This window comes from Tachysurus fulvidraco, chromosome 15 (genome assembly GCF_022655615.1).
Source record: "Tachysurus fulvidraco isolate hzauxx_2018 chromosome 15, HZAU_PFXX_2.0, whole genome shotgun sequence".
In the NCBI taxonomy this organism is placed as follows: domain Eukaryota; kingdom Metazoa; phylum Chordata; class Actinopteri; order Siluriformes; family Bagridae; genus Tachysurus; species Tachysurus fulvidraco.
The window spans coordinates 4,829,879-5,718,382 of record NC_062532.1 but is presented as its reverse complement, the minus strand read 5'-3'; the positions used below and the strand labels follow the sequence as shown (position 1 = coordinate 5,718,382).

General features: G+C 38.6%; 23 protein-coding genes, 19 long non-coding RNA genes and 15 gene segments (V, D, J or C); 38 read left to right on the top strand and 19 right to left on the bottom strand.

The window, feature by feature from the left end:
• Positions 1–126: 126 nt before the first annotated feature.
• sec24b (SEC24 homolog B, COPII coat complex component) lies at positions 127–18,168 on the top strand. 3 transcript variants are annotated; one of them, XM_027171781.2, is made up of 24 exons: positions 127–440; positions 2,785–3,384; positions 3,634–3,765; positions 6,371–6,490; positions 8,582–8,665; positions 8,785–8,966; positions 9,055–9,239; positions 9,529–9,631; positions 10,497–10,623; positions 10,829–10,938; positions 11,786–11,898; positions 12,055–12,173; positions 12,383–12,438; positions 12,699–12,905; positions 13,187–13,310; positions 13,437–13,595; positions 13,911–14,084; positions 14,502–14,612; positions 14,718–14,893; positions 15,173–15,310; positions 15,541–15,645; positions 16,085–16,177; positions 16,318–16,421; positions 17,116–18,168. In XM_027171781.2, exons 1-24 carry the CDS (start codon positions 392–394, stop codon positions 17,228–17,230), a joined length of 3,486 nt encoding a protein of 1,161 aa, XP_027027582.2. In that variant the 5' UTR covers positions 127–391; the 3' UTR covers positions 17,231–18,168. The 3 variants fall into 3 exon arrangements, with proteins under 3 accessions (XP_027027582.2, XP_027027581.2, XP_027027583.2); XM_027171780.2 differs by having other exon boundaries at positions 132–470; XM_027171782.2 differs by lacking the exon at positions 6,371–6,490 and having other exon boundaries at positions 135–470.
• Positions 18,169–28,037: 9,869 nt separating this feature from the next.
• Positions 28,038–32,804, top strand: hopx (HOP homeobox). Its single transcript, XM_027171916.2, has 2 exons — positions 28,038–28,311; positions 32,319–32,804. Exons 1-2 carry the CDS (start codon positions 28,150–28,152, stop codon positions 32,394–32,396), a joined length of 240 nt encoding a protein of 79 aa, XP_027027717.1. The 5' UTR covers positions 28,038–28,149; the 3' UTR covers positions 32,397–32,804.
• Positions 32,805–34,766: 1,962 nt separating this feature from the next.
• Positions 34,767–38,974, bottom strand: LOC113659260 (testicular haploid expressed gene protein-like). Of its 2 annotated transcripts, none has more exons than XM_027171936.2 (8): positions 38,700–38,974; positions 38,573–38,600; positions 38,438–38,494; positions 37,887–38,021; positions 36,708–36,827; positions 36,246–36,372; positions 36,028–36,162; positions 34,767–35,548 (listed from the first exon to the last, which is right to left on the bottom strand). In XM_027171936.2, exons 1-8 carry the CDS (start codon positions 38,716–38,718, stop codon positions 35,468–35,470), a joined length of 702 nt encoding a protein of 233 aa, XP_027027737.1. In that variant the 5' UTR covers positions 38,719–38,974; the 3' UTR covers positions 34,767–35,467. The 2 variants fall into 2 exon arrangements, with proteins under 2 accessions (XP_027027737.1, XP_027027738.1); XM_027171937.2 differs by having other exon boundaries at positions 36,121–36,162.
• Positions 38,975–39,110: 136 nt separating this feature from the next.
• On the bottom strand, positions 39,111–42,303 carry arl9 (ADP-ribosylation factor-like 9). Its single transcript, XM_027171935.2, has 4 exons — positions 42,005–42,303; positions 41,187–41,358; positions 40,806–40,981; positions 39,111–39,755 (listed from the first exon to the last, which is right to left on the bottom strand). Exons 1-4 carry the CDS (start codon positions 42,209–42,211, stop codon positions 39,573–39,575), a joined length of 738 nt encoding a protein of 245 aa, XP_027027736.2. The 5' UTR covers positions 42,212–42,303; the 3' UTR covers positions 39,111–39,572.
• Positions 42,304–43,926: 1,623 nt separating this feature from the next.
• Positions 43,927–51,608, bottom strand: srp72 (signal recognition particle 72). Its single transcript, XM_027171892.2, has 18 exons — positions 51,365–51,608; positions 50,378–50,498; positions 49,877–50,000; positions 49,508–49,651; positions 48,856–48,967; positions 48,392–48,423; positions 48,006–48,130; positions 47,720–47,777; positions 47,253–47,384; positions 46,785–46,913; positions 46,416–46,488; positions 46,259–46,323; positions 46,076–46,171; positions 45,680–45,861; positions 45,321–45,458; positions 45,178–45,215; positions 44,927–45,086; positions 43,927–44,784 (listed from the first exon to the last, which is right to left on the bottom strand). Exons 1-18 carry the CDS (start codon positions 51,462–51,464, stop codon positions 44,616–44,618), a joined length of 1,998 nt encoding a protein of 665 aa, XP_027027693.1. The 5' UTR covers positions 51,465–51,608; the 3' UTR covers positions 43,927–44,615.
• A 2,308-nt stretch (positions 51,609–53,916) lies between these two features.
• LOC113659133 lies at positions 53,917–116,832 on the top strand. Of its 8 annotated transcripts, XM_047801204.1 has the most exons (16): positions 53,917–54,066; positions 54,554–54,616; positions 58,604–58,924; positions 65,188–65,430; positions 66,007–66,324; positions 66,743–66,982; positions 71,173–71,460; positions 85,922–85,951; positions 89,802–90,044; positions 91,599–91,913; positions 103,239–103,481; positions 111,145–111,462; positions 113,429–113,746; positions 114,125–114,367; positions 114,898–115,215; positions 115,449–116,832. In XM_047801204.1, the coding sequence occupies exons 2-16, from the start codon at positions 54,568–54,570 to the stop codon at positions 115,463–115,465; spliced, it is 3,504 nt and encodes a 1,167-aa protein (XP_047657160.1). In that variant the 5' UTR covers positions 53,917–54,066; positions 54,554–54,567; the 3' UTR covers positions 115,466–116,832. The 8 variants fall into 8 exon arrangements, with proteins under 8 accessions (XP_047657160.1, XP_047657162.1, XP_047657159.1 ...); XM_047801203.1 differs by lacking the exon at positions 53,917–54,066 and having other exon boundaries at positions 54,207–54,616; XM_047801206.1 differs by lacking the exons at positions 53,917–54,066; positions 113,429–113,746 and having other exon boundaries at positions 54,203–54,616.
• LOC113659134 (carcinoembryonic antigen-related cell adhesion molecule 5-like) lies at positions 82,275–651,422 on the bottom strand. Of its 4 annotated transcripts, XM_047801199.1 has the most exons (15): positions 651,288–651,415; positions 602,240–602,554; positions 601,618–601,860; positions 600,965–601,282; positions 600,345–600,587; positions 256,369–256,686; positions 255,808–256,050; positions 254,816–255,136; positions 254,194–254,436; positions 211,774–212,094; positions 210,341–210,583; positions 83,960–84,277; positions 83,414–83,650; positions 82,694–82,804; positions 82,275–82,514 (listed from the first exon to the last, which is right to left on the bottom strand). In XM_047801199.1, the coding sequence occupies exons 1-15, from the start codon at positions 651,340–651,342 to the stop codon at positions 82,456–82,458; spliced, it is 3,588 nt and encodes a 1,195-aa protein (XP_047657155.1). In that variant the 5' UTR covers positions 651,343–651,415; the 3' UTR covers positions 82,275–82,455. The 4 variants fall into 4 exon arrangements, with proteins under 4 accessions (XP_047657155.1, XP_047657156.1, XP_047657157.1 ...); XM_047801200.1 differs by lacking the exons at positions 82,275–82,514; positions 82,694–82,804; positions 83,414–83,650; ... (6 more) ...; positions 256,369–256,686; positions 600,345–600,587 and adding exons at positions 369,636–370,046; positions 370,230–370,340; positions 370,823–371,059; ... (4 more) ...; positions 553,511–553,828; positions 554,210–554,452 and having other exon boundaries at positions 651,288–651,422; XM_047801201.1 differs by lacking the exons at positions 82,275–82,514; positions 82,694–82,804; positions 83,414–83,650; ... (10 more) ...; positions 602,240–602,554; positions 651,288–651,415 and adding exons at positions 369,636–370,046; positions 370,230–370,340; positions 370,823–371,059; ... (8 more) ...; positions 565,793–566,035; positions 572,897–573,098.
• LOC125138885 lies at positions 100,865–102,734 on the top strand. The gene is made up of 2 exons (XR_007138002.1): positions 100,865–101,135; positions 102,594–102,734. It is a non-coding gene; the product is annotated as an uncharacterized LOC125138885 (long non-coding RNA).
• LOC113659141 lies at positions 135,766–137,016 on the bottom strand. Its single transcript, XR_003444581.2, has 2 exons — positions 136,533–137,016; positions 135,766–136,453 (listed from the first exon to the last, which is right to left on the bottom strand). It is a non-coding gene; the product is annotated as an uncharacterized LOC113659141 (long non-coding RNA).
• LOC113659135 (carcinoembryonic antigen-related cell adhesion molecule 5-like) lies at positions 138,516–247,753 on the top strand. 3 transcript variants are annotated; one of them, XM_047801215.1, is made up of 8 exons: positions 138,516–138,913; positions 142,965–143,279; positions 148,370–148,612; positions 150,731–151,051; positions 245,678–245,914; positions 246,798–246,899; positions 247,136–247,219; positions 247,465–247,753. In XM_047801215.1, exons 1-8 carry the CDS (start codon positions 138,721–138,723, stop codon positions 247,635–247,637), a joined length of 1,668 nt encoding a protein of 555 aa, XP_047657171.1. In that variant the 5' UTR covers positions 138,516–138,720; the 3' UTR covers positions 247,638–247,753. The 3 variants fall into 3 exon arrangements, with proteins under 3 accessions (XP_047657171.1, XP_047657173.1, XP_047657172.1); XM_047801217.1 differs by lacking the exons at positions 138,516–138,913; positions 142,965–143,279; positions 148,370–148,612; positions 150,731–151,051 and adding exons at positions 221,241–221,529; positions 243,251–243,565; positions 243,892–244,134; positions 244,996–245,316; XM_047801216.1 differs by lacking the exons at positions 138,516–138,913; positions 142,965–143,279; positions 148,370–148,612; positions 150,731–151,051 and adding exons at positions 241,860–241,991; positions 243,251–243,565; positions 243,892–244,134; positions 244,996–245,316.
• On the bottom strand, positions 157,073–168,024 carry LOC113659143. 2 transcript variants are annotated; one of them, XM_047801219.1, is made up of 11 exons: positions 167,154–168,024; positions 166,781–166,858; positions 166,443–166,557; positions 166,209–166,315; positions 163,180–163,297; positions 162,199–162,480; positions 161,034–161,273; positions 160,114–160,431; positions 158,573–158,809; positions 158,028–158,141; positions 157,073–157,877 (listed from the first exon to the last, which is right to left on the bottom strand). In XM_047801219.1, exons 5-11 carry the CDS (start codon positions 163,232–163,234, stop codon positions 157,843–157,845), a joined length of 1,281 nt encoding a protein of 426 aa, XP_047657175.1. In that variant the 5' UTR covers positions 163,235–163,297; positions 166,209–166,315; positions 166,443–166,557; positions 166,781–166,858; positions 167,154–168,024; the 3' UTR covers positions 157,073–157,842. The 2 variants fall into 2 exon arrangements, with proteins under 2 accessions (XP_047657175.1, XP_047657176.1); XM_047801220.1 differs by having other exon boundaries at positions 166,209–166,557.
• Positions 192,753–195,239, top strand: LOC125138889. Its single transcript, XR_007138006.1, has 2 exons — positions 192,753–193,087; positions 195,104–195,239. It is a non-coding gene; the product is annotated as an uncharacterized LOC125138889 (long non-coding RNA).
• LOC125138880 lies at positions 196,155–203,073 on the top strand. The gene is made up of 9 exons (XM_047801214.1): positions 196,155–196,385; positions 196,719–197,036; positions 197,418–197,660; positions 198,051–198,368; positions 199,120–199,359; positions 199,962–200,279; positions 201,590–201,826; positions 202,258–202,371; positions 202,522–203,073. The coding sequence occupies exons 1-9, from the start codon at positions 196,193–196,195 to the stop codon at positions 202,554–202,556; spliced, it is 2,016 nt and encodes a 671-aa protein (XP_047657170.1). The 5' UTR covers positions 196,155–196,192; the 3' UTR covers positions 202,557–203,073.
• On the bottom strand, positions 222,758–234,649 carry LOC113645826. The gene is made up of 5 exons (XM_027151717.2): positions 234,032–234,649; positions 233,169–233,486; positions 226,802–227,131; positions 224,394–224,504; positions 222,758–224,306 (listed from the first exon to the last, which is right to left on the bottom strand). Exons 1-5 carry the CDS (start codon positions 234,084–234,086, stop codon positions 224,290–224,292), a joined length of 831 nt encoding a protein of 276 aa, XP_027007518.2. The 5' UTR covers positions 234,087–234,649; the 3' UTR covers positions 222,758–224,289.
• Positions 239,580–245,261, bottom strand: LOC125138893. Its single transcript, XR_007138012.1, has 5 exons — positions 245,219–245,261; positions 241,544–241,927; positions 241,074–241,170; positions 240,578–240,780; positions 239,580–240,041 (listed from the first exon to the last, which is right to left on the bottom strand). It is a non-coding gene; the product is annotated as an uncharacterized LOC125138893 (long non-coding RNA).
• Positions 271,760–282,456, top strand: LOC113640611. The gene is made up of 6 exons (XM_047801221.1): positions 271,760–271,789; positions 271,965–272,088; positions 277,811–278,128; positions 280,711–280,953; positions 281,426–281,743; positions 282,006–282,456. The coding sequence occupies exons 1-6, from the start codon at positions 271,775–271,777 to the stop codon at positions 282,020–282,022; spliced, it is 1,035 nt and encodes a 344-aa protein (XP_047657177.1). The 5' UTR covers positions 271,760–271,774; the 3' UTR covers positions 282,023–282,456.
• Positions 309,601–311,003, bottom strand: LOC125138422. The gene is made up of 3 exons (XR_007138007.1): positions 310,768–311,003; positions 310,188–310,302; positions 309,601–310,008 (listed from the first exon to the last, which is right to left on the bottom strand). It is a non-coding gene; the product is annotated as an uncharacterized LOC125138422 (long non-coding RNA).
• Positions 315,171–317,560, top strand: LOC125138892. The gene is made up of 3 exons (XR_007138011.1): positions 315,171–315,480; positions 315,636–315,677; positions 316,943–317,560. It is a non-coding gene; the product is annotated as an uncharacterized LOC125138892 (long non-coding RNA).
• Positions 357,499–367,810, top strand: LOC125138890. Of its 2 annotated transcripts, none has more exons than XR_007138008.1 (3): positions 357,499–358,160; positions 366,684–366,780; positions 367,096–367,810. It is a non-coding gene; the product is annotated as an uncharacterized LOC125138890 (long non-coding RNA). The 2 variants fall into 2 exon arrangements; XR_007138009.1 differs by having other exon boundaries at positions 357,506–358,062.
• LOC113645887 lies at positions 372,988–379,145 on the top strand. 2 transcript variants are annotated; one of them, XR_007138001.1, is made up of 4 exons: positions 372,988–373,102; positions 377,383–377,569; positions 378,132–378,228; positions 378,532–379,145. It is a non-coding gene; the product is annotated as an uncharacterized LOC113645887 (long non-coding RNA). The 2 variants fall into 2 exon arrangements; XR_003441320.2 differs by having other exon boundaries at positions 377,383–377,765.
• On the bottom strand, positions 380,349–387,543 carry LOC125138881 (carcinoembryonic antigen-related cell adhesion molecule 5-like). Of its 9 annotated transcripts, XR_007137987.1 has the most exons (6): positions 385,544–385,558; positions 382,827–383,051; positions 382,573–382,678; positions 381,301–381,540; positions 380,694–380,810; positions 380,349–380,529 (listed from the first exon to the last, which is right to left on the bottom strand). XR_007137987.1 is itself a non-coding variant. In XM_047801223.1 (5 exons), the coding sequence occupies exons 1-5, from the start codon at positions 387,458–387,460 to the stop codon at positions 380,495–380,497; spliced, it is 762 nt and encodes a 253-aa protein (XP_047657179.1). In that variant the 5' UTR covers positions 387,461–387,543; the 3' UTR covers positions 380,349–380,494. The 9 variants fall into 9 exon arrangements, 2 of the variants coding, with proteins under 2 accessions (XP_047657179.1, XP_047657180.1); XR_007137986.1 differs by having other exon boundaries at positions 382,573–383,051; XR_007137988.1 differs by lacking the exon at positions 382,827–383,051.
• LOC125138887 lies at positions 385,820–388,087 on the top strand. Its single transcript, XR_007138004.1, has 3 exons — positions 385,820–385,999; positions 386,155–386,196; positions 387,470–388,087. It is a non-coding gene; the product is annotated as an uncharacterized LOC125138887 (long non-coding RNA).
• LOC125138891 lies at positions 392,797–395,016 on the bottom strand. The gene is made up of 3 exons (XR_007138010.1): positions 394,885–395,016; positions 394,688–394,729; positions 392,797–393,414 (listed from the first exon to the last, which is right to left on the bottom strand). It is a non-coding gene; the product is annotated as an uncharacterized LOC125138891 (long non-coding RNA).
• On the top strand, positions 393,341–400,502 carry LOC125138882. 7 transcript variants are annotated; one of them, XR_007137994.1, is made up of 6 exons: positions 395,299–395,313; positions 397,804–398,028; positions 398,177–398,282; positions 399,315–399,554; positions 400,041–400,157; positions 400,322–400,502. XR_007137994.1 is itself a non-coding variant. In XM_047801226.1 (5 exons), the coding sequence occupies exons 1-5, from the start codon at positions 393,424–393,426 to the stop codon at positions 400,374–400,376; spliced, it is 744 nt and encodes a 247-aa protein (XP_047657182.1). In that variant the 5' UTR covers positions 393,341–393,423; the 3' UTR covers positions 400,377–400,502. The 7 variants fall into 7 exon arrangements, 2 of the variants coding, with proteins under 2 accessions (XP_047657182.1, XP_047657181.1); XM_047801226.1 differs by lacking the exons at positions 395,299–395,313; positions 397,804–398,028; positions 398,177–398,282 and adding exons at positions 393,341–393,478; positions 394,471–394,785 and having other exon boundaries at positions 400,079–400,157; XM_047801225.1 differs by lacking the exons at positions 395,299–395,313; positions 397,804–398,028; positions 398,177–398,282 and adding exons at positions 393,341–393,478; positions 394,471–394,785.
• On the top strand, positions 403,325–429,709 carry LOC113659137. The gene is made up of 7 exons (XM_047801218.1): positions 403,325–403,461; positions 406,734–407,048; positions 407,355–407,597; positions 423,049–423,366; positions 424,994–425,236; positions 428,285–428,401; positions 428,577–429,709. Exons 1-7 carry the CDS (start codon positions 403,407–403,409, stop codon positions 428,618–428,620), a joined length of 1,335 nt encoding a protein of 444 aa, XP_047657174.1. The 5' UTR covers positions 403,325–403,406; the 3' UTR covers positions 428,621–429,709.
• LOC125138897 lies at positions 409,660–410,443 on the top strand. The gene is made up of 3 exons (XR_007138016.1): positions 409,660–409,962; positions 410,134–410,244; positions 410,428–410,443. It is a non-coding gene; the product is annotated as an uncharacterized LOC125138897 (long non-coding RNA).
• LOC113648365 lies at positions 450,622–711,937 on the top strand. 7 transcript variants are annotated; one of them, XM_047801193.1, is made up of 22 exons: positions 450,622–450,806; positions 451,360–451,674; positions 452,973–453,215; positions 463,773–464,087; positions 464,394–464,636; positions 468,941–469,261; positions 475,812–476,129; positions 476,464–476,706; positions 477,204–477,521; positions 486,121–486,363; positions 487,129–487,446; positions 493,448–493,690; positions 494,267–494,587; positions 494,965–495,207; positions 495,716–496,036; positions 496,336–496,578; positions 497,470–497,796; positions 708,226–708,465; positions 708,853–709,011; positions 709,773–709,874; positions 710,250–710,330; positions 711,045–711,937. In XM_047801193.1, exons 1-22 carry the CDS (start codon positions 450,752–450,754, stop codon positions 711,230–711,232), a joined length of 5,400 nt encoding a protein of 1,799 aa, XP_047657149.1. In that variant the 5' UTR covers positions 450,622–450,751; the 3' UTR covers positions 711,233–711,937. The 7 variants fall into 7 exon arrangements, 6 of the variants coding, with proteins under 6 accessions (XP_047657149.1, XP_047657151.1, XP_047657150.1 ...); XM_047801195.1 differs by lacking the exon at positions 475,812–476,129; XM_047801194.1 differs by lacking the exons at positions 708,226–708,465; positions 708,853–709,011; positions 709,773–709,874; positions 710,250–710,330; positions 711,045–711,937 and adding exons at positions 498,153–498,389; positions 498,969–499,070; positions 499,294–499,377; positions 499,623–499,911.
• On the bottom strand, positions 459,191–461,041 carry LOC125138894. Its single transcript, XR_007138013.1, has 3 exons — positions 460,634–461,041; positions 460,166–460,262; positions 459,191–459,870 (listed from the first exon to the last, which is right to left on the bottom strand). It is a non-coding gene; the product is annotated as an uncharacterized LOC125138894 (long non-coding RNA).
• On the bottom strand, positions 503,980–505,682 carry LOC125138888. The gene is made up of 3 exons (XR_007138005.1): positions 505,102–505,682; positions 504,557–504,670; positions 503,980–504,406 (listed from the first exon to the last, which is right to left on the bottom strand). It is a non-coding gene; the product is annotated as an uncharacterized LOC125138888 (long non-coding RNA).
• LOC125138896 lies at positions 508,304–509,352 on the top strand. The gene is made up of 2 exons (XR_007138015.1): positions 508,304–508,638; positions 508,724–509,352. It is a non-coding gene; the product is annotated as an uncharacterized LOC125138896 (long non-coding RNA).
• On the top strand, positions 608,887–620,665 carry LOC125138886. Its single transcript, XR_007138003.1, has 3 exons — positions 608,887–609,479; positions 618,074–618,170; positions 618,498–620,665. It is a non-coding gene; the product is annotated as an uncharacterized LOC125138886 (long non-coding RNA).
• LOC125138884 lies at positions 622,028–628,808 on the bottom strand. Of its 2 annotated transcripts, XM_047801229.1 has the most exons (3): positions 628,672–628,808; positions 624,752–625,066; positions 622,028–622,358 (listed from the first exon to the last, which is right to left on the bottom strand). In XM_047801229.1, the coding sequence occupies exons 1-3, from the start codon at positions 628,724–628,726 to the stop codon at positions 622,093–622,095; spliced, it is 636 nt and encodes a 211-aa protein (XP_047657185.1). In that variant the 5' UTR covers positions 628,727–628,808; the 3' UTR covers positions 622,028–622,092. The 2 variants fall into 2 exon arrangements, 1 of the variants encoding a protein (XP_047657185.1); XR_007138000.1 differs by lacking the exons at positions 622,028–622,358; positions 628,672–628,808 and adding an exon at positions 624,303–624,445 and having other exon boundaries at positions 624,752–624,767.
• Positions 631,711–638,842, bottom strand: LOC125138883. 6 transcript variants are annotated; one of them, XR_007137998.1, is made up of 6 exons: positions 636,908–637,086; positions 634,188–634,412; positions 633,934–634,039; positions 632,663–632,902; positions 632,056–632,172; positions 631,711–631,891 (listed from the first exon to the last, which is right to left on the bottom strand). XR_007137998.1 is itself a non-coding variant. In XM_047801227.1 (5 exons), exons 1-5 carry the CDS (start codon positions 638,777–638,779, stop codon positions 631,857–631,859), a joined length of 762 nt encoding a protein of 253 aa, XP_047657183.1. In that variant the 5' UTR covers positions 638,780–638,842; the 3' UTR covers positions 631,711–631,856. The 6 variants fall into 6 exon arrangements, 2 of the variants coding, with proteins under 2 accessions (XP_047657183.1, XP_047657184.1); XR_007137997.1 differs by having other exon boundaries at positions 633,934–634,412; XR_007137999.1 differs by lacking the exon at positions 634,188–634,412 and having other exon boundaries at positions 636,908–637,076.
• LOC113651602 lies at positions 654,157–700,153 on the bottom strand. Of its 3 annotated transcripts, none has more exons than XM_047801212.1 (10): positions 699,931–700,153; positions 690,677–690,997; positions 690,104–690,346; positions 689,012–689,332; positions 683,510–683,752; positions 658,502–658,819; positions 656,117–656,353; positions 655,159–655,260; positions 654,874–654,957; positions 654,157–654,628 (listed from the first exon to the last, which is right to left on the bottom strand). In XM_047801212.1, the coding sequence occupies exons 1-10, from the start codon at positions 699,983–699,985 to the stop codon at positions 654,456–654,458; spliced, it is 2,097 nt and encodes a 698-aa protein (XP_047657168.1). In that variant the 5' UTR covers positions 699,986–700,153; the 3' UTR covers positions 654,157–654,455. The 3 variants fall into 3 exon arrangements, with proteins under 3 accessions (XP_047657168.1, XP_047657167.1, XP_047657169.1); XM_047801211.1 differs by lacking the exon at positions 699,931–700,153 and adding an exon at positions 692,339–692,521; XM_047801213.1 differs by lacking the exon at positions 699,931–700,153 and adding an exon at positions 691,355–691,379 and having other exon boundaries at positions 654,158–654,628.
• Positions 665,593–668,489, top strand: LOC125138895. The gene is made up of 2 exons (XR_007138014.1): positions 665,593–666,798; positions 666,957–668,489. It is a non-coding gene; the product is annotated as an uncharacterized LOC125138895 (long non-coding RNA).
• Positions 679,136–680,504, bottom strand: LOC113645871. Its single transcript, XR_003441314.2, has 3 exons — positions 679,870–680,504; positions 679,550–679,633; positions 679,136–679,301 (listed from the first exon to the last, which is right to left on the bottom strand). It is a non-coding gene; the product is annotated as an uncharacterized LOC113645871 (long non-coding RNA).
• LOC113645821 lies at positions 701,521–704,169 on the top strand. Of its 2 annotated transcripts, XM_047801222.1 has the most exons (6): positions 701,521–701,839; positions 702,210–702,551; positions 702,669–702,908; positions 703,051–703,077; positions 703,445–703,540; positions 703,692–704,169. In XM_047801222.1, the coding sequence occupies exons 1-6, from the start codon at positions 701,752–701,754 to the stop codon at positions 703,706–703,708; spliced, it is 810 nt and encodes a 269-aa protein (XP_047657178.1). In that variant the 5' UTR covers positions 701,521–701,751; the 3' UTR covers positions 703,709–704,169. The 2 variants fall into 2 exon arrangements, with proteins under 2 accessions (XP_047657178.1, XP_027007505.2); XM_027151704.2 differs by having other exon boundaries at positions 701,523–701,839; positions 703,445–704,169.
• Positions 711,938–728,311: 16,374 nt separating the features above from the next.
• On the bottom strand, positions 728,312–744,285 carry LOC113645897 (beta-1,4-galactosyltransferase 1-like). The gene is made up of 6 exons (XM_027151843.2): positions 743,300–744,285; positions 740,481–740,716; positions 735,404–735,591; positions 733,743–733,865; positions 732,607–732,711; positions 728,312–730,857 (listed from the first exon to the last, which is right to left on the bottom strand). Exons 1-6 carry the CDS (start codon positions 743,583–743,585, stop codon positions 730,728–730,730), a joined length of 1,068 nt encoding a protein of 355 aa, XP_027007644.2. The 5' UTR covers positions 743,586–744,285; the 3' UTR covers positions 728,312–730,727.
• A 2,785-nt stretch (positions 744,286–747,070) lies between these two features.
• Positions 747,071–752,056, top strand: LOC125138877. Its single transcript, XR_007137978.1, has 2 exons — positions 747,071–747,432; positions 750,642–752,056. It is a non-coding gene; the product is annotated as an uncharacterized LOC125138877 (long non-coding RNA).
• Positions 752,057–765,160: 13,104 nt separating this feature from the next.
• On the bottom strand, positions 765,161–785,392 carry LOC113645903 (beta-1,4-galactosyltransferase 1-like). 2 transcript variants are annotated; one of them, XM_047801163.1, is made up of 6 exons: positions 784,913–785,387; positions 781,688–781,923; positions 776,294–776,481; positions 772,701–772,823; positions 768,269–768,373; positions 765,161–766,615 (listed from the first exon to the last, which is right to left on the bottom strand). In XM_047801163.1, the coding sequence occupies exons 1-6, from the start codon at positions 785,196–785,198 to the stop codon at positions 766,486–766,488; spliced, it is 1,068 nt and encodes a 355-aa protein (XP_047657119.1). In that variant the 5' UTR covers positions 785,199–785,387; the 3' UTR covers positions 765,161–766,485. The 2 variants fall into 2 exon arrangements, with proteins under 2 accessions (XP_047657119.1, XP_047657120.1); XM_047801164.1 differs by lacking the exon at positions 772,701–772,823 and having other exon boundaries at positions 784,913–785,392.
• A 5,478-nt stretch (positions 785,393–790,870) lies between these two features.
• On the top strand, positions 790,871–799,309 carry rest (RE1-silencing transcription factor). Its single transcript, XM_047801062.1, has 4 exons — positions 790,871–791,056; positions 793,523–794,388; positions 794,577–794,660; positions 795,874–799,309. Exons 2-4 carry the CDS (start codon positions 793,533–793,535, stop codon positions 797,949–797,951), a joined length of 3,018 nt encoding a protein of 1,005 aa, XP_047657018.1. The 5' UTR covers positions 790,871–791,056; positions 793,523–793,532; the 3' UTR covers positions 797,952–799,309.
• A 6,358-nt stretch (positions 799,310–805,667) lies between these two features.
• Positions 805,668–806,322, top strand: LOC125138898. The segment is given in 2 exon segments: positions 805,668–805,896; positions 805,980–806,322. Coding segments are annotated over 2 exon segments (372 nt in total).
• Positions 806,323–815,011: 8,689 nt separating this feature from the next.
• LOC113648383 lies at positions 815,012–815,826 on the top strand. The segment is given in 2 exon segments: positions 815,012–815,161; positions 815,268–815,826. Coding segments are annotated over 2 exon segments (432 nt in total).
• Positions 815,827–816,358: 532 nt separating this feature from the next.
• On the top strand, positions 816,359–822,497 carry LOC113640804. The segment is given in 3 exon segments: positions 816,359–816,386; positions 816,831–816,875; positions 822,107–822,497. Coding segments are annotated over 3 exon segments (384 nt in total).
• LOC113645938 lies at positions 820,008–821,469 on the top strand. The segment is given in 2 exon segments: positions 820,008–820,189; positions 820,274–821,469. Coding segments are annotated over 2 exon segments (351 nt in total).
• Positions 822,498–827,846: 5,349 nt separating the features above from the next.
• On the top strand, positions 827,847–828,668 carry LOC113640814. The segment is given in 2 exon segments: positions 827,847–828,205; positions 828,289–828,668. Coding segments are annotated over 2 exon segments (423 nt in total).
• A 6,435-nt stretch (positions 828,669–835,103) lies between these two features.
• Positions 835,104–835,637, top strand: LOC113640838. The segment is given in 2 exon segments: positions 835,104–835,149; positions 835,239–835,637. Coding segments are annotated over 2 exon segments (357 nt in total).
• A 1,781-nt stretch (positions 835,638–837,418) lies between these two features.
• Positions 837,419–838,100, top strand: LOC125138667. The segment is given in 2 exon segments: positions 837,419–837,543; positions 837,650–838,100. Coding segments are annotated over 2 exon segments (462 nt in total).
• A 123-nt stretch (positions 838,101–838,223) lies between these two features.
• LOC125138861 lies at positions 838,224–839,087 on the top strand. The segment is given in 2 exon segments: positions 838,224–838,692; positions 838,777–839,087. Coding segments are annotated over 2 exon segments (351 nt in total).
• A 6,136-nt stretch (positions 839,088–845,223) lies between these two features.
• On the top strand, positions 845,224–845,809 carry LOC113640812. The segment is given in 2 exon segments: positions 845,224–845,285; positions 845,375–845,809. Coding segments are annotated over 2 exon segments (363 nt in total).
• A 2,332-nt stretch (positions 845,810–848,141) lies between these two features.
• On the top strand, positions 848,142–862,236 carry LOC113640844. The gene is made up of 4 exons (XR_007137911.1): positions 848,142–848,194; positions 859,305–859,535; positions 860,047–860,200; positions 861,114–862,236. It is a non-coding gene; the product is annotated as an uncharacterized LOC113640844 (long non-coding RNA).
• Positions 854,715–855,320, top strand: LOC113640779. The segment is given in 2 exon segments: positions 854,715–854,825; positions 854,932–855,320. Coding segments are annotated over 2 exon segments (414 nt in total).
• Positions 862,237–866,161: 3,925 nt separating the features above from the next.
• Positions 866,162–866,858, top strand: LOC125138680. The segment is given in 2 exon segments: positions 866,162–866,240; positions 866,347–866,858. Coding segments are annotated over 2 exon segments (414 nt in total).
• A 162-nt stretch (positions 866,859–867,020) lies between these two features.
• On the top strand, positions 867,021–867,903 carry LOC125138694. The segment is given in 2 exon segments: positions 867,021–867,389; positions 867,474–867,903. Coding segments are annotated over 2 exon segments (348 nt in total).
• Positions 867,904–871,361: 3,458 nt separating this feature from the next.
• Positions 871,362–871,942, top strand: LOC125138668. The segment is given in 2 exon segments: positions 871,362–871,467; positions 871,555–871,942. Coding segments are annotated over 2 exon segments (429 nt in total).
• Positions 871,943–874,114: 2,172 nt separating this feature from the next.
• On the top strand, positions 874,115–875,215 carry LOC125138860. The segment is given in 3 exon segments: positions 874,115–874,160; positions 874,250–874,576; positions 875,178–875,215. Coding segments are annotated over 3 exon segments (411 nt in total).
• A 7,899-nt stretch (positions 875,216–883,114) lies between these two features.
• LOC113640776 lies at positions 883,115–884,386 on the top strand. The segment is given in 2 exon segments: positions 883,115–883,442; positions 883,522–884,386. Coding segments are annotated over 2 exon segments (492 nt in total).
• The last annotated feature ends 4,118 nt before the right edge of the window (positions 884,387–888,504 follow it).

Genomic DNA, 888,504 nt, shown 5'->3' with positions numbered 1-888,504 from the left:
TTTATACCCCACCCAAAGCTACAGTGCCATCACCGAGGTGTAGTTAAGTTGCAAAAACACTAAGCATTTAAACGCGACTTAAGACGTGTCTTATTTCCTTTATGTGACGCGCGCAGTGACGCAAAACGGCGGTGACGAACGGGCTTTAGAACGTGCGCGTGTCACCGTTCCTCAGCGTTCCATCGTGCCTTTATTTTGAAATGGACACGTAGCACAGACTCCGATTTCAGTGTCTGGTCCTAAAGGCACATCGGCTCCGATCAGTGACACATCCACACTTAAGGCAGGTCGATGGCATCGCAAAACTGCTGACATCGGAGTTTTGTTTGCTTGGCACCTCACTGACAGCGACATTTGGATCGTATAAAGGTTATTAAGAGAGAGAAGTAAGATGTCGGCTCCGGGTTACACCAATCTGAACTCAACGCAGAACGGCGCAGGTCCTGGCACTGCACCCGCTTATCAAAACGGTACGGGATTAGCTAGCGAGCTAACACGGCTAATGCTAAGCTAATGCTCATGTTCGGTTTAGACGGTTTTTCCCTTTGTATCCCACAAACTACTAATTAATACGATATACCGATGTAATAATAACGAAGACAGGATCACGACAAACACAGATTTAATATAATGTTAGTCGTTTTAGCACAGTAGCTAACTTAATGACGCGTAGCTGTGGCTACTCCGGTTAGCTAACTAGCCGAAAGTGAATTCCTTATAGTATTTAATCATATAACATACACACACACATCGATATGTATCGATATATTTCTCCTTTTGTATATTGTACTGATTTAAATTAAATGTTACAACCAATGCTAGTGGTAACAGTGTTCTGTGCTAACTCACTAGCATGCTAGCTAATCCCGAATTCGGTCGAAATACCACACACTATTCACTGTTTATTTTAAAATCTAATACATTGACTGAGCTCATTTCGGTTTGCTTTGTTTTTCAACGTCAGCTGGATCACGTACTAATGACACGGTTAGGACATTTGACAGGGAATCTGTTCCACTGGACACTTAGCTAGCTCATATCCTAGCGACGTCTTTAGCTAAGCTACACACCAAGGATTTGTCCTCACCATGGATTAGTTAGCGCTCAGCCGTGTACTTTTTCTATTTTCACCGTTATCTTCTCTTTAGAAAACTTTTAAACCCGGCTTCGCCTTCATTTCCGACCTCACGTATTCACTCTATTGCCACAAAACGACCTTTGCACCTGTTCATTGTATTAAAGGGCTCTGAATCTGATTGAGGAACAGGTGTGTGTTATCAGAGCAAATTGCCACTTGACGAGACCTTCCAAGTCTGACATCAACAGTCAAATGCAATTTAGAACGGATTCCTGTAAACAAATTTCTTGTACAGCTGTACAGAAGCAGTGGTTCGGAAGTAGTTTGCATTGCTTACGCATCACACCAAGCCAAGTTTGTACACCCCTGACCATCACACCCATATGAGGGCAAAATGTGCTCCAGCATGACTGCAAGGTCCATTAAGACACTGTTTGCCAAGGCTGGAAAGACTCAAGTGTCCCGCACTGTACAAATCTGGGATGAACTGGATCATTTAAAGCATCCCGAGGACTTCTTGCTTGACCGTCGGTGCCAGGGACCTCAGTAACGCTTGTGTTGTTGAAGCACATATCCTCAAAACCAAGTTCAGTGAAAGCATTGCTTGAAGAGTGTAGCAAAGGTGGATTAAAATCTGGAATGGGAAGTTCAACAAGCTCATACGGGTGTGACTGGCCAGGCGTATGCATAAATTTTTTTCCCATATAGTGCACTTGAACAAGGTGTGATTTTTTTTTTTTAAACGTGTGAGTACATGAGAGATCCTGACCAACTCACTACAAACCCCTCTCGCTCGTTTGTGTCCTTTGTTGATATCTATGTAGTCGGGTGAAATGTCTTAACGTAATGGAATGAAAAAAAAAAGATTCGAATGAAAAGGGTAGAGAATCTGTCCCAATACAATCCAGAGTTCTTAAGACATCCAAGAACCTAATAGTGTTCCTGTTTGTAGGTGGCAGGTGCATGAGTTTCTCCTACTAACTACAAACTGGAGTATTGACGATTCTGAAGTTTCAAATAACTGTTGGGTAAAAATAAATTTGTCGCCTAAAAGTCCATGATTCTGTTTCTTTTACTACAGCTTTGCCTCTTGGCTCAGTTTGAACCTCTCTGCTCATGAGTAATGGATGGCAGTTGATCAATGCTAAAGTAGACACGAAACCAGAATTAAACCACTTTGCTTGTGTACCACACTTTTTGACTGCTCGGTTGATTCAGATTGACTAAATGTGGAATATGTGAAAGCATTGTTATTTTCTACCAGTGACGTCTCCTTGTTGCAGATCATTTTTTCTGTCTAGAAAGTTCTGGAATGGGTTCCTTAACCAAATAATATTGGGACATTAGTTGGCCTACGGTGGTCCTGTTAACGAACATGGTATAGAGATCCTAATAATTTGAACATGTCAGAAGAGCAATACTTAGTCACTAAGAAAACTATGACCTCAATGATTAGCTATTAAACTGGCAACACATTTATATTTGATTAGGCAAATCATTAGTAGATTAATTGTTCTGTGCAGCATACCCTGGTTACCAGAGTTTCACTTTCACTGTGCTTCTGAGAAAGGCGCTTTAACCTAAGCTGTTTAACAATGGCTGCACTATGAAACCTTTTTAAAATGTATCCTTAAGTCCTCCATCTCTTTGTGATGGTGCTTCCTTTTTCATTTCCTGTTTGACTTTTATACCTTTCCAATTCACAGGACCAGGTCAGACCCACCCAGCCATGTATCCTGCCTCAAATTACTACACTGGTGTTCCTCAGCATGGTTATCCCACCATGCCGCCACAAAATGCCCCTCCTGGAAAAGTACCACCAACAAACACCAACTATTACCACAACAGCCACCCTCAGGCTGCTGCTCCCCCAGGAACAGGCTCTGCATTTTACTCTGCTACTCCAGCCCAGCTCCCTGTCAGTTCCAACCCTACTGCCTCTGTAGCCCCACAGTACTCGCCGCATTCCTACCAGCACCATTATGCCATGTCTGCGAGTTACTATGGACAGAATTACACCGCCACTGCTCAGGGGCAGCAGAATCCTCCGCCAGCATCAAGCGGCGCTAACCTGGGGCCCCCACTTTACCCTATTGTGTCCTATCCGTCAGCTCCTGGGAGCAGCCAGTATGGAACACTGCGATCGACCCAGGCTGCTGTTGGAGCGCCGCCTACCCAGAGTGCGTTGCAACATCAGCAGCAGTATTCTCATGGCAACAGGGCCACACCCACACCACCAGCTCAACAGGGCTATGGCGCCCAGTCCCTTCAACAAACAGCTGCCGTTAACGGCCAAACAAATGCAGGTAGGTAAGATTCAAGACCAGAACACGTCTCAGATTGTTTAAGCAATTCTAAATATTTTGTGTACAAGATATGTGTCTAGATGCCACTGTAGGTGTGGAACATCCACAAAACAATTTATCTCTTGTTATAATTCGTATTATAAACAGTTGTTCTTCAACCTTCCGACCCATGAGTATTGAGTATGTAACAGTGCTACAGTTGAATGTTGTGACTGAGAATCATCACAATACATGTTTTTTTTGTCCCAGGCCAGCAGCACTACAGTCAACCTGCTCCACCTTCCGTGGGCCCTCGTTATGGCACCGAGGGTGGCGACGGGCATCGTCGACCAACAGGCACCCCGTCCACATCCACCCCGTCTTCCCCAGGACACCAGTCAGGTAATGAGACCTCCATCCTGTCACCTCCTCTTCTTCCTCTTCGGCGCCATCAAGGGCTTCAGTGCTGCACAGTTCAGGCTACAGTTAAATCATTCGAGGATGGATTTGCAGTTTAGATATTCAAAGTGGTATAATATATATAATCTAATCACAGTATAGTGTCTATTGACTGATATTATTCTATGTCTGTTGTGCTGGAAATCCAGACAAGTTGGACAAACTACTACTGCATTTGGTGGTAAAATAAATAGTCGGTTCTATTTTTTTTTTTTTTTTTTTTTTAAAACTAACACCTAACACTAGCACTAACACCTCCTCCACACTCGAGTGAGAGAAAATCTGTTTTTCAGAAAAAGCTCGTCACACCATAACGGCCAGTTGCAAAGAAGTCGAAATGTTTTTATTTTTATTTTTTTTTATTGCTGAATGGTTATGAACATTTTGGAAGCCAAGTGTTTATACCGATCTATTTGTAATCAGGATACATACCTTATTTAATTACTCAATGCAATGAGCAGATCGACCCTCACTTCAATAGACCCACACGTTCATTAGCTCTTTACACGAATACGAATGTTTTCTAAAAGTCTCTAACTCCGACACTCGGATCTAAACACTCACCTTTTTTTTTTTTTTTCTTTTAACTACGCATTACTCAAACAGTGCAGCTCTGAAGTTTGCTTCACTCGTAGATGCTTTTGTTTGTCCTGTTTCTGTCATGTCGTGTGTTCGCCGTCGCTCAGTGCAGCCTGTCTGCAGCGTGTGCTTGTCCAGAAGCCATCACTCATCATCTCTCTGTCACTGAGCCATTATTATTAAGACGAACACGTGAGCGAAGGTCCTTCAGTGGTTCGGAGTCACACGCTCTGCTAGCATACTTCACCTCGGGCGCGTTCTTCAGTCATTCGCTTGAGATACATACTACGTATCTCGCTTCTCGTCCCTGCCTTCCTCGTCCCTGCCTTCCTCATCCTCTTCTGGCTTAGACTGAGCCATAGTTCTATTGTAGATGGTCCCATTTTTATTCTGCTTTACCATCTTATTTACTTTCTTAGCGTTTGTTTATTTATTTATTTATTTATTTATTTTTCCCCCAACTTATTTTGTGGCTCTCAAGACCCATTCCTGGATTGACCTTAAATTTTGGCCCATCGTACACTATATGTATATGATGTATACCAAAAGTTTGTGGACACCTGACCATCACACACGTGATTCTTCAGCGAAACGTATCCACATAGTTGAAATCGCACAGTTGTACAGGACGCTCTAGCCGTTGTATGCTCTATCATTACAATTTCCTTTACTGTGAACAAAGCGAACAAAGATTGGGGAGGAAGAACTCCACCGAACATGTTTGGGATAAACCGGACTGCTTATTATACAGTACAGGCTTCTTCACACATCTCATTACCTCTCTTGTAGCTGAATGAGCCCGAATCCCCAACGAAAAAGCTTTAGCAGAAGTGTGGCGCTTATTGGAACAGAAAAAGGGGAAACTAAATGGACAAGCACATGGATGTGATGGTCAGGGGTGCAGAACCTTTTGTCATATAGTGTATCACTGAATTAAATATGAAGCCTTAAAGAGCGAGCCGATAGTCAGTTACACGATCTGAAAGAGAAAACATTTCTCAAAGCTACCTAGTATCAGAGAGGCTGATGTATACACACAGTCGACTTGCACGTACAGTAATGTTTCTGAACTAAAACTCTGCCATTAGAGTATTCTCATGTGAATGTACCGTATAATGAGTGACACGTGTGTGTGTGTGTGTGTGTGTGTGTGTGTGTGTGTGTATTAAAGTCTCTGATACAAGTGTAATAAAGGGATTTACCAAAGCCACTAGAACACAACAGCTTTTTTTTTCCCCCAAGAACAGGATGTAAGAACGTGTTTTAATGTGTTTTTTTTTTTTTTTTTTTTTTAAACTGGAGAAACGGTGCACTATTACTGTGATGTAGGAAATAAATATCGGTAGACGTCTATTACTGAAAACATTACACACCAGGAGTGGGACTGAGAACCACTAGTGTGTGTGTGTGTGTGTGTGTGAGAGAGCGTGCACAATGACATCACATCTCAATCTTCAGTCAATCAGTGTTTCACCCCCCAATCTCAACTCTCTCTCTCTCTCTCTCCTTGTCTTTCTTCCTCTTTGTCTTGCTCCTTCGCTCTTTGTTTATTTATTTATTTATTTTTGTTCTACTTGGGTTGTAACACATTAACCTTTTGTCTCTGTACTCTCTCTCCTTGTCTCTAATTCTCCTCTCTGTATCGGTGTTCCTTTCTCCTCGTTTCCCCTCTCTCTCTTTTTTCTTGGTCTGTTTATTTCACTCTGCCTCGCATTCTGTGTTTGAGCATGATTATCTGTTGGGTTTTTTTGGTCATGTTTTCTTGTGCTTCTTTTCTTACCTCTATCATACGGGCATCCTTTAAACCCCCCCCCCCCTTCTCCCACTTGTGTTGAACAGAAAGAGTAGAACACAAGAACACAACTCTATCTCTCTCTCTCTGTCTCTCTCTCTCTCTCTCTCTCTCTCCCCTCTCTCCCCCCTTGTTTCTGTCCCTGTCTCTCTGATGATTGGCTGTGCTGTATTTCAGGGCTGCTGATTGGTGGATATGGGGGCAATAGAGCTGCTAGTTCCTCCACAGGGTTGCCAGGTGACCACTCCTCATCCAGTTCGGACCACGAGGATGAGGATGAGGAGGATGAGGAAGCAGGTCGGCTTTAGCTTTTCTTCCTCCACCCGCCCATGTCATCCCTCTGCCCTTCCGTGTAGTTCCCCCAAAACCACCCTACCCCCAGTCCCTCCATCCGATCATGAGCCCCACCCGAGAGCGCTCCCAACGTACACCTCTCACTTTGACTGCACACACAAACAGATCTCTCTAATGCACATCACATTCAGACACAGTGTGTGTACACTACTGCTAACATACACTCTGATTTAACAAAAAAAAAACAATATATAGACTGCTACAAGACTGTGTTTGGTGTTAGAAGCTACTTGAGCTACGAGGCTAATGTAGCTAATATATATAAACTGGGTGACAGACTTCCATCATTACTTGCTAGCTCAGACATTTAAGGCTTAATGTGCACACACGGACAGTTCAAGTCCTCGAGGACTGTGTTAAAATATTTTTAGATACGCGCTAATTGTAATCGTAGGCTTGGGATCATCAGGAAATGTGTGTATATGTGTTCAGATCTCGTGAGGGCTTCAGGGGACCAAGTGTTCTCACACTGATAGTTGGGTGAAGTGTAACCCATAGCAGGATTTAGTGCTGCGGTCCTCACGATGTATGAAAAAACTTATTTGTTTGTCACTGAGAAACTTTTGATTGCGTCATGACGAAAATATCTTTACTCCTGGAGGAATTTTGTCCCAGTTGTTCTCTTACTCTCTCACACACACGCACCACTGAATTAAAAATAGGCATCGTTGTGCGATTAGGGCATTTGGCTATGCATGTATGTGTCTTTTGGGTCCTGGGTGTGTGTGTGTGTGAGCGAGTCAATAAGAGAGTGTCAAGAGGTTAGCTCTTGTTAATGTGTGTGTGTGTGTGTGTGTGTGTGTGTGTGTGTGTGTGTGTGTGTGTGTGTGTGTGTGTGTTGCTCTTGGGAGGTGAGAGGATACATGTCCAAACGTGTGTCTCATTGTCACTTTTGCTAGGGTTGTTACCTAATGTAGTGTGTGTGTGTGTGTGTGTGTGTGTGTGTGTGTGTGTGTGTGTGTGTGTGTGTGTGTGTGTGTAAAGGAGAGAAACAGAGATGAGTTGAAACATTGCCGGGTTTTGGTGAGTGTGTTGTGATTTATAGTTCTTCTACAAAGCTGACCGACTTGTCAGGAACTTTTTGAAGTATTTCATTTCAAAATCGTTAAGTGTCCTCCAGCTTTGCTGACCTGCTCCATAAACCGTTCCATCGTCAGGAGTTTAACAGCACGTCTAGTGAAGTGAAACAGATTTGCAATTGTATTATCCCATTGGGAAGAATTGAACCCGAATTCAGCAGCATAATGTTCGGTTGTTTTGGAGCAGGTGTGTGTGTGTGTCTCATTTTCTCCATGCTCACTCTCTAATCTTTAAGTAAAGCCAATAATCCATAGAGTACAACATTTCAATCTGGGTGAACTGCAGTTTAGCCCTAAAATCCTCTGCTGCGTCTCTCATTAACCCCACACACTAATCAACTAAAGCTTTTAGAAATTCATGGATATCGAGCCTGAAATTAATAGAACGCTGTGACTTATTAGCAAGAATAAGGGTTTGATTGGTTGAGCGTAATGAGCAGATATGATGGATGGAATTTGCTCTCCAGAAATTGTGTGTGTGTGTGTGTGTATATGTATGTTATATTGGTAAAAAAAAAAAAATTGGGTGTGAAAAATGTATGTGGTCTAAGCCTAGACTCATGACACGATGAGTGATGTCAATCGAAGGAAAGAAGACTTTAATCTATGCTCTCTGGAAATCTCAAGAGAAATCACTATAGCATCTTCCTACAGTAAATCTCGGCTCGAAGGGTTCATTTCTATCCTCAACCAAAACATTGTTCAGATAAGGCCAGGGTTAATGTGAGTGTGTCTGGAAAGCCAGGTTAGAGCTAAAGGGATTTGGGTAGAACATATCTTTGCATATCGTGGACATAGAGAGGCGATAAGACGGGTGGGGTGGGGTGGTGTGGTGTGATCTATTATCACAGCGGGTAAAATTTTAGATTCCTTAGAATATATGGACGGTATTTCACGTGTTGACTGGTTGACAACGTTGTCCCTCGCTTTGCCAACTGTGTGTATTGTCCCTTAGGTGCAGACAGCTCATCTACCACCACAGGGAGTGCATCTCCTGTCCCCAACTGCTATGAGTCCCTGGAAGGAGGAAATTACCCAGGTACAACCTTGTCTCTTGGAAGCTGCTGGAAGTTAGAGGGGGAAAAAAAACAAACTGGATAATGTCTTATTGCTATTTTATTCATTTTGTTCAATATCTAAAAAACCTGTTTTTCCTAGGCTCGCCTGCTGCTCCTCATCCTCCTCCTCCTCCTCCTAGTGAACCTGCCAAACAAGCCCCGCCCTTTGGCTACAACTACCCAACCATGCAGCCCGGTTACCAACAAAGCCCTGCCCCTCGACCAGAGCCCATCCCCACACAGGGAGCATACAATCAACCTGGATATCCGCCATATTCACAGGTTGTGTTGCCAAGTTGGGCATTAATACAGTTGGTACATTCATGTTCAGTCTACTAATGTGTGTGTGTGTGTTTGTGTGTGTGTGCAGCCTTTCCCCAGTCTGAATCAGCTTTCTACAGCATTGGGGGGTCTGAGTGGAGTTCCCGAGCTGGAGGTGGAGGCCTTGCGCCCTGTTAACTTGCTGCAGGAGAGAAACATGCTCCCTCCGACACCCCTCGTTCCACCTGAACCCAAACTCAGCAGCGACTTGCGTAGTGTCAACTGCAGTCCAGAGTAAGACCCCCACCCACCCACCCACATGCACACCAACAGACCTTCATATAAGAAATACTACAAACAGAGAGTGTCATCTATTTGTATAAGGAAAAAGATCAACATTTACATCTTCTAGAAATACGGTATAATAATGCATCTGAAAATATTCCGGATCGTTATTATTTCAGTGTGAACTTTGCTTTGCGTTTTCCAGACAAGCCTCTCGTTATTTACTTTAACTCTGCCAGATAAAAACGGTGTCTGACCACCGAGTTAAACTTTACTCTTCTTCTTCTTTCATTCTCAGTACATTTCGCTGCACTCTGACGAGCATTCCTCAGACTCAGGCCATGCTGACTAAAGCTCGCCTGCCGCTTGGACTCCTGCTCCACCCTTTCAGAGACCTGACGGTACGTTTAAAGATGCCCTGCCACACGTATTTCATTACTTTTGTGGTAATGTCTGAAGTTTAACATGGACTCTGTAACATTTTTTACATGCCTTGGTTACCTTGTTTCAAGCCATTCTAGTGTGGTACAGAAAGCCTGCAGGAAGACTCAGCTCGATTTGCGCCAGTTCTCATTAATATTCAATGAGCTATGCCGCTCCGATTGGCTAACCGCTAGGATATGAGAGCATGACTATTCATTCACCCAGCGCAATAAGTAGCCTAGGCTAGAGGAACTTTGTTTACAATCACCTGGAATTGTGGCAGAATGACTTCTTCAGGTATATTGGCGTTCAGCCATCCTTGCTGTATAGGAAACTCACTGAGCTACACGAATGCAGTGGGCGCGGTCTCAAGTGGGAGAGCTCATGAATAGTAATGAGCTCGATCAATTCCACGTCGCACTGAGCAGCTTTTCTAACTGATCTGATTTCTCCGCTTATTTCTTTTCAGTGGCTAGAACTGACAGGGGAGGTAGCAGAACATTTTCACATTCCCGACACAAACACAAACACATATGGACCTAACACATATAAAAAAATACAAGTAAAAACGGTTTTGTGTGGAAGGGCACCTTTAAACCAGTCATGCTTTGGCTTGGCCAGGTATGGTTTGAGTGGGACAGTTGGGTGTTTGGCTGGGTGTATCTTTGCATGGGAAACACAGCCATGGGTTTGGACACCGAAGGGGCTTTGAATGGGCCAGTTGGGTGCGAGGCACCTTTTTATTTTTTAATAATATGGTATAAATAATTATCATAATAATCATTAAAAGCAAAACTCATTTCTTGTGTCTCTTCTTTTCCCTCAACTCCCCTCCATCTGTAGCAGTTACCAGTCATCACCTCCAACACTATCGTCCGCTGCCGTTCGTGTCGGACATACATCAACCCGTTTGTGTCGTTCCTGGACCAGCGTCGGTGGAAGTGCAACCTCTGTTACCGTGTGAACGATGGTAAGGATAAACATCTGTAGTAAGGCGGAACGCAAAAGCGAGCATCCTCGTTCCTATACACAATTTGTTAACTTGGTTTGTTGTGTTAAGCCTTAAAGGCCTGAGGCTTTTAGCCATTACTATGGGAGCAAAACCAACACTGAGCTTGTGCATGTAGATGCAAAGTGATGATTACTATTGTTTTTTTCCCCCTTCTGTTCCTTAGTTCCTGATGAATTCATGTACAACCCAGTCACACGTTCTTACGGCGAACCACACAAGAGGCCAGAAGTGCAGAATGCTACAGTCGAGTTCATCGCCTCTTCAGATTACATGGTCTGTGTGTGTGTGTCTGTGTGTGTCTGTGTGTGTGTGTGTCTGTGTGTCTGTGTGTGTGTGTGTCTGTGTGTGTCTGTGTGTGTCTGTGTGTGTCTGTGTGTGTGTGTGTGTGTGTGTGTGTGTGTGTGTGTGTGTCTCTGTGTCTCTTTGTGTGTGTGTCTCTGTGTCTCTTTGTGTGTGTGTCTCTGTGTCTCTTTGTGTGTGTGTGTCTGTGTCTCTTTGTGTCTGTGTGTGTGTCTCTTTGTGTCTGTGTGTGTGTGTCTCTTTGTGTCTGTGTGTGTGTCTGTGTGTCTGTCTCTTTGTGTGTCTGTCTCTTTGTGTGTGTGTCTCTTTGTGTGTGTGTCTCTTTGTGTGTGTGTGTGTGTGTGTGTGTGTGTGTGTGTGTGTGTGTTTCAGATGCTTTCTGGGTCACTGATGCAGGATGTACATTTGCATCTTGCTCTGTTTGAGGCTACAGAGGTTGATGCATAACTAGGGGTCTTAACACAGTGGCACTCTGTATCTGTTTATCATCCGTATTCACATATATATATCTGAAGTGGCTGTAGCCAAAACTGTTTAGTTCCCTCTCAAAAAATGCTGCAAATCCACCCGTGACACGACAATAAGGTCAACGTGGTCTGTGAATTGTTCCTATCACAAGTCCGCAATCTCAGCTATTCATTCAAGTTCTTCGTTGCTCTCAAACACAAACATGTTTGGGATTTTTTTCCCTTTGCTTTCATTTGGTTGTCTCTCAACCAGTCGCACAACGAATCTTTAAAAACCGAAATAAATCGCCGAGCCTCATATTCGAACGTGTATACATTACGTTTGCCTGATTGCTCTCTCGCTCCGTCTCCAGCTGCGACCTCCTCAACCCGCCGTGTATCTGTTCGTATTGGACGTGTCCCATAATGCTGTGGAGACCGGCTACCTGAGCGTGCTGTGTCAGGCGCTACTGGACAATCTGGAGAAGTGAGCCATTTGATTCTGTTTCTACTTTACCTGCATAGAAATATGAAAAACACTCAAACAGATCCGAATGTTCTTAACGCTTCCTCGGACTCTCTAAATGCTGCATGACGGATGATGAGAAGATGTTTTCATTCTGCTTTTCTCTCGACCTCTCAGGCTGCCCGGCGATTCTCGTACACGCATAGGATTCTTGACGTTTGACAGCACAATTCACTTTTACAACCTGCAAGAGGGGCTCTCGCAGCCGCAGATGCTGGTCGTGTCTGATATCGACGGTAAATAAATAAATAAAGAGCATTTTCTCATTGATAATCATATAAGAATAATGAACTGATGAGTTTTGATAACTGTGCAGTAGCACAACGTTTTCTGCTGTTTATCCCATCTGCTGTGTCTCAGTGTTTATTATCAGTTTTAGGAACCATTGGTTTGATTTGGCATTAATTGTTTTGTGTTTGTTTGTTTTTTTAAACAATGTCTGTAGATGTGTTCACTCCAACTCCTGATAATCTGCTGGTGAATCTAAAAGAGAGCCAAGAGGTAAGTTTCTTTTCTCTTCTCGTGTGTGTGTGTGTGAGAGGGAGAGAGAGAGAGAGAGAGCATGCAAAAGTGTTACCCACCTGCTTGTTTCATGTGGCATGTAACGGTTTCTCTCTGCTACTTTTTTTTGATCTATTTCTGACTTTTAGTTTGTTTATGCATCACTGCATGTAGATCTCGCTAGCTCTAACCTGTATGTGTGCTCGCTCTCTCTCTCTCTCTCTCTCTCTCTCTCTCTCTAACTCTCTCTCTGTGTATAGCTGGTGAAAGACTTGCTGAACGCTTTGCCCAAGATGTTCACACACACCCGAGAGACCCACAGTGCCCTGGGGCCAGCCCTGCAAGCAGCGTTTAAACTGATGACACCCACCGGGGGGCGCGTGTCTGTGTTCCAGACACAGTTACCCACCATCGGAGCAGGGATGCTGCAATCACGAGAGGACCCCAACCAGAGGTCTAGCACCAAGGTACAGGCACGAAGAGCCTGAGGAAGCAACTGGTGCCACTTTTACATGTGATACACCATCAACAACATCTAGAAAGATTTAGAGCTTCATTTTTTTAAAAACCTTCGAGTAAAGAATTCATGAAAGCCCTTTATATAATTAATTAATAATAATAATCCTGAAACTTTGAGTTGTCTTTGTATGATGTGTATGTAAAAATAATTAACTGTGTGTGTGTGTGTGTGTGTGTGTGTGTGTGTGTGTGTGTGTGTGTGTGTGTGTGTGTGTGTGTGTGTGTGTAGGGTGTGCAGCACTTAGGTCCCGCTACAGACTTTTACAAGAAGCTGGCTCTGGACTGTTCGGGTCAGCAGATCGGGGTTGACTTGTTCCTTCTGAGCTCTCAGTACGCAGATCTGGCTTCATTAGGTATGTGATCCGAATACAGTGATGTGAAACTATTACTACGGCGTTAAGCAGATCAACTAGTTAAATAATACATCTTTGTATTAATACTTCTGTCAAGTTAACTCCGTCTCGCGTGTTTTTTTTTAGCCTGCATGTCGAAGTTTTCAGCCGGCAGCGTTTTCTACTACCCAGCATTCCACCAGATCCACACCCCGGCTCTGAAGGTGAAGCTGCAGAAAGACCTTCAGCGCTACCTTACTCGGAAGATTGGCTTTGAGGCTGTGATGAGGATCAGGTGCACCAAAGGTACAGGAGTTTTACATAAATACTCCTGAAACTCCTGTTTCCTCTGTGCGTAATCTTAGCTACATCTTTTCCTCTGACTGTTGACTGATAATTCCACACGTAAAAAGGAAAAAAAACACAAAAATCGGTGTACGCGGAGCTTCCGTAAGAGAGCCGCTATAAGAGACGCTGTTCTGACCAAGAGTTCTGTGGTTTTTCTGTAGTTTAGACGTATTGACCGTTTCAGACTACTTAGAAAACCTTTTACCGTTTTAAACCAACAAGAATTAAACTTGCTTTTGTCCTGTAACGTTTTTCTTATTTCTTCCATCACAGGAATGTCCATCCATACGTTCCATGGCAACTTCTTTGTGCGCTCCACTGATCTGCTGTCTCTGGCTAACGTGAACCCGGACTCAGGTTTCGCGGTCCAAGTGTCTATAGATGAGAACTTAGCAGATACATCACTAGCGTGCTTCCAGGCTGCTCTTCTCTACACATCCAGTAAAGGTGTGTGTCTGTGTGTGTGTCTGTGTGTGTGTCTGTGTGTGTGTCTGTGTGTGTCTGTGTGTGTGTCTGTGTGTGTGTCTGTGTGTGTGTGTCTGTGTGTGTGTGTCTGTGTGTGTGTGTCTGTGTGTGTGTGTCTGTGTGTGTGTGTCTGTGTGTGTGTCTGTGTGTGTCTGTCTGTCTGTGTGTGTCTGTCTGTGTGTCTGTCTGTCTGTCTGTCTGTCTGTCTGTCTGTCTGTGTGTGTGTGTGTCTGTCTGTCTGTGTCTGTGTGTGTGTCTGTCTGTCTGTCTGTGTGTGTGTCTGTGTGTGTGTCTGTCTGTTTGTCTGTGTGTCTGTCTGTCTGTCTGTGTGTCTGTCTGTGTGCTTTGAGATAGTAAGTCCACATCATGTCCTGATTGGTCGGTGTGTGTGATTGACAGGCAAACGGAGAATCAGAGTTCACACCCTGTGTCTGCCCGTGGTCAGTCAGCTCAGCGACGTGTTTGCTGGAGCTGACGTTCAAGCCATCAGCTGCTTGCTTGCCAACATGGGTATGTACACACACACACACACACACACACAATGTTTTCTTTGATAACTGCATCAGGAAAAAGTCACAGATTTCTCACCGATGCCTTGTCTGTCGGTCTGCGCAGCCATAGACCGCTCGCTTTCCTGCAATATTTCGGATGCCCGGGACGCGCTGGTGAACGCGGTTGTGGACTCGTTAGAGTCTTATCGCACCAATATCTCCAACATGCAGCAAACTGGAGTCATTGCCCCCGCCTGTCTGCGCCTCTTCCCTCTGTACACACTCGCTCTTCTCAAACAGGTGCAGCACTCTGAGACAAACACACACACACATACACTTTCAGTATTAAGTGTTCTAATCAGTCTTGGCGTACTCCAGGAAATGCTTGTGTATACGTCACTATACATAAGTCCATGTTATTAACATTTATAAGTTAGTGATATTAGTTTTTGACGGTGTTTAGATTTCCGCAAAAAAAACCTCAAAGCAATTCTAGTTTCAAGGCAAATCAAAGCCATACAGTCAGTCGTACAGTACCACGTGATCTGACGCGTTCGTGTACAATTTTGCACCATGCAGAAAGCGCTGCGGACGGGGACAAGCACACGGCTGGACGAGCGGGTCTTTGCAATGTGCGAGTTCAAGAGTCAGCCAATAAAGCAGATCATGCACATGATCCACCCTGACCTGTACCGCATCGATAACCTCTCCGATCAGGTAATTCACAGTGCATGCACATGCTTTACTCTAACCATGTGACACATTTTGTCACCACAGTAATTCACTCAGCATTAGCTGGGTTCACATGAGCTTAGTAGTAAATATGTTTGAGGTATAAAAAGGTATAGAATTGTTAAAGAAGTTCAAGTTAAAATATCTAGCTTCTGCTCTAACGGTTGTATTACCTCACTTACCTCTGTGTGTGTGTTTGTGCTTATGCACTGTAGGGGGCGCTGCAGCTGAACGAGCGAGTGATCCCTCAGCCTCCGCTGCTGCAGCTCTCAGCTGAGAAGCTCACCAGAGAAGGAGCCTTCCTCCTGGACTGTGGCAGCGTTAGTACAACTCTATAGAATGTTCTACTTAATTCTACACCGTGCCATACACAGCTCCACACCTACAGCTTCTACAGTATCATACACAACACCTCAGAACTCTATTAGGGCTGGGCGATACGGCTGAAAACTGTATCACGATATCAGTGTTTCATATCGGTCGATATCGATAATTATTGATATATTTTTTTATGACCCAAATATATTCCATTTAAACAATTTTATTTTAAACTTAACCTTGATCAGAATCCCCTCAGTTATTAAGACAGAAATGTCAACAACCAGGAAAACTCCAATAATTATAATGTAAACATAAATGTAAAGTCACAATGAACTCAATCGCTTAAGAAATGTGACCTACTTTATTTATTACTATTATTTTCACTGTATGATGAAACATGGGATGTGTCCCCTCCTGACTCTGCATCTTGCCCTGTAGGTGATGTACCTGTGGTTGGGCAGGAGCTGTAATGTGCTGTTTATACGAGATGTCCTGGGCTGCAATGACTACACATCCATACCAGTCAACATGGTGAGTGTGAACGTGTGAGATTATTCATAGAGAATAACGTGTAGGTCTGTGAAACTATTGGTATAATAAACAAGTTATAAACCTTTTAAAAAAAGAATTGACAGCCTATAATGTGTGTACATTTGCGTGTCTGGGAACAGACCGACCTCCCTGAGTTGGAGACGGCGGCTTCTGAGAGAACCCGAGCCTTTGTGTCCTGGCTTCAGGAATCCAGAGGGTTTTGTGCCACCTTCTACGTGCTCAAGTATGTTCTTATTACTATACATACTATGTCTAATACTATACATATGTTATACATTGTACTCTAGCCTGTAAACTACATTCCGTTCCGGGGAGTTGAACTTAGAAGATAACAGCAAAAGCATAAGCCCGGTCTGAATGTTATTCCAGGATTACATTACCAACATCTACATTAGAGTCTGATTTGAAATGAATGCATCCCAGTCGGCTGATTGAGGATAATTAGCGGGTCGTTTTCTTTCTCACAATGTGGTTGTTTTACAATTTGACAATCAAACTAATACTCACGCAATACGACCCAATCAGAGAAGGCATTTTCCACCGCCTTCTGTATACACGAGCCCACAAGCGAGTGGATATACACGGGTGAACGTAACTCCATGCCACAGACCCTTCGTTGCTCATGTGAAGTCATGGCCACAGATGGCTGTGGCATTTTTTTGGGATTCAAAATCTGCATTTGTGGTATAGCATTTTTTTAGTTTGCTGGGCACTCTGATAACCACACTGCCCTCTACTGGCTTCCTCCATTCCATTATGAAAATCAAGCTGCAACCACCGAAAGAGTAAAAATGTGGTGATCTGTGTACTTAATTCATCTGTGGTTCTAATACAATGCAACTTTGAACACACTACCAGCGAAGTATAAGATTTCCAGCGTGTCTGACTTTCTCTTTGCTTTCTCTCTCTCTGTACAGAGACGACCCTTCGGCAAAGAACAATTTTTTCCAGCACCTGGTCGAGGACCGTTCTGAATCCGCGTTCTCCTACTACGAGTTCCTGCTTCATGTCCAGCAGCAGCTGTCCAAATAGAACCGAGCCCGGTCTTGACAACACCATGGATTCAGTCTGGCGTTACGCCACCCCACCGTCCCGCCACGACACAACCCCACCGCCTCGCCATGACACAACCCCCTTCCACCTCCCACTGGCCAGTCACAGCCTGTGGTGCCTCAATGTGGGCGGGGCTAAAGACCATCGCAGGAAAACAAACAAAGCAGCAAAACGAACACGTGACCTAGCGCGTACTGTGTTAATGAGAAAAAGACGCTCTACCCTTTACACACACTCTTTGAACTGAGTTTTCATTCTGCCCTTGAAATGTTTAGCTGCTCTTGTATCACATGCGCGGAGTCTATATCTTTTTTTTTTTCTTTCTTTCTTTCTTTTTTTTTTAAATAGCTTCTCCTTATCCTTTCATCATGTGCGCTTAGACAACCCTGTGATTTAAGTTCTGTAGCTGTTAATAACACCGCCGTTTTCCTTCTCATCGCTTAATATGGCATTTCCTTACAACCTAACACACATTGATAATCTGATGTTCTCATTCTCCTCACTGACATATATGTATCATATATATATATAATTTCTACATCTTTTTCTCACTCTATTCTTCTCATTCATTTCCCCTTAAATCATTTTTTTAATCACGAGTCTGGGTGTAGTTTTTAAAGCCAAGCATTAGTCCATCTTTATCCCATCTCTAGCAGCAAGAGTTGGAGTGATGGCAAAGCCCATACACACACAATTACACACACACACACACACACACACACACACACAGAGTAAGACACCTATGAGATGCCTGGATCTGTGCTGTTTCTGAAGCTGAGATCATCTTTCTCTCTCTGTTTTCTTGGGGAATCCTGCGGTTAACGCCTCACTCTCCACTTTATAACTCTGGAGAAAAGAATATTTTATGTGCGATAATTTATGATGAGCTTATTGAATAAAATGAAAGCCTATTCCTCCTCGTGTGTCGTGTCTCGAATTTATGCATGAAGAGAAGCGAGATTTTTTTTGTCACAAATTTGTAACACAAAACTTAAAGAACTGCTGTCTTTACCACGACAGCATAGTCTGGCTAGTTACAGGAAAAATAAATTATTTTCAGGCCTCCGAGAAAATTATAGCAGACAGAACGAAGCCAAATTTTACCACAAAAACCTTTTTTGTATGTTGGTTAACGAGTTCCATGCAAGGTGAAAATTACATAGTCTTTGCAAATCGAAAGTAAACGTTACCAGAAGTTCTTTCGCATCCGGCATCTTTTCCCTTTCCACATAAGAACACAGCTTTAGTAGAAAAAGCAGAAAAGCGAATATATACGGTATATATATTGCTTTTTTTTTTTCTTTTCTTTTTTTAAAAACATTTCTTTTTCATCATAGCAATTTCCTACCTCTTTCACTCAAAGTTCAGAGTTTGATTCAGTGAATTAATTTGTACACAAATAAAATTAAGTTTTAAGAGTCAGGTATGGGCTCAAAACTTGTGTAATGATGTAATGTACTTATACTTTTTCTAATGTACTATATCTAAACAATATGAGAGAGCATAAGATTGCTGCCTATAATCAAAATAAAACACAAAGTCAATATTTCTGGCCTTGCCTATTTGTGTTCTAAGTTCATTATTCTTCTTATACTTCTACACAATTAAACATTATAATAAATTATCATTTAAAACAGCACGAACCAATCAGAATGAATCTTTTAACTAAGATACTCAAGATTTAAATGTCTCAACATTAAAGGTGCATTAGGCTAATTTATTATTATTATTATTATTATTATTATTATTTATTTATTTTAAATAAATTATTTGAATTATTATGAATTATTTAAACATTTTAGCTGCTGAAGTATTCTAATTCAATTTCATTGCAGTTTCATTTCATTTCTTTTTTTGTACATTGAAATGAAGCTAAAGCAGTGTGTGTGTGTGTGTGTGTGTGTGTGTGTGTGTGTGTGTGTGTGTGTGTGTGTGTGTGTGTGTGTGTGTGTGTGTACTTGTGTACTTTAGGCTACAGCTGACGTGCTGCCACCTAGTGGTGAAACGTTGTTATGACTCATTTCAGAGACGGTTCTTGCTGAACTATATGTGTTATGTTGAAGATTTGTCAGGAATTTTGATAAATTCATTGAAGCTGTTTCATCTTTTAAAATGAACTGCATTATTTAATCAAATATGTCATTTTTCATTTTATAATATAAGCCTGTATTTTTCATTAGGACTGTTGCTGTTGCTGCACCAATTGGATTCCAAAAGACTAAAGAACTCTGGTTTAGAAATTCCTGTCCCTTCTTTTCTCGGATATCTGCAAATCTGGACCAAGAGGGGAGAAAAAAATCACACAATCACACGTTGTGTAAGAGACTCCTACATATACAGAAAGCACGGCTACAGGAAACTCTGCAGGCTTTCTGCTGTTTTGAGTACAGGAAGCTGAGTAGATGGGCAATAGTCTTTCAGTGTTGTTCGTCTCAGTCCTAATCACAAAATAATCATCCAGACTAAAGGCTAAAAACACTCAAGCCATTATCATGGCTTCCTAATAATGTCTGGCAGAAGGATAACACTGTTTGTTTTAACAAGCATAGATGTGCATGGGTTGATTATGTATGTCTTTAGAACAATTGTTAAAGGGAACTAGCCAGGAACTAATGTTGATCATATTTCAGTGTTCGAAACGACCTTGTTTTGTTCCATAAATCTGCTATTGGATATTAAACCAGGATACATTTTGCAAGACTTCTGTCATCAATGATAAATGCTAACTAAACATGACCATAATGCTCAATATGAATCACTATTTCCATCAGTTTACAGGTTTTGACAATCCACTGTTCCTTGATGTGACAAAAGTGACCCTTAAATACACTCACTCTCTCTCTCACTCATTTTCTACCACTTATCCAAAATACCTCAGGTCACGGGGAGCCTGTGCCTATCTCAGGCGTCATCGGGCATCAAGGCAGGATAAACCCTGGACAGAGTGCCAACCCATCGCAATTTTCCAGAGATGCCAATCAACATACCATGCATGTCTTTGGACCGGGGGAGGAAACCGGAGTACCCGAGGCACGGGGAGAACATGCACAAGGCGGAGGTGGGAATCGAACCCCCAACCCTGGAGGTGTGAGGCGAACGTGCTAACCACTAAGCCACCGTGCCCCCCACAATACAAATTTATCTATTCATTTTATTTGTTCCACCTAGCTTTGATAACCATATCTTCCCTGACAATGAGCATATCATCATATGCACATCATGATATTCTCATATTGGTCAGAAAGCTCCACTTTGTGAATAGAGAGATCAAGCATGATGGCTTTGTCTATTTAGGGTTTATTGCAGGAGGCAAAAAAAAGGAAATGGAGAAAGGTTTTAGGGAAACTAGAAAGTCTTTGTAGAGCCACAAGCATTAGCTGGCTGAGAAAACGTGAGAAATTCTTTTCTTTCAGAGAAGTACAGATTTATTTAAAGATGATTCTAAATATTACTTGTAAAAATGACCTGGAATATATGTAGAACGTGCTAAAAAAAAGGTTTACATATTAAGCGATGACCTCAGGACAAGTGTCTTACATGGCTTAGAGTTATGACTGAAGTCAGATCATTCTCTTCTGAGCTTAACAAGAATCACAGAAAAAAATCTGAATAAAATGTGAGACGTGTTTATGTTTACTTGCCATTTTTTCCCTTCAAATAGTCTATACAGATAAACACTGTGCTGAGGCTTCATCCTAAACTGCGCGTAAAGCTTGTTTTCTAGCTGATGCATAACGCTAGTCTATGAGTAATGGTTCTGAATTGTCAGAAATGATGAAAACACTGATTGTGATCATGTTTTCCTCTCTGCTAGTACACACACACACACACACACACACACACACACACACACACACACACACACACACACACACACAGTTTCACACACAGTGAGTGTTTGGTTTTTTTGGGAAACACCCTCGTATCCTCTTGGGTGCTGTTAAGCATACTTAGCTAACAGTCAACTATGTTGGCTTTGTAATAAGAATTGGATGCCAGCTCTCTCTCACACACACACATACACAAATACACACCTACACACACACACTTTTCCACTGGCTTTAATTTTATATTCTGCGAGCATGATGTCACACACTTCCTCTTGCCCAGTGATGATGATATTTTCTCCTTTTGAAATGCCAGCACTCTCTTTCACACACACACACACACACACACACACACACACACACACACACACACACACACACACACACACACACACACACACACACACACACACACACACACTTCTAGATCATTTGCATTTGTTATGCCTCCCACTGTGTATGTTTTGTTTGTTCTGAACTGTTTTATAATGACCCTTTGTAGATAAGCACTTCCTTTTTTGGTTTGTGTTCTCATTTTCATCACTTGTTCTTCTGACTCGTTTGAACGTGACATTACAAAGCCGGACAGGATGAAGAGTTCACAATGGCAAGAATGAAACCAAATCAGGACTATGTTCCGCTTCCTGAGAAGATAACACTTTAGGGTCCCTTTCTATTGAGTTCAGTCGGTCTGACTATTTCGGGATTAACTGGCTACCTTAACTAGCTAAATATCCGATTGTTACCTCATTATCATCCTGTTAGACTCATCTGTATAAACCTTCTCCCTTAAACATGAAGATGAAAACCAGGTGCTACCACCACCATGCTCCAGTGTTGGGTTTCTGCCAAATGTAGCACACTTTGCAAAGGTCAAAAAGATCGAATTTTGATCTAACACCAGAGATATTTTTTCTGCATATTTACAGAGTCTCCAAATAGGAATTTATAATGACTTTCTTCCTTAACGCTTCAATAAAATCTTTCTTTGTGGAATGTCCAGGCTATGATTGTCCTCCCATCATAAATATTTTCTCTAACAAACTCTTTGAACGATTCATTGTAAAAGTCTCTCCCTTGACTTTATATTATGTTCATAATGGAAATAGATGCTTGTGATTGAATAAAGCATATCAGCTTGTGTTTCGAAAACTACGCTAGTTTTTTCCAATATAAAAAAACAAAACAAAACAAAAAAAAAAACTAATATAATCCAAAACCTGACTTATATCATCCTGAACTAAAATGTAATTTTGGTTAGGCTCATTGCAAGGGAAAAATATCTGTGGTGTTCACACAAACCACAATCTCATCAGATTTGGAACCCTCAATCAACAATCTTGACATTTGTGTAAAAACAGAAATACTAAGGAAACACGTCGTCATTCCTACTTGCTTTTCTAACAACACTGTCCTCTAGCACCGGAAATTTACAAGATGTTTCTGTTTTCATGGACACACAAGTGTCAGTCAATACACCACCTGACACTCCCACACATTTCTGATCAGGCATAAAGCATGAGTAATTAGGGAAATACTTTATATTTCTTTATGTAATGCTACTTTATGGTTACGATATCGGAAATCATTTCGACGGGCCTTGTTTGAGCATTGCCGTAAAACGGACAGCTAGCATAACCCTAAGCTTCAGATAAGTGTGACCATTGGAACTTCCTTATTTGCTCATCTTTTGCCATTTTAATACCAACACACCAAAACTGGAGCACCAAAGTCTTGTCTTTAAGACTTTATTATCTTTCTCAGATCGCTCACTCAGTCGGGCCTTAAGGTGCGTACATTTCCTGCATGAACACAATGAGCATTGTTCGACAGGAAGTGAGCTGAGAAAGTTCTGTCCCCCCACACACAAACCGCACGGCTCAGTAAATAACCTTAAAGCATACAGTCAACATTTGCACAGTGCAAATCTTATCTTTTGTTCATAAATCTGTAGTACAGATGACCATTTACTATTTGTTTAGTCATTACCATGATTGATTACGATGATTTATCTTTGTTACATATATGTCTTATTCAAAAAGCATTCATTTTAACTAAAAACTAATATTTTCACTTCGTAAAATTTAGAAATGATTTCATTGTAACACTAATGAACCATTAGGGTATTTCTAAATTGTCCTTGTTCTGTGAATGGATGATGTGTGTGATATTGTGCAACTGTGCCTCGTAATGGTTTGGCAGCCAGTCCTGTGTGCCTCGATTGTTCTGGAATAGAGAGAGAGAGAGAGAGAGAGAGAGTTCTGGAATAGACTCCAGGCTTCCCGCAGCCCCTGTGTGGGATAAGTGGTACAGATGGATAGATGGATAGATGGATTGATTTATTCATTCTAAGTAACTAAGTAACTTCCTGGTCAGGGTCTTGGTAGTTTACATTATTCTTGTATTTCTGAATTTGGGTGGCTGAGGTTAAAGTGTCAGAGCCAGAATGTACACACTATTCTTACATTAAAAACAAAAACACAGCCACTTCACTTATACATAAATATATTATAGCTCTAGGCTATGACTAAACCGACAAGAAATTATTTATTGATGTTTTTAATATTTAATGTTTTTATATTTTAATATTTCTTATTTCTTTATTTAGTGATGATTGGTTTAAAGTAATTGCATAGTTTTTTATATATGGCCACTCAGCTTCAATAAACAACATGTGAGTCTGTGTACGTGACATTAATTGAGTGTCATGAGTATCGTGTGTGTACACAACCTCATGAGTGCTGCTGAGTGAGTGAAGGGTATATGATGAGCCCTTTATCCTGTGTTCAAGGTTCATTAATCTTTATCCAGGCACAGTCTGTTAATACACACAGGTCTTATGCATGGCTGAGTAAACACACACTAACCAGCACCTCCCTCTCCACACAACCAGCTTTTAATATGTATAGTTATCAGAGGTGTATATGCATGCTAGTTTGCATACTAGCATATAATACACCAAAACTAGCATGTAACAAACCTAGCATTATCCTTAATCCATATCATAACAAACCGATCATGAACCACTACAAAACAAACCTAGCATATAATTAACCTAGCATGAACTGTGAATAAAGCCCTAGTCTATAATAAACAGTATGGCTTTGAAACAAAACTAACCTATAATAAATCCAGCCACATTCTAAAGCCAAACTTTCACACAGTAAACTTAGCATTATCCTTAGCCCACACCATAACCTTGATCCTAAAGCATATAATAACTTAGCATGAACCATAAAAACCTAGCCTTAGATAAACCAAGCATATAATAAACCTAGCATTAACAACAAAACAAACCTAGCATAAAATCAACTTATTGTGATGAAGAAAAATTTGAATATAATCCACCTAGCAAACACAGCAACAACCCTAGCATAAAATAAATTTAGCATGATCCTAATCCAAAACTGGCATAGGCCTATACTGTAGTAAAGTGCAGCTACAGAAGAGACATTTTATTTGATCTCTCTCTCTCTCTCTCTCTCTCTCTCTCTCTCTCTCTCTCTCTCTCTCTCTCTCTCTCTCTCTCTCTCTCTCTCTCTCTCTCTCTCTCTCTCTCTCTCTCTCACTCACACACACACACACACACACACACACACACACACACACACACACACACACACACACACACACACACACACACACACACAGGTATTCTGTAGTCTTTTCTATTTCCAGTAAGCATATTCATATTTCCATTGTTTAGCAGATCCTGCTACTAATTTGCATTCTCGTTTGTCCCTTTAGGCCAGATGAGTGTGTGTTCATGCTCTGTTTCTGATGTCTCTTATTGGTCTGAGCAGGTTTGGGTTCCAGATGTGTGTGTGTGTGTGTGTGTGTGTGTGTGTGTGTGTGTGTGTGTGTGTGTGTGTGTGTGTGTGTGTGTGTGATGTTACATAAAGACCATGTGTCTCTCAATCTGGCTTCTGTAGTTCCTAAATAAACCAGTATGTGACATTTGAAGCATTTCTTCTTGCCACTTATACAGTGTGTGTGTGTGTGTGTGTGTGTGTGTGTGTGTGTGTGTGTGTGTGTGTGTGTGTGTGTGTGTGTGTGTGTGTGTGTGTGTGTATTTTTGTGGTTTGGGTCCACTGGTCTTTTTAGAGTGCAAATCATTACAAATTCCTTCAGACTGTAATGTGATCCTGTAATGAAAGGAGTCCAAGAAGGTGTGGTCTGTTTAAGATGACTCCGCCCCATCAAGAGATAAAAAATGATAGAAATCATATGCCATGACCTTCACAGTCACCAGACACCAATCATACCAATAGACACCGATAGATGGAAAATCCTTTGGAAGTATGATCTTTAGCATTACAGTTCCAGAGATCTGTAGAAGAGCTGCCAGGAACCTGTTCTGGAGGCCTGCGGTGGACTCAGCAGCACAATGTGTTCCGTCATTGACTATTTAGGCAATGATTCTGAACCAATCAGATTCTGAACCAATCAGAATCATCTGCAAGTTTGATTAATACTAATATTTTTGTGTTTTTAGTCAACAATCATATTTGATTGTAGATATATCTATAGGCAATGTTGTTCTGCTAGGGAATGCTAATGGAATGCAGTTCCATTATGTATGCAGTTCCGGTATTATGTAGGTGTGTGTGTGTGTGTGTGTGTGTGTGTGTGTGTGTGTGTGTGTGTGTGTGTGTGTGTGTGTGTGTGTGTGTGTGTGTGTGTGTGTGTGTGTGTGAACCCATGGCTTTAGTATTGTGTAAGAAGTATATTTGAGGAGTGCTGAACAAAATGGGTGTGGGAAAGACACCCATCACAAACATCTGTGTCCATTACCACTCCCCAAACATACACACCCACTTCTCTAATGCCTGATATAGATGTGATCTAACTGCCAGTTCTTTCACCATAGTATGCTCCCAAACCCTGAGTCATCGGATTGATATGCAAACTTCTAAAACAGTTTGTACATCATTGTCCTAGGATGACATGAAAAGAAGTCTTAAGATGAACTAAAAGTACTGTACTGAAGGGATCATTTGTATGAAGATATTATGCATAAGAAGACTTCTGGGACTGCAACACAAATATGCACTGATATATAATGATCCACTATACTGTATGTAAGACCAAAGGTTTGTCATAACCTCTACTCTTCTGGGAAGGCTTTCAACTAGATTTTGGCACATGGCTGTGGTCATTCAGCCACAAAAGCATTAGTGAGATCAGGCGCCGAATTCAGACAAGGACAAACAGTCGGAGTTCCAGTTCATCCCAAATGTGTTCAATCTTGTTAAGGTCAGGGTCATTTGAGTTTTTCCACTCCAATCTTAGCAACCCATGTATTTGTGGAGCTCGCTTCATGCACAGGGAGGGTTCAACTGTCTCTCTTAGGGACAGTGGCTATAATTTGGCCAAGAACCACATTTGGGTCTGACAAGACGGTGTCTACAAACTTATAGCATGTAATACATGTGCAAACCAAAGTATAGACATCATGATCAACCAGATAAGAAATACAGAAGAACATCAGCTAAGACAAATCTAACCCATCCCATAGAAGGTGTGCAAAAAATTCTGAATTCTGACAAAAATACAGTTTTTCATACAAATTAATGACAGGATTTTTTTTACTTTTAGGCAAACATTTTCCCGTCACTTGTACCCTTTTGTATCTGATTCACCTCATTGTGAAATCGAGGTCGTTGTGAAAACAAGTCGCATGCTTTGGGACATTTTGTAATATCTGTTGATGTTTTGTCACTTCACTAAAAATCTGTTCAGAGGTGAAACACCGCTCTCTCTCACAAGCAAGAGGTTTCTAATGGCTTGATCTACCAGAAGCTCCAGACTTCTGCTCTAGCAGAGGCAATCAACATGGTTTGCCATTAACAAGTTTTTGTCCCATGATTGGTTAAAAATTGTGGATTAATTAACAGCTCTGAAAGCCATTCTGTTTGCAATGCAAATAACATGGTTAATATTAATAGGCTTGCTCTAATAAATAGTAATAAATAGACTAAAAAGCATCAAAAACACAATTATTCAGTAATTAATCTCCAGTTTCAGCACCGTTCCTTTAATTTTTCCAGCACGGTAAAGTCTGTGCTGTTTTTTTTTTTTGTCATACTTTAAGATATAACAGTGGAACCGATACATTATGTGCATGAATGAAAAGGGGAACTGATTTAGTCTGCAACATTATATGTATAAGAAGTACAATATGCTGTTCTATAGATAGTAAAACATTTTATTAATTGACTGATTGAACTGCTGTGATGTAAGAGGAGCTATAATAATAATAATAATAATAATAATAATAATAATAATCATAATAATAATAATAATAATAATAATAATAAAATATTGTGACCCATTTATATGTCTGCACCATCTGTACCATAGAATCCAACATTTGGATTAGTGTATGGGTTTATTCACTCTTTATGAACTGTTATTTTTTAGTGATATAATTTTATTTCATTATTATTATTATTATTATTATTATTATTATTATTATTATTATTATTAGTATTTTACTTCCTTCCTGAAGATATTCTGCATGCACACCTGCTCTTCAGGTAAACACACCTGTGGCCGGAGCACGAGCTTTGAGTACCAGCTGGTTTTACAAGTGCATCAGACAACACAAGACAAACACTCCTACCACACAAAGGTCCAAGGTTGTTCTGACGTCATTGTGTAAACATAATGTACACAAGATGAGCATTTGACGTCTGGAGCCCATACATATACACCGATAAACCTTTTTAAAACATTATAAACATCACAAGCATAGCCCTAGTGTAGAGCTGCTCTAGAGTAGACAGTGCACGCGCATGTTTTGTTTTGTTTTCTCTCCCAGAAACACTGCGCCTTTAAAGTTCGTGATCATGTTGTTAAAGTGAATCGGTTGTCCGAGTGGGCGGGAACGCGCAAACTTCTCCTCCTGCTTTTCGAGCTTTTTTTTTTTTTTAATAAATGTGTATATATATTATTCTCTCGCATGCTCACGCAGTGTGTTTCCTGCAGCACTGTGTGGAGTTCAAACTTGGGACTTATTGAATTTTTTTGGCTGTTCGTTTCTCTGTGTCTTCTTTTATAAGAAGCACCATGGCCTCTAACGGGAGCGGCACGGGGGGGCTGGGCACGCGCCTGGCGGAGGATCAGCTGCGCGTGTTAGAAGAGAATTTCTCTCGTGGGTGCCGAAACCCGGACGGAGCGACGCTCGCGCTGGTCGCCGCCGAATGTGGACTCAGTGAGGACGAGACGCTGGTGAGTGAGGACACACACACACACACACACACACACACACACACACACACACACACACACACACACACACACACACACACACAAATAAAAAATGTTAAATGCATAATAATAGCTTGGTGATTAATTTATAGGATCCATAGAGCTTATAGAAATTTCTACAACAGAACACATCACATTTAAGTTTAGAACTCAAAGAGTATATAATAACAAACTTAATTTTGGAACTGTCAGAATATTAGGGATGAAAATAAATATAAAAATCCTGATGATTATTATTATTATTATTATTATTATTATTATTATTATTATTATTATTATCTTTTTTGCATTAAAGTTTTTAGCGATCTTTGGTTTTCATATCTTCGTCTTCTTCTTCTTCTTCTTCTTCTTCTTCTTCTTCTTCTTCTTCTTCTTCTTATTATTATTATTATTATTATTATTATTATTATTATTTAATGGTGGGATTTTCCCCCCAATTTCTTCCCCAATATTGTCTTGTTAGACTTGTTAATCAGTTAAAAAAAAACATGATAGTTAGCTGTGAGACATGCTGTTAGAATCCAACCAATCACCATTTTTTGAGACTTCTATTAGAGGCAGGATTAAAAAGTGTTGTCAGTATTAGGAAAGTGTTGTCTGCCCCCTTTCGCATACATGATGCCCATGATGTGCTAATGATTGAGAGCATGGCTGATTTTGCACTGAGTACTAAGTGTACTGACACTCATAACCTCATCGTAAGCACCGAAACAAAGATCTTAAAGGTTGTGCTGCCAAGTTATGTGAAACATCTAGATGATGGCAAGCTGTAAAGCAATACATCTCCTGTGTTCACATTCAAGATCTGTCAACATTCCTCTGTGCAACCTTCAAGTCATTGAACAACTCGGCCGGGAAAATGCTGAACTGGTCGAGTGTCCTTTAACATGAATTCTTTTTTAAAAACTCTTTGTTTCAGAGTGTTTTATTTACCATGATAAAAATAAAATTCACTTTGATTTGTTTAGAGTCAGCAAAACAAGATACCCTTTTATTAATTGTTAGCAGCTACAAACGATTGTTTCCTTTTTCACTCTATGTCAGTTACCAGAGTGAAAAACAGAGACCAGAAACACTGCTTATCATGTTACACAGAAACCAACCAAGTCCTCTTCCAGTGTCAGAAATCTTCACGTCTGTCTGTTACAAAGTGCTCACACTGCTTCTAAAAATTCAAAATACTGTGTCTGTGCTTCATTAAAAAGTTTCATTTACGTTTATTCAATTTTTATTTTTTTAGCCAATCTGTGCTCATTTCCATGAAACATCATCATCCACTTCCTTAATGCTATGTAACAGCTTCACAAATCTGTTCAGATGAGGGGAAATTTTGTGGAACGCTTTAGGTTTTCAAATAAAGCAGGAAGGCGCAATAAAAATTCACAAAGCTAAATCAGGTATCTTAGAGTGATTAGCATGCTAACTGTCAGTTTTAAGTTTTATTCATTACTTGGTAGCCTCATAGTTTTAAACCCAAACATTTCTTGACTGATTACTTTGAAGCTAATGAGAAAATTTCTGACAAGGAATCCACATCCTCCTCATAGCCGGAAATTAAAGATCAAAAAAATTTGCATGCAAAACTTGTCATTGCTGAATGGCAACTTTTTATTTAAATGGAAGAGGTGTGTAAATTCACCTGAAATACTTTTTAATGTCACTGCACTCTCTCTGTGATGCATTTGGTCATTAATATATTTGTAGCACATTTAGCATACTACGTCAACACTGAAGTTTATTAGAGCAGTTAAAATAATACCAAATGCCAATGTTTCATCATTGAGGTAACATTTGAGGTAACATTTGAGGAGAAATTGTGCAAGTTCCTTTTAACTTCACCGTCCACATCCTGAATACTAAATAACGAGGAAATGTTTCTCAAGCTTGGGTAAATAGTCCTGTGTTTTTCATAAGTTTGAAATTTTAATGCTCTATCACATACCCTAGCCTGTTACTGGAATAGACATGGTCATTCCTGCCTTGTTTTCATATGTTTCTGTCTGCTCTGAGATAAACTGTGCTGACAATGTGAAGCTGAGCAGGCCGGACCTGGTGAGATTCCTCTAATGTGTAAAGAGTCTAATGAATATGCTTTCAATAAAGCATATGCAGTTTTCTAGAACAGATCGTATTTGTCTGTAAAAAAAAATCTGTCTGAAAGCAGTAGGTAGGTTGGTAGGTAGGTAGGTAGGTAGGTAGGTAGGTAGGTAGGTAGGTAGGTAGGTAGATAGATAGATAGATAGATAGATAGATAGATAGATAGATAGATAGATAGATAGATAGATAGATAGATAGATCATGCCATACTTTTTTTTGTTTACTGTTCTATTTCAAAGTCTAGTTCTATTCAGCCCTGAAATATTAAAGTTACATTTCCCTCTTTTCCAAAGCTTTGACACTGGAGACTCCTTCCAAAAACTGTACATTTTCCCTAGTTAACAATTACAGATAACAATGTGGATTGTGTACTTTACAAATTATAGAATTGTGCTTTGCAGCCAAACCTGTGCTTTGCAGCCAAAACTACTTTTGGAAATGCTGTTAAGGAAAATTAATCGATACCTTCTGACCAATCAGAATCAAGCATTTAGCATAGCTGTGGTAAAATGTGCTGTGAACTCTCCAGCTTATAGGAGTGTGTATCCTGCACCAATGATGTCCAATGCAAATGCGCCATTGGGGAAGCCAGTCACTGAACGCTCAATTTGAATTTTAGGAACTCAAAGTGTAAATTCAAATGAACTCAAAGCTCTGTGTGATGCATGTGACCTGTCTGTCTTTGTCACTTATCCTTTCTCTTTGCCAAACTGGTTCTGCTTGAATCCTCAACTGAATAGGAAAAGCAGCTCATTGTATGTATATAGCTAAGATTACGGTGGGTGGAGCTTGAGAGATTGGCTCAGAGTAACTAGAGTAACTATGACATCATGATATGACTTGTAAATGTATTATTAGCAATGTATTGTCATATCACGAACGGTTACTGAATAGAGACTTAGCTTTTATATACTTACACTTCAAAAAAACATTTATTTAGACACAATTTCCACTGGTTTAGGAGCCAAACCATTACAGTATAAGATTTAGGCGTTTCGTTATTAAGTAATACGTTTGGAGGATTAAAAGTTTTTACCATTAAAATCCAAATCCCTGTGATTATACACAGCAGACAGCCATGCAAATAACCAGAGTTGCTTGACTTGTTGTCATGACGATCAAGTGACATGTCCCCCAAACCCTCTAACATCACAGTTTCACTGTTTCTCTGTCCTGAACAAACCAATATGAAAAAAATTTTTCCTGCTGTTCTAGCCACATCTTGACTTGAAGTTATTCTTAGTCTCTGACCTGTTGTACAAGCATGAAGGTATGTTTCTCACAGATTGGTTGGTTGCTACAGTATAATTTATTGCCATGTCAGCTACTGAGGGTATCTTCATGGCAAGAACGGTTAATAAGAACTAAAATAAATGGTTCTCACCGAAACGAAAAAACACTCCTGTAAGTTGTTCTGTATATTAATAAAAAAAAACAAAAAAACAAGTAGGTCTGTAAGGTCATTTTGGGATTAATATTGGCTTGGTGGTGCAGTGGGACACTTTACAGCTCCAGGTTCCAGATGCTGACCTCAGGTTACACTCTTACTCTGCACAGGTTTCCTCTGTGTTCTCAGGTTTCTTCCTATCCCTGAAAAACTGTGTTTGTGTGTACATGGTGGACTGGCATCTTAACTATTAATTTAACATCATAGTGAATGAAACATTATAGGATCCTATAGTAAACTAACAATGAAAAAGCTAAGGAAATGAAGCTATCCAAAGCAGGCTTTTTCTGAAAAACAGAACACAGGAAGTCCAAATCTGTTTTACCTGAGATGCGTTATACAAATGTAAATGCATGTGGTTAAGATTTTAGTGAACTGTCCATTTTAATATTCACACATCTCTTCATCTCTTTCTCTTATGTAGAAATGGTTCAGGATGCGCAATGCTCAGTGGAGACAAGCAGAAGGACTGCCTCCTCAACCGGGATCAGTCAAAGACTGAAGACTATCTTCAATCTCTTTCCATCCATCCTTCTTATTCTCTTCATCTGGTATTCATCTAGTATTGGACAGGTCTCCTGCATTATTATGTTTGTGCCATCATGCTCTTTAGTTTAGCAGTTAAATTATACTTTTTGGCTATATGTGAATTAAATGTATATTGCACACACAAATGTCAAGTTTACATAATGGAATAAACTGTATATTTGTTTATGGGTGAATGCAGTGGTTTCTATAATGCTGCCTGCCGATTTATCTTAAGTAAATAGTTTCATTCAGTGTTGTGAAACATTCCATTGCTTATGTTATAGCAGCTATAAACCGTTGTTACCTCACCAGGCTTTCTTGTTTCCTCTGCTTACATTAATAAGTAAATAAAACTAATTTTTTTTGTTTCATACTGTATGAAGGTACAACGTTGGCACTGACTCTTCACATATATATTCATATAAATAAGGTAATAAAGGTGATGAGATGATGCAAAGTAACTGTCATCTCTATTTTTGTATGTTGATTTTCACTTTCTATGAAATGCTGGATTCCTGACAATTATGAAAAATGGCTTAAATATTCAAATCAGTATTTTATTTGAACAGGCTTTTAAGCTGACGCTTTACCAATGTGATGAATGAGTGTCTCTTATGAAAGGACCAAATGCCAAGAGTCACTGTCAGAGACCTGGCTCAAAGTATTGACTCGTTCGCAAATAGCAAATTAATGGTCTGTGTGTTTTGATTAGTGTTAATGGGTGTCAGAATGGACACACACCCAAAAGGAAAAATAAACATTTTGAGCTGAACACAAACGCTGCACTCTTTAAAACTTGGCACACACACACACACATACACACTGAAAACCATCGCTCAACACCCATAAGCAGTAGTGTATATCCAGATGAATAGCAGAAATCAATAAAAGTATTTTCCTCACATACGCATTTGACATGAGGTCCTGAATAAAAGCCCCAAATGGGTGATGAAGGAGTGTGTGAAATAAATGAGAAAAGACTGAACTCGACTGGGCAGTACACACTGTGAGACTGAGTGTTGCCAAAAAGACTAGACAAATACATGTGGAACCTATCAGTGAGAGAGAGAGAGACGGATGAATGAGAGACAGAGAGATTCGGATGTCAGAGTGCCAGCTGGATGCAGATCCTTTCCTTCCTCTCTCTCTGTCTTAATTCCAGGAAGAAACCCATCTCGTCTTAGTGATTTAAAAGCTGATCAGCAGTGTAACTCGCTCCAGTTAATTCTATACTATGTCTGTCTGAATGTCTGTACTCAACATATGATAGCATTTTGTTTTTTTACTGTCCTTCCTTCATGTAAACTAATAAAATCTGCAATGTGTGCCTCAGTAGATACAACATATCTCTGTCCCTGGGTTCAAAGTAATAACCAACAAATCACTGAGGCAATGAAGTTTGTCACTTGTGGCTCCTCTGCTGTGCCATGTGGGTGTGAACTCCAATTCCAATTCTGTCAAAGATCTAGCATAAAATTTACACACACAGCATCTTGTATGTTTTCACCCCTAACTTAACAGCAAAGGGTAACTTTTAAGGAGCTGGAGAGATCCAGAGCTCAGACGTGAGGAGGTGTTTACAGGAGCTTGAGGGTCGGAAAGTCCACTTTGACTGATTATCTGGTCTAGTAAGAAACGTGGCGCTATATTTGGAGGAAATCTGATACTACACATCCTCCTTAGAATACCATTCAGCTTGTGAAGCATAGTGGTTATAGCATCACGATGAACATTACCCTTGGCCTCTAGGTTGCTTCTCTCATTAATGCCCTCTTTACACACTGATTGAATTTTGCTTGGCAGTCTTCTCTAGGCAGAGATATGGTATATCCATACTCTTTCCATTCTCTACTTAAATTTGACCACTATCTACTATTTAATGAGATTATAAATGTCCATGATCTTATTTGTGTTTTGTTTTAGGTCACAAAGCCATCTTGCTTTCCTGATGTGTCACCATTTCCTGAGAGTGTGATATCATTAGTAAGATATGATAAACATCTTATCCTTAACACACACCCACACACAGCCACCCTTTTCAGGTCATTGAATCGCTTCATAACTCCACTACGGATCAACTCTTTTGACTCCCAAATGACTCACCGGCAGTTTTTTATAATACTATTCAAATGTGTTAATTACGTTTGACCATCATTTATTAACAAATTATAAAAAAAAAAGTTCAAAAGATGTTAGGGACGTTGTTTTAGATAATGCTGACACCTAGTGTTTGAAATAGTAACTGCACAGTATAATTAAATATTAGTATCCAATTCGGTAATTATGTTCATTACTGACAATAAAAAGTTAATTAATAAAAAAAAATACACTCATAAAAATAGTTATATAGGCTAATCAGAAGTATTTTATGTAAGAACATGAAGTGAAAGAGAAAACAGCAAACCACAAAAACAAACAAATAACCATATCTTAGTAGTTCACAAAATAATCCATAATAAATTGTAGGAGACTTAAAAAAGTCCTTAAAGGCTAAAGGATTCTGTCTGATTCTGATTGGTCAAAAGCTGCTGATTAATTTTCTACAATTTTAGACAGTATGTTTGTAGTAGATATTCCACATAAACAAATTTTCAAAAAGTAAATTGCTTATTTGAGGCTTTCTGTGAGATCATTTTTGAACACAGTCTTCTCTGTAATACTATTACAGAAGGTCTGTGTTTGAGTTGTAAACCCCCCCCCCCCACACACACACACACTAATCGAAACTAAAGCTGTTTGAATAACTGATGGGAAAAACACACACAATGCACACTGATCGGATGAGAAAAGTTCTCCTGTTGGCTGGCTGAAGATTAACATTCTGGCATTTTGCTTAAAATAACAGAACTTTTCTAACATTTCAGAATAAAATGCTCCAAAGTAAAGTCCAAGGCTTGCATAAAAAGAGAAAGAAAAGAAAAGCAACACAGAAACTCATTTTTTTAGTGTGAGATTTAATCAGTCCTTAAGTTACTCTTGTTTTCTCTCTCTGTTTCTTTAACCATGACAGTAATGCCGACTTGGTCTCTTTATTTCTTTTTTTTTTCAGGGAGGGGTATAGCTCTTGGGGATGGACAGCTCTTTCACACGAGCACTTGCTGTGGCTTTTCTTGCTGCTTTAGACACCTGGTTATAAAATAAATCCAGTTGTGAATACATACATATCAAAGCTGACATTAGGCCTCATTTATCAATTTGAATACAACAAATTGTTTGATTTACAATTGGATTTTGATTTAGAAATCATGAAAATCCATTTATCCATTGATCTATATTAGACATACAGAATATAACTACATTTATTCAGACGGAAAAATATAAAAATAATAAAGGTTTTGGAATGAGATGAACATGACTCAACATCTCATCTCTGATTACTGCTGATTTCCAAAAGGATATGTGGTATCAGTGGCAAACAGACCCACACTACTGTTTGGTAACGCAACCTCTCTCACTCTTTCACACACACACACACATACACACACACACACACACACACACACACACACGTTATGTATATTTAGTGGATAGAGATCGGGTTAAAAATGCTAGAGTGTTCCTTTAACACTCAATGTCAACGCAAACACACAAACCCACACACTTACGGGCCTTATGGGGCTCTCAGGACAGCCATACTGGTAGAAGAGTTTGCTTTCTCGCAGTTTGGGCGCACACAGCTGCTCGAGTCTCAGACTCACCTGAGATGAATTAGCTGCACGCGAGCCGCATGTTTCTATACTCTGCAGCACACACATACAGAGTCAGTTACATTACACTAAATTTGTATATAGGTGTGTGTGTGTGTGTGTGTGGTGTGAGAGACCTGGCGGTTGCTCTGGTACTCAGGATGTTCGTGTCTGGGCTGAGCAAGCTGAAGTATGCGAGGAGAGGCTACTGCATTCTTCACTGCAGAGCTGATGCTGTGCTCACATCGCTTTGTGTGAGGGAGACTACACACACACACACAAACATACACTTATTATACATACATACACACACACAAACTGGGCTTAAGAGGAGCTCCAAATTGAATCAGATTTTACTACTACTACTAATACTACTACTATTACTACTACTAATAATAATAATAATAAAGTGGCTGTTTAAAATGTTATGAACTATCCCAGAAATCAAGTTTACATGCTTAGAACTCCATTATAAACACATTGATGTATATTAGTGCACTGTTGAATCAAGTGAATCGGATCTGTTACAGTTTGATTCATTCAAGAATCATGTCATACTACTCATTCACGTTTCCAGAACTTTCTCTGTGACGTCATACCTCAGTACCTGAGGGCACCTGTGACGAAAATTGGGCGTTGCCAAGCGCGAGACCTGCTCATACTGTGATGTGGCGGGAAGACACGTGCTCCTGATCTTCGCGGCTTCTTTGTGATCTTTTCTGAGGTAAAATACAGTGCGCGAGAGGGTGAGAGGAAAGCTAATCAGTGTGGAACGCCAACAGGGCCATATTTCACCTCAAAGAAGCGCACCATTTTTATGGCGTAAAACCTTTCGAAACAACTATATTTGATCGATATCGTAGGCTTTTAAGCCTCTTTTGACTGTGTAAAAAATGCCGTCGCTTTAAAAATGCTACTGAGAAACAAACTTAACATGGTGATGGCAGTGACCAAAGCTGGAAGTTTCTGGAAATAACTGGTTTGGTAAGAAATGCTCTTCATGTCAGTACACTTGGCTTAAGACATGTTTGTGAGGGTCAGTAAGGTAAGGAAAATAGGGAGTTAGTACTTAATCCATCATTTACTTGCTATGCTATCAAGCCACAGAAGGCAAGTGCTCTTGTTAACACTGTACAATCTGAGAGAAATGGATTAAATGCTAAATAGACAAATGATATTTGCAGTAATAACCATAAAAAAAGCTTTAGGTACCATGTTATTCTAACTAAAGCTTGATTGTAATTAATTTTTGACTGAACAGAAATCAATGTAGGGAACAAACTTAGTCAAAAAACTTGACTGAAGCTAATGTAGCTAACAAAGAACTAATGCTTATAGTGTAATTGCTTAAACTACTTTCTTATTTCTAACTTAATTTAAACCCATTTATTTTCATTTTGTCATAGTTGTTGCCTTACAATAAACCACTGTGCAGGTTCCTGGGTTATGGTTGATACAGAAAGCAAGTAAACAATTCAGTCGTAGAGTCATAGTGTCAAAATCTACCTTCACTTTGTGCACCTTGAAGCCAAATTGTATGGATGTATGCACTAACTGAACGATCTCACTGGCTGTGTTTATCCTTGGCATTAAAATACAGTCACTGTAATCCGATCAAGAAGATCAACTCATCAGCCAATCAGGACATGGTGCATTTTACACTTGTCAACATCATATGGCTGCTGTATCTGGTTATCTGTTCGGATCTCTCACTGCAAAATGTAAATAAGTCCAATGCCAAGTGTAAAAGCAGCCATACTGCAGTTATGACCTCTTACCTAAGCAGGTCTTGATGGAGGGCAGAGAAATCTTTTTTGGGTTGAGACAGAGCCAAAATCCTTGACATATTTCTGGCTTTTAAGGAAGTCCTGAATGGTGGCCATATTGTCTCCTGGTTTCCCCAAGTCACTTTTCTGTTGTGTAAATGCATATGGAAATAAATACACAGGAAATCATTGGGCATAAATGGATTTATTAGGAAACACTTATTTGAAAAGTATTTTTTGAATTCCTTTCACTTTTGGCACATTTTATTGTAGTATAGATTTCATTTAAAATGGACTAAATTTACTAGTTTTGTTATTAATCTCCAACCATAAGTCATAATGCCAGAGCAAAACCTTTCTAACATACCTGTAAAAGCTTTTAGTTAATTAATAAGCATAAATGGTGAGTCAGATAAAAACATAAAAAAGTGACAATATTACAATCGAGTAAACACAATTTTTTAAAGGAATCAACACAAACACAGGAACACTGAAATGGAAATTCTGTAGAAAACCCACATAATATGGAGGTCTTGATATCGGCAAACCTTCAGAGAACTTACACTGGTGTTGTTAGCCAAACTGTTTTAGATTCTCGGGGTCGAGCGAGCTCCAGGATCCTGAAAAACAAAATCAGTGTCCAGCAATAGACAACAATATACCATGCATAGGAATTAGAAGCATGACGCCTTCTCTACCTGGGTGATGGGGTTGAGTTGAAACGCCCTGGTGGAAAAAAAACAGCAAGGATAAACAAGTAAAATACAATATTGTTAAATATTTCTGGACAGTAAAAATGTGTTAACTGTCATATAGAGACGTTACTCGTGTTTGGAGACGCCATGCTCTGCTCCTCGGGTGGTAGAATCAGAGAGTGGAACCACCGTTTCCACAGCGCCTGTTACCTGAGCTACAGGTGTCACATTGCTCTAAGTAGCATATAGTTACAATAGCAGGCCACGCCATCAATTGTGTCTAAGGGATGCAACGGAAAGCTGAGCTTGATCATCAAACAGGAAAGGTAATAACATAAAAACAATTTAATCCAAAGTATATTAAAAAAAATCAGTAGTGCAAGTAAACAGCATAAGGAATAAAATATGCAAGAAAATAACCCACTACAGTGTAGTTACTTTTTAGCCCTAATGCTTGTGGAAAACTAAAATTACAAACTTCAAAACAACATGAGCATGTCAGACATCACATTCAGCATTTCATTTGATTCAAGTCAAATAGTTAGGATCAGATATTTAAACTTTTTATTGGATAGATGAGTCAGAATTCAACAAATATATTGCTTTAAGAATCAAAACAGCATCTATACAGAATATTGTAATGTTACAAAAAGATACAAATAAAATGGTCTGTGTATCACATCCATGTTAAACACATCCATCCATAACAGTCATTACCGTATTAACACAGCATTTAGCAAATTGCACTAGTTAAACATCTAAGAACATCTACCATCTAAGCCACACTATATGGCTTAGAGCAAATTAAACCACAGTTAAAACATCAAAAGAAATGTCACTTTAGTGTTCCTTAGATGCTGATGCAAGAATAAACCCTGAAAGATCATGTTCAAGTGCTTTCTGCTTAAGGAATGTCTTTGGTGACAAAGTAGCCCTGATTCATTTAGACATTCATTAAACTCAACTAACAAAGAACAAACAATCAGCATCAGTAAGGCTGATATTAGACAGATTTACTGTTCATCATCTCCAGGATGAGCTCATAAGCGTCCTGAACACTGGGATGAGCATCGGATGAGCCTTTCAGAACCTGCGTGCCCAAAACACACAGCCTACGGCCTTCGCCTGCTGAACCCAACGCCATCGACTCGTACAGATCTGTCACCCCACATGCACCTGGGAGGTCCTGAGACACACACAAAAAGGCCAAGCATCGACATTATTTCCAAGACAAAACACAAATCTTACTTTTGTGTTTGCACCAGCAACATATAATCATAATATAAATTTTCTTTTTAATTTATCTGGTTCATGAACTATTGAAATTGGAAACAAATTCCACATAAAACAATTACATTCAGTGCTGTAAATTTACAATACATTTGACATTATTGTAAATGTTTTTCTTGTTTATAATCAACTTGCTATTTGCAAATTTATTTGACTTACATAGCATACGTTTCTGTATAATTCATACTGTACAGTCATGGCCAAAAGTGTTGGCAGTGATATAAATTTTAGGTTTTGCAAAGTTTTCTGCTTAAGCTGTTGTATTCTTTCACATTGTTCCTAGATACTTGTGCAGAGTAATCAGATGCATTTAAAATAATTTCAAAAATGCTTTATTGGCCAAAAAAAAGTATATTTCCCCCACAAAAACAAAAAACAATTGGGATCACACATTTCTGATTAAAAACATTGCCATTAATAAAGCATGGTATCAATACATCCTGCAAGATCAACTTCTCCCAACAATGCAGGAGTAATTTGGTGATGATTCGTGCATTTTTCAGCATGATGGAGCACCATTTCACAAGGTAAGAGTGATAATGATAACATCATTACATTGAAATTTTGTTTTCACTGTATAGGTATGGTTTTAAGACAAAAAACCTACATAACCAAAAAAATAAATCTCAAAAATTCAAATTTCAATTTTTATTTATACTGCAAGTAAATATGAATCATCAGGGATTCCCCTGGAAAAGCAGGATTCTATTTATTTTATACCACAAAACTGTAAAACATTTAGATTTTAGATTTTTCTGAGGGCAAATCTTGCCTCACTGCTCATTCAAAACAAAGAAAAAAACACTGGTAAAAACATTTTTTGTATATGTGTATATAATTCATACATATGAACTACATAAACAAATACTTTTGTCAGATTCCAAGCTCCATAGTAAACCAGCCACACACTTGTACTGTTGCTCTAGTGAAACTAGTGCATGTTTACCTGTTTATTAGCGAGCAGGACCAGCGGTAGATACGGCTCAGAGGCCAGCATCCGGTGCAGGCTGGCTTTAGCCAGAGGAAAGCGTTCTGAATCGGCCGAGTCCAGTACAAACACCAACACCCGAGCCTTCTTCAGATACATGGGCCAGTATTCACGGAGCTTCTCCTCACCACCAACTACACAGAATCATAAAGAATAGTCATGTGTTGCTAAACAGTTATTCATAACAAGCATATATGTATTTGATAGATATATATTTTTGATATTGTGCCCCAGCACTGTAAATTTTATATAACATATAGATGTAACAGATGTCCCATTTTTTAATTACTTAAATATTTATTAATTGAAGCAATACTGAGTCTCACAGCATGTACATACTCTCAAGAAACTCAATGTGCAGCCCTTCTCTGTTGATAGACACAGCATGGAACCCCTGAGTGGGTGAAACGTCCTGCCCTGTGCTGCCGGTCACAAAGCATTGAAGAAGACTCGACTTGCCGGCACCATCCAAACCCAACACCAACACCTGACAACCTCCTGACTGTCCCTTCTGCGCGCACACACACACACAGAGAAAAATTGAACAAAAAAACAAATATATCATGAACAAACAGACATTATATACAATACACTGTATATATACGACAAGTGAGTGGACATATGACCATCACACATATGAGCTTGGACAAAGGGAAAAATGAGTATCTCATTAGAGCTCCACGTGTAAAGCCAATGTTCTGTTAAGTACAACTAATATTATTGTCTAGATTTGACTGGAGATTACATGGCTATGTGCTTGATTTCATGTGAACTTAATAATTAAGAGGAAAGTCCATACATTTGACTAAAGCACCATAAGGTCTGGGGTCACACATCCTAAAAAAATACCTCCTGCACTTTTCCTTGTTGCTACGTTGTTTGTTGTCTTTTGCTGACTAGCTAATATTTACAACTACATATGACGTCACAGTCTGTATCACAACGATTTCAGCGGTCATAAGAACTTGTTCTGATTAAAATGTTGACTGATTAAGATGTAAACCATGTTGTTGTTGTTTTTTGTAGAATGCTGAATATTAGATTGTGCACGATGTTAGCTAAAGTAGCTGGCTAGCTAGCACCAGGTAATATAGTAAAATAACGCAGTATATTATATATATATAGCTGCAATATCTCAGCTGGGTCATTAAACAGACCTGAGTAACACTGGCGACTTCTCGTGCTGATTCCTTGCTCCTTGTTTCTAACTTTTCTTCTTTATCTGCGTGTAAATCCGGCGTTAATGTCGCTTTCTCTGCTTTTCGTCTTCTTTCCGTGTCTAGCAAACTCCAGACAACATAAGCGACGCCTCCTGTTAGTGTCAGAGCAGCTCCAGCTAAGCCAAGTTCTCTCAAACCGGGCATTTTTGATCGACAGTCCGGTTAAAACATCCGACTTTCTCACCACCTCGCAGCCATCATGAAGCTCCCTCAGAACAAGTGTTCACATGGTTGCCAGATTGGGGCGCACGTTCATAATCGGGTTGCCAGATTGATTTAATCTGAAAGAGCTTTATTGACAGGCATGTTTTCACATGCGAGGAATTTGTGTTAGCTCCACAGTGTAACAGAATGACATATACAATATAGACAAATCGTATGTACAAATGTACAAGTGTGAAATGTGCAATTAAAATATACATAGTATGTGTTTTAATTCAATAATGTGTAAGAATATGTAAGAAAGTGTGTTCCGTGTATGTCAAGTGTTCATCAGATGGATTGCCTGAGGGAAGAAACTGTTCCTATGTCTGGTCGTTCTGGTGCTCAGGGCTCTGTGGAGTCGACCAGATGGCAACTGTTCGAAGAGTGAGTGTGCTGGATGTGAGGGGTCCAGAGTGATTGTCTTTGCCCTTTTGCTCACTCTGGAGAAGTACAGGTCTTGGAGAGTGGGGAGAGTTGTGCGAATGGTTCACCCAGCAGTCCGGATTACCCTCTGTAGTCTCCTGAGGTCAGATTACGTACCTGAGCTGAACCAAACAGTAACTGAAGTGCAGAGGATGGATTCGATGATGGCAGTGTAGAACTGTTTCAGCAGATGCTGTGGCAGATTGAACTTCCTCAGCTGGCGAAGGAAGTACAATCTCTGCTGGGCCTTTTTCACAATGGAGTCAATGTGAATGTCCCACTTCAGGTCCTGGGAGATTGTGGTTATCAGGAATCTGAATGACTCTACTGCTGTCACAATGCTGTCCATGATGATAAGTGGACATCTCCACTGTCTTGAGCATGTTCAGCTCCAGGTTGTTAAGACTGCACCAAACAGCCAGCTGTTCAACCTCCAATCTGTAGGCAGACTCGTCACCATCCTGGATGAATAGTGATGAGTAGTGAAACATCATTAACCCTCTTGTGAAATCTAAATATGTGATTTCTCTCATTAAAAGGCAGCCTAAATGTTACTGCCATACTAAAAGAATTTATTTTGACAAAAAATTCCATGAAACAATGTTATTTTCTATATTGTGATCTTTTTTAATTATGTGCAGTTGTCTCAGTTAAATGAGCTAAAGTCTACTCGGGCGTCTAACAATGCACTTTTTGAGTGTCTTATGGTGCAAAAATACAACATATGGGCTCCTATATTGTTGTTGTGTCATCACTTATATTGTAAGCCATATCTCTCTGGCCCCTTTTCATGAACTGGACCCCACGACAAACATTAAATTGTCCTGCTCTACAAATTCATCATTTTAGAAGCAGGTCCATCACGACTACATCTCAAAAAAAAAAAAAAAAAAAAAAAAAAAAGTGGAGATTTTTTAAAAGTAAAAAATGATATTTTTAAAAGTAGCCTTTTCACTTAACAGATCCCAGATTCGGGTTTGATCCTGAGCTCTGGTTACTTGTGTCTAGAGTTTCCCAAAATTTTCCCAACATTTAATTAGTGTGGAATGTGTGATTGCATGGTATGATGATTTAGACCAAGTGTTCTGAAGATCCTCCATATTTTCCTTTTTTACATTGTGTCAAAGTGTATGAACATATTTAATGCACTAATTATAAAATCAAACCAATGACTGTATTTATGAAGAACTAGTCACGTTAAAACCAGAGCACACAAAAGATGTACAAAAAGATTTTCTGTTCTCAAGGAAATTTTATTAAGACTTTACATGGGAGCTGCTCTTCTTCTTAGATGTGTACTTTCAGCCTCCCGTACAACGGAAAAACGGCCGAAGGACAAACCTTTCTTGAAATAATAATTACACAAGTGATATTTATCCAGGAGTTTGAAAAATAAATATATTTGAATTTGCATAAACAGCCTCTTTTTTGTTGTGTGACACAAAGTTACTGTCTCTGCATACAGATTTATCAGGCAAGTCTATAAAACGAAACAGTGATGAAATATGAACCAAGTAATTATTCATGGTCAGGCAGTTTTTGTTTCTTTAATGAGTGACAAAAATGAAAAAGAAAACACGATCATGGAACAGAGAATAAATAACATAACATATGAAATATATGCCTGTTACAGAAAATAAAACCGAAAGTGTAGATCGCTGGACAATTCACTTCATTATTTATTTTAAAAAGGTGGTTTATCTTAACACTGTCAGTGAAAATAATGGTCTATGTAATGGTTAAAAATTCCCTGGGTCAGATTTCTGTTTCTACACATCTCCATCTGTCTAATTCCAAATCAATCCCTGATCTCTCCTGGGACATTTTGTGAGTTCTATTTCCCCTCAACCAGTGTTTTGAATTCTCAAAAAATGGACATATAAGGAAGGAGCTGCGGACCGAATCAAGACTGATCTTTTGTCTACCATCCACTTTTTCCTCCCTTCTTTTTCTTCTGAGGGGCTTTTTTGCGTGTTGCACCCGGAGCGGCAGGTTTCTGTTGCCGTGGCGGCACGACGTTGGGGGCGGTGCCGGTGCCAGAGCCGGGCCGAGGGGACGTGGGCGGGCTGCTCGCTGTTTTGCTGGCATCCCTGAGTCACAGAAAATGCACAGTGCACAAAAACTGATTAAACATTTGAAAATGAACATTAAATATATGAATTCTCCACTATTAGGATATTTTAGGATTATTTTCCCAAAATAGTGTTTAATTGGTGGTTGTGTTAAACTCACAGTTCAGTTGTAGCTCCTGATGTCGCTCCCTGAGTTCCTCTTCCCACCTGTTCCTTCTTCTTGCCCTTCTTCCTGCCACGGTAGTACGATCGTTCTCGCATTGGCAGCCACCGCTCAGGGTCAGGGGTTGATGTAGGGTCATAGTTCTTTGGTAGTTTACCTGAGAATAGAAATTGCAAATCATTACTCAAGTAAACCTTTATAATAAATATGTACACAGAATAATTTAGACATGCAACAGGCAAACGTACCTTTCTTTTTTTTCCTCTTCTTTTTAAGGTCCACTTGGCTAAACAGATACAAAAAACATTTAATTGAATTTAATATTCCATCTACAAACAAACTGCAATAAACTGGTGTGTGCGGTGACATTTGAAAGTCCACAAGTATGTACCCCTGTTCCTTGGGTGGGTTTTCCCCGACAACTTTCGCTGCTTTCTTTCTGACATTCGTGGCTCCGTGAGAGTTCTCTAGCTCCTCGACGTCGATGTTAAAGGACATGGTGTCAGGAGACGGCAGATGCTTACTGAGTCTGAGAGATTCATTGCAGCTCAGGAAAACATCAATTCAGGCTTTGGATGACAAACATTTTCAAATCCACACACTAGACATTAAGAACATGTTTGCATGATGCAAGAAAGACTGACGTGTATCAACCATCACAAAAATAAAGTGACCCAGATTCAAAGCACAATTTTTCCTCAGCACTTGTCCCATAAATATTGGAATGGTATGCATGTGCACGAAGGATACGCTTTGGCCTTGTCCTGATCCACCAGCGAGTATGCAGAGATGAGCTGTGCCAGTGTGTGCACATCTTTAGGGTTTTGTTTCCACAGCTGCTCTAAGTCGCTAATGCAATCCTTCTTTCTTCCGTAACGGAGCTTAAAATTTGCTGCCTCACGGACAAGGGAGAGGTGCACCAAAGAGCCAGGCTGAGAGGAAAAGCCATTATTTTTTTTTTATATTTCTAAATCAACAATAAGCCGTGTCTGATGTGACACAAAGGTCACAACTCTTACAACTTTAGTCCATGGTGGCTTTAAATTTGCAACGTTTGATTGTATGTTTTAGAGAATTTAATTATTTGTTGTTAAAGTATTAAAAATTGATAGTGGGCTAGGTATAAAGTCAGGTGTGTGGCCTTACCTGTTCTGATTGATAATACTGAATGGCTTGGGTGAAGACATCAATAGCGCTGTCAATGTCCTCCTCATGTGTGTACATTGTGACCAGGGCAGAAACCTGTATCACATACACACAAGTATTTAACACCAAATAATTCTTCTGCCACCTTTTTAACAAAGCAGAGACTCACATAGCAAAACATACCATTCCTTGTTTGTGCTTAAAATCCTCTATCGTCCTCAGAATATCACAAGCTTTAGTCACGTGACCTACAAAAAGAGAAGAGAACCGGATAAACTTTATAAAGTGCTTCATGAGAGTGGGTGTGTTACAAAAAGCAAACAACGAATCATAAACAAACCTTGCGTCAGATAGAGTTGTGCCATGGTCAGTTTGATTCCAGATGCGCTTTCTGGATGCTTCTCTGAAAATTTCTACAGAGAGAGAACCAAAATGTTTTGTACCATGTCAAGCAGATGAAAGGAATATAAATGCATTAATTCATGACATTTGACAATACAACAAACTCTAAACTAACTAGACAGTCAGTTTACATGCTAGATAGCTAACCAGCTGACTAGCTATGTAGCCGGTAACATTTTCCATTTACTTTCTCTTAATATCTATATGAAATTTGCACTTTTGGGCTATAGGTTGTGGGTAAAAAAAGAAGGGAATGATATTTTACAGCATAGGGCTATTATGGGTTACATTAGACATGCGTTTGTACCTGTAGCAGCTCCATGGCTTTGCTGTGCTGCTTCTCCCGACACAGCTGAGCCACATGGATGAGAACTGGCTGCGGGTGTCCAGGGTTCTGTGACTGCAGATTTGCCAACAACTTTCTGCACTGATCAGCCTATCAAAAATCACACAGTAGTCAGTCAATGTTAATTACTGCAATAAAAAGAATGATCTATCTTTCTTCAGATGAATAAAACAGGTCCTAAAAAAACTGACCATGTTTTTTCACCATACAGCAGCACAGTCAGACCCATAGTTTGAGAAATAACCATTTAAACATCTTAATCCTGTGAGTAATTTAGCAGCTCCAACAGTGACGTTTTATCATTTTTTTCATCCTGACAGAATCTTTACTGTTATGTGTAATGAAGCTTGTTGTTTAGATGCATATGCGTTTAAGAACTGTACGATATTGTGCATGTTATTTTGACTTGCGTCAGCACAGTGCATGTACCTGGTTGGTATACATCGCTAGCAGCGCTTTGTTAAACTCAATTGCTTGCAGCTGCTTCTTAGTCAGTTTGTATTCCACGCCATCTGCACTCATCAGCTTCACCTTCTTCTTGGAGTCAAACACGTTTTGGTCCTGAAGGATGACAGAAAACACAAAGTCGTACCAGACACCAGAGCCAGGTTACTGTACTGTTTTAATACGTTATTGTATTCTTATAGAAGTGAGAAGAATATCACAATGATGCAATATGTAGAAGATTATTTACATGAACCACGTTTAACATATCTGTAGAATATAGAATATGTAGAAGTCTACATTATGTGTTGCACTGCATCATTGAGCTTATTCCGTTAATGATTAGAAAAGCACACTGTAAATAGTAGCATAACCATAACATTTTTCCATATCACCCACCAACACTCACTGCTGCAGGACTGCATAATTAAACATTTACAACGTTGCATTACCTTGTTGATGGTGATGATGTTATTTGCAGTGACTGCTAGCAGACCCACGTCAGATGGCCTAAGGAAGAAAGTTATTCCAACAGGTTTAAAATCTGCCGTTTACATGCTCATTTCTGATTGGTCAGGAGGTGTTGTTTAGATAATGCATTCTATAATCTATGGCTAAAAAAAAAATTCAAAGATATGCCTTAAAGATCAGTAATAATACCAAACATAAAAAAGAGAAAAGAACGAGAAAAGTATATTACTGCATTTAAAATAAAACACCATGCCAGAGTTTCGTTACTTCAGTTTGATGACTTGGTTGTACAGCTGCAGTGCGTCCTCTGTCTTGCCTTGGAGCTGCATGACATAAGCCATCTGAGAGTGGATCACTGCCAGCTCAGCGTCTATATCCTCCTCCGTCATGTCCTACACAACACACAGTTCGAGCAATTTCCGTAAAATCTGAACCACCCGTTTAGAGCATTATTGCTCCGCTTATATTTACTACTTCATTCAGATGCATTTTAAAGTTTAAAAGACTTGGAATGTATTCTAGATTCTTGGAATGGCTTACATTATAAACAGTCCTTATTATAAGTTGCAAATTAATAAATGCAAAAGGAAAACAAATTAACAATAAATGCTGTGTCTTTTAAAGGAGAGAGAGGTGAAAAAAGAGACACTCACTGAGTCTTCTGTGAGAGATAACCTACAGAGCTCTGTAATAAAAAAAAAAACGATAACATAAAATCAGACATAGACGTTCAGCTTCTACAAAGTTAGCTGTGACCCATGAATAAGGGTCGTTCTTTTGTCTCCCTTTATTAAATCTTAAACAGGTTATAAAAGTATTATGTAGTGTTTTGTACTACAGTTACTTTCACCAACAAAATAATACACTGATAGACAACACTGAAAAACATGTAATAGAACAATGATAATGATCATAGATCACAACGGATCTTCAGAACACGCATCACCATCACCATTAACACCATCACAACCATCAAATGCTTTCCTCAATTTCCTAAGAATTAAACCAGAGAATCACAGCAAACAGACTTTTAACATACTAGATTAACCCTTTATAGGTCTCAGTAATTAGCTGGAGTGTTCAATGAGATGTGAAAGTCTGGAGTCTGACATCTGACCTTCGGCTTCTCTGAGTTTTTTCATGGCCTGAGAGAGACGGCCTCTGCCAATCAGACTGCAGGCTGCGTTGTAGCAAAGCTCATACGTGCTCTCCGGTAGCCCCAAGTCCTCCTGCACACAGAACAAGCGAGGAAGTGAAGTGCACTCTGTGAACATACTAGTTTGTAAAATGCATATTTAAAAAAATCACTAATGAATGATTCATAAAAAATATTAATAGCTATCATAGTAGCGCTGGCAAATCATTTGAATACCTAAATTTTGTTAATTTCTGCTGGTGTGAGAAAAATATTCTTGCAAAATAATGGCTTATGAGCATTTCATTCATGGTTCAATATTATCTTATTTATCACCAGGTCATTTACTGGCCACACTGTCGCCATCTACAGGATATATTTGTAACTGCACTAACAAACTCACTTTAATTATGGTCAGTTATGAAACGTGAATATAAAGTTTTATAAGATGTAATAAATAAGTAGTGTCCTAGATGTGCTGTGTGCGTTTTATTACTGTTTTACCACCCATGCTTCTGCATTTGGAGATTTAACTGCAGTGTAGCATTTGAACTAATGCTCTTGTGTGTGTGTGACATGAGTAAGAGTGTGTGCGTGTTGTAATCCTCTGTTAATCGGATGTGTTTTGACTCACAGGTGTTGCTTTTTCCCAGGTGCTCCGTGCAGCCTGCACTGCGGCGAGGTTTGTCTTTCTCTCCTCCTCGTATTCATCTTGGGAGTTTCTGATCAGATCTTTATAGACCACTTCACAATCAGTGTACCGCTCCAGCCTGTACAGCTACACACACACACACACACACACACAACCATAAATATTTATTGTCCATAATGTTAATATAAATTAGTTAAGCTGCTAGTTTGTGGCAGGTACCAACCTATATAGACAAAACAAAATTACTTGTAATGTGAACCTTGTTGTGTAATAACTATTCAATAATAATTGTTTATCTCCAGGGATGTTGGGACTATAGTAAAGACCGTGTGTAAGCATTTGCATTCTCACCACTTGGCCATAAAGCTCTTTGAGTTTGTCGGTCTGGTCAGAGATCCCCTCGATGGTCTTCAGTGCACTTTCCACACGGTTCAGCCGATACTCACAGTACGCTTTCTCAAACCCGATAATGTCACTGTAACCAGATAGGACAAACCACAGTTAAGCCTTGCACTGCTATTTAATACAAGCACCACGGATCTTTATTTTTGCCAATATAGCATTTGTTTCACATCCTGCTGGGTCAGATGGTGTTTGTATTTTAATCAAACCCCACTAATGCTCACTAGAATGGACATAGAGCATGTGATTGCCTTGCTCTCATTTGGTCTGGAGCTAATGTTTTTTCCCTACAGATTAATATTTATTTAAAATAATATTTCTTTGCATTATTTCAATCCGCTAATACAACGACAGAATCTTTAAATTAATGATTAAATAACATGCTACTAACCGCAACATCATGAGAATACGGTAAAAGTGAAAAATGAAAGTCAACAAGGTGCTGTTTACATTGTAAGTGACTTAGTGTGGGTGTTGATCACGTTGAGAGCCTCCTTGAATCCACCAGTCTGGATGAGACACACGATTTTACATCGTAGCGCCGTCACGTCATCCTTATTCTCGTGAAGAACTGGAGGGGAAAGACAAACACAAAATATACAGACTGTAAACAAAAACATGTCTGTTTACTTTACTGATGACTGTTTACTTTACTGATGGGGCAGTGGTATCTCTAATGGTTAAGTCTCTGGGTTGTTGATCAGAGGATCGGGGTTCAAGGCCCAGCACAGTCAAGCTGCCACTGCTGGGCCCCTCCCTGAGCAAGGCCCTCAACCCTCCCTGCTCCAGGGGCACTGTATCATAGCTGCCCCTGCACTTTGCCCCCAACCTCCTCAGTTGGGGTATGTGAAGAAAAGAATTGTGCTGTGCTGTAATGTATATGTGGCGATAATAAAGGCTTCTTTTCCCCGTTCTATTCTATTCTTAGAAGCAGAACTGACCCTGTTTTAAAGGAAAAGAATTAAAATCCACCCTAAAATACTTGCATTAAAGCAACATCATCCTAGTTGTGTGCACATATTGCACTCTGTTGGTATTTTAGACCATTGTGGTTGTTGTTTTTTTTCTCCGATTGAACTCCATTCTAACTGTGCTGTGGTCCCTCGTGTGACGTCACCACGCTGCGTGTCCTCCTGTGACGTCACTGCGGGACACAACCGCTACCTTCTCCAAGGAATAACTAAAAAACAGGACTGACTAACATAATAAAACCCTTATCGCTAATCACGTCACATAGTTTTGAACACAAATACACATCATGTCAAACAGGACGGACTTCTCCTTTAATACAACGCTGTAAAGCTGCTCACTGTAAAAAATACGGACACGTAATCATTCACGTTAGCTTAGCACGCTACATGCTAACGTGCTAACAGCTGGCCACAAGTCGGGTGTCAGTTAAACATTAAGAGGAAAGACAAAACTCTAAATAGTTACTCTTGTTGACGGCCTTGAGGGCTCTTGTGAAGTCGCCATTTTGTCCGCAGCGGTTGACTTCAGTCCACAGAGACGCTATAGACCCCGCGCCACTCGCCATCTTCACCACCCTGAACCGACTCCTGTGGGTTTCACACTAGCACGTTCTCAACCCGTATTAGTACAAGCCCCACCCCATTGAGCCTGTGGTTGCTTTGCGTCTATTGTGATTGGCTAGACGTCAGCTTTGACCAATCCAAGGAAAGAATGGTCAAGTATGCGATCCGCTGAAGTGGAAAAAAAACAACCGGAATGACATCAGGTTCTTTTGCACTGGATCACTTCCATAATAAAAGTGGTGTGATTTGGTACTTATGTCAGTACTTAATTTGTCTTTGCCTCCTTACTCATTTAGACAACAGGGAATTTGTGTTTGTATTCTTCAAATTAATTTAAAAATGTAATTATATATTAATTTATTTATTTTTTTTATCAATTTGTTCTTCTTTTTCTCCTCCTCCTCCTCCTCCTCCTTCTTCTTCTTCTTCTTCTTCTTCTTCTTCTTCTTCTTCTTCTTCTTCTTCTTCTTATTATTATTATTATTATTATTATTATTATATGTTTATTATTTTTATCCTTATTTTTTCTTTTCCCCCCCTTTTTCTTCTGATATGTTTATTTATTTTATCCTTATTTTTTCTTCTTTTCTTCTTCTTATATGTTTATTTATTTTTATTCGTCTGTGTCGGAATTGTCAAAAGTGCTATACAAATAAATTGAATTAAACTGAATTGAATAGAAATGACAAATCTCTAACCAAAATGAAAATACAGGTCATTTTTTGATTTTCACAGGAGCTGCTACCAGTAGGTTTTGTCTCATCAGAATGCACGATTTAATCATTTAGTACAATTTGTTCTATATTGAATGAAAAATCCTCAAAATGTGTTCAATAAAAATTAAGCCAGAACACTACTGGTGATTTTTTTTTTAAATCACAAAATCATAAAACAAGTTAAAAATAGTTCATCTGAATTAAATAGAGTAAATATAAAACTATGGCCTTGAAGGAATTTTTAGAATTTGGCAGAGAGCCAATATAGAGCTTGGGTGATGACTAAGTAGCATAATCTTCCCTTTTCTTTCTTAATTCTTAAATCTTAATTCTCCAATTCCCAAGCAGTGAAACAATCTGTACACTTACAGGCTTAACTCTTGTTGCCACCTCTAAGCCTAGATAAAATGGGAGGGTTGCTTATATAATCATGATATATCAGCTGACTAGTTTACACAGTTCCCAAAACAAGATTTGGTCTGAACCAACCTGACATTATACAGTTATAATTTATAGATCTCTCTGGCATTCATGCTACATCAATGGTTTTCTTTGTACATGTTTTGAATGCCCCTCATATTAAGAATGTCTAACCTGGGACCATAGCCTGATACATATATACAGTAGAATATCATATTAAATGACCTCAGCATTCTAAAGCTGTAATGTGGATGAACTTAATGTTCTAATAGCCAAATGTTTAGCCAAGAGATTTGTATGGAAACATCTGGAAACTGCATCTAATCTAAAGTTTCTTCCACGGTGGGTCATTTCAGAGGTATCAGTTATTTGGGGTTTGTGATGTTCACAGTGTTAATCACCATTGTGTAGGATCTCCTCCACTCATTCAACTGAGTTTTTTTTCATACACAATTTTTAAATAGCAGGTCAACATTTCACTAAGGGACAAGTTTCTGGGGCTTGTTTTCTAACCAGTTTTAATTAAAAATTATTTTTAATTTGAATCAAAATGTGATACATATTCAAGAAGCTCTAGATACAGTATATCACGCTATAACTCTTTGCCTGTCCGTATTTGGGTGTTCAGTCATCGCTGTCATGTCTGAAATTAGTCATGAATGTGACTAAAAAAATCTTTATTAGAGTAATATTACCCTTAAAAATGGTTACTTCCTTTCTTATTAATATATATATCACAGAAGTGAATAGTGAATACACCCCTCACACTTTTGTAAACACTGAAGAAATGACACTTTGCTCCAATGTAAAATAGTGAGTGTACAACAGTGTAAATTTGCTGTCCCCTGTGACACTCTGGTGAATTCCATGCCCAAGAGAATTAAGGCAGTGCTGGAAATTAATGGTGGCCACACAAAATAGACACTTTGGGCCCAATTTGGACATTTTCACTTAGGGGTGCACTCACTTTTGCGGCCAGCGGTTTAGATATTAATAATTGTGTTGAGTTATTTTAATGGGACAGCAAACTTACACTGTTATACAAGCTGTACACTCACTACATTGTAGCTGTCTCATTTCTTCAGTGTTGTCACATGAAATGTTATGATAAAATATTTACAAAAATGTGAGGGGGGTACTCACTTCTGTGAGATACTGTACCTATCATTTATAATTCAAATAATCTAGAGTCTATTCTGCTCACCGAGTTTGCCTTTTGCCTTACAAAAAGAGTGTAGAGGGAACTAGTGTTTATGTCTGATATAATGTAAGAGGCAACAGGAACTAACTGGTCTTTGCAATGTTACACAACTTGTTACTCAACTTTAAATGTTCCAAAAAAACAATAGTCAAAAAACATGAAATCTTTATGATAGCAAAAAGCTGTGGAATAAGAGGAATAATACACTGAAACATGCCGTTACACGAAAATAACTTACAACAGAAACTCAGCTTCATCACTACATCTGTGAGTATTTTAAAGGCTCCATGTTATGTTTTTATTTCTTATATAATAAACAGTATCTACTTCTGTGTCAGATGACTGAAAAACTTGTCCTTTTCTTCCATTTCTTGAAATTCTTCCATTTCTTCTATTAGTGGTCTGATTTTTCTGGAAATAAATTAGAAAGGAAAATATATTTCTTTAGTATTGAAACTAATTGTAATATTCTGTCCATTTCTGTTTAAGAGAGAAAACAGGAAGTGGACATTGCAGAAGTGTTATCTTACTTCCTATTTTTCACCTGACAAGAATGTTATTTGTCGTGTAAGACATTACCCACGGTTTCAGCGTGTCTGTCGTGTTTCACATAGGCGTGTGTGTGCGCTGGTGTCGGTCTAAGTGTAAATATCTTCAGCTAGTGAACAGCTTCAGAGAGAACAGCACTGTGTTCATTTCCCTTCAGTATGTTTGTGTGTTTCTGGATGTTTTGACCTCTTTTCTCTGGACTTAGCAAAGGGAACAAAAATGCAGATCATCTTTGGGATCCTGCTGACATTCACAGGAGCTGCTTTGGGTAGGTGTGCCCCGGAAACACAATTTATTTATGCTAGGAGAGAAATAATTCTTTCTTTCTTTCTTTCTTTCTTTCTTTCTTTCTTTCTTTCTTTCTTTCTTTCTTTCCCTTTTACTATTCTGTACTACCTTATTAAGCATTAAAGATACTTCACTTTTCCAATAAACATTCATATTATGAGTTTAAAGGTTTCCAGTTTCAGACCGTGATATCATGATATTCTTCTTTCATAACAGATTCCAAATTTTACAAAATTGCAAATACATAATTTTATAGCACGTCTATACACAATGTTAACAGGTTTCTTTTTTGTGTTAAAGCTTCTATATTTTGTTTTGTTAATAGCTTGAGACCGACTTCCCACTATGTTTGTGAAAGGAATTCCTTTTTCAGTCGAATTTGGTGTGTGATTAAGCAGACAAATCCACAGACTATTATTAAGAAATTCTGGGGCCTATTGCACAAAAGTAGGATAAGGGATTAAGCCGGTATATCTTGGTGATCCTGGCTCAATTTATCCGTGATTCGGTTGCACTAAAGCTGGATTAGGGGGCATTAGGATGTTATGGTATAAATTACCATGGAGATTTATTCTGTGGAGCTAGCCTGCTCCAGACCAGGATAAATTCCAGGATCTATTTAATCTCATCCCTTCTGTCAGTCAGCAGTCACCACAAGCGGAAACCAATAGATATTCCACTGCCCACTATACATTGTTATCACATATAACTAGACCCACTGCCATTATTTAAAGGTTTGTGATCATTAATTTTTGGAAAAATTATGATTTTTAGATGATGTTGCTATCATTAGATAATTTACAGTTTCCCATAGACTATAAGGCTATATATATAAAATGATAAAATATTAGGGCCACAGAGAAAAAAAAAAAGAAAATTCACAGACTTCGAGAATGAAGTCATAATATTGTAACCCATTGTTTTGGAGGAGGACAGTTGTTAATATGCAAGGAAAAAAAACAAGGACATAATTAATCTTTTGGCACATCAGCATTGTCATAAGTATCAGGATTGTAAAAAGAATATGCATCTTTTCCACAGAAAGAACCAGCCTCATAAATTTATGACATTCCTTCTTTCTCAGTGTGGCCCTAATACTCTGTCGTATAAAATACACATTCCATATAAATATAAAAACATTAGTGTAACATTGTTCCTTTATTGAATAAGGATAAAACAAAGCAGGTAAACCATCAGCTCCTTTCGAAACTGAAGTCACACAGTGACTATACAAGATAGCACAGAATCAAAGCATATTATACAACAAAATACACAGACTTTTGAATGTATATAACACACCCCGCATGTCTGCACACTGAAATAAATGCAGGACAAATCCATACACATCAAATGAACAGACAAATGAATGGATGCAGTAGCCTCCCTGCAAGCTTGTATTGTATTGTATTGTACACAGTATACAGCAAAAACATCATAAGATTCCAAATCATCTAAAAAAAAATATATATATATATATTGAACACAAAACCCCCCAAATTCCTCTGCAACCGCAGGACATATTTAACAAATATTGAAAGCACACATACTAACTAAAACAATTAGTAATTAGTAGTAATAATAACTAATAATAAGTAATAATAACACATATTGGTCCCTCAGCAGCCGACCACTGTCGTCATCAGGGAAGATTGCCGGATTGTCCCAGTCCATGGCTGGTGGCAGTCTGGGGGCCCTCTCCTTCTTCAGGCAGGCCACATTGTGGAGGACAGCACAAGCCACAGTAATGTTACATGCCCTCACAGGGCTGACCCTTAATTTGTGAAGGCAGTGAAAGCGTGCCTTCAGGAGGCCAAAGGTCATTTCAACTCTGGCCCTGGTCCTGGCATGGGCATGGTTGTAGGCCTGCTGTGCTTCCTGGGGGTCTGTGAAAGGTTTCAGGAAAAAGGCTGGCAGCCATACCCCCTGTCTCCCAGCAACACACCAGAGAATTCACCTGTCAACACAAAATCTCATCATTACTACCTCATAAACACAGTGATATTCTTGACACAGCCATGATGTAAAAAGTGGACTGTTTTGGCCCGGTCATGTTTAGTCTCATGGCATATTGTGACATAGGTCACGAAATGTAATCTGTTTGATTCGTGTTCGTGGACACGAATTTCCCTTTTTTTCGTGTCACTCAGCACAACTTTTGATCTAATGTATTTCAATAGGAAGCATCTTTCGTGTCTGCAGCACGTTTTTCTTTCTGCCACTCGGAAGCATTGTTTTTGCTCAGTTGTTATTAATTTTTAAACTTTAAGCACTACATTACTCAACATTTAACCAGGAGATTTTATACTTGTTTTTATTGCTTTATATTCTGTAGGGTAATAACCATTGTGCTATGGTTTCTTGGCTTTGCGATTGGGTGATTTCTGTATTCTTTCAGGGTTTTGCCAATTCTAAGGGTTCAAATTTGATCATTACATTCAAGTAACATTACCTAGGAAGTGGTTTGAGTGCAATGAAGGAGAATTCACGGCCTGCAGAAATCAGGAGAATCAAATAAAACGGATGGTCATGACATCGTATTGTTGAATGATCAAGCACACTTTCGTGTTTATGTGTTGAAAGAAAAATGAGGAGATCATTAAAAGAGAATCGGCGGTGGGTCATCAGGTAGTTTTAGCTGACGTCATCAACATAGTAAAAGTAGATAAGACTCATGGGTACTGTAGTATTTAGTTTACTGCCCGATTTGACACACTAAATAGATGGATAAACGGCTTTTCTTAGAAAAGAAACCATAGCACAATGGTTATTACCCTACAGAATATAAAGCAATGAAAACAAGGATAAAATCTCCTGGTTAAATGTTGTGTAATGTAGTGCTTAAAGATTAAAAATGAATAACAAATGAGCAAAAACAATGTTTCCGAGTGGCAGAAAGAAAAACGTGCTGCAGACTCGAAAGATGCAACCTAGTGAAATACAAAAGTCGTGCTGACTGACACGAAAAAAAGGGAAATCAAACAGATTACATTTCGTGACCTGTGTCACGAACTGCCATGACACTGGGTTGTTAATGCACACCACACACGAAAAGAGACACTTTCTTTATCACACAAGAACATTCAATGGAGTCAGTGAGCAAGCGACCTTGGGTCCTTTGAAAGGCGCTATATAAATTAAAGTGATTATTGTTAGTAGCTCATCTATTTATTCAATTCAATTATATTTTATAATATAGCGCTTTTCACAAGTGTTTCATTGTTTCAAAGCAGCTTTACATTAATAAAAGCAGGGGAACACACAGAAAAATCGGTGAACATAAGAAGCAGAGTACAACAGCTAAGATTAAACCGTTCTAGTGAGCGTAGTAATAATTTAAGGCAGTGTGATGAAGTTACTTTACACAGTTTCGTTCATATCTGCAGTCCATTTCAATTAAAAGTTCAACTGTTTCATAATCAGAGTACAACTGCGTTTTTGGAGATGTGAATTAACTATTTGGATTGTAATTGTGATGTTTCAGCGGAGCGGTGAGTGTGTAAATGTGCACTACTTACGCATTCAGGCGGTCTGCAATACTTTGCCACTCTTTTTCTCTTTGCTTTATCACTGTGGCGGTGTTGCCTTTCTTCTTTATGTCTTTTACCTCCTCATATGCCTCCATGAGGATTTGTGCCTCCGATGGGGGAAAGTACGCCGCTCTAGTTGCCATGGTGAATCAGTGAATCTGTGATCAGTGGCGGGTCTGTTTGAGTGAGCCGTGAGCGCGCACATATCCAGGATTGGTTACACCTGGCTTGATGAATCCGTGTCTGCTCATCCTGGCTTGGTTGTTGTGCCACCAATTTAGCCTGGACTCACTTGTTTTGGATTCATTGAGCTCAGCTCAGTCATTTATCCTGGATGTCTTAATTCTACTTTTGTGCAACGGGCCCCTGTTGTGTTAGTGTGAAATAATATTGCAACAGGAATAACAACAGAAAGATGATCATTTTTTCTTCCTCTGCAGGTTCACTATTTCAGGATCATGTTGTCTGTAGATTTAATCAAAGTAATCAGTGTTATGTAGCTGTGGGACAACGACTGCACCTGCAAATGCCGCTGGAGGATGGGTTTGACCTAAAGACCACTAGTTTAATTTTAAGATATAGAAAAAACCAAAGTTCCCCAACACCAACACCACGTCTCCCAAGATGGCAGTTTGTTAATGATAATAAAACTATGATACTAACCAGTGCAGAGAGGAACGACTCTGGAACATACACTTTAAACATCTTTGATGTAGACGGGAGAAGTAAAGGCAATTCTACTCTCCAGGTGAACATTGAAGGTAGGACCACACAACTGCTAATCACATGAACCTTTAATAGTTTAAAACACACTTTAACATTTGCCTATTAGAATTCATTCTTGAAATGTAAAACTGTGACACACACAAATCAATTCTGCTGAATTCTTAAATGGTTTGGAAAGCCTTTTATAGTAATAGCAGATGAAGGTGTATTTATAAAATGTCAAATGAAAATTGTGAAAAATGGGCTTAATTTAAATTTCCTCTTTCGGCTGTTCAAAAATGTATCCAGATGCTTTCACCAAACCATCATCATATAAATATCAAGCAATAACTACAGTAATTCAGGAGAAAGGATATCATTACCTACCAATATTTTATTTTATTTTTACATTGTCACCTACAGCCAGGGTGTCCTCAGTGACATTATCCTACAGCTGCATGTTCCCTCAGGTCAGGAAAGTGTACTGTTCTGCTGATGGAGACAACCTGCACTTCAGCTGGAATTCTGATACAATAACTCAGTTTGAGAACAACAACAAAACTCTCGTACTGGACAAAAAAATACATAATGTAGACGTCACCTGCCATGTCAAAAATAACATCAGTAATGACACAAATTCCATTAAACTCCCGGAATGTAGCTGTGAGTCTGGATTTTATTTATTTATTTTTATTTAAATAATAAATTAACATTGCATCCCTAGTGAAATCCAGTTAAGGATAAAATTCCTTAACCTTTTATTTACATAATCTATATTGATTCTGTGTTTGATGCTCAACTCACACGCTCAGCTACTGTTGCCTGTGGTAATTATCAAATCAAATTCCGATTGGTCAAACTTGTTGCTAAGTAACTGCTTATTTATTATACCTACACTCTCCTGGTGTTCGCTGTATGCGGCAGGCTATGCACACTGGATTATTTTTAGCAGTAGAATTTCTAAGAATTGTACAACTGACTATAACGCAAAGGCTTTATCACATATACCACATGTCAATCCCTGGTGGTATGGAAAACAAACCAAAAATCCCTAAACAAATCCTTCCAGTTTTGTCCATATATGTCAATTCTTTAGCTTGTCATCAGCTGAGAATGTATTAATGTTTCACTGGTTTTCAATGATAAAGGTGACATCATGGTTAGTAGATAAGGTCAGAGAGGAGCAAAGTCAAGTGCTACTGACTAAAAGAGGAATTACTACATGAGAAACTTTGTCATGCTAAATATAATAAAACACGTACGATTAGTATACGCCTGAGTTCAAATCCAGTTTGTTTTCATTATCTTAAATGACTGAAATGTTTTTGTCTTTCTTCTTGTAGACTCTGTCATTCTGCCTATCCTGGGCTCGGTTTGTGTTATTCTCATTGTACTAGTTGTCTTAGTGGTTTACATCTACAAGAAGAGACAAAGCCTAAAGAACAAAGAAGGTTAGAAGGAATCTGTGTTTTCACAAATTTCACAGAAAACAAACAATTGTCAAAGTCACGTTTTTTGAGATCACATTTTAGAATATTTGTAGTTCTGAAAAAAGAAAAACCAAGACATTAAAATCATGAATTTATTTTTTTATGCTTGTGCTTAATCTGTATCTGTATGATCTTATAAACGATGATTTTTTTAATGGCCAGTCATGTCCCAGACTGTATTTCTGAATCTTTTGTAATTTTCTGTAGCTTTTTGGGGTATTATAGATGTGTGATTTTTTGACAGAACCTTCTCAGGATGGGAAGGACCTTGTGTACGCGGACATCACCCAATCAGCCATTAACAGGACAGAGACAAGACCCAGTACGTGAAAGACTTTACCAGACTTTGATAATATACGCACTGGATTAAAGTTGGGATGGGTTCATCAATACGGTGGTGTTATAAAATAAGGAAATCTGAAATGCTTAATGCTGTTTAATGTTGTGATCTTAGTTACTTGGGTTGGTTAGTTAAACTAAGCTTGCCTAGTAATTATCAGCTATTTAGCTAATAGATGTTTTCTAGGTCTGAGCTATAGAGTCTGATTAATCAGCAGATTATGTGGGAGTTTACTTAGACAAAAGTGCAATAGAAGATAAAAGCAAGTGTGACTTCAGTTCCTGCAGTGTGGATCAGTTCAAATTGTTACACCCCACCCCTTACACACACACACACACACACACACACACACACACACACACACACACACACACACACACACACACACACACACACACACACACAAACATATGTGTTACTTACACTCACATAAGTAACACATATGTAAACTTTCAGCAATAAGACTCAACCATGCCCCTAATGCTATATTCTTATATGTGAATGTTCCAGGATATCAGCAGTTTTTGAAAGTCAAACCATCTCATCTGGCACCAAAAACACACCACAGTGAAAGTCACTGACGGAAGCTCTTTAGACCTTTTTTTGTTTCATGAGGTTTTTTTTTGCAGGCCACTTGATTAGATAATTGCAGTTATGTTATATACCATTTTATTATAAGTTAAAAGCCTGTTCAATACTAAGTACATAAATCAATTTGATTTCAGTGATTTATCTGTGTGGTGTTGTTTTGTGGTTCAGCCCCAGCGCAGAACGAGGGTGTGGAGTACGGCACGGTGGTCACATCCAACCAGAAGAAGAAAGAGGACGATGTGCAGTATGGAGAGCTGGTGTTTAACACTCCTGCACAAAAAAAGAGCAAGCTGCCAAAAGTACAAGAAGATTGTGTGTACTCAGGAGTCCAGCACAGTCAGTGAGTGACACAATCTCAGCCTGTCTAAAGATGCATCTGAAGAGGTTGATGCCATTTTACTCCACTTAGTGCGGAACTATTGCAATTGCAGTTTTTTAACTGTTTGTGGGTTTCCTCTGACCTCCCAAGATATGGCAATTGGTGGATTAGCTAAGCTTAATTTCCCTGTGTGTGCATGTGTGTTTAATTTAGTTAAATGCATTTGCCATTTTTAATCCATAGTGTTTTCCACCAAGAAACAGTGTTCGTAGTTATTTTAATGAAAAAGTGTTAACTTTAATTCAATTGAATTTAACTCTAAAAATGTCTTAAGAAATTTATTTTAGATTTATAAATGAAGATTTGAATGTAAATAAGCAGAAATATCTGGCAATACTATACATCATATCTGAATTAAGGAAATATGCCTAGAATTGGGCTTAATTAAAAAAAAAAAGAAGAAGAAGATTTTACTGTTGTTACGCATGTGTTCCTTCACCATGGTACTTAATCATAGTTAACACTTTTGGTACCCAATTAAACATGTTGCAGTTTAAAATGTTAAATTTACAGCTGCAGCTTCTTAAGTCTGAGTTGCTCGATTTTCTTTAACACCGTGTCTGCATCTCTATTTAAAAAAGCGAGGTTGTTTTCTTCCTTGTTTCTTTTTTTAAAGTTACGTGAATGTAATAAATGATCAAAATGTCTAATTCAGCCGTGAGTGGATTTTGAGTTCATACGATGGCTAACACTTTCTGTGGTGTTGGTTTAAATGTCTGTGGCATGTATTTATTTAAATGATATTTTTAAAAATGATTTAATGTTCATTGCAATATATGTATATATTATGATCAATATACTATATTATCTATGACTATATAAGACTAGAGCACATTTCCCTTTTGCTTTCTGTGAAAAGATGCCAAAAAAAATAAATTGTTCAGTTTCACCGTGTTCATGAGTATGTGTGATATCATGCCTGAAGAATTAACACCTGAGGTTTAACACCCCTGCTAACTCATAGTACACATATAACTTTCATTTTTGTACTATATTGTAATAATAATTCTCCCAATGCTTTATTATACTTGCTCTTGAATAAAGCAGATTTATTTTACAACGTAAGTAATATAGAGTGGAGGAGTTATGATTTATTTACCTGCATATGCATTTAAGCTTGTGTGTGTGGTGTAGAGCAATTGAAGTGCTTGGTTCTAGGAAGAAAGAAAGAAAGAAAGAAAGAAAGAAAGAAAGAAAGAAAGAAAGAAAGAAAATATGTGTCAGAATTTCAGAATTAAATGGATGGGTAGTACTAATAAATAAAGACAGATGTAAGTGCAGATTCTATTTAGAAATGAACCAGAACAACTAATCATTAACACTAGTAAGGGCAGGAAACAAACATGGGGACAAGGATGAGACACACTGTAACATCAACAGTAACAAGATTTGACATAAAAAGGACCAGGCTGTTGTGAGAGGTTTATAGACCCTGTATGACCATGTACTGTAAGTATGAGTGTGAAAAATATTTCCTCAGACAAGACAAACAAACCACAGGGCTGCTTTACCACTTCTAAATCAAGGGCTCTAGACTGTGCATGGAACTTCCTGTTTCTTAGAAAAGTATTATTAGTTCTGTAAAAGCAGCTTCATGTTGCTTTTGTAGTCGTTCATCACTCAGGTCCAAGATCTCCACCAAGTACAGAGAGAAGACTGTTCTCTGGACAAAATGAGAATACAGATCATTTTTGGAGTCCTGTTGATTTACAACCACGTTGTCATGGGTAAGTTTTATCCTCTAATAATGCATGATTCCTTTATTTACTACATGTGCAGTTGTACAGTTTCTGCTTTATGAAATGAGAAATGGTCTAAATGTAGTTTAAACCTGTGAGATCAGATATCAGTAAATCGGTCAGCTTTTAATGAACACTTCCTGCCCTTCAAAAGTAGAGAATGTTTTTTTTCTGTCAAAGACTTCATTAATCAATTTTTGTTTTATGTGTATTACTGTTTTGTTATGTGTTCATGCAAATGGTGCATCATCTACATTGGGTCATTTTTAATGTTTTGTATATAATTAACTTTAGTCTGTGTTGATGCAAACTTTAAACTTTAGATGATGTTGGGAAAAAATGTTAGTTTCATTGATAAAACAATTTTCAGTGAATGACACAAGTCTGCTGAAATATCATTTATTTATCCTTAAATCACCTGTGCTGTTAACAATATTGTTTGTTTTTAAATAAGTAAATTAATAATTGGTGAAGATAAACATAGAGGTTTGAAGTTTACTCAGATCAGAAGTGTGTTTGAGTTTGCAATAATATTAACAGAATGCTAGTGATTTTTTCTTCCTCTGTAGGTTCACTGTTTCAGGATCATGTCTGTAGATTTAATCAAAGTAAACCATGTTATGTAGCTGTGGGACAACGACTGCACCTGCAAATGCCCTGGGAGGATGGGTTTGACCTAATGATCACTAGTTTAATTTTAAGATATAGAAAAACCCAAATTTCCCCACCAACACCACGTCTCTCAAGATGGCAGTTTGTTAATGATAATAAAACTATGATACTAACCAGTGCAGAGAGGAACGACTCTGGAACACACACTTTACACATCTTTGATGGAGACGGGAGAAGTAAAGGCAGATCTACCCTCCAGGTGAACATTGAAGGTAGGACCACACAACCTCTAATCACATTTACATTTACATTTACATTTACAGCATTTGGCAGACGCCCCTATCCAGAGCGACGTACATGAGTGCTTAAATCTCTAACATTGAATACATTAATGCTGGTTCACTAGGTTACATACTTAAGATACCATGAGTTTAAAACATTTGTTCAAAGTTACAATGAAAAAGTGTCAAAGTTTTTTTTTTTTTTGTTTTTTTTTCAATGCAAAAGATAGGGAAGGAAGTGCTAGTTGAAATGTTTCCTGAATAAGTACAGTAGGTCTTCAACCGCCTCTTGAAAATCACACTGCACACATCACACTGCACACATCACACTGCACACTACAAGTTAGTTCATAAATGTATAAAATCTAAACATTCATCCACACTCAATGTTTATTTGTACTATTTTAATAAAAATGCAGAAATGTACATATTTAACAAAACAACATCATATATCATATTATATATGAGCAAAGTTCCTTCAGGACTCTTGCTAGGTTTCAGATAATGTGGTATGTGTGATGGACAAAAAATACTTTTCAGATGCGATTTATTTAAAAAAAAAAGATAATGTTTGATGTGATTAAAACGGTCATTGCTACCTCTATTGTCTTGTCTTTAAACATAAAAATGTAAAGCTGAGGATTTTAATTAGAAAATCTATAATATCTAAAAAAATCTATAATATATATTTGTGAAGTAGACTTTTTTCAGACAAACTTTGTTAGGCTCATATATGAAGTCTTCCTCTGTGCTTTTGCTGAACATCATTGTTCCTCTACTTCTTTCTGATTTGAGATTATGTTGCTGTGTTTCATATTTGTTCTTGTATTTCTGGTTTGATAATGTGTTTAGTAATTTATTCTGAGGTGTTTATCTCTAATCTACAGCTCAGGTGTCCTCAGTGAAAGTTTCCTACAACTGCTTGTTCTCTGGAGTCATGAAAGTGACCTGTTCTGCTGATGGAGACAACCTTCACTTCAGCTGGACTTCTGACTTTAAAACACTCCCTCAACTGGAGAACGGGACCAGCACTGTCACACTGGAACAACACCATCAAGGAAACATCACCTGCCATGTAGAAAATCATGTCAGCCGTCACCACGATACTGCTGAACTCCACCAATGTCCTGGTGAGTCTGTCTTTTATAAAGAAGGATTTAATGAATAAAAATCCAATGCAGCAGTTTTGGAACACAGAGACCAAAAAGCAAGAACCCAACTAATCCTGAGGACAGCCTTGACTAATCTTGCCAGTCCCCATATACAGTCTTTAATAATCCCACTTGCTACTTCACAAGTTTGATTTCTCCTTGTACCTTCTAATAAATGTTAACTCCCACTCTTGGCAGACACTACTGAGTAATTCTCTTTACTCATCCACAGAATAATCCCACCCAGACTAGTGATTAACCCCAACCACTCCCATCTCATCAATCATCTTTTAATGAATATTCAAAAATATAATATATATATATATATATATATATATATATATATATATATATATATATATATATATATATATATATATATTTATCTCTGAATGCCTTCATCATCCATCTAATCAGACTAAAATCCAAATCCAACAAATAACTAATTCACTTGCCAAAGATTAACTCAGACCTTTAAAGTTTACACAGATCAGAGGTGTGTTTCAGTTTGCAATAATATTAAAAGAATGGTGATGATTCTTTCTTCATCTACAGGCATGCTTTTTCAGGATCATGATGTCTGTAGATTTAATCAGAGGAATCCGTGTTATGTAGTTGTGGGACAACGACTGCACCTGCAAATGCCCTGGGAGGATGGGTTTGACCTAAAGACCACTAGTTTAATTTTAACATATAGAAAAACCCAAAGTTACCCACCAACACCACGTCTCCCAAGATGGCAGTTTGTTAATGATAATAAAACTATGATACTAACCAGTGCAGAGAGGAGCGACTCTGGAACATACACTTTAAACATCATTGATGGAGACAGGAGAAGTAAAGGCAGTTATACTCTCCAGGTGAACATTGAAGGTAGGACCACACAACCTCTAATCACATCACACTGCACACAAGTTATTTCATAAATGAATAAAATATAATCATTTATCCACACTATAGTCTCTCTCAAGATTTATTTTATTTAAAAAACTTTTCAGATGCGATTAATTAAAAAAAAATTATAATGTTTGATGTGATTAATACTGTCTTTAAACATAAAAAGTAAAGTAAACAGAAAAAGTTTAGCATTTTTATGCAAGGGAGGCTTCATTGTCATTGTCAAAGACTGTCATTTTCGCTGACAATCTTTTTATGGTTTGTGTATAAAGTCTTTATCTGTGTTTGTTGAACATCTTTGTGTCTCTACCTCTTTCTGTTTTGAGATTATGTTTCTTTGTTTCTGATTCTGTGTTTAGTAATTTATTCTGAGGTGTTTATCTCTAATCTACAGCTCAGGTGTCCTTGGTGACAGTGTCATACAGCTGCTTGTCCCTTGGAATGAGATTGAACTGTTCTGCTGATGGAGACAACCTCAGTTTCAGCTGGACTTCTGATATTGACGAGCTCCCTCAACTGGAGAACGGGACCAGCACTGTCACAATGGAACAAGACCATCAAGGAAACATCACCTGCCATGTAGAAAATCACGTCAGTTATGACCACAATACTGTTGAACTCCACCAATGTACTGGTGAGTCTGTCTTTTCTAAAGAATCATTTGAAGACCAAAATTCCAATGCAGCAGTTTGTGTACACAGACACAAAACAACCAGATATCAACAGATCCTGAGGACAGCCTTGACTAAAATTGCCTGTGCCCATATACAGTCTTGAAAAATCCCACCTACTCATTCACAGAGATTGATTTCTCCTCTTTGCACCACTCTAAAGTTTAACTGATCAGATTCGATTCTTTAGACACTATTGCGTAATTATCTTTACACATACACAAACACTCTTGACAAACACCACCCAATGTGGCCGACATTTTAACTAATACTGATTTATGACTAACCCCATCCACTCCTACAGACAATTGTGACTAACCCCCTTCACTCCCACAGACATTTGTGACTAACCACACCCACTCCCATAGACACTAGTCATTAACCCAACCCACTCCAACAGACATTTATGATCAACCCCAGCCAGTGCCACAGATATTTGTGACTATCCTCACACACTACCCACTGCCACAGTGATTTATGACTAACCCCATCCACTCCTACAGACATTTGTGACTAACCCCCTTCACTCCCACAGACATTTGTGACTAACCACACCCACTCCCATAGACACTAGTCATTAACCCAACCCACTCCTACAGACATTTGTGACAAACCCCACCAACTCCTACAGACATTTGTGACGAACACTACTGTAAAACCTTTTATCAGAGGAACAGGGAAGAACAGCACAAAGTCCGGGAGTTGTGCTCACACAGTGTGGATTTATTAAACAATATATATATATATATATATATATATATATATATATATATATATATATTGCATAGTGGTAAAGGAGCAGTAGTCTAAGCTACTTAAGGGGGTCAACAGCGTGGTTCAGGATCCCAGGGGAGATCAGCAGTCCAGAACATAGCTGCTGAGTCTGGCTTTCTGTTGTGTTTTCTTGGCCAAGGGTGAGTGAAATATTGGCGCTCCTGATTTTGGTGGGAGTTTTTCCTCCCCGCCTCACAGTCTGCTGCAGCGGAGCTGACTTTGGTGCTCTCTCCTACAAACACTCCTACAGACACTAGTGACTAACTCCACCCACTTCCCCAGATATTTCAGACAAACCCCAAATGATCCCACAGACAATTGTGACTAAACAATGGTGACTGTACCCACTACCAGAAACATTTGTGTCTAGCCCTATCCACTAGCACAGACACTAGTAACTAACCCTACCTAATCCAACAGACATATTTCACTAACCCCACCCACTCCCACAGACATTTGTGACTAACGCTGCCCACTCCCACATACACTTGTGACAAACCACACACACCCATAGACACTAGAGACTAACCCTGACCACTCCCACAGACATTTGTGACTAATCACAACCACACCCATATTTACTCCCACAGACACTAGTGAATAACCTTACACACTCCAACATACATTTGTGACTAAATACACCAAACGCCACAGACACTAGTGACTAACCCCACCCACTTCCACAGACACTAGAGACTAACCCTGCCCACTCCCACATACACTTGTGACTAACCCTACCCACTGCCAAAGACATTTGTGTCTAACCCAACCCACACCCACACACTCTTGACTAACAACATCCACTCTTACTACACTAGTGACTAAATCCACCCAAACCCACAAATCTGTCATCTTTTTGTTAGCGTTTTCTGTTTTCTAAAGCTAAATGCTTTTATCAAAAATAGCTAATTACAAGAAGCTACTATATATATATACACACAGTGGTATCAAGCATCGCGTTAGTTCAGGCAGGCCACGTAATAAGCTGCATCAGCTGCTAATCAGCTGTTCAAGAGGCGCACCAATCCGGCACGACTTCTGTAATTTCCCCTCCTTTAAATCCTTGAGGGATCGCAGCAGCGGGGGTGGTATGCGGGAACTTTGGCAGGTAGAAAACAAGCTGGGCAGCTGCATTTTGGATCATTTGCAGCGGACGGATTGCGTTCATAGGTAGACCTGCCAGCAGTGAACAAGTACCTGAACAGTCTGTGTGGACAAAAATTGGCCGAATCCTTCTAATGTTGTAGAGAAGAAACCGACATTAGCAACATGAGAGGAAAAGGACAGTTGATAGTCCATGGTTACCCCAAGGTTGTGAGCTGTGGCTGAAGGGGAGGTCAGATCGTTGTGCAAGGATATAGCAAGATCATGACCTAGGGATGAATCACCTGGGATGAACAGCAGTTCAGTTTTGCTAGGATTGAGCTTTAACTGATGAGCAGTCATCCATGATGAAATTTCTGCCAGACATGCTGAGATCTGGTCAGAAGCTGTGGCATCTGAGGGTGGGAAAGAGAAGATAAGTTGTGTATCATCAGCATAGCAGTGGTAAGAGAACCCATGTGAGGAAATAACTTAAAGAGAGTGAGTATACAGGGAGAAAAGGAGAGGACCATGTACTGTGCCCTGTGGGACACCAGTGGAGAGTCTGCGTGGAGCAGATGTCACTCCCCTCCATGTTACCTGATATGAGCGTCCTTCCAGGTAGGAAGCAAACCATTCCCAAGCTCTGATCTGCAAATCCCAAGACTCGAGGGTGGATAAGAGACTCTTGTGGTTGACCGTATCAAACACTGCTGAAAGGTCAAGAAGGATAAGGACGGATGACTGTTTGGCTGATCTAGCAGCATATAGCTTCTCAGAGACATCCAAAAGTGCTGTCTCTGTGGAATGAGCTGCTTTAAAGTCAGATTGGTTGGGGTCTTGGAGGTTGTTCTGTGAGAGATAGACAGACAGTTGATTATAGACAATGCGTTCAAGAATTTTTGAAAGAAACGAGAGAAGTGATAGCGGTCTGTAGTTACTGATGTCTGATGGATCCAGAGAAGGTTTCTTTAGGATGGGAATAACCCTTGCTCTCTTGAAAGTAGTTGGTATCTGACCAGATGCTATGGATCTATTGATGATAGTGGAAATGAAGTGCAGAAGGTCTTGCGAGATGGTCTGGAGCATAGTGGAAGGGAGTGGATTCAATGGGCACGTGGTAGGATTGCAGGACTGGATGAGTTGGAAAATCTCTTCTGCTGCCACAGTTGAGAAATGTGACAACGAAGGTGAAGGGGAATCGAAACTCTGAGATGTATGTGCAGTCAGGGCTGAAGTGAAGGTCAGGCAGATTTCCTCAATCTTCTCCTGGTAGAAAAAGCAAAGTCTTCTGCAGTCAGGGAGGATGAAGAAGGTGGAGCCGGGGGGTTGAGCAGAGAAGAGATGATGTGGACTTTCCGAGGGTCATGTGAGGAAGCTTCAAGCTTTTCCTTGTAAAAGGAAGTCTTGGCAGCAGTCACATCTGAGGAGAACTTGGCAAGCACTACTACGAACGACCGCAAGCGTCTGCAGAGAGTGGTGAGGAGTGCTGAGAAGATCATCAGGACTCCACTGCCCTCTCTGCAGACCATTTACCATTGCAGAGTCCAAAATAGAGTATTATTTGCACTTCCTTGCAATACTATATTAATATTTGCACTCCATATCAAGTTTGCACATCTATTAATGTTATTTCTGCTTTTAATACCTGTGTTATTCCTGCCATTATTATAGTATATTTGCACTCACTTGCAATACTATATTATATTGCATTTATATAGTGTACAGTTTGTGTGTACAGTGTGTATGTACAGTCCTGGCATTCTTATGGATGGCAAAGTAAGAATTTAATTGCACAGGGAAACCTGCATTCCTCAATGGGTATGTGACAATAAACGTTTTGAATCTTTGAGTCATCGCTGCGTTCTTGGGGCAATTTTGGTCAGACTCTCCTGGGAAGGTTCAGCACTGTTCCATGTTTTCGTTATTTGTGGATAATGGCTCTCACTGTGGTTCACTGAAGTCCCAAAAGCGTTAGAAATGGCAAATGGTGCCTCATTTATAAATTGTGTAATTTTCATGCTGTGTATATAATTACAATTCTAGACATTGTCTAAAAATTTTTATAATTTATTCATTACATCATTTTTATCATTTTATATTTTTTTTTATCATTAACAGTCACCTGTGCTGTTATTGACATTGTTTGTCTCCTTTTTTTTCAGAATAAAATTCACAAATAAGGAAAACACTTGCAGAAAATATACACAGAGTTTTGAAGTTTATACAGAACAGAGGTGTGTTTCAGTTTACAATAATATTAACAAAATGCTTATTATTTTTTCTTCATCTGCAGATTTGCTGTTTCAGGATCATGTTGCCTGTAGATTTACTCAGAGGAATCCGTGTTATGTAGCTGTGGGACAACGACTGCAACTGCAAATGCCCTGGGATGATGGGTTTGACCTAAAGACCGATAGTTTAATTTTAAGATATAGAAAAACCCAAAGTTCTCCACCAACACCACGTTTCCCAAGATGGCAGTTTGTTAATGATAATAAAACTATGATACTAACCAGTGCAGAGAGGAGCGACTCTGGAACATACACTTTAAACATCTTTGATGTAGATGGGAGAAGTAAAGGCATTTATACTCTCCAAGTGAACATTGAAGGTAGGACCACATAACCTCTAATCACATCATAAAAAAACTTACTTGCACATTTAATATTCAAGTTTGCACTTCTGATGTTCTAATGAACATAGTCGTCCTATTTTACAACAAGGTTAACAAACTAGTTTTTAAACTAATTCAAACCACCCTTTACATTTGTCAAACAGAGAAGGAAGAAACAATAGAAAAATCAAGCACAAATAATATTGTCAGGAATGGCAAAGACAAAAAACAGGGGACATGGGGAACACACTGACAATCACCTATGTGTCCAACAGAAGGAGCGACAGAGTTAACAACAGACAAATAAACTATAACTATAGTATATACTTATAAACTATAATAAATACAGCACAATTCCGAAGCTACTTAAAGATGAATACATAAATAATGGTTCTTATATGCATATGACCTGCAGTTGAAAAGCATACCAATTATAAATTTTAATTTATTTTTCAGAACCTACTTCTGCACAGTCTACTGATGGTAAGTCTCATCATTCCTTAACTTTGACCCGAAACCTACCATGCTTCTGGATTTGCAGTTTCAGGTCCTGTTGTCTGTAGATTTGGTTGAGACAAGAGACGGACATGGGGTCTACATACTGACTTTATTTTCATGCTCTTTCTTTCTTTCAGGTTTCATGGTGTTTGTGTCTGTGTGGCTCTTTGAAATCATCATCCTGATATCTCTGTTTGTGGCGTTTTACATCTACACCAACATCCACAGGAAACAGAGGATATGCTTCATATAGATTTCTTGATTAACCTAGAGCTAATGTTTAGAGTTATTTATCTTCAGATTTATTTTTAAATATTCAAAATGCTGCAATGCTTAAATGTAGCCATCATCATAATGTTGAAAAAAATATTTTTTGTAGAATTTCTATAAATGTAAATCTTAAGTATTTGTGTGGAAGTCGGAAAAATGTCTTTCTTTTTCTTTCAAACAAAAACAAACACGATTAAGTTTTTTAATTTACAACTCTTAAAAATAATTAATAATAAATAGTAAAAAATAAATATTTGCATTTATTAGACTTTAAATACATAAATATATTTTACTGCTTCAATGTTTTAGCTATTATAGACATAAACAGTGATATGACATCAGGAACAATGGTCCTGTACCACAGTCCTGCTTTTGTGACATGAGGAGGCCAAAACAAACAGGATGTTGTGAGACATTTTAGAGAATCTTTTTTTGCAAACAAGATGACCAAACCACAGAGATGGTGCTGTTCATTGATCAGTTCTCTGTAGTAAGATTTTATTTTAATAAACTGCTTAAACATGCACCTATTTTTGTTCTGTAACAATTCTTAAAAGTCTTTCTTTCTTTCTTTCTTTCTTTCTTTCTTTCTTTCTTTCTTTCTTTCTTTCTTTCTTTCTTTCTTTCTTTCTTTCTTTCTTTCTTTCTTTCTTTCTTTCTTTACACACACTGGAGGAAATGAGTGGTAATAGTTTTAACTGTGAAACTTACTGTTTCTCAGTAAAGTGGATTAGTTCTGTAAAAGAAGCTTCATCTTGCTTTTGTAGTCGTTCATCCCTCAGGTCCAAGATCTCCATCAAGTACAGAAAGAGGATTGTTCTCTGGACAAAATGAGAATACAGGTCATTTTTGGAGTCCTGTTGATTCACACCCACGTTGTCATGGGTAAGTTTTATCCTCTAATAATGCATGATTCCTTTATTTACTACATGTGCAGTTGTACAGTTTCTGCTTTATGAAATGAGAAATGGTCTAAATGTAGTTTAAACCTGTGAGATCAGATATCAGTAAATCGGTCAGCTTTTAATGAACACTTCCTGTACTTAAAAAGTAGATGTTTTTTTTCTGTGAATGACTTCATCAATCAAATTATGTTTTAGTACAAAAAAAAAGATTAAAAAGTACATAATAATTCTGATCCTTTTACTTAACCTTGTGCAGGTTTTTCTTTTCTATTTTCTATTTTTAAAATTCTGTAAAGCAAATTTGAGGCTATGTTCGTTGTTAAAAGCGCAAAGAAAACTTGTGTGCAAATGTTACATCTTCTATTTTATGTTATAGTACATAATTTGTATATAAAACATGTTTTTGAATGGTGATGGGGAAAAATGGTTCATCAGAGAAAGACTTACACAACAGTTTGCTGAAATATAATTTATTTATTATTAAATCAACTTGCTGTTAAAATGGTTTTCCTGCCAATTTATTCCCAAATAAAATTTAATCACTAAGTAAATAATTACTTGGAGAAGATACCATTTTTAATTTTACACAGATCAGAAGTGTGTTTCACTTTGCTGTAATATTAATAGAATGCTGATCACTTTTTCTTCACAGAGAACACTACTAGTTACTTCATAAATATAAATTATTATAATTTTATATACAACGACTTAATTTTCTCGTTATCCCGACATAGCAAAAATTGTTTTGTCATGATAACGACAATTTTTTTCATGATCTCTGCATAAGAACGCTCTAAAGGCAGCAAAAACGAAACCAACCAATCATGGATAATCGCATTCGCTTTTACTTTGATCAGGGACTCATGTGATTGACAACATATGTGTCCAACATTTAAGAAGGAGGCTGTGATGTCTGCATCTTTATTGTTGAAGAACATATAGTCGCCCTACTGAGGTTAATCCAGCCGCTGTTTCTGAAAACACAGTTAAACTAACCTCACTTTTATTGAAGGAACGGCTTTTAGATACTTGGCGTTGATAGCGCTGAAAGGGGAAAGCAAGTGTCTGCAAGCTCTCATATCACAGAACAATAACTATTATATTATTATATTTATAAAATTATATATTTTTTGATTAATGCAAATACAAAACGATTACAAAACTATTGACAGTATTTATGAGAATAAAGGCTTAACTTTATAATAATCCATTACATATTAACAATGGGGTACATTCAGAGATCATGAGAAAATTAAGTCCTTATCATGACAAAACAAGAAAAACTATAATAATGCATGGCCTCTTTTGACTTCCATACAAATGAGCCTGCAGAATGCAGAAATGTGCATACTTTATTTAACAATAAGAACAATATAGCACATTTTTTATCTCAAATTTTAAATCTTTATTAGGCAGTGAAGAAGCTCTTAAGAGAAAGTCATTGTTCCTCATGGATAATGGTACTGTCCAGGGCATGAACTAGGGGCTGCGGAAGTGCCTCCAAACTGAGATTCAAGCCGTGATCAATGTGACGTTTCAATAAAGCTTCTGAGATGTCTTAATGTCTTTTCTTTATTAACATCAGATATATACATTAAGGAACGGACAAGAACATGCTGTGACTACATTCACTGCTCAGCTTGCACGAGGCTACAACTTCTTCAGTACTAACGCATCCCCACATACTCCACACTCTATTGCCATCTAGTGGACAAATACACACATCATATTATAACAGTAACCTGATTATATCACAATCAATAAAAAATATATTAAATATAGCGTTAAGCGTCAGTTCAGGCAGGCCACATAGTCAAGCTCGGCTATCAGTTGATGTCAATTTTCTAACCCCGCCCATCAGCTGATCTGATTCCTAAGCGTGCTATTGGTCCGTTTCAAACAGGGCGCCCTATTTAAATGCTTTTTTCAGTCTGTCTGCTTGGCTGTTTCCTCGGCATTGCTGCAACTGCGACTTAAGCTCGGCGGCTATTTGGAGTTTAAACCGCAAGCTATCTTCTTTTGTGGGGCTGCGTCCTCTGCTTTGCTGCTGCGATTTAAACTCGATACGGCGCGCATGTTCAAGTATAATGGTGCGTTTGTTGAGCCGGAAGCGACCTTAGGGCTGGCGTGTTGTACAGTCTGTTATGCTATGTTAGGCTATGCTTCGCTATGCTATGTATGTTATGCTAGGTTATATTGTATGTTACGCTATGTTATAAGATAAGGTTATGCTATGCTTCTGCATTGCTCGTCACGATGGGTCATGCCATGCTTGCTATACTAGGCTAGATTACCTCATGCTAGGTAATGCTATGCCTCGATATGCCTTGCTATGCCAGCTCGTTATGGTATGCTAGGTTATGTTATGCTAGATAGGCTACGCCTTGCTGGGCTATGTTGCATTATGCTAGGTTACGTTATGCTATGTCTTGCTAGGTTAGGTTACGTTGTGCTATGTTATGATGCGTTATGCTATGCCTTGCTAGGTTATGTTAGATTACGTTATGCTATGCCCTGCTAAACTATTTTAGGTTACGTTATGCTATGCCTCACCAGGCTATGTTAGGTTACGTTATGCTATGCCCTGCTAAGCTTTGTTAGGTTACGTTATGCTATGCTTCGCTAGGCTAAGGCAAAGAATTGTCTTTATTTTTGACTCAAGTGGTCATGACTGAACTATAACTAGTCTCTCTCTCAATATTTCTTTTTACATTTTAATATTTTTATACAAACAAGGCTGCATTTAATTAAAGTGTACATATTAACCAAACAACAATAACACACAAAATCTAGGATTTTTACTTTGATTGAACTTACATTTTTATTTAACTTCGATTTGATCTACATATGAGTTTATGTTGATGTCCTTGTAACTTATTATTTATAAACAATATTTATTATGCCGCCTGTAGTTATTCATCTTGAGGTGTTAATCTCTAATCCATAGCCAGGGTGTCCTCAGTGAAACTGTCCTACGGCTGCTTGTTCTCCGACGTCAGGAAAGTGTTCTGTTCTGCTGATGGAGACAACCTGCACTTCAGCTGGACTTCTGAATCAAACCCTCGGTTGGAGTACGACAACAAGAGTCTCGTACTGGATAAGATGCATAATGAAAACGTCATCTGTCATGTCAAAAATCACATCAATCGTGACTACAATTCAACTGAATTGCCAAAATTTACCAGTGAATCTGTCTTTTTAAAATAGCATTAGAAAATATTTTATTTTGTTTCTATACTTCTGTAAAGCTGCCTTGAGACAATGTTCATTGTTGAAATACTTATACACATACAGTAAATTGAATTGAATATAATTAATTAAGCAACAGTTACAGCAACAATGACACATCAGCATTAATGTCACTACTCATACCCTGGTAAATACAAAGGCAAAACTGTGATCAAACGCTTTCGTGTTTTAAACTTTAAAAGGAATCGCTAACATTGCTAGAGTATATAGTAGCTTTTACCTAGTGACAACATCCCCTTAGGAACACTTGTACTCATTCCTGCAGTTATCAGTGAGCAAAAACTTTAGTTAACATTCAGAAGTCTCTGTGACTTTTACCATTACATTGTTGTTGGTACCAGATGAGCTGGATTGGGAATTTCATAAACTGCAGATCTTCTGGACATTTCACACACAACAGTCTCTACAGTTTACACAGAATAGGATGAAAAATGTGATGAGAGAGGTCAGAGGAGAATGGTCAGTTTGGCTGTGTGTGATGTGATGTAACTCTTTTCATTGTGAGCAGAAAAGCATGTCAACATGCACAGCACATCCAAAATGGATGAGCTGCAGAAGACCATATTAGGTTTCAACCAAATTAGTCAAACTACAACAATAATAGATGAAGAACAAGAATCTGAGTCTATGATAGACAAAACTAGATAGGTGAAGCCTAGAAAAAGCTATTTTTCACCTGTATAGTTTGGGTGAGTCTGTGAGTTCAGGTGAGTCTGTGCCTGAGAGAGCTTCAGATTCTTCATCTTTTGCGTCTCTAGCCTGAGATGCTGTTCTGCTCATCACGGTGATAAGCGTCAGTAATTCCCTCCCTCAGACTTGCGTTAACTCAATGACCAATACTCACTCTAACCATTACACTCCCCATCAGCACGTTGTCTCTTTCAGGTCTCACTGTGTTTGTGTTTATGTGGGTCTTTGAAGTCATCATCCTGATATCTGTGTTACTGGCCACACTGTACATTTACCCCAGAAAAAAGAGGACACCAGAGAGTAAAAATTTAATACTTGCTATCTTGGAAAATTAACTTTACCAAAGTCCATATTTAAATATAAAGTATGTACTAACGTGTAAAAACAGAAAATTGAATATCTAAAACTTTTGAATTGTCAACTGAGCTTCATTTTTTTCATTCAAAAATCAGGACCAGGAAACTCTGTAAAACTGGACAACGATTAGTAGAGGCAGTCTGTGGCTGATCTCCTCTATATGAGCAGGCATTGTTCTCCATCTCATCCAGACTAAAACCTGATAAAAAAGCCATGAAAGGCATTTTAAAGGCCATCTGTTTGTGCTCAATGGTTGCCCTTCTTGATGGTGTAAATGGCATCAGTGACCAGCTACCTCGGCAAGTGCATTGATGATGTGACTGTCTCCAAGACCATCACCACACGCTCAAACCAGAAGCCATGGATGACTGCTAAAGTGCATGAGCTGCTGAAGACTAGAGACCTAGCCTCCAGAACAGGGAGAAGGCGGCCCTAAGAACAGCAAGGGCCAAACTGTCCTGAGACATCAGAGAAGCAAAGCATGCACAAGCCATTAGACTCCTCAATAACTGAACTGAACAGTATCGAGCACAACACACCCCCACCCACACACACACATATGCACATTCAAGACTGCAATGATCCTTACCAAATACAGCACCATCATATCAAACTGTTTACATGCTGTTTTGCACACTTTTTTGCTCTTTGCACATGCTGCCTCACATTTCATTCGATTGTTGTTTTGCACAATACCTTACAATACCTCATGTAACTGCTGCTATAATACTAATGTGTTCCTTCCAGTATTTCATTTCACTGTGTACTGCAACAGCTATATATTTTTGAAATGACAATAAAAGCTTCTTGACTTAGAGACATTCTTCCTGTCACTGATCCTCCTTAACTGTATGCTACAGTATATAGAGACAATAGAACAGTCTAGAACACATGAGTGTGTAGGTTTTATTTCAACATTTACACATTCATTACATAGACTTAGAATTAGATTTAGAACTGGATTTACATTTCAAAAATATTGAATGTTGTATTAAATTTTTGCTTTTTAGCATCAAAGCATTACATTGTGGTTAGAATATTAGAAGTGAAACATAAACAAAATTAGCACTTAGTATGATAAATATAGAGCTCATATAGAGGAGATCAGCCACAGACTGCCAATTCTAATTCTTGTTCAGGGTTACTGAGCTTCCTGGCCCTGGCTTTTGGATGACAAGAATAAAGCTCAGTTGATCAGCTTTAGACAATACATCAGTTTTAGACATTCAGTTTTCTAGTTGTTCCTGGTCTTCTGTTTTTACATAAGAGTACATACTTTAAACTCAGATTTGGACTTTGGTAATATGTTAATTTTCTAAGCTAACAAGTATTAAAGTCTTACTCTCTGGTGTCCTCTGTTTCCTGTAGATTCTGGTGTAACTGTACAGTGAGCCCACTAACACAGTCGGCACGATAATGACTTCGAAGAGCACCACGAGCAAAATAATGTAATCTGAGAGAGAGAGAGAGAGAGAGAGAGAGAGAGAGAGAGAGAGAGAGAGAGAGAGAGAGAGAGAGAGAGAGAGAGAAACTGCTCATTTAAAGCAGATCATCAAGTAAAATCAACACAGACAGCATGGGCTAATTAACACAATGTCCAGTTTAATAGGAACACCTGGAAATATGTGGCAGCAGCACAGCAGGTAAAGAACATCTCTTAATGTTCACCTATTGATCTTTATGACTTTAACCATGGCATTGTTTTTACACCTTGATGAGACACGTAGAGACTGTTGTATGTAAAATTCCCACAAGATCTGCAGTTTATGCAGCTCATCTGGTACCATCAACAATGCAACAAAAAAGTCAAAGAAATCAAACACATGATTGGCTGATTAGATAACTTCATGAATGTCTACAGGTGTTTCTAATAAAGTGGATGGTGCAGGAAAGTAAGAAACACTGCACAATAGTGTTAGTGATATTTATTATTAAAAGCTTTACAGTATTAGATTCATTTGTTACTTAGAAAGATAAACTCACTAATACATTTCTCCTGTTTAATGGAATTGTGCTCACGACTGACGTTATTTTTGACAAGACAGGTGAATTTTTCAATATGGTTTTTATCCAGTATGAAAGTTTTGTTGTCATCCTCCAAATGAGTGATTGATTCAGAAGTCCAGCTGAAGTGAAGGTTGTCTCCATCAGCAGAACAGGTCACTTTCATGACTCCAGAGGACAAGCAGCTGTAGGACACTTTCACTGAGGACACCTGAGCTGTAGATTAGCGATAAACACTACAGGATAAATTATTACAGATGCCATAATTAAACACTGAATCAAAGCAAAATTATAATTCTATAGAATTAAAGTTTATTTGTATAGTGCTTTTTACAACTGACATTGCCTCAATGCAGCTTTACAAAACATAAACATAGAAGGAAAGGTTAATATGAAGATTAATAAAGTACAAAATTTATTATTATTATAATAATAATAATAATAATAATAATAATAATAATAATAATAATAATAATAATAATAATAATAATAATAATAATAATAATAATTATTATTATTATTAATAATTCATATTAATAATAAGAATATATCAGCTGCATTCAATTAAAAGTCCAATAAAAATGATCGATTTTATTGTTGTTTGGTTTGGTAAATTTCTGCATTTTTAATGAGATGGTGCCTCATTTGCATAAATAAATATTAAAATATTAAAATAAATCTTGAGAGAGACTATAGTGTGGATGAATGTTTATATTTTATACATTTATGAAATAACTTGTAGTGTGCTGTGTGATGTGATTAGAGGTTGTGTGGTCCTACCTTCAATGTTCACCTGGAGAGTAGAATTGCTTTTGAATGTCCCATCTACATCAAAAATCTCTAAAATGTATGTTCCAGAGTCACTCCTCTCTGCACTGGTTAGTATCATAGTTTTATTATCATTAACAAACTGCCATCTTTCGAAATATTTTGTTGGTGTTGGTGGGGTGCTTTGGTTTCTATATCTTAAAATTAAACTAGTGGTCTTTAGCTAAAACGCATCCTCCAGCGGCATTTGCAGGTGCAGTCGTTGCCCCATAGCTACATAACACTGATTACTCTGATTAAATCTACAGACAACATGATCCTGAAACAGTGAACCTGCAGAGGAAGAAAAATCATCAGCATTCTGTTAATATTATTGTAAACTGGAACACACCTCTGATCTGTGTAAACTTCAAAACAGTATCTTCTCCAAGTGATTATTTACTTAGTCGTTAAATTTTATTCAAAATAAAAATTATTATTTAAGATTAAAATGGCAGGAAATCATTATAACAGCACAGCCAACATCAACCAAAACCTACTTTTATGTACAAATTATGCTAAATGACATAAAATCGATGATGCATAATTTGCATTAACACACATAAAATAACACCCCCTTGTGAGAGTGAAAACTGTGAAAACTGCATTTGCTTTACACCCCTTTAAATCTGCATTTTAACACTGATGATAGAAAATAAAAAACCTGCACAGTAGGATCTGAATTATTATATATTAAAATATATATTAGACAGTTTATTGCTTCTCTTAATAATTTTATTAATGAAGTCATTCAGAGAAATAACATTCTCTACTTTTGAAGTGCAGGAAGTGTTCATTAAAAGCTGACCGATTTACTGATATCTAATCTCACAGGTTTAAACTACATTTAGACCATTTCTCATTTCATAAACCAGAAACTGTACAACTGCGCATGTAGTAAATAAATGAATCATGCATTATTAGAGGATAAAACTTACCCATGACAACGTGGGTGTAAATCAACAGGACTCCAAAAATGACCTGTATTCTCATTTTGTCCAGAGAACAATCCTCTCTCTGTACTTGATGGAGATCTTGGACCTGAGTGATGAACTACTACAAAAGCAAGATGGAGTTTCTTTTACAGAACTATTCAATTCAATTCAATTTAAATTTATTTTTTATAGCGCTTTTTACAATTGACATTGTCTCAAAGCAGCTTTACAGAACATAAACATGGAACAAAAGATTATTATGAAGAATAATATGAAGATTAATAGAATACAAAAATTAAGATTAATATTAGACTATTAAACTATTAGACTATTACCACATTACTGAGAAACAGGAAGGTTCATACACCATCTACACCCCTTGATTTCGAAGTGATAAAGCAGCACTCTTTTTTGTTTGACTTTTCAGAGGAAATATTCTCACTCATACTTACATGGTCATACAGGGTCTAGTCTTGTCTTGTATAGTCCAAGCTAAATGTATAGTATAGTGTTATTTATGTCTGTACTTTTAAGAGTCACAAACAGCTGGAACTAAATTCCTTGTGTGTCAACACACTTGGCCAATAAACCTGATTCTAATTCTGATAAACCTCTCACAACAACCTGGTCCTTTTAAGGTCTCATCATTGTTGTGTTTCCCATTTCCCCCATCATCACATTCTCCTATGTTGGATTATCACTTTAGTGCTGTGTTGGATTTATCACTATAAGTTCCTGTTTTCTCATTGTGTCTTGGGCTTGTTACTGTTGATGATACAGTGTGTCTCATGTTTGTATCTTTTCATTCATCGCCTTACAGCTTGCATTCGTCCTGTCACTGTTCCTCCCTAACTGTATGCTACAATAGAACAGTCTAGAATACATGAGTGTGTAGGTTTTATTTCAGCATTTACACATTCATTACATAGACTTAGAATTAGATTTAGAACTGGATTTACATTTCAAAAATATTGAATATTGTATTAAATATTTGCCTTTGTGGCATCAAAGCATTACATTGTGGTTAGAATATTAGAAGTAAAACAAACAAAATTAGCACTCAGTATGATATATGAATAATGAGGCTGAATTATTTTATTTAAAACACAGAGCAAATAATCCAAAACACAGAGCAATAGCAAGGTCGGTAAGCAGATAGCTCTGTACATTGTTATGGTAATGGTTACAGTTTTATCAGGTTTTAGTCTGGATGAGACGGAGAACACTGGCTGCTCATATAGAGGAGATCAGCCAAAGACTGCCACTTCTAATCCTTGTTCAGGGTTACTGAGCTTCCTGGTCTTGGCTTTTGGATGACAAAAATGAAGCTCATTTGATCAGCTTTAGACAATACATCAGTTTTAGACATTCTGTTTTCTAGTTGTTCCTGGTCTTCTGTTTTTACATATTAGTACATACTTTAAACTCAAATAAGGACTTTGGTAATATGTTAATTTTCTAAGCTAACAAGTATTAAAGTCTTACTCTCTGGTGTCCTCTTTTTCCTGTAGATTCTGGGGTAAATGTACAGTGAGCACACTAACACAGACAGCATGATAATGACCTCGAAGAGCACCACGAGCACAATTCTGAAATCTGGGGGGGAGAGAGAGAGAGAGAGAGAGAGAGAGAGAGAGAGAGAGAGAGAGAGAGAGAGAGAGAGAGAGAGAGATGAGAGAGAGAGAGAGAGAGAGAGAGAGAGAGAGAGAGAGAGAGAGAGAGAGAGAGAGAGAGAGAGAGAGAGACACTGCTCATTTAAAGCAGATCATCAAGTAAAATCAACACAGACAGCATGGGCTAATAAACACAATGTCCAATTTAATAGGAACACCTGGAAATACAGTATGTGGCAGAAGCGCAGCAGGTAAAGAACATCTCTTATTGTTCACCTATTGATCTCTATGAATTTAACCATGGCATTGTTTTTACACCTTGATGAGAGACGTAGAGACTGTTGTATGTAAAATTCCCACAAAATCTGCAGTTTATGCAGCTCATCTGGTACCATCAACAATGCAACAATAAAAGTCAAAGAAATCAAACACATGATTGGCTGATTAGATAACTTCATGAATGTCTACAGGTGTTTCTAATAAAGTGGATGGTGCAGGAAAGTAAGAAGTACTGCACAATAGTCTTAGTGATATTTATTATTAAAAGTTTTACAGTATTAGATTCATTTGTTACTTAAAATCACATACTCACCAGTACATTCCAAGAGTTTAATGGAATTTTGGTCATGGCTGACGTCATTTTCGACATGACAGGTGACTTTTTCTTTATGGTTTTTATCCAGTACGAGAGTTTTGTTGTCGTCCTCCAACCGAGTGAATGATTCAGAAGTCCAGCTAAAGTGCAGGTTGTCTCCATTAGCAGAACAGAACACTCTCCTGACTCCAGAGGACAAGCAGCTGTAGGACACTTTCACTGAGGACACCTGAGCTGTAGATTAGAGATAAACACCTCAGAATAAATTATTAAATAATTAAACGGTGAATCAAAGCAAAATTATAAAAAGAAATCATAAGGATTAAATCAAAGGTACTATAAAAAGATTTAAATAATAGGTTTTGTTATTTGGTAAATATGTACATGTCTGCATTTTTAATGATATGAAGCCTCATTTGCATAAATAAATATTAAAATAAATCTTAAGAGAGACTTTAGTGTGGATTAATGTTTATATTTTATACATTTATGAAATAACTTGTAGTTTGCTGTGTGATGTGATTAGAGGTTGTGTGGTCCTACCTTCAATGTTCACCTGGAGAGTATAACTGCCTTTACTTCTCCCGTCTACATCAAAAATGTCTGAAGTGTATGTTCCAGAGTCGCTCCTCTCTGCACTGGTTAGTATCATAGTTTTATTATCATTAACAAACTGCCATCTTGGGAAATATTTTGTTGGTGTTGGGGAACTTTGTTTTCTATATCTTAAAATTAAACCAGTGGTCTTTAGGTCAAACCCATCCTCCAGCGGCATTTGCAGGTGCAGTCGCTGTCCCACAGCTACATAACACGGTTTAATCTGATTAAATCTACAGACATCATGATCCTGAAACAGTGAACCTGAAGAGGAAGAAAAAATCATCAGCATTCTGTTAATATTATTGTAACTAAAACACATCTGATCTGTATAAACTTCAAAACAGTATCTTCTCTGAGTGATTATTTACTTTATGTTAAATTGTATTTAATATGAAAATTATCATTTAAGATTAAAATGGAAATCATTATAACAGCACAGCCATCATCCAAAAACTATATTTTTATACACATAATGCTAAATGACAAAATAAATAATGCACCATTTGCATAAACACACATAAGATAACACCCCCCTCCCCTCCAAAAAAAAAAAGAAGAAAATATTGGATGTCGTAATATCTCAGTTATAGCAAATTAAATTTTCTTTATTGCATTTTCTGAAAGAAGCTTTATAGAAATCTAAAAATATAGAAAGTAATGACAACATTCACAATTAAATTAATATTTGTCCTTATTAACTTGTCTTTATGTATTTGTATTAAGTATTATGATTAGATATTTTTGGCAGCTCGCCCATCTCTAAGGTGTGAAAACTTACCCATGACAACGTGGGCGTAAATCAACAGGACTCCAAAAATGACCTGTATTCTCATTTTGTCCAGAGAACAATCCTCTCTCTGTACTTGATGGAGATCTTGGACCTGAGTGATGAACGACTACAAAAGCAAGATGGAGCTTCTTTTACAGAACTAATAATACTTTTACCTATTATCATCTACACAACTGAATGGAACCAAATTCCTTGTGTGTCATTCTTACCTGATTCTGATTCCGATTCTGATAAACCTCTCATAACAGCCTGGTCCTTTTTACGTCTCATCATTGTTGTGTTTCCCATTTCCCCCATGATCACGTTCTCCTGTGTTGGATTATCACTTTAGTGCCACATCATTTAAGTTCCTGTTTTCTCATTGTGTCTTGGTCTTGTTACTGTTGATGCTACAGTGTATCTTTTCCTTTCTAGTGCTTTTGTTTAGAGTTGTCCTGCTTCATGTATTTAGGTCTTTATTGCATATTATATAATAAATAGAATCTGCACTTACATCTGCCTTTGTTTGTTAGTACTACCCATTCATTTAATCCTGAAATCCTGCGTTTAACATTTGCCATGCTTTTTTTCAGATGAATGTATCTTAATGCAGGTAGTCTGTAGTTAGGAATAAATGTAAAAATGATTGAAAATAACTGATTCATCATTTATTTGTTTGTTTCTTATGTTTTAAATTCATTATTACAATATAGAACAAATTTGAAATGTATATGTACACTTTTAAAAAACAACAAAAAAACACATTGACTTTGCTGACTGTTTAACCAAGTTCTGCCCATGAGTTAACAGGGGTGTAAAACCTCAGGTGTTAATTCTTAAGTCACGATATCACACACACTCATGAACAATTTTTATTTTTTTTTGCATCATATCAAAGAAAACAAAAAGGAAAACAGCATATAAACAGTTGTTATACTGTATACGTGGAGCTGTAATCATGTATATTAAAGGAGAGAGAGAGAGAGAGAAAGAGATTTTTTATTATATCAAAATAAGTAAATCAACTGAGAAAATAAAAATAGACAGTTTTGAAGTTTACACAGATCAGAGTTGTGTTTCAGTTTACAATAATATTAACAGAATGCTGATGATTTAAGTAGCAAAGAGAAGTAAAGGCAGTTCTACTCTCCAGGTGAACATTGAAGGTAGGACCACACAAACTCTAATCACGTCATAAAAAAACGTGCTTACACATTTAATATTAAAGTTTGCACTTCTGATGTTCTAATGAAAATAGTCATCCTATTTTTACAACAAAATTTAAAACTAGTTTTAAACTAATTCAAACCACCCTTTACATTGTGTAAATACGTACATTAATAGTTGGTTAGTTTTACTATGACCAAAGATGACTTTCTGTATGATGAGAGTTATAATTTATTGGGTTCCGTACTGATAAAACTTTAATCTGTTATCAGTGGGTTTTGTTAGTGGGTGCTACAGATATTGACTGAAGTGATTTGTCAAACAGAGAAAGAAGAAACAATAGAAAATTCAAGCACACACACACACACACACACACACACACACACACACACACACACACACACACACACACACACACACACACACACACACACACACACACACACACATATATATAGAGTCAGGAATGGCAAAGACAAAAAAACAGGGGCTGCGGGGAACACACTGACAATCACCCCTATGTGTCCAATAGAAGGAGCGACACAATTAACAACAGACAAATAAACTATAATAAATACAGCACAATTCAAAAGCTACTTATAAAGATGCCTACGTAAATAATGGTTCTTATATGCATATGACCTGCAGTTGAAAAGCATACCAATTATACATTTTAATTTATTTTTCAGACCCTACTTCTGCACAGTCTACTGATGGTACAGTAAGTCTCATCATTCCTTAACTTTGACCCGAAACCTACCATGCTTCCGGATTTGCAGTTTCAGGATCCTGTTGTCTGCAGATTTGGTTGAGACAAGAGACGACATGGGGACTGGTGTCCTAGGGGATGCTTTTTACTTTCAGGCAGGCAAAAGTGAGCTATTAGATATGTAGCTCGTGGGACGAAGGAAAACACACATTCATTAAAGTGATCCAACATTTAAATATAATAAATACAGCAAAAGTCAATAGAGAGGAAGTACAGTACCTATTTATGGAAAGATTTAATAGCAGCAGTTTCGATTGTTGTGTTTGACTAAATAATCTGCTTAATATGATATTTTTTGCTTTTTCCACACAGTATAATAATAATGTTAAATCTTTCAGTTCCTCTATTTTTCTGATGTTCTTAAATTCCTGTATGTGCTAATTCCCTCCCTGAGGCTAACGGTATGTACTGACTTCATTTTCATGCTCTTTCTCTCTTTAAACTCTAATTAATCAATAAATATATATATATATATATATATATATATATATATATATATATATATATATATATATATATATATATATATATAATATTTTGCAAATTGTAAAAACAGCTGGTTGACCAGTCTATATATTTATATTTGCACTTATAAGACTATAAATACATTGATATTTTACTGCTTAGACGTTTTAGCTATTACAGACATAAACAGTGATATGACATTAGGTACAATGGTCCTGTACCACAGTCCAGCTTTTGTGACATGAGGAGGCCAAAACTATCAGAATGTTGTGAGACATTATAGAGAAAAAAAATTTGCAAACAAGATGACCAAACCACAGAGATGGTGCTGAGATTCAGACTGCACAAGTTCTCACTTACAGAGAAGTCTAAGTGCTGCATTCTGATATACTTTGTATTAATAAAGAAGCACATTTTAATCAGCAACAGACAGCTGTTCATTGATCAGTTCTCAGTAGTAAGATTTTATTTTAATAAACTGCTTAAACATGCATCTATTTAAGTCTTTCTTTCTTTCTTTCTTTCTTTCTTTCTTTCTTTCTTTCTTTCTTTCTTTCTTTCTTTCTTTCTTTCTTTCATTACAAACACTGGAAGAAATGAGTGTTAATAGTTTTATCTGTGGAACTTACTGTTTCTCAGTAAAGTGGTATTAGTTCTGTAAAAGAAGCTTCATCTTGCTTTTGTAGTCGTTCATCACTCAGGTCCAAGATCTCCATCAAGTACAGAGAGAGGATTGTTCTCTGGACAAAATGAGAATACAGGTCATTGTTGGAGTCCTGTTGATTCACACCCACGTTGTCATGGGTAAGTTTTATCCTCTATTAATGCATGATTCCTTAATTTACTACATGTGCAGTTGTACAGTTTCTGCTTTATGACATGAGAAATGGTCTAAATGTAGTTTAAACCTGTGAGATCAGACATCAGTAAATCGGTCAGCTTTTAATGAACACTTCCTGCACTTCAAAAGTAGAGAATGTTATTTCTCTGAGTGACTTCATTAATAAAATTATTAAGAGAGGCAATAAACTGTCTAATATATATTTTAATATATAATAATTCAGATCCTACTGTGCAGGTTTTTTATTTTCTATCATCTATCATCGGTCAGCTTTTAATGAACACTTCCTGCACTTCAAAAATAGAGAATGTTATTTCTCTGAGTGACTTCATTAATAAAATTATGTTTTAATAAAATAAACAAACAAATAACAAAATAAATGAATTCTAAGAAATCTATAATTTGTTTAACAGTACAGTAGATTACTATAATACGATACGACAACATCCGATACTCTTGACTAACCCCACCCACTCCCACAGACACTAGTGACTAACCCCACCCACTCCCACAGACACTAGTGACTAACCCCATCCACTCCCACAGACACTAGTGACTAACCCCATCCACTCTAGGCCTTTCAGTAGTACAAAATATATAGTTTTTTTTTCTGTGAATGCCTGCATCGACATAGTAAATGGTCTCAAACATATGTTGACATACAGAAGAGATCCTAATGCTTAACCCTGCAAAGGCTTATTTTCCATTACCACTGTTAACATGTAGCTTTAAAGGAGTCTAAAGCAAGGACTCTAAAGCAAACATTCTAAAATATCTCATCACAATACTACAAAATGATTCTACAATATTTAAAATATTTTATTGTTTTTTTGTGTGTTTATGCAAATGGGGAATCATATATATTTTGTCAGTTTTCATTCTGCATATATAACTAAAATTTCTTTGCATTATATTGGAAAAATGCTAATTTCATGAGGAACACGATTTTCAGTGAGAGACAACAGTTTGCTGAAATTTAATTTATTTATACTCAATTCACTGACGCTGTTATCAATATAGTTTGTCTGCCTTTTTTCCCTTATAAAATCCAACAAACAAGTAAATCATTTGCAGAAAATAAACACAGACTTTGGAAGTTTACACAGATCGATTTTTTTTTTCTTCTTCTGCAGGTTCACAGTTTCAGGATCATGTTGTCTGTAGATTTAATCAAAGTAATCAGTGTTATGTAGCTGTGGGACAACGACTGCACCTGCAAATGCCGCTGGAAGATGGGTTTGACCTACAGACCACTAGTTTAATTTTAAGATATAGAAAAACCCAAAATTCACCACCAACACCACGTCTCCCAAGATGGCAATTTATAAATGATACTAAAACTATGATACTAACCAGTGCAGAGAGGAACGACTCTGGAACATACACTTTAAACATCTATGATGTAGACGGGAGAAGTAAAGGCAATTATACGCTCCAGGTGAACATTGAAGGTAGGACCACACAACCTCTAATCACATCACACAGCACACTACAAGTTATTTCATAAATGTATAAAATATAAACTTTCATCCACACTATAGTCTCTCTCAAGATTTATTTTTCTATTATTATATTTAAAGTATTTATGCAAATTAAGTTTCTCTTACATACTTAAAACAACAGCAAAAAATCTAGGCTTTTAATGTTGTTAGAACTTAAATCATTATTTGTCACATCTATATTTAAGTTTAATTCTTCTTGCATATTTGGTTAAGTGATTAATCGTACAGCGTCTATAGTCATTCATCCTGAGGTGTTTATCTCTAATCTACAGCTCAGGTGTCCTCAGTGAAAGTGTCCTACAGCTGCTTGTTCTCTGAGGTCCGGAAAGTGACCTGTTCTGCTGATGGAGACGACCTGCACTTCAGCTGGACTTCTGACTTTAACACACTCCCTCAACTGGAGAACGGGACCAGCACTGTCACACTGGAACAAGACCATCAAGGAAACATCACCTGCCATGTAGAAAATAATGTCAGCCGTGTCCACTATACCATTGAGCTCCACCAATGTCCTGGTGAGTCTGTCTTTTATAAAGAATAGTTTGAAGAACAAAAATCCAATGCAACAGTTTGTGAACACAAAGACAAATCAGCCAGATGTCTGGTAAAAACCTACTGAGAGTAAATGTATAATACATACTGTAAGAAATAGCTAGTGGATGAAATCTTAGCAATGTCAGCATGGTGTGTGAATACATCATTAGCAACCTAGTGCAACTAGGAAAGAAATATAATAGACTAGAACACCAAATATATTAAGAATAAATACAGCAAAATTCCAAAGTTTGGAAACACCTATTTATAGAATGATTCAATTGCAGCAGCTTCTATTGTTGCTTTTCACTAAATAATCTGCTTTATATGGTGATTTTTCTTTATGCTTATGTTGCATCATCTCACTCACTCTCTCACTCATTTTCTACCGCTTTTATCCGAACATCTCGGGTCACGGGTAGCCTGTGCCTATCTCAGGCGTCATCGGGCATCGAGGCAGGATACACCCTGGACAGAGTGCCAACTCATCGCAGGGCACACACACACTCTCATTCACTCACGCATTCACACACTACGGACAATTTTCCAGAGATGCCAATTAACCTATCATGCATGTCTTTGGACTGGGGGAGGAAACCGGAGTACCCGGAGGAAACCCCCGAGGCACGGGGAAAACTTGCAAACTCCGCACACACAAGGCGGAGGGGGGAATCAAACCCCGACCCTGGAGGTGTGAGGCGAACGTGCTACCCACTAAGCCACCGTGCCCCCCTATGGTGCATCATCTAGAACAAAATTCCAATGAAGAAGTTTGAACACAGAGACAAAACTGCCAAATGTCTAGTTAATATTTACTGTTTAAATTGAATAAAAATTAATGTTTATCCTAATTGCACCCATACCAGAAATATATAGCTAATTTCTCTTTACACATCCACAGACACTCTTGACTAACCCCACCCACTCCCACAGACACTTGTGACTAACCCCACCCACTCTATGCCTTTCAAGAGTGCAATATATATATACAGTTTTTTTTTTCTGTGAACACCTGCGTATGTCATAGTAAATGGTCTCATGCATATGTTGACGTATAGAATTGATCCTAATGTTTAACCCTGCACAGGCTTTTTTTCCCCATCATCACTGTTAACATGAAGCTTTACAGAATTCTAAAGCAATCTGAGAAAAATATCTCATCACAATACTCAAAGACAATATGATACCAGAAAATGATTCTACAACAGTCAATATATTTTATTGTTTTTTATGTGTTTATGCAAATGGGGACTTGTCTATATTGTGCCATTTTCATGCTCTATATATAACTAAAATTTCTTTGGATTATGTTGGAAAAAAATGCAGATTTCTTGTGGGACACAATTTATAGTGACAGACAGACTGATGCTGTTATCAATATTGTTTGTCTGCCTTTTTTTCTAATAAAATTCAACAAATACATAAATCACTTGCAGAAGATAAACACAGACTTTTGAAGTTTATACAGATCAGAGATGTGTTTCAGTTTACAATAATATTAACAGAATGCTGAGAATTTTTTTTTTCCTCTGCAGGTTCACTGTTTCAGGATCATATCTGTAGATTTAATCAGATTAAACCATGTTATGTAGCTGTGGGACAACGACTGCACCTGCCAATGCCCAGGGAGGATGGGTTTGAGCTAAGGACCACTAGTTTAATTTTAAGATATAGAAAAACCCAAAGTTCCCCACCAACACCACATCTCCCAAGATGGCAGTTTGTTAATGATAATAAAACTATGATACTAACCAGTGCAGAGAGGAACGACTCTGGAATATACACATTAGAGATCTATGATGTAGACGGGAGACAAGAAGACAGATCTACTCTCCAGGTGAACATTGAAGGTAGGACCACACAACCTCTAATCACAGCAAACTACAAGTTATTTTATAAATGTATAAAATATAAACATTTATCCACACAAGTATTTCTAAAGATTTATTTTTACATTTTCATATTTACAGTGTTTATGCCAATGAGGCTTCTCTTACATACTTAACAAAACAACAAAAAGAATCTAGGCTTTTAATGTTGTTAGAACTTAAAACATTATTTGTCACATCTATATTTATGTTTACTTCTTCTTGCATATTTGTTTAAGTGATTAATCATACAGTGTCTATAGTAATTCATCCTGAGGTGTTTATCTCTAATCTACAGCTCAGGTGTCCTCAGTGAAAGTGTCCTACAGCTGCTTGTCCTCTGGAGTCATGAAAGTGACCTGTTCTGCTGATGGAGACAACCTTCACTTCAGCTGGACTTCTGACTTTAACACACTCCCTCAACTGGAGAACGGGACCAGCACTGTCACACTGGAACAAGACCATCAAGGAAACATCACCTGCCATGTAGAAAATCACGTCAGCCGTGACCACGATACCACTGAGCTCCACCAATGTCCTGGTGAGTCTGTCTTTTGTAAAGAATTTTTGAAGTAAAAAAATTCCAATGCAACAGTTTGTGAACACAGAGACAAAACAGTCAGATGTCTGGTAAAAACCTACTGAGAGTAAATGTTATACACACTTTTCCTCAGTCTCAGCCACATAACCCCAGTTTACTGCACAGTTACCATGTAAGTTTGTACCTGCCTGCGATATTCTAATGATCATAGTTGGTCTTATTTTCCAACATAAACAAACTAAGAAAAGATGCATGACTGAGCCATAAATGCACCATGCAGCATCTTTTTGTTAGTCATGCAAGCTTCATATAAGACCTCTTGCTTGTAACTACATTCATTCCTCTAGTCTTAACCTGATATCCTGTAATCTTTTCTGGAAAAAAGTAACACACATGAATAGTGCTTTTATCTCTATATGTATGTGTTTTGGAAGTTCTGAGGTTTGAGAGATTTAAAAAATAAAGTATAGCACTGGTAGACACAGGCAAGAGTAAAAAAGGTCTCACAATTTATTGTGCTCAGCTGCGCAGCAGGACCCAACACTCCGCATATAGCATGACGGATGAAGGGCCACGATCATTGATTACATCAAGATTTTATAGACAGAACTCACGTAAAGAAGATATGCAAAAGCAAAACATCATCAGTCATTGGCCCAAAATCACTGCATGATCATCGCCTGACCAAGCTAATCTGACCAGGCCAAGGTCTGCTAGAAGGCCTACTAGAAGATTTACTGGACATTGTCTATGCCTACTTCCTGACAACTCGTCTCCAGTCCCTACTGCCCTTGTCATGATCTTAAGAAAACAACCTATGACAATGTCAGTCTCTGGTCATTACACACACAGGGTAAAAGCATAGAAGGACACTAAACAGAGCTACATAGAACAACACAGAGCTAAGGACTGAAAGTAAGTTGTCCAGGTCACATAATGTGCACCATTAGCAACCTAGTGCAACTAGGAAACAAATATAATAGATATAACTAGAACATCAAATATATTAATAATGAATACAGCAAAATTCCAAAGTTCTGAAACACCTATTTATAGAATGATTCAATAGCAGCAGTTTCTATTGTTGATTTTCACTAAATAATCTGCTTAATATGGTGATTTTTCTTTATGCTTATGTTGCATCATCTAGAACAAAATTCCAATGCAGAAGTTTGTGAACACAGAGACAAAACTGCCAAATGTCTAGTTAATATTTACTGTTTAAATTGAATAAAAATTAATGTTTACCCTAAGTGCACCCACACCAGAAATATATAGATAATTTCTCTTTACACATCCACATACACTAGTGACTAACCCCACCTACTCCAACAGACACTAGTGACTAACCCCACCCACTCCAACAGACACTAGTGACTAACCCCACCCACTCCACAGACACTAGTGACTAACTCCACCCACTCCAACAAACATTAGTGACTAACCTCACCCACTCTATGCCTTTCAAGAGTGCAATATATATAGTTTTTTTTCTGTGCACACCCGAGTATATCATAGTCAATGGTCTCATACAGTACATATGTTGACATACAGAATTGGTCCTAATGCTTAACCCTGCACACGCTTTTTTTTTTTTCATCATTACTGTTAACATGAAGCTTTAAAGGAGTCTAAAGAAACCAGATGAAAATCTCATCACAATACTTAAAGACGATACAGTACTAAAAAATGATTCTACAATATTCAATATATTTTATTGTTTTTATGTGTTTATGCAAATTGGGAGTCATATACTGTATATTGTGTCCATTTTCATGTTCCATATATAACTAAAATTTCTTTGGATTATGTTGGAAAAAATGCTAATTTCATGGGGAACACAATTTTCAGTGACAGACAACTGAAATTTAATTTATTTATACTCAATTCACTGATGCTGTTATCAGTATTGTTTTGAAGTTTATACAGATCAGAGGTGTGTTTAAGTTTACAATCATATTAACAGAATGCTGATGATTTTTTTTTCTTCCTCTGCAGGTTCACTGTTTCAGGATCATGTTGTCTGTAGATTTAATCAGAGTAATCAGTGTTATGTAGCTGTGGGACAACGACTGCACCTGCAAATGCCCTGGGAGGATGGGTTTGACCTAAAGACCACTAGTTTAATTTTAAGATATAGAAAAAACCAAAGTTCCCCACCAACACCACATCTCCCAAGATGGCAGTTTGTTAATGATAATAAAACTATGATACTAACCAGTGCAGAGAGGAACGACTCTGGAACATACACTTTAAACATCATTGATGTAGACGGGAGAAGTAAAGGCAGTTATACTCTCCAGGTGAACATTGAAGGTAGGACCACACAACCTCTAATCACATCACACACACACACTACAAGTTATTTCATAAATGTATAAGATATAAACATTTATCCACACTAAAATCTCTCTCAAGTTTAATTTTTAGATTTTCATTTTTACAGTATTTATGCAAATGAGGCTTCTCTTACATACTTAACAAAACAACAAAAAAAATCTAGGCTTTTAATGTTGCTAGAACTTAAATCATTATTTGTCACATCTATATGTTTATTTACTCTTGCGTATTTGGTTATGTGATTAATTGTGCAGCATCTATAGAAATTCATCCTGAGGTGTTTATCTCTAATCTACAGCTCAGGTGTCCTCAGTGAAATTGTCCTACAGCTGCTTGTCCTCTGGAGTCATGAAAGTGACCTGTTCTGCTGATGGAGACAACCTTCACTTCAGCTGGACTTCTGACTTTAACACACTCCCTCAACTGGAGAACGGGACCAGCACTATTACACTGGAACAAGACCATCAAGGAAACATCACCTGCCATGTAGAAAATAATGTCAACCGTCACCACGATACTGCTGAACTCCACCAATGTCCTGGTGAGTCTGTCTTTTATAAAGAATGGTTTGAAGTAAAAAAATCCAATGCAACAGTTTGTGAACACAGAGACAAAACAGCCAGATGTCTGGTAAAAACCTACTGAGAGTAAATGTTATACACACATTTCCTCAGCCTCAGCCACATCACCCCAATTTACCAGCCTACGATATTCTAATGTTCATAGTTGGTTTTATTTTCCAACATAAGCAAACTAAGAAAAGATGGATGACTGAGCCATAAATGCACCATGCAGCATCTTTGTTAGTCATGCAAGCTTGATATCAGACCTCTTGCCTCTTCCTCTAGTCTTAACCTGATATCCTGTAATCTTTTCTGGAAAAAAGTAACACACATGAATAGTGCTTTTATCTCTATATGTATGTGTTGTGGAAGTTCTGAGGTTTGAGAGATTTAAAAAATAAAGTATAGCACTGGTAGACACGGGCAAGAGTAAAAAAGGTATTACATAGAAGTGCTACATAGAACAACATAGAGCTACATGACACTAAACAGAGCTACATAGAACAACACAGAGCTAAGGACTGAAAGTAAGTTGTCCTAGCCACATAAAGTACATTATTAGCAACCTAGTGCAACTAGGAAAGAAATATAACAGATATAACTAGAACAACAAATGTATTAATAATAAATACAGCACAATTCCAAAGTTCAGAAAGACCTATTTATAGAATGATTCAAGAGCAGCAGCTTCTATTGTTGATTTTCACTAAATAATCTGCTTAATATGGTGATTTTTTTTCTTTTTTCTGCAGTGAACAGTTCTACACAGTATAATTATGGCAAGTCTTTCAAATTTCTCTATTTTTCTGATATTCTTACATTCCTGTATGTACTAATTCCCTCCCTGAGACTAATGATTGCATACTGACTTTATTTTCATGCTATTTCTCTCTTTCAGGTTTCATGGTGTTTGTGTCTGTGTGGCTCTTGGAAATCATCATCCTGATATCTCTGATTGTGGCATTTTACATCTACACCAACATCCACAGGAAATAGAGGATAACTAAAAGTAAGAATTTTAAAAAATGTAGCGTGTAAAGCTTCTGTGGTGATTTAAGTGTGGTGATCACCTGAGTGTCATTTTTAAACACAGATCAAGAAAGTATTTAAACCTGGATAAGAAGAAGAAGATGGTTGGTTGCTCTCCTCCATGTCAGCAGCTCATCCCTCCTGAACCACCAGAAACATATAACCATCAACAAGAAATGAACAGAGAAAACAAATACATATCAATCAATATGCTCTTTTCAAAAACTAAACTAGCCTCACGCTTCATGCAGATTTCTTGATGAACACAGCGTATATGTTTTTTGAGTTATTTATCTTCAGCTTCATTTTTAAATATTCAAAATACTGCAATGCAATGCAATGCAATGAAGCCGTTATCATGCTGTTGAAGAAATAATTTTTGTAGAATTTCTATAAATGTAAATCTTAAGTATTTGTGTGAAAGTTGAAAAAAATGTCTTTTTATTTCAAACAAAAACAAACATCAATTTTTTTTATTCACAGCTCTTAATAATAATTGACCAGTCTATATATTTATATTTGCACTTATAAGACTATACATTTATATTTTACTGCTTAGACGTTTTAACTATTATAGACATAAACAATGATATGACATCAGGAACAATGGTCCTGTTCCACAGTCCAGCTTTTGTGACATGAGAAGGCCAAAACAACCAGGATGTTGTGAGACATTTTAGAGAAAAAAAATTGCAAACAAGATGACCAAACCACAGAGATGCAGACTGCACAAGTTCTCACTTACAAGTGTGAGAAGTCTAAGTGATGCATTCTGATATACTTTGTATTAATATAGAAGCAAATTTTAATCAGCAAAAGACAGCTGTTCATTGGTCAGTTCTCAGTAGTAAGATTTTATTTTAATAAACTGCTTAAAGCCTGTTTATTGAAGTGTGAATATGTGAGTAAAGTAAATGAAAACAGTTGTGATTTAAATTACAATTTATAATGTGAATGTGGTGATGAATATCATATGATGTGATTATTTACATTTATTTAGAATACATGATGCAGTGTATTGTTTGTATTGATGCCCTATTGAGTTACTGGAACAAATATGGAATTTATTTGAACATATGGACTTTTGAATACATAGTTGATTGGAAATGTATTTTCCCATTGTTACATATGTTCTTTTTCTGAAACTGAATAGTTGTAATTCATGTTGACCTTATATGAGAGAAAACAGAAAAGAGAAAGAAAGGTCAGAGTTCATTAAACATTGGATCAAGAGCAGGAAACGTGTCTCTGTGCAGTGTTATACATTCAACTTGCCCCTCTGGGTTTCTCTGGCCTAGAGCGGGTAACATAGACATGGCAGTTTTGTCTCTGTGTTCACAAACTTCTGCATTGGAATTTTGTTCTAGATGATGCACCATAAGCATAAAGAAAAATCACGACATTAACCCTCTGGGGTCTGAGGGTATTTTGGGCCCCTTGAGAGATTTTGACGTGCTCTTGCATTTGGTTCTTTTTAGTTGTTTTCAAATATATTATTGACAAAAGACTTATTACACTGTATTCAGCACAAACTGGGCTACCATTATATGGAAACAACTTCTATGTGTTTGAATTTTTGACAAAATAAGTTTTGTGTGTGAAAAATAAGTTTTGTTTTTGAAAAAGCAAAAAAAACAACAACTCTGAAATAAGGCCACAAAACCTATAGTAAACCTGTTTTCACAAGACTTTTTGAGAACAGATCTTCTAATGTAGGTTTTTTTTTGTAATCATGTGAAAATCATCCTGCCTGCTTATTCACATTAAACAATACATTGATTTAAAATTTAAAAGCCACTTTCTACTTTGAAAGGCCATATGCGAAGAGGCGTCGACATGCTGTGACTGACAGCTTTGTAGACAATGGGTCGCATAATGAGCTGTGGATTACATAATGAGCCTTGGATTACATAATGAGCTGTGGATCACTGAGCCAGGATAATGACCTGGGGTCTCATTTATAAACCGTGCATACGCACAAAACAGGGCTGGAAACGTGCGTACGTCAGTTTTTGCACAAAGGTTGTGATCTATAATATATATGGAGAATGAAAAATGACAAAATATATATGATTCCCCATTTGCATAAACACATAAAAAAAACAATAAATTATTTTAAATATTGTAGAATCATTTTGTAGTAGTGTATCATCTTTAAGTATTGTGGTGAGATATTTTGGTCTGGTTGCTTCAGACTCCTTTAAAGCTTCATGTTAACAGTGATGATGGAAAAAAGACTGCACAGGATTAAGCATTAGGATTAATTCTGTATGTCAACATATGCATGAGACCATTTACTATGTCGATGCAGGCATTCACAGAAAAAACTATACATTTTGAACTATTGAAAGGCATAGAGTGGATGGGGTTAGTCACTAATGTCTGTGGGAGTTGGTGGGGTTAGTCAAGATTATCGGATGTTGTCGAATCGTATTATAGTAATATATTGTACAGTCAAACAAATTTTATATTTCTTAGAATTCATTTACTTTGTTATTTGTTTGTTTATTTTATTAAAACATAAATCGATTAATGAAGTCATTCACAGAAAAAACATTCTCTACTTTCTAAGGGCAGGAAGTGTTCCTTAAAAGCTGACCGTTTTAGTGATATCTGATCTCACAGGTTTAAACTACATTTAGACCATTTCTCATTTCATAAAGCAGAAACTGTACAACTGCACATGTAGTAAATAAATGAATCATGCATTATTAGAGGATAAAACTTACCCATGACAACGTGGGTGTAAATCAACAGGACTCCAAAAATGACCTGTATTCTCATTTTGTCCAGAGAACAATCCTCTCTCTGTACTTGATGGAGATCTTAGACCTGAGTGATGAACGACTACAAAAGCAACATGAAGCTTCTTTTACAGAACTATTACCAATTAACTGTGAAACAGGTTAAAACTATTAACACTCACAGGGCTGTCAAGTTTCACGCATTGAGAGTGACAGTCACGCATTTGGGTCTTTTCTCACGCACTCCGGCCAACATTGTATTTGTCACGCTTTATGTTTTTAATATTAAATGAAGCATTTATCATGCTGTTGAAGAAATTATTTTTGTAGAATATCTATGAATGTAAATCTTAAGTATTTGTGTGAAAAAATGTCTTTCTTTTTCTTTCAAACAAAAACAAACAGTTTTTTATTCACAACTCTTAATAATAATTAATCAGCAAATAATAAAAAAGTAACATATAAATTGTAAAAACAGCTGATTGACCAGTCTATATATTTATATTTGGATTTATAAGACTATAAATACATTGATACTTTACTGCTTAGACGTTTTAGCTATTATAGACATAAACAGTGATATGACATCAGGGACAATGGTCCTGTACCACAGTCCAGCTTTTGTGACTGTGAGGAGGCCAAAACAAACAGGATGTTGTGAGACATTTTAGAGAGAAAAAAATTTGCAAACAAGACGACCAAACCACAGAGATGGTGCTGAGATGCAGACTGCACAAGTTCTCACTCACAAGGGCAAGAAGTCTAAGTGCTGCATTCTGATATACTTTGTATTAATAAAGAAGCACATTTTAATCAGCAACAGACAGCTGTTCTTTGATCAGTTCTCAGTAGTAAGATTTTATTTTAATAAACTGATTAAACATGCATCTATTTCTTTCTTTCTTTCTTTCTTTCTTTCTTTCTTTCTTTCTTTCTTTCTTTCTTTCTTTCTTTCTTTCTTTCTTTCTTTCTTTCTTTCTTTCTAAACACTGGAGGAAATGAGTGCAGGCCTCTCAAGTTGTGAAGACAGGCCAGTGAGACATTCCCCCCCTCCAAACCCACCCCTCCAACACCCCCCCCCCCCTATTTAGTTTCCATGTATTAATTTGTGTGTGTGTGTGTGTGTGTGTGTGTGTGTCTGTTTGTGTGTGTGTGTGTGTGTGTGTGTGTGTGTGTGTGTGTGTGTGTGTGTGTGTGTGTGAGAGAGAGAGAGAGAGAGAGAGAGAGAGAGAGAGAGAGAGAGAGAGAGAGAGAGAGAGAGAGAGAGATTATGACTGGTGGTGTTTATTGTAAGTGTTTGTTGCCTTTTTGGACTCCTTTATCATTTGTAATGTTGCTCCCATTTAAAACAGTTCAGCACAAGCCCAGACATTTTTAGGGTCATGACTGAGGACAATGTCCCGTCCAGAGACAAGCTGTTTCGTGTTGAGGATTTGTTCAAACCGATTATCGAATATACCCTCTCTAATGAATGTTTTTTTTCATTCATTGTTGTGTTAAATCTTACCCAGATAGTGCTATTTTCTGATTGGCTATTGTGTATCCTCTTTTTTTTTGATTGGCTGATAAGTGTCAGGCTCGACTAAGAACTGAGATGAGCTTGATTCCTGCCTGGTTCCATAGAGACAGCGGTGCGGACAGATACATTTTGGGTGCTGCGGCTTGTTAAATATATGATAAATAGTCAAAACGTTTTTCTGCGTGACAAATACAATGTTGGCTGGAGAGCATGAGAAAAGACCCAAATGCGTGACTGTCACTCTCAATGTGTGACACTTGACAGCCCAGTGGGTGTTAGTAGTTGCAACTTCCTGTTTCTCAGTAAAGTATTATTAGTTCTGTAAAAGAAGCTCCATCTTGCTTTTGTAGTCGTTCATCACTCAGGTCCAAGATCTCCATCAAGTACAGAGAGAGGATTGTTCTCTGGACAAAATGAGAATACAGGTCATTTTTGGAGTCCTGTTGATTTACACCCACGTTGTCATGGGTAAGTTTTATCCTCTAATAATGCATGATTCATTTATTTACTACATGTGCAGTTGTACAGTTTCTGCTTTATGAAATGAGAAATGGTCTAAATGTAGTTTAAACCTGTGAGATCAGATATCAGTAAATCGGTCAGCTTTTAATGAAAACTTCCTGCACTTCAAAAGTAGAGAATGTTTTTTTCTGTGGATGACTTCATCAATCAATTTATGTTTTAATAAAATAAACAAACAAATAACAAAGTAAATGAATTCTAAGAAATATAAAATTTGTTTGACTGTACAGTATATTACTATAATACGATTTGACAACATCCGATAATCTTGACTAACCCCACCCACTCCCACAGACACTAGTGACTAACCCCACCCACTCCCACAGACACTAGTGACTAACCCCACACAGACACTAGTGACTAACCCCACCCACTCTGACAGACACTAGTGACTAACCCCACCCACTCTGACAGACACCAGTGACTAACCCCACCCACTCCCACAGACACTAGTGACTAACCCCACACACTCCCACAGACACTAGTGACTAACCCCACACACTCACACAGACACTAGTGACTAACCCCACCCACTCACACAGACACTAGTGACTAACCCCACCCACTCCCACAGACACTAGTGACTAACCCCACCCGCTCCCACAGACACCAGTGACTAACCCCACCCACTCCCACAGACACTAGTGACTAACCCCTCCCACTCCCACAGACACTCTATGTTTAATTTTCTGTGAATACCTGCATGGACATAGTATATGGTCTCATACATATGTTGACATACAGACTTAATCCTAATGCTTAACCCTGCACAGGCTTTTTTTCCCATCATCACTGTTAACATGAAGCTTTAGAGTAGTCTAAAGCAAACAGACTAAAATATCTAATCACAATACTTAAAGACAATACACTTCTACAAAATGATTTTACAATATTTAATATATTTTATTGTTTCCTCCCCCGGTCCAAAGACATGCATGGTAGGTTGATTGGCATCTTTGGAATATTGTCCGTGGTGAGTGTGTGTGTGTGAGTGAATGAGAGTGTGTGTGCGCCCTGCAATGGGTTGGCACTCCGTCCAGGGTGTATCCTGCCTCGATGCCCGATGACACCTGAGATAGGCACAGGCTCCCTGTGACCCGAGAAGTTCGGATAAGTGGTAGAAGATGAATGAATGATGAATGAATGGATGTTTTTTATGTGTTTATGCAAATGGGGAATTGTCTATTATGTGTGATTTTTCATATATAACTAAAATTTCTTTGGGTTATGTTGGAAAAAATGCTAATTTCATGGGGAACACAATTTAAAATGAGAGACAACAGTTTACTGAAATTCACTGATGCTGTTATCAATATTGTTGTGAAGTTTACACAGATCAGAGGTGTGTTTCAGTTTACAATAATATTAACAGAATGCTGCTGATTTTTTTTTCTTCCTCTGCAGGTTCACTGTTTCAGGATCATGTTGTCTGTAGATTTACTCAGATTAATCAGTGTTATGTAGCTATGGGACAACGACTGCACCTGCAAATGCTGCTGGAGGATGGGTTTGACCTAAAGGCCACTAGTTTAATTTTAAAATATAGAAAAACCCAAAGTTACCCACCAACACCACATCTCCCAAGATGGCAGTTTGTTAATGACAATAAAACTATGATACTAACCAGTGCAGAGAGGAACGACTCTGGAACATACACTTTAAACATCTATGATGTAGACGGGAGAAGTAAAGACAGTTATACTCTCCAGGTGAACATTGAAGGTAGGACCACACAACCTCTAATCACATCATACAGCACACTACAAGTTATTTTATAAATGTATATAAAAAAAACCATTTATCTACACTAAATTCTCTCTCAAGATTTATTTTTATATGTTTATATTTACAGTATTTATGCAAATGTGGCTTCTCTTACATACTTAACAAAACAACCAAAAAAATCTAGGCTTTTAATGTTGCTAGAACTTAAAACATTATTTGTCACATCCATATTTATGTTTTTTTTCTTCTTGCATATTTGTTTAAGTGATTAATCATACAGCGTCTATAGTAATTCATCCTGAGGTGTTTATCTCTAATCTACAGCTCAGGTGTCCTCAGTGAAAGTGTCCTACAGCTGCTTGTTCTCTGAGGTCCGGAAAGTGACCTGTTCTGCTGATGGAGACAACCTTCACTTCAGCTGGACATCTGACTTTAACACATTCCCTCAACTGGAGAACGGGACCAGCACTGTCACACTGGAACAAGACCGTCAAGGAAACATCACCTGCCATGTAGAAAATCATATCAGCCGTGACCACGATACTGCTAAACTCCACCAATGTCCTGGTGAGTCTGTCTTTTATAAAGAATGGTTTGAAGTAAAAAAAATACAATGCAACAGTTTGTGAACACAGAGACAAATCAGCCAGATGTCTGGTAAATGTTATACACATAAGAAATAGCCAGTGGATGAAAGCAGTGTCAGCATGGTGTGTGATCTTCGCTTTTCCTCAGCCTCATCCACATCACTCCAGTTTACCTGCCTGCAATATTCTAATGATCATAGTTGGTCTTATTTTCCAACATAAACTAACTAAGAAAAGATGCATGACTGAGTCATAAATGCACCATGCAGCATCTGTGTTAGTCATGCAAGCTTCATATCAGACCTCTTGCTTGTAACTACATGAAAGTAAATCAGTCTGTTCCAGATTCATTCCTCTAGCCTTAACCTGATGTCCTGTAAACCTTTCTGGAAAAAGTAACACACATGAATCGTGCTTTTATCTCTATATGTATGTGTTTTGGAAGTTTTGAGGTTTGAGAGATTTAAAAAATAAAGTATAACACTGGTAGACACGGGCAAGAGTAAAAAAGGTCTCACAATTTATTGTGCTCAGCTGCACAGCAGGACCCAACACTCCGCATATAGCAGGAGGGATGAAGGGCCACAATCATTGATTACATCAAGATTTTATAGACAGAATTCTCGTAAAGAAGATATGCAAAAGCAAAACATCATCAATCATTGGCTCAAAATCACTGCATGATCATCTCCTGACCAAGCTAATCTGACCAGGCTAGGGTCTGCTAGAAGGCCTACTAGAAGATTTACTGGACATTGTTTATGTCTAATTCCTGACCCTTTTCATGATCTTAAGAAAACAACCTATGACAATGTCAGTCTCTGGTCATGACAAACACAGGTTAAAAGCATAGAAGGACACTAAACAGAGCTACATAGAACACCACAGAGCTAAGGACTGAAAGTAAGTTGTCCAGGCCACATAATGTGTACCATTTGCAACCTAGTGCAACTAGGAAACAAATATAATGGATATAATTAGAACATCAAATATATTAATAATAATACGGCAAAATTCCAAAGTTCGAAAACACCTATTTATAGAATGATTCAATAGCAGCAGTTTGTATTGTTGCTTTTCACTAAATAATCTGCTTAATATGGTGATTTTTCTTTATGCTTATGGTGCATCATCTAGAACAAAATTCCAACACAGAAGTTTGTGAACACAGAGACAAAACTGCCAAATGTCTGGTTAATATTTACTGTTTAAATTGAATAAAAATGAATGTTTACCCTATTTGCACCCACACCATAATTTCTCTTTACACATCCACAGACAATAGTGACTAACCCCACCCACTCCAACAGACAATAGTGACTAACCCCACCCACTCCAACAGACATTAGTGACTAACCTCACCCACTCTATGCCTTTCAAGAGTGCAATATCTCTATTTTTTTTTTTCTGTGAACACCTGAGTATGTCATAGTCAATGGTCTCATACATATGTTGACATACAGAATTAATCCTAATGCTTTACCCTGCACACGCTTTTTTTTTCATCATCACGGTTAACATGAAGCTTTAAAGTAGTCTAAAGCAACCAGACTAAAATATGTCATCACAATACTTAAAGACAATACACTACTACAAAATGATTCTACAATATTCAATATATTTTATTGTTTTTTTGTGTTTATGCAAATGGGGAATCATCTAAATTGTGTCAATTTTCATGCTCCATATATAACTATAATTTCTTTGGATTATGTTGGAAAAAAATGATAATTTCATGGGAAACACAATTTTCAGTGACAGACAACCGTTTTATGAAATTTCATTTATTTATATATAATTCACTGATGCTGTTATCAATATTGTTTGTCTGGTTTTATTCTAATAAAATCCAACAAACAAGTAAATCACTTGCAGAAGATAAATACGGACTTTTGAAGTTTATACAGATCAGAGGTGTGTTTCAGTTTGCAATAACATTAACATAATGCTGATGATTTTTTCTTCCTCTGCAGGTTCACTGTTTCAGGATCATATCTGTAGATTTAATCAGATTAATCAGTGTTATGTAGCTGTGGGACAACGACTGCACTTGCAAATGCCCTGGGAGGATTGGTTTGACCTAATAACCACTAGTTTAATTTTAAGATATAGAAAAACCCAAATTTCCACACCAACACCACATCTCCCAAGATGGCAGTTTGTTAATGATAATAAAACTATGATACTAACCAGTGCAGAGAGGAGCGACTCTGGAACATACACTTTAAACATCTATGATGTAGACGGGAGAAGTAAAGGCAGTTATACTCTCCAGGTGAACATTGAAGGTAGGACCACACAACCTCTAATCACATCACACAGCACACTACAAGGTATTTTATAAATGTGTAAAATATAAACATTTATCTACAGTACACTAAAGTCTCTCTTAAGATTTATTTTTACATTTTCATATTTATAGTGTTTATGCAAATGAGGCTTCTCTTACATACTTAACAAAACAACAAAAAAAATCTAGGCTTTTAATGTAGTTAGAACTTAAATCATTATTTGTCACATCTATATTTAAGTTTATTTCTTCTTGCATATTTGGTTATGTGATCAATCGTACAGTGTCTAATTCATCCTGAGGAGTTTATCTCTAATCTACAGCTCAGGTGTCCTCAGTGAAAGTGTCCTACAGCTGCTTGTTCTCTGAGGTCCGGAAAGTGACCTGCTCAGCTGATGGAGACAACCTTCACTTCAGCTGGACTTCTGACTTTAACATGCTCCCTCAACTGAAGAACAAGAACAGCACTGTCTTACTTGATAAAGAAGATCAAGGAAACATCACCTGCCATGTCGAAAATCATGTCAGCCGTGTCCACCATACCATTAAGCTCCACCAATGTCCTGGTGAGTCTGTCTTTTATAAAGAATGGTTTGAAAAACAGAAATCCAGTGCAACAGGTTGTGAACACAGAGATAAATCAGTCAGAAGTCTGGTAAAAACCTACTGAGAGTAAATGTATAAAATAAGAAATAAGAAATAATAAGATGGCTACATGGTGCTACATAGAACAACATAGAGCTACATGACACTAAACAGAGCTACATAGAACATCACAGAGCTAAGGAATGAAAGTAAGTTGTCCAGACCACATAAAGTACATCATTAGCAACCTAGTGCAACTAGGAAACAAATATAATAGATATATCTAGAACATATATAGTAATAATAAATACAGCACAATTCAAAAGTTCAGAAACACCTGTTTATAGAATGATTCAATAGCAGCAGTTTGTATTGTTGCTTTTCACTAAATAATCTGCTTAATATGGTGATTTTTCTTTCTTTTTCTGCAGTGACCAGTTCAGCACAGTATAATTGTGCCAAGTCTTTCAAATTTCTCTATTTTTCTGATGTTCTTACATTCCTGTATGTACTAATTCCCTCCCTGAGACTAATGATTGTGTACTGACTTTATTTTCATGCTATTTCTCTCTTTCAGGTTTCATGGTGTTTGTGTCTGTGTGGCTCTTGGAAATCATCATCCTGATATCTCTGATTGTGGCATTTTACATCTACACCAACATCCACAGGAAACAGAGGATAACTAAAAGTAAGAATTTTAAAAAATGTAGCATGTAAAGCTTCTGTGGTGATTTAAGTGTGGTGATCACCTGAGTGTCATTTTTAAACACAGATCAAGAAAGTATTTAAACCTGGATAAGAAGAAGAAGATGGTTGGTTGCTCTCCTCCATGTCAGCAACTCATCCCTCCTGAACCACCAGAAACATATAACCATCAACAAGAAATGAACAAAGAAAACAAATACATAATCAATCGATATGTTCTTTTCAAAAACTAAACTAGCCTCGCGCTTCATGCAGATTTCTTGATGAACACAGCGCAAATGTTTAGAGTTAATTATCTTCAGCTTTATTTTTAAATTTTCAAAATACCACAATGCTTACATGAAGCCTTTATCATGCTGTTGAAGAAATAATTTTTGTAGAATTTCTATAAATGTAAATCTTAAGTATTTGTGTGAAAAAAATGTCTTTTTATTTCAAACAAAAACAAACATGATTCAGTTTTTTATTCACAACTCTTAATAATTAATCAATAAATAATAAAAAATATATATTTATCTATATATTTCTATTTGCACTTATAATACTATAAATACATAGATATTTTACTGCTTAGACGTTTTAGCTATTATAGACATAAACTGTGATATGACATCAGGTACAATGGTCCTGTTCCACAGTCCAGCTTTTGTGACTGTGAGGAGGCCAAAACAACCAGGATGTTGTGAGACATTTTAGAGAAAAAAAAAATGCAAACAAGATGACCAAACCACAGAGATGCAGACTGCACAAGTTCTCACTTACAAGTGCAAGACATCTAAGTGCTGCATTCGGATGTACTTTGCATGGGTGTCGGAAGCAAATAAAATGTGGGTGGGTCCTCCTTCCAGACAAATTTCACTGAAATAGCAGGGCTGTCATCTTTTGAGTTCAGTTTGGAGTGAGATTGGGGGCGGGGCTTTGGTTGTGGGGAGGGGCTTATGGACAGGCGTGGCTTGGTGTGGAAAAAATACAAACACAAAATCCTTGCATTAGCAGAAGTGTATTAAGTATACATTGATTGTCAAAGTATTTGGTACAGAATTTCTTGGGAGATTTACATTGCATTTAATTTTCACAAACATTTTACAGAAATAGGATTAACATGTGATTAACATGTTCACAGATTAACATGTGCTCTATTGTAAGTGCTCGTGGCTGATTTTGCAGCCTTAATCATTGAGTTGGAAACATGGCTCCAAGTCTACTATCTTGATTCATTAGAGATAACCAGTGTTGTATAAAGTACTAGAAAGCAATACTTGAGTAAAAGTACAAGTATCGTACTAGAAAAAGACTTTGGTAGAAGTGAAAGTCACCTTTTAGAATATTACTCAAGTAAAAGTCTTAAAGTATCTGATATATACTGTACTTAAGTATCAAAAGTCATTTTGTGATATTTAATGTACTTAAGTATTTGAAGAAAATGTAAAAAGTAAAATTTCAGTGATTTTCGGTAGGCATAAGACCAGGGGCGGTTCTAGGATTTCATCTTTAGGTGTTTTAGCCCTCAGTGTGAATTTAAAACAAGAAGAGTTTTATATTATATATTATATGACTACATAGTAAGCCAAAAGTTATGGTATTATTAAATGGCAGAAGTGGACACCAAAATTTTATGCATGATGTATTGATGCCAGTCTTGTATCAAATCAGTTCATGTATGTGTGCATTCTCTACAAACAGTGTGTCCAATCAATGCAGTAATTAATAAAAAAAAATATTCACAAGACAAAGACCAAATCAATAAATGTTATTTTTATTTAGTATTGAATGGATTGTTTGCATTAATATTTTGTTTGTGCTACAACTCTGGTAATAAGAATAGTGACATTTCACTGCTTTTGGTTGCCTTATTTGCGTCTTTCAGCCGTTTAACGTTATAGATAAATGCCTCCAGCTCTGACTGCGCGTGCACGCTGCGCGTACCTGTGCTTCTCCGTAGAGCATGCGGAGCGTAATGCAATCTAGGAGCAGTGATTCGCCAAACCTCCCTTATTGCAGTCGCACACATTTCTTCTGATTTTATTTTGTAGTAACGAGTAACGAAGATGCTTAGTAGAAATATAACGGAGTAAAAGTATACATTTTATCTAGGAAATGTAGTGGAGTAAAAGTGAAAGTTGACATAAATTTAAATAATGAAGTAAAGTACAGATATGTGAAATTTCTACTTAAGTACAGTAACGAAGTATTTTTACTTCGTTACATTACAACACTGAAAATTGGCATTATGGCTTTATATATGGTCAGACACGTGCGTCATTATACTGTATTAACATTTTATGAAAACAGCTGCATCTGATGCAATAAGTGCATCGCATTACTTTTTCTTCAACTTACAGGATATAAAGTTTATTGTAATCGCTCAGTTTTTGTTGTTGTTGAATACATGTGGACAATATCTCATGATTTAAAAGGTAAAACAGTACTTAAAACAGTAGTAGCTAGTACAACTACACAGCAAATATCTGACAAAGACTCTTTAAATAATAACAAACAAAACATTAGCCTTTATAGACAGTGTTTTGTTAAGTGACAGTAGTACTGTATGTGAGCAAATAGCCAGACTCAGCATTAGATATGTGTAGCAGGCGCGAGTAGAGAAAACACGGAATGGAATTTGATTTATATGGACTCTAGTGAGCCAAGTGGAATGGATTACAAAAAGCAGGAGCGTGGCCAATGCTGTAGGTAAAACGCGGAATGGAGTTCAATTTATTAGGGCATTCCTCAAGCAGAATGGATTCGACTGGCGGCGCTCTGAAAAGTGAACAGACATATGCGCTGAATAGAGACGGTAAAAGTGGGTGGGTCCAATATTATTGGTCTTAAAAAGTGGGTGTGTCCTGTCCCACCCACATATAATGGTTCCGACGCTCCATCTTGCTTTTGTAGTAGTTCATCATTCAGGTCCAAGATCTCCATCAAGTACAGAGAGAGGATTGTTCTCTGGACAAAATGAGAATACAGGTCATTTTTGGAGTCCTGTTGATTTACACCCACGTTGTCATGGGTAAGTTTTATCCTCTATTAATGCATGATTCATTTATTTACTACATGTGCAGTTGTACAGTTTCTGCTTTATGAAATGAGAAATGGTCTAAATGTAGTTTAAACATGTGATATCAGATATCAGTAAATCGGTCAGCTTTAATTGAACACTTCCTGCACTTCAAAAGTAGAGAATGTTTTTTTTTTCTGTGAATAACTTCATTAATCAAATTATGTTTTAATAAAATAAACAAACAAATAACAAAATAAATGAATTCTAAGAAATCTAGAAATTCTACGAAATAACAGACACTGGTGACTAACCCCACCCACTACCACAGACACTAGTGACTAACCCCACCCACTCCCACAGACACTAGTGACTAACCCCACCCGCTCCCACAGACACTAGTAACTAACCCCATCCACTCCCACAGATACTAGTGACTAACCCCATCTACTCTATGCCTTTCAATAGTACAAATTATATAGTTGATTTTTTCTGTGAATACCTGCATTGACATAGTAAATGGCCTCATACATATGTTGACATACAAACTTAATCCTAATGCTTAACCATGCACAGGCTTTTTTTTTACATCACCACTGTTAACATTTAGCTTTAAAGGAGTCAAAAGCAACCAGACGAAAATATCTCATCAAAAATACTTAAAGACAATATGCTACTACAATATGATTCTACAATATTCAATATTTTTAATTGTTTTTTTTTATGTGTTTATACAAATGGGGAATCATCTATCTTTTTTCATGCTTCTTATATAACTAAAATCTCTGGATTATATTAGAAAATATGCTAATTTCATGGGGAACACAATTTTCAGTGACAGACAACAGTTAATTTATTTATGAAATTTCATTTATTTATGCTTAATTCACTGACGCTGTTATCAATATTGTTTGTCTGCCTTTTTTCTTATAAAATCCAACAAAATAAGTAAATCATTTGCAGAAGATAAACAGAGACTTTTGAAGTTTACACAGATCAAAGGTGTGTTTCAGTTTACAATAATATTAACAGAATGCTGATGATTTTTTTCTTCCTCTGCAGGTTCACTGTTTCAGGATCATGTTGTCTGTAGATTTAATCAGATTAAACCGTGTTATGTAGCTGTGGGACAACGACTGCACCTGCAAATGCCGCTGGAGGATGGGTTTGACTTAAAGACCACTAGTTTAATTTTAAGATATAGAAAAACCCAAAGTTCCCCACCAACACCACGTCTCCCAAGATGGCAGTTTGTTAATGATAATAAAACTATGATACTAACCAGTGCAGAGAGGAGCGACTCTGGAACATACACTTTAAACATCATTGATGTAGACGGGAGAAGTAAAGGCAGTTATACTCTCCAGGTGAACATTGAAGGTAGGACCACACAACCTCTAATCACATCACACAGCACACTACAAGTTATTTCATAAATGTATAAAATATAAACAAGACCATCAAGTAAACATCACCTGCCATGTAAAAAAAATCATGTCAGCTGTGACCATAATACTGCTGAACTCCACCAATGTCCTGGTGAGTCTGTCTTTTATAAAGAATGGTTTAAAGAACAAAAATCCAATGCAACAGTTTGTGAACACAGAGACAAATCAGCTAGATGTCTGGTAAAAACCCAGTTAGACTAAATGTATAACACATAAGAAATAGCTAGTGGATGAAATCTTAGCAGTGTCAGCATGGTGTGTGAATCCTCACTTTTTCTCAGCCTCAGCCACATCACCCCAGTTTACCTGCCTGCGATATTCTAATGATCATAGTTGGTCTTATTTTCCAACATAAACTAAGAAAAGATGCATGACCGAGCCATAAATGCACCATGCAGCATCTTTTTGGTAGTTATGCAAGCTTCATATAAGACCTTTTGCTTGCAACTACTGTACATGAAAGCAAGTCTTGCAACCTTTCTTGTGTTATGTGGATTTGTATGGTCTAGATTCATTCCTCTAGTCTTAACCTGATGTCCTGTGAACCTTTCTGGGGAAAAAATAACACACATGAATAGTGCTTGTATGTATGTTTTGTAATTCTTTTACAATTACATTAAATGTTATTCAAGTCAAGTCTAGAATCTGTTATTGTCATTTCAACTACATATAGCTGATGCAGTACATATTGTGGTAAAACAGCCTTTCTCCTGGACATTAGAGCTCTATAAATAGAGCAACATGACACTAAACAGAGCTACATAGAACATCACAGATATAAGGACTGAAAGTAAGTTGTCCAGGCCACATAAAGTACATCATTAGCCACCTAGTGCAGCTAGGAACCAAATATAATAGATATAACTAGAACAACAAATATATTAATAATAAATACGGCAAAATTCCAAAGTTCGAAAACACCTATTTAAAGAATGATTCAATAGCAGCAGCTTCTATTGTTGCTTTTCACTAAATAATCTGCTTAATATGGTGATTTTTCTTTATGCTTATGTTGCATCATCTAGAACAAAATTCCAATGCAGAAGTTTGTGAACACAGAGACAAAACTGCCAAATGTCTAGTTAATATTTACTGTTTAAATTGAATAAAAATGAATGTTTACCTTTTTTGCACCCACACCAGAAATAATTCATTCCAATCCCAACACACACTGAGGACAGTCTTGAATAATCCCACCCGCTGCTTCACAGTTTGATTTCTCCTTGTTACTCCACTAAAGTCACTATTGATCATTTCTCTTTACACATCCATAGACACTCTTGTCACACCTCACCCACTCCACAGACTCTCTTGTCACACCTCACCCACTCCAGAGACACTCTTGTCACACCCCACCCACTCCACAGGCACTCTTGACTAACCCTACCCACTCTTACAGACACCAGTGACTAACCTCACACACTCTATGCCTTTCAAGAGTACAAAAAATTTTTTTCTGTGAATGCCTGCATACCTCATGGGTAATGGTCTCATACATATGTTGACGTACAGAATTGATCCTAATGCTTAACCCTGCACCTGTCTGTTTTTCCTATCATCACTGTTAACATGAAGCTTTACAGAAGTCTAAAGCATTCTGACAAAAATATCTCATCACAATACTTAAAGACAATACGCTACTACAAAATGATCATGAACACAATTTTCAGTGCCAGACAACAGTTTACTGAAATTTAATTTATTTATACTTAATTCACTGATGCTGTTAACAATATTGTTTGTTTGCCTTTTCTTTCTTTTTTTTTTATAAAATCCAACAATACGTAAATCACTTGCAGAAGATAAACACAGACATTTGAAGTTTACACAGATCAGAGGTGTGTTTCAGTTTGCAATAATATTAACAGAATGCTGATGATTTTTTTCTTCCTCTGCAGGTTCACTGTTTCAGGATCATGTTGTCTGTACATTTAATCAGATAAAACCGTGTTATGTAGCTGTGGGACAACGACTGCACCTGCAAATTCCCTGGGAGGATGGGTTTGACCTAAAGACCACTAGTTTAATTTTAAGATATAGAAAAACCCAACGTTCCCCACCAACACCACATCTCCCAAGATGGCAGTTTGTTAATGATAACAAAACTATGATACTAACCAGTGCAGAGAGGAACGACTCTGGAACATACACTTTAAACATCTTTGATGTAGACGGGAGAAGTAAAGACAGTTATACTCTCCAGGTGAACATTGAAGGTAGGACCACACAACCTCTAATCACATCACACAGCACACTACAAGTTATTTCATAAATGTATACAATATAAACATTCATCCACACTATAGACTTTCTCAAGATTAATTTTTGTAATTTTATAATTATTTATGCAAATGAGGCTCCATCTATTTAAAAATGCAGAAATATACATACTTAATGTCACAAAAAATCTAGGAATTTTGATGTTAGAATGGAAAACTTTAAAATACAGTAAAGAAGTGCTCAAGAAAAAGTCATCGTTTTTCTGTCTTTTTTTGTTTTGAGATTATGTTAATGTGTTTCTGATTTGTTCTTGTATTTCTATTTTGATAATGTGTTTAGTAATTTATTCTGAGATGTTTATCTCTAATCTACAGCTCAGGTGTCCTCAGTGAAAGTGTCCTACAGCTGCTTGTCCTCTGGAGTCATGAAAGTGACCTGTTCTGCTGATGGAGACAACCTTCACTTCAGCTGGACATCTGACTTTAACACACTCCCTCAACTGAAGAACGGGACCAGCACTGTCACACTGGAACAAGACCATCAAGGAAACATCACCTGCCATGTAGAAAATCATGTCAGCCGTGACCACGATACTGCTGAACTCCACCAATGTCCTGGTAAGTCTGTCTTTTATAAAGAATGAATTGCAGAACAAAATTCCAATGCAGCAGTTTATGAATACAGAGATAAAACAGCCAAATATCTGGTTAAAACTAATCCCTCTTGCACCCACACCAGAAATCTTGAATAATTCCACCCACTGACACAGACACTTTTGATTAACCCCTCCCACTTCCACAGCTTCTTAAACACCTGTAACTAACCCCTTCCACAGACATTTTTGAGTAACTCCACCCACTCCCACAGACACTTGTGACTAACTCCACCCACACCCATTATATCGGTCATCTTTTATTGAACACTCAAAAGTACAAAACATATGGTTTCCCCCCAGTATTTGAAATTGTCCTACAGCTGCTTGTTCTTTGAAGTCATGAATGTGTTCTGTTCTGCTAATAAAATCCAACAAATACCTAAATCACTTGCAGAAGATAAACACAGACATTTGAAGTTTACACAGATCAGAGGTGTGTTTCAATTTGCAATGATATTAACAGAATGCTGATGATTTTTTCTTCCTCTGCAGGTTCACTGTTTAAGGATCATGTTGTCTGTAGATTTAATCAGATTAATCCATGTTATGTAGCTGTGGGACAACGACTGTACCTGCAAATGCCGCTGGAGGATGGGTTTGACCTAAAGTTCACTAGTTTGATGTTAAGATATAGAAAAACCCAAAGTTCCCCACCAACACCACATCTCCCAAAATGGCAGTTTGTTAATGATAGTAAAACTATGATACTAACCAGTGCAGAGAGGAGCGACTCTGGAACATACACTTTAAACATCTTTGATGTAGACGGGAGAAGTAAAGGCAGTTATACTCTCCAGGTGAACATTGAAGGTAGGACCACACAACCTCTAATCGCATCACACAGCACACTACAAGTTATTTTATAAATGTATAAAATATAAACATTCATCCACACTATTGTCTCTCTCAAGATTTCTATAAATTTTTTAGTTTGTACATACTTAACAAAACAACAAAAAAATCTAGGCTTTTAATGTTATTACAACTTTAATTATTTATCACATTAAGTGTGGTGATCACCAGAGTGTCATTTTCAAACACAGATAAAGAAAGAATGTAAACCTGGATAAGAAGAAGAAGACGGTTGTTTGCTTTCCTCCATGTCAGCAGCTCATCCCTCCTGAACCACTAGAAACATATAACCACAAGCCCGTTGGCAGGGGTGGTTCGGGTGGTTCCGGAATTTTTTTTTCATGTGATTATTGTCATCATTGTTTTAATCAATGCTTGTGACAAATATTCTGGGTTGCGGTTTCAAATTAATATGATACATTATTGTAGCTGGACGTGTGTGTGTTTATGTGTGTGTGTGTGTGTGTGTGTGTGTGTGTGTGTGTGTGTGTGTGTGTGTGTGTGCCACGCGTGCAGTTCAGAGAGAGTTCTCGCAATACACTTTTCAAAGCAACGGTGAAGCATCGCCTCTGAATGTTGGGGGGAGGAGTTATATATATATATATAATATATATATATATATATATATATATATATATATATATATATATATATATATATATATATATAGATATAGATATAGATATATAGATATATGTTAATTAAAAGGATTTCTATATTTTATCCACTCAATAGTCTACAATATAAACATACCGTAATTATAATAAAACATAGTGGGATATTCAGTGATATTGGCTGTGCAATGTCAACTTTTGTGATTGGCCAATACCGGCAGACTGGAGCCAATGGAAATGCTCCTGTCCTTCGGTGCGCGTCGTTATTCCTCCGAGAACTTCAAAGCGGATCGCTTGAGGTAAATTATTTGGAATAATTAGTATATTAATTGATTTATGATGCCTACCCAGCTAACACGCTGTACTAATTACGAAATAATTGCACCCAAGAAGATTGGAACTAACCAGTGTACTAAATCCATAAGTGTCAAGACAAATACAGCAACCAGCAAAATAATTAAATAGAAAAACTGAATAAAAAGAAAAACTGCAAAAAGGTCAACTTTTTGAAAAAGACCCCCCCTTTCAATAGTCTGGCTACGGACCTGAACCATCAACAACAAAATGAACAGAGAAAAGAAATACATATCAATCCATATGTTCTTTTCAAAAACTAAACTAGCCTCACGCTTCATGCAGATTTCTTGATGAACCCAGCGCAAATGCTTAGTTAATTCTCTAAAGCTTTAAGTTTTTAATATTCAAAATACTGCAATGCTTAAATGAAGCTGTTATCATGCTGTTGAAGAAATAATTTGTGAAGAATTTCTTTAAACATAAATCTTGTGTGAAAGTTGGAAAAATGTCTGTTTCTTTTTCTTTCAAACAAAAACAAGTAAAGGATTAATCTGTGTGTTTATAGAGTAATGACACCTGCAGCCAATATAAAGCCTATTACACATTCACATATGCCACAATGTCATAATTGTAGTTTTGTGTAAATAAATCCATTATACTATTTGACCATGTCACTGTGTCACACACAAGAAATACAAAAGAAATCAACTGATCTGCTCATGTATACTGTTCATTTGTAGTTTTATCATAGTGGAGACATTTTATTAAATACCTGTACATTGATACTTTACTCCTTAGACATTTTAGCTATTATAGACATTGATATGACATATAGACATTATAGACAGTGATATGACATCTGGCATAATGGTCGTGTTCCACAGTCCAGCTTTTGTGACTGTGAGGAGGCCAAAACAACCAGGATGTTGAGAGACATTTTACAGACTACAAATTCTGCAAACAGTATAACCAAACCACAGAGATGTTGACTGCAAGTTTTCATAATTCCAAGAAGTCTAAGTGCTGCATTCTAATATACTTTGCCTTAATAAAGAAGCACATTTTACTCAGCAACAGACAGCTGTCGATTGATCAGTTCTCAATAGTACGTTTTTATTTTAATTAACAGGTTAAACATGCATCTATTTTTATTCTGTAATCTGTATTTCTGAGCTAGAGGTAGCCGAACTCGGGGACACGGTGGCTTAGTGGTTAGCACGTTCGCCTCACACCTCCAGGCTCGGGGGTTCGATTCCCGCCTCCGCCTTGTGTGTGTGGAGTTTGCATGTTCTCCCCGTGCCTCGGGGGTTTCCTCCGGGTACTCTGGTTTCCTCCCCCGGTCCAAAGACATGCATGGTAGGTTGACTGGTATGGAATAAAAACACTGTCAATAATAATTGTACGTAATTCAAAGCATTGTGTGTAAATTTTAATTTAGTTGTGCGTAATTTAAAACTATTGTACGTAATTATGCTTTTTGTGGAGTTAGATACCAAAATCTACAGCCACGACAGTTTACAGATACAAGATTTTGTGTGTTTGTTCAAATACAACTCCAAAATGTACGACTATGACAGTTTACAGACACAACGCTTGTTTTCACAACACCTCTTTTTTACACACGAAAACGGTCTGCGAAACAACTGTCAAAAATACGTCATCACGTTCACAGGCATTACTATCCGAGGAAAGATGAATTGATTCCACGAAGTGCGTATGCGCCCCGCCCTCTTTTAAACCACTGGTGCCAAAATGGCGGGTTAGTTATCACTAATAACAGAGAGAAATTTGTGCTAACACTTTAAAATAATGTTGACTTTTACAAGGCATTTGATACTGTTGAACATACTTTTTTATTTCAAATCTTAGATTTTTTAGGTTTTGGGAGTAATTTTTGTAAAATAATTAAGATGTTTTATACCTACATATATAGTTCTGTATCCCTGAATCCTAGTATAACTCCTAGGTTTGAAGTGCTCCGCGGTATTAGGCAGGGATGCCTGATTTCTCCCAAACTGTTTATTTTGGCCACTCAATCACTTATATTACTCATTAATCATAACCCCGATTTGCATGGGATCTCAATATTTGACAAGGAATTTAAAATTAGTCAATTTGCAGACGACACAGCAATCCTTTTAAAGAATAAATTCATGGTTGATGTTGCCCTAAATTCAGTCTCGATTTTTTTAAAGCTTCAGGATTTACACTTAATATTAAAAAATGTGAGCTACTTCCCATTCACTCATCAACGGACTCTATCATCTCTTCAATTTAGGTTAAAGACGAAGTGAAATATTTAGGAATAGTTTTATCTAAAAATGCTATTAGAAGAGAAGATGTTAACTTTTCTAACCAGTTAATAGATATGAGGAAATCTTTAAGCTATTTCCAAAATAATCTATCCATGCCACTCCCTTTATGTTTCTACAGTTAATGTTAAGAAAGCTAACTCGATCGTTTTCCAATTTCTGTGGAAAAACAAAACTCATTATATTAAGAAATCGCAGCTGGTTAAAGACTATGATATGGGTGGTATTAAAGGACATTCAAGATTAATTGGTTGAAAACATATCGGTGGCTTAGTGGTTAACACGTTCGCCTCACAGCTCCATGGTCGGGGTTCGATTCCCTATGCTATTACTTATACTGCTTAGTTCATCTTGTTTCCATATTACTTAGTAGTATTAAGCTCAGTGTTAATGCAGTATTACCTATTACTTCCTGCATAGTCACTCGTTACCAACAGACCATTATTTAAGTGTTAGCACAAAATTCTCTCTGTTATTAGTGATAACTAACCCGCCATTTCGGTGCCAGTGGTTTCTATGAGTGGTTTAGAAGAGGGCGGGGCACATGCGCGCTTCGTGGAATCGATTTATCTTCCCTCGGATAGTAATGCCTGTGAACGTGATGATGTATTTTTGACAGTTGTTTCGCAGACCGTTTTCGTGTGTAAAAAAGAGGTGTTGTGAAAACAAGCGTTGTGTCTGTAAACTGTCATAGTCGTACATTTTGACGCACAAAATCTCGTATCTGCAAACTGTCGTGGCTGTAGATTTTGGGATCCAACTCCACAAAAAACATAATTACGTACAATAGTTTTAAATTACGCACAACTAAATTAAAATTTACACACAATGCTTTGAATTACTTATGATTATTATTGACAGTGTTTTTATTCCATAGAATACTCCGTCCAGGGTGTATCCTGCCTTGATGCCCGATGACGCCTGAGATAGGCACAGGCTCCCCGTGACCCGAGAAGTTCGGATAAGTGGTAGAAAATGAGAGAGAGAGAGAGAGAGAGGTAGCCGAACTGAAGATGTTGAGGTTCTCTTTGGGAGCGACAAAATTGGACAGGATCAGAGGGACAGCTCATGTTAGACGTTTGGGGGACAAAGTTAGGGAGGCCAGATTAAGATTGTTTGGACATGTTCAGAGGAGGGAGAGTGAGTATATTGGTAGGAGAATGTTGGACATGGAGTGGACAGCCCCCTTACAGCCCTGCAAACTTGCATGGTCTACAGCCACCAAGCAGGCCTTCGAAATTTTCAAACAAAGTTTTACTGTACCATTGCTTCTGTCCTTAAACACCCTTACCCCAGCCTCCCATTTATGGTCTAGGTCTATTCCTCCAGCTATGAGATGGGCACCATATTATACCAATGCCACAGCAACCCTTCTAAGCTCTTCCCATGTGACTACTATTCTAGGGAACTAACCCAAGCTAAATCAAACTACAACTTGGAGACCTTTTAACTTCTATCAATAAAAGCTGCACTTGAGGAGTGACAGCACTGGCTGGAGGGAGCACCTTTTCAAGTGATCACCAACCACAAGAACCTGGAATACATTAAAAATGGGAAATGTCCGAATCCCAGTCAAGCCTAGTGGTTGTTGTTCTTTACAAGCTTCAACTTTACTGTCATGTATGGACCAGGAACAAAGAACAGAAAGCTGATGCACTCTCCCACCATTATGACCAACACACCAAGAGTTAACCTCTGAACCCATACTGCGACCCTCCAGCATCCTAGCTCATTGAGATGGAATCTCATGGAGGAAATGAGCTCAAAGGACTGAGAACCCCCCTCCTGAGTGTCTATCCACAAAATATTACATACCTACACCCCTGAGAATTATGCAATTGGTGCACACTGCCCCGAGTTGTGGCCAACCAGGTATTCACCAGATGATTAAATTATAAAATTGGTTGATTTTGGCATTGGTACATTTTACTACAGACCTCCCCAACTCTCACAGGTACACAGTCATCCTATTCATCATATAGTGCTTTTCTAAGGAATGCAGACTGGTGCCCGTTGTTTAAGGGCCCAACAGTGGCAGCTTGGCGTTGTTGGAGCTTGAGCCCTAACAACCCTGACCCTTAACCACTTGAGCTACCACTACCCTCACATCTCACACACACATCATCATCACATCACACATTGCCTTGCAGCTCAGCTCTTTCTTCACCACAACAGACCGGGATATCGACCGCATCACTGCAGAGGATACACCGATCCGCCTGTCGATCTCCTGCTCTGTCCTTCCCTCACTTGGGAACAAGACCCCAAGATACTTAAACTCCTCCACTTGAGGCAGGAGCTCTCCACCAACCTGAAGGGGACAAACCACCCTTTTCCGGCTGGGAACCATGGCCTCGGACTTGGAGGTGCTAATTCTCTTCCCCACCGCTTCACACTCGGCTGCAAGCCATCCCAGTGCATGCTGAAGGTCCTGATTTGAAGAAGCCAACAGGACAACATCATCTGCAAAAAGCAGAGACGAAATCCTGTGGTCCCCAAACCGGACTCCCTCCGGCTCTCGACTGCGCCTAGAAATCCTGCCCATATAAATTATGAACAGGACCGGTGACAAAGGGCAGCCCTGCCAGAGTCCAACATGTCTGACATACTGCCGGCGAAGCAAGCCAAACTCCTGCTCCGGTCATATAGGACCGGAAAGCCCTTGGCAGAGGGCCCCGGACCCCATACTCCCAGAGCACTCCCCACAGGTCACCACGAGAGACACAGTCGTATGCCTTCTCCAGATCCGCAAAGCACATGTGGACTGGTTGGGCAAACTTACATGAACCCTCCAGCAGCCTGGCGAGTGTATAAAGATGGTCCAGTGTTCCACGACCAGGACGAAATCCGCATTGTTCATCCTGAATCCGCGGTTCGACTATCGACCGAATTCTCCTCTTCAGTACCTTGGCATAGACTTTTCCGGGGAGGCTGAGGAGTGTGATCCCCCTGTAGTTGCAACACCCCCCCGGTCCCCCTTCTTAAACAGAGGGACCACCACCCCGGTCTGTCAGTCCAGAGGCACTGTCCCCAGCCACCACGGGATGTTGCAGAGGCGTGTCAACCAAGACAGCCCCACAACATCCAGAGACTTGAGGTACTCAGGGCAGACCTCATCCACCCCCGGTGCCTTGCCACCGAGAAGCTTCTCACCTACCTCAGTGACCTCAGCTTGGGGGATCGATGAGTCCACAACTTAGCCCTCTGCCTCGGCTTCCTCAGTGGAAGACATGTCAGTGGGGTTGAGGAGATCCTCGAAGTACTCCTTCCACTATCTGAGGATGTCCCTAGTTGAAGTCAGCAGATTCACACTCCCAATGTAAACAGTGTGTGCAAGGCACTGCTTCCCCCTCCTGAGACGCCAGACAGTTTGCCAGAATTTCTTCGAGGCCGACCGATAGTCCTTCTCCATGGCCTCACCGAACTCCTCCCAGACCCGAGTTTTTGCCTCCGCAACCACCCGGGCTGAAGCTCGCTCGGCCCTCCGGTACCTATCAGCTGCCTGAGGCTCGCCATTTTCCACGAGGCGACGAGCTCTGCACGTGTCCTCGCCGTGTTCACATGGAAAAAACACTCTCAATTGACTCAGAATCACTCAAAAATAGGATAAAGTCCAGTCCAAAGGTTAATCAATGTCTTCCAAAACGTTTTTTTTTCTGAGTTTTGCTCACAATCACTGATATTGTTTTATCTGAATCTTTCTGCTTGCATCATCTCTCTTTCTCTCTGTGTTCGCGCTAGGCGCTGACGTCATCCGCTTGCTTAGCTTTCGCTCTCCTGATTGGTCAGCAATTAACTCACCTCACATTTTCTTAAAGAAACATTACTTAATTATGTACATGTCTTACACACAACATATGAAAACCAGAAAAGAAACACACTCCATAATCACTTATGGACAGATTTAGCTTTGCATTAATAAGTTCCATATGTTACTTTTAATTACTTTTGGTAATTTAAGGCTTACCATTTTCTCCTTATTTTTCCTTATTGTAATCTCTCTGGGTTACACAGACTTGTGCCATCATGCTGTCCTTAATCATAACTGAGCCTTTTGGGTCTAGATGAAAATAAGACTAAAAAAAACTTTAAATTTTGTTTCATGATGGAAGAGAAAATAAAAAGGAAGTTTCTTGTTGCAAGTTTAAGTGTTGAACCCACACAGCTGCAGCTTCCTAAGCAGCTCACACACTGTTTCAGTTGCTTAGTTATTTAACACCAACATGAGGCTGTTTTCTACCATTTTTTAGATTATATGCAAGTGAAATAAATGATCAAAATGTAAAATATTCAGCTGTAAAAGGATTTTCATTTTATATGATGGCTAAAACCTTTAGAGTCTGTTGCTTGTATTTATTATAATAATATTTTTAAAGATTTAATACTTATTTAAAATGTAATATTTATTTCCAAAGTATATATTATTATCAATAATTCAATAATAAGACTGTATTATCTTTCACTCTATAAGTCTGAAGTACATTTTCTTTTTGTTTTCTGTGAAATAATGCCAAAAAAGGAATTTTTTCAGTTTGAATGTGAGCCGTATGTCACGTCACTTTCACTTTAATGAGTGTGTGTGACATCATGATTTAAGAATTAACACCTGAAGTTGACTAGATGGTTGATATCACACCCATGCAAACTTAAGGGCAGAAGTTTTTTTTGTTTTCTGCTGCTGATCGGCTGATCAGTCAGGCAAGTCAATACCTTTTATTTGTTTTGAAAAGTGTACATATACATCTCAAATTTGTTCTATATAATAATGAATGGAAAACATATTGCTGTAACTCTCCAAAGTATCTGTTATTATATTTGCTTTTTAGTAAGAAATTATTAAAGTCTCCAAATTTGTGAAGAGCAATTGCAGTGCTTGGTTTTAAAATTAAAACAATTGAAATAAAGAACTACAGACTACCTGCATTAAGATACATTTATCTGAAAAAAAAAAACATGGAAAATATTGAACTCAGGATTTCAGGATTAATGGATAGGCAGTGCTTACAAACAAAGGCAGGTGTAAGTGCAGATTCGATTTATTATGTAATGTGCAATAAGGACTATATATGTGAATCAGGACGACTCTAAACAAAAACTCTAGGACCTGCAAGGTGATAAATGAAAAGATACAAACATGAGGACAAGGATGAGACACACTGTAGCATCAACAGTAGCAAGACCAAGACAATGAGAAAACAGGAACTAAATGATGTGTCACTAAAGTGATAACCCAACAAATAGCAAATGAAAAACCCAACAATGATTAGACCTAAAAAGGACCAGGGTTTTGTGAGAGGTTTATAGACCCTGTATGACCATGTAGGTATGAGTGAGAAGAAATATTTCCTCAGACAAGATGAACAAACCACAGGGCGGCTTTAACACTTCGAAGTAAAGGGGTGTAGATGGTGTATGGAACTTCCTGTTTCTCAATAAAGTATTATTAGTTCTGTGAAAGAAGCTTCATCTTGCTTTTGTAGTCGTTCATCTCTCAGGTCCAAGATCTCAATCAAGTACAGAGAGAGGATTGTTCTCTGGACAAAATGAGATCACAGGAATGAGAATACAGTCCTGTTGATTTACACCCACGTTGTCATGGGTAAGTTTTATCCTCTAATAATGCATGATTCATTTATTTGCTACATGTGTAGTTGTACAGTTTCTGATTTATGAATGAGAAATGGTCTAAATGTAGTTTAAACCTGTGAGATCAGATATCAGTCAATCGGTCGTTTTTTAATGAACACTTCTTGCACTTCAAAAGTAGAGAATGTATTTCTGTGAATGACTTCACTCAAATTATGTTTTAGGCAAAATTCTAAGAAACTGAAGACTGGCAATAAACTGTCTAATATATAATTTAATATATAATAATTCAGATCTAACTGTGCTGGATTTTATTTTCCATTATCAGTGTTAAGATGCAGATTTAATTATTCTAAAGCAAATGCAGTTTTCACAGTCAAGCTTAGGGATAGGTGTGCTGACAAAAATATCTAATCATAATACTTAATACAAATACATAAAGACAAATATTTAATATTTTAACTTTTGTTTTGTAAATTTTTAGATTTCTAAAAGTGTGGGAAAAATTCTAATTTCATAGGAGACACAATTTCAGTGACAAACAGTCTGAAATAGCGTTTATTTATCAATTAATCACTGATGCTGCTATCAATATTGTTTTTTTTTTGACATTTTCACAAATAAAATTAAGCAAACAAGTAAATCAATTAGAGAAAATAAACACACAATTTAAATGTTCAGAAGTGTCAGAGGTGTGCTTCAGTTTTCTACAATATTAAGAGAATGCTGATTTTTTTTCTTCATCTGCAGGTTCACTCTTTCAGGATCATGTTGTTTGTAGATTTACTCAGATTAAACCCTGTTATGTAGCTCTTGGACAACGACTGCAACTGCAAATTTTACCCTAAGGACCACTAGTTTCATTTTAACATATAGAAAACCCGAAAGTTCCCCAACACCAGATCTTCCAAAATGGCAGTTTTAAAGATAGTAAAACTATGATATTGACCAGTGCAGAGAGGAATGACTCTGGAATATACACTTTAAACATCTTTGATGTAGACGGGAGAAGTAAATGCAGCTACTGTATACTCTCCAGGTGAACATTGAAGGTAGGACCACACAAAATCTAATCACATCACACAGCACACTACAAGTTAGTTCATAAATGTATAAAATATAAACATTCATCCACATTATAGTCTCTCTCAAGGTTTCTATTAATATTTTTATATTTACAGTATTTATGCAAATGAGGCTTCTTGTACCGACTTAACAAAATGACAAAAAAATATATAGGCTTTTAATGTTAGAACTTTACAACTTTTTCATTATTTAATCTATATTTAAGTTTATTTCTTCTTGCATATTTGGTTATGTGATTAATTGTACAGTGTCTATAGTAATTCATCCTGAGGTGTTTATCTCTAATCTACAGCTCAGGTATCCTCAGTGAAAGTGTCTTACAGCTGCTTGTCCTCTGGAGTCATGAAAGTGTTCTGTTCTGCTGATGGAGACAACCTTCACTTCAGCTGGACTTCTGACTTTAACACACTCCCTCAACTGGAGAAAGGGACTAGCACTGTCACACTGGAACAAGACCATCAAGGAAACATCACCTGCCATGTAGAAAATCATGTCAGCCGTGACCACGATACTGCTGAACTCCACCAATGTCCTGGTGAGTCTGTCTTTTATAAAGAATGATTTGAAGACCAAAAATCCAATGCAGCAGTTTGTGAACACAGAGACAAAACAACCAGATGTCTGGTAAAAACCTACTGAGAGTAAATGTATAACACATAAGAAATAGTCAGTGGATGAAATCTTAGTGTCAGCATGGTGTGTGAATCCTCGCTTTTCCTCAGCCTCAGCCTCATCACCCCATTTTACTGCACAGTTACCATGTAAGTTTTTACCTGCCTGTGATATTCTAATGATCATAGTTGGTCTTATTTTTCCTATAGTTGGTCCTATATTCTTTTACAATTACATTACATGTTATTAAAGTCAAGTCTGGAATCTGTTATTGTCATTTCAACTATATATACTGTAGCTGATGCAGTACATATTGAGGTAAAACAGTCTTTCTCCTGGACAATAGTGCTCTATAAATAGAGCTACATGACACTAAACAGAGCTACATAGAACATCACAGAGCTAAGGACTGAAAGTAAGTTGTCCAGGCCACATAAAGTACATCATTAGCAACCAAGTGCAGCTAGGAAACAAATATAATAGATATAACTAGAACAACAAACATATTATTAATAAATACAGCACAATTCAAAAGTTCAGAAACACCCATTTATAGAATGATTCAATAGCAGCAGTTTGTATTGTTGCTTTTCACTAAATAATCTACTTAATATGGTGATTTTTCTTTATGCTTATGGTGCATCATCTAAAACAGGGGTCGGTAACCCGCGGCTCCGGAGCCGCAAGTGGTTCTTTCATCCCTCTGCTATGGCTCCCTGTAGATTTGGAAAATAAATATTTGATTTAAAAATATCTTATTTTAGTTAGTTAGTTTTATCGCTCAAAATCTGCGTCATAACTGCCGACTTGCGAAATCCGACACTGAAGCAGATGCAGTTTTGATTTGCTGCAGCTGGCAAGTGAAAAATGTTGATGTCATGCAGGGCTGTCAATTGTCACACATTGAGAATGAGAGTCACACATTTGGGTCTTTTCTCACGCTCTCCCGCCACACATCGTATTTCTCATGCAGAAAAACTTTTTGACTATTTATCATATATTTAATGATCCACAGCACCCAAAACGTATCAGTCTGCACCGGTGTCTCTATGGAACCGGGCAGGAATCAAGCGCGTCTCAATTCTTAGTCGAGCCTGACACTTATCAGCCAATTAAAAAAAGGCTACACAATAGCCAATCAGAAAATAGCACTATCTGGGAAAGATTTAACGCAACAACCAATGAAAAAAATTGGGGTTGCGGGGGTTGGAGATGTCACGCTTGCCATCTTCAAAACTTGAGAGCCCTGGTCATGATTAAGAAGGACTCAATTAGACATTGAACATTTTATTTGAAAGTAACCTTCAACCCAGCATCTTTTTTCTTAAGGTTAGTTCAAACTGTTGAAAATATTTTTGTTTGCTTGCAGAAATAAAATTTAGTTTACTCGGTAGCAGTTCATTGATTTCATAAAACACTGCAGTTTTTTCTATACTTTCCATAAAGGTAAAAAACGATATATGCAGTGTTATCTTCAGTTTAGGTTTTGTGGCTCCTTGTGTTTTTTTTTCCTGAGGGAAACGGGTCCAAATGGCTCTTTGAGTGTTTAAGGTTTCCGACCCCTGATCTAGAACAAAATTCCAATGCAGAAGTTTGTGAACACAGAGACAAAACTGACAAATGTCTAGTTAATATTTACTGTTTAAATTTAATAAAAATTAATGTTTACCTTATTTGCACCCAAACCAGAAATAATTCATTTCAATCCCAACACACACTGAGGACAGTCTTGAATAATCCCACCCGCTGCTTCACAAAGTTTGATTTCCCCTTGTTACTCCACTAAAGACACTATTGATAATTTCTCTTTACACATCCATAGATGCTCTTGACTAACACGACCCACTCCAACAGACACTAGTGACTACCACCACCCACTCCAACAGACAATAGTGACTAACCCCACCCACTCTATGCCTTTCAATAGTACAAAATATGCAAATATAAATATACAAATATATATATTATATATATATATATATATTTGTATATATATATATATATATATATATATATATATATATATATATATATATATATATATATAAAATAAACAAACAAATAACTACATAAATGAGTTCTAAGAAATTTAGAATTTGTTTAACAGTACAGTATATTACTATAATACGATTCAACAACATCCGATACTCTTGACTAAGCCCACCCACTCCCACAGACACTAGTGACTAACCCCACCCACACTTTTTTCCATCATCACTGTTAACATGTAGCTTAACACCGACTAAAATATCTAATGACAATACTTAAAGAAAAAATGCTACTACAATATGATTTGACAACATTCAATTTATATTAGAAAAATGCTAATTTCACAGTTTTCAGTGACAGACAACAGTTTGCTGGAATTTCATTTATTTACACTTAATTCACTGATGTTATCAATATTGTTTTTCCACTTTTTTTTTTAAATAAAAAGAAAGTCCAACAAATATGTAAACCACTTCCAGAAGATAAACACAGACTTTTGAAGTTTACACAGATCAGAGGTGAGTTTCAGTTTGCAATAATATTAACACAATGCTGATTTTTTCTTCATCTGCAGGCTCACTTTTTCAGGATCATGATGTCTGTAGATTTAATCAGAGGAATCCGTGTTCTATAGCTGTGGGACAACGACTGCACCTGCAAATGCCGCTGGAGGATGGGTTTGACCTAAAGACACCTAGTTTAATTTTAACATATAGAAAAAACCAAAGTTCCCCAACACCACCACCACATCTCCCCAGCTGGCAGTTTGTTAATGATAATAAAACTATGATACTAACCAGTGCAGAGAGGAGCGACTCTGGAACATACACTTTAAACATCGATGATGTAGACGGGAGAAGTAAAGGCAGTTATACTCTCCAGGTGACCATTGAAGGTAGGACCACACAACCTCTAATCACATCACACTACAATTTATTTTCATAAATGGATAAAATATAATCATTTATTCACACTATAGACTCTCTCATGATTTATTTTTATTTAAAAACACTTCAGATTTATTTTAAATTTTTTTTTTGATTAATACTGTTTTTCTACCTTTATTGTCTTGTCTTTAAACATAAAATGTTTAATTTAATTAGTAAATATAGAAAAAAATGTAGCGTTTTTATGCAAAGGAGGCTTTGCTGTCATTGTAAAAAGATTGTCATTTTTGCTGACAAACTTTTTATGGTTTGTGTATAAAGTCGCTATCTGTGTTTGTTGAACATCTTTGTTTCTCTACCTCTTTCTGTTTATAGATCATGCTGCTGTGTTTCTGATTTGTTCTTGTATTTCTGGTTTGATAATGTGTTTAGTAATTTATTCTGAGGTGTTTATCTCTAATCTACAGCTCAGGTGTCCTCCGTGAATGTGTCCTACAGCTGCTTGTCCTCTGGAGTCATGAAAGTGAACTGTTCTGCTGATGGAGACAACCTTCACTTCAGCTGGACTACTAACTTTAACACACTCCCTCAACTGGAGAACGGGACCAGCACTGTTACACTGGAACAAGACCATCAAGGAAACATCACCTGCCATGTAGAAAATAATGTCAGCCGTGTCCATGATACTGCTGAACTCCACCAATGTCCTGGTGAGTCTGTCTTTTATAAAGAAGGATTTGAAGACCAAAATTCCAATGCAGCAGTTTGTGAACACAGAGACAATACAACCAGATCTCAACAGATCCTGAGAACAGCCTTGGCTAAACTTGCCTGTGCCCATATAGTCTTGAATAATCCTACCTGCTCATTCACAGAGATTGATTTCTCCTCGCTGCCACTCTAAAGTTTAACTGATCAGATTTGCTCCTATAGACACTATTGAGTAATTATCTTTACAAATACACAGACACTTTTGACAAACCCCACCCAATGTGGCCGACATTTTGATCAACAGACACTTATAATCAACCCCATTCAGTGCCATGGACACTTGTGAATATCCTAACACACTACCCACTGCCACAGTGATTTGTGACAAATCCCACCAACTCCTACAGACACTTGTGGCTAACACCACTGTACAACACCTTTATCAGAGGAACAGGGAAGAACAGCACAGAGTCTGGGATTTGTTCTCAAAATTCACACAGTGTGGATTTATTAAAAAAAAGAATACAAATATATATAATAAAAAAAAAAAAAAAAAAAATTCGGCTTTCTGTGAATCTGAAAATAAAAGCAGCAGAGGGAGACAGCATGTTAGTTACACCCGCTAGTTTTTCTTACCGCAACATAGCTGCTGAGTCTGGCTTAATCTTGTGTTTTCTTGGCCAAGGGTGAGTGAAACAGCAGCACTCCTGATTTTGGCTGGAGTTTTTCTGCCCCACCTCACAGTCTGCTGCAGCAGAGCTGACTTTGGTGCTCTCTCTCATACAAACACTCCTACAGACACTAACTCCACCCACTTCAACAGATATTTGTGACAAACCCCAAATTATCCCACAGACATTTGAGACTAAACAATGGTGACTGTATCCACTACCAGAAACATATGTGTCTAGCCCTATCCACTAGCACAGACACTAGTAACTAACCCTACCCAATCCAACAGACATATTTCACTAACCCCTACCGCTCCCACAGACATTTGTGACTAACCCTAACCAGTGCCACAGATATTTGTGACTAACGCTGCCCGCTCCCACATACACTTGTGACTAACCACACACCCATAGACACTAGTGACTAACCCTGACCACTCCCACAGACATTTATGACTAATCACAACCACACCCAACGATACTCCCACAGACACTAGTGAATAACCTTACACTCTCCAACATACATTTGTGACTAACCCTACCCACACCCACGACACTAATGATTAATCCCATCCACTGCCACATACACTCTTGAATAACAACATCCACTCTTACTACACTAGTGACTAATCCACCCACAGCCCCAAATTGGCCATCTTTTTTGTTAGTGTTTTTTCTGTCTAATGTTTTCTAAAGCTAAATGCTTATCTCAGTCTAATGATATTTGAGAAAACAAAATGAAGAAAATCGGGAGTTCCACAGTCAATATATGCAATATATGGTCTTGTATAAATTTTGGAAATTACATGTTGACACACAGAATTGATCCTAATGCTTAATCCTGTGCAAACCTTTCTTCTCCATCATCACTGTTAACATGTAGCTTTAAAAGAGTCTATCGTAATCTGAGAAAAATTGCTAATCACAAAAAGCTACTATGTATACTGTACACTCAGTGGCATGAAAAAGTCTTGGCCCCCTTCCTGATTTTTCTTATTTTTTTGCATATCTGTCAGGACCACTTTGTCAAATAAGAATTTATTAGATGATATGTATTCAGTTAGTGTTGGCGGTATGGTTCTGTTCTGGGAAAGAATCCACGAGCCCGTCCATGCGCATGCATGGACAAAGCGGGGAGCGCAGCAACTAGAAAATAGAATAGACCCCCCGTATAACAGAACCATTAATCATGTATAGTATTAGATATGCTCGCTTAAGTGTTTTTGGAAAATAATAAATGGATAAATAAATAATTAAATAATTAGAGAGAGAGGGGTGGTGGAGTCGGGGTTGGAGGACGGAGTTTAAACCGGTGTAGCAGCGAAGCGCTAGAATGGGAATTTAAATGGTCGGGTAATATGGATGTCGTAACCGGATTGGTGCGAGTCGTGGACAGCTGATTAACAGCTGATGCACACTTGATGATGTGGCCTCCTAGAACTAACACGATGCTTGATTTTTGTCACACTTTAATGTCTTAGATCATCAAACAAATTTAAATATTTGTCAAAGATAATAAGAAAACAAAACATGCAGATTTTAAATGAAGGTTCTTATTAAGAGATAATAAAATCCAAACCTATAGTACATGGCCCTGGGTGAAAAAGTGTTTGCCCTTTAAACCTAATAACTTGTTGGGCCACCCTTAGCAGCCAGAACTGCAATCAAGCATTTGTGATAACTTGCAGTGAGTCTGTTATTGTGCTGTGGAGAAATCTGTCTGTGCCATGTTGTGCTGCACGATTAATCATATCGCAATCGCGATATCAAGCCTGTGCGATTATATGACGCAAAACGCTACGATTTTATGAAATAAATAAATAATAATTAAATGCATGTGTGGACATGACAACCCATTCTCTCTGAAAGCTGTTTACCTATTTCATACACTACACCGCTATCCGCTAATAAAAAAAAAAGACCAGTGAGTTTCAGTTTAGGCAGTGGCCTGTGTGACTTTTTCCGGTGTGCAGCGCGGAAATGGGTGAAGATGGATGCCGAGCAGATGGACACTGAACTGGTGGCCAGAAAAAAATGCTACCTCTGTTATATGTAGTGTTAATTTCGTCAGACGAGACGAGATGAAATATGTTCGTCAACAACCTTTTTTTTTCAAGACTAAGACGAGATGATGACAAGACTGCACCACTGTCCAAAATTGCTGACAAAGACTAAATTAACATGCATTATCAGGGTTCCTACTCTTTTTCAGAGATCATTTTCCAAAATTCCAGGACATTTCAAATTTAGGAAAAAAGACAAGGATCACAGATTCACGGCCTAAAGTAATATGTTCTTCTCTCCAGAAGTCTTAAAAACAATGTACAAAAACAATTTTCTTTCTCCGTTTGCAACCATGGCCACAGGGTCAAGGGAGCTCAGGTGCTGCACAACTGGGAACATTAAGGGACTTCTCTCCATCTTTTTTTTGCAAGTCATGGAAAGGAAGGAGATACATTCTTTCTTAAACACCTGAATTTTTAGAGGATGGTCCTGGAGGTTTTCAGATGCCTTTTCTAAAGCTTGCTTCGCACCAAATCCAGTGTCAAGCTGTTTAAGTGGTACATGGTTTGCTTTGTCTTGTGGATCTAGTTTTAGCAGTTGGAGAGCTGTCTTTAACTTTTCCAGTTCTTCCCTTTTGATATAGCTTGATAGCAAGCCTCTCATGGTTGACTGGAGCTCCTTTGCTAAAAAAGGAACCATTGGAGCGTCTGTCTGGAATTTTTCCAAAAATGGCTTCAGCTGTCTAGCAACAAATGCAAAAAAATGGAGCTTACCTACAAAAGGAGGGTCAGAAGTAGCCTCCTTTACTGTGCAGTATGATGCTGATGATGGAACTTTACTTTTCGGAAGTTTCCTATGGCTGTTGTTGAACATCTGCACTGCGGGCCAAATTTCGATTGTTCTCTCTGCAACTGCCAAGTCTTCTACCCATCGATGAGTACAGAACTTTAAAGGAAAAGCTGATGTTTTAGTCATCTCAATAAAATCCTCACGTCTAGCTGGCTAGTCATGAAACAACTGCCAAAGAGCCCTCAGTACACCTCCCACCTTCCAACCTGTTTCTTTCTCTCCACTTTGAAAGCTTCCATGCATAACATGCAAAGCACAGCTTCCCAAATGCAGCAACTTTGATGCAGAAGGGTCTGATTGGCTTTTGTCTTCTTGGAACATCTTTAGGAATTTCCAGTTGACCATAGGGCCATCCATTGAGTTTTGTAGGAGCTTATTGGGATCAAGTGGTGTGATACTGATATTCAAATTTTTATTTTTATTTATTCGTTAATAAACGCATATTCAAAGAAATCCCACTGTATTGTAAAAACATTCTGCTCTGGCTTTGTTTGGAACTACTATGGTTAGTGAAGGATAGAAAGGAAGTCACTTAACTTCTTGTTTAGTGAACTGTTGCAAAAATCAGCATCACATTTGCACACGTGTTTTTAAGTTTATATAAGTAAACCTATTATATGTTACCGGCATTCGCCTTATGTTTACAACACTAGTTTGTGCTGCACTTTGAGTATGCAAATAATTGTTCAATGTATGATTCGCTGTGCATCGCGTCAGTAGAATATCTAATTTTGACTTCTTATATTGCTCATAAAACAAGTTTGGGGACATGTGTGGATTCATTACTTGTAAAGACAATTTGTCATGTGAATGAAATTTCAACATTTGTAAAATAAAAAGACCACACATATTAATACCCTTTCCTTTCTCAGGCCAATGCCATCATGCATGCTTTAGTTTAGCCCCTTGCACATGATATTCACATATTAACAAGGCTATTATAACCTGCTTACCCGTCACCATTTGCTGAAAACCTTCGAGCACTTAACCCATTCCTACAGTAGCACCTGAAACCGCCAACACAAGACTGCGTCATCCGTCACAGCGAGATTAAACAGCATAACAAAAAACCCGTTAAAACTCAGCATCCCTGAACAGAGCACTTTCTTTTACTAACGTTAATTGTTTCGACCAGTTGTAAACTGTTCTTTAAATGATCAAGAACATTTAAAAATAATAATTTTCCAGGACAAGAAGATTTTTTCCAGGACAATTTATGTTTTCTCTCATTTTCCATGTGTTTTCCAGGACTGGAACATTGGTCATTAATTTTCCAGGTTTTCCAGGATACGTGGGAACCCTGATTATTGTTGACAAAAAAAGACGAGACGAAAAAGTATTGTATAAAATAAAAACTAAGATAAAATCTCTTCATTTCCATCTACAATTGTCTCTGAATTTTCATCAGCTGTTAAAATATTCAGAACGAGTTCGCGGCTTTGCGCTGTTGCTCGTTACAGGTCTCATACGCCTGTGGCTGCAACACGAGACCGCTGAACAATTGTATTGCTTCCGCTAAAGAAAATAGTGCGCTCCGTCTCTACGGTTAGAATCCTGTGTGTCCATGTCAACGCTCTGTTTTTCATGGCATCGGTGTGTTATAGTTAGCATCGGTCTGCTATCAAGAAATAAAATAGTGTGTGTGCGTAGAAACAATTCATCCACACGCCGCTCAAAAAAAAAAAAAAAAAAAAAAAAAAAAAAAACTGAGCGCAAGTCCACCGTCTACTCGGCTTTTTGTGTTAAATGATATTTCCTGTCGCTGCGCAGGCGCTTTTATTGTACATGACAGCTTATGTCACGCTGACCGGTCTTTGCATTACGATTAAAAGCAGTATCAATAAAGTAAAAAATGTGATCAAATGTGCAGTCAAGTTCGAGTGTATGCACTGTTTAAACGAATGTTCTCAACTTCTCACAGATACTTTTGTGATTCGTGGAGTTCTGGCAAGTTTTATAGCCTTGATATTGTTTCTTATTCAAAAGTGGTGAGAGAAAAAACTCTTTACCCCCAACCTGAAACCTCTTCCCCTGTCACAATCACATCATAATCAAAATTAATAATTAGGCTTAAAAGCAAATGTATATGTAAGGGAATCAAGTTTAACAATTACATGTAATATTGCTCCAAATATCAATAATGGTGTGCAGAGCCGGATTAACGCAAAGGCAACCTAGGCACGTGCCTAGGGCCCGATTGGCGGGATGGGGCCCAGACAGAGGGACCAAAAAAAATATATATATAAAAATAAAATGTACAAATGTCCTATCTACAATTTATTAATAAAATAAAAATAGTGACGATGTTTATTTAAACCATAGACTGTATTTATATAGAGGCGCCAGCCAGTTAAGTCCGAGGAGACGTACGCTGCGCGGCGGTCAGACGTCAGAGCGGGACAACAAATATAGCAGGCAGGTGTGTTTTGAGTAGTATAGGCTGACTTTGAAGATGCTTTCGGGTGCGGCAAAACGTAAAAAGGAAAAAAAATGAAGAAGAACAAAAGAAGAGACAGCGGGGGGCTTTGCAAAAGTTTCTGTCGGCCAGCCGTCTGACAGCTGTGAATGCAGTGGAAGATGCGGCGGAAGATACAAGTCTTTAATAGTCTGAATACCTTTAGTTTTCCATAGTTTAAATCCTCCATCCTTATATTTATTATTAGACAGTTTCTAAATGGTCTTGATGAATGTGAAGGGGTGATGTTTGCCTTCTTGTTCTTAATTACAACATTTATAAATGTTGTAAGCTATTGTATTTTGCAGAAAATCTTAATTACAACATTTATAAATGTTGTAAGCTATTGCATTTTGCAGAAAACCTTATGTAGCAACCCGAATGCCCAGGAAACTCAGGTGCATACAAAGAAAATCCACCACAGTAAGCATAAAATAGAAAACACATTAAACTTTATTTAACAGAACATAAAAATAATTTGGGTCGTTCACCCTGACCGGACACAGCCCCCCAGAGCAGCCTCCTTCAGATGGTATACTCAGCAGACAAAAGATAGTAGAGCTTCCTACAGGGAGAGTAGTTTCACTGCAAACTGTATGAGCACAGCAATTTCCGCCCCATAAACCCACCACAAATCATTAATAATGCACCCTCAATATCAATACATCACACAATTAAGCACACAAAACCTGTTGGGGCTCTATCAATCCCCGTCTCTGATTCCCCACAAATTGGTGGGAAGCTACCCAAGGGGTATACCCAAAGGGTACAGGAAGACACAGAAAATCAAATGTACTTAAAAAGAGAACGGAAAAATAAAAATAAAAATCCCCTAGCCAACCATTAAACCAAATTACACAAACTTAATTCGAAAAGAAACAAAACACCAGCTGGCTAGGGATTTAACATACATTCACCACAGGGAGCAGTCAATTTTACAAAAAAGAAAACCCAAAAGAGAACAGCGACTAGTCACTATCATCCAACAACCTATAACGAAATAGGCCATTTAATTATTACCAGTCACAATCAAATAAACAAACCAAATAACAATTAAACATACCTTAACGAAACGAAACCAACCAGCCAACTGCACGGTGGTCCCGAACATCAAACCCACATTCTAAATAAATTAAATCATTTGCATACATCACTTATAACCAAACACACAAACAAAACAAATAAAAACAAACAAAACATACCTTGGCAAAACAAATCCACAATGATCCTGAGTTTCAAACTATCACATGCTAAAAACAGTAAAATACTTATACCGGGGGAAATATACCGGGACTAATGGTCCCACACAGCTACAAGCCGAACAACGGGCAATTGCTAACAGGACCCCAGCCGCCCTTCGCTTTCGCCTGTCCTTTAAATAAGCGCGGCTTATTGGCAATCTGTAATAGGGTTAGAGACCCCGCCCCTCTTTGTTACCTTGCTACACTTAATTAAATGTGTTGATTAAATGTAAACAGAGCAAATAAACTTATTTGCTCTGTTTACATAGTTTACTGACACCTATTGGTTATTTGCGGGTACTACTGCCTTAACAATGACACTCCCAATGGATGAGGATAATTTAATAGCATTTAATAGAGCCGTGTAATGACGTATAAATAATGAATATCAAAAAATAGTCTGATAGACTGTTTAATATACAACATAACCAATTTGTAACTAAAGACTGGGCTATTAAAATGTGAATGAACTTTTATTAGTAACTTTGGTAAGTTTCAGATTTCAATTCATAAATAACATCAATGGAGGGGGGCCCAAAAAATGCAGCCTGCCTTGTGTAGTCCATTTATTTAATCCGGCTCTGATGGTGTGTGCAATACCATGTATAACTTGCATTAAGTTGGTAATTTACTTTATATATATATATATATATATATATATATATATATATACACACACACACACATACATATACACACATACTGTACACCTACAGTTTTGATCTTAGGCTTTTCATTAATCAGCATTGTTATTTTATACTTTAATTTGAAAACGTTTTGCATTTGTTTGTTGTTGCTATTGTAGTTTGTGTTTAGAAATACAAATTTCAGCATTATCAGTAATCTGTGTGTGCATTTTCCTTGATAACCAAGCAAGTTGACTCATGATACCATTTGTTTATTATATCGCAATCGCATATCACAATACTGACCTCAATAATCGCAATATGACATTTTCCCTAAATCGTGCAGCCCTAGTTCCATGTTTTCGTTATTTGTGGATAATGGCTCTCACTGTGGTTCACTGGAGTCCCAAAAGCTTTGGAAATGGCTTTATAACCTTTTCTGAAAGATTTCAATTACTTTATTGAAATCTTGGGGGGCACTTTTTCACACAGGGCCATGTGGGTTTGGATTTTGTTTTCCCTTAATAATAAAGGTCTTCATTTAAAAACTGCATCTTGTGTTAACTTGTGTTATGTTTAATGATTTGATTTGTCAAATTGTATTTGTTTAATGATTTGAAACATTAAAGTCTGAATAACGTGCAAAAACATAAAAAGATCAAGAAGGGGCCAACACTGTCACAGCACTGTAAATATATACAGTAAATCCGAATAAAATTCACAAATAAGGAAAACACTTGCAGAAAATAAACACAGAGTATTGAAGTTTACACAGATCAGAGGTGTGTTTCAGTTTGCAATAATATTAACAGAATGCTGATTTTTTCTTCCTCTGCAGGTTCACAGTTTCAGGATCATGTCTGTAGATTTAATCAGATTAAACAGTGTTATGTAGCTGAGGGACAACGACTGTACCTGCAAATGCCGCTGGAGGATGGGTTTGACCTAAAGACCACTAGTTTAATTTTAAGATATAGAAAAACCCAAAGTTCCCCACCAACACCACGTCTCCCAAGATGGCAGTTTGTTAATGATAATAAAACTATGATACTAACCAGTGCAGAGAGGAACGACTCTGGAACATACACTTTAAACATCTATGATGTAGACGGGAGAAGTAAAGGCAGTTATACTCTCCAGGTGAACATTGAAGGTAGGACCACACAACCTCTAATCACATCACACAGCACACTACAAGTTATTTCATACATGTATGAAATATAAACATTCATCCACATTATAGTCTCTCTCAAGGTTTCTATTAATATTTTTATATTTACAGTATTTATGCAAATGAGGCTTCTTGTATCTACTTAAAACAACAAAAAAATATATAGGCTTTAATGTAGTTAGAACTTAAATCATTATTTGTCACATCTATATTTAAGTTTATTTCTTGTATATTTGGTTATGTGATTAATCGTACAGCGTCTATATATAATTCATCCCGAGGTGTTTATCTTTAATCTACAGCTCAGGTGTCCTCAGTGAAAGTGTCCTACAGCTGCTTGTCCTCTGGAGTCATGAAAGTGAACTGTTCTGCTGATGGAGACAACCTTCACTTCAGCTGGACTTCTGACTTTAACACACTCCCTCAACTGGAGAAAGGGACTAGCACTGTCACACTGGAACAAGACCATCAAGGAAACATCACCTGCCATGTAGAAAATCATGTCAGCCGTGACCACGATACTGCTGAACTCCACCAATGTCCTGGTGAGTCTGTCTTTTATAAAGAATGATTTGAAGAACAAAAATCCAATGCAGCAGTTTTGGAACACAGAGACAAATCAGCCAGATGTCTGGTAAAAACCTACTGAGAGTAAATGTATAACACATAAGAAATAGTCAGTGGATGAAATCTTAGTGTCAGCATGGTGTGTGAATCCTCGCTTTTCCTCAGCCTCACCCACATCACCCCAGTTTACTGCACAATTACCATGAAAGTTTGTACCTGCCTGTGATATTCTAATGATCATAGTTGGTCTTATTTTCCAACATAAACAAACTAAGAAAAGATGCATGACTGAGCCATAAATGCACCGTGCAGCATCTTTGTTAATCATGCAAGCTTCATATCAGACCTCTTGCTTGTAACTACATGAAAGTAAATCTTGCAACCTTTCTTGTGTTTTGTGGATTTGTCTGGTCTAGATTCATTCCTCTGGTCTTAACCTGATGTCCTGTGAACCTTTACATTACATGTTATTCAAGTCAAGTCTATAATCTGTTATTGTCATTTCAACTATATATAGCTGATGCAGTACACATTGAGATAAAACAGCCTTTCTACTGGACAATAGTGCTCAATAAATAGAGCTACATATAACATCACAGAGCTAAGGACTGAGAGTAAGTTGTCCAGGCCACATAAAGTACATCATTAGCAACCAAGTGCAGCTAGAAAACAAATATAATAGATATAACTAGAACGGCAAATATATTAATAATAAATACAGCACAATTCAAATATTCAGAAACACCTATTTATAGAATGATTCAATAGCAGCAGTTTGTATTGTTGTTTTTCACTAAATAATCTGCTTAACCCTCTGGAGTCTGATTTCCTGCCAGCGTCCAAACATGCTTTGTTTTCAGATGCCAGCAAAAAGAGCTTAAACTGCTCTGTCATATTTGATAAAACATGTAAAAGTAATACATCAGTTAAATCTGTAAAGGGTCTACTTTCATTTGTGTATGCTCACTAAATAAACAAAACGTTGTATTTGTCTTTAAATGAATAAAATATTCAGGGTGTGCCGTCTGTCGACTTTGTCTGCGTGATCTTCGTTTAGAAAGATGCGCTGAAACTCGGCCAATATCAGACACACGGAAATAAAAAATATATCTTTAGAAAGCTTAAAGTATGTAGTTTTGAGTAAGTCGGTGAAATAAAAAACATATGTTTCCAATGAATATAAATCATGTGAAACCAAGTTGAGGCACAGAATTTCCAGATCAGGTCATTATCCTGGCTCAGTGATCCACAGCTCATTATGTAATCCACAGCTCATTATGTAATCCACAGCTCATTATGCGACCCATTTTCTACAAAGCTGTCAGTCACAGCATGTCGATGCCTCTTCGCATGGCCTTTCAAAGTAGAAAGTGTCTTTTAAATTTTAAAATCAATGTATTGTTTTATGTGAACGAGCAGGCAGGATGATTTTCACATGATTACAAAAAAAAAACAAAAACCCTACATTAGAAGATCTGTTCTCAAAAAAACATTTTGTGAAAAGTCTTGTGAAAACATGTTTACTATAGGTTTTGTGGCCTTATTTCAGAGTTTTTTTTTTTTTTTTGCTTTTTCAAAAACCACACAAACCTTATTTTGTCAAAAATACAAACACACAGAAGTTGTTTACATATTACGGTCGTACATAGTACAGCCCAGTTTGTGCTGAATACAGTATAATAAGTCTTTTGTCAATAATATTTTTGAAAGCAAAAAAAAAAAAAACCAAAAACAAATGTAAGAGCATGTTAAAATCTCTCAAGGGGCCCAAAACACCCTCAGACTCCGGAGGGTTAATATTGTGATTTTTCTTTATGCTTATGGTGCATCATCTAGAACAAAATTCCAATGCAGAAGTTTGTGAACACAGAGACAAAACTGACAAATGTCTGTTACCCGCGCTAGGCCAGAGAAACCCTGAGGGGCAAGTTGAATGTATAACACTGCAGAGAAATAACAGAGACACGTTTCCTGCTCTTGATTCAATGTTTAATGAACTCTGACCTTTCTTTCTCTTTTCTGTTTTCTCTCAGATAAGGTCAACATGAATTACAACTATTCAGTTTCAGAAAAAGAACATATGTAACAATGGGAAAATACATTTCCAAATCAACTATGTATTCAAAAGTCCATATGTTCAAATAAATTCCATATTTGTTCCAGTAAATAAATGTAAATAATCACATCATATGATATTCATCACCACATTCACATTATAAATTGTAATTTAAATCACAACTGTTTTCATTTACTTTACTCACATATTCACACTTTACATTAAACACGCCATTTTGTTTCACGTGATTTGTCACATGGCCGCCGCCATTTTGGCTCTAACTCAAATACACACACCGCCATTTTGGCTCTGACCCAAATACACATTAAACTCACATATAATTCTTTTCGAACTCACAATCCATATATAAAACTCTTTAAACACATTTACGAACTCCTTTTGTGTCCATACTAGCTTATCTTTTGCTGTTTCTTTGCACATTCTTTCATGGATTACTCAATTTAATCATGAATTTAACAAAACTAACAAAATAACGTTTTGCATTTCTCGGCACTATCAAGCATAACAACATCATGACTCATTTAATGTCATTTTAAGTGATTGACAAACCATATTTTTGCTCACCTGCAGAGAAATAACAGACACACGTTTATGTTGCGAGCTCTTGAAATGTTTAATGAACTCTGACCTGAGCTCTGCAGAGCTATTTCTCAGAAGCACTAGACGCCCTCTACAGGGGGCAGGATAATAACCAATTAAAGATAAGTCCAAAAGCACATTAATGAGTCCATAATACACAGAACAACATCAGGTATATGTTAAAGACTGTTTGTACCTACAATTTTATTTTGTGGTGTGCCTATTTTTCTTTATTTGTATGCACATTTCACATTTATTTATTGGCCCTCTACATCTACTTAATATTTACTATTTCAATTGAATAAAAATGAATGTTTACCCTATTTGCACACACACCAGAAATATATAGATAATTTCTCTTTACCCATCCACAGACACTCTTGTCTATCCCCACCCACTCCAACAGACACTAGTGACTAACCTCACCACTCCATGCCTTTCAAGAGTACAAAATATACAGTATAGTTTTTTTTTTTTTTTTTCTGTGAATGCCTGCATACATAATGGGTAATGGTCTCATACATATGTTGACGTACAGAATTGATCCTAATGCTTAACCCTGCACCTGTCTGTTTTTTCCATCATCACTTTTAACATGAAGCTTTACAGAAGTCTAAAGCAATCTGACAAAAATATCTCATCACACACTCACTCATTTTCTACCGCTTATCCGAACTACTCGGGTCACGGGGAGCCTGTGCCTATCTCAGGCATCATCGGGCATCAAGGCAGGATACACCCTGGACGAGTGCCAACCCATCGCAGGGCGCACACACACACAATCATTCACTCACACACTACAGACAATTTTCCAGAGATGCCAAGCAACCTACCATGCATGTCTTTGGACCGTGCAAACTCCGCACACACAAGGCGGAGGCAGGAATCGAACCCCGACCCTGGAGGTGTGAGGTGAACGTGCTACCCACTAAGCCATCGTGCCCCAATCTCATCACACAATACAAGACAATATGCTACTACAAAATGATTCTACAAAATTCAATATATATATATATTTTATTATGTGTTTATGCAAATGGGAAATTGTCTATATTGTGTCTTTTTTCATTCTCCATATATAAGTAAAATTTCTTTGGATTATGTTGGAAAAAAATACTGATTTCATGGAGAACACAATTTTCAGTGGCAGACAACAGTTTGCTGAAATTTCATTTATTTAATATACTTAATTCAGTGATGCTGTTATCAATATTGTTTGTTTGCCTTTTTTAAAAAAAAAAAATGAAATCCAACAATACGTAAATCACTTGCAGAAGATAAACACAGACTTTTAAAGTTTACACAGATAAAAGGTGTGTTTGAGTTTGCAATAATATTAACAGAGATGCTGATGATTTTTTCTTCCTCTGCAGGTTCACTGTTTCAGGATCATGTCTGTACATTTAATCAGATTAAACCGTGTTATGTAGCTGTGGGACAACGACTGCACCTGCAAATGCCCTGGGAGGATGGGTTTGACCTAAAGACCACTAGTGTAATTATAAGATATAGAAAAACCCAAAGTTCCCCAGCAACACCACATCTCCCAAGATGGCAGTTTGTTAATGATAATAAAACTATGATACTAACCAGTGCAGAAAGGAACGACTCTGGAACATACACTTTAGTCACCTTTGATGTAGACGGGAGAAGTAAAGGCAGTTATACTCTCCAGGTGAACATTGAAGGTAGGACCACACAACCTCTAATCACGTCACACAGCACACTACAAGTTATTTCATAAATGTATAAAATATAAACATTCATCCACACTATAGTGTCTCTCAAGATTTATTTTTACATTTTCATATTTACAGTATTTATGTAAATGAGGCTTCTCTTACATACTTAACAAAACAACAACAACAAAAAATCTAGGCGTCACATCTAAATTTATGTTTATTTCTTCTTGCATATTTGGTTATGTGATCAATCGTACAGCGCCTATAGTAATTCATCCCGAGGTGTTTATCTTTAACCTACAGCTCAGGTGTCCTCAGTGAAATTGTCCTACAGCTGCTTGTTCTCTGAGGTCCGGAAAGTGACCTGTTCTGCTGATGGAGACAACCTTCACTTCAGCTGGACTTCTGACTTTAACATGCTCCCTCAACTGAAGAACAAGAACAGCACTGTCTTATTTGATAAAGAAGATCAAGGAAACATCACCTGCCATGTCGAAAATCATGTCAGCCGTGACCACTATACCATTAAGCTCCACCAATGTCCTGGTGAGTCTGTCTTTTATAAAGAATGGTTTGAAAAATAGAAATCCAGTGCAACAGTTTGTGAACACAGAGACAAATCAGTCAGAAGTCTGGTAAAAACCTACTGAGAGTAAATGTATAAAATAAGAAATAAGAAACAATAAGATTGTGACATGGTGCTACATAGAACAACAGAGCTACATGAAACTAAACAGAGCTACATAGAACAACACAGAGCTACAGTAAGGACCGAATGTAAGTTGTCCTAGCCACATAAAGTACATCATTAGCAACCTAGTGCAACTAGGAAACAAATATAATAGATATAACTAGAACAACAAATATATTAATAATAAATTCATCACAATTCAAAAGTTCAGAAACACCTATTTATGGAATAATTCAAGAGCAGCAGTTTGAATTGTTGTTTTTCACCAAATAATCTGCTTAATATGGTTAATATCGGCTTAATATTTTTCTTTCTTTTTCTACACTGACCAGTTCAGCACAGTATAATTGTGGCAAGTCTTTCAATTTATCTATTTTTCTGATGTTCTTACATTCCTGTATGTACTAATTCCCTCCCTGAGACTAATGATTGTGTACTGACTTTATTTTCATGCTATTTCTCTCTTTCAGGTTTCATGGTGTTTGTGTCTGTGTGGCTCTTGGAAATCATCATCCTGATATCTCTGATTGTGGCATTTTACATCTACACCAACATCCACAGGAAACAGAGGATAACTAAAAGTAAGAATTTTAAAAATATGTAGCCTGTAAAGCTTCTGTGGTGATTTAAGTGTGGTGATCACCTGAGTGTCATTTTCAAACACAGATCAAGAAAGTATTTAAACCTGGATAAGAAGAAGTAGATGGTTGGTTGCTCTCCTCCATGTCAGCAGCTCATCCCTCCTGAACCACCAGAAACATACAACCATCAACATGAAATGAACAGAGAAAACAAATACATAATCAATCAATATGTTCTTTTCAAAAACTAAACTAGCCTCACGCTTCATGCAGATTTCTTGATGAACCCAGCGCAAACGTTTAGAGTTATTTCTCTAAAGCTTTATGTTTTTAATATTAAATGAAGCCTTTATCATGCTGTTGAAGAAATTATTTTTGTAGAATTTCTATGAATGTAAAACTTAAGTATTTGTGTGAAATGTTTGTGTGGAGTTTTGCCTGTTTCTGCATCTCCTCTAAGGCTTTTGGGTCTAGATGAAACGAAAAAGAAGAGAAAATAAAAGGAAGTATCTTGTTGTAGTTTTCAGTGTTTGAACCCCCAAAGCTGCAGCTTCCTAAGCAGCTCACAACACTGAGTTGTCTAAATTATTTTAACACCAACATTTCAGCTTCTCTTAAAAAAAAAGCTGTACTTAAGAAGTGTCTGTTTTTATGAGGGCCATTTTCTACCTTTTTTTAAGTGTTACGTGAGTGAAATATATGATCAAATGTCTAACATTGTTCAGCGCAAAAATGGCATTTCAGTTTTTGTCTAAAACTTTCTATTGAAGTGATTTAAATTTCTGTGGCCTTGTATTTGTTAATAATGATATTTTAAAAATCATTTTGTTTATTGTAACAAATAATTTCATTTTATCTATTAATGTACTGTATTATCTATCACTATATAAGAACTAGAGCGCAATTTCCTTTTGTTCTTTGAAATAATGCCCAAAAAAAGTTTTTGGTTCAGTTGACTGTGTTCATAATTGTGGTGGTGTGTGTGATAGCGTGCGTTCTTGAGTGTGTGTGAAATCGTGCCTTAAGAATTGAACACCGGAGGTTTTTACAAACCCCTGGTAACTTATGGGCAAGAAACTTAGTTGATCAGTCAGCCAAAGTCATGTGTGTTTTTTGTTGTTTTTAAAAGCGTCACATATACATTTCAAATTTGTTCTACTAATTTAATAATGAATAGAGAACATAGTGCTGTAAACTCCAAAATGTCTGTTTTTATATTTGCTTTTGAATAATAAAATATATAAAATTATATATTAAAGTCTCTCAGCTTGTGTTCCTGGTGAAGAGTAATTGCAGTGCTTGGTTCCAAAAAATAAAACAATTAAATGAAGAAATAAAGAAATAAAAGATGAATCATTGATTTTTAATCATTTTCACATTTATCTGAAATAAACATGGAAAATGTCAAACTTAGGATTTCAGGATTAAATGGATGGGTAATACTTACAAACAAAGGCAGATGTAAGTGCAGATTCTATTTATTATAATGTGCAAAAAGAACTAAATATGTGAAGCAGGACAACTCTAAACAAAAGTACTAAGAATGAAAAGATACAAACATCAGGACAAGGATGAGACACACTGTAGCATCAACAGTAACAAGACCAAGACACAAAGAGAAAACAGGAACTTAAATGATGTGGCACTAAAGTGATAATCCAACACAGGAGAACGTGATCATGGGGGAAATGGGAATGATGAGACCTAAAAAGGACCAGGCTGTTATGAGAGGTTTATAGACCCTGTATGACCATGTAAGTATGAGTGAGTGAAATATTTCCTCAGACAAGACGAACAAACCACAGGCTTGCTTTACCACTTTCAAGTCAAGGGCTGTAGATGGTGTATGGAACTTCCTGTTTATCAGTAAAGTATTATTAGTTCTGTAAAAGAAGCTCCATCTTGCTTTTGTAGTCGTTCATCACTCAGGTCCAAGATCTCCATCAAGTCCAGAGAGAGGATTGTTCTCTGGACAAAATGAGAATACAGGTCATTTTTGGAGTCCTGTTGATTTACGCCCACGTTGTCATGGGTAAGTTTTATCCTTTAATAATGCATGATTCATTTATTTACTACATGTGCAGTTGTACAGTTTCTGCTTTATGAAATGAGAAATGGTCTAAATGTAGTTTAAACCTGTGATATCAGATATCAGTAAATCGGTCAGCTTTTAATGAACACTTCCTGCAATTCAAATGTTTTTCTTCAATCAATTAATTTATGTCTTAGTAAAAAATAAATTCTAAGAAATTGAAGACTTCCAAAGGCACTAAACTGTCTAAAATATATTTTAATATATAATAATTCTGATCCTATTGTTTAACCCTGTGTCCAATTTTCTTTTCCATTAATTACATTTACATTTACAGCATGTGACAGACACACTTATCCAGAGCGATGTACAAAAGTGCTTTTAAGTCTCTAACATTGAATACATTAACTCTGGGCTGTCTGTGTCGAATGTGCTGCTTTACAGCCAGACTGGTTTGGATCTTGGAGGATGTTCTGTGAGAGTGTTACACATCATCAGTGTTAAGATGTAGATTTAAAGGAGTTCTAAAGCAAGTAAAGGTTCACAGTACAGATTATGGCAGTTTGTTAATGATAATAAAACTCTGATACTAACCAGTGCAGAGAGGAGCGACTCTGGAACATACACTTTAAACATCTATGATGTAAACGGGAAAGATAAAGGCAATTCTACTCTCCAGGTGAACATTGAAGGTAGGACCACACAACCTCTAATCACATCACACACACACACTACAAGTTATTTTATAAATGTTTGAAATATAAACATTCATCCACACTATAGTCTCTTTCAAGATTTTCTTTTATATTTTCATATTTCAAGTTCAAGTTCGTTTTCTTTATTGTCAACTTTTGTTCCACATGTACAGTACATACATAGAGATTTGAAATTGTATTTCTCTCAATCCCAAGGTGCAAAATATTAACAATGGAATTTAAATAAAGCAGTTCAAGGCATATGCAGATAAAGTGCAGATAAAAATGAGCAGACCAATGTGCACAAAATGACTGGTGCATGTTGTCGTATTTTAGTGGGAGTGGAAGGACCTGGGGATGTGGGATCTGCAGGGGTGTGTTGGGGTCATAGATCTGTGGTGCCTGGGGCAGAAAAGGGAAGTGGAGGCAGGTTCGAGAGCGAGTTCAGCTTCCTGACAGCCTGATAAATGAAGCTGTCCTTCAATCTGTTGGTCCTGGCCCGGAGACTCCGCAGTCTCCTCCCTGATGGCAGCAGACTGAAGAAGCTGTGTAATGGGTGGGTGGAATAATCTTCTCAGCTGCTCTCATTATGTGCTGTAGTGTCTTCTGGCAGGATGCGTTGCAAGCACCGTATCACGCAGTGATGCAGCGTGATAGTATGCTCTTGATGGTGCCTCTGTAGAAGGTGTGCATGATGGGTGGCATGGCTCTGGCTCTGCGCAGAGACGCTGCTGTGATTTCTTGGCCAGTGCTGCTGCATTTTCAGTCGAGGAGAAGTCCTCTGTGATGTGCACACCCAAGAACTTGGTGCTACTCACTCTCTCCACAGTGGCACCGTTAATGGTCAGAGGAGCATGCTGAGTGTGCGCTCTCCTGAAGTCAACAACAATTTATTTATGCAAACAAGGCTTCACCTAATTAAAAATGCAAATATACAAATGAACAAAAACAATTGGGGTTTTAATGTATTAGAAATATTCTTTTTTTTCTGTATCTATTTTTAAGATTATTTTGTTGTGTGTCTCATTTGTTTTTGTATTTCTGGTTTGATAATGTATTTAGTCATTTAGACTGAGATGTTTATCTCTAATCTACAGCTCAGGTGTCCTCAATGAAAGCGTCCTACAGCTGCTTGTCCTCTGGAGTCATGAAAGTGAACTGTTCTGCTGATGGAGACAACCTTCACTTCAGCTGGACTTCTGACTTTAACACACTCCCTCAACTGGAGAACGGGAACAGCACTGTCACACTGGAACAAGACCAACAAGGAAACATCACCTGTCATGTAGAAAATCATGTGAGCCGTGACCACGATACTGCTGAACTCCACCAATGTCCTGGTGAGTCTGTCTTTTATAAAGAAGGATTTAATAAACAAAATTCCAGTGCAGCAGTTTGTGAACACAGAGACAAAGCAGTCAGATCCAGACACATCCTGAGGACAGCATTGATTAAATCCTGCCTGTCCTCATATACAGTGTTTAATAATCTGAAAATTTAATATATAAAATGTAAGTAATATTTATTTTAATATATAAAATAAATGTAATTTAAGAATTATAATCTATACTGTGTGTGTGTGTGTGTGTGTGTGTATATATATATATATATATATATATATATATATATATATATATATATATATATATATATACAGTAAAACCTCGAGATACGAGTTCGTTCCATGACCTTGCTTGTATCTCAATTTGCTCGTATCTGAAAGCAATTTTCCCCATTTAAATTAATTGACATCCCATTAATCCATTCCAGGTCGCAAAATTTCAATCCAGTTGTTTTGTTTATGTGTTTTGAATATGAAACATGTACAGTACCTTTATTTATAAATGACAAATATTGTATGAAAACATACAGTAATAAAAGAGAATGTTAAAAAAAAAAAAAAGGTTTTACTATAAAGAGTATTATTTACCTTGGAGATCAGACGACTTGAGCTAACGGAAGATGCTCACAGAGGTTGGGGGAGGAGTAAACAGACGGAGGAGTTAGGAGGAATTACACTTTCACTTCCGTTCACTTACTCGTTACTGTACACTCTTAATGCTACTTTACACTTAAATGGAACTTAACTAAACTTCACTAAAATTAATAAACTTAACTGTAATTCTATTAACTTAACTGAACTTAATTGCTACAATTTTTGTTTTCTTTACATTAATTTTGTTTAATTTTCTTCATCTATTTTCTCTTCACTTGTTTTTGCCTTTTTTGTCCCTCTTTCCTCACTAACATATCAAGCATCGCGTTATTTCAGGCAGGCCACGTAGTAAGCTGCATCAGCTGCTAATCAGCTGCCCACGAGGCGCACCAATCCGGCACAACTTCTGTAATTTCCCCTCCTTTAAATCCTCACCTCGCCGCTGCTGCGATCCAACACCCTCCTCCGTCCCCGAATCCTCCGGCCAGAACCCGTCACCAGCGCCGATCGAATTCTTCACTTACTCGTTCTCTGCCCCCCCCCCCCCCCCCCCCATTCTTTTTCATTTCTATATATATAGAAAAAAAATGTAACAAGCTATTCGCACCTCGCGCAACTTCGGTTCTGATTCTGAGCTGTACGGGGGTTTATTCATTCCCCAGCGATGCCTTCCTGCCCCGTCCGTGGTCCTGACTGAAGTGCCGGTCGTTTGAATAAAAACCTGTCCAAGGAGGTTCGTTTCTTCGTCCCTTTTATTTACTCCCGGATGTTCGTATCTCACACGTGGTTGTTGGGGATCTTTGTTTCGGCGGCGGCAGCTCGGATGCTCGTATCTCAAAAATGTGTTCGTATCTCAAGGCAAAAATTAGGTGGAATCACAGCTCATATCTCAAAAAATTCGTATGTCAATGTACTCGTATCTCGAGGTATCACTGTATACTCTATATATCACTGTATTAGGGGTGTGCAAAGCAGCCGGTATTTGTATCTGTATTTGTATTTGTATGAGGGGTAAAAGTATTTGTATTCGAGTAACATTCAAAATAGGCGTAAAAATCCTTTTTTTTTTTGCATTACACTTCTAATTTATGTTATAGTGTAAGTATTCTTTAATTATATTCATTATATATATATATATATATATATATATATATATATATATATATATATATATATATATATAACATAATACAATATAATATAACAATATAATAAAATATTTAGTATTTTGTATATAAGTAAATTCAAGTCTTTGGATGATTTTGGTGAAAAATTCTAATTTAACGGTGAACAGGATTGATTTTAAATAAAAGCCAAGAGTAGTAAACTACTAGAAGTAAATAGTAAACTATTTATTTATAGCTTAATCACTGATGCCATTTTTTCCCCAAATAAAATCCAAGAAACAAGTAAATCATTTGGAGAAGATTGTTTTGAACACAGAGATTTGACACAGATCAGAGTTGTGTTTCAGTTTACAATAATATTAACAGAATGCTGATGATTTTTTCTTCCTCTGCAGGTTCACTGTTTCAGGATCATGTTGTCTGTAGATTTAATCAGATTAAACCATCTTATGTAGCTGTGGGACAACGACTGTACCTGCAAATGCCGCTGGAGGATGGGTTTGACCTACAGACCACTAGTTTCAATTTAAAATATAGAAAAACCCAAAGTTCCCCAACACCAACACCACGTCTCCCAAGATGGCAGTTTGTTAATGATAATAAAACTATGATACTAACCAGTGTTGAGAGGAGTGACTCTGGAACATACACTTTAAACATCTTTGATGGAGACGAGAGAAGTAAAGGCAGTTATACTCTCCAGGTGAACATTGAAGGTAGGACCACACAACCTCTAATCCAGGGGTGGGAAAACTTTTTGACTCGAGGGCCACAATGGTTTCTAAAATTTGACAGAGAGGCCAGGCCAGAATAGGAGATTGGTGTGTTTGTGTGAACTAATATAAATTAAATGTAAAAACCATAACATGAAAAGATTTGGCCTTTAACAGGCAGCAAAACACCATTGTGCTTAGTTTATTGTAAAAATTGTTTTACAAATTTATTACTTTAATAACATAGTAATAAACTCCCATTCAGTTTCAGTGGGAACAGTGTTGTTGGTCTCCTTTTTTTGCAAGTGCATCAATGTCTTGCGTTATATTCTGCCACAACAGGCAATTCTCAAGATAGATCCGAGGTGTTGGTCAGTTAACTTGGATCTGTGACGGGCTTTGTTGATGTTCATGACGCTGAATGTCTGTTCACACACATAGGTTGAGCCAAACAACGTCAGCATCTTCTGTGCCATCTTCCGGAGGTTTGGAAATGTGGCTTCGTTAAGTTAAGCATAAAAGTCTTTCAGTTTAAGAGAGTTGAACTTCTCCGTCAATACATAGTCAGACTGAAGAAAACTTAGTACTTGACTCTTGAATCGCAGTTTGTCTGTGAAAAAGGTTTTGCCAAGTCTGTAAATTAGCCATCAATCTCTGAGCTGTAGCCGCCCGTTTTTGTGGAGACTGTTTACTAGCGTAGTTAGCATGTTTTGTGGCAAAATGACGGCTGATGTTGTATTCTTTAAAAACTGCTACAGTTTCTTGGCATATAAGACACTATTGATCGGACTTCAGTGAAAAAGTATTTTGTTGTCCACTCTTTATTGAACACTCGGCACTCACTGTCTACTTTTCTTTTCTTCGGTCCGCTCATTTTTACTGAAGGGCTGAAAGTGCAAAGCGACAAAATGAAGTAGAGAGTAACTGTAACTCATCACTCGCAAGGGTCAATGTCTTTGGGGTGCGCCATCTTCTGGGGGAAGATGGGAATTACAGCTAGGTAAAATGATTGAGGTGACTTTATAATAAAATTTTATTTAATAATATAACGTGGACGAGTTCGTCGGGCCGGATTAAAAAGCCCAACGGCCCGTACATGGCAAACAAACATTCATCCAAACTATAGTCTCTCTTAAGATTTATTTTAATAGTTTAATATTTATTAGTCCAAATCCATTTTATTACAAATGCAAAAATTTACACATTAACCAAACAACATAATACAATTTTACTTTTTTAAACTTACATTTTTAGTTCTCAAATATATATTTGAGATTATGTTGCTGTCCTTTTGATATTTGTTATTGCGTCTGTAGTTCATCCCGAGGTGTTTATCTCTAATCTACAGCTCAGGTGTTCTCAGTGAAATTGTCCTACAGCTGCTTGTTCTTCGAAGTAAGGAAAGTGTTCTGTTCTGCTGATTACTCTTTCTAAGTAACAAGTGAATCTAATACTGTAAAACCCTTAATAATAAATATCACTAACACTATTGTGCAGTGCTCCTGACTTTCCTGCACCATCCACTTTATTAGAAACACCTGTAGACAGTCATGAAGTTATCTAATCAGCCAATCATGTGTTTGATTTCTTTGACTTTTATTGTTGCATTGTTGATGGTACCAGATGAGCTGCATAAACTGCAGATCTTGTGGGAATTTTACATACAACAATCTCTACGTCTCTCATCAAGTTGTAAAAACAATGCCATGTTTAAAGTCATAGAGATCAATAGGTGAACATTAAGAGATGTTCTTTACCTGCTGTGCTGCTGCCACATATTTCCTGGTGATCCTATTTAATTGTGTTGCTTTTTTCTTGATGATCTGCCTAATATGAACACTTGCTCTCTCTCTCACCCTCTCTCTCCCTCTCTCTCCCTCTCTCTCTCTCTCTCTCTCTCTCAGATTTCTTGATTGTGTTTGTGCTCGTGTGGCTCTTTGAGGTCATCATCCTGCTTTCTGTGTTAGTGGACACACTGTACATTTACCCCAGAATCTCCAGGAAACAGAGGACACCAGGGAGTAAGATGTAATACTTGTTAGCTTGGAAAATAAACATATTACCAAAGTCTATATTTGAATATATGTGTAACATGTAAAAACAGAAGACCAGGAACAACTAGAAAACTGAATGTCTAAAACTGATGTATTGTCTAAAGCTGATCAACTGAGCTTTATTTTTTCCATCCAAATATCAGGACCAGGAAGCTCAGTAACCCTGAACAAGGATTAGAAGACGCAGTCTGTGGCTGATCTCCTCTATATGAGCAGCCATCGCTCTCCGTCTCATCCAGACTAAAACCTGATAAAACTGTAACCATTACCATAACAGTGTAACAGTGCTATCTGCTTACAGACCTTGCTATTGCTCTGTTTTGGATTATTTGCTCTGTGTTTTGAAAAAAAAAAAAAATCAGCCTTATTATTCATATATTATACTGAGTGCTAATTTTGTTCATGTTTTACTTCTAATATTCTAACCACAATGTAATGCTTTGATGCTACTGTAAAAAGCCTATTTCTGGCTATTGCTACAGTACGATCTGCGTTGTGTAACAGAAGACACGGGAGAACTGGAACTGCAGCTGATTTGGAGAGTTTATTCTGAGTCCTTTAGATGGCACTGGACAGATTAAAGAGTACAGCATGAGAAAATGGCTCTGTCTGAGATTTTTCACCTCTCCTCAGCACGCTCAACGCAGTCTCAGTAAACATCACAATGATAACATACCATAAACAATATGCATAAAACACATTATAAATGACATTGAGTGCAAAATTAATCATTACAAACATTTGTCTAGATGTACAAAATAATCTCCTACAGCTAGTTTTAAATCAACCATGAATTAGAAAATGAACAAATTGATATAAAATGAATACATTGAAAGATAGAACAAATGTAAATCATACCTGGACAGATTAAAGAGTACGGCATGAGAAAATGGTTCTGTCTGGAGTGCCAACCCATCACAGGGCACACACACACACTCTCATTCACTCACGCAATCATACACTACGGACAATTTTCCAGAGATGCCAATCAACCTACCATGCATGTCTTTGGACTGGGGGAGGAAACCGGAGTACCCGGAGGAAACCCCCGAGTCACGGGGAGAACATGCAAACTCCACACACACAAGGAGGAGGTGGGAATCGAACCCCCAACCCTGGAGGTGTGAGGCGAACGTGCCATCCACTAAGCCACATTGCCTCCTCTAAATTCAATCCATCCATTCATAAAACACTTCCTAATACATTTATAACACTGTGAACAATAATATTACTGCATATTATTTACTTAATTAAACTTCTCAAACTTTTTACAGGCCTATATTGGGAGAGCACCGCTAACTGCTTACCTCTCCTCAGCGCGCTCAACGCAGGAATGACGTCACCACACAAGAGATATATAAAACGTTTTCCAAAAATGGCAAAAATAAGATACAAAACAAAATAATAAGGTTTTCTTGGACAAATTAATAGTAAGTAAATAAATAAAAATGAAAGGATGATTAGTGAAATACATTAATATTTTGAGTATACACTTATATTAACATCCGTCACACTACAAAGGCAAAAATTTTATATAATATTAAATATTTTTGAAATGTAAATCCAGTCGGAAATCTAAATCTAAGTCTACTATAATGAATGTGTAAATGCTGAAATAAAACCTACACACTGATGTGGTCTAGACTGTTTTATTATCTCTATGTACTGTAGCATACAGATAAGGAGGATCAGTGACTGGAAGAACGTCACCACGTCAAGTCAAGTATGTGGCTTGAACAACCACATACATTTACACCTGTCCAGTTTCATCTGAAATGTGTCCCAGACCATCTCCTGAAGTGGTTTGAACGATCGGATTTATATCCGTCTCGAAAACCGTTTTGGAGGGCATTTACACCTGGTCTTTTTACAATCGGATAGCTATCTGGTCACAGAAAACGCATGAATTGACCAGGTGTAAAATCCCCCAAAAATACAAGAGAATACACAAAAGACAATACACAAAAATAGTGACCAGTTTAAATACTGTATCTTCAATCAATATTATGTGTGCAGAAATACTGGAAGGAACACATTAGTATTATAGCAGCAGTTACATGAGGTATTGTAAGGTATTGTGCAAAACAGCAATCGAATGAAATGTGAGACAGCATGTGCAAAGAGCAAAAAAGTGTGCAAAACAGCATGTAAACAGTTTGATATGATGGTGCTGTATTTGGTGTGTGTCATTGCAGTCTTGAATGTGCATATGTGTGTGTGTGTGTGTGTGTGTGTGTGTGTGTGTGTGTGTGTGTGTGTGTGTGTGTGTGTGTGTGTGTGTGTGTGTGTGTGTGTGTGTGTGCGTGTGTTGTGGTCGATACTGTTCAGTTCAGTTATTGAGGAGTCTGATGGCTTGTGCATGCTTTGCTTCTCTGATGTCTTCAGCAGCGTATGCACTTTAGCAGTCATCCATGGCTTCTGGTTTGAGCGTGTGTTGATGGTCGTGGAGACAGTCACATCATGATTGCTCTTGCTGATGTAGCTGGTCACTGATTCCGTGTACACCATCAAGAAGGGCAACCATTGACCACAAACAGATGGCCTTTAAAATGCTTTTCATGGGATGTCTTAATTTTTTCACATGACTTTTTCACATCAATATTTGGTGTTACTAACTTTTGCCTTCAAGCCAGCATCAATTCTCATACAGTAGGTACACTTGCACAAAGTCTGCGATTTTGTAGGATTACAGTCAGGTGTATGATCACCCAATTATACCAAACAGGTGCTAATGATCATCAAGGTCACACAAAGGTTGAAACCCTGTCATGAACTGAAACAGAAACAGTTGTGTAGGAGGCTTAATACGGTATTTGGAAAGGCACAAATAGCGTGTTTTTTACAAATACTTATTTCGAACAAATACTTGTACTTGTAAAAAATATTTATATTCAGAAACACGAAAAACTTTATATAAAAAAAGCTGCGTTTTCTCATGAGACCGCAGTGCAGCCCACATGAGTGAGTGAGTGAGTGAGTGAGTGAGTGAGTGAGTGACATTTAGGAGTCGGGGGGATGGGGGGTAAAGAGGTGACTGACACAGGCTGCTTCACACAGCAACAGAGAAGACTCGACTGAGCGAAAAAAGACTTCACTGCATCACTATTTTTGTTGAATAGATTTTTGTACCTTGACTGGGTTCAGGAGGCAGTTAATAACTTTCAGGAAGCGGAGTTTGATCGGAAGATTATTCCATTACGCTGCATTATTGACATCTGCAGTTGGTTGTTCTTATGTTCGCTTCTGTTTACGTAGCTCTGTTAGCTCGGTATTTAAGCAGTAGGCTGTTGACAGAGTAACGGTAACGTTCGGTTAAAAAGGTTAAAACAATGCTTGTGTAGTTGTGTCGAATTGTATGCACTTGTGGGAGTTATATTGTACGTTTAAGTTACTCTGTCTTTTGCAGACAGCAAGATGTAGGCTATAGGCTAGTTAACCTTAGCATAGCTTCCAGTCACTCATGATGCAGACACAGCCAGCCCTGGCTCAAGTGGCAATGAAATATCTCACCTGCCCCCCCAACAGGTGTCTCCTCTGAGAGCATCTTTAGCACAGCAGGACATATTGTGTCCCCACATCGCTCCAGACTGCTCCCCTCACATGTGGAGGAGCTTGTGTTCACAAAATACAACATGGAGAAATTTAACTGAGAGTATGTTGGCAGAAGATATCTTCTCCAAGTGAAATATTGTTAAGTTATGGTTAACATAAAACATTTAAAAATAAATAAATAAATAAATAAATAAATAAATAAATAAATAAATAAATAAATAATAAAAAAATAATAAAAAAAACTTTGTGTCTGTTTTTTGGCAGACAGTTGACAATAGCGTTGCTGTATCTTTTAGTATTATATAGAATACAACTTTTGTTCTGCCAGATCTCCCAGTCAGGGGTTGATAAAGTTTAATTCTGTGCATTAGAAAGAAGTTCTTGCAGAAGAAGAACAGTTCTTTGAAGTATTTGCTTTTATTATGTCTGTTCAGCATCCTCCAACAAGGACGGGTGGGGGTGGGGTTCATAATGTTCACAATGGTATTTTATTAGTTGTTGGTTTAACCATGGATGAGGTAATGGCTGTTATGTTATTTTCTTTTCAATGACGTTTCTTGTTGCATGTTCAAAAACATCAATTGCATATCCATAATTATTATAATGAATATAATTTAAGAATACTTACACTATAACGTAAATTAGACGTGTAACGCACAAATACAAATACAAATACTTTTCCCCCTTCAGCAAATACAGATACAAATACCGGCTGCTTTGCACACCCCTAATACAGACAATAGAACAGTCTAGAACAAATGTGTAGGTGAGTTACCTTAAAAAAAAAGATAATAAAATCATTAATAATAACTAAAACAGATTTTAATTCAGCATTCACACATTTAGACATAGGACTTAGAAATTAGATTTACATTTCAAAAATATTTAATATTTTATTAAATTGTTGCTACTGTAGCATCACATCATTACAGTGGTGTTTAAATATTATAAGTAAAACAAATAAAATTAGCACTCAGTTTCAAAGGAAATTGCAGAAATCATGAGGATGATTTAATTTTTTAAAACACAGAGCAAACAATGCAAAACAGATAGCAATAGCAAGGTCGGTAAGCAGATAGCACTGTAACACTGTTATGGTAATGGTTACAGTTTTATCAGGTTTTAGTCTGGATGAGACGGAGAACAATGGCTGCTCGACTAGAGGAGATCAGCCACAGACTGCCTCTTCTAATCCTTGTCAAGGGTTACAGAGCTTCCTGGTCCTGATTTTTGGATGGAAAAAATAAAGCTTAGTTGATCAGCTTTAGACATACAATTTTCTGTTTTTACACATTAGTACATACTTTACAGTATATTCAAATATGGACTTTGGTAAAGTTCGTTTTCCAAGATAGCAAGTATTAAATTCTTACTCTCTGGTGTCCTCATTTTTCTGTAGATTCTGGGGTAAATGTACAGTGTGCCCACTAATGCAGACATCAGGATGATGACTTCAAAGACCCACATAAACACAAACACAGTGAGACCTGAAAGAGACAAAGTGGGTATGGGGGGTGTAATGGTTGTAGAGTGAGTTGTCTTATATTTTTGCTGTGTTTTGGTCATTGAGTTAACGTAAGTCTGAGGGAGGGAATTACTGACGCTTATAACCATGATGAGCAGGACAGCATCTCAGGATAGAGAAATAAAAGATGAAGAAGGATCTGAAGCTCTCACATGCACCGACTCACCTGAACTCACCGACTGACCCAAACTGTACAGGTGAAAATTAGGAGAAAAACAGTTTTTTCTAGGCTTCACCTATCTAGTTTTGGTAAGTCTGTGCCCGTGATTCCTGTTCTTCGTCTATTATTGTTGTAGTTTGGCTGAGTATTTCAACATTGTCTCAAGGCAGCTTTACATAAGTATAGAAACAGAATAAATATTTTTTAATGTTATATAAAAAAGACAGACTCACTGGTAAACTTTGGCAGTTCAATTGAATTGTAGTCTCGATTGACATGATTTTTGACATGACAGGTTACTTTTTCATTATGCATTTTATCCAGTACGAGAGTCTTGTTGTCGTCCTCCAACCGAGTGATTGATTCAGAAGTCCAGCTGAAGTGCAGGTTGTCTCCATCAGCAGAACAGAACACTTTCCTGACGTCAGAGAACAAGTAGCTGTAGGAAAGTTTCACTGAGGACACCCTGGCTATGGATTAAAGATAAACACCCCAAGATGAATAACTACAGAAAGCATAATAAATAAACACAAAATCAAAGCAAAAATATAAGAGGAAATTAGAAGGACATCGACATAAACTCAAATGTAGATCAAATCAAAGTCAAATAAAAATGTAAGTTCAATCAAAATAAAATCTGAGATTTTTTTGTTATTGTTGTTGTTTGGTTAATATATACACTTCTGCATTTTTAATTGAATAAAGCCTCATTTATATAAAAATATTAAAATGTAAAAATAAATATTGAGAGAGACTATAGTTATAGTTAATATATTTTTTATTGATCACGGCTTGAATCTCAGTTTGAAGTCACTTCCGCAGCCCCTAATGGTTCATGCCCTGGACAGGTTGGCTGCTAAGCCCATAACCATACAGACAGATCTGCTCACCTTACGCATTGGGTCCATACCTAGTGTTTGCTTAAAGCTGCTTCCCCTGGTTGCGGAAGCATAACCCGCGAATAGACTGGGCCACGCAGTCAGTCACGGTCTTAGGCTCTTAGTGCCCCCAGAGCTGCCTCGGAGGGGCACTCCCCTCTGAGCTGGTTAGGGCCTTTCAGAGAGACTGAGCAGTGAGTGTGGGAACATCGAGGGCCATTTCTAGGGCAGGGGTACTGTAACATCGCAGTCACCTTTCAGGCAAATCCATGGCCACAAGCACGCCTCTTTATAGGCTCTCGGTCACATGCATATAATTAGCACAACTCTGTGCCAGACTGGCGGGGTAGTACAAATAGAGGTAATATATACGAGTTGAATTTGAAGGAGATTTTGATTGAGTTTCAGGGTGGTAAGTTGTATGAAGGCCCCACCAAGAGGTAATTTCCCTTAGAGCCAGGAGGAAATGCTTCTGTGCTCTTCCAAACTCCCAACTGCCTCACCCACGCTCGCCCAGTGTAATGTTAGAGCTTTGGGCACATGATCAGGGAGTAAAGCCTTCATGGATAAAACCTTGATTTGGGAACATCCTGTCAACACAAGCATTTCACCGTTGCACTTCACCCTTGCACTTACCCCTTATTTAAATTTCTACCCATTTATATATCTACCCTGTCATCACTCCCTGTTTAGCCACATGCTATGTGCTCCGTACACCTGTCCACATTTCCGATCCACTAACCAATTGGATAAAGGGCCGGACTTGGTACCCTCTCCTCCTAGCAGGACCGTAGACCTCATGTAATAATAGTGTGTATGAATGTTTATTTTTTTATACATTTATGAACTAACTTGTAGTGTGCTGTGTGATGTGATTAGAGGTTGTGTTGTCCTACCTTCAATGTTCACCTGGAGAGTATAACTGCCTTTATTTGTCCCGTCTCCATCAAATATATCTAAAGTGTATGTTCCAGAGTCGTTCCTCTCTGCACTGGTTAGTATCATAGTTTTATTATCATTAACAAACTGCCATCTTGAGAGAAGTGGTGTTGGTGAAGAACTTTCTTTTGTTCTATATCTTAAAATTAAACCAGTGTTCTTTAAGTCAAACCAATCCTCCGAGGGCATTAGCAGTTGTAGTCGTTGTCCCACAGCTACATAACACTGATCACTCTGATTAAATCTACAGACAACATGATCCTGAAACAGTGAACCTGCAGAGGAAGAAAAAAATCATCAGCATTCTGTTATTATTATAGCAAACTGAAAGACACCTTTGATCTTTAAACTTTGAAACTGTCTATTTTTATTTTCTCAGTTGATTTACTTATTTTGTTGGATTTTATTTGTAAAAATTAACAAAGAACCAATACTGATAAGTGCATCAGTGATTAAGACTTTTTTCCCCTATCATTTGATTGCTGATGGATTCAAGGATAAAAACGATGTATTTTGAACTTTTCGATGAGATGGGTGTAGGTGGGGTTAATCAAAAATGTCTGTTTGAGTGTGTGGGGTTAATCACTAGTGTCTTTCGGAATGGGTGGGTTTAGTCAAGCGTGTCTGTGGTTGAGTAAAGAGAATTACTCAGTAGTGTCTGTCAATAGTGGGAGTTAAAATTTATGGTGAAGCAACAAGGAGAAATTTAACTGTGTAAAAGAGCTGTTGGGATTATTTAAGAAATTAAATAATTACAAGCAGGATTAGTCAAGGCTGCCCTAAGGATGTTTTGGGATCTGGCTGTTCTGTCTGTATTCACAAACTGCTGCATTGGATTTTTGTTCATTAAATCATTCTTTAGGAACAACAGATTCACCAGAACATTGGTGGAACTCCACGGTATCGTGGTCACGGCTGACATGATTTTCTACATGGCAGGTGACTTTTCCTTGATGGTCTTCTTCCAGTGTGACAGTGTTGTTCTTGTTCTCCAGTTGAGGGAATGCGTTAAAATCAGAAGTCCAACTGAAGTGGAGGTTGTCTCCATCAGAAGAACACCTAACTCTCATTCCAAGGGGCAAGCAGTTGTACGACACTTTCACTGATGAAACCTGAGCTGTAGATTGAGATAAACACCTCAGAATAAATTACTAAACACATTATCAAACCAAAAAAGCAAGAACAAATCAGAAACACATCAACATAATCTCAAAACAGAGGAACAATGACTTTCTCTTAAGAGCTTTATCACTGTCTAATAAAGATTTAAAATTTGAGATAAAATAAATTATATTTTTCTCATTGTTAAATAAAGTATGCACATTTCTGCATTTTTAATTAGATGGAGGCTCATTTGTATGGAAGTCGCAAGAGGCCATGCATTATTATATTTTTTCTTGTTTTGTCATAATAAGGACTTAATTTACTCATGATCTCTGCATGTACCCCATTGTTAATAAATTATTATAACGTTAAGCCTTTGTTAGCTTAGCTTAGTATAAATACTGTCAATTGTTTTGTATTCATTTTGTATTTGCATTTATTAAAAAATATATAATTTTGAATTTATTTATTGTTCTATGATGTAAGAGCTTGCAGACACTTGCTTTCCCCTTTCAGTGCTATTAACGCTAAGTATCTAAAAGCTGCTCATACAATATACGTGTGGTTAGTTTAACTGTGTTTTCAGAAACAGTGGCTGGATTAACCTCAGTAGGGCCACTATATGTTCTTCAAAAATAAAGATGCAGACATCACAGCCTCCTTCTTAAATGTTGGACACTTATGTGGAAGTTGTCAATAACATGAGTCCCTGATCAAAGTTAAAGCGAATGTGATTATCCATGATTGGTCGCTTTACTTTGTTTTTACTGCCTTTAGAACGATCTTATGCAGAGATCATGAAAAGAAATATCACGACAAAACAACTTTGTCGAGATAATGAGAAAATTAAGTCATTATATATAAAATGTTAATAATTTTTATTTATGAAGTAACTTGTAGTGTGCTCTGTGATGTGATTAGGGGTTGTTTGGTCCTACCTTCAATGTTCACCTGGAGAGTATAACTGCCTTTACTTCTTCCTTCTCCATCAAAGATGTATAAAGTGTATGTTTCAGAGTCGCTCCTCTCTGCACTGGTTAGTATCATAGTTTTATTATCATTAACAAACTGCCATCTTGGGAGACGTGGTGTTGGAGGGGAACTTTGGGTTTTTCTATATGTTAAAATTAAACTAGTGATCATTGTGATCATAATTAAACTAGTGATCAATGACCATTGGTTGTTACAATTTAAACCTTCATGATCCTGAAACTGTGAACCTGCAGAGGAAGAAAAAAACATCAGCATGCTGTTAATATTATTGTAAACTGAAACACACCTCTGATCTGTGTAAAAATAAAAACAGTATCTTCTCCAAGTAATTGTTTATTTAGTTGTTAAAATTTTAGGAGTAAATTGGAAGGAAAACCATTTTAATAGCAAGTTTATTTAATGATAAATAAATTATATGACAGCAAACTGTTGCGTACATCTTTCTCTGATGAACCATTTTTCCCCAACATCATTCATAAACCATATTTTATATACAAATTATGTACAATGACATAAAATAGAAGATGTAACATTTGCACACAAGTTTACTCTGTATTGTGCTTTTAACAATGAACATAGCCACAATTTTGCTTCATAGAATTCTAAAAATAGAAAATTGAAAAGAAAAACCTGCCCAAGGTTAAGAATCAGATCAGAATTATTATTATTACTTGTTTATATTTTTTGTTTTGTACTTTTTTTTCATAAAACATAATTTGATTGATGAAGTTACACATTCACAGAAAAAAAACATTCTCTACTTTTGAAGTGCAGGAAGTGTTCAATAAAAGCTGACCGATTTACTGATATCTGATCTCACAGGTTTAAACTACATTTAGACCATTTCTCATTTCATAAAGCAGAATCTGTACAACTGCACATGTAGTAAATAAATGAATCATGCATTATTAAAGGATAAAACTTACCCATGACAACGTGGGTGTAAATCAACAGGACTCCAAAAATGACCTGTATTCTCATTTTGTCCAGAGAACAATCCTCTCTCTGTACTTGATGGAGATCTTGGATCTGAGTGATGAACGTCTACAAAAGCAAGATGGAGCTTCTTTTATAGAACTAATAATATTTTCCTGAGAAACAGGAAGTGTCCATGCGCCGTTTAGACCCCTTGATTTAGAAGTGATAAAACAGCCCTGTGGTTTGTTCATTCGTATTTTCTGAGGAAATATTTTTTTTACGCATACTTACATGGTCATACAGGGTCTATAAACCTCTTACAACAGCCTGTTTTCATGTTTATTTCAGATAAATTGATCTTAATTCAGGTAACCTATATTTAGGAATAGATGTCACAATGATTCATCATTTGTTTATTTATTTTTAAGTTGGGAGACTTTCTTTTCTCATTCAAAAGCTAATATAATAACAGAGGTTTGGAGAGTTACAGCAATATGTTTTCCAGTCATTATTACAATATTGAACAAAATTGAAATGTATATGTACACTTTTAAAAAACAACCAAAAAAAATTTACTTGGCTCACTGATCAACCAATCAGCAGTAGAAAACCAAAAAAGCTTCTACCCTTAAGTTTGCAGGGGTGTGATATCAACCCTCTTCTCAACCTCAGGCGTGAATTCTTAAGGCACGATATCACGCACACTCATGAACACAGTCAAAGTGAACAAATTTTTTTCAATATTTCACAGAAAACAGAAAGGAAATCTGCTTCGATCTTATATTGTGATATTTAATACAGTCTATTGATAATAATATATACTTATTTATAAATATTACATTGTTAATAAGTATTAAATAATACTACTTGAGTTAACTTTGGGCATTAATTCATAAGGCACTCATGTAACATTTAAAAACTAAAGGTAGAAAACACCCTAATTTTGACAACTCTTATGTACATCTCTTTTTTTTCTCTCTTTTACAGAAAAGTAGAAAAAACTAAGCAACTGAAAAAACTAAAAAAAACTAACCAACTGAAACAGTGTGAGCTGCTTAGGAAACTGTGGCTGTGTTGGTTCAACACTTAAAACTGCAACAAGAAACTTCCATTTTCTTTTTTCCCATCATGAAACAACGTTTACGTTTTTTATATTATAATCTAAACCTTACTTATGATTAAGGACAATGGTGTGACCATGTGTGTCAACAAGTAGGAAGAGAAAACAATAGGAAAACTTGTTTTTTTTTATATATATATTAAACCCAATTCATGGTACATTTGCTAATTTCAAATATGATATACTATAAAAAGATCTTCTACTTTCGGCTTCACCTAACTCTATCCTCGGCATCCTCTACTCTCGCACCAGTTACCTTCAGGTTCTCATGACCTCTCTTCCTCTTGACCTCTTACCTGGCAGCTCCATCTTCAACATCCTTCTAGCAATATAACCAATCCCCCCCTTGCACATGTCCAAACCATGTCAATCTAGCCTCTCTGATCTTGTCCACAAAGCAGCCAACCTGAGCGGTCCCTCTGATTTGCTCGTTCCTAATGCTGTCTCTCCTTGTCATTCCTAAAGAGAACTTCAACATCCTCATCCCTTCTACCTCCATCTCTGCCTCATGTCTTATCCTTACTGCTACAGTCTCTATCCCATACAGCATAGCTGGTCCCTCTACTGTCCTTTGATTATTTTTGACATTCTTCTGTCGCACAACACTCCACCCACTACAACCCACCTGTACTCGCCTCTTCACCTTTTTACCAGACTCCATGCCACACTGGATGGTTGACCCCAAATATTTAAACTTCTGCACCTTCTTGACCTCAGCCCCTGCAACCTCACTGTTCTGCTTCCCTCACTCTCATATGTATTCTGCCTATCTACAACTGATTTTCATTCCTCTTATTTCCAGAGCAGACCTCCACCTTTCCAGGTGTTCCTCCACATGCTCTCTACTCTCACTACATCATTGTCCATGGAAATTCCTGTCTGACTTCATCTGCCAACCTGCAGACTTAATCTGCCAACTTCATCTGCCAACCTGTCAAAGCCAATTCTTGATGAAGCCCCACATCCACTCCTCTGTCTGACCTAAAGCACATCTCACTGCTTTCCTACTCCTCTCATTCTGTACATATCCTAAACTACCCTGACATACATCTCTGGCTTTCCAGACATCATCATACCATACCTCCTCTCTCGGCACCCTGTCATACTTTCTCTAAATGCACAAAGACATGCAGTGCTGTTCCTTCTGACCATCTCTGTACTTCTCTGTTAAAATTCTCAGCAAAAATTGCATCAGTAGTGGTCTTTCTAGGCATGAAGCCATACTGCTGCTCACAAATAACCACTTCCTTTCTTAGCCTAGCTTCCACTACTCTTTACCATAGCTTCATTGTGTAGCTTATCAACTATAAATATATAGACAGATATTTCTTAGTTTAGGCTCTGGATTGTTAAGGCTCAAGCCCCAGCAACGCCAAGTGGCCACCGAAGAAAGATTTTCTCTGTGTTGTAATGTGATAAAGGTTTTTCTTCTTCTGAAGGTTAATACATTTTAAATAAAGTGACTGTCTATCTGTGAACACTGTTAAAAAAAACTATGGATTTAAAATGGCAACAAATGCATTACATTTAAATAGCAAAAAAAGGTATTAATTCTTGAATTTCTTTTTTCTACACATTTTATGTACAATGCTAAATCTCCCTGTGTGTGTGTATGAGGGAGAGTGAGAGAGAGAGAGAGAGAGAGAGAGAGAGAGAGAGAGAGAGAGAGAGAGAGAGATGCATTGACTCTTACAGTTCTCTGCAATGCATCTCTCTCTCTCTCTCTCTCTCTCTCTCTCTCTCTCTCTCTCTCTCTCTCTCTCTCTCTCTCTCTCTCTCCCTCATACACACACAGGGAGATTTAGCATTGCCAATCCACAAATTGGTATGTTTTGGGAGGACAGAGGAAGCTTGTAAACCCAGAGGAAACCCAAATAGTTGTAGGGAGCACATGCAAAACTAAAAACAAACAGTTACCTGAGCTCTAGACAGCAAGATGGACAAACCATTGAAAAGATAGTTTGTATGGGTGGAATATCATCAACTTCTTCTACCAGGATCATCATAGCAACAAATTACAAAAACTGGAAAAAAAAGTGTACCAAAAAATAATGTTAATGATGCATCCTGAGACAGGCTGATATTGTGTCACTCACTAACTGCGCTGGACTCTTGAGTACACACAATCTTCTTGTTCTTTGGGCACCTTACACTTTTTTTTGTGCAGGAGTGTTAAACACCAGCTCTCCGTACTGCACATCATCCTCTTTCTTCTGATTGGATGTGACCACTGTGCTGTACTCCACATCCTCGTTCTGCGCTGGGGCTGAACCACAAAACACCACACAGAGAATTCTTGATGAAATAAAATTGATTAATGTACTTAGTATTAAACAGGCTTTTAACTTATAATAACATTAAACACCATTTCATATTTCCTTATTTTTTTATTTGGCCGTACTAATGGTACTAATAAGTGTCATAAATCAATGTAAGGTATTTGAATTAATCCAGTGCATATTAAAGTGTGGTAAAAATTTTACACGTACTGGGTCTGGTGCCTGTTCTGTTCCTGGCTGAGTGGGTGACCTCCGCGTACACAAGCTGCATGCTGTTCTGAGAAAGGGCTGTATAAAAAAACACACATTAATTCCCTGCTATTAATCTCCATAAGCTACAGAAAATTACAAAAGATTCAGAAATACACTCTCACTCACTCACTCACTCACTCATTTTCTAACACTTATCCGAACTACCTCGGGTCACGGAGAGCTTGTGCCTATCTCAGTCGTCATCGGGCATCAAGGCAGGATACACTCTGGACGGAGTGCCAACCCATCACAGGGCACACACACACACCCTCTCATTCACTCACGCAATCACACACTACGGACAATTTTCCAGAGATGCCAATCAACCTACCATGCATGTCTTTGGACCAGGGGAGGAAACTGGAGTACCCGGAGGAAACCCCCGGAGGAAACCCCCGAGGCACTAGAGTTGGGTCCGAGTCCACCTTTGTCGAGTACGAGTCAAGACCAAGTCCTTAAACATCAAGTCCAAGTCCGAGTTCTTAAAGGCCGAGTCGAGTCTGCCTGACTCCAGAAAGTAATTAAATTAAAAAATATTATAAATTGGTATTGTAAATTTTTTCATTCTATTAATATTTTAACCTTTCAACCCATTAAACCAATGGCAATATAAAATGTAATAAAAAATACCACTATTACATCTTGTCATTGCCATTGAACATTTTTATTTTATGTCAACAGAACTAGATTCCTATAAAAAAAAGGTTTCAAAGAAAAGAAGGGTATATGTAGAACTTTTATTGTATTACAAGTGCATGAAAATACAAATGAACCCATTTTATTATTGTATCACACTATATTGTCCTCCAGTTAAAGCTGACATTTCAATTATTTAATGCCTCTCCCCCCACATTTAAACAGGCTGAGGAAATACTCAGACTAGAGTTTAAATCTATCAGTTAGTCATAACAACAAACTTAAAGCTTTATTATGGTGTTTAATCAACATCAAACTCCTTTCTGAACATAGCTCTCTGGTCTTGTAACATGAGTTGTAATGAACACTGAACATGAAATGTACTGTAGTGCACAGTCAAGCACTAAACCAGGGCCATATTGCTTTTCAAAAATACAAGCGCTGACCGGGTCGACGGAACCTGCCGAACCGACCAGGTCGATGGAACCTGCCGAACCTGCCGAGCCGACCGGGTCGACGGAACCGACTGGGTCGATGGAACCTGCCGTACCGACCGGGTCGACGGAACCGACCGGGTCGATGGAACCTGCCGAACCTGCCGAGCCGACCGGGTCGACGGAACCGGCCGAGCTGACGGGAACCAGCCGAATCGGCCGGGTCGACCGAAATGACTGAGTCAGAGGACGCCATCATGACACCCAAACTACCTGAACTCTCTGCCTGGCCTGAACCTATGCATGTTTCTGTTTTCCTGTGTTTTGCTTCGCTGGACTTGCCAGCCCTTCTACCTCCTGTCCCTGTTCATAGGCCCAAAGCACCACCCTGGCTGCCAACTCCGTTCCGGTCCCTGGCTCCGCCTCCAGCACCACCCTGGTCCCCGGTCCTGCTCTGGTCTCGGGCTCCGCCTCCAGCACCACCCTGGTCCCCGGTCCTGCTCTGGTCTCTAGCTCCGCCTCCAGCACCACCCTGGTCGCCGGTCCTGCTCTGGTCTCTGGCTCCGCCTCCAGCACCACCCTGGTCTCTGGTCCTGCTCTGGCCTCCGGCTCCGCCTCCAGCACCACCCTGGTCTCCGGTCCTGCTCTGGTCTCCGGCTCCGCCTCCAGCACCACCCTGGTCTCCGGTCCTGCTCTGGTCTCTGGCTCCGCCTCCAGCACCACCCTGGTCTCCGGTCCTGCTCTGGTCTCTGGCTCTGCATCCGGCACCACCCTGGCCTCCTGTTCTCCCGGCGCCGCCCTGGCCTCCTGCTCTGCCGGCGCCGCCCTGGCCTCCTGCTCTGCCGGCGCCGCCCTGGCCTCCTGCTCTGCCGGCGCCGCCCTGGCCTCCGGCTCTGCCGGCGCCGCCCTGGCCTCCGGCTCTGCCGGCGCCGCCCCGGCCTCCGGCTCGGCTGGCGCAACCCCGGCCTCCTGCTCGGCGGGCGCCACCACTACTCGAACCCGACCCGCCCTCCCACCCTGGTTGCGCCTTCGCTCCACCCGCCTGAACTGGGTTTTGTGGGCTTGGGAGCGTCTGGAAGCCGCTCGTAGGGGGGGGGCTCTGTAATGTGCCTGTCTGTGTTTTCCCCTTGTTTCTGTCTGCCGTCTTTCCCTGATGTTAATTGTTGACCCCGCCCACCTATCTGTTTCCATGGACACTAATTACATTCATTCTCTTCCCCAGGTGTTTTGTCTTAGTCCTTGTCTGTCTCTGTTTTGTGATTGGTTCTCGTTCACCATATATACTCTGTCTGTTCACTTCAATGTTGTTGGTCGTTGTTGGTGTGTGCATGTCCATGTTCATGTCCATGAGACAAAGGCGAGTGAGGATCCAAATGCAGTTTAAAGGTTTTTACTAAACAAAACACAAACAAACAGGCAGGCAACGCGGAACAAACAGGAAACGGGAACATGGACATGCACACACCAACAACGACCAACAACATTGAAGTGAACAGACAGAGTATATATGGTGAACGAGAACCAATCACAAAACAGAGACAGACAAGGACTAAGACAAAACACCTGGGGAAGAGAATGAATGTAATTAGTGTCCATGGAAACAGATAGGTGGGCGGGGTCAACAATTAACATCAGGGAAAGACGGCAGACAGAAACAAGGGGAAAACACAGACAGACACATTACACCAAGTTATTATGAAAGCAAACTGAATTTGACTAATCATCCATTTTTTATTATATGTAACTTGAAGTTATTAATACAGTAGTTAATTTTTTTATTTGGTAGCACATGACTTTGCGCATCTCTGACCTTATTCAATAACCAGCACGTCTGTCAACTTGCTAGACCAAGGGAACAGTGGAGGTTGCTACGCTAGGGTGTGAGACAATGGACATCCTGGGAGAGGTTCGAGGACGCCAGAGGGTAACTGCTGGGGTGTCTTGGATGTTGCATGCTAGGACATAATATCTGACATCCTGTCACAGTGTGGGCCACCAGAAGGTGTTCTATAGGAGTGTTCTATATCATCTGGTGAATACCTGAATGGCTGTAACTGAGGTGGTGTGCACCCATTGGAAAATTCTCTGTAGTGTAGGCACATACTGTTTTGTGGAATCTACACTCAGGATAGCGGTTCTCAGTCCTCAGATTCCATCTCACTAAGCTAGGATACTGGAGGATGGCAGTATGGGTTCAGAGGTTATATAAAGGTCATATAATGGTCATAATGTGTGGTGGTCATAATGGTTCATACATGACTGAAGTTTGTTTCAGGTCCATACATGACTGAAGTTTAATCTTGTAAAGAACACCACCACCTGGGATTGACTGGGCTTTTATTGAAAGAAGTTCTCAGTTCCAAAAGATGTGGTTTGATTCAGCTTGGGTTAGTTTCCTAGCATAGTAAGTGCATGGGAAGAGCTTAGAAGGGTTGCTGTGGCTTTGTGATAATACGGCCCCTATCCCATAGACTGTAGACTATGCAAGTTTGCAGGGCTGTAAGAGAGCTGCCCACTAATCTATAATTCTATATAAACCGCCTGTAAAAGGTTGCAAATACCAGGAACCATTAATGGATGTAGGCTTAGGTGATTGGGAGGTTGTAGGTGCTTCTCAGGTCTAATTTATTAAAGAAAAATTTTATGAAGTACCGCCAAGCTGGGGGAACAAGTGGAATGGTGCAGGGGAAATGGACGGTGATGACGTTGAGGCAGGGCCTGAAGCCATCATCCACAGGGAGATGAACCCAACTGCTATGGCCACCTCAATATATTCCTCTATAATTCAGGAGAAGATAGTGGGTACACCCAGCTTTTGGGAGTTGAGCCGTTAGGTAGACGTTTTACAGCACAGTCCCATGGCAGGTATGGGGGCAGCTGTATGGTACTTGCTGAACATCTCTTTGATGTCTTTATACTCTGGCAGGACATTCGTGGTGTTCTCAATTGCTGGGTTTTCAATTCTCCGGAGCCGCGGGTTGCCTACCCCTGGTATAAGCGATAGAAAATGAGTGAGAGAGAGAGTGAGGGTATTAACAATGAAGAGGACTGAAACTGTCAGATACACAAGTACACAGAGAGAAATACCCTTTTTTTATTTGGGGAAGAGAATGACAAGAAGACTTAATGATAATGATTATAAATGAAATGGTGGGATTGCTGGCAAATGTCCCATCACATTCAAATGATCTGGGAATTTTTCATAGAACGTTTGAGTACAAATGCTTATGTCTCGTAATTGCTGGTACTGTAAAATGATCTATTCTTACAAAAAAATAGACCCACCAATGTATTTTGGGAGTTCAACTGTGGGCACGACTGACATGATTTTCGACATAGCAGGTAACTTTCTCATTATGCTTTTTATCCAGTATGAAAGTTTTGTTGTCGTCCTCCAACCAAGTAATTAATGCAGAAGTCCAGCTGATGCACTGTTAGCAGAACAGAACACATTCATGACTTCAAAGAACAAACAGCTGTAGGACAATTTCACTGAAGACACCCTTGCTGTGGATTAGAGATAAACACCTCAGGATGAATTATTACAGATGCCATTAATCCAACCAAAAATGCAAAAATAATTTAGAAATAAGCAACATAAACTAAAGCATAGATGTGACAAATAAAAATTGAAGTTCTAAAAACATTCAAAGCCAAGATTTTTGTTGTTGTTGTTAAGAATAGAACGGGGCATGAAAGCCTTTATTATCGCCACATATACTGTACATTACAGCACAGTGGAATTCTTTTCTTCACATACCCCAACTGAGGAGGTTGGGGTCAGAGTGCAGGGGCAGCTATGATACAGCGCCCCTGGAGCAGAGAGAGTTGAGGGCCTTGCTCAAGGGCCCAACAGTAGCAGCTTGGCTGTGCTGGGTCTTGAACCCTGATCCTCCGACCAACAACCCAGAGCCATAACCAGTTGAGCCACCACTGCCCCTAAAGAATGTACATATCTGCATTTTCAATTAGATGAATCCTCATTTGCATAAATAAATATTAAAATATAAAAATAAAAAATTAATCTTGAGAGAGACTTTAGCATGAAAGAATAATTATATTTTATACTTTAAAATTTTTTTAATAAATCATTGAGCCGCTTTCTAGCACGTCGCTGCTGCTGCGACTTAAACTCCCTCCTCCAACCCCAACTCCATCATGCCGGACCCGCGTTCATTGTACCAGTTTACGTCTTAAATCTCCACTTATTTTCTCTCTCTCTCCCTCTCTCTAATTATTTATTTATTATCCATTTATTCATTTATTTTTGCAAAAAAAACCCCTCTATGCATGATCAATGGTTCTGTTATGGGGGTCTATTCTATTTTCTAGTTGCTGCCGTCCCCGCTCGGTCCATGTATGCGCATGGATGGGTTCCTGCCCCGACCAGAACCATATCGCCAAACACTAACTGTATGCTATCATCTAATCTAATTTCATTTGACAAGTGGTCCTGACAGAAATATTCTTTCTGTTTCATTTTCTGATGTTGCATTACTGTCCTTTTGTTTTCCTTTTTTAGAGTCAATTTTGGCAAAGTGCCCCGCAGTTTCCGGTTCATCAGTAATTCTGCAGGAGACAATCCACAACCAAGTGGGGAAGCACGGTAACTTAACAAAGCCAACCACTCATCTGAATTGCTTGCCGCTGCATTTTTCAACAGTCTTTTTACAATTTGCACCCCCTTCTCTGCTTTTCCATTGGCCTTTGGATACAGGGGGCTAGACATTGTATGCTTGAAGTCATACTGCTCCGCAAACAGTCTGAATTCACGACTACTGTACTGAGAACCGTTGTCACTATGAACAATGAGGGGAATTCAATGTCTTGAAAAAAATTTGTTTCATGTGATGAATCACATCAGTTGTTGTTGTAGAATGCAACTGTTCAATTTCCGGATAGTTTTCTTTGCCATTCAACTGGAACAAATCAGTTCCAACCTTTTCCCATGCTTGAATAGGCACATTTGCTATCAGCATGGGTTCTTTTGTTTGTTTATATTGATGACTCAAACAGATGTCACATTTATTGATCAATTCTTCAATGTGCCTACTGACTCCAGGCCAATACACAGCTTGTCTTGCTCTTCGCTTGCATTTTTCAATGCCGAGATGCCCTTCATGTATGTGACGAAGCATATCTGGACGCATAGACCTTGGAATGACAATGCGATTTTTTCGCAGCAACATGCCACTACAAACACTAAGTTCTGCCCTAATTGGAAAATACTGCAAGACACTTGCCTTTACTCCATCCTTGCTGAAGAAGAACCATCACCTTTTGCAGCTCAACATCTTTAGCAGTTTCCTCCACAATATGTTTCAATATCTCATTCGAAAAAGGCAAAGAGGAAACCACAGTACTCACATGTCTTTCCAGTTCTTCCATGATGGGACTGCTCTCTGAAATTTCCCGGTGCTCGAGACAGTGCATCAGCCACAATGAGATACTTCCCAGGTGTATACACTAGCGGAAAATCATATTTTTGTAATTTCATCATCATACGCTGAATTCTGGTTGACACATTTAAGTTCTTTTGAATGAGCGATATCAATGGTTTATGATTCATCTCTACTATAAAAGTAGGTAATCCATAAACATATCTGTGGAATTTCTCACAACCAAATAGTAACCCCAAAGTTTCTTTTTCAATCTGAGAGTAACATTTTTCAGTTCCTGTCAGAGATCGAGAAGCATATGCAACAGGTCTCCAGGACTCTCCCATGGCCTGAAGCAGCACAGCTCCTAGTCCATGTGAGGCATCTGTAGAGATCTTAAGTGAATGAGTGTGATTTAAAAAAAAATAAAAAAACAAAACAGGTTCCGTAGTCAATATCTCCTTTAACTTCTTCCATTCTTGATCATGTAGAGAAGCAATAATAATATAATAAAAAAAAAAACTAAATAATAAAAAACAATAATAAGACATGGTACCAGGAGTGGGGCTGACTTAATTCCAAACGGAAGATGCAGAAAACAATATCTTCCAAAGGGAGTATTAAAAGTGCAATATTTGCTACTCTCAGAATTCAATCGAATCTGCCAGAAACCATAAGATGCATCTAATTTACTAAAAATTTTGGCACCGGACATTTTGCTAAGAATCTCTTCACGTGTAGGTATCTGATAATGTTCTCTTTTGATGTTATCATTAAGATCTTTAGGATCCAAGCAAACTCTTAATGCACCATTAGGCTTTTTCACACAAGCAATGGAATTTACCCAATCTGTTGGTTGTTCAATCTTCTGTATCACTTCCAATTGGATCATGTGATCCAATTCCTGCTTCAAGGCCTCTCGCAGAGGGACAGGAACCCGACGAGGAGCATGGATAACAGGTGTAGCATCTTTCCTCAGTTGTATTTTGTAAGTGAATGGCAACGTTCCTTGACCTTCAAAAACATCTGGGAATTGATTCACAAGATCAATAACAGAATCATATCCAGTCTGGACGACTACATTTTGGTTCACTTGATACACTCTTTTATCCAACTGAAGGTTTTCACATGCTCTATCTCCTAAAAGAGATTCATGGCCATTTGGAACCACAGCAAACATTAAATTCTGCATCTTTCCTTTAACTTGTATTTTCAATCTACAAACTCCTTTTGTTTCAATTGGTTGTCCATTGTAGGCTTTATGGGGAACTGTGCGTTTTTGAATTAGAGGTCTTTCTTTCAGTACTTTCACATCTGGGATATTAATTAAGTTGTCTTTAGCACCAGTGTCTAATTTAAAAGGTAATATTGTCCCATTAGCCACGAGAGGAACAATCCACTTTGATGACTGTACAGACTCCATCATGGATACCTCTTTTTCCTCCGAAACCATCTGAACATAAAAGGAATCACTCAAGGTATCACGGTCATCTGTATCTTCTTCCACTACCTGCACTCGGTGTTCTCTTATAGATTCTTTTGGAAAGCACATTTTTGCAAAATGGTTTAGGTCATTACACTTAGAACACCTTTTGCCAAATGCTGGGCACTGTCTGAACTTATGCTTAGTCCCACAATGTTTGCAGAGAAAAGTTTCATTGTCATTTCCTCTACTACTTCTTGCATAACCTCGTTTCTTGTCTCTATACGAAATGGCATCTATTGCTGCAGCTGCATTTTGAGAGGACATCGTTGTAGAAACATCAAACTGCATCACATGCTGTTGTGCTAATTCACTGGACTGGCACAATTCAACAGCACAATCCAATGTAAGCTCGGATTCTCGTAGCAATCTTTCTCATATTTTCTTATTCCAGATACCAAACACAATCTGATCTAGAATCATGGAATCTCTCAAGTCATTAAAATTACAGGTTTTTGACTTGATCTTGAGGTCAGTAAGAAAGCAATCAAAAGCCTCTCCTTCATGCTGTATTCGAGCTCTAAATACATATCGTTCATATGTCTCATTCTTCTTTGTCAAACAATGAAGATCAAACTTTTCCAATATCTTGTCCAGTTTCTTCTTATCTGCCTCATCCTCAAAGATAAAGGTGTTAAGAACTTCCACGGCATCCACTCCAGAAATCATAAGTAGCAGGCAATCTTTCTTTCATCTGCAGCGGCTGTTTGTCCAATGGTTGTAACATACAACTCAAACTGTTGTTTGAAATTCCTCCAGTTTGAATCAACGTTTCCACACAACTTCAGTGAAACAGGGGGTTTAATGGCATCCATTGCGTTCTTCTAGCCCCACTACTGGTACCTTGTATTATTCAGGCATCATACAAAGAAGAGGAACTCGAGATTGCAGGAACTGGTTTCTTAATTCCACCGGGGACATCCATCACATACAAGTTACCAACACTTCTTCACTCAATGCACCCAACTAGTGGACCAAACAACATCCCACTCATTACAATGACCATCCATTTTATTTGATTCTCCTGATTTATGCAGGCTGTGAATTCTCCTTCACTGCGCTCAAACCACTTCCCAGGTAATGTTACTTGAATGTAATGATCAAATTTGAACATGAAAGGAAATTCGTGTCCATGAACACGAATCAAGTAGATTAAATTTTGTGACTATGTCACAAACTGCTGTGAGACTGGGTTGTATATTTATACTGTTTTAAATCCTGTCATCACTCTCTATCCAGCCACATGCTTTCTCTATCTGATCTGGACACAAGTCTGATTCTGACTATACACTCGAGTAGTGTATAATGAATATACTGTAAGACACATAAGGCACATAAGGGACAGTGAGGCGGAAAGGAATAGACAAGGGCGGGCAGACATCACGTTAGACATCACACAATCCCCAATCCTTGGTGAACACAAAACGTAAACAAAAGGCACATGGAAAAGGTCCGTGCTAGGTCCTGACACAAAGAAAATGAAAACTTTGAAACAACAACAAAAATTCTTATTGTTTACTTATGTATGAAAATGAGATGTCATTTGCTCTAATATTGAGAGTACCAACGTTACATCCAACCTTTTATTAAGAGCTCTCTGCTGTAGAGTTACATCAATTAGTCAATGAAGAAGTGAAGAGGATGCAGGACGAGAAAGACAGCACATTTTCATTTGTAATTGTCATGATTCAGCCCGGACTTTGGCCACGTGCAGTTGTTTGTTTACGTTTCTCGTCACGTGTCTGCCCCGCCTTCGTTTGCTCCTCCCTGTCACCACACCTGCTCCTCATTGTGTCATCAGTTTCGTATTTAAGTGTGCCACGTTGCCGATGGCAGCGCGGAATCTACTGTTGTCTTGTACTGTCTTCAGTCCGTGTCCTGTTTAGTGTTTCTTTCGTTACTAAACCCTGTTGTGTTTTTGCTATCCTGCGTCTGGGTCCGCTTCTTGCCGCACGTCATGACAGAAGATTCCGCCACACCAGAACCCAGCAGGATAGCAGCTCGGACCGGTTATCGTGGGAGCTTTTTTGTTTTGTTTTTTTTTCTCCCCCGGACTTTGCGGGTTTGGTGACATCGGACCGCATTTTTTCGGTGAGGGACACCGCTCCGCATCCGGTTTCTCTGCAGGGGGCGCCGCCTCACTTCCGGGTTGCGGGCCATGTCACCAGCCCGAGTTTTGTTTTGTTTTTTCGGTGTCCTGTGACATCGCCCCGCTTTTGTCCGGTGGGGGGCGTCCCTTCACATTTTGTTCCCGTGTAGGGAACTTCCTGTTCGTGGGGGGTGTTGCAGGCCCGTATTTTATGGATTTTCTGTTCTGTGGAGGATTTATTTTTTTCCCCCGTCCTCCCTCCCCGTTCCTGAGAGGTGGGTCGGGGGCGTCGCTGTGGACGTCGCTCGGCCCTCCAGCTTGGCTGTGGACATCGCTCGGCCCTCTCTGGCTGCGCCGCCGTGTGCCTTGCTCCCCCCACCTGCCTTCGCCGTGTGCCTTGATCCCCCCACCTGCCTTCGCCGTGTGCCTTGCTCCCCCCACCTGCCTTCGCCGTGTGCCTTGCTCCCCCCACCTGCCTTCGCCGTGTGCCTCGCTTGTGTTTTTGCTATCCTGCATCTGGGTCCGCTTCCTGCCCCACGTCATGACAGTAATCTTTTTTAAATATCAGTTGTCTAATGTTAACTTGGTTTGTATTGTTTATGCTGCTCACAGCAGAGCGCATGGGAACACTGGTCAAAAAGCAAAGAAAACAAAAACAATTTTCTATTTATTCCAGTGGTATTTGTAAAAATGAATATATAAAACAAATATTTATCCTTGGTTGGCAATCCCCCCCTGTATCCAAGTCCTACAGTCAGATCCTCAATTGGTTCAATCAGTAATATATCCATTTGACATAAAAAAAAATCACGGACATTTGAGACCTGAGAGCCTTCCATGATGTGAACAGACCAAATACATTTCTGCACATTCATGCAGTTCCTCAAAGTTCCTCATTCTCCCAAAATAGTCTAATTTTTATGCAATCAACACACAGTACAGAAATAGAACAAGAAAGTAGATCATCTGGTAGGTCCTGAGGATTGTGTGTATTTTCTAGAACATCTTTAGCTCATTCATTCATTCATTTTCTACCGCTTTATCCGAACTACCTCGGGGAGCCTGTGCCTATCTCAGGCGTCATCGGGCATCAAGGCAGGATACACCCTGGACGGAGTGCCAACCCATCGCAGGGCACACACACACTCTCATTCACTCACGCAATCACACACTACGGACAATTTTTCCAGAGATGCCAATCAACCTACCATGCATGTCTTTGGACCGGGGGAGGAAACCGGAGTACCCGGAGGAAACCCCCGAGGCACGGGGAGAACATGCAAACTCCGCACACACAAGGCGGAGGCGGGAATCGAACCCCGACCCTGGAGGTGTGAGGCGAACGTGCTACCCACTAAGCCACCGTGCCCCCCACACTACAAGTTATTTTATTAAAAAAAATTTAAAGTAGAAAATATAATTATTCTTTCATGCTAAAGTCTCTCTCAAGATTGATTTTTAATATTTATATTTTAATATTTATTTATGCAAATGAGGATTCATCTAATTGAAAATGCTGATATGTACATTCTTTAGGGGCAGTGGTGGCTCAGCTGGTTATGGCTCTGGGTTGTTGGTCGGAGGATCAGGGTTCAAGACCCAGCACAGCCAAGCTGCTACTGTTGGGCCCTTGAGCAAGGCCCTCAACTCTCTCTGCTCCAGGGGTGCTGTATCATAGCTGCCCCTGCACTCTGACCCCAACCTCCTCAGTTGGGGTATGTGAAGAAAAGAATTCCACTGTGCTGTAATGTACAGTATATGTGGCGATAATAAAGGCTTTCATGCCCCGTTCTATTCTTAACAACAACAACAAAAATCTTGGCTTTGAATGTTTTTAGACCTTAAATTTTTATTTGTCACATCTATGCTTTAGTTTATGTTGCTTATTTCTAAACTATTTTGGCATTTTTGGTTGGATTAATTGTGATGGCATCTGTAATAATTCATCCTGAGGTGTTTATCTCTAATCCACAGCAAGGGTGTCTTCAGTGAAATTGTCCTACAGCTGTTTGTTCTTTGAAGTCATGAATGTGTTCAGTTCTGCTAACAGTGCATCAGCTGGACTTCTGCATTAATCACTTGGTTGGAGGACGACAACAAAACTTTCATACTGGATAAAAAGCATAATGAGAAAGTCACCTGCTATGTCGAAAATCATGTCAGTCGTGCCCACAGTTGAACTCCCAAAATACATTGGTAGGTCTATTTTTTTGTAAGAATAGATCATTTTACAGTACCAGCAATTACGAGACATGAGCATTTGTACTCAAACGTTCTATGAAAAATTCCCAGATCATTTGAATGTGATGGGACATTTGCCAGCAATCCCACCATTTCATTTATAATCATTATCATTAAGTCTTCTTGTCATTCTCTTTCCCAAATAAAAAAAGGGTATTTCTCTCTGTGTACTTGTGTATCTGACAGTTTCAGTCCTCTTCATCGTTAATACCCTCACTCTCTCTCTCACTCATTTTCTATCGCTTATACCAGGGGTAGGCAACCCGCGGCTCCGGAGCCGCAAGAGGCTCTTTCATCCCTCTGCTGCGGCTCCCTGTAGATTTGGAAAATAAAATTCAAATTCAGTTAGTTTAAAAAAAAATAATTCTAAATTCTAAGATTACGATGCTCTTGTAACATTAAAATAAACCGTGTTTAATTTTTGTCGCTCAAAATATGCGTCATAACTGCCGACTTGTGAAATCCGACACAGAAGCAGACGCATTTTTGGTTTGCTGCAGCCGGCAAGTTAAAATTTTGTTGTCATGAATGGCTGTCAAGTGTCACGCATTGAAAGTGATATTCACGCATTTGGGTGCGTGTTTCTCACGCCACACATCGTATTTCTCACGCAGAAAAACTTTTTGACTATTTATCATATATTTAATAAGCTGCAGCGCCCAAAATGTATCAGTCCGCACCGCTGTCTGGAACCGGGCAGGAATCAAGCGCGTCTCCCCTGAAGTTATTAGTCGAGCCTAATCAGAAAATAGCAATATCCGGGAAAGATTTAACCCAACAACCAATGAAAAAAATTGTCATTGTGAGATGTCTCGCTTGCCTGTCTTCAAAACTTGAGAGCCGAATTGGACTCAATTAGACATTGAACAGTTTATTTGAAAGTAACCTTCAACCCAGCATCTTTTTACTTAAGGTTAGTTCTAACTGTTCAAAATATTTTTGTTTGCTTGCAGAAATAAAATTTCGTTTACTCAGTAGCAGTTCATTGATTTCATAAATGCAACACACTACAGTTTTTTCTACACTTTCCAAAAAGGTAAAATATGATATATGCAGTGTTATCTTCATTTTAGATGTCAAATGGGTTTTGTGGCTCCCTGTGTTTTTTTTTTTCTGTGGGAAACGGGTCAAAATGGCTCTTTGAGTGTTTAAGGTTGCCGACCCCTGGCTTATACGAACTTCTCAGGCATCATCTCAGGCATCATCGGGCATCAAGGTAGGATATACCCTGGACAGAGTGCCAACCCATCGCAAGGCACACACACACACTCTCATTCACTCACACACTACAGACAATTTTTCCAGAAATGCCAATCAACCTACCGTGCATGTCTTTGGACCGGAGTACCCGGAGGAAACCCCCAAGGCATGGGGAGATCATGCAAACCCCGCACACACAAGGCGGAGGCGAGAATCGAACCCCGACCCTATAAGTGTGAGGCGAACGTGCTAACCACTAAGCCACCGTGCCCCCCTCGTTAATACCCATATCTCTAAACTAAAAAAGAAAATATACTATGTAACATACCTATGCAATATCCTATCCCTGAGAAGGGATGATTTTTTTGAGGAAATTTTTCTGAAGCTCTGTGTGCAAACACAGCAATTTATTGGCTCGGGAAAGACACGTGACAAAGTGATTACGTGCCAGTATGTCCATATAAGGAGATCACATTACTCCAGCTTCTATTTGTCTAAAGGAAGCACGAGAGGATACCCGGGGATGCCAGCGATGCAGCGTTTCGTTCCCTTCTCAGGGAACCGGGTTACATACATAACCTGGTGTAGTTCCCTGTCGAGGCAACTCGATGCTGCATCAGGGCCGACGCTATGGGAACACCAATACCCAAGCACCGGTCGATGACTGTGCCAGAAGCCATTAAAGAGCACGAGCAGACTCGGAACAGAACATCAATGCACAAATATCTTTAATGGGACCACCCCTGACCAAGGCACTGGACGAGGCGATACCTCTAGTAGATTGAGCCCTGATGCAGAGAGGTGAGGCAAGTCCATGCACCTCATAGGCTTGAGTAATGGCCTCCACTACCCGGTGTGCCAGGCACTGTTTGGAAACAATGTTACCCTAAAAAAGGGTGGAGGAGTTATGCCACAAGCTAAAACAGTGGACATAACCCGTCAAGGCCCTTACTGGAAAAAATGCAGCCTCTCCTGTCCAGCCTCCGAACTCATGGGACGGGGTACAGTAGGCCTGCAGGATGACTGGACAACCCGCCATCCTGGACACCTTATGGATATATCCTGCCCTGGGTGGCAGAATAGCCTTGGACATGCCAGGGGAAAATTCTAAGCAGGCGGGGGCGATTGACAGTTCCTGCAAATCACCCACTCTTTTGAGAGAGGCCAAGGCCAGGAGCAGAGCCAACTTCAGGGTCAGAAACTTCTCAGAGGCTGACTCCATGGGCAAAGGGGGCTTCCAGCAGCCCCTCCTGGACCACAGAGAAGTCTGTAAGGCCTCAGTCGCCTGCCACCACACAGAAAGCGAGAGACCGGAGGGTGCCTACCCAAGGAGGCCCCGAGGACAGGTTCCTGGTTCGCAGTGATGGCAGCCACTTAGACCTTTAAAGTAGATGGGGACAGGCCCTGAGAAAAGCAAGACCGCAGGGACTCCAGCACTGTAACAACCGGGCAGTGAACTGGATCCTGACAGTGTTCATCGCACCAGAGGCGAAAAAGCCTCCACTTCAAAGCATATAGCTTCCTAGTGAAGGATAAGAGACCTGACTCTAGGAACTGGTCCCCCTAAGGGGTCAGACACAAAGCTTCCACATCTCGGGGTGGGGGTGTAGGATTGCCCCCTGCACCTGAGAGAGGAGATATTTCCTGAAGGGAACCTCCCATGGAGTGCTGTTCAGGAGGGAGACTAGGTAGGTGAACCAATCTTGAGAGGGCCAACGAGGGGAAACTAGGTGAAGGTTGACCCGGTCAAGTCATATTTCTGTATATTTTTGTTTGCCTGCAGAAATAAAAATTCGTTTACCCAGTAGCAGTTCATACTACATACTACAGTTTTTTTCTATACTTTCCATAAAGGTAAAAATTATATATGCAGTGTTATGCACTAAGACTGCCAGAAGTTTCCACACAACCTCACGCAGACCTCCCGGGTGCCCTGAATCAGCGCACTGACAGGTGTTAACCCAGGGAGATCTGTGCAAGGAAGAGGAGCAGGCACAGACCCTACTGCTCCCTGAAACGCCAGAAGCGGCAAGGCGGGCAGTAGAGGGAGCCTTCCTTAATAGGACACTCCTAGGAACCCCAGGTCTTGGGCATCAGGACTCCTTCGTAGCATGTCCCCTCTCACCTGACGGGTCTGAACAAGCCCTGAGGTGAAATTGGGGTGTCCAGGAGGATAAGAAGTTTTCTGTATCTTTAATTCCAGTCAAATTGAGCCACAGTTGCCTCTTCATGGCAACCAGCACTGCCATTGAACAGCCTATGGAGTGGGCCATTTGCTTTGTGGCACGGAGCGCAAGGTCGGTGGCTTGGAAGAGCTCAGCTACCACCTGAGGTCCCAACCCCTCACCACGGTCGATCTGCCATGGTGTGCAGGGCCTCACCTGCTTGGCCTGCTGCCATGTAGGCCTTACCCACAAGGGCTGAAGTAGTCCCACAAGTCTTGGTTGGAAGGACTTGATTGGTCGTCTAGCTTAGAATGGAAGACACTTCCTCTTCAGGCAAACCTAGATGTAACCTAGACACAGCACATGTCACCACCTCGAGGAGCTCGTCAAACGCCATTGATTGCTTCGGTGGTTCAGAGGGGGAGAGCCCCTCCCCAACAGCATGCTCTCTTCAGGGTCCAGAGAAATCGCAGCACGAGCTCCCGAAACCTAAACCAAGTGAACAGAGTCAGGGGAGAGGGCAAGAGAAAGGGAAATACCTGTCTCTTGCTCCGCTTCCGCTAACTCAACCTGAGAACCCCATGATCGAAGTCGCATAACCCAAACCATGAGGCGCAGCTGAAACCAAAAATACAGCCAGGCAGGATCTGAGAGTAGGCAGAGGGAATCTCTCACAATGCATGCTGCTGGCTCTCTCTCTCGAGAGCTGACCGGACATGCTCCTATCCCAAACAAACAACGCAAAGAGAGTGCGTGTCATCACCCATGATAAAGCATGGGCACGGATGCTTGCATCTCTTAAAATGCTTGGATTGCAACATAGTTTTGTTTTTCCGCCTAGGTTGCCCTAAAATATTTACTGTATATATATTTCTTGCCCTGTGCAAGACAGACAGGACAGACAATTTACAAACATACACAGAGCATTTCCTGAAGACAAAGAAGCTGGAGTAATGTGACGCCCTTATATAGACTTACTGGCGCGTAATCACTTTGTCATGTGTTCTTCTCGAGCCATTAAATCAGTGTGTGTGCACACAGAGTTTCAGACAGCACTGAGTTCCCTCAACAGACTAAGTTTGTTTCAGACTAAGTTGATTCTGGATAACCTCATCAATTATTAACTGGTTATAGAACTTTACCTCCCTACTGTTCATTGTGCACTCTTCAAGATAACTGCCACTGACATCCAGCCCATCAGGCATGGTTTCATCACCTTTTGAAATCAAACACTGTTTCCCAGGACACCTCTTCTTCCCCTCAATTAGAATTGAAAACCCAGCAATTGAGAACACCACGAATGTCCTGCCAGAGTATAAAGACATCAAAGAGATGTTCAGCAAGTACCATGCAGCTGCCCCCATACCTGCCATGGGACTGTGCTGTAAAATGTCTACCTAACGGCTCAACTCCCAAAAGCTGGGTGTACCCACTATCTTCTCCTGAATTATGGAGGAATATATTGAGGTGGCCATAGCAGTTGGGTTCATCTCCCTGTGGATGATGGCTTCAGGCCCTGCCTCAACGTCATCACCGTCCATTTCCCCTGCACCATTCCACTTGTTCCCCCAGCTTGGCGGTACTTCATAAAATTTTTCTTTAATAAATTAGACCTGAGAAGCACCTACAACCTCCCAATCACCTAAGCCTACATCCATTAATGGTTCCTGGTATTTGCAACCTTTTACATGCGGTTTATATAGAATTACAGATTAGTGGGCAGCTCTCTTACAGCCCTGCAAACTTGCATAGTCTACAGTCTATGGGATAGGGGCCGTATTATCACAAAGCCACAGCAACCCTTCTAAGCTCTTCCCATGCACTTACTATGCTAGGAAACTAACCCAAGCTGAATCAAACCACGACTTTTGGAACTGAGAACTTCTTTCAATAAAAGCCCAGTCAATCCCAGGTGGTGGTGTTCTTTACAAGATTAAACTTCAGTCATGTATGGACCTGAAACAAACTTCAGTCATGTATGAACCATTATGACCACCATACATTATGACCATTATATGACCTTTATATAACCTCTGAACCCATACTGCCATCCTCCAGTATCCTAGCTTAGTGAGATGGAATCTGAGGACTGAGAACCGCTATCTTGAGTGTAGATTCCACAAAACAGTATGTGCCTACACTACAGAGAATTTTCCAATGGGTGCACACCACCTCAGTTACGGCCATTCAGGTATTCACCAGATGATATAGAACACTCCTATAGAACACCTTCTGGTGGCCCACACTGTGACAGGATGTCAGATATTATGTCCTAGCATGCAACATCCAAGACACCCCAGCAGTTACCCTCTGGCCTCCTCGAACCTCTCCCAGGATGTCCATTGTCTCACACCCTAGCTTAGCAACCTCCACTGTTCCCTTGGTCTAGCAAGTTGACAGACCTGCTGGTTATTGAATAAGGTCAGAGATGCGCAAAGTCATGTGCTACCAAATAAAAAAATTAACTACTGTATTAATAACTTCAAGTTACATATAATAAAACATGGATGATTAGTCAAATTCAGTTTGCTTTCATAATAACTTGGCAGTATATGTTGTTATTAATGTCATGGCCTGAATTTCTCTCTACATATCAACACCTTAAATGACTGAAATGTTTTTGTCTTTATTCTTGTAGATGTCACTCTACTTATCCTGAACTCAGTTTGTGCGATTCTCATTATACTAGCTGCCTTAGCTTTCTGCATCTACAAGAAGAGACAAGGCCTAAGGAACAAAGGTTAGAGGGAAACTGTGTTGCAGAGTTTGCACAAAATCATGTGAGATTTGTTTGGCATTCATTCGTCATTTATTTAAAATCATGTATTTATTTTTTTAAGCTTGTGCTTGATCTGTATCTGTATGCTTTTATATGATGATTTTGTAACAACACATCATGTGCCAGGTGTACAGGAGTTTTCAATTAAGTGGACAGTGTATTTCTGAGGGGGGCATGGTGGCTTTGTGGTTAGCACTTTCGACTCAAACCTCCAGGGTCGGGGTCCTTGCCTCGTAGAGTTGGGGTACTTGAACTCGGACTCGAGTCCGGACTCGAGTCCAATTTTGAATGAACTCGGACTTGTCATGCACTCGGGTGAATTTGTACTCGGACTTGACACCGACTTGAACATTTTAGACTCGACTTGAAAATATTCCGAGTACAGTCGAGTCCGCGTCATGTGTAACAATAAAATTGAGATGAGAAATTAATTAATGTCTCCCCGTTTGTCATTTTACTGTACCACACCGGCAGGCAGCCGTAGCATCATCTTATGCTTGCAAACGAAACACACACATCACTCACTGGATATCAATGTGTGGCTAGGACGATGTCTTCAAAGTCAGCAATAATTTGTTTTGCTTACGAAAATCATAAAGAATTTATATGCAAGACATCCGGTAAAATGAAGCACTCTGCGGATTGCAAATTTTGCAAAACAACTCTTACTGATGTTTCTGACACGACTTCAAATTTCTACCAACATGTTCAGAGAAAACATAAAGAAAGGTAAGTTGCTTATTATAACTTTTATACCAATTTAAATCCAAATAACATTGTTAGGGCTGGGCGATATGACGCTAAATATATATTGGGTCTGAACTTAAATCATGCAGACAGAAATGAGCCCGCCTCAATGTGCATCATCAGTGATGAATTATCAAATGGTTTTACACTTACACGGTCAAATAAATTCACACACATCATGTCAAAATGTAAGTTTGGCGGAGTATTCATGTAAACAATCAGTTATGTACATTGGTAAGATGTCTTAAGTGAATGTAAACAAACAGTAGTCATATCAGTCAAATAAATCTGTTGCCGTAATGTTAACAAAATCACTCACTCACTCTACTGATAACTAACTTTATTAAATGTAATGAAATTTAATGTGCATGTCATACAGTGAAGTCTGTTTTATTTTACATTTAATTGCTTTATTTAATTCCAGTAGTATTTATTCTTACTTGAATACTACTTGGACCTACTTGAGAAAACAATTATCATGAAATAAGATTTTAGTATCGCCCACCCCTAAACATTAGCATTTGGTGATTCCAGTCTTTAATTTTACAAAATGTTAAATGTAATTCTTAATGTGGGATATAATATAAACCCTGCTGATTGAGATTTGTTTTTTACATGTTAGTAAGGAAATTAACATATCAACACTGAAATGCAGGGACTGTAAATATCGTCCTTTTAAATTTAAAATGATTTGCTCTTAATGTCATGTAATTATTTTCTATCAATTACTTAATGTGATCTGAATTGCAATAACTAGTAAAATGGCTTAAACAAAACTTTGCAAAATATTACAAATACATTAGACAAATACCCTTGTTTTGCCTGTACCTTCTGTTTTTGAATGAGCAAGTATTGTTAAAATTTTCTCCTTTTTTTTCCCAGAATAAGAGAGTACCAAAGACAGCAGCAGCAACCAACAGACCAACAGCCCAGCACTGCAGGATTTGCAAGACCAGAATTGACCAAACAAGCAGTGCAACTTTATGATGCAAGTTCTCCAAGACATCAGGTGAAAGATTCAATTAAAAGGAAGCTCCAGACCTAATCATCTGTGTCCATAACTGCTGACATATGGTCTGATCGAACCATGCGGTCCCTCTTCGGTGTTACAGCCCTTGGATTAAACCAAGATGGAAATCATCTGGAGTCCTTTCTTTTAGACTGTAGACTGTGGAGACGACATAGCCATGGCATTTGACGAGATCATTGATGAATATAACAGAGCAAGTAAAGTCAGGTACATTATTACTGATAATGCAGCCAATAAATGTGCATTCAATGTCAAGCTACCACAGGAAGAGAAGCACAGTGATAGCAGTGATGCAGAAGAGGAAAACTTAGATGATGATAGTCTCTGGGAAGATGTGACCTGGGAAGACCAGACTATCATGGTGAGAAAAAGCCAAAGGCTGTCATGTTTTGCACATTCTCTTCAATTAATTGTATATGATGGAATGAAAGAAGCCTAGGACTTTTCTTCAGCACTTGCCAAAATGTCAAAATTAACCTCATTACTTCACACAAGTACAACTTTTAAAGAACAATTTGAGGCTACATTTGGGACAGATAGATCAATTCCTGCAGCTACATCCACACGCTAGAACAGTACATTCAAGCAGCTACCATAGGGATCTCACACAAATTTGCAGTTCAGACTTTCAACATGTTCTTTTTTCAGTTCGTGAATGGAATCAACTGAACGATTTAGGTTCTGTTCTCTTTCCTTTTGCGGAAGCAACAGATCTTACAGAGGGTGAGAAAATGGTCACGAATATCCAAATATCAGAGTCACGAAGTCATTGCTGGCCACTAGCCACAGCCCTTCGGCAACCACTTTTAAAGAGATTCTTCTTTGTGAGAACCAAAATGGTTGAGCAAAATGGGAAAGAGTACCAGTTCAACCATAATGTCTATTCCTTGGCAACAATGCTTGATCCCCAAAAATGATTTGTCTGCATTTTATTCTGAAGCAAACTTCTTATTTGTCTACTATATACTCTGTATACTGCAGAGCATAAAAATATGCAGTAGGCATACAATAATGGTCCTTAGGTCCCCAAATGCATTTTAACATGTGTTATTTGTGCATGTTTCAGATTTTTCAGATACTTTGACTGCAGAAGTTGAGGCCCCAGCAGATGGAGACTGCAGATGGTGCATTCTGGAGTTGATGCTGATGAAACCTCAAATTCTCCTCCTGGCAAATGCCCATGACTTCTAGCTCGCTATCGAGCCCACAAGCACCTGAGCCACTCAGCTAAGGATGCATGCATTTCAGCTCAGATACACAAGTACTCTGATGCCATTCAAGACACAGACACAAATACAGCACTTGAATTTTGGTCGACAAACAGGGAGAGATTCCCACAGCTTTACTCTCTGGTTGTAAAAGTGCTGTCTATTCCAGCATCCTCTGCACCAGTAGAGTGTGTCTTTAGCAAAGCTGGCCTCATCGTGAGACCACATCGTGCACGTTTAACTCATAAAATGGTCACAGCGCTTGTATTTTTGAAAAGCAATATGGCCCTGGTTTAGTGCTTGACTGTGCACTATAGTACATTTCATGTTCAGTGTTCATTACAACTCATGTTACAAGACCAGAGAGCTATGTTCAGAAAGGAGTTTGATGTTGATTAAACACCATAATAAAGCTTTAAGTTTGTTGTTATGACTAACTGATAGATTTAAACTCTAGTCTGAGTATTTCCTCAGCCTGTTTAAATGTGGGGGGAGAGGCATTAAATAATTGAAATGTCAGCTTTAACTGGAGGACAATATAGTGTGATACAATAATAAAATTCATAAAATTCATTTGTATTTTCATGCACTTGTAATACAATAAAAGTTCTACATATACCCTTCTTTTCTTTGAAACCTTTTTTTTTATAGGAAACTAGTTCTGTTGACATAAAATAAAAATGTTCAATGGCAATGACAAGATGTAATAGTGGTATTTTTTTATTACATTTTATATTGCCATTGGTTTAATGGGTTGAAAGGTTAAAATATTAATAGAATGAAAAAATTTACAATACCAATTTATAATATTTTTTAATTTAATTACTTTCTGGAGTCAGGCAGACTCGACTCGGACTCGGCCTTTAAGAACTCGGACTTGGACTTGATGTTTAAGGACTTGGTCTTGACTCGTACTCGACAAAGGTGGACTCGGACCCAACTCTAGTGCCTCGGGGGTTTCCTCCGGGGGTTTCCTCCGGGTACTCCAGTTTCCTCCCCTGGTCCAAAGACATGCATGGTAGGTTGATTGGCATCTCTGGAAAATTGTCCGTAGTGTATGATTGCGTGAGTGAATGAGAGTGTGTGTGTGTGCCCTGTGATGGGTTGGCACTCCGTCCAGAGTGTATCCTGCCTTGATGCCCGATGACGACTGAGATAGGCACAAGCTCTCCGTGACCTGAGGTAGTTCGGATAAGTGTTAGAAAATGAGTGAGTGAGTGAGTGAGTGAGTGAGAGTGTATTTCTGAATCTTTTGTAATTTTCTGTAGCTTATGGAGATTAATAGCAGGGAATTAATGTGTGTTTTTTTATACAGCCCTTTCTCAGGACAGCATGCAGCTTGTGTACGCAGAGGTCACCCACTCAGCCAGGAACAGAACAGGCACCAGACCCAGTACGTGTAAAATTTTTACCACACTTTAATATGCACTGGATTAATTCAAATACCTTACATTGATTTATGACACTTATTAGTACCATTAGTACGGCCAAATAGAAAAATAAGGAAATATGAAATGGTGTTTAATGTTATTATAAGTTAAAAGCCTGTTTAATACTAAGTACATTAATCAATTTTATTTCGTCAAGAATTCTCTGTGTGGTGTTTTGTGGTTCAGCCCCAGCACAGAACGAGGATGTGGAGTACAGCACAGTGGTCACATCCAATCAGAAGAAAGAGGATGATGTGCAGTATGGAGAGCTGGTGTTTAACACTCCTGCACAAAAAAAAGTGTAAGGTGCCCAAAGAACAAGAAGATTGTGTGTACTCAAGAGTCCAGCGCAGTTAGTGAGTGACACAATATCAGCCTGTCTCAGGATGCATCATTAACATTATTTTTTGGTACACTTTTTTTTTCCAGTTTTTGTAATTTGTTGCTATGATGATCCTGGTAGAAGAAGTTGATGATATTCCACCCATACAAACTAATCTTTTCAATGGTTTGTCCATCTTGCTGTCTAGAGCTCAGGTAACTGTTTGTTTTTAGTTTTGCATGTGCTCCCTACAACTATTTGGGTTTCCTCTGGGTTTACAAGCTTCCTCTGTCCTCCCAAAACATACCAATTTGTGGATTGGCAATGCTAAATCTCCCTGTGTGTATGAGGGAGAGAGAGAGAGAGAGAGAGAGAGAGAGAGAGAGAGAGAGAGAGAGAGAGAGAGAGAGAGAGATGCATTGCAGAGAACTGTAAGAGTCAATGCATCTCTCTCTCTCTCTCTCTCTCTCTCTCTCTCTCTCTCTCTCTCTCTCTCTCTCTCTCTCTCCCTCATACACACACAGGGAGATTTAGCATTGTACATAAAATGTGTAGAAAAAAGAAATTCAAGAATTTATACCTTTTTTTTTTGCTATTTAAATGTAATGCATTAGTTGCTATTTTAAATCCATAGTTTTTTTTAACAGTGTTCACAGATAGACAGTCACTTTATTTAAAATGTATTAACCTTCAGAAGAAGAAAAACCTTTATCACATTACAACACAGAGAAAATCTTTCTTCAGTGGCCACTTGGCATTGCTGGGGCTTGAGCCTTAACAATCCAGAGCCTAAACTAAGAAATATCTGTCTATATATTTATAGTTGATAAGCTACACAATGAAGCTATGGTAAAGAGTAGTGGAAGCTAGGCTAAGAAAGGAAGTGGTTATTTGTGAGCAGCAGTATGGCTTCATGCCTAGAAAGACCACTACTGATGCAATTTTTGCTGAGAATTTTAATAGAGAAGTACAGAGATGGTCAGAAGGAACAGCACTGCATGTCTTTGTGCATTTAGAGAAAGTATGACAGGGTGCCGAGAGAGGAGGTATGGTATGAGGATGTCAGGAAAGGCAGAGATGTATGTCAGGGTAGTTCAGGATATGTACAGAATGAGAGGAGTAGGAAAGCAGTGAGATGTGCTTTAGGTCAGACAGAGGAGTGGATGTGGGGCTTCATCAAGAATTGGCTTTGACAGGTTGGCAGATGAAGTTGGCAGATTAAGTCTGCAGGTTGGCAGATGAAGTCAGACAGGAATTTCCATGGACAATGATGTAGTGAGAGTAGAGAGCATGTGGAGGAACACCTGGAAAGGTGGAGGTCTGCTCTGGAAATAAGAGGAATGAAAATCAGTTGTAGATAGGCAGAATACATATGAGAGTGAGGGAAGCAGAACAGTGAGGTTGCAGGGGCTGAGGTCAAGAAGGTGCAGAAGTTTAAATATTTGGGGTCAACCATCCACTGTTGCATGGAGTCTGGTAAAAAGGTGAAGACGTGAGTACAGGTGGGTTGTAGTGGGTGGAGTGTTGTACGACAGAAGAATGTAGGAAATAATCAAAGGACAGTAGAGGGACCAGCTATGCTGTATGGGATAGAGACTGTAGCAGTAAGGATAAGACATGAGGCAGAGATGGAGGTAGAAGGGATGAGGATGTTGAAGTTCTCTTTAGGAATGACAAGGAGAGACAGCATTAGGAACGAGCAAATCAGAGGGACAGCTCAGGTTGGCTGCTTTGTGGACAAGATCAGAGAGGCTAGATTGACATGGTTTGGATATGTGCAAGGGGGGGATTGGTTATATTGCTAGAAGGATGTTGAAGATGGAGCTGCCAGGTAAGAGGTCAAGAGGAAGAGAGGTCATGAGAACATGAAGGTAACTGGTGCGAGAGTAGAGGATGCCGATGATAGAGTTAGGTGAAGCCGAAAGTAGAAGAAGATCTTTTTATAGTATATCATATTTGAAATTAGCAAATGTACCATGAATTGGGTTTAATATATATATTAAAAAAAACAAGTTTTCCTATTGTTTTCTCTTCCTACTTGTTGACACACATGGTCACACCATTGTCCTTAATCATAAGTAAGGTTTAGATTATAATATAAAAAACGTAAACGTTGTTTCATGATGGGAAAAAAGAAATTGGAAGTTTCTTGTTGCAGTTTTAAGTGTTGAACCCACACAGCCACAGTTTCCTAAGCAGCTCACACTGTTTCAGTTGGTTAGTTTTTTTTTTAGTTTTTTCAGTTGCTTAGTTTTTTCTACTTTTCTGTAAAAGAGAGAAAAAAAAGAGATGTACATAAGAGTTGTCAAAACAAGGGTGTTTTCTACCTTTATTTTTTAAATGTTACATGAGTGCCTTATGAATTAATGCCCAAAGTTAACTCAAGTAGTATTATTTAATACTTATTAACAATGTAATATTTATAAATAAGTATATATTATTATCAATAGACTGTATTAAATATCACAATATAAGATCGAAGCAGATTTCCTTTCTGTTTTCTGTGAAATATTGAAAAAAATTTGTTCACTTTGACTGTGTTCATGAGTGTGCGTGATATCGTGCCTTAAGAATTCACGCCTGAGGTTGAGAAGAGGGTAAATATATGTTCAATATTGTAATAATGACTGGAAAACATATTGCTGTAACTCTCCAAACCTCTGTTATTATATTAGCTTTTGAATAAGAAAAGAAAGTCTCCCAACTTAAAAATAAATAAACAAATGATGAATCATTGTGACATCTATTCCTAAATATAGGTTACCTGAATTAAGATCAATTTATCTGAAATAAACATGAAAACAGGCTGTTGTAAGAGGTTTATAGACCCTGTATGACCATGTAAGTATGCGTAAAAAAATATTTCCTCAGAAAATACGAATGAACAAACCACAGGGCTGTTTTATCACTTCTAAATCAAGGGGTCTAAACGGCGCATGGACACTTCCTGTTTCTCAGGAAAATATTATTAGTTCTATAAAAGAAGCTCCATCTTGCTTTTGTAGACGTTCATCACTCAGATCCAAGATCTCCATCAAGTACAGAGAGAGGATTGTTCTCTGGACAAAATGAGAATACAGGTCATTTTTGGAGTCCTGTTGATTTACACCCACGTTGTCATGGGTAAGTTTTATCCTCTAATAATGCATGATTCATTTATTTACTACATGTGCAGTTGTACAGTTTCTGCTTTATGAAATGAGAAATGGTCTAAATGTAGTTTAAACCTGTGAGATCAGATATCAGTAAATCAGTCAGCTTTTAATGAACACTTCCTGCACTTCAAAAGTAGAGAATGTTTTTTTCTGTGAATGTGTAACTTCATCAATCAAATTATGTTTTATGAAAAAAAAGTACAAAACAAAAAATATAAACAAGTAATAATAATAATTCTGATCTGATTCTTAACCCTGGGCAGGTTTTTCTTTTCAATTTTCTATTTTTAGAATTCTATGAAGCAAAATTGTGGCTATGTTCATTGTTAAAAGCGCAATACAGAGTAAACTTGTGTGCAAATGTTACATCTTCTATTTTATGTCATTGTACATAATTTGTATATAAAATATGGTTTATGAATGATGTTGGGGAAAAATGGTTCATCAGAGAAAGATGTACGCAACAGTTTGCTGTCATATAATTTATTTATCATTAAATAAACTTGCTATTAAAATGGTTTTCCTTCCAATTTACTCCTAAGATTTTAACAACTAAATAAACAATTACTTGGAGAAGATACTGTTTTTATTTTTACACAGATCAGAGGTGTGTTTCAGTTTACAATAATATTAACAGAATGCTGATGTTTTTTTCTTCCTCTGCAGGTTCACTGTTTCAGGATCATGTTGTCTGTAGATTTAATCAGAATAAACCATGTTATGTAGCTGTGGGACAACGACTGCACCTGCAAATGCCGCTGGAGGATGGGTTTCACCTAATGACCACTGGTTTTAACTTAACATATAGAAAAACGCAAAGTTTCCCACCAACACCACGTCTCCCAGAATGGCAGTTTGTTAATGATAATAAAACTATGATACTAACCAGTGCAGAGAGGAACGACTCTGTAACATACACTTTAGTCACCTTTGATGGAGATGAGAGAACAAAAGGCAGTTATACTCTCCAGGTGAACATTGAAGGTAGGACCACACAACCTCTAATCACATCACACAGCACACTAAAAGTTATTTCATAAATGTATAAAATATAAACATTCATCCACACTATTATTATGGGTGGACTTCGGTTTTGCTAGGAGGAGGGGTACCAAGTCCGGCCCATTATCCAGGTAGTGAATGGGAAATGTGGACAGGCGTACAAAGCACATAGCGTGTGACTAAACGCTTAAAAAGTTTTGTTTTATATTTTATTATTTGTTTATGCAAATGCAGTAGCATCTATTTAAAAATGCAGAAATATACATACTTAACAGAAAAACAACAAATCTAGGCATTTAAGGTTGTTACAATTTAAACCTTCAATAGTCACATCTATATTTGATTTTATATTTCTGTGTTTCTGATTTGTTCTTGCATTGCTGGTTTCTCTAATCTACAGCTCAGGTTTCCTCAGTGAAAGTGATGTACAGCTGCTTGTCCTCTGGAGTCATGAAAGTGACCTGTTCTGCTGATGGAGACAACCTTCACTTCAGCTGGACTTCTGACTTTAACACACTCCCTCAACTGGAGAACGGGACCAGCACTGTCAAACTGGAACAAGACCATCAAGGAAACATCACCTGCCATGTAGAAAATCATGTCAGCCGTCACCACGATACTGCTGAACTCCACCAATGTCCTGGTGAGTCTGTCTTTTATAATTATTTAATCCAATAAAAATCCAATGCAGCAGTTTGTGTACACAGAGACAAAACAGCAAGATCCCAACTCATCCTGAGGACAGCCTTGACTAATCCTGCCTGTCATAGAGTCTTAAATAATTCCACCTGCTCCTTCACATTGTTGATTTTCCTTGTTGCTTCACTCTAAAGTTGAACTGATCCCATTTACTCCCAGAGGCACAACAAATAAGTAAATTATTTGCAGAAGATAAACACTTTTGATGTTTGCACAGATCAGAGGTGCGTTTCAGTTTGCAATACTATTAACAGAATGTTGATGATGTTTTCTTCCTCTGCAGGTTCACTGTTTCAGGATCATGTCTGTAGATTTAATCAGATTAAACCGTGTTATGTAGCTGTGGGACAACGACTGTACCTGCAAATGCCGCTGGAGGATGGGTTTGACCTAAAGACCACTAGTTTCAACTTAACATACAGAAAAAAACAAAGTTCCCCAACACCAACACCACATCTCCCAAGATGGCAGTTTGTTAATGATAATAAAACTATGATACTAACCAGGTCAGAGAGGAACGACTCTGGAAGATACACTTTATACATCTTTGATGGAGAAGGAAGAAGTAAAGGCAGTTATACTCTCCAGGTGAACATTGAAGGTAGGACCACACAATCCCTGATCACATCACAGAGAACACTACAAGTTACTTCATAAATAAAAATTATTAACATTTTATATATAATGACTTAATTTTCTCATTATCTCGACAAAGTTGTTTTGTCGTGATATTTCTTTTCATGATCTCTGCATAAGAGCGTTCTAAAGGCAGCAAAAACAAAGTAAAGCGACCAATCATGGATAATCACATTCGCTTTTACTTTGATCAGGGACTCATGTGATTGACAACTTCCACATAAGTGTCCAACATTTAAGAAGGAGGCTGTGATGTCTGCATCTTTATTTTTGAAGAACATATAGTGGCCCTACTAAGGTTAATCCAGCCGCTGTTTCTGAAAACACAGTTAAACTAACCACACATATATTGTATGAGCAGTTTTTAGATACTTAGCTTTAATAGCACTGAAAGGGGAAAGCAAGTGTCTGCAAGCTCTTACATTATAGAACAATAAATAAATTCAAAATTATATTTTTTATAATAAATGCAAATACAAAACAAACACAAAACAAATTGACAGTATTTATACTAAGCTAAGCTAATAAAGGATTAACTTTATAATAATTTATTACATATTAACAATGAGGTACATGCAGAGATCAAGGTTTTTACAATTTAAACCTTCAATAGTCACATCTATATTTGATTTTATATTTCTGTGTTTCTGATTTGTTCTTGCATTGCTGGTTTCTCTAATCTACAGCTCAGGTTTCCTCAGTGAAAGTGTTGTCCAGCTGCTTTTCCTCTGGAGTCATGAAAGTGACCTGTTCTGCTGATGGAGACAACCTTCACTTCAGCTGGACTTCTGACTTTAACACATTCCCTCAACTAGAGAACGGGACCAGCACTGTCACACTGGAACAAGACCATCAAGGAAACATCACCTGCCATGTAGAAAATCATGTCAACCGTCACCACGATACTGCTGAACTCCACCAATGTCCTGGTGAGTCTGTCTTTTATAATTATTTAATCCAATAAAAATCCAATGCAGCAGTTTGTGTACACAGAGACAAAACAGCAAGATCCCAACTCATCCTGAGGACAGCTTTGACTATTCCTGCCTGTCATATAGTCTTAAATAATTCCACCTTCACATTGTTGATTTTCCTTGTTGCTTCACTGTAAAGTTGAACTGATCCCATTTACTCCCAGAGGCACAACAAATAAGTAAATTATTTGCAGAAGATAAACACTTTTGATGTTTACACAGATCAGAGGTGTGTTTCAGTTTACAATAATATTAACAGAATGCTGATGATTTTTTCTTCCTCTGCAGGTTCACTGTTTCAGGATCATGTCTGTAGATTTAATCAGATTAAACCGTGCCATGTTGCTATGGGACAACGACTGTACCTGCAAATGCCGCTGGAGGATGGGTTTGACCTAAAGACACCTAGTTTCAACTTAACATATAGAAAAAACCAAAGTTCCCCAACACCAACACCACGTCTCCCAAGATGGCAGTTTGTTAATGATAGTAAAACTATGATACTAACCAGTGCAGAGAGGAACGACTCTGGAACATACACTTTAGAGATCTTTGATGTAGACGGGAGAAGTAAAGGCAGTTATACTCTCCAGGTGAACATTGAAGGTAGGACCACACAACATCTAATCACATCACACAGCACACTACAAGTTATTTCATAAATGTATAAAATATAAACATTCACACATACTGTAGAATCTCTCAATGTTTTTTTTTTTTTATATATTTGAATATATATTTATGCTAATGAGGCTCCATCTAATTAAATATGCAGAAATGTACGTGTTATTTTACAAACATTTAGGATTTTTGATGTTGGAATTTAAATCTTTATAAGACAATGAAGAAGCTCTCAAGAGAAAGTCATTGTTCCTCTACCTCTTTTTGTTTTGGGATTATGTTGCAATGTTTCTGATTTGTTATTTCTTTTCTGGTTTGATAATGTGTTAAGTAATTTATTCACAGGTGTTTATCTCTAATCTACAGCTCAGGTGTCCTCAGTGAAAGTGTCCTACAGCTGCTTGTCCTCTGGAGTCATGAAAGTGACCTGTTCTGCTGATGGAGACAACCTTCACCTCAGCTGGACTTCTGACTTTAACACACTCCCTCAACTGGAGAACGGGACCAGCACTGTTACACTGGAACAACACCATCAAGGAAACATCACCTGCCATGTAGAAAATCATGTCAGCCGTGACCACGATACTGCTGAACTCCACCAATGTCCTGGTGAGTCTGTCTTTTATAAAGAAGGATTTAATGAACAAAATTCCAATGCAGCAGTTTGTGAATACAGAGACAAAACAGCCAAATGTCTGGATAAATCTTACTTTACTGACTTTACCCCACTTGCACCCACACCAGAAATAAGCCTGTCCAATCCCAACACATTCTGAAGACAGTCTTGACTAATACTGCTTATACCAATACACAGTCTTGATTAATCCCAACTGCTGCTTCACAAAGTTTGTTTTCTCTTCGTTGCTCCACTATGTTTCGATGCTCTAAGTTTAACTGATTCCATTCACTCTCTCAGTCACATTGAGTAATAATCTTGACACAGGAACAGACTCTTGTGACTAACTTTTTTAAGGATGATTTTTTATTTTACCTCTGCAGGTTCACTGTTTCAGGATCATGATGTCTGTAGATTTAATCAGGGAAATCCATGCTATGTAATTCTGGGACAACGACTGCAACTGCAAATGCCCTGGGAGGATGGGTTTGACCTAATGACCACTAATTTAATTTTAACATATAGAAAAACCCAAAGTTCCCCTCCAACACCACGTCTCCCAAGATGGCAGGTTGTTAATGATAATAAAACTATGATACTAACCAGTGCAGAGAGGAGCGACTCTGGAACATACACTTTATACATCTTTGATGGAGAAGGAAGAAGTAAAGGCAGTTATACTCTCCAGGTGAACATTGAAGGTAGGACCAAACAATCCCTAATCACATCACAGAGCACACTACAAGTTACTTCATAAATAAAAATTATTAACATTTTATATATAACGACTTAATTTTCTCATTATCTCGACAAAGTTTTGTCGTGATAACAATATTTCTTTTCATGATCTCTGCATAAGAACGTTCTAAAGGCAGCAAAAACAAAGTAAAGCGACCAATCATGGATAATCACATTCGCTTTAGCTTTTAGATACTTAGCGTTAATAGCACTGAAAGGGGAAAGCAAGTGTCTGCAAGCTCTTACATCATAGAACAATAAATAAATTCAAAATTATATATTTTTTAATAAATGCAAATACAAAATGAATACAAAACAATTGACAGTATTTATACTAAGCTAAGCTAACAAAGGCTTAACGTTATAATAATTTATTAACAATGGGGTACATGCAGAGATCATGAGTAAATTAAGTCCTTATTATGACAAAACAAGAAAAAATATAATAATGCATGGCCTCTTGCGACTTCCATACAAATGAGCCTCCATCTAATTAAAAATGCAGAAATGTGCATACTTTATTTAACAATGAGAAAAATATAATTTATTTTATCTCAAATTTTAAATCTTTATTAGACAGTGATAAAGCTCTTAAGAGAAAGTCATTGTTCCTCTGTTTTGAGATTATGTTGATGTGTTTCTGATTTGTTCTTGCTTTTTTGGTTTGATAATGTGTTTAGTAATTTATTCTGAGGTGTTTATCTCAATCTACAGCTCAGGTTTCATCAGTGAAAGTGTCGTACAACTGCTTGCCCCTTGGAATGAGAGTTAGGTGTTCTTCTGATGGAGACAACCTCCACTTCAGTTGGACTTCTGATTTTAACGCATTCCCTCAACTGGAGAACAAGAACAACACTGTCACACTGGAAGAAGACCATCAAGGAAAAGTCACCTGCCATGTAGAAAATCATGTCAGCCGTGACCACGATACCGTGGAGTTCCACCAATGTTCTGGTGAGTCTGTCGTTCCTAAAGAATGATTTAATGAACAAAAATCCAATGCAGCAGTTTGTGAATACAGACAGAACAGCCAGATCCCAAAACATCCTTAGGGCAGCCTTGACTAATCCTGCCTGTAATTATTTAATTTCTTAAATAATCCCAACAGCTCTTTTACAAAGTTCAATTTCTCCTTGTTGCTTCACCATAAATTTTAACTCCCACTATTGACAGACACTACTGATTAATTCTCTTTACTCAACCACAGACACGCTTGTCTAAACCCACCCATTCCGAAAGACACTAGTGATTAACCCCACACACTCAAACAGACATTTTTGATTAACCCCACCCACACCCATCTCATCGAAAAGTTCAAAATACATCGTTTTTATCCTTGAATCCGTCAGCAATCAAATGATAGGGGAAAAAAGTCTTAATCACTGATGCACTTATCAGTATTGGTTCTTTGTTAATTTTTACAAATAAAATCCAACAAAATAAGTAAATCAACTGAGAAAATAAAAATAGACAGTTTCAAAGTTTAAAGATCAAAGGTGTCTTTCAGTTTGCTATAATAATAACAGAATGCTGATGATTTTTTTCTTCCTCTGCAGGTTCACTGTTTCAGGATCATGTTGTCTGTAGATTTAATCAGAGTGATCAGTGTTATGTAGCTGTGGGACAACGACTACAACTGCTAATGCCCTCGGAGGATTGGTTTGACTTAAAGAACACTGGTTTAATTTTAAGATATAGAACAAAAGAAAGTTCTTCACCAACACCACTTCTCTCAAGATGGCAGTTTGTTAATGATAATAAAACTATGATACTAACCAGTGCAGAGAGGAACGACTCTGGAACATACACTTTAGATATATTTGATGGAGACGGGACAAATAAAGGCAGTTATACTCTCCAGGTGAACATTGAAGGTATGACCACACAACCTCTAATCACATCACACAGCACACTACAAGTTAGTTCATAAATGTATAAAAAAATAAACATTCATACACACTATTATTACATGAGGACTACGGTTCTGCTAGGAGGAGAGGGTACCAAGTCCGGCCCATTATCCAATCGGGTAGTGGATCGGAAATGTGGACAGGTGTACGGAGCACATAGCATGTGGCTAAACAGGGAGTGATGACAGGGTAGATATATAAATGGGTAGAAATTTAAATAAGGGGTAAGTGCAAGGGTGAAGTGCAAAGGTGAAATGCTTGTGTTGACAGGATGTGCCCAAATCAAGGTTTTATCCAAGAAGGTTTTACTCCCTGATCATGTGCCCAAAGCTCTAACGTTACACTGGGCGAGCGTGGGTGAGGCAGTTGGGAGTTTGGAAGAGCACAGAAGCATTTCCTCCTGGCTCTAAGGGAAATTACCTCTTGGTGGGGCCTTCATACAACTTACCACCCTGAAACTCAATCAAAATCTCCTTCAAATTCAACTCGTATATATTACCTCTCTTTGTACTACCCCGCCAGTCTGGCACAGAGTTGTGCTAATTATATGCATGTGACCGAGAGCCTATAAAGAGGCGTGCTTGTGGCCATGGATTTGCCTGAAAGGTGACTGCGATGTTACAGTACCCCTGCCCTAGAAATGGCCCTCGATGTTCCCACACTCGCTGTTCAGTCTCTCTGAAAGGCCCTAACCAGCTCAGAGGGGAGTGCCCCTCCGAGGCAGCTCTGGGGGCACTAAGAGCCTAAGACCGTGACTGACTGCGTGGCCCAGTCTATTCGCGGGTTATGCTTCCGCAACCAGGGGAAGCAGCTTTAAGCAAACACTAGGTATGGACCCAATGCGTAAGGTGAGCAGATCTGTCTGTATGGTTATGGACTTAGCAGCCAACAGGCACCTGTCCAGGGCATGAACCATTAGGGGCTGCGGAAGTGACTCCAAACTGAGATTCAAGCCGTGATCAATAAAAAATATATTAACTATAACTATAGTCTCTCTCAATATTTATTTTTACATTTTAATATTTTTATATAAATGAGGCTTTATTCAATTAAAAATGCAGAAGTGTATATATTAACCAAACAACAACAATAACAAAAAAATCTCAGATTTTATTTTGATTGAACTTACATTTTTATTTGACTTTGATTTGATCTACATTTGAGTTTATGTCGATGTCCTTCTAATTTCCTCTTATATTTTTGCTTTGATTTTGTGTTTATTTATTATGCTTTCTGTAGTTATTCATCTTGGGGTGTTTATCTTTAATCCATAGCCAGGGTGTCCTCAGTGAAACTGTCCTACAGCTACTTGTTCTCTGACGTCAGGAGAGTGTTCTGTTCTGCTGATGGAGACAACCTGCACTTCAGCTGGACTTCTGAATCAATCACTCGGTTGGAGGACGACAACAAAACTCTCGTACTGGATAAAATGCATAATGAAAAAGTAACCTGTCATGTCAAAAATCATGTCAATCGAGACTACAATTCAATTGAACTGCCAAAGTTTACCAGTGAGTCTGTCTTTTTTATATAACATTAAAAAATATTTATTCTGTTTCTATACTTATGTAAAGCTGCCTTGAGACAAAGTTGAAATACTCAGCCAAACTACAACAATAATAGACGAAGAACAGGAATCACGGGCACAGACTTACCAAAACTAGATAGGTGAAGCCTAGAAAAAACTGTTTTTCTCCTAATTTTCACCTGTACAGTTTGGGTCAGTCGGTGAGTTCAGGTGAGTCGGTGCATGTGAGAGCTTCAGATCCTTCTTCATCTTTTATTTCTCTAGCCTGAGATGCTGTCCTGCTCATCACGGTTATAAGCGTCAGTAATTCCCTCCCTCAGACTTACGTTAACTCAATGACCAAAACACAGCAAAAATATAAGACAACTCACTCTACAACCATTACACCCCCCATCCCCACTTTGTCTCTTTCAGGTCTCACTGTGTTTGTGTTTTTGTGGGTCTTTGAAGTCATCATCCTGATGTCTGCATTAGTGGGCACACTGTACATTTACCCCAGAATCTACAGAAAAATGAGGACACCAGAGAGTAAGAATTTAATACTTGCTATCTTGGAAAACGAACTTTACCAAAGTCCATATTTGAATATACTGTAAAGTATGTACTAATGTGTAAAAACAGAAAATTGTATGTCTAAAGCTGATCAACTAAGCTTTATTTTTTCCATCCAAAAATCAGGACCAGGAAGCTCTGTAACCCTTGACAAGGATTAGAAGAGGCAGTCTGTGGCTGATCTCCTCTAGTCGAGCAGCCATTGTTCTCCGTCTCATCCAGACTAAAACCTGATAAAAATGTAACCATTACCATAACAGTGTTACAGTGCCTTCTGCTTACCGACCTTGCTATTGCTCTCTGTTTTGCATTGTTTGCTCTGTGTTTTAAAAAATTAAATCATCCTCATGATTCCTGCAATTTCCTTTGAAACTGAGTGCTAATTTTTTTTTGTTTTACTTATAATATTTAAACACCACTGTAATGATGTGATGCTACAGTAGCAACAATTTAATAAAATATTAAATATTTTTGAAATGTAAATCTAATTTCTAAGTCCTATGTCTAAATGTGTGAATGCTGAATTAAAATCTGTTTTAGTTATTATTAATGATTTTATTATCTTTTTTTTTTTAAGGTAACTCACCCCCACACATTTGTTCTAGACTGTTCTATTGTCTGTATTAGGGGTGTGCAAAGCAGCCGGTATTTGTATCTGTATTTGTTGAGGGGGGAAAAGTATTTGTATTTGTATTCGAATAAAATTCAAAATAGGTGTAAAAATCCAGTTTTTTTTGTTACACTTCTAATTTACGCTATACTGTAAGTATTCTTTAATTATATCCATTATAATAATTATGGATATGCAATATTGGTTGATGTTTTTGAACATGTAACAAGGAACATCATTGAAAAGAAAATAACAACAGCCATTACCTCATCCATGGTTAAACCAATTCAATTCAATTCAATTCAAGTTTATTTGTATAGCGCTTTTTACAATAGACATTGTCTCAAAGCAGCTTTACAGAACATAAACACAGAGCAGAAAGTAAACATAATTAATGATAAAGGAATTAACGAATAATAAAAGAATTAAGAATTAACAGAATAAAAATTTTAGAATATTATTAGATGTATATAGTTCACAGTGTGTATGTATTTATTCCCCTATGAGCAAGTCTGAGATGACTCAGGCAGCAGTGGCAAGGAAAAACTCCCTTAAATTGGTAAAGGAAGAAACCTTGAGAGGAACCGGACTCAAGGGGGAACCTCATCCTCATATGGGTGACACTGGGGGTGTGATTGTAATATACAGTCAGTTAAATGTTGTATTGGTGTGAGGTTCAAGGACTTCTGATCTCCTGAGTACCACAGAGTCTAACTGGAGATGTCTCAGGATTCTTAGAGTCGGCCTCGGCTCAGTGGACGTCCAAAGGCTTCGTCCCACAGAGGACGTTGGGAGCTGGTACAGTGTCTGGATGCCTCGGGATAGGTACAAAGAGAGAAGCAGTGGAAAGGGATTAACATATCTCATGTTCATAAAAATGTGCTGGTCTGATGTACTGGTGCATGATATTATGGGATGTATTATGTGTACGCCTGACTAAAGAGATGAGTTTTTAATCTACATTTAAACTGGGAAAGTAAACCAACAACTAATAAAATTCCATTGTGAACATTATGAACCCCATCCCCACCCGTCCTTGTTGGAGGATGATGAACAGACAGAATAAAAACAAATACTTCATAGAACTGTTCTTCTTCTGAAAGAACTTCTTTTTAATGCACAGAATTCCAAGAACTAAACTATATCAACCCCTGACTGGGAGATCTGGCAGAACAAAAGTTGTATTCTATATAATACTAAAAGATACAGCAATGCTATTGTCAACTGTCTGCCAAAAAACAGACACAAAGTTTTTTTTTTATGTTTTTAATTCTTTTTTTTCTTTTTTTTTAATTGTTTTATGTTAACCATAACTTAACCATATTTCACTTGGAGAAGATATCTTCTGCCAACATACTCTCAGTTAAATTTCTCCATGTTGTATTTTGTGAACACAAGCTCCTCCACATGTGAGGGGAGCAGTCTGGACCGATGTGGGGACACAATATGTCCTGCTGTGCTAAAGATAATCTCAGAGGAGACACCTGTTGGGGGGGGGCAGGTGAGATATTTCATTGCCACATGAGCCAGGGCTGGCTGTGGCTGCATCATGAGTGACTGGAAGCTATGCTAAGGTTAACTAGCCTATAGCCTACATCTTGCTGTCTGCAAAAGACAGAGTAACTTAAACGTACAATATAACTCCCACAAGTGCATACAATTCGACACAACTACACAAGCATTGTTTTAACCTTTTTAACCGAACATTACCGTTACTCTGTCAACAGCCTACTGCTTAAATACCGAGCTAACAGAGCTACGTAAACAGGAGTGAACATAAGAGCAACCAACTGCAGATGTCAATAATGCAGCGTAATGGAATAATCTCCCGATCAAACTCCGCTTCCCGAAAGTTATTAACTGCCTCCTGAACCCAGTCAAGGTACAAAAATCTATTCAACAAAAACAGTGATGCAGTGAAGTCTTTTTTCGCTCAGTCGAGTCTTCTCTGTTGCTGTGTGGAGCAGCCTGTGTCAGTCACCTCTTTACCCCCCATCCCCCCGACTCCTAAATGTCACTCACTCACTCACTCACTCACTCACTCACTCACTCACTCACTCATGCGGGCTGCACTGCGGTCTCATGAGAAAACGCAGCTTTTTGATATAAAGTTTTTCGTGTTTCTGAATACAAATATTTTTTTAAGTATTTGTTCGAAATAAGTATTTGTAAAAAACACGCTATTTGTGCCTTTCCAAATACCGTATTCGGGTTCGGCTCCACCCCTAGTCTGTATATACTGTAGCATACAGTTAAGGAGAAACAGTGACAGGAAGTATGTCATCATCAAGAAGGGCAACCATTGACTCCAAACAGATGGCCTTTTTGCATATCCCAGGCTATTATGAGCCTGGGGTCAAAGCGCAGGTTCAGCCATCGTGCGGCGCCCTGCAGGTGAGATTAAGGGCCTTGCTCAAGCAGGTGAGGTTAAGGTTGTGGGTTTGAGTCTGCTCAAGCAGGTGTGGTTAAGGGCCTTGCTCAAAGACCCAACATAGATGCCTCAGCAGCTTGTTGGCTTGAACCCCGACCTTCTGATTAGGAACCCAGTGCCTTGACCACTGGACCATCATGTCCTGTTTATTTATTTGCAAAGCATTTTAACCCTTAAAAGAGCTCATGAGGTCAAAAAGTCTTAATGAGGAGGACTTTTAAATTTGCACAATGTTTGAAAGCTTCATGTTTTTGGTCGTTGTCCTGCTGCAGAACAAATTTGGGGCCAATCATGGGCCTCCCTGATGGCATTGCATGATGGATAAATATCTGCCTGTATTTCTCAGCATTGAGAGTACCAGTAATCCTGACCAAATCTCCAACTCCATTTGCAGAAATGCTGCCCCAAATGTTCAAGGAACCTCCACCATGCTTCACTGCTGCCTGCAGATACTCATTATTGTATCTCTCTCCAACCCTTCGATGAACAAACCCCCTTCTGTTACATCCAAATATTTCAAACTTTGACTCATCAGTCCAGAGCACATGCTGCCATTTTTCTGCACCCCAGTTCCTATGTTTTTGTCTATACTTGAGTCGCTTGGCCTTGTTCCCACGTCGGAGGTATGGCTTTTTGGCTGCAACTCTTCCATGAAGACCACTTCTGGACAGACTTTTCTGGACAGTAGATGGGTGTACCTGGGTCTCACTAGTTTCTGCCAGTTCTGAGCTAATGGCAGGACATCTTCCGATTTTGAAGGGTAAAAAGCTTGATGTGTCTTTCATCTGCTGCACTAAGTTTCCTTTGCCCGACCACTGCGTCTACGATCCTCAAGGGTGCCTGTTTCTTTGTGCTTCTTTAAAAGAGCTTAAACAGCACATCTTGAAAACCCAGTCTGCTTTGACCTCTTTGTCAAATGATGTCAAATGATGCAGGTGTCTTGTTGCTGTGCTCAATCTTGCCATGACATGAAACTTGTCTTTCACAACTTCACCTTGGTAGCAGAGTTTGGCTGTTCCTCACCCAGTTTTAAGCCTCCTACACAGCTGTTTCTGTTTCAGTTCATGACTAGGTTTCAACCTTTGTGTGACCTTGATGATCATTAGCACCTGATTGGTATAATTGGGTGATCATACACCTGACTGTAATCCTACAAAATCGCAGACTTTGTGCAAGTGTACCTACTGTATGAGAATTGATGCTGGCTTGAAGGCAAAAGTTAGTAACACCAAATATTGATGTGAAAAAGTCATGTGAAAAAATTAAGACATCCCATGAAAGCCATGAAAGGCATTTTAAAGGCCATCTGTTTGTGGTCAATGGTTGCCCTTCTTGATGGTGTACACGGAATCAGTGACCAGCTACATCAGCAAGTGCAATCATGATGTGACTGTCTCCACGACCATCAACACACGCTCAAACCAGAAGCCATGGATGACTGCTAAAGTGCATACGCTGCTGAAGACTATAGACCTAGCCTTCAAAACAGGGGACAGGGCGGCCCTAAGAACAGCAAGGGCCAAACTGTCCTGAGACATCAGAGAAGCAAAGCATGCACAAGCCATCAGACTCCTCAATAACTGAACTGAACAGTATCGAGCACAAAACACGCACACACACACACACACACACACACACACACACACACACACACACACACACACACACACACATATGCACATTCAAGACTGCAATGACACACACCAAATACAGCACCATCATATCAAACTGTTTACATGCTGTTTTGCACACTTTTTTGCTCTTTGCACATGCTGCCTCACATTTCATTCGATTGCTGTTTTGCACAATACCTTACAATACCTCATGTAACTGCTGCTATAATACTAATGTGTTCCTTCCAGTATTTCTGCACACATAATATTGATTGAAGATACAGTATTTAAACTGGTCACTATTTTTGTGTATTGTCTTTTGTGTATTCTCTTGTATTTTTGGGGGATTTTACACCTGGTCAATTCATGCGTTTTCTGTGACCAGATAGCTATCCGATTGTAAAAAGACCAGGTGTAAATGCCCTCCAAAACGGTTTTCGAGACGGATATAAATCCGATCGTTCAAACCACTTCAGGAGATGGTCTGGGACACATTTCAGATGAAACTGGACAGGTGTAAATGTATGTGGTTGTTCAAGCCACATACTTGACGACGTGGTGACGTTCTTCCAGTCACTGATCCTCCTTATCTGTATGCTACAGTACATAGAGATAATAAAACAGTCTAGACCACATCAGTGTGTAGGTTTTATTTCAGCATTTACACATTCATTATAGTAGACTTAGAATTAGATTTCAGACTGGATTTACATTTCAAAAATATTTAATATTATATAAAATTTTTGCCTTTGTAGTGTGACGGATGTTAATATAAGTGTATACTCAAAATATTAATGTATTTCACTAATCATCCTTTCATTTTTATTTATTTACTTACTATTAATTTGTCCAAGAAAACCTTATTATTTTGTTTTGTATCTTATTTTTGCCATTTTTGGAAAACGTTTTATATATCTCTTGTGTGGTGACGTCATTCCTGCGTTGAGCGCGCTGAGGAGAGGTAAGCAGTTAGCGGTGCTCTCCCAATATAGGCCTGTAAAAAGTTTGAGAAGTTTAATTAAGTAAATAATATGCAGTAATATTATTGTTCACAGTGTTATAAATGTATTAGGAAGTGTTTTATGAATGGATGGATTGAATTTAGAGGAGGCAATGTGGCTTAGTGGATGGCACGTTCGCCTCACACCTCCAGGGTTGGGGGTTCGATTCCCACCTCCTCCTTGTGTGTGTGGAGTTTGCATGTTCTCCCCGTGACTCGGGGGTTTCCTCCGGGTACTCCGGTTTCCTCCCCCAGTCCAAAGACATGCATGGTAGGTTGATTGGCATCTCTGGAAAATTGTCCGTAGTGTATGATTGCGTGAGTGAATGAGAGTGTGTGTGTGTGCCCTGTGATGGGTTGGCACTCCAGACAGAACCATTTTCTCATGCCGTACTCTTTAATCTGTCCAGGTATGATTTACATTTGTTCTATCTTTCAATGTATTCATTTTATATCAATTTGTTTATTTTCTAATTCATGGTTGATTTAAAACTAGCTGTAGGAGATTATTTTGTACATCTAGACAAATGTTTGTAATGATTAATTTTGCACTCAATGTCATTTATAATGTGTTTTATGCATATTGTTTATGGTATGTTATCATTGTGATGTTTACTGAGACTGCGTTGAGCATGCTGAGGAGAGGTGAAAAATCTCAGACAGAGCCATTTTCTCATGCTGTACTCTTTAATCTGTCCAGTGCCATCTAAAGGACTCAGAATAAACTCTCCAAATCAGCTGCAGTTCCAGTTCTCCCGTGTCTTCTGTTACACAACGCAGATCGTACTGTAGCAATAGCCAGAAATAGGCTTTTTACAGTAGCATCAAAGCATTACATTGTGGTTAGAATATTAGAAGTAAAACACAAACAAAATTAGCACTCAGTATAATATATGAATAATAAGGCTGATTTATTTTTTTTTTCAAAACACAGAGCAAATAATCCAAAACAGAGCAATAGCAAGGTCGGTAAGCAGATAGCACTGTTACACTGTTATGGTAATGGTTACAGTTTTATCAGGTTTTAGTCTGGATGAGACGGAGAGCGATGGCTGCTCATATAGAGGAGATCAGCCACAGACTGCCTCTTCTAATCCTTGTTCAGGGTTACTGAGCTTCCTGGTCCTGGCTTTTCTGATGGAAAAAATAAAGCTCAGTTGATCAGCTTTAGACAATACATCAGTTTTAGACATTCAGTTTTCTAGTTGTTCCTGGTCTTCTGTTTTTACATGTTACACATATATTCAAATATAGACTTTGGTAATATGTTTATTTTCCAAGCTAACAAGTATTACATCTTACTCCCTGGTGTCCTCTGTTTCCTGGAGATTCTGGGGTAAATGTACAGTGTGTCCACTAACACAGACAGCAGGATGATGACCTCAAAGAGCCACACGAGCACAAACACAATCAAGAAATCTGAGAGAGAGAGAGAGAGAGAGAGAGAGAGAGAGAGAGAGAGGGAGAGAGAGGGAGAGAGAGGAGGGGAGGGGAAATTACAGAAGTTGTGCCGGATTGGTGCGCCTCGTGGACAGCTGATTAGCAGCTGATGCAGCTTACTACGTGGCCTGCCTGAAATAACGCGATGCTTGATATGTTAGTGAGGAAAGAGTGACAAAAAAGGCAAAAACAAGTGAAGAGAAAATAGATGAAGAAAATTAAACAAAATTAATGTAAAGAAAACAAAAATTGTAGCATTTAAGTTCAGTTAGGTTAATAGAATTTCAGTTAAGTTTATTAATTTTAGTGAAGTTTAGTTAAGTTCCATTTAAGTGTAAAGTAGCATTAAGAGTGTACAGTAACGAGTAAGTGAACGAAAGTGAAAGTGTAATTCCTCCTAACTCCTCCGTCTGTTTACTCCTCCCCCAACCTCCGTGAGCATCTTCCGTTAGCTCAAGTCGTCTGATCTCCAAGGTAAATAATACTCTTTATAGTAAAACCTTTTTTTTTTTAACATTCTCTTTTATTACTGTATGTTTTTATACAATATTTGTCATTTATAAATAAAGGTACTGTACATGTTTCATATACACACACACACACACACACACACACACACACACACACACACACACACACACACACACACACACACAGTATAGATTATAATTCTTAAATACATTTTATATATTAAATTTTCAGATTATTAAAGACTGTATATGAGGACAGGCAGGATTTAATCAATGCTGTCCTCAGGATGTGTCTGGATCTGACTGCTTTGTCTCTGTGTTCACAAACTGCTGCATTGGAATTTTGTTTATTAAATCATTCTTTATAAAAGACAGACTCACCAGGACATTGGTGGAGTTCAGCAGTATCGTGGTCACGGCTGACATGATTTTCTACATGGCAGGTGATGTTTCCTTGATGGTCTTGTTCCAGTGTGACAGTGCTGGTCCCGTTCTCCAGTTGAGGGAGTGTGTTAAAGTCAGAAGTCCAGCTGAAGTGAAGGTTGTCTCCATCAGCAGAACAGGTCACTTTCATGACTCCAGAGGACAAGCAGCTGTAGGACACTTTCACTGAGGACACCTGAGCTGTAGATTAGAGATAAACACCTCAGAATAAATTACTAAACACATTATCAAACCAGAAATAAATAACAAGTCATAAACACAACAAAATAATCTTAAAAATAGATACAGCAAAAATATATATATTTCTAATAACGTTAAAACCCCAATTGTTTTTGTTAATCTGTATATTTGCATTTTTAATTAGGTGAAGCCTCGTTTACATAAATAAATTGTTGTCGACTTCAGGAGAGCGCACACTCAACATGCTCCTCTGACCATCAACGGTGCCACTGTGGAGAGAGTGAGTAGCACCAAGTTCTTGGGTGTGCACATCACAGAGGACCTCTCCTGGACTGAAAATGCAGCAGCACTGGCCAAGAAATCACAGCAGCGTCTCTGCGCAGAGCCAGAGCCATGCCACCCATCATGCACACCTTCTACAGAGGCACCATCAAGAGCATACTATCACGCTGCATCACTGCGTGATACGGTGCTTGCAACGCATCCTGTAAAGACACTACAGCACATAATGAGAGCAGCTGAGAAGATTATTCCACCCACCCATTACACAGCTTCTTCAGTCTGCTGCCATCAGGGAGGAGACTGCGGAGTCTCCGAGCCAGGACCAACAGATTGAAGGACAGCTTCATTCATCAGGCTGTCAGGAAGCTGAACTCGCTCTCGAACCTGCCTCCACTTCCCTTTTCTGCCCCAGGCACCACAGATCTATGAACCCAACACACCCCACCAGATCCCACATCCCCAGGTCCTTCCACTCCCCCCTCCCACTAACATACGACAACATGCACCAGTCACTTTGTGCAGCATTGGTCTGCTCATTTTTATCTGCACTTTACCTGCATATGCCTTGCACTGCTTTATTTAAATTCCATTGTTAATATTTTGCACCTTGGGATTGAGAGAAATACAATTTCAATTCTCTATGTATGTACTGTACATGTGGAAGAGTTGACAATAAAGAAAACGAACTTGAACTTGAAATATGAAAATATAAAAGAAAATCTTGAGAGAGACAATAGTGTGGATGTACATTTCTGCATTTTTTAATTAGATGAAGCCTCATTTACATAAATAAATTTTAAAATATAAAAATAAAGAGACTTTAGTGTGGACGAATGCTTATATTTTATACATTCCTGAAATAACTTGTAGTGTGCTGTGTGATGTGATTAGAGGTTGTGTGGTCCTACCTTCAATGTTCACCTGGAGAGTAGAATTGCCGTTACTTCTCCCGTCTACATCAAAGGTGTTTAAAGTGTATGTTCCAGAGTCGCTCCTCTCTGCACTGGTTAGTATCATAGTTTTATTATCATTAACAAACTGCCATCTTGGGAGACGTGGTGTTGGTGTTGGGGAACTTTGGGTTTTTCTATATCTTATAATTAAACTAGTGAACTTTAGGTCAAACCCATCCTCCAGCGGCATTTGCAGGTGCAGTCGTTGTCCCACAGCTACATAACACTGATTACTCTGATTAAATCTACAGACAACATGATCCTGAAACAGTGAACCTGCAGAAGAAGAAAAAAACATCAGCATTCTGTTAATATTATTGTTAACTGAAACACACCTCTGATCTGTATAAACTTTAAAACAGTATTTTCTCCAAGTGATTATTTACATAATAGGTTTATACTTATATATAATCTTAAGTGATTGTATTTGTAATACTTTTATTTTGACAAGTAATCCAACTCGCATTCCCGGAAGTACAGCAGGAGAGCGAGAGAGAGAGAGAGAGAGAGAGAGAGAGAGAGAGAGAGAGAGAGCTCATGGCGAGTGTAGTGTTGTGTTTTGTGACGCTTGTGCGATAAAGATACTTCACCGAAGATTATCGAGGTTTAGAGTATTGAAGACAACAGTACTAAGTTACAGTGTTTATAGTGACCCGCGTTCTTTAGTAAAAAAGGAGGTTTTATTAGTATTCGTTCCTACAAGATGTGTTAGCAGTTAGCATGACGCCGTGACATATCGTCAATGCCGTTGTCGTTAAACATAATCCGTAAAATTTATTTACGATTAAAATGGCAGGGAAATCATTCTAACATCACAGTTGATTAAAGGATAAATGATATTTCAGAAAACTGTTGTGCAAGTGTTTCTCTGAGGTAGAATTTTTCTACCAACATCATCCAAAGTCTATTTTACAAATAAAGCAAAATTGCATGAAAACAGAAAATAACAATCCCCAAAAATTGTATATATATCAGGGATGTTGTAGAATCTTTTAAATGTAGCACATTCAATTTTCAATTTTTTTGTATTGCGCTTTCAAGAATGCACATTTTCTTAAAGGAGCTTTAGAGAAATATAGAAAAACAATAAAGTTTAAAAGTAAATTAATATTTATCTCTGATTGTGTTTATGTATTTGTATTAAATATTATTAGATTTTTGTCATTTCGCCCAGCCATAATCTGTACTGTGAAAACTTTACTTGCTTTAGACTCCTTTAAATCTACATCTTAACACTGATGATGTGTAACACTCTCACAGAACATCCTCCAAGATCCAAACCAGTCTGGCTGTAAAGCAGCACATTCGACACAGACAGCCCAGAGTTAATGTATTCAATGTTAGAGACTTAAAAGCACTTTTGTACATCGCTCTGGATAAGTGTGTCTGTCACATGCTGTAAATGTAAATGTAATTAATGGAAAAGAAAATTGGACACAGGGTTAAACAATAGGATCAGAATTATTATATATTAAAATATATTTTAGACAGTTTAGTGCCTTTGGAAGTCTTCAATTTCTTAGAATTTATTTTTTACTAAGACATAAATTAATTGATTGAAGAAAAACATTTGAAGTGCAGGAAGTTTTCATTAAAAGCTGACCGATTTACTGATATCTGATCTCACAGGTTTAAACTACATTTAGACCATTTCTCATTTCATAAAGCAGAAACTGTACAACTGCACATGTAGTAAATAAATGAATCATGCATTATTAGAGGATAAAACTTACCCATGACAACGTGGGTGTAAATCAACAGGACTCCAAAAATGACCTGTATTCTCATTTTGTCCAGAGAACAATCCTCTCTCTGTACTTGATGGAGATCTTGGACCTGAGTGATGAACGACTACAAAAGCAAGATGGAGCTTCTTTTACAGAACTAATAATACTTTACTGAGAAACAGGAAGTTCCATACACCATCTACACCCCTTGACTTGAAAGTGGTAAAGCAAGCCTGTGGTTTGTTCGTCTTGTCTGAGGAAATATTTTACTCACTCATACTTACATGGTCATACAGGGTCTATAAACCTCTCATAACAGCCTGGTCCTTTTTAGGTCTCATCATTGTTGTGTTTCCCATTTCCCCCATGATCACGTTCTCCTGTGTTGGATTATCACTTTAGTGCCACATCATTTAAGTTCCTGTTTTCTCATTGTGTCTTGGTCTTGTTACTGTTGATGCTACAGTGTGTCTCATCCTTGTCCTCATGTTTGTATCTTTTCATTCCTAGTGCTTTTGTTTAGAGTTGTCCTGCTTCACATATTTAGTTCTTTTTGCACATTATAATAAATAGAATCTGCACTTACATCTGCCTTTGTTTGTAAGTATTACCCATCCATTTAATCCTGAAATCCTGAGTTTGACATTCTGCATGTTTATTTCAGATAAATGTGAAAATGATTAAAAATCAATGATTCATCGTTTATTTCTTTAATTCTTCATTTAATTGTTTTTTTTTTTTTGGAACCAAGCACTGCAATTGCTCTTCACCAGGAACACAAACTGAGAGAGTTTAATATATAATTTTATATGTTTTATTATTCAAAAGCAAATATAATAACAGACGTTTTGGAGAGTTACAGCAATATGTTCTCTATTCATTATTACAATATAGAACAAATTTGAAATGTATATGTACGCTTTTAAAAAACAACAAAAAAACACATTGACTTGGCTGACTGATCAACTAAGTTTCTGCCCATAAGTTACCAGGGGTGTAAAACCTCATGTGTTAATTCTTAAGGCACGATTTCACACACACTCAAGAACGCACGATATCACACACACACACACATGAACACAGTCAAACTGAACAAAAACTTTTTTTGGCATTATTTCAAAGAACAAAAAGGAAATACGCTCTAGTCTTATATAGTGATAGATAATACAGTACATTAATAATAAAATGAAATTATTTTTACAATAAACAAAATAATTAAAAAAAATATCATTAACAAATACAAGCCACAGAAATTTAAATCAATTCAATAGAAAGTTTTAGACATAAACTGAAAATACATTTAGAGCTGAACAATGTTAGACATTTTGATCATATATTTCACTCACGTAACACTTAAAAATGGTAGAAAACGGCCTCATAAAAAACTGACACTTCTTTTTTTAAAGAGAAGCTGAAATGTTGGTGTTAAAATAATTGAGCAACTCAGTGTGTGAGCTGCTTAGGAAGCTGCAGCTTTGTGGGTTCAACACTGAAAACTGCAACAAGAAACTTCCTTTTATTTTCTCTTCTTTTTCATTTTCATCTAGACCCAAAAGCCTTAGAGGAGATGCAGAAACACAGGCAAAACTCCACACAAACAAGTTACAGTAATTAACAGTCATCAGCATTAATGCCACTACTCCTACCCTGGTAAATACAAAGGTAAAACTGTGTCCTCAAAAGCTTTCATGTTTTAAACTTTAAATGGTTATATTCCTGAGATATATTATATCCTGGGTTAACTGCAAAAGACCCTTAACCCTCTGTTTGAGCTGCTAAAATTATAGTATACTGTAATGTCATTTTATGTCTTTTGGTGAAACATGATCCAAGGTACGTTATATTTTTGGAGCTGGGTATAAAAAAGAGAAAAACAGAAATGGGAACTGATTTCCTAAAACCTTTCCATAATATTAGTGAATGGTGAAATGCTTGTGTTGACAGAGCAAGGTTTTGCTCCATGATTGTGTGCCTGAAGCTCTACTCTTACACTAGGTGGGCCTGGATGAGGCAGTCTGTAGTAACACAGAAGCATTAACTCCTGGCTCTAAGGGATCTAAGTTCATATGACAGCCAATGCGTAAGGTGAGCAGATCTGTCTGTATGGTTCTGGGCCCGGCAGCCAAAAGGCACCCTTCCAGGGCATGAACTGGTAGGGGCTGTGGAAGTGCCCTCTAACGGAGATTCAAGCCATGATCAATAAAAATTATATTAACTATAACTATAGTCTCTCTCAGTATTTCATTTTACATTTTAATATTTTTATACAAATGAGGCTTCATTTAATTAAAAATGCAGAAGTGTATATATTGTGATATTTTAAGCCCATTGTAATGCTGTGATTCTACAGTGGCAGCAATTTAATAAAATATTAAATATTTTTGAAATGTAAATCTAATTTCTAAGTCTTATGTACTGAATGTGTGAATGCTGAAATAAAATCTGTTTTAGTTATTATTAATGATTTTAGTATTTTTTTAACGTAACTCACCTACACACTCATTTGTTCTAAACTGTTCTATTGTCTGTATATACTGTAGCATACAGTTAAGGAGGAACAGTGACAGGAAGAACGTCATCATCAAGAAGGGCAACCATTGACTACAAACATTTCCCCTTTAAAATGTCTAAACTGTCTAGTGTGTGTGTGTGTGTGTGTGTGTGTGTGTGTGTGTGTGTCCTGCCATGGGTTATTAACTCATGCAGACTGTCCAGCAACTTGAGTCCCCTGGGAAAGGCTCCTGCTCAAGAGTCCAGGGTTTACTAATCTACCCCGGTTACTGCAATATGTTATTTGCAAAGCATCTTAACCCTAAAAAGAGCTCAAAAGGATCAAAAAGTCTTAGGAGTAATGAGGAGTACTTTTAAGAGGCTTTAAGTGTTTCTTCAGCAGAAGGGAAAATGGCCAAAAGGTGAAGGAGAAGACATGTACAATATTTAATACTGATAGATGCTACAGATTAGATCATGTAGGGATAACATAGATAACATCTATAATATATTCTATAATCCCTACATGATATAGCCTCAAATATCTTAACATAGAGACAAAGTGAAGCTTATATTAGACCATAATGTCATATGTGTCATAAAACACCTCCTCTCTAAGATATACGTTTGTATTTTCCTTGCTCAGAATTGCTTTGAGATTGGTCTTGAATCACTCTTAAGATAAGATTCCTCGTTCGATTTTTTAAGTTAAATTAGATATCATTCATAGAATATTTATCATTGGTCACTGGGTGCATGTCTTGATGGTGTACACGGCATCATTGACCAGCTACATCAAGTGCATTGTGCAAGGCAAGTACAATGATGACGTGACCGTCTCCCAGACCATCACCACACGCTCCAACCGGAAGCCACGAATGACTGCTAAAGTGAGTGTGCTGCTGAAGACTAGAGACCTAGCAAAGGGCAAAACTGTCCCAAGCCATCATAGAATCAAAGCACACACAAGCCTAGACAATCCACAGCCACTTCCAGGACAGCGGAGAAACCCGGCGCATGTGGCATACAGTACAGGTGAACTACAAGACAGCTTCACCTGCCTGTGATAGTGATGCCTCCCTCCCAGATGCACTGAATGACTTCTAAAATCAGTTGCGGAACAATGTAGCGGGACGGAAGACCATGCTTTGAGAAGTGCTTTAAGGAGGTCATCATGAGGCACATCAAGACCCAGTTACCACCCTCACTGGACCCCCTACAGTTTGCATATAGTCCAAACTGCTCTATGGACGACGCCATTGCCTCAGCCTTTCATGTAGCCCTCACCCACCTGGACAATATAGACACTTACAGTATAGACAATCATCCCTCAGCACCTAATTGAGAATATGAGCCTGCTGGGAATGAACACCTTCCACTGCAACTGGATCCTGGACTTCCTGACTGGGAGACCTGTCAGGAACAGCATCTCCAGCACCACCACACTGAGTACTGGAGCCCCTTAGGACTGCATGCTCAGTCCACTGCTGTTCACCTTGCTGACTCACGAATGTGCAGCAATACCCAGATCGAACCATATCATCAAGTTCACCAATGACACGACTATGGTGGGTCTCATCAGCAAGACCAATGAGTCAGCATACAAAAAGTAGGTGCAACAGCTAACTGCCTGGTGTAGAGCCAACAACTTGTCTCTGAATGTTGATAAAACTAAAGCACAGAGGGAACAATCTGCTGAACGTCGACGGATCATCCATAGAGATCATCAAGAGCCCCAAATTTCTTCGTGTACAGTACATCTATCGGAGAACTTCACCTGGTCAATCAACACCAGCTTCATCAGCAAGAAAGCCCAGCAGCATCTATTACAAAGTCTGAGAAAAGCCCATCTCCCGCCCCATCCTTACTACGTTCTACAGGACCACTGAAAGCATTCTGAGCAGCTGCAAAACTGTCTGGTTTGGGAACCGCACCATCCTGGATCGCATGTCCCTGCAGAGGATATTGAGGACAGCTAAGAAGATCATTGGAGTCTCTCTTCCTTCTATCATGGACATTTACACAACACGCTGCATCTGCAAAGCCAACAGCATTGTGGATGACCACACTGAACTGAACTGAGCACAACACACACACACACACACACACACACACACACACACACACACACACACACACACACACACAAAACACACACACACGCATATGTATGGAATGCAATGACCTACGCCACCTACGCACTCCAATTTACATCCATGTCTACAGCACCATCATACCAAACTGTTTACATGCTGTTTTGCATACTTTTTTTGCTCTTTGCACATGCTGTCTCACGTTTTGACTGCTGTTTTGCACCCTACCTTACAATACCTCATGTAACTGCTGCTATGATACAAATGTGTTCCTTCCAGTATTTCTGCACACGAAAAATTGATTGAACATACAGTATTTACATTGGTCACTGTTTTTGTGTATTGTCTTTTGTGTATTGTCTTGTATTTGTTGTTTGCACTGTCTTTTGTTGGGTGGGTTTGGTTTGGATGGGTCTTTTGTAGGATGGGTTTGACCTAAAGACCACTGATTTAATTTTAAGATATAGAAAAACTCAAAGTTCCCCACCAACACCACGTCTCTCAAGATGGCAGTTTGTTAATGATAATAAAACTATGATACTAACCAGTGCAAAGAGGAGCGAGTCTGGAACATACACTATAAACACCTTTGATGTAGACGGGAGAAGTAAAGGCAAATCTACTCTCCAGGTGAACATTGAAGGTAGGACCACACAACCTCTAATCACATCATAAAAAAACGTGCTTACACATTTAATATTAAAGTTTGCACTTCTGATGTTCTAATGAAAATAGTCGTCCTATTTTACAACAAAATTAACAAACTAGTTTTTAAACTAATTCAAACCACCCTTTACATTGTGTAAATACATGCATTAATAGTTGGTTAGTTTTGCTATGACCAAAGGTGACTTTCTGTATGATGAGAGTTATAATTTATTGTGTTCCGTACTGATAATACTTAATTCTGTTATCAGTGGGTTTTGTAAATGGGTGTTTCAGATATTGACTGAAGTGGTTTTTCAAACAGAGAAAGAAGAAACAATAGAAAAATCAAGCACACACACACACACACACACACACACACACACACACACACACACACACACACACACACACACACACACACACACACACACACACACACACACACACATATGCACAATGAACTGTATGGACTGCAATGACCTACACCAAATTATACATATATATTATATATATATAGACCACATTATATATATATATTAGTCAGGAATGGGAAAGACAAAAAACAGGGGACACGGGGAACACACTGACAATCATCCCTATGTGTCCAATAGAAGGAGGAAGGAGAGACAGAAATTAACAACAGACAAATAAACTATAATAAATACAGCACAATTCAAAAGCTACTTAAAGATGCCTACGTAAATAATGGTTCTTATATGCATATGACCTGCAGTTGAAAAGCATACCAATTATACATTTTAATTTATTTTCAGACCCTACTTCTGCACAGTCTACTGATGGTACAGTAAGTCTCATCATTCCTTATTGTGTGGAGTTTTGCCTGTTTCTGCATCTCCTCTAAGGCTTTTGGGTCTAGATGAAAATGAAAAAGAAGAGAAAATGAAAAGGAAGTTTCTTGTTGTAGTTTTCAGTGTTGAACCCACAAAGCTGCAGCTTCCTAAGCAGCTCACACACTGAGTTGCTAAATTATTTTAACACCAACATTTCAGCTTCTCTTAAAAAAAAAAGCTGTACTTAAGAAGTGTCAGTTTTTTATGAGGCCATTTTCTACCTTTTTTTAAGTGTTACGTGAGTGAAATATATGATCAAAATGTCTAACATTGTTCAGCGCAAAATGCATTTTCAGTTTTTGTCTAAAACTTTCTATTGAATTGATTTAAATTTCTGTGGCTTGTATTTGTTAATGATATTTTTTTAAATTATTTTGTTTATTGTAAAAATAATTTCATTTTATTATTAATGTACTGTATTATCTATCAATATATAAGACTAGAGCGTATTTCCTTTTTGTTCTTTGAAATAATGCCAAAAAATTTTTTTGTTCAGTTTGACTGTGTTCCTGGTAAAGAGCAGTTGCAGTGCTTGGTTCCAAAACATAAAACAATTAAATGAAGAAATAAAGAAATAAACGATGAATCATTGATTTTTAATAATTTTTACATTTATCTGAAATAAACATGGAAAATGTCAAACTCAGGATTTCAGGATTAAATGGATGGTTAATACTTACAAACAAAGGCAGATGTAAGTGCAGATTCTATTTATTATAATGTGCAAAAAGAACTAAATATGTGAAGCAGGACAACTCTAAACAAAAGCACTAGGAAGGAAAATATACAAACATGAGGACAAGGATGAGACACACTGTAGCATCAACAGTAACATATGCGTGTGTGTGTGTGTGATATCGTGCGTTCTTGAGTGTGTGTGAAATCGTGCCTTAAGAATTAACACATGAGGTTTTACACCCCTGTTAACTCATGGGCAGAAACTTAGTTGATCAGTCAGCCAAGTCAATGTGTTTTTTGTTGTTTTTTAAAAGCGTACATATACATTTCAAATTTGTTCTATATTTTAATAATGAATAGAGAACATATTGCTGTAACTCTCCAAAATGTCTGTTTTTATATTTGCTTTTGAATAATAAAATATATAAAATTATATATTAAAGTCTCTCAGCTTGTGTTCCTGGTGAAGAGTAATTGCAGTGCTTGGTTCCAAAAAATAAAACAATTAAATGAAGAAATAAAGAAATAAAAGATGAATCATTGATTTTTAATCATTTTCACATTTATCTGAAATAAACATGGAAAATGTCAAACTTAGGATTTCAGGATTAAATGGATGGGTAATACTTACAAACAAAGGCAGATGTAAGTGCAGATTCTATTTATTATAATGTGCAAAAAGAACTAAATACATGAAGCAGGACAACTCTAAACAAAAGCACTAGGAAGGAAAATATACAAACATGAGGACAAGGATGAGACCCACTGTACCATCAACAGTAACAAGACCAAGACACAATGAGAAAACGAGAACTTAAATGATGTGGCACTAAAGTGATAATCCAACACAGGTGAGCGTGATCATGGGGGAAATGGGAAACACAACAATGATGAGACCTAAAAAGGACCAGGCTGTTATGAGAGGTTTATAGACCCTGTATGACCATGTAAGTATGAGTGAGTAAAATATTTCCTCAGACAAGACGAACAAACCACAGCGCTGCTTTAACACTTTCAAGTCAAGGGATGTAGATGGTGTATGGAACTTCTGTTTCTCAGTAAAGTATTATTAGTTCTGTAAAAGAAGCTCCATCTTGCTTTTGTAGTCGTTCATCACTCAGGTCCAAGATCTCCATCAAGTACAGAGAGAGGATTGTTCTCTGGACAAAATGAGAATACAGGTCATTTTTGGAGTCCTGTTGATTTACACCCACGTTGTCATGGGTAAGTTTTATCCTCTAATAATGCATGATTCATTTATTTACTACATGTGCAGTTGTACAGATTCTGCTTTATGAAATGAGAAATGGTCTAAATGTAGTTTAAACCTGTGAGATCAGATATCAGTAAATCGGTCAGCTTTTAATGAAAACTTCCTGCACTTCTAATGTAGGGAATGTTATTTTTCTGTTAATGACTTCAATCAATTCATGTTTTAGGAAAACATTTAAATAAATTCTACAAAATTAAACTGATCTAAACTGTCTAAAATATATTTTAATATATAATAATTTTGTTGTTTAACCCTGTGTCCAATTTTCTTTTCCATTAATTTCATTTACATTTACAGCATGTGACAGACACACTTATCCAGAGCGATGTACAAAAGTGCTTTTAAGTCTCTAACATTGAATACATTAACTCTGGGCTGTCTGTGTCGAATGTGCTGCTTTACAGCCAGACTGGTTTGGATCTTGGAGGATGTTCTGTGAGAGTGTTACACATCATCAGTGTTAAGATGTAGATTTAAAGGAGTCTAAAGTAAGTTTTCACAGTACAGATTATGGCTGGGCGAAATGACAAAAATCTAATCACAATATACAATACAATACAAATACATAACCAAATTCAAATAGAGATAAATATTAATTTACTTTTAAACTTCGTAATTGATTTTCTATATTTCTATAAAGCTGATTATATATATATATAAACCAGATGGTGATTTGTGACCTTTATTTCTATGATTCTTATAAAGTAAATGACAAAAAGAATTATGCATGCATTATGTTCTTTGACTGTGTCTGCGTGAACTGGATGCGCAAAGGAATTCTTGCGTAATCCCTGACCATTTGTCCCTCTCACAGCTCAGGGTGTCAAGTTACAGGCCTGTTTTCACACCAGAGTGATAGAGAGAGAGCCTATGCTTGTTTAAGGCCTTTCAGACTGAGCCTGCAGCCTTTTATTTCAAAGTTATATAGTAAACAAGTACACAAAAACGCTGCACCCGACGACCATGTCCGTAGAAAATATAATAATAAAAAAAATAATATAAAATCCTTTTTTGGTCTTTTGACTTGAATTTTTTTTTTGGTGAAAGCCAAGACATGTGGCTATGACTCTCAGTTGTTGTTTTGTCCCTAGCATGTTCCAGAAAAATAAGATTAATCAGTTTATCAGGTAAACAACCCAGGCGGAAATGAAAACCTGCATTCAAACCCCTGTAACTTTGTGCCAGTAAGGCCTAGAATCAATTTCTGAAACTAGAGAATCTCTTCTTTCAAATGAGACCAGGCTCACCCCTGTGTGTCAAAGTATGTGGGAGCTGTACCACTTTTTGTTGGGCAAGTCATATAAGCGGAGATCCTAAATAAACTTAAGTACTAAACAGTCTGAGGTCTATGTTGTCATATATTTTGCTTCATAATGCACCACACATTTTCAATAGGAGAGAGGTCTGAACTGCAGGCAGACCAGTCTAATACCTGAACTCTTTCACTATAAAGCCACACGTTTGTAACACATGCAGAATAAATCTTGGCATTGTCTTGCTAAAAAAAGGAGGGCTGTCTCTGGAAAAAAGATGTTGCTTGATGGCAACATTATGGTACTTTTTCTTATGCTACATATATATATTCTATATTAAATGCAAAAAATAAAAATAAATAAATTAAATACTACAAAAAAGGGAACATGATCTTGCTGTCAGACAGAAAGTATGTATCTTTGCACAGTTTATTTAGTCATTTATGTTTTGTTTTATTTTTTAAAAATCAATGCGGTCATCCTTATCCTGAACCTTTACCTCTAAAGTTGAGTTTTTACAAACATTTTGTAAAAAGTGAAAAGTATTTAAGAGAGCTTATGACTAAACCTTGGAACTACATTGGCTCCTCAAACTGTCAGTCAAACCTCATAACTCTGCCCTGCTTCTATAGTAATAAACTGCTGCATGCAGTTTGGAGATCTCTGCTTGGTTGCAATGCAAAGTTAGGCTAAGTAAAGAACCAATGTTTGAATAAGTAACGTTACAGCGTTTTTTTAACTCAGAAAACACTGTCTATAAAGGCTAATGTTTTTTTTATTATTTAAAGTCTTTGTCAGATATTTGCTGTGTAGTTGTACTAGCCACTACTGTTTTAAGTACTGTTTTACCTTTCAAATCATGAGATATTGTACACATGTATTCAACAACAACAAAAACTGAGTGATTACAATAAACTTTATATCCTGTAAGTTGAAGAAAAAATAATGCAATGCACTTATTCCCACAGATGCAGCTGTTTTCATAAAATGTTAATACAGAAAAATGACGCACTTGTCTGACCATATATAAAGTCATAATACTTAAATCTATTTAAAAAATGCGAGGTGTTCGCCCGACTGAATCATGTCTTTTTTTTGTTTGAAAGAAAGACATTTTTTCGACTTTCACACAAATACGTAAGATTTACATTTATAGAAATTCTACAAAAATAATTTATTCAACAGCATGATGATGGCTTCATTTAAGCATTGCAGTATTTTAAATATTAAAACCATAAAGCTTTAGAGAAATAACTCTAAACATTTGCGCTTGGTTCATCAAGAAATTTGCATGAAGCGTGAGGCTAGTTTAGTTTTTGAAAAGAACATATGGATTGATATGTATTTCTTTTCTCTGTTCATTTTTTTGTTGATGGTTATATGTTTCTGGTGGTTCAGGAGGGATGAGCTGCTGACATGGAGGAGAGCAACCAACCATCTACTTCTTCTTATCCAGGTTTAAATACTTTCTTGATCTGTGTTTGAAAATGACACTCGGGTGATCACCACACTTAAATCACCACAGAAGCTTTACATGCTACATTTTTTTAAAAAATTCTTACTTTTAGTTATCCTCTGTTTCCTGTGGATGTTGGTGTAGATGTAAAATGCTACAATCAGAGATATCAGGATGATGATTTCCAAGAGCCACACAGACACAAACACCATGAAACCTGAAAGAGAGAAATAGCATGAAAATAAAGTCAGTACACAATCATTAGTCTCAGGGAGGGAATTAGTACATACAGGAATGTAAGAACATCAGAAAAATAAAGAAATTGAAAGACTTCACAATTATACTGTGCTGAACTGGTCAATGCAGAAAAAGAAAGAAAAATCACCATATTAAGCAAATTATTTATTGAAAAGCAACAATAGAAACTGCTGATATTGAATCATTCTATAAATAGGTGTTTCCGAACTTTTGAATTGTGCTGTATTTATTATTATTATATTTGTTGTTCTAGTAATATCTATTACCATAATTTCCGGACTATTGAGCACACCTGAATATAAGCCTCACCCACTGAATTTTAAAAAAATTATTATTTTGAACATAAATAAGCCACACATGTCTATAAGCCACAGGTGCCTACAGGTACATTAAAACAAATTAACTTTACACAGGCTTTAACGAAACAAGGCTTGTAACAAAAAATAAAAAATTAGCAGTCAACAGTAACTTACCAAGATAGTCATTCGTCACTATCTTCCTATCTTCCTATTTTTGTTTTGATTTTTAGTTTGTGGTCCCGACTCAGTTTTCTGAAGCATTTATCAAACATCGGAGACCCTACCTTTAACCCGTTCGGCAATTTCATTGGTCTAATGAAAGCTTTATGACGGCAAAAAACTGAGCAGATCACAGAATTAGTTTTTTTTGAAAAAAGAAAAATTTGAAATCAGGAAAAATCCATATTAGCCGCATCATTGTGTAAGTCGCAAGGTTCAAAGTTGCGGCTTATAGTTCGGAAAATACGGTACAGTATATTTGTTTCCTAGTTGAACTAGGTTGTTAATGATGTACTTTATGTGGCTAGGACAACTTACTTTCAGTCCGTAGCTCTATGTTGTTGAGATGTCCTTCTGGAAAGTATGAAGTGCTCTAAATCTCTTTTTTAAACAGGTACAATGACTTGGTTTTCAAAAAACACAGTGGATCAACACCAGCAGATGACATTGCAGCTAGAATCATGACAGACTGTGGAAACTTAACACTGGACTTCAAGCAACTTGAACTATGAGCTTCTCCACCCTTCCTCCAGACTCCAGGACCTTAATTTCCAAATGAAATACAAAACTTGATCTCATCTGAAAAGAGAACTTTGGACCAGTGGGCAGCAGTCCAGTTCTTCTTCTCCTTAGACAAGCTAAGATGCCCCTGATGTTGTCTATGGTTCAGGGGAGGCTTAACAAGATGAATATGACACCTGTAATCAAATTCCTTGACACATCTGTGTGTGGCAGCTCTTCATACATTGACCCCAGCCTCAGTCCATTCCTTGTGAAGTTCACCAATATTCTTGAATCGATTTTGCTTGACAAGCCTCTCAAGGATGCGGTTCTGTTGGTTGATTGGCACTTCTTCCTTCCACGCAACTTTCTGTTATCATGCTTGGATACAGCACTCTTTGAACAGCCAGCGTCTTTGGCAATGGATGTTTGTGGCTTAGCTTCCTTGTGAAGGGTGTCAATGATTGTCTTCAGATCAGCAGTCTTTCCCATGATTGTTTAGCCTAGTGAACCAAATTGAGAGACCCTTTTGATGGCTCTGGAAACCATTTTATGCATCTGATTGGCATGGCAACATATTCAAATTTTTTGTTTTTTGTTAAAAATTAGCCAAAATCATCACACTTAAAAAACCAAAGACGTAAACTACTTCAGTCTGTGTGTACTGAATATATACAGTATAATATGCAAGTTGCACTATTTGAGTTGAATTACTGAAATAAATGAACTTTTCAACACCATTCTAATTTATTGGTATTTCCTGTACAGATAAAAACACTATTCATGTGTGTTACGTTTTTCCCAGAATGGTTTACAGGACATCAGGTTAAGACTAGAGGAATAAATCTGGACCAGACTGATTTACTTTCATGTAGTTTCATGTAGTTTTTACCAGACATCTGGCTGATTTGACTGAAGACACCTGAGCTGTAGATTACAGATAAAGACCTCAGGATGAATTACTATAGACGCTGTATGATTAACCACATATTCAAATACAATATGCAAGAAGAAATACATTTAAATATAGATATGACAAATAAAAGCCTAGATTTTTTTTGTTGTTTTGTTAAGTATGTAAGAGAAGCCACATTTGCATAAACACTGCAAATACTAAAATATTAATAGAAACTTTGAGAGAGACTATAGTGTGGATGAATGAATGTTTATATTTTATACATTTATGAAATAACTTGTAGATTGCTGTGAGATGTGATTAGAGGTTGTGTGGTCCTACCTTCAATGTTCACCTCAATGTTCACCTGGAGAGTATAACTGCCTTTACTTCTCCCGTCTACATCAAAGGTGACTAATGTGTATGTTCCAGAGTCGCTCCTCTCTGCACTGGTTAGTATCATAGTTTTATTATCATCAACAAACTGCCATCTTGGGAGAAGTGGTGTTGGTGGGGAGCTTTGGGTTTTTCTATATCTTAAAATTAAAGTAGTGGCCTGTAGGTCAAACCCATCCTCCAGGGACATTTGCAGGTGCAGTCGTTGTCCCACAGCTACATAACATGGATTCATCTGATTAAATCTACAGACAACATGATCCTGAAACTGTGAACCTGCAGAGGAAGAAAAAGTCATCAGCATTCTGTTAATGTTATTGCAAACTCAAACACAACTCTGATCTGTGTAAACTTCAAAAGTCTGTGTTTATCTTCAGCAACTGATTTACGTATTTGTTGGATTTTATTATAAGTAAATAAATAAATAAATAAAAAGTAGAAATAAATAAAATTTCAGCAAACTGTTGTCTCTCACTGAAAATTGTGTTCTACATGAAATTTGCATTTTTTTCCAACATAATCCAAAGAAATTTTAGTTATATATTGAGCATGAAAAATGACACAATATACAGTATATGATTCCCCATTTGCATAAACACATAAAAAACAATAAAATATATTGAATATTGTAGAATCATTTTGTAGTAATGTTTTTAAGTATTGTGATGAGATATTTTAGTCTGGTTGCTTTAAAATCCTTTAAAGCTTCATGTTAACAGTAATGATGGGAAAAAAAGCCTGTGCAGGGTTAAGCATTAGGATCAATTCTGTATGTCAACATATGTATGAGACCATTGACTATGACATACTCGGTGTTCACAGAAAAAAAAAAACTATATATATATATAGCACTCTTGAAAGGCATAGAGTGGGTGGGGTTAGTCACTAATGTCTGTTGGAGTGGGTGGGGTTAGTCACTAATGTCTGTTGGAGTGGGTGGGTATAGTCACTAATGTCTGTTGGAGTGGGTGGGGTTAGTAACTAGTGTCTGTTGGAGTGGGTGGGGTTAGTCACTAATGTCTGATGGAGTGGGTGGGGTTAGTCACTTGTGTCTGCTGGAGTGGGTGGGGATAGACAAGAATGTCTGTGGATGTGTAAAGAGAAATTAGCTATATATTTCTGTTGTGGGTGCAAATAAGGTAAACATTAATTTTTATTTAATTTAAACAGTAAATATTAACTATACATTTGCCGTTTTTTTCTCTGTGTTCACAAACTTCTGCATTGGAATTTTGATGCAACATATGCGTAAAGAAAAATCACCATATTAAGCAGATTATTTAGTTAAAAGCAACAATACAAACTGCTGCTATTGAATCATTCTATAAATAGGCGTTTTCGAACTTTGGAATTTCGCTGTATTTATTATTAATATATTTGCTGTTCTAGTTCTATCTATTATATTTGTTTCCTAGCTGCACTAGGTTGAAAATGGTGCACATTTTGTGGCCTGGACAACTTACTTTCAGTCCTTAGCTCTGTGTTGTTCTATGTAGCTCTGTTTAGTGTCATGTAGCTCTATTTATAGAGCACTATTGTCCAGGAGAAGGACTGTTCCCTTTCAGAACTCGAGCTGCGTCGAAAGGCTATGGGAACGCCCCTGCATGGCCGCGCTCTGAAACACGTGTGTAATCTGACCAGTAGGCGTTGGGACGTGATGTCATCGGTGGGTGACGTCAAGTAAACATGATACTAGTGACTAACCTCACCCACTCTAACAGACACTAGTGACTAACCACACCCACTCCAACAGACATTAGTGACTAACCCCACCCACTCCAACAGACATAAGGCTGCGAGATGGACAAGACGCTAGCTTCTGCTCGTTCAGGTAAGCGCTGTTTTCTGATACTGTGTTTTTCTGATCGAGTGATGGCTGGCAGAGAAACTTCCGAAACTGTGTTTTTCCGTGTCCCCGTTTTATTACTGGGAAGGATTCTCACGATCGATGCATTGTTTGCTTGGGAGTGGAGCATGTATAATCGGCTCTCGAGGGAGTCTATTGCTTGAGTTGCAGCCACTTGGGTATGCGCACGCTTCGCTCCCGGAGAGCACTCTTCGAGAAGAGCGCTCTCCCTCGTGGCGCCGGTCCCGCTCTTGCCGAGGCAAAGCGGCGCCGGCGCTTGTGGGGTTCGCAGGTCAATTTAGCAGCGGGATTGGAGGCGGATGAGTTCTCTCCAGCCTCGTCTGCTAAATCGAGCTACGGCTCGAGAGGAGAAGCAGGCCCGATGGCTGCCTCTTCTCCCGGCGTGAGCAGCGTGGCATTACATGTCTCTCCCTCCGAGGAAGGAGAGCTGATGGATGCTAGCGAGCCCGTGGGCTCCTCACAGCCTGTGCTGTATGAGGAGCTCCTCGAGGTCGTGACACGAGCCGTAGCCAAGCTGGATTTAGATTAGCCGGTGGAGCAGCAGAAGCAGCGCACACCCAGTAAGCTGGATGAGCGTTTCCTGCGCCCTGTGTCACTGTGCCCTGCGTGGGCCGTTGGGCAGTCCATGGCGGCCCTGGTGGACACAGAAAGGCATCTGTGGCTCACCTTGTCCGACCTCCTGGACAAGGATCGAGCTGTGCTACTGGATGCACTGATGGCTCCTTCTGGACTGTTTGGTGATGCTGTAAAGGTGGTCGTACACAAGTTCCAGGAGTCTAAAAAGTAGACGGCTGCATTTCAGCAGTACCTCCCTCGGCGATCTCGTGGGGCTGTTTGGGGGCAGCCCCAGCCTGGTCCTTCCGGGCACTGTGAAGCCCAGAGACAGAGCGTGGCCACCCGATCTACGCGGGCGGGGCCCAAAGGCCCGAGGCGACGCTCTAGGCCCAGGAACGAGCAGGGTGACCTGAGGGTCACCCTCGCCTCAGACAAACGGGCAGTGGTGCATAGATCCTGATGATCTACGGTTGGGGGGATGGGGCACACCACACGCTACGGTGCCCATCCCTCCCACCGGGGCGCTAGGCCGTTGGCTCTGCAACAGGATGTGCTCCAGAGCATGGCCACCCTCCAGCGGGCACCTCCCTCCACTTCCGCCCAAAGTCTCGGTATGGATGGGGGAGACCCGCGGCCTCTCAGGAGGTGTCAACGGCCGCAGTACGAGGCTCCGGCCATTCGGGTCATGGAGGCCGGTCTGTCAGCCCTGCCACTAGATGTGCTTCAGGGCGTGGCTTCCCTCCAGCGGTTTGCTCCCCACATTTCCACCCGAAGGTTCGTTGTGGAAGGAGAGTGTCTGCCACCTCTCGTGAGGCGCCATCAGCTGCAGGGCTTGGCCCCAGCTGCTCTGAGTGGGTCAGAGGCCAGCCCTGAGGGGCTGGTTCCCCTAAGGAACTGTCTGACAGCTTGGGAGGAGCTGCCAGGAGTCTCCCGGTGGGTCCTGCAGACCATAGAGAATGGCTACACGGTTCAGTTCGCGTCCTCTCCTCCCCATTACAACGGGATGTGTCCCACCCTGGGGGGACCCAAGCAGGCTCTGGTACTGGAACGAGAAGTGCACACACTCTTGAAGAAAGGAGCCATCGAGATCCCCCCCCCCCCACCCTCGGTTCGAGAGTCAGGCTTTTACAGCCCGTATTTCATCGTTCAGAAGAAGGATGGCGGGTTGCGTCCCATTCTAGATCTACGCTCCTTGAACCGCTCTCTCAGGAGGCTCAGGTTCAGGATGCTCACCCTCAGGGAGGTCGTGACTCAGATCAGATCAGGGGACTGGTTCGTCACAATAGATCTGAAAGACACGTACTTTCACGTTTCCATCCTTCCTGCACACTGGAGGTTCCTGAGGTTTGCTTTCAGGGGCGAAGCTTACCAATATCGGGTCCTCCCGTTTGGCCTAGCACTCTCGCCCCGCACCTTCACGAAATGCGTCGACGCAGCACTGACCCCGCTGCGGCTCCAGGGCATCCACATTTTAAATTACCTCGACAACTGGTTGATTCTGGCTCAGTCGCCAGGCATTGCGTCGTCGAGATGTTGTCCTCGCCTGCATGAAGGTGCTTGGGTTTCGGCTAAACGCCGGCAAAAGCATGCTCTCTCCAGCACAGAGAACCACCTTTTTGGGCGTGATATGAGACTTGGCCAGGATGCAGGCACGGTTGTCACCTGCTCTGGTCGAAGTCATCCTCACCTCAGTCAGGAGAGTGAGGGAAGGCCAGCCACTCACTGTGAAGCAGTTCCAGCGGCTGCCAGGGCTCATGGCTGCGGCGTCCAGCGTAATCCCGCTCGGCCTCCTGCACACGAGGCCCACAGCTCTCGTGGCACATAAATTGCCTGGAGATGATGGCGGTGTTTTTGGGGTTAAAACACTTCCTCCCGGACCTGCGAGATCGCCATGTATTGGTCTGCACGGACAATACTGCGGTGGTCTCCTACATCAACCACCAAGGGGGCCTCCGATCTCGCCCTTTGTACAAGCTAGCATGAGCGGTCCTCTTGTGTTCTCGGGACAGACTCCTCTCTTTGAGGGCCATTTATATCCCGGGACGGTTGAATGTCAGAGCAGATGCCCTGTCGAGGCAGGGGCCAAGACCTGGGGAATGGTGTTTCCACCCCGAGGTAGTGGAGTTCATATGGCGAAGGTTCTACAGAGCCCAGGTGGATCTGTTTGTGACCCGGGAGACCTCGCACTGTCCCCTCTGGTTCTCTCTCTCTCTCACACACCCAGCCCCATTAGGTCTGGATGCCAAGGTACAGTCTTGGCCGAGGGTACACCTGTACGCCTTTCCTCCGATTGCACTGCTCCCTGGAGTTCTGGAGAGAGTTCACCGGGATGGAGTCCGTCTCCTCCTGGTAGCACCTCGATGGCCGGGCAAGCCATGGTTTACGGATCCAGGAGGGATCTCCTCTCACAGACGGGCGAAACCCTGGTGCACCCCTGCCTAGAGCTGTGGAGGCTGTGGCCGTGGCCCCTGAGGGGGCACAGTTCATAGCGTCTGGCTTCTCTACCGAGGTAGTAGAGACCCTTCTCCGCTCCAGAGTTTCTTCCATTTACAGCCCCCAAACAGAAGTGACAGAACCGACTGTGTCCAGTGCGAGCACTGGTCACTTACCTCCGCAGGACGAGTCCGTGGAGAGAATCGGTGCAGCTGCTCGTCTGCTACGGCCTTAACAGGAAGGGTTTCCTGGCCGCTATGCAGACGTTGAGCAGATGGGTAGTGGATGCGATTGTCGGCTCACAAGCCCTCTGGCTTCCCCGCACCGTCCGGGGTCCGAGCTCACTCCACCCGGAGTGTGGCGGCCTCTACGGCTTAGTCTGTTGGAGTGGCAATCCAAGACATGTGGCGCTGACACGTGGCGCTGCGGATTGGTCCACCCCGCTGACCTTCATCAGGTTTTATGACCTTGACCTCAGAGCCACCCCGGGCTCCTATGTGCAGGTGCCGAGGCCCTCACTCTCTACGAAGGGTCTGGTCAGTGTGGTGTGATTGGACACTCGTTCCCATAGCGTTTCGACGCAGCTCGAGTTCCGAATGGGAACGTCTCTAGGTTACGATCGTAACCCAGTTCCCTGAGGAACGAGACGCTGCATCTCTGTGCCACACTCCCTGCATCCCTGTGGCACTTACCTTCTCTCGCAGGAGCTAGCGTCCTGTCCATCTCGCAGCCATTTGTAGCTTCCTGTTTACGCGACGTCACCCGCCGATGATGTCACGTCCCAAGACTGATTTGGACAAGTCGGACTGATTTACTTTCATGTACAGTAGTTACAAGCAAGCGGTTTGATATGAAGCTTGCATGACTACAAAAAGATGCTGCGCGGTGCATTTATGGCTCAGTCATGCATCTTTTCTTAGTTTGTTTATGTTGTAAAATAAGACCAACTATGATCATTAGAATATTGCAGGCAGATAAACTGGGGTGATGTGGCTGAGGTTGAGGAAAAGTGTGTTATACATTTACTCTCAGTAGGTTTTTACCAGACATCTGACTGTTTTGTCTCTGTGTTCACAAACTGTTGCATTGGATTTTTTTACTTCAAACCATTCTTTATAAAAGCCAGACTCACCAAGACATTGGTGGAGCTCGGGACATAACGGGACATAGACATTATATTACATATTACATTACATATATATGCAAGCAGAAATAAACATAAATATAGATGTGACAAATAATGATTTAAGTTCTAACAACATTAAAAGCCTAGATTTTTTTTGTTGTTTTGTTAAGTATGTAAGAGATGCCTCATTTACATAAATACTGTAAATATAAAAATGTAAAAATAAATCTTGAGAGAGACATTAGTGTGGATAAATGTTTATATTTAATGCATTTATGAAATAACGTAGTGTGTTGTGTGTTGTGATTAGAGGTTGTGTGGTCCTACTGTACCTTCAATGTTCACCCGGAGATTATAACTGCCTTTAATTCTCCCGTCTACATCAAAGGTGACTAATGTGTATGTTCCAGAGTCGTTCCTCTCTGCACTGGTTAGTATCATAGTTTTATTGTCATTAACAAACTGCCATCTTGAGTCACGTGGTGTTGGTGGGGAACCTTGGATTTTTCTATATCTTAAAATTAACCTAGTGGACATTAGGTCAAACCCATCCTCCAGTGGCATTTGCAGTTGCAGTCGTTGTCCTAAAGCTACATAACACGGATTCCACTGATTAAATCTACAGACAACATGATCCTGGAACAGTGAACCTGCAGAGAAAGAAAAAATAATCAGAATTCTGTTAATATTATTGCAAATTGAAACACACCAGGATTAAGCATTAGGATCAATTCTGTATTTCAACATATGTCTGAGACCATTGACTATGTCGATGCAGGCAATCAGAAAAAATAAACTATATATTTTGAACTATTGAAAGGCACAGAGAGGATGGGGTTAGTCACTAGTGTCTGTGGGAGTGGATGGGGTTAGTCAAGAGTATCGGATGTTGTCAAATTGTATTATAGTAATCTGTTAAATAAATTCTATATTTCGTAGAATTCATTTATTTAGTTATTTGTTTGTTTATTTTATTAAAACATAAATTGATTGATGAAGTCATTCATAGAAAAAAAACAACATTCTCTGCTTTTGAAGTGCAGGAAGTGTTCATTAAAAGCTGACCGATTTACTGATATCTGATCTCACAGGTTAAAACTACATTTAGACCATTTCTCATTTCATAAAGCAGAAACTGTACAACTGCACATGTAGTAAATAAATGAATCATGCATTATTAGAGGATAAAACTTACCCATGGCAACGTGGGTGTAAATCAACAGGACTCCAAAAATGACCTGAATTCTCATTTTGTCTAGAGAACAATCCTCTCTCTGTACTTGATGGAGATCTTGGACCTGAGCGATGAACGACTACAAAAGCAACATGAAGCTTCTTTTACAGAACTAATACCACTTTACTGAGAAACAAGAAGTTCCACAGTTAAAACTATTACCACTCATTTCCTCTAGTGTTTGTAATGAAAGAAAGAAAGAAAGAAAGAAAGAAAGAAAGAAAGACTTAAATAGATGCATGTTTAAGCAGTTTATTAAAATAAAATCTTACTACTGAGAACTGATCAATGAACAGCTGTCTGTTGCTGATGAAAATGTGATTCTTTATTAATACAAAGTATATCAGAATGCACAACTTGTAAGTGAGAACTTGTGCAGTCTGCATCTCAGTACCATCTCTGTGGTTTGGTCATCTTTGCAATTTCTTTTTCTCTATAATGTCTCACAACATCCTGTTTGTTTTGGCCTCCTCACAGTCACAAAAGCAGGACTGTGGTACAGGACCATTGTCCCTGATGTCATATCACTGTTTAAGTCTATAATAGCTAAAACGTCTAAGCAGTAAAATACCAATGTATTTATAGACTTATAAGTGCAAATAGAAATATATAGACTGGTTAATCAGCTGTTTTTACAATTTATAAAATATTTTTATTTTTGTATTATTTATTGATTAATTATTATTAAGTGTTGAATCATGTTTTTGTTTGAAAGAAAAAGACATTTTTCTGACTTTCACACAAATACTTAAAATTTACATTTATAGAAATTCTACAAAAAATATTTCTTCAACACCATGATGATGGCTTCATTTAAAAAAGTGACGTGACGTGACATACGGCTAAGTACGGTGACCCATACTCAGAATTTGTTCTCTGCATTTAACCCATCCAAAGTGCACACACACAGCAGTGAACACACACACACACACACACCGTGAACACACACCCGGATCAGTGGGCAGCCATTTATGCTAAGGCGCCCAGGGAGCAGTTGGGGGGTTTGGTGCCTTCCTCAAGGGCACCTCAGTTGTGGCCGGCCCGAGACCTGAACCCACAACCTTTGGGTTACGAATCAGACTCTCTAACCATTAGGCCATGACAGCCCCCTTTAAGGCCATGACAGCCCCCATTAAGGCCATGACAGCCCCCATTAAGGCCATGACAGCCCCATTAAGGCCATGACTGCCCCCATTAGGCCATGACTGCCCCCATTAGGCCATGACTGCCCCCAAAGCATTGCAGTATTTTGAATATTTAAAAATAAAGCTGAAGATAAATAACTCTGAACATTAGCTCTGGGTTAATCAAGAAATTTATATAAAGCATATCCTCTGTTTCCTGTGGATGTTGGTGTAGATGTAAAACACCACAAACAGAGATATTAGGATGATGATTTCAAAGAGCCACACAGACACAAACACCATGAAACCTGAAAGAGAGAAAGAGCATGAAAATAATGTCAGTACATACCGTTAGCCTCAGGGAGGTTATTAGCACATACAGGAATGTTAGAACATCAGAGAAATAGAGGAACTGAAAGACTTAACATTATTATACTGTGTTGAAAAAGCAAAAAAATGTCATATTAAGCAGATTATTTAGTCAAACGCAACAATCGAAACTGCTGCTATAAAATCTTTCCATAAATAGTCACTTATTGACTTTTGCTGTATTTATTATATTTAAATGTTGTATCACTTTAATGAATGTGTGTTTTCCTTCGTCCCACAAGCTACATATCTAATAGCTCACTTTTGCCTGCCTGAAAGTAAAAAGCATCCCCTAGGACACCAGTCCCCATGTCCGTCTCTTGTCTCAACCAAATCTGCAGACAACAGGATCCTGAAACTGCAAATCCGAAAGCATGTTAGGTTTCGGGTCAAAGTTAAGGAATGATGAGACTTACTGTACCATCAGTAGACTGTGCAGAAGTAGGGTCTGAAAATAAATTAAAATGTATAATTGGTATGCTTTTCAACTGCAGGTCATATGCATATAAGAACCATTATTTACGTAGGCATCTTTAAGTAGCTTTTGAATTGTGCTGTATTTATTATAGTTTATTTGTCTGTTGTTAATTTCTGTCTCTCCTTCCTCCTTCTATTGGACACATAGGGATGATTGTCAGTGTGTTCCCCGTGTCCCCTGTTTTTTGTCTTTCCCATTCCTGACTAATATATATATATAATGTGGTCTATATATATATAATATATATGTATAATTTGGTGTAGGTCATTGCAGTCCATACAGTTCATTGTGCATATGTGTGTGTGTGTGTGTGTGTGTGTGTGTGTGTGTGTGTGTGTGTGTGTGTGTGTGTGTGTGTGTGTGTGTGTGTGTGTGTGTGTGTGTGTGTGTGCTTGATTTTTCTATTGTTTCTTCTTTCTCTGTTTGAAAAACCACTTCAGTCAATATCTGAAACACCCATTTACAAAACCCACTGATAACAGAATTAAGTATTATCAGTACGGAACACAATAAATTATAACTCTCATCATACAGAAAGTCACCTTTGGTCATAGCAAAACTAACCAACTATTAATGCATGTATTTACACAATGTAAAGGGTGGTTTGAATTAGTTTAAAAACTAGTTTGTTAATTTTGTTGTAAAATAGGACGACTATTTTCATTAGAACATCAGAAGTGCAAACTTTAATATTAAATGTGTAAGCACGTTTTTTTATGATGTGATTAGAGGTTGTGTGGTCCTACCTTCAATGTTCACCTGGAGAGTAGATTTGCCTTTACTTCTCCCGTCTACATCAAAGGTGTTTATAGTGTATGTTCCAGACTCGCTCCTCTTTGCACTGGTTAGTATCATAGTTTTATTATCATTAACAAACTGCCATCTTGAGAGACGTGGTGTTGGTGGGGAACTTTGAGTTTTTCTATATCTTAAAATTAAATCAGTGGTCTTTAGGTCAAACCCATCCTACAAAAGACCCATCCAAACCAAACCCACCCAACAAAAGACAGTGCAAACAACAAATACAAGACAATACACAAAAGACAATACACAAAAACAGTGACCAATGTAAATACTGTATGTTCAATCAATTTTTCGTGTGCAGAAATACTGGAAGGAACACATTTGTATCATAGCAGCAGTTACATGAGGTATTGTAAGGTAGGGTGCAAAACAGCAGTCAAAACGTGAGACAGCATGTGCAAAGAGCAAAAAAAGTATGCAAAACAGCATGTAAACAGTTTGGTATGATGGTGCTGTAGACATGGATGTAAATTGGAGTGCGTAGGTGGCGTAGGTCATTGCATTCCATACATATGCGTGTGTGTGTGTTTTGTGTGTGTGTGTGTGTGTGTGTGTGTGTGTGTGTGTGTGTGTGTGTGTGTGTGTGTGTATTGTGCTCGGTAGAGTTCAGTTCAGTTCAGTGGGGTCATTCACAATGCTGTTGGCTTTGCAGATGCAGCGTGTTGTGTAAATGTCCATGATAGAAGGAAAAGAGACTCCAGTGATCTTTTTAGCTGTCCTCACTATCCTCAGCAGGGACTTGTGATCCAGGATGGTGCAGTTCTCAAACCAGACAGTTATGCAGCTGCTCTTAATGCTCTCAATGGTCCTTCTGTAGAACGTAGTCAGGATGGGGGAGGGAGATGGGCTTATCTCAGCCTTTGTAAGAGATGCTGCTGGGCTTTCTTGTTGATGGAGCTGGTGTTGATTGACCAGGTGAAGTTCTCCGATAGATGTACTGTACACGAAGAAATTTGGGGCTCTTGATGATCTCTATGGATGATCCGTCGACGTTCAGCAGATTGTTCCCTCTGTGCTTTAGTTTTATCAACATTCAGAGACAAGTTGTTGGCTCTACACCAGGCAGTTAGCTGTTGCACCTACTTTTTGTATGCTGACTCATTGGTCTTGCTGATGAGACCCACCATAGTCGTGTCATTGGTGAACTTGATGATATGGTTCGATCTGGGTATTGCTGCACATTCGTGAGTCAGCAAGGTGAACAGCAGTGGACTGAGCATGCAGTCCTAAGGGGCTCCAGTACTCAGTGTGGTGGTGCTGGAGATGCTGTTCCTGACAGGTCTCCCAGTCAGGAAGTCCAGGATCCAGTTGCAGTGGAAGGTGTTCATTCCCAGCACGCTCAGCTTCTCAATTAGGTGATGAGGGATGATTGTGTTGAATGCTGAACTAAAGTGTCTATATTGTCCAGGTGGGTGAGGGCTACAGGAAAGGCTGAGGCAATGGCGTCATCCATAGAGCAGTTTGGACGATACGCAAACTTAAGGGGGTCCAGTGAGGGTGGTAACTGGGTCTTGATGTGCCTCATGATGAGCTCCTTAAAGCACTTCTCAAAGCATGGTCTTCCTTCCCACTACATTGTTCCGCAACTGAGTGTAGAAGTAATTCAGTGCATCTTGGAGGGAGGCATCACTATCACAGGCAGGTGAAGCTGTTTTGTAGTTCACCTGTACTGTATGCCACATGCACCGCGTTTCTCCGCTGTCCTGGAAGTGGCTGTGGATTGTGTGGGCTTGGGCGTGCTTTGCTTCTATGATGGCTTGGGACAGTTTTGCCCTTTGCTAGGTCTCTAGTCTTCAGCAGCACACTCACTTTAGCAGTCATTCGTGGCTTCCGGTTGGAGCGTGTGGTGATGGTCTGGGAGACGGTCACGTCATCATTGTACTTGCCTTGCACAATGCACTTGATGTAGCTGGTCAATGATGCCGTGTACACCATCAAGACATGCACCCAGTGACCAATGATAAATATTCTATGAATGATATCTAATTTAACTTAAAAAATCGAACGAGGAATCTTATCTTAAGATTGATTCAAGACCAATCTCAGTGCAACTCTGAGCAAGGGAAATACAAACGTTTATCTTAGAGAGGAGGCGTTACTAGGTATGACACATATGACATTATGGTCTAATATAAGCTTCACTATGTCTCTATGTTAAGATATTTGAGGCTATATCATGTAGGGATTATAGAATATATTATAGATGTTATCTATGTTATCCCTACATAATCTAATCTGTAGCATCTACCAGTATTAAATATTGAACATTTCTCCTTCTTCACCTTTTGGCCATTTTCCCTTCTGCTGAAGAAACACTTAAAGCCTCATAAAAGTCCTCCTCATTACTCCTAAGACTTTTTGATCCTTTTGAGCTCTTTTTAGGGTTAAGATGCTTTGCAAATAACATATTGCAGTAACCAGGGTAGATTAGTAAACCCTGGACTCTTGAGCAGGAGCCTTTCCCAGGGGACTCAAGTTGCTGGACAGTCTGCATGAGTTAATAACCCATGGCAGGACACACACACACACACACACACACACACACACACACACACTAGACAGTTTAGACATTTTAAAGGGGAAATGTTTGTAGTCAATGGTTGCCCTTCTTGATGACATTCTTCCTGTCACTGTTCCTCCTTAACTGTATGCTACAGTATATACAGACAATACAACAGTTTAGAACAAATGAGTGTGTAGGTGAGTTACGTTAAAAAAATACTAAAATCATTAATAATAACTAAAACAGATTTTATTTCAGCATTCACACATTCTGTACATAGGACTTAGAAATTAGATTTACATTTCAAAAATATTTAATATTTTATTAAATTGTTGCCACTGTAGAATCACAGCATTACAGTGGGCTTAAAATATCACAATATATACACTTCTGCATTTTTAATTAAATGAAGCCTCATTTGTATAAAAATATTAAAATGTAAAATGAAATACTGAGAGAGACTATAGTTATAGTTAATATAATTTTTATTGATCATGGCTTGAATCTCCGTTAGAGGGCACTTCCACAGCCCCTACCAGTTCATGCCCTGGAAGGGTGCCTTTTGGCTGCCGGGCCCAGAACCATACAGACAGATCTGCTCACCTTACGCATTGGCTGTCATATGAACTTAGATCCCTTAGAGCCAGGAGTTAATGCTTCTGTGTTACTACAGACTGCCTCATCCAGGCCCACCTAGTGTAAGAGTAGAGCTTCAGGCACACAATCATGGAGCAAAACCTTGCTCTGTCAACACAAGCATTTCACCATTCACTAATATTATGGAAAGGTTTTAGGAAATCAGTTCCCATTTCTGTTTTTCTCTTTTTTATACCCAGCTCCAAAAATATAACGTACCTTGGATCATGTTTCACCAAAAGACATAAAATGACATTACAGTATACTATAATTTTAGCAGCTCAAACAGAGGGTTAAGGGTCTTTTGCAGTTAACCCAGGATATAATATATCTCAGGAATATAACCATTTAAAGTTTAAAACATGAAAGCTTTTGAGCACACAGTTTTGCCTTTGTATTTACCAGGGTATGAGTATTGGCATTAATGCTTATGACTGTTAATTACTGTAACTGTTGCTTAATTCATTATTTTCAATTCAATTTACTGTATGTGTATAAGCACTTCAACAATGGACATTGTCTAAAGGCAGCTTTACAGAAGTATAAAAAGAGAATAAATATTTTCTAATGTTATTTAAAAAAGACAGACTCACTGGTATATTTTGGCAGTTCAGTTGAATTGTAGGCATGACTGACATGTTATTCGACATTACAGGGGACTTTTTTAATATGAATTTTATCCAGTACGAGAGTTTTGTTGTCGTCCGCCAAAGGAGTGTTTAACGCAGAAGTCCAGCTGAAGTGAAGGTTGTCTCCAGGTTTGTCTTCCCCGAGATAAACACCTCGGGATGAATTACTACAGACACCATAACAAATAAACATAAAATCAAAGCAAAATCATACAAAGAAATTAGAAGGACATCACAATATATACACTTCCTTATTTTATTAAATGAAGCTTCATTTGTATAAAAATATTAAAATGTAAAATGAAATATTGAGAGAGACTATAGTTATAGTTAATATATTTTTTATTGATCATGGCTTGAATCTCCGTTAGAAGGCACTTCCGCAGCCCCTACCAGTTCATGCCCTGGAAGGGTGCCTTTTGGCTGCCGGGCCCAGAACCATACAGACAGATCTGCTCACCTTACGCATTGGCCATCATACAAACTTAGATCGCTTAGAGCCAGGAGTTAATGCTTCTGTGTTCTTCCCAACTACAAACTGCCTCATCCAGGCCCACCTAGTGTAAGAGTAGAGCTTCAGGCACATAATCATGGAGCAAAACCTTGCTTTGGGCATATCCTGTCAACACAAGTATTTCATCATTCCCTAATATTATGGAAAGGTTTTAGCAAATCAGTTCCCATTTCTTTTTCTCTTTTTTTATACACAGCTCCAAAAATATAACTTACCTGGGATCATGTTTCACCAAAAGAGATAAAATGACATTACAGTATACTATGATTTTAGCAGCTCAAACAGAGGGTTAAGGGTCTTTTGCATTTAAAAAAAAAACAGTGAAAACAGTTTATTTATTATAATGTGCAAAAAGAACTAAATATGTGAAGCAGGACAACTCTAAACAAAAACAAAAGGAATGAAAAGATACAAACATGAGGACAAGGATGAGACACACTGTAGCATCAACAGTAACAAGACCAAGACACAATGATGAAACAGGAACTTAAATGATGTGGCACTAAAGAGATAATCCAACACAGGTGTATGTGATCATGGGGGAAATGGGAAACACAACAATGATGAGATCTAAAAAGGACCAGGCTGTTGTGAGAGTGTGAAAAATACTTACCCAGACAAGATGAACAAACCACAGGGCTGCTTTACCACTTCTAAATCAAGGGGTGTAGATGGTGTATGGAACTTCCTGTTTCTCAGTAAAGTATTATTAGTTCTGTAAAAGAAGCTTCATCTTGCTTTTGTAGTCGTTCATCAGTCAGGTCCAAGATCTCCATCAAGTACAGAGAGAGGATTGTTCTCTGGACAAAATGAGAATACAGGTCTTTTTTGGAGTCCTGTTGATTTACACCCACGTTGTCATGGGTAAGTTTTATCCTCTAATAATGCATGATTCCTTTATTTACTACATGTGCAGTTGTACAGTTTCTGCTTTATGAAATGAGAAATGGTCTAAATGGAGGTTTAAACCTGTGAGATCAGATCAGCTTTTAATGAAAACTTCCTGCACTTCAAATGTAGGGAATGTTATTTTTCTGTTAATGACTTCAATCAATTCATGTTTTAGGAAAACATTTAAATAAATTCTACAAAATTAAACTGATCTAAACTGTCTAAAATATATTTTAATATATAATAATTTTGTTGTTTAACCCTGTGTCCAATTTTCTTTTCCATTAATTACATTTACATTTACAGCATGTGACAGACACACTTATCCAGAGCGATGTACAAAAGTGCTTTTAAGTCTCTAACATTGAATACATTAACTCTGGGCTGTCTGTGTCGAATGTGCTGCTTTACAGCCAGACTGGTTTGGATCTTGGAGGATGTTCTGTGAGAGTGTTACACATCATCAGTGTTAAGATGTAGATTTAAAGGAGTCTAAAGCAAGTAAAGTTTTCACAGTACAAATTATGGCTGGGGTGAAATGACAAAAATCTAATAATATACAATACAATACAAATACATAACCAAATTCAAATAGAGAAATATTAATTTCATTTTAAACTTCGTAATTGTTTTTCTATATTTCTATAAAGCTACTATATATATATGATTTGGGACCTTTATTTCTATGATTCTTATAAAGTAAATGACAAAAAGAAAAAAGAAAACGGGTCCCTTTAAGCGCGTGCGTGTGACGTCGGTGCACGTCGGACAGCAGAAAGCACGAGGAGAAAAGTTTTGCATGTGCTGCTATACACGTGTGTTGTGTTCCGTTTGTCGGGTTTGCGCTGGATTGCGTGTCTTGTTCAATACGTGCCGATTTCGGTGTGTGAAGATCTTACGATGAGGTTTCATATGTATATATATATATTGTGTTTTCATACAAATGGTGCATCATCTATTTTATGCAATTTTGCATTATTTGTAAAATAGTATTTGGATGATATTGGTTGAAAAATTCTACCTCAGAGAAAGGTTTTCTGAAATATCATTTATCCTTTAATCAACTGTGATGTTAGTATGATTTCCCTGCCATTTTAATTGTAAAGAAATTTTAACGACTGTGTAAATAATCACTTGTAGAAGATACTGTTTTAAAGTTTATACAGATCAGAGGTGTGTTTCAGTTTACAATAATATTAACAGAATGATGATGATTTTTTCTTCCTCTGCAGGTTCACTGTTTCAGGATCATGTCTGTAGATTTAATCAGAGTAATCAGTGTTATGTAGCTGTGGGACAACGACTGTACCTGCAAATGCCGCTGGAGGATGGGTTTGACCTACAGACCACTAGTTTAATTATAAGATATAGAAAAACCCAAAGTTCCCCACCAACACTACATCTCCCAAGATGGCAGTTTGTTAATGATAATAAAACTATGATACTAACCAGTGCAGAGAGGAACGACTCTAGAACATACACTTCATACATCTTTGATGTAAACGGGACAAATAAAAGCAGTTATACTCTCCAGGTGAACATTGAAGGTAGGACCACACAACCTCTAATCACATCACACAGCACACTACAAGTTATTTCATAAATGTATAAAATATAAACATTTATCCACACTATTGTCTCTCAAGTTTTTCTTTTATATTTTCATATTTATTTATGCAAATGAGGCTCCACCTAATTAAAAATGCAGAAATATACAGATTAACAAAAACAATGTGTTTTAATGTTGTTAGAAATTAATTATTTTTTGCTATATCTATAAGATTATTTAGTTTTGTTTCTGATTTGCTCTTGTATTTCTGGTTTGATAATGTGTTTAGTAATTTATTCTGAGGTGTTTCTCTCTAATCTACAGCTCAGGTGTCCTCAGTGAAAGTGTCCTACAGCTGCTTGTCCTCTGGAGTCATGAAAGTGAACTGTTCTGCTGATGGAGACAACCTTCACTTCAGCTGGACTTCTGACTTTAACACACTCCCTCAACTGGAGAACGGGACCAGCAATGTCACACTGGAACAAGACCATCAAGGAAACATCACCTGCCATGTAGAAAATCATGTGAGCCATGACCACGATACTGCTGAACTCCACCAATGTCCTGGTGAGTCTGTATTTTATAAAGAATGATTTGATGAATAAAAATCTAATGCAGCAGTTTGTGAACACAGAGACAAAACAGACAGATCCAGACACATCCTGAGGACAGCCTTGACTAATCCTGCCTGTCATAAAGTCTTAAATAATCCCACCTGCTCCTTCATAATATTTGATTTCTCATTGTTGCTCCTCTATAAATTTTATCTCCCACTTTTAACAGACACTACTGAGTAATTCTCTTTACTCATCCACATACATTAGTGATTAACCCCACACACTCACACAGACATTAGTGATTAACCTCACACAGACATTAGTGATTAACCCCACACACTCACACAGACGTTAGTTATTAACCCCACACACTCACACAGACATTAGTGATTAACCCCACACACTCACACAGACGTTAGTTTTTAACCCCACACACTCACACAGACATTAGTGATTAACCCCACACACTCACACCGACGTTAGTGATTAACCCCCCACACACACAGACATTAGTGATTAACCCCACACACTCACACCGACGTTAGTGATTAACCCCCCACACACACAGACATTAGTGATTAACCCCACACACAAACTTCTCATCAGTCATCTTTTACTGAACGCTCAGAAGTATAAAATATATAGTTTTTATCATAGAATGCCTTCATAAATCAAACAATATTTGGGTAGAAAAATCTTTATCACTGATGCTGTTATCTGTATTGATTGTTATTTTTTCCATATTAAATGAAAATAAGTAAATCAACTGAGAAAATAAAAACAGACAGGTCTGAAGTTTATACAGATCAGAGGTGTGTTTCAGTTTACAATAATATTAACAGAATGCTGCTGATTTTTTCTTCCTCTGCAGGTTCACTGTTTCAGGATCATTTTGTCTGTAGATTTAATCAGATTAAACCATGTTATGTAGCTGTGGGACAACGACTGTACCTGCAAATGCCCTGGGAGGATGAGTTTGTCCTAAATACCACTAATTTAATTTTAACATATAGAAAAACCCAAAGTTCCCCAACACCAACACCACGTCTCCCAAGATGGCAGTTTGTTAATGATAATAAAACTATGATACTAACCAGTGCAGAGAGGAACGACTCTGGAACATACACTTTAAACATCTATGATGGAGATGAGAGAAGTAAAGGCAGTTATACTCTCCAAGTGAACATTAAAGGTAGGACCACACAACCTCTAATCACATCACACAGCACACTACAAATTAATATGTCATAAATGTATAACATACACTCATCCACACTATTGTCTCTCTCGTAAGGTTCATTTTACTAGTTCAATATATTTGTCCAAACGTGGCTCCATCATATTACAAATGCAGAAACGTAAATATTAACCAAACAACAAAAAACAAATTAGGCTTTAAATTTTATTAGAAACTTACATTTTTATTTATCAAATATATATTTGAGTTTATGTTGCTGTCCTTTTGATTTTCTCTTATACTTTGTTTGATTATGTGTTTATTTGTTATTGAGTCTGTAGTAATTCATCCCGAGGTGTTTATCTCTAATCTACAGCTCAGGTGTCCTCAGTGAAATTGTCCTACAGCTGCTTGTTCTTCAAAGTCAGGAAAGTGTTCTGTTCTGCTGATGGAGACAACCTTCACTTCAGCTGGACTTCTGTGTCAATCACTCGGTTGGAGGACGACAACAAAACTCTCGTACTGGATAAAATACATAATAATAATGTCACCTGTCATGTAGAAAATCACATCAGTCGTGAGCACAATTCCATTAAACTCCCGACTTGTATTGGTGAGTTTGTCTTTTTTCTTTTGTATTTTAATAAATTATTTAACAGTAACAGTATGGATGAGGCATTACTGTTACTTCTCAACTTTCTGAGAAAATTATTATGCAGATCAAAAAATGTGTGTGTGTGTGTGCTTGTGTGCAGTGTTGTATTAAGTACTAGAAAGGAATACTTGAGTAAAAGTACAAGTATCGTACTAGATAAAGACTTTGGTAGAAGTGAAAGTTGCCTTTTAGAATATTACTCAAGTAAAAGTCTTAAAGTATCTGATATTTACTGTACTTAAGTATCAAAAGTCATTTTCTGATATTTAATGTACTTAAGTATTTGAAGTAAAAGTAAAAAGTACAATTTCAGTGATTTTCGGTAGGCATAAGAGCCGGGGCAGTTCTAGGATTTCACCTTTAGGGGTTTTAATGAGAATTTAAAACAAGAAGAGTTCAAATATACAAATATAATGTAAATATGTACAAATATAATACCACATCTCAAAATTACTACATTAATTCATCAATTAATACAATGAAATACACGCAATAAACTCAATTTTAATAATCTTTATTTCTTATCCAAAATATAAACTTATACCTAATGATTTACAGTATTAACGACACATTACAGCTGTGTGCGTGACCTCAGAATGTAAACGTGGCGTGAAGTTAACAGAACAGAAAGACTTGGCTTTATTACCTAGTAGATAAGATCAGAGATGAGGCATGTGTTAATGAAGTCATGTGCTACTGAATAAAATAGGAATTACTGCATGAAACACTTTGTCATGTTAAATATAGTTGCAGCATCGTTGTTATTAATGTCATGGCCTGAATTTCTCTTTACATATCAACACCTTAAATGACTGAAATGTTTTTGTCTTTCTTCTTGTAGACCTCATTCTAGTGATCCTGAGCTCAGTTTGTCTGATTCTCATTGTACTAGCTGTCTTAGTGTTTTGTGTCTACAAGAAGAGACAAGGCCAAAGGATCGAAGGTCAGAAGCAATCTATGTTTTCTCTGAGTTTGCAGAAAATGGTGTCATATTTGTTGTCTGGCATTTATTCAAGTCACTTATTTAAAATCACATATTAATTTTTTAAGCTTGTTCTTGATCTGTATCTGTATAATTTTATAAATTGTGCTTTATGATGATTCTGTAACAACCAATCATGTGCCAGATGTACAGGAGTTTTTAATATGGAGTTGAATAGATGTGTGTTTTGTTGACAGCCCCTTCTCAGGACAGCATGCAGCTTGTGTACGCGGAGGTCACCCACTCAGCCAGGAACAGGACAGACACAAGACCCAGCACGTGTAAGACTTCACCACACTTTAATAATATATGCACTGGATTAATCCAAATGCCTTTCATTGATTTATTACACTTTAGTATACACAAAGTTGTGATGGGTTCATTAGTACGGCCACATAATAAAATAAGGAAATCTGAAATGTTTAATGCTGTTTAATGTTATTATAAGTTAAAAGCCTGTTTAATACTAAGTACATTAATCAAATTGATTTCATCAGCGATTTCTGTGTGGTGTTTTGTGGTTCAGCCCCAGCGCAGTACGAGGGTGTGGAGTACGGCACGGTGGTCACATCCAATCAGAAGAAGAAAGAGGATGATGTGCAGTACGGAGAGCTGGTGTTTAACACTCCTGCACAAAAAAAGTGCAAGGTGCCCAAAGTACAAGAAGATTGTGTGTACTCAGAGGTCAAGCGCAGTTAGTGAGTGACACAATCTCAGCCTGTCTAAAGATGCATCATTAACATAGTTTTATTTTTATTTAGTATTTTTTTTATACATAGGTTTGTTACTATGATCATCCTGGTAGAGGACGTTGATGAAATTCCACCCATACAAACTAAACCCTGCTCACAGTAAAACTTTTACAGTATCTGGTTTTGCAATTGCTGATTTTTCAGGCAATAGTCTGACTTTCTGTCTAGAGCTCAGGTAACTGTTTGTGTGGAGTTTTGCCTGTTTCTGCATCTCCTCTAAGGCTTTTGGGTCTAGATGAAAATGAAAAAGAAGAGAAAATAAAAGGAAGTTTCTTGTTGTAGTTTTTAGTTTTGAACCCACAAAGCTGCAGCTTCCTAAGCAGCTCACACACTGAGTTGCTAAATTATTTTAACACCAACATTTCAGCTTCTCTTAAAAAAAAAGCTGTACTTAAGAAGTGTCAGTTTTTTATGAGGCCATTTTCTACCTTTTTTAAGTGTTACGTGAGTGAAATATATGATCAAAATGTCTATTTATTATGGAATAAAAACACTGTCAATAATAAGCGTACGTAATTCAAAGCATTTCTGTGTAAATTTTAATTTTGCCGAGTTGGATCCCAAAAACAACGGCCACAACAGTTTACAGATACGAGATTTTGCGTGTTTGTTCAAACACAACTCCAAAATGTACGACTATGACAGTTTACACACACAACGCTTGTTTTCACAACACCTCTTTTTCACACACAAAAATGGTCTGCGAAACAACTGTCAAAAATACGTCATCACGTTCACAGGCATTACTATCCGATGGAAGATGAATCGATTCCACGAAGTGCGTATGCGCCCCGCCCTCTTCTAAACCACTGGTGCCGAAATGGCGGATCAGCAGCCAAGCGCTCACTCATCGTCTCAGGTAAGTTAGTTTTTTCTTCCAAATTCGGACATGTTTAAGGGTTAGTTATCACTAATAAAAGAGAGGAGTAATATTACAGATATAGGTTAACTATAGTACGTAAGATTAGCTCTCCGAGTAAGGTTACATTAGGTGCTTAAAGAATACAGCATTTAGGAGGTCATCACTGCAGTCTGTAGCGTGATGAGATAGGCCTACATTAAAGACACACACCTCACACCTCACACCTAGCCATTTCCTGCTGCACTGACTGTCCATTTGACTTGGACCGTCTTTCTTGTGCTGACTGTCCACTGATATTGGACTGGATCCCCATTTTCTGTTGTCCAAGGTGTTGGTCAACATCGACACCAGATTCTGGGCTGAGTGCAAGATGTCACCTAATAGAACCTGATAAACAATAAAATATGACTTTAACACTTAAGCAGTGAACACATATTGCATGACCTGTGTATTCCAGTGCATGTTAGTAAGTTAACACTTAAAAATGCTATTTCTTTTTATGTAGGCCTATCTCATCACGCTACAGACTGCAGTGATGACCTCCTAAACAGCTGTATTCTTTAAGCACCTAATGTAACCTTACTCTGAGAGCTAATCTTACTTACTATAATTAACCTATATCTGTAATATTACTCCTCTCTGTTATTAGTGATAACTAACCCTTAAACATGTCCGAATTTGGAAGGAAAAACCAACTTATCTGAGACGATGAGCAGTGTCATAATGTAACTGAGTAAAAAATACTTCGTTACTGTACTTAAGTAGAAATGTCACGTATCTGTACTTTACTTCGCTATTTAAATTTATGTCAACTTTCACTTTTACTCCACTACATTTCCTAGATAAAATGTATACTTTTACTCCATTATATTTCCACTAAGCATCTTTGTTATTACAAAATAAAATCAGAAGAAATGTGTGTGACTGCAATAAGGGAGGTTTGGTGAATCACTGCTCCTAGATTGCATTACGCTCCGCACAGGTACGCGCAGCGTGCACGCGCAGTCAGAGCTGGAGGCGTTTATCTATAACGTTAATCGGGAAGCTGCAAATACAGCAACCAAAAGCAGTGAAATTTCACTATTCTTATTAGCAGAGTTGTAACACAAACTAAATATTTATGCAAACAATCCATACAATACTAAATAAAAATAACTTTTATTGATTTGGTCTTTGTGGAAATTAGTTTATTAATGACTGCATTGAACACACTGTTTGTAGAGAATGCACACATACATGAACTGATTTGATTCAAGACTGGCATCATTACATCATGCATAAAATTTTGGTGTCCTCTTTTGCCATTTAATAATACCATAACTTTTGGCTTACTATGTAGTCATATAATATATAATATAAAACTCTTCTTGTTTTAAATTCCCACTGAGGGCTAAAACCCCTAAAGATGAAACCCTAGAACCGTCCCTGAACTTATGCCTACCGAAAATCACTGAAATTTTACTATTTACTTTTACTTCAAATACTTATGTACATTGAATATCATAAAATGACTTTTGATACTTAAGTACAGTAAATATCAGATACTTTAAGACTTTTACTTGAGTAGTATTCTAAAAGTTGACTTTCACTTTTTGACAATTTTCACTTTTGACTTTCAGTCTTTATCTAGTATGATACTTGTACTTTTACTCAAGTATTGCTTTCTAATACTTTATACAACACTGACGATGAGTGATCCTGGCTGCTGATCCGCCATTTCGGCGCCAGTGGTTTAGAAGAGGGCGGGGCGCATACGCACTTCGTGGAATCGATTCATCTTCCATCGGATAGTAATGCCTGTGAACGTGATGATGTATTTTTGACAGTTGTTTCGCAGACCGTTTTCGTGTGTGAAAAAAAGGTGTTGTGAAAACAAGCGTTGTGTGTGTAAACAGTCATAGTCGTACATTTTGGAGTGAACAAACAAACGCAAAATCTCGTATCTGTAAACTGTTGTGGCCGTAGGTTTTGGGATCCAACTCGGCAAAATTAAAATTTACACACAAATGCTTTGAATTACGTAGAATAATATTGACAGTGTTTTTATTCCATAATTTAAACTGTAAATTGTTAGTTGTAAGTTTATAATTTGGATAAGAAATAAAGATTATTAAAATTGAGTTTATTGCATGTGTTTTATTGTATTATATGTACTAGTAATTTTGAGATGTGGTATTATATTGGTACAGAAGTGTTGGACTGAACGTGACATACACACAAGCACACACACACACAAATTTTTTGATCTGCATAATAATTTTCTCAGAAAGCATGCGAAGTAACAGTAGTGCCTCATCGTTACTGTTAAACAATTTATTAAAATACAAAAGAAAAAAGACAAACTCACCAATACATGTCAGGAGGATAATTGAATTGTGCTCACGACTGATGTGATTTTCTACATGACAGGTGACTTTATTATTATTATGCATTTTATCCAGTACGAGAGTTTTGTTGTCGTCCTCCAACCGAGTGATTGATTCAGAAGTCCAGCTGAAGTGCAGGTTGTCTCCATCAGCAGAACAGGTCACTTTCCTGACTTTGAAGAACAAGCAGCTGTAGGACAATTTCACTGAGGACACCTGAGCTGTAGATTAGAGATAAACACCTCGGGATGAATTACTACAGACGCCATAACAAATAAACACAAAATCAAACTAAAAATATAAGAGAAAATCAAAAGGACAGCAACATAAACTCAAATATATATTTGATAAATAAAAATGTAAGTTTGTAATAAAATTTAAAACCTAGAATGTTTTTGTTGTTTGGTTAATATTTACTTTTCTGCATTTGTAATATGATGGAGCCACGTTTGTACAAATATATTAAACTAGTAAAAAACCTTGAGACTATAGTGTGGATGAGTGTATGTTATACATTTATGACATATTAATTTATAGTGTGCTGTGTGATGTGATGTAGAGGTTGTGTGGTCCTACCTTCAATGTTCACCTGGAGAGTATAACTGCCTTTACTTCTCCCGTCTACATCATAGATGTTTAAAGTGTATGTTCCAGAGTCGTTCCTCTCTGCACTGGTTAGTATCATAGTTTTATTATCATTAACAAACTGCCATCTTGGGAGACGTGGTGTTGGTGTTGGTGTTGGGGAACTTTGGGTTTTTATATATTTTAAAATTAAACTAATGGTCATTAGGTCAAACCCATCCTCCAGCGGCATTTGCAGGTGCAGTCGTTGTCCCACAGCTACATAACACGGTTTAATCTGATTAAATCTACAGACATGATCCTGAAACAGTGAACCTGCAGAGGAAGAAAAATCATCAGCATTCTGTTAATATTATTATTATTTTGATTTAAAATGAAAAAATATCAATCAATACAGATAACAGCATCAGTGATAAAGATTTTTCTACCCAAATATTGTTTGATTTATGAAGGCATTCAATTCTATTTTACACTTTTGAGTGTTCAGTAAAAGATGACTGTTGAAATGTTTGTGAGTGGGATTAGTCAAAAATGTCTGTGTGAGTGTGTGTGGGGTTAATCACTAATGTCTGTGTGAGTGTGTGGGGTTAATCACTAATGTCCGTGTGAGTGTGTGGGGTTAATCACTAATGTATGTGTGAGTGTGTGGGGTTAATCACTAATGTCTGTGTGAGTGTGTGGGGTTAATCACTAATGTCTGTGTGAGTGTGTGGTGTTAATCACTAATGTCTGTGTGTGTGTGGGGTTAATCACTAATGTCTGTTTGAGTGTGTGGGGTTAATCACTAATGTCTGTGTGTGTGTGGGGGGTTAATCACTAATGTCTGTGTGTGTTGGGTTAATCACTAATGTCTGTTTGAGTGTGTGGGGTTAATCACTAATGTCTGTGAGTGTGTGGGGTTAATCACTAATGTATGTGTGTGTGTGTGGGGGGGGTTAATCACTAATGTCTTTGGATGAGTAAAGAGAATTACTCAATGAGAGATTAAATATTATGAAGGAGCAGGTGGGATTATTTAAGTCTTTATGACAGGCAGGATTAGTCAAGGCTGTCCTCAGGATGTATCTGGAACTGGCTAATTTGTCTCTGTGTTCACAAACTGCTGCATTGGAATTTTATTCATTAAATCATTCTTTATAATAGACAGACTCACCAGGACATTGGTGGAGCTCAGTGGTATCGTGGTCACGGCTGATGTGATTTTCTACATGGCAGGTGATGTTTCCTTGATGGTCTTGTTCCAGTGTGACAGTGCTGGTCCCGTTCTCCAGTTGAGGGAGTGTGTTAAAGTCAGAAGTCCAGCTGAAGTGAAGGTTGTCTCCATCAGCAGAACAGGTCACTTTCATGACTCCAGATGACAAGCAGATGTAGGACACTTTCACTGAGGACACCTGAGCTGTAGATTAGAGATAAACACCTCAGAATAAATTAGTAAAAACATTTATCAAACCAGAATCATTATCAAACCAGAAATACAAGAACAAATCAGAAACACAGCAACATAATGTCACAACAAAAAGAGGTAGAGTAACAATGACTTTATTTTGAGAGGTTCTTTACTGTCTGATAAAGTTTTAAATTCCAACCTCAGAAATCCTGGATTTTTGTAAAATTTCACACGAACATATCTTCATTTTTAATTAGATGGAACCTCGTTTGTATAAATAAATATGAATACATAAAACAAAACCTTGAGAGAGACTATAGTGTGGATAAATGTTTATATTTTATACATTTATAAAATAACTTGTAGTGTGCTGTGTGATGTGATTAGAGGTTGTGTGGTCCTACCTTCAATGTTCACCAGAAGAGTATAACTGCCTTTACTTTTCCTGTCTACATCAAAGATGTTTAAAGTGTATGTTCCAGAGTCGTTCCTCTCTGCACTGGTTAGTATCATAGTTTTATTATCATTAACAAACTGCCATCTTGGGAGACGTGGTGTTGGTGTTGGGGAACTTTGGTTTATTCTATATATTAATATTAATCTAGTGGTCTTTAGGTCAAACCCATCCTCCAGCGGCATTTGCAGGTACAGTCGTTGTCCCACAGCTACATAACACTGTTTAATCTGAGTAAATCTACAGCCATCATGATCCTGAAACAGTGAACCTGCAGAGGAAGAAAAACCATCAGCATTCTGTTAATATTATTGTAAACTGAAACACACCTCTGATCTGTATAAACCTCAAAACTCTGTTTATCTTCTCCAACTGATTTACTTGTTTGCTGGATTTTATTTGGAAAAAATGGAATCAGTGATTAAGCAATAAATAAATATTTCAGCAAACTCTTGGCTTTTATTTAAAATTCTGTTCACCATTAAATTAGCATTTTTCACCAAAATCATCCAAAGGCTCGTATTTTCTTAAATACAAAGTGTTATATTATATTATATCATATTATATTATATTATATATACTGTATATATAAGCATTAGGATCAATTCTGTATCAACATGTCATTTTAAAAATAAATATTAGACAAGAGTGTGTGTGGGAGTGTAAAGTTAACTTCAACTTTTGTTAAGGAGCAGGTGGGATTATTAAACACTGTATATGAGGACAGGCAGGATTAGTCAAGGCTGTCCTCAGGATGTGTCTGGATCTGGCTGTTTTGTCTCTGTGTTCACAAACTGCTGCGTTGCAATTTTAATTCATTAAATCCTTCTTTATAAAACACAGACTCACCAGGACATTGGTGGAGTTCAGCAGTATCGTGGTCACGGCTGACATGATTTTCTACATGGCAGGTGATGTTTCCTTGATGGTCTTGTTCCAGTGTGACAGTGCTGGTCCCGTTCTCCAGTTGAGGGAGTGTGTTAAAGTCAGAAGTCCAGCTGAAGTGAAGGTTGTCTCCATCAGCAGAACAGGTCACTTTCATGACTCCAGAGGACAAGCAGCTGTAGGACACTTTCACTGAGGACACCTGAGCTGTAGATTAGAGAAAACACCTCAGAATAAATTATTAAACACATTATCAAACCAGAAATACAAGAACAAATCAGAAACACAGCAACATAATCTCACAACATAAAGAGGTAGAGGAACAATGACTTTATCTTGAGAGCTTCTTTACTGTCTGTTAAAGTTTCGAATTCTAACCTCTAAAATCCTGGATTCTTTTTATAAAATCAATTATGTACATTTCTGCAATATTAAATGCATGAAACCTCATTTACATCAATAAATATTAAATTATAAAAATAAACCTTGAGAGAGACTATAGTGTGGATGAATGTTTATATTTTATACATTTATGAAATAACTTGTAGTGTGCTGTGTGATGTGATTAGAGGTTGTGTGGTCCTACCTTCAATGTTCACCTGGAGAGTATAACTGCCTTTACTTCTCCCGTCTACATCAAAGGTGACTAAAGTGTATGTTCCAGAATCGTTCCTCTCTGCACTGGTTAGTATCATAGTTTTATTATCATTAACAAACTGCCATCTTTGAAGATCTGGTTTTGGGTTTGTAGAATTTTGGGTTTTTCTATATGTTAAAATTGAACTAGTCGTCTTTAGGTCAAACCCATCCTCCAGCGGCATTTGCAGGTGCAGTCGTTGTCCCACAGCTACATAACACGGTTTAATCTGATTAAATCTACAGACATCATGATCCTGAAACAGTGAACCTGCAGAGGAAGAAAAAAATCATCATCATTCTGTTAATATTATTGTAAACTGAAACACACCTCTGATCTGTGTAAACTTCAAAACTGTCTATTTTTATTTTCTCAGTGGATTTACTTATTTTGATTTAATATAGAAAAAATATCAATCAATACAGATAACAGCATCAGTGATAAAGATTTTTCTATCCAAATACTGTTTGATTTATAAAGTCATTCAATGATATTTTACACTTTTTGAGCGTTCAGTAAAAGATGACTGATGAGATGTTTCTGAGAGGGATTAGTCAAAAATGTCTGTGTGAGTGTGTGGGGTTAATCACTAATGTCTGTGTGAGTGTGTGGGGTTAATCACTAATGTCTGTGTGAATGTGTGGGCTTAATAACTAATGTCTGTGTGAGTGTGTGGGGTTAATCACTAATGTCTGAGTATGAGTAAAGAGAATTACTCAGTAGTGTCTGCTAAAAGTTGGAGCTAAAATTTATAGAGGAGCAACAATGAGAAATCAAATATTGTGAAGGAGCAGATGGGATTGTTTAAGACTTTATGACAGGCAGGATTAGTCAAGGCTGTCCTCAGGATGTGTCTGGATCTGCTGTTTTGTCTCTGTGTTCACAAACTGCTGCATTAGATTTTTATTCATCAAATCCTTCTTTATAAAAGACAGACTCACCAGGACATTGGTGGAGTTCAGCAGTATCGTGGTCACGGCTGACATGATTTTCTACATGGCAGGTGATGTTTCCTTGATGGTCTTGTTCCAGTGTAACAGTGCTGGTCCCGTTCTCCAGTTGAGGGAGTGTGTTAAAGTCAGAAGTCCAGCTGAAGTGAAGGTTGTCTCCATCAGCAGAACAGTTCACTTTCATGACTCCAGAGGACAAGCAGCTGTAGGACACTTTCACTGAGGACACCTGAGCTGTAGATTAGAGATAAACACCTCGGGATGAATTACTATAGACGCTGTACGATTAATCACATAACCAAACATACAAGAAATAAACTTAAATATAGATGTGACAAATAATGATTTAAGTTCTAACTACATTAAAGCCTATATTTTTTTTGTTGTTTTAAGTAGATACAAGAAGCCTCATTTGCATAAATACTGTAAATATAAAAATATTAATAGAAACCTTGAGAGAGACTATAATGTGGATGAATGTTTATATTTCATACATGTATGAAATAACTTGTAGTGTGCTGTGTGATGTGATTAGAGATTGTGTGGTCCTACCTTCAATGTTCACCTGGAGAGTATAACTGCCTTTACTTCTCCCGTCTCCATCATAGATGTTTAAAGTGTATGTTCCAGAGTCGCTCCTCTCTGCACTGGTTAGTATCATAGTTTTATTATCATTAACAAACTGCCATCTTGGGAGACGTGGTGTTGGTGGGGAACTTTGGGTTTTTCTATATCTTAAAATTAAACTAGTGGTCATTAGGTCAAACTCATCCTCCAGCGGCATTTGCAGGTACAGTCGTTGTCCCACAGCTACATAACACTGTCTAATCTGATTAAATCTACAGACAACGTGATCCTGAAACACTGAACCTGCAGAGGAAGAAAAAACATCATCATCATTCTGTTAATATTATTGTAAACGGAAACACATCTCTGATCTGTGTAAACTTCAAAGCTCTGTTTATCTTCTGCAACTGATTTACTTGTTTGCTGGATTTTATTTGCAAAAAAATGGCATCAGTGATTAAGCGATAAATAAATATTTCAGCAAACTTTTGGCTTTTATTTAAAATTCTGTTCACCATTAAATTAGCATTATTCACCAAAATCATCTAAAGACTAGAATTTAGTTATATACAAAATACAAAGCATATTATATTATATTATATTATATTATATTATATTATATTATATTATATTATATTATATGATATTATATCCTTCATCAAATCATTCTTTATAAAAGACAGACTCACCAATACATTGATGGAGTTTAACGGTATCGTGGTCACGGCTGACGTTATTTTCTACATGGCAGGTGATGTTTCCTTGATGGTCTTGTTCCAGTGTGACAGTGCTGGTCCCGTTCTCCAGTTGAGGGAGTGTGTTAAAGTCAGAAGTCCAGCTGAAGTGAAGGTTGTCTCCATCAGCAGAACAGGTCACTTTCATGACTCCAGAGGACAAGCAGCTGTAGGACACTTTCACTGAGGACACCTGAGCTGTAGATTAGAGATAAACACCTCAGAATAAATTACTAAACACATTATCAAACCAGAAATACAAGAACAAATCAGAAACACATGAAGATAATCTCAAATCAGAAAGAAGAAGAGGAACAATGACTTTATCTTGAGAGCTTCTTTACTGTCTTTTAAAGTTTTAAATTATAACCAAAATCCTGGGTTTTTTTTTTTTTTGTGAAATTAAGTTTGTACATTTCTGCATTTTTCAATTAGATGGAACATCATTTGCATAAATAAATATTAAAATATAAAACAAAATCTTGTGAGAGACTATAGGTTGGATGAATGTTTATATTTTATACATTTATGAACTAACTTGTAGTGTGTGTGTGTGATGTGATTAGACGTTGTGTGGTCCTACCTTCAATGTTCACCTGGAGAGTATAACTGCCTTTACTTCTCCCATCTAGATAAAAAATGTATAAAGTGTATGTTCCAGAGTCGTTTCTCTCTGCACTGTTTAGTATCATAGTTTTATTATCGTTAACAAACTGCCATCTTGGGAGATGTGGTGTTGGTGGGGAACTTTGTTTTTTTCTATATGTTAAAATTAAACTAGTGGTCTTTAGGTCAAACCCATCCTCTAGCGGCATTTGCAGGTACAGTCGTTGTCCCACAGCTACATAACACTGATTAATCTGAGTAAATCTACAGACATCATGATCCTGAAACAGTGAACCTGCAGAGGAAGAAAAAATCATCAGCATTCTGTGAATAATATTGTAAACTGAAACAAAAGTTGAAAAATGACACAATTTAGACGATGCACCATTTCTATATTGTCTTTAAGTATTGTGATGAGATATTTTTGTCAGATAACTTTAGACTCCTTTAAAGCTACATGTTAACAGTAATGACGTAAAAGAAAAGTTTGCACAGGGTTAAGCATTAGGATCAATTCTGTAGGTAAAATGTCATTTATAAAATAAATATTAGACAAGAGTGTCTGTGGGAGTGTAAAGTAAACTTAAACTTTTGTTAAGGAGCAGGTGGGATTAATAAAGACTGTATATGGAGATTGACAGGATTAGTCAAGGCTGTCCTCAGGATGTGTCTGGATCTGGCTGTTTTGTCTCTGTGTTCACAAACTGCTGCATTGTAATTTTGTTCATCAAATCACTCTTTATAAAAGACAGACTCACCAGGACATTGGTGGAGTTCAGCAGTATCGTTGTCAAGGCTGACATGATTTTCTACATGGCAGGTGATGTTTCCTTGATGGTCTTGTTCCAGTGTAACAGTGCTGGTCCCGTTCTCCAGTTGAGGGAGTGTGTTAAAGTCAGAAGTCCAGCTGAAGTGAAGGTTGTCTCCATCAGCAGAACAGGTCACTTTCATGACTCCAGAGGACAAGCAGCTGTAGGACACTTTCACTGAGGACACCTGAGCTGTAGATTAGAGATAAACACCTCAGAATAAATTACTAAACACATTATCAAACCAGAAATGCAAGAACAAATCAGAAACACAAAGATAATCACAAAACAGAAAGAAGTAGAGGAACAATGGCTTTGTTTTGAGAGCTTCTTTACTGTCCAAGTTTTAAATTCCAAAAATTTTTATTGTGAAATTAAGTATGTATATTTCTGCATTTTTTTAATTAGATGGATCCTCATTTACCTAAATAAATTTTAAAATATAAAAATAAATCTTGAGAAAGTCTATAGTGTGGATGAATGTTTATATTTTATACATTTATGAAATAACTTGTAGTGTGCTGTGTGATGTGATTAGAGGTTGTGTGGTCCTACCTTCAATGTTCACCTGGAGAGTATAACTGTCTTTACTTCTCCCTTCTACATCATAGATGTTTAAAGTGTATGTTCCAGAGTCGCTCCTCTCTGCACTGGTTAGTATCATAGTTTTATTATCATTAACAAACTGCCATCTTGGGAGACGTGGTGTTGGTGGGGAACTTTGGGTTTTTCTATATCTTAAAATTACACTACTGGTCTTTAGGTCAAACCCATCCTCCAGCGGCATTTGCAGGTGCAGTTGTTGTCCCACAGCTACATAACATGGTTTAATCTGATTAAATCTACAGATATGATCCTGAAACAGTGAACCTGCAGAGGAAGAAAAAAATAATCAGCAATCTATTAAAAATGTAGCAAACTACAACACACTGCTGATCTGTTTGAATTTCAAAATTGTATATTTATCTTCTTTAATTAAGTTTTTGTATGCTGGATAAAAAATGGAAAAAAATGGCAGCAGTGATTAACTGATAAATAAATATTTCAGCAAACTTTTGTCTTTCATTTAGCATTTTCCCCCAAAATAATCACAAAAACTAGAATTTAATTATATACAAAGTGTGATAGTATATCATATATACTGTATATATACTTTAAAAAACATGAAAAATAACACAATATAGATGATGCACCATTTTCCCAAACATATAAAATTTCCAATAAAATATATATTGAACGTTGTAGAATCATGAAAATGAAAATGAATCATGAAAATGAATGTAAATGAAAAGTTTGCACGGGGTTAAGCATTAGAATCTATTCTGTATGTCAACATGTCATTTATAAAATAAATATTAGACAAGAGTGTGTGTGGGAGTGTAAAGTAAACTTAAACTTTTGTTAAGGAGCAGGTGGGATTATTAAAGTATATGTATATGGGGACTGGCAGGATTAGTCAAGGCTGTCCTCAGTATGTGTCTGGATCTGGCTGTTTTGTCTCTGTGTTCACAAACTGCTGCATTAGAATTTTGTTTATTAAATCCTTCTTTATAAAAGACAGACTCACCAGGACATTGGTGGAGTTCAGCAGTATCGTGGTCACGGCTGACATGATTTTCTACATGGCAGGTGATGTTTCCTTGATGGTCTTGTTCCAGTGTGACAGTGCTAGTCCCGTTCTCCAGTTGAGGGAGTGTGTTAAAGTCAGAAGTCCAGCTGAAGTGAAGGTTGTCTCCATCAGCAGAACAGGTCACTTTCATGACTCCAGAGGACAAGCAGCTGTAGGACACTTTTACTGAGGACACCTGAGCTGTAGATTTGAGATAAACATCTCAGAATAAATTACTAAACACATTATCAATCAAGAAATACAACAAAATAATCATTTAAATAGATGTGGCAAGAATAATTAATTTCTAACAACATTAAAGCAAAAATAGTTTTTGTTAATGTGTATATTATTGTATTTGTAATTAGATGGAACCTCATTTGCATAAATAAATATAAAAATATAAAACAAAATCTTGATAGAGACTATAGTGTGGATGAATGTTTATATTTTATACATTTATGAACTAACTTGTTTGCTGTGTGATGTGATTAGAGGTTGTGTGGTCCTACCTTCAATGTTCACCTGGAGAATATAATTGTCTTTTCTTCTCTTGTTTCCATCAAAGATCTCTAAAGTGTATGTTCCAGAGTCGTTCCTCTCTGCACTGGTTAGTATCATAGTTTTATTATCATTAACAAACTGCCATCTTGGGAGAAGTGGTGTTGGTGGGGAACTTTGGGTTTTTCTATATGTTAAAATTAATCTAGTGGTCTTTAGGTCAAACCCATCCTCCCAGGGCATTTGCAGGTGCAGTCGTTGTCCCACAGCTACATAACACGGTTTAATCTGATTAAATCTACAGACAACATGATCCTGAAACAGTGAACCTGCAGAGGAAGAAAAAATCATCAGCATTCTGTTAATATTATTGTAAACTGAAACACACCTCTGATCTGTATAAACTTCAAAACAGCATCTTCTCCAAGTGATTATTTGCTTAGTCGTTAAACTTTATTTGTGATTAAAATGGCAGGGAAATCATTCTAAAATCCCAGTTGATTAAAGGATAAATTATATTACAGCAAAGTCTTGTCTAAGTCATTCTCTGAGATAGAATTTCTCCACCAAAATCATCCAAAAACTATTTTACAAATCATGCAAAATTGCATAAAATAGATGATGCACCCTTTGTATCATCAAAACACAGAAAATAACGACCTCTTAATGTAACTTTACTTGCTTTAGATCTTTAAATCTACATCTTAACACTGATGATGTGTAACACTCTCTCAGAACATCCTCCAAGATCCAAACCAGTCTGGCTGTAAAGCAGCACATTCGACACAGACAGCCCAGAGTTAATGTATTCAATGTTAGAGACTTAAAAGCACCTTTGTACATTGCTCTGGATAAGTGTGTTTGTCACATGCTGTAAATGTAATTAATGGAAAACAAAATTGGACACAGGCTTAAACAATAGGATCAGAATTATTATATATTAAAATATATTTTAGACAGTTTAGTGCCTTTGGAAGTCTCCAATTTCAATTTTTGTTTATTTTTTTTTTATTTTTTTTTTTTTTTACTAAAACATAAATTGATTGAAGTCATCCACAAAAAAAAAAATTCTACTTTTGAAGTACTGGAAGTGTTCAATAAAAACTGACCGATTTTCTGATATCTGATCTCACAGGTTTAAACTACATTTAGACCATTTCTCATGTCATAAAGCAGAAACTGTACAACTGCACATGTAGTAAATAAATGAATCATGCATTATTAGAGGATAAAACTTACCCATGACAACATGGGTGTAAATCAACAGGACTCCAAAAATGACCTGTATTCTCATTTTGTCCAGAGAACAATCTTCTCTCTGTACTTGATGGAGATCTTGGACCTGACTGATGAACGACTACAAAAGTAACATGAAGCTTCTTTTACAGAACTAATAATACTTTACTGAGAAACAGGAAGTTCCATACACCATCTACACCCCTTGACTTGAAAGTGTTAAAGCAGCCCTGTGTTTTGTTCGTCTTGTCTGGGGAAATATTTTTCTGACTCATACTTACATGGTCATACAGGGTCTATAAACCTCTCACAACTGCCTGGTCCTTTTTAGGTCTCATCATTGTCGTGTTTCCCATTTCCCCCATGATCACGTTCTCCTGTGTTGGGTTATCACTTTAGTGCCACATCATTTAATTGTCTGTTTTCTCATTGTGTCTTGGTCTTGTTACTGTTGATGCTACAGTGTGTCTCATACTTGTCCTCATGTTTATATCTTTTCATTCCTAGTGCTTTTGTTTAGAGTTGTCCTGCTTCACATATTTAGTTCTTTTTTTGCACATTATAATAAATAGAATCTGCACTTACATCTGCATTTGTTTGTAAGTATTACCCATCCATTTAATCCTGATATCCTGAGTTTTTCATTTTCCATGTTTATTTCAGGTAAATATAAAAATGATTAAAAATCAATGATTCATTGTTTCTTTTTTATTTCTTCATTTATTTGTTTTATTTTTAGAACCAAACACTGCAATTGCTCTTGACCAGGAACACAAGCTGAGAGGCTTTATAATTTTATTATTTATTCAAAAGCAAATATAATAACAGAAGTTTTGGAGAGTTACAGCAATATGTTCTCAAGTCATTATTACAATCTAGATCGGCCAAGTTTCTGCCCATGAGTTAACAGGGGTGTAAAACCTCAGGTGTTAATTCTTAAGGCACGACATCACAAACTCATGAACTCACATCACACACACGCATGAACACAGTCAAACTGAACAAATGTATATTTTTGGCATTATTTCTAAGAAAATAAAATGGAAATGTGCTCGTCTCATATAGTGATAGATAATACAGTACATTAATAATAAAATAAACTTTTGGCAATAAACAAAATATTTTTTAAAAATATAATTTTAACAAATACAAGTTAGAGATATTTAAATCAATTCCATAGAAAGTGAAAATTAATTTATAGCTGAACATTTTGATCATTTAACACTTAAGAAAGGTAGAAAACGGCCTCATAAAATACTTCTTCTGTACAACTTTTTTTTAAAGAGAAGCTGAAATGTTGGTGTTAACTCAGTGTGTGAGCTGCTTACTAAGCTGCAGCTGTGTGGGTTCAACACTAAAAACTGCAACAAGAAAGTTCCTTTTTATTTTCTCTTCTTTTTCATTTTCATCTAAACCAAAATATGTTGACCTTACATATGATTAAACCTTACATATGATTAAAGACCATGGTGATGGCATAAGTGTGTCTACAAGTAGGAAAATAAAACAAGAAAAACAATAGCACAACTTATATATATATATATTAAGCACAATATAAGGTACATTTAATAATTTTAAATATTATATACCATAGACAGATATTGTCACGATGTGACATGGTGAGACAAAAGGCGAGTGGGGATCCAAATGCAGTTTTCCGTTTAATGAACAAAACACAGATGAACAGACAGGCAACACAAGGCAGAACACGGAACGAAACAGAAACAGGCAGGCAAAACAGGTCATAACACTGAACAGGTCATAACACTGAACAGGAACAGAGAACAGAGAACAGGAACAGAGAGCAGAGAACAGGAGCAGAGAACAGAGAGCAGAGAACAGAGAGCAGAGAACAGAGAGCAGAGAACAGCATACACCAAACACCAAAAACGACCAACACCAGGGAAGTGAACAGACAGAGTAAATGTAGTAAACAGGAACCAATCACAAAGCAGAGACAATCAGAGACAAAGACAAAACACCTGGGGAAGAGATGGAATGCAATTAGTGTCCATGGCAAGCAATGAGTGGGCGTAGCAAACAATTAACAAGGCAAGGCAGCAGACAGACAAAAAGGAAAACACAGACGGACTCATTACAGATATTTTTGCTTATTTATATTTAATCCTTTATTTCTAAACAAGAATAAAGATATTTGTTAATATCTCTTTGTTGTGCTGTGAGTACAGAGTCAGTGATGAGTGTGATGTGATGATGTGTGTGTGTGAGATGTGAGGGTTGTGGTAGCTCAAGTGGGGCTCGGGGTTATTAAGGGTCAAGCCCCAACAACATCAAGCTGCCACTGTTGGGCCCTTACACAAGGCCCTTAACCCTCCCTGCTCCAGGGCACTGTATCGTGACCAAAGGTGGGAGGTAACAGAGTAAAAATACTTTGTTACTGTACTTACAGTAAGTAAATTTTTCAGGTATCAGTACTTTACTCCACTATTTTATTTTCGGACAACTTCTTACTTTTACTCATTACATTTTTACACAAATATCTGTACTTTTTACTTCTTACATTTTCAAAACGGACTCGTTACTTTTAGTATTATTTCTTCTTCTTATTAATTATTATTGAGCGCTGTTTCCAGCCTATCATCCTATCATTGTGTGGCTTTTTCACCATGTGACCGGTGTACTGTATTATTTACTGGCTATCAGACATAGACTAAAGCACTATTCGGACGGGACTAGTTTTACATGGGGACGTGGAGTAATGCAATTTTACCTCAGGACGTCTCGAATATTAATTCGCACGGGACAAGACATCTCAGTAAAACTAGCAGAAGTGGGAGGGGTAACTCGCTTTACGCACCACAGTAACCTCATGTTATTATCATGTGCGTATGACGTCGCTTCCTGTTATCACGTGCGCAAACAGACAACATGGCGCCTCCATGCTTGAAAAACGCGCCAAAAACTACTTTTAAACAGGAAAGGATGGAATTTAACCGTACATATTTACAGCGGGTCGATTTGGACGGGATTAGTATTACCTGAGGTAATTTTTCCGGACCTTTTTACAGAAGGTAAAAGTCGCCGTAATCTTTACTGACATTGTCCGTAATGATTACCGAGATGGCGCATTCGGACGGGACTAAAATCACAGAGAAGCTCTGGTAATAATTACTTTACCCCCACGTCCCCACGTTAAACTAATCCAGTCCGAATAGGACTTAAGGATAGCGGAGCTAACAATGAGCAGCACACCTACAAAAGGAATGGCTCATGTTAATTCAGAGGGAGTCACCGATGTTAAAATAACTAACAACGAGGACATTCATGAACACACATGGCCATATATGAGGGAGATGTTTGAAATAATCGGCGTCAAAAAGGATTCCTGGCGAATGCGTTGCAAATTGTGTCAACCAGGGGCAGTTCTAGCCCTTTTTAGGGTTGCTTCAGCCCCCTGTCTGTAATCTCGGCCACCCTAAAACTATAAGGATAATTTTTACTTTCATAAATAAACAATAAAAATTACGTTAAAATGCAGGACATGTCGTCGATGGGAAAGAAAATTATTTATCAGTTTGATCCAAGAGCGATTTTTTTTTTTACTTTGCTTTTATTCCATACTTTTACACGCGTGTGTTGTAGTCTTTCAAAAGTGCGTCTTCAGCTGTCTGCTTTATTTGAACGGAAAAGCACAGGTACGTGCAGTCAGAGCAGGAGGCGTTTATCTATAACATTAATCGGCGGAAAGACGCAAAGACGCCAACCAAAAGCAGTGAAATTTCACTATTCTTATTACCAGAGTTGTCATATAATATATAATATAGAACTCTTCTTGTTTTAAATTCTCACTGAGGGCTAAAAACCCCCTAAAGATGAAATCCTAGAACCGCCCCTGGTGTCAACCAAAAAAACATGAAGTGCTTAATTTAATTAACATTAATTTTGTCATTTGTAAAACATCACAATAATTTTGAGTTGTTTTCAAGGACAGAGCTGGAATCTCCCTACAGTTTGGGATATGGCCTTGGTATACATTATATTTCCAAAAGTATTGGGTCACCTGACCTTTCCTGCTATAGGGGAGAGTGGGGTAAGATGAGCCAGATTTTACTTATGTGGATCTCCAGGCAAGGGAAATTTAGACAGAAGTAAAACGAAGACATCTACTGTTAATTTGGGATGTTGCCTATCAACTGAAAATATAAGAATGCACCTATGACATAGATCCTTGAAAATATGACCTCAGAAAAAAAAGTGTTCATGTGACTCAACTTACCCCAGGCTAGGGGTAAGTTGATCCCAGTCAGTGGGTAAATTGAGCCATTTGGGGGTAAATTGACCATCCTATTTTATGCAAGTATAATACAAAAAACTTTTAAAAAAGTTTTTTAACAATTCACTTACCTTTCCAAACAATGTAATTTATTAAAGCTACCTCAAACAACACAAAACAAACCAGTTAAAGTTGAAGTCCAACCATTCAAGGTTTAGGAAGCTTCTTCAGCACATCATTCAGTGGGACAGAGCCTACATAGAGGTTGAGGTTGAAGCCATGGGTTGATCTTCTACAGAAGTAGACAGCACATCAGGGTTTGGTCTGTCTGACACCATGGATGGTTCAAATTCTGCCTCAGAGAAAATATCTCTGTTGTAAGGAAAAATCCCTGTGGACCTGAATCCAGAACAGATATTCCATGGTGTCATTGCTGATATGAAAGCCTTGTTCACACATACAGGGATGTGGTACAGTATATGCCGGCTGTAATTGGTCTTGAATGGACCATAGACACTCTTGTCCAGAAGCTGCAGGCAATGAGATGTGTGGGGTGGAATTGTGAGCATAACAATCCCCTTTCTCTTTGCTTAAATCAAGTAGTAGCACTATGAGATGGTCAGAGGAGCACTTGGTATGCTGAACCAGATGTTCAAAGAACTCTGCAAAGGTGTCTTCATTTATCCAACCACTTGTTCAATTTACTCCACATCATCTGGCTCACTTTGCCCCATAGCCACCATTTTGGTAAAAATGGCCTAGCTTAGCAATTCAAGCTAACTTTTAGCTTGATGATTCACATGGTTTTATATGTTGACAAATCACCAAAATGTACCATACACAACTTTAGACCTAGATAAATTTGCTTTGGCACAACAGCGAGTATACCTGAAATGCTGAAAATCAACTTTAACAAGCAAATAAGTATTTTTGTGAAAAAAAAAACAAAAAACTTATCTCTTGTCCCATGTGCTTCTCCTCTTCACAAAAAAATACAAATGATGGAGTCCTTCAGCATGTATGGTCACATTACACCAAATTTGCATAGTTGCCCAGAAACAAGGGGTGGGTCATCTTACCCCACTCTCCCCTATGTGGTTGTTTTTTGATCTCATCCCTACTGAACACCTTTGGGATGAATGTGAACGCTGACTCCACCCTACCTCACCTACATCAGTGCCTTTCGTGTCTTGTGGCTGATGAACACAAATATTCATCGGCACACTCCAAAATTAAATATTCACACACACACACACACACACACACACACACACACACACACACACACACACACACACACACACACACATATAATTTGAGCTGCACGATTAATCATATCGCAATCGCGATATAAAGCTTGTGCGATTATATTATGCAAAATGCTGCGATTTTATGAAATAAACAAATAAATAAATGCGTGTGGACATGACAACCCATTCTCTCAGAAAGCTGTTTACCTATTTCATACACTACACCGCAATCCGCTAATAAAAAAAAAAAGACCAGTGAGTTTCAGTTTAGGCAGTGCACGTGTGTCGCGTACAGTATGGTCATGTCGTGACTTTTTCCGGTGTGCAGCGCGGAACGGGTGAAGATGGATGCCGAGCAGACGGTCACTGAACTGGTGGCCAGAAAAAATGCTACCTCTGTTATATGTAGTGTTAATTTCGAGACGAGACGAGACGGAATATGTTCAACAACCTTTTTTTTTTCATGACTAAGGCCAGACGATGACAAGACTGCGCCACTGTCCAAAAACGCTGACTAAGACTAAATTAATATGCATTATTGTTGACGAAAAAAGACGAGACGAAAATATAAACTAAGTAAAATTAAAAGTAAAAGTAAAAACTAAGATAAAATCGCTCTTCAGCGACAGTCTACAATTGTCTCTGCTTTTTCATCAGCTGTTACGTCTTTAAAATATTCAGAACGAGTTCGCGGCTTCGCGCTGTTGCTCGTTACAGGTCTCATACGCCTGTGGCTGCAACACGAAACTGCTGAACAATTGTATTGCTTCCGCTAAAGAAAATAGTGCGCTCCGTCTCTACGGTTAGAATCCTGTGTGTCCATGGCAATGCTCTGTTTTTCATGGCAACGGTGTTATAGTTAGCAGCGGTCTGTTATCAAGAAATGAAATAGTGTGTGTGCGTAGAAACAATTCGTCCACACGCCGCTCAATAAATAAATAAATAAATAGATTCCTGAGCGCAAGTCCACCGTCTAGGCGGCTTTTTTGTGTTAAATGATATTTCCTGTCACTGCGCAGGTGCTTTTATTGTGCTTATGTACCGATGACCGGTCTTTGCATTACGATTAAAAGCAGTATCAATAAAGTAAAAAATGTGATGTGCAGTCAAGTTCAAGTGTATGCACTGTTTAAACGTGTGTTCTCAACTTCTCACTGATACTTTTGTGATTCGCGGAGTTTTGACAAGTTTTATAGCCGTGATATTGTTTCTTATTCAAAAGTGGTGACAGAACAAACTCTTTACCCCCAACCTGAAACCTCTTCCCCTGTCACAATCACATCATAATCAAAATTAATAATTAGGCTTAAAAGCAAATGTATGTGTAAGGGAATCAAGTTTAACAATTACATGTAATATTCCTCCAAATATCATCAATAATGGTGTGTGCAATACCATGTATAACTTGCATTAAGATAGAAATTTACTTAATGTGTTATTTTATATTTTAATTTGAAAACGTTTTGCATTTGTTTGTTGTTGTTGCTAGTTTGAGTTTAGAAATACAAATTTCAGCATTATCAGTAATCTTTGTGTGCATTTTCCTTTAGAAGCAGGCAAATCTTTTCCTTCCTAGTGCTTTTGTTTAGAGTTGTCCTGCTTCACATATTTAGTTCTTTTTGCACATTATAATAAATAGAATCTGCACTTACATCTGCCTTTGTTTGTAAGTATTACCCATCCATTTAATCCTGAAATCTTAAGTTTAACATTTTTCATGATTTTTCAGATGAATGTATCTTAATGCAGGTAGTCTGTAGTTAGGAATAAATGTAAAAATGATTGAAAATAACTGATTCATCATTTACTTGTTTGTTTCTTATGTTTTAAAATCATTATTACAATATAGAACAAATTTGAAATGTATATGTAAACTTTTAAAAAACAAACAAACAGAACAAAACAAAAAAAGACATTGACATGGCTGACTGTTTAACCAAGTTTCTGCCCATGAGTTAACAGGGATGTAAAACTTCAGGAGTTAATTCTTAAGGCACGATTTCACACACACTCATGAATAATTTTTTTTTTTTGCATCATATCAAAGAAAACAAAAAGGAAGACACCATATAAACAGTTGTTATATAAGTGGAGCTGTAATCATGTATATTGAGAGAGAGAGAGAGAGAGAGAGAGAGAGAGAGAGAGAGAGAGAGAGAGATCAACTGCTCATATAAAGCAGATCATCAAGTAAAATTTTTATTAAATCAAAATAAGTAAATCAAGTGAGAAAATAAAAATAGACAGTTCTGAAGTTTATACAGATCATAAGTGTGTTTCAGTTTACCATAATATTAACAGAATGCTGATGATTTTTTCTTCCTCTGCAGGTTCACTGTTTCAGGATCATGTTGTCTGTAGATATAATCAGATTAAACTGTGTTATGTAGCTTTGGGACAACGACTGCACCTGCAAATGCCCTGGGATGATGGGTTTGACCTAAAGACCACTAGTTTAATTTTAAGATATAGAAAAACCCAAAGTTCCCCACCAACACCACGTGACTCAAGATGGCAGTTTGTTAATGATAAAAAAACTATGATACTAACCAGTGCAGAGAGGAGCGACTCTGGAACATACACTTTATACATCTTTGATGGAGACGGGAGAAGTAAAGGCAGTTATACTCTCCAGGTGAACATTGAAGGTAGGACCACACAACCTCTAATCTCATCATAAAAAAAGTACTTACACATTTAAAGTTTGCACTTCTGATGTTCTAATGAAAACAGTCGTCCTATTTTACAACAAAATTAATAAACTAGTTTTTAAACTAATTCAAACCACACCATTAATAGTTAGTTGGTTAGTTTGATAATAATTAATATAATTATTATATATAATTAAATATTATTATTAATAATTAATAATTAATATAATAATGAATGGTTAGTTTTGCTATGACCAAAGATGACTTTCTGTATGAATTTATTGGGTTCTGTTAAATCTTTATTCTGTTATCAGTGGGTTTTGTTAGTGGGTGTTACAGATATTGACTGAAATGATTTGTCAAACAGTGAAAGTAGAAACAATAGAAAAATCAAGCACACACACACACACAAACACACACACACACACACACACACACACACACACACACACACACACACACACAAACACACACACACACACACACACACACACACACACACACACACACACACATAGTCAGGAATGGCAAGGACAAATAAACAGGGGATGCGGGGAACACACTGACAATCATCCCTATGTGTCCAATAGAAGGAGGGACAGAGTTAACAACAGACAAATAAACTATAATAAATACAGCACAATTCAAAGGCTACTTAAAGATGCCTACATAAACGGTGGCTTAGTGTTTAGCACGTTCGCCTCACACCTCCAGGGTCGGGGTTCGATTCCCGCCTCCGCCTTGTGTGTGGGGAGTTTGCATGTTCTCCCTGTGCCTCGGGGGTTTCCTTCGGGAACTCCGGTTTCCACCCCAGTCCAAAGACATGCATGGTAGATTGATTGGCATCTCTGGAAAATTGTCTGTAGTATGAGAGTGTGTGTGTGCCCTGCAATGGGTTGGCACTCCGTCCAGGGTGTATCCTACCTTGATGCCCAATGATGCCTGAGATAGGCACAGGCTCCCCGTGACCCGAGATGTTCAGATAAGCGGTAGAAAATGAGTGAGTGAGAGAGATATGCATATGATCTGCAGTTGAAAAGCCTACCAATTATACATTTTAATTTATTTTTCATAACCTACTTCTGCACAGTCTATTTATGGAAAGATTTAATAGCAGCAGTTTCGATTGTTGTGTTTGACTAAATAATCTGCTTAATATGATTTTTTTGCTTTTCCCAAACAGTATAATAATAATGTTAAATCTTTCAGTTCCTCAATTTTTCTGATGTTCTTAAATTCCTGTATGTGCTAAAAACCTCCCTGAGGCTAACGGTATGTACTGACTTTATTTTAATGCTCTTTCTCTCATTAAACTCTAATTAATCAATAAATAATAAAAAAAACATTAGATTTGAAAATTGTAAAAACAGTTGATTGACCAGTCTATATATTTATATTTGCACTTATAAGACTATAAATACATTGATACTTTACTCCTTAGATGTTTTAGCTATTATAGACATAAACAGTGATATGACATCAGGATCAATGGTCCTGTACCAAAGTCCTGCTTTTGTGACTGTGATGAGGCCAAAACAACCAGGATGTTGTGAGATATTGTAGAGAAAAAAAAATGCAAACAAGATGACCAAACCACAAAGATGCAGACTGCACAAGTTCTCACTTAAAAGTGCAAAAAGTCTCAGTGCTGCATTCTGATATACTTTGTATTAATAAAGAAGCACATTTTAATCAGCAACAGACAGCTGTTCATTGATCAGTTCTCAGTAGTAAGATTTTATTTTAATAAACTGCTTAAACATGCATCTATTTACAGTAAGTCTTTCTTTCTTTCTTTCTTTCTTTCTTTCTTTCTTTCTTTCTTTCTTTTGTCCTTTCTTTCTTTCATTACAAACACTAGAAGAAATGACTGGTAATAGTTTTAACTGTGGAACTTACTGTTTCTGAGTATTATTAGTTCTGTAAAAGAAGCTTCATCTTGCTTTTGTAGTCGTTCATCACTCAGGTCCAAGATCTCCATCAAGTACAGAGAGAGGATATGAGGATATTTCTGGACAAAATGAGAATACAGGTCATTTTTGGAGTCCTGTTGATTTACACCCACGTTGTCATGGGTAAGTTTTATCCTCTAATAATGCATGATTCATTTATTTACTACATGTGCAGTTGTACAGTTTCTGCTTTATGAAATGAGAAATGGTCTAAATGTAGTTTAAACCTGTGAGATTAGATATCAGTAAATCGGTCAGCTTTTATTGAACACTTCCTGCAAATAACAAATAACAAAATAAGTGAATTCTAAGAAATCTATAATTTGTTTAAAAGTACAGTATATTACTATAATACGATTCGACAGCATCCGATACTCTTGACTAACCCCACCCACTCCTAAAGACACTAGTGACTAACCCCACCCACTCCCACAGACACTAGTGACTAACCCCACCCACAGACACTAGTGACTAACCCCACCCACTCCCACAGACACGAGTGACTAACCCCATCCACTCTATGCCTTTCAGTAGTACAATATATATCGTTTTTTTCTGTGAATACCTGCATCGACATAGTCAGTGGTCTCATACATATGTTGACATACAGAATTAATCCTAATGCTTAACCCTGCACAGGCTTTTTTTCCATCATCACTGTTAACATGTATCTTTAAAGGAGTCTAAAGCAACCAGACTAAATTATCTCATCACAATACTTAAAGACAATACACTACTAAAAATGATTCTACAATATTTAAAATAATTTAGTTTTTTTTATGTGTTCATGCAAATGGGGTATCATCTATCTTTTGTCATTTTTCATGCTCCATATATAACTAAAATTTATTTGTATTATGTTGGAAAAAATGCTAATTTCCTGGAGAACACAATTTTCAGTGAGAGACAACAGTTTGCTGAAATTTAATTTATTTATACTTAATTCACTGATGCTGTTATCAATATTGTTTGTCTGCCTCTTTTCCCTAATAAAATCCAACAAATAAGTAAATCATTTGCAAAAAATAAACACAGACTTTTGAAGTTTACACAGATAGATGATTTTTTTTTCTTCTTCTGCAGGTTCACTGTTTCAGGATCATGATGTCTGTAGATTTACTCAGAGTAATCAGTGTTATGTAGCTGTGGGACAACGACTGCACCTGCAAATGCCGCTGGATGATGGGTTTGACCTAAAGTTCACTAGTTTGATGTTAAGATGTAGAAAAACCCAAAGTTCCCCACCAACACCACGTCTCCCAAGATGGCAGTTTGTTAATGAAAATAAAACTATGATACTAACCAGTGCAGAGAGGAACGACTCTGGAACATACACATTAGTCACCTTTGATGTAGATGGGAGAAGTAAAGGCAGTTATACTCTCCAGGTGAACATTTCAGGTAGGACCACACAAACTCTAATCACATCACACAGCACACTACAAGTTATTTCATCGATGTATAAAATATAAACATTTATCCACACTATAGACTTTCTCAAGATTTATTTTTACATTTTCATATTTATAGTGTTTATGCAAATGAGGCTTCTATTACATACTTAACAAAAGAAAAAAAATCTAGGCTTTTAATGTAGTTAGAACTTAAATCATTATTTGTCACATCTATGTTTAAGTTTATTTCTTATTGCATATTTGATTATGTGATTAATCATACAGTGTCTAATTCATCCTGAGGTGTTTATCTCTAATCTACAGCTCAGGTGTCCTCAGTGAAATTGTCCTACAGCTGCTTGTCCTCTGAGGTCCGGAAAGTGACCTGTTCTGCTGATGGAGACAACCTTCACTTCAGCTGGACCTCTGCATTTAACATGCTCCCTCAACTGAAGAACAAGAACAGCACTGTCTTACTTGATAAAGAAGATCAAGGAAACATCACCTGCCATGTCAAAAATCATGTCAGCCGTGACCACTATACCATTGAGCTCCACCAATGTCCTGGTGAGTCTGTCTTTTATAAAGAATGGCTTGAAAAACAAAAATCCAGTGCAGCAGTTTGTGAACACAAAGACAAAATAGCCAGATGACTGGTAAAAACCTACTGAGAGTAAATGTATGAAATAAGAAATAAGAAATAATAAGATGGCTACATGGTGCTACATAGAACAACATAGAGCTACATGACACTAAACAGAGCTACATAGAACATCACAGAGCTAAGGAATGAAAGTAAGTTGTCCAGACCACATAAAGTACATCATTAGCAACCTAGTGCAACTAGGAAACAAATATAATAGATATATCTAGAACATATATAGTAATAATAAATACAGCACAATTCAAAAGTTCAGAAACACCTGTTTATAGAATGATTCAATAGCAGCAGTTTGTATTGTTGCTTTTCACTAAATAATCTGCTTAATATGGTGATTTTTCTTTCTTTTTCTGCACTGACCATTTCAGCACAGTATAATTGTGGCAAGTCTTTCAATTTCTCTATTTTTCTGATGTTCTTACATTCCTGTATGTACTAATTCCCTCCCTGAGACTAATGATTGTGTACTGACTTTATTTTCATGCTATTTCTCTCTTTCAGGTTTCATGGTGTTTGTGTCTGTGTGGCTCTTGGAAATCATCATCCTGATATCTCTGATTGTGGCATTTTACATCTACATCAACATCCACAGGAAACAGAGGATAACTAAAAGTAAGAATTAAAAAAAAAGTAACATGTAAAGCTTCTGTGGTGATTTAAGTGTGGTGATCACCTGAGTGTCATTTTCAAACACAGATCAAGAAAGTATTTAAATCTGGATAAGAAGAAGATGGTTGGTTGCTCTCCTCCATGTCAGCAACACATCCCTCCTGAACCACCAGAAACATACAAACATCAACAAGAAATGAACAGAGAAAACAAATACATATCAATCCATATGTTCTTTTCAAAAATTAAACTAGCCTCACGCTTCATGCAGATTTCTTGATGAACAGAGCACAAATATTTAGAGTTAATTATCTTCAGCTTTATTTTTAAATATTCAAAATACCGCAATGCTTAAATGAAGCCTTTATCATTCACTGAAATAGCAGGGCTGCCATCTTTTGAGTTCAGTTTAGAGTGAGATTGGGGGGCGGGGCTTTGGTTATGAGGAGGGGCTTATGGAGGGGCGTGGCTTGGTGTGGAAAAAAAATACAAACACAAAATCCTTGCAGAAGGGTATTAAGTATATATTGATTGTCAAAGTGTTTGGTATCTGTACAGAATTTCTTGGGAGATTTACATTACATTTCATTTTCACAAACATTTTACAGAAATTGGATTAACATGTTCACAGATTAACATGTCCTCTATTGTAAGTGCTGGTGGCTGATTTTGCAGCCTTAATCATTGATTTGGAAGCATGGCTCCAAGTCTACCATCTTGATTGTCATTAGAGATGACAGTGTTCCCTCCAGGGCCAGGCTGTTTCTAGTTTTTGTTTTGTTTAATCCCACCAGTGAAAATACCTGCTCTGCATCAGCATTGGAGTGTGGCAGGACTAACACCAATTTAGCAATGGTGGAGAGTCTCTCAAACCTGCCCACCCAGTTTATGGGAATAAATTGTGTATTTCCCTCACAATTGTCACAAAAAACTCACTACACTGTCTGTCTGGTCTCTCTTTTTTCCCCTCACTGCTGCACCAGTCTGCGTGAGAATATAGGAGTGTGGCGTGAGATCGTGAGAATTGGGTCAACTGTGTGAGTCTCACGCTGAATGCATGACAGTTGGCAGTCTTGGAAATAGATCAATGTTAGTGTTAACCAAATGTTTTTTGTCACGGCACAGTTTTGATTTATAAAACATCCCACGGCAGACGACAAACCAGTAAGCTTTAAAATTAATTGCACAAACATGCTTCATTGCTTCAGATGGCATATTAAAAGTGGACATTAACCAACAATAAATGACATTTAATGTGAAATTTGAGCTTAAATCAGGTAGAAATAAGTTAGTTACACGCCGTTGCTGCTGATAAAACAACAAATTAAAGCTACATATCATTGCTGTCGGGCAGAAACCTCGTATTTTTTAAATAATTATGTGTCATCAAAATTGGTATTATGGCTTTATATATGGTCAGACACGTGAGTCATTATACTGTATTAACATTTTATGAAAACAGCTGCATCTGATGCAATAAGTGCATCGCATTACCTTTTGTTCAACTTACAGGATATAAAGTTTATTGTAATCTCTCAGTTTTTGTTGTTGTTGAATACATGTGAACAATATATCATGATTTAAAAGGTAAAACAGTACTTAAAACAGTAGTGGCTAGTACAACTACACAGCAAATATCTGACAAAGACTCTTTAAATAATAAAAACAAAACATTAGCCTTTATAGACAGTGTTTTGTTAAGTGACAGTAGTACTGTATGTGAGCAAATAGCCAGACTCAGCATTAGATATGTGTAGCAGGCGCGAGTAGAGAAAACACGGAATGGAATTTAATTTATATGGACTCTAGTGAGCCAAGTGGAATGGATTTCAGAAAACAGGAGCGTGGTAAATGCTGTAGGTAAAACGCGGAATGGAGATTAATTTATTAGGGCATTCCTAAAGCAGAATGGATTCGACTGGCGGCGCTCTAAAAGTGAACAGACATATGCGCTGAATAGAGACGGTAAAAGTGGGTGGGTCCAATATTATTGGTCTTAAAAAGTGGGTGTGTCCTGTCCCACCCACATATAATGGTTCCGACGCTCCATCTTGCTTTTGTAGTCGTTCATCACTCAGGTCCAAGATCTCCATCAAGTACAGAGAGAGGATTGTTCTCTGGACAAAATGAGAGTGCAGGTCATTTTTGGAGTTCTGTTGATTTACACCCACGTTGTCATGGGTAAGTTTTATCCTCTAATAATGCATGATTCATTTATTTACTACATGTGCAGTTGTACAGTTTCTGCTTTATGAAATGAGAAATGGTCTAAATGTAGTTTAAACCTGTGAGATCAGATATCAGTAAATCGGTCAGCTTTTAATGAACACTTCCTGCACTTAAAAAGTAGAGAATGTTATTTTTTCTGTGAATAGCTTCATTAATCAAATTATGTTTTAATAAAATAAACAAACAAATATCAATATAAATGAATTCTAAGAAATCTAGATATTCTAAGAAATAAGACACTAGTGACTAAACCCACCCACTCCCACAGACACTAGTGACTAACCCCACCCACTCCCACACACACCAGTAACTAACCCCATCCACTCCCACAGACACTAGTGACTAACCCCATCCACTCTATGCCTTTCAATAGTACAAAATATATAGTTTATTTTTTCTGTGAATACCTGCATCGACATAGTAAATGGTCTCATACATATGTTGACATACAGAATTAATCCTAATGCTTAAACCTGCACAGGCTGTTTTTTTTTTTTTTTTTTTACATCACCACTGTTAACATTTAGCTTTAAAGGCTTAATACTTAAACTACAATACAATACTTAAAGACAATATACTACTACAATATGATTCTACAATATTCAATATTTTTAATTGTTTTTTTGTGTTTATGCAAATGGGGAATCATCTATGTTTTTTCATGCTTCTTATATAACTAAAATCTTTGGATTATATTAGAAAATATGCTAATTTCATGGGGAACACAATTTTCAGTGACAGACAGCAGTTTGCTGAAATTTACTTTATTTATACTTAATTCACTGATGCTGTTAGCAATATTGTTTGTCTGCCTTTTTTCATATAAAATCAAACAAAATAAGTAAATCATTTGCAGAAGATAAACAGAGACTTTTGAAGTTTACAAAGATCAAAAGTGTGTTTCAGTTTACAATAATATTAACAGAATGATGATGATTTTCTTCCTCTGCAGGTTCACTGCTTCAGGATCATGTTGTCTGTAGATTTAATCAGATGAATCCATGTTATGTAGCTGTGGGACAACAACTGCACCTGCAAATGCCCTGGGAGGATGGGTTTGACCTAAAGACCACTAGTTTAATTTTAAGATATAGAAAAACCCAAAGTTCCCCACCAACACCACGTTTCCCAAGATGGCAGTTTGTTAATGAAAATAAAACTATGATACTAACCAGTGCAGAGAGGAGTGACTCTGGAACATACACATTAGTCACCTTTGATGTAGACGGGAGAAGTAAAGGCAGTTATACTCTCCAGGTGAACATTGAAGGTAGGACCACACAACCTCTAATCACATCACACAGCACACTACAAGTTATTTCACTCTCACTCATTTTCTACCGCTTATCTGAACTACCTCGGGTCACCGGGAGAATGTGCCTATCTCAGGCATCAAGGGCGTCAAGGCAGGATACACCCTGGACGGAGTGCCAACCCATCGCAGGGCACACACACTCTCATTCACTCACGCAATCACACACTACGGACAATTTTCCAGAGATGCCAATCAACCTACCATGCATGTCTTTGGACCAGGGGAGGAAACCGGAGTACCTGGAGGAAACCCCCGAGGCACGGGGAGAACATGCAAACTCCGCACACACAAGGCAGAGGCAGGAAAGTTATTTCATAAATGTATAAAATATAAACAAGACCATCAAGTAAACATCACCTGCCATGTAAAAAAAATCACGTCAGCTGTGACCATGATACTGCTGAACTCCACATAAAGTACATCATTAGCCACCTAGTGCAGCTAGGAAACAAATATAATAGATAGAACTAGAACAACAAATATATTAATAATAAATTCGGCAGAATTCCCAAGTTCTGAAACACCTATTTATAGAATGATTCAATAGCAACAGTTTGTATTTTTTTTATTCAACGTAAATGTGGAATTGTTTATATTGTGTCTTTTTTCATGCTCCATATATAACTTAAATTTCTTTGAATTATGTTGGAAAAAAATGCTAATTTCATGGAAAACACAATTTTCAATGTCAGACAACAGTTTGCTGAAATTTCATTTATTTATACTTAATTCACTGATGCTGTTATCAATATTGTTTGTTTGCCTATTTTTTTTATATAAAATCCTACAATAGGTAAATCACTTGCAGAAGATAAATACATACTTTTGAAGTTTACACAGATCAGAGGTGTGTTTCAGTCTGCAATAACATTAACAGAATGCTGATGATTTCTTCTTCCTCTGCAGGTTCACTGTTTCAGGATCATGTTGTCTGTACATTTAATCAGATTAAACCGTGTTATGTAGCTGTGGGACAACGACTACACCTGCAAATGCCGCTGGAGGATTCGTTTGACCTAAGGACCAGTAGTGTAATTTTAAGATATAGAAAAACCCAAAGTTCCCCACCAACACCACGTCTCCCAAGATGGCAGTTTGTTAATGATAATAAAACTATGATACTAACCAGTGCAGAGAGGAGCGACTCTGGAACATACACTTTATACATATTTGATGTAGATGGGAGAAGTAAAAGCAGTTATACTCTCCAGGTGAACATTGAAGGTAGGACCACACAACCTCTAATCACATCACACAGCACACTACAAGTTATTTCATAAATGTATAAAATATAAACAAGACCATCAAGTAAACATCACCTACCATGTAAAAAAATCACATCAGCTGTGACCATGATACTGCTGAACTCCACATAAAGTACATCATTAGCCACCTAGTGCAGCTAGGAAACAAATAATAGATAGAACTAGAACAACAAATATATTAATAATAAATTCGGCAGAATTCCCAAGTTCTGAAACACCTATTTATAGAATGATTCAATAGCAACAGTTTGTATTTTTTTTCTTCAACGTAAATGTGGAATTGTTTATATTGTGTGTTTTTTTCATGCTCCATATATAACTAAAATTACTTTGGATTATGTTGGAAAAAATGCTAATTTCATGGAGAACACAATTTTCAGTGTCAGACAACAGTTTGCTGAAATTTAATTTATTTATACTTAATTCACTGATGCTGTTATCAATATTGTTTGTTTGCCTTTTTTTTAATAAAATCCTACAATAGGTAAATCACTTGCAGAAGATAAATACATACTTTTGAAGTTTACACAGATAAGAGATGTTTCAGTTTACAATAATATTAACAGAATGCTGATGATTTCTTCTTCCTCTGCAGGTTCACTGTTTCAGGATCATGTTGTCTGTACATTTAATCAGATTAAACCGTGTTATGTAGCTGTGGGACAACGACTACACCTGCAAATGCCGCTGGAGGATGGGTTTGACGTAAGGACCAGTAGTGTAATTTTAAGATATAGAAAAACCCAAACTTCCCCACCAACACCACATCTCCCAAGATGGCAGTTTGTTAATGATAATAAAACTATGATACTAACCAGTGCAGAGAGGAGTGACTCTGGAACATACACTTTAAACACCTTTGATGTAGACGGGAGAAGTAAAGGCAGTTCTACTCTCCAGGTGAACATTGAAGGTAGGACCACACAACCTCTAAACACATCACACAACACACATTTCATAAATGTATAAAATATAAACATTCATCCACACTTTCTCAAGATTTATTTTTATAATTTTATAATTATTTATGCAAATGAGGCTCCATCTAATTAAAAATGCAGAAATATGCATACTTAATGTCACAAAAAATCTACGAATTTTGATGTTAGTATTGAAAACTTTAAAAGACGGTAAAAAAGTGCTCAAGAAAAAGTCATTGTTTTTCTACCTTTTTTTTGAGATTATGTTAATGTTTTTCTGATATGTTCTTGTATTTCTAGTTTGATAATGTATTTAGGAATTTATTCTCAGGTGTTTATCTCTAATCTACAGCTCAGGTGTCCTCAGTGAAAGTGTCCTACAGCTGCTTGTCCTCTGGAGTCATGAAAGTGACTTGTTCTGCTGATGGAGACAACCTTCACTTCAGCTGGACTTCTGACTTTAACACACTCCCTCAAATGGAGAACAGGACCAGCACTGTCACACTGGAACAAGACCATCAAGGAAATATCACCTGCCATGTAGAAAATCATGTCAGCCGTGACCACGATACTGCTGAACTCCACCAATGTCCTGGTGAGTCTGTCTTTTATAAAGAAAGGATTTGAAGAACAAAATTCTAATGCAGCAGTTTGTGTACACAGAGACAATCAGCCAGATATCTGGTTAAAACTAATCCCTCTTGCACCCACACCAGAAATCTTGAATAATTCCACCCACTGACACAGACATTTTTGATTAACCCCTCCCACTTCCACAGACCCTTAAACACCTGTAACTAACCCCTTACACACATTTTTGAGTAACTCCAACCACTCCCACAGAAACTTGTGACTAACTCCACCTGATATAATGGGTGTGGGTGGAGTTAGTCACAAGTTTCTGTGGGAGTGGTTGGAGTTACTCAAAAATGTCTGTGGAAGGGGTCTCTCTACGTAAATCACTTGCGGAAGATAAACACAGACTTTTGAAGTTTACACAGATCAGAGGTGTGTTTCAGTTTACAATCATATTAACAGAATTCTGATGATTTTTTCTTCCTCTGCAGGTTCACAGTTTCAGGATCATGTTGTCTGTAGATTTAATCAGAGTAAACAGTGTTATGTGGCTGAGGGACAACGACTGCACCTGCAAATGCCGCTGGAGGATGGGTTTGACCTAAAGACCACTAATTTAATTTTAAGATATAGAAAAACCCAAAGTTCCCCACCAACACCACGTCTTCCAAGATGGCTGTATGTTAATGACAATAAAACTATGATACTAAACAGTGCAGAAAGGAATGACTCTGGAACATACACTTTAGGCATCTATGATGTAGACGGGAGAAGTAAAGGCAGTTATACTCTCCAGGTGAACATTGAAGGTAGGACCACACAACCTCTAATCACATCACACACACACTACAAGTTATTCAAAAAATGCATAAAACAAACATTATTCCACACTATAGTCTCTCTCAAGATTTCTATTCACTTTTTAGTACAGTATGTAGTACTAATATTTAGTAAGAAATATTTAGTACTTAACAAAACAAAAAAAATCTAGGCTTTTAATGTTATTAGAACTTAAATAATTATGTGTCACATTAAGTGTGGTGATCACCTGAGTGTCATTTTCAAACACAGATCAAGGAAGAATGTAAACCTGGATAAGACGACGACGGCTGGTTGCTTTCCTCCATGTCAGCAGCTCATCCCTCCTGAACAACCAGAAACATATAACCACAAGCCCGTTGGCAAGGGGTGGTTCTGAATTTTTTTTTTTCATGTGATTGTCATCATTGTTTTAATGAATGCTTGTGACAAATATTCTGGGTTGCTGTTTCAAATTAATGAGATACATTATTGTAGCTGGACGTGTGTGTGTGTGTGCGCCACGCGTGCAGTTCAGAGAGAGTTCTCGAAATCCACTTTTCAAAGCAACGGTGAAGCATCGCCTCTGAATGATGGGGGAGGGGTTATATATATATATTTTGTTAATTAAAATGATTTCTATATTTTCTCCACCCAATAGTCTACAATATAATATCTATGTAAACATACCGTCATTATAATAAAACAGTGGGATATTCAGTGATCTTGGCTGAGCAATATTGACTTTTGTGATTGGCCAATACCGGCAGACTGGAGCCAATGAAAATGCTCCTCTCCTTCGGTGCGCGTCTTTATTCCTCTGAGAACTTCAAAGCAGACTGCTTGAGGTAAATTATCTGGAATGATTAGTATATTAATTGATTTACGATGCCTACCCAGCTAACACACGACGTACTAGTTGCATAATAATTGCACCCAAGAAGATTGGAACTGACCAGTGTACTAAATCCATAAGTGTCAAGACAAATACAGCAACAAGCAAAGAGGCATTGACAGAGAGTCAAGAAATGATAATGAAAATAATTATTATTAATACTTCGGTAAAGTTCATTAAATCTAATCTGTTGGTCTTTAAACTTATGAACTTATGAATTAGTGTGGTCTTTAAACTTATGAACTGTGTATGGACTGACAAAGGTGGTACTACATGAGGAATTAATTTGACAGCAATGCAGTAAATAATTTAGGTGCATCAAAAAGCGTGCTCCTTAAGATACCAGCAGACAAGCTAATCCAGCACAAATTAGTGCATAAAAGGTCATAATTAAAAACAAAAGGAGAAAAACTGCAAAAAGGTCCACTTTTTAAAAAGAACCCCCCTTTCAATAGTCTGGCTACGGACCTGAACCATCAACAACAAAATGAACAGAGAAAAGAAATACATATCAATCCATATGTTCGTTTCAAAAACTAAACTAGCCTGAAGCTTCATGCAGATTTCTTGATGAACCCAGCGCAAATGCTTAAGAGTTATTTCTCTAAAGCTTTAAGTTTTTAATATTCAAAATACTGCAATGCTTAAATGAAGCTGTTATCATGCTGTTGAAGAAATAATTTGTGAAGAATTTCTTTAAACAAATATTGTGTGAAAGTTGGAAAAATGTCTTTCGTTTTCTTTCAAACAAAAACAAGTACAGGATTAATCTGTGTTTATACAGTACAGTTATGACACTAGTTATGACAGCCAATGTAAAGCCTATTACATTACAGATTATTTCACATTTGCCAACAATGTCATAATTGTAGTTTTGTGTAAATAAATCCATTATACTATTTGACCATGTCACTGTGTCACACACAAGAAATCAACTGATCTGCTCATGTATACTGTTCATTTGTAGTTTTGTTATAGTGGAGACATTTTATTAAATACATTGATACTTTACTCCTTAGACATTTTAGCTATTATAGACATAAACAGTGACATGACATCAGGCACAATGGTCGTGTTCCACAGTCCAGCTTTTGTGACTGTGAGGAGGCCAAAACAACCAGGATGTTGTGAGACATTTTACAGACTACAAATTCTGCAAACAGGACAACCAAACCACAGAGATGTTGACTGCACAAGTTTTCATAATTCCAAAAAGTCTAAGTGCTGCAATCGGATATACTTTGCCTTAATAAAGAAGCACATTTTATTCAGCAACAGACAGCTGTCGATCGATCAGTTCTCAATAGTAAGATTTTATTTTAATTAACAGGTTAAACATGCATCTATTTTTATTCTATAATCTGTATTTCTGTCTTTCTTTCTTTGACTTAGACTGGAGGAAATGGGTGATAATAGTGTTAACTGTGGATATAACTAATAAAAAATCCAATGCAGCAGTATGTTTTTTCAAGCCAGAAATGATTCTATCCAATCGAAACACAGTCTGAGAACAGCCTTGACTAATCCTAACATTCCCTATACACAGTCTTGAAGCAAAATGTATGTCTTCCTCCTACCACTCTGACAGACACTTGTGCTTAACCACTCCCACTGAGACTACTGACAATCAATCCACTCACAAAAACACTCATGACTTATCACTCCCATTCCCACAAACACTTTTGACTAACTCCACCTACACCCGTCACATCGGTCATCTTTTAATGAACACTCGCAAGTAAAAAACACACTTTCCATGTTGAAAATCACGTCAGTCATGAGCACAGTTCAGTTAAACTCCCAAAATGTATTGGTGGGTGTATTTTAAAAAAAATATAATACTAATTCATAATAAAAAAACATAAGGCATCAGCTCCCAAAACACAGGTGTACCTACTATCTACTCCTGAAACTCAAGCCATGTAGGAATATATTGAGGAGTCCTTATCAGCTCTTCCCGTGTGACTACTATTCTAGGGAACTAACCCAAGCTAAATCAAACTACAACTTGGAGACCTGGAAATTTCTATTAATAAAATCTGCACTTGAGGAGTGACAGCACTTGCTGGAGGGAGCACCTTTTCAAGTGATCACCAACCACAAGAACCTGGAATACATTAAAAATGGGAAATGTCCGAATCCCAGTCAAGCCTAGTGGTGGTTGTTCTTTACTTTACTGTCATGTATGGACCAGGAACAAAGAACAGAAAGCTGATGCACTCTCCCACCATTATGACCAACACACCAAGCATTAACCTCTGAACCCATACTGCTACCACTACCCTCACCTCTCACACACACACATCATCATCACACTCATTACTGACTCTGTACTCACAGCACAACAAAGAGATCTTAACAAATATCTTTATTCTTTTTAGAAATAAAGGCTTATGTATCTCCTATCCCAACCTGTATGATAAGAGCACTCTGGGTTCGCGAACTAGATCCAAGACAACTCAAGACCTTTAGGCAAGTCACAAATCACAGTCTAAATTATAAATTTAAACAAAGAAATTTAGCAGTGTAACTTAACAATACTTAAAAAATATCCATCCATTCATCCATCTTCTACCACTTATCCACGGCCGGGACACGGGGCAGCAGTCTAAGCAAGGATGCACAGACTTCCCGCTCCCCAGACACTTCCTCCAGCTCTTCCAGGGGAATACGGAGGCATTTCCAGGCCCGCGAGAGACGTAGTCCCTCTAGCGTGCCCTAAGTCTTCCCCAAGGCCTCCTCCCAGTTGGACATGCCTGGAACACCTCTCCAGGGTGCAGATGCCCAAGCCACCTCAGCTGACTTCTCTTGATGTGGAGGAGCAGCGGCTCTACTCTGAGCTCCTCCCGAGTGACCGAGCTCCTCACCCTATCTCTAAGGGAGCGCCGAGCCACCCTACGGAGGAAACTAATTTCGTACCCCTGTATCCGGGATCTTGTCCTTTCGGTCATGACTCAAAGCTCATGACCATAGGTGAGGGTAGGAATCTAGATCAACTGGTAAATAGAGAGCTTTGCCTTGCAGCTCAGCTCTTTCTTCACCACAACAGACCGGTATATCGACCGCATGACTGCAGAGGATACACCGATCCGCTCCGTCCTTCCCTCACTCTTGAACAAGACCCCAAGATACTTAAACTCCTCCACTTGAGGCAGGAGCTCTCCACCAACCTGAAGGGGACAAGCCACCCTTTTCCGGCTGGGAACCATGGCATCGGACTTGGAGGTGCTGATTCTCTTCCCCGCCGCTTCACACACTGCTGCAAACCATCCCAGTGCACGCTGAAGGTCCTGATTTGAGGAAGCCAACAGGACATCATCTACAAAAAGCAGAGACGAAATCCTGTGGTCCCCAAACCTGACTCCCTCTGGCCCCCGTCTGCGCCTGAAAATCCTGTCCTGAAAAATAATGAACAGGGCCGGTGACAAAGGGCAGCCCTGCCAGAGTCCAACATGCACCAGGAAAAAGTCTGACTTACTGCCGGCAAAGCAAGCAAAACTCCTGCTCCGGTCATATAGGACCAGACAGCCCTTAGCAGAAGGCCCCGGACCCCATACTCCCAGAGCACCCCCCACAGGTCATCATGAGGGACACAGTCGTATGCCTTCTCCAGATCTACAAAGCACATGTGGACTGGTTAGGCAAACTTCCATGAACCCTCCAGCAGCCTGGCGAGGGTATAGAGATGGTCCAGTGTTCCACGACAGGGACGAAAAGCGCATTGTTCCTCCTGAAGCCAAGGTTCGACTATCAGACGAATTCTCCTATCCAGTACCCTGGCATAGTCTTTTCCGGGGAGGCTGAGGAGTGTGATCCCGCTGTATTTGGAACACACCCTCCGGTTTGCCAGAATTTCTTCAAGGCCGACCGATAGTCCTTCTCCATGGCCTCACGACCTCCTCCCAGACCCGAGTTTTTGCCTCCGCAACCACCCGGGCTGAAGCTCGCTTGGCCCGCCGGTACCTATCAGCTGCCTCCGGAGTCCCCCGTGCCAACCAGGCTTGTTTAGAGTTTTTCTTCAGCTTGACGGCATCCCTTACTTCCGGGGTCCACCACTGGGATCGGGGATTGCCGCCAGGACAGGCACCGGAGACCTTTATTTTCTAAAATATGGGAGTAAAAAGCGGAAACACCTTTCCCACACAAAAAACAAACATGTCAGACTCTCTCTTCTCTTGTCTTCAATCACCCCACTCTTCCAATCACACATATCAAAATGAACAGACCAGGCCCTGAACCAATAGGCTTAAGACGCCAATTAACTCTATATGAAGATAGGGTGCTCACTTACATGACCATAACAATAAATCCTTCAATAATAAATAAAAAAAAAACATATCATACAAAACAATTTAATATTTATTAAAATATATATATATAACGGTTTGCTATTGTTTTTCTTGTTTTCTCTTCATAATTGTAGACAGATGTAGCGCCCCCTTCAGGTCACCAGGATACTACGGCTAAATGAACACCCAGGTGAGAAACTAGAGGAAACGTGGACCAGTATTTCTAGGTTCATAAGGAGCAGTGGTGAGAGATTGAAAGAACAGACAGCCAACACAGGCAAGTTTGAATTTTGTTGAAAGATTTATATAATGAAAAATAATAAATGAAATGAATTAATCCACTGTTTCTCTCTCAGGTAAAACAGAGAAACAAGAAAAAACAATGGTCAATAAAACAACAATGAAATTACTGAATAAATGGAAACAACACTTGAAATGGGCTCTCAGTTTCTTATTTTGAACTGTTATTATTCTTCCCTAAGCTCTCTAAGACTTATTGCTTTTAAATCTTTTTAGAACTAAGACCGTCTTTAGTTTAAGTGGCAACTTAATTTCTTCCTTTTCCTATTTATCTTTGTGTTCTAATTGTTTATTTGAACAGAGGTTAGATTTTAAGTTTTTTTTAATTAAACCTACACTGGCCTATATACCAACTTCAAAAACATTTCAAATGTATCACCCAAAAATACATCTTTAAATCAAGACAAAACAGGTATTGAATAAATGACAAAAGGAACAAAAATAAAAACAATACAACTGTCAATGTGAAGTTTAAACACCGATAGGTTCAATAGTTTTTTCAAATACCAGATTCCGAAAAAAAAAAAGAGAAAAACCCAATTGTCCATACCAAATGAAACTGAGCTGCAACAGTCCAGGCCTCCTTCTGTTGTATTGAACAGAAAAATGTGGCCAAAAAGAGAAAAAAAAAACAGTTTCAACTTCAGTTCACTCACAGTTTCTTTTTTTTTTCCGTCCGGGGAAAACTAGCAGTAAATCCGCTGAAAACGCTCGGTGGTGGTGTTGAAATCAAAGCTCGCAGGGAGGCTCGCCATTTTCCACGAGGTGACGAACACTGCACGTGTCCTCGCCGTGTTCACCTGGAAAAACTCTCAAATGACTCAGAATAACTCAAAAATAGGATAAAGTCCAGTCCAAAGGTTAATCAATGTCTTCCAAAACGTTTTTTTTCTGAGTTTTGCTCCCAATCACTGATATTGTTTTATCTGAATCATTCTGCTTGCATCATCTCTCTTTCTCTCTGTGTTCCCGCTAGACGCTGACGTCATCCGCTTGCTTAACTTTCGCTCTCCTGATTGGTCGGCAATGAACTCACCTCACATTTTCTTAAAGAAACATTACTTAATTATGTACATGTCTTACACACAACATATGAAAACCAGAAAAGAAACACACTCCATAATCACTTATGGACAGATTTAGCTTTGCATTAATTAGTTCCATATGTTACTTTTAGTTACTTTTGGTAATTTAAGGCTTACCATTTTCTCCTTATTTTTCCTTATTGTAATCTCTCTGGGTTACACAGACTTGTGCCATCATGCTGTCCTTAATCATAACTGAGGCTTTTGGGTAAGACTAAAAAAAAAAAAAAAAAAAACTTTAAATATTGTTTCATGATGGAAGAGAAAATAAAAAGGAAGTTTCTTGTTGCAAGTTTAAGTGTTGAACCCACACAGCTGCAGCTTCCTAAGCAGCTCACACACTGGTTCAGTTGCTCAGTTATTTAACACCAACATAAGGCTGTTTTCTATATGTTTTACACGTGTAAAATATTCAGCTGTAAAAGGATTTTCATTTTATATAATGGCTAAAACCTTTAGAGCTGTTGATTTAAACGTCTGTTGCTTGTATTTATTATAATAATATTTTTAAAGATTTAATACTTATTTAAAATGTAATATTTATTTCCAAATAAGAATATATTATGATCAATAATTCAATAATAAGACTGTATTATCTTTCACTATATAAGTCTGAAGTACATTTTCTTTTTGTTTTCTGTGAAATAATGCCAAAAAAATAATTTTTTCAATTTGACTGTGAGCCGTATGTCACGTCACTTTCACTTTAATGAGTGTGTGTGACGTCATGCCTTAAGAAATAACACCTGAAGTTGACTAGATGGTTGATATCACACCCATGCAAACTTAAGGGCAGAAGTTTTTTTTTTGTTTTCTGCTGCTGATCGGCTGATCAGTCAGTCAAGTCAATACCTTTTATTTGTTTTTGAAAAGTGTACATATACATCTCAAATTTGTTCTATATAATAATGAATGGAAAACATATCGCTGTAACTCTCCAAATTATCTATTATATTTGCTTTTTAGTTAGAAATTAATAAAGTCTCCCAATTTGCGAAGAGCAATTGCAGTGCTTGGTTTTAAAATAAAAACAATTGAAATAAAGAACTACAGACTACCTGCATTAAGATACATTTATCTGGAAAAAAAAAAACATGGAAAATGTTAAACTCAGGATTTCAGGATTAATGGATAGGCAGTTTTTACAAACAAAGGCAGATGTAAGTGCAGATTCGATTTATTATGTTATGTGCAATAAGGACTAAATATGTGAAGCAGGACGACTCTAAACAAAAACACTATGACCTGCAAGGCGATAAATGAAAAGATACAAACATGAGGACAAGGATGAGACACACTGTAGCATCAACAGGAACAAGACCAAGACACAATGAGAAAACAGGAACTAAATGATGTGGCACTAAAGTGATAACCCAACAAATACCAAATGAAAAACCCAACAATGATTAGACCTAAAAAGGACCAGAGTTTTGTGAGAGGTTTATAGACCCTGTATGACCATGTAGGTATGAGTGAGAAGAAATATTTCCTCAGACAAGATGAACAAACCACAGGGCGGCTTTAACACTTCGAAGTAAAGGGGTGTAGATGGTGTATGTAACTTAGTTCTGTGAAAGAAGCTTCATCTTGCTTTTGTAGTCGTTCATAACTCAGGTCCAAGATCTCCATCAAGTACAGAGAGAGGATTGTTCTCTGGACAAAATGAGAATACAGTCCTGTTGATTTACACCCACGTTGTCATGGGTAGGTTTTATCCTCTAATAATGCATGATTAATTTATTTACTACATGTGCAGTTGTACAGTTTCTGCTTTATCAATGAGAAATGGTCTAAATGTAGTTTAAACCTGTGAGATCAGATATCAGTAAATATCGGTTGTCTTTTAATGAACACTTCTTGCACTTCAAAAGAAGAGAATGTTATTTCTGTGAATGACTTCACTCAAATTATGTTTTAGGAAAAAAACAACACAAATTCTAAGAAACTGAAGACAGGCAATAAACTGTCTAGTTTAATATATAATAATTCAGATCCAACTGTGCTGGTTTTTATCTTCCATTATCAGTGTTAAGATGCAGATTTAAAGATTTTAACACAAATGCAGTTTACACAGTCAGGCTTAGGGATAGGTGTGCTGACAAAAATATCTAATCATAATACGTAATACAAATACATAAAGACACATATTCAATATTTTAACTTTTGTTTTCTAAATTTTTAGATTTCTAAAAGTGTGGGAAAAATTCTAATTTCATAGGAGACACAATTTCAGTGACAGACAGTCTGAAATAGCATTTATTTATCAATTAATGACTGATGCTGCTATCAATATTGTTATTTTTTTTGACATTGTCCAAATAAAATTAAGCAAACAAGTAAATCAATTACAGAAAATAAACGCACAATTTAAATGTTCAGAAGTGTCAGAGCTGTGCTTCAGTTTTCTACAATATTAAGAGAATGCTGATTTTTTCTTCATCTGCAGGTTCACTGTTTCAGGATCATGTTGTTTGTAGATTTACTCAGATTAAACCCTGTTATGTAGCTCTCGGACAGCAACTGTAAGTGCAAATTTTACCCTAAGGACCACTAGTTTCAATGTCATATAGAAAACCCGAAAGTTCCCCATCACCCGATCTTCCAAAATGGCAGTTTTAAAGATAGTAAAACTATGATATTGACCAGTGCAGAGAGGAATGACTCTGGAACATTTAATCTTTGATGTAGACGGGAGAAGTAAATGCAGCTACTGTATACTCTCCAAGTGAATATTGAAGGTAGGACCTTTATAAAGTATAAAATATAAACATTCTTTCATGCTAAAGTCTCTCTCAAGATTAATTTTTATATATTAATATTTATTTATGCAAATGAGGAAACATCTAATTGAAAATGTAGATATGTACATTCTTTAGGGGCAGTGGTGGCTCAAATGGTTAAGGCTCTGTGTTGTTGATCGGAGGATCGGGGTTCAAGGCCCAGCATAGCCAAGCTGCCACTGTTGGGCCCTTGAGTAAGGCCGTCAACTCTCTCTGCTCCAGGGGCTGTGTATCATAGCTGCCCCTGCACTCTGACCCCAACCTCCTCATTTGGGGTATATGAAGAAAAGAATTCCACTGTGCTGTAATGTACAGTATATGTGGCGATAATAAAGGCTTTAATGCCCTGTTCTATTCTTAACAACAACAAAAAAATCTTGGCTTTGAATGTTTTTAGAACATAAATTTTTATTTGTCACATCTATGCTTTAGTTTATGTTGCTTATTTCTAAATTCTTTTCGCATTTTTGGTTGGATTAATTGTTATGGCATCTGTAATAATTCATCCTGAGGTATCTCTAATCCACAGCAAGGGTGTCTTCAGTGAAATTATCCTACAGCTGTTTGTTCTTTGAAGTCATGAATGTGTTCTGTTCTGCTAATGGAGACAACCTGTGCATCAGCTGGACTTCTGCATTAATTACTCGGTTGGAGGACGACAACAAAACTTTCATACTGGATAAAAAGCATAATGAGAAAGTCACCTGCTATGTCGAATATCATGTCAGTCGGGCCCACAATTCAGTTGAACTCCCAAGATATATTGGTGGGTCTATTTTTTTGTAAGAATTTATTATTTTACAGTACCAGCAATTAATTACTAGACATAAGCATTTGTACTCAAACGTTCTATGAAAAATTCCAAGATCATTTGCATGTGATGGGACACTTGCCAGCAATCCCACCATTTCATTTATAATCATTATCATTAAGTCTTCTTGTCATTCTCTTCCCCAAATAAAAAAAGGGTATTTCTCCCTGTGTACTTTTGGGTGTATCTGACAGTTTCAGTCCTCTTCATCGTTAATACCCTCACTCTCTCTCTCTCTCTCACTCATTTTCTACCACTTATCTGAACTTCTCGGGAGTCATCTCAGGCATCATCGGTCATCAAGGCAGGATACACCCTCGACGGAGTGCCAACGCATCGCAGGGCACACACACTCTCATTCACTCACACACTATGGACAATTTTTTTCAATCAACCTACCTAGCTTGTCTTTGGACCGGAGTACCCAGAAACACACACAAGGCGGAGGCGGGAATCGAACCCCAACCCTGGAAGTGTGAGGTGAACGTGCTAACCACTAAGCCACCGTGCCCCCATTGTTATTACCCATATCTCAAATTTAAGAAAGAAAACTTAATAGTACCTATGCAATATACTATCCCTGAGAAGGGATGATTTTTTTGAGGAAATTGAGTCTGAAGCTCTGTGTGGACACACAGCAATTTAATGGCTCGGGAAGGACACGTGACAAAGTGATTACATCCCAGTAAGTCCATATAAGGAGATCACATTACTCCAGTTTCTATTTGTCTAAAGGAAGCGCGAGAGGATGCTTGGGGATGCCAGCGATGCAGCGTCTCGTTCCCTTCTCAGGGAACCAGGTTACATACGTAACCTGGTGTAGTTCCCTCTCGAGGCAACTCGACGTTGCATCAGGGCTGACGATATCGGAACACCAATACCCAGGCACCAGTCGATGACTGTGCCAGAGGCAGCAGGGCGGGCAGTAGGGGGAGCCTTCCTGAAAAGGGCAAACCTAGGAACCCCAGCTCTTGGGCATCAGGACTCCTTCGTAGCATGTCCCCTCTCACCTGACGGGTTTGAACAAGCCCTGAGGTGAAATTGGGGTGTCCAGGAGGATAATAACTTTTCCGTATCTTTAATTGCAGTCAAATTGAGCCACAGGTGCCTCTCCATGGCAACCAGCACAGCCATTGAACAGCCTATGGAGTGGACAGTCTGCTTTGTGGCACGGAACGCAAGGTCGGTGGCTTGGCAGAGCTCAGCTACCAGCTGAGGTCCCAACCCCTCACCACGGTCGATCTGCCATGGTGTGCAGGGCCTCACCTGCTTGGCCTGCTGCCATGAAGGCCTTACCCACAAGGGCTCAAGTAGTCCCACAAGGCTTGGTTGGAAGGACAGGTTTCCTCCATGTGGGCGATGTAGGTGAGAGATAGCTCACAAGCGTCTCTTCAATCCCAGGCATCGCCCCATACCCATGACTTTCAAGCCCTTTAATGGCTGAATAGTCAGACATGGCTCGGGAAAAAGACACGCTGAAAATGGAATCCCTGAAGACCTCGGCATGGAGGTCTGGGAAAAACGGCAGCCGCCTGCGTGAAGGTGGCCTGTGCTATGAAGTCAGAAAGCGGTCGACTAGCTTAGAATGGATGACACTAACTTCCTCTTCAGTCAAACCTAGATCTAACCTAGAGCTCGTCGAACGCCACTGATTGCGTCGGTGGTTCAGAGTTGGAAAGCCCCTCCCCACCAGCATGCTCTCTTCAGGGTCCAGAGAAATCGCAGCATGAGCTCCCGAAACCTAAACGGAGTGAACAGAGTCAGGGGAGAGGGCAAGAGAAAGGGAAATACTTGTCTCTTGCTCCGGTTCCGCTAACTCAACCTGAGAACCCCTTGATCGAAGTCGCATGACCCAAACCACGAGGCGCAGCTGAAGCCAAGGCAGAATCCGAGAGTAGGCAGAGGGAATTTCTCACAATGCACGCTGCTGGCTCTCTCGAGAGCTGACCGGGCATGCTCCTATCCCAAACAAACAACGCAAAGAGAGTGTGTGTCGTCACCCATGATAAAGCGGGGGCACGGATGTACGTATCTCTTAAAATGCTTGGATTGCAACATAGTTTTTTTTCCCGCCTAGCTTTACCTAAAATACATACTGTATATATATTTCTTTCCCTGTGCTAGACAGACAGGATAGACAATTGACACACATACACAGAGCGCTTCCTGAAGACAAAGAAGCAGGAGTAATGTGATGCCCTTATATGGACTTACTGGCACGTAATCACTTTGTCAAGTGTTCTTCTCGAGCCATTAAATCAGTGTGTGTGCACACAGAGGTTCAGAAACAACTTCCTCACAGAAGCATTTCCCATAGCATCAGTCCTGACACAGCGCTGAGTTCCCTCAACTTAGATGGCATTGAGGGCCTCTGTTATGGATTCCTCTGCCAATGTGAAATCTATGCACATCAACCAGAGGCTTATCGTGAGGAATCTACCTGATGCACCCTGATCATGTCTCTCCTCACTGACCAAGCTCTGGATTCAAGCTCTTTGGGGCAGTGACTTGCAGATATCTGAATCTGACACCTACTTTTTTCAGTTAATATGGGACATTTTTGACTATCTGGGTAGTGGATGCACTTGCTCATGCAGTTGTGCCAAGGGTCTGATTCAACGGCCTATTATGCAGCATTGGAGGTGGCATTTCGGTAAGGCCTCAACCCCACTCTCCAGGCTGAGATGGCCTGCAAAGGCACTAACCTCAGACTGTGAGGGTTGAGATTTATGGCACGTTCTGTTTCGGACTAAGTTGATTCTGGATAACCTCATCAATTATTAACTGGTTATGGAACTTCACCTCCATACTGTTCATTGTGCAACACTCTTCCGGATAACTGCCACTGACATCCAGCCCATCAGGCATGGTTTCATCCCCTTTTGGAATCAAGCACTGTTTCCCAGGACACCTCTTCTTCCCCTCAACTAGAATTGAAAACCCAGCAACTGAGAACACCACGAATGTCCTGCCAGAGTATAAAGACATCACAGAGGTGTTCAGCAAGTACCATGCAGCTGCCCCCATACCTGCCATGGGACTGTGCTGCAAAACTACTACCTAATGCCTCACCTCCCAAAAGCTGGGTGTACCCACTATCTTCTCCTGAATTATGGAGGAATATTTTGAGGAGGCCCTAGTAGTTGGGTTCATCTCCCCCTCAACCTCACTAGCTCCTGTGGATGATGGCTTCAGGCCCTGCCTCAATGCCATCACCATCCATTTCCCCTGTACCATTCCACTTGTTCCCCCAGCTTGGCGGTACTTCATAAAATGTTTCCTTCATAAATTAGACCTGAGAAGCGCCTACAACCTAACAATCACCTAAGCCTACATTCAGTAATGTTTCCTGGTATTTGCAACCTTTTACAGGTGGTTTATATGGAATTACAGATTAGTGGGCAGCTTTCTTACAGCTCTGCAAACTTGCATAGTCTACAGTCTATGGGATAGGGGCCGTATTAACACAAAGCCACAGCAACCCTTCTAAGCTCTTCCCATGCACTTACTATTCTAGGAAACTAACCCAAGCTGAATCAAACTACGACTTTGGGAACTGAGAACTTCTATCAATAAAAGCTGCACTTGAGGACTGGAGGGAGCACCAAACCCTTTTCAGGTGATCACCAACCACAATAACCTTGAATACATTAAAAAAAATTGAAATGTCTGAAGCCCAGTCAAGCCCAGGTGGTGGTGTTCTTTACAAGCTTAAACTTCAGTCATGATGGACCTGAAACAAACTTCAGTCATGTATGAACCATTATGACCACCAGACATTAACCATTAACCTCGGAACCCATACTGCCACCCTCCAGCATCCTAGCTCGGTGAGATGGAATCTGAGGACTGAGAACCGCTATCCTGAGTGTCCATCAACAAAACAGTATGTGCCTACACCCCTGAGTCAGAGAATTTTCCAATGGGTGCACACCACCTCAGTTACGGCCATTCAGGTATTCACCAGATGATATACACTCCTATAGAACACCTTCTGGTGGCTCACACTGTGACAGGATGTCAGACATTATGTCCTAGCATGCAACATCCAAGACACCCCAGCAGTTACCCTCTGGCCTCCTCAAACCTCTCCCTATACAAGGATGTCAATTGTCTCACACAGCGGTAGATTTTATCACAGATTTCCTCAATTCTCACAGGTACACAGTCATCCTAGTCATTATAGATGATTTTTCTAAAACATTCCTCAACTGGCCTCACACCCTAGCTTAGCAACCTCCACTGTTCCCTTGGTCTAGCAAGTTGACAGACCTGCTGGTTATTGAATAAGGTCAGAGATGCGCAAACTCATGTGCTACCAAATAAAAAAATTAATTACTGTATTATAGTACTTCAAGTTACATATAATAAAACATGGATGATTAGTCAAATTCAGTTTGCTTTCATTATAACTTGAGAGTATATGTTGTTATTAATGTCATGGCCTGAATTTCTTCCTACATATCAACACCTTAAATGACTGAAATGTTTTTGTCTTTATTCTTGTAGATGTCACTCTACTTATCCTGAACTCAGTTTGTGCGATTGTCATTACTAGCTATCTTAACTCTCTGAATCTACAAGAAGAGACAAGGCCTAAGGAACAAAGGTTAGAGGGAAACTGTTTTGCAGAGTTTGCACAAAATCATGTGATATTTGTTGTCTGGCATTCATTCGTCATTTACTTAAAATCATGTATTTATTTTTTTAAGCTTGTGCTTGATCTGTATCTGTATGCTTTTATATGATGATTTTGTAACAACAAATCATGTGCCAGGTGTACAGTAGTTTTCAATTAAGTGGACAGTGTATTTCTGAGGGGGGCATGGTGGCTTAGTGGTTAGCACTTTTGCCTCACACCTCCAGGGTCGGGGTTCGTGCCTCGTAGAGTTGGGGTACTCGAACTCGGACTCGGACTGGAGTCCGGACTCGAGTCCAATTTTGAATGAACTCAGACTTGTGATGCACTCGTGTGAATTTGTACTCGGACTTGACACGGACTTGAACATTTTGGACTCTGAATATATTCCGAGTACAGTCGAGTCCGCGTCATGTGTAACAATAAAATTGAGATGAGAAATTAATTAATGTCTCCCCATTTGTCATTTTACTGTACCACACCGGCAGGCAGCTGTAGCATCATCTTATGCTTGTAGACGAAACACACACATCACTCACTGGATATCAATGTGTGGCTAGGACGATGTCTTCAAAGTCAGCAATAATTTGTTTTGCTTACGAAAATCATAAAGAATTTATATGGAAGACATCCGGTAAAATGAAGCACTCTGCAGATTGCAAATTTTGCAAAACAACTCTTATTTATGTTTCTGACATGACTTCAAATTTCTACCAATATGTTCAGAGAAAACATAAAGAAAGGTAAGTTGCTTATTATAACTTTTATACCAATTTAAATCCAAATAACATTGTTAGGGCTCGGCGATATGACGCTGAATATATATTGGATCTGAACTTAAATCATGCAGACAGAAATGAGGCATCATCAATGTGCAGCATCAGTGATGAATTATCTAATGGTTTTACACTTGCACGGTCAAATAAATTCACACACATCATGTCAAAATGTAAGTTTGGCGGAGTATTCATGTAAACAATCAGTTATGTACATTGGTAAGATGTCTTAAGTGAATGTAAATAAACAGTTGGGAAAAATAGTCATATCAGTGAAATAAATCTGTTGCCGTAATGTTAACAAAATCACTCACTCACTCTACTGATAACTAACTTTATTAAATGTAATGAGAATCAATGTGCGTGTCATACAGTGAAGTCTGTTTTATTTTACATTTAATTGCTTTATTTAATTCCAGTAGTATTTACTTATTTGAATACTACTTGGACCTACTTGAGAAAACAATTATCATGAAATAAGATTTGAGTATCGCCCACCCCTAAAAATTAGCATTTGGTGATTACAGTCTTTAATTTTACAAAATGTTAAATGTAATTCTTAATGTGGGAAATAATATAATAAAATAAAATAGAATAATAAAATAAACCCTGCTGACTGAGATTTGTTTTTTACATTTTAGTAAGGAAATTAGCATATCACCACAGAAATGCAGGGACTGTAAATATAGTCCTTTTAAAACACCAATTTAGTTTTTCTTAATCTATATAGTTCTGCATTTTTAGATGCATTTGCATAAATAAATATGAAAATCTTGAGAGATACTATAGTGTCTATGAATGTTTATATTTTATACATTTATGAACTTGTAGTGTGCTGTGTGATGTGATTAGAGGTTGTGTGGTCCTACCTTCAATGTTCACCTGGAGAGTAGAATTGCCTTTACTTCTCCCGTCTACATCAATGATGTTTAATGTGTATGTTCCAGAGTCGTTCCTCTCTGCACTGGTTAGTATCATAGTTTTGTTATCATTAACAAACTGCCATCTTGAGTGATTTGGTGTTGGTGGGGAACTTTGGGTTTTTCTATATCTTAAAATTAAACTAGTGGTCATTAGGTCAAACCCATCCTCCAGCGGCATTTGCAGGTACAGTTGTTGTCCCACAGCTCCATAACACTGATTACTCTGATTAAATCTACAGACATGATCCTGAAACAGTGAACCTGCAGAGGAAGAAAAAATCATCAGCATTCTGTTAATAGTATTGTAAACTGAAACACACTTCTCATCTTTGTAAACTTCAAAACAGTATCTTCTCCAAGTGAATCCAAGTGAAAATTTATTTTGGACTGAAATGGCAGGAAAACATTCTAACATCACAGTTGAGTAAAGGATAAATAAATGATATTTCAGCAAACTGTTCTTGAGGTCTATGAAGGTCTATGGAGGTGGTCTGTGGACTGTTTTTGACCGTTCTCACCATCCTTCGCCTGTGGTCTTCCATTTCCTCACTATGTTCCTCACAGTGGACACTGACAGCTTATATCTCTGCGATAACTTTTTGTAGCCTTCCAATAAACCATAATGTTGAACAATCTTTGTTTTCAGGTCAACTTGCAATTGGCCAACTTACTGTAAATACCTTTTCTCATGATTGGATGCCCCTGTCTATGATGTTCAAGGCTTAATGCACATTTAATTAATTGCACATTTTCTGTTAAACCTCATTTCACTACTGAAATACTACTGTGTCCTTCAGTTATTTGATAGATTAAAATGAAATTGCTGATCCAAACACCCAAATATTTATAAATGAAAATCATGGAAATTGTCAGGGGTTCCTAAACTTTTGCATATGACTGTAAATGTAGCGCATGTACAGCATGTTTATATATATATACATATATATATATATATATATATATATATATATATATATATATATATATATATATATATATATATATATATATAAAATGTACAGTTAATAGATATAAAGGCTAAAGGCTATAGCATTGCAGAGATGTGTGGACATTGATGTTGAAGTAAATAGTAAATAGTTCTAAGGCTATGGCATTGAAAGAAAATGTGCAGACACTGTTATAAAGGAACAACATGTAGAAGCTTATAAGGTAATGGCATTAAAAAACGTGCAAGCTGAATAAACAAGTCAACTAACCCTAACCGTATATACATGAATGTACTGTTTTCACTGTTTTTTAAAATGCAAAAGACCCTTAACCCTCTGTTTGAGCTGCTAAAATTATAGTATACTGTAATGTCATTTTATCACTTTTGGTGAAACATGATCCCAAGTACGTTATATTTTTGGAGCTGTGTATAAAAAAAGAGAAAAAGAAACGGGAACTGATTTGCTAAAACCTTTCCATAATATTAGGTGTGGTTAATCAAAGGATGATTAAAGGACAAAGGAAATGCTGCAGAGGGGGAGAGGGGTGTTTGTTGGAACAGTAGCCAACAATTTAGTTATTCCCTTTTATGTTTTGCTAAGTGTTGAGTTGTACTTTGAATAGTTTTTTTTATTTGTTTATTTTTTGGTAAATTTTGATTTTTCAATGGAAATTTTGCTTTGCCTTCTTTCACACCTGTCTGAGAATTGTGGCTCACATAAATAAAAAGACACTTCATTGGATTTTTCGAGAGTTTTGCCATTTCGTTTGCTGCCAGTTCGCCACTGCACCGACCATCTTACCACAAATGGTGTCAGAAGTGGGATGTGAAGTCTTTGAGGAGTGACTGACAGTAGACGGGAGAAATCTCAAATTTCAAGATGGCTGCTAGCACTAGAAATACTGGATTTTTTATTTTCTGGTGCAGGTCCCAAGGTGTGATTCCCCCCTGTTGAGATTTTCACAGTTCTTCAGCCCTACTTTTGTTGCGCAAACGGCCCCATCACCTGTGAGGCCTGGCTCATTTGCATTTGTTCACTCAGAGTAGCTCAGATCCAAGGCAGGCCAAACCTCTGTCTGTGACGGAAACCTTCAAGGCCTATCTATACAATATAGTCTGTTTAATTTATATAAAAAAATTGTGTGCTAAGGTTTATCATTGCCATAGTACATATCATATTTAAACAACCCTTGTGCAGACCTGGGGTCTATTTGACTCATCTGGAAAGTTTAATGTGTCATAACTTGGGTTTCCTTCCACATATTTGCCTGAAATTTACCAAGATTGTTCCAAATTATGAACTTTGCAAGTAAAATTAATCTTGTCCTCCCGGGTCAATTTGACCCGGCCACATTTAGTGGGGCAATTGGTCACACTTTTGCCCTTTTCAGCGCAATGAACATACATACAGACACAAAAATGCACACACAAAATGTCCACTAACACACGCACCCAAAACACACACTCACACACCACACACACACACACACACACACACACACACACACAAATTGGGCATTGCATTTCATTACGCCTTTTGATACACTTTTGCTATGCCTTTGCCTAGCAGAGGAGTGTGTATGAGACATGAGGAGTGTGTTTGGAACAGTAAGACTGTGTATGAGACATGAAGAGGAGTGTTTATGAGACATCCCTTACTTGGGAAAGAATGAAAAGTTGCTAATACATGAATAAAATGAAAACTTGCTAACATTTCGGTCTCCAACGTATGTTTGTAGACAAATGTCATAAGCTGAGTGAAGTTATGGTCCATGGCTTTTGACATGTTCTTACACATACAGAATAAAATGATGGCCAATGAAAATGAAATTACATCAATGAATTATAACACCAAAAGTGAATTTTGAGAACAAGAACCCAACATGCCTCCACAGAAGATGCACCGTGGTACTGGGAAGCCCTGTCTGAGCCAGACGACAAAAGACGGCACTGTGTGGGTAGAGGAGGACATTGGAATGTCCAGTGCAGTAGCAAATCGCTTGTGCTTCACTGCGCAAGCTGGACCCTGGGTGACTGGGGTACTTTCCCAAGTAAGGAGATGCATTGCAGACATATTTGGTCTCCAAATCCATGGCCATCCAGAACTTGTTCCCAAATTTGTCTGGCTTGGTTGCGATATACTGTGTGAACGGACAACAAACCATGGTAGGGAACAGCTGTTCATCTATGGTCATGTGTTTACCTGGAGTGAAACTCTCAGCACAGTTCTTGTTGAAGCAAGTCCAGATGTCGGAGACCGCAGCAAATTTGTCTGTTAGAAGGTGTTGTATAATTGAAATGAATCCATCTCTTGGCATTGTCTCTTTGAAAGCCAGGAGATTGTTTTGAAACCATTTTGACCATTTGTAATGTCAGTAAATAATAAAACCTGTTTTTTCCAGGGCAAATTGACTTGAATGCTTATGAAGTAAAAATTCTACAATGATCACCATTCTGTGTCATCAGCTTACATTTTGAATATTTTACACTTATGTCAATTTTGCCTACCAGATGCCATCTGATCACCCAAAAACGGGCTACACACACACACACACACACACACACACACACACACACACACACACACACACACTCACAAACATACACACACACACACACCACTCAAAAACTTGGCAGAATTTATTGTGAATAAAACTTCCTTTACACCTCTTATGCTTTTTATTATATTTAAGTTATAAACAATAAACCTCATGATATTATGCCATGATTTTAAGTAAAATAAGCAGAAATTATTAAATATTATTTTGGATAACCACTGGCTGGTGTATGTCAAACATCCCCAGGTCAAAGCTGACTGAAGCAACTAAATTCATGAATAAAAGAGAGAAAACAAATATGATTTGAATATGAAAAAACATCTGTGTGTGTGTTTCGGCAGATCATATTTTGCCCTCTGCTTGGCAAAGGCATTTCAAAAGTGAAATATTTACAAATGTGTAGCTTTTTTTTCTGGAGGCCTAATGAGATGCAATGCCCAATTTGTATGTGTGTGTGTGTGTGTGTGTGTGTGTGTGTGTGTGTGTGTGTGTGGTGTGTGAGTGTGTGTTTTGGGTGCGTGTGTTAGTGGACATTTTGTGTGTGCATTTTTGTGTCTGTATGTATGTTCATTGCGCTGAAAAGGGCAAAAGTGTGACCAATTGCCCCACTAAATGTGCCCGGGTCAAATTGACCCGGGAGGACAAGTTTAATTTTACTTGCAAAGTTCATAATTTGGAACAATCTTGGTAAATTTCAGGCAAATATGTGGAAGGAAACCCAAGTTATGACACATTAAACTTTCCAGATGAGTCAAATAGACCCCAGGTCTGCACAAGGGTTGTATAAATATGATATGTACTATGGCAATGACAAACCTTAGCACACAATTTTTTTATATAAATTAAACAGACTATTTTGTATAGATAGGCCTTGAAGGTTTCCGTCACAGACAGAGGTTTGGCCTGCCTTGGATCTGAGCTATTCTGAGTGAACAAATGCAAATGAGCCAGGCCTCACAGGTGATAGGGCCGTTTGAGCAACAAAAGGAGGAGAACAATGGAGCTGTAGGGGTGCTGGTAGGTGTGAGGTCCAGGGATTTTACGCAAAATTGCGCAGGTTTAGCAAAGCTAGTGCTAGAGGACATGGAGGTTATCAAAGGATTACCCGAGCTCATCCAATACTATTCTCCGAAGAGGAGGAGGACACTGTTGAAGTTAAAGCAGGTGATGTGGAGTTGGAAGCTGTGATAGCAGAGGAGGCTGTGACAGATTTGTTTCATATGAGGAACGTGACATATCCTGAGCCTGAACCTGTGGTGAGACCCAAGAGTAATAAAGTGAGTACACCCCGAGGTGAAGCAGAAGGTATTGTGGTGGATATTGTGGAAGAGTTTCTTTTGGAAATAAGGAACTTTATGAAGCAACAACAAAGAAATGAAAAGTTATTATTTGATGAGTTGAATGGGATAAAGTCTACCATTCTCCAGAAATCAAAGGCAGGGTGGGAATCAGTTGAACAGATAAGTCAACAAACTCACTACCCATTACCTACACCTAGAACACTTCCAAAAGCACCAGGAGGAAGAGCCATGTTTTCAGAACCTCATGCAATCCAACCAGAGGATCATCTGCCAAGTATGTCTGTACCACTGGTAGCACCTTTGAGACGTTTTCATGAATCTCGAATTCCTGATTTTGTGGAAGGTGAGGATGTGGAGAGCTTCTTTGTGCGGTTCGAACGCATTGCTAGAACGTGGGGATGGCAAACCGATGAGTGGGCAGCACGAGTGATAACTTTGTTAACAGGCAAAGCTCTGGAGGCCTATGCAGGTATGGATGAATGACCTTCCGGATCTTATGCTGACATCAAAGCTGCTGTGCTGGCCAAGTACAACGTGACTGAGGAGACATATCGCCTGCGTTTCAGGAGTCTGACGGTACCAACTGGAGAAAGTGTAAGAGAGACCTACAATCGCATTAAGGGCTTGTACAAGAGGTGGCTGTGACCGGAAATTAAGAGCAAGGAACAGCTGGGAGAAACCATCATATTGGAACAGTATCTAAGAGTGTTGTGTCCTGAAGTGAGAGTATGGGTCAAGGAAAACCAACCACTAACTGGTGAGGAAGCTGCTAGGTTGGCTGAGAGATACATGGCTGCACATCGACATCCACCACGAACCAACAAAGGTACTGTGACTGTGGGCAGGGGTAAAGTTGAGGAACCCAATGGGAGTGTTTGGGAAACATTCTAATGCAACTTTGATTTGTTTTTATTGTCAGCAACCTAGACATAAGGCTTCCCTTTGTCCCCTAAAAAAACCCAAAGTGACTAATATGTGTTATGTTCCCAGGAATGAGTGCTTTGCTGAATCAACATCTACCGAGAAACATAGCCACCTTCTAATGGTAATTGTAAATGGTCAGCCTGCCCAGGCTTTGGTTGATACAGGTAATACACAAACTTTGGTGAAATCTGACTTGCTAAACTGTGAAATGTTGAACTATAGTGATACTGTATGCTTGGGATGTGTACATGGGGATGAACAAACTTATCTGACTGCTGAAGTCTCTGTTATTGTAGAAGAACAAGCATACTTGTTAAGGGTGGGGGTAGTTGAGAAATTACCGTTTGATGTGGTGTTAGGGGAAGATTTTCCTTGTTTAACTGATTTGGTGACTTCCAAAATGTGTGCAGTAGTTACAAGGTCCCAGGCTAAAGGCTTGCAACCTCTTCCCAATACGGAAGCTGAATTATTTTCTAATGTGGGGAAGGAGAGAAAAAGTAAAAGACAGAGACGACAGGAAAAACATAGGGGGGAGGATAAGGTACAAGAGAGGTTAGCACATTTTCCTGACTCTGGGTCTGAGTTGGTTAATTCCCGTTGGCAGGTTCCTGATAATTTTAGGGAGTTACAAAAAGGAGATGTTGCATTACAACCCTTGTTTGCAAAAGTGTGTGAAGTAGATGGTAAGCCAGTTGGGGTACCAAAGTTTGGGGGGGACCGGTACATTTTAAAGAACAACCTTTTGTACCTGGTTGACATAGAGAGTCCTAGATTAGTGGTACCCAAAGCATTGCATCAAATAATTTTACATTTGGGGCATACCATCCCTTGGTCAGGACACTTAGGCCAACAGAAAACATATGAGCCTGTCAGTCAACGTTTTTTTGGCCAAAAATGTACCATGATGTGCAAGAATACCGTAAAACTTGTCCTGAATGTCAAATGGTAGCACCTGTTCGAAAAGCTGATAGAAGTTATCTGCAACCTTTGCCCATTATTGGAACTCCATTTGATCGTATAGGTATGGATATAATAGGTCCTTTGGTAAAGAGTAGTTTGGGTCACCGATTTGCATTGGTGATCTGTGACTATGCTACCCGATATCCAGAGGTCTACCCCTTGCGTTCAGTCCAAGTTAAACACATTGTGAGATGTTTGGTTGACTTGATTTCACGGGTTGGAGTTCCATCCGAAATTATCACGGATCAGGGGACAAATGTTATGGCTAAAGTGATGAAGCTGTTGTATAAACATCTAGGCATTAAGGGAATCAGAAGTACACCATTTCACCCTCAAACAGATGGTCTTGTAGAACGCTTTAATGCTACGTTGAAAAACATGCTGAAGAAATTTGTTGATGAGTCTGGGGGAGATTGGGATAAATGGATTCTGTTTCTTCTTTTTGCCTATAGAGAGGTCCCTCAGTGTTCAACCGGTTTCTCACCTTTTGAACTTTTGTTTGGCAGGCAAGTCCATGGCCCTCTGGACATGCTCAAGGAAGGGTGGATAGCAGAGGAACCAGCCCAGTGCAGTATTGCTTCATATATCTTACAGATGCGGGACAAGTTGGAGAACTTTAGGACTCTGGCTAAAGAAAACCTAGCTGCTGCCCAGCAAAGACAAAAGGTCTGGTACGACACACATGCCAGGGAAAGGGATTTCAAACCAGGACAGAAAGTTCTATTACTATTACCATTAGGTACCAGCAAGTTGTTGGCCAAATGGCAGGGTCCATATGTTGTAACCGGAAAACTGGGTCCAGTAACCTATGAGATTTTGTGTCCAGAAAGAAAACAGCCTAAACAGGTTCTACATGTTAATCTTCTGAGAGAATTTAAAGAGAATGTGTCTGATCTCCAAGGTCTCAAGAAGGTTAAAGACCAAGTGATGATGGTGAGAGCCGTAATGGAGGAAGAGGATGAACCAGATATGGATCCAGTTCGGTCAATACAAGATGCCCCAGAATGTTGTTCATATTTGAATAACCAACAACAACAGCAGCTAGCTGAGGTACTTCAGTCTTTTCCCTTTCTGTTCCAGGAAAGGCCGGGTCAGACTGAGATTCTCACACACAATATCATCCTGAAGGACACTACCCCTATACGACAGAAATCCTATCAAGTCCCAGAGAAGATGGTAGAACAGTTAAAGACTGAGATTAAGACCATGTTGGAAATGGGGATTATAGAACCATCGAAAAGTGAGTGGTCAAGCCCCATACTACTGGTCCCTAAAAAGGACGGCGGAATTAGGTTTTGCACTGACTTCAGAAAACTAAATAGTGTATCATGTTTTGAGTCCTATCCGATGCCTCGTATGGACAAGTTGATAGAGAGACTGGGCAAGGCGTCCTTTATGACTACATTAGATCTGTGTAAAGGTTATTGGCAGGTGCCCCTTAGTCCCTCGTGCAAGCCCTACACTGCTTTTCGATCTCCCTCAGGGCTATACCAGTATACGGTTATGCCGTTTGGATTACATGGAGGACCGGCCACTTTTCAATGATTGATGGATCGTGTCCTTGTGGGTTGTGACCAGTATGCAGCTGCATACCTTGATGATGTGGTTATATACAGTGGGTCCTGGCAAGAACATCTACGGCATCTTGTGGACATTCTACAGCGTCTTCAGAAAGCGGGGCTCACCATCAACACCACAAAATGTTCATGGGCTCAGGCAGAGGTGAGATACTTGGGTTATTTACTAGGGCATGGACAAATCAGGCCCCAAGTAGAAAAGCTTAAGGCTATCCAAAACATTACTCGTCCTCAAACTAAAAAGCAGGTGAGATCTTTTCTCGGTTTAATTGGCTGGTATCGCAGATTTATTCCCCACTTTGCATCACTAGCTACACCTCTGACTGATCTGACCAAGAAGAGTCCTGCTAAATTTTGTTGGCCGAATGAGTGTGAAGATGCATTCAATGCACTTAAAGATTTGTTATGCCATGAACCAGTATTACAGAGCCCTAATTTCTCTCAGAGATTTATTGTACAGGTGGTTGCTTCTGATGTTGGCTTGGGAGCAGTGCTAGTCCAAGGAGAGGCTCATGAAGAGAGACCAGATCTATTTCTGAGCAGAAAACTCTTTGAAAGAGAGCGGAAATACTCAACAATTGAGAAGGAAGGCCTTGCCATCAAGTGGGCTGTGGACTCCCTGCGGTATTACTTGCTCGGACGTGAATTCACGTTACAGACTGATCACCGTGCCCTGAAATGGATGCAAACCATGCAGAATGGTAATTCAAGGATACTGCGCTGGTGTCTGGCTCTGCAGCCCTATGTGTTTACAATTGAGCACTGTCCGGGTAAGAGAAATTTTGTTGCCGATTATTTATCCCGTATGCCCAATTTAGACCAACCAGAGGGAGAGGGAGGGAGAAAATGTGATGTGGCACACACAGTTTAAGTTAAATAAAGACCCAATACAGTTTGGCAAGGATGATTAAAGGACAAAGGAAATGCTGCAGAGGGGGAGAGGGGTGTTTGTTGGAACAGTAGCCAACAATTTAGTTATTCCCTTTTGTGATTTGTTAAGTGTTGAGTTGTACTTTGAATAGTTTTTTTTTTATTTGTTTATTTTTTGGTAAATTTTGATTTTTCAATAGGAATGGTGAAATGCTTGTGTTGACAGGATATGCCCAAAGCAAGGTTTTGCTCCATGATTATGTGCCTGAAGCTCTACTCTTACACTAGGTGGGCCTGGATGAGGTAGTCTGTAGTTGGGAAGAACACAGAATCATTAACTCCTGGCTCTAAGGGATCTAAGTTCATATGACGGCCAATGCGTAAGGTGAGCAGATCTGTCTGTATGGTTCTGGGCCCGGCAGCCAAAAGGCACCCTTCCAGGGCATGAACTGGTAGGGGATGCGGAAGTGCCTTCTAACGGAGATTCAAGCCATGATCAATAAAACATATATAACTATATAACTATAACTATAGTCTCTCTCAAGATTTCATTTTACAGTTTAATATTTTTATACAAATGAGGCTTCATTTAATTAAAAATGCAGAAGTGTATATATTATGATGTCCTTCTAATGTCTTTGTATGATTTTGCTTTGATTTTGTGTTTATTTGTTATGGTGTCTGTAGTAATTCATCCCGAGGTGTTTATCTTCCTCGGGGAAGACAAACCTTATCTTCCTCGGGGAAGACAAACCTGGAGACAAACTTCACTTCAGCTGGACTTCTGCGTTAAACACTCAGTTGGAGGACGACAACAAAACTCTCGTACTGGATAAAATGCATATTAAAAAAATCACCTGTCATGTCGAATATCATGTCAGTCATGCCTACAATTCAACTGAACTGCCAAAATGTACCAGTGTGTCTGTCTTTTTTAAAATAACATTAGAAAATATTTATTCTGTTTTTATACTTCTGTAAAGATGCCTTGAGACAATGTCCATCGTTGAAGTGCTTATACAAATACAGTAAATTGAATTGAAAATAATGAATTAAGCAACAGTTACAGTAATTAACAGTGATCAGCATTAATGCCACTACTCATACCCTGGTATTTACAAAGGCAAAACTGTGTCCTCAAAAGCTTTCATGTTTTAAACTTTAAATGGTTATACTACTGAAAAATATTATATCCTGGGTTAACTGATGACATCACTAACACTGCTATCCAGTGGCTTTTACCTAGTGACAACATCCCCTTTATATTTTAAGCGCACTGTAATGCTGTGATGCTACAGTGGCAACAATTTAATAAAATATTAAATATTTTTGAAATGTAAATCTAATTTTTAAGTCCTATGTACAGAAGGTGTGAATGCTGAAATAAAATCTGTTATTATTTGTTGTTATTATTGATGATTTTAGTATTTTTAATGTAACTCACCTACACACTCATTTGTTCTAAACTGTTGTATTGTCTGAATATACTGTAGCATACAGTTAAGGAGGAACAGGGACAGGAAGAATGTCATCATCAAGAAGGGCAACCATTGACTACAAACATATGCCCTTTAAAATGTCTAAACTGTCTAGGGTGTGTGTGTGCCCTGCCATGGGTTATTACCTCACCCAGACTGTCCACCCTCTTGAGTCCCTGGGAAAGGCTCCTGCTCAAGAGTCCAGGGTTTACTAATCTACCCCGGTTACTGCAGGATGTTATTTGCAAAGCATCTTAACCCTAAAAAGAGCTCAAAAGGATCAAAAAGTTTTTACAATACCTCATGTAATTGCTGCTATGATACTAATGTGTTCCTTCCAGTATTTCTGCACACATAATATTGATTGAATATACAGTATTTACACTGGTCGGTGCTGTTTTTGTGTACTGTCTTTTGTGTGTTGTTTTGTATTTTTTGTTTGAACTGTCTTTTGTCCTGCACTGACTTTTTTGTCTTCTGTCCTGCACTGTCTTGTTTGTCTTGTCCTGCACTGTTTGCACCAGGTTGCACAGACACACTTTATATTTCTAGGACTAACTTACTAAGTCCTTCACTCTATCATTGTTCTATGTAGCTCCCTGATCCCGGAGAAACATTGTCTCATTTCACTGTGTACTGCAACAGCTATATATGGTTGAACTGACAATAAAAGCTTCTTGACTTGGTGACGTTCTTCCTGTCACTGATCCTCCTTAACTGTATGCTACAGTATATAGAGACAATACAACAGTCTAGAACACATGAGTGTGTAGGTTTTATTTCAGCATTTACACATTCATTACATAGGACTTAAAATTATAACTTGATTTACATTTCAATATTGAAAATTATATAAATTTTTGCCTTTGTAGCATCAAAGCATTAAATTGTGGTTAGTATATTAGAACCAAAACAAACAAAATTAGCACTCAGTATAATATGAAAAATGAGGCTGAATTAATTTTTTTTTTAAACACAGCAAATAATCCAAAACAGAGAGCAATAGCAATGTCGGTAATCGGATAGCACTGTTACACTGTTATGGTAATGGTTACAGTTTGTAGTCTAGATGAGACGGAGAGCGATGCCTGCTCATATAGAGGAGATCAGCCACAGACTGCCTCTTCTAATCCTTGTTCAGGGTTACTGAGCTTCCTGGTCCTGATGGATGGAAAAAATAAAGCTCAGTTGATCAGCTTTAGACAATACATTAGTTTTAGACATTCTGTTTTCTAGTTGTTCCTGGTCTTCTGTTTTTACATCTTAGCACATACTTTAAAATCAAATATGGACTTTGGTAATATGTTAATATTCCAAGCTAACAAGTATTAAAGTCTTACTCTTTGGTGTTCTCTTTCATGTAGATTCTGGGGTAAATGTACAGTGTGCCCACTAACAAAGACAGCAGGATGATGACCTCAAAGAGCCACACGTGCACAAACACAATCATGAAATCTGAGAGAGAGAGAGAGAGAGAGAGAGAGAGCACAACTACTCACATACTGTAAAGTCCATTACATTTCAAAAGTCCATCAAGTAAAATCAGCACAGACAGCATGGGCTAATTAAAACACTGTCCAATTTAATAGGAACACCTGGAAATATGTGGCAGCAGCGCCACTTTAACCATGGCATTGTTTTTACACCTTGATGAGACACGTAGAGACTGTTGTATGTAAAATTCCCACAAGATCTGCAGTTTATGCAGCTCATCTGGTACCATCAACAATGCAACAATAAAAGTCAAAGACATCAAACACATGATTGGCTGATTAGATAACTTCATGAATGTCTACAGGTGTTTCTAGTAAAGTGGATGGTGCAGGAAAGTAAGAAGCACTGCCCAATAGTCTTAGTGATATTTATTATTAAACGTTTTACAGTATTAGATTCATTTGTTACTTAAAAAGACAAACTCACCAATACATGTCGGGAGTTTAATGGAATTGTGCTCACGACTGATGTGATTTTCTACATGACAGGTGACATTATTATTATTATTATGTATTTTATCCAGTACGAGAGTTTTGTTGTTGTCCTCCAACCGAGTGATTGAAGCAGAAGTCCAGCTGAAGTGAAGGTTGTCTCCATCAGCAGAACAGGTCACTTTCATGACTCCAGAGAACAAGCAGCTGTAGGACAATTTCACTGAGGACACCTGAAGCTGTAGATAGATATAAACACCTCGGGATGAATTCACTACAGAAGCCATAACAACTAAACACATAATCAAACCAAAAGTATCAGCGGAAGGGAAATTTTAAAAAAAAACAGCAACATCAACTCAAATATACAGGTGACTGGGCATATAATTAGAATATCATCCCAAGTTGATTTATTTCACTAATTCCATCAAAAAAGTGAATCTTGTATATTATATTCATTCATACACACAGACTGATATATTTCAAATGTTTGATTTCTTTTTAATTTGATGATTATAACCGACATACTAAGGACAATCCCACTATTCATCTCAGAAAATTTGAATATTAACTTAAGACCAATACAAAGAAAAGGATTTTTAGAAATCTGGGCCAACGGAAAAGTATGAACATGAAAAGTATGAGTATGTACAGCACTCAATACTTAGTTGGGGTTCCTTTTGCCTGAATTACTGCAGCAATGCGGCGTTGCATTTAGTCGATCAGTGGATCATGGAGTCGATCTGTGGCACTGCTTAGGTGTTATGAGAGCCCAGGTTGCTCTGATAGTGGCCTTCAGCTCTTATGCATTGTTGGGTCTGGCATATCGCATCTTCCTCTTCACAATACCCCATAGAAATTCGCTGGGTGTAAGGTCAAGAGAGTTAGCTGGCCAATTACAGTTTTTTTCAGTCGCTACCAAGCGTTTGTCCAAACATTTGTCACATTTTCAAAACTCTAAACACAATTAGCACAGCATCAGTCTTTTGTGGCCATAACTTTCACACATTTCATGTCCTTTTCACACAATATGCAATCAGTGAACACATTTCCACAATGCTTACATTTTCTTAACAGACAAGCTATACCTCCCAACAAACTTATGGACTTCGTTTTTGTTACCTATTCAAGCGAATGCAAGAGTAACACACAACATCCCACAATAGCAAAAACATATTCCAAACCTTAGATACAGTATAAAATCCTCTGCTTCTGCATGATATCAGTTTCAAAAACAATATATCTCAGCTGAGTAATAAACAAACAATCACCTCCAATTATTCGACATTACCATGTGTGCAGCAATGGCAAATGCAGGATTACTCCTTCACAGATGTCAGGTTGGACCCTATAATACCGAACGCCTCCTTGCTCTCTCAATGATCTCCACCAGCGCCTGGTACCAGAGCAGGATCAGGAGGGTGAAAACATGAGGACATTTGTAATTACCTGAGAAAAAGTTGCTTTCCATCATTCGCAAGCAAATAACAGCATGGTTTGAAGTCCACCCAAGACTGGTAAGGTCTAGCTTCGTTCCACCCTATTCCACCTTTCCTCAACCCATAGTGGAGTTCTTTTCTGTATGGAGGTGGAAGGTTTATGACCATCAGCCACATGACCAATGTCCCTCCTTGAAGCCATGGATGCTGGCTGCAGGGACATCACCAGTTCAAGATTGCCAAGGGTGGATCCAACATACCAAGCGATTTTATCCCAGGTGCATCGCCTTAGATGATATCAGATGTGATGTTGACGAAAACATGTGGCCTAACCCTGAAGATTGCAGGGATAGATACATTAATTTTGTGCTATTTTTAGTTCCCCCCGTTCTTTATCTGGGCTTTTTGCTGTTTTGTTTTTTGTTTTTCAGAATGCTCTTATATATGCTATTTGTTCACTGTAAGCAATACTGTAAAACTTTTTCTCTTCTATTATATTGTGTTTCTACTGTACCCTCCTTAAGTAAACAGTAAAGAAAAAATAACTGATTTGCTTTTTACTGGAATGCATTTGAATGTGAACATTACTGTACATGTGGACATACAGTTCCAACTAAGACATTTTGTGTAAAAGGTGGATTGCATGTTACCTGAAACATAAAAGTCTATGCAGTTTTCTAATGTCAACAATAGCCGTATTTTGAAACCTGGTGTACTTTGATTGACTGCATATACCTTGTGAAGTGAAAACAAGTGTTATTCTTTGACAGAATAATTTTCATTTTGAGTCAGATTTCTAGTGTTTCGGTAAAGTTAGTGTGTGCAGAGAAAGATTTGTTCTGTTTGAAATGGAGAGTTAGTATATATTTAACAAAATGTGTTTTTGAGAGGAAAATTATCAATTTGGCCAATTGTGTTTTGTAGGTGTGAGTCTGTGTAAGAGTTTAGAAAAATATCTTAAGTATAGGTAAGCGCTTGTTAGCGATTGAAAAAACTGTAAGAACAGGGATACCATGTCCTTAAAACCAGGTACTGGTAGCTTTGGCACTGTGTGCAGGGCACTGTGGAAATGAAATCTGCATCTCCGTAAAGTTGGTCATGAAGTGCACAGACAGCGTCAGAAGCGTCTCGCCTGGGCTAAAGACAAAAAGGACTCAACTGCTGAGAGTGTCAAAGTTATGTTCTCTGATGAAAGTAAATTTGCATTTCCTTTGGAAATCAGGGGTCCCAGAGTCTGGAGGAAGAGAGGAGAGGCACCAATCCACGTTGCTTGAGGTCCAGTGTAAAGTTTCCACAGTCAGTGAGGTTTGGGGTGCCATGTCATCTGCTGGTGTTGGTCCACTGTGTTTTTCTAAAGTCCAAGGTCAACGCAGCCGTATACCAGGAAGTTTAGAGCACTTCATGTTCCTGCTGCTGACCAACTTTATGGAGATGCAGGTTTCATTTTCCAACAGGACTTGTTGGAGTTTCACTTTTGAATGGAATTAGTGAAATAAGTCAACTTTTTGATGATATTCTAATTGTATGACCTGCCCCTGTATATGTGAGAAATAAACATGTAAGTTTCTAATGACATTAAAATCCTAGGGTTGTTTTTGTTGTTCCGGTTAATATTTACGTTTCTGCATTTTTTAATAGATGGAGCCTCATTTGCATAAATAAATATAAAAACATAAAACAAAATCTGTGAAAGAGACTATAGGCAGACATCCCAACCTGCAAAAGTATTTCCGGGAGGTATTCCGGAAAACCATCCTCCTGATATTGTGGTTTTTTTGGGGGCTCTGTCCCTCTGCCATGGGCCATGATGGCGCTCCTGTTTCTAGATACACTGATTAATAGTGATGGCCAGTTCGTGAACGAATCGTTCTTTTGAACCAGTTCTTTTTAGTGAACTGGATGAACTGGTTCACCAAGTCGGACTGATTCGTTCTAAAACAGTTCGCGTCTGAATCAGCGCTGATCCACAAGTTACTAAAGTTACTCACTTTCGGTCATTGCCTGACAGTCGGGCCGACACTAAATAAACTAATATCCCGGAGTATATGTAACTCCTGTATACTGAACTGAGACATTTGTGCTGAGAGTACTGTGAGCGCGAGCTGTTGATACTGCGCATGCGTGAATTACTGAACCGATACAGCAAATCACCAGTACACTGAACTGAGAACTGTTTCTTTCGGACGCGTCCGAGAACCAATGAGCTGTTGATACTGCGCATGCTCTAATATCCGAACTGTTACAGTGAATCATCAGTACACTGAACTGAGAACTGTTTCTTTCGGACGCGTCCGAGAACCAATGAGCTGTTGATACTGCGCATGCTCTAATATCCGAACTGTTACAGTGAATCATCAGTACACTGAACTGAGAACTGTTTCTTTCGGACGCGTCCGAGAACCGATGAATTGGTACAGCGAATCATCAGTACACTGAACGAACTGTTTCGGACATACTGTTGATGCTGCGCATGCGTGAACCTGCAGAGCAAATTATACATATTGGGATATGCATAGTAACTAGTCATAGGCTATTAAACATTTTTAGATAAAAAAAAATCTATATATGTCACTCAATATATGTCAGTTAATTTTACTATTGACTATTGTGCAGGTTAGTCTGTATTTTTATATGCCGCTTTTTGTAAGTTGATGAAAACTAGTTTATTAACTTTATACCTTTAAGACACGTAAAACATCCACGTTTGCACATAAATGCCTGTACTGGGTGTTTTAGTTGCAAAACTTAAAGTATTTAACTAAAGTTATGATTACAAAGAACTTTTCGAATGTGTTAAATTGATTGTATTACCTGCCGGCAGCGGGATGATGGAATTTGCGTCAGGACGTATAAGAACTGGTGAACTGGATTTTTGAACTGGCTCATTAAATCGAACTGTCCGAAAGAACCGGTTCGCGGAAAAGAACCGAACTTCCCATCACTACTGATTAATTCGATTCAGGAGAAGAGATAAAAGCCCGCCCACACTGACAATTGATTGGTTGATTTACCGAAATCAGGCCAATCAGGATGCTCTCTGACTTACACGCGCTTAATGACGCACATACACACACACACAAACACACACACACACACACACACACACACACACACACACACACACGCAAGGTCTCCCCCTCCCCCTCTGCCAAGGTTTGGAGCACAGTCTCTGTCGCTCGCTCTAGATTCCGGGAGATTTTAACTATTTTGCGGGAATCAGGGAGCCGCTATGAATATGCGGGAGACTCCCGGAACTTCCGGGACACTTGGTATGTCTGCTACAATGTGGATGAATGTTTATATTTTATACATTTATGAAATAACTTGTAGTGTGCTGTGTGATGTGATTAGAGGTTGTGTGGTCCTACCTTCAATGTTCACCTGGAGAGTATAATTGCCTTTACTTCTCCCTTCTACATCATAGATGCCTAAAGTGTATGTTCCAGAGTCTTTCCTCTCTGCACTGGTTAGTATCATAGTTTTATTATCATTAACAAACTGCCATCTTGGGAGACGTGGTGTTGGTGGGGAACTTTGGGTTTTTCTATATCTTATAATTAAACTAGTAGTGGTCTTTAGGTCAAACCCATCCTCCAGCGGCATTTGCAGTCGTTGTCCCACAGCTACATAACACGGTTTAATCTGATTATATCTACAGACAACATGATCCTGAAACAGTGAACCTGCAGAGGGAAAAAAATCATCAGCATTCTGTTAATAATATTGTAATAATATAGTGGATAGTGACCCACGTTCTTTAGTAAAAATGGAGGTTTTATTAGTATTCGTTCCTACAAGATGTGTTAGCGGTTAGCATGACGCCGTGACATATCGTCAATGTCGTTGTCATTAAACACAGTCGATAAAATGTATTTACGATTAAAATGGCAGGGAAATCATTCTAACATCACAGTTGATTAAAGGATAAATGATAGTTCAGAAAACTGTTGTGCAAGTCTTTCTGTTCACATGTTGTGCAAGTTCATTTTTTGAAAGGAGCTTTAAAGAAATATAGAAAAAAAATCACGAAGTTTAAAATGTAATTAATATTTACGTCTGTTTGATTGTGGTTATGTATTTGTAATATGTATTTTGATTAGATTTTTGTCATTTCGCCCAGCCATAATCTGTACTGTGAAAACTTTACTTGCTTTAGACTCCTTTAAATCTACATCTTAACACTGATGATGTGTAACACTCTCACAGAACATCCTCCAAGATCCAAACCAGTCTGGCTGTAAAGCAGCACATTCGACACAGACAGCCCAGAGTTAATGTATTCAATGTTAGAGACTTAAAAGCACTTTTGTACATCGCTCTGGATAAGTGTGTCTGTCACATGCTGTAAATGTAAATGTCATTAATGGAAAAGAAAATTGGACACAGGGTTAAACAACAAAATTATTATATATTAAAATATATTTTAGACAGTTTAGATCTTATTAGAAATTTATTTAAATGTTTTCCTAAAACATGAATTGATTGAAGTCATTAACAGAAAAATAACATTCCCTACATTTGAAGTGCAGGAAGTTTTCATTAAAAGCTGATCTGATCTCACAGGTTTAAACTACATATAGACCATTTCTCATTTCATAAAGCAGAAACTGTACAACTGCACATGTAGTAAATAAATGAATCATGCATTATTAGAGGATAAAACTTACCCATGACAACATGGGTGTAAATCAACAGGACACCAAAAATGACCTGTATTCTCATTTTGTCCAGAGAACAATCCTCTCTCTGTACTTGATGGAGATCTTGGACCTGAGTAATGAATGACTACAAAAGCAAGATGAAGCTTCTTTTACAGAACTAATAATACTTTACTGAGAAACAGGAAGTTCCATACACCATCTACATCCCTTGACTTGAAAATGTTAAAGCAGCCCTGTGGTTTGTTCGTCTTGTCTGAAGAAATATTTTACTCACTCATACTTACATGGTCATACAGGGTCTATAAACCTCTCATAACAGCCTGGTCCTTTTTAGGTCTCATCATTGTTGTGTTTCCCATTTCCCCCCATGATCACGCTCACCTGTGTTGGATTATCACTTTAGTGCCACATCATTTAAGTTCTCATTTTCTCATTGTGTCTTGGTCTTGTTACTGTTGGTGCTAAAGTGTGTCTCATCCTTGTCTTCATGGTTGTATCTTTTCCTTCCTAGTGCTTTTGTTTAGAGTTGTCCTGCTTTACATATTTATTTCTTTTTGCACATTATAATAAATAGAATCTGCACTTACATCTGCCTTTGTTTGTAAGTATTACCCATCCATTTAATCCTGATATCCTGAGTTTAACATTTTCCATGTTTATTTCAGATAAATGTAAAAATGATTAAAAATCAATGATTCATCGTTTCTTTTTTTTATTTCTTCATTTAATTGTTTTATTTTTTGGAAGCAAGCACTGCAATTGCTCTTCACCAGAAACACAAGATGATAGACAAGCCACAGAAATTTAAATCAACTCATTAGAAAGTTTTAGACATAAACTGAAAATGCATTTAAAGCTGAACAATGTTAGATATTTTGATCAAATATTTCACTCGCGTAACACTTAAAAAAGGTAGAAAACAGCCTAAAAAACTGACCCTTCTTATGTACAACTTTTTTCTTTAAAAAAGAGAAGCTGAAATGTTGGTGTTAGGAAGCTGCAGCTGTGTGGGTTCAACACTAAAAACTGCAACAGAAAACTTCCTTTTTATTTTCTATTCTTTTTAATTTTCATCAGGACCCAAAAACCTTACATATGATTAAAGACCATGGTGATGGCATTAGTGTGTCTACAAGTAGGAAAAGAAAACAAGAAAAACAATAGCAAACTTATTATTTTTTTTTTTATGTTAAGCACAATTTAAGGTATATTTACTAATTTTTAAATATTATATACTATAGATAGATTACTACTCATTTATATTTAATCCTTTATTTCTAAACCAGAATAAAGATATTTGTTAAGATCTCTTTAGTTGTGCTGTGAGTACAGAGTCAGTGATGAGTGTGATGTGATGATGATGATGTGTGTGTGTGTGTGTGTGAGATGTGAGGCTTGTGGTAGCTCAAGTGGTTAAGGCTCAGGGTTATTAGGGTGCAAGCCCCAGCAATGCCAAACTGCCACTGTAGGGCCCTTAAACAAGGCCCTTAACCCTCCCTGCTCCAAGGTGCTGTATCATGACTAACCCTGTGCTCTGTAGCGCTCAGTAGTGGCTTTTACAATCCTGACACGAAAACATGGGTTTAAACTGTTACCGACTGTCACGTGCACAGTAGAGGAGGCACCTCAGCGGTAGCTAAGCTAATCGGCAGGAAGAGCATTGTTTCTGCTGCCAGCATGAACAAGGCTGTGGTGATGTTTGTGGATGAGATTCACAAAGTTGAGATTGTGGTCGCTAAAGGGGTTGTAATTAAAGACACCCTGGTAAGACAAGCAGGTCAATGAAGGAAGCAGTTTACAGACAAAAAGTCAGGAAGAATTAAAACAGCAAAGAAGTAACACACAAGGTCAAAACTCCGGAGGCTTTTGGTCTCAACCCCAGTCTTATAGCAATGATAAAGGTGATGTACCAGGATGTTGAAAGTGTACTCAAGATCAACAGAGGGTTAAGTGCTTCTATTAATGTAAATATAATGTAAATATTAATGTAAAAAAGGCTGTTCTTTATCAGGTATGTTGTACACTTTATCTATTAGACCGTTTTTACACAATACAAATGTCTTTAATGTTTTTATTCTTCCTGGTTTTAATGCTCCACATGTTTTATCTGCGTAGGCAGATGATGTTATGGTTTTAGTACTAAATGAAAACACAATTAAGGTTTTCGAAAAAGTCGTTTCTGATTTTAGTCAAGTTTCCTCATCGAGAATCAACTGGAGAAAAAGTGAAGCTATTGCAATAGGAAATTGGACCTTCGGTTTACCAAAACTAGCAAGTGAACAAAAGTGGACAAAAGAATTCAGAGACATAGGGATTTATTTAAATGATGAAAGGAAAAACTGGGACTGAGTATTAGGAAAAATAGAAGGTAAACAAAAAAGGGGAATGGCTAAAAGCGAACATGTCACTAAGGGGGAGGGTACTGGTGGCCAACAATCTAGTAGACTCAACACTGTGGCATCGCCTAGCTTAACTGTGGCCTTGGTGAAAAAATTCAAGCAGCACTAGTCAACTTTGTATGGGACAAATTACACTGGGTTCTTCAGAGTGTTCTCTTTCTTCCTATGGAAGAAAGAAGGCAGGGCCTAGTAGACATTTTTAGCAGAATCGCAACATTTTGTTTTCAAACAGTACAAAAATACCTGATCGGATCTGATTCGGTGATATGGAGAGATTTTAATCTGCAAAAAAACAAGTGGCTTAGTTGTGATTAAACTTTCTTTTTAATGGACCCAAGTGTTTTAAATGTTTCTAACATTTTCTCATTTCTAAAATCTAATTTTTACAAAAGTGTTTTTAAAGCATGGACTCTCAAAGCATGGATCCCAATGCCCTGCTGTCTCACTATATTGGCTCCTAGAAGACGAGGATGATTAGACATTAAAAACACTTCTGCAGGCCTCACACAAACTCTGCTGGCACAAAATTTCACAACTTTGAGGAGACTAGTGGACGCTGCAAGAATGGATTTCAAAGACACGAGAGGAAAGGAACTCAGGAGGCCAAGGAACTCAGACTACGGTCACAGTGACACACTGAAATCAACATCAACAAATGATCAGCAAGTTGTCAAAAGAGGAAATGTTTTTATTAAAGGAATACCACGAAGGGTTTGAAACACCGGATAAAGGCGACCCTTTCCCAGAACTGGAACTTTTAACAAAGCTTGATGGTTTTAATGGTTTTTACCTTGATGCAGACAAAGGACATGTTTTACCGATCTATGAAGCAAAAGGAAAAGAAATTTGTAAATGTCGTGTAAAAACTGTAAATAAGAGAAAGCTGGATGGGAGGAAAGATACAGTGTGGAGGGACAATCTGGGTTTTAGATGACACTAAGCCGGCATGGAGAATGTTTTATAAATGTCCACTTAGAAGGAGAGCAGCTGATTTACAGTGGAAAGATTTACATGGAGCAGTGGGGGTCAATGTTTTAATCTCTAAGTTAAATCCAGATGTTTTAAACACATGTCCATTCCTACAGAAACTGATGCAGTTACTTATGTTAAAATGCAAAAGACCCTTAACCCTCTGTTTGAGCTGCTAAAATTATAGTATATATAGTAGATAATGTCATTTTATCTCTTTTGGTGAAACATGGTCCCAGGTACGTTATATTTTTAATATTTTTTGTTCTGCTGATGGAGACAACCTGCACTTCAGCTGGACTTCTGAATCAAACACTCAGTTGGAGGACGACAACAAGACTCTCGTACTGGGTAAAATGCATATTAAAAAAGTCACCTGTAATGTCGAATATCACGTCAGTCATGCCTACAGTGCAGCTAAACTGCCAAAATGTACCAGTGAGTCTGTCTTTTTTAAATGACATTAGAAAACATTTATTCTGTTTCTATACTTATGCTGTCCATCGTTGAAGTGCTTATACACATACAGTAAATTGAATTGAAAATAATGAATTAAGCAACAGTTACAGCAACAATGAGTCATCAGCTTTAATGTCACTACTCATACCCTGGTAAATACAAAGGCAAAACTGTGATCAAAAGCTTTCATGTTTTAACCTTTAAAAGGTTTTATTCCTGAGATATATTATATCCTGGGTTAACTGACGACATCGCTAACACTGCTATCCAGTGGCTTTTACCTAGTGACAACATCCCCTTTATATTTTAAGCCCATTGTAATGCTGTAATGCTACAGTGGCAACAATTTAATAAAATATTAAATATTTTTGAAATGTAAATCTAATTTCTAAGTCCTATGTACAGAATGTGTGAATGCTGAAATAAAATCTGTTTTAGTTATTATTAATGATTTTAGTATTTTTTTTAATGTAACTCACCTACACACTCATTTGTTCTAAACTGTTCTATTGTCTGTATATACTGTAGCATACAGTTAAGGAGGAACAGTGACAGGAAGAATGTCATCATCAAGAAGGGCAACCATTGACAACAAACATATGCCCTTTAAAATGTCTAAACTGTCTAGGGTGTGTGTGTGTGTGTGTGTGTGTGTGTGTGTGTGTGTGTGTGTGTGTGTGTGTGTGTGTGTGCCCTGCCATGGGTTATTACCTCATCCAGACTGTCCACCATCTTGAGTCCCCTGGGAAAGGCTCCTGCTCAAGAGTCCAGGGTTTACTAATCTACCCCGGTTACTGCAATATGTTATTTGCAAAGCATCTTAACCCTAAAAAGAGCTCAAAAGGATCAAAAAGTCTTAGGTGTAATGAGGAGGACTTTTAAGAGGCTTAAGAATTTCTTCAGAAGAAGGAGAAGAAATGTACAGTATTTAAATTCTGATAGATACATTAGATCATGTAGGGATTATTTTTGTGAAAAATAATAATAGAGATAACATCTATGATATATTCTATAAAAGTTTTTTATAGTTTTTTTATTCTATAAAAGTTTTTTTTTTCTAAAATCCGTCTTAGGATTCTACATGATATAGCCTCAAATATCTTAACATAGAGACATGGTGAAGCTTATATTAGACCAGACATACGGCCCGGTGGGCTTTTTAATCCGGCCCGCCGAACTCGTTCCACGTTATATTATTAAATTAAATTTTATTATAGACACCGCAATCATTTTACCAAGCTGTAATTCCCATCTTTTCCCAGCAGATGGCACACCCCGAAGACATTGACCCTTGAGTCTGATGCATTACGGTTAACGGTTACTCTCTACTTCATTTTGTCGCTTTGCACTTCAGTTAAAATGAGCGGACAGAAGAAAAGAAAAGTAGACAGTGAGTGCCGAGTGTTCAATAAAGAGTGGACAACAAAATATTTTTTCACTGAAGTCCGATCAACAGCTGTGTGTCTGATATGCCAAGAAAATGTAGCAGTTTTTAAAGAATACATCAGCCGTCATTTTGCCACAAAACATGCTAACTACGCTAGTAAACAGTCTCCACAAAAACGGGCAGCTACAGCTCAGTGATTGACGGCTAATTTACAGACTCAGCAAAATCTTTTTCACAGACAAACTGCGATTCAAGAGTCAAGTACTAAGGCAAGTTTTTTGCTGGCATTCAAATTAGCAAAGGCCAGTAAGCCTTTCTCCGAAGGCAAATTTTTTAAAGAATGCATGGTTGAGACAGCAGGTCTCTTGTGTCCGGAGAGCAAAGGCAAACTTTTATGCTTCAATTAACGAAGCCACGTTTCCAAACCTCCGGAGGATGGCACAGAAGATGCTGATGTTGTTTGGTTCAACCTATGTGTTTGAACAGACATTCAGCGTCATGAACATCAACAAAGCCCGTCACAGATCCAGGTCAACTGACCAACATCTCGGATCTATCTTGAGAATTGCCACAACAAATATAACACCAGACATTGACGCACTTGCAAAAAAATGAGACCAACAACACTGTTCCCACTGAAACTGAATGGGAGTTTATTACTACGTTATTAAATTAATAAATTTGTAAAACAATTTTTACAATAAACTAAGCTCAATGGAGTTTTGCTGCCTGTTAAATGCTAAATCTTTTCATGTAATGGTTTTTACATTTAATTTATATTAGTTCACACAAATCTCCTATTCTGGCCCGGCCCCTCTGTCAAATTTTAATAACCATTGTGGCCCGCGAATCAAAAAGTTTGCCCACCCCTGTATTAGACCATAATGTCATATGTGTCATACAGAGCCTCCTCTCTAAGATATACGTTTGTATTTTCCTTGCTCAGAATTGCTTTGAGATTGGTCTTGAATCACTCTTAAGATACGATTACTAGTTCGATTTTTTAAACTAAATTAGATATCATTCGTAGAATATGTAATATGTAAAACATAGAATATGTATGCAATCAGTGGTCATTGGTTGCACTTCTTGATGGTGTACACGGCATCAGTGACCAGCTACATGTGCATTGTGCAAGGCAAGTGCATTGATGATGTGACCGTCTCCCAGACCATCACCACACGCTCCAACCGGAAGCCACGAATGACTGCTAAAGTGTGTGAGCTGCTGAAGCCTAGAGACCTAGCCAAGGGCCAAACTGTCCCGAGCCATCAGAGAAGCAAAGCACACACAAGCCTAGACAATCCACATCCACTTCCAGGACAGCGGAGAAACCCGGCGCATGTGGCATACAGGTGAACTACAAGACAGCTTCACCTGCCTGTGATAGTGATGCCTCCCTCCCAGATGCACTGAATGACTTCTACACTCAGTTGCGGAACAGTGTAGCAGGACGGAAGACCATGCTTTGATAAGTGCTTTAAGGAGCTCATCATGAGGCACATCAAGACCCAGTTACCACCCTCACTGGACCCCCTACAGTTTGCATATCGTCCAGCCCGCTCTATGGATGACGCCATTGCCTCGGCCTTTCATGTAGCCCTTACCCACCTGGACAGTAAAGACACTTACGTACAAATTATTTTCATAGTCTTTAGTTCAGCATTCAACACAATCATCCCTCAGCACCTAATTGAGAAGGTGAGCATGCTGGGACTGAACACCTTCCTCTGCAACTGGATCCTGGACTTCCTGACTGGGAGACCTCTGTCAGGAACTGAACTTAACTGTACCGAGCACAATGCACACGCACACACACACACACACACACACACACACACACACACGCACAATCAACTGTATGGACTGCAATGACCTACACCAAATACACACTCCAATTTACGTCCACGTCTACAGCACCACCATAACAGACTGTTTACATGCTCTTTTGCACACTTTTTTTGATCTTTGTACATGCGGTCTCACATTTCAGTCGATTGTTGTTTTGCACAATACCTTACAATACCTCATGTAACTGCTGCTATGATACTATTGTGTTCCATCCAGTATTTCTGCACATGACAATTTGATTGAACATACAGTATTTACACTGATCACTGGTTACACTGTTTTTGTGTATTGTCTTTTGTGTATTGTCTTGTATTTTTTGTTTGCACTGTCTTTTGTCCTGTTTGCACCAGGTTGCACAGATGCACATTATGTATCTAGGACTAACTTACTAAGTCCTTCGCTCTGTCTTTATTCTATGTAGCTCCCTGATCCTGGAGAAACATTGTCTCATTTCACTGTGTACTGCAACAGCTATATATGGTTAAAATGACAATAAAAGCTTCTAGACTTGACTTGGTGACGTTCTTCCTGTCACTGTTCCTCCTTAATGCTACAGTATATAGAGACAATAGAACAGTCTAGAACACATGAGTGGCATTTACACATTTATTACATAGGACTTAAATTTATAACTTGATTTACATTTCAAAAATATTGAATATTATATTAAATTTATGCCTTTGTGGCATCAAAGCATTACATTGTGGTTAGAAAATTAGAAATAAAACATAAACAAAATTAGCACTCAGTATGATATATGAATAATGAGGCTGAATTATTTTATTTAAAACACAGCAAATAATCCAAAACAGAGAGCAAAAGCAATGTCGGTAAGCAGATAGCACTGTTACACTGTTATGGTAATGGTTACAGTTTTATCAGGTTTTAGTCTGGATGAGACGGAGAGCGATGCCTGCTCATATAGAGGAGATCAGCCACAGACTGCCTCTTCTAATCCTTGTTCAGGGTTACTGAGCTTCCTGGTCCTGATATTTGGATGGAAAAAATAAAGCTCAGTTGATCAGCTTTAGACAATACATCAGTTTTAGACATTCTGTTTTCTAGATGTTCCTGGTCTTCTGTTTTTACATCTTAGCACATACTTTAAATTCAAATATGGACTTTTTTTTATATGTTAATTTTTTAAGCTAACAAGTATTAAAGTCTTACTCTCTGGTGTCTTCTGTTTCCTGGAGATTCTGGGGTAAATGTACAGTGTGCCCACTAACACAGACAGCAGGATGATGACCTCAAAGAGCCACACGAACACAATCATGTAATCTGAGAGAGAGAGAGAGAGAGAGAGAGAGAGAGAGCAACTTCTCATATTAAGCAGATCATCAAGATAAAATCAACACAATCAGCATGGGCTAATAAACACACTGTCCACTTTAATAGGAAAACCTGGAAATACTGTATGTGGCAGAAGCGCAGCAGGTAAAGAACATCTCTTAACCTATCACCTATTGATCTCTATGACCATAGCATGAATGTTGGGTTTAAACATTTTTACACCTTGATGAGAGATGTAGAGACTGTTGTATGTAAAAGTCCCACAAGATCTGCAGTTTATGCAGCTCATCTGGTACCATCAACAATGCAACAATAAAAGTCAAAGAAATCAAACACATGATTGGCTGATTAGATAACTTCATGAATGTCTACAGGTGTTTCTAATAAAGTGGACAGTGCAGGAAAGTAAGAAGCCATAACAATCAAACACATAATTGAACCAAAAATATCTGAGCGATGGATCACAGACGGCGAACACACCTTTACTAAGACTGGGAGGCAGCGCCGGGCGAGTTACGCCACCATATGTGAATGGATTGTGGATTGGGTCTGGGCTAAGGTGTCTGCTTTTATTGTTGTCCGAGCTTTCGCGAAAGCCGGCATCATTGCTGAACAGCCACCTGGCAACGAGACTGACTCCGACAATGATGAGAGGGAACCCGGCATGTTTGATGGTGAAATTGCTCAGAGAAGATGAGGACTTTGATGGATTTGTGGGAGAAGATTGATTAAAAAATAATGTGTGTGTATTGTTAAATAGTAGAATAAAGGTCAACTAAACTCACTGTTTTGCGTTCGTTACCTTTTTTTTTTGTTTTATCGTGCGCCTTATAATACGGTGCGCCTTATGTATGGGTTAAGAACAGAAATAGACCCCGTAATTGAGACTGCGTCTTATAATCCGGTGCGCCTTATGGTACGGAAAATACGGTATGTACATTTCTGCATTTTTTAATTAGCTGGAGCCTCATTTACATAAATAAATATTAAAATATACAACATCAGGGATTATGTGATTAATAAATATTTCTGCAAACTCTTGGCTTTTATTTAAAATCCAGTTCACCATTAAATTAGCATTTTTCACCAAAATCATCTAAAGACTCAAATTTACTTATATACAAAATACAAAGAGTTATATTATATTATATGATATTATATCCTTCATCAAATCATTCTTTATAAAAGACAGACTCACCAATACATTGATGGAGTTTAACGGTATCGTGGTCACGGCTGACGTTATTTTCTACATGGCAGGTGAGATTTCCTGGATGTTCCAGTGTGACAGTGCTGGTCCCGTTCTCCAGTTGAGGGAGTGTGTTAAAGTCAGAAGTCCAGCTGAAGTGAAGGTTGTCTCCATCAGCAGAACAGGTCACTTTCATGACTCCAGAGGACAAGCAGCTGTATGACACTTTCACTGAGGACACCTGAGCTGTAGATTAGAGATAAACACCTCAGAATAAATTACTAAACACATTATCAAACCAGAAATAAATAACAAGTCATAAACACAACAAAATAATCTTAAAAATAGATACAGCAAATATATATATATTTCTAATAACATTAAAACCCCAATTGTTTTTGTTAATCTGTATATTTGTTTTTTTAATTAGGTGAAGCCTCGTTTGCATAAATAAATTGTTGTCGACTTCAGGAGAGCGCACACTCAGCATGCTCCTTTGACCATCAACGGTGCCACTGTGGAGAGAGTGAGTAGCACCAAGTTCTTGGGTGTGCACATCACAGAGGACCTCTCCTGGACTGAAAATGCAGCAGCACTGGCCAAGAAATCACAGCAGCGTCTACTTCCTCCGCAAACTGAGAAGAGCCAGAGCCACGCCACCCATCATGCACACCTTCTACAGAGGCACCATCAAGAGCATACTATCGAGATGCATCACTGTGTGGTACGGTGATTGCAACGCATCCTGCCTGAAGATGCTACAGAGCATAGTGAGAGCAGCTGAGAAGATTATCTGTGTCTCGCTCCTCCCTCCAGGACATTTAAGAGACCCGTCTCACCCGCAAAGCCCTCATCCCCAGGTCCTTCCACTCCCCCCTCCCACTAATATACGACAACATGCACCAGTCACTTTGTGCAGCATTGGTCTTCTCATTTTTATCTGCACTTTACCTGCATATGCCTGGCACTGCTTTATTTAAAATCCATTGTTAATATTTTGCACCTTGGGATTGAGAGAAATACAATTTCAATTCTCTATGTATGTACTGTACATGTGGAAGAGTTGACAATAAAGAAAACAAACTTGAACTTGAAATATGAAAATATAAAGGAAAATCTTGAGAGAGACAATAGTGTGGATGTACATTTCTGCATTTTTTAATTAGATGAAGCCTCATTTACATAAATACATTTTAAAATACAAAAATAAATCTTGAAAGAGACTTTAGTGTGGATGAATGCTTATGTTTTATACATTTATGAAATAACTTGTAGTGTGCTGTGTGATGTGATTAGAGGTTGTGTGGTCCTACCTTCAATGTTCACCTGGAGAGTATAACTGCCTTTACTTCTCCCGTCTACATCAAAGATGTTTAAAGTGTATGTTCCAGAGTCGCTCCTCTCTGCACTGGTTAGTATCATAGTTTTATTATCATTAACAAACTGCCATCTTGGGAGACGTGGTGTTGGTGGGGAACTTTGGTTTTTTCTATATCTTAAAATTAAACCAGTGGTCTTTAGGTCAAACCCATCCTCCAGCGGCATTTGCAGGTGCAGTCGTTGTCCCACAGCTACATAACACTGTTTACTCTGATTAAATCTACAGACAACATGATCCTGAAACAGTGAACCTGCAGAGGAAGAAAAAATCATCAGCATTCTGTTAATATTATTGTAAACTGAAACACACCTCTGATCTGTATAAACTTTAAAACAGTATCTTCTACAAGTGATTATTTACATAATAGGTTTATACTTATATATAATCTTAAGTGATTGTATTTGTAATACTTTTATTTTGACAAGTAATCCAACTCGCATTCCCGGAAGTACAGGAGTAGAGAGAGGGAGAGGGGGAGAGAGAGAGAGAGCTCATGGCGAGTGTAGTGTTGTGTTTTGTGAAGCTTGTGCGATAAAGATACTTCACCGAAGATTATCGAGGTTTAGAGTATTGAAGACAACAGTACTAAGTTACAGTGTTTATAGTGACCCACGTTCTGTAGTAAAAAAGGAGGTTTTATTAGTATTTGTTCCTACAAGATGTGTTAGCAGTTAGCATGACGCCGTGACATATCGTCAATGTCGTTGTCGTTAAACACAGTGATAAAATTTATTTATGATTAAAATGGCAGGGAAATCATTCTAACATCACAGTTGATTAAAGGATAAATGATATTTCAGAAAACTGTTGTGCAAGTCTTTCTCTGAGGTAGAATTTTTCTACCAACATCATCCAAAGTCTATTTTACAAATAAAGCAAAATTGCATGAAAACAGAAAATAACAATCCCCAAAAATTGTATATATATCAGGGATGTTGTAGAATCTTTTAAATGTAGCACATTAAATTTTCAATTTTTTTGTATTGCGCTTTCAAGAATGCACATTTTCTTAAAGGAGCTTTAGAGAAATATAGAAAAACAATAAAGTTTAAACGTAAATTAATATTTATCTCTGATTGTGTTTATGTATTTGTATTAAATATTATTAGATTTTTGTCATTTCACCCCAGCCATAATCTGTACTGTGAAAACTTTACTTGCTTTAGACTCCTTTAAATCTACATCTTAACACTGATGATGTGTAACACTCTCACAGAACATCCTCCAAGATCCAAACCAGTCTGGCTGTAAAGCAGCACATTTGACACAGACAGCCCAGAGTTAATGTATTCAATGATAGAGACTTAAAAGCACTTTTGTACATCGTTCTGGATGCTGTAAATGTAAATGTAATTAATGGAAAAGAAAATTGGACACAGGGTTAAAAAATATGATCAAAATTATTATATATTAAAATATATTTTAGACAGATTAGTGCCTTTGGAAGTCTTCAATTTCTTAGAATTATTTTTTTCCCCTAAAACATAAATTGATTAATGAAGTCATTCACAGAAAAAAAAAAAAAAAAAAAAAAAAAAAAAAAAATTATATACTTTTGAAGTGCAGGAAGTGTTCATTAAAAGCTGACCGATTTACTGATATCTGATCTCACAGGTTTAAACTACATTTAGACCATTTCTCATTTCATAAAGCAGAAACTGTACAACTGCACATGTAGTAAATAAATGAATCATGCATTATTAGAGGAAAAAACTTACCCATGACAACGTGGGACTCCAATAATGACCTGTATTCTCATTTTGTCAAGAGAACAATCCTCTCTCTGTACTTGATAGAGATCTTGGACCTGAGTGATGAACGACTAAGAGCAAGATGGAGCTTCTTTTACAGAACTAATAATACTTTACTGAGAAACAGGAAGTTCCATACACCATCTACATTTACATTTACATTTACATTTACAGCATTTGGCAGACGCCCTTATCCAGAGCGACGTACATAAGTGCTTAAATCTCTAACACTGAATACATTAATGCTGGTTCACTAGGTTACATACTTAAGATACCATGAGTTTAAAACATTTGTTCAAAGTTACAATGAAAAAGTGTCAAAGGTGTTTTTTTTTTTTTTTTTTTTTTTAAATGCAAAAGATAAGGAAAGAAGTGCTAGTTGAAGTGCTTCCTGAATAAGTAGGTCTTCAACTGCCGCTTGAAAATAGCCAGTGACTCGGCTGTCCGGACCTCTAGGGGAAGTTCATTCCACCACCTTGGTGCCAGTACAGAGAAGAGTCTTGTAGTATACTTGCCTTTTAGCCTGAGAGATGGTGGAACCAGTCGAGCAGTGCTGGTAGATCGGAGGTTGCGGGGTGCAGTGCGAGGAATGATGAGGGCTTTGAGGTAAGAGGGGGCTGGTCCATTTTTGGCTTTGTAGGCCAGCATCAGTGTTTTGAACCGGATGCGTGCAGCTACCGGAAGCCAGTGGAGGGATCGCAGTAGCGGGGTGGTATGCGAGAACTTTGGCAGGTTGAAAACAAGCCGGGCAGCTGCATTTTGGATCATTTGCAGAGGACGGATTGCGTTCATAGGTAGACCTGCCAGCAGTGCATTGCAGTAATCCAGTCTAGAAATGACAAGAGACTGAACAAGTACCTGGGCAGTCTGTGTGGACAAAAATGGCCGAATCCTTCTAATGTTGTAGAGAAGAAACCGACATGAGCGAGTCACATTTGCAACATGAGAGGAAAAGGACAGTTGATTGTCCATGGTTACCCCAAGGTTGCGAGCTGTGGCTGAAGGGGAGATCAGATCGTTGTGCAAGGATATAGCAAGATCGTGACCTGGGGATGAATCACCTGGGATGAACAGCAGTTCAGTTTTGCTAGGATTGAGCTTTAACTGATGAGCAGTCATCCATGATGAAATTTCTGCCAGACATGCTGAGATCCGGGCAGAAGCTGTGGCATCTGAGGGTGGGAAAGAGAAGATAAGTTGTGTATCATCAGCATAGCAGTGGTAAGAGAACCCATGTGATGAAATAACTTCACCAAGAGAGTGAGTATACAAGGAGAAAAGAAGAGGACCAAGTACTGAGCCCTGTGGGACGCCAGTGGAGAGTCTGCGTGGAGCAGATGTCACTCCCCTCCATGTTACTTGATATGAGCGTCCTTCCAGGTAGGAGGCAAACCATTCCCAAGCTGATCCGCAAATCCCAAGACTCTTGAGGGAGGATAAGAGAGTCTTGTGGTTGACCGTATCAAACGCTGCTGAAAGGTCAAGGAGGATAAGGACGGATGATAGTTTGGCTGATCTAGCAGTATGTAGCTTCTCAGAGACATCCAAAAGGGCTGTCTCTGTAGAGTGAGCTGCTTTAAAGCCAGACTGTTTGGGATCTTGGAGGTTGTTCTGTGAGAGATAGACAGACAGTTGATTATAGACAATGCGTTCAAGAATTTTTGAAAGAAATGAGAGAAGTGATACCGGTCTGTAGTTACTGATGTCTGATGGATCCAGAGCAGGTTTCTTTAGGATGGGAATAACCCTTGCTCTCTTGAAAGTAGTTGGTACCTGACCAGATGCTATGGATCTATTGATGATAGTGGAAATGAAGGGCAAGAGGTCTTGTGAGATGGTCTGGAGCATAGTGGTAGGGAGTGGATCCAATGGGCAGGTGGTAGGATTGCAGGACTGGATGAGTTGTAAAATCTCTTCTGCTGCCACAGTTGAAAAATGTGACAACGAAGGTGTAGGGGAATCCATACTCTGAGATGTAAGTGCAGTCGGGGCTGAAGTGAAGGTCCGGCAGATTTCCTCAATCTTCTCCTGGTAGAAAGAAGCAAAGTCTTCTGCAGTCAGGGAGGATGAAGAAGGTGGAGCCGGGGGGTTGAGCAGAGAAGAGATGATGTTGTGGAATTTCCGAGGGTCATGTGAGGAAGCATCAAGCTTTTCCTTGTAGAAGGAAGTCTTGGCAGAAGTCACATCTGAGGAGAACTTGACAAGAAGTGTTCTGTAAAAATCAAGATCTGCATCAAGTTGTGATTTCTTCCACTTTCTCTCTGATGATCTTAGCTCTCTTCGATTGTTGCGCAGCACATCTGAAAGCCAAGGAGCAGAAGAAGAAGTTTTCTTGGGTTTAGCGAACATAGGGCAGAGGGAGTCCATAGTTGAGGAAAGAGATGAGAGGAAAGTATCTGTGGCTGAGTCTAAGGGTAGTGAGGAAAAAGACTTAGCATCAGGAAGGGAAGAAAGAGTGCCAGAAGCTACAGATGAAGGTGAGACAGAGTGAAGGTTGCGGCGAGTAAGAGCAAGGGGGTGAGAGGTAGTTTTAGGTAAGATAGGTAGAGTGATGGTGAAGGATACCAGGTGATGATCAGAGACGTGGAGTGGGGTAGCAGTCACATCTGTAGCTGGAGAAGGACGGGTGAAAACCAGGTCCAGGACATTGCCTCCTTTGTGTGTGGGGATGTAGCTGTTGAGTGTGAGGGAGAAAGAGTCGAGAAGAGACAGGAGGGAAGAAGAATGTAGCTTGTCAGAGGGGAGGTTGAAGTCACCAAGCACTGTCAGGGGGGAGCTATCGGAAGGGAAAGCACTAAGCAGTGAGTCCATTTCTTCCAGGAAGTTTCCTAGGGGACCAGGAGGGCGGTAGACAACAATGATAACAAGGTTGATAGGAGAGGTAACTGAAATGGCATGAAATTCAAAAGAAGAGATGGTTAAATTAGAGAAGAGTAGAGGTTTAAAGCACCATTTCTTTGACAACAATAAACCTGTACCACCACCCCTGCCTGTTTCTCGTGGTGAGTGAGAGAAAGCATAGGCAGAGGATAAAGCAGCTGGTGTAGCAGTGTTCTGTGGGGATATCCAGGTTTCTGTTAGAGCAAGAAAATCAAAGGAGTAATGGGAAGTTAAAGCAGAGATAAAATCAGCTTTCTTTACCGCAGACTGACAATTCCAGAGCCCACCTACCACTACTGTTTGAGACTTACATAACAGAGGAGGGTAGATGAGGTTATTGGGATTGTGACCTCTGCTTTGTGGATGAGAGCGTCTGCGAGAGTAGGCCTTGAGTACAGAGATGGGTTTAAGGCACATATTTGTAGTCAAACAAGAGTGAGAATTGAGGTATGGTAGAATATATCAAAACAGTACTAGACACTAATGTTAGAGAGAGAGAGAGAGAGAGAGAGAGAGAGAGAGCTACTAACAAACAAACCGCTACAGACGCTGCCATCTACACCCCTTGACTTGAACGTGGGAAATCTTGACTTGAAAGTGGGTTTTATGTTGGAACTAAGCACTGCAATTGCTCTTCACCAGAAACACAAGCTGAGAGACTTTATATTTTAGCATTTATTCAAAAGCATAATAACAGAGGATATGGAGAGTTACAGCAATATGTTCTCTATTCATTATTACAATATAGATCAGCCAAGTTTCTGTCCATGAGTTAACAGGGGTGTAAAACCTTGTGTTAATTCTTAAGACACTTCTTAATTCTTAAGATATCACACATACACTCGTGAGTGCACAATATCACACACACAAGCATTAACACAGTCAAACTGAACAAAGCCTGAGCTGGTGCGGGAGGTTGAGAGATACCGACTAGAGATAGTTGGGCTCACCTCCACGCACTGCTTGGGCTCTGGAACCCAACTCCTCGAGAGAGGCTGGACTCTCTACTACTCTGGAGTTGCCTGTGGTGAGAGGCGGCGGGCTGGTGTGGGCTTGCTCATAGCCCCCCAGCTCAGCAGCCATGTGTTGGAGTTTACCCCGGTGAACGAGAGGGTCGTTTCCCTGTGCCTTTGGGTCGGGGAGAGGTCTCTCACTGTTATTTGTGCTTATGGTCCAAATGGCAGTGTAGAGTACCCGACCTTCTTGGCATCTCTGGGATGGGTGCTAGAAAGTGCCCTGACCAGGGACTCCGTCGTTCTACTGGGGGACTACAACTCTCACATGGGCAGCGAAAATGACACCTGGAGGGGCGTGATTGGGAGGAACGCCCCCCCCCCCCAACCTGAAGCCGAGTGGTGTTCTGTTATTGGACTTCTGTGCTAGTCACAGTTTGTCCATAACGAACACCATGTTCAAGCATAAGGGTGTCCATCAGTACACATGGACATCTAGGTCTAGGACAATACACATCTAGGTCGGAAGTCAATGATCGACTTTGTGGTTGATCTGACCTCCGGCCGTATGTCTCGGACACTCGGGTAAAGAGAGGGGCGGAGCTGTCAACTGATCACCACCTGGTGGTGAGTTGGGTCCGATGGCAGGGGAGGAAGTTGGACAGACTTGGCAGACCCCAAACGTACTGTGAGGGTCCGCTGGGAACGTTTGGCACTCCTGTCAGAGAGATCTCCTGTCAGAGAGATCTTCAACTCTCACCTCTGGCAGAGCTTCAACCAGTTCCCGAGGGACCTTGGAGACATTGAGTCCGAGTGGACCATGTTCTCCACCTCCATTGTCAACGCAGCCGCACGGAGCTGTGGCCGTGAGGTCTCGGGGTGCCTGTCGTGGCGGCAATCCCCAAACCCGGTGGTGGACCCCAGAAATAAGGCTCAATGCCGTCAAGCTGAAGAAGGAGTCCTATTGAGCCTGGTCTGCGTGGGGGACTCCGGAGGCAGCTGATAGGTACCGGAGGGCCAAGCGAGCTTCAGCCTGGGTGGCTGCAGAGGCAAAAACTCGGGTCTGGGAGGAATTCGGTGAGGCCATGGAGAAGGACTATCGGTTGGCCTCGAAGAAATTCTGGCAAATCGTCCGGCGTCTCAGGAGGGGGAAGCAGTGCCCTGCGCACACTGTTTACAGTGGGAGTGGGAATCTGCCGACTTCGACTGGTGACATCCTCGGACGGTGGAAGGAATACTTCGAGGATCTTCTCAACCCCACCAACATGTCTTCCACTGAGGAAGCAGAGGTGATCCCCCAAGCTGAGGTCACTGAGGTAGTTGAGAAGCTCCTTGGTGGCAAGGCACCGGTGGTGGATGAGATCCGCCCTGAGTACCTTAAGTCTCTGGATGTTGTGGGGCTGTCTTGGTTGATACGACTCTGCAACATCGTGTGGCGGTTGGGGACAGTGCCTCTGGACTGGCAGACTGGGGTGGTGGTCCCTCTGTTTAAGAAGGCGGGACCAGAGGGTGTGTTCCAACTACAGGGAGATCACACTCCTCACCTCCCCGGAAAAGTCTATGCCAGGGTACAGGAGAGGAGAATTCGGCCAATAGTCGAACCTCGGATTCAGGAGGAACAATGCGGGTTTCGTCCTGGTCGTGGAACACTGGACTGTCTCTATACCCTCACCAGGTTGCTGGAGGGTTCATGGGAGTTTGCCCAACCAGTCCAGATGTGTTTTGTGGATCTGGAGACGGCATTCGACTGTGTCCCTCGTGGTGACCTGTGTGGGGTGCTCTGGGAGTATGGGGTCCGAGGCCCTCTGCTAAGGGCTGTCCGTTCCCTATATGACCGGAGCAGGAGTTTAGTTCGCATTAAGTCAGGAGTAAGTCAGACTTGTTCTCAGTACATGTTGACTCAGACAGGGCTGCCCTTTGTCACCGGTCCTGTTCATTATTTATATGGACAGGATTTCTAGGTGCAGTCGGGGGCCGGAGGGAGTCCGGTTTGGGGACCACAGGATTTCGTCTCTGCTGGGTGTCTGGGTGTCCCTGCTTAGACTGCTGCCCCCGCAACCCGGCCCCGGATAAGTGGTAGAAAATGGATGGATGGAAGTTGAAATGTTGGTGTTAAAATAATTTAGCAACTCAGTGTGTGAGCTGCTTAGGAAGCTGCAGCAGTGTGGGTTCAACACTGAAAACTGCAACAAGAAATATCGGAAAAGCAAACGAAAAACAGTAGCAAAATGTATTTTTTTAATATTAAGCCCAATTTATGGTACATTTAATATTTTTAAATATTATATACTGTAGACAGATATTTCTGCTTATTAATGTGCTTGCAAAGCACATTCTTATTCTCTTGCATACTTATTATTAATGTGCTTGCAAAGCACATTCTTATTCTCTTGCATACTTATTATTATTATTATTATTAATGTGCTTGTAAAGCACATTCTTATTCTCTTGCATACTTATTATTATTATTATTATTATTATTATTATTATTATTATTATTATTATTATTATTATTAATGTGCTTTCTACAGCACATTCTTATTCTCTTGCATACTTCTTCTTCTTCTTCTTCTTCTTCTTCTTTCGGACACTTTTTCGCGCGTACCTTGTCCCGCAGCTTTTGTCCTAGACCCATAAATGAGGTGTCAAATCGACCAGCTCATTGAGGAGAGGTGTGCTATGGATTTTATAAGCGATCAGAATTCCAGAATTCCCAGTATGGAAGCTCAAAGGGGTGTTTTTTTCCCCATATACTTGAATGGGGAATCTCTCTGTAGATGTGCTAACATCCAAAAGAGGGCAGCAGACACCAGTGAATCTGTGTAGAGGTCTTTATTAAAGCTTGTTGCTATATGCTATATTTCACAGTGAGCTTCAGTTTCATTTCATATATATATATATATATATATATATATATATATATATATATATATATATATATATATATATATATAATATGTAGCCCAGTTATGGTTCTATTAGGTATAATTTCTGTGTACTGCAAGGTTGTTTGTAATGCACTGGCTCAAAACGTGTCTTTATCTAGCAAGCTTGTTTAGTTATTAGTGATTGGTCATTTTCCACTTATTCCGTGTGAAGGGTGAATTCTGGTTGGACAAAACGAGGGAGGAGAGAACTGCCGATGGAGTGAGAGTTTGTTTTGTTTTTGCTCCAGCGAGTTAATTCGGATATAGACAATATACCCACTAGCAAAGTGCGTTAAACGGTCTGTATTTCGTTAAAGAAGTGTTAATACTTGTATTAAGTGGATTAGTGTTTATACTCGGTAAGAGAGTAAACGGTTATGTTTTGTTTCGGAGTCTGAGGTAGAGCGCAGCCTGTCGCTAAGCTAACTATCGGGACTAAGCTAAAAAAAAAAAAGGATTCTATCTGACGGGTTTTCCAACCGGCTAACCGCCTAAGTGTTTAGTTATTTAAATTTCGGGACGGAGACAAGTTCATGGAGCCGTTGTGACTCTATATCGGACGCGGATTGGATGTTGCTATGCTATGGTGATACAGTATCGTGTGGCTGCTGTTCAGGAGAGGAGGCCATGAGACTACCTGAATATCTACGGCTGCATCTAAGGGAAGTTCGCGTTTTAAGCACCTTGGAAGGCAATCAGGTGATCTATTTATTTTCTTTTAGCTCGTCAGAGCGAAGAGGCCATTTGTAGTTTTAAAGGCCACCACGTTCCCCAGCAACGTTACAGGCCTGCAACAGGTTAGGGTTTGTGACTGGCGTGTGTGTGTGGGCCCATGCATGTGTTTGCCTGAGAACTATATTATGGTGTGTTTTGTTTCCTGGAGTTTTGGATTATTGATATTGTTGTTGTTCTAGAAATTGGTTCTGACATATATGTGACACACTGAATCTCTGCACAGTGTTTATTTGGGGTTTGTTACTATTTATGTTTGAGTTAATTTAGTGATAGGGTCACACATCTTTTGTGAGTTGTCCTGAAAACTACCCTGTGAAGTTCTGAGAATATAGTTTAAAGAGGCTAGTCGGAAGGAAGAAATACATAATTGGTTTATCTTTATCTTTATTTATTTTGTTGTTTATATACTTAAAACAATTACTTAATATTTCCATGTGTACATAAATAAATGTCATTAAGTTTACTTATCTTGTGAATTACTTTAATTTTTGATAACTTGCTCCAGTTAGTGTGCACCCCGTCTAACTAAGCTCATAAATAGACAAAAGAGCAGAGGAAGGAAAAGTGATATCCCATTGAGAGACACAGTGAGAACCCGGTCCTCCATCCAATAAGTTTAAGGGTAGAGGGCGCTACATATATTGTGGGATCGCCACCTATTTTCATGATTTTCGTTTGATTCGTTAGGCCCTGGACTACAAATCTGACGGCTCAGTGTAGTTTTTTAAGCCTCCAAGGACAAGTGAGAGCCGAAAACAAAGGACGGAAGAGCTGTGTGTTTCGGTCAGAAACGCGTTTTGGATTAAAAGGCTTACTTATTCCAGTTTCTTAGACTCTTGGGGATTTTTTACAAGCATTTGTTTTGGAAAATATTACCCCAGTGAAGAAAGGTAAGCGCCGCCTATTTCCGGTGACTATCAACTTGGATTAAATTAGTATGATGGCTATAAATAATATTATGCTTTGTGTGTGGGCTTAATAAAATCCCGAGAGTCTAAGCTTTCAAACACTATAACATTTAACCGTGTATTTAATGCTTAAAACTAGTTGGTGGCATGCCTTGTACAGCACGGCGGTCACATATGTTGTTGTTTCTCGGCGGTCACATATGTTGTTGTTTCTGCATTTGTATAACTTTTTGTTGTTTTTTAACTATCAGTGTAGTTTTTATAATTTTTTTTCACTTTAAACTAATGTCCTTTTAAGAACATCAACGGCTCTTTTAAGAGCCACCCATTAATTAAAATTAAGCGCATTTTTTCTTTGTCTCCTCACATTACATAATTATTTTTTAAACATATGACACGTACATCACATGTTGGATGGCCTAGTGGATAGCGAATCCGTTTAGCATGCAGACATTCGGGGTTCGAATCCCCCCTCGGACAATTTTTTTTTTTTTTTTTTTTTTCTCTTCTTCTAAAACTTTATAATAAAGGTTCATTAGTTACCACATTACTTAACATGAACTAATAATGAACTGCACTTCTACAGCATTTATTCATTTTGTTCATGTTAATTTCAACATTTACTAATACATTATTAACACCGTGTTAACATTACTTAATATACTGTGAACTAACATGAACAAAGAATAAACTTTATTTTAACAAAGATTACTAAATACAATAATTTATTGCTCACGGTTAGTAAATGTTAGTTAATACATTATGTTTGAACTAATGATCCTTATTGTAACGTGATTCTATTTTTTCCCAGTAAAATCACTGATTGATGCTTTAGTTCAAGATCTTCATGGCGCTTGTTTCAGGAAAAGATAAATGGATTTTCAGGTGTGCTCTTTTGTTGCAGGTGAGAAACTAGTCTGCAAATATAACCATAGTAACTGTGCAGCCATACCCTAGCAACCATGTAGTGCACCTTATGAACCATATTGCAATATAAAGAAGCCATATCTCGGTTACACAACATAAAAACACTCGGCACGATGATTGGAACTGACGTCACGTGTAGCCCCGCCCCCAAAATAAGCAAAATCAAAAATTTAGCACAACATGGACATGTCATATATCAAAACACTCAGCATGATGAGGGGAACTGACGTCACGTGCAAGCACATTCACGTTTTCTTTAGGAAATGTACCGTTCTGGTTTATATTTAAACCTTTATTTCTAAACAAGAACAAAGATATTTGTTAAGATATCTTTGTTGTGCTGTGAGTACAGATTCAGTGATGAGTGTGATGTGATGATGATGTGTGTGTGTGTCTGTGTGTGTGTGTGAGAGAGAGAGATGTGAGGGTTGTGGTAGCTAGGGTTGCCACCTTCAATACAGAAAAATAAGGGACGCCAGCCTCAGCGGGGGCCACACCCCTCGGGGCCACGATGACCACAGTTCCGATGGCGTGCCAGTAGTGGTATATCATAACTTAAAACATGTATTCATAAAAATATTAAGATTGATACCAATGGACATTATAATAAGATACCTGCTATTGAATTTACTTAAAATTAAGTGGTCATATTGAATACACAGCTATGACAATAATAAATATACGTCAAGTGTGACTGAGAACACAAAATATAAGCTTTTGGAGGAACTTGTGAGATGTGAACCATATTTTATTAACTTATTATTAAATTAACAGATCCGTAACTTAGTAATTATAACTTGCAAACTTGCAAAAGATCTTCCATGGACATCATGAACATAATAACATCAGTGGATGTATATCAGTGTATCAGTGAATATCAGTGGACCAGAAGTAGTAGTGTGCAGTATTGGAGCATGTCAGGCCTACTTTCTTTTATAAGTGTACTTCTTGTCACTCCTTGCAGCACTGAGAAGCTGTTTGTCTTTCAAACAGCTACCGTAAAACTCTGAACAGGACTGTTCAAAGTTAAAAGTGATCAAGAGCTCACTCCTAATGAGCTCCACAGAGCACCTGTTCCATTCTAGAAAAGATCCTTTCCACATAACCATTGGATCCTGGGATGCTTAAGATGTGGCTGATGATGGACAGCATGTTAGGCAGGTTAGCTACTTGAAAGAGAGCCACCCACCTGGCAGACACATCTTTGGACTTCCATTCATCCTCTGCACTATCTCTGAGCCCCTTCAGAATGCTATTTGCTGTGGTGCATTCATCATAATGTTCATCCATGCTGACTTTTTGGATGAGGTTCAGCTTATTAATGATGCCATCGTTTCATATGGATTTTCTGTCACTCTGACGCTGTCAAAAGAACCGACGAGGCGGCGTCCCGCCCTCCTCTGACTCTGGTTGGCCGTGATTCACGGCCTGTAACCCTAAAACAAACCAATCAAACCAACCATGGTAACGAGTATTACCCAATCAGGGGCACAATAGGACGCGTCTCCACACACTGCGGGGGGTTGATTTGCATGGGATGCTGTATAATGTGGACCTATGTAAAATACGGCACAAATCCCATCCCGTATTGATTTGATATGGGACGCGTCATTTTGCCTGTAAATACGGGACGATTCCGTATTTCATGGGACGGGTGCAGTCTAAAAATAGATTAATTAAGTAGCTTCAACTCATTATTAAGTAGATACCATGAACCTTTTATAGTTAGACTAACCCAATTTGTTTAGTACAACAACTTAATTTTAATTTCAAAGTTTTGGTGATATTAAGTGGTCAAACTATATAATTTAAGCTATTCTAACTTCTTTATTTTGATTCCATTCTACTAAGATATGTCCATGCAAATTGTTAACTTAATATTTTTGAGTACAAGTAACTTATTTCACTTCAATCAAGAGAAATAACACAGCAATTCCAGTTTTATGATGAAACTGGTTTATTATAAAACCAATGTCAACTTATGTACAAAAAGGTTTTAACAATGCTTTGACAAAACGATAATTATCCAGGACCAAAGTATTTTTCAAGTAAAGTCAAGTAAATAATCAAGTATTTTCTTAGTAACCTGGTAGGTACATATCAGAATAAAATAAAATAATAACAATAAATCACAGGGAACATGAAATTGCCAGATTATTGGGTCCACCTAGTTGAAAGTTTTCTTCGTTTTTTTATATTATTGCAAAGTATTAAATTTTACCTTCATCACATAAACTACAGCCCCCATAAAGTCTCAAACAAATACAACACTGTAACCTTCATGTAAAAAAAATTGTCAAAATTACAGCTGCTGTACGTGTATGCACAACAAAACTTTTACATGAAACATTTCAGGAATACAACAGTTTATTGTTTAAAGACATTACCTTCGGGCTAGCTTTCAGACCATCCAGCTCAAGAATTATTTTCTGAAACACCTCAAAAGTATTTTTTAGTTTAAATTTTTTGTGTATACAGTTGGTAGCTGCTGAGATTAAAACAAAGCAAAAATATTAACTTACCTATATAGCCTCGATTCTCCTGTTTCTCCGGCTACTAGTAGTCCTTCTCTGGCAGCAAAACACGTCCGGGCAAATTCCGCCTTTACTCAGCTTTTAAAGGATGCTCACTAGATATACAAGTTTCACTAACGTAATATTTTTCTGTTGTTATTTGAAGGTAAAAGTGTTTGTTCAAAATCGATATATAATTAAGACAGTATTCTTTATTTTAATTTTGAAAGACTTATTAAAATGAGTTATCAACTCACCAGTACAAGTACATATCTCTCTCACTCACTCATTTTCTACCGCTTATCCGAACTTCTCGGGTCACGGGGAGCCTGTGCCTATCTCAGGCGTCATCGGGCATCGAGGCAGGATACACCCTGGACGGAGTGCCAACCAATCGCAGGGCACACACACACACACTCTACAAGTACATATTACAAACTTAATTATTTTATGCTGAAAATGTTGTTTATTTTAAGTTTTACAAACTAACCCCATGAATCATTTTTTAGAGTGTGTCAACCCTAGTGGTTAAGGCTCAGGGTTATTAGGGCTCAGGGTTATTAGGGCTCAAACCCCAGCAATGCCAAGCTGCCACTGTTGGGCCCTTAAACAAGGCCCTTAACCCTCCCTGCTCCAGGGTGCTGTATCGTGACTGACCCTGTGCTCTGACCTCAAATTCCAAAGCTGGGATTTGTGAAGAAAGATTTTCACTGTGCTGTAATGTATATGTGATTAAAAATTATAAAGACGCTTTTTCATTGAAGTGACTAACTAACACTATGAACACTGTTACAAAATACTATGGATTTAAAATGGAAACTGATGCATTACATTTAAACAGGAAAAAAAATTCTAAATATTTTAATGTCATTTTTGGACACATTTAATAGTGGTCAGTGATGTGTAGTCTCTTACAGTCCTCTGCAATGTGTGTGTGTGTGTGTGTGTGTGTGTGTGTGTGTGTGTGTGTGTGTGTGTGTGTGTGTGTGTGTGTGTGTGTCTGCGCATGCGCGTGTGTGCGTGTAGTGAAGGTATGAGTCAAAACTCTTTTTTTGTTTGTTTCTTTATGTTGTATGATTTGAGTGAGCACTGAGTGGTGTGTAGCGAGTAGTGTGTGTGTGTGTGTGTGTGTGTGTGTGTGTGTGTGTGTGTGTGTGTGTGTGTGTGTGTGTGCGCGCGTGTGTGTGTGTGTGTGTGTGTGTGTGTGCGTGCGCGCGCGTGTGTGTGTGAGCGTTACACGCTAGCGGCTTTTACAATCCCGACGCGAAAGCATTGGTTTAAACTGTTACCGACTGTCACGTGCACAGTAGAAGAGGCGCCTCAGCGGTAGCTAAGCTAATCGTCAGGAAGAGCATTTTTTCTGCTGCCCACATGAACAAGGCTGTGGTGATGTTTGTGGATGAGATTCACACAGTTGAGATTGTGGTCACTAAAGGGGTTGTAATTAAAGACACCCTGATAAGAAAAGCAGGTCAATGAATGGAGCAGTGTACAGACAAAAAGTCAGGAAGAATTAAAACAGCAAAGAAGTAACACAGAAGGTCAAGAAGAAGAAGAGGAAATAACTGAGGCAGAAGCAGAACAGATGGAGACAGGAAAAGAAAATCCAAAAGTTGACGTTAATCACAATCCAAAACAGAAAATGGAGGCAGTCAAAAATCAAAGTAGTGAGGAGTCAGTAGCTACAGACAACACAGATCTGATCACAGATGTAGGTTTCACTGTGGTCAGATCAAATGGAACAGGTAAAAACAAATCATAAACAGTCAAGAAACAGTGATGAGGAAAAACAAAATAACAAACAAATATGTACATACAGTATGAAGCTAAAGAGGTTAAAAGGTTTCTCCAAAAAATAAAGAATGTGAAAGAGGTTAGAGTAGACTAGCACTTCAGTGACAAACAAAGCTTTGTGGACTCAGCAACAACCATAATAAAGGAAAAAAGTACACTGCCAACGTCACAAGGGACATCACCAAGTAATCAAAAGCGCTGGAGATAGATATAGTGGAATTCCAGGCTTTATCTGAGTCCACAGGAGACAGACGACATTTTGAGAACTGCAAAGCAAAATAAAGCTTTTAATGCACAATGGATGGACAACACATAACACACAGTAACGACATCAGACGGTATGCCACAAACTTCTACAGAGATCTGTACGAGAGTGAATACAGTGACAATGAAGAGCTGCTATAGAGATTTCACAGAGGACTCCTAAAGTTTTCCCCAGAGGACAACGCTGCCCTGGAAGGCCCGCTGGTTCTGGAAGAGCTGTAGGCCACCGTGAAATACCCCAGTCTACCCCTGAGCATCCAAAGAGGTGTAATTACACTTCTCCACAAGAAAGGGGAGCTACAGGACATTAAGAACTGGTGTCCAGTGTCACTGCTCTGCACGGACTACAAAATAATGTCCAAAGCGCTGGCTAACCGTATTTAGAGATGTCATGGATTCTATAACACGGGTAGACCAAACACACTGTGTGCCCAATAGATCCATCATTGATAACGTTTCTCTGAATAGGGACATTTTGGACGCCTCCAGCTCATTGGCAATTGACCTTGGACTGATTTCACTGGATCAAGAAAAAGCTTTTGACAGGGTTGAGCACCAATACCTCGCTAGAGGCTTTTGGTCTCAACTCCAGTCTTATAGCAATGATAAAGGTGATGTACCAGGATGTTGAAAGTGTACTCAAGATCAACGGAGGGTTAAGTGCTTCTTTTAATGTAAATTGGGGATTCAGACAAGGCTGTTCTTTATCATATATGTTGTACACTTTATCAATTGGACTGTTTTTACACAGAATACAAATGTCATTAATGGTTTTATTCTTCCTGGTTTTAATGCTCCACATGTTTTATCTGCGTAGGCAGATGATGTTATGGTTTTAGTAATAAATCAAAACACAATTAAGGTTTTAGAAAAAGTCGTTTCTGATTTTAGTCAAGTTTCCTTATCGAGAATCAACTGGAGAATAAGTGAAGCTATTGCAATAGGAAATTGGACCTTCTGTTTACCAAAACTAGCCAGTGGACTAAAGAATTCAGAGACGTAGGGATTTATTTAAATGATGAAAAGAAAAACTGGGACTGAATAGTAGGAAAAATAGAAGGTAAACTAAAAAACTGGGAATGGCTAAAAGTGAACATGTCACTAAGGGGGAGGGTACTGGTGGCCAACAATCTAGTAGCCTCAACACTGTGGCATCGCCTAGCTTAACTGTGGCCTTGTTGAAAAAATTCAAGGAGCACTAGTCATCTTTGTATGGGACAAATTACACTGGGTTCCTCAGAGTGTTCTCTTCCTCCCTATGGAAGAAAGAAGGCAGGGCCTAGTAGACATTCGGAGCAGAATCACAACATTTCGTTTTCAAACAGTAGAAAAACACCTGATCGGATCTGATTCGGTTATATGAAGAGATTTTCTTTTGCAAAAAATAAGTGGCTTAGTTGTGATTAAACTTTCTTTTTAATGGACCTCAGACTACGGTCACAGTGACACACTGAAATCAACGTCAACAAATGATCAGCAAGTTGTCAAAAGAGGAAATGTTTTTATTAAAGGAACACCACGAAGTGTTTGAAACAGCGGATAAAGGCGATCCTTTCCCAGAACTGGAACTTTTACCAAAGCTTGATGGTTTTAATGGTTTGTACCTTGAAGCAGGCAAAGGACATGTTTTACCGATCTATGAAGCAAAAGGAAAAGAAATTTACAAATGTTGTGTAAAAACTGTAAATAAGAGAAAGCTGGATGGGAGGAAAGACACTGTGTGGAGGGACAATCTGGGTTTTAGATGACACTAAGCCGGCATGGAGAGTGTTTTATAATAGTCCACTTAGAAAGAGAACAGCTGATTTACAGTGGAAAGAATTACATGGAGTAGTGGGGGTCAATGTTTTAATCTCTAAGTTAAATCCAGATGTTTTAAACACATGTCCATTCCTACAGAAACTGTTTTCACTGTTTTTTTAAAATGCAAAAGACCCTTAACCCTCTGTTAGAGCTGCTAAAATTATAGTATAATGTCATTTTATCTCTTTTGGAGAAACATGGTCCCAGGTACGTTATATTTTTGGAGCTGGGTATAAAAAAAAAGAGAAAAACAGAAATGGGAACTGATTTGCTAAAACCTTCATGGAAAACCTTTCCAAAATAATTGGGAAGGGTGAAATGCTTGTGTTGACAGGATATGCCCTGGTTTGATCCATGAAGGTTTTGCTCCATGATTGTGTGCCTGAAGCTCTACTCTTACACTAGGTGGGCCTGGATGATGCAGTTTGTAGTTGGGAAAAGCACAGAAGCATTAACTCCTGGCTCTAAGGGATCTAAGTTCATATGACGGCCAATGCGTAAGGTGAGCAGATCTGTCTGTATGGTTCTGGGCCCGGCAGCCAAAAGGCACCCTTCCAGGGCATGAACTGGTAGGGGCTGTGGAAGTGCGTTCTAACGGAGATTCAAGCCATGATCAATAAAAAATATATTAACTATAACTATAGTCTCTCTCAATATTTCTTTTTACATTTTAATATTTTTATACAAATGAGGCTTCATTTAATTAAAAATGAAGAAGTGTATATATTGTGATGTCCTTATGTCCTTGTATGATTTTGCTTTGATTTTGTGTTTATTTGTTTTGGCATCTGTAGTAATTCATCCCGAGGTGTTTATCTCTAATCTACAGCTCAGGTGTCCTCAGTGAAATTGTCCTACAGCTGCTTGTTCCCGGAGGTCAGGAAAGTGTTCTGTTCTGCTGATGGAGACAACCTGCACTTCAGCTGGACTTCTGAATCAAACACTCAGTTGGAGGACGACAACAAGACTCTCGTACTGGGTAAAATGCATATTAAAAAAGTCACCTGTAATGTCGAATATCACGTCAGTCATGCCTACAGTGCAGCTAAACTGCCAAAATGTACCAGTGAGTCTGTCTTTTTTAAATGACATTAGAAAACATTTATTCTGTTTCTATACTTATGCTGTCCATCGTTGAAGTGCTTATACACATACAGTAAATTGAATTGAAAATAATGAATTAAGCAACAGTTACAGCAACAATGAGTCATCAGCTTTAATGTCACTACTCATACCCTGGTAAATACAAAGGCAAAACTGTGTGCTCAAAATCTTTCATGTTTTAACCTTTAAAAGGTTTTATTCCTGAGATATATTATATCCTGGGTTAACTGACGACATCGCTAACACTGCTATCCAGTGGCTTTTACCTAGTGACAACATCCCCTTTATATTTTAAGCCCACTGTAATGCTGTGATTCTACAGTGGCAACAATTTAATAAAATATTAAATAAGTCCTATGCACTGAATGTGTGAATGCTGAAATAAAATCTGTTTGTTATTATTAATGATTTTAGTATTTTTTTTAATGTAACTCACCTACACACTCATTTGTTCTAAACTGTTCTATTGCCTGTATATACTGTAGCATACAGTTAAGGAGGAACAGTGACAGGAAGAATGTCCTCAAGAAGGGCAACCATTGACAACAAACATATGCCCTTTAAAATGTCTAAACTGTCTAGGGTGTGTGTGTGTGTGTGTGTGTGTGTGTGTGTGTGTGTGTGTGTGTGTGTGTGCCCTGCCATGGGTTATTACCTCATCCAGACTGTCCACCATCAAGAGTCCCCTGGGAAAGGCTCCTGCTCAAGAGTCCAGGGTTTACTAATCTACCCCGGTTACTGCAATATGTTATTTGCAAAGCATCTTAACCCTAAAAAGAGCTCATAAGGATCAAAAAGTCTTAGGGGTAATGAGGAGGACTTTTAAGAGGCTTAAGAGTTTCTTCAGCAGAAGGGAAAATGGCCAAAAGGTGAAGAAGACATGTACAATATTTAATACTGATAGATGCTACAGATTAGATCATGTAGGGATTATTTTTGTGAAAAATAATAATAGAGATAACATCTATAGTATATTCTATAATCCCTACATGATATAGCCCCAAATATCATAACATAGAGACAAAGTGAATCTTATATTGGACCATAATGTCATATGTGTCATAAAACACCTCCTCTCTAAGATATACGTTTGTATTTTCCTTGCTCAGAATTGCTTTGAGATTGGTCTTGAATCACTCTTAAGATACGATTACTAGTTCGATTTTTTAAACTAAATTAGATATCATTCGTAGAATATGTAATATGTAAAACATAGAATATGTATGCAATCAATGGTCATTGGTTGCACTTCTTGATGGTGTACACGGCATCAGTGACCAGCTACATGTGCATTGTGCAAGGCAAGTGCATTGATGATGTGACCGTCTCCCAGACCATCACCACACGCTCCAACCGGAAGCCACGAATGACTGCTAAAGTGTGTGAGCTGCTGATGCCTAGAGACCTAGCCAGGGGCCAAACTGTCCAGAGCCATCAGAGAAGCAAAGCACACACAAGCCTAGACAATCCACAGCCACTTCCAGGACAGCGGAGAAACCCGGCGCATGTGGCATACAGTACAGGTGAACTACAAGACAGCTTCACCTGCCTGTGATAGTGATGCCTCCCTCCCAGATGCACTGAATGACTTTTAAAATCAGTTGCGGAACAATGTAGCGGGAAGGAAGACCATGCTTTGAGAAGTGCTTTAAGGAGGTCATCATGAGACACATCAACACATCGGACTTCCTAACTGGGAGACCTCTGTCAGGAACAGCATCTCCAGCACCACCACACTGAGTACTGGAGCCCCTTAGGATTGCATGCTCAGTCAACTGCTATTCACCTTGCTGACTGACAACTGTGCAGCAATGCCCAGATTGAACCATATCATCAAGTTCGCCAATGACATGAATGTGGTGGGTCTCATCAGCAAGTCTCTGAATGTTGATAAAACTAAAGAAATGGTTGTTGTCTCGTGGAGAAATGTTGTCTCATTTCACTGTGTACTGCAACAGCTATGGTTGAAATGACAATAAAAGCTTCTTGACTTGACTTGGGGATGTTCTTCCTGTCACTGTTCCTCCTTAATGCTACGGTATATAGAGACAATAGAACAGTCTAGACCACATGAGTGTGTAGGTTTTATTTCAGCATTTACACATTCATTACATAGGACTTAAATTTAAAACTTGATTTACATATCAAAAACATTCAATATTGTATTAAGTTTTTGCCTTTGTAGCATCAAAACATTACATTGTGGTTAGAAAATTAGAAGTAAAACAAACAAAATTAGCACTCAGTATGATATATGAATAATGAGGCTGAATTATTTTTTTAAAACACAGCAAATAATCCAAAACAGAGAGCAATAGCAAGGTTGGTAATCAGATAGCACTGTTACACTGTTATGGTAATGGTTACAGTTTTATCAGGTTTTAGTCTGGATGAGATGGAGAACGATGCCTGCTCATATAGAGGAGATCAGCCACAGACTGCCTCTTCTAATCCTTGTTCAGGGTTACTGAGCTTCCTGGTCCTGATATTTGGATGGAAAAAATAAAGCTCAGTTGATCAGCTTTAGACAATACATCAGTTTTAGACATTCAGTTTTCTAGTTGTTCCTGGTCTTCTGTTTTTACGTCTTAGCACATACTTTACAATCAAACATGGACTTTGTTAATATGTTAATATTCCAAGCTAAAAAGTATTAAAGTCTTACTCTCTGGTGTCCTCTGTTTCCTGGAGATTCTGGGGTAAATGTACAGTGTGCCCACTAACACAGACAGCAGGATGATGACCTCAAAGAGCCACACGAACACAATCATGAAATCTGAGAGAGAGACAGAGAGCACAAGCACAACTGCTCATATAAAGTAGACCATCAAGTAAAATCAACACAGACAGCATGGGCTAATTAACACACTGTCCAATTTAATAGGAACACCTGGAAATATGTGGCAGCAGCACAGCAGGTAAAGATCATCTCTTAATGTTCACCTATTGGTCTTTATGACTAACCATGGCATTGTTTTTACACCTTGATGAGAGACGTAGAGACTGTTTTATGTAAAATTCCCACAAGATCTGCAGTTTATGCAGCTCATCTGGTACCATCAACAATGCAACAATAAAAGTCAAAGAAATCAAACACATGATTAGCTGATTAGATAACTTCATGAATGTCTACAGGTGTTTCTAATAAAGTGGACAGTGCAGGAAAGTAAGGAGCACTGCACAATAGTGTTAGTGATATTTATTATTAAAAGTTTATAGTATTAGATTCATTTGTTACTTAGAAAGACAAACTCACCAATACAAGTCGGGAGGTTAATGGAAATGTGCTCACGACTGACGTGATTTTCGACAAGACAGGTGAATTGTTCTCTATGGCTTTTATCCAGTACGAGAGTTTTGTTGTCCTCCAACCGAGTGATTGATTCAGAAGTCCAGCTGAAGTGCAGGTTGTCTCCATCAGCAGAACAGAACACTTTCCTGACTCCAGAGAACAAGCAGCTGTAGGACACTTTCACTGAGAACACCTGAGCTGTAGATTAGAGATAAACAGCTCAGGATGAATTACTACAGATGCCATGACAATCAAGCATATAATCAAACCAAAAATATCAGAGGAAAAATACAAAAGAAACAAACAAACCATGAACTCAAATATATATGTGAGAAATAAACATGTTCATTTCTAATAACATTAAAAGCCTAGCTTGTTTTTTTGTTGTTTGGTTTCTATTTACGTTTCTGCATTTTTAATTAGATGGAGCCTCATTTGGATCAATAAATATAAAAACATAACACAAATCTTGAAAGAGACTATAGCAGACATCCAACCTGCAAAAAGTATTTTCCGGGAGGTATTCCGAATGTTAATTAATTAAATGACGCACACACACATGCAAGGTCTCTTCCCACCCCCCACTCCACCAAGGTTTGGTGCACAGTCTTTGTCGCGCATGCGCGCTCTTGCTAGCTCGCTCTAGATTCCAGGAGATTTTTACTAATTTGCGGGCATCAGGGACCCGGTATGAATTTAGGAATATAGGAACTTCCGGGACACTTGGGATGTCTGCTACAGTGTGGACGAATGTTTATATTTTATACATTTATGAAATAACTTGTAGTGTGCTGTGTGATGTGATTAGAGGTTGTGTGGTCCTACCTTCAATGTTCACCTGGAGAGTATAATTGCCTTTACTTCTCCCATCTACATCAAAGTTGTTTAAAGTGTATGTTCCAGAGTCGCTCCTCTCTGCACTGGTTAGTATCATAGTTTTATTATCATTAACAAACTGCCATCTTGGGAGACGTGGTGTTGGTGGGGAACTTTGGGTTTTTCTATATCTTAAAATTAAACTAGTGGTCAGTAGGTCAAACCCATCTTCCAGCGGCATTTGCAGGTACAGTCGTTGTCCCACAGCTACATAACACGGTTTAATCTGATTAAATCTACAGACATGTTCCTGAAACAGTGAAGCTGCGGAGGAAGAAAAAAATCATCAGCGATCTGTTAATATTATTGTAAACTAAAACACACCTATGATCTGTATAAACCTCAAAACTCTGTGTTTATCTTCTGCAACTGCTTTACTTGTTTGCTGGATTTTATTTGGAAAAAAATGGCATCAGTTATTAAGTGATAAATAAATATTTCAGCAAACTTTTGCTTTCATTAAAAATCTGTTCACCATTAAATTATCATTTTTCACTAAAATCATCCAAAGACTCGAATTTACTTATATACAAAATACAAAGTGTTTTATTATATTCTATATTATATTCTATTGTATTATGTTATATATTATATTATATATACTGTATACATTATAAACATTATATACTGTACATTTTATAAAATTATCAGATAATTAAAGACTGTATATGGGGACTGACAGGATTAGTCAAGGTTGTCCTCAGTATGTGTCTGGATCTGGCTGTTTTGTCTCTGTGTTCACAAACTGCTGCAACCAAGACCCTCAATTGGAAGCTCTACTGTTTTAGATCCTTGTGAGTGCAAGAACAATGCAGTTTGATACTTTTAAGCATTTATATGAATATGCGTTGATGCTGCCTTTTAAGGAATTGCCCTTTTGCAGTGTTTTGTAATGATGAATGGCAATACCGCATGTTTTAGTTAGTCTTCGTGTGTATTTTAGAGGTTGATCCATCCATAGATGATCTTGACTATTTTGACTTGGCTTCATATTTCATGGTTTCGGTCATCCAAGTTGACAGCAGCTGTTTTGCTTACCTTGAAAAGCAAGGCACAAGTTCTTGCCTGTATACAACAGAAAATTTAACAGACAAATAACAAATTTCAATAAGTAATTATTTTTTCGAATGTAAACAGCCCAGGAACAAAGTGGAAAAAATACACCATATAACTCAGTTACACCTTTCAAAACAATAATCATTAAACCTGTGTCTGTGTATCTCTGTATGTCCATTAATGTTCCATTCATATTAACTATCAATTATTTGTCTCATTCTAAGACTATCCTTTTGGAAAGTTGGCCCCATTTCAGTTATTAATATTATGCATCATCATTAATGAAATGAACTCTCCATCTTCAGCAAGAGTGCATTAATGTGATAAACCTTGTTTATTAGACTAAAAAATGGTATGATTTACAAATGACAGAACCTTTTAGCTTGCAAAGTAAAAAAAATACATTGTGGAGCCATGAATAGCATGTTGTCTGATGTAGTTTTAGTAGGACTGTATTACTATGAAATTTCATATATACTTGGATGCTCATTATACAGTGCTCTTTGTTGTAAAGGCATTGCTTTAGAGCAGGGGTCACCAACCTTTTTGAGGGCTACTTCAAGGGAACTGAGTAGTAGGAAGGGCTACCTGTTTGATACAAACTTCCTCAATAGCAAAATTGCACAGATCGAACCGACCGGGTCGACGGAACCGGCCGTGCTGACGGAACCATCCAAATCGGCCGGGTCGACCGAAATGACTGAGTCAGAGGACGCGGTCGACATCATGACACCCAAACTACCTGAACTCTCTGCCTGGCCTGAACCTATGCATGTTTCTGTTTTCCTGTGTTTTGCTTTGCTGGACTTGCCAGTTCTTCTACCTCCTGTCCCTGTTCATAGGCCCAAAGCACCACCCTGGCTGCCAACTCCGTTCCGGTCTCTGGCTCCGCCTCCAGCACCACCCTGGTCCCCGGTCCTGCTCTGGTCTCTGGCTCCGCCTCCAGCACCACCCTGGTCTCCGGTCCTGCTCTGGTCTCTGGCTCCGCCTCAAGCACCACCCTGGTCTCTGGTCCTGCTCTGTCCTCCGGCTCCGCCTCCAGCACCACCCTGGTCTCCGGTCCTGCTCTGGTCTCTGGCTCCGCCTCCAGCACCACCCTGGTCTCCGGTCCTGCTCTGGTCTCTGGCTCCGCCTCCAGCACCACCCTGGTCTCCGGTCCTGCTCTGGCCTCCTGCTCTGCCGGCGCCGCCCTGGCCTCCTGCTCTGTCGGCGCCGCCCTGGCCTCCTGCTCTGCCGGCGCCGCCCTGGCCTCCTGCTCTGCCGGCGCCGCCCCGGCCTCCGGCTCGGCTGGCGCCACCCCGGCCTCCTGCTCGGCGGGCGCCACCACTACACGAACCCGACCCGCCCTCCCACCCTGGTTGCGCCTTCGCTCCACCCGCCTGAACTGGGTTTTGTGGACTTGGGAGCGTCTGGAAGCCGCTCGTAGGGGGGGGGCTCTGTAATGTGTCTGTCTGTGTTTTCCCCTTGTTTCTGTCTGCCGTCTCTCCCTGATGTTAATTGTTGACCCCGCCCACCTATCTGTTACCATGGACACTAATTACATTCATTCTCTTCCCCAGGTGTTTTGTCTTAGTCCTTGTCTGTCTCTGTTTTGGGATTGGTTCTCGTTCACCATATATACTCTGTCTGTTCACTTCAATGTGGTTGGTCGTTTTTGGTGTTGGTGTGTGCATGTCCATGTTCCCGTTTCCTGTTTGTTCCGCGTTGCCTGCCTGTTTGTTCGTGTTTTGTTTAGTAAAAACTTTAAACTGCATTTGGATCCTCACTCGCCTTTGTCTCACCGTGTCACATCGTGACAGATGATGTGTAACACTCTCACAGAACATCCTCCAAGATCCAAACCAGTCTGGCTGTAAAGCAGCACATTTGACACAGACAGCCCAGAGTTAATGTATTCAATGATAGAGACTTAAAAGCACTTTTGTACATCGTTCTGGATGCTGTAAATGTAAATGTAATTAATGGAAAAGAAAATTGGACACAGGGTTAAAAAATATGATCAAAATTATTATATATTAAAATATATTTTAGACAGATTAGTGCCTTTGGAAGTCTTCAATTTCTTAGAATTTTTTTTTTCCTAAAACATAAATTGATTGATGAAGTCATTCACAGAAAAAAAAAAAAAAAAAAAAAAAAAAACATTCTCTACTTTTGAAGTGCAGGAAGTGTTCATTAAAAGCTGACCGATTTACTGATATCTGATCTCACAGGTTTAAACTACATTTAGACCATTTCTCATTTCATAAAGCAGAAACTGTACAACTGCACATGTAGTAAATAAATGAATCATGCATTATTAGAGGAAAAAACTTACCCATGACAACGTGGGACTCCAATAATGACCTGTATTCTCATTTTGTCAAGAGAACAATCCTCTCTCTGTACTTGATAGAGATCTTGGACCTGAGTGATGAACGACTAAGAGCAAGATGGAGCTTCTTTTACAGAACTAATAATACTTTACTGAGAAACAGGAAGTTCCATACACCATCTACACCCCTTGACTTGAACGTGGGAAATCTTGACTTGAAAGTGGGTTTTATGTTGGAACTAAGCACTGCAATTGCTCTTCACCAGAAACACAAGCTGAGAGACTTTATATTTTAGCATTTATTCAAAAGCATAATAACAGAGGATATGGATAGTTACAGCAATATGTTCTCCATTCATTATTACAATATAGATCAGCCAAGTTTCTGTCCATGAGTTAACAGGGGTGTAAAACCTCGTGTTAATTCTTAAGACACTTCTTAATTCTTAAGATATCACACATACACTCGTGAGTGCACAATATCACACACACAAGCATTAACACAGTCAAACTGAACAAAGCCTGAGCTGGTGCGGGAGGTTGAGAGATACCGACTAGAGATAGTTGGGCTCACCTCCACGCACTGCTTGGGCTCTGGAACCCAACTCCTCGAGAGAGGCTGGACTCTCTACTACTCTGGAGTTGCCTGTGGTGAGAGGCGGCGGGCTGGTGTGGGCTTGCTCATAGCCCCCCAGCTCAGCAGCCATGTGTTGGAGTTTACCCCGGTGAACGAGAGGGTCGTTTCCCTGTGCCTTCGTTTCGGGGAGAGGTCTCTCACTGTTATTTGTGCTTATGGTCCAAATGGCAGTGTAGAGTACCCGACCTTCTTGGCATCTCTGGGAGGGGTGCTAGAAAGTGCCCTGACCGGGGACTCCGTCGTTCTACTGGGGGACTTCAACGCTCACATGGGCAGCGAAAATGACACCTGGAGGGGCGTGATTGGGAGGAACGCCCCCCCCCCCCCAACCTGAAGCCGAGTGGTGTTCTGTTATTGGACTTCTGTGCTAGTCACAGTTTGTCCATAACGAACACCATGTTCAAGCATAAGGGTGTCCATCAGTACACATGGACATCTAGGTCTAGGACAATACACATCTAGGTCGGAAGTCAATGATCGACTTTGTGGTTGATCTGACCTCCGGCCGTATGTCTCGGACACTCGGGTAAAAAGAGGGGCGGAGCTGTCAACTGATCACCACCTGGTGGTGAGTTGGGTCCGATGGCAGGGGAGGAAGTTGGACAGACTTGGCAGACCCCAAACGTACTGTGAGGGTCCGCTGGGAACGTTTGGCACTCCTGTCAGAGAGATCTCCTGTCAGAGAGATCTTCAACTCTCACCTCTGGCAGAGCTTCAACCAGTTCCCGAGGGACCTTGGAGACATTGAGTCCGAGTGAACCATGTTCTCCACCTCCATTGTCAACGCAGCCGCACGGAGCTGTGGCCGTGAGGTCTCGGGGTGCCTGTCGTGGCGGCAATCCCCAAACCCGGTGGTGGACCCCAGAAATAAGGCTCAATGCCGTCAAGCTGAAGAAGGAGTCCTATTGAGCCTGGTCTGCGTGGGGGACTCCGGAGGCAGCTGATAGGTACCGGAGGGCCAAGCGAGCTTCAGCCTGGGTGGCTGCAGAGGCAAAAACTCGGGTCTGGGAGGAATTCGGTGAGGCCATGGAGAAGGACTATCGGTTGGCCTCGAAGAAATTCTGGCAAATCGTCCGGCGTCTCAGGAGGGGGAAGCAGTGCCCTGCGCACACTGTTTACAGTGGGAGTGGGAATCTGCCGACTTCGTCTGGTGACATCCTCGGACGGTGGAAGGAATACTTCGAGGATCTTCTCAACCCCACCAACATGTCTTCCACTGAGGAAGCAGAGGTGATCCCCCAAGCTGAGGTCACTGAGGTAGTTGAGAAGCTCCTTGGTGGCAAGGCACCGGTGGTGGATGAGATCCGCCCTGAGTACCTTAAGTCTCTGGATGTTGTGGGGCTGTCTTGGTTGACACGACTCTGCAACATCGTGTGGCGGTTGGGGACAGTGCCTCTGGACTGGCAGACTGGGGTGGTGGTCCCTCTGTTTAAGAAGGCGGGACCAGAGGGTGTGTTCCAACTACAGGGAGATCACACTCCTCACCTCCCCGGAAAAGTCTATGCCAGGGTACAGGAGAGGAGAATTCAGCCAATAGTCGAACCTCGGATTCAGGAGGAACAATGCGGGTTTCGTCCTGGTCGTGGAACACTGGACTGTCTCTATACCCTCACCAGGTTGCTGGAGGGTTCATGGGAGTTTGCCCAACCAGTCCAGATGTGTTTTGTGGATCTGAAGACGGCATTCGACTGTGTCCCTCGTGGTGACCTGTGTGGGGTGCTCTGGGAGTATGGGGTCCGAGGCCCTCTGCTAAGGGCTGTCCGGTCCCTATATGACCGGAGCAGGAGTTTAGTTCGCATTAAGTCAGGAGTAAGTCAGACTTGTTCCCAGTACATGTTGACTCAGACAGGGCTGCCCTTTGTCACCGGTCCTGTTCATTATTTATATGGACAGGATTTCTAGGCGCAGTCGGGGGCCGGAGGGAGTCCGGTTTGGGGACCACAGGATTTCGTCTCTGCTGGGTGTCTGGGTGTCCCTGCTTAGACTGCTGCCCCCGCAACCCGGCCCCGGATAAGTGGTAGAAAATGGATGGATGGAAGTTGAAATGTTGGTGTTAAAATAATTTAGCAACTCAGTGTGTGAGCTGCTTAGGAAGCTGCAGCAGTGTGGGTTCAACACTGAAAACTGCAACAAGAAATATCGGAAAAGCAAACGAAAAACAGTAGCAAAATGTATTTTTTTAATATTAAGCCCAATTTATGGTACATTTAATATTTTTAAATATTATATACTGTAGACAGATATTTCTGCTTATTAATGTGCTTGCAAAGCACATTCTTATTCTCTTGCATACTTATTATTATTATTATTATTATTATTATTATTATTATTATTATTATTATTATTAATGTGCTTGTAAAGCACATTCTTATTCTCTTGCATACTTATTATTATTATATTATTATTATTATTATTATTATTATTATTATTATTATTATTATTATTAATGTGCTTTCTACAGCACATTCTTATTCTCTTGCATACTTCTTCTTCTTCTTCTTCTTCTTCTTCTTCTTCTTCTTCTTTCGGACACTTTTTCGCGCATAACTTGTCCCGCAGCTTTTGTCCTAGACACATAAATGAGGTGTCAAATCGACCGGCTCATTGAGGAGAGGTGTGCTATGGATTTTATAAGCGATCAGAATTCCAGAATTCCCAGTATGGAAGCTCAAAGGGGTGTTTTTTTCCCCATATACTTGAATGGGGAATCTCTCTGTAGATGTGCTAACATCCAAAAGAGGGCAGCAGACACCAGTGAATCTGTGTAGAGGTCTTTATTAAAGCTTGTTGCTATATGCTATATTTCACAGTGAGCTTCAGTTTCATTTCATATATATATATATATATAATATGTAGCCCAGTTATGGTTCTATTAGGTATAATTTCTGTGTACTGCAAGGTTGTTTGTAATGCACTGGCTCAAAACGTGTCTTTATCTAGCAAGCTTGTTTAGTTATTAGTGATTGGTCATTTTCCACTTATTCCCGCTTCCGCGGGTGAAGGGTGAATTCTGGTTGGACAAAACGAGGGAGGAGAGAACTGCCGATGGAGTGAGAGTTTGTTTTGTTTTTGCTCCAGCGAGTTAATTCGGATATAGACAATATACCCACTAGCAAAGTGCGTTAAACGGTCTGTATTTCGTTAAAGAAGTGTTAATACTTGTATTAAGTGGATTAGTGTTTATACTCGGTAAGAGAGTAAACGGTTATGTTTTGTTTCGGAGTCTGAGGTAGAGCGCAGCCTGTCGCTAAGCTAACTATCGGGACTAAGCTAAAAAAAAAAAGGATTCTATCTGACGGGTTTTCCAACCGGCTAACCGCCTAAGTGTTTAGTTATTTAAATTTCGGGACGGAGACAAGTTCATGGAGCCGTTGTGACTGTATATCGGACGCGGATTGGATGTTGCTATGCTATGGTGATACAGTATCGTGTGGCTGCTGTTCAGGAGAGGAGGCCATGAGACTACCTGAATATCTACGGCTGCATCTAAGGGAAGTTCGCGTTTTAAGCACCTTGGAAGGCAATCAGGTGATCTATTTATTTTCTTTTAGCTCGTCAGAGCGAAGAGGCCATTTGTAGTTTTAAAGGCCACCACGTTCCCCAGCAACGTTACAGGCCTGCAACAGGTTAGGGTTTGTGACTGGCGTGTGTGTGTGGGCCCATGCATGTGTTTGCCTGAGAACTATATTATGGTGTGTTTTGTTTCCTGGAGTTTTGGATTATTGATATTGTTGTTGTTCTAGAAATTGGTTCTGACATATATGTGACACACTGAATCTCTGCACAGTGTTTATTTGGGGTTTGTTACTATTTATTTTTGAGTTAATTTAGTGATAGGGTCACATCTTTTGTGAGTTGTCCTGAAAACTACCCTGTGAAGTTCTGAGAATATAGTTTAAAGAGGCTAGTCAGAAGGAAGAAATACATAATTGGTTTATCTTTATCTTTATTTATTTTGTTGTTTATATACTTAAAACAATTACTTAATATTTCCATGTGTACATAAATAAATGTCATTAAGTTTACTTATCTTGTGAATTACTTTAATTTTTGATAACTTGCTCCAGTTAGTGTGCACCCCGTCTAACTAAGCTCATAAATAGACAAAAGAGCAGAGGAAGGAAAAGTGATATCCCATTGAGAGACACAGTGAGAACCCGGTCCTCCATCCAATAAGTTTAAGGGTAGAGGGCGCTACATATATTGTGGGATCGCCACCTATTTTCATGATTTTCGTTTGATTCGTTAGGCCCTGGACTACAAATCTGACGGCTCAGTGTAGTTTTTTAAGCCTCCAAGGACAAGTGAGAGCCGAAAACAAAGGACGGAAGTGCTGTGTGTTTCGGTCAGAAACGCGTTTTGGATTAAAAGGCTTACTTATTCCAGTTCCTTAGACTCTTGGGGATTTTTTACAAGCATTTGTTTTGGAAAATATTACCCCAGTGAAGAAAGGTAAGCGCCGCCTATTTCCGGTGACTATCAACTTGGATTAAATTAGTATGATGGCTATAAATAATATTATGCTTTGTGTGTGGGCTTAATAAAATCCAGAGAGTCTAAGCTTTCAAACACTATAACATTTAACCGTGTATTTAATGCTTAAAACTAGTTGGTGGCATGCCTTGTACAGCACGGCGGTCACATATGTTGTTGTTTCTCGGCGGTCACATATGTTGTTGTTTCTGCCATTTGTATAACTTTTTGTTGTTTTTTAACTATCAGTGTAGTTTTTATAATTTTTTTTTCACTTTAAACTAATGTCCTTTTAAGAACATCAACGGCTCTTTTAAGAGCCACCCATTAATTAAAATTAAGCGCATTTTTTCTTTGTCTCCTCACATTACATAATTATTTTTTAAACATATGACACGTACATCACAAAGAATGATAAGAATGTCTTCAATGTAATAAAGCTTGGGTATTGTTAGACGCGCCATTCTTCACATTAGTGAATTAATACATAAAACCGCAAAGGCTTTCCTGGATGGCCTAGTGGATAGCGAATCCGTTTAGCATGCAGACATTCGGGGTTCGAATCCCCCCTCGGACAGTTTTTTTTTTTTTTTTTTTCTAAAACTTTATAATAAAGGTTCATTAGTTGACATTAGTTACCACATTACTTAACATGAACTAATAATGAACTGCACTTCTACAGCATTTATTCATTTTGTTCATGTTAATTTCAACATTTACTAATACATTATTAACACCGTGTTAACATTACTTAATATACTGTGAACTAACATGAACAAAGAATAAACTTTATTTTAACAAAGATTACTAAATACAATAATTTATTGCTCATGGTTAGTAAATGTTAGTTAATACATTATGTTTGAACTAATGATCCTTATTGTAATGTGTTTATATTTTTTCCCAGTAGTTAATATACTGTGAACTAACATGAACAAAGAATAAAATTTATTTTAACAAAGATTACTAAATACAATAATTTATTGCTCACGGTTAGTAAATGTTAGTTAATACATTCCATTTGAACTAATGATCCTTATTGTAACGTGATTCTATTTTTTCCCAGTAAAATCACTGATTGATGCTTTAGTTCAAGATCTTCATGGCGCTTGTTTCAGGAAAAGATAAATGGATTTTCAGGTGTGCTCTTTTGTTGCAGGTGAGAAACTAGCCTGCAAATATAACCATAGTAACTGTGCAGCCATACCCTAGCAACCATGTAGTGCACCTTACGAACCATATTGCAATATAAAGAAGCCATATCTCGGTTACACAACATAAAAACACTCAGCACGATGAGGGGAACTGACATCACGTGCAAGCACATTCACATTTTCTTTAGGAAATGTACCGTTCTGGTTTATATTTAAACCTTTATTTCTAAACAAGAACAAAGATATTTGTTAAGATATCTTTGTTGTGCTGTGAGTACAGATTCAGTGATGAGTGTGATGTGATGATGATGTGTGTGTGTCTGTGTGTGTGTGTGAGAGAGAGAGAGATGTGAGGGTTGTGGTAGCTAGGGTTGCCACCTTCAATACAGAAAAATAAGGGACGCCAGCCTCAGCGGGGGCCACACCCCTCGGGGCCACGATGACCACAGTTCCGATGGCGTGCCAGTAGTGGTATATCATAACTTAAAACATGTATTCATAAAAATATTAAGATTGATACCAATGGACATTATAATAAGATACCTGCTATTGAATTTACTTAAAATTAAGTGGTCATATTGAATACACAGCTATGACAATAATAAATATACGTCAAGTGTGACTGAGAACACAAAATATAAGCTTTTGGAGGAACTTGTGAGATGTGAACCATATTTTATTAACTTATTATTAAATTAACAGATCCGTAACTTAGTAATTATAACTTGCAAACTTGCAAAAGATCTTCCATGGACATCATGAACATAATAACATCAGTGGATGTATATCAGTGTATCAGTGAATATCAGTGGACCAGAAGTAGTAGTGTGCAGTATTGGAGCATGTCAGGCCTACTTTCTTTTATAAGTGTACTTCTTGTCACTCCTTGCAGCACTGAGAAGCTGTTTGTCTTTCAAACAGCTACCGTAAAACTCTGAACAGGACTGTTCAAAGTTAAAAGTGATCAAGAGCTCACTCCTAATGAGCTCCACAGAGCACCTGTTCCATTCTAGAAAAGATCCTTTCCACATAACCATTGGATCCTGGGATGCTTAAGATGTGGCTGATGATGGACAGCATGTTAGGCAGGTTAGCTACTTGAAAGAGAGCCACCCACCTGGCAGACACATCTTTGGACTTCCATTCATCCTCTGCACTATCTCTGAGCCCCTTCAGAATGCTATTTGCTGTGGTGCATTCATCATAATGTTCATCCATGCTGACTTTTTGGATGAGGTTCAGCTTATTAATGATGCCATCGTTTCATATGGATTTTCTGTCACTCTGACGCTGTCAAAAGAACCGACGAGGCGGCGTCCCGCCCTCCTCTGACTCTGATTGGCCGTGATTCACGGCCTGTAACCCTAAAACAAACCAATCAAACCAACCATGGTAACGAGTATTACCCGATCGGGGCAGAATAGGACGCGTCTCCACACACTGCGGGGGGTTGATTTGCATGGGATGCTGTATAATGTGGACCTATGTAAAATACGGGACAAATCCCATCCCGTATTGATTTGATATGGGACGCGTCATTTTGCCTGTAAATACGGGACGATTCCGTATTTCATGGGACGGGTGCAGTCTAAAAAATAAAACGCTGGCTAAAATAAATATATTATATTTATAAATATTAATTTATTTAAGCTCAAATATGACTTAAATAAATTAAGGTAACAATTTGCATGCATCTTTTTAAGTAGCTTCAACTCATTATTAAGTAGATACCATGAACCTTTTATAGTTAGACTAACCCAATTTGTTTAGTACAACAACTTAATTTTAATTTCAAAGTTTTGGTGATATTAAGTGGTCAAATTACATAATTTAAGCTATTCTAACTTCTTTATTTTGATTCCATTCTACTAAGATATGTCCATGCAAATTGTTAACTTAATATTTTTGAGTACAAGTAACTTATTTCACTTCAATCAAGAGAAATAACACAGCAATTCCAGTTTTATGATGAAACTGGTTTATTATAAAACCAATGTCAACTTATGTACGAAAAGGTTTTAACAATGCTTTGACAAAACGATAATTATCCAGGACTAAAGTATTTTTCAAGTAAAGTCAAGTAAATAATCAAGTATTTTCTTAGTAACCTGGTAGGTACATATCAGAATAAAATAAAATAATAACAATAAATCACAGGGAACATGAAATTGCCAGATTATTGGGTCCACCTAGTTGAAAGTTTTCTTCGTTTTTTTATATTATTGCAAAGTATTAAATTTTACCTTCATCACATAAACTACAGCCCCCATAAAGTCTCAAACAAATACAACACTGTAACCTTCATGTAAAAAAAATTGTCAAAATTACAGCTGCTGTACGTGTATGCACAACAAAACTTTTACATGAAACATTTCAGGAATACAACAGTTTATTGTTTAAAGACATTACCTTCGGGCTAGCTTTCAGACCATCCAGCTCAAGAATTATTTTCTGAAACACCTCAAAAGTATTTTTTAGTTTAAATTTTTTGTGTATACAGTTGGTAGCTGCTGAGATTAAAACAAAGCAAAAATATTAACTTACCTATATAGCCTCGATTCTCCTGTTTCTCCGGCTACTAGTAGTCCTTCTCTGGCAGCAAAACACGTCCGGGCAAATTCCGCCTTTACTCAGCTTTTAAAGGATGCTCACTAGATATACAAGTTTCACTAACTTAATATTTTTCTGTTGTTATTTGAAGGTAAAAGTGTTTGTTCAAAATCGATATATAATTAAGTTAAGACAGTATTCTTTATTTTAATTTTGAAAGACTTATTAAAATGAGTTATCAACTCACCAGTACAAGTACATATCTCTCTCACTCACTCATTTTCTACCGCTTATCCGAACTTCTCGGGTCACGGGGAGCCTGTGCCTATCTCAGGCGTCATCGGGCATCGAGGCAGGATACACCCTGGACGGAGTGCCAACCAATCGCAGGGCACACACACACACACACACTCTACAAGTACATATTACAAACTTAATTATTTTATGCTGAAAATGTTGTTTATTTTAAGTTTTACAAACTAACCCCATGAATCATTTTTTAGAGTGTGTCAACCCTAGTGGTAGCTCAAGTGGTTAAGGCTCAGGGTTATTAGGGCTCAGGGTTATTAGGGCTCAAACCCCAGCAATGCCAAGCTGCCACTGTTGGGCCCTTAAACAAGGCCCTTAACCCTCCCTGCTCCAGGGTGCTGTATCGTGACTGACCCTGTGCTCTGACCTCAATTTCCAAAGCTGGGATTTGTGAAGAAAGATTTTCACTGTGCTGTAATGTATATGTGATGATAAAAAAAAAAAAAACGCCTTTTTTTTTTTTGCGTGTAGTGAAGGTATGAGTCAAAACTCTTTTTTTGTTTGTTTCTTTATGTTGTATGATTTGAGTGAGCACTGGGTGGTGTGTAGCGAGTAGTGTGTGTGTGTGTGTGTGTGTGCGTGTGTGCGTGCATGCGCGCGCGCGCGTGTGTGTGAGTGTTACACGGTAGCGGCTTTTACAATCCCGACGCGAAAGCATTGGTTTAAACTGTTACCGACTGTCACGTGCACAGTAGAAGAGGCGCCTCAGCGGTAGCTAAGCTAATCGTCAGGAAGAGCATTTTTTCTGCTGCCCGCATGAACAAGGCTGTGGTGATGTTTGTGGATGAGATTCACACAGTTGAGATTGTGGTCACTAAAGGGGTTGTTATTAAAGACACCCTGATAAGAAAAGCAGGTCAATGAATGGAGCAGTGTACAGACAAAAAGTCAGGAAGAATTAAAACAGCAAAGAAGTAACACAGAAGGTCAAGAAGAAGAAGAGGAAATAACTGACGCAGAAGCAGAACAGATGGAGACAGGAAAAGAAAATCCAAAAGTTGACGTTAATCACAATCCAAAACAGAAAATGGAGGCAGTCAAAAATCAAAGTAGTGAGGAGTCAGTAGCTACAGACAACACAGATCTGATCACAGATGTAGGTTTCACTGTGGTCAGATCAAATGGAACAGGTAAAAACAAATCATAAACAGTCAAGAAACAGTGATGAGGAAAAACAAAATAACAAACAAATATGTACATACAGTATGAAGCTAAAGAGGTTAAAAGGTTTCTCCAAAAAATAAAGAATGTGAAAGGAGTTAGAGTAGACTAGCACTTCAGTGACAAACAAAGCTTTGTGGACTCAGCAACAACCATAATAAAGGAAAAAAGTACACTGCCAACGTCACAAGGGACATCACCAAGTAATCAAAAGCGCTGGAGATAGATATAGTGGAATTCCAGGCTTTATCTGAGTCCACAGGAGACAGACGACATTTTGAGAACTGCAAAGAAAAATAAAGCTTTTAATGCACAATGGATGGACAACACATAACACACAGTAACGACATCAGACGGTATGCCACAAACTTCTACAGAGATCTGTACGAGAGTGAATACAGTGACAATGAAGAGCTGCTATAGAGATTTCACAGAGGACTCCTAAAGTTTTCCCCAGAGGACAACGCTGCCCTGGAAGGCCCGCTGGTTCTGGAAGAGCTGTAGGCCACCGTGAAATACCCCAGTCTACCCCTGAGCATCCAAAGAGGTGTAATTACACTTCTCCACAAGAAAGGGGAGCTACAGGACATTAAGAACTGGTGTCCAGTGTCACTGCTCTGCACGGACTACAAAATAATGTCCAAAGCGCTGGCTAACCGTATTTAGAGATGTCATGGATTCTATAACACGGGTAGACCAAACATACTGTGTGCCCAATAGATCCATCATTGATAACGTTTCTCTGAATAGGGACATTTTGGACGCCTCCAGCTCATTGGCAATTGACCTTGGACTGATTTCACTGGATCAAGAAAAAGCTTTTGACAGGGTTGAGCACCAATACCTCGCTAGAGGCTTTTGGTCTCAACTCCAGTCTTATAGCAATGATAAAGGTGATGTACCAGGATGTTGAAAGTGTACTCAAGATCAACGGAGGGTTAAGTGCTTCTTTTAATGTAAATCGGGGATTCAGACAAGGCTGTTCTTTATCATATATGTTGTACACTTTATCAATTGGACTGTTTTTACACAGAATACAAATGTCATTAATGGTTTTATTCTTCCTGGTTTTAATGCTCCACATGTTTTATCTGCGTAGGCAGATGATGTTATGGTTTTAGTAATAAATCAAAACACAATTAAGGTTTTAGAAAAAGTCGTTTCTGATTTTAGTCAAGTTTCCTTATCGAGAATCAACTGGAGAATAAGTGAAGCTATTGCAATAGGAAATTGGACCTTCGGTTTACCAAAACTAGCCAGTGGACTAAAGAATTCAGAGACAAAGGGATTTATTTACATGATGAAAAGAAAAACTGGGACTGAGTATTAGGAAAAATAGAAGGTAAACTAAAAAACTGGGAATGGCTAAAAGCGAACATGTCACTAAGGGGGAGGGTACTGGTGGCCAACAATCTAGTAGACTCAACACTGTGGCATCGCCTAGCTTAACTGTGGCCTTGTTGAAAAAATTCAAGCAGCACTAGTCAACTTTGTATGGGACAAATTACACTGGGTTCCTCAGAGTGTTCTCTTCCTCCCTATGGAAGAAAGAAGGCAGGGCCTAGTAGACATTCGGAGCAGAATCACAACATTTCATTTTCAAACAGTACAAAAATACCTTATCGGATCTGATTCGGTTATATGAAGAGATTTTCTTTTGCAAAAAATAAGTGGCTTAGTTGTGATTAAACTTTCTTTTTAATGGACCTCAGGCTACGGTCACAGTGACACACTGAAATCAGCGTCAACAAATGATCAGCAAGTTGTCAAAAGAGGAAATGTTTTTATTAAAGGAACACCACGAAGTGTTTGAAACAGCGGATAAAGGCGATCCTTTCCCAGAACTGGAACTTTTACCAAAGCTTGATGGTTTTAATGGTTTGTACCTTGAAGCAGGCAAAGGACATGTTTTACCGATCTGTGAAGCAAAAGGAAAAGAAATTTACAAATGTTGTGTAAAAACTGTAAATAAGAGAAAGCTGGATGGGAGGAAAGATACAGTGTGGAGGGACAATCTGGGTTTTAGATGACACTAAGCCGGCATGGAGAATGTTTTATAAATGTCCACTTAGAAGGAGAGCAGCTGATTTACAGTGGAAAGATTTACATGGAGCAGTGGGGGTCAATGTTTTAATCTCTAAGTTAAATCCAGATGTTTTAAACACATGTCCATTCCTACAGAAACTGTTTTCACTGTTTTTTTAAAATGCAAAAGACCCTTAACCCTCTGTTTGAGCTGCTAAAATTATAGTATATATAGTAGATAATGTCATTTTATCTCTTTTGGTGAAACATGGTCCCAGGTACGTTATATTTTTAGAGCTGGGTATAAAAAAAAAAGAGAAAAACAGAAATGGGAACTGATTTGCTAAAACCTTCATGGAAAACCTTTCCAAAATAATAGGGAAGGGTGAAATGCTTGTGTTGACAGGATATGCCCTGGTTTGATCTATGAAGGTTTTGCTCCATGATTGTGTGCCTGAAGCTCTACTCTTACACTAGGTGGGCCTGGATGAGGCAGTTCGTAGTTGGGAAAAGCACAGAAGCATTAACTCCTGGCTCTAAGGGATCTAAGTTCATATGACGGCCAATGCGTAAGGTGAGCAGATCTGTCTGTATGGTTCTGGGCCCGGCAGCCAAAAGGCACCCTTCCAGGGCATGAACTGGTAGGGGCTGTGGAAGTGCCTCCTAACGGAGATTTAAGCCATGATCAATAAAAAATATATTAACTATAACTATAGTCTCTCTCAATATTTCTTCTTACATTTTAATATTTTTATACAAATGAGGCTTCATTTAATTAAAAATGCAGAAGTGTATATATTGTGATGTCCTTGTATGATTTTGCTTTGATTTTGTGTTTATTTGTTATGGCGTCTGTAGTAATTCATCCTGAGGTGTTTGTCTCTAACAGCTCAGGTGTCCTCAGTGAAATTGTCCTACAGCTGCTTGTTCCCGGAGGTCAGGAAAGTGTTCTGTTCTGCTGATGGAGACAACCTGCACTTCAGCTGGACTTGTGAATCAAACACTCGGTTGGAGGACGACAACAAAACCCTCGTACTGGATAAAATGCATATTAAAAAAGTCCCCTGTAATGTCGAATATCACGTCAGTCATGCCTAAAATTCAACTGAATTGCCAAAACGTACCAGTGAGTCTGTCTTTTTTTAATAACATTAGAAAATATTTCTTTTGTTTCTATACTTCTGTAAAGCTGCTTTGAGACAATGTCCATCGTTGAAGTGCTTATACACCTACAGTAAATTGAATTGAAAATAATGAATTAAGCAACAGTTACAGTAATTAACAGTCATCAGCATTAATGTCACTACTCATACCCTGGTAAATACAAAGGCAAAACTGTGTGCTCAAAAGCTTTCATGTTTTAACCTTTAAAAGGTTTTATTCCTGAGAAATATTATATCCTGGGTTAGCTGATGACATCGCTAACACTGCTATCCAGTGGCTTTTACCTAGTGACAACATCCCCTTTATATTTTAAGCCCACTGTAATGCTGTGATTCTACAGTGGCAACAATTTAATAAAATATTAAATAAGTCCTATGTACTGAATGTGTGAATGCTGAAATAAAATCTGTTTGTTATTATTAATGATTTTAGTATTTGTTCTAAACTGTTCTATTGTCTGTATATACTGTAGCATACAGTTAAGGAGGAACAGTGACAGTTAGAATGTCCTCAAGAAGGGCAACCATTGACAACAAACATATGCCCTTTAAAATGTCTAAACTGTCTAGGGTGTGTGTGTGTGTGTGTGTGTGTGTGTGTGTGTGTGTGTGTGCCCTGCCTTGGGTTATTACCTCATCCAGACTGTCCACCATCAAGAGTCCACTGGGAAAGGCTCCTGCTCAAGAGTCCAGGGTTTACTAATCTACCCCGGTTACTGCAATATGTTATTTGCAAAGCATCTTAACCCTAAAAAGAGCTCATAAGGATCAAAAAGTCTTAGGAGTAATGAGGAGGACTTTTAAGAGGCTTAAGAGTTTCTTCAGCAGAAGGGAAAATGGCCAAAAGGTGAAGGAGAAGACATGTACAATATTTAATACTGATAGATGCTACAGATTAGATCATGTAGGGATTATTTTTGTGAAAAATAATAATAGAGATAACATCTAATAGTATATTCTATAATCCCTACATGATATAGCCTCAAATATCTTAACATAGAGACAAAGTGAAGCTTATATTAGACCATAATGTCATATGTGTCATAAAACACCTCCTCTCTAAGATATACGTTTGTATTTTCCTTGCTCAGAATTGCTTTGAGATTGGTCTTGAATCACTCTTAAAATACGATTACTAGTTCGATTTTTTAAACTAAATTAGATATCATTCGTAGAATATGTAATATGTAAAACATAGAATATGTATGCAATCAATGGTCATTGGTTGCACTTCTTGATGGTGTACACGGCATCAGTGACCAGCTACATGTGCATTGTGCAAGGCAAGTGCATTGATGATGTGACCGTCTCCCAGACCATCACCACACGCTCCAACTGGAAGCCACGAATGACTGCTAAAGTGTGTGAGCTGCTGAAGTCTAGAGACCTAGCCAGGGGCCAAACTGTCCAGAGCCATCAGAGAAGCAAAGCACACACAAGCCTAGACAATCCACAGCCACTTCCAGGACAGCGGAGAAACCCGGCGCATGTGGCATACAGTACAGGTGAACTACAAGACAGCTTCACCTTCCTGTGATAGTGATGCCTCCCTCCCAGATGCACTGAATGACTTCTAAATTCAGTTGCGGAACAATGTAACGGGAAGGAAGACCATGCTTTGAGAAGTGCTTTAAGGAGGTCATCATGAGGCACATCAAGACCCAGTTACCACCCTCACTGGACCCCCTACAGTTTGCATATAGTCCAAACTGCTCTATGGACTACGCCATTGCCTCAGCCTTTCATGTAGCCCTCACCCACCTGGACAATATAGACACTTACGTACAAATTCTGTTCAGTATTCAACACAATCATCCCTCAGCACCTAATTGAGAAGATGAGCGTGCTGGGAATGAACATCTTCCTCTGCAACTGGATCCCGGACTTCCTAACTGGGAGACCTCTGTCAGGAACAGCATCTCCAGCACCACCACACTGAGTACTGGAGCCCCTTAGGATTGCATGCTCAGTCCACTGCTATTCACCTTGCTGACTGACAACTGTGCAGCAATGCCCAGATCGAACCATATCATCAAGTTCGCCGATGACATGAGGTGGGTCTCATCAGCAAGTCTCTGAATGTTGATAAAACTAAAGAAATGGTTGTTGTCTCGTGGAGAAATGTTGTCTCATTTCACTGTGTACTGCAACAGCTATGGTTGAAATGACAATAAAAGCTTCTTGACTTGACTTGGTGATGTTCTTCCTGTCACTGTTCCTCCTTAATGCTACGGTATATAGAGACAATAGAACAGTCTAGACCAAATGAGTGTGTAGGTTTTATTTCAGCATTTACACATTCATTACATAGGACTTAAATTTAAAACTTGATTTACATTTCAAAAACATTGAATATTGTATTAAGTTTTTGCCTTTGTAGCATCAAAGCATTACATTGTGGTTAGAAAATTAGAAGTAAAACAAACAAAATTAGCACTTAGTATGATATATGAATAATGAGGCTGAATTATTTTTTTAAAACACAGCAAATAATCCAAAACAGAGAGCAATAGCAAGGTTGGTAATCAGATAGCACTGTTACACTGTTATGGTAATGGTTACAGTTTTATCAGGTTTTAGTCTGGATGAGATGGAGAACGATGCCTGCTCATATAGAGGAGATCAGCCACAGACTGCCTCTTCTAATCCTTGTTCAGGGTTACTGAGCTTCCTGGTCCTGATATTTGGATGGAAAAAATAAAGCTCAGTTGATCAGCTTTAGACAATACATCAGTTTTAGACATTCAGTTTTCTAGTTGTTCCTGGTCTTCTGTTTTTACATCTTAGCACATACTTTACAATCAAACATGGACTTTGTTAATATGTTAATATTCCAAGCTAAAAAGTATTAAAGTCTTACTCTCTGGTGTCCTCTGTTTCCTGGAGATTCTGGGGTAAATGTACAGTGTGCCCACTAACACAGACAGCAGGATGATGACCTCAAAGAGCCACACAAACACAATCATGAAATCTGACAGAGAGACAGAGAGCACAAGCACAACTGCTCATATAAAGTAGACCATCAAGTAAAATCAACACAGACAGCATGGGCTAATTAACACACTGTCCAATTTAATAGGAAAACCTGGAAATATGTGGCAGCAGCACAGCAGGTAAAGAACATCTCTTAATGTTCACCTATTGGTCTTTATGACTTTAACCATGGCATTGTTTTTACACCTTGATGAGAGACGTAGAGACTGTTTTATGTAAAATTCCCACAAGATCTGCAGTTTATGCAGCTCATCTGGTACCATCAACAATGCAACAATAAAAGTCAAAGAAATCAAACACATGATTGGCTGATTAGATAACTTCATGAATGTCTACAGGTGTTTCTAATAAAGTGGATGGTGCAGGAAAGTAAGAAGCACTGCACAATAGTGTCAGTGATATTTATTATTAAAAGTTTATAGTATTAGATTCATTTGTTACTTAGAAAGACAAACTCACCAATACAAGTCGGGAGGTTAATGGAATTGTGCTCACGACTGATGTGATTTTCGACAAGACAGGTGAATTTTTCTCTATGGCTTTTATCCAGTACGAGCGTTTTGTTGTCGTCCTCCAACCGAGTGATTGATTCAGAAGTCCAGCTGAAGTGAAGGTTGTCTCCATCAGCAGAACAGAACACTCTCCTGACTCCAGAGAACAAGCAGCTGTAGGACAATTTCACTGAGGACACCTGAGCTGTAGATTAGAGATAAACACCTCGGGATGAATTACTACAGAAGCCATGACAATCAAGCATATAATCAAACCAAAAATATCAGAGGAAAAAAACAAACAAAAAAATAAAACAAAAACAAAGCATAAGCTCAAATATATATGTGAGAAATAAACATGTTCATTTCTAATAACATTAAAAGCCTAGGTTGTTTTTTTTGTTGTTTGGTTTCTATTTATGTTTCTGCATTTTTAATTAAATGGAGCCTCATTTGGATAAATAAATCTAAAAACATAACACAAAATCTTGAAAGAGACTATAGCAGACATCCCAACCTGCAAAAAGTATTTTCCGGGAGGTATTCCGAATGTTAATTAATTAATGACGCACACAGGCTAACACGCACACGCAAGGTCTCTTCCCACCCCCCACTCCGCCAAGGTTTGGTGCACAGTTTCTGTCGCGCATGCGCGCTCTTGCTAGTTCGCTCTAGATTCCAGGAGATCGTTCTAATTTGCGGGCATCAGGGAGCCGCTATGAATTTAGGAATATAGGAACTTCCGGGACACTTGGGATGTCTGCTACAGTGTGGACAAATGTTTATATTTTATACATGTATGAAATAACTTGTAGTGTGTGTGTGTGATGTGATTAGAGGTTGTGTGGTCCTACCTTCAATGTTCACCTGGAGAGTATAACTGTCTTTACTTCTCCCGTCTACATCATAGATGTATAAAGTGTATGTTCCAGAGTCGTTCCTCTCTGCACTGGTTAGTATCATAGTTTTATTATCATTAACGAACTGCCATCTTGGGAGATGTGGTGTTGTTGGGGAACTTTGTTTTTTTCTATATGTTAAAATTAATCTAGTTGTCTTTAGGTCAAACCCATCCTCCAGCGGCATTTGCAGGTGCAGTCGTTGTCCCACAGCTACATAACACGGTTTAATCTGTTTAAATCTACAGACAACATGATCCTGAAACAGTGAACCTGCAGAGGAAGAAAAAATCATCATCATTCTGTTAATATTATTGTAAACTGAAACACACCTCTGATCTGTGTAAACTTCAAACCTGTCTATTTTTATTTTCTCAGTTGATTTACTTATTTTAATTTAATATAGAAAAAAATAACAATCAATACAGATAACAGCATCAGTGATAAAGATTTTTCTACCCAAATATTGTTTGATTTATGAAGGTGTTAAATGATATTTTACACTTTTGTGCGTTCAGTAAAAGATGACTGATGAGATTTTTGAGTGGGATTAGTCAAAAATGTCTGTGTGAGTGTGTGGGGTTAATGACTAATGTCTGTGTGAGTGTGTGGGGTTAATCACTAATGTCTGTGTGAGTGTGATGTGAAACAGTGAACCTGCAGAGGAAGAAAAAATCATCAGCATTCTGTTAATATTATTGGCAACTGCTTTACTTGTTTGCTGAATTTTATTTGGACAAAATGGAATCAGTGATTAAGTGATAAATAAATATTTCAGCAAACTTTTACTTTCATTTAAAAATCTGTTCACCATTAAATTATCATTTTTCACTAAAATCATCCAAAGACTCGAATTTACTTATATACAAAATACAAAGTGTTTTATTATATTCTATATTATATTCTATTGTATTATGTTATATATTATATTATATATACTGTATACATTATAAACATTATATACTGTACATTTTATAAAATTATCAGATAATTAAAGACTGTATATGGGGACTGACAGGATTAGTCAAGGCTGTCCTCAGGATGTGTCTGGATCTGGCTGTTTTGTCTCTGTGTTCACAAACTGCTGCATTGGAATTTTGTTTATTAAATCCTTCTTTATAAAAGACAGACTCACCAGGACATTGGTGGAGTTCAGCAGTATCGTGGTCACGGCTGACATGATTTTCTACATGGCAGGTGATGTTTCCTTGATGGTCTTGTTCCAGTGTGACAGTGCTGGTCCCGTTCTCCAGTTGAGGGAGTGTGTTAAAGTCAGAAGTCCAGCTGAAGTGAAGGTTGTCTCCATCAGCAGAACAGGTCACTTTCATGACTCCAGAGGACAAGCAGCTGTATGTAACATTCACTGAGGACACCTGAGCTGTAGATTAGAGACAAACACCTCAGAATAAATTAAACACATTATTAAACCAGAAATAAAAGAACAAACCAGAAACACAACAACATATCAAATAGATATGGCAAAAAATAATTCATTTCTAACATTAAAACACCAATTGTTTTTCTTAATCTATATAGTTCTGCATTTTTAATTAGATGCATTTGCATAAATAAATATGAAAACATAAAACAAAATCTTGAGAGATACTATAGTGTCTATAAATGTTTATATTTTATACATTTATGAACTTGTAGTGTGATGTGATTAGAGGTTGTGTGGTCCTACCTTCAATGTTCACCTGGAGAGTATAACTGCCTTTACTTCTCCCGTCTACATCAAAGATGTTTAAAGTGTATGTTCCAGAGTCGTTCCTCTCTGCACTGGTTAGTATCATAGTTTTATTATCATTAACAAACTGCCATCTTGAGTGATTTGGTGTTGGTGGGGAACTTTGGGTTTTTCTATATCTTAAAATTACACTAGTGGTATTTAGGTCAAACCCATCCTCCAGCGGCATTTGCAGGTACAGTCGTTGTCCCACAGCTACATAACACTGATTACTCTGATTAAATCTACAGACATGATCCTGAAACAGTGAACCTGCAGAGGAAGAAAAAATCATCAGCATTCTGTTAATAGTATTGTAAACTGAAACACACTTCTCATCTTTGTAAACTTCAAAACGGTATCTTTTCCAAGTGAAATTTTATTTTGGACTGAAATGGCAGGAAAACATTCTAACATCCCAGTCGAGTAAAGGTTAAATAAATGATATTTCAGCAAACTGTTGTTGAGGTCTATGGAGGTGGTCTGTGGACTGTTTTTGACTGTTCTCACCATCCTTCGCCTGTGGTCTTCCATTTCCTCACAGTGGACACTGACTGCTTATATCTCTGCGATAACTTTTTGTAGCCTTCCACTAAACCATAATGATGAACAATCTTTGTTTTCAGGTCAACTTGCAATTGGCCAACTTACTGTAAATACCTTTTCTCATGTTTGGATGCCCCTGTCTATGATGTTCAAGGCTTATTGTGCACACCAAACCAATTGTGTGTTCCAATTAATCAGTGCTAAGTAGTTTCAGGTATTCAAATCAACAAAATGGAATGGGTGCCCAAATTTATGCACCTGTCTAATTTTGTTTTGATACATATTGCACATTTTCTGTTAATCCATTAAACCTCATTTCACTACTGAAATACTACTGTGTCCTTCAGTTTTTTGATAGATCAAAATTAAATTGCTGATCCAAACACCCAAATATTTATAAATGAAAATCATGGAAATTGTCAGGGGTTCCTAAACTTTTGCATATGACTGTAAATGTACAGCATGTTTATATATAATGTACAGTTAATAGATATGAAGGCTATAGCATTGCAGAGATGTGTGGACATTGATGTTGAAGTAAATAGTTCTAAGGCTATGGCATTGAAAGAAAATGTGCAGACACTGTTATAAAGGAACAACATGTAGAAACTTATAAGGTTATGGCATTAAAAAAACGTGCAAGCTGAATAAACAAGTCAACTAACCCTAACTGTATATACATGAATGTAAAATATTAGGCAGATTTTACAGTAAATACACATAAATAAAATAGTGCAGATGTATGTTTTTCAATTAAATATTGTGATTAGATTTTTGTCATTTTGCCCAGCCATAAGCTGTACTGTGTAAATGGTACTTGCTTTAGACTCCTTTTAAATCTACATCTTAACACTGATGCTGTGTAACACCCTCTCACAGAACCTCTAAGATCCAAACCAGTCTGGCTGTAAAACAGCACATTTGACTGTCTCTGAGAAACTACATGCTGCTAGATCATCCAAGCTCTCATCTGTCCTCATCCTCCTCGACCTTTCAGCAGCCTTTGATATGGTCAACCACAAGACTCTTTTGTCCACCCTCAGGAGTCTTGGAATTTAAACTGTGTAATATATAATATAATATATCAAACATTGTATTAGTCCAAGCAGGCCATGTCATCAAGCTGCATCAGATGATAATCAGCTGTTCATGACGCGCACCAATCCGGTTACGACATCCATATTATCCAACCATTTAAATTCCCATTCACCGAGCCACTTCTAGCGCATCGCTGCTGCTGCAAATTAAATTCCCTCCTCCAACCCCGTTTACCAGTTTACGCTATAAACCTTCATCACATATTAGTTTCTTTCTCTCTCTTGCTCTCGCTATATATATATATATATATATATATATATATATATATATATATATATATATATATATATATATAATTTTTTTTTTAAAACATGTATGTGAGCATATTAATACTATACATATTTAATGGTTCTGTTATACGGGGGTCTATTCTATTTTCTAGTTGCTGCTCTCCCTGCTCTGTCCATGCATGTGCACGGACGGGCGCCTGAATTTTTGCCCAGAACAGAACCATATCTACAACACTAACTGTATGCTATCACCTAATAAATGCTCATTTGACAAAGTGGTCCTGACTGAAATAATAATACTGATCCTATTATTTAACCCTGTGCCCAGTTTTCTTTTCCATCATTTACATGGGAACGGTTTGCTTCCTTACTGGAAGGTTGCTCATATCAGATAACATGGAGGGGAGTGACATTTGCTCCATGCAGACTCTGCACTGATGTCCCACAGGGCTCAGTACTTGGTTCTCTCCTTTTTTCCCTGTATACTCAATCTCTTCTCTTGGTAAAGTTATTTCCTCACACGGGTTCTCTTACCACTGCTGTGCTGATAATACTCAACTTGTCTTCTCCTTCCTGCCCTCAGATATAACAGCTTCTGTTCAGATTTCAGCATGTCAGGCAGACATAATATCGCAGCAAATCTGATCTGCTGATCATCCCAGGTGACTCATCTCCTGTTCACGATCTTGCAACATCCCTGCATAACGATCTGATTGCCCCTTCAGTCACAGCTTGCAACCTTGGGGTAACCACGGACAATCTGTCCTTTTCCTCGAACGTCCTTAATGTGACACGCTCTTGTCGGGTTCCTTCTCTACTACATCAGAAGGATTCGACCATTCTTATCCACACATGCTGCTCAGGTACTTGTTCAGTCTCTTGCCACCTCAAGACTGGACTACTGTAACACAATGCTGGCAGGTCTAACTCTAAACACATTTCTTCCTCTGCAAATGATCCACAATGCAGGTGCACAACTTGATTTCAAACTGCCGAAATTCTCGCATGCCACCCTGCTGCTGCGATCCCTCCACTGGCTTCATATAGCCAGGTTCAAAACACTGATGCTTGCCTACAAAGCAAAAAAAGGTGGTGGAATGAACTTTTCCTAGTGGTCTGCACAGCTGAGCACAGCAAACGATGGTTGAAGACTTTAACTTACATTTTAAAATACCATATATCTATCCCTATCAGTAATGAGCAAGCTGGTGGTGGTGGCAGCAAGGAAAACTCCCTGAGGAAGAAACCTTGAGAGGAACCAGGCTCACAAGGGAGCCCATCCTCAATTGGGTGACACTGGACAGGAAATTATGTAAATGTAAAAAATGTCATTTCTGCAAAAGTTTATAATAGTGCAACCGAGAGGAACTAATGGGTCTTCACAAACTCTGAGTTCAGCACAGACCTGATTGCTGATGAATACCAGACCAGAGCTGACTGACTCAACATTGTTTTTAGGGTCATGGTATCTTAAGTCTGTAACCTAGTAAAGCAGGTTATAAAGCAATATATTTAATGACAGAGACTTAAAAGCACTTTTGTACATTGCTCTGGATAAGCGTGTCTATCACACGTAAATAATGGAAAAGAAAATTTGACACAGGGTTAAACAATAGGACCACAAGTATTATATATTAAAATATATATTAGACACTTTAGTGCCTGTGGAAGTCTTCAGTTTCTTAGAATTTATTTATATTTTCCTAAATGATATTTTGCATGACAAAGTTCACAGAAAAGTTCTCCTCAATGTATTCACAGAAAAAAAAAAAAATATATATATATATATATATTCTCTACTTTTGAAGTGCAGGAAGTGTTCATTAAAAGCTGACCGATTTACTGATATCTGATCTCACAGGTTTAAACTACATTTAGACCATTTCTCATTTCATAAAGCAGAAACTGTACAACTGCACATGTAGTAAATAAATGAATCATGCATTATTAGAGGATAAAACTTACCCATGACAACGTGGTTGTAGATCAGCAGGACTCCAAAAATGACCTGTATTCTCATTTTGTCCAGAGAACAATCCTCTCTCTGTACTTGATGGAGATCTTGGACCTGAGTGATGAACGACTACAAAAGCAACATGAAGCTTCTTTTACAGAACTAATAATACTTTACTGAGAAACAGGAAGTTCCATACACCATCTACACCCCTTGATTTAGAAGTGGTAAAGCAACGCTGTGGTTTGTTCGTCTTGTCTGGGTAAATATTTTTCACATTCTCACAACAGCCTGGTCCTTTTTAGATCTCATCATTGTCGTGTTTCCATTTCCCCCAAGATCACATACACCTGTGTTGGATTATCTCTTTAGTGCCACATCATTTAAGTTCCTGTTTTCTCTTTGTGTCTTGGTCTTGCTACTGTTGATGCTACAGTGTGTCTCATCCTTGTCCTCATGTTTGTATATTTTCATTCCTAGTGTTTTTGTTTAGGGTTGTCCTGCTTTACTTATTTAGTTCTTTTTGCACATTATAATAAATAAAGTGTTTTCACTGTTTTTTAAAATGCAAAAGGCCCTTAACCCTCTGTTTGAGCTGCTAAAATTATAGTATACTGTAATGTCATTTTATCACTTTTGGTGAAACATGATCCCAGGTATGTTATATTTTTGGAGCTGTGTATAAAAAAAGAAAGAAATGGGAACCGATTTGCTAAAACCTTTCCATAATATTAGGGAATGGTGAAATGCTTGTGTTGACAGGATATGCCCAAAGCAAGGTTTTGCTCCATGATTATGTGCCTGAAGCTCTACTCTTACACTAGGTGGGCCTGGATGAGGCAGTTTGTAGTTGGGAAGAACACAGAAGCATTAACTCCTGGCTCTAAGGGATCTAAGTTCATATGACGGCCAATGCGTAAGGTGAGCAGATCTGTCTGTATGGTTCTGGGCCCGGCAGCCAAAAGGCACCCTTCCAGGGCATGAACTGGTAGGGGCTGCGGAAGTGCCTTCTAACGGAGATTCAAGCCATGATCAATAAAAAATATATTAACTATAACTATAGTCTCTCTCAATATTTCATTTTACAGTTTAATATTTTTATTCAAATGAGGCTTCATTTAATTAAAAATGCAGAAGTATATATATATTGTGATATATATGTCCTTCTAATTTCTTTGTATGATTTTGCTTTGATTTTGTGTTTATTTGTTATGGTGTCCATAGTAATTCATCCCGAGGTGTTTATCTTCCTCGGGGAAGACAAACCTTTTCTTCCTCGGGGAAGACAAACCTGGAGACAACCTTTACTTCAGCTGGACTTCTGCGTTAAACACTCAGTTGGAGGGCAACAACAAAACTCTCGTACTGGATAAAATGCATATTGAAAAAGTCACCTGTCATGTCGAATATCACGTCAGTCATGCCTGACGTCAGTCACTGAACTGCCAAAATGTACCAGTGAGTCTGTCTTTTTTAAAAAAACATTAGAAAATATTTATTCTGTTTTTATACTTCTGTAAAGCTGCTTTGAGACAATGTCCATCGTTGAAGTGCTTATACACATACAGTAAATTGAATTGAAAATAATGAATTAAGCAACAGTTACAGTAATTAACAGTCATCAGCATTAATGTCACTACTCATACCCTGGTAAATACAAAGGCAAAACTGTGTGCTCAAAAGCTTTCATGTTTTAAACTTTAAACGGTTTTATTCCTGAGAAATATTATATCCTGGGTTAGCTGATGACATCGCTAACACTGCTATCCAGTGGCTTTTACCTAGTGACAACATCCCCTTTATATTTTAAGCCCTCTGTAATGCTGTGATTCTACAGTGGCAACAATTTAATAAAATATTAAATTTTTTTGAAATGTAAATCTAATTTTTAAGTCCTATGTACAGAATGTGTGAATGCTGAAATAAAATCTGTTATTATTTGTTATTATTGATGATTTTAGTATTTTTAATGTAACTCACCTACACACTCATTTGTTCTAAACTGTTCTATTGTCTGAATATACTGTAGCATACAGTTAAGGAGGAACAGTGACAGGAAGAATGTCATCAAGAAGGGCAACCATTGACTACAATCATATGCCCTTTAAAATGTCTAAACTGTCTAGGGTGTGTGTGTGTGTGTGTGTGTGTGTGTGTGTGTGTGTGTGTGTGTGTGTGTGTGTGTGTGTGTGTGTGTCTCATCCAGACTGTCCACCCTCTTGAGTCCCCTGGGAAAGGCTCCTGCTCAAGAGTCCAGGGTTTACTAATCTACCCCGGTTACTGCAGTATGTTATTTGCAAAGCATCTTAAACCTAAAAAGAGCTCAAAAGGATCAAAACGTTTTTACAATACCTCATGTAATTGCTGCTATGATACTAATGTGTTCCTTCCAGTATTTCTGCACACGTAATATTGATTGAACATACAGTATTTATACTGGTCACTGTTTTTGTGTATTGTCTTTTGTGTATTGTCTTGTATTTTTTGTTTGAACTGTCTTTTGTCCTACACTGACTTTTTTGTCTTCTGTCCTGTACTGTCTTGTTTGTCTTGTCCTGCACTGTTTGCACCAGGTTGCACAGACACACTTTATGTATCTAGGACTAACTTACTAAGTCCTTCGCTCTGTCTTTGTTCTATGTAGCTCCCTGATCCTGGAGAAACGTTGTCTCATTTCACTGTGTACTGCAACAGCTATATATGGTTGAAATGACAATAAAAGCTTCTTGACTTGGTGACGTTCTTCCTGTCACTGATCCTCCGTAACTGTATGCTACAGTATATAGAGACAATAGAACAGTCTAGAACACATGAGTGTGTAGGTTTTATTTCAGCATTTACACATTCATTACATAGGACTTAAATTTAGAACTTGATTTACATTTCAATATTGAAAATTATATATTTTTTTGCCTTTGTAGCATCAAAGCATTACATTGTGGTTAGAATATTAGAACTAAAACATAAACAAAATTAGCACTCAATATAATATGAATAATGAGGCTGAATTAATAAATTTTTTTAAACACAGCAAATAATCCAAAACAGAGAGCAATAGCAAGGTTGGTAATCAGATAGCACTGTTACACTGTTATGGTAATGGTTACAGTTTTATCAGGTTTTAGTCTGGATGAGACGGAGAGCGATGCCTGCTCATATAGAGGAGATCAGCCACGGACTGCCTCTTCTAATCCTTGTTCAGGGTTACAGAGCTTCCTGGTCCTGATATTTGGATGGAAAAAATAAAGCTCAGTTGATCAGCTTTAGACAAAACATCAGTTTTAGACTTTCAGTTTTCTAGTTTTTACGTTAGCACATACTTCAAACTAAAATTTGAACTTTGGTAATATGTTTATTTTCCAAGCTAACAAGTATTAAAGTCTTACTCTCTGGTGTCCTCTGTTTCCTGTAGATTCTGGGGTAAATGTACAGTGAGCCCACTAACACAGACAGCAGGATGATGACCTCAAAGAGCCACACGAGCACAAACACGATCATGAAATCTGAGAGAGAGATAGAGAGAGAAAGAGAGAGAGAGAGAGAGAGCACAAATGCTCATATAAAATAGACCATCAAGTAAAATCAACACAGACAGCATGGGCTAATTAATACACTGTCCACTTTAATAAGAACACCTGGAAATATGTGTCAGCAGCACAGCAGGTAAAGAACATCTTTTAATGTTCACTTATTGATCTATGACTTTAATCATGGCATGAATCTTGGGTTGAAACAATGTTTTTACACCTTGATGAGAGATGTAGTGATTCCCATCAAGATCTGCAGTTTAGGCAACTCGTCCGTTACCATCAACAATGCAAGAAATCAAACACATGATTGGCTGATTAGATAACTTCATGAATGCCTACGGGTGTTTCTAATAAAGTGGATGGTGCAGGAAAGTAAGAAGCACTGCACAATAGTGTTAGTGATATTTATTATTAAAGCTTTTACAGTATTAGATTAATTTGTTACTTAAAAAGACAAACTCACCAATACATGTCGGGAGGTTAATGGAATTGTGCTCATGACTGACGTGATTTTCAACATGACAGGTGACATTATTATTATTATGTATTATATCCAGTACAATAGTTTTGTTGTTGTCCTCCAAACGAGTGTTAAACGCAGAAGTCCAGCTGTAGTGAAGGTTGTCTCCATCAGCAGAACAGAACACTCTCCTGACCTCCGGAAACAAGCAGCTGTAGGACAATTTCACTGAGGACACCTGAGCTGTAGATTAGAGATAAACACCTCGGGATGAATTACTACAGAAGCCATAACAATCAAACACATAATCAAACCAAAAATATCAGAGGAAATTTTTAAAAAAAAACAGCAACATAAACTCAAATATACAGGTGCTGGTCATATAATTAGAATATCATCAAAAAGTTGATTTATTTCACTAATTCCATTCAAAAAGTGAATCTTGTATATTATATTCATTCATTACACACAGACTGATATATTTCAAATGTTTATTTCTTTTAATTTTGATGATTATAACCGACAACTAAGGACAATCCCAAATTCATCTCAGAAAATTTGAATATTACTTAAGACCAATACAAAGAAAGGATTTTTAGAAATCTGGGCCAACGGAAAAGTATGAACATGAAAAGTATGAGTATGTACAGCACTCAATACTTAGTTGGGGTTCCTTTTGCCTGAATTACTGCAGCAATGCGGCGTTGCATTTAGTCGATCAGTGGATCATGGAGTCGATCTGTGGCACTGCTTAGGTGTTATGAGAGCCCAGGTTGCTCTGATAGTGGCCTTCAGCTCTTATGCATTGTTGGGTCTGGCATATCGCATCTTCCTCTTCACAATACCCCATAGAAATTCGCTGGGTGTAAGGTCAAGAGAGTTAGCTGGCCAATTACAGTTTTTTTCAGTCGCTACCAAGCGTTTGTCCAAACATTTGTCACATTTTCAAAACTCTAAACACAATTAGCACAGCATCAGTCTTTTGTGGCCATAACTTTCACACATTTCATGTCCTTTTCACACAATATGCAATCAGTGAACACATTTCCACAATGCTTACATTTTCTTAACAGACAAGCTATACCTCCCACCAAAATTATGGATTGTTTTTGTAATATTCACGAATGTTAACACACAACATCCCACAATAGCAAAAACAATATTCCAAACCTTAGATACAGTATAAAATCCTCTGCTTCTGCAATGATATCAGTTCAAAAACAATATATCTCAGCTGATAATAAACAAACAATCACCTCCATTATTCGACATTACCATGTGTGCAGCAATGGCAAATGCAGGATTACTCCTTCACAGATGTCAGGTTGGACCCTATAATACCGAACGCCTCCTTGCCTCTCTCAATGATCTCCACCAGCGCCTGGTACCAGAGCAGGATCAGGAGGGTGAAAACATGAGGACATTTGTAATTACCTGAGAAAAAGTTGCTTTCCATCATTCGCAAGCAATAACAGCATGGTTTGAAGTCCACCCAAGACTGGTAAGTCTCTTCGTTCCACCCTATTCACCTTTCCTCAACCCCATAGTGGAGTTCTTTTCTGTATGGAGGTGGAAGGTTTATGACCATCAGCCACATGACCAGATGTCCCTCCTTGAAGCCATGGATGCTGGCTGCAGGGACATCACAGTTCAAGATTGCCAAGGGTGGATCCAACATACCAAGCGATTTTATCCCAGGTGCATCGCCTTAGATGATATCAGATGTGATGTTGACGAAAACATGTGGCCTAACCCTGAAGATTGCAGGGATTAGATACATTAATTTTGTGCTATTTTTAGTTCCCCCCTTCTTATCTGGGCTTTTTGCTGTTTTGTTTTTTGTTTTTCAGAATGCTCTTATATATGCTATTTTGTTCACTGTAAGCAATACTGTAAAACTTTTTCTCTTCTATTATATTGTGTTTCTACTGTACCTCCTTAAGTAAACAGTAAAGAAAAAAATAACTGATTTGCTTTTTACTGGAATGCATTTGAATGTGAACATTACTGTACATGTGGACATACAGTTCCCAACTAAGACATTTTGTGTAAAAGGTGGATTGCATGTTACCTGAAACATAAAAGTCTATGCAGTTTTTCTAATGTCAACAATAGCCAGTATTTTGAAACCTGGTGTACTTTGATTGACTGCATATACCTTGTGAAGTGAAAACAAGTGTTATTCTTTGACAGAATAATTTCATTTTGAGTCAGATTTCTAGTGTTTCGGTAAAGTTAGTGTGTGCAGAGAAAGATGTGTTCTGTTTTGAAATGGAGAGTTAGTATATATTTAACAAAATGTGTTTTTGAGAGGAAAATTATCAATTTGGCCAATTGTGTTTTGTAGGTGTGAGTCTGTGTTAAGAGTTTAGAAAAATTATCTTAAGTATAGGTAAGCGCTTGTTAGCGATTGAAAAAAACTGTAAGAACAGGGATACCATGGTCCTTAAACCAGGTACTGGTAGCTTTGGCACTGTGTGCAGGGCACTGTTGGAAAATGAAATCTGCATCTCCGTAAAGTTGGTCATGAAGTGCACAGACAGCGTCAGAAGCGTCTCGCCTGGGCTAAAGACAAAAAGGACTCAACTGCTGCTGAGTGGTCCAAAGTTATGTTCTCTGATGAAAGTAAATTTTGCATTTCCTTTGGAAATCAGGGTCCCAGAGTCTGGAGGAAGAGAGGAGAGGCACACAATCCACGTTGCTTGAGGTCCAGTGTAAAGTTTCCACAGTCAGTGATGGTTTGGGGTGCCATGTCATCTGCTGGTGTTGGTCCACTGTGTTTTCTAAAGGTCCAAGGTCAACGCAGCCGTATACCAGGAAGTTTTAGAGCACTTCATGCTTCCTGCTGCTGACCAACTTTATGGAGATGCAGGTTTCATTTTCCAACAGGACTTGTTGGAGTTTCACTTTTTGAATGGAATTAGTGAAATAAGTCAACTTTTTGATGATATTCTAATTGTATGACCTGCCCCTGTATATGTGAGAAATAAACATGTAAGTTTCTAATGACATTAAAATCCTAGGTTGTTTTTGTTGTTCGGTTAATATTTACGTTTCTGCATTTTTAATTAGATGGAGCCTCATTTGCATAAATAAATATAAAAACATAAAACAAAATCTTGAAAGAGACTATAGCAGACATCCCAACCTGCAAAAAGTATTTTCCGGGAGGTATTCCGGAAACCATCCTCCTGATATTGTGGTTTTTTGGGGGCTCTGTCCCTCTGCCATGGGCCATGATGGCGCTCCTGTTTCTAGATACACTGATTAATAGTGATGGCCAGTTCGTGAACGAATCGTTCTTTTGAACCAGTTCTTTTTAGTGAACTGGATGAACTGGTTCACCAAGTCGGACTGATTCGTTCTAAACAGTTCGCGTCTTGAATCAGCGCTGATCCACAAGTTACTAAAGTTACTCACTTTCGGTCATGCCTGACAGTCGGGCCGACACTAAATAAACTAATATCCCGGAGTATATGTAACTCCTGTATACTGAACTGAGACATTTTGTGCTGAGAGTACTGTGAGCGCGAGCTGTTGATACTGCGCATGCGTGAATTACTGAACCGATACAGCAAATCACCAGTACACTGAACTGAGAACTGTTTCTTTCGGACGCGTCCGAGAACCAATGAGCTGTTGATACTGCGCATGCTCTAATATCCGAACTGTTACAGTGAATCATCAGTACACTGAACTGAGAACTGTTTCTTTCGGACGCGTCCGAGAACCAATGAGCTGTTGATACTGCGCATGCTCTAATATCCGAACTGTTACAGTGAATCATCAGTACACTGAACTGAGAACTGTTTCTTTCGGACGCGTCCGAGAACCGATGAATTGGTACAGCGAATCATCAGTACACTGAACGAACTGTTTCGGACATACTGTTGATGCTGCGCATGCGTGAACCTGCAGAGTAAATTATACATATTGGGATATGCATAGTAACTAGTCATAGGCTATTAAACATTTTTAGATAAAAAAAAAAAATCTATATATGTCACTCAATATATGTCAGTTAATTTTACTATTGACTATTGTGCAGGTTAGTCTGTATTTTTATATGCCGCTTTTTGTAAGTTGATGAAAACTAGTTTATTAACTTTATACCTTTAAGACACGTAAAACATCCACGTTTGCACATAAATGCCTGTACTGGGTGTTTTAGTTGCAAAACTTAAAGTATTCAACTAAAGTTATGATTACAAAGAACTTTTCGAATGTGTTAAATTGATTGTATTACCTGCCGGCAGCGGGATGATGGAATTTGCGTCAGGACGTATAAGAACTGGTGAACTGGATTTTTGAACTGGCTCATTAAATCGAACTGTCCGAAAGAACCGGTTCGCGGAAAAGAACCGAACTTCCCATCACTACTGATTAATTCGATTCAGGAGAAGAGATAAAAGCCCGCCCACACTGACAATTGATTGGTTGATTTACCGAAATCAGGCCAATCAGGATGCTCTCTGACTTACACGCGCTTAATGACGCACATACACACACACACAAACACACACACACACACACACACACACACACACACACACACACGCAAGGTCTCCCCCTCCCCCTCTGCCAAGGTTTGGAGCACAGTCTCTGTCGCTCGCTCTAGATTCCGGGAGATTTTAACTATTTTGCGGGAATCAGGGAGCCGCTATGAATATGCGGGAGACTCCCGGAACTTCCGGGACACTTGGTATGTCTGCTACAATGTGGATGAATGTTTATATTTTATACATTTATGAAATAACTTGTAGTGTGCTGTGTGATGTGATTAGAGGTTGTGTGGTCCTACCTTCAATGTTCACCTGGAGAGTATAATTGCCTTTACTTCTCCCTTCTACATCATAGATGCCTAAAGTGTATGTTCCAGAGTCGTTCCTCTCTGCACTGGTTAGTATCATAGTTTTATTATCATTAACAAACTGCCATCTTGGGAGACGTGGTGTTGGTGGGGAACTTTGGGTTTTTCTATATCTTATAATTAAACTAGTAGTGGTCTTTAGGTCAAACCCATCCTCCAGCGGCATTTGCAGTCGTTGTCCCACAGCTACATAACACGGTTTAATCTGATTATATCTACAGACAACATGATCCTGAAACAGTGAACCTGCAGAGGGAAAAAAATCATCAGCATTCTGTTAATAATATTGTAATAATATAGTGGATAGTGACCCACGTTCTTTAGTAAAAAAGGAGGTTTTATTAGTATTCGTTCCTACAAGATGTGTTAGCGGTTAGCATGACGCCGTGACATATCGTCAATGTCGTTGTCATTAAACACAGTCGATAAAATGTATTTACGATTAAAATGGCAGGGAAATCATTCTAACATCACAGTTGATTAAAGGATAAATGATAGTTCAGAAAACTGTTGTGCAAGTCTTTCTGTTCACATGTTGTGCAAGTTCATTTTTTGAAAGGAGCTTTAAAGAAATATAGAAAAAAAATCACGAAGTTTAAAATGTAATTAATATTTACGTCTGTTTGATTGTGGTTATGTATTTGTAATATGTATTTTGATTAGATTTTTGTCATTTCGCCCAGCCATAATCTGTACTGTGAAAACTTTACTTGCTTTAGACTCCTTTAAATCTACATCTTAACACTGATGATGTGTAACACTCTCACAGAACATCCTCCAAGATCCAAACCAGTCTGGCTGTAAAGCAGCACATTCGACACAGACAGCCCAGAGTTAATGTATTCAATGTTAGAGACTTAAAAGCACTTTTGTACATCGCTCTGGATAAGTGTGTCTGTCACATGCTGTAAATGTAAATGTCATTAATGGAAAAGAAAATTGGACACAGGGTTAAACAACAAAATTATTATATATTAAAATATATTTTAGACAGTTTAGATCAGTTTAATTTTGTAGAATTTATTTAAATGTTTTCCTAAAACATGAATTGATTGAAGTCATTAACAGAAAAATAACATTCCCTACATTTGAAGTGCAGGAAGTTTTCATTAAAAGCTGATCTGATCTCACAGGTTTAAACCTCCATTTAGACCATTTCTCATTTCATAAAGCTGAAACTGTACAACTGCACATATAGTAAATAAATGAATCATGCATTATTAGAGGATAAAACTTACCCATGACAACGTGGGTGTAAATCAACAGGACACCAAAAATGACCTGTATTCTCATTTTGTCCAGAGAACAATCCTCTCTCTGTACTTGATGGAGATCTTGGACCTGAGTGATGAATGACTACAAAAGCAAGATGAAGCTTCTTTTACAGAACTAATAATACTTTACTGAGAAACAGGAAGTTCCATACACCATCTACATCCCTTGACTTGAAAGTGTTAAAGCAGCGCTGTGGTTTGTTCGTCTTGTCTGAAGAAATATTTTACTCACTCATACTTACATGGTCATACAGGGTCTATAAACCTCTCATAACGGCCTGGTCCTTATTAGGTCTCATCATTGTTGTGTTTCCCATTTCCCCCCATGATCACGCTCACCTGTGTTGGATTATCACTTTAGTGCCACATCATTTAAGTTCTCCTTTTCTCATTGTGTCTTGGTCTTGTTACTGTTGATGCTACAGTGTGTCTCATCCTTGTTTTCATGGTTGTATCTTTTCCTTCCTAGTGCTTTTGTTTAGAGTTGTCCTGCTTTACATATTTATTTCTTTTTGCACATTATAATAAATAGAATCTGCACTTACATCTGCCTTTGTTTGTAAGTATTACCCATCCATTTAATCCTGATATCCTGAGTTTAACATTTTCCATGTTTATTTCAGATAAATGTAAAAATGATTAAAAATCAATGATTCATCGTTTCTTTTTTTTATTTCTTCATTTAATTGTTTTATTTTTTGGAACCAAGCACTGCAATTGCTCTTCACCAGGAACACAAGATGATAGACAAGCCACAGAAATTTAAATCAACTCATTAGAAAGTTTTAGACATAAACTGAAAATGCATTTAAAGCTGAACAATGTTAGATATTTTGATCAAATATTTCACTCGCGTAACACTTAAAAAAGGTAGAAAACAGCCTAAAAAACTGACCCTTCTTATGTACAACTTTTTTCTTTAAAAAAGAGAAGCTGAAATGTTGGTGTTAGGAAGCTGCAGCTGTGTGGGTTCAACACTAAAAACTGCAACAGAAAACTTCCTTTTTATTTTCTATTCTTTTTTAATTTTCATCAGGACCCAAAAACCTTACATATGATTAAAGACCATGGTGATGGCATTAGTGTGTCTACAAGTAGGAAAAGAAAACAAGAAAAACAATAGCAAAACTTATTCATTTTTTTTTATGTTAAGCACAATTTAAGGTATATTTACTAATTTTTAAATATTATATACTATAGATAGATTACTACTCATTTATATTTAATCCTTTATTTCTAAACCAGAATAAAGATATTTGTTAAGATCTCTTTAGTTGTGCTGTGAGTACAGAGTCAGTGATGAGTGTGATGTGATGATGATGATGATGATGATGTGTGTGTGTGTGTGTGAGATGTGAGGCTTGTGGTAGCTCAAGTGGTTAAGGCTCAGGGTTATTAGGGTGCAAGCCCCAGCAATGCCAAACTGCCACTGTAGGGCCCTTAAACAAGGCCCTTAACCCTCCCTGCTCCAAGGTGCTGTATCATGACTAACCCTGTGCTCTGTAGCGCTCAGTAGTGGCTTTTACAATCCTGACACGAAAACATGGGTTTAAACTGTTACCGACTGTCACGTGCACAGTAGAGGAGGCGCCTCAGCGGTAGCTAAGCTAATCGGCAGGAAGAGCATTGTTTCTGCTGCCAGCATGAACAAGGCTGTGGTGATGTTTGTGGATGAGATTCACAAAGTTGAGATTGTGGTCGCTAAAGGGGTTGTAATTAAAGACACCCTGGTAAGACAAGCAGGTCAATGAAGGAAGCAGTTTACAGACAAAAAGTCAGGAAGAATTAAAACAGCAAAGAAGTAACACACAAGGTCAAAACTCCGGAGGCTTTTGGTCTCAACCCCAGTCTTATAGCAATGATAAAGGTGATGTACCAGGATGTTGAAAGTGTACTCAAGATCAACAGAGGGTTAAGTGCTTCTATTAATGTAAATATAATGTAAATATTAATGTAAAAAAGGCTGTTCTTTATCAGGTATGTTGTACACTTTATCTATTAGACCGTTTTTACACAATACAAATGTCATTAATAGTTTTATTCTTCCTGGTTTTAATGCTCCACATGTTTTATCTGCGTAGGCAGATGATGTTATGGTTTTAGTACTAAATCAAAACACAGTTAAGGTTTTAGAAAAAGTCGTTTCTGATTTTAGTCGTTTCCTCATCGAGAATCAACTGGAGAAAAAGTGAAGCTATTGCAATAGGAAATTGGACCTTCGGTTTACCAAAACTAGCAAGTGAACAAAAGTGGACAAAAGAATTCAGAGACATAGGGATTTATTTAAATGATGAAAGGAAAAACTGGGACTGAGTATTAGGAAAAATAGAAGGTAAACAAAAAAGGGGAATGGCTAAAAGCGAACATGTCTCTAAGGGGGAGGGTACTGGTGGCCAACAAACTAGTAGACTCAACACTGTGGCATCGCCTAGCTTAACTGTGGCCTTGGTGAAAAAATTCAAGCAGCACTAGTCAACTTTGTATGGGACAAATTACACTGGGTTCTTCAGAGTGTTCTCTTTCTTCCTATGGAAGAAAGAAGGCAGGGCCTAGTAGACATTTTTAGCAGAATCGCAACATTTTGTTTTCAAACAGTACAAAAATACCTGATCGGATCTGATTCGGTGATATGGAGAGATTTTAATCTGCAAAAAAACAAGTGGCTTAGTTGTGATGAAACTTTCTTTTTAATGGACCAAAGTGTTTTAAATGTTTCTAACATTTTCTCATTTCTAAAATCTAATTTTTACAAAAGTGTTTTTAAAGCATGGACTCTCAAAGCATGGATCCCAATGCCCTGCTGTCTCACTATATTGGCTCCTAGAAGACGAGGATGATTAGACATTAAAAACACTTCTGCAGGCCTCACACAAACTCAACTTTGAGGAGACTAGTGGACGCTGCAAGAATGGATTTCAAAGACACGAGAGCGGTGGCCAAGGACTACGGTCACTGTGACACACTGAAATCAACATCAACAAATGATCAGCAAGTTGTCAAAAGAGGAAATGTTTTTATTAAAGGAATACCACGAAGGGTTTGAAACACCGGATAAAGGCGACCCTTTCCCAGAACTGGAACTTTTACCAAAGCTTGATGGTTTTAATGGTTTGTACCTTGATGCAGACAAAGGACATGTTTTACCGATCTATGAAGCAAAAGGAAAAGAAATTTGTAAATGTCGTGTAAAAACTGTAAACAAGAGAACGCTGGATGGGAGGAAAGATACAGTGTGGAGGGACAATCTGGGTTTTAGATGACACTAAGCCGGCATGGAGAATGTTTTATAAATGTCCACTTAGAAGGAGAGCAGCTGATTTACAGTGGAAAGATTTACATGGAGCAGTGGGTGTCAATATTTTAATCTCTAAGTTAAATCCAGATGTTTTAAAGACATGTCCATTCCTACAGAAACTGATGCAGTTACTTATGCTGTTGTGATTCTGCTAAAAATGTCTACTAGGCCCTGCCTTCTTTCTTCCATAGGGAGAAAGAGAACACTCTGAAGAACCCAGTGTAATTTGTCCCATACAAAGTTGACTAGTGCTGCTTGAATTTTTTCACCAAGGCCACAGTTAAGCTAGGCGATGCCACAGTGTTGAGGCTACTAGATTGTTGGCCACCAGTACCCTCCCCCTTAGAGACATGTTCGCTTTTAGCCATTCCCCTTTTTTGTTTACCTTCTATTTTTCCTAATACTCAGTCCCAGTTTTTCCTTTCATCATTTAAATAAATCCCTATGTCTCTGAATTCTTTTGTCCACTTTTGTTCACTTGCTAGTTTTGGTAAACCGAAGGTCCAATTTCCTATTGCAATAGCTTCACTTTTTCTCCAGTTGATTCTCGATGAGGAAACTTGACTAAAATCAGAAACGACTTTTTCTAAAACCTTAATTGTGTTTTGATTTAGTACTAAAACCATAACATCATCTGCCTACGCAGATAAAACATGTGGAGCATTAAAACCAGGAAGAATAAAACCATTAATGACATTTGTATTGTGTAAAAACGGTCTAATAGATAAAGTGTACAACATACCTGATAAAGAACAGCCTTTTTTACATTAATATTTACATTAATAGAAGCACTTAACCCTCTGTTGATCTTGAGTACACTTTCAACATCCTGGTACATCACCTTTATCATTGCTATAAGACTGGGGTTGAGACCAAAAGCCTCCTGAGTTTTGACCTTGTGTGTTACTTCTTTGCTGTTTTAATTCCTCCTGACTTTTTGTCTGTAAACTGCTTCCTTCATTGACCTGCTTGTCTTACCAGGGCGTCTTTAATTACAACCCCTTTAGTGACCACAATCTCAACTTTGTGAATCTCATCCACAAACATCACCACAGCCTTGTTCATGCTGGCAGCAGAAACAATGCTCTTCCTGCCGATTAGCTTAGCTACCGCTGAGGCGCCTCCTCTACTGTGCACGTGACAGTCGGTAACAGTTTAAACCCATGTTTTCGTGTCAGGATTGTAAAAGCCACTACTGAGCGCTACAGAGCACAGGGTTAGTCATGATACAGCACCTTGGAGCAGGGAGGGTTAAGGGCCTTGTTTAAGGGCCCTACAGTGGCAGTTTGGCATTGCTGGGGCTTGCACCCTAATAACCCTGAGCCTTAACCACTTGAGCTACCACAAGCCTCACATCTCACACACACACACACACACACACATCATCATCATCATCATCACATCACACTCATCACTGACTCTGTACTCACAGCACAACTAAAGAGATCTTAACAAATATCTTTATTCTGGTTTAGAAATAAAGGATTAAATATAAATGAGTAGTAATCTATCTATAGTATATAATATTTAAAAATTAGTAAATATACCTTAAATTGTGCTTAACATAAAAAAAATGAATAAGTTTTGCTATTGTTTTTCTTGTTTTCTTTTCCTACTTGTAGACACACTAATGCCATCACCATGGTCTTTAATCATATGTAAGGTTTTTGGGTCCTGATGAAAATTAAAAAGAATAGAAAATAAAAAGGAAGTTTTCTGTTGCAGTTTTTAGTGTTGAACCCACACAGCTGCAGCTTCCTAACACCAACATTTCAGCTTCTCTTTTTTAAAGAAAAAAGTTGTACATAAGGGTCAGTTTTCTAGGCTGTTTTCTACCTTTTTTAAGTGTTACGCGAGTGAAATATTTGATCAAAATATCTAACATTGTTCAGCTTTAAATGCATTTTCAGTTTATGTCTAAAACTTTCTAATGAGTTGATTTAAATTTCTGTGGCTTGTCTATCATCTTGTGTTCCTGGTGAAGAGCAATTGCAGTGCTTGGTTCCAAAAAATAAAACAATTAAATGAAGAAATAAAAAAAAGAAATGATGAATCATTGATTTTTAATCATTTTTACATTTATCTGAAATAAACATGGAAAATGTTAAACTCAGGATATCAGGATTAAATGGATGGGTAATACTTACAAACAAAGGCAGATGTAAGTGCAGATTCTATTTATTATAATGTGCAAAAAGAAATAAATATGTAAAGCAGGACAACTCTAAACAAAAGCACTAGGAAGGAAAAGATACAACCATGAAAACAAGGATGAGACACACTGTAGCATCAACAGTAACAAGACCAAGACACAATGAGAAAACGAGAACTTAAATGATGTGGCACTAAAGTGATAATCCAACACAGGTGAGCGTGATCATGGGGGGAAATGGGAAACACAACAATGATGAGACCTAATAAGGACCAGGCTGTTATGAGAGGTTTATAGACCCTGTATGACCATGTAAGTATGAGTGAGTAAAATATTTCTTCAGACAAGACGAACAAACCACAGCGCTGCTTTAACATTTTCAAGTCAAGGGATGTAGATGGTGTATGGAACTTCCTGTTTCTCAGTAAAGTATTATTAGTTCTGTAAAAGAAGCTTCATCTTGCTTTTGTAGTCATTCATTACTCAGGTCCAAGATCTCCATCAAGTACAGAGAGAGGATTGTTCTCTGGACAAAATGAGAATACAGGTCATTTTTGGTGTCCTGTTGATTTACACCCATGTTGTCATGGGTAAGTTTTATCCTCTATTAATGCATGATTCATTTATTTACTACATGTGCAGTTGTACAGTTTCAGCTTTATGAAATGAGAAATGGTCTAAATGGAGGTTTAAACCTGTGAGATCAGATCAGCTTTTAATGAAAACTTCCTGCACTTCTAATGTAGGGAATGTTATTTTTCTGTTAATGACTTCAATCAATTCATGTTTTAGGAAAACATTTAAATAAATTCTACAAAATTAAACTGATCTAAACTGTCTAAAATATATTTTAATATATAATAATTTTGTTGTTTAACCCTGTGTCCAATTTTCTTTTCCATTAATGACATTTACATTTACAGCATGTGACAGACACACTTATCCTGAGTGATGTACAAAAGTGCTTTTAAGTCTCTAACATTGAATACATTAACTCTGGGCTGTCTGTGTCGAATGTGCTGCTTTACAGCCAGACTGGTTTGGATCTTGGAGGATGTTCTGTGAGAGTGTTACACATCATCAGTGTTAAGATGTAGATTTAAAGGAGTCTAAAGCAAGTAAAGTTTTCACAGTACAGATTATGGCTGGGCGAAATGACAAATCTAATCAAAATACATATTACAAATACATAACCACAATCAAACAGACGTAAATATTAATTACATTTTAAACTTCGTGATTTTTTTTCTATATTTCTTTAAAGCTCCTTTCAAAAAATGAACTTGCACAACATGTGAACAGAAAGACTTGCACAACAGTTTTCTGAACTATCATTTATCCTTTAATCAACTGTGATGTTAGAATGATTTCCCTGCCATTTTAATCGTAAATACATTTTATCGACTGTGTTTAATGACAACGACATTGACGATATGTCACGGCGTCATGCTAACCGCTAACACATCTTGTAGGAACGAATACTAATAAAACCTCCATTTTTACTAAAGAACGTGGGTCACTATCCACTATATTATTACAATATTATTAACAGAATGCTGATGATTTTTTTCTTCCTCTGCAGGTTCACTGTTTCAGGATCATGTAGTCTGTAGATATAATCAGATTAAACCGTGTTATGTAGCTGTGGGACAACGACTGCAAATGCCGCTGGAGGATGGGTTTGACCTAAAGACCACTACTAGTTTAATTATAAGATATAGAAAAACCCAAAGTTCCCCACCAACACCACGTCTCCCAAGATGGCAGTTTGTTAATGATAATAAAACTATGATACTAACCAGTGCAGAGAGGAACGACTCTGGAACATACACTTTAAACATCTATGATGTAGACGGGAGAAGTAAAGGCAATTATACTCTCCAGGTGAACATTGAAGGTAGGACCACACAACCTCTAATCACATCACACAACACACTACAAATTATTTCATAAATGTATAAAATATAAACATTCATCCACATTGTAGCAGACATACCAAGTGTCCCGGGAGTCTCCCGCATATTCATAGCGGCTCCCTGATTCCCGCAAAATAGTTAAAATCTCCCGGAATCTAGAGCGAGCGACAAAGACTGTGCTCCAAACCTTGGCAGAGGGGAAGGTGGAGACCTTGCGTGAGTGTGTGTGCGTGTGTGTGTGTGTGTGTGTGTGTGTGTGCGTCATTAAGCGCGTGTAAGTCAGAGAGCATCCTGATTGGCCTGATTTCGGTAAATCAACCAATCAATTGTCAGTGTGGGCGGGCTTTTATCTCTTCTCCTGAATCGAATTAATCAGTAGTGATGGGAAGTTCGGTTCTTTTCCGCGAACCGGTTCTTTCGGACAGTTCGATTTAATGAGCCAGTTCAAAAATCCAGTTCACCAGTTCTTATACGTCCTGACGCAAATTCCATCATCCCGCTGCCGGCAGGTAATACAATTAATTTAACACATTCGAAAAGTTCTTTGTAATCATAACTTTAGTTAAATACTTTAAGTTTTGCAACTAAAACACCCAGTACAGGCATTTATGTGCAAACGTGGATGTTTTACGTGTCTTAAAGGTATAAAGTTAATAAACTAGTTTTCATCAACTTACAAAAAGCGGCATATAAAAATACAGACTAACCTGCACAATAGTCAATAGTAAAATTAACTGACATATATTGAGTGACATATATAGATTTTTTTTTTATCTAAAAATGTTTAATAGCCTATGACTAGTTACTATGCATATCCCAATATGTATAATTTACTCTGCAGGTTCACGCATGCGCAGCATCAACAGTATGTCCGAAACAGTTCGTTCAGTGTACTGATGATTCGCTGTACCAATTCATCGGTTCTCGGACGCGTCCGAAAGAAACAGTTCTCAGTTCAGTGTACTGATGATTCACTGTAACAGTTCGGATATTAGAGCATGCGCAGTATCAACAGCTCATTGGTTCTCGGACGCGTCCGAAAGAAACAGTTCTCAGTTCAGTGTACTGATGATTCACTGTAACAGTTCGGATATTAGAGCATGCGCAGTATCAACAGCTCATTGGTTCTCGGACGCGTCCGAAAGAAACAGTTCTCAGTTCAGTGTACTGGTGATTTGCTGTATCGGTTCAGTAATTCACGCATGCGCAGTATCAACAGCTCGCGCTCACAGTACTCTCAGCACAAAATGTCTCAGTTCAGTATACAGGAGTTACATATACTCCGGGATATTAGTTTATTTAGTGTCGGCCCGACTGTCAGGCATGACCGAAAGTGAGTAACTTTAGTAACTTGTGGATCAGCGCTGATTCAAGACGCGAACTGTTTAGAACGAATCAGTCCGACTTGGTGAACCAGTTCATCCAGTTCACTAAAAAGAACTGGTTCAAAAGAACGATTCGTTCACGAACTGGCCATCACTATTAATCAGTGTATCTAGAAACAGGAGCGCCATCATGGCCCATGGCAGAGGGACAGAGCCCCCAAAAAACCACAATATCAGGAGGATGGTTTCCGGAATACCTCCCGGAAAATACTTTTTGCAGGTTGGGATGTCTGCTATAGTCTCTTTCAAGATTTTGTTTTATGTTTTTATATTTATTTATGCAAATGAGGCTCCATCTAATTAAAAATGCAGAAACGTAAATATTAACCGAACAACAAAAACAACCTAGGATTTTAATGTCATTAGAAACTTACATGTTTATTTCTCACATATACAGGGGCAGGTCATACAATTAGAATATCATCAAAAAGTTGACTTATTTCACTAATTCCATTCAAAAAGTGAAACTCCAACAAGTCCTGTTGGAAAATGAAACCTGCATCTCCATAAAGTTGGTCAGCAGCAGGAAGCATGAAGTGCTCTAAAACTTCCTGGTATACGGCTGCGTTGACCTTGGACCTTTACAAAACACAGTGGACCAACACCAGCAGATGACATGGCACCCCAAACCATCACTGACTGTGGAAACTTTACACTGGACCTCAAGCAACGTGGATTGTGTGCCTCTCCTCTCTTCCTCCAGACTCTGGGACCCTGATTTCCAAAGGAAATGCAAAATTTACTTTCATCAGAGAACATAACTTTGGACCACTCAGCAGCAGTTGAGTCCTTTTTGTCTTTAGCCCAGGCGAGACGCTTCTGACGCTGTCTGTGCACTTCATGACCAACTTTACGGAGATGCAGATTTCATTTTCCAACAGTGCCCTGCACACAGTGCCAAAGCTACCAGTACCTGGTTTAAGGACCATGGTATCCCTGTTCTTACAGTTTTTTTCAATCGCTAACAAGCGCTTACCTATACTTAAGATAATTTTTCTAAACTCTTAACAAAGACTCACACCTACAAAACACAATTGGCCAAATTGATAATTTTCCTCTCAAAAACACATTTTGTTAAATATATACTAACTCTCCATTTCAAAACAGAACACATCTTTCTCTGCACACACTAACTTTACCGAAACACTAGAAATCTGACTCAAAATGAAATTATTCTGTCAAAGAATAACACTTGTTTTCACTTCACAAGGTATATGCAGTCAATCAAAGTACACCAGGTTTCAAAATACTGGCTATTGTTGACATTAGAAAAACTGCATAGACTTTTATGTTTCAGGTAACATGCAATCCACCTTTTACACAAAATGTCTTAGTTGGGAACTGTATGTCCACATGTACAGTAATGTTCACATTCAAATGCATTCCAGTAAAAAGCAAATCAGTTATTTTTTTCTTTACTGTTTACTTAAGGAGGTACAGTAGAAACACAATATAATAGAAGAGAAAAAGTTTTACAGTATTGCTTACAGTGAACAAAATAGCATATATAAGAGCATTCTGAAAAACAAAAAACAAAACAGCAAAAAGCCCAGATAAGAAGGGGGGAACTAAAAATAGCACAAAATTAATGTATCTAATCCCTGCAATCTTCAGGGTTAGGCCACATGTTTTCGTCAACATCACATCTGATATCATCTAAGGCGATGCACCTGGGATAAAATCGCTTGGTATGTTGGATCCACCCTTGGCAATCTTGAACTGTGATGTCCCTGCAGCCAGCATCCATGGCTTCAAGGAGGGACATCTGGTCATGTGGCTGATGGTCATAAACCTTCCACCTCCATACAGAAAAGAACTCCACTATGGGGTTGAGGAAAGGTGAATAGGGTGGAACGAAGAGACTTACCAGTCTTGGGTGGACTTCAAACCATGCTGTTATTGCTTGCGAATGATGGAAAGCAACTTTTTCTCAGGTAATTACAAATGTCCTCATGTTTTCACCCTCCTGATCCTGCTCTGGTACCAGGCGCTGGTGGAGATCATTGAGAGAGGCAAGGAGGCGTTCGGTATTATAGGGTCCAACCTGACATCTGTGAAGGAGTAATCCTGCATTTGCCATTGCTGCACACATGGTAATGTCGAATAATGGAGGTGATTGTTTGTTTATTATCAGCTGAGATATATTGTTTTTGAACTGATATCATTGCAGAAGCAGAGGATTTTATACTGTATCTAAGGTTTGGAATATTGTTTTTGCTATTGTGGGATGTTGTGTGTTAACATTCGTGAATATTACAAAAACAATCCATAATTTTGTTGGGAGGTATAGCTTGTCTGTTAAGAAAATGTAAGCATTGTGGAAATGTGTTCACTGATTGCATATTGTGTGAAAAGGACATGAAATGTGTGAAAGTTATGGCCACAAAAGACTGATGCTGTGCTAATTGTGTTTAGAGTTTTGAAAATGTGACAAATGTTTGGACAAACGCTTGGTAGCGACTGAAAAAAACTGTAATTGGCCAGCTAACTCTCTTGACCTTACACCCAGCGAATTTCTATGGGGTATTGTGAAGAGGAAGATGCGATATGCCAGACCCAACAATGCATAAGAGCTGAAGGCCACTATCAGAGCAACCTGGGCTCTCATAACACCTAAGCAGTGCCACAGATCGACTCCATGATCCACTGATCGACTAAATGCAACGCCGCATTGCTGCAGTAATTCAGGCAAAAGGAACCCCAACTAAGTATTGAGTGCTGTACATACTCATACTTTTCATGTTCATACTTTTCCGTTGGCCCAGATTTCTAAAAATCCTTTCTTTGTATTGGTCTTAAGTAATATTCAAATTTTCTGAGATGAATTTGGGATTGTCCTTAGTTGTCGGTTATAATCATCAAAATTAAAAGAAATAAACATTTGAAATATATCAGTCTGTGTGTAATGAATGAATATAATATACAAGATTCACTTTTTGAATGGAATTAGTGAAATAAATCAACTTTTTGATGATATTCTAATTATATGACCAGCACCTGTATATTTGAGTTTATGTTGCTGTTTTTTTTTTTAAATTTCCTCTGATATTTTTGGTTTGATTATGTGTTTGATTGTTATCGCTTCTGTAGTAATTCATCCCGAGGTGTTTATCTCTAATCTACAGCTCAGGTGTCCTCAGTGAAATTGTCCTACAGCTGCTTGTTTCCGGAGGTCAGGAGAGTGTTCTGTTCTGCTGATGGAGACAACCTTCACTACAGCTGGACTTCTGCGTTTAACACTCGTTTGGAGGACAACAACAAAACTATTGTACTGGATATAATACATAATAATAATAATGTCACCTGTCATGTTGAAAATCACGTCAGTCATGAGCACAATTCCATTAACCTCCCGACATGTATTGGTGAGTTTGTCTTTTTAAGTAACAAATGAATCTAATACTGTAAAAGCTTTAATAATAAATATCACTAACACTATTGTGCAGTGCTTCTTACTTTCCTGCACCATCCACTTTATTAGAAACACCCGTAGGCATTCATGAAGTTATCTAATCAGCCAATCATGTGTTTGATTTCTTGCATTGTTGATGGTAACGGACGAGTTGCCTAAACTGCAGATCTTGATGGGAATCACTACATCTCTCATCAAGGTGTAAAAACATTGTTTCAACCCAAGATTCATGCCATGATTAAAGTCATAGATCAATAAGTGAACATTAAAAGATGTTCTTTACCTGCTGTGCTGCTGACACATATTTCCAGGTGTTCTTATTAAAGTGGACAGTGTATTAATTAGCCCATGCTGTCTGTGTTGATTTTACTTGATGGTCTATTTTATATGAGCATTTGTGCTCTCTCTCTCTCTCTTTCTCTCTCTATCTCTCTCTCAGATTTCATGATCGTGTTTGTGCTCGTGTGGCTCTTTGAGGTCATCATCCTGCTGTCTGTGTTAGTGGGCTCACTGTACATTTACCCCAGAATCTACAGGAAACAGAGGACACCAGAGAGTAAGACTTTAATACTTGTTAGCTTGGAAAATAAACATATTACCAAAGTTCAAATTTTAGTTTGAAGTATGTGCTAACGTAAAAACTAGAAAACTGAAAGTCTAAAACTGATGTTTTGTCTAAAGCTGATCAACTGAGCTTTATTTTTTCCATCCAAATATCAGGACCAGGAAGCTCTGTAACCCTGAACAAGGATTAGAAGAGGCAGTCCGTGGCTGATCTCCTCTATATGAGCAGGCATCGCTCTCCGTCTCATCCAGACTAAAACCTGATAAAACTGTAACCATTACCATAACAGTGTAACAGTGCTATCTGATTACCAACCTTGCTATTGCTCTCTGTTTTGGATTATTTGCTGTGTTTAAAAAAATTTATTAATTCAGCCTCATTATTCATATTATATTGAGTGCTAATTTTGTTTATGTTTTAGTTCTAATATTCTAACCACAATGTAATGCTTTGATGCTACAAAGGCAAAAAAATATATAATTTTCAATATTGAAATGTAAATCAAGTTCTAAATTTAAGTCCTATGTAATGAATGTGTAAATGCTGAAATAAAACCTACACACTCATGTGTTCTAGACTGTTCTATTGTCTCTATATACTGTAGCATACAGTTACGGAGGATCAGTGACAGGAAGAACGTCACCAAGTCAAGAAGCTTTTATTGTCATTTCAACCATATATAGCTGTTGCAGTACACAGTGAAATGAGACAACGTTTCTCCAGGATCAGGGAGCTACATAGAACAAAGACAGAGCGAAGGACTTAGTAAGTTAGTCCTAGATACATAAAGTGTGTCTGTGCAACCTGGTGCAAACAGTGCAGGACAAGACAAACAAGACAGTACAGGACAGAAGACAAAAAAGTCAGTGTAGGACAAAAGACAGTTCAAACAAAAAATACAAGACAATACACAAAAGACAATACACAAAAACAGTGACCAGTATAAATACTGTATGTTCAATCAATATTACGTGTGCAGAAATACTGGAAGGAACACATTAGTATCATAGCAGCAATTACATGAGGTATTGTAAAAACGTTTTGATCCTTTTGAGCTCTTTTTAGGTTTAAGATGCTTTGCAAATAACATACTGCAGTAACCGGGGTAGATTAGTAAACCCTGGACTCTTGAGCAGGAGCCTTTCCCAGGGGACTCAAGAGGGTGGACAGTCTGGATGAGACACACACACACACACACACACACACACACACACACACACACACACACCCTAGACAGTTTAGACATTTTAAAGGGCATATGATTGTAGTCAATGGTTGCCCTTCTTGATGACATTCTTCCTGTCACTGTACCTCCTTAACTGTATGCTACAGTATATTCAGACAATACAACAGTTTAGAACAAATGAGTGTGTAGGTGAGTTACATTAAAAATACTAAAATCATCAATAATAACAAATAATAACAGATTTTATTTCAGCATTCACACATTCTGTACATAGGACTTAAAAATTAGATTTACATTTCAAAAAAATTTAATATTTTATTAAATTGTTGCCACTGTAGAATCACAGCATTACAGAGGGCTTAAAATATAAAGGGGATGTTGTCACTAGGTAAAAGCCACTGGATAGCAGTGTTAGCGATGTCATCAGCTAACCCAGGATATAATATTTCTCAGGAATAAAACCGTTTAAAGTTTAAAACATGAAAGCTTTTGAGCACACAGTTTTGCCTTTGTATTTACCAGGGTATGAGTAGTGACATTAATGCTGATGACTGTTAATTACTGTAACTGTTGCTTAATTCATTATTTTCAATTCAATTTACTGTATGTGTATAAGCACTTCAACAATGGACATTGTCTCAAAGCAGCTTTACAGAAGTATAAAAACAGAATAAATATTTTCTAATGTTTTTTTAAAAAAGACAGACTCACTGGTACATTTTGGCAGTTCAGTGACTGACGTCAGGCATGACTGACGTGATATTCGACATGACAGGTGACTTTTTCAATATGCATTTTATCCAGTACGAGAGTTTTGTTGTTGCCCTCCAACTGAGTGTTTAACGCAGAAGTCCAGCTGAAGTAAAGGTTGTCTCCAGGTTTGTCTTCCCCGAGGAAGAAAAGGTTTGTCTTCCCCGAGGAAGATAAACACCTCGGGATGAATTACTATGGACACCATAACAAATAAACACAAAATCAAAGCAAAATCATACAAAGAAATTAGAAGGACATATATATCACAATATATATATATACTTCTGCATTTTTAATTAAATGAAGCCTCATTTGAATAAAAATATTAAACTGTAAAATGAAATATTGAGAGAGACTATAGTTATAGTTAATATATTTTTTATTGATCATGGCTTGAATCTCCGTTAGAAGGCACTTCCGCAGCCCCTACCAGTTCATGCCCTGGAAGGGTGCCTTTTGGCTGCCGGGCCCAGAACCATACAGACAGATCTGCTCACCTTACGCATTGGCTGTCATATGAACTTAGATCCCTTAGAGATAGGAGTTAACGCTTCTGTGTTCTTCCCAACTACAAACTGCCTCATTCAGGCCCACCTAGTGTAAGAGTAGAGCTTCAGGCACATAATCATGGAGCAAAACCTTGCTTTGGGCATATCCTGTCAACACAAGCATTTCACCATTCCCTAATATTATGGAAAGGTTTTAGCAAATCGGTTCCCATTTCTTTTTCTCTGTGATAAAATGACATTACAGTATACTATAATTTTAGCAGCTCAAACAGAGGGTTAAGGGCCTTTTGCATTTTAAAAAACAGTGAAAACAGTTTATTTATTATAATGTGCAAAAAGAACTAAATATGTGAAGCAGGACAACCCTAAACAAAAACAAAAGGAATGAAAAGATACAAACATGAGGACAAGGATGAGACACACTGTAGCATCAACAGTAACAAGACCAAGACACAATGAGAAAACAGGAACTTAAATGATGTGGCACTAAAGAGATAATCCAACACAGGTGTATGTGATCTTGGGGAAAATGGAAACACGACAATGATGAGATCTAAAAAGGACCAGGCTGTTGTGAGAGTGTGAAAAATATTTACCCAGACAAGACGAACAAACCACAGCGTTGCTTTACCACTTCTAAATCAAGGGGTGTAGATGGTGTATGGAACATCCTGTTTCTCAGTAAAGTATTAATAGTTCTGTAAAAGAAGCTTCATGTTGCTTTTGTAGTCGTTCATCACTCAGGTCCAAGATCTCCATCAAGTACAGAGAGAGGATTGTTCTCTGGACAAAATGAGAATACAGGTCATTTTTGGAGTCCTGCTGATCTACAACCACGTTGTCATGGGTAAGTTTTATCCTCTAATAATGCATGATTCATTTATTTACTACATGTGCAGTTGTACAGTTTCTGCTTTATGAAATGAGAAATGGTCTAAATGTAGTTTAAACCTGTGAGATCAGATATCAGTAAATCGGTCAGCTTTTAATGAACACTTCCTGCACTTCAAAAGTAGAGAATATATATATATATATATATATATATATATATATATATATATATATATATACTTAAATATATTTTTTTTTTTTTTTTCTGTGAATACATTGAGGAGAACTTTTCTGTGAACTTTGTCATGCAAAATATCATTTAGGAAAATATAAATAAATTCTAAGAAACTGAAGACTTCCACAGGCACTAAAGTGTCTAATATATATTTTAATATATAATACTTGTGGTCCTATTGTTTAACCCTGTGTCAAATTTTCTTTTCCATTATTTACGTGTGATAGACACGCTTATCCAGAGCAATGTACAAAAGTGCTTTTAAGTCTCTGTCATTAAATATATTGCTTTATAACCTGCTTTACTAGGTTACAGACTTAAGATACCATGACCCTAAAAACAATGTTGAGTCAGTCAGCTCTGGTCTGGTATTCATCAGCAATCAGGTCTGTGCTGAACTCAGAGTTTGTGAAGACCCATTAGTTCCTCTCGGTTGCACTATTATAAACTTTTGCAGAAATGACATTTTTTACATTTACATAATTTCCTGTCCAGTGTCACCCAATTGAGGATGGGCTCCCTTGTGAGCCTGGTTCCTCTCAAGGTTTCTTCCTCAGGGAGTTTTCCTTGCTGCCACCACCACCAGCTTGCTCATTACTGATAGGGATAGATATATGGTATTTTAAAATGTAAGTTAAAGTCTTCAACCATCGTTTGCTGTGCTCAGCTGTGCAGACCACTAGGAAAAGTTCATTCCACCACCTTTTTTTGCTTTGTAGGCAAGCATCAGTGTTTTGAACCTGGCTATATGAAGCCAGTGGAGGGATCGCAGCAGCAGGGTGGCATGCGAGAATTTCGGCAGTTTGAAATCAAGTTGTGCACCTGCATTGTGGATCATTTGCAGAGGAAGAAATGTGTTTAGAGTTAGACCTGCCAGCATTGTGTTACAGTAGTCCAGTCTTGAGGTGGCAAGAGACTGAACAAGTACCTGAGCAGCATGTGTGGATAAGAATGGTCGAATCCTTCTGATGTAGTAGAGAAGGAACCCGACAAGAGCGTGTCACATTAAGGACGTTCGAGGAAAAGGACAGATTGTCCGTGGTTACCCCAAGGTTGCAAGCTGTGACTGAAGGGGCAATCAGATCGTTATGCAGGGATGTTGCAAGATCGTGAACAGGAGATGAGTCACCTGGGATGATCAGCAGATCAGATTTGCTGCGATATTATGTCTGCCTGACATGCTGAAATCTGAACAGAAGCTGTTATATCTGAGGGCAGGAAGGAGAAGACAAGTTGAGTATTATCAGCACAGCAGTGGTAAGAGAACCCGTGTGAGGAAATAACTTTACCAAGAGAAGAGATTGAGTATACAGGGAAAAAAGGAGAGAACCAAGTACTGAGCCCTGTGGGACATCAGTGCAGAGTCTGCATGGAGCAAATGTCACTCCCCTCCATGTTATCTGATATGAGCAACCTTCCAGTAAGGAAGCAAACCGTTCCCATGTAAATGATGGAAAAGAAAACTGGGCACAGGGTTAAATAATAGGATCAGTATTATTATTTCAGTCAGGACCACTTTGTCAAATGAGCATTTATTAGGTGATAGCATACAGTTAGTGTTGTAGATATGGTTCTGTTCTGGGCAAAAATTCAGGCGCCCGTCCGTGCACATGCATGGACAGAGCAGGGAGAGCAGCAACTAGAAAATAGAATAGACCCCCGTATAACAGAACCATTAAATATGTATAGTATTAATATGCTCACATACATGTTTTAAAAAAAAATTATATATATATATATAGCGAGAGCAAGAGAGAGAAAGAAACTAATATGTGATGAAGGTTTATAGCGTAAACTGGTAAACGGGGTTGGAGGAGGGAATTTAATTCGCAGCAGCAGCGATGCGCTAGAAGCGGCTCGGTGAATGGGAATTTAAATGGTTGGATAATATGGATGTCGTAACACAGTAAGGGTGTTACACAGCATCAGTGTTAAGATGTAGATTAAAAAGGAGTCTAAAGCAAGTACCATTTACACAGTACAGCTTATGGCTGGGCAAAATGACAAAAATCTAATCACAATATTTAATTGAAAAACATACATCTGCACTATTTTATTTATGTGTATTTACTGTAAAATCTGCCTAATATTTTACATTCATGTATATACAGTTAGGGTTAGTTGACTTGTTTATTCAGCTTGCACGTTTTTTTAATGCCATAACCTTATAAGTTTCTACATGTTGTTCCTTTATAACAGTGTCTGCACATTTTCTTTCAATGCCATAGCCTTAGAACTATTTACTTCAACATCAATGTCCACACATCTCTGCAATGCTATAGCCTTCATATCTATTAACTGTACATTATATATAAACATGCTGTACATTTACAGTCATATGCAAAAGTTTAGGAACCCCTGACAATTTCCATGATTTTCATTTATAAATATTTGGGTCTTTGGATCAGCAATTTAATTTTGATCTATCAAAAAACTGAAGGACACAGTAGTATTTCAGTAGTGAAATGAGGTTTAATGGATTAACAGAAAATGTGCAATATGTATCAAAACAAAATTAGACAGGTGCATAAATTTGGGCACCCATTCCATTTTGTTGATTTGAATACCTGAAACTACTTAGCACTGATTAATTGGAACACACAATTGGTTTCGTGTGCACAATAAGCCTTGAACATCATAGACAGGGGCATCCAAACATGAGAAAAGGGTATTTACAGTAAGTTGGCCAATTGCAAGTTGACCTGAAAACAAAGATTGTTCATCATTATGGTTTAGTGGAAGGCTACAAAAAGTTATCGCAGAGATATAAGCCGTCAGTGTCCACTGTGAGGAAATGGAAGACCACAGGCGAAGGATGGTGAGAACGGTCAAAAACAGTCCACAGACCGCCTCCAGAGACCTCAACAACAGTTTGCTGAAATATCATTTATTTAATCTTTACTCGACTGATGTTAGAATGTTTTCCTGCCATTTCAGTCCGAAATAAAATTTCACTTGGAGAAGATACTGTTTTGAAGTTTACAAAGATGAGAAGTGTGTTTCAGTTTACAATACTATTAACAGAATGCTGATGATTTTTTCTTCCTCTGCAGGTTCACTGTTTCAGGATCATGTCTGTAGATTTACTCAGAGTAATCAGTGTTATGTAGCTGTGGGACAACAACTGTACCTGCAAATGCCGCTGGAGGATGAGTTTGACCTAAATACCACTAGTGTAATTTTAAGATATAGAAAAACCCAAAGTTCCCCACCAACACCAAATCACTCAAGATGGCAGTTTGTTAATGATAGTAAAACTATGATACTAACCAGTGCAGAGAGGAATGACTCTGGAACATACACTTTAAACATCTTTGATGTAGACGGGAGAAGTAAAGGCAATTCTACTCTCCAGGTGAACATTGAAGGTAGGACCACACAACCTCTAATCACATCACACTACAAGTTCATAAATGTATAAAATATAAACATTTATAGACACTATAGTATCTCTCAAGATTTTGTTTTATGTTTTCATATTTATTTATGCAAATGCATCTAATTAAAAATGCAGAACTATATAGATTAAGAAAAACAATTGGTGTTTTAATGTTAGAAACGAATTATTTTTTGCCATATCTATTTGATATGTTGTTGTGTTTCTGGTTTGTTCTTTTATTTCTGGTTTAATAATGTGTTTAATTTATTCTGATGTGTTTGTCTCTAATCTACAGCTCAGGTGTCCTCAGTGAAAGTGTCCTACAGCTGCTTGTCCTCTGGAGTCATGAAAGTGACCTGTTCTGCTGATGGAGACAACCTTCACTTCAGCTGGACTTCTGACTTTAACACACTCCCTCAACTGGAGAACGGGACCAGCACTGTCACACTGGAACAAGACCAACAAGGAAACATCACCTGTCATGTAGAAAATCATGTGAGCCGTGACCACGATACTGCTGAACTCCACCAATGTCCTGGTGAGTCTGTCTTTTATAAAGAAGGATTTAATGAACAAAATTCCAATGCAGCAGTTTGTGAACACAGAGACAAAACAGCCAGATCCAGACACATCCTGAGGACAGCCTTGACTAATCCTGTCGGTCCCCATATACAGTCTTTAATCATCTGATAATTTAATATATAAAATGTACAGTATATAATGTTTGTGATGCATACAGTATATATAATATAATATATAACATAATAGAATAGAATATAATATAGAATATAATAAAACACTTTGTATTTTGTATATAAGTAAATTCGAGTCTTTGGATGATTTTGGTGAAAAATGCTAATTTAATGGTGAACAGATTTTTAAATGAAAGTAAAAGTTTGCTGAAATATTTATTTATCACTTAATCACTGATTCCATTTTGTCCAAATAAAATTCAGCAAACAAGTAAAGCAGTTGCCAATAATATTAACAGAATGCTGATGATTTTTTCTTCCTCTGCAGGTTCACTGTTTCACATCACACTCACACAGACATTAGTGATTAACCCCACACACTCACACAGACATTAGTCATTAACCCCACACACTCACACAGACATTTTTGACTAATCCCACTCAAAAATCTCATCAGTCATCTTTTACTGAACGCACAAAAGTGTAAAATATCATTTAACACCTTCATAAATCAAACAATATTTGGGTAGAAAAATCTTTATCACTGATGCTGTTATCTGTATTGATTGTTATTTTTTTCTATATTAAATTAAAATAAGTAAATCAACTGAGAAAATAAAAATAGACAGGTTTGAAGTTTACACAGATCAGAGGTGTGTTTCAGTTTACAATAATATTAACAGAATGATGATGATTTTTTCTTCCTCTGCAGGTTCACTGTTTCAGGATCATGTTGTCTGTAGATTTAAACAGATTAAACCGTGTTATGTAGCTGTGGGACAACGACTGCACCTGCAAATGCCGCTGGAGGATGGGTTTGAGCTAAAGACCACTGGTTTAATTTTAACATATAGAAAAAAACAAAGTTCCCCAACAACACCACATCTCCCAAGATGGCAGTTCGTTAATGATAATAAAACTATGATACTAACCAGTGCAGAGAGGAACGACTCTGGAACATACACTTTATACATCTATGATGTAGACGGGAGAAGTAAAGACAGTTATACTCTCCAGGTGAACATTGAAGGTAGGACCACACAACCTCTAATCACATCACACACACACACTACAAGTTATTTCATACATGTATAAAATATAAACATTTGTCCACACTGTAGCAGACATCCCAAGTGTCCCGGAAGTTCCTATATTCCTAAATTCATAGCGGCTCCCTGATGCCCGCAAATTAGAACGATCTCCTGGAATCTAGAGCGAACTAGCAAGAGCGCGCATGCGCGACAGAAACTGTGCACCAAACCTTGGCGGAGTGGGGGGTGGGAAGAGACCTTGCGTGTGCGTGTTAGCGTGTGTGCGTCATTAATTAATTAACATTCGGAATACCTCCCGGAAAATACTTTTTGCAGGTTGGGATGTCTGCTATAGTCTCTTTCAAGATTTTGTGTTATGTTTTTAGATTTATTTATCCAAATGAGGCTCCATCTAATTAAAAATGCAGAAACGTAAATAGAAACCAAACACCAAAAATACAACCAAGGCTTTTAATGTTATTAGAAATGAACATGTTTATTTCTCACATATATATTTGAGTTTATGGTTTGTTTGTTTTTTTCCTCTGATATTTTTGGTTTGATTATATGCTTGATTGTCATGGCTTCTGTAGTAATTCATCCTGAGCTGTTTATCTCTAATCTACAGCTCAGGTGTCCTCAGTGAAATTGTCCTACAGCTGCTTGTTCTCTGGAGTCAGGAGAGTGTTCTGTTCTTCTGATGGAGACAACCTGCACTTCAGCTGGACTTCTGAATCAATCACTCGGTTGGAGGACGACAACAAAACTCTCGTACTAGATAAAAGCCATAGAGAACAATTCACCTGTCTTGTCGAAAATCACGTCAGTCGTGAGCACATTTCCATTAAACTCCCGACATGTATTGGTGAGTTTGTCTTTCTAAGTAACAAATGAATCTAATACTGTAAACTTTTAATAATAAATATCACTAACACTATTGTGCAGTGCTTCTTACTTTCCTGCACCATCCACTTTATTAGAAACACCTGTAGACAGTCACGAAGTTTTCTAATCAGCCAATCATGTGTTTGATTTCTTTGACTTTTATTGTGGCATTGTTGATGGTACCAGATGAGCTGCATAAACTCCAGATCTTGTGGGAATTTTACATAAAACAGTCTCCAAGTCTCTCATCAAAGTGTAAAAACAATGCCATGGTTAAAGTCATAAAGACCAATAGGTGAACATTAAGAGATGTTCTTTACCTGCTGTGCTGCTGACACATATTTCCAGGTGTTCCTATTAAATTGGACAGTGTGTTAATTAGCCCATGCTGTCTGTGTTGATTTTACTTGATGGTCTACTTTATATGAGCAGTTGTGCTTGTGCTCTCTCTCTCTCTCTCTCTCAGATTTCATGATTGTGTTCGTGTGGCTCTTTGAGGTCATCATCCTGCTGTCTGTGTTATTGGGCACACTGTACATTTACCCCAGAATCTCCAGGAAACCGAGGACACCAGAGAGTAAGACTTTAATACTTTTTAGCTTGGAATATTAACATATTAACAAAGTCCATATTTGATTGTAAAGTATGTGCTAAGACGTAAAAACAGAAGACCAGGAACAACTAGAAAACTGAATGTCTAAAACTGATGTATTGTCTAAAGCTGATCAACTGAGCTTTATTTTTTCCATCCAAATATCAGGACCAGGAAGCTCTGTAACCCTGAACAAGGATTAGAAGAGGCAGTCTGTGGCTGATCTCCTCTATATGAGCAGGCATCATTCTCCATCTCATCCAGACTAAAACCTGATAAAACTGTAACCATTACCATAACAGTGTAACAGTGCTATCTGCTTACCGACCTTGCTATTGCTCTCTGTTTTGGATTATTTGCTGTGTTTTAAAAAAATAATTCAGCCTCATTATTCATATATCATACTGAGTGCTAATGTTGTTTGTTTTACTTCTAATTTTCTAACCACAATGTAATGCTTTGATGCTACAAAGGCAAAAACTTAATACAATATTCAATGTTTTTGATATGTAAATCAAGTTTTAAATTTAAGTCCTATGTAATGAATATGTAAATGCTGAAATAAAACCTACACACTCATGTGGTCTAGACTGTTCTATTGTCTCTATATACCGTAGCATTAAGGAGGAACAGTGACAGGAAGAACATCACCAAGTCAAGTCAAGAAGCTTTTATTGTCATTTAAACCATAGCTGTTGCAGTACACAGTGAAATGAGACAACATTTCTCCACGAGACAACAACCATTTCTTTAGTTTTATCAACATTCAGAGACTTGCTGATGAGACCCACCACATTCGTGTCATCGGCGAACTTGATGATATGGTTCGATCTGGGCATTGCTGCACAGTTGTGAGTCAGCAAGGTGAACAGCAGTGGACTGAGCATGCAGTCCTAAGGGGCTCCAGTACTCAGTGTGGTGGTGCTGGAGATGCTGTTCCTGACAGAGGTCTCCCAGTTAGGAAGTCCGGGATCCAGTTGCAGAGGAAGGTGTTCATTCCCAGCACGCTCATCTTCTCAATTAGGTGCTGAGGGATGATTGTGTTGAATGCTGAACTAAAGTCTATGAACAGAATTTGTACGTAAGTGTCTATATTGTCCAGGTGGGTGAGGGCTACATGAAAGGCTGAGGCAATGGCGTCGTCCATAGAGCAGTTTGGACGATATGCAAACTGTAGGGGGTCCAGTGAGGGTGGTAACTGGGTCTTGATGTGCCTCATGATGACCTCCTTAAAGCACTTCTCAAAGCATGGTCTTCCTTCCCGCTACATTGTTCCGCAACTGATTTTAGAAGTCATTCAGTGCATCTGGGAGGGAGGTATCACTATCACAGGCAGGTGAAGCTGTCTTGTAGTTCACCTGTACTGCGCCGGGTTTCTCCGCTGTCCTGGAAGTGGCTGTGGATTGTCTAGGCTTGTGTGTGCTTTGATTCTATGATGGCTCGGGACAGTTTGGCCCTTGGCTAGGTCTCTAGGCTTCAGCAGCTCACACACTTTAGCAGTCATTCGTGGCTTCCGGTTGGAGCGTGTGGTGATGGTCTGGGAGACGGTCACATCATCAATGCACTTGCCTTGCACAATGCACATGTAGCTGGTCACTGATGCCGTGTACACCATCAAGAAGTGCAACCAATGACCATTGATTGCATACATATTCTATGTTCTACATATTACATATTCTACGAATGATATCTAATTTAGTTTAAAAAATCTAACTAGGAATCGTATCTTAAGAGTGATTCACGACCAATCTCAAAGCAATTCTGAGCAAGGAAAATACAAACGTATATCTTAGAGAGGTGGTGTTTTATGACACATATGACATTATGGTCTAATATAAGCTTCACTTTGTCTCTATGTTAAGATATTTGAGGCTATATCATGTAGGGACTATAGAATATACTATAGATGTTATCTCTATTATTATTTTTCACAAAAATAATCCCTACATGATCTAATGTGTAGCATCTATCAGAATTTAAATATTGTACATTTCTTCTCCTTCTTCTGAAGAAATTCTTAAGCCTCTTAAAAGTCCTCCTCATTACACCTAAAACTTTTTGATCCTTTTGAGCTCTTTTTAGGGTTAAGATGCTTTGCAAATAACATATTGCAGTAACCGGGGTAGATTAGTAAACCCTGGACTCTTGAGCAGGAGCCTTTCCCAGGGGACTCAAGATGGTGGACAGTCTGGATGAGCAAATAACCCATGGTAGGGCACACACACACACACACACACACACACACACACACACACACACACACACACACACACACACACATACACAATAGACAGTTTAGACATTTTAAAGGGCATATGTTTGTTGTCAATGGTTGCCCTTCTTGATGACATTCTTCCTGTCACTGTTCCTCCTTAACTGTATGCTACAGTATATACAGACAATACAACAGTTTAGAACAAATGAGTGTGTAGGTGAGTTACATTAAAAAAAATACTAAAATCATTAATAATAACTAAAACAGATTTTATTTCAGCATTTACACATTCAGTACATAGGACTTATTTAATATTTTATTAAATTGTTGCCACTGTAGAATCACAGCATTACAGTGGGCTTAAAATATAAAGGCGATGTTGTCACTAGGTAAAAGCCACTGGATAGCAGTGTTATTCATTATATAGTGTAATTCATTATTTTCAATTCATTTTACAAGCACTTCAATGATGGACATTGTCTCAAGGCAGCTTTACAGAAGTATAGAAACAAAAGAAATATTTTCTAATGTTATTTAAAAAAGACAGACTCACTGGTACATTTTGGCAGTTCAGTTGAATTGTAGGCATGACTGACGTGATATTCGACATTACAGGGGACTTTTTTAATATGCATTTTATCCAGTACGAGGGTTTTGTTGTCGTCCTCCAACCGAGTGTTTGATTCACAAGTCGAGCTGAAGTGCAGGTTGTCTCCATCAGCAGAACAGAACACTTTCCTGACCTCCGGGAACAAGCAGCTGTAGGACAATTTCACTGAGGACACCTGAGCTGTAGATTAGAGATAAACACCTCGGGATGAATTACTACAGACGCCAAAACAAATAAACACAAAATCAAAGCAAAATCATACAAGGACATAAGGACATCACAATATATACACTTCTTCATTTTTAATTAAATGAAGCCTCATTTGTATAAAAATATTAAAATGTAAAAAGAAATATTGAGAGAGACTATAGTTATAGTTAATATATTTTTTATTGATCATGGCTTGAATCTCCGTTAGAAGGCACTTCCACAGCCCCTACCAGTTCATGCTCTGGAAGGGTGCCTTTTGGCTTCCGGGCCCAGAACCATACAGACAGATCTGCTCACCTTACGCATTGGCCGTCATATGAACTTAGATCCCTTAGAGCCAGGAGTTAATGCTTCTGTGCTTTTCCCAACTACGAACTGCCTCATCCAGGCCCACCTAGTGTAAGAGTAGAGCTTCAGGCACACAATCATGGAGCAAAACCTTCATGGATCAAACCAGGGCATATCCTGTCAACACAAGCATTTCACCTTTCCCTATTATTTTGGAAAGGTTTTCCATGAAGGTTTTAGCAAATCAGTTCCCATTTCTGTTTTTCTCTTTTTTTTATACCCAGCTCCAAAAATATAACGTACCTGGGACCATGTTTCACCAAAAGAAATAAAATGACATTATACTATAATTTTAGCAGCTCTAACAGAGGGTTAAGGGTCTTTTGCATTTTAAAAAAACAGTGAAAACAGTTTCTGTAGGAATGGACATGTGTTTAAAACATCTGGATTTAACTTAGAGATTAAAACATTGACCCCCACTGCTCCATGTAAATCTTTCCACTGTAAATCAGCTGTTCTCTTTCTAAGTGGACATTTATAAAACACTCTCCATGCCGGCTTAGTGTCATCTAAAACCCAGATTGTCCCTCCACACAGTGTCTTTCCTCCCATCCAGCTTTCTCTTATTTACAGTTTTTACACAACATTTGTAAATTTCTTTTCCTTTTGCTTCATAGATCGGTAAAACATGTCCTTTGCCTGCTTCAAGGTACAAACCATTAAAACCATCAAGCTTTGGTAAAAGTTCCAGTTCTGGGAAAGGATCGCCTTTATCCGCTGTTTCAAACACTTCGTGGTGTTCCTTTAATAAAAACATTTCCTCTTTTGACAACTTGCTGATCATTTGTTGACGTTGATTTCAGTGTGTCACTGTGACCGTAGCCTGAGGTCCATTAAAAAGAAAGTTTAATCACAACTAAGCCACTTATTTTTTGCAAAAGAAAATCTCTTCATATAACCGAATCAGATCCGATAAGGTATTTTTGTACTGTTTGAAAATGAAATGTTGTGATTCTGCTCCGAATGTCTACTAGGCCCTGCCTTCTTTTTTCCATAGGGAGGAAGAGAACACTCTGAGGAACCCAGTGTAATTTGTCCCATACAGAGTTGACTAGTGCTGCTTGAATTTTTTCAACAAGGCCACAGTTAAGCTAGGCGATGCCACAGTGTTGAGTCTACTAGATTGTTGGCCACCAGTACCCTCCCCCTTAGTGACATGTTCGCTTTTAGCCATTCCCAGTTTTTTAGTTTACCTTCTATTTTTCCTACTACTCAGTCCCAGTTTTTCTTTTCATCATGTAAATAAATCCCTTTGTCTCTGAATTCTTTAGTCCACTGGCTAGTTTTGGTAAACCGAAGGTCCAATTTCCTATTGCAATAGCTTCACTTATTCTCCAGTTGATTCTCGATAAGGAAACTTGACTAAAATCAGAAACGACTTTTTCTAAAACCTTAATTGTGTTTTGATTTATTACTAAAACCATAACATCATCTGCCTACGCAGATAAAACATGTGGAGCATTAAAACCAGGAAGAATAAAACCATTAATGACATTTGTATTCTGTGTAAAAACAGTCCAATTGATAAAGTGTACAACATATATGATAAAGAACAGCCTTGTCTGAATCCCCAATTTACATTAAAAGAAGCACTTAACCCTCCGTTGATCTTGAGTACACTTTCAACATCCTGGTACATCACCTTTATCATTGCTATAAGACTGGAGTTGAGACCAAAAGCCTCTAGCGAGGTATTGGTGCTCAACCCTGTCAAAAGCTTTTTCTTGATCCAGTGAAATCAGTCCAAGGTCAATTGCCAATGAGCTGGAGGCGTCCAAAATGTCCCTATTCAGAGAAACGTTATCAATGATGGATCTATTGGGCACACAGTATGTTTGGTCTACCCGTGTTATAGAATCCATGACATCTCTAAATACGGTTAGCCAGTGCTTTGGACATTATTTTGTAGTCCGTGCAGAGCAGTGACACTGGACACCAGTTCTTAATGTCCTGTAGCTCCCCTTTCTTGTGGAGAAGTGTAATTACACCTCTTTGGATGCTCAGGGGTAGACTGGGGTAGTTCACGGTGGCCTACAGCTCTTCCAGAACCAGGGCAGCGTTGCCTTCCAGGGCAGCGTTGTCCTCTGGGGAAAACTTTAGGAGTCCTCTGTGAAATCTCTATAGCAGCTCTTCATTGTCACTCTATTCACTCTCGTACAGATCTCTGTAGAAGTTTGTGGCATACCGTCTGATGTCGTTACTGTGTGTTATGTGTTGCCCATCCATTGTGCATTAAAAGCTTTATTTTTCTTTGCAGTTCTCAAAATGTCGTCTGTCTCCTGTGGACTCAGATAAAGCCTGGAATTCCACTATATCTATCTCCAGCGCTTTTGATTACTTGGTGATGTCCCTTGTGACGTTGGCAGTGTACTTTTTTCCTTTATTATGGTTGTTGCTGAGTCCACAAAGCTTTGTTTGTCACTGAAGTGCTAGTCTACTCTAACTCCTTTCATATTCTTTATTTTTTGGAGAAACCTTTTAACCTCTTTAGCTTCATACTGTATGTACATATTTGTTTGTTATTTTGTTTTTCCTCATCACTGTTTCTTGACTGTTTATGATTTGTTTTTACCTGTTCCATTTGATCTGACCACAGTGAAACCTACATCTGTGATCAGATCTGTGTTGTCTGTAGCTACTGACTCCTCACTACTTTGATTTTTGACTGCCTCCATTTTCTGTTTTGGATTGTGATTAACGTCAACTTTTGGATTTTCTTTTCCTGTCTCCATCTGTTCTGCTTCTGCCTCAGTTATTTCCTCTTCTTCTTCTTGACCTTCTGTGTTACTTCTTTGCTGTTTTAATTCTTCCTGACTTTTTGTCTGTACACTGCTCCATTCATTGACCTGCTTTTCTTATCAGGGTGTCTTTAATTACAACCCCTTTAGTGACCACAATCTCAACTGTGTGAATCTCATCCACAAACATCACCACAGCCTTGTTCATGCGGGCAGCAGAAAAAATGCTCTTCCTGCCGATTAGCTTAGCTACCGCTGAGGCGCCTCTTCTACTGTGCCCGTGACAGTCGGTAACAGTTTAAACCAATGCTTTCGCGTCGGGATTGTAAAAGCCGCTACCGTGTAACGCTCACACACACACGCGCGCGCACGCACACACACACACACACACACACACACGCGCACACACACACACACACACACACACACACACACACACACACACACACACACACACACACACACGCACACACACACTACTCGCTACACACCACTCAGTGCTCACTCAAATCATACAACATAAAGAAACAAACAAAAAAAGAGTTTTGACTCATACCTTCACTACACGCACACACGCGCATGCGCAGACACACACACACACACACACACACACACACACACACACACACACACACACACACACATTGCAGAGGACTGTAAGAGACTACACATCACTGACCACTATTAAATGTGTACAACAAAGACATTAAAGAATCTATAATTTTTTTTCCTGTTTAAATGTAATGCATCAGTTGCCATTTTAAATCCATAGTATTTTGTAACAGTGTACATAGTGTTAGTTACTTCAATGAAAAAGCGTTTTTTTTTTTTTATCACATATACATTACAGCACAGTGAAAATCTTTCTTCACAAATCCCAGCTTTGGAATTTGAGGTCAGAGCACAGGGTCAGTCACGATACAGCACCCTGGAGCAGGGAGGGTTAAGGGCCTTGTTTAAGGGCCCAACAGTGGCAGCTTGGCATTGCTGGGGTTTGAGCCCTAATAACCCTGAGCCCTAATAACCCTGAGCCTTAACCACTAGGGTTGACACACTCTAAAAAATGATTCATGGGGTTAGTTTGTAAAACTTAAAATAAACAACATTTTCAGCATAAAATAATTAAGTTTGTAATATGTACTTGTAGAGTGTGTGTGTGTGTGCCCTGCGATTGGTTGGCACTCCGTCCAGGGTGTATCCTGCCTCGATGCCCGATGACGCCTGAGATAGGCACAGGCTCCCCGTGACCCGAGAAGTTCGGATAAGCGGTAGAAAATGAGTGAGTGAGAGAGATATGTACTTGTACTGGTGAGTTGATAACTCATTTTAATAAGTCTTTCAAAATTAAAATAAAGAATACTGTCTTAACTTAATTATATATCGATTTTGAACAAACACTTTTACCTTCAAATAACAACAGAAAAATATTAAGTTAGTGAAACTTGTATATCTAGTGAGCATCCTTTAAAAGCTGAGTAAAGGCGGAATTTGCCCGGACGTGTTTTGCTGCCAGAGAAGGACTACTAGTAGCCGGAGAAACAGGAGAATCGAGGCTATATAGGTAAGTTAATATTTTTGCTTTGTTTTAATCTCAGCAGCTACCAACTGTATACACAAAAAATTTAAACTAAAAAATACTTTTGAGGTGTTTCAGAAAATAATTCTTGAGCTGGATGGTCTGAAAGCTAGCCCGAAGGTAATGTCTTTAAACAATAAACTGTTGTATTCCTGAAATGTTTCATGTAAAAGTTTTGTTGTGCATACACGTACAGCAGCTGTAATTTTGACAATTTTTTTTACATGAAGGTTACAGTGTTGTATTTGTTTGAGACTTTATGGGGGCTGTAGTTTATGTGATGAAGGTAAAATTTAATACTTTGCAATAATATAAAAAAACGAAGAAAACTTTCAACTAGGTGGACCCAATAATCTGGCAATTTCATGTTCCCTGTGATTTATTGTTATTATTTTATTTTATTCTGATATGTACCTACCAGGTTACTAAGAAAATACTTGATTATTTACTTGACTTTACTTGAAAAATACTTTAGTCCTGGATAATTATCGTTTTGTCAAAGCATTGTTAAAACCTTTTCGTACATAAGTTGACATTGGTTTTATAATAAACCAGTTTCATCATAAAACTGGAATTGCTGTGTTATTTCTCTTGATTGAAGTGAAATAAGTTACTTGTACTCAAAAATATTAAGTTAACAATTTGCATGGACATATCTTAGTAGAATGGAATCAAAATAAAGAAGTTAGAATAGCTTAAATTATGTAATTTGACCACTTAATATCACCAAAACTTTGAAATTAAAATTAAGTTGTTGTACTAAACAAATTGGGTTAGTCTAACTATAAAAGGTTCATGGTATCTACTTAATAATGAGTTGAAGCTACTTAAAAAGATGCATGCAAATTGTTACCTTAATTTATTTAAGTCATATTTGAGCTTAAATAAATTAATATTTATAAATATAATATATTTATTTTAGCCAGCGTTTTATTTTTTAGACTGCACCCGTCCCATGAAATACGGAATCGTCCCGTATTTACAGGCAAAATGACGCGTCCCATATCAAATCAATACGGGATGGGATTTGTCCCGTATTTTACATAGGTCCACATTATACAGCATCCCATGCAAATCAACCCCCCGCAGTGTGTGGAGACGCGTCCTATTCTGCCCCGATCGGGTAATACTCGTTACCATGGTTGGTTTGATTGGTTTGTTTTAGGGTTACAGGCCGTGAATCACGGCCAATCAGAGTCAGAGGAGGGCGGGACGCCGCCTCGTCGGTTCTTTTGACAGCGTCAGAGTGACAGAAAATCCATATGAAACGATGGCATCATTAATAAGCTGAACCTCATCCAAAAAGTCAGCATGGATGAACATTATGATGAATGCACCACAGCAAATAGCATTCTGAAGGGGCTCAGAGATAGTGCAGAGGATGAATGGAAGTCCAAAGATGTGTCTGCCAGGTGGGTGGCTCTCTTTCAAGTAGCTAACCTGCCTAACATGCTGTCCATCATCAGCCACATCTTAAGCATCCCAGGATCCAATGGTTATGTGGAAAGGATCTTTTCTAGAATGGAACAGGTGCTCTGTGGAGCTCATTAGGAGTGAGCTCTTGATCACTTTTAACTTTGAACAGTCCTGTTCAGAGTTTTACGGTAGCTGTTTGAAAGACAAACAGCTTCTCAGTGCTGCAAGGAGTGACAAGAAGTACACTTATAAAAGAAAGTAGGCCTGACATGCTCCAATACTGCACACTACTACTTCTGGTCCACTGATATTCACTGATACACTGATGTACATCCACTGATTTTAATATGTTCATGATGTCCATGGAAGATCTTTTTCAAGTGTGCAAGTTATAATTACTAAGTTATGGATCTGTTAATTTAATAATAAGTTAATAAAATATGGTTCACATCTCACAAGTTCCTCCAAAAGCTTATTTTTTGTGTTCTCAGTCACACTTGGCGTATATTTATTATTGTCATAGTTGTGTATTCAATATGACCACTTGATGGTAAGTAAATTCAATAGCAGATATCTTATTATAATGTCCATTGGTAACAATCTTAATATTTTTATGAATACATGTTTTAAGTTATGGTATACTACTACTGGCACGCCATCGGAACTGTGGTCATAGAGGGGTGTGGCCCCCGCTGCGGCTGGCGTCCCTTATTTTTCTGTATTGAAGGTGGCAACCCTAGCTACCACAACCCTCACATCTCTCTCTCTCTCACACACACAGACACACACAGACACACACACATCACCGAATCAGTACTCCCAGCACAACAAAGATATCTTAACAAATATCTTTGTTCTTGTTTAGAAATAAAGGTTTAAATGTAAATAAGCAGAAATATCTGACTACAGTATATAATATTTAAAATTATTAAATGTACCATAAATTGGGCTTAATATTTAAAAAAAAAAAAACATTTTGCTACTGTTTTTCGTTTGCTTTTCCGATATTTCTTGTTGCAGTTTTCAGTGTTGAACCCACACAGCTGCAGCTTCCTAAGCAGCTCACACACTGAGTTGCTAAATTATTTTAACACCAACATTTCAGCTTCTCTTAAAAAAAAAAAGCTGTACATAAGAAGTGTCAGTTTTTTATGAGGCCGTTTTCTACCTTTTTTAAGTGTTACGTGAGTGAAATATATGATCAAAATGTCTAACATCGGCTATAGATGCATTTTCAGTTTATGTCTAAAACTTACTATTGAATTGATTTAGATTTCTGTGGCTTGAATTTGTTAATGATATTTTTTTTTTAAATATTTTATTTATTGCCAAATAATTTTATTATTAATGTACTGTATTATCTATCACTATATACGACTAGAGCGCATTTCCTTTTTGTTTTCTTTGAAATAATGCCAAAAAAAAGATTTTGTTCAGTTTGACTGTGTTCATGTGTGTGTGATTTTGTGCGTTGCGTGTGTGTGAAATTGTGCTTTAAGAATTAACACATGGGGTTTTACACCCCTGTTAACTCATGGGCAGAAACTTAGTTGATCAGTCAGCTAAGTCAATGTGTTTTTTTGTTGTTTTTTAAAAGTGTACATATACATTTCAAATTTGTTCTATATTGTAATAAGGAATGGAGAACATATTGCTGTAACTCTCCAAAACATCTGTTATTATATTTGCTTTTGAATAATACAATAATAAGTTATTATTCTAAGTCTCTCAGCTTGTGTTCCTGGTGAAGAGCAATTGCCGTGCTTGTTTCCAAAAAATAAAACAATTAAATGAAGAAATAAAGAAATAAACGATGAATCACTGATTTTTAATAATTTTCACATTTATCTGAAATAAACATGGAAAATGTTAAACTCCGGATATCAGGATTAAATGGATGGATAATACTTACAAACAAAGGCAGATGTAAGTGCAGATTCTATTCATTATAATGTGCAAAAAGAACTAAACATTTGAAGCAGGACAACTAACTATAGAACTATAACTTAAATGATGTGGCACTAAAGTTATAATCCAACACAGGTGAGCGTGATCATTGGGGAAATGGGAAACACAACAATGATGAGACCTAAAAAAGACCAGGCTGCTATGAGAGGTTTATAGACCCTGTATGATCATGTACTTTAAGTATAAGCGAAAAAAAATATTTCCACAGACAAGATAAACAAACCACAGCGCTGCTTTACCACGTTCAAGTCAAGGGATGTAGATAGTGTATGGAACTTCCTGTTTCTCAGTAAAGTATTATTAGTTCTGTAAAAGAAGCTCCATCTTGCTTTTGTAGTCGTTCATCACTCAGGTCCAAGATCTCCATCAAGTACAGAGAGAGGATTGTTCTCTGGACAAAATGAGAATACAGGTCATTTTTGGAGTCCTGTTGATTTACACCCACGTTGTCATGGGTAAGTTTTATCCTTTAATAATGCATGATTCCTTTATTTACTACATGTGCAGTTGTACAGTTTCTGCTTTATGAAATGAGAAATGGTCTAAATGTAGTTTAAACCTGTGAGATCAGATATCAGTAAATCGGTCAGCTTTTAATGAAAACTTCCTGCACTTCAAAAGTAGAGAATGGTTTTTTTTTTCTTTCTGTGAATGACTTCATCAAAACGTGAATAAATTCTAAGAAATTGAAGACTTCCAAAGGCACTAAACTGTGTAATATATATTTTAACATATTATAAATCTGACCCTATTGTTTAACCCTGTGTCCAATTTTCTTTTCCATTAATTACATTTACATTTACAGCATGTGACAGACACACTTATCCAGAGCGATGTACAAAAGTGCTTTTAAGTCTCTACCATTGAATACATTAACTCTGGGCTGTCTGTGTCGAATGTGCTGCTTTACAGCCAGACTGGTTTAATAGAGATAAATATAAATTTTCTTTTAAACATTGTTTTTCTATATTTCTCCAAAGCTCCTTTCTCACATTTTTTGGGGGTCTTTATTTTCTGTGTTTTCATGCAAATGGTGCATTAACTATGTCATGCAATTTTGCATTATTTGTAAAATAGACTTTGGATGATGTTGGTAGAAAAATTCTACCTCAGAGAAACACTTGCACAACAGTTTTCTGAACTATCATTTATCCTTTAATCAACTGTGATGTTAGAAAGATTTCCCTGCCATTTTAAAATAAATAATAAAGATAAATTTTATCGACTGTGTTTAACGACAACGACATTGACGATATGTCACGGCGTCATGCTAACTGCTAACACATCTTGTAGGAACAAATACTAATAAAACCTCCATTATACTAAAGAACGCGGGTCACTATAAACACTGTAACTTAGTACTGTTGTCTTCAATACTCTAAACCTCGATAATCTTCGTTGAAGTATCTTTATCGCACAAGCTTCACAAAACACAACACTACACTCGCCATGAGCTCTCTCTCTCTCTCTCTCTCTCTCTCTCTCTCTCTCTCTACTGATGTACTTCTGGGAATGCAAGTTGGATTACTTGTCAAAATAAAAGTATTACAAATACAATCACTTAAGATTATATATAAGTATATTCATATTACATATGTGAATAATCACTTGGAGAAGATGCTGTTTTAAAGTTTACACAGATCAGAGGTGTGTTTCAGTTTACAATAATATTAACAGAATGCTGATGATTTTTTTCCTTCCTCTGCAGGTTCACTGTTTCAGGATCATGTTGTCTGTAGATTTAATCAGAGTAATCAGTGTTATGTAGCTGTGGGACAACGACTGCACCTGCAAATGCCGCTGGAGGATGGGTTTGACCTATTGTCCACCTTGTTAATTTTAAGATATAGAAAAACCCAAAGTTCCCCACCAACACCACGTCTCTCAGGATGGCAGTTTGTTAATGATAATAAAACTATGATACTAACCGAAGCAGAGAGGAGCGACTCTGGAACATACACTTTAAACAACTTTGATGTAAACGGGAGAAGTAAAGGTAATTGTACTCTCCAGGTGAACATTGAAGGTAGGACCACACAACCTCTAATCACATCACACAGCACACTACAAGTTATTTCATAAATGTATAAAATATACACATTTATCCACACTATTGTCTCTATCAAGTTTTTGTTTTATGCTTTCATATATATTTATGTAAATGAGGTTCCATCTAATTAAAAATGTAGAAATACTTACAGTACATACTTATCAGATTAACAAAAAAAATTGTCATTTAATGTTGTTAGAAATTATTTCTTATTTTGCCATATATATTTATGAGATTACTTTGCTGTGTTTCTGATTTATTCTTGTATTTCTGCTTTGATAATTTGTTTAGAATTTATTCTGAGGTGTTTATCTCTAATCTACAGCTCAGGTGTCCTCAGTGAATATGATCGGCATCTGCGTGGCCTTTGAAGTCTTGAAAGTGTTCTGTTCTGCTGCTGGAGACAAACTTCACTTCAGCTGGACTTCTGACTTTAACACACTCCCTCAACTGGAGAACGGGACCAGCACTGTCACACTGGAACAAGACCATCAAGGAAACATCACCTGCCATGTAGAAAATAACGTCAGCCGTGACCACGATACCGTTAAACTCCATCAATGTATTGGTGAGTCTGTCTTTTATAAAGAATGATTTGATGAAGGATATAATATCATATAATATAATATAACTCTTTGTATTTTGTATATAAGTAAATTTGAGTCTTTAGATGATTTTGGTGAATAATGCTAATTTAATGGTGAACAGAATTTTAAATAAAAGCCAAGAGTTTGCTGAAATATTTATTTATCGCGTAATCACTGATGCCATTTTTTCCAAATAAAATCCAGCAAACAAGTAAATCAGTCGGAGAAGATAAACACAGAGTTTTGAAGTTTACACAGATCAGAGATGTGTTTCAGTTTACAATAATATTAACAGAATGCTGATGATTTTTCTTCCTCTGCAGGTTCACTGTTTCAGGATCATGATCTCTGTAGATTTACTCAGAGTAATCCGTGTCATGTAGCTGTGGGACAACGACTGCACCTGCAAATGCCCAAGGAGGATGGGTTTGACCTAAAGACCACTAGTTTAATCTTAAGATATAGAAAAACCCAAAGTTCCCCACCAACACCACGTTTCCCAAGATGGCAGTTTGTTAATGATAATAAAACTATGATACTAACCAGTGCAGAGAGGAACGACTCTGGAACATACACTTTAAACATCTTTGATGACAGAGACGGGAGAAGTAAAGGCAGTTATACTCTCCAGGTGAACATTGAAGGTAGGACCACACAACCTCTAATCACATCACACAGCACACTACAAGGTATTTTATAAATGTATAAAATATAAACATTCATCCACACTATAGTCTCTCTCTTTATATTATGTTTTCATATTTATTTATGCAAATGAGGTTCCATCTAATTAAAAATGCAGATATGTTCATGTGTACTTTTACAAAAATCCAGGATTTTTGAGGTTAGAATTTAAAACTTTAACAGACAGTAAAGAAGCTCTCAAGATAAATTCATTGTTCCTCTACTTCTTTCTGATTTGAGATTATCTTCATGTGTTTCTGATTTGTTCTTGTATTTCTGCTTTGATAATGTGTTTAGTAATTTATTCTGAGGTTTTTATCTCTAATCTACAGCTCAGGTGTCCTCAGTGAAAGTGTCCTACAGCTGCTTGTTCTCTGAGGTCTGGAAAGTGTTCTGTTCTGCTGATGGAGACAACCTTCACTTCAGCTGGACTTCTGACTTTAACACACTCCCTCAACTGGAGAACGGGACCAGCACTGTCACACTGGAACAAGACCATCAAGGAAACATCACCTGCCATGTAGAAAATCATGTCAGCCGTGACCACGATACTGCTGAACTCCACCAATGCATTGGTGAGTCTGTCTTTTATAAAGAATAGAATAGGGCATAGAAGCCTTTATTATCGCCACATATACATTACAGCACAGTGGAATTCTTTTCTTCACATAGCCCAACTGAGGAGGTTGGGGTCAGAGTGCAGGGGCAGCTATGCTACAGCACCCCTGGAGCAGGGAAGGTTGATGGCCTTTCTCAAGGGCTCAGCAGTGGCAGCTTGGCTGTGCTGGGCCTTGTACCCCGATCCTCCGATCAACAACCCAGAGCCTTAAACAGTTGAGCCCCCACTGGCCCTGGCAAGAATGATTTGATGAACAAAATTCCAATGCAGCAGTTTATAAACACAGATCCCAGAAACATCCTGAGGACAGCCTTGACAAATCCTGCCTGTCATAAAGTCTTAAATAATCCCACCTGCTCCTTCATAATATTTGATTTCTCATTGTTGCTCCTCTATGAGGTTTAACTCCCACTTTTAACAGACACTACTGAGTAATTCTCTTTACTCATCCACAGACATTAGTGATTAACCCCACACACTCACACAGACATTAGTGATTAACCCCACACACTCACACAGACATTAGTGATTAACCCCACGCACTCACACAGACATTAGTGATTAACCCCACACACTCACACAGACATTAGTGATTAACCCCACACACTCACACCAACATTTTGGACTAATCCCACTCACAAACATCTCATCAGTCGTGTAAAATATATATTTTTTATCATTGAATGCCTTCATCAGTCAAACAATATTTGGCTAGACAAATCTTTATCACTGATGCCGTTATCTGTATTGATTGTTATTTTTTCTATATTCAATTAAAATAAGTAAATCAACTGAGAAAATAAAAACTGACAGTTTTGAAGTTTATACAGATCAGTGGTGTGTTTCAGTTTGCAATAATATTAACAGAATGCTGATGAATGTTTATTTTTTATACATTTATAAAATAACTTGTAATGTACATATTAACCAAACAACATAAAACAATCTAGGCTTTTAATGTTGTTAGACACTTACATGTTTATTTCTCACATATATATTTGAGTGATTGTTGCAGTTTTTTTTATCTCCTCTGATAATTTTTGGTTTAATTATGTGTTTGATTGTTATGGCTTCTTACTTTCCTGCACTGTCCACTTTATTAGAAACACCTGTAGACATTCATGAAGTTATCTAATCAGCCAATCATGTGTTTGATTTCTTTGACTTTAATTGTTGCATTGTTGATGGTACCAGATGAGCTGCATAAACTGCAGATCTTGTGGGAATTTTACATACAACAGTCTCTACGTCTCTCATAAAGGTGTAAAAACAATGTTTCAACCCAACATTCATGCCATGGAAAAGTCATAGAGATCAATAGGTGAACATGTTCTTTACCTGGTGCGCTGCTGACACATACAGTATTTCCAGGTGTTCCTATTAAAGTGGACTGTGTTTTTTTATGTTGGTTTTGTAGAAGCCAACATTCTGTTTTCCTATTTAAGCTTAGACAAAAATTTATCAAGAGTAACTCCTGCTAGGGCTTTCGAGCCACATACACCAAATTTGGATATGTTGTAGACCCTGGTCTGATGTTTGTTGATATTACTTTTCTAAGCGATCTGAGTTCCGGTACTTCCGGTACCGGGTCTCAAATTGGCCTTTTTTCCCATAGACTACATTATAAACTTTGGAGATTTATAACTCGGCAAGCTTTCGAACTATCTACACCAAACTCGACCGGCTCCTTTAGTGTGATACTCTGAACAAAGTTTAATTTGGTGTATCGACTGGCCTTTCGGTTGTGCCGCAGCCCCGCTCCCAAAATATGCAAAATCAAAAAACTTTTTACAACATGGACATGTGACATATCAAAACACTCAGAAAAATGAGGGGAACTTCCTCATGGGTATTCTGATTACATCACCTGACATCACATGAAAATAGTTTGCACAACATGGGCATGTGATATATCAAAACACTCAGACCAATGAGGGGAACATCCTCAGGAGTACTCGGATGATGTCACATGCTCGTCTCCACTTGCCTCCAAAAGTTTTGGCACCCTATCCTTCTGTCCACTTGCCTCCAAAAGAAACACAGACCCTTATTTCCACTCGCCTCCAAAAATCACCGGCCTTTGCAAATACTTGCACCGTCAAAGCCAACATCAAAGTTTCTCATGACGAACTTTTACAAATCTAGTTAGCCCAAGCTGTCTGTGTTGATTTTACTTGATCTGCTTAAAATGAGCAGTAACAAATGAAACTAATACTGTAAAACCTTTAATAATAAATATCACTAACACTATTGTGCAGTGATTCTTACTTCCCTGCACCATCCACTTTATTAGAAACACCTGTAGACATTCATGAAGTTATCTAATCAGCCAATCATGTGTTTGATTTCTTTGACTTTTATTGTTGCGTTAAAAATAGTTAGACAATAGTGTGGATGAATGTGTACATTTATGAAATAACTTGTAGTGTGCTGTGTGATGTGATTAGAGGTTGTGTGGTCCTACCTTCACTGTTCACCTGGAGAGTAGAACTGCCTTTACTTCTCCCGTCTACATCAAAGATGTTTAAAGTGTATGTTCCAGACTCGCTCCTCTCTGCACTGGTTAGTATCATAGTTTTATTATCATTAACAAACTGCCATCTTGAGAGACGTGGTGTTTGTTGGGGAATTTTGAGTTTTTCTATATCTTAATCTTAATCTTGCATTAACTGCAGATCTTGATGGGAATTTTACATACAACAGTCTCTAAGTCTCTCATCCGGTTTGAAAACAATGCCATGGTTAAATTCATAAAGACCAATAGGTGAACATTAAGAGATGTCCTTTACCTGCTGTGCTGCTGAAACATATTTCCAGGTGTTCCTATTAAATTGGACATTGTGTTAATTAGCCCATGCTGTCTGTGTTGATTTTACTTCATGGTCTACTTTACAGTATATGAGCAGTTGTGCTATCTCTCTCTCTCTCTCTCTCTCTCTCTCTCTCTCTCTCTCTCTCTCTCTCTCTCTCTCTCTCTCTCTCTCTCTCTCTCCCTCTCTCTCAGATTTCATGATTGTGTTTGTGCTCATGTGGCTCTTTGAGGTCATCATCCTGCTGTCTGTGTTAGTGGGCACACTGTACATTTACCCCATAATCTCCAGGAAACAGAGGACACCAGAGAGTAAGACTTTAATACTTGTTTGCTTGGAAAATTAACATATTACCAAAGTCCGTATTTGAATTTAAAGTATTTGTAAATATGTAAAAACAGAAGACCAGGAACAACTAGAAACCTGAAAGTCTAAAACTGATGGATTGTCTAAAGCTGATCAACTGAGCTTTATTTTTTCCATCAGAAAAGCCAGGACCAGGAAGCTCTGTAACCCTGAACAAGGATTAGAAGAGGCAGCCTGTGGCTGATCTCCTCTATATGAGCAGGCATCGCTCTCTGTCTCATCCAGACTAAAACCTGAGAAAACTGTAACCATTACCATAACAGTGTAACAGTGCTATCTGCTTACCGACCTTGCTATTGCTCTCTGTTTTGGATTATTTGCTGTTTAAAAAAATATATTAATTCAGCCTCATTATTCATATATCATACTGATTGCTAATTTTGTTTGTTTTACTTCTAATATTCTAAAAAAAATGTAATGCTTTGATGCTTCAAAGGATTAAATTTAATACAATATTAAAGTTGTAAATCTAAGCCTAAGTCTATGTAATGAATGTGTAAATGTTGAAATAAAACCTACACACTGATGTGTTCTAGACTGTTCTATTGTCTCTACATACTGTAGCATACAGTTAAGGAGGATCAGTGACAGGAAGAACGTCACCAAGTCAAGTTAAGGAGCTTTTATTGTCATATAAATACACAATACACAAAAGACAATACACAAAAACAGTGTAAATACTGTATGTTCAATCAATATTACGTGTGCAGAAATACTGGAAGGAACACATTAGTATCAAAGCAGCAGTTACATGAGGTATTGTAAGGTATTGTATTTTTTTATGTTTTACTTCTAATTTTCTAACCACAATGTAATGCTTTGATGTAACATGTATTTTGTTATGCGAATCTATTCCATGCATTACGGTATTTTCTCCGTGTGTGGAGAGAGCGCTGATTGGAGCAGGGAACAGTGTAATGGAGAGCGAGATCTGAAGCACTCGTCAGTAAAGACTCTGCAGTGAAATAGTTGTCCGTGTCGTTCCTCTTAATAGCAAACATAACAGTTGCGACGAGGATGAGATAGGATGCCCCAGTGCATAGAATGAGCAAGAAAAACTCCAAGAAAAAAACTGTATAGAAGAGGAAAGTGAACTGTTGCGAGTTGAACGAAAGTGCATAGAGGCTCGTTGAAGCAGGGCGACATCTAGAGGACGAAATGATTACAACAGCCACGAAGGTAAAAGCCTGTCTGTTGACATTCACTGTTCGTAATTAACAACAAAAACAACAACAAAACAAAACAAAACAAAAGTAAAGGATCCACCTAAAGTATAACATGCACTAAGGCTGCTTACAATAGAATGCACACTCAATGTGATTCAAGGCAGGTGGCCAGATAGATTTGGCTGTCAGGTTTGGTTGGCTTTGTGCCTTTTAGACGGCTACCATCTTATTTCATAAATACTTCTCGGTTTCCCAAACATATCTCACCAGCCGACTTTGTGTGCACTGCTAATGTCTTTTCTTTTCTAACCTCACGGTTAACACTTCTATATATGGTCATACTTCCTGCAACTTCTCAGGCTGTGATTATATAGAACTGAAGTTTTCTCTTGCCGTGGAATTTGACAGCAAGCTATAAAACACTGGGCGTGCAGATTACTCCATGCGAATACACAGAAGGCTTCACTTTCAACAACAGGCCTTGAAACACTTGTGTGCAGATACTCTCAGTAAAACACAGTAGGATTTATAAGCATTCATTACTAGAAGGTTTACAGTAAAATACACAAGATTAATCTAATCAACTCTATTATATGAGGAAACATGATTATAATACTCTAATAACTCTATTATATGAGGATACAAGTTAAAGAAAAGCATTTCAGAATTTTTCTTGAATATTCTGAAAATAAAACATAACACATAATGCATTATAGTCTTCTTTTTTATTTTGGAATCTTCTTCCAGCTGTCTAGGTACAGCGTCATCCCTCTGTGTCTTCTTTTAAACACTCATATTCAAATCTTTCTACTCTTCAACCAATTCTTCAGCCTTTTGGATTTTTACATCAATCTTTCTTTGTTTCTTCCCCTTACGTTTAGCTTTTCTTTCCCTATTTCTCCTTCTCTTTGTATTATTTATGTCCGTCTGTCTATTGACGGATAAGTTAATAATTGGTCGTGGTGTACCTTGATATTTATTATTATTTATTTGCTGAGAACCAGTATTAAGAAAACCAGTATCAGGTATGTAGAGTCCTGTAACTCCATCCCGTACATGCCAGTGTCTGATAACATCTCTTGCATGCCGCTGGCTCACAACAAAAGTCATGGTGAACAAATGCATTCTTGCAGAGGAATATCCGCTACCTAACGTGGAGGATCTTTTTGCCACACTGGCTGGGGGAAAAGTTTTCAGCAAAATTGATCTGTCTTTTGCATATCAGCAGCTGGAATTGGACACTGAATCTAAGCAGTACCTTACCATAAACATGCACAAAGGCTTGTTTAAGTACCATCGTCTGGCCTATGGAATTTCCACAGCACCTGCAATTTTCCAACACACAATGGACCAAATCCTACAGGGACTTCAGAATGTAGTATGTTTTATGGATGATATTCTGGTCTCTGCGTCTTCTCCTGAGGAACATTTGGAAGTACTGGATAAAGTACTGTCACGACTGCAACAACATGGAATAAGGGTGAAGAAATCAAAATGTGAATTCCTCTGTAAGACAGTAGAATACTTGGGGTTCAAGATTGATGAAAAAGGAGTGCATCCAATGGAAAGCAAGGTGGAAGCGATTGTGAAGGCCCCTGCTCCAACCAATGTCTCAGAATTACGTTCCTTTCTGGGACTTCTGAACTACTATGGAAAGTTTGTAGCAAATCTTTCCACACTTTTGCACCCACTCCACCAACTGTTGCAGGCCAATGTAAATTGGCAGTGGTCTTTGCAGTGTGCTCAAGCTTTCAACGCCTGTAAACAACAACTGTTGTCAAGTGGTTAGCTCACTATGATCCCAAAAAGCCACTAGCCTGTGACGCCTCTCCCTATGGCATCGGCGCAGTTATCTCACATGTGCTACCTTTAGGGGAAGAACATCCAATTCCGTTTGCATCTAGGACTCTGACAGCAAGTGAAATAAACTATGCGCAGATTGAGAAAGAGACCCTGAGCATAGTCTTTGGAGTAAAAAAGTTTCACAAGTGTCTGTATGGCCGAAAGTTCAATCTGCTAACGGATCATAAACCCCTTCTTGCAATTCTAGGCCTCAAATCTGCCATTCCAACACTAGCTGCCCTCCGTATGCAGCTTTGGGCTTTGACTTTGTTGGCCTATGATTATGACATAGAGTACAGATGCTCTTCTGATCATGCAAACGTGGATGCATTGTCTAGATTGCCGTGTGAGCAAATCTCGGCAGGAGGGGAAGAGGAGATGGTGTTTCAAGTCTCCCACATAGATGAATTGCCCATCTGTGCAAAAGACATTTCCACTGAAACTAGGAGAGTTTGCTATCAAAAGTGTTGGACCTAACTTTGTCTGGATGGCCCAATCATGTCACAGATGAGCATCTGAAACCGTTCCTGGTAAGAAAAGACCAGCTCTCAACAGACCAGGGATGTATCCTGTGGGGCTCGAGAGTTATCATTCACCCAAAGTATAGGGAAAGACTGTTGTCTGAGCTGCATGAGGGTCACCTAGGCATAATAAGAATGAAGGCACTGGCAAGAGGATACCTCTGGTGGCCGGGTCTCGACCAAGACATTCAGAAATTTGTGAGTAAGTGCGCTCCATGTGAGTTGGGGCGAAACCAACCACCCTGTGCTCCTCTTCACCCATGGTCCTGGCCAACAACACCCTGGAAGCGCATTCACATAGACTATGCTGCAATAGACACGCAACACTTCTTAGTGATTGTGGATGTTCATTCAAAATGGGTGGAAATCTTTCCTACACAGCTAACAAATGCAGAGAAGACCATAAACCTCTTGCGTCATCTCTGGGCTTCCTATAGATTCCCAAAAGAGCTGGTATCGGTCAATTGCCCTCCGTTCACCTCTAGGGAGTTTGAAGAGTTCCTAAGGAACAATGGTGTTTGTCATGTTCTGTCTCCTCCTTATCATCCAGCTACAAACGGTCAAGCTGAAAGGATGGTACAAACCTTCAAAAAAGCATGGGAAAGGTTACGAGCACAATCTGTAGCACCTCATCTATGCCTGGCTCGTTTTCTGGTAACCTACCGCAACACTCCCCATACAGTAAAAGAGCGAACACCTGCTGAACTGTTTCTGAAAAGACAGCCTCGTATCCATCTCACACTGCTAAAACCAGATACATCTGCAGTCACCTGCAGACATCAAGCAGTCTGCAGTCACCTGCAGACATCAAGCAGTCTGCAGTCACCTGCAGACATCAAGCAGTCTGCAGTCACCTGCAGACATCAAGCATTTGCATCATCTGTAAACATCAAGCACAGCAAAAACGTGCTCACGACGCCCCTTCCAGAAAGCTCAGGTCCTTCGAAGCTGGTCAGAAGGTCATGGTGCAGGACTGTCGACACTCAAATCGTGCTTGGCTTCCAAGTGTCATCTTGTTCAAGCATGGACCTCTCACATAAAAAGTGCAAGTCGGAGATCGTAGTGTGAAGGTACATGTGGATCATCTGGTGTCATCTAATGTACAGGACAGGACGGATACTATGGGCAGTACAATAGCCAATGACTTTGCTCCAGATGTGAGTGACAAGGGCAATTCCAGCGTTACCCATCCATATGCTCCGGTGGAAAAAGGGACAGTTCCCAGTCCTGAAAGAAGATATCCACTTCGTCAGAGAAAAGCACCTAACATATTAGATCTGTAGTTATGGACTGATTAATGGTTCTTAATCATAAGACGTTCTAACCATTTGTATACAAGGTATGTTCTGTAAAATAAATAAATAAATAAATAAATAAAAACCTTTTGGTAGTCACACTGTTGCAAATTGTTTAAATGTTAAGGAGTTCAAAACTATGGGGGAGGAAATGTAATGTATTTTGTTATGCAAATCTATTCCATGCATTACTGTATTTTCTCTATGTGTGGAGAGAGCGCTGATTGGAGCAGGGAACAGTGTAATGGAAAGCGAGATCTGAAGCACTCGTCAGTAAAGACTCTGCAGTGAAATGGTTGTCTGTGTCGTTCCTCTTAATAGCAAACATAACACAACAAAAGCAATGTAATGAGTGTGTAAATGCTGAAATAAAACCCATTTTTCAGGATGTGCAAAGAGCAAAAAAATATGTGCAAAACCGCACATAAACAGTTTGTTATGATGGTGCTGTAGACATGGATGTAAATTGGAGTGTGTATTTGGTGTGGGTCATTGCAGTCCATACAGTTGATTGTGTGTGTGTGTGTGTGTGTGTGTGTGTGTGTGTGTGTGTGTGTGTGTGTGTGTGTGTGTGTGTGCATTGTGCTCGGTACAGTTCAGTTCAGTGTGGTCATCCACAATGCTGTTGGCTTTGCAGATGCAGTGTGTTGTGCAAATGTCCATGATAGAAGGAAAAGAGACTCCAATGATCTTCTTAGCTGTCCTCAATATCCTCTGCAGGGACATGCGATCCAGGATGGTGCGGTTCCCAAACCAGACAGTTTTGCAGCTGCTCAGAATGCTTTCAGTGGTCCTGTAGAACGTAGTAAGGATGGGGCGGGAGATGGGCTTTTCTCAGACTTTGTAATAGATGCTGCTGGGCTTTCTTGCTGATGAAGCTGGTGTTGATTGACCAGGTGAAGTTCTCCGCTAGATGAACACCAAGAAATTTGGGGCTCATGACAATCTCTGCAGATGATCCGGCAATGTTCAGTTTAGATTGGTCGCTCTGTGCTCTCCTGAAGTCAACAACCATGTCTTAGTTTTATCAACATTCAGAGACAGGTTGTTGGCTCTACATCAGGCAGTTAGCGGTTGCACCTCCTCTCTGTATGCTGACTCATCGTTCTTGCTAATGAGACCCACCACAGTCGTGTCATCGGCGAACTTAATGATATGGTTCGATCTGGGCATTGCTGCACAGTCGTGAGTCAGCAAGGTGAAGATCAGTGGGCTGAGCATGCAGCCCTGAGGGGCCCCAGTACTCAGTGGGGTTGTGCTAGAGATGCTGTTCCTGACAGAGTTGCACAGGAAGGTGTTCAGTCCCAGCAGGCTCATATTCTCAATTAGGTGCTGAGGGATGATTGTCTATACTGTAAGTGTCTATACTGTCCAGGTGGGTGAGGGCTACATGATAGGCTGAGGCAATGGCGTCATCCATAGAGTGGTTTGAACGATACGCAAACTGTGGGGGGTCCAGTGAGGGTGGTAAACTGGGTTTTGGTGTGCCTCATGACAAGCTCCTAAGAGCAGTTTTCAAAACATGGTCTTCCTTCCTGCTACATTGTTCCGCAACTGAGTGTAGAAGTCATTCAGTGCATCTGGGAGGGAGGCATTACAATCACAGGCAGGTGAAGTGGTCTTGTAGTTCATGATCACCTGTATGCCACATGCGCTGGGTTTCTCCGCTGTCCTGGAAGTGGATGTGGATTTTCTGGGCTTGTGTGTGCTTGCTTCTCTGATGGCTTGGGACAGTTTGGTCCTTTGCTAGGTCTCTAGTCTTCAGCAGCACACTCACTTTAGCAGTTATTCAGAAGTGCAACCATAGGAATCAGGGGCCATATTGATAAATATTCTACGAATGATCTCTAATTTAGCTTAAAAAATCTAACTAGGAATCTTATCTTAAGAGTGATTCAAGACCAATCTCAGTGCAACTCTGACCAAGGAAAATCCAAACGTTTATCTTATAGAGGAGGCGGGACTAAACACTGTTACTAGGTATGACACATTCTTTTAAAGACTGTGATTGGTTGTCCAATAAAAAAAAAGAAGAAGATCTTTGGTCTATTATAACCTTCACTTTGTCTCTATGTTAAGATATTTGAGGCTATATCATGTAGGAATTGTAGAATATATTATAGATGTTATCTCTAATATGATTTTTCACAAAAACAATCCCTACATGATCTAATCTGTAGCATGTATCAGTATTAAATATTGTACATTTCTTCTCCTTCTTCACCTTTTGACCATTTTCCCTTCTGCTGAAGAAACACTTAAAGCCTCTTAAAAGTACTCCTCATTACTCCTAAGACTTTTTGATCCTTTTGAGCTCTTTTTAGGGTTAAGATGCTTTGCAAATAACATATTGCAGTAACTGGGGTAGATTAGTAAACCCTGGACTCTTAAGCAGGAGCCTTTCCCAGGGGACTCAAGATGGTGGACAGTCTGGATGAGGTAATAACCCATGGCAGGGCACACGCACGCGCACACACACACACACACACACACACACACACACACACACACACACACAGACACACACAGACACACACCCTAGACAGTTTAGACATTTTAAAGGGCATATGTTTGTTGTCAATGGTTGCCCTTCTTGATGATGACATTCTTCCTGTCACTGTTCCTCCTTAACTGTATGCTACAGTATATACAGACAATAGATCAGTTTAGAACAAATGAGTGTGTAGGTGAGTTACATTAAAAAAATACTAAAATCATTAAAAATAACTCAAACAGATTTTATTTCAGCATTCACACATTCAGTACATAGTACTTAAAATTTCGATTTACATTTCAAAAATATTTAATATTTTATTAAATTGTGTTGGCACCAGGACACCCTAGGTCGGAAGTCAATGATCGACTTTATGGTTGTTTCATCTGACCTCCGGCCGTATGTCTCGGACACTCGGGTAAAGAGAGGGGCGGAGCTGTCAACTGATCACCACCTGGTGGTGAGTTGGGTCCGATGGCAGGGGAGGAAGTTGGACAGACTTGGCAGACCCAAACATACTGTGAGGGTCCGCTGGGAACGTTTGGCAGAGTCTCCTGTCAGAGATATTTTCAACTCTCACCTCCGGCAGAGCTTCAACCAGATCCCGAGGGAGATTGGAGACATTGAGTCTGAGTGGAACATGTTCTCCACCTCCATTGTCGACGCAGCCGCACGGAGCTGTGGCCGTATGGTCTCCTGTGCCTGTCGTGGCGGCAATCCCCAAACCCGGTGGTGGACCCCGGAAGTCAGGGATGTCGTCAAGCTGAAGAAGGAGTCCTATCGAGCCTGGTTAGCTCGGGGGACTCTGGAGGCAGCTGAAAGGTACTGGAGGGCCAAGCGAGTTTCAGACTGGGTGGTTGCAGAGGCAAAAACTCGGGTCTGGGAGGAGTTTGGTGAGGCCATGGAGAAGGACTATGGGTTGGCCGCGAAGAAATTCTGGCAAACCGTCCGGCGTCTCAGGAGGGGGAAGCAGTGCCCTGCGCACACTCTTTACAGTGGGAGTAGGAATCTGCCGACTTCGACTGGTGACATCGTCGGATGTTGGAAGGAGTAAATCGAGGATCTCCTCAACCCTACCAACATGTCTTCCACTGAGGAAGCATAGGCGGAGGGCTCGGTTGTGGACTCGTCGATCCCCCAAGCTGAGGTCACTGAGGTATTTGAGCTCCTTGGTGGCAAGGCACCGGGGGTGGATGAGATCCGCCCTGAGTACCTTAAGTCTTTGAATGTTGTGGGGCTGTCTTGGTTGACACGACTCTGCAACATCGCGTGGTGGTTGGGGACAGTGCCTCTGGACTGGCAGACTGGGGTGGTGGTCCCTCTGTTTAAGAAGGGGGACCGGAGGGTGTGTTCCAACTATAGGGGGATCACACTCCTCAGCCTCCCCGGAAAAATCTATGCCAGGGTACTGGAGAGGAGAATTCGGCCGATAGTCGAACCTAGGATGCAGGAGGAACAATGCGGGTTTTGTCCTGGTCGTGGAACACTGGACCATCTCTATACCCTCACCAGGTTTCTGGAGGGTTCATGGGAGTTTGCCCAACCAGTCCACATGTGCTTTGTGGATCTGGAGAAGACTGTGTCCCTCGTGGTGACCTGTGTGGGGTGCTCTGGGTGTATGGGGTCCGGGGCCCTCTGCTAAGGGATGTCCGGTCCCTATATGACCGGAGCAGGAGTTTGGTTCTCATTGCCGGCAGTAAGTCAGACATGTTCCCAGTACATGTTGCACTCCAACAGGGCTGCCCTTTGTCACCGGTCCTGTTCATAATTTATATGGACAGGATTTCTAGGTGCAGTCGGGAGCCGGATAGAGTCTGGTTTGGGGACCACAGGATTTTGTCTCTGCATTTTACAGATGATGTTGTCCTGTTGGCTTCTTCAAATCAGGACCTTCAGCGTGCACTGGGACCGTTTGCAGCCGAGTGTGAAGCGGCGTGGATGAGAATCAGCACCTTCAAGTCCGAGGCCATGGTTCTCAGCCAGAAAAGGGTGGCTTGCCCCTTTCAGGTTGGTGGAGAGCTCCAGCCTCAAGTGAAGGAGTTAAAGTATCTTTCGTCCTGTTCACAAGTGAAGGAAGGATGGAGCGGGAGATTGACTGGCGGATCGGTGTATCTTCTGCAGTGATGCGGTCAATTTACCGATCTGTTGTGGTGAAGAAAGAGCCATTGGGTCATGACCGAAAGGAAGAGATCCCGGATACAGGTGGCCAAAATGAGTTTCCTCTGCAGGGTTAGAGATAGGGTGAAGAGCTCAGTCACTCGGGAGGAGCTCAGAGTAGAGCCGCTGCTCTTCCACATCGAGAGGGGTCAGCTGAGGTGGATCGGGCATCTGTTTCGGATGCCTCTTGGACGCCTCCCTGGGGAGGTGTTCCGGGCATGTCCAAACTGGAGGAGGGACTCCCACGCTGGAGGGACTATGTCTCTCGGCTGGCCTGGGAATGCCTCGGTATTCCCCCGGAAGAGCTGGAGGAAGTGTCTGGGGAGAGTGGAGTCTTGTTGTCCCTGCTTAGACTACTGCCCCCGTGACCCGACCCCGGATAAGCGGTAGAAAATGGATGGATTGATGGATGGATGGATGGATGGATGGATAAATTGTTCCCACTGTAACATCACAGCATTACAGTGGGCTTAAAATATAAAGGGGATGTTGTCACTAGGTAAAAGCCACTGGATAGCAGTGTTAGCGATGTCATCAGTTAACCCAGGATATAATATTTCTCAGGAATATAACCATTTAAAGTTTAAAACATGAAAGCTTTTGAGGACACAGTTTTACCTTTGTATTTACCAGGGTAGGAGTAGTGGCATTAATGCTGATGACTGTTAATTACTGTAACTGTTGCATTATTAATAATTTTCAATTAAATTTACTGTATGTGTATAAGCACTTCAACAATGGACATTGTCTCAAGGAAGCTTTACAGAAGTATAAAAAGAGAATAAATATTTTCTAATGTTATTTAAAAAAGACAGACTCACTGGTACATTTTGGCAGTTCAGTTGAATTGTAGACATGACTGACGTGATATTTGACATGACAGGTGACATTTTCTTTATGGCTTTTATCCAGTATGAGAGTCTTGTTGTCGTCCTCCAACCGAGTTTTTGATTCAGAAATCCAGCTGAAGTGAAGGTTGTCTCCATCAGCAGAACTCCCCTTGACCTCCGGGAACAAGCAGCTGTAGGACAATTCCCTGAGGACACCTGAGCTGTATATTAGAGATAAACACCTTAGGATGAATTACTACAGACACCATAACAAATAAACACAAGAAATGATCACAAGAAATCACTATGTATACACTTCTGCATTTTAATTAAATGAAGCCTCATTTATATTAAAAATATTAAAATGTAAAAAGAAATCTTGAGAGAGACTATAGTTATAGTCAACCCTAACCCTAACCCCTAACCCTAACCATAACCCAGCCCCTACCAGTTCATGCCCTGGAAGGGTGCCTTTTGGCTGCCAGGCCCAGAACCATACAGATAGATCTGCTCACCTTACGCATTGGCCGTCATACAAACTTAGATCCCTTAGAGCCAGGAGTTAATGCTTCTGTGCTCTTCCCAACTACAAAACTGCCTCACCCAGGCCCACCTAGTGTAAGAGTAGAGCTTCAGGCACACAATCAGGGAGCAAAACCTTCATGGATCAAATCTTGCTTTGGCCATATCCTGTCAACACAAGCATTTCACCTTTCCCTAATATTATGGAAAGGTTTTCCATGAAGGTTTTAGCAAATCAGTTCCCATTTCTGTTTTTCTATTTTTTATACCCAATTCCAAAAATATAACGTAACTGGGTCCATGTTTCACCAAAAGAGATAAAATAACATTATACTACAATTTTAGTAGCTCAAACAGAGGGTTATGGGTCTTTTGCATTTTAAAAACCAGTGAAAACAGTGAAAACAGTTTCTGTTTCTGTATGGAATGGACATGTCTTTAAAACATCTGGATTTAACTTAGAGATTAAAACATTGACCCCCACTGCTCCATGTACTGTAAATCTTTCCACTGTAAATCAGCTGCTCTCTTTCTAAGTGTATATTTATAAAACACTCTCCATGCCGGCTTAGTGTCATCTAAAACCCAGAGTGTCCCTCCACACCGTATCTTTCCTCCCATCCAACTTTCTCTTATTTACAGTTTTTACACAACATTTGTAAATTTCTTTTCCTTTTGCTTCATAGATCGGTAAAACATGTCCTTTGTCTGAATCAAGGTACAAACCATTAAAACCATCAAGCTTTGGTAAAAGTTCCAGTTCTGGGAACGGATCGCCTTTATCTGGTGTTTCAAACCCTTCGTGGTGTTCCTTTAATAAAAACATTACTTTTGACAACTTGCCGATCTATTTGTTGACGTTGATTTCAGTACAACGCAGTGACCGTAGCCTGAGTTCCTTGGCCACCGCTCTCGTGTCTTTGAAATCCATTGCAGCGTCCACTAGACTCCTCAAAGTTGTGCAATTTTGTGCCAGCAGAGTTTGTGTGAGGCCTGCAGAAGTGTCTAATCATTTATTGTCTAATCATCCTCCTCTTCTAGGAGCCAATAGAGTGAGACAACAGCGCCTTGGATCCATGCTTTGAGAGTCCATGCTTTAAAAACACTTTTGTAAAAATTTGATTTTAGAAATTAGAAAATGTTAGAAACATTAAAAACACTTGGGTTCATTAAAAAGAAAGTTTGATCACAACTAAGCCACTTATTTTTTTGCAAAATAAAATCTCTCCATATCACAGAATCAGATCCGATAAGGTATTTTTGTTCTGATTGAAAACATCAGAAAAAGAATGTTGTGTTTCTGCTCCGGATGTCTACTAGGCCCTGCCTTCTTTCTTCCGTAGGGAGGAAGAGAACACTCTGAGGAACCCAGTGTAATTTGTCCCATACAAAGTTGACTAGTGCTATTTAAATTTTTTCAACAAGGCCACAGTTAAGCTAGGCGATGCCACAGTGTTGAGGCTACTAGATTGTTGGCCACCAGTACCCTCCCCCTTAGAGACATGTTCAGTTTTATCCATTCCCAGTTTTTTAGTTTACCTTCTATTTTTCCTACTACTCAGTCCCAGTTTTTCTTATCATCATTTAAATAAATCCCTATGTTTCTGAATTCTTTTGTCCACTTTAGTCCACTTGCTAGTTTTGGTAAACTGAAGTAGAGCCCTGCACGGGACTGTTTTTAAAAACCTGCACCCACCCGCTCCTACTGAATTTCTGACCAGGACCGCCTGCGCCCACAATGTTTGTGTCCACTCCCGCCCACTCCCGAGGATTTTTTCTTGAGAGCTTGTGAAAATTTTGATTGTATACAAATGATCAGACTAATTATTAGTTCAGGCTAATGTCCAGAATAACAGAATTAAACATGATTGCATTTAAATAAGATAAATTAATACTAATGCTAATACTAATCATCTTCTCAACGTCATGTGTTGACTCCATTCTTATTATTAGGCTACACGCCAAACCCCACCAGGTCCCACGGATCTCCCGCTAAATTTTCTGACCGCCCACTCCTGCCCGGGGCAAAGGTGAAACCGCCCACTCCCGTGAGATTTGCGTTGGGTCCCGCGGGAGCCCAATCCCAATGCAGCCCTCTAAACTGAAGGTCCAATTTCCTATTGCAATAGCTTCACTTTTTCTCCAGTTGAGTCTCGATGAGGAAACTTGACTAAAATCAGAAACAACTTTTTCTAAAAACTTAATTGTGTTTTGATTTTGTTCTAAAAACATAACATCTGCATACGCAGATAAAACATATGGAGCATTAAAACCAGGAAGAATAAAACCATTAATGACAATTGTATTCTGTGTAAAAACAGTCCAATTGATAAAGTGTACAAAATATCCGATAAAGAACAGCCTTGTCTGATTCCCTGATTTACATTAAATGAAGCACTTAACCCTCCGTTGATCTTGAGTACACTTCCAACATCCTGGTACATCACCTTTATCATTGCTATAAGACTGGAGTTGAGACCAAAAGTCTCTAGCGATTTCCAGAGGTATTGGTGCTCAACCCTGTCATAAGCTTTTTCTTGATCCAGTGAAATCAGTCCAAGGTCAATTTCCAATGAGCTGGAGACGGCCAAAATGTCCCGATTCAGAGAAATGTTATCAATGATGGATCTATTGGGCAAACAGTATGTTTGGTCAACCTGTGTTATAGAGTCCATGACATCTCTAAAGACGGTTAGCCAGTGCTTTGGACATTATTTTGTAGTCCATGCAGAGCAGTGACACTGGACGCCAGTTCTTAATGTCCTGTAGATCCCCTTTCTTGGGGAGAAGTGTAATTACAGCTCTCCGGCTGCTCAGGGGTAGACACATTTCTTCACAGCTTTCAGTGAGTACCTCCAGCAGATCCTCCCCCAGTTCCTGCCAGAACTTGTAGAATTCTGCTGGTAGACCGTCTATTCCAGGTGCTTTTCCACCCGCCACTGTGTTCACGGCGACCTGCAGCTCTTCCAGAACCAGCGGGCCTTCCAGCGGGCCAGCGTTGTCCTCTGGGGAAACCTTTAGTAGTCCTCTGTGAAATCTCTATAGCAGCTCTTCATTGTCACTGTATTCACTCTTGTACAGATCTCTTTAGAGATCTCTGTAGAGTTTGTGGCATACCGTCTGATGTCTTTACAGTGTGTTGTGTTGCCCATCTATTGTGCATAGTGTGTGCATGAACCTGCTCTGTCCATTCTTTTTCTCCATTCTGAAGATGAACCGTGAGGGGGCATCAATTTCTTTGATTCCTATAAAACATGAACGGACGAGAGCTTCTTTTGCTTTTGTGCCCAATAGATCCGCCATTAAAGCTTTTTTTGCTTTGCAGTTTTCAAAATGTCTTCTGTTTCCTGTGGACTCAGATAAAGCCTGGAGTTCCACTATATCTATCTCCAGCTCTCTTGATTACTTGGTGATGTCCCTTGTGGCAGTTTACATTTTTCCTTTATTATGGTTGTGGCTAAATCCACAAAGCTTTGTTTGTCAGGGAAGTGCTGGTCTACTCTAACTCCTTTCATATTCTTTGTTTTTTGGAGAAACCTTTTAACCTCTTTAGCTTCATATGTACCTGTTTTTCCTCATCACTGTCTGTTTGTGTGTTAGTATCTTGGTCAATGCCCGACTCCATCACTGCTTCTTGACTGCTTATGATTTGTTTTTACCTGTTCCGTTTGATCTGACCACAGTGAAACCTACATCATCTGTGATCAGATCTGTGTTGTCTGTAGCTACAGACTCCTCACTACTTTGATTTCTGACTGCCTCCCTTTTCTGTTAAACGTCAACTTTTGGATTTTCTTTTCCTGTCTCCATCTGTTCTGCTTCTGCCTCAGTTATTTTCTCTTCTTCTTCTTGACCTCTTCTTCTTCTGTGTTACTTCCTTGCTGTTTTAATTCTTCCTGACTTTTTGTCTGTACACTGCTCCCTTCATTGACCTGCTTGTCTTACCAGGGTGTCTTTAATTACAACCCCTTTAGTGACCACAATCTCAACTGTGTGAATCGTATCCAAACATCACCACAGCCTTGTTCATGCGGGCAGCAGAAACAATGCTCTTCCTGCCGAGTAGCTTAGCTACCGGGAGCTTAGCTACCAGGAGCTTAGCTACCGGGAGCTTAGCTACCAGGAGCTTCCAACAACAATGAATCACTCACACACTTAAGTTCAACTGAAAATAGATAAATGTATTGAATTGCCACGTAACATGACATGAAAAGGAAATTAAGAAAATAAACCAAAATAATTGTTCTGTTGCTATATTGTAAACAGTATAACAAAATCTTCCTTCTATAAATATATAATTTACTCTGTGAAAGTAAATCACCTGAATCACATTAATACAGGAAAAAATAAAATAAAGCACTGGTAAGTCAATTCACATTAACACTTCTCAATGTCCATATAACGATTATTTCAAAATGTTAGACTTGAAACTTAGAATTGAACATATAACCCAAAACAAAACAAAACAAAACAAATTCACTGTAAGCTCTCACATGCACATTTAAAATGTACATCACATTCATCAAATCAGTAAACCAGTCTTTTACAAAACAGTATTGTATCTTAGTCTTTCCTTTAAGTTGAATTTCCTCCACAAGAAAAATAAGAAAAATGTAACTGCGTGTTTCACTTGCTTACAGTCCGTTTGGAAATGAAAGGGTTAAATCTCACACATTTACGACTCGATGAAAACTCCTCGTGGCTCTCCAGTCCCAACTCCATCCATTAAAGGGAGAATTGAAACGATTCCAGAAAGCGCTATCGTTACCGTAGCACGTGTGTAAACCAGCACCCCAACACGCAGCATTCACAGCACAGGAGACGAAGGATCATGCAACTTCAAAACAATCATAACAAAAAAAAACAAACAAACAAAAAAAAAACCTGACCAAAACCGATGATAAATTCCGTTTCAACTTGTTCAACCGTTACTCTGAAGAGGTTTTAATCTCAAATTCTCTCAATATTGATTAAATGCTCAATATTAAAGTAATTTATACCCCAAATTTCTCCAGAGTTCTCTAATTACGTCTGTTCTCTATCTGTCGGACGTGCACACTACCCGACGCTCTCTTACATGGGCGAGAGAAACCAGGAAGTAAGCAATGCACCAAACAGTATTCAGACACATCATTGGTCGAACGCAACACTAAAACTCTCTTTTCATTGGCTGATTCAATGACCATAAAATAACTATATTTAGGGCTTCAATATGAAAAATAATTAGATTTTAATAACTTTTGTAACTGGGGTTACAAGTCGGTAACAGTTTAACACTAGAAATACTGGATTTTTTATTTTCTGGTGCAGGTCCCAAGGTGTGATTCCCCCCTGTTGAGATTTTCACAGTTCTTCAGCCCTCCTTTTGTTGCGCAAACGGCCCCATCACCTGTGAGGCCTGGCTCATTTGCATTTGTTCACTCAGAGTAGCTCAGATCCAAGGCAGACCAAACCTCTGTCTGTGACGGAAAACTTCACAGCCTATCTATACAAAATAGTCTGTTTAGTTTATATTAAAAAATTGTGTGCTAAGGTTTGTCATTGCCATAGTACATATCATATTTATACAACCCTTGTGCAGACCTGGGGTCTATTTGACTCATCTGGAAAGTTTAATGTGTCATAACTTGGGTTTCCTTCCACATATTTGCCTAAAATTTACCAGGATTGTTCCAAATTATGAACTTTGTAAGTAAAATTAATCTTGTCCTCCCGGGTCAATTTGACCCGGGCACATTTAGTGGGGAAATAGGTCACACTTTTACCCTTTTCAGCGCAATCAACATACATACAGACACAAAAATGCACACATAAAATGTCCACTAACACACGAACACAAAACACACACTCACACACCACACACACACATGCACACATGTGCACACACATGCACACATGTGCACGCACACACACACACACACACACACACACACACACACACACACACACACACACACACACACACACACACACACAAATTGGGCATTGCATTTCATTATGCCTTTTGATACACTTTTGATATGCCTTTGCCTAGCAGAGGAGTGTGTTTGGAACAATAAGAGTGTGTGTAATACATGAAGAGGAGTGTGTATGAGACATCCCTTACTTGTGAAAGAATGAAAAGTTGCTAATACATGAATAAAATGAAAACTTGCTAACACTTCAGTCTCCAACGTATGTTTGTAGACAAATGTCATAAGTTGAGTGAAGTTATGGTCCATGGCTTTTTACATGTTCTTACACATACAGAATATAATGATGTAATTTCATTTTCATTGGCCATCAATGAATTATAACACCAAAAGTGAATTTTGAGACGGAACAAGAACCCAACATGCCTCCACAGAAGATGCACCGTGGTACTGGGAAGCCCTGTCTGAGCCAGACGACAAAAGGTGGCACTGTGTGGGTAGAGGAGGACATTGGAATGCCCAGTGCAGTAGGAAATCGCTTGTCCTTCACTGCACAAGCTGGACCCTGGGTGACCGGGGTACCTTCCCAAGTAAGGACATGCATTGCAGACATATTTGGTCTCCAAATCCGTGGCCATCCAGAACTTGATCCCAAATTTGTCTGGCTTGGTTGCGATTGAAATGAATCTATCTCTTGGCATTGTCTCTTTGAAAGCCAGGAGATTGTTTTGAAACCATTTTGACCATTTATAATGTCAGTAAATAATAAAACCTGTTTTTTCTAGGTCAAATTGACTTGAATGCTTATAAAGTAAAAATTCTACAATGATCTCCATTCTGTGTGATCAGCTTACATTTTGAACATTTTACACTTGTTATGTCTATTTTGCCTACCAGATGCCATCTGATCACCCAAAAACAAGCTACACACACACACACACACACACACACACACACACACACACACACACACACACACACACACCACTCAAAAACTTGGCAGAATTTATTGTGAATAAAACTTCCTTTACACCTCTTATGCTTTTTATTATATTTAATTTATAAACAATAAACCTCATGATATTATGCCATGATTTTAAGTAAAATAAGCAGAAATTATTAAATATTATTTTGGATAACCACTGGCTGGTGTATGTCAAACATCCCCAGGTCAAAGCTGACTGAAGCAACTAAATTCATGAATAAAAGAGAGAAAACAAATATGATTTGAATATGAAAACACAACATGTGTGTGTGTGTGTGTGTGTGTGTGTGTGTGTGTGTGTGTGTGTTTCGGCAGATCATATTTTGCCCTCCGCTTGGCAAAGGCATTTCAAAAGTGTGAAATATTTACAAATGTGTAGCTTTTTTTTTTTCTGGAGGCCTAATGAGATGCAATGCCCAATTTGTGTGTGTGTGTGTGTTTTGGGTGCGTGTATTAGTGGACATTTTATGGGTGCATTTTTGTGTCTGTATGTATGGTCATTGCACTGAAAAGGGCAAAAGTGTGACCAATTGCCCCACTAAATGTGGCCGGGTCAAATTGACCCGGGAGGACAAGATTAATTTTACTTGCAAAGTTCATAATTTGGAACAATCCTGGTAAATTTCAGGCAAATATGTGGAAGGAAACCCAAGTTATGACACATTAAACTTTCCAGATGAGTCAAATAGACCACAGGTCTGCACAAGGGTTGTATAAATATGATATGTACTATGGCAATGACAAACCTTAGCACACAATTTTTTTATATAAATTAAACAGACTATTTTGTATAGATAGGCCGTGAAGGTTTCCGTCACAGACAGAGGTTTGGCCTGCCTTGGATCTGAGCTACTCTGAGTGAACAAATGCAAATGAGCCAGGCCACACAGGTGATGGGGCCGTTTGCACAAAAAAAGGAGGAGAACAATGGAGCTGTAGTGGTGCTGGTAGGTGTGAGGTCCATGGATTTTACGCAAAATTGCGCAGGTTTAGCAAAACTAGTGTTAAACCCATGCTTTCGCGTCAGGATTGTAAAAGCCGCTACCGTACACACACACACACACACACACACACACACACACACACTACTTGCTACACACAGTGGTGTAGTCTACGTGATACGCAAGTATACTCCGTATACCCACTAGGACAGGCCAAGGATTTCTGTATACCCACTTAAAAAGTGTGAGGATACGTAACGATATCGTTTTGTGACAGAACTTTCATTCATAAATTCACCCCGTCTAACACAGACTGTGGTTGCGATTGCGAATCACTAACGTTTTTGGACCATTGGGATTTTCGTTTTTTGGCGCAAATTTGAAATTAACTAACTAATGTAAAAGAAGATATGAAACGAAAGCAGACTCAAACTACACTCTGAGTGTTTTCGGAAGCCTGCGCCTAAAGCTACAGCAGCTTCGGGTGACGTTTCACCCACAGCCCAAGTACAAATGTATTTGGAAAGCTTTGTAAACTACCTGTTCATTCAGTTCATAATATATATGTTGATGATAAAACTGAACAAATGTTTATTGTTCACTCTTAAATGTACATTGAAAATTGACAGCTGATAAAACCTGTGCTCCAGGTCCCATATTCATATAACATTTAAGGCTAAATGTAGCTCAGGTATAGTTCACCCAAAAATGAAAATTGTGTTATTTTTCTAAATATTATCTTTTGTGTTAAACAGAAGAAAGAAACTACACAATTTTCATTTTTGGGTACACTATACCTTTAAGAGCTACATTTAGCCTTAAATGTTATATGAATATGGGACCTGGAGCACAGGTTTTATCAGCTGTCTGTCTTTTGTTGCTTATAATAAATTGGAATGTTGATAACACATAAGCAGTCTTTAATAATGCACTAAATTACATGTAGATGCATATTTTATGCATTAGTGAGTGTGGTGCCTATGGGGTGTAGCTCTAGGATTGGTGCGTATGAGGCTGGGGGGGGGGATCACAGTATACTCACTACAAAAAACTAGACTACACCACTGGCTGCACACCACTCAGTGCTCACTCAAATCACACAACATACAACATGAAGAAACAAACAAAAAGAGAGTTTTTACTCACACCCTCACTACATGCCCACACGCGCATGTGCACAGAGAGAGAGAGAGAGAGAGACACACACACACACACACACACACACACACACACACACACACACACACACACACATTGCAGAGGACTGTAAGAGACTACACATCATTGACCACTATTAAATGTGTACAAAAAAAGACATTAAAGAATTTATAATTTGTTTCCATATTTAAATGTAATGCATCAGTTGCCATTTTAAATTCATAGTATTTTGTAACAGTGTTCATAGTGTTAGTTACTTACTTTAATGAAAAAGCCTTTATTTTATCACATATACATTACAGCACAGTGAAATTCTTTCTTCACAAATCCCAGCTTTGGAATTTGAGGTCAGAGCACAGGGTCATTTGAGGTCACGAAACAGCACCCTGGAGCAGGGAGGGTTAAGGGCCTTGTTTAAGGGCCCAACAGTTGCAGCGTTGCGTTGCTGAGGCTTGAGCCCTAATAACCCTGAGCCTTAACCACTTGAACTACCAAAACCCTCTCACACACACACACACACACACACACACACACACACACACACACACACACACACACATCATCATCATCATCACACCACACTCATCACTGAATCTGTACTCACAGCACAACAAAAATATCTTAACAAATATCTTTGTTCTTGTTTAGAAATAAAAGTTTAAATATAAATAAGCAGAAATATCTGTCTACAGTATATAATATTTAAAATTATTAAATGTACCGTAAATTGGGATATATATATATAAATACGTTTTGCTACTGTTTTTCGTTTGCTTTTCCGATATTTCTTGTTACAGTTTTTAGTGTTGAACCCACACAGCTGCAGCTTCCTAAGCAGCTCACACACGGAGTTGCTAAAATATTTTAACACCGACATTTCAGCTTCTCTTAAAAAAAAAAGCTGTAAAGAAACTGTAAAGAAGAAAGGTCAGTTTTTCATGAGGCTGTTTTCTACCATCTTTTTAAAATGTTACACGAATGAAATAAATGATCAAAATGTCAATGTTTAGCTCTAAATGAATTTTCAGTTTATGTCTAAAACTTTACATGGAATTGATTTATATGGGCTATTATTTGATAAAATGATATTCAAAAAAATTATTGTGTTTATTGCCAAATAAGTTCATTTTATTATCAATGTACTGTATTTGTTATGGCGGGGGAACAGAGAAAGAGAAAGAAACATAACCAAACAACATACTACACCAACGACTAACACCAGGGAAGTGGACAAACAGAGTAGATATAGTGAACAGGAACCAATCACAAGGCAGAGACAATCAAAGACTAGGACAAAACACCTGGGGAATAGATTGAGTGCAATTAATGTCCATGGTAACAAATAAGTGGGCGGGGCCAACAATTAACAGCAGGGAATGACAGCAAACAGAAACAAAGGAAAACACAGACAGACTCATTACAGTATTATCTAAAACTAGATAAGAATAGAGCACATTTCCTTTTTGTTTTCTTTGAAATGATGCCAAAAAATTATTTTGTTCAGTTTGACTGTGTTCATGTGTGTGTGTGTGTGTGTGTGATATTGTGCGTTCTTGAGTGTGTGATATCTTAAGAATTAAGAAGTGTCTTAAGAATTAACACCTGAGGTTTTACACCCCTGTTAACTCATGGGCAGAAACTTGGCTGATCTATATTGTAATAATGAATGGAGAACATATTGGTGTAACTCTCCATATCCTCTGTTATTATGCTTTTGAATAAATGCTAAAATTATAAAATCTCTCAGCTTGTGTTCCTGGTGAAGAGCAATTGCAGTGTTTGGTTCCAATAAATAAAAAAATTAAATGAAGAAATAAAGAAATAAATGATGAATCATTGATTTTTAATCATTTTTACATTATCTGAAATAAACATGCAAAATGTCAAACTCAGGATATCAGGATTAAATGGATGGGTAATACTTACAAACAAAGGCAGATGTAAGTGCAGATTCTATTTATTATAATGTGCAAAAAGAACTACAGTAAATACATGAAGCAGGACAACTCTAAACAAAAGCACTAGGAATGAAAAGATACAAACATGAGGACAAGGATGAGACCCACTGTAGCATCAACAGTAACAAGACCAAGACACAATGAGAAAACAGGAACTTAAATGATGTGGCACTAAACTGATAATCCAACACAGGAGAACGTGATCATGGGAGAAATGGGAAACACAATGATGAGACCTAATAAGGACCAGGCTGTTATGAGAGGTTTATAGACCCTGTATGATCATGTATGTACTGTATGAGTGAGTAAAATATTTCCTCAGACAAGATGAACAAACCACAGAGCCGCTTTATCACTTTCAAGTCAAGGGGTGTAGATGGTGTATGGAACTTCCTGTTTCTCAGTAAAGTATTATTAGTTCTGTAAAAGAAGCTCCATCTTGCTTTTGTAGTCGTTCAGCACTCAGGTCCAAGATCTCCATCAAGTACAGAGAGAGGATTGTTCTCTGGACAAAATGAGAATACAGGTCATTTTTGGAGTCCTGTTGATTTACACCCACGTTGTCATGGGTAAGTTTTATCCTCTAATAATGCATGATTCATTTATTTACTACATGTGCAGTTGTACAGTTTCTGCTTTATGAAATGAGAAATGGTCTAAATGTAGTTTAAACCTGTGAGATCAGATAGCAGTAAATCAGTCAGCTTTTAATGAACACTTCCTGCACTTCAAAAGTAGAGAATTATTTTTTTTCTGTGAATAACTTCAATAAACTTAGATTTTAGTAAAAAATAAATTCTAAGAAAGTGAAGACTTTCAAAGGCACTAAACTGTCTAAAATATATTTTAATATATATTAAATCTGATCCTATTTTTTAAACCTGTGTCCAATTTGATATATTCTGTAGCCATACTGTACATAGCCATTTTAATCATTAATAAATTGTAACGACTAAGTAAATAATCACTTGGATTATTTACTTATTATTTACTTGGATAATCACTTGAAGATACTGTTTTAAAGTTTAAGATAAACACAGAGTTTTGAAGTTTACACAGATCAGAGGTCTGTTTCAGTTTACAATAATAACAGAATGCTGATGATTTGTTCTTCCTCTCCAGGTTCACTGTTTCAGGATCATGTCTGTAGATTTAATCTAATTAAATCGTGTTATGTAGCTGTGGGACAACGACTGCACCTGCAAATGCCACTGGAGGATGGGTTTGACCTAAAGTTTACTAGTTTGATGTTAAGATATAGAAAAACCCAAAGTTCCCCACCAACACCACGTGTACCAAGATGGCAGTTTGTTAATGATAATAAAACTATGATACTAACCAGTGCAGAGATGAGTGACTCTGGAACATACACTTTTAACATTTTTTATGTAGACGGGACAAGTAAAGGCAGTTATACTCTCCAGGTGAACATTGAAGGTAGGACCACACAACATCTAATCGCATCACACACACAAGTTATTTCATAAATGTATAAAATATAAACATTCATCCACACTATAGTCTCTCTCAAGTACCACCACTACTAACAACACCCTCCTTCTTCTTCTGCTTCCTCTTTATATAGTCCATTAGTGATGATGTCATCAACATGGGGGCAGGATCAAGACAGGCTAGGGCAGGCTGGAAACTCTGGCCTGGAATCAAACTCCACACAGACATGTACAAGAACACATAATACAATACCCTATTTTCACGGGTTGCAACAAAGGATATAATATAATATAATATAATATAATATAACGCTTTGTATTTTGTATATAAGTAAATTCGAGTCTTTAGATGATTTTGGTGAAAAATTCTAATTTTATGGTAAACAGAACTTTAAATAAAAGCCAAGAGTTTGTTGAAATATTTATTTATCGCTTAATCACTGATGCCATTTTTTTCCAAATAAAATCCAGCAAACAAGTAAATCAGTTGGAGAAGATAAACAGAGTTTTGAGGTTTATACAGATCAGAGTTGTGTTTCAGTTTACAATAATATTAACAGAATGATGCTGATTTTTTCTTCCTCTGCAGGTTCACTGTTTCAGGATCATGATGTCTGTAGATTTACTCAGATGAATCCATGTTATGTAGCTGTGGGACAACGACTGCACCTGCAAATGCCGCTGGAGGATGTGTTTGACCTAAAGACCACTGATTTAATTTTAAGATATAGAAAAACCCAAAGTTCCTCACCAACACCACGTCTCCCAAGATGGCAGTTTGTTAATGATAATAAAACTATGATACTAACCAGTGCAGAGAGGAACGACTCTGGAACATACACTTTAGGCATCTATGATGTCGACGGGAGAAGTAAAAGCAGTTATTCTCTCCAGGTGAACATTTCAGGTAGGACCACACAACCTCTAATCACATCACACAGCACACTACAAGTTATTTCATAAATGTATAAAATATAAACATTCATCCACACTATAGTCTCTCTCAAGATTTTATATTATGTTTTCATATTTATTTATGCAAATGAGGCTTCATCTAATTAAAAATGAAGATATGTTTGTATGAAATTTTACAAAAATCCAGGATTTCTGAGGTTAGAATTTAAAACTGTAACAGACAGTAAAGAAGCTCTCAAGATAAAGTCATTGTTCCTCTACCTCTTTATGTTGTGAGATTATGTTGCTGTGTTTCTGATTTGTTCTTGTATTTCTGGTTTGATAATGTGTTTAATAATTTATTCTGAGGTGTTTATCTCTAATCTACAGCTCAGGTGTCCTCAGTGAAAGTGTCCTACAGCTGCTTGTCCTCTGGAGTCATGAAAGTGACCTGTTCTGCTGATGGAGACAACCTTCACTTCAGCTGGACTTCTGACTTTAACACACTCCCTCAACTGGAGAACGGGACCAGCACTGTCACACTGGAACAAGACCATCAAGGAAACATCACCTGCCATGTAGAAAATCATGTCAGCCGTGACCACGATACTGCTGAACTCCACCAATGTCCTGGTGAGTCTGTCTTTTATAAAGAATGATTTGATGAATAAAATTCCAATGCAGCAGTTTGTGATCACAGAGACAAAACAGCCAGATCCAGACACATCCTGAGGACAGCCTTGACTAATCCTGTCAGTCCCCATATACAGTCTTTAATAATCCCACCTGCTCCTTAACAAAAGTTTAAGTTTACTTTACACTCCCACAGACACACTCTTGTCTAATATTTATTTTATAAATGACATGTTTACATACAGAATAGATCCTAATGTTTAACCCTGTGCAGACTTTTCTTTTCCATCATCAGTGTTAACATGTAGCTTTAAAGTTGTCTAAAGTTATCTGACAAAAATATCTCATCACAATACTTAAAGACAATATGCTACTACAATATTATAATATTACAACATTCAATATATATTTTATTGGATATTTCATATGTTTATGCAAATGTTGTGTAGCGATTTTGGCTCGCGAAGCAAGGTAAATATTTATAAGTAACTATAACGTGTTATAGTGACTTCCAAATATTTTTACCTAAGTTGAAATTAACGGTACTGGAATTAAGGTTACGCTTATTTGGTCTGTTCGTCCGGCGAACAGGCTGTGTACCTTTATTAATTCTATGAAGGCGGTATCTTCCCGGCCAAGAAAGATTCGCTTTCCTTTTACTGTATACCGTATTTTAAATTAAATTAACTCAATAGAGCATATAGTTCAGACCAGATATTGCAGGTACCTTAATTTGTGAGCGATACTCAGAGACAATCACTTATTTGGCACAAAAATATGGCATTTAATGAATGAGACAAACACAACATAAACTAACTACACAAACAAACAAAAGAAATAGGGAAAACGAAGATTAAAATAAAATAAAACAAAAGAAATTAAAATTGGGGAAAGGGAGGAAGAGACTGGAAAGAAGAAATTAGAGAAAGGAAGGACAGGAATGGCAAGCTTAAACTTCAAAATTAATCACACCCTAACTGGGAAATCGTCACAGAATCTTAAATTCACCTTAAGATTCAATGAAGGATTCCTACTTAAAATTACGCATCTAAATTGATTGGTAGAAGAAATGGTTAATTGCATTGGCTTTCTGCAACAGATGCAACAGAGAAATTACACAGTTAGGGTGGGGTCAGACGTTCCTCCAAGTTCTCCTGAAGATCAGAGCAGTTGTCGTTTTTGGAAGTGAAGCTTGCTGGAACTTCTTTGAAGGAAGATGGAGTCGTCTCCAAGCTGTTCCGAAAATCTGACCACGGATTAGTGGTGTTTGTGACAATTTAAAGGTCGCGGACTCCACCCATCTTTGGGGAGATGACCAATACTTTGGTCAGGATTTTGGAGGGAAAAACTCCCTTTGTTTCAGGTGTCTGTGGGCGTGGTTTAGCTATCAAACTTTTAGATGACTTTAAAGTATGATCCAGGGTGTATTAAGATGGTATCGCACCTTTCGTGCTCAAATAAAATACACCAGTGTTTGAAAAACGAGTAACCCATAATTTTGTGGTCATTTGGATACTAAACATGAAGGGTAATGGCGGTATAACGGCAGCGGTACATTACATACACAGATCAGTAATCGAAGGGTGACTGATGTCAATACAATATTGTGTTCTTATAAAGGCAAAGAAACAAAAATGAAACACAGAACAAAATGCACTTTCCTTAGGGAAGTAAAAAGAAAACGATAGCTTCGTATACATTCTGACATCAGACCTTGAAGGGGCATATGGCATTAGAACAGGTATACATTAACATGCCATGATCAGTAATTAGAGTATAACTGATTTTAAAATACATTGTTGTTTTCTGACACATGAATAAAATACACCCTTGTCAGGAAATTAAGGAGCAAATAATTTTAAGTCAGGCAAGCCTTAAAAGAAGAAACACATTACAAAAGGGGTTATAAGAATGAGAACCTTAGGGTACCTTATCTTTGGGTTTTATTAGTAAAAGGAATGTCTCATTGTGTTGTGTGTGTGTGTGTGTGTGTGTGTGTGTGTGTGTGTGTGTTCTGATTGAGGGCCCAGAGAAGCCGCATGGGGTTATCTGGTCTTTGTGTAGGCTCCAGACATTCTGGAGCCAGTTGTGGGTATAGCCCTCAATAAAATCGTAAAACTGAGTGGTCATCGGTTAATTGAGGAGTAGATGTTGAAATTTAGGGTGCCTGGGACATGAAATCTAAAATGACCGGTACCAGACGCTACAGGTGCATCATCTATATTGTGTTACTTTTCATTCTTTATATACATATATTATATAGATAGATAGATAGATAGATAGAGATAGATAGATAGATAGATAGATAGATAGATAGATAGATAGATAGATAGATAGATCATACAACATATAACACTTTGTATTTTGTATATAAGTAAATATTTATTTTAAAAATGAAATGTTGATACAGAATTGATCTGATATATATAACATAATATAAAGTAACTTTGAGTCGTTGGATGATTTTGGGGAAAAATGCAAATTTCATTGCAAACAGAATTTTAAATGAAAGCCAAGAATTTGCTGAAATGTTTATTTATCGCTTAATCACTGATGCCATTTTTTTCCAAATAAAATCCAGCAAACAAGTAAATCAGATGGAGAAGATAAACACAGAGTTTTGAAGTTTTTACAGATCAGAGATGTGTTTCAGTTTACAATAATATTAACAGAATACTGATGATTTTTTTCTTCCTCTGCAGGTCCACAGTTTGAGGATCATGTCTGTAGATTTAATCAGATTAAACCATGTTATGTAGCTGTGGGACAACGACTGCACCTGCAAATGCCGCTGGAGGATGGGTTTGACCTAAAGACCACTAGTTTAATTTTAAGATATAGAAAAAAACAAAGTTCCCCACCAACACCACGTCTCCCAAGATGGCAGTTTGTTAATGATAATAAAACTATGATACTAACCAGTGCAGAGAGGAACGACTCTGGAACATACACTTTAGGCATCTATGATGTCGACGGGAGAAGTAAAGGCGATTCTACTCTCCAGGTGAACATTGAAGGTAGGACCACACAACCTCTAATCACATCACATCACACACACACACACACACACACACACACACACACACACACACACACACACACACACACTACAAGTTATTTTATACATATATAAAATATAAACATTCATCCACACTGTAGCAGACATCCCAAGTGTCCCGGATATTCCGGAAGTCTCCCGCATATTGATAGCGGCTCCCTGATGCCCGCAAATTAAATCTCCCGGAATCTAGAGCGAGCGAGCAAGAGCGCGCATGTGCGACAAAGACTGTGCTCAAAACCTTGTAGCGCGCACACGGCAGAGAGGGAGGGGTAGGGAGAGGCCTTGCGCCTGTGTGCGTCATTAATTAATTAGCATTCGGAATACCTCCCGGAAAATACTTTTTGCAGGTTGGGATGTCTGCTATAGTCTCTTTCAAAATTTTGCTTTATGTTTTTATATTTATTTATGCAAATTAGGCTCCATCTAATTAAAAATGCAGAAACGTAAATAGTAACCAAACAACAAAAAACAACCAAGGTTTTTAATGTTATTAGAAACACAAGTTTATTTCTCACATATATATTTGAGTTTATGTTGTTTTTTTTATTATTTCCTCTGATATTTTTGGTTTGATTATGTGTTTGATTGTTATGATGTCTGTAGCTCAGGTGTCCTCAGTGAAATTGTCCTACAGCTGCTTGTTCTCTGGAGTCATGAAAGTGACCTGTTCTGCTGATGGAGACAACCTTCACTTCAGCTGGACTTCTGCTTCAATCACTCGGTTGGAGGACAACAACAAAACTCTCGTACTGGATAAAATACATAATAATAATAATAATAATAATAATAATAATAATAATGTCACCTGTCATGTAGAAAATCACATCAGTCGTGAGCACAATTCCATTAAACTCCCGACATGTATTGGTGAGTTTGTCTTTTTAAGTAACAAATGAATCTAATACTGTAAAACGTTTAATAATAAATATCACTAAGACTATTGGGCAGTGCTTCTTACTTTCCTGCACCATCCACTTTACTAGAAACACCTGTAGACAGTCATGAAGTTATCTAATCAGCCAATCATGTGTTTGATGTCTTTGACTTTTATTGTTGCATTGTTGATGGTACCAGATGAGCTGCATAAACTGCAGATCTTGTGGGAATTTTACATACAACAGTCTCTACGTGTCTCATCAAGGTGTAAAAACAATGCCATGGTTAAAGTGGCGCTGCTGCCACATATTTCCAGGTGTTCCTATTAAATTGGACAGTGTTTTAATTAGCCCATGCTGTCTGTGCTGATTTTACTTGATGGACTTTTGAAATGTAATGGACTTTACAGTATGTGAGTAGTTGTGCTCTCTCTCTCTCTCTCTCTCTCTCTCTCTCTCTCTCTCTCTCTCTCTCTCTCTCTCTCTCTCTCTCAGATTTCATGATTGTGTTTGTGCTCGTGTGGCTCTTTGAGGTCATCATCCTGCTGTCTGTGTTAGTGGGCACACTGTACATTTACCCCAGAATCTACATGAAAGAGAACACCAAAGAGTAAGACTTTAATACTTGTTAGCTTGGAATATTAACATATTACCAAAGTCCATATTTGATTTTAAAGTATGTGCTAAGATGTAAAAACAGAAGACCAGGAACAACTAGAAAACAGAATGTCTAAAACTAATGTATTGTCTAAAGCTGATCAACTGAGCTTTATTTTTTCCATCCAAATATCAGGACCAGGAAGCTCAGTAACCCTGAACAAGGATTAGAAGAGGCAGTCTGTGGCTGATCTCCTCTATATGAGCAGGCATCGCTCTCCGTCTCATCCAGACTAAAATGATGAAACTGTAACCATTACCATAACAGTGCTATCCGATTACCGACATTGCTATTGCTCTCTGTTTTGGATTATTTGCTGAAAAAAAAATTAATTCAGCCTCATTTTTCATATTATACTGAGTGCTAATTTTGTTTGTTTTGGTTCTAATATACTAACCACAATTTAATGCTTTGATGCTACAAAGGCAAAAATTTATATAATTTTCAATATTGAAATGTAAATCAAGTTATAATTTTAAGTCCTATGTAATGAATGTGTAAATGCTGAAATAAAACCTACACACTTATGTGTTCTAGACTGTTCTATTGTCTCTATATACTGTAGCATACAGTTAAGGAGGATCAGTGACAGGAAGAACGTCACCAAGTCAAGAAGCTTTTATTGTCATTTCAACCATATATAGCTGTTGCAGTACACAGTGAAATGAGACAACGTTTCTCCGGGATCAGGGAGCTACATAGAACAAAGATAGAGTGAAGGACTTAATAAGTTAGTCCTTGAAATATAAAGTGTGTCTGTGCAACCTGGTGCAAACAGTGCAGGACAAGACAAACAAGACAGTACAGGACAGAAGACAAAAAAGTCAGTGCAGGACAAAAGACAGTTCAAACAAAAAATACAAAACAACACACAAAAGACAGTACACAAAAACAGCACCGACCAGTGTAAATACTGTATATTCAATCAACATTATGTGTGCAGAAATACTGGAAGGAACACATTAGTATCATAGCAGCAATTACATGAGTTATTGTAAAAACTTTTTGATCCTTTTGAGCTCTTTTTAGGGTTAAGATGCTTTGCACATAACATCCTGCAGTAACCGGGGTAGATTAGTAAACCCTGGACTCTTGAGCAGGAGCCTTTCCCAGGGACTCAAGAGGGTGGACAGTCTGGATGAGGTAATAACCCATGGCAGGGCACACACACACACACACCCTAGACAGTTTAGACATTTTAAAGGGCATGTGTTTGTAGTCAATGGTTGCCCTTCTTGATGATGACATTCTTCCTGTCACTGTTCCTCCTTAACTGTATGCTACAGTATATTCAGACAATACAATAGTTTAGAACAAATGAGTGTGTAGGTGAGTTACATTAAAAATACTAAAATCATCAATAATAACAACAAATAATAACAGATTTTATTTCAGCATTCACACATTCTGTACATAGGACTTAAAAATTAGATTTACATTTCAAAAATATTTAGTATTTTATTAAATTGTTGCCACTGTAGAATCACAGCATTACAGTGGGCTTAAAATATAAAGGGGATGTTGTCACTAGGTAAAAGCCACTGGATAGCAGTGTTAGTGATGTCGTCAGTTAACCCAGGATATAATATTTCTCAGTAATATAACCATTTAAAGTTTAAAACATGAAAGCTTTTGATCCCACAGTTTTGCCTTTGTATTTACCAGGGTATGAGTAGTGGCATTAATGCTGATGACTGTTAATTACTGTAACTGTTGCTTAATTCATTATTTTCAATTCAATTTACTGTATGTGTATAAGCACTTCAATGATGGACATTGTCTCAAGGCATCTTTACAGAAGTATAAAAACAGAATAAATATTTTCTAATGTTATTTTAAAAAAGACAGACTAACTGGTATATTTTGGCAGTTCAGTTGAATTGTAGGCATGACTGACGTGATATTCGACATGACAGGTGACTTTTTTAATATGCATTTTATCCAGTACGAGAGTTTTGTTGTCGTCCTCCAACTGAGTGTTTAACGCAGAAGTCCAGCTGAAGTGAAGGTTGTCTCCAGGTTTGTCTTCCCCGAGGAAGATAAACACCTTGGGATGAATTACTACAGACACCATAACTAATAAACACAAAATCAAAGCAAAATCATACAAAGAAATTAGAAGGACATCACAATATATACACTTCTGCATTTTTAATTCAATGAAGCCTCATTTGTATAAATATATTAAAATGTAAAATGAAATATTGAGAGAGACTATAGTTATAGTTAATATATTTTTTATTGATCATGGCTTGAATCTCCGTTAGGAGGCACTTCTGTAGCCCCTACCAGTTCATGCCCTGGCAGGGTGCCTTTTGGCTGCCGGGCCCAGAACCATACAGACAGATCTGCTCACCTTACGCATTGGCCGTCATATGAACTTAGATCCCTTAGAGCCAGGAGTTAATGCTTCTGTGTTCTTCCCAACTACAGACTGCCTCATCCAGGCCCACCTAGTGTAAGAGTAGAGCTTCAGGCACATAATCATGGAGCAAAACCTTGCTTTGGGCATATCCTGTCAACACAAGCATTTCACCATTCCCTAATATTATTTAAAGGTTTTAGCAAATCAGTTCCCGTTTCTTTTTCTCTTTTTTTATACACAGCTCCAAAAATATAACGTACCTGGGATCATGTTTCACCAAAAGAGATAAAATGACATTACAGTATACTATAATTTTAGCAGCTCAAACAGAGGGTTAAGGGTCTTTTGCATTTTAAAAAAACAGTGAAAACAGTTTATTTATTATAATGTGCAAAAAGAACTAAATATGTGAAGCAGGACAACCCTAAACAAAAACACTAGGAATGAAAAGATACAAACATGAGGACAAGGATGAGACACACTGTAGCATCAACAGTAACAAGACCAAGACACAAAGAGAAAACAGGAACTTAAATGATGTGGCACTAAAGAGATAATCCAACACAGTTGAGCGTGATCATGGGGGACATGGAAACACGACAATGATGAGATCTAAAAAGGACCAGGCTGTTGTGAGAGTGTGAAAAATATTTACCCAGACAAGACGAACAAACCACAGCGTTGCTTTACCACTTCTAAATCAAGGGGTGTAGATGGTGTATGGAACTTCCTGTTTCTCAGTAAAGTATTATTAGTTCTGTAAAAGAAGCTTCATGTTGCTTTTGTAGTCGTTCATCACTCAGGTCCAAGATCTCCATCAAGTACAGAGAGAGGATTGTTCTCTGGACAAAATGAGAATACAGGTCATTTTTGGAGTTTTGCTGATTTACAACCATGTTGTCATGGGTAGGTTTTATCCTCTAATAATGCATGATTCATTTATTTACTACATGTGCAGTTGTACAGTTTCTGCTTTATGAAATGAGAAATGGTCTAAATGAAGTTTAAACCTGTGAGATCAGATATCAGTAAATCAGTCAGCTTTTAATGAACACTTCCTGCACTTCAAAAGTAGAGAATATATATATATATATATATATATATATATATATATATATATATATATATATATATATATATATAAATACAAGAGACTTAACAAGTACCTGAGCAGCATGTGTGGATAAGAATGGTCGAATCCTTCTGATGTAGTAGAGAAGGAACCCGACAAGAGCGTGTCACATTAAGGACATTCGAGGAAAAGGACAGATTGTCCGTGGTTACCCCAAGGTCGCAAGCTGTGACTGAAGGGGCAATCAGATCGTTATGCAGGGATGTTGCAAGATCGTGAACAGGAGATGAGTCACCTGGGATGATCAGCAGATCAGATTTGCTGCGATATTATGTCTGCCAGACATGCTGAAATCTGAACAGAAGCTGTTATATCTTTGGGCAGGAAGGAGAAGACAAGTTGAGTATTATCAGCACAGCAGTGGTAAGAGAACCCGTGTGAGGAAATAACTTTACCAAGAGACGAGATTGAGTATACAGGGAAAAAAGGAGAGAACCAAGTACTGAGCCCTGTGGGACAACAGTGCAGAGTCTGCATGAAGCAAATTTGACACCTTCCAGTAAGGAAGCAAACCGTTCCCATGTAAATGTAAATGATGGAAAAGAAAACCGGGCACAGGGTTAAACAATAGGATCAGTATTATTATTTCAGTCAGGACCACTTTGTCAAATGAGCATTTATTAGGTGATAGCATACAGTTAGTGTTGTAGATATGGTTCTGTTCTGGGCAAAAATTCAGGTGCCCGTCCGTGCGCATGCATGGACAGAGCAGGGAGAGCAGCAACTAGAAAATAGAATAGACCCCCGTATAACAGAACCATTAATTATGTATAGTATTAATATGCTCACTTACATGTTTTAAAAAATTTATATATATATATATATATATATATATATATATATATATATATATATAGCGAGAGCAAGAGAGAGAAAGAAACTAATATGTGATGAAGATTTATAGCGTAAACTGGTAAACGGGGTTGGAGGAGGGAATTTAATTCGCAGCAGCAGCGATGCGCTAGAAGCGGCTCGGTGAATGGGAATTTAAATGGTTGGATAATATGGATGTCGTAACCGGATGGTGCGCGTCATGAACAGCTGATTATCAGCTGATGCAGCTTGATGACGTGGCCTGCTTGAACTAATACAATGTTTGATATATTATATATTAGACAGTTTAAATTCCAAGACTCCTGAGGGTGGACAAAAGAGTCTTGTGGTTGACCATATCAAAGGCTGCTGAAAGGTCGAGGAGGATGAGGACATTGAGAGCTTGGATGATATAGCAGCATGTAGTTTCTCAGAGACATCTAAAAGGGCTGTCTCTGTCAAATGTGCTGTTTTACAGCCAGATTGGTTTGGATCTTAGAGGTTCTGTGAGAGGGTGTTACACAGCATCAGTGTTAAGATGTAGATTTAAAAGGAGTCTAAAGCAAGTACCATTTACACAGTACAGCTTATGGCTGGGCAAAATGACAAAAATCTAATCACAATATTTAATTGAAAAACACATCTGCACTATTTTATTTATGTGTATTTACTGTAAAATCTGCCTAATATTTTACTTTCATGTATATACGGTTAGGGTTAGTTGACTTGTTTATTCAGCTTGCACGTTTTTTTAATGCCATAACCTTATAAGCTTCTACATGTTGTTCCTTTATAACAGTGTCTGCACATTTTCTTTCAATGCCATAGCCTTAGAACTATTTACTTCAACATCAATGTCCACACATCTCTGCAATGCTATAGCCTTTATATCTATTAACTGTACATTATATATAAACATGCTGTACATTTACAGTCATATGCAAAAGTTTAGGAACCCCTGACAATTTCCATGATTTTCATTTATAAATATTTGGGTGTTTGGATCAGCAATTTAATTTTGATCTATCAAAAAACTGAAGGACACAGTAGTATTTCAGTAGTGAAATGAGGTTTAATGGATTAACAGAAAATGTGCAATATGTATCAAAACAAAATTAGACAGGTGCATAAATTTGGGCACCCATTCCATTTTGTTGATTTGAATACCTGAAACTACTTAGCACTGATTAATTGGAACACACAATTGGTTTGGTGTGCACAATAAGCCTTGAACATCATAGACAGGGGCATCCAAACATGAGAAAAGGTATTTACAGTAAGTTGGCCAATTGCAAGTTGACCTGAAAACAAAGATTGTTCATCATTATGGTTTAGTGGAAGGCTACAAAAAGTTATCGCAGAGATATAAGCCGTCAGTGTCCACTGTGAGGAAATGGAAGACCACAGGCGAAGGATGGTGAGAACGGTCAAAAACAGTCCACAGACCGCCTCCAGAGACCTCAACAACAGTTTGCTGAAATATCATTTAATTTAATCTTTACTCAACTGATGTTAGAATGTTTTCCTGCCATTTCAGTCCGAAATAAAATTTCACTTGGAGAAGATACTGTTTTGAAGTTTACAAAGATGAGAAGTGTGTTTCAGTTTACAATACTATTAACAGAATGCTGATGATTTTTTCTTCCTCTGCAGGTTCACTGTTTCAGGATCATGTCTGTAGATTTACTCAGAGTAATCAGTGTTATGTAGCTGTGGGACAACAACTGTACCTGCAAATGCCGCTGGAGGATGAGTTTGACCTAAATACCACTAGTGTAATTTTAAGATATAGAAAAACCCAAAGTTCCCCACCAACACCAAATCACTCAAGATGGCAGTTTGTTAATGATAGTAAAACTATGATACTAACCAGTGCAGAGAGGAACGACTCTGGAACATGCACATTAAACATCTTTGATGTAGACGGGAGAAGTAAAGGCAGTTATACTCTCCAGGTGAACATTGAAGGTAGGACCACACAACCTCTAATCACATCACACTACAAGTTCATAAATGTATAAAATATAAACATTTATAGACACTATAGTATCTCTCAAGATTTTGTTTTATGTTTTCATATTTATTTATGCAAATGCATCTAATTAAAAATGCAGAACTATATAGATTAAGAAAAACAATTGGTGTTTTAATGTTAGAAATGAATTATTTTTTGCCATATCTATTTGATATGTTGTTGTGTTTCTGGTTTGTTCTTTTATTTCTGGTTTAATAATGTGTTTAATTTATTCTGATGCGTTTGTCTCTAATCTACAGCTCAGGTGTCCTCAGTGAAAGTGTCCTACAGCTGCTTGTCCTCTGGAGTCATGAAAGTGACCTGTTCTGCTGATGGAGACAACCTTCACTTCAGCTGGACTTCTGACTTTAACACACTCCCTCAACTGGAGAACGGGACCAGCACTGTCACACTGGAACAAGACCATCAAGGAAACATCACCTGCCATGTAGAAAATCATGTCAGCCGTGACCACGATACTGCTGAACTCCACCAATGTCCTGGTGAGTCTGTATTTTATAAAGAATGATTTAATGAAGAAAATTCCAATGCAGCAGTTTGTGAACACAGAGACAAAACAGCCAGATCCAGACACATGCTGAGGACAGCCTTGACTAATCCTGTCAGTCCCCATATACAGTCTTTAATAATCCCACCTTCTCCTTAAGGAAAGTTTAAGTTTATTTTACACTCCCACGGACACTCTTGTCTAATATTTATTTTATAAATGACACTTTGACATACAAAATTGAACCTAGTGCTTAACCCTGTGCTGTCAGCGAGCAGAGGAGGGTGCAAGGGAGGAGAACCCAAACGCAGGCCAGTGTCCAAAAAAGAGGATTTATTTAAAAGGAAAAAAGGGATAATATATACACACACACACACACACACACACATATATATATATATATAAAAATAATGCGCAGGAGATGTAGCCGGGCCGAGTCTAAGGCTGAACCGCCTACAGAACACAGTAGCGTAGGGAAACAGAGCACAGGTGCTAGTCTTACGCCACGGGCGTAACGGTCACAAAATCGGAAGTTCGATTCACGGGAAAAATAAATAATCCAAACACGGGCAGAAGGTAATCCACAAAGAAAAGTAAGTAAATCCAAGCACGGGCAATCCAAAAAGTAATCCACACAGGAAAAAGAAAATATCCTAACGGCAAAAACGGGAAAAACAACCGGCAGCAATGAATGAACAACTCACGTAAATAAATCCCGGGGAAAAGTAATCCGAGACGGGGAAGTCCACTAGGAAACAAACAGCAGCGGGGGCACAGATAGTACTCGGACTGGAAGATGGCAGGAGTGACTCAAAAATCGCCACGTAGGGACGAAAGATCATCTGGCGACAATCCAGCATGAACGGCACGCTTAAATAGCGCTACCGAGTATAAAAGTCAAGCGACTTGGGGATGACGTCACCAGTGCGCGCCGCGAAAGTGGGCTTACATGGAGTCATTACAAGGAGTAAGCTGTCATGTGCAGACTTTTCTATTCCATCACTGTTATCTTTAAAGTCATCTAAAGTTATCTGACAAAAATATTCAATCACAAATACTTAGACAATATGCTACTACAATACAGTATTATACTACATTCAATATATATTTTATATGTTTATACAAATGGTGCATCATCTATATTGTGTATTTTGTCTTCCTTATATATATATATATATATATATATATATATATGTGTGACAGAGTGGTATGAAGGAAAGGAGACTACAGTGATCCCTCATTTATCACGGTTAATGGGGACCGGAACCCTTCGTGATAGGTGAAAATCCGCGAAGTAGGAGTGCTTCCCCTAGGAATTTCCGTATATGTGTGTGGGTACCAGAATGTTTAATATATATATATATATTTCTTAAATCTATTTAATTATAATACCTTAATTTTAGACATGGTGGTTAGGAGGCATTGTAAGGGCTTAACGAACACATCACTAAGATATGCGAGTCACAGTTGACAGGATGAACGAGAGTGGGGAGATACAACAAGGGAAGACGTTGGGAGAGGATGCGATTATGCGCAGCCAATCAGCTCAGATTTCACGCCGGGAGCCAATCACGTGCCTTGTCTGAGTGCCCATGGGTATGTTCAAGGCCTCTGAGAGAGTTTCTCTCTTTGTCTGGCATCCTGGGAAACCGTTGTTATTGTTATTTTTCAATGAATTATCTTTAAAAAATCACCGATGCACAGAGGCCCCAAAACTTGAACCTCGAAGTTTCGAGGGATTACTGTATATGCAAACCCTAGATTTAAAAACAAACAGACTACGCCAACATGTGGCTTTCACCCAGGGAACTATGAATCACTTCACAATAATATAAGGATCACAAGTTTGTTCTACTAATAAATGACCAAGAGACGTGGGTACTGTACAAAAAAAATACATTTCATTTAATAATACAACCACCAATCATTTAAAATATTTCAGAATGAAGCAGAAAATTAAAGAAATCAAAACCACACACACACACACACACATCAGCCCTCTCTGCCTTTGGGCCTATAGCTCCTGCAGGGAGTACACAAAAAAGAGCAACAACAAATCAAAATTGACAATGTTAAGCCAAGGAAAACCAAAAACTACACAAAAGAATAAAGATTAACAAAACTCAAAAAATATAAAAACCCAAAAATATAAAAACAGACTTCAGGCCAAAACAAATAAATGAAATAAACACCAAAGAATAACTAATTACCACACTCTGACTTCGGAGTCAGCACAAGCCTTCCTACATTGAGATAGGCCTAATAAGCATATTAACTGTCACGAATGCGGGATAGCAACATAAACGGGGTTTAATAACAAAAGGACATGAAACAAGACAACAGTAGATTCCGTGCTGCACAAGGCAACGCAGCACAGTTAAGTAGACAAGGAAATGACAGTGGTAAACAGGTGTGTGGAGACGGGAGTTGCAGACAAAGGCGGGGCAGACAGGTGACGAAGAACATAAACAAATGCACGTGGCCAAAGTCCGGGCTGATTCCTTACATTAAGTGTCAGAGAAAGATACCAATCTTGATATAACTTAAAAAAAAAAAAATTGGAACCAAATATAAACAATTACAAAACAAAACAATTTGACGAGGAACAAAACAGCAGCGTTGTCCCGGGTAACAGTGTGCACATACAGCAGAAATCCCCCAGAAACTAGCAGAAAAACGTCATGCACAATAAATAAGTGCAATTTAAATGTATAAAACCCCAAACGCTTAGATAAAATGCTATTACATACCGGAGAAATACAGCCGTCCGCCACACCAAATCAACAGACGCAGTACAGGCCCGGTAATAAACCGGGAACATGATAAACATCGTATAACAAAAGAACGCTGACAGGCGGGGTACAAAACAATTAACTAAACACTACACCACCTGGCATTTAAACTGGCATCCCACTAAAAATGAATAAAACAAGCTCACATACCTGAGGATAGACAGTCTGTCGCAACTAGGCTTTCCATGGGAACTTGATGTGGGGAATTTTGAAAATATTCCAAATTGGAAACTTTACTGGAATTTATGGAAATTTATGGGAATTTACAGGAATTTATGGGAATTATTTGGAAATATAGGGAAATTTATATAAACTATATCATATATAAACATAAACAAACATTTTGTTTGGTCATAAGCAGACATGCATGCAAATACACATTTTAAAAATTACAACTTGACTGATTCAATTAAAAAAGTACATTTAAAATTAAATAAAAATTTAATTCAAAAGTAGAACTTTGATTCTTTCATTGAGTAACACAAAAGCATAATAAACATTATTATGCTTGTAATAAACATAATAAACTTAATAATTGTAATAAACATTATTTTGTAGAATGTAGAATAAGGTTATGCAGAATAAGGCATTAATAGGTGCTTAATAAGTACTAATAAATAGCAAATATTCTAAATATATTTATGCTAATAAGCAACTAGTTAAATGACCCTAAAATAAAGTGTTACTGTGCATGTTATGGAAGAACACAAGTACCTGCAGGGGGTTTGGCCTCAATGGCCCTCCAGTAAGCAGTGTTCTGTGTGCAAGTGACCGAGGAATGCAGGGTACAAATTCAAATTAAATTGCATTAAATCTTGTAGTTTTAAACAAAATTATGCTGCAAGATTTTTTAACTACATTTAAGATCCTTGTTATAGGCAACTCTGCATTTTTTTTTTTAATTCCCAGTTTATTTCCATATATTCCCGTAAATTCCCATATATTCCCGTAAATTCTCGTTAATTCACATATATTCCCGTTTCCCATATAGTCCCGTTCATTCCCATGGTTTCCTGCCTTGAAAATTCCCGGAGTTTTGCAACCCTAGTCGCAATAGAGTTTGTTTTAGGCCTTTTGCCTTTAGGAAGCACTACAATAAAACATACGTGCTGCATTAACCTGTTATACGACCACAACAAAACCACTTAGCAACGCTGCTAACGGCTTCTTACCTCCCAGGTAACTGAAGGTGACTGGAACAAAATACAACTGCAGCGCATCTATAGCCGCACAATATAACGCTTTGTATTTTGTAAATTGGAGTCTTTGGATTATTTTGGTGAAAAATGCTAATTTAATGGTGAACAGAATTTTAAATAAAAGAGTTTGCTGAAATATTTATTTATCGCTTAATCACTGATGCCATTTTTTTCCAAATAAAATCCAGCAAACAAGTAAATCAGTTGGAGAAGATAAACACAGAGTTTTGAGGTTTATACAGATCAGAAGTGTGTTTCAGTTTACAATAATATTAACAGAATGCTGATGATTTTTTCTCCCTCTGCAGGTTCACTGTTTCAGGATCATGTTGTCTGTAGATTTAATCAGATTAAACAGTGTTATGTAGCTGTGGGACAACGACTGCACCTGCAAATGCCGCTGGAGGATGGGTTTGACCTACAGACCACTAGTTTAATTTTAAGATATAGAAAAAACCAAAGTTCCCCAACACCAACACCACGTCTCCCAAGATGGCAGTTTGTTAATGATAATAAAACTATGATACTAACCAGTGCAGAGAGGAACGACTCTGGAACATACACTTTAAACATCTTTGATGTAGACGGGAGAAGTAACGGCAGTTATACTCTCCAGGTGAACATTGAAGGTAGGACCACACAACCTCTAATCACATCACACAGCACACTACAAGTAAATTATAAACATTTATCCACACTATAGACTTTCTCAAGATTTTGTTTTATGTTTTCATATTTATTCATGCAAATCATATTATTTATTCAAATTCCATTTAATTAAAAATGCAGATAGGTGCATGTTTAATTTGACAAAAAATCTAGGATTTTTTTGTTAGAAATTAAAACTCTCAAGAAAAATCGTTGTTCCTCTACCTCTTTTTGTTTTGAGATTATCTTCATGTGTTTACTAATACATAATAATGTCACCTGTCATGTAGAAAATCACATCAGTCATGAGCACAATTCCATTAAACTCCTGGCATGTATTGGTGAGTTTGTCTTTTTTCTTTTGTATGTTAATAAATTATTTAACAGTAACAGTAACGATGAGAGAACAGTAACGATTACTGTTACTTCTCAAGCTTTCTGAGAAAAAAAATTAAGCAGATCAAAAAATGTGTGTGTGTGTGTGTGTGTGTGTGTGTGTGTGTGTGTGTGTGTGTGTGTGTGTGCTTGTGTGTATGTCACGTTCAGTCCAACACTTCTGTTCCAATATAATACCACATCTCAAATTTACAACAGACAACTAGTACATATAATACAATAAAACACACGCAATAAACTCAATTTTAATAATATATTTAATAATTATTATTTCTTATCTAAAAAATAAACTTACACCTAACGATTTACAGTATTAACGACACATTAAAGCTGTGTGCGTGACCTCGGAATGTGAACATGGTGTGAAGTTAACAGAACAGAAAGACTTGGCTTTATTACCTAGTAGATAAGATTAGAGATGAGGCATGTGTTAATGAAGTCATGTGCTACTGAGTAAAAGAGGAATTACTGCATGAAACACTTTGTCATGTTAAATATAGTGGCAGCATCGTTGTTATTAATGTCATGGCCTGAATTTCTCTTTACATATCAACACCTTAAATGACTGAAATGTTTTTGTCTTTCTTCTTTTAGACCTCATTCTATTGATCCTGAGCTCAGTTTGTCTGATTCTCATTGTACTAGCTGTCTTAGTGTTTTGTGTCTACAAGAAGAGACAAGGCCAAAGGATCGAAGGTCAGAAGCAATCTGTGTTTTTGCAGTTTGCACAAAATCATGTCATATTTGTTGTCTGGCATTTATTCAAGTCACTTATTTAAGATCACGCTTGATGATTTTATAAATTGTGCTGTATGATCATTTTGTAACAACCAATCATGTGCCAGATGTACAGGAGTTTATAATATGGAGTTGAATAGATGTGTGTTTTGTTGACAGCCCCTTCTCAGGACAGCATGCAGCTTGTGTACGCGGAGGTCACCCACTCAGCCAGGAACAGGACAGACACAAGACCCAGCACGTGTAAGACTTCACCACACTTTAATAATATATGCACTGGATTAATCCAAATGCCTTTCATTGATTTATTAGACTTTAGTATACACAAAGTTGTGATAGGTTCATTAGTACGGCCACATAATAAAATAAGGAAATCTGAAATGTTTAATGCTGTTTAATGTTATTATAAGTTAAAAGCCTGTTTAATACTAAGTACATGAATCAAATTGATTTCATCAGCGATTTCTGTGTGGTGTTTTGTGGTTCAGCCCCAGTGCAGAACGAGGGTGTGGAGTACGGCACGGTGGTCACATCCAATCAGAAGAAGAAAGAGGATGATGTGCAGTATGGAGAGCTGGTGTTTAACACTCCTGCACAAAAAAAGTACAAGGTGCCCAAAGTACAAGAAGATTGTGTGTACTCAGGAGTCCAGCACAGTTAGTGAGTGACACAATCTCAACCTGTCTAAAGATGCATCATTACCATAGTTATATTTTTATTTAGTATTTTTTTTACACATAGCTTTGTTACTATCATTATCCTGGTAGAGGATGTTGATGAAATTCCACCCATACAAACTAAACCCTGCTCACAGTAAAACTTATATATATATATATATATATATATATATATATATGTGTGTGTGTGTGTGTGTGTGTGTGTGTGTGTGTGTGTGTGTGTGTGTGTGTGTGTGTGTGTGTGTGTGTAAGAGACAGAGAGAGAGAGAGAGAGAGAGAGACATTGCAGAGTTAATGTCTACAAAAAAGAAATCAAAGAATTTATCCCTTTTTTTTTGCTGTTTAAATGTAATGCATCAGTTAAGTTGCCATTTTAAATCCATAGTATCTTGTAACAGTGTTTATAGTGTTAGTTATGTACAGTATTTTCCGCATTATAAGGCGCACCTAAAAGCCTTAAATTTCTCAAAAATCCGGTGCGCCTTATAATCCGGAGCGCCTTATAATCCGGAGCGCCTTATAATCCGGAGCGCCTTATAATCCGGAACGCCTTATAATCCGGAACGCCTTATGTGTGCACTGAGTTCCAAAAATCTGTAAAAATGTTGTGTGACTTCGGTAAGCGCTCCGCTTGGTTGACTGTCGGACCATTTCCCGCTGACACAGAGACGTAATACATACACTACGTACGCTGGCAGTGATAAACCAATCAGAAAACATTACGTAATACGTACAGTACGTACGCTTACCTCCGCCACGCCTCCGGTAGGTATACTACGGCTATGTTGCAAAACAACATTTGTTTCTTCCTAACCATTATGCGCTCCACACTCCAGTCCAGTAGGTGGCAGTAAATGCACCTTAAGTTGGTTTGCCATCCGCCAATAAAAATCAGATGCTTACGAGGCACAATACAAACTACAGGCTATCAGTTACACGGTTGTAAATGTGAATAGAGCAGCTGAAAGAATTCAACATCAATGTATCTATGGTTCGGAAGTGGAGGAAGCAAGAAAATGTACTGCGCCAAGTTAAGAAGACACAGTAGATGAGGACTTTGATGGATTTGTGGGAGAAGATTGATTAAAAAATAATGTGTGTTGTTAAATAGTAGAATAAAGTTCAACTAAACTCACTGTTTTGCTTCGGTTACCTTTTTTGTAGACCGTATGTTTTAGCATGCGCCTTATGATCCGGTGCGCTTTATAATACGGTGCGCCTTATAATACGCTGCGCCTTATAATATGGTGCGCCTTATAATACGGTGCGCCTTATAATATGGTGCGCTTTATAATCCGGTGCGCCTTATAATACGCTGCGCCTTATAATATGGTGCGCCTTATAATATGGTGCGCTTTATAATCCGGTGCGCCTTATAATACGGTGCGCCTTATAATACGCTGCGCCTTATAATATGGTGCGCCTTATAATATGGTGCGCCTTATAATACGCTGCGCCTTATGTATGGGTTAAGTACAGAAATAGACCCGTAATTGAGACTGTGCCTTATAGTGCGGAAAATACTGTACTTTAATGAAAAATACTTTATTTTATCACATATACATTACAGCACAGTGAAATTCTTTCTTCACAAATCCCAGCTTTGGAATTTGAGGTCAGAGCACAGGGTCAGTCACGATACAGCACTCTGTAGCAGGGAGGGTTAAGGGCCTTGTTTAAGGGCCCAACAGTGCCAGCGTGTTGTTTCTGGGGCTTGACCCCTAATAACCCCGAGCCTTGACCACTTGAGCTATCACAACACTCACATCTCACACACACACACACACACACACATCATCACATCACTGACTCTGTACTCACAGCACAACAAAGAGATCTTAACAAATATCTTTATTCTTGTTTAGAAATAAAGGATTAAATATCAATAAGCAGAAATAACTGTCTATTGTATATAATATTTAAAATTAAACAATGTACCTTAAATTGGGATTTATATATAAAAATAAACAAGTTTTGCTATTGTTTTTCTTGTTTTATTTTTTCTACTTGTAGACACACTTATGCCATCACCATGGTCTTTAATCATGTGTAAGGTTTTTGGGTTTAGATGAAAATGAAAAAGAAGAGAAAATAAAAAGGAAGTTTCTTGTTGCAGTTTTTAGTGTCGAACCCACACAGCTGCAGCTTAGTAAGCAGCTCACACACTGAGTTGCTAAATTATTTTAACACCAACATTTCAGCTTCTCTTTAAGAAAAAAGTTGTACAGAAGAAGTGTTTCATGAGGCTGTTTTGTACCTTTTTTTAAGTGTTAAATGACCAAAATGTTCAGCTCTAAATGAATTTTCAGTTTATGTCTAAAACTTTCTGGAATTGATTTCAATGTCTGTAACTTGTATTTGTTAAAATGATATTTTAAAAAATTATTTTGTTTATTGCCAAATTAGTTTATTTTATTATTAATGTATAGTATTATCTATCATATATAAGACTCGAGCACGTTTCCATTTTATTTTCTTTGAAATAATGCCAAAAAAGTCGTTCAGTTTGACTGTGTTCATGCGTGTGTGCGATATCGCACGTTCATGAGTGAGTGTGAAATCGTGCTTTAAGAATTAACACCTGAGGTTTTACACCCCTGTTAACTCATGGGCAGAAACTTGGCTGATCTATATTGTAATAATGAATAGAGAACATATTGCTGTAACTCATATCCTTTGTTATTATATTTGCTTTTGAAGAAAGAATAAAATTTTAAAGTCTCTCAGCTTGTGTTCCTGGTGAAGAGCAATTGAACTGCTTGGTTCTAAAAATAAAACAATTAAATGAAGAAATAAAAAAGAGAAATGATGAATCATTGATTTTTAATCATTTTTACACTTATCTGAAATAAACATGGAAAATATCAAACTCAGGATATCAGGATTACATGGATGGGTAATACTTACAAACAAAGGCAGATGTAAGTGCAGATTCTATTTATTATAATGTGCAAAAAGAACTAAAAGCAGGACAACTCTAAACAAAAAGATACTAGGAAGGAAAAGATACAAACATGAGGACAAGGATGAGACACACGGCACTAAAGTGATAATCCAACACAGGAGAACGTGATCATGGGGGAAATGAAACAATGATGAGACCTAATAAGGACCAGGTTGTTATGAGAGGTTTATAGACCCTGTATGACCATGTAAGTGTGAGTGAGTAAAACATTTCCTTAAACAAGACGAACAAACCACAGCGATGCTTTACCACTTTCAAGTCAAAGGCTGTAGATGGTGTATGGAACTTCCTGTTTCTCAGTAAAGTGGTATTAGTTCTGTAAAAGAAGCTCCATCTTCCTTTTGTAGTCGTTCATCACTCAGGTCCAAGATCTCCATCAAGTACAGAGAGAGGATTGTTCTCTGGACAAAATGAGAATACAGGTCATTTTTGGAGTCCTGTTGATTTACACCCACGTTGTCATGGGTAAGTTTTATCCTCTATTAATGCACGATTAATTTATTAACTACATGTGCAGTTGTACAGTTTCTGCTTTATGAAATGAGAAATGGTCTAAATGTAGTTTAAACCTGTGAGATCAGATATCAGTAAATCGGTCAGCTTTTAATGAACACTTCCTGCACTTCAAAAGTAGGGAATGTTATTTCTGTGAATAACTTCATCAATCAATTTATGTTTTAGGAAAAATTGACAAATTTACCTCCAAAAGCACTAAACTGTCTAAAATATAGTTTAATATATAATAATTCTGATCCTATTGTTTAACCCTGTGTCCAATTTTCTTTTCCATTAATGACATTTACATTTACAGCATGTGACAGACACACTTATCCAGAGCGATGTACAAAAGTGCTTTTAAGTCTCTAACATTGAATACATTAACTCTGGGCTGTCTGTGTCGAATGTGCTGCTTTACAGCCAGACTGGTTTGGATCTTGGAGGATGTTCTGTGAGAGTGTTACACATCATCAGTGTTAAGATGTAGATTTAAAGGAGTCTAAAGCAAGTAAAGTTTTCAACGTACAGATTATGGCTGGGCGAAATGACAAAAATCTAATAACAATATACAATACAATACAAATACATAACCAAATTCAAATAGAGATAAATATTAATTTCATTTTAAACTTCGTAATTGTCTTTCTATATTTCTATAAAGCTACTATATATATATATAATCCAGATGGTGATTTGTGACCTTTATTTCTATGAATCTAAATGAAGTAAATTACAAAAAGAAAAAAGAAAACGGGTCCCTTTAAGCGCGTGCGTGTGACGTCGGTGCACGTCGGACAGCAGAAAGCACGAGGAGAAAAGTTTTGCATGTGCTGCTATACACGTGTGTTGTGTTCCGTTTGTCGGGTTTGCGCTGGATTGCGTGTCTTGTTCAATACGTGCCGAGTTCGGTGTGTGAAGGTCTTACGATGAGGTTTCATATATATACATATAGTGTTTTCATACAAATGCTGCATCATCTAATTTCCGCAATTTTGCATTATTTGTAAAATAGTATTTGGATGATATTGGTTGAAAAATTCTACCTCAGAGAAAGGTTTTCTGAAATATCATTTATCCTTTAATCAGCTGTGATGTTAGTATGATTTCCCTGCCATTTTAATTGTAAAGAAATTTTAACGACTGTGTAAATAATCACTTGTAGAAGATACTGTTTTAAAGTTTATACAGATCAGAGGTGTGTTTCAGTTTACAATAATATTAACAGAATGATGATGATGATGTTTTCTTCCTCTGCAGGTTCACTGTTTCAGGATCATGTTGTCTGTAGATATAATCAGATTAAACCGTGTTATGTAGCTGTGGGACAACGACTGTACCTGCAAATGCCCAAGGAGGATGGGTTTGACCTAAAGACCACTAGTTTAATCTTAAGATATAGAAAAACCCAAAGTTCCCCACCAACACCACGTTTCCCAAGATGGCAGTTTGTTAATGATAATAAAACTATGATACTAACCAGTGCAGAGAGGAACGACTCTGGAACATACACTTTAGCCATCTATGATGTAGACGGGAGAAGTAAAGGCAATTATACTCTCCAGGTGAACATTGAAGGTAGGACCACACAACCTCTAATCACATCACACAGCACACTACAAGTTATTTCATAAATGTATAAAATATAAACATTTATCCACACTATAGTCTCTCTCAAGTTTTTGTTTTATATTTTCATATTTATTTATGCAAATGATCCTTCATCTAATTAAAAATGCAGAAATATACAGATTAACAAAAACAATTTGGGTTTTAATGTTGTTAGAAATTAATTATTTTTTGCTATATCTATTTATGAGATTATTTTGTTTTGTTTCTGATTTGTTCTTGTATTTCTGGTTTGATAATGTGTTTAGTAATTTATTCTGAGGTGTTTATCTCTAATCTACAGCTCAGGTGTCCTCAGTGAAAGTGTCCTACAGCTGCTTGTCCTCTGGAGTCATGAAAGTGACCTGTTCTGCTGATGGAGACAACCTTCACTTCAGCTGGACTTCTGACTTTAACACACTCCCTCAACTGGAGAACGGGACCAGCACTGTCACACTGGAACAAGACCATCAAGGAAACATCACCTGCCATGTAGAAAATCATGTGAGCCGTGACCACGATACTGCTGAACTCCACCAATGTCCTGGTGAGTCTGTCTTTTATAAAGAAGGATTTGATGAATAAAAATCTAATGCAGCAGTTTGTGAACACAGAGACAAATCAGCCAGATGCAAACACATCCTGAGGACAGCCTTGACTAATCCTGCCAATCCCCATATACAGTCTTAATTATCTGATAATTTATTAGATAAGATATGTATATATATTCCTAAAATATTTGCAGTGTAAATATAATATAATATAATGCTTTGTATTTTGTATATAAGTAAATTCGAGTCTTTGCATGATTTTGGTGAAAAATGATAATTTAATGGTGAACAGATTTTTAAATGAAAGCAAAAGTTTGCTGAAATATTTATTTATCGCTTAATCACTGATGCCATTTTTCCAAATAAAATCAAGCAAACAAGTAAATCAGTTGGAGAAGATAAACAGACAGGTTTGAAGTTTACACAGATCAGAGGTGTGTTTCAGTTTACAATAATATTAACAGAATGCTGATGATTTTTTCTTCCTCTGCAGGTTCACTGTTTCAGGATCATGTCTGTAGATTTAATCAGATTAAACCGTGTTATGTAGCTGTGGGACAACGACTGTACCTGCAAATGCCGCTGGAGGATGGGTTTGAACTAAAGACCACTAGTTTAATTTTAACATATAGAAAAAACCAAAGTTCCCCAACACCAACACCACATCTCCCAAGATGGCAGTTTGTTAATGATAATAAAACTATGATACTAACCAGTGCAGAGAGGAACGACTCTGGAACATACACTTTAAACATCTTTGATGTAGACGGGAGAAGTAAAGGCAGTTATACTCTCCAGGTGAACATTGAAGGTAGGACCACACAACCTCTAATCACATCACACAGCACACTACAAGTTATTTCATAAATGTATAAAATATAAACATTCATCCACACTATAGTCTCTCTCAAGAGTTTGTTTTATATTTTAATATTTATTTATGTAAATGAGGCTTCATCCACTTAAAAATGCAGAAATGTACATACTTGATTTTACAAAAAAAAAAAAAAATCCAGGATTTTTGATGTTAGAATTTAAAACTTTATCAGACAGTAAAGAAGCTTTCAGGATAAAGTCATTGTTCCTCTACTTCTTTCTGATTTCAGATTATCTTCATGTGTTTCTGATTTGTTCTTGTATTTCTGGTTTGATAATGTGTTTAGTAATTTATTCAGAGGTGTTTGTCTCTAATCTACAGCTCAGGTGTCCTCAGTGAAAGTGTCCTACAGCTGCTTGTCCTCTGGAGTCATGAAAGTGAACTGTTCTGCTGATGGAGACAACCTTCACTTCAGCTGGACTTCTGACTTTAACACACTCCCTCAACTGGAGAACGGGACCAGCACTGTCACACTGGAACAAGACCATCAAGGAAACATCACCTGCCATGTAGAAAATCATGTCAGCCGTCACCACGATACTGCTGAACTCCACCAATGTCCTGGTGAGTCTGTCTTTTATAAAGAAGGATTTAATGAATAAAATTCCAATGCAGCAGTTTGTGAACACAGAGACAAAACAGCCAGATCCAGACACATCCTGAGGACAGCCTTGACTAATCCTGCCTGTCATAAAGTCTTAAATAATCCCACCTGCTCATTCATAATATTTGATTTCTCATTGTTGCTCCTCTATAAATTTTAACTTTCACTTTTAACAGATGCTACTAAATAATTCTTTTTACTCATCCACAGACATTAGTGATTAACCCCACACACTCACACAGACATTAGTGATTAACCCCACACACTCACACAGACATTAGTGATTAACCCCACACACTCACACAGACATTAGTGATTAACCCCACACACTCACACAGACATTAGTGATTAACCCCACACACTCTCACAGACATTAGTGATTAACCCCACACACTCACACAGACATTAGGGATTAACCCCACACACTCACACAGACATTAGGGATTAACCCCACACACTCTCACAGACATTAGTGATTAACCCCACACACTCACACAGACATAGTGATTAACCCCACACACTCACACAGACATAGTGATTAACCCCACACACTCACACAGACACTAGTGATTAACCCCACACACTCACACAGACATTAGTGATTAACCCCACACACTCACACAGACATAGTGATTAACCCCACACACTCACACAGACATTAGTGATTAACCCCACACACTCACACAGACATAGTGATTAACCCCACACACTCACACAGGCATTAGTGATTAACCCCACACACCCACACACACTAGTGATTAACCCCACACACTCACACAGACATTAGTGATTAACCCCACACACTCACACAGACATTAGTGATTAACCCCACACACAGAATTTAGTGATTAACCCCACACACTCACACAGATGTTAATGATTAACCCCACACACGGACATTAGTGATTATCTCCACACACTCACACAGGCATTAGGGATTAACCCAACACACTCACACAGACATTAGTGATTAACCCCACACACTCACACAGACACTAGTGATTAACCCCACACACTCACACAGACACTAGTGATTAACCCCACACACTCACACAGACATTAGTGATTAACCCCACACACTCACACAGACACTAGTGATTAACCCCACACACTCACAGACATTAGTGATTAACCCCACACACTCACACAGACATTAGTGATTAACCCCACACACTCACACAGACATTAGTGATTAACCCCACACACTCACACAGACACTAGTGATTAACCCCACGCACTCACACAGACATTAGTGATTAACCCCACGCACTCACACAGACATTAGTGATTAACCCCACACACTCACACAGACACTAGTGATTAACCCCACACACTCACAGACATTAGTGATTAACCCCACACACTCACACAGACATTAGTGATTAACCCCACACACTCACACAGACATTAGTGATTAACCCCACACACTCACACAGACACTAGTGATTAACCCCACGCACTCACACAGACATTAGTGATTAACCCCACGCACTCACACAGACATTAGTGATTAACCCCACGCACTCACACAGACATTAGTGATTAACCCCACGCACTCACACAGACATTAGTGATTAACCCCACACACTCACACAGACATTAGTGATTAACCCCACACACTCACACAGACATTAGTGATTAACCCCACACACTCACACAGACATTAGTGATTAACCCCACACACACACACAGACACTAGTGATTAACCCCACACACTCACACAGACATTTTTGACTAATCCCACTCACAAATATCTCATCAGTCATATTTTACTGAATGCTCAAAAGTGTAAAATGTTTCTATACATTTATAAAATAACTTGTAATGTACATATTAACCAAACAACATAAAACAATCTAGGCTTTTAATGTTGTTAGAAACTTACATGTTTATTTCTCACATATATATTTGCGTTAATGTTGCAGGTTTTTTAATTTCCTCTGATATTTTTGGTTCAATTATGTGTTTGATTGTTATGGCTTCTTACTTTCCTGCACTGTCCACTTTATTAGAAACACCTGTAGACAGTAATGAAGTTATCTAATCAGCCAATCATGTGTTTGATTTCTTTGACTTTTATTGTTGCATTGTTGATGGTACCAGATGAGCTGCATAAACTGCAGATCTTGTGGGACTTTTACATACAACAGTCTCTACGTCTCTCATCAAGGTGTAAAAATGTTTAAACCCAACATTCATGCTATGGTTAAAGTCATAGAGATCAATAGGTGAACATTAAGAGATGTTCTTTACCTGCTGCGCTTCTGCCACATACAGTATTTCCAGGTTTTCCTATTAAAGTGGACAGTGTGTTTATTAGCCCATGCTGATTGTGTTGATTTTATCTTGATGATCTGCTTAATATGAGAAGTTGCTCTATCTCACTCTCTCTCTCTCTCTCTCTCTCTCTCTCTCTCTCAGATTACATGATTGTGTTTGTGCTCGTGTGGCTCTTTGAGGTCATCATCCTGCTGTCTGTGTTAGTGGGCACACTGTACATTTACCCCAGAATCTACAGGAAACAGAGGACACGAGAGTAAGACTTTAATACTTTTTTAGCTTGGAATAAATAAAAAATTGACATATAAAAAAAGTCTGTATTTGAATTTAAAGTATGTGCTAAGATGTAAAAAACAGAAGACCAGGAACTAGAAAACTGAAAGTCTAAAACTGATGTTTTGTCTAAAGCTGATCAACTGAGCTTTATTTTTTCCATCCAAATATCAGGACCAGGAAGCTCTGTAACCCTGAACAAGGATTAGAAGAGGCAGTCCGTGGCTGATCTCCTCTATATGAGCAGGCATCGTTCTCCATCTCATCCAGACTAAAACCTGATAAAACTGTAACCATTACCATAACAGTGTAACAGTGCTATCTGCTTACCGACCTTGCTATTGCTCTCTGTTTTGGATTATTTGCTGTGTTTAAAAAAATTTATTAATTCAGCCTCATTATTCATATTATATTGAGTGCTAATTTTGTTTATGTTTTAGTTCTAATATTCTAACCACAATGTAATGCTTTGATGCTACAAAGGCAAAAAAATATATAATTTTCAATATTGAAATGTAAATCAAGTTCTAAATTTAAGTCCTATGTAATGAATGTGTAAATGCTGAAATAAAACCTACACACTCATGTGTTCTAGACTGTTCTATTGTCTCTATATACTGTAGCATACAGTTAAGGAGGATCAGTGACAGGAAGAACGTCACCAAGTCAAGAAGCTTTTATTGTCATTTCAACCATATATAGCTGTTGCAGTACACAGTGAAATGAGACAACGTTTCTCCAGGATCAGGGAGCTACATAGAACAAAGACAGAGCGAAGGACTTAGTAAGTTAGTCCTAGATACATAAAGTGTGTCTGTGTAACCTGGTGCAAACAGTGCAGGACAAGACAAACATGACAGTGCAGGACAGAAGACAGTTCAAACAAAAAATACAAGACAATACACAAAAACAGTGACCAGTATAAATACTGTATGTTCAATCAATATTACGTGTGCAGAAATACTGGAAGGAACACATTAGTATCATAGCAGCAATTACATGAGGTATTGTAAAAACGTTTTGATCCTTTTGAGCTCTTTTTAGGTTTAAGATGCTTTGCAAATAACATACTGCAGTAACCGGGGTAGATTAGTAAACCCTGGACTCTTGAGCAGGAGCCTTTCCCAGGGGACTCAAGAGGGTGGACAGTCTGGATGAGACACACACACACACACACACACACACACACACACACACACACACACACACACACACACCCTAGACAGTTTAGACATTTTAAAGGGCATATGATTGTAGTCAATGGTTGCCCTTCTTGATGACATTCTTCCTGTCACTGTTCCTCCTTAACTGTATGCTACAGTATATACAGACAATACAACAGTTTAGAACAAATGAGTGTGTAGGTGAGTTACATTAAAAATACTAAAATCATCAATAATAACAAATAATAACAGATTTTATTTCAGCATTCACACATTCTGTACATAGGACTTAAAAATTAGATTTACATTTCAAAAAAATTTAATATTTTATTAAATTGTTGCCACTGTAGAATCACAGCATTACAGAGGGCTTAAAATATAAAGGGGATGTTGTCACTAGGTAAAAGCCACTGGATAGCAGTGTTAGCGATGTCATCAGTTAACTCAGGATATACTATTTCTCAGTAATATAACCATTTAAAGTTTAAAACATGAAAGCTTTTGATCCTACAGTTTTGCCTTTGTATTTACCAGGGCATGAGTAGTGACATTAATGCTGATGACTGTTAATTACTGTAACTGTTGCTTAATTCATTATTTTCAATTCAATTTACTGTATGTGTATAAGCACTTCAACGATGGACATTGTCTCAAGGCATTTTTACAGAAGTATAAAAACAGAATAAATATTTTCTAATGTTTTTTTTAAAAAAGACAGACTCACTGGTACATTTTGGCAGTTCAGTGACTGACGTCAGGCATGACTGACGTGATATTCGACATGACAGGTGACTTTTTTAATATGCATTTTATCCAGTACGAGAGTTTTGTTGTTGCCCTCCAACTGAGTGTTTAACGCAGAAGTCCAGCTGAAGTAAAGGTTGTCTCCAGGTTTGTCTTCCCCGAGGAAGAAAAGGTTTGTCTTCCCCGAGGAAGATAAACACTTCGGGATGAATTACTATGGACACCATAACAAATAAACACAAAATCAAAGCAAAATCATACAAAGAAATTAGAAGAACATCACAATATATATATATACTTCTGCATTTTTAATTAAATGAAGCCTCATTTGAATAAAAATATTAAACTGTAAAATGAAATATTGAGAGAGACTATAGTTATAGTTAATATATTTTTTATTGATCATGGCTTGAATCTCCGTTAGAAGGCACTTCCGCAGCCCCTACCAGTTCATGCCCTGGAAGGGTGCCTTTTGGCTGCCGGGCCCAGAACCATACAGACAGATCTGCTCACCTTACGCATTGGCCGTCATATGAACTTAGATCCCTTAGAGCCAGGAGTTAATGCTTCTGTGCTTTTCCCAACTACAAACTGCCTCATCCAGGCCCACCTAGTGTAAGAGTAGAGCTTCAGGCACATAATCATGGAGCAAAACCTTGCTTTGGGCATATCCTGTCAACACAAGCATTTCACCATTCCCTAATATTATGGAAAGGTTTTAGCAAATCGGTTCCCATTTCTTTTTCTCTTTTTTTATACACAGCTCCAAAAATATAACTTACCTGGGACCATGTTTCACCAAAAGAGATAAAATGACATTACAGTATACTATAATTTTAGCAGCTCAAACAGAGGGTTAAGGGTCTTTTGCATTTAAAAAAAAACAGTGAAAACAGTTTATTTATTATAATGTGCAAAAAGAACTAAATATGTGAAGCAGGACAACTCTAAACAAAAACACTAGGAATGAAAAGATACAAACATGAGGACAAGGATGAGACACACTGTAGCATCAACAGTAACAAGACCAAGACACAATGAGAAAACAGGAACTTAAATGATGTCGCACTAAAGAGATAATCCAACACAGGTGTATGTGATCATGGGGAAATGGGAAACACAACAATGATGAGATCTAAAAAGGACCAGGCTGTTGTGAGAGTGTGAAAAATACTTACCCAGACAAGATGAACAAACCACAGGGCTGCTTTACCACTTCTAAATCAAGGGGTGTAGATGGTGTATGGAACTTCCTGTTTCTCAGTAAAGTATTATTAGTTCTGTAAAAGAAGCTTCATCTTGCTTTTGTAGTCGTTCATCAGTCAGGTCCAAGATCTCCATCAAGTACAGAGAGAGGATTGTTCTCTGGACAAAATGAGAATACAGGTCATTTTTGGAGTCCTGTTGATTTACACCCACGTTGTCATGGGTAAGTTTTATCCTCTAATAATGCATGATTCCTTTATTTACTACATGTGCAGTTGTACAGTTCCTGCTTTATGAAATGAGAAATGGTCTAAATGTAGTTTAAACCTGTGAGATCAGATATCAGTAAATCGGTCAGCTTTTAATGAAAACTTCCTGCACTTCAAAAGTAGGGAATGTTATTTCTGTGAATAACTTCATCAATCAATTTATGTTTTAGGAAAAAATAAATATATTCTAAGAAATTGCCAAATTTACCTCCAAAAGCGCTAAACTGTCTAAAATATATTTTAATGTATAATAATTCTGATCCTATTGTTTAACCCTGTTTCCAATTTTCTTTTCCATTAATTACATTTACATTTACAGCATGTGACAGACACACTTATCCAGAGCGATGTACAAAAGTGCTTTTAAGTCTCTAACATTGAATACATTAACTCTGGGCTGTCTGTGTCGAATGTGCTGCTTTACAGCCAGACTGGTTTGGATCTTGGAGGATGTTCTGTGAGAGTGTTACACATCATCAGTGTTAAGATGTAGATTTAAAGGAGTCTAAAGCAAGTAAAGTTTTCACAGTACAGATTATGGCTGGGCGAAATGACAAAAATCTAATAATATACAATACAATATAAATACATAACCAAATTCAAATAGAGAAATATTAATTTCATTTTAAACTTCGTAATTGTTTTTCTATATTTCTATAAAGCTACTATATATATTATTTGTGTATATATATATATATATATATATATATATATATATATATATATATATATATATATATATATATATATATATATATATATATGATTTGGGACCTTTATTTCTATGATTCTTATAAAGTAAATTACAAAAAGAAAAAAGAAAACGGGTCCCTTTAAGCGCGTGCGTGTGACGTCGGTGCACGTCGGACAGCAGAAAGCACGAGGAGAAAAGTTTTGCATGTGCTGCTATACACGTGTGTTGTGTTCCGTTTGTCGGGTTTGCGCTGGATTGCGTGTCTTGTTCAATACGTGCCGATTTCGGTGTGTGAAGATCTTACGATGAGGTTTCATATGTGTATATATATATATATATATATATATATATATGTGTTTTCATACAAATGGTGCATCATCTATTTTCTGCAATTTTGCATTATTTGTAAAATAGTATTTGGATGATATTGGTTGAAAAATTCTACCTCAGAGAAAGGTTTTCTGAAATATCATTTATCCTTTAATCAACTGTGATGTTAGTATGATTTCCCTGCCATTTTAATTGTAAAGAAATTTTAACGACTGTGTAAATAATCACTTGTAGAAGATACTGTTTTAAAGTTTATACAGATCAGAGGTGTGTTTCAGTTTACAATAATATTAACAGAATGCTGATGATTTTTTCTTCCTCTGCAGGTTCACTGTTTCAGAATCATGTTGTCTGTAGATTTACTCAGAGTAATCAGTGTTATGTAGCTGTGGGACAACGACTGCACCTGCAAATACCGCTGGAGGATGGGTTTGTCCTACAGACCACTGGTTTAATTTTAAGATATAGAAAAACCCAAAGTTCCCCACCAACACCACGTCTCCCAAGATGGCAGTTTGTTAATGATAATAAAACTATGATACTAACCAGTGCAGAGAGGAGCGACTCTGGAACATACACTTTAAACATCTTTGATGTAAACGGGACAAATAAAAGCAATTCTACTCTCCAGGTGAACATTGAAGGTAGGACCACACAACCTCTAATCACATCACACAGAACACTACAAATTATTTCATAAATGTATAAAATATAAACATTTATCCACACTATAGTCTCTCAAGTTTTTCTTTTATATTTTCATATTTATTTATGCAAATGAGGCTCCACCTAATTAAAAATGCAGAAATATACAGATTAACAAAAACAATGTGTTTTAATGTTGTTAGAAATTAATTATTTTTTGCTATATCTATAAGATTATTTAGTTTTGTTTCTGATTTGCTCTTGTATTTCTGGTTTGATCATGTGTTTAGTAATTTATTCTGAGGTGTTTCTCTCTAATCTACAGCTCAGGTGTCCTCAGTGAATGTGTCCTACAGCTGCTTGTCCTCTGGTGTCATGAAAGTGACCTGTTCTGCTGATGGAGACAACCTTCACTTCAGCTGGACTTCTGACTTTAACACACTCCCTCAACTGGAGAACGGGACCAGCACTGTTACACTGGAACAAGTCCATCAAGGAAACATCACCTGCCTTGTAGAAAATCATGTCAGCCGTGACCACAATACTGCTGAACTCCACCAATGTCCTGGTGAGTCTGTCTTTTATAAAAGAATGATTTAATGAATAAAATTCCAATGCAGCAGTTTGTGAACACAGAGACAAAACAGCCAGATCCAGACACATCCTGAGGACAGCCTTGACTAATCCTGCCAGTCCCCATATACAGTCTTTAATAATCCCACCTGCTCCTTAACAAAAGTTTAAGTTTACTTTACACTCCCACAGACACTCTTGTCTAATATTTATTTTATAAATGACATGTTGACATACAGAATTGATCCTAATGCTTAACCCTGTGCAGACTTTTCTTTTACATCATCACTGTTAACATGTAGCTTTAAAGTTGTCTAAAGTTATCTGACAAAAATATCTCATCACAATACATAAAGACAATAAGCTCCTACATAAATGATTATACAACATTCAATATATATTTTATTGGAAATTTTGGGCAAAAGGTGCATCATCTATATTGTCATTTTTCATGTTTTATATATACAGTATACAGTTTATATCATATTATAATATAGAATATAACGCTTTGTATTTTGTATATAAGTAAATTCGAGTCTATGGATGATTTTGGTGAAAAATTCTAATTTAATGCTGAACAGAATTTTAAATATTTATTTATTGCTTAATCACTGATGCCATTTTTTCCAAATAAAATCCAGCAAACAAGTAAATCAGTTGGAGAAGATAAACACAGTTTTGAAGTTTATACAGATCAGAGGTGTGTTTCAGTTTACAATAATATTAACAGAATGCTGATGATTTTTTTCTTCCTCTGCAGGTTCACTGTTTCAGGATCATGTCTGTAGATTTAATCAGATTAAACCGTGTCATGTAGCTGTGGGACAACGACTGTACCTGCAAATGCCGCTGGAGGATGGGTTTGAACTAAAGACCACTAGTTTCAACTTAACATATAGAAAAAAACAAAGTTCCCCAACACCAACACCACATCTCCCAAGATGGCAGTTTGTTAATGATAATAAAACTATGATACTAACCAGTGCAGAGAGGAACGACTCTGGAACATACACTTTAAACATCTTTGATGTAGACAGGAGAAGTAAAGGCAGTTCTACTCTCCAGGTGAACATTGAAGGTAGGACCACACAACCTCTAATCACATCACACAGCATTTTATAAATGTATAAAATATAAACATTCATCCACACTATAGTCTATCAAGATTTTTTTTATATTTTTATTTATGTAAATGAGGCTCCAGCTATTTAACAAATGCAAAAATGTACATACTTAATATCACACAAAAAAATAAATAAATAAAATCCAGAATTTTTGGTTAGAATTTAAAACTTTAACAGACAGTAAAGAAGCTCTCAAGATAAAGTCATTGTTCCTCTACTTCTTTCTGATTGGAGATTATCTTCATGTGTTTCTGATTTGTTCTTGTACTTCTTTGATAATGTGTTTAGTCATTTATTCTGAGATGTTTATCTCTTACCAAAATACCATTTTGTCTTTTATTTAAAAGCATTTTTTTAGCAGTTTAAACGTGATCGTGTATTGGAGAACACAAATGGACAACAATACTTACAAAATAAGGAAGAAACACAACAGAAAACAACCCCAAACAGAACCCAAGCAGAAAAATCCCCCTAAACACAATCAACACCAAACTTAAATAAGGAGAAATAACAAGCAACAGGTGCACACGATTTAGCGGCACAGCGCCACCCACTGGCCGGCCAGAGCGGGGAAGCAGGAGACCCGTCAGATTTGGGCTTTGTAAGGAGCGCAAAAATGTTAATGGGTTATGGTCAGTATAGACGACCAAAGGTCCCTCCGTCGCCCCAACATACACATCAAAGTGTTGCAATGCCCATATTAAAGCCAATGCTTCTTTCTCAATTACAGAATAATTTAACTGATATAAATCACATTTCCGGGAAAAGAAAGCAACTGGATGTTCAATACCTTCCTCGGATTTCTGTATCAAAACTGCACCTGTGCCTATGTTATTTGCATCTACTTGTAATTGAAAAGTCTGGTCAAATTTCGGAGCCGCCAAAACTGGAGCTTCTGTTAACAACAAATATGATTCCAATGGAGCTTCACGGTTCCACGCAACAAATTTGTTAAAGGCGCAGCCATCACAGAGAAATTCCGACAGAAACAACGGTAAAATCCCACCATTCCCAAAAAATGCATTAATTCCTTTTTGGCAGTTGGATTAGGATAATTTTGGTTTGGTAACTGCATTTACCTTTCGATAATCTGTGCAGAACCTAAAAGAGCCATCAGATTTACTCACCAGCAGTGACTGGGACGCCCAGCTAGAAAATGAGGGTTCTGTGATACCATTTTTAAGCATGTAGTCAATTTCAGCATCCAAATGTTTTTTCTTATTTGCTGAAACACGATAATAATGCTGACGAATAGGTGCAGAATCCCCGACATCAATATTGTGCTCCATTAAATGAGTACATGATGGAATATCTGAAATCGTACTCCGAAATTAAATTAATCAAATCAGCACGCTGCTCCTCCACCAAATATTTGAGCCGATCACATACTGTTTTAAGAGCCTCTGAGTTTTGCAAACGGCCTTGTAGGACCAAATCACCAGTATAAAACTCTTCAGAGGGAGTTACATCAGCAACTGCAACCATTCCTGTCAAAAGGACAGGTTTAATATCAGACCCAATCATTTTGTTCGTGTCACTATCAATAAGAGCAGCCTCCTTACATGCATAATAGGGTTTTAGCAAGTTTATGTGACATACTCTGGTTTTCTTATTTTGATCTGGAGTTTCGATCAAATAATTAAGATCTGATATTTGACGAGTGTAACGGTGTAAGGTCCAGCAAATTTAGCCTGAAAAGGCGATCCAACAATGCCAGTACTCGATCACCTTGTTGACTTCTGCACGACGATCAAAGAAGCTCTTCATCCGGTCCTGAGCCTTACCTAAATGTGCTTTTGCTATTTGACCAACCACAAAATTTTTCCTACGAAAATCGCTAACATAAGTCAGAACATTCTTCGGCGGATCAGATTTTTTCCAGTCATCAGCCAAAACATCCAAAGGACCTTGTATATCATGGCCAAAAACAAGCTCGTTCAGACTAAAACCTGTACTCTCCTGTGAAGCCTCACGAGCAGCCATCAGCATTCAGGGTAAACCAGCTTCCCAGTCTTTCCCCATCTGAGTACAATACGATCGTTGTAAAGATTTCAATGTTTGGTGAAATCTTTCTAGAGCTCCCTGGCTCTGTGCATGGTAGGCACTGGAAAGCTTATGTTTAATGTGAAGTTGTTTTAATATTTGACCAAACATATTAGATGTAAAATTATTACCTTGGTCCGATTGAATAACTCGTGGTATTCCAAAGACAGAAATAAACTGAGTAAGTGCTTTCAAGACATTTTTCGCAGTAATAAAGCGAAGCGGGTAAGCAGACGGATAACGTGTTACCTGACACATAACCGTAAATAAGTACTCGCTGCCTGATTTTGACTTTGGCAAAGGGCCAACACAGTCCACTAGCAAATACTCAAAAGGTTGACTTATCACAGGGATTGGATTAAAGGGGTGCTGATTTTATCGCCTGGTTAGGTTTTCCCGGTAGTTGGCAAGTATGACACGACTTAATGTAACTAGAAACATCCCGCTTTAATTTTGGCCAAAAAACCTTATTAAGAGAGAGAAAGTTCCTTTTAATAGGGTTTTTTTGGCCAAAAATTGTACTCGTCTCCTTTGGACTGTCACATTTATCAACCGTTTGATTCTTTGACATAGCCCGTGTTACTGCACAGGACGGCAAAACCGTGGTAATGAAAAACGGAAAAAACCTTCATTCTTCGATTCATGAATTATTGGAGACGGAGTCACCACCAAGTTTGACAAACAATCTTTCCAAACACGGTTTCCAGCCAAATCATTCCCTAGCATAACCTGTATTCCCTCAACAGGCAAACAAGGACGAACACCAATTACCACTTCACCCTGAATTAAATCAGACTGCAGAAAAAGTCGATGGAGAGGAACATTTTTTGCTCATGGGAATGAGACAAGGCTGAAACGGCTAAAGCAACAGGTTTCACAGGCGGAAATTTTGAGTTGGTTTTGGACGTTTCTCTCATTTTTAACATCGGACACTCAGTTTTCCAATGACCAAATGTATGACAAATATTACACACATTTTTATCTTGGCCTCTAACAAAATCACGCCGAAATTTACCAGGCTGAGTGGATTTACGCCACGGTTCGTTCCGACTAGGACCTCCATACATCTTATTTGCCGAAGTTTTATGAATTAACGAAAATTCATCGGCTGAAACAGCTGCTTCATACGCAGTGAGAGAAAGTCGCTACAAGAGAAATACAATTTTTGAATTGTTCAAGTAAAATCGAATCCTTTAAGTCGTCTAGTGTTTCAATCTCAGAAGCCGTACACCAGCGATTAAAGTACATTGAAATGTCACGTAGAAACTCAACATGTGTCTGTTTCTCACCTTTTCTCCAAAACCCAAATTTTTGCCTGTATGCCTCAGGAACTAATTCATAGGATATTAAAACTGTGGTCTTTACAGTCTGATACTTTGCTGCATCCTCTGTACTAAGAGAGGAGTACGCTTCTTGAGCCCTACCCATAAAAACACATAGTAACATCAAAGTACGTTGGTCATCTGGCCAATTTCTTGCCTCAGCAACGCATTCAAATAATACAAAAAAACGTTCCACATCCTTTTCATCAAACTTCGGAATCAGTCTCGAATTACTCACAACATCAAAGTTACGCAAACCATGCTTACTTCCTGACCCATTTGTGCCAGGAATTCTTCCATCTCTTATCAAATCCAAGCGATAACGTTCAAGTTCTAATTGTTGTTGTTGCACTTGAACCTTAGATAATTTGAGACGTCTTTGTGCTTCTAATATTTTTTCTTTAGTCTCAGCTTCAAGTAACAACAGTTCTCTGCTGTTCAAACGTCAAATGAGACATCGTCAATGTAACTGTCACGATGTGACACGGTGAGACAAAGGCGAGTGAGGATCCAAATGCAGTTTACGGGTTTTAATAAACAAAACACAATCAAACAGGCAGGCAACGCGGAACAAACAGGAAACGGGAACATGGACATGCACACACCAACAACGACCAACAACATTGAAGTGAACAGACAGAGTATATATGGTGAACGAGAACCAATCACAAAACAGAGACAGACAAGGACTAAGACAAAACACATGGGGAAGAGATTGAATGTAATTAGTGTCCATGGTAACAGATAGGTGGGCGCGGTCAACAATTAACATCAGGGAGAGACGGCAGACAGAAACAAGGGGAAAACACAGACAGACACATTACAGAGCCCCCCCCTACGAGCGGCTTCCAGACGCTCCCAAGTCCACAAAACCCAGTTCAGGCGGGTGGAGCGAAGGCGCAACCAGGGTGGGAGGGCGGGTCGGGTTCGTGTAGTGGTGGCGCCGGCAGAGCAGGAGGCCAGGGCGGCGCCGGCAGAGCAGGAGGCCAGGGCGGCGCCGGGGGAGGAGCCAGAGACCAGAGCAGGACCAGAGACCAGGGTGGTGCTGGAGGCGGAGCCAGAGACCAGAGCAGGACCGGCGACCAGGGTGGTGCTGGAGGCGGAGCCAGAGACCAGAGCAGGACCGGCGACCAGGGTGGTGCTGGAGGCGGAGCCAGAGACCAGAGCAGGACCGGCGACCAGGGTGGTGCTGGAGGCGGAGCCAGAGACCAGAGCTGGACCGGAGACCAGGGTGGTGCTGGAGGCGGAGCCAGAGACCGGAACGGAGTTGGCAGCCAGGGTGGTGCTTTGGGCCTATGAACAGGGACAGGAGGAAGAAGGGCTGGCAAGTCCAGCGAAGCAAAACACAGGAAAACAGAAACATGCATAGGTTCAGGCCAGGCAGAGAGTTCAGGTAGTTTGGGTGTCATGACGTCGACCGCGTCCTCTGACTCAGTCATTTCGGTCGACCCGGCCGATTAGGCGAGTGAGGATCCAAATGCAGTTTACGGGTTTTAATAAACAAAACACAATCAAACAGGCAGGCAACGCGGAACAAACAGGAAACGGGAACATGGACATGCACACACCAACAACGACCAACAACATTGAAGTGAACAGACAGAGTATATATGGTGAACGAGAACCAATCACAAAACAGAGACAGACAAGGACTAAGACAAAACACATGGGGAAGAGATTGAATGTAATTAGTGTCCATGGTAACAGATAGGTGGGCGGGGTCAACAATTAACATCAGGGAGAGACGGCAGACAGAAACAAGGGGAAAACACAGACAGACACATTACAGTAACATTAACAACAGGTTTTGGCTGCGACTTTAACACATCACGTTCATTCAGCTCGGATTTTATGACAGTCTTAATTGTATCTTTTAAACGCTTATCTTGGACAGATAACGTAATTTCATAATGATTTGGTCTGACAGAGTTTTAATAAACTCCTCGACAGAAGCCATAACAAAACTAGGTAAGCCTATATTAATACATACAGTAGGTAACAAAATTGAAGTGCAGTTCCCCCTAACTAACTATAAACTAACTAAATTGAACCCTGGAATTCATATAGTTACTTGCGGTGGGTATTTACACACCATAAACCAGTGTTCACAACAACAACCAATTGACTAGTTGCCATTACAAAACACAGACGTGTTCCCGAGCTATTGCTCCAACCGCTTTCAACATACAAAAAAAATAAACTAAAATAACAAACAGAGCATCCGGTTAAAGATACCCTCTTTTCCTAACCAGGGAAAAGCAGTCCAAAATTATTACCTTTTAAAAGTATCAAAACAGCTTACTTACCAAATTCAATTCCGCACAAATGTTTACAAAACAAAAGCAAGCGATAGACCAAATTCACTGCAGCCCTACAAAACTAAAGTTTCAACGAATAACCAATATCAACGGAATTTACAACGAATTAACCAAATTAAAGTCACATACAAAAATACTTAAACTGTAAGAACGGACGAGCCCCCACTTTTGTCACAAACGGCTCAAGTCATGACAAAAAAGGGAGGACGCAGTGAATTTGGTATATCGCTGACTTTTGTTTTGTAAACATTTGTGTGGAATTGAATCTACAGCTCAGGTGTCCTCAGTGAAAGTGTCCTACAGCTGCTTGTCCTCTGGAGTCATGAAAGTGAACTGTTCTGCTGATGGAGACAACCTTCACTTCAGCTGGACTTCTGACTTTAACACACTCCCTCAACTGGAGAACGGGACCAGCACTGTCACACTGGAACAAGACCATCAAGGAAACATCACCTGCCATGTAGAAAATCATGTGAGCCGTGACCACGATACTGCTGAACTCCACCAATGTCCTGGTGAGTCTGTCTTTTATAAAGAAGGATTTGATGAATAAAAATCCAATGCAGCAGTTTGTGAACACAGAGACAAAACAGCCAGATCCAGACACATCCTGAGGACAGCCTTGACTAATCCTGTCAGTCCCCATATACAGTCTTTAATAATCCCACCTGCTCCTTAACAAAAGTTTAAGTTTACTTTACACTCCCACAGACACTCTTGTCTAATATTTATTTTATAAATGACATGTTTACATACAGAATTGATCCTAATGCTTATATATACAGTATATATAATATAATTTAATATAATATAATATAACACTTTGTATTTAAGAAAATACGAGCCTTTGGATGATTTTGGTGAAAAATGCTAATTTAATGGTGAACAGATTTTTAAATGAAAGCAAAAGTTTGCTGAAATATTTATTTATCGCTTAATCACTGATGCCATTTTTCCAAATAAAATCAAGCAAACAAGTAAATCAGTTGGAGAAGATAAACAGACAGGTTTGAAGTTTACACAGATCAGAGTTGTGTTTTGGGTTTACTGTGATATTAACAGAATGCTGATGATTTTTTCTTCCTCTGCAGGTTCACTGTTTCAGGATCATGATGTCTGTAAATTTAATCAGATTAAACCATGTTATGTAGCTGTGGGACAACGACTGTACCTGCAAATGCCGCTGGAAGATGGGTTTGACCTAAAGACCACTAGTTTAATTTTAACATATAGAAAAAAACAAAGTTCCCCAACACCAACACCACATCTCCCAAGATGGCAGTTTGTTAATGATAATAAAACTATGATACTAACCAGTGCAGAGAGGAGCGACTCTGGAACATACACTTTAGAGATCTTTGATGTAGACGGGAGAAGTAAAGGCAGTTATACTCTCCAGGTGAACATTGAAGGTAGGACCACACAACCTCTAATCACATCACACAGCACACTACAAGTTATTTCATAAATGTATAAAATATAAATTTTCATCCACACTATAGTCTCTCTCAAGATTTTGTTTTATGTTTTCATATTTATTTATGCAAACAAGGTTCCATCTAATTAAAAATGAAGATATGTTCGTGTGAAATTTTACAAAAATCCAGGATTTCTTAGGTTAGAATTTAAAACTTTATCAGACAGTAAAGAAGCTCTCAAAATAAAGTCATTGTTCCTCTACCTCTTTTTGTTTTGAGATTATGTTGCTGTGTTTCTGATTTGTTCTTGTATTTCTGGTTTGATAATGTGTTTAGTAATTTATTCTGAGGTGTTTATCTCTAATCTACAGCTCAGGTGTCCTCAGTGAATGTGTCCTACAGCTGCTTGTCCTCTGGAGTCATGAAAGTGACCTGTTCTGCTGATGGAGACAACCTTCACTTCAGCTGGACTTCTGACTTTAACACACTCCCTCAACTGGAGAACGGGACCAGCACTGTCACACTGGAACAAGAACATCAAGGAAACATCACCTGCCATGTAGAAAATCATGTGAGCCGTGACCACGATACTGCTGAACTCCACCAATGTCCTGGTGAGTCTGTCTTTTATAAAGAAGGATTTGATGAATAAAATTCCAATGCAGCAGTTTGTGAACACAGAGACAAAACAGCCAGATCCAGACACATCCTGAGGACAGCCTTGACTAATCCTGCCAATCCCCATATACAGTCTTAATTATCTGATAATTTATTAGATAAAATATGTATGTATATATATATACATAATATATACAGTGTAAATAAAATATAATATAATATAATGCTTTGTATTTTGTATATAAGTAAATTCGAGTCTTTGCATGATTTTGGTGAAAAATGGTAATCTAACGGTGAACAGATTTTGAAATAAAAGCCAAGAGTTTGCTGAAATATTTATTTATCGCTTAATCACTGATGCCATTTTTTCCAAATAAAATCCAGCAAACAAGTAAATCAGTTGGAGAAGATAAACACAGAGTTTTGAAGTTTATACAGATCAAAGTTGTGTTTCGGTTTACTGTAATATTAACAGAATGATGATGATTTTTTCTTCCTCTGCAGGTTCACTGTTTCAGGATCATGTTGTCTGTAGATTTAATCAGATTAAACCGTCTTATGTAGCTGTGGGACAACGACTGTACCTGCAAATGCCGCTGGAGGATGTGTTTGACCTAAAGACCACTAGTTTCAATTTAACATATAGAAAAAACCAAAGTTCCCCAACACCAACCCCACGTCTCCCAAGATGGCAGTTTGTTAATGATAATAAAACTTTGATACTAACCAGTGCAGAGAGGAGCGACTCTGGAACATACACTTTAAACATCTATGATGTAGACGGGAGACATAAAGGCAGTTATACTCTCCAGGTGAACATTGAAGGTAGGACCACACAACCTCTAAACACATCACACAACACACTACAAGTTATTTCATAAATGTATAAAATATAAACATTCATCCACACTATAGTCTCTGTCAAGATTTTGTTTTATATTTTCATATTTTTTTATGCAAATGAGGTTCCATCTAAATAAAAATGAAGATATGTTCGTGTGAAATTTTACAAAAATCCAGGATTTCTTAGGTTAGAATTTAAAAATTTATCAGACAGTAAAGAAGCTCTCAATATTAAGTCATTGTTCCTCTACTTCTTTCTGATTTGTTTATCTAATCTACAGCTCAGGTGTCCTCAGTGAAAGTGTCCTACAGCTGCTTGTCCTCTGGAGTCATGAAAGTGAACTGTTCTGCTGATGGAGACAACCTTCACTTCAGCTGGACTTCTGACTTTAACACACTCCCTCAACTGGAGAACGGGACCAGCACTGTCACACTGGAACAAGACCATCAAGGAAACATCACCTGTCATGTAGAAAATCATGTCAGCCGTGACCACGATACTGCTGAACTCCACCAATGTCCTGGTGAGTCTGTCTTTTATAAAGAAGGATTTGATGAATAAAAATCCAATGCAGCAGTTTGTGAACACAGAGACAAAACAGCCAGATCCAGACACATCCTGAGGACAGCCTTGACTAATCCTGCCTGTCATAAAGTCTTAAATAATCCCACCTGCTCATTCATATTTGATCTCTCATTGTTTCTCCTCTATAAATTTTAGCTCCTATTTTTAACAGACACTACTGAGTAATTCTCTTTACTCATCCACAGACATTAGTGATTAACCCCACACACTCACACAGACATTAGTGATTAACCCCACACACTCACACAGACATTAGTGATTAACCCCACACACTCACACAGACATTAGTGATTAACCCCACACACTCACACAGACATTAGTGACTAACCCCACACACACACAGAGACATTAGTGACTAACCCCACACACTCACACAGACATTAGTGACTAACCCCACACTCTCACACAGACATTAGTGATTAACCCCACACACTCACACAGACATTAGTGATTAACCCCACACACTCACACAGACATTAGTGATTAACCCCACACACTCACACAGACATTAGTGATTAACCCCACACACTCACACAGACATTTTTGACTAATCCCACTCACAAACATCTCATCAGTCATCTTTTACTGAACGCTCAAAAGTGTAAAATAGAATTTAACACCTTCATAAATCAAACAATATTTGGGTAGAAAAATCTTTATCACTGATGCTGATATCTGTATTGATTGTTATTTTTTCCATATTAAATCAAAATAAGTAAATCAACTAAGAAAATAAAAATAGACAGGTTTGAAGTTTACACAGATCAGAGGTGTGTTTCAGTTTACAATAATATTAACAGAATGCTGATGATTTTTTCTTCCTCTGCAGGTTCACTGTTTCAGGATCATGTTGTCTGTAGATTTAATCAGATTAAACCGTGTTATGTAGCTGTGGGACAACGACTGCACCTGCAAATGCCCTGGGAGGATGGGTTTGACCTAAAGACACCTAGTCTCAATTTAACATATAGAAAAACCCAAAGTTCCCCAACACCAACAACAACACCAGATCTTAAGAGATGGCAGTTTGTTAATGATAATAAAACTATGATACTAACCAGTGCAGAGAGGGGCAACTCTGGAACATACACTTTAGAGATCTTTAATGGAGACGGGAGAAGTAAAGGCAGTTATACTCTCCAGGTGAACATTGAAGGTAGGACCACACAACCTCTAATCACATCACACAGCACACTACAAGTTATTTCATAAATGTATAAAATATAAACATTCTTCCACACTATAGTCTCTCACAAGTTTTTTTTTAATAGTTTACTATTTATTTGACCAAATGAGGCTCCATCTTATTACAAATGCAGAAATGTAAATATTAACCAAACAACAAAATACAACCTAGGCTTTTAATTTTGTTAGAAACTTACATTTTTATTTCTCACATATATATTTGAGTTCATGTTTCTGTCCTTTTTATTTTCTCCTATTTTTTATTTGTTTGTTTAATTATGTGTTCGATTGTTATGGCATCCCGAGGTGTTTATCTCTAATCTACAGCTCAGGTGTCCTCAGTGAAATTGTCCTACAGCTGCATGTTCTTCAAAGTCAGGAAAGTGTTCTGTTCTGCTGATGGAGACAACCTTCACTTCAGCTGGACTTCTGCGTCAAACACTCGGTTGGAGGACGACAACAAAACTCTCGTACTGGATAAAATACATAATTATAATGTCACCTGTCATGTAGAAAATCATGTCAGTCGTGTGCACAATTCAATTAACCTCCCGACATGTATTGGTGAGTTTGTCTTTTTTCTTTTGTATTTTAATAAATTATTTAACAGTAACAGTATCGATGAGGCATTACTGTTACTTCTCAAGCTTTCTTAGAAAAAAAATTATGCAGATCAAAAAATTTGTGTGTACTTGTGTGTATGTCACGTTCAGTCCAACACTTCTGTTCCAATATAATACCACATCTCAAAATTACAAGACAACTATTACATATAATGTAATAAAATACACACAATAAACTCAATTTTAATAATCTTTATTTCTTATCCAAAATATAAACTTATACCTAATGATTTACAGTATTAACGACACATTACAGCTGTGTGCGTGACCTCAGAATGTGAACGTGGTGTGAAGTTAACAGAACAGAAAGACTTGGCTTTATTACCTAGTAGATAAGATCAGAGATGAGGCATGTGTTAATGAAGTCATGTGCTACTGAATAAAAGAGGAATTACTGCATGAAACACTTTGTCATGTTAAATATAGTGGCAGCATCGTTGTTATTAATGTCATGGCCTGAATTTCTCTTTACATATCAACACCTTAAATGACTGAAATGTTTTTGTCTTTCTTCTTGTAGACCTCATTCTAGTGATCCTGAGCTCAGTTTGTCTGATTCTCATTGTACTAGCTGTCTTAGTGTTTTGTGTCTACAAGAAGAGACAAGGACTAAGGATCAAAGGTCAGAAGCAATCTGTGTTTTCTCCGAGTTTGCACAAAATGGTGTGATATTCGTTGTCTGGCATTTATTCAAGTCACTGTATTACTTTTTTAAGCTTATGCTTGATCTGTATTTGTATGATTTTATAAATTGTGCTTTATGATGATTTTGTAACAACCAATCATGTGCCAGATGTACAGGAGTTTTCAATATGGAGTTGAATAGATGTGTGTTTTGTTGACAGCCCCTTCTCAGGACAGCATGCAGCTTGTGTACGCGGAGGTCACCCACTCAGCCAGGAACAGGACAGACACAAGACCCAGCACGTGTAAGACTTCACCACACTTTAATAATATATGCACTGGATTAATCCAAATGCCTTTCATTGATTTATTACACTTTAGTATACACAAAGTTGTGATGGGTTCATTAGTACGGCCACATAATAAAATAAGGAAATCTGAAATGTTTAATGCTGTTTAATGTTATTATAAGTTAAAAGCCTGTTTAATACTAAGTACATTAATCAAATTGATTTCATCAGCGATTTCTGTGTGGTGTTTTGTGGTTCAGCCCCAGCGCAGTACGAGGGTGTGGAGTACGGCACGGTGGTCACATCCAATCAGAAGAAGAAAGAGGATGATGTGCAGTACGGAGAGCTGGTGTTTAACACTCCTGCACAAAAAAAGTGCAAGGTGCCCAAAGTACAAGAAGATTGTGTGTACTCAGAGGTCAAGCGCAGTTAGTGAGTGACACAATCTCAGCCTGTCTAAAGATGCATCATTAACATAGTTTTATTTTTATTTAGTATTTTTTTTATACATAGGTTTGTTACTATGATCATCCTGGTAGAGGACGTTGATGAAATTCCACCCATACAAACTAAACCCTGCTCACAGTAAAACTTTTACAGTATCTGGTTTTGCAATTGCTGATTTTTCAGGCAATAGTCTGACTCCTGTCCCCTGTTTTGAAGGCTAGGTCTATAGTCTTCAGCAGCGTATGCACTTTAGCAGTCATCCATGGCTTCTGGTTTGAGCGTGTGTTGATGGTCGTGGAGACAGTCACATCATGATTGCTCTTGCTGATGTAGCTGGTCACTGATTCCGTGTACACCATCAAGAAGGGCAACCATTGACCACAAACAGATGGCCTTTAAAATGCTTTTCATGGGATGTCTTAATTTTTTCACATGACTTTTTCACATCAATATTTGGTGTTACTAACTTTTGCCTTCAAGCCAGCATCAATTCTCATACAGTAGGTACACTTGCACAAAGTCTGCGATTTTGTAGGATTACAGTCAGGTGTATGATCACCCAATTATACCAATCAGGTGCTAATGATCATCAAGGTCACACAAAGGTTGAAACCTAGTCATGAACTGAAACAGAAACAGCTGTGTAGGAGGCTTAAAACTGGGTGAGGAACAGCCAAACTCTGCTACCAAGGTGAAGTTGTGAAAGACAAGTTTCATGTCATGGCAAGATTGAGCACAGCAACAAGACACCTGCATCATTTGACATCATTTGACAAAGAGGTCAAAGCAGACTGGGTTTTCAAGATGTGCTGTTTAAGCTCTTTTAAAGAAGCACAAAGAAACAGGCACCCTTGAGGATCGTAGACGCAGTGGTCGGGCAAAGGAAACTTAGTGCAGCAGATGAAAGACACATCAAGCTTTTTACCCTTCAAAATCGGAAGATGTCCTGCCATTAGCTCAGAACTGGCAGAAACTAGTGAGACCCAGGTACACCCATCTACTGTCCAGAAAAGTCTGTCCAGAAGTGGTCTTCATGGAAGAGTTGCAGCCAAAAAGCCATACCTCCGACGTGGGAACAAGGCCAAGCGACTCAAGTATAGACAAAAACATAGGAACTGGGGTGCAGAAAAATGGCAGCATGTGCTCTGGACTGATGAGTCAAAGTTTGAAATATTTGGATGTAACAGAAGGGGGTTTGTTCATCGAAGGGTTGGAGAGAGATACAATAATGAGTATCTGCAGGCAGCAGTGAAGCATGGTGGAGGTTCCTTGAACATTTGGGGCAGCATTTCTGCAAATGGAGTTGGAGATTTGGTCAGGATTACTGGTACTCTCAATGCTGAGAAATACAGGCAGATATTTATCCATCATGCAATGCCATCAGGGAGGCCCATGATTGGCCCCAAATTTGTTCTGCAGCAGGACAACGACCAAAAACATGAAGCTTTCAAACATTGTGCAAATTTAAAAGTCCTCCTCATTAAGACTTTTTGACCTCATGAGCTCTTTTAAGGGTTAAAATGCTTTGCAAATAAATAAACAGGACATGATGGTCCAGTGGTCAAGGCACTGGGTTCCTAATCAGAAGGTCGGGGTTCAAGCCAACAAGCTGCTGAGGCATCTATGTTGGGTCTTTGAGCAAGGCCCTTAACCACACCTGCTTGAGCAGACTCAAACCCACAACCTTAACCTCACCTGCTTGAGCAAGGCCCTTAATCTCACCTGCAGGGCGCCGCACGATGGCTGAACCTGCGCTTTGACCCCAGGCTCATAATAGCCTGGGATATGCAAAAAGGCCATCTGTTTGGAGTCAATGGTTGCCCTTCTTGATGATGACATACTTCCTGTCACTGTTTCTCCTTAACTGTATGCTACAGTATATACAGACTAGGGGTGGAGCCGAACCCGAATACGGTATTTGGAAAGGCACAAATAGCGTGTTTTTTACAAATACTTATTTCGAACAAATACTTAAAAAAATATTTGTATTCAGAAACACGAAAAACTTTATATCAAAAAGCTGCGTTTTCTCATGAGACCGCAGTGCAGCCCGCATGAGTGAGTGAGTGAGTGAGTGAGTGAGTGAGTGAGTGAGTGAGTGACATTTAGGAGTCGGGGGGATGGGGGGTAAAGAGGTGACTGACACAGGCTGCTCCACACAGCAACAGAGAAGACTCGACTGAGCGAAAAAAGACTTCACTGCATCACTGTTTTTGTTGAATAGATTTTTGTACCTTGACTGGGTTCAGGAGGCAGTTAATAACTTTCGGGAAGCGGAGTTTGATCGGGAGATTATTCCATTACGCTGCATTATTGACATCTGCAGTTGGTTGCTCTTATGTTCACTCCTGTTTACGTAGCTCTGTTAGCTCGGTATTTAAGCAGTAGGCTGTTGACAGAGTAACGGTAATGTTCGGTTAAAAAGGTTAAAACAATGCTTGTGTAGTTGTGTCGAATTGTATGCACTTGTGGGAGTTATATTGTACGTTTAAGTTACTCTGTCTTTTGCAGACAGCAAGATGTAGGCTATAGGCTAGTTAACCTTAGCATAGCTTCCAGTCACTCATGATGCAGCCACAGCCAGCCCTGGCTCATGTGGCAATGAAATATCTCACCTGCCCCCCCCCAACAGGTGTCTCCTCTGAGATTATCTTTAGCACAGCAGGACATATTGTGTCCCCACATCGGTCCAGACTGCTCCCCTCACATGTGGAGGAGCTTGTGTTCACAAAATACAACATGGAGAAATTTAACTGAGAGTATGTTGGCAGAAGATATCTTCTCCAAGTGAAATATGGTTAAGTTATGGTTAACATAAAACAATTAAAAAAAAAGAAAAAAAAGAATTAAAAACATAAAAAAAAAACTTTGTGTCTGTTTTTTGGCAGACAGTTGACAATAGCATTGCTGTATCTTTTAGTATTATATAGAATACAACTTTTGTTCTGCCAGATCTCCCAGTCAGGGGTTGATATAGTTTAGTTCTTGGAATTCTGTGCATTAAAAAGAAGTTCTTTCAGAAGAAGAACAGTTCTATGAAGTATTTGTTTTTATTCTGTCTGTTCATCATCCTCCAACAAGGACGGGTGGGGATGGGGTTCATAATGTTCACAATGGAATTTTATTAGTTGTTGGTTTACTTTCCCAGTTTAAATGTAGATTAAAAACTCATCTCTTTAGTCAGGCGTACACATAATACATCCCATAATATCATGCACCAGTACATCAGACCAGCACATTTTTATGAACATGAGATATGTTAATCCCTTTCCACTGCTTCTCTCTTTGTACCTATCCCGAGGCATCCAGACACTGTACCAGCTCCCAACGTCCTCTGTGGGACGAAGCCTTTGGACGTCCACTGAGCCGAGGCCGACTCTAAGAATCCTGAGACATCTCCAGTTAGACTCTGTGGTACTCAGGAGATCAGAAGTCCTTGAACCTCACACCAATACAACATTTAACTGACTGTATATTACAATCACACCCCCAGTGTCACCCATATGAGGATGAGGTTCCCCCTTGAGTCCGGTTCCTCTCAAGGTTTCTTCCTTTACCAATTTAAGGGAGTTTTTCCTTGCCACTGCTGCCTGAGTCATCTCAGACTTGCTCATAGGGGAATAAATACATACACACTGTGAACTATATACATCTAATAATATTCTAAAATTTTTATTCTGTTAATTCTTAATTCTTTTATTATTCGTTAATTCCTTTATCATTAATTATGTTTACTTTCTGCTCTGTGTTTATGTTCTGTAAAGCTGCTTTGAGACAATGTCTATTGTAAAAAGCGCTATACAAATAAACTTGAATTGAATTGAATTGAATTGGTTTAACCATGGATGAGGTAATGGCTGTTGTTATTTTCTTTTCAATGATGTTCCTTGTTACATGTTCAAAAACATCAACCAATATTGCATATCCATAATTATTATAATGGATATAATTAAAGAATACTTACAGTATAGCGTAAATTAGAAGTGTAACAAAAAAAACTGGATTTTTACACCTATTTTGAATTTTATTCGAATACAAATACAAATACTTTTCCCCCCTCAACAAATACAGATACAAATACCGGCTGCTTTGCACACCCCTAATACAGACAATAGAACAGTCTAGAACAAATGTGTGGGGGTGAGTTACCTTAAAAAAAAAGATAATAAAATCATTAATAATAACTAAAACAGATTTTAATTCAGCATTCACACATTTAGACATAGGACTTAGAAATTAGATTTACATTTCAAAAATATTTAATATTTTATTAAATTGTTGCTACTGTAGCATCACATCATTACAGTGGTGTTTAAATATTATAAGTAAAACAAATAAAATTAGCACTCAGTTTCAAAGGAAATTGCAGAAATCATGAGGATGATTTAATTTTTTAAAACACAGAGCAAACAATGCAAAACAGATAGCAATAGCAAGGTCGGTAAGCAGATAGCACTGTAACACTGTTATGGTAATGGTTACAGTTTTATCAGGTTTTAGTCTGGATGAGACGGAGAACAATGGCTGCTCGACTAGAGGAGATCAGCCACAGACTGCCTCTTCTAATCCTTGTCAAGGGTTACAGAGCTTCCTGGTCCTGATTTTTGGATGGAAAAAATAAAGCTTAGTTGATCAGCTTTAGACATACAATTTTCTGTTTTTACACATTAGTACATACTTTACAGTATATTCAAATATGGACTTTGGTAAAGTTCGTTTTCCAAGATAGCAAGTATTAAATTCTTACTCTCTGGTGTCCTCATTTTTCTGTAGATTCTGGGGTAAATGTACAGTGTGCCCACTAATGCAGACATCAGGATGATGACTTCAAAGACCCACAAAAACACAAACACAGTGAGACCTGAAAGAGACAAAGTGGGGATGGGGGGTGTAATGGTTGTAGAGTGAGTTGTCTTATATTTTTGCTGTGTTTTGGTCATTGAGTTAACGTAAGTCTGAGGGAGGGAATTACTGACGCTTATAACCGTGATGAGCAGGACAGCATCTCAGGATAGAGAAATAAAAGATGAAGAAGGATCTGAAGCTCTCACATGCACCGACTCACCTGAACTCACCGACTGACCCAAACTGTACAGGTGAAAATTAGGAGAAAAACAGTTTTTTCTAGGCTTCACCTATCTAGTTTTGGTAAGTCTGTGCCCGTGATTCCTGTTCTTCGTCTATTATTGTTGTAGTTTGGCTGAGTATTTCAACTTTGTCTCAAGGCAGCTTTACATAAGTATAGAAACAGAATAAATATTTTTTAATGTTATATAAAAAAGACAGACTCACTGGTAAACTTTGGCAGTTCAATTGAATTGTAGTCTCGATTGACATGATTTTTGACATGACAGGTTACTTTTTCATTATGCATTTTATCCAGTACGAGAGTTTTGTTGTCGTCCTCCAACCGAGTGATTGATTCAGAAGTCCAGCTGAAGTGCAGGTTGTCTCCATCAGCAGAACAGAACACTTTCCTGACGTCAGAGAACAAGTAGCTGTAGGACAGTTTCACTGAGGACACCCTGGCTATGGATTAAAGATAAACACCCCAAGATGAATAACTACAGAAAGCATAATAAATAAACACAAAATCAAAGCAAAAATATAAGAGGAAATTAGAAGGACATCGACATAAACTCAAATGTAGATCAAATCAAAGTCAAATAAAAATGTAAGTTCAATCAAAATAAAATCTGAGATTTTTTTGTTATTGTTGTTGTTTGGTTAATATATACACTTCTGCATTTTTAATTGAATAAAGCCTCATTTATATAAAAATATTAAAATGTAAAAATAAATATTGAGAGAGACTATAGTTATAGTTAATATATTTTTTATTGATCACGGCTTGAATCTCAGTTTGAAGTCACTTCCGCAGCCCCTAATGGTTCATGCCCTGGACAGGTGCCTGTTGGCTGCTAAGTCCATAACCATACAGACAGATCTGCTCACCTTACGCATTGGGTCCATACCTAGTGTTTGCTTAAAGCTGCTTCCCCTGGTTGCGGAAGCATAACCCGCGAATAGACTGGGCCACGCAGTCAGTCACGGTCTTAGGCTCTTAGTGCCCCCAGAGCTGCCTCGGAGGGGCACTCCCCTCTGAGCTGGTTAGGGCCTTTCAGAGAGACTGAACAGCGAGTGTGGGAACATCGAGGGCCATTTCTAGGGCAGGGGTACTGTAACATCGCAGTCACCTTTCAGGCAAATCCATGGCCACAAGCACGCCTCTTTATAGGCTCTCAGGATTAGTCAAGGCTGTCCTCAGGATGTGTCTGGATCTGGCTGTTTGTCTCTGTGTTTCCACAAACGGCTGCATTGCGATTTTATTCATCAAATCCTTTCTTTAATTAAGACAGACTCACCAGGGACATTGGTGGAGTTCAGCGTAATCGTGGTCCACGGCTTGACATGATTTTCTACATGGCAGGTGATGTTCCTGATGTTCTTGTTACAGTGTGACAGTGCTGGTCCTGTTCTCCAGTTGAGGGAGTGTGTTAAAGTCAGAAGTCCCGCTGAAGTGCAGGTGTCTCCATCAGCAGAACAGTTCACTTCATGACCTCAGAGGACAAGCAGCTGTAGGACACTTTCACTGAGGACACTGAGCTGTAGATTAGAGAGAACACCTTCAGAATAAATTACTAAACACATTATCAAACCAGAAATACAAGAACAAATCAGAAATACATGAATATAATCTAAAAACAAAAAGAGGTAGAGGAACAACGATTTTCTTTTGAGAGTTTTAATTTCTAACATCAAAAATCCTAGATTTTTTGTCAAATTAAATATGGACATATCTGCATTTTTAAATGGAATTTGAATAAATAATATGATTTGCATAAATAAATTTGAAAACATAAAACAAAATCTTGAGAACGTCTATAGTGTGGATAAATGTTTATATTTTACTTGAAGTGTGCTGTGTGATGTGATTAGAGGTTGTGTGGTCCTACCTTCAATGTTCACCTGGAGAGTATAACTGCCTTTATCTTTCCCGTCTACATCAAAGATGTTTAATGTGTATGTTCCAGAGTCGTTCCTCTCTGCACTGGTTAGTATCATAGTTTTATTATCACTAACAAACTGCCATCTTGGGAGACGTGGTGTTGGTGGGGAACTTTGGGTTTTTCTATATTTTAAAATTAAACTAGTAGTGGTCTTTAGGTCAAACCCATCCTCCAGCGGCATTTGCAGGTGCAGTCGTTGTCCCACAGCTACATAACACGCTTTAATCTGATTAAATCTACAGACATCATGATCCTGAAACAGTGAACCTGCAGAGGAAGAAAAAATCATCAGCATTCTGTTAATATTATTGTAAACTGAAACACATCTCTGATCTGTATAAACTTCAAAACTCTGTGTTTATCTTCTCCAACTGATTTACTTGTTTGCTGGAATTTATTTGGAAAAAATGGCATCAGTGATTAAGCGATAAATAAATATTTCAGCAAACTATTTTATTTAAAATTCTGTTCACCATTAAATTAGCATTTTTCACCAAAATAATCCAAAGACTGCAATTTACAAAATACAAAGCGTTATATTGTGCGGCTATAAATGCGCTGCAGTTGTATTTTGTTCCAGTCACCTTCAGTTACCTGGGAGGTAAGAAGCCGTTAGCAGCGTTGCTAAGTGGTTTTGTTGTGGTCGTATAACAGGTTAATGCAGCACGTATGTTTTATTGTAGTGCTTCCTAAAGGCAAAAGGCCTAAAACAAACTCTATTGCGACTAGGGTTGCAAAACTCCGGGAATTTTCAAGGCAGGAAACCATGGGAATGAACGGGACTATATGGGAAACGGGAATATATGTGAATTAACGGGAATTTACGGGAATATATGGGAATTTACGGGAATATATGGAAATAAACTGGGAATTTAAAAAAAAATGAAGAGTTGCCTATAACAAGGATCTTAAATGTAGTTAAAAAATCTTGCAGCATAATTTTGTTTAAAACAACAAGATTTAATGCAATTTAATTTGAATTTGTACCCTGCATTCCTCGGTCACTTGCACACAGCACACTGCTTACTGGAGGGCCATTGAGGCCAAACCCCCTGCAGGTACTTGTGTTCTTCCATAACATGCACAGTAACACTTTATTTTAGGGTCATTTAACTAGTTGCTTATTAGCATGAATATTAATAGACTATATAGGCTATTTATTAGTACTTATTAAGCATACATTAATGCCTTATTCTGCATGACCTTATTCTACATTCTACAGAATAATGTTTATTACAATTATTAAGTTTGTTATGTTTATTACAAGCATAATAATGTTTATTATGCTTTTGTGTTACTCAATGAAAGAATCAAAGTTCTACTTTTAAATTAAATTTTTATTTAATATTAAATCTACTTTTTTAATTAAATCAGTCAAGAAGTCATTTTTACAATGTGTATTACCTTGCATGCATGTCTGCTTATGACCAAACAAAATGTTTGTTTATGTTTATATATGGTATAGTTTATATAAATTTCCATATATTTCCAAATAAATCCCATAAATTCCTGTAAATTCCCATAAATTTCCATAAATTCCCGTAAAGTTTCCAATTTGGAATATTTTCAAAATTCCCCACATTAAGTTCCCATGGAAAGCCTAGTTGCGACAGTCTGTATATCCTCAGGTATGTGAGCTTGTTTTATTCATTTTAAGTGGGACGCTAGTTTAAATGCCAAGCGGTGTAGTGTTTAGTTAACTGTTATGTATCCCCCCTGTCAGCGTTCTTTTGTTATCCGATGTTTATCTGTACCCGGTTTATTACCGGACCTGTACTGCATCTGTCGATTTGGTGTGGTGGACAGCTGTATTTCTCCGGTATGTAATACCATTTTATTTAAGAGTTTTGGGTTTTATACATTTAAATTGCACTTATTTATTGTGCATGACATTTTTCTGCTAGGTTCCGGGGGGTTTCTGCTGTATGTGCAGTTGAGGCTGCACACTGTTACCCGGGACAACGCTGCTGTTTTGTTCCTCGTCAAATTGTTTTGTTTTGTAATTGTTTATATTTGGTTTAATTTTTTTTTAATTATATCAAGATTGTTACCCTTCTCTGACACTGCTAATGTGCTTATTAGGCCTATCTCAATGGAGGAAGGCTTGTGCTGACTCCGAAGTCAGACTGTGGTAATTAGGTATTGAAGTTTGATTTTATATTTTTGGGTTTCTCCTGAGTTTTGTTAAAAGTCAGAGAGGGCCGACTTTCCTCCTCTTTCTTGAGCGTGTTTCTGTGTACCGTATGCTGTCAGTAATGACACTGACAGTAATTTCACTGAGCACTGAGTGTGTGTGTGTGTGTGTGTGTGTGTGTGTGTGTGTGTGTGTGTGTGTGTGTGTGTGTGTGTGTGTGTGTGTGTGTGATTTGGGCACATGCATGGTGTGGATATTTAAGTCTACTTTTGTTTTAGCCTGTCTTGTGCCGATCAGCTGCAGCCCTGCAAGAGTTTTGATTTCTTTAATTTTCTGCATCATTCTGAAATATTTTAAATGATTGGTGGTTGTATTAATAAATGAAATGTATTTTTTGTACCCACGTCTCTTGGTCATTTATTAGTAGAACGAACTTGTGATCCTTATATTATCATGAAGTGATTCATAGTTCCCTGGGTGAAAGTCCCAGGGTGGTGTAGTCTGTTAGTTTTTAAATCTAGGGTTTGCATATTGTCTCCCTTCCTTCATACTGTCACAACCAGGGAAGGAAGGAGACGGACCCGTACACAGGATAGCTTCAAAGGAATGGGGTTTAATAAATGATAATGACAAATACAGTAAACTAACGAGGACTGAAATAATACAAACGACAACACTTAACAATGACTAGGGTAAGGTAACGTAACCAAACGTAACTAATGAATCCTAACATTTATACATAGGACAATGATGACACAATGAGGAACAGGTGTGGAGACAGGAAGGAGCAGATGAAGGAGGAGTAGACACGTGACGAGGAACAATAACACACACACATGGCCGAAAGTACGGGCTGATCCCTGACAGTACCCCCCCTTGAGGCGCGGCTCCCGAAGCGCCAAATCCCGACAAGGTTCGGGAGGGGAGCGAGGCACACGGCGAGGAAGATGGGGGAGCAAGGACCACGGCGAAGGCAGATGAGGGGAGCAAGGACCACGGCGAAGGCCGGTGAGGGGAGCAAGAATGTTCCACCACGGGCCTGCAACACCCCCTGTGGATGAAGTGAGGCAATGTGCTCCTCGGCGGAAACGGAAATGGAGCAGTGTTCCTCACCGGGGAAAAAAAGGTGCGGGGCGATGGGCACCAGAAAACAAAGAGAAAAAATAGCTAAGAGGACTGACGGAATAGTCCGGGAGAGACGATGATTAAAATAGATCCAGGCAGACTGACGGAACAGTCCAGGGAGAGACGACGGTTAAAATGGATCTGGATAGACTGACGGAACAATCCGAGGGAAAACGACAATTCGAATAAGAGGGGGGTAACGACAAAAAAAAAGCTGGACCGAGCAGGAAGCTATCCTGCTGGGTCCGAGTTGTCGGTGGATTCCGAGTGTCTGTGGGAGTGTAAAGTAAACTTAAACTTTTGTTAAGGAGCAGGTGGGATTATTAAAGACTGTATATGGGGACTGACAGGATTAGTCAAGGCTGTCCTCAGGATGTGTCTGGATCTGGCTGTTTTGTCTCTGTGTTCACAAACTGCTGCATTGGATTTTTGTTCATCAAATCCTTCTTTATAAAAGACAGACTCACCAGGACATTGGTGGAGTTCAGCAGTATCGTGGTGACGGCTGACGTGATTTTCTACATGGCAGGTGATGTTTCCTTGATGGTCTTGTTCCAGTGTGACAGTGCTGGTCCCGTTCTCCAGTTGAGGGAGTGTGTTAAAGTCAGAAGTCCAGCTGAAGTGAAGGTTGTCTCCATCAGCAGAACAGGTCACTTTCATGACTCCAGAGAACAAGCAGCTGTATGACACATTCACTGAGGACACCTGAGCTGTAGATTAGAGATAAACAGCTCAGAATAAATTACTAAACACATTATCAAACCAGAAATACAAGAATAAATCAGAAACACAACAACATAATAAAAAAAAAATCATTTCTAACATCATTAAAACACTAACTATTTTTCTTAATCTGTATAGTTCTGCATTTTTAATTAGATGCATTTGCATGAATAAATATGAAAACATAAAACAAAATCTTGAGCGAGACAATAGTGTGGATGAATTTTTATATTTTATACATTTATGAAATAACTTGTAGTGTGCTGTGTGATGTGATTAGAGGTTGTGTGGTCCTACCTTCAATGTTCACCTGGAGAGTATAACTGCCTTTATTAGTCATGTTTTTATCAAACATTTCTAAAGTGTATGTTCCAGAGTAATTTCTCTCTGCACTGGTTAGAATCACAGTTTTATTATCTTTAAGAAACTGCCATCTTGAGTGATTTGGTGTTGGTGTTGGTGGGGAACTTTGGTTTATTCTATATGTTAAATTGAAACTAGTGGTCTGTAGGACAAACCCATCCTCCCAGGGAATTTGCAGGTGCAGTCGTTGTCCCACAGCTACATAACACTGATTATTCTGATTAAATCTACAGACAACATGATCCTGAAACAGTGAACCTACAGAGGAAGAAAAAAAATCATCAGCATTCTGTTAATATTATTGTAAACTGAAACACACTTCTGATCTGTGTAAACTTCAAAACAGTATCTTCTCCAAGTGATTATTTACTTAGTCATTAAATTTTATTTCGGATTGAAATGGAAGGAAAATATGGGCAGTTGTGGCCTAATGGTTAGAGAGTCTGACTCGTAACACGAAGGTTGTGGGTTCGAGTCTCGGGCCGGCCACGACTGAGGTGCCCTTGAGCAAGGCACCGAATCCCCCCGACTGCTCCCCGGGCGCCGCAGCATAAATGGCTGCCCACTGCTCCGGGTGTGTGTTCACGGTGTGTGTGTTCACTGCTGTGTGTGTGTGTGCACTTTGGATGGGTTAAACTCAGAGAACAAATTCTGAGTTTGGGTCACCATACTTAGCCGTATGTCACTTCAGTTTCACTTAAAATCATTCTAACATCACAGTTGAGAAAAGGATAAATAAATGATATTTCAGCAAACTGTCGTTTAAGTCTTTCTCTGAGGAAGAATTTCTCTACCAACATCATCAAAAAACTATTTTTCATATACAAATTATGCAAAATTGCATGAGGTAGATGATGCACCTGTTGTAAAAAATCTTAAAATATTATTCCTTACAATACTATAACCAAAGTAAAGTATTAGGCCTTGCAAAATATTACAATTGCTGTCATAAGACATATGTAGGTGATGTTGTAGGTCAAAGATGTTTATTGTAACCAGATTCGGGGCTGTCAGGCCTAGTCAGTCTGAGCACATTTGTAATAACAACTGCAAACTTGTTATGTAGAAGGGAAAAGACCATTGTTCCCAGACCTTAGCTCATAAATTGTTATGGAAAATGAAGAGGACCATGGTTCTCAGACCTTGGTCCATAGCAATAACATGTTATGTAGAATGAAAAAAACAGTGGTCCACAGACCTAGGCCCTGAGAACTAAAGGGAGGAAAATCCATAAATGGGCATATGGGTGAAAGGTAATGGGAAATAAGGGGAAATTAGGTCAGTGTGTTTAGAAAACATAGGAGATGATTCCGGTAAATAAGGTGATATGGCACCTGGGCTCCTAGGAGCGCCAGGGTATATATTGAGAAGGTATCTGAGGTTTTTTCTCTTCGGGGGCGAAGGTGTGTGTGCGCGTGGGTGCGTGGGGGCGCGCGGGCGTGTGCCCGTGTCCGCGGGTCAAGGTGGGTGTTTTTATTTTTGCAAGGACATCGCGAGAGTTCTTGTTTTTCTTGATTGATTTTGCATGACATGCTCTTTTTGGGGGTTTTCATTTGTTACTTTTATTTGGCAACTTTGTTACTTTTAATTTGGCAACTTTGTTACTTTTAATTTGGCAATTTCTCTTATAATTTGTTGGCTGTTTGACCACAATAAAGAAGTCATTCTCATCCAGGTCTGAGGAGTTTTCTCAGTATTTTTGTAGTAATTATAGAGTTAACAGTTAAGTTTAACTAAAACAGTCTTTAGTAACCAAAAAGTCTAAGTGTGGAGATCACCCTGCGATGTGTCGACTTGGAGACCGGCTCTGAGTTCCGACACACCATTTGCATGAAAACACATAAAATAAAACGCCCTCCCCAAAAAACAAAAACAAACTATATTGGATGTTGTAGAATCCTAGACATTTCAATTTCAATTTTATTTGTATTGCGCTTTAAACAATGGACATTTTCTGAAAGGAGCTTTAAAGAAATATAGAAAAGAAACGACAAAGTTTAAAATTAAATTAATATTTATCTCAATTTCATTCTGGTGATAGATAGATAGATAGATAGATAGATAGATAGATAGATAGATAGATAGATAGATAGATAGATAGATAGATAGATAGATAGATAGATAGATAGATAGATAGATAGATAGATAGATAGATAGATAGATAGATAGATAGAACTTTATTTTCATTGCGTAGTACAGGTGCACAGCAACCAAATGCAGTTTGGCATCTACCAGAAGTGCAAAGAGTAGCAATTGTGCAAATAGTCAAGTGCAGTGATTTAAAGTGGGCTGTCCATGCTCAGCAACCATCAAACCTTACTAAACTGGAGATGTTTTGTAAGGAAGAATGGTCAAAAATACTTTCACCCAGAATCCACACACTCATTACAGGTTATAGGAAGCATCTAGAGGCTGCTATTTCTGCTAAAGGAGGCTCTACTAAATATTGATGTGATTTTTCTGTTGGTAGACTGTAAATGTAGCACATTTACAGCATGTTTATATATATATATTTATATAATATATTTATATTTATATTTTATATATTTTTATCACGTTAACGCATTAATTGATTAACACTGTCAATTAGTTTATCGTACGTTAACATACTTTTTATTTTGAAAGTATATTGCTCACTGCGTTTGAATACACATAGATAGACTGTAATAATACAACCGAATACAACACAAACCGTGGGTCACAGGAGAGGTGGGATGTTTATCAGTAGGCTACTGGCTGCTTGGGATGAGCGTCATCAAACCCTTAAACCTCTTCCACACAGTGGAGTTGATAGAACTAAAGCTATTTGTAACCCCTGCAAAGCTGAATTGTCTTATCATCGGAGTACTTCGAGTTTGAAGTATCACTTAAATGCAATGCACACCGTTGATGCCAGCAAATAAAAAAAAATGCCCAAACAAACAGTGGAGGAAGGCTTCGGCAGACTACATAGGATGCAGCATCTGGGAGAACTATAGATAAACAAAAGAAAGGCAAGCTAACAAATGCCATTGCGAAGTGGGTAGGTACAAACTGCAGGCCGATTAGTATTGTGGAAGATGTCGGTCTGAAGAATGTTATTAGGATCGCAACGAATGACTGCACGTATGAGCCTCTGCCTAGACGAACCATCGCGCATTACAACATGCACCAACTGTTGCCCTCACCGGAGACTACTGGACATCGCTGGGTAACCATAATTACCTCGGAGTTACTGTGCATTACATTGATGAACAATGGGAACTGCATTCGCATGCTCTGACTGTAATGAAGACACAAGAGAGACATTTTGCTGAAACGTGCGCTGAACATTTTATTCATGTTGCACAGCAGTGGGACGTTTCAAATGAAGTCAGCACACTTAGCACAGATAGTGCAAGAAATATGATCGCTGCTGTGATACATCTGCCTTTTGAACACGTCCCCTGAGTCGCGCACAGTCTCCAGCGTTCTGTCACAGTATCTCTGCACAACAGCGCGTTTGATAACGTCCTGGCCAAATACAGAAAGGTTGTGGGCCATTTTAAGCACAGTCCAGTGAGTGCTGCAGAATTAGAACAAAAACAAATTGAACTTGGACAAAAGAAGGAGTCGCTTATACAAGACATTCCAACCAGATGGAATTCGACTCTGGACATAATAAAAAGTGTCCGCAGAAACGAACACCCACTGAGGGATGTCCTCACCACACACAACATGAAGATTGCCATGCCAACAACAGCTGGACAAACTGCAGAGGTTGGAAATGCTACTGGAGCCCTGCAGGTATATTTTACGTCATATATTTCTCACTGTCTTGTCTGAGTGCATGTGAGAGAGAAATAATGTGTCTGTATGTGTGTGTAAGCATGAATATGAGGATATTTTTTGTGTGTATAAGTGAATGCAAAACATTTGAGTGAAATGGGTATGATTTTTTTGCAGGTATGTGACTGAACTTCTGGGTGGAGAAAAATATGTTTCATGCTCTGTGGTTCTGCCTGCTTTTTGGCATCTCTCTCGGGATGATGACCCTGCCTATGTGGCCTATGTGGTCAAATTCAAGTCTACCTTCAGAACAGACCTAGAGACACGCAAGGAAAATGCCAATATTGCATTTCTGAAGATTGCAACTGCATTGGGCCCTGAGATTCAAGGACCTCAAGTGTATACCCAGAGCTGAGAGAGGTGAGGTGTGGGCCTCAGTCACTAACTTAGTCACTAACACAGGGTTGTTGCAGAGGAACCTGTGGAAGCAACAACATCAAAGCCATCAAAGAGAAAGTTTGCCCTATTGGCTGCTTCATCAGAATCTGATACTGAACACGACCTTCAGTTCAGTCAGGACCACCTCGTAAATGAAGGTTAGCGAGCATACAGTACAGTTAGTGTTGGTGGAATGGTTCTGTTCTGGGAGAATTTTCCCACACGCCTGTCCGTGCGCATGCATGGACGGGGCGGGGAGGCAGCGCTGGGGAATGAATAGACCCCCCCATTACAGCTCAGAATCAGAACCAAAATTGCGCGAGGTGTGAATTTTTTCTACGTGAAGAATTTAATTGCCGCTGGTAACAGGTTCTGGCTGGAGGAGTCGGGGACGGAGGAGGGTGTTGGAATCGCAGCAGTGGTGATGCACAGGTGCGCTCGAAGGCGAGGATTTAAAGGAGGGAAATTACGAAAGTCGTGCTGGATTGGTGCGCCTTGTGGACAGCTGATTAGCAGCTGATGCAGCTTACTGCGTGGCCTGCCTGAAATAACGCGATGCTTGATTCTAGTTTTTTATTTCTGTGCTGCCCTCTGGTGTTTTTTGTACTTGTCATGTGTTTCAGGAAGGCAGTTCCGGAGTAAATAGGAGAAAGGCTCCCATTGGTTGTGATCTCCACCTGTTCCACATAAAACGACGGCCTGGATCCCTGATTTAGGAAAAGCTGCTTTTGTTTGGGCCTGCTTTTGTTTTTGCTGCTTTGCTCTTTGTTGTTTTGCTCTTTGTCTTTCGTGCAATTGTGTTTTCTTTGTTTGTGTTGCTTTGTGTATTTGTATGTTATATTCCTTGAATGTTTACCCATTTCAGTAATTTGTGATTGTCTCGACTTAGATAGGAAGTTTGTGTTCCTAGTGTGTTGCGCCTTTGAGTTTTGTTTTGTCTTGGTTTACTGTATGTTTGTTGTTTCATCTGATTGATTGATTTGTTTGTGCTTGACCCATGCCTGATATACGACTATGATTATGGACTCTGTTTTTGACTAGTTAGCCACTAGATTTAATTATACACCTTTGCCTATAACATATTGACAAGGTATGTAGGGGGAGCGACGCCATTTATTTTGGAAACTTTTATTATATTGTTTTTGTGAGAGGGAGTTAGGGAAGAAGTATGTATTTTATTTTCTTTCATTTTTTTTAGTTAGTAAGAGGTGTTTGGTGACGTTTGTTCTGTTAATTATTTTTGCCTTGTGCTCCCCTGAAGCCTAAAACCCCTTGTCAACACTTCAATAAAAGATTGTGAATTATAACATCTCTGTACATAGACATTATTTTACCCATTCTGTTGCGACTGACCCCTAGATGGTCGTAACAAATGGCTTTGAAAGAAAATGTGTAGACACTGTTGTAAAGGAAAAACATGCAGAAGGTTAGAGGGTTATGGCATTAAAATAGTGCAGATGTATGTTTTTGTATTAAATATTGTGATTAGATTTTTGTCATTTTTCCCATCCATAAGCTGTACAGTGCAAAAGGTACTTGCTTTAGACTCCTTTAAATCTACATCTTAACAATGATAATGTGTAACACTCTCACAGAACATCCTCCAAGATCCAAACCAGTCTAGCTTCCTCGACCTTTCAGCAGCCTTTGATATGATCAGCCACAACACTCTTTTGTCCACCCTCAGGAGTCTTGGAATGTAAACTGTCTATTATATAATTATATAATAATAATAATAATAATAATAATAATAATAATAATAATAATAATAATAATAATAAAATAACAATAATTCTGATCCTATTGTTTAACCCTGTGCCCAGTTTTCTTTTACATCATTTACATTTACATGGGAATGGTTTGCTTCCTAACTGGAAGGTTGCTCATATCAGATAACATGGAGGGGAGTGACATTTGCTCCATGCAGACTCTGCACTGATGTCCCACAGGGCTCAGTACTCGGTTCTCTCCTTTTTTCCCTGTATACTCAATCTCTTCTCTTGGTAAAGTTATTTCCTCACACGGGCAGAGCCGGATTAAATAAATGGACTACACTAGGCAGGCTGCATTTTTTGGGCCCCCCTCCATCGATGTTATTTATGAATTGAAATCTGAAACTTACCAAAGTTACTAATAAAAGTTAATTCACATTTTACATAACCCAGTCTTTAGTTACAAATTGGTTATGTTGTAAACAGTCTATCAGACTATTTTTTGATATTCATTATTTATACGTCATTACACGGGCGCCACAGTGTCTTCTGCCGCATCTTCCTCCGCGTCTTCCGCCGCATTTCCCGCCACATCTTCCACCGCGTTTACAGCTGTCAGACGGCTGCCCGACAGAAACTTTTGCAAAGCCCCCCGCTGTCTCTTCTTTTGTTCTTCTCCATTTTTTTTTCTTTTTACGTTTTGCCGCAACCGAAAGCATCTTCAAAGTCAGCCTACTACTCAAAACACACCTGCCTGCTATATTTGTTGACCCGCTCTGACATCTGACCGCCGCTGACGTCTCCTCGGACTTAACTGGCTGGCGCCTCTATATAAATACAGTCTATGGTTTAAATAAACATTGTCACTATTTTTATTTAATTAATAAATAATGAAATAAATTGTAGATAGGACATTTGTACATTTTATTTTTATTATAATTTATTTTTTTATACTTTTTTTTTTTTGTCTCTCTGTCTGGGCCCCATCCCGCCAATCGGGCCCTAGGCACGTGCCTAGTTTGCCTTTGCGTTAATCCGGCTCTGCACACGGGGTCTCTTACCACTGCTGTGCTGATAATACTCAACTTATCTTCTCCTTCCTGCCTATCACGGTCAGCGCACCACACACGCCGCCTGAACATCAGTGCAGAGAAGCGTCTGCGGAGTATTAACTTGCTTCTGGACTACACTTCCCAACATACATCACCCACACTGATTACACCGCCACCTCATCCCTATCATCGCTCGCTATTTAAGCTGCACTTGAACTTCATACCGGTGCGAAGTCTTGACTTGCTTCTACAGTCATTCTGAGCGGTTTTCTGTGTTTTTGATTTTCTGATTTTGACTCTGTTTCTGTTTATTGACCTTTCTGACTGTTTGCTGCCTGTGCCGACCTTTTGCCTGTTTCTCGTTACCATTTCTCCCTGCCCTTTGATATTCGTGTTTGCCTGCTCTGATCCTGCTTGTCTGACTTTGTGTGTGTCTTCATTAAACGCTGCACATGGATGCTCAGCCTTATGACACCTCATTACACTGCCCTCAGATACCACAGCTTCTGTTCAGATTTCAGCATGTCTGGCAGACATAATATCGCAGCAAATCTGCTCTGCTGATCATCCCAGGTGACTCATCTCCTGGTCAGGATCTTGCAACATCCCTGCATAACGATCTGATCTCCCCTTCAGTCACAGCTTGCAACCTTGGGGTAACCACGGACAATCTGTCCTTTTCCTCGAACGTCCTTAATGTGACATGCTCTTGTCGGTTCCTTCTCTACTACATCAGAAGGATTCAACCATTCTTATCCACACATGCTGCTCAGGTACTTGTTCAGTCTCTTGCCACCTCAAGACTGGACTACTGTAACACAATGCTGGCAGGTCTAACTCTAAACGCATTTCTTCCTCTGCAAATGACTTGATTTCAAACTGCCGAAATTCTCGCATGCCACCCTGCTGCTGCGATCCCTCCACTGGCTTCCTATAGCCAGGTTCAAAACACTGATGCTTGCCTACAAAGCAAAAAAAGGTGGTGGAATGAACTTTTCCTAGTGGTCTGCACAGCTGAGCACAGCAAACGATGGTTGGAGAGCTACTTCTTCATTAAATACTTGAATTAACATTTTCTCCCTTGTTAGTTGTATGTGTATTTAAAAATGAAATAAACATAAAAAAATATTTGTATAGCGTTTTTAACAATTCCCATTGTCTCAAAGCAGCTGTACAGAAGTATGAAAACAGGAGAGAGAGAGAGAGAGAGAGAGAGAGAGAGAGAGAGAGAGAGAGAGAGAAAAGAAATAATAATAATAATAATAATAACAACAATAATAATAAATAAATAAATATAAAACTATATAAATTAATACATACTATTAAAGTTTAAAATTAATTAAAAAAATTATTAACTTACATTTTAAAATACCATATATCTATCCCTATCCCTAATGTGAAAGCTGGTGGTGATGGCAGCAAGGAAAACTCCCTGAGGAAGAAACCTTGAGAGGAACCAGGCTCACAAGGGAGCCCATCCTCAATTGGGTGACACTGGACAGGAAATTATGTAAATGTAAAAAATGTCATTTCTACAAAAGTTTATAATAGTGCAACCGAGAGGAACTAATGGGTCTTCACAAACTCTGAGTTCAGCACAGACCTGATTGCTGATGAATACCAGACCAGAGCTGACTGACTCAACATTGTTTTTAGGGTCATGGTATCTTAAGTCTGTAACCTAGTAAAGCAGGTTATAAAGCAATATATTTAATGACAGAGACTTAAAAGCACTTTTGTACATTGCTCTGGATAAGCGTGTCTATCACACGTAAATAATGGAAAAGAAAATTGGACAGAGGGTTAAACAATAGGACCACAATTATTATATATTAAAATATATATTAGACACTTTAGTGCCTGTGGAAGTCTTCAGTTTCTTAGAATTTATTTATATTTTCCTAAAACATATTTTGCGTGATAAAGTTATTCACAGAAAAAAAAAAAATTCTCTACTTTTGAAGTGCAGGAAGTGTTCATTAAAAGCTGACCGATTTACTGATATCTGATCTCACAGGTTTAAACTACATTTAGACCATTTCTCATTTCATAAAGCAGAAACTGTACAACTGCACATGTAGTAAATAAATGAATCATGCATTATTAGAGGATAAAACTTACCCATGACAAAGTGGGTGTAAATCAACAGGACTCCAAAAATGACCTGTATTCTCATTTTGTCCAGAGAACAATCCTCTCTCTGTACTTAATGGAGATCTTGGACCTGAGTGATGAACGACTACAAAAGCAAGATGAAGCTTCTTTTACAGAACTAATAATACTTTACTGAGAAACAGGAAGTTCCATACACCATCTACAGCCTTTGACTTGAAAGTGGTAAAGCAGCCCTGTGGTTTGTTCGTCTTGTCTGAGGAAATATTTTACTCACTCATACTTACATGGTCATACAGGGTCTATAAACCTCTCATAACAGCCTGGTCCTTATTAGGTCTCATCATTGTTGTGTTTCCCATTTCCCCCATGATCACGCTCACCTGTGTTGGATTATCACTTTAGTGCCACATCATTTAAGTTCCTGTTTTCTCATTGTGTCTTGGTCTTGTTACTGTTGATGCTACAGTGTGTTCCTCATGTTTGTATCTTTTCCTTCCTAGTGCTTTTGTTTAGAGTTGTCCTGCTTCATGTATTTAGTTCTTTTTGCACATTATAATAAATAGAATCTGCACTTACATCTGCCTTTGTTTGTAAGTATTACCCATCCATGTAATCCTGAAATCCTGAGTTTGACATTTTCCATGTTTATTTCAGATAAATGTAAAAATGATTAAAAATCAATGATGCATCGTTTCTTTTTTTTATTTCTTCATTTAATTGTTTTATTTTTTAGAACCAAACACTGCAATTGCTCTTCACCAGGAACACAAGCTGAGAGACTTTATAATTGTATTCTTTATTCAAAAGCAAATATAATAACAAAGGATATGAGTTACAGCAATATGTTCTCTATTCATTTTTACAATATAGAACAGCCACATTTCTGCCCATGAGTTAACAGGGGTGTAAAACCTCAGGTGTTAATTCTTAAAGCACGATTTCACACACACTCATGAACGTGCGATATCACACCCACGCATGAACACAGTCAAACTGAACGAATGTATTTTCTTAGCATTATTTCAAAGAAAATAAAATGGAAATGTGCTCTAGTCTTATATATGATAGATAATACTGTACATTAATAATAAAATAAAGTTATTTGGCAATAAAAAAAATAACTTTTAAAAATATCATTTTAACAAATACAAGTTACAGACATTGAAATCAATTCCATAGAAAGTTTTAGACATTTAAAACTGAACATTTTGATCATTTATTTCATTCGTGTAACACTTAAAAAGGTCGAAAATGGCCTCATGAAACACTTCTTCTGTACAACTTTTTTCTTAAAGAGAAGCTGAAATGTTGGTGTGAAAATAATTTAGCAACTCATTGTGTGAGCTGCTTACTAAGCTGCAGCTGTGTGGGTTCAACACTAAAAACTGCAACAAGAAACTTCCTTTTTATTTTCTCTTCTTTTTCATTTTCATCTAGACCCAAAAACCTTACATATGATTAAAGACCATGGTGATGGCATAAGTGTGTCTATAAGTCTGTAAGTAAGGGTGCTGTATCGTGACTGACCCTGTGCTCTGACCTCAAATTCCAAAGCTGGGATTTGTGAAGAAAGATTTTCACTGTGCTGTAATGTATATGTGATAAAATAAAGGCTTTTTTCATTAAAGTAAGTAACTAACACTATGAACACTGTTACAAAATACTATGGATTTAAAATGGCAACTGATGCATTACATTTAAGAGCAACAAAAAAACTATAAATTCTTCTATTTCAAAAATAGTGGTCAATGATGTGTAGTCTCTTACAGTCCTCTGCAATGTCTCTCTCTCTCTCTCTCTCTCTCTCTCTCTCTCTCTCTCTCTCTTCTAATCCACCAGTTTGCATATTGGGCAGTCAGAGGAAACCCAGATAGATGCAAAAAGCACAGGCAAAACTCCACACAAACAGTTACCTGAGCTCTAGACAGAAAGTCAGACAAACAATTGCCTGAAAAATCAACAATTGCAAAACCAGATACTGTAAAAGTTTTACTGTGAGCAGGGTTTAGTTTGTATGGGTGAAATTTCATCAACGTCCTCTACCAGGATGACGATAGTAAAAAAAAAAAAACTATGTACATATAAATACTAAACACAAATAAAACTATGTTAATTATGCATCTTTAGACAGGCTAAGATTGTGTCACTCACTAACTGCGCTGGACTCCTGAGTACACACAATCTTCTTGTACTTTGGGCACCTTGCACTTTTTTTGTGCAGGAGTGTTAAACACCAGCTCTCCGTACTGCACATCATCCTCTTTCTTCTTCTGATTGGATGTGACCACCGTGCCGTACTCCACACCCTCGTTCTGCGCTGGGGCTGAACCACAAAACAACAACACAGAAATCGCTGATGAAATCAATTTGATTCATGTACTTAGTATTAAACAGGCTTTTAACTTATAATAACATTAAACAGCATTAAACATTTCAGATTTCCTTATTTTATTATGTGGCCGTACTAATGAACCCATCACAATTTTGTGTGTACTAAAGTGTAATATATCAATGAAAGGCATTTGGATTAATCCAGTGCATATATTATTAAAGTGTGGTGAAGTCTTACACGTGCTGGGTCTTGTGTCTGTCCTGTTCCTGGCTGAGTGGGTGACCTCCGCGTACACAAGCTGCATGCTGTCCTGAGAAGGGGCTGTCAACAAAACACACATCTATTCAACTCCATATTAAAAACTCCTGTACATCTGGCACATGATTGGTTGTTACAGAATCATCATAAAGCACAATTTATAAAACCATACAAATACAGATCAAGCACAAGATAAAAAAAATGAATATGTGATTTTAAATAAGTGACTTGAATAAATGCCAGACAACAAATATGACATGATTTTGTGCAAACTGCAAAAACACAGATTGCTTCTGACCTTCGATCCTTTGGCCTTGTCTCTTCTTGTAGACACAAAACACTAAGACAGCTAGTACAATGAGAATCAGACAAACTGAGCTCAGGATCACTAGAATGAGGTCTACAAGAAGAAAGACAAAAACATTTCAGTCATTTAAGGTGTTGATATGTAAAGAGAAATTCAGTCCATGACATTAATAACAACGATGCTGCCACTATATTTAACACGACTAAGTGTTTCATGCAGTAATTCCTCTTTTATTCAGTAGCACATGACTTCATTTACACGTGACTCATCTCTGATCTTATCTACTAGGTAATAAAGCCAAGTCTTTCTGTTCTGTTAACTTAACGCCACGTTCACATTCTGAGGTCACACACACAGCTGTAATGTGTAGTTAATACTGTAAATCATTAGGTACAAGTTTATATTTTATATACGAATTCTCAAGATTATTATTATCGAGTTTATTGCATGTCTTTTATTGTATTATATGTAATAGTTGTCTTTTCTAATTTTAAGATGTCTTATTATTGGTACAGAAGAGTTGGAGTGAACGTGACATACACACAAACACACACACAAATGCACTTTTTTTTATTTGAACAAATGAATGACCAGTTGATTTTATGACAATGATTAAGTTAGAGTTTACACAAAGTAATGGGTTTGTCTGCATCACATTCAGTCACATGCAAATGATCTGCATCTATTTTTTTCTCAGAAATCTTGAGAAGTAACAGTAATGCCTCATCGTTACTGTTACTGTTAAATAATTTATTAAAATACAAAAGAAAATAAACAAACAACCAAGAAAAAAACAAGAAAAAGACAGACTCACCAATACATGTCGGGAGGTTAATTGAATCGTGCCCATGACTGACGTGATTTTTTACATGACAGGTGACATTATTATTATGTATTTTATCCAGTACGAGAGTTTTGTTGTCGTCCTCCAACCGAGTGATTGACACAGAAGTCCAGCTGAAGTGCAGGTTGTCTCCATCAGCAGAACAGAACACTTTCCTGACTTTGAAGAACAAGCAGCTGTAGGACAATTTCACTGAGGACACCTGAGCTGTAGATTAGAGATAAACACCTCGGGATGAATTACTACAGACGCCATAACAAATAAACACGTAATCAAACTAAAAATATAAGAGAAAATCAAAAGGACAGCAACATAAACTCAAATATATATTTGATAAATAAAAATGTAAGTTTGTAATAAAAGTTAAAGCCTAGATTGTTTTTTGTTGTTTGGTTAATATTTACGTTTCTGCATTTGTAATATGATGGAGCCACGTTTGTACAAATATATTAAACTAGTAAAATAAACCTTAAGAGAGACAATAGTGTGGATGAGTGTATATTATACATTTATGACATATTAATTTGTATGTGGGGTTAATCACTAATGTCTGTGTGAGTGTGTGGGGTTAATCACTAATGTCTGTGTGAGTGTTTGGGGTTAATCACTAATGTCTGTGTGAGTGTGTGGGGTTAATCACTAATGTCTGTGTGTGTGGGGGGGTGACTAATGTCTGTTTGAGTGTGTGGGGTTAATCACTAACGTCTGTGTGAGTGTTTGGGGTTAATCACTAATGTCTGTGTGAGTGTGTGGGGTTAATCACTAATGTCTGTTTGAGTGTGTGGGGTTAATCACTAACGTCTGTGTGAGTGTGTGCGGTTAATCACTAATGTCTGTGTGAGTGTGTGGGGTTAATCACTAATGTCTGTGTGAGTGTGTGGGGTTAATCACTAATGTCTGTGTGAGTGTGTGGGGTTAATCACTAATGTCTGTGTGAGTGTGTGGGGTTAATCACTAATGTCTGTGGATGAGTAAAGAGAATTACTCAGTAGTGTCTGTTAAAAGTGGGAGCTAAAATTTATAGAGGAGCAACAATGAGAAATGAAATATTATGAAGGAGCAAGTGGGATTATTTAAGACTTTATGACTGACAGGATTAGTCAAGGCTGTCCTCAGGATGTGTCTGGATCTGGCTGGTATGTCTCTGTGTTCACAAACTGCTGCATTGGATTTTTATTCATCAAATCCTTCTTTATAAAAGACAGACTCACCAGGACATTGGTGGAGTTCAGCAGTATCGTGGTCACGGCTGACATGATTTTCTACATGGCAGGTGATGTTTCCTTGATGGTCTTGTTCCAGTGTGACAGTGCTGGTCCCGTTCTCCAGTTGAGGGAGTGTGTTAAAGTCAGACGTCCAGCTGAAGTGAAGGTTGTCTCCATCAGCAGAACAGGTCACTTTCATGACTCCAGAGGACAAGCAGCTGTAGGACACTTTCACTGAGGACACCTGAGCTGTAGATTAGAGATAAACACAGAATAAATTACTAAACACATTATCAAACCAGAAATACAAGAACAAATCAGAAACACAACAAAATAAACTCAAAAATCGATTTGGCAAAAAAAAAAAAAAAAAAAAAAAAAAATAATAATAATAATAATAATAATAATAATAATAATATTTTCTAACAACATTAAAACTCAAATTGTTTTTGTTAATCTGTTAAGTATGTACATTTCTGCATTTTAATTAGATGGAGCCTCATTTGCATGAATAAATATGAAAATATAAAACAAAATCTTGGAAGAGACAAAAGTGTGGATGGATGTGTATATTTTATACATTTATGAAATAACTTGTAGTGTGCTGTGTGATGTGATTAGAGGTTGTGTGGTCCTACCTTCAATGTTCACCTGGAGAGTATAACTGCCTTTACTTCTCCCGTCTACATCATAGATGTTTAAAGTGTATGTTCCAGAGTCGTTCCTCTCTGCACTGGTTAGTATCATAGTTTTATTATCATTAACAAACTGCCATCTTGGGAGACGTGGTGTTGATGAGGAATTCTGGGTTTTTCTATATCTTAAAATTAAACTAGTGGTCTTTAGGTCAAACCCATCCTCCAGCGGCATTTGCAGGTGCAGTCGTTGTCCCACAGCTACATAACACGGTTTAATCTGATTAAATCTACAGACAACATGATCCTGAAACAGTGAACCTGCAGAGGAAGAAAAAATCATCAGCATTCTGTTAATATTATTGTAAACTGAAACACACCTCTGATCTGTGTAAACTTTAAAACAGTATCTTCTCTGATTAATTTATTTGTCTTAAGACTTATTTGTTCAGTTTTATTTACTATATTGAAATTATTCTAACAGCACAGCCAACATCATCCAAAAACTATTTTTTATTTACATGTTATGCAAAATGACATAAAATAGATGATGCAGCATTTGCATAAACACACATAAAATACCCCATCCCCCACCCTTCACAAAAATACAACATATTGGATGTTGTAAAATCTTATAGCAGTGGCAAGTTAAATTTTCTGTATTGTGTTTTTAACAATAGACATTTTCTGAAAGGAGCTTTAAAGATATAAAAATGAAATGACAAAGTTTACAGTTAAATTAATGTTTGTCCTTATTACATTGTCTTTTTGTATTAAGTATTATGATTAGATATTTTTGGCAGCTCGACCATCTCTAAGCAGGACTGTGAAAACTACATTTGCTTTAGACTCCTTTAAATCTGCATCTTAACACTGATGATGAAGATGATGGAATAGAAAAACCTGCTTAGTAGAATCTGAATTATTATATATTAAAATATATATTACACAGTTTAGAGCCTGTGAAATTCATTTTTTTTCCTAAAACATAAATTGATCGATGAAGTCATTCACAGAAAAAAACATTCTCTACTTTTGAAGTGCAGGAAGTGTTCATTAAAAGCTGACCAATTTACTGATATCTGATCTCACAGGTTTAAACTACATTTAGACCATTTCTCATTTCATAAAGCAGAAACTGTACAACTGCACATGTAGTAAATAAATGAATCATGCATTATTAGAGGATAAAACTTACCCATGACAACGTGGGTGTAAATCAGCAGGACTCCAAAAATGACCTGTATTCTCATTTTGTCCAGAGAACAATCCTCTCTCTGTACTTGATGGAGATCTTGGACCTGAGTGATGAACGACTACAAAAGCAACATGGAGCTTCTTTTACAGAACTAATAATTACTTTCCTGAGAAACAGGAAGTTCCATACAACATCTTGTCTTGAAAGTGGTAAAGCAGCCCTGTGGTTTGTTCGTCTTGTCTGAAGAAATATTTTACTCACTCATACTTACATGGTCATACAGGGTCTATAAACCTCTCATAACAGCCTGGTCTTTATTAGGTCTCATCATTGTTGTGTTTCCCATTTCCCCCATGATCACGTTCTCCTGTGTTGGATTATCACTTTAGTGCCACATCGTTCCTGTTTTCTCATTGTGTCTTGGTCTTGTTACTGTTGATGCTACAGTGTGTCTCATCCTTGTCCTCATGTTTGTATCTTTTCCTTCCTAGTGCTTTTGTTTAGAGTTGTCCTGCTTCAGATATTTATTTCTTTTTGCACATTATAATAAATAGTATCTGCACTTACATCTGCCTTTGTTTGTAAGTATTACCCATCCATTTAATCCTGAAATCCTGAGTTTGACATTTTCCATTTTTACTTCAGATAAATGTATCTTAAGGCAGGTAGTCTGTAGATAGGAATAAATGTAAAAATGATTGAAAATAACTGATGTTTTAAATTCATTATTACAATATGGAACAAATTTGAAATGTATATGTAAACTTTTAAAAAACAACAACAACAACAAAAAAAACACATTGACTTGGCTGACTGTTTAACCAAGTTTCTGCCCATGAGTTAAGAGGTGTGTAAAACTTCAGGAGTTAATTCTTAAAGCACGATATCACACACACACACATACATGAACAATTTTTTTTTGCATCAAATCAAAGAAAACAAAAAGGAAAACAGCATATAATAAGTGGAGCTGTAATCATGTATATTGAGAGAGAGAGAGAGAGAGAGAGAGAGAGAGAGAGAGAGAGAGAGAGAGAGAGAGAGAAATAGATTTTTTATAAAATCAAAATAAGTAAATCAAGTGAGAAAATAAAAATAGACAGTTGTGAAGTTTATTCAGATCAGAGGTGTGTTTCAGCTTACAATAATATTAACAGAATGCTGATGATTTTTTCTTCCTCTGCAGGTTCACTGTTTCAGGATCATGTCTGTAGATTTAATCAGATTAAACAGTGTTATGTAGCTGTGGGACAACGACTGCACTTGAAAATGCCCTGGGATGATGGGTTTGACCTAATGTACACTAGGTTAATTTTAACATATAGAAAAACCCAAAGTACCAAACCAACACCACATCTCCCAAGATGGCAGTTTGTTAATGATAATAAAACTATGATACTAACCAGTGCAGAGAGGAGCGACTCTGGAACATACACTTTAAACACCTTTGATGGAGACGGGAGAGTTAAAGGCAGTTATACTCTCCAGGTGAACATTGAAGGTAGGACCACACAACCTCTAATCTCATCATAAAAAAAGTACTTACACATTTATAGTTTTTCACTTCTGATGTTCTAATGAAAATAGTCATTCTATTTTACAACAAAATTAACAAACTAGTTTTTAAACTAATTCAAACCACCCCATTAATAGTTGTTTAGTTTTGCTATGACCAAAGATGACTTTCTGTATGATGAAAGTTATAATTTATTGGCTTCCGTACTGATAAAACTTTATGCTCTCAGTGGGTTTTGTTAGTGGGTGTTACAGATATTGACTGAAGTGATTTTTCAATAGAAAAATCAAACACACACACACACACACACACACACACACACACACACACACACACACACACACACACACACACACACACACAGTCAGGAATGGCAAAGACAAAAAAAACAGGGGATGTGCGGAACACACTGACAATCACCTATGTGCACAATAGAAGGAGGGACAGAGTTAACAACAGACAAATAAACTATAATAAATACAGCACAATTCAAAAGCTACTTAAATATGCCTACGTAAATAATGGTTCTTATATGCATATGACCTGCAGTTGAAAAGCATACCAATTATACATTTTAATTTATTTTTCAGAACCTACTTCTGCACAGTCTACTGATGGTACAGTAAGTCTCATCATTCCTTAACTTTCACCCGAAACCTACCCTGCTTTCGGATTTGCAGTTTCAGGATCCTGTTGTCTGCAGATTTGGTTGAGACAAGAGACGGACATGGGGACTTGTGTCCTAGGGGATGCTTTTTACTTTCAGGCAGGCAAAAGTGAGCTATTAGATATGTAGTTTGTGGGACGAAGGAAAACACACATTCATTAAAGTGATCCAACATTTAAATATAATAAATACAGCAAAAGTCAATAGAGAGGAAGTACAGTACCTATTTATGGAAAGATTTAATAGCAGCAGTTTCGATTGTTGTGTTTGACTAAATAATCTGCTTAATATGATATTTTTTGCTTTTTCCACACAGTATAATAATAATGTTAAGTCTTTCAGTTCCTCTATTTTTCTGATGTTCTTAAATTCCTGTATGTGCTAATTCCCTCCCTGAGGCTAACGGTATGTACTGACTTTATTTTCATGCTCTTTCTCTCTTTAAACTCTAATTAATCAATAAATAATAATAAAAAAATATATATAATATTTTGCAAATTGTAAAAACAGCTGATTGACGAGTCTATATATTTATATTTGCACTTATAAGACTATAAATATATTGATACTTTAATCCATACACGTTTTAGCTATTATAGACATAAACAGTGAGATGACATCAGGAACAATGGTCCTGTACCACAGTCCAGCTTTTGTGATATGAGGAGGCCAAAACAACCAGGAGGTTGTGAGACATTATAGAGAAAAAACAAATTTGCAAATAAGACGACCAAACCACAGAGATGGTGCTGAGATTCAGACTGCACAAGTTCTCACTTACAAGTGCAAGAAGTCTAAGTGCTGCATTCTGATATACTTTGTATTAATAAAGAAGCACATTTTAATCAGCAACAGAAAGCTGTTCATTGATCAGTTCTCAGTAGTAAGATTTTATTTTAATAAACTGCTTAAACATGCATCTATTTAAGTCTTTCTTTCTTTCTTTCTTTCTTTCTTTCTTTCTTTCTTTCTTTCTTTCTTTCTTTCATTACAAACACTGGAAGAAATGTTTTATCTGTGGAACTTACTGTTTCTCAGTAAAGTATTATTAGTTCTGTAAAAGATGCTCCATCTTGCTTTTGTAGTCGTTCATCACTCAGGTCCAAGATCTCCATCAAGTACAGAGAGAGGATTGTTCTCTGGACAAAATGAGAATTCAGGTCATTTTTGGAGTCCTGTTGATTTACACCCACGTTGTCATGGGTAGGTTTTATCCTCTAATAATGCATGATTCATTTATTTACTACATGTGCAGTTGTACAGTTCCTGCTTCATGAAATGAGAAATGGTCTAAATGTAGTTTAAACCTGTGAGATCAAATATCAGTAAATCGGTCAGCTTTTAATGAAAACTTCCTGCACTTCAAAAGTAGAGAATGTTATTTCTGTGAATGACTTCATTAATAAAATTGTTTTAATAAAATAAACAAACAAATAACAAAATAAATGAATTCTAAGAAGTCTTTAATTTGTTTAACAGTACAGTAGATTACTATAATACGATTCGACAACATCCGATACTCTTGACTAACCCCACCCACTCCCACAGACACTAGTAAGTAACCCCATCCACTCCCACAGACACTAGTGACTAACCCCACCCACTCCAGCAGACACTAGTGATTAACCCCACCCACTCCCACAGACACTAGTGACTAACCCCACCCGCTCCCACAGACACTAGTGACTAACCCCATCCACTCCAACAGACACTAGTGACTAACCCCACCCACTCCCACAGACACTAGTGACTAACCCCATCCACTCCCACAGACACTAGTGACTAACCCCATCCACTCTAGGCCTTTCAGTAGTACAAAATATATAGTTTTTTTTTTCTGTGAATGCCTGCATCGACATAGTAAATGGTCTCATACATATGTTGACATACAGAATTGATCCTAATGCTTAACCCTGCACACGCTTTTTTTTTCCATTACCACTGTTAACATGTAGCTTTAAAGGAGTCTAAAGCAAGGAGTCTAAAGCAAACAGACTAAAATATCTCATCACAATACTACAAAATGATTCTACAATATTTAAAATATTTTATTGTTTTTTGTGTGTTTATGCAAATGGGGAATCATATATATTTTGTCAGTTTTCATTCTCCATATATAACTAAAATTTCTTTGGATTATATTGGAAAAAATGCTAATTTCATGAGGAACACGATTTTCAGTGAGAGACAACAGTTTGCTGAAATTTTATTTATTTATACTCAATTCACTGACGCTGTTATCAATATTGTTTGTCTGCCTTTTTTCCCTTATAAAATCCAACAAACAAGTAAATCATTTGCAGAAAATAAACACAGACTTTGGAAGTTTACACAGATCGATTTTTTCTTCTTCTTCTGCAGGTTCACTGTTTCAGGATCATGTTATCTGTAGATTTAATCAGAGTAATCAGTGTTATGTAGCTGTGGGACAACAACTGCACCTGCAAATGCCACTGGAGGATGGGTTTGACCTAATGACCACTAGTTTAATTTTAAGATATAGAAAAACCCAAAATTCACCACCAACACCACGTCTCCCAAGATGGCAGTTTGTTAATGATAATAAAACTATGATACTAACCAGTGCAGAGAGGAGCGACTCTGGAACATACACATTAGAGATCTATGATGTAGACGGGAGACAAGAAGACAGATCTACTCTCCAGGTGAACATTGAAGGTAGGACCACACAACCTCTAATCACATCACACAGCAAACTACAAGTTATTTTATAAATGTATAAAATATAAACATTTATCCACACAAGTCTTTCTAAAGATTTATTTTTACATTTTCAGATTTACAGTGATTATGCCAATGAGGCTTCTCTTACATACTTAACAAAACAACAAAAAAAATCTAGGCTTTTAATGTTGTTAGAACTTAAAACATTATTTGTCACATCTATATTTATGTTTACTTCTTCTTGCATATTTGTATAAGTGATTAATCATACAGTGTCTATAGTAATTCATCCTGAGGTGTTTATCTCTAATCTACAGCTCAGGTGTCCTCAGTGAAAGTGTCCTACAGCTGCTTGTCCTCTGGAGTCATGAAAGTGACCTGTTCTGCTGATGGAGACAACCTTCACTTCAGCTGGACTTCTGACTTTAACACATTCCCTCAACTGGAGAACGGGACCAGCACTGTCACACTGGAACAAGACCATCAAGGAAACATCACCTGCCATGTAGAAAATCATGTCAGCCATGACCACTATACCACTGAGCTCCACCAATGTCCTGGTGAGTCTGTCTTTTGTAAAGAATTTTTTGAAGTAAAAAAATCCAATGCAACAGTTTGTGAACACAGAGACAAAACAGTCAGATGTCTGGTAAAAACCTACTGAGAGTAAATGTTATACACACTTTTCCTCAGTCTCAGCCACATAACCCCAGTTTACTGCACAGTTACCATGTAAGTTTGTACCTGTCTGCGATATTCTAATGATCATAGTTGGTCTTATTTTCCAACATAAACAAACTAAGAAAAGATGCATGACTGAGCCATAAATGCACCGTGCAGCATCTTTTTGTTAGTCATGCAAACTTCATATAAGACCTCTTGCTTGTAACTTCTTTCATTCCTCTAGTCTTAACCTGATATCCTGTAATCTTTTCTGGAAAAAAGTAACACATGAATAGTGCTTTTATCTCTATATGTATGTGTTGTGGAAGTTCTGAGGTTTGAGAGATTTAAAAAATAAAGTATAACACTGGTAGACACGGGCAAGAGTAAAAAAGGTCTCACAATTTATTGTGCTCAGATGCGCAGCAGGACCCAACACTCCACATTTAGCATGACGGATGAAGGGCCACAATCATTAATTACATCAAGATTTTATAGACAGAACTCACATAAAGAAGATATGCAAAAGCAAAACATCATCAATCATTGGCTTAAAATCACTGCATGATCATCGCCTGACCAAGCTAATCTAACCAGGCCAAGGTCTGCTAGAAGGCCTACTAGAAGATTTATTGGACATTGTCTATGCCTACTTCCTGACAACTCGTCTCCAGTCCCTACTGCCCTTGTCATAATCTTAAGAAAACAACCTATGACAATGTCAGTCTCTGGTCATTACACACACAGGGTAAAAGCATAGAAGGACACTAAACAGAGCTACATAGAACAACACAGAGCTAAGGACTGAAAGTAAGTTGTCCAGGCCACATAATGTGCACCATTAGCAACCTAGTGCAACTAGGAAACAAATATAATAGATAAAACTAGAACATCAAATATATTAATAATAATTACAGCAAAATTCCAAAGTTCTGAAACACCTATTTATAGAATGATTCAATAGCAGCAGTTTCTATTGTTGCTTTTCACTAAATAATCTGCTTAATATGGTGATTTTTCTTTATGCTTATGGTGCATCATCTAGAACAAAATTCCAATGCAGAAGTTTGTGAACACAGAGACAAAACTGCCAAATGTCTAGTTTATATTTACTGTTTAAATTTAATAAAAATTAATGTTTACCCTATTTGCACCCACACCAGAAATATATAGATAATTTCTCTTTACACATCCACAGACACTAGTGACTAACCCCACCCACTCCAACAGACCCTAGTGACTAACCCCACCCACTCCAACAGACACTAGTGACTAACCCCACCTACTCCAACAAACATTAGTGACTAACCTCACCCACTCTATGCCTTTCAAGAGTGCAATATATATAGTTTTTTTTTCTGTGAACACCTGAGTATGTCATAGTAAATGGTCTCATACATATGTTGACATACAGAATTAATCCTAATGCTTAACCCTGCACAGGTTTTTTTTTTCATCATTACTGTTAACATGAAGCTTTAAAGGAGTCTAAAGCAACGAGGCTAAAATATCTCATCATAATACTTAAAGTTGATACACTACTACAAAAAGATTCTACAATATTCAACATATTTTATTGTTTTTTTTATGTGTTTATGCAAATGGGGAATCATCTATATTGTGTCTTTTTTCATGCTCCATATATAACTAATTTATTTGGATTATGTTGGAAAAACTGCTAATTTCATGGGGAACACAATTTTCAGTGAGAGACAACAGTTTTTACAATCATGTCGTTAAAAAACTGCAAAAAATTTTCGCATGTTTCTTTGGAAAATTCCAAACTTATTTGTTGAGATGTATGTAAAACAGAATTAATAGTATTGAACAGAACACGAGGTTAATGAGAATTTTTTGTTATGACATTTACTTCTCCGTTTTTACAGTTTTTTGATATTTGAACAAGCTGTCTTTCAAGATATCAGACGAAACCTGCAGCCTATCTTTTTTCCATTGCCGTTCAGCTCTCCTGCATTCACGCCTTGCAGCATGGGTAGTGTCGTTCAGCCATGGTTCAGATTTTGGCTTAGCACGCATAGTCCTGAAAGGGGCAGCAATGTCCAGTGCATTCTCACAAGAAGAATAAAATAATGAGGTTAACTCATCAGTATTATAATGTTGAGTGGACACTGAGAAGGCCATGTTTGTGTTTTTAAAAACATCAGTAAACCGTTTTGCAGTTAAAGAGTTAAATGAGCGACAGCGACGAGCAGGAGCACGTGGTTTCGGACTACAGAAACAAGAAATCTCAAATAGCACAGGCATGTGGTCAGAAAAAGTAGCATCACAAACATTAATATTATTAACAGGTAGATCACATGATAAGACCAGATCTAATGTGTGTCCGTGCTCATGAGTAGCGCTGGCCACAAACTGCGTTAAATTAAACGATTCAATGAGATTTAGGAAGTCTTTAACCAATGGTTTGGAGGGACAACAAATATGGATGTTAAAATCTCCAATGATTAAAACTCTGTCATACTTCGGCATGATTTCTGCCAGAAAATCGGAAAAGTCGTTTATAAAGTCTATATGGTATTTGGGAGGACGATAAATCACAGCGCATAGCACTGGGTCAGGTTGATTCAGTTCAAACACAATCAGCTCAAAGCTTGTGTACGTGTTGCACATCACACGCCGGCAGTTTAATTTTTTCCTTAAAAATAATAGCAACTCCTCCACCCCGTCCTGTAAGTCGTGGACAGCTGAGAAAGCCACAGTTTAACGGTAAAATCTCTGAGAACGGGCTTAACTCACCCTCATTCATCCAGGTTTCAATCACGCACAGTAGATCCAAGTTGTTTGAGGTATAAAAGTCATTTAAGATAAAGGTTTTGTTTATCAGAGATCTGGCATTTACCAGAGCAATCCTGGCTGGAGCTGGTTTATTTGCTATCCGGGTCTCACGATGTCACGAAGTGACACGGTGAGACAACAGGCGAGTGAGGATCCAAATGCAGTTTTTAGAGTTTTAATCGGCCAATACACGAAACAGAAAAACAGTCAGGCAGGCAACACAAGGCAGAACACAGAACGAACAGGCAATGGGAACATCGAACAGAAACACACAACATACCAACACCAACAACGACCAACAACATTGAAGTGAACAGACAGAGTATATATGGTGAACGAGAACCAATCACAAAACAGAGACAGACAAGGACTAAGACAAAACACCTGGGGAAGAGAATGAATGTAATTAGTGTCCATGGTAACAGATAGGTGGGCGGGGTCAACAATTAACATCAGGGAAAGACGGCAGACAGAAACAAGGGGAAAACACAGACAGACACATTACAGAGCCCCCCCCCCTACGAGCGGCTTCCAGACGCTCCCAAGTCCACAAACCCCAGTTCAGGCGGGTGGAGCGAAGGCGCAACCAGGGTGGGAGGGCGGGTCGGGTTCGTGTAGTGGTGGCGCCCGCCAAGCAGGAGGCCGGGGTTGCGCCAGCCGAGCCGGAGGCCTGGGCGGCGCCGGCAGAGCCGGAGGCCAGGGCGGCGCCGGCAGAGCCGGAGGCCAGGGCGGCGCCGGCAGAGCCGGAGGCCAGGGCGGCGCCGGGAGAACAGGAGGCCAGGGCGGCGCCGGGAGAACAGGAGGCCAGGGCGGCACCGGGAGAACAGGAGGCCAGGGTGGTGCCGGAGGCAGAGCCAGAGACCAGAGCAGGACCGGAGACCAGGGTGGTGCTGGAGGCGGAGCCAGAGACCAGAGCAGGACCGGAGACCAGGGTGGTGCTGGAGGCGGAGCCAGAGACCAGAGCAGGACCGGCGACCAGGGTGGTGCTGGAGGCGGAGCTAGAGACCAGAGCAGGACCGGAGACCAGGGTGGTGCTGGAGGCGGAGCCCGAGACCAGAGCAGGACCGGGGACCAGGGTGGTGCTGGAGGCGGAGCCAGAGACCGGAACGGAGTTGGCAGCCAGGGTGGTGCTTTGGGCCTATGAACAGGGACAGGAGGTAGAAGGGCTGGCAAGTCCAGCGAAGCAAAACACAGGAAAACAGAAACATGCATAGGTTCAGGCCAGGCAGAGAGTTCAGGTAGTTTGGGTGTCATGATGGCGTCCTCTGACTCAGTCATTTCGGTCGACCCGGCCGATTCGGCTGGTTCCGTCAGCTCGGCCGGTTCCGTCGACCCGGTCGGTTCGGCAGGTTCCGTCGACCCGGTCGGTTCGGCAGGTTCCATCGACCCGGTCGGTTCCGTCGACCCGGTCGGTTCGGCAGGTTCCATCGACCCGGTCGGTTCCGGCGACCCGGCTGGTTCCGTCGACCCGGTCGGTTCGGCAGGTTCCATCGACCCGGTCGGTTCCGGCGACCCGGTCGGGTCGGCAGGTTCCATCGACCCGGCAGGTTCCGTCGACCCGGTCGGTTCCGTCGACCCGGACGGTTCGGCAGGTTCCTTCGGCCCGTCGGTTCCGTCGACCCGGACGGTTCCGTCGACCCGGTCGGTTCCGGCGACCCGTCTGGTTCCGGCGACCCGGCTGGTCCAGCTGGCGGCTTAGGGATGCCGGCCGCCCGAGCCGACCTCATCGGGGTATCCGCCAGTTTGGAGACCAGCCGGTTAGCACGGACCTCAGCCGAGCTCGCCGGTACGGTAGCCATGGGAACTGGCTCAATCACGGATGTGCACGGGACTGGTCTGGGCGGAGGCACTGTGGAGCATTCGGGCGTCCGTGGCTGATTCCACTCTGTGGCCCACGGATCCCGATGCTTGCTGCCCCCCCCAAAAAATACTTACGGCCGGCTTCCGTCTCTACAGTGCTCACGCTCAGCGTGGACCCGTCCAGGAGCAACGCCAAGTTGACGAACTCCGAGAATGTCTTTATTTCTCTGGTAGACGGCATCAAATACCGCAGGATCTCCCTTAGTCCGTGCTTAAAAATGTCTTTGAGCGCTTTCTCATCGAAGTTGACCTCGCTGCACAGGTCCAAGAATACCTCCGTGTACTCCTCAACTGGGGCGTCCTCCTGACGTAGGCAAAACAGGAGTTCTGCTGGATCCATTGGGGGTTGGTCGTTCTGTCACGAAGTGACACGGTGAGACAACAGGTGAGTGAGGATCCAAATGCAGTTTTTAGAGTTTTAATCGGCCAATACACGAAACAGAAAAACAGTCAGGCAGGCAACACAAGGCAGAACACAGAACGAACAGGCAATGGGAACATCGAACAGAAACACACAACATACCAACACCAACAACGACCAACAACATTGAAGTGAACAGACAGAGTATATATGGTGAACGAGAACCAATCACAAAACAGAGACAGACAAGGACTAAGACCAAACACCTGGGGAAGAGAATGAATGTAATTAGTGTCCATGGTAACAGATAGGTGGGCGGGGTCAACAATTAACATCAGGGAAAGACGGCAGACAGAAACAAGGGGAAAACACAGACAGACACATTACACACGATCCCACACTCGTAGGCACGATGAGTTTACTCCACCTCTCCGCAAGCGGGGAGACACTGACCGGGGAACCCCGGACTCCTCGTTGGCGTCGACCACCGGTACCAGCCAGGTGTAAACAGGATCCAAAGAGCGCATGGAAATATAAAAGCAGTCGACTACCTGATACTCTGCTAATGTTCTACGGGGACTGCAGGAAACTGCCAGCCGGGATTTAATTTTTACTAGCAGGCCCCCACGCTTCCCCCGCCGTCTATGTCGCTTTTTCTTCCGAGCAGGAAGCGGCGTTCGGCAGAGATATGCAGGTAAATCGTGCAGGTGAGGTGAGGTTTTCGAGTCACCAGAATTATAAATTAACATATTTTCCATATTCGCTCTAATGTTCAGAAGTGTCTGGCGATCATAAACCAGTAGAGAGTCTACAATGTTAAATGTAGTTAGTAAAAACAACACAAACATGATTCATGTCCATTCCATACAGAAACAGAAACTGTTTTCACTGTTTTCACTGGTTTTTAAAATGCAAAAGACCCTTAACCCTCTGTTTGAGCTGCTAAAATTGTAGTATAATGTCATTTTATCTCTTTGGTGAAACATGGTCCCAGGTACGTTATATTTTTGGAGTTGGGTATAAAAAAATAGAAAGACAGAAATGGGAACTGATTTGCTAAAACCTTCATGGAAAACGTTTCCATAATATTAGGGAAAGGTGAAATGCTTGTGTTGACAGGATATGCCCAAAGCAAGATTTGATCCATGAAGGTTTTGCTCCCTGATTGTGTGCCTGAAGCTCTACTCTTACACTAGGTGGGCCTGGGTGAGGCAGTTTGTAGTTGGGAAGAGCACAGAAGCATTAACTCCTGGCTCTAAGGGATCTAAGTTTGTATGACGGCCAATGCGTACGGTGAGCAGATCGATCTGTATGGTTCTGGGCCCGGCAGCCAAATAGCGCCCTTCCAGGGCATGAACTGGTAGGGGCTGGGTTAGTGTTAGCTTTAGGGGTTAGGGTTAGGGTTAGGGTTGAATATAGCTATAGTCTCTCTCAAGATTTCTTTTTACATTTTAATATTTTTAATATAAATGAGGCTTCATTTAATTAAAATGCAGAAGTGTATACATTGTGATTTCTTGTGATCATTTCTTGTGTTTATTTGTTATGGTGTCTGTAGTAATTCATCCTGAGGTGTTTATCTCTAATCTACAGCTCAGGTGTCCTCAGGGAAATTGTCCTACAGCTGCTTGTTCCCGGAGGTCAAGGGGAGTTCTGCTGATGGAGACAACCTTCACTTCAGCTGGACTTCTGAATCAAACACTCGGTTGGAGGACGACAACAAGACTCTCATACTGGATAAAAGCCATAAAGAAAATGTCACCTGTCATGTCGAATATCACGTCAGTCATGTCTACAATTCAACTGAACTGCCAAAATGTACCAGTGAGTCTGTCTTTTTTTAAATAACATTAGAAAATATTTATTCTCTTTTTATACTTCTGTAAAGCTGCCTTGAGACAATGTCCATTGTTGAAGTGCTTATACACATACAGTAAATTTAATTATCATTAATGCCACTACTCATACCCTGGTAAATACAAAGGTAAAACTGTGTCCTCAAAAGCTTTCATGTTTTAAACTTAAAATGGTTATATTCCTGAGAAATATTATATCCTGGGTTAACTGATGGCATCGCTAACACTGCTATCCAGTGGCTTTTACCTAGTGACAACATCCCCTTTATATTTTAAGCCCACTGTAATGCTGTGATGTTACAGTGGGAACAATTTATCCATCCATCCATCCATCCATTTTCTACCGCTTATCCGGGGCCGGGTCACGGGGGCAGTAGTCTAAGCAGGGACACCCAGACTTCACTCTCCCCAGACACTTCCGGGGAAATACCGAGGCGTTCCCAGGCCAGTCGAGAGACATAGTCCCTCCAGCATGTCCTAGGTCTTCCTCGGGGCCTCCTCCAGGTTGGACATGCCCGGAACACCTCCCCAGGGAGGCGTCCAAGAGGCATCCGAAACAGTTGCCCGAGCCACCTCAGCTGACCCATCTCAATGTGGAAGAGCAGCGGCTCTACTCTGAGCTCCTCCCGAGTGACTCAGCTCCTCACCCTATCTCTAACCCTGTGGAGGAAACTCATTTCGGCCACCTGTATCCGGGATCTTGTCCTTTCGGTCATGACCCAATGGCTCTTTCTTCACCACAACAGATCAGTAAATCGACCGCATCACTGCAGAAGATACACCGATCGGCCAGTCAATCTCCTGCTCCATCCTTCCCTCACTTGTGAACAGGACAAAAGATACTTAAACTCCTTCACTTGAGGCTGGAGCTCTCCACCAACCTGAAAGGGGCAAGCCACTCTTTTCTGGCTGAGAACCATGGCCTCGGACTTGGAGGTGCTGATTCTCATTAACACCGGTTCAGACTCGGCTGCGCACTGTCCCATTGCACGCTGAAAGTCCTGATTTGAAGAAGCCAACAGGACAACATCATCTGTAAAAAGCAGAGACAAAATCCTGTGGTCCCCAAACCGGACTCCATCCGGCACCCGACTGCACCTAGAAATCCTGTCCATATAAATAATGAACAGGACCAGTGACAAAGGGCAGCCCTGTTGGAGTACAACATGTACTGGGAACAAGTCTGACTTACTGCCGGCAATGAGAACCAAACTCCTGCTCCGGTCATATAGGGACCGGACAGCCCTTAGCAGAGGGCACAGGACCCCATACTCCCAGAGCACCCCACACAGGTCACCACGAGGGACACAGTAAAATACCTTCTCCAGATCCACAAAGCACATGTGGACTGGTTGGGCAAACTCCCATGAACCCTCCAGCAACCTGGTGAGGGTATAAAGATGGTCCAGTGTTCCACGACCAGGACAAAACCCGCATTGTTCCTCCTGCATCCTAGATTCGACTATCGTCCGAATTCTCCTCTCCAGTACCCTGGCATAGACTTTTCCGGGGAGGCTGAGGAGTGTGAACCCCCTGTAGTTGGAACACACCCTCTGGTCCCCCTTCTTAAACACCACCCCAGTCTGCCAGTGCAGAGGCACTGTCCACGCGATGTTGCAGAGTCGTGTCAACCAAGACAGCCCCACAACATTCAAAGACTTAAGGTACTCAGGGTGGATCTCATCCACCCCCGGTGCCTTGCCACCAAGGAGCCCAACTACCTCAGTGACCTCAGCTTGGGGGATTGACGAGTCCACAACCGAGCCCTCCGCCTCTGCTTCCTCAGTGGAAGACATGTTGGTAGGGTTGAGGAGATCCTCGATTTACTCCTTCCACCGTCGGAGGATCTCCCCAGTCGAAGTCAACAGATTCCTACTCCCATTGTAAAGAGTGTGTGTAGGGCACTGCTTCCCCCTCCTGAGACGCCGGACGGTTTGCCAGAATTTCTTCGCGGCCAACCCATAGTCCTTCTCCATGGCCTCACCAAACTCCTCCCAGACCCGAGTATTTGCCTCTGCAACCACCCAGGCTGAAGCTCGCTTGGCCCTCCGGTACCTATCAGCTGCCTCCGGAGTCCCCTGAGCTAACCAGGCTCGATTGGACTCCTTCTTCAGCTTGACGGCATCCCTTACTTCCGAGGTCCACCACAGCTCCGTGCGGCTGCGTCGACAATGGAGGCGGAGAACATGTTCCACTCGGACTCAATGTCTCCAACCTCCCTCGGGATGTGGTTGAAGCTCTGCCGGAGGTGAGAGTTGAAGATATCTCTGACAGGAGACTCTGCCAAACGTTCCCAGCAGACCCTCACAGTACGTTTGGGTCTGCCAAGTCTGTCCAACTTCCTCCCCTGCCATCGGACCCAACTCACCACCAGGTGGTGATCAGTTGACATCTCCGCCCCTCTCTTTACCCGAGTGTCCGAGACATACGGCCGGAGGTCAGATGAAACAACCATAAAGTCGATCATTGACTTCCGACCTAGGGTGTCCTGGTGCCAACACAATTTAACAATTTAATAAAATATTAAATATTTTTGAAATGTAAATCTAATTTTTAAGTCCTATGTACTGAATGTGTGAATGCTGAAATAAAATCTGTTTTAGTTATTTTTAATGATTTTAGTATTTTTTTAATGTAACTCACCTACACACTCATTTGTTCTAAACTGTTCTATTGTCTGTATATACTGTAGCATACAGTTAAGGAGGAACAGTTACAGGAAGAATGTCATCATCAAGATAGGCAACCATTGACAACAAACATATGCCCTTTAAAATGTCTAAACTGTCTAGGGTGTGTGTGTGTGTGTGTGTGTGTGTGTGTGTGTGTGTGTGTGTGTGTGTGTGTGTGTGTGTGCGTGTGTCCTGCCATGGGTTATTACCTCATCCAGACTGTTCACCATCTTGAGTCCCCTGGGAAAGGCTCCTGCTCAAGAGTCCAGGGTTTACTAATCTACCCCGGTTACTGCAATATGTTATTTGCAAAGCATCTTAACCCTAAAAAGAGCTCAAAAGGATCAAAAAGTCTTAGGAGTAATGAGGAGTACTTTTAAGAGGCTTTAAGTGTTTCTTCAGCAGAAGGGAAAATGGCCAAAAGGTGAGGAAGGAGAAGAAATATACAATAATTAATACTGATAGATGCTACAGATTAGATCATGTAGGGGTTGTTTTTGTGAAAAATCTTATTAGAGATAACATCTATAATATATCCTATAATCCCTACATGATATAGCCTCAAATATCTTAACATAGAGACAAAGTGAAGCTTATAATAGACCAAAGATCTTCTTTTTTTTATTGGACAACCAATCACAGTCTTTAAAAGAATGTGTCATACCTAGTAACAGTGTTTAGTCCCGCCTTCTCTATAAGATAAATGTTTGGATTTTCCTTGCTCAGAGTTGCACTGAGATTGGTCTTGAATCACTCTTAAGATTAGATTCCTAGTTTGATTTTTTAAGCTAAATTAGAGATCATTCATAGAATATTTATCAATATGGCCCCTGATTCTTATGGTTGCACTTCTGAATAACTGCTAAAGTGAGTGTACTGCTGAAGACTAGAGACCTAGCAAAGGGCCAAACTGTCCCAAGCCATCAGAGAAGCAAGCACACACAAGCCCAGAAAATCCACATCCACTTCCAGGACAGCGGAGAAACCCAGCGCATGTGGCATACAGGTGATCATGAACTGCAAAACCACTTCACCTGCCTGTGATTGTAATGCCTCCCTCCCAGATGCACTGAATGACTTCTACACTCAGTTGCGGAACAATGTAGCAGGAAGGAAGACCATGTTTTGAAAACTGCTTTAACCCCTTTATGCCTCAGCCACCTTTTGCAGGTTTTTCGCCTACATGACCTACCCAACAAAAAGTGGTACAGCTCCCACATACTTTGACACACAGGGGTAAGTCTCATTGGAAAGAAGAGATTCTCTAGTTTCAGGAACTAGTTTCAGATTGATTCTAGGCCTTACTGGCACAAAGTTACAGAGGCTAGAATGGAAGGTTTTCATTTCCGCCTGGGTTGTTTACTTGATAAACTGATTAATCTTATTTTTTCTGGAACATGTTAGGGACCAAATAACAACTGAGGGTCATAGCCACATGTCTTGGCTTTCAAGTCAAAAGACCCAAAAAATGGCTTCAATAAAATTGTTTTTCTACGGACATGGTCGTCTGGTCCAGCGTTTTTGTCTACTTGTTTACTGTATAACTTTGAATTAAAAGACTGCATGCTCAGTTTAAAAGGCCTAAAACAAGCAGAGACTCTCTGTCTACTACTCTGGTGTGAAAACAGGCCTGTAACTTGACACCCTGAGCTGTGAGAGTGACAAAAGGTCAAGGATTACGCAAGAATTCTTCTGAGCAGCTTTTTCACGCAGATCCTGGCAGAGGAGACGCAGCATGTTGCATATTGTTGGAATCGTATGCTTATTGGCTAAAGAGCTGTAGAGGTCCCGGGCCATTTCATTGCTATTGGAAGGAGTAATTGTCAGTCAAAGGCGGGTTCCCAAAAATGATGTCATGACATCATTGGCTTCTCAGCCGTCTATCTCTGCAATACAAGCACCGATTGGCTCAAGTGAGGGCTTGTTTGATTCGTTAGGCCCTGGGCTATAAATAGGACAAATTTAGAATTTTTGAATACCCCAATGAGAAGTTAGAGCAGCAAAACAAGATGATGGCACACTACTGTTTCCAGTTTTCGGAACACAAATGGAATATTTGCGGTGCGACCAAAGCGTTTTGGATTAAAAGGCTTACAGATTCCAGTTCCTTGGACCTGTGTTGATTTTTGTGGAACATTGTTTTGGAATATATTACCCCAGTGAAGAAAGGGAAGCGTCTAAAGGTAAGGGAAAAAACGGTCTAGCGCCACCTAGGTCAGTTTTCTCCAAAAAAATTTTTCTAATAGTATGAAGGCTGTGAATCATATTATGCTTTGTGTGTGGGCTTAAAAAAATAGAGAGTATAAACTTTACTAGGTAAATAGGTTTTTTCGTGTTTTTAGAGGATTTGATGCTTTAAAGATGAAATGAAGCTTGTTTCTGGGTCATCCCCTAGTGGTCATTTTCACTTCCGTGCCGTGCATGGCACGGCGACCCGTCAGAGGTAGGAGTTGTCATGAGGCACACCAAAACCCAGTTACCACCCTCACTGGACCCCCCACAGTTTGCGTATCGTTCAAACCACTCTATGGATGACGCCATTGCCTCGGCCTATCATGTAGACCTCACCCACCAGGACAGTATAGACACTTACAGTATAGACAATCATCTCTCAGCACCTAATTGAGAATATGAGCCTGCTGGGACTGCACACCTTCCTCTGCAACTCTGTCAGGAACAGCATCTCTAGCACAACCCCACTGAGTACTGGAGCCCCTCATTTACTGACGAGTGCTTCAGATCTCGCTCTCCATTACACTGTTCCCTGCTCCAATCAGCGCTCTCTCCACACACGGGGAAAATACCGTAATGCATGGAATAGATACACATGACAAAATACATTACATTTCCTTCCCCATAGTTTTGAACTCCTTAACATTTAAACAATTTGCAACAATGTGACTACCAAAAGGTTTTTATTTATTTATTTATTTATTTATTTATTTATTTATTTATTTTTACAGAACATACCTTGTATACAAATGGTTAGAACGTCTTATGATTAAGAACCATTAAAAAGTCCATAACTACAGATCTAATCTGTTAGGTGCTTTTCTCTGATGAAGTGAATATCTTCTTTCAGGACTGGAACTGTCCCTTTTTCCACCGGAGCATATGGCTGGGTAACACTGGAATTGCCCTTGTCACTCACATCTGGAGCAAAGTCATTGGCTATTGTACTGCCCATAGTATCCGTCCTGTCCTGTACATTAGATGACACCAGATGATCCACATGTACCTTCACACTACGATCTCCGACTTGCACTTTTTATGTGAGCGGTCCATGCTTGAACAAGATGACACCTGGAAGCCAAGCACGATTTGAGTGTCGACAGTCCCGCACCATGACCTTCTCACCAGCTTCGAAGGATCTGAGCTTTCTGGAAGGGGCGTCGTGAGCACGTTTTTGCTGTGCTTGATGTTTGAGAACAACTGCAGATGTATCTGGTTTTTGCAGTGTGAGACGGATACGAGGCTGTCTTTTCAGAAACAGTTCAGCAGGGTTTCGCTCTGTTACTGTGTATGGGGAGTGTTGCGGTAGGTTAACAGAAAACGAGCCAGGCATAGATGAGGTGCTACAGATTGTGCTTGTAACCTTTCCCATGCTTTTTTGAAGGTTTGTACCACCCTTTCAGCTTGACCGTTTGTAGCTGGATGATAAGGAGGATACAGAACATGACGCACACCATTGTTCCTTAGGAACTCTTCAAACTCCCTAGAGGTGAACGGAGGGCCATTGACCGATACCAGCTCTTTTGGGAATCCATAGGAAGCCCAGAGATGACGCAAGAGGTTTATGGTCTTCTCTGCATTTGTCAGCCATGTAGGAAAGATTTCCACCCATTTTGAATGAACATCCACAATCACTAAGAAGTGTTGCTTGTCTATTACAGCATAGTCTATGTGAATGTGCTCCCAGGGTGTTCTGGTCCAGGACCATGGGTGAGGAGGAGCACAGGATGGTTGGTTTCGCCCCAACTCACATGGAGCGCACTTACTCACAAAGTTCTGAATGTCTTGGTCGAGACCCGGCCACCAGAGGTATCCTCTTGCCAGTGCCTTCATTCTTATTATGCCTGGGTGACCCTCATGCCGCTCAGACAACAGTCTTTCCCTATAGCTGGTCTTTTCTTACCAGGAACGGTTTCAGATGCTCATCTGTGACATGATTGGGCCATCCAGACAAAGTTAGGTCCAACACTTTCGATAGCAAAGGATTTCTCCTAGTTTCAGTGGAAATGTCTTTTGCACAGATGGGCAATTCATCTATGTGGTAGACTTGAATCACCATCTCCTCTTCCCCTCCTGCCGAGATTTGCTCGCACGGCAATCTGGACAATGCACCCGCGTTTGCATGATCAGAAGAGCATCTGTACTCTATGTCATAATCATAGGCCAACAAAGTCAAAGCCCAAAGCTGCATACAGAGGGCAGCTAGTGTTGGAATGGCAGATTTGAGGCCTAGAATTGCAAGAAGGGGTTTATGATCTGTTAGCAGATGGAACTTTTGGCCATACAGACACTTGTGAAACTTTTTTACTCCAAAGACTATGCTCAGGGCCTCTTTCTCAATCTGCGCATAGTTTATTTCACTTGCTGTCAGAGTCCTAGATGCAAACGCAATTGGATGTTCTTCCCCTAAAGGTAGCACATGTGAGATAACTGCGCCGACGCCATAGGGAGAGGCATCACAGGCTAGTGGCTTTTTGGGATCATAGTGAGCTAACCACTTACTTGACAACAGTTGTTGTTTACAGGCGTTCAAAGCTTGAGCACACTGCAAAGACCACTGCCAATTTACATTGGCCTGCAACAGTTGGTGGAGTGGGTGCAAAAGTGTTGAAAGATTTGCTACAAACTTATCATAGTAGTTCAGAAGTCCCAGAAAGGAACGTAATTCTGAGACATTGGTTGGAGCAGGGGCCTTCACAATCGCTTCCACCTTGCTTTCCGTTGGATGCACTCCTTTTTCATCAATCTTGAACCCCAAGTATTCCACTGTCTTACAGAGGAATTCACACTGGCATGTACGGGATGGAGTTACAGGACTCTACATACCTGATACTGGTTTTCTTAATACTGGTTCTCAGCAAATAAATAATAATAAATATCAAGGTACACCACAACCAATTATTAACTTGTCCGTCAATAGACAGACGGACATAAATAATACAAAGAGAAGGAGAAATAGGGAAAGAAAAGCTAAACATAAGGGGAAGAAACAAAGAAAGATTGATGTAAAAATCCAAAAGGCTGAAGAATTGGTTGAAGAGTTGGAAGATTTGAATATGAGTGTTTAAAAGAAGACAATGAGGGATCAGACGCTGTACCTAGACAGCTGGAAGAAGATTCCAAAAGAAAAAAGAAGACTATAATGCATTATGTGTTATGTTTTATTTTCAGAATATTCAAGAAAAATTCTGAAATGCTTTACTTATAATCATGTATCCTCATATAATAGAGTTGATTAGATTAATCTTGTGTATTTTACTGTAAACTTTCTAGTAGTGAATGCTTATAAAGCCTACTGTGTATTACTGAGAGTATCTGCACACAAGTGTTTCAAGGCCTGTTGTTGAAAGTGAAGCCTTCTGTGTATTCGCATTCAGTAATCTGCACGCGCAGTGTTTTATAGCTTGCGGTCAAATTCCACGGCAAGAGAAATCTTCAGTTCTATATAATCACAGCCTGAGAAATTGCAGGAAGTATGACCATATATAGAAGTGTTAACCATGAGGTTAGAAAAGAAAAGACATTAGCAGTGCACACAGAGTCGGCTGGTGAGATATGTTTGGGAAACCGAGAAGTATTTATGAAATAAGATGGTAGCCGTCTAAAAGGCACAAAGCCAACCAAACCTGACAGCCAAATCTATCTGGCCAGAGTAAAAAAGTATAAAAGCCTGCCTTGTATCACATTGAGTGTGCATTCTATTGTAAGCAGCCTTAGTGCATGTTATACTTTAGGTGCATCCTTTACTTTTTTTTGTTTTGTTTTGTTTTGTTGTTGTTTTTGTTGTTTATTACGAACAGTGAATGTCAACAGACAGGCTTTTACCTTCGTGGCTGTTGTAATCATTTCGTCCTCTAGATGTCGCCCTGCTTCAACGAGCCTCTATGCACTTTTGTTCAACTCGCAACAGTTCACTTTCCTCTTCTATACAGTTTTTTCTTGGAGTTTTTCTTGCTCATTCTATGCACTGGGGCATCCTATCTCATCCTCGTCGCCACTGTTATGTTTGCTATTAAGAGGAACGACACGGACAACCATTTCACTGAAGAGTCTTTACTGACGAGTGCGTCAGATCTCGCTCTCCATTACACTGTTCCCTGCTCCAATCAGCGCTCTCTCCACACACGGAGAAAATACCGTAATGCATGGAATAGATTCACATAACAAAATACATGTTACATCAAAGCATTACATTGTGGTTAGAAAATTAGAAGTAAAACATAAACAAAAACAATACCTTACAATACCTCATGTAACTGCTGCTTTGATACTAATGTGTTCCTTCCAGTATTTCTGCACACGTAATATTGATTGAACATACAGTATTTATACTGTTTTTGTGTATTGTCTTTTGTGTATTGTCTTGTATTTTTTGTTTGCACTGCTTTTGTCCTGTTTGCACCAGGTTGCACAGATGCACATTATGTATCTAGGACTAACTTACTAAGTCCTTCGCTCTGTCTTTGTTCTATGTAGCTCCCTGATCCTGGAGAAACGTTGACTCATTTCACTGTGTACTGCAACAGCTATATATGGTTGAAATGACAATAAAAGCTCCTTAACTTGACTTGGTGACGTTCTTCCTGTCACTGATCCTCCTTAACTGTATGCTACAGTATGTAGAGACAATAGAACAGTCTAGAACACATCAGTGTGTAGGTTTTTTTTCAACATTTACACATTTATTACATAGACTTAGGCTTAGATTTAGAACTGGTTTATGTTTCAAAAAAATTTAATATTGTATTAAATTTTATCCTTTGAAGCATCAAAGCATTACATTTTGGTTAGAATATTAGAAGTAAAGCAAACAAAATTAGCACTCAGTATGATATATGAATAATGAGGCTGAATTAATATATTTTTAAACAGCAAATAATCCAAAACAGAGAGCAATAGCAAGGTCGGTAAGTAGATAGCACTGTTACACCGTTATGGTAATGGTTACAGTTTTATCAGGTTTTAGTCTGGATGAGACGGAGAGCGATGCCTGCTCATATAGAGGAGATCAGCCACAGGCTGCCTCTTCTAATCCTTGTTCAGGGTTACAGAGCTTCCTGGTCCTGGCTTTTCTGATGGAAAAAATAAAGCTCAGTTGATCAGCTTTAGACAATACATCAGTTTTAGACATTCAGACATTCATTTAGACATTTTCTAGTTGTCCCTGGTCTTCTGTTTTTACATATTTACAAATACTTTAAATTCAAATAAGGACTTTGGTAATATGTTGATTTTCCAAGCAAACAAGTATTAAAGTCTTACTCTCTGGTGTCCTCTGTTTCCTGGAGAGTCTGGGGTAAATGTACAGTGTGCCCACTAACACAGACAGCAGGATGATGACCTCAAAGAGCCACACAAGCACAAACACAATCATGAAATCTGAGAGAGAGAGAGAGAGAGAGAGAGAGAGAGAGAGATAGCACAACTGCTCATATACTGTAAAGTAGACCATGAAGTAAAATCAACACAGACAGCATGGGCTAATTAACACAATGTCCAATTTATTAGGAACACCTGGAAATATGTGTCAGCAGCACAGCAGGTAAAGAATATCTCTTAATGTTTACTTATTGGTCTTTATGAATTTAACCATGGCATTGTTTTTACACCTTGATGAGAGACTTAGAGACTGTTGTATGTAAAATTCCCATCAAGATCTGCAGTTAATGCCACTGGTCCGTTAAGATATAGAAAAACCCAAAGTTCCCCACCAACACCACGTCTCTCAAAATGGCAGTTTGTTAATGATAATAAAACTATGATACTAACCAGTGCAGAGAGGAGCGAGTCTAGAACATACACATTAGTCATCTTTGATGTAGACGGGAGAAGTAAAGGCAATTCTACTCTCCAGGTGAACATTGAAGGTAGGACCACACAACCTCTAATCACATCACACAGCACACTACAAGTTATTTCATAAATGTATAAAATATACATATTCATCCACACTATTGTCTAACTACTTTTAACGCAACAATAAAAGTCAAAGATATCAAACACATGATTGGCTGATTAGATAACTTCATGAATGTCTACAGGTGTTTCTAATAAAGTGGATGGTGCAGGGAAGTAAGAATCACTGCACAATAGTGTTAGTGATATTTATTATTAAAGGTTTTACAGTATTAGATTCATTTGTTACTGCTCATTTTAAGCAGATCAAGTAAAATCAACACAGACAGCATGGGCTAACTAGATTTGTAAAAGTTCGTCGCAAGAAACTTTGATGTTGGCTTTGACGGTGCAAGTATTTACAAAGCCCGGTGCTTTTTGGAGGCGAGTGGAAAAAGGGTCAGTGTTTCTTTTGGAGGCAAGTGGACAGAAAGATAGGGTGCAAAAACATTTGGAGGCAAGTGGAGACGAGCATGCGACATCATCCGAATACTCCTGAAGATGTTCCCCTCATTGGTCTGAGTGTTTTGATATATCACATGCCCATGTTGTGCAAAATATTTTCACGTGACGTCAGGTGATGTCATCAGAATACCCGTGAGGAAGTTCCCCTCATTGTTCTGAGTGTTTTGATATGTCACATGTCCATGTTGTAAAAAGGTTTTTTGATTTTGCATATTTTGGGAGCGGGGCTGCGGCACAACCGAAAGGCCAGTCGATACACCAATTTAAAACTTTGTTCAGAGTATCACACTAAAGGAGCCGGTCGAGTTTGGTGTAGATAGTTCGAAAGCTTGCCGAGTTATAAATCTCCAAAGTTTATAATGGTAGTCTATGGGAAAAAAGGCCAATTTGAGACCCGGTACCGGAAGTACCGGAACTCAGATCACTTAGAAAAGTAATATCAACAAACATCAGACCAGGGTCTACAACATATCCAAATTTGGTGCATGTGGCTCGAAAGCCCTACCAGGAGTTACTCTTGATAAATTTTTGTCTAAGCTTAAATAGGAAAACAGAATGTTGGCTTCTACAAAACCAACATAAAAAAAAAAAACACAACCCACTTTAATAGGAACACCTGGAAATACTATGTGTCAGCAGCGCACCAGGTAAAGAACATCTCTTAATGTTCATCTATTGATCTCTATGACTTTATCCATGGCATGAATGTTGGGTTGAAACATTGTTTTTACACCTTTATGAGAGACGTAGAGACTGTTGTATGTAAAATTCCCACAAGATCTGCAGTTTATGCAGCTCATCTGGTACCATCAACAATGCAACAACAAAAGTCAAAGAAATCAAACACATGACTGGCTGATTAGATAAAGTCATGAATGTCTACAGGTGTTTCTAATAAAGTGGACAGTGCAGGAAAGTAAGAAGCCATAACAATCAAACACATAATTAAACCAAAAATTATCAGAGGAGATAAAAAAAACTGCAACAATCACTCAAATATATATGTGAGAAATAAACATGTACGTGTCTAACAACATTAAAAGCCTAGATTGTTTTATGTTGTTTGGTTAATATGTACATTACAAGTTATTTTATAAATGTATAAAAAATAAACATTCATCAGCATTCTGTTAATATTATTGCAAACTGAAACACACCACTGATCTGTGTAAACTTCAAACCTGTCTGTTTTTATTTTCTCAGTTGCTTTTCTTATTTTAATTGAATATAGAAAAAATAATCAATACAGATAACGGCATCAGTGATAAAGATTTGTCTACCCAAATATTGTTTGACTGATGAAGGCATTCAATGATAAAAACTATATATTTTACATGTTTGAGCATTCAGTAAAAGATGACTGATGAGATGTTTGTGAGTGGGATTAGTCCAAAATGTTGGTGTGAATGTGTGGGGTTAATCGCTAATGTCTGTGTGAGTGTGTGGGGTTAATCTCTAATGTCTGTGTGAGTGTGTGGGGTTAATCACTAATGTCTGTGTGAGTGTGTGGGGTTAATCACTAATGTCTGTGTGAGTGCGTGGGGTTAATCACTAATGTCTGTGTGAGTGTGTGGGGTTAATCACTAATGTCTGTGTGAGTGTGTGGGGTTAATCACTAAAGTCTGTGTGAGTGTGTGGGGTTAATGACTAATGTCTGTGTGAGTGTGTGGGGTTAATCACGAGTGTCTGTGTGAGTGTGTGGGGTTAATCACTAATATCTGTGGATGAGTAAAGAGAATTACTCAGTAGTGTCTGTTAAAAGTGGGAGTTAAACCTCATAGAGAAGCAACAAAGAGAAATCAAATATTATGAAGGAGCAGGTGGGATTATTTAAGACTTTATTACAGGCAGGATTAGTCAAGGCTGTCCTCAGGATGTTTCTGGGATCTGTGTTTATAAACTGCTGCATTGGAATTTTGTTCATCAAATCATTCTTGCCAGGGGCAGTGGGGTCTCAACTGTTTAAGGCTCTGGGTTGTTGATAGGAGGATCGGAGTACAAGGCCCAGCACAGCCAAGCTGCCACTGCTGGGCCCTTGAGCAAGGCCATCAACCTTCCCTGCTCCAGGGGTGCTGTAGCATAGCTGCCCCTGCACTCTGACCCCAACCTCCTCAGTTGGGCTATGTGAAGAAAAGTATTCCACTGTGCTGTAATGTATATGTGGCGATAATAAAGGCTTCTATGCCCTATTCTATTCTTTATAAAAGACAGACTCACCAGGACATTGGTGGAGTTCAGCAGTATCGTGGTCACGGCTGACATGATTTTCTACATGGCAGGTGATGTTTCCTTGATGGTCTTGTTCCAGTGTGACAGTGCTGGTCCCGTTCTCCAGTTGAGGGAGTGTGTTAAAGTCAGAAGTCCAGCTGAAGTGAAGGTTGTCTCCAACAGCAGAGCAGAACACTTTCCAGACCTCAGAGAACAAGCAGCTGTAGGACACTTTCACTGAGGACACCTGAGCTGTAGATTAGAGATAAACACCTCAGAATAAATTACTAAACACATTATCAAACCAGAAATACAAGAACAAATCAGAAACACATGAAGATAATCTCAAATCAGAAAGAAGTAGAGGGACAATTACTTTATCTTGAGAGTTTCTTTATTGTCTGATAAAGTTTTAAATTCTATCCAAAAATCCTGGATTTTTGTTAAAGTACACATGAACATATCTGCATTTTTAATTAGATGGAACCTCATTTGCATAAATAAATATGAAAACATAATATAAAATCTTGAGACAGACTATAGTGTGGATGAATGTTTATATTTTACACATTTATAAAATAACTTGTAGTGTGCTGTGTGATGTGATTAGAGGTTGTGTGGTCCTACCTTCAATGTTCACCTGGAGAGTATAACTGCCTTTACTTCTCCCATCTACATCAAAGATGTTTAAAGTGTATGTTCCAGAGTCGCTTCTCTCTGCACTGGTTAGTATCATAGTTTTATTATCATTAACAAACTGCCATCTTGGGAGACGTGGTGTTGGTGGGGAACTTTGGGTTTTTCTATATCTTAAAATTAAACTAGTGGTCTGTAGGTCAAACCCATCCTCCCAGGGCATTTGCAGGTGCAGTCGCTGTCCCACAGCTACATGACACGGATTCCTCTGAGTAAATCTACAGAGATCATGATCCTGAAACAGTGAACCTGCAGAGGAAGAAAAAATCATCAGCATTCTGTTAATATTATTGTAAACTGAAACACATCTCTGATCTGTGTAAACTTCAAAACTCTGTTTATCTTCTGCAACTGATTTACTTGTTTGCTTGATTTTATTTGTAAAAAAAAATGGCATCAGTGATTAAGCGATAAATAAATATTTCAGCAAACTTTTGGCTTTTATTTAAAATTCTGTTCACCATTAAATTAGCATTATTCACCAAAATCATCTAAAGACTAGAATTTAGTTATATACAAAATACAAAGCATTTTATATTATATTATATTATATTATATTATATTATATTATATTATATTATATTATATTATATCCTTCATCAAATCCTTCTTTATAAAAGACAGACTCACCAGGACATTGGTGGAGTTCAGCAGTATCGTGGTCACGGCTGACATGATTTTCTACATGGCAGGTGATGTTTCCTTGATGGTCTTGTTCCAGTGTAACAGTGCTGGTCCCGTTCTCCAGTTGAGGGAGTGTGTTAAAGTCAGAAGTCCAGCTGAAGTGAAGGTTGTCTCCATCAGCAGAACAGGTCACTTTCATGACTCCAGAGGACAAACAGCTGTAGGACACTTTCACCGAGGACACCTGAGCTGTAGATTAGAGATAAACACCTCAGAATAAATTACTAAACACATTAGCAAACCAGAAATACAAGAACAAATCAGAAACACAGCAACATAACCTCAAATCAGAAAGAAGTAGAGGAACAATGACTTTATCTTAAGAGCTTCTTTACTGTCTGTTAAAGTTTTAAATTCTAACCAAAAATCCTGCATTTTTTTTTTTTGTGATTTTAAATATGTACATTTCTGCATTTTTTAATTAGCTGGAGCCTCATTTACATACATAAATATGAAAATATACAACAAAATCTTGAGAGCGACAATAGTGTGGATGAATGTTTATATTTCATACATTCATGAAATAACTTGTAGTGTGCTGTGTGATGTGATTAGAGGTTGTGTGGTCCTACCTTCAATGTTCACCTGGAGAGTATAACTGCCTTTACTTCTCCCGTATCCATCAAAGATGTTTAAAGTGTATGTTCCAGAGTCGTTCCTCTCTGCACTGGTTAGTATAATAGTTTTATTATCATTAACAAACTGCCATATTGCGAGACGTGGTGTTGGTGGGGAACTTTGGGTTTTTATATATGGTAAATTGAGACTAGGCGTATTTAGGTCAAGTCCATCCTCCAGCGGCATTTGCAGGTACAGTCGTTGTCCCACAGCTACATAACATGGTTTAATCTGATTAAATCTACAGACATGATCTTGAAACTGTGAACCTGCAGAGGAAGAAAAAATCATCAGCATTCTGTTAATATTATTGTAAACTGAAACACACCTCTGATCTGTATAAACTTTAAAACAGTATCTTCTCCAAGTGATTATTTACATATGTAATAGGTATATACTTTTATATAATCTTAAGTGAATCTTAAGTAATACTTTTATTTTGACAAGTAATCCAACTTGCATTCCCGGTAGAGAGAGAGAGAGAGAGAGAGAGAGAGAGAGAGAGAGAGAGAGAGAGAGAGAGAGAGAGAGAGAGAGAGAGAGCTCATGGCGAGTGTAAGCCACACCCTTAGTGAGTGTAGTATTGTGTTTTGGGAAGCTTGTTCGATAAAGTAAAAAAAAAGTGTGCATATTCCTGGGATGTTGTAGAATATTTTTATAGTAGCACATTTTCTATTTTTTTCAAATGTATTTGTATTGCGCTTTCATCGTTGGACATTTTCTGAAAGGAGCTTTATAGAAATTTAGTTTAAAAGTAAATTAATATTTATCTCTATTTGGTTGTGGTTATGTATTTGCATTACATATTGTGATTAGATTTTTGTCATTTCGCCCAGCCATAAGTTGTACTGTGAAAACTTTACTTGATTTAGACTCCTTTAAATTTACATCTTAACACTGATGATGTGTAACACTCTCACAGAACATCCTCCAAGATCCAAACCAGTCTGGCTGTAAAGCAGCACATTCGACACAGACAGCCCAGAGTTAATGTATTCAATGTTAGAGACTTAAAAGCACTTTTGTACATCGCTCAGGATAAGTGTGTCTGTCACATGCTGTAAATGTAAATGTAATTAATGGAAAAGAAAATTGGCCACAGGGTTAAACAATAGGATCAGAATTATTATATATTAAAATATATTTTAGACAGTTTAGTGCCTTTGGAAGTCTTCAATTTCTTAGAATTTATTTATTTTTTCCTACAACAGAAAAGTTATTCACAGAAAAAAAAAATTCTTTTGAAGTTAAAAGCTGACCGATTTACTGATATCTGATCTCACAGGTTTAAACTACATTTAGACCATTTCTCATTTCATAAAGCTGAAGCTGTACAACTGCACATGTAGTAAATAAATGAATCATGCATTATTAGAGGATAAAACTTACCCATGACAACGTGGGTGTAAATCAACAGGACTCCAAAAATGACCTGTATTCTCATTTTGCCCAGAGAACAATCCTCTCTCTGTACTTGATGGAGATCTTGGACCTGAGTGATGAACGACTACAAAAGCAAGATGAAGCTTATTTTACAGAACTAATAATACTTTTTTGAGAAACAGGAAGTTCCATACAACATCTACACCCCTTGACTTGAAAGTGATAAAGCAAGCCTGTGGTTTGTTCGTCTTGTCTAATGAAATATTTTTCTCACTTATACTTACATGGTCATACAGGGTCTATAAACCTCTCATAAGAGCCTGGTACTTTTTAGGTCTCATCAAACATGTTTAAAATGTATGTTCCAGAGTCGTTCCTCTCTGCACTGGTTAGTATCATTGTTTTATTATAATTAACAAACTGCCATCTCTTAAGATCTGGTGTTGGTGGGGAACTTTGTTTTTTTTTCTATATGTTAAAATTAAACTAGGTGTCTTTAGATCAAGCCCATCCTCCAGCGGCATTTGCAGATGCAGTCGTTGTACCACATAACATGGTTTAATCTGATTAAATCTACACATAACATGATCCTGAAACAGTGAACCTGCAGAGGAAGAAAAAATCATCAGCATTCTGTTAATATTATTGCAAACTGAAACACACTGCTGATCTGTGTAAACTTCAAAACAGCATCTTCTCCAAGTGATTATTTGCTTAGTAGTTAAACTTTATTTGTGATTAAAATGGCAGTGAAATCATTCTAACATCACAGTTGATTAAAGGATAAATTATATTACAGCAAAGTGTTATTTAAGTCATTCTCTGATGTAGAATTTTTCCACCAAAATCATCCAAAAACTATTTTACAAATCATGCAAAATTGCATAAAATAGATGATACACGAACTCGGCACGTATTGAACAAGACACGCAATCCAGCGCAAACCCGACAAACGGAACACAACACACGTGTATAGCAGCACATGCAAAACTTTTCTCCTCGTGCTTTCTGCTGTCCGACGTGCACCGACGTCACACGCACGCGCTTAAAGGGACCCGTTTTCTTTTTTCTTTTTGTAATATACTTTATAAGAATCATAGAAATAAAGGTCACAAATCACCATCTGGTTTATATATATATATATATATATATATATATATATATATATATATATATATATATATATATATATATATATATATATAGTAGCTTTATAGAAATATAGAAAGACAATTACGAAGTTTAAAATGAAATTAATATTTATCTCTATATGAATTTGGTTATGTATTTGTATTGTATTGTATATTGTTATTAGATTTTTGTCATAGGCTTACCTAGTTTTGTTATGGCTTCTGTCGAGGAGTTTATTAAAACTCTGTCAGACCAAATCATTAAGAAATTACGTTATCTGTCCAAGATAAGCGTTTAAAAGATACAATTAAGACTGTCATAAAATCCGAGCTGAATGAACGTGATGTGTTAAAGTCGCAGCCAAAACCTGTTGTTAATGTTACATTGACGATGTCTCATTTGACGTCCATCCATCCATCCATCCATTTTCTACCGCTTATCCGGGGCCGGGTCGCGGGGGCAGCAGTCTAAGCAGGGATGCCCAGACTTCCCTCTCCCCAGACACTTCCTCCAGCTCTTCCGGGGGAATACCGAGGCGTTCCCAGGCCAGCCGAGAGACATAGTCCCTCCAGCGTGTCCTAGGTCTTCCCCGGGGCCTCCTCCCGGTTGGACATGCCCGGAACACCTCCCCAGGGAGGCGTCCAGGAGGCATCCGAAACAGATGCCCGAGCCACCTCAGCTGACCCCTCTCAATGTGGAGGAGCAGCGGCTCTACTCTGAGCTCCTCCCGAGTGACTGAGCTCCTCACCCTATCTCTAAGGGTGCGCCCAGCCACTCTGCGGAGGAAACTCATTTCGGCCGCCTGTATCCGGGATCTTGTCCTTTCGGTCATGACCCAAAGCTCATGGCCATAGGTGAGGGTAGGAACGTAGATCGACTGGTAAATAGAGAGCTTCGCCTTGCGGCTCAGCTCTCTCTTCACCACAACAGATCGGTATATCGACCGCATCACTGCGGAAGATACACCGATCCGCCTGTCGATCTCCCGCTCCATCCTTCCCTCACTCGTGAACAGGACCCCAAGATACTTAAACTCCTCCACTTGAGGCAGGAACTCTCCACCAACCTGAAGAGGGCAAGCCACCCTTTTCCGGCTGAGAACCATGGCCTCGAACTTGGAGGTGCTGATTCTCATCCCCGCCGCTTCACACTCGGCTGCAAACCGTCCCAGTGCATGCTGAAGGTCCTGATTTGAAGAAGCCAACAGGACAACATCATCTGCAAAAAGCAGAGACGAAATCCTGTGGTCCCCAAAAGTGACTCCCTCCGGCCCCCGACTGCGCCTAGAAATCCTGTCCATATAAATAATGAACAGGACCGGTGACAAAGGGCAGCCCTGCCGGAGTCCAACATGCACCGGGAACAAGTCTGACTTACACCCGGCAATGCGAACCAAACTCCTGCTCTGGTCATAAAGGGACCGGACAGCCCTTAACAGAGGGCCCCGGACCCCATACTCCCAGAGCACCCCCCACAGGCCATCACGAGGGACACAGTCAAATGCCTTCTCCAGATCCACAAAACACATGTGGACTGGTTGGGCAAACTCCCATGAACCCTCCAGCAACCTGGTGAGGGTATAGAGATGGTCCAGTGTTCCACGACCAGGACGAAACCCGCATTGTTCCTCCTGAATCCAAGGTTCGACTATCGGCCGAATTCTCCTCTCCAGTACCCTGGCATAGACTTTTCCGGGGAGGCTGAGGAGTGTGATCCCCCTATAGTTGGAACACACCCTCCGGTCCCCCTTCTTAAACAGAGGGACCACCACCCCAGTCTGCCAGTCCAGAGGCACTGTCCCCAACCACCACGCGATGTTGCAGAGGCGTGTCAGCCAAGACAGCCCCACAACATCCAGAGACTTAAGGTACTCAGGGCGGATCTCATCCAGCCCCGGTGCCTTGCCACTGAGGAGCTTCTCAACTACCTCAGTGACCTCAGCTTTGGGGATCGACGAGTCCACTACCGAGCCCTCCGCCTCTGCTTCCTCAATGGAAGACATGTTGGTGGGGTTGAGGAGATCCTCGAAGTACTCCTTCCACCGTCTGAGGATGTCACCAGTCGAAGTCAGCAGATTCCCACTCCCACTGTAAACAGTGTGAGCGGGGCACTGCTTCCCCCTCCTGAGATGCCGGACGGTTTGCCAGAATTTCTTTGAGGCCAACCGATAGTCCTTCTCCATGGCCTCACCGAACTCCTCCCAGACCCGAGTTTTTGCCTCTGCAACCACCCGGGCTGAAGCTCGCTTGGCCCTCCGGTAACTATCAGCTGCCTCCGGAGTCCCCCGAGCCAACCAGGCTCGATAGGACTCCTTCTTCAGCTTGACAGCATCCCTTACTTCCGGGGTCCACCACCGGGTTCGGGGATTGCCGCCACGACAGGCACCGGAGACCTTACGGCCACAGCTCCGTGCGGCTGCATCAACAATGGAGGTGGAGAACATGGTCCACTCGGACTCAATGTCTCAACCTCCCTCGGGATCTGGTTGAAGCTCTGCCGGAGGTGAGAGTTGAAGATCTCTCTGACAGGAGACTCTGTGCCAAACGTTCCCAACGGACCCTCACAGTACGTTTGGGTCTGCCAAGTCTGTCCAACTTCCTCCCCTGCCATCGGACCCAACTCACCACCAGGTGGTGATCAGTTGACAGCTCCGCCCCTCTCTTTACCCGAGTGTCCAAGACATACGGCCGGAGGTCAGATGAAACAACCACAAAGTCGATCATCGACTTCCGACCTAGGGTGTCCTGGTGCCATGTGTACTGATGGACACCCTTATGCTTGAACATGGTGTTTGTTATGAACAAACTGTGACTAGCACAGAAGTCCAATAACAGAACACCACTCGGGTTCAGTTCGGGGGGGCCGTTCCTCCCAATCACGCCCCTCCAGGTGTCACTGTCGCTGCCCACGTGAGCGTTGAAGTCCCCTAGTAGAACGACGGAGTCCCCAGTCGGGGCACTTTCTAGCACCCATCCCAGAGATGCCAAGAAGGTCGGGTACTCTACACTGCCATTTGGCCCATAAGCACAAATAACAGTGAGAGACCTCTCCCCGACCCGAAGGCGCAGGGAAACGACCCTCTCGTTCACCGGGGTGAACTCCAACACATGGCTGCTGAGCTGGGGGGCTATGAGCAAGCCCACACCAGCCCGCCGCCTCTCACCGCGGGCAACTCCAGAGTAGTAGAGAGTCCAGCCTCTCTCGAGGAGTTGGGTTCCAGAGCCCAAGCTGTGCGTGGAGGCGAGCCCAACTATCTCTAGTCGGTATCTCTCAACCTCTCGCACCAGCTCAGGCTCCTTCCCCCCCAGCGAGGTGACATTCCATGTCCCTAGAGTCAGATTCCGTGTCCGGAGATTGGGTCGCCGAGGCTCCCGCCTTCGACTGCCACCCAATCCACATTGCACCAGCCCCTTACGGTTTCTCCTGCAGGTGGTGGGCCCACAGGAGATCGGCCCCACAAGTGCAACAACAACAATTAGAACTTGAACGTTATCGCTTGGATTTGATAAGAGATGGAAGAATTCCTGGCACAAATGGGTCAGGAAGTAAGCATGGTTTGCGTAACTTTGATGTTGTGAGTAATTCGAGACTGATTCCGAAGTTTGATGAAAAGGATGTGGAACGTTTTTTTGTATTATTTGAATGCGTTGCTGAGGCAAGAAATTGGCCAGATGACCAACGTACTTTGATGTTACTATGTGTTTTTATGGGTAGGGCTCAAGAAGCGTACTCCTCTCTTAGTACAGAGGATGCAGCAAAGTATCAGACTGTAAAGACCACAGTTTTAAAATCCTATGAATTAGTTCCTGAGGCATACAGGCAAAAATTTGGGTTTTGGAGAAAAGGTGAGAAACAGACACATGTTGAGTTTCTACGTGACATTTCAATGTACTTTAATCGCTGGTGTACGGCTTCTGAGATTGAAACACTAGACGACTTAAAGGATTCGATTTTACTTGAACAATTCAAAAATTGTATTTCTCTTGTAGCGACTTTCTCTCACTGCGTATGAAGCAGCTGTTTCAGCCGATGAATTTTCGTTAATTCATAAAACTTCGGCAAATAAGATGTATGGAGGTCCTAGTCGGAACGAACCGTGGCGTAAATCCACTCAGCCTGGTAAATTTCGGCGTGATTTTGTTAGAGGCCAAGATAAAAATGTGTGTAATATTTGTCATACATTTGGTCATTGGAAAACTGAGTGTCCGATGTTAAAAATGAGAGAAACGTCCAAAACAAACTCAAAATTTCCGCCTGTGAAACCTGTTGCTTAGGTTGTTGCTTTAGCCGTTTCAGCCTTGTCTCATTCCCATGAGCAAAAAATGTTCCTCTCCATCGACTTTTTCTGCAGTCTGATTTAATTCAGGGTGAAGTGGTAATTGGTGTTCGTCCTTGTTTGCCTGTTGAGGGAATACAGGTTATGCTAGGGAATGATTTGGCTGGAAACCGTGTTTGGAAAGATTGTTTGTCAAACTTGGTGGTGACTCCGTCTCCAATAATTCATGAATCGAAGAATGAAGGTTTTTTCCGTTTTTCATTACCACGGTTTTGCCGTCCTGTGCAGTAACACGGGCTATGTCAAAGAATCAAACGGTTGATAAATGTGACAGTCCAAAGGAGACGAGTACAATTTTTGGCCAAAAAAACCCTATTAAAAGCAACTTTCTCTCTCTTAATAAGGTTTTTTTGGCCAAAATTAAAGCGGGATGTTTCTAGTTACATTAAGTCGTGTCATACTTGCCAACTACCGGGAAAACCTAACCAGGCGATAAAATCAGCACCCCTTTAATCCAATCCCTGTGATAAGTCAACCTTTTGAGTATTTGATAGTGGACTGTGTTGGCCCTTTGCCAAAGTCAAAATCAGGCAGCGAGTACTTATTTACGGTTATGTGTCAGGTAACACGTTATCCGTCTGCTTACCCGCTTCGTTCTATTACTGCGAAAAATGTCTTGAAAGCACTTACTGAGTTTATTTTTGTCTTTGGAATACCACGAGTTATTCAATCGGACCAAGGTAATAATTTTACATCTAATATGTTTGGTCAAATATTAAAACAACTTCACAATAAACATAAGCTTTCCAGTGCCTACCATGCACAGAGCCAGGGAGCTCTAGAAAGATTTCACCAAACATTGAAATCTTTACAACGATCGTATTGTACTCAGATGGGGAAAGACTGGGAAGCTGGTTTACCCTGAATGCTGATGGCTGCTCGTGAGGCTTCACAGGAGAGTACAGGTTTTAGTCTGAACGAGCTTGTTTTTGGCCATGATATACAAGGCCCTTTGGATGTTTTGGCTGATGACTGGAAAAAATCTGATCCGCCGAAGAATGTTCTGACTTATGTTAGCGATTTTCGTAGGAAAATTTTTGTGGTTGGTCAAATAGCAAAAGCACATTTAAGTAAGGCTCAGGACCGGATGAAGAGCTTCTTTGATCGTCGTGCAGAAGTCAACAAGGTGATCGAGTACTGGCATTGTTGGATCGCCTTTTCAGGCTAAATTTGCTGGACCTTACACCGTTACACTCGTCAAATATCAGATCTTAATTATTTGATCGAAACTCCAGATCAAAATAAGAAAACCAGAGTATGTCACATAAACTTGCTAAAATCCTATTATGCATGTAAGGAGGCTGCTCTTATTGATAGTGACACGAACAAAATGATTGCGTCTGATATTAAACCTGTCCTTTTGACAGGAATGGTTGCAGTTGCTGATGTAACTCCCTCTGAAGAGTTTTATACTGGTGATTTGGTCCTACAAGGCCGTTTGCAAAACTCAGAGGCTCTTAAAACAGTATGTGATCGGCTCAATTATTTGGTGGAGGAGCAGCGTGCTGATTTGATTAATTTAATTTCGGAGTACGATTTCAGATATTCCATCATGTACTCATTTAATGGAGCATAATATTGATGTCGGGGATTCTGCACCTATTCGTCAGCATTATTATCGTGTTTCAGCAAATAAGAAAAAACATTTGGATGCTGAAATTGACTACATGCTTAAAAATGGTATCACAGAACCCTCATTTTCTAGCTGGGCATCCCCGTCACTGCTGGTGAGTAAATCTGATGGCTCTTTTAGGTTCTGCACAGATTATCGAAAGGTAAATGCGGTTACCAAACCAAAATTATCCTAATCCAACTGCCAAAAAGGAATTAATGCATTTTTTGGGAATGGTGGGATTTTACCGTTGTTTCTGTCGGAATTTCTCTGTGATGGCTGCGCCTTTAACAAATTTGTTGCGTGGAACCGTGAAGCTCCATTGGAATCATATTTGTTGTTAACAGAAGCTCCAGTTTTGGCGGCTCCGAAATTTGACCAGACTTTTCAATTACAAGTAGATGCAAATAACATAGGCACAGGTGCAGTTTTGATACAGAAATCCGAGGAAGGTATTGACCATCCAGTGGCTTTCTTTTCCTGGAAATGTGATTTATATCAGTTAAATTATTCTGTAATTGAGAAAGAAGCATTGGCTTTAATATGGGCATTGCAACACTTTGATGTGTATGTTGGGGCGACGGAGGGACCTTTGGTCGTCTATACTGACCATAACCCATTAACATTTTTGCGCTCCTTACAAAGCCCAAATCTGACGGGTCTCCTGCTTCCCCGCTACGGCCGGCCAGTGGGTGGAACTGTGCTGCTAAATCGTGTGCACCTGTTGCTTGTTATTTCTCCTTATTTAAGTTTGGTGTTGATTGTGTTTAGGGGGATTTTTCTGCTTGGGTTCTGTTTGGGGTTGTTTTCTGTTTTGTTCTTCCTTATTTTGTAAGTATTGTTGTCCATTTGTGTTCTCCAATACACGATCACGTTTAAACTGCTAAAAAAAACATTCTGTCAAAGCTCAGACTAATTATTCACATTTTAAACAAAAGAAAAAATGGTATTTTGGTTTTCATTGCGTCCTCCCTTTTTTGTTATGACTTGAGCCGGTTGTGACAGAGATAAACACCTCAGAATAAATTACAAAACACATTATCAAAGCAGAAATACAAGAACAAATCAGAAACACATGAAGATAATCTCAAATCAGAAAGTAGTAGTGGAACAATTACTTTATCTTGAGAGCTTCTTTACTGTCTGTTAAAGTTTTAAATTCTAACCAAAAATACTGGATTTTTTTTTTTTTTGTGATATTAAGTATGTACATGTCTGCATTTCTTAAATAGCTGGAGCCTCATTTACATAAATATTAAAATATGAAACAAAATCTTGATAGACTATAGTGTGGATGAATGTTTATATTTTATACATTTATAAAATGCTGTGTGATGTGATTAGAGGTTGTGTGGTCCTACCTTCAATGTTCACCTGGAGAGTATAACTGCCTTTACTTCTCCCGTCTACATCAATGATGTATAAAGTGTATGTTCCAGAGTCGTTCCTCTCTGCACTGGTTAGTATCATAGTTTTATTATCATTAACAAACTGCCATCTTGAGTCACGTGGTGTTGGTGTTGGGGAACTTTGTTTTTTTCTATATGTTAAGTTGAAACTAGGTGTCTTTAGTTCAAACCCATCCTCCAGCGGCATTTGCAGGTACAGTCGTTGTCCCACAGCTACATAACACGGTTTAATCTGATTAAATCTACAGACATGATCCTGAAACAGTGAACCTGCAGAGGAAGAAAAAAATCATCAGCATTCTGTTAATATTATTGTAAACTGAAACACACCTCTGATCTGTATAAACTTCAAAACTCTGTGTTTATCTTCTCCAACTGATTTACTTGTTTGCTGGATTTTATTTGGAAAAAATGGCATCAGTGATTAAGCAATAAATAAATATTTAAAATTCTGTTCAGCATTAAATTAGAATTTTTCACCAAAATCATCCATAGACTCGAATTTACTTATATAAAAAATACAAAGCGTTATATTATATATTATAATATAATATATAATGTATACTGTATATATAAAACATGAAAAATGACAATATAGATGATGCACCTTTTGCCCAAAATTTCCAATAAAATATATATTGAATGTTGTAGAACCATACTGTATTGTAGTAGCATATTGTCTTTATGTATTGTGATTGGATATTTTTGTCAGATAACTTTAGACAACTTTAAAGCTACAGGTTAACAGTGATGATGTAAAAGAAAAGTCTGCACAGGGTTAAGCATTAGGATCTATTCTGTAGGTCAACATGTCATTTATAAAATAAATATTAGACAAGAGTGTCTGTGGGAGTGTAAAGTAAACTTAAACTTTTGTTAAGGAGCAGGTGGGATTATTAAAGACTGTATATGAGGACTGGCAGGATTAGTCAAGGCTGTCCTCAGGATGTGTCTGGATCTGGCTGTTTTGTCTCTGTGTTCACAAACTGCTGCATTGGATTTTTATTCATCAAATCCTTCTTTATAAAAGACAGACTCACCAGGACATTGGTGGAGTTCAGCAGTATCGTGGTCACGGCTGACATGATTTTCTACATGGCAGGTGATGTTTCCTTGATGGTCTTGTTCCAGTGTGACAGTGCTGGTCCCGTTCTCCAGTTGAGGGAGTGTGTTAAAGTCAGAAGTCCAGCTGAAGTGAAGGTTGTCTCCATCAGCAGAACAGGTCACTTTCATGACTCCAGAGGACAAGCAGCTGTAGGACACTTTCACTGAGGACACCTGAGCTGTAGATTAGAGAGAAACACCTCAGAATAAATTACTAAACACATTATCAAACCAGAAATACAAGAACAAATCAGAAACAAAACTAAATAATCTTATAGATATAGCAAAAAATAATTAATTTCTAACAACATTAAAACCCAAATTGTTTTTGTTAATCTGTATATTTCTGCATTTTTAATTAGGTGGAGCCTCATTTGCATAAATAAATATGAAAATATAAAAGAAAAACTTGAGAGAGACTATAGTGTGGATAAATGTTTATATTTTATACATTTATGAAATAACTTGTAGTGTGCTGTGTGATGTGATTAGAGGTTGTGTGGTCCTACCTTCAATGTTCACCTGGAGAGTATAATTGCCTTTACTTCTCCCGTCTACATCAAAGATGTTTAAAGTGTATGTTCCAGAGTCGTTCCTCTCTGCACTGGTTAGTATCATAGTTTTATTATCATTAACAAACTGCCATCTTGGGAGATGTGGTGTTGGTGTTGGGGAACTTTGGTTTTTTCTATATCTTAAAATTAAACCAGTGGTCTTTAGGTCAAACCCATCCTCCAGCGGCATTTGCAGGTGCAGTCGTTGTCCCACAGCTACATAACACTGATTACTCTGAGTAAATCTACAGACAACATGATCCTGAAACAGTGAACCTGCAGAGGAAGAAAACATCATCAGCATTCTGTTAATATTATTGTAAACTGAAACACACCTCTGATCTGTATAAACTTTAAAACAGTATCTTCTACAAGTGATTATTTACACAGTCGTTAAAATTTCTTTACAATTAAAATGGCAGGGAAATCATACTAACATCACAGTTGATTAAAGGATAAATGATATTTCAGAAAACCTTTCTCTGAGGTAGAATTTTTCAACCAATATCATCCAAATACTATTTTACAAATAATGCAAAATTGCAGAAAATAGATGATGCAATATATATGAAACCTCATCGTAAGACCTTCACACACCGAACTCGGCACGTATTGAACAAGACACGCAATCCAGCGCAAACCCGACAAACGGAACACAACACACGTGTATAGCAGCACATGCAAAACTTTTCTCCTCGTGCTTTCTGCTGTCCGACGTGCACCGACGTCACACGCACGCGCTTAAAGGGACCCGTTTTCTTTTTTCTTTTTGTCATTTACTTTATAAGAATCATAGAAATAAAGGTCACAAATCACCATCTGGTTTATATATATATATATATATATATATATATATATATATATATATATATATATATATATATATATATATATATAGTAGCTTTATAGAAATATAGAAAAACAATTACGAAGTTTAAAAGTAAATTAATATTTATCTCTATTTGAATTTGGTTATGTATTTGTATTGTATTGTATATTGTGATTAGATTTTTGTCATTTCGCCCAGCCATAATCTGTACTGTGAAAACTTGCTTTAGACTCCTTTAAATCTACATCTTAACACTGATGATGTGTAACACTCTCACAGAACATCCTCCAAGATCCAAACCAGTCTGGCTGTAAAGCAGCACATTCGACACAGACAGCCCAGAGTTAATGTATTCAATGTTAGAGACTTAAAAGCACTTTTGTACATCGCTCTGGATAAGTGTGTCTGTCACATGCTGTAAATGTAAATGTAATTAATGGAAAAGAAAATTGGACACAGGGTTAAACAATAGGATCAGATTTATTACATATTAAAATATATTTTAGACAGTTTAGTGCTTCTGGAGGTAAATTTGGCAACTTCTTAGAATTTATTTATTTTTTTTCCTAAAACATAAATTGATTGATAAAGTTATTCACAGAAATAACATTCCCTACTTTTGAAGTGCAGGAAGTGTTCATTAAAAGCTGACCGATTTACTGATATCTGATCTCACAGGTTTAAACTACATTTAGACCATTTCTCATGTCATAAAGCAGAAACTGTACAACTGCACATGTAGTAAATAAATGAATCATGCATTATTAGAGGATAAAACTTACCCATGACAACGTGGGTGTAAATCAACAGGACTCCAAAAATGATCTGTGTTCTCATTTTGTCCAGAGAACAATCCTCTCTCTGTACTTGATGGAGATCTTGGACCTGAGTGATAAACGACTACAAAAGGAAGATGGAGCTTCTTTTACAGAACTAATACCACTTTACTGAGAAACAGGAAGTTCCATACACCATCTACAGCCTTTGACTTGAAAGTGGTAAAGCATCGCTGTGGTTTGTTCGTCTTGTTTAAGGAAATGTTTTACTCACTCACACTTACATGGTCATACAGGGTCTATAAACCTCTCATAACAGCCTGGTCCTTATTAGGTCTCATCATTGTTTCATTTCCCCATGATCACGTTCTCCTGTGTTGGATTATCACTTTAGTGCCACATCCTATAAGTTCCTGTTTTCTCATTGTGTCTTGGTCTTGTTACTGTTGATGCTACAGTGTGTCTCATCCTTGTCCTCATGTTTGAATCTTTTCCTTCCTAGTATCTTTTTGTTTAGAGTTGTCCTGCTTTTAGTTCTTTTTGCACATTATAATAAATAGAATCTGCGCTTACATCTGCCTTTGTTTGTAAGTATTACCCATCCATTTAATCCTGATATCCTGAGTTTGATATTTTCCATGTTTGTTTCAGATAAATGTGAAAATGATTAAAAATCAATGATTCATCATTTCTTTTTTTATTTCTTCATTTAATTGTTTTATTTTTAGAACCAAGCAGTTCAATTGCTCTTCACCAGGAACACAAGCTGAGAGACTTTAAAATTTTATTCTTTATTCAAAAGCAAATATAATAACAAAGGATATGAGTTACAGCAATATGTTCTCTATTCATTATTACAATATAGATCAGCCAAGTTTCTGCCCATGAGTTAACAGGGGTGTAAAACCTCAGGTGTTAATTCTTAAAGCACGATTTCACACTCAATCATGAACGTGCGATATCACACCCACGCATGAACACAGTCAAACTAAACGACTTTTTTTGGCATTATTTCAAAGAAAATAAAATGGAAATGTGCTCGAATCTTATATATGATAGATAATACTGTACATTAATAATTAAATAAACTTATTTGGCAATAAACAAAATATTTTTTTTAAATATCATGTTAACAAATACAAGTTACAGACATTGAAATCAATTCCATTGAAAGTTTTAGACATAAACTGAAAATTCATTTAGAGCTGAACATTTTGGTCATTTAACACTTAAAAAAAAAGGTACAAAACAGCCTCATGAAACACTTCTTCTGTACAACTTTTTTCTTAAAGAGAAGCTGAAATGTTGGTGTTAAAATAATTTAGCAACTCAGTGTGTGAGCTGCTTACTAAGCTGCAGCTGTGTGGGTTCAACACTAAAAACTGCAACAAGAAACTTCCTTTTTATTTTCTCTTCTTTTTCATTTTCATCTAAACCCAAAAACCTTACATATGATTAAAGACCATGGTGATGGCATAAGTGTGTCTACAAGTAGGAAAATAAAACAAGAAAAACAATAGCAAAACTTGTTTATTTTTATATATTAATCCCAATTTAAGGTACATTTTATAATTTTAAATATTATATACCATAGACAGATATTTCTGCTTATTTATATTTAATCCTTTATTTCTAAACAAGAATAAAGATATTTGTTAAGATATCTTTGTTGTGCTGTGAGTACAGAGTCAGTGATGTGATAATGTGTGTGTGTGTGTGAGATGTGAGGGTTGTGATAGCTCAAGTGGTTAAGGCTCAGGGTTATTAGGGGTCAAGCCCCAGAAACGCCACGCTGGCACTGTTGGGCCCTTAAACAAGCCCCTTAACCCTCCCTGCTACAGAGTGCTGTATCGTGACTGACCCTGTGCTCTGACCTCAAATTCCAACGCTGGGATTTGTGAAGAAAGAATTTCACAGTGCTGTAATGTATATGTGATAAAATAAAGTATTTTTCATTAAAGTACAGTATTTTCCGCACTATAAGGCGCAGTCTCAATTACGGGTCTATTTCTGTACTTAACCCATACATAAGGCGCACCGTATTATAAGGCACAGTGTATCATAAGGCGCACGGGATTATAAAGTGCATTCTAAAACATAAGGTCTACAAAAAAGGTAACGGAAGCAAAACAGTGAGTTTAGTTTAACTTTATTCTACTATTTAACAACACACACATTATTTTTTAATCTATCTTTTCCCACAAATCCATCAAAATTCTTATCTACTGTGTTTTCTTAACGTGGCGCAGTACATTTTCTTGCTTCCTCCACCTTCGAACCATATATATATATATATATATATATATATATATATATATATATATATATATATATATATATATATATATATATATAGTGCTATATATAGTGCGGAAATTAACTCTGCAATGTCTCTCTCTCTCTCTCTCTTACACACACACAGTATATATATATACTGTAAGCAGGGTTTAGTTTGTATGGGTGGAATTTCATCAACATCCTCTACCAGGATGATGATAGCAACAAAGCTATGTGTAAAAAAAATACTAAATAAAAATAAAACTATGTTAATGATGCATCTTTAGACACGCTGATATTGTGTCACTCACTAACTGCGCTGGACTCCTGAGTACACACAATCTTCTTGTACTTTGGGCACCTTGCACTTTTTTTGTGCAGGAGTGTTAAACACCAGCTCTCCGTACTGCACATCATCCTCTTTCTTCTTCTGATTGGATGTGACCACCGTGCCGTACTCCACACCCTCGTTCTGCGCTGGGGCTGAACCACAAAACACCACACAGAAATCGCTGATGAAATCAATTTGATTAATGTACTTAGTATTAAACAGGCTTTTAACTTATAATAACATTAAACAGCATTAAACATTTCCATATTTTATTATGAGGCCGTACTAATGAACCCATCACAACTTTGTGTATACTAAAGTGTAATAAATCAATGAAAGGAATTTGGATTAATCCAGTGCATATATTATTAAAGTGTGGTGAAGTCTTACACGTGCTGGGTCTTGTGTCTGTCCTGTTCCTGGCTGAGTGGGTGACCTCCGCGTACACAAGCTGCATGCTGTCCTGAGAAGGGGCTGTCAACAAAACACACATCTATTCAACTCCGTATTAAAAACTCCTGTACATCTGGCACATGATTGGTTGTTACAAAATCATCATAAAGCACAATTTATAAAATCATCACTTAAATCAATACTTAAATAAGTAACTTGTATAAATGCCAGACAACAAATATGACATGATTTTGTGCAAACTGCAAAAACACAGATTGCTTCTGACCTTCGATCCTTTGGCCTTGTCTCTTCTTGTAGACAGAAAACACTAAGACAGCTAGTACAATGAGAATCAGACAAACTGAGCTCAGGATCACTAGAATGAGGTCTACAAGAAGAAAGACAAAAACATTTCAGTCATTTAAGGTGTTGATATGTAAAGAGAAATTCAGGCCATGACATGAGATGGGGGTGGATCGGAACAGACCCGTACACAGGATAGCTTCAAATGAAAGGGGTTTAATACATGAGGAAGACAAACATAAACCACACTACACAGAGAACTAACATTATTATTAATGAAGCCGTGCCGACTATGGCAACGCGGCTCACATATATACAGACAGGAACAATCACACACAATGGGGAACAGGTGTGATGACCGGGAGGAGCAGACGAAGACGGGGCAATCACGTGACACAAACAAACACAAACGCACATGGCCATAAGTCTGCGCTGATCCCTGACGGATCTGCACTGATCCCTGACAAGTAGCACATGACTTCATTAACACATGCCTCATCTCTGATCTTATCTACTAGGTAATAAAGCCAAGTCTTTGTGTTCTCTTAACTTCACACCACGTTTACCTTCTGAGGTCACGCACACAGCTGTAATGTGTAGTTAATACTGTAAATCATTAGGTATAAGTTTATATTTTGGATAAGAAATCAAGATTTTTAAAATTGAGTTTATTGCATGTGTTTTATTGTATTCATTTTTATTTATTATATGTACTAGTTGTCTTATAATTTTGAGATGTGGTATTATATTGGTACAGAAGTGTTGGACTGAACATGACACACAGAAGCACACACACACACACACACACACACACACACACACACACACACACACACACACACACACACACACACACACACTAATTTTTTGATCTGCATAATTTTTTTCTCAGAAAGCTTGAGAAGTAACAGTAATGCCTCATCAATACTTTTACTGTTAAATAATTTATTAAAATACAAAAGAAAAAAGACAAACTCACCAATACATGTCGGGAGGTTAATTGAATTGTGCTCACGACTGATGTGATTTTCTACATGACAGGTGACATTATTATTATGTATTTTATCCAGTACGAGAGTTTTGTTGTCGTCCTCCAACCGAGTGATTGACACAGAAGTCCAGCTGAAGTGAAGGTTGTCTCCATCAGCAGAACAGAACACTTTCCTGACTTTGAAGAACAAGCAGCTGTAGGACAATTTCACTGAGGACACCTGAGCTGTAGATTAGAGATAAACACCTCGGGATGAATTACTACAGAAGCCATAACAAATAAACACAAAATCAAACAAAAAATATAAGATGAAATCAAAAGGACAGCAACATAAACTCAAATATATATGTGAGAAATAAAAATGTAAGTTTCTAACAAAATTAAAAGCCTAGATTGTTTTATGTTGTTTGGTTAATATGTAAATTTCTCCATTTGTAATAATTCTCCTCATTTGGACAAAAACATAATAAAATATTAAAATAAACCTTGAGAGGGATTATAGTGTGGATGAATGTTTATATTTTATACATTTATGAAATAACTTGTAGTGTGCTGTGTGATGTGATTAGAGGTTGTGTGGTCCTACCTTCAATGTTCACCTGGAGAGTATAACTGCCTTTACTTCTCCCATCTACATCATAGATGTTTAAAGTGTATGTTCCAGAGTCGTTCCTCTCTGCACTGGTTAGTATCATAGTTTTATTATCATTAACAAACTGCCATCTTGAGTCATGTGGTGTTGGTGTTGGGGAACTTTGGTTTTTTCTATATGTTAAGTTGAAACTAGTGGTCATTAAGTCAAACCCATCCTCCCAGGGCATTTGCAGGTGCAGTCGTTGTCACAGACACATCCTGAGGACAGCCTTGACTCCTGCCTGTCATAAAGTCTTAAATAATCCCACCTGCTCCTTCATAATATTTGATTTCTCATTGTTGCTCCTCTATAAATTTTATCTCCCACTTTTAACAGACACTACTGAGTAATTCTCTTTACTCATCCACATACATTAGTGATTAACCGCACACACTCACACAGACATTAGTGATTAACCGCACACACTCACAAAAACATTAGTGATTAACCCCCACACACAGACATTAAGGATTAACCCCACACACTCACACAGACATTAGTGATTAACCCCACACACTCACACAGACATTAGTGATTAACCCCACACACTCACACAGACATTAGTGATTAACCCCACACACTCACACAGACATTAGTGATTAACCCCACACACTCACACAGACATTATTGATTAACCCCACACACTCACACAGACATTAGTGATTAACCCCACACACTCACACAGACATTAGTGATTAACCCCACACACTCACACAGACATTAGTGATTAACCCCACACACTCACACAGACATTTTTGACTAATCCCACTCACAAAAATCTCATCAGTCATCTTTTACTGAACACCCCAAAGTGTAAAATATCATTGAATGCCTTCATAAATCAAACAATATTTGGCTAGAAAAATCGTTATCACTGATGCTGTAATCTGTATTGATTGTTATTTTTTTCCATATTATATCAAAATAAGTAAATCAAGTGAGAAAATAAAAATAGACAGTTCTGAAGTTTATTCAGATCAGAGGTGTGTTTCAGCTTACAATAATATTAACAGAATGCTGATGATTTTTTCTTCCTCTGCAGGTTCACTGTTTCAGGATCATGTCTGTAGATTTAATCAGATTAAACTGTGTTATGTAGCTGTGGGACAACGACTGCACTTGAAAATGCCCTGGGATGATGGGTTTGACCTAATGTACACTAGGTTAATTTTAACATATAGAAAAACCCAAAGTACCAAACCAACACCACGTGACTCAAGATGGCAGTTTGTTAATGATAATAAAACTATGATCCTAACCAGTGCAGAGAGGAACGACTCTGGAACATACACTTTATACACCTTTGATGGAGACGGGAGAGTTAAAGGCAGTTATACTCTCCAGGTGAACATTGAAGGTAGGACCACACAACCTCTAATCTCATCATAAAAAAGTACTTACACATTTAAAGTTTTTCACTTCTGATGTTCTAATGAAAATAGTCATTCTATTTTACAACAAAATTAACAAACTAGTTTTTAAACTAATTCAAACCACCCCATTAATAGTTGTTTAGTTTTGCTATGACCAAAGATGACTTTCTGTATGATGAAAGTTATAATTTATTGGGTTCCGTACTGATAAAACTTTATGTTATCAGTGGGTTTTGTTAGTGGGTGTTACAGATATTGACTGAAGTGATTTTTCAATAGAAAAATCAAACACACACACACACACACACACACACACACACACACACACACACACACACACACACACACACACACACACAGTCAGGAATGGCAAAGACAAAAAAAACAGGGGATGTGCGGAACACACTGACAATCACCTATGTGTACAATAGAAGGAGGGACAGAGTTAACAACAGACAAATAAACTATAATAAATACAGCAAAATTCAAAAGCTACTTAAAGATGCCTACGTAAATAATGGTTCTTATATGCATATGACCTGCAGTTGAAAAGCATACCAATTATACATTTTAATTTATTTTTCAGAACCTACTTCTGCACAGTCTACTGATGGTACAGTAAGTCTCATCATTCCTTAACTTTCACCCGAAACCTACCCTGCTTCCGGATTTGCAGTTTCAGGATCCTGTTGTCTGCAGATTTGGTTGAGACAAGAGACGGACATGGGGACTTGTGTCCTAGGGGATGCTTTTTACTTTCAGGCAGGCAAAAGTGAGCTATTAGATATGTAGTTTGTGGGACGAAGGAAAACACATTCATTAAAGTGATCCAACATTTAAATATAATAAATATGGCAAAAGTCAATAGAGAGGAAGTACAGTACCTATTTACGGAAAGATTTAATAGCAGCAGTTTCGATTGTTGTGTTTGACTAAATAATCTGCTTAATATGATATTTTTTGCTTTTTCCACACAGTATAATAATAATGTTAAGTCTTTCAGTTCCTCTATTTTTCTGATGTTCTTAAATTCCTGTATGTGCTAATTCCCTCCTTGAGGCTAACGGTATGTACTGACTTTATTTTCATGCTCTTTCTCTCTTTAAACTCTAATTAATCAATAAATAATAATAAAAAGACTATAAATACATTGATACTTTACTCCTTACACGTTTTAGCTATTATAGACATAAACAGTGAGATGACATCAGGAACAATGGTCCTGTACCACAGTCCAGCTTTTGTGATATGAGGAGGCCAAAACAACCAGGAGGTTGTGAGACATTATAGAGAAAAAAAAATTTGCAAACAAGATGACCAAACCACAGAGATGGTACTGAGATTCAAACTGCACAAGTTCTCACTTACAAGTGCAAGAAGTCTAAGTGCTGCATTCTGATATACTTTGTATTAATAAAGAAGCACATTTTAATCAGCAACAGACAGCTGTTCATTGATCAGTTCTCAGTAGTAAGATTTTATTTTAATAAACTGCTTAAACATGCATCTATTTAAGTCTTTCTTTCTTTCTTTCTTTCTTTCTTTCTTTCATTACAAACACTGGAAGAAATGAGTGTTAATAGTTTTATCTGTGGAACTTACTGTTTCTCATTATTAGTTCTGTAAAAGAAGCTCCATCTTGCTTTTGTAGTCGTTTATCACTCAGGTCCAAGATCTCCATCAAGTACAGAGAGAGGATTGTTCTCTGGACAAAATGAGAATTCAGGTCATTTTTGGAGTCCTGTTGATTTACACCCACGTTGTCATGGGTAGGTTTTATCCTCTAATAATGCATGATTCATTTATTTACTACATGTGCAGTTGTACAGTTTCTGCTTTATAAAATGAGAAATGGTCTAAATGTAGTTTAAACCTGTGAGATCAGATATCAGTAAATCAGTCAGCTTTTAATGAACACTTCCTGCACTTCAAAAGTAGAGAATGTTATTTCTGTGAATGACTTCATTAATAAAATTGTTTTAATAAAATAAACAAACAAATAACAAAATAAATAAATTCTAAGAAATCTTTAATTTGTTTAACAGTACAGTATATTACTATAATACGATTCGACAACATCCGATACTCTTGACTAACCCCACCCACTCCCACAGACACTATTAACTAACCCCATCCACTCCCACAGACACTAGTGACTAACCTCATCCACTCCCACAGACACTAGTGACTAACCCCACCCACTCCCACAGACACTAGTGACTAACCCCACCCACTCCCACAGACACTAGTGACTAACCCCATCCACTCTAGGCCTTTCAATAGTACAAAATATATAGTTTATTTTTCTGTGAATGCCTGCATCGACATAGTAAATGGTCTCATACATATGTTGACATACAGAATTGATCCTAATGCTTAACCCTGCACACCTTTTTTTTTCCATTACCACTGTTAACATGTAGGTTTAAAGGAGTCTAAAGCAAGGAGTCTAAAGCAAACAGACTAAAATATCTCATCACAATACTACAAAATGATTCTACAATATTTAAAATATGTTATTGTTTTTTGTGTGTTTATGCAAATGGGGAATCATATATATTTTGTCAGTTTTCATTCTCCATATATAACTAAAATTTCTTTGGATTATATTGGAAAAAATGCTAATTTCATCAGGAACACGATTTTCAGTGAGAGACAACAGTTTGCTGAAATTTAATTTATTTATACTCAATTCACTGACGCTGTTATCAATATAGTTTGTCTGCCTTTTTTCCCTTATAAAATCCAACAAACAAGTAAATCATTTGCAGAAAATAAACACAGACTTTGGAAGTTTACACAGATCGATTTTTTTTCTTCTTCTGCAGGTTTACTGTTTCAGGATCATGTTGTCTGTAGATTTAATCAGAGTAATCAGTGTTATGTAGCTGTGGGACAACAACTGTACCTGCAAATGCCGCTGGAGGATGGGTTTGACCTAAATACCACTGGTTTAATTTTAAGATATAGAAAAACCCAAAATTCACCACCAACACCACGTCTCCCAAGATGGCAATTTATAAATGATACTAAAACTATGATACTAACCAGTGCAGAGAGGAACAACTCTGGAACATACGCTTTAAACACCTTTTATGTATACGGGAGAAGTAAAGGCAATTATACGCTCCAGGTGTACATTGAAGGTAGGACCACACAACCTCTAATTACATCACACAGCAAACTACAAGTTATTTCATAAATGTATAAAATATAAACTTTCATCCACACTATAGTCTCTCTCAAGATTTATTTTTCTATTATTATATTTAAAGTATTTATGCAAATTAAGTTTCTCTTACATACTTAACAAAACAACAGCAAAAAATCTAGGCTTTTAATGTTGTTAGAACTTAAATCATTATTTGTCACATCTATATTTAAGTTTAATTCTTCTTGCATATTTGGTTAAGTGATTAATCGTACAGCGTCTATAGTCATTCATCCTGAGGTGTTTAACTCTAATCTACAGCTCAGGTGTCCTCAGTGAAAGTGTCCTACAGCTGCTTGTTCTCTGAGGTCCGGAAAGTGACCTGTTCTGCTGATGGAGACGACCTGCACTTCAGCTGGACGTCTGACTTTAACACACTCCCTCAACTGGAGAACGGGACCAGCACTGTCACATTGGAACAAGACCATCAAGGAAACATGCCATGTAGAAAATAACGTCACCCGTGTCCACTATACCATTGAGCTCCACCAATGTCCTGGTGAGTCTGTCTTTTGTAAAGAATTTTTTGAAGTAAAAAAATCCAATGCAACAGTTTGTGAACACAGAGACAAAACAGTCAGATGTCTGGTAAAAACCTACTGAGAGTAAATGTTATACACACTTTTCCTCAGTCTCAGCCACATAACCCCAGTTTACTGCACAGTTACCATGTAAGTTTGTACCTGCCTGCGATATTCTAATGATCATAGTTGGTCTTATTTTCCAACATAAACAAACTAAGAAAAGATGCATGACTGAGCCATAAATGCACCGTGCAGCATCTTTTTGTTAGTCATGCAAACTTCATATCAGACCTCTTGCTTGTAACTTCTTTCATTCCTCTAGTCTTAACCTTAACCTTTTTTTTTTTCTGGAAAAAAGTAACACACATGAATAGTGCTTTTATCTCTATATGTATGTGTTGTGGAAGTTCTGAGGTTTGAGAGATTTAAAAAATAAAGTATAACACTGGTAGACACGGGCAAGAGTAAAAAAGGTCTCACAATTTATTGTGCTCAGATGCGCAGCAGGACCCAACACTCCACATTTAGCATGACGGATGAAGGGCCACAATCATTAATTACATCAAGATTTTATAGACAGAACTCACGTAAAGAAGATATGCAAAAGCAAAACATCATCAATCATTGGCTTAAAGTCACTGCATGATCATCGCCTGACCAAGCTAATCTAACCAGGCCAAGGTCTGCTAGAAGGCCTACTAGAAGATTTACTGGACATTGTTTATGCCTACTTCCTGACAACTCGTCTCCAGTCCCTACTGCCCTTGTCATAATCTTAAGAAAACAACCTATGACAATGTCAGTCTCTGGTCATTACACACACAGGGTAAAAGCATAGAAGGACACTAAACAGAGCTACATAGAACAACACAGAGCTAAGGACTGAAAGTAATTTGTCCAGGCCACATAATGTGCACCATTAGCAACCTAGTGCAACTAGGAAACAAATATAATAGATATAACTAGAACATCAAATATATTAATAATAAATACAGCAAAATTCCAAAGTTCTGAAACACCTATTTATAGAATGATTGTTGTCTATTGTTGCTTTTCACTAAATAATCTGCTTAATATGGTGATTTTTCTTTATGCTTATGTTGCATAATGTAGAACAAAATTCCAATGCAGAAGTTTGTGAACACAGAGACAAAACTGCCAAATGTCTGGTTAATATTTACTGTTTAAATTTAATAAAAATTAATGTTTACCCTATTTGCACCCACACCAGAAATATATAGATAATTTCTCTTTACACATCCACAGACACTAGTGACTAACCCCACCCACTCCAACAGACCCTAGTGACTAACCCCACCCACTCCAACAGACACTAGTGACTAACCCCACCCACTCCAACAAACATTAGTGACTAACCTCACCCACTCTATGCCTTTCAAGAGTGCAACATATATATATATATTTTTTTTTTTCTCTGTGAACACCTGAGTATGTCATAGTAAATGGTCTCATACATATGTTGACATACAGAATTAATCCTAATGCTTAACCCTGCACAGGGTTTTTTTTTTCATCATTACTGTTAACATGAAGCTTTAAAGGAGTCTAAAGCAACCAGGCTAAAATATCTCATCATAAAACAAAGTTGATACACTACTACAAAAAGATTCTACAATATTCAATATATTTTATTGTTTTTTATGTGTTTATGCAAATGGGGAATCGTCTATATTGTGTCTTTTTTCATGCTCCATATATAACTATAATTTATTTGGATTATGTTGGAAAAACTGCTAATTTCATGGGGAACACAATTTTCAGTGAGAGACAACAGTTTTCTGAAATTTCATTTATTTATACATAATTCAGTGATGCTGTTATCAATATTGTTTTTCTGGCTTTTTTTCTAATAAAATCCAACAAATAAGTAAAACACTTGCAGAAGATAAACACAGACTTTTGAAGTTTACACAGATCAGAGGTGTGTTTCAGTTTACAATAATATTAACAGAATTCTGATGATTTTTTCTTCCTCTGCAGGTTCACTGTTTCAGGATCATATCTGTAGATTTAATCAGAGTAATCGGTGTTATGTAGCTGTGGGACAACGACTGCACCTGCAAATGCCGCTGGAGGATGGGTTTGACCTAAGGACCACTAGTTTAATTTTAAGATATAGAAGAACCCAAAGTTCCCCACCAACACCACGTCTCCCAAGATGGCAGTTTGTTAATGATAATAAAACTATGATACTAACCAGTGCAGAGAGGATCGACTCTGGAACATACACTTTATACATCTTTGATGTAGACGGGAGAAGTAAAGGCAGTTATACTCTCCAGGTGAACATTGAAGGTAGGACCACACAACCTCTAATCACATCACACAGCACACTACAAGTTATTTCATAAATGTATAAAATCTAAACATTCATCCACACTAAAGTCTCTCTCAAGATTTATTTTTACATTTTCATATTTACAGTATTTATGAAAATGAGGCTTCTCTTACATACTTAACAAAACAACAAAAAATATCTAGGCTGTTAATGTTGTTAGAACTTAAATCATTATTTGTCACATATATATTTATGTTTACTTCTTCTTGCATATTTGGTTATGTGATTAATCATACAGCATCTAATTCATCCTGAGGTGTTTATCTCTAATCTACAGCTCAGGTGTCTTCAGTGAAATTGTCGTACAGCTGCTTGTTCTCTGAGGTCCGGAAAGTGACCTGTTCTGCTGATGGAGACAACCTTCACTTCAGCTGGACTTCTGTGTTCAACATGTTCCCTCAACCGAAGAACAAGAACAGCAGTGTCTTACTTGGTAAAGAAGATCAAGGAAATATCACCTGACATGTCGAAAATCACGTCAGCCGTTTCCACTATACCATTGAGCTCCACCAATGTCCTGGTGAGTCTGTCTTTTATATAGAATGGTTTGAAAAACAAAAATCCAGTGCAGCAGTTTGAGAACACAGAGACAAAACAGTCAGATGTCTGGTAAAAACCTACTGAGAGTAAATGTATAAAATAAGAAATAAGAAACAATAAGATTGTGACATTGTGCTACATAGAACAACATAGAGCTACATGACACTAAACAGAGCTACAGTAAGGACTCAATGTAAGTTGTCCTAGCAACATAATGTACATCATTAGCAACTTAGTGCAGCTAGGAAACAAATATAATAGATATAACCATAACAACAAATATATTAATAATAAATACAGCACAATTCAAAAGTTCAGAAACACCTGTTTATAGAATAATTCAATAGCAGCAGTTTGTATTGTTGCCTTTCACTAAATAATCTGCTTAATATGGTGATTTTTCTTTTTTTTTCTGCAGTGACCAGTTCAGCACAGTATAATTGTGGCAAGTCTTTCAATTTCTCTATTTTTCTGATGTTCTTACATTCCTGTATGTACTAATTCCCTCCCTGAGACTAATGATTGTGTACTGACTTTATTTTCATGCTATTTCTCTCTTTCAGGTTTCATGGTGTTTGTGTCTGTGTGGCTCTTGGAAATCATCATCCTGATATCTCTGATTGTGGCATTTTACATCTACACCAACATCCACAGGAAACAGAGGATAACTAAAAGTAAGAATTTTAAAAAATGTAGCGTGTAAAGCTTCTGTGGTGATTTAAGTGTGGTGATCACCTGAGTGTCATTTTCAAACACAGATCAAGAAAGTATTTAAACCTGGATAAGAAGAAGAAGATTTGGTTGGTTGCTCTCCTCCATGTCAGCAACTCATCCCTCCTGAACCACCAGAAACATACAACCATCAACATGAAATGAACAGAGAAAACAAATACATATCAATCCATATGTTCTTTTCAAAAACTAAACTAGCCTCACACTTCATGCAGATTTCTTGATGAACAGAGCGCAAATGTTTAGAGTTATTTCTCTAAAGCTTTATGTTTTTAATATTCAATATACAATGCTTAAATGAAGCCTTTATCATGCTGTTGAAGAAATAATTTTTGTAGAATGTCTATAAATGTGAAAAGTATTTGTGTAAAAGTTGAAAAAAAATTCTTTTTTCTTCAAACAAAAACAAACATGAATCAAATCAAATCAAATCAAAGTTTATTTATAGAGCACCTTTTTAAAACAGCAGGTGTTCTCCAAAGTGCTGTACAAACAATATAAAATAAACAATGGAACTAAAAAGCATAAAATAATAATAATAATAATAATAATAATAATAATAATAATAATAATAATAATAATAATAATAATAATAATAATAAAAACTAAATAAAAGTAATAAAAGTGCAATAAATACAATAATAATTAGTAACACACACTAAAAAGAACTCCTAACCGGTTAACTCTCATACTGCGTTGTATGCTGCACCATACAAATATGTTTTTAAATGTGATTTAAAAACAGCAAGTGAAGGAGCCTGCCTAATGTACAAAGGCAAATTATTCCAGAGTTTGGGGGCCGCTACTGCAAAGGCACGGTCACCTCTGCTCTTTAATCTTGCGTTGGGGATACTAAAAACAGTTGCCCAGCAGACCTAAGTGCTCTCGATGGAGCATATGGCTTTAATAGGTCTGAAATATACTTAGGACCAATCTTATTTAATGATTTAAAAACTAAAAGTAAAATCTTGAAATCAATTCTAAAATGAACGGGCAACCAATGAAGGGAAGCCAATATAGGTGTAATGTGTTCTCGTTTGCGTGTCCCCGTTAATAAACGTGCAGCTGCGTTTTGTACCCTTTGCAAGCGTGTTAGAGATGCCTCACCAATGCCTACATAGAGACTATTACAATAGTCCAGGCGGGATGATATAAAAGCATGGATGACCCTCTCAAAATCAGTAAAATATACAAATGACTTGACTTTAGATAATTGCCTTAACTGAAAAAAACACGATTTAACTACCAAATTAATCTGTTTTTCTAGTTTAAAATCACCATCCAGGCCAACAGGCTTCACAAATGACTTTAAGTCACCCAGATCTACATCACGAGTATTAATCTTACCGCCAGGTCGAAATAAAATGATTTCAGTTTTATCTTCATTAAACTTTAAGAAGTTGGAGGCCATCCAGGCTTTAATATCTTCAAGACATCTCAGCAAAGGTGCCACAGAGTTCCGTTACAAAGGCAGATAGAGTTGCAAGTCATCTGCATAACAGTGAAATGAAATGCCATGTTTCCTAAAAATGGACCCTAAAGGTAATATATATAAAGAAAATAAAATCGGTCCAAGAATGGAACCCTGAGGGACTCCACATACAAGAGATGCAGTAGAAGACACGAATTCCCCAAGACGTACAAAGAAAGTTCTTTCACCCAGATAAGATTTAAACCATTGTAAAGTGGCACCCTTTATACCAACACAATGCTCAAGGCGAGAGATTAGTATATTGTGATCTATGGTGTTGAAAGCAGCAGTAAGATCTAACAGCATAAGAACAGCATAGTTACCTGCATCAGTGGTCAATAATAAATCATTATAAACTTTTAACAGGGCCGTTTCCGTGCTGTGAAGTGATTTAAAACCAGATTGGTACAACTCTTGCAAGCCATGCAAGTCTAGATAGGCTAATAATTGACTAAAAACAACTTTTTCCAATATTTTGGAAAGAAATGGGAGTTTTGAAATGGGTCTAAAATTAGCAAGAACCGATGAATCCAAGTTAGGTTTTTTTTATCAGTGGTTCCACTATAGCGTGTTTAAAATGTAGGGGTACAACTCCATGAATGAGACTACTATTTACAATCGTCAGTATGTTAGGGCCAAGCGTTTCAAAAACTTTCTTTAGGAAATCTGGGGAAATAATGTCTGAGGGACAACAAGATGGATTCATTTTATCAATGATGTCTTTTAAATAAGCAAGAGACACTGGCTCAAACTGATTGAAAACAGAGGTGCACACAGGGAAAGAAGACATATCAGCAGAAGGGTGAACAATATTGGCTCTAACAGTCACAATCATGTCGTTAAAAAACTTTACTTTTTACTTTTGTTTCTTTGGAAAATTCCAAACTTATTTGTTGAGATGTATGTAAAACAGAGTTAATAGTATTGAACAGAACACGAGGTTAATGAGAATTTTTTGTTATGACATTTACTTCTCCGTTTTTACAGTTTTTTGATATTTGAACAAGCTGTCTTTCAAGATATCAGACGAAACCTGCAGCCTATCTTTTTTCCATTGCCGTTCAGCTCTCCTGCATTCACGCCTTGCAGCACGGGTAGTGTCGTTCAGCCATGGTTCAGATTTTGGCTTAGCACGCATAGTCCTGAAAGGGGCAGCAATGTCCAGTGCATTCTCACAAGAAGAATAAAATAATGAGGTTAACTCATCAGTATTATAATGTTGAGTGGACACTGAGAAGGCCATGTTTGTGTTTTTAAAAACATCAGTAAACCGTTTTGCAGTTAAAGAGTTAAATGAGCGACAGCGACGAGCAGGAGCACGTGGTTTCGGACTACAGAAACAAGAAATCTCAAATAGCACAGGCATGTGGTCAGAAAAAGTAGCATCACAAACATTAATATTATTAACAGGTAGATCACATGATAAGACCAGATCTAATGTGTGTCCGTGCTCATGAGTAGCGCTGGCCACAAACTGCGTTAAATTAAACGATTCAATGAGATTTAGGAAGTCTTTAACCAATGGTTTGGAGGGACAACAAATATGGATGTTAAAATCTCCAACGATTAAAACTCTGTCATACTTCGGCATGATTTCTGCCAGAAAATCGGAAAAGTCGTTTATAAAGTCTATATGGTATTTGGGAGGACGATAAATCACAGCGCATAGCACTGGGTCAGGTTGATTCAGTTCAAACACAATCAGCTCAAAGCTTGTGTACGTGTTGCACATCACACGCCGGCAGTTTAATTTTTTCCTTAAAAATAATAGCAACTCCTCCACCCCGTCCTGTAAGTCGTCGACAGCTGAGAAAGCCCCAGTTTAACGGTAAAATCTCTGAGAACGGGCTTAACTCACCCTCATTCATCCAGGTTTCAGTCACGCACAGTAGATCCAAGTTGTTTGAGGTATAAAAGTCATTTAAGATAAAGGTTTTGTTTATCAGAGTTCTGGCATTTACCAGAGCAATCCTGGCTGGAGCTGGTTTATTTGCTATCCGGGTCTCACGATCCCACACCCGTAGGCACGATGAGTTTACTCCACCTCTCCGCAAGCGGGGAGACACTGACCGGGGAACCCCGGACTCCTCGTTGGCGTCGACCACCGGTACCAACCAGGTGTAAACAGGATCCAAAGAGCGCATGGAAATATAAAAGCAGTCGACTACCTGATACTCTGCTAACGTTCTACGGGGACTGCAGGAAACTGCCAGCCGGGATTTAATTTTTACTAGCAGGCCCCCACGCTTCCCCCGCCGTCTATGTCGCTTTTTCTTCCGAGCAGGAAGCGGCGTTCGGCAGAGATATGCAGGTAAATCGTGCAGGTGAGGTGAGGTTTTCGAGTCACCAGAATTATAAATTAACATATTTTCCATATTCGCTCTAATGTTCAGAAGTGTCTGGCGATCATAAACCAGTAGAGAGTCTACAATGTTAAATGTAGTTAGTAAAAACAACACAAACATGATTCATGTCCATTCCATACAGAAACAGAAACTGTTTTCACTGTTTTCACTGGTTTTTAAAATGCAAAAGACCCTTAACCCTCTGCTTGAGCTGCTAAAATTGTAGTATAATGTCATTTTATCTCTTTGGTGAAACATGGTCCCAGGTACGTTATATTTTTGGAGTTGGGTATAAAAAAATAGAAAGACAGAAATGGGAACTGATTTGCTAAAACCTTCATGGAAAACCTTTCCATAATATTAGGGAAAGGTGAAATGCTTGTGTTGACAGGATATGCCCAAAGCAAGATTTGATCCATGAAGGTTTTGCTCCCTGATTGTGTGCCTGAAGCTCTACTCTTACACTAGGTGGGCCTGGGTGAGGCAGTTTGTAGTTGGGAAGAGCACAGAAGCATTAACTCCTGGATCTAAGGGATCTAAGTTTGTATGACGGCCAATGCGTACGGTGAGCAGATCTATCTGTATGGTTCTGGGCCCGGCAGCCAAATAGCACCCTTCCAGGGCATGAACTGGTAGGGGCTGGGTTAGTGTTAGCTTTAGGGGTTAGGGTTAGGGTTAGGGTTGAATATAGCTATAGTCTCTCTCAAGATTTCTTTTTACATTTTAATATTTTTAATATAAATGAGGCTTCATTTAATTAAAATGCAGAAGTGTATACATTGTGATTTCTTGTGATCATTTCTTGTGTTTATTTGTTATGGTGTCTGTAGTAATTCAGGTGTTTATTTGTTATGGTGTCTGTAGTAATTCAGGTGTGAATAAAAACCTGAGGTGTTTATCTCTAATATACAGCTCAGGTGTCCTCAGGGAAATTGTCCTACAGCTGCTTGTTCCCATGGGTCAAGGGGAGTTCTGCTGATGGAGACAACCTTCACTTCAGCTGGACTTCTGAATCAAACACTCGGTTGGAGGACGACAACAAGACTCTCATACTGGATAAAAGCCATAAAGAAAATGTCACCTGTCATGTCGAATATCACGTCAGTCATGTCTACAATTCAACTGAACTGCCAAAATGTACCAGTGAGTCTGTCTTTTTTTAAATAACATTAGAAAATATTTATTCTCTTTTTATACTTCTGTAAAGCTGCCTTGAGACAATGTCCATTGTTGAAGTGCTTATACACATACAGTAAATTTAATTATCATTAATGCCACTACTCATACCCTGGTAAATACAAAGGTAAAACTGTGTCCTCAAAAGCTTTCATGTTTTAAACTTTAAATGGTTATATTCCTGAGAAATATTATATCCTGGGTTAACTGATGGCATCGCTAACACTGCTATCCAGTGGCTTTTACCTAGTGACAACATCCCCTTTATATTTTAAGCCCACTGTAATGCTGTGATGTTACAGTGGGAACAATTTATCCATCCATCCATCCATCCATTTTCTACCGCTAATCCGGGGCCGGGTCACGGGGGCAGTAGTCTAAGCAGGGACACCCAGACTTCACTCTCCCCAGACACTTCCGGGGGAATACCGAGGCGTTCCCAGGCCAGTCGAGAGACATAGTCCCTCCAGCATGTCCTAGGTCTTCCTCGGGGCCTCCTCCAGGTTGGACATGCCCGGAACACCTCCCCAGGGAGGCGTCCAAGAGGCATCCGAAACAGTTGCCCGAGCCACCTCAGCTGACCCATCTCAATGTGGAAGAGCAGCGGCTCTACTCTGAGCTCCTCCCGAGTGACTCAGCTCCTCACCCTATCTCTAACCCTGTGGAGGAAACTAATTTCGGCCACCTGTATCCGGGATCTTGTCCTTTCGGTCATGACCCAATGGCTCTTTCTTCACCACAACAGATCAGTAAATCGACCGCATCACTGCAGAAGATACACCGATCGGCCAGTCAATCTCCCGCTCCATCCTTCCCTCACTTGTGAACAGGACGAAAGATACTTAAACTCCTTCACTTGAGGCTGGAGCTCTCCACCAACCTGAAAGGGGCAAGCCACTCTTTTCTGGCTGAGAACCATGGCCTCGGACTTGGAGGTGCTGATTCTCATTAACACCGGTTCAGACTCGGCTGCGCACTGTCCCATTGCACGCTGAAAGTCCTGATTTGAAGAAGCCAACAGGACAACATCATCTGTAAAAAGCAGAGACAAAATCCTGTGGTCCCCAAACCGGACTCCATCCGGCACCCGACTGCACCTAGAAATCCTGTCCATATAAATAATGAACAGGACCAGTGACAAAGGGCAGCCCTGTTGGAGTACAACATGTACTGGGAACAAGTCTGACTTACTGCCGGCAATGAGAACCAAACTCCTGCTCCGGCCATATAGGGACCGGACAGCCCTTAGCAGAGGGCACAGGACCCCATACTCCCAGAGCACCCCACACAGGTCACCACGAGGGACACAGTAAAATACCTTCTCCAGATCCACAAAGCACATGTGGACTGGTTGGGCAAACTCCCATGAACCCTCCAGCAACCTGGTGAGGGTATAAAGATGGTCCAGTGCTCCACGACCAGGACAAAACCCGCATTGTTCCTCCTGCATCCTAGGTTCGACTATCGGCCGAGTTCTCCTCTCCAGTACCCTGGCATAGACTTTTCCGGGGAGGCTGAGGAGTGTGAACCCCCTGTAGTTGGAACACACCCTTTGGTCCCCCTTCTTAAACACCACCCCAGTCTGCCAGTCCAGAGGCACTGTCCCCAACCGCCACGCAATGTTGCAGAGTCGTGTCAACCAAGACAGCCCCACAACATTCAAAGACTTAAGGTACTCAGGGTGGATCTCATCCACCCCCGGTGCCTTGCCACCAAGGAGCCCAACTACCTCAGTGACCTCAGCTTGGGGGATCGACAAATCAACAACCGAGCCCTCCGCCTCTGCTTCCTCAGTGGAAGACATGTTGGTAGGGTTGAGGAGATCCTCGATTTACTCCTTCCACCGTCGGAGGATCTCCCCAGTCGAAGTCAACAGATTCCTACTCCCACTGTAAAGAGTGTGCGCAGGGCACTGCTTCCCCCTCCTGAGACGCCGGACGGTTTGCCAGAATTTCTTCGCGGCCAACCCATAGTCCTTCTCCATGGCCTCACCAAACTCCTCCCAGACCCGAGTATTTGCCTCTGCAACCACCCAGGCTGAAGCTCGCTTGGCCCTCCGGTACCTATCAGCTGCCTCCGGAGTCCCCCGAGCTAACCAGGCTCGATTGGACTCCTTCTTCAGCTTGACGGCATCCCTTACTTCCGAGGTCCACCACAGCTCCGTGCGGCTGCATCGACAATGGAGGCGGAGAACATGTTCCACTCGGACTCAATGTCTCCAACCTCCCTCGGGATGTGGTTGAAGCTCTGCCGGAGGTGAGAGTTGAAGATATCTCTGACAGGAGACTCTGCCAAAGGTTCCCAGCAGACCCTCACAGTACGTTTGGGTCTGCCAAGTCTGTCCAACTTCCTCCCCTGCCATCGGACCCAACTCACCACCAGGTGGTGATCAGTTGACATCTCCGCCCCTCTCTTTACCCGAGTGTCCGAGACATACGGCCGGAGGTCAGATGAAACAACCATAAAGTCGATCATTGACTTCCGACCTAGGGTGTCCTGGTGCCAACACAATTTAACAATTTAATAAAATATTAAATATTTTTGAAATGTAAATCTAATTTTTAAGTCCTATGTACTGAATGTGTGAATGCTGAAATAAAATCTGTTTGAGTTATTTTTAATGATTTTAGTATTTTTTTAATGTAACTCACCTACACACTCATTTGTTCTAAACTGTTCTATTGTCTGTATATACTGTAGCATACAGTTCAGGAGGAACAGTTACAGGAAGAATGTCATCATCAAGAAGGGCAACCATTGACAACAAACATATGCCCTTTAAAATGTCTAAACTGTCTAGGGTGTGTGTGTGTGTGTGTGTGTGTGTGTGTGTGTGTGTGTGTGTGTGTGTGTGTGTGTGTGCCCTGCCATGGGTTATTACCTCATCCAGACTGTTCACCATCTTGAGTCCCCTGGGAAAGGCTCCTGCTCAAGAGTCCAGGGTTTACTAATCTACCCCAGTTACTGCAATATGTTATTTGCAAAGCATCTTAACCCTAAAAAGAGCTCAAAAGGATCAAAAAGTCTTAGGTGTAATGAGGAGTACTTTTAAGAGGCTTTAAGTGTTTCTTCAGCAGAAGGGAAAATGGCCAAAAGGTGAGGAAGGAGAAGAAATATACAATAATTAATACTGATAGATGCTACAGATTAGATCATGTAGGGGTTGTTTTTGTGAAAAATCATATTAGAGATAACATCTATAATATATCCTATAATCCCTACATGATATAGCCTCAAATATCTTAACATAGAGACAAAGTGAAGCTTATAATAGACCAAAGATCTTCTTTTTTATTGGACAACCAATCACAGTCTTTAAAAGAATGTGTCATACCTAGTAACAGTGTTTAGTCCCGCCTTCTCTATAAGATAAATGTTTGGATTTTCCTTGCTCAGAGTTGCACTGAGATTGGTCTTGAATCACTCTTAAGATAAGATTCCTAGTTTGATTTTTTAAGCTAAATTAGAGATCATTCATAGAATATTTATCAATATGGCCCCTGATTCTTATGGTTGCACTTCTGAATAACTGCTAAAGTGAGTGTACTGCTGAAGACTAGAGACCTAGCAAAGGGCCAAACTGTCCCAAGCCATCAGAGAAGCAAGCACACACAAGCCCAGAAAATCCACATCCACTTCCAGGACAGCGGAGAAACCCAGCGCATGTGGCATACAGGTGATCATGAACTGCAAAACCACTTCACCTGCCTGTGATTGTAATGCCTCCCTCCCAGATGCACTGAATGACTTCTACACTCAGTTGCGGAACAATGTAGCAGGAAGGAAGACCATGTTTTGAAAACTGCTTTAACCCCTTTATGCCTCAGCCACCTTTTGCAGGTTTTTCGCCTACATGACATACCCAACAAAAAGTGGTACAGCTCCCACATACTTACCACACAGGGGTAAGTCTCATTGGAAAGAAGAGATTCTCTAGTTTCAGGAACTAGTTTCAGATTGATTCTAGGCCTTACTGGCACAAAGTTACAGAGGCTAGAATGGAAGGTTTTCATTTCCGCCTGGGTTGTTTACTTGATAAACTGATTAATCTTATTTTTTCTGGAACATGTTAGGGACCAAATAACAACTGAGGGTCATAGCCACATGTCTTGGCTTTCAAGTCAAAAGACCCAAAATATGGCTTCAATAAAAATATTTTTCTACGGACATGGTCATCTGGTCCAGCGTTTTTGTCTACTTGTTTACTGTATAACTTTGAATTAAAAGACTGCATGCTCAGTTTAAAAGGCCTAAAACAAGCAGAGACTCTGTCTACTACTCTGGTGTGAAAACAGGCCTGTAACTTGACACCCTGAGCTGTGAGAGTGACAAAAGTTCAAGGATTACGCAAGAATTCTTCTGAGCAGCTTTTTCACGCAGATCGTGGCAGAGGAGACGCAGCATGTTGCATATTATTGGAATCGTATGCTTATTGGCTAAAGAGCTGTAGAGGTCCCGGGCCATTTCATTGCTATTGGAAGGAGTAATTGTCAGTCAAAGGCGGGTTCCCAAAAATGATGTCATGACATCATTGGCTTCTCAGCCGTCTATCTCTGCAATACAAGCACCGATTGGCTCAAGTGAGGGCTTGTTTGATTCGTTAGGCCCTGGGCTATAAACAGGACAAATTTAGAATTTTTAAATACCCCAATGAGAAGTTAGAGCAGCAAAACAAGATGATGGCGCACTACTGTTTCCAGTTTTCGGAACACAATTGGAATATTTGCGGTGCGACCAAAGCGTTTTGGATTAAAAGGCTTACAGATTCCAGTTCCTTGGACCTGTGTTGATTATTGTGGAACATTGTTTTGGAATATATTACCCCAGTGAAGAAAGGGAAGCGTCTAAAGGTAAGGGAAAAACCGGTCTAGCGCCACCTAGGTCAGTTTTCTCCAAAAAATTTTTCTAATAGTGTGAAGGCTGTGAATCATATTATGCTTTGAGTGTGGGCTTAAAAAAATATTGAGAGTATAAACTTTACTAGGTAAATAGGTTTTTTCGTTTTTTTAGAGGATTTGATGCTTTAAAGATGAAATGAAGCTTGTTTCTGGGTCATCCCCTAGTGGTCATTTTGACGTCCGTGCCGTGCATGGCACGGCGACCCGTCAGAGGTAGGAGTTGTCATGAGGCACACCAAAACCCAGTTACCACCCTCACTGGACCCCCTACAGTTTGCGTATCGTTCAAAACACTCTATGGATGACGCCATTGCCTCGGCCTATCGTGTAGACCTCACCCACCAGGACAGTATAGACACTTACAGTATAGACAATCATCTCTCAGCACCTAATTGAGAATATGAGCCTGCTGGGAGTGCACACCTTCCTCTGCAACTCTGTCAGGAACAGCATCTCTAGCACAACCCCACTGAGTACTGGAGCCCCTCATTTACTGACGAGTGCTTCAGATCTCGCTCTCCATTACACTGTTCCCTGCTCCAATCAGCGCTCTCTCCACACACGGGGAAAATACCGTAATGCATGGAATAGATTCGCATGACAAAATACATTACATTTCCTTCCCCATAGTTTTGAACTCCTTAACATTTAAACAATTTGCAACAATGTGACTACCAAAAGGTTTTTATTTATTTATTTATTTATTTATTTATTTATTTATTTATTTATTTATTTATTTATTTTTTACAGAACATACCTTGTATACAAATGGTTAGAACGTCTTATGATTAAGAACCATTAAAAAGTCCATAACTACAGATCTAATCTGTTAGGTGCTTTTCTCTGACGAAGTGGATATCTTCTTTCAGGACTGGAACTGTCCCTTTTTCCACCGGAGCATATGGCTGGGTAACACTGGAATTGCCCTTGTCACTCACATCTGGAGCAAAGTCATTGGCTATTGTACTGCCCATAGTATCCGTCCTGTCCTGTACATTAGATGACACCAGATGATCCACATGTACCTTCACACTACGATCTCCGACTTGCACTGTTTATGTGAGCGGTCCATGCTTGAACAAGATGACACCTGGAAGCCAAGCACGATTTGAGTGTTGACAGTCCCGCACCATGACCTTCTCACCAGCTTCGAAGGATCTGAGCTTTCTGGAAGGGGCGTCGTGAGCACGTTTTTGCTGTGCTTGATGTTTGAGAACAACTGCAGATGTATCTGGTTTTTGCAGTGTGAGACGGATACAAGGCTGTCTTTTCAGAAACAGTTCAGCAGGGTTTCGCTCTGTTACTGTGTATGGGGAGTGTTGCGGTAGGTTAACAGAAAACGAGCCAGGCATAGATGAGGTGCTACAGATTGTGCTCGTAACCTTTCCCATGCTTTTTTTTGAAGGTTTGTACCACCCTTTCAGCTTGACCGTTTGTAGCTGGATGATAAGGAGGAGACAGAACATGACGCACACTATTGTTTCTTAGGAACTCCTCAAACTCCCTAGAGGTGAACGGAGGGCCATTGACCGATACCAGCTCTTTTGGGAATCCATAGGAAGCCCAGAGATGACGCAAGAGGTTTATGGTCTTCTCTGCATTTGTCAGCCGTGTAGGAAAGATTTCCACCCATTTTGAATGAACATCCACAATCACTAAGAAGTGTTGCTTGTCTATTACAGCATAGTCTATGTGAATGTGCTCCCAGGGTGTTCTGGTCCAGGACCATGGGTGAGGAGGAGCACAGGATGGTTGGTTTCGCCCCAACTCACATGGAGCGCACTTACTCACAAAGTTCTGAATGTCTTGGTCGAGACCCGGCCACTAGAGGTATCCTCTTGCCAGTGCCTTCATTCTTATTATGCCTGGGTGACCCTCATGCAGCTCAGACAACAGTCTTTCCCTATAGCTGGTCTTTTCTTACCAGGAACGGTTTCAGATGCTCATCTGTGACATGATTGGGCCATCCAGACAAAGTTAGGTCCAACACTTTCGATAGCAAAGGATTTCTCCTAGTTTCAGTGGAAATGTCTTTTGCACAGATGGGCAATTCATCTATGTGGTAGACTTGAAACACCATCTCCTCTTCCCCTCCTGCCGAGATTTGCTCGCACGGCAATCTGGACAATGCACCCGCGTTTGCATGATCAGAAGAGCATCTGTACTCTATGTCATAATCATAGGCCAACAAAGTCAAAGCCCAAAGCTGCATACGGAGGGCAGCTAGTGTTGGAATGGCAGATTTGAGACCTAGAATTGCAAGAAGGGGTTTATGATCTGTTAGCAGATGGAACTTTCGGCCATACAGACACTTGTGAAACTTTTTTACTCCAAAGACTATGCTCAGGGCCTCTTTCTCAATCTGCGCATAGTTTATTTCACTTGCTGTCAGAGTCCTAGATGCAAACGCAGTTGGATGTTCTTCCCCTAAAGGTAGCACATGTGAGATAACTGCGCGGACGCCATAGGGAGAGGCATCACAGGCTAGTGGCTTTTTGGGATCATAGTGAGCTAACCACTTACTTGACAACAGTTGTTGTTTACAGGCATTCAAAGCTTGAGCACACTGCAAAGACCACTGCCAATTTACATTGGCCTGCAACAGTTGGTGGAGTGGGTGCAAAAGTGTGGAAAGATTTGCTACAAACTTATCATAGTAGTTCAGAAGTCCCAGAAAGGAACGTAATTCTGAGACATTGGTTGGAGCAGGGGCCTTCACAATCGCTTCCACCTTGCTTTCCGTTGGATGCACTCCTTTTTCATCAATCTTGAACCCCAAGTATTCCACTGTCTTACAGAGGAATTCACACTGGCATGAACGGGATGGAGTTACAGGACTCTACATACCTGATACTGGTTTTCTTAATACTGGTTCTCAGCAAATAAATAATAATAAATATCAAGGTACACCACAACCAATTATTAACTTATCCGTCAATAGACAGACGGACATAAATAATACAAAGAGAAGGAGAAATAGGGAAAGAAAAGCTAAACGTAAGGGGAAGAAACAAAGAAAGATTGATGTAAAAATCCAAAAGGCTGAAGAATTGGTTGAAGAGTTGGAAGATTTGAATATGAGTGTTTAAAAGAAGACAATGAGGGATCAGACGCTGTACCTAGACAGCTGGAAGAAGATTCCAAAAGAAAAAAGAAGACTATAATGCATTATGTGTTATGTTTTATTTTCAGAATATTCAAGGAAAATTCTGAAATGCTTTACTTATAATCATGTATCCTCATATAATAGAGTTGATTAGATTAATCTTGTGTATTTTACTGTAAACTTTCTAGTAGTGAATGCTTATAAAGCCTACTGTGTATTACTGAGAGTATCTGCACACAAGTGTTTCAAGGCCTGTTGTTGAAATTGAAGCCTTCTGTGTATTCGCATTCAGTAATCTGCACGCGCAGTGTTTTATAGCTTGCGGTCAAATTCCACGGCAAGAGAAATCTTCAGTTCTATATAATCACAGCCTGAGAAATTGCAGGAAGTATGACCATATATAGAAGTGTTAACCATGAGGTTAGAAAAGAAAAGACATTAGCAGTGCACACAGAGTCGGCTGGTGAGATATGTTTGGGAAACCGAGAAGTATTTATGAAACAAGATGGTAGCCGTCTAAAAGGCACAAAGCCAACCAAACCTGACAGCCAAATCTATCTGGCCAGAGTAAAAAAGTATAAAAGCCTGCCTTGTATCACATTGAGTGTGCATTCTATTGTAAGCAGCCTTAGTGCATGTTATACTTTAGGTGCATCCTTTACTTTTTTTTGTTTTGTTTTGTTTTGTTGTTGTTTTTGTTGTTAATTACGAACAGTGAATGTCAACAGACAGGCTTTTACCTTCGTGGCTGTTGTAATCCTTTCGTCCTCTAGATGTCGCCCTGCTTCAACGAGCCTCTATGCACTTTTGTTCAACTCGCAACAGTTCACTTTCCTCTTCTATACAGTTTTTTCTTGGAGTTTTTCTTGCTCATTCTATGCACTGGGACATCCTATCTCATCCTCGTCGCCACTGTTAGGTTTGCTATTAAGAGGAACGACACGGACAACCATTTCACTGAAGAGTCTTTACTGACGAGTGCGTCAGATCTCGCTCTCCATTACACTGTTCCCTGCTCCAATCAGCGCTCTCTCCACACACGGAGAAAATACCGTAATGCATGGAATAGATTCGCATAACAAAATACATGTTACATCAAAGCATTACATTGTGGTTAGAAAATTAGAAGTAAAACATAAACAAAAACAATACCTTACAATACCTCATGTAACTGCTGCTTTGATACTAATGTGTTCCTTCCAGTATTTCTGCACACGTAATATTGATTGAACATACAGTATTTATACTGTTTTTGTGTATTGTCTTTTGTGTATTCTCTTGTATTTGTTGTTTGCACTGTCTTTTGCCCTGTACTGTCTTTTTTGTCTTTTGTCCTGCAATGTTTGCACCAGGTTGCATAGATGCACTTTATGTATCTAGGACTAACTTATTAAGTCCTTCACTCTTTGTTCTATGTAGCTCCCTGATCCTGGAGAAACGTTGACTCATTTCACTGTGTACTGCAACAGCTATATATGGTTGAAATGACAATAAAAGCTCCTTAACTTGACTTGGTGACGTTCTTCCTGTCACTGATCCTCCTTAACTGTATGCTACAGTATGTAGAGACAATAGAACAGTCTAGAACACATCAGTGTGTAGGTTTTATTTCAACATTTACACATTTATTACATAGACTTAGGCTTAGATTTAGAACTGGATTTATGTTTCAAAAATATTTAATATTGTATTAAATTTTATCCTTTGAAGCATCAAAGCATTACATTTTGGTTAGAATATTAGAAGTAAAGCAAACAAAATTAGCACTCAGTATGATATATGAATATTGAGGCTGAATTAATATATTTTTTTAAACAGCAAATAATCCAAAACAGAGAGCAATAGCAAGGTCGGTAAGCAGATAGCACTTTTACACTGTTATGGTAATGGTTACAGTTTTATCAGGTTTTAGTCTGGACGAGACGGAGAGCGATGCCTGCTCATATAGAGGAGATCAGCCACAGGCTGCCTCTTCTAATCCTTGTTCAGGGTTACAGAGCTTCCTGGTCCTGGCTTTTCTGATGGAAAAAATAAAGCTCAGTTGATCAGCTTTAGACAATACATCAGTTTTAGACATTCAGACATTCATTTAGACATTTTCTAGTTGTTCCTGGTCTTCTGTTTTTACATATTTACAAATACTTTAAATTCAAATAAGGACTTTGGTAATATGTTAATTTTCCAAGCAAACAAGTATTAAAGTCTTACTCTCTGGTGTCCTCTGTTTCCTGGAGAGTCTGGGGTAAATGTACAGTGTGCCCACTAACACAGACAGCAGGATGATGACCTCAAAGAGCCACACAAGCACAAACACAATCATGAAATCTGAGAGAGAGAGAGAGAGAGAGAGAGAGAGAGAGAGAGAGAGAGAGAGAGAGAGAGAGAGAGAGAGAGAGAGAGAGAGAGAGAGAGAGAGAGAGAGAGAGAGAGAGAGAGAGAGAGATAGCACAACTGCTCATATACTGTAAAGTAGACCATGAAGTAAAATCAACACAGACAGCATGGGCTAATTAACACAATGTCCAATTTATTAGGAACACCTGGAAATATGTGTCAGCAGCACAGCAGGTAAAGAACATCTCTTAATGTTCACCTATTGGTCTTTATGAATTTAACCATGGCATTGTTTTTACACCTTGATGAGAGACTTAGAGACTGTTGTATGTAAAATTCCCATCAAGATCTGCAGTTAATGCAACTAGTCCGTTAAGATATAGAAAAACCCAAAGTTCCCCACCAACACCACGTCTCTCAAGATGGCAGTTTGTTAATGATAATAAAACTATGATACTAACCAGTGCAGAGAGGAGCGAGTCTAGAACATACACATTAGTCATCTTTGATGTAGACGGGAGAAGTAAAGGCAATTCTACTCTCCAGGTGAACATTGAAGGTAGGACCACACAACCTCTAATCACATCACACAGCACACTACAAGTTATTTCATAAATGTATAAAATATACATATTCATCCACACTATTGTCTAACTACTTTTAACGCAACAATAAAAGTCAAAGATATCAAATACATGCTTGGCTGATTAGATAACTTCATGAATGTCTACAGGTGTTTCTAATAAAGTGGATGGTGCAGGGAAGTAAGAATCACTGCACAATAGTGTTAGTGATATTTATTATTAAAGGTTTTACAGTATTAGATTCATTTGTTACTGCTCATTTTAAGCAGATCAAGTAAAATCAACACAGACAGCATGGGCTAACTAGATTTGTAAAAGTTCGTCGCAAGAAACTTTGATGTTGGCTTTGACGGTGCAAGTATTTGCAAAGCCCGGTGCTTTTTGGAGGCGAGTGGAAAAAGGGTCAGTGTTTCTTTTGGAGGCAAGTGGACAGAAAGATAGGGTGCAAAAACATATGGAGGCAAGTGGAGACGAGCATGCGACATCATCCGAATACTCCTGAAGATGTTCCCCTCATTGGTCTGAGTGTTTTGATATATCACATGCCCATGTTGTGCAAAATATTTTCACGTGACGTCAGGTGATGTCATCAGAATACCCGTGAGGAAGTTCCCCTCATTGTTCTGAGTGTTTTGATATGTCACATGTCCATGTTGTAAAAAGGTTTTTTGATTTTGCATATTTTGGGAGCGGGGCTGCGGCACAACCGAAAGGCCAGTCGATACACCAATTTAAAACTTTGTTCAGAGTACCACCCTAAAGGAGCCGGTCGAGTTTGGTGTAGATACTTCGAAAGCTTGCCGAGTTATAAATCCCCAAAGTTTATAATGGTAGTCTATGGGAAAAAAGGCCAATTTGAGACCCGGTACCGGAAGTACCGGAACTCAGATCACTTAGAAAAGTAATATCAACAAACATCAGACCAGGGTCTACAACATATCCAAATTTGGTGCATGTGGCTCGAAAGCCCTACCAGGAGTTACTCTTGATAAATTTTTGTCTAAGCTTAAATAGGAAAACAGAATGTTGGCTTCTACAAAACCAACATAAAAAAAAAACACAGTCCACTTTAATAGGAACACCTGGAAATACTGTATGTGTCAGCAGCGCACCAGGTAAAGAACATCTCTTAATGTTCACCTATTGATCTCTATGACTTTATCCATGGCATGAATGTTGGGTTGAAACATTGTTTTTACACCTTTATGAGAGACGTAGAGACTGTTGTATGTAAAATTCCCACAAAATCTGCAGTTTATGCAGCTCATCTGGTACCATCAACAATGCAACAATAAAAGTCAAAGAAATCAAACACATGATTGGCTGATTAGATAAAGTCATGAATGTCTACAGGTGTTTCTAATAAAGTGGACAGTGCAGGAAAGTAAGAAGCCATAACAATCAAACACATAATTAAACCAAAAATTATCAGAGGAGATAAAAAAAACTGCAACAATCACTCAAATATATATGTGAGAAATAAACATGTACGTGTCTAACAACATTAAAAGCCTAGATTGTTTTATGTTGTTTGGTTAATATGTACATTACAAGTTATTTTATAAATGTATAAAAAATAAACATTCATCAGCATTCTGTTAATATTATTGCAAACTGAAACACACCACTGATCTGTGTAAACTTCAAACCTGTCTGTTTTTATTTTCAGGTGATTTTCTTATTTTAATTGAATATAGAAAAAATAATCAATACAGATAACGGCATCAGTGATAAAGATTTGTCTACCCAAATATTGTTTGACTGATGAAGGCATTCAATGATAAAAACTATATATTTTACATGTTTGAGCATTCAGTAAAAGTTGACTGATGAGATGTTTGTGAGTGGGATTAGTCCAAAATGTCTGTGTGAGTGCGTGGGGTTAATCACTAATGTCTGTGTGAGTGCGTGGGGTTAATCACTAATGTCTGTGTGAGTGCGTGGGGTTAATCACTAATGTCTGTGTGAGTGCGTGGGGTTAATCACTAATGTCTGTGTGAGTGCGTGGGGTTAATCACTAATGTCTGTGTGAGTGTGTGGGGTTAATCACTAATGTCTGTGTGAGTGTGTGGGGTTCATCACTAATGTCTGTGTGAGTGCGTGGGGTTAATCACTAATGTCTGTGTGAGTGTGTGGGGTTAATCACTAAAGTCTGTGTGAGTGTGTGGGGTTAATGACTAATGTCTGTGTGAGTGTGTGGGGTTAATCACGAGTGTCTGTGTGAGTGTGTGGGGTTAATCACTAATATCTGTGGATGAGTAAAGAGAATTACTCAGTAGTGTCTGTTAAAAGTGGGAGTTAAACTTCATAGAGGAGCAACAAAGAGAAATCAAACATTATGAAGGAGCAGGTGGGATTATTTAAGACTTTATTATAGGCAGGATTAGTCAAGGCTGTCCTCAGGATGTTTCTGGGATCTGTGTTTATAAACTGCTGCATTGGAATTTTGTTCATCAAATCATTCTTGCCAGGGGCAGTGGGGGCTCAACTGTTTAAGGCTCTGGGTTGTTGATAGGAGGATCGGAGTACAAGGCCCAGCACAGCCAAGCTGCCACTGCTGGGCCCTTGAGCAAGGCCATCAACCTTCCCTGCTCCAGGGGTGCTGTAGCATAGCTGCCCCTGCACTCTGACCCCAACCTCCTCAGTTGGGCTATGTGAAGAAAAGAATTCCACTGTGCTGTAATGTATATGTGGCGATAATAAAGGCTTCTATGCCCTATTCTATTCTTTATAAAAGACAGACTCACCAGTGCATTGGTGGAGTTCAGCAGTATCGTGGTCACGGCTGACGTGATTTTCTACATGGCAGGTGATGTTTCCTTGATGGTCTTGTTCCAGTGTGACAGTGCTGGTCCCGTTCTCCAGTTGAGGGAGTGTGTTAAAGTCAGAAGTCCAGCTGAAGTGAAGGTTGTCTCCAACAGCAGAACAGAACACTTTCCAGACCTCAGAGAACAAGCAGCTGTAGGACACTTTCACTGAGGACACCTGAGCTGTAGATTAGAGATAAACACCTCAGAATAAATTACTAAACACATCATCAAAGCAGAAATACATGAACAAATCAGAAACACATGAAGATAATCTCAAATCAGAAAGAAGTAGAGGAACAATGACTTTATCTTGAGAGCTTCTTTACTGTCTGTTAAAGTTTTAAATTCTAACCTCAAAAATGCTGGATTTTTGTTAAAGTACACATGAACATATCTGCATTTTTAATTAGATGGAACCTCATTTGCATAAATAAATATGAAAACATAATATAAAATCTTGAGAGAGACTATAGTGTGGATGAATGTTTATATTTTACACATTTATAAAATAACTTGTAGTGTGCTGTGTGATGTGATTAGAGGTTGTGTGGTCCTACCTTCAATGTTCACCTGGAGAGTATAACTGCCTTTACTTCTCCCATCTACATCAAAGATGTTTAAAGTGTATGTTCCAGAGTCGCTTCTCTCTGCACTGGTTAGTATCATAGTTTTATTATCATTAACAAACTGCCATCTTGGGAGACGTGGTGTTGGTGGGGAACTTTGGGTTTTTCTATATCTTAAAATTAAACTAGTGGTCTGCAGGTCAAACCCATCCTCCAGCGGCATTTGCAGGTGCAGTCGCTGTCCCACAGCTAGATGACACGGATTCCTCTGAGTAAATCTACAGAGATCATGATCCTGAAACAGTGAACCTGCAGAGGAAGAAAAATCATCAGCATTCTGTTAATATTATTGTAAACTGAAACACATCTCTGATCTGTGTAAACTTCAAAACTCTGTTTATCTTCTGCAACTGATTTACTTGTTTGCTTGATTTTAAAAATGGCATCAGTGATTAAGCGATAAATAAATATTTCAGCAAATTTTTGGCTTTTATTTAAAATTCTGTTCACCATTAAATTAGCATTATTCACCAAAATCATCTAAAGACTAGAATTTAGTTATATACAAAATACAAAGCATTTTATATTATATTATATTATATTGTATCCTTCATCAAATCATTCTTTATAAAAGACAGACTCACCAGGACATTGGTGGAGTTCAGCAGTATCGTGGTCACGGCTGACATGATTTTCTACATGGCAGGTGATGTTTCCTTGATGGTCTTGTTCCAGTGTAACAGTGCTGGTCCCGTTCTCCAGTTGAGGGAGTGTGTTAAAGTCAGAAGTCCAGCTGAAGTGAAGGTTATCTCCATCCGCAGAACAGGTCACTTTCATGACTCCAGAGGACAAACAGCTGTAGGACACTTTCACCGAGGACACCTGAGCTGTAGATTAGAGATAAACACCTCAGAATAAATTACTAAACACATTAGCAAACCAGAAATACAAGAACAAATCAGAAACACAGCAACATAACCTCAAATCAGAAAGAAGTAGAGGAACAATGACTTTATCTTGAGAGCTTCTTTACTGTCTGTTAAAGTTTTAAATTCTAACCAAAAATCCTGCATTTTTTTTGTGATTTTAAATATGTACATTTCTGCATTTTTTAATTAGCTGGAGCCTCATTTACATAAATAAATATGAAAATATACAACAAAATCTTGAGAGAGACAATAGTGTGGATGAATGTTTATATTTCATACATTCATGAAATAACTTGTAGTGTGCTGTGTGATGTGATTAGAGGTTGTGTGGTCCTACCTTCAATGTTCACCTGGATAGTATAACTGCCTTTACTTCTCCCGTATCCATCAAAGATGTTTAAAATGTATGTTCCAGAGTCGTTCCTCTCTGCACTGGTTAGTATAATAGTTTTATTATCATTAACAAACTGCCATCTTGGGAGACGTGGTGTTGGTGGGGAACTTTGGGTTTTTATATATTTTAAATTGAGACTAGGTGTATTTAGGTCAAATCCATCCTCCAGCGGCATTTGCAGGTACAGTCGTTGTCCCACAGCTACATAACATGGTTTAATCTGATTAAATCTACAGACATGATCTTGAAACTGTGAACCTGCAGAGGAAGAAAAAATCATCAGCATTCTGTTAATATTATTGTAAACTGAAACACACCTCTGATCTGTATAAACTTTAAAACAGTATCTTCTCCAAGTGATTATTTACATATGTAATAGGTATATACTTTTATATAATCTTAAGTGAATCTTAAGTAATACTTTTATTTTGACAAGTAATCCAACTTGCAGTCCCGGTAGAGAGAGAGAGAGAGAGAGAGAGAGAGAGAGAGAGAGAGAGAGAGAGAGAGAGAGAGAGAGAGAGAGAGAGAGAGAGCTCATGGCGAGTGTAAGCCACACCCTTAGTGAGTGTAGTATTGTGTTTTGGGAAGCTTGTTCGATAAAGTAAAAAAAAGTGTGCATATGTCTGGGATGTTGTAGAATATTTTTATAGTAGCACTTTTTCAATTTTTTTCAAATGTATTTGTATTGCGCTTTCATCGTTGGACATTTTCTGAAAGGAGCTTTATAGAAATATAGGAAAACAATGACAAAGTTTAAAAGTAAATTAATATTTATCTCTATTTGGTTGTGGTTATGTATTTGTATTACATATTGTGATTAGATTTTTGTCATTTCGCCCAGCCATAAGTTGTACTGTGAAAACTTTACTTGCTTTAGACTCCTTTAAATCTACATCTTAACACTGATGATGTGTAACACTCTCACAGAACATCCTCCAAGATCCAAACCAGTCTGGCTGTAAAGCAGCACATTCGACACAGACAGCCCAGAGTTAATGTATTCAATGTTAGAGACTTAAAAGCACTTTTGTACATCGCTCTGGATAAGTGTGTCTGTCACATGCTGTAAATGTAAATGTAATTAATGGAAAAGAAAATTGGACACAGGGTTAAACAATAGGATCAGAATTATTATATATTAAAATATATTTTAGACAGTTTAGTGCCTTTGGAAGTCTTCAATTTCTTAGAATTTATTTATTTTTTCCTACAACAGAAAAGTTATTCACAGAAAAAAAAAATTCTTTTGAAGTAGAAGTGTTCATTAAAAGCTGACCGTTTTACTGATGTCTGATCTCACAGGTTTAAACTACATTTAGACCATTTCTCATTTCATAAAGCAGAAACTGTACAACTGCACATGTAGTAAATAAATGAATCATGCATTATTAGAGGATAAAACTTACCCATGACAAGGTGGGTGTAAATCAACAGGACTCCAAAAATGACCTGTATTCTCATTTTGTCCAGAGAACAATCCTGTCTCTGTACTTGATGGAGATCTTGGACCTGAATGATGAACGACTACAAAAGCAAGATGAAGCTTATTTTACAGAACTAATAATACTTTATTGAGAAACAGGAAGTTCCATACAACATCTACACCCCTTGACTTGAAAGTGATAAAGCAAGCCTGTGGTTTGTTCGTCTTGTCTAATGAAATATTTTTCTCACTTATACTTACATGGTCATACAGGGTCTATAAACCTCTCATAAGAGCCTGGTACTTTTTAGGTCTCATCAAACATGTTTAAAATGTATGTTCCAGAGTTGTTCCTCTCTGCACTGGTTAGTATCATTGTTTTATTATAATTAACAAACTGCCATCTCTTAAGATCTGGTGTTGGTGGGGAACTTTGTTTTTTTCTATATGTTAAAATTAAACTAGGTGTCTTTAGATCAAGCCCATCCTCCAGCGGCATTTGCAGATGCAGTCGTTGTACCACATAACATGGTTTAATCTGATTAAATCTACAGATAACATGATCCTGAAACAGTGAACCTGCAGAGGAAGAAAAAATCATCAGCATTCTGTTAATATTATTGCAAACTGAAACACACTGCTGATCTGTGTAAACTTCAAAACAGCATCTTCTCCAAGTGATTATTTGCTTAGTAGTTAAACTTTATTTGTGATTAAAATGGCAGTGAAATCATTCTAACATCACAGTTGATTAAAGGATAAATTATATTACAGCAAAGTGTTATTTAAGTCATTCTCTGATGTAGAATTTTTCCACCAAAATCATCCAAAAACTATTTTACAAATCACGCAAAATTGCATAAAATAGATGATACACCATTTGTATCATCAAAACACAGAAAATAACGACCTCTTAATGTAACTTTACTTGCTTTAGACTCCTTTAAATCTACATCTTAACACTGATGATGTGTAACACTCTCACAGAACATCCTCCAAGATCCAAACCAGTCTGGCTGTAAAGCAGCACATTTGACACAGACAGCCCAGAGTTAATGTATTCAATGATAGAGACTTAAAAGCACTTTTGTACATCGTTCTGGATGCTGTAAATGTAAATGTAATTAATGGAAAAGAAAATTGGACACAGGGTTAAAAAATATGATCAAAATTATTATATATTTAAATATATTTTAGACAGTTTAGTGCCTTTGGAAGTCTTCAATTTCTGAGAATTTATTCATGTTTTCCTAAAACATAAGTTGATTAATGAAGCCATTCACAGAAGAAAAACATTCTCTACTTTTGAAGTGCAGGAAGTTTTCATTAAAAGCTGACCGATTTACTGATATCTGATCTCACAGGTTTAAACTACATTTAGACCATTTCTCATTTCATAAAGCAGAAACTGTACAACTGCACATGTAGTAAATAAATGAATCATGCATTATTAGAGGATAAAACTTGACATGACAACGTGGGACTCCAATAATGACCTGTATTCTCATTTCGTCAAGAGAACAATCCTCTCTCTGTACTTGATAGAGATCTTGGACCTGAGTGATGAACGACTAAGAGCAAGATGGAGCTTCTTTTACAGAACTAATAATACTTTACTGAGAAACAGGAAGTTCCATACACCATCTACACCCCTTGACTTGAACGTGGGAAATCTTGACTTGAAAGTGGGTTTTATGTTTTGGAACCAAGCACTGCAATTGCTCTTCACCAGGAACACAAGCTGAGAGACTTTATATTTTAGCATTTATTCAAAAGCATAATAACAGAGGATATGGAGAGTTACAGCAATATGTTCTCCATTCATTATTACAATATAGATCAGCCAAGTTTCTGTCCATGAGTTAACAGGGGTGTAATACCTCGTGTTAATTCTTAAGACACTTCTTAATTCTTAAGATATCACACATACACTTGTGAGTGCACAATATCACACACACAAGCATTAACACAGTCAAACTGAACAAAGCCTGAGCTGGTGCGGTAGGTTGAGAGATACCGACTAGAGATAGTTGGGCTCACCTCCACGCACAGCTTGGGCTCTGGAACCCAACTCCTCGAGAGAGGCTGGACTCTCTACTACTCTGGAGTTGCCTGCGGTGAGAGGCGGCGGGCTGGTGTGGGCTTGCTCATAGCCCCCCAGCTCAGCAGCCAAGTGTTGGAGTTTACCCCGGTGAACGAGAGGGTCATTTCCCTGTGCCTTCGGGTCGGGGAGAGGTCTCTCACTGTTATTTGTGCTTATGGTCCAAATGGCAGTGTAGAGTACCCGACCTTCTTGGCATCTCTGGGAGGGGTGCTAGAAAGTGCCCTGACCGGGGACTCCGTCGTTCTACTGGGGGACTTCAACGCTCACATGGGCAGCGAAAGTGACACCTGGAGGGGCGTGATTGGGAGGAACACCCCCCCCCAACCTGAAGCCGAGTGGTGTTCTGTTATTGGACTTCTGTTCTAGTCACAGTTTGTCCATAACGAACACCATGTTCAAGCATAAGGGTGTCCATCAGTACACATGGACATCTAGGTCTAGGACAATACACATCTAGGTCGGAAGTCAATGATCGACTTTGTGGTTGTTTCATCTGACCTCCGGCCATATGTCTTGGACACTCGGGTAAAGAGAGGGGCGGAGCTGTCAACTGATCACCACCTGGTGGTGAGTTGGGTCCGATGGCAGGGGAGGAAGTTGGACAGACTTGGCAGACCCAAACGTACTGTGAGGGTCCGCTGGGAACGTTTGGCACAGAGTCTCCTGTCAGAGAGATCTTCAACTCTCACCTCTGGCAGAGCTTCAACCAGATCCCGAGGGAGGTTGGAGACATTGAGTCCGAGGGGACCATGTTCTCCACCTCCATTGTCAACGCAGCCGCACGGAGCTGTGGCCGTGAGGTCTCGGGGTGCCTGTCGTGGCAGCAATCCCCAAACCCTGTGGTGGACCCCAGAAGTAAGGCTCAATGCCGTCAAGCTGAAGAAGGAGTCCTATTGAGCCTGGTCTGCGTGGGGGACTCCGGAGGCAGCTGATAGGTACCGGAGGGCCAAGCGAGCTTCAGCCTGGGTGGCTGCAGAGGCAAAAACTCGGGTCTGGGAGGAATTCGGTGAGGCCATGGAGAAGGACTATCGGTTGGCCTCGAAGAAATTCTGGCAAATCGTCCGGCGTCTCAGGAGGGGGAAGCAGTGCCCTGCGCACACTGTTTACAGTGGGAGTGGGAATCTGCCGACTTCGACTGGTGACATCCTCGGACGGTGGAAGGAATACTTCGAGGATCTTCTCAACCCCACCAACATGTCTTCCACTGAGGAAGCAGAGGTGATCCCCCAAGCTGAGGTCACTGAGGTAGTTGAGAAGCTCCTTGGTGGCAAGGCACCGGTGGTGGATGAGATCTGCCCTGAGTACCTTAAGTCTCTGGATGTTGTGGGGCTGTCTTGGTTGACACGACTCTGCAACATCGTGTGGCGGTTGGGGACAGTGCCTCTGGACTGGCAGACTGGGGTGGTGGTCCCTCTGTTTAAGAAGGCGGGACCAGAGGGTGTGTTCCAACTACAGGGAGATCACACTCCTCAGCCTCCCCGGAAAAGTCTATGCCAGGGTACAGGAGAGGAGAATTCGGCCAATAGTCGAACCTCGGATTCAGGAGGAACAATGCGGGTTTCGTCCTGGTCGTGGAACACTGGACCGTCTCTATACCCTCACCAGGTTGCTGGAGGGTTCATGGGAGTTTGCCCAACCAGTCCACATGTGTTTTGTGGATCTGGAGACGGCATTCGACTGTGTCCCTCGTGGTGACCTGTGTGGGGTGCTCTGGGAGTATGGGGTCCGAGGCCCTCTGCTAAGGGCTGTCCGGTCCCTATATGACCGGAGCAGGAGTTTAGTTCGCATTAAGTCAGGAGTAAGTCAGACTTGTTCCCAGTACATGTTGACTCCGACAGGGCTGCCCTTTGTCACCGGTCCTGTTCATTATTTATATGGACAGGATTTCTAGGCGCAGTCGGGGGCCGGAGGGAGTCCGGTTTGGGGACCACAGGATTTCGTCTCTGCTGGGTGTCTGGGTGTCCCTGCTTAGACTGCTGCCCCCGCGACCCGGCCCCGGATAAGTGGTAGAAAATGGATGGATGGAAGTTGAAATGTTGGTGTTAAAATAATTTAGCAACTCAGTGTGTGAGCTGCTTAGGAAGCTGCAGCAGTGTGGGTTCAACACTGAAAACTGCAACAAGAAATATCGGAAAAGCAAACGAAAAACAGTAGCAAAATGTATTTTTTTAATATTAAGCCCAATTTATGGTACATTTAATATTTTTAAATATTATATACTGTAGACAGATATTTCTGCTTATTAATGTGCTTGCAAAGCACATTCTTATTCTCTTGCATACTTATTATTAATGTGCTTGCAAAGCACATTCTTATTCTCTTGCATACTTATTATTATTATTATTATTATTATTATTATTAATGTGCTTGTAAAGCACATTCTTATTCTCTTGCATACTTATTATTATTATTATTATTATTATTATTATTATTATTATTATTATTATTATTAATGTGCTTTCTACAGCACATTCTTATTCTCTTGCATACTTCTTCTTCTTCTTCTTCTTCTTCTTCCGGACACTTTTTCGCGCGTAACTTGTCCCGCAGCTTTTGTCCTAGACCCATAAATGAGGTGTCAAATCGACCAGCTCATTGAGGAGAGGTGTGCTATGGATTTTATAAGCGATCAGAATTCCAGAATTCCCAGTATGGAAGCTCAAAGGGGTGTTTTTTTCCCCATATACTTGAATGGGGAATCTCTCTGTAGATGTGCTAACATCCAAAAGAGGGCAGCAGACACCAGTGAATCTGTGTAGAGGTCTTTATTAAAGCTTGTTGCTATATGCTATATTTCACAGTGAGCTTCAGTTTCATTTCATATATATATATATATATATATATATAAATATATATATATATATATAAATATATATATATATATATGTAGCCCAGTTATGGTTCTATTAGGTATAATTTCTGTGTACTGCAAGAACAAGGTTGTTTGTAATGCACTGGCTCAAAACGTGTCTTTATCTAGCAAGCTTGTTTAGTTATTGGTGATTGGTCATTTTCCACTTATTCCCGAAGGGTGAATTCTGGTTGGACAAAAAAGGGAGGAGAGAACTGCCGATGGAGTGAGAGTTTGTTTTGTTTTTGCTCCAGCGAGTTAATTCGGATATAGACAATATACCCACTAGCAAAGTGCGTTAAACGGTCTGTATTTCGTTAAAGAAGTGTTAATACTTGTATTAAGTGGATTAGTGTTTATACTCGGTAAGAGAGTAAACGGTTATGTTTTGTTTCGGAGTCTGAGGTAGAGCGCAGCCTGTCGCTAAGCTAACTATCGGGACTAAGCTAAAAAAAAAAAGGATTCTATCTGACGGGGTTTCCAACCGGCTAACCGCCTAAGTGTTTAGTTATTTAAATTTCGGGACGGAGACAAGTTCATGGAGCCGTTGTGACTGTATATCGGACGCGGATTGGATGTTGCTATGCTATGGTGATACAGTATCGTGTGGCTGCTGTTCAGGAGAGGAGGCCATGAGACTACCTGAATATCTACGGCTGCATCTAAGGGAAGTTCGCGTTTTAAGCACCTTGGAAGGCAATCAGGTGATCTATTTATTTTCTTTTAGCTCGTCAGAGCGAAGAGGCCATTTGTAGTTTTAAAGGCCACCACGTTCCCCAGCAACGTTACAGGCCTGCAACAGGTTAGGGTTTGTGACTGGCGTGTGTGTGTGTGTGTGTGGGCCCATGCATGTGTTTGCCTGAGAACTATATTATGGTGTGTTTTTTTTCCTGGAGTTTTGGATTATTGATATTGTTGTTGTTCTAGAAATTTGTTCTGACATATATGTGACACACTGAATCTCTGGACAGTGTTTATTCGGGGTATGTTACTATTTATGTTTGAGTTAATTTAGTGATAGGGTCACATCTTTTGTGAGTTGTCCTGAAAACTACCCTGTGAAGTTCTGAGAATATAGTTTAAAGAGGCTAGTCGGAAGGAAGAAATACATAATTGGTTTATCTTTATCTTTATTTATTTTGTTGTTTAAATATACTTAAAACAATTACTTAATATTTCCATGTGTACATAAATAAATGTCATTAAGTTTACTTATCTTGTGAATTACTTTCATTTTTGATAACTTGCTCCAGTTAGTGTGCACCCCGTCTAATTAAGCTCATAAATAGACAAAAGAGCAGAGGAAGGAAAAGTGATATCCCATTGAGAGACACAGTGAGAACCCGGTCCTCCATCCAATAAGTTTAAGGGTAGAGGGCGCTACATATATTGTGGGATCGCCACCTATTTTCATGATTTTCGTTTGATTCGTTAGGCCCTGGACTACAAATCTGACGGCTCAGTGTAGTTTTTTAAGCCTCCAAGGACAAGTGAGAGCCGAAAACAAAGGACGGAAGTGCTGTGTGTTTCGGTCAGAAACGCGTTTTGGATTAAAAGGCTTACTTATTCCAGTTCCTTAGACTCTTGGGGATTTTTTACAAGCATTTGTTTTGGAAAATATTACCCCAGTGAAGAAAGGTAAGCGCCGCCTATTTCCGGTGACTATCAACTTGGATTAAATTAGTCTGATGGCTATAAATAATATTATGCTTTGTGTGTGGGCTTAATAAAATCCCGAGAGTCTAAGCTTTCAAACACTATAACATTTAACCGTGTATTTAATGCTTAAAACGAGTTGGTGGCATGCCTTGTACAGCACGGCGGTCACATATGTTGTTTCTCGGCGGTCACATATGTTGTTGTTTCTGCCATTTGTATAACTTTTTGTTGTTTTTTAACTATCAGTGTAGTTTTTATACTTTTTTTTCACTTTAAACTAATGTCCTTTTAAGAACAGCAACGGCTCTTTTAAGAGCCACCCATTAATTAAAATTAAGCGCATTTTTTCTTTGTCTCCTTACATTACATAATTATTTTTTAAACATATGACACGTACATCACAAAGAATGATAAGAATGTCTTCAATGTAATAAAGCTTGGGTATCGTTAGACGCGCCATTCTTCACATTAGTGAATTAATACATAAAACCGCAAAGGCTTTCCCGTGTTCCTGGATGGCCTAGTGGATAGCGAATCCGTTTAGCATGCAGACATTCGGGGTTCGAATCCCCCCTCGGACAGTTTTTTTTTTTTTTTTTCTTCTTCTAAAACTTTATAATAAAGGTTCATTAGTTACCACATTACTTAACATGAACTAATAATGAACTGCACTTCTACAGCATTTATTCATTTTGTTCATGTTAATTTCAACATTTACTAATACATTATTAACACCGTGTTAACATTACTTAATATACTGTGAACTAACATGAACAAAGAATAAACTTTATTTTAACAAAGATTACTAAATACAATAATTTATTGCTCACGGTTAGTAAATGTTAGTTAATACATTACGTTTGAACTAATGATCCTTATTGTAATGTGTTTATATTTTTTCCCAGTAGTTAATATACTGTGAACTAACATGAACAAAGAATAAACTTTATTTTAACAAAGATTACTAAATACAATAATTTATTGCTCACGGTTAGTAAATGTTAGTTAATACATTATGTTTGAACTAATGATCCTTATTGTAACGTGATTCTATTTTTTCCCAATAAAATCACTGATTGATGCTTTAGTTCAAGATCTTCATGGCGCTTGTTTCAGGAAAAGATAAATGGATTTTCAGGTGTGCTCTTTTGTTGCAGGTGAGAAACTAGTCTGCAAATATAACCATAGTAACTGTGCAGCCATACCCTAGCAACCATGTAGTGCACCTTACGAACCATATTGCAATATAAAGAAGCCATATCTCGGTTACACAACATAAAAACACTCGGCACGATGATTGGAACTGACGTCACGTGTAGCCCCGCCCCCAAAATAAGCGAAATCAAAAATTTAGCACAACATGGACATGTCATATATCAAAACACTCAGCACGATGAGGGGAACTGACATCACTGCAAGCACATTCACATTTTCTTTAGGAAATGTACCGTTCTGGTTTATATTTAAACCTTTATTTCTAAACAAGAACAAAGATATTTGTTAAGATATCTTTGTTGTGCTGTGAGTACAGATTCAGTGATGAGTGTGATGTGATGATGATGTGTGTGTGTGTCTGTGTGTGTGTGTGAGAGAGAGAGATGTGAGGGTTGTGGTAGCTAGGGTTGCCACCTTCAATACAGAAAAATAAGGGACGCCAGCCTCAGCGGGGGCCACACCCCTCGGGGCCACGATGACCACAGTTCCGATGGCGTGCCAGTAGTGGTATATCATAACTTAAAACATGTATTCATAAAAATATTAAGATTGATACCAATGGACATTATAATAAGATACCTGCTATTGAATTTACTTAAAATTAAGTGGTCATATTGAATACACAGCTATGACAATAATAAATATACGTCAAGTGTGACTGAGAACACAAAATATAAGCTTTTGGAGGAACTTGTGAGATGTGAACCATATTTTATTAACTTATTATTAAATTAACAGATCCGTAACTTAGTAATTATAACTTGCAAACTTGCAAAAGATCTTCCATGGACATCATGAACATAATAACATCAGTGGATGTATATCAGTGTATCAGTGAATATCAGTGGACCAGAAGTAGTAGTGTGCAGTATTGGAGCATGTCAGGCCTACTTTCTTTTATAAGTGTACTTCTTGTCACTCCTTGCAGCACTGAGAAGCTGTTTGTCTTTCAAACAGCTACCGTAAAACTCTGAACAGGACTGTTCAAAGTTAAAAGTGATCAAGAGCTCACTCCTAATGAGCTCCACACAGCACCTGTTCCATTCTAGAAAAGATCCTTTCCACATAACCATTGGATCCTGGGATGCTTAAGATGTGGCTGATGATGGACAGCATGTTAGGCAGGTTAGCTACTTGAAAGAGAGCCACCCACCTGGCAGACACATCTTTGGACTTCCATTCATCCTCTGCACTATCTCTGAGCCCCTTCAGAATGCTATTTGCTGTGGTGCATTCATCATAATGTTCATCCATGCTGACTTTTTGGATGAGGTTCAGCTTATTAATGATGCCATCGTTTCATATGGATTTTCTGTCACTCTGACGCTGTCAAAAGAACCGACGAGGCGGCGTCCCGCCCTCCTCTGACTCTGATTGGCCGTGATTCACGGCCTGTAACCCTAAAACAAACCAATCAAACCAACCATGGTAACGAGTATTACCCAATCAGGGGCAGAATAGGACGCGTCTCCACACACTGCGGGGGGTTGATTTGCATGGGATGCTGTATAATGTGGACCTATGTAAAATATGGCACAAATCCCATCCCGTATTGATTTGATATGGGACGCGTCATTTTGCCTGTAAATACGGGACGATTCCGTATTTCATGGGACGGGTGCAGTCTAAAAATAGATTAATTAAGTAGCTTCAACTCATTATTAAGTAGATACCATGAACCTTTTATAGTTAGACTAACCCAATTTGTTTAGTACAACAACTTAATTTTAATTTCAAAGTTTTGGTGATATTAAGTGGTCAAATTACATAATTTAAGCTATTCTAACTTCTTTATTTTGATTCCATTCTACTAAGATATGTCCATGCAAATTGTTAACTTAATATTTTTGAGTACAAGTAACTTATTTCACTTCAATCAAGAGAAATAACACAGCAATTCCAGTTTTATGATGAAACTGGTTTATTATAAAACCAATGTCAACTTATGTACAAAAAGGTTTTAACAATGCTTTGACAAAACGATAATTATCCTGGACTAAAGTATTTTTCAAGTAAAGCCAAGTAAAGAATCAAGTATTTTCTTAGTAACCTGGTAGGTACATATCAGAATAAAATAATAACAATAAATCACAGGGAACATGAAATTGCCAGATTATTGGGTCCACCTAGTTGAAAGTTTTCTTCCTTTTTTATATTATTGCAAAGTATTAAATTTTACCTTCATCACATAAACTACAGCCCCCATAAAGTCTCAAACAAATACAACACTGTAACCTTCATGTAAAAAAATTGTCAAAATTACAGCTGCTGTACGTGTATGCACAACAAAACTTTTACAGGAAACATTTCAGGAATACAACAGTTTATTGTTTAAAGACATTACCTTCGGGCTAGCTTTCAGACCATCCAGCTCAAGAATTATTTTCTGAAACACCTCAAAAGTATTTTTTAGTTTAGATTTTTTGTGTATACAGTTGGTAGCTGCTGAGATTAAAACAAAGCAAAAATATTAACTTACCTATATAGCCTCGATTCTCCTGTTTCTCCGGCTACTAGTAGTCCTTCTCTGGCAGCAAAACACGTCCGGGCAAATTCCGCCTTTACTCAGCTTTTAAAGGATGCTCACTAGATATACAAGTTTTGCTAACTTAATATTTTTCTGTTGTTACTTGAAGGTAAAAGTTTTTGTTCAAAATCGATATATAATTAAGACAGTATTCTTTATTTTAATTTTGAAAGACTTATTAATATGAGTTATCAACTCACCAATACAAGTACATAGATACACCCTGGACGGAGTGCCAACCAATCGCAGGGCAGACACACACACACTCTACAAGTACATATTACAAACTTAATTATTTTATGCTGAAAATGTTGTTTATTTTAAGTTTTACAAACTAACCCCATGAATAATTTTTTAGAGTGTGTCAACCCTAGTGGTAGCTCAAGTGGTTAAGGCTCAGGGTTATTAGGGCTCAGGGTTATTAGGGCTCAAACCCCAGCAATGCCAAGCTGCCACTGTTGGGCCCTTAAACAAGGCCCTTAACCCTCCCTGCTCCAGGGTGCTGTATCGTGACTGACCCTGTGCTCTGACCTCAAATTCCAAAGCTGGGATTTGTGAAGAAAGATTTTCACTGTGCTGTAATGTATATGTGATTAAAAAAAAACAAAAAAAACGCTTTTTCATTGAAGTAACTAACACTATGAACACTTTTAAAAAATACTATGGATTTAAAATTGCAACTGATGCATTACATTTAAACAGGAAAAAAAATTATAGATTCTTTGTCTTTTTTGTACACATTTAATAGTGGTCAGTGATGTGTAGTCTCTTACAGTCCTCTGCAATGTGTGTGTGTGTGTCTGCGCATGCGCGTGTGTGCGTGTAGTGAAGGTATGAGTCAAAACTTTTTTTGTTTGTTTCTTTATGTTGTATGATTTGAGTGAGCACTGAGTGGTGTGTAGCGAGTAGTGTGTGTGTGTGTGCGTGTGTGTGTGTGTGTGCGTGCGCGCGCGTGTGTGTGTGTGAGCGTTACACGGTAGCGGCTTTTACAATCCCGACGCGAAAGCATTGGTTTAAACTGTTACCGACTGTCACGGGCACAGTAGAAGAGGCGCCTCAGCGGTAGCTAAGCTAATCGTCAGGAAGAGCATTTTTCCTGCTGCCCACATGAACAAGGCTGTGGTGATGTTTGTGGATGAGATTCACACAGTTGAGATTGTGGTCACTAAAGGGGTTGTAATTAAAGACACCCTGATAAGAAAAGCAGGTCAATGAATGGAGCAGTGTACAGACAAAAAGTCAGGAAGAATTAAAACAGCAAAGAAGTAACACAGAAGGTCAAGAAGAAGAAGAGGAAATAACTGAGGCAGAAGCAGAACAGATGGAGACAGGAAAAGAAAATCCAAAAGTTGACGTTAATCACAATCCAAAACAGAAAATGGAGGCAGTCAAAAATCAAAGTAGTGAGGAGTCAGTAGCTACAGACAACACAGATCTGATCACAGATGTAGGTTCACTGTGGTCAGATCAAATTGAACAGGAAAAAACAAATCATAAACAGTCAAGAAACATTGATGAGGAAAAACAAAATAACAAACAAATATTTACATACAGTATGAAGCTAAAGAGGTTAAAAAAGGTTTCTCCAAAAAATAAAGAATATGAAAGGAGTTAGAGTAGACTAGCACTTCAGTGACAAACAAAGCTTTGTGGACTCAGCAACAACCATAATAAAGGAAAAAAGTACACTGCCAACATTACAAGGGACATCACCAAGTAATCAAGAGAGCTGGAGATAGATATAGTGGAACTCCAGGCTTTATCTGAGTCCACAGGAGACAGACGACATTTTGAGAACTGCAAAGCAAAATAAAGCTTTTAATGCACAATGGATGGGCAACACATAACACACAGTAACGACATCAGACGGTATGCCACAAACTTCTACAGAGATCTGTACGAGAGTGAATAGAGTGACAATGAAGAGCTGCTATAGAGATTTCACAGAGGAGTCCCAAAGATTTCCCCAGAGGACAAAGCTGCTCTGGAAGGCCCGCTGGTTCTGGAAGATCTGCGGGCCACCGTGAACTACCCCTACCCCGGTCTACCCCTGAGCATCCAAAGAGGTGTAATTACATTTCTCCGCAAGAAAGGGGAGCTACAGGACATTAAGAACTGGCGTCCAGTGTCACTGCTCTGCACGGACTACAAAATAATGTCCAAAGCGATGGCTAACCGTCTTTAGAGATGTCATGGACTCTATAACACACGCTGACCAAACATACTGTGTGCCCAATAGATCCATCATTGATAACGTTTCTCTGAATAGTGACATTTTGGACGTCTCCAGCTCATTGGCAATTGACCTTGGACTGATTTCACTGGATCAAGAAAAAGCTTTTGACAGGGTTGAGAGCCAATACCTCGCTAGAGGCTCCAGTCTTATAGCAATGATAAAGGTGATGTACCAGGATGTTGAAAGTGTACTCAAGATCAACGGAGGGTTAAGTGCTTCTTTTAATGTAAATTGGGGATTCAGACAAGGCTGTTCTTTATCATATATGTTGTACACTTTATCAATTGGACTGTTTTTACACAGAATACAAATGTCATTAATGGTTTTATTCTTCCTGGTTTTAATGCTCCACATGTTTTATCTGCGTAGGCAGATGATGTTATGGTTTTAGTAATAAATCAAAACACAATTAAGGTTTTAGAAAAAGTCGTTTCTGATTTTAGTCAAGTTTCCTTATCGAGAATCAACTGGAGAATAAGTGAAGCTATTGCAATAGGAAATTGGACCTTCGGTTTACCAAAACTAGCCAGTGGACTAAAGAATTCAGAGACAAAGGGATTTATTTACATGATGAAAAGAAAAACTGGGACTGAGTATTAGGAAAAATAGAAGGTAAACTAAAAAACTGGGAATGGCTAAAAGCGAACATGTCACTAAGGGGGAGGGTACTGGTGGCCAACAATCTAGTAGACTCAACACTGTGGCATCGCCTAGCTTAACTGTGGCCTTGTTGAAAAAATTCAAGCAGCACTAGTCAACTCTGTATGGGACAAATTACACTGGGTTCCTCAGAGTGTTCTCTTCCTCCCTATGGAAAAAAGAAGGCAGGGCCTAGTAGACATTCGGAGCAGAATCACAACATTTCATTTTCAAACAGTACAAAAATACCTTATCGGATCTGATTCGGTTATATGAAGAGATTTTCTTTTGCAAAAAATAAGTGGCTTAGTTGTGATTAAACTTTCTTTTTAATGGACCTCAGGCTACGGTCACAGTGACACACTGAAATCAACGTCAACAAATGATCAGCAAGTTGTCAAAAGAGGAAATGTTTTTATTAAAGGAACACCACGAAGTGTTTGAAACAGCGGATAAAGGCGATCCTTTCCCAGAACTGGAACTTTTACCAAAGCTTGATGGTTTTAATGGTTTGTACCTTGAAGCAGGCAAAGGACATGTTTTACCGATCTATGAAGCAAAAGGAAAAGAAATTTACAAATGTTGTGTAAAAACTGTAAATAAGAGAAAGCTGGATGGGAGGAAAGACACTGTGTGGAGGGACAATCTGGGTTTTAGATGACACTAAGCCGGCATGGAGAGTGTTTTATAAATGTCCACTTAGAAAGAGAACAGCTGATTTACAGTGGAAAGATTTACATGGAGCAGTGGGGGTCAATGTTTTAATCTCTAAGTTAAATCCAGATGTTTTAAACACATGTCCATTCCTACAGAAACTGTTTTCACTGTTTTTTTAAAATGCAAAAGACCCTTAACCCTCTGTTAGAGCTGCTAAAATTATAGTATAATGTCATTTTATTTCTTTTGGTGAAACATGGTCCCAGGTACGTTATATTTTTGGAGCTGGGTATAAAAAAAAGAGAAAAACAGAAATGGGAACTGATTTGCTAAAACCTTCATGGAAAACCTTTCCAAAATAATAGGGAAAGGTGAAATGCTTGTGTTGACAGGATATGCCCTGGTTTGATCCATGAAGGTTTTGCTCCATGATTGTGTGCCTGAAGCTCTACTCTTACACTAGGTGGGCCTGGATGAGGCAGTTCGTAGTTGGGAAAAGCACAGAAGCATTAACTCCTGGCTCTAAGGGATCTAAGTTCATATGACGGCCAATGCGTAAGGTGAGCAGATCTGTCTGTATGGTTCTGGGCCCGGAAGCCAAAAGGCACCCTTCCAGAGCATGAAGTGGTAGGGGCTGTGGAAGTGCCTTCTAACGGAGATTCAAGCCATGATCAATAAAAAATATATTAACTATAACTATAGTCTCTCTCAATATTTCTTTTTACATTTTAATATTTTTATACAAATGAGGCTTCATTTAATTAAAAATGAAGAAGTGTATATATTGTGATGTCCTTATGTCCTTGTATGATTTTGCTTTGATTTTGTGTTTATTTGTTTTGGCGTCTGTAGTAATTCATCCCGAGGTGTTTATCTCTAATCTACAGCTCAGGTGTCCTCAGTGAAATTGTCCTACAGCTGCTTGTTCCCGGAGGTCAGGAAAGTGTTCTGTTCTGCTGATGGAGACAACCTGCACTTCAGCTGGACTTGTGAATCAAACACTCGGTTGGAGGACGACAACAAAACCCTCGTACTGGATAAAATGCATATTAAAAAAGTCCCCTGTAATGTCGAATATCACGTCAGTCATGCCTACAATTCAACTGAACTGCCAAAATGTACCAGTGAGTCTGTCTTTTTTAAATAACATTAGAAAATATTTCTTTTGTTTCTATACTTCTGTAAAGCTGCCTTGAGACAATGTCCATCATTGAAGTGCTTGTAAAATGAATTGAAAATAATGAATTACACTATATAATGAATAACACTGCTATCCAGTGGCTTTTACCTAGTGACAACATCGCCTTTATATTTTAAGCCCACTGTAATGCTGTAATTCTACAGTGGCAACAATTTAATAAAATATTAAATAAGTCCTATGTACTGAATGTGTAAATGCTGAAATAAAATCTGTTTTAGTTATTATTAATGATTTTAGTATTTTTTTTAATGTAACTCACCTACACACTCATTTGTTCTAAACTGTTGTATTGTCTGTATATACTGTAGCATACAGTTAAGGAGGAACAGTGACGGGAAGAATGTCATCAAGAAGGGCAACCATTGACAACAAACATATGCCCTTTAAAATGTCTAAACTGTCTAGGGTGTGTGTGTGTGTGTGTGTGTGTGTGTGTGTGTGTGTGTGCCCTGCCATGGGTTATTACCTCATCCAGACTGTCCACCATCTTGAGTCCCCTGGGAAAGGCTCCTGCTCAAGAGTCCAGGGTTTACTAATCTACCCCGGTTACTGCAATATGTTATTTGCAAAGCATCTTAACCCTAAAAAGAGCTCATAAGGATCAAAAAGTCTTAGGAGTAATGAGGAGGACTTTTAAGAGGCTTAAGAGTTTCTTCAGCAGAAGGGAAAATGGCCAAAAGGTGAAGGAGAAGACATGTACAATATTTAATACTGATAGATGCTACAGATTAGATCATGTAGGGATTATTTTTGTGAAAAATAATAATAGAGATAACATCTATAGTATATTCTATAGTCCCTACATGATATAGCCTCAAATATCTTAACATAGAGACAAAGTGAAGCTTATATTAGACCATAATGTCATATGTGTCATAAAACACCACCTCTCTAAGATATACGTTTGTATTTTCCTTGCTCAGAATTGCTTTGAGATTGGTCGTGAATCACTCTTAAGATACGATTCCTAGTTAGATTTTTTAAACTAAATTAGATATCATTCGTAGAATATGTAATATGTAGAACATAGAATATGTATGCAATCAATGGTCATTGGTTGCACTTCTTGATGGTGTACACGGCATCAGTGACCAGCTACATGTGCATTGTGCAAGGCAAGTGCATTGATGATGTGACCGTCTCCCAGACCATCACCACACGCTCCAACCGGAAGCCACGAATGACTGCTAAAGTGTGTGAGCTGCTGAAGCCTAGAGACCTAGCCAAGGGCCAAACTGTCCCGAGCCATCATAGAATCAAAGCACACACAAGCCTAGACAATCCACAGCCACTTCCAGGACAGCGGAGAAACCCGGCGCAGTACAGGTGAACTACAAGACAGCTTCACCTGCCTGTGATAGTGATACCTCCCTCCCAGATGCACTGAATGACTTCTAAAATCAGTTGCGGAACAATGTAGCGGGAAGGAAGACCATGCTTTGAGAAGTGCTTTAAGGAGGTCATCATGAGGCACATCAAGACCCAGTTACCACCCTCACTGGACCCCCTACAGTTTGCATATCGTCCAAACTGCTCTATGGACGACGCCATTGCCTCAGCCTTTCATGTAGCCCTCACCCACCTGGACAATATAGACACTTACGTACAAATTCTGTTCATAGACTTTAGTTCAGCATTCAACACAATCATCCCTCAGCACCTAATTGAGAAGATGAGCGTGCTGGGAATGAACACCTTCCTCTGCAACTGGATCCCGGACTTCCTAACTGGGAGACCTCTGTCAGGAACAGCATCTCCAGCACCACCACACTGAGTACTGGAGCCCCTTAGGACTGCATGCTCAGTCCACTGCTGTTCACCTTGCTGACTCACAACTGTGCAGCAATGCCCAGATCGAACCATATCATCAAGTTCGCCGATGACACGAATGTGGTGGGTCTCATCAGCAAGTCTCTGAATGTTGATAAAACTAAAGAAATGGTTGTTGTCTCGTGGAGAAATGTTGTCTCATTTCACTGTGTACTGCAACAGCTATGGTTTAAATGACAATAAAAGCTTCTTGACTTGACTTGGTGATGTTCTTCCTGTCACTGTTCCTCCTTAATGCTACGGTATATAGAGACAATAGAACAGTCTAGACCACATGAGTGTGTAGGTTTTATTTCAGCATTTACATATTCATTACATAGGACTTAAATTTAAAACTTGATTTACATATCAAAAACATTGAATATTGTATTAAATGTTTGATTTTGTAGCATCAAAGCATTACATTGTGGTTAGAAAATTAGAAGTAAAACAAACAACATTAGCACTCAGTATGATATATGAATAATGAGGCTGAATTATATTTTTTAAACACAGAGCAAATAATCCAAAACAGAGAGCAATAGCAAGGTCAGTAAGCAGATAGCACTGTTACACTGTTATGGTAATGGTTACAGTTTTATCAGGTTTTAGTCTGGATGAGATGGAGAGCGATGCCTGCTCATATAGAGGAGATCAGCCACAGACTGCCTCTTCTAATTCTTGTTCAGGGTTACTGAGCTTCCTGGTCCTGGCTTTTCTGATGGAAAAAATAAAGCTCAGTTGATCAGCTTTAGACAATACATCAGTTTTAGACATTCTGTTTTCTAGTTGTTCCTGGTCTTCTGTTTTTACATATTAGCATATACTTTAAAATCAAATATGGACTTTGGTAATATGTTAATATTCCAAGCTAAAAAGTATTAAAGTCTTACTCTCTGGTGTCCTCTGTTTCCTGGAGATTCTGGGGTAAATGTACAGTGTGCCCACTAATGCAGACAGCAGGATGATGACCTCAAAGAGCCACACAAACACAATCATGAAATCTGAGAGAGAGAGAGAGAGAGAGAGAGAGAGAGAGCACAAGCACAACTGCTCATATAAAGTAGACCATCAAGTAAAATCAACACAGACAGCATGGGCTAATTAACACACTGTCCAATTTAATAGGAACACCTGGAAATATGTGGCAGCAGCACAGAGGTAAAGAACATCTCTTAATGTTCACCTATTGGTCTTTATGACTTTAACCATGGCATTGTTTTTACACTTTGATGAGAGACTTGGAGACTGTTTTATGTAAAATTCCCACAAGATCTGGAGTTTATGCAGCTCATCTGGTACCATCAACAATGCCACAATAAAAGTCAAAGAAATCAAACACATGATTGGCTGATTAGAAAACTTCGTGACTGCCTACAGGTGTTTCTAATAAAGTGGATTGTGCAGGAAAGTAAGAAGCACTGCACAATAGTGTTAGTGATATTTATTATTAAAAGTTTACAGTATTAGATTCATTTGTTACTTAGAAAGACAAACTCACCAATACATGTCGGGAGTTTAATGGAAATGTGCTCACGACTGACGTGATTTTCGACAAGACAGGTGAATTGTTCTCTATGGCTTTTATCTAGTACGAGAGTTTTGTTGTCGTCCTCCAACCGAGTGATTGATTCAGAAGTCCAGCTGAAGTGCAGGTTGTCTCCATCAGAAGAACAGAACACTCTCCTGACTCCAGAGAACAAGCAGCTGTAGGACAATTTCACTGAGGACACCTGAGCTGTAGATTAGAGATAAACAGCTCAGGATGAATTACTACAGAAGCCATGACAATCAAGCATATAATCAAACCAAAAATATCAGAGGAAAAAAACAAACAAACCATAAACTCAAATATATATGTGAGAAATAAACATGTTCATTTCTAATAACATTAAAAGCCTTGGTTGTATTTTTGGTGTTTGGTTTCTATTTACGTTTCTGCATTTTTAATTAGATGGAGCCTCATTTGGATAAATAAATCTAAAAACATAACACAAAATCTTGAAAGAGACTATAGCAGACATCCCAACCTGCAAAAAGTATTTTCCGGGAGGTATTCCGAATGTTAATTAATTAATGACGCACACAGGCTAACACGCACACGCAAGGTCTCTTCCCACCCCCCACTCCGCCAAGGTTTGGTGCACAGTTTCTGTCGCGCATGCGCGCTCTTGCTAGTTCGCTCTAGATTCCAGGAGATCGTTCTAATTTGCGGGCATCAGGGAGCCGCTATGAATTTAGGAATATAGGAACTTCCGGGACACTTGGGATGTCTGCTACAGTGTGGACAAATGTTTATATTTTATACATGTATGAAATAACTTGTAGTGTGTGTGTGTGATGTGATTAGAGGTTGTGTGGTCCTACCTTCAATGTTCACCTGGAGAGTATAACTGTCTTTACTTCTCCCGTCTACATCATAGATGTATAAAGTGTATGTTCCAGAGTCGTTCCTCTCTGCACTGGTTAGTATCATAGTTTTATTATCATTAACGAACTGCCATCTTGGGAGATGTGGTGTTGTTGGGGAACTTTGTTTTTTTCTATATGTTAAAATTAATCTAGTTGTCTTTAGGTCAAACCCATCCTCCAGCGGCATTTGCAGGTGCAGTCGTTGTCCCACAGCTACATAACACGGTTTAATCTGTTTAAATCTACAGACAACATGATCCTGAAACAGTGAACCTGCAGAGGAAGAAAAAATCATCATCATTCTGTTAATATTATTGTAAACTGAAACACCTCTGATCTGTGTAAACTTCAAACCTGTCTATTTTTATTTTCTCAGTTGATTTACTTATTTTAATTTAATATAGAAAAAAATAACAATCAATACAGATAACAGCATCAGTGATAAAGATTTTTCTACCCAAATATTGTTTGATTTATGAAGGTGTTAAATGATATTTTACACTTTTGTGCGTTCAGTAAAAGATGACTGATGAGATTTTTGAGTGGGATTAGTCAAAAATGTCTGTGTGAGTGTGTGGGGTTAATCACTAATGTCTGTGTGAGTGTGTGGGGTTAATCACTAATGTCTGTGTGAGTGTGTGGGGTTAGTCACTAATGTCTGTGTGAGTGTGATGTGAAACAGTGAACCTGCAGAGGAAGAAAAAATCATCAGCATTCTGTTAATATTATTGGCAACTGCTTTACTTGTTTGCTGAATTTTATTTGGACAAAATGGAATCAGTGATTAAGTGATAAATAAATATTTCAGCAAACTTTTACTTTCATTTAAAAATCTGTTCACCATTAAATTAGCATTTTTCACCAAAATCATCCAAAGACTCGAATTTACTTATATACAAAATACAAAGTGTTTTATTATATTCTATATTATATTCTATTCTATTATGTTATATATTATATTATATATACTGTATGCATCACAAACATTATATACTGTACATTTTATATATTAAATTATCAGATGATTAAAGACTGTATATGGGGGCCGACAGGATTAGTCAAGGCTGTCCTCAGGATGTGTCTGGATCTGGCTGTTTTGTCTCTGTGTTCACAAACTGCTGCATTGGAATTTTGTTCATTAAATCCTTCTTTATAAAAGACAGACTCACCAGGACATTGTCTGGAGTTCAGCAGTATCGTGGTCACGGCTGACATGATTTTCTACATGGCAGGTGATGTTTCCTTGATGTTCTTGTTCCAGTGTGACAGTGCTGGTCCCGTTCTCCAGTTGAGGGAGTGTGTTAAAGTCAGAAGTCCAGCTGAAGTGAAGGTTGTCTCCATCAGCAGAACAGGTCACTTTCATGACTCCAGAGGACAAGCAGCTGTAGGACACTTTCACTGAGGACACCTGAGCTGTAGATTAGAGACAAACACATCAGAATAAATTAAACACATTATTAAACCAGAAATAAAAGAACAAACCAGAAACACAACAACATATCAAATAGATATGGCAAAAAATAATTTGTTTCTAACATTAAAACACCAATTGTTTTTCTTAATCTATATAGTTCTGCATTTTTAATTAGATGCATTTGCATAAATAAATATGAAAACATAAAACAAAATCTTGAGAGATACTATAGTGTCTATAAATGTTTATATTTTATACATTTATGAACTTGTAGTGTGATGTGATTAGAGGTTGTGTGGTCCTACCTTCAATGTTCACCTGGAGAGTATAACTGCCTTTACTTCTCCCGTCTACATCAAAGATGTTTAAAGTGTATGTTCCAGAGTCGTTCCTCTCTGCACTGGTTAGTATCATAGTTTTACTATCATTAACAAACTGCCATCTTGAGTGATTTGGTGTTGGTGGGGAACTTTGGGTTTTTCTATATCTTAAAATTACACTAGTGGTATTTAGGTCAAACTCATCCTCCAGCGGCATTTGCAGGTACAGTTGTTGTCCCACAGCTACATAACACTGATTACTCTGAGTAAATCTACAGACATGATCCTGAAACAGTGAACCTGCAGAGGAAGAAAAAATCATCAGCATTCTGTTAATAGTATTGTAAACTGAAACACACTTCTCATCTTTGTAAACTTCAAAACAGTATCTTCTCCAAGTGAAATTTTAGTTCGGACTGAAATGGCAGGAAAACATTCTAACATCAGTCGAGTAAAGATTAAATAAATGATATTTCAGCAAACTGTTGTTGAGGTCTCTGGAGGCGGTCTGTGGACTGTTTTTGACCGTTCTCACCATCCTTCGCCTGTGGTCTTCCATTTCCTCACAGTGGACACTGACGGCTTATATCTCTGCGATAACTTTTTGTAGCCTTCCACTAAACCATAATGATGAACAATCTTTGTTTTCAGGTCAACTTGCAATTGGCCAACTTACTGTAAATACCCTTTCTCATGTTTGGATGCCCCTGTCTATGATGTTCAAGGCTTATTGTGCACACGAAACCAATTGTGTGTTCCAATTAATCAGTGCTAAGTAGTTTCAGGTATTCAAATCAACAAAATGGAATGGGTGCCCAAATTTATGCACCTGTCTAATTTTGTTTTGATACATATTGCACATTTTCTGTTAATCCATTAAACCTCATTTCACTACTGAAATACTACTGTGTCCTTCAGTTTTTTGATAGATCAAAATTAAATTGCTGATCCAAAGACCCAAATATTTATAAATGAAAATCATGGAAATTGTCAGGGGTTCCTAAACTTTTGCATATGACTGTAAATGTACAGCATTTTTATATATAATGTACAGTTAATAGATATGAAGGCTATAGCATTGCAGAGATGTGTGGACATTGATGTTGAAGTAAATAGTTCTAAGGCTATGGCATTGAAAGAAAATGTGCAGACACTGTTATAAAGGAACAACATGTAGAAACTTATAAGGTTATGGCATTAAAAAAACGTGCAAGCTGAATAAACAAGTCAACTAACCCTAACTGTATATACATGAATGTAAAATATTAGGCAGATTTTACAGTAAATACACATAAATAAAATAGTGCAGATGTATGTTTTTCAATTAAATATTGTGATTAGATTTTTGTCATTTTGCCCAGCCATAAGCTGTACTGTGTAAATGGTACTTGCTTTAGACTCCTTTTAAATCTACATCTTAACACTGATGCTGTGTAACACCCTCTCACAGAACCTCTAAGATCCAAACCAGTCTGGCTGTAAAACAGCACATTTGACTGTCTCTGAGAAACTACATGCTGCTAGATCATCCAAGCTCTCATCTGTCCTCATCCTCCTCGACCTTTCAGCAGCCTTTGATATGGTCAACCACAAGACTCTTTTGTCCACCCTCAGGAGTCTTGGAATTTAAACTGTCTAATATATAATATAATATATCAAACATTGTATTAGTCCAAGCAGGCCACGTCATCAAGCTGCATCAGCTGATAATCAGCTGTTCATGACGCGCACCAATCCGGTTACGACATCCATATTATCCAACCATTTAAATTCCCATTCACCGAGCCGCTTCTAGCGCATCGCTGCTGCTGCGAATTAAATTCCCTCCTCCAACCCCGTTTACCAGTTTACGCTATAAACCTTCATCACATATTAGTTTCTTTCTCTCTCTTGCTCTCGCTATATATATATATATATATATATATATATATATATATATATATATATATATATATATATATAATTTTTTTTTTAAAACATGTATGTGAGCATATTAATACTATACATATTTAATGGTTCTGTTATACGGGGGTCTATTCTATTTTCTAGTTGCTGCTCTCCCTGCTCTGTCCATGCATGTGCACGGACGGGCGCCTGAATTTTTGCCCAGAACAGAACCATATCTACAACACTAACTGTATGCTATCACCTAATAAATGCTCATTTGACAAAGTGGTCCTGACTGAAATAATAATACTGATCCTATTATTTAACCCTGTGCCCAGTTTTCTTTTCCATCATTTACATGGGAACGGTTTGCTTCCTTACTGGAAGGTTGCTCATATCAGATAACATGGAGGGGAGTGACATTTGCTCCATGCAGACTCTGCACTGATGTCCCACAGGGCTCAGTACTTGGTTCTCTCCTTTTTTCCCTGTATACTCAATCTCTTCTCTTGGTAAAGTTATTTCCTCACACGGGTTCTCTTACCACTGCTGTGCTGATAATACTCAACTTGTCTTCTCCTTCCTGCCCTCAGATATAACAGCTTCTGTTCAGATTTCAGCATGTCAGGCAGACATAATATCGCAGCAAATCTGATCTGCTGATCATCCCAGGTGACTCATCTCCTGTTCACGATCTTGCAACATCCCTGCATAACGATCTGATTGCCCCTTCAGTCACAGCTTGCAACCTTGGGGTAACCACGGACAATCTGTCCTTTTCCTCGAACGTCCTTAATGTGACACGCTCTTGTCGGGTTCCTTCTCTACTACATCAGAAGGATTCGACCATTCTTATCCACACATGCTGCTCAGGTACTTGTTCAGTCTCTTGCCACCTCAAGACTGGACTACTGTAACACAATGCTGGCAGGTCTAACTCTAAACACATTTCTTCCTCTGCAAATGATCCACAATGCAGGTGCACAACTTGATTTCAAACTGCCGAAATTCTCGCATGCCACCCTGCTGCTGCGATCCCTCCACTGGCTTCATATAGCCAGGTTCAAAACACTGATGCTTGCCTACAAAGCAAAAAAAGGTGGTGGAATGAACTTTTCCTAGTGGTCTGCACAGCTGAGCACAGCAAACGATGGTTGAAGACTTTAACTTACATTTTAAAATACCATATATCTATCCCTATCAGTAATGAGCAAGCTGGTGGTGGTGGCAGCAAGGAAAACTCCCTGAGGAAGAAACCTTGAGAGGAACCAGGCTCACAAGGGAGCCCATCCTCAATTGGGTGACACTGGACAGGAAATTATGTAAATGTAAAAAATGTCATTTCTGCAAAAGTTTATAATAGTGCAACCGAGAGGAACTAATGGGTCTTCACAAACTCTGAGTTCAGCACAGACCTGATTGCTGATGAATACCAGACCAGAGCTGACTCACTCAACATTGTTTTTAGGGTCATGGTATCTTAAGTCTGTAACCTAGTAAAGCAGGTTATAAAGCAATATATTTAATGACAGAGACTTAAAAGCACTTTTGTACATTGCTCTGGATAAGCGTGTCTATCACACGTAAATAATGGAAAAGAAAATTTGACACAGGGTTAAACAATAGGACCACAAGTATTATATATTAAAATATATATTAGACACTTTAGTGCCTGTGGAAGTCTTCAGTTTCTTAGAATTTATTTATATTTTCCTAAATGATATTTTGCATGACAAAGTTCACAGAAAAGTTCTCCTCAATGTATTCACAGAAAAAAAAAAAATATATATATATATATTTATATATATATATATATATATATATATATATATATATATATATATATTCTCTACTTTTGAAGTGCAGGAAGTGTTCATTAAAAGCTGACCGATTTACTGATATCTGATCTCACAGGTTTAAACTACATTTAGACCATTTCTCATTTCATAAAGCAGAAACTGTACAACTGCACATGTAGTAAATAAATGAATCATGCATTATTAGAGGATAAAACTTACCCATGACAACGTGGTTGTAGATCAGCAGGACTCCAAAAATGACCTGTATTCTCATTTTGTCCAGAGAACAATCCTCTCTCTGTACTTGATGGAGATCTTGGACCTGAGTGATGAACGACTACAAAAGCAACATGAAGCTTCTTTTACAGAACTATTAATACTTTACTGAGAAACAGGATGTTCCATACACCATCTACACCCCTTGATTTAGAAGTGGTAAAGCAACGCTGTGGTTTGTTCGTCTTGTCTGGGTAAATATTTTTCACACTCTCACAACAGCCTGGTCCTTTTTAGATCTCATCATTGTCGTGTTTCCATTTTCCCCAAGATCACATACACCTGTGTTGGATTATCTCTTTAGTGCCACATCATTTAAGTTCCTGTTTTCTCATTGTGTCTTGGTCTTGTTACTGTTGATGCTACAGTGTGTCTCATCCTTGTCCTCATGTTTGTATCTTTTCATTCCTTTTGTTTTTGTTTAGGGTTGTCCTGCTTCACATATTTAGTTCTTTTTGCACATTATAATAAATAAACTGTTTTCACTGTTTTTTAAAATGCAAAAGGCCCTTAACCCTCTGTTTGAGCTGCTAAAATTATAGTATACTGTAATGTCATTTTATCACTTTTGGTGAAACATGATCCCAGGTATGTTATATTTTTGGAGCTGTGTATAAAAAAAGAGAAAAAGAAATGGGAACCGATTTGCTAAAACCTTTCCATAATATTAGGGAATGGTGAAATGCTTGTGTTGACAGGATATGCCCAAAGCAAGGTTTTGCTCCATGATTATGTGCCTGAAGCTCTACTCTTACACTAGGTGGGCCTGAATGAGGCAGTTTGTAGTTGGGAAGAACACAGAAGCGTTAACTCCTGGCTCTAAGGGATCTAAGTTCATATGACAGCCAATGCGTAAGGTGAGCAGATCTGTCTGTATGGTTCTGGGCCCGGCAGCCAAAAGGCACCCTTCCAGGGCATGAACTGGTAGGGGCTACGGAAGTGCCTCCTAACGGAGATTCAAGCCATGATCAATAAAAAATATATTAACTATAACTATAGTCTCTCTCAATATTTCATTTTACAGTTTAATATTTTTATTCAAATGAGGCTTCATTTAATTAAAAATGCAGAAGTATATATATATATTGTGATATATATGTCCTTCTAATTTCTTTGTATGATTTTGCTTTGATTTTGTGTTTATTTGTTATGGTGTCCATAGTAATTCATCCCGAGGTGTTTATCTTCCTCGGGGAAGACAAACCTTTTCTTCCTCGGGGAAGACAAACCTGGAGACAACCTTTACTTCAGCTGGACTTCTGCGTTAAACACTCAGTTGGAGGGCAACAACAAAACTCTCGTACTGGATAAAATGCATATTGAAAAAGTCACCTGTCATGTCGAATATCACGTCAGTCATGCCTGACGTCAGTCACTGAACTGCCAAAATGTACCAGTGAGTCTGTCTTTTTTAAAAAAACATTAGAAAATATTTATTCTGTTTTTATACTTCTGTAAAGCTGCTTTGAGACAATGTCCATCGTTGAAGTGCTTATACACATACAGTAAATTGAATTGAAAATAATGAATTAAGCAACAGTTACAGTAATTAACAGTCATCAGCATTAATGTCACTACTCATACCCTGGTAAATACAAAGGCAAAACTGTGTGCTCAAAAGCTTTCATGTTTTAAACTTTAAACGGTTTTATTCCTGAGAAATATTATATCCTGGGTTAGCTGATGACATCGCTAACACTGCTATCCAGTGGCTTTTACCTAGTGACAACATCCCCTTTATATTTTAAGCCCTCTGTAATGCTGTGATTCTACAGTGGCAACAATTTAATAAAATATTAAATTTTTTTGAAATGTAAATCTAATTTTTAAGTCCTATGTACAGAATGTGTGAATGCTGAAATAAAATCTGTTATTATTTGTTATTATTGATGATTTTAGTATTTTTAATGTAACTCACCTACACACTCATTTGTTCTAAACTGTTGTATTGTCTGAATATACTGTAGCATACAGTTAAGGAGGTACAGTGACAGGAAGAATGTCATCAAGAAGGGCAACCATTGACTACAATCATATGCCCTTTAAAATGTCTAAACTGTCTAGGGTGTGTGTGTGTGTGTGTGTGTGTGTGTGTGTGTGTGTGTGTGTGTGTGTGTGTGTGTGTGTGTGTGTGTGTGTCTCATCCAGACTGTCCACCCTCTTGAGTCCCCTGGGAAAGGCTCCTGCTCAAGAGTCCAGGGTTTACTAATCTACCCCGGTTACTGCAGTATGTTATTTGCAAAGCATCTTAAACCTAAAAAGAGCTCAAAAGGATCAAAACGTTTTTACAATACCTCATGTAATTGCTGCTATGATACTAATGTGTTCCTTCCAGTATTTCTGCACACGTAATATTGATTGAACATACAGTATTTATACTGGTCACTGTTTTTGTGTATTGTCTTTTGTGTATTGTCTTGTATTTTTTGTTTGAACTGTCTTTTGTCCTACACTGACTTTTTTGTCTTCTGTCCTGTACTGTCTTGTTTGTCTTGTCCTGCACTGTTTGCACCAGGTTGCACAGACACACTTTATGTATCTAGGACTAACTTACTAAGTCCTTCGCTCTGTCTTTGTTCTATGTAGCTCCCTGATCCTGGAGAAACGTTGTCTCATTTCACTGTGTACTGCAACAGCTATATATGGTTGAAATGACAATAAAAGCTTCTTGACTTGGTGACGTTCTTCCTGTCACTGATCCTCCGTAACTGTATGCTACAGTATATAGAGACAATAGAACAGTCTAGAACACATGAGTGTGTAGGTTTTATTTCAGCATTTACACATTCATTACATAGGACTTAAATTTAGAACTTGATTTACATTTCAATATTGAAAATTATATATTTTTTTGCCTTTGTAGCATCAAAGCATTACATTGTGGTTAGAATATTAGAACTAAAACATAAACAAAATTAGCACTCAATATAATATGAATAATGAGGCTGAATTAATAAATTTTTTAAACACAGCAAATAATCCAAAACAGAGAGCAATAGCAAGGTTGGTAATCAGATAGCACTGTTACACTGTTATGGTAATGGTTACAGTTTTATCAGGTTTTAGTCTGGATGAGACGGAGAGCGATGCCTGCTCATATAGAGGAGATCAGCCACGGACTGCCTCTTCTAATCCTTGTTCAGGGTTACAGAGCTTCCTGGTCCTGATATTTGGATGGAAAAAATAAAGCTCAGTTGATCAGCTTTAGACAAAACATCAGTTTTAGACTTTCAGTTTTCTAGTTTTTACGTTAGCACATACTTCAAACTAAAATTTGAACTTTGGTAATATGTTTATTTTCCAAGCTAACAAGTATTAAAGTCTTACTCTCTGGTGTCCTCTGTTTCCTGTAGATTCTGGGGTAAATGTACAGTGAGCCCACTAACACAGACAGCAGGATGATGACCTCAAAGAGCCACACGAGCACAAACACGATCATGAAATCTGAGAGAGAGATAGAGAGAGAAAGAGAGAGAGAGAGAGAGAGCACAAATGCTCATATAAAATAGACCATCAAGTAAAATCAACACAGACAGCATGGGCTAATTAATACACTGTCCACTTTAATAAGAACACCTGGAAATATGTGTCAGCAGCACAGCAGGTAAAGAACATCTTTTAATGTTCACTTATTGATCTATGACTTTAATCATGGCATGAATCTTGGGTTGAAACAATGTTTTTACACCTTGATGAGAGATGTAGTGATTCCCATCAAGATCTGCAGTTTAGGCAACTCGTCCGTTACCATCAACAATGCAAGAAATCAAACACATGATTGGCTGATTAGATAACTTCATGAATGCCTACGGGTGTTTCTAATAAAGTGGATGGTGCAGGAAAGTAAGAAGCACTGCACAATAGTGTTAGTGATATTTATTATTAAAGCTTTTACAGTATTAGATTCATTTGTTACTTAAAAAGACAAACTCACCAATACATGTCGGGAGGTTAATGGAATTGTGCTCATGACTGACGTGATTTTCAACATGACAGGTGACATTATTATTATTATGTATTATATCCAGTACAATAGTTTTGTTGTTGTCCTCCAAACGAGTGTTAAACGCAGAAGTCCAGCTGTAGTGAAGGTTGTCTCCATCAGCAGAACAGAACACTCTCCTGACCTCCGGAAACAAGCAGCTGTAGGACAATTTCACTGAGGACACCTGAGCTGTAGATTAGAGATAAACACCTCGGGATGAATTACTACAGAAGCCATAACAATCAAACACATAATCAAACCAAAAATATCAGAGGAAATTTTTAAAAAAAAACAGCAACATAAACTCAAATATACAGGTGCTGGTCATATAATTAGAATATCATCAAAAAGTTGATTTATTTCACTAATTCCATTCAAAAAGTGAATCTTGTATATTATATTCATTCATTACACACAGACTGATATATTTCAAATGTTTATTTCTTTTAATTTTGATGATTATAACCGACAACTAAGGACAATCCCAAATTCATCTCAGAAAATTTGAATATTACTTAAGACCAATACAAAGAAAGGATTTTTAGAAATCTGGGCCAACGGAAAAGTATGAACATGAAAAGTATGAGTATGTACAGCACTCAATACTTAGTTGGGGTTCCTTTTGCCTGAATTACTGCAGCAATGTGGCGTTGCATTTAGTCGATCAGTGGATCATGGAGTCGATCTGTGGCACTGCTTAGGTGTTATGAGAGCCCAGGTTGCTCTGATAGTGGCCTTCAGCTCTTATGCATTGTTGGGTCTGGCATATCGCATCTTCCTCTTCACAATACCCCATAGAAATTCGCTGGGTGTAAGGTCAAGAGAGTTAGCTGGCCAATTACAGTTTTTTTCAGTCGCTACCAAGCGTTTGTCCAAACATTTGTCACATTTTCAAAACTCTAAACACAATTAGCACAGCATCAGTCTTTTGTGGCCATAACTTTCACACATTTCATGTCCTTTTCACACAATATGCAATCAGTGAACACATTTCCACAATGCTTACATTTTCTTAACAGACAAGCTATACCTCCCAACAAAATTATGGATGTTTTTGTAATATTCACGAATGTTAACACACAACATCCCACAATAGCAAAAACAATATTCCAAACCTTAGATACAGTATAAAATCCTCTGCTTCTGCAATGATATCAGTTCAAAAACAATATATCTCAGCTGATAATAAACAAACAATCACCTCCATTATTCGACATTACCATGTGTGCAGCAATGGCAAATGCAGGATTACTCCTTCACAGATGTCAGGTTGGACCCTATAATACCGAACGCCTCCTTGCCTCTCTCAATGATCTCCACCAGCGCCTGGTACCAGAGCAGGATCAGGAGGGTGAAAACATGAGGACATTTGTAATTACCTGAGAAAAAGTTGCTTTCCATCATTCGCAAGCAATAACAGCATGGTTTGAAGTCCACCCAAGACTGGTAAGTCTCTTCGTTCCACCCTATTCACCTTTCCTCAACCCCATAGTGGAGTTCTTTTCTGTATGGAGGTGGAAGGTTTATGACCATCAGCCACATGACCAGATGTCCCTCCTTGAAGCCATGGATGCTGGCTGCAGGGACATCACAGTTCAAGATTGCCAAGGGTGGATCCAACATACCAAGCGATTTTATCCCAGGTGCATCGCCTTAGATGATATCAGATGTGATGTTGACGAAAACATGTGGCCTAACCCTGAAGATTGCAGGGATTAGATACATTAATTTTGTGCTATTTTTAGTTCCCCCCTTCTTATCTGGGCTTTTTGCTGTTTTGTTTTTTGTTTTTCAGAATGCTCTTATATATGCTATTTTGTTCACTGTAAGCAATACTGTAAAACTTTTTCTCTTCTATTATATTGTGTTTCTACTGTACCTCCTTAAGTAAACAGTAAAGAAAAAAATAACTGATTTGCTTTTTACTGGAATGCATTTGAATGTGAACATTACTGTACATGTGGACATACAGTTCCCAACTAAGACATTTTGTGTAAAAGGTGGATGCATGTTACCTGAAACATAAAAGTCTATGCAGTTTTTCTAATGTCAACAATAGCCAGTATTTTGAAACCTGGTGTACTTTGATTGACTGCATATACCTTGTGAAGTGAAAACAAGTGTTATTCTTTGACAGAATAATTTCATTTTGAGTCAGATTTCTAGTGTTTCGGTAAAGTTAGTGTGTGCAGAGAAAGATGTGTTCTGTTTTGAAATGGAGAGTTAGTATATATTTAACAAAATGTGTTTTTGAGAGGAAAATTATCAATTTGGCCAATTGTGTTTTGTAGGTGTGAGTCTGTGTTAAGAGTTTAGAAAAATTATCTTAAGTATAGGTAAGCGCTTGTTAGCGATTGAAAAAAACTGTAAGAACAGGGATACCATGGTCCTTAAACCAGGTACTGGTAGCTTTGGCACTGTGTGCAGGGCACTGTTGGAAAATGAAATCTGCATCTCCGTAAAGTTGGTCATGAAGTGCACAGACAGCGTCAGAAGCGTCTCGCCTGGGCTAAAGACAAAAGGACTCAACTGCTGCTGAGTGGTCCAAAGTTATGTTCTCTGATGAAAGTAAATTTTGCATTTCCTTTGGAAATCAGGGTCCCAGAGTCTGGAGGAAGAGAGGGAGAGGCACACAATCCACGTTTGCTTGAGGTCCAGTGTAAAGTTTCCACAGTCAGTGATGGTTTGGGGTGCCATGTCATCTGCTGGTGTTGGTCCACTGTGTTTTCTAAAGGTCCAAGGTCAACGCAGCCGTATACCAGGAAGTTTTAGAGCACTTCATGCTTCCTGCTGCTGACCAACTTTATGGAGATGCAGGTTTCATTTTCCAACAGGACTTGTTGGAGTTTCACTTTTTGAATGGAATTAGTGAAATAAGTCAACTTTTTGATGATATTCTAATTGTATGACCTGCCCCTGTATATGTGAGAAATAAACATGTAAGTTTCTAATGACATTAAAATCCTAGGTTGTTTTTGTTGTTCGGTTAATATTTACGTTTCTGCAATTTTTAATTAGATGGAGGCCTCATTTGCATAAATAAATATAAAAACATAAAACAAAATCTTGAAAGAGACTATAGCAGACATCCCAACCTGCAAAAAGTATTTTCCGGGAGGTATTCCGGAAACCATCCTCCTGATATTGTGGTTTTTTGGGGGCTCTGTCCCTCTGCCATGGGCCATGATGGCGCTCCTGTTTCTAGATACACTGATTAATAGTGATGGCCAGTTCGTGAACGAATCGTTCTTTTGAACCAGTTCTTTTTAGTGAACTGGATGAACTGGTTCACCAAGTCGGACTGATTCGTTCTAAACAGTTCGCGTCTTGAATCAGCGCTGATCCACAAGTTACTAAAGTTACTCACTTTCGGTCATGCCTGACAGTCGGGCCGACACTAAATAAACTAATATCCCGGAGTATATGTAACTCCTGTATACTGAACTGAGACATTTTGTGCTGAGAGTACTGTGAGCGCGAGCTGTTTGATACTGCGCATGCGTGAATTACTGAACCCGATACAGCAAATCACCAGTACACTGAACTGAGAACTGTTTCTTTCGGACGCGTCCGAGAACCAATGAGCTGTTGATACTGCGCATGCTCTAATATCCGAACTGTTACAGTGAATCATCAGTACACTGAACTGAGAACTGTTTCTTTCGGACGCGTCCGAGAACCAATGAGCTGTTGATACTGCGCATGCTCTAATATCCGAACTGTTACAGTGAATCATCAGTACACTGAACTGAGAACTGTTTCTTTCGGACGCGTCCTAGAACCGATGAATTGGTACAGCGAATCATCAGTACACTGAACGAACTGTTTCGGACATACTGTTGATGCTGCGCATGCGTGAACCTGCAGAGTAAATTATACATATTGGGATATGCATAGTAACTAGTCATAGGCTATTAAACATTTTTAGATAAAAAAAAAAATCTATATATGTCACTCAATATATGTCAGTTAATTTTACTATTGACTATTGTGCAGGTTAGTCTGTATTTTTATATGCCGCTTTTTGTAAGTTGATGAAAACTAGTTTATTAACTTTATACCTTTAAGACACGTAAAACATCCACGTTTGCACATAAATGCCTGTACTGGGTGTTTTAGTTGCAAAACTTAAAGTATTCAACTAAAGTTATGATTACAAAGAACTTTTCGAATGTGTTAAATTGATTGTATTACCTGCCGGCAGCGGGATGATGGAATTTGCGTCAGGACGTATAAGAACTGGTGAACTGGATTTTTGAACTGGCTCATTAAATCGAACTGTCCGAAAGAACCGGTTCGCGGAAAAGAACCGAACTTCCCATCACTACTGATTAATTCGATTCAGGAGAAGAGATAAAAGCCCGCCCACACTGACAATTGATTGGTTGATTTACCGAAATCAGGCCAATCAGGATGCTCTCTGACTTACACGCGCTTAATGACGCACATATATACACACACACACACACACGCAAGGTCTCCCCCTCCCCCTCTGCCAAGGTTTGGAGCACAGTCTCTGTCGCTCGCTCTAGATTCCGGGAGATTTTAACTATTTTGCGGGAATCAGGGAGCCGCTATGAATATGCGGGAGACTCCCGGGACACTTGGTATGTCTGCTACAATGTGGATGAATGTTTATATTTTATACATTTATGAAATAACTTGTAGTGTGCTGTGTGATGTGATTAGAGGTTGTGTGGTCCTACCTTCAATGTTCACCTGGAGAGTATAACTGCCTTTACTTCTCCCGTCTACATCAAAGGTGTTTAAAGTGTATGTTCCAGAGTCGTTCCTCTCTGCACTGGTTAGTATCATAGTTTTATTATCATTAACAAACTGCCATCTTGGGAGACGTGGTGTTGGTGGGGAACTTTGGGTTTTTCTATATCTTATAATTAAACTAGTAGTGGTCTTTAGGTCAAACCCATCCTCCAGCGGCATTTGCAGTCGTTGTCCCACAGCTACATAACACGGTTTAATCTGATTATATCTACAGACAACATGATCCTGAAACAGTGAACCTGCAGAGGGAAAAAAATCATCAGCATTCTGTTAATAATATTGTAATAATATAGTGGATAGTGACCCACGTTCTTTAGTAAAAAAGGAGGTTTTATTAGTATTCGTTCCCACAAGATGTGTTAGCGGTTAGCATGACGCCGTGACATATCGTCAATGTCGTTGTCATTAAACACAGTCGATAAAATGTATTTACGATTAAAATGGCAGGGAAATCATTCTAACATCACAGTTGATTAAAGGATAAATGATAGTTCAGAAAAACTGTTGTGCAAGTCTTCTGTTCACATGTTGTGCAAGTTCATTTTTTGAAAGGAGCTTAAAGAAATATAGAAAAAAAATCACGAAGTTAAAATGTAATTAATATTTACGTCTGTTTGATTGTGGTTATGTATTTGTAATATGTATTTTGATTAGATTTTTGTCATTTCGCCCAGCCATAATCTGTACTGTGAAAACTTTACTTGCTTTAGACTCCTTTAAATCTACATCTTAACACTGATGATGTGTAACACTCTCACAGAACATCCTCCAAGATCCAAACCAGTCTGGCTGTAAAGCAGCACATTCGACACAGACACGCCCAGAGTTAATGTATTCAATGTTAGAGACTTAAAAGCACTTTTGTACATCGCTCTGGATAAGTGTGTCTGTCACATGCTGTAAATGTAAATGTAATTAATGGAAAAGAAAATTGGACACAGGGTTAAACAACAAAATTATTATATATTAAAATATATTTTAGACAGTTTAGATCAGTTTAATTTTGTAGAATTATTAAATGTTTTCCTAAAACATGAATTGATTGAAGTCATTAACAGAAAAATAACATTCCCTACATTTGAAGTGCAGGAAGTTTTCATTAAAAAGCTGATCTGATCTCACAGGTTTAAACCTCCATTTAGACCATTTCTCATTTCATAAAGCTGAAACTGTACAACTGCACATGTAGTAAATAAATGAATCATGCATTAATAGAGGATAAAACTTACCCATGACAACATGGGTGTAAATCAACAGGACACCAAAAATGACCTGTATTCTCATTTTGTCCAGAGAACAATCCTCTCTCTGTACTTGATGGAGATCTTGGACCTGAGTAATGAATGACTACAAAAGCAAGATGAAGCTTCTTTTACAGAACTAATAATACTTTACTGAGAAACAGGAAGTTCCATACACCATCTACATCCCTTGACTTGAAAATGTTAAAGCAGCCCTGTGGTTTGTTCGTCTTGTCTGAAGAAATATTTTACTCACTCATACTTACATGGTCATACAGGGTCTATAAACCTCTCATAACAGCCTGGTCCTTTTTAGGTCTCATCATTGTTGTGTTTCCCATTTCCCCCCATGATCACGCTCACCTGTGTTGGATTATCACTTTAGTGCCACATCATTTAAGTTCTCATTTTCTCATTGTGTCTTGGTCTTGTTACTGTTGGTGCTAAAGTGTGTCTCATCCTTGTCTTCATGGTTGTATCTTTTCCTTCCTAGTGCTTTTGTTTAGAGTTGTCCTGCTTTACATATTTATTTCTTTTTGCACATTATAATAAATAGAATCTGCACTTACATCTGCCTTTGTTTGTAAGTATTACCCATCCATTTAATCCTGATATCCTGAGTTTAACATTTTCCATGTTTATTTCAGATAAATGTAAAAATTATTAAAAATCAATGATTCATCGTTTCTTTTTTTTATTTCTTCATTTAATTATTTTATTTTTTGGAAGCAAGCACTGCAATTGCTCTTCACCAGAAACACAAGATGATAGACAAGCCACAGAAATTTAAATCAACTCATTAGAAAGTTTTAGACATAAACTGAAAATGCATTTAAAGCTGAACAATGTTAGATATTTTGATCAAATATTTCACTCGCGTAACACTTAAAAAAGGTAGAAAACAGCCTAAAAAACTGACCCTTCTTATGTACAACTTTTTTCTTTAAAAAGAGAAGCTGAAATGTTGGTGTTAGGAAGCTGCATGCTTGTGTGGGTTCAACACTAAAAACTGCAACAGAAAACCTTCCTTTTTTATTTTCTCTTCTTTTTAATTTTCATCAGGACCCAAAAACCTTACATATGATTAAAGACCATGGTTGATGGCATTAGTGTGTCTACAAGTAGGAAAAGAAAACAAGAAAAACAATAGCAAACTTATTATTTTTTTTTTTTTATGTTAAGCACAATTTAAGGTATATTTACTAATTTTTAAATATTAATATACTATAGATAGATTACTACTCATTTATATTTAATCCTTTATTTCTAACCAGAATAAAGATATTTGTAAGATCTCTTTAGTTGTGCTGTGAGTACAGAGTCAGTGATGAGTGGATGTGATGATGATGATGATTGATGATGTGTGTGTGTTGTGTGTGAGATGTGAGGCTTGTGGTAGCTCAAGTGGTTAAGGCTCAGGGTTATAGGGTGCAAGCCCCAGCAATGCCAACTGCCACTGTAGGGCCCTTAAACAAGGCCCTTAACCCTCCCTGCTTCCAAGGTGCTGTATCATGACTAACCGGTGCTCTGTAGCGCTCAGTAGTGGCTTTTACAATCCTGACACGAAAAACATGGGTTTAAACTGTTACCGACTGTCACGTGCACAGTAGAGGAGGCACCTCAGCGGTAGCTAAGCTAATCGGCAGGAAGAGCATGTTTTTTCTGCTGCCAGCATGAACAAGGCTGTGGTGATGTTTGTGGATGAGATTCACAAAGTTGAGATTGTGGTCGCTAAAGGGGTTTGTAATTAAAGACACCCTGGTAAGACAAGCAGGTCAATGAAGGAAGCAGTTTACAGACAAAAAGTTCAGGAAGAATTAAAACAGCAAAGAAGTAACACACAAGGTCAAAACTCCGGAGGCTTTTGGTCTCAACCCCAGTCTTATAGCAATGATAAAGGGATGTACCAGGATGTTAAGTATGAATGTGTACTCAAGATCCACAGAGTGGTTACGTGTGCTCTATTTACTGTTAAATATAATGTAAATATTAATTTGTTCTTTATCAGGTATGTTGTACACTTTATCTATTAGACCGTTTTTACACAATACAAATGTCATTAATGGTTTTATTCTTCCTGGTTTTAATGCTCCACATGTTTTATCTGCGTAGGCAGATGATGTTATGGTTTTAGTACTAAATCAAAACACAATTAAGGTTTTAGAAAAAGTCGTTTCTGATTTTAGTCAAGTTTCCTCATCGAGAATCAACTGGAGAAAAAGTGAAGCTATTGCAATAGGAAATTGGACCTTCGGTTTACCAAAACTAGCAAGTGAACAAAAGTGGACAAAAGAATTCAGAGACATAGGGATTTATTTAAATGATGAAAGGAAAAACTGGGACTGAGTATTAGGAAAAATAGAAGGTAAACAAAAAAGGGAAATGGCTAAAAGCGAACATGTCACTAAGGGGGAGGGTACTGGTGGCCAACAATCTAGTAGACTCAACACTGTGGCATCGCCTAGCTTAACTGTGGCCTTGGTGAAAAAATTCAACAGCACTTAGTCAACTTTGTATGGGACAAATTACACTGGGTTCTTCAGAGTGTTCTATTCTTCTATGGAAGAAAGAAGGCAGGGCCCTAGTAGACATTTTTTAGCAGAATCGCAACATTTTGTTTCAAACAGTACAAAAATACCTGATTCGGATCTGATCTCGGTGATATGGAGAGATTTTAATCTGCAAAAAACCAAGTGGCTTAGTTGTGATTAAACTTTTCTTTTTTAATGGACCCAAGTGTTTTAAATGTTCTAACATTTTCTCATTTCTAAAATCTAATTTTTACAAAAGTGTTTTTATCAGCATGGACTCTCAAAGCATGGATCCCCAATGACCCTGCTGTCTCACTATATTGGCTCCTAGAAGACGAGTGATGATAGACATTTAAAAACACTTCTGCAGGCCTCACACAAACTCTGCTGGCACAAAATTCACAACTTTGAGGAGACTAGTGGACGCTGCAAGAATGGATTTCAAAGACACGAGGATGAGCGTTACTCAGACTACGGTCACCCAGTGACCCACACTGAAATCAACATCAACAAATGATCAGCAAGTTTGTCAAAAGAGGAAATGTTTTATTAAGGAATACCACGAAGGGTTTGAAACACCGGATAAAGGCGACCCCTTTCCCAGAACTGGAACTTTTAACAAAGCTTGATGGTTTTAATGGTTTTTACCTTGAGCAGACAAAGGACATGTTTTTACCGATCTATGACGCAAAAGGAAAGAAATTGTAAATGTCTGTGTAAAAACTGTAAATAAGAGGAAAGCTGGATGGGAGGAAAGCTACAGTGTGGAAGGGGACAATCTGGGTTTAGATGACACTAAGCCGGCATGGAGAATGTTTTATAAATGTCCACTTAGAAGGAGAGCAGCTGATTACAGTGGAAAGATTTACATGGAGCAGTGGGGGTCAATGTTTTAATCTCTAAGTAAATCCAGATGTTTTAAAACACATGTCCATTCCTACAGAAACTGATGCAGTTACGTATGCTAAAATGCAAAAGACCCTTAACCCTCTGTTAGAGCTGCTAAAATTATAGTATAATGTCATTTTATCTCTTTTGGTGAAACATGGTCCCAGGTACGTTATATTTTTAATATTTTTTGTTCTGCTGATGGAGACAACCTGCACTTCAGCTGGACTTCTGAATCAAACACTCAGTTGGAGGACGACAACAAGACTCTCGTACTGGGTAAAATGCATATTAAAAAAGTCACCTGTAATGTCGAATATCACGTCAGTCATGCCTACAGTGCAGCTAAACTGCCAAAATGTACCAGTGAGTCTGTCTTTTTTAAATGACATTAGAAAACATTTATTCTGTTTCTATACTTATGCTGTCCATCGTTGAAGTGCTTATACACATACAGTAAATTGAATTGAAAATAATGAATTAAGCAACAGTTACAACAACAATGAGTCATCAGCTTTAATGTCACTACTCATACCCTGGTAAATACAAAGGCAAAACTGTGATCAAAAGCTTTCATGTTTTAACCTTTAAAAGGTTTTATTCCTGAGATATATTATATCCTGGGTTAACTGACGACATCGCTAACACTGCTATCCAGTGGCTTTTACCTAGTGACAACATCCCCTTTATATTTTAAGCCCTCTGTAATGCTGTAATGCTACAGTGGCAACAATTTAATAAAATATTAAATATTTTTGAAATGTAAATCTAATTTCTAAGTCCTATGTACTGAATGTGTGAATGCTGAAATAAAATCTGTTTTAGTTATTATTAATGATTTTAGTATTTTTTTTAATGTAACTCACCTACACACTCATTTGTTCTAAACTGTTCTATTGTCTGTATATACTGTAGCATACAGTTAAGGACGAACAGTGACGGGAAGAATGTCATCATCAAGAAGGGCAACCATTGACAACAAACATATGCCCTTTAAAATGTCTAAACTGTCTATTGTGTGTGTGTGTGTGTGTGTGTGTGTGTGTGTGTGTGTGTGTGTGTGTGTGTGTGTGTGTGTGCCCTGCCATGGGTTATTACCTCATCCAGACTGTCCACCATCTTGAGTCCCCTGGGAAAGGCTCCTGCTCAAGAGTCCAGGGTTTACTAATCTACCCCGGTTACTGCAATATGTTATTTGCAAAGCATCTTAACCCTAAAAAGAGCTCAAAAGGATCAAAAAGTCTTAGGTGTAATGAGGAGGACTTTTAAGAGGCTTAAGAATTTCTTCAGAAGAAGGAGAAGAAATGTACAGTATTTAAATTCTGATAGATACATTAGATCATGTAGGGATTATTTTTGTGAAAAATAATAATAGAGATAACATCTATGATATATTCTATAAAAGTTTTTTATAGTTTTTTTATTCTATAAAAGTTTTTTTTTCTAAAATCCGTCTTAGGATTCTACATGATATAGCCTCAAATATCTTAACATAGAGACATGGTGAAGCTTATATTAGACCAGACATACGGCCCGGTGGGCTTTTTAATCCGGCCCGCCGAACTCGTTCCACGTTATATTATTAAATTAAATTTTATTATAGACACCGCAATCATTTTACCAAGCTGTAATTCCCATCTTTTCCCAGCAGATGGCACACCCCGAAGACATTGACCCTTGAGTCTGATGCATTACGGTTAACGGTTACTCTCTACTTCATTTTGTCGCTTTGCACTTCAGTTAAAATGAGCGGACAGAAGAAAAGAAAAGTAGACAGTGAGTGCCGAGTGTTCAATAAAGAGTGGACAACAAAATATTTTTTCACTGAAATCCGATCAACAGCTGTGTGTCTGATATGCCAAGAAAATGTAGCAGTTTTTAAAGAATACATCAGCCGTCATTTTGCCACAAAACATGCTAACTACGCTAGTAAACAGTCTCCACAAAAACGGGCAGCTACAGCTCAGTGATTGACGGCTAATTTACAGACTCAGCAAAATCTTTTTCACAGACAAACTGCGATTCAAGAGTCCAGTACTAAGGCAAGTTTTTTGCTGGCATTCAAATTAGCAAAGGCCAGTAAGCCTTTCTCCGAAGGCAAATTTTTTAAAGAATGCATGGTTGAGACAGCAGGTCTCTTGTGTCCGGAGAGCAAAGGCAAACTTTTATGCTTCAATTAACGAAGCCACGTTTCCAAACCTCCGGAGGATGGCACAGAAGATGCTGATGTTGTTTGGTTCAACCTATGTGTTTGAACAGACATTCAGCGTCATGAACATCAACAAAGCCCGTCACAGATCCAGGTCAACTGACCAACATCTCGGATCTATCTTGAGAATTGCCACAACAAATATAACACCAGACATTGACGCACTTGCAAAAAAATGAGACCAACAACACTGTTCCCACTGAAACTGAATGGGAGTTTATTACTACGTTATTAAATTAATAAATTTGTAAAACAATTTTTACAATAAACTAAGCTCAATGGAGTTTTGCTGCCTGTTAAATGCTAAATCTTTTCATGTAATGGTTTTTACATTTAATTTATATTAGTTCACACAAATCTCCTATTCTGGCCCGGCCCCTCTGTCAAATTTTAATAACCATTGTGGCCCGCGAATCAAAAAGTTTGCCCACCCCTGTATTAGACCATAATGTCATATGTGTCATACAGAGCCTCCTCTCTAAGATATACGTTTGTATTTTCCTTGCTCAGAATTGCTTTGAGATTGGTCTTGAATCACTCTTAAGATACGATTACTAGTTCGATTTTTTAAACTAAATTAGATATCATTCGTAGAATATGTAATATGTAAAACATAGAATATGTATGCAATCAGTGGTCATTGGTTGCACTTCTTGATGGTGTACACGGCATCAGTGACCAGCTACATGTGCATTGTGCAAGGCAAGTGCATTGATGATGTGACCGTCTCCCAGACCATCACCACACGCTCCAACCGGAAGCCACGAATGACTGCTAAAGTGTGTGAGCTGCTGAAGCCTAGAGACCTAGCCAAGGGCCAAACTGTCCCGAGCCATCATAGAATCAAAGCACACACAAGCCTAGACAATCCACAGCCACTTCCAGGACAGCGGAGAAACCCGGCGCATGTGGCATACAGGTGAACTACAAGACAGCTTCACCTGCCTGTGATAGTGATGCCTCCCTCCCAGATGCACTGAATGACTTCTACACTCAGTTGCGGAACAGTGTAGCAGGACGGAAGACCATGCTTTGATAAGTGCTTTAAGGAGCTCATCATGAGGCACATCAAGACCCAGTTACCACCCTCACTGGACCCCCTACAGTTTGCATATCGTCCAGCCCGCTCTATGGATGACGCCATTGCCTCGGCCTTTCATGTAGCCCTTACCCACCTGGACAGTAAAGACACTTACGTACAAATTATTTTCATAGTCTTTAGTTCAGCATTCAACACAATCATCCCTCAGCACCTAATTGAGAAGGTGAGCATGCTGGGACCGAACACCTTCCTCTGCAACTGGATCCTGGACTTCCTGACTGGGAGACCTCTGTCAGGAACTGAACTTAACTGTACCGAGCACAATGCACACGCACACACACACACACACACACACACACACACACACACACCCGCACAATCAACTGTATGGACTGCAATGACCTACACCAAATACACACTCCAATTTACGTCCACGTCTACAGCACCACCATAACAGACTGTTTACATGCTCTTTTGCACACTTTTTTTGATCTTTGTACATGCGGTCTCACATTTCAGTCGATTGTTGTTTTGCACAATACCTTACAATACCTCATGTAACTGCTGCTATGATACTATTGTGTTCCATCCAGTATTTCTGCACATGACAATTTGATTGAACATACAGTATTTACACTGATCACTGGTTACACTGTTTTTGTGTATTGTCTTTTGTGTATTGTCTTGTATTTTTTGTTTGCACTGTCTTTTGTCCTGTTTGCACCAGGTTGCACAGATGCACATTATGTATCTAGGACTAACTTACTAAGTCCTTCGCTCTGTCTTTATTCTATGTAGCTCCCTGATCCTGGAGAAACATTGTCTCATTTCACTGTGTACTGCAACAGCTATATATGGTTAAAATGACAATAAAAGCTTCTAGACTTGACTTGGTGACGTTCTTCCTGTCACTGTTCCTCCTTAATGCTACAGTATATAGAGACAATAGAACAGTCTAGAACACATGAGTGGCATTTACACATTTATTACATAGGACTTAAATTTATAACTTGATTTACATTTCAAAAATATTGAATATTATATTAAATTTATGCCTTTGTGGCATCAAAGCATTACATTGTGGTTAGAAAATTAGAAATAAAACATAAACAAAATTAGCACTCAGTATGATATATGAATAATGAGGCTGAATTATTTTATTTAAAACACAGCAAATAATCCAAAACAGAGAGCAAAAGCAATGTCGGTAAGCAGATAGCACTGTTACACTGTTATGGTAATGGTTACAGTTTTATCAGGTTTTAGTCTGGATGAGACGGAGAGCGATGCCTGCTCATATAGAGGAGATCAGCCACAGACTGCCTCTTCTAATCCTTGTTCAGGGTTACTGAGCTTCCTGGTCCTGATATTTGGATGGAAAAAATAAAGCTCAGTTGATCAGCTTTAGACAATACATCAGTTTTAGACATTCTGTTTTCTAGATGTTCCTGGTCTTCTGTTTTTACATCTTAGCACATACTTTAAATTCAAACATGGACTTTTTTTATATGTTAATTTTTTAAGCTAGCAAGTATTAACGTCTTACTCTCTGGTGTCTTCTGTTTCCTGGAGATTCTGGGGTAAATGTACAGTGTGCCCACTAACACAGACAGCAGGATGATGACCTCAAAGAGCCACACGAACACAATCATGTAATCTGAGAGAGAGAGAGAGAGAGAGAGAGAGAGAGAGCAACTTCTCATATTAAGCAGATCATCAAGATAAAATCAACACAATCAGCATGGGCTAATAAACACACTGTCCACTTTAATAGGAAAACCTGGAAATACTGTATGTGGCAGAAGCGCAGCAGGTAAAGAACATCTCTTAACCTATCACCTATTGATCTCTATGACCATAGCATGAATGTTGGGTTTAAACATTTTTACACCTTGATGAGAGATGTAGAGACTGTTGTATGTAAAAGTCCCACAAGATCTGCAGTTTATGCAGCTCATCTGGTACCATCAACAATGCAACAATAAAAGTCAAAGAAATCAAACACATGATTGGCTGATTAGATAACTTCATGAATGTCTACAGGTGTTTCTAATAAAGTGGACAGTGCAGGAAAGTAAGAAGCCATAACAATCAAACACATAATTGAACCAAAAATATCTGAGCGATGGATCACAGACGGCGAACACACCTTTACTAAGACTGGGAGGCAGCGCCGGGCGAGTTACGCCACCATATGTGAATGGATTGTGGATTGGGTCTGGGCTAAGGTGTCTGCTTTTATTGTTGTCCGAGCTTTCGCGAAAGCCGGCATCATTGCTGAACAGCCACCTGGCAACGAGACTGACTCCGACAATGATGAGAGGGAACCCGGCATGTTTGATGGTGAAATTGCTCAGAGAAGATGAGGACTTTGATGGATTTGTGGGAGAAGATTGATTAAAAAATAATGTGTGTGTATTGTTAAATAGTAGAATAAAGGTCAACTAAACTCACTGTTTTGCGTTCGTTACCTTTTTTTTTGTTTTATCATGCGCCTTATAATACGGTGCACCTTATGTATGGGTTAAGAACAGAAATAGACCCCGTAATTGAGACTGCGTCTTATAATCCGGTGCGCCTTATGGTACGGAAAATACGGTATGTACATTTCTGCATTTTTTAATTAGCTGGAGCCTCATTTACATAAATAAATATTGAAATATACAACATCAGGGATTATGTGATTAATAAATATTTCTGCAAACTCTTGGCTTTTATTTAAAATCCAGTTCACCATTAAATTAGCATTTTTCACCAAAATCATCTAAAGACTCAAATTTACTTATATACAAAATACAAAGAGTTATATTATATTATATGATATTATATCCTTCATCAAATCATTCTTTATAAAAGACAGACTCACCAATACATTGATGGAGTTTAACGGTATCGTGGTCACGGCTGACGTTATTTTCTACATGGCAGGTGAGATTTCCTGGATGTTCCAGTGTGACAGTGCTGGTCCCGTTCTCCAGTTGAGGGAGTGTGTTAAAGTCAGAAGTCCAGCTGAAGTGAAGGTTGTCTCCATCAGCAGAACAGGTCACTTTCATGACTCCAGAGGACAAGCAGCTGTATGACACTTTCACTGAGGACACCTGAGCTGTAGATTAGAGATAAACACCTCAGAATAAATTACTAAACACATTATCAAACCAGAAATAAATAACAAGTCATAAACACAACAAAATAATCTTAAAAATAGATACAGCAAATATATATATATTTCTAATAACATTAAAACCCCAATTGTTTTTGTTAATCTGTATATTTGTTTTTTTAATTAGGTGAAGCCTCGTTTGCATAAATAAATTGTTGTCGACTTCAGGAGAGCGCACACTCAGCATGCTCCTTTGACCATCAACGGTGCCACTGTGGAGAGAGTGAGTAGCACCAAGTTCTTGGGTGTGCACATCACAGAGGACCTCTCCTGGACTGAAAATGCAGCAGCACTGGCCAAGAAATCAAAGCAGCGTCTACTTCCTCCGCAAACTGAGAAGAGCCAGAGCCACGCCACCCATCATGCACACCTTCTACAGAGGCACCATCAAGAGCATACTATCGAGATGCATCACTGTGTGGTACGGTGATTGCAACGCATCCTGCCTGAAGATGCTACAGAGCATAGTGAGAGCAGCTGAGAAGATTATCTGTGTCTCGCTCCTCCCTCCAGGACATTTAAGAGACCCGTCTCACCCGCAAAGCCCTCATCCCCAGGTCCTTCCACTCCCCCCTCCCACTAATATACGACAACATGCACCAGTCATTTTGTGCACATTGGTCTTCTCATTTTTATCTGCCCTTTACCTGCATATGCCTGGCACTGCTTTATTTAAAATCCATTGTTAATATTTTGCACCTTGGGATTGAGAGAAATACAATTTCAATTCTCTATGTATGTACTGTACATGTGGTTAGTTGACAATAAAGAAAACAAACTTGAACTTGAAATATGAAAATATAAAAGAAAATCTTGAGAGAGACAATAGTGTGGATGTACATTTCTGCATTTTTTAATTAGATGAAGCCTCATTTACATAAATAAATTTTAAAATATAAAAATAAATCTTGAAAGAGACTTTAGTGTGGATAAATGTTTATATTTTATACATTTATGAAATAACTTGTATTGTGCTGTGAGATGTGATTAGAGGTTGTGTGGTCCTACCTTCAATGTTCACCTGGAGAGTATAACTGTCTTTACTTCTCCCGTCTACATCAAAGATCTCTAAAGTGTATGTTCCAGAGTCGTTCCTCTCTGCACTGGTTAGTATCATAGTTTTATTATCATTAACAAACTGCCATCTTGGGAGACGTGGTGTTGGTGTTGGTGGGGAACTTTGGTTTTGTCTATATCTTATAATTAAACCAGTGAACTTTAGGTCAAACCCATCCTCCAGCGGCATTTGCAGGTGCAGTCGTTGTCCCACAGCTACATAACACTGATTACTCTGAGTAAATCTACAGACAACATGATCCTGAAACAGTGAACCTGCAGAGGAAGAAAAAATCATCAGCATTCTGTTAATATTATTGTAAACTGAAACACACCTCTGATCTGTATAAACTTCAAAACAGTATCTTCTACAAGTGATTATTTACACAGTCGTTAAAATTTCTTTACAATTAAAATGGCAGGGAAATCATACTAACATCACAGCTGATTAAAGGATAAATGATATTTCAGAAAACCTTTCTCTGAGGTAGAATTTTTCAACCAATATCATCCAAATACTATTTTACAAATAATGCAAAATTGCATAAAATAGATGATGCACCATTTGTATGAAAACACTATATATATATACATATATATACATATGAAACCTCATCATAAGACCTTCACACACCGAACTCGGCACGTATTGAACAAGACACGCAATCCAGCGCAAACCCGACAAACGGAACACAACACACGTGTATAGCAGCACATGCAAAACTTTTCTCCTCGTGCTTTCTGCTGTCCGACGTGCACCGACGTCACACGCACGCGCTTAAAGGGACCCGTTTTCTTTTTCTTTTTGTAATTTACTTTATAAGAATCATAGAAATAAAGGTCACAAATCACCATCTGGTTTATATATATATATATATATATATATATATATATATATATATATATATATATATATATATATATATATATATATATATATATAATCAGCTTTATAGAAATATAGAAAGACAATTACGAAGTTTAAAATGAAATTAATATTTATCTCTATTTGAATTTGGTTATGTATTTGTATTGTATTGTATATTGTGATTAGATTTTTGTCATTTCGCCCAGCCATAATCTGTACTGTGAAAACTTTACTTGCTTTAGACTCCTTTAAATCTACATCTTAACACTGATGATGTGTAACACTCTCACAGAACATCCTCCAAGATCCAAACCAGTCTGGCTGTAAAGCAGCACATTCGACACAGACAGCCCAGAGTTAATGTATTCAATGTTAGAGACTTAAAAGCACTTTTGTACATCGCTCTGGATAAGTGTGTCTGTCACATGCTGTAAATGTAAATGTAATTAATGGAAAAGAAAATTGGACACAGGGTTAATAAACAATAGATCAAAATTATTATATATTAAAATATATTTTAGACAGTTTATTGCTTCTGGAGGTAAATTTGGCAATTTCTTAGAATTTATTTATTTTTTCCTCTAAAACATGAATTGATTGATGAAGTTATTCACAGAAATAACATTCCCTACTTTTGAAGTGCAGGAAGTTTTCATTAAAAGCTGACCGATTTACTGATATCTGATCTCACAGGTTTAAACTACATTTAGACCATTTCTCATTTCATAAAGCAGAAACTGTACAACTGCACATGTAGTAAATAAAAGAATCATGCATTATTAGAGGATAAAACTTACCCATGACAACGTGGGTGTAAATCAACAGGACTCCAAAAATGACCTGTATTCTCATTTTGTCCAGAGAACAATCCTCTCTCTGTACTTGATGGAGATCTTGGACCTGAGTGATGAACGACTACAAAAGCAAGATGAAGCTTCTTTTACAGAACTAATACCACTTTACTGAGAAACAGGAAGTTCCATACACCATCTACAGCCTTTGACTTGAAAGTGTTAAAGAAGCGCTGTGGTTTGTTTGTCTTGTTTGAGGAAATGTTTTACTCACTCATACTTACATGGTCATACAGGGTCTATAAACCTCTCATAACAGCCTGGTCCTTATTAGGTCTCATCATTGTTTAATTTCCCCCATGATCACGTTCTCCTGTGTTGGATTATCACTTTAGTGCCACATCATTTAAGTTCCTGTTTTCTCATTGTGTCATGGTCTTGTTACTGTTGATGCTACAGCGTGTCTCATCCTTGTCCTCATGTTTGTATCTTTTCCTTCCTAGTGTTTTTGTTTAGAGTTGTCCTGCTTTTAGTTCTTTTTGCACATTATAATAAATAGAATATGCGCTTACATCTGCCTTTGTTTGTAAGTATTACCCATCCATGTAATCCTGAAATCCTGAGTTTGATATTTTCCATGTTTATTTCAGATAAATGTGAAATGATGAAAAAATCAATGATTCATCATTTCTTTAATTGTTTTATTTTTAGAACTAAGCAGTTCAATTGCTCTTCACCAGGAACACAAGCTGAGAGACTTTAAAATTTTATTCTTTATTCAAAAGCAAATATAATAACAAAGGATATGAGTTACAGCAATATGTTCTCTATTCATTATTACAATATAGATCAGCCAAGTTTCTGCCCATGAGTTAACAGGGGTGTAAAACCTCAGGTGTTAATTCTTAAAGCACGATTTCACACTCACTCATGAACGTGCGATATCACACACAAGCATGAACACAGTCAAACTGAACGACTTTTTTTGGCATTATTTCAAAGAAAATAAAATGGAAATGTGATCGAGTCTTATATATGATAGATAATACTGTACATTAATAATAAAATAATCTTATTTGGCAATAAACAAAATAATTTTTTTAAAATATCATTTTAACAAATACAAGTTACAGACATTGAAATCAATTCCATAGAAAGTTTTAGACATAAACTGAAAATTCATTCAAAGCTGAACATTTTGGCCATTTAATACTTAAAAAAGGTACAAAACAGCCTCATGAAACACTTCTTCTGTACAACTTTTTTCTTAAAGAGAAGCTGAAATGTTGGTGTTAAAATAATTTAGCAACTCAGTGTGTGAGCTGCTTACTAAGCTGCAGCTGTGTGGGTTCAACACTAAAAACTGCAACAAGAAACTTCCTTTTTATTTTCTCTTCTTTTTCATTTTCATCTAAACCCAAAAACCTTACATATGATTAAAGACCATGGTGATGGCATAAGTGTGTCTACAAGTAGGAAAATAAAACAAGAAAAACAATAGCAAAACTTGTTTATTTTTATATATTAATCCCAATTTAAGGTACATTTTATAATTTTAAATATTATATACCTTAGACAGATATTTCTGCTTATTTATATTTAATCCTTTATTTCTAAACAAGAATAAAGATATTTGTTAAGATATCTTTGTTGTGCTGTGAGTACAGAGTCAGATGTGTGTGTGTGAGATGTGAGGGTTGTGATAGCTCAAGTGGTTAAGGCTCAGGGTTATTAGGGGTCAAGCCCCAGAAACGCCACGCTGGCACTGTTGGGCCCTTAAACAAGGCCCTTAACCCTTCTGCTACAGAGTGCTGTATCGTGACTGACCCTGTGCTCTGACCTCAAATTCCTGGGATTTGTGAAGAAAGAATTTCACTGTGCTGTAATGTACATGTGATAAAATAAAGGCTTTTTCGTTAAAGTACAGTATTTTCCGCACTATAAGGCGCAGTCTCAATTACGGGTCTATTTCTGTACTTAACCCATACATAAGGCGCACCGTATTTTAAGGCGCACCGTATTATAAGGCGCACCGTATTATAAGGCGCACCGTATTATAAGGCGCACCGTATACAAGGCGCACCGTATATAAGGCGCACCGTATTATAAGGCGCAGCGTAGCATAAGGCGCACCGGATGATAAGGCGCACCGGATTATAAGGCGCACCGGATTATAAGGCGCATGCTAAAACATACGGTCTACAAAAAAGGTAACCGAAGCAAAACAGTGAGTTTAGTTGAACTTTATTCTACTATTTAACAACACACATTATTTTTTAATCAATCTTCTCCCACAAATCCATCAAAGTCCTCATCTACTGTGTCTTCTTAACTTGGCACAGTACATTTTCTTGCTTCCTCCACTTCCGAACCATAGATACATTGATGTTGAATTCTTTCAGCTGCTCTATTCACATTTACAACCGTGTAACTGATAGCCTGTAGTTTGTATTGTGCCTCGTAAGCATCTGATTTTTATTGGCGGATGGCAAACCAACTTAAGGTGCATTTACCTCTACCTATTGGACTGGAGTTTGGAGCGCATAATGGTTAGGAAGAAACAAATGTTGTTTTGCAACATAGCCGTAGTATACCTACCGGAGGCGTGGCGGAGGTAAGCGTACGTATTGTACGTATTACGTAATGTTTTCTGATTGGTTTATCGCTGCCAGCGTACGTAGTGTATGTATTACGTCTCTGTGTCAGCGGGAAATGGTCCGACAGTCAACCAAGCGGAGCGCTTACCGAAGTCACACAACATTTTTACAGATTTTTGGAACTCAGTGCACACATAAGGCGCTCCGGATTATAAGGCGCTCCGGATTATAAGGCGCACCGGATTATTGAGAAAATTTAAGGCTTTTAGGTGCGGCTTATAGTGCGGAAAATACTGTACATAACTAACACCATAAACACTGTTATAAAATACTATGGATTTAAAATGGCAACTGATGCATTACATTTAAACAGCAAAAAAAAGGTATAAATTCTTTAATTTCTTTTTTGTAGACATTTTTTGTATACTTTAAGCAGGGTTTAGTTTGTATGGGTGGAATTCCATCAACTTCCTCTACCAGGATGATCATAGTAACAAAGCTATGTGTAAAAAAATACTAAATAAAAAAAAACTATGTTAATGATGCATCTTTAGACAGGCTGATATTGTGTCACTCACTAACTGCGCTGGACTCCTGAGTACACACAATCTTCTTGTACTTTGGGCACCTTGCACTTTTTTTGTGCAGGAGTGTTAAACACCAGCTCTCCGTACTGCACATCATCCTCTTTCTTCTTCTGATTGGATGTGACCACCGTGCCGTACTCCACACCCTCGTTCTGCGCTGGGGCTGAACCACAAAACACCACACAGAAATCGCTGATGAAATCAATTTGATTCATGTACTTAGTATTAAACAGGCTTTTAACTTATAATAACATTAAACAGCATTAAACATTTCAGATTTCCTTATTTTATTATGTGGCCGTACTAATGAACCCATCACAACTTTGTGTGTACTAAAGTGTAATAAATCAATGAAAGGCATTTGGATTAATCCAGTGCATATATTATTAAAGTGTGGTGAAGTCTTACACGTGCTGGGTCTTGTGTCTGTCCTGTTCCTGGCTGAGTGGGTGACCTCCGCGTACACAAGCTGCATGCTGTCCTGAGAAGGGGCTGTCAACAAAACACACATCTATTCAACTCCATATTAAAAACTCCTGTACATCTGGCACATGATTGGTTGTTACAGAATCATCATAAAGCACAATTTATAAAATCATCAAGCGTGATCTTAAATAAGTGACTTGAATAAATGCCAGACAACAAATATGACATGATTTTGTGCAAACTGCAAAAACACAGATTGCTTCTGACCTTCGATCCTTTGGCCTTGTCTCTTCTTGTAGACACAAAACACTAAGACAGCTAGTACAATGAGAATCAGACAAACTGAGCTCAGGATCACTAGAATGAGGTCTACAAGAAGAAAGACAAAAACATTTCAGTCATTTAAGGTGTTGATATGTAAAGAGAAATTCAGGCCATGACATGAGATGGGGGTGGATCGGAACAGACCCGTACGCAGGATAGCTTCAAATGAAAGGGGTTTAATACATGAGGAAGACAAACATAAACCACACTACACAGGGAACAGACATTATTATTAATGAAGCCGCACCGCCTATGGCAACGCGGCTCACATATATACAGACAGGAACAATCACACACAATGGGGAACAGGTGTGATGACCGGGAGGAGCAGACGAAGACAGGGCAATCACGTGACACAAACAAACACAAACGCACATGGCCATAAGTCTGCGCTGATCCCTGACGGATCTGCACTGATCCCTGACAAGTAGCACATGACTTCATTAACACATGCCTCATCTCTGATCTTATCTACTAGGTAATAAAGCCAAGTCTTTGTGTTCTGTTAACTTCACAACACGTTTACATTCTGAGGTCACGCACACAGCTGTAATGTGTAGTTAATACTGTAAATCATTAGGTATAAGTTTATATTTTGGATAAGAAATCAAGATTTTTAAAATTGAGTTTATTGCATGTGTTTTATTTTATTTATTTTTATTTATTATACGTACTAGTTGTCTTTTATAATTTTGAGATGTGGTATTATATTGGTACAGAAGTGTTGGACTGAACGTGACATGCACACAAGCACACACACACACAAGCACACACACACACACTAATTTTTTGATCTGCATAATTTTTTTCTCAGAAAGCTTGAGAAGTAACAGTAATGCCTCATCAATACTTTTACTGTTAAATAATTTATGAAAATACAAAAGAAAAAAGACAAACTCACCAATACAAGTCAGGAGGATAATTGAATTGTGCTCACGACTGATGTGATTTTCTACATGACAGGTGACATTATTATTATGTATTTTATCCAGTACGAGAGTTTTGTTGTCGTCCTCCAACCGAGTGATTGACACAGAAGTCCAGCTGAAGTGAAGGTTGTCTCCATCAGCAGAACAGAACACTTTCCTGACTTTGAAGAAAAAGCAGCTGTAGGACAATTTCACTGAGGACACCTGAGCTGTAGATTAGAGATAAACACCTCGGGATGAATTACTACAGAAGCCATAACAAATAAACACAAAATCAAACAAAAAATATAAGATGAAATCAAAGGGACAGCAACATAAACTCAAATATATATGTGAGAAATAAAAATGTAAGTTTCTAACAAAATTAAAAGCCTAGATTGTTTTTTGTTGTTTGGTTAATATGTAAATTTCTCCATTTGTAATAATTCTCCTCATTTGGACAAAAACATAATAAAATATTAAAATAAACCTTGAGAGAGACTATAGTGTGGATGAATGTTTATATTTTATACATTTATGAAATAACTTGTAGTGTGCTGTGTGATGTGATTAGAGGTTGTGTGGTCCTACCTTCAATGTTCACCTGGAGAGTATAACTGCCTTTACTTCTCCCGTCTACATCATAGATGTTTAAAGTGTATGTTCCAGAGTCGTTCCTCTCTGCACTGGTTAGTATCATAGTTTTATTATCATTAACAAACTGCCATCTTGAGTCATGTGGTGTTGGTGTTGGGGAACTTTGGTTTTTTCTATATGTTAAGTTGAAACTAGTGGTCATTAGGTCAAACCCATCCTCCCAGGGCATTTGCAGGTGCAGTCGTTGTCCCACAGCTACATAACACGGTTTAATCTGATTAAATCTACAGACAACATGATCCTGAAACAGTGAACCTGCAGAGGAAGAAAAAATCAGCAGCATTCTGTTAATATTGTAAACTGAAACACACCTCTGATCTGTATAAACTTCAAACCTGTCTATTTTTATTTTCTTAGTTGATTTACTTATTTTGATATAATATGGAAAAAATAACAATCAATACAGATTACAGCATCAGTGATAACGATTTTTCTACCCAAATATTGTTTGATTTATGAAGGCATTCAATGATATTTTACACTTTGGGGTGTTCAGTAAAAGATGACTGATGAGATTTTTGTGAGTGGGATTAGTCAAAAATGTCTATGTGAGTGTGTGTGTGTGAGTGTGTGGGGTTAATCACTAATGTCTGTGTGAGTGTGTGGGGTTAATCACTAATGTCTGTGTGAGTGTGTGGGGTTAATCACTAATGTCTGTGTGAGTGTGTGGGGTTAATCACTAATGTCTGTGTGAGTGTGTGGGGTTAATCACTAATGTCTGTGTGAGTGTGTGGGGTTAATCACTAATGTCTGTGTGAGTGTGTGGGGTTAATCACTAATGTCTGTGTGAGTGTGTGGGGTTAATCACTAATGTCTGTGTGAGTGTGTGGGGTTAATCACTAATGTCTGTGTGAGTGTGTGCGGTTAATCACTAATGTATGTGGATGAGTAAAGAGAATTACTCAGTAGTGTCTGTTAAAAGTGGGAGATAAAATTTATAGAGGAGCAACAATGAGAAATCAAATATTATGAAGGAGCAGGTGGGATTATTTAAGACTTTATGACAGGCAGGATTAGTCAAGGCTGTCCTCAGGATGTGTCTGGATCTGGCTGTTTTGTCTCTGTGTTCACAAACTGCTGCATTGGATTTTTATTCATCAAATCCTTCTTTATAAAAGACAGACTCACCAGGACATTGGTGGAGTTCAGCAGTATCGTGGTCACGGCTGACATGATTTTCTACATGGCAGGTGATGTTTCCTTGATGGTCTTGTTCCAGTGTGACAGTGCTGGTCCCGTTCTCCAGTTGAGGGAGTGTGTTAAAGTCAGAAGTCCAGCTGAAGTGAAGGTTGTCTCCATCAGCAGAACAGGTCACTTTCATGACTCCAGAGGACAAGCAGCTGTAGGACACTTTCACTGAGGACACCTGAGCTGTAGATTAGAGATTAACACCTCAGAATAAATTACTAAACACATTATCAAACCAGAAATACAAGAACAAATCAGAAATACATGAAGATAATCTAAAAACAAAAAGAGGTAGAGGAACAACGATTTTCTTTTGAGAGTTTTAATTTCTAACATCAAAAATCCTAGATTTTTTGTCAAATTAAATATGGACATATCTGCATTTTTAAATGGAATTTGAATAAATAATATGATTTGCATAAATAAATTTGAAAACATAAAACAAAATCTTGAGAAAGTCTATAGTGTGGATAAATGTTTATATTTTACTTGTAGTGTGCTGTGTGATGTGATTAGAGGTTGTGTGGTCCTACCTTCAATGTTCACCTGGAGAGTATAACTGCCTTTACTTCTCCCGTCTACATCATAGATGTTTAAAGTGTATGTTCCAGAGTCGTTCCTCTCTGCACTGGTTAGTATCATAGTTTTATTATCATTAACAAACTGCCATCTTGGGAGATGTGGTGTTGGTGGGGAACTTTGGGTTTTTCTATATCTTAAAATTAAACCAGTGGTCTTTAGGTCAAACCCATCCTCCAGCGGCATTTGCAGGTACAGTCGTTGTCCCACAGCTACATAACACTGTTTAATCTGATTAAATCTACAGACAACATGATCCTGAAACAGTGAACCTGCAGAGGAAGAAAAAATCATCAGCATTCTGTTAATATTATTGTAAACTGAAACACACCTCTGATCTGTATAAACTTCAAAACTATGTGTTTATCTTCTCCAACTGATTTACTTGTTTGCTGGATTTTATTTGGAAAAAATGGCATCAGTGATTAAGCGATAAATAAATATTTCAGCAAACTCTTTTATTTAAAATTCTGTTCACCATTAAATTAGCATTTTTCACCAAAATAATCCAAAGACTCCAATTTACAAAATACAAAGCGTTATATTGTGCGGCTATAGATGCGCTGCAGTTGTATTTTGTTCCAGTCACCTTCAGTTACCTGGGAGGTAAGAAGCCGTTAGCAGCGTTGCTAAGTGGTTTTGTTGTGGTCGTACAACAGGTTAATGCAGCACGTATGTTTTATTGTAGTGCTTCCTAAAGGCAAAAGGCCTAAAACAAACTCTATTGCGACTAGGGTTGCAAAACTCCGGGAATTTTCAAGGCAGGAAACCATGGGAATGAACGGGAATATATGGGAAACGGGAATATATGTGAATTAACGGGAATTTACGGGAATATATGGGAATTTACGGGAATATATGGAAATAAACTGGGAATTTAAAAAAAAAAATGAAGAGTTGCCTATAACAAGGATCTTAAATGTAGTTAAAAAATCTTGCAGCATAATTTTGTTTAAAACAACAAGATTTAATGCAATTTAATTTGAATTTGTACCCTGCATTCCTCGGTCACTTGCACACAGCACACTGCTTACTGGAGGGCCAATGAGGCCAAACCCCCTGCAGGTACTTGTGTTCTTCCATAACATGCACAGTAACACTTTATTTTAGGGTCATTTAACTAGTTGCTTATTGGCATGAATATTAATAGAATATTTGCTATGTATTAGTACTTATTAAGCACCTATTAATGCCTTATTCTGCATGACCTTATTCTACATTCTACAAAATAATGTTTATTACAATTATTAAGTTTATTATGTTCATTACAAGCATATTGATGTTTATTATGCTTTTGTGTTACTCAATGAAAGAATCAAAGTTCTACTTTTAAATTAAATTTTTATTTTTTAATAAAACTTTTTTTTTAAAACTTTTTAATTAAATCAGTCAAGATGTCATTTTTAAAATGTGTATTACCTTGCATGCATGTCTGCTTATGACCAAACAAAATGTTTGTTTATGTTTATATATGATATAGTTTATATAAATTTCCCTATATTTCCAAATAAATCCCATAAATTCCTGTAAATTCCCATAAATTTCCATAAATATCTGTTAAGTTTCCTATTTGGAACATTTTCAAAATTCCCCACATTAAGTTCCCATGGAAAGCCTAGTTGCGACAGTCTGTATATCCTCAGGTATGTGAGCTTGTTTTATTCATTTTAAGTGGGACACTAGTTTAAATGCCAAGCGGTGTAGTGTTTAGTTAACTGTTATGTATCCCCCCTGTTAGCGTTCTTTTGTTATCCGATGTTTATCTGTACCCGGTTTATTACCGGATCTGTACTGCATCTGTCTATTTGGTGTGGTGGACAGCTGTATTTCTCCGGTATGTAATACCATTTTATTTAAGAGTTTTGGGTTTTATACATTTAAATTGCACTTGTTTATTGTGCATGACATTTTTCTGCTAGGTTCCGGAGGATTTCTGCTGTTACCCGGGACAACGCTGCTGTTTTGTTCCTCGTCAAATTGTTTTGTTTTGTAATTGTTTATATTTGGTTTAATTTTTTTTTAATTATATCAAGATTGTTACCCTTCTCTGACACTGCTAATGTGCTTATTAAGCCTATCTCAATGGAGGAAGCCTTGTGCTGACTCCGAAGTCAGACTGTGGTAATTAGTTATTGAAGTTTTTTTATATATTTTTGGGTTTCTCCTGAGTTTTGTTAAAAGTCAGAGAGGGCTGACTTTCCTCCTCTTTCTTGAGCGTGTTTTCCGTGTGTGTACCTGTGTTGTCAGTAATGACACTGACAGTAATTTCACTGAGCACTGAGTGTGTGTGTGTGTGTGTGTGTGTGTGTGTGTGTGTGTGTGTGTGTGTGTGTGTGTGTGAGTGATTTGGGCACATGCATGGTGTGGATATTTAAGTCTACTTTTGTTTCAGCCTGTCTTGTGCCGATCAGCTGCAGCCCTGCAAGACTTTTGATTTCTTTGTCTGCATCATTCTGAAATATTTTAAATGATTGGTGGTTGTATTAATAAATGAAATGTATTTTTTGTACCCACGTCTCTTGGTCATTTATTAGTAGAACGAACTTGTGATCCTTATATTATCATGAAGTGATTCATAGTTCCCTGGGTGAAAGTCCCAGGGTGGTGTAGTCTGTTAGTTTTTAAATCTAGGGTTTGCATATTGTCTCCCTTCCTTCATACTGTCACAACCAGGGAAGGAAGGAGACGGACCCGTACACAGGATAGCTTCAAAGGAATGGGGTTTAATAAGTGATAATGACAAATACAGTAAACTAACGAGGACTGAAATAATACAAACGACAACACTTAACAATGACTAGGGTAAGGTAACGTAACCAAACGTAACTAATGAATCCTAACATTTATACATAGGACAATGATGACAATGAGGAACAGGTGTGGAGACAGGAAGGAGCAGATGAAGGAGGAGTAGACACGTGACGAGGAACAATAACACACACACATGGCCGAAAGTACGGGCTGATCCCTGACAGTACCCCCCCTAGAGGCGCGGCTCCCGAAGCGCCAAATCCCGACAAGGTTTGGGAGGGGAGCGAGGCACACGGCGAGGAAGATGGGGGAGCAAGGACCACGGCGAAGGCAGATGAGGGGAGCAAGGACCACGGCGAAGGCCGGTGAGGGGAGCAAGAATGTTCCACCATGGGCCTGCAACACCCCCCGTGGATGAAGTGAGGCGATGTGCTCCTCGGCGGAACCGGAAATGGAGCAGCGTTCCTCACCGGGGAAAAAAAGGTGCAGGGCGATGGGCACCAGAAAACAAAGAGAAAAAATAGTCCAAGAGGACTGACGGAATAGTCCGGGAGAGACGATGATTAAAATAGATCCAGGCAGACTGACGGAACAGTCCAGGGAGAGACGACGGTTAAAATGGATCTAGATAGACTGACGGAACAGTCCGGGGGAAAACGACAATTCGAATAAGAGGGGGGTAACGACGAAAAAAAAGCTGGTCCGAGCAGGAAGCTATCCTGCTGGGTCCGAGTTGTCGGTGGATTCCGAGTGTCTGTGAGAGTGTAAACTAAACTTAAACTTTTGTTAAGGAGCAGGTGGGATTATTAAAGACTGTATATGGGGACTAGCAGGATTAGTCAAGGCTGTCCTCAGGATGTGTCTGGATCTGGCTGTTTTGTCTCTGTGTTCACAAACTGCTGCATTGGATTTTTGTTCATCAAATCCTTCTTTATAAAAGACAGACTCACCAGGACATTGGTGGAGTTCAGCAGTATCGTGGTGACGGCTGACGTGATTTTCTACATGGCAGGTGATGTTTCCTTGATGGTCTTGTTTCAGTGTGACAGTGCTGGTCCCGTTCTCCAGTTGAGGGAGTGTGTTAAAGTCAGAAGTCCAGCTGAAGTGAAGGTTGTCTCCATCAGCAGAACAGGTCACTTTCATGACTCCAGAGAACAAGCAGCTGTATGACACATTCACTGAGGACACCTGAGCTGTAGATTAGAGATAAACACCTCAGAATAAATTACTAAACACATTATCAAACCAGAAATACAAGAATAAATCAGAAACACAACAACATAATAAAAAAATAATTCATTTCTAACATCATTAAAACACTAACTATTTTTCTTAATCTGTATAGTTCTGCATTTTTAATTAGATGCATTTGCATGAATAAATATGAAAACATAAAACAAAATCTTGAGCGAGACAATAGTGTGGCTGAATGTTTATATTTTAGACATTTATGAAATAACTTGTAGTGTGCTGTGTGATGTGATTAGAGGTTGTGTGGTCCTACCTTCAATGTTCACCTGGAGAGTATAACTGCCTTTATTAGTCATGTTTTTATCAAACATTTCTAAAGTGTATGTTCCAGAGTAATTTCTCTCTGCACTGGTTAGAATCACAGTTTTATTATCTTTAAGAAACTGCCATCTTGAGTGATTTGGTGTTGGTGTTGGTGGGGAACTTTGGTTTATTCTATATGTTAAATTGAAACTAGTGGTCTGTAGGACAAACCCATCCTCCCAGGGAATTTGCAGGTGCAGTCGTTGTCCCACAGCTACATAACACTGATTATTCTGATTAAATCTACAGACAACATGATCCTGAAACAGTGAACCTGCAGAGGAAGAAAAAAAATCATCAGCATTCTGTTAATATTACTGCAAACTGAAACACACTTCTGATCTGTGTAAACTTCAAAACAGTATCTTCTCCAAGTGATTATTTACTTAGTCGTTAAATTTTATTTCGGATTGAAATGGAAGGAAAATATGGGCAGTCGTGGCCTAATGGTTAGAGAGTCTGACTCGTAACCCGAAGGTTGTGGGTTCGAGTCTCGGGCCGGCCACGACTGAGGTGCCCTTGAGCAAGGCACCGAATCCCCCCGACTGCTCCCCGGGCGCCGCAGCATAAATGGCTGCCCACTGCTCCGGGTGTGTGTTCACGGTGTGTGTGTTCACTGCTGTGTGTGTGTGTGCACTTTGGATGGGTTAAACTCAGAGAACAAATTCTGAGTTTGGGTCACCATACTTAGCCGTATGTCACTTCAGTTTCACTTAAAATCATTCTAACATCACAGTTGAGTAAAGGATAAATAAATGATATTTCAGCAAACTGTCGTTTAAGTCTTTCTCTGAGGAAGAATTTTTCTACCAACATCATCCAAAAACTATTTTTCATATACAAATTATGCATAATTGCATGAGGTAGATGATGCACCTGTTGTAAAAAATCTTAAAATATTATTCCTTACAATACTATAACCAAAGTAAAGTATTAGGCCTTGCAAAATATTACAATTGCTGTCATAAGACATATGTAGGTGATGTTGTAGGTCAAAGATGTTTATTGTAACCAGATTCGGGGCTGTCAGGCCTAGTCAGTCTGAGCACATTTGTAATAACAACTGCAAACTTGTTATGTAGAAGGGAAAAGACCATTGTTCCCAGACCTTAGCTCATAAATTGTTATGGAAAATGAAGAGGACCATGGTTCTCAGACCTTGGTCCATAGCAATAACATGTTATGTAGAATGAAAAAAACAGTGGTCCACAGACCTAGGCCCTGAGAACTAAAGGGAGGAAAATCCATAAATGGGCATATGGGTGAAAGGTAATGGGAAATAAGGGGAAATTAGGTCAGTGTGTTTAGAAAACATAGGAGATGATTCCGGTAAATAAGGTGATATGGCACCTGGGCTCCTAGGAGCGCCAGGGTATATATTGAGAAGGTATCTGAGGTTTTTTCTCTTCGGGGGCGAAGGTGTGTGGGTGCGTGCGGGCGTGTGCCCGTGTCCGCGGGTCAAGGTGGGTGTTTTTATTTTTGCAAGGACATCGCGAGAGTTCTTGTTTTTCTTGATTGATTTTGCATGACATGCTCTTTTTGGGGGTTTTCATTTGTTACTTTTAAATTGGCAACTTTGTTACTTTTAATTTGGCAACTTTGTTACTTTTAATTTGGCAATTTCTCTTATAATTTGTTGGCTGTTTGACCACAATAAAGAAGTCATTCTCATTCAGGTCTGAGGAGTTTTCTCAGTATTTTTGTAGTAATTATAGAGTTAACAGTTAAGTTTAACTAAAACAGTCTTTAGTAACCAAAAAGTCTAAGTGTGGAGATCACCCTGCGATGTGTCGACTTGGAGACCGGCTCTGAGTTCCGACACACCATTTGCATGAAAACACATAAAATAAAACGCCCTCCCCAAAAAACAAAAACCAAACTATATTGGATGTTGTAGAATCCTAGACATTTCCATTTCAATTTTATTTGTATTGCGCTTTAAACAATGGACATTTTCTGAAAGGAGCTTTAAAGAAATTTAGAAAAGAAACGACAAAGTTTAAAATTAAATTAATATTTATCTCAATTTCATTCTGGTGATAGATAGATAGATAGATAGATAGATAGATAGATAGATAGATAGATAGATAGATAGATAGATAGATAGATAGATAGAACTTTATTTTCATTGCGTAGTACAGGTGCACAGCAACCAAATGCAGTTTGGCATCTACCAGAAGTGCAAAGAGTAGCAATTGTGCAAATAGTCAAGTGCAGTGATTTAAAGTGGGCTGTCCATGCTCAGCAACCATCAAACCTAACTAAACTGGAGATGTTTTGTAAGGAAGAATGGTCAAAAATACTTTCACCCAGAAGCCACACACTCATTACAGGTTATAGGAAGCATCTAGAGGCTGCTATTTCTGCTAAAGGAGACTCTACTAAATATTGATGTGATTTTTCTGTTGGGGTGCCCAAATTTATGCACCTGTCTAATTTTGTTTTGATACATATTGTGCATTTTCTGTTAATCCTCATAAATAAATAAACCTCATTTCTAGTGAAATACTACAAATAACCTATCAGTTATTTGATAGATCAACATGAAATTGCTATAATATTTATAATATTTATCCCAAATATTTATAAATGACTGTAAATGTAGCACATTTACAGCATGTATATATATATATATATATATATATATATATATATATATATATATATATATATATATATATATATTTATATAATTTATATAATATATTTATATTTATATTTTATATATTTTTATCACGTTAACACATTAATTGATTAACACTGTCAATTAGTTTATCGTACGTTAAAATACTTTTTATTTTGAAAGTATATTGCTCACTGCGTTTGAATACACATAGATAGACTGTAATAATACAACCGAATACAACACAAACTGTGGGTCACAGGAGAGGTGGGATGTTTATCAGTAGGCTACTGGCTGCTTGGGATGAGCGTCATCAAACCTTTAAACCTCTTCCACACAGTGGAGTTGATAGAACTAAAGCTATTTGTAACCACTGCAAAGCTGAATTGTCTTATCATCGGAGTACTTCGAGTTTGAAGTATCACTTAAATGCAATGCACACCGTTGATGCCAGCAAATAAAAAAAAATGCCCAAACAAACAGTGGAGGAAGGCTTCGGCAGACTACATAGGATGCAGCATCTGGGAGAACTATAGATAAACAAAAGAAAGGCAAGCTAACAAATGCCATTGCGAAGTGGGTAGCTACAAACTGCAGGCCGATTAGTATTGTGGAAGATGTCGGTCTGAAGAATGTTATTAGGATCGCAACGAATGACTGCACGTATGAGCCTCTGCCTAGACGAACCATCGCGCATTACAACATGCACCAACTGTTGCCCTCACCGGAGACTACTGGACATCGCTGGGTAACCATAATTACCTCGGAGTTACTGTGCATTACATTGATGAACAATGGGAACTGCATTCACATGCTCTGACTGTAATGAAGACACAAGAGAGACATTTTGCTGAAACGTGCGCTGAACATTTTATTCATGTTGCACAGCAGTGGGACGTTTCAAATAAAGTCAGCACACTTAGCACAGATAGTGCAAGAAATATGATCGCTGCTGTGATACATCTGCCTTTTAAACACGTCCCCTGAGTCGCGCACAGTCTCCAGCGTTCTGTCACAGTATCTCTGCACAACAGCGCGTTTGATAACGTCCTGGCCAAATACAGAAAGGTTGTGGGCCATTTTAAGCACAGTCCAGTGAGTGCTGCAGAATTAGAACAAAAACAAATTGAACTTGGACAAAAGAAGGAGTCGCTTATACAAGACATTCCAACCAGATGGAATTCGACTCTGGACATAATAAAAAGTGTCCGCAGAAACGAACACACACTGAGGGATGTCCTCACCACACACAACACGAAGATTGCCATGCCAACAACAGCTGGACAAACTGCAGAGGTTGGAAATGCTACTGGAGCCCTGCAGGTATATTTTACATCATATATTTCTCACTGTCTTGTCTGAGTGCATGTGAGAGAGAAATAATGTGTCTGTATGTGTGTGTAAGCATGAATATGAGGATATTTTTTGTGTGTATAAGTGAATGCAAAACATTTGAGTGAAATGGGTTTGATTTTTTGCAGGTATGTGACTGAACTTCTGGGTGGAGAAAAATATGTTTCATGCTCTGTGGTTCTGCCTGCTTTTTGCCATCTCTCTCGGGATGATGACCCTGCCTATGTGGCCTATGTGGTCAATTTCAAGTCTACCTTCAGAACAGACCTGGAGACACGCAAGGAAAATGCCAATATTGCATTTCTGAAGATTGCAACTGCATTGGGCCCTGAGATTCAAGGACCTCAAGTGTATACCCAGAGCTGAGAGAGGTGAGGTGTGGGCCTCAGTCACTAACTTAGTCACTAACACAGGGTTGTTGCAGAGGAACCTGTGGAAGCAACAACATCAAAGCCATCAAAGAGAAAGTTTGCCCTATTGGCTGCTTCATCAGAATCTGATACTGAACACGACCTTCAGTTCAGTCAGGACCACCTCGTAAATGAAGGTTAGCGAGCATACAGTTACTGTTGGCGGAATGGTTCTGTTCTGGGAGAATTTTCCCAGGGAGGCAGCGCTGGGGAATGAATAGACCCCCCCATTACAGCTCAGAATCAGAACCAAAATTGCGCGAGGTGTGAATTTTTTCTACGTGAAGAATTTAATTGCCGCTGGTAACAGGTTCTGGCTGGAGGAGTCGGGGACGGAGGAGGGTGTTGGAATCGCAGCAGTGGTGATGCACAGGTGCGCTCGAAGGCGAGGATTTAAAGGAGGGAAATTACAAAAGTCGTGCTGGATTGGTGCGCCTTGTGGACAGCTGATTAGCAGCTGATGCAGCTTACTGCGTGGCCTGCCTGAAATAACGCGATGCTTGATTCTAGTTTGTTATCTCTTTTCTGCCCTTTGGTGTTTTTTTTTGTACTTGTCATGTGTTTCAGGAAGGCAGTTCCAGAGTAAATAGGAGAAAGGCTCCCATTGGTTGTGATCTCCACCTGTTCCACATAAAACGACGGCCTGGATCCCTGATTTAGGAAAAGCTGCTTTTGTTTGGGCCTGCTTTTGTTTTTGCTGCTTTGCTCTTTGTTGTTTTGCTCTTTGTCTTTCGTGCAATTGTGTTTGCTTTGTTTGTGTTGCTTTGTGTATTTGTATGTTATATTCCTTGAATGTTTACCCATTTCAGTAATTTGTGATTGTCTCGTCTTAGATAGGAAGTTTGTGTTCCTAGTGTGTTGCGCCTTTGAGTTTTGTTTTGTCTTGGTTTACTGTATGTTTGTTGTTTCATCTGATTGATTGATTTGTTTGTGCTTGACCCATGCCTGATATACGACTACGATTATGGGCTCTGTTTTTGACTAGTTAGCCACTAGATTTAATTATACACCTTTGCCTATAACATATTGACAAGGTATGTATGGGGAGCGACGCCATTTATTTTGGAAACTTTTATTATATTGTTTTTCTGAGAGGGAGTTAGGGAAGAAGTATGTATTTTATTTTCTTTCATTTTTTTTAGTTAGTAAGAGGTGTTTGGTGACGTTTGTTCTGTTAATTATTTTTGCCTTGTCCTCCCCTGAAGCCTAAAACCCCTTGTCAACACTTCAATAAAAGATTGTGAATTATAACATCTCTGTACATAGACATTATTTTACCCATTCTGTTGCGACTGACCCCTAGATGGTCGTAACAAATGGCTTTGAAAGAAAATGTGTAGACACTGTTGTAAAGGAAAAACATGCAGAAGGTTAGAGGGTTATGGCATTAAAATAGTGCAGATGTATGTTTTTGTATTAAATATTGTGATTAGATTTTTGTCATTTTTCCCAGCCATAAGCTGTACAGTGCAAAAGGTACTTGCTTTAGACTCCTTTAAATCTACATCTTAACAATGATAATGTGTAACACTCTCACAGAACATCCTCCAAGATCCAAACCAGTCTAGCTTCCTCGACCTTTCAGCAGCCTTTGATATGATCAGCCACAACACTCTTTTGTCCACCCTCAGGAGTCTTGGAATGTAAACTGTCTATTATATAATTATATAATAATAATAATAATAATAATAATAATAATAATAATAATAATAATAATAATAATAAAATAACAATAATTCTGATCCTATTGTTTAACCCTGTGCCCAGTTTTCTTTTACATCATTTACATTTACATTGGAACGGTTTGCTTCCTAACTGGAAGGTTGCTCATATCAGATAACATGGAGGGGAGTGACATCTGCTCCATGCAGACTCTGCACTGATGTCCCACAGGGCTCAGTACTCGGTTCTCTCCTTTTTTCCCTGTATACTCAATCTCTTCTCTTGGTAAAGTTATTTCCTCACACGGGCAGAGCCGGATTAAATAAATGGACTACACTAGGCAGGCTGCATTTTTTGGGCCCCCCCTCCATCGATGTTATTTATGAATTGAAATCTGAAACTTACCAAAGTTACTAATAAAAGTTAATTCACATTTTACATAACCCAGTCTTTAGTTACAAATTGGTTATGTTGTAAACAGTCTATCAGACTATTTTTTGATATTCATTATTTATACGTCATTACACGGGCGCCACAGTGTCTTCTGCCGCATCTTCCTCTGCGTCTTCCGCCGCATTTCCCGCCACATCTTCCACCGCATTTACAGCTGTCAGACGGCTGCCCGACAGAAACTTTTGCAAAGCCCCCCCGCTGTCTCTTCTTTTGTTCTTCTCCATTTTTTTTTCTTTTTACGTTTTGCCGCACCCGAAAGCATCTTCAAAGTCAGCCTACTACTCAAAACACACCTGCCTGCTATATTTGTTGCCCCGCTCTGACATCTGACCGCCGCTGACGTCTCCTCGGACTTAACTGGCTGGCGCCTCTATATAAATACAGTCTATGGTTTAAATAAACATCGTCACTATTTTTATTTAATTAATAAATAATGAAATAAATTGTAGATAGGACATTTGTACATTTTATTTTTATTATAATTTATTTTTTTATACTTTTTTTTTTGTCCCTCTGTCTGGGCCCCATCCCGCCAATCGGGCCCTAGGCACGTGCCTAGTTTGCCTTTGCGTTAATCCGGCTCTGCACACGGGGTCTCTTACCACTGCTGTGCTGATAATACTCAACTTATCTTCTCCTTCCTGCCTGTCACGGTCAGCGCACCACACACGCCACCTGAACATCAGTGCAGAGAAGCGTCTGCGGAGTATTAACTTGCTTCTGGACTACACTTCCCAACATACATCACCCACACTGATTACACCGCCACCTGAACCCTATCATCGCTCGCTATTTAAGCTGCACTTGAACTTCATACCGGTGCGAAGTCTTGACTTGCTTCTACAGTCATGCTGAGCGGTTTTCTGTGTTTTTGATTTTCTGATTTTGACTCTGTTTCTGTTTATTGACCTTTCTGACTGTTTGCTGCCTGTGCCGACCTTTTGCCTGTTTCTCGTTACCATTTCTCCCTGCCCTTTGATATTCGTGTTTGCCTGCTCTGATCCTGCTTGTCTGACTTTGTGTGTGTCTTCATTAAACGCTGCACATGGATGCTCAGCCTTATGACACCTCATTACACTGCCCTCAGATACCACAGCTTCTGTTCTGTTCATGATTTCAGCATGTCTGGCAGACATAATATCGCAGCAAATCTGCTCTGCTGATCATCCCAGGTGACTCATCTCCTGGTCAGGATCTTGCAACATCCCTGCATAACGATCTGATCTCCCCTTCAGTCACAGCTTGCAACCTTGGGGTAACCACGGACAATCTGTCCTTTTCCTCGAACGTCCTTAATGTGACATGCTCTTGTCGGTTCCTTCTCTACTACATCAGAAGGATTCGACCATTCTTATCCACACATGCTGCTCAGGTACTTGTTCAGTCTCTTGCCACCTCAAGACTGGACTACTGTAACACAATGCTGGCAGGTCTAAATCTAAACACATTTCTTCCTCTGCAAATGACTTGATTTCAAACTGTCGAAATTCTCGCATGCCACCCTGCTGCTGCGATCCCTCCACTGGCTTCCTATAGCCAGGTTCAAAACACTGATGCTTGCCTACAAAGCAAAAAAAGGTGGTGGAATGAACTTTTCCTAGTGGTCTGCACAGCTGAGCACAGCAAACGATGGTTGGAGAGCTACTTCTTCATTAAATACTTGAACTAGCACTTTCTCCCTTGTTTGTTGTATGTGTATTTAAAAATGAAATAAATATAAAAAAATATTTGTAAAGCATTTTTAACAATTCCCATTGTCTCAAAGCAGCTGTACAGAAGTATGAAAACAGGAGAGAGAGAGAGAGAGAGAGAGAGAGAGAGAGAGAGAGAGAGAGAGAGAGAGAGAAGAAATAATAATAATAATAATAATAATAATAATAATAATAATAATAATAATAATAATAATAATAATAATAAAACTATATAAATTAATACATACTATTAAAGTTTAAAATTAATTAAAAAAATTATTAACTTACATTATTAAAATACCATATATCTATCCCTATCAGTAATGAGCAAGCTGGTGGTGGTGGCAGCAAGGAAAACTCCCTGAGGAAGAAACCTTGAGAGGAACCAGGCTCACAAGGGAGCCCATCCTCAATTGGGTGACACTTGACAGGAAATTATGTAAATGTAAAAAATGTCATTTCTACAAAAGTTTATAATAGTGCAACCGAGAGGAACTAATGGGTCTTCACAAACTCTGAGTTCAGCACAGACCTGATTGCTGATGAATACCAGACCAGAGCTGACTGACTCAACATTGTTTTTAGGGTCATGGTATCTTAAGTCTGTAACCTAGTAAAGCAGGTTATAAAGCAATATATTTAATGACAGAGACTTAAAAGCACTTTTGTACATTGCTCTGGATAAGCGTGTCTGTCACATGTAAATAATGGAAAAGAAAATTGGACAGAGGGTTAAACAATAGGACCACAATTATTATATATTAAAATATATATTAGACACTTTAGTGCCTGTGGAAGTCTTCAGTTTCTTAGAATTTATTTATATTTTCCTAAAACATATTTTGCATGATAAAGTTATTCACAGAAAAAAAAAAAAACATTCTCTACTTTTGAAGTGCAGGAAGTTTTCATTAAAAGCTGACCAATTTACTGATATCTGATCTCACAGGTTTAAACTACATTTAGACCATTTCTCATTTCATAAAGCAGGAACTGTACAACTGCACATGTAGTAAATAAATGAATCATGCATTATTAGAGGATAAAACTTACCCATGACAAAGTGGGTGTAAATCAACAGGACTCCAAAAATGACCTGTATTCTCATTTTGTCCAGAGAACAATCCTCTCTCTGTACTTGATGGAGATCTTGGACCTGAGTGATGAACGACTACAAAAGCAAGATGAAGCTTCTTTTACAGAACTAATACCACTTTACTGAGAAACAGGAAGTTCCATACACCATCTACAGCCTTTGACTTGAAAATGGTAAACCAGCCCTGTGGTTTGTTCGTCTTGTCTGAGGAAATGTTTTTCTCACTCATACTTACATGGTCATACAGGGTCTATAAACCTCTCATAACAGCCTGGTCCTTTTTAGGTCTCATCATTGTTGTGTTTCCCATTTCCCCCATGATCACGCTCACCTGTGTTGGATTATCACTTTAGTGCCACATCATTTAAGTTCCTGTTTTCTCATTGTGTCTTGGTCTTGTTACTGTTGATGGTACAGTGGGTCTCATCCTTGTGCTCATGTTTGTATCTTTTCCTTCCTAGTGCTTTTGTTTAGAGTTGTCCTGCTTCATGTATTTAGTTCTTTTTGCACATTATAATAAATAGAATCTGCACTTACATCTGCCTTTGTTTGTAAGTATTACCGATCCATGTAATCCTGAAATCCTGAGTTTGACATTTTCCATGTTTATTTCAGATAAATGTAAAAATGATTAAAAATCAATGAGTCATCGTTTCTTTTTTTTATTTCTTCATTTAATTGTTTTATTTTTTAGAACCAAACACTGCAATTGCTCTTCACCAGGAACACAAGCTGAGAGACTTTATAATTGTATTCTTTATTCAAAAGCAAATATAATAACAAAGGATATGAGTTACAGCAATATGTTCTCTATTCATTTTTACAATATAGAACAGCCACATTTCTGCCCATGAGTTAACAGGGGTGTAAAACCTCAGGTGTTAATTCTTGAAGCACGATTTCACACACACTCATGAACGTGCGATATCACACCCACGCATGAACACAGTCAAACTGAACGAATGTATTTTCTTAGCATTATTTCAAAGAAAATAAAATGGAAATGTGCTCTAGTCTTATATATGATAGATAATACTGTACATTAATAATAAAATAAAGTTATTTGGCAATAAAAAAATTACTTTTAAAAATATCATTTTAACAAATACAAGTTACAGACATTGAAATCAATTCCATAGAAAGTTTTAGACATTTAAAACTGAACATTTTGATCATTTATTTCATTCGTGTAACACTTAAAAAAGGTACAAAACAGCCTCATGAAACACTTCTTCTGTACAACTTTTTTCTTAAAGAGAAGCTGAAATGTTGGTGTTAAAATAATTTAGCAACTCAGTGTGTGAGCTGCTTAGGAAGCTGCAGCTGTGTGGGTTCAACACTAAAAACTGCAACAAGAAACTTCCTTTTTATTTTCTCTTCTTTTTCATTTTCATCTAGACCCAAAAACCTTACATATGATTAAAGACCATGGTGATGGCATAAGTGTGTCTATAAGTCTGTAAGTAAGGGTGCTGTATCGTGACTGACCCTGTGCTCTGACCTCAAATTCCAAAGCTGGGATTTGTGAAGAAAGATTTTCACTGTGCTGTTATGTATATGTGATAAAATAAAGGCTTTTTCATTAAAGTAAGTAACTAACACTATGAACACTGTTACAAAATGCTATGGATTTAAAATGGCAACTAATGCATTACATTTAACAGCAACAAAAAACTATAAATTCTTCTATTTCAAAAATAGTGGTCAATGATGTGTAGTCTCTTACAGTCCTCTGCAATGTCTCTCTCTCTCTCTCTCTCTCTCTCTCTCTCTCTCTCTCTCTCTCTCTCTCTCTCTCTCTCTCTCTCTCTCTCTCTCTCTCTCTCTTCTAATCCACCAGTTTGCATATTGGGCAGTCAGAGGAAACCCAGATAGATGCAAAAAGCACAGGCAAAATTCCACACAAACAGTTACCAGAGCTCTAGACAGAAAGTCAGACAAACAATTGCCTGAAAAATCAGCAATTGCAAAACCAGATACTGTAAAAGTTTTACTGTGAGCAGGGTTTAGTTTGTATGGGTGGAATTTCATCAACGTCCTCTACCAGGATGACGATAGTAAAAAAAAAAAAACTATGTACATATAAATACTAAACACAAATAAAACTATGTTTATGATGCATCTTTAGACAGGCTGAGATTGTGTCACTCACTAACTGCGCTGGACTCCTGAGTACACACAATCTTCTTGTACTTTGGGCACCTTGCACTTTTTTTGTGCAGGAGTGTTAAACACCAGCTCTCCGTACTGCACATCATCCTCTTTCTTCTTCTGATTGGATGTGACCACCGTGCCGTACTCCACACCCTCGTTCTGCGCTGGGGCTGAACCACAAAACACCGCACAGAAATCGCTGATGAAATCAATTTGATTAATGTACTTAGTATTAAACAGGCTTTTAACTTATAATAACATTAAACAGCATTAAACATTTCAGATTTCCTTATTTTATTATGTGGCCGTACTAATGAACCCATCACAACTTTGTGTATACTAAAGTCTAATAAATCAATGAAAGGCATTTGGATTAATCCAGTGCATATATTATTAAAGTGTGGTGAAGTCTTACACGTGCTGGGTCTTGTGTCTGTCCTGTTCCTGGCTGAGTGGGTGACCTCCGCGTACACAAGCTGCATGCTGTCCTGAGAAGGGGCTGTCAACAAAACACACATCTATTACACTCCATATTAAAAACTCCTGTACATCTGGCACATGATTGGTTGTTACAGAATCATCATAAAGCACAATTTATAAAATCATACAAATACAGATCAAGCACAAGCTTAAAAAATGTATATGTGATTTTAAATAAGTGACTTGAATAAATGCCAGACAACAAATATGACACCATTTTGTGCAAACTGCAAAAACACAGATTGCTTCTGACCTTCGATCCTTAGTCCTTGTCTCTTCTTGTAGACACAAAACACTAAGACAGCTAGTACAATGAGAATCAGACAAACTGAGCTCAGGATCACTAGAATGAGGTCTACAAGAAGAAAGACAAAAACATTTCAGTCATTTAAGGTGTTGATATGTAAAGAGAAATTCAGGCCATGACATTAATTACAACGATGCTGCAACTATATTTAACATGACAAAGTGTTTCATGCAGTAATTCCTCTTTTATTCAGTAGCACATGACTTCATTAACACATGCCTCATCTCTGATCTTATCTACTAGGTAATAAAGCCAAGTCTTTCTGTTCTGTTAACTTCACGCCACGTTCACATTCTGAGGTCACGCACACAGCTGTAATGTGTCATTAATACTGTAAATAGTTAGGTGTAAGTTTATATTTTAGATAAGAAGTAAAGATTATTAAATTTGAGTTTATTGCATGTGTTTTATTGTATTATACTGTATGTAATAGTTGTCTTTTGTCATTTTGAGATGTGGTACTATACTGGTACAGAAGTGATGGACTGAACGTGACATACACACAAACACACACACACACACACACACACACACACACACACACACACACACACACACACACACACACACACACACACACACACACACACACACATACACACACACACAAATACCCTTTTTTTATTTGAACAAGTGAATGACCAGTTGATTTTATGACAATGATTAAGTTAGAGTTTACACAAAATAATGGGTTTGTCTGCATCACATTCAGTCACATGCAAATGATCTGCATTTTTTTTTTCCTCAAAAAGCTTGAGAAGTAACGGTAATGCCTCATCACAAACAACCAAAGAAAAAAGATAGACTCACCAATACAAGTTGGGAGGTTAATGGAATTGTGCTCACGACTGATGTGATTTTCTACATAACAGGTGACATTATTATTATTATGCATTTTATCCAGTACGAGAGTTTTGTTGTCGTTCTCCAACCGAGTGTTTGACACAGAAGTCCAGCTGAAGTGAAGGTTGTCTCCATCAGCAGAACAGTTCACTTTCCTGACTCCAGAGAACACGCAGCTGTAGGACACTTTCACTGAGGACACCTGAGCTGTAGATTAGAGATAAACACCTCAGAATAAATTACTAAACACATTATCAAACCAGAAATACAAGAACAAATCAGAAACACAAAGATAATCTCAAAAATCAATATGGCAAAATAAATAAATAAATAAATAAAATATTTCTAATAACATTAAAACCCAAATTGTTTTTGTTAATCTGTTAAGTATGTATATTTCTGCATTTTAATTAGATGGAGCCTCATTTGCACAAATATGAAAATATAAAACAAAATCTTGGGAGAGACTTTAGTGTGGATGAATGTTTATATTTTATACATTTATGAAATAACTTGTAGTGTGCTGTGTGATGTGATTAGAGGTTGTGTGGTCCTACCTTCAATGTTCACCTGGAGAGTAGAACTGCCTTTACTTCTCCCGTCTACATCATAGATGTTTGAAGTGTATGTTCCAGAGTCGTTCCTCTCTGCACTGGTTAGTATCATAGTTTTATTATCATTAACAAACTGCCATCTTGGGAGACGTGGTGTTGGTGTTGGGGAACTTTGGGTTTTTCTATATTTTAAAATTACACTAGTGGCCTTTAGCTCAAACCCATCCTCCAGGGGCATTTGCAGGTGCAGTTGTTGTCCCACAGCTACATAACACTGATTACTCTGATTAAATGTACAGACATCATGATCCTGAAACAGTGAACCTGCAGAGGAAGAAAAAATCATCAGCATTCTGTTAATATTATTGTAAACTGAAACATACCTCTGATCTGTATAAACTTCACAACATTATTTGATTAATTGGCTTATTTGTTCAATTTTATTTACTATATTGAAATTATGACATATGACTATGATATGATATGATAAATTGAAATAAAAATGGCAAAATGACATAAAATAGATGATGCAGCATTTGTATAAACACACATAAAATACCCCCCTTCACAAAAATACAACATATTGGAGGTTGTAAAATCTAAGCAGCAAGTTAAATTTTCTCTATTGTGTTTTTAACAATAGAGATTTTCTGAAAGAAGCTTTAAAAATATAAAAAAAGAAATGACAAAGTTTACAATTAATTTGATATTTGTCCTTATTAGATTGTGTTCATGTATTTGTATTAAGTATTACTAGATATTTTTGGCAGCTTGACCATCTCTAAGCTGGACTGTGAAAACTGCATTTGCTTTAGACAGGACTCCAAAAATGACTTGAATTGACATTTTGTCCAGAGAACAATCCTCTCTCTGTACTTGATGGAGATGTTGGACCTGAGTGATGAACGACTACAAAAGCAAGATGGAGCTTCTTTTAAAGAACTAATAATACTTTACTGAGAAACAGAAGTTCCATACACCATCTACACCCCTTGACTTGAAAGTGATGAAGGCGCCCTGTGGTTTGTTTGTCTTGTCTGAGGAAATATTTTACTCACTCATACTTACATGGTCATACAGGGTCTATAAACCTCTCATAACAGCCTGGTCCTTATTAGGTCTCATCATTGTTGTGTTTCCAATTTCCTCCATGATCACATTCTCCTGTGTCGGATTATCACTTTAGTGCCACATCATTTAAGTTCCTGTTTTCTCATTGTGTCTTGGTCTTGTTACTGTTGATGCTACAGTGTGTCTCATCCTTGTCCTCATGTTTGTAACTTTTCATTCCTAGTGTTTTTGTTTAGTTGTCCTGCTTCACATATTTAGTTCTTTTTGCACATTATAATAAATAGAATCTGCACTTACATCTGCCTTTGTTTGTAAGTATTACCCATCCATTTAATCCTGATATCCTGAGATTGACATTTTCCATGTTTATTTCAGATAAATGTGAAAATGATTAAAAAATCAATGATTCATCGTTTATTTCTTTATTTCTTCATTTAATTGTTTTATTTTTTGGAACCAAGCACTGCAATTGCTCTTCACCAGGAACACAAGCTGAGAGACTTTAAAATAATATTTTATATATTTTATTATTCAAAAGCAAATATAAAAACAGACATTTTGGAGAGTTACAGCAATATGTTCTCTATTCATTATTAAAATATAGAACAAATTTGAAATGTATATGTACGCTTTTAAAAAACAACAAAAAAACACATTGCCTTGGCTGACTGATCAACTAAGTTTCTGCCCATGAGTTAACAGGGGTGTAAAACCTCATGTGTTAATTCTTAAGGCACGATTTCACACACACTCGAAACGCACGATATTTCACACACTCAACAACGCACAATATCACACACAGACACTCATGAACACAGTCAAACTGAACAAAATCATTTTTTGGCATTATTTCAAAGAACAAAAAGGAAATACACTCTAGTCTTATATAGTGATAGATAATACAGTACATTAATAATAAAATGAAATTATTTTTACAATAAACAAAATGATTTTTAAAAAATATCATTTTAACAAATACAAGCCACAGAAATTTAAATCAATTCAATAGAAAGTTTTAGACATAAACTGAAAATGCATTTAGAGCTGAACAATGTTAGACATTTTGATCATATATTTCACTCACGTAACACTTAAAAAAAGGTAGAAAACGGCCTCATAAAGAACTGACACTTCTTAAGTACAGCTTTTTTTTTTAAGAGAAGCTGAAATGTTGGTGTTAAAATAATTTAGCAACTCAGTGTGTGAGCTGCTTAGGAAGCTGCAGCTTTGTGGGTTCAACACTAAAAACTACAACAAGAAACTTCCTTTTCATTTTCTCTTCTTTTTCATTTTCATCTAGACCCAAAAGCCTTAGAGGAGCTGCAGAAACAGGCAAAACTCCACACAAACAGTTACCTGAGCTCTAGACAGAAAGTCAGACAAACTATTGCCTGAAAAATCAGCAATTGCAAAACCAGATACTGTAAAAGTTTTACTGTGAGCAGGGTTTAGTTTGTATGGGTGGAATTTCATCAACGTCTTCTACCAGGATGATGATAGTAACAAAGCTATGTATAAAAAAATACTAAATAAAAATAAAACTATTGTAATGATGAATCTTTAGTCAGGCTGTCACTCACTAACTGCGCTTGACCTCTGAGTACACACAATATTCTTGTACTTTGGGCACCTTGCACTTTTTTTGTGCAGGAGTGTTAAACACCAGCTCTCCGTACTGCACATCATCCTCTTTCTTCTTCTGATTGGATGTGACCACCGTGCCGTACTCCACACCCTCGTTCTGCGCTGGGGCTGAACCACAAAACAATACCACACAGAAATCGCTGATGAAATCAATTTGATTAATGTACTTAGTATTAAACAGGCTTTTAACTTATAATAACATTAAACAGCATTAAACATTTCAGATTTCCTTATTTTATTATGTGGCCGTACTAATGAACCCATCACAACTTTGTGTGTACTAAAGTCTAATAAATCAATGAAAGGCATTTGGATTAATCCAGTGCATATATTATTAAAGTGTGGTGAAGTCTTACACGTGCTGGGTCTTGTGTCTGTCCTGTTCCTGGCTGAGTGGGTGACCTCCGCGTACACAAGCTGCATGCTGTCCTGAGAAGGGGCTGTCAACAAAACACACATCTATTACACTCCATATTGAAAATTACTGTATATCTGGCACATGATTGGTTGTTACAGAATCATCATAAAGCACAATTTATAAAATCATACAAATACAGATCAAGCACAAGCTTAAAAATTTAATATGTGATTTTAAATAAGTGACTTGAATAAATGCCAGACAACAAATATGACACCATTTTGTGCAAACTCAGAGAAAACACAGATTGCTTCTGACCTTCGATCCTTTGGCCTTGTCTCTTCTTGTAGACACAAAACACTAAGACAGCTAGTACAATGAGAATCAGACAAACTGAGCTCAGGATCAATAGAATGAGGTCTACAAGAAGAAAGACAAAAACATTTCAGTCATTTAAGGTGTTGATATGTAAAGAGAAATTCAGGCCATGACATTAATAACAACGATGCTGCCACTATATTTAACATGACAAAGTGTTTCATGCAGTAATTCCTCTTTTATTCAGTAGCACATGACTTCATTAACACATGCCTCATCTCTGATCTTATCTACTAGATAATAAAGCCAAGTCTTTCTGTTCTGTTAACTTCACGCCACGTTCACATTCTGAGGTCACGCACACAGCTGTAATGTGTCGTTAATACTGTAAATCATTAGGTATAAGTTTATATTTTGGATAAGAAATCAAGATTATTAAAATTGAGTTTATTGCGTGTGTTTTATTGTATTAATTGATGAATTAATGTAGTAATTTTGAGATGTGGTATTATATTTGTACAGAAGTGTTGAACTGAACATGACATACACACAAGCAGTGTTGTAATGTAACGAAGTAAAAATACTTCGTTACTGTACTTAAGTAGAAATGTCACGTATCTGTACTTTACTTCGCTATTTAAATTTATGTCAACTTTCACTTTTACTCCACTACATTTTCTAGATAAAATGTATACTTTTACTCCGTTATATTTCCAATAAGCATCTTCGTTACTCGTTAATACAAAATAAAATCAGAAGAAATGTGTGCGACTGTAATAAAGGAGGTTTGGCGATTCACTGCTCCTAGATTGCATTACTCAGCTCCGCACGCTGTAAGGAGAAGCACAGGCACGCGCAGCTTGCACGCGCAGTCAGAGCTGGAGGCATTTATAACGTTAATCGGCTGAAAGCCGCAAATACGGCGACCAAAAGCAGTGAAATTTCGCTATGCTTATTAACAGAGTTGTAGCACTAACAAAATATTAATGCAAACATTCCATTCAATACTAGATAAAAATAACATTTATTGATTTGGTCTTGAAGCCTGAGATAGGCACAGGCTCCCCGTGACCCGAGGTAGTTTGTGGATAAGCGGAAGGAAAAGAGTGAGTGAGTGAGTGCATTCATTGGACACACTGTTTGTAGAGAATGCACACATACATGAACTGATTTGATTCGAGACTGGCATCATTACATCATGCATAAAATTTTGGTGTCCACTTTTGCCAGTTAATAACACCATAACGTTTGGCTTACTATGTAGTCATATAATATATAATATATAACTCTTCTTGTTTTACATTTTCATTAAAACCCCTAAAGGTGAAATCCTAGAACTGCCCCGGCTCTTATGCCTACCGAAAATCACTGAAATTGTGCTTTTTACCTTTACTTCAAATACTTAAGTACATTAAATATCAGAAAATGACTTTTGATACTTAAGTACAGTAAATATCAGATACTTTAAGACTTTTACTTGAGTAATATTCTAAAAGGCAACTTTCACTTCTACCAAAGTCTTTTTCTAGTACGATACTTGTACTTTTACTCAAGTATTGCTTTCTATTACTTTATACAACACTGCACACAAGCACACACACACACACACACACACATTTTTTGATCTGCATAATAATTTTCTCAGAAAGTTGAGAAGTAACAGTAATGCCTCATCCATACTGTTACTGTTAAATAATTTAGTAAAATACAAAAGAAAAAAGACAAACTCACCAATACATGTCGGGAGGTTAATTGAATTGTGCTCACGACTGATGTGATTTTCTACATGACAGGTGACATTATTATTATGTATTTTATCCAGTACGAGAGTTTTGTTGTCGTCCTCCAACCGAGTGATTGACACAGAAGTCCAGCTGAAGTGAAGGTTGTCTCCATCAGCAGAACAGAACACTTTCCTGACTTTGAAGAACAAGCAGCTGTAGGACAATTTCACTGAGGACACCTGAGCTGTAGATTAGAGATAAACACCTCGGGATGAATTACTACAGACTCAATAACAAATAAACATATAATCAAACTAAAAGTATAAGAGAAAATCAAAAGGACAGCAACATAAACTCAAATATATATTTGATAAATAAAAATGTAAGTTTCTAATAAAATTTAAAGCCTAATTTGTTTTTTGTTGTTTGGTTAATATTTACGTTTCTGCATTTGTAATATGATGGAGCCACGTTTGGACAAATATATTGAACTAGTAAAATGAACCTTATGAGAGAGACAATAGTGTGGATGAGTGTATGTTATACATACATTTATGACATATTAATTTGTAGTGTGCTGTGTGATGTGATTAGAGGTTGTGTGGTCCTACCTTCAATGTTCACCTGGAGAGTATAATTGCCTTTACTTCTCCCGTCTACATCATAGATGTTTAAAGTGTATGTTCCAGAGTCGTTCCTCTCTGCACTGGTTAGAATCATAGTTTTATTATCATTAACAAACTGCCATCTTGGGAGACGTGGTGGTGGTGGGGAACTTTGGGTTTTTCTATATCTTAAAATTAAATTAGTGGTATTTAGGTCAAACCCATCCTCCCAGGGCATTTGCAGGTGCAGTCGTTGTCCCACAGCTACATAACACTGTTTAATCTGATTAAATGTACAGACAACATGATCCTGAAACAGTGAACCTGCAGAGGAAGAAAAAATCAGCAGCATTCTGTTAATATTATTGTAAACTGAAACACACCACTGATCTGTATAAACTTCAAACCTGTCTATTTTTATTTTCTCAGTTGATTTACTTATTTTCATTTAATATGGAAAAAATAACAATCAATACAGATAACAGCATCAGTGATAAAGATTATTCTACCCAAATATTGTTTGATTTATGAAGGCATTCAATGATGAAAACTATATATTTTATACTTCTGAGCGTTCAGTAAAAGATGACTGATGAGATGTTTGTGTGTGGGGTTAATCACTAATGTCTGTGTGTGTGGGGGTTAATCGTTAATGTCTGTGTGAGTGTGTGGGGTTAATAACTAATGTCTGTGTGAGGTTAATCACTAACGTCGGTGTGAGTGTGTGGGGTTAATCACTAATGTCTGTGTGAGTGTGTGGGGTTAATCACTAACGTCGGTGTGAGTGTGTGGGGTTAATCACTAATGTCTGTGTGTGGGGGGGGGTTAATCACTAATGTCTGTGTGTGTGGGGGGTTAATCACTAACGTCGGTGTGAGTGTGTGGGGTTAATCACTAATGTCTGTGTGAGTGTGTGGGGTTAATCACTAATGTCTGTGTGAGTGCGTGGGGTTAATCACTAATGTCTGTGTGAGTGCGTGGGGTTAATCACTAATGTCTGTGTGAGTGTGTGGGGTTAATCACTAATGTCTGTGTGAGTGTGTGCGGTTAATCACTAATGTCTGTGGATGAGTAAAGAGAATTACTCAGTAGTGTCTGTTAAAAGTGGGAGATAAAATTTATAGAGGAGCAACAATGAGAAATCGAATATTATGAAGGAGCTGGTGGGATTATTTAAGACTTTATGACAGGCAGGATTAGTCAAGGCTGTCCTCAGGATGTGTCTGGATCTGGCTGTTTTGTCTCTGTGTTCACAAACTGCTGCATTGGAATTTTATTCATCAATTCCTTCTTTATAAAAGACAGACTCACCAGGACATTGGTGGAGTTCAGCAGTATCGTGGTCACGGCTGACATGATTTTCTACATGACAGATGATGTTTCCTTGATGGTCTTGTTCCAGTGTGACAGTGCTGGTCCCGTTCTCCAGTTGAGGGAGTGTGTTAAAGTCAGAAGTCCAGCTGAAGTGAAGGTTGTCTCCATCAGCAGAACAGTTCACTTTCATGACTCCAGAGGACAAGCAGCTGGACGACACTTTCACTGAGGACACCTGAGCTGTAGATTCAATTCCACACAAATGTTTACAAAACAAAAGTCAGCAATATATCAAATTCACTGCGTCCTCCCTTTTTTGTCATGACTTGAGCCGGTTGTGACAAAAGTGGGGGCTCGTCCATTCTTACAGTTTAAGTATTTTTGTATGTGACTTTAATTTGGTTAATTCGTTGTAAATTCCGTTGATATTGGTTATTCGTTGAAACTTTAGTTTTGTAGGGCTGCAGTGAATTTGGTATATCGCTTGCTTTTGTTTTGTAAACATTTGTGCGGAATTGAATTTGGTAAGTAAGCTGTTTTGATACTTTTAACAGGTAATAATTTTGGACTGCTTTTCCCTGGTTAGGAAAAGAGGGTGTCCTTAACCGGATGCTCTGTTTGTTATTTTAGTTTATTTTTTTGTATGGTGAAAGCGGTTGGAGCAATAGCTCGGGAACACGTCCGTGTTTTGTAATGGCAACTAGTCAATTGGTTGTTGTTGTGAACACTGGTTTATGGTGTGTAAATACCCACCGCAAGTAACTATATGAATTCCAGGGTTCAGTTTAGTTAGTTTATAGTTAGTTAGGGGGAAGTGCACTTCAATTTTGTTACCTACTGTATGTATTAAAATAGGCTTACCTAGTTTTGTTATGGCTTCTGTCGAGGAGTTTATTAAAACTTTGTCAGATGATCTTTTGGATGTCTTTTCTAAAGACCAAATCATTATGAAATTACGTTATCCGTCCAAGATAAGCGTTTAAAAGATACAATTAAGACTGTCATAAAATCCGAGCTGAATGAACGTGATGTGTTAAAGTCGCAGCCAAAACCTGTTGTTAATGTTACATCTAAGATGTCTCATTTGACGTTTGAACAGCAAAAAGAACTGTTGTTACTTGAAGCTGAGACTAAAGAAAAAATATTAGAAGCACAAAGACGTCTCGAATTATCTAAGGTTCAAGTGCAACAACAATTAGAACTTGAACGTTATCACCTGGATTTGATAAAAGATGGAAGAATTCCTGGCACAAATGGGTCAGGAAGTAAGCATGTTTGATGAAAAGGATGTGGAACAATTTTTTTGTATTATTTGAATGCGTTGCTGAGGCAAGAAATTGGCCAGAAGACCAACGTACTTTGATGGGTTACGTCCAGCTACGGGTCTAGAGGATATGCGGACGTAACACAATGTGTAACACAATGTGTTACTATGTGTTTTTACGAACAGGGCTCAAGAAGCGTACTCCTCTCTTAGTACAGAGGATGCAGCAAAGTATCAGACTGTAAAGACCACAGTTTTAAAATCCTATGAATTAGTTCCGGAGGCATACAGGCAAAAATTTGGGTTTTGGAGAAAAGGTGAGAAACTTTAATCGCTGGTGTACGGCTTCTGAGATTGACGACTTAAAGTATTTGATTGTACTTGAACAATTCAAAAATTGTATTTCTCGTGTAGCGACTTTCTTTCACTGCGTATGAAGCAACTGTTTCAGCCGATGAATTTTCGTTAATTCATAAAACTTCGGCAAATAAGATGTATGGAGGTCCTAGTCGGAACGAACCGTGGCGTAAATCCACTCAGCCTGGTAAATTTCAGCGTGATTTTGTTGGAGGCCAAGATAAAAATGTGTGTAATTATTGTCATACATTTGGTCATTGGAAAACTGTGTCTGATGTTAAAAATGAGAGAAACGTCCAAAACCAACTCAAAATTTCCGCCTGTGAAACCTGTTGCTTTAGCCGTTTCAGCCTTGTCTCATTCCCATGAGCAAAAAATTTGCACACCCTGCGGTCTGACTTTTAATCCTTTTGTTACTGAAGGTTATGTCGGTTCGCTTGATTCTGCAGAAAATGTGCCTGTAAAAATCTTGCGAGACACTGGTTCGTCTGAATCCTTCGTTTTAAAGTCAGTACTGCCCTTTTCATTCAAGTCCGAATACAGGAGATAATGTGCTTATACGTGGCATCGGTATTGATGTTATGTCTGTTCCTCTTCATCGACTTTTTCTGCAGTCTGATTTAATTCAGGGTGAAGTTGTAAATGGTGTTCGTCCTTGTTTGCCTGTTGAGGGAATACAGGTTATGCTAGGGAATGATTTGGCTGGAAACCGTGTTTTGGAAAGATTGTTCGTCAAACTTGGTGGTGACTCCGTCTCCAATAATTCATGAATCGAAGAATGAAGGTTTTTTCCGTTTTTCATTACCACGGTTTTGCCGTCCTGTGCAGTAACACGGGCTATGTCAAAGAACCAAACGGTTGATAAACGTGACAGTCCAAAGGAGACGAGTACTTTGGAAATTCCTTCAATTTTGTTAGTAGCGCGTAATGATTTGGTGATGGAACAAAAGGTGGATTTAACCTTAAATGAGCTATTTGATCGGGTTGGTTCGTGTTACACGATTGCCAACATTCCTTCTGGTTATTACCTAGATGAAGGTCTATTGGTTCGAAAACGGGTACCACATAGAGATTTTGCATTTGGAGACCCCATTGTACAAATTGTTGTTCCTCAGAAATTTCAGAACCTTGTGTTACATACTGCACATGATACATCTGGTCATTTGGGTGTTAAAAAACCTATAACATCCCTCTTTAATTTTGGCCAAAGAAACCCTATTAAGAGCCACTCTCTCTCTCTTAAAAAGGTTTTTTAGGGCCAAAATTAAAGCGGGATGTTTCTAGTTACATTAAGTCGTGTCATACTTGCCAACTTACAGGAAAACCTAACCAGGCGATAAAATCAGCACCCCTTTAATCCAATCCCTGTGATAAGTCAACCTTTTGAGTATTTGATAGACTGTGCTGGCCCTTTGCCAAAGTCAAAATCAGGCAGCGAGTACTTATTTACGGTTATGTGTCAGGTAACACGTTATCCATCTGCTTACCCGCTTCGTTCTATTACTGCGAAAAATGACTTGAAAGCACTTAGTTTATTTCTGTCTTTGGAATACCACGAGTTATTCAATCGGACCAAGGTAATAATTTTACATCTAATGTGTTTGGTCAAATATTAAAACAACTTCAGATTAAACATAAGCTTTCCAGTGCCTACCATGCACAGAGCCAGGGAGCTCTAGAAAGATTTCACCAAACATTGACATCTTTACTACGATCGTATTGTACTCAGATTGGGAAAGACTGGGAAGCTGGTTTACCCTGGATGCTGATGGCTGCTCGTGAGGCTTCACAGGAGAGTACAGGTTTTTGGCCATGATATACAAGGTCCTTTGGATGTTTTGGCTGATGACTGGAAAAAATCTGATCCGCCGAAGAATGTTCTGACTTATGTTAGCGATTTTCGTAGGAAAATTTTTGAGGTTGGTCAAATGGCAAAAGCACATTTAAGTAAGGCTCAGGACCGGATGAAGCGCTTCTTTGATCGTCGTGCAGAAGTCAACAAGGTGATCAAGTACTGGCATTTTTGCCTATTGTAGGATCACCTTTTCAGGCTAAATTTGCTGGACCTTACACCGTTGCTCATCAAATATCAGATCTTAATTATTTGATCAAAACTCCAGATCAAAATAAGAAAACCAGAGTATGTCACATAAACTTGCTAAAACCCTATTATGCATGTAAGGAGGCTGCTCTTATTGATAGTGACACGAACGAAATGATTGGGTCTGATATTAAACATGTCCTTCCGAAAGGAATGGTTGCGGTTGCTGATGTAACTCCCTCTGTCTCCCTGAGTTTTATCCTCGTGATTTGGTCCTACAAGGCCGTTTGCAAAACTCAGAGGCTCTTAAAACAGTATGTGATCGGCTGAATTATTTGGTGGAGGAGCAGCGTGCTGATTTGATTAATTTAATTACTTTAAGTACAATTCACTGATTTCAGATATTCCATCATGTACTCATTTAATCGAGCACAATATTGATGTCGGGGATTCTGCACCTATTCGTCAGCATTATTATCGTGTTTCAGCAAATAAGAAAAAACATTTGGATGCTGAAATTGACTACATGCTTAAAAATGGTATCGCTGAACCCTCATTTTCTAGCTGGGTGTCCCCGTCACTGCTGGTGAGTAAATCTGATGGCTCTTTTTGGTTCTGCATGGATTATGGAAAAGTAAATGCGGTTACCAAACCAAAATTATCCTAATCCAACTACCAAAAAGGAATTAATGCGTTTTTTGGGAATGGTGAGATTTTACCGTTGTTTCTGTCGGAATTTCTCTGTGATGGCTGCGCCTTTAACAAATTTGTTGCGTGGAACCGTGAAGCTCCATTGGAATCATATTTGTTGTTAACAGAAGCTCCAGTTTTGGCGGCTCCGAAATTTGACCAGACTTTTCAATTACAAGTAGATGCAAATAACATAGGCACAGGTGCTGTTTTGATACAGAAATCCGAGGAAGGTATTGACCATCCAGTGGCTTTCTTTTCCCGGAAATGTAATTTATATCAGTTAAATTATTCTGTAATTGAGAAAGAAGCATTGGCTTTAATATGGGCATTGCAACACTTTGATGTGTATGTTGGGGCAACGGAGGGACCTTTGGTCGTCTATACTGACCATAACCCATTAACATTTTTGCGCTCCTTACAAAGCCCAAATCTGACGGGTCTCCTGCTTCCCCGCTACGGCCGGCCAGTGGGTGGCGCTGTGCCGCTAAATCGTGTGCACCTGTTGCTTGTTATTTCTCCTTATTTAAGTTTGGTGTTGATTGTGTTTAGGGGGATTTTTCTGCTTGGGTTCTGTTTGGGGTTGTTTTCTGTTTTGTTCTTCCTTATTTTGTAAGTATTGTTGTCCATTTGTGTTCTCCAATACACGATCACGTTTAAACTGCTAAAAAAAACATTCTGTCAAAGCTCAGACTAATTATTCACATTTTAAACAAAAGACAAAATGGTATTTTGGTTTTCATTGCGTCCTCCCTTTTTTGTTATGACTTGAGCCGGTTGTGACAGAGATAAACACCTCAGAATAAATTACAAAACACATTATCAAAGCAGAAATACAAGAACAAATCAGAAACACATGAAGATAATCTCCAATCAGAAAGTAGTAGTGGAACAATGACTTTATCTTGAGAGCTTCTTTACTGTCAAAGTTTTAAATTCTAACCAAAAATCCTGGATTTTTTTTTTTTTTTTTTTGTGATATTAAGTATGTACATGTCTGCATTTGTTAAATAGCTGGAGCCTCATTTACATAAATAAATATTAAAATATAAAACAAAATCTTGATAGACTATAGTGTGGATGAATGTTTATATTTTATACATTTATAAAATGCTGTGTGATGTGATTAGAGGTTGTGTGGTCCTACCTTCAATGTTCACCTGGAGAGTATAACTGCCTTTACTTCTCCCGTCTACATCAATGATGTATAAAGTGTATGTTCCAGAGTCGTTCCTCTCTGCACTGGTTAGTATCATAGTTTTATTATCATTAACAAACTGCCATCTTGAGTCATGTGGTGTTGGTGTTGGGGAACTTTGGTTTTTTCTATATGTTAAGTTGAAACTAGGTGTCTTTAGTTCAAACCCATCCTCCAGCGGCATTTGCAGGTGCAGTCGTTGTCCCACAGCTACATAACACAGTTTAATCTGATTAAATCTATAGACAACATGATCCTGAAACAGTGAACCTGCAGAGGAAGAAAAAAATCATCATCATTCTGTTAATATTATTGTAAACTGAAACACACCTCTGATCTGTATAAACCTCAAAACTCTGTGTTTATCTTCTCCAACTGATTTACTTGTTTGCTGGATTTTATTTGGAAAAAAATGGCATCAGTGATTAAGCAATAAATAAATATTTAAAATTCTGTTCAGCATTAAATTAGAATTTTTCACCAAAATCATCCATAGACTCGAATTTACTTATATACAAAATACAAAGCGTTATATTCTATATTATAATATAATATAAACTGTATACTGTATATATAAAACATGAAAAATGACAATATAGATGATGCACCTTTTGCCCAAAATTTCCAATAAAATATATATTGAATGTTGTAGAATCATAGTGTATTGTAGGAGCTTATTGTCTTTATGTATTGTGATGAGATATTTTTGTCAGATAACTTTAGACAACTTTAAAGCTACATGTTAACAGTGATGATGTAAAAGAAAAGTCTGCACAGGGTTAAGCATTAGGATCTATTCTGTAGGTCAACATGTCATTTATAAAATAAATCTTAGACAAGAGTGTCTGTGGGAGTGTAAAGTAAACTTCAACTTTTGTTAAGGAGCAGGTGGGATTATTAAAGACTGTATATGGGGACTGACAGGATTAGTCAAGGCTGTCCTCAGGATGTGTCTGGATCTGGCTGTTATGTCTCTGTGTTCACAAACTGCTGCATTGGAATTTTATTCATTAAATCCTTCTTTATAAAAGACAGACTCACCAGGACATTGGTGGAGTTCAGCAGTATCGTGGTCACGGCTCACATGATTTTCTACATGGCAGGTGATGTTTCCTTGATGGTCTTGTTCCAGTGTGACAGTGCTGGTCCCGTTCTCCAGTTGAGGGAGTGTGTTAAAGTCAGAAGTCCAGCTGAAGTGAAGGTTGTCTCCATCAGCAGAACAGGTCACTTTCATGACTCCAGAGGACAAGCAGCTGTAGGACACTTTCACTGAGGACACCTGAGCTGTAGATTAGAGAGAAACACCTCAGAATAAATTACTAAACACATTATCAAACCAGAAATACAAGAACAAATCAGAAACCAAACTAAATAATCTTATAGATATAGCAAAAAATAATTAATTTCTAACAACATTAAAACCCAAATTGTTTTTGTTAATCTGTATATTTCTGCATTTTTAATTAGGTGGAGCCTCATTTGCATAAATAAATATGAAAATATAAAAGAAAAACTTGAGAGAGACTATAGTGTGGATAAATGTTTATATTTTATACATTTATGAAATAACTTGTAGTGTGCTGTGTGATGTGATTAGAGGTTGTGTGGTCCTACCTTCAATGTTCACCTGGAGAGTAGAATTGCTTTTAATTCTCCCGTCTACGTCAAAGATGTTTAAAGTGTATGTTCCAGAGTCGTTCCTCTCTGCACTGGTTAGTATCATAGTTTTATTATCATTAACAAACTGCCATCTTGGGAAATATTTTGTTGGTGTTGGTGGGGGGCTTTGTTTTCTATATCTTAAAATTAAACTAGTGGTCTTTAGGTCAAACCCATCCTCCAGCGGCATTTGCAGGTGCAGTCGTTGTCCCACAGCTACATAACACTGATTACTCTGATTAAATCTACAGACAACATGATCCTGAAACAGTGAACCTGCAGAGGAAGAAAAAATCATCAGCATTCTGTTAATATTATTGTAAACTGAAACACACCTCTGATCTGTATAAACTTTAAAACAGTATCTTCTACAAGTGATTATTTACACAGTCGTTAAAATTTCTTTACAATTAAAATGGCAGGGAAATCATACTAACATCACAGTTGATTAAAGGATAAATGATATTTCAGAAAACCTTTCTCTGAGGTAGAATTTTTCAACCAATATCATCCAAATACTATTTTACAAATAATGCAAAATTGCAGAAAATAGATGATGCACCATTTGTATGAAAACACTATATATATATATATATATATATATATATATATATATATATATATATATGAAACCTCATCGTAAGACCTTCACACACCGAACTCGGCACGTATTGAACAAGACACGCAATCCAGCGCAAACCCGACAAACGGAACACAACACACATGTATAGCAGCACATGCAAAACTTTTCTCCTCGTGCTTTCTGCTGTCCGACGTGCACCGACGTCACACGCACGCGCTTAAAGGGACCCGTTTTCTTTTTTCTTTTTGTCATTTACTTTATAAGAATCATAGAAATAAAGGTCCCAAATCATATATATATATATATACACAAATCATATATATAGTAGCTTTATAGAAATATAGAAAAACAATTACGAAGTTTAAAATGAAATTAATATTTCTCTATTTGAATTTGGTTATGTATTTATATTGTATTGTATATTATTAGATTTTTGTCATTTCACCCAGCCATAATCTGTACTGTGAAAACTTTACTTGCTTTAGACTCCTTTAAATCTACATCTTAACACTGATGATGTGTAACACTCTCACAGAACATCCTCCAAGATCCAAACCAGTCTGGCTGTAAAGCAGCACATTCGACACAGACAGCCCAGAGTTAATGTATTCAATGTTAGAGACTTAAAAGCACTTTTGTACATCGCTCTGGATAAGTGTGTCTGTCACATGCTGTAAATGTAAATGTCATTAATGGAAAAGAAAATTGGACACAGGGTTAAACAATAGGATCAGAATTATTATATTAAAATTTATTTTAGACAGTTTAGTGCTTTTGGAGGTAAATTTGGAAATTTCTTAGAATATATTTATTTTTTCCTAAAACATAAATTGATTGATGAAGTTATTCACAGAAATAACATTCTCTACTTTTGAAGTGCAGGAAGTTTTCATTAAAAGCTGACCGATTTACTGATATCTGATCTCACAGGTTTAAACTACATTTAGACCATTTCTCATTTCATAAAGCAGAATCTGTACAACTGCACATGTAGTAAATAAATGAATCATGCATTATTAAAGGATAAAACTTACCCATGACAACGTGGGTGTAAATCAACAGGACTCCAAAAATGACCTGTATTCTCATTTTGTCCAGAGAACAATCCTCTCTCTGTACTTGATGGAGATCTTGGGCCTGAGTGATGAACGACTACAAAAGGAAGATGGAGCGTCTTTTACAGAACTAATACCACTTTACTGAGAAACAGGAAGTTCCATACAACATCTACAGCCTTTGACTTGAAAGTGGTAAAGCAGCCCTGTGGTTTGTTCGTTTTGTTTAAGGAAATGTTTTACTCACTCACACTTACATGGTCATACAGGGTCTATAAACCTCTCATAACAACCTGGTCCTTATTAGGTCTCATCATTGTTTCATTTTCCCCATGATCACGCTCACCTGTGTTGGATTATCACTTTAGTGCCACATCATTTAAGTTCCTGTTTTCTCATTGTGTCTTGGTCTTGTTACTGTTGATGCTACAGTGTGTCCCATCCTTGTCCTCATGTTTGTATCTTTTCCTTCCTAGTATTTTTTTGTTTAGAGTTGTCCTGCTTTTAGTTCTTTTTGCACATTATAATAAATAGAATCTGCACTTACATCTGCCTTTGTTTGTAAGTATTACCCATCCATTTAATCCTGATATCCTGAGTTTGATATTTTCCATGTTTATTTCAGATAAATGTGAAAATTATCAAAAATCAATGATTCATCGTTTCTTTTTTTATTTCTTCATTTAATTGTTTTATTTTTAGAACCAAGCAGTTCAATTGCTCTTCACCAGGAACAAAAGCTGAGAGACTTTAAAATTTTATTCTTTATTCAAAAGCAAATATAATAACAAAGGATATGAGTTACAGCAATATGTTCTCTATTCATTATTAATATAGTCAATACTCAATATAGATCAGCCAAGTTTCTGCCCATGAGTTAACAGGGGTGTAAAACCTCAGATGTTAATTCTTAAAGCACGATTTCACACTCACTCATGAACGTGCGATATCACACACACATGAACACAGTCAAACTGAACGACTTTTTTTGGCATTATTTCAAAGAAAATAAAATGGAAATATTCTCGAGTCTTATATATGATAGATAATACTGTACATTAATAATAAAATAAACTTATTTGGCAATAAACAAAATAATTTTTAAAAATATCATTTTAACAAATACAAGTTACAGACATTGAAATCAATTCCATAGAAAGTTTTAGACATAAACTGAAAATTCATTTAGAGCTGAACATTTTGGTCATTTAACACTTAAAAAAGGTACAAAACAGCCTCATGAAACACTTCTTCTGTACAACTTTTTTCTTAAAGAGAAGCTGAAATGTTGGTGTTAAAATAATTTAGCAACTCAGTGTGTGAGCTGCTTAGGAAGCTGCAGCTGTGTGGGTTCAACACTAAAAACTGCAACAAGAAACTTCCTTTTTATTTTCTCTTCTTTTTCATTTTCATCTACACCCAAAAACCTTACATATGATTAAAGACCATGGTGATGGCATAAGTGTGTCTACAAGTAGGAAAATAAAACAAGAAAAACAATAGCAAAACTTGTTTATTTTTATATATATTAATCCCAATTTAAGGTACATTTTATAATTTTAAATATTATATACCATAGACAGATATTTCTGCTTATTTATATTCAATCCTTTATTTCTAAACAAGAATAAAGATATTTGTTAAGATATCTTTGTTGTGCTGTGAGTACAGAGTCAGATGTGTGTGTGTGAGATGTGAGGGTTGTGATAGCTCAAGTGGTCAAGGCTCAGGGTTATTAGGGGTCAAGCCCCAGCAACGCCACGCTGGCACTGTTGGGCCCTTAAACAAGGCCCTTAACCCTCCCTGCTACAGAGTGCTGTATCGTGACTGACCCTGTGCTCTGACCTCAAATTCCAAAGCTGGGATTTGTGAAGAAAGAATTTCACTGTGCTGTAATGTATATGTGATAAAATAAAGTATTTTTCATTAAAGTACAGTATTTTCCGCACTATAAGGCGCAGTCTCAATTACGGGTCTATTTCTGTACTTAACCCATATTATAAGGCGCACCGTATTATAAGGCGCAGCGTATCATAAGGCGCACCGTATCATAAGGCGCACCGTATATAAGGCGCAGCGTATCATAAGGCGCACCGTATATAAGGCGCAGCGTATTATAAGGCGCACCGTATATAAGGCGCAGCGTATTATAAGGCGCACCGTATATAAGGCGCAGCGTATTATAAGGCGCACCGTATATAAGGCGCAGCGTATATAAGGCGCACCGGATTATAAGGCGCACCGTATTATAAGGCGCACCGTATTATAAGGCGCACCGTATTATAAGGCGCATGCTAAAACATACGGTCTACAAAAAAGGTAACGGAAGCAAAACAGTGAGTTTAGTTTAACTTCATTCTACTATTTAACAACACACACATTATTTTTTAATCAATCTTCTCCCACAAATCCATCAAAGTCCTCATCTACTGTGTCTTCTTAACTTGGCACAGTACATTTTCTTGCTTCCTCCACTTCCGAACCATAGATACATTGATGTTGAATTCTTTCAGCTGCTCTATTCACATTTACAACCGTGTAACTGATAGCCTGTAGTTTGTATTGTGCCTCGTAAGCATCTGATTTTTATTGGCGGATGGCAAACCAACTTAAGGTGCATTTACCGCCAACTACTGGACTGGAGTGTGGAGCGCAAAATGGTTAGGAAGAAACAAATGTTGTGTTGCAACATAGCCGTAGTATACCTACCGGAGGCGTGGCGGAGGTAAGCGTACGTATTGTACGTATTACGTAATGTTTTCTGATTGGTTTATCGCTGCCAGCGTACGTAGTGTATGTATTATGTCTCTGTGTCAGCGGGAAATGGTCCGACAGTCAACCAGGCGGAGCGCTTACCGAAGTCACACAACATTTTTACAGATTTTTGGAACTCGGTGCACACATAAGGCGCTCCGGATTATAAGGCGCTCCGGATTATAAGGCGCTCCGGATTATAAGGCGCTCCGGATTATAAGGCGCTCCGGGTTATAAAGCGCACCGGATTTTTGAGAAAATTTAAGGCTTTTAGGTGCGGCTTATAGTGCGGAAAATACTGTACATAACTAACACCATAAACACTGTTACAAAATACTATGGATTTAAAATGGCAACTGATGCATTACATTTAAACAGGAAAAAAAATGGTATAAATTATTTAATTTCTTTTTTGTAGACATTAACAGTGGTCAATGATGTGTGGTCTCTTACAGTCCTCTGCAATCTCTCTCTCTCTCTCTCTCTCTCTCTCTCTCTCTCTCACATATATATATATATATATATATATATATATATATATATGTATATATATATATATATATATATATATATATATATATATATATATATATATATATATATATATATATATATATATATATATATATATATATATATATATATGGGGGGTAGTGGGTAGCTTAGTGGGTAGCACGTTCGCCTCACACCTCCAGGGTCGGGGTTCGATTCCCGCCTCCGCCTTGTGTGTGCAGAGTTTGCATGTTCTCCCCGTGCCTCGGGGGTTTCCTCCGGGTACTCCGGTTTCCTCCCCCAGTCCAAAGACATGCATGGTAGGTTGATTGGCATCTCTGGAAAATTGTCCGGTGTGAGTGAATGTGTGTGTGTGTGCCCTGCGAAGGGGTTGGCACTCCGTCCAGGGTGTATCCTGCCTTGATGCCCGATGACGCCTGGGATAGGCACAGGCTCCCCGTGACCCGAGGTAGTTCGGATAAAGCGGTAGAAAATGAATGAATGAATATATATTCATTCAATATATATATATATATATATATATATATATATATATATATATATATATATATATATATATATATATATACTGTAAGCAGGGTTTAGTTTGTACGGGTGGAATTTCATCAACTTCCTCTACCACGATGATGATAGTAAAAAAGTTATGTACATATAAATACTAAACACAAATAAAACTATGGTAATGATGCATCTTTAGACAATGTCTAAATGTCTGCAATGTCTCTCTCTCTCTCTCTTCTAATCCACCAATTTGCATATTGGGCAGTCAGAGGAAACCCAGATAGATGCAAAAAGCACAGGCAAAACTCCACACAAACAGTTACCTGAGCTCTAGACAGAAAGTCAGACAAACAATTGCCTGAAAAATCAGCAATTGCAAAACCAGATACTGTAAAAGTTTTACTGTGAGCAGGGTTTAGTTTGTATGGGTGAAATTTCATCAACGTCCTCTACCAGGATGACGATAGTAAAAAAAAAAAAACTATGTACATATAAATACTAAACACAAATAAAACTATGTTAATTATGCATCTTTAGACAGGCTAAGATTGTGTCCCTCACTAACTGCGCTGGACACCTGAGTACACACAATCTTCTTGTACTTTGGGCACCTTGCACTTTTTTTGTGCAGGAGTGTTAAACACCAGCTCTCCGTACTGCACATCATCCTCTTTCTTCTTCTGATTGGATGTGACCACCGTGCCGTACTCCACACCCTCGTTCTGCACTGGGGCTGAACCACAAAACACCACACAGAGAAATCGCTGATGAAATCAATTTGATTAATGTACTTAGTATTAAACAGGCTTTTAACTTATAATAACATTAAACAACATTAAACATTTCAGATTTCCTTTTTTTATTATGTGGCCGTACTAATGAACCCACCACAACTTTGTGTGTACTAAAGTGTAATATATCAATGAAAGGCATTTGGATTAATCCAGTGCATATATTATTAAAGTGTGGTGAAGTCTTACACGTGCTGGGTCTTGTGTCTGTCCTGTTCCTGGCTGAGTGGGTGACCTCCGCGTACACAAGCTGCATGCTGTCCTGAGAAGGGGCTGTCAACAAAACACACATCTATTCAACTCCATATTAAAAACTACTGTATATTTGGCACATGATTGGTTGTTACAGAATCATCATAAAGCACAATTTATAAAATCATCAAGCGTGATCTTAAATAAGTGACTTGAATAAATGCCAGACAACAAATATGACATGATTTTGTGCAAACTGCAAAAACACAGATTGCTTCTGACCTTTGATCCTTAGTCCTTGTCTCTTCTTGTAGACACAAAACACTAAGACAGCTAGTACAATGAGAATCAGACAAACTGAGCTCAGAATAACTAGAATGAGGTCTACAAGAAGAAAGACAAAAACATTTCAGTCATTTAAGGTGTTGATATGTAAAGAGAAATTCAGGCCATGACATTAATAACAACAATGCAACATGACAAAGTGTTTCATGCAGTAATTCCTCTTTTATTCAGTAGCACATGACTTCATTAACACATGCCTCATCTCTGATCTTATCTACTAGATAATAAAGCCAAGTCTTTCTGTTCTGTTAACTTCACGCCACGTTCACATTCTGAGGTCACGCACACAGCTGTAATGTGTCGTTAATACTGTAAATCTTTAGGTATAAGTTTAAATTTTGGATAAGAAATAAAGATTATTAAAATTAAGTTTATTGCATGTGTTTTATTGTATTATACTGTATGTAATAGTTTTCTTTTGTAATTTTGAAATTTGGTATTATATTGGTACAGAAGTGATGGACTGAACGTGACATACACACAAACACACACATATACACACAAATACACTTTTTTTTATTTGAACAAGTGAATGACCTGTTGATTATATGACAATGATTAAGTTAGAGTTTACACAAAATGATGTGTTTGTCTGCATCACATTCAGTCACATGCAAATGATCTGCATCATCGTTACTGTTATTGTTAAATAATTTATTAAAATACAAAATAAAATAAACAATCAACCAAAGAAAAAAGACAAACTCACCAATACATGTCGGGAGTTTAATGGAATTGTGCTCACGACTGATGTGATTTTCTACATGACAGGTGACATTATTATTATGTATTTTATCCAGTACGAGAGTTTTGTTGTCGTCCTCCAACCGAGTGATTAATGCAGAAGTCCAGTTGAAGTGAAGGTTGTCTCCATCAGCAGAACAGAACACTTTCCTGACCTCCGTGAACAAGCAGCTGTAGGACACTTTCACAGAGGACACCTGAGCTGTAGATTAGAGATAAACACCTCAGGATGAATTACTAAACACATTATCAAACCAGAAATACAAGAACAAATCAGAAACACAACAAAATAAACTCAAAAATCGATATGGCAAAAAAAAAAAAAAAAAAAAATTCTAACATCAAAACTCAAATTGTTTTTTTAATCTGTTAAGTATGTACATTTCTGCATTTTAATTAGATGGAGCCTCATTTGCATAAATAAATATGAAAATATAAAACAAAATCTTGGAAGAGACAAAAGTGTGGATGGATTTGTATATTTTATACATTTATGAAATAACTTGTAGTGTGCTGTGTGATGTGATTAGAGGTTGTGTGGTCCTACCTTCAATGTTCACCTGGAGAGTATAACTGCCTTTACTTCTCCCGTCTACATCAATGATGTTTAAAGTGTATGTTCCAGAGTCGCTCCTCTCTGCACTGGTTAGTATCATAGTTTTACTATCATTAACAAACTGCCATCTTGGGAGACGTGGTGTTGATGAGGAATTTTGGGTTTTTCTATATCTTATAATTAAACCAGTGGTCTGTAGGTCAAACCCATCCTCCAGCGGCATTTGCAGTTGCAGTCGTTGTCCCACAGCTACATAACACTGTTTAATCTGATTAAATGTACAGACAACATGATCCTGAAACAGTGAACCTGCAGAAGAAGAAAAAAATCATCAGCATTCTGTTAATATTATTGTAAACTGAAACACACCTCTGATCTGTGTAAACTTCAAAACAGCATCTTCTCTGATTAATTGACTTATTTGTTCAGTTTTATTTACTATATTGAAATTATTCTAACAGCACAGCCAACATCATCCAAAAACTATTTTTTATTTACAAGTTATACAAAATGACATAAAATAGATGATGCAGAATTTGCATAAACACTCATAAACACCCCCCCCCCCCTTCACAAAAATACAACATATTGGAGGTTGTAGAATCTTATAGCAGTAGCAAGTTAAATTTTCTGCATTGTCTTTTTAACAATAGACATTTTCTGAAAGGAGCTTTAAAGACATAAAAATAAATGACAAAGTTTACAATTAAATTAATATTTGTCTATATTAGATTGTCTTTATGTATTTGTATTAAGTATTATGATTAGATATTTTTGGCACCTCGACCATCTCTAAGCTGGACTGTGAAAACTACATTTGCTTTAGACTCCTTTAAATCTGCATCTTAACAATGATGATGAAGATAATGGAATAGAAAAACCTGCACAGAAGCATCTAAATGGTTATATATTAAAATATATATTACACAGTTTAGAGTCTGTGAAAGTCTTTTTTTTTCCTAATACATAAATTGATTGATGAAGTCATTCACAGAAAAAACATTCTCTACTTTTGAAGTGCAGGAAGTTTTCATTAAAAGCTGACCGATTTACTGATCTCTGATCTCACAGGTTTAAACTACATTTAGACCATTTCTCATTTCATAAAGCAGAAACTGTACAACTGCACATGTAGTAAATAAATGAATCATGCATTATTAGAGGATAAAACTTACCCATGACAACGTGGGTGTAAATCAGCAGGACTCCAAAAATGACCTGTATTCTCATTTTGTCCAGAGAACAATCCTCTCTCTGTACTTGATGGAGATCTTGGACCTGAGTGATGAACGACTACAAAAGCAAGATGGAGCTTCTTTTACAGAACTAACACCATTTTACTGAGAAACAGGAAGTTCCATGCACGGCCTGGAGCCCTTGATTTAGAAGTGGTAAAGCAGCCCTGTGGTTTGTTCGTCTTGTCTGAGGAAATATTTTACTCACTCACACTTACATGGTCATACAGGGTCTATAAACCTCTCATAACAGGCTGGTCCTTTTTAGGTCTCATCATTGTTGTGTTTCACATTTCCCCCATGATCACGTTCTCCTGTGTTGGATTATCACTTTAGTGCCACATCATTTAAGTTCCTGTTTTCTCATTGTGTCTTGGTCTTGTTACTGTTGATGCTACAGTGTGTCTCATCCTTGTCCTCATGTTTGTATCTTTTACTTCCTAGTGCTTTTGTTTAGAGTTGTCCTGCTTCACATATTTAGTTCTTTTTGCACATTATAATAAATAGAATCTGCACTTACATCTGCCTTTGTTTGTTTTTTCAGATAAATGTATCTTAATGCAGGTAGTCGGTAGTTAGGAATAAATGTAAAAATGATTGCAAATCAATGATTCATCCATTCATTATTACAATTTGCAACAAATTTGAAATGCATAAAATACATTGACTTGGCTGACTGATCAACCAAAATCAAACAAAAAAATGCTTCTGCTTCTGAGTTAACAGGGGTGTAAAAACCTCAGGTGTGAATTCTTAAGACACGATATCACACACACTCATGAACGCACGATATCACACACACGTACGAACACAGTCAAACTGAACAAATGTATTTTTTTTGGCATCATTTCAAAGAAAACAAAAAGGAAATGGTGCTCTAGTTTTACATAGTGATAGATAATACAGTACATTGAAAATAAAATAAACTTATTTGGCGATAAACATAAAATAATATCATTGAACAACATTAGACATTTTGCTGAAAGCTGAAATGATGGTGTTAAAAAAATTTAGCAACTCAGTGTGTGAGATGCTTAGCAAGCTGCAGCGGTTTGGGTTTAACACTAAAGAACTGCAACAAAAAATGTCCTTTTTATTTTCACTTCTGTTTAATTCTAATTCCTGTAACGGCTCAATTCTTTTGTCCCTTTAGTGCACACTGGTATAGGAATGTCCTATATTTATCAAATGACTTGTAATAACTCAGTAATAGGTAAAACCGGTCCTCCTCATTCATTTGCACAGAATTTGTACAGACAACAGGATACTGATGCAAAAAAAAACATTGTGGCACTTAAATAACATAGTATTATTATTATTATTATTGGGCAAATTAAAGTGGAAAACATTAATTACACTTGAATTCTTACAATTTGTATTCCATAAGACATCAAATTGTAATATACAGTACAAAAAAAATGAGATGATTCAGGCCCAGGTGTTTATCTCTCAACCGGCTACATAAGCATGATTATTTCCTCTTACAAATGATCCAAGCCTCAATAGTGACAAGTTAAGGGACAAGTCAAGGGGCCATGAACATTTAAAAATCTTACACTAATAAAGAAGCACATTTTCCCTGTTTATTGTTGGAATAAAATAGTAAGAGTTCTTCAGTGATCTTGATAAACACTGTGTATCGATTTCCTTGTTGCACAATCACTTCCTCACTCACTTAATTCTCAGAACAGTGAGAATCTTGACATAAAATGAACTTCGTCACTTTTGTTTCTCATTACTCAAAAGATCTCTAGCTATCAGATGAAAGAGCGAGGTGACGGTTCTGTGGACAAAATGAGATTCCGGGTCCTCTTTGGGATCCTGTGGTTATTCACAGGACGTTCCTCAGGTAGGTTTCCTCTGAATGCACATTTCATTTTGTGTATTACATATTAATGCCTTATGAAATGAAAATTGTACGAATGTAAGTGGAATTTATTGATCAGGAAAAAGTGCAAATATACTTTGAACAAATGCATTTTGAGACAATTTGTCTCTACTAAAGAATTTGGAGAAAGTACATTGGATACAAACATAAAACATGCCTTAGGCTGATTTTTAGTGATTACACGAATACATGCAAGTATTTCCACCATTCAACCACCTTTGAAAATTGTCCAATAATTACATTCATCCTACTGGTATATTGTAAGCTATTTAAGTGCCACAAAGGTTTGTTTCAGTGTCCGAATTAGTTTTTTTCTTTCTTTTGTTGGCAGGTTTTCTGCATCAGGATCCTGTTGTCTGTAAATTTACACATTCTGTACCTAATGAGTGTTATGCAGCTCTGGGACAACGACTGCATCTGCAAATGGTTGATGAGGACAGGTTTTCCCTAATACTGAGTAACAATACATCTACCAGTCGTTTTCTTTTAAAATATACAAAAACCCAACTTAATCGACCCATACCAGACTCCTCAAGATGGCAGTTTGTTAACGATAATAAAACTATGATACTAAACAGTACAGAGAGAAGTGACTCTGGGAAATACACTTTAGTCATCAATGATGAAGACTGGAATATTAAAACATTTTATATTCTCCAACTGAAGATTGAAGGTATGAACACATCAGTTCTAATCACAACACAGAGCATACGGCTACATTAACAATAGCCTAATTGTTGACAGACGTTATGTGATAATTCCTTATGAGGTGTTTTTCTCTAATCTGCAGCTGAGGTGTCCTCAGTTAAAGTGTCATATAGCTGCTTGTCCCCTGGGATCCAGAAATTGTCCTGTTCTGCTGACGGAGACAACCTGCACTTCAGCTGGACTTCAGATTTAAAGCTGTTCACTCGACTAGAGGACGGAAACAGCAGTTTGCTCCTGGAACAAAACCATGCAAACGTCACCTGTCATGTAGAAAATCATGTCAGCAGTGTGCGACGTTCCACTGAACTCCATCCATGTCTCGGTGAGTCTTTTTTAAATAATGGATTATTTATCTCTAATCTTCATAACAATCTAGCATCTACATACATCCTAACATCCATCTAACCTGACGGTATGTGACTCAAACCGATACTGCTTATTGTGTTTGTCTTCTTTTTCTGCAGAGACCAGTTCCACCCATTATAATACTGGTATGTACCTTATCTCCACTTAGTTCCACTGAAGTCTGTGCTAATTTCCTTCCTGCTACTCATGACTATTTACTTACTGACCAAAAGCCACAAATGTACAAATGAAGTAGAGTGATGATGTAAGATACGAATATAGAACGTGTAGATGTACACTACTTATGACACAAACTTGAGCTTGAGGCAGGTTAACAAAACACTTGCAGGGATGTGTAACAGTTCAGACATATTGTGAGAACAAAAACAAGACTATTAATTGACTGAATGCATAACCAGTTAAGCTCAAGCTAGCTCCCTCTCTCTCTCGCTCTCTCTCTCTCTCTCTCTCTCTCTCTCTCTCTCTCTCTCTCTCTCTCTCTCTCTCTCTCAGGTTTCATGGTGTTTGTGACTGTGTGGCTCTTTGAAATCATCATTCTGCTGTCACTGTTTTACATCTATGCCAGAATCTACAGGAGAAGATTTGATCGTAAGACTTCGATACATACTATCTTAGAAAACCTGTCTTAGTCCATATAGAAGTGTGTCGAAATGTAAAGACAGAAGAGAATCAGTAGCTGTTTAATGCTTTTGTGGTGATGTAACTGCAGTGTTGACCTGAGTGTTATTTCCTTTTACAGATAAGGAAACACTGTAAACCTGGATTAGGTTTACACTAAACAAACTAAAACAGCCTCAGAATTGCCTAGAATAATCTATATACATATGACAACAAAATCCTGCAAGTCAACTATAAGACATGATGAGATATTCACATTGAGCATTATGTTGTAAATGTGTTAAATAATAATAATAATAAAAAAAGTATTTTAGACCCAGTCATATAAGGATGTTGAACTGTGTAAGAAGGTCTAGAGACAGACACACTAAATGAACAGGAACAGAAATAATCTCTATTTCTGTCAAGTCAAATCTCTATTTCTGTCAAGTCTTTTTTTTTAGGCTCTTTATTATGGTCCTCCATGTTGTGTTTCAGTGACGCCATCATTTCTTCAGGAGTTTGTGTTTTGTTTATTTCGTATCATTTCCAAGTTATGTTGTATTCTTAAATGTTTTTAAAAAATAAGTTAATAAAAACAAGGACTGTTTAATCCTGCACTTGGGTCTGATTAGCGGTGTTTCTCTGAAATCGTGACAATTTGGTAATCAGTCTCTGTACTGTTTAGTATCATAGTTTGATTATCGTTAACAAACTGCCATCTTGAGGAATTTGGTTTGAATATTAGCAGGGCACTCAAGTTTTGAAGACAGGCAAGAGTGACATATGTTAAATATGACATATTTCACCCCCCCCCAATAAATAAATAAATAAATAAATAAACAAACAAACAAACAAACAAACAAACAAATAAATAAATAAATAAATAAATGACATAAAACATTCCAAAACTTAATATTTGAATGAGAGAAAACATTAAATTATACAGTGTAGTGCTGGTGGTTATTAGTATTTTTGTATTATTTTATGTTATTAGTATTATTATTATTTCTGAGATTTAATTACACAGAATTTATGATAAATCCATTATCTTATAAAATGTTGTAAAACCGGGGCCCCCTGGCACCATCTCACGGCCCCCAGTTTGAAAACCACTGGCCTACACTTCTTGTTCTGAGCAGGTGTTGTCAGTGAACAGGCTGTAAAACTGTTGGCTAAGTTACAGACACTCATGAAAAACTGATGCTGCTTATCTTCGAAACATCTCTAACAGCAGTCAAGATGTCATTGTTTGTGTCAAACAAGTTGTGAATTTGTTGTAACATTAAAACAGGAGATCATGACTGACTCTGTGCTCAAAGTGATGCTGAACAATTCTAGGATATGCTTTTTTTATTGGTTGTTGCGTTAAATCTTACCCAGATACAATAGTGCTATTTTCTGATTGGCTGTTGTGTAGCCTGTTTTTGATTGGCTGATAAGTATCAGGCGCCCCAGGGGAGAAGCGCTTGATTCCTGCCCGGTTCCATAGATACAGCGGTGCGGACAGATGCGTTTTGGGCGCTGTGGCATATTTAATAAATAATGATAAATAGTAAGTTTTTCTGTGTGAGAAATACAATGTGTGGTGGTAGAGCGTGACAAAAGACCGACATGAGTCACTGTCACTCTCAATACGTGTCTCAGAGTGAGGTGTGAGCCACCAGGTATCTGAGCCTCGTGATTCCGTGTATTTAGTATATTTAATTTTTCTTTTAATAAATGGAACCAATAAAAAAGTAATGATCAAAAATATTTCGTGACTGCTAGTTTGAGAATCGTTATATTTGAGGTATTTGTTTGTTTGTTTGTTTGTTTGTTTATTTTTACCTGGCAACCGGATATTACGTCATTTTCACCAACATACCACTAGAGGGCTCTATCTCTCAAATACTAAGACGAAATTGCTATTTTCAGAGCTTTTTATGATGCAATCGGTCATGATTTAATTCAAATTCTGATTCTGGCTTCAAGTTTCAATTCCATTGAGGAAAAATGTGACTGAAAAGACTCCATTTTTAATTTATGAAGCAAACAATGCTATTGTTTGGTTATGCATAAAGCTACCATTGTAAAATAAATAACTAAATAAATAAATAAATACATACAGAGTTTTTACACAAAACTCAAATAAAATACAAAAACACTACAGGTTTAAAATATCTTAAATAAATGGAGTTTAAGTTCTCCTAAAGACAATTGGAATAAACTCTGCCTCAGGTTCAGGAGGAAACTCTGGGGGTGATAGAAACTGTGAAGTTCTCCAAAATCAATGCTAAAATAACTATAGCTCATAACTGAGTCTAGCCACAATTCAGTGGGTGACATTTAATCATATGCCATGCTGTATGTCTGCCCTTTGGGTCATTTTTAGTTCAAAAGAAAGAAAATAAAAAGCCCAGAAAGGGAACTACTGTTTATAGCTGCTACTATGTGTGAACATGACATTCATTACACAGCATTAATAGTATTACAAATTGAGAAAGGTCATGGCTTTTTTAATACAATTCTATGACGAATGCAAACACTTTGCAGGATAATCATAAATGAACTTTTTTTCTCTGTTAATTTCATAATCCTAACCCTGTCTTTAGAATTTAACTAAGCAAAATGTAAAGCGCTCGCTGTAATACAATTTTATCAGAGGTTTTCTGGATAAAACCTATCTGAAAGTTGTTTACACACTTAATAAGAGAGGAATGTGTTAGTTTTCCTCAGTGTGCTGGGTTTACTACAGACATGTTAAGTGCAATTACTATTGAAACTAAATGTAACATTCTGTCCATTTCTTTAGGAGAGAAAACAGGAAGTGGGCATTGCAGAAATGTGATCTTACTTCCTCTTTTTCACTTCACAAGAGTATTATTTGTCGTGTAAAACATTACCTACAGTTTCAGCCTGTCTGTGTGTGTGTGCTGGTGTCGGTCTAAGTGTAAATATCTTCAGCTAGTGAACAGCTTCAGAGAGAACAGCACTGTGTTCGTTTCCCTTCTGTATGTTTGTGGGCTTCTGGATGTTTTGACCTCTTTTCTCTGGACTTAGCAAAGGGGAACAAAAATGCAGATCGTATTTGGGATCCTGCTGATGTTCACAGGAACTGCTTCGGGTAGGTGTGCTCCGGAAACACAGTTTATTTATGCTAGAAAAAAAGTTTTATTTATTTATTTATTTATTTATTTTACCTGTACAGTTTTGAATGGGTTTCTAAGCGCTCATCTGATTGAAATAGTGAAGAGGTGTTTCAACATAAATAAATATTGTTGAAAATATAGAAAGAAAGTACATATTCTATATTGTATATTCATATTTTATTTGAGATTCTATCGAATGCATTATTCTAAAATAATGGAAATAAATATTTTATAGTATATAACTAATAAATGACAGGGAGGCAACAAAAATGGGACTGGACAACATTGTGTAATAAGTTGCTAATGAGTCTTTGCTCTTACACTGTGTGTTGATATAATTTAATGTAATTAACATATTAATAGAATTCATTTGGCTCATCTCTTGTTGAGACTTTAGAACAGCGTATACTCATGATCTCTCATCGGCTTTTTAAAGTTGTAATTAATTATACATGTCATAATTTATATATGTCATAAAGATTTCCTGCTCTTGTGTGTAACAGTCAAGTTTATACAGATCAGAGGTGTGTTTCAGTTTGCAATAATATTAACAGAATGCTGATGATTTCTTCTTCCTCTGCAGGTTCACTGTTTCAGGATCATGTCTGTAGATTTAATCAGAGTAATCCGTGTTATGTAGCTGTGGGACAACGACTGTACCTGCAAATGCCGCTGGAGGATGGGTTTGTCCTACAGACCACTAGTGTAATTATAAGATATAGAAAAACCCAAAGTTCCCCAACACCAACACCACGTCTCCCAAGATGGCAGTTTGTTAATGATAATAAAACTATGATACTAACCAGTGCAGAGAGGAACGACTCTGGAACATACACTTTAAACATCTTTGATGTAGACGGGAGAAGTAAAGGCAGTTATACTCTCCAGGTGAACATTGAAGGTAGGACCACACAACCTCTAATCACATCTCACAGCACACTACAACATTTACAAGTTATTTGATAAATGTATAGTATATAACCATTCATTCTATAATATTTTATATACATAATTTTATGTGTGTAGTCTAAGTTTAATTATTTATGTACAAAATAAAAAAAAAACGTATGCAAAAAAAGTATGCAAAACGTGCTCTAAAGTAAGGGAGACGAACCTTCAATTAACAGTCTCTCCCTCTCTCTCTCTCTCTCTCTCTCTCTTTCTCTCTCTCTCTTTCTCTCTCTCTCACACACACATGCACATCCACACACTCACACACTTCTCTCACATTCACTTTTTTATGTCTGTCTTTACATAAATAACAATATTCACACCACCCCTAATATTTCCCAAATGTCCTCTATTAACAAGCTATAAATCCTTGCTCTGTATTTGTTAATGATCAAGTTTAACTAGCAGTATACAGCAAGAGATCTACTGTAGGTGGACAGGGAAACCAGATCTCTGACCTGTAGTATTTATATCTATAAGAGGTTGTAAAGTAAGATTGAGTGTGAGATAATACTGGAGAAAAGCAGGAATTGGGGAATATAAGCAAGGCTTGTAAACAATAATAATTTTATTTCTTTAATCTCTAATCTACAGCTCAGGTGTCCTCAGTGAATGTGTCGTACAGCTGTTTGTCCCCTGGAGTCATGAAAGTGACCTGTTCTGCTGAGGGAGACAACCTTCACTTCAGCTGGACTTCTGACTTTAACACACTCCCTCAACTAGAGAATGGGACCAGCACTGTCACACTGGAACAAGACCATCAAGGAAACATCACCTGCCATGTAGAAAATCATGTCAGCCGTGACCACTATACTGCTGAACGCCAGTGTACTGGTGAGTCTGTCTTTTATAAAGAATCATTTATAAGTAGCATGAACAACAACAATGAAAATCATTTTTCCAGCATCTCTAAAAGCCATACAGTAGATGGATATGGATATTTGGAGCACTAGTCATATACAGATACAAAGAATATCCTCATTGTCTTAGACCTCTAGTAGATATCCAGTTACCCATAGCGGAGGAAAATTTTCAGCACAGCAGTGACACTGACACGTAAAAGTTTGTGATGTTTAATGCTGCTACTAGCATATGAGGTCCTACAGTGTTCAAGACAATAAGCTGGTGACTCATTATATATGTTTTTGTTTTGTTTTGTTTTAATCTGTAGCTTGTCATTAGAGTATGTGCTAGTGATGCTTCATTGATGTGCATTCACAGAAACCACAACAACTACGACTTCAACAGCGGAAAACAACAGGAGCAGTTCAACAACGCACCTTGGTACGAATTCCACAGTAAGCCACAATGAGACTAACAACTGCAATCCAACTCTAACCACGATCTCCCCAAGCTTCATTATTAGCTTTGAGTTTCTACGTAAGTCAATAATGCCAAGACAAGCACTACTAAAATAAAGAAGGAGTACATGTGTACTACTCTTCTGTATATACAGTAATCCCTCGCCACTTCACGGTTCAAGTTTCGCGGCCTCAGTGCATCGCTGATTTTTCAAAAATATTAATCGAAAAATAAAAATAAAAACGGTTTCCCAGGATGCCAAACAAAGAGAGAAACCCTCTCAGAGGCTTTGTACATACCCACGGCAACTCAGACAAGGCACATGATTGGTTCCCGGCGCGAGATCTGAGCTGATTGGCTGCGCATCATTGCATCCTCTCCCAGCTTCTTCCCTTGTTGTATCTCGCCACTCTCATTCACGCTGTCATCTGTGTCTCGCGTATTGTGTTCGAAATTAACTTTTCGTTAAGCCCTTACAATGCCTTCTATGCGCCGTGTCCCTGCAAAAGATTCCTCTAGTGATCCCAAGAGGAAGAGGAAGATGATGACCATCAGTGAAAAGGTCAAACTTAGGGCTAATCCTTCTTTGCGGATTTTCACCTATCGCGAGGGGTTCCGGTCCCCATTAACCGCGATAAACGAGGGATCACTGTATATATGTTATATATACTGTATAATGAAACCAAGCACTAACCAATTATATACCGAGTTTGTTTTAATTCTCACTGACATCATCATCGCTGTTGTTATGTCATACCATGGATTTCTCTCCTCTCCAAGTGTTTTTTTGACTGTTGTTTTTTTGTTTTCTTTTCTTTTTCCACTCATCTTTATTGCAGAAATAATTTTTGTTATCCTGGGCTCAGTCTGTGTGGTTTTGATCATCTCATCCATCTTCGCATTCTGCATGTACAAGAAGACACACGGCCCTAAGAACAAAGGTCAGAAGGTTGCATTTTTTTTCTTCAGGGCTTTACTTATTAGATGATGGAAGATTGTTATGATGTTTACTCACTAGCCATGTTAATAGAAACGTGAGTGCAGTCATCTAGTCAGCCAGTCATGTGGCAGCAGTTTGCCACATAAAGTCATTCACATATTGGAATAAAACACCATTCAGTCCTTGACCATAAGCAGTTTTTGAGATACTTTATCCAGCCCGTCTGGCAATTTGGTCAAAGTCATATTTTTAAGATCGCATTTTTGGGATTTCTATTGATTTTAGCTACTGCCTTTGCTACCGAGCTGCTTTTCTACAGCTCTTATAAAGATTAATACCGGTTTAAAAAGATTTGTCTTTTTTTTTTTTTTTACAGCTGCTTCTCAGGACGACGGCGTGCTGTACGCACACATCAACCAATCAGCCGCTAACACCGCAGAGACCAGAGCCAGGACATGTAAGACTTTTACGCACTTTATTGACCGAACGAACTGCAGATTCTGTATGAATTTAACTACATGAGTGCATAAAAGTTTAATGAGGAGCTTGCCTTGACTTCCGGTTCTAACCCATCAAGGAAGGAAGTAATTACGCCCAGTTTCTTCTTTATCTGAAGTTGATCAGTGTAAAGTTTTGTTCTTTTTGACTCGTTTTTATCTTCAGCAGATTTCCTACCTACGTATTTTTTATCTTTAGTTTTTGTCTATTAATAACAACAACAACAATAATAATAATAATAAAAAACTTCAGCACACTTCTTTATACTGCAACCTATTATACGGTTACGATCTACCCGTGTGTCTGAAAACCACATAAACCTTATGAACTGGCCCAGTTCTGTGTTTATCTGCTCACAGCGAAGCTTCAGATTTCTGTTCTGAGGTGATAGGAGTGGAACCAGTTGTGGTTCACCACAATTTTTTTCAGTTGTGATGCTTTAAGAATGATCACACTGTTAAATAGTAGTTTCTTTGAGTTCAGAGTCTCAAACCCAAACTAAACCCAAACTCAAACTAAATGTAAAATGAATGAAAAAAAAAATACTGAGTACAGAACAGGATATGTTTATTTACAGGATACGTGTAAATCATGACCTTTCTTCAGCATTTTATCACAAAGCTTTGATCACATACTAATTTCTAGCATAACATGTGGTTTTCTTGTGGTCCAGCTCAAGCTCACGTCGAGGATGTGGAGTACGCCAGTGTGGTTCTTCGAGCCAGCAACAAGAAGCCGAAGAAGTACGAGGAGGAGGTGCAGTACGGCGAGCTGGTGTTTAACACTCCTGCCAAAAATACCCGGCAGACACCCAAAGTGCAAGACGACTGCGTGTACTCACAAGTCCAGCGTGGTTTGTGAGGTACTCTGAGACGGGATGAGAGTATTTTATATATTTTTATACAGCGTCAACATAGAGCTAGAGTATCTAAATAATCGAAATAATAGCTTTTAAAAAATGTTTACTATATTTAACAGTTAAAGAATCATTCTATTGCGTGAGTGAATGAGAGTGTGTGTGCCCTGTGATGGGTTGGCACTCCGTCCAGGGTGTATCCTGGGCCTCGATGCCCGATGACGCCTGAGATAGGCACAGGCTCCCTGTGACCCGAGGTAGTTCAGATAAGCGATAGAAAATGAGTGAGAGAGAATCATTCTAAAAGAGGAAATAGCTAGTGTAGACTTTCCACCCATACACACTCATCTCTGTCTCAAAAATAAAACCTCATGAACAGTGAACATATTTGAATATTTAAGTACTGCATGACTTGTTCATTCCAGTTCAGTCGAATGTTCATGTTCAAATCTTCCAGCAAAAGAAATTATTAAAAAAAAAAAAAAAATGGTATAAAATATCGTCCATGTCGTCTGTTCACACCTTTCCACATCGGTGCCTTTAGTAAGAGCTGAAAAGGTGTTTCTGATTAATGATATGATGTCAGATATCAGGGCTTACGAATTAAACATAAAACGATCTTCAGAAATGGTGTTTGTTTTATCACATGAGTAAGGGATAAATTACTAGGAGAATCGTCTCAGCAATGACTTTTTTTTTAATTAATCAAATCATCATTAAATTAAATCATCTTTGTTTTTTAATCTATTAAGCGATGTCTTTATGATTTCCAAAGAAAACAGCCACAATAGGATTAGTACAAACCGACTCAAACTACTGATACTGTACATGTTTTATCTAACTAGCCGTAACTCGGAAACCACCAGGTCAAGGCTAAAGGAAAGAGTGGGTGGGTGGGTGTGTGTGTGTGTGTGTGTGTGTGTGTGTGTGTGTGTGTGTGTGTGTGTGTGTGTGTGTGTGTGTGTGTAAATAGCTTGTTGTTCTTTTTTTTAATAATAAAAAAAAATATTTATTATCAGTGTTTCCTGCAGCGCCCGCCTAAGCTGGGAAACCCTACTGCCTTAACTAGTTAGTCCAAAAAAAAAAAAAAAACGCTGCACAAAAGGCCGTCAAGTGCATCTCGGAGAATAGCGCGGACGCGCCACACGGCCAAAGTGAGAGAAAAACGTGGTGCGTCACTGTCTGGAGGATAACTAGCAACTTGATAAAACGCGTGTCCGTGAGAACTGTAAGTGGACATGTTTTGGGTTTATTTAAGCCTGTTTTTGTATTAGTCTATAGTTCTTGCAAATTTAAAGTAAGTTAGCTGGTGATTTTGTTCTTTGAGTATTTCACCTGCTAGCTAGCTTTACAGAGTCTGTGGTCTACTATCTCACAAAGAAGCCCCGCCCATAACACCCCACCCCACCCCCCCACCCCCCATAACACCATACCGCCTTAACTAACACATTTTCTGTGGGAAACCCTGTAGCTATTATTACACTCGGATTACATGGAGTACAATACAAAACCAATATAGAAATCAAGCGTATAAACGGAATTAAAAAATGTTGGCTGGTTTCAGTTAAATGCTGTTTGATTGTTTTTTTAAGCTGTACATATTTATTTATTTTTTTATGTTTTTGCACTTTGGTTCCAAACTAATATACATTTGCTGCAATTATGAAATTGTTTTATGAGGAACACAATGTCTAAAAAATAAGTAAAAATAAACCTTTAAGGCAGAGAGTCAACTACAACAGGAACTAAAATATTCCCCTTAAACTTGAAATCTGCTTTTGGGACATTTTTTATTTATTTTATTTTATTTTTTTTTAAAGAAAAGGGAAAAAAAAATGAGATATCGATAGTTTTGTTATTAGCAGTATTTTCTGTCAGTATTGTTTCTTAGATGTATGAAAAATAACTGATGTGTGAGTTTAGATTTTTGTTCTTGTGTAAGTGGAAAAAAAGTGGAAGTCTGAGTTACTTCATTTTCACTACCAAAATTTCTGCTTCTCTGTCACGAGCGTCTTTATAAAAAAGACACTGTCTTGTCTCTGTGGTTGGCTTGTGGTAACTGGAGACATGATTATGCAAAACTTCTTTTCTACTTTTTTTGAAAGTGATTTACTACTTTTTTAAAAATGTAAATGGAGTAAATAAATGATTTTTCAGCTGCTGTGTAAACGAGTGGTGCTTCAGTGGTGTTGACTGAAATGTCTTTTATTGTGTTTGGAAAAAAACATTAGGATGCTTATTCATGTACTGCTCTGTACTGTAGAAATGACCAACTAAATGGATGCATAGTGTTCAGGTTACTGCACCTACTGTATGCAATAATAAAAATAATAATCATTAATAATAATTAATAATGATCGCATTTAACAGACTAACCTTGCAGATGAAACTACTGTCAGAACTGCTGACCAATCAGAATTCTGCACTAGTGTATTCGAGTATTCTGCACTAGTGCAAAAAAAAAAAATGCTTTATTGTTAGTTACGTACGGTATATCATTAAAAGGATATTAAAAGCCATTTTATACTGTAGTAAGAGTTGGCAAAATGTAAATTATTGCACGCAAGCACAATTCCACCATCCAATGAGTCACAGGAGAAGAAATAAAAATAAAAACAATTGCTGTACATGACTAATATGGCTGCAGTCATGAGTAAGGGTGTGACTATTAAACTGTGCTGTGGGTGCAAAGAAATGGGGGTCTCATACTGCCAGAGATGTTTAGTCTGACTGTAGAAAGTATCAGCTCCTATTCATGAAAGCTCTTGTGTTGCTACTAGTGACAAAATCATGTAGGGACTGCATAAGTGATCTTATCAGGGATACGCTAACATGTCAAACACAGCAGAAATGCCATAGTTCAAGAAATGAATGTAGTCACTATGTCAAGGTGTGTGTGGGTGTGTGGGTGTGTGGGTGTGTGGGTGTATGATCTAACCATACATGATCCAATCTGTAGTGTCTTATTCACTCACTGTTATCCATATATCGTTCCTTGTTCAGAGTTGCGCTTAGTTCCTAAATCACTCTTAAGCTAAGATCCCTAGTTCAAAATATTTAAGCTAAATTAGGAAGAAATTGTCAAGTCCGTACAAAAACAGCCAGGCACACAACCATAGAAATTCCTGCAAATTAATGAGTCTGTGAAAGTCCCACCTATTAGAAAATGATCCACGGAAGCACTGACTCTCACGGTTGTAAATACAACAGGTTCCTTCTTCCAGGAGGCATCACAGTGGCTTTATTTCCATGCAGATCGTTAAAGAAACCTTGACACACGTCTGTTGATCAGAAGGTCGATAGTTTGAACCCCAGTACTGCCAAGCTGCCACTGTTGGGCCCTTGAGCACGGCCCTTAGCTCTCTCTTGTCCTTAGCTAAGATATGCGAAGAAAAGAATTTCACTTTGCTGTAATGTATATGATTTAATTTATGATGTCACATTCCACTTTAGTGGCTAAAGGCTTATATGAATATAGTCATTGAGGGAAAAAAAACAGATTCCACAGTAGCACAGTGAGCGTACTGAGAGGAAAAGGGTTAGTGGACCACAGACTTGTCAGACATATGTTACTCATAACTTTTTTCTATCACAAGCTGTGCAGTTGTCAATTTTCACACCATGTATTTCACAGTGTGCTTGTTTAAGCAGTTTCATTTCCAGCTCATCTTACCGCATCTTCTTACACTGAATATGTGAAAACCTTTTAATCTTACTTCCTCATGCTGAAATTATTTACATTCTTATCTTATCTAACTATCCGTAACTCCAGGTCAAGGCTAAAGGAAAGAGAGAGAGAGTGTGTGTGTGTGTGTGTGTGTGTGTGTGTGTGTGTGTGTGTGTGTGTGTGTGTGTGTGTGTGTGTGTGTGTGTGTGTGTGTGATTTATCTTTTCATAAATGCTAGCTAGCTGGAAAATCCATGTGATTTTCCACTTCCTGCCTCTAGATGAACTGACTGCTGGTGGTCTCAAACTGTTGGCTAATAGTTCATGGGGAAGACATTTTCTAACATTATCTTAGGTGTTAACCCCAGACACATGACCACACGACTTCGTTTTAACCCTTTGGCAGTTCTGAAGTAAAAAGATCATGTTAAAGATAAAAAATTAACATCACTGGATAAAAAGCCAATTTTGGAAACAATTACAGCACTTTGTATTTATTTCCTAATGATACAAAACAAATTATTTTGCTAATTATTTATAGTTTCTGGACTTTTTATTTATTTTTTTATTTTTTTATTTTTTTACAAACAATACAAAATACAAGTCCATAGCCTGGTTTACTATATAAAATACAATTGATACATAAAGGATTGAATTTTTTAGGATATGGTTCCTCAGATTTATCACCACCTCTATTTAGCATTAGCGTATAAAGCACGGTCATGTTCGCGTGCTAAATAGCTTAGCTAAGGGCCTTTTTACACCTGGTCACTTCACGTGTTTTCTTTGATCCAATAGCTATCTGATTTGTTAAAACTGTTCCATTTACATTAGGCCACATAAATGCAAGATGCATTTATGTGGCCTAATGTAAATGGAACAGTGGATCGGATATCAATCTGATCTTTCTAATCCCACCCAAAATGCAAATATATTTGACCTCATTTCCGGGGTAACTGAAATGGGACATGCTTTGGTGTGTGCGGTTTTCAGAATGCCATCAAAAAGAAGACGAAAAAACTTGTTATGACGGTTATGCTACAAAAAACAGCATTTGCATTTATTTGTTTCTGGCGCGATGCACAACTCACGAGTCACTCGTGAGTGACGTACTGTACTTCAGTTTGGGAGGAGTATAGCACTGAACAGCCACATGCATTTACACCTGTCAAGTTTCATCTGAAATGCGTCCCAGACCATCTCCTGAAGTGGGGTGAGCGATCGGATTTATATCCGTCTCGAAAACGTTTCGGAGGGCATTTAGACCTGGACTTTTTACGATCGGATAGCTATCGGATCACAGAAAACGCATGAAGTGAACAGGTGTAAAAACCCCCTAAATGTCATTGAGGTTTTCTTTCTTAATGGATGGACCTTAATGGATTTGCACATAATACACACTACTTCATGTTGCAATGCATTTTAGGAGTGCAGTGTATCTGCTTTTTTTTTTTTTTCAAATGACTATAAAAGAAAGACTATACTGTATCTCAGCAGAAAGGTGTCTGAATTCTTGTCTGTAGCGTAATTTTTTTAAAATAGATATTTAAAACAAAACCTCATGCAACTTAATTTTGCAAAACAAAATGTCTCAAATGTTACGTATACTCTCCGGCCACATTATAAGGATCTGTCATTTCTGATCAGAAAATGAATCTAATCTGTTGAATTTGTCTTCAATCAACACATTCATGCATCAAGTCTAAACTCTATATTTGTGTAGATTTTTGCATGAAAGTCCCAAGAGATCATTTGTTTCCGAAAGCAGTCTGTCATGCACTAATAACCAAGCAAGATCAGACTGAGTTTTTTTCCCACGTTGCCATATTTGTATTTGTCATAATGTAGACCTAGCAAGAGAAAATAAATATGCAAACCAGACTCAAATAATAGACACAGTTAGAAGTTTTGCATAGTTAGGAGAAAATAATAATTGCACCCAAACAACAGAAAAGCAGAGGACAAGGAAGTCATGGCCTAATGGTTAGAGTTTGACTCACAACCTTGAGCAAGGCACCGAACCTCCCCCAACTGCTCCCTGGGCGCCGCAGCATAAATGGCTGCCCACTGCTCCGGGTGTGTGTTCACGGTGTGTGTGTGTGTGTGTGTGTGTGTGTGTGTGTGTGTGTGTGTTCACTGCTGTGTGTGCACTTTGGATGGGTTAAATGCAGAGAAGAAATTCTGAGTATGGGTCACTGTACTTAGCCGTATGTCACGTCACAATCTCTGAGGCACGTGTGGTGTATATCAAGAGGTAGGTACATGGATGTAACAACCCCTAACAGGGAGCAACAAAGAACATCGACATAGACTAAGTATGAAATCAAATCAAATAACATTTGATTTGAATTGATTTCCTACTTAGTCTATGTCGATGTTCTTTTGTTGAGACATGCAAACCAAGAGAAAAGCTTTGCCAGTGGACCATAAAGGGTTACCGTTATATATCGTTGCTTAGAAAAGCCTCAAATTTAATCTGGATCCTTTCTTATCAAGGGATAAACTTAACATCAATGGTAACTGCTAAACTCTAAATATTGTACAGAATAAGAGTCGAATGGAATTCTAGGCTTATTTTCAAGCTCACAAATGTAAAGACTTTGAAGACAGAGTTGAGGATATCCTGGAAATGATTCATTGTGGTTACAAGGGAAGTGAAACAAAAGCATGTGACCTGCTCTGGACTCGTTATCACTCCTCATCACAGCTATACTATGCAGTCCAGGTGTTCCTCCAGCTGTTGAGCAGCTTCTCAATTCTTCTGCAGAAGTGAAGGCAGATGCAAGGGTAGAAGGTTTAACACTTAATAACTAGAAGAACTAGCAGAGCCGGGGAAAGAACACACAACTACAACACAATGGCTTGGTTTGACTAAACAGGAAAACTAAAATGAATCACTATGCAAACTGTTACCGTAGTAATGCTCCAAAGCACGGGACCTAAATAGGTTGACTAATTATAGAATGGAAAATCAAAGGAGAAAATGGACCAGACGAGACAAGAAATAAACTGAAAACTGAATAATTGAATAACTGAATAATTGCCCTCTAGTGGTAATGGGAAGAATTGTCTGTGGTGACCATGACAATTACAGCACTGCATTACACAAAATTCAAATTTTATTTGTCACATGCATAAGCTTACAGAATATGACATGTAGTCAAATGTGTTTTAGGACTCTTCCTTATTGAAGTAAGTAGAAATGTATGTATATATTTACATACTACTCCACGATCCTTCTACTAATATAACCATCTCCCTCATCTGTATATGTCAAAGCCATCTCAACCTATTCTCTCTGACCTTGTCCTTAAAACAGCCAACCTGAGCTGTCCCTCTGATTTGCTCATTAACAATCCTGTCCATCCTCATCACTCCTAAAGAGAACCTCATCATCCTCATCTCTGCTACCTCCATCACTGCCTCATGTCTTTTCCTCACTACTACAGTCTCTAACCCACACAGCAGAGCTGCTCTCACTACTGTCTTCTACACCTTTCCTTTGATTCTTGCAGATACTTTTCTGTCACACAACACTCCTGACACTTTTCTCCAACCGCTCCAACCCGCCTGCACTTGCCTCTTCACCTCTTTTACACACTCCCCATCGCACTGGATGCTTGACCCCAAATATTTTAACTCTTGCTCCTTCTTGACCTCAGCCCCTGTAACTGCACTGTTCTACCTCACACCCTCTCATTCAAACACACGTATTCTGTCTTACTCTGACTGACTTTCATTCCTATCCTTTCCAGAGCAGACCTCCACCTGCTCTCTACTCTCACTACAGATCACAATGTCATCTGCAAACATCATTGTCCATGGAGATTCCTGAATGGAAAACAGGCTTGCAAAATCAAAGGAGAAAATGGACCAGACGACACAAGAAATGAACTGAAAACTGAATAATTGAATAACTGAATAATTGCCCTCTAGTGGTAATGGGAGGAATTGTCTGTAGTGACCTTGACAATTACGGCACGTGCATTACACAAAATTCAAATTGTATTTGTCACATGCATAAGCTTATAGAGTATGACATGTAGTCAACTGTGTTTTAGGACTCTTCCTTTTTAAAGTAAGTAGAAACATGAGGGAAAATTTTAAGTACGGCTATAAAAAAAGCGGGTACAATGAGCAATGAATGGGATGGGATGTGGATGAATATGTTCATATATATATGGGACAGATATAGAAATATTATATGTATTATAAAAATTCAGTACACACAGACTGAAGTAGTTTAAGGCTTTGGTACTTTTAATTGTGATAATTTTGGGTCACATTTAACAAAAACTCGGCAATTCACTATCTCAAAAAATGAGAAAACTACATATAAATTATCTTTATAGAATTAAATGTAAGTAAACAATTGAAAAAGATTAAAGCAATAAAATATATCTCTAAAATGTTCACTACTCTCTCCTATCTGGGAATACTCTACCTCATCTAACTCACTCCAGAATCTCTCCTTCTCTTCTAACTCACAGCCTACTTGTGAAGCATAACCACTGATGACATAAAACATCACCCCTTCAATTTCAAACTAATTACCATGTCTGATACTCTTTTCACCTCTAAAACATTCCTGACAAACCCAATCCTACCCCATTTCACTTCCTATCCACTCCATACTAAAACAGTGTGTATCCCAATACAATACTATGTAATTTGTTCCCCTTCCACCTGGTCTCCTGCACACAAAGTATATCTACCTTCCTTCTCTCCATTATGTTAACCAGCTCTCTATCTTTCCCTGTCATTGTACCAACATTAACTGTCCGTATTTCAGACCTATACTCCTGCCGTTCCTCTTTTCTCTGCCGATGAACCCTTCTTCCTCCTTTCCTTCCTTGACCAGCAGTAGCCCAATTTCCGCCAGCACCCTGCATGTCAACAGCACCAGTGTCGGTTGTTGTTAACTTGGGCCTCTTTTATGTGGGATGCCCTTCCTGATGCAGCTCTCTCTATTTATAGAAGAATAGAATAATAGAACGGGGCATAGAAGCCTTTATTATCGCCACATATATATTACAGTACAGTGGAAGTCTGAGGAGGTTGGGGTCAGAGTGCTTGGGACTGGCACAGAGGTCACTGGTTTGCAACCAATGTGGCTAGATTAATTCAAGGTTTTAAGCAAAATAAATGATTAATATTTTATATAGTAAACCAGGCTATGGACTTGTATTTTGTCTTGTTTGTTTAAAAAAAAAAAAAATCCAGAAACTATAAATTATTGGCAAAATATTCTCATTTCACGCACAAGACCACTAGGGGGTGACATCACAGCATTGTGACTCCACCATGTTTCTCATTCTACACTGTGTGAGAACTAAAATCTCAAACTGATAAAATCTAGCACTGAAGCGCTACACAAGTGATTAAGTACTACAATAAACTACAATCATTTACTAGACTTACACGTACAAATACAGGTACAAATAAATGTCATAACTGTCAAACAATGGCAGAGTAAAATTGGCTTGTACTACAAAGTAATTCAAAGAATAATTACAGGTACAGTAAGTAATTAAGTGTCTGTGAGTGACAGCACTATACAAATATTTATACATGTTTCCAAATAGTCTGACGGCTTGACGTTAACGAAATCGTAATTAGATACAACAGACGTGAGTGCCAGAGGACAGTTCTGTTTATATTTGAGCATGTATGCATTAATGTCCTTTATGATAATGATAGTGAGAGTCTTTCTTATACAGTGTGTTTGGTGATTATTAGCAATGACGAGCTCTGCTGTTCTCACCAGTCTCTGAAGAGCTTAGTGGTCGGAAAAAGAGCAGCTGCCGTTCCAAACACTGACGCAGTCAGTCAGAATGTTCTCTGTGGTGCAGAAAGTAGAGACTCTGATGGGATGATCTTACCACTGGGTCACTGGTGTAAAGTCTCCAGGAGAGATCTTTTGAGTGTAGCTCTTACTGTAAATACCGGTGGTTCCTGTAATTCTTGTTCTTATTGATTGTTGTATTGTTGACAGTGCTCTGAATTCCTCTCAGTAGAATGACTCCACTGTTGGTTATAAGTCACTGGATGGGGGTATCATCATCAGTTAATCAATGGTGATACACCCACCCATAATTAAACTATACAACCTATACCCAAACACACTGGTAAGCATTGCTTGTATAAATAAAAACAACAAAAATTAAACAGTGCATACAGTCTATCTACTCAAAAAAACTCAAACAAGAAGGAAGGAAACTGTAAGAATAGCTCATTAGGGAGTTTTCTTGCTAAAAACCTGCTGTAACAGGATCAGGTAAACAGCAGAGTACAATAAAACTGAACTATTCACCATGTAGCGTGCAAAGCAACCCTGGAAGGGTTGGATAGCTCCAGATGTAACTAGCACAGCTACACAAAGTTGAAATGGAGATTCTGTCTTAGGTTAAACGTGTTAGTTGCCTGCTGTGCACGCTCCCTGGTTTGGGAAATCATTTTCATATGTAAATACACAGTGCAGTAGGGCTGTATTTAAAGGTGAGATAAGCACAGTACAGATTTCTTACAGATATCATGCACATCTTCAACCCATGACCATATATAATAATATAGCATACATCCTGTAAACACATTTTGATTTTGTGACATCGATTTTAGGATCATGGTTTCCTCACGTTTGTAGACACAAAGAATCGACAGGGTGTATCACAAATACACAAATAGCATGCAAAATAATATGATGTGCTGGATCAAGTGCTATTTTACATGCTGCTGAATAAGGAGTGTAGGCTGTTACTGGTTTATTTACTATATTTATTTCAGGCAGGCCACGCAGTAAGCTGCATCAGCTGCTAATCAGCTGTCCACAAGGCGCACCAATCCAGCACAACTTCCGTAATTTCCCTCCTTTAAATCCTCACCTTCGAGCGCACCTACGCATCACTGCTTCTGCGATCCAACACCCTCCTCCGTCCCCGACTCCTCCAGCTGAACCCGTTGCCAGCGCCTATTAAATTCTTCACGTAAAAAAAAAAGTTCGCACCTCGCTCAATTTTGGTTCTGATTCTGAGCTGTAATGGGGGGACTATTCATTCCCCAGCGCTGCCTCCCCGCCCTGTCCATGCATGCGCACGGACAGGCGCGTGGGAAAATTCTCCCAGAACAGAAACATCCCACCAACACTAACTGTATACTCGCGAACTTTCATTTACGTAGTGGTCCTGACTGAACTACTTGTCATTTAAAGGCCGCCATCGGAAAAGCGATTGAAGCAGGTGAATTAACTTAATGTTCTAAGAATAAATATGAACAAAAGACTTAATACATAATCTCTCTCATTAATGTAGTGACACCCATGCTGCTGTTTGTTACCAAAATAAACAGACCGAACATTAGCTGAACGCTCTAGCGGACAAAATAAAAAGCCCTAAAGAAGCTCTAATAACACACAGAGGCCTGATGCGGACACACAGAATCACCAGTCTCTGGAGTCACGTGTCATAAATAGTAACTAGGTTCTGTTGCACTGAAATCACCTTAGAACATGAATAAGACATTACATCATGAATAAAAGCATTCTGGTTAGAATATTTATTATTTGGAGTCAGGAAATGAAACATGGATGGCAAAGATTTGTGTACCTTGAATGGATGAGGACAAATCCAAACATTCATGCTCCAAAATCTAGTGAAAAGCCTTCCCAAAATAATGGAGGTTATTATAACAAAGAGGAAATACATCTAGGTTGCATTTATTTAACAAGCTCATATAAATGTGATGGTCCGGTGTTCAGGAACTATTTTGTTTAGCCAAATAGTTTTTATAGAATTCCATAGCTCTGATTTGGATGTAGATTTTGGATGTAGAAAAAAATGTGAAAGAAAGTCCATATGGTGTAAGGACTCAAATGGTAACCTGTGCTCCTCTTCGCCATGCTGGAGGTTGGGTTGTTAATATGGTGATACATTGGTAATAACAATCCTCACAATGTCAGTCTAGATCGATGACAGTTGACATGTGGTTCAGGTATCCGAAATAAGAAAAGTACAAGATACATGTCATCACGTGGGTCATAGCTTTTGTGTTTTGTCGCTATTACTGTCAACATTCCATGCAGGTATGTGGGCCATAAAATGGTAGAAAAACAAACACTGAGTTATCACTCATGTTATCTGTGATCCTGTCAACAAGTAAGCAAAAGCTCGAACAAAGGAGACTCCCTCTGAACATCTTTTCACGAAGACTTCACAAGAACAATTAGACATTTTTCAAGATCGCATAGTTCGTCCGCCATACCAGTCCATGGGATAGTTAGCACAGAAATGATTAAAAGGCGAAAACAAGAAAACGACTTCTGATTAATTAGAATAAAAAATTCAGGAGCCATTTTGGCTTAGTTGTTTTGTTGAATCAAAGCAAACTGGATAAACACAGATCTGTAGAACATAGGTTTCAACATAGGTTTCATCAGTCTATTTAGTTCTAGGCTGTAACACAAAGAGTGTAAATACTTCAAGGCGTGTATCTGTCCATGTTTTCTTTGTGTTTTTTCCTCCCACTTCGCAAGAACATGTCATTAGTCAAGTCATGTCAAGAGTGTTATGGACGTTTGGGTTTGAGAGATTTAAAGTATGATGTATACACTAGTAGGCACGGTCAAGATTAAAATTCTTTCAGTTTATTGTGTTCTGCTGTGCAGCAGGACCCCACCCTCCCGTGTAGCATGAGAGAGGAAGGGCCCGGATCTTTGATTACATCAATATTTTAGAGAGTATTCAAACAAAGAAGACATGTACAAGCAAAATGTCATCAATCATTGGCTTAAATACACACCGTCTGCTCATCTCCTGATCAAGCTAATCTTGTCTTACCAATGATACAAGGTCCTCTCTGCCCTTGTCATAATCTAAAAAAACAACCACTGGCAATGACAATTTCAAGTGACAATAACTACCAGTCATGAGCATAGAAGGACAAGGACTTACAAACATCTCTAAAGTATAAATTTCCACCACAAGAGTCAATAAGAGCTTTTATTGTCATTTCAACCATATATAGCTGTTGCAGTACACAGTGATATGAGACAACGTTTCTCCAAGATCAGGGTGCTACATAGAACAAAGGCAGAGCGAAGGACTTAGTAAGTTAGTCCTAGCCACAGCAAGTGCATCCGTGCAACCTGATGCAAACAGTGCAGGACAAAAGACAAAAATACAGTGCAGGACAAAAGACAGTACAAACAAACAATACAAGACATTACACAAAAGACAACATATTGCATGGGCAGAAATACTGGAATGAACACATTAGTATTATAGCAGCAGTTATATGAGGTATTGTAATGTATTGTGTAAAACTGCAGTCGACTGAAATGTGAACGACAGCATGTGCAAAGAGCCAAAACAGTGTGCAAAACAGCATGTAAAGTTTTATATGGGTATTGCTAAATACATGGATGTATACTGGAAGAGTGTATTTGGTGTAAGCCAGTGCAGTCCATATGGTTGATTGTGCGTGCGTGCTGTGCTTGGTACAGTTCAGTTCAGTTATTGAGCAGTCTGTTGGCTTGTGGAAAGAAACTGTTTCACAGTCTGGTATTGATTGCCCGAATGCTGACTTGTCGTTCTTGCTGATGAGACCCACCACGGTCGTGTCATCGGCGAACTTGATGATATGGTTCGAACTGTGCATTGCTGCACAGTCATGAGTCAGCAAGATGAACAGCAGTGGGCTGAGCACGCAGCCCTGGGGGGCTCCAGTGCTCAGTGTGGTGGTGCTGGAGATGCTGTTCCTGATCCGGACAGACTGAGGTCTCCCGGTCAGGAAGTCCAGCAGGTTCAGCTTCTCAATCAGGTGCTGAGGGATGATTGTGTTGAATGCTCAACTAAAGTTTATGGATTTGTACGTAAGCATCTTTGTTGTCCAGGTGGATGAGGGCTAAATGAAGGGTTGTAGCAATGGCATAGACCGTGGACCAGTTTGGACGATAGGACAGAACTGTAGGGGGTCCAGTGAGGGTGGTAAATGGGTCTTGATGTGCCTCATAACAAGCTTTTCGAAGAACTTCATTTCAGTCAGGACCACTTCGTAAATGAAGGATGAGAGCATATAGTTAGTGTTGGCGGGATGGTTCTGTTCTGGGAGAATTTTCCCACGTGCCTGTGTCCGTGCGCATGCATGGATGGGGCGGGGAGGCAGCAGTGGAAGCCTGTGGACGGCTGACTAGCAGCTGATGCAGCTTAATGCGTGGCCTGCCTGAACTAACGAGATGCTTGTTAACTATTGGTGTAAGTGCGATGAGACAAGAGTCATTGAGGCAGGACACTGTAGACTTCTTTGGGACATGGACGATGGTGGTTGTCTTGAGGCATGTATGAACAGCAGTGCTGCTCAGGGAAATGTTAATGTCAGAGAAGACATTCACTAGCTGTTCTGTGCATTCCCTGAGCACCCTGCCAGGATTATTGTCTGGTCCAGCAGCCTTCCGTGGGTTAACTTTGCATAGAGTTCTCCTCATGTTGGCATGGATAGACGGAGTACCTGATCGTTGGGGGGTGGTGGTCTACCTTGCTGCTACATTGTTCTGCACCTCAAACCAAGTCAAACCAAGTCATTCACCGCATCTGGGAGGGAGGCGTCACTATCACAGGCAGGTGAAGCTGTCTTGTAGTTCGTGATCACCTGTATGCCCTTCCACATGCACCGGGTGTCTTCGCTGTCCTGGAAGTGGCTGTGGATTGTCCGGGCATATGCGAGCATTACTGATGGCTCGGGACTGTTTGGCCCTTGTCGTTCTTATGGTTGCCCTGTCCCCTGTTCTGAAGGCTAGATCTCTAGTCTTCAGCAGCGCATGCACTTTAGCAGTCATCTACGGCTTTTGGTTGGAGCGTGTGGTGATTGTCTTGTAGACTGTCATCACTTGCCGATGTAGCTGGTTACTGATGCTGTGTACTCGAAGGAGTCAGGAATTACTGATCGAAATTTAGAAGCACAAATTTAAGATTTGCATGATTGAAATCTCCGATGATAAACAGTCCGTCGGGGTGAAGATTCCGTAGATCACTAATAGCCCTATGGAGTTTACATTGAGCCTATTTAGCATTAGCTTTGGATGGAATGTAAACTCTGACAATGAAAACCGTGGTGAATTCCCGAGGTAAATAAAATGGCCTGCATCTAATGGTCACAAACTCCACTAACAATGAACAGTAACTAGAAACAAGCAGAGTTCTTGCACCATTCCTTGTTGATGTAAACACACACAACACCACCACGAGACTTACCGCACAAGGTGAGCCCATCTAACTGAATGGTGGCGTACAGAACTCTCTCGCTGAGCCACGTCTCTGGGAAAACAAAGACGCAGCAGTTTCTAAACTCTCACCGTGTAGTGCGTTCGGCTTTTGTAGTGTGGAGGACTAGAGACCTGGTCTCTGCAGCAAGCCAAGGTCGCAAAGCCTTTCCAACACATCATCATGCAGGTTGGTTGTTGTATGATTACTGTATTAACTTCTGGCAGTCATACACATAAACACAGCTGTCTCTGGTGACCATGTACTAGGAATAGTCGAGCTAAATATCTTAAATAGCAAAATATTGTATCCGGAGTGGCCACTGCATGCTACTGCCATGCCGCCATCTTTAACAGAAAGAACTGGCTGAATCAGCTAGGATAAGTTGCACTTTGGTTACAAAGAGATATTTTTGTGAAAGGCATAAGATGCTTGAACAATGAACGGCAAGTGAGAGTGAATGCAGATTTTAGTCATTTGTCCTGGAGAGCTGACCTGAGTACTTCACCCAGTTTGAACTCTCATCTCCAGTTCTCGTTTACGTTCCCATCTGCCTTCATGTGCCAAACTGTTTACTAAAGTGTTTTGTTAAGTAAACAATTGACAATACCAAACACACACAAAAAAGATCAGTACAGTATAAAATTTGGTCAAAAAATTAACAGAATGCATTTTCCAAAATTCAAGGCCATTCTCAAACATTTCTTAGAGCTCCTGCAAAAACACAAACAGATGTTCCGGAGCAAATGGTCTTCCCGTTAGTGTTTACGAGTCTGGCTTATTCTCAGGACACTGTGCTGCCAAACACGGCTGGAGCTCAGCATGACTGCACCAACTAAGGACTACAGATCTAACGCCTGCAGACTCAGACATGACGCTTTACTATAGTGGACAGCAAACTATTTTCTAATTATTGATATTGTGAACATTTCTAAAAGATCTTCAAAATTTACAGTAGGAGTCTCCAGTTTCACTGCACTGTAAAAAGTTTTCTGATGGACATTCTGACTTTTTTCCTGCAACGTGACAAGCTATGTTTCTTTTCTTCTTCTTCGTTTTAACACTGATACTTGTTATTACTATTTATTATTTGTTCATTTTATTTTATTAATAAATAAAAGAAAAGTAAGAATCAAGAACTAGGAAACCAGCAAATAGGCAGTTTGTGATATTTAATAATTGTCAAATTATCAGTAGTTTATATAAACACACATTTTGAACAAGCCGTATTTGTTTTTCAATCCAACTGTTATTATCCCTTTGTATCAGGAACACCATTTCCCAAGAGCTGGAAGAACAATAACCTAGATCAAACAAGATAGAGGACATTGCGTCAAAGTAAAATCAAACAGAGTTCGAAAACTACAACGAACCTGATGAAATAAACAAAGAAATCATCCTACAATTCCATACTAGTGAACACAACTGGTCGTGTACATAATAGCATGCTTAACCAGTTGATTAACTACATATGTACATTAATTAAAGAAGGAAAGAAGAAAACAGGGAAAGGACAAGAAATAAATGCACTGTTCTTTTTCCTCTCTCTGACAAGAGAGACATGGAGTGTGTGTCACTGGATGTGCAACAGTTGTATGTCATAAATTTCTATCTGTTATAACTTGAGAAAAGTGAGATGTCCTAAGCGAAGGTTTCCACAACTGCTCCATGCTTTTGCAATCAATATTCAGCGACATCCACCAGAATTCATACTCAGAATCCAAAAACATCAGACATTTAGTTCAAGATATACACTATAAATAAAGGTAAATCAGAGAACATGCTAACAGAAAATGACCATTTTCTCCATCATGTTGGAGATTTTTCTTCTATTGATCACTATTGTCAGGATGGCACACAAATGTTGACGTCTCATGGGAAAAACACAAGAAACAGCACCAGCACCAACAAACAAATTAGCACCTGAATCCTTAAAGAAATCACACACATTTCAATGTTTAACACCTTTCAAGGAGGGTTCATTATTATTATTATTATTATGATTGATTGACTGATTGATTGATTGATTGATTGATTGATTGAGATGATCGATCGATTAATTAATTATATTTTTTTATAGCCTGAACTAAAGACCATACATATTGGAAAGCAGGTAGAATTAGTAATGGTGCTGTATACTTAAAAATGAGACAAAAAGAAAATACCTTCAGTCAGAGATTCGTTTAATTCTTTAAGATCAACTGCAATTATCTTCAGCAATATGATATGAAAGGCAGAACATTCAGAAATCAAGAGAGACTGTTGCATCTTGGTATGTCAAAATCAAGCATAATAAACAAAACATAGAGTATTTAGAAAGACAGTTTTTGTAAAATGGAATACCCCCAAAACTATGTGCTGGCTTTTGGATTACATGCCATTGTCCAAATAGATAGAAAATGTAGATTGCTGCCTGATTATTTGAGGAGGAAGAAACGTTTAGGAAGCATGAGAGAACCTTTAGAGAAAACGCTGATGAAGTTGCTGGGGTTTGGGGAGTTCTGGAATGGGGGAAGTTGGGAGGGGAAAATATACAGAAGTCATACCACTGAGTGCAAGACACATTCTTATGTACCCAGCTGGAAAAACAGCTGGAAAAGCCACTCAAGTGCTCGGTATAGAAAAGCATCAGGTTAAAATGAGATTTCTGCTTATGCAATGAAACACAAACACAATTTGTGATTCAGCTGTTTATAAAAGAAATAAAAACAGATATGAGAATCATTCCAATCTATAGAGAACATGTGTTCAATTTGGGATTGAGGAGAAATCAGGCCCGATCCCCAGGACACTACTAGTTTTGGGGTTCAAGAAGAAAATGAACTGAGACTAGGGTCGGAATTCTTATTGATGACAAACTAACAGATCTTAAGCTACTTATGATATTATAATGGCTTTGTTTTCCTCTCAGATCACAGCAAATAAATGTGTTACTGCTTTCTTATAGCCTGCTGGGCCATGGAACATTTCACCATACAAGGAAGTCCAGAGAAAAAAGAGAAAAAAACAAAAAAGAGAAATCAGGCATTGAACATTTTAAACCCTGAAAAATGGCTTCAACACAAATTAAGCACAAACCAAAGGTAGACATATTTTTCCATGAACCCAGTGATGTTGCAGTTATCACCAAAAACAACCAAAGGCATTATAATATATTAATTATTTCTCGCATGTGGCTCACGGAAAGAAAAAAAATATATATATATAAAAAATTTGAAAATGCAAACAAACCAGCTACACTACATTGTATAGGGTTTTCCGAAAGCAAACTCCTGTTTAGCTGTGTAATAAATTATAATATGCTTTGTATCTTATCACAGAGAGAGTAGTATCACTACTTGAGAGTAGGATGATTGTTGATGCAACAAACAGGATATCATTATCTGTTTTTATCTGAAGTCATTTATGGGTATCAAAGACATGCCAGTATCACTAATAAAAAAAATCTTGGGAAGGAAAAAAATTAAAACCTCAGCATTTCCCCATGACCTAGGATTGTAGCATCACAGCTTAAATTCACCTAGAAAAAGTGCCCACTACAAGAAACACATTTTTCCCCGCAATCGTTTACAAGCTTTTCCCTTACAATGAATTAACATCGCTATAACAGAGAAACCAGAAACGGCTAGTTTTAACGCGTGTTAAACGTGTTAAACTAGTTTAACGGCTAGTGTCCCATAATCACCATAGTAAGGTGTCAAGAACCTGATAAAGAAGTCATGCATACTGGCACCTCTGACATTGCTTGTACTCTGGATTGTCATACTTCCTACTAAAGTGTAAATCTCATTCATGACTTGTAATGTCGTTTCTCCTGTTCCTTGTTAAATGGCATTTTTTGTAAACACAAATGGAAATTTTCAAAGAGTGAAAAATTACATTTTTTAATATACATTATAAAAAGTATCAAGATATTATTTCGAATATTTCTTAAAATAAACACCTCTTACTTCAGAGAGTTCAATTCCTTTACAGTAAAAGGGTAAAGCACCAAGCATACATTCAGAAAAACAAGTCTTTCTTTTTTTGGTTTCAGGCCACAAAACGTGGAATAAGGATTTTAAGAAGGCTTAAACCCTTTGCATGACTTGGAATGATAGCAAGTCCGGCACAGACTCCTCTCTAAATCTTCAACATACAAAGAGGTGATCTTAAGGCAAAGCTAGAAAAGAGGTCAGAAACACACACTGCAGCTTACATTCTTTACACAATGCCTTGCTTGGCAAGTTGTGGCTCAAGAGATGCTCTAGTAGCTCAGTGAGAGCATTATAGAGTGGGGAGGGGGGGACCCAGAAACACAAACACACACACACACACCACCAACCTTAAAAATCTCTTAATACATACATCCACTTCCTTTCTTTTCACCTTCGCTTGTGCAAAGATGGCAAATAAATTTCTAAGTACTAATGTCTTTTAAAAATAGAGAATTCTCCTTGAAAAGCTAAAGATTATTAAAAAAAAAATTTTAATGTATATTTGCGACTTAAATTGTCAAGGCACATTTGGTTACTGCATCCGGTCTTCCTGATAGACAGTTTTAAAACCTTTTAGGAGGTCGTCCTGGTAAATGATGAGCATTCTATGGTTTGCCGACATCCACTGTGATTTTGGTATACAGCTTGTCCTTCTCCACTTTCACCACTTTGTAGGACAATGAGTTGATTCCATCTGAGTTCATGGTCTCTCTGGTGTGTGATATTCGGTCAAACCTGGGCCAGGAAATGACATCATTAGAATAGCAAACAAGTAGAGCAGCTTGCCATTTAATCTCTTGGAGATAAGGTACCCATTATCTCCTAGTCACCTTTAGGTTCGGCTTACAATGTGGTTGATAATTACGAAACACTTCATGAGGGTGCTTTCATGCTTACTAATATATTAACATGTTTCCTGATGGTTGCTATGGAGAATGAAGTCATTGTGTGTGTCAAAACATATGCTGTGTCATGTCAATTACCATTTGTTTTTTTTAATTTTATATATATATATATATATATATATATATATATATATATATATATATATATATATATATATATATATATAATTTCCTTTTTGTTGCCATTTTCTCAAATGAATATTCTAGTAATGATTTGTGAAACGCAGTAAGCTTAAGAATAGGCTTTTAATTTTAAACCACTGTATCCTCTCCTGATTCGTTTATATTTAACTTTATGACGCAATCTGTTATTGGTTAATCCTTACTTAATAAGTCAGATATTAAATCCTCATCATTTATGATGTCAATTGTTAAATTAGAACTAAAAATAAATAAATGAATTTCGATTCGATTAGAGAGTCATAGTTTATTGTATTATTTTAGATACAGCTTTTTATCTTTGATGATAATGTTAATGACGATAATGACAAAATCACTGACCTGCGCAGCACACTGAAGCTTTAACTTTTTACCAGGGGGCCAATAATATACATTTATGACCTACATGTATATTTTTCTGTTTTTCTGTGTTTACTTTCTACGTTTCTGAGGTCTTAAATAGCTTAAAACATGATCTACAGAAATCCATTCAAGTTAAAAATATTTGTTCAGGTGTACGTTTGCATTGCGTTTTACTGTTCACACAAACCTGTTGAGCAGCAATGGATGTGAAGTACAGGTTCATACCGACTAATGAAATGGAACCTTTTTACTTTAAATGTAAAATGTTAAATAATGTAGATAGCACTTAGCACATAACACTTAATTAATGGCTAAGCTGTAACAAAGGTGACTATTTTTCCAGATTTTCCAGAAAAAAAAAAAAACACAAAAAAACTTTGCAGTTAGAACATTAATAAATATGTATTCTGTAGATTATAAGTTGTGAACATCATATGTGATGTATAAATATTTATAGTGCTTTTGTTTAATAAACAATTAAATAGCACAACCACTTTCCGGCTTTGAATAATTAGCAGGTGTGACTTGCTTGGTGTGAACGAAAACTTGCAGCCAAGAGCAAAGTCACGTTCATTAGTAATCTCGTACATTAATCCTTTCTCTGATACCGGTTTGGTCATTCGCCACCCATGGAGTTCTTGTAAAGCCAGTATTAGATAATGTTTCCTGATAAACTGTGTGATTCATAAGTGTGTAATGCAGCTAGATAAACAGACAAAACCAGAACAATTAAAAGAATGTTATAAATACACAGTACAGCTAACTGATAAAATAACTCTTCCATGGAAGTAAAAAAAAAAAAAACTGGCTAGGAGTTATGACAAGTAAACTCAAGCACAATTTCTTATGAGCCAATTCATTTCGACAAGTGTGTCAGAGTCTTTCAAACTGACAATGATCAAAGGTCCACAGTAAGATTACAATCTCTTCTTTACAGAGTAAACAATGAATAGGATGCTTGAAGGGGACCTTTGTACCTAGATGTCTACTCGTGAGTACTTACAAACAGTGTATAGCAGGGTGAATTAAAAAAAAAAAAAAAAGCACACTACTGTACCTTTGGGGATTCGGGTCGTTTTGCTTGTCCCGGTCGTGACGTATCATCCTGCATTTTCCGATGACACCGCTGGGTCTGGATATGACCATCCCTTTGGAGCTCAGCCTGCGAGAAACACAACAAAGGCTTTACTATGTGTGCGTTTGATTAGTAACTGATAAAGGAACAGATGAACATACAAAGGAAAGGAATATACTGTAAAAGGTGTTACAACATTCAGAAACATTGAAATGATGTCAGCAGGACATATGTACATAGAGAATTTGGATAAAAACCTGATGAAGTTACTGACCAGGCCTAATATTTCTATAAAGAATTCACGACTTCATTCAAACAGAACACAAGAGCACAAAGAGGGGAAGGAAAACCTGCGATTGAGTATAATACCAGCCTGACATCTGCAAGCTAAGCCTTCACTAAATTGGCTGATTAAACTTTAAAGCTCAATTAAAACATGAATTCAAAGTTTTATGTTACCGAGGGCACTAAATGTCAGAATGTTTATGATTTCCCTGCAGTTACGGACTTCGCTCACAAATTTTAAAAGCTGTGCTGAAGAGAAATGACTATTTATAAGCCTCTTCCCAAATTAAAAACTACTGTACACCATCTGTGTAGACAAGAGCACCAAAACAAATGAGACCTGTCTGAAGTTTACAATCCCATAGAAATATACTAAAAAGTCTGTTTTGCTTCATTCTGACTTGTATTTATAAAACCATGTGATAAGGATTTCAGAGAAATTCCAGAGCTGCTCATTAGCCATTCTGCCATAATCACTTCAAAAGTATTTATATAAAAGATTTGATAAGTTATGATAAATACGGGGTTTCTAACCAGAGTGCTCTTGAATGCAGTTACAGATAATTGCCATTTCTATAGTAACAACTTACACGGGGGGGCTATACAGCAAACCTTTCAGAGAAATAGATTTTAAAACATTTTAATCGTCGATATGGTGTGATTTTATTTCACGTTTTTGGAAGGTGACGTTACTAAAGAGTAAGAAGTAACATTGTATGTTTAGTTTATTAATATGGAAAATAATATGGTCTTCAAAGCACATTCTGCAGTTACTCAGTAACATTTGGTAATGACGTTTGGCGCCGTAACTTATGTAACAAACGGTCTCAGACCTGTTGAAGATGTCATCATCCTCGCCTCCCCAGCCCCAATAGTTATTTGGAAAGCCGTTGATCTTCAGATACTGTTCCTTGCTCAGTGAGGACACCCCCCCAAAGTACTGGTTATATGGAAGCCTACATGAGACAAAAGGAAAGTGTGTTAGGAGAGGGTTTGGGTGTGTTTCATAGTGAAAGATGAAAGTAAAACCTCCAAGTAAGCTGACATTCATTGCAAAACACAGACGTTGAATATTATATTACCAAAAGGGATTTCCAAAGAACAAGGTGTCCCTCTACGTCCCTCGGCAATCTGACATGATGATTGCATCGTATTTCGTAAAAAAAAAAATAATAATCTTAGAGAGCTGACACGCATGTGCACACACTGGTGTCCTTTGGCTACATGAGGTTTACAGGAGGAAGAAGGGAAAAACAAGCACTGTACAAGCATGTAAGCGCTGGAACTACACTTCAACACAGAAGAAAAACAGATAGGAAGCATTTGGTCATGCTTGAGAAATGGCGCTCTGATGTGTGTGTGTTTGTGTGTGTGTAGAAGGGGTCACCCAGAGAGAGTGAAACGTCATCCTAACAAATCCATCACAGATTCTTCAAAAGTAGTGTGCATACTTTTACTTTTAAAGTGGTAACAGGTCGTTATTTTCTTATTAGATCTGAAGCATTATATTTTCCTGACAGTAACTTCAAGCTGCACTGTAACAGCCTCTGTTTACAGTTAAAGAGTGGAGACTTTGGCCGATGTCTTTCTCTGTAGTTTGTGTTGTGAGCTAATGCTGTAAAATTACAACCAGATGCCTTTAAACCCTAGTAGGCGCAACGGTTGTGCACTGGAAAGGGGAGAGCGCTATTAAGACACCATAAAACACTCATACACACCTGGTACAGATCCAGATGCAAGTTAAGGCGTGTTAGGTGGTGAAGAGGCTCGTCGTGGCGTTTATTTTCTTTACCAATCAATACTTTCAGTGTTTGTTCCCACTTCATGTTTGTGTATGGGTGCCTGTACCTTTATGTGTGTGTTGTGCACAAGAACTAGCATCTACATTTGAATGCAAATGAGGCCCTAGAGGGCTAGTTGGAGCATAGAGGGCATGCATGAAGTCGGGACAAAATGGAAAAACACAGGTGTTGCTCAGACTCGATGCAAATGAAACCTCAGGAGGAAATGCTGCAAACCGCCGAGAAAGCCAGAACACAAAGGAGGAAATAAGAGTCTTTTACTGTACAGAACTCCATCCGTTTACTATAGTAAGCTCTAGTCATTTATCCTGAAGCCCTTCAGACACTTAAGTAAATATGGAACATAATTTATTAATTTTGCAGTTTTGTATTACATCCAAAAGACACTATGCAAATAATGTACTTAGTTCACCAATGATCACAACTGCTTCCTTATGTTCATTGTGAGCACGATTAAAACCTTATCAACTGTGCTCCATCTAAGCTCAATAACACTTCGTAATTATTTTGCTCTATTTTTACTTTGACCCCAACCCCCAATATATTTGTTTTGGTTTTTTTTCTGGACTACCATCCTGCAGTTTCAGCTGGGCTTTAGCTGAAGTAAGGAAAACTGTAAGGGTGCTGTATAACTATTCTGGGAAGAGAGAATTTGAAACGACAAAGAGAGCTGAACAAAAGGGATGGGTTACCTGAAGCCAAATTTGTCCATGGAGACAGACAGGTGTCTTGGTTGGCTGAAGCATTTGTATGTGTTTCGGTCGTCCATGGGGATGAGGTCGACATCGCTGAATACGAAGCAATCGTAGTCGTACTCCTTCAGGGCCTCGGCGAAGCCTACATTGAGCAGTTTAGCCCGGTTAAACGTCTCTTCTCCAACCTTAGAGACAAGAGCAGGCAAAAGCAGTGTTTAAATAAAATACGCAAACACATTCATGCACACATCTGCTGCTTGCTATTGGAAGGGTCTTCATTTTACTAGCAGTTGCTATGGCTTTAAATGTAAGCACTAATTGTGCACTGTTTGAATATAAAAGCTAAGAAGTCATACCTAAAGTGGCTTTTTACCACAGAACAACTGGCCTGACTGAAAGTGCCTGATGCATACAGGGGACTGCTAATGACTGTGTAGCCCATGCGTTATGGCTACACCAAAGGCTGTGAAGCAACTCATCTGAATTGTAGGAGCTTTCACTTGAAAGTGACTGTCTATGAATCTTCTGGGTTTATAATAATGAACCTGCAGATAACTTGGAAGCAAACAGCTCAGGATCTGTGTAATAAATGTGAGAATCTTCTGGCCTAGGACACGAGCTCTGGCCATCTCAAGTTCTTATTTAAATCCTTTCAGGTGATTTTTGGCCTCTCCCTTTCTTTGTGGTCTCTGGAGAACTGGCTGAACCTGTCGCTTGAAAGCGCAAGAGCGGCAAAAGAATGAGTCTCGAGATAACCAAAGATCAACCCAGCATTGATAAATGCTCTCAGTAGCGAGCAGTAAATAAAGAGAGTTGGGGGGGGGAGAACAAGCATTCACTTCGGAGGAAGAGACCTGTAGTCCCAAGGATCCTCGGCTGCTCTCGTTCTTCACGATGGGACGAAGTGACATCCTCAGAGAAGTGTTTTTTTTAACCAGAGAATCCCATCAAATATCAGAATATGGAAAAATGTGACCTGGGTGACTTTTATTTTGATGTTGTGGTTGTTGCAGAGGTTCGGTCTGGGTATCCCTGAAGCTACTGATCCTGTGGGATGTTCACACACTAGGTGAGCCTGTGTCTATAGAGTGCACAGATTCCTTTTTTTTTTGCCAGGCAGTAATGTGATCCAATGAAACCTGTTATTGTAATGTTTGACATGCTGTGCAAACTTTTCTGTTCATAATGTTTAAGAGTGATTGAGTTACAGTGGTTTACTGTGGCACAACATGGCATCTTAAGCTAGTCTGACTATTCTCTAAAATCAGCCATCTGTGAAATATTCAAACCAGATAATCTGGAAACTAAACCACGCCATGTTCAGCGTCACGGACGCCACATTTTCTCCCCTATCTGATGTTTGATAAGAATGTTACGTGAAGATTTTGACTTGCATCGGCATGTTTTTTGAGCGCTGTGCGACATCCATGACTGGGCGATTGAAAAACTGCATGAATGAGCAATGGTTCTTTACATTAAAATAAAGAACGGCTTTATTCAAAGGATTAAGAGATTAGATTGAGATTATTACCAAGCTTTAATCAAAGCTGTTAATTGTGTAGTTAAATTAAAAAAAAACATAGCAGAAGAATAAGGAAAATGAGTGCAAAAAGTGACAGACACAAAAAAGAAAGAAAGAAAGAAAGAAAGAAAGAAAGTAAGAACAAAAGAACCACCCAGCCTTAGTAACAACCCATCACAAAGAGCAAGTAGACCTTTCTCACCTTTTTCTCCACCCTGCTGTTAACACCAGGTGCTGCAAGCCATCATGCATAAGACCAGCAATTTTGTCAGGAAGAGGATGGCAGGTAGCCAGCAAGGGATGGACAGGGGTGGCAGTGGGGGGGGGTAAGGGCGAAATGGAAAGGAAAGGAGGGTGGCAAAGGGAGCGAGAGACAAAATTAGAGAGAAGAGTGAGCAGAGCAGCAAGTAAAGACAACGCTCAGAGAAGAAAGAAAAGACGTTTTAAAATGTCTACATCCTTTTTACTACACCAAAACACACCTATATTGAAGAAGAAGAAGAAGAAGAAGATCTAGACGAATGCGGAAAGTATGAGTCAAGATTGGGTAAATTCCTGGAAAATCAGCAAGAAGAGATTAAAGTGTATGAAGCAGCATTTGCACCCTCATGCTTTTCCCTTATTTGGGAAAATTTGAGAAAAGAACCGCTGCTGGTTTACACCAGAAGCTACAGTAACATAGGAAAAGAGAGCAGAAATGTCTGACAACACAAATGTTAAAAAAAAAAAAAGGTTAAAACGAAAAAATTAAAGAAAAGATATTAGATGTGAGAATTCTGACACTGTTCACTGCCTGAAAGAAAGATAAACAAGTGTTGTCCTGTTATGGCCAACAGTTTAAATGGGACCCTGGGAAATTACTTGGGGGGGGGGGGGGGTGTCTCATCACAGCTGTTTCTGATAAACCTCCTAAATCTGACATCTTCAGCTGTCCATCTAAACTCGGTTTAAGAATTTGGTTTATAATACTCAAGATGGTGCAGCGGATGGCAGCCTCAGTGCTTAGCTCCTCAGTGTTTACTCTGTTGTTGGTAGTTTTTCCTGTTCTGTAGTTGGCGGGCAGAAACTGAAATCAGCTAAACCTGTATTAAGGACTATAAAAAGATGGACTAAGGAAGCGGAGCAGAATTTACAAGCCTGTTTCTCTCTCACTGATTGGACTGTTTTTGAAGCTGCTGCCACCGACCTGGACGAGCTCACAGAGACTGTAACATCATATCAGTTTCTCTGAGGATTTGTGTATTCCTACAAGGACTCGCTTAAACTACAGCAATGACAATCCATGGTTCACTGAAAAACTCAGCCAGCTCCATCAGGCCAAAGTGAATGCTCACAGAAATGGGGATAGAGATACAGTTTCTTCCATCAGGCAATTAACTGAAGCATTATAAATTCAATTTATATTTCAAGTGCACACTTGTACATTTGTACATACAATTTGTCAATATTGTATACGTCATTCTGTTACGCTGTGGAGCTTCGGTCACTAAAACAAATTCCTTGTATGTGAAAACATACCTGGCAATAAAGCTCTTTCTGATTCTGATTCTGATATTTGCCTCCACTGTGTCATGAGAATCGCCATGCAATCGGTCAACTACTTCAGACATTTACTGGGTTGGTGAGGGATCATTTTAGGTTGGATTAAACTCCACCACATTTTTCAAATACGGTGTTGAACGTCGTTCATCCAAAAAGCTTTTTCGATAAGTTTTGATGATGGTGGTGGAAAGTGCTCACTCCAAAATCTCCAAAAGGTGTTTCTATTACAATTTAACAGCTTTTATTCGATGCGAATACGAAGATATAACATGTTTATAACAACAAAGCATCTTAATAATGGCCAGATTTTATAATCATAACACACTAGCTATATTCCCATGCAGTAAACTTATTCTGAATAAACTGTTTATATGCATCTGGAACAGGGAAGTTTGTAGTGATTTATACACATGGTACATGGAATTTGAGCCACTGTGAATGGGTGAAGCAAGGCTGTCAATGTCAACGCTACCGGCGCAACAAGTTTAACTTGCAGGAATAACATAGTTTGTTTGTGTCAGCTAATTGTCATGAAGGTGTGACAAGGAAGTATTTTAGCTACTGCGAGCTAAATAGCATTGTAAAGAGGTTTATATGATGTAGCAAAGCTTTATCAGCGCTTCATGTATTAGAAATAAAGGTTTGTTCTTTCCATAGTGGCAGGATTATGTTTACACTTCCCCCATTCCCAGTTTAAGGAAACGTTTGCATTCCAAAGTTCAGAAAGAAAGCACAGTCATCAAATAATGGGAATATCAGCAACTGATACTACAGTGTGTGTGTGTCGGGGGGATTATGCTGTAAAAACAATTGTAAAAAATTCTCCAAGGTCACATTTGACATTTGCTCAGGTGTGACTTTTTTAGAACCTGGTTTCGCAAGAATTATTAAGGAAAGCCTGATGATAACTGCCATGAGACACAAAAAAAGTGTCAGTAAGGGGGGGGGGGGGGAGCAAACATAAAACGAACAACCTTTGCAACTAAAGGGGGAAATTATTCTTTGTCAATTATTTAACTTATTTAACTCTGGAAATTATTCGGAGTAACTGATTTTCGATTCAAAACGTCAAAATACTTTGCTGGCTGTGAAAAACAAGGCAGGCAGAAGGGAGAAGGAAAACAAAAAGGAAAGCCACAAAGACTCTACCCATCAGTCATTGTGGCAGAGTACACAATGTACTTTCAGTGAATAAAAAACAGGGGGAGAGTAGGGTTCCTGTTCGTGCTATTGAACTGTGTGTGTGTGTGTGTGCGCGTGTGTGTGTGAGTCTAGGAGGAATTTTCAGAGTTGTCAAAGATTAAAGTCTTAGGTAGACTCAGCTCCGTTTTGTAAAAAGGAAAGTGTGACAAGATTAACAGTTCAAAAAAATTTCTAGTATAACAGGTTACATTTCCAGCATTTGTTAGATGCCCTTATATCTTTTTTAATACAACAGAAATTGTGGGTTATGTGGAGCATTATCCCTTTATGTGCCTTGCTAAAGATTACTTAGATATTTCTAGGTATGGATCCATATCCATCCATTGTGGTTTTAAGATCCTTTAACAAATAACAAACTTGTCTGTCTTTTGTTTGACCAACAATTTACCAGTTTAACCACATTGTTGGAGTCATACTTCTCTCCTTTATCTACTTATCCATACATCACCTTCTAAGTTTCACACTGCCTTCTGTCTGTCAAACCACATTACGGTTACCTTTGTTTGAGGGAAAAAAAATGCGATAATAACACGAAATACTACAACTCTGTAGTAGACTGTCTAGCTAGATGGCCTCCAGCAGAACGAGGACCATGAACCCAAAATGTGTTGAAGGCATAAACACAAAATAAATATTGGAGGCACAGGATTGTCTATAATTAGTTTGTATGCAACGGCAGCATTGTAAAAAAAAAAAATTATGCTACAAAGTCCTAGTTCCTGCTTAAATTAATGTCTTTATAAAGCTTGAAAAGGCATTTTTATACAATTACACATATTGAGTGGGTAGAGAGTTGCGAGGGCTCACTTGGTTAATGATATAGACCCCATAGTCGAGCTGCTGCCGCTGCAGGATCGGGTGCAGGTAATGAAGCCAGTACTTCAGATGCTCGTCTCGATTTCGAAAGGGGATGATGATGGCCACTTTCTGCAGAGCTATGCAATCTTTGGGTCTGAAGCGTCCTCCCTCTTGTAATACCGAATTCACATTCCTCACCTCATCGAGGTTCACCGGAACGTTAAACTCGACTCTGAGCGGACCCACTGAAACGGCACAGAATGGTTAGTTAGTTTCACAGCAACATCTGCCGTTCTTGCTATGCTAATGATTTGCATGAAAGACTAAAATCTATTTAGATCTTTAACCCGTTCACATATAAACAAATCTTCATTCACAGTTGTCTGTTAGAGCACTTGAGATATCTTGGAGATATCTGTTTGCCCATCTATTTAAATGCATCAATCATATCGCTCACTCATTCAAATTCAACCAGGTCGTTTTCATACAATGGACCGCACTGCTTATTTACTTAGTCCATGCTTGGTGACACACGATGACTGAAAAAAAAAAGCTTAGTGTTTCAGCAGAGGGGGAAAATGGTATAGTAATCAAAGTTCCCACTTATATAAACCAGGTGGGATTCCACAAATTGCTGTAGTGCACACATTGGCATAGATCAGACACACATGCTAGTTGAAACATTACTTGCAGGTGAAGAGAGGACGGACCACCTCAGATGAACTTCTGAAACTTTTTTAGAAGAATGTACAGTATCTAGTCTGTTTCAGTATCTAGTCATTATTAACTGATGTTGTCAGGAAACCACCTTCATCCCTTTCAATCATAATGACACTGATACATTATAGGACTGGGGATTTCTAACCAAATTATTGCTTAAAGTCTCACCGCCAATGTGCTCTTTGTCCAGTCATGTTTACAAATGGAAGTGGCACAGTGTAATAAATGTAGGTGTGAACTGTGTTTATTAAAGACCTTTGAATTTGCTTAGACATAATTTAGTTAAATAACTGATGACACCCAGTTAGCTTTGTCATTAGCGTATATTTTTTTTAACAAAGAGTCCGTTCTTCGGTAATATAACTACCAAAAGTGTTACATGAGAATGTAATGGAAAGAATGAGCTGCAATGATCAGATATTTCTTAACTTACTAACAGTTCAGTAACTAGTTAAATACCCACACCACATACACACACTCCTAATATACATCTATCAACTTGTTTACATGCTGCTTACATTCATCAAACTGTTTACATGCTTACTGTTTACAAGCTGTTTACATGCTGTTTTTCTGATCCTGGAGAAACGTCTCATTTCACTATGCACTGCATCAGCTAAATATGGTTGAAATGACAATAAAAGCTTCTTGACTCAACCACTATAACTGTACACGCGTTTTCACGCACATACATACACAAGCACAAGGAGACACCAAACTTCCTGGACCTTACTTTGAAACTGGGTTTCAATTACACCTTTTGTTTCAGGTATTTGCCATCAAACTTATAATAACCACCATTGCAAGTTTTAAGCAATTAACTTTTTAGCAGACTTGGTCTTCTTCCATTATAGGACTGGGGGTTTTAACCAAATTATTGCTTAAAGTCTCACCGCCAAGGTGCTCTTTGTCCCATCACATTTACAAAGGGAGGTGGCACTGTAATAAACGTAGGTGTGAACTGTGTTTATTAAAGACCTTTTAATTGGCTTAGACATGCTGAATTGTGGGATCAAGCTAATGACCGTGATGCCACATTTTGGACCACACAAAGCTCACACACAATTAAAGCACATAAATTCTGTTCCAGAGAGACAACGCCCCTGTGCACAAAATGTTTACTAATGGTGTACGAATAAAAACAGGAGCAGCAGTGTGATAATCAGGTGTCCAAAAACTATTTAGCGTTAACTACAGTCTTCCATCCCATGGGCAATATCTCAGACATACGTTCACTGAGTTAAGGGTGCTTCTTGGGAAACGATTAAAGAACAGCACTAACGCCAGGCTACCAATGCTGGGATCTATGAGCAAGGATCCAGAGGTGCTGTATCACGGCGGACTGTGCGCTCTGACTTTCTAACAAGTTTGTATATTTTAATAAAAGAATTTCACTGCGATGGTTCATCTTTCTCCGGTATTAACAATTCATTACTAATCAACCTAATTTGTTTTTCTCTTATCAAATGACTTAAGTTGATGGTAGCATTTTTGTTTTTATATCCACGCTTATGCATTTTTCAGATGAAGATCGGTGTAGCGAGCTTAGTAGTAATAACTAGAATGTACATTGTGGAAAGACTGTACACTGAAGAAAATGTGAATGGTGCTTGCACGTGTCAAGTTCCCCTCATCGTGCTGATTGTTGTGATATATGACATGTCCATGTTGTGCTAACTTTTTTATTTCGCTTATTTCGGGGGCGGGGCTACACATGCACAACTTTTCAGACGAAGATCGGTGCATCTCTACAATCACTCTACTCGGTGTAGGGAGCTTAGTAGTAGTAATAATAATAATAACAAAACAAATCTCAGGCCTACAAATGTGACCTGTACGATTCAGGTGCGATTTTTGATGAGTTTAAATGTAAGTCAAACGACAAAGACGGGACATACGATTCAGATTTTGTGTGTTGAATCGACGAACCTGTGTTTCGATGCAGTTTAAGTAAAAATCTAAATAATCCGGCAACGTAAACACAAGACATTTTCACATACATCAGATTTGTCAGGAAAAAAAAGAAGTCAGCAACATCATGATGAACTTTAATTCCATATAACTTAAGCAAACACATGATTATAAGAGGTTTAAAAAGGGTTTCATACCGAGCAAAGGAGACGGATCAGGGCATTTTTCCAGCTGGGTTTCTGTAACAGTGCTTTTTTTGTAAGTTAAAGTGCTGCTTGATTTGATTGCTTCTGTGACTGCTGCGTGCTCTTCCAGTTTCCCGTGGATTTGGGACGTTTGTTGCTGGTTTTGGACAAACGACTGTCTAAAATCCAGCGATCTGACATAATAAACTACAGTGACAAAAATGTGCAGACAGCAAAGGAGCACAAGGAGAGTGCAAGTCTTCTGGAGGAAATTAAAATTCACATTCGGATCGCGCATCTTTAAACAAACAAACAAACAAACGAGCAAGCAAGCAAAGGCAAATAAACTCCGAGTCTCTTTAGCTTGTGTCGTATAGCGTCAATTACAAACTATTATCTAACTAAGCAGCTAAATCAATATATAGAATATCATATATAAAATCCATATACACAAATCTACAACTATATACACCTCGTTTGAGTTGTTGTGCAGTCGAGAAAAAGAAAATCCAGTGCTTGAAGAAGAGGTTTTATTTTTGTTTGTTTGTTTTTGTTTTTAAAACGAATTTACCTACCTGACCTCCTGTATAACAAACATTTATTAGTTTTCTATACAGCCAGTCTACAACACTAACATATTACCGAACATTAAGTTTCCAGGTTGCTAAAAATATTTCCGGAAATGTTTAAAATCCATGACTGTAAGCTTTGGTGTTAAAACAAAACTGACATGTCAGGGCTTCATTAGCGTTAGCATGTTCACTCGGCTAATTAGCAAACCTGGCTAAGCTACTACTTTATTTCGCGTCTCCTTAAACGAGCTCGTCGTTCTTTTCGTTATCCGACAGCTTTTAAAAGAACCCCGCGGTATCACGAATGTGAGAGGAAAGAAAAAAAAAGATGGAGTTTAGTCCATGGAAAGTCCTACAATAGAAAATGCGCCGTCGTAATGTGCTCTAGGGCGCTCTGCTTCCCGTTATACTGAGAGATGAGATACGCCTCGCGCGCCGAGAAGCTGACGTGAAGACATACGTCATCGGTTCAGTGATTCGAGACAGCTAACGATGCAAAAGCCTCTCAAAGCAGTAAAGCCAGCAGATAAATCTGTCTATCTATTAATCTATTTATCTATCAGTAAAGCCAGCAGATAAATCTGTTTATCTATCTGATTTAGATTAGATTAGATTCAACTTTATTGTCATTACACATGCACAAGTACAAGGCAACGAAATGCAGTTTAAGTCTAAGAGTGCAATAGCAGGATATACAGTGTTTACATGAGTTAAATAAATGAAATAAAATGGTAATAGCTATAGGAGTAATTTACAGATGTGTATGTACTATGAACATAATATACAGATGGCTATTAATATAAACAGTAATATACAGAAGGGTATGTACTATGAACATAATATATTGCTGCTACTATAAAAAGAAACAATGGTAAGTTAGGCAATGGTGAGCAGCAATGCAAAAAAAGAGCAAGTGTGCAAATGAGCATAGTTTTCTATTAATCTATCTATCAGAAAAGCCAGCAGATAAATCAATCAATCAATCAACCAATCTATCTATCTATCTATCTATCTATCTATCTATCTATCTATCTATCTATCTATCTATCTATCTATCTATCTATCTGTCTGTCTGTCTGTCTGTCTGTCTGTCTGTCTGTCTGTCTGTCTGTCTGTCTGTCTGTCTACACACTTGCAAAGGCTTAGTCTTTCCTAATATTATTGTATTGTACAGGCACTCATTTTGCTGTGCAATTTTTCTGACATAACAGAACATTTAGTTTATCAAAAATTCTTTTGAGGTTACTTTTAATTTGAAAGTAAACTAATACATCATGTGAAACAAAAATAGAAGTGTGTCACGGGAAGAATGAGGAAACCAAAATGAAACCATTTTATAGAGTTTGATCTCCACCTAGTGGTTGTAATAGTGATTTAATATCCCTGTAGGGTGAGAATATGGCCAGATGTTTGTTGGATGTGGTTCTTCTCCAAACTGCAGTCACAAATAGTGGAAGCACATTATTGTTTATGCTGTAACATTATAAAATCCATTCAGTGGAACTAAAATTACTAAACTTGTTCCAGCATGACAATGCCCCTGTGCACAAAGCAAGCTCCATGAAAACTAAATCTATTTAACATTTCATACATGCTATTTTAATTCAATAGTGTAAGCACAGTAATGGTAGTTGGTACAAATATACAAATAACTTTATATAATAGTCACTGTTCACATTTGAGTAGAGTCTTAAAAAAACCTCATAAACAGAAATACTACACAATGCTAATTACATCTCAGCAAGTTTCACCTCAGTGGAGCTGATATGTAATAGCAGGCAGTTAAATACAAGGATATTAAAGCTATTTTTAAATCGTTTTTAGAATGAAATATACGCTACTGATGCCTTTCTACCTTGCTTTGTCATGCTTAACAATGTGCTGTGCCACCAAAACGTATGTACAACACACCATGCAAGCACTTCCGACTTTGCTCAGGTTTATCCTATATATTTTTTCTTGACACAATGTCATACAAGAACTCGATATCTTTCTTCACATCACAGTATTTGCGCTTTCAGAATTAAAACTAATCAAACAATCAGCAATGATTTTAAACTTAACCAGCTGACAGTTTATCCAGATTTTGCAGTCTGAACAAATAGGTATTGCGGAAACAAGAATTTCAGAATCTTCCTTAGATAATTACAGTTTAGTATAATTATAGCATACAGTTTAGTATAATTATAGCATACAGTTTAACAACCGCAAAAGCTAAACAATTCTGCAACATTTTATCAAGACTCTGATACATTGACATGGTGAAGTGAAACGCTTGTGGAAAAACTGGAGCAAAATATAACAGGGAAGTGTTACCAGATCCTACATGCCAGAGGAAAGGACAGAGCCTCTGTCGGTGTTGGAACACACGCTCCTGTCTATCATAGCAGATCCAACACAATTGGTCCTTCGTGTAAGTGGATCTTTCCTAAACATTTGACAATGAAGGGGTATAAAAATATGTTTAATTTATGATTTTGCTTTAATTACACCAGGGTTGGCGATTCATGGGAATTCATTTATTTATTCACATCAATAATCTTTAAAGGCAAATTCCATTAAGGATTTAAATGAAACTTAAATAAAAAATTTTAAAATCATGGTTTGTTGTAATCAGTCTGTAAATTTATTTATTTATTTATTTATTTATTTATTTATTTATTTATTTATTTATTTATTTTCAAAAAATGAAATTGTTCCTGTACCATGTCTTTCTGTTTGGTGTTTTTATTCCCTGTTGTTTTCTGTTCTCAAAGATCTTTGTTGTTTGTCAGTATTGTTGAGAAACTTTTCAAATTAAAGTACAATTAAGAGCTAATGTAAAAAATCTGAATAAAATAAACAGTACATGTTTCATTTTAATCCCAGGGCCCTAATTGGTGGACCTGGGATTGAACTCACAACCTTCCAATTGGTAGCCTAGTGGTTAAGGTGTTGGGCTACTAATCAGAAGGTTGTGAGTTCAATCCCAGGTCCACAAAGCTGACACTGTTGGGCCCCTGAGCCAGGCCCTTAAAGCTCAGTTCCTCAGTTATATAAAAATGAGATCATGTAAGTCTCTCTGGATATAAGTGTCTGCCAAATGCTGTAAATGACTGACGTTTCTCTGAATTGGGCGCCACCTTGTGACCTCAGTATGGCGCAACCCATACATTTTAAATAGATGCCTTCAGTAACTGCGTCTTTTCCCATGACTATTTATATTCAATAACGAATTACTGAAGCTTTATTGTAAACACTAGAGCAATAATCAGCTCCGAATGATCGAATTCGAAGCGGCCTCGTGCAACGCGGTGACGTAACGCGCAACGCAAGGCCAATTCCAAACGGCTCCCCGTTGGACAAGAGGCGCCCTAGGTAGTGCACATGAGCCTATTGTTTTGTAGCCTGTTTAGTTGCAGCCTACCTAGGGTTCAGTAGGCGTTTGTGACTCTGTCACGCAGTGCTGTGTTGGAATGCGTCGAGACTCGCACTTCCCTGAACAAGTTTAACTGAAAAGTTAAGTTTTGAGAGCGAATAAAACTTTACAAAAGCTTCAGGAAAACATCGACAGACGTCGAACAAACACAAAGGGTAAGTTTTCTACCGAAATAAAATACGGTTAAACTCGTAAAACCGCCCTTTTCCTCTCTTTTCTCGAGTTTAGTAAAAGAGTATAGGTTTGTAAAATGGAGGCTGTGTGTGTGTGTGTGTGTGTGTGTGTGTGTGTGTGTGTGTGTGTGTGTGTGTGTGTGTGTGTGTGTGTGTGTGTGTGTGTGTGTGTGTGTGTGTGTGTGTGTGTGGCGCTGTCCAGCAATGAGATCAGGACCACGGCTAACACACTCTCACACAATTCACAACTAAACACAGCTTTTCTCTGGAAAAACACATTCGACACGACAAAAAGAGCAAAAGTGACGAGAAAGTAAACTCTGATCAAATAGTTTATTGTAAACAATGTGGACATGATGTAATGTATACACGTATACACACACACACACACACACACACACACACACACACACACACACTTATTCCGGAAAAGTAGCTAGCTAAAGTTAACTAAAGCTAGCTAGCAGGTATAGCTATAGGTTTACCTCACAAACTCTGTGTAGTAGCTTAGGAAAGTTTAATGAAGTGTCTGTGTGTGTGTGTCTGTGTGTGTGTGTCTGTGTGTGTGTGTCTGTGTGTGTGTGTCTGTGTGTGTGTGTCTGTGTGTGTGTGTGTGTGTGTGTGTGTGTGTGTGTGTGTCCGTCCGAGCTGGACATCGTGATTTTTGGGGGGCTTAAATATGCCCTGCCACACGTATTTCATTACTTTTGTGGTAATGTCTGAAGTTTACCATGTACTCTGTGACATTTATTTGTGGAAAAAATGCCTTGGTTACCTTGTTTCAAGCCATTCTAGTGTGGTACAGAAAGCCTGCAGGAAGACTCAGCTCGATTTGCGCCGGTTCTCATTAATATTCAATGAGCTATGCCGATTGGCTCCGATTGGCTAACCGCTAGGGATATGAGAGCATGACTATTCATTCACCCAGCGCAACAAGTAGCCTACGATAGAGGAACTTTGTTTACAATCACCTGGAATTGCGGCATTCTTCATATATATATGCTGCTCAAAGAAATCTGAACCTGCAGCAGCACATGTTCACAAAAAACTCATATATGCATATCATGAAGCTGATCAGGATCAAGCTCATACTAGACTGGATTGTTGGACATATTTTAGTAGATATCTAGTTAAAAGTTTGTGTAAGGGAGTGTGTCCATACACGGCCCTAAGTCCTGAAGAAGATTTTGATTATAATAGTCTTAAGTCTATTGTTCAGTTTTGAGTAGGGCTGAAACGATTCCTCGAGTAATTCGAGTAACTCGATTACAAAAATTATTCGAGGCAAATTCCTCTCCCTCGAAGCCTCGTTTAATTCATTTTAAAGCTCACGTCACATTCTTGTGCAATTATTTTGTGTGCGTGTGTGTGTGACAACGCGCTTACGTCAAAGCGGAAGGAGACGCGAGGAGTTGGCGGTCTTTTGATTTGAGGGCGCGTGCTAGTGCGGGCTGCAAAATGGAAGGGCATGATGGCAATGAGCAAAGAGAAGAAACAAACAGGAGAAAACAACAGAAAATGTCCAAAGGAAATATTGCTTCAAAGCGCAGGGCAAGGCTCAGTTCTGAGCATGTTGTATTGTTTACCTTTCTTCATTGCAATCACATGCTCCTTTAAAGACTTTTAAAGCACACACACGTTGAGAGAGAGACAGACTTTTATATTCTGATTAATATATATGCTTAAAGCACTCTGTGTGAAACCATGCATAGCCTCTAGGTCCAAGTTCGTGTCCATGTTTTTGCCTCTTAAATACCACAAAGCATTCCAAGAAGACAGTAAAGGTTTGTTATGGCTGAGCTGTAGATTTTAAATCTTTTAGTTCTGAAAGTTAAGTTGCATGACTTAAAGGCAGTATTTTTGTATTATTATGATTATTATTATTATGATGATGACGACGACGATGATGATGATGATGATGATTATTATTTAGTTGTTTGTTTGTTTGTTTGTTTGTTTTAATGTATGCCTTAGTTTTGATACAAAAAAAAGTAATTTGAAAGTAATTTATTTTTTTGTTTTTGCATCTCAGAAAAGGGTTCATTTAAAGCCCAGAATGTGCGGCACTTAAATGTACTTAATTCTTCTCAGTCAACTTTGTCACTGTTCACAAGTACAAGTACAGACAGAGAAACAATGGGTAATATCTAAATGTTTATTTTTGATAGAAAATATTGTTGTATGCATTGCATACTATGCATTTAAAAAACTAAAAGTTTCTTTCAGTTAGGAACACTTTGTCAAATAAGGATTTATTAGATGATTAGATGCATACAGTTAGTGTTGGTGGTATGGTTCTGTTCTGGGCAAACATCCACGCACCCGTCCGTGCGCATGCGTGGACAGTGGGAAGAGCAGCAACTAGAAAATAAAATAGACCCCCGTATAACAGCAGAATCATTAATCATGCATAGTATTAAATACGCTCACTTACATGTTTTGAAAAATAAATAAATAAATAAATAGAGAGAGAGAGAGAGAGAGAGAGAGAAGAAAAAAAACGAATACATGATGAAGATTCATAATGTAAACTGGTACAACGAACAATGGGTTGCGGCTCGTTGGAGTCAGGGTTGGAGGAGGGAGTTTAAATCGCGGCAGCAGCGATGCGCTAGAAAGCGGCTCAATTAATTGGAATTTAAAGGGTTGGATAATATGGATGTCGTAACCGGATTGGTGTGTGCCATGAACAGCTGATTATCAGCTGATGCAGCTTGACGACGTGGTCTGCCTGAACTAACGCGATGCTTGATTTTTCTTAAAAAGGAAACCAATTAGTAGTTAATTTTAAGAGACCCGTCTTATTTTCTCTTGTATATTTAACATTGCTCTTTAAATAAGCAAAACTACATTTTATCCAATTACTTGATTAATCGATGAAATTTTTGGTAGAATACTTCATTACTAAAATATTCGTTAGCTACAGCCCTAGTTTTGAGTATAGAGTAGTGCAGTAACAGTTAATAGAGTTTGGGTCCATTATGTCTTTGTTTCAAAGCTTTTTGCAGCGTAACATGTCATGAAGTCAGCCAAGCCAAGCCAGTTACTTCTATAAGTGTCTCATTTATGTCAGGAAATGCTTTCTGCCTCATAGAAAGAATGTTTCTGTTACCGTCCATGACTTAAGGAGTGTTTAAACCCTAGTATGTGATGTATTTATTTATAAATAAGTGTTTGTTCTTGTCTTCCAGCTGACCGAGCATGGCTTCTCAGACAGCCTTTAGTCTCTGTATGGATGTCATTGTGACCTCTGGAGATGCTTCGCTGCCCAAAGAATCTGAAGTAAACGCAATTCCCTGTTCAGAGCTTCCTGCGCCTCAGATTGTCATGCTGGCTAACGTGGCGCTGCACACAGATTCCCCTCCAGAGGAGGAGAAGCAGATGGCAGAACTGAAAAACGTTGGATGCTGTGGCTACTCTGATTGCGAGGACAAACGGGCTCCTTTACAGCTTCGATGAGACGACCGAAATTGTGGATGAAGAGAGCAGTTTGGGAGAAAACAGCATAGAAGATGGTGTCGGAAATGTTGAGACAGTACCAACTGACCTTTCAAAGAAACCTTCATCGGCAAAATCTCCTTTTGCCGCGACAAATTCTCTAATCAAACCTACCAGGAAAAAGAGGAAGCTGTTCTTCTGCAAGCCGTGCCACTTTCAAGCTGAGTGCGAAGAGGAATTCGTCCAGCACATCCGCGTCCACAGCGCAAAGAAACTGATTGCAGAAAAGGCAGGTGGTGGAAATTCAGATGACGAATCAAATCAGACACAGCAAAAATCAGCAAGGGTGTGATCTGCTGTGATCGCTGTGGCTACAACACCAACCGCTACGATCATTATGTAGCACACCAGAGGCACCACAAGAATGAAGGGGATGAGCAGCAAGTGTTCAGGTGCACCATCTCCCCTACTCCACTGTCAGCCAATATCACTGGAAGAAGTACCTGAGGAACCATTTTCCCAGCAAGCTATTCACATGTGACCAGTGCAGCTACTTCTCTGACAGAAAGAACAACCGCATCCAGCACATTTGCACACACACCGGCATGCAACCTTGGTCAGGGTTTATGGAAGAATCAGGATTACTCTCACACAATATGATGGCATCACATTCCAAGACAATCATCATGATCATATTTTAAGTGGCATTGATTTTGAATCATTTAATTTCTACCTATGTTTATAGAGCGTGATAAAGCAGGTTACACAATTGAAATCAGATTTTAGATATAACGTAAAACCTTTGCTTTTGTGTAATGTTATGTTACATTTTTTTCTATGTTCAGTCTGTATTTTCTTTTCTCGAATTTTTTTTAATTTCTACTTGAAAAAACAAACTGACAGGTGTGAACTACTAAAGGCCGCCATCGGAAAAGCGATTGAAGCACGTGAATTAGCTTAATGTTCTAGAAGTAAATATGAACAAAAGTCTTGTAGAGTACGTAATGTCTCATTATTGTAGAGACACCCAGGTTTAACAGCAAAATCAACAGAACTAACAGGTAAACTGGTCCTGTTTACTTATTCCATGTTCTATGCACCTCAAGGGCAAAAGAAAGAACTGAACTTCATTCTTCTGCTTGTTGCCAAAATAAACAAGTCAAGAAGCTTTTATTGTCAATTCAACCATATATACCTGTTGCAGTACATAGTGAAATGAGACTACGTTTCTCCATGATCAGGGAGCTACATAAAACAAAGACAGGGATAAGGACATGTAAATAGTCTTAGCCACATAAAGTGCAACTGTGCAACCTGGTGCAAACAGTGACAAGACAGTGCAGGACAAAAGACAGTGCAGGACAAAAGACAGTGCAGACACAAAGTTACAAGACAATACAAAAAGTACAAAAAATGCAATATTGTACAATATGTGCAAAAACGGCTGAAATGTTGGACAGTATGTGCAAAAACAGCAGAAAAGTGTGCAAAACAGCATGTAAACAGTTTGATGGATTGTAAGCAGCATGTAAACAGTATGATGTGTCAGTGTGTGTGTTTTGTGAGGGTCTATGCAGTCCATACAGATTATGTGTGTGTATGTTGTGCTCAGTACAGTACAGTTCAGTTATTGAGAAGTCTGATGGCTTGTGGGAAGAAACTGTTACACAGTCTGATCGTGAGGGCCCGAATGCTTCGGTAGCTTTTTTCCATATGGCAGGAGGGTGAAGAGTGTGTGTGAGGGGTGTGTGGGGTCATCCATAATGCTGTTGGCTTTGCAGATGCAGCGTGTGGTGTAAGTGTCCATGATAGAGGGAAGAGAGACCCCAATGATCTCCGCTGTCCTCACTATCCGCTGCAGGGTTTTGCGATCCGAGATCGTACAGTTCCCAAACCAGACAGTGATGCAGCTGCTCAGGATGCTCTCAATGGTCCCTCTGTAGAACATGGTCAGGATGGGGGAGGGAGATGTACCTTTTTCAGGCTTCGTAGGAAGTAGAGATGCTGCTGGGATTTCTTGGTGATGGCGCTGGTGTTGAGTGACCAGGTGAGGTTCTCTTGCTAGATGAACACCAAGAAATTTGGTGCTCTTGACGATCTCTACAGATGATCCGTCGATGTTCAGCGGAGAGTGGTTGCTCTGTGCTCTCCTGATGTCCACAACCATCTCTTTTAGTTTTATCCACATTCAGAGAAAGGTTGTTGGCTCTACACCAGGCAGTTAGTTGTTGCACCTCCTCCCTGTATGCTGACTCGTCGTTCTTGTTGATGAGACCCACCACGGTCATGTCATCGGGAACTTGATAATATGATTCGTTCTGTGCATTGCTGCACAGTCATGAGGCAGCAGAGTGAACAGCAGTGGACTGAGCACACAGCCTTGAGGAGCTTCAGTCTTCAGTGTGGTGGTGCTGGAGATGCTGTTCCTGATCCGGACTGACTGAGGTATCCCAGTCAGGAAGTCCAGGATCCAGTTGCAGACGGAGGTGTTTAGTCCCAGCAGGCTCAGCTTCCCAATCAGGTGCTGATTGTATTGAATGCTGAACTAACGTCTATGAACAGCATTCGTACATAAGTGTCTTTATTGTCCAGGTGGGTGAGGGCTAAGTGGAGGGCTGTGGCAATGGCATCGTCCGTGGAGCGGTTTGTATGATACGCAAACTGTAGGGGGTTCAGTGAGGGTGGTGGCTGGGTCTTGATGTGCCTCATGAAGAGCTTCACAAAGCACTTCATAACTATGGGTGTGAGTGCAACGGGACAATAGTCATTTAGGACACTGTAGACTTCTATGGGACAGGAACGATGGTGGTAGTTTTGAGGCACGTAGGAACAACGGCACTGCTCAGGGAAATGTTGAAGATGTCCGTAAAGACATCCGCTAGCTGTTCTGCACATTCTCTGAGCACCCTGCCAGGAATGTTGTCTGGTCCAGCAGCCTTCCGTGGGTTAACTCTTCATAGAGATCTCACGTCGGCCGTGGATAGACAGAGTACCTAGTCGTTGGGGGGAGGGATGGTCTTGCTAAGCGTTACGTTGTTCTGTACCTCGAACCGAGTGTAGAAATCGTTTAGCGCGTCTGGGAGGGAGGCGTCACTATCACAAGCAGGAGAAGCTGTCTTGTAGTTTGTGATCACCTGTATGCCCTGCCACATGCGCCGAGTGTCTCCGCTGTCCTGGATGTGGCTGTGGATTGTCTGGGCATGTGCGCACTTTGCCTCTTTGACGGCTCGGGACAGTTTGGCCCTTGCTGTTCTTAGGGCTGTCGGAACTCATTTTTTTACAACAGGGCTACCCTGTCCCCTGTTCTGAAGGCTAGGTCGCTAGTCCTCAGCAGAGCACGTACATTAGCAGGCATCCATTAGCAGTCTGGTTGGAGCGTGTAGTGATGGTCTTGGAGACGGTCACGTCATCAATGCACTCAATGCACGTCATCAATGCCGATTGTAACTGGTCACCGCTGACGTGTTCTCCTCCAAGTTGACAGAGTCACCGTTGGTTGCAGCCTCCCTGAAGATATTCCAGTCAGTGCACTCAAAGCAGTCCTGAAGAGCAGAGGTGGCTCCTGCTGGCCAGGTTTTCACCTGCTTCAGAACCAGTTTTGAGCGTCTGACGAGTGGTCTGTATGCTGGAATTAGCATAACAGTGATGTGGTCTGAGTAGCCGAAGTGGGGGCGGGACTCCGCACGGTACGCGCCGGGAATGTTTGTGTAAACAAGATCCAGCATGTTTTAACCTCTCGTAGCAAAGTCCACATGTTGATGGAATTTAGGGAGCACTGACTTGAGATTTGCATGGTTGAAATCTCCGGCGATGATTATAAAGTCCGTCGGGGTGAACATTCTGTAGGTCGCTAATATCTCTGTATAGCTCACTTAGCGCCTCTTTAGCATTAGCGTTGGGATGAATTTAAACTCCGACAATGAAAACAGTAGTAAATTCCCGTGGTAAATAACATGTTCTGCATCTAACAGTCACAAACTCCACTGACGATGAGCAGTAAGTAGAAATAAGCACAGAGTTCTTGCACCATTCCGTGTTGATATCAACACACACACACCACCACTGCGAGTCTTACCGCACAGAGCTGCATTTCTGTCGGCTCTAAATGAAGTTAGCTCGTTCAGTTGAATGGCAGCGTCCGGAACTCTGTCGATGAGCCACGTCTCCGTGAAAACAAACACGCAGCAGTTTCTAATCTCTCACCGTGTAGAGCGGTCGAGTTTGAGTTTGAGTTCGTGTCCAGTATATTGTCCAGGGAGCAAACGTTGGCTAGTAGAATGGACGGGAGAGCCAGCTGGCTAGGGTTTGTTTTTAGCCTAGCACGGACACCCGCCCGCTTACCGCACTTCCGCTTCCTCGCGCACCACTTTTGGCGTCCCCTCTCCTGGTCTCTGGTATCAGGCGACACCGGGGACTGGAGGCCTGGTCTCCGCAACAAGCCGAGGTCACGTAGCCTATCCAGTACATCATCGTGCAGGTTGTTTCTTACACGATTTCTGTACTTTATTAGTTCCTGGTGGTTGTATACATGAACACCGCTGTCTCTGGCATCCATGTAGTAGCAATGGTCTGGCTAAAAACCGTAAATAAAAACTTAAAAAAAACGTAAATAGCACGGTATTGTATCCGGAGAGGCCGCTGCGTGCCACTGCCGTGCAGCCATCTTGGTCCAAAACAGGCCGAACATTAGCTGAACGCTCTAGCAGACAAAATATAACTCGATTACAAAAATGATTTGAGGCACATTCCTCTGCCTTGAAGCCTCGTTTAATTCATTTTAAAGCCCAAGTCACGTTCTTGTGCAATTATTTTGTGTGAGTGTGTGTGTGTGTGACAACGCGCTTACGTCAAAGTGGAAGGAGACGCGAGGAGTTGGTGGTCTTTTGATTTGAGGGCGCGTGCAGGGCAAGGCTCATTTCTGAGCATGTTGATATGTTTACATTTATTGCAATCACATGCTCATTTAAAGACTTTTAAAGCACACACATGTTGAGAGAGAGAGAGACTTTTATATTCTGATTAATATATATGCTTAAAGCACTCTGTGTGAAACCATGCATGGCCTCTAGTTCCAAGTTCCTGTCCATGTTTTTGCCTCTTAAATACTACAAAGCATTCCAAGAAGACAGTAAAGGTTTGTTATGGCTGAGCTGAAGATTTCGAATCTTTTAATTCTGAAAGTTAAGTTGCATGACTTAAAGGCAGTATTTTTGTATCATTATTATTATTATTATTATTATTATTAGGGGTCAAGCCCCGAAGGGGCGTAGACACCTATTGTTATCGTTCGTGTTCTTATTATTCTTCCTCTTCTGCCATCGAAGTCAATGGCAGCCCATAGAACCGTACGTAGGAAAGTTATGCAATTTGGCACACATGTAGAGGCCAGTCCTATAAGTTACTATAGCAACTTTGGTGTGTCTAGCTCAAACCCTCTAAACACCAGTCCAAAACAAATTGGGCACATTTTCACACACACACACACACACGCATATCAGAATCAGAATCATTAGGGGTCAAGCCCCGAAGGGGCGTAGACACCTATAGTTATCGTTAGTTTTCTTATTATTATTATTCCGCCAATGAAGTCAATGGCAGCTCATAGAACCGTACATAGGAAAGTTATGAAATTTGGCACACATGTAGAGGCCAGTCTTAGAAGTTACTATAGTGTGTCTAGCTCAAACCCTCTAGCTCCACCAGTCCAATCAAATTGAGGGGCAAGTTGGCACACAGAAAAGGGAATCATTTTGCCTCATTGGTTTTATCTGATAATAATCCTGTTAGGTTGTTATCAGATAAAACCAATGAGGCAAAATACTTCCCTTTTCTGTATACTCCCGGTGGTCCAACATTTCATGACAGACCAGAAAAAATCACTGTCACGATAACTGAACGCACAGATATAAAATTAAATTTCGCAACGTTTCGTGACAGCGCCACCTAGTGGCCACGAGATTTTCACGTTAAGTCCAGTATTTTACGAATGCAATGCCATATCGCTACAAAACTTGGTATGGTTCACCAGCGACATGTTCTGAGCGAATCTGATTGGCTTGACCATGGAATCGCTGCTTGCAGCTATATTTAGGGGTCAAGCCCCGAAGGGGCATAGACACCTATTGTTATCGTTAGTTTTATTATTATTATTCTTCCGCCATTGAAGTCAAGAACGGCACACATGTAGAGGCCAGTCTTATAAGTTACTATAGCAACCTTGGTGTGTTTAGCTCAAACCCTCTAAACACCAGTCCAAAACAAATTGGGGGCAGTTTGGCGCACAATATGTATTGGGTGCTTATATCAGAACCAGAATCGCAAGTATTGGGTGCTAATATCAGAATCAGCACAACAGTGACACACACATACATTTTGCAATGTTTCATGACAGCGCCACCTAGTGGCCCTGAGATTTTCACGTTAAGTCCAGTATTTTGCAAATGCAATGCCATACCGCTACAAAACTTGGTATGGTTCATCAGCGACATGTTCTGAGCGCATCTGATTGGCTTGACCCCAGAATCGCTGCTTGCAGCTATATTTATTATTCTTATTATGGTTGAGATAGAAATGGTTGAGTCCAGTGAGAGGGGTTTACCCTTTAAAAACCAGTCTCCCACTTCAGTTCAGGGTGGAAGATGTAGGTGTAGGTTCAATTCAATTCAATTCAAGTTTATTTGTATAGCGCTTTTTACAATAGACATTGTCTCAAAGCAGCTTTACAGAACATAAACACAGAGCAGAAGGTAAACATAATTAATGATAAAGGAAATAACGAATAATAAAAGAAATAAGAATTAACAGAATAAAAAATTCTAGATTATTATTAGATGTATATAGTTCACAGTGTGTATGTATTTATTCCCCTATGAGCAAGTCTGAGGTGACTCAGGCAGCAGTGGCAAGGAAAAACTCCCTTAAATTGGTAAAGGAAGAAACCTTGAGAGGAACCGGACTCAAGGGGGACCCATCCTCATATGGGTGACACTGGGGGTGTGATTGTAATATACAGTCAGTTAAATGTTGTATTGGTGTAAGGTTCAAGGACTTCTGATCTCCTGAGTACCACAGAGTCTAACTGGAGATGTCTCAGGATTCTTAGAGTCAGCCTCGGACGACCAAAGGCTTCGTCCCACAGAGGACGTTGGGAGCTGGTACAGTGTCTGGATGCCTCGGGATGGGTACAAAGAGAGAAGCAGTGGAAAGGGATTAACATATCTGCTGTTCATAAAAATGTGCTGGTCTGAAGTACTGGTGCATGATATTATGGGATGTATTATGTGTACGCCTGACTAAAGAGATGAGTTTTTAATCTACATTTAAACTGGGAAAGTGTGTCTGCGCCCCGAACACTATCAGGAAGACTATTCCAAAGTTTGGGAGCTAAATAAGAAAACGCTCTACCACCTTTAGTAGACTTAGATATTCTGGGAACTACCAAAAGTCCTGAGTTTTGTGATCTCAGAGAGCGTGAAGGATTGTAACGTGTTAGAAGACTAGTTAGATACATGGGAGCTAAACCATTAAGAGCCTTGTACGTAAGTAGCAGCAGTTTGTAGTCAATTCTATACTTAACAGGTAGCCAGTGTAGAGATGATAAAATTGGGGTTATATGGTCATACTTTCTTGTCCTAGTGAGAACTCTGGCAGCTGCATTTTGGACTAACTGTAACCTATTTATTAAAGATGCAGGACAACCACCTAGTAATGCATTACAATAGTCCAGTCTAGAGGTCATGAACGCATGAACTAGCTTCTCAGCATCAGATACAGACAGGATGTTTCTCAGCTTGGCAATGTTTCTAAGGTGGAAGAAGGCTGTTTTGGTAGTATGGGTGATATGATTTTTAAAAGACAAGTTACTGTCTAATATAACACCGAGGTCTTTCACTGTCGAGCTACTTGTAACTGTACATCCCTCTAAATGGGAGTTAAGTTGTGAGAGTTTATGTGCACTGGTTTTTGGACCTATGAGTAGTATTTCTGTCTTATCGGAGTTTAACAATAGAAAGTTGCAGCTCATCCAGTCTTTTATCTCTCTAAGGCACTGAGTTAATTTGGACACTGTGGCTATTTCATCTGGTTTTGATGAGATATATAACTGTGTGTCATCAGCATAACAGGAGTGTGTGGTGGAGTTATTGAAGTTGAAAAGCTATTCAAGTAAATGCACAATTGTAGGTGCTGTATGCTTGTATATAGATTTCTTTATTTTCCTCAGACTTCCTTTAGTTTTCTTTTCCACTTTTCTTTTCTGGGGAGTTATTTTGGACTTTGCACTTGAGCACACTGTAGATAAACACCACTTTACACTAAACATCACAGCGAGTATTGTCATCATTTGGGAAGGAGGTGAACCCATAAGGCTGCTCTACCACAGCATGCTTGAATCACAGAACTGATACAGCGAATCATCTGTACACTGAACTGAGAACTGTTTCTTTCAGAAGCGTCCGAGAAGTGATGAGCTGTTGATACTGTGCATGCTTGAATTACTGAACTGATACAGCGAATCATCAGTACACTGAACTGAGAACTGTTTCTTTCAGACGCATCCGACATACTGAGAACCAATGAGCTGTTGTTACTGCGCATGCATAAATCACTGAACTGATACAGCAACAAATGTAAATGGTTATGATTTAATGTCTTATCAACGTATGAATGTTTAACTCAGTTGCAATCGTTTTTGAAACAACTGATGGTGCGAAAGAAACATTTCAAAATTATGCTTTTTTATGTAAGTTTTTGTAAGTTGCTGAAGATTAGTTAATTAACTTTATATCTTTAAGACACGTGAAACACCCATCTTTGCACATCAATGCCTGTACTGGGTGTTTTAGTTGCAAAACTTAAATGTAAGAAATGTATTCAACTAAAGTAATGATTACAAAGAAGTTTTCAAATGTGCTAAATTGATTGTATTAATATCTGGTTCATTAAAACGAACTGTCCGAAAGAACCGGTTCGTGGAAAAGAACCGAACTTCCCATTACTACCAGTTTTACTGCACTGTAAAAGTTGGACATTCTGACTTTTTTCCTGCAAATAAAATTAACAAATAAAAGAGAAGTCAGAATCAAGAACTAGGAAACAAGCCAAGAGGCAGTTTGTCATATTTAATAATTGTCTAATCATCAGTGGTTTCTATAAACACAGTTTGAACAAGCCCATATTTGTTTTTCAATTAAACTATTATCCCTTTGTATCAGGAACACCATGTCCCAAGAGCTGGAAGGAGAATAAACAAGATGGAGGACATTGTGTCAAAGTAAAATCAAACAGAGTCAGTTCAGGCAGGCCACATAGTCAAGCTCGGCTATCAGCTGATGTCAATTTTCTAACCCCGCCCATCAGCTGATCTGATTCCTAAGCGCGCTATTGGTCCATTTCAAACAGGGCGCCCTATTTAAATGCTTTTTTCAGTCTGTCTGCTTGGCTGTTTCCTCTGCATTGCTGCAACTGCGATTTAAACTCGGTGGCTATTTGGAGTTTAAACCGCAAGCTATCTTCTTTTGTGGGGCTGCTGCCTCTGCTTTGCTGCTGCAATTCAAACTTGACGGCTAATTAGAGTTTAAACCAAATCTCCTTTTGGTTTCGCGAAATGGGACTATAAGAGGTCGTGATTACTATTAGTAGACTTGAGCCGAAAAGGAGGTTTGACGCTTTGACCGTACGGTAAATACATACGGCGCGCATGTTCGTGTACAGTATAATAGTGCATTTGTTGAGCCGGAAGGGCTGGCGTGTTGTACAGTCTGTTAGGCTATGCTTCGATATGCTATGCATGTTATGCTATGCTAGGTTATATTATTGTATGTTACGCTATGTTATAAGATGAGGTTATGCTATGCTTTTGCTATGCACGTCACGATGGGTCATGCCATGCTTGCTTTGCTAGGCTAGATTACCTCATGCTAGGTAATGCTATGCCTCGATATGCTTTGCTATGCCAGCTCGTTATGTTATGGGGCTGTTTCCTCTGCATTGCTGCTGCTGCGAGTTAAATTCGGCGGCTATTAGAGATTAAACCGCAAGTTATCTCCTTTTGTGTTCGCGATATCGCACTATAAGAGGTCGTGATTACTATTAGTATACTCGAGCCGAAGGGGACGTTTTGAAAACGCTTTGAACTTACGGTAAATCAATATGACGCGCATGTTCGTGTCTAATGGTGCGTTTGTTGAGCCGGAAGCAACCGGGCTGGTGTGTTGTACAGTCTGTTATGCTAGGTAGGCTACGCCTTGCTAGGCTATGTTGCATTTTGCTAGGCTAGGTTACGTTACGCTATGTTATGACTCGCTAGGCTGTTATGATACGTTATGCTATGCCTCACTAGGCTATGTTAGGTGAAAGTGAAAGTGACGTGACATACGGCTAAGTATGGTGAACCATACTCAGAATTCGTTCTCTGCATTTGACCCATCCAAAGTGCACACACACAGCAGTGAACACACACACCATGAACACACACCTGGAGCAGTGGGCAGCCATTAATGCTGCGGCGCCCGGGGAGCATTTGGGGGGTTCGGTGCCTTGCTCAAGGGCACCTCAATCGTGGCCTTACCGAGACTCAAACCCACAACCTTAGGATTACAAGTCAGATTATCTAACCATTAGGCCATGACTTGTTATGCTATGCCTCACTAGGCTATGTTAGGTTACATTATGCTATGCCCTGTTAAGCTATGTTAGGTTATGCTATGCCTCGCTAGGCTATGTTGGGTTACGTTATGCTATCCCCTGCTAGGCTGTGTTACATTATGCTATACCTTGCTAGGCCAGGTTAGGTTACGTTGCCCTATGTTATGCCTCGCTACACTGTTATGATACGTTATGCTATGCCTCACTAGGCTATATTAGGTTATGTTATGCCATGCCTTGCTAGGCTATGTTAGGTTACGTTATGCCCTGCTAGGCTATGTTACGTTACGTTATGCTATGCCTCGCTAGGCTATGTTAGGTTACTTTATGCTATGCCCTGCTAGGCTATGTTACGTTATACTATGCCTCACCAGGCTATGTTAGGTTACGTTATGCTATGCCCTGTTAAGCTATGTTAAGTTACGGTATGCTATGCCTCACTAGGCTATGTTATGCCCTGCTAGGCTATGTTATGCTATGCCTCGCTAGGCTATGTTAGGTTACTTTATGCCATGCCCTGCTAGGCTATGTTGGGTTACGTTATGCCCTGCTAGGCTATGTTACGTTATGTTATGCTATGTCTCACTGGGCTATGTTGGGTTACGTTATGCTATCCCCTGCTAGGCTGTGTTACATTATGCTATACCTTGCTAGGCCAGGTTAGGTTACGTTGCCCTATGTTATGCCTCGCTACACTGTTATGATACGTTATGCTATGCCTCACTAGGCTATATTAGGTTATGTTATGCCATGCCTTGCTAGGCTATGTTAGGTTACGTTATGCCCTGCTAGGCTATGTTACGTTACGTTATGCTATGCCTCGCTAGGCTATGTTAGGTTACTTTATGCTATGCCCTGCTAGGCTATGTTACGTTATACTATGCCTCACCAGGCTATGTTAGGTTACGTTATGCTATGCCCTGTTAAGCTATGTTAAGTTACGGTATGCTATGCCTCACTAGGCTATGTTATGCCCTGCTAGGCTATGTTATGCTATGCCTCGCTAGGCTATGTTAGGTTACTTTATGCCATGCCCTGCTAGGCTATGTTGGGTTACGTTATGCCCTGCTAGGCTATGTTACGTTATGTTATGCTATGTCTCACTGGGCTATGTTAGGTTACGTTATGTTATCCCTTGCTAGGCTTTGTTATGTTATGTTATGCTATGCCTTGCTAGGCTAAGTTAGGTTACTTTATGCTTTGCCCTGCTAGGCTATGTTACATTATGTAATGCCTCACCAGGCTATGTTAGGTTCCGTTATGCTATGCCCTGCTAAGCTATGTTAGGTTACGTTTTGCTATGCCCTGCTATGTTAGGTTCCGTTGTGCTATGCCCTGCCAAGCTATGTTAGGTTACGTTATGCTATGCCCTGCTAAGCTATGTTATGTTACGCTATGTTAGGCCCCATTGGCTGTTATGATACAATATGCTGTGCCTCGCTAGGCTGTGTTATGGTGCTTGGTGCTGTGCCTTGCTGGGCTTATTTTGTTGCATTCTGCTGTGCCTTGCTAGGCCGTTTTAGGTTCCGTTATGCTATGCCCTGCCAAGCTATGTTAGGTTCCGTTATGCTATGCCCTGCGAAGCTATTTTAGGTTATGTTTTTCTATGCCCTGCTATGTTAGGTTCCGTTATGCTATGCCCTGCAAAGCTATGTTAGGTTACATTTTGCTATGCCCTGCTATGTTAGGTTCTGTTATGCTATGCCCTGCCAAGCTATGTTAGGTTCCGTTATGCTATGCCCCGCCAAGCTATGTTAGGTTCTGTTATGCTATGCCCTGCGAAGCTATGTTAGGTTACGTTTTGCTATGCCCTGCTATGTTGGGTGCTGTTATGCTATGCCCTGCCAAGCTACGATAGGTTATGTTATGCTATGCCCTGCGAAGCTACGATAGGTTCCGTTATGCTATGCCCTGCTAAGCTACGATAGGTTACCTTATGCTATGCCCTGCTAAGCTATGTTATGTTACGCTATGTTAGGCCCCATTGGCTGTTATGATACAATATGCTGTGCCTCGCTAGGCTGTGTTATGGTGCTTGGTGCTGTGCCTTGCTGGGCTTATTTTGTTGCATTCTGCTGTGCCTTGCTAGGCCATTTTAGGTTACGTTACTCTATGTTGTGCCTCGCTAGGCTGTTGTGATACGTCAGGCTGTGTCTCTATAGGCTGTGGTGATACATTGTGCTGTGCCTTGCTAGGCGATGTTAGGTTACGTTGCGCTATGTTATGCCTCGCTAAGCTGTGTTATGGTGTGTTGTGCTGTGCCTTGCTGGGCTATGTTGTGTTGCATTGCTAGGCCGTGTTAGGTAACGTTACCATATGTTGTGCCTTGCTAGACTGTTGTGATGTGTTATGCTATGCCTCGCTAGGCTGTGTTATGGTGTGGTGTTCTGTGCCTTGCTGGGCTATGTTGTGTTGCATTGCGGTTGGCTGTGCATTGCTAGGCTGTGTTGGGTAACGTTACCATATGTTGTGCCTTGCTAGACTGTTGTGATGCGTTATGCTGTGCCTCGATAGGCTGTGTTGTGATACTGTACGTTGTGCTATGCTCCGCTGGGCTGTGTTATGGTACAGTATATTGTGCTGTGCCTCGCTAGGCTATGTTGTGTGCGTTGCGTTATGCTATGCCTTGCTAGGCCATTTCAGGTTACGTTGCACTGTGTACCTCGCTAGGCTGTTATCATGCGTTAGGCCATGCCTGCTAGGCGTTTACGTTGTGCTGTGCCTCACTAGGCTGTTGTGATGCGTTAGGCCGTGCCCTGCTAGGCGTTTTGTTACGTTATGCTGTGCCTCGCTTTGCTATTATATGTTGTGCCATGCCTTGCTGGGCTGTGTTTGTTACATTGTGCCCTGCTGGGCTGTGTTGGGTTGCGCTGTGCTATGTCGTGTTGCGTGGTGCTATTGTAATGCGTTGTGCTGTGCCTCGCTGGGCTGTAGTGATACGTTATACGGTGCCTTGCTAGGCGTTATTTTGCATTGTGCTGTGCCTTGCTGGGCTGTGTTGCATTACGTTATGATATGCCTTGCTGAGCTGTGTTGGGTTGCGTAACGCTGGGTTATGCCTTGCTGGGCTGTGCTTCGCTGGGCTGTTATGATACGTTATGCAGGAAATATTTACTGGCAAATGGTTTAACTTCTTAACTTGACATGGTTACATTTTCAGCGAAAGATAGTGACCTTTGGATTGATAATCAATGCCTCCTGGCCCTGCTTGTATTGTTTCTGTTCGTTATAAATAAACAAACAAACAAACTAATTAATTAATTAATAAAGTAAATGTTCCAAAGCTGGAAAGGCCCCGAGAAGCATCCTAACCGCTGCTTCTTCAATTATTGGATTATGGATCCTAGATTATGGATCCCTGAGCTAGAGATGGCTGCTCGGGATATTCAGGGAGGAGGCACTCGGTTGTCATGTTCTGTTTGTGATTGAGCTAGCTCTGCTGCTGCTAGCTCTCCTTTTCTGCTGCTGCTAGCTTTCCTCCTCTGCTGCTGTCCCTAAGGTAGCTGAACCAGGAGTGGAACGTTAAAGGTTCTGGTTGCTTCTTGGGAAATTGGGATGGCATGATGTTCATGATGATCTGGAGTCTTCTGCAGCCTTGAATCGTATACAGGCACTGAGCCTTCCGTTGTTTTTTTTTTTTGGGGGGGGGGGGGGGGTTTAATGGTCAGTGGTTGCTAGTAAATGGTAAAGGAACTGCTTTCCGTGCCTGATAACATGTCCTCTGCTCTGTTGGTATTTTACTAATAAGTTTGGCTAGTGAAAAGCTCAATAAACAATAAACAGCACCAGCACCAACCAAGTTGTGCCGCAGCCACACACCTGACTCGTGTGTGCAAAGTAGGTGAGATGAATGAGAACACCCCCACCACCACCACCACCACACCCCCGGGATTTACGCCCATGGCTGCAACGCACAGGATATCATTATCTGTTTTTATCTTTTCACTCATTTATGGGTATCAAAGACGTGCCAGCATCACTAATAAAAAAATTTCGGGAAGAAAAAAAATAAAAATCTCAGAATTTTACCTCAGCACCCTGGCATATGCGCATTCATGGGCCTGTGTGTATGCAGTTCTCTTACCTATCTAATAATATCTCAAGAGCAGAGTGGTTAATTATTTGCAAGATATATGTGTAATTAATATTTTATCCAGTAGATAAACAAAATTTTTTTTTACCCACCAACTTGTTTTCTAATGTCTCCCAAGACCTAGGATTGTAACATAACCTTAAATTCACCTAGCAAAAGTGCCCACTACAAGAAACACATTTTTTTCCCCAATCGCTGGGGAATTAACATCGCTATAGCTGAGAAACCAGAAACGGCTAGTTTTAATGTGTCTCCCATATACATAGTAAGGTGTCAAGATCCTGATAAAGTCATGCATACTGGCACCTCTGATATTGCTTGTACTCTGGATTGTCATACTTACTACTAAAGTGTGAATCTCATTCATAACTTGTAACGTTGTTTCTCCTGTTCCATATTAAAGACTCCTCTCTAAATCTTCAACATACAAAGAGGTGATCTTAAGGCAAAGCTAGAAAAGAGGTCAGAAACACACACTGCAGCTTACATTCTTTACACAATGCCTTGTGGCTCAAGAGATGCTCTAGTAGCTCGGTGAGAGCATTTTAGAGTTGGGAAAAAAAACCCAGAAACACAAACAAACACCCCCCCCCCCACACACACACACACACACACAACCAACCTTCAAATCTCCTGTATGACATAAATTCACATGTCCACTTCCTTTCTTTTCACCTTGTGCAAAGATGGCAAATAAATTTCTAGGTACTAGTGTCTTTTAAAAATGGAGAACTCTCCTTGTAAAGTTAAAGATTATTTTTCAAAAATTTAAACTTATAACTTCAAATTAAATTGTCAAGGCACATTTGGATATTGCATCCAGTCTTCATGATAGTTCGTCCTGGTAAATGATGAGCGTTCTATGGTTTGCCGACATCCACTGTGATTTTGGTATACAGCTTGTCCTTCTCCACTTTCACCACTTTGTAGGACAATGAGTTGATGCCATCTGAGTTCATGGTCTCTCTGGTGTGTGATATTCGGTCAAACCTGGGCCAGGAAATGACATAATTAGAATAGCAGACAAGTAGAGCAGCTTGCCATTTAATCTCTTGGAGATAAGGTACACATTATCTCCTAGTCACCTTTAGGTTCGGCTTACAATGTGGTTGATATTTTACGAAACACTTCATGAGGGTGCTTTCATGCTTACTAATATATTAACATGTTTCCTGATGGTTGATATGGAGTATGAAGTTATTGTGTGTCAAAACATATGCTGTCACAATTACCAGTTATGGTTATATATATATAATTTCCTTTGCTGCCATTTTCTCAAACTAATACTCTAGTAATGGCTTGTGAAATGCAGTACGCTTAAGAATAGGTTTTTTAATTTTAAACCCCTGTACCCTCTCCTGACTCGTTTATACAGTATTTAACTTTATTGCACAATCTGTTATTGTTTAATCCTTACGTAATAAGTCTGATATTAAATCTTGAATTTTGTTTTTTAGATTTATGATGTCAATTATTAAATTAAAACAAATAAAACTTTTTTATGAATTTCGATTCAATTAGAGAGTCATAGTTTATTGTATTTTTATACAGCTTTTTATCTTGGACGTTAATGTTTTGTGGAAACAAAAACACTGACCTGCACAGCACACTGAAGCTTTAACTTTTCACCAGAGGGCCAATAATATACATTTATGACCTACATGTATATATTTCTGTCTTTCTGTGTTTACTTTCTATGTTTCTGAGGTCTTAATTAGCTTAAAACATGATCTACAGAAATCCATTCAAGTTAAAAATATTTGTTCAGGTGTACATGTTTGCATTGTTTTACTGTTCACACAAACCTGTTGAGCAGCAATGGATGTGAAGTACAGGTTCATACCGACTAATGAAATGGAACCTTTTTACTTTAAATGTAAAATGTTAAATAATGTAGATAGCACTTAGCACATAACACTTAATTAATGGCTAAGCTGTAACAAAGGTGAGTAACTACTTTGCAGTTAGAACATTAATAAATATGTATGCTGTAGATTATAAGCTGTGAACATCATATGTGAAGTGTAAATATTTATAGTGCTTTTGTTTAAACAATTAAATATCACACTCAATTTTAAATCAAGTAATATAAGCCTTTGAATAATTAGTAGGTGTGACTTGCTTGGTGTGAACAAAAACTTGCAGCCAAGAGCAAAGACACATTCATTGTTTGTAATCTCCGGTTTGGTCATTTGCCACCCACAGAGTTCTCATAAAGCCAGCATTAGATAATGTTTTCTGACAAGGTAAACTGTGTTATTCATAAGTGTGTAATGCAGCTAGATAAAAAGACAAAACAAGAACAATTAAAAGCATGTTATAAATACATAGTACAACTTACTGATAAAATAACTCTACAATACAAGTAAAAAAAAAAAAAAAAAAAACCTGGCTAGGAGTTATGACCAGTAAACTCAAGTACAATTTCTTATGAGCCAATTCATTTTGACAAGTGTTTCAGAGTCTTTCAAACTGACAATGATCAAAGGTCTACAGTAACTACAGTAACATCAATCTCGCTTTACAGAGTAAAAAATGAATAGGATGCTGGAAGGGGACCTTTTGTACTCAGATGTCTACTCATGGGTACTTACAAACAGTTAAGCACAGTGTATAGCAGGGTAAAATAAAAAAGCACACTACCTTAGGGGATTCGGGTTGTTCTGCTTGTCACGGCTGTGACGGACCATCCTGCATTTTCCGATGACACCACTGGGTCTGGATATGACCATCCCTTTGGAGCTCAGCCTGCAAGAAACACAACAAAGGCTTTACTATGTGTGTGTTTGATTAGTAACTGATAAAGGAACAGATAAACATACAAAGGAAAGGAATATGTTACAACATTCAGAAACATTGAAATGATGTCAGCAGGACATATGAACATAGGAAATTTGGTTAATATGGTTAAAATTTGGATAAAAACCTGATGAGGTTACTGCCAGTGCCTAATATTCTATAAAGAATTCATGATTTAATTCAAACAGAACTAAACAGAAGAGCATAAAGATGGGAAGGAAAACCTGTTATTGAGTATAATACCAGCCTGACATCTAAGCCTTCACTAATTTGGCTCCTTAAACTTTAAAGCTCAATTTAAACCTGAATTCAAAGTTTTATGTTACCTAAGTGTGACCGTATGAACGAGGTACGAGTGGTGATTGACACTCATGACCACCAATCAGTGTCGAGCAGGCACTATTTAGAGCGGGTTGGTTTTGAGCCTGGGATGCGTCACGTCCGTACCCTCCCCGTTTTCGTTTACTCTAGCGATTTCAGGTATGTGCGGTTAGCATGTAGCGTTGGCTAATTCGTTTTTAGTTATCTTTACTTGTTGCACTAATGGCTCGTTTATTGCACCCTTAGCCTGTCTTTTCATCACTGTGTGTGTCCCTGTCGGATGCTGTTCGGATCTGTTTACTGCCCACCTTTCAGCGGGTTATTTGAGGGCTGCGTATCCTGAGCGGCGAATTGATCCTCGTGAACTCCTTTATCCGCACTTGGATTCTCCCTCTCTTTTCGTCCTGGCCATTATCACGGCAGTTTACTTTTTCCTCCACTGCGCGCCGAGTGACTAATATTGGCCTACAATCATTTAAAGGGACTTCTGCTGCTACCATCTGGTTTCTGGGATAGTTTTAACTGACCTGTTCTGGTCTACTTTGGGGTGTACGATCGGGTATTTCTTGGGGTCGGCCTAAGAACGACGTGGCCGCTCCTTTTTGAGTCCTGTCTCCCTCAAACATTTTATAAAGTTGTCGGTTGCGTTGAATCGTGACTTCTATTTGCTTTTCATTCATTCTGTTTCTGTTTTATATGTATTTATTTTGGTTTTGATTTCTTTCAGGAGCTGGGGGTCCCACGGGTGAAAGAGCTATTGGTGGTGGTGCTATTCCAACGTGTGCTGTGCGAAATTCTTGAAGTTTTCGAGTGCGTGCTCTGAGTTCACGGTGAGGTGTGTGTGTGTGTGTGGAAGTGTGCGGTTGGATAACTAACCCTGGTGATCGCCTTGGTGGATAACCCCAGCCCTGTATTTAATTGTGATATTTTGTTTTGTCTGTTTAGAAGTTGCGTAAAGTGGTTGTTTATTATTTCTTTCATTTGATCGTCATTATTTGTGTATTTGTCTGTCACTGCACCTTTTTAACAGTGAAGACATCTTTCTTTTTGTTGTTTTTGCAATGTTGGTTTGAGCCGTTAGTAAGGGCTCTTTAGATTGAGCATATTAAGGGAGTTTTTATTTTAACTTCAAGTATTTAATAAATGTTGTACTTTTTTTTTATGATGCCAATGTTTCTTGCCTACACTTATTTTAAGAGAATCGAACTAGTGTGATCTGATAACAAACACTGGGGTGTACTTCTATTTCCTGCGTTTAACCCTCCCAGGTGGCGTAGTTGAACTGGTTCCAAATAGATAAACTTGGGTTTGTGTGTGATAAGCTGTACGGCTCTCACGCGTACCTCCTAACACACCACACCGCTCCCGCCACATAAGGCTGAGAAGCGGCAGGCTAGTGTGGGCTTGCTCATAGCCCCCCAGCTTAGCAGCCATGTGTTGGGAGTTCACCCCGGTGAATGAGAGGGTCGTTTCCCTGCGCCTTCTAGTTCGGGATAGGTCTCTCACTGTTATTTGTGCTACCGTGCCAAATGGCAGTTTAGAGTACCCGACCTACTTGGCGTCTCTGGGAGGGGTGCTGGAAAGTGCTCCGACCGGGGACTCCATCGTTCTACTGGGGGACTTCAACGCTCATGTGGGCACCGACAGTGACACCTGGAGGGGCGTGATTGGGAGGAACGGCCCCCCCGACCTGAACCCGACTGGTGTTCTGTTATTGGACTTCTGTGCTAGTCACAATTTGTCCATAACGAACACCATGTTCAAGCATAAGGGTCTCCATCAGTACATGTGGCACCAGGACACCCTAGGTCGGAGGTGGATGATCGACTTTGTGGTTGTTTCATCTGACCTCCGGAGTCAGAGTTGTTGTTGTAAGGTCTCCGTTGCCTGTCGTGGCAGCAATCCCCGAACCCGGTGGCGGACCCCGGACGTAAAGGATGCTGTCAAGCTGAAGAAGGAGTCCTATCAAGCCTGGTTGGCTCAGGGGACTCCGGGGGCAGGTACCGGAGGGCCAAGCGAGCTTCAGCCCGGGGGGTTGCGGAGGCAAAAACCCCGGTCTGGGAGGAGTTCAGTAAGGCCATGGAGAAAGAACAGCCTCAAAGAAATTCTGGCAAACTGTCTGGCATGCTGGGAGGGGGAATCAGTGCCCTGCACACACTGTTTACAGTGGGAGTGGGAATCTGCTGACTTCGACTGAGGACATCCTCGGACGGTGGAAGGAGTACTTCAAGGATCTCCTCAACCCCACTGACACTGTTATATCTTCCACTGAGGAAGCAGAGGCCGAGGGCTCAGTTGTGGACTTGTCGATCCCCCAAGCTGACGTCACTAAGATAGTTGAGAAGCTCCTCGGTGGCAAGGCACAGGGGATGGATGAGATCTGCCCTGAGTACCTCAAGTCTCTGGATGTTGTGGGGCTGTCTTGGCTGACACGCCTCTGCAACATCACGTGGCGGCTGGGGACAGTGCCTCTGGACTGGCAGACTGGGGTGGTGGTCCCTCTGTTTAAGAAGGGTCACCAGAGGATGTGTTCCAACTACAGGGTGATCACACTCCTCAGCCTCCCCGGAAAAGTCTATGCCAGGGTAAGGGAGAGGAGAATTCGGCCAATAGTCAAACCTCGGATTCAGGAGGAACAATTTTCGTCCCCGTCGTGTAACACTGGACCATCTTTATACCCTTGCTGGAGGGTTCATGGGAGTTTGCCCAACCAAGCCACATGTGTTTTGTGCATTTGACTGTGTCCCTCGTGGTGACCTGTGGGGGATGCTCTGGGAGTATGGGGTCCGGGGCCCTCTGCTAAGGGCTGTTCAGTCCCTATATGATCGGAGCAGGAGTTTGGTTCGCTTTGCCGGCAGTAGGTCAGACTTGTTCCCGGTGCATGTTGGACTCCGGAAGGGCTGCCTTTGAACTCACCAGTCCTATTCATTATTTATATGGACAGGATTTCCAGGTGCATTCGGTGGCCGGAGGGAGTCCGGTTTGGGGTCCACATGATTTCGTCTCTGCTTTTTCCAGATGATGTTGTCCTGTTGGCTTCATCAAATCAGGACCTTCAGCGTGCACTGGGATGGTTTGCAGCCGAGTGTGAAGCGGCAGGGATGAGAATCAGCACCTCCAGGTCAGAGGCCATGGAGAGGTGTTCTGGGCATGCCCAACCGGGAGGAGGGAAGACCTAGGACATGCTGGAGGGATTATGTCTCTCAGCTGGCCTGGGAACGCCTCGGTATGCTGCTGCCCCCGGGATCCGGTTCTGGATAAGCGGTAGAAAATGGATGGGTGGGTGGATGGATGGATGTTACCTAAGGCACTAAATGTCAGACTGTTTATGATTTCCCTGTGGTTATGGACTTCACTCACAAATTTTAAAAGCTGTGCTGAAGAGAAATTACTATTTATAAGCCTCTTCCCAGTTTAAAAACTACTGTACACCACCTGTGTAGACAATAGCACCAAACAAATGAGACCTGTCTAAATTTTACAATCCCACAGAACTAAACTAAAAAGTCTGTTTTGCTTCATTCTGTCTCGTATTTATAAAACCATGTGATAAGGATTTCAGAGAAAGTCCAGAGCCGCTCATTAGGCATTCTGCCATAATCACTTCAAAAGTATTTATATAAAAGATATTATAAGTTATGATAAATATGGGGTTTCTATCCAGAGTGCTCGTGAATGCATTTCTAGATAATTGCCATTTCTGTAGTAACAACTTACACAGGGGGGCTATATGGTAATCCTTTCAGAGAAATAGATTTTAAAACATTGTAATCGTCGATACGGTGTGATTTTATTTCACGTTTTTCGAAGGTGACGTTAATAAAGAGTAAGAAATAAAGTTGTATGTTTATTAATATGGTAAATAATATGGTCTTCAAAGCAAATGTTGCAGTTAGTCAGTGGCATTTGGTAATGACGTTCGGTGCTGTAACTTAGGTAATAAACGGTCTCGGACCTGTTGAAGATGTCATCATCCTCGCCTCCCCAGCCCCAGTAGTTATTTGGAAAGCCATTGATCTTCAGATACTGTTCCTTGCTCATTGAGGACACCCCCCCAAAGTACTGGTTATACGGAAGCCTACATGAGACAAAAGGAAAGTGTGTTAGGAGAGTGTTTGGTTTCATGCTGAAAAATGAAAGAAAAACTTCCAAGTAAGCTGATATTCCAAAACACAGAAGTTGAATATTATATTACCAAAAGGGGTTGCAAAGGAACAAGGTGTCCCTCTACGTCCCTCGGCAATCTGTCATGAAGATTGCATTCTATTTCGTAAAAAAAAATCATAGAAAGCTGCTACGCATGTGCACACACTGGTGTCCTTTGGCTACATGAGGTTTACAGGAGGAAGAAGGGAAAAAATAAGGGCAGGAACTACACTTCAACACAGAAGTAAAACAGATAGGAAGCATTTGGACATGCATGAGAAATGGCACTCTGATCTGTGTGTGTGTGTGTGAGTGTGTGTGTGTGTGTGTGTGTGTGTGTGTGTGTGTGTGTGTGTGTAGAAGGGGTCACCCAGAGAGAGTGAAACGTCATCCTAACAAATCAATCACAGATGCTTCAAAAGTAGTGTGCATACTTTACTTTTAAAGTGGTAACAGGTCGTTATTTTCTTATTAGATCTGAAGCATTATATTTTCACGACAGTAACTTCAAGCTGCACGTTAACAGCCTCTGTTTACAGTTAGAGTAGAGACTTTGGCTGATGTCTTTCTCTGTAGTTTGTGTTGTGAGCTAATGCTGTAAAATTACAACCAGATGCCTTTAAACCCTAGTAGGCGCAACGGTTGTGCACTGGAAAGGGGAGAGCGCTATTAAGACACAGAACAATGTAACGCCAAGGAAGACCATCCCTCGTCGCAATGACCAGGCACTCTGTCTATCCACGGCTGACGTGAGGAGATCTCTACGCAGAGTTAACCCACGGAAGGCTGCTGGACTAGACAACATTCCTGGCAGGGTGCTCAGAGAATGTGCAGAACAGCTAGCGGATGTCTTTACAGACATCTGCAACATTTCTCTGAGCAGCGCCATTGTTCCTACGTGCCTCAAAACTACCACCATCGTTGCTGGCCCAAAGAAGTCTACAGTGTCCTGCCTCAATGACTATTGTCCCGTTGCACTCACACCCATAGTGCTTCAAGAAGCTCATCATGAGGCACATCAAGACCCAGCTACCACCCTCATTGGACCCCCTACAGTTCGCGTATCGTCCAAACCGCCCCACAGATGATGCCTTTACCACAGCCCTCCACTTAGCCCTCACCCATCTGGACAATAAAGACACTTATGTACGAATGCTGTTCATAGACTTTAGTTCAGCATTCAGTACAATCATCCCTCAGCACCTGATTGGGAAGCTGAGCCTGCTGGGACTAAACACCTCCCTCTGCAACTGGATCCTGGACTTCCTGACTGGGAGACCTCAGTCAGTCTGGATCAGGAACTGCATCTCCAGCACCACCACACTGAACACTGGAGCTCCTCAAGGCTGCGTGCTCAATCCACTGCTGTTCACTCTGCTGACTCACGACTGTGCAGCAATGCACAGATTGAATCATGTTATTAAGACACGACCATGGTGGGTCTCATCAACAAGAACGACGAGTCAGCATGCAGGGAGGAGGTGCAACAACTAACTGCCTGGTGTAGAGCCAACAACCTTTGTGTTGTTGGCCAAATGTGGATAAAAGAGATGGTTGTGGACATCAGGAGAGCACAGAGCACCCACTCTACGCTGAACATCAACGGATCATCCGTAGAGATCGTCAAGAGCACCAAATTTCTTGGTGTTCATCTAGCAAGAGAACCTCACCTGGTCACTCAACACCAGCGCCATCACCAAGAAAGCCCAGCAGCGTCTCTACTTCCTATGAAGGCTGAGAAAGGCACATCCCCCCCCCCCCATCCTGACCATGTTCTACAGAGGGACCATTGAGAGCATCCTGAGCAGCTGTATCACTGTCTGGTTTGGGAACTGTACGATCTCGGATCGCAAAACCCTGCAGCGGATAGTGAGGACAGCGGAGATCATTGGGGTCTCTCTTCCCTCTATCATGGACACTTACACCACACGCTGCATCCGCAAAGCCAACAGCATTGTCGATGACCCCACACACCCCTCACACACACTCTTCACCCTCCTGCCGTCTGGAAAAAGGTACCGAAGCATTCGGGCCCTCACGACCAGACTGCGTAACAGCTTCTTCCCACAAGCCATCAGACTTCTCAATAACTGAACTGTACTATACTGAGCACAACATACACACACATCATCTGTATGGACTGCATAGACCCTCACAAAACACACACACTGTTTTGCACACTTTTCTGCTGTTTTTGCACATACTGTCCAACATTTCAGCACAATATCTCAGCCATTACGCACATACTATACAATATTTCAGTCATTTGCTGTTTTTTGCACAACTCTATATATCCCAAGGACCTGCTGCTAAGAAACTGTGTTCATTCTAATGTTACTGCACGAAATATTGTTTGAACATTCAGTATTTACACCGGTCGGTCGGCGCTGTTTCTGTTACTGTTTATTGTCTTTTGTGTATTGCATTTTTTGTACTTTTTGTATTTGTCTTGTAACTTTATGTCTGCACTGTTTTTTGTCATGCACTGTCTTTTGTCCTGCACTGTTTGCACCAGGTTGCACAGTTGCACTTTATGTGGCTAAGACTACTTACATGTCCTTAGCCCTGTCTTTGTTTTATGTAACACCTTGATCCTGGAGAAATGTTGTCTCATTTCACTGTGTACTGCAACAGCTATATATGGTTGAAATGACAATAAAAGCTTCTTGACTTGACTTCTTGACTTGAAAACCAGATGCAGATGCATGTTAGGTGGTGAAGAGGCTCGCTGTGGTGTTTATTTTCTTTACCAATCTTTCAGTGTTTGTTCACACTTCACGTTTGTGTATGGGTGCCTGAACCTTTATGAGTGTGTTGTGCACAAGAAATAGCATCTATATTTGAATGCAAATGAGGCCCTAGAGGGCTAGTTTGAGCATGGAGGGTATGCATGTAGTCGGAACAAAATGGAAAAATCACAGGTGTTGCTCAGACTCGATGCAAATGAAACCTCAGGAGGAAATGCTGCAAACCGCAGAGAAAGCCAGAACACAAAGGAGGAAATAAGAGTCTTCTATAGTACAGAACTTCAGACACTTAAGTAAATATGGAACATAATTTATTAAGTTTGCAGTTTTGTATTACATCCTAAGACACTATACAAATAATGCTTCCTTACGTTCATTTTAATATAAAATCAAAAATTGTGAGCACGATTAAAACCCTAATCAACTGTGCACCATCTAAGCTCAATAACATTTCATAATTATTTTGCTCTATTTTTAATTTGCCCCCCAATATATATATATATATATATATATATTTTTTTTTTTATGGACTACCATCCTGCAGTTTCAGCTGGGCTTGAGCTGAAGTAAAGAAAACTGTAAGGGTGCTGTATAATTATTCTGGGAAGAGAGAATTTGAAACGACAAAGAGAGCTGAACAAAAGGGATGGGTTACCTGAAGCCAAATTTGTCCATGGAGACAGACAGGTGTCTTGGTTGGCTGAAGCATTTGTACGTGTTTCGGTCGTCCATGGGGATGAGGTCGACGTCGCTGAATATGAAGCAATCGTAGTCGTACTCCTTCAGGGCCTCGGCGTAGCCTACATTGAGCAGTTTGGCACGGTTAAACGTCTCTTCTCCATCCTGAGAGACAAGAGCAGGAAAAAGCAGTATTTAAATAAAATACACAAACACATTTCAGTCAGGACCACTTTGTCAAAAGAGAATTTATTAGATGAATATGCATACAGTTAGTGTTGGCAGTGTGGTTCTGTTCTGGGCAAGAATCCACGCGCCTGTCCATACGCATGCATGGACAGAGCGGGGAGAGCAGCGACTAGAAAATAGAATAGACACCCCATATAACAGAACCATTAATCATGCATAGTATTAGATATGCTCGCTTACATGTTTTTGGAAAGTAATAAATGAATGGATAGATAAATAATTAAATAATTAGAGAGAGGGAGAGAGAGAGAAAAATATGTGGAGATTTATGACCTAAACTGGTACAATGAACACGGGTTCTGACATGGTGGAGTCAGGGTTGGAGGAGGGAGTTTAGATCGCAGCAGCAGTGAAGCGCTAGAGAGGCTCTATGAATGGGAATTTAAATGGTCGGGTAATATGGATGTCGTAACTGGATTGATTAACAGCTGAAGCACGCTTGACGACGTCGCCTGCCAGAACTAATGCAATGCTTGATTCATGCACACATCTCCTGCTTGCTATTGAGGGGTCTTCATTTTACTAGCAGTTGCTATGGCTTTAAATGTTAGCACTAATTATGCACTGTTTAAAAATAAAAGCTAAGAAGTCTTATCTAAAGTGGCTTTTTACCACAGAACAACTGCGTAGCTGAATTCAATTCAATTCAAGTTCAATTCAAGTTTATTTGTATAGCGCTTTTTACAATAGACATTGTCTCAAAGCAGCTTTACAGAACATAAACATAAAGCAGAAGGTAAACATAATTAATGATAAAGGAAATAACGAATAATAAAAGAAATAAGAATTAACAGAATAAAAATTCTAGATTATTATTAGATGTATATAGTTCACAGTGTGTATGTATTTATTCCCCTATGAGCAAGTCTGAGATGACTCAGGCAGCAGTGGCAAGGAAAAACTCCCTTAAATTGGTAAAGGAAGAAACCTTGAGAGGAACCGGACTCAAGGGGGAACCCATCCTCATATGGGTGACACTGGGGGTGTGATTGTAATATACAGTCAAACAAATGGTGTATTGGTGTGAGGTTTAAGGACTTCTGATCTTCTGAGTACCACAGAGTCTAACTGGAGATGTCTCAGGATTCTTAGAGTCGGCCTCGGCTGAGTGGATGTCCAAAGGCTTCGTCCCACAGAGGACGATGGGAGCTGGTACAGTGTCTGGATGCCTCGGGATGGGTACAAAGAGAAAAGCAGTGGAAAGGGATTAACATATCTGCCGTTCATAAAAATGTGCTGGTCTGATGTACTGGTGCATGATATTATGGGATGTATTATGTGTACGCCTGACTGAAGAGATGAGTTTTTAATCTACATTTAAACTGGGAAAGTGTGTCTGAGCCCCGAACACTATCAGGAAGACTATTCCAAAGTTTGGGAGCTAAATAAGAAAATGCTCTACCACCTTTAGTAGACTTAGATATTCTGGGAACTACCAAAAGCCCTGAGTTTTGTGATCTCAGAGAGCGTGAAGGATTGTAACGTGTTAGCAGACTAGTTAGATACATGGGAGCTAAACCATTAAGAGCCTTGTACGTAAGTAGCAGCAGTTTGTAGTCAATTCTATACCTAACAGGTAGCCAGTGTAGAGATGATAAAATTGGGGTTATATGGTCATACTTTCTTGTCCTAGTGAGAACTCTGGCAGCTGCATTTTGGACTAACTGTAACCTATTTATTAAAGATGCAGGACAACCACCTAGTAATGCATTACAATAGTCCAGTCTAGAGGTCATGAACGCATGAACTAGCTTCTCAGCATCAGATACAGACAGGATGTTTCTCAGCTTGGCAATGTTTCTAAGGTGGAAGAAGGCTGTTTTGGTAGTATGGGCGATATGATTTTTAAAAGACAAGTTACTGTCTAGTATAACACCGAGGTCTTTCACTGTCGAGCTACTTGTAATAGTACATCCCTCTAAATGGGAGTTAAGTTGTGAGAGTTTATGTGCACTGGTTTTTGGACCTATGAGTAGTATTTCAGTCTTATCGGAGTTTAACAATAGAAAGTTGCAGCTCATCCAGTCTTTTATCTCTCTAAGGCACCGAGTTAATTTGGACACTGTGGCTATTTCATCTGGTTTTGATGAGATATATAACTGTGTGTCATCAGCATAACAATGGAAACTAATCCCATGTCTTCTAATAATGTTCCCTAATGGAAGCATGTATATAGAGAAAAGCAGAGGTCCTAGAACTGATCCTTGAGGGACCCCATAATTAACTGGTAGTAAACTGGAGGATTCACCATTTAATTCTACAAAATGGTATCGGTCAGACAGATAGGATCTAAACCAGCTTAAAGCCTGACCATGAATACCTGTGTAATATTGTAAGCGATCTAGAAGAATGTTGTGATCTATAGTGTCGAATGCAGCACTAAGGTCAAGTAGAACTAATAGTGACATACAGTCTTGGTCCGAAGCTAAGAACAAGTCGTTTGTAACTTTAACAAGTGCAGTTTCTGTGCTATGATGGGGCCTGAAACCTGACTGAAACTCTTCAAGGATATTGCTCTCCTGTAAGAAGGAGCTCAGTTGAACAGACACAACCTTTTCAAGTATTTTAGACATAAACGGGAGGTGTGAGATAGGTCTGTAATTTGATAGTTCATTAAAACTAGCTGAAGCTGCTGCCACCGACCTGTATGAGCTCACAGAGACTGTAACATCATATATCAGTTTCTGTGAGGATTTGTGTATTCCTACCAGGACTCACTTAACTTACAGCAATGACAAACCATGGTTCATTGCAAAACTCAGCAAATAACTACGGACCTATGGCTCGAACGTCTGTGGTCATGAAATCATTTGAAAGACTGGTTTGGCTTATCTGAAGGACATCACTGGACCCTTACTGGACCCTCTGCAGTTTGCCTACAGAGCAAACAGGTCTGTGAATGATGCAGTCAATATGGGATGTTCTGCAGCATCTGGACAGACCATGGACTTATGTGAGGATCCTGTTTTTGGACTTCAGCTCTGCCTTTAACACCATCATCCCATCACTCCTCCAGCCCAAATTAACCCAGCTCTCCTTGCCCTCCTCTGTCTGTCAGTGGATCACCAGCTTTCTGACAGACAGGCAGCAGCTACTGCGACTGGGAAAACTCAAATCCAGCAACCGCACCATCAGCACTGGCGCCCCTCAGGGTTGTGTCCTCTCCCCACTGCTCTTCTCCCTGTATACAAATGACTGCACCTCTAATGACCTGTCTGTCAAGCTCCTGAAGTTTGCAGATGACACCACACTGATCGGCCTCATTCAGGACATCCCAGATATCTCCCAGGATATGAAGTGGAACATTTACATAGACTCCATTGTGAAAAAGGCTCAGCAAATGTACTTCCTTCACCAGCTGAGGAAGTTCAACAGCTTATCTGCCTTTTCTTCATGCAATGCTTTGCCCTTTTCAGGTCTTGGCCATTTCCAGTGAGTTTCCAAACTCTTTGGCTTTTCCTCAAGCTCTCTTCTTTAGCAGATCGACAGGTGCTTGGCTCTTGTGGCCATGTGTGGGGAGTTTTCTCATCAGGACTTACTTGTTGCTCTATCTCAACAGCTTCAGTATCACAGTCTTTGTGATCGGCCATGTCACTACTCTAATGTGATTTAAACTTTGTTACTTATGACTTGAACTTAACTAAGTGCTATCGTGCTCTTAAATGTATTTAAGTACTTAAATGTACTTAAATTACTTTACTCTTTAAAGATAAACTTAAATGTGTATCAAACAATATAAATCAAAATTAGAAATTAGGCCTTTTCTCTTGTTATAAAATAAAAGACAAATCAAAACCTTCAATATCAAAAATTAAATACAAAAGACTTCACCTTTAAATACCTTGCTGTACCCTTAAATGAGCAAAAATACTAGAAGTTAACTAAAAATAAGCTTAGCAACAATCATCTTATATTAAACAAGCAATAAATTAAGCTTGGACTTATATTTTTACCACAGCACAGTACTCCTTTAAATAATTAATAACACAGTCCCTTTAAAGGTAACAGGGTTAATCTTCTTCACTTTTAACTTGTTTTAAATGCGTTACTTCTTAGCTTAACCATGCTGCACTCTTGGACCCGGATAACGCTGGTTTGATACTTGTGTGCATGCAGTCCGTCTTTTCTTTTGATGCTTAAGAGTGACGTCACCACTTTAACGAGTTTAACGAGCGCCTGTTTACAGCTTTTATGCCCCGACAATTCCGATAATGCCGATAATGCTGATAGAGCTCATTGGCCTCTCTAACTCAAGAGGAATAGACTTGAAGGTTAACAGTTTCTTCTTTAACCAAAGAACAGCAATATAACAACACTTCTTACAAGTGCAACTCGTACGGACATTCCTACCGCGTACCTCGTGCGTCTCTTCTACCTTTAGCGCCCCCGGAAGCGATCCTGATAGTAACAATTAAATAATTCCCCAGTGAAACAAATTATATGTTCCCTCTCACCTTTCTATAGTTTTAACTAATAACATAAAATAAATTAACATTAACAAAAATATATTGCTGTTTTATTCTAATAATTATTTTAACATTTTTTTACAATTTATTTCCTTAAAACTGTAAAGAGCATATATTACAAACTAATATATATATATATATATATATATATATATATATATATATATATATATATATATATATATATATATAAAAAATGGGAGTTACCTCTAGAGTTACCTCTAGCGGCAACTACACCCAGTTTAACCTCATCGTTCTCACCTTCTAAGTTTCACACTGCCTTCTGTCTGTCAAACCACATTACCTTTTTTAAGAGGAAGAAAATGCAAACATTTTTTTTAAAGTAATAATAATACGAAATACTACAACTCTGTAGTAGACTGTCTAGCCAGATGGCCTCCACCAGAATGAGGACCATGAATCGAAAATGTGTTGAAGGCATGAACACAAAATAAATATTGGAGGCACAGGATTGTCTATAATTAGTTTGTATGCAACGGCATTACAATTTCCCTACAACGCAGCATTGTAAAAAAAAATATATATATATGCTACAAAGTCCTATTTCCTGCTTAAATTAATGTCTTTATAAAGCTTGAAAAGGCATTTTTATACAATTACACATATTGAGTGGGTAGAGAGTTGCGAGGGCTCACTTGGTTAATGATATAGACCCCATAGTCGAGCTGCTGCCGCTGCAGGATCGGGTGCAGGTAATGAAGCCAGTACTTCAGATGCTCGTCTCGATTTCGAAAGGGGATGATGATGGCCACTTTCTGCAGAGCTATGCAATCTTTGGGTCTGAAGCGTCCTCCCTCTTGTAACACCGAATTCACATTTCTCACCTCATCGAGGTTCACCGGAACGTTAAACTCGACTCTGAGCGGACCCACTGAAACGGCACAGAATGGTTAGTTAGTTTCACAGCAACATCTGCCATTCTTGCTAATGATTTGCATGAAAGTCCAATCTTTTTAGATATTTAACCCGTTCACAAATAAACAAATCCACATTCACAGTTGTCTGTTAGAGCACTTGAGATATCTTGGAGATATCTGTTTGCCCATCTATTTAAATGCATCAATCATATCGCTCACTCATTCAAATTCAACCAGGTTGTTTTCATACAATGGACCTCATGCTGACCGGTGAAGCACTGCTTATTTACTTAGTCCATGCTTGGTGACACACGATGACTGAAAAAGTTTAGTGTTTCAGCAGAGGGGGAAAATGGTATAGTAATCAAAGTTCTCACTTATATAAACAAGGTGAGAGGACAGAAGAGGACAGACCACCACAGCTGAACTTCTGAAACATTTTTAGAAGAAGAATGTACAGTATCTAGTCTGTTTCAGTATCTAGTCATTATTAACTGATGTTGTCAGGAAACCACCTTCATCCCTTTCAATCATAATGACATTATAGGACTGGGGGGGGGGGGTTAATCAAATTATTGTTTAAAAACTGATTGCCAATGTGCTCTTTGTCCCGTCACGTTTACAAATGGAGGTGGCACAGTGTAATAAATGTAGGTTTGAACTGTGTTTATTAAAGACCTTTTAATTTGCTTAGACATAATTTAGTTAAATAACTGATGACACCCAGTTAGCTTTGTCATTAACGTATTTTTTTTAACAGAATCCATTCTTCGGTAATATAACTACCAAAGGTGTTATACAAGAATGTAATGGAACCGATGACGTATGTAATGAGCTGTAATGATTAGAGATTTCTTATTAACTTACTAACAGTTCAGTAACTAGTTAAATAGAAGCAGCTTATTGTGGCTCTTTCTTCTGGAGTCCAATAACAACAACAACAACAACAACAACAACAACAACAACAAAAAAACAACAAAATCAGCTGTGCAAAGCCTGGGTTACATAGAAACATTTATACATGATGTGTAATGTCTGATATTAGTGCTGAATTCACTTTAAACTCAGGTCTCATATCTCTCCTGCAAGAAACTGTTTCCGTCTGCAAAGATGGCAGTGTAACTATGTTAACAGTTTGGGTTCATCACAAATTGTTGTGTCCATAAATAGGAATGTACAAACGGGCTTTAATTAATGACATTCAGAATTGTGAAACACTCCAAATTTCACATAAGTCTATATTTGTGTTACATCATATGGTGTGCTTGTTTGGAGATGATTCTATATTCAGAGGTTATATCATTCAGTCGGTTTCTTAAAAGTTCAGCATGAAGAATCATCTCTTTATATACATCACTGCCTCAAATGTTTTCCAGCCAGGGACCTTAGCTTACCTTAAGTCCTTAGCACTGTCTTTGTTCTATGAAGCACCATGATCCTGGAGAAACGTCTCATTTCACTATGTACTGCATCAGCTAAATAGTTGAAATGACAATAAAAGCTTCTTGACTCAACCACTATAACTGTACGCGTGTTTTCATGCACATACATACACAAGCACAAGGAGACACATGCACCAAAAGTTCACTTCCTGGACCTTACTTTGAGAAACACTGGGTTTCAATTACACCTTTTGTTTCAGGTATATGCCCTCAAACTTGTAATAACCACCATTGCAAGTTTAAAGCAATTAACTTTTTAGCAGACTTTTGGTTTTCTTCCAAATAAATCAAACGATGAGCTAATTACCATATACATCTGAAATATTTTGATTGCTTCATTATTAACTGACATTGTCTGGAAACAACCTCCAACTCTTTCAATTATAATGATACTGAGACATTATAGTACTGAGGGTTTTAACCAAATTATTGCTTAAAGTCTAACTGCCAATGTGCTCTTTGTCCCATCACATTTACAAAAGGAGGTGGCACACTGTAATAAACGTAGGTTTAAAAAAACTGCATTTATTAAAGACCTTTTAATTGGCTTAGACATAATTTAGTTAAAACCGAAGGCTGAATTCTGGGATCAAGCTAATGACCGTGATGCCACATTTTGGACGTTCCCTTCCACAAAGCTCACAATTGTCTAAAATGTCAACTGTAGTGTTCAGATTTCCCTGTACTGAGACAAAATGGACCAAATCCTGTTCCAGAGAGACAACGCCCCTGTGCACAAAATGTTTACCAATGGTGTACGAATAAAAACAGGAGCAGCAGTGTGATAATCGGGTGTCCAAAAACTATTTAGCGTTAACTACAGTCTTCCATCCCATGGGCAATATCTCAGACATACGTTCACTGAGTTAAGGGTGCTTCTTGGGAAACGGTTAAAGAACAGCACTAATGCCAGGCTACCAATGCTGGGATCTATGAGCAAGGATCCAGAGGTGCTGTATCACGGCGGACTGTGCGCTCTGACTTTCTAACAAGCTTGTATATTTTAATAAAAGAATTTCACTGCGATGGTTCGTCTTTCTCCGGTATTAACAATTCATTACTAATCAACCCAATTTGTTTTTCTCTTATCAAATGACTTAAGTTCACATAAATGTGATGGTAGCATTTTTCTTTTTATATCCACACATATGTACAACCTTTCAGATGAAGATCGGTGCATCTATACAATCACTCTACTTGGTGTAGGAAGCTTGGTAGTAGTAGTAGTAGTAGTAGTAGTAGTAATAATAATAATAGTAATAATAATAATAATAATAATAATAATAATAATAATAATAATAATAATAATAATAATAATAATAATAATAATAATGAAACAAATCTCAGATGAGTTTAAATGTGAGTCAAATGACAAAGACAGGACATACGATTTAGATTTCGGATGCAGTCTAAATCTAAATAATCTGGCAACGTAAACACAAGACATTTTCACATACATCAGATGTGTCAGGAAAAAAAAAGTCAGCAACATGATGATGAACTTTGATTCCACATGACAAGCAAAAACATGATTATAAGAGGTTTAAAAAGGGTTTCATACCGAGCAAAGGAGACGGATCAGGGCATTTTTCCAGCTGGGTTTCTGTAACATTGCTTTTTTTGTAAGTTAAAGTGCTGCTTGATTTGAGTTCTTCTGTGCCTGTTGTGTGCTCTTCCAGTTTCCCGTGGATTTGGGACATTTGTTGCTGGTTTTGGACAAATGATTGTCTAAAATCCAGCGATCTGACATAATAAACTACAGTGACAAAAATGTGCAGACAGCAAAGGAGCACAATGAGAGTGCAAGTCTTCTGGAGGAAATTAAAATTCACATTCGGATCGCGCATCTTTAAAAAAACAAACAAACAAACAAACAAACAAGCAAGCAAACATAAATGGGAAATAAACTCAGAGTCTATTTAGCGTGTCATATGACGTCCTTTATGCGTTTTCTGTGATCCGATAACTATCCGATTGTAAAAAGACCAGGTCTAAATGCCCTCCGAAACTGATCGTTCAAACCACTTCAGGAGATGGTCTGGGACGCATTTCAGATGAAACTGGACAGGTGTAAATAAATGTGGTTGTTCAAGCCACATATGTCAGTGCTATACTCCTCCCAGACTGAAGTACGTCACTCGCAGATGACTAATGAGTCATGCGTCAAATAAACAAATAAAGAAACAAATAAAACAGACGGCACGCAGGCACTTATTGCTCTTTGGAGCGATGAAAGCGTACAACAAAAGCTTTGTAAAACATATAGAAACAAAAGTATATTTAAGTGTATACACCAAAGCGTGATCCTTTTCAATTACCCTAGAAATTTGGTAAAATATATTTGCATTTTGTGCGGGAGTAGAAAGATCGGATTGATATCCGATTCGTCAAGACGCATTTATGTGGACTAATGTAAATGGAACAGTTTTAACTATCGGATCAGAGTAAACACATGACCAGGGGCCTATTTCAGAAAGGAGGTGGGACTGAGATGGGAAACTCTGAGTTTTCGGTTACAGAACAGCTTAAAAGTGTTAGTTTTATCAACTCTAAATTGACTGACTCTGAGTTAAGTGCGTGCTCTGCAACTATAAAAAGCCATTATCAATGGAGCGCAGATATTATGAGTCACCATGCGTCAGACAAAAATAAGTCTGCATATTTCTCACCAGCAGAACTGGAAGTGCTTATGCAAGCATATGGAGAATTTGAAGTAAAAAAAAAAAAAAAAGCAACACTGCTGTATAAAACAATAGTGGATTTAACATCAAATTTTAAAAGGTGTATTTTAAAAATATATTAAATATATATAATATACCTTTAAAAATATTTTGGTTTGCAGTAACAAGTCAAGTCAAGTCACCTTTATTGTAACAGTAAAAAAGGGGTCAGAAGGTAGGTCTATATTTTTTTTCAAGTTTCAATGTAAAAAAAAAAGTACAATTTAGGTGATGGTGATTGCGTAGATATGACTTTAAACAAATTAGCATATCGTGACGTCACTGACTGGGTCTTCAACCCGTGCCTTCGGGCGCATCATTGCAAACCTTGCTGGGCACAGTTTTTCCAGAACTTCGTGCCAAGTTAAAGCGGAGTCGAGCTGTTTTAATGAATTTTTTAGATGTATTATTGTACCCGAACCCGTTAGTATTATTTTATTGCTTTTGTATTAGTTGCTTGAAGAGTAAAAAAAAAAAAAAGTCGGTCTTAACGCAAATTTACAACCGGCAAGTCGGTCGGCTTAAAGCAAAAAAAAATTTAAAATAATAAAAAACTGAGTCGGTCCTAAATTGACAGGGTCGGTCGGGTTACGGAAAACAATATTATTTTTAAGGATGGCCTTAAAAGGTATTTTTTTTATCTAAACTTCTCCCTCTAGTTACACACTTTGTTCAATTCAAGGATAATTCATGCAATTATAGTGTTTATTTGAAAGCATTAGAAATGCAGTTTCTTGTCTCTCCTTATTGTTGAAGTGGTTAGAAAGTAATTAATAAGTAAGTAGACCAAATTATTAAGTAGACCAATACTTTCTAGAGATAATAATTATTACATTAATCTAATTAGACTTATTGAAGATGTCATTTGTACTTAGTAATTAAGAACTATTTTAAGAATAGTTCTATTATAAGAACTCTATCTAGAGTAAATTCCTAATTGTTATATCAGAGGTGAAATCGGAAGAACAGTATTTTATCAGGAAACAACACAAAAATTGTCAGAAATCGCTTAAAAGCGAGGCACACTTTCCTGACCTCTCTGCAAACAGTAGCCTTACTAATGTGTTCTGCATCCCCGATGTTATACACAAAACTACCATTTGCAAAGAAACGTAAAGCAACTCAAATCATCTGCTCAGATGTAAGAGCACAGCCGTGATGGCTGATGTTTCTGATGTAAGGATGGACGAGATTATGGATGTATCTTATCGATAATCTATCAGTAAAGCCAGCAGATAAATATGTCTATCTATTTATTAATTTATCTATCAGTAAAGCCAGCAGATAAATCTGTCTATCTATCTATTTTAGATTAGATTAGATTCAACTTTATTGTCGTTACACATGTACAAGTACAAGGCAACGAAATGCAGTTTAAGTCTAACCAGAGTGCAATAGCAGGATATAGTCAAGAAGTCAAGAAGTCAAGAAGCTTTTTATTGTCATTTCAACCATATATGGCTGTTGCAGTACACAGTGAAATGAGACAACGTTTCTCCAGGATCAAGGTGCTACATAAAACAAAGACAGGGCTAAGGACATGTAAGTAGTCTTAGCCACATAAAGTGCAACTGTGCAGCCTGGTGCAAACAGTGCAGGACAAGACAAGCAAGACAGTGCAGGACAAAAGACAGTGCAGGACAAAAAACAGTGCAGACATTAAGTTACAAGACATACAAAAAGTACAAAAAATGCAATACACAAAACAGTAACAGAAACAGCGCCGACCGACCAGTGTAAATACTGAATGTTCAAACAATATTTTGTGCAGTAAAAGAATGAACAGCAGCAGGTACAGTGTTTACATGAGTTAAATAAATTAAATAAAATGGTAATATAGGAGTAATTTACAGATGTGTATGTACTATGAACATAATATACAGATGAATATATATGTACTATGAACATAATATACAGATGGCTATAACTATAAACAGAAATATACAGAAGGATATCTGCTATAAACAAAATATATGGCTGTTACTATAAACAGAAATCAGGTGGATATATACAATGGTAAGTTAGGCAATGGTGAGCAGCAATGCAAAAAAAGAACAAGTGTGCAAATGAGCATAGTTTTCTATCTATCTATCTATCTATCTATCTATCTATCTATCTATCTATCTATCTATCTATCTATCTATCTATCTATCTATCTATCTATCTATCTATCTATCTATCTATCTATCTATCTATCAGTAAAGCCAGCAGATAAATATGTCTGTCTATCTATCTAAACACTTACAAAGGCTTAGTCTTTCCTAATATTAGTGTATTGTACAGGCACTCATTTAGCTGTGCAATCTTTCTGACATAACAGAACATTTAGTTTATCCAAAATTCTTTTGAGGTTACTTTTAATTTGAGAGTAAACTAATACATCATGTGAAACAAAAATAGAAGTGTGTCACGGGAAGAATGAGGAAACCAAAATGAAACCATTTTTATAGAGTTTGATCTCCACCTAGTGGTTGTAATAGTGATTTAATATCCCTGTAGGGTGAGAATATGGCCAGATGTTTGTTGGATGTGGTTCTTCTCCAAACAGCTGTCACAAATAGTGGAAGCACATTATTGTCTATGCTGTAAGATTATAAAATCCATTCAGTGGAACTAAGAGGACTAAACTTGTTCCAGCTTGACAATGCCCCTGTGCACAAAGCAAGCTCCATGAAAACTAAATCTATTTAACATTTTATACATGCTATTTTAGTTCAATAGTGTAAGCACAGTAATGGTAGTTGGTACAAATAACTTTATATAATAGTCACTGTTCACATTTGAGTAGAGTCTTAAAAACCTTATAAACAGAAATACTACACAATACACAATGCTAATTACATCTCAGCAAGTTTCACCTCAGTGGAGCTGATATGTAATAGCAGGCAGTTAAATACAAGAATATTAAAGCTATTTTTAAATCCTTTTTAGGATGAAATATAAGCTGCTGATGCCTTTCTACCTTGCTTTGTCATGCTTAATAATGTGCTGTGCCACCAAAACGTATGTACAACACACCATGCAAGCACTTCCGACTTTGCTCAGGTTTATCATTCCTATATATTTTTTCTTGACACAATGTCATACGAGAACTCGATATCTTTCTTCACATCACAGTATTTGCGCTTTCAGAATTAAAACCAATCAAACAATCAGCAATGTTTTTAAACTTAACCAGCTAACAGTTTATCCAGATTTTGCAGTCTGAACAAATAGGTATTGCGGAAACAAGAATTTCAGCATCTTCCTTGGATAATTACAGTTTAGTATAATTCGAGCATACAGTTTAACAACCGCAAAAGCTAAACAATTCTGCCACATCAAGAAATGTCAACATTTTATCAAGACACTGATACATTGACATGGTGAAGTGAAACGCTTGTGGAAAAACTGGAGCAAAATATAACAGGGAAGTGTTACCAGATCCTACATGCCAGAGGAAAGGACAGAGCCTCTGTCGGTGTTGGAACACACGCTCCTGTCTATCATAGCAGATCCAACACAATTGGTCCTTCGTGTAAGTGGATCTTTCCTAAACATTTGACAATGAAAGGGAATAAAAATATGTTCAATTTATGATTTTACTTAAATTACACCAGGGTTGGAGATTCATGGGAATTTATTTATTCACATCAATAATCTTTAAAGGCAAATTCCATTAAGGATTTAAATGAAACTTAAATAAAAAATTTTGTTATCAGTCTGTAAATTTTAGGTTTTTTTTCTTCTTTTTTTTTTCTTTTTCCAAAATGAAATTGTTCCTGTACCACGTGTTTCTGTTTGGGGTTTTTATTCCCTGTTGTTTTCTGTTCTCAGAGATCTTTGTTGTTTGTCAGTATTGTTGAGAAACTTTTCAAATAAAAGTATAATTAAGAGCTAATGTAAAAAAAATCTGAATAAAATAAACATTACATGTTTAATTTTAATCCCAGGGCCCTAATTTATTATACATAATTTGTAACTTTCAGAAGAAATTGAACTACTTTTTGTCCACCTGGTTGATTAAAGTTCCACACTGAAATATTTACTACACTGTGCTGTGGTCATTTTATTTCCATATTATTTGAGGGATTTTTTCCCCTTAGGAGCGGTTCATGTGGTAGATTATTGGTTAAGGTGTTGGGCTTACCTGGGATCGAACTCACAACCTTCCGATTGGTAGCTTTGTAGTTAATGTGTGGTTAAGGTGTTGGGCTACCAATTGGAAGGTTGTGAGTTCGATCCCAGGTCCAACAAGCTTATCCAGACCGACTTGGCAGCTTGGTGGACCTGGTATTGAACTCACAACCTTCCGATTGGTAGCCTAGTGGTTAAGGTGGTTGGGCTACCTAGTGGTTAAGGTGTTGGGCTACTAATACGAAGGTTGTGAGTTCAATCCCAGGTCAACAAAGCTGACACTGTTGGGCCCCTGAGCCAGGCCCTTAAAGCTCAGTTCCTCAGTTATATAAAAATGAGATCATGTAAGTCTCTCTGGATATAAGTGTGTCTGCCAAATGCTGTAAATGACTGACGTTTCTCTGAATTGGGCGCCACCTTGTGACCTCAGTATGGCACAACCCATACATTTTAAATAGATGCCTTCAGTAACTGCATCTTTTCCCATGACTATTTATATTCAATAACGAATTACTGAAGCTTTATTGTAAACACTAGAGCAAATAATCACCTCCGATTAATCGAATTCGAAGCGACCTCGTGCAACGCGGTGACGTAACGCGCAACGCAAGGCCAATTCCAAACGGCTCCCCGTTGGACAAGAGGCGCCCTAGGTAGTGCACATGAGCCTATTGTTTTGTAGCCTGTTTAGTTGCAGCCTACCTAGGGTTCAGTAGGCGTTTGTGACTCTGTCACGCAGTGCTGTGTTGGAATGCGTCGAGACTCGCACTTCCCTGAACAAGTTTAACTGAAAAGTTAAGTTTTGAGAGCGAATAAAACTTTACAAAAGCTTCAGGAAAACATCGACAGACGTCGAACAAACACAAAGGGTAAGTTTTCTACCGAAATAAAAATACGGTTAAACTCGTAAAACCGCCCTTTTCCTCTCTTTTCTCGAGTTTAGTAAAAGAGTATAGGTTTGTAAAATGGAGGCAGGGTGTGTGTATATGTGTGTGTGTGAGTGTGTATATGTGTGTGTGTGAGTGTGTGGCGCTGTCCAGCAATGAGATCAGGACCACGGCTAACACACTCTCACACAATTCACAACTAAACACAGCTTTTCTCTGGAAAAACACATTCGACACGACAAAAAGAGCAAAAGTGAAGAGAAAATAAACTCTGATCAAACAGTTTATTGTAAACAATGTGGACATGATGTAATGTACACACACACACACACACTTCTTCCGGAAAAGTAGCTAGCTAAAGTTAACTAAAGCTAGCTAGCAGGTATAGCTATAGGTTTACCTCACAAACTCTGTGTAGTAGCTTAGGAAAGTTTAATGAAGTTTGTGTGTGTGTGTGTGTGTGTGTGTGTGTGTGTGTGTGTGTGTGTGTGCGTGCGCGCGTGTGTGTGTCCGAGCTGGACAGCGACTTTTAATTGGACGTGTTTTTTTGTGGCCGGAAATTCTTTTGTAATAGTTTTTAAAACCGATGCGATTTGAGCTGAAATGAGGAAACACGGACTGTTGGATTCACATGACGTGTCGCGAAAAAGTTTAGATCCAATATGGAGAGTTTCCCCCCTCGTCATTCCATCATGGCTGATTTGAGTCCCTGAGTCTGGGAGCTGTCCAACAAACGCACAGTTTTTAACACGAGTTAAAAAGTCTGGTCTTTTGTTTTTGTGCCTTATATATATCGACACTTTTTTTTTTTACCAGCACGCGTGGTCGTGAACAGAGACACGTTTGTGTGTGCGTGTGTGTGTGATTTCACTGTGCTGAGGAGCTGAAGCGTTTGCTCTGCCAGCGTGGTGGTGCAGTGGGAAAATGGCCGCATAGCTCAACATGACATGAAGCTATGAGCAAGGAGGGAGGGGGGGACTTAAAGGTGCACGAGAACATGCGCGCGAGGAGAGCATGCATGCGCGAACCCATGTGTGAGGAGGGGTAAAAAAAATCAGTATCCGCGAGACAAACCTAAGGACACATGGGGGTGGTGGGGGGGGGGCGCGATAAAATGCTGAAAACGTACGAAAATTAGTCTGTTAGAATAAGTGAATAAAACGATATGCACGAGGGACAATAACAGTGTGCGCGAGAAGTTGTTTGAGGGACAATAACAATGTGCGCGAGAACTTGTTTGAGGGACAATAACAATGTGCGCGAGAACTTGTTTGAGGGACAATAACAATGTGCGCGAGAACTTGTTTGAGGGACAATAACAATGTGCGCGAGAACTTGTTTGAGGGACAATAACAATGTGCGAACACACACAAGGGAAAGTAATAACGTACCCGGCAACAAATGGCCAAGATTGGAACTGGATTTAAAAATTAAATATATATAGCTTTTAAAGAAAATCTTATTTTAAAATTGGGGGAAACTGTATTGTGCAATTTCTGATAATAATAATAATAATAATAATAATAATAATAATAATAATAAGGTGGATGTTTAACTCCTTGAAAATAAAACACATTTTTGTATTTAGAAGCACTAGTAAAGAATCGTAAATGAAGCCACCGGTGAGTGAGGAGCTGAAGTGCTGTCTCTCAGGCATCCACCAGTTTCTCTGCATCATTGTTTTACTGCTCCATAATTACCTTCATGCTCACTGATACTGATCTGTACCCTCAGGTTGCTTGGCCTTGCTCTGTCTGTTAAAGTTACTTGAGCTACGAGACCTGAGCTTGTTGGTTGTTTTTTATTTTAAGACACTTGAGATGACCAAATGACGCTATTTTGATTAGGATAGCATTAGCATTCTATCTATTTATGGTACTAAATATGATTTTTATGTAGGAAAGTGTCAGGTAACACTGTCATCTGTGCTTTTATAGCCTTCATCTGTGTCTTTGCTACTTACAGTGAAATGCTGCTCAAAGAAATCTGAACCTGCAGCAGCCCATGTTCACAAAAAACTCATATATGCATATCATGAAGCTGATCAGGATCAAGCTCATACTAGACTGGATTGTTGGACATATTTTAGTAGATATCTAGTTAAAAGTTTGAGTAAGGGAGTGTGTCCATACACGGCCCTAAGTCCTGAAGAAGATTTTGATGATAATAGTCTTAAGACTATTGTTCAGTTTTGAGTATAGAGTAGTGCAGTGACTTTTAATAGAATTTGGGTCCATTGTGTCTTTGTATCAAAGCTTTTTTCAGTGTTACATGTCATGAAGTCAGCCAAGCCAAGCCAGTTACTTCTATAAGTGTCTCATTTATGACAGGAAATGCTTTCTGCCTCATTGAAAGAATGTTTCTGTGACTTTCCATGACTTATGGAGTGTTTAAACCCTGGCATGTGATGTATTTATTTATAAATAAGTGTTTGTTCTTGTCTTTCAGCTGAACGAGCATGGCCTCTCAGACAGCCTTTAGTCTCTGCATGGATGTCTTTGTGACCCCTGGAGATGCTTCGCTGCCTGAAGAATCTGAAGTAAACACAATTCCCGGTTCAGAGCTTCCTGCGCCTCAGCTTGTCATGCTGGCTAACGTGGCGCTGCACACAGATTCCCCTCCAGAGGAGGAGAAGCAGATGGCAGAACTGAAAAACGTAGGATGCTGTGGCTACTCTGATAGCGAGGACGAGAACGTGCTCCTCTACAGCTTCGATGAGACGACCGAGAATGTGGATGAAGAGAGCAGTTTGGGAGAAAACAGCATAGAAGAAGATGTCGCAAATGTTGAGACAGTACCAACTGACCTTTCAAAGAAATCTTCATCAGCAAAATCCCCTTTTGCCGCGACAAATTCACTAGTCAAATGTACCAAGAAAAAGAAGAAGCCGTTCTTCTGCAAGCCGTGCCACTTTCAAGCTGAGTGCGAAGAGGAATTCGTCCAGCACATCCGCGTCCACAGCGCAAAGAAACTGATTGCAGAAAAGGCAGGTGGTGGAAATTCAGATGACGAATCAAATCAGACACAGCAAAAATCAGCCGAAAACTGTGTCAAGGGTGTGATCTGCTGTGATCGCTGTGGCTACAACACCAACCGCTACGATCATTATGTTGCACACCTGAGGCACCACAAGAATGAAGGGGATGAGCAGCAAGTGTTCAGGTGCACCATCTGCCCCTACTCCACTGTCAGCCAATATCACTGGAAGAAGCACCTGAGGAACCATTTTCCCAGCAAGCTATTCACATGTGACCAGTGCAGCTACTTCTCTGACAGAAAGAACAACTACATCCAGCACATTCGCACACATACCGGTACGCAACCTTGGTCAGGATCAAGATCACATTTTAAGTGGCATTGATTTTTGAATCATTTAATTTCTATCTATGTTTACACAATACACAACGAGAGTGCAATACACAACCACACCGTACAAGTGTTACATGTGTTTAATTAAATTTCCATAGTGTGACGTATTTCCTATTCCCTGTCCGTTTTCTAGGCGAGCGTCCTTTCCAGTGTGTTTACTGTGACTATTCAAGCTCTCAGAAGACCCATCTTACACGGCACATGAGAACACACTCTGGTGAGTCACTCACTCATCATCTGTAGCCACAAAACCTTTAGTATGGTACAACACTCTCAGTATAATGTTTGGTCACTCAGTTCAATTTGTCCTGTGGTTATGATACTGTGTTTGCACAGTATACCATGCAATGAAACTGGAGATGTTTATATAGAAATTAGTAAGCACAACTTCATCCAAAAGGTGTTCAGAAGAAATGTGTTCAGGGCTCTGAGCAGGACGCTTTTCTTCCACTCCAACCTTGTCAAACAAGGTCTTCATGGAGCTCGCTGGAACAGGAATTATCCTGCAAGAACAGGTTTGGACCCCTTCGGTATAGAGAAGGGAAACTGTAATGCTACATTAACACAGAAAAAAGTTAGCCTTAGCATGTAGCTACCTACTATCATGTGTGCTGATAACTGATCATATTGCGGTAAACTTAATGTGTATTAAACATTAGTATACTGAAGGTACATTATCAAATGCGCTAACAGTAGCCCCACCCACAGCCCTGCTCCCAGCTCCTGACTCAAGCAGTTCTTAAGTCTAGACCAGCAACGTTTTGGCGCTACTTAAGAATCACTTTTCCTGGTTCAGAGCCGGTGCTTCGGCTGTTGAAAAAGAAAGAACCGGTTCTAAATTAGGCTCTGACCCAGCACACAAACTGCCTCGGTGGAAAAGGGGCAAAAGGCATCTTATTGATGTGCCTTTTTTAAGTTTCTCTGTATTATCAAATTTGCTTCCTATTGGTACGGAATAAACAGAAGAATATACAACAGTGACCCCAAACTGCTTGTTCACTCCTTTTATGCTAGTACAAAAGATAATACGTGAAAAAAAAAGTTATTCCCAGGAATAACGAGTGGTTTCTAAAATCTGCCATGCAACATTTTTTAAGCATGTGAAAGCTAATAGCAAAAGTGTTAAAGTATAGCCAGTGTATGTGTACAATATAAGTCTAAATCTTAATTTATCACCTCTTTTGTTTAATATTTAGTGCTTAGTTGCCTTTATTTTATTACTAAATCCATTCTCTTTGTTGTACACCATGCATCCAGATGATTCGGGATAAAATGGTAAAAGGTTTGTAGTATGAACTTTTATGCACTGATTTTATGAATTGTATTTGTGTGTGTGTTTTTCTGCATGAGGAAGTTTGTGTTTATTCCCTCCATAGAGTAAACCTGTAAAATGTACAAACATATCCTGACCCCACATATCTCTACAACAGGTGAGCGACCGTTCAAATGCGACAGCTGCAGCTATTTGGCAGCCAATCAACACGAGGTGACGCGTCACGCCAGGCAAGTGCATAACGGACCAAAACCGCTCAACTGTCCCTTCTGCCAGTACAAAACAGCTGACCGCAGCAACTTCAAAAAGCACGTAGAGCTGCACGTCAATCCACGGCAGTTCCTTTGTCCTGTCTGCAAGTATGCTGCATCCAAGAAATGCAATCTGCAGTACCACATCAAGTCCAGGCACCCCGGATGCTCAGATATCTCCATGGACGTGTCCAAGGTGAGGCTGAGGGTGAAGAAGGCAGACGGAGATGATTTCAAGGCACCACCAGAACCAAGGATGAGGATTAGACAAAAAGCAGATGTATCTGAGGATGTCGAGTCAAGTGCAGGCCCCATCAACCTCTCCATTAAAAAGAGTGGCAAGGTAAATCTGGATGGTGAGAGTGGCAAAAAGCCTGCATCCGAACACGTGAAAGAAAAACTGTGCGAGAAGAGAGCAGAGAAAAGAGGTGCACCAAGAAATGAAGGAAAAGAAACAAATAGCAAGAAATTAAAAGTCAAACTAACTACCCCCTCTACCGAGAGACAAGATGGAAAGAAAGACAAGGAGGTAAAAAAATCAGAGAAGGCTGCTAAATCTGCAGACAAAGTCGCCAAAAGTCGTGTTAAAAAAGATGAAAAGAAAAAGACACTCGCTAAAATTCAGGGTCATTCCGAGGAGGCCGAAAGAGTAGATCTTGAGAAGAGGCAGCAGAATAAAAGGATGGAGAAGAAGAGAGAGGAAGAGGAAAGAAGGGAAAGAAAGAGGCAGGAGGAACAAATGCTGGAGAGAATGAAGAAAGAAAAAGCACAGAAGCAGATGGAGGAGGAGAAAAGGAGAGCAAAAGAGCAACAGGAGAATGAACGACTTGAGCAAGAAATAAGGGAGAAGGAGCAGGATGAGAGAAAAGAAAAAGCGAAGGCGGAGAAAAAAATGAGGGAGAAGTCGAAAAAGGTGGAGGAGGAACGAAGGGAAAGAGAGCGGGTGGAGAGAGAAGTGAAGGCGAAAGAGATGAAGCAGAAGGAGGAGGAGAAAAGAAGAGAACGTGAAAAAGTGGAGAGAGAAATGAGGGAGAAGGAGTTAAAGCAGAAGGAAGAGGAGGAACGGATAGAAAAAGAACGTCTGGAGAACAAAAACAACTTCCAGAAAACTGATGGACAGAAAAGAGAGGTGGAAAATGGTAAAGGTTCCAAAAAGGCACCAGCCAAGAAAGCAACCAAGAAACAGACAGGCGCAGTGAACTGCAATGGTATGGAGTCTCAGGATTGTGAGCAAGCCAAGCCAAAAATGGCAAAGCGCAAACTCGCAGAGAATGTCCCTTGTCGTCAGGCAGAGAAGACCAAACGCAGGAAGGTGAATGTTGCTAACAACCCATGCATAAGCATGAGCACACCTGAACAGGTGAAGAGGCCAAAGGGCAATGGCAGGCAAAGCAGAAAGACAAACATAGCAGCAGCTAACCTTGAGGTCCCAAGCACACAAATGGAGACAGCAAATGCTCTGGAAATTTCCTCTGACCATAAAAACGTGCAGTCCAGTCCAGATCAAATCTCATCTGAGAAGGTATCTCACACTTCTGAGGAACTGAGCATAAGCAAAAATCTATCTGAGAAACTGTCTCTAGAAAATGAAGTCACAAGCGTGAAGGCCACCACAGAAGGAAAGGGCACAGTGGCAGCACAGCCTTCTTCAGATATTGATAGTGGGACAGATAGTCCAACACTGGACCTGTCCAAACCACCATGTAGCAAATCTCAGGAAGGTGAAGATGACGAGGGCATCCACAGCCACGACGGAGGAAGTGACATCAGTGACTGTGCCTCAGAGGTTAGTTATGACTCCGGGCTCAACGGGAAACTTCCGGAAACACCGACCGAAGAGCTTCCGTCACCCACACAGTTGCTCAGCCACACCTGTGTGTTCTGTGACCGCACATTTCCACTGGAGATGGACTACAGGCGGCATCTCAATCGTCACCTGGTTAACGTCTATTACTTGGACGCTGCAACACAGGGGAGCAAGTAGACTTTATTTCTGCTTAAGGATTTCACTCATTTGGGTCCTTTGAAAGTAGTGAACTGAATTCCAGAAATGGGCTAAAGTTTGAGTTGACTCTAGCCTATGGCTTCAGCATACTTCTTGGCCGATGATGGTTGGAGGATTTGGCAAACACCATGCTTAGGAGACGCTCTTCCACCAATTAACTCTTTTTCTGTCATCGGCCTCTCTCAGTGAGCGTTATTAAACGGAAATCATTTGTGTCGTGAATGCGGTCGATCATTTCCGGCTTATCGGCATTTATCATCTGTACCCAAGTATGAAGAAAATCAGCTTTAACAAACAAAACCTTTGTAAAGCTGCACAGAACGTTTTGCTCGTTTTGACCTATAACAAATATTTGCACATAACTGTTTTTTTTAAAGACCTATAGCTGAGGCCCGTCGTTGGCGTTCCTGAAGAAAGCAGCCTAGTTGTCAGAAATTCTGGGCAGACCTTATTTAAGGTTAGCTGTCTTGTATGGTTGCTTATTTTAGACAAATTTGAAGAAAAATCTTGCTGGGTTTATCCCTCTAAGAAGCTATTTACATAATTTCATTTATCACAGAAAAGTTCAGTGAAACAAAACCATATCACAATTTGTGATATCAGAATATGCCTGTAATCCTTGGGGAATTTATCGAGAACTCGAGTACAGGCATGTGGTTCGTTTTTGGGCCAAAGACTGTTTGTCTCTGCTTATGTCTCTTGCACCTGTTGCCTTAATGCAAGAGTTTGGACAAAAAATGAAATGTACACACTGTTCCACTTGGACTGCATACACCACATACTTGTAGGTAACATCAGCTTTGTAGCAGAACAGACAAACTACATATGGGGTTGGGAGGAAACCATTGCGCTGTATATGTCACTCTGGGGTGTTTTTTTTTTTTTTTTTTTTTTTTGATGCATCTGACAATCTTTTTTTTTTTTTTTTTTTTTTTTTGGTCATCAAAAGGAATTGTTTCTAACCTTGTGCCACCAATCTATTATGTGCGAAATGGATCCGTCTATATCTACACCTGTGCCAAGTTTTCTTTTTTTTTTTTTTGTTTTTAAATGCATACTTTTTTTTAAGTGCAATATTGGCTACACCAAAGTGTAAAACTTCCCCTGTCCCACTTCAAACTCACTTTTGTACATAAAAAAAATTAACATAGATTAGATAGATAGATTACAATTACCATTACTGTAAATGAGACTTTACAGAGTAATCGAGTGCTTTATATAGTTTATATTTGCAGATACTAACATCGGATCTATTGAAAAGTCTTTAGAAAGTGTTGTGATTCAGTGTACTTGTATGTAACGAACCAGTATATTAATAAAAATATTGCACTCTTAAATGTGAATGTCTCTCGGACTGTATACGCTCCATGCTAATAGAAACTCGTAAGAACTCATTTATGCAAAAATCAAGGTGATCTCCAAGACTGACCGTAGCATGGTTTCAGAAGATTTCACTGTACATCTGTGCAGAATGGTGAGAAACCTCAACAACAACAAAAACCTCAAGCAAGCAGCAGTTATGTGGGTAGCTCTCGTAAATGAGAGGTGACCATAAATTTTTACGGCCATGCTGAACAGAAAGGCATCTCAGAACGCGAATTCCAGGCCTTCAGGTGGAAAAGCTGCCACTGCAGATGACTACATCAGGCTCCGCTTCTGTCCACGAGAGAAAAAGAATCCCAGGTTACAGTTTGTTAAGCTTGTTAACAACCTTTTGTTCTAAGTGCTTTGAGACATGTCATTTATACCTCGTAACCTGCAGGCGTAAACGGTTAAAACGTGATACATGCATTGTTAAGGACAAAATACTCATGTCAAGTCAAGTCAAGTAGCTTTTATTGTCATTTCAACCATATATAGCTGTTGCAGTACACCGTGAAATGAGACAACGTTTCTCCAGGATCAAGGTGCTACATAAAACAAAGACAGGGCTGTGTAACCTGGTGCAAACAGTGCAGGACAAGACAAACAAGACAGTGCAGGACAAAAGACAGTGCAGACAAAGTTACAAGACAATACAAAAAGTGCAAAAAATGCAATACACAAAAGACAATAAACAGTAACAGAAACAGCGCCGACCGACCGGTGTAAATACTGAATGTTCAAACAATATTTCGTACAGTAACATTAGAATGAACACAGTTTCTTAGCAGCAGGTCCTTTGGATAATATATAGAGTTGTGCAAAAAACAGCAAATGACTGAAATATTGTATTGTATGTGCGTAATGGCTGAGATATTGTACAATATGTGCAAAAACAGCTGAAATGTTGGACAGTATGTGCAAAAACAGCAGAAAAGTGTGCAAAACAGTGTGTGTGTTTTGTGAGGGTTTATGCAGTCCATACAGATGATGTGTGTATGTTGTGCTCAGTACAGTACAGTGATGGCTTGTGGGAAGAAACTGTTACGCAGTCTGGTCGTGAGGGCCCGAATGCTTCGGTACCTTTTTCCAGACGGCAAATGATCTCAATTATTAGGAGAGACTGGTTTCACAGGACCAATTGTGTCATGTAACACATACTTTTAAGTGTTTTAAGCATTCAGGAACTGACAAATAATATAGCTATGTGAAATATAGCTTATTTATTTATTTTTTTACTAAAGATTTTAGTGTCTTGTTTCTGAAATTCTGATCTATGTGTTCGATTTCTGAGACCTGGATCAGTTTGTTATATTCATGTAGTTATTTGCAATTAACCACATAGTCAGCAGGGGGCATGATCTGACAACAATACATAGACATATATATATATATATATATATATGACATGATTTGAATTTCATACTGCTGATTAAAATCTTAAACCCATTGACAATTTGCACAGTGGATAGATTTGGGGCTGATTTGTTAGCAAAGCAGAAAAGTTCTTGACATTCATGTGTGTTTTGGAGTCTATTTGTATGTTTCTCCAGGCACTGATTCTTGTAGATCATCCTGCTCAAAAAACCCTTCAGTTCTTCAATAATTAGGTATCGAAATGTTTTCATTTTTCTTAACCCTCATTCTATCTAAAATTTTCACACTTTGAATGCTTGAGTCATTACTTAAATTTAATTATGCTCCAGGTGACTGGCTACTACCCTTTAATTCTTAATGTCATTGTTCCCCAAAGCAGCAAAACAGACCATAACCATAACGCATCCACCACCATGCTTCACAGGTAGGATGAGGATTTCATACTTTTATATATGTGTACCATATAATCGAGAGCTACATAGATAAAATCTGTGACAATGTTTTCCTCCAAAGTGTACATTTGTTAACAAGCGTTCATGTTTAGTAGACACAAGACCAGATATGTCTACAAACATTAAAATTACCCATGAAGTAGTTCTGCCTTCCTCCATCTGTTGGTGTTATCTTTGCAGGATCCCAAATTCTACAGAAAATTGTAGCATATTTTTCAAATTTGGAATGAATAACCAGATCATTCTGATGAATTGTAAGACTTGTTTAGCCCACAGACTTTCGTATACTGTAGACTACGTATATAAATGCTTTTGAATGAAGATCAGACATTTTACAGGTCATTCACACCCCCTTATAATTCCAGAAGGTTGACAAACTTATAGACATGTATAAATATTAGTGACAGTTTAAAGATTTGCACAGTAACAGGATGCACCTGTACTTTTATCTACACTGCTGACTGTGGGTTTTTTAACTACCCTAAAATGACTAACGAAAGAATTATGGAAATGAGATCGATATGTTTATATTTATTTCTTTGTTCATTTTATTTAATTGCAGAGCATTAAACTTTATTACCTTTTCAGACTCAGACCTTTGACTAACTATGTTGTTTGTTGATATAAGACAGATTTTTAGCTCTTTATAAGTAACAGAAGACAAATGCAGGCCATTAATAAATGGAACAAGGCAACATGGCACCCCACTGAAGGGACGGAAGACAACTCAATGCAACTGCTTCTTCAGATGCACAAGCTTATATCGATGCATGAAACTGTTGTCATGGTCACCATTGTTTTAGCTCCCACATAGATGTCTATGCCATTATTCCCTGGAAAAAGGATGAGCTTGTATATTAGGGCCCAGCCTGCTTAAACCATGTATGTTTCTTCCTTCTTCTTCCTGAAAACAACAACAAAGTGAAGATCCCAACATATATACTGACCTCACGGAAGTGTTACTGTACCAAAGTTACCATATCAGTGACCCTGGAGCGGCACTTTTGAGCTTCTGACAGCATATTTGCAGTGCTATAATACTCTGTCCTCTTCCATCTGTGGTTTCTGATGTCATGATGCAAATCCAGATAGCTGTGTGTCCATGCAGTATTTATGTGCAGCTGAGCTGAGTGAAGCGATCAAGTCTCATCAACACTCACCATGAAGATCCCACTCTCCTTATTCCTGCTACTAATCAGCCTCATAGGTGACTTTCTTAATTGAAACCTTTGATTCATTTGTTTGTCTGTATGCATCTGTATTAAATATTGATTAATCAAATATTTTACTTTTTTTTTTTACTAGGGGTGAAATGTGAAAGCCTTGAGTCATTACAAACAACAGTGCAGAAGAAACCTGGAGACACTCTGAGTCTCTCCTGCAGAGGATCTGGATTTACTTTTAGCAGCTACCAAATGCACTGGATCAGACAGCAGGCGAACAAACCACTGGTGTGGATGGGGTTTATCTACACTGATGGCAGTAAAACTGAGTACAGTAAACTTTTTGAAGGAAGAACAGAAATCACCAGAGATAATTCCAACAGCATGGTGTATCTGAAACTCTCTGGTGTGACAGCAGAGGATACAGCTGTGTATTACTGTGCACGGAAAGCACTGTGGCAGAAATTGATGAAACACTGTACAAAAACATTAGTGGTGCTTCTGATTCATTGCATCTGGCTAATAGGGTTCAGAGAGCAAACCTCTTCATTTAAATAACCGATCTGAGAGCTTTCCTCACGATTTCCTCGTTTAATTCATATTGTTATTAAATGTTACATAAACGCTTTTCATACAAGCATTTAGTACTGTTTAACTTACCGAACCTATTATTTCTTATTACTTTTAGTAATTATGACATCTGAATATATTTGAATACATTTAGCAGTCTTTTTAGTCTTTCATCAAATACAAAGGCAAGAGTGACATATTTTAAATATGTCTAAACCCCCCACCCCCACAAAAAAAAACATTTATGACATATTAAATTCCAAAACATAATATTTGAATTAAACAAAACATTAAATTATAATACAATGTAGTACTGGTGGTAAGTAGCCTTATTTATGTGAGATTTAATTTATGATAAATTCATTATTTCATAAAATCTCAGGGCCCCCATTTTGAGAACCACTGACTTAGACTACTTGTTCTGGGCAGGTGTTGTCAGTGAACCGGCCCCCTGGCACCATCTCAGGGCCCCCAGTTTGAGAACCACTGGCCTAGATTACTTGTTCTGAACAGGTGTTGTCATTGAACCGGGGCCCCCTAGAACCATCTCAGGGCCCCCAGTTTGAGAACCACTGGCCTAGACTACTTGTTCTGAGCAGGTGTTGTCAGTGAACCTGGGCCCCCTGGCACCATCTCAGGGCCCCCAGTTTGAGAACCACTGGCCTAGACTACTTGTTCTGAGCAGGTGTTGTCAGTGAACCTGGGCCCCCTGGCACCATCTCAGGGCCCCAGTTTGAAAACCACTGGCTTTGACTACTTGTTCTGAGCAGGTGTTGTCAGTGAACAGGCTGTAAAACTGTTGGCTAAGTTACAGACACTCATGAAAAACTGATGCTGCTTATCTTAGAAACATCTCTAACAGCAGTCAAGATGTCATTGTTTGTGTCAAACAAGTTGTGAATTTGTTGTAACGTTAAAACAGGAGATCATGACTTACTCTGTGACTTACTCTGACAGCTTTCCTATTTGTGAATTTTCATGAACAAATTGCATTTTTGTGTTATTAGCTAGCTATTCTATGCTAATTTGAAGTGCTAGCTTGGCTGTATCTTAGGTATTTTAAAGCATGAGTTGAGAGCTTTGATATTTGTGGATTTTCATTAACAAATTGCATTTTTATGTTATTAACTTCAAGATAGAGAAAAGAACGAGACCAGTGAAGAAATAGCTGTATATAGCTGCTATAACATAAGTGATAATGGAAATACATTTTTTTCACATTTGAAATTTCACAATATTAAATACCTATAAGCAAAAACAATGTACAATTTTTTGTGTAAAACGTAATATAAAATATAACTGCTGCTGATATAGTTATTAGAGTAACAAACACTGATCTAAGCTAAGAACTGTCTCTATGCAAATGTCTTTCCCTGTTATATATTTAATTGAATATTGTATTGAACTACAGTGAGACGTGTTTCAATGTTCACAAGACACAACACTGATCTATCTGAGTCTAACAAAAAATAAATATATATATATATATATATATATATATATATATATATATATATATATATATATATATATATATATATCCCAGAAATGATCACAAAACAATTCAAGCTAGTTATTTGTTTATGTTAATATTGTTGATTTAAATCCATATTATATCTCTAATGACCATTATGATCACATCACTTTCCTGAACTTTATATACTGTCTTTGTCTAATAATAATCACATCAACAAATTAGAATTTGTGTAAACGTGTGAGAAAATGTGGATCAGGCAACTGGATCAAACAAGAAGCTGGAAAAGCTCTAGAATGGATTGGGGTCATCTGGCATGATTCCAGTAAAACAATATACGCCAAAGACATTGAGGGACGTTTGGAAATAACCAGAGACAACCCCAAAAACATATATAAACATATATCTGCAGCTGACCGGTTTGAGTGCCCAGGATTCTGCTGGTAATAAATAATAATAAATAATGGTAATAAATACTGTGCTAGAAACCACAGTGGTACAAACATGTTAATCAATCGTCTAAAATCCCAGATGTGGTCAAAAAGAAAAGGATATTCAATGTAGAGTCCATTTTCACAAGATCTGCAGGTGGTGCTACAGCTTAACAAATATACTGTAACATTGTAGGTTTCATTAAAGTACAACATATTCTCATATATACCCAGTCAGATCTAGATACTCCACAATTTTTACCGTATGTATTTCTGTGACACAATGAACACTGAGACTGTCTCTTATAGTCATATTCTTACAGAGGAACCAAAAGGGAAATAAATAACATTTACAGAAAAATGTCTGACTTTAATTAGTGATTATTGAATACATACATTTCACAAAAGTTCCATAACATTAACTATAACATTAAACGTAAATAGAGTTCACCATATTCTTCTTTAATTAATAAATAGTCACCGTTCAAAGACTGCAAGAAACCAGGGAAAGCTCTGGAATGGGTTGGATATGTGAACTCCGTAGTCTAACTGTACCTCTGTACTGTAAGTTTGGATTTAACAGCTTCAGCCATGTTCATATTCACCTTCTCACAACAGAAAGCAGGAAATTTGCAGACATGAGAATGATTTCTGTGTTAATGTAATTCTCTAGACTGCAGCCTACACATGACTGATAATAACATAAAGGATCGTTTATCTAATTATTATCATTTTCATGGATTATGGTAGAGATACAGATTCATTTGAGGGAACTGGAAATAGATCAGATTTCAATCTGACCATCACAGGAAGCATTAATTACATCACAACACGTTCATATCATTATTAATAATAACAAACAGCTGAATTATTTTCCACATTAAATTGATATGGAGATGAAACGGGGTGTGAGTGTGATTAACAGCTGCAGAGCTGCAACTCAACACAGCCTCTCTGTAATGTTTATGCAAATCTGCATCTCCTCTTGTAATATTAGCAGCGTTCTGATCTAGAGAGGAAACACTTCTCATTAGTCTTCCTTCAACACAAACATGTTTGCTTCAGCTCCACTGCTGCTGCTGGCTCTCACCCCCTGTGAGTGTTTGGATTGAAGCTTTATTATTTCATCTGATCCTTTCAGTTCGACATGTCCACCTTTTCTTTTTCTCTTTTTACAGATGTGTTCTGTGCTACTGAGCTCATCCAGCCAGACTCACTGCTTATAAAGCCAGCAGAGACTTTAACCATCACCTGTAAAGTGTCTGGAGCTTCTATCACTGATAGCAGCAGCCACTATGGAACAGCTTGGATTCGTCAACCTGCCGGAAAAGCTTTAGAATGGATCAACATCATTTATTATGATGGGAGAATTCGTCAGAAAGATTCACTTAAAGACAAGTTTGTGGTCTCTCGAGACACTTCCAGTAACTCCGTGACCTTACGGGGACAGAACATGCAGACTGAAGACACAGCTGTGTATTACTGCGCTCGTGATCCACACAAGTGACACGACAAGCTGCAGTGCTGCACAAAAACCTCATCAGAATTCACTTCTTTAATTAAATAACAACTACATTTTACTGCGTAACTAATCCCCATATTACAAATATTTCAGCATAGACACCAACACTGGCATTAATAAGATAAATAAATAAAAGTCGGGGCCCGGCAGGGCTCAGCCCGAAGGAGCGACGTGGGACCAATCTCCTGTGGGCCCACCACCTGCAGGAGAAACCGTAAGGGGCTGGTGCAATGTGGATTGGGTGGCAGTCGAAGGCGGGAGCCTTGGCGACCCAATCTCCGGACACGGAATCTGACTCTAGGGACATGGAATGTCACCTCGCTGGGGGGGAAGGAGGCTGAGCTGGTGCGGGAGGTCGAGAGATACCGACTAGAGATAGTTGGGCTCGCCTCCACGCACCTCTTGGGCTCTGGAACCCAACTCCTCGAGAGAGGCTGGACTCTCTACTACTCGGGAGTTGCCCGTGGTGAGAGGCGGCGGGCTGGTGTGGGCTTGCTCATAGCCCCCCAGCTCAGCAGCCATGTGTTGGAGTTCACCCCGGTGAACGAGAGGGTCGTTTCCCTGCGCCTTCGGGTCGGGGAGAGGTCTCTCACTGTTATTTGTGCTTATGGGCCAAATGGCAGTGTAGAGTACCCGACCTTCTTGGAATCTCTGGGAGGGGTGCTAGAAAGTGCTCCGACCGGGGACTCCATCGTTCTACTGGGGGACTTCAACGCTCATGTGGGCAGCGACAGTGACACCTGGAGGGGCGTGATTGGGAGGAACGCCCCCCCCCCCCGAACTGAACCCGAGTGGTGTTCTGTTATTGGACTTCTGTGCTAGTCACAGTTTGTCCATAACGAACACCATGTTCAAGCATAAGGGTGTCCATCAGTACACATGGCACCAGGACAGCCTAGGTCGGAAGTCGATGATCGACTTTGTGGTTGTTTCATCTGACCTCCGGCCGTATGTCTTGGACACTCGGGTAAAGAGAGGGGCGGAGCTGTCAACTGATCACCACCTGGTGGTGAGTTGAGTCCGATGGCAGGGGAGGAAGTTGGACAGACTTGGCAGACCCAAACGTACTGTGAGGGTCCGCTGGGAACGTTTGGCAGAGTCTCTTGTCAGAGAGATCTTCAACTCTCACCTCCGGCAGAGCTTCAACCAGATCCCGAGGAAGGTTGGAGACATTGAGTCCGAGTGGACCATGTTCTCCACCTCCATTGTCGATGCAGCCGCACGGAGCTGTGGCCGTAAGGTCTCCGGTGCCTGTCGTGGCGGCAATCCCCGAACCCGGTGGTGGACCCCGGAAGTAAGGGATGCCGTCAAGCTGAAGAAGGCGTCCTATCGAACCTGGTTGGCTCGGGGGACTCCGGAGGCAGCTGATAGGTACTGGAGGGCCAAGCGATCTTCAGCCCGGGTGGTTGCAGAGGCAAAAACTCGGGTCTGGGAGGAGTTCGGTGAGGCCATGGAGAAGGACTATCGACTGGCCTCGAAGAAATTCTGGCAAACCATCCGGCGCCTCAGGAGGGGGAAGCAGTGGGAATCTGCTGACTTCGACTGGTGACATCCTCGGACGGTGGAAGGAGTACTTCGAGGATCTCCTAAACCCCACCAACATGTCTTCCATTGAGGAAGCAGAGGCGGAGGGCTTGGTTGTGGACTCGTCGATCCCCCAAGCTGAGGTCACTGAGGTAGTTGAGAAGCTCCTCGATGGCAAGGCACCGGGGGTGGATGAGATCCGCCCTGAGTACCTTAAGTCTCTGGATGTTGTGGGGCTGTCTTGGTTGACACGCCTCTGCAACATCGCGTGGCGGTTGGGGACAGTGCCTCTGGACTGGCAGACACTGGAGTCACACTCCTCAGCCTCCCCGGAAAAGTCTATGCCAGGGTACTGGAGAGGAGAATTCGGCCGATAGTCGAACCTTGGATTCAGGAGGAACAATGCGGGTTTTGTCCTGGTCATGGAACACTGGACCATCTCTATACCCTCACGAGGTTGCTGGAGGTGTTTTGTGGATCTGGAGAAGGCATTTGACTGTGTCCCTTGTCGTGACCTGTGGGGGGTGCTCTGGGAGTATGGGGTTCGGCCTCTACTAAGGGCTGTCTGGTCCCTATACGACCGGAGCAGGAGTTTGGTTCGCATTGCCGGCAGTAAGTCAGACTTGTTCCCAGTGCATGTTGGACTCCAGCAGGGCTGCCCTTTGTCACCGGTCCTGTTCATTATTTATATGGACAGGATTTCTAGGTGCAGTCGGGGGCCGGAGGGAGTCCGGTTTGGGGACCACAGGATTTCGTCTCTGCTTTTTGCAGATGATGTTGTCCTGTTGGCTTCTTCAAATCAGGACCTTCAGCATGCACTGGGACGGTTTGCAGCCGAGTGTGAAGCGGCGGGGATGAGAATCAGCACCTCCAAGTCCGAGGCAATGGTTCTCAGCCGGAAAAGGGTGGCTTGCCCCCTTCAGGTTGGTGGAGAGCTCCTGCCTCAAGTGGAGGAGTTTAAGTATCTTGGGGTCCTGTACACGAGTGAGGAAAGGATGGAGCGGGAGATCGACAGGCGGATCGATGTATCTTCTGCAGTGATGCGGTCGATATACCGATCTGTTGTGGTGAAGAAAGAGCTGAGCCGCTAGGTGAAGCTCTCTATTTGCCAGTCGATCTATGTTCCTACCCTCACCTATGGTCATGAGCTTTGGGTCATGACCGAAAGGACAAGATCCCGGATACAGGCGGCCGAAATGAGTTTCTCCGCAGGGTGGCTGGACGCACCCTTAGAGATAGGGTGAGGAGCTCAGTCACTCGGGAGGAGCTCAGAGTAGAGCCGCTGCTCCACCACATTGAGAGGGGTCAGCTGAGGTGGCTCGGGCATCTGTTTCGGATGCCTCCTGGATGCCTCCCTGGGGAGGTGTTCCGGACATGTCCAACCGGGAGGAGGCCCCGTGGAAGACCTAGGACACGCTGGAGGGACTATGTCTCTCAGCTAGCTTGGGAACGCCTCGGTATTCCCCCGGAAGAGCTAGAGGAAGTGTCTGGGGAGAGGGAAGTCTGGGTGTCCCTGCTTAGACTGCTGCCCCCGCGACCCGGCCCCGGATAAGCAGTAGAAAATGGATGGATGGATGGATAAATAAAAGTTTACTTAGGAATAATAGTCTCTTTTTATAACTAGTTGAAATGAAATGTGTCTGCAAAAGACATTTATTATAAAGAACAACATACATTCACACTCAGCACTCAGGCTTTAACTCTTCATCCTGAATGAACAAAAACCATCCAAAAACTCCTCAATCTAAATCTAATAATTAATAAAAATACCATGTAATTAAATGTGAAATATGAACATTGTATAATTTGATTACGTATTTTATGCTAATGTACCAATGAATAGGAAAAAAAACAAACACAAAAAGTTTTTTATCATCTCACCAAATGAGTTTTGTTAATTGATCATTGGAAAACCAGAATTAGCTAAAAAATGATTATGAAGGACTGGACATGTTTGTGTTGTTCAGTGATAATCAGTGATCAGTAAACTACGTTTTTCTGGATGTTACAGTGATCCACAGTGATGGAATAAAAAGACATGAGATCTAATGAGTAAAGAGCAGTGATGAAGCTGCCATTTTCTACCTTTGAATATTCTTCTATTTCAGATTCCTGCAGTCAGACACTGATCGAGTCTGATCCAGTGACCATCAAACCTGATCGGTCTCATAAACTGACCTGCACAGCCTCTGGATTTGACTTTAGTAACTATTACATGGCTTGGATCAGACAGGCGCATGGAAAAGGACTGGAATTTGTTGCAACAATCTCAAGTGGCAGTAGTTACATATATTACTCCAGCGCTGTTAAGGGCCGCTTCACCATCTCCAGAGACAACAGTAAGAAGCAGGTGTATCTGCAGATGAACAGCATGAGGACAGAAGACACTGCAGTTTATTACTGCGCCCGTGACACACAGTGATACTTCCCCTTAGACATCAGTACAAAAACACAGACTTACTATAGACACATGACAAAACCACATTTTCAGATTCATGGAGGTGAAAGAAACAAAATGTTTACAGTGTCTCTGACTTACATGTTACCACTTGTTGACTTTTACTGGACTGTTATGAACATTATTTGGACGTTTATACTGATGAAAGATTATTAATTTACTTCTCAACATATTTGCAATCATGTGAAAAAGAAAGTGCATCCTCTTGAATTTTGGGTTTAACTCTTAAGATTTAATAAAAAATTAGGTAATAAACCCTCAGATGAAAAAGAACACACGACATATTACACCATGTCATTATTTATTTAACAAAAATGAGAGGCCATGGAGAGGCCATGTGTGAAAAAATAAGTACACTCTCACTGCTTCCACAAGAATAAAGATTCTTGAATAACATGCTTATTAGCATGAACTACTTATCATTTGTAAATACACACAGTTCAGGAAGAAAATGTTGGCAGTTGAATGCTGTAAATCTCAATTTTAGATCAAATATAGCATGAATATTGTGAGAAAACATGTTCACAACTCCAAAGGGAACGAGTTGAGTTTATATTCACACACATCCTCCATTAAATACATTTCAGATACATTCTCCTCCCATCATCAGCAGATAAACAAATCCAAGTGTCAGAGCTGGATCTCACTCTATTTATATGATGTGATGGTGTCTGTTAAACTTTGGAGAACAGAGAAGACTCCAGTCCAAACAACACACACCATGTTCTCTACATCCCTACTGCTGCTGCTGCTGGCAGCCGTACACTGTAAGTGTTTTTACATTTGACATGTAATACAGTTTTGGTTCCATAAATCTTTTTGCTTTTACATCATTAAAATAATTTTTCTTTAACAGGTGTTCACAGTGTTGAACTGATCCAGACCGGATCCACAGTATTAACTCTTGGTCAATCACTGACTCTGTCCTGTAAAGTGTCTGGATATTCATTAACAGATAGCAACTACTGTACAAACTGGATATGACAACCTGCAAGAAAAACTCTGGAATGGATCGGAGAGATATGTTCTGCTGGTGGCACTGACACAGCTGTATATTACTACGCTCGTGAACCACAGTGAGATGAATAAACAACATCCCTGTACAAAAACTCCAAGTACAGTGAAATAAAATTCTTCACCTGCATCTGATGAGATTTCCCCGACCACCACACACATCTATTTTTATTTTCCATCATGTTTCATATATTCTGAAAGACAAAGACAGATGGAGAAATGTTTTTACATCTTTTTTGTATTTGAAGTACATATAATTTTCCAATTTTAAAGACAGTCCAACAGTAAAGGTTTACTCAACCTTTGGTCCTTATCTGTATCCTGTATATTTAAACTGCAAACACATTCGAAATATTTGCACATTACGTTTTTCTTTAAGCGTTAAGGCCTGTGATGGTCGCTCTTTCTTAATTTGAAGATCTAATGACTGACAATAAATGTGCCATAAATATGAGATCATGTTATCCTGGTATTTACATTTACAAGACATAAACACTAATGACACCATTCTCATGAAGCCAAGACATTACAGCTCTAGATTGAATAATCTTCACCATTTGATCAACCACATGGTAAGTAAATAGTAAGTAACTAATATTTTGCTGTTTATAGAATGCACCTGAATAATGGCATGATTGTTGTTCACAGGTATTAAATGTGTTGAACTGGTTCACCATGCAGTCATGCTGGTTAAGTTTGGAGAAACATTTTCAGACCCCTGTAGAGTCAATGGAAACTCACCCACTAGACAGTACTAACTGACAACAAGGACATGAGCTGGAATGGATCACCTGGTACTGTTGATCATCATGATTTGACACTGGCAAAACTTTCAGACAGAAGATACAGCAGATCAATGAAGACACTGTACAAAAACATCCAATACAGAAACAGTTAGTGGCAGAAATAATGTCTTACTTCAATGTTTCAGCTTCTGAGTTTCTCAGAGGAGAGAGAAGACAACATCAGTTAATGGTTTGTCATTTGATTTGACGAGATTGTAGTGCTAAAACCTAAACTACAATTATATGTTAAATGTGTACTTTTTAAATCTACACTGTAAAAAATTATGTGTTGGATATACTTAAAATATGTATGCACCATTTTTGCATCACACTTTTTAAGTAAACCCAACTTGGAAAAAAAATTACTTAAAATTAACAAGAAAACCGTTGTTATATGTACTTAAATTTTTGGGTACACACAACATTGTTTATTTAAAAATATATGTAACATGATAGAATCTACTAAGTAATTGCAAGTTATCTTAAAATTTAAGCTCATTTATGTTAAAAAAAGACAATTAATTGAGTTGAACCAATGTAAAATTTTAACTTATTGTAGATTATCAGCTATTGCACTGCATATTGCACTGCTGCTTTAATGGGTTAAACACAGAGCACAAATTCCTAGTACAGGTATGGGTCACCATATGTCACTTCACTAAAATAAATTACACATGCAAATCAAACAAAATAAAGCATTTCACTTTATTTTTTGAAACAGGCTGCAATGCAATGGTGAAGCCTAAAACCACACATCATGAATGTACAACAAATGTGTCACATTAACAAATGAAAGTTCACTTCCAACACAACACTTCCTTCATGCTGCCCCCTTTGCAACACTTTCTTGCTCTGAACTAGAAGGAGAAAAAAACAGTTTTATACTTAGTATGAATAGGCTAGACATTGCAGTGTCTTACTAATGTGAGGTTGCTTGTTTAATGTTCATAGTATTTTATCGGTTTCATTGTTTTACGTTATTTTCTATCAAGGACTTTTATTTTTATGTTGAGTCCTCGAAGAGGAGGGGTGTGTTCGGGCGCGAAGTGAGGTTTTTTGTTTGTTCCAGTTCTAACTGTCTGCTCAATAAAAGTTATTAGCCGGTAATATTTCAAGTCCATCGTCTTTATTGAAATCAACCCATGAACAGTTAAACCCCCACGCCTTACACTAACATAGACCTTTTCAGTAAAAGATTGTATATACTAAAATGACCTAATATTACGCGGACCAGGGCGGGAACAGAATTATCTTAATGCAAACGTATATATGCTAAGTAGAGGTTGAAAAGTTAAAATTACTTTGTTATTTGTGTTTAGTTTATTTATTTTTAGAAGTAATGGTTGTTCAGCCAACAAATCGTTTTTTAGAGTGTACTGAATAAACCCTGTCATCTCTACATCACAATATAATTGAATTATGATTTAGATTGATCATGACCAGATTACTATCCTGCAGTCCAGTAAATCATTGTTCATTTTCCAGTGGGATTGACTTTTACATATTTGTAGGAAATGATAAATCTGTATATTGTGATTCCTTTCACTATTAAACACTTTTTACTGGGCTTCATAATGTTGAATTCTTTGTGTGTCCTCTGTAATGTGTAAGCTCTCAGTATCATCACTATTACTTTACATGCATAAGAAAAGTGCTGCTAACAGCTGAACTGATGTACACAGGAAAATGATGTACTTATTATTTGCGAGGAATAATATTCACAGACTGCAAATTTGTAAGTGTGTTTTTAGAAAGTGTTCACCTTATGCAGTTGGTAGTGTCATATTTATTTGTCTGCAATAAGTAGAGCAGAATGTTTTTCTGGATGTTACAATGATCCACAGTGATGGACTAAAAAGACACCAGGTGTAATGAGTAAAGAGCAGTGATGAAGCTGACAGCATGAAACACACCTTTAGTCTAACAGGAAGCTTTTTCTATCTTTGTGGGTTCTTGCAGATTGAATGGAAATTCAAGTGTGAAATTAATTATTGTATACTTTTATATATAAAAAAAACCTGATTAAACATTTGATTGATTAAGATCTTGCACGTATCAATGTTCAAAAGGCCAGGATCCTGAAGCATTACATTTACTAATTTTAATTTGTATTCATTGTTTCTTTCATTGAGACTTTAAGATTTCTGGTTTGGGAAAATGACAGTGTTTTATTGAAAAGTCTGCCATCAAGTAGCTACCAAAGTTAAATCCAGTTTTGTTACAGTCACATGACAAACCCACATTTTCATATTCATGGAGGTGACAGAACCAAAATGTTTATAGTGTCTCTGACTTACGTGTTACCCCCTGCTGATGTCATAACTCAGGACTTTGGCCACATGCACTTGTTTGTTTATGTTCCTCGTCACATGTCTGCCCTGCCCTCGTCTGTTCCTCCCTGTTTCCACACCCGTTCCTAATTGTATCTGATTGTCTTTTGTATTTAAGTGTGCTGCGTTGCCGATGGCAGCGCGGAATCTACTGTTGTCCTGTTCTGTCTTTAGTCCGTGTCATGTTTAGTGTTTCTTTTGTTATTGAACCCTGTTTGTTTTGCTATCCTGCGTTTGGGTCCGCTTCCTTACCCCGCGTCGTGACAGCTGACTTATACTGGACTGTTGTGAACATTGTCTGGACATTTACTCTGATGTCTCCAGTCAAAATATAACACAACACAGAACAGTGTGACTTTCCTACACACTATCAGGCGTCTGTGTAATGAGATCCAGTCAGTAGAAAAGTTTCACAGTGTGACAGAGTGAGAACTATGGAAACAGTTTAAAATCAGAGGATGAAAGTCATTTACATACTAAATGTAACACAGATTCAGTGTTTAATGGATACAAACTAATTTAAACACCAGGGAACATTTTTCACTGTGATTATTGACACCTGTAGAGGACCAGCATAACAATATGCAAATGAATATGTAAAATGTTCCCCTTACAGCTACATATAGAGAAATATCAGCCACGGTCACTGTGGGCTCTGGAGAGTTTAGCACTGCTTTTAGTTATATGATGTTCCTTCCAGTTCTGCTGCTGCTGGCAGCTTCATCCTGTGAGTTTCACTTCACTAATGATCTCAGAGCTGCTAGTAAATGCCTGCAGTTATAACCTACTGTACATAGATTTTTGACTGGAATTGTGACATGTCTTTTTTTCAGATGTGGAATGTGCAGTAGAGCTCACTCAGGACACCTCAGTGATGTTAAAGCCTGGAGATTCTTTAATCCTCAGCTGTAAAGTATCCGGTTACTCAGTTACTGATGGCAGCTACGCCACAGCTTGGATCCGACAACCTGCAGGGAAAACTCTGGAATGGATAAACCACATTTGGGGGGGTGGAACCATACGTTATAAAGAGTCTCTAAAAAGCAAGTTCAGTATTTCCAAAGATGCCTCCAGCAGCACGGTGACACTGAGAGGACAGAACATGCAGACTGAAGACACAGCTGTGTATTACTGCGCTCGTGTAACACACAGTGACACAACAAGCTGCAGTGCTGAATTTAGAAACACAGAGTCTGTCGAGGCTACAAACTCCTGGAATTAAAAATCACCTGTAGGGGGCAGCAGCTGCTTATTTTCAAGAAGGATTCATAAAACTATGAAACCTAACAGCTGAAGTGTGTTTATGCAAATTCACCCTGTTATAATACAAAAACATCCTCTTGCTCACCCGAAGTTCAGATTCAGACATGTTCATATTCCGGTTCTTTAAATGACTCTGTAAATAAACTGCAGCTCATTTTCCCCGTCTGCGTCTGCAGGTTTTATGTGTTCAGGAGTCCAGAAGAGAACAAATGTCTGTGCTCTTATTAATAGAGAACAAAACTACTGGAATTAGAGGTGTAAGGATATATATACTGTAACTAATCATATAATCATTCAATATCACGTGACAATAATCAGGGTAATGTATTCAGTCACTCGGTCATCATTAGGAAGTGTTTTATTGGGTCAGAGTGCAGGCTCCAGAGTCCATCCCAGGAACACTGAGCGTACATTCTGGTCATGTTACACATTCACACACTCATTCACACTGAGGGGCAATTTAGAGAAGACGAGTCACCTGCTTCACTCTGATTTCATTTCTTGAAGCAGATTATTTTAGACATTTGATTATAAAAGCTTCTGCTTACTAGAGATCACAAATCTTCTTTAGGATTTAAAAACACCTGATCTAGAATCTTCTCAGCTCTTTCTCTCTGGATTCGTCAGATAAAGCCTCTAGAGGGTTTCAGCCTATACCAGAATGAACTTCATGTTCGGCTACACGGTTTGTTTACAGTGTTCAGTGTAGTTCAGGAAAGTGTTAATTACATCACAACACATTCATATCATTATTAATAAGAGGTTTTTGTGCAGCAAAAAAATAAAAAATAAAATAAAATGAAATAATAATAATAATAATAATAATAATAATAATAATAATAATAATAATAATAATAATAATAATAATAATAACAAACAGCTGAATTATTTTCCACATTAAATTGATATGGAGATGAAACGGGGTGTGAGTGTGATTAACAGCTGCAGAGCTCCACTCAACACAGCAATGTTTTGTCTGAAACACATGATGTTTTTATATCTCTAGTGGGTGTGTCATGCAAACCAAATCCTGTGTTTGAACCATTTATGCTGAAACATTCAGCCCAACAACATAGCAGCAGTTTGTGTTCATTTACAGCAGCAGGAATCATTTTAATTCTTTGAGATGGGACTAGGCAGAGTTTTGTGTTACTTTACTCTAGCAATCTTCATTCAATGTTAGTATTATTTATTACATAATTAAAAAAAATATTTTTTAACATCAATTCCTACCTTAGAATATTCTTCTGTTTCAGATTCCTACAGTCAGACACTGATCGAGTCTGATCCAGCGATCATCAAACCTGATCAATCTCATAAACTGACCTGCACAGCCTCAGGATTTACCTTTAGTAGCTACAGCATGCATTGGATCCGACAGGCACCTGGAAAAGCACTGGAATGGGTTGCATATATAAGATATGATAGTGGTAGCATATATTATTCCAGTGCTGTTCAAGGCCGCTTCACCATCTCCAGAGACAACAGTAAGATGCAGGTGTATCTGCAGATGAACAGCATGAGGACAGAAGACACTGCAGTTTATTACTGCGCCCGTCACACACAGTGGTACTTCTCCTTAGACATCAATACAAAAACACAGACTTGCTATAGACACATGACAAACCCCATTTCTAGATTCATGGAGGTGAAAGAACCAAAATGTTTACAGTGTCTCTGACTTACATGTTACCACTTGTTGACTTTTACTGGACTGTTCTGAACATTGTCTGGACATTCACTCTGATGTAAGATTAATTAATACATTTTTTAATTCTTCCAGTAAACATATAACACAACACACACAACAGTGTGACTTTCCTACACACTTTCATTTTGGAATGTGCAGTAGAGCTCACTCAGGACACCTCAGTGATGTTAAAGCCTGGAGATTCTTTAATTCTCAGCTGTAAAGTATCCGGTTACTCAGTTACTGATAACAGCTACGCCACAGCTTGGATTCGACAATCTGCAGGGAAAACTCTGGAATGGATAAACCACATTTGGGGGGGTGGAAGCACGAATCATAAAGAGTCTCTTAAAAGCAAGTTCAGTATTTCTAAAGATGCCTCCAGCAGCACGGTGACACTGAGAGGACAGAACATGCAGACTGAAGACACAGCTGTGTATTACTGCGCTCGTGTAACACACAGTGACACAACAAGCTGCAGTGCTGCACAAAAACCTCATCACAATTCACATCTTTAATTAAATAACTACATTTTACTGAGTAACTAATCCCTACATTCCAAACACTTTATCCTGTTCATGCACACGAACGATCGACGAAATTGTATACAAAACAAAAAGTGGTACAGCTCCCACATACTTTAACACACAGGGGTGAGCCTGGTCTCATTGGAAAGAAGAGATTCTCTAGTTTCAGATACAAGTGTCAAGATACAAGATTGATTCTAGGCCTTACTGACACAGAGTTACAGAGGCTAGAATGGAAAATTTTGATTTTCGCCTGAGGTTTTTAATTTATCTTATTTCTCTGGAACATGTTAAGTAACATTTAACACCTGAGGGTCATAGCCACATGTCTTGGCTTTCACCAAAAAAAAATGGCTTCAATAAAACTATTTTTCTACGGACATGTCCATCCGGTCATGTGTTTCTTGTTTACTGTATAACTTTGAATTAAAAGACTGCATGCTCAGTTTAAATGGCCAAAAACAAGCACAGCCTATCTCTCTACTATTCTGTTGTGTAAAGAGGCCTGTAACCTGACACCCTGAGCTGTGAGAGTGTGAAAAGGTCGAGGATTGCGCAATAAACCCATCGCGCACGATTTTCGCGCAGAAGCCAGCATTAGAGAGGCGGGTCGTGGCATACCGTTAGAATCGTCTCCTTATTGGCTAAAGCGCTGTAAAGGTCCCGGCCAATTTCATTGCTATTGGAAGGAGTAATTGTCAGTCATGGGAGGGTTCCCAAAAATTATGTCATGACATCATTGGCTTCCCAGCCGTCTATCTCTGCAATACAAGCACCGATTGGCTCAAGTGAGGGCTTGTTTGATTCGTTACGCCCTGGGCTATAAATATGACGTAGATTTAGAATTTTTGAATACCCCAATGAGAAGTAAGAGCCGAAACAATGATGGTGGCGCACCACTGTTTCCAATTTTTCGGAATATTTGCGGCGCGACCAGAGCGTTTTGGATTAAAAGGCTTACAGATTTCAGTTCCTTGGACCTGTGTGGATTTTTGTGGAATATTTGTTTTGGAATATATTACCCCAGTGAAGAAAGGGATGCGTCTAAAGGTAAGGAAAAACTGGTCTAGCGCCACCTAGGTCAGTTTTCTCCAAAAAAAATTTTCTAAGAGTATGACGGCTATGAATCATATTATGCTTTGTGCGTGGGCTTAAAAAATATTGAGAGTATAAACTTTACTAGAAACATAAGTTTTTTCGTGTTTTTAGAGGATTTAATGCTTAAAAGTTACAATGAAATTATGCAGCTTCAGCCCCTAGCGGTAGTGTTCCACAGGTGGAACGGTGTTCACTAACAAGATTTATACAGCATTTAAAAACTTCTCAAACAATTAGGAATACAATGAATTATAAATTGTTTGAGAACATTTAAATAGAAGATTAGACTCTCTGCAGTGGTTGATATGATTTGATAAGATAAGATATAAGATTTCTGTTAAGATTTTTGATAAGATTCCTGTAAAGAGAATGTTTATTTCGTGTTGTTGGAAGGAGTCTCCAGTGTCAGAGCGAGATCAGGGTTAAAGCTGTGACTTTATTTTCAGCAAGAGAAAGTCTTCAGGACAGAAAAGTTTGTACTTTTTCATCAGTATCCGGACAAGTGTTGAGGGAAGGACTGTTTCTAGCTGTAATAATGAACACGATAACAGGAAATAACATGTTTTTCTGGCCCTAACACAAGATTAAACATAACTATAAATATATAATAAGAAAAAAGAACAATTGTAAATGGTGATGAATAAAAGACTTCATGTTGTGATGATAACAGAAACTCTGCTTTGATTCATTCTTGATTATTTTTCTGTAACAAAACCTTCCCAAGTGTTTTATTCCTTACTTTCTGTCACTGAGCTTAACTCCTTCTCAATACAGGAGCAGGAGAAAGCCGTCTGTGTGAAATAAACCATCACCACGTAAACATTCCTACATTTAGGTTTCCTAATGTGTTCCTTAGATAAGTGAGGTGTCTTCTAAAAATGATTCGATTTGGTTCCCTTTCTGATAGAGAAACATTCTGTTGTAGAGATTTACATAGTACCTTATCATCCACTCATCTATCCTGTGAGCAGCGTGTGGTTGTGGGTTGAACACCTCCATAGTGGTCATGGACGCTCCATATTCAAATAGAGTGGTGTATAAACAGCATGTTCTTGGCTGCTCTAGTTTCCAGTGAGCTCTGTGAGAGATAACACTCCCATACACTTTAAACCTGGGTGAAGCAGAACTCAGAGAAGGATGATTTTAGGACAGTGTATTTTATTGCTACTCATTTCATGTAAGTTTATGTTTTTTATGTGAAGATTATTAGCATTATAATCAGTATAAGATAACATTACTGAGTTCTATTCTTCTCTTCCAGATTCTTATGGACAGTCCCTGACTTCCTCTGAGTCTGTGGTGAAGAGACCTGGAGAGTCGGTCACTCTGTCCTGTACTGTCTCCGGATTCTCAATGGGCAGCTACAGGATGCACTGGATCCATCAGAAACCAGGACAAGGACTGGAGTGGATCGGGCGCATTGACACTGGCACTGGCACAATATTCACTCAGTCTCTACAGGGCCAGTTCTCCATCAGTAAAGACACCAACAAAAACTTGCTGTACCTAGAAGTGAAAAGTCTGAAAGCTGAAGACACGGCAGTTTATTACTGTGCACGAGAGACACATTGACACAACAGACTCCAGAGCTGTACAAAAACTTACACAAGCACGTCATCGTGAGCTGTAAATTTTCCCTCAGCAGGAAGCTGCACCCCAGAGACCTTTTATTATAAACATCATCTATTCACACTCAGCACTCAGGTCTTCCTCTTTATAACAATCTCTTCTAGCAGTTATTGATATTAATAATAATAATAATCATTAGCAAGCGTTAATCCTGACGTGAGACAGTACAAATACAAGCTTTCAGGGTTGCTGAGGGAGTTTGAGAACTGATTTTAGGTCTTTAGCAAACTCGAGACAGAATTCGCAGTTTTTCGCTCACCATTCACAGTCAGAGCTTCCGGTGTGCCCGTTGACATGCAACGTGAAATAATTGATTTGCAGTGTGATGTAAAATTGAAGGATAAATTTGCCTCTGTGGGCTTGGACACATTTTATCAGTATCTCCTGCCAAGCTATCCTAAATTAAAAGCACTGGATGCAAAAATGTTGTGCATGTTTGGGACTACCTACCTTTATGAGCAAGTTTTTTCACTAATGAACGTTAATAAAAGAAGCTGAACTCAAAGCTCACACATAAGCACTAAAATGGGATTCTGGCTGCTACTCAGGACATAATGCCTGATATTGATGCACTTGTGCAGAATAAAAGATGACAAAGATTTTCTTTTTAAAACAGCTGCCACTTGAGATTTTATGTGTGTGGAGTCAATTCATGTATTTAGAATTGCTTCCAGGAATTGGAAATTGGATTTTAAACAATTTCTGTATTTTGAAGTTTGATTTATGTTAACATGCAGGACAGTGTTTTTAAGTTCCACAAACCTGTGACTAAATGTTTTGCACTATTGTACAATAACTGTGTTCAGTTTTTATGCACAATGCACTTAAATAAATAGTTCTATGTAATTTTGCTATGAGATTACTGGTCTGGCACCACTTGAGATCAGATTAAGCTGTATGCGGCCCCCAGACTAAAATGAGATTGACACCCCTAATCTAGAGGGTTTCAGCCTATACCAGAATGAACATCATGTTCGGTTACACGGTTTGATTATAATGTTCAATGCAGTTCAGGAAAGTGTTAATTACATCACAACACATTCATATCATTATTAATAATAACAAACAGCTGAATTATTTTCCACATTAAATTGATATGGAGATGAAACCGGGTGTGAGTGTGATTAACAGCTGCAGAGCTGCACTCAACACAGCAATGTTTTGTCTGAAACACATGATGTTTTTATATCTCTAATGGGTGTGTCATGCAAACCAAATCCTGTGTTTGAACCATTTATGCTGAAACATTCAGCCCAACAACATAGCAGCAGTTTGTGTTCATTTACAGCAGCAGGAACCATTTTAATTCTTTGAGATGGGACTAGGCAGAGTTTTGTGTTACTTTACTCTAGTAATCTTCATTCAATGTTAGTATTATTTATTTCATATAGAGACACGATTTAACATTTTTCTATTTTTCTTAGTTTTTTTTTACTTTAACACCTATGTTTGTGTGTTCTTGCAGATTCCTGCAGTCAGACACTGATCGAGTCTGATCCAGTGATCATCAAACCTGATCAGTCTCATAAACTGACCTGCACAGCCTCTGGATTAGACATTAGTAGCCATTACTTGGCTTGGATCAGACAGGCGCCTGGAAAAGGGCTAGAATGGCTTGCAAGCATCTACAGTAGTAGTGACCTATATTACTCCAGTGCTGTTAAGGGCCGCTTCACCATCTCCAGAGACGACAGTAAGAAGCAGGTGTATCTGCAGATGAACAGCATGAGGACAGAAGACACTGCAGTTTATTACTGCGCCCGTCAACCACAGTGATACTTCCCCTTAGACATCAGTACAAAAACACAGACTTACTATAGACACATGACAAACCCACATTTTCAGATTCATGGAGGTGAAAGAAATTTTACTGGACTGTTGTGAACATTGTCCCGACATTTATACTGATAAAAGATTATTAATTTACTTCTCAACATATTTGCAGTCATGTGAAAAAGAAAGTGCACCCTCTTGAATTTTGGGGTTAACTCATATATATCTAAGATATAATAAAAAGTAGTATAAAATAATAAAACTAGTCTTTAGCTGGTCTTCAAATTAGATATTAAAATCTCAGATGAACAAGAACACATGGCATTTTACACCATTTCATTATTTATTTAACAAAAATGAAGCTAGTATGGTGAAGCCAGGTGATGCTAATAAAATGCCATTGAATAATTGATCACTAGCATATGTGACTTATAATATCTCTATACTGTAAAAACAGAAGTTTTGTCAGTTTCCTTTTCTGGAGCATTCAGGTGTGTGTTAAAATAACAGCAAGAATGAAGGACGTCAGCAGTTATGTTAGAGAATCTGTCCATCAATCTGGAAAGTGTTATAAGGTCATTTTTAAAGAATTTGAATTACTATAGAATTCAATACTGTGTACTTTCTATTTAACATGACCATTACATCACACAAACAAGTGTTTTATAACTTGTATAACAGGCTTATTAGCATGAACTACTTATCATTCGTACTGTAAATACACACAGTTCAAAAAGGAAAAACTCCAATCATTCTTTATGATCATGATGTTTATAAAATACTGTAGGTGAGTTTATAAACACACACATTCTCCATCAGATGAATCTCCTCCTCATGATTTAAATACATTTCAGATACATTCTCCTCCCATCATCAGCAGATAAACAAATCCAAGTGTCAGAGCTGGATCTCACTCTATTTATATGATGTGATGGTGTCTGTTAAACTTTGGAGAACAGAGAAGACTCCAGTCCAAACAACACACACCATGTTCTCTACATCTCTACTGCTCCTGCTGGCAGCTGCTTCTTGTGAGTGCTTTATCAAATTCATTCATGTACTAGATGAAGAATAAAGGTGCAGCATATATTGTGTGAGATATCACCATGTGTTTTCCTCCACAGATGTGCATGGTGAGGAACTGACTCAGCCTGCTTCCATGACAGTCCAGCCAGGCCAGAGTCTCTCCATCCAGTGCAAGGTTTCATATTCAGTTACAAGCTATCATACAGCTTGGATTCGACAACCTGCAGGAAAAGCTCTGGAGTGGATTGGAATCATCTGGACTGGTGGGAGTACAGCTTACAGTGAGAAACTGAAAAATAAGTTCAGCATCTCCAGAGACACTTCTACTAACACAATAACAATTGGAGGACAGAACATGCAGACTGAAGACACAGCTGTGTATTACTGCGCTCGTGAACCCCACAGTGAGAGGAATAAACAACATCCCTGTACAAAAACTCCTCATTCAGTGTTCACAATAACAGGACACAAGACACAACACTGATCTATCCAAATCTCATAAAATGTAAAATGAATAAATAAGTAAATTAATAAATGAATAATCCACAAATGAGAACAAAGAGATTAAAGTTAGTCATTTTTTTAATAATTGTAATATAGATTTTAAACCATAATACAAAATTATTAATGTTACTGCACACGATAAACACTGTAATAATCATATCACTAACAAGAACGTATGATAATGTAGGTTGAAGGATTAGTAGTAGTTCCTCTCTGTTACATCATCATGACTCCCACATGTTTTCTATCATGACATCATGATGCAAATCCAGACTGCTGTGTGTCCATGCAGTATTTATGTGCAGCTGAGCTGAGTGGAGAGATCGAGTCTCATCAACACTCACCATGAAGATCCCACTCTCCTTATTCCTGCTACTAATCAGCCTCATAGGTGAGTTCTCATGCAGAATCCCAAATATATCCTCAGGGAACTAGGGTTATGGTTGTAACCTAGAGACGTTCCCTTTCGGAATTCGAGCTGCATCGAAACGCTATGGGAATGAGTTTCCAATCACGCCACACTGACCAGACCCTGCATAGAGAGTGAGGGCCTTGGCACCTGCACATAGGACAGAGGAGCCCGGGGTGGCTCTGTGGTCAAGGTCATAGAAACTGACGAAGGTCAGCGGGGTGGACCAAGCCTCAGCGCCACAGATGTCTTGGAGTGCCACTCCAGCGGACTAGGCCGTAGAGGCCGCCACACTCCAAGTGGAGTGAGCTCGGACCCCGAACGGTGCGGGGAAGCCAGAGAGCCGACAATCCACAGACCTTGGCGGAGTGGCCACTCATGACCGCACCCCACCCCGTGAGGGAGGCTTCCGTCGTTAGCATCACGCGGTGACATGGAGCCCCCAACACGGGACCTTGGGACACAAACGTTCGGTCTTTCCAAACATCCAAGGCTCGAAGGGCATGCCGCGAGACCTTGATGGAACTATATGGGTTTCCTCTGAGAGAAAACCCCCTGCCCCGGAGCCACCACTGGAGGGGCCTTATGTGCAGGAGGCCGAGCGGGATTACGCTGGATGCCGCACCCATGAGTCCTAGCATCCTCTGGAAGTGCTTCACAGTGACCGAGGTGAAGATGACTTAGACCCAAGCAGGTGACAACCGTGCCTGCATCCTGGCTGAGTCCCATATCACGCCCAAAAGGCTGGTTCTCTGTGCTGGAGAGAGCACGCTTTTGCTGGCGTTTTGCCGAAACCCAAGCACCTTCATGCAGGCAGGGACGACATCTCGATGATGAGAGAGCGGTTCAAGAAGCGTAGATCTAGAATGGGACGCAACCCGCTATCCTTCTTCGGAACAATGAAGTACGGGCTGTGAAAGCCTGACTCTCGAACCGAGGAGGGGACCACCTCGATGGCTCCTTTCCTCAGGAGTGTGTGCACTTCTTGTTCCAGGACCAGAGCCTGCTCGGGTCCCACCAGGGTGGGAAACATCCCATTGAAATGGGGAGGAGAGGACGCGAACTGAACCGTGTAGCGGTCCTTCTATGGTCCGAAGGACCCACCGGGAGACTCCTGGCAGCTCCTCCCAAGCTGTCAGAAAGTTCCTTAGGGGAACCAGCCCCTCATGGCTGGCCCCAGACCCACTAAGAGCAGCTGGGACCAAGCCCTGCAGCTGATGGCGTCTCGCAAGAGGCGGCGGACCCTCCCCCCCCACAACGAACCTTCGGGTCGAAAGGTGGGGAGCAACCCGCTAGAGGGAAGCTGCGCCCTGAAGCACATCTTGTGGCAGGGCTGACAGACTGGCCTCCATGACCCAAACAGCCAGAGCCACGTACTGCAGCCATTGACACCTCCTGAGAGGTGTCTCCCCCATCCGTAGCAAGACTTTGGGCGGAAGTGGAGGGAGGTACCCGCCAGAGGGCGGCCGTGCTCTGGAGCACATCCTGTGGCAGAGCCAACGGCCTAGCGCCCCGGTGGTGCAGGGCAGGGATGGGCACCGTCACGTGAGGTGTGCCCCATCCCCCCAACCGTAGATCGTCAGGATCTAGCGCGTAGCGGCTTAGTAGGGAACACCGGAGCCTTAATGATGATGCTACGCTAGGGGAGAGATAGCTAGCCAGCTTCTCTTCCACAAGCGGCATTGCCCCGTAGCCGCACATCTTAGCCCCAACCACATTGGCATAAAGCGAGGAGTGACTAGGAGAAATGCGGGTAGAGTATGGGGTTTCCCAGGATCGGCGTGCAGATCAGGAAAAAATGGCAGGCTCAGCGCTGAGGAAGTGACACAGGGAGCAGGAAATGCTCATCCAGCTTACTGGGTGTGCGCTGCTTCTGCTGCTCCACCGGCCAATCTAAATCCAGCTTGGCTACGGTTCGCGTCACGACCTCGAGGAGCTCCTCATACAGCACAGGCTGTGAGGAGCCCACGGGCTCGCTAGCATCCATCAGCTCTCCTTCCTCGGAGGGAACGTAGCATGCACATAGCCATGCGGCTGCAATGCGAGCAATCGACTGCCGATTGTGCATGCTCCACTCCCAAGTAAACAACACATCGATCGTGCGGATCCTTCACAGTAATAAAACGGGGACACGGAAAAACACACTTTCGGAATTTTTGTATGCCAGCCGTCACTCAATCAGAAAAACACAGTATCAGAAAAACAGCGCTTACCTGAACGAGCAGAAGCTAGCGTCTTTTCCATCTCGCAGCCATCTGTAGCTTCCTGTTTACGTGACGTCACCTGCCGATGACGTCACGTCCCTACGTCTATTGGTCAGATTACACACGTGGTGATGCAGGGGCGTTCCCATATCGTTTCGACGCAGCTCGAGTTTCGAAAGGGAACCTGGAGAAACTAAGAGTCATTACTGTAAAAGGATCTGGCTTTAACTTTGGTGGCTATGGCATGCACTGGATCAGACAACAAGCTGGAAAAGGTCTAGAATGGATTGGGGTTGTCTGGTATGATTCCAGTAAAAAAATATATACCAAAGACATTGAGTGACGTTTGGAAATTACCAGAGACAACTCCAAAAACATGGTGTATCTGCAGCTGACTGGTTTGAGTGCCCAGGATTCTGCTGTTTATTACTGTGCTAGAAACCTCAGTGGTACAAACATGTTAATCAATCGTCTAAAATCCCAAATGTGGTCAAAGAGAAAAGCTTATTCAATGTAGAGGTTATTTTCACAAGATCTGCAGGTGGCGCTACAGCTTAACAAATATACTGTAACACTGTAGGTTTCTTTTGAGTACAACATATTCTCATATCCTCAGTCATATCTAGATACTCCACAATTTCTATGTATTTCTGTGACACAATGAACACTGTGACTGTCTCTTATAGTCATATTCTTACAGAGGAACCAAAAGGGAAATAAATAACATTTACAGAAAAATGTCTGGCTTTAATTAGTGATTATTGAATACATACATTTCACAAAAGTTCCATAACATTAACTGTAACATTAAACATGAATAAAGTTCACCATATTCTTCTTTAATTAATAAATAAATTGTCACCGTTCACAGACTGCTGCTGTATAAGAGGAAAAGTAATCATATTAATCAGTGCCATTGATTTTTAGAAAATAATTATCTTCAGGCTTGTAGCAGTAACTTCATGAATTGAATATCTCAATTCAACTGTGAAGATCTCCTGTAAGATACACGGTTTGATATGACTGAGTACAACATGCACTGGATCAGACAAAAACCAGGGAAAACTCTGGAATGGGTTGGATATGTGAAATCCGTAGTCTAACTGTACCTCTGTACTGTAAGTTTGGCTTTAACAGCTTCAGCCATGTTCATATTCACCTTCTCAAAACAGAAAGCAGGAAATTTGCAGACATGAGAATCATTTCTGTGTTAATGTAATTCTCTAGAGTGCAGTCTACACATGACTGATAACAACATAAAGGATCGTTTATCTAATTATTATCAATTTCATGGATTATGGTGGAAATTAGGATTCATTTGAGGGAACTGGAAATAGATCGGATTTCAATCTGACCTTCACAGGAAGCGTTAATTACATCACAACACGTTCATATCATTATTAATAATAACAAACAGATGAATTATTTCCCACATTAAATTGATATGGAGATGAAACGGGGTGTGAGTGTGATTAACAGCTGCAGAGCTGCACTCAACACAGCCTCTCTGTAATGTTTATGCAAATCTGCATCTCCTCTTGTAATATTAGCAGCGTTCTGATCTAGAGAGGAAACACTTCTCATTAGTCTTCCTTCAACACAAACATGTTTGCTTCAGCTCCACTGCTGCTGCTGGCTCTCGCCCCCTGTGAGTGTTTGCATTGAAGCTTTATTATTTCATCTGATCCTTTCAGTTCGACATGCCCACCTTTTCTTTTTCTCTTTTTACAGATGTGTTCGGTGCTACTGAGCTCATCCAGCCAGACTCACTGCTTATAAAGCCAGGAGAGACTTTAACCATCACCTGTAAAGTGTCTGGAGCTTCTATCACTGATAGGAGCAGCCACTATGTAACAGCTTGGATTCGGCAACATGCAGGAAAAGCTTTAGAATGGATCAATTTAATCTATTATAATGGGGTTATTAGTAATAAAGATTCACTTAAAGACAAGTTTGTGGTCTCTCGAGACACTTCCAGTAACTCCGTGACCTTACGGGGACAGAACATGCAGACTGAAGACACAGCTGTGTATTACTGCGCTCGTCATCCACACAGTGACACAACAAGCTGCAGTGCTGCACAACAACCTCATCGCAATTCAATTCTTTAATTAAATAACAACTACATTTTACTGAGTAACTAATCCCCATATTACAAATATTTCAGCATAGACACCAACACTGGCATTAATAAAATAAATAATTAAAAGTTTACTGAGGAATAATGGTCTCTTTTTTAACCCATTGAAATGAAATGTGTCTGCAAAATACATTTATTATAAAGAACAACATCCATTCACACTCAGCACTCAGGCTTTAACTCTTCATCCTGAATGAACAAAAACCATCCAAAAACTCCTCAATCTATATTTAATAATTAATAAGAATCCCATGCAATTAAATATGAAATATGAACATTGTATAATTTGATTAGGTATTTTTTGGTAATGTACCAATGAATAGGAAAAAAAAAGAAACACTATGTTTTTTATCATCTCACCAAATGAGTTTTTATTAATTGATCATTGGGAAACCAGAATTAGCTAAAATGTAAACTTTAAAATTTTTTATTTTATGTTTCTGTACTTGTGTAAAACTGCATTGAGACAAAGTCCATTGTTAAATACATTACAGAAATAAATTCAGTCGAATCGGCAGATTGAGAAATATGGAAGTTAATGTTCACAAAGCAAGAAAAAGAGCTTAGTGCCATAATCATTGAGACTAATATTGATTTCCCTTTCGGAACTCGAGCTGCGTTGAAACGATATGGGAACGCCCCTGCGTGACCGTGCTCTGAACCACGTGTGTAATCTGACCAATAGGCGTTGGGACCTGACGTCATCGGCGGGTGACGTCGCGTAAACAGGAAGCTACAAATGGCTGCGAGATGGACAAGACGCCAGCTTCTGCTCGTTCAGGTAAGCGCTGTTTTCTGATACTGTGTTTTTCTGAACAAGTGATGGTTGGAAGACAAAAATTCAGAAAGTGTGTTTTTTAGTGTCCCCATTTTATTACCGGGAAGGATCCGCACGATCGATGTGTTGTTTACTTGGGAGTGGAGCATGCACAATCGGCTCTCGAGGGAGTCGATTGCTCGCATTGCAGCCGCATGGCTATGCGCACGCTTCGCTCCCGGAGAGCGCTCTTCGAGAAGATCTAGATCTGAGGGACGGCTTACACGGCAGCAGTTCAGGCCACGGGCTGCCTCCACACCATGGGTGTGTTGCAGGCATACCAGGCTGACCTGCTACGTGATTTGGATAAGGGACTTAGCTCCGGGACCGCTGATATTGAGGAGTTGCGTCGCACTGCCGACTTGACTCTTCGGGCCACGAAGCACACAGGCAGTGGTGCGTAGTTCCTGACGGTCTACGGATGGGGGGATGGGGCACACCTCATGTGATTGTGCCCATCCCTCCCCTGCACCGGGCACCTCCCTCCACTTCCGCCCAAAGTCTCGGTACGGATGGGGGAGGCCCATCGCCTCTCAGGAGGTGTAAACGGCCGCAGAACATGGCTCTGGCCGTTCGGGTCATGGAGGCCGGTCTGTCAGCCCTGCCACAAGATGAAGGAACTTTCTGACAGCTTGGGAGGAGCCATAGAGGGCGGATACACGGTTCAGTTCGTGTCCTCTCCTCCCCGTTTCAACGGGATGTGTCCCACCCTGGTGGGACCCGAGCAGGCTCTGGTCCTGGAACAAGAAGTGCACACACTCCTGAGGAAAGGAGCCATCGAGGTGGTCCCCCCCCCCCTCGGTTCGAGGGTCAGGCTTTTACAGCTCGTACTTCATCGTTCCGAAGAAGGATGGCGGGTTGCGTCCCATTCTAGATCTACGCTCCTTGAATTGCTCTCTCAGGAGGCTCAGGTTTAGTAAGTAAGTAAGTAAGGTTTATTTATATAGCACCTTTCACAGATAAAATCACAAAGTGCTTTACAAAATATAACAATAAAACTTAAAAGTACAATAAAACAAGGGTTAGGATGCTCACCCTCAGGGAGGTCGTGACTCAGATCAGGTCAGGGGACTGGTTCGTCACAATAGATCTGGAAGACGCGTACTTTCATGTTTCCATCCTTCCTGCACACAGGAGGTTCCTGAGGTTTGCTTTCGGGGGCGAAGCTTACCAATATTGGGTCCTCCCGTTCGGCCTAGCACTCTCGCCCCGCACCTTGACGAAATGCATCGACGCAGCACTGACCCCGCTGCGGCTCCAGCGCATCCGCATTTTAAATTACCTTGACGACTGGTTGATTCTGTCTCAGTCGGAGCGCCAGGCATTGCGTCATCGAGATGTTGTCCTCACCTGCATGAAGGTGCTTGGGTTTCGGCTAAACGCTGGCAAAAGCATGCTCTCTCCAGCACAGAGAACCACCTTTTTGGGCGTGACTCGGCCAGGATGCAGGCATGGTTGTCACCTGCTCGGGTCGAAGTCATCGTCACCTCGGTCAGGAGAGTGCGGGAAGGCCAGCCACTCACTGTGAAGCAGATCCAGAGGCTGCTAGGGCTCATGGCTGCGGCGTCTACTGTAATCCCACCTGGCCTCCTGCACATGAGGCCCCTCCAGTTCTCTCAGAGGAAACCCATATCGTTCCATCAAGGTCTCGTGGCATGCCCTTCGAGCCTTGGATGTTTGGAAAGACCGAACCCTGGTGCACCCCCACCCAGAGCTGTGGAGGCTGTGGCTGTGGCCCCTGAGGGGGCACAGTTCATAGCGGCTGGTCTCTCTACCGAGGTAGTAGAGACCCTTTTCCACTGCAGAGCTTCCTCCATTTACAGCCCCCGAAAAGAAGCGACAGAACCGACTGTGTCCAGTGCGAGCACTGGTCACTTACATCTGCAGGACGAGTGTGTGGAGGGAATCAGTGAAGCTGCTCGTCTGCTACGGCCCTAACAGGAAGGGTTTCCCGGCCGCTATGCAGACGTTGAGCTGATGGGTAGTGGATGCGATTGTCGGCTCACAAGCCCTCTGGCTTCCCCGCACGGTTTGGGGTCCGAGCCCACTCCACCCGGAGTGTGGCGGCCTCCACTGCCTAGTCCGCTGGAGTGGCACTCCAAGACATCTGTAGCGCTGCGGGGTGGTCCACCCCGCTGACCTTCGTCAGGTTCTATGACTTTGACCTAAGAGCCACCCCGGGCTCCTCTGTCCTATGTTTCGATGCAACTCGAGTTCCGAAAGGGAACGTCTCTAGGTTACGACCGTAACCCTAGTTCCCTGATGAATGAGATGCAGCGTCTCCGTGCCATACTCCCTGCATCCCTGCGGCGCTTACCTTCTCTCGCAGGAGCCAGGGACTTGTCCATCTCGCAGCCATTTGTAGCTTCCTGTTTACGCGACGTCACTCGCCGATGGGAACTCAGGGAACTAGGGTTACGGTCGTAACTGCTGATAATGTATCTGTAACTCACCTATCTAAAATGATTGGCCTTTGCCTTTTTTTGAGTCCTGCCTCTCTAACCCACGTCGCTGTTTGATTGGCTTTGTTTTTCTCGCTAATGTGTTGAGGTCGGCTGCAGCTATATTCCGTTGTATGAAGCAATATGCAACGTGATTATGCAGGTTACCGGTATGTGAGGAAGAAAGTATTCTTATAAAAACAGTTTTATGCACAAAATTCGGGGAATGTTGTCCCCACCAATGTCAAATTATGTCCCCACCAATGTCAAAATCAAACTTTCGCCATTGCAATGTAGGTTCGCAAAGCCATGAGCATTAACAGCAACATTGTTGTTGTGTTTGCCGCTGCTGCGCTAACGTTGCTGGGACACGTGACACGTATACTGTGACGTCACACTCGGCGCTGTGATGGCTCTCTAGCCGGTGGAAAGGCAAACCGGTTCTTAGAAGGTTCGCCGGTGGAACCAAATTTGAACCAGAACTAGCGCTAGCTCTGAACCAGCACCCGTTTTTTTCCAGTGGAAAAGAGGCAAAAGAGATTTGTTAGTTAATTTTTTAAATAATTGTAATATAGATTTTAAACCATAATACAAAATATTTAATGTTACTGCACATGATAAACACTGTAATAATCATATCACTAACAAGACCTTATTATAATGTAGGTTGAAGTATTAGTCTGCAGCTGACTGTTTTGAGTGCCCAGAATTCTGCTGTTTATTACTGTGCTAGAAACCACAGTGGTACAAACATGTTAATCAGCCGTTCAAAATTCTCCCCCAGACGTGGTCAAAGAAAAAAAATGCATTCAATATATAGGGCATTTTCACAAGATCTGCAGGTGGCGCTACAGCTCAACAAATATACTGTAACATTGTAAGTGTCTTTAAAGTACAACATATTCTCATATCCTCAGTCACATCTAGATACTCCACAATTTCTATGTATTTCTGTGAGACTGTCTCTTATTGTCAAATTCTCACAAAGGAACAAAGAGGGAAATAAATAACATTTAAAAAAAAAATGTTCATCTTCAATCAGTGATTATTGAATACATACAAAAATTTCACAACGATAACAGTAACTATAAATGTAAAAATAGTTCACCATATTCTTTTTAATTGTAACATTAAGTGGCATAATTATAGAAAGTGGCATTGATTATTAGAAATTTATTATCTACACATTTGTAGCAGTAACTTTATGTCACACAGAACCAAAGGGTGCAGAAATTCACAATTTCATGGGTTTTGTTTGTATTTTACACAAAGACTATCGGCACCTGCATCCACCACCTCTACAATTCCTGACTGTGATGTAACCTGGTCCTTGTGATCTACCTGGTCCTTGATTATTGTCCTATAACAACACACCCCTTGTGCTTTACTCCTTACTGAATTTGCCAATATGAAGAGTGTGTTCACTTACCTGAGAATATCTTTTAATGTTCCAACTTTTATAGATTTAAAATCACAGATTTGAGAAGTTTATGCGATGAGGAGGTTTTTACATCTAGAGGAATTCATGTTTCACCCTCTTAAGTTTCTCAGAAGTGTGAGAAGAAGACATCAGCCAGCTTTCTGTCAGTTGATTTAATGAGATTGTAGTGCTAAATTTTAAACTATAATTATATTTTAAATGTACACTTTTTAAATCAAGTAAATGTACACTTTTTAAATCATCTATACATCATATTATATTTGAGTTATGATTTAGATTGATCATGACCAAGTTTACAGTCCTGCTCACTGAATCATTGTTCCTTGTCCCAGTGGGATTGACTTGTACATTATTGTAGGAAATGATAAATTGATATATAGTAAAATTAGTTTTTTGTTTCGATTTATATTGAAATTGTAAAACAGGATTTATTCTTAAATATGTTATACAAAAAACTAAACATTGATATTATTTAGATATTTTCATTGATTTCATTGAAACCTGAGGTTTTCTGAATGTCTCTTTTACGGCTTTGAATGTTTAAGCTCTCACTATGTTCACTATTATTTTACATGCACAAGAAAAGTGCTGCTATCTAACAGGTGATGTGATGAACACAGGAAAGTGATGTACTTACTATTCATGGTGTATCAGTTTTGTAATATTTGTTACGCAGTTAACCAGACTGCAAAATTCTACATATTTTATAAATAGTCTTTGAATCATGCAGTTGTGGTCGTTTCATATATAGGTCTGTAATAAGTGTAATAAGTACAATATATGACAATAATAGGATGTGCTGCTTTCTAAATATTATAGATAGAACGAGAAAATCATACTGATTGAGAGTAAGAACCTGGAGACTATATAAATGTATACAATATCAGTTCAATCAGGTGTGTATGGAGTAGGGAAAACTCCAAATAGTTGAATAAAGTGAGCAGAGACTGCAAGTCCTCTTCTGTGAATGCGAATGAAAGAGGATGATGCTCAAGATTAAAATATAATATGAGAAATTTGCATGTATGTCTCTGTCTCCTACTGTACTTCTCCATGAACCTCATGCACTAGATCCAACAGAAACCAGAGAAAGATTCAGATTAATCTGAGGGAACTGGAAATAGATTAGATTTCAATCTAACCTTCACAGGAAGCGTTAATTACATCACGACACGTTCATATCATTATTAATAATAACAAATTAAATAATTCTGTTATAAAATAAGGTTCCAAATAACATAGCAATAAATGTATGTAAATAAAGTTTCCTGTTCTAAATAACCAATAATTTCTGTAAATTTTCTTATTATAAATTCACCTGAAAACACCTGATAGTGTATAAACTTACTCATTAACACCTGCTTTAAGCTTCTTATTGGTTCAAACATAAACTCAATCTGCAGGGATAGATATCTCTAAAAAATACAGACATGTTTAAATACAGACATGTTTTTATCAGAATCAGAATCAGCTTCATTGCCAGGCATGTTTTTACATGTGAGGAATTTGTTTTAGTGCCAGAAGCTCCACAGTGTAACAGAATGACATGTACAGTATAGTATTATATAGTATTATATTTATATATAAATAAGAGCCATATCATTTTGACCCTAAGATAAGGAGTGTCTCTATGCAAATGTCCTTCTCTGTTATAGATTTAAGCAACAAAGACCAAGAGCTTTTACTTCTTCTGCTCCAACACACACCATGATCTCTACATCCCTACTGCTGCTGCTGCTGGCAGCCGTACACTGTAAGTGTTTTTACATTTGACATGTAATACAGTTTTGGTTCCTTAAAGCTTTTTGCTTTTACATCATTAAAATAACTTTTCTTTAACAGGTGTTCACAGTGTTGAGCTGATCCAGACCGGATCCACAGTATTAACTCCTGGTCAGTCACTGACTCTGACCTGTAAAGTGTCTGGATATTCATTAACTGATAGCAGCTACTGTACGAACTGGATACGACAACCTGCAGGAAAAACTCTGGAATGGATCGGATGTGGTGATGGTAACACTTTATACAGTGAGAAACTGAAAAGCAGGTTTCAGATTTCCAGAGACACGTCCAGCAGCACAGTGACATTAACAGGACAGAACATGCAGACTGAAGACACAGCTGTGTATTACTGCGCCCGTGAACCACAGTGAGACATAAACAACATCACTGTACAAAAACTCCAAGAACATTGAAATAAAATTCTCTTCCACCTGCATCTGATGAGATTTCCCCGACCACCACACACATCTATTTTTATTTTCCATCACGCTTCATATATTCTGAAATGAAATAATAAAGGATTACAGACATTTGTAATACATATAATTTTACAATTTTACTAACAGACCAACAGTAAAGGTTTACTCGACCTTTGGCCCTTATCTGTATCCTGTATATTTGAACTTCAAACACATTCGAAATGATTGCACATTATGTTTTTCTTTAAGCTTTAAGGCATGTGATGGTCGCTCTTTCTTTATTCACAAGATCCAACCAACAAGTTGAAATTCTAATGACTGACAGTGTCATAAATATGTTTTCCCGTGATTTTCATTAAAGTCATAAACACTAATGACACCATTCTTAAAAAGGCAAGACATTACAGCTCCAGACTGAATAATCCACACCATTTGATCAACCACATAGTAAGTAAATAGTACTGTAAGTAACTAATGTTTTGCTGTTGATAGAATGCACCTGAATAATGGCATAATTATTGAACTGGTTCAACCTGAAGTCATGCTGGTTTCAGTCCCTGTAAGATCATTGGAAACTCACCCACTAGACAGTACTAACTGGATATGACAACAGGTAGATGCACTGAAATGAATCAGCTGGTACTGTAGCTCCAGTGATACTGGCAGCAACGATTTACTAAAGAAAGAGATCCGTCCTCAGACACATCCAGCAAAACTGTGATATTTCATGGGCAAAACTTTCAGACAGAAGATACAGCTGTGTTTTACTGTGCTCTTAAATCACATTGAGACAGATCAATGAAGAAACTGTACAAAAACATCCAGTATAGAAGACTGTTAGAGACAGAAACAATGACTTTCTTCGTTTCACCTTCTTAGTTTATCAGAAAAGATAGACGACAACACCAGCTAGCAGTCTGTAAGTTGATTAGATGAGATTGTAGTGCTAAATTTTAAACTACAATTACATGTTTAATGTGTACTTTTCAAATCTACTGAATAAACCATGTCGTCTCTACATCACATTATAATTGAATTATGATTTATATTGATAATGACCACATTACTGTCCTGCAGTCCAGGGAATCATTGTTCCTTGTCCAGTGGGATTGACTTATTCATAATTGTAGGAAATGATAAATCTGTATATTGTGATTCCTTTCACCATTTCACTCTTTTTACCGGACTTCATAATGTTGAATTCTTTGTGTGTCCTCTGTAATGTGTAAGCTCTCAGTATCATCACTATTACTTTACAGGCATAAGAAAAAGCTTGCTATCTGAGAGCTGATCTGATGTACAACGGAAAGTGACGTACTTATTATTTATATTGTAATTGATTATAAGTATAATATTCACAGACAGTAAATTTGTAAATGTGTTTTTTAGAAAGTGATCACCTTATGCAGTTGGTAGTGTCAAAAATATATTTGTCTGGAATAAGTAGAGGAGAATGTTCTTCTGGATGTTACAGTGATCCACAGTGATGGACTAAAATGACACCAGATGTAATGAGTAAAGAGCAGTGATGAAGCTGACAGCATGAAACACACATTTAGTCTCACAGGAAGCTAGACATCAGTACAAAAACACAGACTTACTACAGTCACATGACAAACCAACATTTTCACAGTGTGACAGAGTGAAAACTATGGAAACAGTTTAAAATCAGAGGATGAAAGTCATTTACATACTAAATGTAACTTACAGATTCAGTGTTTAATAAATACAAACTAATTTAAACACCAGGAAACATTTTTCACTGTGATTATTGACACCTGTAGAAGACCAGCATAACAATATGTAAATGAATATGTAAAATGTTCCCCTTACAGCTACATATAGAGAAATATCAGCCATGGTCACTGTGGGCTCTGGAGAGTTTAGCACTGCTTTTAGTTATACGATGTTCCTTCCAGTTCTGCTGCTGCTGGCAGCTTCATCCTGTGAGTTTTACTTCACTAATGATCTCAGAGCTGCTAGTAAATTCCTGCAGTTATAACCTACTGTACATAGATTTTTGACTGGAATTGTGACATGTCTTTTTTTCAGATGTGGAATGTGCAGTAGAGCTCACTCAGGACACCTCAGTGATGTTAAAGCCTGGAGATTCTTTAATCCTCAGCTGTAAAGTATCTGGTTACTCAGTTACTGATAACAGCTATGGCACAGCTTGGATTCGACAACCTGCAGGGAAAACTCTGGAATCAATAAACCGCATTTGGGGGGATGGAGACATTTATCATAAAGAGTCTCTAAAAAGCAAGTTCAGTATTTCTAAAGATGCCTCCAGCAGCACGGTGACACTGAGAGGACAGAACATGCAGACTGAAGACACAGCTGTGTATTACTGCGCTCGTGTAACACACAGTGACACAACAAGCTGCAGTGCTGCACAAAAACCTCATCACAATTCACTTCTTTAATTAAATAATAACTACATTTTACTGAGTTACTAATCCCTACATTCCAAACACTTCCTACATCACTTATAAACTTCTCAAACAATTAGGAATATGTTGAAGGAATATGTGAACATTTAATTAGAAGATAAACAATCTGCAGTGGTTGATATGATGAAGATTTCTGTTAAGATTAGGTTTAAGATTAAGATTATTTTTCTGTAACAAAACCTCCCCAAGTGTTTTATTCCTTACTTTCTGTCACTGAGCTTTACTCCTTCTCAATACAGGAGCAGGAGAAAGCCGTCTGTGTGAAATAAACCATCACCACGTATACATTCCTACATTTAGGTTTCCTAATGTGTTCCTTAGATGAGTGAGGTGTCTTCTAAAAATGATTCGATTTGGTTCCCTTTCTGATAGAGAAACATTCTGTTGTAGAGATTTACATAGTACCTTATCATCCACTCATCTATCCAGTGAGCAGCGTGTGGTTGTGGGTTGAACACCTCCATAGTGGTCATGGACGCTCCCTATTCAAATAGAGTGGTTTATAAACAGCATGTTCTTGGCTGCTCTAGTTTCCAGTGAGCTCTGTGAGAGATAACACTCCCATACACTTTAAATCTGACTGAAGCAGAACTCAGAGAAGGATGATTTTAGGACAGTGTATTTTATTGCTACTCATTTCATGTATGTTTATGTTTTTTATGTGAAGATTATAAGCATTATAATTATTATAAGATAACATTACTGAGTTCTATTCTTCTCTTCCAGATTCTTATGGACAGTCCCTGACCTCCTCTGATTCTGTGGTGAAGAGACCTGGACAGTCGGTCACTCTGTCCTGTACTGTCTCCGGATTCTCAATGGGCAGCTACTACATGCACTGGATCCGTCAGAAACCAGGACAAGGACTTGAGTGGATCGGGCTCATTGATGGTGGCACTGGCACTGCATTCGCTCAGTCTCTACAGGGCCAGTTCTCCATCAATAAAGACACCAATAAAAACTTGCTGTACCTAGAAGTGAAGAGTCTGAAAGCTGAAGACACGGCAGTTTATTACTGTGTACGAGAGTCACACTGACACAACAGACTCCAGAGCTGTACAAAAACGTACTCAAGCACTTCCTTGTGAGCTGTAAATATTCCCTCAGCAGGAAGCTGCACCCCAGAGACCTTTATTATAAACAACATCATCTATTCACATCCAGCACTCAGATCTTCCTCTTTATTCCAATCTTTTCTAGCATTTAGTAATATTTATAATAATAATCCACATGTTATGTATCACATTAACATTATGACGTCTTTACATATTTGACTGGAGGTAAATCAGCTCTAGGACAATGATTGTGATGACTAGTTGGGACTATATACTGTACTATTCATGCTTTTATTCCTCCTGATTGTGATGCTAGCTGTAGGAACACTACAGGTCGATGGTTCATTTCTTGAATTTAGAAACACAGAGTCTTATCAGCAGCACAGAATCTGACGAGAGATCAAACTGAAATGTAGATGTTTACTGCAGCATCACTACTACAAACTCCTGGAATTAAAAATCACCTGTAGGGGGCAGCAGCTGCTTGTTTTCAAGAAGGATTCATGAAACTATGAAATCTAACAGCTGAAGTGTTTTTTTACAGGGCTGCCAACTCTCACGCATTCAGCGTGAGAATCACGCAATTGACCCAAATCTCACGCACTCACGCCACACCCCAGCAGTAGTAAGGGAAAAAAAATCGCACCGCATTATCTCACAAAGCAACGCGCAGAGAGACCAGACAGACAGTGTAGTGAGTTTTTTGTTACAATTGTGAGGGAAATACACAATTTATTCCCATAAACTGTGCAGTCAGCCATTCTCCCTCCCATCTGCACCGTGTTTATTGTGAACGCAGGCAGGTCAGTGAGTTACAGGGTGCTCTGTGTCTCCATCCAGTTTAGACTAAAGTTGGCCACATATTCATAGATTGGAGTTTCCCGAGTCAATAACTCCTGAGCTAAACGCTTTTATTACACAAATTACACCTCTTTTTCACCGTAGTAATGTACAGAGGCAGCTACAACCCAATTTTCCTTTCTACGTGTTGGACAAAATACATAAATCTCTATGTGTGAACACCTAAGAGACACATTCCAAGGGACCGTCAGCAAAGTGCAAAACCCGAAAAGCGAATACAAAAAAAATCAATAACTTCACTGTAATACACTGTAGTCACCAGCTCACACATCACTGATGTCCTGATAATTATACTATAACACTTACTTGAGGGAAATGTCTTTTTGTTTAATTTTTATTATTTTTTGTAATGAAAAAAATAACTTCACTGTAATACACTGTACTGTCACCAAATTCAGCTCACACATCACTGATGTCCTGATAGTTACAGTGTATTACAGTGAAGTTATTGATTTAATTATTGATTTATTAAGGAAAAATCATAAAAATTATTTAAATAGTAAATAGTATATAAAGTCATTTCCCCCATGTAAGTGTTGTAGTATAACTATCAGGACATCAGTGATGTGTGATCTGAGTTTGGTGACATTACAGTGTATTACAGTGAAGTTAGTGACTGTTTTTTTAGTATTTGCTTATCGGGTTTTGAACTTTGCAGATTGTCCCTTGGAATCTGTCTTTCAGTCATCTGCACATAGAGACTTATGTATTTTGTCCACCAAAGAGGAAAGCTGATTTTGAGGAAAATTGGGTTGTAGCTGCCTTTCTACATTACTACGATAGAAAAGAGGTATTTGTGTAAAAAGAGCTTTTAGCTCAGGAGTTATTGACCCGGGAATCTCCAATCTGTGAATATGCGGCCAACTTTACTTAAGTCCAGTTTAGGCTAGTAACTAATAGGCCAATGCTGTTATATAGTTTATATAGAATTAAGTTAGCATTAGCAGAGTTGTTAGTTTTGCATCACTGAGCAGTTATTTTACATAAATTTATTATTAAAAACAGTAAACTTAAACAGATTAAATTAATCAGCTAGAATACAGGTACATGATGCCTTAAGCTAAGCTCAACAAAACCAACACATGCTCTATCAGATGAATCTCCTCCTCATGATATAAATACATTTCAGATACATTCTCCTCCCATCATCAGCAGATAAACAAATCCAAGTGTCAGAGCTGGATCTCACTCTATTTATATGATGTGATGGTGTCTGTTAAACTTTGGAGAACAGAGAAGACTCCAGTCCAAACAACACACACCATGTTCTCTACATCTCTACTGCTCCTGCTGGCAGCTGCTTCTTGTGAGTGCTTTATCAAATTCATTCATTTACTAGATGAAGAATAAAGGTGCAGCATATATTGTGTGAGATATCACCATGTGTTTTCCTCCACAGATGTGCATGGTGAGGAACTGACTCAGCCTGCTTCCATGACAGTCCAGCCAGGCCAGAGTCTCTCCATCCAGTGCAAGGTTTCATATTCAGTTACGAGCTATCATACAGCTTGGATTCGACAACCTGCAGGAAAAGCTCTGGAGTGGATTGGAGTCATCTGGAATGATGGGAGTACAGGTTACAGTGAGAAACTGAAAAATAAGTTCAGCATCTCCAGAGACACTTCTACTAACACAATAACAATTGGAGGACAGAACATGCAGACTGAAGACACAGCTGTGTATTACTGCGCTCGTTACACACAGTGAGACGAATAAACAACATCCCTGTACAAAAACTCCAAGTACAGTGAAACCATGCTAGCTCCAAACATTCTCCTTCATTAAAAAATAAATAATAAAGATAATTCTGACTGAAGCACCAGAGCATCATGGACAATTTGACAGTTACATTTTGATTACAAACGGAATTGATTAGGTTCATATTCATTTCACTCTGATACACAGCTATCACTATCTGACATTCACTCTGTGAGGAAATAATACAGTAAAGCTTTACAAATTTTCAGGTAGACTGACTGTTGAAATCACTCATTACACACTCGCTCATTACTCATTATCCTCATTATTACTCATTATAAATAAATAAATAATCTACAAATGAGAACAAAGAGATAAGTTAGTTCATTTTTTAAATAATTGTAATATAGATTTTAAACCATGATATAATTTTTTTTTAATGTTACTGCACATGATACACACTGTAATAATCATATCACTAACAAGAACTTATGATAGTGTAGGTTGAAGGATTAGTTGATGTTCCTCTCTGTTACATAATCTGGATCAGACAAGCTGGAAAGCTCTGTAATGGATTGGGGCTATCTGGTCTGATGCCAGTAAAACACTACATGGCAAAGACATTGAGGGACGTTTGGAAATAACCAGTGACAACTCCAAAAACATGGTGTATCTGCAGCTGACAGGTTTGAATGCCCAGGATTCTGCTGTTTATTACTGTGCTAGAAACCACAGTGGTACAAACATGTTAATCAATCATCCAAAATCCTCCCCCAGATGTGGTCAAAGAGAAAAGTGCTTTCAATATATGGGGCACTTTCACAAGATCTGCAGGTGGCGCTACAGTTCAACAAATTTACTGAACCTGAAGAATGAAGACACAGCTGTGTATTACTGTGCTCGAAGACCACAGCGAGATAAATAAACAACGTCCCTGTACTTTAATGTTACTGCACATGATAAACACTGTAATGATCATATCACTAACAAGAACTTATTATAATGTAGGTTGAAGGATTAGTTGCTGTTCCTCTCTGTTACATCATCATAACCCCCACATGTTTTCTATCATGACGTCATGATGCAAATCCAGACTGCTGTGTGTCCATGCAGTATTTATGTGCAGTTGAGCTGAGTGGAGAGATCGAGTCTCATCAACACTCACCATGAAGATGATATCAGGAATTCAGTGTCAGAGTCTTGAGTCTATTCTCACTGGTTCAGTGGTGAAAAAACCTGGAGAAACTCTGAGTCTTTCCTGTAAAGGATCTGGGTTTAACTTTGGTGGCTATGGCATGCACTGGATCAGACAACAAGCTGGAAAAGCTCTAGAATGGATTGGGGTTGAATGATGCCAGTAAAACAATATACGCCAAAGACATTGAGGGACGTTTGGAAATTACCAGAGACAACTCCAAAAACATGGTGTATCTGCAGCTGACTGGTTTGAGTGCCCAGGATTCTGCTGTTTATTACTGTGCTAGAAACCACAGTGGTACAAACATGTTAATCAATCATCTAAAATCCCAGATGTGGTCAAAGAGAAAAGGAAATTCAATGTAGAGTCCATTTTCACAAGATCTGAAGGTGGCGCTACAGCTCAACAAATATACTGTAACATTGTAGGTTTCTTTAAAGTACAACATATTCTCATATCCTCAGTCACATCTATATACTCCACAATTTCTATGTATTTCTGTGACACAATGAACACTGAGACTGTCTCTTATAGTCATATTCTTACAGAGGAACCAAAAGGGAAATAAATAACATTTACAGAAAAATGTCTGACTTTAATTAGTGATTATTGAATACATTCTGTACATCTCACAAAAGTTCCATAACATTAACTGTAACATTAAACGTAAATAGAGTTCAGCATATTCTTATTTAATTAATAAATTGTCCCCGTTCACAGACTGCTGCTGTATAAGGGGAAAAGTGATCACAGTAATCAGTGCCATTGATTATTAGAAAATAATTATCTTCAGGTTTGTAGCAGTAACTTCATGCATTAAATATCTCAACTTTAACTGTGAAGATCTCCTGTAAGATACACGGCTTTGTTATGACTGAGTACAACATGCACTGGATCAGACAGAAACCAGGGAAAGCTCTGGAATGGGTTGGATATGTGAACTCCGTAGTCTAACTGTACCTCTGTACTGTAAGTTTGGCTTTAACAGCTTCAGCCATGTTCATATTCACCTTCTCATAACAGAAACCAAGAAATTTGCAGACATGAGAATCATTTCTGTGTTAATGTAATTCTCTAGAGTGCAGCCTACACATGACTGATAACGACATAAAGGATCATTTATCTAATTATTATCATTTTCATGGATTATGGTAGAGATTCAGATTAATTTGAGGGAACAGGAAATAGACAGTTTTTCAATCTGACCTTCACAGGAAGCGTTAATTACATCACAACACTTTCATATCATTATTAATAATAACAAACATCTGAATTATTTTCACATTAAATTGATTTGGAGAAGAAACGGGGTGTGAGTGTGATTAACAGCTGCAGAGCTGCACTCAACACAGCCTCTCTGTAATGTTTATGCAAATCTGCATCTCCTCTTGTAATATTAGCAGCGTTCTGATCTAGAGAGGAAACACTTCTCATTAGTCTTCCTTCAACACAAACATGTTTGCTTCAGCTCCACTGCTGCTGCTGGCTCTCGCCCCCTGTGAGTGTTTGGATTGAAGCTTTATTATTTCATCTGATCCTTTCAGTTCGACATGTCCACCTTTTCTTTTTCTCTTTTCTGATTCACTTAAAGACAATTTTGTGGTCTCTCGAGACACTTCCAGTAACTCCGTGACCTTACGGGGACAGAACATGCAGACTGAAGACACAGCTGTGCATTACTGCGCTCGTGAAGCTCACAGTAACACGACAAGCTGCAGTGCTGCACAAAAACCTCATCACAATTCACTTCTTTAATTAAATAATAACTACATTTTACTGAGTAACTAATCCCTACATTCCAAACACTTCAGACATTATTTAAGAACTTATCAAACAATTAGGACACCCCTACTGCCAGTGAAACAATATAGTGTATTTGTACACATTTGTATTTATACACAGTGTAACCACAGCAACAATTCCAAGGGTAAACCAAGCTCAGAGTCAGAAAAAGGCAGAAGTCAAAACCGAAACAAGAACTATTACAAAACCACGATAATCAAACTATCACAACACTACAATCAACCACCACTACTAACACCCTCCTCCTCCTTCTTCTGCTTCCTCTTTATATAGTAGATTAGTGATGAGGTGTTTTCGTATTATAAATTCACCTTAAAAAACCTGATAGTGTAAACATTTACTCACCTGCCTTACGCTTCTTATTGGTTCAAACATAAACTCAAGTTTAAGTGATAGATATCTCTAAAGATACAGATAAAAAATAAGGAGCTTTTCTCATTTATTTTTATGTATATAAGAATCCATCCCTTTTTGACCTTAAGATATGGGGTGTCTCTATGCAAATGTCCTTCTCTGTTATAGATTTAAGCAACAAAGACCAAGAGCTTTTACTTCTTCTGCTCCAACACACACCATGATCTCTACATCCCTACTGCTGCTGCTGCTGGCAGCCGTACACTGTAAGTGTTTTTACATTTGACATGTAATACAGTTTTGGTTCCTTAAAGCTTTTTGCTTTTACATCATTAAAATAACTTTTCTTTAACAGGTGTTCACAGTGTTGAGCTGATCCAGACCGGATCCACAGTATTAACTCCTGGTCAGTCACTGACTCTGACCTGTAAAGTGTCTGGATATTCAGTAACTGATGGCAGCTACTGTACAGAATGGATACGACAACCTGCAGGAAAAACTCTGGAATGGATCGGATGGATATGTGGTAGTGGTAACACTTACTATAGTGAGAAACTGAAAAGCAGGTTTCAGGTTTCCAGAGACACGTCCAGCAGCACAGTGACATTAACAGGACAGAACATGCAGACTGAAGACACAGCTGTGTATTATTGTGCTCGGCGACCACAGTGAGAGGAATAAACAACATCCCTGTACAAAAACTCCTCCTTCGATGTTCACAATAACAGAATGTTTACAAGACACAACACTGATCGATCCAAGGATAAATAAAAAAAAAAGATCCCACAAATGATCACAAAACATTTCAAGCTAGTTATTTCTTTATGTTAATATTGTTGATTTAAATCCATATTATATCTCTAAAGACCATTATTATCACAACACTTTCCTAAACTTTATATACTGTAGTGTCTTTGTCTAATAATAATCACATCAACAAATTAGAATTTGTGTAAAAATGTCTGAGCAAGTGTGGATCAGACAACTGGATCAGACAACAAGCTGAAAAAGCTCTAGAATGAATTGGGGTTATCAAGTATGATGCCAGTAAAACAATATACGCCAAAGACATTGTGGGACGTTTGGAAATTACCCGAGGCAACTCCAAAAACATGGTGTATCTGCAGCTGACCGGTTTGAGTGCCCAGGCTTCTGCTGTTTATTACTGTGCTAGAAACCACAGTGGTACAAACATGTTAATCAATCATCCAAAATCTCAGATGTGGTCAAAGAGAAAAGCGTATTCAATGTAGAGGCCATTTTCACAAGATCTGTAGGTGGCGCTACAGCTCAACAAATATACTGTAACATCGTAGGTTCCTTAAAGTACAACATATTCTCATATCTTCAGTCACATCTAGATACTCCACAATTTCTAAGTCTTTCTGTGAGACGTTGGACATTGAGACTGTCTCTTATAGTCATAATTTCCTGAAAGAAACAAGGGAAATAAATAACATTTACTGAATATTCACTAAAATGTATCACCAACGTGAATTGAAAGGATGCATTTTACAAAATTATCACAAGAACTGTAATTATGAACAAATTCACCATATTCTTCTTTAATTAAGAAATAAATTGTAAGTGTTCGCAGATTTCTGCTGTATAAAAGGAAAAGTGAACATAGTAATCAGTGCCACTGATTATTGGAAAATAATTATCTTCAGTTTTGTAGCAGTAACTTCATGTCACAGTAGAACCAAAGGATGCAGAATTACACAATTTCATGTGTTTTGTTTTTACTTTACACAATAAATTATCAGCACCTGCATTCACCACCTCTACAATTCCTGACATCACAGCACCTGATTCTTGATTATTGTCCTATAACAACACACACGTGTGTTTTACTCCTTACTGAATATGCTGATATGAAGAGTGTGTTCACTTCACATGAAGTTACATGAGAATGTCTCTGAATGTTCCAAATTTTATAGATTTATAATCACAGACTAGAGATGTTCATGAGATGAGGAGGTTTTTACATCTAGAGAAATCCATGTTTCACCTTCTAAGTTTCTCAGAAGTGTAAGAAGATGACATCAGCTAGCTTTCTGTCAGTTGGTTTGATGAGATTGTAGTGCTAAATTTTAAATGTATACTTTTAAACGAAGAAAATATACACTGACATCTCTACATCACATTATAATTAAGTTATGATTAAGATTGATCATGACCAGATTACTGTCCTGCAGTCCACTGAGTAATTGTTCCTCGTCCAGTGGGATTCACTTCTACATAATTGTAGGAAATGATAAATATTATAGAGAATAGAAGAAAATCATACCAATTGATAGTAAGAAGCTGGAAACTGTACTGTATGAATGTATACCACATCAGTTCAATCAGGTGTGTATGGAGTAGGCAAAAATTCAAATTGTTGGATAAAGTGAGCAGAGACTGCAAGTCCTCTTCTGTGAATGTGAATGAAAGAGGACGGAGCTTGCAATTACAACACAGTATGAGAAATTTGGAGTCTCTGTCTCCTCCCTCCTGAGTAATGTACTGAGTAATGAATCCCTACATTCCAAACACAATGTTATATAGTCACAATACAGTAATTCCTCCAATAACGTTGATTCAATACACAACATAGTGAGAGGTCTTAGAGGAACAAAAGACGTCCACACATGCTACTGCATCCCATCACCCTGCCTAGAACATCATGCCTCTATGTCTTTAATTCCTTACTCTATGTTTCACTGAGCTCTTATGCTTCTGTTGGAACTTGTTTTAGATAAAGTTCTAGGTCTTCATTTCTTTTAGCAGAAATTAGAAATTATTGTCAATACAGGACCAAGTTACTGTTGTTTGATGCCTCGTGAGAGCCGTCTGTGTGAACAAGACCATCTTTTACTGCACATTCAGCTTTAAAAAAAGACATGAGATCTAATGAGTAAAGAGCAGTGATGAAGCTGACAGCATGAAACACACCCAGAGTTTTACAGGAAGCTTTTTCTCCTCTCGTCTGTTCCTCTGTGGATGTTTTTATATCTCTAGTGGGTGTGTCATGCAAACCAAATCATGTGTTTGAACCATTTATGCTGAAACATTCAGCCCAACAACATAGCAGCAGTTTGTGTTCATTTACAGCAGCAGGAATCATTTTAATTATTTGAGATGGGACTAGGCAGAGTTTTGTGTTACTTTACTCTAGTAATCTTCATTCAATGTTAGTATTGTCATTTATTTCATATAGAGAAACATTTTAACGATTTTTAATATTTCTTCTTTTTTAACTTTAACTCCTAACTTTGAATATTTTTCTATTTCAGATTCCTGCAGTCAGACACTGATCGAGTCTGATCCAGTGACCATCAAACCTGATCAGTCTCATAAACTGACCTGCACAGCATCAGGATTTACCTTTGGTGACTACTGGATGGCTTGGATCAGACAGGCGCCTGGAAAAGGGCTGGAATGGGTTGCAACTCTAAGATATGATAGTGCTTACATATATTACTCCAATGCTGTTAAGGGCCGCTTCACCATCTCCAGAGACAACAGTAAGAAGCAGGTGTATCTGCAGATGAACAACATGAGGACAGAAGACACTGCAGTTTATTACTGCGCCCGTCACACACAGTGATACTTCCCCTTAGACATCAGTACAAAAACACAGACTTACTACAGACACATGAAAAGCTCACAGTCTGTTACAAAAAATGCTACAAAATTTAAACTTTAATTTTAAAATTTTTATTGTATTGTAATTTTATTGTACATTTCTTTTCTTTTTTTAAAGCTGCTTTGAGAAAATATCTATTGTTAAATGTGTTATATAAATAAAGTGAATTGAATTGACAGATTAAGAAATATGGAAGTAGATGTTCACAAATCTAGGAAAAAAAAAAATTAATTTCCCTATTAATGGATTTGGTTAAACCAAATGATTTGCTATGTTACTGCTGATACTGTATCTGAGTGTTTTCTCTCTTTTAAACCTTTCTGATAAAAATGCTCCAAGTCTGAATTTATTCTTTATTTTTACTTTCTTTATTTTCATTGTTGGTCCATGTGAATTTTTTATTTTATTTTTTTATTGGCAGCCAAAACCTTATAATATTTTGTATTTCCATCTGTAGGGGGCAGCAGCTGCTTGTTTTACTGAAGGATTCTTGGATTTACCTGGAAATAACCTTGAAGTTGGCGTTGCCTAAACTAATTATCAGGAATGAAAATATACATAAACTATTCTATGCTCCTGGAAACACTGGAAAAAGCCACAGGTAGAAATAGAAGCTCTGTCAGCATTCTGTGTGAATGTGGTTCTGACTGTTCCTCAAACCAACAAACTAGTAGACATCGCAGTCCCAATACACACTATAATACACACATCCCAGTCCCAATACACACTGTAATACACACATCCCAGTCCAAATACACACTGTAATACACACATCCCAGTCCAAATACACACTGTAATACACACATCCCAGTCCCAATACACACTTTCATACAAACACCCCAGTGCTTAATACACACTGTAATAAACACACTACAATCCCAATGCACACCGAAATACACACATCCCAATTTCAACATACACAGCCTCTGTTCTAGAAATGTAACACCTTCTGAACACAGAAACGTGTGAGGCTCTTTTTAGACAATTGTCGATTGAACGAGTTTTGTTCAGTTAATTACTGAGACACGTTAGAGTTTTGTTCATTTCACTCTAATAAAGGAAGAACGTTAATAAACGTTAAATATAGGAAGAACTTTAATGTATAAATGAGTAAACCTGAAACTTCAAGATCATGATGATGCATTTCATGCAAATCCTCCATTTGTGTCTCTTACATTAAGGAGGTCTGCGTGAGTGTGTGTGTGTAGTGAGGAGGAGGAGAGCAGTTTATGAGAACAATATACGCCAAAGACATTAAGGGACATTTGGAAATTACCCGAGACAACTCCAAAAACATGGTGTATCTGCAGCTGTCCGGTTTGAGTGCCCAGGATTCTGCTGTTTATTACTGTGCTGGAAACCACAGTGGTACAGACATGTTAATCAGCTGTACAAAATCCTCCTCCAGATGTGGACAAAGAGAAAAGAGCTTTCAATATAAAGGGCACTTTCACGAGATCTGCAGGTGGCGCTACAGTTCAACAAATATACTGTAACATTGTCGGTTTCTTTAAAGTACAACATATTCTCATATCCCCAGTCAGATCTAGATACTCCACAATTTCTTTGTATTTCTGTGACACAATGAACACTGAGACTGTCTCTTATAGTCATATTCTTACAGAGGAACCAAAAGGGAAATAAATAACATTTACAGAAAAATGTCTGACTTTAATTAGTGATTATTGAATACATACATTTCACAAAAGTTCCATGACATTAACTGTAACATTAAACGTAAATAGAGTTCACCATATTCTTCTTTAATTAATTAATAAATTGTCACCGTTCACAGACTGCTGCTGTATAAGAGGAAAAGTGATCACAGTAATCAGTGCCATTGATTATTAGAAAATAATTATCTTCAGGTTTGTAGCAGTAACTTCATGAAATGAAATATCTCAACTTTAACTGTGAAGATCTCCTTTGTTATGGAGATCTTCGTTTTGGCTTTGTTATGACTGAGTACAACATGCACTGGATCAGACAGAAACCAGGAAAAGCTCTGGAATGGGTTGGATATGTGAACTCCGTAGTCTAACTGTACCTCTGTAATGTTTGGCTTTAACAGCTTCAGGCATGTTCATATTCACCTTCTCAACACAGAAAGCAGGAAGTTTGCAGACATGAGAATCATTTCTGTGTTAATGTAATTCTCTAGAGTGCAGCCTACACATGACTGATAACCACATAAAGGATCGTTTATCTAATTATTTAAGAGGAAGAACGTTAATGTATAAATGAGTAAACCTGAGACTTCAAGATCATGATGATGCATTTCATGCAAATCCTCCACTTGTGTCTCTTACATTATGGAGGTCTGTGTGAGTGTGTGTGTGTGTGTGTGTGTGTGTGTGTGTGTGTGTGTGTGTGTAGTGAGGAGGAGAGCAGCTGTCATTATCAGTGTTGCTGCTGCTTTCAGCTGCATTCTGTACGTCTCCGTGTCGGCTGAATGAGTTTAGATTTAATTCCCGTTTCGTGAAAATGACTTGATGACTTTTGATGATGTTCTGTCGCTCTTATTCACAGGTGGTGTTGGAGGTGTGGAGCTCACTCAGACAGACTCTGTGCTGGTGAAGCCTGGAGAGTCATTCTCCATCTCTTGTAAGATCTCAGTGTCGAGTTATTGTATTAACTGGATACGGCAACCTGCTGGAAAAGCACTGGAATGGCTCGGATATCTGTGTAGCGGTGATAGCACTAATCTCAAAGACATGATGAAGAGCAAGATCAGTCTCAGCCAGGACAAATCCATCAGCACAGTTTATTTAACAGAACAGTTAGTGACCTGACAATGTGAAACTTACAGAAATAGTTTATTCCTCTCGTCTGTTCCTCTGTGGATGTTTTTATATCTCTAGTGGGTGTGTCATGCAAACCAAATCCTGTGTTTGAACCATTTATGCTGAAACATTCAGCCCAACAACATAGCAGCAGTTTGTGTTCATTTACAGCAGCAGGAATCATTTTAATTCTTTGAGATGGGACTAGGCAGAGTTTTGTGTTACTTTACTCTAACAATCTTCATTCAATGTTAGTATTATTTATTACATCATTAAAATATTTTTCATTCATTCATTTTTAATGTTAATTCCTACCTTTGAATATTCGTCTATTTCAGATTCCTGCAGTCAGACACTGATCGAGTCTGATCCAGTGATCATCAAACCTGATCAGTCTCATAAACTGACCTGCACAGCCTCTGGATTAGACATTAGTGGCTACTTGATGGCTTGGATCAGACAGGCACCTGGAAAAGGGCTGGAATTTGTTGCAATTATTAGATATGATAGTAAGGAGATATATTACTCCAGTGCTGTTAAGGGCCGCTTCACCAGAGAAAACAGTAAGAAGCAGGTGTATCTGCAGATGAACAGCATGAGGACAGAAGACACTGCAGTTTATTACTGCACCCGTGAACCACAATGATACTTCACCTTAGACATCAGTAAAAAAAACACAGACTTATTACAGTCATGTGACAAACCCACAGTTTCTGGACATTTATACTGATGTAATATTTGTTTTATTCCCTGAATATATCTAATATTTACTGCCTACATTTAACAATGTGACAAACTGACTAAAACTGTTGTATAAAGAAAATTATACCTCTCAAGGTTTCTTCCTCGTATCATCTCAAAGAGTTTTCTTTGCAATGTCTGCCTCAGACTTGCTCATTAGTGACAAATGTAATAGATAAATAATTAATTTTAAACTTTAATATTTTTATTCTGTGTTTCAGTACTTTTGTAAAGCTGCTTTGAGACAAAGCTGCTTTGAGACAATGTCCTTTGTCCTTAGTTAAATGTGCTAAACAAATACACTGAATTGAATTAAATTCACAGATTGAGAACTGTGGAAGTAAATGTTAACAAAGCTAAAAAAGAGCTCAGTGTCAATCATTGAGACTAATATTGATTTCCCAATTAACTGATTATTTAAACCAAATGATTTACTATGTTACTGCTGATACTGTATCTGAGTCTTTTAAACCATTCTGATAAAAAATATATATTTTCATTGTTGGTCCATGTGAAAGTTTTTTTTTACTGACACACAGAACATTATAATATTCTGTATCTGCACCTGTAGGGGGCAGCAGCTGCTTGTTTTTGAGAAGGATTCATGAAACTATGAATTCTAACAGCTGAAGTGTGTTCATGCAAATTCACCTTGTTATAAAAAAAAACAAAAAAACAGCCTCTTGTTCACCAAAAGTTCGCTTCACACGACTGAATCAAAGAGCATGATGATGGGGCTGAGCGTCACTCAGTACTACATCTTTGTTATAATGTTAACCAAAGGTACCGGAGACTGCTGTACTGTTTATTTCTTCCCTCAGAATATCTTGACTGTGTTGATGATGATCTTTGTTATGTTTTATCTGCTAGGTGTCAGCAGTGATGAGATCAGACTGGACCAGTCTCCTGCTGTGGTAAAGAGACCTGGAGAAACTGAAGATCTCCTGTAAGATAAACGGATATTCAATGACAAGCAGCTACATACACTGGATCAGACAGAAACCAGGGAAAGCTCTGGAATGGCTTGGAAGGATGAATACAGGCAATAAATGCAGAGTCTGTGAAGAACCAGCTCACTTTAACAGAAGACGTCTCTGCAAGCACACAGTACTTAGAGGCCAAGAGTCTGAGGACAGAGGACACTGCGGTTTATTACTGCGCCCGACGTGCCACAGTGACTGGAGCTGAGGAAGCAGCTGTACTAAAACCAGACACACATTGTAACTGAACTTGCTTAACTTATAATTGTAACACAGATGAACACAGTTTGTATCTATTTACTGCTCCAATTATCTATAAATGTACCTGGATAACCCTAAAATGGGCGTGGCCTGAACTAATTATGAGGAATGAAAATCTAGATAAACCCTGTTTCTATGCTCCTGGAAACACTGTGAAAAGCCAAAGGTAGAAATGGCAGCTCTGTCAGCATGCTGTGTGACATCCCATTCCCAATACACACTGTAATACACACATCCCAGTCACAATACACACTGTAATACACACATCCCAGTCACAATATACACTGTAATACACACATCACAGTCACAATACACACTGCAACACACAACCCCGTCTCCCATCCCAGTCATCCCAGTCCCAAATTAACTCACCGAACGGATTATTGTTTTTTTTTTTTGGATTCTGCAAAAGTGATTCATATTTAACAACAATATTCTGTGTATTTTAGAAATTCTACAGTTAGACTCGCTTTTATATTTATGCATTTATGTGTATCACAGTGCAAGAAAAATCCAAACCCAAGCAGCAGAAGTGTTAGGGAGCGTTAACAAATACTACTATCAGTGAAACAGATGAGGGTGCTGGGAAGGAGAACCCAAACGCAGGCCAGGGTCCAAAAAAAGAAAATTTATTAACATAAAGGATAGTATTAAATGTCTATATATGAAAACATAAATGCACAGAATGTAACCAGGCAAAGTCTTGGGCTGAAAAAAAAAATAATCCAATCAGAAACGGGCAGTAATCCACACAGGAAAAAGGGTAATCCGAAATGTCAATAACCGGAGCGCAAAAAACGGAACCAAAACAACCGGCAGCAGAGAAAACTCACGTAAGGAATGACAGGGAAAAAAGGTAATCCGAGACGGGAAAATCCACACGGAAATAGAAAACGCGAGGCACAGATAACACTCGGACCGGAGGCTGGCAGGAGTGACTCAACAAAGCGACGTAGTGACGAGAGATCATCTGGCGAGAATCTAGCATGAACGGCGTGCTTAAATAGCAGTGCCGAGTATAAAAGTCATGCGACAGGGAATGACGTCTCCAGAGTGCGCCGCGAAGGTGAGCTTCGGATGAGTGCGCTGACAACTACAGACAGAGACAGAGAACTATGGAAACAGTTTAAAATCAGGGGATGAAAGTCATTTACATACTAAATGTAACTTACAGATTCAGTGTTTAATAAATACAAACTAATTTAAACACCAGGAAACATTTTTCACTGTGATTATTGACACCTGTAGAAGACCAGCATAACAATATGCAAATGAATATGTAAAATGTTCCCCTTACAGCTACATATAGAGAAATAACAGCCACGGTCACTGTGGGCTCTGGAGAGTTTAGTACTGCTTTTAGTTATACGATGTTCCTTCCAGTTCTGCTGCTGCTGGCAGCTTCATCCTGTGAGTTTCACTTCACTAATGATCTCAGAGCTGCTAGTAAATTCCTGCAGTTATAACCTACTGTACATAGATTTTTGACTGGAATTGTGACATGTCTTTTTTTCAGATGTGGAATGTGCAGTAGAGCTCACTCAGGACACCTCAGTGATGTTAAAGCCTGGAGATTCTTTAATCCTCAGCTGTAAAGTATCCGGTTACTCAGTTACTGATAGCAGCCACGCCACAGCTTGGATTCGACATCCTGCAGGGAAATCTCTGGAATGGATAAATGACATTTGGGGGGGTGGAAAAATAGGTTATAAAGAGTCTCTAAAAAGCAAGTTCAGTGTTTCTAAAGATGCCTCCAGCAGCACGGTGACACTGAGAGGACAGAACATGCAGACTGAAGACACAGCTGTGTATTACTGCGCTCGTAATGCACACAGTGACACAACAAGCTGCAGTGCTGCACAAAAACCTCATCACAATTCACTTCTTTAATTAAATAATAACTACATTTTACTGAGTAACTAATCCCTACATTCCAAACACTGTATACATTATTTAAAAACTTCTCAAACAATTAGGAATACAATGAATTACAAATTATTTGAGAACATTTAATTAGAAGATAAACTATCTGCAGTATTTGATATGATGAAGATTTCTGTAAACAGAATGTTTATTTCGTGTTGTTGGAAGGAGACTCCAGTGTCAGAGCTAGATCAGGGTTAAAGCTGTGACTTTATTTACAGCATGAGAAAGTCTTCAGGACAGAAAAGTTTTACTTTTTCCTCAGTTTCAAGACAAGTGTTGAGGGAAGGACTGTTTCTAGCTGTAATAATGAACACAATAACAGGAAATAACTTGTTTTTCTGGCCCTAATACAAGATTAAACATAACTATAAATAAATACAAAAAGAAAAAAAAAACAATTGTAAATGGTCATGAATAAAGACTTAATGTTGTGATGATAACAGAAACTCTGCTTTGATTCATTGTTGATTATTTTTCTGTAACAAAACCTCCCCAAGTGTTTTATTCCATACTTTCTGTCACTGAGCTTTACTCCTTCTCAATACAGGAGCAGGAGTAAGCCGTCTGTGTGAAATAAACCATCACCACGTAACCATTCCTACATTTAGGTTTCCTAATGTGTTCCTTAGATGAGTGAGGTGTCTTCTAAAAATGATTCGATTTGGTTCCCTTTCTGATAGAGAAACATTCTGTTGTAGAGATTTACATAGTACCTTATCATCCACTCATCTATCCAGTGAGCAGCATGTGGTTGTGGGTTGAACACCTCCATAGTGGTCATGGACGCTCCCTATTCAAATAGAGTGGTGTATAAACAGCATGTTCTTGGCTGCTCTAGTTTACAGTGAGCTCTGTGAGAGATAACACAGCTGAACAAAAACTTACTCAATGTTGTTAGAATGGTAGGCAGAATGGATTATGAAGGAAAAGAATGTTTAACTTCATGCTCATAAGATGAACCTTATCAATGCTATCCAACTTCACAAACCTGCTCTCATATTCCCATACAAAACAAAAGTGAGATTAAGGCTACAAATACCAGAAAGTGTAGCGCTAAGAGACAAAGACAAAAGGAAGAAAAAAGAAGAGAATAGAAAAAGCAGCAGAAGAAATAACATAAAGAATATGAAGCTTGAGGAATGAAGAAATCAATGGATGAAAAAGGATCAGACTCTGTACCAAGACAGAAATGAAGAATGGATCAATATCAAGAATATTACAGTGATTAAGTTTTCTTTATTTCTTTATATATTTTTTTATTTCTTTGCTTTCAAAATATGTATGCAATAATATTGCTTGTGTGTTAAAAGATACGATGTGCTGAGTATGTTATATGGAGGCTCTCTTGGAAAAAAAAACCTCAACCCTCAGTGCTCAGAAGGAGACAGCTGACAGTAATCTGTAAAGGGAAACCCTAACACTCGTGAGGGAGGGACTTAGATAGTAAGATGATATTGCAAGCTTGTGCTGTTTGAAAGGAATGTATACCTTAAACAATACACCTGGTCACTGACCACAGAGTTACCGGTTTGGGGAAAGAGGAATGGGAAGGAATGTTGGTTTTAAAGTCAATAAGAATTGATATTGAATATTGAATATTGGTGAAAGGCTTGAAACGTATAAAAGCTTGTCTTGAATTACATTGTGTGTGCATTCTATTGTAGACAGGCTCAGTGCATGTTATACTCTGTGTGTATTATAGAACAAATGCAAGCTTACACTTGGAGAGTGTTTCTTTGTTTGGTATAATCTTTGCATTTTAATTACTTTTACTTATTCTAATACTGTTTGATTATTTGAAGGAGATTTTATTTGTCATTTTCTTTTATTTTACTTTGCATATATTACACACATTTATCTTTATTACACTACTTTTAATAAAAACAAGGTCTCCCATTGTGAGGACCCTGAAAAGAAAAGTCTGACTCCTTCCTTTAAAGATTCAAACAATAGATTAGGTAGAAGAACTTGAAGAGAATCCTTTGTTAGAAGGCCGAGTGGACTTCGAAGGACACCTGCGTTCATGGTAAGAACAACTCTGATAGTTGATCTTGTGTTTTCAACACTAACCCGTGCAAACTAGGACACATTCCTTAGTGGGATTGTGGAAGGGTTTCCTACGCAATCTGAAAACATGTGTCAGTAAATTTCTTCAACAAGCATGTCCTCGTGAGCTGTAAATATTCCCTCAGCAGGAATCTGCACCAGAGAGACCTTTCTTATTAACAACATCATCCATTCACACTCAGCACTAAGACCTTCCTCTTTATTCCAATCTCTTCTAGCAGTTATTAATATTTATTACTAATATATTATATAATAGTATATAATTTTCCCCAACTTATGTATTACATTTACATTACATTACATCTTTTTGTATTTGACTGGAGGTAAATAAGCTCTAGGACAATGATTGTGATGACTAGTTGGGACTATATACTGTACTATTCATGCTTTTATTCCTCCTGATTGTGATGCCAGCTGCAGGAACACTACAGGTCAATGGTTCTTTTCCTGAATTTAGAAACACAGAGTCTGTTCAGCAGCACAGAATCTGATGAGAGATCAAACTGAAATGTAGATGTTTACTGCAGCATCACTACTACAAACTCCTGGAATTAAAAATGCCCTTTAGGGGGCAGCAGCTGCTTGTTTTCAAGAAGGATTCATTCACGAAACTATGAAATCTAACAGCTGAAGTGTGTTTATGCAAATTCACCCTGTTATAATACAAAAACATCCTCTTGCTCACCCAAAGTTCAGATTCAGACATGTTCATATTCCGGTTCTTTAAATGATTCTGTAAATAAACTGCAGCTCATTTTCCCCGTCTGCGTCTGCAGGTTTTATGTGTTCAGGAGTCCAGAAGAGAACAAATGTCTGTGCTCTTATTAATAGAGAACAAAACTACTGGAATTAGAGGTGTAAGGATATATATACTGTAACTAATCATATAATCATTCAGTATCACGAGACAATAATCAGGGTAATGTATTCAGTCACTCGGTCATCATTAGGAAGTGTTTTATTGGGTCAGAGTGCAGGCTCCAGAGTCCATCCCAGGAACACTGAGCGTACATTCTGGTCATGTTACACATTCACACACTCATTCACACCGAGGGGCAATTTACAGAAGACGAGTCACCTGCTTCACTCCTGATTCCATTTCTTGAAGCAGATTATTTTAGACTTCTGATCACTAGAGATTACAAATCTTCTTTAGGATTTAAAAACACCTGATCTAGAATCTTCTCAGATCATATCTGTTTCGTCAGATAAAGCCTCTAGAGGGTTTCAGCCTATACCAGAATTAACATCATGTTCGGTTACAACATACAACGGTTTGTTTATAATGTTCAGTGTAGTTCAGGAAAGTGTTAATTACATCACAACACCTTCATATCATTATTAATAAGAGGTTTTTGTGCAGCACAAAAAACAAAATAATAATAATAATAATAATAATAATAATAATAATAATAATAATAATAATAAACAAACAGCTGAATTATTTTCCACATTAAATTGATATGGAGATGAAACGGGGTGTGAGTGTGATGAACAGCTGCAGAGCTGCACTCAACACAGCAATGTTTTGTCTGAAACACATGATGTTTTTATATCTCTAGTGGGTGTGTCATGCAAACCAAATCCTGTGTTTGAACCATTTATGCTGAAACATTCAGCCCAACAACATAGCAGCAGTTTGTGTTCATTTACAGCAGCAGGAATCATTTTAATTCTTTGAGATGGGACTAGGCAGAGTTTTGAGTTACTTTACTCTAGCAATCTGCATTCAATGTTTGTATTAATTATTACTTACATATATATATATATTTATATATATATATATATATATATATATATATATATATATATATATATATATATATATAATATTATTTTTTTTTCTTTAAATTTTTTTAATGTTAATTCCTACCTTTGAATATTCCTCTATTTCAGATTCCTGCAGTCAGACACTGATCGAGTCTGATCCAGTGACCATCAAACCTGATCAGTCTCATAAACTGACCTGCACAGCCTCTGGATTTAACTTTGGTGGCTCTTGGATGGCTTGGATAAGACAGGCACCTGGAAAAGGGCTGGAATGGGTTGCAACTATTTCAGATAGCAGTGGTAGCATATATTACTCCAGCGCGGTTAAGGGCCGCTTCACCATCTCCAGAGACAACAGTAAGATGCAGGTGTATCTGCAGATGAACAACATGAGGACAGAAGACACTGCAGTTTATTACTGCACCCGTGACACACAGTGATACTTCCCCTTAGACATCAGTACAAAAACACAGACTTACTATAGACACATGAAAAGCTCACAGTCTGTTAAAAAAAAGTTACAAAATTTAAACTTACATTTTAAAATTTTTCTTTTCTTTTTTAAAGCTGCTTTGAGAAAATATCTATTGTTAAATGTATTATATAAATAAAGTGAATTGAACTGACAGATGAAGATCTATGGAAGTAGATGTTCACAAATCTAAGAAAAAAAATAATATTAATTTCCCTATTAATGGATTTGGTTAAACCAAATGATTTACTATGTTATCTGAATGTGTTCTCTCTTTTAAACCTTTCTGATTAAAATGCTCCAAGTCTGAATTCCTACTTTCTTCATTTTCACTGTTGGTCCATGTGAAAGTTTTGGCAGGCAGAACATTATAATATTTTGTGTTTGCATCTGTAGGGGGCAGCAGCTGCTTGTTTTTGTGAAGGATTCCTGGATTTGCCTGGTGATACCTGGAAATAACCTTGAAGTGGGTGTGGCCTAAAGTAATTATCAGGAATGAAAATATATATAAACTATTCTATGCTCCTGGAAACACCGGAAAAAGCCACAGGTAGAAATAACAGCTTTGTCAGCATTATGTGTGAATGTGGATCTGACCGTTCCTCAAACCAACAAACTAGTAGACATCGCAGTCCCAATACACACTATAATACACACATCCCAGTCCAAATACACACATCCCAGTCCCAATACACACTGTAATACACACAGCACAGTCCCAATACATACTGTAATACACACATCCCAGTCCCAATACACACTGTAATACACACAGCACAGTCCCAATACATACTGTAATACACACAGCACAGTCCCAATACACACTGTAATATACACAGCATAGTCCAATAAACACTGTAATACACTCATCACAGTCCCAATACACACTTTCATACAAACACCCCAGTGCTTAATACACACTGTAATAAACACACTACAATCCCAATACACACCGAAATACACACATCCCAATCTCAAAATACACAGCCTCTGTTCTAGAAATGTAACTAACACCATCTGAACACAGAAACTGTGACTTTATCGTGTGAGGCTCATTTTAGATGATTGTTGATTGAACATGTTCAGTTCAGTTAATCACAGAGACATGTTAGTGTTTTGTTCATTTCACTCTAAAACCAATTCTTCTAAAATGAAGAAAGTTAATGTATAAATGAGTAAACCTGAGACTTCAAGATCATGATGATGCATTTCATGCAAATCCTCCACTTGTGTCTCTTACATTAAGGAGGTCTGTGTGAGTGTGTGTGTGTAGTGAGGAGGAAGAGAGCAGCTGAGCATTTTACTTCACTTCACTTTTATATCAACAACAATGCTGTCATTATCAGTGTTGCTGCTGCTTTCTGCTGCATTCTGTACGTCTTCGTGTCGGCTTTAGATTTAATTCCTGTTTCGTGAAAATGACTTGATGACTGTTGATGATGTTCTGTCACTCTTATTCACAGGTGGTGTTGGAGGTGTGGAGCTCACTCAGACAGACTCTGTGCTGGTGAAGCCTGGAGAGTCGTTCTCCATCTCTTGTAAGATCTCAGTGTCGAGTTATTGTATACACTGGATACGGCAACCTGCTGGAAAAGCACTGGAATGGCTCGGATATCTGTGTAGCACTGATAGCACTAATCTCAAAGACACGATGAAGAGCAAGATTAGTCTCAGCCAGGACAAATCCATCAGCACAGTTTACTTAAGAGGACAAAACTTTCAGGTCGAGGACACGGCTGTGTATTACTGTGCCAGACACACAACACTACAAACTCACTGAAGCCCTGTACAAAAACATCCCTGGTTATTTTCCTCTCTCTGCAGTACACATGTCCCCAGAGGGGTCTGGTATATATGAGCTAGCAGAGCTAAGACACTTCTGTAGTTCAAAGATATCTACATAAGGTTTCATCTTTGTCTCAACATTAAATTAAATTGTTTTCCTGAACACAAGTGTATACACAGTTAATCCATCACTAATATGACACCAATCTATTCCAAAGCTTTTATGCAGATTGCTGAAGTGGATGTTGGTGTAACACAAAATTTAAGCTATTATTATAATTATAATTGTCTGTGTGTTTTTACACATCTAGAAGTCACAAAATGTTACAAAATTTAAACTTTAATTTAAAATTTTTATTGTATGTTTCTTTCTTTTAGAGCTGCTTTGAGAAAATACCTCTTATGGACCTCCGCCTATATCCATTGTCCAACAAAAAGTGGTACAGCTCCCACATACTTTGACACAGTTTGAGAAAAGGAGAAGTAAAACTGAGAACTATAATTTCTAATAAATGTCACTGGGGTGCAGGTCCCTGCTGAGGGAATATTTACAGCTCAGGAGGATGTGCTGGTATACGTTTCTAAAGTCTGTTGTGTCAGTGTGGTTGTCATGCACAGTTATATCTTTAAATTACAAACTTTAAAATGACCTAAATCAAGGTTTCTGTGTCAGAATGATCAATAAAGTGCATGAAATAATTGTCTCTTTCTTTAAAACCCCTTTAAGCATTGCCCCCCTTTTGCAGCTTTTTCGCCTACATGACCTACCCAACAAAAAGTGGTACAGCTCCCACATACTTTGACACACAGGGGTCAGCCTGGTCTCATTGGAAAGAAGAGATTCTCTAGTTCTCTAGCAGATTGATTCTAGGCCTTACTGGCACAAAGTTACAGGGGTTTGAATGCAGAATGCAGATTTCCTGTCCGCCTGGGTTGTGTTTCTGATAAACTGATTAATCTTATTTTTCTGGAACATGTTAGGGACCAAATAACAACTGAGAGTCAGAGCCACATGTCTTGGCTTTCACCAAAAAAAATTCAAGTCAAAAGACCCAAAAATGGATTTTATATGAATATTTTTCTACAGCCCTGGTCGTCTGGTGCAGCGTTTTTGTGTATTTGTTTACTATATAACTTTGAAATAAAAGGCTGCAGGCTCAGTCTGAAAGGCCATAAACAAGCCTAGACTCTCTCTCTATCACTCTGGTGTGAAAACAGGCCTGTAACTTGACACCCTGAGCTGTGAGAGGGACAAAAGGTCAGGGATTACGCAAGAATTCTTCTGCGCATCCAGTTCACGCAGACACAGGCAAAGAAAATACGGCATGTCATATACCGTTGGAATCGTCTGCTTATTGGCTAAACGGCTGTATAGGTCCAGCCCATTTCATTGCTATTGGAAGGAGTAATTGTCAGTCAAAGGCGGGTTCCCAAAAAATGAGGTCATGCCACCATTGGCTTCTCAGCCGTCTATCTCTGCCATACAAGCACCGATTGGCTCAAATGAGGGCTTATTTGATTCGTTAGGACCTGGGCTATAAATATGACGTAGACTTTGAATTTTTGAATATCCCAATTAGGAGTTAGAGCGGCAAAACGAGATGATGGCGCACTTCTGTTTCCAGTTTTCAGAACACTAACGGAATATTTGCTTACAGATTTCAATTCCTTGGACCTGTGTGGATTTTTGTGGATTATTTGTGTTGGAATATATTACCCCAGTGAAGAAAGAGACGCGTCTAAAGGTAAGGGAAAAACCGGTATAGCGCCACCTAGGTCAGCTTTGTCCGAAATTTTTTTCTAATTGTATGAAGGCTGTGAATCATATTGTGCTTTGTGTGTGGGCTTAAAAAAATTATTGAGAGTATAAACTTTACTAGGTAAATAGGTTTTTTCGTGTTTTTGGAGGATTTGATGCTTTAAAGTTGAATTGAAGCTTGTTTCTGGGTCATCCCATAGTGGTCACTTCTACTCCCGTGCACGGCACAGCGACCCGTAATACACTTCTGCTAATGCAAGGATTTTGTGTTTGTATTTTTTTCCACACCAAACCAAGCCCCTCCATAAGCCCCTCGCCCATAGCCAAAGCCCCGCCCCCAGAATCTCACTCTAAGCTGAACTCAAAAGTTGGCAGCGCTGGTTTATGCAAATTCACCTTGTTATAATAGAAAAACATTCTCTTCATCACCCAAGTTTCAGATTCAGACATGTTCATATTCAGGTTCTTTAATACAACACCAATCTATTCCAAAGTGTTCGTAACACCGATGAACACGGTTTGATTCTATTTATTGCTCCAATTATCTATAAATATACCTGGATATAACCCTAAAGTAGACGTGGCCTAAACTAATTATCAGGAATGAAAATCTAGATAAACCCTGTTTCTATGATCCTGGAAACACTTGAAAAAGCCACAGGTAGAAATGGCAGCTCTGTCAGCATGCTGTGTGACATCCCATTCCCAATACACACTGTAATACACTCATCACAGTCACAATACACACTGTAATACACACATCCCATTCCCAATACACACTGTAATACACTCATCACAGTCACAATACACACTGTAATACACACATCCCATTCCCAATACACACTGTAATACACTCATCACAGTCACAATACACACTGTAATACACTCATCACAGTCACAATACACACTGTAATACACACATCACAGTCCCAATACACACTGTAATACACACATCCCAGTCCCAATATACACTGTATTACACAGATCACAGTCACAATACACACTGCAACACACAACCCAGTCTCCCATCCCAGTCATCCCATTCCCGATTTAACTCATTGGATGGATGATTGATTTTTTTGGATTCTGCAAAAGTAATTCATATTTAACAACAATATTCTGTGTATTTTAGGAATTCTACAGTTTTACTCACTTTGACTCACAGTTTGACTCACTTATTTTTATGCATTTATGTGTAAGACAGTGCAAGAAAAATCTAGACCCAAGCAGTAGGAGTGTTAGGGAGCGTTAACTAATACTACAAACAGAACAGTTAGTAACCTGACAATGTGAAACTTACAGAACTAGTTTATTCCTCTCGTCTGTTCCTCTGTGGTTGTTTTTATATCTCTAGTGGGTGTGTCATGCAAACCAAATCCTGTGTTTGAACCATTTATGCTGAAACATTCAGCCCAACAACATAGCAGCAGTTTGTGTTCATTTACAGCAGCAGGAATCATTTTAATTCTTTGAGATGGGACTAGGCAGAGTTTTGTGTTACTTTACTCTAGCAATCTTCATTCAATGTTAGTATTATTTATAACATTAAATATATATATTATTCAGTGTAGAAGACAGAAACAGTTAGAGACAGAAACAGTGACTTTCTTCAATGTTTCACCTTCTTAGTTTCTCAGAAAAGAGAGACGACAACACCAGCTAGCGGTCTGTCAGTTGATTAGATGAGATTGTAGTGATGAATTTTAAACTACAATTACATGTTTAATGTGTACTTTTCAAATCTACTGAATAAACCCTGTCATCTCTACATCACATTATAATTGAATTATGATTTATATTGAAAATGACCAGATTACTATCCTGCAGTCCAGTGAATCATTGTTCCTTGTCCAGTGGGATTGACTTTTACATAATTGTAGGAAATGATAAATCTGTATATAGTGATTCCTTTCACCATTTCACTCTTTTTACTGGAATTCATAATGTTGAATTATTTGTGTGTCCTCTGTAATGTGTAAGCTCTCAGTATCATCACTATTACTTTACAGGCATAAGAAAAGGGCTGCTATCTGAGAGCTGATCTGATGTACACCGGAAAGTGATGTACTTATTATTTATGAAGTATAATATTCACAGGGGGGCATGGTGGCTTAGTGGGTAGCACGTTCGCCTCACACCTCCAGGGTCGGGTTTGATTCCGGCCTCTGCCTTGTGTGTGTGGAGTTTGCATGTTCTCCCCGTGCCTCGGGGGTTTCCTCCGGGTACTCCGGTTTCCTCCCCTGTCCAAAGACATGCATGGTAGGCATCTCTGGGAAATTGTCCGTAGTGTGTGAGTGTGTGAGTGAATGAGAGTGTGTGTGTGCCCTGTGATGGGTTGGCACTCCGTCCAGGGTGTATCCTGCCTTGATGCACGATGACGCCTGAGATAGGCACAGGCTCTCCGTGACACGAGAAGTTCGGATAAGCGGTAGAAAATGAGTGAGAGAGAGTAATATTCACAGACTGCAAATTTGTAAGTGTGTTTTTTAGAAAGTGTTCACCTTAAGCAGTTGGTAGTGTCAAAAATATATTTGTCTGCAATAAGTAGAGCAGAATGTTCTTCTGGATGTTACAGTGATCCACAGTGATGGACTAAAAAACACCAGATGTAATGAGTAAAGAGCAGTGATGAAGCTGACAGAATTAAACACACATTTAGTCTCACAGGAAGCTAGACATCAGTACAAAAACACAGACTTACTACAGTCACATGACAAACCCACATTTTCACAGTGTGACAGAGTGAGAACTATGGAAACAGTTTAAAATCAGAGGATGAAAGTCATTTACATACTAAATGTAACTTACAGATTCAGTGTTAAATAAATACAAACTAATTTAAACACCAGGGAACATTTTTCACTGTGATTATTGACACGTGTAGAAGACCAGCATAACAATATGCAAATGAATATGTAAAATGTTCCCCTTACAGCTACATATAGAGAAATATCAGCCACGGTCACTGTGGGCTCTGGAGAGTTTAGCACTGCTTTTAGTTATACGATGTTCCTTCCAGTTCTGCTGCTGCTGGCAGCTTCATCCTGTGAGTTTCACTTCACTAATGATCTCAGAGCTGCTAGTAAATTCCTGCAGTTATAACCTACTGTACATAGATTTTTGACTGGAATTGTGACATGTCTTTTTTTCAGATGTGGAATGTGCAGTAGAGCTCACTCAGGACACCTCAGTGATGTTAAAGCCTGGAGATTCTTTAATCCTCAGCTGTAAAGTATCCGGTTACTCACTTACTGATAACAGCTATGGCACAGCTTGGATTCGACAACCTGCAGGGAAAACTCTGGAATCAATAAACCGCATTTGGGGAGGTGGAGACATTTATCATAAAGAGTCTCTAAAAAGCAAGTTCAGTATTTCTAAAGATGCCTCCAGCAGCACGGTGACACTGAGAGGACAGAACATGCAGACTGAAGACACAGCTGTGTATTACTGCGCTCGTGTAACACACAGTGACACAACAAGCTGCAGTGCTGCACAAAAACCTCATCACAATTCACTTCTTTAATTAAATAATAACTACATTTTACTGAGTTACTAATCCCTACATTCCAAACACTTCCTACATCACTTATAAACTTCTCAAACAATTAGGAATATGTTGAAGGAATATGTGAACATTTAATTAGAAGATAAACAATCTGCAGTGGTTGATATGATGAAGATTTCTGTTAAGATTAGGTTTAAGATTAAGATTATTTTTCTGTAACAAAACCTCCCCAAGTGTTTTATTCCTTACTTTCTGTCACTGAGCTTTACTCCTTCTCAATACAGGAGCAGGAGAAAGCCGTCTGTGTGAAATAAACCATCACCACGTAAACATTCCTACATTTAGGTTTCCTAATGTGTTCCTTAGATGAGTGAGGTGTCTTCTAAAAATGATTCCATTTGGTTCCCTTTCTGATAGAGAAACATTCTGTTGTAGAGATTTACATAGTACCTTATCATCCACTCATCTATCCAGTGAGCAGCGTGTGGTTGTGGGTTGAACACCTCCATAGTGGTCATGGACGCTCCCTATTCAAATAGAGTGGTGTATAAACAGCATGTTCTTGGCTGCTCTAGTTTCCAGTGAGCTCTGTGAGAGATAACACTCCCATACACTTTAAACCTGGGTGAAGCAGAACTCAGAGAAGGATGATTTTAGGACAGTGTATTTTATTGCTACTCATTTCATGTATGTTTATGTTTTTTATGTGAAGATTATTAGCATTATAATCAGTATAAGATAACATTACTGAGTTCTATTCTTCTCTTCCAGATTCTTATGGACAGTCCCTGACCGCCTCTGATTCTGTGGTGAAGAGACCTGGAGAGTCGGTCACTCTGTCCTGTACTGTCTCCGGTTTCTCAATGGGCTACTGGATGCACTGGATCCGTCAGAAACCAGGACAAGGACTGGAGTGGATCGGGCGCATTGATGGTGGCACCAGCACTGCATTCGCTCAGTCTCTACAGGGCCAGTTCTCCATCAGTAAAGACACCAATAAAAACTTGCTGTATCTAGAAGTGAAGAGTGTGAAAGCTGAAGACACGGCAGTTTATTACTGTGCACGAGAGTCACACTGACACAACAGACTCCAGAGCTGTACAAAAACTTACACAAGCACGTCCTCATGAGCTGTAAATTTTCCCTCAACAGGAAGCTGCACCCCAGAGACCTTTATTATAAACAACATCATCTATTCACACTCAGCACTCAGATCTTGCTCTTTATTCACATCTCTTCTAGCACTTATTAATATTAACAATAATCCCCATGTTATGTATCACATTAACATTATGGTGTCTTTACATATTTGACTGGAGTTAAATCAGCTCTAGGACAATGATTGTGATGACTAGTTGGGACAATATACTGTACTATTCATGCTTTTATTCCTCACGGAGTCTGTTCAGCAGCACAGAATCTGATGAGAGATCAAACTGAAATGTAGATGTTTACTGCAGCATCACTACTACAAACTCCTGGAATTAAAAATCACCTGTAGGGGGCAGCAGCTGCTTGTTTTCAAGAAGGATTCATGAAACTATGAAATCTAACAGCTGAAGTGTGTTTATGCAAATTCACCCTGTTATAATACAAAAACATCCTCTTGTTCACCCGAAGTTCAGATTCAGACATGTTCATATTCCGGCTCTTTAAATGACTCTGTAAATAAACTGCAGCTCATTTTCCCCGTCTGCGTCTGCAGGTTTTATGTGTTCAGGAGTCCAGAAGAGAACAAATGTCTGTGCTCTTATTAATAGAGAACAAAACTACTGGAATTAGAGGTGTAAGGATATATATACTGTAACTAATCATATAATCATTCAGTATCACGAGACAATAATCAGGGTAATGTATTCAGTCACTCGGTCATCATTAGGAAGTGTTTTATTGGGTCAGAGTGCAGGCTCCAGAGTCCATCCCAGGAACACTGAGCGTACATTCTGGTCATGTTACACATTCACACACTCATTCACACTGAGGGGCAATTTACAGAAGACAGCAGCTTGTACAGAGAACTAAGAAGACAGAATGTAAATGAAATGCTGGTGGGTCTGAGGAAACAGCAATCTGTTTTCACCTGGAGTCGAGAGGCCAGTGATGCTGCAGTGAAATCCAGCTACCTAATTGCTAGCGAAATCACATTAGCATGAAAACCATACTGTGAGGGGGAGTTCATTAAAAATTTCATAGTTGATATTACAGAGCACTTGAATAATCTGATCAAATTATTGCAAGGATGCAAAATGTTGTAACCGTGTTATGACAGCATACGTGCATTCAAGTTAAAGCTCACGTTATGGGAGACACGGATAGCAAGCGGTGACCCTGCTCATTTTCCCTGTCTAAGAGATGTGTGCACAGCAAGTGTTAATCCTGACGTGAGACAGTACAAATACAAGCTTTCAGGGTTGCTGAGGGAGTTTGAGAACTGATTTCAGGTCTTTAGCAAACTCGAGACAGAATTCGCAGTTTTTCGCTCAGCATTCACAGTCAGAGCTTCTGGTGTGCCCGTTGACATGCAACATGAAATAATTGATTTGCAGTGTTATGTAAAATTGAAGGATAAATTTGCCTCTGTGGGCTTGGACACATTTTATCAGTATCTCCTGCCAAGCTATCCTAAATTAAAAGCACTGGATGCAAAAATGTTGTGCATGTTTGGGACTACCTACCTTTGTGAGCAAGTTTTTTCACTAATGAATGTTAATAAAAGAAGCTGAACTCAAAGCTCACACATAAGCACTAAAATGGGATTCTGGCTGCTACTCAGGACATAATGCCTGATATTGATGCACTTGTGCAGAATAAAAGATGACAAAGATTTTCTTTTTAAAACAGCTGCCACTTGAGATTTTATGTGTGTGGAGTCAATTCATGTATTTAGAATTGCTTCCAGGAATTGGAAATTGGATTTTAAACAATTTCTGTATTTTGAAGTTTGATTTATGTTAACATGCAGGACAGTGTTTTTAAGTTCCACAAACCTGTGACTAAATGTTTTGTGCCATTGTACAATAACTGTGTTCAGTTTTTATGCATAATGCACTTAAATAAATGTTAAACTGGGTAAAAGTGTTGTTGAAATTGCACATAATACTTAGGTTGTTCATAATATATTATTGTCAAAGGACAATTCATTTAATATAAACATTTTCATAATTTACTTGTTCTTACTTGTTGCACTAATACAAAGACAAAAGTGGACTTATTCTTAGTTCTACGTAATTTTGCTATGAGTTTACTGGTCTGGCCCCACTTGAGATCAGATTAAGCTGTATGCGGCCCCCAGACTAAAATGAGATTGACACCCCTAATCTAGAGGGTTTCAGCCTATACCAGAATTAACATCATGTTCGGTTACACGGTTTGTTTAGAATGTTCAAGGTAGTTAAGGAAAGAGTTAATTACATCACAACACGTTCATATCATTATTAATAATAACAAACAGCTGAATTATTTTCCACATTAAATTGATATGGAGATGAAACGGGGTGTGAGTGTGATTAACAGCTGCAGAGCTGCACTCAACACAGCAATGTTTTGTCTGAAACACATGATGTTTTTATATCTCTAGTGGGTGTGTCATGCAAACCAAATCCTGTGTTTGAACCATTTATGCTGAAACATTCAGCCCAACAACATAGCAGCAGTTTGTGTTCATTTACAGCAGCAGGAATCATTTTAATTCTTTGAGATGGGACTAGGCAGAGTTTTGTGTTACTTTACTCTAGCAATCTTCATTCAATGTTAGTATTATTTATTACATAATTAAAAAAATATTTTTTAACATTAATTCCTACCTTTGAATATTCTTCTATTTCAGATTCCTGCAGTCAGACACTGATCGAGTCTGATCCAGTGATCATCAAACTTGATCAGTCTCATAAACTGACCTGCACAGCCTCTGGATTTACCTTTAGCAGCTACAGCATGCATTGGATCAGACAGGTGCCTGGAAAAGGGCTGGAATGGGTTGCATATATCTCAAGTGGCAGTAGTAGCATATATTACTCCAGTGCTGTTAAGGGCCGCTTCACCATCTCCAGAGACAACAGTAAGATGCAGGTGTATCTACAGATGAACAACATGAGGACAGAAGACACTGCAGTTTATTACTGTGCCCGTGACACACAGTGATACTTCCCCTTAGACATCAGTACAAAAACACAGACTTACTATAGACACATGAAAAGATCACAGTCTGTTACAAAAAAAATTATAAAATTTAAACTTTAAAATTTTTATTGTATTTTTCTTTCCTTTTTTAAAGCTGCTTTGAGAAAATATACATTGTTAAATTTGTTATATAAATTAAGTGAGTTAAATTAACAGATTGAGAACTATGGAAGTAGATGTTCACAAATCTTGGAAAAAAAATTAATATTAAATTCCCTATTAATGGATTTGGTTAAACCAAATGATTTACTATGTTACTGCTGATACTGTAACTGAGTGTGTTCTCTCTTTTAAACCATGCTGATTAAAAAAAAGTCCATGTGAAAGTTTTTTTTTTAATGACACACAGAACATTATAATCTTCTGTATCTGCACCTGTAGGGGGCAGCAGCTGCTTGTTTTTGAGAAGGATTCATGAAACTATGAAATCTAACAGCTGAAGTGTGTTTATGCAAATTCACCCTGTTATAAAAAAAAACCAGCCTTTTGCTCACCAGACGTTTGTGTCACACGACTGAATCAAAGAGCATGATGATGGGGCTGAGGGTCACTCAGTACTACATCTTTGTTATGATGTTAACCAAAGGTACCTGAGACTTCTGTACTGTTTATTTATTCCCTCAGAATATCTTGACTGTGTTGATGATGATCTTTGTTATGTTTTATCTGCTAGGTGTCAGCAGTGATGAGATCAGACTGGACCAGTCTCCTGCTGTGGTAAAGAGACCTGGAGAAACTGTGAAGATCTCCTGTAAGATAAACGGATATTCAATGACGAGCTACAACATACACTGGATCAGACAGAAACCAGGGAAAGCTCTGGAATGGCTTGGCAGGATGAGTACAGGCAATAATGCAGCAATATATGCAGAGTCTGTGAAGAACCAGCTCACTTTAACAGAAGACGTCTCAGCAAGCACACAGTACTTAGAGGCCAAGAGTCTGAGGACAGAGGACACTGCGGTTTATTACTGCGCCCGACAAGCCACAGTGACTGGAGCTGAGGAAGCAGCTGTACTAAAACCAGACACACATTGTAACTGAACTAACTGAAGTTGCTCAACTTATAATTGTAACACAGATGAACAGAGTTTGTATCTATTTACTGCTCCAATTATCTATAAATGTTCCTGGGCCTAAACTAATTATCAGGAATGAAAATCTAGATAAATCATGTTTCTATGATCCTGGAAACACTTGAAAAAGCCACAGGTAGAAATGGCAGCTCTGTCAGCATGCTGTGTGACATCCCATTCCCAATACACACTGTAATACACACATCACAGTCCCAATACACACTGTAATACACACATCACAGTCCCAATACACACTGTAATACACACATCACAGTCCCAATACACACTGTAATACACACATCACAGTCCCAATACACACTGTAATACACACATCACTATCACAATACACACTGTAATACACACATCACTATCACAATACACACTGTAATACACACATCACAGTCTGACTACACACTGTAATACAAACATCACAGTCACAATACACACTGTAATACACACATCTCAGTCCCAATATACACTGTATTACACAGATCCCAGTCACAATACACACTGCAACACACAACCCAGTCTCCCATCCCAGTCATCCCAGTCCCAATTTAACTCATTGGACGGATGATTGATTTTTTTGGATTCTGCAAAAATGATTCATATTTAACAACAATTTTCTGTGTATTTTAGGAATTCTACAGTTTGACTCACTTATTTTTATGCATTTATGTGTATCACAGTGCAAATAAAATTCAAACCCAAGCAGCAGGAGTGTTAGGGAGCGTTAACTAATACTACAAACAGAACAGTTAGTGACCTGACAATGTGAAACTTACAGAAATAGTTTATTCCTCTCATCTGTTCCTCTGTGGATGTTTTTATATCTCTAGTGGGTGTGTCATGCAAACCAAATCCTGTGTTTGAACCATTTATGCTGAAACATTCAGCCCAACAACATAGCAGCAGTTTGTGTTCATTTACAGCAGCAGGAATCATTTTAATTCTTTGAGATGGGACTAGGCAGAGTTTTGTGTTACTTTACTCTAGCAATCTGCATTCAATGTAAGTATTATATATATATATATATATATATATATATATATATATATATATATATATATATATATATATTTTTATATATATATTTCTTTAACATTAACTTCTACCGTTGAATATTCTTCTATTTCAGATTCCTGCAGTCAGACAATGATCGAGTCTGATCCAGTGACCATCAAACCTGATCAGTCTCATAAACTGACCTGCACAGGATCTGGATTTACCTTTAGTAGCTATTACATGGCTTGGATCAGACAGACGCCTGGGAAAGGACTGGAATTTCTTGCAACGATCCACGGCAGTCGCATATATGACTCCAGGGCTGTTAAGGGCCGATTCACCATCTCCAGAGACGACAGTAAGAAGAAGGTGTATCTGCAGATGAACAGCATGAGGACAGAAGACACTGCAGTTTATTACTGCAACCGTGAACCACAGTGATACTTCCCCTTAGACATCAGTACAAAAACACAGACTTGTAGTCTGAGCTTACATTACTGAAACAACTGAAGGAGGCAGCAGAGCTCAACAAATAAAGTGAAAAAAAGTGAATCCACAAACTGCATTCTGTATGAGACTCATTCAGTATCAGTCATTATCAGACAAATATCTACATTTTCTCTTCTTTTTCACTCTTTCCATAATGTGTGATTAGTTATTTAGGTTGTTAAACACAGGTTGGACAAATAAAAACACTATAATTTATGTAACTACATCCTCCTGTGGTTGTGAGGTTTCTCAGTAACATGACAAGATGTATTTTATAATGCTGTTATAATGTAAGGTTCTAAATTAAACAGAATGATAAATGAATAGAAATAAAGTTTCCTGTTCTAAATGAATACTAATTTCTGTGAGTTTTCTTATTATAAACTTACCTGAAAAAAACTGATAGTGTATAAATTTACTCAAACAACTGCCTTAAGCTTCTTATTGGTTCAAACATAAGCTCAAGCTACAGTGATAGAAATCTCTAAAAAATACAGACATGTTTAAAGATGTTTTCTCATTTTTATTAATGTACTGTATATATAAGAATCCATACCATGTTGACCCTAAGATAAGGAGTGTCTCTATGCAAATGTCCTTCTCTGTTATATATTTAAGCAACAAAGACCAAGAGCTTTTACTTCTTCTGCTCCAACACACACCATGATCTCTACATCCCTACTGCTGCTGCTGCTGGCAGCCGTACACTGTAAGTGTTTTTACATTTGACATGTAATACAGTTTTGGTTCCTTAAAGATTTTTGCTTTTACATCATTAAAATAATTTTTCTTTAACAGGTGTTCACAGTGTTGAGCTGATCCAGACCGGATCCACAGTATTAACTCCTGGTCAGTCACTGACTCTGACCTGTAAAGTGTCTGGATATTCATTAACTGATAGCAGCTACTGGACACACTGGATAAGACAACCTACAGGAAAAACTCTGGAATGGATCGGAGAGATATGTGGTGATGGTAACACTTACTACAGTGAGAAACTGAAAAGCAGGTTTCAGGTTTCCAGAGAGTTTTCATTTTTCATGTCGAGCACCACAGTGACATTGACAGGACAGAACATGCAGACTGAAGACACAGCTGTGTATTACTGCGCTCGTGAACCACACAGTGACACGAGAAGCTGCAGTGCTGCACAAAAACCTCATCACAATTCACTTCTTTAATTAAACTACATTTTCTGAGTAACTAATCCCCATATTACAACTATAAACAAATATAACATTTATAAATAAATATATTACAGCACATAAACCAACACTGGCATTAATAAAAGAAATAAATAAAAGTTTACTTAGGAATAATAGTCTCTTTTTTTAACTTGATGAAATGAAATGTGTCTGCAAAAGACATTTATTATAAAGAACAACATCCATTCACACTCAGCACTCAGGCTTTAACTCTTCATCCTGAATGAACAAAAATCATCCAAAAACTCCTCAATCTATATCTAATAATTAATAAGAATCCCATGCAATTAAATGTGAAATATGAACATTGTATAGTTTGATGATGAATTTCTAGTAATGTACAAATTAAACGAAAAAAGAAACAAAGTGTTTTATCATCTCACCAAATGATTTTTATTAATAGATCATCAGAAAACCAGGATTAGCTAAAAAAATGACAACATCATGAAGGACTGGACATGTTTGTGTTGTTCAGTGATAATCAGTGATCAGAAAACTTTACGTTCTTCTGCATGTTCCAGTGATCCACAGTGATGGACTAAAAAGACATGAGATCTAATGAGTAAAGAGCAGTGATGAAGCTGACAGCTTGAAACACACCCGGAGTTTTACAGGAAGCTTTTTCTCCTCTCGTCTGTTCCTCTGTGGATGTTTTTATATCTCTAGTGGGTGTGTCATGCAAACCAAATCCTGTGTTTGAACCATTTATGCTGAAACATTCAGCCCAACAACATAGCAGCAGTTTGTGTTCATTTACAGCAGCAGGAATCATTTTAATTCTTTGAGATGGGACTAGGCAGAGTTTTGTGTTACTTTACTCTAGTAATCTTCATTCAATGTTAGTATTATTTACTATTTACATATAAAAGAATATTTTAACAATTTTTCCTTTTACTTTTTTTATTTTAACTTTAACTCCTACCTTTGAATATTCTTCTATTTCAGATTCCTGCAGTCAGACACTGATCGAGTCTGATCCAGTGATCATCAAACCTGATCAGTCTCATAAACTGACCTGCACAGCCTCTGGATTAGACATTAGTGGCTATTACATGTCTTGGATCAGACAGGTGCCTGGAAAAGGGCTGGAATGGGTTGCATATATCTCGAGTGGCAGTAGTGACATAAATTACTCCAGTGCTGTTAAGGGCCGCTTCACCATCTCCAGAGACAACAGTAAGAAGCAGGTGTATCTACAGATGAACAACATGAGGACAGAAGACACTGCAATTTATTACTGCACCCGTGACACACAGTGATACTTCCCCTTAGACATCAGTACAAAAACACAGACTTACTACAGACACATCACAAACCCACATTTTCAGATTCATGGAGGTTAAAACACCAAAATGTTTACAGTCTCTGACTTACACGTTACCACTTGCTGATGTTGCCCCCTTGGACAAAGACAATCACACCGTTTTATTTTTCTGTAGATTTATTTGCCCCATTCATTCTTTTATTTTATGCCACAGATTCAGGGTCAGAACACACTTTCATGTAACAACATCTGCATGCATACACTGTGTTTTTTTTTTTCTTTTACACTCTTCTCTCCGCTCTTCTCTATTGTGAAACTCAACTGCACATGGATCCAGATGTGTTCCGGTTCTCTGCGTTGGAACCCACAAGTCAAACTCCTTGTCGCTGGAACTTTTGTTGCTGTCAAGGGGAGTATTCTTCCATGAGCATGTGACCTGTTTTGACCTGTTACTCTGACATCCTTTTCTTTCCCGATGAACATCAGCTGTTCTCTGTTCATCAACCAGGTACGGACAAGGTAACAAAAGGTTCCGATGCAGCACTCTTTTCTTTCCAGTTCCAGCCAAGGAATCTACTACATACACCGAGCTATCCACTTCTCTCCTTTCTTTCACCATGTACATTTGCTTCTCCCAGTAGGCTCTCAATGTCCTTGGGCCGCCTCTTTCTGAGAGGTTCCGCACCAGCACATGATCACCTGGCTCCAAGACAGAACTCCATGCCTTTCGGTTATAATTCCTCTGCCCTCTTGCAGCGGCCTTCTTCATGTTCTTGGTTGCTATCTCATAGGATTCCTGCATAGACCGTTTCCATCTTACAGCATAATCCATGTGAGACTGAGTGTTTGTGACTTGCTTTGTGGGTAACACCAGATCAATGGGAAGAACTGGCTCTCGACCAAAATGGAGAAAGAATTGTGAAAATCCTGTTGACTTGTGCACTGTAGAATTATAGGCATGGACGACTTTGTTAATGTGGTCTGCCCAATTTGATTTCTCTGTCTCCTCTAGGGTCCTCAACATTGCCAACAATGTCCTGTTGAACCTCTCTGCTGGGTTAGCTTGGGGATAGTAGGGAGTTGTACATGAATGCCTAATCCCACAGTAACTCTGTAGCTTTTGGAACAAGCTGTTCTCGAATTCTCTCCCTTGGTCATGGTGGATTTTTGCAGAAAAATCAAAGCGCATGATAAAGTCTTTAAACATTTCCGGGCTGCTGTCTTTCCAGACTTGTTTTTGGTGGCATATGCCTGGGCAAACTTTGAAAAATGGTCTATGACCACGAGGATATACTCTGCTCCTCCTCAACTTTTCTCTAAGTGCATGTAATCAATCGAGATTATCTCAAATGGAGCTGTTGTCTCGGTGATCTGAATTGCGGTTCTGGTAATCCGGTTTGGTTTCTTCTGTCTTAGGCATCAACAAACTTTTGTGACATAATGTTCCATCTCTTCTCTCATTCTTGGCCAGAAGAAATGTACACGAGCTGCTGCCACCATCCGATCAACACCCATGTGAGCCATGTCTTTATGCAAGCGTTTGTATATCATGCTTTTCAAACTTTCTGAGACAACTAAATGAGTTCTGGTCATTAGTTTCCTTTGCAAGACACCTTCCTCATCAATCTGTAAGTGATGCCATTCTTGTAGGAGCCGTCTGACAGCTTCTGGTTCTTTGATTTTGTCCTTGTGTTTGAGTTAGAGTTGTTTCCCTTTCAGTTCCATTACTCGGCTAATGACTGGATCACCGAACTGAGAGTTCCTGATATCTTGAGATGTACTGTAAGGTGTCGACTAATCTCTGATCCACCATTCAGCTCCTCAGGTAAGACATCAATGTTGCAGATGATTGCAGATATCCAGTCAACTTTTCCCTGTCGTTGTGCTTTCAGAGCTTCCCCGATTGATCCCAAGATTTCTTGCTCACATTCTTGAGTACACTCTCTCATTGTGACTTCAATGGGCACTGGTCTTCGTGACAAAAAATCAGCATCTCGATTTGACGCTCCTGGTCTATACTTCAAAGTGAAACAGTAGCCATAACCCACGGCTTCTCCAAGTCTGGGTATGCCATAATTGGTGGGTTTGACAACTCTGTGATCAATTTCTCCAGCACTTCCTTATGTCTCCCTGTCCACTCTACTGGGTCTGATGGAGGTGCTTGCGAAGAAGTTTTTCCTGTCTTTCCTGGTAGTTTTATCTTGGATGTACTGGATTTTGTCAACAGGTCATATAGAGGCTTGGCTATTCTGGTGAAGTCAGTAATATATGATCTGTAGTAACCATGAAAAACCATGAGCTTCCTCACCTCACGAACAGTGCTGGGAATGTCCTGCTTTGTTTCATGTTGTACCCATGTTCAGAGATGATGCGGCCCACATAGCAGACTTCCCACTTGAAAAAGTCACATTTCTTTGGCTTTAGCTTGATACCACACTGTTCCTGTCATTGTAGCACTCCCCTCAAATTCTGTAGATTCTAGTCATAATCCTTGCTGAAGACTAACACATCATCAAGATAGGGAACACATTTCATCCCTCAACTCCCCCAGACACTCTTCCATATATCTCTGGAAGGCGGCGGGTGTGAGGCTGAAAGGGATCCGTACCCACTCGTACAGCCCCCAAGGTGTTATGAATGCTGTGTATGGCCTATTGTCTTCATTCATGAAGCCCTGATGATAGGCTTTACCCTGGTCCAGAACCGTGAACCAGGAGTTCCCCCCAGATTCTCTAGGATCTCTTGGATTCGTTGGATGGGATGCTTATCAGGGTGTGTCTTCTCATTGAGCAGCCTGTAGTCCACACATAGTCGCAAGCTCCCATCTTTTTTTCCAACGCACACAACTGGTGAGGAATAGGATGTTGTTGACTTTTGGATCCACCCCTGACTCAACAAGTTCTGTATGTGAGTCTTTACCTCTTGATACAAAGGTCATGGGATTGCATTATATGTCTTTTGGACAAGGATGTCGTCTTTTAACCAAATATCCATTCTAAGGTCCTGAATACATCCTGTGTCCCAGTCCTCCTTTGCAAATACTATTTTCTCTCAATAGCTGTCTTGCATGTTCCTGTTATTCCCCAGGTAAATGACTGAGGTCCACTGGAGGGTCCCATCCTCTGCTCTCCACTACCTTGGTCTGAATCTCTGGAGTTGGTTTATTGTCAGGTGGTGATTGCTGAAGTTGAGGTTCAGTTGGAGACGGTGATTTCAATTCCAGCTGATGGATGGCATCCACTGTAGTACTAGTACTGTCGTGCAGTAAGGGTCACCTCTTCATGTGTGGTGTTTTCCACCATCACTGTTATGTTACCATCTTTCAGAGGCATCTGAATGAGCTGTTTGTTCACCTTTATCCCTGCAGGCAAGCTTCTGGATTGGGCTCCAGCATCATGTGTTGTATCATGATGTTGTACCATGTGTTGTATCAAGACAATATTTGCTTTCGATTTTAATTACCTCATTTAAAAGTAGACATTTCAGGCTTTCATTAGACATATGTATCATGTTCGTGTGATAAGTATTGGCGGAGTTATCAGTTCATGTTTGTAACGTGTTTCAGTAAGATGGTCAAGGAGACAGATGTCTGAATGCACACCCTGGTTATTTTCTTTATTTGCCAAAAGCACAGCGTTTTGTTGTTATTATGAAGGCAGTCAAATAAAAGTAGACACTTCACAGTTTCGAATGATGTATTACATGTGTGTGTATGATTATGAATGACGGAGTATTTTAAGTGGATTTCACGTTGAAGAGGAAAAAAGCGCCAAAAACGCGCCGGCGTGCCTGTCGACCCCAGAGGGTTAAACAATCTAATCGTTCTCCAGCTTCATTTAACTCACTAGACACATTTATAGATGATTTAAATAATAAATGCTGAATGAGTCGGATCAGGAAAGTTTGTCAATCTCAGTGCAAGAAAAATTTTAATTAAACACAAGCAGCAGGAGTGTGAGGGAGCGGTAACTAATACTACAAACAGAACAGTTAGTGACCTGACAATGTGAAACTTACAGAAATAGTTTTTTCCTCTCGTCTGTTCCTCTGTTTTTATGTTTTTATATCTCTAGTGGGTGTGTCATGCAAACCAAATCCTGTGTTTGAACCATTTATGCTGAAACATTCAGCCCAACAACATAGCAGCAGTTTGTGTTCATTTACAGCAGCAGGAATCATTTTAATTCTTTGAGATGGGACTAGGCAGAGTTTTGTGTTACTTTACTCTAGTAATCTTCATTCAATGTAAGTATTTTTTGTTAATTGATTAAAATATTTTTCATTTATTAACATTTATAAAATGTTAATTTCTACATTTGAATATTCTTCTATTTCAGATTCCTGCAGTCAGACTGCTGATCCAGTGATCATCAAACCTGATCAGTCTCATAAACTGACCTGCACAGCCTCTGGATTTGAATTTGGTAGCTACCGGATGGCTTGGAATAGACAGGCGCCTGGAAAAGGACTGGAATTTGTTGCAAGCATCTACAGTAGTAGCATATATTACTCCAGCGCTGTTAAGGGCCGCTTCACCATCTCCAGAGACGACAGTAAGAAGCAGGTGTATCTGCAGATGAACAGCATGAGGACAGAAGACACGGCAGTTTATTACTGCGCCCGTGACACACAGTGATACTTCCCCTTAGACATCAGTACAAAAACACAGACTTACTATAGACACATGAAAAACCCACATTTTCAGATTCATGGAGGTGAAAGAACCAAAATGTTTACAGTGTCTCTGTTTTAGTCTCTGTACACGACGGATTTCGTATGTTGTTTCCTACCTTATGGGTGAATGACCCTACAGACTGACAAGGGTAGGCTCCAGTTAGTTTAACGTCACAAAGAAAGCCTTCTGAAGTAAAACTGTATGTGAGACAGAATTATATATGAAAAAGTTCACATACTCCTCCCTCCCCAAGTCTATTAAGGTAGGTGAGACGCCCTTACTCCCTGACAGACTTCACTTAAAGGTTACACTTCAGGTAAGTATAAAGAAATATAAACCTTGTTTATTTTCTATATATAAATTCCTTAAACAATAATTAGTCTCAATACTCAATATAATGAAAACATCAAAGAAAAATAAACAGAAAAGTTACATAAATGTATTGCGTGGATTTCTATGTACTGTCAAACACAATCACTTTCAATATATTCAGTATATAATACTTTAGAAAAGAAAATCCCTTTTTTCTTCAAAGAAAACTCTTGTTTTCCTTAAAATTCAAAATTCATTTAGAACTTCAGAATTAAATCTCAACACATAAATTGACCTTTTGAACACAAATACACTCAAAACAACAGTTCTCAATGAGCATTTACAATTTCACACACCAACCGCTCGACTTAAAGTTTTAACTGTACCGTCCATCAAACCACGATATCCCAAAAGAACAAATAGGAAATACCAGTCTGTAGAATGATGAATGGAAATACGTTGTCTGGACGTAGCGTGCGTTGCAATTAACTCGACAGATGTACTATAATTGCCTCTTTCCGTAGCATTATCACGATGAATCAATCAAACGAATCACATAGGAGAAAATAATGAACAAATCACTCTTGAGGTGAATCAGCTGAGATGTCGTGTGGATGGCAGGGTAAACTCGAATTCAAATCTTCTCAAAACAGTGCTTTACATCCCGAATACATGCAGCAGCCGAAATTAAGCATTCACAAGCGTGCTTGCAGATTATTAATTTTAATTAAAGATTATTAATTCACTTCTCAATATATTTCCACTCATGTCAAAAAGAAAGTGCACCCTCTTGAATTCCTGGTTTAACTATTTAGATATAATACAAATTCATCCAGTCTTTAGCAGGTCCTCAAATTAGGTATTAAAACCTCAGATGAACAAGAACACATGACATATAACATCATGTCATTGTTTATTTAACATAAATGCAGCTAATATGTAGAATACTAAGTACACCCTCACTGCTTCCACAGGAATTAAGAGGGTAAGTAGCAGCCAGGTGATGCTAATATAATGCAAGTGATTCATTGTTCGCTAGCAAATGTGACTTATAATATCTCTATAAAAACTGAAGTTTTGTCAGTTTGCTTTGCTGGAGCATTCAGGTGTGTGTTAAAATGTCATCAAGAATGAAAGACATCAGCAGTTATCTTAGAGAATCTGTCTCTCAATCTGGAAAGGATTATAAAATCATTTCTCAAGAATTTGAATTACCATAGAATTCAATAGTGTGTACTTTCTATTTAACATGACTGTATAACATCACACACAAGTGTTTTATGTTTTGTATAACATGCTTATTAGCATAAACTACTTATCATTTGTAAATACACACAGTTCAGAAATACAAACTTCAATCATTCTTTATGTTCATGGGGCAGTTTAATGATGTAAATCATAATTTTAAATCAATCGTAAGCATGAAAAAGAGTTCAAAGAGAAAGAGTTTATAAACCCACACATCCTTCTTTAAATACATTTCAGATACATTCTCCTCCCATCATCAGCAGATAAACAAATCCAAGTGTCAGAGCTGGATCTCACTCTATTTATATGATGTGATGGTGTCTGTTAAACTTTGGAGAACAGAGAAGACTCCAGTCCAAACAACACACACCATGTTCTCTACATCTCTACTGCTCCTGTTGGCAGCTGCTTCTTGTGAGTGCTTTATCAAATTCATTCATTTACTAGATGAAGAATAAAGGTGCAGCATATATTGTGTGAGATATCACCATGTGTTTTCCTCCACAGATGTGCATGGTGAGGAACTGACTCAGCCTGCTTCCATGACAGTCCAGCCAGGCCAGAGTCTCTCCATCCAGTGCAAGGTTTCATATTCAGTTACAAGCTATAATACACATTGGATTCGACAACCTGCAGGAAAAGGTCTGGAGTGGATTGGATACATCGGCAGTGGTGGGGATACAGGTTACAGTGAGAAACTGAAAAATAAGTTCAGCATCTCCAGAGACACTTCTACTAACACAATAACAATTGGAGGAAAGAACATGCAGACTGAAGACACAGCTGTGTATTACTGCGCTCGTTTCACACAGTGAGAGGAATAAACAACGTCCCTGTACAAAAACTCCTCATTCAGTGTTCACAATAACAGGACACAAGACACAACACTGATCTATAGGAGTCTAACAAAATGTAAAACAAGCAAATAAATAATCCACAAATGAGAACAAAGAGATTAAAGTTAGTTATTTTTTTAAATAATTGTAATATAGATTTTAAAAGATAATACAAAATATTTAATGTTACTGCACATGATACACACTGTAATAATCATATCACTAACAAGACCTTATGATAATGTAGGTTGAAGGATTAGTTGCTGTTCCTCTCTGTTACATCCTCATGACTCCCACATGTTTTCTATCATGACGTCATGATGCAAATCCAGACTGCTGTGTGTCCATGCTGTATTTATGTGCAGCTGAGTTAAGTAGAGCGATCGAGTCTCATCAACACTCACCATGAAGATCCCACTCTCCTTATTCCTGCTACTAATCAGCCTCATAGGTGAGTTATCATGCAGAATCCCAAATATATTTTATTGTTTATTTTAAAATACACTAATGTTTTATTTCTTCTGTATCAGGTATTCAGTATCAGAGTCTTGAGTCTATTCCCATTGTTTCAGTGGTGAAAAAACCTGGAGAAACTCTGAGTCTTTCCTGTAAAGGATCTGGGTTTAACTTTGGTGGCTATGGCATGCATTGCATCAGACAACAAGCTGGAAAAGCTCTGAAATGGATTGGGGTTATCTGGTCTGATGCCAGTAAAACAATATACACCAAAGACATTGAAAGACGTTTGGAAATTACCAGAGACAACTCCAAAAACATGGTATATCTGCAGCTGAGCGGTTTGAGTGCCCAGGATTCTGTAGTTTATTACTGTTCTAGAAACCACAGTGGCACAAACATGTTAATCAATCGTCCAAAATCCTCCCCCAGATGTGGTGAAAGAAAAAAGTGCTTTCAATATACGGGGCACGTTCACAAGACCTACAGGTGGCGCTACAGCTCAACAAATTTACTGTAACATCGTAGGTTTAAAGTACAACATATTCTCATATCCCCAGTCAGATCTAAATACTCCACAATTTCTATATATTTCTGTGACACAATGAACACCAAGACTGTCTCTTATAGTCATATTCTTACAGAGGAACCAAAAAGGAAATAAATAAAATTTACAGAAAAATGTCAGACTTTAATTAGTGATTACTGAATACATACATTTTACAAAAGTTCCATAACATTAACATAAAAAGTTCAATATACAGTAATACCTCAAGATATGAGTTTAATTTGTTCTGTGACCTTGCTCATATCTCAATTTGCTGGTATCTCAAAACAATTTTCCCCATTTAAATTAATTGAAATCCCATTAATCCGTTCCAGCTCGCAAAATTTCACTCTAGTTGTTTTCTTTGTGTTTTGAATATGAAAAATGTACAGTACCTGTATTTATAAATGACAAATATTGTATAAAACATACAGTAATAAAAGAGAATGCTAAAAAAAAAAGTAAACTGGTTTTACTAAAAAGTGGATTATTTACCTTGGAGATCAGACGACTTGAGCTAACGGAAGATGTGCACGGAGGTTGAGGGAGGAGTAAACAGGTGGAGGAGTTAGGAGGAATTTTGTCTCGTACGTTTCACTTTCACTTTCGTTCACTTACTCGCTAACATCTAACAGCTGAAGTGTGTTTATGCAAATTCACTCTGTTATAAAAACATCCTCTTGCTCACCCGAAGTTCAGATTCAGACATGTTCATATTCCGGTTCTTTAAATGACTCTGAAATAAACTGCAGCTCATTTTCCCCGTCTGCGTCTGCAGGTTTTATGTGTTCAGGAGTCCAGAAGAGAACAAAAGTCTGTGCTCTTATTAATAGAGAACAAAACTACTGGAATTAGAGGTGTAAGGATATATATACTGTAACTAATCATATAATCATTCAGTATCACGAGACAATAATCAGGGTAATGTATTCAGTCACTCGGTCATCATTAGGAAGTGTTTTATTGGGTCAGAGTGCAGGCTCCAGAGTCCATCCCAGTCCTTATTCACCTAAATGGACAATTAATGTAATGTACTGAGTAATGAATCCCTACATTCCAAACACACTGTTATATACTCACAATACAGTAATTCCTCCAATAACGTTGATTCAATACACAACACAGAGAGAGGTCTTAGAGGAACAAAAGATGTCCACACATGCTACTGCATCCCATCACCCTGCCTAGTACATCATGCCTCTATGTCTTTAATTCCTTACTCTATGTTTCACTGAGCTCTTATGCTTCTGTTGGAACTTGTTTTAGATAAGTTCTATGTCTCCATTTCATTTAGCAGAAATTAGAGATTATTGTCAATTCAGGACCAAGTAACTGTTGTTTGATGCCTTGTGAGAGCCGTCTGTGTGAACAAGACCATCTTTTACTGCACATTCAGCTTCAAAAAAAGACATGAGATCTAATGAGTAAAGAGCAGTGATGAAGCTGACAGCATGAAACACACCCAGAGATTTACAGGAAGCTTTTTCTCCTCTCGTCTGTTCCTCTGTGGATGTTTTTATATCTCTAGTGGGTGTGTCATGCAAACCAAATCCTGTGTTTGAACCATTTATGCTGAAACATTCAGCCCAACAACATAGCAGCAGTTTGTGTTCATTTACAGCAGCAGGAATCATTTTAATTCTTTGAGATGGGACTAGGCAGAGTTTTGTGTTACTTTACTCTAACAATCTTCATTCAATGTTAGTATTATTTGTTACATACTTAAAATATTTTTCATTAATTCATTTTTAATGTTAATTCCTACCATTGAATATTCTTCTATTTCAGATTCCTGCAGTCAGACACTGATCGAGTCTGATCCAGTGACCATCAAACCTGATCAGTCTCATAAACTGACCTGCACAGCCTCTGGATTTACCTTTAGTAGCTATTACATGGCTTGGATCAGACAGGCACCTGGAAAAGGGCTGGAATGGGTTGCAATTATCCACGGCAGTGACATACGTTACTCCAGCGCTGTTAAGGGCCGCTTCACCATCTCCAGAGACAACAGTAAGCAGCAGGTTTATCTGCAGATGAACAACATGAGGACAGAAGACACTGCAGTTTATTACTGCGCCCGTGACACACAGTGATACTTCCCCTTAGACAACAGTACAAAAACACTGACTTATAGTCTGAGCTTCAATAACTGAAACAACTGAAGGAGGCAGCAGAGCTCAACAAATAAAGTGAAATAAAGTGAATCCACAAACTGCATTCTGTATGAGACTCATTCAGTATCAGTCATTATCAGACAAATATCTACATTTTCTCGTCTTTTTCACTCTTTCCATAATGTGTGATTAGTTATTTGGGTTGTTAAACACAGGTTGGACAAATAAAAACACTATAATTTATGTAACTACATCCTCCTGTGGTTGTGAGGTTTCTCAGTAACATGACAAGATGTATTTTATAATGCTGTTATAAAGTAAGCTTCTAAATTAAACAGAAATATAAATGAATAGAAATAAAGTTTCCTGTTCTAGATGATTTAAAATGTCCGTAATTTTTCAATTCATAAATCACCTGAAAACACCTGATAAAATTACTCAATAACACCTGCCTTAATCTTCTTATTGGTTCAAACATAAGCTCAAGCTGCAGTGATAGATATCTCTAAAAAATACAGACATGTTTAAAAAGATGTGGAAGTTTTCTCATCTGCAGGAAGTTTTTCATTTATATTTATATATAAGAATCCATCCCATGTTGACCCTAAGGAGTGTCTCTATGCAAATGTCCTTCTCTGTTATAGATTTAAGCAACAAAGACCAAGAGCTTTTACTTCTACTGCTCCAACTCACACCATGATCTCTACATCCCTACTGCTGCTGCTGCTGGCAGCCGTACACTGTAAGTGTTTTTACATTTGACATGTAATACAGTTTTGGTTCCTTAAAGCTTTTTGCTTTTACATCATTAAAATAACTTTTCTTTAACAGGTGTTCACTGTGTTGAGCTGATCCAGACCGGATCCACAGTATTAACTCCTGGTCAGTCACTGACTCTGACCTGTAAAGTGTCTGGATATTCAGTAACTGATAGCAGCTACTGTACGAACTGGATACGACAACCTGCAGGAAAAACTCTGGAATGGATCGCACGTATGTGTGGTGATGGTAACACTTACTACAGTGAGAAACTGAAAAGCAGGTTTCAGATTTCCAGAGACACGTCCAGCAGCACAGTGACATTAACAGGACAGAACATGCAGACTGAAGACACAGCTGTGTATTACTGCGCTCGTGATCCACACAGTGAGACGAATAAACAGCATCCCTGTACAAAAACTCCTCATTCAATGTGACACAAGAAACACTGATAATAATCAATCAATAATCAATAATTGATGTATCCGAGTCTAAATAAACAACAATAGTTCCCTGTTCTACTGTAAATGAATAATAATTTCTGTTATTCACCTGAAAACACCTGATAATGTATAAATTTACTCATTAACACCTGCCTTAATCTTCTTATTGGTTCAAACATAATCTCCAAGCTGCAGTGATAGATATCTCTAAAAAATACAGACATGTTTAAAAGATGAGGAGGTTTTCTCATTTATAATATGTATATGTTATATACTGTGGTGTAAAAATATGTTGTTGGCCCCCTTAATGATTTTTTTTTTTTGCACGTTTGTCACACGTCAATGTTTTAGACCATCAAACAAATGTAAATATTAGCCAAAGATAATTGATTTATAGAAAATAATTATCTTCAAGTTTGTAGCAGTAATTTCATGTCACAGTAGAGCAAAAGGTTGCAGAATTACACAATTTAATGGGTTTTGTTTGTACTTTACACAATAAATTATCGGCACCTGCATCCACCGCCTCTACAATTCCTGACATCACACCACCTGGTCCTTGATTATTGTCCTATAACAACACACACGTGTTTTTTACTCCTTACTGAATGCTGATATGAAGAGTGTGTTCACTTCAGAGAAATTCACATGTGAACTACTCTTATTGTACCTAATACAAAATCACAGATTAGAGTTGTTCATGAGATGAGGAGGTTTTTACATCTAGAGCAGGGGTCTCCAAACTACGGCCCGTGGAGACCTTTTTGTCTACGGAAAAAAATTACGGAAATTTACGTGTATTCTGCCAGGATCAGCCACTGCTTACGTGGAGGTTATGTTTTTACCGAATTAAAATAGAGGTGCGCAGTAGTGCGTTGTGTTTGCCAACCGCTCACTACATTGCAAAACCTTATTAGCTGCTTACATTTTCTACTTTCACTCACAGTCAATATGATATAACGCCATCTAGTGGCGGAGTTTTTAAATGGTTTTCTGCTTGTTCAAGACATGGTTATTTTAATCACAGTTTGTCAGTTGTGGTTGACTGCTGCGATGAGAATTTTTCGAATATTCTGAAGAGGAAACATTAAAAGCAACAATCTCTCTACCATAAGTGGATATATTTGCACACTATATTCAGGTCAGTTTAACTTAACTTAGAAATCATGAGAAGTTTTAAAAATGTTTCGG

Bases quoted from the DNA above. Each gene is read 5' to 3' on its own strand.
- sec24b (XM_027171780.2), top strand. From the start codon at position 392: ATGTCGGCTCCGGGTTACACCAATCTGAACTCAACGCAGAACGGCGCA. The intron at 14,085-14,501 runs GTGTGTGTCTGT...TGTGATTGACAG, and splicing joins TCTCTACACATCCAGTAAAG to GCAAACGGAGAATCAGAGTT. The intron at 14,894-15,172 runs GTGCAGCACTCT...TGCACCATGCAG, and splicing joins CACTCGCTCTTCTCAAACAG to AAAGCGCTGCGGACGGGGAC.
- hopx (XM_027171916.2), top strand. From the start codon at position 28,150: ATGGCCTCTAACGGGAGCGGCACGGGGGGGCTGGGCACGCGCCTGGCG. The intron at 28,312-32,318 runs GTGAGTGAGGAC...TCTCTTATGTAG, and splicing joins TCAGTGAGGACGAGACGCTG to AAATGGTTCAGGATGCGCAA.
- LOC113659260 (XM_027171936.2), bottom strand. The intron at 38,022-38,437 runs GTAAGTTCTCTG...TTTACACAACAG, and splicing joins GTTTGGCTAACAACACCAGT to AAAAGTGACTTGGGGAAACC. The intron at 35,549-36,027 runs GTAAGTGTGTGG...TTTTATAACCAG, and splicing joins CTGAGAGCCCCATAAGGCCC to GTGTCTAAAGCAGCAAGAAA.
- arl9 (XM_027171935.2), bottom strand. From the start codon at position 42,211: ATGCCCGGTTTGAGAGAACTTGGCTTAGCTGGAGCTGCTCTGACACTA. The intron at 41,359-42,004 runs GTCTGTTTAATG...GTGTGCGCGCAG, and splicing joins AAGTCGCCAGTGTTACTCAG to AAGGGACAGTCAGGAGGTTG. The intron at 40,982-41,186 runs GTATGTACATGC...GATTCTGTGTAG, and splicing joins GCACATTGAGTTTCTTGAGA to TTGGTGGTGAGGAGAAGCTC.
- srp72 (XM_027171892.2), bottom strand. From the start codon at position 51,464: ATGGCGAGTGGCGCGGGGTCTATAGCGTCTCTGTGGACTGAAGTCAAC. The intron at 48,424-48,855 runs GTCAGATGTCAG...TTTTTATTACAG, and splicing joins AAAACTCAGAGAAGCCGAAG to AGCTCTGTAGGTTATCTCTC. The intron at 44,785-44,926 runs GTGAGTTTAACA...TCTGTGACTCAG, and splicing joins TCAGGAGCTACAACTGAACT to GGATGCCAGCAAAACAGCGA.
- LOC113659133 (XM_047801204.1), top strand. From the start codon at position 54,568: ATGCAGATCATCTTTGGGATCCTGCTGACATTCACAGGAGCTGCTTTG. The intron at 71,461-85,921 runs GCATTTATACTC...AGAGAAGTAAAG, and splicing joins TGTAGATGGGAGAAGTAAAG to GCAGTTCTACTCTCCAGGTG. The intron at 91,914-103,238 runs GTAGGACCACAC...TCTAATCTACAG, and splicing joins TCTCCAGGTGAACATTGAAG to CTCAGGTGTCCTCAGTGAAA.
- LOC113659135 (XM_047801215.1), top strand. From the start codon at position 138,721: ATGAAAGTGAACTGTTCTGCTGATGGAGACAACCTTCACTTCAGCTGG. The intron at 245,915-246,797 runs GTGAGTTTGTCT...TTCTTCTTGTAG, and splicing joins TAAACTCCCGACTTGTATTG to ACCTCATTCTAGTGATCCTG. The intron at 247,220-247,464 runs GTAAGACTTCAC...TTTGTGGTTCAG, and splicing joins AGACACAAGACCCAGCACGT to CCCCAGCGCAGTACGAGGGT.
- LOC113659143 (XM_047801220.1), bottom strand. From the start codon at position 163,234: ATGAGAATACAGGTCATTTTTGGAGTCCTGTTGATTTACACCCACGTT. The intron at 158,142-158,572 runs GTGAGTCTGTCT...TGTCTCTTTCAG, and splicing joins TGAACTGCCAAAGTTTACCA to GTCTCACTGTGTTTGTGTTT. The intron at 157,878-158,027 runs GTAAGAATTTAA...TCCAAAAATCAG, and splicing joins AAAAATGAGGACACCAGAGA to GACCAGGAAGCTCTGTAACC.
- LOC125138880 (XM_047801214.1), top strand. From the start codon at position 196,193: ATGAAAGTGACCTGTTCTGCTGATGGAGACAACCTTCACTTCAGCTGG. The intron at 199,360-199,961 runs GTGAGTCTGTCG...CTTCCTCTGCAG, and splicing joins GGAGTTCCACCAATGTTCTG to GTTCACTGTTTCAGGATCAT. The intron at 201,827-202,257 runs GTGAGTCTGTCT...TGTCTCTTTCAG, and splicing joins TGAACTGCCAAAGTTTACCA to GTCTCACTGTGTTTGTGTTT.
- LOC113645826 (XM_027151717.2), bottom strand. From the start codon at position 234,086: ATGAGAATTCAGGTCATTTTTGGAGTCCTGTTGATTTACACCCACGTT. The intron at 233,487-234,031 runs GTAAGTTTTATC...CTTTCTCTGCAG, and splicing joins TTACACCCACGTTGCCATGG to GTTCACTGTTCCAGGATCAT. The intron at 224,505-226,801 runs GTAGGACCACAC...TCTCTCTTTCAG, and splicing joins CATTGAGGTGAACATTGAAG to GTTTCATGGTGTTTGTGTCT.
- LOC113640611 (XM_047801221.1), top strand. The intron at 272,089-277,810 runs GTAAGTTTTATC...CTTCCTCTGCAG, and splicing joins TTACACCCACGTTGTCATGG to GTTCACTGCTTCAGGATCAT. The intron at 278,129-280,710 runs GTAGGACCACAC...TCTAATCTACAG, and splicing joins TCTCCAGGTGAACATTGAAG to CTCAGGTGTCCTCAGTGAAA.
- LOC125138881 (XM_047801223.1), bottom strand. From the start codon at position 387,460: ATGAGAATACAGGTCATTTTTGGTGTCCTGTTGATTTACACCCACGTT. The intron at 380,811-381,300 runs GTGAGTTTGTCT...TCTCTCTCTCAG, and splicing joins TAACCTCCCGACATGTATTG to ATTTCATGATCGTGTTTGTG. The intron at 380,530-380,693 runs GTAAGACTTTAA...TCCAAATATCAG, and splicing joins GAAACAGAGGACACCAGAGA to GACCAGGAAGCTCTGTAACC.
- LOC125138882 (XM_047801225.1), top strand. From the start codon at position 393,424: ATGAGAATACAGGTCATTTTTGGTGTCCTGTTGATTTACACCCATGTT. The intron at 393,479-394,470 runs GTAAGTTTTATC...CTTCCTCTGCAG, and splicing joins TTACACCCATGTTGTCATGG to GTTCACTGTTTCAGGATCAT. The intron at 394,786-399,314 runs GTAGGACCACAC...TCTAATCTACAG, and splicing joins TCTCCAGGTGAACATTGAAG to CTCAGGTGTCCTCAGTGAAA.
- LOC113659137 (XM_047801218.1), top strand. From the start codon at position 403,407: ATGAGAATACAGGTCATTTTTGGAGTCCTGCTGATCTACAACCACGTT. The intron at 403,462-406,733 runs GTAAGTTTTATC...CTTCCTCTGCAG, and splicing joins CTACAACCACGTTGTCATGG to GTTCACTGTTTCAGGATCAT. The intron at 407,049-407,354 runs GTAGGACCACAC...TCTAATCTACAG, and splicing joins TCTCCAGGTGAACATTGAAG to CTCAGGTGTCCTCAGTGAAA.
- LOC113648365 (XM_047801193.1), top strand. From the start codon at position 450,752: ATGAGAATACAGGTCATTTTTGGAGTCCTGTTGATTTACACCCACGTT. The intron at 469,262-475,811 runs GTAGGACCACAC...CTTCCTCTGCAG, and splicing joins TCTCCAGGTGAACATTGAAG to GTTCACTGTTTCAGGATCAT. The intron at 495,208-495,715 runs GTGAGTCTGTCT...CTTCCTCTGCAG, and splicing joins TGAACTCCACCAATGTCCTG to GTTCACTGTTTCAGGATCAT.
- LOC125138884 (XM_047801229.1), bottom strand. From the start codon at position 628,726: ATGAGAATACAGGTCATTTTTGGAGTCCTGCTGATCTACAACCACGTT. The intron at 625,067-628,671 runs GTAAGTTTTATC...CTTCCTCTGCAG, and splicing joins CTACAACCACGTTGTCATGG to GTTCACTGTTTCAGGATCAT. The intron at 622,359-624,751 runs GTAGGACCACAC...TCTAATCTACAG, and splicing joins TCTCCAGGTGAACATTGAAG to CTCAGGTGTCCTCAGTGAAA.
- LOC125138883 (XM_047801227.1), bottom strand. From the start codon at position 638,779: ATGAGAATACAGGTCATTTTTGGTGTCCTGTTGATTTACACCCATGTT. The intron at 632,903-637,419 runs GTAGGACCACAC...TCTAATCTACAG, and splicing joins TCTCCAGGTGAACATTGAAG to CTCAGGTGTCCTCAGTGAAA. The intron at 631,892-632,055 runs GTAAGACTTTAA...TCCAAATATCAG, and splicing joins GAAACAGAGGACACCAGAGA to GACCAGGAAGCTCTGTAACC.
- LOC113659134 (XM_047801199.1), bottom strand. From the start codon at position 651,342: ATGAGAATACAGGTCATTTTTGGAGTCCTGTTGATTTACACCCACGTT. The intron at 602,555-651,287 runs GTAAGTTTTATC...CTTCCTCTGCAG, and splicing joins TTACACCCACGTTGTCATGG to GTTCACAGTTTCAAGATCAT. The intron at 212,095-254,193 runs GTGAGTCTGTGT...CTTCTTCTGCAG, and splicing joins TGAACTCCACCAATGTCCTG to GTTCACTGTTTCAGGATCAT.
- LOC113651602 (XM_047801212.1), bottom strand. From the start codon at position 699,985: ATGAGAATACAGGTCATTTTTGGAGTCCTGCTGATTTACACCCACGTT. The intron at 658,820-683,509 runs GTGAGTCTGTCT...CTTCCTCTGCAG, and splicing joins TGAACTCCACCAATGTCCTG to GTTCACTGTTTCAGGATCAT. The intron at 654,629-654,873 runs GTAAGACTTCAC...TTTGTGGTTCAG, and splicing joins AGACACAAGACCCAGCACGT to CCCCAGCGCAGAACGAGGGT.
- LOC113645821 (XM_027151704.2), top strand. From the start codon at position 701,752: ATGAAAGAGCGAGGTGACGGTTCTGTGGACAAAATGAGATTCCGGGTC. The intron at 701,840-702,209 runs GTAGGTTTCCTC...TTTTGTTGGCAG, and splicing joins ATTCACAGGACGTTCCTCAG to GTTTTCTGCATCAGGATCCT. The intron at 703,078-703,444 runs GTATGTACCTTA...TCTCTCTCTCAG, and splicing joins TTCCACCCATTATAATACTG to GTTTCATGGTGTTTGTGACT.
- LOC113645897 (XM_027151843.2), bottom strand. From the start codon at position 743,585: ATGCGCGATCCGAATGTGAATTTTAATTTCCTCCAGAAGACTTGCACT. The intron at 733,866-735,403 runs GTAACCCATCCC...TGTCTCATGTAG, and splicing joins ATGGACAAATTTGGCTTCAG to GCTTCCATATAACCAGTACT. The intron at 730,858-732,606 runs GTACAGTAGTGT...TTCCTGGCCCAG, and splicing joins AACGACCCGAATCCCCAAAG to GTTTGACCGAATATCACACA.
- LOC113645903 (XM_047801163.1), bottom strand. From the start codon at position 785,198: ATGCGCGATCCGAATGTGAATTTTAATTTCCTCCAGAAGACTTGCACT. The intron at 768,374-772,700 runs GTCCGAGACCGT...TGTTTCTTGCAG, and splicing joins GATGATGACATCTTCAACAG to GCTGAGCTCCAAAGGGATGG. The intron at 766,616-768,268 runs GTAGTGTGCTTT...TTCCTGGCCCAG, and splicing joins AACAACCCGAATCCCCTAAG to GTTTGACCGAATATCACACA.
- rest (XM_047801062.1), top strand. From the start codon at position 793,533: ATGGCCTCTCAGACAGCCTTTAGTCTCTGCATGGATGTCTTTGTGACC. The intron at 794,389-794,576 runs GTACGCAACCTT...TCCGTTTTCTAG, and splicing joins GCACATTCGCACACATACCG to GCGAGCGTCCTTTCCAGTGT. The intron at 794,661-795,873 runs GTGAGTCACTCA...TCTCTACAACAG, and splicing joins GCACATGAGAACACACTCTG to GTGAGCGACCGTTCAAATGC.